The following is a 1,153,433-nucleotide window of genomic DNA, read 5'->3' on the forward strand; positions in this document are numbered from 1 at the left end:
TGTTGCTTAGTTCAACCAATTATCTCACATCAGAATTATTACAATAGTCTTCTTCTTGTTTTCCAGTTCACCAGGTTATTTATTTTACCCTGATCAAAATATTTGAGCTTATTCCACCACTGTCTTCAAGATAAATCTCCAACTCAGGCTGTTTTGAAGCTTTCAATAATCTAAGTCAACTCTACTGACTCGTTTTCCACTACTCCTTCATATTTACCTAACCAGTCATAAAGTCACTTATGACTAAATGGCTTTGCCAGGTTTTGCTAATTGTAATGGAGCAATAAGTGCTCAGATGCTATACAAACCTAGATCCTAATCCTAGCTCTATTAACCCAAGCAGCATTATTCATTTTTAAATTGGATACATTCTCCTATTACAGCATTGTTGTAATAGAGGAAACACACACAAAAAATATTCAACACAGTGTCTATCTTTTCCATCCTTCAAAAGCTTTTAAGATCCATTTAGTCAACAAAAATTTATGGAAAATAACTATGACAAGTATTGCATATAAACACTATAGAGACATAGTGAATGCGACGTAGCTGCTGCACTCACGGTTTTCAGAGGGTAGAACAGATGTTAAAAGTTATACAAATAATTCTGATTAGGATAAATGCTAAGAAGATTCCCCCTATTTTGGTTCACATCACTCCATATTCCAATTTACATCAGAACCTGAAGCTGAAAATACTCAATTCATTATAACTCCCTAACCACACACTGTTTTTCCATCACTAACACGTCTCCTGAGTATATGACATTTTTTAACCTCCTTTAGGAGTATCTCTTTGTAAACATGATAGTGCTTATACACAGTAGGCACTCATACTAGTTATCCTAAAGGCTTTTCTCCAAAATCCAATTATCATTATGCCTAACCTGGAGTTAAGGCCATATTCACTCTGTCCTTATTATCCTTCTAGTTACAAGACATGTATGAATATGCAAATTTTTCCCTAAAATAAGATTTCTATCCAGCAGCATCATTACAATTTGATTTTGTAAAACCTCAAAGGAGTAGTTCCCTAAGGAAGGCTGGCTGGCAGCCCAGGCAAGTCCCTGCAGGGTAGAATTTATCTTGGTGAATTCAACACTTAGAGGCTGGTCCTCTCAGCTTAAAAACTAGTGTTATTCACCCAGGGTAGATCAGTTTTATCACAAGTAGATTCACACTCTCCAAGTGTACAAAGCCTGATGTATTAAGAAAAATGCCAAGTTATTAGCTTACAGTGAGGAAAAAAAAACTGGCAAGGAAACCAGGTACTTAGGTTTTCCTATCAGCATGTTTTCTCTCTAGCCTCTTATTTAGGACATTAAATCGCAATCAGACAATGAGAAACATAACTATCAATGGAAAACTATTTAACAGAAAACAATGTAACTCATAATGGTAGTAAGTACACCCATTGCCGCATGGGAATACCCACTGACGTCTTGGTCAACGGGATGCACATATTATGTCAGTCCCCTATGGTTATATAACAAAGCTGAAAAATTCTTATTGCCTAGTGACATCGTAGCAGTCCTAACGCTGTAGCGCAATGCGTTCCTTAGTGCTTGTGGTGATGCTGCTGTACATCAACCTACCGCACTGCCAGTGTATGAAAGCATAGCACATACAATTATGTACAGTCCATGACACTTGATAATGATACTAAATGACTTTGTTACTGGTTTATGTATTTACTGTTTTACCGTTATTTTACATTGTACGTCTACTTTTTAAAACAGAAAAAAAGTTATCGCCAAAACCATGCATTTCTCAGAACATAACCCCTTCATTAGGGGCCCATGACTGCGCATGCTCCGGCTTTGCTTCTACTTTCCACTCAGGCATAGCGTGGAGGAAAAATAACCAGAAGGAACAAAGCTAGGGAGCTACTTACAAGACTTGGCCTTTAATAGAGAGTAGAATTTGGGGGAGACATTAAAAAGGACTTGTAGGCCGGGCACGGTGGCTCACACCTGTAATCCCAGCACTTTGGGAGGCCGAGGCGGGAGGATCGCTTGAGGCCGGGAGTTCGAGACCAGCCTGGGCAACATGGTGAAACCCCGTCTCTACTAAAAATACAAAAATTAGCCGGGCGTGGTGGAGGGCGCCTGTAATCCCAGCTACTTGTTTGGCTGAGACAGGAGAACCGCTTGAACCCGGGAGGCGGAGGGTGCAGTGAGCAGAGATCGCGCAACTGCACTGCACTCCAGCCTGGGCGAAAGACACTGTCTCCAAAGCAAAAAAAAAAGAAAAAAGAAAGACTCAAACGGAAAGACATACGAGGATTAGAAGATTTCCTATATAAAGATGTCCCCAAACTGATGTATTCTGAGAGGTGGCCAAGAGACAAGAGATGGAAGGAGACTCTGGGCCCAAAGGAACGAGCTAAGATGAAAGAAAATCTCTCACCTCACCTCAGCATCGCTCCCGCACCAACCTGAAAGCGCTGGTGAAGGAATATTCTCGGCTGACATTTCATTACAAAAACCCAGTCATCCAGAGCATGAGATCTCCCTTGGTGGATTAAAATTGATGAGGAAAGAAAAAAGCTGCTGCTTCTCCTCCCGGCCCCCAAAAGAAAGAGATCCCGTAAGCACCACTGACAAGAAAATAAAACTGTCCTCAGGGAACACGACAGGACCGCGCAGCTCACAAGTCCTGGCGGCCTCACCCGGACAAGAACCATCTTCCCGGTCTCCTCAAGCGAAAGAGGCTGCTCCCTCCCGCACCTTCAAGCACCTCCCGGCAGCCGGCCTCAAACCTCCGAGTTCGCGGTGGCGCATCCCGAGAGAGCGCTTTATGCCGAAGCCCTGTCTCTCAGTCCGCTTCCCACTTACAAGTTTTGCCTCTTGGGCCCCTTTCCTCCCTTGCTTTACCTCAGGAAAGAGAAAGACAGAAGCTAATCGAATGAAATTCCTCACCGAATTCACAGCGTCTTGAAGCTGCGTGAGCCGATCCGCCATGTTCCTCCCGCAGCAAACGGACGCCAAAACAGCTGCTTTTCCGCGACTGGGCAGCTCTGGCACGCGTCATGGCCAATCACAGGGCTGCGTCCTTGGAAGGGGTGGGGTCGGAGAGAACTCCCCGCCCCGTCAGGAGTGGGTGGTACTCCCGAGGCGGCCTTTCCAGAGCGGGCTACACCTGAGGACAGGCTGGATCTTTTGAGTAACTGGGGGAATGGTCTGGGTTCCAATCGCTTTGAAATACAGTCCAAGGGATGAAATACTCCCCTTGGGGTTGTTAGGTGTTAAAGGCTTCAGAGATTGTTGGATTCTGTGGGGATTTTCTTTTTTTTTTTTTTTTTAGTGGTTTCTCCTACCCTCTCGTGTTTATTTATTGACCAAATTGAAGAGTAGATATATTATTTATTTATTTATTTATTTATTTATTTATTTATTTATTTGAGACGGAGTCTCGCTCTGTCGCCCAGGCTGGAGAGCAGTGGCGCGATCTAGGTTCACTACCAGCTCCGCCTCCCGGGTTCACGCCATTCTCCTGCCTCAGCCTCCGGAGTAGCCGGGACTCCAGGCGCTCGCACCACGCCCGGCTTTTTTTTTTTTTTTTTTTTTTGTATTTTTAGTAGAGACGGGGTTTCACCACGTTAGCCAGGATGGTCTCCAACTCCTGACCTCTTGATCCGCCCGCCTCGGCCTCCCGAAGTGCTGGGATTACAGGCGTGAGCCACCGTGCTTGGCCAAGAAAAATTAGCTGCACAATTTAGATTTAGAGTTGGGACTTATTGAAAGTTTAAGTGTGAAGAGTGATAATCGAAACTTGGTATTTATGGAAATTTAGCTTGAGGATAGTCTGGTAAGAAATGAGTTTGGAATTGGCAAATAACAGGTTTGTAGACTTCAAACAAACTCTCATATCCTCTTTCTCAGGCTGATTATCCGTTATTACCTTCCTGTGGCTGCGGAGAAGGTGGAGGACACAGTCCCTGGGGAACTCAGCTTGTTGGATTTATCCCAACACTTGCTGGGAAGCACCACTTCTGCTTCACACCCATGCCCTACCCTCATCCCCAAACAGTCTACAGACTTACTGGAGCCTCATTAAGGACGTGGATGAGGCATGCTCCCCATAATGGGACTAATGAGAAATCACTCTATAATTTGTTTTCACTGTAACTTGGGGGGAATCTACAACCTTCTCCTCCCACCCTCACTTGAGAGTGTACCTTACTGAATGCCTGCCACATGCCAGGAAGTATATCCAGTGCTCAGTTTGCAAAGATGAGTAAGCCAAGGACTCACTAAGGAAGGTTTTGCAGTTGTCCAAGATTAAGATGAGCTGGGCCTAGAATAGGGTGTTGACCCTGATAAGTGAGGAAAGAAAGACTAAAATACATTTTTGAGAAAAAAAATTAATATGGATTGGTGACTAATTGGATATAGTTTAGTCCACTCCATAAGAATACTAAGTTCGCAGCCTGATTGAAGGGAACTTGGGCACTTGAAGTAGAGAAGCCACTTCAAGACAACTCATATTGTGACACAGTTTTTGTCCTGCCATTATCTTCCTAATAGGTCTTCCATGCCTCCACAGAGACCTCAGGTTGATGTCCAATTATCTCTGCCTGGTTTTCAAGATTTACTATAATCTGGCTCCAGCAAACAGACCCAGCCTCAACTCTTGATAATTTTCTGAGTGAAATAATCTATTTCAGCCAAGGCCCCTGACTCCTTTGTTTCCCTGGTTCTTCAGCCTCTTTCGGCCACGGATCTTTTTAAGAATCAGGTAAAAGCTGTGGACCCTTTCCCCAGACCAGACTCTCAACTTAGCCTACATTTGAAAAGGGGTTTATGAAGCTCTTGAAGCTGTAGACTTCAAGAATAACCCACCTGCCAAATATAGTCTGTGCATCTAGCTCAGGATTTCTCAATGGCCGCACTCTTGACTTTTCAGGCTAGATTATTCTTTGTTGTGGGATGCTGACCTGTGCATCGTAGGATGTTTAGAGCATCCCTGTCCTCTACCCCTGAGATGCCAGTAGCATCCCCCCATTCCATTTATGCCAACATAAAGTATCTCCAGATAGTCCCAACTGTTTCTGGGGGGCAAAATTGCCCCCAATTGAGAACCACTGGTCTAGCTCTTTCCTCATTCTTTACCTTTCCCAAAGCAATTTCTTTCCTGCTATTTAATCCTTACCCTACCTTTTTAAGTTTTACACTTCTCATATAAATTTTATGAATTGCTAGAGTCCATAGGGACCTCTCCTTTCTTCCTTTCATGATTTGGACACGTTCTCATTTGCTTTTTCATTTGCTTCTCTTGCATCGCCAACTGGATTATATGGTTTTAGGAGCAGGAAGCCAGTATTACAGATCTCATATTTTAAACACACAGTTTTGGTGAGTACTTTCTTTGAAACTTTATACTATTAAAAGTTTCAAAGATATAGAAAAGTAGAGAGTAGGCCGGGCGTGGTGGCTCACACTTGTAATCCCTGCACTTTGGGAGGCCGAGGCGGGTGGATCACGAGGTCAGGAGATCAAGACCACGGTGAAACCCCGTCTGTACTAAAAAATACAAAAAATTAGCCAGGCGTGGTGGCGGGCGCCTGTAGTCCCAGCTACTCGGAGAGGCTGAGTCAGGAGAATGGCATGAACCTGGGAGGCGGAGCTTGCAGTGAGCCGAGATCGCGCCACTGCACTCCAGCCTGGGCGACAGAGCGAGACTCTGTCTCAAAAAAAAAAAAAAAAAAAAGAAAAGTAGAGAGTATAGTGAACCCTTGCACACCCTTCACCAGCTTCAGCAGTGAGCCACTCAGTCTTGTAAATGCTTTGGTTTTTATGACTGTAGCAACTATTTTTTCAGAAAAACACCTTTAACAATTTTTAAATACCTTTATACTCACAGTTGCAATTTATTAAATATCTAAACTGTTCCTAGTGCTGGGATGAATAACTATAAATAAGCATTTTTCTATACCACACTCTTTGAAATTCCCTAAACATATTATGCTGTTTTACAAAAATGCACACCATATAAAAACACCTATAATTCTTTCTTCCTTGTATGAAATGTCCACACTTCCATCCACATCTCCACTTTGCTCCCTTGGTGATTGTCCACACAGTACTCAAACCTTATTTTATTATTTATTTATTTATTTGAGACAGAATCTCATTCTGTCACCCAGGCTGGAATGCAGTAGCGCGATCTCAGCTCACTGCAACCTCCGCCCCCAGGGTTCTAGTGATTCTCCTACCTCAGCCTCCAGAGTAGCTGGGGTTACAGGTGCCCGCCACCACACCTGGGTAAGTTTTTTGTATTTGTGTAGAGATGGGGTTTTGCTGTGTTGGCCAGGCTGGTCTCAAACTCCTGACCTCAGGTGATCCACCTGCCTTGGCCTCCCAAAGTACTAGGATTACAGGTGTCAGCCACTGTGCCTGGCCTATTATTTTTTTTTCTTACTTACCACTGTACTAGTGAAAAAAATCTTATTTTAAACATCTCTTTATAAAAGCCTTTCCTGAATTCTGAAAGTTAAATGCTCCCAATCTTTAACACAATTGTTCCTTACACTTCTGTTATTGCACTTAGCATACTGAGGTGTAATTATTTGTACATCACGCTAATTCACCCACCAGTCCATGGGCTACTTGCAGGCAGAAAACATATTCTGTTTCCATATTTCCAGTACCTAGCACCTAACATTTAGCCTGGCACATATTTATCAACCAAATGAATGAGTTTCCTAGCATAATAATTTCCATATAATAGCTACTAAACAAGCATTTATTGAATTTAACTTAATGAACAGTCAAAGAATGTAAATTACTACCCACAAAAGAGCATAAGAATTAAAAAATACAGGATGAAGGTGAGATTAGAGTGGGAAAGAATGAATGGGCAAATTTCACAAAGGTTCAATCCTGCCTTTTCCCTGGATCCCTGCTCCCAGCTCCATTTAAGGTATCTTAGGTTTTATTTATTTATTTATTTATTTATTTGAGATGGAGTCTCACTCTGTCACCCAGCCTGGAGTGCAGTGGCATGATCTCGGCTCACTGCAAGCTCTGCCTCCCGGGTTCACGCCATTCTCCTGCCTCAGCCTCCCAAGTAGCTGGGACTACAGGCGCCTGCCACCATGCCCGGCTAATTTTTTTTATTTTTTTTAGTAGACATGGAGTTTCACCGTGTTAGCCAGGATGGTCTCGATCTCCTGACCTCGTGATCCACCTGTCTCGGCCTCCCAAAGTGCTGGGATTACAGGCATGAGCCACCGCGCCCGGCCGGTATCTTAGGTTTTATTTAAAAAGCTAGGGTAAGTTTTTTCCCTTCCTCCTTCTCTCCCTCCTGCCCTTCCTTCCTTTTCTAAATTTTAACAGACTTTTGTTTTATTAGATACAGGGTCTTGCTCTGTCACCCAGGCTGGAGTACAGTAGCATAATCATGGCTCGCTGCAAACTCAAACTCCTAGGCTCGAACAATTCTCCACCCTCAGCCACCTGAGTATCTAGGACTACAGATGTGCCCCACCATGCCCAGCTAATTTTTTTTCCTGTTTTTTTGTTTTTTTGTTTTTTTGTAAGAATGGGGATCTCACTATGTTGCCCAGGCTGGTCTTGAACTCCTGGTCTCCAGAGATCCTCCTGCCTTGGCCTGCTAAAGTACTGGGATTACAGGTGTGAGCCACTGCGCCTGGCCTAAACAGACTTTAAGGCTCTAATTATGCATATCTTGGATTTGGGAATCTTTTCAGTTTCTGCATTTCCTTTCAATACATAGGAAAAATGAACTAATCTGCAAAGCTGCTAAGCTTGTTTGCTTCTCAGCTCTCCAGTGGAACTCTGACATGAGCATGGAACCCCAGCCAATCATCCTCCCAAGCTGTCACAATACTGTACTTAGAAGCCAAGGTAATGAGGCCCTGTTCTGATTGCTGACACATCTGTCATCAACTTTCATGCATGCACAGGCAACTGCAGGCCTGGGGAACTGCGATGCAAAGGTATGGAGGAGAGAGAACAGGCTCACTTCAGGAAATTGAAATTAATTCAATGTGGCCAGCATGTAGAGGTCTGATTTTAGTTGCAGCAAGAACCTAGGGAGGTGAGCAGGAGTTGCATCACAAAAAGCATTTATGTGTCATACTCGGGAAGATGGACTTATATCTTGAACGCTTTTACAAGAAAACCTTTAAAATTATATGTATCTTTTACAAAATCATAATTTCTTATTCAAAAATGGTACACTTCAATGTAGAACTTTTACACAGAAATGTGCAAAGAAAATCATTCTTAATTTAACCACCTAAAGATAACTATTTTAAACATTTTGGCATATATTTTTCAACCTTTTTTTCTATGCACATAACCAGGAATGCATACTACAAAGAAAACAAGGCAGGCACAGTGGTGTGAGCCTGTAGTCCCAGTTAGTCTGAAGGCTGAGGTGGCAGGATTGCTTGAGTCTGGTGACAGACCAGGAGCACCTCATCTTGGACAAACACCGCCACTTTAAGTTCCAGCTCCCTTTCTAGCCTCATGCATTTCAAGGAAACCACTTCTCTTCTAGCTATAAGCAGCCAGAAAGAGCAGACAGTAAAACACAGATAAGGCAGCGCAGGCACAAAGGGAGGTGAGGGGAAAGTCTCTTGGGTAACTGCCAAACTTCACCCTCATGCAATGGGCGCCAGTAAAACAGTGGGCCTTAATAAGCACACTCCTTTCCCTTCAGGTGCACTAAGATAGGTAAGCTAAAAGCAGACTCGGGTGTATGCCTGCAGCTGCAAAAAGATGTATGGGAACAGACACACAACTCTCCCTCCCAGATAAGCACAACAGACACAGAAGCAGTCCAAGCCTCTGATAAACTCTCCCACCCTAAATCCTTAAAAACTCTTATTAGTCCGTAAGAGAGTGTGCCTCTAATCTAACTGGCCAGAAGCCCCTTTCAGGTTTGTTTTCTCTAAAATAAACTTGTCCTTGACTTCTAAGCCACCTTTCCTGTTTCTTTCCTCTTTCTTTAATTCTTACATCTGGGAGTTTGAGGCCAGCCTGGGTAACATAGTGAGATCTTGTCTCTTAAAAAAAATTACGGGCCGGGTGTGGTGGCTCACGCCTGTAATCCCAGCACTTTGGGAGGCCGAGGTGGGCAGATCACAAGGTCAGGATTTCGAAACCAGTCCGGCCAACGTGGTGAAACCCCATCTCTACTAAAAAGAACAAAAATTAACCGGGCATGGTGGCATGTGCCTATAATCCCAGCTACTTGGGAGGTGGAGGCAGGAGAATTGCTTGAACCCGTGAGGCAGAGGTTGCAGTGAGCCAAGATTGCACCACTGCACTCTAGCCTGGGCGACAGAGCAAGACTCCATTTAAACAAACAAACAAACAAACAACAAAAGTGTATCCATTCCTCTGAGTCAATAAAAGATGTATGTTAAAAAAAAAAAACAAAAGCCATGTACTATACATACTTATTGCATCATAAGTTGCCTTTTCATAAAGACTTCAATCAGAATATAAATGAAGGACTGCACAGGATCGTATTATAAAGCTGTATCATAGGTTATTTAACTCCTAATCGTTGGGCATTTAGGTTGTTTTTGATGTTTTTGCTACTCTAAATAATACTCTATGAATAGTTTTGTACACTAATTTTTTTAAGAGATGGGGTCTCACTATGTTGTCCAGGCTGGAGGGCAGTGGCTATTCACAGGTGCAATCATACAGCACTGCCCCCTTGAACTCCTGGGCTCAAGTAATCCTCCTGCCTCGGCCTCCTGAGTATCTGGGACTATAGGTATATACCACTTCCCCCAGCTTATACTAATTTTTATATGTGTATGTAATTATGTACTTAAATCTGAAAGTGGATTATAGCAAATCTACAATAAGATTTTAAACATTTTTGATGCAGATTACTTTATTAAAGTGTATATTCCCAGTATCCCTACCTAAGAATGCCTCCTTAGCTCTTTTATCCACACTGGATGTTCTTATACTTTTAAAATATTTACATCTTAGTTTGTTAATTTGATTTTTTTGTTTGTTTACTAGTGAGGTTGAACTTTTTTCATGTATTTACTGATAATTTGTATTTCTTTTTTTGGGTGAAATTCCCCATTCATGTCCTTTGCTAATTTTTATTTTTTGGTCATTAACTTGCCTTTTCATATTGTTTGTGTGTTTACTTTAATAAAATTTAAATATTTATGTAAAAAGTATTTATGTAGCCAAGTCTACCAATCTTTTCCTTTATGGTTGTTTCCTTTGCTGTTTTGCTTCTTATAAAGCTCCTCCCATTTTGAGATCAATTTATTAAAAAAAAAAGAGAGCCCTCTTCTGCTAGCTCTTTTATGGTTTTATTACTTTGGGATTTGTTTTCACAATTAGTGTGAGATAGAGTTCTGATTCTCTCTGCCCATAGTGCAGCTAATCAGTAAGAACACAATTTATTGAATAATCCATCCACTGATTCAGATGCTACCCTTATCATAATTGTTCCTTTCATCTTCCTTGGATTTCATCTACTGAGGGTTATAGGAATAGGGGCATGTGGGAGAGTGAATAAGCACTACAGAAATAGTGCTACCAAAGGTGTGAAAATTTGGATCAGGCAGTGGGAGAGCAGAGAAGGAATTGTGCCTATGACAAAGATTATTTTGCTTGGCCAAACTTTAGTACGGCTTCTGAATCTTCTGCTAGATCCATCTGTGCACTTCTTCGTAAAAATCCAGTTTCAGCGAAGAACTCCCTTTCCTCCATATCTAATCAGTTTCCTCACCCTCCACCATCCCCCAGGTGATGTTCTGTCTTCAGGAGGAGTCCTGTTAGTTCAGTTTCACCAAATGCCCCTTACCTCTGATGTTTCCTGTTAGTAATTTTCCATCCACTGAACTGCATACTGCTGGTTGGCTATAAATTCCCTCTTGCCCATGCTGTATTCAGAGTCGAGCCCAGTCCCTCTTCCCCACTGCAAGACCCAGTTGCAGTGGCCCCTATGCCAATTGAGACGGTCCTCAATAGTCTTCATTCTGTGCTTTAACAAGTATCATTGAATAATTTTGTCTTTAACACTTCTTCACATTATGGTCACAGCTATATATTGTTAGCTTAGTAGTGGATTAACTGAACATGTAATTTCCAAGCTATAAATTGCTCATCAAAATATATAAGTGAAAAAAATTAAAACCAGGGAAGGAAAGTAAGACAATCCTCCCCAAATAATGTTAAGTCTATGTGTCTAATTCCACATCATCTGTCACATGGACTACTGTCCCTTAAACAGCACTCAGGTATGAGACTTGTGAGGAAGTTCAGACCAAGGCCGTGTCTTCGAGGATATTTCGCTTAGAGAAAACGAAACTATTTTTAAATGTAGTGCTTATGACTAGTGCGGTAACCACTGCACAAACAGCATTCTCCTGGCGTTTTTATACTAACATAAGCCTCAGCAGCGAAGACAATTGCTACCGGGAAAATAACCTTCAATTGTGTTTTTCGTAACCGATTCCTCTTTTTTGTTGTTGTAAAGGGCCGTTAAACACGGAAACAGGAGCCTGGCGACGTTATTCCGCAACAGAAAGTTATTTTGTACTTTCACAGTGGTTTGCCTACTTGGTGAGATAAAAGTGGGAAGACCCGGCCTCAAGCCAGGACTTCCTGGGGGCTCCCGGGAGCGCCGCGGGCTGCGTGTTCCCCGCGCGCCGGCAGGAGGCGCGCGCTGCCTGGAAACGCCCCAGCGGCGCCCGCGCCCAGAGACCCGCCGCGGTGACGCAGCGAGATCCCGGGAGGAGGCGCGGGAACGCGCGTTGGGGGTCAGGTGCCGGAAGAGGAAACCTCTCGCTGGGGCTAGGAGTTCGGCGGGGCGCGCGCGCCGGCGGTTGCGGAGCTGGCAGGTGCGAGGCGTCTGCACCTGGCGGGCGATGGCGCCCGATGGGGGCGCCCCGGGATAGCGTGGGCGAGGCTGCGGGGCCCCGGCGCGCACGCCCGCACCCCTCCCCAGCCCTGGCGTGGGCCCAGCCCGGCCCAGGAAGCAATGGGGTTCCTGCAGCTGCTGGTCGTAGCGGTGCTGGCATCCGAACACTGGGTGGCTGGTGCGGCCGAGGTCTTCGGGAACTCCAGCGAGGGTAAGGTCGGGGCGTCTGGCTTCTGCAACCCAAAGTTGCTTTTGCATTTCTTGCAAGGTCAGAATCCGCCCAGGGTCTGTCAGCCTAGCAGTGGAAACACTCATGGCTAAGGAGGCCTTACTATTAACCTCCTCATTTAGCGGAGGAAATGGGAAGAGATAAATAATTCTCTTTTTTTAACACAGTATTATCTCCCTTGGGGAGCAGCCATGTCTGTGGCTTTAATTTAACTTACTAAGGCGCCTCTTTGCTCTCCAGTGGACTCTCTGAGCTTCTGGACAGCAAGACCTGGGGTGGAACTAGCGGCTTAATGACTGATGGCTCTCAAGCTGCATGGAGTTTTTACACCCCCACATCTAGAGGCTTTTCAAATTGGTTATGTTCTACAGAGTTTGAGAGGAAAAATGAACCCAGAATGGGGCTTTATTTATTTATTTTTAAAGAGCCTTTACCATCTAATTTATTAATACCGTCTAGAGACGGGAAAACATTCCATACTCACGATGAGAAATAAAGGACTTTCTGAATTACAGATACATAGACATACAGATAGAGTGTGTATACCCTCAATTCTACAAGTTCAGCCACAAATGAAAAACACAGAAACACAAAAGCTTGCCAGTCCAGGTATCAGAGTTGTTCTCCTTACTTGGGGGCAAGAAATTTCTAATCGATTTGACCTTAAAAAAGACAAATGGACAAAAACTGTGTTCTCTGTTGTCTCATATCCAACGGGAAATAGATCTCTATGAGATATTAATTCGTTTACAGAGATCACAAAATTCCCAATCATTGCAGCTACCAACAGGAAATAACTTGTCATCCATAAATGAACTGTAAAAAATAACAATTTAATAGAGAGTAAAACTAAAATGAGAAAAACAAGAATCAACGAGGTTCTATTGCCACTTCAAATTCACCTGTGGGAGCCAAGAAGAAACATGCCCGGGCTTAGCTCCCTATGAGTACACCATTTTTGATGATTTCAGGTGACTTTTTTTTTTTTTTTTTTTTTTTGATGGAGTCTTGCTCTGTGGCCTAGGCTGGAGTGCAGTGGCATGATCTTGGCTGACTGCAACCTCCGCCTCCCGGGTTCAAGCGGTTCTCCTGCCTCAGCCTCCAGAGTAGCTGGGATTACAGGCGCCCGCCACCACACCCAGTTAGTTTTTCTATTTTTAGTACAGATGGGGGTTTCACCATGTTGTTCAGGCTGGTCTCGAACTCCTGACCTCGTGATCTGCCCGCCTTGGCCTCCCAGAGTGCTGGGATTACAGGCGTGAGCCACCGCACCCAGCCGATTTCAGGTAACTCTTGTTCATCTCAGTGAGAACTCAGAATGGGATGTTAGATTGTAGGTCTTGTGCTTGGTGAATGGGCTTAGGCAACAGCTCATGGTTTGTTAATATAAAATGTAAAAGGCACTAGTTGTGCCAGGCGGATCATCATGTGCTTTTCCATGAAATTAAACACATTCTGTTTTGTTTTGAGGTTAATAGACTAGTTGCAGTTCTGAAACATAATATTTTCTGAATAATGTGATTGCGTTCCTATGCACTTATCTTTGAAAAGCCCTTGTGCAAACTGAATTCTAGGATCTTTGTATAGGACTGAGGCCAAAGCTGAAAAGGGCAATTTTTGTTTTGCAGAAAAACCTTGCTTATAATAGGGCACTAACATTCACTGTGTATAGTGTGTGCCAGGTGCTTTCTATGTGCAGTGTTATTTAATCCCCACTACCCTGCAATGTAGTGATCTTCCTCCCTTGTCAGAGGAACAAATGAACAGCTGCTAGGGTTACAGATAGGACTTGAACCCCCAGGTAAGTCTCCCTGCAAATTTCATAGTCCTTCCACTTCAGTAAAGCTGTCTTCCAATAAGAATATCTTACATGGCATGGTGCTTTGTACTTAATCCTTCTTTGAACCCTCATTCTTCAAAATAGCCTTATGATGGAGGTAGAAGTGATGCTATCTCCATTTTAACAGGTGAAGAATTTGAGATATTAGAGTTTTTAGTTGATCAAGGCCAGCCCCTGAGTCAGGAGAGCAGGCATCCAGAACTTTTTCTTTCTAGTTGGTGTTAGTATTTAATACCTAGAAATTTTTATACAAAAGTTAAAAAATATAAATAAGTTGAGAAATTAATTTTTTCAGACACTTTTTTGCCTCTTTGTTATGATTATAGCACTGATATTCCTCAACGTTATTCTTTTTGCCTTGCATTGGTATTGTCATTCTGTGCAGAAGAGGGACAATGTGGGGACTTAACTACTGAGTGATAATAAAAGCTCATATTCTCCACATCTATCAGCTAAAAATCAGTATAGAAAGGTAGAAGGATGGGCCGGGCGCGGTGGCTCATGCCTGTAATCCCAGCACTTTGGGAGGCCGAGGCGGGTGGATCATGAGGTCAGGAGATCGAGACCACCCTGGCTAACACGGTGAAACCCCGTCTCTGCTAAAAATACAAAAAAATTAGCCGGGCGTGGTGGCGGGCACCTGTAGTCCCAGCTACTCGGGAGGCTGAGGCAGGAGAATGGCGTGAACCTGGGAGGCAGAGCTTGCAGTAAGCCGAGATCACGCCGCTGCACTACAGCCTGGGCGACAGAGCGAGACTCCGTCTCAAAAAAAAAAAAAAAAAAAAAGGTAGAAGGATGTAGTTCAGGATTTGCATAAACCTCCTAGGAAATGGCTGGATTGGTATTTGATGATGATGATTCTGCTAACCATACAAACTGAAGAAATTGAGCATCTGCTGTAATTTAGGAGGATTTACCCATCTTTGGCAGGATGAGCTAACTTGCATGACTTCTGTAGTGGACTGAATGCTAAATAAATCTCGGAACGTGGCAGATGGAGTTCCTAGAATGTCTGAGGAGTGCTTTCTGTGACCAGTAGGCACATGAGATGGATCATACTTTTGAGCAGTTATCCCTTCTCTTGGAGTCCCAGTTCACTGCTGCCTTTAACATCTTTCGTTTGTTTGGATTCATATCCAGTAACTCCCGTGGAATTTCATAGTAATTGGACTTGAGCACGGCATCATTTGGGCCTTTCAGTCTTCATGCTATTGATGGTGCTTTACCAAGGTAGCAGGCCATTTGTGGTTAGTTGCAAGTGCTGTCTTTCTCTAAAAAGTGTGTGAAGCTAATATGTTCATTTTTGTGTTTCCTTTCAACCTTTAGGGCTATTGAACATTTGTAAGAAGATAACAATGAGAAATTGGGAGGGATAGTTGACTGCTGACCAACTCAAGTAGCTGAACCATTTTTGTTTTTAATGTGATGAGAATTATAAAGACTAGGCTATGATAGATTTCTCTTAGAATTTGGTTGTTGTGTTGAAACTCAAACAGTAGAAGTAAATTTTAGTAAAATAGTTGGAAATTTTTATGATTGCCAGATTAGGATCTGATTCGGAAAGAAAAAGGAAAAGATTAGGATTGGGCAGCTCTTTTTAAAGTGGAATTATTGGAAAGAAAAAGTGATTCTGAGTAAGAATGGAAGATGGGCGTGAAAAATTGTTTCAAGTCCCTTCTATAGGTCAGATGGCAAAAAAAAAAAGCCATTTCTTTTTAGAGGAAAGCTAGTGTAAGTGCCCCAACTTGATGTTAGCCATTTGCTTTGTAATATCTTTTGATGTGCTGTCTTTTTTCCTCCTACTCTCCAAGTCATAAGATCTAATTATGCCTCATAAAATGCCTCTAATAAATCCTTTTCCATATGCCTTAGAGGTGAAGTTAAATTCCTGTTAGCTTCTTCAGGATATCTTATGTGTCTTCTTTTGCTAAATCTGTTTTTATGAGCAGAAATTAAATGAGTTTCTACCAGACTGAGCTGTTTAAGTTGTCTTGACCTTCAGTGTCTTTTGTTGTCACTCTGTGGAAGTCTCTTTCTCAACGTAATGCTTATGATGTGCCTGGAATTTCTGTGAATGCCCTGTACGTTAGTCCCTTTCTTCCCACTAATTTATTTGTAGGGCTGCTCTGAGTGCCTGATTCTCTCTCTCTCTTTCTTTTCTTTTCTTTTCTTTTCTTTTCTTTTCTTTTCTTTTCTTTTCTTTCAATAAGGAAATGAACCTGTGAAGCACAGGAAAGCTAATGGAAGTTAGTAAATGATACTTTATTGTGTAGCCTTGGGCGGTTTAAAAGTTGTTTCCCATTTGTTTGATACTTTCAGCAGCCAACTGATGGCAGCACAGTTACCTCAATTTTACTTTGAGGGAACTGAAGCCCAGAGGAAATACATTACTTGCCTGAGGTCACATAGTTCAGCCATCATTTAACAAACATTTACTTATGCCAGTTAGGTGACTATACTGTGTTAGACACTGGAACATCAAAAATGACAAAATCCTGCACAGCCAGGAATCAAACCACAACTAGTTTGGTTAAAGCAATCTTCTGAAAAAAATTGTACAATGGATGTCGGATTGCCAAGGTTACACTGCCAAAGTATTTTCACACAGATGTTAGGTTAAAGATAACTAAGACTGGGAAAAAAGTACATATTTATCCTTTGCTTGTTTATCAAACACTATGTTAGGAGTTCTCAAACCCGGCTAAACATTAGAATTACATGGAGAACTTTTTATAAAAGGTATATCGGTGAAGAGACAGCTAGAAATAGACATTTAAAAGAAAAAGCAGGGCCAGGTGCTGTGGTTCAGTGTGTAATCCCAGCACTTTGGAAGACTGAGTGGGGGAGGATCTGTTGGGGCCAAGAGCTTAAGACCAGTCTCATCAACATAGCAAGACCTCATCTCTACAAAACGTTAAGAAATAAAATTAAAGAAAAGAAAAAGTACATTTAAAATAGCCTCAAGAAACATTACGTATTCTGGGATGATTATCATGGGATATGTAAAGACCTCTACAGAGAAAATGACATAATACATCTCAACATTCTTTAGATAAATTGAGAGACTAAAGAAATAGAGGAATATTGCAAATTCATAGATTACAAAATTCTAACGATGGAGATATTTTTAAAGGTATCATTTCTCCCTAAATTAATGTATATATTCAGGGCCATCCCAATCAAAATCCCAGCAGGTTTTTTTTTTTTGTGGATATTGATAGGCTGATTTCTAAAACTTATATGGAAATGAAAAGGATCAGAAATAGTCAAGATAAATTTGAGGAGGAAGAACAAATTTGGAGCAGGAGTTAAGAGAGTTGTAATATTTGTGTTAGGATTGGTGTCTATAGCTAGACAAATAAGCCAGTAGAATACAATTGAGACTCCAGAAGCAAACATGTATGTTCACTTGACTTACGTGAAAGGTGGAACTGCAAAGCAGTAGGGTAGGGAGATGGTGGTATTTTTAAATTATTTTATTTGTATAAACTTAGGGAGCACAAGTGTAGTTATAGGATATATTATGTAGTGGTGAAGTCAGGGCTTTTAGTGTATCCATCACTGGAATTATGTACATTGTACTCATTAAGTAATTTCTCATCTTTGGCCCCCTCCCACCTTCCTCAGTCTTCAGTGTCTATCAGTCCACAGTGTGGGCCCATGTGTACACATTATACAGCTCCCATTTATAAGTGAGAGAACATGCGGTACCTACAGGGTGGTATTTTTAGTGAAGGTTGCTGTCAAGTAGATAAACATATGAAACAATGAACTGTGACCTCTATCTTACACCATGTATAAAAATCAACATCAGATTGATTTTTAGCTCTAAATGTGAAAGATAAATTTCTAGAAGTTAACATGGGAATGCATCTTCATCATCTTGGTATATGTTGACAAAAATTTCTTTAAAATGACACAAAAAGGACTAATCATAAAGGAAAAACCTGAGAAATTGGCTGCTAAAATGAAAACTGTTAATCTAAAGGTGACAGCGAAAAGACAAGCAACAAGAGTGGGAGAATATATTTGCAACATATCGGTCAGAATACTCATGTCTATGATGTATTAAAAACTCCTAAAATTGAAGAAGGACAGACAGTTCCATTTTTAATATGTGTAAAAGACTCGAACAGACTCTTTCACAAAGAGGATATCCAAATAGCCAATAAGCAAAGCAAAGGGTTCTTAACACCCATGAGTAATTAGGGAAGTGCAAATTAAAATCACAGTCAGATACCACTATATACCCAGCAGATAAATGAATAATACCAGGTGTTGGTGAGACTGTTGGGCAATTGGAACACTTTCCTACAGTAAGTTGATGGGGTATACATTGGCAAAACATTGTTGGAAGCCTGGCAGTATCTACTAAAGATGAGAATACCCTATTACCTGATAATTCTACTCATAGGTTCCACCCAACAGAAATGTGTATATGCATGTACCAAAAGACATGCACAGAAAATGTTTAGAGTTATTTATAACTCGAAACCAGAAATACAGATGTTTATTAACAGTAGAACAGATAAATACATTGTGGCATGTTATTTCATGAAGTATACAATAATGGTAATGAGTTATGGCTACTTATAGCAGCTGGAATGAATTGCACAAACATAGTGCTGATTTTAAAGAAGCCAAACACACAAAAATTGTGCTGTAAATTCTATTCAATTGAATTCCCCCAACTAAATTCCTAGTATTTGAACTTAGGACCCTATTTCCCTCTGGGGAGGAAAGAAGATGTGGTGATTGGGAGGGGCCACAGGGGGACCACTAAGATGCTAGAATGCTGTTTAGGTGCTGGTTAATTCATGGGTGTGTAAACTTTGTGTATTTCTCTGCATAGTATTTAATGAATATTTGTTTTTTAATTGATACCTAGGCCTTAGCCCCAGGGATTTTGATTTAACTCATCTGGAGAGGGTCCCAGGCAGCAGTGTTTTGTTTTTTTTTTTTTCAATCCCCTCCAGATGATTGTAATGTATAGCCAGGGTGTATAATCACTGTATTATAACTTCTTATGAAAAGGACACCTTATGGTCACTATAGAAAATTTAAAAAATAAATGTGTAATGAAAAGAAAAAAAATCACTTAAAATACACCCCCAGAGATACTTCCTCTTGATACCCCTACCTATTTTGTCAAGTGACCAAGTTTTAAATAACGTATACAATGTCCCTCCCTTTTATTATCTGGCTTCTGCCTGGTTCGCACTATAGGCATTTGAGGAAAGGAAGATGATGAGGCATCATTTTCCTGTAGCTTTTGGGAAATCCAGGAAGTAACAGATGAAAGTTATAATTATTCCTGAAATTCAGGTATATTTCTTGAAGAAGAATTCAGAAGCAAAGAGTGCAGATTAATTTTTGGTCCTAATCATTATGTATTCTCACATGGTCTGTTTGTTTTTATTTCTGGATATCTTAGACTAGAACAAGACTTTTTAGGTACAGTTTAACCATTTAAGATCAAAGGTCATCTGTTACACTGTCACAGCAAAAACTCTCTCAAATAGATTTTTTGTCTGACACATACACTTTCTGGAATAGTCTTCCACAAAATCAGAACTATTTTTATTTCTTATTAATTTATTATTCATGCTGTAATGGTAACAGCCTAGATGTTCATTAATAGGAGATTGGGTGAATAATTATGGTACATACCCAGAATGGAATACTCTGTAGCTTTTAAGATGGTAAAGCTAGAATTATCTGTGTTGCTATGGAAAGATATATAAGACCTGTTAAATAGGCAATATCAAACATATTTATATCTTTTTCCATCTATGTGGAAATATGCATGTTTATATCTGCCTAAGCCCTAAAAGATATAGCACAGCTGTTAGCAGTGATGATTTCTGTACAGTGTACTTGCTGGAAGAGTTGACTTTCTGTTTATTTTGCACCTTTTATAAGGATTATATATTTTCTAGAAAAATATTACCATTTTAAGGGAAAGCAAAACAGTGACAGAATGTTGAGAGAATGTCCCATTTTGTCCCTTTTTTTTTCTAGTGTGTGTTCCTATTTTATAAACATTTAAAATGTAGAGTTGGCGTGGCATGGTGGCTCATGCTTATAATCCCAGCACTTTGGGAGGCCCAGGCGGGCAGATCACAAAGTCAAGAGATTGAGACCAGCCTGGCCAACATGGTGAAACCCAATCTCTACTAAAAATACAAAAAATTAGCTGGGCATGGTGGTGCGCACCTGTAGTCCCAGCTACTTGTGAGGCTGAGGCAGGAGAATCGCTTGAACCTGGGAGGCAGAGGTTACAGTGAGCCGAGATCGTGCCACTGCACTCCAGCCTGGCAACAGAGTGAGACTCTGTCTCAAAAAAAAAAAAAAAGAAAAAGAAGGACATGTGTAAAAAGAAGAAAAATCAGCTAGGTGGGGTAGCGCATGCTTGTTATCCCAGTACTTTGGGAGGCTGAGACGGGCGGATTGCTTGAGGTCAGGAGTTCGAGACTAGCCTGGGCAACATAGTGAAACCCCGTCTCTACTAAAAATACAAAAATTAGCCAGGCGTGGTGGCACATGCCTGTAATCCCAGGTACTCAGGAGGCTGAGGCAGGAGAATTGCTTGAACCTGGGAGGTGGAGATTTCAGTGAGCTAAGATTGCGCCACTGCACTCCACCTAGGTGACAGAGTGAGACTCCATCTCAAAAAAAAATCAGTTAAAGTATACTCCCAGAGATACCTGCTTTTAATACCCCCCTACTTATTTCGTCAAGTCATCAATTGTTTAACAATGTATTTTAGTTTCCATGGTTCTGTGTTTCCGTACTGTCTTTCCAAAGTTTTGTTTCTTCAAGTATTTTTGAGTTGTGATTCATCCTCATCCTGGGTGATAGGTTAAGGGAAGGTTAAGAAAAGTTTACCGTGAAGGCTTCTCTAGTTGATGGCTTCAGTCTCTTCCAGGGCTTTTAAAGGTTCTGTATACTGTTTTGATGGAAGGCCCATGTCATGGGAGGTAGATGTAAGGATTATTAGAACATTTTCTAAAATATATCAAAGGGCAAATTTAAGTGATAATTACAGAAGTCTTGGATAACCTTTATGAATTTGTTTGTATCAGTTTTGATCATTGTGCCCAACAACTAGAGTGCCTAGTCCATAAGTACTCTATAAATATTTGCCAAATAGGGAAAATGAGAACAAAAAGGAAAAACTGAGGATGTAGACTAGAAAAGGCAGGATAGTAAGTGAGTTGAGTGCTGTGAACAGTGAAAGGATAGAAATCTGATTAATTTCTAGGAAACCAGACTGATACTGCCAAAATGGGTGGGAATTTTTAAGACTTGGAGGATGCATGATGGATGGGACCAAACTTGAAGGGCAATAATGAAACATTTTTAGTGTAATTTACTGAAATCCATGTAGTTTTATGTATAATTTGCTTTTCTAATAAAATAATCATGATGATGGGAAGGCCTGGAAAATATAAACATGTTTTTCTTGTTTCTCTTTAAAAAGAAAAAACATGTGCACACAAACTTTTTCCAGACTTCCCTACCCAGATTCTATTGGCCACTCCTTAATATTTTAACCTCTGTTCCAGCTGGAGTTTGGTCCATATAAAATGTAAAATGTCTTTCTGGTTCCATAAATAGGAAATATTCTGTCTTCATTTGTCATTGTTAAAACTATTAAAATTTTCTCTAGAGTTTTAGAAATGAAATTGTAACCTTTTATTCTACCTTTTTTTAAAAAAACCATTAAGTTATGAATGTAATATAGCATCACAGAGCTTAGGGAGAGTATATAGAGGTTAACATTATTCTAGTCTTAGCACTATTTGTGTCTTCTTTTTGTCTGTTCTTCCACAGGCTACTCATTCTTGATTTTTTTGGTTCTGTTTGGTTTTAAATCATCCAGTGGAGCTTTCGTATTAAAAAAAAAAAGTGTTGAAAATTGACCTTCTTGGGACATGGTATATAGGAAGGTGTTATTAAGTTATTTAGTATCTGAAATGTTTTACCACCCACTGACTCTTAATTTCCTTCTAAAATAAAACATAACAGTTCCACTATGGGACTCAGGTGAATTATAATCTTTTTTCATCAACTCCTTTTCATCTATATTTAATCTAAATTTTTTGTTTGTTTGTTTGTTTAGAATCGAATCCCCAAGACTGCTTATGTGAAACTTGGGATCTCTTCTGCTGTTCATGCAGACAGATACTGACTATAGGATGGGGGTGTAGGAATCCAGGACTACACAGGAGTAAAAGCAACCTAATTAAAGGATTATTTGAGAGTTAGATTGAAAAAAGACAGAGCTGGTGTGCAGCTGGCAGAAACACACCACATAGAAGTGGGGACAGAGTCAGTGAGACGCAGACCATGGAGGCAAGTAGACAGATGGGACAGACCTGGAGGAGGTGTTGAAAAACTGTTCTTGTTATAACCTATCTTTTTTTATGGACTCTGAGCTTGATCCTTTAGCAAACAAAAGCTCTCTTTTCCAGAATGCCTGTCGTTCACAATTGTATGTGCAGTGCCTGGTGTGGGGCGCTCAACGGACATTTTTGTCAGTATTGATTTCACCTTCCTTTGCAGTCTCCATTAGACAGATGAGGAAATTGAGGCTTAAGGGGATTTAAGGAACTTGCTTAAAATCACACAGCTGGTAAACACCGGTATTAAATTGCAGCCACCTGTGTCTCTTCAGGCTACGCTGACTTCAGAATTCACTAGACGGTTATGGTTCTTTAACACAAGCACATTCATGATTGTAAGTAGCGCCACAGGATTGTCATCTTTAAATTCAGGGACTCTGTTCTGAAGATCACTGTTATTGCTGCTACCAGAGGGGAAGTTTCTCTGGGCTCCAGGAGGCTGTCTTCAGCAGACCTTTTGAAATACCTCTTGCATTTTAGTTCTGAGCTCTGCCATTCACTGGCCGGATGACCCTGGATGGGCTGCGTCACTTTTTAAGCTACATTGTCTTTAGCAGTGAAATAGGAGCAATAACCATATTTACCTCAAAGAGTTTTTCTGAGGATTAAATTCCACACTCATTTATGAATATGATTTCTGCAAATTGATATGAAAGTACAAGTGTTGTAATGAAAAGTTTATCTCGTTGTAGGTCTTATTGAATTTTCTGTGGGGAAATTTAGATACTTCGAGCTCAATAGGCCCTTTCCAGAGGAAGCTATTTTGCATGATATTTCAAGCAATGTGACTTTTCTTATTTTCCAAATACACTCACAGTATCAGAATACAACTGTTTCCTTTTCTCCGGTAAGTGCAAAGAATTATTGTAGTAAAAATCATTTCTATATTTTGGGGTCTGGTATTTAGTATGAGCATTAGAATTTGATATCTCTATCTCTTTTATGTTTATGATCTTATGTCTTAAATTTTAAAAAATCAAGATAGGATGTTTTCAAGTCAGTGACTGAGAGTATCTCAGGCCTTTCTTGAGTGTGGCAGTCTCTGACCTAAGAAGGGGTAATGGAGAGCTGAGCTGGGGGGAAGGGCACCCTGTGACAAATGTCACCACTATGCAGGCAAGTTTTCTTCGTGAATTCCCACCTTTTCATTTTCTTACTTTAGTGGGGCCTTAATAATTTTTACCTGAGAATATATGTTTAATGAGTTTTCATTGTTGTTCAGCTATAGTATTGAACTTTACCAAGAACCCTATAATACCAACTTTATTCTTTGGACTCTGTCATGCAAACAACAAAAAAATTATAGTGCTCATTTCATCCAGCCCTGTGCTATGCCTCCAGCAGTATTAAGGACTCTATTATAGATGTCATCACCAAACCCCTTAACCTCAACCTCAGCCTTAGAAAGTTTTTAAAATTCTCTGGGTTAGCTTAAGCTATGAAGAGTCTGCCATTATGTAATCTTTTCCGATCTGTCTACATTTAGTCTCTGTGATGCCCTAGACCAATACATGCATTTTACCTGGTATGAAGTTATACTTCTTTTTATTTGTCCTAAGCCTATATTATAATATTCTGGAATTTGGTAAACAAATCTGTCTTAATCTAATTCATATGTAATTTTTTAACATTTTTATTTTTATTTTTTTAGAGATAGGATCTCACTCCATCACCCAGGCCGGAATGTGGTCATGTGATCATGGCTCAAATTCCTGGTCTTAAGTGATCCTGGAACTACAGACACATGTCACCACACTTGGCTAATTTTTAACTTTTTTTTTTTAATAGAGATGGGTTTTGCTATGTTGCCCAGGCTGGTCTTGAACTCCCAGCCTCAAGTGATCCTCCTGCCTGGGCATCCCAAAGTGCTGGGATTGCAGGCATGAGCCACTGTGCCCCAGCCCATATATAATATTAGAGGCATTGGTCACACTATCTTTCTTACTATTTTGTATATTTTTATTCCTGCCTTCTTCCCCCTGCCATAGAGGTTTGGAAATTGTGTGCATGTGGTTGTGCATGTGTGTGCGTGTGTGTTGTGGGGTGTGTGTGTTGGGGGGTAGTTAATGGACTAGAAATGGAAGAATTCAGCTTAGGAAAAAAGGAAAGGAATAAACAGTATTAATTACAAGAGATACCGATGTCACACATACGTCGAATTTGCCCAAGTTCTTTGCAGCTAAAGCAGAAGGTAAACATGTTAAATTTCGTAACTTCCTTAGAAAGGAAGGAGCGTGCGAGTTCCTCAGGGGAGGCCAAGTTGTTTATGGCACCGAATTCAAGAGACAGCTTCCTATTCAGACTCTTACATAGGAGACTTAGTAAAATGGCACATAGATGAGTTCTTTCTTCTTCTCTTTTTTAACTAGATCTTTTAAAACAATTTTTAATTGACAAACAGTATGATTTTCTTCCTAATGACATTACAGCAAGACAACATTTGAAGGAAAAGAGGAGGATGGGGGAAATAAGGATTTATATTTGTTGAACGCCTACTATGTCCTAGGCCAGTGGTTCTTAAGCTCCTGGAGCCATAGGACTGCTCAAGTCTATGGACTGAAATATAAATATAACATTTCATGGGGCCCTTCAGAAACTCAGACTCTCAGACCCCCAGTTAGGAACCCCTGTGTTTGGTTTCCATATGGTTAATTCTCATTAAAGCTCAACAAAGTAGTAGTGATGCCTATTTCTACAATCTGAGGAAGCAGAGCTTGGATAAAGAGATGCCAACATCACCAGTGATAAAACAGACCTGGATGGCAGCATCTTGGGCCTTGATTTCTATGCAGAAAGGGTCTTAGTTGTCCTTAATTATCATTTTATTTCTTGGACTGCCTTTAGTTCCCACTGTTATATTACTTAGAAGATGATGGCCAGAACTGCACATGGCTCAGGAAGTGAGTGGTCTGTGTAAAGAGAAGTGCTTCTGTTTCCTGTGCCCTTCCTAATAAAGTGTGGCACTTTTGGTTTTTTTGAGTCGTGACGGCAGTTGGTTCTTTGAAACTGTTGACTCGATCATTTATCAGTTAATGTTTGAGTCATTCTTTCTTATGCTTATCAAATTGAAACTGCTCTGCTACCTTTTCCTTCCCATTTCCTTGGCTTTGATAGAACCTCTTGAGTCTGTTACCTCTTAGCTTAGCATTTTATTATTCAAAAAGCTTTCCAAGCAGATGGGAGTGGGGGATGGTAGAGAGGAAGTGTGTGAGGAAGGATTAGGAAGGGGCACAAGGAAACTTGGGGTGATGCATACATTTGCTATTTTGATTGTGGTAATGGTTTCACAGGTGTCTGTATATCAACACTTAAAAGTATACTTTATGGGCCGGGCGCGGTGGCTCACACCTGTAATCCCAGCACTTTGGGAGGCCGATGCTGGCAGATCACGAGGTCAGGGGATCAAGACCATCCTGGCTAACACGGTGAAACCTCGTCTCTACTAAAAGTACAAAAAATTAGCCGGGCGTGGTGGCGGGCACCTGTAGTCCCAGCTACTTGGGAGGCTGAGGCAGGAGAATGGCATGAACCCAGGAGGCGGAGCTTGCTGTGAGCTGAGATTGCGCCACTGCAGTCCAGCCTGGGTGATGGAGCAAGACTCCATCTCAAAAAAAAAAAAAAAAAATTATACTTTATGTACAGTTTATAGTTTGTCAGTTATAATACAATTTAAAAGGTACTTCGAAAACTGAACTCCTTGGGGCCAGGTCTCATGTTTTTGTCCTAGTGGTCTTAGAAACTAAGACAAAACATTATTTGACATAATAAATCTTAATTCAAGTTAATTGAAACACTTGGGAATTTCAATGTGCATCTGCTGTTCCTGATCAAAGATTATTTTTACAGACAGAATGTTTGTGTCTTCACAAAATTCACAGGGAAGTGATTAGGTCATGGGCCCCCATTTAGAGCCCTCATGAATGGGATTAGTGGCCTTATAAAAGGGACACCAGATATGTTTCTTGCCCTTTCTCTGTCATGTGAGGATACAACAAGAAGTTGGGAGTCTTCAGCCTATAAGAGGGCTCTCATCAGAACCCGACTGTGTTGGCACCCCTATCTTGAACCACCAGACTCTAGAATTGTGAAAATAAATTTCTGTTGTTTATAACCACCTTACCTGTGGTGCTTTGTTATAGCAGCCTTAACTAAGACAATCGTATATTTTTCAAGAATGCTTTTTCCATGTATATGTGTGGGCATGTGAACATAGAGATGAAAAGAATTCTCTGGTTATTTAAGGAAGGTTTTTTTTTTCTATTTGTTTTGGGAAGATTTGGAATAGGACATGCGCACTGGATCAGCTCGGTAATTTATATGTTTTGCTCGACTTCCTATTCATGACAATGTTTCTTCTGGACTGCAGACTCTCCTTTCCAATGCCTCGGAAACAGGCACTGCCAGTGGACTGGTTTTCATCCTTAGACCGGAGCAGAGTACATGCACTTGGTACTTGGGGACTTCAGGCATACAGCCTGTCCAGAATATGGCTATCCTACTCTCCTACTCAGAAAGAGGTAACCCTTCTGTCTTCTCCTCCCTCTTACTCTTTGGAATATGGAACGTGTTCATGAAACTTTAAGGAAAATTATCCTATTAAGATTGTTTGTTGCAATTATAATTTATATAATCAGAATTTTTTTTTTTTTCGAGATAGAGTCTCACACTGTCACCCAGGCTGGAGTGTAGTGGCGCGATCTCGGCTCACTGCAACCTTCGCCTCCCGGGTTCAAGCAATTCTCCTGCCTCAGCCTCCTGAGTAGCTGGGATTACAGGCGCCCGCCACCATGCCCAGCTAATTTTTTGTATTTTTAGTAGAGATGGCGTTTCACCATGTTGGTCAGGTCTCGAACTCCTGACCTTGTGATTTGCCCGCCTCAGCCTCCCAAAGTGCTGGGATTGCAGGCATGAGCCACTGCGCCCGGCCTATAATCAGAAATATTTTATAGTAAGAGAATTAGCACGATGACTGAAAGCTCAGGTAGTGACTAGGAGAACATGTTTATTCATTCAAAAAACATTTAGGGAGCCCTTGGAGAAGCAGTAAGGGTTAAGGCAAGACATAGTCCTTAACAGTTTAGTTATTCTAAGCAGAAGCAGTAAGCTTGACATCATGAAGAAAAATGATTTGAAGAATGGCACGTTGTGAGTGTGGCTGCAGCTGGAGTGTGGAGGGCCTTGCATACAATTTGAGGTTTGTACTTTATTTCGAGGTAGGTTCTAAGGAGGCATAGAGTTTTTAAGCAGAGGAATGGTGTGGTCCATTTCATCTCTTAGAAAGCCAACTCTAGAAGCAGTGTGGGGATGGACTGGCGAGGGCACAGCAGAGTCAGGACTCAGCACAAAATGAGAAATGAGGATCTGAACAGAGGCCATGAGAGGCAGGATGGAGAAGAGGAGCAGGATTTGAGATATCCAGAAGGTGGAATTGATACAACACAATGAATGGTGGTTATGGATTATAAGAGGGAAGCATAGGTTTCCTATTTGGGCAGCAGGGAAATAGTGATACCAAATAGGTGTAGGAACAGGGTTATGGTGGTGCTGGATGTTTTGGGAGGTGGGACGTAGTAGATGATGACTTCAGTTTGGGACACAATCTGAGATGCTTGTAGGACATTTGGATGGAAATGCACAGTAGGTAATTTAAATAAGGGCCTGGAGCGGAGGAGTGAGATTAGATTCCCAACTAAATAGCTGTTAATAAAAGCTATGGCAGTGAGTGAGATTACCCAGGCATGTACTTGGATATTGAGGGCAAAAAATCATAGCAAATACTTTCACAGTGCCTCCTATGTGTCAGGCACTGTTTCTGGTGGATAATAACTGCTGAGGAATAAGCACAAGACTGGAGTAGTCAAGAAGGTAGGAAGAAAGCCTGGAGGTTCTACCTTTAAAAGAGAGCAGGCCGGGCACAGTGGCTCACACCTGTAATCCCAGCACTTTGGGAGGCTGAAGCGGGTTGCAAGTATAATTTATATAATCAGGAGTTTGAGACTAGCCTGGCCAACATGGCAAAACCCTATCTCTACTAAAACTACAAAAATTAGCCAGGTGTGGTGGCAGGTGCCTATAATCCCAGGTACTCAGGAGGCTGTGGCAGAAGAATTGCTTGAACTCAGCGGGTGGAGGTTGCAGTGAGCTGAAATTGCGCCACTTCACTCCAGCTTGGGTGACAGAGCGAGACTCCGTCTCAAAAAAAAAAAAAAGGAAGTGGTAAGTTATACTCTACAGAGAGGTCAAGAGAACTGACTGAAGGTGTCCATATGCTAGAGAAGTAGGAGTCCATGGTGGCCCTTTATGAGAGTCACTTTAGTGGCACAACAGGGATGGAGGAGTGAAGGTGAGGTGAATAAATTTAGACTACTCTTAAAGCTTGGGGGTAAAGGGAAGGAGACGGAGCACTAGTTAGGAAAGGAGGTAGAATCCAGAAGATTACTGGAGTAGAAGATAGGAAATGTTAGCTATAACAAAAGGCTCATTACCTGATAAGAAACCATAGACTTAATTAAGGCTCACATCAAGGACAGTGTACACAGAAAAATTATGAACAGTGGAGCTTCAGCTGTCACATCTACCATGTGTGATATGGTAGAGATCCATAAGTGCAGAAAAAGGAGAATATGAAAGAAGAGCATAGGATTTGGAGGAAGATTCCACCATGATATTGAAACATGTATACACACTGTGTATCTGCATTCCAAACCTGGCCAGAAGTAGTCAACCAATAGCCGATCTTTTTAACTCTAGAGGAGACGTTGGGAAACTACAGACCATGAACCAGATCCAGCTTGCTGCCTGTTTTTTGTACATAAAGTTTTACTGAAACACAGCTATGCCTCTTCCTGTACGTATTGCCTGTGGCTGCTTTATTGCCGCAAGGACTGGGGTGGGTAGTTACTGCAGAGACCATCAGACTGACAAAGCCTAAAATACTATCAGGCCTTTTACAGAAAATGTTTGCTCTGCCCTGCTCTAGGGCCCTGAACCTCAGTTAACTCTGCCTCTTTAACCTCAGTTCGTGAAATAGTGTAAGACTAGAAGCTCTACGTTTATATTTAACTTCTATTTGGGAAGTTCTTGTAAGAGTAGATAGAGTTCTGTTTTTCTGAATATGATTTCAATATGTAAGAATTGTTTGTTTAGTAACTTCCCTATTTCTTATCCAGATCCTATCCCTGGAGGCTGTAATTTGGAGTTTGATTTAGATATTGATCCTAACATTTACTTGGAGTATAATTTCTTTGAAACGACTATCAAGTTTGCCCCAGCAAACCTAGGCTATGCGAGGTATGTCTGTCTCCCATGTCTGAGAAATGCTTTTAGAATATACATGACAACAGTTGTGTAGATTTGATCAGCTCTCTCAACTCCCTAGTTCTCTGTAGTAAAACTGAGTTCTTTAATTTTTGGAGGGAATTGGTGTAATTTAAACTTCATTACTAATATTTGGGCTGTCATTTACAGTTAATATTTTCCCACTGCGTTATTGTGAACTCTTTTTATTTGAAGAGCCAGATGTGAGTCTACTATAAGCTTGAAAGTACATCCTGGTTCTTATAAAGCACTTTAAATATAGATAGCACTCAGTAGCCCTGAAACATCCTTTTATTTTTATAAAGATTCATTGTTTTAATTAAAGCTGTGCCTCAGTTTCTGCTTTAATAGTAATGATAGCTAACGTTTGAGAACACTCGAATGCTTCCTGTGCATTGTCCATGGTTGTTATGTTGTGGACATATATGTCATGAGTATTGTTATGTTCTTTGCCATTTAATCCTAATGATTTTATGAAGAAGGGCAATTGCTGTTATTTTACAGTAAAGTTCCCTAGGGGTTATGGAGGTTAAGTGACTTGCTAACAAATGACAAATCTGCTGTATTCTTTTTTTTTTTTTTTTTTTTTTTAATCAGAGATGAGGTCTTTCTATGTTGCCCTGGCTGGTCTTGAACTTCTTTTTTTTTTTTTTTTTTTGAGACGGAGTCTCGCTCTGTTGCCCAGGCTGGAGTGCAGTGGCGCAATCTTGGCTCACTGCAAGCTCCGCCTCCCGGGTTCACACCATTCTCCTGCCTCAGCCTCTCTGAGTAGCTGGGACTACAGGCGCCCGCCACCACGCCCGGCTAATTTTTTGTATTTTTAGTAGAGACGGGGTTTCACCGTGGTCTCGATCTCCTGACCTCGTGATCCGCCTGCCTCGGCCTCCCAAAGTGCTGGGATTACAAGCGTGAGCCACCGCGCCCGGCCGGTCTTGAACTTCTTAGCTCAAGCAATCCTCCTGCCTCAGCCTCCCAAAGTGCTGGGATTATAGGCTTAAGCCACTGCACCAGCTTTTTTTAAAAAAATTTTTTTGTCTCCCCAGAGCTGTAGTGTTACTCTAGGCCTGACTGATATCAGAATCCAGTTATGTAATCGCCCTTGCCTGTTGGTGTTTGTCCTAGTTTGTGGTGCTGTAACAAAGTAGCACAGACTGGGTGGCTTATAAACTTCTTTCTCACAGTTCTAGAGGGTAGAAGCCCACGATCAGGATGCCAGCACAGTCGAGCTCTGGTGAAGGTTCTCGTCCAGGTTACAGACTGCTGGGTTGTCATTGTGTCCACACATGACAGAAAGAAGGCTAGAGGGCTCTCTGGGATCTCCTTTATGAGGGCAGTAATTCTATTCATTAGGGCTTCACCTTCATGACCTGATTACCTCCCAAAGGTCCCACCTCCTAATATCATCACATTGGGAGTGAGGATCTCAGCATACTAATTTTGGGGAGACACAAACATTCAGTCCATAACAGTGCGTTACTTTTCTTCAGGATACCAATTGTTGCCACTGCAAAAGGTGAACTGTTAAATTGTAATTATTGTTGCAAGTGTTTGAAATTAGGGCTGTTGGTTCCTTTTTATAGATGGGACTTGCACCACAAGAGATTGATGTTTCATTTTGTTGGTTGACTTTAGAGGTGTAGATCCCCCACCATGTGACACTGGGACAGACCAGGACTCCAGGTGGAGGTTGCAGTATGATGTCTATCAGTATTTTCTGCCTGAGAATGACCTCACTGAGGAGATGTTGCTGAAGCATCTGCAGAGGATGGTCAGCGTGCCCCAGGTGAAGGCCAGTGCTCTCAAGGTAAATCTGAGTCCCATGATTTGTGTGGCTGGATTGTTACACCTTTGTCAGAGTTGAGAAGGGGAGAAGCTACCAGGATCTTATTTCTTTACTCTTTTCTCCTTTTTGGGGGACACTCACTTTTTTCTCTTTTATTTTGTTATCATCTTGGGAGTCTTTGCTGGTGATATCTCAGAATGATGTTGGCCTTTGAGGAGATGCATGTAAATTATGTTAAGTTTTAGTTGCAGCCACATCTGTGACTCGGTAATCTGAAATGTGAATGGAAGGAGGTAGTAATTTTCTGTGTACTCCCACGACTACTGGGTAAACATTTTTGGCAAGTATGAAGATTACATTGTTTTGAGAAAAAAAATAATGAGAAACTGCTTAAGGATATACACATTGGCATTCATATTTGAACCCAAACTCAAAGTCTAACTTGGAGCAAAATTCTTCTCTGAGCTTTTGAATCCATGTAAACCCTTGCTCCCCAGGAGTGGACTATGGACCAGTGGCATTGGCATCACTGGGGAATTTGTGAGAATTGTAATTCTTAAACTCCACCCTGGAACTACTGAATCAGAATTTGCATTTTATATCCCTCAGGTGATTCTGGCTGGGTACAGTGGCTCACGCCTGTAATCCCAGCACTTTGGGAGGCCGAGGTGGGTGGATAACCTGAGGTCGGGAGTTTGAGACCAGCCTGTCCAACATGGTGAAACCCTGTCTCTACTAAAAATACAAAAATTAGCCAGGCATGTTGGTAGATGCCTGTAATACCAGCTACTTGGGAGGCTGAGGCAGGAGAATCGTTTGAACCCAGGAGGTGGAGGTTGCAATGAGCCCAGATCGTGCCGTTGCACTCCAGCCCTCAGGTGATTTTTATGCATATTAAATTTTGAGACTCACTGCAATAGATCATTTTTGTGGAGGGCAGGATTTTATCTTTATGTCTTGAAAAGTACCTAACAGCAATATAATATATGAGGTCATCCTTCAGTCTAATGGTTGATGGGCTGAGTTTTTCTAGACAGCGTCATTGTGCTTATTCACAAAATAAGAAGCTCTGTTAGTAAAGTTAGTAAAGTTGCTCTATTAGATATGACATTTTAATACTATTATTATTTTAATGAAGAATATAAGAACTTGTATAATAGGCTTTTTGTAGGTTACTTTTTAACTTTTAGTTAAAAGAATATTTTGTGCCAGAATGTGGGGAAACCCTCAAAGACTAATGAGGGTATGTCAAAGAGATTCAGGAGCCTGTTTGAAGGGGCTTGCACTGCCAAATTTGGGGCAATTCAAGAATCAAGAAAAAGATTGTGGTTGTCAGCCTTGAATAAATACAAATGAAACCTTCCTCAGTTGCCACCATTGGAGGAAACTCTTACACCACATTACTCTAAAAATTGATAAAGAAATTTAGCTTGCCTTTTTAAAGGAGGAACTAATTCTTCCCCAGTTGGTGAGAGAAAGCTCTTTGCAGAAGAGTGCCAGCTAATATATGTAGAAGGAATAATAGAATTAGATGATCATCATTTTGTGACCCTCAATGAAATAATTCCAGCAAGGATCAGCCGGTGAAAGTTTTTTAGGGAACAGGATATTTCTAAGGTGTCTAAGTAACATCCTTAGATTAATTCTCATTGTAAAAGGAGAACCACTTTAACGTGGAGTGACCTTATAGTCTCCACCTATTCCAGGTGGGCTAAGCTAGTTTCACTGAAAATGGATCAGCCTGTATTATGTGCTCCTGTAATGCAGTCTGACATTATCACCATCACTGTGGTATATTCTAGCAAAAAATGTCTAACCTGAATTTAGTCCATTGGATTCCCTATTTACAGGAAATACGGAGGATAAAAGAATAAGTTAGACACAAAATTGTGGAATAACTTTGTGAGAATACTGACTTCATCTCTTCTACAGTCATTGGGTGGCTGGGAGAGAAAGGTGGGACAGACTGCTCTGGATTACTGAGATTGGCCGTAAACACCGTGCATGGAACTTGGTTTGATCTTGGGTAAGAAGGAGAAAAGCTAGAAAAGATGTTAGGAGCCAGGAACAGTGGCACACACCTGTAATCCCAGCACTTTGGGAGGAGGCCAAGGCGGGCAGATCACTTGAGCTCAGGAGTTTGAGACCAGCCTGGGCAACGTGGCAAAACCTCACAGCCACTAAAAAAACCAAAAAGTTCCAGGCGTGGTGGTGCGTGCCTGTAGTTCCAGATACTGAGGAGGCTGAGGTGGGAGGATCGCTTGAGCCTGGGAGAAGTTGCAGTGAGCTGAGATCATGCCACTGCACTGTAGCCTGGGTGACAGAGTGAGACCCTGTCTCAAAAAAAAAAAAAAAAAGACAGGGAAAATCTGGATCATGTATTAGCTAATAAGAAATTTTTCATTTTCGTAGGTGAGCTAAGATATTGTGGTTATATGGGAGAATATTCTTTTTTTTTTTTTTTTTTTTTTTTTTTGAGACGGAGTCTCGCTCTGTCCCCCAGGCTGGAGTGCAGTGGCGCGATCTCAGCTCACTGCAAGCTCCACCTCCCGGGTTCACGCCATTCTCCTGCCTCAGCCTCTCTGAGTAGCTGGGACTACAGGCGCCCGCCACCACGCCCGGCTAATTTTTTGTATTTTTAGTAGAGGCGGGGTTTCACCGTGGTCTTGATCTCCTGACCTCGTGATCCGCCCGCCTCGGCCTCCCAAAGTGCTGGGATTACGAGCGTGAGCCACCGCGCCCGGCCTAGGAGAATATTCTTATACAGATGGTCCCTGACTTATGATAGTTTGACTTATGATCTTTTGATTTTAGTTTTGATAATTTCCTGGGCTAGCAATATACAGTATGATACTCCTGCAACGCTGAGCAGTGGCAGTGAGCCATAGCTCCTGCTTAACCACACGGGTAATAGCTAACATTCTACAGTGTACTGTATTCAATAAATTACATGAGCAGTTAAGCACTTTATTATAAAATAACCTTTGTGGGCCGGGCATGGTGGCTCACGCCTGTAATCCCAGCACTTTGGGAGGCCAAGGTGGGAGGATCACGAGGTCAGGAGATCGAGCCCATCCTGGCTAACACGGTGAAACCCTGTCTCTACTAAAAATACAAAAAATTAGCTGGGCATAGTGGTGGTGGCGGGCGCCTGTAGTCCCAGCTACTCGGGAGGCTGAGGCAGGAGAATGGCGTGAACCCGGGAGGCGGAGCTTGCAGTGAGCCGAGATCGCGCCGCTGCACTCCAGCCTGGGCAACAGAGCGACATTCCGTCTCAATAATAATAATAATAATAATAATAATAATAATAATAATAAAATAGAATAGCATTTGTGTTAGATGATTTTGTTCAATTGAATCTAATGTAAGTGTTCTGAGCGCATTTAAGGTAGGCTAGGGTAAAGCCATAATGTTCGGTGGGTGAGGTACATTAAGTGCATTTTGACTTTACAATGGGTTTATCCTGATGTAACCCCCTTTTAAGTCTGTATTTAGACTTACATCCATACTGAGTAACTTGTTACTCAGAGTGTGGTAGGTGGTTGCATAGCATTGGCATCATCTGAGAGCTTTCTAGAAAAGCAGAATTGCTGGCACCACGCTGACGTAAGAATCAGATCTACCTTTTAACAAGACTGCCCCCTGCGATTCACAAGCACATTAAATTTGAGAAACACTGTGGTAGGACACGCACAGTAAAGTGTTTAGAAGTGAAATGTCATGATATCTGTAACTTACTTTCAGCAGGAAAAAAATAGAGATGGGGAGACAGTAGTGATAGAGAAGCAAATATGGTAAAATATTAACAATTGTTGATATTAGGCAGTATATAGTCTATTTATTGTGTTATTCAACTTTTCTGTCTGGTTTAAACTTTTCATGATAACTTGGGAGTAATATTAACAGTTTGTTGAACTTGACCAGACCTTTGCCCAGGAAGCAAGTCATTGAAGGCTAAGCAGTATTTTTAAACAATGGTAGTCTGATGTAGGAGGGCTCATAATAATTTACTCCTGAAACCCTAGTATTTATTTTTCTCAAACTAGTGGGAACATAGGTATTATGATTCTATAAAGCATTTGTTTCTTCTATTTTATGGTTTACAATGGAATTTCTGAAGTTAAGAACTACTACTACGTAGCAAAACCTTATGTAATATTTTCTTGTTTCAGAGACTGTTAGACAAAAATAAGTGAGTACTCTCTGTGAGATGTTAACAGACTGTCCACGTTAGCCTGTGGCTAACATCGAACGCATCCTCTGTGTTAGGCATTGGGCTGTATGTACACTGAGGAAAGAGCAGTACACAAGAGAAATACAGTTCCCATCCTTGTTATAGTCTAGCAGAGGAGAAAAAACTTTTCTCATTGTCCTAACTAGCATTTATACATTATTTATATCGCATTTTCCTTAAACTATTAAAAAAAACCTTTGGAAGGATTTTGTGTAAGAGCTTGTTTACATTAGCACATACAAACCATGTAAGATGGCGTTTTGACCATATTAAATGGGTTGGTGTATATTTTAAGCAAAAATTATAATTTATGAATATACCATTTAATATTACACGTAGGTGGGATTATCACAGAATAGCTTAAAAAAATCCCCTAAACACTAATCATGTGTTATTTTTGGCTTCAGGTGGTTACCCTAACAGCTAATGATAAGACAAGTGTTTCCTTCTCCTCCCTCCCGGGACAAGGTGTCATATACAATGTCATTGTTTGGGACCCGTTTCTAAATACATCTGCTGCCTATGTTCCTGCTCACACATATGCTTGCAGCTTTGAGGCAGGAGAGGGTAGTTGTGCTTCCCTAGGTGAGTATGTGGCTTTAAACTTTTACAAATTCTCCTTTGGCCTTGCAGATAATGCTTTTGTCTAGTTCTCATTCATTCAACACATACCTTTTGAGCCCCTACATTATTCCACTCTCTGTTGTAGGCACTAGGACATAGCAGTAAACAAAACAGCAAAAATCCTTGTTCTGGAGCTTATATTATAGTGAAGGAGATGAGACAGACAAGATACATTTATAAAATATGTAATACATGAGAAAATGGTGAGTACTAAGAAGATAAATGAAGTAGGAAAGGGAGATAACACATGCCAGTAAGAGGAAAATGTGAGATAGATAGCATGGCCAGGGCAGTCCTTGATGCACCACGCACATACCTGGGTGTGGCATGTACCAGGCAGAGGGAGCAGCCAGGATGAGGGCCTGCACCTGGGAGCCTGCCTGAGGGTGTGAAGAACTGCGGTGATGACAGGGGTTGCAGGAGCACGAGGAGGGCAAAGGGAGTAGAGGTGAGGTGAGAGGTGCGGGGGCAGGCAGCCTGTGTGTGGCCTTGTAGACCGTAGTATGGGATTTCGCTTCTATTCTGAATGAAAAGGAAAGGCATTGGAAGGTTTTGAGCAAATGGTGCCATGATCTAAGATATTTTAATGGGATCACTGGCTGCTTTTTGAGAAAAGACAGAGGCAGGAGCAGAAATGCAGATTGGTTAGGTGGCCACTGAAGTAATCCAGGGGAGAGATAACTAGGTTAGGTAGAGTGGGGGCAGTGAAGGTGTTGTGAGGGGTGTGTGTGTGTGTGTGTGTGTGTCTGTGTGTGTATTTAGCAGTTTATCTTGAAATGGTTTCTCAGAAAATATGCAAAAATAGTATAAAGAATTTCTGTATAATCTTCATCCAGATTCCTCAAAGCTTAATGTATTAGGCTGTTTGCTTTTCATTCTCTCTTCTCTCTTTCTTTCTATATACAATTGACCTTTGAACAGTGTAGGGGTTGGGGGGGTGGGGGCTGACTCCTGTGCAGTTGAAAATCTGTGTGTAACTCTTTTCTTTTTTTCTAAGACATAATTTCACTCCTGTTGCCCAATCTGGAGTGCAGTGGCATGATCTCGGCCCACTGCAACCTCTGCCTCCCAGGTTCAAGTGATTCTCCTGCCTCAGCCTCCTGAGTAGCTGGGATTAACAGGCACACACCACCATGCCTGGCTAATTTTTGTATTTTTAGTAGAGTCGGGGTTTTACCATGTTGGCCAGGCTGGTCTCAAACTCCTGGCCTCAAGTGATCCACCCGCCTTGGCCTCCCAAAGTGCTGGGATTACAGGCATAAGCCACCATACCCGGCCCGTGTATAACTTTGACTTCCCCAAAACTTAACTACTATTAGCCTAGTGTTGACCGGAGAAGCCTTACTGATAACATAAATACTTGATTAACACATATTTTATATGTTATATTTATCATAGACTATAGTCTTACAATAAAATAAGCTAGAGAAAAGTAAATGTTATTAAGGAAATCATAAGGAAGAGAAAGTATATTTACTATTCATTAAGTGAGAATGGATCATCATAAAGGCCTTCATCTTCATCGTCTTCACATTGAATAGGAAGAGGAGGAGGAAGAGGAGGGGTTGTTGTTGCTGTTTCAGGGGTGGCAGAGGTGGAAGGGGGGGTAGGGGAGGCAGGCACACTCAGTGTGACTTTTACTGAAAAAAAGTCTGTATGTAAGTGGACCCATGCAGTTCAAACCCGTGTTGTTCAGGGGCCGACTGTGTAGGTATAGATATGTACACACACACACACACACATACACACACACACAATTTTCTTCTCTGAACCATTTGAGAGTAAGTTGCAGACATAAAGACCTTTTTGCCATTAAATACTTCTGTATTTATTTCCTTACATAGCCATAGTAAAATTATCAAAATTACAAAGTTAACATTGATACAGTAGTTATTTAATTCACACATGTTAGCACATTTACTAGTTGTTCCAATAGTGTCCTTTATAAGTAAAAAAAAATTTTTTTGGCTGGGTGCAGTGGCTCACGCCTGTAATCCCAGCACATTGGGAGGTCAAGGTGGGCGGAATGCTTGAGCTCTGGAGTTCAAGACCAGCCTGGGCAACATGGCGAAACTGCGTCTCTACAAAAAATACAAAAATTAGCTGGGTGCAGTGGCACGTGCCTGTCGTTCCAGCTACTTGGGAGTCTAAGGTGGGAAGATCACCTGAGCCCAGGAAGGTCGAGGCTGCAGTGAGCCGTGATTGTGCTTCTGCACTCCAGCCTGGGCAACAGAGCGAGACCCTGTCTCCCCGTCAACAAATTTTTTTTCCCGTGTCCAGGGTTCAGTTTAGGATCCCACATTGCATTTAACCGACGTGTCTCTTTAGAGTTCTATAATCTGGAACAAGTTTTTTTTTTTTTGTTTAAATTTTAATCTTTTAAGACCTTGACCTTTTTGAGAAGTACAGAATATTTATTTTTTTTAGAATGTCTTCAATTTGGGTTAGTTTGATATTTCCTCATAATTAAATTTTGATTATGCTTTTTTGGCAGGAATACAAAGGAAGTGATGTGTCCTTCTCAGGAGACACTTGTCTCTTTATTTATTTGTCTCTTTACTGGTGGTGACACCCTTGATGACCTGGTTATTGGTGTCTTGCCAAGTTTCTCCACTGAAGTAACTGTTCCTTTTTTTAAGTGTCTTCAGGGGAGATACTTCGAGTTTCAGTAAATATCCCATTCTCAAACTCTCACTTGCTAGTTTTGGCATCCAGTGATCTTTGCCTGAAACATTTATTACTAGGTGGTTGCCAAATGGTATTTTTGTAATGTATCACTCCTTCTATGTTTATTTGTTGCCATTCTGCTCTAAGGAAGGGTTTTCCCTCCCCTCCCATTTATTTATCCATGTATTTATTTTAAACCCGGACCCGTAGATTCCTATTTTATTCTCTGGATGAAATCCTTTACTATCATTTATTTTCATGTTCAAATTGTTCCAGATTTGGCTCATGAGTGGCTGGATAGTTTGGAGTCCAGTGTACTGATGGATTGGATGAAGGGTTTGAGAGAAAGAGGTGTAAAGGACTTTGTAGTTTTTGGCCTGAGCAACTGGAGAGAGAGAGCGACCATTCTCTGAGGTGGGAAACACTGTTGGAGGAGGAAGTTAGGAGGATACATTAAGAGTTCAGTTTTGGACAAGTTCAGTTTGAGAACCCTACTGAGCATTTATGTGCAGATGTTTAACTGATGGTTGATTATATATATAAGCCTGGAATTCAGAGGAAACTCTTAGCTGGAGAGCATCTTGGAAGTCTTCAGACTGAATATATGGCATTTAAGGCCTCATGCTAAATGGTATTATCTATAAAGGGGTGGCAGAGGTGGAAGGGGAGGCGGGAGAGGCAGGCACACTCAGTGTGACTTAGAGAAAAGGGAGGGGTCTGAGGACTGAGCCCTGGGTGCTCCAATGTTTAGAGCTTAGGAAACTGAAGATCCTACCAATGGGCTAAGAAGCTGTAGCCAGACTGGTAAAAGGAAAGTGATGTTTGTTGAAGCCAAGGGGAGATAGTATTGCACAGAAGAGAGGGTGATCAACTTTGGCAGATGCTGCTGATAGGTTAGCTAAGAAAGAGACTGAAAATGACCCTTGGATTTAGCAACATGGAGGCCATTGGTACCGGTGAGAGCTGTTGCAGTGGAGAGATGGGGTAGGAGCCTGACTGGAGCATATTCAAGAACAAATAGGAGCTAGGAGCACAGAAATTGAAGAAAGTTCAAGTAGCTCTTTCAAGGAGCTTTGCTCTAAAGAAGAAAGTCTATTAGTTGTGTTCAAGCCAGAGATTATGGATCTCTCCCTCTGCTAGAGCCATATCCCACTGTTAAAGAAAAAAAAAATCAGTGACACTAGTTAAAGCACAGTGAGGAAGATTTTATTCAAGGTGGGGGTAGTATTACAATAGGCATAGGGACCACTGTGATGGAATTTTGCAGTGGAGAAGAGAGATTGGGCCCAACTCTTGAGTACAACATGGGCTAGTGGGAATTTGTAGCCAAGGAGCAGGGTGGGAGTCAGTGGATGGAAAATTTCTAAGAGGAAACATGAGGGGCAAAGGGGCATTCTGTCTGCACTGACCTAAGGGGATTCTTACTGAAGACAGACCAGGGTGGTCAGACATCACCTGGGGGATGGATGGTGGAGGGTGAAGAACCCGATTAGATATCGAGGGTGATTTGATATCAAGCATAGGGGATTCTTGCTAAGCTGACTTATCAGAGTTCTCGCTGAAGCTGGATTTTACAAGGATGTGCGCAGATGGGCCTAGGAAGGGGTTCAGGAGACTGACTGAAATTTGGCCAAGCAGGCCAGGCGCGGTGGCTCACGCCTGTAATCCCAGCACTTTGGGAAGCCGAGGCGGGCGGATCACGAGGTCAGGAGATCAAGACCATTCTGGCTAACATGGTGAAACCCTGTCTCTACTAAAAAAAAAAACAATGCAAAACATTAGCCGGGCATGGTGGCCAGCACCTGTAGTCCCAGCTACTAGGGAGGCTGAGGCAGGAGAATGGCGTGAACCTGGGAGGCGGAGCTGGCAGTGAGCCGAGATCACGCCACTGCACTCTAGCCTGGGCGGCAGAGCGAGACTCTGTCTCAAAAAAAAAAAGGAAATTTGGCCAAGCAAAGGCTCTTTGTCACCACTCAGTCTTCCACTCAAGACAGTCTTCCACTGAAGATCCTTGAGGGATACAGTGCAAGAGACCTAGGCAGATATAAGTTTGTGTGTATGTATGTGTATGTATATATATATATATATATATTTTTTTTTTGACAGTCTCACTCTTGTCACCCAGGCTGGAGTGCAGTGGCATGATCTCAGCTCACTGCAACCACTGCCTCCCAGGTTCAAGTAATTCTCGTGCCTCAGCCTCCAGAGTATCTGGGATTATAGGTGTGTACCACCATGCTCTGCTAATTTTTGTATTTTTAGTGGAGACCTGACCAACCATGTTGGCCAGCTTGGTCTTGAACTCCTGACCTCAGGTGATCTGCCCACCTCGGCCTCCCAAAGTCCTACAAGTGTACACCACCTCTCCTAATTTTTGTATTTTTAATTGAGACGGGGTTTCACCATGTTGGCCAGGCTGGTCTTGAACTCCTGGCCTTAAGTGATCCACCCGCCTCAGCCTCCCAAAGTGCTGGGATTACAGGCGTGAGTCACCGCACCTGGCCCTGTATTTTTAACCGATAGACTGAAGTATGTCTGGGTTCCTCCCTTTCTTTCCCTTGAGCCCTTCATACAAAAGCCCCTTCTAAATAGAAAGTCCCCCAGGCCTGTCTCTCTCTGTTAGGCTTAGGAGACAGAGACCTCTGAGCCAGTTGTTCTTCCCACCCAATGTTGAACCTTCCTAGTGATGTTAGTTCTTTTGTTACTCTGATTTTCAAGATTGATGAGTATTAGGGTGCTTTTCCTGACCTTGGAGTAGGGAGGCTATATCCATATTGCCTCCTAACTAAGACCTTGCCCTGTGGTTCATAATCCTTAGCAATACTGTCATAGTTAAAGACACTTTAACCTTTGACTTGCTCCTGTCTTAGTCTATTCACTCCTTTCGTTCCCCCAGAGTGAATGTCTGTTTTATGTCTTGTTTTATCGTAGATTCTGCTTTTGATGAAACCTTCCGTGCCCTCTCAGTTTACTTGTATAATTGTTTCTCTACCTCCTTCCTGGTATTGTGATAGGGATTTAGTTCCCCTCTAATGTTATGGAAAAGTATCTAACTGTGTCTTAGTTTTTATTGGGTTGGAAGACCTTGCTGTCTTGGTGATTATACTTGCTGAAAAGTTCCACGGGATTTTCGTTTGAGAAAATCATCCCAGCGAATTTAATGGTTTTGGTGTAAAAATTAAATTCTAGAACGATAGTCAACCACAGGTCTGAAATAAACACGATGTGGTGTTTTTATCTTTCGTTTAATCTTTCAGGTTTTTCTTTGTTTTTTGTTTTTGAGATGGAGTCTGGCTGCGACACCCAGGCTGGAGTGCAATGGCCTGATCTTGGCTCACTGCAACCTCTGCTTCCCAGGTTCAAGCAATTCTCCTGCCTCAGCCTCCGGAGTAGCTGGGACTACAGGCATGCGCCACCAGGCCTGGCTAATTTTTGTATTTTTAGTGGAGACGGGGGTCTCACCATGTTGGCCAGGCTGGTCTCAAACTCCTGACCTCAAGTGATCTGCCCACCTCGGCCTCCCAAAGTGCCGGGATTATAGGCGTGAGCCACTGCGCCCGGCCATCGTTTAATCTTTCTTATGGGCTCCTTATTCTCAGAAACGCTGATATTTAGGTATAATAATATCCCCTGTGAATTCTGCTCTTCTGTGTTTCTTATTTTACTGTATGTCTTCATGGTTTCTCCATTCTGAGCACTCTTAGGTATTTTATGTATTTTGATTTGTGGCAGCCTTGTTGTATTTTAGCATGAGATTGTATAGCTGTCTTGTTTTGGGTTTTAGTTCAGGGATTATTTTCTTGCATTTATCTCTGAGGAGTCATGATGGTGGGTGATGAATTTAGTGAGCATATTTTTCTCTTCAGTAAACTAAATGATACCATGCTTCATCATTGGTTGTAATGCAACATTTTTCTCCAAGGCAATATGTATAATTGATAAGACTGGTAGTAATTTGTGTATGTGTGACTTGTAAGTATAATACATGTTTTTAAATTGTGAGTTTTGGTTTAAATTTTTTATTGTGAAAACCTTCAGCGAGCCTCCATATACCAATTATCCAGCCTTAACAATTTTGACTTATGGCCATTATCTTGATTCAGCTGTGCTCTACCTGCTTCTCTGCCTCTCCACCTCATCACCCTCCTTTATCACTGGATTACTTTAAAGCAAATCCCTGGTCATTATGTTACTCACAAATATTTCAGTATGTATACCTTAAAGATAAGCACTTAAAAAATAGAACCACAGTGTCATTAACATAATTTTCATTTTAAAATATTGAAAATATTTCATTAATAGCATCAAATTAACAGCCAGAGTTTGCTTCTGGAGTCATCTCAATTGTTTTCCACAGTTTGTTTGAATCGGGTTTCAGATGAGATCTATACATAGTATTTAGTTGATGTGTCTTTTAAATCTCTTTTAACCTGTATTCTCCCTCCACCCACCCCCACAGCCTCCCCGCCACTCCCTGCCACCTTTTGTCCATGCAGTTTATTTGTTGAAGAAACAGGATTATTTGTTTTAGGAACACTCTCTCTCTGTTTCTCACCACTCTACCCAGGAATATGTCATAGGAAGTGTTCCGTACCTCTATCAGCAAGCATGTATTGTCTGGATTCTTTTTTTGTTATAGCAGCATTTGTTGATATTGATTGTCTACATAGGTTCATTCATTAGGGGTGGCAAAGGTATTTTAAAGATAAATTTGTAATATACATGTATGAGATAAACTATGTCAGTTCACTTAGCTTTTTTGATGAAGATTCGTTCTATAAATATTAATACAAAGTATCAAATTGGATGTATTGTCCACTAAATTTTCATTATTTTGTAGGAAGAGTGTCTTCCAAAGTGTTCTTCACTCTTTTTGCCCTGCTTGGTTTCTTCATTTGTTTCTTTGGACACAGATTCTGGAAAACAGGTATTATGTCCAACGTAGTTGCTATTTCCATTTTGTGGTCTTTTCTCTTTAATGTTGCTGGGGAATGACCTGTGAGGAGAGTAAGCGCTTACTTATCTCTACTATCTTCATAGATTTGTAGCTGGGGTCTTGTAGTCATGAGTCTGCTGAGTTGCACTGCATTTTGATTTTTTGCTATTCTCCCTACAGTGGAGTATAACCTTCTCTTATTAACAGGGGAATACAATTATGCAGTGAATTTTATCAGCTGCTAGATCTGTTAGTTGACTAAAGATAACCAAGATTAGATATTGGTTGTCAGGGCCGGGCTCAGTGGCTCATGCCTGTAATCCCAGCACTTTGGGAAGCTGAGGTGAGAGGACTGCGTGAGGCCAGGAGTTTGAGACCAGTCTAGGCAACATAGTGAGATCCCTTCTCTACCAAAAAATTAAAGACAAATTGGGGCTGTGTGTGGTGGCTCACACCTGTAATCCCAGCATTTTGGGAGGCTGAGGCAGGCAGATTGCTTGAGCTCAGGAGTTTGAGACCAACCTGGGTAACTTGATGAGACCCTGTCTTTCCAAAAAATACAAAAAATTAGCCAGGCTTGATGGTGTGTGCCTGTAGTCCCAGCTACATGGGGAGGCTGAGGTGGGAGGATTGCTTGAGCCTGGGAGGCGGAGGTTGCAGTGAGCCAAGATCGTGCCACTGCACTCCAGCCTGGATGACAGAGGGAGATCCTGTCTCCAAAAAAAAATAAAAAATAAAAAAAAAGAAGTTGGTTGTCTTTGTAAAAATACGTGTGGATTTTGGTGATGGCAATTGATGTGGTTTTGCATGAATCAGGCTATGGAGCTGCAGTGTACAGTGAGTTTGAAATGTCTGCTCAGACCTGAGAGATTCAGATGCCAAAGGGAATGCCAGCATCTCCATCAGTGAAACACACTGAAGAACTGGGGTATAAATCATGCTCACTGAATTGGTTTGAATTATTTGGGCTACCTTTTATATAAGTGATGTTTTCGATTACGAAAAAATCCTTATTTAATCAACAAAGTGTATAACTGAGCATCAAGGTAGCTCAAATCTAATCCTGATCTAATAAAGATCTTTAAACTTGTGTTAAATTGTTTGAAATAGCCACTCCTTTCGTGCTATTATGACACTTTTTTTATTAATTGGGAAGAGAGTATTGTGAAGAATATATAATATCTCAACATACAGAATGATTCTGTAACAAAGAACTTAGTTCTAAGCTGTGGTCTCAAAGTTATCACTAGCTTTTTTTTTTCTTTTTAAAGAGATGGAGTCTCACTGTGTCTCCCAGGCTGGAGTGCAGTGTAGTGGCTGTTCACAGGTACAGTTATAGTGCACTACAGCCTCACATTCCTAGCCTCAAGTGATCCTCCCACCTCAGCCTCCCAAGTCGCTGAGACTGCAGGCACAAGCCACCATGCCCCACTCTGGGTTTTTTTGGTATGTTGATATGTATCATTTTATATTTATTGAAATTGAGATATAGTACAAGTATTACCAAGAACAACTGTGAAGAATTTAAGAAAATAGGTAGAGCTATGGTCTCCATGATCAGGATTAGGCTTATTTGTGGGAACAAAGTTATCTGTATGCTTGCATTACCAGGTGCGTTCCATTAAAATGGATGAAGGTAATGATTGATCATTCTAAAAAGGATAGAATGAATTAAAAGAAGATATAAAAGTTATATTTTGCTTTGGAACTGTTTGGGTTTCTTTTGCCTTTTACGTTTTATTTCTGCTACAAAACTATTAAAATTTAGTGTGTAATTTCGTATCAGATACACGTGACAAAGTGCTATTCTTGTTTTAAGCAGAAAACTTAAATATATTAAAATGAGCTATGAAATGAACAAATAACAATTTAACAATGGAAACTGACCTATATACAAGAAAGTGTATCCTGTAATTAGTACTTTAATATCGTATCCATTTAATAATAATTACTCCCATGACTGCTGAATTTCTTCTGCCTTTTAGATGTTTTTTTTTTTTCCGCTGAATGCTGTAACGTGTAAATTCCAGGAGCTTAAGCATGTATTTGTAGATTAAATATTTAAATTGCACTGTAAAAAGGATGCCTAACCATAGCTTTTGTTGTTTTGCTTTTTTCCTTTCCTGGTGGTTTGCCACTTAGAATTATTCTTCATAGGCTTTATCATCATGGGATTCTTCTTTTATATATTGATTACAAGACTGACACCTATCAAGTATGATGGTAAGTGAAAATTATATAGTTTAACTGGGTATTCAAGAAGGCAGGTGCTGTGTTTTACTTCACCTTTCCTTCTACAGTTTGGCCTGTATTGTGTGTGACAGCCTATTACGTATGTAAAATAATAGTCCACCTAGGCTCTGAACACCTGTTCTGAACTACTCATTCAGACCTTCTGGGTTTTTAATCTGTATGGTGAATTCCTTGGTACTTAGGGAAAGGAGGGGCCATATTGATTATAGACCTGTGTTCTGGCTATGGGATATGTTGAAGATATAAGATGTACAACAAGCAAGATGTTGAGGTTTTCTTTACCTGAAAACAGACACCCCCCTTACCCCATTACGTTTAACAGAATGCTTGCCACCTTTTCCTTCTCAATCCCAATTTATTGACAAGCCAAGCCTGTCACTGGTCTTGGGAGGTTTAGCTCCCTAGCTAATTTCTTTGTCTCAGCCCAGACCCCTCCCTAGAGAGGGTTGCTCTATGCTGGCTTCATGGCACCACTGAAGAGCCCTCAGTGCCTGACCTACAGAAAGCTGAAGCTGGCGGTGGTAATGGTATTGTATGTCTAAGGCACGCGGTTGGAAGTACTGCCGGTTATCCAGCAGTTCATCCTCTCTGTTCGTACAGTGCATCTGATTCTGACAGCTGTCGCTGGAAGCATCGGTGGAATGTTCTTGGTAGCTGTGTGGTGGCGATTTGGAATCCTCTCGATCTGCATGCTCTGTGTTGGACTAGTGCTGGGGTTCCTCATCTCGTCAGTGACTTTCTTTACTCCACTGGGTAGGTGATATGTAACAGGTGTTTTGTGTGTTTGAGTCACTGTTTGAATACTGCCTAATTGGATTTGCATCCTGGAGTGGTGTTGCATGTCAGTGCTTCTCCTGTGGAGTTCTGGAAATCTGCATTGATGGTGTGACACTTTCAGATAGCACCAGTACCAGTAAAAGTCCCTCCTTCCTCAAAGGCACATTAGATGAAATACAGAATGTCTTTAGAGGTAGCTTTGTATCTATTTGTTGTGATAAGGGGTGTGTGTTTATTAGAACTAATGGAGATAAAGGGGCACTGCTCTGATGGCAGCTGAGTTGGGGAACCCGGTACTTTGTTTCTGGTCTTCTGTTGTACCCTCAACCTCCACTTCCACCTGCTGCCAAACCCCAGGTGTCCCTGAGGTACTTAATCACCCTGGGGCAGTAGCACAGGGATGGTTCTGGGGTTTTTTGGTGTTTTTTAAAAAGTAAATCAATTGCTATCAGTTTTTAAAACCTGGTTAACTTATAAGTTAACTTTCTTTGCCATTGTTTAATAACTTACATTTCCTGATTGTTGTCAAAAACAAACAAACAAAAACAGTGTCTGTACTCAAAAGTATTCTATTTGGCTGTTTCCTTTCTGTGACAATATTCTTAAAATACTAGAATAAAGTTGATGGGACTGTTAGATATAAAAACAGCCATTTCATGAGGCTGTCAACTCTATAGAGAATGCAGGATATAATAGGGTACAAGCCATGTGTCCCTCGTCTCTCTGAAGACTTTTTTTTTCTAAGACTACAGAGAATTGACAACCTGTGTTTACTATCTAAAGCCCTTTGTTCTGACTTGAGCAAACCTGGAGGCAAGCATATTCCTTCTGGCCCTGCTACAGGTAGCCTTTTATCTGGATAGTCTGATGAAAAGCAGTGTTGTGTAGGCTTGGCTAAATGACAGATTCACATGGGGATGTTTTCGAAAATACAGATTCAAGGCTCTACCCTAGATGTGCTAAATAAAATACTTCCTAATGGCTGAGCGTGGTGGCTCAAGCCTGTAATCCCAGCACTTTGAGAGACCAAGTGGGAGGATTGCTTGAGCTCGAGTTTGAGAGCAGCCTGGGCAACACAGTGATTCCTCATCTCTACTGGAAAAAAAAAAAATTAGCCAGGTGTCCTAGTGCATGCCTGTGATCTCAGCTACTCTGGGAGGCTGAGGCTAGAGGATTGCTTGAACCCGGGAGGTTGAGGCTACAGTGAGCTAGGATGGTGCCATTGCACTCCAGCCTGGGCGACTGAACCAGACCCTGTCTCAAAAACAAAAAGACCACAAAAACCAACTACTACTTAATGGGCTTCCCCCCTTTTGTTAATGCTTAGAGGATGGAGGGATGATAGGTTAGAATTTCTAGTAATTTAATGTACTTTTCATGAGTAGCATGAGCATGAATTATAAAGTCAGGAAAAAACCCTCTATGTGCATTCTGGCTCTGTCACTAGTTCCCTTTCCAGCTTATAACCTTGGACAGTGTATTGAAACTTTGTTCCATCATCTGTGAAACTATCTCATAGGATAGATGTGAAGAATGAGAAAACAGAAATAAAGAGGTCTCAATTTTCGTCTTTATAAAAGTAGTCTAGAGCAGTTGTCTCCAAACTTTTTGACATACTATTCCTATTGGTAAAAATAATTTTAGCATATACCCTTTATATATGTTTATTCATGAACTATCATAGCTCAAGGACAGAGTGATCAGCTCCTCAATGCTAGTGGGTGCAAACCCATATTTTTATTTTTTAGAGACAGGATCTCTTTCTGTCACCCATGCTGGACTGCAGTGACACTATCATAGCTCACTGCAACCTCAAACTCCAAGGCTCAAGCCATCCTCTTACATCAGCCTCCCAAGTAGCTGGGACTACAGGTGTGTGCTGCCATGCCTGCTAAGTTTTTATTTTTAGTAGAGACAGAGTCTCACGGTTGCCTAGGGTGGTCTTAAACTGGGCTCAGGCAGTCCTCCCACCTCGGCCTCCCAAAGTGTTGGGATTACAGGCTTGAGCCACTGCACCTGGCCTACATATATGTGTACACACACACACACACACAAACACACACACATGTATATATATATAATTTTTTTTTTTCCCCTGAGATGAAATCTCACTCTGTCTCCCAGGCTAGAGTGCAGTCATGCAGTCTTGGTTCACTGCCACCTCCACCTCCCGAGTTCAAGTGATTTTCCTGCCTCAGCCTCCTGAGTAGCTGGGATTACAGGCACACACTACCATGCCCAGCTACTTTTTATATTTTTAGTAGAGATGGGGTTTCTCCATATTGGCCAGGCTGGTCTCAAACTCCTGACCTCAAGTCATCTGCTCGCCTTGGCCTCCCAAAGTGTTGGGATTACAGGTGTGAGCCACCATGCTGGGCCAAGAGGCCTACCCATATTTTTAAGCATTAGCATTTAAAAAATATTTGGCTGACTGCTACAATCTGATTAGATTGCTAGTTTTCACCTTATGTGGGAAGCAATGAACTTATTCTCTGAAAGGGTCCGTTCTTCACATGCATGCATCGTAACTATTTTCAATACCTAGATTTCTTGAAAGCCTTTAAAAAAAAAGCCACATATGTATTTTGTGAAGGTTAATATAGTTAAACTAGAGAATCTAATCTGTAAGTTCACCTCAATGGCATGTTGCTGTTGTCTTCAGAGAATATGGAGTCTCAAGGTCCAATCCTGTAGCCTAGGGACTCCCACTCTTCCACTGTGACCTGGATATGTAGGTCTTGAGGTATGGGGCCATTTACAGATGGACTGACTGGTGGTGCTAGTGTCAGTATTAAACAGCAGTCAGGCTATTCTTGCTTTTTAAACTTAATTTATAAAGAGGAGTTCTCATATATTTGTTCTGGGGCAGCGTAAGTTGTGCAGCATTTTAGAGTCCAGCAGCAGGAGACAGGTTTGGGAAGAGCAGATGGTTGGTTGGTTCCTCTTTCCTGATACACGAGGAAATCACATGTCACAGTGTGCAGTGGCATGACAGGACATGCTTTGATGGTAAAAATCTGTTAAGTGGATTCACTGTTTACATTGGGTTCATGGCTTAACTCTGAATGCCTTTTACTTGTATTTTTTATTTTGCAGTATGAAATCATAAAGTCAGAAATGTAGAGCTAACGGGTGATTTAGAGCTTGGAGATATAATTCAATGTCATTTTGAGGGTTAGGAAACTGAGGCTTAAGTTCACAGAGCTAGTGAATGGAAGAGCTTGGACTATTCCAGTCTCTTCTGAATGACTTTGTTAATAAGTGCAGAGCGTTGACCTGCTTGATTCCCCCCACCCACCTTCTAGAACACATCCTTCAAAGAAGACTGTATTGACAGTTAAATGAAGAAAATTAGAATTCATTTCTAGTTAACAACATATTCCCTGGTTGTTACTTTAAGCCTTTGATGTATATCTGTGTTCAGATGTTCCAAGAAACTAAATCTAACTTGGTAAAGCTGTTGTTTACTCTTAGTTTCTTTTTGCTTTTTCAGGAAACCTAAAGATTTTTCATGATGATGGTGTATTCTGGGTCACTTTCTCTTGCATAGCTATCCTCATTCCAGTAGTGTTCATGGGCTGCCTAAGAATAGTAAGTGTTTCATCAAAAGTTAGATTTATTCATTATGTTATCCTGTGTGTTCAGCTGATCACTTATTTCATCATTTTGCATGTTTTATTCACTGGGGAGGGCTGTGTTATCTGTATCAGATGACTGATTCTAAACAGCCTTGTTACTATGAAAGCAAAGGAAGTTCTATTTATGATTACCACATGGTGTTTTGTTTTGTTTTGTTTTTTCATCAAATGGAGCATCACAGTCAATATGCTTTTAACAGTGGGAGCAGAGAAGGTAGTGCTTACTCTAGTACACCAACCTGATGGGGTCATTAGTTTCAGTTGGCTTCAGAAGAGTGATTCTTCCTCTAATTAGATTTTATTGTTGAAGTTCTTTCATAGGGAAGATATTTTCCATAGTATTTGGATAAGCTGAACTGTGTTTTAACAACTCATATGGATGTTGAAGGTTGTTTTCAGTTTATCTTTCCAGAGAACTTCTGTTCAGCTCTGAGTGGATCTGGTCCCTTTTCATGCCTGAGGGAGTAGATGTGATTGCCTGTGATTGAAGCCAATGGAGAGTTAGAAACTATTTTTGTTCTACCATGAATGATGCCTAAACTCTTCCACTCTTCCACAGCTGAACATACTGACCTGTGGAGTCATTGGCTCCTATTCGGTGGTTTTAGCCATTGACAGTTACTTGTCCACAAGCCTTTCCTACATCACTTTGAACGTACTCAAGAGAGCGCTCAACAAGGATTTCCACAGAGCTTTCACAAATGTGCCTTTTCAAACTAATGGTAAGACTCTTAAATCCAAAAACCAGTGTGACAGCACAGTAGGAGTCTTGACCCACCTATGCTAACCAGAGCACTTGGAAACCAAATTTAAAGAAAGTCAACTGGGACAAAAGGAGGGAACACAGCATACAATGCTGTGAGAACCCTCCGTTATGATAACTTAGGATCATGGGAGCAAAGCATTTAAAATTTTAAGATGAAGATAAAAATCTACTCAATGAATTTCTTTTTTTTTTTGAGACGGAGTCTCGCTCTGTCGCCCAGGCTGGAGTGCAGTGGCGCAATCTCGGCTCACTGCAAGCTCCGCCTCCCGGGTTCACGCCATTCTCCTGCCTCAGCCTCTCCGAGTAGCTGGGACTACAGGCGCCCGCCACCACGCCCGGCTAATTTTTTTGTATTTTTAGTAGAGACGGGGTTTCACCGTGGTCTCGATCTCCTGACCTCATGATCTGCCCGCCTTGGCCTCCCAAAGTGCTAGGATTACAAGCGTGAGCCACCGTGCCCGGCCATGAATTTCATTAAGAAATTTCCAAGATTATTTAGGTTTACCTGGTCATTCTCAGTGGGGAGAAAAATGCTGACAGTAAAGATGTTTGCCACTTATGGGTGGGGATGGAATGAGGGATGAGAATGACAACCTGATTTAATTTTAAGTTATTCCCTTGTTTCCCTCCTTTAATGAAGCATGCAGTTTGCTAGTTGAGTTTTTAATTAGTAAGCATATAGTTTCCCTCACTTGTAAGATTCTATCCATTACAGATTTTCTATAAATTTTTTGAAGAAAAAACTGACTACCACATGAATCGTTCAGATTGTAAGATATGTTGACTTCAGAAATGTTAAAATGTGGAGAGTGAAAAAGCATGTCCTAGAATTGAAGATATATTGCATTAAGCACAATTGTGATTGTGATTTTATTTTAGGGCAAATCTTTCCCTTTACTATCCAGAGCTTTCCCTTTGGGTAAGAGGTTGATGGTAGAGACCTTGAAATCCTTGAAAACCTTAAAACTCTTGCAAGTTTTAAGTACCAGACAGTGTTTTGCCAAGCCTTTTACTAGAAGCTGAGTACGATTGGTTGAATCTTTTCATGCGTTCCTATACCTACACTGTTGAGTGCAGTAGGGCCCCATATAGAGTGGAATGGGAAAGAAATGAGCGTGGTGGAATCTGATGTTCCATGACATACATATGTGAAGTATAACTAGATCACTGCCTTCCTCCCCAAACCCCCTCTGAAAAAACACACAAACAACTGTGGGTACTTGTTACATAATATTGGAAGGCCAAGGATCCAAACAACTGCTTTTTTTTACAACCTGTCTGGACTTTCAAATGCCTGTAATAGAAAATTCCTAGTTTCAAAAATAAGACTGTGGCTTCCCTACTGATTCCTTGGTTTGTAACTAAGGAACTACATATGTGTTTGGACTAACTCACCAGAAAGTCTGTAGAAAGGAAGATGCAGATTTAGTCCATGAAGGGTTGTATTATTATGTTAGATTTTAAAACACTAGAGTTCAAACTGTACTTTTTCTACTGTTTTTTAGACTTTATTATCCTGGCAGTATGGGGCATGCTGGCTGTAAGTGGAATTACATTACAGATTCGAAGAGAGAGAGGACGACCGTTCTTCCCTCCCCACCCATACAAGTTATGGAAGCAAGAGAGAGAGCGCCGAGTGACGAACATTCTGGACCCTAGCTACCACATTCCTCCATTGAGAGAGAGGCTCTATGGCCGATTAACCCAGATCAAAGGGCTCTTCCAGAAGGAACAGCCAGCTGGAGAGAGAACGCCTCTGCTTCTGTAGATGCCCAGGGGCTTGGTCAGTGTGCCTCAGCTTTGGAGTTCATGCCTGGAGTGGTTCAACAGTCTCTGGTGCAAGTCTAATAAGAGATCAGGCATATATATCTGTTCTTTGCATAATATTATGGTGCCCTTATTGATATATGGTAAGGGTATACTAGGGGATTAGGATGACTCTAAGAGAATGAGAAAGATGACCAAAAGGTTGGTGGTAGGGAGGCTTTTTCTTATTTCCAAATACTTGAGAAATTACCTTTGGTTTACAAATCTATGATCAACTTATTCCATTAAATAGATACATTAAAAAAATTAAAAACTGATTCTCCTGCAGAGCCCTGGTGTTTCTTTTTATAACCTCTTCAAACAAGTCTCTCACCTGAGTCTGTCTTAACTTTTGGAGGGAGTTTATTATTGAGTCTCTATTTGTGACAGTATTTGGAGATTTAGGGATTTGATACTTAGGCCTTTGAATTTTAGAATACAAAGAGAATCAGGCCAGGCATGGTGGCTCACACCTGTAATCCCAATACTGGGAAGCCAAGGTGGGAGTATCGCTTGAGCCCAGGAGTTTGAGACCAACATGGGCAACGTGACAAGACCCCATCTCTACAAAAAAATTAAAAAATTAGCCAGGCATGGTGGCACGTGCCTACTCCCAGCTCCCAAGGAGACTGAGATGGGAGGATCCCTGGAGCCCTGAAGATTGAGGCTACAGCAAGCCTTGATTGTGTCACTGCACTCCAGCTTGGGTGACAGAGACCCTGTCTCAAAAAGAGAAATAAAAAAAAAAAAGCATCTTATTTTCTTACTAAAAGCAGTCTGATTACTTATTTGCATGCCCTTCTTAGTATGATACATTATCCAAAAGCTACCCTTTTTGGTTTTTTTCAGTATTTTAAAAAATTTTTAAATTGTGATAAAATACACATGAAATTTACCTTCTTATTCAAGTGTACAATTCAGTAGGTTCCCTTTGTTTTTGCCTTTTATTGCTTAAAATGGTAATTGAAATAGCTAAATTATTATTTGAAAATAGGCCAATTTTTATAGATAATAGAATTTTATAAGGGTGATTTATTTATATTCCAAATAATGGCCCCCCTTTTTTTTCAAGGCCTTTTAAAATAGTGTCAAACAGGTGATCTTTAATTTAACTGCATTAGATGACATATGGATTATGTTTGCTTTTAGGAAATAACCCCCACCTTAATCTATATTGCCGACCAGGTGCGGTGGCTCACACCTGTAATCCTAGCATTTTGGGAGGTCGAGGCGGGTGGATCACCTGGGGTCAGGAGTTTGAGACCAGCCTGGCCAACATAGTGGTCTCCAGTATAGCAGAATATATACTACTACACCCCGTCTCTACTAAAAATACAAAAATTAGCCAGGTATTGTGGCAGGTGCCTGTAATCCCAGCTACTCGGGAGACTGAGGCAGGAGAATCGCTTGAACCCAGGAGGCAGAGGTTGCAGTGAGCCAAGATCACACCACTGCACTCCAGCCTGGGCAACAGAGCGAGACTCCGTCTCAAAAAAAAAAAAAAAGTCTATATTGCCGTTAGTAAGAAAATCTTAGAAAAATTTGTACTTCATAGTTCTTTCTGCTCAATTAGCTGTTAGCATTAGTGTAAAATATAGTTTTTAATAATTTCTTTTCTGTACAAAGCCTTCGTACAGAAAGGCTTCATCCTTAAAGTGATGAGGATGGAGTCAAAAAGGATTCAGGTGTTTAGAGGAGCTGCTTTTCATTAGGACCTTGGAGAGTCCCCTCAGTTTTGACATCCTTGTTTCACCATAAGAAAGCACCCGACACCCTGGGTTGCAATACTTAATACTCAGGGACTTTCCCCCCAGCTTTCAGAGCACTGAATTATTGTGAGCTGGTGACTCTGCAGGCCTGAGTGGTATTAGGGTTGTGGAATGTTGTTGCATACACATTTGTGAGTTAACCACTATTTAAGTGATGCTGCTTTTTAAAGTTTTTTCAAAGTACAACAGATTTTTGAAGTTTCAGGTAACTGGAAAAATCTTTAACTTTTGCTTTAAGTGTTTGGGGCAGGATAAAACAACATAGAAAATATAAAACAATTTTTGCTTTGAAAAATTCAGTGCAGGTGACCATTTACTGCTTATTCTGTAATCCTTACTGTCTATAATTAACTTCAGTAACACTGAAACTTGATGAAAAGTTTTAAAAAATTATTTACTGTAGGGACAAAGTTATATGGAATGTTTGTTATTTTCTATACCATCTGAATGCACTGCCAGTGAAGACTGTAAAGACAGAACACACTATTTTGAAGGGAGGATACTAATTGTTTAAAATTTTTCATCATTTGTGAATGATAAAAAGTTTGTATAGTTTTTATAATAAATCCCTATTTTGAAAAAAATGCTAAAAAGCCTCATTAAATATTTTTATAAAATTTTTCAGATTGTATTTGTACCATAGCAACAAGACATGAGGAGTTTCATAGCTATAAAAGTTATTTAACATGGGCAAACAATATAGTTCTTCATTTTTAAAAAATCACAAATAACAGGAAATGAAATCTGGGGCAATGTGTTAAAAGATTAATTTGGTGTTATTAGCACTACAGGTGTGTCAGACTAAAGAAAAGTAGTAGTTAACAGGAAACTCTGTTGAACTGTTCTTTAAAATGTTTTCAGAGGCCGGGTACGGTAGCTCATGCTTGTAATCCCAGCACTTTGGGAGGCCGCGGCGGGCGCATCACGAGGTCAGGAGATGGAGACCACGGTGAAACCCTGTCTCTACTAAAAATACAAAAAATTAGAATAAGGGTAAGCACTTTTCAAATTAATTGGAGACCATACCAATTTTAATCACTCATCTTTAATAATAAAATAGGTTCCTATGTAGTACATACCTCAAACATAAACTTAAGGTTTTTAACAACAACCAAAAAAAAAAAAAAAAAAGGATGGAAATGTGTCACTAAATAACAAAGTAAATGTCTTTAAACTTGAAGACCTTAAATTCATATCCAAGCAAAAAGACCAAGAATAAGTTAACCCAACTTGTTTACAAAAATAATTATTTATCAAGTAATCTTTTACAGTAGAGCTGCCTCAGTGAACTGCCTCAGACTTAATCTCAATGGTGTAGCTTGAAATAGATTTCCTTTCTTTAATAGCAGGGATAAAAAGTATCTGAATGAATGTGTCATTAAATTAAGGAATACTTTCCCAAAAACAATAAAAAGTTTAAAAATAAAAACTGTCATTTATTTATAAAATATCAAATAAGGCCTCTGACTGAAAAAAGAAAATCTATATAATGTTTGGGCCATTAGCCCTTTTCTATTCAATCAATCATTCTCATCCACCCCACTCACCCCAAACTTAAGATAAAAAAATTCTGAAGTGTAGTTTTGAATTTTACCAATATATGAAATTATACATAAAATTACCATATAAAGTAATATTTAACAAATTATATACTCAAAGTATAATTTTCCATTTGTCTTAATTTTAATATGTATTCAATATAAATGAGTACAATATATTTAATCATGTTTGACACTCTTATCCCTTTTTAATACAATCACCACAACATAAGAAAATTTAGGGTTCAACTGATGTTAAAGCACATTTCTGTATCTGGTGGCTTTAAAAAAATTTACATATTATATATTTGACATTTTAAAAGACAACAGAAACAAATCCACAGATTACTCCACCTCTACCCCTACTTTCAGCTGAAAGGTTTTAAGAAAGATCTTGCAGGTTATGAGGACCAGATGGAGCTTAAAAACAGATCCGGAATTTTTTTTTTGAAATTTTAATTTACTTTTTTTTTTTTTTGTATCTCAAGAATACTTAAAGGAAAAAAAAAGGGTTCTATGAGCCAGAGGAATTCCCAATTCACTTTGAAATTACCATACCTATCTTGCTATATCAAACATTCGGTTCTGTTAACTAAATGAACTACATAATATCCTTAAAAATCAGCCAGAGAAGAGAAAAACAAATCTCATCTTCATTATTGACTTTGAACCAAAACTGATTCTTTCAAAGGAGTAGTTTAACCTACTAAATATGTCTATTATAAGATCTTCTTTCTTAGAAAGTAGTATTCCTTCTTTTTCATTCCTGAAATGGTATTTCTTACACTTAAGTTATGGGCAATTGTTAGCTAAGTATCAGTTATGGTAAATTGCTAAAATTAAATTATCTGTTTAAGGTACATATAACACATTCCTATAGCCTTTAAAACTGTATTTTCTTTCACAAAAATTTAAATAAATGTGAAAGTAGGCAATCACTAGAAGTCTCATGGTACATAAACTTTGTATCAACTTTGATGCCAAATAAGGATGAAATTTAGCATACAAATCTTCCGTTCACAAAACAGTGGCAAAAATTTATATTTTTAAATTGGTATAATTTTATGAATTCTCAAACATTTATTGGGAATATTCAAGTTTACCTAATTAATCACCCAGAAAGCCAGCAGTACTGCCAAAAGCTCTTGGTATATTCAGTAGTCACTGTGAAAACCTTTCATTTCTTTACCATTTGGCAATGGCTCAGTTTCTATTTTCCAATTATGTTTTGGAATAAGGTCTATGACCATTAACTATGCATTTTTTGTTGCTATCTCATAGCCCGTGCACTGTACATATTTACAGAGAAAAAAAGGATTGAATTTTCTGTCCATTCATTCATTCACTTATTTGACCATTTGGAGCCATGTTAAGAAGCTCACAGACTCAGAAACTCTTCAGCTTTTCCTCAGACTCAAATCACTGTTGGTCACTAAAGCTGACAAAGAAGTACTTTCCGACGCATCATCTTTCCTTAGGTTCAAAAATGATTCTCGAGTTATTTGAAGGATCTCTCTCAAGCCTTTGTTTTCTTGCTAAAAGGCAAGCAAAAACAAAGATGCAGTCACTATCTACAAGGTAGCTACAACAGCACAAACATATGTTAGGAAAAACTAAACATATGAAGGTATAACAAATAAGCAAGTTCCGTAACTGGCATTAATCTACTCAATGATATATGCAGTTGGCAACTTGAATCTAAAGAACACTTATACAGCTAGGAATCGTGTTCAACATCTTCCACCACTGCAAAGCCTTCTTACTTAAGCAGCTGTAATTGTAAATAGAAGCTCAGAAATTGCCTTATTTTACAATCACATTAGAGATGAAGAAAATAACATCTAGATTTATTTTTATATAAACTCATAAAGCCAGTGAATAGGCTAGAATCTCTTAGTAATTTTTAGTATTTTTATTACTTTCCATGATAGCATGGAATGCAGGACAAGTTTAGCTCATTGGTATTTGAGAGCAGCAGGGTAGGGGTAGCTGATGATATTTTTCAACAAGGAAAGTAAGTGACCAAATCTGGCACTGGTAAATAACTTTGCTTTCTGGCCTGCTTTTGGTTAGTTACTGTAAAAAAATTTGTAGACATTTAACAATAACCTTTCACAATTTGTTCTCTATCGCTTTGTCTTCAGTGTCACTTTCTAAATTTTAGTAGTCTAAAGCAGGTTCCCCACCATGATTTCAAAATGAAGCTCTTAAAGCATAAAAGTCTATTGTACTGATTTCAGTTATTCAGAGACTGGTACTTTCACTGTCACAAAATAAAGGACAGATGAGACAAAGGTTTTTAGAATCCCCAGAAAAATAAGAGTGCCCCTAAATATTTGTGGATTAAAAAAAATTTCCCTGTATCACTATGATCTCTAATAAACAAAATTTTAAAAATTACTCAATTGAAGAAGTACATTCACTTCATAAGATAAGCAATATATGAAACATCAATTTTCTACATTACTGGTATAAGTTACTAATAATCCTAGATTCTTGCATCACCACATAAATGGTCTTGCATAATATGCTCACATAGATAGCATCCAGGAGAACATTACCAGTACTCAAGAAAAGTAAATATATATTTAAAAATGGGATATATTTTCTGGCATAAATCTTTGTATGGACAGTTTTCATCTACATTTGCAATGTAAAACTTACTTCAAGTTGAAATATTCGTTCTTGTTCCTTGCAACCCTGTTGCTCGTCAATTTCAATGGCTTTCCTCATTACTGCTGCCATTTCAGTTATCTGGTCAACATGTGCTTGCAGTTCCTGAAAAAGAGGGATGGGAGTTGGAAATCAGCAAAATACTTTTTTATTTTTGGATCCTCTCCTTTTTATAAAATCTGCAGTACCACTTAACATGAATATTCTTACATTGTCACTTAATATGAATAAAACAAATATTAACAATGAAGTTGGTTGACCACAGATGTGCTTTTGAAATCAGAATTGTTAGGACTAGAATTAAGAATAAGCAGCACAATATGACTAAACCTAGCAGCAAGAAAAATACTCATATTTTACATTCCTCTCACCACAATGATCAGCAACTTTTTCTTTTTGCACTTACATACACTATTGTTCAAAGTAACGGGAATGATAAAAATTGTCGACGCATTCAATCTCTTTTCCTCTCTGAAGTTTTCAATGATTTAGAAATCTTTTCTGTATTGCTCAGGCCTATAAAGTTATCTCGATCCAATCTGTAACCTTTTCTAGGTCATAATCCTCTTTAAGAACAGGAACTGCATCTTTACATCCACCTACTATTTAGTGTATGGTACATGATAAACACCGAATAAAATGAGCACAATTCTGCTTTTCAGTATTAAAATATTAGATGGCCTTCTTTGCTAACTGTTGAAAATATAGTATCAGTATAATACAGACATCCACATTTGTTAGGCGCAGCACGTAGCATAAATTCTTCCAATCTCATTTTCTTATTTTGCACACCTATGATGTGCCAGTACTATGCTAAACAACAGGAATACAAAGACTGTTAAGACATGTTGCCTGATCTGAGGAAGCTTACAGTCTAGTGAAAGAGACAGACAAAAAAAAGGTTTAAAATCAACAGAAACTTGAGAATCATCATTTTCTCAATGAACAGCTTCTAAAGACCATTATTCACAGCAGTTGAGAGATATTTTATCATATTAAGCCTAAGACTTAAATATAAAAGTAACTCCCCAAATAAACATTGTCTCTTCAGTAGTTGTATATACATATTTGTAAAAAGGATTTAACAGTACTCCAAGAAACCCACGGAACTAGTAAGCTGGAAGAAATGACAAAGTAGTATCTTTGGCAAACCACATTTAATAACCTCTTAACCAACAAAAATGTAGGTCCTTTTAATGGGGAAACCGATACACTGCTAGTATTCACCAAGAAGGTACTCTAAAAGGCTAATCTGTGCTGTCCAAAACAATGTTATTTAAACTTAATTAAAATCAATACATTTTTAAAAATTAACAATTCAGTCCCTCAAATGCATTAGTGACACACTGCAAGTGCTCAACAGCCACATGTGGCTACTGGCTTCCACACTGGACAGCACAGATAAAAAACATTCCAATCATTTCAGAAAGTTCTACTGGATAGTTTTGAATTAGATTATGGTAGGAAGAATGATATTAAGACAAATATCTGTCATATTCTGCAAGTTAACCATTAAAATTCCTCCCATTGTCAAGGAAGCATAATACGTAAAAGCAGGTAAGTACAGATCATTGCAGCAGCAAACTGAGTAAGGGTAATGAGTAAAACTTTGAATACCAACAGCATCCTCAATTTATGATTTGGTCAGTCCTATGGCACTGACCTAAGTTTAAAAACTACACAGAAAGCACGTATTTCTTTTTTTTGAGACAGAGTCTTGCTCTTGTTGGCCAGGCCGGAGTGCAATGGCACGACCTCGGCTCACTGCAACCTCCCACTCCCAGGTTCAAACAATTCTCTTGCTTCAGCCTCCAGAGCAACTGGGATTACAGGCACCCGGTATCACGCCTGGCTAACTTTTTGTATTTTTAGTAGAGATGGGGTTTCACCATGTTGGCCAGCCTGGTCTCCAATTCCTGATGTCAGGTGATCCACCCACCTCAGCCTCCCAATTACAGGCATCAGCCACCATGCCTGGCTGAAGCAAGTATTTCTTTGCCTTTAAAATAGAAGGAAAAAAACTACTGATTTTTTCAGTACCAAGTCTAACAAAGCTCATCATGAGAAAAAACCCAATACTTCAAATAGGACAGCACTTTTATAAAAGGCCAGGGTAATGGTTCACTTATTTAACTATAAAATCTTCAGAGAAGTATCACAGATTTTTTAACAAGCACAAGAGGCAAGATCTGTGCTTTCAAAACTGTCTGGAAGACAAGAAGTGTCACCAACATAACCCTTGAACTGTCTTAAAATGTCTTTCATTTCTAACTCCCTGTCTAGGTTTATTCCTCCTTTATTCAGTAAAGACCTGCCACAAGTGAGTTAAAAAAAAAGTTAAGACACAATGGAGAGAGCACTACTATACTTAATCCTAACATCTAAACAAAGGCATTTTAATTTCATTTGCAAAATCAAAGGACTACAAACTATCCACAATCTGAATTAAAACATTTAATACTTTGACCAAAATTTTTATGAAATCAGGTTAAAATTAATGCCAAGAAAATATCTTAGATGTCCAGAAAGGAAATGATTGTTTTACAGCAACAACTAACAAGAGCAAATAAATAAAGCATTGGACTGAATAACCTATAAAACCTGCAAATATCTAACAGGCTGTACGTGATATAATACACAGAAAATTAATGAGAAATTTAAAGTTTCTACACTGAAAAGCATGGCTATTAAAGACACAACATTCTTTTAATACATTTCATTTATTTGCTGATCTAATCTGGGAGGGAAATTCAATGTAAAAGAACTTTTAAAATGGACCCCCCTTCCATCCACACCCCAAAAGTTGACTGTTTATTTAGTGTACATTCTGATTGGCTTCCAAGTGCCTTCTCTCCAGTCCATGTTGAGGTGCTTCAAGGATGTGTCGAGATGCATCAAGGAAGAATCCTTCGGACTTGTTACGATGTACCATGTCAATCTGTAGTATAGAGTCATTATAATGTTAATACGGATATCATCCGTAATTTAAAAACTGAATGAGTGTTAGTTCATGCGTGTTAGCCAACTGTTTGAAATGTTTGCTTTTTTAAGATTTCCAAAAAGGCATCTGTTCAAAAATAACATGAAAATTAGTATTTGGGTAAAAATGAGCTCTCAAACTTTCTACTGATTTTTTAAGTATGTGCTCAAAAACTTCTAGGTAAGGGCAAAGTTCTGTATTATAACAGTCTCAAAAGGATCTCTTACTCCAATCCAAAATGCTGTTATGTGTAACTCTGTTTCTTAGCTCTAAATGTGTTGTAAAATTACTTTTGTGTTTAGGCATATCACAGCACTAATACCTAAACACACCCTAGAATACCATACTTTTTGTGCTTTTATTATACAAGTATCTCTGCCCACCCACTTCTGCTTGTTTACCTACCTGCCCATAATTAATTCAAGGCTGGACTGAGACAGACTTTCTTCCCTTCCTTGAGACCTTTCCAGATTTTCCTTATGACAGTTAATATTGCTCCCTCTAGCGTTCCAGTAACAATTCATCTCTCTACTTTGGGATTCATCACGCCCTACCTTATAGTAGATTGTTATGTTTGTGTCTGTATCTCCCACTATACTGCAAGCTTGTACATTCATCTTATTATTACCCATAACTAACCCAATGCCAGTATTAATGTTTGTTTAATTAAGTCGAAGTGTCTCCTTTTTGGGAAAAATCAAAATCACAAACATTAATATGTATTAGTGAGAATTAATAACAAATAACTGAATAGTCATTTTATGGGAGGCAAGGATCATCTGAACTTAGATGAAGAATCCAATCTACATAATAAAAAAGGATGGCTTACAGCTATCTTAGGAAATGTTTAACCTTACTAATTAATAAACCAGCTCTGGTGAATAGTAAAATCTAATATATTTTAGAAAACATTTGCTTCTCTCATAGTTGCTACCAGATGGGACCTGCAAGCTGTAGTTATCTTATTCTAAGCACTTTTTTTGTAATGGTATTCTTCCCTTTAGATCTTTAACATTTTATTTTTAGGTTATAAAACATACAAACCTTTTAGAAATTCTCAAGATTACATTTATCTCACAAATAATATTAAGTCAACTCCTCTTAGTGCCTTTAAAAAAGTCTTAGTTACTATAATTATTATACCTTTAAATTTAAATGATTTTAGAATGGTCTCATTAACAATAGTTACATTTTGTATTCAAAAGATCACCACTTAAACATCCATGGATTGCCATTTGATTAGGAGATGAATAGCATAATTAGAAAACATTAAACACAAATTTTTAATTTAATTTATTATTTTACTGGTTGACACAAGAGGTACCTATCATTAGGTTTTCTAATATACAAAGGCATATAAAGAGCTATTTGATAGGTATTTAATTCAAATAGAATTAATTACTAATAAGTTAAAAACACCTACAAGCACCAAAATGGAAGAAGTATTTTAAAGAATCTAAAATGTGTTTCAATAATAGAGAAATATAAAAATATGTCCCTTCCTATTTCTGTTGTAACAAATGGGGAAAAGAAGGCTCATAATCACTATTTCTTAAATAATATTGGTAATAATAATAGTCAGCTCACAATTATCTAATACAGATAACAGCCTAGTTTCCATAATCTAGTTTAATATTTTTATTTCATATCAGCAACTAAAACTCAGTTTAAAATAAATATAAGTGAGAAAGGATTATTCTACTTGTCTTCATAGCAGTTGCCATAAAATATGGGGACATACCAAAGGGAATAGACACAGGGATGACAAACGGATGAACAGCAGGTAAAACACTAATTTCTAACTACTCCAGCTTTGTTTCTAAAAAATGATGTCAATTGGTATATGATACTGGGGCAAGGGAGCAAAATTTTAATAAGTTGGTTCTCCTAAACCCCATGTTTTTTCCATTATAAACAAGATCATTTATAGTCTGGATGAATTAGCCTTATTCAGAAAATAGTCTTAAGAAAAACAAATCTACATTAAACTGCTTTCAGATTTTAAAAAAGGTTTTCATTATTTTTTGTTTTTGCAAGAGAAGTCAATACACAAATTTATTAGAAAAAATATTTCTTAAAAAAATTTGTTTTTTAAAGAGACAGGGTCTCACTCGGTTGTCTAGATGGGAGTGCAATGGCATGATCGTAGCTCACTGTAACCTCAAACTCCTGAGCTGAAGTGGTCTATCCACCTCAGCCTCCTGAGAAGCTAGGACTGCAGGCATGTGCTACCACACCCGGCTAATTTTTTTACTTTTTGAAGAGATGGAGTCATGCTATGTTGCCCAGGCTGGTCTTGAACTTCTGGCCTCAAGCGATCCTCCTGCCTTGGCCTCCCAAAGTGCTGGGATTATAGGCGTAAGCCACCATGCCCAGCCTTTTAAGAAATATTTCTTAAAAGCATATAGCCCTACAAAAATAATGTTGAATAGAACAGACTTACCTTTATATCCAAAATAAAATTTATTTTTCAACGTACAAATTAAAGTTTCTAAGAAACAGTGAGAGTTATAAATCAAACAGAAAATGATATATAACAAGAAATGGAAAAATAAGAAAAAGGAGAAAATGTCAACTAAAAAGATGAAACATTTAACATCATGTTAAAATGCCATTACTAGATCCCTGTGATTTTTTACAAAAAAAATCTGAATACAGGATAATCAATCGTCACTCTTTTCCATTTCAGGTCACATTTATAGAATGGATTACCTTGGAGTGCTGCTCTTTTAACTTCATTATTATACCCGGATCATCTTTTTTGCTAGCCATTAGCAATCTAAACATTTGTTCTCGATACTTGCTCATTATAAGTTCCAAGGCCGACTGATGTTCTTCCAGAGATGTACGCAATTCTATCAAGAATAATACTGTATTTTATTCCAACTTGAGTTAAAAGTACACAAAATATTCTCTTCCACTAAGCAACTTATGAACAGGACATTTTAAAAAGAAAACACAATGCATAAAAATCTAGCCATATAACAATAAGAGACACCAAATGAAGTCCCATATTAGTTTTTCGAATATTTTAAGCTCGTTTTTTGAGAATCATTGCAACAAAGATGTACTAAACAGCAATTAAATATCAGCCAAGGCTCTCTCTATATTAATACCAAAGGGCCACAGACCTCAAGAGTCTAGTAGAGAAAACAAGTATGTGGTAGGTGCAGAGTGGACTGTTAGTCAAATAGATTTAAGAGATGTCTGCAGGGAAGAAATTGGTGGAAGCTTTGTAGAAGTACGGTGTGAGTTCCCTCAGTTGAGAAGTGAAAGAATGGACCTTCTAAGCAGGGAGGGATGAAAACAGATGATGTGTTTAGGAAGTGATTTGTGTTGGCAAGAGCAAAGAGTTCACGGTGAAGAAAGCTGTGGGAAGAAGATAAAAAAGAAGGCTGGGAATTGATTTTTAGGGTTCCTGTAAAAGGTAATAAGTATATAATGAAAGTTCTTAGGCAAAAGAATTACATGATCAGACTGATTTTTGAAATATCAATCGGATGGTTATGTTGAAGACAGATTGGAAGGGGGAAGAGAGACTGGAATCAGGGAGATCAGTTTGGACATTTCAGGCAAGAGACTGAGCATCTAATCTGAGGGCCAATGCAGTGGGACTGCAGAGAATGAAGCTGGGTTATTTCATAGCTAACAACAGCAGTGCTAACTGGATATTGAGGGTGAGAATCTAAGAGGATGTCAAGCAGGCAGACGTTCATATGTGGGACAGGATAAAGAGCAATAAATATGATTTAGGAATATAGACTAGAAATGGGATTAATGTCAAAAAGTAATGTATCTTGCCTTTGTTTTCTTGTTGCAATTCTCTGATTTGTCTGTTTTCTTGCTGGATTCCCATAACTAACGTGGACCGTGGCCGATGTCTCGCAACTTCATTAAGTTCTTGAATTTCTTCCTGATACTAATGGGGAAAAAAACGTGGGATGAAAATATCTGCAAATATATATATCTGATACATAAATATGAATATATCTGAAATACACATATAAAAAATATCTGATAAGAGCTTAGTATCCAGAATATATAAAGAACTCTTACAACTCAACAATAAAATGAAAATAATCCCATTTCTAAAAGTGGCAAAGGATTTGAATAAACATTTATCTAAAGATATACAAATGGCCAATAAGCACATGAAAAGATGCTTAATTAACATAACTAGTCATTAGGAGAATGCAATTCAATATACCCCACGAGGATGATTACAATGAAAAAGACAGTAACAATTGTTGGAGAGGATGTGAAGAAACTGCAACCTTCCATACATTGTTGATGGAATGTAAAATGATGTAGCTCAGGAGTGTCCAATCTTTAGGCTTCCCTGGGCACATCAGAAGAATTGTCAGGCTGCACATAAAATACACTAACACTAATGATAGCTGATGAGCTTTTTTGTTTTTAAAAAAATCTCATAATGTTTTAAGAAAGTTTGTGAATTTGTGCTGGGCCGCATTCAAAACCATCCTGGGCCATATGCAGCCAGCAAGTTGGACAAGCTTGGCATAACTGCTTTGGGAAACAATGTGGCAGATCCTCAAAAAATTTTAACAGAGTTATTATATGACCCATCCATTCTACTTCTACATATATACTCAAGAAAACTGAAAACATATGTCCACACAGAAACTTGTACACAAATATTCATAGCAACATATATTCTTACCAGCCAAAAAAGTAAAATAATCCAAATGCCTATCAGCTGATGAATGGATAAACACAATGTGCTGTATCCTTACAATGCAATATTATTTGGCAATAAACAGGAATGAAGTACTGATACATGCTACAACATAGATGAACCTTAAAAACATTATGTTAAGAAGCCAATCACAAAAAGCCGCATATTTTGTCATTCCATTTATATGAAATGTCCAGAATAGGCAAATTCAAAGAGATAGAAATATTAATGGTTGCCAGAGACTGAGGAAAGGGGAAACTAGAGAGAGACCACTGATGGATGTAAGGTTTTGTGGTGATGAAAACGTTCTGGAATCAGATAGCAGTTATACTGCATAACCTGCAAATGTGTACTAAAAGCCAATGAACTGTACCCTTCAAAAAAGTAAATTTTATGGTACGTGAATATCTGAATAGAACATGTACAAAAGAAATGCAGAAAGACTTTCCATTAAGAAAATGAGAATCTTATTTTAAAATTGCACTCATTTATTTTCAAGGCATTCTCATGAGACACTTGGTAATATATTCATTATAACACTCCTGGTTCTAAACTTCAGATGTCAAACTCCTTTTTTAACGACTCAATACCAGATATATGTTCACTGAAGTGCCTGAGTCTAACTGGACAGTTGGTTAGGCATGCAGATATATCTGTTTAGGGCAACACAGTTGTAAAACCAAATAACTAAACTTGCTCCACTATTTCCAGTAGCTTTGTTAAAAATACTATCCCAGAATTGCTTCCTTTTACAAAATAGATGAGGAGAGTTGGCTGTGAATATACATTTTCCCCCTCTGATTTCCATCATAATGTCAGAGATTTTATAATTTTCTTAAATGACTTGAAAATTTTTATCAGAAGAAGGTTAAAATAGTGTGTAAACTCCGTGGCCCATGGGAATATTCTGTTATACAATAGTAAAAATAGCAAGAAGAAAGCCCTTATGTATTCTTTAATTGGTAGCATTGAATGAAAAATAAGGTAGCAAGTATGGGTACAATAACTGCACAGAGTGCAAATCACATATTACCTTGCATCATTTTCAATAGCTATTTTGTTGTTAAACAGCATCACCTAAGTACTTTTATAAAGAAAAATATGAACATTTCTACATTATACAAGACAGAACAAAATGTGTACCAACATTAGTAAAAGGTATTACCTGGTCTTTGTCAAATGTTTCTAGACCTAACAAATTCATTTATTTTCTAAACTCAAATGTGCAACCCTGTCAGCAAAATAAGTGATCAAATCTAGGGTTTAAAAATATATGTCTAGGTATGTCACCTGAACACGACAAAATTAAAGTAAACCTGAAACACACAAGTCAAACTACTTTAAAATTTTAAAGAATGTTGAAAAAAATTAGATACTAATTAGCCAGCAACACATAAATGTCAATGACTGCTTCTGATAAATGGAATGAACAAGAAAGAAAAATCAAACCTGTTTCATGGCTTCTACTCGCTTGTTGAGAGCTGTGGTTTGCTCAATCAGAGATTCTGCTGCATCGTCATGATCTCTTAATCTTTCAACAAGAGCTTTAGCGTCAGCAAGTGCCTTCTCAATTGTGCAACTCATTTCTAAAGATATATCTATAATTAAAATTAAAATCAAGACTCAAAGTCAACGTATCTCTTTATTTTAGTTTCATGGCAACACAGATATGCTTCTTAAGCCACATTTGTTACAGTATTGTTCACTGTCCAGGGAGGAAAAAACACCTAAGAACACTGTGGTTTTGCTTCTGGTAGGATACTACAAACTTGAAAGTAAATTTATACTATTACAAAAAAATTAGAACACAGTTAAAAGATTTGCAGACAGAACTAGAATGTATTTAAAACACTCAATTTACAATGGGGAAAAAAGTACATGTCCAATAAATATAATGTCATATAGAAATTTGCCCTTTATGAGGGCATTCCCTATCTTGTCACTTTTGAGGAAGATGATTTGGTTTACTGGTTAGTATTATTCTGGGGTCAATGACTGTCAGAAAACTTTGACTGTAAGAATGCTTCCTAACCTCTGCTTGGTCAGGGGACTTGAGACACTGTTCACAAACACTGCTGACCAGCCAAAGTGGCCTCAATATGTCATGCTACATCAAAGTCTCAACCTCCTCTTGGAAGAACTTCTGCTTCTTACATAAAGTTGCATTATGATTCTAACTCTTGCATCTTCCTTAAAGTGCAAAAAAAATTTTGACTTAGGACAAAACTGGTAATTACAGGAAACTTCTGATATGCTAGAATCAGTAAGTAATATGTTTAAGAGTAGCTGAAAGAAATATGAGACAAAACATGAAACAGGCAATTGTCAGCTTCTTCAACTGGTATGTAGAAACCTCAAACAAAATTTTAATAATTTTAAACAGTCTCTTTCCAAAACTTTAAGTTTCTCCTGAAACTTACCGTCCTTCGTCCTTGGAATCTTTTTTTTTTTTTTGAGAGAGAGTCTCGCTCTGTCACCCAGGTTGGAGTGCAGTGGTGTGGTCTCGGCTCACTGCAAGCTCCGCCTCCCAGGTTCACGCCATTTTCCTTCCCCAGCCTCCCAAGTAGCTGGGACTACAGGCACCCGCCACCATGCCCGGCTAATTTTTTTGTATTTTTAGTAGAGATGGGGTTTCACCGTGTTAGCCAGGATGATCTCGATCTCCTGACCTCGTGATCTGCCCGCCTTGGCCTCCCAAAGTGCTGGGATTACAGGTGTGAGCCACCGCAACAAGTAGCAAAGAGAAGATTTAAATAACTCAACAGTATAAAATATTTCATAAAACACATCAGGCAATTTCAGAAGACTTTCTCCTGTTATTTAAATCGCCAATTTAGAAAATGTCCAATATATGACCAGACATTTCCAGAGAGCCTTAAGAAGTAAACAAGCTGGAAATTAATATAACTTCTGGCTCTCTAGAGAAAACAACCACAAGATTTGTCTTGTAAGATTCAGGAGGTTTAGATAAGGATACTTGAAAATATGATAAGTAAAAGGGCCATTAAAGGAACCAATACTGTCTGATACTGGCTAATATGCAAAAGGACAACTACCCAAAATCTATCCAAAGAAGCTGTTCTGAGAGAGGCATTAGCACCCAACAATACCCTGTACTTCCTCTAAATTTCCAAAGGGAATTATCTAAAATTGTAGACAGACAACTTTCTTATTCGTTAAGAAAGTTAACATAAATGGGTTAAATGGACATCACTATAACTCCCATTAATCCCATTACTATAGAACATCGGATCCTTCTGAGTAAACTTTTAAAGCTGTCTGTAAAGCAAAATTAAAAAAAAAAAAAAAAAAGGACAGGCGCTGACTTGTACTAAGAAAAATGAAACAACCAAAAAAATTGGTTTTATAGTAAAAATAACAGTTTGTAACAGATGGTGAAAGTAATAAAAGACAAATTTGAAATTCTATAACAAACTGTAAAAGATTTGAGAGAAAATAAAGTTTATCTTGGTTTAATAGAACTCAAGTAATAGAACTCTCTAACAGTCCTAATCTGTAAATGATATTGCTGGGACTACTATAAGAAGAACTCTTCTTTATACACTAAAACATAACATCTACAAATGCAATAGATAGGATCTGTTTCCAAATAAAATGCAATAAGGTCCTATATATGATCAGATAGCTAAATAGCCCTCATTCTAGACAGTCTTCCTGCATAATCATAAATCTTTTTGAGTACAAAAAATAGTACCCTGTGTCCTGGGAGTATTAACAACAGGACATCAAAACCCCATGCCTATTATATTGTATACCTTGGGCTGGGCGCAGTGGCTCACACCTGTAATCCCAGCACTTTGGGAGGTCAAGGAGGGCAGATCACTTGAAGTCAGGAGTTCGAGACCAGCCTGCCCAACATGGTGAAACACCGTCTCTATTAAAAATACAAAAATTAGCTGGGCGTGGTGGCACACGCCTGTAATCCCAGCTACTCAGGAGGCTGAGGCAAGAGAATTGCTTGAACTTGGGAGGCAGAGGTTGTAATGAGCCAAAATTGCGCCAATGCACTACAGCCTGGGCAACAGAGACTCTGTCTCAATAACTAACTAACTAAATCAATACAAAAATTAGCCAGGCTTGGTGGGAGCAGGGGGGTGCCTGTAATCCCAGCTATTTGGGAGGCTGAGGCAGGAGAATCGCTTAAACCTGGTAGGCGGAGGTTGCAGTGAGCCATAGTACCACTGCACTCCAGCCTGGGCCTCAGAGTGAGGCTCCGTCTCAAAAAAAAAAAAAAAAAAAGAAAGAAATCGTATACCTTAATTCAGCAGCTAAGGTTTAGCTTCCCTGCCTCAGAGCAACTATAAACCTCAACTGAATTAATCAAAGCATCTTCAGAGGTTATTCTAGGTCTTTAAACCTCATGTTACCATGCATAGTAAATCCCTACTGCTAAAGGAAACCATCCAAAATTTCTATCCTTTGAGTAGTTATGAAATATTGCTACTCTCTCTTTTTCATATTACCATCTACTGGTTTAACAGTATTAATCCAGCAACCTTTACCTACTGCAAGGAAAATCTCATGATTGTGATTCCATAACTCAAGAATTATTCAAGTCCAAAGCAAAACTTTTGAATTTTCTAGTACCAAATCCTGACTTTACTGTTTGTTAATGGGTTTTATCTTAAAAACAAAAATCAGCAGTATCAGGCTTGATATGCATCAGGTACATCAGTCACTGTGATAAAATTCAATTTCTTACCAGAAGCCAGACTGATCAAATGACTTAACTGTGGTCCACTAAGATGGAGCAACTTACTGAAAGTAAATATATACAATAGGTGATACGCTTTTAGAATAACCCACTTCTCTGAAATGCTGCAAAGAAAAGAGGTTCCTCAGATATCCTTTAAAAAACAATGAATACATTAACTACTTGATGGCTTGATGGTAGCTGTCTAATATAACTGCTATCATAAAGGTAGAAACAATATTGTAGATACCACAGAAATACCTTAGTTCATTACTATAAGTGGGATGCTTTGACTAAATGTCCTTATGCAAAGGCCTCATATGAAACTGTAAAATAAACCCATCAAGAAGTTAAAAGACTCCATGACAAATACACAAAATTTGGCCTGTCAAATTTCAAAAGAACGATTATGACCATCAAATTGTAAGACCCATGAAGATAAAAACTGACACAATCAGAATGGCTACTTGATAGTACCACATAACACCTCAAACAGGGCCGGGCGCGGGGGCTCACTCCTGTAATCCCAGCACTTTGGGAGGCTGAGGCAGGTGGATCACCTGAGGTCAGGAGTTCGAGACCAGCCTGACCAATATGATGAAACCTCATCTCTACTAAAAATACAAAAATTAGCTGGGTGTGGTGGCACGCACCTGTAATCCCACCTACTCAGGAAGCTGAGACAGGAGAATCGCTTGAACCCGGGAGGCGGGGAGGTTGCAGTGAGCCGAGATCGTGTCATTGCACTCCAGCCTGGGCAACAAGAGCAAAACTCCGTCTCAAACAAAACAAAACCTCAAACAGATACTACTCCATGAAACATTTCATTTAGGTAGAAAAAAATGGCCACAATATTAAACACGGATGGGAAAACTTACCTTGGATAGCATGGGATACTGGTTAATTCATGCTTCATTTGTAAATAAATTAATCTGGAAAAACTGTAGGCCAGGTGTGGTGGTGCACGCCTGTAATCCCAGCACTTTGGGAGGCTGAGGTAAGGTAGATCACCTGAGGTCAGGAGTTCGCGACCAGCCTAACATGATGAAACCCCGTCTCTACTAAATACAAAAAAATTAGCAGGGCGTGGTGGTGCAAGCCTGTAATCCGAGCTACTTGGGAGGCCAAGACAGGAGAATCGCTTGTACCTGGGAGGTGGAGGTTGCAGTGAGCTGAGATCATGCCATTGCACTCCAGCCTGGGCAACAAAAGCGAAACTCTGTCTCAAAATAAAAAAAGAAGAACTGTAAGGGTGAATCAAGGACTAAAACCATTCCTAAACAACTTTCTGAACATCTCTAAGATGATTTTATGGAGTTGCCTCTATGGTTTAGAAATCTTTATTTTTTTTAAGTTTAGTTATTTTTAGAGATGAGGTCTTGCCATCACCCAAGCTGTAACTCCTGGACTCCAAAGACCCTCCACTTCAGTCTCCTGGGTAGCTGAGACTATAGGTGCATGCCACCATGCCGGGCAATATTCTTAAATATTCTAGTATGTTAATGTTACGAATACCTTAGAAGAGTCCCCTATTGAAAAGACACAATATTCACAACGACTAAAATGCTATAGTTTGTGTATTCTCCCAAGGGCATTCTAACTTGTCATCCAATAATATAAAAACATATTTAACTGCAATAGTTGAAACTTATACATTTCGATGATGTAACACTTTGCTTCTAAGAAACCTTGTCTTCATCATTCCCAGTCCTCAGGAAACCCCATGCAGGAGTTTCCAACAAGACCTAAGTCCAGACACATTGTAATCACATTTCCGAAAACTAAAGAGAAAGAAAAAATCTTGAAAGCAGCCAGAGAAAAATGACATATTACTCAGAACAATTTGAATGACTGTAGGCTTCCCATCAGAAATGAAGGCCAGTAAAAAGCAGAACAACACTTTCAAAATGTTGAAAGAATAGACCTATCAACCCAAAATTCTATATCAAGCAAAAATGTTTCATATATGAAGGTGAAATAAAAGTCATTCTCAGCTGAAGAGAAAGAACAACTTATTTCCAGTAGATTTATTATAAAGAATACTCTTCAGTTAGAATCAAAGTGTTATCAGAAGGAAACTTAGAACATCAGGAACAAAGGAAGACCAACAGAAATTGTAAATATCTGGGTAAATATTTTCCTCTTAGTTCTTTTAAATGTCTAATGTTTAAAAACAAGAATTATAATATTTATCTAATGAGATTTTTAATTTATGCAGGCAAATATATAACTACAAGAAAAAGAGAGGAGGCTAAAAAGGCCTATATAGTGATCAGATTTCTACATTTCACTTGAAGTTATAAAAATATCAATTTTAAATAGATTTAAAAATTTACATATATTGTAATTCCTAAGAAATCCCTAAAATAACTGTACAGAAATAATAGTCAAAACTACAATAGATTAATTGAAATGAATTAAAAAGTGTTCAATAACCCAAAAGACAGAGAAAAGGCAAAACAGAGGAATATCAAAGGAACAAAAAGAAAACAAATGATAAGATGGCAGAACTAAATCCAAACATGTTAATAATTTCACTAAATATAAATGTCCTTGACATTTATATTTAGATAAGATTAAGATAGATGATCAGAATTTTAAAAGAGGACCCAACTATGCATTGTTTATATAAAATTCACTTTAAATATGATATGGGTAGGTTAAAAGTAAAAGGACAGGCCGGGCATAGTGGCTCACGCCTGTAATCCCAGCACTTTGAGAGGCCGAAATCGGAGGATTGCTTGAGCCCAGGAATTCAAGACCAGCCTGAGCAACATGGCAAAACCCTGTCTCTACAAAAAATTTAAAAATTAGCTGGGTGTGGTGGCACACGCCTGTAGTCCCAGCTACTCGGAACGGTGAGGGTGCAGTCAACCCTGGCTGTGCCACCGCACTCCTGCCTGGGTGACAGAGTGTGACCCTGTCTCCAAAAAAAAAAGATGGAAAAGAGGATATACTATATACTATACAAATATTAGTCAAAAGAAAACCACAGGGCTAATAAGGACATGAAAACATGCTCAACATAACTAGCCATCACTGAAATGCAATTCAAAACCACAACGAGATATACCTACTAGGATGGCTATAATAGAAAAGATAGTAAGTGTTGGCTAGGATATAAAGAATGTGAAATGGTATAGCCACTCTGGAAAAGTCTGACAGTTCCTCAAAAGGTTAAACATGTAATCGAACAATTCCACTCCTAGGTACATACCAGGAAAATGAAAGTATGTCAATGCAAAAAATTGTGCATGAATGTTCACAGCAATGTTACTCAACTGATAAATGAATAAATATGATGTGTTCATACAGTGGAATATCTCGCAAAAAAAAAAAAAAGTAGGGGGGAATAATGTCCTGAAACAGGCTACAACATGGATGAAAACTGAAAAAATTATGCTCAGTGAAAGAAGTCAGTCACAAAGACAATGTATTACGCCATTTATATAGTGTCCAGAAGAGGCAAATCCACAGAGGCTGAAAGTAGATTAGTGGATGTCTAGGACTGAGGGATTAGGAAAAGGAAGGAGGAATGGGAAGTGACTGTTAATGAACATATGGTTTCTTTTTGCGGGGGGAAAAATTGTTCTAAAATCAATTTTGGTGATGGTTACACAACTCTGAATATACTGAAAACCCTAAAAGTGTACACTTTAAATAGGTGAATAGTATGGTATGTGAATTACATATCTCAATAAAGGTGTTATACTTAAGAAAAAAGCTAGAGTGGCTATATAATATCAGACAAGGCCAGGCGCAGTGGCCCACGCCCATATAATCCCAGCACTTTGGGAGGCCGAGGCTGGTGGATCATGAAGCCAGGGGTTCCAGAACAGCCTGGGAAAGATGGCAAAACCCCATCTCTACTAAAAATACAAAAAATTAACTGGGCGTGGTGGCACACACCTGCAGTCCCAGCTAGCTGGGAGGTGGAGGTAGGAGGATCACCTAAGCCCAGGAGGTTGAGGCTGCAGTGAACCACGATCCCGCCACTACACTCTAGCCTGGGCAACAAAGTGAGGCTTGCCTCAAAAAATAAATAAATACCAGACAAAGTAAACTTCAGAGAAAAGAAAATTACCGGCCAGGCGCGGTGGCTCACACCTGTAATCCCAGCACTTTGGGAGGCTGAGGCGGGTGGATCACCTGAGGTCAGGAGTTCGAGACCAGCCTCAACATGGGGAAACCCTGTCTCTACTAAAAATACAAAATTAGCCGGGCATAGTGGTGCATGCCTGTAATCTCAGCTACTCAGGAGGCTGAGGCAGAATTGCTTGAACCTGGGAGGCAGAGGTTGCGGTGAGCTGAGATCGAGCCATTGCACTCCAGCCTGGGCAACAAGAGCAAAACTCCGTCTCCAAAAAAAAAAAAAAAAAAAAAAGAAAAGAAAATTACCAGGGACGGAGGAACATTACATGATAAAATGCCCCAATTCACCAAGAAGACATATGCATCCTAAATGTATATACAACTATAATTAAAGAGCTTCAAAATACAAAAGCACTAACTCAAACAACTGAAGGGATATATAGGCATATCCACCCTTACTGCTGAAAAATTAAACATTCCTTTCTCAGTAACTGGCAGACCTTGTACACAAAAATCAGCAAGAATATAAACAAAATGAACAGCATCTACTAACTGGCTTGAATTGATATTTATGAAATGCTACAACCAACAACAGCAGAGTACACATTCTTTTTAAGTGCTCAAGACATTCATGAGGATAGATCACATCCTGGATCACAAAACATACCTTAACAAATTTAAAAGAACTGTAATCATACAAATTATGCTTTTTGTTTTTTGAGACGGAGTTTCACTCTTGTTGCCCAGGCTGGAGTGCAGTGGCACATTCTTGGCTCACTGCAACCTCTGCCTCCTGGGTTCAAGTGGTTCTCCTGCCTCAGCCTTCCGAGTAGCTGGGATTACAGGTTCATGCCACCACGTCCGGCTAATTTTTCTATTTTTAGTAGAGATGCGGTTTCACCACGTTGGCCAGGCTGGTTCCGAATGCCCGACCTCAGGTGATCTGCCCGCCTCAGCCTCCCAAAGTGCTGGGATTACAGGCGTGAGCCACCGCGCCCAGCCAGTACAAATTATGCTCTCTGATTATAATGAAATTAAACTAAGTAATTAAGAGATAACAAGAAAATCTCCAAACATCTGGAAGTTAAACAATGTACTTCTATATAATAAGTCAAAAAGGAAGTTTCTGGAAATTAGAAGATAATTTGATCTAAATAAACATGAAAATACAAAATATCAAAAATTTTAGCATGTATGTAAAACTCTACTTTGAAGCAAATTTATAGCATTAAATGTTTATATTAGAAAATTAGAAAGATCTCAAATAAATTATGTAAGCCTCAATCTTTAGGAAATTGGAGGAGAAGAGCAAAATAAACCTAAAGTAAATAGAAGGAAATAATAAAGAGTAGAAATCAATGAAATTGAAAACAAGAAAGCAACAGAGAAAACCCAATGAAATCAAAAGCCAGTTCTTTGAAAAAAATAAAAACTGAAAAACCTCCTGCAAAATTAACCAAGAAAAAAAGTCAGCAGACATAAATTACTCATGGAAAGAAGGGATATCAGGAAAGATGAGATATCACTACAGACCTCTAATTCATTAAAAGGATAAGTGAATACAATAATAAATTCCATACACATGAATTGGATAATTTAAATGAAATGGACTAATTCCTCAAAAAACACAAACTACATAAAGTCACACAAGATGAAAGAGACAACTATGAATAGTCCTATTATAACTATTTTAAGAAACTGAATTTGTAATTAGAAATCTTCTGCAAAAAATCTCCAGACCTGGATGGCTTCAGGGACAAATTCTATCATACATTTAAAGAAGAAATAACACCAATTATTATACAATCTCTTAAAAAAGAATAGAAGAAAAGGAAATACTTGTAATTCTAATCTCATAAAATGATGTCAGTATTACTGATACCAAAACCAAAGAGAATACAAGAAAACCACAGACTAATATCCTTCATTAACATAAATAAAAAATCCTTAAGGAAATATTAGTAACTCAAATTCAGCAACTCATAATGACAGGAATATACCCTGACCAATGGGAGTTTATCCCAGATTCAAGGCTGTCTCCAATGTAATCCACCGAAGAAGAAAATCACGCATACCAATTGGCATATTATTAAAAAATTCAGCATACTTTCATAATAAAAATTTTCTGCAAGCTAGGACTAGAAGAGAAGTTTTTTAAACTGAGAAAGGGCATTTTCAGAAAACTTACAGCAAACATCATACTTCATAATGAATGACTGACTGCTTTCCCAATAAAATCAGGAACAAGGGAAGGATGTCTGCAGTCACCAGTCCTGTTCAATACATTAGTGCAGTAAGGCTAGGAAGGGGGGAAAAAGCATACAGGTTGGAAAAGAAGAAATAAAATGGCCCCTTTTCACAGCCAACATTGTTGTCTATGTAGAAAACCCCAAAGAATCCAAAAAAGAACTCCTAAAACTACTACATGATTTTAGCCATGTCACAGGATACAAGCACAAGAATCAACTGTTTTTCTATATACTGGCAACAAACAAATAGAAACCAAAACTTTTTTTCTTTTTAAACACACACTTACAATAGCAAAACAAACAAACAAACAAAAAAAACCCTGAGATTCTTGGGCATAAATTAAAACATATGCGAAATTTGTTTGCTGATAACTACAAAATGCTAATGAAAGAAACTAAAGAGGATCCAAATGGAGAAACATACTGTGTTCATGGACTGGAAGACTCAACATAGTAGGGAAGTTTTCTTTTTCTTTTTTGAGACAGAGTCTTAGTCAGTCGCCCAGGCTGCTGGAGTGCAGTGGTGCAATCTCGGCTCACTGGAACCTCCGCCTCCCGGGTTCAAGCGATTCTCTTGCCTCAGCCTCCAGAGTAGCTGAGATTACAGGCATGCACCACCACGCCCAGCTAATTTTTGTATTTTTAGTAGAGACGGGGTTTCGTCACGTTGGCCAGGATGGACTCAAACTCCTGACCTCAAGTGATCCTCCTGCCTTGACTTCCCAAAGTGCTAGGATTACAGGCGTGAGCCACCGCGCCCAGCTGAAATGCCAAGTTTTCTGTAACTGTTGTACAAACAGTGCAATTTCCAATCAAAGTCCCAGCAAGATTTTTTAGAGAAATTGACAAGCTAATTCTAAAATTTCTATGGAAATGCAAAGAAACTAGATAACAACAAAACAACTATGAAAACAAAAAAAAGTTGAAGAAACTGCTTGTTTTCAGTTTTTTTCACACTACCAAAGTTTAAGACTTACTATAAAGCTACTTCAATCAAGGTGGCATAGAGCTGATAGAGACAGAAAAGGTTTAGAGACAGGGCCATACAAAAATGGCCAATGGATTTTTGAAAAAGGTGCAAAGGCAAGTCAAAGGAGAAAGGTTGGCTTTTTTCAACAAATGGTGTTGGAAGAACTGGACATCTATATGCCAAAAGTTTAATCCCAACATAATTCTTACACTTAATACAAAAATTAACTCAAAATGGACCATAAGTCTAAATGTAAAATTAAAAACAATAACACTTTCAGGAAAAAAATAAGAGAAAATCTTTGTGACCTGGGGTTAGGCAAAGGTTTTTGTAAACATGATACTAAAAGCATGATTCATAAAACAAAAATTTAATAAACTGGACCTCATCAAAATCACCAACTTTTGCTCTGGAAAGACACTGTTTAGAGAGCTTGAAAAGACAAGCTACAGGCTGGGAGAAAATATTTCAAATCACTTATCCAACAAAGGACTTCTATCTAGAATACATAAAAATCTCTCAAAACAATAAGAAAATAACCCAAATAAAAATGAATAAAAGACTTTACTAGTGAACCAAAAAGATATGGACAAATAAGAAACATGAAAAGATGTTCAACATCATTAGCCATTAGAGAAATGCAATTAGAACCATCATGAAACCTGTCCTCTTAAAATGACTATTTATCTATTGCTGCATCAATACCACATTGCCTCAAATGTAACAGCTGTAAAATAAACTCTCCCTATCTAATATGTATAAGTCACTGTTTTCTTCTTTAAAATTGCTTCACCTCTTTGCCTTCTCTCTAACCTAATTCTATCCAAATGGATCTCTAGAGTACCCTAGAGGAAAATCAAACTGTTATGTAATAATTTTAATTAATTCAAACTGTTGGTAGCTTTCTGAATCTGAGCAATAACTACCTTATACTGTCATTTGGGCAAGAGGACAAGTGCTATTCCCATTTTACCAATGAGAAAATAGACCCAGGAATTCCAAATCTAAAAAGCTGAGTGGCTCACGCCTGTAATCCCAGCACTTTGGGAGGCCAAGGTGGGTGGATCAATTGGTCAGGAGATCGAGACCAGCCTGACAAACGTGGTGAAACCCCGTCTGTACTAAAAATGCAAAAATTAGCCGGGTGTGGTGGCGCACGCCTGTAATCCCAGCTACTCCAGAGGCTGAGGCAGGAGAACTGCTTGAGCCTGGAAGGTGGAGGTTGCAGTGAACCGAGATTGCACCATTGCACTCTACCCTGGGCAACAGAGCAAGACTCCATCACAAACAAACAAACAAACAAAGCCGAATGACAGCACCACAAAGCAAAGAAAGAGCCAAACTAGTACCAAAAATAGAACTTCTGATCACCAGTCTAGTGTCCTATTCCTAAGCCACACTGGATTCCCAGGGTCCTGTTTGCTTTTTACCTATATAGAAATCATCTCAATCTCATTAGGTGGAAAAAAAAAAAAAGTAAATTATCTGACCCTACCCCACAAATGGAACATCCAAGATATTTTTTAAAATTTTCAAGCCAGCCATATAAAAGAAATGGGAATGTATATGAAGACAAATTTTAAAGAATAAAAAAATTTCAAATATTTTCCAGACATAACAGCCTACCAACCATTTTAATTAGGTGTCACAGTTAATTACAAGATCAATGAATGTTTACTTATTGGCTTTTTAAAATTGCAATTAACATCCACTTTATGAAAAACACTCTCTCCTCTCCAGATTGCATAATGAAATACTACTATCAAAATCAACTATATTTAAAACTTGTTAACTATAAAAACCTACCTATTGAGGGAAAGGAATTGTAAACAGCAGATAGCTCAAAGCATAATTTTTTTAGCATTTCAGAAACACAGCAACAACAGTTTCTAAGAATTTGCATGTTCATTTCCTGTACGTGAAACCACACAAAAGTTTAAAATATTTTATAATATACATTTACTTTATCACCTTTTTTGAAGACCATTGTGCTTCCCCTCTTTTTTGGCCAGGAAGTGGAGTGGGAGGAAGAAGACTGTTTTCCAAACTCTCTAACAAGTTTCAAATTTTAAAAAACAGACTTCAGTAAAAAAGGAATATTCTAAGCTTTTCGGCCTATTTTTATAGTGCCTATCTTAACTGGCCATAATACACTTACTTACGTTATTTTCTATAGGCAGGTCCAAATTACAGGTGAATGTTTTTTTTTTTTAGCAAGTTAAAAAAATTTTTTTTCTTTTCTGCATTAGTCACATTCTCGCCCACTTTACCACCCAAAGACTTCTGCAGTCAGACTCCTGGCAGAAGGCTTAGAACATTCTGCTGCTGATAAAAGAGAAACCACCACCCACCCAAGACAGCAATTGCCAGCTGTTTACTTTTCGATTTTGGTTAAGAAAAATTTAAGGAAATTCAAGTCAAATTTTTCAAGCCAACCTCAGAAAATAAATAGGAATATATATGAAATGTAAGAGAAATTAAAGACTAAAAAAAATTTCAAATATTTTCTAGGTAATTAATAAAAGCCTAGCAACCATTTTAATTAGGCATCACATTAATTGTAAGATCAATGAATGTTTACTGATTGGAAACTTCTGTTTCCCTTATCCACAAATCCACTACTCCTACCACTACATCTACACAGAAATATTGTGGCTACTGATACACCACAGATGTGTCTTTAAATGTCAACAATCTAGTTTAAATTTTTTCATGTTCGGGTATGTGTCTCTAATATTAATTAGTACATAATATGAACTGACCCATATGGAAATTAAAAAACCAAAAGGTATAGTTATGGTTTTCATATAAACTTATAATCTTAAGAATGCAAGAAAGAATGCATGTAAATTACATATAAAAATAAGCATTTATACAGGCACATCACTGTATCTGAAAGCAAAGAAAATTTTCACTGTCCTTGAAAATAGTGAAATGAATACATGTTTGGAACTGTATAAAGACACTTTCTGAAGAAAATTAATTTTTAAAGTTGGAAGAAAGATTTTGGAAGTAATGACACTAGAGGATTTTGTTTAAATTACACGTTCTCTTAGAATTGTGGCTGACTGTAAGTTTCACATCCATATGTTCAAAGAGTTGTGACAGTTCAAGAAGGAACTAACCTAATCTAAACGAGTTATTTCTAACCTACAGGCTAAGGAGTCAGTGGAAGAGTTGCCTGAATGCACATACTCCAAGCACTGTCTGTAGTCTAAAACATTTCTGCTCCATTTCTCAAACATAAACAGATACTATAAAAATAAAATACAAAATCATTTAAAAGCATAGTAGTTTTCTGTCATTATACATAATTTCAACCAACAATTACTAAAAGTACAATTGCATGTGTATTAGAAGTACAGGGTTTCTCATAATCAAAACAGGTCAGGGACCTTTAAGCTAATGTACAGAGTTCCTTCTGGCTCCAAAATTCTATTATTTTAAAGGATGAAGAACTCTTATGGTGAATTCTTTAGAACTATTCCATTTCAATAAATATACATATGTATATATAAATAATGCTTGCTATGTGCCAAGTACTGGACTTTTTCTCAGAGATGAGTAAGACATGATTCCAGACAGACCCAGGTTCAAATTGGCAGGAGAGACAGATACAGAAACAAATAATACAACCTAATAAATACTGCAGAAGAAAGGTTTCAAATGCGTTGGGAGCACAGCGGTATCAATGTCACCTGGGGGAGTGTGAGAAGACAATGATTTACGAATTGGGTTTTGACAGGTGGTAAAATAGAGGAACAGTAAACATCCTAGACATCCGCACGTACAAAAGTACAGAGCTGTCAAAGCGCATGGCATATTTGGGGAAACAGCCAGTATAGTCTGGTATGGTCGGATATTAAAGCAAGACTAAAAGGTAAAATGGATTGGGGCAGACTGTAAAAGATCCTGAATGATGATGTGCTTAACAATTAGGATTTGATGCTGTCAGCAATACGGTTACTAAAAAGTTTAAGGAAAGGACAGAGATAAATATGTATTTTAGAATGACTCTATGGAAGGATTATAGTAGGGAAACCAGTGGAGGGCGGGGGGCGGGGGGGCAACCGCACTAATTCTGGCGAAAAAAAAAATAATACAGTGCAGTGTAAGTGGAAATGAAGAACCAAGGATGAGTCCTGGTTTTCTAGTTCGGATAGCAGGACAGATACTGGAACCATTATCAGAGATGGGATAGAGAAGAAAGGCAGGAAGAGAACCAGAAAAGAATAATACCCCCTTGGAGAGCAGTTTCAAGAAACAAGTTATCTTCATTAAACGCTGCAAACAGGTGACTGACAAAGGGTCCCCCGTCCGGTGGTGAGCCCGCAGGTGGGTAAGGCAGGATGAAAGCAGATACGGAAGGTGTCTCCATAGGGTTAGAGCCAAAGCTTTTCATTGAACTTTCCGCACCGTATCTCCATTAAGAGAAGCTCGGAGCCGGTGGGGGGAGGCGGGAAGCAGGGAGCCCGGGGCGGGAAGACCCAGGGCCGGGCGCCGGTGGCTCAAGAGGCGCAAGGCACCGGCCCCGGGGAACGACAGCCCCGGCAAAGGACGCCTCCGACTCGCCCACCCCTGCTCCGGTCCCTGGATTTAGTCCACTTACTCTGCTCTTAGTCCCTCGCAGCCGTCAGCTGTGGCGATGCGGGCTCAAAGCCTCTACCAACCGGGACCTATGCACTCAAGGGAAAAGACTCCGCGTCCCTAATCCGCCTCCTCAGCAAGCCGACGCAGAATCGGACGGAGGCACCGGACGGGAGGCCGGGAAGCCAGTGGCGTTCAGCCCCATCACCGGCGGGGTAGACACCTCTGCCGACCGCCGCCGACCGCCTCCGACCGGCGCTCCCTGAGGACTCCAGCCTCGCGAGATTTCCTTCCTCGCGTTACGGTGGGCCAGAACCGATCACTCTCCGCTTTGCGCGAGAAGGCCGGGCGGGGCCCTTCTATGTCCCTCCCTATTCCTCTCCTCTCAGGCTTTCGCTGGGCCTCTCGTAAAGTCTCGCGAGTTTTTCCAGGGGAAGCCGGCCTGGGTGGAAAGACCGAGAAGGGGAGTCCGGGTGGGTGGGCCCTACGGTTAGGGGGCCGTGGTTGGTACTTCGCTGTTGGGGAGGCTTTCAGGTCGCCCAGATCCTCCTTCCCAATGGGTGACTGGGAAAATTAGCGGGTGGAAAATCTCGAGGGGCGGAGGGCCCCGCCCTCTTCCTGTTTGGCGACTGGGACGCCTGGCCCTCCGAGGGGGAAGGGAGGTTTGGCGGGGCTGTCGGAGAGCGCTCTGCGCACGCGCGAGCCCGAGTGTTTGAGTGTGCACGCGCACGCGCGCTCCTGCTCTTAGGAAGCCTGGGAAGGACCGGTGTGCTAGGAGATGATCGGGGAAAGCATAGTCCCCTGTCTGTGGCACCAGACACTCCCGACTGTGCGCTGACTCTCCCCACCCAGCCAGCAGCCTTTTCCAGAGAGGCTGTGGTCCATAGCCTCTTCGTTTTCACTGCAGGACCAGGCACGAAAGTAAGCGAACCTCGATACTGAGGTCTTCCCTATCCACTCACCTTGTATTTTCCACCCCCCACCCTCCAGCAAAGTGGGTCTAGAAGGTTTCTGAAAGAGAGTTTTGCATGAAGGGGAGATGCGTCTTGAAAGCAAGAGGTGAAAATATCTGGATCGTAAGAAATCAGTTCGTTTTGATTTAACACTTTGGCTTTGCTTGCCATGTGCTTTTAGAATGTGGATTGTCGATTCAGTATAAGATTTTGTTAGCGAAGCAGGGGAGTACCATATGCTCTGTTTTAATAAAAAGTTTTAAAAGTTTTAAATTTCCTTCTACACACCAGTGTGGTGGTAACAACTAAGTTTTTCTGCTCTACCTGGTATATTACTGTGATGTTTCAAAAGCTAAGGGGAGAGTGTGAAGTTGGGGTCCTTATCCTAAGGCGAAGACCTGATGTGCGGTTATCTTAGGAGATGTTTATCTTTGTTTTGGCCTTTTCTTTTGCTGTCACTTCTCTTTCCTGTTAATTCCGCACCCCTACCCGCCAGTCCCCCTTTTTCAGAAATCTTCAAACGTTTTTTCTTGGAGGGAATTGCAAAAATGCTGGCTTGGGGTTTATATGTGACTAATGTCAATTAGCAAGGATCATAAAGTTGTATTTCAAGAGTATTTGCCACTTATTATGTTTTGTATATGTAAGGGAATCAAATACAATTAAATGTCAAAATGTTTCCTTCTGACAATTTTAAGTTCATTTTAAAAGCAAAACCAAAAATGCATGCACTGGTATTTTTGTCTGTGCCTGGTAGAGTGACAGCCTAATATGGTGTATTGATACCGTTGCTTTCTGGTCACGACCTCATTAAACTGTCCTTTGTTGGACAGATTTCTTTGAACATATTATTCATGTTCCCTACCAAGTCTTCTTGAGGGAAAGACAATCTTCTTGAGAAAATTAGAAAAAATGTAAGATATTAAATGTTATGTATAAATATTTGGCTAATATGTTTTTTCCCTTACAGGTTAAAACAAAATGAAGATTTTTTCTGAATCTCATAAAACAGTGTTTGTTGTGGATCACTGCCCTTATATGGCAGAATCATGCAGGCAGCATGTCGAGTTTGATATGCTGGTGAAGAATAGAACCCAAGGAATCATTCCTTTGGCCCCCATATCTAAATCATTGTGGACTTGTTCAGTAGAATCTTCCATGGAATATTGTAGAATAATGTATGATATATTTCCTTTCAAAAAGCTGGTGAGTGTGAAGTACAAACAAAATCATGATTTTGGGGATGTACTTAACTGCATAAGTGAATTTTTTTATATGAATTTGCTATAGGTATGACTACGTGTTTATTACTTTAAAATGTATAACGCTGCCCTTTGGGATTAGTATATAATGGATATTTAATTGGGGCCAGTAATAATAACAGCTAACAATTATTGAGCACTTTACATGTGCCAGAGATATTTCAAAATGCTTCATATTTATTAATTTCCGTAATTCTCATAACAGTCATATTAGGTAGGAACTGTAGTTATTGAAGCAATATTCAAAGTGTGTAACAACCAGTATAGAACACAGACTGACCATTGAGAGCTGCTGTCAAACTGTGCTGGCATGTAGCAGCTGACTGTCAGTCTTGTTTGTTGCTTCCCTGTTGTAGATCCGGAAACTGAGGTAAAGAGAAGAAACTTGTCCTGAGTCACATAGTTACTTAGAGGCAGAGCCAGAATTTGAACCTAAGCTGGCTGGCTGCTTGCAATTTTAGCAAATATATACTAAACTGCTGTATTGTTTGGCCATATTAGAAAGAAATACTTTTAAGAATGCTGAGTGGATATGGTTTATCAGTAAGAAGAGAAATGGATGATTGACATAAATTACAGGTATTAAAGTTTAATCTTAGATTTCAGTATCTTAAATGTCTTGTTTTGGGAAAGTCATTTGGTTAGCCACAAGTGGAAGGCTTGCTTTCTGTCTTTCTTGAAGCAGCCTAGGCTGGGACCTAGCCAATTCTTAGACTGAGGAAGGTAGGGCAGTAGAGTAAAGGTGAACATAGTCTGATATTATACATTCACGTATATTCCAAATTAAAATATAAGCCCTTCTTAAAATTTGTGTGCATTCTATATATGATAAAAATATATAATGAGAGGGAATATAACTGATTTAGAGCACAGTTCAGACCTTGGCATGGTTAACTACTAGCCGTGTGACTTTGATCATATTTCTTAATCTCTCCAAGCCTCAGTTTCCTCCCGTGTAAGTATAACACTTACTTCCTTGATGTAAGCTTTAAAAGAGATAAATCTACGTAAAGTGGCTTATAAAATATATCCCTGTCAGATAAGCCTTGGAAGAGAAGACCAATTATCAAACTTCTTGGGGGAGGAAGAAAAACTGGTATTTCATCAATATATAGGGAAAAAGATCATAGATTAGATCACGTTGTCCAGAGTAAAGAAAGAAATCTAACCCTCTAGCCAAAAAGAAACATGGGTCAGAATCATCATTTGATAAGTTTTCCAAAATGTTCCTTGTCATTATCTTACCTGATAGCAGGTAATTTTAAATTTTCAAATTTGCATTTTACTTTAAAACTTAGTGTAAAAACCATATCCATTATTTTGGCTTTCAGTGCCCTATATGATCCAGCTCCTGCCTATTTCTCTGAGTTTGTCTCCTCTCCCACTGCCTGCTCTGACTTTCACCCTTTCCAGGGTATATGCTTAGATGCCTTTGCATTTGTTATTTGCTGTACCCAGATCGTCTATCCCTGACTTTACGGTGGCTGGTTTTGGATTGCCTTCAGTTGCCACTTCTATGGAGAGTCCTTCTGTAACCACCCAATCTAAAGTAGCTAATTAACTTATTTTTCATAGCGTTTATCACTCTCTGAAATTATCTTGTTCATTTATTTGTTAGTATTCTTCCCGCAGTGCCCTCTGTCCTAGTAGGCTCCCCTCCCCTGACTTTCCCCACTCTGTGAGTGACAGAACTTTTTTATTCATCACTCTGTTCCCATATACTCAGTGCCAGCAATAGCACCTGGCATGTACTACACATTCTGTAACTATAAAATGAAGAATGAATGAATCAGTGAAACAGTGTTAGAAATTGCATATTACTTGAAAATATGTTGGTGATTGAGTGAAATTAGAGTTGAATACTAATTGTTTCTTTGGAATCTATTAGGTGAATTTCATTGTGAGTGACTCTGGAGCACATGTTTTAAATTCTTGGACTCAAGAAGACCAAAATTTACAGGAGGTATGGTTAGATTTTGAGCTGTGGCCATTTGTAAATTATCTAAATGTAATACTTTAAAAAAAATTTTTTTTTAGGCCTGGCGCGGTGGCTCACGCCTGTAATCCCAGCACTTTGGGAGGCCGAGGCGGGCGGATCACAAGGTCAGGAGATCAAGACCATCCTGGCTAACACGGTGAGACCCCGTCTCTACTGAAAATACAAAAAATTAGCCGGGCGAGGTGGCGGGCGCCTGTAGTCCCAGCTACTGTGGAGGCTGAGGCAGGAGAATGGCGTGAACCCCAGGGGGTGGAGCCTGCAGTGAGCCGAGATAGCGCCACTGCACTCCAGCCTGTGCGACAGCAAGACTCCGTCTCAAAAAAAAAAAAAAATTACTAATTTTTTAAATCACTCTAGGATTTGCATATAGTGTTAAAATGCCAAGTCATATGAAAACAGCTATCTCCATTCTAGTCTTTTCCTACACCCAGCACCCCCAAGCAAACTTCCATTTTTTAGCGGTTGTCATATTTACTTCCAGATTTCTAAATAACATGTTTTTATTCCCGTTTATTGAGTTCTCTGTTTATTTATCTACTTATTTATTTATTTTGAGATGGAGTCTTGCTGTCACCCAGACTGGGGTGCATTGTGCCATCTCGGCTCACTGCAACCTCTCCCAGGTTCAATAGATTCTCCTGCCTAAGCCTCCCGAGTAGCTGAGACTACAGGTGTGTGCCACCATGCCTGGCTAATTTTTGTATTTTTTAGTAGAAATAGGGTTTAGCCATGTTGGCCAGGCTGATCTTGAACTCCTGACCTTCATGTGTGTAATGCCTGCCACCTTCCCTTGTGTTCTCAATATTAATATGTCAGAATTGTTGGTTATTTCAAAGTTTCATGTTGGCATTATAACATCTACATAAAGTATTATTCACTGTTAAGCCAAGTAATATATATGGTTGGTTCCTTATATAGCTTTTTGTTTATTCCTGGATTTATTATCTCCTTTTTCTCCCCTTCATGTGTTTTGTTTTCATAATATTCATTGCTGCTTTTCCTCATGCTTCTACAAAACTGCCCAATATTTTGATCATAAATGTATTAGATAATTCAGCAGTTTGATTTTGTCCCCTGAGGAACTTCTTGGAGCACAGTCTTCTGCTCCAGTTTGGACTGGCTGCTTTTTAGGCCCACTGCACTCCTATCATCCTTCTCTCCCTATTTTTCAGATCCCATTTTTTTTCCTCTCTTTTTCTTTGTGTAATCTTTTGTTTTGGTAGAACATAACCTCTGGGATGCCTGTAGTTTACCTTGCCCTTTGCTGATACTTTGGGTGTAGAAATTATGTATTGGAAATAACTTTTTCCTCAAAATTTTGAGGGCATTATATACTCCACAAAATTATATGTTTTATAGCCTCCAATGCTGAGAAGCCCAACACCATTTTTCTTCATAATTTTGCACTGAAAGCTGTTAGAATCTCAGTGGTGTGCCTTGGTGTTGATCTGTTCTCATCCATTGTGCTAGGCTTCATATTTTCCAGTACAGGGAAATTTCCCTGCATTGTTTCATTGATAATGTTCTTGTCTCTGTGTTCTGTGTCTTTCACGAATATCCATTCCTAGGATGTTAGACCTCCTGCATTAAATTCCTTACTGTTTTTCTCAATGATCCTCTCATTGTCAGTCATTCTGCTTTTTTGACTCTTTTAACCCTTCTATAGAACTCTTTATTTGATTGTACTTTTAATTTCCAAGAACTTTGACTTATACTCTAATTATGTCTGTTTTCGTTATATCCTTTTCTTGTTTTATGGGTGTAATTTTACCTGCAGGTATTAACATTAGTTTATTTGATGTTTTCTTTTGTGCCTTCTGTGTTCTTACAGTTCTTTTTTTATGTTAAGGCTTTTCTTAAATGGCTGCTGGTAGTTAGCTAGACAGTCTTATTTAAAAGCAAGGTACTAAATGGCAGATTAGAAAATCTACATGTTATGGAGTAGGTATTGCTGACTATACTTCATTGTAGTTTTAGCCGATTGTTTGCACTAGGGAACCTCCAAATATTGGAGTTGACAGATGGTTTCTCTGGGACTGTTCTTCTACTCTTTTATCTGTATGACAACTTGGTTGTCAGCTCTCTGGGAAACGGGAGAGGATAAGTTACACCATTTCCTCTGTAGCATTAGCCATATTTCAGATGCACAGTAAGCCTCACATAGATAGTGGCTACTGTATTGGACAGCACAGATAGAGAACATTTCCGTCATCACAGTAAGTTCTATTGCGCAGTAGCGATTTAGTATCTTACCTTTACTCTCTTAGGTGCTTTTTGTATCCGTGTTTGATACCTTTCAGTTTCAGTTCTTCCAAGGAATGTGATTCTGTATCTTGTGGGGTAGGGGAGACATAGTCACTTACACGGGTAGGGTGTAAGTAAGATCTGGGAGTCAAGTTGTTCCTTAAACTGACTTCAAGCTATTGACATTTTTAGTATCTTGCCTTACCCTGCTGTGTTTGGTAATTGGTGCCTCCAGTTCTTGAACTTCTCCTGGATTCTGCAGGGTATATTATTTTGCCTTTTACCTTCCACGGGCACTTAGATTTCTGCGTATTCAGTCCTATTAAGTTCATCACCACTCCTTCATCCATTTTTATATATTCTTGTTGATATCTATCTTGTTCGTTGTTGTCTCTTCCACTCACTTCACGCTTGTGGGTTTATGCTTTCTTTTTTGGTTTATGTGTTTTGTTTTGTTTTGTTTTGAGACTGAGTTTTGCTCTTGTTGCCCAGGCTGGAGTGCAGTGGCGTGATCTCGGCTCACTGCAACCTCCACCTCCCAGGTTCAAGCAATTCTCCTGCCTCAGCTTCCCAAGTAGCTGGAATTACAGGTGCCTGCCACTACGCCCGGCTAATTTTTGTATTTTTAGTACAGATGAGGTTTCACCATGTCGGCCAGGCTAGTCTTGAACTCCTGACCTCAGGTGATCCACCCGCCTCGGCCACCCAAAGTGCTGGGATTACAGGTGTGAGCCACCACGCACAGCCCTGGTTTATGTTTTTTAGTAAGTAAAATCTTTTACTTCGATTTTAGTGGAGGAAGCAGAAATCAACTCATGTTCAACCACTTAGGTTTATGTTTTAACATTATTTGTCTAAAGATACTGAGTTACTAGTAGCTTATGTTCTTTGCCATTATTTAGTTGGATAGAAGACTTCAGTCTACGAGGTCCTTCCCTGATGAATGTGAACAACATGAGAAACAAGGCTTTAGTGAAATAATTGAATATATTATTTGAATTATTTAATGCCAAAATTTTTTTTGTTAACGGTTGCTATGCAGTGGTAACAATCCCATCCAAGGTGTTTTTATTATTTTTTGTTTGTTTTTCTTTTTCTTTTATTTATTTATTTATTTATTTCGAGACGGAGTCTCACTCTGTTGCCCAGGCTGGAGTACAGTGGCACAATCTTGGCTCACTGCAACCTCCGCCTCCCGGGTTCAAGTGATTTTCCTGTCTCAGTCTCCCAAGTAGCTGGGACTACATGTGTGAGCCACCATGCCCAGCTAATTTTTTGTATTTTTCGTAGAGATGGGGTTTCACTGTGTTAGCCAGGATGGTCTTGATCTCCTAACCTCAAGTGATCTGCCTGCCTTGGCCTCCCAAAGGGCTGGGATTACAGGCATGAGCCACCATGCCTGGCTTCTTTGTCTTTTTTTAAAATTTTATTCTATTTTATTTTTCTCCGAGGTTAGTTTTAAATAGAACGCTTTTAAAGAAAATGTGTTTTATCATACTGTTGATCTTAAAATGTTTGTGATTAGTATTATAATATATATAAACAAAGCTAACCTTTCATTCTTTTGAGATAATTCACTCAGTAGGCTTTGATTGGCTTGGCTTTGCACTAATATCATTCCAGAATTTTCTTAATATACTATTACCTGAAAAAACAATTTTAAGAATTCCATACGTTTCCACTGTACTCTTTTTTAAATACTGTGAAAGAAGTGTTTACCTTTCTCAAGAGGTACTGTGAAAGAAGTGTGAAGGCTTTCTAGTAGTATATGAATAAAAATAAGTACAAATCTGTGTAGATTTGTACCTACTGACTGCACCTCTGCAGCAGTAAAAGTGTGCATTTGATGAGTAGGTATGCTAGTCTTAAAGGAATTATTACTACTTTTGCTTTCCCAAGGTGAAGGTACATGATATCCCATTCATTGCTTTTAAATTTTGAATGGAGGGGGAAACTCCAGTTGTGAAAGCAACTATATAGCAAATCACTGGTGTTCAAGAATATGTAAAAGAATGTACATTTTGTATAAATTATGTATAATCTTGTCTATATTTAATGTTTAGCTTTGGTTATCCATGTCACACCTTTTCCCTATGTTAAACCTTTATGTCTCTATATCTATCCTATGCCAGTACCAGACTATCTTGATTACCATTGTTTTGTAGTAAGTTTTAAAAATAGGAAGTGTGACTCTTCTTACCTTGTTCTTTTTGAAGATTGTTTTGGCCAGTCTGGGTCCCTTGCAATTCCATATGAATTTTAGAATCACCTTATCAATTACTACAAAGAAGTTGGGGATTATGTTGACACTGTAGGTCAGTTTGGATAATATGGCCATCTTAACAATATTAACTCTTCCAATCCGTGAGCATGGTATGTTTTTCATTTTTTAGATCTTTAATTTCTTTCAACAATGTTTTGTCGTTTTCAGAGTATAAGTTTTATAGTTCTTGTTAAATTTATTTCTAAGTATTTTATTTTTGATGCTGTTTTAAGTGGGATTTAAAAAAATTTAGTCTTCAGATTATTATAAGTATATAGAAATACAATTGATTTTTGTGTATTAATCTTGTATACTACAGGTTTGCTGAACTTGTATATTAGTTATAATAGATTTTTAGTGGATACCTTGGGATTTCATAAATTCAGGATCATGTCATCTGCAACATAGAAATAGTTTTACCTCTTTCTTTCCAATCTGGATTCTGTTCGTTCTCTCTCTCTCTCTTCCTTCCTTCCCGTTTTCCTTCTTTCTTCCTTTCTTTCTCTCTCCTTCCTTCCTTTCTTCCTTCTTTCCTTCCTTCCTTTCTGTCTTTCTGTCTTTCTTGTCTCTCTTCATCACCTAGGCCAGAGTTCAGTGGCTGAACTCCTGGGCTCAAGCGATCCTTCTGCCTCAGCCTTCTAAGTAGCTAGGACTGTGGGTGTACACCACCCCACCTAGCTGATTTTTTAGTTTTTTTTTTTTCTTTTTACAGAAACGGTGTTTTGCTTTGTTGCCCAGCCTAGTCTTGAACTCTTGGCCTCAAGCAATTGTCCTGCCTTGGCTTCCCAAAGTACTGGGATTACAGGCATGAGCCACTGGGCTTGGCATGGATTTCTTTTATTTCTTTTTCTTTCCTATTGCCTTGGCTAGAACTTCCAGTACAGTGTTGAATGGAAGTGATGAGAGTAAACATCTTTGTTACTGATGAGTAGGGAGAATTCATCCAATCTTTCACCATTAAGTATGATGTTATCAGTAGGTTTTTCATAGGTGTCCTTTATCTTGAGGAAGTTCCCTTCTGTTGCTAATTTTTTTAATTATGAAAAGGTTTTGGATCTTGTCAAGTGCTGTTTCTGTGTTTATTGAGATGATCGTGTGATTTTTATTTTATTGATATATGATGTATTGTAATAATTGGTATTTGCATATTAAATAAACTTTGCATTCCTAGAATAAGTCCCACTTGTTCATGGTGTATAATTCTTTGTGTGTTACTGGATTTGGTTTGCTACTATTTTTTTAAGAATGTTCATGTCCGTATATGTAAGATACATTGGTGTGTAGTTTTCTTTCTTGTGATATTTTTATCTGAATTGCACATACTTTTGTCAACATAATTGTTTTCCCTTTTACTTAGCTAATGGCAGCATTAGCTGCTGTTGGGCCTCCTAATCCTCGGGCAGATCCAGAGTGCTGCAGTATTCTGCATGGTCTTGTTGCAGCAGTGGAAACTCTCTGCAAAATTACCGAATACCAACACGAGGCTCGTACTCTACTCATGGAGAATGCAGAACGTGTTGGAAATAGAGGACGAATAATCTGTATTACTAATGCAAAAAGGTGAGGTGTTGATTATAGCAATTCTTTCACTGTGGGAATTTTAAAATCCTGTTGTAGTTTTTCAGAATACTAGAGACAGCATGTTTACATGTTTATGTTTAAGCATACTACAAGTGGCGTTTCTGATTTTTTTCTTTTCTTTTTTTTTTTGCCTTTTAATATTGAGGCTGTGTTCCATTCTAAAATAAAGACTTATCTCATTGAAAACTGTTTAGATTGCCATCATGTAGGTAAATTTAACATTTTTTCTCACTGGTTTTTCAGCTAGTTGTTTAGTGGTATGACTGAGGACACTAAAGATAGTCCTTAGTGAAGTAACTTTGAATGCCTATAGCACCATAATACAGCAGAAGCGTGTTCTGAACTTTTTCTCTTACTGTTTATTCCTTTAAATTTGCTGTATCTTTTTTATGCCATAGTGATAGTCATGTGCGAATGCTTGAAGACTGTGTCCAGGAAACGATTCATGAACATAACAAGCTTGCTGCAAATTCAGATCAGTGAGTATAATTCATAAATGAAGTAAATATGTTCACGTGGATAGATATATGTTATAATTATTTCCAATAACTTAAAAGTGACTGGTAGCGTTTCCCTGAATTCTCTACTGACTCAACAAATTAGTAAAAAATGTATGTTTGATCAGAAACATTTTTTTTCATTTTCCCTTTCACTTTAATTTACTTTTCTCCCACAAGAAAGGTGATCGAAAGGATAAAATAATATATAAATTTATAATGTGTATTTGTTTTGATGGTTCTTTCTCATAGTTGTGTTTCGAATTTGTAAAATGTGCTGGGTGTAGTGGCTTATGCCTGTTATCCCAGCACTTTGCAGGGCTGAAGTGGAGAGATAACCTGAGCTCAGGAGTTCAAGACAAGCCTGGGCAACATGGCAAAACCCCGTCTCTACAAAAAATATAAAAATTAGCCAGGCCTGGTGGCGTGTGCCTGTAGTCCCAGCTACTCAGGCAGCTGAGGCAGGAAAATTGCTTGAGCCTGGGAGGTGGAGGTTGCATTGAACCAAGATTGTGCCACTACACTCCAGCCTGGGCGACAGAGCAAGACCATGTCTCAAAAAAAATTTAATTTAATTTAATTTAAATTTAAATTTTTATAAAATTATTAAATATGCAAGTTGCTAGTGGTGTTATTCAGTATGTACCGCATCTAAACATAACAAGTAGTTGCATTGTGTGACTTTTTAAAAAAACTTTTTCAGTTTCTGAAAAGGAAAACAGTTTTTTTCCTCCATACTCACACTAGTACTTTTGATCAAATGTGTGGGTTTTTCTTCCGCGCCAATTCTCCAACTCTGTAGATACCAACTGTGTGTCCTGCAATTCAATTATGACAATCCTTGGAGTTAATACAGACCCCACAGATTAGTTATTGCAGACTCAGTTCCACAAGACTGTACCTCAGACACAAATCTCCACTAGTGGTTCCCCACACTTTCGTCTGACTTGGCTACAAATTAGGTGTTTCCACAACCCCCTCCTTATGTTCAATACTTTGTTCTGATGGGCTCATAGAACTCAGGGAAACACTTCAGTTTTCTGATTTATTGTAAAGGATACAGATGAATAGCCACATGAAGAGGGTGAGGTTGGAAGGATCCCAAGTGCGTCAGGTTCTGTCCCTGTGGAGTTGGGGTGTACCACCCTCCCAGCACATGGATGTGTTTACCAACCTAGAAGCTCTCTGAGCCCCATACTTTAGGGATTTTTATGGAGGCTTCATGTAGTGTGATTGATTATTAACTCAGTATCTAGCTTCTCTCCCCTCTCTGGAGGATAGCAGAGTGGGACTGAATGCTGCTGCGCTTCTGATCATGGCTTGTTCTTTCTGGTGACCAGACCCCGTTGCGGAGCTGTCCAGGATCCCACTAAAGTTGCTTCAGTAGAAGAAAAGATGCTCCTGTCACCCAGGAAATTCCAATGAACTTAAGAACTATGTGTCAAGAACTGGGGTCAGAAACCAAATATTAGAGCAAAAGATGCTCCTAGCACCCCTGTCATTTAGGAAGTTACAAGGATTTTAGGAGCTCTGTGCCAGGAAGCATGAGCAGAGACCAATATGTATATTTGTGATGGTGTCACGGCTAGTAAAGCCATGTTTGGAACTATTGCAATGTGGACTTTTTTAGAGTGATTATTAGTTTTCTTAGGTGTGGTCATAGTATTATTGTTATGAGTAGGATTGCTCTCACTAGGAGAAGCAGGCTGAAGTGTTTAGGACTGCACGTCAAGCCCTCTGCAACTTACTCTCAAATGGTTTAATTAAAAAGTGTACATCTACTTAGGTATAGTATATAGAGAAAGCAAATATAGCTAACAGTGACTAGGTAAAGGACATACGGTCGTTCATTGAATAGTACTTTTCTTTCAACTTTCCTGTGGGTCTGGAAATTTCAAAATTAAAAAGTTGGGGGAAATTTTTAGCATTACCAATCCTATAACTTGGAAATAACTAATTATAACTAACGGTTAGTATTGCCTGATTTTATCCTTAAGAAATATTAGTATAAGGGAAATTAATACACAATATATTCATTTTCGCTGTTGCAGTTATTGAAAATTATACTTAATTATAAGAGTTTTCTCTTTATCCTTCAGACACAGACAATTATTATTTTTTGCATTTAAATTAAATTTGTATACTCATTAAGTGTTCATACAGGTATAGCAATTACATGTACTGCCTTTCTAATATTTAGCTTTTGGGTTAACAGTAATATCTGATTGTAGCAATATGCTGTTTTAATATGTTAAGGTTTTAATAGTTTACCTGCTTGAATTCTTTGCATACTATGTATTATATTTTAAGTCAAAAATTTCTCTTTAAGTCTCATGCAGATTCAAAAATGTGAGTTGGTCTTGATCCATACCTACCCAGTTGGTGAAGACAGCCTTGTATCTGATCGTTCTAAAAAAGAGGTGAGTGTTGAAATAATGAAAGGAAAGGCCACTGTGGTTAATAATAATAAATACTGAGAAGGGTTATCATTAAAATGATCCATTGCCAATATTTTCTGCCAAGAAAATATTTTGAGTTTTCAAAGTAAACCTCTATGTCAAGACATCTAGATTGGTTCTTTATGGTATAATTGTGGATTTTAAAGTGTTTTCTATTCTGCCTGCCTCTTCATGTTTGTTTATTTTATCAAAATGTGTTACAAACCATACATAGTTTGTATTGTTCTTAAAATTTTATTTACTTTAGTGGTTATGTTCTGTAAAAATCTTTTTCCTTATTAGAAAAGCAATACACTCTTTAACAAAAAATATATTCCAATAAAAAATTAATTTTCCACATTCAGAGGGAAAAATCTTATTTTCCAACCTTGGTTTTACTTTTTAAATAAGTTTGAATAATTTTAAAGGAATAGATGATCCTGTTGATTGTTAAATGGATCCACATCATAATATTCTCTATCAGTAATTTATGTTTAGCAATATAGATATATGTCCCGGTTTTTCATTTTGCATTATTTAATATAAACATCGTGAGTATTACCTTAGTCCATGAATTTTTGTAGTTAAGTGGTATTTTTAGTCATTATTGCTATCATTGTGTTTTTAAGTGGTTTCCAGTGTAAGCCTCTTATTAACTTTTTTCTGCTTCTTTTGATAATGTGGCAATGTTAGTTTTATTTTATGATAATGAAAATTTATTTGTAATTAATATTATTGCCCTGGAATGAGTAAGATTTTGTGTTATCTTGTTGTACACTACTTCTAGCTGCCTTATTTATTGGTGACAGAATGAAATTTTTGTGGTGATTTCCACATTCTGTCTTTTACTTTTATCTGCAGGGTTTTGTCCTCTCAACAAAATAAATTATTTTTTCTGCAGTGTACTTCAAATCCATTTTGCATGTAGATAAAAAGACGTAAAAATTGTAAAGAAATATATTTAAATATTTCACTCTAAATTTCAGGAGGACAGGGATTATGTCTGTTCACTGCTGTGTTCTATATACTCACAGTTTCTGGTATCTAGCAAACTGATTAATACGTATGTGGTGAGTGAATGAATGCATGAAAATGTATTGCTAAAATAATTGTCATGGTTAATTTATGGATCCTTTTTTTCCAACTTCTAAAAAGTTAAAAATACTTAATTTTAATGGATTTATACTAAAATATTTAGCAGTAGGTTATAATGAATTAATATTTTGTGGATTATTTTTCTTGCATATTTTTCTGTAGTTGTCCCCAGTTTTAACCAGTGAAGTTCATAGTGTTCGTGCAGGACGGCATCTTGCTACCAAATTGAATATTTTAGTACAGCAACATTTTGACTTGGCTTCAACTACTATTACAAATATTCCAATGAAGGTAGGCAGTTCTTTCTCGTGCTATTTTGAAAGCGCTGCTTTGCTTTTTAAATATTTGAGGCCAGACGTGGTAGCTCATGCCTGTAATCCCAGCACTTTGGGAGGCTGAGATGGGAGGATCACTTGAGGCCAGGAGTTTGAGACCAGTCTGGTCAACATAGTACGATCCCATCTCAATATAAAATAAATAAATAAATAAATAATTGTTGGACATGTATTATTTATTTTAATTGAACCTTTACCTTTTCTCCCCATATCGTATTTTCTGTTTTGCTAGCCCACATTCAATGTCTTTGACCAGGTCAGTAAATACTGAAAAGCAACCAGAAAGGATCACAGAATAAAATGCTATATTTTTGTTTTCTAATAAGAACATATTATGTGAGCTCTCTTGAAACAAAAAATGCTCTCATTGTTTTCATCAAAATATAATTTCTATTTTAATTTATTATTCTGTGATTCTTTCCTGACAGCTGTGTTATTAGATTTTGCTTACTTTGTGTATTCTAGTGGATCTTTTATTCTCTATGTTTTTGTTGTTGCCCACCCGGTATAAAGGTGTTTATAGCTAATAGGTCTAACTAGGGGAAAATAGCTCACGGTTTTAAATTAGTTTATTACTCTCTAACTGAAAGACCATAGATGTGAGCCCTGTGATTTTACTGGTGGATTTTTTAAGGAATCTATTGCTACCTGTTCATTTTCATTATATTAACATTATCATTAAGTTGTTTTAGGGCTAGCACTAAGTTGTTTTAGCACTAGCAAGTTATATTAACATTATCATTAAGTTGTTTTAGTGCCTGGCCCATAGTAAGCTTCAAATGAGTTTTTACTGAGTGGAATGGAATTTAATTGTATTGATTATGTTTACAAATATAAAGTAGCCACTGTATGTCAAAATTCAAATTTTTCTTACATTCCAGTTTCTATTTTCTGCCACTATATTATGAACAATAAATTGCATGAGAAATATAATCTTTTCATTATTAATTTCTTAATGCCATTGGCCGGTTTTTCACTACAAATTTTAGGCTTACCCTGTAGAACCTTTTGGATGCAGAAGTAAATAACATAATAGGTACACTTCAATATTAATGTCATGTGTTATAAGAAAAATACTCTGATAGCTTGCCTGTTAATTTTGATCATATTTGTGTGCTACTGGTGTGACTCTTCAATCTTTGTGTTTTTTGGTAAATAGATAATGTTGAAATTCCTATTTCCTATTACTGAAAACAAGTTACTAAACTTGTTTATTAGTTTGTATTTTATATAATTGATATTTGCTAATTCACTGTAGGTATTTAAAGATGCTATTTCCTCTTTTTAACAATGATTTTGCTTTAAATTTATGTAAATTATTTCAATTACATTATATTTGTATATTAAAAATATTGGCAAGACTGCATTTGGAGTAAAAAAAATTCAAAATTTCTGAGTTAGTCATCTTTGTTAATTCTGACATAATGTAAAAAAATCATTAAATACTTTATTACCTGTATATTGCCAGTTGTTTTTTAATGGAGTTTATGTTACATGGAAAACTTGCATCTTTAAATAGATTATCCCATTATTTTAGCTAATTATTATTGAATGTATTTGACCTCATTTTAAACAAAAAGCAAAATGAAAATTAATAATTTTATTATTTTGAAAGCATAACCAAGTTTTTTTAAATGTTTGAAATTTTACTTCAAGGAAGAACAGCATGCTAACACATCTGCCAATTATGATGTGGAGCTACTTCATCACAAAGATGCACATGTAGATTTCCTGAAAAGTGGTAAGAGACATTTGACAGTATTATTATGTATGATCTAACATATGAAAGCATATTACAGTAGCCCCCACATCCTCAGGGAAGACATTCCAAGATCCCCAGTGGATGCCTGAAATCTCAGATGGTCTCGAACCCTATACTGTATATACTGTTTTCTCCTATACATACATACCTATGATAAAGTTCAATTTATAAATTAGGCAAAGCAGGAGATCAATAACAATAAAAATGAAATAGAACAATTATAACAATATATTATAATGAAAGTTATATGAATGTAGTCTCTTGGTCTCTCTCCCTCTTTCTCAAATTATCTTATTGTACTCTACTCATCCTTTTTGGGATGATGTGAGATGATAAAATACCTACATGATGAGATAAACTGAGATGAATGATACAGGTATTGTGACATAGCATTAGGCTACTGTGGACCTTGAACACAAGCACTATGATACCTCAACAGTGGATCTGATAACCAAGAAGGCTACTAATGGACTTGTAGTGTTTATAGCATATTATGCTGGACAAAGGAATGATTCACATCCCAGGCAGGACAGAGTGGTGTAGTGTGAGACTTCATCATGCCACTCAGAACAGCATGCAGTGTAAAACTTATGAATTGTTTATTTCTGGAATTTTGTATTTAATATTTTTGGGCTGCAGGCCGGGCGTGGTGGCTCACACCTGTAATCCTAGCACTTTGGGAGGCCAAGGTGGGCAGATCACTTGAGGTCAGGAGTTCGAGACAAGCTTGGCCAACATGGCAAAGGCCCATCTCTGCTAAAAATTTAAAAATTAGCTGGGTGTGGTGGCGCATACCTGTAGTCCCGGTTACTTGTGAGGCTCAAGCAGGAGAATCTCTTGAACCTGGGAGGCGGAGGTTGCAGTGAGCTGAGATCTTGCCACTGCACCCCAACCTGGGCAACAGAGTGAGACTCCATCTCAAAAAATACATATGTATCTTGGGGCTGCAGTTGACCGCAGGTACTGAAACCACGGAAAGCAACACAGCAAAGTCGGGGGACTACTATAACAGCTTTGAGAAGTTCTTCAGTACAAACCAGACTGACTAGTTCATCCCCGTGCCAACTTATCTGTCAGTATCACCTATTAATGGCCATGGAACTAGTGTTCTGTGGAATTTACTTCGGAAAAGACTGGGCTAATAGAACAAATACTGAGAAAGATAACCATGGCTTTCTCAAACTCATTACAGTTTCATTTGCAGCAAACAACCTTGAGGAAGGGAAAAGAATAGGAGCAAACTCGAAAGAGTGATAGACTTTCAACTTGGCCTAGAAATTAAATTTTGAAATTTAAATTAGTTTTTTTCCTCTAAAAATTATTTCGATCCATAGATCTCATCTCCCAAACTGATTTCTGCAGCTGTATTGGCTTGGTTTAGGGGAGGAGACTGGAGTTAGGAGATAAGTTTTAGCTAAAGCTTTGCCACCAACTGGCAAGTCCCATATGTTTCTAGATGTATGTTTGCATGCTTATGAATTAAAGATGCTGGATTAGATGAGCTGTAGTATTCCATTCAATTCTAAAATACAGTGAAAATTTTAAGACGTTGAAGGTCATTTTAAAAGCCTTTAAGCTTTGACATTTGGTTAAATTCTTTAGAATGTTTTCTAGTAAATTGATACTGCCAGAGAAACGGTTGACTTTGATTATGTTGTATGCATCTTCTGAAGCATAATCATGAGCCAATCGTGACATTCGTTACATGTCTGAGGAATCTTGGAATAAACCTAATGAGCTGCTAACATGAAGGAAACTATTATGATGCAGGGATATATAAACGTTTAACAAAGGAATATAGAGAACTTGTTTTTGAAAATATATTACATGGAAATTACTACGAACCTTTGATGTGATATCAATTTTTAAAATGTTATTTTAAAAGCTTAAAAAAATGGGCCAGGCGCAGTGGCTTACACCTGTAATCCCAGCACTTTGGGAGGCTAAGGCAGGTGGATCACGAGGTCATGAGATCATCCTGGCCAACATGGTGAAACCCTGTCTCTACTAGAAAATACAAAAAATTAGCCGGGCATGGTGGCATGCGCCTGTAGTCCCAGCTACTTGGGATGCTGAGGCAGGGGAATTGCTTGAACCCGGGAGGCAGAGGATGTAGTGAGCTGAGATCACGCCACTGCACTCCAGCCTGGCGACAGAGCAAGACTCTATCTCAAAAAAAAAAAAAAAAAAAACTGTCTCAAAAAAAAAAAATGTCAAAAATATCCTTTGTAACACAAAATAGTTCTTTATAATGGTTGTTGACTTGGCCTGTAGTTATATGCATTACATGTGGACACTATGTGTCAAAAGTTATTTTAATAATAGGAACAGAGTGCTGTAGGAGCATGGAGGAGGCTGCCTGTGGTTGTGCCAGTAAGAGTTAGGCAGGTTTTACTGAGGTGGTAACAATGTAGCTAGGTCTTGGTGAGTAGGCTTGTACTTTAGCCCAGATACCTTCCCTAAGTTCCAGATCTTTTTTTTTTTTTTTGAGACAGAGTCTCGCTCTGTCGCCCAGGCTGGAGTACAGTGGCGTGATCTTGGCTCACTGCAAGCTCTGCCTCCTGGGTTCACGCCATTTTCCTGCCTCAGCCTCCCGAGTAGTTGGGACTACAGGTGTCCACCACCATGCCTGGCTAATATTTTGTATTTTTAGTAGAGACGGGGTTTCACCGTGTTAGCCAGGATGGTCTTGATCTCCTGACCTCGTGATCCGCCTGCCTCAGCCTCCCAAAGTGCTGGGATTACAGGTGTGAGTCACCGCGTCTAGCCCCTAAATTCCAGATCTTTATATTCTACTTCCTAATTGTATCTCTTAGATGTCTCTCAGTCACCTACACCCAAAACAACTTAGGAGCTTTGCCACCTGAACTAGTCTGTTTCCTTTTTCGGTGAATGGCCCTGTTGTCTATTCATTTATGCAAGGCAGAAAACCTCAGAATCATTTTTGAGACACCTAGTCCATCATCACATTTTCTTGATTTCATCTACTAATTTTTCTCGCGTATATCAAAATCTCCAACTTAGCTACCAATAACATTTCCCTAATCCAGCCTTTTATTTTCTTACCTACCATCTCACAGTAGCCTCCTAAATGGCCTGTCCCTATCTACTCTTTACCCTCTAGCTACAGTAACTTTCAGAATGCTAATCTTGACCATGTTGTCATGACCTTAAACCCGCCCTGTGCCCGTGCTTTTCTGTTGCCCTTAGGAAACAACAGAGCTGTTTAAATGTCTTACAAGGCCCTTCATTGTCTGGCCCCTCCCCCTTTTTATTCTCATCTCAAAGCATACTAATCTCTGTTTCAGCCACACAGATCTAATATTTTTCATGTTTTCTCCTGCCACAGTATCTTGGTATCCACTGTTCTTTTGCCTGAATAGTCTTTCCTCTATTTCTTCTTTTTTTTTTTAAATTTGAGACAGAGTCTCACTTTGTGGCTCAGACTGGAGTACAGTAGTGTGATCGTAGCTCACTGCAGCATCGACCTCTTGGGCTACAAGCAGTCCTTCCATCTCAGCCTCCAGAGTAGCTGGGACTGCGGGTGCATACCACGAAGCCTGGCTAATTTTTGTATTTTTTCCATAGAGACGTGGTCTCACTATGTTGCCCAGGCTAGTTTCCTGACCCCCTAGCAATCCTCCCACTTAGGACTCACAAAGTACTGAGATTTTAGATGTGAGGCACTGCATCTGGTCCATTTCTTTAGTTAATTTCTACTCATACCCTTATAACTCAGACCAATCTTCACTTCTCAAGGAAACTTCTCCTGGTGTCTTGGAATAGAACAAATCTCCCTCTATAGGCACTCATAGCACTGTAGATTTTCCTTCAAAGCCTTGTCAGCTTTATGGTTGCACATTTGTTCGTTATTATTAGATTAATATCTCCTTACATATTTACTTTCCAGATCCCTTGGTTTGTGTTTCTTCTAACTATTAGAGTTCAGTATGGTTGTGCATTTTAGATTCCTTAAGCTTTTTCTGAGTACTTAACCGTGTAATTTTATCATTTAATAGTGTGGGCAGGGAAGAGCAGTTGTAGATGCTTGAAATTTTTTAAATTTTTGCTGTTGACTTTCAGTGCAATGACCTAAATGATTGCTTAATGATGAATGTGGAGGAAAATTACTATTTATTTTAATCATAGATAATATCTTTGGTATTTGTCCAGGGTACCTGATAAAAAGATATTGTCTCAGAGATATTTTCTCTTAGAGAGTTTAAACTCATTTGGAAATCTTGGTAAACAATTTGAAGTTTGTGATCTACTTGATAATGTTAGTGTTTCTCTGACATTTTTTTCATTGTTGTTTTTAAGTGAACTTTTAATTTTAGAGTAGTTTCAGATTTACAGAAAAATTGTGAAGACAGTACAGAGTTCCCGTTACTCCATACCCAGTTTGCTGTATTATTATTTTTTGCTTTTGTTATTATTATTATTATTTTATTTATTTATTTTTTTGATACAGTCTCACTCTGTTGCCCAGGCTGGAGTGCAGTGTCACGATCTCAGCTCACCGCAACCTCTGCCTCCCGGGTTCAAGCAATTCTTCTGCCTCAGCCTCCGGAATAGCTGGGATTACAGGCACCTGCCACTGCGCCTGGCACATTTTTGTAGTTTTAGTAGGGACGGGGTTTCACCATCTTGGTCAGGCTGGTCTTGAACTCCTGACCTCGTGATCCACCTGCCTCAGCCTCCCAAAGTGCCGGGATTACAGGTGTGAGCCACTGCGCCCGGCCACTTTTATTATTTTTTAAATTAAAACATAATCGTACATATTTATGGGATACAGTGTGATGTTTTGATACATGTATACAATGTGTAATGTCTCTGACATATTTTTAAAGGTGATTCGCACCTAGGTGGCGGCAGTCGAGAAGGCCCGTTTAAAGAAACGATAACATTAAAGTGGTGTACACCAAGGACAAATAACATTGGTAGGTATTTAAGAATAACTGAAAAAGACTAAATCAAAAGGTTCTTAAGGTATTATCTGGGGGTCAGTTTATTCTGTTTTACATTTTTGTTTTTCATTGTTTCAGGACTCAATGAACTCAGTGAACAAGTTTTTTTTTTTTCTTCTAATTGTGGGAATATTTCTTTATATTCTTTCAAATCAGTGTTTTCTTCTATTTCAGAATTACACTATTGTACTGGAGCTTATCGGATTTCACCTGTAGATGTAAATAGTAGACCTTCCTCCTGCCTTACTAATTTTCTTCTAAATGGTAACTTTAATTATTTAATGGTTTTGACTGAAATTATTTATATTATTTGAATTATTTATATTATTATTAAATTATTATTTGAGTGAAATTATTATTGAGAGTATGAACTCTGGACAGCTATTTTCATCACTGTAGCTTTGCCATTTATTTGCCAAAGCTGTTTTAAACTTATGGAATTTGAAATATCCTTTAACAGTTTTTACTAACATTTAAAAGATCACTTTAGGTTTGGCTTTCAGGCTATTACATCTAAGCAAGTTTTATTTAATAAAATTGTGAGTATTTTTATTTAAAAAATTTGACCTTCAGAATCTAAATTGATTTGTTTTAGAAGCTATAATTAGAAAATAGATTTAAAAAATAAAACAGAAGCTAGAATAATATAGACCATTTATCTTGGCCCATTGTATTTTAAATCAAAGCAAAGGTGGACTTACTTATATTTGAACATGATACCTTTATCATAAATAAATATTATGTTTTTAATATTATACCATATGATTCTTACCTATGACCTTATATCTGTGGTTTCATCGTGTGAAATTTTTTTACAAGTCTAAATTATTGGATTCCAAATTAAAAGCTTCTCTGGTAATTTTTATGATCATCTCAGGTTTTGGAACTAGTGATCTAAAGAGTCAGTCTGTCTTTATCATAAGGTTATGCCATTGTTAGTTAAGCATAATTTGATTATCAGACTAGGTGAAATTCAGATTAACATTTGGACATGTAGAATAGAAAGTAGTTATGATTACAGTGTGGATGAGGAACTGTTGTGTAAGTGAACTGAGACTGTGCCTTCTCCCCAAATGTTCTGTAGCATTAATAACCTGAGGATTATGGAGCAGTTGTCTCACTTTTCTTCTTGAGGTCCAGGAGAAAAATTCAATATGTACATGTAATTGAATGAACCATATAGCCAAATGTATTATGCCAGAGGCCACTATAGTTGTTGTGGAAAACTGTATAACTATGTAACTGGGAGTAACTGAGATAAAGTTAAGGCTAGAATTCAGATTTTTAGGCATGGAAGAGTAGATACACTAAATTAGCAATGCTGGTTAAAATACGGGGATCAATAAATAAAATGAAAAAATCTAGACGTAAATCTCAAGGAAATAAATGAGAGCCCATTTGAGTTTCATTATTGATAGTGTAATCTTGTTTTTGACAGGTCGTTCTGTTTTATTGGAACAGCCACGAAAATCAGGTTCTAAAGTCATTAGTCATATGCTTAGTAGCCATGGAGGAGAGATTTTTTTGCACGTCCTTAGCAGTTCTCGATCCATTCTAGAAGATCCACCTTCAATTAGTGAAGGATGTGGAGGAAGAGTTACAGACTACCGGATTACAGTAAGACTCTAATATCTATAAATTTTAAGTTTTCAATCTGTCATCATTCAGCAAGTAGTTATCGAGTGTCTTTAAATGCTAAGATCTGTGGAAAAAAAGAGATTGGAAGAAGTTGATTATTGTTTTAATTAGGTGAATTTCCTGCAATATTTGCTCAAAAATTCTGTTTATCATTGTTTAATCTTATTTTATATTCAGTATATACTGAGATGTATCTGAATTGCAATGACATGCTGGAATTGTAGGAAATAATAAGTTGATTTGAACTAATATTTTAGGTGAAACTTAATTTCTAGTAATTTAAATGGCAAACAGAAACCTGGAATATTTGGATTGCTGCTACTTTGAAATAACATAAACTTTTGTATTATTGGGAGGAACATAAAAGGAAATTTATGTCCATTTTTGGTAGAAATTCTGTTCTAATCTTGATTTTTCATTCTCCCTCCTCTCTTTCCTATTTGGTATTTCATAGCTATTTACTTCTTGAGGTGGTTGTAAAAACTAAGTGTGATTTATATATATGAATATGCTTTGTAAACCACAAAGTGTTATATACTGTAAGTAACTTTTTAATTAGGATTTTTTTAAAAAAACATAATATTTAAATGAGAAGCCAAATCAATATTTATTGTAGAAAATTTACAGAATATAGATATCTTTAAAAAACACCCACACCTGTAAATTACCTATAATTTCATCATTCACAGATAACTATTGTTTGTTTGTTTTGAGACAGTTTCATTCTTGTTACCCAGATTAGAGTGCAGTGGTGCAATCTTGGCTCACTGCAACCTCCGCCTCCTGGGTGCAAGCGATTCTCCTGCCTCAGCTTCCCGAGTAGCTAAGATTATAGGCGCCTGCCACCACACCTAGCTAATGTTTGTATTTCTAGTAAAGACGGGGTTTCACCGTGTTGGCCAGGCTGGTCTTGAACTCCTGACCTCAAGTGATCCACCTGTCTTGGCCTCCTAAAGTGTTGGGATTACAGGTGTGAGCCACCGTGCCCAACCTCAAGGTATTTTTTAAATAAGCAAAGGGGTCTTCTAATGTGATTGACTCTTTTATCTGTGTGTGATAGAAAAGTTAAATTACAGAAGGGAAAATAAAATGTTTCCTGGTTTTTACAAAAGGTAGGGAAAACATACCATGAATGCATTTATGTTTGAGGCTTTCTTCATTTTCATCGTATAAAGGCTGATAGGTTTCAAGTTCAGAAAGGATAAAAAAGTAGAAAGTAGTGGAGTTGAGGGATACTGTTAGAAAAAATGTTTTGTTGCACATCACAGGACAAGACATCAGGGAAACAGACTAGTACATGTAATCCATACTGAAACATTAGACATAGTTTCTAATTTTATCTTATTTGGTTATCATTAGGATTTTGGTGAATTTATGAGGGAAAACAGATTAACTCCTTTTCTAGACCCCAGATATAAAATCGATGGAAGTCTTGAGGTCCCTTTGGAACGAGCAAAAGATCAGTTAGAAAAACACACCCGTTACTGGCCTATGATCATTTCACAAACCACCATTTTTAACATGCAAGCGGTAAGTGTTAAGTAGCTTCAACTTTTCTTATAGATTATATATTCTTTGTAGAAATAAATTAGAAAATTTGTAATTTATACCATTTCTTAAGCAAAGAATGAAATATATGAGCTTGCTAAAGTTAAAGAATTAATAATTAAAAATTGAAGTGATAGTTATAGATTCCTTCACCATGATAATCTTTAAAATCCTTTCGAAAATCAAGTTCTGCTTAGATGTTTTGATATTTATTTTTCAAGACAGATTTTCTTTTTTCTTTAAAAAAATACCTAACAGGTAGTTCCATTAGCCAGTGTTATTGTGAAAGAATCTCTGACAGAAGAAGATGTGTTAAACTGTCAAAAAACAATATACAACTTAGTTGATATGGAAAGAAAAAATGATCCTCTACCTATTTCCACAGTTGGTACAAGAGGAAAGGGCCCTAAAAGGTAGATTTTTTTTCTTTCTTTCTTTATAGATCACATTTACTTGATACATATTGTTTCTCAAGATAACTTATTCCATGTGTAAATTCTATTTGAGGACATGTTTATATATATATTTGAGATGAAATAATACAAAGTCATAGAAATGGATACATTATAGCTTAGAATTTCACTATTAACTACCAAGTAAGAGGAAGTCCACATTTCATTATTTCTTTTTACTTTACCACTAGAAAGTGACACTTCAATATTATTTAAAGAGTATTTCCAAAATCTTTACTGCAGAGATGAACAATACCGTATCATGTGGAATGAATTAGAAACCCTCGTCAGAGCCCATATCAACAACTCAGAGAAACATCAAAGAGTCTTGGAATGTTTGATGGCATGCAGGAGCAAACCCCCAGAAGAGGAAGAACGAAAGAAACGAGGAAGAAAGAGGGAAGACAAAGAGGACAAGTCAGAGAAAGCAGTGAAAGATTATGAACAGGAAAAGTCTTGGCAAGACTCAGAGAGGTGACTTCTTGGCATTGATATAGCACCACGGTGCCTTTTGTTATATCACATTCTGCATAGAACACTTCCATACATTCAAACCTGATTTAATAGTAGTTCGTTTAATACATGTTTATTCATTTTCATTACTGTAATTTTATCATTCTTAAAATCTAGAGGATCTTTCTTGGGCACAAAAAAGTATGAACTTTTACTGTTGGGGCAAAGTTAGTGTTAGTTTTTCCTAATTAACTTCTGAAAATCATAATGCATGATGTTTGGTATCAGTACGTGCTTTATGTGTTGTGAACTTCACAGACATAATTTTATTCCTCTGTTCACTAAATATTTATTGAATGCTTATGATGTGCCAGGCATTTAGCACAAGATCCCTACCCTTGAAGAACATACAGTGTGATGGTAGAGACAGACAATTAAATTAGTGATTGCAGGCTGGGCGTGGTGGCGCACACCTGTAATCCCAACACTTTGGGAGGCCGAGGCGGGTGGATCACTTGAGGTCAGGAGTTTGAGACCAGCCTGGCCAACATGGCAAAATCCTGTCTCTACTTAAAAAAATACAAAAATTAGCTGGGCGTGGGGGTGCATGCCTGTAATCTCAGCTATTCAGGTGGCTGAGGCACAAGAATCGCTTGAACCTGGGAGGCAGAGGTTGCTGTGAGCCGTGATTGCTCCACTGCACTCCAGCCTGGGCAATAGAGTAAGACTCTTGTCTCAAAAAAAAAAAAAAAAAAGTGATTGCAGCAAAGTGTGGAAGGTGCTATTGTAAGAATAGGCATAGGATGGCCTTGGAAGCACAAAAGAAGAGCATACAGTCTATTCTGAAAATGTTCCTTAATAGTATACTCTTTTCCTTTAGTTTGTGATTTATATTATGATGTCAAAGTTAAATCTGAAAAAACATAAAAGTAATAAAGGCAGGCCGGGCGCAGTGGCTCACGCCTGTAATCCTAGCACTTTGGGAGGCCGAGGTGGGCGGATCACAAGGTTAGGAGATCGAGACCATCCTGGCTAACACGGTGAAACCCCACCTCTACTAAAAATACAAAAAATTAGCCAGGTGTGGTGGCGGGCGCCTGTAGTCCCAGCTACTCGGGAGGCTGAGGCAGGAGAATGGCGTGAACCTGGGAGGCAGAGCTCGCAGTGAGCCGAGATTGCGCCACTGCACTCCAGCCTGGGCGAAAGTGAGACTCCGTCTCAAAAAAAAAAACCAAAAAAAAAAAGTAATGAAGGCTTATAAATAGAAATAGCGTATCAGCTGGCTATATCCTCTATCCCCTTGCCAGAAATCAGACCAACACCAGGTAACTTTTTTTAAAATTAATTAATTTTTATTTATTTTTTTGAGACAGAGTCTTGCTCTATCACCCAGGCTGGAATGCAGTGGCATGATCTCGACTCACTGCAGCCTCTGCCTCCTGGGTTCAAGTGATTCTCATGCCTTAGCCTCTCAGGTAGCTGGGATTATAGGTGTGTGCCACCATGCCTAGCCAATTTTTTTGTATTTGTAGTAGAGATGGAGTTTCACCATCTTGCCCAGGCTGGTCTCGATCTCCTGACCTCAGGCAATCTGCCCACCTTGGTCTCTCAAAGTGCTTGAGATTACAGGCATGAGCCACTGCAACTGACCAAAAACACATCTTTTTATGATGGAAATTTTCAAACATATGTAGCAATAGAACAGATAGTTACTCATCATCTACCTTCAATGATCAGCAATTCATGGCAGATCTCATTACATATATATCTTCACTACCTTCACCACTACCCCCATAGGAATACTTTAAAGCTAATTCTGGAAATCCTATAATTTTATCCATTAATAATAGAATACGTTTATTCTCTTTGACTTTAGAAGCTCGTGTTTTCCTCAGGGCTACTGAGCTTCTGAAACAAAACTGGCTCACTGTGAGAGGGAAAAAGTACTATCATTCAGATCCCATTGAGCTTCAAGTACACTCTTGTATATTTTGCGAGTGTTTTTGTTCTCTGATGAAACTTTATAAAAGCTTAGAGTTAAGTTTCTGATTTGCAGAACATAAATACATCTGCACAATACATAGACTAGAGAATAAATAGGAATAAACTTATTAAACTTACATGTAATTTGAAATTCAGTATTATTTTGTTCATGTCTTTAAAAATCAAAATTGTGCAATTTCTTCTGAAGATCACGTCATTTCCTACCTTTTAAATTTTAATTTCTTAAGTATTATTCTTTTTTTATATTTTACAGCTAACTCCTGAATTATTGCATTATTATTATGAAGGAAAAGGGAAACTTGTATTTAATTCATTAATTTCTGTTACCTGGTTTTAGATTGAAGTTTTTGATTAGTCCCTAGTTTTATTTTATGAGATTAGCCAGCTTTTATAAAGGTTGATATGCAAAGTTAGTTTAATTATTAGACCATTTTTAGACTTCTAAAAATTTAAACTTTACATTTCATTATTTGTCCCTCTAAAAGATTAAAAGGAATCTTAGAGCGTGGAAAAGAAGAATTGGCTGAAGCTGAGATTATAAAAGATTCGCCTGATTCCCCAGAACCTCCAAACAAAAAACCCCTTGTTGAAATGGATGAAACTCCACAAGTGGAAAAATCAAAAGGTAAGGTACAGCTGTGGCAACTAGGTTTATAAAAAGTTTTCCAGGCCGGGTGCGGTGGCTCACTCCTGTAATCCCAGCATTTTGGGAGGCTGGGGCAGGCAGATCATCTGAGGTCAGGAGTTCTAGACCAGCCTGGCCAGCATGGTGAAACCCCACCTCTACTAAAAACACAAAAATTAGCCGGGCGTGGTGGCACACACCTGTAATCCCAGCTACTTGGGAGGCTGAGGCAGGAGAATCACTTGCACCTGGGAGGCGGAGGTTGCAGTGAGCCAAGGTTGCACCACTGCACTTCAGCCTGGGCGACAGAGCAAGACTCTGTCTCAGAAAAAAAAAAAAAAAATTCCCAATGAAGCTCTGTTTTGTACCGTGTTATTTAATATTGTTGTGTATGTGAGGAAGAGTTCTTAGGTATTCGTGGATGTCGTTTAGGAGATTCTCTGTTTACAGCTTGTATTAGGCCAGTCTCATGCTGCTAATAAAGACATACCTGATACTGGGTAATTTTTAAAGGAAAAAGGTTTAATTGACTCACAGTTCCAGCATGGCTGGGAGGCCTCAGGAAACTTACAGTCATGGCAGAAGGAGAAGCAAACACGTCCTTCTTCACATGGTGGCAGCAAGGAGAAGGGCAGAGCAAAGGGAGAGGAAGCCCCTTATAAAACCGTCAGATCTAGTGAGAACTCACTCACTATCATGAGAACAAGATGGAAATTTGGGTGGGGACACAGCCAAACCATATCACAGCCTTAGAGAATGTAGGCAGTAAATATATTTGTCAGTGTTAAAAACAAGTAGTGTCATACTTTCATTAATGAAGCCTTTGGAAAATAAGCATATAAAGTTTGTGTTTTAAGAAATTTTAAATATGTAAACTTGAATCTGTTTATGTTCCTGATACTATAGTAAGAGCTGGGATATTGAATACAAGCTCTTTGACCCTAAACTCTTACCAAACCTAGAAATAATGTAATATCACTCATTTATTGCTATATTAAAATGTGTTTGAGTTTCAGTGTAGTTATTATTATAAACAATATTTTCACTGTAAAGCCTCTTAATCTCTTATAGGCTAAAAAGTTTAGTTTCCTCTGGAAGGAATTCTAGGCATCAAGGATATGATTTGGGATTGGCAGCTCCTGAAATCATTCTAGGCCTTAGTTATCTTGAAGGCAAACTAGATTTAGTCTTTTTAGGATACATGTGTAATGGTATGCCATCATTAGACTACCTGATGTCCTGCCACTATGCCTCTCCTAAAGCAGTAGAACCAGCTTATGAATATTGGCAGCTCATCCTAGGGAGAAAGTAGGCTTGTTTGCTTTTTATATGCTTGTTATAGTATATATATATATATATATATATATATATATATATATATATAGTGACACATGTTATATTCTTCAGTTCACTAGTTTCTTTGAAGCCAGAGATCACCCTTGGGGTGATGTTATTATATTTGCCTTTCAGGCATTTGCTAGAGGGCCCAGAAAATAATAGGATTTAAATAGATGTTTTTTGGTAAATTATTTCTCATATGACAAAATATACCACTGTTCATTAGGATGAGAAATGTAGGTCTACTCTAAACAGTGTTTCAGCATTGCTTGGCAAATAGAACTCTAAGGAGTATTACTGAAGTGGAGATTGCAGTGAGCCAAGATGCCACTGCACTTCAGCCTGGGCGACAGAGTAAGACTCCGTCTCAAAAAAAAAAAAAGAGTATTATTTATACTGGCAAAAATTTCAAGCAACTAAAAGTCATATTAGTAAGACAATGACTGAATAACAGTGTGTCCATAGGGTGGTATGTATGTATGTATGTATGTATTTATTTATTTATTGAGACGGAGTCTGCTCTTGTTGCCGAGGGTGGAGTGCAATGGCACGATCTCAGCTCACTGCAGCCTCTGCCTCCTGGGCTCAAGTGATTCTCCTGTCTCAGCCTCCCGAGTAGCTGGGATTATAGGTGCCTGCCACCACACCCGGCTAATTTTTATATTTTTAGTGGAGACAGGGTTTCACCATGTTGGTCAGGTTGGTCTCAAACTCCTGACTTCAGGTGATTCGCCTGCCTCAGCCTCCCAAAGTGCTGGGATTACAGGCATGAGTCACTGCGCCCAGCCCCCACAGGGTGGTATTTATATAGCCCAAGAATAATTATTGAATGAATGTGTAAATGAGTAAGTTTTTTTAAAGCAGGTTACATAAACATATGTACTGTGATCTCAATTTTAAGTTTTCATGCACATATGTACTAGCTTGTCACTTAGATGAAATATCAGCTATCATTAAATTAAATGGATCCCTGATGCTTTTCACCCTAGAAATATTACATGGAATAGCTCATATGAGAAGCAACTTGATTGCACATTACTGCTTTCCTTGTAACTTTCTGTTTGAGGCTGATATTTGAAAAGTGTTTGTTTTTTCTTTCATTCTATTTTATGACCTAAATTGCATGTCTCTTCTGATCAGCAGCTGATCTGGGCTTTTTATTATACCTCAGTTTTATCTGCTTTGGAAAATGACTTCCCAGTCCTCCCCAAAGTGAATTTTGTGCCTGCTGTATACACTGTACTTAATGTTGGGCTATTCCAGATGTGCCATCTAGATTTGGCAAACGTCTATTCAGCTCTCTTTGTATGATGCAGTAACAAAAAAGAAAAAAAGATAACCATTTGTTGATATAGATTGGCACTGAAAAAAAGACTAAAATTTTTGGTTGTTAGAGCAGTGGCATTAGGATGATTTTATTTCCTCCTTTATGTGTTTTATTGTTTTCTAAATTTGTTCTCATGAACGTGTATTAGTTTTATAATAAGAAAAATAAGAATTTTTAAATATATATATGACAATATTAGCTCTTTTTGATGTACAGTTCTGTGAGTTTAGACAATGCATACCACCATCACAATCAGGGTACACAACAGTCTGTCACCCCAAAAGATTTCCTTGTATTGACCCTTTGTAGTCGTCCTTCACTCTCTTCCCCAATCCCTGGTAACTACTGATATGTTTTCTCTCCCTATAATTGTGTTCCCTATAATTTTTCAGAATGTCTTATAAATGAAAGAAAATGTCATGCCACCTTTTGAGATTGGCTTTTTTCACACAGTGTTATAATGACTAATTTTATAAGAAACTGCCAGCTTATTTTTCCAAAGTGGTGGCACCATTTTGCATTCCCACCACCAGTGTGTGAGAGTTCTGGGTGTTCTGCATCCTTGTCCACTTGCTGTTATCAGGGTTACTGTTTGTTTTGTTTTTGTTTTTCATCCTATAAGGTATGTAGTGGTATTTCATTGGTGTTTTAATTTACATTTCTCTCATCATTAATGATGGTAAAACTCTTTTCCTTTGCTTATTTGTTATCTGTTTGTCTTCTTGGGTGAAAGGTCCATTAAAATATTTTGTACATTTTAAAATTGGGTTGTTTGTTTTCTTATTAGTGGATTTTGAGAGTTCTTTATTTATCTGGATACAAGTGTTGGACAGGTGATTTGCAAGTGTTTTCACCCAGTCTGTGGCTTGTTCTTCTCTTAAACAATGACTTTTGCACAACAGAAGCTTTTTATTTTGATGAAGTCAAATATATCCACTTTTGCTTTTATGATTATGCTTTAGGTGTTACATGTTAGAAATCTAACCCAAGGTTGCAAAGGCTGATTTTCTTTTAGGAGTTCTGTAATTTTAGATTTACATTTAGGCCATGATCAATTTTTGAGTTATTTTCTATAAGGTACAAAGTATGGGTCAATATTAATCCTTTTGCATACAGTGTCCTAATGTTCCAGCAGCATTTATTGAAAAGACTATCCTTTCTTCATTGAAGTATTGTACATTTATCAGAAATTAGTTGACTATGTAGGTGGGAGTCTGCTTCTGGATTCTCTTTTATATTCTGTTGGTTTATGTGGCCATCCTTTCACCAATCCAGTACTGTCACAGTCACTTCAAATTAAGTCTTGTAGTGAGGAAGTAAGAATCTTCTTTTTTCTTCTTTTTCGAAATTGTTTTGGCTATTGTAATTCTTTTGCCTTATCATATTGTGCAGGAAAGTGTTAACATAGCAGGCCTGAGACTATTATAATTAGAAAAGCCTGCTTGCAGGTTTGGCTGTTGGCTGGCATCTGGGAACTTGGCTTTTGAGATGTTGCCTAGATAATGAACTGAACACCTGCTTCCCTTCTGAAAGTCTGGAACTTTGGTCATTGTGGTTAGACAGAGAATACCTACCTGATCAGCCCCCAGTAAAAACCCTGGACTCTACTCAAACAGGCTTTCCTGGCAGAAATATTGTGCACGTGTGACTGCATGTTTGCCTATGGAGGTAGTATGCACTCTGCATAAACCTCATTGGAGAGAGCGAGCATGGGAAGCCTGCAAATGGATTCTGCCAGTCTCCACCTCATGTGTTTCTTCTGCTTACCGATCTGGCTATGTCTCCTTACCGTATTGCTGTAATCATTCTTGTCCAGGAGTGTAACTTTACATTTAGTCATTTGAGTCCTTCCATCAATCACTGAACTAGTGGTTGCTCTTGGGGACCCTGAAACACATAAATTTTAGAGTAAGAGGAAAATGATTGCCTTAATTGTGTAAAATGAACTACAGAATTAACTGCCTTAATTGTGTAAAATGAACAACAGAATTAAAGTTTGTAAATTTGTAAATTTGGAAGTAATAAATTATTCTTTTTTTTTCTCTCCTTTTAAAATATAACACCAGGGCCAGTGTCCTTATTATCCTTGTGGAGTAATAGAATCAATACTGCCAATTCCAGAAAACATCAGGAATTTGCTGGACGTTTGAACTCTGTTAATAACAGAGCTGAACTATATCAACATCTTAAAGAGGAAAATGGGTTTGTGTTATTTATTGTCAAAATTGGTTTTGTCAATTGCCTGTATAGTACCTTAACAAACATTGCTTATTTGTAATAATCAGCAATTTTTTATTACTAATATTATGAACTAATACATGTTCCCCATAAGGAGAAAAAATTAACCTCTTTGATTCTTGCTTGTAAAAGGCTTAATTATATTGATTGTAACCCTGCAAGTATTTACTCAGAGCATTTCTTTTTAATGCTTAATAAACATTATAGAGGGAAAAATCATACCACTTAGGATATAATGCCAGTCTCTGTAAAATAACAGAGGAAAATGTTTTTGTATTAAGGAATACAATATTAAGAATATTGATTATAGTAAAATAAATCTCAGATCTGATTATTTTGATTTTTTTTAGAAGAAATCCTTTTAATTTGTTGGTGGAGATACATTTCTTTAGTGGAAAAGGAAATAAATTCTTGACTAAATCGCAGAGATTTTTTTCTTAGTTTTGCGTGGGAAGGGAGAGTGTGGTATAGTCAAACAAACAAACAAACAAGAAACAGTGGCCTTTGACATGTAACCTTGGGAAAGTCACTTAGTCTCTCAGGGCCTCAATTTTCACTGTAAAATGAAGAAGTTGGCCTAGCTAGAGGAACCCTAACATTAGTCCTTTCCTAAAATGCTGATGTTCTGTTCTGTGAATATATTATTTTAATTTTCATGTGAAAGGTAGGTAATTAAGGAAACAAAATGTTAATGAATATTTATTTTATCAACTCGTTTTTTTCTTCCTATTTCAGGATGGAGACAACAGAAAATGGAAAAGCCAGCCGGCAGTGAAGAGTGACTTGAAGAACTAAATTTAGTATATTGCAAAAATATTTTGTGCGGGATTCGATATAAGTACTTTTACAGCAAGATTGTATAGTTATGTTGCCTGGACTGGTTTTTACATTTTTAAAATAGTTCAGCTGTCGTTTTTGTACTAATTATAAAATTGGCACATAATTCAAAAATATACATTTCAGATGATTTGTCCTCCCAAATTATACAAGTTTATTTTATGATATAAAGTGTTCTCTCTGGAAATGTTTTTAAAAAAATTCTTCTCTTTGCGAAATAAAACTATTAAAATATTTGAAATGCAAAACATTGGAGAATTACTTTAGAAAATACTTTAGTCACTTAATGACTGAAAATAACCTATAGGAATTTTTAAGAATTTGATGAGAGTTTAAGATTTGCAATACTTAATATAAAATCTTGCCTATTAAGCTGCATCATATATTGTGCTTTTCTAAAAAAGAACATTGTTTTTATTTTAAGTTATTTTGCATATGGGTTCTTACCCATTTAAAAGTAGAGTTTTCAGGTAGGTTGTGTAATTTTATATTTACTAGTATTGGGTAGTTTTACTCTTTATATTTTTCTGCAAAATATTTTCCATCCATTTGCTTTTCTTATTGAAAGAGAAGCATAAAGGAAATTACTTCACAGATTTAGAAGACAGAAAAGTTACTAGGTTGATTTTATCTCTGGATAGAATCTTAGTCTCATTTCTCAGAAATGTCATGGCTACATGTTATATGTTTCTTGGGCCTTTTTCCTGTGCTGCTTCATCTAGAAGTTTATAATGTTACAAAAGGTAGGTTATTTCAATGTTAAATCCTAATTGTAAGTTTGCCATTTTTTTCGTTGAGTGTTTTTAGAGAAAGGAAGCTCTTTATACAGACTCAGTATTTTCTTTTTTTTTTTTTTTGAGACGGAGTCTCGCTCTGTCGCCCAGGCTGGAGTGCAGTGGCACGATCTTGGCTCACTGCAACCTCTGCCTCCCAGCCATTCTCCTGCCTCAGCCTCCCAAGTAGCTGGGACCACAGGCGCCCGTCACCGTGCCTGGCTAATTTTTTGTGTTTTTAGTAGAGATGGGGTTTCACCGTGTTAGCCAGGATAGTCTCGATCTCCTGACCTCATGATCTGCCTGCCTCGGCCTCCCAAAGTGCTGGGATTACAGGCGTGAGCCACTGCACCCGGCCCTCAGTATTTTCTATTGGAAAAAAAAAACAACTGGTCTTTACACGGGGGTTCAGCAGCCTTCCAGGTCAGCCTAGTGAAATTGACATTGCTGTCCTTTATCAACTCCTGTCTCATTCTCAGCCCTCTTCCCTAAGATAGAGCTATTTTTACTCCATTCCACTGTGTTTAGATATACATTGACACAAACCATACACAGGTGGGGCCAGGCCTAATTAGCATCTTAGACTTTCGGGGTTTAAGGAACCATAACCCAATAGCTAATTGATAGATCATATTTACTTTTGAGTGGGCTCTGACCTTTTATTTATTTATTTTTTAATTATACTTTAAGTTCTGGGATACACGTACAGAACGTGCAGGTTTGTTACATAGCTATACATGTGCCATGGTGGTTTGCTGCACCGATCAACTGGTCACCTACATTAGGTATTTCTCCTTATCTTATCACTCCCCTTGTCCGCCCCCCCCACGCCCCGACAGGCCCCAGTGTGTGATGTTGCCCTCCCTGTGCCCATATGTTCTCATTGTTCAACTCCTACTTATGAGTGAGAACATGCAGTATTTGATTTTCTGTTCCCGTGTTAGTTTACTGAGAATGATGGTTTCCAGCTTCATCCACGTCCCTGCAAAGGACATGAACTCATCCTTTTTTATGGCTGCATAGTATTCCATGGTGTATATGTGCCACATTTTCTTTATCCAGTCTAACATTGATGAGCATTTGGGTTGGTTCCAAGTCTTTGCTATTGTGAACAGTGCTGCAACGAATATATGTGTGCATATGTCTTTATAGTAGAATGATTTGTAATCCTTTGGGTATATACCCAGTAATGGGATGGCTGAGTCAAATGGTATTTCTGGTTCTAGATCCTTGAGGAATTGCCACACTGTCTTCCACAATGGTTGAACTAATTTACACTCCCACTAACAGTGTAAAAGTGTTCCTATTTCTTCACATCCTCTCCAGCATCTGTTGTTTCCTGACTTTTTAATGATCGCCATTCTAACTGGCGTGAAATGTGATCTCATTGTGGTTTTGATTTGCATTTCTCTAATGACCAGTGATGATGAGCTTTTTTTCATATGTTTGTTGGCCACATAAATGTCTTCTTTTGTGAAGTGTCTATTCATATTCTTCACCCACTTTTTGATGGGGTTGTTTTTTTCTTGTAAATTTGTTTTAAGTTCCTTGTAGATTCTGTATATTAGCCCTTTGTTCGATGGATAGATTGCAAAAACTTTCTCCCATTCTGTAGGTTGCCTGTTCACTCTGATGATAGTTTCTTTTGCTGTGCAGAAGCTCTTTAATTTAATTAGATCCCATTTGTCAATTTTGACGTTTGTTTCCATTGCTTTTGATGTTTTAGTCATGAAGTCTTTGCCCATGCCTATGTCCTGAATAGTATTGCCTTGGTTTTCCTCTTGGGTTTTTATGGTTTTAGTTCTTACATTTAAATCTTTAATCCATCTTGAGTTCATTTTTGTATAAGGTGTAAGGAAGGGGTCCAGTTTCAGTTTTCTGCATATGGCTTGCCAGTTTTCCCAACATCATTTATTAAATAGGGAATCCTTTCCTCATTGTTTGTTTGTGTCAAGTTTGTCAATGATCAGATGGTTGTAGATGTGTGGTGTTATTTTGGAGGCCTCTGTTCTGTTTCATTGGTCTATATATCTGTTTTGGTACCAGTACCATGCTGTTTTGGTTACTGTAGCCTTGTAATATAGTTTGAAGTCACGTAGCGTGATGCCTCCAGCTTTGTTCTTTTTACTTAGGATTGTCTTGGCTATACAGGCTCTTTGTTGGTTCCATATGAAATTTAAAGTAGTTTTTTTTCTAATTCTGTGAAGAAAATCAATGGTAGCTTGATGGGAATAGCATTGAATCTATAAATTACTTTGGGCAGTATGGCCATTTTCACGACATTGATTCTTCCTATCCATGAGCATGTAATGTTTTTCCAATTTATTTGTGTCCCCTCTTATTTCCTTGAGCAGTAGTTTGTAGTTCTTCTTGAAGAGGTCCTTCATGTCCCTTGTAAGTTGTATTCCTAGGTAATTTATTCTCTTTGTAGCAATTGTGAATGGGAGTTTGCTCATGATTTGGCTTTCTGTTTGTCTGTTATTGGTGTATAGGAATGTTTGTGATTTTCGCACATTTATTTTGTATCCTGAGAGTTTGCTGAAGATGCCTATCAGCTTAAGGAGTTTTTGGGCTGAGACGATGGGGTTTTTTAAATATACAATCATGTCATCTGCAAACAGAGATAATTTGACTTTCTCTCTTTCTATTTGAATATGCTTTATTTCTTTCTCTTGCCTGATAGCCCTGCCAGAACTTCTAATAAATACTTTGTTGAATAGCAGTGGTGAGAGAGGGCATCCTTGTCTTGTGCTGGATTTCAAAGGGAATGCTTCCAGCTTTTGCCCATTCAGTATGACATGGGCTGTGGGTTTTTCATAAATAGCTCTTATTACTTTGAGATAGGTTCCATCAATACCTACTTTATTGAGTGTTTTTAGCATGAAGGGGTGCTGAATTTTATCAAAGGCCTTCTCTGCATCTATTGAAATAATCATGTGGTTTTTGTCATTGGTTCTGTTTATGTGATGGATTACATTTATTGATATGCGTATGTTGAACCAGCCTTGCATCCCAGGGATGAAGCTGACTTTGATTATGGTGAATAAGCTTTTTAATGTGCTGCTGGATTTGGTTTGCCAGTGTTTTATTGAGGATTTTCACATGGATGCTCATCAGGGATATTGGCCTGAAATTTTCTTTTTTTGTTGTGTCTCTGCTATGATGCTGGCCTCATAAAATGACTTAGGGAGGAGTCCCTCTTTTTCTATTGTTTGGAATAGTTTCAGAAGGAATGGTACCAGCTCCTTTCTGTACCTCTGGTAGGATTCAGCTGTGAATCCATCTGGTCCTGTGCTTTTTTTGGTTGGTAGGCTATTCATTACCGCCTTAATTTCAGAACTTATTATTGGTCTATTCAGGGATTCAACTTCTTCCTGGTTTAGTCTTGGGAGGGTGTATGTGTCTAGGAATTTTTCCAGTTTTTCCAGATTTTCTAGTTTATTTGGATAGAGGTGTTTATAGTATTCTCTGATGGTAGTTTGTATTTGTGTAGGATCAGTGGTTCTTCTTTATCATTTTTTCTTGTGTCTATTGGATTCTTCTCTCCTTTCTTCTTTATTAGTCTGGCTAGCAGTCTATTTTGTTAATCTTTTCAAAAAACCATCTCCTGGATTCATTGATTTTTTTGAAGGGTTTTTTGTGTCTCTATCTCCTTCAGTTCTGCTCTGATCTTAGTTATTTCTTGTCTTCTGCTAGCTTTTGAATTTGTTTGCACTTGCTTCTGTAGTTCTTTTAATTGTGATATTAGGGTGTCAATTTTAGATCTTTCCCGCTTTCTCTTGTGGGCATTTAGTGCTTTAAATTTCCTTCCAAACACTGCTTTAGCTGTGTCCCAGAGATTCTGGTACATTGTGTCTTCGTTCTCATTGGTTTCAAAGAACTTATTTATTTCTGCCTTAATTTTGTTATGTACCCAGTAGTCATCTAGGAGCAAGTTGTTCAGTTTCCATGTAGCTGTGTGGTTTTGAGTGAGTTTCTTAATCCTGAGTTCTAATTTGCTTGCACTGTGGTCTGAGAGACTGTTTGTTATGATTTCCATTCTTTTGCATTTGCTGAGGAGTGTTTTACTTCCAATTATGTGGTCAATTTTAGAATAAGTGTGATGTCGTGCTGAGAATGATGTTGATTTGAGGTAGAGAGTCCTGTAGATGTCCATTAGGTCCACTTGGTCCAGAGCTGAGTTCAAGTCCTGAATATCCTTGTTAATTTTCTGTCTTGTTGATCTGTCTAATATTGACAGTGGGATGTTAAAGTCTCCGACTATTATTGTGTGGGAGTCTAAGTCTCTTTGTAGGCCTCTAAGAATTTGCTTTATAAATCTGAATGCTCCTGTATTAGGTGCGTATATATTTAGGATAGTTAGCTCTTGTTGCATCGATCCCTTTACCACCATTATGTAGTGCCCTTCTTTTTCTTTTTTGATCTTTGTTGGTTTGAAGTCTATTTTATCAGATACTAGGATTGCAACCCCTGCTCTTTTTTACTTTCCATTTGCTTGGTAAATCTTCCTCCATCCCTTTATTTTGAGCCTGTGTGTGTCTTTGCATGTGAGATGGGTCTCCTGAATACAGCACACTGATGGGTCCTGACTCTTTATCCAATTTGCCAGTCTGTGCCTTTTAATTGGGACAGTTAGCCCATTTATTTTTAAGGTTAATATAGTTACGTGTGAATTTGATCTTGTCATTATGATGCTAGCTGGTTATTTTGCCCATTAGTTGATGCAGTTTCTTCATAGTGTTGATGGTCTTTACAATTTGGTTTGTTTTTACAGTGGCTGGTAACGGTTGTTCCTTTCCATATTTAGTGCTTCCTTCAGGATCTCTTGTAAGGCAGGTGTGGTGGTGACAGAATCCCTCAGCTTTTGCTTGTCTGTAAAGGATTTTATTTCTCCCTCACTTATGAAACTTAGTTTGGCTGGATATGAAATTCTGGCTTGAAAATTCTTTTCTTTAAGAATGTTGAATATTGGCCCCCACTGTCTTCTGGCTTGTAGGGTTTCTGCAGAGAGATCAGCTGTCAGTCTGATGGGCTTCCCTTTAAGGGTAACCCAACCTTTCTCTCTGGCTGCCCTTAACATTTTTTCCTTCATTTCAACCTTGGTGAATCTGATGATTATGTGTCCTGTGGTTGCTCTTCTCAACGAGTATCTTTGTGGCGTTCTTTGTATTTCCTGAATTTGAATGTTGGCCTGTCTTGCTAGGTTGGGGAAGTTCTCCGGAGTAATATCCTGAAGTGTGTTTTCCAACTTGGTTCCATTCTCCCCATCACTTTCAGGTACACCAATCAAACATAGGTTTGGTCTTTTCACATGGTCTCATATTTCTTGGAGGCTTTGATTGTTCCTTTTCATTCTTTTTTCTCTAGTCTTGTCTTCACACTTTATTTCATTAAGTTGATCTTCAGTCTCTGATATCCTTTCTTCTGCTTGATCGTTTCGGCTATTGATACTCGTGTTTGCTTCATAAAGTTCTCTTGCTGTATTTTTCAGCACCATCAAGTCATTTATGTTCTTCTCTAAACTGGTTATTCTAGTTGGCAATTCCTCTAACCTTTCGTCAGGGTTCTTAGCTTTCTTGCATTGGGTTAGAAATGCTCCTTTAGCTTGGAGGAGTTTGTTATTACCCACCTTCTGAAGCCTACTTCTGTCAATTCGTCAAACTCATTCTCCATCCAGTTTTGTTCCCTTGCTGGCGAGGAGTTGTGCCTTTGGAGGAGAAGAGGCATCCTGGTTTTTGGAATTTTCATCCTTTTTGTGCTGGTTTTTCCTCATCTTCGTGGATTTATCTTGTGGTCTTTGCTGTTGGTGACCTTCAGATGGAATTTTGGTGTGGTCGTCCTTTTCGTTGATGTTGGTGCTATTGCTTTCTGTTTGTTAGTTTTCCTTCTAACAGTCAGGCCTCTCTGCTGCAGGCCTGCTGGAGTTTGCTGGGTTGTCCACCCCAGACCCTGTTTGCCTGGGTATCACCAGTTGAGGCTGCAGAACAGCAAAGATTGCTGCCTGCTCCTACCTCTAGAAGCTTCGTCCCAGAGGGCCACACGCCAGATGCCAGTTGCAGCTCTCCTATATGAGGTGTCTGTTGACCCCTGCTAGGAGATGTCTCCTGGTCAGGAGTCACGGTGGCCAGGGACCAACTTGAGGAGGCAGTCTGTCCCTTAGCAGAGCTCAAGCGCTGTGCTGGGAGATCTGCTGCTTCTTCAGAGCCAGCAAGCAGGAACGTTTAAGTCTGCTGAAGCTGTACCCACAGCTGCCCCTTCTCCCAGGTGCTCTGTCCCAGGGAGATGGGGGTTTCATCTATAAGCCCCTGACTGGGGCTGCTGCCTTTCTTTCAGAGATGTCCTGCCCAGAGAGGAGGAATCTAGAGAGGCAGTCTGGCTACGGTGGCTTTGCAGAGCTGCAGTGGACTCTGCCCAGTTCTAACTTCCAGGCAACTTTGTTTATACTGTGAGGGGAAAACCACCCAGTCAAGCCTCAGGAATGGCAGACGCCCTTCCCCCCACCTAGCTTGAGCATCCCAGGTCGACTTCAGACTGCTGTGTTGGCAGCGAGAATTTCAAGCCAGTGGATCTTAGCTTGCTGGGCTCCGTAGGGGTAGGATTTGCTGAGCTAAACCACTTGGCTCCCTGGCTTTAGCCCCTTTTCCAGGGAAGTGAATGGTTCTGTCTCACTGGCATTCCAGGCGCCACTGGGGTATGAAAATAACCTCTTGCAACTAACTCAATGTCTGCCCAAACGGCCGCCCAGTTTTGTGCTTAAAACCCAGGGCCCCGGTGGCGTAGGCGTCTGAGGGAATCTCCTTGTCTGTGGATTGCGAAGACCATGGGAAAAACATAGTATCTGGGCCAGATAGCGCCATCCCTCACGGCAGGGTCCCTCACAGCTTCCCTTGGCTAGGGGAGGGAGTGCCTCAACCCCTGGCACTTCCCAGGTGAGGCAGTGCCCCAACCTACTTCTGCCCGCCTTCCATGGGCTGCACCCACTGTCTAACCAGTCCCAGTTAGATGAACCAGGTACCACAGTTGGAAATGCAGAAATCACCCGCCTTCTGCGTTGGTCTCACTGGGAGCTGCAGACCGCAGCTGTTCCTATTCTGCCGTCCTGCTCTGACCTTTTATATCTTATTCTTATTATCCAGTTTTCATCTTTCATTTGGGGTCCCTGGTTTATTTCTTGATCCAGAGTTCTTTCCTTCACAACCCATCTTCAAAGACTGGGATCTTGTTTTACTCTGAGTTTATGTTCCTTCTTTTCCATGGTCTAAGGCCATGCTACTGGTTGATAGTCATATCTACTTTTCAGCCTTCATTTGTAGATACTATTTATGAACTCCTGTTACTTTGCTCTACCAACTGGGAGACAATTTCTATGGCTGGATTTTGAACTGTGCCAGTAGCTTTCTATATTACTCCATGTTGTTGATTGTTAGGCTGTCCAGCTAACAATTCTTTTTTTGTTTTTGAGATGGAGTCTTGTTTTGTCGCCCAGGCTGGAGTGCAGTGACGCAATCTCAGCTCACTACAAGCTCCACCTCCCAGGTTCACGCCATTCTCTTGCCTCAGCCTCCTGAGTAGCTGGGACTAGAGGTGCCCCCCACCATGCCTGGCTAATTTTTTGTATTTTTAGTAGAGACAGGGTTTCACTCTGTTAGCCAGGGTGGTCCTGATCTCCTGACCTCGTGATCCGCCTCGCCCTCCCAAAGTGCTGGGATTACAGGCATGAGCCACCACGTCTGGCCTCTCCAGCTAACAATTCTACAGGCGTAACTAGATGTTCTTTGGGCACCCACTTCACCCTCCAGAGATGGTTCATATTGAGGATTTAACTAATCAAGAGACGTGGACAAAATGTAAATTAAAAATATTTATCACTCATGGTTTTATTCCATTTTTTGCTGCTATAACAATATCACAGACTGGGTAAATTATAAAGGAAATAAATTTATTTAGCTCAAAGTTCTAGAGGCTGGGAAGTCCAATATCAAGGGGCCACTCCTGGTGAAGGCCCTTGTGCTGTGTCATAACATGGCAGATGGGTGGGTGAACATGAGAGACAGAGAGGAAATTGGGCCAAACTCCATTCTTATATCAGGAACCCACCCCTGCAACAATTAACCCAGTCCTGTGATAATGGCATTAATGTATCCGTGAATGGGAGCTCTTATAGACTAATCATCTCTTAAAGATCCCACCTCTTCATACTGTTTCAATGGCAATGAAGTTTCCACATGAGTTTTGATAAGAATATGGAAACCATAGCACTCATCTATACAGGAATCTTAAGTCCAGACTTAATGATTATGGGAATCAAAGTTACACTAACAGAGAATATATGTACCTTCAATTATGTTAAAACATTCTACTGACCAGAAGTTATTTTTATAATGTAAGGCAAAATTTTTACAGCACTCTTATTATCACATGGTATGTTTGACAAACGATTACACACAATCATAAATACAGTGAGATTGTACTCCAGAAAGTTCCAGTGTATTGGAATATTGTTCAAAGTCACCATATGGACATGTGCAGCCATCATACAACTTGCTTAGAATTATTAATACATACATTGACATTAATGCTTTGGGTAAGAATTAAGAATCAGCTTGAATAATACACAGCTTGGTTTTGGAGGACCATCAATTATTTGAATTCTTCAGTACTGGCATTCTTTTTTTTTTTTTTTTGAGACGTAGTCTCGCTCTTTCGTCCAGGCCGGACTGCAGTGACACTATTTCGGCTCACTGCAAGCTCCGCCTCCTGGGTTCACGCCATTCTCCTGCCTCAGCCTCCCGAGTAGCTAGGACTACAGGTGCCTGCCACCACGCCCAGCTAATTTTTTGTATTTTTAGTAGAGACAGGGTTTCACCATGTTAGCCAGGATGGTCTTGATCTGACCTCGTGATCCGCCCACCTCGGCCTCCCAAAGTGCTGGGATTACAGGCGTGAGCCACCGCGCCCAGCCTAGTACTGGCATTCTTTACAGTAAACTAAGGTGCTCTTAGAGCAAAAAAATTTATAATAGCTTAAGATTGTTTTATGAAGCAGTGAGTTATTTGCTTTGTTATTTCTGGCACATTTCAATTAAAATCATTAGTGTAATTTCACATATGTGGAGAACAAAAGCATCCAAATGGTAATTTTGTTACAGAGGTGCTGCTAAATGTGAGCAAATCTAAAAATTTCCATATCATAAAGATGGGAAGCATTAGACTTAATTTAGGAAATTCCAGGATCTGAATTTATTCTTAAGAAGTTTGATTTAATTGAGATCTCTATTTCAGTAATTAAAATGAACATCTTAGATTGAATCATGAAATTACCATTTTTATATGCAAAGTATATTGAATATGGGCAATTTGTTATGGTACAATATGTATGTTTGTCTTTATATCCTGTCTGAATATTCAATAGAAACTAAATTTAGCAGCTGGTGTATATTGAAACAAGTTCCCCCCAGAGAAAGGTACAAATTTAGTTTAGTGTTTAGTTAGAAATTTTCTTATTTGTAACATTTTAAATGAATTCCACAGCTGTTTTGAATCAGTTGAAAGTGAAAAGACCCAAAGGAGAAAAGGCGATATTAAGTGCCCCTATAATTTCTTAGTAAGAAATGGGGTAGTAAACAATAAACTCTTTAGATTCGAAGATTAAAAAGAAAATATTGTCTTATTTTAAAATAGATAATCACCCTAAGTTTATGTACTTACCAAGTTCAAGAACAGGCCTTGGGGATGAAGTTTAAAGGGACAGAAGAGAAAAAAGATCAAAGAGGTAGGCATAAAGTGCCACGGGAGCTGCAGAGATGTTCAGAAGCAGAATTAAAACAATGCATTTGGGTAATCAAGATGCTGGTAATGACTTCCAAAAAGCCATTTCCATGGAGTGGTGGGAATAGAAACAATCGCAGCAATTAAAATGTTACATGAATGAAGTTAAAAGTAGAGGATGGTGAATGTCTTCAGCTGTTTCAGAAATATGGTAACAAAAAATGCTCTTGCCTGTAGCTTGGTAGAAGAGAATTGAGAGAAGTTTTATTATTTTTTGGTAGTCTTTTTATATCATCCGGTGTGTGAATTTTTAGAACAGTGGCGTGAGCTTGTTTGTAAGTGAAAGGTAAAATACAACGAAGACGTAAAGATTCCGTAATTCTTTGCTCATACATAGTAGAACATCAACCTATTCGTGTATTTATTATTGTTTAAATTAATCATGCCTTTATGTGGAGGGTTGTAATGAGTGCCTTGAATTGGTGGTTTATAGCACTTCTCACATTTGGAGATGGGATTGTCAGTGGTGGAATTGCTGACCGTAATGGATGAATCATTACATGAATTGTTTATGGTAGTGGTGGCCTGGGTGACAAATTTATAATTGACTATCCAGGCTTTCAAGGGGAAATAACTGATATAATTGGCTATCTAGGCTTTCAAGGGGAAATAACTGATTAGAATTCACTGGGAGTATGTTAATACAATTAACACAGAGGACAAATTATCACTTATCTTTTGCCAATCTGATTGTTGATTTTACCTAATTTCCATATTGATTAGTCCTATTTCTTGAACAGTAGTTGATGCATTTAGATTTCTGATGACATTATTTTACTCTTCCTCTGACTAATGAGATCTATTTCATAATGAAATAGGGGTTGATATTTTGGAGGTAGGAAAAATATCTGCTCTTATTTCCATGCCGGGGATCACATTTTCTCTGTAAGCTTGATGTTGAGAAGACAGTGGTAACCCTCTCCATAACTGAGGGGAAGGTGGAACTTCACACTCCACGATGGGTGGCTTTCGGGGCCTTAGCACATCCATTTCTTGGTCAGTGTTACTTGTTAGTGTTCTTCCTTGAAACACCAGGGACTGAGGAACAAGAAAAGTCTGACAACTCTTACAGAAATGGTAAGCTACACTTGCTGCTGCTGCTACCACAACTAGTAGACACGTACTTGCCAGAAAGGCCAGAAGAACATTTCTAATCCAGGGACTATTTTCTGTGTTAGATGAGGTTAGAATGCTGTTTCCAATTAACCCATTGTCTAGCTCCCGAGTAAGGCACATTCCACTATATGTGATGTTCTCAACTGTGCCAATTTTGTATTCTGGCAGCATAGCATATACAAAGTTTGGATGGACATTTTCATCAGGCCTCCTTAGTTTAAACATTATTTCCTGGATTTCTTTGTTAGGACACCATTTCAGATAACTGCTGTTGACTAAACATAAGGCCCTATTATACCAGGATATAATAGTAGACCCTGGTCTCAGGGTAATTAATACAATCTGCTCAGGGTTATTAGAGTTTAGATAGTCAGTGAGTTTAGCAAAAAATAAACCAATCCTCTCTCTCCTTTTAATGAATGAGTAGAAACTGTTTTTTGTGTGCAGAGTGTAAGTGTGGCAGGGTGTACTTCTGGGTAGCTTCAGTTCAATGGTAAAAGGCATCTGAGCAACCAGACCCCCAGAATCAGTGGCACAGAGAATAAATTCCTGAGGGGAATATTGGAAATCCAGTTCTAGGGGATACCCATACAATATTTGATGAGTCACGTTAAATTGCAGCCAGCTTTCTGGGCCTGAAGGGTACTCATTTACTGATTTTATTTCAAGTGTCAAGTGAGTTGAGTTGCCATCTTCCTGGTCATAAAATGTGTCAGGAGGGATCGGGAAATGAAATCTGTGCCCAACAGTTGCTGTTATCAGTTGGATTGAATTAACAACTGTTGGAAATGTGTTGGATTGACCTAGAAGAAGCAAACAAGAAATCAATTTCAACAAATACTACTCTTTATGTAAATGCTTGATGTTAAGGCTGTCTTGATGGTTAACTTGTTTCCTCCCTTAGTTTTGCATAGGGAAGTAACACTTCTATTGATCTCTCTCTCTCTCTCTCTCTCTCTCTCTCTATATATATATATATATATATATACACACACACACACACACACAAATATATATATATATATATACAAATATATACACACACACAAAGATATTAGTATTACCAACTAATCAAATCTGGTTTAGAGGACTTCAGAAAAACAATATTTTGGCAAAGAGCCTAAATCCTTAAACTGATTTTTTTGTTTGTTGGTTAAAAGTTGAACAGGAAAAGTTTTTTTTTTTTTTTTAGACGGAGTCTCGCTCTGTTGCCCAGGCTGGAGTGCAGTGGCACGATCTCGGCTCACTGCAAGCTCTGCCTCCCGAGTTCACACCATTCTCCTGCCTCAGCCTCCTGTGTGGTTGAGACTACAGGTGCCCGCCACCACGCCCAGCTAATTTTTTTTTTTTGTATTTTTAGTAGAGACGGGGTTTCACCGTGTTAGCCAGGATGGCCTCGATCTCCTGACCTCGTGATCCTCCTGCCTCGGCCTCCCAAAGTGCTGGGATCACCGGCGTGAGCCACCGTGCCTGGCCTAGGAAAAGTTTTAAAGATCAGTACATGTAAGTTAGATAATGGTACATGTAAGTTACATAATGGAACAGAATCGTAGTAACAAACTAGTGCTCAAATTTCAATTAACATTTAAATCTCAAAGAAACTACAAAACATTTCAAGCTCTGCATAGATACATTTTGGTGTTTTCTGAGGAAGATGAGATAACTTATCACAAAAATGGGGCTATGGTGCAATATAACAAAGGCAGGTGGCTTTAGATATTGTGGGGAGCATTAAGTTGGAAAGAAGAGGAGTATCACGCTACTGAAAAAACTCAATGAATCAAGAAGATAGAGTAGTGTAATCACTTGATAAACAGAAAGCCTATTTGAAAGTGACATCTAAGTACTGTTGCATATTTAATGGGATTGATTAACAATGTAAGTCCTAACTATTAGGGAGATCTGTTTCCACTGAATTTCAAACAGCATCAAGTTCCATCAGCCTTACCATCCCATGATGATAGAATTGCTTACCTGGGTGTGACATGGTCTCAGGTTTCTGAGATTCAGAATGCAGAGCACATGTTGTCAGAATCTATGTTACTTGAAGCCGGTCATATTTAGTAACAGACAAACTGGTTGCACCTTGTCTAACTAATATTTCTGTAAACTTTGTAGTTACTCCAAAGGAACCTCTTTGTTGTTGTTGCTGTTTTGTTTTGTTTTTGTTTTTTGAGACAGGGTCTCACTCTGTCACCCAAGCTGGAGTGCAGTGGCACAATCATGGCTCACTGCAGCCTCAACCTCCCAGGCTCAAGTGATCCTCCCACCTCAGCCTCCTGAAAAGTTGGGACTACAGTCATGTGCCAGTACACCTGGCTATTTATTTTAATTTTTAAATTTTTGTTTGTTTGTTTTTGTAGACAGGCTCTCACTATATCATGAGATAAATAAACTAAATGAAAGAGGATGGTTTTAACTTTAGTTGTAGAGTTTGAATCTGTTAGCAAGCATTTTTCTAACTCTGGTGGTCTGTAAGACTGCAACAGGGCTGGGCACGGTGGCTCATGCTGTAATCCCAGCACTCTGGGAGGCTGAGGCAGATGGATCACCTGAGGTCAGGAGTTTGAGACCACCCTGGCCAACATGGTGAAACCCCATCTCTACTAATAATACAAAAAAAAATTAGCCAGGCGTGGTGGTGGATGCCTGTAATTCCAGCTACTCGGGAAGCTGAGGCAGGAGAATTGCTTGAACCCGGGAGGCAGAGGTTGCAGTGAGCCAAGATCACACCATTGCACTCCAGCCTGGGCATCAAGAGCAAAACTCCATCTCAAAAATAAAATAAAGACTGCAACAGATGAATGATTTAGGAATAATAATAACTGGACAGAGTAATGGCTTGAAGTTCCTTCCAGGTTTGTGAGTCTTTGATCAATCTATTGTAAACACAATACACATTAAATAATGTGTATAAGGTATTAGATGGGTACTGTATTTTGTTATTGACTTTTCTTTTTTTTTTTTTGAGCTGGAGTTTTGCACTTGTTGCCCAGGCTGTAGTGCAGTGGTGCAATCTTGGCTCACTGCAACCTCTGCCTCCAGGGTTCAGGCGATTCTCTTGCCTGATCCTCCGGAGTAGCTGGGGTTACAGGCACCTGCCACCACGCCCGGCTAATTTTTTGTACTTTTAGTAGAGACAGGGTTTCACCACGTTGGCCAGGCTGGTCTCGAACTCCTGACCTCAGGTGATCCTCCTGCCTCGGCCTCCCAGAGTGTTGGTATTACAGGTATGAAACACCACACCCGGCCTGTTGTTGACTTTTCTTACGTGATATATTCTTAAAGTTTTTTCTTCCTAAAAATAACTCTGTTCTTTGAAAAAGTCGGAAAATATAGACAAATGTGGAGAAGAAAATCAAGCACATGTAATTTCATCACACGGTTACCACTAAGTTACTCTGTTTTAATTATTTAATTGGTTGCTGCTTGTTAGTATAAAGATTCTCTAAAAAATATGGCAAAGAGAAAACTCAACGACTCCCACAATCTTACCTTGTACCTTGTTAAAGTCAGAAATAGTCCCGTATCTTGTTGTTAATACGTTTTTGGAGGTATGTGGGTAACTTATAACCATTTCAGTAGAATCCAGGTTAAGTACTGTATTGCCTGGCAAAATCTGGCTAGTTTTAGAGAATCCACTGAAAGCTAAATGTTCTGTGCCTGAGAACCAGTCACTAAGAATATGCATCATAGTTTTTGAGCCCATATTTTCAGGTAACTCAAATGCATTTGAAACTTTAGACACCTCAGAAAGGGACAGTTCAGATAAATCATGTAACTGAGTAAATGATGGGGTCTCCTTAGAATACGATTGAGTTTTCATAATCACATCACCATCACACAATGAGCCTTCATCTACGAGGTTGCTGGTGAAACAATCAGTTTTGATGGGCAAAAGAGTTGAGTCGGATGTACTATTCCATACAAATTTTGTATTTATGCTCATGCCAGGAGCTGAAATTATTTCTGTAGGAATGATGAATGAATGAATCTGTTGAGAAACTTCAAAAGTGTCAGATGTGTGATTATGCTCATGAAGGTGCTGTTGACTTAGCTGATTTGACAGGAGTACTTGACTGAACTCAAGGGGAAAATGGGAGGCTGCCAGTTTCTCCCTTACTGATGCTGTAGGTGTCAAGAGACTGTCAGGTGAATGTACAGATTTTTCCCGGTGGACTGGAACAGAGCCACTCCGTTTGCTGAGAACTGTTGTCACTGAAGACAGTACTTCTGAAGGCATGGCTATATCCTGCATTACTGAGGGCTTAAGAAAATGAGAGTACTTGGACAATGCAAGGAGAGCTTGTGAATACCGGGCTTGACTAATTGATTCTGAGACAACGTGGGGTAAAATAGTGTGCTTTTGTATTTCTGTCCCGTGGATTAGGGTGTGTCCTTTCAGTTCCCACTCTGGAGAGTCTAGTTTTTCTACTGACATTGACACTGTAGAAGTTCTACCCTGAAGGAAGTCAAAATCTGTGAATGCAGTAGCTGTTAGTACCATCGAAGGAATGACTTCAGGAAAAGCAGCTGAATATTCAAGGTTTGTAGTCAAGGACATTTTCTGTAGTGAATTCTGCGACATTGCTGTATGCTGTGGCCTTTTAGTCTTTGTGCACTTTTGGAATAAACTCCTTGCAGTATTTGGAATAAAGTCAGGATCAAGGATAGGAGTGATCCGTCTCAAGGCAGCACATAAGCTGGGAATTGGCGATGCCGCATCTTTGGGCATCCAGTGAGTCACTGAGGTGGGTAACAAAACAGAGAAAGGTTTGCTTAGCTTTGTAGTGAGTTCAGTTGGCCCCATTGTTGAAGTGGGGATTGTGCTTAACGGCCTGAATCTTCTTGTTTGAGATTTTTGAAGTAATCTCCAACCTTCAATTGTATATCCTAAAACTTGGGCAAGATACTTAGAGGAAGCTTGCTGTTGAAACACTTGCATTAGCTCTGGCAGTACTGTGGAAACCTTATATCCCATAGGCCAGTGAAATTGTACAAGGTCACCTTGTAAAGTGATGACATGCCTAGGATCTTCAGCCATCACTGGAAGATTCCACAGATGCTTGTTTATCTTGCTTCTGAATGGGCTCATCATCACTGAAGAAGGATCTAAGTGGAAATAGTCGGCCAGTGTGTATACCAAAAAGAGATGCTCTTGGACACTAAGAGCTTCAGCAGCTGCTTTAAGAGTAATTTCAGCTATAATGGCAGAAAATTCCCTTGAGCCTCCTTCGGCCCCAATGCTGAAGATTTAAAACAAAAACACAGCATGGATTACTGCTTGATTAGCAATCCCTTATTGTTATGTATTCCTTCAGAGTTTATATGATATTCTCACATACATCATCTCATTGCTACACCCAATAACTAGGAGGGAAGAGAGGGCAACTATTATTGTTCTTAGTTTATAGTTGAAGAAGCTAAGGTTCAAAGTAGCTAAGTACCCAAAGACATAGAGTAAGCACCTGATCTAAATCCAGGTATTCTAACTTCAGATGGGAAAGTAGGGGATTTCAGTGGAAAAGCTATGGGTTTTGGAGTTTGAAAGTTTAAACTCCAATTTGTCAGACTGGCCACATTATTTTGAGGTATTTAACTGATCTGAGTCTCGGTTTCTTCAAATAAAAAAGAGGAATAACACTTAACTTGCAGGGATGTTCTGAATCTTAATTGAGGTAAGACATTTGGCGAGTGAGCTGGCACGCTGATGGGCCTTTCACTACCCTGGGCCTTTACTGTTCCTTTCTTTCCCTTCTCTTCCCGGAACTCCCTCTGGCCTTCCCTATCCTTCCTTTCCTCATGTTCCTCCCTCTGTCCTTCCCTTCATTATTCCTTTTGTCCTTTCCTTCCCCATATCCCATATCCTTCCCTTCCTTTCAACTTTCTTTGTCTCTCCCTCTGCTTTGCTTGTTATATTTCCTTTTTTTTTTTTTTTTTTTTGGAGTCTCACTCTGTCTCCAGGCTGGAGTGCAGTAAGTGGCACGATCTTGGCTCACTGCAGTCTCCATCTCCTGGATTCAAGCAATTCTCCTGCCTCAGCCTCCAGAGTAGCTGGGACTACAAGCACGCACCACAACGCCTAGCTAATTTTTGTAATTTTAGTAGAGATGGGGTTTCACCATGTTGGTCAGGCTGGTCTTGAACTCCTGACCTCAGGTGATCCACCCGCCTTGGCCTCCCAAAGTGCTGGGATTAGAGGCGTGAGCCACCGCTTTGTTACATTTCTTTATCTCTCATCTTTTTTGCAGCTAGACCAACAGTGGGTCTCCTTTCAGATACAAGTACTGGTCAGTGGCCCCTGCAGTTACTGAATGTGGTCTTTTCAGTAACAGCCCATGGTGGGGCTGCAGTTCAGAGCTGGCGTTGGAAGCAGCGGCTCTAGAAGAGTGTGATTTGCTGAATGGAAACCAAAGTAGTAATTCTCACAGGCCCAGAAAGACTCTGAGGGTGGGACAGCCCAGTTGAAATGAGCAGGCATGCTAAAAAATAATTAAGTATATGATAATGTAAAAACAATTCCAGGTCTTTCAAGAAAAGGAAAATAGGGTTAAATGAATCGATTTTTAGGGGTGAAATGAATAGATTCTATACTTAATCCATTCTTTCAGGACTCCCATTTTGTTCTTCCATCTCCGACTTTCAAATATAGTAATTGTCATAGAGTCCACATGGTTTTCCAAGATCCAGGTTCTGCTCAACTCTCCAGCCTCATTTCCTGCCACTCCCCAGATCATACCATGTTCCAGCAATAGCAGATTTTATGTAGCTTCCCAAGCACACCATGCTATTTAATGTTTCTGTAACTATTGGAACAGGTTCTTGTTTGAACCTATAATGCATTTCCTCCTTTTCTGGCTAGCTAACTTTTTCAACTTTAGAAATCCATTATGGGCCGGGTGCGGTGGCTCACACCTGTAATCCCAACACTTTGGGAGGCCAAGGTTGGCGGGTCGCTTGGGGTCAGGAGTTCAATGCAAGCCTGACCAACATGGTGAAGCCCTTTCTCTACTAAAAATACAAACAAATTAGCCGGGCATGGTGCAGGCGCCTGTAATCCCAGCTACTTGGGAGGCTGAGGCAGGAGAATCACTTGAACCTGGGAGATGGAGGTAGCAGTGAGCTGAGATCACGCTGCTGCACTCCAGCCTGGGTGACAAAGCTAGGCTCCCTCTCAAAAAAAAAAAAGAAATCTATTATGGACATTACTTCATCCAGTTTTTGCCAACATCCTCCATCCAAATTAAAACAACTAAATTAGTTAAAGCTGCTAATTTAGTCTCTATATCTTATATATGGCTCTGTTATTGCAGTCATACTTTTAAATATTTTTTATATTTTGTAAAATTTTTATTTATAAGGTAAATTTATTTATTTATTTATTTTACATTTTGTTTATTTTTTTATTATTATACTTTAGGTTTTAGGGTACATGTGCACAATGTGCAGGTTGTATCCATGTGCCACGTTGGTTTGCTGCACCCATTAACTCGTCATTTTGCATTAGGTATATCTCCTAATGCTGTCCCTCCCCCCTCCCCCCAACCCACAACAGTCCCGAGTGTGATGTTCCCCTTCCTGTGTCCATGAGTTCTCATTGTTCAATTCCCACCTATGAGTGAGAACATGCAGTGTTTGGTTTTTTGTCCTTGCGATAGTTTACTGAGAATGATGTTTTCCAGTTTCATCCATGTCCCTACAAAGGACATGAACTCATCATTTTTTATGGCTACATAGTATTCCATGGTGTACATGTGCCACATTTTCTTAATCCAGTCTATCGTTGTTGGACATTTGGGTTGGTTCCAATTCTTTGCTATTGTGAATAGTGTCACAATAAACATACGTGTGCATGTGTCTTTATAGCAGCATGATTTATAGTCCTTTGGGTATATACCCAGTAATGGGATGGCTGGGTCAAATGGTATTTCTAGTTCTAGATCCCTGAGGAATCGCCACACTGACTTCCACAATGGTTGAACTAGTTTACAGTCCCACCAACAGTGTAAAAGTGTTCCTATTTCTCCACATCCTCTCCAGCACCTGTTGTTTCCTGACTTTTGAATGATGGCCATTCTAACTGGTGTGAGATGGTATCTCATTGTGGTTTTGATTTGCATTTCTCTGATGGCCAGTGATGATGAACATTTTTTCATGTGTTTTTTGGCTGCATAAATGTCTTCTTTTGAGAAGTGTCCGTTCATGTCCTTTGCCCACTTTTTGATGGGGTTGTTTGTTTTTTTCTTGTAAATTTGTTTGAGTTCATTGTAGATTCTGGATATTAGCTCTTTGTCAGATGAGTAGGTTGCAAAAATTTTCTCCCATTCTGTAGGTTGCCTGTTCACTCTGATGGTAGTTTCTTTTGCTGTGCAAAAGCTCTTTAGTTTAATTAGATTCCATTTGTCAATTTTGGCTTTTGTTGCCATTGCTTTTGGTGTTTTAGACATGAAGTCCTTGCCCATGCCTATGTCCTGAATGGTATTGCCTAGGCTTTCTTCTAGGGTTTTTATGGTTTTAGGTCTAACCTGTAAGTCTTTAATCCATCTTGAATTAATTTTTGTATAATGTGTAAGGAAGGTATCCAGTTTCAGCTTTGTGCATATGGCTAGCCAGTTTTCCCAGCACTATTTATTAAATAGGGAATCCTTTCCCCATTGCTTGTTTTTGTCAGGTTTGTCAAAGATCAGATAGTTGCAGATATGCAGCATTATTTCCGAGGGCTCTGTTCTGTTCCACTGATCTATGTCTCTGTTGTGGTACCAGTACCATGCTGTTTTGGTTACCGTAGCCTTTGTTATAGCACTACACACAGCTACCCTGGCACTTACCTATTTGGAGAAGGAACCAAGCTTCCCCTCACCTCATTCCCAGCCAGCACATGAAGGGTAAAAATGAAAGCTGTTTGTGTTTGCTGAAAACAGAGATTCCCAGATACTAGCACCATGATTTGGTAATTTCCTCCCTCATCTTCTAAGGGCAGTCCTTGCAAGGTCTTGGTGGGAGAATGATATTCCAGCCATCTTGGCAGTTCGACATCATGAACTAGTGTAACCTGTTCAGGTATACATGAAACATAAAGTCTGAACTTGCCTTTAGGAAGAGGTTTGAAACGTGCTTGCTCTGTCTCTGTGGCAGCGCATTAATACTAAGAGTTAGCCAGGGCATGGTGGCTCACGCCTGTAATCCCAGCAGTTTGGGAGGCTGAGATGGGCAGATCACAAGGTCAGGAGTTTGAGACCAGCCTGACCAACATGGTGAAACCCTGCCTCTACTAAAAATACAAAAATTAGCCAGGCGTGGTGGCACGCACCTGTAATCCCAGCTACTCAGGAGGTTGAGGCAGGAAAATTGCTTGAACCCGGGAGGCGGAGGTTGCAGGGAGCTGAGATCACGCCACTGCACTCCAGCCTGGGCGACAGAGCAAGACTCTGTCTCAAAACAAACAAACAAAAAACAACAACAACAAGAAAACAAAAACAAACAAAAAACCTAAGCGTTAAAGACCTCTGCTGAGGTATGAATGTCAAGTTTCCTCACAAACCCGTTTTTTTTGTTGTTGTTGTTTGTTTTTTAAATCCCTAGAAACAGACATCTTTTTTCGTCTCAGGTTTATAGAGTCCTTATAAAAAAATACAAACTTTTACTAGAAACCACAAAATAATCATTAGGCTCATTAAAATATTTGGCTAAGTATTTTTCTAAAATTTTTTTTTACCAAAACCTAACAACTATAACTGACGATTAAGGTCTGTGTCTTAAAAATGCTATATTCTATTAAAGTACTAAGTTGCTCTTCCCAAACTGGGTTCCCCATAATCAATTATTATTTATAAGCCTTTAAAAATACTTTTATTTTCTCAGTTAATGCTCTGAGACACCAACATAAAAATTATTATGGGAATAACTTGGAAAATTTGGGTTCTATTTATTTTAATATCTATAAGAACACGGTGCTGAACAGATAGGTTAGAGACACATCGATGCTTACCTGAAACTGACTTATTTTCCCATGGAATGCATAGGGAGATATTAGATAAGAGAATAATTTTCCTATAATAGCAACCGTGTCTGGCACACTGTGATGAACTTGGATCTCTTCACATGAATAGTGGGTAGTCACAGCTAGCATATTCACAAAGAAAGACATCAGCACCAGCACAAGATATGGTATTGCTGAAACTCTTCTGATCCATTTCAGGGGCAAATGGGTGCCAGCGATGTCTGCCCCAATGCTTTTCCTACCAGTATCCATTGCCTCAGTATAGTTAGCTCTGCCTGGGTAACTGGATATCACTTTACTGAACCTTACACTGCTTAAAAACAAAAGCAAAAAGATTTGAGCTCAATTAATTAGCACTTCTTGGGAGGAGGAAATAGATTTTATCTATCTTTGGAGCAATATTTAAAGTTTAGAATTCTTTTGTTTTCATATATCATTTGCATCAACTAATGGAGAGTCAAAATGAAAACCCCTACTACCTCCAAACATCACTGCTCTGTGGTGAGTATGAAACGAGTAAGAGAAACCATAGATGCATTTTGACCTGGGGTCTGCCTTGCACTGCTCCTGTATCCAGCTCTACTTGGAGCTTAATATCGACTCTTAAGAGGACAAATTAATTAATGTAATAGTACATTGAAAATATAAAACAAACAACAACAAACAAAAGCCTTTCTAAGCATTGGCCTTATTCCCATTTTCCCTCTGTGACCCTGTGATGGACATTAGAGGTTTCTGCCTTTCAGAAGCTTTTTTTTTTTTTTTTTTTGAGGTGGAGTCTCACTGTGTTGCCCAGGCTGGAGTGCAGTGGCATGATCTCGGCTCACTGCAACCACCGCCTCCCGGGTTCAAGCAATTCTCCTGTCTCAGCCTCCCGAGTAGCTGGGACTACAGGTGCACACCACCACGCCCAGCTAATTTTTGTATTTTTAGTAGAGATGGCGTTTCACCATATTGGTCAGGCTGGTCTTGAGCTCCTGACCTCAGGTGATCCACCTGCCTTGGCCTCCCAAAGTGCTGGGATTACAGGTGTGAGCCACTGCACCCAGCCTAGAACCTTTTCATCTATGTTCGCTTTTTAGTAGTAACAGCCTTCCTTTGGGAAAATTTCCCTCTCCTACCTCATGATGAGCTGATAGCTGCCAATCAGTCACCCATCTCTTTGGTCAAAGGAGTAAGCAAATGATTCAGGCCTGCTCAATCATAATACTCAACATCTCTTGCTAGGGGAAAAGACCCATTTGAGTAGGAGACCCGAGCTCAGCTCACCAGAGTCTGACTGTTTTCTGTGATTTTATGTGGAGACGCTGGGGCATAAAATCTCTCACTTTCTCTCTGGTTGTTCTGATGTTGCCATGTTAACCTACACCATCACTAGTACTATTACTACAATGATATGTAGTAATATCATTGTACTATCACTACTGTCAGTGCCTATCTCTACTTCCTCGTACCTGTCTCTATTTCCTCTGTCCACTCTATCCTAGCCCTCTCTCAGTCCACCAAGTCCAGTTTCGCTGGTTTCTGTTACTTGCTCTGAAAAAGCTCAGCGATACACAGGTACCCTTGAAAATGTCGAATAACCACTTGTTTCAATTGTCAATTTATTTCCTCTTATCTCCTGTATCCTCTATGTAACAATGGGCTAAAAAGCATTTGTCCCTCGTAGTGAGCACAATTTTCAGACTTGCCAGCAGAGGGCAATAAAGAGACACCGCGGGAGGAAAGAGGCGCTCTTGGTTTCAGCCCCCGTTGTGTGTGAACCGGTATATCCAGTGGCACTCCACTGCAGCCACTCTGCTCCCTTGGTGATTTGCATGCAGCCCAGCCCAGGCCTAGTGAACCACTTCATCATGACGCTCCTGACGAGGACACTGGCATGTTCCAGACCTCATGTTGGCAGTGGCACCCCAACTCTCTCTGTGCACCTGCCCACCGGCCTTGGCTCATCTGTGCCCTGGAGGGCTGTTTCCTGCTGCCTGGTGGCTGTGGACCAGCTCTGGCCCAGGCAGCCCAGCTGACTTGTCTGCATAAAGTGGGCTGCATCCATACTTTCTCTAATGAAGTTTAAACCTCACCCGTGTGGGTGGACTTACCTCCAGATTTTCCTTTCCTTGGGTACTCTCTCTTTTTTTTTTTTTTTTTTTTTTTTTGAGACGGAGTCTTGCTCTGTCGCCCAGGCTAGAGTGCAATGGCGCGATCTTGGCTCACTGCAAGCTCCCCCTCCCGGGTTCACGCCATTCTCCTGCCTCAGTCTCCCGAGTAGCTGGGACTACAGGCGCCCGCCACCACGCCTGGCTAATTTTTTGTATTTTTAGCAGACACGGGGTTTCACCATGTTAGCCAGGATAGTCCCGATCTCCTGACCTCGTGATCCGCCCGCCTCGGCCTCCCAAAGTGCTGGGATTACAGGTGTGAGCTACTGCGCCCGGCCTCCTTGGGTACTATCTATTACCCCTAAGACACGCTTTCCAGTTTCTTTTCTTTCTTTCTCTCTTTCTCTCTCTCTCTCTCTTTCTTTCCTTCCTTCCTTCCTTTCTTTCTTCCTTTTTCTTTCTTTCTTTCTTTCTTTCTTTCTTTCTTTCTTTCTTTCTCTTTCTTTCTCTCTCTTTCTCTCCTTTCTCTTTTTCTTTCTTTCTTTCTCTCTCTCTTTCTTTCTTTCTTCTCTTTCACTGGGTCTCACTCTGTCACCCACGTTTGAATGCAGGGACCGTGATCATGGCTCACTGGAGCCTCCACCTCCCAGGCCCAAGAGCCTCCTGAGTAGCTGGGACCACAGCCACCACACTTGGCTAATTTTTTAATTTTTGTAGAGACGGGGCCATGTGTGCCCACACTGGTCTCGAACTCCTGGGCTCAAGTGATTCTTCCACCTCAGCCTCCCAAAATGCTGGGATTATAGGTGTGAGCCACTATGCCTGGCCTCCAGTTCTCTTTCCATCTTTTTTAGTTACTCCCCTATCCTAGTTGAGCAATTTATATTCAACTTCTTCTGTTCAAGTTACTGAGTGGTTTCTGTCTCCTGATTGGACCCAGACAGATTGACCCTTATTCTTACCATTTCTTGACTCCTAGTTTCTGTGACCAGCTTGATTTTTATCTTACCTTTATATTATCATTATCATCATCATCATCATCATCATCTCTGAAGTCTGCAAAATGGGAGAAACAACGCCTGTCTTACCTAATGCTGCATATATGGGAGAGTTTGTAAATTATAGGGTGATATTTTGTTTGCTGTATATATTCCCAAACACCACTTCCTTATCTTTGCTGGATTTTCTTCCATCCCATCCTCTCTCTAAACATTCCCCGAGGTTGGTGCTTGGCTTTTGCCTTCTCTCTGTACCTTGGTTTTTCCAATTATTGCTTCATCCTAATCTCTTGCTTGAACTCTCCCCCTACTCCACCCCACCCCCCGTCTCTCCTACTGTCATCACTTATTCTCCATGGTCTTCATGCTGGAAGATAATGATCTACATTTTTAACTTTACGGTCAAACTTTATTCACTCAACACACATGAGGGCCTATCATGGGCAAGACACAGTTGTAGGTGCTGAGCACAAAGAATTGAACAAGACAGGCAAAGCCCCTGCTCTTACGGAGTTTACATTCCACAATGTAACCCTACTCTGATCTTCCAGACTTCTCTTTCAACATTAACTTGTGCTCCAGGGGAAAGTGAATGCCTCAATGTCATTTTTCTGCCTTTCTACCAATTATCCCACCTGCAATGACCTCCAGCCCCTCTGTCTACCCAAACCCTGTGCGTTTTCCAAGACCCAGTTTAAATCCATCCGTGGATCCTCAGTAGAAAACTCCAAAGCACTTCTTACAGCAGTGATTCACACCTATTTCCAGTAGCAACGTATCTGAGAGGTAACACATGCTCTCTTTTTTTTTATTTTATTTTTTTTGAGACGGAGTCTTGCTCTGTCACCCAGGCTGGAGTGCAGTGGCGCGATCTTGGCTCACTGCAAGCTCCACCTCCCAGTTCATGCCATTCTCCTGCCTCAGCCTCCTGAGTAGCTGGGACTATAGGTGCCCGCCACCAGGTCTGACTAATTTTTTTGTATTTTTAGCAGAGACGGGGTTTCACTGTGTTAGCCAGGATGGTCTCCATCTCCTGACCTCGTGATCCGCCTGCCTCGGCCTCCCAAAGTGCTGGGATTACAGGCGTGAGCCACCGCGCCCGGCCAACACATGCTCTTTTGTAACAGTGGCTCCATATGCATTGATTCTCAATGAGTAAGGGGAGATTTTTACCAGAATCTCAGCACTTAGGTGTGGAGACCATGTATAGTTTCAAAGAATCTCTCCAGTGATTCTGATATGTCTCCATAGAGGGTGTCCTTCCCTCTATGGAGTTCCTTCCTTCTTCTCCACACCCTGTTGAGAATCACTGGTATTGGTTATAGGTGTCAGAAATATGAGTCAATTGAACCATTCTTCCTGGTGGCAATTGCAGGAGAATTAACAGAAGTAACTACCCTTGCTTGCTTGCCTTTCAAGAGGGAAACTGTTTTAGTACATTGGGGCTGCTATAACAAATTACCGTAAACTAATTGCCTTATTAACAATAGAAGTTTTGTTTGTTTTGTTTTCTTTTGTTTTTTTGAAACAGGTTCTGACTCTGTTGCCCAGGCTGGAGTGCAGTGGCACGATCTCAGCTCAGTGCAACCTCCGCCCCTCCGTGTTCAAGCGGTTCTCCTGCCTCAGCCTCCTGAGTAGCTGGGATTACAGGTGCGTGCCACCACGCCCAGCGGAATTATTATATCTTTTATTCTTACACTGATGATGTAACCTTTTGGGACCCCAGTTTAGATCCTTCCCTTTTGTGGGGCCCTTAGGCTTTGTTTCCTGTCCCCTTGAAGGTCTTCAAGGTCACTCAGGAATGCTCAAGGGCAAAGCTTGCTTACCTCTTAAGGTGCCTGCCTTTGCTGGGTTTGGAGAGCTGAGTATTTCTTGCTTTCTGCTGTCTCAAGAGTTTAAAAAGATACTTTTATCCAACATTTTGTTTGTTTCTGCTGGGAAAGTCATTTAGGGCATCTAATCTGCATTACTACTGAAAATGGAAAAGTCTGGTAAAATTCCAATTTATTTTTATCAATAGGGTTTCTTTTTTGACACAAAGAACCCAGTGACTAGAAAGCCTCCAAATTTGGATTCAGTTTAGCAGAGAGAGCAAAGGAGAATCTATTACAAGGTAGAGGGACTGTAGTTCTAGCTATTTTCTTTAGGCCTTTGTGGCTGCCAGGGCACCGGACATTTGCTGGCTTTCAGAATTGACTATTCAAGATCTGTATCATTGACACTGAAATGTGAAATGTGAGTTTTGAAAGAGATTTGGATGAAATTCCCCCTAGTAACTTACTGTTTATAAACAAGTTATATGGAGGTAAGTGAGAGATCCACTCTGGGAGTGGTGAGTACTTGATACTAGATAGGATAATGTAAACTCCACTGATAGATGTAGCCAGGTGTGCTGTACTAACACCCAGAGAAAACAGTTCTCCTTGCCTTACCTTTTTTCTTTTCACTTGCTCAGTTGTCTCGAAGTCAAAACAGATACTGTTTTCTGAGAACGTTTCTGAAAAATAGTTTACTTTTTAAGTTCATGTGAGCAAACTACTCTCAATGCCAATAGCAAGATGATAAATGCTGTGTTCTTAGAAAAAGGCGAATGACTATCTTCCTCTTTCTTCCACTCTGGGGACAATGAAGCCTGCTGTAGTGAGAGTTCCTGGAGCAAACCAACAAAATGAGGCACACTCCATGCTCTACTTCTGCTGCCTGGAGCCCACATTGACCCAAGATTTCTTCCAGCTTAAAAATGCTATCATTTTAGGCCGGGCGCGGTGGCTCACGCTTGTAATCCCAGCACTTTGGGAGGCCGAGGTGGGAGGATCACGAGATCAGGAGATCGAGACCACGGTGAAACCCTGTCTCTACTAAAAAAAATACAAAAAATTAGCCGGGCGTGGTGGCGGGCGCCTGTAGTCCCAGCTACTCAGAGAGGCTGAGGCAGGAGAATGGCGTGAACCTGGGAGGCGGAGCTTGCAGTGAGCCGAGATTGCGCCACTGCACTCCAGCCTGGGCGACAGAAAAAAAAAAAATGCTATCATTTTAAAGAAAATGTGGCACATATACACCATGGAATACTATGCAGCCATAAAAAAGAATGAGTTCATGTCCTTTGCAGGGACATGGATGAAGCTGGAAATCATCATCCGCAGCAAACTAACACAGGAACAGAAAACCAAACACTGCATGTTCTCACTCATAAGTGGGAGTTGAACAATGAGAACACATGGACACAGGGAGGGGAACATCACACGCCGGGACCTGTCAGGGGATGTGGGGGGAAAGGGAGGGAGAGCATTAGGACAACTACCTAATGTATGTGGGGCTTAAAACCTGGATGGTGGGTTGATAGGTACAAAAAACCAACTGCCATGGCACATGTATACCTAGGTAACAAACCTGCATGTTCAGCACATGTATCCTAGAACTTAAAGTAAAAAAAAAAAAAAAAGAAAAAAAAGCTGTCATTTCTCTGATGTATTGCAGGCTAATAGAAACTTCCGTGATCGGTTGGAAAGCAGTTAGCTGAATGTGGCTTCTCAATATATGGTGAGCAGCTCATGGCCAGTGACAAGACCATCTGCTTCCCCTACAAGTCTTGTTCAAGTAAGCAATCCATGATACTGACCAAAAAGACACCGGTAAGCAGTTTAGAATGCCTGAGTAAAAGCTCCCACAAACGGCAGATTATTCAATAATTTTATAAACATTTCTTGGCCGGGTACGGTGGCTCATGCCTGTAATCCCAACACTTTGTGAGACTGAGAGGCGGGCGGATCACCTGAGGTCGGGAGCTTGAGACCAGCCTGAACAAGATGGAGAAACCCTGTCTCTACTAAAAATACAAAATTAGCCGGGTGTGGTGGTGCATGCTTGTAATCCCAGCTACTCAGGAGGCTGAGGCAGGAAAACCACTCCAATCCGGGAGGAAGATGTTGCAGTGAGCTGAGATCATGCCATTGCACTCCAGCCTGTGCCACAGAGCATGACTCCATCTCAAAACCAAACAAACAAACAAAAACATTTCTTGTGTGCCCACTATGGTCTGGTTTTATGGTGAGTGCTAGAGATAAAACAGTGGACGAGACCAATCCCCTCCCCACTTGCACAGCTCATAATCCTCTAGTGGAGGACCATAGACAAGAAAAGGGGCAATTCTGTTAGAGTTTGGCGAGTGCCAGGGTAGGGGTGGTAGACGCTGCTACCTAAACCATCTCTGTGTCTACTTTACTGAAAGGATTACTGGCTGCCCATCGAGGTTTTTAGTCGAAAGTATAATACACAACATAACAGCACATATAATATGGTATGCTGGAAATGAACTGCCACGCATAAAAGAGGAGATTTGGAGGATGGGGGAGGGTGGCAAGAAATGATGTTGGAAATATTATAATTATTTGACTTTTTTTTAACCTTTCAGAGGGTTTTCAAACACATATATATCAAGAGAAGTTATTTAATAAATGACACATTGGTACATTTTCCTGGCATTTAGAACATATAAAAAAGAGTAGGGAAAGGAAATAAAGAACATTTTTCATTTGGAACTAAGAAATCAAATTTTAGTATTTTTTCATGGCCACAGAAGTCTTATTTTTAAAATTAAAATCCTTATGTAAAGAATATTTGACGTCTTCATCATGAGCTCTGAGCGTATCCCTTTTCTAATGCAGCCACGTAAGCGAATCAGACAATAATGGACCAAAAAGTTCATCAACACACAGGCTTGTCAATGAACAGGAATGGCACGAGCACCAGAATATGTTGGTGTTTTCTCAGGAATAAGAGTCAAATAAAGCTTGACTCTCTCAGTGGCACAAGGCACCAGCGCCCTGGCCCACAGACACTTCATGGTTCGGTAGTTCCTGCTTGTTAGCACCTGTGCTTCTCTGTGCTTCTTTGCTTGAGCTCTGGGCACAAAAGTGGAGTTTGATAGTTAAGTATTTTAGCAACTGTCTCCATGGTGACTGGGCCAGGAAATGAGCTTTGACCTGACTCTATTGTATGTAGTGGGAGCCCGGCTCCAGGCCCTGAGCCTTCTTCTGCACCTTGCCTGGAGAAGCTGCAGCTGGCATCCTTCCCCTTGGGCCCTGGCCATCTGGCCCACTTGCCAGGGATTGTTTTCTCCACATCAGGAGATCTGGGCAACCACTCCCCTCTGAGAGGCAGCTGCGAGGGAGGGTGTGGGAGTGGAAAGCCTATTTTAAGTAGGGAATAATGGGAGACACAAGGCTTCCCAGGACAGCTTGGTGTGAAAAGAAAATTTTATTTCAGTTGTTTGATATCTTCAACAATATTCTTCTGCGCAATATGTCTTTGTCAGTACTAATTCTACCTGGAATGTTTATACTTATTCTCTCTTATTGAGAAAAACATCTTGATTCAGTTAAAAACATTCCATTATTTTAGAGGGCTAAGTTTTCAGTACTGGGCTCTTTGCCTCACATTGTCAGGTCACAAAGAGAAGTTGTCTTACTGAATGGGGCATAAAAGACTGTGTTTTGATGCGTTCCAGGAAAATGAAATGCCACCTCCTGGGACATAGTCTGTGGGTGGGATGCTGTGTGGGAACCCTGCGCGCCAGTGACCGTTAGTATTAGTGGGAGTGAGTTAGGCATCCGGAGGGAGGAGGGATAGAACAGAAAAGAAGGTTAACTTGCCCTACCTTATTCATTTTGCTTAGGGCATAATCAGCACCATAGCAGATTCATCCAGAGGTAATTTTCCTAATTACCAGAAGGGGGACCTGGCTGACTATAGTCAGGTGATTGCATTTTTTTTTTTTTTTGGAAACGGAGTCTGGCTCTGTCACTCAAGCCGGAATGCAGTGGTGCGATCTCGGCTCACTGCAACCTCCGCCTCCCGGGTTCAAGCTATTCTCCTGCCTCAGCCTAACGAGTAGCTGGGATTGCAGGCACCTGCCACTGTGCCTGATTAATTTTTGTGTTTTTAGTAGAGACAAGGTTTTACCATGTTGGCCAGGCTGATCTCAAACTCCTGACCTCAGGTGACCCGCCTGCCTCGGCCTCCTAAAGTGCTGGGATTACAGGCATGAGCCACCTCGCCTGGCCTGCATTCTGCGCTCTACATCTAGAGAATGAAAACCAACTAGTTTTCAAGATGAATTGGGGAAGCTCAGCTTTTCATATAGCTGTTAAATCAGATGCAACTTCATGCTTTATGTGGATCCTTATTGGCAGATTAAAAAGCTTGATTAGATTGAAGTGATGGTGGTTGTTTATTCCATGATGGGTTCCATTTTTGTTAAGTTTAAAAAAATAGTCACTCACGTTTCTGCACACCTGGAGTCACAGCTAATTGGGAGGCTGAGGCAGGAGGATCCCTTGAACCCGGAGTTTGAGACCAGCCTGGGCAACATAGTGAGACCTTGTTTCTAAGAAAGCAAACAAAATTATAAGAATTCAAGTTTCCTTTTTTTTTTTTTTTGTCTGGTTGGTTGTTTTCCAAGTTATCCTACTAGAGTATGTATGTATGTATGTATGTATGTATGTATTTATCTTGAGACAGAGTTTCACTCTGTCACCCAGGCTGGCATGATTCGGCTTACTGCAACTTCTGCCTCCTGGGGCTCAAGCAATTCTCCTGGTTCAGCCTCCTGAGTAGCTGGGATTACAGGGGCCTGCTAACCATGCCCGGCTAATTTTTGTTATTTTTAGTAGAAACGGGGTTTCGCCATGTTGGTCATCTGGTCCTGAACTCCTGACCTCAGGTGGTCTCTTTGCCTCAGCCTCCCAAAGTGCTGGAATAACAGGAGTGAGCCACACACCCGGCCCAATTGGAGTTTTTAAACCCACCGTCAGGCACATTTCATCCATTCCTATGAGATTCCAGCTAATTGTGGCTGGCACAGTAATCAGATCTGACCCTTTTATCTCATACACTACCTCCAAATCCTATTGGTTTAACTTTCAGGATATAGTATATTTTTATTCTAAGTACATCTCAGCATTACTATCTTAGTCCAAAGCACCATATCTGTTTCCTGGACCACTGCGAAGTCCTGTAATGGTTTCCTTTCTTCCCCTACCCTTCTCCCCTCAATGGTCTATTTTCAAAACATCAGCCAGAATGATATTTTAAAAACAGAAATCTGACCACAACATTCTCCTGCCCTGTAATGGACAGGTGAGGGATGCAGGCAGGTTGGGGGAAAAGACTCTTCCGTCAGTGTCTGGCCACATTTAGAAAATGCCTTATTAGGCCTCACCAAGCCCTCCAGGATTTGGCCTGGGCCTCTCTACCAGACTTCACCTCCCATCCCCTTTCCCTCCAGGCACACTGGGCTTCTTTATGTCTGTAACAGATGCTCTTACACTTGCAGTGCCCTCCGTCTGATGCATTACTTGCCCAGATTTTACATTTTGCTTCTTCACATCACTCAGGCCTGTGTTCTGACTTCCCCATTTAAAGCATCACCATCATCTCTCTTTATCCCTTGGTCTGTTTAATCCATTTGTAGATTATTATTGATGTAAGCAATTTTATCTTCTTTTTACTTCTTTCCTTATGTATCATTTTTCTCCCTTCCTAGGAAAAAAAAAACTCTGCCTTGCTATCTGTTAAAAACTCTGCCTTGCTAACTGGGACTCGGGGGGAAGTGGGGGTGATGGGGTAAGGGGTAAACAACTACACATAGGGTATGGTGTACACTGCTCGGGCAGTGGGTGCACCAAAGTCTCAGAAATTGCTACTAAATAACATCCATGTAACATAAAAACCACCTGTTTCTCACAAACTATTGAAATTTAAAAAAATATATAAAAAAAACCTCTTAATCCCCAGCATCTAAACAGTGCCTTACACAGAGCAGACACTGAATACAAATATAAAATAAAGGCATCTATCAGACTTACATCTGGCAGATACATCTCCTCATGGGTTCCTCCTAGCACCTCTCCAGCTCTTCCTTGCTTAATCCGAGAAAAGTTTCCATTTCTCCAGCTTGAACCATCTCATCACCCTAGTCCTTCACATATTTGCATCTTCTCCTCCTCTTTCCTTCTCTCCTAGGCATTAGTTTGCTAGGATTCCACTGATCGCAAACATCAGACATTGTATTAAGGACTTGACTTGCATTGTGCTGTGTGTTAGAAGCTGTTAAGAGCCCAGTTTTACAGATGAAGAAACAGCAGCTCAGAGAGGCTAACGAACTTGACCAGATTCACATGGCTCGGTGAGTGGCAGAGCCAGGTTCAGACCGGGTCTAATGCCAGAGCCCATGCTCTCAATCTTTTTGCTGTCAGGAAGGTGCTTTTGTAGAAAAGAAATCTTAAAATCATCACTGGTAAATATAATATTTACAGATGGAAACAAAACAAGGAAGAAGCCCAGGTTAAGTACATCAATTCAGTAAACACTTTTTCAATTCCTACCATGTGCCAGGTATAGTTTTAATATGTAAGACTGAGTAATATGATAATTTCAAAGTTAAGTTTATGTATGATTCTAAATCCTTTGTTGTCATTTCAACAGTATTCACAGCAACTACACCAAGAGTAGATTCCATCTCAAGAAACCACTTTCTTTGCTCAACCATAAGAAACAATTCCTCATCTGTTCAAGTTTTATCATGACATTGCAATAATTCAGTCACATCGTTAGGATCCATTTCCGATTTTAGCTCTTGCTGTTTCCACATCTATAATTACTTCCTCCACTGAAATCTTGAACCCCCCAAAGTCATCCATGAGGGTTGGAATCAGCCTCTTACAAACTCCTATTAATGTAGATATTTTGACTTCCTTCCATGAATTACAAATGTTCTTAGTGGCATCTGGACTGTGCTTGGTGGCTCACGCTTGTAATCCCAGCACTTTGGGAGGCTGAGGCAGGTGGATCACTTGAAGTAAGGAGTTCCAGACCAGCCTGGCTAACATGGTGAAACCCAGTCTCTGCTAAAAATACAAAAATTAGCTGGGTGTAGTGGTGCATGCCAGTAATCCTAGCTACTTGGGAGACTGAGGCAGGAGAATTGCTTGAACCTGGGAAGCAAAGGTCGCAGTGAGCTGAGATCATACTGCTGCACTCAGCCTGAGCAGCAGAGTGAGATTCTGTCTCAAAAAAAAAAAAAAAAAAAAAAAAAAAAAAAAAAAAAAAAAATGTTCTTAGTGGCATCTGGAATGGTGAATCCTTTCTAGAAGGATTTCAATTTACTTTGACCAGATCCATCAGAGAAATCACTATCTGTGGCAGCAATCGCTGTATAAAATGCATTTCTTAAATAACAAGACTTGAAATTCAAAATGGCTTCTTGATCCAAGGGCAGCAGATTGGATGTTGTGTCAGCCAGCAAGAAAATAACATTAATCTCCTTGTACACCTCCAACACAGTTCTTGGGTGACCAGGTGCATTGTCAATAAGCAGTAATATTTTGAGAGTAATCTTATTTTTTTCTGAGCAGTAGGTCTCAATAGTGGGCTTAAAATATTTCGTAAACCATGCTGCAGAAGATGTGCTGTTATCCAGGCTTTGTTGTTCCATTATTCAGAAATCACAGGCAGAATACATTTAGCATACTTCTTAAGGGCCCTGGCATGTTCAAAGTGGTAAATGAGCATTGGCTTCAATTTAAAGTCACTAGCTGCATTAGCGTCTAACAAGACAATCTGCCTGTCCTTTGAAGCTTTGAAGCTTTGAAGCCAGGCATTGACTTTTCCTCTCTAGCTGTGAAAGTCCTGGGATGGCATATTCTTCCAATAGAAGGCTGCTCAATCTACATTGAAAGTGTGTTATTTAGTGTAGCCATCTTCCAACAATGATCTTAATTAGATTTTTTTTTTTTTTTTTTGAGACAGAGTCTTGCTCTGTCGCCCAGGCTGGAGTGCAGTGGCACGATCTTGGCTCACTGCAACCTCTGCTAACCGAGTTCAAGCGATTCTCCTGTCTCAGCCTCCTGAATAGCTGGAATTACAGATGCCCGCCACCATGCCCAGCTAAGTTTTGTATTTTTAGTAGAGAAGGGGTTTTGCCATGTTGGCCAGGGTGGTCTGGAACTCCTGACCTCAGGTGATCTGCCTGCCTCGGCCTTCCAAAGTGCTAGGATTACAGGCGTGAGCCACTGCGTCTGGCTTAACTAGATCTTCTGGGTAACTTGCTACAGCCTCTCCATCAGCACTTGCGGCTTCAGCTTGCACTTTTATGTTATGGAGACAGCTTCTTACCATAAACCCCGTAAATCAACACCTGCCAGCTTCAGACTTTTCTTCTGCAGCTTCTTCACCTCTCTCAGCCTTTATAGAATTGAAAAGAGTTAAGACCTTCACCTGAATTAGGCTTTGGCTTAAGGAAATGTGTTGGTTGGTTTGATCTTCTATCCAGACCACTAAAACTTTCTTCATATCAGCAATGAGGTGGCTGTATTGCTTTCTTATCATCTGTGTGTTCACTGGAGTAGAACGTTTAATTTCCATCAAGAACTTATTCTTTGCATTCACACCTTGGCTAACTGTCTAGCACAAGAGGCCTGGGTTATTATTACTATTTTTTAATCTATCTTAGCTTTCCACATGCCTTCCTCACTAAGCTTAATCATTTTTAGCTTTCGATTTAAAGTGAGAGACTTGAGACTCTTCCTTTCCTTTGAACACTGATAGGCCATTGTAGGGTTATTAATTGGCCTAATTTCAATATTGCTATGCCTCAGGAAACAGGGAAGCTAGAGGAGAGGGAGAGAAATGAGAGAATGGCTGATCAATGGAGCAGTCAGAATACACACAACATTCACTGATTAAGCTCACCGTCGTATATGGGTCTCGTTCATGGCACCACAAAGCAATTCCAATAGTAACTGTCAAAGATCACTGATCACACATCACCACAACAGACACAATAATTTAAAAGTTTGGGCCAGTTCAGTGGCTCATGCCTGTCATCCCAGCACTCTGGGAGGCCAAGGGGAGAGGACTGCTTGAGCCCAGGAGGTCGAAACCAGACTGGGCTATGTAGTGAGACAGCTCTAAAAATATTTTTTTTAGTTTGAAATATTATGAGACTTCCTAAAATGTCAAACAGAGATAGAAAGTGAGCACATGCTGTCAGAAAAATGGTGCAGATAGATTTGCTTGATTGAGGTTGCCATAAACCTTCAATTTTTTTTTAAAAACACAGTATCTGTGAAGTATAATAAAGAGAGGTGACAATAGAACTAGGTACACCTGTACAACGTATTTGCTCTTGACTGCCTTAACCTAAGTTAGAAAATCATCTAACATGGCCAGTGCGGTGGCTCATGCCTGTAATCCCAGCACTTTGGGAGGCCGAGGCGGGCAGATCACCTGAGGTCAGGAGTTCAAGACCGGCCTGGCCAACAAGGCGAAACCCCATCTCTACTAAAAATACAAAACTAGCTGGGTGTGGTGGCAGGTACCTATAGTCCCAGCTACTTGGGAAGCTGAGGCACAAGAATTGCTTGAACCCAGGAGGCAGAGGTTGCAGTGAGCTGAGATTGCACCACTGCACTCCAGCCTGGGGGATGAAGAAAGACTCCACCTCCAAAAAAGAAAAAAAGAAAATCATCTAAGACTCTCCTTTCCCCAAGTCACACACCTCTATCTTTCCCTCCTTTGGGCCCAGGGATCACATTAGCTGTCTTTTATTCTTCCACCTGGGCCTATTTTCTCTTGGGCCTTCTGCTGAACTGAATTCAGCTCTTCAACCTCTCTTCACATCTCTTCATTCCCTTTTCAGACACCCCCCAAAAACTCTTGACTTTAGAAAAATATTTGTAGTCTTTAGGAACTATATTGAAGTGAACACACGAGGGTAAAAATGAAAAAATAAAACCAAACATCAGAAAGTTACTAAATTTAAGAAAAGAAGAATGAAAGCAGAAAAGTATGTATCTGCAGTTGCCAAATGGATGTGCAGTGAAATTTGTTTTGCTGGACAGTAGTAAGCAGGCAGGAAAGTGTTTTGTATTCAAAGCTTGGAAACTCTGGCTTAAACCAAGTTATGTCAGTTTATTTGTTGCAGACTTTCTTAGATCCTTTAACATGCCAAAATAATTTTGAGTTTGCATGAGGAATTTTGGGCCTTGGTGTTCCCAACTTCTCTGAACGTGTTATGGCATGGCGATAATATTTCTTGCTTTGGCCAACTGTAGATGGAGTGGAGCCTGGTCCATCCTATGTGCAATTGTCTTCCACTTATACTCACTTGTAGTATCGGAAATTCTTCTTCTAGGAATTGGCGCTATTCACTCTCGTCTCCCAATCCACTCCCCATTTCTGAGACTGGTTTCTCCTGCTTGAGTTCAGCCAGACTTCTCCTTGGTCCCTTTCTCCTTTTGCCTGACAGCATAAGTCAAAGAGGCGGAACAAGAGCTGTTGTTAGGCCGCTGAGTCTCTAATGGTTCAAGTGAGAAAATTTCCTCAAAGAAATTGGCTGTGTGGTCAATTTGTTTTTGTCTCTTCAGGTAGGGTCATCTCCAGGTCATTCCTGCACAGGTGATATATGGGGAACCGGAAACTATTAAGTAAGACTGAAGGAGCTGCTGTGGAGTGTGCTGCACAGATACACATACTATAGCTTGTGTTGGACAGGAGGACTCTTGCAAAGGATTCAACCGATAAATGACGCTCATCCAAAAAACTTCTGCTTCAAACTAAACAAATCCCAGGGTGAAAGTTTATGATCAGAGACTCCGAAGAGTATAAGCAGGGAAGTCCCATTAACACAACAGGAATAAGGTGCGGTCGTTTTCAATCAAAGATAAACTTGGGGTTCTACAAATAGGATGACCTCAGTGAATATGATGGCTTTAAAAGCAGGGGACAAGCCAAAAGGGACATTTTGTCCGTAATGAGTTTCTTTTTTCCTCTGGATTTCCATTTGTAAGCTTCACATACTGTTCCCTCCTTGGATTATTCTATCTGAAGTAGGACTATCTACTGCAGGTACCACTGTAGTGATATGAACACCAGGCCACATATGTAACTGTATAAGAAATCTATGTTTATTTTCCTATAATGCAATCTAATTTTTGTTTGAGCCTCCATCCCTTCAGTGTAGCAGAAATCCATCTCTGTCAATTTGGGGAGGTCCCCCACCCTTCTCAGGGTTGCACCTAACTTCTGGAGGATGTTCCCAGTGACAAAAAGTGGTACATGGGGGTCTAGGGTTTGAGTCTGGTCTCTGGTTATTCTCCGGTCTAGGGCATTCACTGTGACGGCCAACACTAGGGTCACAAAAAAATCCCCCACCACTCCAGCTCCCGTGGGGCCCACCCCTCCAATATTAATCTCTGGATGCACCTCAAAATTATTTCTCTTCCAAGATATTCTTGCTTTATCTCTTTGATCTGGGATCCACAGACCTGTCTGAAGCTTGAGTAATCCCCCTTTCTCATCTGACACTTGAATGGGTGAGGGAGGAAGGGAAGGGTCCTTCTCAGTGGTCACCTTCACATCCCTGTGCTCCTGACTTCTAACCCCTTCCTTCCCCCACAGCTGGGAAATCTCTGTGTAATCTTGCAAGAGATTTCTTCCTCTTGCTTAACAAATAGCCTTCTAAATCTTATGTATGCCTGTATCTTTCCCATTCCCCACGAGGACTTGAGTTTTGGAGACTCAAAAGTCAAAAGAAGCTCATTTTTTTCTCTACTTTCTGTTAACCTACCCTGCCTGGGGGTAGTGGAACTCAGAATAGTCTATCTGAGAGACTTGAAAGATGGTAAGAATGAGATCAGAGAAAATATTACAGGAAAACAGTGACTAATGCTTCAAAAGTATGTCCTACCTCATAATTATTGATTAATTCCCTAAGAGAAGTGGCTGGGATGGCATTTGGAACAAAGACAAAACCTTTTGATATGTGCTAAATGGCATATAGAAGCTGTAATATAACACATAAGAGATCTTAAGAAAAAATATTATTTGTAACAAATAGAAATTATTTAGGATATGTGCAGATTATATGGAGGTCCCTCTCTACTGTGACTTGGCTGTGGAACCTGAGGCTCATTGCTTCTCCTTCTAAGTACTGGCTTTCTCATTTGTTAAGTGGTGATAATAACCCTGACTTCACAAGATTTTCCTGATAATTAAATTCAATTAAATCATCAAGGAGATGCATGATAGCCATTTAGCAAATGCTTGTTTGTCCTTTTGCTCTTTCATCCATTCACATGTTTATCTTTTCTCATCAGATATGCACACCTTACTTCTCCATAGCAAGACCACAGCCACTGTTAATGAACCTTGTGTAATATGGTATAATAGGTGGTTGGGTGGTTGTGGCTCCATCCTACCCACTTACCTTATCTGTTACAAATGTACACCCTAAGTAAAATCCATAAAGGTAAGCCTTGGGTTCACTATTCCCATAGAGCTGATGAAACAAATGCTTATGATAAGACCTCCCCATGGCCCTTAGTGGTTCCTAATGAATGAGTTTTGAGCAGAAACATTATCTTTAATGACAGCCTTTAATCATGCACAGCACCTGCCTCCCCATCTCTCTAAGTGAACATTATCAGTGATATTTTCCAGGCTTCACATACATCATTGGAGGAGATAAAATCTTAGATCTAGAGTGGAATTCATAACTGCTATTTTTCTTTTTAAAATTGAGGTACAATTTTCACACAATAAAGTGCACAGGTCTTAATTGTTCAATTGAGTGAGTTTTGACAATTCCACACAGCCATGTAACTGCTATCCACAACAAAAATTCAACATTTTCATCACCCTAGACACTTCCTTATGCTCCTTTCCAGTCAACCGTCCCCCCAGCATGGCAGCATTTTTCAGTATGACAGCTCCCACATGTTCTTAGGGGTGCTTTCTATTGTATTTAACATTGAAACTCTCACAACTGCCTTCTGGTGGAAGTAGGCTAATAATGAGAGCCAACACTCGCTAACAAGAGATTTCATGCATCATCGCACTTAATATTCATAACTATCCTACGAAGTAGGAACTATTATTTCTTCATTTTACAGATAAGAAAACTGAAGCTTAATGAGATAAAGTTGCTCATGGGTCGACGAGCTCTTCAGTAGCAGAGCTGGGATTTGAACTCAGATTGGTCTGATTCCAGAGCTTGACTTTGAAACCACTACGCTACTGTGCTAAGGAGCAGAGGCACCCTAAGCTTTAGATAATGAGTGCAATTTTCCCAGGTCTGGGTTTTGTGAGAAAGGAAAAAAAAAATTATAAGTTGTTTTATATATATATATATATATATATATATATACTCACAGTATAATCCCATTTCATTTAATATACTTACGAGACTTGTTCCCCTTTCATTAAATTGTGCCAGCAAGATTTTTACTAGTTGACTGTTAAGAACTGGTAATAATAATAATGATCATAATAATGATGACTTTTATGAGAGCAACCATTTTTTAATACTTATTATGTGTCAGGTGCTGTGTGAAACACTGCACCTAAATTTCCTTATTTAGTTCTCATACTCACTATAATGGTAGGGTCTCCTACTAACATCTTTTATTTTTATTTATTTATTTTTTTTGAGACAGGGTCTTGCTCTGTCACCCAGGCTGGAGTGCAGTGGCACAATCATGGCTCACTGCAACTTTGACCTCCTGGGCTCAAGTGATTCTCCCACCTTAGCCTCCCGAGTAGCTGGAACCCACCATGCCCAGCTAATTTTTTAGTTTTGTAGAGATGGGGTCTCGCCATGTTGCCCAGGCTGATCTTGCACTCCGGGGCTCAAGCATTCCTCCCACCTCAGCCTCCCAAAGTGCTGGGATTACAGGTGTGAGTCACTGCGCCCAGCCCATTTTTACAGGCTAAAAATGTGAGGCTTAGAGAGTCTGAGTGACTTGCGAAAGCTGCACAGCTAGAAAGTAGTGGAGCCGATTTGGAATCTTGGCAGTCTACCCAGAGAGCCTTTACTTTCATCCACTACATCCTCTTGATCCTCTGCGTATGCCCTCGGTCCTGTTGATCAAGAATGGTCTTGGTTGCAGGCCAGGCGCGGTGGCTCACGCTTGTAATCCCAGCACTTTGGGAGGCCGAGGCGGGCGGATCACGAGGTCAGGAGATAGAGACCACGGTGAAACCCCGTCTCTACTAAAAAATACAAAAAATTAGCCGGGCGTAGTGGCGGGCGCCTGTAGTCCCAGCTACTCGGAGAGGCTGAGGCAGGAGAATGGCGTGAACCCGGGAGGCGGAGCTTGCAGTGAGCCGAGATTGTGCCACTGCACTCCAGCCTGGGCGACAGAGCGAGACTCCGTCTCAAAAAAAAAAAAAAAAAAAAAAAAAAAAAGAATGGTCTTTGTTCCTGCCTTAAACAGCTTTCATCAGAATTAAATGTGTGCGTGCGAATTCTGCCAGCTGGCTCTGTTTAAGGTAAGATCCTGTTAGTTCCAAACACTTAGGTCCACCTGGGCTTTAGGACGTGGGAAATAGCCAGGCTGGCCCTGGGCCAAGTTGTGAAGTAGAGGAAGTGTGTCTGGGACATTTTATCCTCCTCTGCACGCTGCCATACCCTCTAACGATCCTATCAACCAAAGACTGGTCACCTTTCAATTCCTGGAGCCCAGATCCTGCCAGAGGGACTGAATCCTTCAGCCGTGGACTTGTTGAGAGCCCTGCTTTTGCCCCTCCCTTGCCCCAGCCTGTGGTGGCTTTTCCCATTTATGTCGAAGCCAGTTTCACTCTAGCTTTCCTGTCCAAGCCTGTGCTGATACCCTTAGGGAGGGAGGCTGGTAGAGGCTCTCCGGACATCCCAGGCTCTCTAGAAATAGGGGCTTCATCTATTTTTGGCAATCTCAGAGGTGTGTCTTCCAGTACTGATAGGAAAGGCAGGCATGGCAACCTTACTGATAACAACAGCTCATCTGCAGATAGCATTGAATCTGTACGCTGTGCTGTTCTGAGTGCTTTATAACACGTATTAGTTTATTTAATCCTCACTACAGCTCCAGGCAGTGTGTTTGTCAAGGCCCCGGCAAGAGACAGGGGTCACACAGGTGGAATTCTGAATAGAATTTAAGGAAGGGACTATTTACAGATGAGTAGGTAGATTTAAGTGAATCCATGAGGGATGGGGAGGCATCCAGGAAACTAGCAGCAGTGGGCGGCTGTTCCCAGCCCTGGGCAGAAGGGGCAAGCCAAGGACCTCGTGTAACGGGAACCTGATGAGGAGCTGCTGTAGGAAGGGCAGCTCTGCGGAGCTGTCTGTGTCTAGAGGGCTGTGGCCAGAGCCCCAGTGCTGTGTGGGCAGGTGAGGAGTAAGGGAAACACTGACTGCTCTCTCTTTCCTGTTTCCTTCCCATTTCCCGTTGGCTGAAACAACCAAAAGCCTGAGGTCAAGGGGTCAGTCCAGGTGATACAAGCTTGATGTGTCAGTCCCCAGAGGGCTCAGTACAGGGCCTAAAGGCACACCGAGAATAATCAGCCCATGAAGGAACTGAGGCACAGAGAGGCTGAGCCATGGGCCCACATTCAAGGAGCTGGGAAATGGCAGAACCAGGGTCTGAACTGAGGCTGATAAATCTGCTCGTAACCATTCCACCACACTGGCTCTAGCATTTTCTTTCACACTTACATAATGTCTTACAGTTTTCAGAGAGATATTGGTGCCAAAAGACCTGAGAAAAGTACTTTGGAAGGTGCCCCAATCATATTATTGCCACAGTCTGTTCTGTCAGTCTTATGATCTCTATTTTAACATTAATGCTGGTCAGTTGTTTTGTTTAAACTCCAAAAAAGAGGGGACATAACATATTGGGGCACTCTACATAATCCCATCGAATTGATTCTAGTCTGACTCTAGGATCAGACTTTTGGTGTCACTATTAGATAGAACTACTGGGATGAATGTAGTCCAATCTACGTAAGTCGTTAAGTTTAAAATAATATCATAAGTCCCCCACCAACTGAGTGGAACTGTTTTGGCCAAGGGGACCCCAGAAAAACCTTAAAAACTGAGTTGCCGGCCGGGCGTGGTGGCTCAAGCCTGTAATCCCAGCACTTTGGGAGGCCGAGGCGGGTGGATCACGAGGTCAGGAGATCGAGACCATCCTGGCTAACACGGTGAAACCCCATCTCTACTAAAAATACAAAAAATTAGCTGGGCGTGTTGGCGGGCTCCTGAAGTCCCAGCTACTGGGGAGGCTGAGGCAGGAGAATGGCGTGAACCCAGGAGGCGGAGCTTGCAGTGAGCTGAGATAGCGCCACTGCACTCCAGCCTGGAGGACAGAGTGAGACTCCGTCTCAAAAAAAAAAAAAGAAAAACAAAAACAAAAAAAACTGAGTTGCCAGGCCAGGCTCAGTGGCTCACATCTGTAATCCCAGCACTTTAGGAGGCTGCGGCAGGCGAATTGCTTGAGCTCAGGAGTTCGAGACCAGCCTAGGCAACAAAGTGAGACCCCGTCTCTACAAAAAAATACAAAACTTAGCTGGGCGTGTTAGCACATGCCTATGGTCCTAGCTACTCCAGAGGCTGAGGTGGGAGGACAGCCTGAGCCTGGGAGGCAGAAGTTGCAGTGAGCTGAAATCATGCCACTGCACTCCACTGGGCAACAGAGCCAGACCCCGTCTCAACAAACCAACCAACCAACCAACCAAGTTGCCAGCCATGATGGGACAGGCGGTCAGACACGCCTTGTTATGTCCCCTCTTTTTTGGAGTTTAAACAAAACAACTGACCAGCATTAATGTTAAAATAGAGATCATAAGACTGACAGAACAGACTGTGGCAATAAGATATTAAATTATAAACAAGACCTTAGGCCATGCCAGGCAAAGGTGAAGTCATATACCACTACACTTAAAGAATAGACTGTGTTCTAACTGCCACAGAGCTTTTTTCTTTTTCTCTAGCCGCTATACAAGCACTAGTCTCCAGATAAGCATTATTAAAACAATCAGTAGCTCCATCAGACGCTGACTAACCCCCGGTCACTGTTCCACCAGCCATCACTGCAGCTCTGACTGGACAAGGATTGATTTCAGTCAGTGGTCTCCTGATAAGAAGACCACTGACCATGAACTTGGTCCTGGCTGGTTTACAGGGACTGTGCACTTGCATGCCTTCATGTCCTGAAGAAACATTTTGACATGTAGAGCCTGATTATAATACGTTTAAATGTTAAGTCTCCACCCTAAGTGAACACGAGTTGTACGTTATATGTGTGTTTGTCCAATAGGCATGCCTCGGGACCAACTTCATGAATATTCATAGCTCCTCGTGTGACCTGTTGAATATGTATGTTTAGTCAATGGTTCAGCATAAAGCTCCTACTCCAACCCCTCCTTCTTTGAAGCCCCTGTCTCTGGTCTTGGCCTGAGGCACGTTTCCCAGCCTGTGGGATGGCCAGCCACCTTGCAGGCTGTAATTCTTTCTTTTCTTTTTTTTTTTAATTATAAGTTCTGGGGTACATGTGTGTAACATGCAGGTTTGTTACATAGGTATACATGTGCGATGGTGGTTTGCTGCACCCATCAACCCGTCATCTACATTAGGTATTTCTCCTAATGCTATTCCTCCTCTAGTCCCCCACCTCCCGACAGGCCCCAGTGTGTGATGTTCCCCTCCCTGTGTCCATGTGTTGTCATTGTTCAGCTCCCACTTATGAGTGAGAATATACAGTGTTTGGTTTTCTGTTCTTCTGTTAGTTTGCTGAAAATGATGGTTTCCAGCTTCATCCATGTCCCTGCAAAGGACATGAACTCATCCTTTTTTATGGCTGCATAGTATTACATGGTGTATATGTGCCACATTTTCTTTATCCAGTCTATCATTGATGGGCATTTGGGTTGGTTCCAAGTCTTTGCTATTGTGAACAGTGCTGCAGTGAACATACGTGTGCATGTGTCTTTATAGTAGAATGGTTTGTAATCCTGTGGGTATATACCCAGTAATGGGATTGCTGAGTCAAATGGTATTCCTGGTTCTAGATCCTTGAGGAATCGCCAAGCTGTCTTCCACAAGTTGAACTAATTTACACTCCCACCAACAGTGTAAAAGCGTTCCTATTTCTCCACATCCTCTCCAGCATCTGTTGTTTCCTGACTTTTAATGATTGCCATTCTAACTGGCGTGAGATGGTATCTCATTGTGGTTTTGATTTGCATTTCTCTAATGACCAGTGATGATGAGCTTTTTTTCATATGTTTCTTGGCTGCATAAATAATCTTCTTTTGAAAAGTGTCTGTTCACATCCTTCACCCACTTTTTGATGGGGTTGTTTGTTTTTTTCTTGTAAATTTGTTTAAGTTCTTTGTAGATTCCGGATATTAGCAGGCTATAATTCTTTACAAGAAATAGTCTCCTTTCTAAATTTATAAATTACATGGTTTTTTTAAGTTAACAAAACACATGTGTGTCTTAAAATTGTTCCCACCGGTGACAGAGATCCTAGTGATAGAGAAAAAGGCGTTATTCATCTGTTTAAAAGGTCCCTGTAAATAGTAGGCCCTAAACAGAAATTACTCATGATAGACACCGGTGACATTGGTAGGCCTTGGCCAGTTCAGTCAGTTGATAACTAAGATGGTCAAGATGGTTACGAAACAGAAAGGTCACAAACTAGCAAGTGTCGGAAAACTGCTGGTGAGACGGGGAGAATAATTTTGTTTCAAGTTAAGAAAAACTGACACCTGTGGTTTCCATGTGAGAGGAGTCAGTACTCAGTTTGAGCAACTTCTGCAAAAAAAAAAAAAAAAAAAAAAAAGGTACCCTCCTGGGTTGAATCAAATTGAGGCAAGTCAACTGATAAAAAATACAAGCATTGTGTGGAAAGGAGATATTAAAAAACACTCTTTTGTGAAAAAGATACAAACTTCAATCAAGATAAAACCATTAGAATAAGCTCTTCTTATATTAAAGAAGTGAAGTCTTAAGATAGTCTTTTATGGTTTATTATTTTATTTCTAATTAAGGTTTATTCTAATAAAACTTTATTTCTAAATAAAATCTTAATTAGAAATTAATGCTCAGCAAGCTTACTAAAGTACACTTTTTTTCCTCCTTTTTGAGACAGGGTCTTGCTCAGTTTCCCGAGCTGGAGTGCAATGGTATGAACATAGCTCACTGCAGCCTCAGCCTCCCAGGCTCAAGCAATCCTCCCACTCCGGCCTCCTGAGTAGCTGGGACCATAGGTGTGTGCCACCTCACCTGGCTAATTAAATTTTTTTTTTTTTTTATATAGAGACAGGAGCCTCACTAAGTTGCCCAGGCTGGTTTCAAACTCCTGGGCTCAAGCAGTCCTACTACCTCAGCCTACCAAAGTGTTAGGATTACAGATATCAGCCACCACACCCAGCTAAAGTACACCTTTAATGTTAGGCAGACAACAGTTTCTACGAAGAAAAAGGGTGAGAGAGCTGCATGTGGTGGCTCATGCCTGTAATCCCAGCTATTGGGGAGGCTGAAGTGGGAGGGTTGCTGCAGTCCAGGAATTCGAGGTCGCAGTGAGCTATATAGTGCCACTGCACTCCAGCCTGGGCAGCGGAGTGAGATCTTGTCTTTAAAAAAATAAAAAGAAAAAGGGTGAAGTTGGGAAGGACAGTAGGATAGAGGAGATAGAAAAAAGATATTAAAAGTATGCATTGTCTCTACTCTCTTACCTTGGGAGGTAAGGGAAAAAAATATGTCTGTCGGGGTCTGACAATACATTATCACCATTTACATTTTAGTTGTCCCTTAGTTCTGGTGGAAAGGCAAAGTTATCCTTAATGGGGGGATTACTTCTAAATTGCAGGCTGTAATTTTACAACAGTTCTCCCCTGTAGACTCATGTGCCTGCCAGAAAAGTAGGGCTTCCATGAGGTATTCACCCAACTGCCCTTCTCTGGAATCTGGGGCCCACCTTTGGGAACTACAGGTCTGCTGGCATCAATTCATCCTCAACAGATAGCTACCCTCCCACCCCTGCAGCCCACACTCTTTCCTGTACTTTTCTTGATCTAATTGCCTGGACCCTCCCTGCCCTAGATAATTGGTGTCTCTCCTTTTTTTTTTTTTTTTTTTTTGAGACGGAGTCTCGCTCTGTCACCCAGGCTGGAGTGCAGTGGTGCCATCATGGCTCACTGCAAGCTCCGCCTCCTGGGTTCATGCCTCCCAAGTAGCTGGGACTACAGGCGCCCACCACCATGCCCAGCTAATTTTTTTTTTGTATTTTTTAGTAGAGACAGGGTTTCACCTTGTTAGCCAGGATGGTCTCGATCTCCTGACCTCATGATCCACCCGCCTCGGCCTCCCAAAGTGCTGGGATAACAGGCGTCAGCCACCGCGCCTGGCCAACTGGTGTCTCTTAAGAGACGGTAACACGATTGAGGATGAGTGTTTCCAAATGTAAGAAACACACCTAGGCAGATAATTTTAAAGTAAGGGAGGTTTAGATTAGATTTTAAAAAACAAGAATTTTTTTAAATTAATATTTGAATTTTTTGATTTAATATTAATTTCTCCTTCATCTCTGCAAATCATGAAATGCATGAAGGTAACTTCAACCAAGCCAGTGTGATGAGAAACTGACATCTTTACCAGAAAAGAAAATGTTGAAAGTAGTTTCAGGGCTGTCATATACTGAATCACATCTTTTTAATAAAAATATTGTAATTATATTGTGAGAGTCATTGTATTTTATCTCATTTCATAATCTTATTGCTCTTACTCTCCCTCTCATCTCCAAAATCTCTCAAAAAATAACAAGTACTTTTATTGAATCATTACTATATGCCAGAAGCAATGTAACTTCTTCACATGTATTGACTCATTAAATAATCATAAAAATCCTATGAGATAATAACCCTTTTCTTTCCAATTTATGGATGATAGAGGCTGGGTGTGGTGGCTCACACCTGTAATCCCAGCACTTTGGGAGTCCGAGGTGGGAGGATCACTTGAGCTCAGGAGTTCGAGACCAGCCTGGGCAAAATAGCGAGACCCTGTCTCTACAAAAAAAAAAGTTTTAAAAATTAGCCAGACGTGGTGGTGCACACCTATAGTCCCAGCTACCCAGGAGGCTGAGGTGGGAGGGTCATTTGAACCCAGGAGTTTGAGGCTGCAGTGAGCCGTGATTGCACTGCTGCACTCCAGCCTAGGTGACAGAGTAAGACTCTGTCAAAAAAAAAATATATATATATTTATATATGTGTGGTATAGTTATATATTATATATAAATATATATAGAGAGAGATGATGGAAATAAGGCTCAGAGAGGTTAACATTCCCAAGAATAGACAAACTAGTAAGAAGAGAACAGGGATTAGATCCCAGAGGGTTAGGCCGCTGGGCCCAAACACTCAACCACTGACTTCATCTGTCTCTGCAGATTTTTGATGAGTTACACTGCAGAAATGGTCAGCCTACTTCTCATCATTGTTCTGATTCATGCTGCTTATAAACATGGCTGGCGACCTAAGGCTTCATACACATGTCCTCTTCCCTCCTGCCCTGTGTCCTAATTTCCTGTCGTCTGTGTTCGTTATGTTCCCCTTGAGGTCCTCTCATCTGATGCCATAGTACTCTGAGCACTATGTCCAGGGAAGCTTGCTTCTCAGCTGGTTGGTGGATGCACTGCTGGTCATCCTCCCTGTCTAGATATCTGAACCTTTAGGAAATCTCATGTCAACCAGAGATAGAGGAAAATGGGAAGACTGGGTCTCCTGGATCTGATTATTCCCTGTAGATATTGGAAAAGGGACTAGCCTTCTAAGAAGAGCCACTTTGGATTTCTTATGAAGCTGTGGCCCTCAAAATTCTTGACCACCACTGTAAGAAATAGGTTTCTATTGCAACTTACAACACGTATATTTACATACAGAGAACTGAAAATAACATGTCATAAAACAACACTTACTTACTATGTAGAATGTGCTCTGAAAGTTTCTATTCTGTTCTATTGTTTCTTTAAAAAAAATACTGGTTGAAATCCAGTAAATTGACTTCACAATTCACTGATGGGTCATGATTGGCAGCTTAAAAACACCATCATAGGCCAGGTGCAGTGGTTCATGCCTGTAATCCCAGTACTTTGGGAGACCAAGGCAGGAGGATCACCTGAGGTCAGGAGTTCGAGACTAGCCTGGCCAAAATGGTGAAACCCCATCTCTACAAAAAATACAAAAATTAGCCAGGTGTGGTGGCACATGCCTGTAATCCCAGCTACTCGGGAGGCTGAGGCAGGAGAATCACTTGAACCTGAGTGGGGAAGGTTGCAGTGAGCCAAGACTGTGCCACTGCACTCTAGCCTGGGCAACAGAGCAAGACTCTGTCTGAAGCAAACAAACCAAAAAAAAAAAAAAAAAAACCCCAAAAACACCACCATAAATAATTATTTCTAACTCAACATATGATGGTTTTTCATGAATAATAGATTTAGCGCAAAATATGAATTCATTTATTACATTTGAAAAGCTGTTTCAAATGATTAGTGCTTTCCTCTGTTCCATGTACTTGCTAGAGATTAGCATGGCCATCGGGGGAGCAGCACGTGTGGGAAAGATGTTAATTAAGATCAGACATAAAGGCTGAGGTTGTGTTCTTATGTGAACATGTGATTATGGCCTTTACTTACACGTCAGCTAAGGTTACCCCTACAGTGCTACTATAATCCTTTAAAACATGAAGATTTGGTTCCTGACATCTTGGGGTCAATAGGAACAATTTGCATATGGTCTGGGTTTTGGAGAATTGGTGTTAATTGGGTTAGGTATTATAATAGTATTGTGGTTATGGATGATATTTAATGATGTCTGTAATTTAACTTAAAGATGAGGACAGGCAGGTAGAGAAGCCGCACAATAGCTCAGCAAGGGGTGGCTGCTGCAGATGCCGCCTCATCCCTCTCTTGCTTCACCAGTCCCCTCTTAACTAAAACTTCAGTTTCTGGGGATGGGTAAGACAGAGGAGGGGAGAAACTTCCACTGACTAACTGAGAGTTAGATGTCCAAAAAGCTGGTGTCACGGTTCTGGTTCCAGGATAGATGGAGTAAGCGCACTGCTCCCTGTCTCTCTCATGGTGTGCAGCTACAAAATCTGAAAAGAACACTGGAACTAGCTCTCTGAGGACTCTGAAAAGTAAATAGAATCAGGCAGGTTGGGAACAAAGACTAGAATTCAAAGTAACATGAGACTGGCAGTGAGTTTACTTTTTTTTTTTTTTTTTGAGACAGAGTCTCACTCTGTTGCCCAGGCTGGAGTGCAATGGCACCATCTCAGCTCATTGCAACCTCTGCCTCCCAGGTTCAAGTAATTCTCATGTCTCAGCCTCCCAAGCCGCTGAGATTACAGGTGTGCACCACCATGGCCAGCTAATTGTTGTTGTTGTTGTATTTTTAGTAGAGACAAGGTTTTGTCATGTTGGCCAGGCTGGTCTCGAATGCCCGGCCTCCAGTGATCCGCCCACCTCAGCCTCCCAAAGTGCTGGGATTACAGTCGTCAGCTACGGCACTTGGATGAGTTTACCTTTAAAAAAAAAAAAAAAAACTTTAATATTGCCCAGCCTAGATTCAAGGCTGCCTGCAATCTGGAATTGAACATCAGTGTGGACAGAGAGAGAGAGAGCTCCATGAGAAGCCTATAGTTCAAGCTTGATGAGCAGGAAACAGGTTAGACAAACGCACAATCTGCAAAAGAAAACATTTGTCAATTAGACTCCATTACACGTAAAACTTTTGCTCTGTAAAGACATTACTAAGAGAATGGAAAGACAAAGTTCAAACAGTGAAAAATTTTATAAATCACACATTCAACAAAGGCTTTATATTCAGAAAATTGTAAAAACAAATAACCCAATTAAAAAACGTGAGCAAGGCCGGGCGCAGTGGCTCACACCTGTAATCCCAGCACTTGGGGAGGCTGAGGCGGGCAGATCACTTGAGGTATGGAGTTCGAGACCAGCCTGGCCAACATGGCGAAACCCCGTCGCTACTAAAAATACAAAAATTAGCCAGTTGTGGTGGTATGCGCGTGTAATCCCAGCTATTTAAGAGGCTGAGGCAGGAGAATGGCTTGAACCCAGCACGCGGACTCTGCAGTGAGCCTAGATTGTGCCATTGCACTCCAGCCTGGGTGACGGAGAGAGACTCATAACAACAGCAACAACAACAAACCATGAGCAAAAGACTTGAACAGATCTACTTAAGAGGATATGCAGAAGACAAATAAGCACATGAAAAATGTCCATCTTTAGCCCTTAGGGAAATGCAAATTAGAACCACAATGAGGGGCCGGGCGCGGTGGCTCACGCTTGTAATCCCAGCACTTTGGGAGGCCGAGGCGGGCGGATCACGAGGTCGGGAGATCGAGACCACGGTGAAACCCCGTCTCTACTAAAAATACAAAAAATTAGCCGGGCGCGGTGGCGGGCGCCTGTAGTCCCAGCTACTCGGAGAGGCTGAGGCAGGAGAATGGCGTGAACCCGGGAGGCGGAGCTTGCAGTGAGCCGAGATTGTGCCACTGCACTCCAGCCTGGGCGACAGAGCGAGACTCCGTCTCAAAAAAAAAAAAAAAAAAAAAAAAAAAATGAACCACAATGAGGTATGACTATACACATATAACAATGGCTGAAATTAAAAAAAAGAATAGTAATAATACCAAGTGCTAGCAAAGATGTGGGGCAATTAAAACTCTCAAACATTGCTAGTGAGAATGTAACATAGTCTCCCCACTCTGGGTTTTCAGTTTCTTATAAAGTTAAACAGTTACCATATGACACGGAAACACTGCTAATGGGTATAGACCCTAGAAGAATACAACTATGTTCACATAAAAACTTAGACATGAATGTTTATATCTGTTCCATTTATAATTGCCCCAAACTGGAAACAGGCCAACTATCTTTCAGCAGGTGAATGGATAAACTGTGTGGCATTTGTATTTTGGAATACTAGTTCTGCGATACCTTGGAGAGATCTCAAAGGCATTACTCTGTGTAAAAGATGCCAGTCTTGGCTGGGCATAGTGGCTCACACCTGTAATCCCAGCACTTTGGGAGGCTGAGGCGGGCGGATCACCTGAGGTCAGGAGTTCAAGACCAGCCTGACCAACATGGTGAAACCTCATCTCTACAAAAATACAAAAATTAGCCAGGCATGACGGTGGGTGCCTGAAATCCCAGCTACTCGGTAGGCTGAGGCGGGAGAATCACTTGAACTCGGGAGGCAGAGGTTGTAGTGAGCCGAGATTGCGCCACTACACTACAGCCTGGATGACACAGCAAGACTCCATCTCAAAAAAAAAAAAAAAAAAAAAAGAAAGAAAAAAGAAAAAAAAAGATGCCAGTCTTAATAGGCTACATATTATATGATTGCATTTATAGCACATTCTCAAAAAGACAAACTTATAGTGACAGAGACCAATTCAGTGGTCTCCAGGAGTTACAGGTGCGAGGAGAATGTGATTACACAGGGATTCTGTGAGAAAATTTTTGGGGGGCAATGGAACTATTGTATCCTGATTGTGATGGTGGTTACATGAATCTATATGTGTATGAAAATTCATGGAACTGTATACCAAAAATATGAGTTTTACTGTATGTTGATTGGAAAATCAAAGTTTTAAGAGATGAGTCAAAATTGCTAAAATGTTAACAATTTTTAAATATAGAAAATGGGTAAAAGAATATTCATTGTACTCCTGCCTCTACTTTTCTGTATGTTTGAAATTTTTCAAAATGAAAAGTTAATTAAAAAAAGTTGAGTCAGAATAGTAGTTTACAGCACAGCATGACACATCAGACAGCTTCTGATTTTTTGTTATGTAGGTTTAAGTTCTGTCTCTGCACCTAACTAGTTATACTAGCAAGTTAGTAAACCATCTAAGGACTCAGTTTCTGAGTCTGTCAAATGGGGATAGCAATAGTATCTACCTCTTATGGCTTTTGTAAGGATTGAGTGACTAAATAGTTACTACATACATATAGTAGGTACTGATACATGTTATCTGTTATTGTTTTATTATCTTCAACTGCTGATATAAATTGGAGGTTTAAACACTAATTCTTTGACATTTAATAAAAGTCTGTCTCTGATTCTTATTCTAGAACGTAAGTCAAATATGACATAGAACATCACTGTTTTTCCACCATTATAGAAATTCTTTACTTGATTTCCTTCCAGTCTCAGGAAAAGGAAAAGTTGGTTAAGAAAGTACTTGGATACTATGTTGGGAATTGTTGTTTTCTAAGATCATTATTAGTATGCTAGTATTCTAGAAAATCTTCAAGAGAAGAGAAGGTAGATTAAAATTAGTTTTAATATAATTTTAATTAATTCATTAAGTAATTTTTGAGATGAAATCTTGCTCTGTCACCCAAGCTAGAATGCAGTGGCACAATCTTGGCTCCCTGCAACCTCTGCCTCCCAGGTTTAGGCAATCATCCAACCTCAGCCTCCTGAGTAACTGGGGCCACAGGCACTTGCCACCACACCTGGCTAATTTTTGCATTCTTTGTAGAGATGGGTTTTGCCGTGTAGCCCAGGCTGGTCTTGAACTCCTGGGCTCAAGTGATCCACCTGCCTCCACTATCCTAAATTCTGAGATTACAGGCATGAGCCACCATGCTCTGCCTTAACATAATTTTTAAAAAGGATAAACAATATACACATATTCTGATATCTCCTGAATATTATGCAACCATTCTGTTTTTGAAAAGAAAAACATTATTTATACTCGTCGAACTGAAGCCTATGAATCCATTATTGGTCCTGCACAAGTTTCTAGATCAGATTAGTAAAGTAATGGTTTACGAATGACTAGAAAAGAAAGCTGTGATTATCAGAAACCAGCACAGATTAACAAAGAACAAGTTCATTGTATTAACTTCATTTCCTTCTTTGACGGGGTTACTACCTGGAAAGTGTGGACTAGTTCAAGGCATTTTGTGAAAGTCTTATGATATTCTTTTGGATATAATTGAAAAATATAAGCTGGCGCGGTGGCTCACGCCTGTAATCCCAGCACTTTGGGGGGGCAAGGTGAGAGGATCACCTGAGGTCAGGAGTTCGAGACTAGCCTGGCCAACATGGTGAAACCTCATCTCTACTAAAAACACAAAAATTAGCCAGGCATGGTGGCATGTGCCTGTAGTCCCAGCTACCCAGGAGGCTGAGGTAGGAAAATCGCTTGAGCCTGGGAGGCAGAGGTTTCAGTGAGCCGAGACCACACCACTGCACTCCAGCCTGGGCAACAGAGCCAGACTCCGTCTCAAAAAAAAAAAAAAATTGCAAAATATAGACTAAATGAAATATAAGGTCATGAATAAATGATGGTTCCCCAAACTGAGAGGGAGATACATCTTTCTTGGTTTTTCCGTTTGTCCTCCCCTATTCAACAATTTGATGATTTAATTAATTACATAGGAAGACACGCTTATAAAAATATCAGAAGATTCCATGAAGACTAAAGGACTGTGCACAGTTGGATATCAGAAGCAGTTTTAAATTAATTCTTCATAACTGAAGGGTGAGATGAAGCAAGCAAAACAAAATTAATGGGAATAATCATTAAGATTTTGTTCTTATGTCCAGAAAATCAACTATATACATGTAATATGTAGTTTAACTACAATATATGTAAGTAAGACTTTGCAACTTTAGCTAAATGTGAGTGTATTAGCTTCTTATTTCTGCTGTAACAAATAACCACACCCTTAGTGGCTTAAAGGAACATAAATTTATTCTCTGACAGTCCTGGAGGTCAGAGGCTAAATGGGCCAGCAGGGCTTCGTTCCCTCTGGAGGCTCTGGGGAGAACTGGTTTCCTTGCCTTTTCGAAATTCTAGAGACTGCTCACATTCCTTGGCCCATGGTCCTGTATCACTTCAGTGACCACTTCGGTTGTCACATGTCCTTCTCTGACTCTGACCTTCTTGCCTCCTTCTTGTAAGAATCCTTGTGATTATACTGACCCACCTAGATAATCCAAGATAATTTCCCCTTCTCAAGATCCTTGATTTAACCACATCTGAGAGTTCTTTTTTTGCCATGTAAGTTAACATATTCACAGGCTCTAGGGATTAAGACGTGGACCTTAATAATGGCCCTTTGGGGGACCATTATTCAGCCTACTATAGTGACTCAATAGTGTGATATCATTGCCATGAAAGTTATGGAATCATTGAATGCATTATTTTCAGTGAAATATTATTTTGATAATATGTAATAAATAATATAGCAAACAGTAAATATATTTATATAACATATATTTAAATAAATATTTATATAAATATATTTATATAACATATATTTATTTAAATATATTTATATAACAATATTTTTATAACAAATAATATATATTATATATAATAAATATTACATATATAAATACAATATTCAAATTATATATATAAATATAATACTCAAATAAGAGATTATAGTTTCACTCTACCTTTCCTTATCGGAGAACACTGAGATAATTATCTTCAGCTCTGGGCACTACACTTTAAATTATAATCATACTGAGATACAATCAGAAATATTATAAAAGGACATAAGGTGAAAATAAAAGAAGTTGAGATGTGTACTGGAGAAAAAAGTTGGGAAGTGTGTGATAGCTACCTTCTTTCTTTGAAGGGTGAGCATATGGAATAAGCATTAGCATTGTTGTGACAAATTTTGATGGGGTAAATCCGGAATTGCTGGAAACAGCGGGTAGATGATTTCAGCGGAAAGGAAGAAAGAGCCGTCCAACCTGGAATGGGTTCCCTTGACAGCCATTGAGTTCTCTGTCACTGGAGACTCTGCACAGACTCTTTGTGATTTATTTTTAAAAAGTGAAAACACTTGGAGAGGACTGAGCCAGATCAATGTCAACATCCCTCCCACATGTCAGGTTTTGGGATTCGAATGACTAAATGTTCCTGCTTCAGGGAAGGCAAGAGAAACAGCCAGAGCAGCAGAGCCAGGCAGCAGATAAGGCCTTTGTAATGGGCTGAATGGGCTGTTTTGATGACTGATAGTTTTACGATGGAATAACTTCCTCTGTTTGTCCTATACTGAGTGTTTGTACCTTGAGTTTGCAGCAAACTCCTTGCCCTGTGAACATTTCCAGATGGATTTCAAAGAAAGGAAATGGTTTTGCTTAAGTGACAACCTAACAGAATTCAAGCTGATTAATTTTTTTTCCTTATTGTTTTTATCACAGGCAATAGGTAGCTATTTGTTTCAGGGCAATAAATCTAAAGTCTTATGATTTCAAGATAAAAGTTCACATTAATTTTATTTACACAGTCTGTGATTTCCCTCATGCCTAAACTTTATGTGAATTCTTTTATTTTGAATACAGAAATACGAACGTTATTACTCCAAAAACATCTTAACACCCTCTCATAGCAAGTGTTACTTTCCAAGGAAGCTGTCAATCTATTCACTATTTTACAAATAAGAATTTTCCTCTCACCCTTTTTGGTTATTTTGCACATTTCCCTCTCTCTCTTAACCCTACCACTTTCTCTTATTGTTCCCTTTGCTTTGTCCTAGTTCATTGAGAAAAAAAGGCATTAGACTGAGCGCTCACATATTTCCCACAGCAATCCTGCGAACATTCCCATTTCGGCACCTATCATCTTCCTGCTCCTTCTATTTCAATGAAAGAAGTGTCCCTCCTTCTTGAAGGGTCAGTCCCATCATTTGCTCTCTGGATCCTCTTCTGTTTCCAAGGACTTCACCAAAACTGTTCTTGGCAAGCTCATTAGTGACCTCCAAATTGCCTAATTCAAAGGACACTTTTCAGTTCTTATCCTAATTTATTGCTCAGTAGCATTTGATACAGTTTTATATTTTTAATCTCATCCTGTCTAGTGAGTTTCAGTTTTCTATATCTCAGTTAATTTACAAACATTACCAATTGGATGTGTCAAGCATCTGGAACTTCAGCCGTTCAAAACTGGACTTTTATCTTCCGACTCTTCCAAGAAGAGCCAAACCTATTTCCCTCCTGTTTTCCACACCTCATTTAGTAGTCCTGTCATTTTCCCCATTGTCCAGCCCATATGCTGGAAGCCATCTTTGATTCTTTCTCTTCCTTCCCACCTCCATCCAATCTATCATTAAATCTTTTGATTCCACCTAATTTTAAGCAAGTCAACTTCTTTATTCTTCTACCACCACCACGGGCATTCATACCAATATTATTTCTTCCCTAGACTACTACATTAGCCTTCTCACTTGTGCACCTACATTAATTCTTGTTCTTTTGGGGTCCCTTCTTCACATAGCAGACAAAGCAATCTTGTGTCATATGTTGCTGAGCAGTAGGCCTGCAAGGTGTCCATTAGACAAACAAGTACAGATGTCTAGGCAGTTGGATACAGACTTTGGGGTTCAAGCTGGAGTGGAAAATTTGCGAGTGAAAGTAGACTGAAAAGAGAAAGGTCCAATGTCTGAGCCCTGGGGCACACTATTGTTTAAATGTTGAAAATATAAAAAAAGAACTAGCAAAAGAGACTGAGAAGTGGTGCAGTACAAGGAAAACCAGGAAAGTGTGGTGTTCGCGGAAGCCAAGAAAATGTATCAAAGAGGAGGGAGCCATCAGCTGTACAAAATGCTGCCACTAGGTCAAGTAAGATGAAGACACATAAATAACTGATCATTCCTTTAGCATCATGAAAGTCACAGGTGACCTTGACAAGAGCAGCTTCAGTGGATTCATGAGGCAGAGCCACAGTGTTTAAAAGAAAATGGGAGAGGAAACACTAGAGACAGTAAATATACACAGTTCTTTGTGAGAGATTTTCTGTTAAGGGGATTAGCTGGGGTTGGGGTGAATTCATAACAGCAGGATGAGAGGCATAGAAAATGGCACAGATGCATTGGCAGGTGCTTGTGGAAATTCCATTTTGATTGCTTCTATTTTTTCCTTGAAACAGGAAGCAAGATTATCAGCAGGTTGAGAGTAAGGATTGGGGAGAAGGTGTCGGCATTTGAGGAGGGGAGGGAGAAGGTATGAAGTAGTCATCTAACAGAAAGAATGGATTAAGAGAATGTATTATGACTCCTTCACTCACTTGAGGTTCAGTAGTTATGAATTCAGAATGAGACTGGCCAGTGTGGTTTCACATTTTTCTCTAGTCATATGAGTCGGGGGTGCAGGAATATAGTAGCCTGAACATTGGATTTAACCAGGGTTGGAGTTTATCAGGTGAATAATACAAAGAAGGAAAGGACAAAGAGAGTTGAAGGCAGTGCATGGGAATGATTATAATGATTAACTGTAATCCAACTGTGTTGGAAGGGAAAATAGGGCATGTGAGAGGCTGGTTACCACATAATAGTGGTGGATCAATGGGATTATGGGGTTGAAGGCTGCTGGAGTTAGTATACCTTAGGGGGTGCAAGTAGAAAGATAGGATGTAGATGCTAGTAAGGGAGTAAGCTGCTTGAAAATGATATTGGGCCAGGTGTGATGGCTCATGCCTGTAATTCTGGCACTTTGGAAAGCTGAGGTGGGTGGATGGCTTGAACCTGGGAACTCGAGACCACCTGGGCAATACATGTACACCTCGTCTCTACAAAAAATTAGAAAAAAATTAGCCAGGCATGGTGGATTGCACCTGTCGTCCCAGCTACTTGGGAGTCTGAGGTGGGAGGATCACCTGAACTCAGAAAGAGGAGGCTGCAGTGAGCTGTGATAGTGCCACTGTACTCCAGCCTGGATGAATGAGCCCCTGTCTCACAAAAAGAAAGGAAGGAAGGAAGGGAGGGAGGGAGGGAAGGAAGGAAGGAAAAAGAAAAAAAGAAATGAAAGAAAGAAAGAAACAGAAAGAAAGAAAGAGAGAGAAAAAAAGAAGAGAGAGAGGGAGAAAGAGATATATATTATGGGTTGTAACTATTGGTAATGATGGATCAACTTCATGCTTATAGAGTGACAGGCTAAAGCAGAGAGGAGGAATTGGGATTAAGCGAAAGACCAGGATAGAAGATAGGTCATTTATATAGATATTGAAAGTATTATGAGTTGTGACCAGAAAAGTGTTGGCAAGAGTAACAGTTAACTAGGAGCTAAATCTGCAAGGAATTGAGGGTGATTCAGGGGTCGATAGGTAACTGTGGCAAGGATGAACAATGTATATTTATAGTCTGATGACATCAAATATTCAAACCTGGGAGCCACAGGACAGTAAAACTAAAAAAAAAAATGCTAGAATGTAATAGATCTCATAGAATAGCACAAAGTGCTCTCAGAATACTTGTTAAATGGTTTGTTAAAATATGGATTGCTGGGCCTCACCCCTCAGAGTTTCTGCTACAGTAGTTCTGGGATGGGTTCTGATAATTTGCATTTCTAACATATTCCCAGGTGACACTGTGATGATGGTCCAGGAACCACACTTTGAGAGCCTATGTGCTAGGAACATTCAGAAGGGGAAGGGGTTGCTTCTGGTTGGAGAGATCAAGGGAAGTTCCTGGAGAATATTTTTTATTTATATCTCTGCATGTGGTTAGAAACAGTGGCTTGACATAATCAAATACCACACATTGACTAATTAGAAGAAAAGTTGTACTTTTATGTTGGGTTACATATTTCCTGGCTCTGCAAGTCAGAAGCACAGAGGAAACGCAGTTCCTTCATCCGTCTAAAACCTCATTGTCTGCTGCTGATCTGATCAACGCACGGCTCCACCTGCTGGATGGCCAGGAAACGGCCACTTCAGTCACTTCTTTAAAATTTGATCCGGTGACAAAAAATGTAAACAATCTCTTGAGGTAAATGTCTACTCTCTTTCGAAGAAAATGTATGATCTTTCAGATTTCACCTGGTGGTATGTGATTTTGTGACCTTGTGGCTGTGGGGGGCTGGGGTTCCGAGGTCCACGCGATGTCCTCGTTCTGTGCTCAGGCCTCTCTGGGGCAACATCTCTTGTCAGGTTGCTGCCCGTTCTGTTGGCGCTCCTGGCTGAGGTCCACCAGAGGTTTAACTTATGCCTGGGTCACTTTCTCAGTTTGCTGGAGCCCAGTGGTTCTCCTTGACTGACTTGGCAGTACCTTGCTCATTGTGGTCCCTTCTGAGTTTCCGCCCTGTTCTCTATCTGGCCCCCGGCCCAGTGGATGATGGGATCATCTCACCCTTTGCCACAGAATTGGGAGGGATTTGCTGCAGTGGCCCTGCGGCAACCTCACTGGGTCTCGGTTCATGTACCTTCACATTCTCACTCTCCGGACCAGCACTTCGGCTCCTATGTGCACCATATAGAGTAGAGGTAAACTTGGGGACCTGGCTTTAACCTCCCTTTCTGTCCCATTACACTGAGTCACAGCTTTTTCTCTGACAGGTCACCCCACTTGTCCGCATTAGTGTGAGGAGTGCCCAAGAGGCAGCCTCCCCTCCAAACCCTACTGGAAGCCGGGCAAGACCCCTGCCCCCAGCGTGAGCCTCAGCTGAGATTTAAAGCCCCAGAGTGAGCAGATCAGAGCATCACACCTGGCCTCCTTGCTTCCTCTCTTGTCCTTTCTTTTACTCTATTTCATGCATTCTAAGACGCACTCTCCAACCCCCTCCATATTTTCACATCTTTGAAATGGGGTCTTGGAATTCCTGTCATGTCCTAGTTTAATTAGCAGAATGCTTTTCTTTCTTGGTGGTATGGTGGTGCACCTCGTAGTCAATGCTGTCTTAGACTCTATCAGATGCAGCATGTCTCCATTTCTCCTGTATCACATTTTCCTACCTTTCACTTTAGCCGCAGAGCTGAGTGCATTAATGGCACCAAAGGCACCTTCCCTACCCTGTAGCAGATGGTCTTTGTTAAGTGGGAGACAAAGAATTTAGTAAATTCTTTTGCCACCAGCCTGGATTTCTAGCTTATTGTCTTGATCAAGAAGCCCTCAAAAGTCCATTCTAGCCATAGTACAATAAGCCTGCAGGGCTTGATATCTGAGGTAGAAACCTGATTTAAGGGGTTGGGAGGTATAAAATGGCTCCATTTAATACTTGCAAAATGAATACGATACCTGTTACACATTTAAAAATCAGAGCAAAAAATACTTTCATAAAGGTATTTGCTGATAGTGATGGCAACAGTTTCAAATATGTGGTCATCTCAATAAATTTTAATTGCTAATAATAACTAAATTTCTAAAATTAATTGGAAAATATTAATATAGATTGAACTATCTTTAAATTCTTTATAATCGAAGTAAGCATTTGAAAAACAAAGCACATAAAATGTATTCATAATGGAAATATCTATTGCTTAGTGAGAAAAGCTGGTTTCCAAATGGAAACCAGCTTTTCTCACTAAGCAACAGATAGTATCTAGGATTGTCCCGGTTTTGTAAAAAAATATGTTATCTGTATAAATATACATAAATAACAAATGTTAAAAGGGGCCAGGTGCAGTGGCTCATGCCTGTAAGTCTAGCATTTTGAGAGACTGAGGCAGGTGGACCACTTGAGGTCAGGAGTTCAAGACCAGCCTGGCCAACATAGTGAAACCTCGTCTCTACTAAAAATACAAAAGTTAGCCAAGTGTGGTGGCACGCACCTGTTATCCCAGCTACTCAGGAGGCTGATGCAGGAAAATCACTTGAACCCAGGAGATGGAGGTTGCAGTGAGCCAAGATCACACCACTGCACTCCAGCCTGCACGACAGAGCGAGACTCTGTCTCAAATAATAATAATAATAATAATAATAATAATAAATGCTGAAAGAGTACACCATGATGATTAGAGCACTTATCTCTGGAAGGATAAATGGGAGTTTTTTCCCTCTAATTAATCTTCATTTTCTATTTTTCTACTAAAGCATGATTTATTTGTATATTATTTAAAAATTAGGCATAGTTACTACAATTAGGATTAACAATGAAAAGACAGATTTGAAAAAGAAAGTTATGATTTAATTTCTGATTTATGGATGAGTCACTCAATTTATTTGGTCCTTAGTTTTTTCATTTCCACATTGGGAAAAAGACGATATTCATCTAGGTGTGGAGATGTTACCAAGTCTGGGAGTGTCCTGTTTGCAAAATCAATAGGAAAATTGAGTTCAAACAAAACAACAAAATAGAAGGAAAAGCACCTACCTAAGCTTAAACTCAAGAAGTTGGCTATTTCATAGGGCATGAATCATCCAGAGAGCTGCTTCAGTTCTCCACCTTGTTTTGCATTGTTAGTAAACACCAACAGAAACATCCACAAAACTAAGTGTTTCCACTTACCTACAAAAGCTTAAGTAATTTAAAAATATTAACTGAAGGTTATCTATAGAAATAGTCACCTTATTGTTGCTATTTTAGGGACATTAAAGATAATTAATTTTGTTGATTCAGTCATTTCTCATACTAGGATTGAGTAATATAAAGTTCATGATCATTGATTCCTTTCACTTCTCTCAGGCACACTCTCTACTCCTATAATACATCTTGGAGTATACAGTATATTGAAAAACTGATGAATAAGGAATTTCCTGTTCATCTGGAATAGTGAAGTGTTATAGTGAGATAAAAGAATTTTCATTTTAAAGTTAATGGCGACATTATAGAATATCTTCCAGGAATATAGATTTGATCTTTACATAATTTGTTGCAAATTTATATGGTAATTTCCTCCATGTGGTCATCTCAATAAATTTTAATTGCTAATAATAACTAAATTTCTAAAATTAATTGGAAAATATTAATATAGATTGAACTATCTTTAAATTCTTTATAATTGAAGTAAGCATTTGAAAAACAAAGCACATAAAATGTATTCATAATGGAAATATCTATTTAACAATATAAACTTTGGCATTGTCCCACATAGAGAACAGTTACGTTTTCTGCTAATAAAGCCCAATTTGAGAAATTCCTCTGTTAACTTGGAATGAAGATAAAAAATCCAATGGCAGACAAGCTAAGTACACAGCTGGAAGCTCTTAGGGTGTTTTTCATTAAAAATTAGGAGATTGATAATAATTGAGAAAATACTATTTTTTTTTTTGCCCAGAAATGTCACCAAAGAAACAAATTCTAGTAATTATATACCTCAGTCTTGCTTGCATTTACTGTTATCCTTCTTATTTTCAGACCTATAATGACAGCATTTCCCCCTTTCTTTACTGTACCTATTTGAGTATAATTCAACTGAGTATGAAAGTAATTCTGAAAATTCTAAAAATTATTAAAATATGTGATAAGTGGCAAAGTTGTTCTAAGCAGTCCTTATTAGGTTAGGCTAAGATAATTTTGTTATTAGAATTTATATTTAATATTAATATTTACAGAAGTCTATGTCTTTATACATAGACCATGTTATTGAGAAGGGATTGTGGTACGGAGGCCTTTTTCCTTGCTGGGCTTCAATGAGTGCAGGTGAGTTGAACATTGCCAATGACCAATAGGTAGTTGATGATAAGTGATATATGCTGATTTGATAATTACTACAATTTTCTGCTTTGTTTTGGCTTTGCAAACATTTCTTTATTATCCACATTACTACATACTAACTTCAAAAAGGCATAAGACCAACTGTGTACCCTCAACGGCAATTTTTGCAAATATGACATGAACCCGAAATATACCGTATATTTGATTAAAATTAATATGCAAATTTTAAGTCCGTAAAACTTTTTAGAAATTCATAATTTTGCCTTCTTTAGAAGTCATAAAACAGATATGCAAGTGTCATTATACTTATATTAAAGATACACTTCTAAAATAATATTCAATTATAAGACATTCACACACACAAAGCAAACACTATGCATCTATTTCAATTTGGGATAAATAATGAAAACAGATAATAAAAAAACTGGCTTTTATAAGTAGAAAATACTGTTCACAGAAATGCTGAACCTTACTGCTTAGCTATTTTGTTGAGCTAATATATATATATATATTTTGGAGACAGGATCTTGCTCTGTCAGCACCCGGTCTGGAGTGCAGTGGTGCCTGGTCCCATCATAGCTCACTGCAGCCTCAAACACTTGGGCTAAAGCAATCCTTCTGCCCCTGCCCCCTGAGTAGCTGGCACTACAGGCACATGCCACCATGCCTGTCTAATTAAAAAATTTTTTTTGTAGAGACAGGGTCTTTCTGTGTTGCCCAAGCTGTTCATATATTTTGTGATTGAAAATATTTAACATTCTTCTATTGTAATACAAATAACTCACCTACCTTTTCTGTAATTAATAGTCTCTACAATTAGTAATTATCTTAAAATATTACATTTTGAGGGTTTTTTTTTTGGCATGTATGACTTGGAGGACATGTGTCATTATACTTATTGTTTATAAATGACCATGTATGGTTTGATTCTTTTTTTCCCCCTCAGAGTACTGGTTTTCTAAACTCTTATTTCCCCCACCCCACCACGTGCTTTTTAACAACATATATGACCATATCTCCCTGTTACTGGAATGTGGCAGCTCAAGAAATTCAGGGGCTTAATTTTTATTGTGAAGTTGAAGCACGGTCCAGTTTAATTTGGCTTAACATTTTGTTTAGAAAATAAAGAGGAAAATAACCATTTTAGTAGTGGAGATTTTGCCCACTTCTCACTAGGGTTAGCTCCTGGAAAGAACGTGAGAAGGGAGTTGTTCATTTGCTGTTTTGTCTCAGTAGGCACCATGCCTTTGGGAGTTTGAGTATCTGACGGTTCTTGATGAGATTCTAATGCTTAAAAGGTAATTTTTTTTCAGCCTGGGCAACATAATGAGACATCTCTACCAAATATATAAAAAAATAGCCAGGCATGGTGGTGCACACCTGTGGTCCCAGCTACTCGGGAGGCTGTGGTGGGAAGATCACTTGAGCCAGGGATGTTGAGGCTGCAGTGAGCCGTGATGGCACCACGGCATGCTAGCCTGTATGAAAAGTGAGACTCTCTCTCTCAAAAAAAAAAAAAGTTTTGTTCTTTAGTTAATTCAGTTTTTACTTTAATTCTGATTTTAGATGTCAATCTTCAAACAAGATGTAACTGGACTGTGTAATTCATAAAAAATTAATATTAATTTTTCCTTTTCCCCTTAGACCATTTTACGTGGCTTACAAAAATGGTCTGATGTTTTATAAGGGACAGTTAAGTCCAACTCCTTGCAGGAACTTGTATAACTACCACTTAACATAATGCTTGCCACGTAGTAGGTGCTCAATAAATATTTGCTGTATGAGTAAAATGACTGCCAGTATATCCCATTAACTTTCAATAAACAGTTACTATTTATTTGATTTATTTTTGAGACAGGGTTTTGCTGTATCCCTCAGGCTGGAGTGCAGTGGTGCGATCTCCTGAATAGCTGGGACTATAGGTGCACAACACCATGCCAAGCTAATTTCGTTTATTTTTTGTAAAGACAAGGTCTCACTATGTTGCTTGGGGCTATGAGGCTTGGGACTACAGATGTAAGCCACCACAGACCAGTTATATTTTAAAGCATTAAAATGTTCATATCTGCTTGCTTTATGAATAGAACATTGTCAGATGACAGCATAGTTTCGCCCCCCCCACAAATCCTGTACCTGATTGGCTACAAGTTGACCCAGTCATGGTGCACACCAGTTTAGAGAAAAATGAAAGCTGATATTTTTATTAGTGTAGGGGGAGAAACGGGTGAATATTAAGAAGTGGAGGCTGGACGTGGTGGCTTGCACCTATAGTACCAGCACTTTGGGAGGCTGAGGTGGGAGGATTGCTCAAGCCCAGGAGCTCGAGACCAGCCTGGGCAACATGGCAAGACCCTGTCTCTACAAAAAATAAAAAAGTCGGGTGTGGTGGTGTTATGCTTGTGTTCCTAGCTATTCAGGAAGCTGAGGTAGGAGAATTGCTTGAGCCCAGGAGGTTGAGACTGCAGTGAGTCTTTATCACACCAGCCTGGGCAACAGAGGGAGACCCTGTATCAAAAAAAAAAAAAAAAAAAAAAAAAGAGTGGAGTAAGGTGAAAGCATCTAATGCAACATTGACTTAGACAAAAGCTATATTATTAGGTTAGTGCAAAAGTTATTGCAGTTTTGCTATTAAAAGTAACTTTTGCACCAACCCAATAGAAACAACCATGATGGCTGGGAATAGTGGCGTGTACCTGTAGTCCCAGCTACTCAGGAGGCTGAGGCACAGGATCGCTTGAGCACAGGAATTCAAGGCTGCAGTGAACTGTGATTGGGCCACTGCATTCCAGCCTGGGCAACAGAGTGAGACCTTGTTTTTAAAAACAAAAAACAAACCAAAACTACGAATGGCGCCTGATGACTGATGCTGTTTGGATTGATGGGATGTGTCTTAGCAGGGTGAGAGTACAGAGAAAGAGATCTCTCTCCCAAAATACTCATCTTTGGTTGAAGAATAGGCTGACAAGAAGAAAATCTGTAAGGAAAAAAAAGTTAGATAAACATCAAGTTAGAAGAAAATACTAATGAGTAACAACCAGATGATAATTTTAAACTTTAAGAGTGAAAGTAAAGTTAACGTAGATTTTTTTTTTTTTTTTGAGATGGAGTCTCACTCTTTCGCCCAGGCCTGACTGCAGTGGCGCTATCTAGGCTCACTGCAAGCTCTGCCTCCCATGTTCACACCATTCTCCTGCCTCAGTCTCCCGAGTAGCTGGGACTGCAGGCGCCTACCACCGCACCTGGCTAATTTTTTTTTTTGTTTTTGTATTTTTAGTAGAGACAGTGTTTCACCATGTTAGCCAGGATGGTCTTGATCTCCTGACTTCATGATCCGCCCGCCTCAGCCTCCCAAAGTGCTGGGATTACAGGCGTGAGCCACCGCGCCTGGCCCAATGTAGATTTTTAATATAGTTGCTGAAAAACCAATATAATAGAACTTTATATGGATGTGTGTATGCCTGTGTGTTGGAGGAATGACATATATTAAGAATCCTTAGTATCAGAGACACAGGCAATTATGGAACGACGCTAGGAGAAAATATCCTGGACAACTAGGAATGGAGAAATTGTGGCCTGTGGGTAAAATAGCATGCTTTTCGGAAGCAAACAGACAGTTAATGCTGGCTTAATCTTCTGCTTAATCTACCTGCCTACCCTTTAGTTCCACACATTGCCATTTACACATTCTTTCAGAAATTCCACAATACAGATGCTTAAACAGTCTCAAGGAAGCGAGCACATATTCAAAACCTGGTGTCCTGTTATCTCAGTTTACATACAAATATGGGTAGGAAGTGACGTATGGAGCAGGTGTCTATCATTTCAGGGAAATGAAAGTCCGTGTGAAGCAGCTGTGATGGGTATATTCGTACTATTTGAAAAAAATTTCGAGTTTTCTCTAGTGTAAACTTATTTCAATGGAAAAATACTGGATTAGATTCACACCTGTCTTGGAACATTCTTCAGAGTAGATGGAAGCTGATTTGGAAGAGCTTGGGGAGCTAAGTTTAGGTCCATATATTTGACTATCTCTAAAAAGCTCCTATTGAGAAGAGTTTAGCATCTTACCTCTCTGTCAGTGTCTCTGTATCATTTATTGCAAGCTTTATTCAATGCAAAGCCTGCTCCAGTTTGATAAGCAGAGATTGTAATGGTGAGCGAGGCCAGATCTGTGCTTAGCCGGGAGCTCATAGCTACCGGACAAATGGTAACAAGTTTAGTTGCAACACTTTCCTGGAACCTGGTACTCAGAAATAAGCAGACACCAGACACTGATAAGGTTGTCATGGAGAACTACATTCCAATCTTCAGAAATCTATTTCTGCCAGGAAGGGTGGATTCAAATTCTACTGGCTTCTTGAATTTCCACATGTACTTTTTTTCCTCTGAGATATTCTGAAAGATGCCAGGAGATACTGGCCCAGGAAAAATGAATTACTAAAACGCCACGAAGCTGTATGTGCTGTCCTTATGATTTCACTACAAAGAACATGATAATCATTTTCTTAAAAATATGCACCAATAGGAAAAGATAGATTAAAACACCGAGAGGGAATTTCCCATCATGTCTTCTGCACAGCAGAAACTAATGATTCCATCTTTTACTGCTCTGCCCTCACTCTACTGTGCCATTATCAGATTTTGCTGGAAAAGATTCCTTATAATTTTGGGGGGAATTTTTTTTTCTTAAAAGCAAATGCCATTTATTGTGGAACAGTTTATATTTTTCTTTAAAAAATAGATCCTCTCTAAAACATTAGGAAAGGAGAAAAAATTACCACAGTTTTACTATAATAGTCTTTTTTGTTGATTATTGTTTTTTCCCTAGTGATTCTATCTTGCTTTTAAAGTCATCATATAGGCCGGGCATGATGGCTCACACCTTTAATCCCAGCACTTTGGGAGGCTGAGGTGGGTGGATCACCTGAGGTCAGAAGCTCGAGACCAGCCTGGCTAACATGGTGAAACCCTGTCTGTCTCTACTAAAAATACAAAAATTAGCTGGGTGTGGTGGTGGGTGCCTATAAACCCAGCTACCCAGGAGGCTGAGTATATGACATATATTAAGAATCCTTAGTATCAGAGACACAGGCAATTATGGAACAACTCTAGGAGAAAATATCCCGGACAACTGGGAATGGAGAAATTGTGGCCTCCAGGAGGCAGAGGTTGCAGTGAGTCAAGACCGCGCCACTGCACTCCAGCCGGGGCGACGAGCAAAACTTTGTTTCAAAAAAATAAATAAATAAATAAAAAATAAAAATAAAGTCATCTTATAAATCATTTTACATATTATTACATATTCTTAGTAAGAACTGCTTACTATACTCCCTGTCAGCTGCTACAGTGTAATCACTAATTTGCTGCTGTTCAATATTTATTTTCTTCTCCATGCTTCTTATTATTACTATTATAAACATAATTGTGAATAAAGCACTTTTCATACATAGGATTATTTCTTTAGGTTATATTCCGTATGTTCACATTGCCATTAAAATGGTTGTACAAAATATGAGATTGGCTGTTTGACTAACAGCATTGGTTACAATAATTAAAAACTTTTATTTTGCTAATCTAATGCATGAGAAATGATATCTCACTATTATATTCCTTTCATTTTTTGCCTATAACCAACCTTTTGCCTATAATATTTATTGCAAACTATTCCCACTTTGTTGTTTTACTTTCATTTGAGTTTTTTGTTACATTTTAAAAATAGAAGAAAAAATACAAATATAATTTACCATCTTTACCATTTTAAGTATGCAGTTCAGTGGTAGTAAATACATTTATATCACTTTTTGTTCCCTTCACTCACCCTTTCCCCTTCCCTTATTGGTGTTAGAATTTTTACATAAAAATTTAAGGTTGTAAGAATTAAACTTACTTGATAATTTGCTTTATGTTTTTATATTAATGCATATGTATTTCTAAGCGTAGGTATCCCCTGTTCTTAAGATGGTAAATATTCAATTCCCTTTATTTTGGTGAATTTTTAATTCAGGTGAATATACTAAGTCATTAAATATAAAATTAATTAATTTATTTTTGAGACAAGGTCTCACTGTGTCACCCAGGCTGGAGTGCAGTGGTACCATCATGTCTCACTGAAGCCTCAAACTCCTGAGCTAAAGAGATCTTCCTGTCTCAGCCTTTGAGTAACTGGGACTATGGGTATAAATTTTTAGATTTTTTAAATTAAATTTTTTTTTGAAAGATGGGGTCTGGCTATGTTGCCCAGACTGGTCTCAAACTCCTTACCTCAAGTGATCCTTCCACTTTGGCCTCCCAAAGTGCTGGGATTACAGGCGTGAGTCACTGCACCTGGCCCTGGATTTATTTTTAAGATACACAATAGCTTAAAACTGCTAAACTAGTATTCTCCATGTAAGTAAATAACATCATTTCTTGCATAATCTTATGCTTTCCCATTGACTTCTTATGCTTTCTTTTTTATATATTGAGTTCTTACAAATAATCCGGACTGTAGACTGTGGTACTGTGCCTATAGGTACAAAAAACAGGCACAAAACAGCTTCCTTCACGTCTAGGCATTCACTCTGAAACAAAAAGTACAACTGAGAGTTCTTGCCTTAAACAAACTGATGCTAATTAGTTGGGTAATCAGGATGTATACATCTGAAATAATGCACTAAAGTAGACCCACATTACTGCATTTCAAACTAGATTCATAAATGAGAGAAAACAAAGGTAAACTTGGGGGAACCACAGGGGTGAGAAAAAGGACTCCAGGAAGTTTTCCCTGGATTTATTCTCTCTCGTTTTGCCCAACCAAAGCATTATGTCTTCCCAAAAATCAGGAACCACAAGCATGACAGCATTCTCTGGTGTTAGATGGCAGTTTTCTCTGTGGGTTTTATCTGCTACCTTCTTTGAAGAGATAAAAAGCTGTCAGCCTGTGGAAGGCAGAGTTCTCACGTGACAATTGTGGGTGGTTTTATAGCACCAGGCTGGAAATTTAGCCATTTTGTTTCTTTTGTCTTAAAATTTGCTTTTCCCTGCTGTCTGAAATGTGTCTGTTAAAAAAATTGATTTCTTTCTCTTACACATATTTTTTAAAAATTCAAATTCCTTGAAAGAGAAAAATTTAATAATTATCAAGAATTTTGGCCTGGCTCAGTGTGGCTCATGCTTGTAATCCCAGCACTTTGGGAGGTAGAGGTGGGTAGATCACTTGAGGGCAGGAGTGCGAGACCAGCCTGACCAACATGCAAAACCCGGTCTCTACTAAAAATACAAAAAATAGCTGGGTATGGTGGTGGGGGCCTGTAATCCCAGCTATTCCGGAGGCTGAGGCAGGAGAATCACTTGAACCTGGGAGGTGGAGGTTGCAGTGAGCCGAGATGGCACCACTACCCTCCAGCCTGGGCGACAGAGCGAGACTCATCTTAAAACAAAAAACAAAAACAAAAAACAACAAAAAAAGAATTCACTACTGTTGATGGAAGGGATTGATCTGTAAATGACAGAGCTGGTGGCCCAGAGGCTCTGGAGACAGCTCTGGTGTGGGCTCAGTCACTGGCATGTCTTATTGCATAGACAGCAACACCTCTGATGCTTGGTTTTCTTATGACATTTCATACTGCTTTTCTCACAGATAATCATAATCACAATAATAGCTAATATTTATTGAAGTTGGGTGTGGTGGTTTATGCCTTGTAGTCCTAGCTCCTTGAGAGGCTGAAGCCAAAGGATTGCTTGACCCTGGAATTCTGGGATGCAGTGAGCTCTGATTGCACCACTGCACTTCAGCCTGGATGACAGAGTGAGATCCTCTCTCTAAAAAACAGCAAAACAAAACAAAAAACCACGAAAGTTTATTGAGCACTTTATGCCAGGCACCACATCAAGCCCCTTAAATGTAACTTTTAATTCAAACCTCACAAAGACCACATGAGATAGGTACCATTATTGTCCTCATTTTACAGATAAGTAAAACGAGGCCCCAGAGGTTATGTATTTGCATAAAGCCTGGTAGAGAGTAAATTGTGAATTAGTAACTCATCCCAGGTCTATGCAATACTTGTGTCCTTAACTATTGTGGCATACAGGTATGGGATTCATTTAAGTGCTTAATAAATGCCATCTGACATCTACATGGGAACATTAAATTGTATTTGGGGAAGAATCATTGCAAGTTGAAGTGGGCAGGATTTTAGATATTCATACTTTTTTTTTTTTTTTTTTTTTGAGACAGGGTCTCACTCTGCCATCCAGTCTGGGGCGCAGAAGCGTGATTTTGGCTCACTGCAGTCTCTGCTTCCCTGATTCACGCCATCCTCCCGCCTCAGCTTCCTGAGTAGCTGCCACTACTGGCGTGCACCACCATGCCTGGCTAATTTTTGTATTTTTGATGGAGACAGGGATTCGCCATGCTGCCCAGGTTGGTCTCCTGGGCTCAAGCAATCCGCCTACTTTGGCCTCCCAAAGAATTGGAATTACAGGTGTGAACCGCAGCGCCTGGCTCATTTTTTTTTTTCTTAAAACTCCTCATTCTTTTCTGTTATAGAGACTGGGCCATTTTCTCTTTTCTTCAATATTTTGATGATTCTCAGCTCTAATTGATCATGGTTCTTAGAACCAAATGGTATCAGTTGTATCAGTTCTTCGTAAAATACTTCTAATTACAACACCTCTCCTCTTTTTCATTTCCAAGCCCTTATAGAATTATGACATTAGGGTCAGATCAAGCCATAAGCGATTCAGCAGCAAGTAGTGTAAATACTTTTGAGAGCTGTGACCCTCAAATAGGTCAGAAGAATATTTTAATGGGATGTGAAGTTGGGAGTTTCAGTGGAGTCATCAAAATACCATCAGTAAGACCAAGATGCAAATTTAAAAGGAAATATTTGACCACAAGGGATACAAATGCTTAAAAATCTTTCTCCCAGACCAAGGATATAAAACAGTTGGGCTGTTGGAGATGTGAGTGTTTTGGAATGAGCTACTGCTCTGTTGCGTCCCACGCCATACATACCCAGTGCAGGAGAGAAGAACATGTGCATGCATGTGTGTTGTGTGTGTGTGTGTGTGTGTGTGTGTGTGTGTGTGTCAGTCATGGGGAGGGAAGTCTTTGACTCTTAGATCTAATCTAGTGAGAAGAACTTCAAAAGCACCACTTGGAAACCTTATATTTGTCTCCTGCAGGTAGGGAAACACAGTAGATTGATGTCAAACTCTGGCTTTGGAAACAGAGGTTAAGGGTCAAAGGATGTGTTAGACAATATTTTTGAGATGAATGTCAGACTTTTTGTTGCCTGGAGATTGGCCTGCATTTCCAGAGTTTTCCCAGGCTAAGATTGTTTCTTCTGAGCCACATCTTCAAAAGAGATCTGGTTTGGGATTATTCTTAAATTCCTGTCCACTAGACAACACTCTGAGAGTGATCAAAACTAACATCGTCAACGAAGAGTAGATATAGATATACATCGTGTGCCTAAGGTTAGGGTGCCCTGGGAAGAACACATAATCACTTTTGTAGTATTCTGGCTAGAAATGCTTAACCAAATCTAATTGTGAAATACAAGACAAATCCAATTATGGAACAGCCTATAAGTAAATGACTTGTATTCTTTTTTCTTGTTTTTTTTTTTTTTTTTTTTTTTTTTTGAGAAAGAGTCTTGCACTGTCATCCAGGCTGGAGTGCAGTGGCACAATCTCGGCTCACTGCAACCTCCACCTCCCAGGTTCAAGCAATTCTCCTGCCTCAGTCTCTTCAGTAGCTGGGACTACAGGTGCCCGCCACCACACCCAGTTAATTTTTGTATTTTTAGTAGAGACGGGGATTCACCATGTTGGCCAGGATGATCTCAAACTCCTGACCTCCAGTGATCTGCCTGCCTCGACTTCCCAAAGTGCTAGGATTACAGGTGTGAGCCACTGTGCCTGGCCAAATGGCTTGTATTCTTAAAAAATGTCAATGTCACTGAAGCCAAAGTATGGCTAAGGAATTGTTATAGATTAAAAGAGACAAAAAAGACATGAAAACTGAATGCTATATGTGATTCTAAATAGGATTCTGTCCTGAAAGAAAAAAACGATGTAAAAGACACTATTGGGACAGTGGTATATCAGAGTTAAATTTCCTGAACTCGATGGTTATTCTTTGGCTATATCTTTGTTCTTAGGTATACATGAAGTATTAAAAGGCAATAGGGCATGATGTATGCAACCTACACTCAAATGGTTCTGAAAATAAATTGCATGTGTATGTGTGTAAAGGCAGTGCTAAAACAAATGCGGCAAATTATAAAAATTACTGAATTTAGGTCACAGGTATTCTTATAACTTTTCTGTAAATTGGAGATTATTTCTGTAAGTTTGAGGTTATTTCAAAATAAAAATTAAAAACAAACCATTTTCTGAGCCACTAGCCAAGGTTTGTTTCAACCTCCTCTCCCCAACCCCTGCCCACATACAATCACGGTCTTCAGGAATATTAATAAGTCCCCGCTAAGACCAGCTAAATCAGAATCTCAGGAGCTAAGGCCCAAGGATTTGTGTTTTAACAAGTTCTCCAGATGGTTCTTATGTGTACTAAAGCTTGAGAAACACTGGTTTAGCCTAGTTAAGAACCATGCTTGGAGTTGGGGTTGGGGTTAACCCCATTGGGCTGTTACACTATGGGGGAAAGGCGGCTGGGTATAGGGGAAATGGCCACAGGATCTGCCTCACAGGAGTGTTAAGATGATAGCGGCTGAGATGGTTACATTCTCCCCTACCCTGCCCACCTTTTTCCTTTTAGCTTTGACCTAGAGGCCTTAAGGACACATTTTTAGTCCAACATTTCACAACAGGAGGTATACGTGACTAATGTATATTTATTAGAGAGCAAATTCACAAAACTCGCCACACTGAATACAAAGTGATTATGGTGAATTAGCAGAGTCGTTCATTTTTGGCCCAGTGAGGAGTAGTAGAGATTTTTCCTCAGGCATGGCGGGCTGCAGGTCCCGAGCCCTTCCCTGCAGGGAGGCAGCTGAGGCCCAGTGAGAATTCGAGCACAGTGCTGGTGGGCTGGCACTGCTGGGGGACCCGGTGCACCCTCCACAGCTGCTGACCCGGGTGCTAAGCCCCTCACTGCCAGGGGCCAGCACTGGCCGGTCGCTCTGGGTGCAGGGCCGCCCAGCCCACGCCCACCTGGAACTCGCTCTGGCCCGCAAGCGCCACACGCAGCCCCGGTTCCTGCCTGTGCCCCTCCCTCCACACCTCCCAGCAAGCAGAGGGAGCCGGCTCCGGCCTTGGCCAGCCCAGAGAGGGGCTCCCACAGTGCAGCAGCTGGCTGAAGGGCTCCTCAGGCGCAGCCAGCGTGGGCGCTGAGAGTGAGCTAGGGCTGCCAGCACACTGTCACCTCTCACCTACAAGAGCCTGGCCTTGGATGTTCTAATTGGAAGTGACTTGGTATGTCAGATTTGTTGATCTGTCTGAGTAAGGAAAAAGGAATTGGAGATTGATAGAAAGATTGATGGAATGAGGGGGATCAGTGGGGCAGTTTACATGCTCAGTCTTTGGTATGGTAAGGATGCCTGTACCCAGAACTACCTACATAAATTTTCATGGATCAGTGCAAAATAAAATTGTGGGGCCTCTTGTTAAAAAATAATCAAGAATTTCAGGATGGCACCAACAAAACACCAAACCAATCATTGGGCCCTGTGCTATTGCACAGGTTGCAACACCATGAAGCAGACCCTGCCTAAATCTCTTATGGTCAAAAGGAGGCCAGACTTGCTAGAACCCACCCAAGAGGTTGGTTGGCCTGTGGATAATAGTATCAGGGGTGGAGCTGAAGGGGTTGGGAAGAAGTCAGGCTGGGGCAAGCTCTCCCACTTTGAAGAACTGTGCACTGCGAGGTCTTTCAGAGCTTTTAAAATCTTCACCCACATGCCCAGCATAGAACTGCTATTTGACAACCACCTGACAAGAAGGCCTCTGCAACCAGTCAGAGTTTACTAGATGAGCAGTGGAGTCATGAGGACTGAAATCACAAACCCAGGTCAGAATGATACGTTTGCTCATTTCATCCTGATCCTGCATTCCCTTCCCAACACCCGAGAAGCTAAAATGTGAAGATGTATGGGAAGGAGTAAAAGAGCAGACCACATCCCTCCCTGATGCTGGCCTATTGATCTAAGGAAGTCTGGAATGTGTGTGTGTGTGTGTGGTGGTGTGTGTGTGTGTGTGTGTCTGTGTGTGTGTGTGTGCGTGTTTTGAGACAGAGTCTCGCTCTGTCACTCAGGCTGGAGTGCAGTGGCGTGATCTTGGCTCACTGCGACCTCCACCTTGTGGGTTAAAGCGATTCTTGTGCCTCAGCCTCCAGAGTAGCTGGGATTATAGGCATGCACCATCACGCCCTGCTAATTTTTGTATTTTTAGAAGAGATGGGGTTTCACCATGTTGGCTAGGCTGGTCTCGAACTCCCTACCTCAGGTGATCTGCCCGCCTTGGCCTCCCAAAGTGCTGGGATTACAGGCGTGAGCCACCGCACCCGGCCGTGTGTGTGTATTTTTAATAACTGAAAATGACAATGACTCTAAATCTAAGAGCTCTCCTTGAAAGATTATTAAAAGACAGAACACGTAGCTTTGATAGAACATTTCCCTTTGTTGAAAGGCAATGATTTAAACCCCATATTTTATTTGCACCTCATGAAGCAGACTGCTCAGTAAACCAGTTACTATTAAAAATTATATTTAGGCCAGGCGCAGTGGCTCACGTCTGTAATCCCAGCACTTTGGGAGGCTGAGGTGGGCAAATCACCTAAGGTCAGGAGTTCGAGACCAGCCTGGCCAACATGATGAAACCCTGTCTCTACTAAAAAAAACAAAAATTAGCCAGGCGTGGTGGCAGGCGCCTGTAATCCCAGCTACTCAGGAGGCTGAGGTAGGAGAATTGCTTGAACCCAGGAGGCGAAGGTTGCAGTGAGCCGAGATCGTGCCACTGCACTCCAGCCTCGGCAACAAAGAGCGAAACTCCATCTCAAAAAAAAGATTATATTTATTACAAGGCAGGGAGTAAGAAAAGAGATTCACAAAACACTCAGTTGACAGATAATAGATTGCAAACCCTTTCACTTCTAGTATTGATCTGAGGATATCCAAGTGAACACTGAATGTAAATTACCCTGAGAACATCTCCGCTATAAGAACTCGTTACTGAAACTTTATTTTTAGTATAGGCAATCCTTTGGGAGTAAACATTTCAAATATTACACTCTGCTGTACTTATTATCTCTCCCTATGGGTTTTTTAGGGAATGATAACTTGGGCTTTTGCTGAAGTGACTCATAGCCTCAGCACAGGAGACGTTTTGAATATCATTTGGTGGACTATTCTCATCATCCAAAGTAATAAAAATATTTAAGCATTCAAAAATTCTACATTATTTATTATTTCATTTATCTATCAAATATTTATTGAAGTCATAAATGGGTACTGCTAGTCCCCATGAGGGGTAAAACATGAATTAGACACTGTTCTCATTTTCAGGATGTTTCTAGTTTGGTAAAAGTCAAGATGTACAGATATAACAACAAGGCAAGGTGGAAAGTGTTGAGAGGTACCTTAAAAGGTACCTTAAAAGGACCAGGCAACTGAGTCCCTGACCTGGGCTCTGAGTTTTACAGGATCTTCTGGATTAAGGGGACACGCTCACCAGAAGCCTGAACTTCCTCCTCCTTCTAAACTGTGTCCTGAGTGTCCAGAATCTCATACATAAATTCATTTTCCCAAGTATAGAGACAGAAGCTGGAAATGTGGGCCAACTCTCTCTACACTACACCACCTTTTACAGTTTATTAGTTAATTAGCAACCTTTAATATTTAGACTATGTAATAAGGGCCTCTGATACTCTTGGCATGGAAACCCACGAATGTTAGGGGGCAAGTTGGCCTGGCTATGGGAATTCAGGAGGAGGTAGAACTTTGCCTTGGCAGTATATAGGAAGTTCCCCTGGGGAAGCAGAGCTTGGGCATGCAGAGGTGGGAGAAGGGAGAAGAGGAACTTCTAGCAGAGTGAACATCACACTCAAAGACATGGAGACTAAAAGTGCCAGGTTACATGTGGAAAGTCTGGCTTTCCTGGATACCAGGAATGGAAGGGCAGAAACTCAGGTTGTAAAAGGAGAAGGAGACCAGATCATGGATGGTGTGGAATACAGGACAGGGTGAGTGAGGGTTTGGCAAACTGTCTCATATTCTTAGTACAGGAGAGTCTATTTAGAGTGACTGACATTCACATCTAACACTCACATCAGCGGGTAGGCCTTACTGTAGACAATAAGCTGTCACTGGAGTTTTGAGCAGTTTTGATGAGATCAACTTTGTAAGTATAAAGCTCTGGCTTGCTATGGGATAGCAAGTGGGAGAGACTGGAAGGGTGGAAACAGGCAACTGTGTAGAAGAGAGCAATGATATAGGGGAAGGTGAAAAAGAGACATTTGAGATAATAGAAAGGAAGAACTAGGTAGAGAAAGAAATAAAAAGTGATCCCAAGACTTTGTATGAATCCCTTGGCCACCCCTTAGGTCACCTCTGTGTGGCCAGCTAACCATCTTTGCCATGACAACACGGAAGAGTGACCAGCTCCAGTCCCCAGACTATATTGGATACCTCTGTGGGTGTTGAGTGGTGGGTGGTGGGGACAGGGTGAAGAGGAAGGAAGACATTGGATTTGGGTACATGGTTTGAAGTTTGCACCTGTTCATTAGCATAAACAACCACTACTCATTTTGTATGTGTTGTCTGCAGATAGTTTGTGACTTGAAACAAAGATCATTCACGATTTTGATCAATAATTTGGGTACATGGTTTGAAGTTTGCACCTGTTCATTAGCATAAACAACCACTACTCATTTGGTTTTGTTTTTTGAGATGGAGTTTCACTCTTGTGGCCCAGGCTGGAATGCAATGGCGCAATCTCAGCTCACTGCAACTTCCACCTCCCAGAATCAAGTGATTCTCCTGCCTCAGCCTCCCAAGTAGCTGGGATTACAGGCACCCACCACTACGCCCAGCTAATGTTTTTGTATTTTTAGTAGAGATGGGGTTTCACCATGTTGGCCAGGCTGGTCTCAAACTCCTGACCTCAGGTGATCCCCCCACCTCCACTTCCCAAAGTGCTTGGATTACAGGCGTGAGCCACCGTGCCTGGCCAACCACTACTCATTTTGTATGTGTTGGCCACAGATAGTTTGTGACTTAAAACAAAGATCATTCATGATTTTGATCAATAATTGAGCATCCACTGGATGTATAGCACAGTAGTGCCGTGCAATATGGGGAACAATACAATGTAATGCACAGATCTCTTGGATAAAAGAAACTTCCATTTCCAGGGTCATTATGTTGTTCTGTCTCAAGCTTTTTAATAACTCCTATGCCCAATGTCTTGGTGGCCCCCAACAGTGATATAATGTGTGTAGACAGAGGAGGGCTGGATTATGTAACAGGCATTTCTAAGTTGTCAAGTAACTTTCTACAAAGGAGGACACATAAAAGGAGATCTGTCAGCTGCATGCTATTACAATGACTGGGTCCAGTTTATCTCAACACACACAGGCTTTGCACTGGTGTTTCCTGGATTCAGTGTCTATTCCCTTCTATCTAGCAGGCTTTTTAAATACAAACTTTTGTTTTTTTGAGATGGAGTCTCGCTCTGTCGCCCAGGTTGGAGTGCAGTGGCGCCATCTCTGCTCACTGCAACCTCTGCCTCCCAGCTTCAAGCAATTCTCCTGCCTCAGCCTCCGGAGTAGCTGGGATTATAGGCCTGTGCCACCACGTCCGGCTAATTTTTGTATTTTTAGTGGAGACGGGGTTTTGCCATGTTGGCCAAGCTGGTCTTGAACTCCTGACCCCAAGTGATCCTCCCGCCTCAGCCTCTCAAACTGCTGGGATTACAGGCGTGAGTCACCGTGCCTGGCCTTTTGAATTCTGGGCTAATTCTTTCATTTTCTATTATGTGATTATAAGTCTCAATCTAAACCATCTTTGAACTGTAAGACATGTAAGACATCTGACTGTAAGTTACATTTTGGTCTGTTGCACAATTTGACACAACATGCTTCTGCACACCCCGAGTTACTCTGCATTTCTACAAACTTTGCTCTGTGGGGATTACTTATGTAGCACTTTTAAATTAGGTGGCTGGTATCAAAACCGCCATACAGTTTGCCTCCACCGTGTCTTCTAGAAGGGAAGGGCAAAAGGCTTTTAAAATCATGTTCTAAGAAGAGGGCTACAGAAGCAACAGAGAAGGCGTGGAAAAGTGTCTAGCTGCGTTTTGCTTATAACGGCTGGAGCTTTAAGAGTCAGCAGCTTTAAACGTAAACAAGCCAGGGCTGTCTTGAGCCAGGACCTTGGGCTGATGGGGGTGGAAGGTTAACCTCGGCTTGGAGTTAAGGAAGCGCAGGAGGCGCGGCCTCGGGGGCTTAAAGCTCAGCTCCACTGAGCCCTCACCGCCGAAGGTTGGCTACAAAAACTGGCTTGGCCAAGTGACGTTTACCTCCTTGGAGGCTCGCGTCCACCTGGACATCAGCGGACGGGTCGAGTTTCATTAACGCCGCGTACTTGAGAAAAGAAGAGGAAAAAGACCACCCAAACTACATAACGAAATCGAGATCATCCTCCTTCCCTCACTCTCTTCCTTCCTCTCTTCTACTTTCTTTATCATGAGTTTATTTTTTATTTGTATTTTTTTCCTTTACTTCAACGCCTACCTCTTCCTTGGCCAGCAAATTACCCACCCCGCTCGGGCTCCACCTTTTCATCTCCAGCAGCTCGGGGGCTCTCTCCATTGTGCCCGGGTCCTACAGTGCGCTCGCCCGGCCGCCAACTCTCACCCTCCCTGCCCCCATCAAGCTTCTTCGCGTTCCCAGGCAACGCCCTAGGTCCGGCCTCTCCAGGGCGGCCGCACGCGCCCGCTCCCCCGCCGGGGTCCCCCCGCCGCCCCTCCAGCGCCGCCCCTCCAGCGCCGCCCAGCGTCGCGTCTCCTAGCGGGCCGGTGCGCCGGCAGCGGAGGCTTCCCGGGTGGCCCGGCCTCCTGAGGGTCGCCCCGCCCCGGCCCAGCTCCGCCCCCGGCCGCTGCTCCCTGATTGGCCGCCCCCCACCTCTCCAGGGCTCTTCTCCTCCCCCTCGCCCAATGGGCACCGGCACCTGGTCCAAAAATTCCCCCGAGGGGACCGTGGGGGCTCTGCCACTTCCAGCTCCCGCCGGGCGGCTGTGACGGCCGCGGCGGGTCGCAGAGCGGGGAGTGGACACGGAGTGGGGAGGGGAGAGGGAAGGAGGAGGAGGAGGAGCAAAGGTGTTGGAGAGAAAACTTCAGAAAGGAACAGGAAACCTGCCGGGGAGGCGGCGGCGGCTGCGGCTTCTCTGCGCGCCTGGGCTGCGCTCTTCGCGGGGTGTCCACAGCTGCGGCTTGGCCCCCGTCTGGCTTCCCCGGCGCGCACGCACGGCTGAGCTGCGACGCTCGGTGGCTCGGGCCGTGCCCTCCGCCGCGGCTCTTGGCCGCTGTAGTCCCGCGCTCCGATCCGCTCCTGCCGCGGCGGCTCCCTGGAGAGAGGGCGGCGAGGGCGCAGGGAAGAGGAGGGTCGTCCACTGTGGAACATGAAGCAGCATGACTGATAAAATGTCCAGCTTCCTCTACATAGGGGACATCGTGTCCCTGTACGCGGAGGGCTCGGTCAACGGCTTCATCAGCACCTTGGGGTAAGCGGGAGACGCGGGCTGGGCAGCGCTCGCGCTCCGGGTCCTGGGAACCCGTCCCTGTCCCTCCTCCTCCGCCGCCCGGTCCTCCCGCTGCCGCGCGCGGTGGCCCGGCCGGGCAGGGTCGGCGCCCGCGGACAGCGCCGTGTGCTCCGCTCTCTCGCTCGCCCGCTCGCAGGAAGCTGCCCTGAGAGGCAAGACTTTCTCAGCAACTTCGTAATCTCAAGCTCAGAGACACATCAGAAAGGAGGAAGTGATTCAGAAGCCCGGAGACGGGCCCGGCGAAGAGGTCTTCGCTGGCTTCTCCCTGGGTTGTTTTGATTAAAATGTGTGCTTGTTTTCCCTGGAAGGTAAAACAAAACACCCCCCTTTTCCACCGTTTCTCGCTACCGTTCTCAGCCCCTGGTCTCTCAGTGCCGGGTTTGAAAGAGCAGTCGATAAAAGTCCGTGGCCTTGGACATGAAACTCAAGCGATGTGGTGAGCCAAAGTGTGGCGTTGTCCTGCGGGAGGAGCTCACCGTCCCGTCTTCGCTGAAGCAGTTTCCTTTTGGCCTTGCCGAACGAGGACTCGGCCCACTGGCCTGGGCAGCCCTAGGGGCATCCGCAGCGCTGTGGCCCCTGGACGGCTCTGAGGGCTTCTTGGGTTCTAGAACTCAGACCTGCTATCTCCCCTTCCCAGGCCTTGGCCCACTGAAATGCTGAGCCTCTCTTGGAATTTAGCCAAGTGAAGAGTTCTTGAGATTCGAGTTGGATGGGGGAAAAATATATATACATATATATGTATATATGTTTATGAATGAGGCAAATACATATTAATATATTTATATATTTTATGTATTTTATATATATATATATAAACAGTGTGCTAAATGGTTAAATAAGACTTCCTTGTTTTCTCTGTTCTGATTGGGAATAGCAGTGTGCAGTTTAATTGCACGCTGCAGTATGTTTTGATGCACAGGAAATTTTTTGTTACCTTGCTGTTTCAGCACTTAGATCCCCCCGCCCTACATTTCAGGCTGTGGAACTGGTGTTTCCACTCCTACCTCTTTACTGTTTTCAGCTGTTAGGCTTTGGGGCAGATGGCTTAACCTGCAACGACCCGGGACAGTGACTTCCAGCTGTGTTATAACGGAGTGCTGCCCACTAACCACTGGGACGTGGAAGTCACCAGTACTTCCACAGTTCCTGTTACTTGTGCATTCCCCCAATGAGTGAAAGAAGGGAGGTAGATTTAATTCAATCCCTTTTCCATCAGTGTTACTTTCTTATGCAACTAAAGCGTGGAAGGAAAAACACGTAAGTGCCAAGCGCTTCTGCTGGGTTTGTGAATCATGAGCTACCACTGTTTTTGAGATCATTCATGATACAAGCTCAGTTTCTGGGCCCCCAGCGACATTTTGCAGGTGGACTCTGCTGCTCTTCACCCTCCGTAGACTCTCCAGGTGTGTGTGTGTGATGTAGTAGTTAAGCAGAGGGGGTTCCATGGACAGAATACTTGGGGTTTGAATTCTGGCGCTTCCACTTGTAAACCTTATGACCTTGGGAAAGTTACATAATCTCTCTGTGCCCCAGTCTCCTCAGTTCTACAAATGGGAATAAGCATGGTTTCTACCTCATAGGGTTGTAGTGAGGAAGAAGAGATTAATATATGTAAAGTGCATAGCACGGTACCTGGCACATTATAAGCACTGATGTGTTAGCTGTTGTAGTAATTATCATTGCCTTGGTGACTGTGAGCCATAGTTATATTTGTGGACAAAATAATAACAAGGATTAGGAATAGAGTATAAAACCTAGACAAAGAAAAGAACTTTTTTTTTAGTGTCTTATTCAGCAAAGGTAAGCTTTTGGATAACTTATAAAACAAATACCAGAAGGACTATATAGATGGCATATCAGGAAGCTACAAGTTTGAATTGTGCAGTCGACCCTGATCATTTTAGAGATCAGGAATTGAGGTTAAGAGAAATGAAGTGACTAACCCAAGAAACAGAGGGCATTAATGCCAAAAGCTGGAATTCTAACCCTGTCTCCAGATTTCCAGCCAAGAGTGCTTTTCTTTGGTTGTACACAATAATCTTTAAACCTTGAGAAAAATAAGCTAGAATAACCTTTAATGTGCAATATACATTTGTGTAAATATTTCTGATTTGTATTCAACTTTTTTGTTGGTGTTTTGAAGGTTGAGCTTCCTTAGTATGTATTTGTGCAATATATTATTTTTCTGTTAATGAACTGAGTCTTGTTGAAGTTAATATGACAAAGCCTTTGTGCTGCTAGATTCTAAGGTGAAGAAGGGTCTTTAGAAATGTTACCATCAGGCCGGGTGCGGTGGCTCATGCCTGTAATCCCAGCACTTTGGGAGGCCGAGGCGGGCAGATCACTTGAGGTCAGGAGTTTGAGACCAGCCTGGCCAATATGAGGAAACCCCATCTCTATTAAAAATACAAAAATTAGCCGGGCGTGGTGGCAGACGCCTGTAGTCCCAGCTACTCGGGAGGCTGAGGCAGGAGAATCACTTGAACCTGGGAGGTGGAGGTTGCAGTGAGCTGAGATTGTGCCACTGCACTCCAGCCTGGGGGACAGAGCGAGACTCTGCCTCAAAAAAACAAACAAAACAAAAAGAAATGCTGCTATTGGTGAAACTTGGTGCTTTGATTGGATATTCTTTTTCTGAGATAGACTGCCCAGAGTTTCAGATAACTTTGTAGTACTTTAGAAGTCAGAGGTTGGATATGACCATGCCTCCCTCCTGGTACTTGCTTCTGAACATCTTTTCAAAGGACAGTTGTAGTAAAAGTCATTGCTGATGTGCCCTGATGCAGTTTCCTGGCCTTCACTGGAATAGTGTCCAAAGGATACTCAAGGGAAGCATGACGAGCCTAGGACTTAAATGGGTCCTGGGTGGAATGAATCTCTTTATAGAATAATTAAGACAAACTGTAAAATTAAAAATGTCGTGATCCAGCCTGGGCAACATATGGAGACCCTGTCTGTACAAAAAATATAAACAATTAGCCAGGTGTGGTGGTGCATGCCTGTGGTCCCAGCTGGTCCCAGCTACTTGGGAGGCTGAGGTGAGATGATCACTTGAGCTTGGGAGGTCAAGGCTGCGGTGAGCAACAGTCACACCATTGCACTCCAGCCTGGGTGACAGAGAGAGCCCCTGTCTAAAAAAGAAAGGTGCTATGAAATCTCATTTGACAAATATGCATCAAATTTTTATGATGCATAAAAATATAGCACTTTTCTACTTTGAAAACAGGGCAGTGCAGAAAGTGTTAATTTTTTTATAATAAAAAATTGGGAATATCAAAAAATTAAACCTGAAATTATTATCTTATTAATGAACATTTCCAAATTCTGCTGTATGTGGGATATGCAAATAATGTTGCAAACACTTGAAAGTTACTTTCAGAAAGCATCTGGCACGTCATTGAAAAAGGCTCATTTAATTTCTAAAGAAACCATGCTGTTCATTTGCTATTCTTCTAAATATTAAATTTAAAATTCATATAAGATAGAAGAGGAAACTTAGGAAGAAAGAAGGGAATTTATTTTCCTGGCCATAAGTCTTCCATCTCAACAAAACTGTGTGGCTCTTGTGCCCAGGGATGTAGGTTTGCCCATGGCTCCTTGCGGTCCTCTACTCTGTACCTCCAGCCATCAGAGTGTGTATTTCTGTGGCAGTTGTTAGATAAGATGCTAAAACTGACTTTTGGCTTTGATAAGTAAACCAAGATACTTTATCCTGATTTAAACTGACATATTTTGCGTTCCTCTCATCGATTTTTATTAACATGTGGGTGCTTTTCAAAGTTGGGGATTCCATAAATAAAATAATTTCCTAAAATTCAGGGTGAAAAAGTTTCAGCTATTGAGAAATAATCCCATTTAATTTTATAATGGCTTAATTAAGGCCATGGAATATAACATCTGATGCTTTTATCCTGAGAAGTCAGACTGATTCGTGATTTTGTTCCCTCTCCTTTCTGTCTGTGACATTGCAGTTTTTTAATGGTCAGTCATGCTTGGTTTTAGTACTTTCTTAAGGGTGTGGAGTCACATCGGGCTCAGATTTTTAGGAGTTATAAAACTCATGGGAACATATGTCTGTGCCATGTGAAATCTTATCTAGGTACATGTAGGGGTAGCACTCCCTATTTTTTACCTCAGAGTATACAATTGGTAGATATTTTATTTTGCAAGTTGGTTTTAGGGCTATGAAACCAAAGCAGAGTGGTAGTTGTGATTTCTCATTGTCTTGTTGTGGGGTCATTATTTGTACACTTTCTGCTTCAAAGACAGAGTGCATCTCTCTAGTTGAATTTTCTTTCTCTTCTGTTAGTTGGAGGTCTGTTGTTCCAGGTCTGCTGCTAATTAGCCATGTGGCCTTGTTCCTGTCATTTATTCTTTTTTCACGTATGTCTTCCTGAAAACTAAGAAGGAGGGAAGATGCTGTTGCCCATCCCCCTGGGGGTATTATAAAAGCAAGTGATAGAGACAGAAAGAAAAGATTTCTTTTTTAGAAAATTGCTAGGAAAATCTACATTATGCTTATATTTTTGCATGTCAAATTGCACATTTTCTTCAAAGGCGTATGAATTGTTAAAGTGAATCAGATTGGAGACATTGACACTGTATATATTCAGCCAAAATTTATTCCACTGTCATATTAAAAACACAACGGGGGAGCTAAAAATTAGACTAAAAGTTTTTGATTTCCATTTTAGCTCTTCATCCATGCATGATGGCTAGTAGCATGATGTTTTTTCAAAGTCAGCTTAGCAAGGTGTTTAATGAGAACTGAGTTTACACAGTATTTCAAGATAATGAATAGACATTTATTTGCAAATAAATCTTGTTTGATTTTAATGTTTAGCATGTCAATAAGTTTTGGATGACATACATTGTTATTATGTAGTTGCTGGGAATTTTTGCCATAAGGTAATGAATTTTTCAGCTGGAAAAGTCATGGAGTTTCACTATATTTAAGTTTACCAGGCCCCTCTTGGAGGCCCCTCTGACTGGAGATGTGGGAGGATTTTGTTAGGCTTAGTGACCCAGCTTCTCAGGTTGATTTTATCAGTCTGTTTGTGCAAAATTTGAATGCCCTAGTTGCAAAGATTGGCATTTCTCCTTTTTTTCCCCATTATCCTTTACCTGTATTTACTAGATGTTTCTGAATCTTGAATTGTTGCAAGCCGAGTTACAGTTATTGTTCTTTTCTCTGTGTAAGTGCAAAGGGGCCTGCTTTGTATTTCCTAATTTAAATTTTCATCTAAAGAATCAATTTAAAAAATACTTGTATTGACGTATGGACAATTGCTTTAAATCCTATTGGACGAAGATGGTGAATGTATTTTAAATAAACTATTTTTATTTTCTACTGGCATGTCTTCAGGTTATAGTTTTTGTGTCTCTTTTAAAGGTGAAGGAGGGAGTCTTGGGATGTGCTGTCCACTTTCAAATGTAGTATTGATTGTCTCTTTCTCCTCCTTCCATTTTTTCTATACTAGGATTTGTCTTTCTTGTTGCTGCCACATCTGATGACAACAGATATTCACATTTCTGTGTACGTCAACTTGACCAATGGTCAGATACCACAGAGTAGGGACTGAGCATAGCAGAATTCTTGGGATAGTGGGATAGTAGAATCAGTGTAAGGTGCATCAGTCTTTCCTTGGCTGTTCTCGGCATGGTTGAGGGGTTAGTAAATGAAAAGTGTGTGTGTGTGTGTGTACGTTTGTATATGTATGTTTAAGTGATAGCTACCTTTGCCTTGAGGTTTCTTCTCAGGATCGCCTCAGAACCAACACCTAATACTTAAGGTCTCAGTAACTATCAGGTGACTACCCATGGATGTGCTGACTTCAAAGCATCATCAGCATCATCATCATAGTCTCTTAGTCAGAGTGACAGAGGATTGGAGCCCTTATTTTTACTTCCTGCTTGATGTTGGCCCATGCAATTAAGTTTTCCGTTCCTTTGTTTCCATGTTCAGGGATGGATGTCTGGTAGGGTGATGGGGAGGGGGTCACACAGTTTATAATTCTGACTTAATTCCTTAGATGAATGAGACTGTGTAACTGTTTACATTTTACTATTCCCAATTGTAGTCCCTCAAATTTCTCTTCCTGATCTATTTTCCTGCCAAACATTTTGATGTTTAAATAGTTGTAGATTTGATTTATTATCTTATTTAATTATGCTGTTCTTATTATAGTTTTAAAAATATTTTCCTCAATAGGACTTTTTTTTTTTTTTTGAGGCGTGACCACAGCTCACTGTAACCCTGAACTCCTGGGCTCAAGCGATCCCTCCACCTCAGCCTCCCAAAGTTCTAGGATTACAGGTGTGAGCCATGACACCCCGCCTCAATAGGACTTTTTGATCAGTAGGGAGTTGTACATGAAGTTGGAATGGTTATAGGTAACTTTTATTTTTGTATAAGATGTTTAGTATCTTCCAAACAGAACTCTTCCAAATGATGGCTGTTGTTTCCTGCCATAACCAGGCATATAAGCTTAGCTTTGTTTTGGCTAAGGCATGTGATAATGTGATAAATATACCTAAAAGTCCATTGGACATTTGCATGCGTGTTCACTGTGGAGGAAGAAGATGACAGAAGCTTGAATACTGAGTTGTTTTGGAAAGCGTAAGTGTTAGAAGTGTGATGTTGTGGAACTTGAAATTAAGTACAAAGAGAGTTTCTGAAGTGGTGAACATAAGGTATGTTTTAAGCTGAAAGGGTGACTATTTCTTAAACCTAAAAATCATTCTATAAATACCATTGCAGCTTTTCAGCCCCCTCTGGCAATGAGAGCTCAGTTAAGTAAACAACCACCCCTCCTAAGAGCCCTGATGGCTTGGCTTTGATAGAAGAGAATTCAGAGGCAACTGCTTTTGGCTTTATTCTAGGTGGAACAGAGCCATTTTCTTTTTGCACAGGTAGCGCTTTTCACAATGACACTTTTTTTTTTGTAACTGTTGTCATGCAGATAGTGTGTAGATAACTTAGAGAATATAGACAGAATACTATAGACTCAAACTTTAAAACTTAAATTCCAGACAGAGGGTCTTTATATATAAATATAAAAGAAGTTAACAGTGGACTTTTATGACTGATTTATGCTATAATAACAGTGAATTTTATGGTTTTTTAAATATCAGAACTTGGTAATAGATCACTGCGTTATAATCAGACGTGAAATTTTAATGATCATTCATTTGTTCATTCACTTATTTTTATTTTTTAATTTTCTTCAGAGACAGGGTCTTGTTCTATTGTCCAGGATGGAGTGCAGTGGCGTGATCTTGGCTCACGGCAACCTCTGCCTCCTGGGTTCAAGTGATTCCTGTGCCTCAGTTTTCAGAGTAGCTGGGACTGCAGATGTGCGCCACCACGTTCGGCTAATTTATTGTATTTTTAGTAGAGATAGGGTGTTGCCATGTTGGCCATGCTGGTCTCAAACTCCTAACCTCAGGTGATCTACCTGCCTTGGCTTCCCAAAGTGTTGGGATTACAGGCGTGAGCCACTGCGCCCAGCCCATTCACTTATTTAATGAATAAAACTGTGCCTTTTGAATGTATTGATGGCATTTTTTGGTGTCATGTTTCTACTCCCATGATGACTTAGATGGGAATGTTTAAAAATATATAGCTTTAGAAAACCACAATTTTAATAAAAAATATTCAAAACAATATATGTGGAAAATAGAACAGCATATCAGCAGTGGTTGACCCTTTGTGGTGAGTATGTAGATGATTTTAATTTCAATTTTTATTTCTTCTGTATTTCCCAGTTTTATCTATGGTTTTAAATTAAACATCTATTACTTTTATAGCCAGGAAAGTTAACTAAAATGGTTTTTAAGGACTCTTTAATTTCTTATTACTGTTAATCAACAATATTTACATTAAAAAGCATAAATAAATTATTTTCCTAGTTATGGTCAGTGGAGGAAAACCACAAACTGAGAAACTGTTATTACTGAAATAGACAGTCATATATTTACCATGAAGTTTTTTTTCCTGGTTATTATTGGTATTTTAAAGTGTATTGTGGAAAAGATGTTTGTCTAACCAGTAATGCTGAGCAATTAAGTTGGTTGATTTAACTCATGTAGTAAATGTATACAGATGATAACCAATTTACAATGGTTTGATGGTTTGATTTACAATTTTTCAACTTTATGATGGTGCAAAAGTAATACTCATTCAGTAGAAACCATATTACAGTACTCAGAGAACCATTCTGTTTTCAACTTTCAGTATAGTATTCAATAAATTACATGAGATAGTCAACACTTTTATTACAAAATAGGCTTTGTATTTGCCCAGTGTAGGCTAATGTAAGTGTTCTGAGAACACGTAAAGAAGGTTAGGCTAAGCTATGTTGTTTGGTAGGTTAGGTGTATTAAATGAATTTTTGACTAAGAATATTTTCAACTTACCATGGGTTTATTGGGATGTGACCCTATTGTAAGTTGAAGAGTATTGGTAGTCTTTATTTTAGAAGTCTATTGACACATGTTAAGAAGTATGCACTTTAGCATGGGTGACTTGTTCATTTTAGTAATCTTAGTACTCACTATGAAACTTTTATTGCTTGAGTCAACTTCTATAGTATTAGTTTTTGAGGAGATTTGTGTGTGTGTGTGTAATTGAAATTTAATCAACTGTTTTTATTGACTATCTTTGAAATAGATGGATTAGCTCTCTCAAAATTCAAATCAATAATGGGTTAACAGTAGCTATTATATAGTTTACACCAACCTATCCAAAGATTTCCAACCTTGAATTAAGAATAAGTTAAAATATCAGATTATGTAGACAAAACTTTAATCGTACAATTGAAAATGTGTCCATATTAAGACACATGTGACTATCCTGGAGATGTGGTTTATGCTGAAGCATGCTTCAGAATGACTTATTAATTCGTTCGGTAGATACTTCTTGAGCCCTTTCTATGTGCCGGGGAATGTGTGTAAAGAGATGCCAGATATTAAGCTGTTTTTAATTATTATCTCAATGGATTAATTAATTAATTTGTTATTTTAATTGTTATCTGAAAATCTTCCTTTGCGAATTTGTAGTATGGCTCTTGGCTAGGATCTGTGGGAGACATCAAGGCATTTGACATTTTTTTGCTCTCAGTGTTGCAAATGTTGCAAGGTCAGGAATAGATACTGTCTTCTTAATCCTGTATGCTCAGTACCTGACAAAATTGCTGGTATATAGTAGGTGTTTAATAAATATTTGTGCAATTATTGTAGTAATTATTTAGCAATGGAGATAACACTGGTATTGAGTAACTGCAATGTCAGGCAATTTTTTTTTTCCAAATGCCCAAAAGATGATTAAGACAGTACCACAGAAAGTCAGAAGAGTCAGATTCTTTCTCTCCTGATTGGGATGACCTGGCGGGAGCTTCAAGGAGGAGGTGGCATTTTCGCTGAACTTGGAAGGATCATTAGAATGGATATTTGTCTCAGATCTATGCCCATGGTTGTTTATGTATTCTTGGTACTTTTTTCTTTCATTTAAAAAAATTAGTAAAATTTTACTGTCCATTTTAATAGCTCCAAAAAACTAAAGCAAACAATTCAATATTGTTGAGATATGCAAAGACAGAAGAAATAATCTGAGAACCTATTTTATGCTTATTTTCCAAATGTGAGAGGTTTAAGCTTGGTTCAGATCCTCTGAGAATAAAACGGCATTGCATCCTTGTCACATAGGGTGAATTTACTGAGACCTGAGATAATGAGGCTAGGACTATAAAGCCCAGTCAGGAAGACACTTGGAAGTTGCTTGGGAGGAATTTATGCGACATACCCAGTGCCTTTGGCTATTATATTTTTACCTCCTTTCCCTGTATTTGTTTCCATCCCTAGTATTTCATAGTAGTTTTTCTTAATGAATCATGAACTTAATTAGAATTTTATAAATGCCTGGAAACATTGGCAATATGGACAACTTTTCATCGAATATTAAGAACTATTTTAATGAACTATTAAGAACTATTTTAATAGTTCTTAATATAGCACACACATACACGAGTCTCCCACTTGGTACAGAATACCCTTCTGGTATATATGGAGTCCATCATGCTCTCTTTTCCTTTTGGTGTTTTAACATGTTAAAAAAGCCATAGATAGATTCCCATGAATACAGGGAAGACTAAAGGAAGTGAACAAAGCATAATCTGAATTCTTAGAATTCAACTATGTGTTCATGAGGTTCTATCTATTACTGAGATGTTTGAGTCACTGTACAAATATCATAAAAATTTCTTTGTGCAGATTACAAAATGCTGGACTTTTATTATATATTGATTATCCCAGAGATTTCCTCGACAGAGTCCTAGAGAAAACTTAGATTTTTTAGTGAAGTAATTTCTAGTTCTCTAGCTCTCTGAGATTCTGTAATGACTAATTATGAAATAATCACTAAGGAAAAGAGGATTCTTCACATTATGTAGGGAACTTATATGGATCATCAGAACTAAAGATAAGAGCTCAAGTGACCAGATAAGCAAACAAAACCCAAAACAAAACTGGTTTAAAAGTTTTAATTTTCTAATGGGAAATCAAAGTGCATTATTTGTAAAAATTTCAGAGAATAGAATACTCACCAACTCAAGTTGCAGCTCACATTTAATTAAATTATTTGCAAACCTTGTAGTGAATTGCCCTGGAACTCTTGAAAACAATTTATAGGCATCCCTTGCTATCCTCATTCTTACTATTTGATTTCAAAAGCTGTAAAGATTTGGAAAGCAGGGGATACTTGGGTATCACTTTGCCCACATGGATGAAGTTTAAGATTTGAAAAACTATGTTAGAAGTAACGTTCTTTGTTGGTGAGGAACAGAAACCATCTCTGACTAGCTTACGGGAAGAAGGAAATTTACTGTGAGAATACTGGAGGAGCTCCAAGAAATAAAATGATGAGCTCAACAACTGAGCATCAGGAGAGGCAGGAACCTAGGGCTGCTTTGGGAATCTCAATAGCAGGTCCTACTCTCTGGGTCCCATCATTTACATGACTTGAATCAAGCAATTTCTGTATTCAGTGTCCCTCTTCTTAAACTTCAGATTATGAGGTGATAGAATTTGGCCCCCTTGGGTCAGGATTAATCATTTATATCCATGACGGCAAGTGGCAATGCCCAGATCTGGCTACCGGGGAAATCACTGTGAGCAGGGCTCCGATTTCTGCTTGCTGCTGGGGCAGTGTGGTATGGGGGAAAGAGAACAAAGGTGCTGGGTGTGAGCTGGATTTCACTGCTTAGTAGGCATCTTAATAGTCAGATTTTAGTGCCTTTTAAAGTAAATTGCGATAAAATATACATAAAATTTATCATTTTAACCGTTTAAAAAGATATAATTCAATGATATTAAAGACATTCACAATGTTGAGTAACCATCACTGCTCTGCATTTCCAGAACTTTGTTTTACTTTCCCAAACAGAAACTCTGTATCCTTTAGAAAATAAATTCCCATTTTCTCCTTCCCCCAGCCCCTGGTAACCTCTAGTCTACTTTCTGTCTCTTTGAATTTGCCTATTCTAGGTACCACGTATAAGTGAAAACATGCAATATTCGTCTGTCCTTTTGTGTGTATGGCTTGGTTTACTTAATGTTTTCAAGGTTCATCCATGTTGCAGCACATGTTAGTACTTCATTCCTGTTTATTGAGAATACTCTTCTGTTGTAGACATATGACCCATTGTGTTTATCCATTCATCAGTTGTTGGGCATTTGGATTGTTTCCACTTTTTGGCTATTATGAATAATGCAGCTGTGAATATTTATGTACAAGATTTTGTATAGATATATATTTTTGAAAATTCTTTAAGGTATATACTTAGCAATGAAATTTCTGGGTCATATGGTAATGCTATGTTTAACATTTTACCTTGGTCTTTCCTGTTTGCTTTACCCTGTGTTACCTTTCCTTCCTCCATATAATCTTATTACATACAATATAATTTATTATTTATTGTATCCATTGTGTATCATCTGTCTACCCTGATAGACTGTAAGTTCTTTGAAGGCAGGGATCTTTTTCTTTTGCCACTGAATATCTCAAGCACTTGGCGCCATAAATATTAATAAATATTTGTTGCATTACCATATACGTATTTTATTTTAAAATCTCTAAGTAGCTATTAACATCAGTTCCTCTCTGGAAAAAAGTCAATATAATTTCTCGTATTTCTTAAATACCTTGAGATCCATGGGCAATTCTTTTAAAATGGATGGGAGTTGTCACTGGGTTTATGGTGTCATTAAATCTTGCCATCATCAGTCTTTTAATAATCCCTTGTGTCATACCTCTCTACACACTCAGATCAATATGTGGTAAAGCTTACACTCTGGAAAAGTAATGTACATGGCCTTTTCTTTTTTTGAGACTGAGTCTCACTCTGCTGTAACCCAGGTTGGAGTGCAGTGGCACAATCTTGACTCACTACAACCTCTGCCTCCTGGGTTCAAGTGATTCTCCTGCCTCAGCCTCTGGAGTAGCTGCGACTACAGGCTCGTGCCACCATGCCCAGCTAATTTTTTTGGGTATTTTTAGTAGAGATGGGGTTTTGCCGTGTTGTCCAGGCGGGTCTCAAACTACTGGCCTCACGTGATCCACCTGCCTCGGCCTCCCAAAGTGCTGGGATTACAGGCATGAGCTACCACACCTGACCTACATGGCCTTTTTTTTTTTTAATGATTTGCATGCTATAGCCACATTAAAGAAAGGTTAATATTTCTGTAAATTCAGTTTTGTTTTTACATATTCAAAGAGTGAATTTGTAAGCATTTTGTGAAGCCATTTCTTAATTTAGATGGGCCTTTTCTCTTAGTGGATAGTACATTATACATCCAGGGAGACATTTTATACTTTAACTGCTATTGACAGAAAAGTTTATTTAAAAAGAATTTGCTGATAAAAATGCAGCAAGTAGTTGGGGAATTTATAGTACTTTAGAAAAATAGAATAGGGCATATGACACCTTGTAATTTTCTTTTTAAAATTCAAGAATAAGTGTTTGGAAAATGATAAGCATTTAAACACAGATTAAGGAGAACAAATGGGCAGAATTTTGTTCCTCGTTAATTTATATCGTATCTAGTGACTATGTCTGTTGTAATGAGCTTTGCCTTAAGCCAATTCCAAAAGATACAATATCCAGCCAATTTCTTCAAGAATTTGAAATTCTCCAGTGTTATTATTGACTCATGCTAGGAATCTTCATTGGTAGCAGTGTTACAGATAAGGACTTGTTCGAGAGTTATTTGCGTATAGGACAGAGAAATAAAGTGAGAAATATAGATATGTACAAATTACAAAATAACTTGAAAAATAAAACAACATATTTTGATTTCTTCTGGTTCTAACATCCTATAATGCTCTTTGCTAGATATTTAAAAATGTAATATCTTTAGAAAAGCAACTTTGAGGTGAAGATACCAAATATTATCAGAGTTTTGTTTCATTTCTATAATATCCAAACTAATCCAGTTTAAGTATATCATACCAATAAAGATAGTGACTTAAAACAAAATTCTATTACCCAAATCACCAAACACAGTTACATTAGGAATCCAAAGTAAGTTAATGATTTAAGGAACAGTTACTGTGTTTGGCTAAAGTGTTCAAGGTCATTGCTAATATCGGGGACATAACTACTTAAACATTTGCATTTCAGGTAGATCTTTGACTTCAACCATATTTTCAAAGACGATCATTTCAGTTCTGCTTCTTTACAGTAGTAGGGAAGGTAAAAAAAGGAATTTTGTTGTACTCAGAGTCCTATACTTGTGGCTAGGAATGATAAATATTAAGTGACCTTTTAAGTCAAATCAAGATTCACTGTCAGTGAAAATGTTATTAAAAACTTGACTACACTAATCCATGTGCAGGAATATTAATAAATGAGAAAAGGACTTTTATTTACCTTTCTTCCTTTATTTACCTGACAGGTCATGATTTAATAGCTGAGTTCCAATTTAAAACTCATGCGAAGAATAAGCCTCCTTTCCTGGTCAGTACAACGAAGTCATTGTTATCTGTTAGGGGAGAAACCAAATGGATCCTTTCAAAAAGTCTCAGTGGCTAAAGAATCTCTCAGAAGGTCTTTTAAAGTATTATCACATTGCAAATGTAAAAGCACTTTGTTAAGAATTGGAGAATCTGAATGAAGAACTGTTTGGGTAAGTTGTCACATAGGAGTTCTGAGAGGCAGTCATTTCTTTGGCAATGGATACCCATAAAGTGATACTATAAACATTTTCTAAAGATTAGATCAATATTTGTATTACACATTTTTTTCAAAATGGAAGTTATAATTAATCCAATAAATTCTAAACAATAACCACATTATTTAGTTTTAAACATATTTAATTTAACAAAATGCATGCTAATTTCAGTTTTTGTATCATAGACTGCTAGTGATTTCTCCAAATTCATTTTTCCCTTCTTCCATACTAATAGAAGTAATTGAATTTGTGGGTACCCAGAATAAAGACCACATTTTCTAGCCTCCTTTGTAGCCAGGTGTGGCCACAGGCTATACTTTGCAGTCAGGTCTTTTAAGGAAGGATTTACTGCCTCCCCCACTCTCCCTCTGCCCCTACCCCATTCAACTGTTTGAAATATGGACATGGGAAAATGGCACCTTGGACCATACAGATGAGGTCAATCACTAGGGATAATAGAGCATCAAGAAATGAACCAGTTCTCCAGATGTCCTCAAATGCTGGCTCTACTATATATGGTCTAAAAAGATGAAACTAGGTGGGTAGACAAGAGCCAGGTTATGTATTCTCTATTAGGTGATGGGAAGCTGTTGAAGGATTTTGAAGCAGGAAAATGAAATAATCAGACTTTGATCTAGAAAAATCAGTCAGTGGTAAAAAGGAGGAATAGAGAAAGGCTGAAAATGGCAGGCAGAGGAGGAATTGATACACAGCAGCCTGCACCAAACAGCTGTAGTGGGGCTGAAAAGCAGCTTGTCAGCAGAAGCACTGAAGGGACAGTGCTTGTTCAGTGTTTCACTTTAGGCCTAGAAAAGATGTATGAATTAAGATAGTCACCACTGCTATCGAGGCTTATTACTTTTGAAAACTGAGCATACAGATTTGAAGTTTCTCTTTTGTTTGCTCACATTTGAGTAACATGTCATTACACCCAGCATTACCGCGGGCTTTTCAGGTTTCTGAGATACAAATGTCATCTTGTGTCATTTCTCCTTCCTCTAGCTCTCTGCTTTGTGTGTACTGCCTTTTTTTTTTTTTTTGAAAGGGACTCTCGCTCTGTCGCCCAGGCTGGAGTGCAGTGGCATGATCTTGGCTCACTGCAACCTCCGCCTCCTGGGTTCAAGTGATTCTCCTGCCTCAGCCTCCCCAGTAGCTGGGACTACAGGCGCATGCCACCATGCCTGGCTCCTTTTTTTGTATTTTTTAGTAGAGATGGGGTTTCACCATGTTAGCCAGGATGGTCTTGATCTTCTGACCTCGTGATCTGCCCACCTCGGCCTCCCAAAGTGACCTTTTTTACCTTTATAGTTACACAGACATTCTGAGTTTCCTTTCGCCACCGAGCCTTTTTACGTGTTTTTCCCTCTGTCTGGTCAATTTCCCATCTTACCTGCACACCTCTCACCTGTTTATTATGTGGATTTCCAGCTCTCTGACTCATCTGTAGTGAACTGTTCCTGATCTCCCAGACTACGTGAGGCCCCTTTACTATATACTCAGATAATGCCATATTCTTTTCCTTCACAAAACTTATCACAATTATAGTTTGAATTTTGCTTCTATTTTTGTGAATATTGGATTATGTTTGTTTCACCCACTATACTTTAAACTCTGTAAGGGCTGTGACTATGTCTGGCTTTGCTAATAATCATGTCCTTAGGTCTTTCACGATATCTGTCACATAGTAGATACTCAAGAAGTATGTTGAGGGAATGAAAAACGCTTTAGCATATAGTTAACATGGGCTTTTGATTCCGACAAACCTGGTTTTATATGATGACCCCACTCTCTCATGGTGTGATCTTCAGAAGTTATTTAATACTGAACACCTCAGTTTCCTTGTCTGTAAAGCAGGATTATTGTCCAGTTTGTAGTATCACCATGACGTTAATGGCAACTAACATATGTAAAACACTTAGTGTGAGGCTCATAGCATCAGATATCTAAAGTATTAAATACATGGAAGCTATTATTATTTATATTATTAGTAGTATATCTGAAAAATCAGCATGAGTCTCTTTTTGGAAGCTTGGCTAAGTTAATATTACATTGATGTTAAAAAGTTCTGCTGTATTATCTTTATATCATTTTGCAGTACACCTGTCTTTTTTTTTTTTTTTTTTTTTTTGAGATGGAGTCTCGCTCTGTCACCCAGGCTGGAGTGCAGTGGCACGATCTCAGCTCACTGCAAGCTCCGCCTCCTGGGTTCACAGCATTCTCCTGCCTCAGCCTCCCAAGTAGCTGGGACTACAGGTGTGTGCCACCACGCCTGGCTAATTTTTTGTATTTTTAGTGGAGATGGGGTTTCACTGTGTTAGCCAGGATGGTCTCGATCTCCTGACCTCGTGATCCACCCGCCTCAGCCTCCCAAAGTGCTGGGATTACAGGCGTGAGCCACCGCGCTGGCCACAGTACACCTGTTTTTAAGCTGATATTTGTTTGATATTTGTTTAGTAGGCTGTTCAAAGGCATATTGCCTTATCTATTATTTATTTTGGTTTTGGTCTTTTTTTTTTCTCCCTTACTTTGATAATGCACGCTACTCAATTGCAGGTACTTATATTTATCTTTTGTTACTGGTTTGATGCATGCTATCCTTTTGATGTAATGCAAACACCTGAACTATATCAACATTAATAATAACCTTAGAATTGCTTAGCGTATATAGACAGTATCTTCCTTGACTAGAATTTTCAACTTTTTAAATGTTTTAAAACCAACATGTTATTTTAGTTGCTAATATTTCATCCCGATTAGAACATAGTAATAGAAAGAAACAATTTAGTTTTATTTTTTGAGATTAAAAAAAAGTGTTTTAGAATCATTAGAATAGCTTTTGCATGTTTTCATTGGAGAGCTGGTGCTACTATCCCTTCTTTGAGATTTCCTTTTTTTTTTGAGACTGAGTCTTACCGTGTCACCCAGGCTAGAGTGCAGTGGCACAATCTTGGCTTACTGAAACTACTGCCTCCCGGGTTCAAGTGATTCTCCTGCCTCAGCCTCCTGAGTAGCTGGGGACTAGAGGCGTGCACCCCCATGCCTGGCTAATTTTTCGTGGAGACGAGGTTTCACCACGTTGGCCAGGATGGTCTCAAACTCCTGACCTCAAGTGATTCACCCGTCTCGGCCTCTCAGAGTGCTGGGATTATAGGCATGAGCTACTGTGCTTAGAGTCCTGTTCTATTGGCTAAGAATTCTGATTAAACTTTTGTGACTGTTGGAGGAATTGGCAAAAACACTTATCTAGTTTGGATATTTAACCAATTTACAGATAAACAAATTTGTTTAGGAAAATCTTGTCAAATTTTAAATAGTAACTAATCAAATTATCATGCTTACTTCTCTTGTAAGTATTAATGATTTTTACACAAGTCATTGGGATTGAAAAGGTATAAAGAGTGTATTTTATTTCTGCTTCTTAGATTTACCTAATGAATAAAAATTATTCAGGCCCTAGCCTTCTTTTAGTTGTGCCATAAAAGGAGATTTTACTGTTTATTGGAAACTTAGTATATACATGTATACAAATTATTGAAAAACCTTTTAAAAAATTAAAGCATTAAAAGACACTTTGAAGACTAAACCACTTTATAAAGTCTTATTTGAAAATTTCTCTGTGAGAAAATATTTCTTTTTAGCTAACATAAATTCCTGATGGTGGAGTCTGAGCTAGTTTGCTATTTCTAGGGATTCTGGAGTACCTGGTGGTGGAGAAGAACTTGCAAAGTGCCACACTCCTGGATGTGACAAAGAACTGCTGTATCTATTTTGTAATTTTTAATTTATTTTTATTTTTAATTTCGAAATTCATTCCTTCAACAGAACTGGTGTATCTGAAGACACTAGTTTTATTTCTAAGTTTATTACACTTAGTTTTATTAGTTAGGGTGCTTTTTGGTTGCAAAAGTGAGAAAACCCAACCCAAGCAATTTTCACCCCAAAAGAGAACCTTGTGATTAAGGTAACTGAGAAATCTTGGCATAATCTCCTGGGTTCCTTCATTCTGCGGCGTCATCAGCATTAGTCCTGCCCTTGCGCGGGTCTTTTGTTTATGGCATGGCTGCTAGCCGCTCCAGCCTTACCTCTGTCCTCTTATACCAGAGCTGCAAAGAGTGCCTCATTCCCCTAAACTCCAGAAGAAAAACACTCTGGTTATTACTGTTGCAATGGCTGGCTCGATGATGGTCCAGCTGCTCTGATGGCAGAGGTGACGTCATCACGAGTGGGAGAAGAGCAGTTCGCCATTCTTCAGGTAGAGCTCTGTTGCCAGAAGAAGGACAGTGGATGATGGGTAAGCAGAGACAACACATGTACACTGTGGCCAAATAAAATCACCCCTTTACCTTCACGAAGCCACATTTCCTAAGTCCTTACAAGCAGGATATAAAAATTGGAAGCCTTTAATGATTTTGGTATTTATACTATTCTTATTTCCAGTTCATTGTTCTGGGGCTTTATTTTAGGACTCTTTCAGGTGGCGTACACTTCCTGATGGAAAGGAGAATTATCTGAGTCCTTTTGCATGCCACAAAGCCTCAATGCTCTGGTCTGGTCCAAACTTCACCTTGACATCAGCTAATGAAAAAAAGGATTCTAAGGAAATCAAGGATGGGGGTAATGGTGAGGGGTCAAAGAGGAAAGGCAGCAGTTTGGTGTGGCTGAATTATACCTCAGTAATGCTGCTACGAGATTTAAAAAGGGAGGGGAGCTTCTGAAACAAACTTCCCAAATAAGCACATTATTCCGAATCACAGAACTTTGATAAATGAATCTCATTCATGAAAGCATATGTTTATTAATATTTCTCACAGTAAATTTGTGAATATTCCCACTTTTAGCTTAGATGCAAGTAGCTTATCTTGTGTCTATGAATAATTGTGGCTCTTTATGTGTACACAACAAGCATGAATTAATACTTATTGTGATGGAGATGAACACAAAGCAAGGTGTTATATAAGCAGGGTTTACAATTTTCAAAATTTAAAATTTAAAAGTAAGGAATTGTTAATTTAGATCTCAGAAATTAGAAAATCTCACTGCTAAAATGCTTTTTATTAAAAATTCCCCAGTAAAACAAATATAATTTATTTCATGCTACAACTAAATATGAATTATAATTAATAATTAACATAATATTTGAAATGTGATCTTTATGTAACTTTTTTGAAAAGTCAAAGTAAACTTTTTGCATTCTTAAAAGTCTTCAACTCATTTTTGTTTCTTCTGTTTTAAGTATTTAAAACTCAGGTCCATGTTGTACTGTTGAAGACATTGGTTGGTTATGACATGACTATCTGGAAAATCAAATTTAATTTCAAAGTTAAAGTCAAATCATTGAATAAATAGATGTTTGATAGTGGCTTTTTAAAGGCAGTGTTGTTTGCAGAGAGAGCTGCTCAAGCCCTTGGGTCTGAATTCTGTTCTGTCCTGAAGAAACTCTGAGAAATTGAACACATCATTTAACGTCTGAATTAAATTCTTCATCTTTATATTGGGAGTACTGATAACACTTCTCTTGTGTTCCTCAGTGGTCCTTTGGAGTTAAGAAATGACATTATACCTGTTTGAGTATCTGGAAAGCTGTAAGCTGTAAGCTGTACTGGTACAGCTAGACATTTAAAAATTAGTATTAGGTTTTTTTTTTCTTTTTTTTTTTTTTTGAGACGGAGTCTCGCTTTGTCGCCCAGGCTGGAGTGCAGTGGTGCAGTCTCAGCTCACTGCAAGCTCTGCCTTCCGGGTTCACGCCATTCTCCTGCCTCAGCCTCCAGAGTAGCTGGGACTACAGGCGCCTGCCACCATGCCCGGCTAATTTGTTTGTATTTTTAGTAGAGATGAGGTTTCACTGTGTTAGCCAAGTTGGTCTCGATCTGTTGTCCTCGTGATCTGCCCGCCTCGGCCTCCCAAAGTGCTTGGGATTACAGGCGTGAGCCACCACATCCGGCCATATTAGGTTTTTTTTAAAATGATAAAATCATAAGGTTACCTAAACCTATTTATCAGCAGGAATTGAATCATATGACACATTTTAGTGCCAATGGATTATTTTTCTATATTTCTGTACTTTTTTTTTTTTTGAGATGGAGTCTTGCTCTGTTGCCCAGGCTGGAGTGCAGTGGAATGAGCTCGGCTCACTGCAACCTCCGCCTCCCGGGATGAAGTGATTCTCCTGCCTCAGCCACCCGAGTAGCAGGGACTACAGGTGTGTGCCACCATGCCCAGCTAATTTTTTGTATTTTTAGTAGAGACGGGGATTTGCCATGTTGGCCAGGCTGGTCTTGAACTCCTGGCCTCAAGTGATCTGCCCCTTGGCCTCCCAAAGTGCTGGGATTACAGGCGTGAGCCACCACGCCTGGCCCTAGATTTTTTTTTTTTTTTTTTTTGAGACGGAGTCTTGCTCTGTCGCCCAGGCTGGGGTGCAGTGGCGCAATATCAGCTCACTGCAAGCTCCGCCTCCGGGGTTCGCGCCATTCTCCTGCCTCAGCCTCCTGAGCAGCTGGGACTACAGGTGCCCGCCACCATGCCCGGCTAATTTTTTTTTTTTTTTTTTGAGACAGAGTCTTGCTGTCGCCCAGGCTGGAGTGCAGTGGCGCCATCTCGGCTCACTGCAGGCTCCGCCCCCTGGGTTCATGCCATTCTCCTGCCTCAGCCTCCTGAGTAGCTGGGGCTACAGGCGCCCACCAGGGTGGTCTCGATTTCCTGACCTCGTGATCCGCCTGTCTCGGCCTCCCAAAGTGCTGGGATTACAGGCATGAGCCACCGCGCCCGGCCAATTTTTTGTATTTTTTAGTAGAGATGGGGTTTCACCGTGTTAGCCAGGATGGTCTCGATCTCCTGACCTCGTGATCTGCCTGCCTCAGCCTCCCAAAATGCTGGGATTACAGGCGTGACCCACTGCGCCCGACCGCCCGGCCCTAGGTTTCTATACTTTGAAAAGCAGAACAACGTTTCTTCTTCAGCAGTGATGCAAATAGGAAGAAAATTAGTTTCATATCCGGGTATTTTCTTGATTCTGTTTTGTGTTTATTGATGAAGAAACATATTTGGAAAATAGAAATAATTTAAGTTCTATACAAAATTAAACATCTTGTTTTAGGCAGTCATTTTAAAACTACACTCCAAATATCTGACTATAATTCAGCAGGTCTGTCATGATATTTGGAGGGTCATTAGAGTATCCTTCTTTTTTTTTTTTTTAACTTAAAACACAAGACAGGAGATGAGACATGGATTTAAACTTCATTGTTTGTTTAAAAAAACCAGAACAGACCAAGTGTGGTGGCTCATGCCTGTAATCCCAGCATTTTGGGAGGCTGAGGCAGGAGGATTGCTTGCGCCCAGGAGTTTGAGACCAGCCTGGGAAGCATAGTGAGATCCTGTCTATAAAAATAAATAAATAAATGAAATCAAACAAAACATGAAACTGGTCTAGCTGTTTCTTCAAACTCCAGCAGCATTCAGGGAAGTTAAAGGGTGAAATACTAAACACAATTATGTGTCTAAGTCAAGATGTCCGTACATGAAACGAATGTAACATTAAGGGAGAGAAAATAAAACAGTTCCTATCACATCCTTTTTGTTCCTGTTTTTAAATCCCAAGTCCTTTAAAGAAAACTGCTGCTGCTTAGCAAGTCTTTAGGCAATGCTTGGAATGCTCATGCAGAGACTGGCCCAGCGACAGCCCTGGACTGCCAAGTTCTTGGAATCGAGACAGTCAGGGAAGAGGCTTTTGATTGGTGTGTGAAAGGAAGGGAAGCTGAATGTCCCAGCCGGGCTGTGCTGAGCAGAAGGGAAGTAGGAAAAAGGTTGGACACAGGGACAATAGTGAGTCCCCACTTTATGGCTTTTTTTTTTAACATTTCAAACATTGAATAAAGCAGGTAACTGATGAGATGTCATTTCACTGATTTAACACTGAAATATAGGACACTATGAAAAAAAAGCTATAAGATTTTGGGGCAACCATTCACTGTAGGAACTATCCACAAAATTACTTTATAAGAAAACTAAAAAAGGAATGGGGTAGTTCTACTGGCAATACTAAATCTCCTTCCAGAGTGAACCTTTCAGTCATGTGCCCATCACAGACCTTCTTCAGACTAGACAAAAGCAAGGGCAAAGTGAGATTGTGAAAGTTATTTTATTCTTTTACGATTTAGGATAAGTCTTACTTCCCCTGGCAGGAGATGCCATCATCTTGCGTGGATGTGGCCTTTCAGTGACAAAGCCCTTAGTGTACAATCCAGAAACAACACACAGTTGAAGAATTGTTTGTCTTCTAATGGATGTATTTGTCCATGTAATTTATAATTATGAATGGCATTATGACTTAATGTGCAAAGCTAAGAAAACTGAAAAAAGAAAAGCTGAAATCTGTATTGGAGTGTGGGAAAGAGGGAGTCTATTATTAAATATAAGCTTGTTATTTATAGCATGCCCAACAAGATAAGGTAACTATGGAGGTTTGTCTCTCTCATGATTAGGTTTGGTTGGAAATCATCAGATTGGCAAGGCCATCAAGCCATAAGAACAGCTGCTAAGCTACTCCCCCAACCCCTGCCAAGCCCCTGAAAACCAGTTGAAAATATTTTGGGTAAGTTTTACTCAAAATATCTTTAAAGCCTGACATTATAAAAGAGAGTGAGAAAGGCAGATATGGATAGAAGGTCATACCCACTTGGGGAGAATTGGTAAAATCTTAACAAAATGTCAAATGAGATTGCCTGTTCCTAGGGAGATATTTCATAGGGAAGAGTGAGGTAGTGGGTACCTGGAGAATATGAATCAGTGAATCATTTGGGCAGGTTAAAAAAATTCATTGTGTACATTTGATTACATAGCCTTCAGTTTCATTCCACAGAATAGCTGAAGGTTGAGAAATAAGTTGTTTTGCATTGAAAAGGAATCTACTTTTGGGAGTCTATAAGTAGGAACAGCCAGACTATAAGCCACTGAGTCACATTCTTAGGGGAAGTTTAGGGACAAAATAATTATAATGAAATTAGCTGCTATTTAGACATCTCTGGAAGGCATTTTTTGAAGAAGGAAAAGCAGCAGCCCTGGTTCCTGTTTTTCCTTTTAACCAGAGAGGAATCTGATCAGTATCAGTTTAGAAGAAAACTATTTTGCAGATGAGAGGAGATGCCTTTCCTTTTGGGTCCAGGAAGTGCAGGTATGAAACATATGCTTCAAAAGGAATCAGAAAGTAGAGACTGAGATGTTCACCACCCACTCAAATGAAGGGCAGAATACAAGTGGTTAAGACTCCAGTTGTTAGCTGTTAGTTTTGTTTTCATAGGAAAAACGATTATTAAAGGAGTTAACCTCATAGTGTATTGTAAAGGCGTATAGTATTTCTGTGAAATGCCTGTTGAATAGAGTGTGTTCTCTTTGAACACACCTCTGTGTTAGAGTTAAGAGATCAGAATTTCCATAATCATTTTGAGACATATCGATGCCAAGTTATGCTTATGCTCTAAGAGTTTTTCTTAATGTTTTCTGGGGTCATAGGTGCCTTTAAGAGTCTGAGAAAATTTTTTGTGCAGCTTTCCATTACTATGCCTAACCACAGATTTTACATATATTTGAGGGTCTTCAAGATTCCCTGAAGGCGACCCCTTGGACCCAAGCTTGGGAGTACTTGTGCTAACATGCAATAATGGCTCTAACATTAAAATTTAAGCTGTAGATTTGGTCTGTCATGTACACTCCTTTATCCCCAGTGCCTAGAACAGTGCCTGGTTCATAATCAACACTCAATAAATATTTGTTGAATGAATAAATCAATGACAAAATGAACATTTTATTTTTTAGTATGTGGCAAGTATGGATTTTTTTGGTTACTTATACTTTATCAGTTCTTTACTAGCTGTGTGACCTTCATGGCTACATTTATTTCCTTTCAGAACAGAAACCCAAATAAGCAAAATAGAAGCTGGATGGTTTGCACTGCTGGGAAGTTCAAGAGAGGGATCTGGCTTTAGGTACAACTGGAACCAAGGGCTCCATTGATGACACTAGGATTTTGCCTCTCTTTTTTGGCTTATCTCCTTCTTGTAGGCTTTGTTCTCTGGCAGATTTTTTCCCAGCCACGGTGGTGAAGAATGGTTTCTAGGCCTACACTTTTCCTCATGATGCTTGATCTTAGGAGGAATTAGAACCTGTGTGGCATATGTCCTTCTGTAAAAGCACTTTGGCTCTGCTTGGGTTAAGTACTTGTTCGTTTGGATCAAGAACTGTGTCTGGGGGTAATGGGAGAGAAAGAAGCCAGCTTAGGTCTCATACCTTTCCTTGGGTGGTGGAGGACTTCCGTTGGTTCTTCATGCCATGTTTAAGAGTTGTACTTGGGAAAGAGAAATCTCTAAAAGGAAAAGAAAAAGACTAAACTGTAACTGATATCCATGGCACCTTTCATGAATAGTTTAATTTGGGGTTGATATTATGGTCTTAAGATGTCAGCAGGTCCATTGAACGTCCCTTACCAAGCAACTGGTTTTCTGGATGGTATCACCAAAGGCACTTACATTCTGAAAGTAAAGACTATCTTTCTTGCAGAATTTTTAATAATTAGGAGAATAAATACCAACATTTGTACAGAAGAAAAAAAAAAACTAGGAGAGCATTATAGGAATCTCGTGAAACCTGTTGTAAATCACGGAGAGCTGCTGTCTTCAGACTACAGAGGCAGTGATTTGGATTCCCCACATGTGACATTGTGTTCCAGCTTTGACTTCTCACCTACCCTCTGGTGCCTGCAGCAGGACCTTGGCATGGACTGAACACATTGTGCCTGGCTGGGTTCATAGGTAGAATCAGTGCAGGTTGATTCTGGGTGGGGAAGGAAATACTTTGCAATGTATGAGTATTGTGGAAATCCTTTCCTATGTGTTTTATTACAGTGGAACATAGTATCAATGACTAAGATTTCAAATGACTACAATTTCAATTATTATTTTTTGACATATATTTCATTTAACATGGATTTTCGAATAATGAATATATATATATCTTCTTTTTTGTTTTTTTTGAGACAGAGTCTTGCTCTGTTACCCAGGCTGGAGTGCAGTGGTGCAATCTCCGCTCACTGCAACCTCCACCTCCCAGGTTCAGGTGATTCTCAGGCCTTAGCCTCCTGAGTAGCTGAGATTACAGGTGTGCACCACCATGCCTGGCTAATTTTTGTATTTTTAGTAGAGATGAGGTTTCACCGTGTTGGCCAGGCTGGTCTAATAGTGCATATATATATATATTTCTTAAAGAGAAGAGGGATATTTTCTTTGTATAATTTTTGTGAAAGTTTGAGAATAACACCCTTAGGGTGATTGAAATGCATTTAAATCTTTCACATGTATTTTGATAAATTAAGATGGTTGCAATGGGCTGGGCATGGTGGCTCATACCTGTAATCCCAGCACTTTGGGAGCCCGAGGCAAGAGGATTGCTTGAGCAAACGTGCTTGAGACCAGAGTGGGAAACGTGGTGAAACCCTGTCTCTACAAAAAGACAAAAATTACCCAGGCATGGTGGCAAGTGCCTGTAGTCCCAGCTACTACCATTCAGTAGTTCCAGATCCTTATCCTGAAATTCTTTTCATGTTTAGTAACGAAATGTGAACTTACCCAGAATATTCCCACACATTTATTCTTTTCTTTCCCCTTAAGACGTAGTGAAGGGATTCAACTAGAAGGTAATGTGGTACTTGACACACAGTGGGTGGTCAGTTATATTTGTTTAAAAAAGGATAAATGAATGTAAATTAATGTGTAACAAACAGTGTACTGTAAGAGTAGAGGGTAACCACAGTCTCTTGTTTTTTTTTCCAAGGCTTTTTCTATGTCTTATTTTTTCCTATTAAAAATCATGTTTGAATAACATTTTCCACCAAGCAGTTGAGTACATTCGTATTTACTGAACTCAGTAAGTGAATATTCAGTGTTTACTCCGTGCCAGGCAGGGTCTGGTTTTTGGACTCTGAAGTACTTAACTGCACTATATTTATGGTCATTACTGTATTGCCATATATAATTCCACTCCAGAATCAATATAACAGCTCTCAAAAAAGAGCAACTGTTTGTATCTCCTCTGAAATTTGCTGCTGTGCTCCCTAGTTGGGAGATTGATAGCTTTTGAGAAATATATTTATGGACCCTCACTTTTCTTACCTGGATTGCTGTGCTAGTTTCCAAGGTGGTCTTCCCACTTCTGTCTCTCTCTTCCCCACCAGTCTATCTATTCTCAACTCAGCAGCCAGAGGGATCTTTTTAGAAATAAACCAGGTCACGTTGACCTACCTGCGCTCCCAGTGCTCCTATCTCACTCAGAATGAAAACAGAGTGTTTCCTATGACTTGGGAGGCCCTGCAGGTCTGGCCTTCCATTCCTTGATGGTTCAGATGTCCTTGCCAATCACTTACCTCCTTCCTGGCTCCTGCCAGCCAGGAAGGCAGGATATTAGCTTCCTTGCAGGTCTTGGAACATGCTGAACACGGTCCCACTGTAGAGTCATTGCCCTGGCTATTCCCTCTGCCTGGAATGCAGTTCTCCTACATCATGTCTCTCTCACCTTCTTTAAGTCTTTTTACCCTGGTTTTTTTTTTTTTTTTTTTTTTTTTTTTTTTTTTGAGATGGAGTTTTGTTCTTGTTGCCCTGGCTGGAGTGCAATGGCATGGTCTCAGCTCACCGCAACTTCCACCTCCTGAGTTCAAGCGATTCTCTTGCCTCAGCCTCCTGAGTAGCTGGGATTACAGGCGCCTGCCACCATGCCCGGCTATTTTTTTTTTTTTTTTTTTGTATTTTTAGTAGAGACAGGTTTTCACCATGTTGGCCAGGCTGGTCTTGAACTCCTGACCTTGTGATACACCCGCCTTGGCCTTCCAAAGTCCTGAGATTACAGGTGTGAGCCACGGTGCCCGGCCAGTTTTACCGTGTTTTATGTTTCCTTTTTTCTAAAAGTGTTTATCCCTTAGCGTGCTATGTAATTTATGGACTTACTATGCTCATTGCTTGTGATTTGTCTCCTCCCCACTCCCTCCTGGAAGAGTCTTAGTTTTGTTTGCTCTTAGATCAATCCCTGGCACAAAGTAGCTGGTCAGTAAATATTTGTGGAATGAATACATTTCTTTGTGAAGATATTTAAATTCATTTTTTTCTGAAGTGACTATCTTACTGGTGAACTTCTTTCAACAATTAAGCAGTAATAAATAATGATGATGAAAATGGCGATAGCTAATCATTATTGAGTGGGTACTTGGTGTCAGGTGTTGAATAAATAACATTAATAATGATGATAAGGATGGCTAACCTTTATTGCATATAACTTTGTACTGAACATTTTGCTTTATTAAATCAGTTAATTTTAAAATAAACCCTATGAGGTTAGTACTATTATTATCTCAATTTTGTAGTTAGGCCAGAGAAACGACTTTCCCAACATCACAGATTTAGTATGGAACGGATACAATTGTGATATGAGACACTTAAATAGAAAAATATATTGTTAAATTTATAATTTCCCATTTTAGTCCTATTAGGTTAGAAACCAGTATGTCTCTTTAGGAATTTTTATTTTGTCTGAAGGATTAGGGATTAGAATTAGGGGTCTCTGGCCTGGTGTGTTGGTGGTTCATGCCTGCATTCCCAGCACTTTGGGAGGCTGAGGTGGGTGGATCTCTTGAGCCCAGGAGTTCAAGACCAGCCTAGGCAACATGGCAAAACCCCGTCTCTACTAAAAATACAAAAATTAGCCAGGTGTGGTGGTGCACGCCTGTAGTCTCAACTAATAGGGAGGCTGAAGTGGGATGATTACTTGAACAGGGAGGTCAAGGTTGTAGTGAGCCGAGCTTGCAGCACTGCACTCCAGCCTGGGTGACAGAGAGAGACCTGGTCTCAAAATAAATAAAAAATAAATAAAATAAAATAAATAAATTACGAGTCTGTTTTATTTAGAGATAAATTCATTATCTATTATTAATTATAAATTCTACTTTAAGAGTACTACTATTTCTGCCTCCAGGGGTTGGAAAAAATTTCCAGCCTATAAGTGAGGGAAATGATTTAATTTAATGCATAGAGATGTAGCTCTCTTTTCAGCCATCAGACTTTTCTGCTTGTTTTTATTTCCTTTTGATTTTACCCTTGGTTGGCACAGCTTTCAGAGGTCATGTGGGTCGCTTCATTATTTTCGGGTAAGGACCTACTCACTTCCTCCCAGAAAGAGAGGTCTCTGCACTTTAATTAAAATGCTCCAGAAGAAGGTGTATCTGTCATTCTAGCCACAATTAGTCCCTTGCAGTAACCTAAATAAATCTGAGAATATTTTCTTGGTGCACAGAAATATCTTAAAAGAGGGATTGTATGCCCATTGATTCCATCCATACCAATTAAAAGTGTGAATTTGGAATGACAACTGTATTTTTTTTCTAAAACCCATGTTTATTCACATTTAGCCAATGTTAAATGTTGGAAGCTCAGTCTGAAGGAGTTACCTGGGAATGGGAAGTTGTTTTGTTTTTTAGCTTTTCCCTTTTCTGGTAGTTCTCAGAAAGATTCTATTTACTAGTTGACTCAGAAACAACAATCATCTGCTTGTAACTTTCACAAGGTAACTTAAAATTATTTATTTTTTATTTATATATAAAAGTTGCACGTATTTTGGGAGTACGTGTGATATTTTGTTACCTGTATGTAACGTGTAATGATCAGATTTACACCCTCCAAGTTTCTGGTAGTATAATGAGTCTAGTTTCTCATGCTGTAATGATTGTGGGAATTGGTCTACAGTTGCCCGAGGTTTTTCTGGCCAGGGAAGTTCTCTTGCCAACTATTTCCTCCTAGGAATGCTTCTCTTTTATGTCTGATCAGTCAGGAAGTGGTAGTTGGTTCTCATGTTCATCTCTTTTTGAAGAAGGAGGCATAAAGGAACAGGGAAGAGGCAGGTCCTTAGGCTACAGAACGAATCACTGACTGCATTGTAGTGTGAAGATTTCAAAGGAAAAAAATGTTTTGGCTAACTGATGTTCTGTTCTGTCTAGGAGCTCTTACTAACTGGATTATTTTCGGAGGTCTCCTCTAGCCATCCACTTCTAGAATATGTAATTAAATGTTACTTTATGGTTTGCTGAGGGTATGAGCCAAGGACAAACAGCTATATCATTATTACATACTTGCTCCATCTTTCCTTCTTATAATCTTTCTTTCTGCTATATCATCACTTACCTCATTTTGTCTTCTGCAGTTTGTTTTCTTTACCTTTAAAATATCAATGGATTCATTTAACATTTTTTTTTTTTTTGCACTTACTGTATGCCAGTCACTGTGCTGGGTATTGAGGAGATAAAGATTAAAAATATACTGTACTGTCCCCAAGGAGCTCATTGTTTATTGGAGACATGTAGTTAGAGGTATCATACAATAAGATAACAGCTTGAAGTATAATACAATACAATAACAGCATGTCAAAAATGGTGGGATCATAGGAGACCCTAAGCTTCTGGAAGATGGGTGAGCGTGGGGGTTTTTAGTTAAACATAAGTTCAGTGTAAGCCAAGAAAATAATAGTTTTTTAAAAGCCAAACCTGTAAATTTAGGCTATATTTTAGAAATAGAATGGGTATATGAAAACCATATAATCTGAAAACAGTTGAGGAAACTGGTATGTTAATATTCCATATATGCTCAGAAAGAATATATTTTCTATTTTATGTGTGTCCATTAGATCAGGCTTGTTGATTATAGGCTTCAAAGCTTATATCCTTACAAATTTTGTCAGTTTGCCCTATCAGTAATTAAGAAGTGTGTTGAAATCTCCCACTGAGATAGTGTATTGTTAATTTCTCCCTGTAGTTTTGTAAATTATGTTTATTTTGAGGCTGTTACATATACATTTAGAACTTGTGTATCTTCTTAAAGCAGTGAAACACTTGTCATGATGTAATGGCTCTCTTTATTCTGAATAAAGCTTTTTCCTCTTTTTTTGATTTTTCTGATATGTATATATAGATATCTATATCTATCGGTATATCTATCTGTCTATCTATATCTATATATAGATATAGATATCTCCTCTGCAGTTTGTTGAGAAACATTCCTAGGAGGAAATAGTCAGATATGTATATTAATTTAAAGAGACAGAGTCGTACTATGTGGTCCAGGCTGATCTTGAACTCCTGAGCTCAAATGCTCCTCCTGCCTCGGCCTCCCAAAGTGCTGGATTACAGGCATGAGCCACCATGCCTGGCCTATTTGTCTGATATTATCACTGCTACTATACTTTTCTTTTTTAAAAATTATTATTATTTTTTTTTAGAGACAGGGTCTTGCTCTGTTGCCCAGGCTGGAGTGCAGTGACATGATCATAGCTGATTATAGCCTCCACTTCCCAGGCTCAACTGATCCTCTCTCCTCAGCCTTTGAGTAGCTGGGCCCACAGGTGCATGCAGTATGCCAGGCTAATTTTTAAATTTTTTGTAGAGATAGGGTCTTGCTATGTTGCCCAGGCTGATCTTGAACTCCTTGCCTCAAGTGATCCTCTCACCTCAACTTCCCAAAGCACTAGGCTTACAGGCATAAGCTACCACCCCTGGCCCATACCTTCCTTTGGCTAGTATTTTCCTGCTTTGTTTTGTTCTGTCCTTATATTCTAGGTATGACTCTTGTAAATAGCCTATGGCTGGATTTTTTCATCCAACTACAAAATCTAGCTTTTTTTTTTTTTTTAACATGAAGTATTTTTATTTTGTTAAATCCTTACAACAGTTTCATTTTGCAGATGAGAAAGCTGAGGCCCAGAGTTTAAACAATTTGTCCAAAGTTATACAGTGAGTAACTGGCAAAGAGCTGGGATCTGCAGTCTGACTTTTGGGACATGTACAGCCAGTACTAGAGTTTATTATCTCTATTGTCCAGAGGAAAAACTAGGGGTATCTTAAAATCTCTTGATGTCTCTAGTTAGTGCCTGATAACTGAGAGAGAGGTCAGGGCCTGAGAACCAATGATACAAAGACCCAGAGGGATCTATTTTAATTCTTCTTCATTTGAGTAGAGAGAAACAGGCATCCTCCAAAGCAAACCCAACCCTAGGGTGACATCAAGGAAGGCAGCAGTAGGTGATATGGTCAGCATCTTGGTTCCAGGCATAATGCCAATCATATCATATCTATCATCATCCTTATGGAGGAACCGAAGCCCAGAGAGGTGAAATGATGAGGGCAGTCCTGATGCAAATTTTCCTTCTGGCTCCTGTTGTTTCAAGGTATGCATCTCCCATGCTGAAGGTTAAATGGGGGGTCATTTGTCAACAAATTTTGGGGGTTGGTTCTCTCTGCCATGTTTCCAGCCAGTCCCAGGTTGGAATGTTCTGGGCATGAAATATCCGTTCAGTGGCCATCCCTGATGCATCGTCCACGTCCATGCCTTGGTCAGTGGCTACTTTGCCCAGCTGCATGGCAGTGGGGGCCGGGGGCAGGACCTCCTGGGCCAGTGCTTGTGCCCAGTGGTAGGCGACATCACCCTCCTCGTTTTAGGCCACAGCATGATTCACCAGCCCCAGTGCCCGCTCAGTCGTCGGCCTGTGAAGATGAGCTCCTCCACCAGGGCCACCCCCAGGCAGAGTGGCAGCCTGTGAGTGCCTCCTGTCCCTGGGAGGAGCCCTCGAGTGGTCTCTCAATCAGTCCCATGACTTTCGAGGAAGCTGCCACTTGGAGGTCGCAGGCCAGGGCAAGCTCCAGGCCTCCACCCAAGGTGAACCCATCTATAGCCACAATGGCTGTGGATGCTAACTATATATGCATGGTAACCTTCTCATCCAGCCCTTTATGTATCTTAACCTTCTTTCGTATCTTCTCTATCCTTGTTGTCCTGTGCTTCATTCCAAGAAATTATTAAAACCTTTCTTCTAAGATATTAATTAGCTGTGTCTGATTTACTGTCTTCACCTACTTATTCAATAATTATTTTTCATTCCTAGGAATTCTTTACTAAATCTATCTGGCCATATTTTTTAAAGTGATAGGGTCTTGCTATGTTGCCCAGGCTCAACTCAAACTCCTGGGCTCAAGCAATCCCCCTGCCTCAGCCTCCCAAGTAGCTGGGACTACAGGGGTGTACCACCATGCCAGGCTATCTGACAATTTTTGATGTGTTCTTCCTCCTTGCCCTTTTTATAAAATTTATCTTCCATTTCTTTCAACATTTCATAATAGTTATTTTATATTTTTTAGTTGATAATTACAATATTTGTTGTTGTTTTTGGTGACTCATGCATAGTAACTTGTTTCCTTATCTTATTAGTAATTTTTAAAATATTTGAGTTCATATTTCTTTGAATTTAATCTGTAGTATATCAAGTATAAAACTTTTTTTTTTTGGTCTTATTTTTTTGAATGGAAAATTTTTTCTTGATCACAACTGTAAATTCTGGACAAAATATAAAAAACAACTATGTGTAGGCCCTGGAGAGTGACCAAAAGCAGACAGAAACCTGGGGAGGGGGAGGTGTCTGTACCTGGAAGAAGAGAGTGAGACTAGGTGGGTTTCTGATTTGTATGGCCTTTTTTCCTGAGAGCACCTGCAAACTGGTGTCAACCAGGTGGTGAAAACTCAGATAGGAATGACAGTGTGGTGGTGGTAAAGATCTGGACCTGAACTTGTCTAGTGAGTCACTTTTACTAGCACCAATGATTTTCTGGCTCTTTGCAGGTGATTGAGAACTGGCAGTAGTTAAGGTCAGCTCAGCCACCACTAAATAATTGACCTCAACTGGTAGAGATGCCTGTTCATATTCTGAGAAAAGTACTTTGCAGATGCTTTGACTTTCATGAGAACTGTAATGGACAAGCTAGGACAAAATGCTTCACAAACTGACCTGCAATAACACTGGGTTGAAAGAGGTTGAGGAGGCAGAGTCAAGAGGATCAAGAAAAGGAAGTTATTTTAGATGGAGAAAGAGAAGCCCAGAAGAAGAAGTCACGATGATTTTTCTTTGGCTGGATTAGGACTATAAGCTTTCAAAATATACGGGCAAATCCTCTCTGAAATCATTGTCAGATAGATGTGTTTCTCTTTGAAAGACTATGCATAACTCTTTTAGTAGTTTTTCCCCCTAGTTTCACCAGTACTGATACTCTGAAGATAATCGCTTCACAAGATGATGGCTTCTTGCAGTGCTTTATAAAAAGATTAATATGTTAGAAACAGCATTCTCCTTGTAGTCATGTGATACCCATATTTTAAAAAGGTAGTTAATAGTTAAATCATTTGGTCAGGGTGATAGCATTCATCAAAAAATTTTAAATATATTCATCCCGTATTTTTAGTAGTACTTCAAAGTTTAGTGTTTATACTGTAATTTATGTGTGGGTATAGGTTAATTATGTCTTTCATGGAAAAATAAGTGGGAACATTTTGAATACCTAAGAGCAAGCACAATTCTAACTCTGAGTGAAACCAGTTTTAGAAATACTGGCAGCAACAAACCTATGCTTGATTGAAAACTTATATATGGAATTAAACATACTTTTAATATTTAAACCAAAATATGTGTTAGTCAAGAACATTATTGAAATTAGACATGTCTAAAAAGAGGAGATAATGCTAAATTTATTTGTTTAAATTTAAAAAACCAATAAAACCACACATTTCAAATGGCAAACAGGCGTGTACTTAACTCCTCTTGTCATCATAGACAGGCAAAATATGAGTGTAGCCGTGACTGAATGTGGCATGTTGCATCTGTTTTGCATTTATAAGTTAGAAAACATTTTGGCGGAAAGTTTTGCAATGAAATTACTTCCTTCTTTGAATGATTTGAATTATTTATGGCCTTGTACAGGAGTGTCCATAGGACCTGTCAGATATAAGTGGAAAACTGGACATTTGTAGAAACTTCTATTTCTGGTTAAGTTATTCTGGATTATGAGAAGAATTAATTACCATACAAACATGAATTAACATCCTTGGGATCGACTTCTTATTTGGGCAACTTGAGTGTTGGCTAAGTTAAAAAATGTACATATTACTAAATGGCAAGATATTACATTTTAAAAATAATGTGTTCTAAGACTACGGTGAGTGAATGGAACCAAACCACCTAGTACTGGTATTTAGCTTGTAATGATAAAATAATTTTAAGCTTCTGAAAAATAGATGCTAAACACTTAAACTTTCGAACTACAATGTATAAATTATGATACATGTCAGAGGGCGCTAGTGAAGGGTGATAAGCCAACTCTAGTCACAAAGCAGGAGCAGAGAAACAAGAAACCACAGAAATATGAGGAACGTGTGGGAACACAGCTGCCCCATTTAAAAAATGCGGCACAGTGAGGTTCAGTAACTAGCATAAACACAGCTGGTCAAGGATGAGAAGTCAGGTTTTTTTCTTCTCTTCTACTGCTGCTTCTAAATGCAGGTGAAGGAGGGAGTTGAATGACGTGCCAGGGTTGTGGGGGCCTGTGGTAGATTGGTGGGGTGGAGGGACAGTTTAGGTGAGAAGCCAGAAGATTGCAGCTGAGGGAGAAATTCATGTAGTCAAGCAGAGTGAAAATTCCAGCGTTGGGGGATCAAGTTATTCGTGATAAAGTTCTGAAAGTTCTTTTAAAGACAATTCTGCTGGGCGTAGCGGCTCACGCCTGTAATCCCAGCACTTTGGGAGGCTGAGGTGGGCGGATCACCAGAGGTCAGGAGTTCGAGACCAGCCTGACCAATGTGATGAAACCCCATCTCTACTAAAAATACAAAAATTAGCTGGATGTGGTGGCGTGTGCCTGTAATCCCAGCTACTCGGAGGCTGAGACAGGAGAGTCACGTGAATCTGGGAGGCAGAGGTTGCAGTGAGCTGAGATTGCACCATTGCACTCCAGCCTGGGCAACAAGAGCAAAACTCCATCTCAAAAAAAAAAAAAAAAAAAAAAGAAAAAAAAGACAATTCCATGATGCTTATGAACCTATCCACCATCTTAACCCCCTGTCTAGTAAAAGCTTTTAGTAATGTCAATTGTGGATGCCCCACCTTCTCTCTTTCCCCAAATTCATTTTATTTAAATGCATTTCAGAGCCATTTTGTTAGAAATGAACTATATCACTTAGTGGTAAATGAATCAGATATATGTTGTAAACAAACATCAGGAAAATAATATGCTGATTTTATAATATATTCCAGATGGAAATAGCATTTATGGCTTCATCAGAGAAAAGACACAACTAATATTTTATCAGTTATGTGGCATTTTCTTTGTAATTGTTGGAATAATGAGGGACTGGAGACAAAGGAATTATTTGCCTTCTTTTAGAAATCTATTTAAAAATCTGATAGCCACATATTTTATACATTAATTTTTTATACCCCATGTGTATTCCTAAAGTATATGCTGTTTAGTATAGCCTATATATGCATCTGTATAATGGAATTATATAACATTCATTATTTTTGGACTCGCTTTTTTTAAAGCTCAACTTTATGTTTTTGAGATTTTTAGTGTCGTTGCATGCAGTACAGTTTATTCATTTTTTTTTGGTAGTTTTCTGTTGTATGAAATTATTCATTTAGTTGTACCTTTTGATATTTTTTGAGACGGAGTCTCGTTCTGTCGCCCAGGCTGGAGGGCAGTGGCGCGATCTCAGCTCACTGCAACCTCCACCTCCCTGGTTCAAGCAATTTCCCTTCCTCAGCCTCCCGAGTAGCTGGGATTACAGGTGCGTGCCACCATGCCCAGCTAATTTTTTTTGTATTTTTAGTAGACACGGGGTTTCACCATGTTGGCCAGACTGGGCTCGAACTCCTGACCTCAGGCAATCCACCCACCTCAGCCTCCCAAAGTGCTGGGATTACAGGTGTGAGCTACCACGCCCGGCCTAGTCATAACTTCTTTATCCATGTTACTATTGATGAAAATTTTGGTTTCTTTCAGTTGTTGCTATTATAAACAGTTTTGCCACGAACACTCTTGTTCGTACGTGTCTTCAGATGCAAGTTTGTAAGATTTCTGTAGAGCATATATGTGTCTAGAAATAGAAATGGTGAATGGAAGGGCATGCCCGTGTTCAACTTTTAAATGTCACATTTTTTCCAAATTGCTTTTTCTCATTTCTACTCTCTAAAGCAGTGAATGAAAATTTGCATTCATTCAAAACCTTACAGACATTTCAATTTTTTTCTTACCTTACTTTTTACCAATTTGTTGGATATGTAGTAAGATTTCAATTTGACTTAAATTTTTTTTCTGATTACAAATGAAGTTGAACATTTTATTGGACTTCTAAAAGATATTAGTGTTTCCTCAGGCTTATTTGTGGGTTATTTTGCATTTTTCTGTTTGGTTGTCTTTTTCTTATTGATTCTTAGACATTCCTTATAAATTTCTGATACTAAGCCTTTGTGGCAAATATATTCTAGTTTGTAACTTGTGTGTTAAGGGATGCCGTTAGTATTTATGGTTTCTTTGTATGAACGAGAAAAAAGGCTTCTGTTGGCTGCACAGGCTGTTCTCTTGTGCAAACATACCATTACTTCTGGGCAGATGCAGCTTGTGCCACCGTATATGGCTTCAACAGTGGAACACAGATCACATTTCAGAACTGATTTTGTGTGCTGCCACCTTTTTTTTTTGGAAACAGAGTCTTGCTCTGTTGCCCAAGCTGGAGTGCAGTGGCGTGATGTGGGCTCACTGCAACCTCTGCCTCCTGGGTTTAAGCGATTCTCCTGCCTCAGTCTCCAGAGTAGCTGGGATTACAGGTGCGTGCCACCACGCCCTGCTAATTTTTGTATTTTTTTGTAGCGATAGGGTTTCGCCATATTGACCATGCTGGTCTTGAACTCTTGACCTCAGGTGATCTGCCCACCTCAGCCTCCTAAAGTGCTGGGATTACAGGCCTGAACCACCATGCCTGGATGCTACCACCCTTTTTATAATATGCTTGTACAAATGCACAAGCATAGCAATGGCCTTGTGACTCTTCTGTGTCTTTATATTGTCCTTGGGTGGATGGAAGTCTTACTTTTAATGTAGGCGAACTTACCGGTCTTTTACGTTTTGTCCTTTATATTGTCTATATTATCCTTAGGTGGATGGAAGTCTTACTTTTAATGTAGACAAACTTATCGGTCTTTTATGTTTTGTCCTTTTTGTTTAGTCTGGCTTAAAAAATTTTTTCTACTCTCCTATTCATAAATGTCATCATCCATGTATTCTACACGTTTTATAGTTTTACTTATCACATTTGAGGCTTTAATTCATGTGGTATTAACTTTTTATGTGAAGAAGGGATTATGTCATTTTTCCCCAAATAGACAACTGATTATCCTAACATCATTTAATAGTTCATCCTTTCCTTACCTTAATGTGTTTTGGTGTTGAGTTTCTAGATATAGCACAAATCAGGAAGGCGTTATGCAAATTAATGATGTTTATAAAATACTTCAGTATATAATTGTGCTTTCTAATTTTAGATACTATAAGAATGGAATTGTAGAATTATGAGATGCCAAAGCTGGAATGGACATCGATGAAAGTCAGTTAGCATTTCAGTAAAAAATATTGGAGCGTCTACTACATCTCCATTATTTTACCATGCATGTATACTTGGAAAGCAGAGTATGTGGATATATAAGAGAATACAAGTTCAGCCTGGTAGAACAGAAGGAGGGAGCCAAGTCTTTGGTCTTGTAGATCTGGGTCCAAATCTTGGCTTTGCTCTTGAGCTGTCATCTCCACCATATCATTTGATCTCTCTAACCTGCAAGAGAAAAATATTTTACAAAATTGTTTGGAAATTAGTAATTACATTTATAAACATATAGAGCAGTACTTGGCATGCAATCAGTGATTGATAGATTATAGTTGTTATTTGGTTGGGAAGATAAGACTAATGTGTATGTCATACTTATATCTTGTAAACTAGAAGATACTCTAAAATTGCTATGGGGATTCAGAGAAGAATATCTCATCATGGGGAATATAGCTTCAGTGAAGAAATGAAACTTGAAGGTGTGTTCAAAGGATGGATTTCAGTTAATTTCTATAGATTGAAGCCAGGTTGGATGGATGGATTTCATTTATATTTCTGGACACGGACAGCAGTAGAGTGTCTTAAACAACAAAAACCTAGAAAATAGATCAGAAAACGATGCATTTTCTCTTGACTGTTGGCATTTGTGAAAATAATTAATAGTATACTTTATTTTTGACAAAGCATCAGTGGACTTGAATTTAATGCATAAACATAACTTTTTCATGTAGATATTATACTTCTCACAGAATTTTTAAGACTCTTGTTATGTCCAGTTAAAATTCCATTCACATTTACAAAATTCATACTTATGTATAAAATCAAAGTAGCTATTAAATTTTCCTTATACTTTCGAAGATCTAATTGTTGAGTGATTTTTTTCTTGTAAGTAAAGTTGAACAAATAATTTACAGTTATGACCTTATGAAGAGAAGATAGGTAGGAAAAACAACAGGTTTTATGTTACATGAGTTTTAGTAAAAAATTGAGAATTTTAGGCTATTGCTGTAATTGTCTGTTTGGCTTACTCACTAGTTAGTTCTAAGAAAAATAAATGTAACCCATTAAGATGTGCACTGATGGACTGGATTGAAAGGTGCTACCTGAGATATTGTTTTTTAGAGCAGGCTTTCTTGGCCTTTTTCAGGATATGACATTTTTGATAATTTTCTGGGACATACCTACATAGGGAATATTTCCAAATCTCTCTTCTGTCTCCTATTAGTCAACTGTTTATTGCTTCTAGTTATTTTATTGTTTATGCTAACTACCAAAAATAGCATCACTGATTTTAAATGTCACTTTAATCATTCATCAATTAATTATTTAGCACCGTCTATATTTTAAGCATAATGCTTAAAGATGGCCCTATAATGGTGAGTAAGACAGAAATGGACTGACTCTCTTGGAGCTTATAATGATGTTGCATATATATATATATATATATATATATATATATGAAATTGTAAAATTATACTGGGCTGTGGTACAGTCTATTGGTATAGGATAGCCTAGAGTATTGTGGGAGTGCAGAGCAGATCCTCCTACTCAATTTAAAGAGGGTTAGAAAACTTTTTAAAACACACAGTCCTCATCTCCAGAAAGTTTTATTCTAATAGGTCTGGACAAAGGAAAGATTTTTGGGGGGGTTATCCTTATTATTTTTAACTCCCCAAATGATTCAGCCAAATTTAGGGAACACTGATCATGAGTGGTTAAAATGGGCAAAATCATGACGTGATCTAAATGAGTTAACTAGGGATGGAATAGATCAATGTTTTTCAGATGATTTTCTTCTTGTAGACCAAAGGTCAATCTTTATATTTATCCCTGTTTGGTTGTAAATTCTGGTCCTTAGGTTATAAAAGTTAACTGCCCTACTGGTGGGTGGGAGAACCTGGCTTATCAGTGGTACACATGAAAAGGACCTGGAATTATTGTTTACTATAAACCCCATGAAAGTCAGAGGGGAACCTTAACTGCCACAGGAGCTACTAAAATTGTAGGATGCATTTCTGTAAGTTTAGTATCAGAAAGAAGGAGGTAATAGTCCTCTGTACTCTGCCCTCGTTGAGGCGCATCTAGACTCATGTGGATAGTCTCAAGGATCACAGGTGAGGGGATGCCGGCACTTGGGGTATATGAAGGATGCTGAACTCCTGGTAAATATCCACATGGAGAAGCACTGGAGAGAAATCAGCTTGCTCATCTCAGAAAAAGAAAACTTAGTCTATCTAGTCCCAGAAGAAAGAACTGGGAACAAAGAGGGAGAGTTAATTGGGAAGCCAACATCATTTATTCACTGACTCATGTATTTATTTAACAAATATTTATTTAGTATCTATTGCACCTCATTCTAGTAGATGCCAAGGATATAATGGTAAACAAGATGGATTCAATCTCTGAGTTCATGGAGCTTAAAGTTTATTGGAAGGCTGAAGACAATTAGGCAAGTAGATAGAAGAAAATATAGTAAGTACTGGGAAAGATAAGGTACTGTTTCATCTCCATATAAAACATATTTCTAATATTAGGGCTGTCCGAATGATGGTAAATGGTAAATACATTGGCCTTGGAAGTATTCAAGAAGAGGCTGTTGGGGATATTGTAGAAGTTGTTCCAGGATTTTGGCATTAAAAGTCAAACAGGATTCCAATTACCATTAAAATCCTGTTTGACTTTTAATGCCAGTGATCATGTATGTCTTGTAACAGATTCAGACTCCTTGCTTCTTCTTGTCCTTTCCTTCCTTCCATTCTCTTCAAATTCAGTTCCAATTCTTTAAGTTTTCAGGATGAAATGACTGCCTTTGTGATTTTCACAGACGTTTTTGTGTAAGAAATGGGACAAATTTTTAGAACTGAAATCACTCTTAATTATTACGTTTTTATCTGGGCTATCAGATAATTGAGGATAGATATTAGTGTTCACATAAATACACTGTCATCTGATTTATAGCTTCAGTTCCCATTCCTCTTGATGGCTGGTCCACACAGGTGGGGACTCAGTGACATTCATAGAAGTCTGTATTTTTGTGGGAATACACAGGTACAAGGAATGAATAGAATGTCAGTGTCATTTGTAATTTTTACATTATGTAATTTTTATGTGCTCTAAATAAGACTATGATTTTTTGTTCATTGTATTCGAATTCTTAACATGTCTTAACCAATTAGAAAAGCTGACCTTTCCCTCACAGCACTTTTATTTACATCTTATGTTGTAATATTATCAGAACTATTAGAGCCTTTCAGATTCAATGTTACAGGCTGAAATTGGACATTGTGGAAGTTTGGGTTTGCTTTCTCTTGACCCAATGTGACTTCCTGTTTCTAATAAATCAGTTTTTAGAGACTCTTAAAAGGAATTTCTTGCATGCCTGGCAGCTCTTGTAAAACCACATTTTAGTAAACCAGTGTGAATGAAGGATATATTAAAAAAATCAAAGAACTGTATTTCTTGACCAAATCAGCATTTTGTTTTGTGGAAACTGGATTCCACAGAAAAATCTGTTGATTTAGGAAGTGTCTGCTTCCAGTAACTAGATAAACTGGGAAGCAAAAGTTTCATTTTGATTAAGTCAGTCATCCTAGTTCAACTCCTGTGCTGGAGTTGATGCATGCTAGTGAGTCTGGTTAATACTTCTTTTTTTTTTTTTTTTAAACCACAAGGTTGCAATTTGGGCATCTCCCTTTAAATGAATTCATATACATGTAATTAATTAACATGCATTCTCACAATATTCTGGAAAAAAACCTGGCTATCCCCACCACGTAACCAATGGAGAAATGAACGTTAGTGAGTCTGGTATTAAGAGATCTTTCTTTTCGAACAAGAGATTCATGTCTCCTGGCTCTCAGTTCAGAGATTCAGCTTCTCTGTCTTGAAATTGTCCTACAAATTGTCTTCTCATAGATATTTGAATAGAGATTAAACATGTTATTGCAGCTACAAAGGCAGTTTATTCATTTGACTTATATTTGTTGAGTACTTGTTGTGTGTCAGGCACTCTTCTAGAAGCAGAGAACATGTGAAGACGCAGGGTTCTTGATTTTATTTGTCCATTAAATGGAAACTGCCAGAAGTTGTAGTAGGTACTTTAAAAATACTAAGTCATTTAATCTTTCTAACAATACAGTGAGGTAGATATTTTTATCCTTACTGTTTGGGTATAAAGAAGGAGGCCTGAAGTCACCTAGCTAGTAAGTGGCCAAGCCAGAGATTGAATGCAGGCCAGGAAGGCATAACCACCTACTCTATGGGCACTCCAGAAGCCTGATCTCATAAGCTTACACATTCCCTGTAAAACATACATACATACAGGGGGAAAAAAAAAGAGGCAGGAAAATAAAAACTATGGGTAATCTGGCCGGGCGCGGTGGCTCACGCTTATAATCCCAGCACTTTGGGAGGCCGAGGCAGGTGGATCACGAGGTCAGGAGATGGAGACCACGGTGAAACCCCGTCTCTACTAAAAATACAAAAAATTAGCCGGGCGTGGTGGCGGGCGCCTGTAGTCCCAGCTACTCGGAGAGGCTGAGGCAGGAGAATGGCATGAACCCGGGAGGCAGAGCTTGCAGTGAGCCGAGATTGTGCCACTGCACTCCAGCCTGGGCGACAGAGCGAGACTCCGTCTCAAAAAAAAAAAAAAAAAAAAACTGTGGGTAATCTGACCACTCTTAATATTTTGCTGTGTTCCATTCCTTATATATGTATGTGTAGAAGTGTGTGTGTGTGTGTGTGCGCGTGTGTGTGTAAGCATATATGTATCTTATTGATTGGTTACCACTACATTCACAACATACTGTAAACATTTTGCAGGCCAGTGCATTTTGTTTAATGTAGTTTTAAACAGCTCTGCAGTGTTCCATGTCGTGAGTTATCTAACTAGTTTCCTACCTCTTAACAAATGTTTCCAATGTTTCAATTTCATAAACCAGGCTTTAATTAATATCTCTACAACCAAATCTTTTTACAGACCCATGATTGTTAAAAAGTTACTTAGTGAAGAAAGGTATTAAAACTTTTGGTAAATATTTATGCAATATCCATGTGCAGTTTATGGTTTATGAATATGACAAGGATGTTAACAATGTAAACATGCTTTTCCCTCTAGGTTAGTGGATGACAGATGTGTGGTGCACCCAGAGGCCGGGGACCTTGCCAACCCTCCCAAGAAGTTCAGAGGTAAGAAATACATGTTTTTTTTTTATTGTGTGAGCTAAGAGGAAGGATTGTTTTTGTGTCTTAAAGTAAGTAATGTTAAAACTTTATTCAATGTGAAACTTTCAGATATAAATATGTTCACTGAAAATTCTTTCAACAACTTTTCCATTGTTTTTCTTTTACATATTGAGGGATTTACAATGAAAGAATAGTTTTAATTTTTGTTTTGCCAGACAATGGTCTATCTGTTAAAAGGAAATCTTGGTAATTAAGTGTGAAAGGCTACTTGTCAAGCCAGTAAATGCAGCTGAACGGTATTTATTTGTATACTTCTCTGACAGTTATAAATGTTATAGTGTTGCATTGTTACCTTTTAAATTTATCTTTGTAAACTCTCCAGGCATGTGGCAATGATGTGTTAGCTTACTTTTTAAAATAGCAATTTGATGGTGTGTAATAACTGACAATTGTCTTAGAACTCCTAAGTATAATTTTAGAAATAGCTTGATAATTTCCTCAAATGAAAAACTGATCCTAGTAAGAGATTGATTATAACTCAACTCTTACAAAAGAAGGATTAATGGAATCTACAGAGAATCACAGAAAGCTAAAACTAGTCATTAAAAGCTTGCCCAAATCAATTTCATAATTGGTACATAATTATAATAATAAAAATAATTTTAAAATGGCATTTATTTTGAACAATGTATAACCATTCATTCTCATAATGGTGAAAAACGGCCTTAATAAAGGATTAAAAGCTGGAGAGAGATGGAGGGATTCTCAGAGCCACCAGCCCAAGTGAAGATTGCTGCTTACTGCATTGGAAAAGGGAGACAGTTAGCATTGGGTTAATGTTTACCATGTTTTACTCTCTGGGATAGGAATTTTATTTACAATATCTCTTAGGGGAATATTTTATTTGCTTCATTTTCTCTGGACTGAGATCCTTGCAGAGAAACTGACATGCACAAAAAATGTCCTTTGAGTTAAACTGGTCACTTTATAAGAGATCCAGATTTCTCCCCAAGTAGAGAAATTTGCGTAAGACAGAATGTGGAAGACAAACTACTCATTGGAAACACCTGCAAAATCACTCAGTAGGGATACTCTCCTAACCCCGGGCAAGTGAGGTCTTCTTGCAGTAAATAGTTTCCACTGACGATGGACTTAGAATGAAGCTACCTTGAGGGGACACGTAGGCTACTAGTATTCAGGAACAACCTGCCAGAGACAATGCAGGAAGTGTGTGTGAAATGACCCGAAAGATAAGAGGGTAGAGAAACGCTAATGGAAGGACAGATGGTGTGAATAAAGGTAGATTCCGAAAAGAATGAGCTACACATTGTGTAAAGATGAGGGGAGAATTAGGGCTCTGGAGGAGAGATCTGAGGAAACCACCCAGAATGTAGCACAGAGAGATACAAAGAAGAAGAATTTGGGTGAGTCATGAAAAGCTTGGAGGACAGGCTGAGAAGGTCCCGCAGTGTCTAACTGAATTCTAGAAGGAATGGCTAGGGAGACTGGGATAGAGGCCATATGTGGAGGAATGTGGGTGAGAACTTGCTAAACTGAGGAGAAACACTCTTCCCCAGGTGGAAGAGGCATACTGAGTTCAGAGTAGTGATGGTAAATACAACCACATCCACTGCTAGACACTCTTTGGTGAACTATAGGGTATTAAAGACAAAGAGAAAAATTCTAAAAGCAAACTGGGACAACAAGTCTGTATTTGTAGCAGGAAAAAGCATGAGGTTCAGGTTTTGACTGTACTGCTTGCTGCCTGTGTCATCTCAAGTAGGTCACCTACCTGCTTTGAGCCTCAGAGGACATCTGTCATTGGCTAATGGGAGTAGAAGTGGCTAATAAGAAGAACAATGACTACCACACAACGTTTTGTGAGCCCTGAAATATTTCCAGAGAATAAATGTAAAAGCATTTTAAGTCATTATACAAATGGGCCGGGCACGGTAGCTCACGCCTGTAATCCCAGCACTTTGGGAGGCCGAGGTGGGTGGATCACCTGAGGTCGGGAGTTCGAGACCAGTCTGACCAAGATGGAGAAATCCTGTCTCTACTAAAAATGCAAAATTAGCCGGGCACAGTGGCTCATGCCTGTAATCCCAGCTACTCAGGAGGCTGAGGCAGGAGAATCACTTGAACTCGGGAGGCAGAGGTTGCAGTGAGCTGAGATTGTGCCATTGCACTCCAGCCTGGGCAACAAAAGCGAAACTCCATCTCAAAAAAAAAAAAAAAAAGGATGGTTACCTTATGATAGGCATGATGCATTTCTGTTAAACATATTTGACTCCACCCTTACATTACTGCCTCTTCAAGAGCAGGATTTTATTTTCTTTTTGTATTTTCCAGGCACAGTGCTCTGCCCATAGTCTCATAGTCTATATCCCCCAAAATAGCCATTAGGTGCTTTTGGATGAGACACTCAAACTTTTTCTGGGATCATGTGACAAAACTTGGTTTCCAGGGGTGCCCACATTTCACAGGCATGAGCCTGGGCAGCCTTACTCTCTGTTGGTCAGGAAGAATTAATCTTTCAAAGATAAACATTTACGCTTCATGGGTGCCTTTCCTCTTTCCCTCTTTCGGTCCACAGTGAAGTAAATTGTTTTAAATTTGCAAAGATTATTTCAGAGTATCTAAGGGAACCTGGGGTAACAGCTCTGTACCCACTAGGTAATTATATGCTGATACTTGGTCTCATATTATTCACTAGGCACTGGTTCAGAGCATGAATCACTTTTTCAGACACTCCATCCTTCTAGTGAAAGGCTGGCTTTTCCTGTAATCCAGTCATTGAGGTCATTATCCTTGCTGGTTTACTCTCATTTTCTACCTCCAGTTTTAGATTAACTCATTTATCTTACTACAATCATCATTGGAAAAGGTGGGTTCTTTCCTATTGGGAACTCAGGGTTCTGTCTTATCTTAAAGCTCCAGCCTTTCTCCCATGATGCATCGTTTATGCAGCTGGAGTCCCAGAGAATTCCCTGAGCTGGGCTTGCCTCTGCCCTGGCCTTCTTAACAGCCAAGAGCAGACAGTGCCTGACCAAATGCCTCATCCTTTTGCATAGCTTGTCTTTACAGCTCTTGCCTTAGGCCATTCTCTGCATGAATATATTTCCCCCATTTTTTTTTGGCTTTAAAAGCCATTGCTGTTTCATAGATTTGCCTCCCAGAATCACCATCCCAGCATTTCCAGACTCCCCTGCCAAGTTTCCAGAGCACCCTCCCTTATTGTTACTTTTTAGATAAGGTGAAGAAACAATAGCATATCAACAGTTCAGCTGCACCTTAGTTCCTCTTGCCTCAGCCAGACAAATGATATTCTCAAATTAATTTTAAAAGATTTTTGTTTTTCATACTCATGCTATGATTTGTTCAAGTGAATCACAGCATTTTAGAGCGGGTAGGCAATTAAAAGTAAATCTAGTACAACTCCTCCAATGTTTTTGACTGTGGCAACGAAGTTCCACAGTGAAATGTTCTTTTGACTGTGTCGCATTACCTCACTTGTGAACAGAGGAAACTAAGTTTTACCAAATAAACAATTTCCAAAGAGTTATTTCAAACCTGGTGGACAGCCATTTTTCGATAGAAACCATACAATAGATTGATATTAACAGAAACATAGTAGCTTTTTCTTATGTGAGTAAAATTTCTTTAATGATCAAATATTCTCCATTTTTAAAAGAGAAACTGTTAACATTGGAATAAATGTAGCTGTACTGAAGAGTTGTGAAAACGTACATAGAATTCTCTTCCACTCTGTTTCCCCTGTTATTTGCATCTCACTGGGGACATTAGTCTAAACTAAGAATTTACCATTGTACATTACTACTGACTGCATTCCAGACTTCAGTCATATTTCACCAGCTTTTCCACTAAAGTCCTTTTCCTGTTCCTGAACCCGTCGATGATCCTGTGTTGCATTTAGTCGTTGTGTCTCCTTAGTTTGCTCTATTCTGTGACCCGGTCTTAGTTTTCCCTGGCTTTTCATGATCTTGATACTTTTAAAGAGTACTAGCTAGGTATTTTATAGAATGTGCCTTGTGTGTCTGTCTGATGCTTTTGTCATGGTTGGACTGGAGTTAAAATTTTGAGACTACCACAGAGGTTATGTGCTCTGTGGTAGTTGGTATTATATGAGGGCATGTAATACCAACAGAGTTCATCACGGGTCTTATTTTTTGATGTACAATTTAATCCTCTTCCCTTTAATAAGGGCAGTTATTTTAATTGATTTTATATTCTTTTGCTTTTTCCTGTTCCTTTCTACCCTTCTCCCCCTTCACTAGAAAACTCTTCTTAGTATTATTTTTCTAAAAGTCTGCGTATTGATATATGTGCCATTTCTATTAGGAGAAGTCAACTTAAATCAACTTAAAGAGAGGTTTATGTCCTTCTCTTACCATCAGGGTGATAAAACACGGAAGTAATGGAGAACCCATGGACCATTTCCTGGAGGATGGAGGGAAGAGAAGACAGCCCCTTCTCTTGGTCGATTAGGTATTTCCCAGTGTTGGGCCATTTGGTCTTGAAGGTTCCAGTTCTAAGATTCTCTGAACATTTGTCACTTGACTATTTCATAATGTACCACACCTACCATGGGGCCACTTCTGGCAAGCAACAATCAGTCGTTTTGAAGTAATGAGTCAGAATGCTTCAGGAATTGGAACTAATATAGAGAATTTCATTGCTGTGCAATGAACACTAAAGCAGGTAGTAAAAATTAGGGACTTGGGAGAAAATGGAGAAAATCTTTTCTTTAACTGAGTTCCTATTCTTCAAGTAATTCAGGGAAGGCCTTTTGAAAGCTGGGCCTAACCTTTTGCCTCTGATCATGGAGGTTACACACTCGTGTGTATAAACGAAAGTGTGTTCTTGCTAGGCAGTTGCTTTGACTTTTTATGGAGTCGAACATGTCAAGCTTGTCTAACAGTGATTCTGTGCTCTCAGCCCGTGATGAATACTTGCTCCACCCGCTTAACAATTGCTATATTGAATTTCTTCAGGTTTGGTGTTAGAATACTTTCAGTTGTTGTTGTCTTTGAAGACTGAAACTATTTCAGATTTGAAATCAACTAAGATTTATTGAACATGTAATACATGCTATACTGTACTTGAGGTTTCCTGTGCATTATTATTTAGTCATCGCATGAAGTAGAAATTATTGCTATCCTAATTTTGCAGTGGAGAAAGTAAGTATAAAGAAGTTACGCAACCATCTTAAAGTTGCTGAGCTCCTTAGTGTTAAGACTGGGACTTAAACCAAGTTCTATGACTCTAGAGCTGTTTGTTTTAACCACTGTGCCATAGTATCTATTGAATTAGTCCCACCTATAAATTTTACCTGTTAGTCCTATAAAGCCACATTGATTGAATCTAATCCTTTTTCTACACAATAGCCCTTTAAGTGTTTGTTTAGAATGACCATATTCCTGTGGATCTTTTCTTCTAGTCTTCCTTTTTTTTTTTTTTTAGTTCTTTTAACTGTTGCCAGGTACAAATTCTTTAGGGATTTTTCTGTCTTCATTATACGACTTTGTTTTATGGTTAGGCTCCTGTTTGTCAATTTAACTCTGAGCTGTGTAGAAAGAACTGAACATAGTGCATTTGAGTTTTGTCTAATGAGAACTCCTCTCATTTTTGGATGCCACACTTGCACCCTCTGTTAGCGTTCTCTAATAGGGACAGAAATAATGGGATATAGTTCTGTATAATAGGATAATAGGATATAAAGGAGAGTTTGTGTTATATACATGAGTTTATTAAGAACTAATAGGATCTCTCTCTCTCTCTCTCTCTCTCTCTCTATATATATATATATATATACACAGGGGAGTTTATTAAGTAGTATTAACTCACATGATCACAAGGTCCCACAATAGGCCATCTGAGTCCCAAAGCTGAAGAACTTTGAGGGCAGGAGCATCCAGCACAGAAGAAGGATGTAGGCCGGGAGGCTAAGCCAGTCCAGCCTTTTCACATTTCTCTGCTGCTTTATATTCTGGCTGTGCTGGCAGCTGATTAGATGGTGCCCACCCAGATTAAGGGTGGGTCAGCCTTTCCCAGCCCACTGACTCAGATGTTAATCTCCTTTGGCAACACCCTCATAGACACACCCAGGATCAATACTTTGCAATCAAGTTGATCACTTTAATCCAATCAAGTTGACACTCAGTATTAACCATCACAAGTCCACCCCTTGTCAACTTGAACCCATAAACATCTCCTGAGATCATACATAATCTTCAAATAAAGACAATAATAAGGTCATAATTATGCCTAACATGATACAGCTATCCTTTGTACAACCAGAAATGCACCAATCCCCAGCCCAAATACTATTACATAAAGTTAACAATACTTAAATGCTGATATGAGGTCAATAAATCTTATGTCACATAATAAAGGAAAACGAGAATAAAATGAAAATATTTTCTTAGTACAAGTTTATACATATATGTACATGCTAAAATATGTTTTTAGCAAATGAAGGAGGAAATAATCATGACAATTACAGTCCTCGTTTTTGCAATTGATTATGTGGTCGTAGCTGGTACTAATGACTACCTTCTTCTACTACCCATCTGTATTCCTTCTGCCTTCAGCAAACACCTCAGCATGTCGTGGTGTTTTCCCTGGTGGCGTGACCCAAACCTTCATTCCTGAAGGGTCTGGGCCATTTGTGGTCGTGCCGGGATTGCGCTGTTCTAGTTTCTCATTGACTTTAATCACAAGGCATGGTAATACTAAGAGATGCCCCAAGGATCTCCTGTATTTCATGCATACTCTTCCTTACTTCCATTGTGGAGTCGTAGACTGATTTCATCTTGACAGCCTGGGTCAGTCACCCCAGCCAACACTGTAACTCTCTTCTTAGCCTGTTGACTTAAAGGTAGGAGGAACCCAAAGTGTCCAGGTGGCAATCTTGACTTCCAGTTTAATGGAATTGTTGTGTCTCCTGGTGGCAGCATTCCTTCCTTTGGAACTAAGACCTCTAGGCCAGCAGAACATAATGTTTGAATGAACAGAAAGCAAAAATGTTGTTAGTGGATCACTAGGGATGATGGTGAGTGGTGCCACTTCCATTTCCACCCCTTGATTCCTGGACCCTTGAATCCTGGCTATGGGAGAAACAGTGCCATATATTGGATGCTGGTTCAGAACATACAAAGTTCTGGAGAACTTTGCCCCAACCCTGCAAAGTATTGTCATCTAGTTGGCATTGTAATTGTGACTTCAAAAGGCCATTCCACTGTTCTGTCAATCCAGCTGCTTCAGGATGATGGGGAACATGGTAAGACCAGTAAATTCCATGAGCATGAGCCCACTGCTGCACTTCTTTAGCTATAAAGTGAGTGCCTTGGTCAGTGGCAATGTTGTATGGAATACCATGATGGTAGATAAGGCCTTCCGTGAGTCCACAGATGGTAGTCTTGGCAGAAGCATTGCGTGCAGGATAGGCAAACCCATATCTGGAGTAAGTGTCTATTTCAGTGAGGACAAAAACCTCTGCCCTTTCTATGATGAAAGAGTTCCAGTATAATCAACCTGCCACCAGGGAGCTGGCTGATTACCCCAAGGAATGGTGCCATATCGAGGGCTCAGTGTTGGTCTCTGCTGCTGGCAAGTTGGGCACTCAGCAGTGGCTGTAGCCAGGTCAGCCTTGGTGAGTGGAAGTCCATATTGCTGAGCCCATGAGTAACCTCCATCCCTGCCACCACAGCCACTTTGTTCATGGGCCCATTGGCAATGACAGGGGTGGCTGGGGAAAGAGGCTGAGTGGTGTCCACAGAATGGGTCATCCTATCCACTTGATTATTAAAATCGTCCTCTGCTGAGGTCACCTGTTGGTGAGCACTCACATGGGATACAAACGTCTTCACAGTTTTTGACCACTCAGAGAGGTCCACCTACATACCTCTTCCCCAAATTTCTTTGTCACCAATTTTCCAATCATGCTTCTTCCAAGTCCCTGACCATCCAGGCAAACCATTGGCTACAGCCCATGAATCAGTATATAATCGCACATCTGGCCATTTCTCCTTCCATGCAAAGTGCACAACCAAGTGCGCTGATTGAAGTTCTGCCCACTGGGAAGATTTCCCTTCACTGCTCTCCTTCATGGTTGTCCTAGAAAGGGGCTGTGGTGCTGCAGCTGTCCACTTTTGGGTGATGCCTGCATATTGTGCAGAACCATCTGCAAACCAGGCCCTAGTCTTCTCTTCCTCTGTCAACTGATCATAGGGAACTCCTCATGAGGCCATCGGTGCAGGCTGGGAGAGAGAAGGCCTGGTGGCAGGAGTAGAGACTATGGACATTTCAGTCACTTTCTCATGTAACTGACTTGTGCCTTCAGAACCTGCTAGAGCCCAGTCACATTTATACCACTTCCGTTCAATGATTGAATGCTGCTATGCATGACCTACTTTATGGCTAGATGGGTCAGAAAGCACCCAGTTCATGATAGGGAGTTCAGGTCACATGGTGACTTGATGACCCATAGTTAAATGTTCAGTTTCCACCAAAGCCCAGTACCAGGCCAAGAGCTGTCTCTCCAAAGGAGAGTAGTTATCTGCAGAAGATGGCAGGGCCTTGCTCCAAAATCCTAGAGGCCTCCACCGTGATTCACCTATGGAGGCCTGCCAAAGGCTCCGAACAGCATCCCTATCTGTCACTGACACCCCAGGCACCATTGGATCTGTTGGGTCACATGGCCCAAGTGGCAGAGCAGCTTGCACAGCAGCCTGGACCTGTTGCAGAGCCTTCTCCTGTTCTGGACTCCCTCAAAACTGGCAGCCTTTCGGGTCACTCAATAAATGAGTCGGAGTAACACACCCAAATGACGAATGTGTTGCCTCCAAAATCCAAATAGGCCCACTAGATGTTGTGCCTCTTTCTGCGTTGTAGGAGGGGCCAAATGCAGCAATTTATCCTTCACCTTAGAAGGGGTATCTTGACTGGCCCCACATCACTGGACCCCTAGAAATTTTACTGAGGTAGAAGGTCCCTGAACTGTAGTTGGATGTATTTCTCATTCTCTGGCACGCAAATGTCTCACAAATAAGTCCAGCGTGTTTGCTACTTCTTGCTCACTGGATCCAGTCAACGTAATGTCATCAATGTAATAGACCAGTGTGATATCTTGTGGAAGCAAAAAGCAATCAGGGTCTCTCCGAATAAGATTATGGCACAAAGTGGAGAGTTGATATACCCCTGTGGTAGGACAGTGAAGGTATATTGCTGGCCTTGCCAGCCAAAGGCAAATTGCTTCTGGTGGGCCTTATGGACAGGAATGGAGAAAAAGGCATGTGCCAAGTCAATGGCTGCATACTAGGTACCAGGAGATGTGTTAATTTGCTCAAGAAGTGAAACCACATCTGGTACAGCAGCTGCAATTGGAGTCACAACTTCGTTAAGCTTACGATAATCCACTGTCATTCTCTAAGATCCATCTGTCTTCTGCACAGGCCAGATAGGGGAGTTGAATGGGGTTGTAATGTGAGTCATCACCCCTGTGTCTTTCAAGTCCTTGATGGTGGCACTAATCTCCGCAATCCCTCCAGGGGTGCAATATTGTTTTTGATTTACTATTTTTCTAGGTAGAAGTAGCTTCAATGGCTTCCATTTGGCCTTTCCCACCATAGTAGTCCTCACTCTACCAGTCAGGGAGCCAATGTGGAGGTTCTGCCAGCTGCTAAGTATGTCTATGGCAATTATGCATTCTGGCAGTGGGAAAATGACCATAGGATGACTCCTGGGACCCAATGGACCCACTGTAAGTTGAACCCGAGCTAAAACTCCACTAATTGCCTGACCTCCATAAGCCCTTACTTTGACTGGAGGACTACCTGACATTTTGGGTCTCCTGGAATCAATGTTAGCTCAGAGCCAGTGTCCAGCAGTCCCTAAAATGTCTGATCATTTCCCTTTCTCCAGTGCACAGTTAACCAGGTAAAAGGCCAAAGGTCTTCTTGGGGAAGGATGGGAGAAAAATTAACAGCATAAATTGTCAGTAGTGTAGTGGGGTCCTTCGTCAAGGGGACCTGGCCTCCCCTTCATTTAAGTGGTTCTAGGTCTGTAAACTGGCTCAAGTCTGAAAATGGATTGAAGGGCCATGATTCTCTGTTTTATAATTCAAATTAGTCTTTTGTCCATTTGACCTGGAAGTTTTCTGCTTCTATAAATTAAGTAGGAATGCATTTATCAATTTTACTTCTAGGAATACCGTGATTAATTAGCCAATGCCAGAGCTCTACATGAGTCAGACTATTCTGATTGCTGCTTTGCCTCTGCTTTCCATTATGGTAGTTATGCCCACCGTGCCTCTGACAGTTGAGTGCTACCACTTGGCCCCTGCCACCTTGGGATCCAATTATTCCCATTGTATTTAAATTTTGTAGTTGAGTGACTGTTGTTCCTACTATTAGATCTGACATACAGAGAAGAGCAATTACAGACCTCTTCAAAGATGCAGGTGCTGCCCTCACAAATCTGTTTTGCAAAGCATTGGTCAAGGGTATATATCTTCTGGACCCTCCCAGCTGGGATGAGTAAAGTGACTAATCCACTCTAGGATCCCAATCTCCCTAAGCCTTTGAATCCCTTCCTCCACATTAAACCAAGGGAGATCAGGCATTTCCAGCTTGCTCACAGTGGGCCATCTTTTAACTTATATTTCAGCTAACCAAGCAAATAAACTATTCGAACCTTTTTTTTAACTCTCTGAGCTGCAACATTAAATGCAGAGTCCCTATTTAGTGGGCCCAAATCAATAAATTCAGCCTGATCCAACTCTATGTTCCTTCCACCATTATTCCATGCCCTTAATACCTATTCCCATGTCTGTTCTCCAGATTTCTGCTAATATAAATTAGAAAACTCAAGCAATTCTTTTTGAGTGTAGTGCACCTCCTCATGGGTCACACTCTGTACCTCACCTCTGGGGCCTGCCAGGACTTTAGTCTAGTTATAGGTCTAGAAGCAAACAGGGGTGTTGAGAATGGCTCCTGAGGAGAATCAACATTATCTTGCCTGGCAGCTGCCTCAGGGGGGCCTTCCCTGTTGCTTCAGGCAGTGCAGGGTTTATCTACTCAGACAAAGGTGGAAAGGTTGATGGCAACATGAGTTGGGGAAGGGATATTGCCACTACTGGGGATGGGGAAGATGTTTCTTCTGGCAAAAATGGTTCATCACAGTTTACAAACTCAGTGTCCACAGCTTCATCAGGGTCCTCCCATACATCCCCATTCCTAGTTGTGGGGTCCCATTCTTTTCCAATCAGTGCCCTCACTTTAACAGTAGACACCTGGCAAGGCTGTGCATGCACTTTTTGTTGCAGGTCAGCCACTTGCATAAGAGCTTGTGTCTATTTTTCTACAATTTCAGCTCTTTCTCTACAGAATATAAGACTCTCACTCAGGACAATCTTAGCACATTTGAGGCTCAGTAGCTGCTTCTGAAGCCAGGAGTTGGAATCCCTGAGTTCCTCATTTTCTTTCATCACTTTGTCCAGTGAACTTAGGAGCAACCAACCAACTTCATTAGGTTCCTTGGTTCTCCACATATGATCAAAGGTATTATGTATAGAGTCACTAAATTCCTTGCCTCTCACGAGTGGTAAGTCAGGAGTGTCAAATGCATTTATTTTGCGTAACTCTTTAAACAGTTCATGCTAAGGACTATCAGTGTTCTCCATACTGTTAGAAGTAGAGTCCTTAGCATTTTTGGGTCTAATCATATTAAGCAGCCAGCTCCAGAAACCCCAAAACCAATGAAAGAACTCCATCCTTAATATTCTGTTCCTCTAGAACCACTGCTGGTACCAAAATCTGTATTAGTCAGGGTTCTTTAGAGAGACAGAACTAATAGGATATATATATATATATATATGTATATATATATATGTAAAGGGGAGTTTATTAAGTGGTATTGACTCACACCATCACAAGGTTCCACAATAGGCCATCAGCAAGCTGAGGAGCAAGGAAGCCAGTCCGAGTCTCAAAGCTGAAGAACTTAGAGTCCAATGTTCAATGGCAGGAAGCATCCAGCACAGGAGAAAGATGTAAGCTGGAAGGCTAATCCAGTCTAGCCTTTTCAAGTTTTTCTACCTACTTTATATTCTAGCCGCGCTGGCAGCTGAGTAGATGGTGCCTGCCCAGATTAAGGGTGGATCTGCTTTTCCCAGTCCACTGACTCAAATGTTAATCTCCTTTGGCAGCACCCTCACAGATACACCCAAGATCAATACTTCAATCCAATCAAGTTGACACTTAATATTAACCATCACACAGCCCAAGAATCTTGGGCCAGAGTCCCTGACTCTCCTCGTGCTTTTAGTCAATGGAAACTCTTGATGCTTTTTCATTTGCATCTCTGGATTCTGCTTCATTCCTCCTGTGCTGTGTAATTGCTTCTTTGGAATCAAGTGGAGAATCTGTTACTTTTTACCTTGTTGCATTGGCTCATTGTTCTAGGTTTGTTTTAGTCTAATAAACTTGTGTTTTCTTCTTCTTTTTTTTAATCTTAACTCTCATTCAAATTATTTATTCTAATTCCCAACCTCATGACATCTTGAAATTTGTAAAGTTAATAAAAGGTATATATTGTGATAATCTCATTTCATGTTATTCTGGTGTTATTGAATATATCTGAGGAGAAATAGATTAGGATAGTATAAGTTGGGGTACCTGTGGATCAGACCCTGGAAGACTTGGTAGAGATAATCTATTTGGGAGGTGATCCCAGGAAGCACAGATGAGGACTTGGGGGAAAATGGGGTGAAAGGAAGAAAAGGCAAGACAGTGTGCATTAGTGAAGCTCAATCCTGGTGGAAGCAACTGAAGCTCAGTCCTGCCGGGGCCTCTGGGAAACCATGCAGGACATGCCTTGGAGCCTCCTACCTGAGGGCAGGAAGGCTGGGGCCAACTTCCATCCACCAAGGGTTTTGGTTTGCACCAGAGGGTGTTGTCATTTCGTTCCACAATACACTTCTGCACTGTTCCTGCTGTTTCTCCATGTGGCAGGGAGAACTCTCATGCAGAGGAAAAGAAAGATCCCGGAAGTTGAGGTGGGAAGCTGTTCGCATGCTGGAAATTGTCTACTGCACTTGTTGGTGAACTTGGGCCTGAGGACACATGTTCACATTCTTGTGGATCGTCAGAATTTTATCTGTTTCTTTAATTGAAAGACCTGGGATTAGACTGTAAACTGTATGAGGGTCAGGACTGTGTTAGCCTTGTGCTCTGCTCAGTCACCAAGATCAATCACAGTGTTTAGCATATTGTTGGTGCTGACTTAATTTTTGTTAAATTAATGAATAAAGTTCTAGAAAATAATTAATTAATTAATTAATTTTTCTATAAAAACAAGGTTTCACTATGTTGACCAGGCTGGTTTTGAACTCCTGGCCTCAAATGATCCTCTCACCTCAGCCTTCCAAAGTGCTGGAATTAGAGGCATGAGCCACCACACCCAGGCTAAGAACTATAATTTTTAAAGGCAATATAGTTTCAGTTCTGTCTCCAGATGCTTTTCCAGTGTCTTACCACTACCCAGCGTGTAACATAGTTGTTTGATTAGTTGTTTTATGTTAAAGCAATGTGTAGACCTATTAGTTTGTTATAGTCTTAAATTCTACACCTTTAAATTTAAGTTCACAGGTGTCAGTATGGTTTCTAACAAATCTTTAGTTTAAATAACAGAGGACAAAAACTTCTCCATGTATTAAGTGAAGATGTTTTTAGTAGTTTGTAATTTGCTGCTACTCAAAGAAGTTCAGAAAATTGCAGTGGATTTCCAAGTCAGTAGTTACATGCTTTATACTAAAAAAAAAAAAAAAAATTCTCCAGTTGAATGTTGTTGCTATGTTTATCCTGTGTGTTTGTGGTGAGTCGTCCTGTTTATAACCCTTACTGCTAATGCCATGTTATTAAACTCTTAAGTGGCAGTGGAAATTGGATAATAAGTTTACTCTCCTCCATGAGGTTTCAGAGAAGGGCCAAAGGATGAAATGAGAATACATTGCTTTGCTTCTTTGCCTCTCCTGTCAAAGCTAGTCAGGATTGTAAAAGTGCTTATACTTTAAAATACTTTAGCCTCTGTATTGGGAAGAGGGAAGTTGCTGTGGTTCTGAGTGATAAAGTCGGACTGTTTTGGAAGTCTCATGAACCACTGTTTAAGGCAGCACTCACACAATTAATTGTGTCTCTGAGTTATGAACAGTGTGTGAATTTTGAGTGATTTGTGGCTTTAATTGTGAGATTCAATTCTCTCCCTTCAGAATAGGAACTGATGGGCAGAAAAGGAACAATCGTGGTGCATATGGTGTAGTGGGGTAAGAACAGCTCTCCAGCTCCCTCACTTACCCATCCTGTGTTGTGGGGTTAATTTTCATGAGCTGCAGGCTCATGTGTAAAAATCTTCCTTCTCATGATATATATGAAGTGAGTTGTGTGTCTAAATTCTTCGTGAGTGCTGAATAAATATATTTTTTTTCTGTGTTTTAACAGCCAAGACTATTTTACAAAGTCCTAAATATTAAAATTCTTGACTTTGAGTGCTTATAATGGCCTTTCTCCATGTTAGCCTACTTAGTCCTGAATAGCCTTGTTTTACAAATGTGGAAACCACACTTTAGAGAAGCAGCATGCTCAAGTCACATAGGTGGTAGGTGGGAAGGTAGGCTTGTTTTTCAACACTGTGAGATCTTGGGCAGCCATAAAAAAGAATGAGTTCATGTCCTTTGCAGGGACATGGATGAAGCTGGAAGCCATCATTCTAAGCAAACTAACACAGGAACAGAAAACCAAACACCGCATGTCCTCACTCATAAGTGGGAGTTGAACAATGAGAACACATGGACACAGGGAGGGGAAATCACATATCGGGGCCTCTCGGTGAGTGGAGGACAAGGGGAAGAAGACTATTAGGACAAATACCTAATGCATGCGGGGCTTAAAATGTAGATGACGGGTCAATAGGCGCAGCAAACCACCATGGCACATGTACACCTATGTAACAAACCTGCATGTTCTGCACATGTATCCCAGAACTTAAAAGTAGAAAAAAAAAGATATTGGATACATTTAGCAGATTTATCAAATATACACCATGTGCAATGCAGTGTATGAAGTAGTGGCTACAGTTCAGACCAGTCAGAAATGAATGCTGCTCTCAAGGAATTTATAATCTAATGAGGAAGATAAGATATATATATATATATATATATATATATGTATATATATATGTATATAATATAACACAAGGTAGAAAGTGATAAGGGCTAAATCAAAAATATGGTGACGTGTTGTGGGAGGATGAAGACTTTAATTTCCTGTTTCGAGTGATGAGGAAAGCTTCTTAATTAAGACGGCATTTGGCCTGAAAGATTTGTGCCTGTGGGGAAGGACATGTAGACTTGTCAGGCCCAATATGCACCTTTATAAGAAATTAGTTCCTAGGGTAATGTTTGGTGTGCCAAGTTCAGTCGCATTTCTTCTTTAAACAGTAATGGAATGTTTAGTATTCTTTCAAGTATAATACTGAGATGAAAGTGCCAAGCCTTTGCCCCAATCCGTTCGGTCTTCTGCAGGTGTTACACAGTAAATCAATGACAACTAAATGTGACAAGGGTACCACTGCTGTAAATAACTAATATTTATTTAGTTCTTAGTATATGTCAGGTAATGTTCCAACTGCTTTATATTCTATTAATGCATTTAATCTTTTACAGCAATATGAAGTATATATTATTATTAAATATTATTATCCCCATATATTAGATAAAGTGCTGTGACATAAATCCCCCCAAAGCCCAAAAAACAAACAAATAGGCCGGGCACGGTGGCTTATGCCTATAATCCCAGCACTTTGGGACGCCGAGATGGGCAGATCACAAGATCAGGAGATCAAGACCATCCTGGCTAACACAGTGAAACCCTGTCTCTACAAAAAATACAAAAAATTAGCCAGGCGTGGTGGTGGGCGCCTGTAGTCCCAGCTGCTCAGGAGGCTGAGGCAGGAGACTGGCGTGAACCCGGGAGGCAGAGTTTGCAGTGAGCCGAGATTGCGCCACTGCACTCCAGCCTGGGCGACAGAGGGAGACTCTGTCTAAAAAAAACAAAACAAAAACAATAACAACAACAACAAAAAACAAACAACCCACCATGACTTCTATATGTAGTAGAAATGTATTTCTCTTTCACCTAATAGTCCCTAGGTGAGTGGTCCAGGACCATCTTGACAACTCTGTCATTCTCAGCACGTGGCTTCCAAGGTGGTTCCTGTAGTCAGCATTTCCTGGTTGGTAGAAAGGGGGTAAAGGGAATACAAGGAAAGTAGATTCTTCCTTCAGGAGGGCTCCTGGAATTTTATAAATTACTCTCACTCATATCTCATAGTCATATAGCTTATTGAATCGAATGGTGGCCCTGCAAACTACATGTCCAAGTCTTTATGTATAATGTCTTTTTATATAATATCTGGGCACTATAAGTGTGACGTTATTAGGAAAAATGGTCTATGCAAATTAAATTAAGGATCTTGAGATGAGATCGCCTTGGATTACCCAGGTGGGTCCTAAATCTTATATATCCTTGTACAAGACATACGAATAGAAGGCACACACAGAAGACCACATAAAGACACAGTCAGAAAGTGGACTTTTGCTGCCATAAGCCAAGGAGGACTTTGAGCCACCAGAAGCTGGAAGAGGCAAAAGAAGATTTTCTCCTAGAGCTTTCAGAGGGAACATGGCTCTGCCCACACCTTGACTTTGGGCTTTTGGCCTCCAAAACTATGAGAGTGTAAATTGCTGTTGTTTTAAGCCACCACTTTTGTGGTGATTTGTTGTGGCAGTCACAGGAAACTAATAAACTTGACTCCATGTTGCTGCAAGGAGCCTGAGGAACACGGTGGTTAGTGGGCTGGCCATGTGCCAACCTAAAACTACCTAAAGGAAGAAAAGAATGGATATGGGATGGGGGAGGAGTAACATTCTCTATCATATCTCATTTTATAGATGAGGAAGTTGAGGCACAGAGAAGTTAAATGACTTGCTCCTCGTCATACATCTAGGAGGAAGCAAGCAAAGCTGTGATTGAAATCTAGACCCTTAACTACCAACTATACTGCCTTTAAACCCAAGAGACTGTAGAGGCACAGAGAAGAGAATTGTGATTGGCTTTGGAATGCAGAGGAAGAATGGCCAGTTGTTAACCAGGCAGAGAGGAGGGGATGATGGAGAAAGAGGCATTTCTGGCTGAGGCACAGAGGTATGAAATAGCATGACCAGTTTGTGGGGGTAGTTAGAAGCTCAGTTAACCCAGAAATACCCTCTTGACTTCACTGAAAAAAGAATAAGCCTCCCCAGTCTACAGTTCTGTGACTTTTTTTTTTACCTCTAAGGCTGCCTGTGTGGGAAGATGGAGAAAGACCTTATTTATTCGATCCTTTGCCTCTCTCAGCCCATGTAGGAAGGTCCTCGGTGAAGTCTTCAGATATTTATATGATACAGATCTACTTTTGGAGAAAAGGATGATCTTATAACAGTACAACAGAGTACATTTTAATTATTTTTATAGGATGTTGCTCTCCTAAATGATGTGGAGGTTATAGGGTTAGAGTATTTCTATCTATGCTATATTCATTATTAAGTTTGTATTCTTTAGGAAGTTATTTCCAATCATGCTACACCAATAGAATTTCCCCTGGAAAATGCATTGTTTTGATAATGTATTTCTAGGAACATGATGTGGTGAGAAACATGGACTGTTTGTGGAAATGAAACTTTGGCTCAGTCAAAATACTTTTCATGAATTAAATATAGCTGTTTTTAAGTAAACCACTCCCCCATCCGCTCTTCTCTTGTGTCATGTATTAGGCATATTAAGATACCAAATCGGTTCCCTTTTTACCTATTCTTTAGTATAAAGTGTCTCCACTGAGAAGGAGGGTATTATATACATATTTATTATTTTACGTGGAAATATGTGTGCATTAATATTGTGATTCTGTGGTTTATGGTAGGTGGGCCTTACTCGTTTTTCTCTCTTCTGTGTATTAAACAGATTAACAAAAGTTATATTTTGTTTATGGAAGTCTCTGTGTTGCTCCATAAGCTTAATAATCATTAACTTATTCAAGCTACCACCAAGAGTTTTAGATAAAAGATTGATTTGTACACTGTGTATTCAAGCCGAAGTCAACTGCCTTTCCTTCCCAGGTGTTGATTTAGTGAGTGAGCAGTTTGAAGATCTTCTCTGAACAGGTGCCCTTGTTTACAGTTTGTGGTTTTCAGGATAAATACAGCAATTTCAGAATAAAGCAAACGTTGCTGGTGGGTGGCAATGTTTGTTTTACAAATGCTTGGAAGTGGTTTAGAAATTGTCTTTTAAAGAATAAGGTGGATAATAACCCAATAGAGCAGCCCACATGAATAGAGATCCAGTCTCAGTTGGCAAGGCACCATTGACTCACCCTTGTTCTCCTGGAACCTTGCTTGCCCTTTAGCTGGAACCCCTGCAAAGAGAGACTTATGGCCTGAGAATGAAAGTGATGGCTCCCCAGGAGCCCACTGAGTCCTGGTGCTTCTGTAATGTTTTACCATATGGTTGAGATTGGTGTGTGTGTGTGTGTGTGTGTGTGTGTGTTCTACTGGATGACTTGGAGGTGGTCAAACTTACAGAGACTCTGAAGGGCCATGAAGAACTGGAGGATAACACGCTTATCTAGAGAGTGTCCTATCTTGGAAGTACCCTAAAAATGGTTTTTGCTAGCATTTTTGAAAGGGCAGAAGCTTCAGCTCTGTTTAGAAATAGGGCTGTGGACATTTGTCCTTCTGGTTCTATTTAGATAGGCTGCATGAAACACAAGTGCAGTTACAAATTGTTGTAGGAAGCCTCACAGTTATGCAACTTGAACTCTGATTATATCTGCGTAATTCAATACCCAGATGTGGGTCCTTAATAATTTTTAAGAGTATGAAGGGGTCCTGTGACCAAAAAGTTTGAGAAATGCTTGCTAGAGGAACAGTCAGGAAACAGGAGGTTTTTTTTTTTTTTTTTTTTAAATACTTTAAGTTCTGGGATACATGTGCATAATGTGCAGGTTTGTTACATGGGTATAGACGGGCCATGGTGGTTTGCTGCACACATCAACCTGTCATCTACATTAGGTATCCATAAGCTTAGTTCAGCTATAGGGAAAAAGCACATGTTAGAAACAGTAGATAGGCAAGGATTAGGTAAGAACCATGGTCAGGGAAAGTAATTAGAAATCAGGAAATCAGCGGATATACCAAGGAGGCAGCATGAAATAAGGGAGCAAGAGAAGGCCTATTTTCTGTGAGCTTTCTGAGGGCCCACATTGTATCCCTACCACTGAGCTTATAAAGCAGGATGTTTGTCAATGATTGAATTGATAAGAATAAATAATGTTGAATCAAACATATGTTGAGAAACATATGAGATGTTTATCGCAGGATTATTTATAATGGAAGAAACAAATATATAAAAAGAAGAAAAAGATTTAATACATCGTAATTGATTCTAGGAGGGAATTAATGTTTTCGGGTAATATTTAATGATACTACCAAATGTGAAATGGAAAAGAGACTTCATGTGAAACTGTGTATATAATACATGTGTGGTTATCTAAAATATATATGCATGTATAAGTGTACACTTTGGCAAATTTGTCTGTCTCTCTAAAGATACATAGCAACATGATAATCATGTTTAACTCTGGGAAATGAAAAGAGGTGTGATATTTTCTTTATAGCCTTTTGATTTTCCAAAATGTTTTCAATGGTGATACATCAATTTTACATTTAGAAAAAAGTCCAAGTTTTTCACACATACATACATACTTTTTCTAAGCCACTAGAGAAAGGTTCAAGTCAAGTTTCATACTGAAAGAGCTTCCCGCCCTAGACTCAGAACTTTATTTATTTGCCGCCTCTGTGAAACTGCTCTGAACCTCTGGAGGGAGCAGAGGCAGGTGAGAGTTCCAGGCAGAGGTGGGCATTGGCAGCCGGATATTGCCTACACTAGAGGAAAGGCACAAGTACAAGAAGTTGCTTTAATTTGAACTGTGATACTTGATGCTCCATGTGAAGAACTTTAACAAACTCCAGGCTCAGAAGGAGGCCGGCCTGCTGCAGGGCCATCAAGGAAAGCACAGGAAGGCTTGTAGCAGTGAGAACAACAAAGGAAAGAAGGAATGACTGGCAGACTGGCAGCCTTGTTTTCCCTTTGCCATTTGGAAGGAAAAAAACCTAGGCTTATTATAGGAGGAAAAAATAATAATTAAAAGTATGTATGATGTATTATATATATACGCACACATGCACATGCATATATACATAGTACTAGCTAATGTTTTCAGTGGTTTCCATTTTCTAGTGCTGTAGAACACAAATGGTCCTATATTTTCTCAATTTTACCTTTTTTTCTTCTCTCTTTAGAATATAGGAAATCTGTGACATTTAAAAGTGAAAGGACCCTACAAAAAATTAACTCAAAGTGGATCATAGACCTCAGTGTAAGAACTAAAACTATATGACAATTAGAAGCAAACACAGGAGTAAATCTGCATGACCTTGGGTTAGGCAGTGATTTCTTAGATACAACACCAAACCATAGGCGACAAAAGAAAAAATGGATAAACTGGACTTCATAAAAATTAAAAACTCTTGTGCTTCAAAGGACACCATCAAGAGAGTGAAAATGCAGTCCTAAGAAAGGGAGAAGATATTTCCAAATTATCTGGCAAGCGACTTGAATCTAGAATATATAAAGAACTCTTATAAATCAATAATAAAAAGACAAGAATAGATATTTCTCAAAAAAATACGTAAAAATGGTCAGTAAACACATGGAAAGATGTTATCATTAAACATCAGGAAAAAAGCAAATAAAAACCACAATGAGATATCACTTGAAATCTGGAATTATAGTTATCAAAAACCAGACAATAAAAAGTATTATCCAGGATGTGGAGATATTGAGACCCTCATAAACTGCTGATGGGAATGTAAAATGGTGTAGGACTTTGAAAAACAATCTGGAAGTTCCTCAGAAAGCTATAATACAATTACCATTTGGTCCAGCAATTTTACCCCCAGTTGAAAATGTATGTCCACACAAAAATTGGTACCCAAATGTTCATAGCAGCATTGTTCATAATAGCTTGAAGTGGAAACAACCCAAATGCTTAGCAGCTGGTGAATAGACAAACACAATGCGATATATCCCTACAGTGGAGCATTATTTAGCCATAAGATGTAATGAACTACTGATACATGCTACAACATAGATCAGCCTTGGAAATATTATGCTAAGTGAAATAATCCAGTTATAAAATGCTACATATTGCGTGATTCCATTTATATGGAATGTCAAGAACAGGCAAATCTGTAGAGACAGAAATTAGATTAATGATTGCCGAGGGCTGGTGGAAGAGGAGGTAAAGAGAGGCAGTAAGTACAAGATTTCCTTTTGAATTGATAAAAATGTTCTAAAATTAGTTGAGATGTTTGCACAACTCAACTGTGAATATAGTAAAAATCATTGAAATTACACACTTTAAAGAAGTGAGTTAATGGTATGTAACTTACATAGTAATAAAGCTGTTAAAAAACCAAAAGGTATGTAGCCAACATAGATAAAATGTTAAAACTCACAAATAATAAATTACAAGTTTAAACAACTGTTGTATGTCATTACATCCATCCAATCAGCAGAAATATGTAAAAATTACAATCTTTAAGAGAAGATAAGGGAAATAGGCACTGTCACATTGAAGGAAAAAGTATACATTGGTACACTTTCTAGAGAGCTGTCAGATGAACCAGACATGTTTTATAAGGCCTTGGCTCAGAAAGGAAAATATAAGCTAACCAGCAAGCAAAGAATTCTGATCTTAAACAATAAATAACAAAATTATATCTCCATTTACTCGTGAATACACACATTCAATGATACACTTTCTTGCTTGTAAAGTTTATAATTAACATAGGTTGTTGAGTCAACACGGGATGGGCAAAATTCAAGGCAAATAAAGGTATCATTAGTTGTTTTGATGCGTGTCCCATAGAAAATACGGGCTATTTTGTTGACTTTTCATACAAAATTCTGTGGGTATTGTTCAAGTTCTACTTATACAAAATGTGTTGTAGGTTATGCCACTTAGAGCTTCCTTGTTGTCTGACAACAGATTTAGATGGAAGGGCCTGATAATCTTATCAGTCAATGTCTTCATTCCAGTTGAGTTTTAGGGTGGCCCAAATGTGGGTAAAAAATTTGCAGGAATATTGTTGTTCATTAGCTGTGTTCCTTAGCTAAAGAAGAGAAAACAATAATAATATTTAATAATTTAGGAATGGTTAAGTAAAATATGCAATATAAGTGTCATTAAAAAGAAATGTGGGCTTTTCCAGTATACATTCTGAATATCTTTTTATTTGTTTATTTGTTTTATTGGTTTATTTGCCATCTATATAATTTCTCTGGTAAGGTGTCTGTTCAGGTCTTTTGTACAGTTTTTTGTTGTTTTTGTTTTGGGCTTTATTTAGAAATCCATATTAGTGATTCTGATAGTTGGGATATTAACCCAATTAATTCCTTTTCTTTGTGGTTTATTTATTTATTTATTATACTTTAAGTTCTGGGATACATGTGCAGAACATGCAGGTTTGTTACATAAGTATACATATTGCACAGTTTTTAATTAGGTTGTTTATTTTCTTATTGTTGAGTGTTAAAGTTTCTTTGTATATTTTGGATAATAATATACAAAGACATAGCCTTTATCAGATATGTCTTTTGCATATATTTTTTCCCAGTTGGTGCCTTATCTTTTCCTTCTCTTGACACTGTCTTTTGCAGAACAGAAGTTTTTAAATTTCATGAATTCCAGCTTATCATTTTATTCTTTCATGGGTTGTGCATTTGGTATTGTATCTAAAAAGTCATTGCCACACGTGAGGTCATCTAGATTTTTTTCCTATGTTATCTTCTAGGAGTTTTGTGGTTTTGGACTTCACATTTAGGTCTATGATCCATTTTTAGTTAATTTTTGTGAAGGGTGAAAAGCCTTTGTCTAGATTTAGTTTCTTGCATGTGGATGTCCAGTTGTTCTCACATAATTTGTTCAAAGACTACCTTTACTTAATTTTATTGCCTTTGTTCCTTAGTCAAAGATCTGTTGATATTTTTATGTAAGTCTATTTCTGGGCTATCTGTTCTGTTCGTTTGATCTGTTTGTTCTTTCACAAACATGACACTGTCTTGATTACTGTAGTTTTATAGCAGGTTTTGAAGTTAAGTAGACCTGTTCCTTTCATTTAAGAAAGGTTGAGGAGGAGGGTAGGGAAGATGGATACCAAATTCCCACCTTTTATGTAATAGAGGCTAGATGTAAAGATCTGGTTTTAGGCATTTTGGCCAAGTGGGTGTGCCAATTCTGAACCTGTAATTTTACCCAGTCTTAGCATTCAGGTAGTCATGTAAGTCCCTTCACTTCTTTAGGGCTGTGTAAGTAAAAGAATGAAGAAATGCCACAGTTTCACTCTTCAAATTCCCATTACCAGAAGGAAACAATGGAAGTGGGGAAGAAATTCCCCACTAATAGAACTTCTAAAAGAAATAAAAATTACACAAGTGCCTCTCAGCTAGCTTAAGAAAGAGCACTTGCAAGTAACTTAGAAGCCCCTGTCTCACCACAAAGATAACTACTATCCTGAGTTTTGTGTTAACCATCCCCTTTATTTTCTTTAGTTTTATCATTTACCACATGTGTATGTATCCCTAAATTAAATATAAATCTCATTGTTTTTTGGATTCATAAACTTCGATGGGAAAAAAGTCATACCTTTATTTTCACTAGCCTGTTTTCACAATTTTCATTATTTTCACTATTTCATTGCCTTTGATTACATTTATTTATTTTTTGAACTGGTACTTTTAATTTTTTCCTCCAGCTTTATTAAACTATAATTGGCAAAGAAAAAATGTATATATTTATGGTGTATAACATGAAGAGTTAATATATGTATATATTATGAATTGATTAAATGTATCATATATGCCCCAGAACATGCATCCATCACCACACAAACGTATTTATTGTGGTGAGAACATTTAAGATATACTCTCTTAGATATTTTAAAGTATAAAATACATTTCATTAATTATAGTCATAATGTACAATAGATCTCTAGAATTTATTCATCCTGTCTAACTGAAACTTTGTGCTCTGTAACCTAAAATGTCTTGTAGTTATAACAGTTTATTTTAAGCTGATAGCAATGTAACTTCAACTGCATACAAAAACTCTACACTAAACTAACTTCTCCTCCCAGGAGAAGTTAAAGTGTGGAGTTCTACATTGCTTCTAATTTTGTTGAACTTCTAATTTTGTATAATTGTTTTTATAATAATTTTATGATATTGATGTCACAATTTATATATATTTGTATATTGTATATCCATTAACAAGTTATTATAGCTACACTTATTTTTAATGCTTTTGTCTTTTAACTTTTATACTAGAATTAAAAGCGATTTATCCACCATCATTACAGTAGATGATTCTGAATTTGACTATAATCTTACCTTAAAAGTGAATTTTATACTTCTACATGTTTTCATGTTGTTAATTAGCGTCCTTTCACTTCAGCTTTAGGAAATGCCTTCAGCATTTTTTGTTAGGCAGGTCTCATGGTGATAAACTCCCCCAGCTTTTATTTTTCTGGGAAAGTCCTTATTGTTCCCTCATTTCTGAAGGAGAGTCTTGCTGAGTGTAATAGTCTTGGTTGGCAGTCCTTTCTTTCACCACTTTGAATATATCATCCCACTGTCTCCTGGCCTGCAAGGTTTCTGCTGAGAAATCTGCTGATAGTCTTATGTAAGTTTTCTTGTTTGTGATGAGTTGCTTCTCTGTTGCTGCGTTCAAAATTCACTTTGACTTTTGAGAATGATTTAATGTGTTTCAGTGAAGATCTCTTTATAGCTAATCTATTTAGTGTTATTTGGAATTCATGAATCTGGATGTTCATTTCCTGCCCAAATTAGGGAAGTATTCTGTTATTATTTCTTTAAATAACTGTTATGCCCCCTTTTCTTTCTCTATTCCTTCTGGGACCCCGTAATTCCTATATCAATTCTCTTGATGATATCCTATACTCATGTAGGCTTTTTTCAGTCTTTTTAAATTCTTTTTTTCTCATGTTTCTTTGACTGAGTAGTTTCAAATGACCTGCCTTTGAGCTCACCTTCTATAGTTTGATCAAATCTGCTGTTAAAGCCCTTTATGGAATTTTTCAGTTAAGACATTGTATTCTTTAGCTCCAGAATTTCTATTTAGTTCTTTTTATGGTTTCTTTGTTGAACTTCTAATTTTGTGTAGTTGTTTTCCTGATTTTTGTTTGGTTGTCAATCTGAGATCTCTTGTAGTTTACTGAACTTCTTTTTTAGAGACAGGATCTTGCTCTGTCGCGCAGGCTGAAGTGTATTGGCATGATCATAGTTCAGTATAGCCTTGAATCCCCAGACTAAAGTGATCCTCCTGCCTCAGTCTCCTGAGGCTGGAACTACAGGCATGTGCCACTTTGCCTGGCTAATTTTTAAAAAGTTTTTTGTAGAAATGTGTTCTCACTATGTTGCCCAGGCTGGTCTCAAACTTGTGGCCTCAAGTGATTCTCTCACCTCCACTTCCAAAGCATTGGGAATTACAGGCACAAGGCACCATGCCCAGCCTCACTGAACTTTTTAAAGATGATTATTTTGACCTCTTTATCAGAAAATGTATAGATCTCCATTTCTTTAGGGTTGGTCACTGTTGCTTTGTTTTGTTCCTTGTTGGTGGTTTTGTATTTCCCTGATTATTTGTGATTTTTGTGACCTTGTGTTGGTGTCTGCACATTTTGAGAATTAGGCATCTAGTCTAGTCTTAACTAACTTCAGCAAGGAAAGTCCTTCACCAATCAGCCTGTCCAGAGATTCTTGGTGGGCTGTCTGGTGGATTTCTCAGGCAGGATTGCTGATAGAGTCCTTGAGCAGGCTGGCCTAGTGCCTGGGTCAGTAGGTATATGAGTCTGGTGCTTGAATCTATGGGGTTGGGCCTGGAGCCTTGATCCACTGGGCTTGCTTGGCACTTAGGTCCATGGGGGTGGACTTGAAACCGGTAACCATGGAGCCTGGCCTGAAGCCTGGCTCTACAGAACTTGGCCAGGTGCTGGGGTGGGCCTTAAGCCTGAACCTGGGGGAGCCAGGTTAGAACCTGGTTCCACAGGGGTGTTCCTGAAGGTTGGATCTGTGGATGCCAGCCTGGTGTCTGGGACCATGGAGGCTAGCCTCATTGCCTTCAATTATGAATGTAGATAATAAATCATTGTTCTGCGAAAGGTTCCATGAGCTTTACCAGACTACCATGGCACATTCCTAATAGAGTATTTTCCCAGGAGTAGCTTTGCTGGATCATCTCGGAATGTTTTCTCACACTATTAATAGGAAACCATCATGCTCTCCATTCTAGTCTTTCTCGCCAGGATTCCTCATCTACCACAGAACACAGATAATAATGTGCATAACTGTTTTCTTAGTTCTCCAAAGGATGATATATAACCATCCTTTTCATTTTAGATGGGTAGGAGAGAAGTTCATTTGTTATAGACAAGGGATTTGTTAGGGCATTAGGGCTTACTTCTCTCCTGGAACCACACACAGTTTTGGCATTAAGTTCTTTGTTGGTGCTATGAAACTTCTCTTTCCTGCCTTGGGGTATAATAGAGTCAAACTGATTTGTACTTAGACTGTGGCACTGCCACTTACTGGGAGTGTGACTTTGAGTGGTTATTTAAACCTATGTCATTTTCAGTGTACACACTGTAAAATGATGATATAGACATCTTGGGGTTATTTAGAAATTAAATAAAATAATTTTTGTAAAGTAACTAGCACATTTGTTGGCACAAAATAGAATGGTACTCCCATTCTCTGTAAGAAATCAGAGATGTGTATGTTAATATATACAGTTGGCCCTTTGTATCCATAGGTTCTACATTTATGAATTCAGCCAACTGCAGATTGAAAATATTTGAAAAATATTCTGGCAAGTTCCAAAAAGCAAAACTTATAGAATTTGCTGCACCCTGAGTACTACATTGAATCTACATGAATAAAGTGACGGATAGGGAGTATTAGGTGTTATAAGTAATCTAGAGATGGTTTAAAGTGTACAGAAGAATGTGCATAGGCTATATGCAAATACTATAGCATTTTATATCAGGGACTTGAGCTTCTGTAGATTTTGGTATCTGCAGAGGGTCCTGGAATCCATTCCCCAGCAGATACCTAGGGATGACTAATTACATTTTCCGTCTCTTTCTTTCTTCCTTGAAATGCTGAGAGTTGTTTTTAATTTTATCTTTGTTACTCCAGTGAAATCATATTTGATTCTGGCTTCCATATTGCTATTAGTTTTTTTAGTTCAGACTTTGCTTGGGCTTAGCGGAAGAGTTGTCACTAATCACTAGAAGCTCTAGAAAAGATGATGTGGAGGTCATAAGGAGCCCTTCTTGTCGGGCTTGTCAAAAGCTGCTATTTCAGTGTCATTATTGCACCCTGCTTTAGTGCTTTAGTTGTGCTCTGCTACCTCTAATTGCTCTTTAGTCTTTGAAGTAATTCTTGTCACTTTGCCTTAGTAAGATTGTGTGTTCCAGCTCTTAGTATAAGTAACTCTGTATTTAATTTGGCTATATTTGCTTGGTATTTGCCAAATTAGTGCAATTTCCTTAGGTAAGATATAATTTACAACAGGATGACACCTCATAATTTAAATAGCAGCTGTTGAGGGGAGGCAAACAGTTACGAATTACTCTTTCTCTTCCTTTGAAAAAGAGCTGTGCTATGGTGCTGTGAGGCAATGAACAAAGTGTTTTAGGACATTCTTGGGCTTATGTTGTTTGATTTACGTGGACAAAGGAAAAAAAACCTACTCATTTGAATTTGCTTTGAAATGTTACATAATTTAGATTCTTGTAAGATAATTTTGAAAGAACAACTCTCTTGTTACTAAGAGAAAGAAATTCTTCCTGTTTGCTAGTTCATGTAATGGATAATGGCCCCATTCACCTACATCTGGGGAGGGGATGTTTCTTTTTTGAAAGGGTGAGAATTTATTTGCATGTATCATTCATTTATTTATGAAGTATTTACTGAACTTTTTTATGTGTTAGGTACTTTGATAGACACTGAAGATATAATTGTAGGCAGTATGGGTACTGTTTCTGCTTTCTTGGTGCAAATGGTCCATGATGTCCAGAAGATTTAAGTTTGGTCTCTTGATCTCCGTCATGGAAGAGACTGTATGCAGGAGGATGTGATCCATAGAGGATCAATAACCTGTTGTTTGAAAAACTGTAAGTTTTTTATATATTTCCATTTATATTTCCTTTGGCAATTAAGAACATTTGAAAGAAAGTGCTGGTGGATTTCATTTGAGCTAAGTAGAATGTAGGAAATTCTTCTGCCATCCATATACCTCGTTCTGTGTAGGCAGCCACAGACTAATGAGGGAAGAGTATGTAAGTTGCAGCAAGTAAAACAGCCTTACTGGAAATGGACACTTATTAAGACAATCTGGCTGCTGGGTCAGATGCCCTGTCCTACCTGGAGCTTCTCATTCCAGTGCCTAATCTGTGAAGACTTGAACATCCTGTGTTCTAATAAGAGGCCTTATATACTAGACATGCAACTTTTAACAGTAACATTATAAAGTTGGAATTTTGGGGGACCATTATGGCTAGAAAGACTGTGCAGTGGAGAAAGGCTAGCGTTAAGATGGGGAATCCTGTTTTCTTCCCATTAAGAGCTATTGATCCTGACAAAATTAATCAAGGGCCAATTGTAAGGCAAAAATATACAACAAATAAACTAAATGGGGAAATGAGTGAACATTAACACACATCTGTTATGTACTAGGTAGTATTTTGTTATTTCTAAATTTTCATATTCAACTAATCTTTTATAACTTAGAAAAGGAGACATCAATGTATATTAAATGAATACTTAAAATATGCTTTTATGTATACTATCTCTAAGGAAGTAAGAAGGTTAGAAATGGGGAGATGGAGAGTGAGAAAGGTGAGAGAAAAGGGGATGGGGATGACACTGACTCAGGTGAAATTAAGAGATAGAGACAGGAGAAGCTACATGGAGGGAAAAGGAAGCAGGTGGAGAGGTTCGCACCTTGATTAGTAATTTGGGCAGTTACTTCAGAATCAAATTTTAGTGACTACTACTATTCCTTAGAATTCAAATTAATGCTTAAGCAATTACTTTTTAATGCTCTAGAAATCATCAAACAGGGGAGTCACAGCAGCCCTCTCCACCCTTACTTTCCCATCTTCCATATCCCCAAGAGGATATTTTGCTAAGGACTCTGCCTAAAGCACTATCACAGTATGGGATATTTCCTGAAAGTCCAATAAAATTAAACAGGGATGGACTTGGATCAGATAGAGAAAGAATAACAGTTGAATTAAGTATTTTCATGTATTTGAAAAGTCATGCAAAGTGTGAAAACCAACCACAGTTGTCCCTTGAATTACAATGGGGACATGTCCTGATAAACCCATCACAAATCGAAAATATCGTAAATCAAGTTGTTACAGGAAAGGGGTCCCAATCCAGACCCCAAGAAAGGGTTCTTGGACTTCAAGCATGAAAGAATTCAGGGCGAGCCCACAGAGTAAAGTGAAAGCAAATTTATTAAGAAAGTAAAGGAATAAGACCGGGTGTGGTGGCTCACACCTGTAATCCCAGCACTTTGGGAGGCCAAGGAGGGCGGATCACCTGAGGTCGGGAGTTCGAGACCAGCCTGAGCAACATGGCAAAACCCTGTCTGTCCTAAAAATACAAAAATTAGCCAGGTGTGGTGGTGGGCACCTATAATCCCAGCTTCTCGGGAGGCTGAGGCAGGAGAATCACTTAAACCCAGGAGGCGGAGGTTGCAGTGAGCTGAGATTGCACCATTGCACTCTAGCCTAGGTGACAGAGTGAGACTCCATCTCAAAAAAAAAAGAAAGTAAAGGAATAAAAGAATGGCTACCCCATAGACAGAGCAGCCCTGTGGGCTGTTGCTTGCCCATTTTTATGGTTATTTCTTGATAATATGCTAAACAAGGGGTGGATTATTCATGCCTCCCCTTTTTAGACCATATAGGGTAATTCCTGACATTGCCATGGCATTTGTAAACTGTCATGGCACTGGTGGAAGTGTAGCAGTGAGGATGACCAGAGGTCACTCTTGTGGCTGTCTTGGTAAAGGTTTCTTTATTACAACTTGTTTTATCAGCAAGATCTTTATGACCTGTATCTTCTGCTGACCTCCTATCTCATCCTGTGACTTAGAATGCCTTAACCATCTGGGTATGCAGCCCAATAGGTCTCAGCCTCATTTAACCCAGATCCTATTCAAGATGGAGTTGCTCTGGTTTAAACACCTCTGACATTTCCTCCCTCCCTTTTATAAGAGAATCTTTAATCCTAAGGGTTGCAGAGGGATAAAGATCCATCTTCTGTAACTTCTTCAGGCTGAATAGGGGTGGTGGTATTTCTACCTATTAGCGTCTCTTGTGTTCAGGGTAGGGAGGAGCTCAGTCAGAAAGCATCAGTATGGCGAGGGCTATCCATGAGTCTTGAGTTCTGACAAGAGGCAATATCTGGAAGATTAATAAGTGTTCAGTTTAAGAAAACATTCAGAAAGCTTGTCCTGCGTTTCTACACAAAGACTAAAACAGCAATACATTACACAACAGTAAAGCAACATAAGTAAAAATATCTCAAGGAAACCAAGTAAGAAGGCTTTCCATGAACTGGGCAACTGTTGGAACCAAGCTGATATGGGTTTGCTAGCCAATTCTAATATATGCACAGAATTAGAATACTGATCCAGATTTTTACATTACCCATCTATTTCGGTTTTTTTTCTGAGCAGCAGTCAGAGATCACTGATTGTTTCACAGGAATAAGCAGCATTAGCCTAAGTTACAGAAACAAACTTAAAAACAACTGATGAGACTGGAATCTAATAACAAATGTACCATAGTTCTTGAAACATAATTTTTCTCTCTCCAGTTTCCCATTTTTACTAAAGACAAATCATGGTAAGACTGATTTGCTTTATTATACTTGGCCTGTTTATTTGTATAAGTGCAGCAAGAATAATTATTTTTCACATAAGCTCTTTCAAATTGGCTTTGATGGAACTCTGTTCCATAGAAGGAATCTTAGATAAGACTTTTTTAGAGCTGAGCCCTGCTGTGGGTTTGTACTCTCTAATACCTATGAGTTGGGTAAATTCCTTTCCTTTTGAGCTCCCAAGATAACTTGGGGTTCCTGGACTTGTTAGAAAGTGACATTCTTTACTTACCACAGGTCAGAAACTCTGTACAGGGACTGTTGTAGACAAGGTCTAAGGCCAGTTCCTCAAGCGGCTTTTATTGGCTTTACAAGTCAAGTTTGAGTCCTTAAAGGAAAGCACACCATTCCAGTCAAAGCCTTGGTAAAATAACCAGTTTCTTCAATTGTGTCTTAGTATTGCAAAAGAAAACAGATTCGTATTGCACTTATGCAAGTAACTATATTGCCATAAATTAAGAATACTTACAACTACTTTCCAAATTCTGGAGAAATCAGGTAGAGAGAAACAAATATGCTCCAAATTTTGTTCACAGGAGTTCAATTGTTACAAGCCTTAAATAGCTCAAAAGAAAAGTTTTCTTGACTCTGAAAAACAAAGGATCAGCAACAATTTAAGCAAAGTTAAAAAGATTACTTTAGACTTCCATTGGTTCAGTCAATTCAGTTAACTCCTGTTTTGCTTGATATTCATGAACATTTCAGCTCTCCATGAGTCCTGAAAGTTTTTCCCTTTTTTTCTGATGTCACAATCTCCAAAGTTATCAGAAACCTGCAATCAAGAACACCTGCTAGAATTTTACAGTTAATTATAAATCAACTTCTAAAGAGGACCAAAACAAGGTAACAATTGTTTGTGGATGACAAAATATCTTGGGACAACCACAGTCAAAAAACACGATTGATAAAGAAATTTAGTTAGCTTTGTGGCATACAATGATTTTATGTAACAATTATTAAAAGCATACACTAAGTCATATTAGAATTATAGGAGTTTCCCATAATTTTGGAACATATACCAAAAACACATTTATGCAAATACAGCCCAAAGGAAACCAAGCACCATTTTATATTTGACAATGCTTCTTGTAGGATTTTAATATCAAGTAAGCCAGATGTCACTGTTGCATTAGTGCACTACTGATGTTAAACCCAATTTTTAATGAAACCTTATAGACAAATGTATTGAATCTTAATCAGTTTGATCATAAGGTAAAATTTTAATAAACCTTTTATAACCCTTTACAATTTTTGTTAAAGAGCAGATCATAAGCAGGTTTTTGCTCTAAGAAAAACCTATTGTGCTTTTATTCCAATGTTTAATTTACAGAAAAACTGAATAATACCCCTTTAACTTCAGCCAATATGTTTACAAACAGAATTTGTTTTACAAGATTAATTTTTCACAAACTTTCCACAACTTGCTTAAAACTTCAGCTTTAACTATCTTACTTAAAACAATCATGTAGCTCTCTAAACTTAGGCAAAAAAAATCCACATTCCCATGGCTTCTTATAATCTTTTACCAAAAACACATTTCACTTTCTTTATACACCTCACATGTAAAACTGTTCCTTCAGTAGTCTCAATTACATGTAACAATGTTAACTCTTAGCAACTTTTACTTTTGATGAAAACCTTGGTAAGTTCGGGATTTTAATTACGTACCAGGCGTGGAGCCTAGGAAAGCAGACAGAAGTGCAGATAAGAGCTGACTTTTTCCAGCATAGCTAGGGGGTGTGGCTAACTCCACATGTCCCCAGCCGTATCTAGAATCTAATGCTCCAAAATCAATTGAACAGTTTTCAAAAGTCAAAGAAGCAGTTTATTACCCTAAAGCATTTAGCAAACTTAATATCTGACCAGCATAATTTAGACTAAATGTTTACATTTCTGAAGATATTTTATTTTACCAATAATCTTTTACAATTACCTTTATTTCCCAAAGATTACTTAAATCACGTGAACTAAATAAGACATTATACCTTTTACTTTTCTCACAAAATATTTGATTTAACCTTTTATTATTAAACTAATTAATCAAAGCTCTTTCATATATAAACATCACACACACAATACATATAAATACACAGACAGAAGAAGATAAAGGACTTATCCCCTAAGCTTGGAATCGAACCCTGAACCTAGGCTGCCATTGTGAAAAGAGAAAGCATGGCCACATGGTTACAAGGTCAAGCTCCCAAGGACATACAAGAAAAGAGGAAAACCTCATCCATTTTTTTCAGGGACCTGCAGCGAAATTTGTACCTGACCAATTTGCTGGGTCATCTTGAACAGCAGGCTTATAGCTGTCCAAAGCCTGTGTTTTATCCTAAGGTACCCCTCTTGATGACAGAACAATACAGAAAGACATACAAAGCACAACGGATTTGTTACAGCTTAAGACTAGCCTCACAAATCCTTTTTCCCATGAATCAAAACTTTACAGAAGATAAACAGTGATTTTTAGCATTCATTCAACCAGTTTGCACACAGAGAGCGAGAGAGAGGGAAGCATTCCCTGAAGCAGGGTGGGGAAGGCGGTCATTTAGAGAGGCCAGGGAAAGATCCACCCATTGCTGCGACACTGAAAAGTTCGGGTGGCCACTTGTCGGTAATGAAGGGATCTTTTCCAGCAGTCCCATCAGCTCTCAAGTTTCCCCTTTTGGGGCAAAAAAAGCTCCCTGTGTCCCACGATCCAGTACATGCCTAATTCTGTCACCCATAGTGGTCAGCAAAGAGTACAAGGCAGATCATTCCAAACAGAATAGCAGTTAACATCCCATAGTGTCAAATCTGTTCTTAGGCAAAAGGGACTTTACCAAGAGGGACTTTACTGAGAGAGGCCTTTAACCCCCTAAGTCTTAGAAGGGACTCTAACCCTCCTAAGTTAGGCCTTTAATCCAAGGTCAGTCAAGTGTCCTTGCCTTTTATTAAGTGGGGCCTCTAATCCACTCTGTCTTAGGAGAGACTCTAATTCCCCTAAGTTGGGCCTCTAACCCAATCCCATTCTTTACCCAGCTACCCCGCCACTTACCCAGAGTCATCGAATCAGTGTTGCAGTCTATTTCCTTTGGGTGGGGGCATCACCTCAGTATCATCCATTCTGTGGTTCATCAGAAAGATGTTACCGAACCCCACCACTTACCCAAAGTTAGCCTTTCGGTTGGGGGTTTCCACACTATAGTTGCTTCCATGGTCACCAGAAAGATGTTATAGGACACCACCACTTACCCAAAAGTTAGCCTTTGGTCAGGGGTTTCCTCACTCTAGTCCCTTGGTGGTCGCCAGAATGATATTACCGGAAAGGGGTCCTGATCCAGACCCCAAGAGAGGGTTCTTGGATCTTGTGCATGAAAGAATTCAGGGCGAGTCCATAGAGTAAAGTGAAAGCAAGTTTATTAAGAAAGTAAAGGAATAAAACAATGGCTACCCCATAGACAGAGCAGCCCCAAGGGCAGCTGCTTACCCTTTTTTATGGTTATTTCTTGATAGTATACTAAACAAGGAGTGGATTATTCATGCTTCCCCTTTTTAGACCATATAGGGCAATTCCTGACATTGCCATGGCATTTGTAAACTATCATGGCACTGGTGGAAGTATAGTAGTGAGGATGACCAGAGGTCGCTCTTGTGGCTATCTTGATTTTGGTGGGTTTCAGCCAGCTTCTTCACTGCAACTTGTTTTATCAGCAAGGTCTTTATGACCTGTATCTTCTGCTGATCTCCTATCTCATCCTATGACTTAGAATTCCTTAACCATCTGGGAATGCAGCCCAGTAGGTCTCATTTTACCCAGCTCCTATTCAAGATGGAGTTGCTCAGGTTTAAATGCCTCTGACAAAACCATTGTAAGTCAGGGAGTGTGTATAGTCGTTATCTGAACTGAGAATGCAGTAGGAGAAACAAACTCAAGTATTCTGAGGAACTTAGCATAGACAATAAGAACTTAATTACTAACAAAGAGGGCTGTTAAAATTAAGGTGGTTTTTAGATGTCTAATGTGAAAATTTAACAAATTTTTGGAAAAGGAGACTGTTTACCCATGAAAATTAATTGTTAATTTTGTATATGCATTGACCCACTCAAGACTATAGATATATCTCTATAATTCTGGGACTATGCATGTCGTAAAAATAATTTTATGTCTGGGTTTAAGATGATGTGGTTTTAGAGTGTTGGTTTTAGGGCCTGTAAAACTGTTTTTTTGTTTTTTTGGTTGTTTTTTAGATAGAGTCTCACTCTGTCGCCCAGGCTGGAGTGCAGTGGCACCATCTTGGCTCACTGCAACCTCTGCCTCCCAGGTTCAAGCGATTCTCCTGCCTCAGCCTTCCAAGTAGCTGGGACTACAGGCGCCCACCAGCACGCCTGGCTAATTTTTGTATTTTTAGTTGAGACGGGGTTTCACCATATTGCTAGTCTGGTCTCGAACTTCTGACCTTGTGATCCGCCCACCTCAGCCTCCCAAAGTGCTGGGATTACAGGCGTGAGCCACTGCACCTGGCCTGTAAAACTTTTTATATGAGATGATGTTTTTGATATTTCAAGCTCAGATGATTTAAGTTGATGGGAGTTCATTGTCAGAATATATAGAGTAATAAAAAGAACATGAATTGATCTTGTTCCCCCTTACCTGGGCCTCAAAGCTATAACACTGGTTCTAGTAGTTTGAGATTAGTCCTGTTTATGCCACAGTAACTGTAAAAGCAGTTCTGAACTCTAGGACAATGACCTTTCAACTTTTTTTTTTAACATTTATTTTAGGTTCGGGGGTACACGTGTAGGTTTGTTATATAGGTAAACTCCCTGTGACATGATCTTTCAACTTTTTGGATCGTATGTCCCATCAGAAAAAAAGTAAGCATAATCGATACACACTTATTTATAAGTTACATATATGTATTACTATGGTACTGAGTTGCCCACATTATTGAACATAAGCAGAAGAAAGTTTTAAAATAGGGGATAAATAAAAGTAAATCTGATTTCTGGAATTTTCCTCCACATCCTAGTAGATTGTTTGGGTACTCCCCTGAAATGTGCACACCCTTTTTGAACTCCCTGCCCTGCTCCTTTGCCAGCGTGGTGACTCAGCCGTTTTTGTCGCTTGGGCGCTGTTAGCTAGCTGCGTGGTCTTGAGCAGATATCTTTATTTAACTGATTTGTAAAATGACGGTACTTGTACGTATCTCATTGGATTGCTTTGGAGATTAAATGCCACCTGATCTCTAAAGTTTTTAGCACAGTGTATGAAACATTAGCTGTGTTTTCCCTTTGTTGAGTTTCTCTTTATTTTCCTCTATTTCACGACTTCTGTTCATTCATATACCTACTTCCTTTTCTTCTGCATCAGGACTTTGCTTAGAGCCTTCTGTCTGTGTGTTTCTTCTGGTTTCCTTTCTAAGTCTCATGTACAGAGAAGGGATCTGTTTGGGCTAATTGGTTATAGCCATATGACCCATTTTGCCTAGAGCAATCCTGGTTTCCACCTGTTGTCCCAGTACAACTATGGTGGCTCTTTTACCTTTTCACAGTGTCCTGAGTTGGAAATAAAGCACAGGATGAACTTCTTAATAAGTCACCATCAAGTATAGACGACCTGTTTGGGGGGCAGATGTCTTGTATGAAGGATGCCTCCTTATTATTGCACAGCTTAGAGATGGCTCTCTGGCTATCTTCAGATGATGTGTTAACCAGAAGAGGAGGGTCCCATCTATAAGGACATGATGGGGTGGCATGGTGAGTGTGACATGACCTCAGAGAGATGTCTGGTACAAGAGGTCACTATTAATCCACAGAACAATAGATGACTTTAGGAGAGGGCTGGACAGTTGGAGTCTATAACCATGGCGGCTGTCTACCCAGATTGCAAAAATGAAAATCTAGAATTTATTGGGTATTGAACTTGGAAATCCGAACCTGCAATCTGAGGCTCAGTATCATGGTGAATATTTTCTAAGTAGGGAAAATGTTCTTTCGATTTGGAATAAAATGTGCTACTCTTATGTAAGGTTACACTCACACTCATAGCAGGAGTTGGAAATAGGTCTTCGTGTTCTGCACCAGGTGCTCTAGAAAGAGCAGAATAGTTTCTTGTTCTCCTAATGTTTACTAAAAACTTGTTGCTACTTGTCTTGTGGGTTTTTCAATTCTGGCTTCATGTTTTAACCCTACTAGACACTCAGCAAATATGAATTAGCAATTGTGAAGTTTATTCTAACAGTGTCAGCAAAAAAAAAAAGAAAACAACAACAACAAAAAAAACCACACATAATTACTGAATAATGCACATTTTCTTCACTTTCAGGTAATTTCTATAACTGTGTTCTTGAGGCATAGTATTTAAAATTATTACTTTACTTAGGAAGTCATAGATAGGGGACGCATGCCACTATGAAGAAAATGGAATATTAAGGTGTTTTGATTTTTAATCCTATTTCATGACCTTTATTGGAAATGGTAACATAAGAAACAAATGGATAAGTTAACTTTTATATTTCCTGAGGTCTGTAGGCTTGGATTTTTAAAGCGAACATAATTCTGTGATCATCAACCTGAAATTTTACAACCCTGACACAATACTTGAAAACAATGTTATTTATTTCCTCTCTTAGAATCAGGAGCTGGTGGTGAATGTATTGGACCACATCAATATTTCGTTGTTTCTTCAGGAGAAAAAAATAGTGATTGAAACCTTATGATTACTAGAGTTAAAAAAATCAGTTATGACTTAAAAGATAGCTGCAGTTCAGACTTTTCCACTAATGCTTGACATTTTACATTATGGAATAAGCAGTAACTTTTCTTTCAGAAATGTATGAGTCATATGTACAAGTGGTTGTTGCTTTAGATCAGAGTTCATTTTTAATTACCTGACTTGGACATTTAAAAGTCAGTCCTAACTAATCATAATCATGAGTTCAATTTCTTCCTCTAGTTTCCATCTTGAACGTTCAAACTGCAGAGTAGAGATAATAACCCATAAATGATTAATAGGGAATCAAGCTAATACCTTTGAAGAAAGACTGCAGGTATTTGAGTATACCTGATATCACATAGTCAAATCTGAGTAATGAATCTCACTTCTTTTAGTCATTTAACACATACATAAAAGGTAGGATTTCCCCAGGTTTTGCCCATTTCCTTCACACTCTTTATACTTTCATTTTTAAATGTTATCTGTTTCTGTGGCTTAAATTACTAAAAACTTGTTGCTACTTGTCTTGTGGGTTTTTCAATTCTGGCTTCATGTTTTAACCCTACTAGACATCTTTGTACTGATGGACTGAAAAATTTACATTTTAAGTTCCTTCTGACTCTCCCAGTCTCTCTAGTGACTCATCACTCATGGGTTTCCTGAAGGAAATGGTATTTTAGAATCCCACCTACTGTTTCACAGTTTAAAAAATAACTTAAGCAAGTATCAAGGATAACCATCATAATTCTCACTAAGACTAAAATGCGTCTGTCTCACATGAAAAATGGGACACCCAGTGGATATGTTCTGCAGACAATTTAGAAGTCATTGTAGTGAAGCTCTTGTGAGAAGGTGGTTTAAAGATACATATCTGAAATTCAGATAGGAGCAATTGTCAAAACTATTAGGCTGGTGCAAACATAATTGTGGTTTTTACTATTACTTTTAACGGCAAAAATTGCAATTATATTTGCACCAACCTAATATTAGAAAGAATGATTTCTTTGTAATAGTATAGGATTGAGTGTAATAAAATTAATTAGGAAAGCCTTGGCCGGGTGCTGTGGCTCACACCTGTAACCTCAGCACTTTGGGAGGCTGAGGTGGGTGGATCATCTGAGGTCAGGAGTTCGAGACCAGCCTGGCCAACACGATGAAACCCCGTCTCTACTAAACATATAAAAGTTAGCCGAGCGTGGTGGCAGATTCCTGTAATCCCAGTTACTTGGGAGGCTGAGGCAGGAGAATCACTTGAACCCAGGAGGCAGAGGTGGCAGTGAGCCGAGATCATGCCATTGCACTCCAGCCTGGGTGACAGAGTAAGACTCCATCTCAAAAAAAAACAAAACAAACAAACAAAAAAACTCTTAGGAAAGCCTTCCTGGAAAAATTATTTCTTCAGGGTTTTGAAGTTAGAAGGGACTTGCATTGGTGGAAGTTGATAGACTGAATTATTCAGACACTGGAGTAGCACACAGAAGTCCCTTAGGAAGGAAGAACAAGCTATTGAGTTTGGGGCAGCGAATTTTGTCTAAAATAGAAATCTGTTGGAGAATAATGAAAAAAGGTTAATGAAATGATGACATGAGACTGGTGACATGGTGTAGGATGCTCAAGAAGAGATACGTTTGCATTTGATATGGAAGAATTCTTGAACAGGGAAATAAAGGCATTGTTGGAAGAACCTGAACCATTGGTCTCAAGATTGTATTGGAAGGGCAGAGTCAAGCAAGGACATATTCTCAGTTGTTCTGCTGAGAGGTGATGAGCCATGAGCTTCAGTGATGTTTAGGAAGTGGAGAAGTGTAGCAGTAAAAATAGAACAAGAGACATATAGGAAAGACCTTATGGATTGGATTAGATAAAGCCTTATAACATTTGCATGAGTAACATGAAGAGGCGTCGAAGATGTTGATAAACCTACATTAGGGTTGACCTATATGAAATTACGAGTATTTGACTTTTTAAACCTACAAAAGTGGTAGTTTTAAATGGTTCCTTGTAATAGACACCTGGCTTGGGTTGGAGATGACTACTCTTCAAAATGGATAATGGCATCAGTGAAGAACCAAGAATTGCAAAGATAGCAGTACTACCAGTTAAGTGAGGACAAAAGCCTTAAGTGATTACGGGCATTTTCAGAGCTCTTAGCTGGTAGCATAGTGAATTGCAGTATTGAGAACAAAGGGAAGGAAGGAAAGAAAGAAGGAGAAAGCAAGCAAGCAAATTTCATGAATACTTTTTCTTTGAAATTTTAAACATGTATGTTTTTATGTACAACAGAAAGTCTCAGATAAAACAATACAGGCTTTGACTAAGTGACATTTAACCAGTGTAGAGAAATTTTGGGAGATTGATTACTTCATCAGAAAGTTTGGCCTTGATCTGGTCAATTGCTCAATTTGGAGTTACTTGAATATTTAGCAAGAGAAAAAGTATTTTTGTGAATTTGAAAAGGAAGCATGTTTTTGATAACTTTTCTAGTCACTTTTAGGTACCCACTAAGAGGATCAGACCCGTTAGTTAAGAAACTAAACAAAATGACACTCCCTGACATGCTTACACACACACACACACACACACACACACACACACACACGCATGCACCCCTGATAAGAGAACACTTGTGCTCTTTGGAAAGAAAGGTAGGTACCTGCAACAACACGTTGTTTTAAGATACCCAATTTGGCTGCATTACCTTGAAAATTCTCTCCACTGCTTCATGCAGATCTGATTGGTGAGCATAAATTAGTCACAAATGGCGCATGTGTGCATCAGTAATAAAGAAGATAACAGCACTGCTACACTAAGTTTGTGATGCGCTCAACAAGCCAGGAGTGGTATGAATCTACGGATGAAATGTCCCACAGATTCCTTTGAGAAAGACATGAGTCATGACATCAGATCGCTAAGAGGCAGGACACACTCAGTTAGGACCAAGCTGCGGCTAAAGAAAGTTTACATGTTTTAGAGTGGCAAATTGTCAGGTTGTTTCTGCTCATTTTCTATTCAAACTCACGTCCAGGGCTTCCTGAGTACCACAGCAAACACTAGCTCTGTCTTTTCTAAGCTCAGCGAATGTGGGACATGGGGCAAAACAGAATGGGCTCATTCTCCAGGTTCCCTCCATTAGCATGCATATTTTATTAGGTCTTCAAAGAAGCAGCTCATGAAGAGGCATGCAGGAACATTTGTGTGTGTGTGTGTGTGTGTGTGTGTGTGTGTGTTGTAGGAATACACAGCTATTTGTGCTTACTTGGGATGAATGGGGTGATATGTTTCATATTTATCCTACTCTGTGCCCTCCAACCCCTATTCTTCTGGGTAATTTAGAAGAAATTTAATGTGTAGTCTTTGAATTTGAGGGATTCACAGTCTAGGTGGGGAGATAAGGATCTATACAAAAAATAATTAAAGAACAACAAGAACAGTTTATAATCATTGTTGGACAGTAAGTATTACAGGAGTCTGAGAAGTGGGTTTCTTGTGAGCTGATATAATCAGGGAAGACTTCTTGGAAAAATGAGGTTTCAGTTTTAAATCTTATTAAATTTCAATGAAATTGGCATTTATTGAATATCTATTATGCCAGTGTGCTCAATCATGGGACTAAAATTTGAGTTATGAGTAAGAAACCATTCTGGTGTAATCCTCTTTGTATTAGGTGGAGCCATGTAAATGCTTTTTGATAATTGTGTTCCACAAAAAACACATAACTACCTTTCTGTCTCTCTGAAACCAAGTATTTTCTAATTTTTGCTTGGTTAAATTGTGATTCCCCTATAGACTTATATGCCTTTGGTAAGTGAGGAATTTGTTAGGGAATTTCTTCTCCTTTCTTGAGGCTGTGATTCTGAGAAGGATTTCAAGCGTGCTTCTTCAAACAATGAAAGTCAGCTGTCTTGGTAGCAATTGTCCTCATAAGCAGATAGTTCAACTTTGCAGTTTGGGCTATAGAAAAATAATCCTGTAGTCGGATTGTTAGAATATTCAGAACTTATGCCTCAAATAAACTTTTATGTCTGTGGTGCAAAGGGTTGCTTTTGTCTTTTGCCTGGATTCAGTCCCACAGAGTGGGAACATCACCATGTGCAATCATTAGAAGTGCATTCGAAACTGAGCATCAGTTGAACCAGCTCATATTTAGTGAGGTCACATCTGCTGTATGTCTGTGTTTGTTCAAGGATAAAAGGAAAGAAGCACCAGGGCTTCTTTATGTTCTCATGTTTTCATCTAGCGGTCAAGGAGCACAGGAGGTCTGTTGTTCGTCATTCCTGGGTAACATCAAAGCCCGTTCTGGCAAAGCCGTTGCTAATCTGTGGGCAGGATGACCCTGAGAACACTTATAATGCTGCTACCTGGGAAATATTTCTCATTTTTGCAAAACATTTTATCTGAAAAAGGTTGCACCTACCATCGTTTGCCTAACTTTTAACAGAAAACTTCTGACAATCTGTACGTGCATAACAGTTTGCCTGCAAAATTGTTGTCCTCCATACTCACATTTTCCTTTTAAAATCTCATGGCAGCCTCTTTCTTTATAAGGCTATGTATTTGATGAGGCAAACAAGAAAAGAGAGTATATTTTCTTTTGCTTTATGGGTTTTTGTTGTTCTTTATAGGCAGATCATGAATAGAATGCAGTGAAATTACAGGCTGCTATGACTGTGTTCTCTACTTCCTGTTTGCAATCCAAAATAATCCACCTTTGTGATAAAAATTCAAATTGTACCAAAGGTTATGGGATTTCATTCCATATTCAGGAATTAATATAACTAATGTTTGTTTTTTTATTCATATATTCATGTCTGTGTTCATTGATTCAGGAAACATTCGTTGAGCACCTACTGAGTGCTAGGCATTTATCAGATGGTGACATGCTATGTAGAGAAATAAAGCAAGGTGACCACGAGTGCTAGCTTGGGAAGGGTTGCTGTGTTTGCAGTGCCGGGGCAGGCCTCAATGATACTTGAGCGGAGGCCTGAGTGGGGGCAGAGTTACCTGTGCAGAAATCTTGGGGAACAGACAGAGGTGGAGAGAGCATCCAGGGCAAAGTCCCTGAAGTGGAAGTGTCCTAGGTAAGTTCCAGTAATGGCAAGTAGGACAGTGTGGCTGGGGTGGAGCCAGTGAGTGGCCAGGTAGTGGTGGGGAGGTCAGGCTGGTCATTAGAAGTGGCAGAACCAGAGAGCAGCTCATATAGGGCCCTGTGGGCCACAGGGAGGCCTTTGGCTTTTGCTTTGAGTAAGGTGGAGGCATTGAAGGATTTTGAGCAGAGGCTGATGGGCCCTGACTTCTGTTTAACAGGCTTACAGTGCTTGCTGCATGAAGAATCCACAGTCGGGCATGGGCAGAAGCAGAGACTTGTTAGTAGGCTGTTGCTGCAGCCAGGAGAGAAATTATGGTGATTTAGATTAGGATGATGAGTTGATAAGAAATCAGTTGCTAGATCTATTTTAAAGGTAGATCTATTTTAAAGGTAGAGGTTTCATTGTTTTGGACATGAGGCTTTGTTTTGTTTTGTTTTGTTTTTTTGAGATGGAGTTTTGCTCTTGTTGCCCGGGCTGGAGTGCAATGGCACAATCTCGGCTCACCTCAACCTCCGCCTCCCGGGTTCAAGTGATTCTCCTGCCTCAGCCTCCCGAGTAGCTGGGACTACAGGCATGTGCCACCATGCCCAGCTAATTTTGTATTTTTAGTAGAGATGGGGTTTCTCCATGTTGGTCAGGCTAGTTTTGAACTCCTGACCTCAGGTGATCCCCCCGCCTCGGCCTCCCAAAGTGCTGGGATTACAGGCATGAGCCACTGCACCTGGCCTGGACATGAGGTTTTTAATGTAGGTAACTGGCAGGGTAAAATGGTTTCACTGAGCATATTATATGTTCTAAACGTGGTTCTAGGGATTTACATCTAATAATGCATTGATCCTCATCACAATGCTATGGAAAAAATATTTTTTTCTAAAATATCTGCTGAAATACTTAACTTACATTCAACAAAACACATAAATCTTAAGTGCAAGCTTAAATGTATTAAATGTAAGCTTGATAAATTTTTATATGTGTGTATGTATATATAAACATATATAAATAAATGTAAATATAAATATTTATGTAAACATCACCTAGATCATGATATAAAACATTTACAGCCCTGCAGAGGTTCCTCTGCCAAAGGTAACCACTGTTTTTACCCTCACACTATAGATTGTTTTTGTCTGTTTTCAAACTTCATATAAATGAAACCATACTATACCTATTATTTCTTTAATTGGTTTTTATTGACATAATTTATACATCATAAAATTCATCTTTTAAAGTGTACAATTCAGTAGTTTTTAGTGTATTCACAAGTTTGTGCAACCATTGTCACTTTCTATTCTAGAACTTTTTCATCACCCCCGAAAGATACAGCCATTAGCAGTCACTCTCAATTTCCCCCTCCTCCCAGCCCTGGCGAAGCTCCTTTCCATCTATATACATTTGCCTATTCTGAACATTTCATGTAAATGGAACCATACCTTATGTGGCCTTTTGTGACTGGCTTCTTTCATTTAGATAATGTTTTCAAAGTTTGTCCATGTTTTAGCGTGAATCAGTACATCATTCCTTTTTTTTTTTTTTCCCAAGACAGAGTCTTGCTCTGTCACCCAGGCTGGAGTGCAGTGGTGTGATCTCGGCTCACTGCAACCTCTGCTTCCAGGTTCAAGGGATTCTCCTGACTCAGCCTCCTGAGTAGCTGGGATTACAGGCACCCGCCACCACTCCCGGCTAATTTTTGTATTTTTAGTAAGACGGGGTTTCACCATGTTGGCCAGGCTGGTCTCAAACTCCTGACCTTAGGCGATCCACCCTCCTCAGCCTCCCAAAGTGCTGGGATTACAGGTATGAGCCACTGCACCTGGCCACATCATTCCTTTTTAAGGCTGGATAATATTCCAAGATGTGGATAGATCATATTTTGTTTGTCCGTCTGTCAGTTAATGGACATTTAGGTTTTTCTCTTTTTTGACTGTTATGAATAATGCTGCTCCTAACGTTAGGTTTTGTGTGGACGTGGACAGGTTTTCTGTCATAATCTCTTGTGGCTGTTTCTTTGTTCAACATGACATCTACATAATTCATTAATGTTATTGCATGTAGCAGTTCATTCTTTCTTGTTACTTTTTACAATTCCATTTTGTGACCATACCACTATTTATTTATCGCTTATCCAATCAATGAGCTGTGATGAATCCTGTGACATGCTGTGTGTGTCTTTCAGTGGGCAAAAGCACTCATTTCTCTTTGGTAAATACTTGGCCATGGAATCACTGGCTCATTCATCTTTTTCTTTATCTGTCCTCTCAGCATTCTGTCATACTTGTTCATGTTGGTGTGGGCACTCCCTTGCAGAGGAAATATGCTTCCTGTAGACCTGGTCCAGGAATCTCCCTTCCCTGCCTGGGCCCGCATTTAGGACTGACTTATCTTCTTTCTACTTCTCTAAAACATCTTTCAGGAACCCTCTCCTTCCTAATGTATTTCCTCTTCCATTGTTTAACAAAGCAGAGTTTAGCTCATGCCTGCTTGCAACTGACTGTGTTTGTATAGTTACTGGCTTGAGAGCCTAAGATGATTTATAATGGTATACTCCCTTTCAGGAGTGATTACTATGGGTTTCTAAGGGGCCTAGAGCCCTGTCAGAATCTCATAACGGCTATGTGTCCTCCCATAGAGAAATGGATCTGTGAATGCACACACACACACACACACACACACATGCACACACACACACACATGCAGGCTTTCTTACATGTTCAGGGGATTTGTCGACCTCCATGAATCCCATCCACTGTAGGCTCGTGGTTCCCACATTAAGAATCCTTTTCTGCCTTGTAATGCCTTGACTTTTTTTTTCAAATAAAACTTCCCCTGTGTCAGGTGACATGGGCACATGGAAGGACTATATTTCCAGAGATGTGTATAAAACATCTGTGTATAAAACATGTATAAAACTGGCTGAAACGGAGGTCCTGACTTGTACCCAGCTGGAAAAAGAGGTAAGAATTATCAGCACGTAGAAAACTAATTTTAATTGTTATGGAATCCTCATTCTTTTCAGTTCTGCTAGCAGTTGAGAACGTTTCTAATTATATCCTTTGCTACTCCTGTTAAACTTCTTAACTAGAGATTAAAATGAATGCACTGTCATTGAGCTGGGCCCTCCCAGGCCTAGAAGGCGCCACCTCCGCCGCAGGGACAGCTGGCATCAGTGTGGGATGTGCTCACCCCAAGCTCTCCCGCTCAATGGGAGCCTCCCCTCCTCAGCCTGAGTTTCCTGTCTCACATGTTTAATGGATGAATAATTGGGTGCCACTCAATTGCAGAGTTCCTTGGAACATTTAGTGTGGACTAAATAAAGTAGAAAATTAAATAGACCTTTTCTAAATGTTGATTTTTGAAATGATTTGATGACAGTGGTATCAGAAGTGGAATCATGATGGCCCATTCTCATTTTGTGGTCCATTTCTCCAAAGACAGAAAGAGAAACAGCAACATTAGAGTAAGCTTTTCTTATTTACATCTTTTGAAACTTTTATTTTATACTTTTCACTCTAAGAACAAATTTGGGCTTCATCCAGTAGGCAGTGCAGCATCATTACAAGGCTTTAACATGTAGTCCATAATAAATTAGATTTTTTTCCCTGGGAAAACAAAAAAGTTTTGTCTAGAAATTTATTGCTTTAAAATTTTTACAAAAGTAATAAAACATACAAAGTGAAAATCTTTTCTCCTCCTCCACAACATCCATTTCCATATCTCAGGGGTAACCACGGTAAATAGTTTATCTTCCTTGAGTTTTTATTGAAGTCTATAAAAGCATTGTGTAGATTTGTTGATTTTTATAACACTGGGATCACCTTATACGGTGGAGTGAAGCTTACTCTTTCTACTGTGTGACGTATTGCAGACATCCTTCAGTGTTTATGTTGATCTACCTTCCTCTTTTCTTGCTTTTGTAGCGTATTTCCCTTTATCTTCCAGTTTTTAGAATAATGAGTTGGTACTCTAACCTCCAAAGATGACTAATACGTGTTTTCAAAAATAATTATGAGCTCATGGATTTTAACATATTTGGTGTGTTTCAATCCAATGTGGCCATTCATCTCAATGCTCAGTAGTCTCAATTTTGTTCGTTGGGACCCTCAAGTATTTTTGGCATGACTCAATAGTCTCTTCCTCACGTTCAGATATGACAAGATATTCCAGGCTATTCTTTTCTCCAAATTGAAATTAAATTGTGGATTAAATCTTAATTTTATTGTGTGCTGTGTTGAGAAAAGTTTATCTCACTAGATTTAATTAGATGTACCTGCTGAACCCCTGGGTGTGCCTTATCAGTCAATCACCAAATGGTTTTGAGAGCTGCCATGTGCGGGAAGTCAAGCTAGATCCTGTGATTTAGCAAACAAGTCAACCCAGTGTTCCTCTTCCCACATACCAAGCGAACCAAACCACAACAACTATTAATAAAACAAATCCTTATTATGTCTTTAAAGTTTATCTTTTTTCTTAAAAATATTTATGAGAAACAATTGATCCATAGAAAAGTGAACAATTGAGGACTATATACAACTGTAGTAATTTTATTTTCAACTCGATTGAATAGTAACTTTTATACCATAAAATTTACTCCTTTTAAATATTCAGCTTAATGAGTTTTGTTAAATATATACAGTTGTGCAGCCAATACTTAAATCACTTCCATCATCTCGAAAAGTTCTTTTTTGTCCTTTTGCAGTCAATCCTTGCTTCCACCCCACTTCAAGGTAACCCTTGACCTTCTTTTGGATGCTATAGTTTTGCCTTTTCTAGAATTCATGTAAATGGCCTCATGTGGTGTGTAGTCTTTTGTGTCTGGCTTCTTTCACTTAGTAAGATGTGTTTGAGATTCATCCATGTTCAGGATCGGTACTGCATGTGTCAGTATTTGTTCTTTTGTTTTTGGTAGTAGTATTCTCTTGTATGGATATACCACTACATTTGGAGCTGGACATTTGGTTTGTTTTCCCCCATTTTTGGGAAACTGTGAATAATGTAGGTGGACATTTGCATACAATGCTTTGTGTGGGCATATGTTCTAAATCTCTTGGGTAGATACCTTGGAATGGGATTACTGGATCATATAATAAGTATCTTTTAACTTTTCAAGAAACTACCAAAATGTTCTCCAAAGTAGGGAACCATTTTGTGTTCATACCATCAATGTATGAGAATTCCAGTTGCTCCACATCCTCATAACACGTGACATTGTCATTCTTTTTAATTGTAGCCATTCTAGTGGCATCTGATTGTGGTCATAGTTTGCATTTCTCTAATGACCAGTGGTATTGAGTGTATTTTTATGTACTTGTTAGCCTTCCCTTTTTTGTAAAACATCTGTTTAAATCTTATTGGATTGTATGTCTTCTTTTATTGAGTTGTAAAAGCACTTTCTATATTCTGGATCCAAGTCCTGTGTTAGAAATGTGTGTGCTTTTGCAACTTACTTTTAGGTTGAGTTTTGATAAGAAAATGTTCAACTCATCTAAGTTTTTATTTGAAATAGAAAAGACCTAATTTTATCCAAAGGACACGATACATTTTTAAAGAATAATTTTATAATCATGTAAGGGAGAGAAAGAAAAGAAAAAGTTTGGAGAAGAGATAAAGGAAATATTGGAGAGAGAGTGAAATAAGAGAATGTAAAAGGAAGAAAATGATTAGGAAAAGAGAAGGAGATAAAACTACAAAGAGACCCAAGCTCATTCTTGTTGGTAAAAAGAAAAAACAAAAACAACCCCCTTCTCAAAAACCGACAAAAGGAGATGTAATGAGAGAGAGAAGCTAAAAAATAGAGGAGGAGAACAACAAACAAATTTACAGGTATGGTGAATAAAAGAATAGGTAGGAAAGGAGGAGACAAAAAAGTGCCAAGAGAAGAACACACCACCACCATTGCTTTCATTTCCCATGGCCTGTCGGCCATGTTGTCTCCTCTGTACCGTTATCTCATCTGTCGGTTCCCCACTTCTCACGTCCAGTCTGCTTTCTGGAAGTCCTACCTTTCCTCCCACATCCCAATTCTTTAATATTTTACTGTTCTAATTTCCAAACATACAAAATAGCTGGGTTATGTCCTTTCTATCTTTAGTGTATAAAAGAACAGACTCTGAAGTTAGTTGTCTGGGTTTGAATCCTACCTCTGTGACCCTGGGCAGAACCTAACCTTTAAAATTTCCAGTTTCATGATCTGCAACATGGGAACAATAGTAATACTGGTCTGAAAGTTTTCTACAGAGATTAAAGAATCTGTGTAAAGCTTTTATCATTGTGCTTGGCATAGAGTGCTCAGTCATTAAGTATTATAGTGCTATTCGTGTAGTGTGTGTGTGTGTGTGTGTGTGTTGTGGGGAAAGGGTGTTTCTTGGTTATTGTTCCGTCCACTTTGACTCTCTGTTAATCTTCTTTTAATCTGGGAGTATCTTACCAAACTAAAAACTTAAGTGACAAAATACCACAGCAAGCATCATGCTTCTGATACTGCAAAATATAAACACAACTGTATTTGTTCATGTGGAATGTAAAGTTGGAAGTAATAATAATACATATTTACATAGTGCTTTAGCTTTGAGCATTTTAATGTAGCACTGACAGATATTTAGTAGTAGAAGACTTATGGGGTCCGGGGGCTGAAATTTCCTGGTTTCTGTAATATCGAGATGCCAAACCAACCACAGTTTGATAAATACAGCTGAAGCAGGTGAGGTGTCTGAGCTTTTTATGTAAATGCAGAACATGAACTTCTTCCCTCTTTGCCATATATACCACAGTTCCCATTGAAAAATAGAAGGTAGGCCAGGCATGGTGGCTTACGCCTGTAATCCCAGCACTTTAGGAGGCCGAGGCGGGCAGATGACGAGGTCAGGAGTTTGAGACCAGCCTGTCCAACATGGTGAAACCTGTCTCTACTAAAAATACAAAAATTAGCTGGGCATGGTAGGGCGTGCCTGTAATCCCAGCTACTCAGGAGGCTGAGGCAGGAGAATCGCTTGAACCTGGAAGGTGGAGGTTGCAGTGAGCTGAGATAGCGCCGTCCTCCAGCCTGGGCGACAGAGCGAGGCTCTGTATAAAAAAAAAAAAAAAAAAAGAAAAGAAAAGGGAAAAAAAAAGAAAAATAGAAGGTAGTATTTGGGAAAGACCTCCCCAAGGCAAGATTCCTGCTGCACTGCATCTGCCTCTGCCTCAACATGATGAGTACAAGTTTACTTGCCTCTGAGTAATTTGTATTTTTTGGATTTTTTCCAATTGCTGGCAAGTTTCCCCTTGCATGGAACTGAAATTTTCTTTGATCCTGGATCAATATAGGGAAAAACTTTCCTCCCTCGTTTACATGTAGAAGCTTAGCTACACAAAGTGGGATTATGCCAACTCTTTGTTTTCTCTCTGTTAGGCAACATTTCCCAGTTTGAACTATCGTTGCTCAAATAACAAGACTTGTGTATTTTGCTTGCTTTCCCCCTTGCTGAACTTTGGATACTGGCTAATTTGTTAGGATGCTGCTTAAAATGTGGCACCTGTAGAACTGGACCCAATATGGATGTGTTCCTTCTTCCTCTGTTTGAGGAATCAGTCTAATATGAATCAGCCTAAAATGGTGGCATCAGCTTTTCTGCCGGTTCAGCACAGTATTCACTTATTTATATATGGAGTGATAATATACTTATCACCCAAACCAGGACATTCTTGAGAGTGAAAGGGGGACATGGCTAATAATTAAGCTCAGGCAACAGGCATAAACCAGAATTGTCCTGGGCACACAGGGCTATAGGGCGTTCTAATTATGTTAAGTTGAACTCAAGCCTAAGGTCTAGGCTATTTTCAATTTTTAAAATATTAATTGCTAATAGCCTTGGTGCTCCTCTCTATCATGTACCAAAGTAGCTGACTTTTTTCTGACCTTATATTTATGTTTGTATAAAGTTAATTGCATTGATGTTTGGATTTAAAAAAAAAATCTAGATTTTAATCTGCCTAATTAGCTACTCTTCACTCTGCATCATCTGCAAATTTGATCAACAACTTTCCTGTGTATTTTTCCCAGTCATTGGTAAGCTAAAAGGTGCCTTTCCCAGATGCTCAGTACCAATTACCTCACACTCATGGAGCTCTCAGGCAGCAGGAGTCAATTGAGAACCAAGATCTTAGGGTATTCCCTTCTCAGGTGTTTGTATTTTAATAGGAGACCTCCCCGTACCCCGCAAAAAAGATGGTAAAACCCTTCAGAGCAGAAAGAATAGATACCTAATGATTGTTTCTCAGGTAACTTGGCAGGAACTTTCTTTTGCAAACAGATTTTGAGCATCTTCCATATAGCAGCTAATAGGTGCTGAATATAGAGTTACATGTAAACATGTTATCTAATAGGAAGCACTATCTGATAGATGGGTGCTATAGTAAAGGTAGAGGCCAACCAGCGTGGGGCTAAAAAGAGGAAGACATTTTTACAAGGGCATCTTCCCATTCCATTGTAATTGTCTATATATAAATTTGACAGGGCAGTTAATTTAAAAATATAGTTTTTGTGTATTTCAGAAGTCATTCATAGAGCAAAGGAAAGTTTCCTGATCTCAGTTTCCTTTCCTCTTGACCACAGGATATGTTTGTATAAATTTGAAGTTCATTTAACCCTAACCTGTACACATGTGCAGACCTCTAGAAGTGTGGCTTTTGAATACTTTTAGTTGCAACTCTCAGTAAGAAATACATTATACGTTGTAATCCCACATGTGCGTATGTGTGTGTGCACATGCACAAACCCACACACGATCAGAAACAAAAGTTTCTTAAAAGAATACTTGCTACTTTGCAATGTCCTGTTCTTCCTTGCTCTTCTTCTCCCTTCCCCCTCTCCCTCTCCTCTCTTCTCCTTCCCTGTCCCCTTCCCTACCCTTCCCCTTCCCTTACTCTTTTCCTTCCCATTTTGTTTCCCTTGTCCTTCCTTTCCCTTTCCCTTTCCCTTTCCCTTTCCCTTTCTCCTCCTGTTCCATTCAATTCAATTTCATTCCATTCAGAAGGCTGGTCGAGACCAAATAATTTGATTTCAAGCCTGGCTAGGCCAGGCACAGTGGCTCATGTCTGTAATCCCAGCACTTTGGGAGGCCGAGGCAGGCAGATAACCTGAGGTCAGGAGTTTGAGACCAGCCTGGCTAACATGGTTATCCCATTTCTACTAAAAATACAAAAAATTAGCTGGGTGTGATGATGCATGCCTGTAATCCCAGCTTCTCGGGAGGCTGAGGCAGGAGAATTGTTTGAACCCAGGAGGCGGAGGTTGTGGTGAGCCGGGATTGTGCCATTGCACTCTGACTGACTTGGTCAACAAGAGCGAAACTCCATCTCAGAAAAAAAAAAAAAAAAAAAAAAAAAAGCCTGGCTTGCACAATTACACAATTGCAGTTTGTTAAACTTTGCTCTGGAGTTGTCCATTGACTCCTAAATTATCTGTAGGTGCTTTTTGGTAGTAATAATAATCAAAAGAAAGCTAGCTTATTGGAGCATAAATATGTAATAATAATGATGAATAAGACTCCATAATCTTTTTGTTATTATGAATAAATGTCTGCTCACAGAGGAACTAGCATACCAAACTGATTTTGTTTTAGGTCACCCATATGAGAACAGCAATTAATTCAGTACCAGGACAATGAACAGCAAGCAATTCTTTACTCTAAATATTGCTATTATATAACTGTGACTTGGCATAAAATACCCTGTGTTAGACTTTTTTTTTTTAATTTAGGACAGGAGTTGTTACAGTCATGCTCAAATTGGTTTAAAAAGGCAAGCTTACCACTATAAAGTTAATTTACCTGTATTAATAGTTTAACTGTTCACCTATTAGAAAATTATTGCTTTCTGAGTGGAGGGCTTGAAGCCATGCACTTCTCTGGCTTGCTACTGTGCTCTTCTGTCATATTCATAGTTACAGGTGTTCGGATTGTCTCTTTTAACACATTTTTGGGCCCTTGTAGGAGAATTTGAGCAAGGAATCTGGGAATTTGAAACCAGAGAATGTGGACTGTCACATTGTGTGTTTTAATTTCAGTGAATGTACCTCAATGTATTTGTTAAAGTTTTAATTTGATAAATATAGAGCATCTTCTATTAAATTATGAAGATGGGCTTTGGAGGCAGGCCATCTGGACTAAATTTAAAAACTAGTTTTGAAATTTTAGGTTAGAGCTCTAAAACATTCTGAGTTTCTCTTTCCTCATTTATAGAACTAATACTTCAAAGCATTTGTGAAAGAATTAAATGAGATAATGTATGTGACAAGACCTGATGTAAAAGGAGACGCTATGGAAGTACATACTCATATGTAAATAAACATAAAATATATTATGCATCTATACATATTACATATGTATGTATCTTATCTGCATGTGTGTGTATAGAAACATATATGTATGTAAAAATCACTTCCTTTTCTTTCAGATCTGACATTTATGTAGTGAAATTTAGAGGCTTGAATTTTGATTTCTGAATCAGTCAGCTTATTACATTATTTTGATTATCAGTGTTAACATGGCACATTGAGAATGGGAAAAATGATTGAAAAATTATACATTATGATTTTTCTGGTAGCAGATTTCACTTACGTCTAGTGTAGTGGCTTGCTTAATCAATGCTGAAATTCAAACCTTGACAAGAATATAAATTAGCATTAATGCATTTGAATTTGGATAAGAACCGAGGCATATGCATATTTCACTCTCTGGCCAGTGGTTTTCTTTTTTTTTTTTTTTTTTTTTTTTTTGAGATGGAGTCTTGCTCTGTCACCTAGGCTGGAGTGCGGTGGTGCGATCTTGGCTCACTGCAACCTCTGCCTCCTGGTTTCAAACGATTCTCCTGCCTCAGCCTCCTGAGTAGCTGGGATTACAGGCACACACCACTGCGCCTGGCTAATTTTTGTATTTTTAGTAGAGATGGGGTTTTGCCATGTTGGCCAGGCTGGTCTTGAACTCCTGACCCCAGCCTCCCAAAGTGCTGGGATTACAGGCATGAGCCACCATGCCTGGCCTGGCCAGTGGTTTTCTTACCATCTGTATTTGCTAAATACATTAATAGATGCTTTAACAATTCAGTCTTTAATTGACTAAAATCACATCTCTTATTGGAAAGAGACACTTAGTATTTGGTAATAAAAATGATAACTTTTTGAGGAGATCTTGCCATGATGATCAAATCAAATTTGGGGTAGAGAAGTCAGAAGGATGCTGTCTGAGGATATTTAGGGCTGTTAAGTAGAAGCCAGATTAGATTTATTCTAAATGGCCTTGAAGTACGCATAGAATTACGAACAGCATTTAAACAGACAGATTTTGCCTCAACGTGACAACCTGCTCCCAGTGGCATCTCTGCGTGGCTACAGTACACTACATTGGGTTCAGAGGATCTTGGTTCATAGCTCATCTCAATTCCTCATGAAGAAAAGTCTCAGTTTCCTTCTCTGTAACATGGAGAAAATAACCCTGGCTAACTCTTGAGGGTCTTGTGAAGATCCAGTGATCTTTATTATCAATGTGTAGTGCTGTTTATAGTTTACAAAAGCGCTCCATGGTAGTAAACTGTATTGAACAAACCAAGTGTGGCATTGGTGTCCCTACCACTAAGAGGTCAGGCAGTCACTTGTCAGGGCATTCAAGCATCCTATGTGTGGTTGAACTTCTTCATATTTATAATATTCTAATCTAGAAATACTATCCTGAAGGATCTAGGGAACTCACTTTTTGAGTTTTTGCTTCTTTGCTTCAAGGAAGGGAAAGATTGGATTTTATCTGAGGCTTCTTTGAGTGCTGACATTTTATCAGTCTACAAGCCTGTAATGGCAAAATGCCATTTCTCTTCCTCTTTCGTAGTATAATAATTGACTTTCAGCTAGAGGAAGTTACATTGCGATCTTCATGGTTGCTAACCCATGTGTTGTGATTAATTTTCATGTTTGCTAACACATGCAATACATTTCCCTGAGCCTTCATAGCATTCTAGAGGACACTTTCCCTCTTAGATCCTCTCTTTACAGTTGCCTTAGGCAAGGCAGGTGGGGGGATAGATGTTTGGTTTGAAATTTGTGTTCTTAAAACACATTCCTTTCGGCCGGGCGCGGTGGCTCACGCTTGTAATCCCAGCACTTTGGGAGGCCGAGGCGGGCGGATCATGAGGTCAGGAGATCGAGACCACGGTGAAACCCTGTCTCTACTAAAAATACAAAAAATTAGCTGGGTGTGGTGGCGGGCGCCTGTAGTCCCAGCTACTCGGAGAGGCTGAGGCAGGAGAATGGCATGAACCCGGGAGGCAGAGCTTGCAGTGAGCCGGGATTGCGCCACTGCACTCCAGCCTGGGCGACAGAGTGAGACTCCGTCTCAAAAAAACAAACAAAAAAAAACACATTCCTTTTTAAAACTTCTAAAAATAAAGAGTTTTATACAAACACTGTAATTCAGGATGCATTTCTTAGGGAAACTGAAAAACAAAAACAACCTAGAGTTGTATTTTCAGCTAATGAATGCATTCCTCTCCCTGCATCAACTCTGAATTCTATTATTTTTAATTTTTTAAAATTTGTATTTTGTAAGAGACAAGGTCTCGCTTTGTCCTCCAGGCTGGAGTGCAGTGGTGTGATCATAGTTCATTGCAGCCTTGAACTCCTAGGCTCAAGTGATCCTCTTGTCTCAGCCTCCCGAGTAGCTGGGACTACAGGCACGCACCATTGCCCCCAGCTGATTTAAAAAAAAATTTTTTTTCATAGAGACAGGGTCTCGATTTGTTGCCCAGGCTGGTCTTGAACTCTTGGCTTCAAGCAATCCCCCTGTATCAGCCTCCTGGAGTGCTGGGATTATAGGCATGAGCCACTGTGCCTGACCTGAATTCTAATTTCTAGTGGCTAATGGCCCCTTGTCTGCCTGCCCTTTACCCTAAGGAGAGTTTCTTTTTTAACCACTTTCCATTTTATCATTGGGAAGGTTCTAGCTTGCTCTTCTGTTTCAGAGACCATTGTCTTCATTGAACTCTGCTGGATCCACTTTATGTCATAAAGAGAGAAACAAAAGTCCCCCAGGCTTTCGCTCCCCACCTTTCTCCACGTGGGGAGAATAAAGCCCTTGGTAACCATGTTCCCTATGGTTATGAGGTGTTTTTTACAGGCTACCGTGAAAGAGCCATTTGTTGAATGCCTGCCTTGTGACAGGCACTTGCCTCATTTAAATCTTAATACATCTTTAGGAGGAAGGAGAAATGAAAAACCAAATTTTCTTTCCACCATTGCCAAAGGATACTGCTGGCCAAGACATGGCTTGAACTTTACATATGATAGCCCTGAATAGCGTCCTAAAGTCAGTTTCTGGGGTTCAGGAGTGGCCTCAGATACAAATATTGTAGAAAGTACCTCCATAGGTTCAAAGCAAAACATTTCTTTTTCTTTTTTTTTTTTTTTTTTTTTTGAGACAGAGTCTCGTTCTGTTGCCCAGGCTGGAGTGCAGTGGCGCAGTCTCGGCTCACTGCAAGCTCCGCCTCCCGGGTTCACGCCATTCTCCTGCCTCAGCCTCTCCGAGTAGCTGGGACTACAGGCGCCCACCACCACGCCCGGCTAATTTTTTTTGTATTTTTAGTAGAGACGGGGTTTCACCGTGGTCTCGATCTCCTGATCTCATGATCCGCCCGCCTCGGCCTCCCAAAGTGCTGGGATTACAAGCGTGAGCCACCGCGCCCGGCCAAAGCAAAACATTTCAAAACTATTTATACAGGTATTGTAAGTGGAGGTTTAGACTGATTTCCTGCCAGATTTCCATGGAATCCTGTGCGAAGGTTGGCTCTTTGACTTACAGTATTAACGTGCTATGGGTTACGTGCTCCATACCATTTGAATGGCTTTCGTATTTCTTCCCTCTGCTATTGTAAGTCAGCAGGCTAAAATGCCACCAATGCTATCAGTTTAAAATGAACACTTCTGAGTGGCTTAATTTCCTTCCATAACTGTTCAAAAAATAAATAAATAAAAGCTGTAATTCTAAGCCATTGTTCTTATAATATTGTCTGGCTGAACATATGTCTGGTTGGATTACTAACATTTCCTGAACTTGTGTAATTCTGCAAAATTGTTGGCCTCAGGTCTTAAGGTTAACCTTTTAAAGAAATTAAACAAAAATAACTTCCTCTTATTTGTGCTGTTGATGCTCGCTCTATGAGATAAACCTTTCCTTTTTTTATTCCTTGAGTCTTGAAATGCTGACGAGATTGTTGTTAGAATTAAAAAATGACACTAAGTCAATTTATCATTGAACTCCATAAAAGATTTTTCTTAACAGTATCACACCTCTACAGATCAAGGAACACTAGAGAGTTCAGAAGCAGGATGAGGAGGGCAGGTGAGACTGGGTTGCTCTGAAATAGCTGTAATCCTGCACACTGAGAAAAAGTAGGCTTGTTAAAGGCTCCACCCTTACTGATATTAGTGATGGCATCTGCATTTCTAAAAAGATATTACATGGTAATGAAGATTTAATCCTCTCCTTACTGTCATTTTGTTCCAAGGAATTTGAGAAGTGTATACAAAGACACACCATGGCATCTTAAACCAAAGGGGTGAACACCTTGTCATTAACTGGGCACTCTTGGTGTGTGTTCAGGTTTCATCTGAGAACTTTCCTTTTCTTTTTCTTTTCTTTTCTTTTTTTTTTTTTTTTTTTTTGGCTTATTTCACTTCCCCATTGCATGCCTAACTTCTCTCTCTCTCCCCTTTTAAAAAAACTTTTATTTTAACTTCAGGGTTACAAGTGCAGTTTTGTTCCATAGGTAAACTTGTGTCATGGGGGTTTGTTGTACAGATTATTTCATCACCCAAGTTTAAGCCTTGTACTCATTAGGTATTTTTCTCTCACTCCTGTCATCTTCCACCCTCCAAAAGGCTCCAGTGTGTGTTGTTCCCCTCTATGTGTCCATGTGTTCTCATCTTTTAGCTCCCACTTATAAGTGAGAACTAAATATAACTTATTTGATTTTCTGTTAATGCACTAGCTTGCTAGGGGTAATGGCCTCCAGCTCCATTCATGTCCTTGCAAAAGACATGATCTCATTCTTTTTTTATGGCTGCATAGTATTCCATGATGTATATATACCATGTTTTCTGTATCCAGTGTATGATTGATGGGCATTTAGGTTGATTGCATGTCTTTGCTATTGTGAATGGTGCTGCAGTGAATGTATGTGTGCATGTGTCTTCATAGCAGAATGATTTATATTCCTTTGGGCATATACCCAGTAATGAAATTGCTGGGTCCGATGGTACTTCTGTCTTTTGGCCTTTGAGAAATTGTCTTCCACAATGGCTGGACTATTTTACCCTCCCACCAACAGTGTAGAAGTGTTAATTTTTCTTCATAACCTCACTAGCATCTGTTATTTTTGACTCTTTAGTAGTAGCCATTCTGACTGATGTGAGATAGTATCTCCTTGTGGTTTTGATTTGCATTTCTCTAATGATCAGTGATGTTGAGCTTTTTTTCATATGATTGTTGGCCGCATGTATGTTTTCTTTTGAAAAGTGTCTGTTCATGTCTTTTGCCCACTTTTTAATGGGGTTGTTTCTTTTTTACTTGTAAATTTGTTTAAGTTCCAAAAGCAATTGCAACAAAAGCAAAAATTGACAACTGGGATCTAATTAAACTAAAGAGCTACTGCACAGCAAAAGAAGCCGTCAACAGAGTAAACAGACAACCTACAGAATGGGAGAAAATTTTTGCAAACTATGCATCCAACAAAGGTCTAATATCCAGCATCTATAAGGAACTTAAACTACTTTTCATTACTCTTTGCTGAGAGCTCTGTAAGGATTTAGTCATCTCTTCATCTTAGTGAGGCAATTGCTGAAAGAATGAAGCAATATCAATAATAATGCCTTACATTTATAATAGGACTTTAAAGTTCACAAAGAACTTTCACACAGATTTTCTTTTTGCTTATCTCAGCAACCCTGTGAATTAGGTGTGGCAGGTATTAGCACTTTTATGATGCAGTAAATTTAGAATCCGACAAAATGTGTGACCAGCCCAAGAACAGTAGATTTTTAAAAATGTGTTCTAAAGGAGGCAGAGAGAGAATTAAGCATGCACACACCCTACTGCCACCAATGAAAACTTTTTAACAGAAGTCTGTGTGTGCCCCACCTTCTCTCCTATTATCCAGAACAGTCCTGCAAGATTAGTTCCCATGCAGAAACAGATCAATTATTTACTGCAATATAAAATGAGATGTCCCCTGTGGGAGGCTGCTGAGAGGGACTGTAAAACTAAGGCCCTGGAATGGAAAGGGCTTTTGAAACCCAAGACTTCGTACTTCAGATAGAGTGGGTGGAAGCTTGTTCATTTGGCTATTTTCACTTACCCCTCCTTGACCTTTTCCCAGCCCCACATCTAGTCGATTATTAAGCCTCTGGTTCGGCTGCTTTATTTTACATCTACGGCTACCCAAAACTACCGTAGGGCCCCAGTTCCATCACTACTGTCTTTTCACAACAGCAGCAGGCTTTGGGGATGGCCTTCCCGCCCCTTGCTCATGCCATCTTTCACATGCTCTAAGAGCTTAAAAGTCTGTAAGAGTTCAGTGTTTTCCGTAGGATATAGTCCATCCTCCTTAGCCTAGAACATAACACTGTAGATCTTGACCTCAGCCTACCATTCCATTTTTATTTTGCTGCCTCAGTGGTGGTTTTCCTGAATGGTTAGGGGTCCCTTAGCATTCTTCTCTGCCTTCATACCAGCCACTGGCTCTGTTTGGAATGCCCCTCCCCTTAGCATGGGAGCCCTCTTGCCCCTGTGCTGAATGAGTATTGGTTCTTTAAAATTTGGCTGTGTTTTCTCCTTTCTTCTTCGTTGGGAAGTCTTTTCTGACCTCTGTTGCCTGTGAAGTTGGCCACGTGCATGTTTGTGTCTCATAGCATCTTCTCCAGCGCTCCCTTGTGAAGCTTCAAGTAGACCGTGAGCTTTCTGAGGACAGGGTCTGAGGCTTAACCCCTGTTCCTGCAGGGCATGACCCCCTGTAGGGGGATTACAGTAAACACAGTTTGGCTGAATGTTTGGCTTCACTTCACAGTGACCTCAGCCACCACTCAGGAGCATTTGGCCTGAACCAGTTTGCTGACTCCCCAAAGATATTGCTAATTAGGAGTGCTATTGAGGTGGTCTGGGATTTACAAAAATATTTTTTTCTGTTAAAGGATCATTTCCAATTGACCTTAATTAGCAATCTGTAATAATGAAGAGAAACACAATTTTTTCTCTTTCCATTTTATACATGAAGAAAGTCAGAAGCATAAACTCCAGATTATGGAGTTCAGTTCCCCTTGATCATGGATTTGTGCTTTTGCTGAGTGTAGAAAGTGTAGAGTTTTGCCACTTGCCTAATACAGGATAGTCAAAAGAGTCTGCTGTGTTAAATTGGGAGCACTCTTATGGAAATATTTGTAAACAACCTGTGGATTTGTGCTTCAAGAAATTTGTAAAATTCTCTTTGTAGTTGCTAAGATACAGGAAATAACTTTTAGGGCTTGTATGATACACTGCCAAGAAAAACATTTTCCAGGCTGTCCATCTTTGGTCACACACGTGCTGGGTGTTGATTCCTGTATCATACTGTAATTGTGGTGGCCTCTAAGCCTACTTTTAGCAGTTTGAAGGTATCTGTTTTCTACTACCTATGAGGTATTTACTTATCCATATCAGTACCCTTTAAACTAGAAATTAAGGTTAGTTTGCTATTACCTTGTCTGTATATGGGGGGTGGGGCAATCACATGGGGAATGTGTGTTTGTATAGAAAAAAATCATCATTGTCTTGTTTTTCCTACATTCCTTACAAATTTTACAGCCATATTTCTTGATCATTTATGCCATTAGAACCATGAAAAAGTGATATTTGAAAAGGTATCATCTTTTTAAATACAATTAATTTTAAGGAAAATAGTGGAACAAGCATATTATATAATGTAGTCAATAATGTGGCTAAAGTGGATATTTGAGTTGACTGAATTTTATTTTTGTGATAGTTATTTGTCAAATGAGAATGACTCTAAATATCAACACATCAGTCAAAATAAATTTGTTATGTTGAACTCACAGTTTTTTATGAGAAAAATGAAAATAAGCTTTGAATTTTCTGTATTACTACTCTTTTATGATAGAATACTGAGAATTAACCTTTATTCTAGATTGTAATCTATTCCACAAGCATACAAAATCATTACTATGTGGCGAAATTGTTGAGTTCTTCCATTCTCCTCTTTGAAAATAAAACGTATATTTTGCTTCTTGACTTAGAGATATCACAACTATAATATTCCTCTATGATTTTCTATCTTGATGTTTAGTAATAGAGTCAGGACTGTAATCTTGGTTTAGGTGTTTTGTTTTGCTTTGTGTTTCCATTATATCATATTGTCTTTCAGATTTTCACATCATATTCACCCAGGTATTTGGAAAGTTGGGGAGTGGATGACTCTAATGGTCAGCTGGGATCTACTTCCTGGATCACTTTGGCTGTCAAATATACACAGCACCAATACGTATTAATTGTGCAAAGTCAGATAAGGCAGTGAAAGTCACTAATATCATTCTATTTGATTTCTAAGACCAGGTGCCCCATTATAATTAATCCATGCCTTGTAATATCACAATTACATGGGTTTGATTTCTTTGTACACTGGCTATCGTAGTCTTTAAAAAACTTAAATTAATGAAGGAGGGGATATTTTAACTGAGTCTAGATAATTATTTGAAAAGGATGTTATAGAGTGAATGGAGAGTTGGCTGGAGGACGGACTATATGACTTTTAACTGTTCTGTATAATCAGGGATTCCAAGATTCGAAAACTGAGAGCCATAAGGGAAATCTAAGAAATGCTGGTAGCCTTAGTTACAGTGTTTTCGTTTGTTGGTTTGTCACAGACTGCCTTTTCAAGGTGTGCCCTATGAACAGATATTCTGCCCAGAAGCAATATTGGAAAGCAAAGCAAGCCAAACAAGGGAACCACACCGAGGCAGCCTTGCTGAAGAAACTACAGGTAAGGACCAGGATTCCAGTTGTCTGGCCTAGGCTAACCAAGTACAGCAATAACAAAAGATGTATTGAGAGCTTTCTAGCTTTGTCCTTTCACCCAATACACAGAGATTTAGAATACATATGGCAACACATTGAAAGTAGAAGGGCTTTTCAAGTAATAGGGTGTGACCATTTATTTCCTGGCATGTAGGTAGCACATTACTGCTGCTGTTTTTTAGGGTGTGCCAGACTAATTCAAAGCTTCCCATCAAAATGAAAACCAATTCAGAATCTCTGTAAGAATATTAAATCCAGTTATATTTTACTTGACATAATCCATGATATTTTTCCTGAAAGACTATGGAGAAAAATAATTGAAAGACCATTGTTTATGGTTTGTCTGAATGTAAATTCGATAGAACTTAATTTTGCCTCATTAAAATTCCTGGTACTTTCAGAATTAAGAACTGTAATTTTTGAGACTTTGGAAATTCTACCATTATCCTGGTTGGTTTTTCTAGCAATATACCTTCTTAAAGTAATTTTATAAGAACAAAGAGCCTAGTACTTTTCTGAAATGTCCAACATAAAAGTGGCCGAAGACATGTTGGAGGGCATTTCAGCATACACTGACAAATCATCACGCTATATTATAATCATTTATTTAATTACTGCTCCCTTTGGGGAGTCATCCACTCCCCAAGTTTCCAAATACCTGGGTGAATATGATGTGAAAATCTGAAAGACAATATGATATGATGGAAACATAAAGCAAAACAAAACACCTAAACCAAGATTACAGTCCTGACTCTACTACTAGCCTATTTTATTCCTGGCTATAGTCTTGTTCCTAAAAAAATATTTCTTTGTCAGTTATTACACTCTGTTTACTATATTTCCACACTGAATATTTGATAATCATCTTATAGCACGCTGCAGAACTGGAACAAAAACAAAATGAATCAGAGAATAAGAAACTGTTGGGAGAAATTGTGAAATACAGTAATGTTATACAAGTAAGTATTTTCTCTTAAATGAGGTGAGTATTTTATGTGGAGTTTGTCAATAAGTTGGCAGGAAAGCCAAACTGTTAAAATTTTGAGATACAGGAAGTTTGTTCTTTGATGGGAATTATTGATGTTGTGACATACTGTGATGTATTCAGTTGATATGTGCTGCACTATTCTGTATGTTTAAGAATAAATCTGATATTTACACATAAAGAAGTGATCTTATCTGGATGTATGCACAAGTTGTTACATCGAAAAGAAGAGGGTCAGGAAACAATTTCTAAAGGCCTGTTCTGAAATAGTCCTTTAGATTAATGGGACCATGTTTAACATACGGAGCTTAACTTTTCATTTTGTGAAGAGAGAAAAGTTTTCACTTTCAGTTGGAAGTCATCCTTGAATTGTTATTAGAAGGTCTTCTATTTCTATTAGTATGCACACTCTGTTTTATCCCAGCTGCATTCCTTTCCTGTGTTTCACTTAGATCTTTTTAGCTTCTTACTTGGTTATTTGTTAATATATGCCCCACCTTTTTCAAAAAAGAATGTAAGGCACTTTCCAAAATACGGAGCACATAGTGAGATAAAATAGAAATAAATAAAGCAATTGGCCACAGGGAAAATCATGGTTGGATGAATAAACTGAAATCAGGGGTAAGGCATGTTTATAAAAACCATGTTGTAAAGTCTGGTAAATTTTGACTTGAAGGCTTTTTCTTGCCCTCTTAGCCATAGGGAAGCATAGCCTGCTGCATCATTGGCTGGGAGATCCACAGCACAGAGCCAAATCAGAGGTCTAGAAGCACAACTGTTCCCAGGAATAGGACCAGGGAAGTGTTTCTCCTATGTGTGCTCATAAAGAGGACACTGTGTAATATAGTAAACAATAGCCTTGACAACTTCCTTACAGTAAATGCTACAATGAGGCATTTCATAGAGCTGTTTTTTAAAATAATATCCCTGATATTTTGTTATTGGCCAATGGCAAAATGCCAGAACACAGGGCAGTCAAAGCAGTGCACTGTTGGGATAAGATGAGAGAAGCTGGGTCGGCAGCTCCCTGAATGTATGACTTAATCGAATGATGGATAATGTGAAACCTGCAACCTGAGTGGGCTGGATGTCCCTGGGGCAATCCTTCATAAATAGAGTTTCTCTTAACCAAGTTTTGATTAAATGTCAGCAAGTGGAACTTACGTTCCTTGTCAAGTACCTGAAGTGCAGATGTTAGCTTGGTCAGTGAGGGGCTGAGCCATGTTCTTCAACATGGTAGATCCCAAAGGCCAGCCCATAAGTGTTTCCATTGCTTTGTGGTAACATAAGGACCCAAGAGTATGGTAATGAGCATTTAAAAATGCTGATTTTTTTTTTTCAATTGAAGAACTGTACTTTATTTTGAGATAATTTCTTTCTTATATTGTGAGTACTAAAATGACCATTGTTTTTTGAAATGATTGTAATAATAGATGGAAAGGTTATTTTGTTTTGGTTTTGCTACTCAGTAGAATCATGTTTTGGTAAGATTTTGTTCACAAAGTCCAAAAAAATCTGAGAAGTGATGCTTTTACACTCATCTGGGAGGGTGTAGGGTCAGCATCCCCTGGCAGAAGGTGTAGAAGGCTATTTAGGATGAGCAGCTGCCTCCTTACAGAGGAAGAATCAGGGCTGACTGTGGGCAGGGCTGGTTAATAATAGTAAGTGGGTTGGTGCATTATTTGAGTTTCTTGGCCTTTCTTTAGTATATTCTGTTTTTGTGGCTGTGCAGGCATTGAGAAAGGATGTGGTTTTCGGGAAACTCAAGGTCTCCTTTGGAAAACCTAGTTTTAGCCATTATTTATCAGTAGATGAAAATCATTCAGAGGGGTCCCCTGTTTTTTTTTTCTCCCTATTATGCCCACTTCATTATGAAGCAGAATTGGGGTAAAGGGGAGGAAGAACCCAAAGAAAGTCAAGTAGGAAAGATGGTGAGTGTGGAGGCTGAAAATACTCCTTTGTTTAATTTTCATCTCAAGCCATGTTAGATGAATATATGATATATGTATAAAACATATGAATGTAATTAACAGAGGAGGACAAAGAATAAAGGTGGTAATCTATGTCTTTTCCCTATAGCTACTGCATATAAAAAGCAACAAATATCTTACTGTCAACAAGAGATTACCTGCTTTACTGGAGAAGAATGCCATGCGTGTGTCCTTGGATGCTGCAGGAAATGAAGGGTCTTGGTTTTATATTCATCCTTTCTGGAAGCTGAGAAGCGAGGGTGACAATGTATGTAATATACATTTAAGAGGGAAATAGTGGGTTCATAAAGAAAATAATTCCTAATAAGTAAGATAATCCAGAAAGTACAAAAAAGAAAATATAGTTTTTACTCAATACCTGATTTTTATGTTAGTATCTACTAGGTTAAACATGTTTATTTATAGTACAAATTGTGCTCAGAAATCGTAAGACAAAGTTTAGATTAATTTAAAATCTTCCAGCCAGAATTTGTGTGAAAGAACTTAAGCAACCTTAATATTGGCTGAGACTTTTAAGAGAGAAGGAGAATTTACTTTTTTGCCTAATCAGGAGGGAGCTTGGTCATAAGGAAAAAGAGCTGTGTTTAGGAAATAGTGTGTGCCGTTTGAATTAATGGAGTGACACTGTGAATCATGACAGGATTCCATTTACTGGCTCTATGGCCAGCTGCTGACAGTCTATAAGTCTTAATAGAGATGGAGTAGAGGAGCTGAAGGTTGGCATCTGCTCGTTGATGACAACTGTGTTTACAATATGTTGTGGACTAGTTGGGGCACTGAGGCAGGAGAATCACTTGAGCCCACTGGTTCAAGATCAGCCTGGGCAACATAGCAAGACCTCGTTTCTAAAAAAAAATTTTTTTACATGTTGTGGAATATGTGTGTATTGCCTGTAAATTTTAGTAGTTGCTAAAATATTTTCTGCTACTTTATAAAATAGAGAATAAATTATGAGAAATAGTCAATAGGATCCAGAGTGTGATATTTTTGTGTATAATAAATAAGATACTGGGTGATAGTCCTTAGCACATGGACGATGCTCAGGAAATGCTGCTAGACACTGAGCGCTGAATAAGTTTCATAAATCCTGCAGATATTGCATCGGGGGATCAATAGTTAAGATTTAAAAAAATTAACGTGAATTCAGAGCAATATAAAAGTATAATTATTCTGATGGAGTTTTTTCAGTTGAAACTTTGATTACATTTTAAATGTGTTTTGGATATTTCTTGTCTTAGGAATGTCTTTATAGTGAATCTAATTTTTCCAGTGAATTTTGAAGTACAAATTCAATTCCACAGGATGCAAGCTTCTGGATTTAATTTGGTTAATAAATTATCTGGTGATATCTTCCTTTGGTAAGGTTTGGTAGAAGCATGGCATGCAGGAATGTGATGCACTTTAAGTCTTGTGTTGGTTGGATTTCTTAAAAAAATAAACCCTACTTTTTTTTCTTTTGACATCAGGTGATGTGTGCTGTGAGCATGATACACATTTTAGTTTCATTAAATCGTTCATTACAATCAACTCTCAATTGTTCAGGGACTGATTATGTGGTTTATGAACAACCTGTGCCTTTGAGGCCCTTTCTTGCAATGCTTGTTCCCATCCCCAGCCCTCCACTGAATAGTGTCCCTGTCTACAGGAGGTCCATGAAAATTAAATATGAAAACAGACAAAACCTGAGCTCAAGCTCGGAAGGAATGTGATGAAATAATTGAATGAATTGGGGTTTTTAAATTAGCTGTGGACTATATTAATTCATCCTATCTGCTTATTTATTCATTTTATCTATTCTTTTCCCTGCTGCTTTTACACAGTCAATAGAGAGTTGAATGTAATGAACTATTTCAGATAATTAGTTGTACTGGAAAACCAAAACGAAACAAAACTTACCACCCAAACACTTAATCTTGGTGAAAACGGGCAATGTAATTGTTAAGTGCAATACAGGAGTTCTCCTTATCTGGATGTGCTTCAGAAGGCATGGCTGAAACAACCTTCCGCACTGCTTTTTGCTGAAACAGCTCACTGTTTTTGTTTGCCACTGTGTAGCTTTTGTGTGTAATTAAGGTTGCTGAAAGCGTAAGCACACCCACAGCCCTATATTGGTCACATAAATAACTGTATTGTGATACTTGTTTTTTTCCCTAAAATAGGTAGCATATTTCTAAAATATAAACCGACTAAGTGGAAGGCAATTGGAAATACGGTCACTTCATAACCAGTGGTTCAACTACTACTGATTTTCTTTAAAAACACATTAAATTAAAAAAAGGAAATTGCAATGTTTAGAGGACTTTTAAAATGATATTTTAATATTTAACAATAGATGAGGTTTTAAGACGATATTTTAAGATGAGGTTTTAACATCCAACAAGGTGTTCTGTGACCCAAATGAAATGCAATAAATAGGCTGATGATAGTCTGGGAGAAAGGAAACCCTGTCTTCAAAAGGTAATAGTTCCTACTACTTAAGGGCAACTTTATGATACAGCTTATGGAATTGTGGGATGGATGGTTTTGGGGAAAAAATAGACTCATGGATCCCTCTACTTTCAGCTGTATACAAAGCCCTTGGTTGCAGTTGAACTGCAGTCACTAGGGACAGCTATGAGCAGAGAACATGAATATTTCATTTTTCTTTCTTTATTTTTTATTTTTATGTATCTTCCCATGGTTGAGTACTTAATTTTTCATTTTCAATTTCGATCTAAGAAAACTTGGGTTCTTTACTTTTATGGTAGATTTTAAAAGGGAATAAAGGTCAGATATTCTTTAAATGAAGAGAAAATTTTAACTCTTGAAAAAAGAAACTCTTCAAATAGTAAGTAGACTTCTCCATTTTAGAAAAAGTGTGTGCCTTGAATTTCTAGCTGCGGTGGAACTAGAACCCTGGCATTTAGTTTCCTATTGTGATGTTCTTTTCACCATACCAGGTGCCACTTCAAAAGAAGGGTAGCTACTAGTGATGTTATATCCCTCTTTATTTTCAGCAAAATCTCAGCTTGAATCTTACATGGCTCTTACATAGAATCAACAGAAGTGCTTTTGGAATTGCAATTTATAAAAAAGATGTTTGTGTACTAGAGTGAATGTGATGGCTGATCCTAGGATGTGGCAGAAAATGACGTCACCCTCAAGTTCTATATTAAATACATAGCTTCTCAGAAAGCACCTGACCCCATCTGTGAATCACGGCCTGAGCTTCGCTATTCTGAAAATATTACCATCCATATTTGCCAAGTTATCTAATTAGGTATGAATTCCGTGAGAATAGGGACTATTTCTTAGACCTTTTTGTTTTCTCCCTGGAACTTCTTAATATTCTTTTTATTTCACATAATTGGTATTTTATCCATTTTACTTGCAAGTTTTATTCAGCTTGGTTAGGCAAGGTAATCATTGTCAAGAATAAGAATGAGGACCTGAAAATTACTGAATTAATGTTAGCTTCTACTTATGAATACCATTTTTCATGAACCACTGGAAGCTGTTTCACAGATATCAAGGAACATTTTGGCTATATGATTGGTCTCTTAATATATACAATGTTAGGCCAGGCACAGTGGCTCACGCCTATGTAATCCTTTGGGAGGCTGAGGCAGGTGAATCACCTGAGGTCAGGAGTTCGAAACCAGCCTGACCAACGTAGTGAAACCCCTAAAAATCTACTAAAAATACAAAAATTAGCTGGGTGTGATGGTGCACACCTGTAATCCCAGCTACTCGGGAGGCTGAGGCAAGAGAATCGCTTGAACCTGGGAAGCAGAGGTTGCAGTGAGTTGAGATTGTGCCACTGTACTCCAGCCTGGATGACAGAGCGAGACCCCATCTCAAAAAACAGAAAAAACTATATATATATATATATATATATATATATATATATATATATATGTATACATATATATATATACATATATATATACACACACACATATATATACTATATATATACACACATTTGTATATATTATATATTTAAATATATATAATATTTAAAACCATATATATATACAGTTTTATGGGTGGTGTTTTGAAGTAAATATACGGATCAACCCAAAGCTTACAGATAACTATAGTAAAATAGCAAGACTTAGAGCAGCGAATGTAGGTGCAACCAAAAATATTCTTGAATTGGAAGGACATAGTTAAAATATGTCATTATATTAAGTAACTTATTGGCTAGGATTTATATGGCACAGATGAGAATCAAATAGTAAACGAAATCCAATGGTTCTTTAAGAGATTGGAAGTTGAGAACACATGGACACAGAGAGGGGAACAACACACGCCAGGGCCTGTCGGGGGTGGCGGGTGAGGGGAGGGAACTTAAAGGATGGGTCAATAGGTGCAGTAAGCCATCAGGGCACATGTATACCTATGTAACAAACCTGCACGTTCTGCACATGTATTCTGTTTGGTTTCTTGTTTTTGTTTTTGTTTTTGTTTTAGAAGAAATAAAGAAAAAATGTAATTGGAAGAAGAGATGCAGCACTGGCAAAATGTGGTATCAAGCCCCCAGTACTTTAGAGTATGGATGATGACTCAGGCCTCTACATGGCTCTGTGACTTGGAGCTGCCTTGGTGTCATGTGCAACAGCACGTGTTTTCCTAGGGAGAACGGGGATTGGGAATATGCTTACGTCATGTTGACTTTCATTTGTTTTTGCTCATAATTTAATTTTTAAAAGGGGTACCAATTCATGGTTCAAAGATAGAAAACAATGGAAAGATATATTGTGAAAAATCTCTCTTCTACTCTTTTTATTCCATCTGTCCAATTTCTACTCTTCTTCTTCCTCAGGTACGCACTGGAGAGATTTCTTTATGCAGATACTCCTGTTCCCTCCCTCACATTTGTACACAAATGATAGCATACTATATGCCTTGCTCTGCCTATTCATCTTTTCACTTCATACTGCTCCTTAATGATCTTTCCTTAACTTATATAGAGAGCTTCTATGATGAGTCTTTGTGAGTTACAGCATCTGACTTCTTATGGATGTGATGAGTGGAGACCAGTCCTGTAAACAGCAGGAGCTATTTCCACAAACCAAAGCACAACCTTTCTTTGTTTGGTTGGTGAGCTTGAGGCTTCTCTATTATATTTCAATTGCCAGATATAGTTTGTGACAACAGTACCATATGTGAGTGTGGACTCCTCTGTATCATCCATATGAGGATATCTGATATTGAAAATATGAAATTATGGTTTTTAAAGTTTGGGCTTAGATTAAGATACACTACATGGAGAAGTTCTGTTTATTCATATCGACTGAATCCTGATTTGTTTTATCATTTATCTACCAAACTAATTTATTCTAATATTTACTTGGTATAAAATATACAAAGGGAGGGTTTTGGTTTTCATTTTTGAGATAGTGATCAATTCTTTAAGTGAGATTTTATTTACTGTAATAATACGTCTTCTAAATAAATTCAGCACCATAAGTAACTTTAATAATGAAAATTAAACTGTTCATTGTTATCATGAAGAAAGGATAACTTTGATTCCCCACAATTTGAGTTACGAATAAAAATACTTAAAGATAAGGTGGATATTGCTACAATAGCATACATTAAAAAATCAATTAGAGTTGCTTCTTTAGAGCACTTTTCCCATAATCAATTTTAGTTTTTATTTAACAATGAACATCAGGTTTAAGGAGCAATATTAGTTTAATATATTTAAGATATGAGTGAATCAGATGCCCAAGGCTCAAACACAAAACATATTTCCACAAGGTCATACCTAATCCTGCATTTCCTGAATCGAGCTGACATTAGAATTTTTAATACACTTCTGAGACTATGGGAAGATCAAATTTACTCATCTCTTATTGCAAAGATAATACAAGTGTATAACATTTTCTGCTTGCTTTTGCAGTGGTTCTAATATTTGGATAGATTACTTTTTTTTGGTGGCAGATGCATTTACTCTTTCTGTTGTGCTTGTGGCATAAGACCTCCTGGGGAGGGATAATGGCCTATTTATTGACTTTAAGGAAGCCCTAACTGAAATGGGAGATTAATATGAAAAAGATCCACACTAGCTTTATGAATCCAGACTGATAGGCACTATGGGACATGGTTATATGATCATTTATTAGAAGATATTTTACCTCAAAGAGAAAAAGAATTGTATGAAAATTTGTGTGAAGTATAAAAACACCAGATGTCAGATCAATAATGCGGACTCCTGTGCAGTTATTTTTAGCTTCAAATATAGCACCAAAGATCCATGCAATGTCTCAGATGTGATTTATTTCTGCTTCCTAGATTGTTGTAGGAGATAAAGTTGTTTTGATGCCTGTGAATGCAGGGCAGCCACTACATGCCAGCAACATAGAGCTTCTTGATAACCCAGGGTGTAAAGAGGTAAGTTCAAGTGGAAAAGGAATGAATGTGTTGATTTTTCTCATGAGACAGAGGGAGAAAAAAGTAATATAGTTTCTTTCATTGTTTTCATGAGCATAATCCCAGTTATTCTAATTAATATCCCTAAGGTACATATAGCTGTGATTAGTTATTGCTATTTTTGGATGGTCTCTCAAAGATACTTGTGTTGAGCTATATACTTCATTATCCAAAATTGTCTTTAATTTCCTTTTACTAGTTGAACTAATAATTTCTGATAGAGAATGGAATCTGTAGTCTTAAAACTTTGAACATTTCTTCATTAATAGGTGAATGCTGTTAATTGCAATACCAGCTGGAAAATCACTTTATTCATGAAATATAGTTCCTATCGAGAGGATGTATTAAAAGGAGTAAGTATGTGCTACATAGGACATTTGCTGGGAGAAATGAAGGTAGTCTTACTGAAATTCTAGATGCAAAACCTATGTATTCACTGGTGTTCATAATTTAGAATGTGACTACACATGTTAATACTTACTCTAAGTGTTTTACTGAATTTCCCCCCCACATTTTTAAATGTTTAAATAAGCATTAAATAAACTTAAATAAGTATTAAAAGTCAAATAGCTAGCAGAGGGGCCCAGAGTATCAAAACCAGAAAGAGACACCTGCTTCTCACATCTGTTTGTTCAGATGTCTCTTGACCTTTTTTCTAGGGGGACGTTGTTAGATTGTTTCATGCGGAACAAGAGAAGTTTTTGACTTGTGATGAATATGAGAAAAAACAGCACATTTTCCTTCGTACGACCTTGCGCCAATCAGCTACTTCTGCTACTAGTTCTAAAGCACTCTGGGAAATAGAGGTATGTAAATGTTTTTTGGCACTTAATAAATATTTAGATCAAAAAGACAAGATCCACTGGGCTGGTTGTTTTATTTATAGGCATCATTTATGATAGAATCATAACATAGAATAACTTTTGTGAACCGACTTGTGCCTATTCATTGCTGTGACCAATTTGAAAGGAAACTGTTTCCTAAGCCTGTCTTCTCTGTGGTAGCTCTCATTTTCTCTCTCTCCTTCTTTGTCAAGCGCGCACACACACATACACACACACACACACACATTTAAAAAGGGTACATTACGATCTTACTTTTAACAAATCAGTTGTGAAATGTCAAGACTAGTTAGACTGAAGACCATGTGCCTCAAATGGCACTGGAGTCAAGATGGAGTAGAATGCCTCACTTTGAGGAAGGTTGAAGCCAGAACTACTCAGTCCCTGAGGAGAACAATGTTCATTTCTTCTGCAGATGCCATTTCTATTGAAATCAGGAGACCCATAGTTAAGAATTCATTCATCTTTTTAAAAGTATCACTTAAATGTGGAACATGGTAGAGTAATTAAGGAAATGTAATCTATGGATTTTTCCTTAAAGGATCTTTTTATATGTGGAGGAGATAAGATCTACAGAATTGCCTATGAACAAGAGATTTACTAAACATCTAAGCCACTAGCTGTGGTTCTCAACCATTTCAAATTCTTCACCTGCCCCCAATTTTAAAACATATGTTTAGTGACACCCCTTTAATATTCTAGAATGAAATTTATAGGTAATATTATTTATATACTAATAGGTAGAATTAGTATAATGCTCAAATTCTAACATAAAGAATAAATAAAAAGAAAATACTTTATAATAAAATAATATGTATTTCAACATGAGAATGACTATCTAAAAGATATAATATTTATGCCCTCTTGGATGGATATGTTTGGATTTGAGAGGAGTGGTTAAAGAAGAGGATCAGAAGACAGCCCATACCAGTACAGGAAAATGAAAAAGCAAAGGTAAATTTGGGCCCTTGAATGATAACGAGTGTTAGGAGACGTAATAATGGAGCAAACTGAAAAACAGAGAGATAACCATAATCAAAGTAGGGATAATACTTTAGGCAAATTACCGACGAGATGCAGAAAATGAGGAAGTAAGATGCCTCTGCAAATGAGCTGAGCCTTATTTATAAATATGACACTAAAAAAGAACTAAGTTTATGACATGGTTTAGAATGGAGATGAAATAGTACAAAAGAACTTATCTTCTATCTTGAAACTCCACAACATACTGAGGAATAATTTCAGTCGCTAGCATGCAGATGGACTTTGGAGACCATAACCATCAACAGGTGATGGAACTGAGAAGCTCTGGGGGAAACAGCTATGACTGAAGCTAATAACACACGAGGCTGCATGAAACCCCTCCCAGAAGTCTACCTCATTCATAAGAGTAAAACTGAAAAATAACAGGCAATCCTAAAATAAATACATAATTAAAGCATGCATTTTCACACCGTAAAGTTAATATTTTGCTTTTTAAAAATTAAAAAAATATAGAGGTAGCAATAAGATGAGATATTATTTCAAACTCTGTTAATGAAATACAGTGAGTTACCTGCATTTGATGTGTCTCTGCTTATTGAATATTGGTTCTGAGTCTGTTAAAAGGAGTTTTGAAAATTCTCTCATATTTTTGCTTTTAGTTTTATAGCTTTTGCTGTAACTACCACTGCAGTGAACCCTTTCCATCAAAATGCATAGTTGGAAATGCTGTGACACATTGAACAGAATAGAGAGCGAATAAATTGTTTAATAATTTTGAGATGTCTTTACTTCATTTAAACGTACCTCACTATAATGAATTTCATGTAACTTGATGTAAAATGCTTTTATCTGCTGATGTACCAAAGTATTGCCAGTTTATATTGGTGGTAGGCTTATTTCTGTTTGAGATTTGAAGGATGCAGGCTTCAGGACGTTTCTCTATTGTGTGCTGTCACAGTTGGGCTTTAGTGAGGAAGCCTGAGGACTGTGCTTACCCAGCATGGGCATCAGGTGTTTCAAGCAAGAGGGAAATTACGTTCAACATGATTGGAAGGGCTGGGGAGGAAACGTGGAGTGGCAGAAATGGGCTTATCTGAATGCAGATAAGCAATGCAATGACTGCTCCTCCTCTGAGCCTGCAGGCCTCTGCTCACATGCTGAGGGGTCCTCACCCACGCACCTTGTAGGAGCGGGCACTAGTCAGCTGCTCCCACTGTTACTGCAGCCCAAAGAGGAGTCTCTCTTCTACTGTCCTCTGCTTTTCATTCTAACGGGGATGTCCTGAGAGCCCTGCTGGGTGAGGCTTTCAGCCCCTGTGATGCAGGGGAGCACTTAGCAGGGTGGGGCTGGTCCTGAGGGCCACACACAGTGTTGATCACATTCTGGAATTCCCTGTAAATTGCAGCATAGATAATATCTTGGTCACTGCATATTAAATGCCAATAGCATCCCTCCAAAATCATTGTGATAAACAAAAACACCCTCCCTTCCAAATCTCTAGAATATCCCCGCTGGGGAGCTGTACTGCCTTTGCCAGAGCCACTGATGTATATAGGAGAGTAGTTCTTAGTCTGGGATCTTCAGATTATTTGTTAACCTTAGCAATTATATACAAACCACAAAATGTGTGTGTGTGTGTGTGTGTATGTATGTATTTGAGACAAACATTAGATTTTATCGGATTCTGGCAGATATCTCTGCCTCCCTTTAAAGGTTTAAGAGTTCAAACACTGACAAGATCACAGTGGCCAGTGTGATTAGCAAAGGATTTGTGGAAGAAACGTGATGTGAGAATTTGAAGGATAGGTGAGCTTTTGGCCACAGAGGGAGTGTTTTGTAAGACCTCCAGGACTTTGAAGTATTTTCATAATTATTATCTTATCTGAGTTATGAGAGTATGGGAAGACAGTTGCTGGAGTCTAGCAAAAGGCATCAGCAAGTGAAGTGTATTAACATACAGAATTCGCAGTTACAGCAGGAGCCAAAGGGTGGTCAGTACCAGCAAAAAGAACGTAATGTGCTGAGGGAGAGTCATGAAAGTTATCCTAGCACTCTGATATGCCTCATGATATTTCATCTTCACAACAATCCTGTGAATCAACCCATTTTGTACACGAAGAAATAAGGCTCAAAGATGTTAAATTCCTTTCTGTGGTCATACCCCAGTAACTGCTGGGCCTGAGACTCACATGCCTGAGTCTGAGTGTAAAACCCGAGCTTTCTGCTGCCCCATCCTGCCTGTCATAACCAGGTGTGTCAGAGCTTCTACTGCGTTCATTCCCAGTGAGCCTAGGGGCTCAGCATCTGGGCAAGGCCAATTCAAAGACAGGTATCAAAAGACATGCTGTCAATAAAAAGCATGCATGGAAAGGGCTAAGAATTAAGTAGTTTAGACCTTAGGCCTTGACCTTTGTGATTCTCTCTTCCAATCTGCGTGGCTGTCTTTCTCATACTCCAGGTTTCAGCTCACATGACATCACCAAATGGCCCATACTCATGATGGTCATATCTAAAGTTGCCTTCCCTAGTTACTCAATCATGGACTTCCCCTGTGTTGTTTCTGGCACTTGTCAAATCTTACTTATTTCTTTGTTCGCTGGCTCTCTCTTTTCCATTAGAATAGAAGCTCTAGCTTTATCCACTGCTGTGTTTCTCTTCTCTTGAAGGTACTTGGCACATAGTGGGCTCTTAATGCAATCTGCCAAGTAAATGTTTGAAAAACAAAGGGAAGAAAATCTCAGTATTTCCACTTTGGTCTTGGAAACGTGTCTTTCTGAGTAAAGCTGTGTTTGCAGATGTGAGGCACGAGTGTCATGCATGCACGAGTTAACAACTGTTATAACATGTCTCTTGCTCATTTATGGGGAATTTTGTTTTTCTGCCACATGATACTCCCATGGAAACATATATTAAGTTTGACAGATCAGCACTAACAGGAGGGCAGGCATGTAAACTGTTGGCATTTGCTTGCCAGGAACATAAATATTGTTTTGCCATTACTATCACTGCTCTCTTTGTAGGTGGTTCATCATGACCCATGCCGTGGGGGTGCAGGACAGTGGAACAGCTTGTTCAGATTTAAACATCTTGCAACTGGAAACTATTTAGCTGCAGAGGTAAGACTAATGGATAAAGTGGTATTAAGTTTCTGACTCTGAATCAGTGAAAGAGGCAATTGGGTTCTCCACAAGACATTGTATTTGTAGGAACAGTCATTATACAAATTTGATTGTTGCTTCTAGTGTTTTGGATTGGCATATAAATTATTTTTAAAATGTAAATGTTAGAGTATTACAAATTAAGACAACAACGATAATAACAACAAAAATTCTGCAGTTGGTTTACTGGAAGGCCAACTGGAATGGGGCATCTGATTTGCATATGTATGTGATGTGGCCTAAAATTTTCTATTTAGCTTCACCCTTTCGGAATGTCTGCATCATAGATATGATCAGTTCATTGCTCGTGTCATATAGCCTAGCTAGCTGTGGGTTCATCTGCAGTGGCCTCTTGCACTGTGGGTGGCTTTTATTGTTCAAATCATTGGGAAGGAAAATGTTTTCTTCTTAAAACTGTCAATAAAAATGGTAAAAACATACAAAAGCTTTTTCTTTATCCACTAAAAGTATGTTGACAGACAGATATGCAGGATAGGTAGAAATAACATCACGGAGGTTTTACAAATGTTTTAATTAAAGTTTGGTTATCTGATTTAAAAATAATTTTGAGGCCGGGCACGGTGGCTCACGCTTGTAATCCCAGCACTTTGGGAGGCTGAGGCGGGTGGATCACGAGGTCAGGAGATTGAGACCACGGTGAAACCCCATCTCTACTAAAAAAAAAAAATACAAAAAAATTAGCCGGGCGTGGTGGCGGGCGCCTGTAGTCCCAGCTACTCGGAGAGGCTGAGGCAGGAGAATGCCGTGAACCCCGGGGGGCGGAGCCTGCAGTGAGCTGAGATCGCGCCACTGCACTCCAGCCTGGGCGACAGAGACTCTGTCTCAAAAAAAAATAAATAAATAAAATAAAATAAAATAAAAATAATTTTGAAGCTAGTCTTTTCCAGATGTATGAAAATTTCCATTCATGGAACTGTGCTGGGCACTTAGAAAGCATTTGATGACTACTTTGTAAATGGATAGAGGATGGGAAGAAGGAGATTTCAGGATTTGTATGTGAGAGGCATTTGGAGACATATTGGGCAAATTAATCACACTACACTCCAATTTCTTCTTCTGGAAAATGGGGATAATCAAATATATTTCTAATTCTCTTAACTTATTAGAATTAAATGAGGCAAAGTGCTTGCAGAAGTTGTGGCTTATGGTAAGCACAGGGTAAGTGATGTTGGCATGACTAATTTTTGTTTTTGAGACAGAGTCTTGCCCTGTTGCCCAGGCTGGAGTGCTGCGATGCACTCAACCTGTGCCTCCCAGGTTCAAGCAATCCTCTTGCCTCAGCCTCCTGAGTAGCTGGGACTACAGGTTCACGCCACCATGCCTGGCTATGTTTTATATTTTTAGTAGAGAAGGGGTTTTGCCATGTTGGCCAGGCTGGTCTCAGACTCCTGGACTCAAGCGCCTGCCTCGGCCTCCCAAAGTCCTGGGATTATAGGCATGAACCACTGTGCCCAGCGTAATTTTATGTGATAAACAGGAATTATTTTTACTTTTTTAAGTATCTAACACATTATTTAGTGCTCAACTAGATGAAATACAGCTTTGCAATTTACAGTCTGTTTATAGCATAAATGTTTTAAAGTAACCCTTTTGAAAAACAACTCATTGAAGCAAGAATCATTAGTAAGGTAGAGAACCTTGTCTAAAATAAAAATTACAAAAGCCTAACTAGATATCCTATAAAAGATAAGAAATTAGGATTAAAAATCTCTGGGATCTTATGTTAGTGGCTCTTTTCCCCAATTCACTTTTCAAGCAAATCTACTGATGTGCTGTACAAAACTGACATGATGTACATGTATATTACTAATTTTCTTTGTTAATTTCTATAATTAAAATATGTATCATTTGATGCATTCAGATGATTAGATTTTTAAGAATTAAATTGTTCATTAACCTTAGCGAAGATCCAAGACTTCAATATATACACGAATTAATTAAAAATGGAGAAGTAGAAAGCAATTCATTCCTTGAAATGATTTGAAAGACTCTCTTTCATCCTGTCTCTAGAGAATGCAGCTTTAAATGCCAGGTGCCGTCTCATCCATTAAAGAATCTGGTGTATTTAGAGGACCTTTTCTTTGACCTTTAATACTTTAGATAACATCTTTTTTATGGTCTAGTAGGAGGGGGAAAATTAAGTATTAAGTACATATCTGAAAATTGAAAGCTAGGAATTTATTTTATGCTGATTTTAACTAGTATAACAGAATGGGTGCTCTGTGTAGTGTTCTAATATCAAAATAGCAATCATAGCCTCAAAATCCTGGCATCCATACATTGGTGTTTTGTATCTTCTATGTCAGTTGGGACAAAATCCTGGTGTGCTCATATTTCAGGATGCTTGTTCTTACTGGTGTGAAAGTGTCTAGAGGTGTGGCCAAATCACAATGATTTCTAGTCCAGGAACAGCTGGTAACTGACAGCAGTTGAGAAGCAATGATTACACTTTTATCATTTTGCTTTCTAAAAATGCCCAGGTCTTTATTTCTTTCTTAAACTTTTTAATTTTTATGGGTACATAGTATATGTATATACTTATGGAGCACATGTGATGTCTTGATACAGGCATACAATGTGTAATAATCACATAGGGTATTTGGGATATTGGTCACCTCAAGCATTTATCATTTCTTTGTATTAGGAACATTCCAATTCTACTCTTTTAGTTATTTTAAAATATACAATAAATTATTGTTAACTGTGTAGTTACCCTATTGGGCTATGAAATTCTAGGTCTTACTCCTTCTATCGAACTATATTTTTGTACCCATTAATCACCTCTACCTTTTCTCTCCCTCCCTGCCACCCTTCCTAGCCTCTGGTAACCATCCTTCTACTCCCTAGCTTCATAAGTTCAATTGTTTTAATTTTTAGCTCCCACATATGAGTGAGAACATGTGAAATTTGTCATTCTGCGCCTGGCTGATTTCACTTAACATAATGTCCTCCAGTTTTATCCATATTGTTGCAAATGACAGGATCTCATTCTTTTTTTATGGCTGAATAATATTCCACTGTGAACAGGTACTACATTTTCTTTATCCTTTCGTCTGTTGATGTATACTTAGGTTGATTCCAAATCTTGGCTATTGTGCATAGTGCTGTAATAAACATAGGAATGCAGGTACCTCTTCCATATACTGATTTCCTTCCTTTTGGGTGTATACCTAGCGGTAGGATTGCCAGATCATATGGTAGCTCTATTTTTAGTTTTTTGAGGAACCGCCATACTGTTCTCTATAGTGGCTGCACTAATTTACATTCCTACCAACTATGTGAGGGTTCCCCTTTCTCCACATCTTCATCAGCATTTGTTATTACCTTTCTTTTGGATAACAGTCATTTTAACTGGGGTGAGATGATATTTTGTTGTAGTTTTGGTTGGCGTTTCTCTGATGATTATGATGTTAAGCATTTTTTTATATATTTGTTTGCCATTTGCATGTCTTCTTTTGAGAAATTTCTATTCAGATCTTTTACTCATTTTTAAATCAGATTATTAGTTTTTTTTTTGTCTATTGTGTTGTTTTAGCTCCTTATATATTCTGGTTATTAATCTCTTGTAAAAAAATGCCCAGGTTGGCCAGGCGCGGTGGCTAACATCTGTATTCCCAGCACTTTAGGAGGCTGAGGTGGGTGGATCACCTGAGGTGAGGAGTTCAAGACTAGCCTGGCCAACATGGTGAAACCCTGTCTCTACAAAAATACAAAAATTAGCCAGGCATGATGGCGGGTGCCTGTAATCCCAGCTACTTGGGAGGCAGAGGTGGGAGAATTGCTTGAACCTGGGAGGTGGAGGTTGCAGTGAGCCAAGATTGTGCCATTGCACTTCAGCCTGGGTGAAAGAACAAGACTCTGTCTCAAAAAATAAAATAAAATAGCCCAGGTTTTTAATTTCAAAGCATTAGTCATGTCATTCAAGTAGGACGGGGGTTCTCTATCATTTGAGTGACAACCTCCTAGAATTATTTGTTTTATTACACTGTACCCTTATTCTTAAGTGATAAAGGCTCCATGGCACAGATTTATTTTACTTGTTCAGTTTTCTCTTTAATTACTAGATATTATTTTTAAAAAGACACATATTGGGATGTGGGGAATGCAAGAATTGGGAATGACTATTTTTAGAATTCATAAATTGCAAACATAGTCTTTAGGATTTCATGCAAGCTTCAATATATGTTTCTTCAGTGCCTGGTAAATGCACAGCATGGTAGACTGCTGCAGGTACGGCAAAGGAAGCTGAGGACTCAGTCTTTGCCTTCAAAGAATGGAGCTTCTAGTTTGGAAGACAACGCGGCACAGTCAGGGAGGGCTAATTATATGTGCAGGTAGAATTGGGTCATATTCCAATGAGAGAATCTGGAGTGAGGTTAGTTGAAGATTCTTGCTTGGGGCAAACTAGTTCTCAAAGAAAATAATAGACATGGACTGTTAGAGAAATAAAAGGGCAGTCCTGTGTAAGTCGCTAAGGAGGCGCATCAGAGATACGGAATGTCCAAATCATACATAGACAATATTAAAACTGAGGCCCAGCCCAAGGAAGGTGTTGTGAAAGGAATGACTGAGTGACAGGTCTCCTTGCTTTAAGATTTTGAATGAAGGGTTTGACTTTTATCTAGTTTGTAATAGGAATGAAGTTTGAGGAAGTTTATCTTGGTAGCTACCTCGAGGCTGGGACTGATCAGCTACTAGCAGGCCTTTGGTAGAGATCAGTGGTGTCATTAAAAAAATCCCAGTACAGTGTGATAAATTTATGATAGCAATATGAATAGTGGCGTGCTTATGAATAGTGGCCCACACTTTTCTCAGGGGGTCTCAGGGATGTGCAAGGAATGGTCAGGAGATCAGAGGCATTGCTGCTTGATGAATGAGTAAGGCACATGGGGAAAAGGGAGAAAGGGCGTTCAGACAGCGAGGGCAGCTTGTACACAAGAAAGGAGGTGTGTAGTGCCATACAAACGAGTTTCATATGTAGGACTTGTGAGTTTGGAAGTAATGCTAAAAGGTGAGAGGGAAGCGATGGGGCCAGAAGTGTAGTGCAGCTGATCAGTTCAGGCCATACGTATTAAGGAGAATGGGTTTAACTTTAAAGTACAGAGGCGTATAATAAATAAATTTGTGATTAAAGAAGACCACTCCAGAGTTGTACTGTCTAATATAGTAGTTTCTAGCCACATGTTGGCTATTAAATTAAAATTAATATTATCAAAATTAAATAAAATTTAAAAGTCAGTTTCTCATTCACAACAGCCACGTTTCAAGTTGCTCAACAGCTACGCCACATGAAATAATGCACATTTCCAAAGAGACAGTTGTAGTGGCCAGCACTGCTCTGGAGCCTTTGTGAAGTGAATAGAAGAAATTGAATCTAGAGGCAGTGAGGCCAGATAAGAGTCTGATCTGCTGCTTTCTACATTTTCTTTCTTTGCCATCTGGTGGAAGTTTTGCCTGTCTACAAACAAATAAGGTAGTCGTCTTTAAAAGGGCTATATTACAATCTTTAACAAAGAAAATTATTTTGCATTACTTGACCTATATTGCTTTGGAAAGGTCATCAACAGTTTTTGCTTTAGTAATTTTGAGGACCTGAACCAAGGGAGAGGCTTTGGTAATGGTGAGGAAGGGAAGGGTTGAAGGCATTCTTGGGAGGCAGAACTGATGCAGTGGTAAAGGATTCTGGCTTTGGAGAACTAGTGATGTCATTCACCAAATTAGGGAAAATGAGAAGAGGTGCCAAACTGATGAGGGAAATAATCCATTCAAATTCGATTATGCTTATAAAATGTCTGGGTGAAGTTGTCCACTAGGGAAGATTTCAAAACGTCTGGAAGTTTGGGGATTGACCAGTGTTAGATTCGGGTTTTCAGAGTGCAGGTAAGATCATTAGGGAGTAGAAAGAGAGTGGGAGGGTGTTTGAAGGTAGAATCATGAGGAAATTATCTCTGAAGGATGAGGGAGAGACTGGGAGCCTGAGAAGCCAGAAGCACCTGGAAAATCAAACGGGCTGAATTACAGATGCCAAGCGAGGGAGGAGAGAACTTCACAAAGGAGGGAGTGCTACTAAACAGGCCAGAAACAAATCTGTTTACATCAGCTGGCAAGAATGCAATCATTTAGCCGGGCGCGGTGGCTCACGCTTGTAATCCCAGCACTTTGGGAGGCCGAGGCGGGCGGATCACGAGGTCGGGAGATCGAGACCACGGTGAAACCCCGTCTCTACTAAAAATACAGAAAAATTAGCCGGGCGTGGTGGCGGGCGCCTGTAGTCCCAGCTACTCGGAGAGGCTGAGGCAGGAGAATGGCGTGAACCTGGGAGGCGGAGCTTGCAGTGAGCCGGGATTGCGCCACTGCACTCCAGCCTGGGCCACAGAGCGAGACTCCGTCTCAAAAAAAAAAAAAAAAAAAAAAAAAAAAGAATGCAATCATTTGTTACTTTATGGGGAACATTTTTTTTTTTTTTTTTTGAGACGGAGTCTCGCTCTGTCGCCCAGGCTGGAGTGCAGTGGCGCAATCTCGGCTCACTGCAAGCTCCGCCTCCCGGATTCCCGCCATTCTCCTGCCTCAGCCTCCTGAGTAGCTGGGACTACAGGCGCCCGCCACCACGCCCGGCTAATTTTTTGTATTTTTAGTAGAGACGGGGTTTCACCGTGGTCTCGATCTCCCAACCTCGTGATCCGCCCACCTCGGCCTCCCAAAGTGCTGGGATTACAAGTGTGAGCCACCAAGCCCGGCCTATGGGGAACATTTTTTAGTGGAAACCAGAAAACAGGAGTGGAGAAATGACCAGGAAGCCAGGAAGCAGAAGTGGGTGCAGACTGAGTTTTCATAGCACGGCTGTGAAAAGGGGAAGCAGAGTAGTAGGCCAGGGAAAATTAAGAGTCCTATTAGATGATTTTTATAAAACGTATTTTTAAAAATGAGATGGTTGAGGATGCTGCTGTTTTTGCATTAAAGGGAAGTACCTAGCAGTGCGGCTAGATATTGCAGAGTATTAACCTTTTTTCCCATGACCTTTCCAACTTTAACAGACATATTTATAATTTAAAATATTACTTTCATGTGCTGTAGGCATTCCTGGTAAATTGGATTATGTAATTCTTTAATTGCCTTTGAGTTTTTGGTGTTTATATTGGCCAGTGTGACAGAGCCTAGCATAGTGGGAAAAAAATCCCACGCATACTGTTTACAATCTGTCTGACTTTAAGCAAATATTTAACCCCTCTGGACCTGAGTTCCTTTGTGTGTAAAAAAGTTAATCGAACTATATTTTTGTACCCATTAATTTGTCATTCTGTGCCTGGCTTAAGTATTATACTGTATAAAAAGTATACTGTATAAAAAGTGAAGAATGTATATTATATAGTATTATTCTGGAATTAAAGAAGATAGGGGATGTACAGCACCTTGTACATGAGAGGTATACAATAAATATTAAGTCCGTTTGCTTTCTTGGAGAGGAAGCAGAGAGAAAATGCAGAGTAGTGTTTTATTATTATTATCATTATTAATAACTGGCATGTCTTAGATAAGTTAAGGAGGGTAAGTATATAGGGGCAAAGTTTAGTTATTTAATATGTTTATCTGGAAAAGATTACTACAATGCTTTGACATAGGAAACACTGCCTCATGGAGCCACTGAAAATCCTTCCAATAATATCTCATGATCTGTTGTATAGTTCCTATGTCGGGTATAACACACAGCCAGCCAGTCACTTCCATGATTTATAAATAGACATTTTGGGTGACATTACTCTTAATCAACTGGGCAAAGTATGCTAAATGCTTATCTAGGAGAACAGCTGAAAAGACTATCCATGACTTGGATTATTAGTATATTTTTTAACATATATTGCTTTTATTTCTCTAAGTTCTTTAGATAAATTTTTCTAAAGCAGAAATGAAGTTTCTTTTGAATAACTTGAAATAGTTTTTTTGTGGTCTATACATTTGAGTTTAACTCACGCTATTGTGTAACAACTTAAATTGTGGTCTTTTAAATAATATAGAGCAGTTAGAATTCATTGAGCATTTTAGAATTTTACAAGCCTTTGATTCTGGATAATGCCACAGTTATTCTCCGTAAACCTGTTGAGATATTTCAGAAATCCCCCACTTAGGGAGGAAATGTTTATAGCATTTCTTTGGGCTTATCACAGTTCACAGTTAGCTATGCATTTGTTTGTTACCTGTTGTGTGTATTGTGTGTATCTATTCAATGGCTATTTTGTTCCCTGCAATGAAAGGCCTGTATCTGTTTTGCTCATTGCTGGACACCTTGTGCCTAGAAGAGTGCCTGACACTTAATTTGCCTTCAGTAACTGTTGGATGATTGAATGAATGAATCACAGGGACTATGACTGTTGTTATAAATCCAATAGTTTTACTTTACAGAAAAATAAATCCAGGCTCACAGAGGTGATTTATTTTGTTAAAATCAAAAAAACGATATAATGAAAGTATTAGGAATGAATGCTCTCAACTGAGGGTAACGATGGCAATGTCTGGAGACATTTTTATTTTCACAGTTGGGGAATGGGAGCTGCTATTTGTTGTCACAGTTAGGGAATGGGATGTAGCTAAACATCCTACTATACACAGGACAGCCCCTCACAACAAAGAATTATCAGGTTCAAGATACCAGTAGTGCTAAGGGTTGAGAACCCTGATCTGTATTATACTGAAAGTATACATTTATTGAATGCCTACTAGGTAGAAGTACTACTTTGACATTGTGAAGAAAACAGAGATGATTAACACATGGTCCTTGTCCTCTAAGAGCTGGCAATTTAGATTAACTCAATCTCTGGGACATTGAGATCTCTTTTGCCATTGTTTCCACCATACATGCACATCTGAGATAAATGGTTGTATGTAATGTCTAATTGTTAACATCTGTAGGTGACCATGCTAAGTCTCACAGTAAGTTTAAAGAACTGCAACCTTAAATCTAAGCACAAATTAGATAAAAAGATCTAAAATTTACTTATAGATACAGTGCCCAAGTATGATACTCTATTTTAACCAGCACTTAACTGGATGGTTTAGTTATTCAGAAAAATGTAATAAGCCTAATTATTTATGTGGAAGTGAAGGGGGCACTATCCGAAGGAAATCAGACCATTTGATATGCTGGAAATTCCGTAGTTGAATTATATAGAGAAAACACGTATGTTGCAAGCTATTTAAGAATAGCATCTTTTTTTCTGGTGAATTGCAGAAAACACCTAGGAACTAGGATAATGATACAAGATTTAACATGGTTTAAGTTTTATTCTGCAAGATAGTAAAGCGAACCAAGGGTTAGAAATGGTCCTTTATTCAATGTAAAGTTACCCAACAGGATAGTTTAGGGATTTGGATTAATTTTAAAGAAATACTCAGTGCTAGACTGTAGTCCCAGCACTTTGGGAGGCCAAGGTGGGCAGATCACTTGAGGTCAGGAGTTCAAGACCAGCCTGGCCAATATGGTGAAATCCCCTTCTCTACTAAAAATACAAAAATTAACCAGGCATGGTGGCACATGCCTGTAGCCCCAGCTACTCAGGAGGCTGAGGCAGGAGAATCGCTTGAACCCAGGAGGTGGAGGTTGCAGTGAGCCGAGATCCCACCACTGCACTACAGCCTGGGTGACAGAGTGAGAGTCCATCTCAAAATAAAAGGAAAAAAAAAAAAAGAAAAAAAACACACCAACCCCCCCCCCCCCCCCCCCCCAAAAAAAAAACCAAAGCAAACCAAAAACCTCAGTGCTAGAAACCTATGGATAAAATGTGGAACAAAGTATCTAATTATGAACAAGATAAAGATTTTTGATCTTATGAAGTAATACAGAGCATATTATTAGACCCTTTCTCTTGCAATGTCGTTTCTGTTGGGCATATATGTAGTTAGGTGGCATGAGGGGAAGGTAAATATACACTGATATTTTTGACACAGCTGTCCACACACTCATCGACACTTTGTCGTAGATATTTTACTTGTATTATTATTGTAGTGGTTCAGGCAAGTTCACAACTATGTCTGTGGGGGAGAAAGTAATTTTACCATATTTTGCATAGGAAAATATGGGGACCTCAGTAAATGGTTCTTCAACAGTTGTGGGAAGAATTATATATCAACCTTCACAAGTTCTGATCTGATGCTTCCTACATTTTCTTTCTTTGGATATTACTAAAGCAAAAACTTTTGATGATCTTTCCAAAGCAATATAGATCAAGTACTGCATAATAATGTCATTTATTCAGGATTGGAATAAAAGCCCTTTTAAAGATCACTAGCTTATTTGTTTGTAGATAGGCAAAACTTCCACCAGATGGCAGTAAACACTTATTTCCTGACTATTCAATAGCCTGTGGATTTAATTAATTAGCTAGAAACTCAGTACTCAAGAAACTCTATAATAGCATAGGATTTTATGACTATTGGGGCTGTAGTTTTAAATGTCTCTATGTTTAGTTCTCTCTCAAATGTATCAGCCATAGTATGTGAAAAGGGCCTGGTTTGTATGCATGTGTATGTATACATAAATACAGTAGACGAACATACAGACCAGACTCTATACATACGAATAAAATGTTACATATCAAAATATAGAAATTGTACCTGACACACATATACACCCAGTAAAGGTTCTTTTCTTTTCTTTCTTTTTTTTTTTTTTTTTTTTTTGAGATGGAGGCTCACTCTGTCGCCCAGGCTGGAGTGCAGTGGCGCGATCTCTGCTCACTGCAAGCTCCGCCTCCTGGGTTCAGGCCATTCTCCTGGCTCAGCCTCCCAAGTAGCTGGGACTACAGGCGCCTGCAACCACGCCCGGCTAATTTTTTATATTTTTAGTAGAGACGGAGTTTCACCGTGTTAGCCAGGACGATCTCGATCTCCTGACTTTGTGATCTGCCCGCCTGGGCCTCCCAAAGTGCTGGGATTACAGGCGTGAGCCACCGCGCCTGGCCGGTTATTTTCTCTCCTTTCTTTTCTAGGCTTATCAATCAGAATAATAGATTTGTCCTGAAATGCCAGTCATTGGAAAGAGGAACATATAATTATTGAAAAATACACACATGATAAGTTTATGATTTCAGTGTTATATATAATAAAAATTGATCAAAACACATTTCACTGTAAAAAAAAAGTAAAGCTTCTCTTTTAAGAAAATAAATAGGTATTATGGACTTAAAAACTTCTGGTCTGCTTCTTGCTATTGTGTTAGATGGAAGGGTGCAGTTGTTTTTTAATTGACTGTGGTACAATCATGACTTTCACTGCCTAGGTATTTATGATGTTTCTCTCTCTCTATCATTTTGCACCACACCTGACTTCTTTATATTCCTCTTTGGCCATTTAATTGAAGATTGTCTTCAAAGATTAGTAATGGGTCTCTATATTCCCTCTCTGTCACTCACTGCCGTGGCTGCAGTGGACCCTTGCCTTTGATCTTGGATATGCCATTGCCATACAAAATCAATAAATTTATCTAAAATTTAATTGTTTCCTTGCAAAAGAGTGATTTTTCTTAGTTCATAGTTAAAGACGTGAGAGTCACGATAAACATTTTTCTCTCTCAGTTTACACATTCAGATTCTATTGTCTCTGCAAAATCTTTCGCATCCACTTTCTCCTTTTTATTCCAGCATTATTATCTTCATTTGGGTTCACTCACCTCTTCCTTGGACCACTGCCCTTAGTTACTTTCCCTTTTTCATCCTCTGTCCCCTTGCATCATCTGAATATGGATGCAAACTCTCTAGCCGGTCCTTTAAAGGCCTGGATGGTCTGGGCTGACCCTCCCTTCCCTGCTTGCATCACACCACTCTGCTTTATGGAGGCAGGAGGGAAGCAGCGTGCTACAGGAACTGAAAGATGTGGCTTTGGAGCCCTCAGACCTGTGCTTGCCCATGCTGCCACTCCCCAGTGGTGTGACTTTGCATAAAGCACTTCAGTTGATGTGCTCCAAGTGCCTCGTCTGTAAACTGTGTTAAGAATCTTGTCTTATAGTATAATTGTAAGGTTAAATGAATTAACCTTTAAAAGCATATAAAAAAGTATTTCCTAAGTGACACTGATGGGTCTTCTCCAAAGAAGTCTCATTTTTCTCATCTGTATGGCAGTGATCCCTCCAGCCTTGCTGCCTTCTTCACTCCCTGGTTCCTGCTCTGCCAGTTAAAATTCTACCCATCCTTCAAGGCTTATCTCAAATGCTACCTTCTCCATGAATAATTTGTGAATAAATTTGCCCACCACAGATCCCTCCTTCCTCTGACCTATATTATTTATAAATTATTCATTCCTGTCTTATGTCCCTTGTCACATTTTATTTTGTATTTCAGCTGTCTGTATTTATGTCTTATTTTCCCTCCTAGGTTGTAATGTCTTATGGTCAGGGACCATATTCTCTTTGTCTTTGCTAAAATACCATATGCTGCAATGCTTTGCCCACTATAGATGCTCTATTAATATTTATTGAATAAATGATTGAATGGCATATTAGCTCTCCAATGCCAGATTTATAATTTATTTTTTTAATATAAAGACTTTAAATCCTAAAAGACCTCCATATGACCATGTCTTTTTCCTCCTTCTTTAAAAGATAATTTTTTTCTATTCATTTTTAGTCTCTTACTTTAAGAATTACTGCTATTATCCTATTTAGAGATGAGAAACAGCAGTATAATTTAAAGCATATATTTATTTGGCCTTTTTTTATTTTTTTTTTTTCTGAGACGGAGTCTCGCTCTGTGGCCCAGGCTGGAGTGCAGTGGCGCAATCTCGGCTCACTGCAAGCTCCGCCTCCCGGGTTCAAGCAATTCTCCTGCCTCAACCTCTCTGAGTAGCTGGGACTACAGGTACCCGCCACCACGTCTGGCTAATTTTTTTGTATTTTTAGTAGAGACGGGGTTTCACCGTGGTCTCGATCTCCTGACCTCGTGATCCGCCCGCCTCGGCCTCCCAAAGTGCTGGGATTACAAGCGTGAGCCACTGCGCCCGGCCTTCATTATTGTTATCATTATACTTTATTGAGTTTACTGAGGTAATCTATGTTAATTATTTAAAAAATCATATTGCAGCCTGAGAGACACAGATGAGGCAAAATCTAACTGATTGGCACCATCTGTAGTTTTGCTGCCAAAGATTTGAATATGTAAAATTTATTGACATAGAGTCATGGTTTAGTGATAGTCTTTTTCTCATTTTGCAGATGAGGACACTGAATTCCATGGGCATTAGGCCACCTTTCCTAAAGACGCTGGTGTTTCCCTATAGAGTAGAGACGGGAATCTCCTTCCCCAGACAGCTAGTCAGGGACGGGTAATCCTAAGCGGGGGAAATAGGTAAAGACTGATTTTAGAAGGTAACATTGTCTTTGGGGTAGAATATATGATCTAAGTTTCAGAGGGCATAAATTATTTTATTTTGTGTTTGACTTAGGTACATTAATTCCTGTTTTTGTGCATGTTTTAGTGAGGAATATGTCATGGTTTCCAGCATTGAATTTAAAGTATCTGTAATAAACATTCTAATGTGTATTGAGTGAAAACTTGGGCCATAAGGTATATCCTTGGTCGAACATGTTGCATATCATTTGGATATAATTTAGCTAAAATTTTAGTATGGATTTTTTTTTAATTTAAAAGAAAAGTTGAAATTTTTCAAGTAGAAAATAAATTTTTTAAAAAGCTATGGTGAAACTTGACTAAAATAGATGAATAAATTTCTTCTGGACACCATGCTAGAATTTTCTTTACTAACAAGTGAAAATGTGTTTCTTTAATCAGAAGAAAGGAGGCCAGTTAACTCACTCTTTGCCCTCCACCTTTCACTCTTGCATTCTAAAAGCAGGATTAAATCCCGTTTTGGAACTAGTTCTGTTACTCATAATTCAAGGGAACTTAAGGAATCTGAGGGAAAGTCTGGGTCTCTGTAGACAAAGGCCAGCCTCAAGTCCCCTCAATGGCTGTCCCAGCATTAACAGGTGACCTGTATCTTCTTACCCTCCTTGTGTGTCAGTTCTGAAAACTGAAAGACTGCTGTCATGAAACTCTTGGGCTGGGTACCGCTTTCCATCCATACTCCCTTCCCTCACACTCCTACTCATTTTCTGATTTGTTTCACCATAGTGTAGTTTTGTTTGTTCGTTTATTTCATTTAAATGGAATCATGCAGTACGTTGTTTTTTGTGTGTGCCTTCATCCACTTAATGTTTTTGAGATTCATTCTTGGTTGTCGCTTGCATGAGAAGCTCATCATGTTCATTGCCGAGTACTACTCCATTGTTTGAATATACCACATTTAGTTTATCATTCTTCTCTTACATGACATGCTTTTAAAATCTTAGCCTAATTTCTGGCTCTGTTTTACATCCCTACCACTGTTTTCTCTGCCTTTTCCCCTTATCATCTTCAAATGAATGTGTCAATCTTTTGTGGTTGATTTCAATGGATAGAGTAACCTCTGCATACACAATTCTTTCTTCAGCTGAGGAAAATTTTATCTTCTATTATCTTTGATTATTGCTTGTGTTCCACTTATTCTCTCTTCCATTTGAGAGCTCTGGTCCATCATTAGTTGGTTGTCTCTTTTCTGGTTGTCTGTGACCATTTTCTTTTTCCTAATTATCATTTCTGGATACCTTCCTTCTGTATGGAGGGATAGCTGCTAAGCTGCTCATCCTCTGCATTGCTGATTTTCTGTAACTATGCTATTAGTGCTAGTGTGGACTTTAATTTTGTATTTATGTTTTCATGTATATTGAAATATGAAGAAATTCCATAACTTCTGTTATATTATTTATATTATTATTTTATTATTTATATATTATTATTATTATAATTATTTTGAGACAGAGTCTCACTTTGTCATCCAGGCTGGAGTGCAGTGGCGAAATCTCAGCCTCTGCCTCCTGGGTTCAAGCAATTCTCATGCCTCAGCCTCCCAAGTAGCTGGAATTACAAGTGCACACCACCATGCCCAGCTAATTTTTGTATTTTTAGTAGAGTTGGGGTTTTACCATGTTGGCCAGGATGATCTCGAACTCCTGATCTTAGGTAATCCACCCACCTTGGCCTCCCAAAGTGCTGGGATTAAAGGCATTAGCCACCACACCCGGCCACATATTGTTTCTATGCTATCATTTTAGCTCTTTATGTTATTTTGTTGCCTTTATGTAAAGGTCATGTTTACTTGTACTTTCCTGAGAATGCCGAACCATTTCCTGAAAATTCATTTTGCATCATATCATAGGAAATGTTGAGAAAGACTCTGAAGGAATCTCCCTTGTTCTAACTTAGTGTTGCATCAGTCCTACTTTGTTTTTTCCTTCCGTTCTTCTTTCCTTGTTATCCTCAGATGAGTGAGCTCTGCACAGAACCAGAGGGTAGAGTGGATTGTCCTTTTGTTCCATTTTTAAATTCTCTAGTATGAAAATTCAATCCTCTTTCTAAATGTTCAGCTGCAGGGCTGGCTAATGGGTGCATTTGCAGTGCAGTTCCCAGATTGAGCAGACATCGACTCTGTGGATTCTATGGACTCTACGCACCTGGGCTCAACGGCAGTTGCTTCTGTGTCCTACCCCTTTGCTATTTCTGCATCATCATGCAATGCCGTTCCAGCATACAGCATTCCTTTTCTCTGTTCACACCGTGCTTCTCAGAAAGGCCTTAGCCATCATCTTTTCCCTCCACTTTCTGCCCACTTGTTTTCTGAGCATCTCTTTGGTCATGTAAAGACAGAGACAGGTAGCAGACTAGGGAAGCAGTTTTCTGCGTAATTTCATGGCAGCTTGCCAGTGATAGAGAAACCCTTCTCTATAGGTTTTTGGTCGGTAAATTCTCTGGGTTTCTACGTCAGCGTTCAAACTGACTCAGTATCTTCTTATCTTTGTTTACGTGGCCACTAGCTTAAAGAGACGTTGAAGTTTGCCACATGGTAAAAATTGCGTCATTATCTGCCTGTCCCCAAGAACTATCTACTTTATAATTAGCATCAGTTCATTGAAGATTTGGAATTTAGGTTGTTTTTTCAGCCTTAGTTCTTAATGAGATTGGGAGTTCTTTTCCTTTCATTTTGGTTTGCTTTTGTTTTTTTCAGAACCCTCATTGGTATTTAGTGATAATTTGGAAGGGGCAATTCTCAGAGCTGCTAGATAAATGGTATTATGAGAAAGACTCCTAACCTTACATTTTAAATGATAACTTTACTGGGATTGTGCATTGTATACACCAGTTGATTCACATTAAAATGATTAAATTCAATCGGACAACTTGATGTTTCAAGAAACACACCTCATACATCTATTGCTTTATGAGTGATCAACTATTTCAGAAAAACTAAGAATCGCTTTGAGACTGTAAGGAGAAGTGGGAGTGAGGAGTCATGGATTTCCACCAGCCGGATGATGCAAGGGTTCGTACTCAGCACGTCCAGAACTCATCTTTGTCATCAGATTGGCCCCAAAATGCCACTATCCAAGCCCGAAGACATGTGTTTGTTGGTTTCAGTAGTCCTCATGGATTTGCTCACATATCTGATACGTAGCTCCTCTTTTGCTCGGTTTTGTTTCCTTTTCCTTGTGTACGTAACATGTAAAACATGATCTCAAATCATCAATGTCCCACTGTTTTTTTTTTTTTTTTAAATTTGTGTCTGAGTTATTGGTAAATGGCAGTTTTTGCGGAGGGTAAAATGGTGAGCTCTATTGAATATTTTTCCAGAGGAGGCGATATTGTCAATTCTTACTTCTTCAAAGATGTCAACAGTTCTGATATAAACCAAGGCAATGAACTTGGCATGTTAGCTTTTGTCTCCTGCAACTAGGGTTTGATGGTAGTATTTCAAATTGTCATATTTACTAATAGTTTCTTTCTTAGCATCTTTTTATATTAAACTTAGTTGAGGATAGAATAATTAATTGAATTGAAGATTAATGGTCTTGTTAATGTGCTTTTCATAGCAATGAAAAACTAAATTTTCCTTTGTTTTTCTAGCTTAATCCTGATTATCGAGATGCCCAAAATGAAGGAAAAAATGTGGTGAGTAGAACTGGCTTTTCTCCAACAAATCTCAAACATATTGTTATTATTTTATATAGACAGATTGGAATTTTAATAGCAAATTTGAAGACTAGGGGCTCAGAGAGATTTTCTGAGTAGAGCCTATGGATCACAGGTAAAAGATGATATGGCTTAGATTATGAGAAGATGTTCAATTGTGGGTGCCTGGGAAGATTTCTACAACTTGGAGGCCATTGTTGGTGGAGTGCTAAAGGCAGCTGGCATCTGAGAGATATGGTGGGTCTAGGTTTAGTTTCCAGAGATGCACAGAAATTAAGAAGGAGAGATGGAATTATGGTGTGATGTTAAAATAGGACAAGAGGACATTCCTTTCGGATTCAAAATAATTTGGGTTTTATTTTTGGAGAACTTGAAGCATCTAGCTGACCGATTTTTCTGATATTCAAACATGTCCTACTTGAAAAACATCTCAATCTTATTTTAACACCAGTTTTCATGACAATCTTTATTATTATTTACCCTGCTTTTTAAACCATCTGTAAAGAAGAAAGCTTCATGGTGACAACATGGCTTCTTTATTCGATCAAAAATTCAGAAATTCAGGACAATTTGATGTGATGCAGACAAAATCTCTAGATGATGGGCTAGATTTTAAAAAAGTTTTAAAAAGCAATTTAACTAGATATTTTGATGTAATCTAGATACAGTCTGTAATTCAATTTTCTTAGTTTAGCAATTCCTTTTGAAATTGGTAGGTATTATTACTGCATCATTCAAAATTCTACCCTTTGACAGAAAGAATTGGAATGTCTAGTTAAGATGGCCAGTATCTTTGCATTGGTACATAGCTTTAGGTTTTATGAGGATATTGACATGGGGGAGGTGAAACCAATCAGAATTTCTGTACCTCATTCAACCCTGTTTGATCCCCTTCTCTGTCTGACTGCCAGGCTTACCATAGAAATAAAGCTGTGAAGTATCAGGTAATTGGCCCAATGAAACCTTTAACATATCAAAATGTCTCTAAACATAGAGGTAGGTTTATTTGATCAATTGGATCTCCTATTTATAATTCAATTTTAGCGCACTGGGTAGGCTCTTCTCTTGTTGGTTTTCACATGGCTGCCCCAGGATTGTTGGATTCTTACTTTCGTATGATTTAGGAAAATGCTGTCAGTAACCAGGTTTAAAAAGCAAAGTGTGAATCATGGCTTCTTTGGTTCCTACGATAAGCTTGTCAATGGCCTTCACCCAAAGACCATCAGGAACACATGGGTAGTTGAACAAGTTGGGTTTATTACTTATGCAGCGAGAAAGGAACATGCCATGGGGAGCTGTGGGGCATCTCAGGGCATGTTAGAAAGAACTTACTAGAGGATTTGTGTTTGTGTAAGGTGATTTGGGGAGGATTTAAGGAAGTGAGGCTTTGCTGTGGATGTGAATGTTATCAGGAAGAGGAATTCTATAATCGGTATCTTAATAAATTTTATCTATAGGGAGGACAGCCTTCTAGGGAAGCAACAGTCACTCTTATTAGTTGGGGGAGAGGGATATTTAGTCATTTTTGTGGCTTGGACAATATTCATATTTTGTGTTTAGACATGATTAGGGAATGGTCTGGTTTTGTCTTGATCCATCACAGTCACAGAGTGGCCTTGTCTGAAGACATTCTGTGAAATTGTTTAACAGAGAACAGCATGGCCTTACTAAGAGGACCAGACCACCTATTGGATGTTAGAGGCTGCTGCTTTTCTCTTTCACAAGGTTTATTTTTGTAATATTCTGTGTGACTTCTTCAGCATCGCGTAGGGCCAAGAGAGTCTTGTTCTAGCACCACCATTAACTTGTGTGGCCTTGGACAAGTGAGATAGCTTCCTTGAGACTCAGTTTCCCCACCTGTGTAATGGGATGAAGATGTTCGTCTTATGTACTTCACCTGCATGCCATGAGGATAAAATAAGATCAGACAGATGGAAACTCTTTGAATTTGTAAGTTGTTTCTATTAAAAGAGCATCGTGTCAAAATTTCAAATTGTACAACTGAATTAAATCTCTGTGCGCATCTCCTTTCTACTACATAATATTTGGTGCTACAGCTGATGATTTTGGCCTGAGCAGAGTGGGAGAATACAGTCTTCCTCCCTATCCGGTGGTTTTGCCTCTGTGTATTCAAACATCCACAGATCAAAAACACCAAAATATAATAATTAAAAAACAATACAGTACAACAAGTATTTACCTGGCACTTACATTGTATTAGATATTATGACTAATCTACAGGTGATTTAAAGTATATAGGAGGATAGGTATAGGTTATATGCAAATACTATGCAATTTTATATAAGAAACTTGAGCAGATTTTTGTATTTGCAGGGGGTCCTGGAACCAATCCTCTGCAGATACTGAGGGTTGACTACATAGGGTATGGAGGTTCTATGGAACAGCACAAACTATATAAATGATCATATATCCATGGTGAAGTTCACTTTTTCTGTTAATCAAGTTTTAGTTATACTTGATAGTTTTTCTTCTTTTTATTCCAAAAAACAACTTCTTCATTGACCTCTAAAGGTGAGAAAGAGTGCTCTTCTGTTTAAGCCATTGTTACTGGCAGTACTTTAATTGCATTCAACACAGATGGGTCTGCTTTTGCTGTAGATGTTTGTGACTGAGTCTCATCTGTCATCTCAGGGAGACATCCAACTGGAGACAGTTGATTTAATTTTTTTTCCTCTCCAGAATACCTAGCTTGAGAGCAAAGAAAATTGAGAATGTGGAGCCATAAAGCTAACAATATGGCTTCCTATTTTATAGACCATTTGCCACAGAGCAATAATTATTTTTCTGTCTAAAGAAGAAAACAAAGGAGCTGTTAGAGTTTATCTCCAGCCTGTGAAATAAGCAGTTCCCAAAACAGAATACTGTTTCACCTCAGATCTGGGTTCCAGTAACACTGACTTTATTATGACCAGGCTAATTTTTTCTTTCCTCGTTTTCCTGGTGTTGTCTATGTAATGCCCAGTTAATTTTTTTTTTTTTGTAATTTAGAAACATTTATCAAAATGTTGCCTTCCGTATTTGAGGTTTCAAAGGTTCGTGCATGGTGCCGCTGAAATGAGGCGGTGTGTGTCAGAGCTCCCATTAAGGCACAAATTGCTGTATTTATTCCACAAAGGAGTCTATTATTTCCAATCTTACAAATGTACAGCATCCACAGGGACCCTGTAAACATTGGAACCGTGTCAAGCCCAGCTGGGAACCTGACAGTCATTAGTTTCTTCTCCTTGAAACGCTGCATCTTTTCAAATGGCTCTTTGAAGGGGAATTTTTTGGAATTAGCACTACCCATCTTAACATTACCATGTTTATGTGGAATGTGATCTGATTTTTCTTGGGAATGTCTGTTTTAGATATTGGGGTTTCTGGCCATATTGGGCAAGATAATTCTTTGTTGTGGTGGGATGGCTTTTGCCTGTAGGATGTTTAGCAGCATCCACAGCCTCTACTCACCAGGTGCCAATAGCAGGCCCCTGATTGTGGCAACTAAGTGTGCCCAGAAATTGCCAGATGCCCCCTGGGGGGCAAATATCATTCCCTGTTGAGAACCACCAGTCTATGTGCATTTATATACATCAACAGAAATGTTCCAGGAACCAGGGAACTTTGTGGAAATATAACTGAAAATCCTGTTCCATAGAATTTGGAGGGGGGGGGGAGTGTACCAGATTCTGACAGACCCTCAAATTTTCCTGAGTACCAGATTCTGACCCCCGAATTTCCTTGTTTTACTACATGTTCCTCAGTGACAAGGTGATAAGGAAAACACAGAAACAAAGGTTCTATCAGAAATGAATTGGAGAGTAGCAGTTTGTTAAGGAACCTCGACAAGAGAAGTATTTGCAGCTGTAAACGGCAGTGTTGTGTGCGGTTACATAAAGTCAGTAGTGAGCGCCCTGGAGGATGTGAACAAAAACACACGTGCCTGCACATCGTTATGCTGCTGTGGCCGCTCACAGGTCTGAACCAACTCTGCAAATGCAGACGTTTCTTACAGAATGTCTCTGGCTCCCAACAACAGAATTGCAACGTGATGTCTGTGCTAAAAATTCGATGACTCACAAATGAGTCAACGGAGAAGGTGTTCTAGGGGCTGACTGCTGTGCGGATGCCTGCAGGCCCCAGGACTGCACGCACGGGAAGCAAGGAGAGCCATTAGTTGAGTTGACTCAGCTGGCTTTTCCTAGGGGCATTTTCTGCATGTACAACCTGAGAGGCTATGTGGCTTTCTTTCTGAGTGAAAAATGCTCGTTTGATTAAGAGCTCAGTAGACCAGGTTAACATTCCAAGGCCCTGCGTTACCCTAAGTTGAGAGTGTTTTGGAGAGCTAGCTGAGGTTAAATTTAATACCTGTTTAAATTCTGTCGTACCTTAATATATTTTCATGATGCAAGAGAGAGGGCGTTGCGCTTCTGTAATTCTGTGTGGGGAACTAGTGTTTCTGTGTCTTTTTTCTTAAAAAAATCAATGTGAGTTTATAAACAAAAGCCACAAGGACACAATTTTAAACTGAATTGTCTTCATGTTATAAAGATATATTGACCTTTTTCTATATTGAGGCTTGAGTCATACATTAAAAATTGTATACTTATCACACATTATTCAGATGTCATTAGAGTCTGGCTTGAGGGGCACATTCCAAGGAGTGGGCTTGAAGTTTACTGTCAGACTGTCTACCAAGAGAGTTTATTAAGCAAATTAACACAGTACAAGAGAATGAAAGCAGAATGCTTAAGGCTACAGCACTGTTTTAAAAAACTTCTAAACATGTTTGAAGCTCTTATTCACACATAAACAATTGTTATATGCTATTTATAAATGGAGATTTTCTTTTCATTAAAGCTATTTTCCAAGAACCTAAGTGAACTATTTAAGGGTGGAATAGCGCATTCCACTTATCCTATGTAATTAAAATAAAACCACAGGTCTTAAGCAATATGAGTAATTCGTAGTGACTTCTTTTAATTAACCCTAACTGGTGAGTTTTTTCTGTGTTTGGAAGAGAGTCTAGTTGTTGTAGTGTGACAACGTCAAAATAGAGAGGTCCCTGATTACTCTTGTTGGGCCTTTACAGGGAGACATTACCAAGGAGACTAGAGTAGGAGGGCATTCTGTAGGAATCTGGGTCTGATCTTATGAGTCTAGAAAATTTATTTCATTAGCATTTTAAAAGACGAATAAATGCAGGAGGATTAACTCCTTCTAAATAAACTCACAAAAGACTGATGAATAAACCACAATGCCAACTTTCAGTTGCCAAATAGATCTAAATATTTGGGTCAGTTGGTGCATTTTCCTTGAAGGAGAATGTGTATCAAAGGCTAAATTAGAATATTGGGGTGCAGGAGACTCAGGAAATTAGATGACACATACTCCTTTAAAGGATATGCTATTTTTCCAAGAAGCAAGCCGTTTATTGCATCTACACTAGGCAATGGTGAGAGAAACTGATTCTCCATTTATTTGGGTTACATGCTGATCTTCTGTTAATAAGCCTTTATTCAAACATGGTTCAGTATGACTGATAACATTTTATCTTCTTTAGTTAATATTATGTTTTATTTGTGCCTTCCCAGTATTCCACTTAAGCCACTTGTGCCCAAATCCCATTGCCTATAATAGTCACAAAAATCCTTTAGGTTATTTGTATAACTGACTGATCTTGTTCATAACTTCTGTGTCCTTATATTCCAAGGCAGTCTTCTCTCACATGTATTTACAACACTCAGTGTGCTGTGGCTCTTTCTTTTGGCTACAGTGGGATTGCAAAATCCAGGAAAAAAAGCTCTTTTCCAATATTTCTTTGTGACTGTAATTCCCCTGGTCTATTTCTCCCCAAGTTTTCATTTACTGAGGATATCGTTAAAAACAAACATCCTTTGTTTTCTTTTAGAACTATCACTTCCTCTTCTAAACCTCCGCATTCCTTCCTTTTGTATGCCATGTTCTTCATAATCATTGTCCTCTTCAGTATCAGATGTCACTACAGTTCTTAACCCTGAGAAGGAATTCCTACTTGCACATGGTCTTCTACTGGGCCCTGTAAAAGAGGATTGCACAGACCTTGTTCAGGCCTTCTTGAATCAGCCGTTTGCAGTTGGACAGCAGTGTGGCTTTAGTGTCACCATCAGATTTCAGAGCCTTCAGGGAAAACTGCATCTTTGCCATCCATATCTTATTATAACACCTAGATTTTCATGTTGAGCTACATGATATAGATCAATGAACCAACACACTTTTGAGTTTGCCCTTCCCTCCATCCTTCCCTCCCTCCCTTCCTTCCTTCCCTTTCCTCCCCACCTGCCTCCCTCCCTCTTTTTTTCTTTTTTCTTTTCTCCTTTTTATCTTTTTTTAAAAATTTTATTATTATTATACTTTAGGTTTTAGGGTACGTGTGCACAATGTGCAGGTTTGTTACATATGTATCCATGTGCCATGTTGTTTTGCTGCACCCATTAACTCGTCATTTAGCATTAGGTATATCTCCTAATGCTGTCCCTCCCCCTCCACCCACCCCACAATAGTCCTCGGAGTGTGACGTTCCCCTTCCTGTGTCCATGTGTTCTCATTGTTCAATTCCCACCTATGAGTGAGAACATGCGGTGTTTGGTTTTTTGTCCTTGTGATAGTTTGCTGAGAATGATGGTTTCCAGCTTCATCTATGTCCCTACAAAGGACATGAACTCATCATTTTTTATGGCTGCATAGTATTCCATGGTGTATATGTGCCACATTTTCTTAATCCAGTCTATCATTGTTGGACATTTGGCTTGGTTCCAAGTCTTTGCTATTGTGAATAGTGCCGCAATAAACATACGTGTGCATCTGTCTTTATAGCAGCATGATTTATAGTCCTTTGGGTATATACCCAGTAATGGGATGGCTGGGTCGAATGGTATTTCTAGTTCTAGATCCCTGAGGAATCGCCACACTGACTTCCACAATGGTTGAACTAGTTTACAGTCCCACCAACAGTGTAAAAGTGTTCCTATTTCTCCACATCCTCACCAGCACCTGTTGTTTCCTGACTTTTGAATGATGGCCATTCTAACTGGTGTGAGATGGTATCTCACTGTGGTTTTGATGTGCATTTCTCTGATGGCCAGTGATGATTCATGTGTTTTTTGGCTGCATAAATGTCTTCTTTTGAGAAGTGTCTGTTCATGTCCTTTGCCCACTTTTTGATGGGATTGTTTTTTTCTTGTAAATTTGTTTGAGTTCATTGTAGATTCTGGATATTAGCCCTTTGTCAGATGAGTAGGTTGCAAAAATTTTCTCCCATTCCATAGATTGCCTGTTCACTCTGATGGTAGTTTCTTTTGCTGTGCAGAAGCTCTTTAGTTTAATTAGATCCCATTTGTCAATTTTGGCTTTTGTTGCCATTGCTTTTGGTGTTTTAGACATGAAGTCCTTGCCCATGCCTATGACCTGAATGGTATTGCCTAGATTTTCTTCTAGGATTTTTATGGTTTTAGGTCTAACATGTAAGTCTTTAATCCATTTTGAATTAATTTTTGTATAAGGTGTAAGGAAGGGATCCAGTTTCAGCTTTCTACATATGGCTAGCCAGTTTTCCCAACACCATTTATTAAATAGGGAGTCGTTTCCCCGTTTCTTGTTTTTGTCAGGTTTGTCAAAGATCAGATAGTTGTAGATATGCAGCATTATTTCTGAGGGTTTTGTTCTGTTCCATTGGTCTATATCTCTGTTTTGGTTCCAGTACCATGCTGTTTTGGTTACTGTAGCCTTATAGTATAGTTTGAAGTCAGGTAGCGTGATGCCTCCAGCGTTGTTCTTTTGGCTTAGGATTGACTTGGCAATGCAGGCTCTTTTTTGGTTCTATATGAACTTTAAAGTAGTATTTTCCAATTTTGTGAAGAAAGTCATTGGTAGCTTGATGGGGATGGCATTGAATCTATAAATTACCTTGGGCAGTATGGCCATTTTCACAATATTGATTCTTCCTACCTATGAGCATGGAATGTTCTTCCATTTGTTTGTACCCTCTTTTATTTCACTGAGCAGTGGTTTGTAGTTCTCCTTGAAGAGGTCCTTCACATCCCTTGTAAGTTGGATTCCTATGTATTTTATTCTCTTTTAGGCAATTGTGAATGGGAGTTCACTCATGATTTGGCTCTCTGTTTGTCTGTGATTGGTGTATAAGAATGCTTGTGATTTTTGCACATTGATTTTGTATTCTGAGACTTTGCTGAAGTTGCTAATCAGCTTAAGGAGATTTTGGGCTGAGACAATGGGGTTTTCTAGATATACAATCATGTCATCTGCAAACAGGGACAATTTGACTTCCTCTTTTCCTAATTGAATAGCCTTTATTTCCTTCTCCTGCCTGATTGCCCTGGCCAGAACTTCCAACACTATGTTGAATAGGAGTGGTGAGAGAGGGCATCCCTGTCTTGTGCCAGTTTTCAAAGGGAATGCTTCCAGTTTTTGTCCAGTCAGTATGATATTGGCTGTGGGTTTGTCATAGATAGCTCTTATTATTTTGAGATACGTCCCATCAATACCTAATTTATTGAGAGTTTTTAGCATGAAGCGTTGTTGAATTTTGTCAAAGGCCTTTTCTGCATCTATTGAGATAATCATGTGGTTTTTGTCTTTGGTTCTGTTTATATGATGGATTACGTTTATTGATTTTTGTATGTTGAACCAGCCTTGCATCCCAGGGATGAAGCCCACTTGATCATGGTGGATAAGCTTTTTGATGTGCTGCTGGATTCAGTTTGCCAGTATTTTATTGAGGATTTTTGCATCAATGTTCATCAAGGATATTGGTCTAAAATTTTTTTTGTTGTTGTGTCTCTGCCAGGCTTTGGTATCAGGATGATGCTGGCCTCATAAAATAAGTTAGGGAGGATTCCTTCTTTTTCTATTGAGTGGAATAGTTTCAGAAGGAATGGTGCTAGCTCTTCCTTGTACCTCTGGTAGAATTCGGCTGTGAATCCATCTGGTCCTGGACTTTTTTTGGTTGGTAAGCTATTGATTGTTGCCTCAATTTCAGAGCCTGTTATTGGTCTATTGAGAGATTCAACTTCTTCCTGGTTTAGTCTTGGGAGGGTGTGTGTGTTGAGGAATTTATCCATTTCTTCTAGATTTTCTAGTCTATTTGCGTAGAGGTGTTTATACTATTCTCTGACGGTAGTTTGTATTTCTGTGGGATCGGTGGTGATATCCCCTTTGTCAGTTTTTATTGCGTCTATTTGATTCTTCTCTGTTTTCTTCTTTGTTAGTCTTGCTAGTGTTCTATCAATTTTGTTGATCTTTTCAAAAAACCAGCTCCTGGATTCATTGATTTTTTGAAGGGTTTTTTGTGTCTCTATTTCCTTCAGTTCTGCTCTGATTTTAGTTACTTCTTGCCTTCTGCTAGCTTTTGAATGTGTTTGCTCTTGCTTCTGTAGTTCTTTTAATTGTGATGTTAGGGTGTCAATTTTAGATCTTTCCTGCTTTCTTTTGTGGGCATTTAGTGCTGTAAATTTCCCTCTACACACTGCTTTGAATGTGTCCCAGAGATTCTGGTATGTTGTGTCTTTATTCTCATTGGTTTCAAAGCACCTCTTTATTTCTGCCCTCATTTCATTATGTACCCAGTAGTCATTCAGGAGCAGGTTGTTCAGTTTCCATATAGTTGAGCAGTTTTGAGTGAGTTTCTTAATCCTGAGTTCTAGTTTGATTGCACTGTGGTTTGAGAGATAGTTTGTTGTAATTTCTGTTCTTTTACATTTGCTGAGGAGTGCTTTACTTCCAAACTATGTGGTCAGTTTTGGAATAGGTGTGTTGTGGTGCTGAAAAGAATGTATATTCTGTTGATTTGGGGTGGAGAGTTCTGTAGATGTCTGTTAGGTCCTCTTGGTGCAGAGCTGAGTTCAATTCCTGGGTATCCTTGTTAACTTTCTGTCTTGTTGATCTGTCTAATGTTGACAGTGGGGTGTTAAAGTCTCCCATTATTACTGTGTGGGAGTCTAAGTCTCTTCGTAGGTCTCTAAGGACATGCTTTATGAATCTGTGTGCTCTTGTATTGGGTGCATATATATTTAGGATAGTTAGCTCTTCTTGTTGAATTGATCCCTTTACCATTATGCAATGGCCTTGTCTCTTTTGATCTTTGTTGGTTTAAAGTCTGTTTTATCTGAGACTAGGATTGCAACCCCTGCCTTTTTTTGTTTTCCATTTGCTTGGTAGATCTTCCTGCATCTCTTTATTTTGAGCCTATGTGTGTCTCTGCACGTGAGACGGGTTTCCTGAATACAGCACACTGATGAGTCTTGACTCTTTATCCAATTTGCCAGTCTGTGTCTTTTAATTGGAGCACTTAGCCCATTTACATTTAAGGTTAATATTGTTATGTGTGAATTTGATCCTGTCATTATGATGTTAGCTGGTTATTTTGCTTGTTAGTTGATGCAGTGTCTTCCTAGCCTTGATGGTCTTTACAATTTGGCATGTTTTTGCAGTGGCTGGTACCAGTTGTTCCTTTCCATGTTTAGTGCTTCCTTCAGGAGCTCTTTTAGGGCAGGCTTGGTGGTGACAAAATCTCTCAGCATTTGCTTGTCTGTGAAGTATTTTATTTCTCCTTCACTTATGAAGCTTAGTTTGGTTGGGTATGAAATTCTGGTTGAAAATTCATTTCTTTAAGAATGTTGAATATTGGCCCCCACTCTCTTCTGGCTTGTAGAGTTTCTGCCGAGAGATCAGCTGTTAGTCTGATGGGCTTCCCTTTGTGGGTAACCCGACCTTTCTCTCTGGCTGCCTTTAACATTTTTTCCTTCATTTCAACTTTGGTGAATCTGACAATTATGTGTCTTGGAGTTGCTCTTCTCGAGGAGTATCTTTGTGGCGTTCCCTGTATTTCCTGAATTTGAATGTTGGCCTGCCTTGCTAGATTGGGGAAGTTCTTCTGGATAATATCCTGCAGAGTGTTTTCCAACTTGGTTCCATTCTCCCCGTCACTTTCAGGTACACCAATCAGACATAGATTTGGTCTTTTCACATAGTCGCATATTTCTTGGAGGCTTTGTTCATTTCTTTTTATTCTTTTTTCTCTAAACTTCTCTTCTCACTTCATTTCATTAATTTCATCTTCCATCGCTGATACCCTTTCTTCCAGTTGCTCTCGTAGGCTACTGAGGCTTGTGCATTTGTCATGTAGTTCTCGTGCCTTGGTTTTCAGCTGCATCAGGTCCTTTAAGGACTTCTCTGCATTGGTTATTCTAGTTAGCCATTTGTCTAATTTTTTTTCAAGGTTTTTAACTTCTTTACCATTGGTTTGAACTTCCTCCTTTAGCTCGGAGTAGTTTGATCTTTTGAAGCCTTTTTCTCTCAACTCGTCAAATTCATTCTCCGTCCAGCTTTGTTCCGTTGCTGGTGAGGAGCTGTGTTCCTCAGTTGGAAATGCAGAAATCACCTGTCTTCTGCATTGCTCACGCTGGGAGCTGTAGACTGGAGCTGTTCCTATTCGGCCATCTTGGCTCCACCCTGGAGTTCCTTTTTATCTTTTTGAGACAGAGTTTTGCTCTGTCACCCAGGCTGGAGTGCCGTGATGCAATCTTGGCTCACTGCGGCCTTGACCTCCCGGGCTCAGGTGATCCTCCCACTGCAGCCTCCTGAGTAGCTGAGACCATAGGTGTGTGCCATCATGGCTAACTAATTTTTGTATTTTTTGTAGAGATGGGGTTTTGCCATGTTGCCCAGGCTGGTCTTGAACTCCTGAGCTCAGGTAGATCCACCTGCCTGGGCCTCCCAAAGTGCTAGGATTATAGGCGTGAGTCACTGTGCCTGGCCTCTTGTTCATTTTAAAGCTGTATATAGTTAAGGTATATAACATGATGTTTTGATACACATATGTATAGTAAAATGTTACTCTAGTCAAGCAAATTAACATATCCATCATGTCACATAGTTACCTTTTATTTTTCTGATAAAAATACCTAAAATTGACTCTCTTAGGAAATTTCCAGTATAGAATACACGATGATTAACTATACTCCGCATGCTGTGCATTAGATCTCTAGCCTTATTCATCCTACAGATATGTGACTTTGTACACTGTGACCTCTATTTCTCCATTCCCCCTGCTCCTGATAATCATCATTCTATTCTCTTTATTTCTACGTAATGTGTTTTATTTTTTCTGTTTTGTTGTTGTTGTTTAGATTCCACATATAAGTGAGAGCATGTGCTTTTTTTCCTTTCTGCGTATGGCTCATTTTACTTAGCATAATGTTCTCTGGTTTCATCCATGTTGTCACAAATGGCAGGATCTCCTTTTACAAGGATGAATCATGTTTTGTATATAAATGTATATTATACATATCACAAATTTCTTTATTCATCTGTTAATGGATACTTAGGTTGTTTCCATGTCTTGGCTATTGTCAATAATGCTGCAATGAGTGTGAGAGTGCAATGTTTCTTTATGAGGTGGTATTTCATTTCCTTTGGGAATATGCCTAGAAGAGGTACTGCTAGGGCTTTTAGTAGTGCTATTTTTAATTTCTTTAGGAACTTCCATGTTGTTTTCCAGAATGGCTGTGCCAGTCTTTGGTCCCACCAACAATGCACAAGGGTTTCCTTTTCTTCACACCTTCCCCAACACTTGTTATCTCTTGTCTTTTCGAAAATAGCCATCTAACAGGTGTGAGGTGACATCTCATTGTGGTTTTGATTGCATTTCCTTGATGATTGGTGCTGTTGGGCACCTTTTCATATACCTGTTAGCTGTTTGCATGTCTCCTTTTGAGAAATGTCTATTCAGGTCCTTTGCCTATTTTTTAATTGAGTTATTTGTTTCTTGGCTGAGTTTTGTGAATTCCTTATATATTTTGTATATTAAACTTTTATCTGGCTTTTGCAAATGCATTTTTTTAACTCGTTGGCTGGCTTTTCATTTTTGTGATTGTTTCCTTTGCTGTGTAGAAGCATTTTTTTTTTTTTTTTTTTTTTTTTTTGAGATGGAGTCTCTCTCTGTTGCCCATGCTGGAGTGCAGTGGTGCGATCTTGGCTCACTGTAAGCTCCGCCTCCCGGGTTCACGCCATTCTCCTGCCTCAGCCTCCCAAGTAGCTGGGACTATAGGCGCCTGCCACCTCGCCTGACTAATTTTTTGTATTTTTAGTAGAGACAGGGTTTCACCGTGTTAGCTAGGATGGTCTCGATCTCCTGACCTTGTGATCCGCCCGCCTCGGCCTCCTAAAGTGCTGGGATTACAGGCGTGAGCCACTGCGCCCAGCCTGCTGTTTAGAAGCTTTTTAGTCTGATGTAGTCGCACTTCATTTATTTTTGCTTTTGTTGCCTGTGCTTTTGGTGAGATAGCCAAAAAATCCTTGTCAACATCAATATGAAGAAGCTTTGATTCTGTGTTTTCTTCTAGGAGTTTTTTGGTTTCAGATCTTATGTTCAGATCTTTTGAGTTGATTTTTGTGTATGGTGTATGATAAGGGTCCAGTTTCGTTTTTTTTGCATGTGGATGTCTCATTTTCCCAGCACAATTTATTGAAGACACTTTTCTTTCCCATTGTGTCTTCTTGATGGCCTTGTCAAAAATTAGTTGACTGTATATGCTTGGGTTTATTTTTGGGCTTTCTATTCTATTCCATTGGTCTGTGTATCTGTTTTTATGCCAATACATACTGTTTTGATTAATGTTGTTGTGTAATATAATTTGAAATCAGGAAGTATGATGCCTCCAACTTTGCTTTTCTTTTTCAAGATTGTTTTGACGACTCTGGGTCTTTGGTGGTTCCATACAAACTTTAGAGTTGTTACTTCTATTTCTAATCGAAAATGCCATTGGAATTTTGATAGGGATTGCACTGAATCTGGATATTGCTTTAGGTAGTATGGACATTTTAATAATATTAATTCTTTCAATCTATGAACATGAGATATCTTTCCATTGATTTGTATCTTCTTCAATTTCTTTCCTCTGTGTTTTATAGTTTTCAGAGTACAGATCTTTCACTTCTTTGGTTAAATTTACTCCTAAATATTTTATTCTCTTTGATGCTATTATAAATGGAATTGTTTTCTTGATACCTTTTCAGATAGATTCTTATTGGTGAAAAGAAACATGACTGATTTTTGTATGTGCATTTTGTATCCTGCAACTTTACTAAATTTATTGATTAGTTCCAATAGTTTTTAGTGGGGTCTTTAGGATTTCTACATGTAAGATCATGTCACTTGAAACAGGGATAATTTTACTCCTTCTTTCCAAATTTTTATTTCTTTTTCTTGTCTATGTGCTCTTGCTAATAATTCCAGTACTGTGTTAAATAGAAATGGTGAGAGTGGGCAGTCTTGTCTTGTACTTGGAAGAAAAGCATTCAGGTTTTCCCCATTGACTATGATATCAGCTATGGGCTTTTCATAAATGGCCTTTATCATGTTGAGGAAATTTCCTTCTACAACTATTTTGTTGAGAGTTTTTTTAATCATGAAAACATGTTGAACTTTGTCAAGTGCTTTCTCTGCATTGATTGAGATGATCATGTGGTTTTTATGTTTTATTCTGTTAATGTGGTATATCACATTGGTAGTTTTGCATATGTTTAAACCAACCTTGCATCCTAGGAATAAATCCCACTTAGTCATGGTGTATACACTTTTTGACCTGTTGTTGAATTTGGTTTGCTGGTATTTTGGTGAGAATTTTTGCATCTATATTAATCAGAGATATTGGCCTATAGATTTTTTCTTGTGGTGTCTTTGTTTGGCTTTGTTATTAGGGTAATGATGGCCTCATAAAATGAGTTTGGTAGTATCTTGTCTACTTCCATTTTTTTTTGGAAGAGTTTAAGAAGGGTTGGTGTTAGTTCTTTGAATGTTTGGTAGAATTCAGCTGTGAAGCCATCTGGTCCTGTGCTTTTCTTGGCATCTTGTTTTCTTTTTTTTTAAAAAAAAATAAACCCAGCAAGGCTGGGTGCGGTGGCTCACACCTGTAATCCCAGCACTTTGGGAGGTCGAGGTGGGTGGATCACGAGGTCAGGAGATTGAGACCATCTTGGCTAACATGGTGAAACCCCGTCTCTACTAAAAATACAAAAAATTAGCCAGGCGTGGTGGCGGGCACCTGTAGTCCCGGCTACTCGGGAGGCTGAGGCAGGAGAATGGCATGAACCTGGGAGGCGGAGCTTGCAGTGAGCCGAGATCACACCACTACACTCCAGCGTGGGCAACAGAGCGAGACTCCGTCTCAAAAAAAAAATAAAAATAAAAAAATAAAAAAATAAATAAAAAATAAACCCAGCAACAGGCAGTTGCAGAAGTAGAGCAAAAAAGGCAGACATGTAGAGTCCGTTATGTTTATCTTCTCCAGGTTGTTAGTTGATGGTTTTCTGAGAGCCTTATTGATTATCAAAGTCTCTCTGTAGCATAATAGTTAACGGGTTAGGACTGTGGAGTCAGCTAGAGCTGGATTTGCTATTCAGCTCCACCACATGAGAATTATGCAAACTTGGCCCCTAAAGCCTCAGTGTTCTCATCTAAAACATAGGTTAATAGTATTAACTCATAGCACTCACTCCTCAGTAAGCTACACATATTTTTAGACATCATTTTTTTCCCTGCCAATAAAAAGAATCTGCGGTAACACTGGACCACAGGCCATTTTTCTTGCACTCTCCTGTTTTTCTTCTAGTGTACCACACTCACTTCCCTTTTCTTCTTTTTCCCCTGTTCCTACCTTTCCATTCGAACTAGCCTGCTCTCCTTTTTTTTTTTTTTTAAGGCTCATGCTCACAACCGATTGTGGGAATCGCAATGCAGGATAAAACTGTAAAACTGCTGTCTAAAATTTTAGAGAGACTAATTAAAACCCAGGGAGTAAATTTCAATAGAATTTCACTTGAGTAGCTGCCAACTACCACTAGAGGTTAGCTGCTAACTACTACTAGAGATTATTTGGGAAGAGATTCCATGATCCTAAGCTGTTAAGGCCATTGTGCCAGCCATCTCTTGGAACTCATTTGTCTGGACAGGCTACTCTCATTATTGGGTTATTTAAAGACATTTAGACTTTCTTCTTGAGGGATGAGAGGGTGGTTTTCCCCCTCATATATTTTGTCTCCAATTCTTAGTCTTCCTCGTCCTTCATGCAAATCACCGTGAAAGTGGGTCCCAAGACCCAAGATAACTTTTTCAGAAGACTTGGGGGAGAGTCTTAGCCATGAGTTTTTATTTACTCTTAGAGGAGTGACTCGTACAGTATTGAAGGGCCTCATGCCTGGCCTCTGGCTTGGGTTGGCTTGGATTCAGGCCCTGGTCAGTTGAATTTGGGGCTGAGCATTCATTACCACCATCCACTGCTCCCCTCTTGTTCTCCATCCTTTCTCCCCACCTCCTCTCCTTCCTTCTTTCCCTCTTTTCCCTTCTCCTTCTTCTTCCTCTGCTTCTCCTTCTTCCTCCCCTTTCTTTTTCCCCTTCCCTCATCTTTCATCTTTTTTAGGTAACTGCACTCATCTCTTCGCTGAATGGAAATTATAATGCTTACCTTTCTCTCTCTTAAATTTTTTTGTTGTGGGATTAATGAGAACAACCAAAAGAATGGCTTTGGTATTGTGAGAAGCTTTGTATAAATTCAGAAATATCAGCCGGGTGCAGTGGCCCACGCCTATAATCCCAGCCTTTGGGAGGCCAAGCAGGGAGGATCGCTTGAGCTCAAGAGTTCGAGACCAGCCTCAGCAACATAGTGAGGTCCAGTCAGTACAACAATTATAAAAATTGTTGGTGTTGTGTGTGGTGGCACACATCTGTAGTCCCAGCTACCCAGGAGGCTGAGGTGGGAGGATCTCTTGAGCCCTGGAGAGCGAGACGATAGTGAGCCTTGATTGTGTCACTGCACTCCAGCCTGGGCAACAGAGTGAGACCTTGTCTTAAAAAAAAAATTCAGAAGTATTATTTGCTAACTGTTTCTGCATTTTCTTCCTTCCTACATGCCCATACTCCCTTATGATGTATAGTATGCTAAGTATGTCCTTTTCTAGTCAGTAAACAGAGTTTATATTTACAAATAAGAAACTACTGTTATGAGGGTCCCTCTTTGTGGAGAGTTTGCTGAATCCCTGCTTTCATTAACTCTGAATTTTGGTCTCTGTGGAAGACAGAGAAGTCAAAGATGACAGGAGCTACCTGGTGCTGCGAGGCTGTGAGGGCTTTAGCAGATAACAATCCTGCTCCTGTTTAGGAACCCTGGCAGTTCCCTCTCTCCATTCCCATTTCAATGGTGCCAGCAGTTTGTGCACCATTTACAGAAGAGGCCAGAAATGAAACTGCAAGGCTTTTTGATCCAAGTAAAATGATATTAGCAATCTCTGGGAGGGGGTAGGGACTCCAAGTGAATGTTCTGGTATGATCGGGGTAATATCTTGTCACAGCAGCCATTAAAGAAATGCTTGTCCATGGATATAGGCTGCTTGCATTTGCCTTTTGAGCATCCCTTCCTTCCCTCAGTTTCATTCACCATCCTGTGATAGTGCAGTGACAGTGTCTGTCTGTCTTTCTCTCTTCCACTCCAGTTTTCAAATTTCACCTTTTTTAATAAATATGTGTAAGTCACTATTTTTATCTATAAAAATAGTAGATAAAGATATGTGTAGTTAATAGATAAAATATGTGTAGTTAGTAGATAAAAATATATGTAAGTCACTATTTTTATCTACTAACTACCAGGCTTACATTGCATCCCGTTTTGGTTTCTCATGCAACCAGTTCTTCCATGGGGTACTGGGACTTGGGGAAGTTCAAGTAAAAACACATACTCATTAATCTCGTGTTGGTTTCTGCTTAAAATGATAGGGTGTGCTGGAAGCATTGACCAAGTTTCACATCATTATGAAGGCTTCTATGTGTGGAGAAGCCTTGTTTTATTTTATTTCTTATGCAATTATAGTATGTTCTTGAATCTAGGGGAGCAAGCAGGTGGTGAATGGGAATGTTGCTGTTGATTCTGCTCCTCTCCAAGTATTATTATGCCTGGGGAGTTAGGTATGAACTCCTGCACACTGCCATGCTTACTTTAACTTCAGAAATCTAGGTGATTCAACACACAGGCTCTTCTCTGTGTTTGTTTTAACTGTGGAACAGTCAAAATTACTACTTTGTAAATAGGTTTAAGAGAACGAGGGAAGGGTCCATAACTATTGGTACTGTTAGTGCCGTAATGATGTGGGCAGATCAAGCCACCCCACCCCAGGAGTGTGGGACTCATCACTGTTGATAGTAATTACCTCAACGGCTGTCGGGCTAGAGCTAGTGTTTCTGGATGATGTGAAATAGACACCCCTCCAATCCAAGGAATAAATAATATGCACATTTATACCTTATCATCTGATTAATTGGAGAGTTTAGCAAGAAATGTGATAAAAGTAAATAACCTTGTACTTCCTCAACAGAGAGATGGAGATCTTCCAACTTCAAAGAAAAAACGCCAGGCAGGAGAGAAGATCATGTATACTTTGGTTTCAGTCCCACATGGCAATGACATTGCATCCCTTTTTGAACTAGATGCCACAACTCTTCAGAGAGCTGACTGCCTAGTTCCAAGGTAAAAAAAAAATTATGGTTATAAGATGTTTCTTTGAATAATTATACCAGTAGGTGAGGAATGAAAATAATAATATTAATATATTTTTATGATATCAAGGGAGCAAACATAAATGAAGAAAAAATGTGTAAAACATTGTGCCTCTTCTGTGAGGAGGTTTACATAGTTTGTTTTATTCTTATAAATAATTAAAATGTGCAGGACCAAAGAAATTCTGAAAAATTTATAAGAATCATTTATTCTTATTACTTGTACAGCCTTTGGTTACTAAAATGAAAAATAATATAAAAGCATTTCTATTTATATATTTATCATTTATTTTTATTATGTCAGATTTCCCATTTCATTCATCCATTTGTTCATTTATGCAGTCATTCAGTCAACAAATATCTATTGAACATCCATTACATTCCAGGTATTGGGAAGACAACAGTGAACAAACTGGTTATATTCTCACATTCAAATGGGGGAGACAGGCAATAAACAAAACAATAGACATAAAATATTAATATAAGGTCAGGTAATAAAAGTGCTTTGAAGAAAAAATGGAGGGTATGGAGAGTTCTATTAGGTAGGAGTGTTCAACTGTGGCCTCTCTGAGTTAGTACGTTTGAATAACGATCTGAATGAATTAAAGAATCAAGTCCTCTCTTCCTGGGAGGAACATTTCAAGCAGCAGGAACACGAAATGAAAAATGTTGAAATTTACTGGGTGTTTTTAAGGACCAGTGAGAAGGCCAGAGTAATTAGACATACGTGAGTGAGGGGTTGTGGGACTGGAAATGAGATTGCCAGAACTTAAGTAAGACAGTATCTTACCTTCTTTTGCTTGAATTTGACCATTTTATTTTAATTTTCATTTATTTATCTTTTTCGAGACAGGATCTCACTCTGTTGTCCAGGGTGTAGTGCAGAGGCACAATCATGGCTCACTGCATCCTCTACCTGTGGTACTCAGGTGATTCTCCTACCTCAGTTTCCTGAGTAGCTGGGACTATAGGCATGCACCACCATGCTCTGCTAATTTTTGTATATTTTTGTAGAGATGATATTTTGCCATATTGCCCAGGCTGGTCTTGAGCTCCTGGGCTCGAGGGATCCACCCACCTCAGCTTCTCAAAATGCTGAGATTACAGGCATGAGCCACCATGCCCAGGCTGAATTTGACTAGTTTAGTTAAGCTTTTTAGTCTGCAACTGTCCATCTTTCAACCATAAGGCTATGATGCACTCTCTAGATGCATCGAGGAGTCTTACCCATATTATTAGGGTTAGTGGGATGGCTCTAAATTGGCCTCGATGGAGCAGTATTGTGCTTGGCCTTGGCAGATGGCAGTGGTGAAGCTGAAGGCACCTATGCAAAAAGGCAGACATTGTGTGGGTTTCCTCCAGGGAGGGTAAAAAGTTACTATAATAACACTATTGAGAAACATTGCTGGTAGAGCTTCCCAGGGTGTTTTATGGCTATTCTCATTCATGGAGAAATGTTGCTGAATTTCATACCTTATAAGAGTCCATCTCTCACTCTTTTTTGTCCCATCAATATAAGCCTATAAAGAGATCCCCTCGCGTTTTACCTGACCCAGGACTCTAGCTTTCTCCTCCCAGGACTGGGACCTTAATCAATCCTTACTATGACTTTACTTATTTTAGATTTAAGTTAGCAAAAAGGGAGTCCTTTTTGAACTCCAACCAAGAGAATTTGCTTAAGGAAATGATAAAATGGTCTTACTAGAAAGTGTATAGAACCATGATGAGGGCCACCAAGCCTCCCTTTATATGGAATCATTAATCTATTACTTTTCAGAACTGTGGAAGCCCTATTCAGTATAGTGCAGAATTTTGTATTAACATCGATTCATCTGTCATTAATTGTATTCAAGCCAACATTAATTAATGCTTAATAATAACTGCTATTATAATATAACTCTTGAGCACTTTTTATGTACTAAGTCCTATGTCAAGTTCTTAATAAATATTGTCTTATTGAATACTGGCAGTAACCCTTACAGATCAGGAACTAGAGACTGAGTTAGAACAGTGGTTCTCAAGTTGACTGTGAGTTAGAATCACCTGGGTAGTGTTGACACTTCACCATGCCCTGGCCACACTGAGACCAATGAAATCAGTCTCACAGGCGGGGTGCAGGCTTTACTCTTTTTAGAGCATTTGTTACCCAAGTGATTCCACTGTGGAGTCCAGTGTTTCTCAAACTTTAAGTCCAGTGCTGCTTAAACTTTATTCTGTGCTAAATCACTTCGGGACCTGATGACAACTGAGTACAAATTATATCTCCTGTGTAATTCAATGCAGAAGATGCCAAGTGATAAAACAGAGGCATTTCAGAATTTCTAGTTACTTGAACAAAGATTGGAGAACTGCTATTTTAGATATTTGAAGCTCAGTTTGTATTTTATCTACTTTTATAAAGGAGCGGAACCAGGTTGTTGAATGTATCTCTTTGCCTGAGGCCCTTGGCATTTTATTTGGTTTTCTTTTCTTGGCCCTAATGCTTTTTACCTTATGTTTTAAGATGTATTTATGCCTTATCTTTACACTGATCTGTAAGCAACTTGAAGGCAGAGTACTTACTGTGCTTTTCTTTTAGTAGACACTATACACATATTTGTTAAAGAAATAACAAAAGATTATAAAAGATTTACTAAAAATGGTAATACCTGAGTTGGATGAAGTTCTAGGTGTCCTTTCTTAGGCACTCTCTCACAGTTCATATCTGGTCAGTTTTTAAAATTCGTACATGGAATTAGCAAATACTGAACCATTGTTCCTAGGGGAAATACACAGTTAGGTTCCTGTGAGCTTCTGGTCACAACATTTTTGTTGACCAATACATAGCCTTGTTCTATGTGTGCTTCTGTTTAAATACACCTTATTTAATATACGCTGCTGATTCATTAACATTGAACTCGTGGTCAACAGCACTATAACTCATGCATGAATGAAGCTCATCTAGCCCAAGTATTTTCTTTGTAAGGCACATCACAGCCTTCTTGTGCTTTAGGAACACTAGATGGCACTTCTACACCTCACGTGGGGGCCATCTTATTGTGAAATGTGAAAAACATGGCACTAAAATAGACCACAAAAAGGACACTTGTTTATAGCATGAGAGCTGAGACAAGAAGGCAGAGCATCACCTTGTTCCACTTCAGCTTGGAAATGTGCCTACTGGGCCACTTAAATTTTTGCCACTCTGTGTATGTCCTGGAATGACCACAAAAGCTCCTTGAATATTGATTTGAGGGCTACAAATAAATTTTAGTGAGCAGAAGAATTCACAAGTACAGAAGCCACAAATAATGAGGATTGTACATTACTTTCACATGTGTATAATTAAACTACACTACTGTCTGCCAGCATTATTAGCTGAGTTGGTTATTTGATCAATGTTCTTAGTTTAGCATGCATCAGAACTGCCTGGAGGACCTATTAAACCACTCATTGTTGGGCCATACCCCCAAAGTTTCTGATTCAGTTTATGGGGATGAAGTTTCAGAATTCGTACTTCTAACAAGCTCCCAGGCAATGCTGATGCCACTGGTCTAGAGACCAGACTTTGAGAACTACTAGCCTAGGTAAAAATGCTGCATGCTTTGAAATAGTCTATAATTTAGAATCTCCCCTTAAAGCAGAGGGATCTCGAGTCAACTACTAGTTAATATATATTTATGTTCATATCATATGTGAAACTGTTAAAGATGTCAATATGTAAGTGTGCTAATTTTTTATAATTTGTTTTTTTACATTGTTTTGCTTTTAGGAACTCATATGTTCGGTTAAGGCATTTATGCACCAACACATGGGTAACCAGTACCAGTATCCCCATAGACACAGATGAAGAGAGGCCTGTTATGTTAAAGGTAAATGTCGCTGAAGATGGTTTAATTTTCAGCCAAATGCCATGAGAATAGGATTAGGATAGGAATGCTGCGTGACATCTTCCTTATACTCCATCTTCACCAATATTAGAGATCATTGCAATTAATTTCATCAAGCATGCATGTCTGCCAGTTGCTTAAGTAGCTGATCTAAATGGGTTGGAGGCAGCAAAGCTGTGATTCAGGAGGATGCTAGAGAGACACCAAAAAGAATGGTAGCAGCATATGCATGGAGGAGTAGAATCCGGGAGTGCCTTTTCTCTACTCTGTCGAAACTGAAGCAGAGGGCAAGTGTGAAAGGGAGAGGTTTCCAGTGGGGCTTTGGGAACAGGGCAGGAAGTGGGCACAGGAAATCTCTGTGTCCGTGCAGCCTTTCGTAGTGGATGATGAATGTGTGAGTTACTGTGTTCGGATGATCTATTCTTGTCTTATATTTCTTAAACAGTACTAGATGTGTTAGTCTTCAAAGAATATTGTATAGTTGTTTATAAAACTAATCTTAATGGAAAAACACATTTCAGATTGGAACCTGCCAAACCAAAGAAGATAAAGAAGCGTTCGCCATCGTGTCTGTTCCACTGTCTGAAGTTCGAGACTTAGACTTTGCCAATGATGCCAATAAAGTACTAGCAACCACAGTTAAAAAGCTAGAAAATGGCACAATAACTCAGAATGAAAGGAGGTAACTCTTTAAATGAGTCTTAAATAATCAAAAGTCAGTTGTCAGTTGTTATAGTAAGCCTGATGTGAATGAATGACTCTAAGGGAATATTCAGAACATTCTCGATAGCACACCTGCTTCTGAATGAGGTGGGAGCTTATTCCTCTTGATCATAGTGAGTGAATGAAATTTGTCAAATTTAAATCTGTTAGAATATTTACTTGTCCCATTTTAGCTTTATTGAGAATAGTTTTAAGTTGCTTTCTGGTCATTCTTTTTAAAATCCTTTGTGAGAGATTTGCAATACCTTTTGCTGCGCATGATTTGATATTTGGATTTAGAGTTCTAAAGGACCTAAAGGAAGGTTTGTGTTTCTCTGATCTTATTTATTCAAGATGCATTTCTCAGCTCTGGTACCACAAAACAAACAGATAAGTAAAACCGGAAAAAAAAATCTGCAGGGTGTAGTTCTCTGCCCTCATAGCTTGTTCAGAGAAACTGGAACGTTGATTCTTTAGCTCTGGTTTTGGAAATAAGTAAGAAAGAGAATGATATTGACAGCTAATGATTATTGCATGTCTGCTTTGTGTCAGTTACTAGGTTGGGCACTGTAAATATATTTTATCTAATCCTTCAAATAGCCTTGAAATAGGTATTCCCGTTTTACATAAAGGAAAACTGAGGAGGGTAAGCAAACAAGGTAAGGCTGCATAGTTAATACGGAGGGGGGATTCAATCATGTATGGTTTAAAGTCTGTATGCTTTGCAGTATGCCTAAGCCCAAGCATCCTCTGTATTTCCTCTCTTCATGATCTACTACATGCCTTTTAATTTAAACAAGAAAAAGCTATTTGCCAATTTCCCAGGCATTCAGACATTGGAGCTCTCATACACAGCTGGTGAGATGATAATTGATGTATGCACCTTGGAAAATAGTTTGGCAGTAACTAGCAAAATTAAAGAAGCAAACACCCCATGACTCACCAATTCCACTCCCAGGCTGAACATTCTTGAACATCTGTCCAAAAGACTCTCCTTCACATGTGTACCAGGACACATGTTCAAGAATGTTCAGCTTTGTTTGAAATAACCCCAAATGGAAAACCATCCAAATGTCCATCACCAGTTGAATAGAGGATGAAAATTGTGTTATTTTCATACAATGGAATACAGTTTTGCAATGAAAATAAATGAACTACGTCTATGTGCAATGGCGTGGCTAAATTTAACAAATCGATTGGGTGAAAACTAGACACAACATTCTCTGATAAATCAGATAACAAAATGTATTTGATTGATGGAATTTTGAAGTAAATGTGATTTTATCCATCAGTTTCTGAGTAGCAAAGAGCACCAAGTTTTAATTTAAATAGGGGATTTAACACTAGGGATCAGGGAGTTTAGTTATGAAGAGTTAAAAAATTTTAAAAAACAATGTAAGCTGTTGAAATGGCAAGTGAATTATTTTAATGATGTAATAAAATATTTTTAAATTTTGACAGTGATCATTTAATGAAAAAACTCACCAAAATGTCTCCATTTGAATTGTATTGATAATGTGGGACATATGTGTAATTCAATATATACATATACCCATATGTATATACAGAAAATTATTAATACTTTCCTACTGATATGAAATTTAAAACTGGAAATTTTGTGAGTGTTTTTCTTGCCCAGTAGAGCCTAATTGTTTCCTTTTTTTAGTGATTTAACAATCTCTCGAGGGCTGCACCGTTAAATTCCCAGACTGTCAATAGACATGTACAGTATATGGGATAAGGTGGACACAAGTGCACATATAAATAAAATCTTCTTAAGACTTTTAACTATTCATTTACAGTAGGAGAGTATGTAGAAATCACCATCCACAAGTCATAATTAGGTTGTGTGCCTACTGTAGTTTTTTCCATTTCTGTATTACATAAACTTTTGCATATTAAAATTTGATTTTTCCCAGAGACAAGTATTATATACTATATCTATATTTAAATCAAACTGTGGTAATATATTTCTCAGAAAATAATGTTGGGGACTGTAGCCTGAACATGTGGACTTGAAGCAACATGGAGGAGGAGGTTGATCCCGTTGTGTATAAGTTAATATGTGATAACTATTGAATCTTGTACAAAAACAAAAATGAAAAAAAAAAAGAAAAGCAAAAATACAGTTTTTATTTGAAATACAAAAAAAAAAGAAAACTAGACACAACAAAGACATTCACTGTAATACTATGTGTGACATTCAAAAACAAGCAAAAACAAACTCCATTTCTTTGGGGGCGTTTAAGCAATTAGAAGAACCATAAAGAAATGCAAGGAAGTCATTGTGACAAAAAACAGGATGGTGTTTCTTCTTAGAGGGGAGGGAGGAATTATGCTCCCTGAAGGTTTGAAAGGCTCCTGCAGGGTTCCGTTTCCTGCTCTTGGTGGTGACTTCATGGGATTCACTTTTCAGTAGTCCTTAGCTATATGTTTTAGAACATTTTAGATATACATCTTACAATACAAAAGAACAAAAAATCCAAGTTTGCTTCCCTCCATCCCTGTCAATTAGAAAAAAATCCTAAATATGCAAACAAATGGAATAGCTGTTTCTCAGCTTCCTCTCTATTCTTACCTCTATTTTTTTCCCTGGCAAACTTACATTTCAAAACAACTATTGTATATTCAGTCACACCTCCAACCCTGTTAGGGGAAATGAATAAAGGCCGGAAGCAGAAACAACTGGCCCACTTTTATGGGCTATAGACAATTAAATATCAGAGCTAAATTATGGCAGGAAATGGATTCTGATGTGCAGATAGGAATTTTTATTTGCCTGTTATTGATCTAACTTTTCCTTTTGTGAATGTATTTCTTTGTTTCTAACACTCTTACATATGCACAGCAATTTACTTGGCTTCACTTAAAAAGTCTCCCTTGCTAAGCATTAAGGTATTCCTTGAAGAAAAGGACAGATAAAAATTCAGATTATGGTCTCTCCACCATCGCTGACTGGAATCCTGTGCGAGTCACTCTTCCTCAGTCACAGCTGGAGATTATCTTAACCTCTCAAGATGATTCTAAGGAAGGTGGTGGACTAGGACTGACTAGAGAGCATGCATTTTTATTTCCTTTGCTTCTTTCCCTTCTGTTTTGGAGTGAAAAACATCGTATTAATAGCAAAGAGAAGGCTTTGCCTAAGAAATATGAAGGTACAATTATTGATCTTAACTTAGTAATTTCATTCAGAAAAGCCACCTCCCATCAAAATTCATTCAAAACTGCCTGTCAGTAAGGTAGAGCTTATTGGCAGAGTCGAATGCATTTTTATTATTTTCTCAGTTTTGGAATTGAATATAAAGTTATTTCTGAAAGTAACTGACAACTCTGACTTTTTTTCCCCCTATGGAAAATGAAGTGATCATTATCTGTCTCAAAAAGCCTGTGTTGCTTGAATTTTTTTTTTTTTCTCTCTCTCTCTCTGTCTTCCCTTTTTACTTATCCCAGGAATGAACATGAACCCTGGAAGTACAGCTCCTGTGTTATGCTTCAAGATCCTCAACCTTAGATATTTTTCAATGGAATTTTCTAATCTTATTCTACATAATTGCACCCACAAAATAGAGAGGACTGGGAACATGTTGTCAGGGATGGAGGAGGGAAGATGGAGGGGTGTCAACTGCCATCCAGAACTTGAGGAAGTGACACAGGCAGTCCTCGACCAGCATTTCTGCCCTATGTTTACCTCTGAGGGCACACAAAATACTGGGGTTTCTCTCAAGCAGTGAGAGTTCAGAGATGTGATTAATTCAGTATTATTGAACTCCTGGTACGTGCCAGGCACTTGGCCATGCTGCATGGGTATATGTAGTGCTAATGTGGTGGTGAAGGCCACAGACTATCCCATGTCTCTGTGAAACTTACCCTCTTGAGGGATGGTTCTCATTCCCTATGACAGGAGCTCAGGATCTAGAACAGGGGTCATCCACCATGTGATCACCAGATCAGATGTCGTTCTGATGTTGCTTATCTGAGCAACATCATTTTCTCTGAAATTTTATTTGCCAGGTATGACTATCCTGACACCAGCAATCTTTTGTTTAATATTTGCCTGATGTCTCTTTTTCCATATCTTTTTATTTCAGATTTCCTGGTCATTTTGTTTTAGTTGTGTCTCTTATGAGCAGCAAGCAGCAGGTCGATTGTAACAATCTAATCTGATAGTCTATTTTATTTTATTTTTTTTTTTGAGAGAGGGTCTTTCTCTGTTGCCCAGGCTGGAATGCAGTGGTACAATCATGGCTCACTGCAGCCTCGACCTCCTGGGCTCAGGTGATCCTCCCGCCTCAGACTCCTAAGTAGCTGGGAACACAGGCATGTGCCACTACACCCAGCTAATTTTTTGGATTTTTCTAGAGACAGGATTTCGCCATGTTGCCCAGGCTAATCTCAAACTCCTGAACTTAAGCAATCTACCTTTCTTGGCCTCCCAAAGTGCTGAGATTATAGGCATGAGCCACTGTGCCTGGCTGATAGTCTATTTTCATTTGCAAGTTTAATGACTTTGTATTTGACAAATTCATTTGAATGCATGTTTATTTTTGTTTTTCTTTCTTTAGTGTAGCTTGTTTTCATTTCCTTTTACTTCTTTCTTGCTTTCTGCTAGATTAACAAAGTTTATATTCCCCTCCCACCCAATTTACTGTTTTCTCTACTGATTTAGAAGCTTTAGGTCATATTTTCATTCATTAGCAATTACCCTTGAATTCTTATCATACATTTTGACTGTATATTCTTCTTGATAAACTTGAAGTTACTAAATTTTTTCTCCCTCCCATGAAAGAAAAGTGCCGCAGCATGCTTTGGTTTTGCCCTGACATTCTCCCTCCCATCTTTCTTGTAGTAGTTGTCTAGAACCATAGTTCTGTGTTTATTCTCTTCATCTGTAAAATTTTATTTTAATTGGATAAATACAAAAGTATAAATATCAATATAAATCATGATGCACCACCTTTTGTTTTTACTGATAAATTTTGTTCCTTTTTTTAAGACAATGAAACTTTTTTTTTACTTAAAACATTTATTTTATTTTTTTAATCTTATTTCAGTAGTTTTTGAGGAGAGAAATTTAGTTTCTAATTTTTTTTTAGTGATTAATTATATTTTTTAAACAATTTTACCTCTTCTTCTGCCCCTTTCTTTACGTCTTCCTCCTGCCTTTATTACTTGTATCACACTTATTCATTCTCTTTTCATCTTGCTGAAATATATTCTTTAGTCCATTCAGTGGAGAGGCCTATGGGTTATAATCTTTTTAGGTTTTACGTATATGAAAATATCTTTATTTTGCCTTTACTTTTTTTTTTTTTTTTAAGACAGAGTCTCACTCTGTCGCCCAGGCTGGAATGCAGTGGTGTGATCTTGGCTCAGTGCAACCTCCACCTCCCAGGCTCAAGCGATTCTTCTGCCTCAGCCTCCTGAGTAGCTGGGATTACAGGCACCTGCCACCACACCTGGCTAATTTTTGTATTTTTAGTAGATACAGGGTTTCACCATGTTAGCCAGGATGGTCTCGAACTCCTGACCTCAGGTAATCTGCCCGCCTTAGCCTCCCAAAGTGCTGGGATTACAGGTATGAGCCACCATGCCCAGCCAGAATTTACTCTCTTAACATATTTCTTTTTTATTTTTTTGAGATAGAGTCTTGCTCTGTCGCCCAGGCTAGAGTGCAGTGGCACAATCTTGGCTCACTGCAATCTCCGCCTCCTGGGTTCAAGCGATTCTCTTGCCTCAGCCTCCTGAGTAGCTGGGATTACAGGTGTGTGCCACCACACCTAGCTAATTTTTGTATTTTTGTTAGAGATGGGGTTTCACCAAGTTGGCCAGGCTGGTCTTGAACTCCTGACCTCAGGTGATCTGCCCGCCTCCGCCTCCCAAAGTGCTGGGATTACAGGCGTGAGCCACTGCGCTCTTGCCTTTACTCTTAAGTGATACTTTATAGAGATGGTAGATTGATAATTACTTTCTATCAGTATTTTAAAGCTATAATTATTTTCTAGCATCTCTTGTTGCTGTTAAGAAATCTGCTGTCAATAGACTTGTTATTCTTTATTGGTAATCTTTCTTGACTTGGTAATTTTATAGATTATCTTTCTTTGCTTTTGATGTCTTAAGTTTCACCATGATGTGTTTACAAAGGAGTTTTATTTTTGTTTTTTCTCATTTGACACTTAAGGTATACTTTTAATCTGAATACTTATTTCTTCAATTCTTGGAAAATTTCAGCCATTTTCCTGCAAATATTTCTTCTTTGTCTTTTTCCTCCTTTGTGTCTTTTGGAACTTTTATGAGATATATGTTGGATCCTCTTAATTCCTCTTCTTTCTCTCTTAACTTCCCTTTTATTATTTACCTTTTAATATTTCTCTGTGCTATTATCTGGATCAATTTTTGATACTGCCTTATAGATTAATAATATTTTTAGAATGTATATAGAATAATTTTCCTTCTTCAGTTAAATTTTTATTTAAATAATTATAATAATAATTATATTTTTTGAGACAGGATCTCGCCCTGTCACCCAAGCTGGAATGCAGTGGTGCAATCACACAGCTCACTGCAGCCTTGACCTCCCAGGTTTAAGCAATCCTCTTGCCTCAGCTGCCTGAGTAGCTGGGACCATAGGTGCATGCCACCTCACCAACTAATTTTTTAATTGTTTTGTGCAAACGGGTTTCACTATGTTGCCCTGGCTGATTTTGAACTCGGGCTCAAGCAATCCCCCTGCCTCAGCCTCCCAAAATGCTGGGATTACAGGCATGAGCCACTGTGCTCAGCCTATAATTTTTATCTCTCAGATTGTTTTTTTTTTGTATACCCACCTATTTTTCATTTATATTGGCCCTTTTAAAATACGTTGTCTTTTTAATATATTGCTTTCTTTATCTCTTTGAAGACTGAATACACACTCATTTAAAACTTATGTTGAAACCGTTTTGTTACTCGGATTTTGTTGGTGGTGGAGTAGCCTCCTGATACTGTATAGTGACTGTCTTCCTCAATGTCAGCTTTCCTTATGTGCTTTGGACTTTTACTATGCATGATTTTCTTAGGTGGGAGATTTTTGTTTTTCCTTTCTCTACATTCACTTGTCTTCTCTATCAGTTTTACGCTTGCTTCTACCCGGCTTCCCTCAACTAGGCCAGAGCTAGATCTGATATTGAGAGCTGAGAGTCCATGTTCTCTGGTAATTTGAGACTTTAATCATGGAGATTGCTGGTGGCTGGGTCCAGCCCTATCCATGTGCATCCATTGTTTCCTGCTACCACTGCACAGCCAAAGCCCAAATAAGGGCCACTGAACTTTAAGTTTTCTTTAAGAGGTTAGAGAAGCCATATGTTTGTCTCTGCTTCATATGTTTAGTTTATTTCCCTATCATGTGTTTTTGGTCCCTCTTACCTTGCAAGAGTTGAACATCATCCCTGTTCCTCACTGTGTTTTTCTTATTTTGTTCATTTTCCATAAAGCTTAAAAAGCAAATGCGTGAGTTAGTAGAAGCTAACCACTGCCCAGTATAGAATCAGAGTTTGATCTAAACTGAAAACAAACCAGGTTTTTGTTTTGCCACAAAGGGGATGCTTGAGGTGCAAGGTCAAAAAAAATGTTTCAGCAGTTTCAGAGGTCAATAGAGAAGGTTGCTCTTCCTGGCTTCCATGGCCTTGTCGTGAAGAGGTGGGCTTTACATGTAGGGTTGACGTATCGCGATTTGCAATCAAGACTGTTAATGTTCGTCGTCATCGTTCCATTAACCATCACCAATTTTCAGGGCATTTGAATGACTTTGAAACAGAGCGATCTGTAGTTGCTGACAAAATTTTACTTCCTTAGATATCTAAATATTTGATTATAGTTATTGAGACAGCAAGAGAAAAGGAATCTTAATAATTTAAAAAATAAAATACAAATATTTATGCTCAAACTGGACTTGCATTGGGCATATAGAAACTGAAGTTCAACTTTTTTTCGTTTTGCTGAAGTAACCTCAGCTCCAAATTTGTTTTGTTTTGTTTTAAGAGCAACAGAATGATTTGGAGGACATTAAATCACAATTTCAAAAGAAGTTCACACTACATTTTGATGCACGTGAAATGCGTTTTACGTTTCTGTGGCTGCCTTCAGAGATTAAACATAACTATGTCAGTGAATCCTATCAGTTAGACACAATTTTCTAAAAGAAACAGACTGGGTTAAAATTTAAAATAGGCATACCAAGAAAACATAGAATCCCAGGAATTTTGGAGTGGAGTTTATGATCCCTGGACGTATCCTGAAATTTCTCTGGGTGACTAAATTACGGATTCTAGGTGTGTCCACTTGGCTCCAGGAAGTGCATTCCCTTTCAAGACGTAAATCGGGAGATAGGATCAAGATGTTTTCTTACCAAAGGTATTGAAAGAGAAGAAAAGAGATGTTTTCCAACTGAATACATTCTGTACTTTCCTAGAATTGTTGAAGCTCTTAAAATGTAGTTTTCTTATGAATGTATTCATGATTAGCATCATTGTATTCACATGCTAATAACAGCGAATAAAGATACTAACACCATATGGATAAAGCTAATTTAACTATTTATTGGTCAGCTTTTGTTCTTATTCCAAAAAAATTCTGTGTTTATTGAATAATTAAGTTGTATACTTTACCATTAATACAATTTAAAGAATGCCTTGACCCTTCCAATACAGATTCCTCATCTGTTTAGCCATTTTTGCAATAGCTTGAACCCCTGCCCCCTCCCTCAATCGACTAACACAAATGGTAAACGACAAAGAGCAGGCAGAGGAAGGAGGAGGAAAAAAGTGAAGAGAGGAGGGGCTTTAAGACACTTCCTGTACTAAATGCCATTGAAGTTCAAGTAATAGTTGTAATAATAACCAAAATATAGATTTAAAAGTGAACATTGGTGTATGGTTTTAGAATTTCATGATTTTGATAGGTCATTTAATACTTCCAGTATTTTGAGTGTCAGATTGCTTACTCTGTCTCTATTCATAGGTCATTTAAGTTTTTCCTGTTCTGTACATTGGGTAAGTTGAAATGTGGTGAGGATTAGGAAATGTAGTTTGAGTTAACAGTAAAAAAAGAAAGAAAAAGGATTGGAATTTAGGAATTTAGTATAGCTATTTTCCCTTAAGCAGAAATATGCTACTTTGCTAGTCAGTTGTGGAAAGGCGTCTAGTGGTGTCACCCTATCAACTCGTGTGTAGTTGCTACTCACATGGCTTTATTTGATAATAGTCTGCAAACACTTGATGAGAACTAGAGGCGCAAGTAGAGGTCAGAGATGCTGGAGAAGGAATTTTCTTTGTAAAGGTTTAGGTAAACAGTAACTGCCTTAGAGATTATCTTTTGTCAATTAAATACTTTTTTTGTTATAAAATACCTTGTTTTCAAGTGTTTCAGTTCTTCTTCTTCTTCTTCTTCTTCTTCTTCTTATTATTATTATTATTATTATTATTTTTTTTTTTTGAGACGGAGTCTTGCTCTGTCACCCAGGCTGGAGTGCAGTGGCGCAGTCTCGGCTCACTGCAAGCTCCGCCTCCCGGGTTCACGCCATTCTCCTGCCTCAGCCTCTCCGAGTAGCTGGGACTACAGGCGTCTGCCACCACGCCCAGCTAATTTTTTGTATTTTTTTTAGTAGAGATGGGATTTCACCGTGGTCTCGATCTCCTGACCTCGTGATCTGCCCGCCTCGGCCTCCCAAACTGCTGGGATTACAAGCGTGAGGCACCGCGCCCGGCCTCTTGTTATTTAATAAAAAGAAATTTCTATGGATTTGAGTTCCACTCCTGAAGAAAAAGTAAAAAAAAAATGTATCTATCTGTCTGCCTGTCCGTCTGTCTATCTATATCATCTATCTATCTATCTATCTATCTATCTATCTATCTATCTATCTATCTCTACCTACCTACCTACTTATCATCTATCTATACGTTTTCCAAAATTAAGCACACTGTAAAGTAAAATTTCCTTTTCATTTTGTAATAGGTTTGTAACCAAATTATTGGAAGACCTCATCTTCTTTGTTGCTGATGTGCCTAATAATGGACAAGAAGTTCTGGATGTGGTTATCACTAAGCCAAACCGAGAGCGTCAAAAATTGATGAGGGAACAAAACATACTGGCACAGGTGAATTTTTTCATGTACTAAATTTGTATATTTTATTTTCTGAATTACAGTATCAAGAAAGTCTTTGTATTAGTTATCTATTACTATGAAGCAAATGATCTCAAAACTTAGTGGCTGAAAAGAAGATACTTCTTGTCTCACAGTTTCTGTGGAGTAGCGATCTAGGCGTGGCTTACATGGGCAGATCTCACTCAGGGTCTGTCACCAGGCTGCAGTCAAGGTGTTTGCTGGGGCTGCAGGCATCTCAAGGTTCAACTGAGAGAGGACTCGCCTTCCAGCCCTCTCACATAGGCATCTCTCAGGAGTGCCTCAAGACAAGGCAGCTTGCTTTCCTTAGAACTGAGGGATCCAAGAGAGAACTAGAGAGGATGCTTAGGTGGCAGCTTCCATCTTTGTATAACCTAATCTTAGAAGTAACATCAGTTCTACTGTGTTCTATTAGTTAGAAATGAGTTAATAAATCTAACCCGTAGTTAAGGAGAGAGGATTCTATGAGGCTGTGAATATCAGGAGGCAGGAATATCAGAGACCATTGTAGAGACAGCCTGGCATGGACCTCCAAAAATCCTGCATAGTCAGACTATCTCCAGAAAACATGTTGGAAAAATTCCTAGGTAGAATTTCCAGGTGAACTTGGAAAGTGCCCTCTCCATCTGCTTCCTACTTCTTTCCTTCTCTTCCCTAGGAAAGTAGGACAGTCTGTTCATCAGCTCACGAGTGCTCTGTACAATATTCTAGTTTTTTTCCCTGAAAGTACAGAACTGCTCCTGTATTACATCTTCTTGAAATTGTTCATAACATGTCGGTAAATTGATTCACTTCCTAATGATATGCACATACGGACATGCCTATGTTTATGTATTATTTTTATTCTATTAATTGCTATTTAAATTAATGAGTTTCTTCATTAATGAAGTATAGACTCAAGGAAGATACTTAAAACATAAAAGTGATGTTCTTGATGCACATATTCTTATTGATTTGGGAAAGGAAAATAGTAGACATGATGTTATTATATGTAGCTGATTGTCTGAAAATACAAAATCAGCTTTTTTTCTCAAATAAAATAAAGGTTGCAAATCTAATAGGACTTTTTTCTAGTAATTATTATATAAAAACATTTGATTTCAAAGACTTTTAGGACCTTGGATGATTTATTAATAATATTTTAACCAATATATGTCAAATATTTTATTTTTGTGTGATAAATATAAAATTAAAGGCTTAGTGAATACAAAATTATTAAAGAACGTTTAGTTCATATCATATTTCATGAATTCCAAAGAATAATTCCTTTCTATTTTGCTTTCATGTATTAATACTCATGCCCTTGACCATGCTCTTTCATAGACAATTTCCTCATTCTAGCAGCTCATCTCCAGGTGATCCCTCCTGCTGTCTTGCTGCCAAAAAGAGTTATATTCCTCAATGCTTTTTAAATGCTTCCTAACTGCTAACCTTCTTAGAAGAATCTGGCTTACTGGGTGCCACCAGCTGCCCATGTGGCTCCTAATTTGTCACATTTGAATGCTGATACGTTCATCGATTTGGCCACATCTTTGTGTACAAACAACAGTAAATGAACTATTTTATAAAGCAGTTTAGAAGCAATGTTTGGAAGTCATTTTCTGATGTCAGCTTTGATGAAAAGTAAATGTTTTCTTTATATTATTTTGATTTTGAAAGGTTATAGAAAATAATAGAAGAAACTATAAAGCCCCTAGAGGTCAAGCTACATTTTAGTTCATCTGAATCTGTTCATGTAACTTGGTGACATTGAACATCTTCGTATTTCTTATTTTGTAAAATATGATTTCTAAACAAAATTAAGCATTTTATTTAAAGAATGTTTTTGTCACTCAGTGTAGGGGACCCTTTTAGCAGTGCTTTTCTGATCCTTGATATGTTGGTCCTGTAACCTGTAAATCTTTTTGTTTTTCCCCTTTACACTAATAATACTCAAATTTATATGTGTTTTTTCAATCAATGTTCTTATTTGTTAAAAAAAAAAGGTTGCAAAACATTTTATTCATCAGAATAGGTGGCTGTTTTTCTTCCTGATAGGTATTTGGAATTCTTAAAGCACCCTTTAAAGAGAAAGCAGGAGAAGGCTCAATGCTGAGACTTGAAGATCTGGGGGATCAAAGATATGCACCCTACAAGTACATGCTGCGGCTGTGTTACCGCGTCCTGAGACACTCTCAGCAGGATTACCGGAAAAATCAGGTCAGAGAGTAGCCCCCATTTTAAACTGTTCCATATTTAAAGTATGGGCAAGGTTCTTTGGTTATAATTCTACAGCATAGAAAGTAGGAATGGGAAATTTCACTTTGAAATGAAATATTTTGTGTTGGGCAATACATAAAAATGATTTGTAAGTATTTTTGAGTTGTACTGAACATGGCTTTATTCTTCATATGAAATTAGAATCACTGGGGAAGGATGTCCTGAGTACTAATATGTGCCTGTTATTGGCTCCCGGTGGCCAGGACATCCTGGATCTATTATGTAAGGAGGAATGGAACATTTTTGGCTTGAGGAACATGTGAGGTACAGCATCACTGTGTATGGACCAAAGAGGTTATAGTTCAGTGGAGAAGATATGATGGGAGACAAAGAAAAGGCACAGAGAGAAAAGATAGAGTTACGAGAATTCACAAGAGGGAGGGCCCAGTGGTGGCTTTGGGAACCAAGGAAGGATACTTGGAGAAGGAAGCCTTTGGGTAGGATGAGAATCATTTTCATAAATTGTACAGGAAGAGGTATTTGTGAAGAGAGATCTATGAAGTGAGAATGACAGATGCTAGAAAGGGCATGTTTCCCCTAAGATATTTGCAACTGCTGAGGTCAGGGAACCCAGATGGATCTAGGGGTACAGCTAACAGTTGCCAGTTGCAAGTGAAATTTCTCTTAAGTCTCATTTTTATCTTAAAAATACAAGCCAGGTGGTGTGGCTCAAGCCTGTAATCCTAACACTTTAGGAAGTCAGGGTGGGGGGATTACTCGAGGCCAGGAGTTCTAGACCAGCTTAGGCAATATAGCGAGGCCCCCATCTCTACAAAAACAAAAAATATAGTGGTGTGTGCCTGTAGTTCCAGCTACTAAGGAAGCTAAGGCTGGAGGATCACTTCAGCCTAGGAGTTCGAGGCTATAGTGAGTTATGGTCACACTAGTACACTCCAGCCTGAGCAACAGAATGAGACCCTGCCTCATAAAAAACAAAACAACAAAAATCACAAGCTTAATATTTTGCAATGTGTTCAATAATGTAAATGTCGAACATAAAATTGTGTAAAATTAATTATTGTTTGATAAATTAGGGTTTCTCTTAATCCATTTGAGGGCAGAGTGCATCACTGTAAGTTTCATTGACGAGTTTGGTCCATGAAGAAGGATGGTGTGGGAGAGGGCTGGAAGGGCAGGGTGGGCTGGGCCACTAAGGCCCAGGATGTCAATCCTAGAAGGTAGAGGTTATTTGGGAAGAGTTAGTAGGATTTATTGTGTGCTTACTTTGTACCAGGCTCAGTTCTAAATACTTGTCATGAACTAATTCAGTTAACACTGAATTAAGATGAAGGACAGAGGCACAGAGAGGTTAAGTAATTTGTCCAAGGTGATAGTTTAAGAATGGAACCAGGATGCAAATCCAGGCTCTGAATCATCACACTATTGCGTCTTGGTAGTTTGAACATTTTGGGGGAAGAAAAAAAGATTTGCTTTAGGAAGGCTGTGTTAAAATGTTTTGGCTTCATAATTCTGTTTGAAGAGTAAGAAAGGTCTGAAAAGAGTATGTAAAAACATTAGCTAGAAGATAAATAATATGGCAAAGAATAGGAGTAAGAGTAAGGGGCGATATAAACAAATCCTTAAATATTGTCTAATATAATCCTAGTTATAAACACCCTTCTTGCTGATCCACATGCTGTCACTAGAATTATTTTTCCTGACTTCACTGGGTTCCTTTAAGATGACAAGATGAAGTAGATAGTGTTGTTCATAGTTTTTGGAAGAAGAATTAAGTACCAGAACATTAAATGGCCTCCTTCAGGCACTCAGAGGCAGTGTTAGGGGATGCTCCCAGTATCAGACCCTGAGTTCTTTGTGGAGGTCTGGAGTGGGGAAGGGAAATGAGGGGCTGCTCAATGTTTACTCCTTGCTCTCATTTTTCTTCTTGGATTTGGAGAAATACGCTTGCGAGACTGGTCACCGCTTCACCCATGCGAGCAGTGCTGTATTATAGAGATTGACATTAACAGAACAAAAACCTAACAGGTCTATAGAGGCTACCCGGGGCCCTCAGGCCCATCAGGACCCATGATGTGCACCCTCCTTGATGGCTGTCAGCCTTTGGAAGGGTGCTTGGGGCCCCTTCCCTTTTCTACAGCCCTATGCTTCGGGATGGCAGATCCCAGATCACTTTGGATTTGGTTATTCTGCTAGTCACTAGTAGGTTCCCTGGGCGACATGTCTTACCTGGTGTCAGTTCTGCCTCTCAAGGTCTGGCACACATGGTTCTTTCTCACACCCCTCTCAGTCTTGGCCAGGGATCAGTGTGCCACACACACACACACACACACACACGCGAGGCGCACCCCCCCACCCCGCCCCCCCACACCCCTACCTAGTCATATCACTCCTTTCAGGTACATGTTTATGCACTTTAGGGACCTGCTTTCTGGGTTTCTTTGGAGCGTAGAGTTAGAGCATAGATGGTAAAGGAATAAATAATCCCTAGCATTTGTCAAGGGTTATATTTTATTTTTCTTCCCTTTCTATTGTGTGTTCTAATTGAATCTCAGTGATAGCTGAGAAATGTTTTTCTCATTTCTATTGAGTTAAGAATGCTTGGTAGTAAGCATAAAGCAGCTTTCTGATGTTTTTAGAACATGATTTTAAAATGTTCTATATTATTATTATTATATAGTGTATATTATATAGTATTATGGCTATAATTACTTTGTTTTTCTTTATCTTCACCTATATGTTATAGTCCTAATAGGAAGTTCATTTGTGACTTAACACTAACCCATGTATTTAATATTGAAGATCTATTTATTACTATTTGTAAAATTTGATACGTCTAATTTCATTTAGTTGTTTATTAACATCTTTGGATGTTTGCCTTATACCAGAGTATGACTACAGTAGTCATGAAAGTGTGTAAATCAATATGTATCCTTAAAATGATATAGTAACAGAAGACATTTACTTTACTTAACTGGCTACCCAGTACACAAAGCCATCATTCTGAAAGGCCACAAAAATGCTGCTTAGCAGATAATTAGATTTGTGCAACCAATATCATTTTCAAGGAATAGGTACATTCCAGTAAATTTTCCTAAGGCAAAACTACTTTCTAATCAATAAATTCTCCCGTCAGAGAAACAGAGACACATTTCTAGGGAGAATCTCAAGGAATCAAAGTAAGAACCTTTCATGGTGGAAAGGGGAGAAGCTCACCAGTCCCATGGCAGTGTGAGATGTGCTGCTTGTAGATAGAACGTGGGAGATGAACAATAGTGGTTTGGGATATAGGAAAATTAGTGTGATAAATAAGAAGTAGATCAAACAATAACATGATTGAACCTCCCCAGTCACTTTTTCTTACTTTTAGAATAACCTCTTTGCCCTTTACCATGGCTCACAAGGATTATTTTGACCTACCTCTCAAACTTCAACTTTGCTTTCTGCCCGTTACCACTGCCTAGTTACAATGGCCACCTTCTGTTGATAGAACACAAGCTTGGTTCTACTACCACAGGGCCTTTGCACTAGCCACTCCCACGGCCTAGATGGCTTCCCTTTAGGTCTTCCAATGGCTGCCTCATTCTCTTCATTCCCATTGTAGCTCAAATGTCACTTCTTCAGCATAGGCCTTTAAGAAACATTTATTGGGCGAATGGATCTAATCAATAAAGTGATTAATCACATTGCCCTGTTTGGTAGCTTTTTAAAGATAAAAAGTATATGACATTTTACCATTATTTTAAAGAAAAGATCTTACAGATCATTCTAGCCTACTCACAAAAAAGGAATCAACCCAAGTCCATCTAGGATCTTCAAGTAACAACCCAGGTGTCATGTCTCATGAATGAAATGTCAGGCAATCATTTTCTTTTCTATAATTATGCCCAAATCATTGGCTATGACTTTAAGTAAGAGATAGAAGAAAAGTCTCTGTTAGACTGATGAAGTCCAAAGTTATTGTGTCATAAAAACTTATTTTAATTAGATTTATTTTTTCCACTTTGGAAATAGATATTTCCAAAATACCTATATTGATAATTATTTCTAGGTGTATAATTATTTAGTAGAAGTTCAATAATGTATATGCCAGTATGTTTTCATGTCTTTCCTCAAAAAGCTCTATTTATTGAAAAATTTACTTGCTTTTCTTTTGAGAAAATTTTTAGTGAACTTTCTGTTATGAATAAATTAATCAATGTTGTTGACCCTAATAGAACCTGTTATTTGTAAGCTGTTTGGCAGTGTATTCTGACAGCCTTTCTTCTTTGCAGGAATATATTGCTAAGAATTTCTGTGTCATGCAGTCCCAGATTGGCTATGATATTTTGGCAGAAGATACTATCACAGCTTTGTTGCACAACAACAGAAAACTACTAGAGAAACATATCACAGCAAAAGAAATAGAAACATTTGTCAGTTTACTCAGGAGAAATCGGGAGCCAAGGTTTGAAATGATTCATGCGGTATTCTTTTCTAGTGGAGATTGCGGCTTTATGTTTTATTTTTAGAACTTTTAAAAGTTAGAGTTCTTTCACATCACTAACTTTTATGGACGAACTGTGTTGGGCTTATTGCTATAATAATTGTATATAATAAAGAGTTATTACCTCATAAGAGATCGAAGCCCTTTATAGACATACTTAAGTGTGATTGATTTTCACGCTGAATCCTCATGATTTTATAGACTTTATGGTTTCTCAAAATACATTCATATACATTATCTTATCTAGATCCTTGCACACTTGTATGAGATTCACTGGTTGTATATTATTATCCCCATTTTAGAGATGAGAAAATAGAAGCCTAGTGAGTAACTTGCCCAAGCGCACCCTAATAGGAATAGAATACGAGGTAAATCAAGGGTTTCTGACTCCACATCAAGTTCTTTTTCTGTTGTACCATGCTGCCTTATCTTGAAGAAATGAGTGCAGACAAGTCAAGCCAATTGGCAACATTTCCTTAGCTAATTAGCACAGCAAATAAATGCTAGAAGGTAGAAATGGGCCTCTGACTTGACCAGGTCATAGTAATTTTCATTAGGTGTGTGCTCTGTTTCTATTTTATTCAGTATGGCATTAGCTTTGATCTGCCTTTGTTTTGATATTCAGCTCCGGGGAGACTCACTTTAGGGGAGATGAATGATTTTCTAAACATAAGTCACGGTGCTGTGGGAGGAATATCATAAAATAAATAGAAGCAAAAGCATCCTTTTTGAAACAAGACTTGTATTAAATAAAAAGAATTGTATGTTTAATTTGTTTCTAATGATGCAGTAGATAAACAACACATTAGACAAATGTGTGGAAATAATATTAAAACATATAATAAGTTTATTTTATTATATTCCAAATTATGTCTTTATTGTGATGCTTTTATAAAATGCTTTGTCTTCATATTCCATTTAATTTTTTTCTTTTGCCAGGTTTTTGGATTATTTGTCAGATCTGTGTGTGTCTAATACCACTGCTATCCCTGTAACTCAAGAACTCATCTGTAAATTTATGTTGAGTCCAGGCAATGCAGACATTCTCATTCAAACCAAGTAAGCCCAGATAATGGATGCATCATTTTCCTGTTGATTATTTGTAAGCATTGTAGTTCTTTGTCATATTTACAAGTGCATTTTTTAGTAGATTTTTGTATGTGCTATTTATTTGAAGGGTGGTCTCAATGCAAGCAGACAACCCCATGGAGAGCTCCATCCTTTCGGATGACATTGATGATGAAGAAGTTTGGCTCTATTGGATTGACAGCAACAAGGAACCTCATGGCAAAGCTATCAGGCACCTTGCTCAAGAGGCAAAAGAAGGCACCAAAGCTGACTTAGAAGTTCTTACCTATTACAGGTTAAGTATTGTAGGCAATCTTACAATAATTCTCAGTCTCACATATTAATTGAGAACTGGTTCTCTGTAGCCACTAGTTAGGTATCTATGAAGAGGCAATTTTAAAAGTAATGTCAGAACTAGGGTAGCTGAAATATTTAGTATTATTTAAAATATTCAAAATAAAAGTTAACATTTATGTTTTCCACATACACCACTTGTAATTTCCTGGTTTCTCACTAGCTTGGAATTATTGTGCAGCCAAAGGCTTTGTCCTCGTATTGAGTGGAGTGGAGGCAGATGGAGAGACATGTTAGGACCTAGGTGATGGAGTTGAGAGGGATATAGACATGGAGCTAAGGAAACTGATCTGGCTACCAGAGTAGCTCAGAGCAAGTAAGCCAGTAGTTTAGTATAGAGTGGATTATGAATATGCAGTGACCTAGGGCCTAAGAGAAACTGGTGCCTGTAGTTATGAAAGTTCAGCACTGGAATATGGCAGCGGAAGTACTGAAGGCAGTTCCTGGTGGTCAATACATTGGGAGCAAGAACCTAGCTGGCATCTTTGAGTTGCAGGGATAGAAACCCAAGGCAGAAGCCTTGGGGCCAAGTTGGGCCCAAATGGCAAGAATCAGACAAAGACAGACGACGCGTTGTGTTCCCTGGTTTCTACAGCTATAGCAACCAAATCAAGGGCTAATTCTTTATCTCAAAACTGGGCTGATAAGCCAAGTGCACTCATGCCATTTGGAGTGATCACTTTTGGTTTGGGAACTGAGTGGGGCAAAACCTGGAGTGTAGACACTAGAGCCGGAAGCTGAGTGAGGCTGGGGAAGGTGGAGAGAGATGGTTTCACGTGAGCTGTTACCCATAGCCTTCAGCCTGAGTGCAGTATTTGTAATCCTGGGAAACCCAGAATGGAGTGCCTAGTGACACTCTCCAGCAGACACATTTTGCTGAAGCAAGTAAGAGGTATTGTAACTGGAGGGACATAGAGACAGTTTCATATATGTCTTGTCATTTGATCTTAATGGTTAACATACTACAATCAAGAGTTTGACTCCAATATCATGAATGCTTGGAAATACAGGTGTCTTAAACATAGATACTGATTGGTACTATGATGTTTGAAGATTTCCTTGAGATAAAACAATAATGTAATATGTTTACCATTTTTAAGGTACCAGCTAAACCTCTTTGCAAGGATGTGCTTGGATCGCCAGTATCTGGCCATAAACCAGATTTCTACACAGCTGTCTGTAGACCTGATCCTGCGGTGTGTGTCGGATGAGAGCCTGCCGTTCGACCTCCGAGCGTCCTTCTGTCGCCTCATGCTCCACATGCACGTTGACCGGGATCCCCAGGAGTCCGTGGTGCCTGTTCGCTATGCCAGGCTCTGGACAGAAATCCCCACAAAGATCACAATTCATGAGTATGTTTGGAAAGAGGTCTTGAGGCTTTGGAATTCATCAGATGAACTCCACATCAAATGTCTACAGTTTTGAAATGAAACATGTGGAAAGGCATTTGTGTATCCTATCTTGGATTGTTAATCTTCTAAATGCAAATAAGATACTTGTTTTGAAGGGTGAAATGATAACTCTCAGTGGTAATAAAGGCACTTTATAGAAAACAATAAATAATATTGATGTAATGAGCAAGAATTTTAAGTACTTAATATTGTGGTAGACTGATATAACTGCTTTACACGTGCTAACTCATTTCACAACAGCCCCATTTTACAGATGAGGACCCAGCCCCTAGGAAGGCTAACTAATTTATCCAAGATTATGCACCCAGGAAACTACATGTGTTTTCCTATTTTTAAATGATTGCAATCAGTTTAACTTGCATTTTCTTCTTTCTCTATTTCCAGATATGATTCTATAACAGACTCTTCCAGAAATGATATGAAGAGGAAATTTGCCCTGACAATGGAATTTGTTGAAGAATATTTGAAAGAAGTTGTAAACCAGCCCTTTCCTTTTGGGGATAAAGAAAAAAATAAACTGACATTTGAGGTACTTTTTCCCTCTAATATTTAGGATGTTTTGGTAACTGGGTAGTTTAGTTCATGAAGGTATTATTTTCTCTGCCATTTTTTTTTTTTCTTTTTTTGAGACAGAGTCTCACTCGGTCGCCCAGGCTGGAGTGCAGTGGCGTGATCTCGGCTCACTGCAAGCTCCACCTCTTGGGTTCATGCCATTCTCCTGCCTCAGCCTCCCGAGTAGCTGGGACTACAGGCGCCCGCCACCACACCTGGCTAATTTTGTGTATTTTTAGTAGAGACAGGGTTTCACAGTGTTAGCTAGGATGGTCTCGATCTCCTGACCTCATGATCCACCTGCCTCGGCCTCCCAAAGTGCTGGGATTACAGGCGTGAGCCACCGTGCCCGGCCTTCTCTGCCATTTTTAAAAGATAGATTTGGTGCTTTGATGTCCAGTACAAAACATTTTATTTATAATTGTCTATTAATTACTATTTTCCTTGATTTTTTGTTTCATTTGTGTAAGATTTTTTGCATGTAATAAAGTCAGTTTTGCATATTTTGTAAAATGTTTGGATACTTTTTTATCTCTATGGAGATGTTTTTATTCTCATCGAACTGAATTGAAATACTTTCAGTTTGGGGATGTAGTGACAAAACTAGAGAAAGGATGCTGTTACTTGATAACTGGTGTATTAGCTACCTACTGGTGTATAACAAATTACTCCAAAACTTTGCAGCCTGAAGCAACAAACATTATCATGGCTTCTATGGGTCAGGAACCTGGGAATAGCTTAGCTGGGTGGTTCTGGTTCAGGGTCTGTGATGGAGTAGCCAGCAAGCTGTTGACTGGGATTGCAGCCATCTGGGGCTGGACAGTCTGTTTCTAAGGTCACTGGAGGGGTTGTTGGTGGCCACACCTCCTTGCTGGCTGTTGGCACCTCAGCTTCCTGCCATGTGGGCCTTTCTGTAGGCTGCCTGGGTGTCCTCATGACATGGTACCTGGCTTCCTCAGAGCAAGCCATCTGAGAGAGAGAGAGAGAGAGAGAGAGAGAGAGTACAAGATGGAAGTTGCAGTCTTCTGTAATCTAATCTTGGAAGTGACATGTCATCACTTCTGTTGGTTACTTGGACCAACTCTGATACAGTGTGGTAGGGGGAGACTGTGCACTGGGGGCCACATCTCACTTGGAATGTCCTGTGCAATCCACAAGACCACAAAGCAGCATAGGGAACATAGATTTCTGGGCAAATTTCTTGGATAACAGCCATTTATTAAAGTAATTAATTGATGCGACCATTTATTAAGTGGCGTCCTGCTGACTTAAATTACTTAATGTTTAATTAGGATGTAAATAATTCTAGTGTAAATTTTGTTAAGTACCTTAAAGCACTCTGAGTCTTGCTTGGATTTAGTTCTAGACTTGAATAAATCAAAGTTCAAGTGGTTGCTTTTGCAAGTATTTTAATTCCTAGGTGTTTAAGAATTAGGAAGTTTAGAAATTGCTGTGCTAATTTAGATAATAAAAAAGCCAATGTTTATTTCAGTACCCAATTTTTTTTCCACTCTTTCACCCTCCCCCTCCCCGCTTTTTTTTTTTATTAAGGTGGTCCACTTGGCTCGGAATCTTATATACTTTGGATTTTATAGTTTCAGTGAGTTATTAAGGCTAACAAGAACACTTCTGGCTATTTTAGACATTGTACAGGCCCCCATGTCATCATACTTTGAAAGATTAAGCAAATTTCAAGATGGAGGTAAGAATTTGGGGAAATGTGATAATATCATTGTTATTACTTGGAAGTAAGATAAAAAACAAAACTACAGAGAAGGGGTTGTTGCTATTGTGTACCTGCTAATATATGTGTGCATATGAACACAATTCCTATGACAGGGCTGAGTGATAATAAGGTGGATTTACAAACACGCATCTCTGTTTATGATGCGAAAGCTTTGAAAGATGAATTCATAAGGTCAGATTCCATCTTTAGCAACTAACAGTATAGCCAAGCCACTTGTGAAAATATTATGTGGTAAAAAATGAAAACATCCTGATATTTGTGGTCATCTGGTTCAAGCACTTCTCCTGCCTCAGCCTCTTTTATTTTTACAAATACAGATTAAATTATAAGGTGTCAAAGAGAGAATAGATTTGAAGGCTGTGCTCCACAGCAGAGCTTAGACAGAAGCAAGGAAGGCCAGGCACGGTAGCTCACGCCTGTAATCCCAGCACTTTGGGAGGCCAAGGTAGGCGGATCACGAGGTCAGGAGATCGAGACCATCCTGGCCAACATGGTGAAATCCCGTCTCTACTAAAAATGCAAAAATTAGCTGGGTGTGATGGCGTGTGCCTGTAATCCCAGCTACTCAGGAGGCTGAGGTAGGAGAATTGGTTGAACCAGGGAGTCGGACATTGCAGTGAGCTGACATCGTGCCACTGCACTCCAGCCTGATGACAGAGTGAGACTCCATCTCAAAAAAAAAAAAAAAAAGAAAAGAAAAAGAAAAAGAAAGATTCAAGGAAAGGGCTGGCAAGGTATCATGCCAGAGAAGGAGTGAATGCCACGCCAGTGTGGGAACCTGTGGAGTGAAGTGGATAAGAGAATGGGCTTTCAAGTTAGAGTGCCTGTATTCAAATCCTGCCTTGACCATTTATAAGGTACTTGTCTTCTCTATGATTTTTCTTTTCTCATCTGAGATATGAAGATGATCATAACAGTATCCTTCTCACAGTTTCCTTGCAAGAATTAAGGGAATGTATACAATATATTCAATGGACTTTCAACAGTGCCTGTCTCATAAGTCAATACAAAGTTTTTATGACAATTGTCTTGGGTTGGATACCCTAAAAACACCCTGATCTAGAGGCTTGTTTGCAGAAGGTATATCGAAGGGTGCACTTGGATATATACCTGTAAGGAAGTGAGGAAGGTAGGACTGGGCAGGCAGAGAAGCTCATTTGCAATGCAGTTATGACTGAGACCTCAGCTCATCCTGTACGGAGTTCTGGAGCTGGGATGCTCTTTGGAATTGTCATGAATTAAGGCAAAGGGGGCCACACTTTGTATCTATGTATCAGCCAGCTATTAGCTACTTGGCTTCATCCTGGAGGGGGCTGTGTAACATTGGGTAAGAGTCTGGCCTAGCAAGAGGTACAACTGTAAATAGTTAGCAACAAGGATGCCCAGCAGCTGGGGCAATAAGAGCCTCAGCCCTGAAAAGGGGACATGGGTGGAGCACAATAGTATCCACTACAACATCCACTACAGGATTAAAAGGGCAAAGCCAGAAACCTAATTTCAGACATAAAGAAGAAATACCTAGTTAAGAATTGTAAATGAGCAACTTACAGTAAGCTGAAGTAATTAATTGCTGCTGCCCAAATCTCAATTTCTTTTATAGCTTTCAAAAAACTGTACAAATCAATAAGAAGCCAATTGAACCACATAAATCCCTCACCTTCAGCATAACTAGAAGCGAGGGGACAGTGCAAATGCTAGTTACTGTAAGTAGAAAAATAAACATTCATTTTTAGTACAGCTGCCTGGTGAGCTCCCATTGCAAGCTTTGAGGATGGTGAGTGGTTTTTGGAGAAACTGGGGAAGAGAAAAGGGATCATGTGCAAAGGGAATGAAATGAAATTGTATGAAAATCACCCTCAGAAAGAGAAAGTCTATCTAGGTGTGAAAATATGGAAAAAGTATTCAGGTAGATAAGAGCACCAACTTAAAAGGAAGGGACTTGAAATAGCACAGGGAGCAGCTGTGGAAAAGCAGTGCTTCTAGGGATGAACAAGGTTGCAGGTAAGGGAAGGGCACCCCTTCGAGTCTTTTGGTGAAAGAAAAAGAGGCAAGATGGGGAGATCTAGAATACCACAAGACTAAAGAAACCTGAAACATGGATGGACATATCACTCCTCCACCGACCTCCACCAAAAGCCAAATTTTGAAGAAACTGCACTTCATGACTCTGACAGGAGGGGGCGCTCTTGAACCAGAGATCCTGTAAACTCGCTCATTGTAGATCCTGTCTGCTGAATGTGTGAATGTCATCAGTAACACTATGTGAAACCACTGTAAGACCAAAACAGAATGGAAAAATCTAAACACCTCAGTGGATGGAAATTCCTCTCTGAAGAGCAACTGTGAAGCAGAGGAATATTGCAACACGATACTCTAAATGGAATTAAGTAGCTTCAAGCACAGTGGACTATGGAAAACACTTTGATTCATAAATTCAAAAACTAAGATCAGAAATGGACCAAAACCCAAGAAGTAATGAAATGAAAATTGATTGAACTTAGGAAAGAAATAGAATAAAATGGTTGGCTTTATTTATTCATTTATTTTTTTACCAATACAGATTAAATTATAAGATGTCAAAGAGAGAATAGATTTGAAGGAAAATCAAATAGGTGACATTGAAGAAACGCAGGAGAACAATGAAGAGAATGATGATGATCCAAAGAAACAAGTGATGAGGGTGAGAGCAAAAGAGGCTGAAATGGAAGAAAGGCAAAGAAGAGCCACCATATGAATAATTGGAGTCCCTGAAGAAGAAAAACAAGAAAATGGAACAGAATGAGTATTTAAAATTGCAATCCAAGAGAACATTTTGGAAATAAAAGACAACCTGAATCTACATGGTGTAATTATCCAGAATGGTAATCTCTAAGGGCATAATAAAATGATTATATATAGTATACATTCAGAAAGAGAATAATAAGGGTTTGAGGGAGGAACCATGAAAGCAAATGGAGAAAAAAGGAAAGCGTATATGAATATTCTTTACTATTATTGCATCTTTAATGTAAATTGAAAATTTTATAAAAATAAATCTATGAACAACATATGAATGAGAAAAAGCAAAGACCAAGAACTATAGTTGTTAATCAAAGAGCAGGGACATACAGGGGTCTATATTAATTCTGCTGCCTGAATCTCACTAGTGAGACTCCTTTTACCACTCCCAGAGGGTACATAACACTTGAAATGTCCGTATTAAAGCTCCTTGTTATGCTTTTACAATCTTCAGTCTAAACTAAATTATTCTTAGAAAGCTAGAAGTTGATCCTGACTTTTGATCTCACTGCTTACAATCTGCCTTCAGTGTTTCACCATGAACAGTATCTTATTAAAGACTTACTTTGTTTTTTTTAGAGCAGTTTTAGGTTCACAGCAAAATTAAGAGGAAGATACAGAGATTTTTTATTTATCACCTGCCCCCCAACATGCATAGCCTCCCCATATCAACATCCTCCACTAGAAGTGTACATTTGTTACAACTGATGAACCAACATTGAGATCATTATTCCCAAAGTTAATCATTGACATTGGGGTTCACTCTTGGTGTTGCACATTCTGTGTATTTGGACAAATGTATAATGACACGTTATCTAACATTATAGTATCGTACAGCATCTTTTCACTAAAAATTCTCTGTGCTCTGCGTATTCAACCCTTCTCCCACCTCCTCACTACCCCCTGGCAACTGCTGATCTTTTCCTCTCTCCATAGTTTTGCCTAAGGAAAGTATTTTTTTCTTGGAAAAGTCGTTACCTGGTTTGCACTCTCCACCGTCTTGTTTATATCTGCCCTCAAAGACACATAAATTTAATTTTTATAATTCTTATATTTTTTAGTGAAGTCCACTGACTTCTAGATACCTTTATTATTCTTTCAGCAATCTGATAATAATTTATTAATTTATTTAACAAGAATGTATTGAAGAATTACTATATGCCAGACACAGTTCTAGTCACTGGTAATAAGTAATGAACAAGATAAACAAAGTTGTTAGCCACAGGGAAGACAATTAATAAATAAATGGGCAAAATTTCTCCTTTCTCCTATTGGGAGAAACAGCCAGATTATCTATCTGTCTGTTTATCTATCTATCTGTCTATCTGTCTGTCTATCTGTCTGTCTATCGATCTAATCTATCTATCCTGTAACATCTGATAATGCTGTGAAGAAAAATAAAGTAGGTCAATGATATGGAGACTGATGGAGTGAGGGAGGGTAGAATTTTGTTTTAAGTTTGGTGGGCAATCTCTGGAGAGATTTGAGAAGGGATTGATATAATCTGATCATGTTGGCTGCTGAATGGAGAATAGAGAATATCTGTGTGGGCAAAAATGTCGAAGGCTTAGAAACTCTTTCAGATTAAAGGAGATTAAAGACATGAAAACTAAATGCAATATGCAATTCAGTACTGGATCCTGGATTAGGAGAAATATTATCTATAGAAGATATTATTGGCACAAGTGATAAAATTTGAAAATGGATTGTAGAAATATGGATTGCAGGTTATATCTGAATATTGATTAGGTCAGTTGGATTTCTTGACTTTTGTAATTGCACTGTGCTTAGCTAAGCTAATATACTTGTTTTTAGCAAATACATGCTGAAGAACTGAAAGTTGAAAGGGCATGATGTCTGGAACTAACTTTCAAATAGAGCAGGAAAGATGTGTGTGTGTGTGTGTGTGTGTGTATGTGTGTGTGGGTGTGTGTGGAGACAGAGAGATGCAAATGTGGCAGCATTTGTGAATCTAATCAATCTGGGCAAAGTCTATGTGGGAGTTCTTTGTACTATTCTTGCAACTCTTCCTATAAATTTAAAAGTTTTTTAAAACAAAAAAAGTTAAGAACTTAAATAATTAATCTGGTAGGAAAAGGATTTATGTTATACAAGGTGACAATTCAAACTTCAAGAATGATCTTACAACTCTACTAGGAGATGTGTTATTAATATTATAAGCTGGGTTCTCTATTAGACTATAAATTCCTAACAAAAGTTCTGTTAGACTGTATAAATTCTTAACAGAAGAAGCAAGAAGAAACACTTTTCTGGAATCTCCAAATATGGAGATAGGATTGTCAAGCATGGGAAAAATTCCTGTGGTGCAGGGTGAGACAAAGGTCGATGCCAGAGAGGAAATCCCAGATTGTGGAAAGTACCTAGAGAAAAAAAAGAACTATTATTTTAAAGATCAACTGCTAGGAGTCATAGCAATGTTACCACATTACAATACTCTGTATCATCATCTTGGCTCTTTGCTATCTAAATGATTTGGATTATATTTTCTTCTTTTTTTTTCATATGGACTCCTCTCAGACTGTAAGTATTTTTCTCTTTTAATGAAACTTTATCTTCAATGGGAAGTCATTTGCAAAGTACAATTTTTTTTTTTAAAAAGAAAGTGGTTTTATAAACATTGTTGCTAGATAGACCGGTTCCTTTAAGTAAATGATACAGTTCTCTATGCTCATATCATGTCTGGAAAATTTTATGTACTAGAACTATATCTTTTTTATCCCTCTTACTTCCCAGTTACTAATTTTTCTCCAGCACAGTTGGGGTTGGACATGCAGAAAAATGTGTTTGGCAGGTCAGACGCAGGGGAGTGGAAGAGGAGGCATATCTAGAAGGAAAAGGCTTTACAGTTCCTGGAGTTCCATTTTGTGCCAGCCTCAGTGGCGCCAGGCTTAAATAGGATGTGCACGCACAACATTCATTTGTTTTTTCTGGGAAATCCTGTAGCTTTAGATGCCAGTGATGAGTGTTTGAGGTTGTAGAGATGGCTGGCTTGGAAAGTGGCAATTACGGAAGTTTTCTTCTTCTGCATCCTTGGTCACACAGCAGCCCACCTCAGTGTCACTGTAAGTTGTCCTCATCCTAGATCTGTTTGGGGGTCTGCGTCTAGCTTCCAGGCTGTGGCTGCTCCCTGTCACAATGGCTTATAGTTGGCACGCTCGGCAGAAATTGCTAGGCTCAGAAGCAGCTTTTCATCTTTGTACCCTAAAGGTGGTCCGTTCAGAAAATGATTGAGGCTTGCTCATACGGAGACACAGGGAGCTGGCACTGCTCCGGCCTTCACTGTAGTGAAATAGAAGATTCAGATCTTCAGAACTATCAATCCATTACCTTTCATTGGCTATACATTTACTTAAGAGATATTGTTTTCAAACAAATGTACTTGCTCCCAGGAGGCTGTGTCGTTGAGTCAATTTGCTTTGCCTAATACTTATGATTTGCTCTCAGTGATTTTAAATGCACAGGCACCATTCAGTGTAATTGATCTTTTGAGTAGAAAGATTATGGCAAGCCATGTTCTTCTTTGTCACTTACAGAAGGCAAAAGCAAATGCACATACAAGCTGATGAACTGGGTATTTTCCATATTCTTTGCAAACGGTTTACTTTTAGAAGTATACATCTTTTTTATGCTTGCCAAAGGATATACAATCCAAAGCTTTCTATTTCTACTAATAATTAAGAGCCCTTTTTTCTTTTACAACAGCATGGGCATATTTTGTTCTACTGGAGAGTCACTTAAATAGTTGAGGACAAATGTGAATCCCACTTACACATTGCCTGGGCCCCACAACTCACCAGGGCATCCTTTGAAATCCAGGTGGAGGCAGCAACTCGTCCTCACTCAGCTCCCCCACAGCTTTGCTGGACACAGTGCATGCTGTAATGGGGCCCACTGGAGCCATACCTGGGGCAGCCTAGGAGCTGGCAGTCATAAGGTATGGGGAAGTGAAGCTCATGATGTGAGGTGGCACCCCCTCCTTTGAAATCTTTTTGGCCCCTAGCTCCTTATATTCTGGGCCTGTGATGGGAGGGGCATCCCTGATAATCTCCTAAATCTGCTGGGGTCATTCTTCCATTGTTTTGGACAGTAGGTCCTGGCTTCTCTTTAGGTGGCTAATTCATCTCCTCATTGTCATGATAAATAGCATCTGGCTTCCCTTGAGATGCCTGATCCGTAGTAAACTCTTTATCGAATGGTCACTTGGCCACACTTCCAAACAGACTTTTTCATGTTTTTCAATATGGATAGGCTGAGGATTTTCCAAAAATTCAAGTTCCGTTTCCTTTTTAATTAGCAATTCCATCTTTAAGCCATTTGTCTTTTCTCATATTTTACTGTAAGCAGTCAAGAGGAACCAGACGTTCTGTCAACACTTTGTTTACGTATTTTTCACCCAAATATTCAATTTCATCTCTGGCAAGTTCTACCTTCCATAAATCTGTAGGGCATGAATACAATTCAGCCAAGTTTATTGCTACTTTATACAATGATGGCCTCTTCTGTAGTTTCCAGTAAGATGTTCCTCATTTCTATCTGAGACCTCCTCCGCATGACCTTTACCATCCGTATTTCTACCAATGTTCTGTTTGTGACCTTCTATGAAGTCTATAAGAATACTCTTAGAGAATTCAAAAAGTATTAGAGCTACATGCTTTCTCTGTAGCTCTCCTCTGAGACTTCACAGAATCATCCTTAAGGACCTGTTTATGGCAGTGTTGGCTTTTTCTAAGATGCACCTGAAAACTCTTCCAGCCTCTACCCACTACCCAGTTTCGAAGCACTTCTACATCTTAGATATTTGTTATAGCAGCATCCCACTTCTTGGTAAGACAATTTTCTGTCTTAGACTATTTGGACTGCTATAACAATAACAACAAAAATACCATAAACTAGGTAGCTTCAAAACAACAAACATTTATTTCTCATAGTTCTGGAGTCTGGGAAGTCCAAGATTATGGTGCCTGCAGATTTGGTGTCCAGTGGGGGTCTGCTTTTTGGATCACAGATGGCACCTTCTTACTGTGTCCTGACTTGGGGAAAGGGGCAAGGGGAATCTGTCTTGGGCACCTTTTGAAAGAGCCCTGGTCCCATTCATGAAGACTCCTCCTCCATGACCTAATCACCTCCCAAAGGTTCTACTTGGGAGAGAGTATCTCAATGCATGAATTTTGGGGGGACACAAACACAGGGGCTGGCAGTTGAGGGCTGTCTTCTGAGTAGCACTTTAGCAGCTTGGGGAGTAGTCCTTCACTTCTGAAAGGGAATCTGGGCAGGACCATCACAGCATCCACCACAATTGTCTTCCTAGAAAATGCCCTGATTGGAAACATTTTGGGTCAAGACTAAGATCTTGTCTTGGTCCATTTTGCGCAGCAGACCTTTTGTGGAATGCTGTTTTTCAGATGCTGAGGAACACTTCTGTGCCATCGTCATGTTCTGAGTCTGGTTCTCTTGTCAGCTTTGTGCTATGCTGGCTGCACGTCTAAGTCCTTTCTGGATTAATGAGTAACATCTTTTGCAGAATGCCTGAGACTGGGTAATGTATAAGGAACAGAAATTTATTGCTGACAGTTCTGGAGGCTGGGAAGCCAAGGGTTTCGAGGCCAGCATCTGGCAAAGATCTTCTTACTGTGTCGTCTCTTAGTGGGAGGGCAAAGAGAAAGCAAGAGTGTGAGAGAGCAAGATAGCGCTGAACTTATTCTTTCACAAAAAACCCACTCCTGGGATAATGCCATTAATCCATTCATAAGGGTGGTGCTCCCATGACCTAAATACCCTTTAAAGGTCCCACCTCCCAACTTCACAACATTGGGGATCCAGTTTCCAACACGTGAGCTTTGGGGGACACATTCAAGCCATAGCAGATGTCATAGGAAATAGAGATTATGGAGAAAAATAAAAATAAATTAAAACTTTTAAACATGTAACAAAATTCTAGACATGAAAACAATGGCTAGAAGCTTCCTATTTCCAGGTGCCCCAGAATCACTGGCATCAGAAACCTGCTCTAGGCAGCAAGCCTTTTGCAGGATGCTGTTCCTCAGGAGCTGGGAAAGATTTCTGTGCCATTCTGATGTCCTGAGGCTGGTTCTCTCACCAGCTTTGTGCTATGCTGGCTGTGCCTCTAAGTCCTTTCTGGCTTAATGTGTAATGTCTTTTACTTTTCTGTTTGTTTGTTTGTTTTTTTCCTTCTAAGCTTTTATAAGTTTTAGAAAAAGTATCTGTATGACTATTGGACTTTCTTTTTATTATCAATGGTGCCTAAAAGGACTCTCCTCATTCCACCTCCTAGCTTCTCTCTGTGTCAAGAGGGTGTCAAACACATGCTCTACACTAGATCATGTTCCTTTTAAAAATCAAATGCACATAGTAAAATAGGGGGAGAATAACTATGTAATGGATGCCAGGCTACACATCAGGCAAGGGATTACTATGTGAAGGTATCTATTATTTATGTAGAATACCTAGCACACCTCTAGGTCTTTTGCATATTTTTATTGTTAATCCTTATTACAGTCCAGCATGATGGATATTATGGTCCTGATTGTGTCCAGGAAATAAGCTTTTCGACAGCTTATATTCTTTGCCTAAGATCATACAGCTTGTATGTAGCTTGCTGGAAATTTTGAATTCAGGTTTCTTTTATTTTTCTTTTTCTCTCTTCTTTAAAAAAAAAACCCCTACAGCTTTACAGCTGATGTTCTTTCTATTATCATTTTATTGCTTTCTTTATACACAGATGACTTCCTCATGTGCAAAGACTCGTTTCTCCTTTTTCCAAGTTTCCCAAGAAAGTTCAGCACAACATAGCGAAAGAGTTTTGATTTGGCTGGAAGTTATTTTTTGGGTCATATTAAAGAGATTTTTTTTTTTTTTAAACAAAGAATCACTCCTTTGTGAATGGTTGTTTGGCTTGTCTCAGAAAAGTTTCAATTGCAAGTCTTAAAAGTTTTACCAGCTAAAGATCTCTTGAAGCTAGATATTCCTCTTCCTTTCCTGAAATAAATTTCTGATTGTTCTCTCTGACTCTGTGTTTTGGCTGTTTCTCCACATTCCAACGTAAGGATCTTTCTAAATCACATACTCTACTTCTTTATTTAGCTCTCATCATCTCCAGAGAATAATAACTCAGCTCTTTAAATTGGTGCCCAAGGGTCTTCATAATCTGAGTTAGACATCTCCAGCTCTGTCTCCTGCTGTTTCCCCAGTAATACTAAGCAACTGTATCTCCTTAGACACCTTTCTGTGAGCTACTCATATGAGTATCTCAGATATACTTTCATATCTCACTATCGTTAGGATGAATGTGTGTGACATGCCTTATAAAGCATTTATGCATTTGAAGCACAAAAATATTTAGAGACCCTAATATTTCAAATATATGCTTGTCTTTCTTTTCTTAATTTTGTGATTATTTTTCATAAGGTTGTCTTTTCCAATAGACTTATAGAAGACTCTATAACTCTTAGAGTTACTACATAGATTATTCAATAACAGAGATTCAGATTTATTGACTGAGAGTATCATACTGGGGTTATCAAAATAGATTCTACTTCTAGTTCTATGGGGGACTTGTACCATGTCTAATATATTACTATATACCTAATTGGTTTTCAAAAATATTTACTGAGTGAAATGAATTTAATATATGTAAATTATACAAATATATTTGAATCAAAACAATATTACTAGATTGTAACATTCTAAGTGTATGATTTTTTTTTTAATTAAAAATTTTTTAAGTTCTGGGATACATGTTTAGGACGTACCGGTTTGTTACATAGGTAAACACGTGCCATGGTGGTTTGCTGATTGTTTTTCTACTCACATTGCCTAAGTGAGTTAATAGGGCAGGATCAATCCCTAAGAATGACCTTACAAATAATGAGAATGACTGAAGAGGGTCATGTTGTTCTAAGCTCTCTACTACAGTTATTTTTCTGTAGTTATAAATATTGCTTGAGCCTCAGTATCTGATGTCTTCAAGTGTTAACACACTTTCATAGGCTCCCCAGTTCTCACAATCTCTGGTGACCTACAATAAGGCTTATTGTTAGAACCCAACACAAACTTATAGAATGCTGGCATAGACCCATTTGACCCAGCAATCCCATTACTGGGTATATACCCAAAGGATTATAAATCATGCTGCTTTAAAGACACATGCACACGTATGTTTACTGTGGACTATTCACGATAGCAAAGACTTGGAACCAACCCAAATGTCCAATGACGATAGACTGGATTAAGAAAATGTGGCACATATACACCATGGAATACTATGCAGCCATAAAAAATGATGAGTTCATGTCCTTTGTAGGGACATGGATGAAGCTGGAAACCATCATTATCAGCAAACTATCACAAGGACAGAAAACCAAACACCTCATGTTCTCACTCATAGGTGGGAATTGAACAATGAGAACACGTGGACACAGGAAGGGGAACATCACACGCTGGGGCCTGTTGTGGGGTGGGGGAGGGGGGAGGGACAGCATTAGGAGATACACCTAATGTTAAATGACGAGTTAATGGGTGCAGCACACCAACAGGGCACATGTATACATATATAACAAACCTGCACGTTGTGCACATGTACCCTAAAACTTAAAGTATAATTAAAAAAAAAAAGAATGCTGGCATAGAAAGGAACCATATCTATACAATATATGAGCTTCATATCTTCATGCAACACCCATTAAAAATGGTCACATAGGATCTCCTTGAACACCTGGAGTGACCAAGATTTTACTTCTGCAAAGGGTAGGCCTTTCTTATTTTTCATAGCTCTAATTATTAGGTCTTTTTTGTTTGGTTATCCTATATGTAGACTTCCCTCTCACTTCCAGCAAGCAGCCTTACCTCTGTTGCTTGTTGAACTGCACAGAAATCCAACATCCCTTCTACATGTCAGGTCTTTCTGTGCTTGAAAATGGCTAGCACATCACCTGCGTCCCCCCTCCTCTCTGTATAGTCCTATGCAATTCCTGTAGCAGTTCCTCTTATGACTCAATCTAATTTATCACCGATTTGACTGGCACAGAGGCAAAGCCGGCTACATTCGCCTCATTCTGAACCCTTTTATAATGTAGCCTAGGTGAAAATGAGTGTTTTGTTAACAATAACATAGTATTGATTCCTACTAAACTTGAACTCAACTAAAATTCTAATTTGTTTTCTTTTACATCACATTTTCCCACATCATGTACTTGAGTTGGTTTTATTTGGCCCTAAGCATATAGCACCTTTTATATTTTGAATTTACCGTGTTGGATTTAACCTGTTATTTTCTTCCTATTTATGTAGTTTTGCAATTTGGTAGAGTCATTCACTGTATTAGCCATCCTCCCTTGTTTCATGTTATCTTTGCATTTGAGAAACATGCTATCTCTGACTTCACCCAAGTCAATGACAAAAATACTGATCTAGTCAAGGCAAGAACAAAGCAGCAAAGAACTAAAGGCCCAAGCCGGGCGCGGTGGATCACGCCTGTAATCCCAGCACTTTGGGAGGCTGAGGCGGGCGGATCACGAGGTCAGGAGATTGAGACCATCCTGGCTAACACGGTGAAACCTCGTCTCTACTAAAAATACAAAAAATTAGCCGGGCGTGGTGGCGGGCACCTGTAGTCCCAGCTACTCGGGAGGCTGAGGCAGGAGAATGGTGTGAACCCGGGAGGTGGAGCTTGCAGTGAGCTGAGATGGTGCCACTGCACTCCAGCCTGGGCGACAGAGCGAGACTCCGTCTCAAAAAAAAAAAAAGAACTAAAGGCCCTTCTATGCTTTAACATTGATCAGTTACCCAGTATTCTTTGGCATAATCACTTAACCAAAATCATGCCTATGAAACTCTACATTAGCCAATACATGTGTCTGTGGTGTGAGAAATCAAGAGCGTCATTGCCTTTGATGATGGGGCTGGGGAGAAATTTGGGGGAAATTGACTGTGAAAGGGCACAAGAGAGCTTTCTAGGGTGATGGAAATTTTCAGTAACGGGTTTGCATGTGGTTCATATGGTATATGCCTTTATGAGAACTGCTCAAACCTTTCATTTATGATCTGTGCATTTCACTGTAAGTAAATTACATCTCACTTATGAAAACAGCATGTACATTAATTTATTACTTCCATTACCAACTATTAATCATTGAAGGTAAGTTTTGCAAATTGAAATCTTGAGGTTTGGAATATTGAAATGACTTTGTCAATATTTGACAGTGACGAAATCCAAAATAAGATGCAGAACACAGCCACTATTTTATATCAATTGCTTTTTCAGTTCATCCTTTGAATAACACTTCTATAGTGTGTGGGATGTAAAACAGTTTTCTTCTAAGTAGTCTACTTGATATTCAATAAAAGATGGCTAATAACATTACTACACTTTGGTTACATGCTTTTGGTTGGTTTTTGTTTTGTTCTATTTCTAAGCCCTTGTAAAGTTGGAATCTGTAAGCAGTCTATTAATACGCTGTATTCAGTGGTGTTTTATTTAGAATGAAGAAAATTAGGTATCATATTATCTGCTTCTTCCAGTAAGTATTCTTTATTAAACACTCTTCTGAAGGACATCTCCATTTAGAGTCAATATTGTGTTTCAATCATGCCGTATTATAAGGCATTATGAACTATAATTATATGATGAAACCACATATTCATTAGTAAGGTGGTGACCACTATAATGGAACATAATTAAATGGAGAAGAGTTGTTTTTCAGAGGTGTAGTGAAAGCAGGCAGATGTCCTCCACTTTTCATTTTTGAAATAATACCTTACAATTATATGGTACTTTTTATTGTTCATGGCTTTTTTTGCACATATTATATAATTTTATTCTTACAAGAAGGCCCAACCTATTTTATAGGATTAAGATTTTGAACATAGGATGATGACATGATTTGACAAATATCACACTTCTGTAATCTAAATCTTTCACTTCGTTCAAAACCTCGTTAAAAATTGTATATCCTTTGTGAAACTGTCCTTCACTGCCCTCACTCTAAGATAATTTCCCAGTTAAAAAAAATTCCTAAGCAGTTTTGTGTGCTGTCCGTGCTATACTATTACCATCATATCTGTCTTGTACTTGTTCTTAATTTTTTTATGGACACATTTTATGTTTTCCTGACCATATTGTAAATTCTTCTTCTTTTCTTATATCTTCCAACCTGAGATGTCCCTGGTATAGAGCCAGATGAACGTTAGGTACTTTATGAATACTTTCTGAACAAGGGCTGCCTCTAAAATTAAATTGTATAATATAAGCAAAATATCACTAGTAGTATGTAGCACATGATATGTAATAAAATCTGGTTGGGTAAGATCACTTGAGAATAATGTGAGCAAATTTATTATATGATTAATGGAAATTCTACATTTTCAGTACACAGTTTTAATTGGAATCTTTCTGTAATTGCATTAGGGCTTTCTGAATTCTAGCATAAAAATTTTGGAACTTTGTAAAGTCCGTTATTGAACCAACGTGGTGAGGGAAAAACATGATTCATGCTGAGATCAGTTGACCTGTACTTGAGACTCTGCCACTTCCTGGCTATGTAAACTGGAATTTGTCTCCCAACCCCCACCGTGCTGTGAGGATCCAATGAGGTGAAGGGTGTATGTGGCCTGTGGTCTAGCAAGGTACATGCAATATGATAAGCCCCTGATAAAGACAGGTTTCATTATTTTCCCTTATCTCATTGGTATCTATTTTATTAATTTTTTCCTTTTAATAAATTTTTAAGTAATATGAAATTATGTATGCTTTTAGAAAAAAGGGAGAATTATAAAGGAAAGTAAGCAAAAACTCAACTTGATGAAAGATGAAGTACCTTTAATGTAATGAGATCCAACTTTTTATATAAACCTTACTAAAATAAGTAATTCTCATTTTTAATAGTTCATTTTATTATCCAATCTTTGTTATTCATGCATTACTTTGACAAACACTTATTAAACGAGAGTTGGGCATCAGACACTATTCCAGATGTTAGAAAAAGGTAGACTCCCTGTCTTCATGGAACTCATGTTCTTTTATGTTGTTGGAGAGGGGGACTACAGTAAACACACAGACAAATACGTGATATGATGTGAGACAGCGTTAATGCCATGACCGAAATTTGAAGGGGATGCATGGATTGAGAGTGATGGAAGTTCTTCAGAGAGGGTGGCCAGAAGAGGTCTACCTATGGAGGTGACGTTGCACCACAGATCAGAAAGGAGTGAGAGAGCAAGTTGTGTGACCGTCTGGACACAAGAACGCAAGGCAGAGTTATAGCAAGTTCCCTGTAGGTTCGGCACATGGAATAAAAACCATGCATGTATGTACTGTGTAGAACTAGCTATCCAGCTTTCCAAAATACTGTGATCTTACTTGGAACTGGGAGTGCTGGTTAGATAAAATTGCTTTCTCCGGCTGTTTAATCTTGATCTTCCCCTTAACCCAGGTTGCTGCCGTATTACCTACTGGTCTGTGGTTACTAGCTTAATTAAGGCTTTGATCTTATGCTAATGTTTTTGTTTTCTTTGCATACAGAACAGTCCTTTTATAACCCAGACCCTCAGCCACTGGGAGGAAGCACTGCTCCAGGGAATGTTTGAAATAGAAAACTGCTCTAGTTCTAGAAAGTAAAGACATTTTCCAGCAAGGGCAGGTTTATAAGGAGCTGCTAAGCTGGGATGGGAAATAGGAAGACTTCCAGAATCATGTCTTTATGGTTGAACATCATTCGGTTTCAGATGAGTTATTATAACAGCAGATGCATTTATTCAAATCCAACTATTAAAAATATGTTTCAGGGAAAATAATAGTTTTTGGATTATCCATTTTTGGCCTCTATTATGATAAAACATTGAGCTGATTTTAGTAGTCATAGAACAATTAAATGGCTGTGAACAATTATTCACAAAACTCTTTGAATCAAATGTGTCTGTTACCTCTTATAAATTCTGAGAATGTTTCAAAAATGTCTGATATCTAAACAAGAAAATTCAAATTATCATTTTCTTATGTGTTCATAAGAGAAAAGCATTTCTAATAAAAAGAATAAATATAACTTTAAATAAAATAAATACCAACAGACTTAAGTAAATTTCAATCAATATTCTGTTAAATCTCTTACACCTGCTATAAATTCATGTAACTGCCAGTGGTTGTTGAACCCAATAGTGTGATCACCACAGTAAAATTATTTCTGAATAGGGCAAAATTAAATTATGGTCAGCACAGCTGTAGTGTTAGGTTGGTTAATTCCTTATTGCTTTTCACTTTTCTAAAATGGGCAGTAGAAACTTGGCTCACTGGAACAATCAAAGAACAAAGCAATGTATTCCCCAACCATTCTCAGTTACCACTCTCAGTATGCATTTGCTATGCCTATCTTTTAGATTTTTTACTTGAGGGAATTAAGGTTAGTAAAAATATCTATGTAATCATATAATGAAAGAACCTGAAAAGTTGGCCAGTCATTCTTTCTAAGCAGTCCCTTCCTTTTTTTTTTTTTTTTTTTTTTTTTGAGATGAAGTCTTGCTCTGTTGTCTGGGCTGGAGTGCGGTGGTGCAATCTCAACTCACTAGTACCTCTGCCTTCCAGCTTCAAGCAATACTCCTGCCTCAGCCTCCCGAGTAGCTGAAATTACCGGTGCCCACCACCACGCCCGGCTAATTTTTGTATTTTTAACAGAGACAGGGTTTCACCGTGTTGGTCAGGCTGGTCTCCATCTCCTGGCCTCAAGTGATCCACCCGCCTTGGCCTCCCAAAGTGCTGGGATTACAGGCATGAGCCACCAGGTCCGGCATTTCCTTCCTTCTTACTTTGTACTTAGCAAAGATGACTTCCATATTTTCAAATTATCTCAATACACTTTGTACACAAATGCCAATTCTGGCTGCTAGGTTTATATAAAAGACACAGAAAAGCTGAATTTGTAAGCATTAGGTTGTTCAGAGAATTTATATTATAGTAGGCTTTTTCACTGAAAACTTTCGTCAATATTAACTAATTATGGTTGAGAAGTAGTACAATTTCTTCTTTTGCAATGTTGAGGATTAATCACCTCTGATTTATCTCAACAGTTTAGAATTAGAAGTTTTTCTGTGGAGGAATGGATGTTAGAAGCTTTGCATGGCTGCGATTTATGTGGTGTCTGACTTCATGTTTTTCAAGCTTTAATAGTTCACAATTTTAGCACTTCTCATCACCACCAAGCAAATCCAGAAAATATAGCATTTTTAATCTGAGGCCTCTGAGCTGGCCATACATGGAAATGTCAAGTGAGGTTTGTGGCGACCACGTGCCACAGGCATCTGAGAATGTGGTATGACTGAGTGAACCCTCCCATTTCATTGATGACATGTGTTACAAATTACTATGGATCTGGCCGCTGGATTTTAATTCCTTGGTGACAGGATCTATATTTGGAGGAAAGAATTGTCTGGGCTAACTTTTTGTGTAGTAATCATTTGGATCAAATGATTATTTTCCATGCAAATCTAAATAAGATGCAGACACTGTGGGTGCCAAGGATTTGTGTGTGAATCAGGGGTAAGAATAACAAAGGAGCCTGTTCTGTATTAGTGGTGAGAAAGCATCTCTTGGAGGCAAACACGTATACATACTTGAATCAAGTCTCAGCTAAAGGTAGTGGTTGAACATCGATGGCTCAAAATCATTGCCAACAACCAGATGTGCCTCTCTGCAGTCCATGTAGCAAGCAGGGGGAGGGATGTTGAAATACTCAATTGCTATGATTGTTTGAGAACCACAGACAATGAAGCATTCTGCCTCAAGGCTATTCTGATAGAAAAGAGGGGCTGGCTCAAATCCTTTTGCTTCAGTTTTGTCCGAACTTGGAAATTACCCTTATATATACATTTTATCGTGTTTTTTGGCTTATGCAAGTAGCAGTGTAATAAAAGGTCTTAGACCTTCAAAATGAAAACTTCTGCCTGGACTATGCCACTTTAGGAAAAATTTAACCTCTTTGCATACTCTAAGATGTATTATTGAAGCACTACCCTCTTACACTTAAATTGATTCCATATATAGATAAGATAATGAATTTTCAAAGGCATTTTACCTTTTCGCAGTGTACAGATAATAGTCGTTACCAGTGGCTTAATGGTAATTGTGGTCTGGACCATTCAAATTCTTTTGTCATCTTTTACATATTTTCTTTTTATTTGTTTGCCTTTCGATCCTGTAGGTATTACCATGGTTTACATTCTTCTCTTAGAGCTGAGAGTTTTTTGGTTTTTTTTTTTAATAAAAATCTCATCCCATCTTATTTCCATTTCCCTTTCTCTTGGTTTACTGCCTGAGACACTGAGGGAAAGGAAAATTCTTAGCCAGATTCTTAGGCCTTTTTTTAAGGCAGAGCTCCATGAACACCCACGAAGCAAAGACCACTGTTCGGAAAGGAATGGAGACAGCCATTCTTTTGCATCCGTATTGCTTCTTGTGGGAACTTAGAAGTGAGAAGCAGCAGTCAGGCTGGAGAACATAAATTGTCATAGTGTCAAGGAGGATCCTTGGATACAGCTATTTGTGGTCAGTGTAAGGAACGTGTGCATGATACGAATGATGACATTTTATCAGCAAATAAATAAAGGAGAAGCCAAATTCAGGAAGAGATGGAAAGAGCATGATCCTGTATTGAAAATGATCATGTTTGTCACTAGCTTGTTTCCATAATCACCTCAAACATTATTGCTTTCTGTGGGTTTTGAGTAATGGTTTTCTATTCAAATTGGATGAAGGAATGGGAAGTGTATTGGCTAATGCGTATGTCTTCCCCAGATGAGACTGTTCTTTTCTTAAAATAAAGATAACAGTCCTCCTCACAAGCTCTTTTTATAAGTGTTATGAAAGGAAAGCTAAAAAATCCCTGGTTTGAGGATCAGATAATGATGCTAGAATTCAATATCTAAATGTTTTTAGGCAGTCTTTGTATCCCCACTTGCAACTCACTTTATCTTGGCGATTAGTAATCTTCTTTTGCATTATTGTAAAAGCAAGGGCCTATTGGTATGACAGTTAGTAGGACATACTGTGTTACAGAAGGACCTGATTTGGATGTTAGAGCAACCAGCTCACCTTTGGTACATGGTTTGAAAGCATTTTCTGAAAAAGGAAAATTTCCATTTTTAAAAGTTGTCATTTTGAAACATGTCTGCAATATCTTAATTTTATCTGTAAAGAAAGAGCCCAAACAATGCTGATGCTATTCTGTCTTATCCTGAATCCTTTTCCTGGCTGCTTTTCAGTGTGGTTGTGACCAACTGAGTTTTATAGTTACATGATCTCCAGGAGTTATGTGTGTTGACTTACGGCGTTTTCTCATGCCAGGAAACAATGTGATGAGAACCATTCATGGGGTGGGAGAGATGATGACCCAGATGGTACTCAGTAGAGGCTCCATCTTCCCCATGAGTGTGCCGGATGTGCCACCCAGCATCCACCCGAGCAAGCAAGGGAGCCCCACCGAGCATGAGGATGTGACTGTGATGGACACCAAGCTGAAGATCATTGAGATTTTGCAGGTGTGTTGCCTAACAGAAGCTAGGTGACAAAGATGTAATTTTGCTTATTGGTTTAACTTCTTACCTTTTTGTTCCAAATCACTGTGTAAATATTCTGAAGTGCTATCAATATAATTTTATTTTTTAAGTTAATGACAAACCTGGTAAAAAATATCACACAGACACTGACGTATGAATCACATTTGTCCATTCCCATTAAATATACTAATGATAATATCTAACAATTGTGGGGTGCTTTCAGGTTGATAAACTGCTTTCATGTGTATTAAAAAAAATAGTATTGACCCTGATTGAACTTTACCTTCATTTGAGAAAGATTTCAGAGCAAGCAAAGTTATTGATTAGTTTCCAGCTCTTTTCCTATTTTTAATTGAATTGAACATGTGATTCCATATATCTAGATTTATTGTTTTAGCAAGAAAGACAAATAAAATTTTATTTCTTATTAACAAAAATTATTAATCATTGGTTTTGGTATTTTATATGTGACAGTCTCTCTGTTTTTGTTTCTAAAGGACCAAGGAATAACTAGAAAAAATAACCTAGTCTAATGCCTAATTTTAAGAATTTAAAGGAGATAAATTATTATTTCATTCCCATTGGTTTAGTGAATAGACTTCCCATTACTATAGCTATGAATTCTTAGAAGTTTTTAAGTTTGAAAATAACTTTTATGATACCTTAATTATAGCATTTATTCCAGATTTGGAGAATGGAGTTTGAAGTTTTCAAGTACCTGTTAGGAATCTAGGTACAGTTTACTGTGTCTTTCATCATAATTTAATATAGACTGAGCTACCAGAAGTGGGTTAGTAGTCCTGGAAGGATCTGTACATTGTTCATTTAAAGTAATTAGATTTATAATCATAAAAGGTTTCACAGTTCCTCTAGGAATTCCAAAGGCTGAATCCCGAGAAATATTGGCAGGCCTCCCAATGCTGTGTTCATGACCCTGAAAAATCGTTTAAAGTTTTCCTGTTCTTAAACTGAGAAAGGTAGCGATCACCTGACCCATGGACCTACTGAGTGCCAGCTTACCATCACCCGACTCATGGGACAAACTCTAAAATATGTGACCTCATTTTAGCCCACATTTACAGAAAAAAAGCATTAGAAAAACAATCTCCAGCAGCTAAAAAAATGATAAGATGGAGCTTCTACGGCTCAGCAGTCTGGGGCTGATTCATTTCTGCAGTGTCTCCTTGAGCCGCTGTTCACTCTGATTTTCTTTTCTTTTCTTGAGACAAGAGTCTGGTTGTGTCTCCCAGGCTGGAGTGCAGTGGCGCAATCTCGGCTCACTGCAAGCTCCGCCTCCCGGGTTCACGCCATTCTCCTGCCTCAGCCTCCCCAGTAGCCGGGAACTACAGGCGCCCGCCACCACGCCCGGCTAATTTTTTTTTGTATTTTTTAGTAGAGACGGGGTTTCACCGTGTTAGCCAGGATGGTCTCGATCTCCTGACCTCGTGATCTACCCACCTCGACCTCCCAAAGTGCTGGGATTACAAGTGTGAGCCACCATGCCTGGCCTCACTCTGATTTTCTATCCCTGTGTCTGGGTTGGCTTCACTGTGCGTATGTGTCTGGGTACTGTTTCTGAATGTGTCTTTCTTGGAATGGCTCTTCAAGAATTTCTTTGTAACCCCACTCCTTGGTGCTTCAAGGACTTCAAGGTCCTGTGCCTTGTGCCAGCTCCTCTCTTCCCCCTGGGTCTTCTTTTTTTTTTCCCCGTCACTTTGTGTATCTCTCTCATTCTCTCTCTCTTCATTTCTCTCTCATTCTCTCTCTCTTCATTTCTCTCTCATTCTCTGTCTCTCTCTTCCTGGCCCTCTCTTAATTCTTTTTCTCTGCCTTTGTTTTTATCCTTCCCTTTCCTCCTTTCTTTCTACTTTCCACTTGTTTTTCCTGATTAGGCATATTAGAGAATGAAAGTTTTAATTTTGATTGTATTTATGGAATACAGTGCTGCATGTAAACATCATCAACTGAAAGTTAGTGTTTCATTTGTTTATGATTTATCCTTTACTTTTAAAAATAGGATTTTAAACGCCCTTCCATGTGAAGCATCTGCAGTCCAGCTCTGCCCCCTGCTTTCTGCTCCTGGCTACCAAATCCCATGCCCTTTCTCAGTCCTCTTTTCCCATGGGCTGTCTCCTGCTCTGCAAATCCCTTTGCTACCAAGAATCAGTTCAACCAATATGTGTTCCAGCCCTCAGCACACGTTCTTAAGAGTCTCTGGTGTTTGTTTTCCCCTCTAGACTGTAAGCTCTTCAAAGGCAGGATTGAGATCCTTGGCACCTTTTTATGCCCTTAGTGCCTTCCTCAATACCTTGTTTAACACATGTCTGGTGAATTAACCAGCTGAGGACAGCTGACATGGAGGATGTTTCCATAAAAAGCATAAAAGTCTAGCAAAGGCTGGGTGGGTGGGGGGAGGAGAGAGACAGAGAGAGAGAGAGAGAGAGAGACCGAGACAGACAGAGGATAGAGAAAGGGAGGGAGGGAGGAAAGGAGGGAGATTGATTCAGATTGTGACTGGGGAACCAGTGAAAGCTGCATTAAAAAAGAATTTAAACTGGACCTTGGAGGATTTTTTTTTTTTTTTTTTGAGACAGGGTCTTACCGTGTCACCCAGGCAGGAATGCAGTGGCACAGTCTTGGCTCACTGCAGCCTTGACCTCGTGGGTTCAAATGTTCTCCCACCTCAGAATCCATGGTAGCTGGGATTACAGGCACGCACCACCATGCCTGGCTAATTTGTTGTGTTTTTGTAGAGATGGGGCTTCGCCATGTTGCCCAGGCTGGTCTTGAACTCCTGGGGTCAAGCGATCCCTCTGTCTCAGCCTCCCAAAGTGCTGGGATTACAGCCATGAGCCACTGCCCCTGAGAGAGGATATCTTAAAATGTAATTATTATGAAGTGGAGGAGAATATTCAAAGTAAAGTGGACACTGTGAGCACCTGTGCGGAGGCAAGAGTGGAAGTGCCGGCACTCCAGTGCTGTTAGAATGGGAGAGAGGATGAAAGAAGGGGCGTAGGAGGAGGAAGGGATAGGACACAGGTGGTATAGATAGAGATAAAGTTAGATGATACCATGAAATGCCAATCTTCCTAAAACTTGGGTGACCACATTGTTTACTGTCCAAATACGACACTTTTGAGAATGTAGGGGCAGCATTAATAATTATGCTGAAACAAAAGGTTAAACAGGGCCTATCTCAGGCAGACAGGGACAGATGGTACCTATGTAAAAACCTCTCCTTTGATCTCCAGCACATCCCAGCTTTTTCTTCTTTGATTTCTGTTGTATTTAGACCACATGATTTAGCTCTCAATAGTTTCCTGATTACGCTAACAGTGCTGTATTTTTTTCCCGACTCGACTATTGGCTTTTTGAGGGCAGTAGGCTTCACGTGTTTGCATTCCCTGTGGCACCTAGCACAGTCTGGAGCCTTGCTAGGTACTTAGTTTCTGTCCATGCATCCATGAATGAGAACAATGACAGCAACCCAAACTCAAGGAAACACAAACACCAGTGAGGAAAATCCATGGTGTATAGACGCTGTTCCTTAAACTGTCCTTTTAGAACCTGGCTTTAGGACTGATCATGGTATAGTCACAGTCATACTATTGTGGCCGAATTATTGCCCTACTGTGTAAGAATGAGGGTCGCACCTCCAACAGTCTCCTCCCAGAGACAATGGCACTCTGCAAAATGTTCAGTAAAATGACGTCATCATTACCTCTTCATCCAGACTCCCACGATGCCTCTAGCTGGAATATTCGGAGAGCAATCATAGGGAGTCAAATGTTCTTTCCAAATATTGCTTTGGGATTTTACTGACATTAGCTAGTAGAAATGAATTCCCTTGCCTAGTCATTGCTGACAAACATGTGGCAACTGGTGTTAAAAGTTTCTAACTAGTTCCTTTGAAAGGTTGGTATGTCCGCTGTTACTGGTGTGTTGTGAATTGCATTTTTAAATACTATGCTAATGAAAGAAATTTATGTTGTTCTTAATGTTTATTATAGTTTATCCTGAGTGTCAGACTAGATTATAGGATCTCATATATGCTGTCAATATATAAGAAGGAGTTTGGAGAGGACAATGACAACGCAGAGACATCTGCCAATGGATCTCCAGACACTTTACTACCATCAGGTATCTTTGTGACAATATTTACTCTTTGTATTTTGTTTTTCTGAGAACTTGAAAGTACCTATCATATTTTGAAACATAATTGTATTTTTTGTGCTTTTATTTTTTATTTTTTTTTATTATACTTTAAGTTCTGGGGTACATGTGCAGAACGTGCAGGTTTGTTACATAGGTATCTATGTGCCATGGTGGTTTGCTGCACCCATCAAACCGTCATCTACATTTGGTATTTCTCCTAATGCTGTCACTCCCCTAGCCCCCCACCCACCGACAGGCCCTGGTGTGTGATGCTCCCCTCCCTGTGTCCATGTGTTCTTATTGTTCAACTCCCACTTATGAGTGAGAACATGCAGTGTTTGGTTTTCTGTTCCTGGGTTAGTTTGCTGAGAATGATGGTTTCCAGCTTCATCATATTTTTACGAGACAAAAATATAGATATAATCTCCACTAACGACATCAAAGAACTGAGACAGATTGTGAAATAACTCTCCTAGAATGGTGTGGAGGGTGTTTGCTGTCGTTTATTGCTAACCCCTATGAATGCCTTTTCCCTTGTAATCTTCAGGACTTGGACATACTGTATATTGTGCCATTTTACAGAGGAGAAAACCAAGGTCAGAAAGGTTAAGTTACTTGCCAAAGATCCTGAAAGTAGTGGCACAAGGATTCTCTCTGAGGTCTCTCCAGCTCCAGAGTCCAAATCTTTTCAGCATCATGATGTTTTGGTGAAAATCCAAGAGAAGTTTTTCTGCATGGATCAAAGAGCAGTGTGAAATGTAGTTATCAGAAGGATAGGTGTTTTGAAGAGAAGCCATTGCCCGATCCAAGAGTAAGGACATGGCATTCCCCAAAGACCTGAATGTGGTTGTTGGTCTCATTTTGTGTGTGTGGATTTTTTTTTTTAATTTACTTTGTATGGTTATAAACTGGAACTATATTTCAATTTTCATATTTAAAAAGTGTAAAAATGAAGCTAATTTATCTCTGAGCGTTGGAACATAACAAAAGAGCACAACTATGATTGTAAAAATTTTGTGACTATTGAAAGAACTTTAGAAAAACTAAGAAATATTAAATTACCATTTTTTTTTTGGACAGGTCAGGCCAAGTCATTATAGGCTGAAAAGTATGTCTTATTGAAGATTTAGCCTGCTAATGGAATTCTTTTCCTGAGAATAGGATTTGTACACAGATGTGAAACTTCCTTCTAACTGCCACCACTGTGACATTAGGAACTCTCCCCTCTTCTTCGTCCATCAATCAGTTAGGAATGATTCAGTGATTACAAGCATGTAGTTAAAATGGGTACTAGACCAACTGTCCTGCTGTCTGAATCATTAGTCCCGTCGAAAGGCAGCATGACTCTGCAGAAGGACTTGAGCTTGCCTAAGCAAGATTACTCTTCTGGCACGTTTGCAATGGTGTTGTTTTTCTGCTTCTCAGAAGTGTAGAACCCCAAAGGGCTATTTCCAGGAATGATATGGCAGAACCAGAAAGTCTTGCTGGCGGTTGCATTGACAGTAGCATAAAAATTATTGACTCCCAGAGGCCTGGCTTCTGGAAACATGAGCTTTAAGTGTCAGTAAAGTACCAGAGGGAAAGTCTAGGGGCACCCCAGAAAACCTTTTCTCTCTACCTGATCTCTTTCCTTTTTTTGTACCAGTAAGGGATACGTTTCTGGGGAGAATTATTTTTCCATTTTTATATCTTACTGTGTTTCTTTTTATGCTTTGGAGATGAGAGATAAGTGGTGTATTTATCATTTAAACATGTTACCTTGGCCAGGTATGGTGGCTCATGCCTGTAATCCCAACACTTTGGGAGGCCGAGGAGGGCAGATTGGTTGAACCCAGGAGTTTGAGACCAGACTGGGCAACATGGCGAAACCCCGTCTCTACAAAAAAATACAAAAAAATTAGCCAATAGTAGAGGCGCATGCCTTTGGTCCCAGCTACTCAGGAGGCTGAGGCAGGAGGATTGCTTGAGCCTGGAAGGTCGAGGCTGCAGTGAGTTGAAGTTGTGCCACTGCACCCCAGCCTGGGCAACAGAACGAGACCCTGTTTCAATAACAAACAAACACACAAAAAACCGCATGTTATCTTAGTAAAGTTGTCTTCAAAATGTTAGTGATGTGGGACAGTAAGGAATCATGATTGGTTCACATAGAAAAAAAAAAATGCCCTTTCCCACAAGCAAAAGGGATGGCATTTTAGTAATAGTCAGCTTAGGTAAAAAGACCATGGTGTTTGGAAATAATCATATAATAACAAGGCTCATTGTATGTATATTTTAATTCTTTAAAGAATTATCCTCCCATGTTATCACTCATTTAAATTATATGTAAGTATGTGCATACATATGTATATATGATCTATATATACACACACACTTCTCTAGATAAGAGGCACCTTTGTAACTGGTACTTTCTGATCTTTTAGACATATTTTTGATTACAGCAATACATTGGTTTAAAACAGTTTACATTAAAAAATTACGTTGATGTCTTAGTGGAACTCTATTGTGATTTTTTTCAAACTGTTAATTGACTTAAATTTTTTTAATTTTTCATTTTTGTGGGTACATAGTTGATGTATATATTTGTGGGGCATATGGAGTATTTTGATACAGGTATACAATGTGTTAATAATCATATCAGGATAAATGAGGTATCCATCACCTCAAGCATTTATCTTTTGTGTTACAAATAATCCAATTATAGTCTTTTAGTTATTAAAAAATGTACAACAAATTCTTATTGACTATAGTCACTCTGTATACTAGATCTTATTCATTCTGTTGTACTATATTTTTGTAACCATTAACCATCCCCACTCCGCCCACCCCACTACCTTTTCCAGCCTCTTGTAACTATTATTCTACTCTCTATCTCCATGAGTTCAATTGTTTTAATTTTTAGCTCCCACAAATGAGTAAGAACATGAGGAGTTTGTCTTTCTGTGCCTGGCTTAATTTCATTTAACATAATGACCTCCAGTTCCATCCATGTTGTTGCAGATGACAGGATCTCATTCTTTTTTTTAATGGCTGAATAGTACACCATTGTGTCTGTGTACCACACTTCTTTATCCATTTGTCTGTTGATAGACACTTAGGTTGATTCCAAATCTTAGCTATTGTAATTAGCGCTGCAGTAAACATGGGAAGGCAGATATCTCTTTGACATACAAATTTCCTTTCTTTTGTATATACACCCAGCAGCGGAATTACTGGATCATATGGTAGCTCAATTTTTAGTTTTTTTTTGAGAAACCTCCAAACCGTTCTCCATAACAGTTGTATTAACTTACATTCCCACCAACAGTGTACGAGGGTTCCCTTGTCTCCAAATTCTCACCAGCATTTGTCACTGCCTCTCTTTTGGGTAAAAGCCATTTTAACTGGGGTGAGATAGTATCTCATTGTAGTTTTGATTTGCATTTCTCTTGTGATCAATGATGCTGAGCACCTTTTCATAAACCTGTTTGCCATCTGTATGTTTTCTTTTGAGAAATGTCTATTCAGATCTTTTGCCCATTTTAAAATCAGATTATTAGTGTTAATTGACTTTTGGTAGAAAAAAGAAATTAAGACAAAAATATTTTCACATCAGTTGATATTAATATGACTATTATGGCTCCTAATTAAAATACGATAAAGAAGAGATTTTACCATTTATCTTTGCAGCTATTGTTCCTGATATAGATGAAATTGCAGCTCAGGCAGAAACTATGTTTGCGGGAAGGTATAGTAACATTTATGTATCTTTATCTTACTTGTGAATAAGATTTTACTTAGAATTCTATTGATACTTTGATATTGTTCACTCTGTATCTATTTATTTTCAGACCCTCTATTGTTGCTAACATAATTTCTGCCAGAAATGAAGCTGCTAATTTACTCTAGAGGAGAAAGCATAGCTTTTCTTTAGGTCAGGTAAAAAAAAGGACAAGAGAGATGAGATCAGTGTATTGAACTTTCCTCTGAATTCTTTGCTTTTCTTTCCTCAAATAATGACAGCCCAAGAATGCCCTTTAACTCCCCTGGTATAAATATCACTGAGTCTTGTAAAACATTGCTTCCCTGAATCTTAGATATTTGAGGCAAGAAAGTAACTTCTTTAATGTTATCATTAACTTTATATGTGAGAAATAAAGCTATTTTCTGCCAATTGGAAATACCCATGATTAAATAAAACAAGACACCTTTGACATGACTAGCCTCCTTTGCCATCAGGAATCCTGCATTCATTTATTGTTTTAATATTGTTTCTTTTTTCTTCAGAAATGAAGTTAATGGCGATCAAAAAGAAAAATTAAAATGTTTAAGCTACAAATTATTAAGCTTCTGGTGCTCATTTTTATTACAGACTTGACGTGACAACCTAAAAACAGTCTGTACAGTAGTCTTTCCTTATCTGCTAGGGATACATTCCAAGACCCCCAGTGGATGCCTGAAACCACAGCTAGTACCAAACCCTGTATACACTGTGTTTTTTCCTATATATACATGCGTATGATAAAATTTAATATATAAATTAGGCATACTAAGAGATTAACAACATAACTAGTAATAAAACAATTATAACAATATGCCAGCATCACCACTCTTGCACTTTGGGGCCATTTTTAAGTAAAATAAGGGTTACCTGAACAAGCACTGTGACCCTACAACAGTCACCTGATGACTGAGATGGCTGCTAAGCGACTAATGAGGGGGGAACACATACAGCGTGGAGATGCTGGCAAAGGGATGATTCATGTCCCAAACGGGACAGGCAGGATGGCACAAAATTTAGGACTCGTGAATTATTTATTTCTGAAGTTTTCCATTTCATATTTTAGGACCATGGTTGACCATGGGCAACTGAAACCACAGAAAGTATAACCACAGATAGAGTTGGGGAGGGTAGTGGGGACGACTACACTAAGCATCTTATTGCAGTTTTTGTTGTTGTCATTGGAAAGACGAACAAGAATTAAGAATTAGGGGCACCAAGAAAGGATTTCTATCCCTAGTGAACATTTAGTTTAGTTTTTATATTATAGTACCAGTTTTTGTTGTTGTATTTTCCTATTGAAGAATTTCATTATTCCCAAGGAGAATGAATCAGTATATGGTTTCACCTTGAAATAGACGGACCTTTTGTTCCAGTGGAACCTCACCCAGAGTCCTCGTACGCCACACCTGTGGCTGCTCTGGTGATGGTTCACGCACATGTGTGCTGGCCACCCCCACTCCTCCCCATCTGTCATGTAGGGGTCTGCAGGGCCCCAGGGGAAATCAGTCATTGGTGTACATCCAGCCTAGCACAGCTCCTCCCATAAATGCTTTTGGATTGACGCAGATGCCCATCTTTTATCTATGCCAAGGTGACCAACTCATCCCAGTTTGCCTCGGAACCCCTGAGTCTTGGATAAACCAGGATGTTTGATCACCCCTGCTTTCATGGACAGACACACGCTTTTCTTTATGATTGTTTCCTCATCAGTTACATGAGGAAAACAAAGAAAATGTTTTCCTGTTCACTTCCTAATTTGGAAAAACAAGTGATATACCTCTGAGAATAGGTATACAATTCTAATACTGAAGTGTAGATGTTATATAAATAGGAGTCACTTTAGAAATATTTTTGGTTTTATAGAAAGGAAAAAAACCCAGTTCAACTTGACGATGAAGGAGGCAGGACGTTTTTACGGGTCCTCATTCATCTGATCATGCACGACTACCCGCCTTTGCTGTCTGGAGCCCTGCAGCTGTTGTTTAAGCACTTCAGCCAGAGGGCGGAGGTTTTACAGGCATTTAAGCAGGTAAGATTGAAGAGCCCTCAATGCATCCACAGCAAAAGCTCTGAAAGCGTTAATAACATCCAACCTGACTTCATGGCTGCAGAGGTAATGACACTGTGTGGCTTTTCCTGGAGACACTTTCTATTTTTAAGCAGAGATAAGGCCTTGTCTATGCCAGGACGTGATCTATTTAGAAGGTATTCCCCACAAGTGATTTTTTAGTTAATGTCTTTAAAACAAATGAAAGGCACCAAGATTTAGGAAGGCACTGGGAGATAATAATATGTTAGGAATTTTGTTATCACTGCTATTATTTTATCCTTAAATTTTACTGATGAATTTGGGTAGGAGCACCAATAGCCCTGAAATAATTATTTTATGATTGAAAACTGCATACATCCAAAAAAAAGGAACTGTTATGGATCTAATCTTTTTATTTGTGGTCTTTGAATAAAACATCAATCTTAAGATTATTAATTAGTAATACATAAGTGCTTACATATATTTCACTATTTAACATAATAGGGTATTGATCATTTAGGCAGTTTTACAGGAATACGTTAAAAGAATATAAAATAAAAGGATAGTTATACATCAAATACATATATGTTTATGTCACATAATACATGTAAGTTATAAGAAAATAAAAACTTGTATGATGAGGTTTAGATTGTATCTATTGATATTTTCTCCCACTTGTTTTTGTTTCTGCCTCTTTTCAAACAGAGTCTCAGAAAAAGTAACTTCAGCAGTGAAATTAAAGTTAGGGTATCTTTTAATCTTAAATCACTTTGAAAAGTTTTGCTAGGGCTCACTTAAAAAAATTATAATATGTGAAAATACTGGTTAAGGGTTCACACTTACTTCTAGGTAGGTTTTCATGGTCTATATACATCTAAAATATTCATAAATATTCTAGAAATAGTGAACTTCAACTAAGAGACTGAAATTCTTCTGTTTTAGGTGCAATTACTGGTGTCTAATCAAGACGTAGATAACTACAAGCAAATCAAGGCAGATCTAGACCAGCTTCGACTGACAGTAGAAAAGTCTGAGCTATGGGTTGAGAAGAGCAGCAACTATGAGAATGGAGAAATAGGGGAAAGTCAAGTGAAAGGTGGTGAAGAGCCAATTGAGGTTCGTTTCAAGATCTATTTTGAAATACTCCAAATGATATCTTTTAAGTCAGATATGTAACCACATGCTCTACAATCAAAATTGTTCATAAAGAAAAATTCTGTTATGAGCAACAGAGCACAAAATTTTCAATTGCTAAGTTGTCAATTAACTCCGTAAACTGGGCCGGGTGCGGTGGCTCACGCTTGTAATCCCAGCACTTTGGGAGGCCGAGGCGGGCGGATCACGAGGTCAGGAGATCGAGACCATGGTGAAACCCCGTCTCTACTAAAAATACAAAAAATTAGCTGGGCGTGGTGGCGGGCGCCTGTAGTCCCAGCTACTCGGAGAGGCTGAGGCAGGAGAATGGCGTGAACCCGGGAGGCGGAGCTTGCAGTGAGCCAAGATTGCGCCACTGCACTCCAGCCTGGGCGACAGAGCGAGACTCCGTCTCAAAAAAAAAAAAAAAAAAAAAAAAAAAAACAAAAAAAAACTCCGTAAACTGTCACTTTGTTTAGCTCTTATCAATTTCTACCACTTCTCACCTCATCTATCTAGTGTTTCACTCTTTGTCATTTCCATGGTAAATTCTATAATTCAGCAATCAGGAAAATAGGAAGGAGTGGAAGGAGAAAAAAGGGGTGGACCCTAAACTGAGACTTGTAGGGAGAGGTGAATTTTTGTGGACCCTTTTGCTGTCGCCATTTTTTTGCCAAGCAGTAATTCATTCCTATCATTATGCATATCCTTATATAATATATAAAAATATCTAAATGGAAGACCAATATGCTTTATTGCCAGTATGAAAATACCAAAAATCTAAAGAGTGACTGTCATCTTCTGTTGTATTGGCTTTTTTACTGTGTTAATTAGTTGCTGTTTTCACATTTCACTAAGTACATATGACCACTTAAAAAATGTTAAATACTGCTTTAGTAGTCATGCTTAGATAAAGCACACTAGTACCAACATCATAATTGTTAATACAAAAAGTTTTGTAAATGCCTGTCTGGTGTTTTATATAGTTGTTTTTTAATCTGCAGGCATATAAACCATTTTGATGGGTTTACCCGCTTTAGCTTTTGTATTTGTCGGAGTACCCAAAATATTGTGAAGTGAAAAGTGAAAACAGAGCAAGAGATAATTAATCAAAATGCTTCTGAAATGCTCTGGAAGTTTGGGACAAAATACTGGAACGTGGGCTTCATTGCATACTTATGTCTACTAGGATTTCCTTTGCTGCCCTCGCAGCCACAAGTAGATGCCCTTTATTTCCCTTTTGGCTTTTAAGTTCCACATGAGTTTATCTCATTGGCAGAAGTTGAATTGAATTTAGAACTTCAGCTACAGGGGAGTTTGAGAAACCAGCTCTGTGATACAGAGGGACCCTGAGGGGTGGGAATGCTTGCTGAATGCCAGGTAATAATGTGCATCATAGAAAGGACAATGCGTAGGTTATTAGCATGGGTTTGGGATCAGACACCCCAGAATTTGCCACTTGGTGTATGCGTGACTTTGAGCAACTTATTTTCATTCTCTAAGTTTTATTTTTATTGACTATCAAATGGACATCATCATGGTAATTAGCTCCTGGAATTGCTGTAAAGATTAAATGAGGAAACCATAGGCACGTGGTAAGTGTGTCAGTTACTATGGCTTCAGTGGGAAAATATGAGCAACATGAAAATATATACAATAAAATGACATATTACTTACCAACAAGTCAAGAAGTAAGACTCCAGCTTTCATTCCTTGCCTCAGTGTTGTCATCATGGATCAGCTGGCTTAGTTTTGAAACCAGTCTTTCTCCTGACGGCATCATGGCAGTAGCATTCTAGAAACCACATCTGTGCACGACAACATCAAGAAAGAGTATCTGTTTCTGGGTCTCCTGTTTAGGGGCAAGGAAACCTTTCCTAGACAGCCCTCACCTTATTTCATGTCTCTTTGGCCAGAACAGGGCCAGATGTTAAAACTGTACACCAGTGGAGTACAGGATTAGTTTAGATTAAGTAAAAGATGTCGCTCAAGCTAGGATACACCACCCTGAATTACATGGGAGAATGATAGATGGCTGAACAAAATTGGATTCTTCTAGCAGGGAAGAATAAGAAAGAATGTTGGTTAGCAACCAACAGTGTTTTTCAACGTTATCTTTCAGTCAGCGTTTGTTGTAATTATTGTTTTTCTGTGTAACACACTGTGTTGTTTACTATGGTGGATATGGAATTATGAAATGTTAGAGTTACAAGATACTTGTAGGGATAATCACCTCCAGTTCCCTATGTGATATATGTGTTCTCTATCTCTAAATATCTCACCTGAGTGACATTATTTCTTTAAACAAAGCAAACTTCTGTAGCTGGAAATTCAGTACCACCTGAGGTAGCATATTCTGTTGATATTAAGGTACAGCTTAAGAAATAGAGTATTGCCAGTAAGAAGTTGATGTGCTCCCTCCCTATATAACAGAGGAAACCACTATCATTAATTTATTTTAACATTTTCCTTGCTTAGTAGTTTTACCATGTGTCTGTATTTCTAAAACATAAGAAATATATGAGGAATATTTATTTAGCCTATTTTGTGCATGGTTTTCATTGTTCATCCTTGCTGATGTATAACTGCAACTCATTCATTTTCTCTAATATATATTGTTACATTTATGCACATGTTTATCCAGTTAGCTGTGGATGGACATTTCGGCTCTTCCTGGTTTTGGTGTTTTAAAATAAAATTTGCTACTAAAAGCAGTGCTGCTGTGAAAGCTGTTGTATGTCACCTGGTGCACATGTTCGGGAGATTTTTCGGGATAGCTACATAGGAGTAACACATGCAGTATGTTCCCCTCTACCAGACAATGCCAGTTGTTTTCCCTCCACTAGTGTATGAGTGTTCTCCTAGCTCCCCATCCTTATGATGGGTGTTTTTCTCACTTTCCCACTTTTGATGATTGAGTACACTTGATATATTATCTCCGCTGTGATTTTCATTTTGCTGAATTAGTTATGAGGTTGAGTTTTTTTATGTTTATTTGCCATTTTACTTCCTCTTTTGGTTTAGATAAAGCTAAATTCTATACAGGCAAATAGTTAAGTCCTAGCAATTCATGTGTACTTACTAGTAAGGTTAAAAATATTTGTTCACTTCAGGTAATGCTGTAAGTTCAAACTTGAACATGATATTTTATTTCTTTTTTTCTTGCTTTGTTGTGTTCGTAGGATTTTCTAGTACAAGGTAAAATAGAAGTGGTAATGATGGGCATCACTGTCTTATTTCTGATTTTAAAGGGAATGGTTCTAATATTTCACTATTGAACATAATGTTTACTGTACATTCTTTTATAGATACCCTTTATGGAGGAGCACATTCTCTTCCTAGTTTACTTTTTAAAAACTACAAGTGGTTATTGACTTTAATTAAATGTAATTTACACATCTATTAAGATTATATTATTTTTTATGTAATCCGTTCACCTAAATCACATAAATCTTAAATAGAGCTTCTACCATAGTAACTTTGCATTCTAGATTTAAAATATCTTGGTGATTTCTTTTTACATTGCTAGATTCTGTTTGCTAACACTTTGTGTAGAATTTTACATCTCTGTTGCCAGTGAAATTAGCCTGTAATTTTGCCTGCCTGCCTGTCTGCCTGCCTGCCTGCCTTCCCTCCTTCCTTCCTTCCTTCCTTCCTTCCTTCCTTCCTTCCTTCCTTCCTTCCTTCCTTCCTCCTTCCTTCCCTCCTTCCCTCCCTCCCTCCTTCTCTCCTTCTTTCCCTCCTTCCCTCCCTCCCTTCCTCCTTCCCTCCTTCCTTCTCTCCTTCCTTCCCTCCTTCCCTCCCTCCCTCCTTCTCTCCTTCCTTCCCTCCCTCCCTCCTTTCCTCCTTCCTTCCCTCCTTTCTTCCTTCCCTCCCTCCTTTCTTTTCTTTTTTCTTTCCTTTTCTTTTTCTCTTTTCTTTTCTTTCTTTCTTTCACTGTTCCTATCAAGCAGTAGTATTGAGGCTACACTAGTCCCATAAAATGAGCTATAGAATATTCCTTTTTCTTTGTATAAAATTAGAAGGATCTGTTCATAAATGTTTGGTAAAACCTGTCTGCAAAACTGTCTGGACATGATATTTACATTGGGGGAAGATTTTGACTAGTGATTCAATTTTTTAATGGTTATAAATTCATTCAAATTTTCCATTTTGAGTTAATTTGTTGTGCATTTTTCTAGCCATATATTGAAATCTTCGAATTTATTGGCATAAATTTGTTCATATTCTTTTGCTATCTTTTAAATTTCTGCTGTATTCATAGCTTTGTATCCCTTTTTCATTCTTTATATGTTTTGCTATGGCTGTGTTCTTTTCTCTAGCTCTGTCCAGCTCAATCTTTCCAGAGTTTTATGTACAGTTTACCCTTGAACAGTGTTTGGGGAATGGTCAGGGGTGCTACCCTCCCTCACAGTTGAAAATTTGTTTATAACTTCTGACTCCCTCAAAACTTAAGTACTGATAGCCTACTGTTGACTGGAAGTGTTACTAATAACGCAGACAGTCAATTAACATATATTTTCTGTGTTGTGTGAATTACGTAGTGTATTTTTACAATAAAATAAGCTAGAGAAAAGAAAATGTTAAGAAAATCATAAGGAAGAGAAAGTATGTTTACTATCTATTAACTGGAAATGGATCATCATAAAGGTCTTCATCCTCATCACCTTCGTGTTGAGTAGATTCAGGAGGAGGAGGAAGAGGGAGGGTTGGTCTTGCTGTCTCAAGGGGGGCAGAGGTAAAAGAAAATCTGTGTATAAGTGGACCTGCACAGTTCAAATTCATGTCGTTCAAGGTCACCTGAATTTTACTCATCTCTTAAATATAGTCTGTTTTGGGGCTTGTTGAGATTCTGGATTTGTTTGCTATTTTATTATACTTATCCTACTATATTGTTTTATGTTGACAGACTTTTTGATTTAAAAAAAAATTGGTGGTATAATTTCCTTCAAAGGAGCTGCATTCCCTGAGTTTTGACAAATGATATTTTTATTATTTTTCAATATTAGATATTAAAAATTTTTCCATTGTGAGTTCTTTGTCTTAGAATTACTTGGAAGTGAGTTTTTAAATTTCCACATGCGGCCAGGCACGGTGGCTCACGCCTGTAATCGCAGCACTTTGGGAGGCTGAGGTGGGCAGATCACAAGGTCAGGAGATCGAGACCATCCTGGCTAACACGGTGAAACCCCGTCTCTACTAAAAATACAAAAAATTAGCCTGGCATGGTGGCGGGTGCCTGTAGTCCCAGCTACTCAGGAGGATGAGGCAGGAGAATGGCGTGAACCCGGGAGGCGGAGCTTGCAGTGAGCCGAGATTGCACCACTGCACTCCAGCCTGGGCGACAGAGCGAGACTCCATCTCAAAAAAAAAAAATAAATAAATAAATAAATAAATAGATAAATAAATTTCCACATGCATAGGCAAACTTTACCTTTTTTGTTAATTGAATTCTTAATTAGCTTATGACAAGATAATTTCGTTATTATGATATCATTTCTCCAAAATTCATTGAGGTTTGCTTTTTGACCTATTGTACATTCAGGTTTTGTAATTGTCCAATGTGGCTTGAGAAGAATGTGAATGGGTGTAGGATTCTTAATAGATGACTGGCAAATCAAGCTTATCAATTGTGTTTAAATAATATATTTAATAATATTTTTATTTTCTTGACATATCAATAAGTGAGAGAGATTTGTTGACATTTCCCACTACAATGGTAGTTTTATAATTTCCCCTTGCACTTCTATTAATTTTTACTCCATGTGTTTTGAGACTATGTCATTAGATGCCTGTAAATTTGAAATTATTATGTTTTTACTGCAGAACAAAAAAGTTTATTAACTGTGAATTATTTCCCCTCACTTCTGATTATTTTATCCCATGTCTTCTGGCTTCCATTGCTGCTGTTGAGAAGTTTGCTCTGTTAAATAGTGGTACTTTAACTTTGAAACTCCAATTAAGTTCGTGTTAAACTTTATTAGTGAATATATTACTATATAGTACATATCTGTTCATTTCTTTTTTGTATTTTCTCTACCTATGACTTTGTATGGCATATGGATAATTTTTTTAGACTCATCTGAGTCTCTCTTCAAGTCTGTCTTTGCAGTTTTCTCTACCAATTTACTTTTACACTTCAGCCACTATATTTTTTTCATACCTGAAATTTCATTTTTTCATACCTGAAATTTCATTTTTTTCAAACCTGAAATTTGAGTTTTTTCAAATATATTTGGTCATTTTTGATCATGCTTTGTTGTTTTCTAATTTTTGTGATTCCCTGTGGCTGTTTTATGGTCTGTATGTAGTAACTCGGAGATCCGATGTACTTGAGATTTTCTTGTTATTCTCACTCATGTTGTGTTTCATTATATTTTTGATCATCTTTGATTATGCGCTCATATCTTTTTTCAAATTGACTTCATTTTTAGAGCAGTTTTAGGTTTAGAGAAAAATTACACAGAAAGCACAGAGTTCCCATATAGTCCCTCTTCTCCTCTCTCTTTTTCTCTGATTGTTAACATCTAGAATAAGTGTGGTACATTCATTATAATTGATAAGCCAATATTGACACAGTATTTTTAAACTAAAATCCATAATTTATTAAGATTCATTCTTTGTGTTGTTTAGTTATGGGTTTTGACAAATGCATAATGTCATGTATCCACCATTGCAGTGTCAAACAGAATAGCTTCATTGCCGTAAAAATTCTCTGTGCTTAACCTATTTGTCTCTCCCTCTGAACCCCTGAGTCCCTGGCAACCACTGATTTTTTTTCTCTGTAGTTTTGCCTTTTCCAGAATTTCATATATTGGAATTATATAGTATGTAGCTTTTCCAGACTGGTTTCTTTTACTTAGCAGTATATGTTTAAGTTCTTCTATGTCCTTCTGCAGTTTAATGCCTCATTTTTTGTTATTGCTGAATAGTAGTCCCTTGTATTGTTTATCCATTCACCTATTGAAGGACATCTTGGTTGCTTCCAAATTTTGGCAATTATGAATAAAGCTGCTATAAACATTTGGGTGCGGGTTTTGAGCTCTTATCTTTTGACCTTAGTCCTGGGGTTGACACAGGGTATGTTTTCCTCCTTAGAGTATTTGTGATTGCCTTTGCCTGTTGGCAGGGGGCGCTGCTAGCCTGAGACCACATTACTCCCTTCCTATATACCTATTTTAAGGCAGGAGTTTTGGGTTTAGCTCCCCAAACTAGACACTTGCTCAGAGTTTCCTTAGTCTTTGGGTTGCAGATCTAGTATTGTCATTTGCCTTCAGGGAAACTTACCTTGTGCCCTTGTTACTTAGAGCTCTCTGATCAGGTTTCAGGTTACATTTTTCCCTTAGAAGATGGAGGGTGGGGTCTCTGGGAGTTGTCCTTTGTTTTCTATGGGCCCAGAAATGTACTTAAAATAGGTTTATATCTAAGATCTAGTTGTTTTGTATTAGGAGGGCTCTTCGCAGTTTTAAGTTGGTCATTCTTGCCAAAGTCTTTGGGATGTATTTACTTCAAGCGTTCAGTGATTTTTTATTGTCATGAACCCACATTCTTTGGAACTTTGTATGTGGAATTCCTCTGAGGTCTGTAGTTAAGGCCTTATTGAGATTTTATTTGCCTCTGTGAAGCACTTTGGGACACTACATTCTGTAACCATATTGAACATACCTTTTGGCTTGGGTCTTTTGGGACCCCTTTAGATTGGACATTCTGGTCCTCAGTCTTGAGTGAAAGTGAGCTTGTCTTTGTATATGGGAGCCTCAAGAGAATTTTTTCCCCTCTTTTGCTTTTGATGAGCGCCAAGGCCAAGATAGGAGCCCTTTTACTCTTCTGTGGGCCATGTCTTTCCCTGGTTTATCATTGTGGGTATCACCCTTAGGTATTCCTGACTCTATGCCAGGGTCTCTGATCAGACCTTCCATCTTGCATGGGATCTGGATTTTGTTTCCTTTTTGCCATGTGTGTGTGTGTGTCTGTGTATGATATAGCAAAACCCAGAATCCAGGTTATTAGGTATGGACTGATGCCCTCAGAGCCAACAATGAGTCTAGTGCTTGATTATTGCTCTGAAATTTTTATGTATTTTCAGGATTTCTGGCCTTGCTACTATAAAGAGATGTTTTAAATATTTTATCAATCACTTTTAGATGTTATACAGGAGGGATTTCTCTGCACTTTATCATTTTCTGTTTGATAATTCTTAACAAGAGACAACTCTTCTTTGTTTTGAGCCTGTGTATTTGTCTCAATAATATCTATTCAAACCTATGCTAGGTTTGGGGCAACGTGAATGGTCGCACTTAATGAACTGTCATGTTTCTCTAGAGTAAAATCTTTCTTTCAAATGCTGTGTAAAGTGTTTATTTCAGTCCCGTTGCTTTCATGCTAACTTGCCTTTGTGCACACTTGAATTTCTCCTTTCCGTTCTTAAAGTTTGATATCTGGACTCAAATCTCATATTCCACTTGCCCTCAATGAATGAACACACTTCATGAACACCCAAAAAACAGAGTGAAAAAGTAGTTGATTAAATACTGAACTATGTAGTACAGAAAAAGGAGAGGCCAGCGTGGGCCTGAGGACTGAAAGAAGGCCTCACTCCGGATTCTGTGCATAGGCCTATTCTGAAGGATTGGGAGGAGTTAGCTAATGTATTCAAGAATAATAAGAGAAATAAAGTTCAAGAATAAGCGATTTGTATTTGCAATGACTGGAAACTGGGAGCCTGTGAAGATTCTTGGGTAGGGAGGTGAGCCTACTATTTTGGAAAATTTAGTCTGACAGACTAAATGATTCAGAAGAACAAGAGGCTGGGTTGGGACACCCGTTAAGAGGCTCTTGCACGAATTCAGGTGTGAGCTTCTGAAAGCATGGACTAGTGAGGTAGCAGTAGAAATGTATGCAAATAGGTGGATTGGGAAGCTGGGAGAATGGTACCTATGTAATGGATTAATGTAAGGGGAACAAAAATGAGAAACTATGAAGTTACTAATTTATGTACAGCCAAATAATCTGAATTATGCAATAACCCAGCAGCCAAAGATAGTGGCAATGTATTGTAAACAGGATGAAATATATCACAGTATCAATGGAAACAGCCAGTAGCAGGCAGCACACACACTAGCAGGCCCATACAAACAATACTCCTTTGTTGTTTAGTAAATCTTACAAAGGCTGTAAACACAGCATCATCAGCATTGTTCTAAAACAGCTCATAATGGTCTAACTTTGTGCCTGCTTAGATATCAGAAGACCAGATAACTTTAATGTGATTCTTCATTTTGAGAATAAAAAATATCTCCAATAACATAAAAGTGTGAGGGGAAAAAAAGTTTTTTCCCTCAGTGGTAAATTTGGTATACTCTGTTGACAATAAATGTGAATTGATGGTCTGTCTACTAACACTAAAGAATCTCAGTTTATAATCCAAAATTATACCATTACCATGCTTGATCTCTTATAAATAAGGAGAAGGAGATGGATTTGGTTGTCTATTAAGCCTATTGCATCCCTAGAGCCTAGGAGCTTTATTATCTATTGTATATTATAGTGTTTCCTTTTATTAAACTTATCGTCTCTAGCATTAAAAGACTGTACCATCATTTCTGAAAGCTTAAAGGCTAAAATATAACAAGTTGACAATATCAGTAGCATTAGGAGCAATTACTAATTCATCACTTTCAAATATGCGTTGACTTCTAAATATAGGAAGGAAAGATTAACTCAGGAAACCGTATCCGAGTAGGTTAAGTCAGGATTACCCTTTACGTTCATCCACCGCTTTATTTAGGGTTGAGAAGCAGGTCACGTGGGCATTGCAGTGCTTCAAAGGAAAGTTCCTCATGTTGTTTATTTTGATTGTTAATTTTTCTTACAGTGATTTGGTTTCTCTATTTGTGTGTATACCTATATTTATCTCTATGTCTATCTACTCACCTATATATGGTTGCCAGCTTCTTTTTCTTTACTTTTTTTTTAGAGATGGGTCTCGCTCTGTCACCCAGCTGGAGTGCAGTGGCCCTTTTTAAAAATTTGACTTAGACTGTCACTGATGCAAATTCTCATGCTTAAACTATCAATCTGGTTTTTACTTCAAGGACTATATAGTTCATTTTCAGGTTATTTAATTGGTTCTTTTTCATATCCATCTATTCTAGATTCATATCTGCCTGTTTTTACTTCATAATTATTTTTGTTCTTTTAATGGATGTGTGATGTAAGGAACAGAATTAACTAAAAAATGTCCCTAGGGGCTCACTCTGGGTTGTCTGGACAACGAGGTGGCTGGGACTGTTTTTGCAGATGAGGAGTCCCTTTCTTCCAAGGGGCTGTGTACTGATTTTGGCTTCTCATAGGACCCGTGGCTTTTGCCCCTCAGCAGGAACAGTCCAATTTCTATGGGCCATGGGCTAGTGTTCAAAAGATTCCTGTAAACAACAGGCACTGCTTGGTGCTGGAACAGTTTGTGTGTCCCTTTATTGAGAAGGTTACACTCCAACTTGCCCCATAGGTAGTTACTGTGGTGTTGCGGGGAGTGGTTGCTTGGAAATCTAGACCCATACTATCCAGCAGGGCACCCAGCACTCCTGTGCAGGGAGGTGGGAGGAGGGGGAACCTGTGCCTTCTCTTCTCTTGCTGTTGCTTGGCTTGTAGCCTGTCCTTTCCCTGAAAAGGCTATCCTTCATTATCCATGCTGAGCGATGCTGTGACACCATCCTGAACACTATCGCATGGCACATGGCAACCACAGAGGTACCCACTGGGCATGAGGGATGCTATTCCTCACTATCTCTATGATTATTTTAAACATACCTACTTACAGAGCCTGTCAGAAAAGCTCTTGTTTAGGTTTCACTGGACATGATATAATATTATTATTGAGTTTTTTGGTTGACATTTTTAGTATTAATGTTCCTCATAGGAGTTTGAATTATAGTTTGCAGATTTATCTTAATTATTATTTATTAATTATATTACTTTATTAATTATGAAGTATTTCCTTCCTTCCCTCCCTTCCCTCTCTTTCCTTTTCTTCACTGATTTTTCTCTAGTTCTCCCTAGGCACACCTTCCCTATCTGATGGTTTTTCTATTACCTCCACATCTCATTACTTTTTGAAAGCAAAAACTGTATTCCATTCTTTGCCTGCCACTTCTGGTCTTTTTTCCTTTGATGAAGCAAGCAAAGTTGCAAATCCCTCTAGAAGGATATATATTAAGAAGGTTCTCCTTTTCCAAGTGTTGGTATGAGATTCTGTGCAGTGGGAAAATAGTTCTACATAAACTTGTTTCTTCAGCCAAACTTGTGAGTGATTAGCTGACTTTTGACAGAATCTGGTAGAATGTCTAACCCTGATGGCCTGGGACAGAAGCAGTCCATGTGTTCTAGACAGAATCTTGCAGCTTGACCTGATGAATCAGGGACACGGTGGTAATTTCATGAAGAGCTTTTATTCATTAGTTTTGGACAGTGCTTTTCTGAATTTTCCTTTTATAGAATCTGTTTTCTTGTCTCCAGTTTCTATTTTTGCCTCAGACCTCATTGTATATTTATTTGTTTATATCGTTATACATATTCCCATACTTATGTCTGAGCTAATTCCACTGAAGGTGATTGTGACAGATGAGTTTCAATTAATAAGCCCCTTCACATGACATACATGTGAAAAATAACTTTTGGTTTATAATAAAATGCTTGTTTTACACATTCGTATCCTATTTGGTTATAATATAAATTCTTAAATGTGACAATTATACTTCCAGAATGTGTTATTTGAATTACTTGGTTATTAGATCTTTTTTTATGAGAATTTTTTTCCCTTCTCATTTTCTAACCACATTTAAATTGATACTATTTTAGTATAAACTTAGTATTTCCCTTCATGCTATAAATAAGTCACTATCTTTTTTCTTTTGACTTTTCCATTTGTTCTTTTTTTTAGACAGGGTCTTGCTCTGTCATTCAGGCTGGAGTGCAGTGGTGCGATCACAGCTCACTGCAGCCTCGACTTCCTAGGCTCCAGCGATCCTCCCTTAGCTTCCCGAGTAGCTGGGACCATATGTGTGCATCACCACGCCTGGCTAATTTTTGTATTTTTTGTAGGGATGGGGTTTCACCATATGGCCCAGGCTGGTCTTGAACTCTTGAGCTCAAGCAACCCACCTGCTTTAGCCTCCCAAAGTGCTGGGATTACAGGTGTGAGCCCCTGCGCCTGTCCTCCACTTGTTCTTAATTCAATACAAGTTGTTAGTGAAGATTCTATGTTCCCATATGGTTTCTTTTTTTCAGCAAGTGGCTAACGAGGAAATAATAGTGACTGATTCATTCAAATCAGATAATACATTTGTTTTTAGATCAGGCAACATTTCTGTAATGATTTCTTGGGGGAACAATTGAGTGTAAAAGGCAGTGCTGATTCGTCCCTCTCACACATTTCATGCATACACCCTCCTTCTCACAACCACGTCCTGGGTGAGCTATAACCCTATTGTGACTAGGGAAGCTTCCTTCATACAATGTATCAGTATCAAAGTCAGTCTCTAAGGGTTCTATTATGTTGCTGTTTTCACTTCCTATATAGTGCTTTGTATGCCATTCTGCTGACCAAAAGGCTCCCCATGCTTTCTACATTTTATATAATACTGGTTGAGTTTTTAGCCATCCCTGGAGTTACATCAGAAAATTTCTGGGACATATTGCTGTATGATAATAGGTTCCTGATGTGTTTTTTTTTTTTTAAATTTAAAAGTAAACTTTAATGTCAAAACTGCAAACTTGGGGAGCGCAGAAAGATCACACAAGGCTGCCACTTCACACACTTGGAGGGTTGCACAGCGGCCGGGCAGAGGGGCCCCTCACTTCACAGACGGTGGGGCAGCCAGGCAGAGGCCCACCTCTCTTCCCAGTTGGGCGGCCAAGCAGAGGGACTCCTCACTTCATAGACTGTGGGGCGGCCAGGCAGAGGCGCTCCTCTCTTCCCAGCGAGTAGGGCGGCCAAGCAGAGGGGCTCCTCACGTCACAGACTGGGGGGCGGCCAGGCAGAGGCGCACCTCACTTCACAGACAGTGGGGCTGCCGGGCAGAGACGCTCCTCACTTCCCAGACGGTGGGGGGCCCAGGGAGAGGCGCTCCTCACTAGGTTCCTGATGTGTTCTTATGAAAGCAGTTAGTAGTTACATTAAACATTTCCAGTTTTTCCTAATACCTGTGTAAGCAAAGATGCTGCACCCAAGTGGCACGAACTTTTTTTGTTAACTTATTTATCAGAGATGCAGATTGTAAAGGAGATTTGGGTTGTGTACTAGAATATCAGGTTAAACATTATCAAATACTAACTAAAATGACATCAAATGAGTCAGGAAAATGCCATTATTTAATTTATTTAGTTTTTTGAGACAGAGTCTCTCTCTGTCGCCCAGGCTGGAGTCCAGTGGCACAATCTCGGCTCACTGCAGGCTCCGCCTCCCGGATTCCCGCCATTCTCCTGCCTCAGCCTCCCGAGTAGCTGGGACTGTAGGCGCCCGCCACCACGCCTGGCTAATTTTTTTGTATTTTTTAGTAGAGACGGGGTTTCACTGTGTTAGCCAGGATGGTCTCAATCTCCTGACCTCGTGATCCACCCGCCTCGGCCTCCCAAAGTGCTGGGATTACAGGCGTCAGTCACCGGGCCCGGCCGCCATTATTTTATTCATCTTGGGACGGAGCGAAAGGAAAAAAGGTTTGGGGTAAGGTTATGAATATGTAGGTATTCTCTAGAAGGGTAGAGCTTTGTCCCTGACTTGAGGAAACATCTGGAAGGAAGTTATCTGCAAGTAATGCTGGTCACAGCCTCTTCTGCCCATTGTGGATTTTGAATCAAGCCTTCAAGGAGCCTTAGGTGCTTCCCAGGGAAGCAGAAACCGACAACCATGATACCAAGATCGTCCAAAGTAGCTTTCCAGGCAAGGTCATAGAAGTTGATCTAGGGTGATATCTTCCTAAATGACTAGTACATGATGTTATCATTAGATGGGAGAGAGAAACACATACCTCCTTATCCCACAGAGGGTTATTCAGTTATCTGAAAGAGGCAATATTTATTCTGAACAGCTTCAACTACATTATAATCTATAATCTGATTGGCGAATCAAATATAGAAGACCGGTTATTAAATTTTTTTTTTTGCATGTTTTGAAGGGAGGTGAGGATAGAAGAAGGAACGCATTTGGTACCTGAAGTTGGGGGTGAGGGTAGCTGGTTTATGGTGTCACTGACTGGTTTAAAGAATGGTTACACCAGAGAAGACTACCAGTACAGATGGTGTGCAGAAGGCCTTGCAGTCTTGCTGACTTGGCAACTTTGCTGAGGATGGACCTCCTTAAACTTCAGTGGGATAGGGATAAATAGAAGGCATGCACCAAGCTATTTTAATCATGCAGCTGCAGATGTAGGCAGCTCTACATTGTAGGATTTGGAAAATTCTATTTTTAAAAGCATGATTGCCCTTGGTTAAATTAAGGAGCTGGATTCCCATTAATCAGTGCCAGTATTTATTTATTTATTGAGATGGGTCTCACTCTGTTGCCCAGGCTGGAGTGATTAGCACAATCATAGCTCACTACAGCCTCAAACTCTTGGCTCAAGTGATCCTCCTGCCTCAGCTTCCTGAGTAGCTAGGGCTATGGGTGAGCCCACCATGCCCAACTAATAATTTTTTTTTTTATTTTTTATAGAGACAGAGTCTTTCTATGTGGCCCAGGCTAACCTCAAACTCCTGGCCTCAAGCAGTCCTCCCACCTTGGCCTCCCAAAGTATAGGGGTTATAGGCATGAGTCATCATACCTAGCCAGTGCTAAAATTTAGTTTACCATATAGTTCATATAATATTACTTTCTTGTATCATTTTTGCTATTGATATAAAAGTTTCCTTGCCTGATGCAAAAAAAAAAAAAAAGGGAGAAACTATCTTTAGAACCAATATTCACTCTTTGTGTCTCTGCCTAGAACCCTGATGCCACCCAATTTCTAGACTATTCTTGGTCTCTTGTTTTTGAACCTACCGTTTTATGTTATGGTATATACTACGTAATTAAAAATATAGCTACCGCTAAAATCACTGAACTAAGCTGTTTCCCGTATTCTATTGGGGGAATAAATTTAGGTTCTCCAGACGATAGGAAGCAGTTACAATAAAATGCAAGGACGTTTGGAGCATCGTATTTATTTTTCATCACTATTGTCAAAAGGATCATTTGGAGATGTGCTACGAGCCCAATACTCTTCTAAGTGTCACACTTTTTTTTTTTTTCTAGGCCCATTCAGCTCTGGGATGCTGCATAAGTCATACTTCTACATTTTGCACTTTTCTAATATTTTGTCATTAAAATAAATTCAGGGTTTTGTAGATTAGGCAGTGATGTAGGGCTAAAGTTTATAGAATGTAAAGCATTGTATAAGACGTGAAGAATACAGCCAATTTCAGCTCTTTCAGAAGGAAAACTTTTGGAGCACCTTTATTTAGACCATTTTGGCATCAGAATTAGAAAACAAAACCTAATTGTAGTTATATAGTTTACATATTTCTTAAATTACCCTGATGACTGCTTTGGAATCATCCAGATGTTCCATGGGTTTTTGTTCAATTTAATTAAATTGAATTATTTTCTGAAATTAAAAGGGGTTGTTTGTTGAATTTTCCAATGTTGCTGCCTTTTGTTGACTGCTAGCAATTTTAAATTAAAATCATTATTTTTCATAATTCCCACACATACAGAGATTGGCATTGTCTATATCTTCACCTGGGCTGAACTAAAGAGCATAACTTTTTGTAATGTAGTACATTTTACCTAAGATTACTTTTCTTAAAACAAGACAGTTGCTTTTTCTTCAGATTATTGCTTGAAAAACGGGCTTAAGGATATCTACCAAAGCTTCACCTGCCTTTTTAACAGCTTTCTTTAAAGTTGACATATATCAAAAATATCTCTTTTCTAACTAAGGAGCTTTGTCAATCTTTAGAGCTGGTAACGTCTTAATCCTGGTTTGTGGTACAAGTGTGTGTGTTTGTGTGTATATGTTTTAGTATTTCTTCTCTTACAGAAAAACAAGAAATGGCCTTTTAAAAATCCAGCCTTCACCTTTGTGATCAGAAAAAGGAAATCTAATTATATTTCTAGCGTTTCCAGTTTCTACTTCTCATCAATTAATTATTTTTGCTATCAAATGGAAAATCTGTTTGTTTCATACTCTGACCTCTAGCCTCTTTCCATCTAAATAGTTTTCATTCATCTTAGCCACTGGGTTGTGTTTTCTCTTCTACATTGGCTTTACTTTTATATATAGTTTAACACTTTCTCATATACATATACATATATATATATATATAGAGAGAGAGAGAGACAGAGAGAGAGACAGAGAGAGAAACTGAGTCATGCTCTGTCGCCCAGGCTGCAGTGCAGTGGTGTGATCTCGGCTCACTGCCACCTCCGCCTCTCAGGTTCAAGCGATTCTCCTGCCTCAGCCTCCCGAGTAGCTGGGATTGCAGGCACCCACCACCACACCCAGCTAATTTTTGTATTTTTAGTAGAGATGGGCCAGACTGGCCAGACTGGTCTCGAACTCCTGACCTTGTGATCCACCCGCCTTGGCCTCCCAAAGTGCTGGGATTACAGGTGTGAGCCACTGTGCCCGGCCTCTCCTGTAATTTTTAAGATTCACTTCATGGTTAATGTCTTGCAGGTAATATCCTGCATTCTTTTCTCTCTTTTATTTACCTGAAGTGGTGGTTGGACTGCTTTCATTTCTGTCCAAATATTCATTATGATAGCTAGGTGATATAGCTCTGGAGTCTAACTTAGTAATGTTTTCAAGGCTTTCAGTGTTTGGATCTTTTACTTTTTGCATTTCCAATTCTAGTGAGTATGAGTGACAAGTGGTCAGCAAGGTAGAAGCTAAGAGATGAGAAAGAGTCATTAAAGGGTAGAAACTGCTGGTGTACAAGAAACAGGGATGAAGCAGGGAGAGGAGGAAGAGGAGATGGAATTTTTGAATTCATGCATCAAAAATTTTGTTCTCTGAGACAGTGGGGAAGATAGACAGGTTTGTGGGTATCACTGGAAATTTTTGGATGGAAAAGAGAAAGTGTCCATGTAGAGGCATTTCTGTCTACTCAGTAAAATGGGAGGAGGAGTTCACTTGTTAAAGTGAAGTTGAGACTGGGAGCCTCAGGACAATATTTGCCAGAAAAGAAGCAAAAGAAAAATATAAAGCTGAGTGGGGAGTGTGCTGGCTCAGTGTGGATTAAGTTGCTCTGCTGCTTGAAGCCTTTTTTCAGAATTGTTTGATTAGCAAGGAAAGTATTTTTTTTCTTCCTTGATGTTTATTAATTTTGTGATTTGTCCTGGAGCACAGTAGGAGAGACAACTTGGGACTAATAAATCATATCAATTGGCCTCATGTATCTTTGTAACTTTTTCCTGAGCTTAAACTAGGGTCCCCTTCAACTGCAAGCGCCTAACGCCATCATTATAGTCAGGAGTTTAGGGTGTTTTGGACCCACATTGAACCTGACATTCCTCCCAAATGCAATTTTGCATAGATTGTAAATGAAGGAGGCCATCAGCCCCACTCTGATTGCCCAGTCTTTGCAATGGACCCTGTCGGTTCTTGCTGTTTTCCATATAACTAGTGTGCTTTTCTTGCTGCAGTACCTTTGGCTAAGCTGACTTCTTCTTCACCTGGCAAAGCTTTTCCCTGCTCATTTAAACATCCTTTATGCCTAACTAGACAGTTTTCATCCTTCTAGACCTTGCCTTAAACTTGACCTCCTTCGTAAACTTGTCTAAAGCTGCAGCTGTTCTCTTTCTGTCTTTCTCTGAATAGTGAATTCTGCCCAGTTCAAATCTTTATTTATATATTTTTCCCTGTTTTCTTAGGTAGACTGTAATTTTCTTGTGAGAAGGACCATACCTGCTATGTATCTCTTTTAGATCCGTTCACCATAATCTAGTACCAGGTGTGCATGACATCTTCATAAATGTTTGGAATGGAATTGTTTGTCACTGGTGTTTGATTTTCATAAGGTGACACCAGTAGTTGATGTTTCAAATATGTCCACTCCCCATATTTGCGATGCTACAGAAAATAGTTATTATAATTAAGTATTTTTGGTGTTTCAGGTTTTCTTAATAAGCTTTATTAATTTGGTAATTTAAACATTTTATTTTAATTTGCTTTTTATTTTTCTCTCTTCATTTTCATGGTTCTGTATGTTGGCCCTGAGTTGTGACTCTTAAGGATGCCATGGTAACCTGTCAGAGAATTGTTGTGTTAAGTTGTTCTTTGCTCCCTTCTCTGAGATGTGCTCAGCTATGATGATCTGCTCCATCACTCTTTTTCTTGCAGTTCATGCCTAGTGATTAAATTATATCTTTTATGCCCTGTATTTTCACTATTTCTTCTCATATAGGCAATATAAAGCCACAACATGTCTGAGATATGTATGTCTCATATGGATATGCACTAATAATATGTATGAAAACTTTACAGTTTAGCTCATAATTACAGGTCATTCCAGTTAACTTGTCATTGGGTTCTCACTGGGTAGCGGTAATTTGCATGGCTCAGTCAAGCCAAGGAACTTTCTATGCAATAAAAAAGTACAAAAGAAACATAATTTGAATAATAGATTTATTACAAAATAGTTACAAAATATACTTATTATTTAATACAAAAGAAATAAGTTTACCACAAAGCTACAAATGGCATAAAAGTACATATTTGTGTTCCTTTTAGGAATCGAACATTTTAAGTCCAGTGCAGGATGGAACAAAGAAACCTCAGATTGACAGCAACAAGAGCAATAACTACCGGATTGTAAAGGAGGTCAGCAGATACAAAATATTCTTATATAGGTTTATATTTGCATGCCAAATAAGTTTTGCTCATATATTATACTTAATATTGTTATTTGTTATATTTGATACTTTCCTTCTTCTTTTTAAAGATTTTGATCAGGCTAAGTAAACTCTGTGTGCAGAATAAAAAGTGTCGGAATCAACATCAACGATTACTGAAAAATATGGGGGCACATTCGGTGGTGTTGGATCTTCTGCAGATACCCTACGAAAAGGTTAGTCCTGGTTATTTTTTGTTCTTTAGCTTTTTATTTTGATAAAATTTCAAATGTTTTGCAAAGTTCCAAGAAATTTTTTTTCTTAATTATTTTAGAATAAATCACCCACCAGGTGCCCCATCACCCCTGAGCCCTTTTGTGTATGTTTCCTACAAACAAGAGTACACTACCATGTCACCACACTAGCACCTTCCAAATCAGGAAAGAGCAAGGCACTTTACTGCCACCTAGTCCCTACACACTACTCAGATTTCTCCCATTGTCCCAGTTGTTTTCGGCTTGAAAAAAAGATCCCCTTCAGAATCATGCGCTGTTTGTTGCCATGTTTATTTAAATCTCTTCATGCAGGAACTCCCATGACGTTGACACTCTTGAAAATAGCCAGTTATTTTGAAGGATGTCCCTTAATGTGGATCATCTGATGTTTTCTCGTGATTAATACAGTTATGCATCTTTGGCAGGAATGTAACCGGAGTGACACTATGTTTGTCTCATTGCTTCCTATTTGTTGGTGCACGATTTTGATTTGTCCCATGACTGATGATGTTCACTTTGATCAATTGATTGAGGTTATGTCTGCCAGGCTTCTCTGATTTTCCCTTTGTAATTCCCTTGTAATTAATAAGTATTTTGTGGAGCAGTTCTGTGAAACTAAGTAAATATCCCATTCTTCATCAAACTTTCAACTTATTCATTTATCGTGTTTATTTTTATCAGTATGGGTTTGTATATGTTCATTTTATTCAATAGATTATAAAGTGTTCTATCATTATTTATTTTGATTTCCAGATTGTCTCAGATTTGACCAGTGGAGTTCCTTTGAGCTAGATTGTCTGTCTTCTAACATTCCCCCCAGCATTCTTTGATTACTTCCTTGCTTTCTGGCACAATAAAATGTTCCAGGCTCATCTTGTATTCTTCTTGCTTCAACTCTAGAATCAGCCATTTCTTCAAGAAGCCCCATTTCCATTTGGTGGGAAATGGTATTTAGGAGCAAAGTTCTGAGGACTGAGTGTGCTTATTGCTTTGGGGTGTTGCCCCCATAGGCCCTCTAAATAGGCAAGGCTAGGGAATATGCATATGTGTGGGTGCATGTAGAAATTTATTTAATATTAATATAAAATACCACTGAAAACATGAGTCCATCTGAATTCCTAACAATGCCCACATGACAAATGGTACAGTCAACTACATGGGGGAATTTTAGGTAGTTTCACTGATACTGTCACAAGACCACTTTTAAGATGACAAATTTGCTTCTCTGTGAATTTTGAGACTTAAGTTTCTTGTTAAGATTCTTATAACCAAATGATAGTAGTTTAGTATAGGACTTTGGAAAATGGCAATGAATAAGGATATTCATTATTAAGAGTGTTAAGAAAGAGGGAGACAAAAAGGAGGAGAAAATAGAAGAGAAAGCAAAGAGGAAAAGAAAAAAAAATAGATGGAAATAAGAGACAAGGTAAATAGCAAAAGGAAGGGACAGAGAGATTGGAGAGAGGAATAACTGAGATGAGTGAGTAATAAATATATATACAGAGAAGATTGACAGAATGGAGGAAGAGAGGAAGTTTGAATGGAGAGGAAATGGAGTGAGAGCAGAGCAGGAGAAAAGGGGATGGGAGCAGAAGAAATAATAGATGGGACAAGAGGAGAAGAAGAGAGGAGATGGAATAGACGTGGGAGAAAGAGTAGGAAGGAAGATATATGAGAAAGAGAGTGAAACAGAATAGGGAAAGAGAGACAAAGAAGAAGAGAAGCAGAATGATGGAGATATAGGCATACTGCAAAATGAGACATTTAAAGGAGGGGAAGAATTATGGGGACTGGAGGGAGGAGAAACAGAGAAAAGAGAGAGGAAAGGAGGACAGAGGAGGTGCGGGGATGAAGCAGAGGAGGAGAAGGTGGCTATGTACAGAGATGGGGAAATGTGGTGGACAATTGGAAAGATTGGGGAGAAAGAGAAGGGCTGTGAAACAAAGGGGACATTGGAAGAGTAGAGCAGTATAGAATCAGGAGGAATAACAGAGACGGTGAGAAGGATCTAGAAAACAGAGAAGGGGGCAGGAGGGGAAACTGGGAGAGGTGTGAAACATAAAGGACACAGAGAAAGGAGAACAAAGATGGGCAGAGAGAAAAATGGTATATGGGTGAAAGGACAGATTTTTGCATAACATTTGCAGTCTCCTATGTTCATTTCTATCATGTGCCATTCTTTAACTTACAGAATGATGAAAAGATGAATGAAGTAATGAATCTAGCCCATACATTTCTGCAGAATTTCTGTCGAGGAAATCCACAGAATCAAGTTCTTCTTCATAAACATCTGAATTTGTTTTTAACTCCAGGTGTAAGTATTTTAGTGGCTTCTAATATTTCTAGTAAAGTGTGCATCAAATTTGTCTTAGTAACATTCATGAAGATAATTTTGTTACACTTCATTGCTTCATTTTTTTTTCCTTGTGGAAATTCTCTCTCCAAAAGTGAATATCTTTTTTTTTTTCATTAAGGAAACTTTTAAAGAACTTGAAAAATTGCACAAGTTTTACATGCAAATGACAACATCTTTTGTATGTATGTAGTTAAATGTTGGGGAAAAGATATGGTAGAACAAAGAACTAACCCACAATACCATGAGTAAGGTAAATATGGAAGACTCAGAGGTGGAGTTTGCCCTTGTCTGTAAAATGTGTTTGAGCAGATTTTATGGAAGACCTAATTTTGAATTCATAATTAATCTCAAGAATACTGTTGCCAATATGTTGCACTTTATGATAATAAGCTCCTTTCTCCAACTAAATTCCTCTGTGAGCTCAGTTTTCTTTTAATGGTTAATGATCTCATTGCATTTTTTGAAAGACATGCACAGAAAATTCACTGTGGCTTCGTATAAAATATAAAACTGATCACAAGCAGGGCAATTAGTCTAAGTACCGTAGAATGGAAAATTGATCTTGTCAGAATTACAAGGGCATGTTCCTCTGTGTTTAGCTCCTTGAAGCAGAAACCATGCGGCACATCTTCATGAACAATTACCATCTGTGCAACGAAATTAGCGAGAGAGTTGTACAGCACTTTGTGCACTGCATTGAGACACATGGCCGCCACGTGGAGTACCTGAGGTTTTTGCAAACAATTGTAAAAGCAGATGGTAAATATGTGAAGAAATGCCAGGATATGGTAATGACAGAGGTATGTTCTCAATTTGCCTTTTATGAGTTTCACATAAACAGTATGTTCAAATATGTATTTTCTATTACAGTGAAAAAGCCCCCAGCAACATAGGTTTGGAAAATTATTTAATTTAATCATGACTACTCAAGTGCAAATATATTTTGCCTTAATCTAGTGAAGCAACATATCTTAAGTTGGTTTTATGATTTTTCTGAGTTTATTTTTATAATGAATTTGTGTATTTTAAATAATGGGTAAAATCCTATGAAATGTTATCGATTGTTTGGAATGAAAGTGACAAAATTTTATATTTTTAAGTTTCCAATGATATAAGAAAGACAGATTAAACTGTGCTTTTCCAGTGCCTTTATTGCTCTGTTTCTGAAATATAGAATGGGTATTCTCTGCTGCTATTTGCAGAAAGCTTTGAAGAGAATCAAACTAAGTAATACAAACTACCCAACAGTGATTTTTTTTACAACATGCGGAAACTTACTATTTAGAGTAAGTTATAAATTTCAGCAAATGAATAGATGAAGGTGCTTCATTTCTTTATTTGCCTTTTTCATGTTTATGTTTGACATTGAGTGATATTTATGTAATGAGTAAGTTACTAGGAAGCAAGTATGATACATTGGAGAAGTAGCAGCTTAAAAAGCCCGTTGATTAAATCACCGCTCTGTGACCAAATGGTTCTCTAGTGGCCCATATGGGTTAAGGGAGCTCCCACCCATGGCTACCAAACAGTTACATGGTAGATTTTTATTGGTTTCTGGGCATTTTCATTATGATATACCTTAAATTTGGGAATGGAGGAGATTTCCATAATGATTCAAGGAGTCCCTCCTGCCACTTAGAAATCTTAAATTTAGCTTAAAGCCTTGAATTTTTAAATGTAAATTATTGTTATTAAATATTTTAAGCAACATTTTAAGCTTGGAAAATGCACCTTTTTCTTATCTGCATTTGCCTTCACATTAGCCCTTCATTGTCTGGAAATGTGAGAACTAAAGGATTTTGTGTTATGATCAGCAAGGAAAGAATTAGAATGAGGAAGCAGCAACAGTGAAACCATCCCTATAATACTGTTGGGTGAAGTGTTTCTGTGCACAAAGAAGTATTTGTAATATTATGTTAATATATAATACATACTTTTGATACACATACATTCTCTTTCAACAACACTTTCAAAGTAAGCCAACTAATTGGCTTATAGATTTAAATATGTTGTCACTTTAAATATAATACATAGAGAAAAAAATTATATGTCCTTAGTTACCCACCAACGTATCTCACACTGGGGTTAGAAAATTGGTACTGATAATAGACAGTAAGATATTATGGAGCTTGAGCAACAAAACTGCCACCTGATGGAATTTGCTACTAAAATTACATAAACAAAATGTGAAGGAAAATTTATGTCCTAAAAGCCCCTACCTATTCATATCTTTGTTTCTCTCGGTTTTTTGGTCTTAGTTTTCTACTTATTTCTCTTATCTCTGCTTTTACCTTCATTCTCTACTGATGCCTTCTTATGACACACGGAATTTTGTAGACTTTTGTAGAGCTGTAAGTAGCTCGATGTACTTGCTTACTTATGTAGTCACTATGGCAATGGATGAGGATATTTTACTCTGCTTTAGTAAAATTATGAGATTTCTTGTACTTTGGCCATGGAGTCTCCCCAAAAAAAGTAGAGGAAAATAACTTTATTTTTTTACAGGTTTAATTTCAGTATGATGAACAATTTACTATCATCCCTGTTGTTTCATTCTTGCCCCATCTGCTGCTTCCACATCGCCCCCAACTGGTTTTGATAGCGTTCATAGCTGGTTCCTTGGCATGAGACCATAATCTTGTCACCACCCTCCCCAAGCATAGCTCTGCCTTTGCCATATTATATATAATGTTTTTACAAAGAGATACACGTGTTTCCAGATATATCAAGCCTTTGGAAATAACTGCAAGGATGAATGTTTGGACTGCTACATAGACTCTCTTATTATCATTTCAGTTGATAAATGGGGGTGAAGACGTGCTGATATTTTACAATGATAGAGCATCATTTCCAATCCTTCTCCATATGATGTGTTCAGAGAGAGACCGAGGGGATGAGAGTGGCCCCTTAGCCTACCACATCACCCTGGTGGAGTTGCTGGCAGCATGCACAGAGGGGAAAAATGTCTACACTGAAATCAAGTGTAATTCCCTTCTCCCGCTGGACGACATAGTGAGGGTGGTGACCCATGATGACTGCATCCCTGAGGTAAACCTGGCAAAAGCTTAGCAGCTCTAATAGAATCATTATTAATTTTTAAAGTTTATCTAGGTGCCAGAAGTCCCCCATACTAATATTTATGATGAGATCATATATTTAGTTAGGGAATTGTATTTAACTATACAATTTGGAAAATGTAAAAGAGCATCAAAGGTCTACTTTTTAATAAGAAGGTCTATAAGAAGTTCTGCAAGATGATAAACTTCTTCTTCTTTTTTTTTTTTTTTTTTGAGACAGTGTTTTGCTCTGTTGCCCAGGCTGGAGTGCGATGGCAAGATCTCGACTCACTGCAACCTCCACCTCTTGGGTTCAAGCGATTCTCCTGCCTCACCCTCCCAAGTGGCTGGAATTACAGGCATGTGCCACCATGCCCAGCTATTTTTGTATTTTTAGTAGAAATGGGGTTTCACCATGTTGGCCAGGCTGGTCTTGAACTCCTGACCTCAGGTGATTCACCTGCCTCGGCCTCCCAAAGTGTTGGATTTACAGGCGTGAGCCACCGCAGCCAGCCTGTGAGAAACTTTTAAGAACTATAGCCACTGCTAGTTTAGTGGAAGCTACTAGACAGCTCTCTTAAATTCTAAACATGGCCATATGATCAAACTGAAAGGTTTACTTGAACCTTTAGTAGGTACTTGAGCATAAAACAGGTGCTTCAAAAATGATTCATAACCACTGATTGGAGAGGCTAGGATAGTGCTGCAGGACCACATAAAAGACTCTGCAGGTTTACCTGGCTTTATGGAATAGATGCATTCTTGAAAATATGCATGCACAGTTTGCTTTATTCCCACATCATTTACCCTCTGTCCTAGTTTGGCTCTGATGATAGAAAAAGTCTCAGTAGCAGCTGGTTGCCTGCCAATAGGTTTCTATTAATGAGGCATCCAGGAATGTACATTGCAATAATATCTTTCTTTTCTACTGTTGGGAGGGGATTGGAGGGGAGGGAAGGAGTGGGGAAGAAGAAAGAAAGGGAAAGGGAGAGGAAGGAGAGGTTACTTTTGACTCCTTGTATCTCAAATACCGTAGGCTTGTTTTGCATAAAGTTATTTCTCACAGCAATGGTTGGGCCCAGGGGGATGGAGTGCTAGGCCCCATGTTTTCACCCCTAGGTCAGTGGACTCTTAGCAAAAGAAGAGAAATGGGAATACTTTCTGGATAGACAAAACTGTGCTATGATCTACCATAAAAACTAACAGATTTTATGTTAACCTTTCATAATTGATATTTGAAAGTCATCAATAAAGAAAACTAACTTTCTTTTGTATTTGAAACTTGCACAGGTTAAAATTGCTTATGTGAACTTTGTTAATCACTGTTATGTTGACACTGAAGTGGAAATGAAAGAAATCTATACAAGTAACCACATTTGGAAATTATTTGAGAACTTCTTGGTGGATATGGCAAGGGTAAGTTAGATTTTGACTACTGAAGGGTGTCAATAGATATTTCGACTAAATAGTATTAAGCATCTGGATGAAAACTTGCAGTTAAATTCACTACCTTTTGATTTGATGCATTCATTCATAAAGTTGTGAATAAATTTCGGAAGATTATGAATGAGATTTAATGAGTTAATAAATACACAAAATACTTAGTGCATTGTAGATAACAATAGGTATTCATTTTAACCTTTATGAGTGACTGTATTTGTCTGTTATTAAATGGAATCTTAGTGGCCTTCTTATATTGGTTAGGGAAGATATTTGGCAGAGGTCAATTTGCATTTAATCTCTTATTCTAAGTGCAATTACAAAGCACAGATCAAGAGACCTAAAGAGGTCTTGACTACTGATTTCAGGCAGATAGGTACTTGACCAGCCAACTGAGGACTTAGCCTTGCTCACTGTTGCCTACTCAAAATCTCCTTTGGAAGTGTACTCCAGTAATTTAATCATCTGGCATTTTCACTCATATCCACCAAATTATATTCTGCTCGTTATTGTTTGTTTTGTTGGGGGCTGTTGGGGAGGACGTGTGGAGCTGGTTGGCATTTTCTGGATACTGCCTGGCATATGTTTTTGCTCTGTTAATATTGAGTAAATGAATGAATGAAGAAATACAAGAAAGAAGGAATCTCTTTGATGGACAAAATTTTCTTTAGCACATCTTAGCCTTTTTGTTTTTTTTTGCATACTGAATTATCATAGCAGCCAGGGTCTAAAAAAATATCTAATTTTCTCTTTAAAGTTATGGGACTTGATGTTCAAATAAGGTTTCATTAAGAAGACGGTATTCCGATAACTCCTTAGACCTATTATGAATGATGGTGGCCGGACTCAGCCCCTTTGGCTTTCCAACATTCCTGAGTGCTGGTAGCTTTGTATAGGCCTTATATAGATGTATTTGGAGGAGAAAGATTAGTGAAGTCCATATTTTCATTATCTCAATTACAAGAGCAGATGCTGTTATCTGTTATCTCACTGCCTCTCTATACCTTTTTCTGAAAGGAGGGATGACAAGGTACATCCTTGTCATCCCTCCTTTCACTGCCTGTAGACTCAGACATGTGAGAGCACCCTTGGATAATACAATGAATCATGTGTTATTCCAGACCATGGATTCTTTTTATTTAGCCAGGGTTTCCAAGTGAAATGTGCTTAGTTTACCTTTGGTGTGGTATAGTGTGGTGAGTGAGGTAGTTCTTGTTTTACTTCATTTCCATACAGCTAAAAGCTACTTATTGCCTATCTCAGGTAAATATGCACCTGTAGAGAAATTGTCCTGTTTTATGCAGCATTTAACGTAGTACTCTTATGTGTCCCCATTGACCTTGTGAAAACCTTAATTCTGACCAGCTGTAGTATCTCCAGAGACCTTGAAGTAAGGAGTGACTTCCATGCCAATGACTAAGCTTTAAAACTGCACGTGCAGGAGGATATTAAAGAGATTATAGACTGGATTGCGGGGTTGCACAGTGCTACTGACCAAAGATAAGCTTGAAACAGATCAAGGTCACATTATAGGCAGCATGAGCTATAAAGCTGAAACGATTTTTATTTTTTCAGCCAAAGAAAGCCAATGATAACTTCCATTGATTATGCCACCTGGGAAATACTGTTTTCACTGATGTATGTGCCAGGCAAAGGTGTACAGATTTACATTCTTTTTTTGAAAAAAAAAACAAAAACACACATATAGCAACAATTTTAACTATTGCTTAATTGGATAATTAATGTTATTTATTATATTAAAGCTCTAGGGGAATTTCAATATCTTCTTGATCTATTTATTCTTTATGTCTAACCACAATAACTTAGCTAGACTCTAAAAGGGTTTTTAAAAATATTTTCCTCTTGTTTATATTTTAAAACAGTAGCTCTCTAATCCCTTCACCAGGGTTGACAGGAATCACCTTTCCTTTTTCAGGGAAGGAAATAGAAACCTGACTTTTTCATATCTGGGATTTCTGTCTCTCCCCATGAAGAAAGATCAGAGTCACCACAAACTTTCAAATTCAAGTTATAAAACTAAGTGTGGTTAAATGAGTAGAATGTGGCCTTCTAGGTAAATTTTCAGTTCAGTTGAGCAGTTTTTAAGCTTTAGTGAGCATCAGGCTTAGCTGGAGGGCTTGGTAAAATACAGATTGCTGGGCCTTGTCCCCAGAGTTTCTGATCTCCATACATGAGAGACTTCGCATTTTTAACAAATTCCTAGGTGATGCTGCAGATGCTGGTCCAGGGACCACATTTTGAGAATCACTGTAGTAGATAGAGCATAGTAGCTAAGAGTAGGGATTTCAAAAGATTTAGCCAGACCAGGGTTCAAGTCTAGACTGTGCCTTTCAGTAACTCAGTTTATCTTGGGCAAAGTTCTTAACCCCTCTGGGCCCTGAGTTTCCTGATTTGTAAAATGAATACAATAAATTCCCATTCCCCATAGGGTTAGTGAGAGAATCCAATGAAATAATGTGTATAAAATTCTTAGCACGTATTAGCATCAGTAAGAGAGTTGGTAACAACATTCATATCATTGTATCCAGAGGACCATTCAGCATAGGCAAACGCTAGAAATTATGTCCATAAAGCTGGACATCCACAACAGTAGTTGACATGAATAGCCACGTATGAGATAAACCAAATCCAGATGTTCCAACAAAGTTATGAAATCCTGGAAGAACTGATTTATATCCATGAGAAATGATGAAGGTAATCTGGAGGAAAGGAATTTGGTAAGTTGAACCTAAAGAATCATAGAATCTTAGGGTGGTAAGAGACTAGTAGTCAAATTTATATCCAGTTCATAGTCTTCAGCACTTACTCAAATACCTGATTAACAATGATCTTACTATTTTTTCTTTTTCTTTTTAATTTTTTGTGGATAAATAGTAGCTGTATATATTTATGAGGTACAGGAGATATTTTGATACAGCCATATAATGTGAAATGAACACATCAAGGTAAATGGGATATCCATCACCTGAAGCATTTATCCTTTCTTTCTGTTACAAACAATCCAATTATATTTCTTTAGTTATTTTAAAATGTACAAGAAATTATTGTTGACTGTAGTCACTCTGTTGTGCTATCAAATATTAGATTTTATTCATTGTTTTCAACTGTATATTTGTACCCGTTAACATCCCCACTTCCCCTCTGCCCCACTACCCTTCCTAGCCTCTAGTAACCATCCTTTTATTCTCTGTCTCCATGAATTTAGTTGTTGCAATTTTTTTGGTGCCCACAAATAAATAAGAACACGCAAAATTTGTCTTTGTGTGCCCGGCTTATTACTTAACATAATGACCTCCAGTTCCGTCTATGTTGTTGCAGATGACTGGATCTCATTCCTTTTTACTGGCTGAATAGTACTCTGTTGTGTATATGTACCACATTTTCTTTATCCATTCATCTGTTGATGAGCACTTAGGTTGCTTCCAAATTTTGGCTATTGTGAACTGTGCTGCAACAAACATGGGAGTGCAGATATCTCTTCAATGTACAATTTCCTTTCTTGTGGGAATATATCCAGAAGTGAGATTGTTGGATCATATGGTAGCTCTATTTTTAGTTGTTGCTTTTTTTTTTTTAAGATGGAGTCTGGGGCCGGGCATGGTGGCTCACGCTTGTAATCCCAGCACTTTGGGAGGCCGAGGCGGGCGGATCATGAGGTCAGGAGATCGAGACCACGGTGAAACCCTGTCTCTACTAAAAATACAAAAAATTAGCCAGGCGTGGTGGCGGGCGCCTGTAGTCCCAGCTACTCGAAGAGGCTGAGGCAGGAGAATGGCGTGAACCCGGGAGGCGGAACTTGCAGTGAGCCGAGATTGAGCCACTGCACTCCAGCCTGGGCGACAGAGCGAGACTCCATCTCAAGAAAAAAAAAAAAAAAAAGATGGAGTCTGGTTCTGTCACCCAAGCTGGAGTACAGTGGTGTGATCTCAGCTCACTGCAACCTCTGCCTCCGGGGTTCAACCATCTCCTGCCTCAGCGTCTCGAGTAGCTGGGACTACAGGCATGCACCACCATGCCTGGCTAATTTTCGTACTTTTTTTTTTAGTAGAGATGGGGTTTCACCATGTTGGCCAGGCTGGTCTTGAACTCCTGACCTCAAGTGATCCACCCATCTTGGCCTCCCAAAGTACTGGGATTACAGGCATGAGCCTCTGCGCCCGGCTATTTTTAGTTTTTTGAGGAACCTCCAAAATGTTCTCCCTAGTGATTGTACAAATTTACATTCCCACTAATGTGTACGAGGGTTTCCATTTCTCCACATGCTCTCCAGCATTTGTTATTGCCTGTCTTTTGGATAAAAGCCACTTTAACTGGGGTGAGATGATATCTCATTGTAGTTTCGATTTGCATTTCTCTTGTGATCAATGATGCTGAGCACCTTTTCATATGCCTGTTTGCCATTTGTATGTCTTCTTTTGAGAAATGTCTATTCAGATCTTTTGCCCATTTTTAAATCGGATTATTATATTTTTTCCTATAGAGTTGTTCGAGGTCCTTATAGATTCTAGTTATTAATCCCTTGTCAGATGGACAGTTTGCAAATATTTTCTCCCATTCTGTGGATTATCTCTTCACTTTGTTGATTGTTTCCTTTGCTGCACAAAAGGCTTTTTCTTTTTTTTTTTTTTTGAGATGCAGTCTCACTCTGTCACCCAGGCTGGAGTGCAGTGGTGCTATCTCAGGTCACTGCAACACCTGCCTCCTGGGTTCCAGTGATTCTCCTGCTTCAGCCTCCCGAGTAGCTGGGACTATAGGCACCCGCCACCACTCCCAGCTAATTTTTGTATTTTTAGTAGAGATGGAGTTTTACCATGTTGGCCAGGCTGGTCTTGAACTCCTGACCTCAAGTGATCTGCCCACCTAGGCCTCACAAAGTGCTGGGATTACAGGCATGAGCTACTGTGCCCGACCTGAAGCCTTTTAACTTAATGTCATTCCATTTGTCCGTTTTTGCTTTGGTTGCCTGTGCTTGTTGGGTGTTACTCTAGAAATTTTTGCCCAGACCAATGTCCTGGACAGTTTCCCTGATGTTTTCTTGTAGTAGTTTCAAGGTTTGAGATCTTAGATTTAAGTCTTTAATCCATTTTGATTTGATTTTTGTATATCATGAGAGATAGGGATATAGTTTCATTTCTTCTGCTTATGAATATTCAGTTTTCCTACCACTATTTATTGAAGAGACTGTCTTTTTCCCAGTGTATGTTTTTGGCACCTTTGTGGAAAATGAATTCATTGTAGGTATGTGGATTTGTTTCTGAGTCTTCTTTTCTGTTCCATTGGTCTATGTGTCTTTTTATGCCAGAACCTTGCTGTCAAATTTTTCCTTATTACGTTTTTTGCCTAGTTATTTTTTCTCCAGCAACACAAAATAATTCAGTTAAAGATGTGTTTACTATAAACACCTCCTCACTATTCTTGCTAGCGACCTATTTTGAAATGATAAAATTATATAACTTGAAGAAAATGAAGATCATCTTAGTTGGTCTCATAATTTTGCCTGTGGCTTCTGCAGAGAGAATTTTCTGGGTGACTCTCCTAGTTAGATGTAGAATGGGAGGGCTGCTGTAGCATCATTCAGTGCTTTTCCCCAACAGCTGGTCAGATATTTTACGATAGCCTTCATGTCTCCCATCATTTTCTCCATGTCTTTCAGTTATTCCTCTTCTGATATAGTTTCTGGGATTCTAGTTTCAACATACTTTTGAGATCCCTCTAGTTTCTGTTTTGTTGAAAGGTATGACATTCAGGATGGAACCCAGTACTTCAGGCAGCAGATGACCCAGCACAGTTTATTTTAGTGGACATTTGGAGAAATGTCTATGTGTGTGTATATATACATATATATACACATATATACATATATATACACATATATACACATATACACATATATACATATATACACATATATACACATATATACATATATATACATATATATACACATATATATACATATATATACATATACATATATATATATTTTTTGAAACAGAGTTTTGCTCTTTCACCCAGGCTGGAGTGCAGTGGGGCGATCTCAGCTCACTGAAACCTCTGTCTTCCAGTTTCAAGTGATTCTCCAGCCTCAGCCTCCCGAGTAGCTGGGATTATAGGCGCCTGCCACTAGGCCCGACTAATTTTTCTATTTTTAGTCGAGACAGGGTTTCACCATGTTGGCCACCCTGGTCTCGAACCCCTGACCTCGTGATCTGCCTGCCTCGGCCTCCCAAAGTGCTGGGATTCCAGGTGTGAGCCACTGTGCCTGATCTGACAACAATATTTTTTAAAATGCAAATGAAATTACTAATAGTAATGAAATTGTCGCTCATACCACCTTCCATCATTCTTCTCTTGTTTTTCTGGAGTCAGCACTACCAGGGTCTTTTTGTCTGTCCTTGAGTAAAGCTGTCTAAAGTCACCTTTTTTAGTATTTTTTCATTGTCCTATTGGCATTTCCTTGTCTCTTATCTTGTTAAGACCCATACAAGTAAATCTTTCCCAAAAGATTATTTTTAATAAACTGGTGCTAGATTGTTTCACATTCTTATTCCATTCTAATATCCTGACAGAGACAGTATCCATGTCCTGTAAGCACACCAGATCTAGGCAGGCAGCGATGCTATTAGACCCATGGAAAGTTGTTACACTGTCTTTCAAAGCATTTAATGACAGCCCACTTTGATCTATGTTCCAGTGCAGCTAAAACTGGTGTTTGTAGGGCAGAAAAGCTTTTATTTGGCTTTATAACCGATTGTTGTTGATAGTCAGGGGATTTGAGTCATTATTAGAAGGCACATAAAGAGGGTAGACTATCATCAATGTTAGCCTCAGACTATATTTTTTCTTTGAAGATGTTTCCAATTTTGCTATTAATGTCAGGATCCTATAAGGAACAACAGTACCTAAGTGATGTACTGGCAGAATGAAATTAGACCAAGAAATAATTTAGGAGGCTCACCTACCTCTCTGTCACGTCAGTATCCTATCAGTTACTGGTTAACAAGACAAACTTGTGTATTTCACTTTCAGGTAGACAACGTGAGCCATTTTTTTGATATAATTGGTTTTATTATTCTACAGCTTTGTTAACAACTCTTATATTGAGTCAAGTTTTTACTTAAAATGTTTGCTCCCTTAACTTACCAAATAAATATGTAAGAGGTTGGAGTAAAGATATAATTTATATGCACATGGAAACACACTTTTCTAGTTCTTTAATTTGGTGATGAAGTCAATTTAAAAAAATAATTTTCTTGAATTTCTTAAGTTGAATGAGCTATTAAAAAATCTCATTTGAAAGGGCTCATTTTATATGGTCTTTTAACTAACATTTCAGGGAAGTGAAGAAATATAAAGTATTCTATAACTTATACAAGGCTTATACAAGGCTTCTTCCCTTGGACCCCAGGATGTCAGTCTCACCCTATTTGCCACCCACCACACTGTCCACTCCTCAGTCTCTTGTCTGTTTTCTCTGCATCTTCCCAACTTCTAAATATTGGAGTGTGCGAGGCTCAGACTTTGGAATGGATCCCTTCTCTGTCTATAGTCACTGTTTGCTAATCTCATTTACTCTCATAACTTTCTATGCTTCTCCTGATGTCTGGTTTCACATATTCAGCTGTCTACATGACACCTCCACTTGGCTGTCTAACCTCAAACTCTTTATTCATTCCCATGTCTCACTCTAAAATAACCCCTTTTCAAGACTGTAGCATCTCTATAAATGGCAATTCTATTACTCACTCTAGGCATTCAGGCAAACCATTGTGGTGCCATCTGTAAATCTTATTTTCTTCTACCCAAAATCCAGTCCTTCCACAAATTCTGCAAGTTCTAACCATAAAATATTCCAAATTTGACTACTCCTGAACACTCCCATCACAACTACCCTACCCCAAGGTACCATTCTCTCTCATTTGGGTGATTTCAATAGCTTCATAACCTGTTTCCAAGCTTCTGCTCTTGTCCCTCTCTCCATCTGTTCTTTATCTAGCAGCCATCATGATTGAAGGAGGCGGAAGAGGAGGTGGAGGAGATGGAGGAGAAAGGGGTGAAGGGGAAAGAGAGGGAGAAGAAGAAGGAGAAGATGATCACCACTCCTCTGCTCAGATTCCTCCAGTGACTTCCTGTCTTGCTTAGAGTAAAACCCCTGTGTGACTTAGCCTCCACCCTATGACCACCCTTCTTCCCCTTGTCCTCTTATTCTCTCCCTAGCTAGCTCTCTGTTCCATCCTGTGGCCTCCTTGCTGCTCCTCAGGTATGCCAAATGCATTCCTATCTCAGCAACTGTACATTTTCCAGAGATGCTGGAATCCCCTGTATCTGCATAACTTCTTCCTTTTCTTTTAGGTTCTTCCTTCAAAGTCACTCCTTCAGAGAGGGCTTTGCCAACCACCCTATATAAAATAACAGCCTCTTTTCTTTATCCTTCTTACACTTGCTTCATTTTTCTCCATAGAATTTATTACCACCTGACATTTACATATATATATATATATATATATTTGTATTTGTTTCAGTAGGAACAAATGAAAGACAGGAGTTTTATCTGTGTTCACTGCTGCATACCTGATCTAGAACAATGTCTCACACATAATAGATACTCAGTAAATATTTGTGAAATAAATAAATCAATGTCATATGAAGCTAAAAATATTTAAAAAGTGGATTTGAAAACAAAGAAAATGTGGTCTGAGCATAGAATTAAGTAGGCAAATCAATGGAATGAAATGAATAGCCAGAATAGACTTTTGCATATATAATATATTAATATATAATAAATTGTCACCTGTTAAAAAGGATTGGGTATTTCCAGGGATTGGTGAACTTTTTCTGTAAACAGCAAAATAGTAAATATTTCAACTTTGTGGACTCCTATTGCCAGTATTATGACAATTACTATAGAGAAAGGTGTCCTAGGCAATACAAACATGAATGGATCTGGCTAGATTTGATGCATGTGCTGTACTTTGCCCACCCTTGGATTATTAGTAATAGAAACTCCATTAGAATAGTGGTTTTTATATATTTTGTTTACTGATGGATCTCAAGTATGTAGAATATTCTTGGCATGGAATGGACACTCAATAAAAATTGTTGATTTGAAGTAAAAATGACTGTTGATGACACTGGCTATTTAGGGTGAAATGAACTCACATAATAGCAATAATTGAAATGGATTTCATGGCTAAATAGAAAAAAACCTGAACCAGTAAAAATGGATGGAAATGTAGATAATATTTATCTGTCTTTAGATGAAAGCAATAGATGAAATTAGCTAAGGAAAATCATAGCCATTTCATTGTTTGAAAATTTAATACTTAAGTACCTAAAAACATCATAAATAAAAATGAAAAATATCCTCAAACTTGTAAACCCAGTGTTTTGGGAGGCCCAGTTCAGGGATTGCTTAAGGCCAGGAGCTCAAGACCCAGCCTGGGCAACATACAGGGAGCCTGTCTCTACAAAAAAATAAGCTAGGCATGGTGGTATACGCCTGTAGTCCCAGCTACTAGGGACGCTGAGGGAGGAGGATCCCCTGAACCCAGGAGTTTGAGGCTTTAGTGAGCCGAGATCATGCCCCTGCACTCCAGCCTGGGCAACAGAGCAAGACCCTGTCTCTGAAAATAAATGAATAAATAAAATAAAACACATCAAAATGTAAATAGCTATGATACAGTTTTAAAAAGGGTAATAACCATCACATGAAGAACTTATATATATTTATAAGAAAAACTCTTAACAATTTAATAAGAAAATGGGAAAAACCAAGCATTCATGATTTATAGAACAGGAAATACAAGTAGTTAATAAACCTCTGAAAAATGTTCAAATATTAATAATTTTTAAAATAACACAAAAAAGAAATAAGATCCAATTTTCAACCATCTAAGCTGCAAGCTTGGAAAGATAATATTAAATGTCGGTGATGGTTCAAGGTATGTATTTGCATATCCTGCTGATGAGAGTATAATTTCATGCAGTCTTTCTAGAAAGCATTTAGAAAAACCCTTTATACTTTTCTAATATGTCAAGTAATTTACCGTCCAAAAATCTGTCCTTGGGAAATAATTAGAAATTCTATAAAGGGTCGGGTGCAGTGGCTCAGACCTGTAATCCCAGTACTTTGGGAGTCTGAGGCAGCCAGATTGCTTGAGCCCAGGAGTTTGAGACCAGCCTGGGAAACATGGCGAAACCCCATCTCTACAAAAAAATACAAAAATTAGCCGGGTGTTGTGTCATGCACCTGTACTCCCTGCTACTTGGGAGGCTGCGGTAGGAGGATCCCTTAAACCTGGGAGGCAGAGGTTGCAATGAGCTGATTGCACCACTGCACTCCAACCTGGGTGACAGAGCGAGACTCCGTCCCAAAAAACAAAACAAAACAAAACAAAACAGAAACAAATGCTGTAAAGGATTTATGGTCAAAGAAGTTCAATGTGCTTTTATGATAATATGATAATATATAGTAGGAAATAGCTTAAATATTTAATATTTGAGAAATGGTTACATAAATTATGATATATCTATATGATGGATGTTAGAGTCACTGAGATTATTCTTTGAGAATTTTTAATAATATGAAATGCTTAAGCATGAAGTATAAAAGGGAAGATGTGAAACACATAATCTAGAATTGTTTCAGTTATGTAAAATATATATGGCAGAACAAAAAGATTAGAAGAAAAAATTCCAACATGTTAATCATAGTCTTATCTGAATTGTAGGATTATAGATAATTTTCATTTTTCCATTTTATATTTTCTGTATTTTTCAGAGTTCCTACAATTAATATGTATTGCTATTATGAAAATGTTTTCTGTTCAAAAAAAGAATTTAGAATTCTAAGAAAGCCAGTTGAGTGTATGAGCTGATGATTCACATAAAAAGGAGATACAGAAAGCAAATGCTTGGAAAAGTTTTGGTCTCACAAGTAACGGAATGCAAATAAAATAAATATGAGATATCACCTCAGATATTTAGAGTAACATTTTTACTGTTTATGTAAAATACTAAAGTGATCTTAGGATTTGTATTCTTTATGATCAAAAGTATGTGACTGGCTCTAGAGCTGCCCTGCCCTGTAGAGTAGCCGCTTGCCAACTGTGGCTATTTAAATGTAAATTTTAATTCAGACAAATTAAAAAAATGTAGAAATTCAGTTCTTCAGTTGCACTAGCCACATTTCAAATGTTCAGTATGCACCTGTGTCTAATGGCTACCATATTGGACATCACAGATATAGACGATTTCCATCATTATAGGAAGTTCTGTAGGACAGTGCTGATCAACATATGGTAACTTATTTACCATAGATGATCATCCTTGGAAGGGTAGCAGTCACTTTTAGAGCAGAAGAGAGGAAGGACATCATATATGCAAGGGGAGAAATTCAGACACAATTGTTTCTAGAAATTTCACTTAATATCTGTTTGTTCAACAAATAATTTTAGAATATCTGTTATGGGCTGAGGTGCTGCATGTCCAGTGGTGAGCAAGACAGACTTGTTCCTGGTGTCCAGGAACATATATCCTAATGGCAGAGACAACATTTTACTTGCTCTTCCCACAGAAATGTTGATGGCTGCTTCCAACTCCAGTTCTTTGTGAAATGTTGCCTCATACAGAGATACAGCCAAGCTGTTTAAATAAACAGGAATCCTTGACCATCCCCACCCAGCCTGCTGCATTCCCTGTACCACTTGCCCTGCTTTATTTTTCTCTAGTCTGTTATTTTCTTTATTTTTACCACTTAGCATGTTATATATTTATTAATTTGTCTGTTGTGTGTCTTTCTTGATTGGGAGAAAGGGTCTAATAGAGTAGGGATGTTGTTTTGTTTGGTTCATTGTTCTAACTTCTAGCCCAATATGTAGCTTCAATTTAATAATTTGTGTCCTTATGTGATAGGCCATTAAATCTGACAAATATATAGTAAAATTCATCTGGAAGTAGAAGAAGACACGTATTTCAAAAGATGGATTTTTTTTTTCTTGGAAAAGACAATGATGGTCGACTTGGTTGTTTCAAGTTGTGAAACATATTACAGATTGGGAATCATTTCATTCTGTGGAGTTAGGTTAAAATATTTTTAAAAAAATCCATGGAGTATATTAGAGATTTGGGGAGAGATTTAGGTACTCAGTAGTGACACACTGTAAGACAAACCTCAGGTAACCTAGGAATGAAGCAGGAATTAATATTTAATAAATGTTTTGAGGACAACTGAATATCCATATGGAGAAAAATTAATCAGAATTCATAAATTAGGTCACCTTCAGCAACAATTTGCAGATATTTTAAAGAGTTAAAAACTAGGGTAAAAATGTATAGACTATTCTTTTTAAGAGGAAGCTTTTTTCTTCTTTATATATAAATAGTAATGATCAAAATAAATAAGTGACTGAATGTTGAAAAGTAGTTTACACAATGAAATATAATGAAATATTCTAAATAGAATGCAAAAATACATATGAAATGACAATTGAAAAGAGCTCATAAAAATATGTTAAGACTCATACTAAATGTACAGTCATTAGGTTTTTGGAAAATGGTTTACAGGGCTTGAATTGTTTGTGTATGACAGAAGATAGAAATGAAATGATTCCATGAAAAATGGCCAACCTTGTTAACAGCGAGGGAAATGAAAAATAACTTTTAGGTATACTTAAATTGATAAAAACAATTATAATTTACTGGTATAGCAGTCAGTTCTAGTAGGAAACAAATGGCACAATTCAAGAAACGAGGGCAGATTGAAGAAGGGACAGGAGAGTGCTGAGGGATTTTACCACCTCTAGACCCTGAAGGCTCATGGAGCAGGCATTATTACTAGATCCTGGGGAAAGCTTGGAGACATGGAGGAAGGGCTTCAGTAGTAGCCGTAGCCAGAGAACACAGAAGCCCCTGCAAGGAAAAGGAGATGGGGATGGAGGCAGAGGTAGAGTAGGTGCCTGACTTCTTTCTCTTCCGCTCTGTAATCTCCTGCAAGAGCCTCGCATTAGCTGAGTACAACCAGAGCCCCGAAGCAAAAACTATTTGGTGGTAATAAGGGAACATCCTGTGTATCTGTGGATAGTTTGTTGATAGTATTGTAAATTTATTATTTTAGAGGATCAGCCCAGCAAGCAGTATAAAACTGTCTACATACCCTCATCTGGTGATTTCTCTTTTGGTGAAATATGCCAAAAAAATATGAAAGTAAAAACAGTAATTTTGCACAATTCTTTATAATAGCAAAAAAAAAATCACATCATAAAAGATGAGCAAGAAGGAAATAACCAAGAAGATAAGAAAATGATTTGTAATATTGGTAATGTGTACCTCAACTCATTCCAAAAATGGATTAAAGCATGATGGTGCATTAGAATGATGGAATAAATATAGCTTTTTAAAATAAGTGTTTAGATAACGGCAGTACATGAAAGTGTTTTATAGGAAAGAATGTTATGTGAATAATATGTGCAAATGGATTAAAACTTTTAAACTGTATGTATTGCACATAAAAAGATCATTTGATATGATGTAATTTTATTTGAGCCATGTCCAATCTATTGTAAAGAGAAAATAAATAAAAATAAAAGAAAAATAAAGAAATATTCATATGTATGAGGATCATTTTCCTGAAAAATTTTAAAAGATTTTAATAAGTGCCTCCTACATTTCTTGGCTGTCCATGATATTATAATGTAAGATGCAAGGTGAAATGTTATCATTCATAGGGGACAGGAAAAACATCTTGAAAAATTATTTGAATTTCTTGTTTAAATGAACTGAGGAATAGGTTCCACATAGCTTTGTAAAACACAGACTATTCATAACCCAGGATTTTGAAGAAAGTCTTGATCCAGAAATAGATTATTTTTATTAACCCACTGACTAAAAAGCAAATTTCTGGGTGTTTTTTTGGCAAGTGTCCAGTTGCAGAAAATGCAGTGTGGTATACTCTAATGACTCCAGAGAGCCCCACACAATTGCATGAAATGTCACTGAATGAGGGAGGTCATTTGTTTTGGTTGTGATGGAATTGGTCTGCTACCTCTTCAACTTTATTATATTTTTAACCTATGTATCAGAAAGGTTCACTGTAAAGCCAGTGTTAGGAAGATACTAAAAGAAGTAAATCCTAATTCTTATCCATCATAGGAAGATCAATTTTATATTAGATTTGGGACCATGTAAATTAAATTAAATTTTAATCCTAGGTTAGATGTTTCAGGAATATAGCCCAGCCTAAAGTTAACCTAAAACAAAATAAGAGTCCTTAATCCCCCTTTCATTTAAAAATTTACTAAATTATTCATTCATTCCACAAACGTTTGTTGAACATCTTGTGTATGCCAGGCACCATGTTATATGCTGGAACAATAACTAGAGGATTACATAATTTGACATAATTTATGTCCATTAATTGCACTGTGCCTGCAGTTATCCTATGAAATTAGATACACTAAAAATCTTTAAAAACAAAGTCAGGTAGGGGTCAATTAATAGATGAGGAAAAAGTGAACTGCTCAGATGGGAAGTGACTTAGATGCAAAACAAACCCTGTTCTCTTTCTCCCACCTCCATTTGGCAAATGCTGGCATTAGTACTCCCAGATCCCAAAACAAAAGCCCCAGGACACATGGTGGGAGAAGGAAAATTTTCTCTTTTATGAATTTGTGTGAAAGCTTTTAAAACACTATCAGATTAAGTGACATTGTCTTATTCTTTTGGTTAATGCCTTATTCAAAGTTTTTAAAAATTTCATAAAAATTTGGATGGTCTAAGAACATCTGGAACATCTGGCCACCATATTACCCACCACAATTTTGTGAAAATTTAAACTTTCTTTCTCTGCTGCAGTTTTTCAGTCTTTTCTAACATTCTCTGCCCACCACTCCCACTTCTTTTTCTTTTTATCTCTATGTTTTTCTGTCTTTTCACCAGCCAACTTTTTTTCATGTGTTTTTAATTAGGTATCTTAGCTTTTGCAGTTTGTTCATGCTGACATTGAAATTTACAGCGAAATGCAAAATGACCAATTACTGCCTCATTTCATCAGATGTAAAGATCAGAGCAGGAGCCAGGGATGCTCTTTTCTGGTCTTTCTCCAGCTTCAGCATTGTCTCATTGGCTGAGTCCACTTTGAGAAGAATGCACGCAAACCTATACTTCCATGTTTCTCAGATAATCCATGGATGAAAACATCAAAATTATTGGGAGGGGTTTGATTTATCTTCTCCTACCTTTCTGTTTTCCTCTCCAGATGCTTTCTGTGTTTGTGTCCTCCAATTTGAGTGAGGGTTAGGAGTGAAAATGTTTGGAGTTACTAACTACCATTAATCACCTTTCTTACACTTAGAATGACTGTTTTGTCTTTGGTCTCTGACGCTGAGTGGAAAAGTGTTCTCCAGCAAAGCCAAGCTTGGAGGCTGAGGGAGAGGTTAGTGTGCAAGAGAAGGGAGAAGCAAATTAAGCAGAAGAGGCTGGGGGTCTGTGAAAGAATTCTGGTTTCAAGGCTGAAATGACAGGCTAACTTGATGGAGAAGCTACTGAAGATTGATACAATTTTCATGATTTCAGGCTGAAATGCTTCTCTTCTCAGCAACTTTAAAAAGCAGAAGAAATGTTACTGACAACTATTTCAGGACAATTTTTAGGTGGTTCCAGCACTGAGTTGTGGTTTAAAAATGTGATAAAACATATTGAGTTGTTTTGTTTTCTCTCCAGGTTTGCAACACAACTACAGACAGGAAACATGCAGACATCTTTTTGGAAAAGTGTGTTACTGAGTCAATAATGAATATTGTGAGCGGCTTCTTTAATTCTCCCTTTTCAGACAATAGTACCAGCCTCCAGGTAAGTTAAACAATTGCAAGGCATTCTGTTGCAAAGAGTTTCTCTTATTTGAGTAGGAGAAATTTTTTCTGGTCAGGAAGTCATTTCCTACACTTCAGATGTTTATTCTTCTCTTATATTATTTACTATTATGCCTCTTTCTGAGTTTACCAAACTTTACTTTAAATAAAGAGACCTCAACTTTAAATTGAATTATTTTTCCTTTTTCTCTAAGCAGACTAAGAATTTCATGTCTGTATGTTGATTGCCAAGTGTTGAAATAACTGCACAATTAATTCTTTAAATGATAGACATTTTGCGCCTAAAGTTTTACTTTAGTAACTTATCCTAAAAGAATTAACAAAGGTTTATATACTAAAACTTTTAATTCAAGTATTTATAATACTAAAAATTTAATCAAACATCCTTAAAAGGAGGAAAAGCTAAATAAATTATGATATATCTGTAGGATGGTTTATTATATAGCAATTAAAAATCGTGTTTTAAAGGGAAAATTGATGACCAAGAAAATAAACATGAAGTAATATTAGGCCACTGAATTCCATTGTAGTATCATCCAAATTTGTTTGTGTAAAGAATATATAAACACACATACATCAAAAAACTCGGGGAGTAAATATCTTCAAATATTGATACTGTATCTCTATGTTCTAGGATTCTTGATGATTTTCATTTCTGTGGTCCACAAATATTCTACAGTGATTGTGTATAACTCTTCTAAAAATATCATTTCAATTATACTTTCTTTAGGGAAAAATTTTAAACTATTAGATAGAACCATAGGAAATTGTTTCTGTAGTTCAAAATGGTTGTCTCCTCTACTTGCCCATCATATGAAACCAAAACAAACCAACCAACCCAGAAACACCTGCTTATTTGCTCATGGGAATAAACCATGGATTGTAAAAGATATTCATGTCATTGGCTTCAGGAAATGGCATATTTTTCTGATTAAGAATATAATTAAAATGAAAATAATCAATTCCCTATAGTGTGTAGCATGTTGCCTCTCATGAAGAGAGTACCTAATAAATGTTTCATGAATGAGATATTTATTAACTAGCACTGAAACTTGAAAGATTATATTTTATTTTATTTTGGTGAACCTTTCTGAGAATGCATAGATGCTACATCAGGGCTATTAATGGTTTAGCATCTCTTTTTGCCTACCTTCTTTCTGGTTTTAGACACATCAGCCAGTTTTTATTCAGCTACTGCAATCTGCCTTCAGAATTTACAATTGCACCTGGCCAAACCCAGCGCAGAAAGCCTCGGTGGAATCTTGTATCAGAACTTTGGCTGAAGTGGGTAAGTCATGGTTTGAGTTTTACTTATTTTTACATTTCTTGAAGAAATTAGGTTTTTGGCTAATGGGCAACACAAGCAGCTTCCCAATTTACAACTTAAGAAAACTGGTATGTTTTCTGTTAAACTGAAGAGCAGCCATCAGCAAATGATTCTGAATGTTGCATACTTTTTGGGAGGAGGATATAATCATTATATTAAAAATCTTAAATTTAATATTATTGCATATGGAACTTTAATATGGCTCAGTCAGATTTTAGAGAATTTTAGTTAATTGTTACCTCAGATTTCATTATGGAATTGTCTTGTCTATTAAGTGGCCTTACTTGCTAATACCTTCATATGACATAGGACTTTTTGAGGGTCTTGTAGTTTTCCAATTTTGTTTGAAGTGCGTCAATATTTATTGAAGGCCTATTATATATACAAGGCTTCAGAAATTACAAATGAAATTGAAGGCAAGGGAATTACAGCTAAAGGAAGGTGAGTAGATTCTAGAAGAGTTTCTCATAGATTCTTCTTTTTGTATGGGGGTGGGGTGTCGAGAGAGAGAGAGAGACACAGAGAGAGAGAGAGAAAGTTAATAAGTTAATTAGGGCCATTCCCCCAATGGTGGAGGGGAGAGGAGAGAAGAAATGCACACTTGGCTGTACTGAACAAAAAAGGAAGAGCTTGATCATCCTCTCAACTAATGGTGGCTCTGCAGGCATTGGGAAAGGCAGTTTATAGAGTATTTCATTATCAGTCATCATCACTGTTAACATTTATTGGGTATTTACCATGTGCAATGCCAGCCATTTGCATGCATTATCTAATTTAATCCTTAGATAGGTTTTAAATTATTTACATTTGATAGTTAAGAAAACAGAGAGTTTTATAGGTTATGTAATTTGGCCAGGGTTATAGCATACCTCAACAAATATGTGAGAAATGAATAAATGACTTAACTAATTAATGACCATTTAAAATGTTTTTAGTCATTTCTCCCTGTTTGCAGTTTGACCTAGGTTATTTTATATTAACAAAATTTAGTGATGGCCCCAATTTTGATTTGAATACATTGAAAGGCAGTTATAACCCAAGAGGATCAATTGAAGATTAGTGGAACTAATAGACTAATAATACAGTTGACTTAAGTAATTAATTATAAATGAGTGTTATACTTAACAGACTTTCTGTATACCACAAAAGAGAATGTAATATGAAAAAGATGTCATTATTAGTAGCAACAAAAACATTAAACATCTAAGGGTAAACTTAATATGAGAGAATAAAATTTTATTATGTTGAAGAATATAAAAGATTTTAATAAATACAGAAACATAATTTCTATGATTGGAAAATTCAATTGATAAAGATGCCAGTTCTCCTCAAATAAACTAATAACTTTAATGTTTCCACACCTGGAACCATTCTTTGCACATACCCTCCTCACCTCAGTGCCCACATGAGCTGGGATCCCCCTTGGTGGGCCATACCCCACAAGGATGCTGTCCTTTTGCAGCTTGGCCTCTGCTACCCTCCTATGGAGGGGCATCGTCCTCATCTCTGGTCTTAGTCTGTTTTGTGCTTACTCTGTTTTGCACTGCTATAACAGATTACCTGAGACTGAGTAATTTATCAAGAATAGAGATTTATTTCTAACAGTTCTGGAAGCTGGGAAGTCCAGGATGGAGAGGCGTGCATCTGGTGAGGGCCTTCTTGCTGCATCACCCCATGGGGGAAGGCAGAAGGTGGAAGGCAGGAGAGGAAAAGAGAGAGAGAGAGAGAGTGAAAGGACGGGGGCTAAACTCATATTTTCGTTAGAGACCTACTCCCAGGATAATTAACCCACTCATAACAGCATCAATTCATTTATGAGGGCTCTGCCCTCTTAAAAGTCCCAACTCTCACCTCTGTTTTATTGAGGATTAAGTTTCTAACACATGAACTTCGAGGGACCCAGTAAAGCCATAGCACCTCCCTTGGGCTGGTGCTAGGTCAGGCTGCTGCTCTGCAGGGGATCCCCTTCACCTGGCTTGGCCTCTACCTCTCTATCCTGGGCCACTCCTTTGCATGGGTACACTCCTTGCCTGTAACCCCCAACCCAGGCTGCTCCTCACATGGACACCCTCCTCACTCCACTTGAGTGATGATTCTCTACAGGCAGTCCTCCTCCATAGACCTTCCACTCCCTTTTGGGTCCGCACATTCTGGAGTGCCATGGCTCCTTTGCACATCTTACCCAGCACGGACACTTACTGTGCTGCGCTCCTAAAGATTTTAGAACTGAATGGTGTGGGAGGAGAAGTGAAGAGGTACAGGAAGAGGAAGTGGTCACAATATGTATCGTATCAAGAATAAAGAAGGACACACAAAAATAAAGAAGGAGAAATAAAGAAAGAGAACCTAATTTTTATTTTAAAGGGGTGCACGGCAGAAAGTGTTCAGAGAGATAAATAAAATTTTAACATTGATTATCTCTGAGTGGTGGATGGATGATGTGTGGATCTGGTTTTCTTCTTCACACTTTTATGTAATTTCTGCTAATATATTACTTTCAAGTTACAATGAAACAGCAGTAAATATATTTTTATTTGGGCCAAATCAGTTAGGAAACACATTAACCAATAAAAGATAAAATCCAAAGGAAAAGCAAATAAATATGATGGTGTTAATTTTTACATGGGAATACATTGTCTTAGCTGCTAAGTATTTTTCTTATAGTATTTCACATATTAAGGCAGTCTCTTCTCTTTTTCCTTCTTTCTCTCTCCTCTCTCCTCTTGTTCCTCCTCCTCTACCCCTCAATATTTAGCAAACGCAAGGCGGGGAAATACCAGTTGGCCCTACACAGGGCATAGCGGGCATGTTGTTGATCACATGTATACATTGAGCGAGAAAGAACTTAGAGCCACAAGTGAAATTCCATGTTGTGACTGCTTTCTGAATTCTGACTTCAGTGATACCCATTGTATAATCCAATCAGTTCGTGCATAGAATTGCAGAGATTTGGGGGCTTAATATAGTTAGTGAAACTATATTAGTCTAAATACATCTTTTATTTCTAAGTAATAAGATTTCTTTTCCTACCATTTCCATACTGGCCAAAGCATTATAATTTAAGAGGAAATTTTAGTTCCTTTTTGTATGCTATAAAGACATGTGCGATAAGTCTAAAAATAATTATATTGAAGTGTATAATCAAGATAGGTGAAGAGTGAGGTTTCCATATCAATCTCAGTTTTCTCTTTGTGAGAAGGCATGCCTTCTTCATTTTCCTTGTTGGTCGTTTCCATCTGAACAGTTAAAGCTCTGGAAATTCTGTCCCCACTCTCCTTCTGCATTTGTTCCTCCCTTCCCCTTCCCCGCATCATGGCCTCATTAACCCTTCATTACTTTCTTCTTGGACCACTGCAGGAAATTAATGTTATCTCCTTCTGTCCTTCCTTATGTAGATAAGCCTGATACCAGAGTAATCTTTCTGAAGTGAAATTCTTTCTGTTGGTTTAAAAAATCAATACTACTTCCCCAACCTTCAGCCACATCCCTTTGCCTAACAGCCTAAGGCTAGATTCCTCACTGTTACATCTAGGATGCCCCCACATGGCTCACACTAGCTTTCTCCAGTTTCCACCATTGCCGTTCCTCAGCATCTTTCCCATTACTCAACTTTTTTTCTGCTCAAATTCCTCCATAGCCACCCTTGGCTCTTACATCCAAATCTGAACTTACCCCATTGGTCCACGTATGCCTTTCTTAGAGTCTATGATATGGTTTAGATGTTTGTCCCCTCCAAATCTCATGTGGAAATGGGATTCCGATGTTGGAGGTGGGGTCTGGTTGGAGGTGACTGGATCATGGGGACAGATCTGTCATGAATGGTTTAGCACCATCCCCTTGGTGATAAGTGATTTCTTACTTGCTGAGTTCCCGTGAGATCTGGTTGTTTAAAAGTTTGGGACTTCCCCCCACTCCTTGCTCCTGCCCTCGCCATGTGACCCCATCTGCTCTCCCTGTGCCTTCCACCAAGAGTGGAAGCTTCCTGAGGCCTCACCAGAAGCTGGACAGGTGCAAAGGCCATGCTTGTGTGGCCCGCAGAATGACAAGCCAGTTAAAACTCTTTTCTTTATCAGTTATCCAGCGCCAGGTATTTCTTTTTAGCAACACAAGAACAGCCTGATACAGTCTCATTTCATTCTAACTTACATGATCACAAGTACTATTCTTGTCTCTGATATTAGATTTTGATGGGCAACTATAAAGTAGCCGTCAAAAAGAAATTAATAGAAAGTTGTTACCTAGCGTGAAGGTGAAAAGCAGATTCTGCTTAATGATGATTAGACTGCATGCTTTTTGGTTGTTGTTGGACGCTGGTCATAGAAACAGAGAACCGAAGTGGAATACATTCAGAAGTGAACCCTCACAGTCGTCAAGGGATCTAAAATCACCTCACTTTAGTGATTGAAAACATTTGAAATATTTAGACAAAGAAAAGAAATCTGAGGAGGAACACAATAATTTTTAAACTTTTGAAGGTTAAAATGGGCTTTTTTTTTTTTTAACAGGTTCCCAAAGACAGAATTATAACTCATATATGGCAGCTGCAAGAGGCAGATTTCTGTGCTACTTGAAAAAGTAACTCTTTTGCAGTTAGTACTCTTTTAAAACCTTAGGGGTCACAATAGATTCTTCCCTTTTGTTTACTCTCATTAAACACAGCAGCAAATTCTGTCAGACCCATTTCCACAATCTTTCTTTTCCTTTCTCTTGTGTCGCCCTTTTCCAAATCCACCATCATCGGACATGGATGACAGAAGAGTGTCCTTACTAAATGTGCCACTGCAATCCATTGCCTGCACAGTTGTTAGAGGATCTTAACATGTAAACCAGAGCATGTCACTCACCCACTGACAACTCCCCATTGCACTTACAAAAGCCCTTCCTCATCTGAGCTGGTCTAGTCCCACCTTTTCCCATCACCCTCCATCTCCTCCAACTCTGCTCCATCCACACTGACCTTCTTTCCGAGTCTCATCTGCTTCAGGCATTTCCTCACCTGAGGACATTTGCATATGCCATTCCCTCTGTTTGGATCCCCTTCCTGGAGAATGTCACTTGCTGGTTTCCTCCTTCAGTCAGATCTCAGTTCAAAATATAAGGGCTCGGTGAAGTATTCCTGAACACCCCCTATGCAGTGTCTCAGCTTCTTCCTGCTCCTTATCATCTTAGACCATTTCATTTTCCTTTTAGCTCCTGTCAGTATTTGAAAGCAGCTTGTTTGTTTATTTATTGCTTCTTTGTTGTCTGCCTCACCCCTCTTTAGCATGTAAATGATAGAGGAACTTTCCTTTCTTCACCACTGGAGCCTGAAAATGTTTGTTCTTGACTAAGCAGATGAGTAAGTGTTTGTTGACTGACAATGATCCATAGGCTAGGAGTTTCACAGAGTGAAAGTTAGGCTTAGAAAGGTTAAGTAACTTGTCCAATTAATAAGTATTTGAGTTGGGTTTGAAATCCAAGTTTCAGCCGGGCACAATAGCTCATGCCTACAATCCCAGCACTTTAGGAGGCCAAAACCGAAATTTGCTGGGCTTGATGGTGCACACCTGTAGTCCTAGCTACTTAGGAGCTTAAGTGGGAGATCTTTTCTGCCCAGGAGTTTGCAGCTTCAGTGAGCTATGTTCACACCACTACACTCCAGCCTGGGTGACAGAGCCAGACCCTGTTTCTACAATTAAATAAATAAATAAATAAATGAAATCCAAGTTTCTTTGAGTATGAATTTTATGCTTTATCATGTTGCCCCGAAAGTCCTATCTTAGAAAGTCCTAATATATAAACTAGAACTATGGACAGCTTACTGGAGTCAAAAGACAAAATTACAACAAATTTAATTTAAAGATCTAATTGCTTTTTATTTGCCACTATTACCATGTCAACCCTGTTTCTACTACTCTCACCAATACTTTCAACATGAAACTAGAAATTTAGGTTAAGTCAGACCAAGAACCTTCAAAGCCCCAAGTAAGGAAACCATACTTAATTTCTGTTAGCCAAAAATAAGGACTGCAAGATCTTATCTTACATCAATTGAATGCAAATCAATCACTTTAATTGAGCTAACTCCTTCCTAGATTGGTGGGATCTAACCCCACGAAAATTTAGCCAACAGCTAAATACCCTAGTCAACTGGCTTCAGTCTACTTAACGATTCCATTCTAGAATCAAGCAGCACCTCAGTTGCTTTTTAGACAGAAAAGGGCTGAAGAAAGTAGAAACAAGGAACAAGAAGCAAATTGGCCTTTTCAAAGTTCCCTTCCTTAAAGGGTTAAAACATCATGCCAGACTAGGCACCTTTTGATTGAACGCCATGGATCTCCTGTTTTCTTCGATAACCGGCCCATTTCAGAGTTCTGTTTGATTATGTGGCACTTAGCATGAATGACTTCATTCTGGTCTGGTCTGCTGGGGCCTAGTGCAGGAGGCTAGATCAAAACAATGGCCTCCCATAAACTTTGTTGGGTGGGGATCTGTCTGACATTTTACAACTCAGGTGCAAAATTATTTTTGTGTTTCAGCAATTCTTTAAAAACACATAGAGGCACTAAAGTTTAGCAGAATTCAAATATGCAAGAATTTTTAATATTAAACAGAACAAGGGATATGCATATTTAAGATGCAACAAAGTCAAGAGAGTACTTTGTTTATAAGGCAGATTTTCAGTGCATTTCCAAGTTGGTAAACACATTGCTGTCAATGTAAAGATCAATTATAGTCATATTTATATAACATTTTATGATTTGTAAATTGCTCTCAAGTACAGTAGCTCAACTCATCTAGCATCAAAAATACTTCATTCTTTTTCTTCGTTGTACATGGAATACAAAAGGTAGTAAAAATCAGCAAAAGCACTCTCTAAGTCAGTGTTTGCCTTGCTGAGAGCAGCAAGCATTTACTGAGTGCTGGAAAATCTGGTGAAATCTATGATGTGGACATAATTCTTAGCTCTATTTTATAGATGGGGAAATGACGCTATCAGGGTTTGTCAGCTTTCTGAAGATCACACAGGTAGGCAGGGCCTGAGCCAGGATCTGAATCCCTTCTGCACTGAAGTGCTAGCAGGCATTAACCTCTCCTATCACAAATCTCTGCTCTGCTATCACAAATCAGTTTAAGCAGATGCGTTACCTGTTTTATACCATATGCATTATGGATCAAGATGGTAATTTAAGCTATACATGAAACAAATATATAGAGTTTTCAAATAAAGTAAAAAGAAGGTGAGGAACTAGTGAACTGAGTTATAAGGGTTTTGGGGAAGTCCTTTATAGAAAAAGAATACTTCCTATCATCTGTTGCTTTTCCTCCTTTCCTTTGATTGCTCCAGAAGTTTGCTGTAACTTTATCTATTGCCATTAATGTTTTGAGGCTATGATCCTTTGTGAGTTTACTATGTCATGTCAAATTTTTCTGATAAAACTTCAGAAGTTTTTAAAACTGAAGCCATGATCAATTGTGAATATACCATGTATATCATGTTAGATTTTTCTGATAAAATGTTTTAAACTTTTAAAGGCTAAAATGCTTTTGAATGTCTTTTTATATGTAGAAATTACTGATATTTACCTCCATTGCTACACTGTCTTCTAAGATGTAGGACTTGAAATTGATAAGAAGATACAAGCTTTTAAGTGATCATAAATGCAAATTCCCCAGTGAAGTCATTACAGGCAGGGGGCCTAACTGGAATGTAAGGTATAAACATCTTTATCATCCTCTGCCCTCAATGAGCTAAATTAAGGGTGATGGTGGGAGCAAGTAAGGATGGAGAGCTCTGCAGTAAATGTACACCATGGTGTTCACAGAGATTTGAGAAATGTTCAGGCCATTAAGGCTATGCGAATTTTTTTTAATGCACTTGGTCAATTGCTGTCCTCAGTTTATTCATTTATTTAAAGTAAAATAGCACATGGTAGAAGTATAGAACTTTGAGAAAAAGCATCCAAGAATTACTTCCATATTATTCCACTTAAAAAAGAATTTTGTTCCATGTGTTTCATAATCTTCAAATGATTTGGGGGAATTAATGCTGGGTACTTTGTTGGCAACATAATCTATTTTCCAAGTGGAAATTCCATAAAATATCTTTTACAAATGTTTTGAATAATAAACATCAATTTACAAGCCAGCTTGTCCCAAAAAATTGTACATGTAGAAAATATTAACTCTTTGAGAAAAGAAATTCAATCTCTATTAAATAGACATATCTATTTTAATCTATCTAAGGTGTTGTGGTTGATTTTAGAAGGAGCTTGACATCATATATCCCTGTGATCACAGTTTTTAAAAACTCCATTATTACTAAAAAAATTAAATCTGAGTAAGTTATAAAATAGGACAATATCATCCAATTTTTCACATATTTATTAACTCAACTGATTTATAATGATTCCTCATTATCTGAAATGCATTATCCTAATTTTGGGGGAAATGCAATATGTCAAACCATATTTTCTACCCTTGATTAATTTCCAGCATATTAGGGGTAGATATAACATGTTACAGAAATAACAAAGCAGAATAAAACTAAGTACCCTACCTGTTATAAAATTCTAAAGCCTGACCTTGTCTACAGCACAGTAGATACTCAATGTATATTTATCACATGAATAAAATAAATGAATATAAATAAATGAGTGAGTATCTCATTCTTCTCTTTGGCTGCATAACATCCCATTGCATGACTATTAAAATAGATTTAACATCACTATTGGATATTTATGTTGTTTTCAATCATTTTGCACATGTGAATAAGGTAAATACCTAGGAGTGGAATTTCTGGGTTATTTCACTTCTGACGGATGCTGCCCTCTGTAGAGATTGTTCAATTTACACTCCACCAGCAATGTAGGAGAACATCTTTCTTCTTCAGTGTGTTAGATTTTTGCCAACCTTGTACATAAAATTTTTTTTATAGTTTTAATGTGTGTTTCTCTTTTATGAGTGAGGAAAAAAACATTATATGATTGATATTTCCTTTTCTGTGAACTGTCACTTCTTGTGCTTTCCTTATTTCTCCTAATGGGTTTTTTTCTTAATAATTTGTATAACCATTATTAAGAAAATGATCTCTTTGCCTGTAAGTAACAATTTTTTTCTTTTTTTCTTTTCTTATTAATTTTTTTTTTTTCGAGACAGAGTCTTGCTCTGTCGCCCAGGGTGGAGTGCAGTGGCATGATCGTGGCTGGCTACAGCCCCGACCCCCCTGGGTTCAAGTGACCCTCCCATCTCAGTCTCCCGAGTAGCTGGGACTACAGGCACGTGCTGCCACACCCGGCTAATTTTTGTATTTTTCTGTATAAAGAGTTTTTGCCATGTTACCCAGGCTGGTCTCAAATTTCTGGGCTCAATCAATCCACCCGCCTTGACTTCCCTAATTGTTGGGATTGCAGGTGTGAACTACCGTGCCCGCCACATTTTTTTTCTTGCCATTTGTCATTTGAACTTTTATTTATTTTTTGGCATGCAATATTTTTAAATTTTCTTTTAGGCTTTTAAGGTTTTCTTTCATCTTCAGAATACCCCTTATCAGTCTAAGATGTTTTTTGAATTCTCATGGAGAATTTTCATGGTTTTGGTTTGTCTGTTTTGGGAGTTACTGTTTAAAATTGTGAGCTATCTGGGATACATTTAGTTGTAAGGTATAAGGTATGGAATCAACTTTATTTTTTCCAGATGACTAGTCAAGTGTGCCAATACTAGTTCTTCAATAACCCGTAAAAATTACATGCATTATTCAGTGTAATGATTAATTGAGGATTCACTCAGTATAATTTGAGTGCCAAACAGGAAAGATGCATTTAATATATTTAATGTTCTTCCTGTTTATGTATACTGGTGCTTCAGTACAGCTTTATTCTGGGTCCTTTGACATGATACAGGAAATGTGCCATTCTCTGCCCCTGCCATTCCACTTTCCTGTGCTCCACCTGGGCTGTACAGTAGAACTTGACAACCAACCAGGTTTTCTAATTAATGCTTACACTTTGTTGCCTATCCCCCCTACCTGTCAGTTTATCTAGCTAAGGATTTTTCTCCATGGCACCTATCACTGCATTGTATGTATTCTCAGAGATTTTGGTCTGGCAGATACCATCAGTAATTCCATCTAATTAAAATTTTTTTACATAATAAGCAATATTTAATAATAATAATTAGAAATAGATTTTGATTACATCTTAAAATCACTGCAAAGACTTGTCATATCTAGAGAACTTCCGAGATTTATAAGCCTAATTAGACAGTTGTTGCCTAAAAATAAAAAAAATTGTGAATAAAGATAGCCTATTTTAGAGAACTGTTATCTCTAGGCAGAGCTCTACAAAAGATAAATGCATTGATAACAACCCATCCTCTCTCTTATTAGTTTTTTAAGGGATCCATGTACTTACTTGCTGACAGTGTATCCTTAACAAGGTGTATCTCAATTGCATTCCAACTTAGAAGTGAACTAGGAGCAAGTATTTAAAAAAATATTTTAAACTTTAAAGTGACCCTTTGTATTAAAGTACATAGTTGGAGTTAATGCTATAGGCCAGAAGAATGGCTAACTGTAGTAAATGTATTAGCTCTTCCTTATTGAGAGACAGATGGGGCAGAGAATAACTGCTAATCCCAAGAATACATTCTAGTTCACATTTTGACATTTTATATATATATTTATATATATACCAGAATTTTTCTAGCTTAATAAAAGTAAGCTAATTTTGGATTGTGTTTTTGGTTGCATTTGAAAAATATTGTTCTATTTATTAATGTCCTTGTAAGTGAAATGATAAATTATTTTCATTTTTTAGACATAATTTTCTTTTTTGTTTTTTTTCTGCTTTAATTTTTAAGCAATGGACAGCTAAATTAGCATTGTTAATTTTGGTTTTGGATTAGTATTTATACTATTTGGATAGTGCAGCGAATTTATTTCCGACTATGTCTTTAGAAATATTTGTGTTTTTACAATTGTTTGAAAAAATTTTGTCTACAAAGCAGACTTATTTTGACTCAAAAAATCTTTTTCTCAATTGCATAGTTAATTTTCTATTATTGCCTAAAAATTGTCATTTAGCTCTGTTCAAAGTTTACCTACAGATGTGGAAAGTAGTAAATTTTACCTTGCTAATTTTCATTGTACAATTCATGTGAAGACAGGAGACTAGATAATATCAATCGAAGTGGGATGGTTTGAGGGAAACAAAAAACCTTTCAACAGAGTTCGGGATCGTGGAGTCTCCCCAGTCTGGTTTCTCCATGGTGCTAGCTATAGAAGAATGTGTTCCATCAGCAGCTTACCAGAGATTCTGGAGGTGGATGAGACTTCCCTGAAGTCACTAATAAAAAGGCTGCATTGTTAATAACAGAGGTGCTGCCATTGAACTAAATTTTCACTGGTGTCATTAGAAAAATATTCACTGAGCACTTCTTTGTGTAAGTCATATTCATAGCAACAACACTTATTTGATGGTCAATTTCACCTAATGTACCTGATTCCTAAAGCGTAGATAAATCCCAATCTCCTCCCCGATTTGTTTAAATGTCAGTGGAAACTTGTTTGTAACATGTTTTGAGAAACATTGAAGTTTATAATTTTTGTTATTTTCGTTGCTTAGAAAATCACATAGAAGCAATATTGTCTTCTGTTTGATTTTTGAATGTTTAGAGCAAACCCAGTTTATGTGTGAAGCAGCCAGAAAAGGATGAAAATCTTGCCAGGATTTGATCGTGGTACAGGATTAAGTATTTATAAAACTATGTGCTGTTTGGCAGAGTTGAGGCTGTCTGTCCTTCGGATGAGACAGAAGTGCAATTGCACTGCTGTGTGTGAAGGACATAAACAGAGATATTGCATGCTTTGGGAAAGGGAAGCATATCATGAACATTAGGAAAACATTTACTAAGGAAATTTAAGCAGTGGTGAAATTGATTGTTTAAGGTTGCCTTATAGCTGTTATTATTTCTATAAAACTTCAGCGTGAGTTTTTGTCTACATTGGTACATATTTTTGGTGTGGCTAGTGAAAATTATCTATTTTCTTTCTTCCTTTCTTTTTCCTTTCCTTTCCTTTTCCTCTCCTCTCCTCTTCTCCTTATCCTTCTCCTCTCCTCTTTCCTCTCCTCCTCCTCCTCTCCTCTCCTTCTCCTCCCCTCTTACCTCTCCTTCTCCTTCTCTTCTCTCCTCCTCTCCCTCTCCTCTCACCTCTCCTCTTTCCTCCTCCTTCTTCTCCTCTCCTCTCCTTCTCCTCCCCTCTTTCTTCTCCTTCTCCTCTCCTTCTCCTCTTACCTCTCCTTCTCCTTCTCTTTTCCTTTCCTTCTCCTCTCCCTCTCCTCTCACTCTTCCTTTCCCTCTCCGTCTCCTCTCCTCTCTTTCTCCTCTCCCTCTCATCTCCCTCTCCCTCTCCTCTCCCCTCTCCTCTTTCCTCTCCGTCTCCTTTCCTCATCTTCTCCTCTCCATCTCCTCTCCTTCTCCTTTCCTCTCCTCTTCTCCTTCTCTTCTCCTTTGCCTCTCCTTCTCCCCTCCCCTCCCCTCCCCTCCCCCCTGTCCTTCTCCCTTCCCCTCCCCTCCCCTCCCATCCCCTCCACTCCCCTCTCCTTCTCCTTCTCCCCTCCCCTCCCTCCCCTCCCCTCCTCTCTCCTCTCCTCTCCTCTATCCTCTCCTCCCCTCTCTTCTTTTCTTTCCTTTTTGGAGACAGGGTTTTGCTGTGTTGCCCAGGCTAAATGCAGTCGCTATTCGCATCACAGTGCACTACAACCTCAAACTCCTGGACTCAAGTGATCCACCTGACTCAGCCTCCTGAATAGCTGAGGCTACCACTGCATCCAGCAAATTGTCTATTTTCAAACAAGTTTTTGAGTATCTTTAAGCTTCAGAGAATTTTCACCAGCTGGTAATATTATCTACTGTTTGCTTTCCTTTCATTATATGAAGCAAGCCAGATTATCTATCTATCTATCTATCTATCTATCTATCTATCTATCCAATTTTTTTTATCCCTTCCTTCCTATTTTCATTCATTTAAAGTAAGCCTTCTGGGGACTATCATTATAACTTTAAATATGATCTTTATAGCTCTGCTATAACCATTTAGGACAAAAATGTAGCACTATGATATTAAAACTTTTCCAAGTAGAAGAGAATTTCCTAACCATGGAAATAGCTCATGGATCTTTTTTCATTTGCTTCTAACTTTATTTTCTTCTTCAGATTCATACTTAGTTGCCATTGTTTCTCATATCCATGTGGACATTTAAAAATTATTTGCTCTTTTTTTAGAGTAATTTTTTCATAGGGGGTTCATTGAAGAATTTCTGAGCCTTTACATATTTTGAAATGTTTTTGTTTGGGAATTACATTTGATTTTTAGTTTAGATGGACATAAAGTCCTTGTTTCACAATTTTTCATCTATAAAGGTATTCGATCTTTTAGCATTCAATGCTGATGATGAGAAGTCTGATGCTAGTCAGATTCTTTTTAGGAATCATCTTTTCTCTCTGGAAGTACTGGAGATTTTCTCCATACTATTGACATTTGTATAGTTTCTACTGCTGGCCATAAAGTAGCTTAAAACGACAGAAATTTTACTGTCTCATAATTAGGAGACTAGGAGTCTGGAATCAAGGGTTCATCAGCACCATGCTCTCTCTGAAGGCTCCAGAGAAGAATTCGTTCCATGCCTTTCTCTTAGCTTCTGGGGTTTGCCGACAATCTTTGGCATTCTTTGGCTTGCAGCTGCATAAATCCAGTCTCTGCCTCCATCTTCACATTGTGTGTGTCCCTCAGGTATTTCTCTGTGTCTCTCCTTCCCTTCTTATAAGGACACCGGTTGAATTGGATTGGGGCCCACCATGATTCAGTATGACCTCAACTTAAGTTGATTACATCTGCAAAGACCCTATTTCCAAATAAGGTCACATTCAGAGGGAGTGATGATTAGTACTTCAACATATACTTTTTGGGGATGCAGTTCAGCCCAAAACAGCATTCTAAAGTTCCACCAGAGTACGGCCAGTGTGCTTACTTAATCCTGTTTAACATATTGTGGACCTTTTCTATTTGGAGATGTACATGTGTCTTAAGCTCAAAGAAGTTGTCTTCTATTGTTTTCTTAATAATTTCTTCTCTCACATTGTATCTGCTGTTTCTTTCTGGAACTTATATTTGTTAGATATTTAAATTCCTGGGTTGACCCTCTTTATTTCAAAATCTCTGTTTTATTCTCCTTTTTGATCTTTTATGCTTAATTTTTAGAAGATTCCTTGACTTCCTTTCCAGATTACCAATTGTGTTTCTATCAATTATTTTTCAGCCAATTTTTGACTTGTTTATGTATGCAAGGACATTTTAATTTCTAAGATGTCATTCTTCTTTCTGATTTTCTAATTTTTTGGATGCAGTATATACTCAGATTCACTGAGGACAATAATTAGGATTATTTAAATATTTTTTGCTTTTCCTTGAGTCATCCCTGTTTTCACTAGGATTGGTTATTCTTAATGATATTGGTTTTCCTTGCGATCCTTGGTGGTGTGTTCGTAATTAGGAAAGTCCGTAATGACTGGCATAGGTTTCCACTGCAGTTTTAAAGGCCTGTTTCCTTCCTAGAATTCTTGTATAAATGACAGGGCTGACCTGGAATTCTGTATGAGAGGTCAAAGGCTGACCAAATGATACACAGGCTTTCCTTTTGGCTGTGTGTGTGTTTGTGTGCATTCATGCGTATGTACATGTGTGTGTATAGCAGAGGTCAGGCTGAGAACACCAGTAAGTGTTAAGTAAGGAGGGCTTTGCACAGGAGTTGGAGAATTTAATATATTTCCTCTCTCTGCTGGTGCTGCCTCTTCTCTCTCCCCACATTCTCTCTTTTTTTTTTTTTTAGATGAAGTCTAGCTCTGTCACCAGGCTGCAGTGCAGTGGTGTGCAACCTCTACCTACTGGTTTCAAGCGATTCTCCTGCCTCAGCTTCCCAAGTAGCTGGGATTACAGGCACGCACCACCACACCCAGCTAATTTTTGTATTTGTAGTAGAAATGGGGTTTCACCATGTTGGCCAGGGTGGTCTTGATCTCCTGACCTCGTGATCCGCCTGCCTCAGCCTCCCAAAGTGCTGGGATTATAGGCGTGAACCAACACGCCCGGCCCACGTTGTACCTCTTACTTGATGGTCTCTGGCATTACTTCAAGCTCCATTTTGCTTCTCTATCAAGTTCTAACACCTGCATTTGGCATTCTGTCCAGTTGGGTATTCTATTTTCTTGAGAGAACATTTCTTCATTTCTCTGACTTTGTCCTCCAGGTAAAAACTGCTTCTGCCAACTGCTATGTCTATGCTAATCAGAGGGAGGAGGGCCTTAGCTTCTCAGCTCTTCAGCTGTTATTCTTTTTTTTTTTTTAAATCCGTTGTCATTGATTTAATTTGGATAAAATATAGAAAAATATATCCTTTGTATCTTATCTTTGTCTTTTTTTTTGCTGTACAAGTTTTTCTTCATGTTTTGTGTTATTTCTTTTTTTTAATTATACTTTAAGTTCTAGGGTACATGTGCACAAAGTGCAGGTTTGTTACATATGTATCCATGTGCCATGTTGGTGTGCTGCACCCATTAACTCGTCATTTACATTAGGTATATCTCCTAATGCTATCCTTCCCCCCTTCCCCCACCCCTCAACAGGCCCTGGTGTGTGATGTTCCCCTTCCTGTGTCCAAGTGTTCTCATTGTTCAGCTGTTATTCTTTAATGAGTTGCCCCATATCCCTGCCACACTTTGTTTTGGTTGACTGCACACCTGGGAAGACCTTTTCTAGCTCTAATCTCTTGTGGGGCAGTTGCTTCTCTTTCTCGGATGGACTAATCCCATCTTCATTTTGCCTTGCAAAAATGCTTGAACATTACTGCTTTCCTTGTGACAAGCATTCTCAATTTTCAGTATTGTTGTGATGTAAACCTGTTAAAATATAAATTTCAGCAGATCTTGGAAAGAGAGCAGATCTTGGGAAGAGAGCAGATCTTGGGAAGAGTGCCCTCTTCCAATGCAGATTTTTTACACTCTTCAATTTTTTATTTCTATTCTCAGATGTTTCATCACATACAATTTTGTGTGCACACAAACACTACTTAAATTAATGAATGGAGTGGAAGAATTATATCATGTGTTTAATGTCTGCTTTCTTACTTATGTTGGCATCTGGGAAGGTACAAATATGCTGGTTGTTATACAGTGTTTTTCTGTATTGATGCTGTATAAAGTACATTTCAAGCATGAATCATTAAGAAATCAAATAAGTTCTTGAATGTTTCATGAACCCGCTTTACTAATTGGTCTTAAGAATTGAAATACATTCAGGTTAGAAGCTTTTACAGTTATATAAAACAAGTTAATGGCAGAGTTTAAAGATTTAATGTTTTTTCTTTTATGTTTATAAGATTGTATGGATAATGTATAAGAAACTTTAGTCAAATTAAGAGGGAAATATTTTAAATCTTTCTTTTTCAGCAAAAAATCGTGGAATTGCCATTCCAGTGGATTTGGACAGCCAAGTTAATACTCTTTTCATGAAGAGCCATTCAAATATGGTGCAGAGAGCAGCAATGGGTTGGAGACTATCAGCTCGCTCTGGGCCACGCTTTAAGGAAGCTCTTGGAGGGCCTGCTTGGGATTACAGAAATATTATTGAAAAGTTACAGGTACATGAGAGCGTGAAATAGCATTAATATTTTCTAAATTATGTTTTTTAAAAATATGTAGTCACATAAATAAAATATGGTTAAAAATATCAAGTTCTATTTGGGGACCAGGCCTTGCTTTACAACTCTCTACTACCACTGCTCTTTTTAAACATATAGCTTCCATATGTTGTGAGTTATTTTTTAATGAGTGTATATTAATAACTGTGTTTTGATAGTATAGTAGTGAATAGTGGGTCTTAATATCAAAATAATGATCATAATACCAATGATAACACTGGTAAATCAACTAAATATTCATAATCTTGCTTCAACTTATGTTTCAGTATTCCCTTCTAATCCTTTGGTCAGAATGATGCAAGCACCTTGCTCCCAAATTGCTTGTATAGTATCTCACTCTTGATTTTGGCCTGGAAATTGTATTGGTTTGCCAGGGCTGCTGTTGCAGAATGTCACAGACTTGGTGGCTTAAACAACAGAAATTTATTTTCTCATAGTTTTGGAGGCTAGAAGTCCAAGATCAAGGTATCAGCAGGTATGCTTTCTCCTGAGGCTTCTCTCCTGGGCTTGCACATGGCAGACTTCCTGCTGTGTCCTCATAGGCTCTTTCCTCTGTGTTTGCACATGTCTATGTCCTAATCCCTTCTTCTGATAAGGATAATAGTTATGTTGGATTAGGGTCCGCTCATATGAACTCATTTTATCTTAATTATACTTTTGAAAGCCCTAGCTCTAAATACAGTCACATTCTGAGGTACTGTGAGTTAGGCCTTCAACATATGAAATTTGGGGGACTTATGGTTCAGCTCATAACAGACATCTTCCCATTCACCATTCACATAATTAGTAGAATATTGCATGGAGTTGAATTGGGATGTAGTTTGAAGAAGTTTTTTTTCTACAAAATGGCCAAGACATTAACTGAAATAAATATTATGAGAGGTCACATGTAGATGAGTGTTATAAGGGATTAGAAGGACAAGTTAGATTCAGAGAGTATGAGAAACCTAAATGGTGTGAGACATTAAAAATTTGGGGGAAAATGCCATTATAAGTGGTTCTTGATTTGTAGGACAGGGTTATCTAAAAGAGACTAGAGGAAGAGGGACTAGTGAGAAGTTACTTAAGGTCTAAGCCAGGTGGTGATATGGATGAAATGAAGAAATAGGTGTTGCAGATAATAATGAAGGCAGGGTCAGCAGACCTGGAGGCTCTTAGATGGAAGTAGAGACGGGGCATGAGAGGAGTTTAAGAGGCCCTGATGATTACAGACTAGGTAGTATTATTAAGACTGTTTATTGTAAGAGCAGAGGAGAGGAGAATGCAATAGGAGGGCAATGGAAAATGCAGTGAACTAGGGTAGCAGGCTACTGAGAATATTGGAAGTTAAGTCTATATTTGAAGATAATAGTTGGAGCAAGGATAGTAGTTGGTATTGCTAAAAGAGAAATACAGTGATAGGAAAAAAAAAAAAAAAGAACACCCTATGAGAGGCTAAGAGTAGCAGAATGGCCACATAAAGAGTGAAAGAAAAAAAAGCGGGTCAGAAAGGAGGAGGGTCAGGAGAGCAAAGGGAGTGGAACATTTTAGAGGAGAGGTATATAGTAGTGTCAACCAGCACAGAGAGGGTGTGCCTTAAACTTCTTTTAGTAAACTTCTTTTAATCGATTGATATCCATTAAGTAAGTATTTATTTAGTGAAAATTCTATACTAGCCACTGTGTGAAGTGCTAAAGAGAGAGCCATGGGGTCATGCTCTTCTGGGACATGCATTCTAACTCATTAAATAAATGATAAATTGTTGGATAATTAAAACTGCAATGAATAAAATACAGCAGAGTAACAGAATGGTGGAGAATTACTGGGAGAGTGACCCTGTAATTGTGAAGTTCCTCTCTGCCAGAGTAACAGTTGTGTTGAGATCTGAATAATGAAGATGAATAATCTATTCCAAGATTTAGGTTCAGATAGTTTTATGGGAAGGAAATAGGAAATGCAAAGGTGCTTAGGCAGGAGTGAGGTTGATGGGTTTGAAGATCCAGGAGAAGCCCACTGGAGCAGGAGTTTAGTGAGTAAAGGAAGAAAATATTATGAGATAAGGGGCCAAATCATGTAGAGACTTATATGGTGCTATGGCTGTGCCCTGAGTGTTTGTGTCCTCCCCCACCCCAAATTCATATGCTGAAATTCTAAACCCCAAGGTGATAGTATTAGGAGGTGATGTCTTCTGGGAGTTGAGATTAGAGTCCCTATAAATAGGCCCATGCAAGCTCATTCAGCCCTTCCACCATGTGAGGACACAGCAAGAGAGGCACCCCCTATGAACCAGGAAGTGCATCCTCACCAGACAACAAATCTGCTGGTGCCTGATCTTGGACTTCCCATCCTCCAGAACTATGAGAAATAATTTCTGTTGTTTATAAGCTACTCAGTTTATGGTATTTTGTTATAGCAGCCTGAACAGATTAAGGCACATATTAAGGCATTTTAATTGTATTCTATGTGTGATGACAAGTCATTGAAGATTTTCAGCAGAGGAGAGGCTGACCTGGTTTACTTTTTAAAAGATCACTGTGAATTCTGAGTGTATTATAAGATCCAGACATGGAAGCAGTGAATCTAGTTAGGTAGCATTAATTCAGGCAAAAGGTGATGGTAGCTTGGCTTAAGGAGGTAACAATAGTAATGCAGAAAAGTATATTAATTTTGTATGTATTTAGTTGTAGAACTAATAGAACTTGGTGGATGAATCGATGTGTTGTAGGATAATGGAAAGAAGAATCAAGGATGACTGTGGTTTTGATATGATATGATTGTGTTATTTACTAAGATAGGAAGTAATGGGAGAGAAGGAAGTTGGGGCTGAGTTGAGATTAGTTCTATTTGGGGAATTTTAAAGTTGAGATGCCTATTTAGATACCTAAGTGAGTGTGTCAACTAGGCTGTTGGATAAATGAGTCTGAAGTGGTTAAGAAAGATGTCCATGCTAGAAATATAAATGTGGGAGTTCCAACATGTAGATGATATTAAAACCATAGAATTGGATGAGATTTCTCAGAAGAAAGTGTAGATATCAGAGAGAAAAGGAGCAGGAGCTATCAAGAGTTGATGAAGAAATAGTAAGGACATAGGTGGAAAATAAAGTGTGGTGTCATAGACGTCAAGAGCAGAAAGTGTTTCAAAGAGCAGAAACCAGTGTGTAAAATGCTTAGGAGTGAGTAAGATGAAGACAGGCAGGTAAACCACTGAGTTTGGGTGATGATCACAGCTAACTGGTGCTCAATAATAAAGATTACTAGCATTTATATGGAGTAAGTGGCCAGTATGTGTTAGAGGATGCACTTACCTTTAATCCTTGCAGCAAACTCACGTGATTGTTAGTATCATTATCCTAAGCTTTCAAGTGGGGGAAACAATGACTCAGGGAGGTTGCATAGTTGCCTCATGACCAAAATAAGAGTTAAAGACAAAATTCACATCATAGCAGCCTGAGTGCTATTTGTTTAGTAGATGAAACAAAGAAGAGGTAATCTAAACAACAGGGACATTTATTTAAATATTGTCATATTTGATAAACATGCTCTCCCCACTTTTATATAATATCTAGTTTTCCTTTTTATGCTATTTCCCGTTAGTCTCTTTTAATTGTTTTTGGACATTTCTCAGAAAGCTTATTTAGAGTGGTTGAAGTAGAAATGATCATTTTTGCAAGAAGAGAAAGAGTTAAAACATGAATTAACATAATTCATAAGAAATCAGGAGGGTGACATCCCCATCTGTGCTTCTGTAGCTAAGAGTGACAATAAGCAATTGGCAGTGTTCTGCTTAATAAAAATATGCCATAGCTATGGGTGAATAAATTGTTCCTTTATGTAAGAAGTTAGTTTTTTTTTCTTCTAACGTAGTTTAAAAATAAAATGGGGATGCTTTAACCATTAAAGAATGTTTAGGAAATTATGATTACCTGCAGTTCATTTTAGAAACATATCAGTTAAGATGCTTTCAGCTTTAATTAACAACATTCAACTAAATGTGACTTAAATAATAAAGACCATATCATTTCACATAGCAAGAAACCTGGAGCTGTGGCTCTCCTTGAGTTTGCTAATTGTAGGCCTGGGCCCCTAAAACCAAAGGTCTGTAGGCATTCAGCTTAATGCTGGTCTCCCAGGGTCACACGAGGGCTATCTCAGATTTTGGATTCACACCCTCAAGCTGTCTTGAGAGCAGTAGGTGGTTTTGCAAAAACCTCCCCACACACCACACGTACCCTGCTCTCTCAGCTGACTTCACCTGATGTCTCATTGACTGGGACTGTGACACATAATCATACTTAGACAGATTGCTAGAGGCGGAAATGGGATAACCATGCCTGGCTTAGAGTAATCAACCTTGACCCTAAGCTGAAGGGGCTCATCCCCTGAGAATGTTGTTGCCTGACTCAGAAATGACATTGAGATTCTGTTAGCAAGGAAGAGGGTAAAGAAAGGCTGTTGGGTAGGTGACCAATAGGGTCTCTCAAAAAATGTAATTTGAAATTCTGTTGAATGTCATTGAACCCATTATAGTACTAATATTGCTTCAAATAATATTTCAGTGACTTTCCCCATTGGATGAAATGATTCATTCTGAATGACCAATGACAGATGGGAATTTTTTTTTTTTTTTTCAATTTGAGACAGGGTTTCGCTCTGTCACTCAGGCTGGAGTTCAATGGCGCTATCTTGCGTCATTGCAAACCTCTGCCTCCCAGGCTCAGATGATTCTCCCACCTCAGGCTCCTGAGTAGCTGGGACCACAGGTGCCTGCCACCATGCCTGGCTGATTTTTGTATTTTTAGTAGAGACAGGGTTTCACCATGTTGACCAGGCTGGTCCTCAAATCCTGGCCCCATGCAATCCACCTGCCTTGGCCTCCCAAAGTGCTGGGATTACATGCGTGAGGCACCGCACCTGGCTGGAAATCTTTTTTTTTTTTTAGTTGTTCCCTGGGTATGCCTCTAATTTATTGCAATGTAATGAGTACCTGTCATGTGTCCATTATAATCCTAGGCACTGCAGGGCACATACAGTGGCTTAACTGACTTTTCCTCTTACAGGTCTGTATCCTTAGAAATCTTATAGCTACCTGTCCCCCCTTATCTTGTAAATGAAAACACACACACACACACACACACACACAAATAGAGACCCAGGCAGTATTCATATATAAAACCAGACTGTAATTATGGCACAGACATTTGGTGCTATGGAAATAGAGGGGGCATCTATAAAATTCCCATTAGTATTCTTAGGCTTGTCTTATCTTCGAAAGATCAAATCTGACTTACGTCTTCATGTGGGTTCTCTTGTGTTTCATTCCCTAGGATGTCGTGGCCTCCTTGGAGCACCAGTTCAGCCCAATGATGCAGGCTGAATTCTCGGTGTTGGTTGATGTATTGTACAGTCCAGAACTGCTGTTCCCTGAGGGAAGCGATGCAAGAATAAGATGTGGCGCTTTCATGTCGAAGTAAGTGGATCCAATCTGAGGTTCTGCTAGTGTCGTCAAACTGAGATGGCCTCTAACATTTCCACTTTATACTTCACTGATATAAAATGACAGTCCGCAAAGTATGTGAAAGGTCTAAAATCCATGTTAAAATATACTGCCAGAATAATTAAATTGAGTCATTTGAAATTTTATTTTGGTGAAGGTCAAGTTATCATATTTTACTAAATTGACTGAAAATAAAGTGTGTCATTATGGGGCACAAAGTATCATGCAAAATAATATTTTGGTCCTAATTCCTTTCCATAATGATATGGTGTGACCTTTCAAAAAATTCTTGTTTAAAGTCACTTATTTTCATTAACATAGGGAGAAAGGAAAAAGAGCTAGCTTTTATTGAGGTCTTACTATTGTCATATGTCTTTAACTATTATTTTATCTAATCTGCATAAACACCCAGAGACTGGGAGGTCAGCCTGATTCAGAGAGGAGATTGCTGAGGACCAGGTGTGCTTCAGGTGCAGGGTTAGTAAGACTCAGACCCAGCACGTGGCCCTGCTGCCTGGATGATCCTCATCTGCAGCTCTTTTGTTTACTGATGTTTCTCAGCATTTGTGATATTGCAGATCTATTATAGCTGATATGTTTACCCTAGAGTATCTTCATCTTAATGGTAAGTGAAAAATTCTCAAGGGAGATGTGCAAGGATAAGCAGTTGTGAGAAAAAGCATAACTAGTTCCAGAAAGAAGAGACTTGTCTTTATGTGGAGGGCACGTTATTGAGGGGGATCCGCAGTTCGTCACATGTAGACCCTAGATGGCCAGTCAGAAAGAGGGTGCTTGGTCTTTCTGGGAAGAGTATCTGGATGAAGAGTCAGTGAGATGAACTTGCCAAGTCCCTTGACCATGACCCATCCCAGCTAATTCCTTTGTGGTAGAGGGTATTGCCGAAAGAGATCTGGAAACTTCTTCTATCAACTGTGATGTATCGAGGCAGAGATTGAAGGACTAGGGCACAGAAGAAGTGTGTTCCTTTCTTTCACCATTTAAGCTGGGACCTTGGGAGTGAAAACAAGGTATGGGATGAGAAAAACTGACTACAGGGATCATGTTGAGGAATAGGTGGGGTTTTTATACTCTGGCCAGAATCAGATATTTTTGGCTTTAGACTCATTGTGTCTTAGGGAGATTGGGAAGAATGTATTTGTCCGGACACCTGCCAGTCTTGTGAGTAAGGATTTTAAAGTGAAGAGGCCCTGAGTGTGCAACTGATGACTGCTGAGAACATTAGAAAGAAAATTTTAAGTGGAGATATTGCCTGGTAATTCACTATAAAAATAGGGTGTTGAGCACAGTTCACTATTCAGATGATGGGTATGTTGAAAGCCCAGACTTCACCACTACACATACATGCATGTGAGAACTCTGCACCTGTACCCATTACAGATCTAAGCATAAGAACTAAATGAAAAAAAAAGCAAAGATAATAGGATCTTTGATAAATACCCTTCACCTCCTATAAATACATGTCAGTGTATGGAATATGGGTTAAAAGTTAGGCGATAAACCTGTTAAGTTCAGTAAATTAACATAATACAATAGCTATATCCCCGAGATATGACAGCCTGGAACAGGGGTTGGCAAGCTCTGGCCCTCAGGCTAAATTGGTCCTGCTACTCATTTCTGTAAATAAAGTTTTACTGAAATATAGTGGTGCTCATTCATTTCTGGATTGTCTGTGGCTGCTTTCATGCCACTGTGGCAGAATCAGCTAGTTGCCACAGAGACTGTGTACCCCACAAAGCCTAAAATATTTACTGTCTGATCCTTTAGAGAAAAGGTTTCCTGACTCCTTGTCGAGAACTAGGGTGCCAATATGGTAGCTAGTAGCCACACATGGTTATTTAAATTATAGTTTAAATGAATTAAAATGAAATAAAAATCCACTTCCTCAGTCATATTTGCAACATTTCAAGTGCTCAGTAGCCACATGTGGCTAATGGCTACCAAATTTGGCAGCACAAATATGGAACATGTGTATTATTGCAGAGAGTTCTGTTAGACAGCACTGGTCTAGAACTTGGAGATATTGGTCTATGAGAAAGTGATAATGAAGTAACTCATGATATCAAGTAAATATTGAGCTGTGCTACAGATGGAGACAAGCTTGCGGCACCATTAGGTAACCTGAAAGGAGAGAAGCAGAAGTGATATGATAATAGGAATACATTGCAGATCCTACACCCACATGAAGGAAAATGATGTGTTTACATGAGTGGTTCTAGAAGGGATTTTTGAGCTATTGCAATTGTTTTACAGCCAGAGCCTCAGGATTGTCTGTTTTCTGCCTTACTGCTCACCCTACCACTTCCCCAACTCTGTGAAGAACTAACGGTTTCCTTTGTAAGAATATCTTACAAAATTAAAATCCAACTTTATGAATAGCTTTGCCAGGGGTCTTTTTTTTGAGACGGAGTCTCGCTCTGTCACCCAGGCTGGAGTGCAGTGGCGCAATCTCGGCTCACTGCAAGCTGCCTCCCGGGTTCATGCCATTATCCTGCCTCAGCCTCCCGAGTAGCTGAGACTACAGGCGCCCGCCATCACGCCCAGCTAATTTTTTGTGTTTTTTTAGAGACAGGGTTTCACCGTGTTAGCCAGGATGGTCTCGATCTCCTGACCTCATGATCCGCCCACGTCGGCCTCCCAAAGTGCTGGGATTACAGGCGTGAGCTACCATGCCCGGCTGCCAGGGGTCTTGCATTGCTGTGCATGCCGTCCTGGTAAAGCTTAGCTGGAGAGTATAAACTTAGGGCCAAGCCTTAAGTAGGGCTTCCTACTTTCTCAAATGAATCTAATTCTTGGAATCTGTTGACTCACATGAGTCTGCAGGAGAATATGAGGATAGACCCCAGGACAGGGGTCTACTTAACACATAGAGTGAAAGAGAAGAGAATAGGCCAGTGATACTGTTAACCTTTAAGGCGTCTGATTAGAGTTCATTCAAATCAACACCTACTCCTCTCTTGTGAAGGAGAATCTCAGTGTTTTTCAAACCGTGGGGTGTGATCCATTTATAGATTTTTAAACTGACTTAGGTAGATGCAACCCTAATTTAAAAAATGAATTAGAGAAGATACAAATTATCAGAGTGCATCTCATAGTGAGGGTGACATTTGTGTGAGTTTATACACACACTCCCACACAGGCACTTCTTTACCGGGTTGTTTTGTGAAATATATTTCTTACTTTGATCATAGAAAAAATATTTGAAAGTCACCGACCTAACTCAACCAAACATTATGTGGCCTATGAATACCTTTTATAAATCTGTAACAAGTGGTCATTCAACCTTATGGTTGATATTTTCCGTACGGTTAATGAATTAAATCCTTTAAGGAAGAGTTAAAGAAAATGGAAATACTTAGCCTGAGAGAGCAAAAAACAAAATCAAAAGAAATTTATCATGTCCACCAAAACTATTTTCACATATTTAAAGACTATTATGTGAATGTATATACCTACTATGTATCCACAAACATTAAACATTAAAAAAAAACTATTGTGTGAAAGAAATAATCAAATAATAGAAGTTTTAGAAAGGCAGGCTTCACTTTCCTTGCCAGGAGAACTTTTGAAATTCTTCTGCCTGCTAGGCCTGACTGCATGGATATAACACGTTTTCTAGACTCAACATGTCTAAAAGGACATCAGTGTTACTTTCATTGTGTGTTTGCTACTTCTTCACCATGGAACAGTGTCATTTTAAACTGTCACTATTGAGCTGGGTGTGGTGGCTCACACTTCTAATCCCAGCACTTTGGGAGACTGAAGCAGGGGGATCCCTTGAGTTTGAAACCAGCCTGGACCACAAAGTGAGACCCTATCTCTGCAAAAAGTAAAAAAAATTAGCCAGGCATGATGGCGTATACCTGTGGTCCCAGCTACTCAGGAGGCCGAGGTGGGAGGATAGCTTGAGCCCAGGTGGTCTAGGCTGCAATGAGCTGTGATCACATCACTGCACTCCAGCCTGGGTGACAGAGACCCTGTCTTATTAAATAAATTTGAAAAATTTAAAAAAACTGATCACCATCTACACATTAGCCTAGCCTATACATTTCAGGGGTCTCTGATCTGCCCTGCTTCCTCTTCCACTTCCTACATGTCCTCATTTACAAGTCTCTGCTGTGGGTCTTCTCTGTTGCTTCCTACATCCTCACCCAACCTCTGCCACTGCTCTCTCGCCTTGCTGTGTCTCCTCTGCTTCATCTTTCCCGCTGCCATAATTGGTCTCTTTCTCTTGGGAAGAGGCATTCAGGTCCTTTAGAACAGTGGTTCCCTATTTTCTCTAGAAAACATTCCAGACTCTTGAGGTTAATATCCAGTCCCTTCTTTCCAAACCACATCTCTTACACTTTCCTCTTCCAGGTCTTTAAGTGTCAGCAGGCAATTGGCATGCTTCTCATTTCCTGGACATGCCGGCCAGGTTTCTGCCTCTGTCCTGTGTTCATACCATTCCCTTTGCAGGGATGTCTTCTCTCCCGAGCCTTCCTTGCCAGGTGAAATCTTCATTAGTTGTGTGCTATCTCTTCACTGAAACCTTCTCTGATCAGCCCTAGGTAATTCCCCCCAGCAGAATGAAGTGGTTTCATGTCTGGTTCACAGCATTTGCCAATGCCTTTGTTGTGGCACTTGCTCATTCAGGGGGCCGTGTGCAGCCTAGCATGTGTGGGGACTCTGCATAAGACCCCTGAGACTCAGGAGATCAATGACCTGAGTCCTGTCACCACAGAGTCGTTCTTAAGAATTTTGGCTCTGAGGTCAGATGGACCTGAATGCATTTGCAGGTCTCACCACTTAACAATTTAGGTAACCAGAGGCCAGTTGCTATATCTCCCTGGGCCTCTGTTCAGTCATGAGCAAAATTAGTCTGAACCCGTCTCATAGGCTTCGTGTGAGGATAAATTGGGAGAGTCCCTGGGAAGCCCTTACACTTGACCCTGACACCTGATAAGCACTTGGTAGCCATTAACCAGTGAAAGTTCACTTTTTACCCAGGGTTATATCCCATGGTACTCATGTTATGTCACTGAAATTGGATCATTTGAGGAAGACATCTTACAGGGTCATTTTGAGGATCAGCTTTTTAACAACATGAGCTATATATGTAGCTATATAAGCTAAACTCTGATAATGAACATTTTATTTGATTTTAAGTTCTTGGGGATGGTGATCCTGAAACTCTTCTCCTAACAGAGCACCAGTGCACAGTGTACCACTTGATGAAAATTGATTGGAGTTTTTGCTCAAATTATACCCAAACTAGTAAATGGTTAGACTGTCTTGATGTCACTTTTGTTTTGTTTTTTGCTCTTAATACAAAAACTGCTTGTTCCTACCAAACCCCGGCAGTGAAAAATATATTATTATGAACAGAAACTGGAAAGCAGCCTGTTATATTAAGGTTGCAGAGTTGTATACAGCCACTGCTACTGTATGCTTAATGTAATACAGTATATAAAAATAATATAGTGTAACATAATAAAATGTAATATAATATAAATATTTATATTTCTCTAATAAATTTATTTTAGTTCATATATTGGGGTGAGAATATTAGTATTTCATTGTTTCTCAGAGTATTGTATCCCACTAAAAGAATGTCACCTGAGTAAGTTTGAGAAGCCCTGAGATATTTTGTTGTAAAACAAAAATAATGTGTTGTAATACAAAATTTATAAGCTGAAGTGTAATCTTCAAACTTTTGAAAACATGTACCTTGTTTACTTCCTATTCTCAAATAATTGTGTGATTTTTTTCCCCCATGGCCTTTGATGTTTGTATATAGCTTGAAGAGAAATCACTGTCTTTCTAAGGGTTTCATGTTTTGCTTTAAGGTTGATTAATCATACAAAGAAACTAATGGAGAAAGAAGAAAAACTGTGCATTAAAATTCTTCAGACATTACGAGAAATGTTAGAGAAGAAAGACAGCTTTGTGGAAGAGGTATTTTTTTAAAAAACTTTATTATTTAAAAATAAAGTAGGATTTCCACAATACTGTAACCTATGAATTACAATAGGCTATTACGTGATTACTTGCATTATATCTTAATGGTGCATGTGCTTAGATGAATTACATAATTTGAGTTTTTATGATATTCATCTCTCATGCCTTGTTTTAAATTGGGAAATAACTAAAATTAGAGTGGCCTAGATATTTGTTTTATTATATTCTTATATTATATTCTTGGATCTGTGTTTTTTCCTCTTATGGCTTTAGTGGACCAAATGACCTTTTTAAACAATGAGTAACTGAGATGCATTATTTAGATTTTGTGTAAAGTTCTGCCACATATCGAGAATGTCTATGCATTTTGGCATATGTTGATTTTTTTATTATAAATGTATGTGTTATTTTTTATAATATGCTGGCAAGTATTATAAAATAATACTATTTTAGTAAGTGGAATAGTCAGGTTCTATTCTTAACTATATTAACTTGAGATTCACAAATGATTTTCAGGGAAATATCAACCTATAGATAATAATTGTCAGTCTGTTATTAAAAATGACAGCTCAGGTGCTCATTAAAAGATAGCTAGCAGCATGTTTGATACCCAAGGTGATACACTTAAATATAAAATATAAATCTAGAGAATTTTTTTTAGCTAGCTGTCTGTACTTTTATGTTAGATATTAAACAAAATTTGTACCATGTTCCTCAATAACTTTTTGGTCTGTTTTGGTAAATATTAATCATCTGATATTTTAAAACTGGAAGGATTTTATTTATTACTTTATGTATATGCTAAATTCCAGAAAGACTGTAGTGGTTGGGTTTTTAAAAATGCATTCCCATCTTAGAAAAAAATGCAATGGAAACTTAGATATTAATAGAAAGAGCATTGCTTCAAAATATTCCACGTGAATCAATGTTTGTTTCAGTAATCAAAATGCCTTCTACTTTGCATTAGTTCTCTGCATCACTTAAATTATATTTGGAAAACAAATGATCAAAATAAAGGTGGTCAGTGCAATTTTAGCAAATGTTTCTCTAAGATAGGACTCAAAAACATGCTTTTATATTTAAAAAATGATAAAGAGAATTCCTTGGGACTTATTGTTGTCTTTCTCTTAAAATATTGCTGTAGATTGTGTGATATTGACTGAGGTACCAGATTCTGAAGTAGAAAAATGAGGTCAATATACTTTTCTGGCAGAGGATGAGGTTCACAATAAAAGTGACTTGTACTTAACAGGAGGTACATGGCAAGTCTTCCATTTTCATGTAACAGATTTTTATTGAATTACTCCAAAGGAAAATCGGAAAGAAATCAGGTTAAATTTTTACTTTGGCTAGTCAAGAGTATTTTTGTGTGTCTCCCAAACCACTCTAAAATAAATCACTTGTTTTCTCCTTTCCATTCCCACTACTATCACTAGTTCAGGCTTTTATTATCTCCCATCGAGAAAATTCCAGGAGTGCAGTTTCCTGAGACAGAACTGCTCCCTTGGGCAGAGGCAGGGCTGCTGTTTTCCTAACTCCAAGGGTCCCCATTTATGCAAGATGTGATGTAAAGTACACCCCCAACACACAGCCCTCACGGAAGAGTTGAGATGGGAAAGGCTAATTGCAAGTTCTTCATTCAGTCACCCAACACACAAGTTATGAGCAAACTATTAAATGGTGATTATTGTGCCTGAGAACTGGGGATACAGAGATGAATGACACAGCTTGCCAAGGGCCATGAATGGGTACATGTGATGTGATTTGACTGAGGTTACACAGCAAGAGCTAGAACCAAAGTTTAAATTGGAACTCCTTCCTCTCTGTTTAATCTTCTTACTCCTTTGATCATAGCCAACTTTTACAAATTTTTTGCATTGCTATTAAGAAAGGTTAGTATACTTTGTCTAGCAGGTTTATGGCTCCAAATTTTAACACATAGGCAGACAGAATATAAGACAGAATAACATCCAAAATAGGTAAAGATTCAGATAAACTTCTCAGAAAATAGTAAAGATGGGGGAAATGAAGTCATTTAACTAAGAAAGAAAAACCTAATTTCATTTTTTTATGGCTGAATAAAATTCCATTGCACATATATCCATCACATTTTCTTTACCCATTCATCTGTTGAGGGACATGTGGGTTGATTCCATGTCTTTGCTGTGGTGAATAATGTTGCAGTAAACATGTGAGTGCAGGTATCCCTTTGATATGTTGATTTCTTTTCCTTGGATAAATACTCAGTAGTGGGATTGCTGAATCCAATGGTAATTCTGTTTTTCATTTTTTGAGAAATCTCTGTACTGTTTTTCATAGTGGCTCTACTAGTTTACATTCCCACCAGCAAGGTTTGAGTTTCCTTTTCTCCGCATCCTCACCAATGTCTGTTTTTTTTTTGGCTTTTTAATAATAGCCATTCTGGCTGGGGAAAGATAATATCCTGTTGTCATTTTGAGTTGCATTTCTCTGATGATTAGTCATGTTGAGGAGTTTTTCATATGCTTGTTGGCCATTTCTCCGTCTTCCTTTGAGAAATATCTAGTCATGTCTTTTGCCCACTTTCTAATGAGGTTATTTGCTTTTGTCCTGTTGAGTTGTTTGAGTTTCTTATATATTTTGGTTACTAGTCTCCTGTCAGATAAATAATTTGCAAATATTTTCTCCCATTCAACAGGTTGTCTCTTCACTCTGTTGAGTGTTTCCTCTGTGGTGCAGAAGCTTTTTAGTTTAAGATAGTCCCATTTGTCTACTTTTGTTTCTGTTGCCTGTGCTTTTCAGATCTTAGTCATAAATTCTTTGCCTAGACCAATGTCCAGGAGAGTTTTCCCTAGGTTTTCTTCCAGTATTTTTATCGTTTCAAGTTTTATATTTAAGTCTTTAATCCATTTTGAGTTGATTTTTGTATATGGTGAGAGATAGGGATCCAGTTGCTTCTGCATGTGACTGTCCAATTTTCCCAGTGTCATTTATTGGAGAGAGTGTTCTTTCCCCAGTGTAAGTTCTTATCTGCTTTGTTGAAGATCAGTTGGCTGTAAATATATGGCTTTGTTCCTGGATTCTTCATTCTGTTCCATTGGTCTGTGTGTCTATTTTTATACCAATACTGTGCTGCTTTGGTTAGTATAGTGTAGCCCTGCAATATATTATAAGTTAGATAATATGATGCCTCCAGCTTTGTTCTTTTTGCTCAGGATTGCTTTGGCTATTCTAACTCTTTTTTGGTTCCATATGAATTTTAGGATTCTTCCAAAAGAATATGATATCACGTCATTTGCAGCAACGTGGATGCTGCATGGAACTGAAGGTCATTATCTTAAGTGAAATAAGCCAGGTACAAAAAGACAAATACTGCATGTTCTCACTTATATGTGGGAGCTAATACATTTGATCATATGAAGGTAAGAGAGTGGAAAGATAGATAACAGAGACTGGGAAGGGTGGGAGTGTGAGAATGAAGGGAACTGGCTTAAAGGGTACAAACATACTGTATGACAGAAGGAATAAATTCAGTGTTCGATAGCAGAGTAGGGTGACTATACTTAACAAAATATATTGTACTTGAGTGATGGACACATCACATACACTGACTTGATCACTACACATTTATATACATGTAACAAAATGTCTCATTTCCTATAAACTTATAAAAACAAAAAAGAAGGGAAAAACCTAATAAAAAGCATACATATCTTATTTCTTAATTATCTTGTTTCTTAATTTTCACATTTACTAAGGACAGAATAAAAAATTATAGCTAAAGCAATTCTAGTTCTTAGACAACTTTTTAATTTTAAGTGTTTTGAAATGAGAAGTATTTCTATCAGTGGAAGCAGAAGACATCTCATCCCCTTCTCAGGAAATCTTAAAGAAAAGCATATTGGATCTAGAAGGATTCAAACAACCAGTTTGGGAATGAGTCGGGACTCCATGAACTCTATATTTTTCCATTGGTCCTCCTGAAACAGCTGGTGCTCAGTGATCCATGCTAGTGGAGGGGAGCTAAATGGCTCACCCATCTGGGTGAAATGGCATTGGATAACAGATTCAAAAAGTAGCCAAAGACACTATTGTACAACTAATGGTGGGCTCTAATAACAAACCCTAGTTATCAGTAGTGGGATAAGGGGGTGGCTTTGTTTCCATAATTGTATTTTTTCCTATTGACCGAAAACTTTGTGGTGTGTAAAACCACACAAATTTATTATCTTACAGTTTTGAAAGTCAAAAGCTTAAAATCGAGGTGTGAGCAGTAGTGTGTTTCTTCTGGAGACTCTAGGGGAGAGTTCATTTCCTTGCCTTTTCTGGATTCTGGAGGCCACCTGCATTCCTTGGCTCGTGGCCCCATCCCCTATCTTTAAAGCCAGTAGTGTAGTACCTTTCAATCTCCACTCCCTATTCCCCCCACTTCCCACAATTGTCACATCTCCTCCTACTCTGATGCTCCTGCCTCCTTCCTATAAGAACACCTGTGATTACATTGGAACCACCTGGATAATCTGGTATAATTTTCCCATCTCAAGAGCCTTAACTCAAATCACACCTGCCAAATCCCTTTTGGCATGTGAGGTAACATGTTTACAGGTTCTGGTGACTAGGAAAGGGATCATGAGGCCATGTGCATCTTTGGGGAGGGCCATTATTCTGCCTATCACAATGACTCTTTTATTGACAGTGAGAAATAACATCTAGAATGTAGATGTAGTATTTACTTGTGGCTGATTAATATTACTATGTAGGGCAATTTAAATGCAAGTGAATAGAACAAAAATGCTTGGACTCTATAGCACTTTGCTGTTTTCAAAATATTTTAGAATATTTTGCTACCTTTCAACAATTCTAACGTGTACACAGAACAGGCAGTGTTACCTCCACATTGCAAATGTGAAAAGAGAGACTCAGAAAAGTGAATTGCATTAAGTCACATAGGTTACCTAATACCTGTCCTGTAATGCCTAACCAGCTGGATTTCGACTGTGTATTGAAGCATTCCCAAGAGATTTATCAGAATTAAATCAAAACAGAAAACTCAAACCAGGGTTTTTCACACGAGCTATTCTAATATTACATTTGAGACTCCACTTATTTGAATTTAAAATGTCAACTTAAAAGAAAATTACTATTTTTATTTCCTTGGTTCCTGACACCAGAAGTGGTGTGTGTGTGTGTCTATGTGTGAAACTGGTAAAAATTTAAAAATAGGGCAATGAAGCATAGATTTGCTTCATGGTTGAACCAAAGTCCTTTAAATCAATTCCCGACCCTGGGATTCTAAATTTCCTGAGTTTGTTAGCCTTCTCTGTATGACGTATTAAGGAATTACATTAAGGATATTTAATGTAACTAAATGCAACTAGATTTTACCTACTGGTCAATTATTTATTAAAAGCTTATAATTTAGAATACCCTTGAGTACAATTTCTAAATTCATTATACTTAGGGATATTCTTCCTTGACCCATGTTTTTTAGTTTGTGCCTAAGACACTGAGAAATAAGATGTGGGTGGGCAACATCTTAAAGATTCTTGAAAGAATAAAATAAAGGAAAATTTAATTTTCTGTGATGTGTGCCTATATATGAAATCATCTAGGGATCATATAGTTAGTTAAGCTATAGTATTTATTTTTAATGGAAGGATAAAATGTGAAAATTTTTTATAGAAAGTCTTTAAGGAGAAAATTACCTGAATTTTAGAAAAATTCCCCCTTAAAATGCTGTTTAGGTGACTGTGATAGAAAAGCAAGAGTTTACAAAGGATATAACTAGCAACCCTAACAAGTCTGAGAGCTTAGTATTCCTTTGGGGTTGGCATATTTAGAAGGCTTTTTAAAGGTAACAACAGCAGGCATATTTATTTGTACTTTAAAAAATATGTATGTTGGAATATTGGGGGAGGGAAAGAGAAGAGAAGGAATGCTTCAAAATGGCTGGAGGGCAGCGTGATTTCTCTTTTTCTTTGAGACACAGTCTTGCTCTGTCACCCAGGCTGGAGTGTAGTGATGCTATCTTGGCTCACTGCGATCTCCACCTCCTGGGTTCCAGTGATTCTCCTGGATTCAGCCTCCCGAGTAGCTGGGATTACAGGCGCCTGCCACCTAGCTAATTTTTGTATTTTTGGTAGAAACAGGGTTTCACCATCTTGGTCAGGCTGGTCTTGAACTCCTGACCTCAAGCAATCCACCTGCTTCAGCCTCCCAAAGTGCTGTGAGCTACCGTGCCCAGCCTGAGGGCAATGTGATTTCCAAAATTCTCTATCCTTAAAGCCATTTTGTTCTACTCTTATTTCCATGACACTCTCTCTCGCTCTCCCTCTCTCTCCTCTCTCTCTTCCCCTCTCTCTGTCACACACACACATAAACACACACAATATCTGATAGTATGTGTGTGCTGTTGAAGAGAGTAGCTTTATTACAGTACTGTGCCTTCGTTCTGTGTATTTAAAGATAATTTAGAGGTCCAAATCTGTGTAGTGGTAAGTTGGTAATGGAGACAGAAAGAGCTTACGTGGAATTGATAAAGGTGGGCTGATGAAGTTGGAGCAGGAAATAAGGACTGCACTCAGAGGAATGGTTTGGTTTGGTTTTAAGGATTTTGGGGGTCAATTTCCCGCATCTTGTACTCTTTAGCATACATTTTCATTAAGATTTATAGAGCATTACAAATTATTTCTCTCATAGAAAGGGAAAAACATATATAAATCATGAAAGTAGAGATGTCTGTCAACTCCAATCCTAAGTATATAAAATTCATAGCTTCTGTACTTTAGAATTGGAGAAGAGAATGAGCACTGAAAATATTCATGGATCGCCTGTGGAATTGGTAATTTACAGTTACTCTCTTTACATTCCAGTCAAAGAAGTTGACCTATTTAGAATGAGAGTCACAATTTCCCCGTGACTGTATTCCTATCTATTAATGTTACACTGACATACGTATAATGTATAGGGCAACAAAGATGTTTTTATAGTAAAGTTCAATATTCTTAAAATGATCAGATTTAAAATACCATCTATTGTTGGAATATAGTTGCAAAGATATTGAGAGCTGCCTCTGCAATAGCTATTAAGCAATGGTTTTCAGGATTAATAGCTCGCATTTATTAAGAGCTTACTGTATGACATTGTTATTATCAGACACTGTTCCTAATCATTGATATATGTTACCTTGTTTATTCTTCAACCCTGTGTCATAGTTTTATTATCTCCGTTTTACTGGTTAGGAAACTGAGGTATAGAAAGTTTAAGGTCACACATCTTAGGAGAAGGAGACCTGGGATTCCACCCTAAACAGTTGGGCTTCTGAGCTCACACACTTAATTGGCATGTTAGATCCAAACAGGTTATAGGACTTATAATCACAACTCATTTATTTTCTCAGTTACAAAACTAAATAACATGAAAAGTTCTTCAATTTTATTCTTGATAAAATTTGCCTAAGTGTATACTGGAAAGCATAATCCGTTTATTCAGTGAGCTGCCCAGGAAAGGCTTGACACCCACCTTGTGATCATGGTCTGAGTTGTTATTAACTAGAATATTAGTTATAAAAGTTCTAAACAATATTTTGTAAGATGACTACTTGAGATAGCCCCTTGTTGAAGTGTGGCATTCAACAAATGGCATAGCATCTAATTGAGAGCTGTGATCTTTACAAATGCCCAGGTGGGGTAGGTGATATTTAGACATTGAACAGTGATAGCAGACAATGGATTCTTGATTTGAAAGTTGATATCTGGAGTGATATGGAATAAAGATCTTTAACAAATGATGCCAGAATTATTTTTAAGATTTCCTCTTTTTTTTAACTCTAAAATATACTGGCTCCTGAGTTAACAAGAAATTTATTCTTATCCTCAGGAGGAAAAAATATTGTAACTAATCTTTTATTTCTAATTTTGAGAAGTCGCAAAAAGAATGTCATAATTATACCAAGCAACTTAACTCCTACATGGAATATGCATGTGTCAGTCCCAGCAATAATTGCATTGTTGCCAATTTGTAAATTGTATCAAGCTCCTCTTATTGTAACAATCTGTACAGAATCATTCACCTCTATGCATATACTCATTTCAGTTTCTAGCAGGCAAATAAATGAATTTAAATAGAAATGCTACATAGACTGCATTGTAGCTTAAAAATTGGATAATAACTGTTTTGCTGAGAGAAGTACATTTTTGTTTTAGTATCAGCTGTATTTTATAGTATTTCTTGTTAAATACATTTTAGAGGTGAGTACATTTGTAATATAAGTGCTCTAATGTTGTTTTAAATCAAATATTGGTGATGCTGCAACTGTGTACCATCTTAGTCATTCCCAGGTATATTGTGGTTGTGTGCACCTGCATGTGTTATTTTATTTTTTTTGAGGTGGAGTTTCACTCTTGTCACCCAGGCTGGAGTGCAATGGCACGATCTCAGCTCACTGCAACCTCCGCCTCCCGGGTTCAAGTGATTCTCCTGTCTCAGCCTCCTGAGTAGCTGGGATTACAGGTGCCTGCCACCATGTCCAGCTAATTTCTTTTTTTATTTTAAGTAGAGACGGGGTTTCACCATGTTGACCAGGCTAGTCTCGAACTCCTGACCTAAGGTGATCCACCAGCCTCGGCCTCCCAAAGTGCTGGGATTATAGGTTTGAGCCACCACGCCCAGCCGTGTTATGTTTTAACACATGTGCTATGTCACTAAATGGTTGGAAATATGAAAATGAGTTGATGTGTTCTTATAATAAGAAATCTGCTTTAGTATATATTATTAGCATGCTCTTCCACTTTGGAATTTTTATTTTATATTTTCACTTAGGCAAAAATACTTTCAACCATTAAAGTGGGTATAAAAGCAACAGTTGCTTTTAGAAATTTACTCTTTTCAGTTGCTGGGCTGGTTTGGTCACTTGTTAGACTATAAAAGTGATAAATTTACTGGATGAATTATAGTCATTTTAACCTCATTATTACAAAAAAATTACAAAGTTCTTAACTGTGCCTCACATTTACTTTACTCTTTCAAAATCTCACATAATAGCACTCATTGCTTCAAGGGTTTTTGAGATATGCTACCACTCTTTAGAGATCTATGGCTAAAAAGTCATATTGAAAATATTGCTTGTACTCAGAAGGTAACCACCATTCATTGCCTCCAGTAAATATAGGACATTTGGTAGCTAATGATGGTAGGTGAAAAATGGCATTGTGATTAAAAAACAAACCTGGATAACATTTTTAAAAAAAGAAGAGAATAAGGAACTAAAAGGAGAATCACTAAAATCAATGTATTATTAAGTTATCATGTTCATCATTTCCACCTAAATCTAACCTAAAACCTTTTCCATGAAGTATTTCCCATTTAGTTTAATTCCATATCATTCTAATTTGTAATCATTTCAGCACTTATAAAATTATATTTATCTTATTAGTGTAGACCTTTTCATATCATGCCTTATGAAGGTTTTCTTTGGTGTATGTACTGCCATTTTAAATAAGTTAGAAACTCCTTGGGGATAGGTCTGATGCATAACGTAGGGTGAAGGAATGCCTAAAAGGTGTTTCAGTGCTGAGATTCTAGGAGGGTAGAGTACTGGATTTCTCTCCAGTTCCAGCCCACCCTCCACAAAATGCTATGCTATTTGAAGGCAGAGACTGTTGATCTTATTCACTGAAGTATTTCTGTATCTAGAATTGTGCCCTGCACTTAGTTGCTGCTCAATAAATGTTTGCAGACGGACAGACTGACATATAGTAGATGTAAATGTTACCAGCTCTCTGCCATGCAGCACATTGACCTTCCCTAGTCCTATCCAAGAAGTAGATTCTAGACATATCATGTCCTGTTATACTTTGCATATCTCTGTTACCCAGGTAACAGCAGGTTTCTCTGTATTTGACATACCTGCAAACTTGGGTGGGCAGCAGAGAACCACAGCATAGAGGGCTGAGGAAGAAGGCATCTCGCAGAAAGCACTGGGACCAGTGGACTCCTGTTGTCTTTTGCTCACTGTGTGGCTTAGAAAGCAAAAGGGGATCCCAGACACTGTGCACAGTAATGGTGTGAGCTCAGCCAAGGGGGACTGGAGCAGATGATGACCAAATCTGAAGGCCAGCCACTGGGGAGGGGGTTCCAGCCATGGGGCTTCTGTCCCAGGAAGGGCGCTCGTGCCTGGACCCAGTAGGAACAAGCAAGAGACCCAGGCTACAAAAAGAAACCATGTAGGTTTTCAAAAAGAAAAACCATGTAGGCTTTGAACCAGGAAAAACAACAACAACAACAAAAAATAAACAAAAAAAAACCTTACTATAAAACCAGGAGAACATGGCAGCATTCGGGACTCATGGAGAGAGGCCAAGGTCCAGTCACCTGAACTGGTACACTGAGTTAGATTAACGAGAGCAACTAGCTGCAGAGTCCAAGAACTGTTGATCTCAAGCAGCATTAGGCTCTCCTGCCACAGGATGAAATTGGTGTTCTGAACTGTTGAATGGTGTTATGGTTGAGAGGAGAAGGAATACAAAGGCTGTGGAGAAGACTGGGCCTGGTGCATTTCACCTTTTCTATCAAATACAGTAATTTCGGGATACTGTTTGAACAGGTCCTCACAGAGAAGATTTGCAACCTGGTACATGAGGCACCAAAACCACACTATTATTGTTGTTATTATTTAACTGCTGTTGACTATGCATATCTAGAGAAGCTGTTTGCAAGGTAACAATGTGTCTGTGTCTGCTTGGATCTTCATACTAACTCTCTGAGGAAAGAAAGTATTTTAATCTCCATTTTATAGATAAAAAGAAAGGCACAGTAGGTAAAATGACCTGGTAAGAATCACAGGCTGGCCGGGCGCAGTGGCTCACACCTGTAATCCTAGCACTTTGGGAGGTGGAGGCAGGCGGATCACGAGGTCAGGAGTTCGAGACCAGCCTGGCCAGCACGGTGAAACCCCGTCTCTACTAAACATACAAAAATTAGCCTGGCATGGTTGTGTGCACCTGTAGTCCCAGCTACTCTGGAGGATGAGGCAGAAGAATTGCTTGTGCCCAGAAGGTGGAGGTTGCAATGAGCTGAGATCATGCCACTGCACTCCAGCATGGGTGACAGAGAGAGATTCTGTCTCAAAAAAAAAAAAAAAAAAGAAGAAAAAATCATACGCTTTGTAAATGGCAGAGCGGGAATATGAATCAAGGTTTTCTGATTCTGCTTTCTTTGATGCTTCTCCACATAGTAGGGAATTAAATAATGCTGGTGAAAGTAAATGATAATTTGAATTTGATTTCAGTTTTTCAAGCCACTTCTTTCAGACTTATTTATTTTGCTAGTTCTAGCAACCTGAAGGTTAAGCAAATCTTTTTTTTTTTAAAAAAGGTGTGTTTGTGGGGGATATATTATTATCTAACTTTCAGGTACATGCCCCAAATAATAGTAACAGCTTAAACTTTTATGGGGTTTACTCTGTTGTTAGTTTGTTTAACAGTCATAACACATTGAAGACCTGTAGCACAGAAAGGTTAAGAAACTTGCCCAAGATCACACAGCAAAAGATGACATAACCAGGAGGAAAATCCAGCCAGTCTGGCCCTAGAGCCATGTTTCCAATCACTACATGATACTGTCTCTCATTCTATGATGATATCAATTTGCAAAGCTGTAGGAATTTCACACATGGCTGCCAGAGGAAATTATTTTCTTATGTAAAATAACAGAAGCCAACTTAAGATATTTTTTATGTATAATGATTTTGAGTATCTACCATTTACTGATTTCTTCAGAGTAGGCCTGGTTCCTGCATATTCCATCTGGTGCTTGAACATCTTAAACATTTTTGGATAAATTTTAGTTGCTTAAAACAAAACAACACAGAACATTATGAATATTTGCAGATTGCTTGGTGAAGTTGTTAGGTCTGTCTTATCTCAGTTATCGCTGGCTTTTGGCTGGGTTTTTAATTAAAACTCAATATAGACTGTATTACTTATACAATCATGGAATACAGAAAACAAATGTGATATGTAAATGAGCACAGCATGGCAGCTTGATAAAATGAGTCTGTGGCACAAAATAATTTAAATGAGGACACATGGACAATTAAAATCTAATCAAATGCTTATAATTAATATCACATAGCTGGAATGACGTTGAACATACTGACTCAGAGACATGTACTTATATAATTCCATCCCAGGTATTGAGTTGATTTTGTTTTCTCTGACAATGCCAGAGTACAGTAATCAGGGAAACCTTCACCAGAAGGTAAGTGATAACCGGGCAATAATCTCATACTTGGGTGCACCTTTGAGAATGCTTCGTTAGGCTTCTTGCCATCTACCACCCTGGCGTATGCAGCCATTTATTCATTCAACAAATAGACCGCAGCATATGTACAACTGGCAAAGGGTCCCCCATCCTCTTGGCTGAGTCAGGCAAGACCTCTGGCTACCAGGCCCACTGCCCACTCTCTTGAAAGAAACTGTTGGTATCAACTCCACCATGCTTGGATCAGTTAATGCACGAAATGTACAGACCAAATCCTTCCTATCACTCCCATGACATCGAACATCTCCTTGCCATTTCTCAACACTTCGTCTCCTGCTCCGGAACTACCACTCAGCAAGCTCTTCTCTATCCTTGTCCTCTTCTCTAAGCGGTCCCTCCAGCTTCTTGCTTTATTTGAAGACTCCCTGTCCCACAAGGTCAGCCCACTTTCTGAGCAGCTGTGTCAAGTGCTGTCTCTTTTCTCCTTCATCCTCCAGGGGAAGAAGCTTTTTGTCCCTGTGGTTTCCCATTGTTATTTCAAGACAGATTCCTCTGCCTTCTTTTAAAATTCTTAGCTCCTTTGAAGTTAAGACCCTCCAGCTATATCACCACCACATCAGCCCACATCCCAGTCAATTGCTCTCATCCATCTAAGACTTTGGAACCTTGATCTTGGCCCTCAGCACTGCCACCACCGGGGTGACTCCAGTCGATCTGGGCTGTGTAGCCAACACCGGCCTGGTGGATCCTGCCAAGCGTTGGCAAGTGGCAGTGTGGCTGACACTGGTCTGGTGGATCCAGCCAACACTGCCCTGGTGTACCTGCACAGACCATTTCTCCTCCAGAGTCCACCACCCAGTTCTTGCTGCTACTCCACGATTGCTAATTCAGGCAGTAATTGCTGCTACTCCACGATTGCCAATTCAGGCATCCTAGTGCTCTGACATTTACTCCCTTCCATTCAGTTTCCTTGTTCACTTACATCCATTTCAACTGTCCTTCAACCTGATGAAAACCACTGACTCCTCCAATTTTCCGGTTCTTCAGCTTGTCCCCTTTCTCTACTTATTCACCTCAGATTTCATAGTCACAATTTCTACTGTTGAGCAGCTGTTTAAGACAGGGGACTAACAAACTGTCCTAATAAAACAGCATAGAAGAGGGAAGAGGCTGTTCCTCCTGAGAAAATTGCAGTATTGTGGCCAACAGATGGGAGCAGGGATGGCAGGCAGGCCAGAACAACCAGTGACCACCCTGAGTTCTTCAGCAAAATCTCGACAGATTGAGTTATTTGGATTATTTAAGTTATTTGACTGCTTTTCTTTTAATATTCCACCTAAATGTATATGCCACCTCTTTCCAAATGAAGCCAGAAATCTTGGCTCAAAGTTCTTGTACAAAAAAAGCTTCTACTTTGCTATATACACAGGCACTCTGTGTTCTCCAAAATTCAAATGACTGAGGATATTCTTTCTTAAGGCTGAGAAAACATATGGACGAAAGTATGCTGCTTCTCATCGTCTGTAGCCTCTTGACAAGACATCTGCTGCAACAGTTTTTGTTCTTCGATCATGGACGGTTGTTTGCCAATTGTTTTCATAAATATTAATCTTTGAAATCTTGACTGACATACAAGTTGTTCTTTTTGGATTCCTTTCTTCTTTTCTTATTTATGTGCACCATCTTTAAATGATTGTGCCACAGTACAACAGAAAAAGATTTTCTTATGAAAAATTCTTATTTTAAAAGTGGAAGCCATATAATGTCTAATTTGAAAGCTTGTGATTTTTTTTCTTTACATTTGAAATCTCCTTTTTCTTTTGCTTAACTAAATTTATTCCATTGGAATAATTCTTTTACTTCGGGTCTTTGAAATACCCGAGGAAGACATCTAAGCTCAACTTCCCCAAGTACTTGACTGATTTAGTCCCAAGGTAGATAACTGTTTCTTCTTTCTGTGAAGCTATAAACTTTAGAACCGAATAATTATTTTGAATTGGACAGTGATAGCCAAGGTGTTCTCCAGTGATATTTGATGCATCTTAATTTCTAATCATACTTTTTCATGGGAAGATAATTGAAAAATCTGTAATGGAACATAACAACACTGTCTACCAATAGGTGTTATTTAATGACATTGATAAAGTTTTATTGGTCTTCTGTGATCTCTACCATACTCTAAGTAGAACATATGAAGCATTTTAAATGCCATATATAGCTTTTTTGGAATCATTTTTATTATGTATAGTAGTTCCTGATTTATTTTAGTGTTACCTCTAGGGATAAGTAATTCAGCATATTTTAAATTGTTCCAGTTATTGCTCAATTAGTAGAACAACTTTTATGGACACAATTGTACATATTTGTGGAGTACTGTGTGATATTTTTATACATGTTTACGTTACATAAAAATCAAATTAAGGTGTTCAGCATATCCATCACCTCATACACATATCATTTATTTATGGTGAGAACTTAAAAAATCCTGTCTTGTAGTTATTTTGAAATATACAGTAGAGTTAACCACAGTCACCTTGCTGTGCAGTAGAACACCAGAACTTATTTCTCTTAATAAAACAATTTTTAACCTTAAGAATGAAAAATGCTTCACACAGATATTGATCCTAACCCTGTTAGCAAAGAATCCTCAGTTCATGTGAAGCTAATGATGCAAAATACAGCAAGTGACTAATTTTGAAAGACTACTTGATTACAGTGCCATAGTGTCTTTTCTTTCTTAGTAAACCACCTGTTCAGCATCTAAACTAGGGACAATTCCTTAAGTGTTCAACATTTAAACTGAAATGTTCGATATTCCTTAAATCTAGCTGTTCAACATCTTTTTAAAAAAATTGCATCATAAAATCTTCAGAGGGAAGCTCCATTCTCTGGTTTTCATAAAGCTTTGGGTTTTCTTTTGCTTTTTCTTTTTTTTTTTTGAAGTGAGAATACTCTGTTGTTAGAGAGTTAATAACTAACTCATTGATAAGTGATGAAATTTCTATTTCTTCAGTTTTATCTAGATCATGTGAAATTTATATTTAGGATAGAAGAGATTTCTTTACATCTTTTGCTCTCTTCAAGGGCCATATCAGGGATTAGGAATTTATCTTAGTTGAGATCAAACCATTTCCTCTGAGATCTATTGGCAAGTGTCATCTCTCTTCCACATCTGCCATTTTCTGAAAGCAAAATGAAATTCACATGTTTGCATACCATTTTGCTGATTCTTGCCAGGAATACTTCTTGGAAAAAGCATGCTGAATATTTCTGCAGTGCCCCAATTTTAGGGAGAAAAGGGAATATTACAAAAATTGGGAACTATCCCATGACAGAGCCAGGAGCTGAGGAGCAGATGAAGGACCTGCTTCTGGAAGGCCACTGACGTGATGGCTGGTGTCTCCATGGGGTTAGGAGAATGGACATGTCAAGCAGTGGCCCTCTGGATCAGGGATTAGATGCCAGGGAGAGAATTACTTGGAGAAAAGGCTGGGCTGACTTGTATGGTTCTAGTCAGGTAACTGACACCTAGGGGGAATCTGCCATGTATTGTATCATCTTCTGTGGGAAGACACAGAGGAAGGAAATGATGCCACCTGTGTTAGTTTGTAGGGCTGCCATCACAAAGTCCCACAGATCGAGTGGCTTAAACAACAGAAATTTGTTTTCTTATAGCTCTGGAGGCTGAAAGTCAGAGATTCAGGGGTCAACAGGTGGTTTCCTTCCAAGGGCCAGGAGGGAAGGATCTGTCCCAGGTATTTCTCCTTGGCTTGTAGATGGCCACCCTCTCCTTGTGTCATCATATTATTTTCCTTCTGTATGTGTGTCTGTGTCCAAATTTCCTCTTCTTATAGGGGCACTAGTAATATTGAATTAGGGCCCACCCTAAGACCTCATTTTAGTGTAATTACCTCTTCAAAGATCTTATTTCTGAATACGGTTATATTCTAAGGTGCTGCGGGTTAAGGCATAATTCGGCCCATAACATATCTAAGTCTTTAATCTTTTCATAGATGAGATGTGCAAAGGTTTTCTGTGTATGCTTCTCTTGTGCGCATTTTGTTGACGGCAGCCAAAATGCACCGAGCAGCTTGCGGACATCTACAAACAGATTTAGGAAGTGATTTCTAAACATTATTGTTTAAGTCGGTTTAAACCCACGGAAGAAACAGAAAAGAGGTTTTTCTCTCGTTTCCTATGTTAAGGTTGAAAAAAACCAGTTGATTGGAATAAAAACTCAAGTGACAATGACAACCAAATACATAGGTTTTTTAGCAGAAAGTCAAAACATCATATAGACTGGTTCCAAGATAAGTGGGAAAATTTGAAAATTTGATAGCACTGTGTTTGTGGCAGTTTTTAGCTTTGGGCTGACTCAAATATAGAGTCCAGTTTCTTACCAAGCACTTTTCGACTGTGTTTCAGCATGATCATGAAGAATGCACATTTTAGATAGGATCTTTGGGGTTTTCTATTTGCTACAAATTAAATTAAAGAATTATTCTGGGCCGGGCACGGTGGCTCATGCCTGCAATCCCAGCTCTTTGGGATGCCGAGGTGGGCGGATCACCTGAGATCAGGAGTTCGAGACCAGCCTGGTGAACATGGCGAGACCCTGTCCCTACTAAAAATACAAAAATTAGCTGGGCGTGGTGGTGTGTGCCTGTAATCCTAGCTACTCGGGAGGCTGAGATAGAGAATCACTTGAACCCAGGAGGTGGAGGTTGCAGTGAGCCAAGGTCGCGCCACTGTACTCCAGCCTGGGCACCATCAAAAACTCTGTCTCAAAAAAAAAAAAAAAAAAAAAAAGAATTATTTTGGAATATCATTTTATCAATTCATCATTACAGTCCATTGTGTGCAAAATACACGCTTAAAATCTTTCACTGGGGGCTGGACACGGTGGTTCATGCCTGTAATCCCAACACTTTACAAAAAGTTACTTTAAAAAAATTAGCTGGACATAGTGGCACACACCTGTATCCCCAGCTACTTAGCAGGCTGAGGTGGGAGGATTGCTTGAGCCTGGGAGGTTGAGGATGCAATGAGCCATGATTGTGCCATTGCACTCCAGCGTGTGCAACAAAGTGAGACCCTGTCTCAAAAAAAGAAAAAATATTTCATTGAAAAATGTCCCTTTTCTGGAGGGGGGTTTTATACTGTTTACAAGTTTGTGTAAACCACACATACACAATTTTGCTATTTGTTTTGGCAAGTGGCCAGTTTTTAAAATGTTGGTGATTGCTTTTAATATCTACCTAAAGATAGAGTGAATTTTACAGAACATAACACAAACAAGAGCACTGCTTTTAGCCCATGATATAGCCAAGCCTCAGTGACTTATTCCTTGCACCTGTATGTGGGAGATAACAATGAAATAATAAAGTCTCATTATTTTAAGAAAGAAAATGACTCATGTCATAGTATTACTTATGTAAATATCCTTTTACAAATATCGTATAATTTTAAGATTTGTTTTTAAATCTTATATTTATAAAATACTTTTCTGATATTTTAAGACAGCATTACCATATTTTCTTGTGTGTAAAGTTTTCCTGCTTCTAGTATATTTTAACCAGTTCTCTTATGCCAATGAAAGGAGAATATGCAATTTCAGAAAAATAAACTTCAAGATAGACTCACAGTAATTCCTTCTGTCCTCAAGCAAGTATCTATTCCATATTTAAATCAAGATGATTGATCATTTTTTGTTTTGGTGTTGGTATAATCTTTCCTATGAGGTTCTAAGTGGTGGGGTACTTCACTGACTGTACAGGAAAAGAGAATTTTCTTGAATCATTCAGATATACACTTGTGTGTGTGTGTGTGTATGTGTGTGTGTAAATACAGTAAACATGAAGCTTAGAACATGGTAGAAAATCAAAGGTGTATGTGAGAAAATATCACCTGTTAAAAATCTGAGATACATTATTCTGGAAGTGAAGAGGCAATCTAATCTGCACAAGAATAACAATTGTCAGAGCATTGCTTTAGATGGGTCACAAAGCTAAGACGAATGAAAAAATCAAGGAGCATTTTAAAAAGACACTAGTTATACTTGTCTGCTGCGAATTTCTCTACAGTTTGTTCCTGCTCCAGTTTATTACACATGACCAGTGTATGTGATAAATGAATGGTTAAAAATGAGTTATAGGCTTTAATGTGAAAATCTTTTGTCTGATTTTACTGTTCACTGCTGTTACCCTCAGTACATTTATTGAAATATCTTACACGCTTTAATGCTGTAGTGTGTTATGCATGTTTGTACTTCTCACTGCCTCCGATATTTCAGTGGGCAGAATACGATGAGGTGCATTAGGAAAGCCCAATGAATATTTATGGTAATCCAAGGGAACCAGACGCAGAAATGGACTTGCTTGGTTCCCAGACCTCTATCTTTTATCTTATTCTTAAGGGTATTTAAGATAAAAACAATTTACTGTAATTGATTTATTTTACCAAATCTACTTAGCATTCAGTGGCTATATCCAAATCTAAAAATATTGATAGTTCAGCACTAAAAGTGGGTTTAAATTTAATCATAGAAGAGTTTAACTCTGAAAAGATTTATGATTTATTTTGGGCTTTTATCTATCATCAACTCTTCTTTGCTGAATGTAATTTTTATGACTTCATATTTATAAATTAGACCGTTGCATTAAGACAACTCAAAATGAGAAAAGAAAATAGTTCTGGAAAGAATTATTTCTTTTTTTTTCTGAATTTATTGGTACAATCCTATGTAGATATACTACAGTGTTTGAGAAAGCTACGTAAACATGGCCTTTCTACCCACAACCACATCCATAGTATTTAAGAACCCAGTAGGGGAGAATTGAAGGCTGAGGCTGACTTCAGAGAATCCTACACTAGGCAGAGTTCCTGGAATCGAAAGTCCAAAGCAGGATACTTTATGTATAGAAATATTAGCTTTCTTGATTCTAGTAGTTCACAGCCCCAACTGGGGAGCCAGAGAACAATGGTCTTCCTACATTTACTTCTGACCATCAAGAAAGTAAAGATCTCCAGGATTCATGGGGAAAATGATCCTCAGTGAACAGTATCATCAGAAGATGATGACTGTTGGCAACACAAACAATGAATTTTCCAAAATGTAGACACAGACACAAGAGAATAGTCCAAATAATTTCAAGTTTTCTGTGGCTTCTGGGCCTGAATACTTGTTTGAGATGTTAGCTGGTTCTCTGACCCCATACGAATGAGAAAGTATCATGTGTAGTTTCTTGACTATATACAATGATTAAAAATGAACTTGGTCAATCTGACTCTGTACACAGACCAAATATGGCATTTAAGGTAACCTCAGACAGTGTTGAGTGTGCTGGTCTGGGACACTGGGGCCCTTGATACATCACTTATTGGCTGTGGGATCCTAGGACCCTTGGATCTAACCTGCATCGTCTGTTAAATTAAGTTAAAATCCCAATTGAGCCAGGTGAGCTTTTGAGGTCTGTATCCTGATTCTCTGATCGCCTTCTGTCTTATGGATTTAGATTCTTAATGGGACTACAAAGCATATAAATTCCTTTTCAGAAATATTGGAGGTAGACTTAAACTGCAAAAATAAAAATTTGATTAAATGCCTACCACATGCCAGGAGCTGAACCAGTTACTGAAGATACAGTTGTGAAAGAAAAGAAAACAGAATGAAATGGAAAGGTCCATTCTTATATTGGAGCTTACATTCTGGAGGGGGAGCAGATGATATGTAAATAGATAAACAAATACACGTCAGGAAGGGGTAAATGCTGTGATGAAAAATGGACTAGCCATCATGTATTGAATCTTTATAGGTACCAGGAATCATTTTAAGGATGTTAGAGGTGCTTTATATGGAGATTTAATCCTCACATTTCAATGTCCATTTTACAGATGGAAAAACTGAAGTTTAGAGAGGTTTGGTTATTTTACTTGTTCCAGGTTCCACAGACAGAACCAGCCCATGACCCAGCTGGCGTCAGAACCCAGGCAGCGTGATTATAGGATCTTTAATAGGAAATTATTCTGCTACCTGTCTCAGGATAAAAGGAGAGCAAGAACAGTGAAGAGAAATGGGGTTCGTGTTTTCTATTGAGTGTTAAGAGAATGCCTCTTTGACAGGGTCCTGTGTGGCCATGCAGCCATCCTGGGCAGAGGAAACAGCACACACCCAAAGATCTGCATTAGCAGCTGGATTCCTGGTTTGAGAACCAGCAAGGAAGCCAGCGTGGCTAGAAAGGGCTCAGTGACAGGTAGCACTAGGCCATGAGATGAGAGCAGTGGGAGAAGGGGCTGGATCATGTAGGCCCTTTGTAGGAGATGGTAAGGACTTTGGTGTTGTCTCAGAGTTTCTCAGCATTAGACATAAAGTCATTGGAAGGTTTGAGTATAGGAGTAAGTGAAATCTGATCTATGATTGACAAAGACTACTGTGTTAGCTTAAGTGTAGAGAGTACACTTAAGAGGGCAAGAGTGAAAGCAGAGATAATTTTAAAGAAGTGATTGCAGTTATCTAGGTGAGACATGATGGAGGCTTAGACTAGGGTGACAGTGGAGGCAAGAAGTTGTAGGATTCTGGATGTGGAGTGAAGTTTGAGTGGACAGCTTTTGAATGTGAGGCTGAATGTGAGATAAAAGACAAGGAGGAGTACAAAATGTCTCTAAGGATTGCAGCATGAGTAACTGGAAGAATGGAAGTGCCATTTGTTGTAAAGTGGAAGATGAAAGGAGGAACCTCACCCACCCTGTGCCTCCAGTGCACAGCACAGCACAGCAAATGGGTTCAGTACAGAACTGAACTAGTTAGGCATGGAATTACTCCTATTCCTGCCAGGTCTCCTGAAACAAATACCAAAATCCATGACAGTGAAGTTTAGTGGAGAAACCTTGACCCCTTTTGCATGATATTCTGAGCATCTTGAAGACAGCAATATCAAAAGGGAAAATGCAGTTTTAATTTGGAGGGAGATGGAATCTCATTTACGATAAACCTGGACATAAAGATGTAATCAACATTTCATTCTTGTACAATGTAAAGACTTATTTTGAGCACGTTTTCAGTGACCTGTGAAGAAATGGTATTTCAGTACAACTTCTTCCTTCAGGTTTTCATACAGATGGGCATTGTTATAAGTGGCTAAGAAAGATATGGAAGAGGACATGATAGGATAAAAACTATTTTTCTGGGATAGATGCAGTGTTCCTCGAACATACAAGTGCATTGAATCTTATATTTACTTTTGTAGCTCTAAACAAAAATCCAACATCCTTTGTGGTTCTATTTCGAACAGTTTGTTAGTGTTAGGGTTTGCAGAGGCCCCGAAGTAACATCCCTCTCTCAGGAATTGGAACCATTGAAAGTCATAGGAATCTTTCAGGTTGAGATCAGAATGTCAGGTTCATAACTGGAATATGCAACTGGAAAACATGGCTTGAGATCTGTGGGTGTGTTTGCTAATATTTCCCCCCAACCTAATGGCAACCCCAGACTCTCCAAAGGGGCAAGCCACTTAGAATATGGAAGAGAGCAGTCCAGAAGTCACCTGTTCTTGGGGTCAGGCAGAGCTTGGGGAGGACTTTGCTAAGCATCTTTTATTCCTTCTTTCCAAACCACCAGTCACATAAGGCACTTCCCTTTTTCAAAGGAGGCATGAGTGAGTGGGCAGAGAGAAGCCAAAGGTATCACTAGCGGAAGTTCCTCCACCCGGGGCACATGAGGTAAGGAGAAGGGCACTTCCCTATTGACCTTTCTCCATTGGGAGTTTTATCTCATTACGTAGTAAATTGTCATTACCTTTATCCTTGTCAGGTTCATGTTTCTGTGGGAGATATTGTAGGACTCCTTGCTTTATAGTATAGGAGGAGTATGTCTCAACTTGTTTTCCCACAGAAACATATCTGATGAATAACAAACCATCAGTATTGGTATCTCATTAGCTGCTACCACTAAACTATGCATTACTCCCAGTTTCACGGGTGCCAAATCCATTCTTTTCTCTGTGAGACTGAGAACTATTAATGTAGATACATTTCAGTCAAGACTAAGGAATATTTCTATAAAATGAATATTTGGAATTGATTATCTCAGTAAGTCTACCAGTATACATGAGCTGAAAGGGATTCCCCAAAATGCCAAATATTCAGCTATACCAGAACTATACTGATTGGTGGTGTAATGTTTGTAGAATTTTCAGAATTTGATGATACTTTTAGGCATTCTATCATCATCAACAACAGCAAACATTTCTCAAAGGCCTTCTTCCTACAAAGTGCAATGCCAAGTCTGAGGACACACCAAGAAGTATCAGTTGTCTGGACGCAAAAAGTTTGTACTCCAGTATAGAATGTGTGCCACATGAGTACATGTGAAAAGTGAATAATATAAATGTACTCTATACTACCTGCTAAGTGGATTACATCAACATTACAGGCAGAATGTTAAGCCATGCACCAAAGACACTTTTGACAGTTTCGGGATGACTGTAAGTCATTTCCTAGGAATTGTTCATAAAGCTTAAACACTAGAAATGAGTGTTAACTTTGCAGGAATAGATGATTAGGGGCTATTTGGTACTAGGATATTTCATAAAGAAGGTAGAAATTGAGCCAGGCTTCAAATATCCCAGGACTGAGTGTTTGGTTCCCTTGTCCACTCCATCTGCATTCCTCTTATTAATAAATAATATCACCATCCACCAAGCTGCTCACCAAAATTTTAGGTGTCATTCTTGATTTCTCCTTATCTCTTGCCCCTTATGGCAAATGCATCAGCTAGTCTTGTTGATTTTACCTATAAGTGTTTCTTGAATACACCCAGCTGCCTGTCTGCCCTGCCACCCCCTTGTCTAAACCCATTATCCTGGTCCAAGGAAACGTCATCTCCTGCCTGGACTACCACATGACCTCCTAACTCTTCTCCCTGCTTTCAGTATTTGTAACCTCCAATCCTTTTTTTTTTTCATAGAGTAACAGTTGTAAATGATAAATCAGATAATGTCATTCTCTTTTTAAAAACCCTTTGATGTTTTTCCGTTGCTCTTTAAAAGAAAATGTACATTTCTTACCAAAATTAGTAGGACCCTATACAACACAGCTTGGGCCATCTTTTCAACCTCTTTCCCTTATTTTATTATAGTGTAGCCACAGTGGTGTCCTTTCTGTTCCTCAAACAGAATCACTTCTTTCTGTTTAGAGGTTTTGCATTTGCTATTCCTTCTGCCTGGAATACCATTCCCTTGGCTATTCGTGTGCCTGACTCCTTTTATATTTTTCAGGTCTCAGTCCTAATGTCACATTCTCAGCTCAAATGCCTTTCTTGACAACCCATCTAAAATAACTTCCCAAGTTCTTCTCTATTACAACACTTATTCATTTTTTTCATAGCAAATTTCAGAAAATGTACATTTTTTCTTATTTCTGTGAGTCTATTATTACTCTAGCTGCAGTGTATATCACAATAAACACAATGAATAAATAATGTTTATTCCCAATAAACACATGAATAAATAGTGCAGCTGATACAAGCAGAGGAGAAAGAAAGGGGACCTTCTCGTCTGGGTAAGAGTGCGAGCAAAGAGCTGGAGGCAGAGTGTGCATAGTATTGTAGGGAGAAACACCTGAGTGCTGCTCAAAGGACTGGAGGAGCCTAGCAGGAATGCTGGCAGTGGTGACTTGGATTGGAGGTTGGGGCCTAGGGTTGAATTATAGTGGCTGAAAATGAGACAGTCTAATGGGTAGATACAAATTGTGTTCAAAGAAGGAAACAGGAGAAGTATCATATTAAGCAGTAGGTCTGATAGGGTGAGCCCAAGGTTGTAGAGAGAAGAGATTAAATACCAAACAACATCAGGAAGGAACAGGGCATAGTAGGGAGAACAAGGGTAAGTGAAAAATATTTTGTTCAGGATGTGGTTTGTGAACAAATCATCTAGAAAACTGTTCTTATTGAGAGCAATCCTATTTATATGGTGTAAAGTTTTGTTTCAGTAGTACTGATATATGAATTTGGAGAGTAAAAACAAACATATAGAGAGGGTCTTAAAGTCAAAACTGTATGGATGGAATTCACCTTACAGTCAGTCAACTTGAAGTTACTGAGGAAATATTTTTGATCAAGGAGTGACTTTATAAGATTAATCCTGCTGTGATGTTATTGGTTACAAATGCTGTAGGTAGAGATGCCAGAAGGAAAGGATTGTAGCTGTCCAGGTGCGAGCTTTTGAAATGTGTTTCTAAGTCTGTTTACTTAACAAGGATATACTTTATATGTCTGTCATAAATACCATACTAAAAAGTATTCAAAGGAAGTTATTATAGAATGAAAGACATGAAGACCTGAACTTTGGGAAGCTTTAGCAACAGAAAGTTTGGCAGGGATATTAGAGTAGCTGTACTTTGCCATCCCCTGCCTTCCATGCCCACACTCTCTTCATGGTAGTGATATCGATATTTTGTAGTAAAATCTTTGGAAATTTCTTTATCCTGCCTCTTCCCTGAGATGGTGAATGGACGGCCTGTAGAGCTGGGCTGCAATATCACAACTCATCACTAGGTGTCACCCTCTCACCAATGACTTATTCCACTCAGCGTTTGTCAGGTTTAGTTTTAAATTATAGAAATGTTTTATTTTTATTCCATCTATATTTTGAGTTCTCACTCCATAATTATAAATAATTTTTTGAGTCACATGAAATCAAAGCAAACATTTTCTAAATCTAGTTACAGTAACAGTCACTTTTTAGAAGTCTCTTTTAGTGATATTTTTATACAATTGATAACCTGCTTAATTTTAACTACTGTAGTATTACACTATTTTGATAATATTTTAATAGTTGGTGGAGATATAAACAAGTCATGGAATCAGAAAATATCTGGTTTGTGTACTTTGTTTTCAGCTCTTGTATAGATTAAACCGATCTCTTTTTTATTTTTTTGAAAAAATCTGCAGGCATTGCCATGTACCTGAGTTCAAGATCTTGTACATAGACCTGTTTTTTAAAAATTTAAAAACAAAATATGGGTAGGAATTTGTTTAGCATGTGTTGTATTTCATTATCAATTTTAGAAATATTTTTACATTTGGGCAAAACATTAGCAGTATAATAATAATAAGCCAAGGGTAAATATTTATATACAAATATAATGGTTCAATATTTATTTATAAATCCAATGACATTACTTAAAAACCAGATGTACGTAATATTTCATAGTTGTGCGTAGTTTTTGATTAATCTCTGCAAATAAAATGATGAGTATATGAGGTTTAGAATGTATAGTACCCCCTGTGGCTCTTTTTCAGGAATATCTAGCTCATATTTGTCAGTTGGTTACACTCTACGTAGTATCTGAAATATATTATTCCCACACCTTCCCAATTTGAAAACTCCTTTGAAATGGCAGAGATACTATTAGATAGCCTTATTCATTTGAAAAATGGAGTATTTGAAATTTGCTTTCTCTGTTGCTTGCTTAGAAGCATCTGTGTTACATATGCCTTCTATCCCGTTATAATCTTGTGTGCTGTGTGACTGGTTTTAATGAACTGTTTCTACCAGTAGGGAAATGGTCCCTGTTTTATTTGCTGCTATGAAAGTCCCAAAACATGTGACAGTACATGTGAACACTCCGTGCAGATTAAAGCTGCGGGGCATGATTGGAGGAGACACAGACTGCCAAGCCACTGAGGCAGCTCTGCCAACAACAGCATGTGATTATGTAACGCCTGCAGTGTCTGGCACTGTGCTCCACTGGAGACACGTCACGTGTTGTGCAATGCTCTTGGCCCTGAAATTCAATTAGATTGCTTTGAGCGATCCGTGAGTCTGCATGAGATAAGCTTTTACTGCTCTACACTAGAAAGCAAATGGGTTGATTAGCTGCACATAAATTGATAAATTGCCATTGTAATTCCAGCAAGGATATTTGCATTATGTATACATCATCATGCCCCTGAAGAGCTGAGTTTAAGCATTATATAACCTGGATAAATAATGTGGGGGTGGGGGAGTACTAACCTTCACAAGTAGAGAAAAATGTTTTCTTACAGACAGTTAGCAGTAGGCTTTTTTTTAAAAATAGATTTTGCCATTGTTTTTGAGAATCTGCTTAAAAGGCTGCCAGTATTTTATTTTTCAATGTAATTATCTATGAGTGAGAATAAAGAAATTGATACACTGATAATTTGGTTGGGGGAAGGACGATTAGCGAGAAAAAGTGTTAAATTGTGAGTTCAATTAAATTAAAACTAAGTTGTGAGCTCAAATGGCCTTTTAATATTGAGCAAATTAATTTTTTGTGAGATTATAGCTGATCAATTTAAGGAACTGTCAGAAATTAACCCTATATTTGGTTGAGGTGTCTAGATATCTTTTTACAAAAAGAGATGTGGGATAAAAGAAGGAAGGTAATAGAAGTTGAGAAATTGGGGCTTGGGAAAGAAGTTGAGGATTATTATCATACTAGAGGCTTACGAGCCTCTGGGAAACAACCAAAATCAATGATGTGAGCTTGGCTATCCCAGCTCCCTCTACTTCTATTTTGCTCCAAATAGGATTTATGTTTTTAACCAAAAGCCCCTGTGAGACGATGCTCGTTAGAATTGTTCAGACGCTGAGCTGAAACCCAAGGCATTGAAATGTTATGCAGAATGCTTCCATTTTGTTATATCAACAGGGATTAGGTGCACAGTTCTTTTGTGATTTTAGGTAAAACAGTCTTGAACTGTAGCAAAACCGGTGTTGTTGTGGGTTTTTTTTTTTCCCCTGTGGAAGCATGGCTTTTTTTCTTCTATTCTTTGAAAATCTTCTCAAGAATTTGCTCAAGGTAAATTCTTATATCCTGATTTTGATGTGAGTAGATTATTTTCTAATATGTACTAAAACCCAGAATTTAACAACTTTTCAGTTTAATAGATTATCTAAATGACGTGTGAGATTTGACTTGCACATGTACTTTCCCATTCATTCAATTTCTATAACTATCTGCAGTAGGTATTATTCCATTTAACCAAAGAGAAAATGGATGCATCAAGAAGCAAATGAACTGCTTGGGGTCGCACTGCTCAGAGGTGACTGGATAGGGGTTCCAAAGCAGATCTTAGATGTTTTCTTCCACTGTAATAATGGTCCCCAAATACTGACCCACAAACTGGGCCAAGTTGGACCATATTTCAAGGAAATCCTGATTTATTAAGTCTAAAGCGTAAGCCTGAGAATATATAGTTTTAAAATAACTTCCCAGGTGATTGTGATTTAAGATCAGGATTGGTGGCTACTTCATGTCTAATAGTCTAAGCTACAGAGATAGCATTAGAACATCTCTATGCTGTACTTCTGATGTGTGTGTGTGTGTAAACACGATGAACACTATATAATATCTAAAAAATCTTCAGGTAATTAAATTAAATCAGCATTATACAGGCTGGTTAACTGAAGTTTCAAGTATTTATACTATATAGTGTTCATCCTGTTTATTCAAATCAAATTGTAAAAACATAGTTTATTCTTTTTGGTTCTTAGTAAAACTTTAATAGAAAATATATCTTGCTAGAATAGACATAAAATATTCTGTGTCTGACACTGTAGTATTTTATAGTAGTCAGAAGAATATAGTGGGAAATGTAATTCAGTAAATGACATCTGCTATAAAAAGGCTAGCCTCCAGGTCTTAAATTGATGCTAGCTGGAGAAACTTTGTTAATGAGTGAATTCAGAGTTGGTTTAATGAGTTAGTGATGGAGGGATAGCTCATTATCATCAGGGAATGTAACTCGCTGCTGCATCTTTGCAAAATAATAAAAAGGGACTAGCTAATCCCTTACCCTGACATAATTGAGTCTGGCTTTGTTGTTGTCGTTTCCTTTCCTATCTGCATCTTTAAAAGATGAGATATGACCCATTACTGTTGGGGATGGGACTCCCTGAGCATCTCTCCTTTCTTCATTCCTCCCTCCCACTCTTTTTATGAAGATCGTCTTGTTTTGTACCACAAATATTTGTTTTAAAGGAAAGTGTTTGAAAAGGCCAAATTAAGTCTGTGAACCTACATGCTTCATGACCAAAGCATCCTGGCTGAAGCTTTGGAAAGACTCCAGAGGGGCCCCTGACTGCATATAATGAATCTGAAAAATGTTGACAGTTAATAACAGGGTACATGCAACTTTGCAGAACATGTATTTTCTAGAAACGCATTCTTAATGGTTCAGCTGTCATAGTGCATTATCAAGTATATGAGTGACAGCTATTAAGGTATTTTTATCTTAAATTTTAGTATTCATATTGCATAATTAATAGAAATTATTTTTCATGCACTGCACTTACAAAAATAAATAATAATAAAGTATCATGGTTTTCTGAACTTCAGTTAAGAGTGTGTGAACTTTTCTTTGCAAATGAACTAAATATTAATGTCAGTTTTGTGTAACTATTGAAAATGCACCACCTCCCAAAAAATATCTTCAGATAATAATATAAATCAGCATTATACAGGTTGGTCAACTGGAGTTTCTATTTGAGTATTTATACCATAGAAAGGAACCTACTTAGGGGGCAAAATCTGAGTCTTTAATGTACTTTCTTTCACAATGGCTCATATTGCTACTTCAGTGTGATGTTTGGTTCAGGAAATAATTTATCCAGATGCTCTAAAAAGGAACATGTTATATTCCTTACATAAACTAATTCTACTTGATTCCTGACTTGTTCTGCTATAATTTTTCAAAGTTATATCAGCCTATAGAAGATCCATACCCCATAAATATCTGATCAGTCAAATTCATATATAGATATAGTATGTGCTTAAAAAATAAAGAGAAAGATTTGCTTGGTTGGTCTATCAATCAGGTTTGAATCCGGAGACAAAAATCCCTAAATTATTTTAACAAAAAATTTAATATGAAGAATTGATAGCTAGGAATGAAGAAATGAAAGACGAAAAGAAAATACTAAAGTGTCACAAAGATAGCCATTTCATGAAGCAGATCTCACCCCTACATCAGGAGCAAAGAGAAGTAACTTAAAACTTAGATGAGAGGTCCCATGTGGCTGGAACTCAGACCTCGGGACCACTGGCAAAGGCCGGGAGTCGCTATTTCTGAGGGAAAGGCATATTGGAAAAACTACAGACTGGGTTAGTTGTGGCTTTGAGCAGGAACCACCCTTGCCAGAATAAAGTGTGTTTGGAATGACACTCACAAGAACAGGAAGCAAAAACAGGAAGTCAACAGAAAGCCCATAGGAAGCAGAGAAGAGGAACAAGTCTCTTCTTCCTTCCTGGAGTCTCTTCTTCCTCCCAGGTTGCATGCAATCTCCCTCTCATACTTCCTGCTGGCAAAGCCTATCCTAGATGTAGCCAGCAAAGCAGAAATGTGATCCATAAAATTTCAGCCCCAAATCACAAGGGGGAGTTTGGAGCTGAGAGGCAACAGCTCAATAACTGGTATGTTTCTCTGAGAACCTTAAGAAAACTATCTCAATTAAAAGTTATTTTACATTTAATTTTTGAATAGGTAATATACTGCATAGTACCAAAATGTAACAAGAATAGTTTCTTTCCCACCTTCATGGCCCTTGTACCGTGTTCCCATCCTCCCACCTACCTCCCAGCCAGATAATCACTATTATTGGTTTCTTATGTGTGTTTTCAGAGTTTCTTTATGTATATACAAGCAAACACAGTATGTATGTTTGTTTCTGTCATATCACTTATCATACCACTATTTCACACCTTGCTCTTTTTACTTAATATATCTCGTTGATTTTGCCATATAAGTTCATGGAGAACCTCTTTATGTTTTAAACCTCATTACCTTAATAAATTCTCTTACTGTTTTCAGTAGTTTTTCATTTTATTGTCTTTGGTGTTCACAGGACAAAATGACATCATCCGTAAATATTGATGGTTTCTAAATATTTTGTCTCTACATCATTTATCTCTGCTAATTGTTTTGGCTTGTACATCCAGCACATGTTAAATATTAATGGTAATGAACATCTTTGTCTCTATCTGGCCTTATTGAGAATGCCTTTAATATTTCCCATTAAGCATGATGCTGGCGTTTGGGACAAGATAAATATATTTTATTTTGTTAAAGAAGCATCTATTTATTATACTTATTTTTAAAATCAGAAATGAAATTAAATTTTGTCAAATGGTTCTTCAGCATCTATAAAGCATAATCATAGGACTTTTGTCGTTTTATATAAGTACTGTATTTCTATAGTTTTGTTAAGCAATTTCCTAATATTTCTAATATTGAGCCATCTTTGCATTCCTGGAACAAATTCCACTGGGTCATGGAATTCACCAACACACACACACACCCACACACGTGTGTGTTTGTACACAATGATATTTATAAAAATATTGTAGGTTTTTTTAATTGTTGATTACTATTTGTTAGTTTTTTATTTATTTCATAGGAAGAATTTGGAAGTGTTTCTTATTTTCTTCTGCTCTGAAACAGTTAAAAAGTGCTGGATTGATCTTCTCTTTGGGAGAAGTTCCCTTTGAAACTATCTGGGCTTGGTGCTTTTTGACCTGTTTGCTCTTTGACAATTTCCTTTATTTATTATGTGAAAATGGTCCCTTTAGATTTTCTGTCTCATTTGGTTCAATTTTGATAAATTTTATTTTTCTAGACATTTATTCATTTTATGCAGTCTTTCAAAAAAGTTTACGTGTAGTTGAAAAATCTTGTTGATCGTAGAAAATCTTATGATCATTTAATTTTTTTCTGTTTCTTTAGTTATTTCCTTCTTGCAATGTTTTACTTAGTATTTCAGGCTTTTCTTCTTTCTTTACTAGGGTTTCCACTGGTTAATTTTCTTAGAAAGCAAGTTTTTTAAAAATTGTTAAATTTTAAAAATTTAAAAATCAGTGCTGTTTATATTTCTTTTCAACCTCATTACACCATGCTTCTATATTTAATAAGTTGGTTTAAAATTTTGCTATTTTTTATTTTTGGGTATGACATTTATTTTTATTTCTATGGATGTTTTGAGGATACGGATTTTTCTCTTAGCACAACTTTATTTTTTATTTGTATTTATTCCCACCCCCCCTCCTGGACAACATTTATTTTAGGTTCAGGGGTACATGTGTTTGTTGTATAGGTAAATTGCATGTCACAGGGGTTTGATGTATAGATTATTTTGTCACCCTGGTAATAAGCATAGTTCCTGATAGCTAGTTTTTAGGTCGTCACCCTTCTTCCACCCTCCACCCTCAAGTAGGACCTGGTGTCTGTTATTCCCTTCTTTGTGTTCATGTGTACTCAATGTTTAGCTTCTCCTTATAAGTGAGAACATGGGGTATTTGGTTTTCTGTTCCTGTGTTAGTTCGCTTAGGATAATGGCCTCCAGCTCCATCCGTGTTGCTGCAAAGGACATGATCTCATTCTTTCTTAGGACTGTGTAGTATTTCCATGGTACATGTGTGCCACATTTTCTTTATCCATTCCACTTGTGATGGGTTTAAGTTGATTCCATGTCTGTGCAATTGTGAATGATGTTGTGATGAACATTGTGTATATGTGACTTTATATTAAAATAATTTATATTCCTTTGGGCATATACCCAGTAATGGGATTGCTGGGTCAAATGGTAGTTCTGTTTTAAGTTCTCTGAGAAATCTCCAAACTGCTTTCCACAGTGGCTGAACTAGTTTACATTATCCCCAGCAGTGTGTAAGTGTTCTCTTTTCTCTGCAACTTCTTCATCATCTGTTAGTTTTTGTTTTGTTTGATACAGAGTCTCACTCTGTTGCCCAGGCTGGAGTGCAGTGGTGCGACCTCAGCTCACAGAAATCTCTGCCTCCTGGGTTCAAGTGATTCTCCTGCCTCAACCTCCCGGGTAGCTGGGATTACAGGCATGCACCACCATGTCTGGCTAATTTTTGTAATTTTAGTAGAGATGTGGTTTCGCCATGTTGGCCAGGCTGGTCTCGAACTCCTGACCTCAGGTGATCCACCTTCCTTGGCCTCCCAAAGTGCTAGGATTACAGGCATGAGCCATCACGCCTGGTCAGCATCTGTTAGTTTTTTACTTTTTAATAATAGCCTTTCTGACTGGTGTAATTGTTATCTCATTGTGGTTTTGATTTACATTTCTCTAGTGATTAGTAACATTGAGCATTTTTTCATATGCTTGTTGGCCACATGTATGTGTTCTTTTGAGAAGTGTCTGTTCATGTCCTTTGCCCATTTTTTAATGGGGTTGTTTGCTTTTTGCTTGTTAATTTTGTTTAAAATCCTTATAGATTCTGGATATTAGACTTTCATTGGATGCAGAGTTTGCAAATATTTTCTCCCATTCTGTAGGTTGTCTGTTAAGTCAATTGATAGTTTCTTTTGGCTGTTAGCACTACTTTAGTTGCATCCCATAGCATCTCCCTATATATAGTATTTTAATTATTGTTGTTTTTCAGAAATTGTCTTTAGAATTTCTCTCTTCTAAAAGTTGTTTAAGGAGAGTTTATTTTCTATATGCAGGGGATCTTTTGAAGTTTAAAAAACTAGTTCCTAGTTTTCTTACTTTTCATCAATGTTATACTCTTCAAATATTCTTACATTTAAGATAATTCTATTACATTATATATTTTAAAACTATTTGTTAACTTCCATTTCTTTTGTTTCCTTCTTCAGATCTCCAATTATGTATATGCTGAGTCTTCCATTCACTGTCTTTTTTTCTTTTACGTTCTCTTTTAACTTTTGAAGAGATTTTTGAAATACCCATTTTATTTTTTTCTCATATCTATCCTCTCCATCCCTTTGTTTGCTGTAGTGTCGAGTTTATTTGTGTCCCTTCCAATTATTTATTCATTTCCAAAGAAATACTTTTTAAATGTTCATCTCCTATTTTTTCCACAATTTCTTCCTGAATTTCTTATCTTTTTGCTATGCAGCATTCCTTTGTAGAGGTGATTTCATCATCATGTTAAAAAGTGCATGTAAAAAATTTTTTATAATGATTTTAATTTGTTTGTATAATCCATGAGTGCTATTTATTGATAAGCTTTGCTCTTGCATCTCTCACCTTTCCCTTCTCCTTTATATTCCTTATATATATATTCTTTCAGTTGATACAACCAGTAATTTATGGGAAGTCTTTGAAGACCCCAAAGCCCTTTTCTTTTCTGCTATCACAAAGCTGGAGCACCTCCTAAAAATATGGCCACTCTGATGGTATCTTTCATAACAGTAGTTCCTCAGCTTAGCTTTCCTTTCCTTTCCTTTCCTTTCCTTTCCTTTCCTTTCCTTTCCTTTCCTTTCCTTTCCTTTCCTTTCCTTTCCTTTCCTTTCCTTCCTGTCCTAGCCTTCCCTCCCCACCTCTCCTCCCCTCTCCTCTCCCCTTCTCTTTTCTTCTTTTCTTTTCTTTTTTCTTTTGAGACAGGGACTCACTCTGTCACCCAGGCTAGAGTTCAGTGGTGCAATCACGGCTCACTGCAACCTCTGCCTTCAGGGCTCAAGCAGTCCTCCTGCCTCAGCCTCCTAAGTAGCTGGGATTACATGCTCATCACACCACACCACCACACCCAGCTTTTTTCTTTTTTTTTGTAGAGATGGGATTTTTCCATGTTGCTCAGGCTGGTCTTGAACCTCTGGGCTGAAGCAGTCTGCCTGCCTCAGCCTCCCAAAGTGCTGGGATTACAGGCATGAGCCACCATACCCGGGCCCTCTGCATTTCTGACATTGCCTTTTCTCCCCCTAATTCTGACTTCTGTGGATACAAATATGAACGGCGGCTTTGGTGTTTCTTGGTGGGCTCCTTCACTTCAGGAGATAGATTTTTGCCTTAACTTCTTGGGGCTGTGGCTGGGCCATGTGGCCACTCTCAGTGCTTCTCTGTACTTTCTCCTGCTTGGCTTCTGCCTGATGGCTGCTGATATGGACAGCTTTTATATGTCTTCTGTAGTTTGTGGATTGTATCTGTCTCTTTCTTTTGCTGAAAATGGAGTTTTCAGGCTTTTATTTTCTTCTTCTTTTTGTTGATTTCCACAGAAGCATAATGATACTCAATTCATTAGCCGTGCACATGCTGGAAGTCAGTGTGGGCCTTAAGGAATAGCAGTTTAATATCAGGGCTTTGATAGTTTACACAGGCAATACAATAATTACAGCAGGTGCTGTTCAAATATGGAAGTAAAATAATGTTCACACTTGCCCCAGAAAATCACTGCAGAAAATGAGAGACATGCTGCTTTTCTCTTTCTTGCCTTTCATTTATTTTAAAGAAAAGTTTTAGTATTAGAATTTGGTGCTAATATTTGAGCATTCCAAGAAAATTACTTTCTTTGATAAATGATGCAAAGCTCCTATTTTCTCCCTATATCTTTTAACTTATAGATTCTTTTTTCTTGTTATTTTGCTGATACTGGAGTAAATTGGTTCAATCTGAGTAAGATCTTGTGGACCCTGTTTTTCACCATTCTGTTGGTATTTTGCTACTGAGATAGAAGTTACTCTGTATATTTGTTAAACTACCTAGAATTTAGGAGGATAGTTTTCCATCATCTTACTTTTAACTGATGAGAAAATACATAGATACTATTCTGATTGAAGGCTGATTTCTTGGTCTTTTGTTATAGTTCCAGACAGTAGAAATAATTATGTTTTGCCTGGATAATTAGTCATAGCTACAAGTTTTAATTGATAAATTAAAATAAGAACTATTTTATAGTCAGCTGTTCATTAAATCTTATCTATTTTTTATTATTGTGCGTAACCAAATTGAAAATGGTGTGAATTTAGATTACAGGTGAAGCTTTATGCTTAATTTTCCTTTTAACATACTGTTCTTGGCAACAGGCAGAAAATAAATGCAATGAAGTCAGTGTTCCAGTAGTGAAACTGTACAAACAGTAGCAAGTTACTGAAGCTGACAGTTTTCAAATGATAGTAGCGGGTTATGTAAGTCACCCAAGATGGCTCAATGTACTATTATTTCCAGACAGAGTTGGAAATAGCACGTGCCAAGGCAACAGGCAGTCAGACAAAAACATAACAATTTACTTTCCAATAATTATCATCACTTCTTGCCAGGCTGGAACTCAATTGATCTGATACAGCAGAATATCTTTTTGTGTGGATTTCTTTCAAGCCTAGAAACATCATGACTGCAGTAAATACTCCTGTAAATCATTTTCGGGACTTCATTAAAGGAAACAGCAATACTGTAATCACTTTGTTTTTTGCGTATCAAACATAAATTGATACAAATCCCAGCCAGTACTATCCTTCAATTCATTTACCCTTTCTTCTTTTCCCTCCCTTTTTCTAAACTCTTTCTCTTTTTTAAAAAAAATTGCAGTTAGTTGGAAGCTTTTAACAAAAGAGCTGATTACATTAAGGAATTTAGCTCACTCTTCTTCCATAGCTGATAAAATATTAAAAAATAAGACCAAAATTATGCATTCTATGGTTTATAAGTATCACATTGTTCTTAAGATACAGATTTAATTGACAGATTTCTAAGGAGGCTTATTAATCCTTCAGCCATCATTGTGAAAGGGAAATATTTTCAGAAGTTCAAACATGGGACAAATGGAAATGGAAAAATGACAAGTTTGGTGGAAACACAACAAATGGATGTTAGAGATCATTTTGAAATAGTTGATGACATACATGTGGCCTGAAGTCAGTTGATTTTCCTATTTTCCTCCTGGGTAGCTTTTATGTATGAGACTTTTGTTCAGGGACTACCACGGGGGGGGAAAAGTAGGGTTGTGTGTGTGTGTGTGTGTGTGTGTGTGTGTGTGTGATAATTGTAATAAAGGAAATTTGGAGACAATGGAAAAATTGGATAGAAGACATAAGGCAAAGGTGCTGGAAACAGGGAGTGCTGAGACAAGAGGAACCTGGAAAACTTGGGTGTAGATGAAATTATATTCCCAGATGACTTTTCATGGCAGCTTCGTGGCTGGCTTATGCTCAAAGTCAGGGTTTCTGCAGAGAGAGAGAGAGAGGTCTGAACAAAGTATCTGAGGAAGAGTCACAGCTGGAGCTGCCCAGGACAGGAGGTAATTGCCCATTCAGAGTGACCCAAACTGGCCTATATTATTTAAGGTAAAACTAGCTAATGAATCTTTGACACTGGATCTTTAGAAAACTTTTTACATTTTCCAGAATAAAAATAATATTAATATTCTTTTCTCACTGGGTTAAAATGTTAGTATCATGGCAAAAGCATAATGAATCTTAATTCGAATTTAAGCAAGGGCTTTTAAAATGCAGGATGGAAATGGCTTTCATAAATCTGTGAAATCCCCTGGGCATACAGGCAGCCATTCTGTGTTTCACAATGATAACTGCAGAGTGTCTTATAGTAAAGTATCTGCTCATATGCTTTAGAGTTAAAAATTGTTTCCCGGCTGGGCGTGGTGGCTCACGCCAGTAATCCCAGCACTTTGGGAGGCTGAGGCGGGTGGATCATGAGGTCAGGAGTTCAAGATCAGCCTGGCCAAGATGGTGAAACCCTGTCTCTACTAAAAATTCAGAATGTTAGCTGGGCACCTATAATCCCAGCTACTCGGGAGGCTGAGGCAGAGAATTTCTTGAACCCAGGAGGCGGAGGTTTCAGTGAGCCGACATCACGCCACTGCACTCTAACCTGGGTGACGGAGCAAAACTCTGTCTCAAAAAAAAAAAAAAAAATTGTTTCCCTTCCCTGTCCATTGAGAGGTGTGAACCCAAAAGTATCTGAGACAGGTCTCAGTCAATGTAAAAAGTTTATTTTGCCAAGGTTAAGGATGCACCCATGACACAGCCTCAGGAGATCCTGACGACATGTCCCCAAGGTGGTCAGGGCACAGCTTACTCTGATACATTTTTGGGGGACATAAGACATCACTCAACATGTGTAAGATATACTTTGGCTAGGTCCAGAAAGGTAAGACAATTCAAAGCAGGGGCTTCCAGGTTATAGGTAGATAAGAGACAAAAGGTTGCATTCTTTTGAGTCTTTGATCAGCCTTTCACTCGATACACAATTTACATGTGGGGGGATTGGTAGAGAAATAGTCACTTATGCCTTAATCTGGCCCAGTGAATCTGCATTTTTACATAAGCAATAGGGCAGAGGAAGCAATCAGATATGCATTTATCTCAGGTGAACAGAGAGATGACTTTGAGTTCTGCCCTTTGTCCCGCACCTGTGAAGATAAGCTATCAATTTACATTGCCAGAGTGAAATTCAACAGACATGTTTTAGGGTAAAGATCTGGAGGCCCACAAGGAATTTTCTTGTGGGCAAATTGTGAGGGAGATATGCAGCTTTTTTTTTTTAATCTTTGTAGCTATCTTATTTAGGAATAAAATGGGAGGCAGGTTTGCCTGACACAGTTCCCAGCTTGATTTTCCCGTTGGCTTAGTCATTTTGGGGTCCTGGGATTTATTTTCCTTTCACAGAGGTAAAGCAAGAGCAAAAGATGTTTTTGACTGAGGGTGGAAATGAGATGAAGAGTAGATGAGGCAGAGAGGTACTGGGAGGTTGTTTAGGATGACAGATGTTGCAGAGAAGGAGATTTTAGTGTCAGGAATAGTAAGACGGTGTGGAAAGGAGTTGAGGAGGACAGAACTAAAGAAACTGATGGGGCCTGAGGGTGAAATGGCGGACAGAGATGGCTTAGACTTCAAGACTTGATTTGTAGCTATGTCTACCAGCCTCCAGCTGTCTATGCGTTGGCCTCATGCATGTCCCAAACGTGGTCCCACACATGTTTACACATTGGTCCCACATATGCTAAGAGTAATTACTTTCTATTCATCAGAGGTCAAAATAGAATAAAGAATGTTTATGTCATAGTATGACTTTTTAGGTGATTTTGAAAAGCGAGAATATGAATTCTATGAAAAAAATCTATTAGGAAATTATGGAAATGACAGAATGCAGAGGTATTTGGAAATAGAAAAAAAATGGGTGAGACAGTAAATACTTACAAAAAAAGTTATTGAAAGTCTGCTCAGCCCTGGAAAGGCATTGATGAGCAATCACTCTACCTTCTTGGCGTTTAGTGAGAAAATCATACCAACCAAATAGTTGGACAGGGATTAATTAATTTCTGTTTTAAATTTACTCTGAAGGAGAAGTCCAGAGTGCTGTATGAGTGTGCAACCAGAGGGCACAAACCGGGCTAGGGGAGGGGTGTCAGAAACAGCTTCTCCAAGACAGTGACATTAAACAGACCAGAAGAGCAAGGAGGATTTGGTGGAAAAGGCCTTGGGAGCAGCGGAATGCAGACAGGTGTGAAGGATGCTCCTGTTCCACTCACTGGGTGATACTTGTGGAGCACTCATTTACTTTTAAACAATTAGACACCCAGAAGAAGCAAGAAGGATTGCAGGGAAACGATTGGTTACGGCTCAGGAAAAAAGAGACTGAGAAAACAGAATTTGGGGAAGTCAAGATGATAGTGAATTTGAAATAGGGGAGAAGAGTTGATAATAGCGTAGAAAATGTTATTAGAGCAGAGATATACTTAATATATTTCTTGGTACAGTTATTTTTGTGATCTTTTACTATCAACTTCTGCCCCCAACACGTCTAGTGAACATGTTATAGTTTTTCAAAAAGCTGTCTTTATTTTGCTTTAAATTAAAACAAATGCACACTCCGGAAAAATATTTCAGAAGAGCAAATAATGCAGTTGACTCTTGCTGCTAAGCTAGGTGTTAGTTTGCTATGAGCACCAAATGAGATGACGTTTGTGAAACTGTCCTGATACATAATCAAATATTAGTTTAATTCAAATCAAATTTACTGATTCATTTGTCTCCATTATTAAAACAATTTGTGTTCTTCACCTTACTCCTGCGGGTCCTCCTGTGATGACTAGATTAAGTGGTCCAAAGAAAATGACTGCATTTCTGTGCATGCTGATTGTCTTTGGCGTTCTGCGACCTGACTGCTTAACAGTGGAAGTGATTTGGGGACATGGAAAAAGCTGACATTGTGATCTTCTCACTCCTCCTTCTCTAGCCTGCTAAAGCTGTAAATAAACAGGTGTGTGGTCAGGTCTTGTCAACAAAGTCTGTGGGGAGCATCTTCTTTTCTTATGGAAGCTACATGTCTTCTTCTCATCCTTTATTATGTTTCATTCTGAAATGGTTGGCAAATACCACTATGGCTTTTCTGTCACATCTGGAAGATGTGTAGTCTTATTTTATGAGAAGGAGCAAAAGGATGGTGGGTGGAGTAGCCTGGTTGTAATTATAGTGTACGTTTATTTGGAAAGACTAGCATATTAGTATGCAGTGGCTAGATTAATTAAACTCAGCTGGCATAATTCAATATGGTTAGTTCCTGTAAAAGCAAACTGTCTTTAAACTCTTGAGGTTTGCTGTAAAGCTTATGATGAGAGCAACATTTTGAATATCTCTTCCTCCCATATGAATTACAAAGGAACTTAAAAGCTGTCCTTTTAAAAATTTGTTTCCCTTCTCTCCCCACCCCTACCCCCCACCCCCCCCCACACAAAACCCTTACCTACTTGTTAACAAAATAAATTCTGGGATCTTTTTTTAGGAAGATGAGGGCTTTTTTAACTAACATATTTTGTGAACCATAATTTCCATGAAGTTGTTTATAATTTTGAGTTTCTACACATCAAGTAGTGTGAGGTATCCATGGAAACTGTGTAACTTATATTCAGTGCACTGGACCGCCTTGCCACACAGGTCAAGACTCAAGCAGTTCCAGATACTAGCTTGATTTATTGTGCCCTAAACATTAGACAGTTTTAAAAAGAAATTGGCTCCTAATTGACACATACAATTTCATGTTTAATTAGCAATTTGAGCCTGTCTACATTTTACTAACAGATGTAACATTCAAAACATGTGCCATTATAATATATCTGTTGCACAGATGCACTCAAATGCAGAACTTTGTGGCAAATAGCAGCTCAGCTGCTTAGCAAAAATTTGGACAGAACTGCCATTATTTTCCTTAAGAGATGTACTTTAATATTATTTAAGGAGTGATTTTCCTTAACCAATCTAATGGATTTATTTTATATTTTGGTAACAGCTTTATTGAGATATTCACATACTATGAAGTTCACCCTACCAAAGTGTACAATTTAGTGTTTTTTGGTTTCTTTACAGATATACAACCAATACTGCTGTTTAATTTTAGAACATCTTCATCACCCCTAAAAGAAACCCCATGCCTCTTAGCAGTCACTCTCCATTCTTCCCAGCCCCAGCCCTTGGCTATCTATTTTCTGTCTAATCTATTTTCTGTCTCTTTTTGTCTCTATGAATTTGCCTCTTCTGGACATTTCGTATAAATGGAATCATACAATATGTAGTCTTTTGTGACTGCCTCTTTTCACTTGGCATAATGTTTTCAAGGCTCATACATGTTCTAGCAGGTGTCAGCACTTCAGTCCCATTTTATCGCCAAATAATGGGCATATACTATTATGGGCATATACTACATGGTGTTTATCCAGTCATCATTTGGTGGACATTTGGGTTGTCTCTACTATCATGCCACAATGAACATTCTATACAAGTTTTTGTGTGGACCTCTGTTTTAATTTCTCTAGGGTAAATACTTAGGAGTGGAATTGCCGGAACGTATGGTAACTCTACGTTTAATTTTTTGGAACTGCCAAAGTGGCTGCACCATTTTCTATTCCCATTAGCAGTGTATGAGGGTCCCAATTTCTCCACATCCTCACCAACATGTGTTATTGTTCAGATCACAATGTCAGCTTTTTCCATGTCCCCAGATCACTTATTTTAGCCATTCTAGTGGGTGTGAGATGGTATCAAGGGGCAACTTTTTTTAAAAGGAGAGAAATTTAATATTGTCCATGGTTCATAAATTAGTTCAATGTGTGTTTCTTACTTATTTGCTTTTCCATTACTCTTGATTTGTAAGATAAATATACCTCTCATCTCTATCAATATTGTCACTTTCCTTACTACTTTTAATTAGGGACCTATGATACCAAAATTTATGGTAGTGAATTGGGCTACATATAGAAAATGTATCATGAAAAAGGGAAAACACTGAAATAACTGTTTGATTGAAAAGGTTAAATCTCTAAATTTCTGTATGTTTTCATCTTGCTTTACTTTAACTAGAAAACAGGTATAATAGTGATGCCACATACTGTGAAGCAATGAGTATTTGATACAATACCAGATTAAAAGGTGTACTTATCTTTTCATTCAATATAGTTCATCAATCATAAATAAGGCATACCATAATTTTATGTATCCCTAAAAAGAAATAAATGCTGCTAATTAAACTAAAGCACACCATGGATTTTAAAGTGACCTGTAATTTAGAAATGTTAAAACATGCGGGAAAGAATTGGGTGTGTTAGAATCAATGAAATAAAGCAGAAAAGAGATGTGTTTGCTCAGTTTTTTTTGAAGGCAACCCAGTCATTTATGCTTGCCAGCACCCAGGGGAGATAGCAAGAATCTTCATACTTCAAAGACCTAATTCATTTTACAAATATGCATCAATATCCATGAGTACAAAAATAGATATATGTATATATTACACACATACACAGTGACACACACACACACACACACACACACACACAGAGAGAGAGAAAGAGAGAGAGAGAGAGAAAAGAGTAGAGAAATATTCATTGACTCATTCTTCCCCACCTTAGGAGTATTAGATCAGCATCAGCAACCTGTAGTTCACTGAAATGATTCTTGCTCTCTTTAATTCACTAATTCAGAAAATCCGGTTTACCTCAAATCAAGTTTATTAAAGACTTTAAGCTTTCTTTTCAGCCTGAGAGTGTTTCATCTTGTTTTTTCCAGAAGCTAATTTCAATAGGTGAATCACAAACCTGTGAAAATCCACATTTATAATTCAGAGGCTAGCACCACAGTACTACCAAGCGGCTATGCTTCCTTACCAGCAAATGCGCTTTGCATGTTATTAAAAATAAACGTTTACTTTCTTAGTGCCCCGGATTATAGTTACAGTTCTAAATGCATTAAAGTAGTGAAATATCTATCATGGTGTATGCCACAGGGAATCAAACTGATTTCCAAAATAGCATTCATAAGACCATAATAAGTCTAATAAAGCCTTTCTTAAAAAGACCCTTTCTAAGGTAAGCATTTGGCACTTGGCCCCTTTAATTAGCTCAGGCATCTCTAGGTTTGTTTGAACTGAGACCTCATTTTCTTTTAGCAATAATTGTGTTAGTGCTTTGAAATGTTGATGAAAATTTAAAAGATTTCTATTTTTAGTTAGTTCTAAATCATTGTCTCATAGTTTTCTCTCTGCAAAATTCTTTGAAAATTATGGTTTACATGTAGAACACAATTAGGAGCTCATGGGAGCAGATAATTGCTCATATTAAAGTAGGCCAAATATGTGGCCTCCTGGACAAATAGATGCAAGAAATGATTCAGATCAGATTTATATAATTTTTAATGTAGCAATAAACACTAAAGAAATTAAATGATTTATTTCATGAGGAAAAATGTGGTAAAAGAATTATCTTTATCTTCTATTATAAATTATGGCACATTCGAACATATTTTAAAAGAGAATAGTGAATTTATATCTCTTCAAATTGACATATTCACATAATATTAGGAATTATGTTGCTGAGTCAGATCCTTGCATGACGTGCAGCCTTAAGGTGGTTTCTTTGTTTTTTAGTAAAATACAAAAATCCTATTGCAGTAGACGTGTTGTAGCAGTGGGATAACCTGGACTGGACTTTTGGGATATTAGTGTGTTCTCTTGCATTAGGCTATATTTGTGATCATTAATTAGTATTTTACCTTCCAATCTTTCAGGCTAAATATTGAAATTGTCTGTCTTTTAAGTGTTCTAACATTTTGCTTGCTGGATTTCAACACAGTTTCCTTCTTTCAGCCGACCGTAGGTAATGAGTTTTATGTGCTAATTTTTTTTTTTTTTGAGACAGGATTCCCACTCCCAGGCTGAACAGGGTCTCCCAGGCTGGAGTGCAGTGTGCAATCATGGTTCACTGCAGCCTTGATTTCCCAGGCTCAAGCGATCCTCCCACCTCAGCCTCCTAGTAGTTGGGACCACAGGCGTATGTCACCACACCCAGATTATTTTCCTGTTTTTATTAAAGATGAAGTCTTGCTAAGTTTCCCAGGCCAGTCGCAAACTCTTGAGCCCAAGTGATCCTCCTGCCTGGGCCTCCTGAGTAACTGGGACCATAGGTGTATGTTATCACACCAGGCTAATTTTTTTTTTAATTTTGTAGAGAAGAGGTCTCCTTATATTGCCTAGGCTGGTCTTGAACTCCTGGGCTCAAGAAATCCTTCTGCCTTGGCCTCCTAAAGTGCTGGGATTACAGGCATGAGCCAGTAATACAATTTAATATTTGCATATTAAGTAGTTTTAGTACAAGACTGGGCACTTTGTATTTTTAGTACTATGCTAAATATTTAAATATTTTTAGTACAAGGCTGGGTGCCTTGTAGTTTTAGTATTAATACAAGGCACCCAGCCTTTTACTAAAAGTATGTAATATGCAAGTAACATTGAATAAATCTCAAATGTTTTCCAAAGTTATCAGACATGATATACAACAAATATCAGCCATCCTTGAATAGGATGGCACTCAGCATCAAATTTTGTTGATAAATTGAGTGATCTCTCATTCAAAATCATTGATTCATACATTCAGTCAAAAATATTTATTGAGTACTTAATTTGCTAGCTTTGGGGCTAGGTGTTGGAATCAATGGTCAGCCAAAAAGGAAAAAAGAAAGGTATAGTTCCTGTCCTCATGGTACTTATAATCTAATAGAGGGTGATAGAAATCATTGGAAGATTGGTATAAATAAATATACAGCTAAAGTACATGGTGATGTACATGCTATTATAAGAGGACTTAATGAGAATTGACTTGGTGAGGTTAGAGAGGATGACTCTGAGGAAGATACGGTTGAGCTGAGATCTAAAGGTTAAGTAGGAATTAAGTAAAGCTAGGAGGACTCGGGGTCGGGGGACAGAAAGCATGGCTGCTGAAAGAGAACATCATCTGCTAATGTCTTGAAGCAGAAGGGAGCATGATAAGACACTAAGAAGCTATGTGGCAGAAGGAAGATGTGGATTGTTCAGAGGACAATGAGACAGTGGCTCAAATCTGTAGGTGTTGCGTTGTGTATCATTGCCTAAAGTAATGCTATGGATTTTAGCCAGGATTCAAAGAGAGCTGGAAAGCAACAGAGCATCCTATGTAGGAAGCTGTCATCATGATGTCTAATAGTTCTTCAGCATTTTCTTTTACTATAATATTGGATTTTTATGAAGAAATATATACAACATAAATTTTAATTATAAAGCATTAAATATAATAAAGACTCATGACCTCAGCCAACTGAAGAATGAGAACATTACCTGTAACTTGTGTCTACGTATGTGTTCTGGCCTCCCCTTCCAGAGGTAGCTCACATTTTGAATACCATACTGCATATCTTCTAGGACTTCCCTTTTTTTCCCTGTCATCATTCTATTTCTAACATTCTTCAAAGTAGTTGTGTGTTATGGTGAGGCGCTGTTTAATCCATGTTTACTACTCTATAATATTCCAGTTTGGGAATATTCCATAATTTATTTGTCCATTTTCCTGTCACTTGTTATTTGGGTTGATTCCAGGTGATGTTTTGCTTGTTGCTTGTTTTGCTATTGCTCTCATGTAGATATAAATGTCTAGGATGGGATACTATTTGTTTCCTTGAGCACGTTTCCCCTGGGAGTGAAACTGGTGGCTGAGAGCATACATTGATGTGATTTCCAAAGTAGTTGTACCAATTTGCATCCCACCTTCTCTTGATCCATGTCCTCTTCAACACTTGATTTTGTAAGACTTCTTAATTTTTGTCAATTTATTGGGTATAAAATGGTGTCTCCACCATTTTATTAGCATTTCTTTGATTACCAATGAAGGTGAGCATTTTTTTTCATGTTTATTGGCCGTATGTGTTTCTTATATGAAATGCCAGTTCAGTTCTTCTGTCAGCTTTTCTACAAGATTCTTAATGATTTATAAACACTCTTTGTATATTCATGTATTCTGAATACCAGTCATCTGTTGTTTTGCAAGCCTCCGAATGTTAAGTGAACACTGACTTAGAGGGGCACCCTGTGGATATGGAGAGACATATGGACATGTGTTAGGAAGCAGTCTTTCCGCTAATGAATAATTGTTGCTGATAATAACTTTATAAATATACTTAATACATTTCTTGTGTTAAAACTAAATAGGAGGGAAAATAGCTCTTTTCTCACAGAAGATGGAATATTGGTTTTCCTTTTAACACTGCTTCAAGGAAAGTCTGTCTAAATTATCTTCGGAAGAATTCTGCTTTGTATATGTAATAGGGGTGATTGAAACCTATCCACAAGTAAGTGTTATTTTTAAGAAATTGTAGCATACTGATCAAATTGGCTTCAAAGTAGTCTTTCACAAAGTGAATGCTGTTTTTCATTTGCCTTCTCTTGAAAAATTATAGAAGGTTAGAGCTGGATATTGATGTCAGCTGTGAAAACCATGGCTGTCTTGTGGCACTGGGCATTATAATGTCCTCTTTATGTCATCAATTGTGCAAGTCTTCCCCAGATTGAAACTTATTAATGCTTTCCTTTAAACATAAAATAAAATATTACGGTAGCTGTTTATTTAGTACTTGTTATGGGCTAAGAACATAAAGCTTCTCCTATTTAATTTCCTAATCCTTAAATAGCCTTGCAGTTAAATATTATTATCCACAGATGGGGAAACTGAGCCTTGGGGGAGTTAATTAAAATTCTTTAGATCACAAAGCCAATAATTGGAAGAACCCAGACTCAAACCAATCACATTACTCTCTGAGACATCATTTCCACTAAGGTCCACTAATGTGCATTATCATTGCCAATGCAGGGAGCATTCATAAACTGAACTTCTTATGTATTAGAGTGTGTGTAGATATTATCTCATTTAATTCTCAAGGCTTCCCTTTGAAGTTGTGCCATGTACAACGCCTCTATTCCATGATTCCATAGACTGTCCTATCTGAGGAACTTCTAAATGTAATAAATGTATTCTGAATTTATTAAAATTTAGCTTCATACATATTTTGTCAAATATTGCATTGATTGGTAAGTAATACCAGTGCTAGTTTTCTTCCTCTCTTTTAAGAATAATTTATTTCTAGTATTTTCGGGAAAAATAATGAGGTCTTTGTCTCCCACTTACTCCGTGTGTGTGTGTGTGTGTGTGTGTGTGTTTATGTGTATGCTGGTGGGGGGCGGTGGGTCTTCCATCCCTTTGTTTCCTTGCCAGCTCTTCGGAGCCATGCACTCGTCTCACTGCCCTGTGAACCAGCCACACACTCTTGTTCGTGGATCGGGAGGTCACAGTTTGAAGATCAAGGACTACACTGCTGTTGAGAATGCAAGAAACTCCATAGAAACAGGAAGGCCAATATAGAGCAGGATAGTGCTGGTGATACGTCCCTGTATGTATTGTTCCTCATCTCCTGTGACACCACCTTCCAAAGTTGTGCCTATCTTCACTAAATGATTGTGGAAATATAACAGACATCACGGAATCTGGGGATAGAACTTTAAAACAGCAAACTAGTTACAACTTTCCCCATTGTACAGGAGGAAGACCTTTCTCCCACTGAAGTTCGTATTGCTATTCAGATCAGTGTCAGTCTTCTCATTTATTTAAATCTCCTTCCATCTCCTGCCCTTTGCTCTTGTGCTCTCTGGGATGCACTGTAAGCTGAGTCCATTACTGAGTTACATACTTTGCCATACCCCCCACTCAGCAACATAGTCTTTGCAGAAGCTTTGAAATTACCTCTTGAAGTTCCATTTTCCCCAGTCTTCGGCGAGCATGCACACGCCTGCACTGGCAGCACTGATTTCATTCTTTTCAGTAACAAATAGTACTCTAGTAGGTTTTCATACTGTGTACCAGGGGACTATGGGCTTCACTTTAATGATTGTGTGCCACTGTCTTTGAGTGTGATTTTTCGAGGCACTGATTTATGTTATGTGAATACAGTCATTTTCCTTCAGTAAGGAGATGGTATCTAAAGCTTGTCTGCTCATTTCTTGCTTACTTACCCTCCTTTCAGCTTAAAGTCAGAAGACTGCTTATTCCGAAAACTAAACAATTACAAGCAGTAAAATCCATTCTTAAGTCCTATTGGTGAGGGATTGCGTAAGTTCTCAAACTCTGAATTTCAGCAGACCCTGTATTTAAAATGGTTGAGGTAGAAGGGTCTATTGGGTTTCATGTTAGTTAGTATGCTTCCTGGAATTCAAATACTGGGAGGTTTTAATTAATGCCCCAAAGAAAACAAATACAGTTTTCTTTATTCCTTGCTATCTATGGAGTATAGAATCATCTCCTAACAAAACCTTCTCAGCAACCCTGTTTGTCTTGAGGCTAGGATATTTGATAAACTCAGAGTGGTTATTGAAGTCACTCTTTCATTCAGCAGCAGCATCAAATATTTAAACCTCATCATTTACCTTTTAAACATTTAAGTTTCACCAATGGAATCAAATGGTCTGGTGAGGATTATTTATATTGGAAAACAGTGCCATATGTTTCAACTCTACATATCTGAAAATTCTTTCAGCATATGCTGCAGAATTACTTTTTGCATCCACTTTTCTACTTCCTGACACATGGTAGAAATGTAATAAATGTCTTTACAATCAATAAAAACAGGGAAAGAAGAAATTTGGAAGTAGGTTGCCATTATGGTGAATGAATATTTGGATCTAACATTATCCACAGTCTTGTTTTTTCATAAGGCTCTTTACTAGAATCATTGAGACATTATATATTTTTCAAGATTGTAATGAGTATGCCATTGTGTTGATGAGAAGAGCGTCTTCTGAGTGCACACAACTAGTCCTGTTGAAATTTGTGTTTCCTATCTTAAGAAAGCTAGGCAAAGGTAACAGGGAGAGAAATTGACATACAACTTCTTGGACAGAGAGACTAAGACGTTCAAATGATTAGACAGCTAGATTATAGGAGATTGACCATATTCTCCCAAAGGAGTTATCTGAAAATGTAGTTGATTATAATGATGGACAGAATATCACTCCACAAAGATACAGCTGTTACAATAATGTACTGAAATGAGAAATGTACCTTTTTACCCCTGGCAATTCAAATGAGGAAAAATACCTAATCAGGTATATTGTTACTAAGCCAAAAGGTTACGGAAACGCTAATTATGCTAATACCAAGTTTAATGTTAAAATGGGACTATGGGGAGACTAACAGGTACCTATCATCACCTTCTTGTAGATCTTGTCTCAGCTGATTAGTAGCTAATCATGAATCTTTGAGGGTAAGTCTTAAATTGGGCATCCTTAGTTTGCAGTTTTTATTACCTTTTGAATTTCTAGTTGAGGGCTTAGTTTTCTAGGATGCTGGTTGTCATTTTTTTCATGATATCTTGATTATATTTTACATAATGGAAAAATATTATTTTAGTAAATTATTTTTCTAAGGGGGTGGGAATGAATTTGGGTACCTGAACCTCAAATATCACACATCCTTGAATTCTTCATTCCTAAGGCGATTAACTCTCCATTAAGGCAAACAGAGCTGTGATTTCTCAAAAATGAAACAAAATTTTAGTTCTTTCTAGGATGCATAAATTTCGTTATCCCTTCTATCCATGAAAGGCAACGATTTCTGAACTTTTTAATTTTTGATGCATTGTATTTGGTGTAATAGGGAGTGGGCGGGAAAAACCTAATCCTCCCAGATATTCACAAACCGTCAGCGAGACTTCTCTGGCCACAAAAGATGTCTTTTTTATGGAGATATTTTGTTGTAATTTCAGAAGGTGGTTGTCAGTTTTCTTGGCTACATTACATTTAGCACGTCTGGGTTGTCTTCACATGAAGGCATTGGCTAAAAGTAGTGTCTTGTGGCCTGGAATTGACTCTGACATTGAAAAGGCTCTAAAGGACATTCCTTGCTTGTCCTCACTCAGCTAAGAGACCTTCCATGGGAGGTGCATCAGGAATGCATTTTGGATTTGAAGAACCAGCACAGTCTCAACTGTGGTGAAATTGTTTTCATAATGGCCTAATGTGCTTTTAGTTCTTCCCTCATTTCTGCCATGGCAATTACAGCTCTGAGACAATTATTTGCAACCCTGGCACCAGAATTTCTGACAATGGTCCTACAGTTACTTTTGAATTAAAGTAATTTGGGGAAGTGACTCCCGTTTAAGCTACCACCACTGCACAGATAGTGCAAATTATCAAGAATGCCCCAAAGCAATTTGGGACACAGTACATGTCTCTCACTGCTTAAGAGAGAACTGGATAGTTGACAAGAGAAGTCAGTTTCTGCAGAACTTGTGATGTAGCAATATCTGAATTTTTTTATTCTTAAATGAAGATTACTAAGACATAACAGAATCTTGTTCTGTTTATACCTATTCATTAATCATTTTTAGCACCAGAGTTTGTCTTAGCACAAAACTATGAAGTTTGAACCAAGATAGAATTTGTTCCAACCTTAGTTGAAGTTGTAAGGGTACATTTTATATAGTGAAGTATATTCATGCTTTAGGGTGACTTTGCCATGTTGGCTAATAAGTATATAGTTCTAAGGACTGATTAATAGTTAAAAAGCTAGGATTTAGGGGCAGTTTGTCATTTATTATTTTTCACATTTTCTTAATATACTGGAAATTTATTTCACTTTTGTGGGAAGGTTTGGTATAACATAAGAAAGTGTCTGCAAAAGCACTTTGCAAGTTGTAGACTGTTCCCATGATCCGGATAATATTAATGCTAGCAGGGATAACATCAACATTGCACAACTTTTATAGCATTTACTATGTGTTTGGAACTGTTCCAAGTACTTTCAGTAAATTTTAACTATTTAATTATCACAGAAATCCTCTGAGAGTAGATATTAACAATTTCATTTGACAATTGAGGGACTGAGGCCCAGAGTGATGAAGTAACTTGTTTAAGATCCCCAGTTAGTATATGGCATAGAGGGGATTTAAACCCAGGCAGAGTGGCTTCAGAGTTGAGAACAGAAAAATAGGAAGCCCCTGCCTTTTCTATGGCAGTCTGAATATTACATGGTGAGGAAACAGGTGCTTCTAACGGGGCTATAATTGAATAAGAAGAGTGTTGCTCATTTGATTTTGATGTCTATGAATCTGATAGGCACTGTGATTTTATTTCATCTGCCGAAGAGAATTTAAAAATAATCACAAATATGATGCTTATTTTGATTTGGCGTGACATAATTCTACTCTTTGGTTGGTTTTCAATAGTTTTATTATTCTAGCAGTATAAAGGGCATTTTTAAAAGTAAATGATAAAAAAGGTTTCTATTTCATCTTTAAAAAAACTTATTTGTTTATCTCTTGGTTGGGTTCTTGCAGCAGTGTGATAAAAAGGTGTGATTAAAAGACTCTTCCAGGGCCAGGTGCAGTGGTTCACATCTGTAATCCCAGAACTTTGGGAAGCCAAGATGAGAGGGTTGCTTGAGGCCAGGGGTATGAGGTTGCAATGAGCTATGATTGTGCCACTGTACTCCAGCCTGGGCAGCACAACAAGACCCTATCTTGGAATAATAATAGAAATAATAATACATAAAAGATTCTTGCAGAGACTAAAAGGGAGCTAGTTCTCAAGGGTTCAGTCCTCTTCACAAAAGGTTCCCTTTCAGACAGTGATGCTGACTTGTGCAATTTCAAGAAAAAGTCCTGGATTTTCACAGTCAGCTTTAGTTATTACAGGTGGGCCAACTGTCTCCTACAGGGTTAGAGTGAGTGGTCTGTAGAGGCGAGATCCATGAACAGTACAACAAACTGAGCTACTCTTTAAAAAAATTAGTGCTTCAGTTAATATGACCTCAAATTTTTCTCCCCAACTTATAACTTCAACCCTGTAGTTTATGGGTCTAAAAGATTTTTTATAGCATCTCCTTCTACCATAAGGAGAGTCACAATAATTACCCAAAGGCGTTGCCTCCAAAGAAAAGCTTTATTTTGTTTTTCCTTTCCTTTTGGAAGAAATATTCTTTGGCCAGGTGAATTTAATTCAACTCAAAGGACTTCCTCTTAAAAAAAGAAACAGTAAGGACTATTTTCATGTCTTATGTTTCTTCTAGGTGGTGTACTTAAGTTTTATCAGGGATAGTAGATAGTAGAGTTGTATTCATTGGTAGAATAAGCTATATAATAGAATAAGCTATTATACTTCACTGTTTCTTTTGAGACTAGTCACCACCTTTACCTACACCCCATTATGAAGAGGTCTTAAAGAAAGAAAACATGAAATAGGAAGCAATAATAAATGTCTGTGTTCTAAGAAATTAAGTACCAATAAATAAAAGTTGTTAAAAGGATAAGCAAACTCCAGACACTCTGGGTGTCTATTAGAATTCTTGGCACTGACCGGGCACGGTGGCTCATGCCTATAATCCCAGCACTTTGAGAGGCTAAGGAGGGCAGATTGCCTGAGGTCAGGAGTTCAAAACCAGTCTGGCCAACATGGCGAAACCCAGTCTCTACTAAAAATACAAAAAAAAAAAAAAATTAGCCAGCCGTGGTGGTGTGTGCCTGTAATCCCAGCTACTCAAGAGGCTGAGGCAGGGGAATTGCTTGAACCAGGGAGGTGGAGGTTGCAGTGAGCTGAGATTGTACCACTGCACTCCAGCCTGGGCAACAGAGTGATACTCCGCCTCCAAAAAAAAAAATCCTTGGCACTATGACATTTAGGACATGTTAGCTGAGCATTAACTGTGCACAAGACAGGTCTGTCTGATGATCACATAAGTTAGTAGACAGGGTATGCCATGTAGAGCCTCCTCAGAGTCAACAGCTCCTCTTATGCTTCCAGAAGACTTGGTAGATGTTTCTATTATTGCATTCATCTTATTGTAAACTCTTTGAGGGGAGGGTTATGTCTTATTGACTTAAAATCGTGCCTAAAACAATTGGCACCTAATGAATATTTGTAGAATGAAGAGGGAAGATAGGACCAGTTCATAAGTAAGATGGAGGAAGATCATTTCAGGCAATGAATATAATAGGAGTAAAGGAAAGACCTAGAAGGCTTTGTGGGCACGGTGGCTCACGCCTGTAATCCCAGCACTTTGGGAAGCTGAGGCAGGCGGATCACGAGGTTAGGAGATCGAGACCATCCTGGCTAACATGGTAAAACCCCGTCTCTACTAAAAATACAAAAAAATTAGCCGGCCGTGGTGGTGGTTGCCTGTTGTCCCAGCTACTCCGGAGGCTGAGGCAGGAGAATGGCATGAACCCGGGAGGCGGAGCTTACAGTGAGCCGAGATCGTGCCACTGCACTCCAGCCTGGGCAACAGAGCGAGACTCTGTCTCAAGAAAAAAAAAAAAAAGAGAAATGATCACATGGTTCAATTTGGTTAAAATATAATGTAGGAAGACTCTAACGGAAGCTACAGCTGAAAAGGTAGAATGGGCAGGATTTCATGTCATTTGACATTTCAAATCATTATGAAGTTGGAGTGGTGGGGGTAGTAGGTGATCCCTTAAATTTGGAGCTTAAATGACGAGAATGGGTGTGATCTTTTTTTTTTTTTTTTGAGACGGAGTCTTGCTGTGTCGCCCAGGCTGGAGTGCTGTGGCACGATGTTGGCTTGCTGCAAGCTCCACCTCCCAGGTTCACACCATTCTCCTGCCTCAGCCTCCCGAGTAGCTGGGACTACAGGCGCCTGCCACCACACCTGGCTAATTTTTTGTATTTTTAGTAGAGACGGGCTTTCACCGTGTTAGCCAGGACGGTCTCTATCTCCTGACCTTGTCATCCACCCACCTCGGCCTCCCAAAGTGCTGGGATTATGAGATGGGTGTGATCTTCTTAAAAGAAATTAAAATTAAGGGGAAAACATTTGAAAGAGAAGGAATATTCTGTTCTGAAAAATTGAGTTTGAGATGTCAGTGGAACCTCCAGACACAGGTAAGGAAATCTAAGGGGAAACAGAATGAGAAGCTTAGGAAAGCAAGGTCCAGGTTGGAGGAAACACATTTGGCAGGCAGACCAGCAGAAGTGATTGTGCAACTAAGGAGAAGTTGAAATTGCCAACCAGGAGAGGAGCACAACAAAAGAACTGAGGATAATGCCTAAAGAACTTGAGAAAGAATAGCCAAAATATGAGAAAGTGAACGAGCAATGAAAGCTACATGTCACAGCACGAAGGTTGGGTGCAGCGTGACCTGAAGAAATGGCTGGATTTTGTAGCCAAGAGTTGAGTCAGGTGTTGCTCAATCACCTGTTAACTGCATGATCTGCAGCCAATTACTTAAGCTCTTGGGCCACAGTTTCCTTACCTGCAAGGTGGTAATAACACCTCTGTAGTCGTGTTAATTTAAATAATTTAAACAAGTATTCCTTAAATAATGCTTTTAAATCGCTCTCTTTATTAAAATAATAACCAATACAAGAGAAGATTTGTAGTTATCTGTGTTTCTTATGTACATGCAAGCAATTATATTACAAAATGTATTATTTTAAAAATGTCCTGTAATCAGTACAAAATTGAAGACTTAGGAAGTTTTGGATTGTGTAATTTGTAAAGGAATACACTGTCTTTTGCCCACAGTCTTCTGAATAAAGCATTTTGGACTTTAAATATAATTCAGTCTGTTTTATCAAGGTTAATTTTTTGAGTACCTGCTCTGTTTCCAACTCTTTTCTGGCAATTTTGACTAAATTCCTCTACCTAAGCCCTTTGCTTTCCAATTCTTAGGGTGTTTATTATTCTGAGTCTTCTTTAGGCGACTGATACTCCCCAACTCTGGGAACTTCAGCTTTTGAAGCAATCTTAAATTTATAGCATTTGTGATTTTTCTAGTACATTCTATTGAACACACTATTTTTTATTTTTGACAGAATAAAATTATTTTTAAAACTCTTTATTGAGTTATGATTAATTGACATACAAAAAGCTGTACGTATTTAATGTCTTCAACTTGATGAGTTTGGAGATAAGTATACACTGTGAAACCACCACCACAATATCTGCCATAAACCTGTTCATTACCTCCAAAAAGCTTCTCCCACCCACTTTATTTATTATGAGAAGCAAAATTATTATTTTATTGGGATGCCTTTGTAAATTTTTGCCTCAGAAAATATTATCTGATGTAAAGTTAATTTTTCCATGCCTCAACATCATTCACAAAATGCATTTAAAGCATTTAACATACTGACATTTTTCACTTTTATTAGAAAAGGAAACAGTAACTCTTTGTTATCCTTCTTATTAGGGTAACACATTAAGAAAGATACTTCTGAATCGATACTTTAAAGGTGATTATAGTATTGGTGTGAATGGACACCTATCAGGAGCCTACTCCAAAACTGCACAGGTGGGAGGTAAGTCCTGTCATTTGCTTTCTCATTTTAGGATTCTCATGATACTTCTTCATGTCAGTGTTACTCTAGTATTTTACTGAAACGGCAGAGATATGAAAGGGTCATTTGAAAATCACTATTAAAAACTTTCATACAATTTGGGGTTCATAAAACAACAGATTTGAACATCAGAATTGATTTAGCTTTTTGACTTTGGAAAAATAGTTAAACTAGGTTATAATCTCTTAATATTTAAATTAAGGACAAAATAAAGCTAGTTTTCTTTTTCTATTTTTAAGAAAAACATTTAATCACGTGTCAAACATCTAATAAAGAGTTCTATTTTTACAAACCTTGATATTTTTAAACTCAAGCTTTTTTTTTTTTTTTTTTTTTTTTTCCCTGAGACAGAGTCTCGCTGTGTCACCCAGGCCAGAGTGCAGTGGCTCAATCTTGGCTCACTGCAACCTCTGCCTCCCAGGTTCAAACAATTCTCCTGCCTCAGCCTCCCAAGTAGCTGTGATTACAGTCATGTGCCACCACGCTCAGCTAATTTTTGTATTTTTAGTAGAATTGGGGTTTCACTCTGTCGGCCAGGCTGGTCTTGGACTCCTGACCTCAAGCCTTAGCTTCCCAAAGTTCTGGGATTACAGGCGTGAGCCACCATGCCCAGCCCCAAGCTTCTATTATATTTAACTTTGTAGGGAAAAATCTCAATGATTACTATTTTTATTAAAATAATAAAATTTAAGAATTTGAAAACCTTACATGCTAATAATGTCTACAATTAAGGTTTGTTTATTTATTTTTCCTAATCACAGGAAGCTTTTCTGGACAAGATTCAGATAAGATGGGGATATCAATGTCAGATATTCAGTGTCTGCTGGATAAAGAAGGTGCATCAGAACTTGTCATCGATGTTATAGTGAACACCAAAAATGACAGAATTTTTTCAGAAGGCATTTTCCTCGGCATTGCGTTGCTTGAAGGAGGAAATACACAAACACAGGTACTTGTTCATCAATCATGGGGATTACATTTATTATTGGTATTTCTTGTTTACTTGTCACAGAAACCAAGGAAAAGTAATGTTTCTTTTAGCTCTTATTACTATCTAAAAAAAAATCCATGTATCACACTTTTCTTAAATTTATTTGTTTGCTGTAGAAACTACAGAGCTTCACGATTTATTCAGTCAAGCAGAACATTCCTCTGAAACTTCCTTCTGACATTATTCCAGGAATTCCACAACAGTGAGCAGTGCTCACCTGCACACAGGAGATTAGTCCACTATTTCCAGAAGGCCCATGTTTTGAAACTTCTGCCAAGTGGCCCGTAGGCTTGACTACATCCAAAGGCAAAACATGCTGCATGAGCCCGAGAGCTGGGGAGTGTTCCCAGATGGCAGACATTGTCCTCCAGTCTTTTTTTTTCTTTTAATATTATGGTTAAATAATAATAATTGTACATATTTATAGGGTACAGTCTGATATTTTGATACATGTATACTATATGTAATGATCAAATCAAGGTAATTAGCACATCCTTCACCTCAAATGTTTATCATTTCTTTGTGTTGGGAACACTCAAAATTTACTTTTCTAGCTATTTGAAAATATACAATAAATTGTTAATTATGGCCACCCTGCTGAGGATTAGAACACAGGAATTTATTCCTCCTATCTAGCTGTCTGTTTTGCTGCTTGGTAGCCTGCTCTTTCTAGGTTTGCCTTGGTCAGTAAAGAAAACTATCTACTTACAACTAAGTATATAATTAGAAATTCCAAAAGCCATTTTCTCGACTCATGGCCAGCAGAAGCCATGTCTAATTTGAAACTGGGATATTGTGCTTCATTTAACCACCAAATACATTGAACAATAGGAACAGTACCATCTAACACATCCAATCACAGTGGCTTTAGGAGTAAAGGCCTCACGAGCAGCAAGTGGCGTGGTGACAAAAACAACGCTAAATCAATAGTACTTAGTTGAGAAAAGAAAGTGTTTAAAATTCTCATGATGCTGTAGCTGCAGCATAGATTTCCTCTGAGGGAATTTGAGGAAGGAGGTGATGGAGGAAGTTGAGTGAGTTTTTTTGGAAATTATCTTATCTGAACCAGGTGTTCATTTGGGACTTTTTAAAAATTTAATTTTATTTTTAATTGACACATAATCATTGTGTATATTTATGGGGTACAATCTGATGCTTTGATATATATATATATCGTGCAATGATCAAATAAGGATAATTAGCATATCCATCACCTCAAATATTTATCATTTACTTGTAGTGAGAGCATTTAAAATTCTTTCAGCTATTTGGAAATATATAGCAAATTATTGTTATTAAGTGTCATTGTCTTGCTTTGCAGTAGAACACCAAAACTTACTCTTCCTGTTTAACTGAAACTGGACTCTTTGACCAATGTTCCACTGTCTACTTCTCTGACTTCAACATTTTTAGATTCCACTATTTCACTTATCAATGGATGAATGATTTTTAAAAATGTGGTATATAAACATGACAGATACTATTCAGACTTAAACCAGGAAGTTCTGTCAATTGGGACTTTCTAGAGAAAGTGTCCAGTCAACCACATAACATTAAATAGAGGCTTGTTCAGTGGATAGAAGTGAAGGATTTTTTTTTTTTTTGGTAGGGGACATCTCTAGAAGATATCCTTAGGATTACAGTCTTCTCTAGATTTCTGTTTCTAGGCCACTAAGGGTCACCAGATGGGATCATCCTTCATCCTTCACATTATTTATGCTTACTTATATCCTCATATTGCTGGGGAATAAGCCAGCTCCCATTGGAAACTGCACCTTCTACTTATAAATTCCTGGCAAGTTGTTCCCCTAGATCTCTTAACAACCGAAATATTTTTCAGTCCTTCTTTATGTGATTTTCTGTGGCATTTGCCACTAGTGACTTTTTCTTTCTTCTTGAAACCTTTTCTGCCTGGGTCTTGGGACACCACCCTCTGCAGCTCGTCTTCTACCTCCTACCATTTCTTCTTAGCCTTCTGCAAAGGTTTTTCTTCCTCTGCTTAACTCTTGAATCCTGACATCTCCCAAGTTTCTTTGGACTGTCTTCTCACTCTGTTTGTTTCCCAGCCTGAGTTCATTCATTTCCACACCTTTAAGTTTACTGTGTTTGGGTGCTTCTGAACTTACTGGTGTTCTAGACTCTGTATCCAGCTGTCTTCCGGAATATTTAGTGGGAGGTGCACAAATGCTTTAAACATGTCTCACGTGGAATCTGCTGTTGCTCTACATACACCCACTGCTCCTTTTGCCATTTCCTCTCTCAGTGACTGGCACTCCATCTACCCAGCTGTCTGACCAGAAAATGACAGTTAGCCTTGACCTTAACTTGTCCACCCTTACTTACTCTCTTCCTGAACATCTCACTGATGACCAACTTCTGTGATTCTGCCTCCTTAATATCCCTCATATCCATACTTTGTTATTTTCAATCCCTGCTTTTCCAGCTCTCACTACAGATCCTCCTTATCTTTTCCTGGACAGTGACAAGCAGTCTTCTAAGAGGTGTCCTGGCTTTCCAGTTTTGCCCTTCTCCAAATCATTCTCCATGTTGCCTTCAAAGATGCCTTTCCAAAAACATGCTATTCTTTTGCTTAAAATCTGTCACCTGCCCTGTAAAGACAAACTCCCTGCTGAGTCCATAAGATCCTTCATGATCTCTTCAAATTTTCCAACTTTCCCTTGTTCTTCCACCCTCTTGCCTCCTCTCCTCCATCCTTCCTCTTATGCATCAGCTACACTTAGCTCTTTGTCATTCCTCAAATGCATTGTGTTATTTCTCATGCTGCTTTCTCCTCTTTGAGGATTCAACTCAATGCATTTCTCCTAGAAGCCTTTTCAGGCTCCATATCTCACTGGGTAGAATTGATTACTGCTTACTATGTGCCCCGTTATAACCTGTGGGGCAGATTATAATGACATTTCTGCCACTTTTTTTTGTTTATTTGTTTTTGAGACGGAGTTTCACTCTTGTTGCCCAGGCTGGAGTGCAATGGCGCGATCTCGGCTCACTTCAACTTCTGCCTCCCAGGTTCAAGCAATTCTCCTGCCTCAGCCTCCTGAGTAGCTGGGATTACAGGAACCCACCACCACACCTGGCTAATTTTTTGTATTTTTAGTAGAGATGCGGTTTTATCCTGTTGGCCAGGCTGGTCTCCAACTCCTGACCTCAGGTGATCCACCTGCCTTGGCCTCCCAAAGTGCAGGGATTACAGGCATGAGCCACCGGGCCCGGCCATTTCTGCCGCTTTATTGTGCCTCTTCATGTGTGTATCAGGCTCCGTCTAGTAAATTATAAGTCCTTAAAGGTTGAAACTACATTTTTTTCATCTTGGTACCCCTTGTGTCTGGACCAATCTTGGGGTTCAATCAGTGTGCAGGAGTGAATGGATCTGTGAATGAATGATCCTAATCAAATTCTTTCTTCACAAAGTCTTTCCTAGCTGTCTGGGACATTTGGTGGCCATTCCCTTATCTCAGCTCCCATGCACTTGTTTCTTTAATACCTACTTGGCATTTTGCATGTGCTACTTTGTTTGGTTGTAATTTGTATTACACCCTGCCTCTCCAATTGAATTTCAACTTCTTCAGTATAGGGGATCATATTCTATTCTTTATGTCTACAGTGCTTTATAGCCATTCAACAAATATTTGTTGATGAAATAGCATTAAATTACTTTTGTATATGAAAACCTTCTTTTAAGATGGATTATGACAATAGGGACCAGCCTTCCTCTACTTGGATGTCTTACATTGTATAACCCAGATGGCAACTATGTTTTCCTGGCTCTAAGCGGTCTAGTTGAGATTAGCTCAAATCTTATTCCTTGCCCTACAGCAGTCTAAAGCGCACTCCTCCCCAGGACACTTGCCAGTTCCATGGGTGTTTTGCATTCTCACTGTCTCCTTAGCCAAAAAAGTCTTGCTTTCTCAGCACATAAATTCTTAACACCCCTGCTTCTGTCATACTGAGAATTGCAGCCCTTTCCTTAATTTCTTCCTTTCTAACTACATTAAGTCAATGTATGTATGTTCTATACTTTATTAAAGATCAACTGAAGGAGAAGATACAGGAGGTACTTATATTACAATTTCAAATGGAACCTAATTATAGCAATAAGAAAAATTATACCTACTAAATACGAGGCACTGTTCTTTGTGATTTGTCTGTATTAACTTGGCTAATGTTCAAACAACCTGTGAGGTAACTGGTATGTTATCCTATCTTACTGAAGAAGAAACTGAGATAGACCCAAGCTTACATCGCTAGTTTGAGGTAGAGCCAGGTTTCAAACCGATGCAGTCTGGCTCCAGATTCTGTGCTCTTAGATGCAATAAGCATCTCTTTTCTAGAGATAACCATCTCCATCCTCACCCCTAGGATATTTCACTTGAGGATTCTCCCTGCATCATGCTCTTGTCTTTCTCCATTGTCACTTCCCTTCCCTTCTCTGCCTCTTCCAGTATCCTGTCACACATATCTGTTTATCCATCCCCCTTAGCTCCAAAACACTTGGAGTTTCTTTCCCCTTACACTCTGTGCAGCTAATGGAGGTAGTTTCCTAAGCAAAAATCGTGTCTTTAGTGAGAGGAATCCTTACGCTACTTGTTGAGATTATATAAATATATATGAAACCTACTTTTCCTTTTTAAAATCATGTTGTTCAGCATTGTAGATACCTGGTTCTTAAAAGGTGTTATCTATGTAAATAATCTAGCGTTTTGGTCATAAGAGGTTGTTTTATACATTTAGTGATTTAGAGTCAGAAAATCTAGATTTAAATCCTAGCTCTACCCCTTACTAGTTATATAATATTGGGCAAGTCACTCATCTTTACCAAACCTCATTTTATGAATCTATAAAATGGAACTAAGAGCACTTTATTCACCACACTATTGAATTGAAAGTATCTATGAAGTAATATATATGGAAGAACTACATAAATTATGAAACTTTGTTTTAATAGAGCCACGAAGTTCTCATAACTCCTCATTAATATACTGGAAACTCCTTCCACCTTCTAACCCCATTATATTGAAAAGATTCGGGCTTTATCATCTGCTTAATTCATGGGATTGTAGAGGTCTGTGGATGCTGCATTTGTTGTTTGAATTAACGAAACCAGCTTGACTGTTTTGCTGTGGTTGCTATGGTTACCGTGACTTTTTGGCCTTCTTTCTTGAGGGTTACTCGCCCTCTGTGTAGGAGCTTACCCTTGTACGTGTGCAGCTGACATCTAAGGCTTCATAACACACTGTGTATATACATTGCCCATAGAGAAAATTGCAGGGTAGGCAACCATTTCAAGACCTGATGTCATTAGAGTCTCAGTTACGGATCCCAAGACCTGTGGGTCATGTTTCCAGGAATTCCTAAAGGAAAGCATATCCTGGAGGCAAACTCCCCCAAACTGGCTGTTTAAATGTTCTTATATTGGAGTAGGGCCAGTTCTGCTTGATCTGGAAATTATTTTTTCTTATGTTTTCTTCATACTATCTCTCCTCAAGCTTATGTAACTCTTTTATTCACTACAGTTAGGGAGTTATTATCTTTATTACTTTACAAATTATATTTATCTTGTTTGTCTTGTGGCTATCTCATAATCTTGGTAGTAATAAGTTATAATTCCCCCAACCACTTCAAATTCTATCTTCTCTGGAATGTGTTATCTTTCCTACCTCCTACTGCTTCTCCTGGACACTTCCATAAGGCATTGAGCAGACAAGAATTAGGGTAAATCTTCCCAAGGTTGAATACTTCCACATCTTACAAAGATATATTTTATCATACTTTTGTTTCTGAACCATTTCTACATCATTATTGACTATATTTATTTTATGGTGGATTTGTCTGAGACCCCATGCAAAGCAATGTAGCTAATGGGGAACCAAAAGAAGTTGGTACCTGTTTATTAGTGAGATCCCATGAGTGAGGCTACCATGGTAACACTTTCCAAATTAAATGTGCTGTAATTTAATTTAGATAAAGAGAAAAATAGTCCTTTGTAACTTTCCATAAACTCATGTTTATACAGGATGATCTTTGGATTGATGGCTACTTTCCACTTTAGATTACAAACTCATGAGAGCAAGGATTGTAGTTGATTTCCATTTTTGTTCTATCCCTATTAACAGAGGGCTTGACACATAGTAGGCACTCAGTATACACATGTTGAATCAATGCATAACTTTATAATAATATAAAAATCAAAGAATTCTTTCCTCACAACTTCTTACAATGTCCCTGTAAGTTTTTAAAAATATATAACCAGTAAGGATAAATTAAACAGCATCTGAAAATACGTTGGAGTTTAGTGGAAGACGCTAAGTAAATACCAGCTATTATTAGTACACATTAAATAGTACAAGAAACTGGCAAAGGCTGTCAATTTATGAAATAATAATGGGTGGTGCATTAAGTGTGTGCTTTTACCTATAATGCTTATGTTTATTTCAAGCATAAAAACACTGTTTGTCTCTCCTTGGGTATTGATGTCTTAAAATATGTTTTCTTGCAGTATTCTTTCTACCAGCAGTTGCATGAACAAAAAAAGTCAGAAAAATTCTTTAAAGTTCTCTATGATCGAATGAAGGCTGCTCAGAAAGAAATAAGATCAACAGTGACAGTTAATACCATAGATTTAGGTAGCAAAAAAAGGGACGATGACAATGAATTGATGACATCTGGTCCACGAATGAGAGGTAAAGAAGTATTTGAGTATTTGGGAGAACAGAGTGAGAGAAAAGAGGGGAATAGCGTTTAAATCTCATTAACATTTTTCATCTCTCTTCTCTTGGTTTAATTATCCCCACTGTGGCTCTGATCATCCATAAAGAATTTTGGTCATGGGTTGACCCTAAAACGGCTCTGCAGGACTAAACTTAAATGAGACATAATCAGTGCAAAGCAACTAACGACATGAAAAATGTTTGATTTCATTGTGGCATGCATGGTAAAGAATAACTGCCCCAAATCTTGTAAGTGACCATGAAAATAAAACTTTAAAAACAGAAATTACCACACCAAACTCCAATGAAGGATTCTTGGTATTCAGAATGACAAAATCATCCATGTATTAAATACAAATCATAAAGACATTAACGTTTTGAAGTTTGTCACATTTTCTTACCTTCTTGAATATGAAACTCATATATACATGAGTATATATATATATACATATATACTGATATATATGTATATATATATATGTCAGAAAGACATGAGTCCTTTTAAAATTTGCCAAGCATTGAGATTTTTTTATGACCCACTGCAGATTTAACTTTTAAGTGCTATTTCAAATCCTTTTTGGAAATTGTTGCACCTTTTTTCAGATTATTTTTAATTCAATTGTTAGAGAATTTGAGTACCTGGTTGTTTTTTTTTTTTAATTAGCAAAAGCAAATTGGTTCAGAAATATAAAAGTACTGCTTTGTTTTCAGTAAGAGATTCAACACTACATTTAAAAGAGGGAATGAAAGGGCAATTAACAGAAGCTTCTTCAGCAACATCCAAAGCATATTGTGTATACAGAAGAGAAATGGATCCAGAAATAGACATTATGTGCACAGGACCAGAAGCGGGAAACACTGAGGAAAAATCTGCAGAGGAAGTAACAATGAGTCCTGCAATTGCCATCATGCAGCCAATACTGAGATTTCTTCAGTTACTGTGTGAGAATCACAACCGGGAATTGCAGGTATTTGTTCTGTTTTGTGTGAAAGGTGAGAATACAACCTATGTTTATAAGTAATTAAATTCAAATAAAACCAACAAGTAGTTTTGGAGAGAGTTTTGGAAAGATCATCAATAAAAGCAATAGTGCTCTTCTGAAATGGGAAGAAACTTTGGTATCAGTGAAGAAAGGAAGAAGAAAATCCTTTTATGCAAGAAAAAAAAATCAGGCTCATACAGTGTCATCCTCCTCAATATTTTTAGCCTCAAATATTTTTAGCCTCAGTGGGCATCCTGTCTTCCTAGTATTCTCCGGTAAGGTTATATTGTTGAGAGAGATCATATTTGTCTCATCTATATCTTTCATGGTTTTATAGTCTTAAGGGGCTTTCATTATTTTCAAGCCAATTCATATTTCTTGAGTGAGAGTACTGAGTATATTTGTATGTCTTCATTTGAAACAGAATTAACATAGAAGAGGATGTTTTTAACCAGAGTGAAGGTGGATACATTCAAAAATGAATGTAGTCAGTGTCATATCTTCTTTCCTGCATTTTCCTTTGTTAGATAAATGAACTTAGGAGTGTCTATGAATTTTGAATTTTGGCCTCTTTTTTGCATTGTTTGTACACAGGCAGGCCAAGACCAGAAACATTGCTTCCAGAGGGACAATACTGGATCAGTGCCCATGGGCATATCCTAACCCATTTCGTCTGTCAGTGTAGGAAACAGATGTATAGGGTATATAACACATTAGATAGTATCTGATTGAACAGTTTACTGATAGGAGTGTGAGATCAGTATAGAAAATACTACTTTTAGAATTGTCTTAAGAAGAATAAATGGTAGATATAAATTCAAATAAACATATTAAATAATAAATTAATAGAAATAAATACTAAATTAAAATATAAAACAAGTTTCCTTCCCTGCTTACCCTTTTACTAAGTTTACTTCCCAGAGAAAACCACTGTTAACAGGTGATTAATCTAGAGAACTTCACTGAATATTGTCAGGGCCCAGGTTTTTTCTTCTAGAAATTTTTATGCATGCATAAGCATATTGAACTGTGCAGGTAAACATTTTTTTAAAATCATATTCTATGGTATTCTGGCCGGGCACAGTGGCTCACGCCTGTAATCCCAGCACTTCGGGAGGCCGAGATGGGCAGATCACAAGGTCAGGAGATTGAGACCATCCTGGCTAACACGGTGAAACCCCATCTCTACTAAAAAAAATACAAAAAATTAGCTGGGTGTGGTGGCTGGCACCTGTAGTACCAGCTACTCGGGAGGCTGAGGCAGGAGAATGGCGTGAACCCAGGAGGTGGAGCTTGCAGTGAGCGGAGATCGTGCCACTGCACTCCAGCCTGGGCAACAGAGTAAGACTCCGTCTCAAGAAAAAAAAAATCATATTTTATTGTATTCTTCAACTTACATTTTTCATTTAGTAGTATCGGTTATTAGTCAATTACTTATTGCCAGGTTATGTTTATTGGTACATGTTGAAGTACCTAATTTTTATAGTTTTACAGTATTCTAATGTTTGGATGTACTATTATTCATTAAGCCAGTCACATTACCATAGGTATGATATGGTTTCTGGTGTTCGTATAACAAGCAGCATGCAGGGAACCTGTTGGTGTACTTATGTACATATATCTAGAAAAACTTTTTAGAAGTGGAGCTGTATGTTAACTTAAGATTTTGATAGATACTTCCAGTTGCCCTTCATAATGGTTATATCATTTATAATCAATGAACAATGAAGTTGCACTGTTCATATGAGATTATTTATAATTGCAAATTTGCTTCTCTCCCTAATGAACTTCTTTCTACCTAGTTTTTTTTCTCTTTTTCCCACTTCCCATTACTCTTGCCCTCTCTATGTAGTTTGATGATAATGACACTGAGAAATGTTTATTATGAACTATCTTGACATATATATATATATGTATATATATATATGTGTGTGTGTGTATATATATATATATATATATATATATATGCTTGGGGAAAAACCTAAGGGCCTTTCTCCCTCCTTAAATGGCGGACAGTTTTAATAAATGCAAATACTTTTCTTATAAAGAAAAGTTAGAAAAGCACACATATGGAGAGAACAGCAAACAATCAGCACAGTGAATTTTTGTAACCCTTCAGTTTTATTTTCTTTTGCCTTCAGAACTTCTTGAGGAATCAAAACAACAAAACAAATTACAACCTTGTCTGTGAGACCCTTCAGTTTCTGGACTGCATTTGTGGTAGTACAACCGGTGGCCTGGGCCTGCTGGGTCTCTACATCAATGAGAAGAACGTAGCGCTGGTCAACCAGACCCTGGAGAGCTTGACTGAGTATTGTCAGGGCCCCTGCCATGAGAATCAGGTAACCAGAAGTATTCATGACTAATTAGTAAAGGGATTAAGTTGGGGAAGGAGCCAATCTTTGTGTGCACTTGAAAGATCTTTCTTCTTGTTTTGCCATACATTTTTACTTTCCTAATAAAACATACAAAGACTGAATTATAGACAAGGAAATACTATGTTGTATTTGTATATAATTTCATTGTAAAAACAATTCCCATGAAAATGTTCAAGATAAAAATCGACTTACTGAAAAAAGTGAAATATGTGTCATGACCACCACCCAGTTTCCATCTTTAGTGAACTTTTCCAGGATTTGTGGAATAAACTTTCTTTGGCTCCTTTGGCACCCCTGCAAGGAGTAGTATATGTTATTTCTTTTATGTGCACAATAAACTTGTGAATAGGTATCATTATTCCTATTTTGCTGATGAATAGGTTCTAACTCAAAGATTAAGTGACCTTCCAGAGTTTCAGAGTGACAGAATCAATAAGTTGTAGAGCCATTCTTACAACTAAGGACTTTTGATTGTGAGTCTAAATCGAGTGCTCTTTCGACTATATTACATTTTGGAGGGCACAGTTTCAAGTCTCTTTTCCAGAATGTTTGTCTCTGATTTTGTTTTCTTGGATATCAAGGATATATTGTGGGAGTAGAAGGCAGGACACTTGGGTCAATCAAGGTAAGGGATGCCACCTGAAAGTTTGCCAGTTGACCGTTGCACCTCCTCTCAGGCATCATGGAGCTACCATCGTAAGCATGGATCAGTCCAGAAGACAGAGTTTTCAAGTCATAAACATTTCTGGATATAAATATTAAAGAAGTCATTGAGAGGAAACATCAACGATTGACATAGAAAAATGTGAAAAAGAAATTTGCTTTTTTAAACATTGCAATTTACATGAGATATGCACACATACACATGGTGTCTATGCACGCACACATATATTTATGAATCTATACACACACGTGTACATGCATAGGTGTATACAATAAAAACAGGACAATTTTGGCATAAACAATTTGTTACGGAGGTATTTTCCCTTTCTGTACTGTGCATATGAAATACCAAAAGAGTTTGTGGATTTTTCTCTGCATTTTTCTGGGTTATATTTCAGCTCCCAGAGCAATGATACAAGAAAACCTAAATGTTGATTTAAAGTTAAGGAAAAACATACAAATCCAGAGATTTGGTTTTGTTGTTGATAAAAACTTGTACATCTATAATAGAAAATAATTATACCATTTGTCTCTTCTGCTGTTTCTGGGAAAGCTTGTAAGAATGTTCCCCAGTTTTGGTCTCATAAGAGAATGGAATTGAGCTTTGAAAGTAATTTACTAAAACCAAAAAGTTCTAAAAGTAAAAGCTAATTTTCAAATAACATGAACCCCACATATAATTCCCCATTGCTCTGAAAATGTGTGGGAGGAAAGATTGCTGGCAAATTCTGGAGATGATCTGCAAAAAGATTCTCTTTAAGTTTGGCAAATATTTTAATGAGCAGAAGAACCTCAGGAAAGGTAGGAGATGGGTAGAAAACACCTTTCCTCTGTGTCAGAGGAATAAAAACTCCATTGTATGAAGGGAGAAATAAGGCCCATGCTGCAAAAGCAGTCATTTTGAAGTTGTCTTGATTTCGGTCTTTCTCATTTAACTCACCAGGATTTCAGTTTTTCATACCTCTTGACAAGGTGCTACATTGTTAACACATAGTCCTACAAATCTGGCTCACAGGTTCCTGATTTAAGACCTGTAAAATTAAATTCAGAACCCCAGCACAGTCAATCTTAACTTTCAAAATGTGGATATTTATCTCACAGGATGTTTCATAAATTTTCCCCAATCCATATTCCCTCATGTAAGTTTAAGAAATCCGATGAATTTTTCCTTCAGCCATCATTATTGGCAGCATGCCCCAAACATCAGGAGAGTCTCATATTACTTGTCTTCACTTCCACCTGGCATGGACAGCAGCATCTCTTGTCATCAATTTAGCATTATGTAGCAACTAAATTAAAATGCTTCATTGGTACCATAAAATTTGCCTACAAATCTCAGGTATGAGGGACGCACGTTTTTCATAAATGGGAAAATTCTTTTATTGAGGATAAGTCAGATCTTAAAATTCTGACCTTAAAGATCTCCTCTGTTGATTGGTATATTAAAGTTTATTGAATGAAAGGATATTTAACTTAACCAGTAGTCTCTGAAATTCTATAAACACAGTTCATTTTAAAAGATATGTGCTTCATGCAGTGTCTCTCTGTGTTCTGCATACAGAGCCATTTGATCAATACTAATCAATTAATTGCCAGACCCTATACAAAAGAATAAGTCAAATTGTCAAAGGTAAATCTTACCTATTTTTTAAAGGTCAAAAATTAAGGTGATTATGTTGTTTTACATCCTGTTAGTTCTAGTGCTATTCTCTTGTGAATAAAATGATATTTTACAAATATTTTGTTTTCTAGACCTGTATCGCTACACATGAGTCTAATGGGATTGATATCATCATTGCTTTGATTCTGAATGACATAAACCCTCTTGGTAAATACCGAATGGACCTGGTGCTCCAGCTAAAGGTAGAGAAAATCCACTTTTCAGCTTTTCAGGCCAGAAAAGCTACAGTCCCTATAGTACGGTCTTCAAGCAGCTCTTGTCAAAAGCATATTATCATGTTTTCAACTAGTCAGTTGACAGAAAGGGATAGTGAAAGTACAATGCTTACTAAACTCTGGATGCAATGTGAAGTTAGCTTTAAGGTAATATTCCATGGCAAGGTCCTTTCCTGGAAGTTTTCCAAGCAGCCACTGCGTTTCATGACTTCCCTTTTGTTTTTATTTTTTTTTTATTTTATTATTTTTTTTTTACTTTACTTTTTGAGATGACGTCTAGCTCTGCCGCCCAAGCTGGAGTGCAGTGGCGCAATCTCGGCTAACTGCAACCTCCTCCTCCCAGGTTCAAGCGATTCTCCTGCCTCTGCCTCCTGAATAGCTGGGATTACAGGCACCCGCCATCACACCTGGCTAATTTTTGTATTTTTAGTAGAGACGGGGTTTCATGGTGTTGGCCAGGCTTGTCTGGAACTCCTGACCTCATGATCTGCCCACCTCGGCCTCCCAAAGTGCTGGGATTACAAGCATGAGCCATCGCACCCGGCCTTGTTTTTATTTTATATTTTTCATTATAGGGAGAAGCAAAAGGTGCTGATGTATTTTTAAAACACATTGACTACAGAATTCCACCCAGAAAGTCACAAGGAATTAGGCAAAGTCAAAGGAGTGCTGCATTTTAGTTTTATGGTTCTCTTCTTTCTAAAAGTTGTTCTCTTTTACCTTAAAATTTAATTTTTCCCCAAAATACTTTCAGTGATATCCACACTCTCTTTAAGAGATTAATTTAAGCCTTGTACACAGCTCCCAGCAGTTTCATTTATAAGAGCTCAGCAGCACAAATTAATATACACAATAAATTATATAAAGCCCAAATACTAAGACATGATATTCAATTGAGATGAGCTAGTGAAGACCACATTATTGTGTTTAGGGTTAAACAGGAAAAAATAATCCTTGCTTAAATTACAATTTCTCTGTGAAGCCCTGTCTATCCAAGACTATAAAGAATGTATAATTAAATTTAACTTTGTATGGGTAAATTTATAGCCAAGAAGAATAGGAATGATATTTTTCTAATCCTGTTTCTAAATTTAGGTTTAGGTAGTACAATGGAAAGTACATATGTTTACGTGAAGATTGTGCTAAAGGCTCTTAGTAAGCATATGCTTCTTTATCTTTATTTTATTTTTTTGAGTCAGGGTCTCACTATGTTGCCTAGGCTGATATTGAACTCCTGGGCCCATGTGATCCTCCAGCATCCACCTCCTGATAAGCTGGTATTACAGGTGCATGCCACCACACCCAGCTTAAATGCTTCTTTAATAGAAGAGATTAGTTTGTATTTTTTCATGTTTTCAGTTGTAATGTGTATAAGCTTCTGCTCTATTCATAGATTAGAAAAGGTGATTCTTACATAGATGTACTTGTGCCCTTTGATCCATTACCATCATGCTTCAGTTAATGAAACCAGCCTAGGCCTGTAAGATAGTCAGCTTAAATTCAAGTTATTAGAAAAATTTTTGTTGTTTTATCTTAAATTCATATTTAACCATAATTCATTAAGAAACAACATAGAGAGGTCTTGATCTTTGGCTTTTAAAATCCTTCATTAGTCTAAAGACTATACCTTTACATTTCATTTGTAATTAATTAAACTTAATGGGCAGAAATACTGAATGACTCATCCATTTAAAATAAAGTATAAGCATATAGATTATTTACAAATCAAAGCCTATGTAAAAAAAATTAAGTGAGAGGGCATCACTTAACAGCACAAAGATATTATCAACTATTCAAATGAAAATGCTTTTTAAAAAAATATTATTTAAATTTTTATTGATTTTAGTATGTACAATTGCTTCCTTTTAAAAATATGACAGTTGGATAAGTCAAAATACCAAATATAGATTTGGCTTGAAATATTTAAAGTATAGTTTTTTTTTTTCTTAGTGAATGAGGTGTGTGCACTTTTCTAAACAATCTTTGAAGGTTTTTCCATGTTGGCCAATATAAGAACAATGTTTGTAAGACAGAATAATATATATTAGCAAATTTAAGGGACTTCTATGCATAGGGTACTTTAAATAATAAATTGTCTTTAACATTAAAAAGATACCATATTAAAAATTATTAAGGTTTTATTTTATGTCATTCATTCCTGAATTTAATTGCGTTATCATCCCTAATTTTAAGTATACTTAGCTTTATATACTCATTTATTATGAGATTCTATTACTTTTTCATATTTGTTGTCCTTTACTTTTTATTTTCATTTGCAAAACTGAGCTGTAAATATGAATGCTTCATTTATAAATAGGTAAAGATTTCTGTTTTGTTTTGTTTTTTTTTTTAAAAGAATCTGGCTCCTTTAAGAAGAAACTCCTGCACTAACACTGATACTTCATTTGATTTTGTGGTATATATAGACTCTTATACTATCAATTCAATTCATATTTAATTAGGCCGTTTATAAGGTTTCTATTCTTCTGACATAATATAGAAAAGAAGATTGGCTAGAAAAAATACCATATTGCCAATAGCATTCTGAAATTGGATGTATTTTTAAGCTATCATGTATTGGGCCTGCTGAGGGTAGGTTCATTAGATAGCACTGTCAGTGTTGCCAAGGTTTTAGCTTTGAATTCCATGGAGATCTATTCAGATTACTCCTAGGATTTAAGCTCTCCACTAATCCTAGAACCTTACTCTTTTAGGTATGTTATTTATGTGGGATACTAGATTGTCGAAGTGGATTTTAGGATTGGTTCAAGTCTGCAAAAAAATGAAAATGGAGCAGAAAAAGATAATATTCCCTTTCCCCCAAAATACTGAAGTCTTTTCATAATGAGTCAGTGACATTAGTGTGAATCATTATCTTCATCATCGTCACTATTATTGGTCACTTAAGATGATCTTTAGGCTGTACTTCTGGGGGGAAAATAGTTGGATAGAATTTGATGTTAAAACTGCCCAGGAGGGGCTGGGCGCGGTAGCTCACGCCTGTAATCCCAGCACTTTGGGAGGCCAAGGCGGGGTGAATCACGAGGTCAGGAGATTGAGACCATCCTGGGTAACACGGTGAAACCCCGTCTCTACTAAAAATACAAAAAATTAGCCAGGCGCGGTGGTGGGCGCCTGTAGTCCCAGCTACTCGGGAGGCTGAGGCAGGAGAATCGCATGAACCCAGGAGGTGGAGCTTGCAGTGAGCCGAGATCGTGCCACTGCACTCTGGCCTGGGAGAAAGAGCAAGACTCTGTCTCAAAAAAAAAAAAAAAAAAAAAAAAAAAAACTACCCAGGAGAATTAATTTGCACAACCTTAAGAAAATTTGCATGGTCATTATTTATTTAGACCAAACACAATTCAGTTTAATTTTCATTCTATGATATGTTAACTTTGAGATACTTAGAAGCATCTTAAAGCCATGTTAACTCCAATTCGTTTGTACTTCTATCAAAGATTGTGTGTGGAGGTTAAGATTTTTATCTAAACGAATATTACGAGCACACTGTAGAAATAAATCCTGGATATTTAATTTCGTATTGCAATTTGCCAAAATTCTATGCCAGCACTGTTAAAAACACAGTATGAAGTAACATCTTTCAAAATGTTTAGGATATTGTGCTTTCTTGGCTAAGATTTTCTGTAACTCTGAGTATCTATTTTGGATTATAAATTGTATCAGAAATATTTTTGATATCTGTATGTAGAAATGGTTGAGATAATATATTTATAAAACAAATTAGAACACTTCAAAGACAACATAAGCTATTTTCATTCTCTGTTAAGCAAAAATAGAAGATATTCTTTCACAACCCAAAGGTAAACAAGTTGCATATCGCCTGCCATATAGTGAGACTAGGAAGCCATTATCAATAAGTTTATATTATATTTCTAACACATGGAATTTGTAATTTTATAGATTAATTCTAATTGTTGCTTAAATTTATTTTAGATTTCGATTTGCTAATATATATTAATATTTCATTTTAACAATTGTGCTAAATTCTTTAAATTGTATACCATTTCTGTAAAATATGTTACTGATACCTGTTCACCTTTTTTTTTTATTTAAACGTCATTATGAAATGCCTTTTTAGGAAACAGTGAGGGAAAATATGATTATATTTTAGTGCGGTATATAGTAAGTCACTTTTGCATTTGAAGTACCTTTTCACCAATATTTAAAATATCTCTTGTAACATAGCTCTCATGATTCATTAGTTATATTTTGTGTTGACAGTGAAGTAAGATGTTCTATTTTAGAATGTTAACAAGACAAGTGAAATTAGCAGTTTTAAATTCCGTTTGATTAAAAAAGAGGTCCTAGTAATCTCAATTAAAACAAATGCAGAGAAATCGTTAATCCATGAAATAGACTTTGCATGTGCATTAACTCAATCTGTGTCTCTAGAACAACGCATCTAAACTTTTGCTGGCCATTATGGAAAGCAGACATGACAGCGAGAATGCAGAAAGAATTCTTTTTAACATGAGACCCAGAGAACTGGTAAGAAAACTTTTAAAAGCTTGGTCAATATTGGGTAGCCTAAAAGGAAAAAATTTAGAGAATGCATGTCAGAAAAAAAAGTTGATTGATTTTCATTGCTTTGCCAAGACAAATGGAACATCATGACCTACCATTACCAATACCACAGAAGGCCCTGTGGTGGCAAAGGCCTGTGTGATTTGGGCCTTATGACTTCAGTAGTTTTATCCACTCTAAGCACTTTTCTTAGCTAACTTATCATACTATACTAAACTATATGCAAATGTGTATTGCCAGAAAAAAGTTGGCTTTAGTTTAATGGTGTATTGGAGCATATGAGGAAGGGATGTAAAAAAAATGTTTATACTCTTCAAAAATTTTATTTATACTTCTTTCTGAAAAATAAAAATAAAATTAATATTTTTTGTAGTTGTTCTTCTCAGTGATATGTTGTACAATGCTTGGCCTCAGGGAAACTGTGCAGACTCTAGTAGAGATTCCACAGAGATCATTAATGTGTCTTCCTATTGTAGAAGTTATCTTTTCTTTCTCACTCGTGGCATGCACATTATGAAATAATGCAGGTGTATTTTAAAAGCATTGGGTTCCAAAAGCATTGAGAATGTACTCACATAATATAGCTCAGTGCTCTGATGATTAAGCCCCACTCACATCAGGGCCATTGTTGGTGCTGTGGGCAACTCCTACGAAAGTCTGGCACAACAATCTTTTACTCTCACTTTATTAGTAAAGAATGGAGTCAAGGAGGGCAGACAAAAAGAGAGATAAGGTGAAGTTTGATTTAATATATATTTAATGAGAGCCTAACGTCTATCTGCAAGCAGTGAGTTACCAGGACCAACACATTTCCTATCCTATGGTTAAATGTGGTGATGAATCATATATTTATTCAACAATGGCACTGTGCAATAGCCCTTTGAAAATACTAGTTCCTCCGTGGACAACACCTTTATTCTGTCATCCCCTTCCTCCTTGTGGCCCACCCTCCACGTCTTGCTTGAGTATATGCCCCTGCTCTGCGCTTCCTCAGAAACATACATAGCCCTGGGTTAGGACCGATGGCACTGCACTGTGTTTTCCTCCTTGCTTGCTGACTCTCCCACTGGACAGTAAGTTCCTTGAGGGTACTGTCTCCCATCCACTGTTGGGGTCCTCAGTTCCCAGGGCAATTTCTAGCACCATGTCTGCCTGTTACTTAGTGGGCACTTAGTAAATAATGGATGTTTATTGGGGTTCTCGATTCTCCTAATTCATGGGAACTTTGGCACTATCAATATTCAAATATCAAACAAAAATTTCCAAGGAAAAGGGGAATATTGTAGGAAGATACTTCTGTGTTCATTGAAATAAAGATGGTTTCCAAGGCCATTTTCATTTAGAGTCCTTTTATACTTTTGAGGCTTATGAAGCTGCCCAATTTTTAGTTAAATCTCATAAAAATATAAAGCAGATATTGTTTCTGGCGTTTCAATCTTCTTCTTTTTTTTTTTTTCTGTTTTGATAGGTGGATGTGATGAAGAATGCCTACAACCAAGGATTGGAATGTGACCATGGGGATGATGAGGGTGGAGATGATGGTGTTTCTCCAAAAGATGTTGGACACAATATCTACATTCTGGCCCATCAGGTGTCACATTTTATATCTTTACATTATTTTGCTCATCCTATCAGTCATGTTTTGTATCTGTGGCTTGTCATATTTTCAAGTTCTGGTCCCTTCATTTATTCAGCATTTACCGTCCTAGGTTTGGGCTAAAGAGAGGAACAGCCTCCCAGAATGCCTGACTATGTACCCCAAGGTATGCTAAGGGACAGTCTTCAAGAAAACAGTGCTTGGTACCCAAAACTACTGGGCCAGAAGGGATGAGACATTCCCATGTCAGCCTGAGCCATGGATAAACCATGGCAAAAAATGAGGGTGCTGAAGGAGAGGGGAAGAGTGGCTACTGGGGAGACAGAGTGTGAAGTGAGGGGGTGCATTCAGTCCTAATCAGGACAAATTTGGCAGGTAGTTTCTGGCCTCCTTGAATTGTAGGTTGACATGCTTTCTGTAGAAGCCATAGACTGGCAGCCTCTGATTGGAAGAGTGAGGCTGAACTTTAAATTCTTTTGAAGGAACTCTTTCCATTTTATAATTTAAACAGGTGCCTGATCAGCACTATTCATAAATTTAATACCATTAACATGAAGATCAACTTTAAATTGGCATCTTTGAATGCAAATTTGTTTAGAAGTTAAACATTTTAAATGTGCATTTGCCAATTTGATTTTGTCTATGATAGCTCCTTTGTTTTTACAAAATGAAGTTCAAACTTTAGAGACTTGCTCTATCTTTCTTTCTCATCATTTTCTCCCATTGGCAATCATTCCCTTCTGTTTCCCTGTGCGTTTGATCAGTTGATTGAATAAACATTGATAGATATAAAGTCAGATTCTCAGAAGATTTATTTTTAAGGTTGCTCTTTAGACATTTCTTATGCCCTTTTCTACCCTTTGTGTAACTGTCTAATATATGTGAACATGACTATAATTTTTACAAAACCTTCCAGGAAGGAGTCAGATTCTAAAAGATACTAACAAAAGATACCACTATTGTTTTATAATATATCTGGCTCATTGAAAAGATTTTAAGGTCTCTCATAGTGTATCAAAATGCCTACGTAGAACAGAAAGAGGTAAGGGCAGATGAGTTATAGCTACACAGATGAGCATTTTAGCTGCTGAGCAACTGAAAGCCAGGATGACGGACAAGTTGAAGGAAGCAGAAAGTGGAGATTTAGGATGTGGAAAAGGTGTCATTTTAGAGAGAAAGAGAAGTCATGTGACACAAAGTGAGTCAAGCTAGCAAAGGAATGGCTAGAGATTGAATGTGAGTAGTAAAGAAAAAATCCCAGGCTGAGAATTAAAATCATATTGGCTACTAGAATGAACACAGAAACATGCTGACCCATATGTGTAGAGGGTCAAGGAGTTACTTTAGAGTCTGTAGCACTGTGGAGGGAAGAAGGCAAGGAAGACGAGCAAGGTCAAAAAGGCAAGGTCAAAATGAGCAGTAATAAGTTTCAGAAGAAGAAAGTAGGGAAATAGAGCCACCTCTGTTTTCTTGACTGCAAGATAGTCTTGCTTTGTGTGGGGGAGGTTGTCTTCTTGCATGAGTGAGCAGCTGCATGAGTAAGGCCTGACTGTATAGCTGTTGAGTGGGGAATGAACAACCAGACGAGCTAAGCTTGCCCTGGAGCCAGCAGAGTGACAGATGGGCCAGCAGACAGTAAATGAACCACCTCACATCCATTAAGAAATGTAATAAAGCAATCTCAGATGACCAGTGTCTTAGGGGTAACAGTGAAAATGTCAAGGTAAAGAAAAGACTTATGTTAGGTAACTTCAGTTTGAAGCAGACTAAGTATAAGAGTAGAGGATACAGGCCAAGTGCAATGGCTCACGCCTGTAATCCCAACACTTTGGGAGGCTGAGATGGGTGGATCACTTGAAGGAGTTCAAGACCAGCCTGGCTAACATGGCGAAACCTCATCTCTACTAAAAGTACAAAAATTAGTTGCGTGTGGTGGCGCATGACTGTAATCCAAGCTACTTAGGAGGCTGAGGCATGACAATCACTTGAACCTGGAAGGTGGAGGTTGCAGTGAGCCGAGATCACTCCACTACACTCCATCCTGGGCAATAGAGCGAGACTCAGTCTCAAAACAAACTAACAAAAAACAAAAAAACCAGAGTACAGAATACAAATTTTTAAAAAGACGATGATACATGTTGAGAAGAATGGACAAAGAGGGTAAAGAATGCAAGCAGTGCTCAGAGATGGAAAGATGATAGAAAACATAAAGCAACCTATATATGAAATAAATTCAAAATGAAGATGGCATAAAGGCCAATTATTTTAATGAATTTGAGTTTATTACAGTGCTTGAAGAGGAGAATAGACATATGCAAAGATGATGGTGTAATTGCCCAAAAAGTGGAAATTTAGAAGTAGTAAAAAAAAGTTACAAGGGGTTAAAACAACTTGTTGAAAGAGAAGTCAATGATATCAATGATGTGAAAATGATTGGAGTGGATATATCGAAATTTTTCTTTTTAAAACTTCCCAGAAGCAAAATGTTGGAAAAGCAATGATTTGTAGAGCAACGGAAGTCCAATATAGAAGTACAGAAACAAAGGCAGCCTCAAGAAAAGAGAGAACAAACATCAAAACCAAAGAGAGTAAAGAGAAAAGGAGATTCTGAATTGCTGAATACTTTAAGCCTCATGATTACACTGTAAGAGATTAAATATTAAATAAGAGTCCGCATGAGTCCCTCTTAGAACCCAAAGAGGGCATAGGTATGGAAGAAAAGTAGGCCAGTTGTATGTAACTGACAGTGTAGAGTTAAGCAATTGTCCACTTATTCTATTATAGTGACAGAAGGAGTCATTTCCTTGCCACCATATAAATGTATTCTTTATGGGGTAACCCTATCACCAATTTTTCATGAAAAATTATGAGCTTTCACTCACAGGAGAGAGACCATTGTGCTCTGCTGATCTTTCTGCAGGTGACTCCTTGGCTTTCTCTAGGCTAGGATGTCATATTTGGTTTCTTAGGAGGCCAATCCCTAAGATTGTTGCCAAGTTCCTCGTGAATCTATTGTCCTCCACAAACTCACAAGGAGTGGTTGGTTGTAAGCACTGCTTCAGAAGTGGCCATGTAGCTGTGCTGTAGGAATTCGGTAGAGTCCGGTTTCCACTGTTTTCATTGTGGATATGCAGTCACTGGGCTCCCGCAGGCAAATGACTGTGCAAATTGGTTTCTGGCTTTGTACAGTTTAGTAATTCCAAAACCAAGATGCAACTTCCTCTTTGTTTTACTATAATCATCTTTTGTGCAGACAGTTTATTCTGGTGCTCTCAGACTTTCAATTTTTGTTGTTGTTCTTTTCATGGTAGTAAGGTAGTTCTGCTTTTTCTACCATGACATCCCTTTTGGCCTTTCCTGTGGTTGGTGTTACAAGAAACAAATAATGCTTCTTGTAAGTGTCTTGTCTGATCTACATAAAACTATAAGTACCTCAGAAAGGGAATTTCTTAACTTCTAATACTATAGTGCTGTGCAGAGAATTTCCTTAAAATCCAACTATGTGCACTTTTTGACTTTCTATCTTCTGCATGTTTTCCTTATGCCTCTCTGCCCCATCTCTCTGCTTTGCTCTTGGTCTTTTATATTTTCTTGCTTTCTGTAGAGACAGTCACTATACACAGTCCAGAGCACTGTTCAGTACTTTGTGTATGTCCGATATATATTAAACCATATTGTTTCATTCTCTCCTGAAGCAATTTCTGTTCTTCTGTCTGAAACCCTGCATTTAATGCCTACTTGAAGTAAGAAGCATATGGAGAAATGTTATATGCTTTTCAGGTTGGGGAGAAGTATTAGATAGCAAGCTGTAGGAAGCAAAAATAACTCCTGGATCATAAGGCAAGAGAGAATGGGTCACTCTGATTGGTTATATTTAATTCTTTTCAAAATGCAGGCTTGAAAATTTTTCATGAGCATTTCCCATATCACTAAATGGTCTTTGAAAACATAATTTTAATGTCTACATAATTGCTCTTCATTTGAATGTACCGTGATTCATGTAATCACTCCTTATTGTTAGACATTTAGGTTTCTAATGTATTTGATATTATAAATTATGCTATGATTAACATCCTCATACATTAATCTTTGTCTGCCACACTGATTATTTCTCTAGGATAAATTCCAAGAAGTTTAATTACTGTCACAGGGTAGTAACTATTTTATGGTTCCTGATGCATATTGTAAAATTGTTTTCCACAGTTTATGATGGTACTTGTCTTACTGAATCCTAAAATTATTACCATTTAAAAAAATATTGGCCAAACTGATAGTATTTGGAACAACAATGTTTGCTGAATGAATTAACATATGATAAATGAAAGGAGAATCACATTTTGATTCATATCTTTTGGATTACTGGTAAAATGGGCTATCTTTTAATATGTTCTTTGGTCATTTGTATTTCTTCTGTGAATTTCTTGAAAGTGTATTTATCTCTTATTTTATGAGGTTCATTTTAATGAAGTTTAATTAGGGATAATAACTCTTTGTCAGTCATATTAGTTATATTTACTTCTTACTGATTTACTGGCTTTTATGTTTTCATAATAATTTTCTTTCAGCACCTCAAGATCATTTGAACACTCACCTAGATTTTCTTCTGGTGTATAATGAATTCAATTTTTGTATTTAATTATATAATCTTTCCATGTCATAATGCAAAAATAATAATAAGAAAAGTTCTGATGCTTTATCTATATGTCATCTATAAAGACATATTCCAAAATTTAGTGTAACAGCAATCCATGAGGGCAGGATTTGCAGGAATTATAGGAGGGTGCTGTAGAGCATAGGTCACAGAGAAAGCTTTAGTAGAAGAGATTAGGCCCAAAATCTAGCCACCTTCAAGGCCAGACAGGGTATGTGAATGTGTGATCTAGGGGCTGGTGAGGTTGGAACAGTCTGACGTTCCTCTTCCAAAGCAGGGAGCCATTACTCACTTCCACTGACTTGCTAGTTGGGCTTGCAGGCCTTGGATTTCCACTTCTTCCAATATTTCAAAAGAAGCCTATATTTTGAAATTTTGTAAAAATGTGGAATCTCCTAACTTTTAAAAGTTGGCAGATCATTCAAGATTTTTACAAACACTGAGCAGGCCAAAGAAAACTCAGCAGCAAGCTGAATGCAGCCCTTGATCCATCAGTTTACCACTGTGGAGTAAAAAATTTACATTTCTCGTTCGTTCTTTCATTGAGTTTCATAGATGCATTGAGTGCTTACTAGATGCCAAGCGCTGTGCCAGATACTAGGAATGCAGTGGTAAAGAAGATCCACAACAGATCAGCTCTCAGAGAATTTGCATTCTGGCTGGGAGCAATGAAGAGTAGACAATGAACCAGAAAGATACCAGATGGTGATATAAGCTACACAGTGAATAAGAATAGATCGTGGTGAAAGACAGTTACTAGAGGCTATTAGAGATTGGTTGATCTGGAGGGTTTTCTGAGGAGCAATTTAAACTAGATCTAAGTCAAAAATCAAAAGCCAGCAGGATACCATGGGGGTGGGGGGTTTGCAGGGGAACATCCCAGTGGCCTGAAAGTGGCAATGAGCTTGACATATTTAAAGGAACAAAAGAAGGCCTGGGTAACTTGACCCTTCCCCCAGCCAGCTATTATGTTTTAATATACATAATATATACCCAGCAAGTATATATTATATACTTGAATATTATACTAATCACCTACAGTTCACCTCAGACTTACTTATTATAAGGTAGTCTCTCAACAACATTCATCGAACACCTCTTATGTCAGGCATTGTGCTAGTTTCTAAGATGGAAAAATGACTAAAAATGTAATCAAGAAGCTCACAATGAAGTGTATATAAAAGGAAGAGCGAGAGAGATAAATCATTATAATTGAATGTGTTTGTCTTAACATGGAAGTTATGTAAAAGACCTACTTCCCCTAGGAGTCAAGAGAGCTTCCTGGAAGAGGTGACATTTGAACTAAATCTTGAAAGAGAGGGATGGAGGAAGACAGTCCAGGCAGGCAGAACAACTTCTGCAAAGAGCCAAAAATATTTTAGGGAGAGGAGCCAAAAATATTTTAGGGAGAGAAACTTCTTTTGGTCATATTGGTAGGGATCTTGTGTGGTATCTACATATGTTTTTATATGAAATAAACTACAATAATTTGAATTGTGTAAACATCTTTGATAACTGTAGTGACTCTGTAGGCACTTAACAAATGTTGCACAAATGAGTGAATAATTGAGGGATAAATGAATGAGTGACTAGGACACGATATATTCTAAAGCTTTGATAATTTATAGTTTAAGTATTATAACTTAAAAAACTGAATAAAGATATTTTTCTGTTACTATCATTACCATGATAAAAGTTAATGATAATTTCTGCCACTGGAGCATACATTTCTTGTGTACAGATGCAATTATCTTTTTTCTTTCTGCTTCCATGTTAAGTTCAGTGCCTAGAATATAGCAGGCACTCTAGAAGAGTTTGAAGGAATAAATTCTGGCAAAAATGCATGCATGCTGATAATATTTCTAGGTAATACATCCACTATGTAAGATCAATAGACTCCTACAACGCTTATAATAGCATTCTGGCAGTCCATAATCTTATTCAAATACTCTTAACTTTCTTTTTAATTTTATACATTACTCTTTGCCAATATTGTTAGTAAACTCTGCATCAACAGGCCCTATAATATCTTCTTTCTTGCTAGGTACTTTTCTTATTTTTGTTCATGATACCATCTCTCTCTTTTACTAATAGAATATCTCCTTCTATTGTTACAATTCATCTTAGTGTTACCTTCATACCCTTAAGATCCAAACTGAGACCTACCTAACCCACTGCCTAGATAAAATACAGCCAGCAACTATCTATTCTTTGTTTTGAATTCTTACATTTGTTATGTCCACCTAGAACCACATACTTACTTTTACACTAGGTTGTACTATATATCATCCTGGAATTGTTCTTTGTTTTGTGTATATTGGACCTGGCTACTAAATTAGTAGTGGATCCACAAAATCTGGGCACCCAGGAGGCCTTATTTTTACAAAAGTAACTTTCCACAAAGAAAAAGTATAATGGGAAAAGATGCCTAGGTATTACAGAATAGATTTAAATCCTCTAATAGGCACTTACGTGTCTTTCAGTGAGCAACTAAGAATCTTTGGGTTATGGCCATTTAAATGACCTCTCAAATTGATGGTTAATGGGTACAATAAAAAATGCAGCCTAGGAAATGGATTGAAATGGGACTCACTAATTATTAGTTTGATATAAAGATCATGAAGTGGAAGCAATTATTTGTTTGCTTAACATTCCATGTTTGTTAGATATATATTTATTTCTGAGTGACATAATTATTAGAGCATCAGTCTGTATTCTAGCAATGTAAAATGCCATTGCTGTGTCTTCAACTCCTCCTGCCTACTTTGACTATCCATTGAATTCAAAGTCTAATAGGAGAGCTGGAGATATCAGGCAAGGCTTTTATGATTAGTTTTTCCAGGAAAAGGAAAATGCATAGCACTCCCTAGTATATTTCAGACCCTTGAATTTTTAGCTTATCCCTAATCAAAGTCAATAACTCTTTTTTAACTTTCAGGAGAGAGAGAGAGAGAGAGAGAGAGAGAGAGAGAGAGAGAATGGTAAGAATGGCCATGGCATTTTAAGGACAGGGATTCTTTATGTCATGCTAAAGAAATTTTCTGGATTTCCTGATAGTCTTCATTAATCCACTTTTTTCTTTAAAAATTCTGTTTCTAATAACTAACTACAGTTGCTTGAGCTATATTCATTTTAAGGGATATGCATGTAAATTACTCCAAATAGCCAAAGTTTAATTTATACTGAAACCATATGAAATGTATCTATCACTCAGACTACTTACAATGTTTTCCTTAGAGATTTATGCTCTTCACCTCTTTGCAGCTTCTATTTTCTTATGCTAATGTGTAGTAATCAGCATTGCTTCATTTACGTTATTTGTAGATGCAGAAGGATGGTTTGTAATTGGATACATAACTTCCATCTCTAATATCTTTGAAGGGTTTTAAGTAACTTACAATTACTTCATCTTTATTATTGCTTGTAGTGCAGAACGTAGAAAACACAGCTGGGTTTTTCAACTCACAGAGGCACTTGTAGCTCAGTAATATGTTGGCTAGAATGTTGTACCAAGAATATTATGCAAACAGCTTAGCTATTATTCCGCCCCTGCACCCCGTGTTTTCTCTGTGAGCTATTTACATCGCTTAACTTCTCTGGCTTCAGCCTTCTCATCTATAAAAATATGATGGCTGTCAGTGAGCTGCATTTGCAAAGTAAACTTTCAGAGACTTATGAGCTCCAGAAAGTAGTTGGACTGTGATGGCTCTTTTACTGGATTCAATTATGTTTTAAATAATGTAACAATAACTAATCAGCTACTAGATACTTATGTATTTATTTATATATCATCATTATAAACAGAATTTGAGGTTGAATGAGAAATGCATGTGTATAATTAGCTTGTTAGAATACAAGATCAAAAGCCATGAGAAGGAAAGGGGATCTAAGTATACCAGAGGTCTTGGCTAACATTCTTACAGTTTATCAGTGGTAGCTCTGAGCTTCTTGGTAACCAAGAGTATAATTGATACCTACAGTATTCATTAATGACCAACTTTTTACTGGCATTTAATTCAGAAAGGAGTTTATGCAAGGATATAGTACAACACAGTAGACAGAACCATTCTGCAGAACACACCAGATGAAATAATGCACATAGCTGTTTTTTGGTCCTCAGGGACAATGATCAATACTTCTGATTCATTAGCAAGAGTGAATGTAATTAATCTTGAAGTGTGCTTAATCCAACAGCCATTATGAAAATAGATATTATATTCACTTTATAGACAGACTTTGATAATGTAGGACCTTTCTAATATGTGAACTTAGTTGAAAAAAAACTTTTGTAAACATGAAGAGATCCTCATATTAAATCACAGAAAATAGGCTTATCCTACTTGCCCAGGTATGTGAAAAGCCTGCTGCTCTCAGTGCTGGGGATAAAGTAGTGAGCAGATACACCGAAATCCCTTTCCTATGTGAGCTTACATGCTAGCAGGGATGTCTCCCACCTTGAGACCACATGATTCCTTCTGGGGCATGTGCTTTATAGATGCAGTTGTGGGGTGGGTAGGGAATGCACGGGATACGGAAAGGAGGCATCATCTCTGCCCCCATGGAGTATACCTTTATTACAGGAGGGAGACACGAAAACAACCACATTGCATCAAGTCCTAGGAAAAATGTGTATCTGAGGTGCTCTGGGATCTTAGGTTAGGAGTGTGCTTAGGAAAGTGAGTGTGGCAGAGCAAGAGAGAGAGAGAGAGAGCGCCAGAGGGAGCAAGAGGAACAGAGAGATACCGCTTTCCCTCTGTTCTCCCTCATTTGATCATTTGCTCAGCATTCGTGCATGCAAATCTGCTTCTTTAAAAAAACCTCTAGCCCACTGGCTCATAACTTGCTGTCTTTTATAGCAAAAGTGCTCAAAAGATTGTATATAATTGCTATCTCCAATTCCTCTCTTTCTATTCTCTCTCTAACCCATTTCTGCCAGGCTTTCATTTTCACCGTGCCACCTAAACCACTCTTGGTGAGGCCACCAGTCACTGCCTCTTTGACCAATCTAAAGGTTGCCCCCATTCCTCATCTTTTGTCCTGTCACTAACATTTGACACAATTGGCCACTCTCCTTTCCGTGAAATATTTCTTCACTTAGTTTTTGCCCAGCACAATCTCCTGATTTTTCCCTCTGCTTCACTGGCTCCTATTTCTTTCTCTGGCTTCTGTTAGAGGTGTTCTAGTCAGATCCATTCCATGGATCTCTGGTCTTCTTAATCGATGCTCACTCCCTGAATGTCACTTAGTCACATGACTTTAAACACCAGCTGTACCATGATAAATTCCAAATGCACATCTTCAGCGTGGGCCTGTCTTCTGAACACCAGACTGGTTCCTCCAACTGCTTGCTCAGGATCTGCATTTGAATGTCTTTTTAGGCATCTCACACTTAACATTATCCGTAATAGAACTCTTGGTCCTCCCACCATGTGTACAACTCAGATACCCCAGACACTCAGACTCCATAGCCTCAGCTGCTTAGCATTCCTATAGCCCAAGCCTGGGTGGATGTCCCTCCTGCGTGTGCCCATGGCACACCATGCCTGCTGTGATCATAGAACATATATCACCAAATTCACACGGCCTATTGACTTGTCTCCTCCACCAGACTCCAAACTTCATAAAGACAGGAGTTAGGTTTTACTCATGAATGTCACCCAGTGCATAGTACTGTCTTTGATATAATAAATACTTTTGATTCATTGAGTGAGAGAGCAAGTAAATGAGTGACTGTGATAGTCAACAAGTACTGTAGGTCAGGGGTCCCCAACCTCTGGACTCTAGATAGGTACCAGTCTGTGGCCTGTTAGGAACGGGGCCACACAGCAGGAGGTGAGTGGCAGGCAAGCAAGCATGACCACCTGAGCTCTGCCTCCTGTTAGATCAGTGGCGCTATTAGATTCTCATAAGAGTGTGAACCTTGTTGTGAACTGTATTTGTGAGGGATCTAGGTTACGTCCTCCTTATGAGAATCTAATGCATGATGATCTGTTACTGTCTCCTGTTCACCCCCAGTTGGGACCGTCTAGTTGCAGGAAAACAAGCTCAGGGCTCCCACTGATTCTATATTATGGTGAGTATGTAATAATAGTAGAAATAATGTGCGCAATAAATATAATGTGCTTGAAACATCCCAAAACCATTCCCCCCCATGCCCCAGTCCATGGAAAAATTGCTTTCCACAAAACTGATCCCTGGTGCCAAAAAGGTTGGGGACTGCTGCTACAGATGGCTAGAAAGGAAATAGGTGAAATAGGTTAATATTGGCTGGAGTTATTGTATAAGGCTTTGTGGTGGGGCTTGCATTTTAGATGAATCTTATGGATTGATAAGATTTAGATAAACTGAGAAAAGCATTTTCATCATAGGGAAAATACGCACAGAGATGGGAGCAATACTTAGCATGCTGTGCGTGTGTGAGAGCAGCTTCTCTGGGACCTTACATCAAGAAGAGAGAAAGCCCTGTGTTGCAACTGTGGGAGGTAGCTAGGCAGGGACACATCCTATTGAATTCTGAAGGACTTTAAGTACCAAAGACTAATTACATAGAAATATTTATTAAAATGTGATATAGTATACATTTCTGCTAAACTGTTCCTTAGAGTACTTAATTTGTTTTGTTTTGTTTGTTTGTTTGTTTGTTTTTTGAGTTGGAGTTTCGCCCTTGTTGCCCAGGCTGGAGTGCAATGGTGCGATCTCAGCTCACTACAACCTCTGCCTCCCTGGTTCAAGCGATTCTCCTGCGTCAGCCTCCCGAGTAGCTGGGATTACAGGTGCATGCCACCACGACTGGCTAATTTTGTGTTTTTAGTAGAGACAGGGTTTCTCCATGTTTGTCAGGCTGGTCTCAAACCCCTGACCTCAGATAATCCGACTGCCTCAGCCTCCCAAAGTGCTGGGATTACAGGTGTGAGCCACCAAGCCCGTCCAGAGTACTCAGTTCTTACTTCTGTTGCCATAAAATGAATGAGACTTTAATGATTCTGTAAAATGCTGAACAGAATAATGCAGAGACAAATAGCACAAAAGTCTGCTTTAGAAAATATCCACCAACTCCAAAGCAATGTTATAAGTCTTAAAATGATTATTTAATTATTGTACTTTTATTCATTTATGACCTGACATTATTATGCAAGTATTTACAGATAAATCAATTATAAATGAACCCATGAAAAAATGTAATTAGTAAACACAAGCCAATATAAAAATACTTAGGTCAGAGCACTAAGTAATATTCTGTATATATGGGTGTATGTGTGTACTTGCATGTATCTGCATATAATATTTATTGATTAACTTATTTTTCCTGCTCAGACATAAATGAAGAAAGCTTAACTATAGCTCAGGCACCGTGGCTTACACCTGTAATCCCAGAACTTTGAGAGGCTGAGGCAGGTAGATCATTTGAGGTCAGGAGTTTGAGACCAGCCTGGCCAACATGGTGAGACCCCATCTCTACTAAATATACAAAAATTAGCCAGGCACAGTGGCAGGCACCTGTAATCCCAGCTACTCAGGAGGCTAAGGCAGGAGAATTGCTTGAACCTGGGAGGCGGAGGTTGCCATGAGCTGGGATGGTGCCATTGCACTCCATCCTGGGCGACAGAGAAGACTCTCTCTCAAAAAAATAAGAAAGCTTAACTACATAGCTGACATTTTATCCTGAAGGCACGCTGAGGAAGTATGAGCTAGGACAGAATGTCAGGACAGAGATAGCCAACTAATTCTCATTTAGTCAATAGATCCAGTACTATAATATCAAAGTGACATATGAAAATAGTTTTTCCCGCCAGGCACGGTGGCTCACGCCTATAATCCCAGCACTTTGGGAGGCTGAGGCGGGCAGATCACTTGAGGTCAGGAGTTCCAGACCAGCCTGGCCAACATGATGAAACAATGTCTCTACTATTTTTACCAGTGGCAAAAACTGCAATCACTTTTGCACCAACCTAATACAAATACAAAAATTAGTTTGGTGTGGTGGCACTTGCCTGTAGTCCCAGCTACCCAGGAAGCTGAGGCACAGGAATCACTTGAACCTGAGAGGCGGAGGTTGCAGTGAGCCGAGATCACACCACTGCACCCCAGTCTGGGCATCAGAGGAAGACTTTGTCTCAAAAAAAAAAACAAACAACAACAACAAAAAAGTTTTCCTTGTGTAGTAGCCCATGGAATCATGTAGGTATGTGAGTCTTACTATCATGTGATGAGATTGCTCAGCTTTTCTGTTTTATGGCTGTTGGTGCATTTTGAGTTTCAGAATTACTTACAGAGGCACAGCAAAGTGGCAGTCCATTGTGACAAACTAATGCTGAAAGACAAAATTGTTGAGCTAAAAACAAAAAAAGTCAGGCTTCAGAAAGGGAAATAGTTACCCCTAGCCAGACCAAAAAAATAAGTCCCCTTCTATGTCACAACCAAGTGATTATTTGAAATTATACGGTAGGGGAAAATTCTGAAAAGTCCCTTGTCAGGATTTATATTATTGACTAAATGTGATCAATTTTAGAGATATGAATTTAGCTGGTCTCAGAAAACTTCTAGAAATGTATCTCTATACACATACTTGTAACTTTACACGTGTGTGTGTGTGTGTATATATATATATATATACACACACTTTTCTTTTTCTTGCTAGCTGTATGAGACCTGAAAATGATTTGCAGGTTTCTGTTACTATACCAGAGATTTGCAAAGTCCTACATAGTAAATATTTTAGGCTTTTCAGGTTATACTGTCTCTGTTGCAAATACTCAACTCTGCCATTCTAGAGCAAAAACAGCCATAGACAATACGTAAACAAATAAGCCTGGCTGTGTTCAAATAAATCTTTATTTTAAAAAACAGGTGGCACACTGAATTTGACCTAGGAGCTGTATGTAGTTGGCCAAACCCTTCTGTAGATTATTTTTATAATCCTCACAGTTGAGAAGTTGCCTGTGTCCCATATCTGAAATATCCTTGTGAGAACTGAGTTATTTATTTTTAAATTTTTTCATGCTTATATTTATAGTGTTTAATTCACTTTGTATGTGAGTGTAACTAACACACACATACACACATACCCATAGACAGAGTGACATACATGTAGAGGTTCTGACTGCATAAAAAAGAACACTCCAGAGGTTCTTTCTCCGATTGCTGTGGTTCTGTGATTTAAGCATTCTATGGACAGTGGAAGCCTGCTCATAAATGAGAATTGACTAACCAATTGACAGAGCAGGAATATGTTCATTCAGTAGATTCACAATAGGAATGAATCAAGTATGAACCAGGTGTCTGAATGAATCAAGTAGAATAGAGGCAGAAGCAGGGAAAATGAAGGCAGAAGTCATTGAAATGAGGCAGATCTAGGCATCCAGGTCAGAGGGCAAACTAAAGAACCCTAGCTGGGGGCAAAGGTAGTCTTCTGCTTCTATCTTATATACAACTTGGGAAACACTGTGTATTAGAGTTGAGCTCTAAAGCAGTGGTTCTCAAGTTGTAGTGCATCAAATTCCGGGACCCCGACCCCAGAGACTCTGATTGAGAAGATCTGGAGTAGGGCCTGCAATTGCTTTTTACCATATATCCTGGATATTTTTATTCAAGTTGCCTGCAGACCACAGTTTCAAAAAAAGCTGCTCCAGACTTTTCACCTTCTCAGCTTCCTTCCCTATTTGTCTGATAGCCTGATCATCTGATCCAGAGACAGCCTCTTCTCATTTCCTTCCCTTCCTTCTCTTTTTGTGCTTTCCACCTTCCTGGTACCAACCTAAGCTGATGTTACTAATTTTGTTGCTGTTAACTCCCCTTCTCAGAAATTAAAGACATTAACCTCTGCCACTTACACACATGAAAATATATGTTGAAAAATAGCTTGCACCAAAACAAACAAATAAAAACCACAACACTCTCCTCCATGGGCGTGCACTTCTTGTCCCCATAAGGCCATGGGAGAATCTGGAGTCTCTTACTGCTTTATATGCAAAGTCCCTAATGACCAAACAATAAGAAATGGCCAGAATAGCTAGGGTGCCATAAGAGAGAGGACACAGGATGGAGGCAGGGTCGGATCAGGACATGCAGATCTTGCTAAGGGTTTTGGCCTGTATCCCAGGAGCAGGGAGAATCCATCACCACTGCCCTTTCCTAAGTCCAAGAACCACTTCATCTGTAGCTGATAGAATGTCTGGGAATGCCTTAAGGTGAGAGAAAATGAAGTGAGTCTTGAGTGATTCTAGGTATAGAGTTGGCTGGTGGGCAGATGATGGTGCATTTCAAAAGACTGGAGATAGAGGAGGCTCGTGGTGAAATGGAAAGAGGAGCAGCTTAGTTCTAGACTTTTGGCAGTTAAGGAATTGATGGGACACTGGGTTGGAGGTGTACAACAGGCAGTTGATACTGTGTCCTTGATTCTCAGAAAAGAGAGCTAGGCTTGGAGCATAGATGTACGGAGACATTGGTATATAGAGGCTGTTTGAAATTGCAGATGTAGTTGAGATTTCCTGGGAAAATCAATTGGAATGAGAGGAGTAAAAGATCAAGAGTTGAATCCTGAGAAATGGCAAACTTTAACAGAAAGAAGGAGGAATTGAAACCCACAGAAAATTGAGGGAATGTGATATAAAAGCAAGGGAGAAGAGAGATTCACAAAAGAGGGTGGGGCCAAAGGCCCTCAAGAACTCAATAAACGAGGTGCAGCTGTAAACCAGACCCATGGCTTTGGCCCCCAGCAGGTCACCGGCAGCCTTCCAAGAACAATCTACTGATGGAGGCGAAGTAAGAGACACAGACTGGACTGCAGTGAACAGAGAACGCTGTGGGATTTACTACCTGCAAGGCAGACACACGCCAGAATGCACAGTAGAGTCAGAATAGCAATGACTCAAAGCAGCTCAGCCAGAGTGTCATCTTCAGATCCCTATCTTAAGCAGAATAAGGGCAAAATATCAGTTCTAAAACCTGGAGAAGAGGGGAGAATGAGAGAAACACTGGTGGCATTACAGCACAGATTGTCTTGCTGTCACTGAGCAAGTGTGTTGTTCCCTAAATATACTGCAATTGCTCTTCAGCAGAAGTGTGTGTACATTTAAAATGTCCATCCTCCTAGATTTCCTGAGGCTCCTCATATTTGTGTGTTTCCCCTTAGCACAGCAGCATTGCCTAAAAGCAGTACCAGGAAAGGACTGATAGGAAATATTCACAGGGTCCAGTTTGCAAAAGCAGCTCTTTATCTACCAGACTAGGAATTTAGCTTGTGTTGTGCCCACTCTGTGCGGTGCTTTGTAGTTCTCACTGGGGAAGGCCCGCTGTGGGATCACGGCAACTGTGCTAATTAAATGTCAGTGGGGTTGGGAGCTGTGGCGAGGCCTTCACGCTCAGCTCACCAAGACCCAAGCAAGAAGGAGAGGCACATCAGCCTTCCTGAAGCTCATTAGGTAGGAAGTACTCGGATTCAGACAGCTTCAGTGTTCAGATCCTAAATGGATGCTGCAAGAGGGCTCACAAATGAGCTCCAAAAGGAATAAACAAACTCATGTCTTTGTAGTTTTAACAGAAAACAATTTTTATTTGGGCAAGTTTTCCTTGAAAATGTTCCCCTCCATCACCCCTCATTTTATTAACTGTATCATTGATTCTAGAAGTGTCTCATATTTATCTTGTTTTTATCGTTGATGACACCCTCATGTTTAACATTGACACAAAGTAAGGGAGAACAAAGTAATAAACACACATATCAAGAAAATATCAATGCTTTGAGTGCAGGTGGTGACAGGCAGCCAGGCCCTTTCTGGCTTCCCTTGGAGGGCCCTGGCATTTTCCTTTCTTGATTGTTCCGATCTGAGTGTGCTGTGTTGCAGGGAAACTGAGTCTTGATGTCGTCATCTGCCTCTCCTTAAAATAACTCAGAGCCCCTTTTCTCCATGAGTGGCACAGTTCTCTAAGCGGCTACCAACTAGAAGCGGCATTCACCTGGGCCCCCGTACCACCCTCACCCGAACAGCCTGGCAGAACTGCTCACTCCTCTCCACTCGTACTGCCAGTTTCTTCCTGCTGCCATCTTCATTTTGTGCCTGGACAACTGCAGTAGCCTCCTGTCTCCATCTCCGGTTAAGTCCCTTTTCAATCCACTGTCCACAGGGAAGCTAAAATGATTAATTACACTAAAAGGTCAGCTGATCCTGTCTGTCTCCTCACCAAACATTTCCATAGCTTCTGATAAAACAGAGTATGTACGTGCTCACCAACATGCTCAGGCGACCCTCAGTGAGCATGCTCCTGGTTACTCTTTTTTGTTTCTGTTCTTTTAGTTCATATTTATCGAGCACAATACATACTTACTTTGTATCAGGTGCTGTGTCTCATCTAAATATCACAGTAACTCTCTGAGGTAAATATTCATAAAGTACCCTTAGGAACCTCACTTGCAGAAGAAGAAAGTGAAGCTTAGAGAAGCTAAGTGATTTGCCTGTGGCTGTTCAGTTAACAAGGAGGATACAATGCAGTTGAACCCAGGTCTGTCCAGAGCCCGTGATGCTAACCACTGTACAATCCCACCCTCTAGCCATGTCTGCGACTGCCCCTCTTCATTGCACCATATGTTACAGAATCTGCCCACATCCTTCACTATCACCTAGTCCAAACCAGCCCCATCTTTCACCTGGATTATTTGCAGTAGGCTTCTGACTCTTCCTGCTTCTGTTCATCCGTGGGTTCTGTAGAGTCTTCTCTAACACAGTAGCAACAGTGAACCCTTAAAAATGTAACACAGATTATGTCACTTCTCTGCTCAACACCTTCTAATACTTCCAGTTTCACAGCAAAAGTCAATTCTTGTGTTGGCTTCACAAGTCTCCCAATATGACCTGGCCCTCTTCCCCATCTCCCCTCTCTCTAGTCACTTTCCTCTTTACTTATTCTGCTCAAGCCACACTGGTGTCCTGGCTGTGCCTTGGAGTCAAGAACCTACTTTGTGTCTATAAGTTTCTGTTTCATAATCCTGCTTTGTATCTAAAAGTTTCTGTTAAAATGGTCTGTAACCATTTGATTTAAAATGGCAACCTCCATCCCCCAGTGCTCATTACTTCTGTCCTCTGCTTTATTTTCTCCTTAGCACTTGCACATTTTGATAGATGATATATTTGTTTATGTCTCCTCCACCAACAGAAAGTCAGCTCTAGGAGGGCAGGAGCTTTGGTCTGTTTTGTTCACTATTATAACCCCAAAGCCTAGAGCATTATTTGGTATACGTCAGAGGTTCATTAACAATTATAGAATTGTTAATAGAGGCTGGCCACAGTGGCTCACAGCTGTAATCCCAGCACTTTGGGAGGCCGAGGCAGGCAGATCATGAGGTCAGGAGTTCGAGACCAGCCTGACCAACAAGGTGAAACCCCATCTCTACTAAAAAATACAAAAATTAGCCGGGCATGGTGGCACGTGCCTGTAATCCCAGCTACTCGAGAGGCTGAGGCAGGAGAATTGCTTGAACCCGGGAGGTGGAGGTTGCAGTGAGCGGAGATCATGCCATTGCACTCCAGCCTGGGTGACAGAGTGAGACTCTTGTCTTAAAAAAAAAAAAAAAAAAGAATTGTTACTAGAAAGGGGTCCTGATCCAGACCCCATTAGAGGGTCCTTGGACCTCATGCAAGAAAGAATTTGGGGCAAGTCCATAGAGTAAAGTGGAAGCAAGTTTATTAAGAAAGTAATGGAATAAAGAATGGCTTCTCCATAAACAGAGCAGCACCGAGGGCAGCTGGTTGGCTGTTTTTATGGTTATTTCTTGATTATATGCTAAACAAGGGGTGGATTATTCATGATTTTTCTAGGAAAGGGCTGGGCAATTCCTGGAAGTGAAGGTTCCTCCCCTTTTTAGACCACAGAAGATAAGTTCTGACATTGCCCTGGCATGTGTAAACTGTCATGGCACTGGTAGGAGTGTCTTTAAGCATGCTAATGCAATATAATTAGTGCACAATGAGCAGTAAAAACAACCAGAGGTCACTTTCATTGCCATCTTGGTTTTGGTGGGTTTTGGCCAGCTTCTTTACTGCAACCTGTTTTATCAGCAAGGTCTTTGTGACCTGTACCTTGTGCCAACCTCCTATCTCATCCTGTGACTAAGAATGCCTAACCTCCTGGGAATGTAGCCCAGTAGATCTCAGTCTTATTTTATCCAGCCCCTATTTAAGATGGAGTTACTGTGGTTCAAATGCCTCTGAGAGAATGAACATACAAGGCATATATTAGTTATTGTATTTAGCTCATGATGGCTTAGGTCATAGGAGAATTCTGTTTTAGTATTGAATGAGAGAAGTGGGTCTTTGTGTTATGTTAATATTGCATATAGAGTACTTCATGTATCTGAAACTATTCATAACGTTGTTTTACTTATAGATAGTTCATGACCTCATTATATAATCCCCAAGACACTTACATTGCAGGCAGTAGCTTTGTTCATATACCTATATGTTTCTGTTCAATACCTTGATCTTTAAATGGCTTCTTTACCACTAGGTTATATATTTCTTAAGAAAGGACAATAAGTTTTTCTAAATGAGTTTTTCTTTAAATTTTTTCTTTCTTCCCTTCCTCTCCTTACTTTTCATGTCCTCTCTTTGTCTTCTCATTTGCAACCTGGGTCATTTAACTTCTGAATGACTAGATAACATTTAAAAGGGTGTTAGATGTCACAGAATGAACAAGTAACAAAATATATCTGCTCAAAACTCTTTGTCTCTTTTCAGTTTAATTCAACTGATCTGAATCCCTACTTAGAGTTGAAATTCACCTTGCCACCTCATTTCCTCCTTTATTAGGTTTGCCTTTGAAACGCAGTTCATTTGAGCAGTAATTCTCTCACTTTTAAGAACCACTCTATCTCACAAAAGCTGACCTTTTTTTTTTTTTTTTTTTTTTTTTTTTTTTTTTTTTTTTTAGCAGCTGTTGATTAGACAGTTAAACAGAGAGACAGCAATGGCATATTTCTCAGTCTGATGTAACTCAGAAATAGAAAGCTGAAGAAACCTGAAGTTGAAATGCTTTCAAGCAATTGAGCTTAAAGTTCCTGAAAATTATCTCGTAGTGCTTCTTCTCAACTCCCCACATTCCACCCCCGATTTTACATCTGGCTAATTTGCGCACTTCAGATTGGATTCCTGAGCACACACTGGCAGTGTGAGAACTGTTGCGGAACTCATCATTATAATTTCAAGCCTCTAATTAACCCACTTTAAAGTGGCTTTGTCAAGACTATGAGCAACAGAAAAGCAATTGACTCATTCTTGGAATAGGTATATCATAGAGAAAAGTAGAATAGTAAGATTGTGCTCTTCACTAAGCCTCATTGGTTCGGGAACTTAAGGAGCATTAGGAGCACAGATCCTGCAGTAATTCTCTTTGGTATATTATTGAAGGTGTTGTTATTTCACAGTTAGGTAAATTAGACATAAAAAGGTCAAACGACTTGAACGTGCTACCATAAAAGGTCAGTGATAAAGCCAGAAGTCATTTCTCAGTGCTGATCATAAGCCACCGCCACCCCCCACAGCAATTACTTTGAGAACAGGAGCTACGTTTTCCCAGTCAACCACAGGTACTATTTTAACATGGTCCGACATCTCAAAAAGATGACTTTCTTCACCTTTTGATGTTTGCCTTAAAAAAAAAAATCACCAGAAACGGTGAAAGAATCAGAATGCTTTTAAAAGATAAGTGTTGCTATCATTCCCATTTTTCTTATTGTTGTATATAAATGATTAGGAATTAAAACATTTCTGGCCGGGCACGGTGGCTTATGCCTGTAATCCCAGCATTTTGGGAGGCTGAGGCGGGCAGATGACAAGGTCAAGAGATCTCGAGACCATCCTGGCCAACGTGGTGAAACCCCATCTCTACTAAAAATACAAAAAATTAGGCACGCTCATGGTGGTGTGTGCCTGTAGTCCCAGCTACTCAGGAGGCTGAGGCAGGAGACTCGCTTTAACCCAGGAGGCAGAGGTTGCTGTGAGCTGAGATTGTGCCACTGCACTCCAGCTTGGTGACAGAGCAAGACTCTGTCTCAAAAAAACAAACAAACAAAAAACACCACATTTCTCATATTTACATATAATATTGTAATTCATCATTTTCTAAAAACTCAAGTTATTTCAGAAAATTAAACACATATGCCATTAAAATTGAACTAATAAATAAGCAAAAAATACTGTATGCCATCCATCCATCCATCCATCCATTCACCCATCCATCTATCCATCCAAAAAATATTTATTAAGCAACTCTTCTGTGCCAGACACTGTTCTAGATGATGAATACAACAGTAAACAAAACAGAATCCCTGTCCTTCTGGAAACTACATTCTAGGTGGAGGACGTACTAAAATCAAATGAAGAATATTTCATACCCACGTATTATCTGAATTATCATGGAGAAAGATTCTTCTGTTCTGCTAGTGTTTCCCAAACCACACTTGAAATATGTGGCAGGGGACATGGATGGGAAATATCCAGCAAATTCATTTCTGGATGCTGGAAGAAGCAACTCAAGTAATATTACCTGGTCATCTGTGGATCTGAGGAAAACATATTATTTCTTGTGTGGGAATAGTGAGACCCAGAAATTTCAAAGACTTGCCTTTAGTTACATCAAAAAGAAATAAGGTCAAAGAGATGTCTCTTTTCCATCAGTTCTACGTAACGAAAGCAAAAACTCCTAGTGTACATCATTTCAGGGTTTCCCAGAAATTAGTTTCTATGTTTTTCTTATTAATGTCTATCTGTGTTTTAGATAACCCCACTTCACATGTAGAATTAGTTTCTTTTCTTGCTTCCTCACCCTGAAATGTTTTAACTCTTTTGACTAGGACACTACAATAATGATTACTTTAGAATATTTTTGGTGAAATACTGATTTCAGATAAGATGATCTATGTACATAGTATTTAATTTCATTTCATTTTAGTCACTCAGAAAGTATATTCTTACATGGATATCAAAACCAATTAAGAATTATACCTCATTAAATTTCACATGAAAAATACAAAATAGCAAGCATTTTCCATTAAAGTGATGAATTCTTTATAAAATCTTAAATAAGTAGCTTCTGAAGTATTGAAGTAGAAGTAGGAGAAGGCATAACCTGTTTTAGTTGAAAATGGAGCTAAAGAATAAATTCGCCTTAAATAACTGTAGGGAAAAAGCTTGTTTTAGAAGATAATTTTTTAATCTCTTTTCATGAAAATAAACATACAAATTAATTCATAAACTAATATATTTGTTATATATTACATATAATTATACAAACCTCTTTGGATTAAAGTAGTTTTTACTCTTTTAGTACATGTCTTAGTCCATTTTCTGTTGCTATAGGAGAGTACCCAAGACTGGGTAATTAATAAAGACAAGAGATTTATCTAGTGGCTGGAAAGTCCAAGATCAGGCATCTGCATTTGGTTGCCTTCTGGTGAGGGCCTTGTGCTGCATCATCACATGGTGGAGAAAGGAAAAGGAAGCAGGCGTGTGCTACCATGGCAAAGCCCGAAGCAGTCTTCCTGCATAACAACCTGCTCTCAAGATAGCGAATCCAGTTCCTTAAGAGCGAGAATGCACTCACTTCCTCTGAAAATTAACCCAGTCGCCTCAGGAGCAGCATTGATCCCTTTTAATGACCTAATCACTTCCCAAAGGCCCTACCTCCCAACAGCACCACACTGGGGACAAAATTTCCAACACTTGCACTCTGGGTGACACACTCCATGCAAAGCAGTATGGAAATTCATGAGCCCAGAAATTAGAAGCTATGAGTGACAAATAACCAATTGTTTAAAATTAAGTGGAACATATTTTATATTTCTGATCCTAATCTCAATTTTTTTGAAAATGTGTTCAGTAAATGTACTGTTATTAAGAGTATCTACATGTTAACATTTCTCTTGTATGCTTTTAAAGGAAAAAAAACTTCTTTAAAAACACTTGATTCTTTTATGTTTAATTTTGGTTTAAAAAAAAACTGGTGGATTTTCAGTCAAGAATCCAAATTGCTTATGGTGATAACATCTACTATCTATTATAACAGTGGTTTACAAATGTTAGCAGGATTGAAATCACTTGGAGGGCTTGTTAAAACAGATGGTGGGGGGCAGGGGGAGAGGGGTGTACTCCTTCATCATTTCTGATTTGGAAGGCTTGAGGTGGGGCCAGAGAACTTGCATTTCTAATATGCTTCCAGGTGATGCTGTATAGCTGTCCCAGAAACCCCATTTTGAGAAGCATTCTATCAGAATGAGTGTTAGCAGTCTGTAGGAAAGTTAGCTTCATCAATCGTCACAACACTTTGCAATGCTTGATGGTAAAATCATAGTACAAAGATAGCATACTTACTAAAAACTGCCCTAAATCATTTTAAAGTGCATTTTTTGTGGGCCGTTTTCTTCCTTTTTTTCTCTCCTGCTTTGCCCTGCTTCAAGGGTTGAGCTGTCATGAATCATTTATTTATTATAATCAGTAAGGTCTTTTATCAATTTTACTATAGTTTAAGACAGACCCTAATGAGTAGGAGTCTAGGTCATTTGAAATTAGGAGATGTTTGTTTCATTTTTTAATTCTGGCAAATTTCTTGTTATTTTGTACCTATGTTTGTCTTAGTTTGGCTACCATTATAAAGGAAATAATAAACTGATCTCTAAGAACCATAGTGGATTTTTAAAAAGATAATAGATAAATATAACTTACAATATTTTTAAAACTCCTTGGGTGAAGGTTGTATAGATGATGGTGGCATTCTAGGGTCGCTCCTTTGGTACTGCTGGGGAGGGAAGGGATCAATTCCTTACTTTCCTACAGTGTGGTGTGTGTGTGTGTGTGTGTGTGTGTGTGTGTGTGTGTGTGTGTGTGTGTGATGAGACAAAGCTGTCTTGAGATCTCATGATTTCCCTTAGGTCTGTGATCCTTTGGTCTGGTTGTCCATGAATCCTCCAGAGCTGTCTTGCAAGGTACTCAAGAGTTTGTGTTGTCTCTTCCCCAGGTTTGTCTGTATTCTTTGGAATGATCACCCCTGTTCTCCTTTCTGTCCACTGCCACATTTTCCTCCTGGCTGTGCTTTCCTTAAGGCTTTCTCTTTAGATTCTCAAAAACCTGTTTTGAAAGTTCAGAAACATCAACATTGCTTCTTTCTTTTTCCATTCCAGTTATATACCAAAATCTGCTCAAGACAATATGGACAACTCTGTTTGACTAGGGAACAAGGGTGTCTGGGAAAGAAAGAAGGACAAGAATTAACTTTCCAAGAAAGACAGATTTGTTAGCTTTTCTAACATCCATTCCACTGTACTATTTGGTGGGGTATAAGGGCTTTCATCTGCTTCCCATCGCCCATCTCATACTCTTTCCCATTTTCCCTCCTGACTTTCCCCTCCCCCTCCACTCTAAGGTTCTCAACCCCTCTGGAAACTACTATCTCCTCTTTGAGAAAACAGTGCGTACAGCCCTTCACATGTCTTCTGGATTGTTTAGCTTCAGACTTATGCTGGATATTCCTGGTGGTTTCTGCCTGCCTCAGTTCTGCTGACTAAAGTGGGGAAAATGTGCTCCTCCTTACTAGGAATTCCTGAAGCTGATCTTCTTCTAAAGTGGTCTAAGTACCAAATATTCACCTGCCGTAGTGAGTATTTTCTGGCTGAGACCACACAGTTGAGTCTCATGTGGGAAAGCCTTTTCTTCTTTCTCACAGGACTCTGACCCTACTAACAGAGTAGTAATTCTGGCATCAGTATTCGGGAAGACCAGTTATTTCTTCTTTGGTCTGTGTTCTTTGTGAAGGACCTCACAGTACTGCAAGGAACCCTGGACAGATGGCACCATGCCCAAATGGATCCTGTCTTATCCCTAAATTCCTTTTTTAAGAGAAAGGAAGAAACAGATGAATAGAATCTCAGTTTATCTTGCCACAGTCAAGAGAAAAGTTCATTGGTGGGTTTGTATTAACTTCCTAGGGCTGCCATAACAAATATCCACAACTTGGAAGTTCACAATGACAGACATTTCTTGTCTCATGGTTCCGGAAGCTGAAAGTCCTAAGCCAAGGTGTTAGCAGGGCCATGCTCTCTCTGAAGGCCCTCGAGGAGGATCCTTCCTTGCCTCTTTTCAGTGTCTGGTGTTTGTCAGCAGTTCTTGGCATATGTTGGCTTATATCACCCAGTCCTCCTGTATCATTACATGGCATTCTCCTTGTGTGTCTGATTGTGCCCATATTTCCCTGTTCTTGTAAGGACTCTAGTCATAGGATTAAGGCCCACCCTAATCCAGTGTGACCTCATTTAACTTCATCACATCTGCAAATTCCTGTTTCTGAATAAGATCACATTCATAGGTACCAGGAGATAAGATTTGAACATGTATATCTTTTTGGCTTGATTTGGACACAATTCAACCCACCACAGTATTCTGTATTTGAACTCCTCACACTGGCATTTAGTGTGGCTCCCAGTTCCCTTCCAGCCCTCTTCTCATTATGCATCCTCCATGGCTTGGCTCATGGGATCCCTGTCTCTATGCAGAATCACTTCCTCGTGCCATCCTTTCTTCCTCCTTTCTACCTGGACATTGCATCCATTCTTTAAAACCTTTATCAGATGCACTTCTTACATGGTTCCTTTCCTAGTGCCACCAAATCTAATGTGATTCCTAATTCTGCCCTCATTTTTTCCTTGTATTAATTACATGTCTATCATTGTTTTAATTCCTCCAACTAGAAAGTAGGTTGCCTGAAAGAAGAAAATAAGTCTTGCTCATCTCTATCATCCCACAGTAGCTAAAACCGTGCTTTGCTCTTTACAGGGTCACAGAATTAGAGAAAAAAACAGATGTTTTGAAAATAGGAGGCTTCCATATTTTGCACATTAGAATAGGTAAAACCTTAGTTTTTGCCCCCTTCTGCTGATTTCTCTCTGCTTCAAATAGGAGTAGTGTTTGGCATGAAGGCATTGTATTGTAATACAGTTGCCTGAATATACAAGGCAGTTATTCTGACTTCAGGCTCCAGCTCACTTTGTGATCTTGGGAAAGCCAATTGCTATGTCACAGTTTTACCAACTAATAAAATTGGAACTCACATTAAAAAAATACAGATGAAAAGTACTAGGGAATAATTATTATTGAATGTCATTGAAGTATAGTTCCTTGATTTTTTTTTCTCCATCCTTAATTGGACCCAAACTGAAATGAACATTAAAATCCTAGTGATAAGAAGATACATGTGAAATGGATAATAAAGGATGCCACTAAAAATGAAAAGCCCAACTCTGTCATCTTTATTCTCTAATCCTGGATTCAAAAAATACACGGTGCTGCTCAAAGACCCTGCTGCAGGTTATATATGTTTATGTATAAGGTTTGCAGTTATGTGTCTGTCTATATTTTATGAATATATACATATACATGTTTTTATTCTGATTTAGTGATGCATCTATTTAAATTACAAGCGTGTCATGATTGATAATAATATGCATGATTTTCCTTTTGTCTTCAACATATAATGAAAGAATCTCTTGGTAGTCTTTCCTGTGGGGAATGTCTTTATTCTTTCTTATGGCTGACTATCCACCAATGCTTTGGATCCCCTCCTCACTAATCCGTATGCATGCCCTATATCTACCCATGTATTCATTGCATTGTTATAAAACTTTAATATTATGATATGTAAGAAATTATCTCAGGCCTAGTTTTTCTATTTGTAATAATAACCTAATCATTGTTCCTTGTTGCTAAAATTCTTTTGAAACTGCATACTAACTGGGTAGGCATCATTTGTGCACCATATATAAAACAATTGCTACTATTTTGGCTCATAAAGATTGTTGTGGAATACAAGTATTTCTAAGACCCAGAGATTTCTCCCCAATGGCATTTCCCCCTTTTAACATTCAATGCAGTTGCCCAAATTCAGACTCTCATTATCCTTAATATTGATTGTTTGTTGGTTTTCTGGAACATGCTTGTATAGTGACATGAGCTAATTTCAAGTCCTGTTGGGAGCATCTTTGTCAATAGTAAAGATGGATATCGTAAGATGGCTATCCTTGAATATCTTCATTAGCAGTTTTTCAGTTTTTAATTAGGATCTAAATTAGATTTCTTATTGTTACAACTCTCCACAGATGTACCATACTTGTGCAGAAACTTACCAGGTATTTTTACCTTTGGTTTCCAAAGCACATAATAGTAAATGGTGTGATTGCTGCTTTGGATGCTGGGTTTAAAAAAAAAAAGTCATATAAAAGGGTATGTGGCATATAAAACTGTGGAGTAGACAAATGTGGCTAAAGAGTCCATCACTAAGACAACCGAATGTCTTTGGTTGGCAGTACATTCATTCTATAGAATATTTTAAATTAGATTGCATTTATAGGGGACTAAATCCTTTAAAAACTATTGAGCATATGTTAATTGGTCTCTAAGACATTGTATTGTGCTTTTAGTAAACTGTTAATTTGGACCAGGAAAGCCCTGTATTGTTATCAGTCATTTTTATGCATTTCACAATCATCGAGATATTCCTTAATTCTTTTGCATTTTGTCTATATAATAGGAATGCTATCCTTGCTTTATCATATAGGGTTCCATTCAATGTTGATTGGGTACCCAATAAAAGTGGAACTCACATTAAAAAAACACAGATGAAAAGTACTAAGAAATAATTATTATTGAATGTCATGAAAGTGTAGTTTCTTGATTTTTTTTTACTTTGTCCTTACTTGGACCCAAACTGAAATGAACATTAAAATCTCAGTGGTAAGAAGATAAATGTGAAATGGATAATAAATAATGCCACTAAAAATGGTTATTTCCTTCCTCCAAATAGCTTGCAATCTATCAGAATACATACGAGTACATAAATAACTATCAAACAAGGAAAAACATTAAAATATTTTCTTTCTACAAATACTGGAATTTGTACTATCATCTGATTTCTAATCAGATTTATTTGCCCTTCTTCTTTACAGAGGATGATACAGAGAGATAATTCATTGAGGCTTAAAAGTTGTTGTCCACTTAAACACATAAATATGTTATTAACCAGCCCATTTCTTCATTGATTTCAACAAATATTTATTGAGTCTATTTTATGTATCAAGTTCTGTTTTTGGCACTGAGAACAAAGAGATGAGTAAGACCAGGCTCTTTATTTGAGGATGTCACAGACCACTGGAGAGAAATAATAGTTACTCAGATACAATATGAGAAATTTCATAATAGAGATATGCGCAGGGCACTATCAGAACACAGAACAGGGAGGAGCAAATAAGCCTCATTAGTCAAGACCCTCTATTACAAAGAATATGAAAGATTTCCAGGTGGAAAAAAACAGTGAAGTTATCTCTGTTTTGTTTGTATTGTTCTTTTTCAATTATATATTTCAGATTTTCAAAGATGTGTATAGATGGCTTATCTAATCATGAATGAAAATATTGTTCTAATACTTTGAACATGTGAATGGAGGCCTAGGTGGGGTTTTTTTTTTTTGAGTCCCTTTTAGAATGCCTCTTCTCTGCAATAAAACTAGACAAATGCAGAATCATGTCATTAAGTCAATGGGAGGGAGAAAGGCCCACAAATGTTTCTGTTAAGCTAACTGAAAATCATTTGTATAGGTTTGTTCACTATTAATTATGTCACATTAAATAACATTATTGGTTTCTTAAAATAACTGTAGCAATGTTTGACCCTATAAAATGATCATAAAGAAGTAAAAGCTTTTTAATAAATAAACTTAGGAGAAATTATTCAAATTACTATCTCACCTTGGGAGACTATCAGTTATGTAAGATTTAAACAGTTCCAGTATTTAAGTATCTCTTTTTTGTGTGTTGTTGACCTTACCCAACAAAACTACAGATCTCATTATTTACAACTCTCTTTCTACTCCATGCCTGTACCCAGACAGCTGAATATTGCTGGAGAAAAACACACAAATATGGTTCCTGGCCTCCCTTTGACCATAACATAAGGGAGACCCTTAAGGCTTCCTGGCAGTACTACTATATTTCTCAAGTCCATGTACTTTCCCTAGCTATTTTATAGCTGCTTTTCATCAGTTATCCAACACCTCCTCTCTCGTCCTCATTATCAGCTTCCTACTTCACTGAGAAAAAAAGTAACCAGAAAAGAACTTCTCAGTGTTCCCATCATCACAACCACCCAACCTCCTGAATCTGTGCCCATATTCCCTGCTGTCTCTAAGGGTGAATTTATTCCTGTCTAAGGCAAACCCCTCTACAAATGTTCTAGATCATTCCACTCTCACCTCGTCAAGATGTTGCTCTAGTGAATAGTCCCTTTCACAACCAAACAAACACGATGTTCTGTTTTCCGTATTTTAAAAATCCACCTTTATCCCTGCCCTTTTGTCTAGCTGCCATCCTATTTCTTGGCTCTCCCTTATACCTGCAGTCCTCAAGAGTTGCCTCTACTCACAGTCCTTGTTTATACTTCCTCGCCTGCCATTCTTTTTTAAACTCACTGCAATTAAGCTTTGGTATCCACCACTTCCTGAAACGGCTTTTGTGAAGCTTTTCAGTAATTTCTGAGTTGCTAAACCAAATGACATTTCCCTGTCCTCATTTGATTGGACTTACCTGCCACATTTGACGCAGATAATCACTCCCTCCTTCTTGAAATTATTTCTTCACTTGGCTGCAAGACACCTGGCTGCTTGGGGTTTTGTTCCTACCTTGCTTAAACAACTTTCTCTTTTCTCTTCCTAACCTATATTGGATAGGTTAATTTGCTGATGTCTTTTCTCTTCCTAACCTATATTGGAGTTCCATGGAGCTCTTTTCTCTGTTTAGGCTCACTTTTAGGTGATCTCACTAAGGCTCATGATTTTAAATATCAGCCATATACTGACGACCCCTCCATGCACAGCTCCAGCGCTGACCTCTGCCCAGAATTCGTGACAAACAAATCCAACAGCCCCGCTCCTCGTCTAAAGCTTCACATGTCCAAAACCAAAGTCCTGATTTTATCCTGCTAAATGTACTCCTACATTTTTTCTTAGTAAATGACATTTCTAAACTATTAGTTGCTCAGGTCAATAACTTTGGAATCATCCTTAATTCTCTTTGTTTCATGCCCCAGATCCAATCAGCAAACAAATCATGCCAGTTCTGCCTTCAAGAACTGGCCACTTCTTAAAACATGCTAAGGTACCTAAATGATTAAAATCATTTTATGCTTTCAAACTCATTGAGATTTTTAGAAACCCCTATAAGTCACAACAAGTTTCATGACTGTGGTTTGTAATAAAAATGTGTATAATTCAAATTTAGTTAAAAAATGTAAATAGAAAATAGGAAATGGTTTTCTTGAGTGATTGATTAATGACCCAGAAAACCAATTCTGAAATAAGTTTTCAAAATGATTTGCTCTAGAGCAACATCAATGTAATGAGTATTTAACTTACGAAATTATCACTTATAAGGATAATGTTCATTTGGTTTTCTAGGTTCTGAATTATTATTTACAATTCATCTCCATGATTATAATCACAATTGGTATTAAGATCTCATGAATAATAGGAAAACTTATTGCTTTATAATGTTGATAAAATACCGGCTCTGCCATTTTCTAGCTATGTTATCACAAACAAGTTCCTTACACTCTCTGTGCTTCAGTTTCCTCAACTGTCAATGGCAATAATAAGAGTGCCTACCACTGGATTTCTTAGTACGTTCAAGTAAGATCATGTACTTGAAGTGCTTAGAATTAGTGCCTGGCATAGAGTTGGAGGCAGGCACTGTGCTGGGAGTGAAAGAGTTCTGTGGTAGAGTCTCTGTTAGTAGAAGCCCTCAGGGAATTTAAGCATTAATAGGATACTTGATAAGTGAAAGACATTGCAAGGTTTCAGGAATTGCTTGAGACAACCATAAAAGAGACATCTGAAGGCAACATGTATTACTAACCTACAAAGTGAGAGAACTAGCCAACACATGCTGTAGACATTCAAATGAGAGAGAAAGATCACTTCCACCACAAGCAGTTTAAAATAATTTATGGTGAAATTTTTGCTTTTTTAAATGCCCGATTTCAATGACAATAAAATCAAGATCTATACCCAGAAAGCACTAATTTTGGCTTACAAACATGCAGCAACATAGGACTTTATACCAACTACTAATGTAGAGCTTAGATTACATGCTATAAGAGAAACTCTTCTGAAATACAGATACCTATTTATGTGTGTATAGGAAAAACACACATTTATATTGTTCCCACTACTCACTGATTTATTGCACTGTTGATCACTTTGTTTTTATGTGCATGTAGTTTAAATTTACTACAGACAGTGTCAATTATGTATCACTGGGAACATTTCTTCTTCCTGGTACAATCATATGTTTATTGAAGACATAAATTTAATCAACAAATATTAATGGCTGATCATTGTGATTTCATTATCTCTGCCTTTCAAATACAGACATGCTTTCCTGAAGTGTAACTAATTGTCCTTAACCCTAGGACTGTGAAGCTATGTGTACAAGTAGACAAAGTTATTGCAAAGTTCGACCCTAGGAAAGGGGAAAAAAAAGACCTAAAACCTTTATTTTTTCCCTACTCTAGTTGGCCCGCCACAATAAACTATTGCAGCAGATGCTCAAACCAGGATCGGATCCAGATGAAGGAGATGAAGCTTTAAAGTATTATGCCAACCACACTGCACAGATTGAGGTAACCATCTATTATTTATTGAAAGGGACCAACTGTGAAAAGTTATGCTTACTTTCTATTTTAGACCATTTTCATATTTTTTTCTAGAGCAATGATGCATAATTGAGTGGTTTAAACTGAAAAATGTATAGTAAAAGGATGAGTGAGGAGTGATTTATAGGAAACTGAGGTGTACATCTTTCAAAGTTGTCTTTTTTTACTAAAACTATATGTAAAATTTCTTTTGTAATTAATAGATGTTTTTTAACTGTAGAAGCAGTCAGTCATTGCAGAGCAATAGCGTTTGAGAGATGGGATTATTATAATAGAAGCCATCATTTAGGAAAAGGTTTCTTTTTTAAAATTGTGGAAGGCTTATTAAAATAGAGATCTCCAACAATTCACAAGTGGAGTAAACATGAAAGAAACTAATACAGTTTTCATATTGATAGCATAGCCTTGGAAAGGTTTAACAGTTTCCATTTTCAGTATGCAGCAATTGACCTCCCCCCACCCTCATAAATGAGACATTATTTAATGGTTGGTGGCAGTTCAGGAGGTGTGAGTCAAAATGGACTTATCATTATGTGTTCTGAGACCCATCTGGCTGTCATTTACTAGCTATGGTATCATTTTGACACTGGCTGGCAGAGCTAATCAGGCAGAAGTGAGCAGAGTAGTTGACGCTTGTCACTCCTATAATTTACATTTATACATTCATTCATTTTGGCAGATATTTTTTACTTTTCAGCAGAGTGCATGATGGGCATCACTGTATTCACTCTCAAGATATATAACCCCTACACTGTATTGTTTACCATTGTCAAACCTTTGTGTCACAGAAGTGGATACCTTGCTCACATTTGTAAACATTAATAGTACCACAGCTTTGGTGTTGGACTTGACTTAGTGGAACCCATGAGCTGGACTAGCAGCAAAAACATTTCCATACAAATAGAAATAGGTCATCAAACCGTGAAGGTCTTGAGGAAGATCCCAGAAGTCAAAGTACAAAGCTAGGAGATCAGAAGAGACCAGGGAATAGCAAATAGAGTGAGCAGGCCATGGGAGAAGTTTGGTTAATGCCTGTGAGATATGGGAGCTGTTGTTTGATGTTGTTTTATTGATTCCAGCAGTGAGGAGAGATTTAGCTATAAATAACACACATTCAGTAAATGTTTACTGAGCACTTACTCTCCACCAATTCACACATATAGAAGATAATGCTGTGTTATAAGTATATAAACAAGGGGCCAAGGAAATGTAGAGAAAATAATAATTAGTGGTGCCTGAGCAATTTCAGGATAGATTTCACTGAGAAGGTTGCCTTTAATAATGTGTTAAAGATTGAGTACGAGTTTCTCCTTCAGGATGGGGATTTCAGAAAGAAGAAAGTAAGTGAAGGGAAGGTATTAAAAAACATGGGAAGGAGATGACTGTTTTCAAAAGATCAATCTGGTTGCTGTCTGGAGACAGGACTGGAAAAGACAGTGGGATAGAAAACACACATAGATCAGATAGGAAGATATTATAATGGCAAAAGTGAGAGATGATGATATCGAAGATGGCTGGACTGGATAATACATAGATACATAGATGCAGATACATACATACATATACACCTCTATATAGTTATATATATATTATAAATACACACATATACATATACATACTGACAGGGCTTGAAGTTGAAGTTGAATTGCATGTGTTAGGAAAATGGTGTGGAAAAGGAAGTCCTCTGGGCTACTGGTTTGAATAAATGAACAGAAGTTGGTGCCATGTATGAGAATGCTAGGAGAGAGTGAAGTTTGGCAGCTAAAAGGTAGAAGAAGATTATTTGTTCGTTATTGGATAGATTGAATTCGAGGTGACTTTGAGTCATCCATGGAGTTGGATATACAAGTCCAGGTTTCAAAGGAGTGGTCCGGGCTGATGAACTCATTAATCAGTTCTCATGTTCATCCGAAGCCAGCTCACATGAGCTACTCAGAGAGTCCTCCCTCCCTTCTCCAGGCATTCATTAATTTCATCTTACTGTGTATGCTTCCACAGCAGTTTGGTTATTCTGTTAGTTTAATATTTATCACATTGGAATATTGTTAGCTTCATATATGTCACTTTTCCTTTACTTGAGGCAGGGACTGGTCTTGGTCATCTTTGTATTTCCAAAACTGAACCCTGTGCCTTGAACATAACCACAACAATTCATGTTATTGAGAATAATAGTTTATCTGCAAGTTATAGACTTAAAGACCCTGGGAAATAGGAAGAGCCTTGTGTCTAATCACCCATCTAAGAAGGAATTGCCCTGTAATGATCTGCTTCTGCTTTAAATTCTTCCTGCGATAGAGTTCTCACTACATTGGGAAGAAACTGATCCGATTTTGAATGACTAATAATTAGAAACTTTTTTAAAAATAAAGAGTTAACATTAGCCCATTTTAATGTTTACATTCAGAACATTTTTTCCCCCTCAACATGATAGCTTGACTCTAACATCTGAAGAGCCATCATGATTACTAAACTACAAGCTCTTCCCTATTGGGGTTCATGTTGTTTTTTTCTCCAACATGCCTTACCTAAAGACTGAATAAGCATTTGTTGAATAAATGTATCGAAAAATTATCCATCTCTGGCTTTTTGCAGTTAACACGCCTCCATTTCCTTCAGTAATCCCTCCAGTTTGCCCATGCTGTTTGTAAAATGTGACAATCATAATCAAACATAACATTTCATAAAAGGACTGAAGAGCTTGGCTTATAATAATCTAGACATGATTTCTTTGATGCACCCTGAGATTTTTTAAAAATATTTGACACTATTGAATCAAGTAAACCTTTTTTCCCTATATGGTTGCCTGTCATACCAAATATGTCCAGTTATTTTGTACAATTGATTTTTGTAGCCTATATGCAGGAATTTTTATTTACCCTACTAAATTTCATGTAGTTTGCTTTATGACAGTATTCTAGTATGTAATTGAATATATCACATATCATGTAGGATACCTTCAGTTACAAGTGTAATAGAATACCACAGTGACAACTGTTTAAACAGTAGAATTTCATCTTATGGGAAGTCTGGAGTACCAGTAGTTCTATAATTGATTGAGTGACTCAGTGATATCTTAAAATATGCAGACTCTTCACATCTTTATACTAGGTTCCTTATCATGCTGACACTATCTCACCTTATGGTTGCAAAATGGCTGCTAGCATTCCAAGCATCATGCCCTTAGACCCTTTTGTTCTAAGCAAGAAGAAAGAGGGTACAGGCAAACCAAAACGACAACAACAATAAAAAACTTTTGTTTTTGTGTATTTGGTTTTTGTTGTTGTTGTTTTGTGTGTCTCTTATGGCTGTCTGCCTTTACCAAGAAGCAAAATCTCTCCCGGAAGCCCTTTCAGGAGATTTCTCTTTATGCCTCACTTTCCAGAGGTACAGCCCATGACCACCACCACACCAGTCAGTGGCCAAGGGAAGCAGAATTACTCTTTTGGGTTAAGCCAATCCTTTTTCATTCCTGAGAACTGGGCACTGTACATAAATATGAACCTTGAAATTTAAGCTATGTAAACCTTTGTTACGTAGTAAAGCTGTATGAAAATATTCAGACTTTTTTTAGTCTAAAGTTAAACAGTCACAAATAACAAATGAGGGAGGCTAAAAATGATGAGTATTTAAATATGGGTATATGTTTACATGGATGTTGTACCTACAAAAATATGTTTTGCCATGAGTAAGAGAACATTTTAATGATATAAAGCACTTTTCTCTGTAGAGTTCAGACACATAATGCTGAATATGTCATTTGTTACCCAACAGCCCCTTTTAGGATGAAGAGGCTAAGAACAAGATACAAATAGCATAAGCGCTGTATTTAAGGCTACCCAGCCAATCACTTTCTAATTAAGACTGTCTTAGTTTTAGGATGTACTTCACAAAAATAAAAATAAAAATGGGTGGCAGAAGTGTAATGCTAACCTAGAAAGAATAAAAGGTTTTAGTTTTTGTTATTTTAAGCAAAGTATAGTGCTTATGATTAGTCAATTAATTTCTCTTTTTTAAAGAGAAAAATGCAAAGTAGTATAGTAAAAAGGGTTCTTTCAGATACTTCAAGTTGGCACATTTTTTTCACAACTGAATTCATAAAACATTATCAGTAAACTCATGTTAAAAACCAAAGGAAGTCTAAGGCTGAGGTGTCCAAAAAGCTAAAAACAATGCAAATTAATGTTTTCAGATTGTCCGGCATGATAGGACCATGGAACAAATAGTTTTTCCCGTCCCCAATATATGTGAATACCTCACTCGGGAATCCAAGTGCCGTGTGTTCAATACAACTGAAAGGGATGAACAAGGAAGTAAAGTGAATGACTTTTTCCAGCAAACAGAAGATCTCTACAATGAAATGAAGTGGCAGAAGAAAATTAGGAGTAAGTACAGTAAACTGAAATGGTTAGTTTTGTGCATAGTGGTAGATAATTTGGTACTTTGAGACACATGATGCAGCTCATTTAAATTGTTTTTTAATTTCTTGCCACTCTGATATTTCTGAAATCACTTGCAGTCTTAAGAGTGTCCGCTTAGTCTACCACTGGAGCCAAGACACATGCAGCTTAAGGAAAACAGAAAGCCCTAACTAATTACATCAACTCTTCATGATGATCCTATTTTTTAATAAATGTTATGAAATGCAGGGTTGCAGCTGTATGTTTCAAATGTTGAACATACGCAGGTTTGAAGTCCGTGAATGGGCCCTGACTGGCCTATCAGTGAATAGGATTGAGAGACATCACTCAGCTCCTGTGCACTCTTCCTCTATTGTCCTGTGATTGAGGGGATTGTTTCATGTTTTGCTGAGAGTAATTCTTTCTTTGAACATATCTTTACCTCCCCAAATCAATAAGTTATACATGTCATAACACTTGTATTTAAATAGAACAATGTTATAATATTCCAGTTAAAAATCGGCTTAGTACAGTTCCCATGACTTATCTCTTAGGTCCCAAGTCTATTAGGAAACACTGACTTTTAAAATTCAAAATTTTAGAATTTTTAAATAAACTTTAGTTTATTTTCCAAAATAAGGGATCTCATGAGTTTTTCACAAAAGTCAATGGGGGAAACTCTTGAGTAGGTCTTTTTCAGTCCCTTGGAGTTTTCTAGACAAACAGGATATGTTCTCAATACTTCTATTCAACAGTATTTCATTATGGTAGTTTTCAGGAACTTTAGTGGGTATGATTTATGAATTCGAGTGGTGCTTGAGAAATATCATCTTTAGATATAGGGGTGTGGTATGCATTTTCAAGCTTTTAAAACAGAATGCTTTTTAAAAAATCAAAATTATTCCTCCTTAGCATTTTACCATGTAGAGCCTTATGGAATTCAGTGAAAATTTTGGGTGTCTAAAATACATATGAAGACACAATTTTATTTGGAGCATTTAAAAAACATATTTTCTAGCCAGGTGTGGTGGCTCATGCCTGTAATCCCAGCACTTTAGGAGGCCAAGGCAGACAGATCATGAGGTCAGGAGATCGAGACCATCCTGGCTAACACGGTGAAACCCTGTCTCTACTAAAAATACAAAAAATTAGCCGGGCGTGATGGCACGTGCCTGTAGTCCCAGCTACTCGGGAGGCTGAGGCAGGAGAATCACTTGAACCCAGGAGGCGGAAGTTGCAGTGAGCCGAGATTGCATCACTGCACTCCAGCCTAGGCAACAGAGCGAGACTCCGTCTCAATAAAACAAACAAACAAACAAAAAACAAAACAAAACAAAACAAAATGAAAAAAACACATATATTTTCTCCTTGACAATAAATTGGATACTGAACTAGTGCTTTGGGGAGGTCTGTGCTTTAAAAAAAAAAAAAAGTATTTTGTCATTTACCAAAAATTAAATCTTAAAATAATTTTCAATGTACATTTTACTTTAAAATTTGGAAGCAGCTTATTATGAGGCTATAGGCAGAATCTAATTCATTTGGTGGATTCAATAGTGAGGATTTGTTATTACAAATGCATGCATCAACATCTTCTAATTTTGTCTTAATAGTCTACCTTTAAAAATGAGGACTCCTAATTCAGGAATGATGGAGATGCAGGTGTTTATAGTTTATGATACATTAGTCAATTGAATGGCATAGCTAATTATAACATATTTTGGCATTGGAATGTTCCCTTCCAAGAGAAGGAAAACAAGATGTACTAAAGAGAAGTACAGTTTGTAAGTAGGCAATAGGCACTAGGTTGAAATTCACAGGATATATCTACAAAGTTTATCATTTCCATTTCAAAATCGATGCACCTTTCCCCCTTGATTAACTTCAATTTTTTAATCCTGGTGTTAAGTTTTTAAAAGTTAGAGAATAGGCAAGACCTATAGGAGCCATGTGAGTGCCCAGGGCAGGCTAGTAGATTTGGCTGTCATTCAAACTTACATGCATTACAAATCTGTTCAGTTATTTAACAGAGGTGGAAAGAACTGATTTTTGGTTAATGTAAACTGTATTCGATTGATGCATTTACTAATTCATTTCTGATGACAGACACAGAGTCCTTTGTTGAATATATTCAGCAAAGCCTGTTCCACTTACTAGCAGTTTTTATTGTAGTGCTCATTTTCTTCTGCTGTTCCAAATCCAACAAGTTCTTGGAAGATTTAAGGTTTAAAATGTAGATAATATTATAAATCACTAGTTCTCCATCAGGAGTACTATGTCACGTGATTAGGTTTCATAGTTTCAGGTAACTGTGACTGTGTCATAGGAATTTTCATTAGAAATATATCTGTGCTATGGGTTTGGAGTTTTTTTATTTGACTTTAAGGCATGGGAGTGGGACCAATTTTCAATATTACCAAATTATACAATGAAGTATATAATTTCATTAAAAGAGACCCCAGGCAACTGCTAAACTGCTCTGCGGATAGATTACAGAGAATTATTACAGAATCACCTTTTCTGATCACCTTTAGCAACTGCAAAATTCCTCACCCTTCTACAGTAGTTTAGGCCTAAACTGGCTGAAGGATGAAAGAAGGAATCAAGTTTCACTCCTTTATGGTTCTGATTGTTTTTAATAAACTTACTCAAGTCAAATATTTATTTAAATAGGTTTTTATAATAGTTTACAAAAATGATGCATTTAGTAAAATATTGTTTTGGTAAGCTTCATGTGTTGAAACCAAAATGTATTTTCCCGTTCTGTTCCTTTACACTTCTCGCTTTCTAGATAACCCTGCACTGTTCTGGTTCTCGAGGCACATCTCCCTCTGGGGGAGCATTTCCTTCAACCTGGCTGTGTTCATCAATTTAGCCGTTGCTCTCTTCTACCCATTTGGGGATGATGGAGATGAAGGCAAGTGCTCGTTTTTCCTTAAAATATAAATATTTTAAAGTTCCCACTTAACTATTTAAAGCTTCAAAATAAGAATAATTTCATTCCTGTTAAATGGAATTTTCTATACTTGTTGGAAGTAGAGTATGATAGTAAATAGAACAGGCAGAAAAGTGTGGTCAATAGAACTGTTATTTTTTAAAAAGCTCATATACACAATTGTTATTAGAGCTATATTATATCTTGGCAAATAAAGCAAAGAAAAGATTTGTCATTTCTACCTAATTATTATGACCCCAAACATTTTTATACTGTATCATCTCAATTATGCAAATGACAGTTCTGTGCCCAAGTATTAATTGTTGTTACCTAAATACTGGCATTTCTATTTTACTCTCTTTGTTTTCTGTCTTATCTAAGGTTTCTATAGTGAGCATACATGTAATCTAGAAATTTTTAATTCTATACTAAAGTCAGGGATTCTTAAGATAATTAAATGTTTATTATCTGAGGTTTCAAAAGTGAACAGCATAAGACAATATAATAATAGGAAATAAAGGATACTGAATATAAAACTATTATTAAACTAATAATACAAAAGCAAAAATGAGAAATTATACCACTTTAGGTGGAAATGAGAAATACAGGAGAAATATAGTGAATTGTGAGATTTTTGGGAAGTAAGTTTTGTATAAGTTTGGTGGAGAGCATGGAAAGTATGTTACAGGCTTGGGCTACAATCTGGTAAATAACTTTGGAATGGGTGTGGAAAGAATGGCTTGGAAGAAAAGATGGAGAAATCAGCTAATAATAACCATGCAGTGCTTTTGCATATCATCATTTCATGGGATTACTGTGAGAATTTAATGAGATGCTATAGGTGAAACATTTAGAATAGTACCTGATAAACCTTCAGTAAAGTTCAGTGGTGGTGGTTGCTGTTTAAAAGGTACATATTTGTACTACATAAGGAAGCCTAGTGGAAAGAGAGTATAAGAGCAACAGGTATTTCAGCCTATTTCAGATGAACTGGGGGTGGGCAGGAAAGGAAATGGGAGTCCAAGAGTCATTTGCTATTTTACAGGTTCATTACAGGTAACATAGATATCAAAGTTCTAAACTTTAGCTGTAATCTGAGTAGTCATGAATAACCACTGTTTTTGGAAGGCATACCCATAATAAAAGAAGAATATTAAGCAATGGAGTGGATGTATGAGTTAAATAGCAGTGAAAATGTAGCAAATATTTGGCCATCCGTTATAGAGCAACTGCAAATACACCAGGAAGTAAAAACGGCTTTCTCTTCATTGTGTTTAGTCTCCTTTGGTGATAAACTCTTAGCATAGAGGAATATAACTCTTAGGAGGAAAGAAGTCCAGCATGAATGATAAATCAATATCATCTGCACACAGAATGCTGAGAAGATTATCGAGTCCCGGTTAGTAGAAGCGTAAAGTCTTAGAAATGGAAGCAATTCTGGAAATCATCTAATATCAAGCACTCATTTGACAGATGAACAGATGGAAGCCCAGAAAGCCTAAAAAATGGCAGATCTTAGAGTAGAAGGCTAACCCTTTTGTGTCCAATCTAGGACCTTTCTCCGTGGACTGGAAGCATGTCAATAACAAGAAGCATGTCCCTTCTTCATACAAGACCTAATTTCCCTTGAGTTCCATTCCATGATATCCCTTTCTTGACCACCAGAGCCAATGTATGTAGGCTCTGCTGCCACCTATTGTACATGAAATAAAATAGTGATGAGAAATGCCACCCCTCTGGGCAGTTGCTCTTTACTCATTCAGGAGAAGCAGAATACATGGTATTTGTAAGACTTGCCTGGCCAATAATAGTTATAATAGTAATACTGGTAATAATAACAGCAGCGGATGTTGTTCACCACTTAGATTGGGTCAGGCAAAATGCTAAGCACTTCACATACACTTCACTTAATCTTCCTGACAAATCTGTATTCTTATGGAGGAAGAATATCCTTATGGATAAAGAATATTCTTGTGGATGAAGAAACTGATGCTGAAGATTTGCCTTGTAATTAGAGTCCAAGAATATGTATTTTTTAATAAGCTCACCAGGTATTGGTGGTGCAACTGGTCATTGAAAAAGGACTTGAAATAACAGATTTTCAAAGCCATTCTTTACCCATTAATGGTGGGAAGGGAGGAGAATTTTCTCTCCTTAATCCTTTATATATGTATCCATTTTCTATAATAAACATGATATTATTTTAATAAAACAAATGTTTTTTAATTTACCCTATATATTTTTAAATCTTAGAAAGTATGAAGTTTATCTTTTGTAAAAGAAAATTCAGAAAGCAAAATTGCAAACTTCAATCCAGTTCATATAATGGAGCTCTGCTATCTACCTCGTGCAGACTCTATAGTTTCCTGTACAGAACATGCTGCTTCTTACTTCCCTGTTTCTCTCCATCCCTCTGCCTCCCAAGTAGCTTCATGAGATCTTTCTGTTTCCTCTACCTCAGTCCAGCTAAATAGATATCCACTCAGAATTCCCTGGGTGGTCTTTACTATTGTGCCTTATTCATTTCTTGGTCCCTTAACTGGACTGTGAACTCTTTGAGGACAAGGACTAGTTTACTAATCTTTGTACTTCTTAAAATACAAAGATTGTAAAATCTTTATATTTAACAGTGCCTGGCACATAGCAGCACTCCATCAACAGTTAAGTTGAAGGAATTGAAATCACCACGAAGAATTCATTTTCTTTAACACAAAGCGCTTGACGGAAAAAAAGAATTACACTACAAATTTTAATATAATTTTAAAAATTCACATGCTATCTTGGTATAAGACATTCCCATGGCATCAATTTTCTCCTAGTTATGGGAGGTATAAGTTTGTTAGTCCCAGAAATAGGACTAGCAAACACAAGGCTGGAAGACATGGTGCGCTATCATCAGGTGCAGATGCAGACTTGACTTCTGGAAAAGGACTGGATAGCAGTTAACAGTAGTAACCAAGGTAGAGGCTCAGCTTAGGATATCTAAGTGGGTGGGGTGCTTAGAGGGAAGGGAAGGCATGAGCTGCCATTTTGGCAATATCAAACCCCAAGGTTATGTCTGGGTCATCTGGTTATAGTTCTAGATGAGTTATTTAATTATAGCTCCGTGAATAAGGTTAGCATTTTGGTCAGGATTAACTTAGTCTTAATCTGTTGCACACTGCATAGCTAGGAATGCTGAGGAAACAGAGCTAAGACTGTTACACATACTTGGCCATCAGAATTGTCTGGAGAAGGAAAGCTCTGTGTTGGTGATGAAGGTTCTCTGGTGCTGGATTTGGTCAAACAGGCTGAACAACTGTATGCCAGGGCCACTGTGAAGTGATTTAGTGATGGGTGAGATTAAAGATGGAAGAAAATTCCTTCAAGAAGTGCTTAAAAATGATGGAGATGTGTCAGAGAACCCAGGATCCAACTTGAAAGGTCTCCAAGTGGCCAAATATGAGAAAATTTAGAGAAAAAGGTTATTGACAGTGACACATTATCTCCCATAGAATAAAATAAGAATCCAGGAGTTCATATTGATAGTGGGAAGATAAAGCTCTTTTTTAATCATTGTATTCCAATTAATAAATATAGACAGAATGATGGAAATAGAATGTCACCATTTGGCAAACATCACAGTAGTAAAAATTATCCATGGATGCTAAAATTAATGGGTGACTGTATGATGAAAAGTATATAACCTATCTATAATGTACAAGTCTCTCCCTACAGTATACTTAATTATGAAAGGAAAAATAATAACTTTAAAGTGGGGGAAATCACTTTAGCTAAGCGATCAACATTAATGGCACCAGTAATGAGACCCAGCAACATCACATGCCTCCTTATACAGTCACCAACAAGAATGTAACATCATTTTCCAAAAATGAATTAACTGAGAAAATTTCAGACAAACCCCAGTTGAGGGGTATGCTACAACATAATTGGCCAGTACTCTTCAAGGTGTGAAGCTTATGAAAGACAAAGAAAGATTGAAGAACTATCCAAATTAAAAGATACTGAAGAGACATGACAACTGAATCCCATGTATGACCCTGGTTCAGAAGAAGGACATAAATTGGGAAATTGACTAACTTTGACTAGATAGATGATAAAAGTGGTCTATCAATGTCAATTTCCTGATATTGATCATTGTCATGTGGTTATATGAGGTGTTGACATTTGGGGAATCTAGGTAAAGGATAAAGTTAAAAAGAAAAAAATATAATAAATGTAAGGATTCTGTCCAACCCTGAAGTTCCTTGACTCGGTATAGAAGTTGATTATGAAATCACCTGATAAGTCTTGGACCACAAAAAGAGCTCTGGTTAAAATATGCCACCCTTCCAACCCCAGATCCTAATACATGCTGGTACCAATGTGGTGGTGAGAACAGAGGGACTGGCAGAGGGAATGAGCTGTGTACGCTTCCTCCAAGTATATTTCCCAGTCTGAACACCTGAATTACTGGGAGTTTCTTGTGCCCAAATGTTTGGTTCACACTTGGGTTACGATATTAACTGAGAGAGTAGTTTCCCTCTTCAACCAGGTCGTGGGGTACAATAACTAAAGGGAGACATTTAAGGGAGAGAGAATTCTCAGAGGACCAGCCTGTTGGGCACTCTTTACCCTCTACTGCAGATAGAGAATCTCCTTTAATTGCCAGGCTTTGAAGAGTTTGGCTTCAATTTGTTCAGGAGTACAAGGCTTATTTTTTATGGCTAAAGGTTTTGGGTTGGGTTTCTTTGTTTGGCTGATTGGTTTTTGTGGCTCTTTGTTTGTTTAACATATGCTTCTCTAAAAAAGAAACATGCCAATGTTGAGGAATGAGGCTACGCTGGTTGTGGCTGAAGCAGCAGCTGCTGATGCCGGGAATCTCCTGGAAGTCCACTCAGAAGCTGACAGCTGCCATGCCAGATATCCCTACCCTGGATTTCATTTGGCAAAGGCAAACTAGTTAGTGGAGAATATTGATGCCATGGGAATGTCTTATACCAAGATAGCATGTGATTTTTTAAAATTTTATTAAAATTTGTAGTGTAATTCTTTTTTTCTGTCAAGTGCTTTGTGTTAGAGAAAATGAGTTCTTCGTGGTGATTTCAATTCCTTCAACTTAACTGTTGATGGAGCGCCGCTATGTGCCAGGCACTGTTAAATACAAAGATTTTACAATTTTTGTATTTTAAGAAATACAAAGATTAGTAAACTTGTCCTTGTCCTCAAAGAGTTCACAGTCCAGTTAAGGGACCAAGAAATGAATAAGGCACAATAGTAAAGACCACCCAGGGATTTCTGAGTAGATGTCTACTTTAGCTGGACTGAGGCAGAGGAAACAGAAAGATCTCATGAGGCCACTTAGGAGGCAGAGGGATGGAGAGAAACAGGGAAGTAAGATGCAGCATGTTCTGTACAGGAAACTATAGAGTCTGCACGAGGTAGATAGCAGAGCTCCATTATGTGAACTGGATTGAAGTTTGCAATTTTGCTTTCTGAATTTTCTTTCACAAAAGATAAACTTCATATTTTCTAAGATTTAAAAATGTATAGGGTAAACTATAAAACTTTTTGTATTATTAAAATAATATCATGCTTATTATAGAAAATGGATACATACATAGAGTATTAAGGAGAGAAAATTCTCCTCCCTTCCCACCATTAATGGGTAAAGAATGGCTTTGAAAACCTGTACTGTCGGCTGGGCAAGGTGGCTCATGCCTGTAATCCCAGCACTTTGGGAGGCCAAGGCAGACGGATCACACGAGGTCAGGAGTTCGAGACCAGCCTGGCCAACAGGGTGAAACCCCAACTCTACTGAAAATACAAAATTTAGCCAGACGTGGTGGCAGGCTCCTGTATTCACAGCTACTCGGGAGGCTGAGGCAGGAGAATCACTTGAACCTGGGAGGCAGAGGTTGCAGTGAGCCGAGATCACGCCACTGTACTCCAGCCTGGGCGACAGAGCAAGACTCAAAGAAAATCTGTACTGTCTTCTCTAGAGTTTGTCAGAGAGACTTCAGTTCTTTTTTAGCATTGAATCTTCAGATAGAAACCAATATGGTCATTCTTAGAGAAGATAATTATAAACATCATTGTCAATAGCTATTTTAAATAACTTTTGAGTTTATTCCACAAATATATATTCAGTATGAACCTATGTGCAGGCTACTATACTAGACACTCTGAGTTCTTTTCACAAAGGGATCAAACACCCAATTTTAAGTGCATGACTATAATTTCTGTTTGATCAAGGGGATATCTCAGCAAACCAGATATTGTCTTGGAAAGAATAGTGAAGAGGTGGATAGTTTATCAAAAATTCATGACAATGCACAATGTGACTATCTATGCCAAATTATTCTAGAATAAGAGTGTCACCAAGACATTCTTTATGAATTATGCTGAAAAGTCAAATAACTGGCTGACAGCTGTAAAAGTGCCTTGAAGATATTGTCAGTTTTAGTGAACTTAAAAGCTAAGCTGTATGACTTGGGGAGTTGATAACTGGAGACTTAGTTATTTATTCAAAACAAACTCACAGAATATATTTTTGTTTATTTACTCAATCAACAAATTTTTATTTGTTGTTGTGTAACAGGCATGGCAATAGGCCTAGAGATGGCCCTCATCCTTTTAGGTATTACATTCTGATGGAGTCTCAAGTCCCAGTAAGCAAGAGAGAAAATTGAAGGCATTATTTACTCTATGGCTCTTTGAGATCTGTGAGATCAAGGCTGTTGGTGGTCAGCCTGTCTTTTGGTAGATGTAGAGTGCTTACAAACCAACATCATCATAAACACGAGTAGGGTACCTGTATGTTAGCATTGCCAGAGGACAGGAATTGAAGGTAACTTTCAGAGCAGTTTACCCTTTTTCTTTCCCCATCTCCAAATTAATCTTATCAGATTATAAATTTGGTGAGGGAGAATATCACATCTCTCTTCCCAAGCTCCTTTCATCATTGTTTGCTTTCAGAGACAGCATGATAAGAACAAACCTTGCAAAAGTAAACATGTTTAAATGAATGCTGTTCATTATCTGATTTTTTCTTTGTCTTTTAACAGCTGACAGGATCTTCCTGCCTATTTCTGAGATGTTAGCACACACTATGAACTAAGAGTTTATACAGAATTCATTAAAGGAGTCAGATAATCCCAGGGTTTTGATGACAGTACAAAAGCTATGCATACCAAGCCCTTGAGGTGTTTTGCATGCGGTAGCAAATTTTATAAATAAAGATAAGAGATGTGGCCAAAAGAATAAGACTGTTATTGATTATTTACCAGTGGAAAATCTCCATTTTGTTGTTTCCTTTCTATGTCAGCCTATAGACACTCATTTGAGGCCCCAGAGCTGATCCAATCAGCCCAAGAATGTTGCCTCTTAATTTACTTCTGCAAATGCAGCACCACGTGACCTTCAGGGAAGGATTCCTTGAATGCACATGTCAATGCAAATGTCAATGAATTGTACTACTTATTAAAGAAAAAATATTTTTGAACCTCTCTTTTGGGGAGTTCCTAAGAAATCTTATGTGTAACGGACTTCATTTTTCAAGACATTTGGAATGTGAATTTTCTGATGAGTAAATAGCTAAAAATTTTATTTAGCAGTTGAGTTGGCCTTCAAATGCGCACACTCATGCATATACTCATACCCATATCTATGCATGTGTATTTAGCAGTTAAAGTGTGCGTCTATTTTATAAAGGTTATTCTACTAGATTCTTCAGAGGAATCTAGAATATGGAAACCTGATACTAATAGGGCAAGACAAGGTATGAATTCAATTTTTTAATGATTTAGCTATATATCTAATGGTCCTTAATCATAAATTTTGGATTAAGGTTCCCGAGAGAGATGTCTATCAAAAGTATTTAGCAAATCATCCTCATATGAAAGATGAACAACTGTCAGACTTAATAAAAGGAACATTAACTAGTGAGTATTTAAGTAGCTTGAAATGAAAAAATGCTCATCATCACTGGCCATCAGAGAAATGCAAATCAAAACCACAATGAGATACCATCTCACACCAGTTAGAATGGCCATCATTCAAAAGTCAGGAAACAACAGGTGCTGGAGAGGATGTGGAGAAATAGGAACACTTTTACACTGTTGGTGGGACTGTAAACTAGTTCAACCATTGTGGAAGTCAGTGTGGTGATTCCTTAGGGATCTAGAACTAGAAATACCATTTGACCCAGCCATCTCATTACTGGGTATATACCCAAAGGACTATAAATCATGCTGCTATAAAGACACATGCACACGTATGTTTATTGCGGCACTATTCACAATAGCAAAGACTTGGAACCAACCCAAATGTCCAACAATGATAAACTAGATTAAGAAAATGTGGCACATATACACCATGGAATACTATGCAGCCATAAAAAATGATGAGTTCATGTCCTTTGTAGGGACATGGATGAAACTGGAAATCATCATTCTCAGTAAACTATTGCAAGGACAAAAAACCAAACACCGCATGTTCTCACTCATAGGTGGGAATTGAACAATGAGAACTGATGGACACAGGAAGGGGAACATCACACTCCGGGGCCTGTTGTGGGGTGGGGGGAGGGGGGAGGGACAGCATTAGGAGATATACCTAATGCTAAATGACGAGTTAATGGGTGCAGCAAACCAACACGGCACATGGATACATATGTAACAAACCTGCACATTGTGCACATGTACCCTAAAACCTAAAGTATAATAATAAAATAAAAAAAAGAAGTTAAAAGAAAAAAAATAAAAAAAATTAAAAAAAGAAAGTAATCACAAATTTTCTGGAAATGTAATAATGAGTAATGCGTTCAAAGACATTTCCTTGAAATATAAAGAATGTAGATGGGGTCATTTTGAAATTTAGTGGATTATGGCTTTGACTTAATGATAGCATATAAAGTAGAGCAGCAAATATTTTAGCACTTTTTAGTTTTATTCTTAGTAACAATAAATTTCTTCCACATTTTACAGGTACACTTTCTCCATTGTTCTCGGTTCTTCTTTGGATAGCAGTTGCAATCTGCACATCTATGCTGTTTTTCTTCTCCAAGCCTGCGGGTATTCGGCCGTTTCTTGTATCAATAATGCTCAGATCAATATATACAATAGGTCTTGGGCCTACATTAATACTTCTTGGTGCAGCTAATGTAAGTACTTTACTTAGCTTTGTACTGTTACAGAATTAGTTTTAAAATGTATGAAATATAAAAATATAACTATATGCTTTTAATTCATGTATTCATGGTGAATTCTAATTTATTATAAATCTAAATTAACCAGAGCATAATTTGTACATTTTTTATTTAATTTTGAGTGAAAGAAAAAATGATAGGTAAAAGATTGCTGTATTTAAGAAAGTAACATTTGGGGAATGACCCAGTTCTGCCATCAATTTAATCCAATCCAATTTTAATGCATTCTGCATCCTATACCCACAGCTGTTGACAAAAATGACTGAGCCATTGTTAATATTCCAAAGTGACATCGTAAATCATCCAAAAAAGATTAAATTATGTTCAATAGAATTTTGAAAGTGAGCACCTTTCATCAAATGACCTAAGAAAAAGGATTTCTATGTGAGAAAATATTAAATTGGGTTCTTTTTATGTGAACAAATTTTATAAACTGATGAAAGTCATAGACAGGATTTTTTGACTGAATTTTGAAATATTAGAATAAGGAAGCACAGAGTAGTAGTATTTCAAATAGCAAGTGATACATTTATAGAAATAATTTTACCCGAGAAATACAATTTTAAAGGGACTCGCCAGCATTATGCATGGCACAGCCATACAAGGATATTAAAAGGTAAAACCATCAGGCTGATGAAATAACAAATGGCCAGATAAGAAAATAAGTATTGCTAATCTATGTGTTGAATACCTAGGCACTTTTGATCTTTTCCTGGGTTTCTAACATAATGTCCTACATTCTCTTACCTGTAATTAGGACTAATCTCCCCTATTACATTTTACTATGCTTAAGGATTGATCATTCAGTATCAAGAACATTATAGGTACTCAGTAAATATTTCCTAAATAAATAAATGAGTGAATGAATGAGTGAATGATTATCTTTGTATTCTTATACATTTACAGCAGCTTGCACATAAAATATATAGCAAATATATATTTAGTAATAAATATTTAATATTTAGCAAATATTTAGCAAATATTTATTAAATAAATAAAATGTATTTATTTTATTTATTAAATAAATAAAATGTATTTATTTTATTTATTAAATAAATAAAATGTATTTATTTTATTTATTAAATAAATAAAATGTATTTATTTTATTTATTTATTAAAATGAGTTAATAAAATAGTCAACCAAACCTTCAAGAATTATAAAGCTGAGCTAATATGGCCAATTCTATGTTTCTGTGTTTCTGACCTCTATTTTATTACAATTCTTCAAAAATTACACATGAGGTATTTGACAGCTCCCAATTAGCTAGAACATTCAGGCAACCAAATTACCAATTATCCTCAATCATTGTCAATAAAGGGAAGTGTACTATACCTACAAAGAAGTCTATCAGTAAAGAATTTTGTAAAGTACCAAATATATTATTCTGTAAGTTTCTTGAGGGCAGAAGTTGTCACGTTTATAAATTTAGCCCTGCCTGCCTCACTCCTTCCCAGCTCCATGTTTCTCTACTTTAACAGCTGGCATTGAAACATTCAGAAAATGTTTACCTGAACTGAATGTGTACTTTCAATGCCTTGGAAATAAGCTAATTTTACAGTATTACCAACCAAGCAGATTAGAGAATCTTCATGAATTTGTCTAAATTTTTCTGAGCCTATGTGTTTGACTTTTTTTCTTTAAAAACATACATTGCATATTGAACTATATTATTTGAAGAAGCAAATAATATTTATAAACTGGTAACTGGCCCTCAAGAAGACATGAATCCAGGTGAAAAACAATCCAAGTCTGACAAAGTGAAATAATAGCTAGAGTTGGGCCAAAAATAATAATCATTTACTGGGCCTCTTATATAATAGACACTAAAAATACCAAGACGATAAAGGAAATGGTTCTTGCCATGCAGAAGCTGATGTGTCATACTCGCCGATTTGCATTTCCTTTGTTTTTGGACCAAGAATATATAAAGAGATAAGGAATAACATTCTAATGTCTATTGGGGGAAACCAAAGACATTTGGAGTATTTTTTCCCCTCATGGGAGAGGATAAAAAGATAGCTTTTGCCTGGTTTGGTGAAAATAATTCCACTAAAGCAAATGACTCTTCATAGCAGAGGCAAGTTTTATATTTCACTTTCTATATGAGAAAGGATATACATGTAGATATGCAACGTCTCTCCTTTGTTAACTGTAGAAATCTGTGGGGACTGTAATGGCCTTCCCAGCATAAAACATCTGTTTGCACAGTCAAATGATACATTATGGTCTACCAGCTCAGAGCGGTTTTTTTTTTTCTTTTTTTTCTTTTTTAGATGGAGTCTTGCTCTGTCACCCAGGCTGGAGTGCAGTGGCGTGATCTTGGCTCACTGCAACCTCCACCTCCCAGGTTCAAGCGATTTTCCTGCCTCAGCCTCCTGAGTAGCTGGGATTATGGGCGCGTGCCACTACGCCCAGCAAATTTTTTGTATTTTCAGTGGAGATGAGGTTTCACCATGTTAGCCAGGATGGTCTCGATCTCCTGACCTCATGATCCACCTGCCTTGGCCTCCCAAAGTGCTGGGATTACATGCGTGAGCCACCGCGCCTGGCCGCTCAGAGCATTTTGACCAAAAAAAATCAACTTTAATTTGGGACAAACACATTCAGTGGAATAATTGTCATTTTGATATTGTAGATATTGACAAAAAATTTTATCTATAATTTTAATATTATGTGGATTAATAAAAATGTTTTAGTTTGGGTGCTATGGCTCATGCCTGCAATCCCAGTACTTTGGGAGGCTGAGACAGGAGGATTGCTTGAGGACAGGAGTTCGAGATCAGTCTGGTCAACATAGTGAGACCTCATCTCTACAAAAAATAAAAAAATAAAAATATTTTAGCGATATCATCTACCTTCATTTTTAACATAACAAGTTCACTGCTGGGTGCAGAGACTGATGCCTGTAATCCCAGCACTTTGAGAGGCTGAGGTGGGCAGATCACGCGATATCAGGAGTTTGTGACCAGCCTGGTCAACATGGTGAAACCCTGTCTCTACTAAAAATATAAAAATTAGTATGGCATGGTGGTGCACACCTGTAGTCCCAGCTACTCGAGAGGCTGAGGCCAGAGAATCGCTTGAACCCAGGAGGTAGAGGTTGCACTGAGCCGACATCAGGCCACTGCACTACCGCCTGGGTGACAAAATGGGATTCTGTTTCAAAAACAAAACAAAACAAAAATTAGCTGGTCATGGTGGCTCGTGCCTGTAATCCCAGCTACTCAGGAGGCTGAGGCAGGAGAATCGCTTGAACCCCGGAGGTGGAGGTTGCAGTGAGCCGAGATCATGCCACTGCACTCCAGCCTGTGCGACAGAGTGAGACTCTGTCTCAAAAAAGAAAAAAAAACGAAAACAAAAACCAAAAAACAAGTTCACTACAAAGCTGTCTATGGTTTATCATTACCCAGGAGGTAGGAAATAAATACATGAAAACATCAATTAGTCATATTTTGTACCTTAAGTTTTAGTACATTTATTAACTTAATTTACACTTAAAAGTTTGCATTGTGTAAGAGGTGAAACTGTAAGTGCTAAAACTATAGGTATCAGAAATAAGAAAAACAAAAGAAGACATCTACCTGACAATTTTGCCTTAATAACCATCAGAGTTCTAGACTTTAGGCAAATCAACAAGACTGTGAATTTCATTCTTCTCATCAGTGAAGGGAAGATACTAAAGCCTGGTCTATCTTCACTGGGATAGTTGAAAAGATTTAGAAAAGATTAATAATGGTGATAATGATAGAATAGTAACAATGGCAGCTCTTTACCAACTATCCGTAATAATATATGAAGCACCCTTTAATTGTAGAACATTCTTTTCATGATTGTAAAAATATTTGTATTTTAGTTCTCAGGGAGTTGTTTCTGGACTCTGTCTTTCACAATGTTACGCCAATGCAGAAAGTCTTATTTTTGGAAAAGGAATCAAGTGGGAGGAGAAGCCTCAACCTGTGTTATAACCACTCAGTACTGGTTTCTGTTTACTATGGTGCTTCTTTTTTATTGTCTTTATTCATTTCTAAAACTAGGAGTTGGTCTAGATTTCAACTAGTTTGCCTTGTCACAGAAGTGATCGCAATATTTGAGATATTTCAAAAAATTCAAGTGTTCTTTTCTCAGTTATAAAGCACATCTTATAACCCAGTCTAGTTTTCTTCCATCTGCAATGCACTGTTAGTTTGCATTGGTAATGGAAATTAATATATTATTCTGACAAGTATAAGCACATATTTTATAAATTTGGGGTCACTTAATATTCTTTCATATCGTTAAAATTATTTGTAAACCTCATTTTAATAACTATATTTTTCCAGTCATATGGGTGTTATATAATCTGTTTAACCACTCCATTAACTTTTATTGTTCAGATTTTTAAATAAATAACAATGTAAAATATCACAAAAGATCTTTTAATATCTTTTAAACTTCTTATCTACAATGATTTTTCCTTTCTAATAGTATCTGGAAATGTGTAATTCATTTAATAACTGGGTCTCACCATTTGCAGAGAGAAGGAGCAAATGGAGTTTAGCAGATAGCTAGTCTACTAACAATGAGCCACTGTGTTCAAATTTAATAGGGTAATGTCCCTAGTTACTTACTTGTAGATAGCTTTCTGGGAGGTCTCATGTTACTGCTAATTCGTAAGGTTGAGTTCCACCATATGTTCATTTAACATACACAAATTCAGTGATATATTCGGAGTAAACAACTTTCATTTTCTCTCTCTCTCTCTCTCTCTCTCTCTCTCTCCACACACACAGACATATCCTTTTTCATATAATACAGTCACTGAATGCTCCTAACTACTTCTAGTTGCAGAAACAGAAAACTGCTCCAATGCTGGGGTTAAAGTAGGATGAGCTGAATTTAGTAAGATATGCTACCATTTACATGACCTGTGCTTACTGTTCTGTTTTGTCAGCAATTTAGGAGATTTCCAGGGTGATTTTGACTGCATGCAAATTTTGCCTTACACATTGATCTTAGAACCTTGTCCTGCCGTAGATGTAATGCCCCTGAAATGGAGATTTTTGAATCAAACCATCTCATTTTTAGTAAGAAGTTTAACTTACATGGTTGATGAAAATATGGTAATGGAGTTGAAAATCACAAATTCAATTTTACTGTTCAATAAATAAGTAGACAGTCTTTTTTTTCTTTATACAATTTATTCCTGTAAAATAGGTCATGTTTTCCCATAGGAACAATGTAAGATGGGGATAGAATTCTTGATCAGGGACAGAGTACCAAATAAGACCAAATGAATAATGTAAAGACAAAGATAAAGCAGCTATAAATATCTGTGATCAAATAAAATAATAACATTTAAAGGTATCACACAGAATTCTACAGCTATGAGGGAGCTTAAGGATTGTTCACTTCTAGGCATTTCACTTTAGATATGAGAAAACTAAGTCCTATAGACACCAGGAGGATTTACCAAAGCAAGAAATTAGTGGCAGAGCCAAGATTGGAACCAGATGACCCGCCTTCTAATTCAGTGTCTTTCTACTACACTGTACTGTTAAAAGTCCTGCAAAGACATATCAATAACTAGAAAGTATATATGAAAACACTACTTTCTTGAATAACTTAACTAATAAATTATCTAATTAAATAATTAGTTAAATTATTCAATAAAGTAGTATTTTATTATTATTCAATAATAATAGTTATATTATTGGTTAAATAATTAAGTAGTATTTTCATATATACTTTATAGTTTAACTAATTAGTTAAATTATTTACTAGTCATTTACTAAATTATTAACTAATTAAATTAAATTAATTAAGTATATTAATTAATAATTTAGTAAATAATTAGTAAGTAATTTAGTTATTTAGTAAATAGTAATATTTCATAAATAATTAGCAAATAGATAATTTAATTAAATAAATTTAAGTAAATGTAATGAACTTTAGTATACATTAATTAACAAACAAACATTAATTTTGCTTTTTTTTTTAGAAGACCTATTGGTAAATCACTTGGATGGTGTATTATCATTTTTTAAAGACTGTCCCAAAGCTTGCATTGATGCTGTTTCAATTCCATCCCTTTCCCCACTGTCACACAATTCACCTCATCCCCAACAAAAACTGTATCAGGGATGGCTTTGAATAATAGACAGAGTAAGAAAAAAAATATATATAGGACAGTTATGGTCCTTGAAATTGAAATTTGTGTGTTGGCTTGAGGAACCTCTTAGCACCAGCTCAGAAGAGCCTTGTGACCATCTTGCCCAATTTCCTGGGCACACCATCCACTTTTCGTCACCTACATGGACCCTTGCTATAATGGCATTGACAAATGAAGGACTGGTTAGACGATGTTAACTTTTTCATGACATGAAAAGGGAGACTGTTTTAGCAACTTGCTCATTCTTGGCATAAATATTCCAAGCTTTCATGGAAAATGCTATATGAAAACAATTTGTAAGTTTCATGAAGAAAGGAGAATTCACAGCTCAACTTCTTTCCCACCCAAATCATTTATTCTTGCACATATTTCCCCTTCATATGAACACTTTAAAACAAAAGGACACCAAGTTCCCTGTTTTTTATCTCAACAGAAATAGGTAGACGCTGCTGTCGGTTATCAACTCCACTCCACGTCAAGACTTAGGAAAGAGAATCTATTCATCAAGCTCTAGATCAAGGTTCAAAAATAAAACAAAAACCAAAACCTGAAAACAAATAAGGCAAATCTTTATTTTTCGGGTGAAAATGGCGGAGTCTCTTTTAGGAAGAAATGTGGCCTTGTTTTTGCATTATTTGAGAAATCAAATGTATTTTTCTTTTTGAGAATTTAAATTCAGTGTATTTTTTTTCCTCAGTATATGGAGCTTATAAATGGTTTTTCTGCATAATTTTTATGATTTCATTTAGAGAATTAGAAATCATATAAACAGTGTCTTAAACATATCATTCGTTTTTCTGAAAACTCACAACTCCAATTATTAATTTTATTTGTATACAACTTATTTCTATTTCATATTGATGAACTCTGGTGGATGAATCAAAGTAAATAGTACAAATTTAAATAATGGCATTCAAAACAATTTAAATAATTAACTACTGAATATGGCTTCTTCTGGACACTCTCTTTTTCACCATTTTCAGGGGTGTTTATTGTTAAATACATCATATAGATTAGTATTTTTATATATTTCCTGGGTTTTTAAATAATAACTTCTTATAATATTAAACCTGCTCTTGGGCAGAAAATATAAATACATTCATTATGCTACAGTTATACTGAATAATAGCATAAAATATTGATGATGAAACACTAAACAGTGAAATAAGATATGAATGAAATGATAACATTGATTATTGAGAGGATACTTAATCAGCAGGGGAGAAATTTAGGAAAGGTTTGGACTTTTTAGTTGCTATGTTGTTAATTTGGTTGGCTCTTCAAAACATGTAATAGTAACCCATTTCTCACTTCATCTGTATTGATTTGAACTTCAGAAATTGAGAGGAAAAGGTTTTCCAATCCCTTGAATTTTGCATCTACTTCAAAGTGTTATGGTCCTTCTTATGTTATTTAAAAATCATTTGATAATTTGTTAATATATATTGAACAAATCGACAATGTTGCAAAGAGCAACCTGTTTTTCCAAAGTTAAGATTGGACATTTAAGGACAAATACGGTTCCAGTAGATAACCTAAAGAACTCGGAACAATTAGGAAGAGCAAACTGTAAACGCTTGAAATCTGTAATTCTTTCCTTGATGACTAAGACGCAAAATTGGCTCTTTGGTTTATAACTACTGCAGTGATTCTAGAACTAAATAGATGGTGCTAAGTTTATAAATCAGTGCACACACATCGTTGTTATTGCCAAAGGATCTCAGTATAAATTTCTACATTCCAAAATTATGCCACTAAAGGCAATATAAAATGTGGTTTGAATATAAATACTGTACATAGTCAGAAGCATAATAAACACTCCAAAATGTTTACTGAATTATTATCACACATAGGGCTTAGAAAAAATATATATACATTATATTTATTTTAACTCAGGTATATAAGTATATTTATATTTTCCATGTATATAAAGTAAATTAAATGCACAAATAATTTTAATCACTTACTTGTTTAAAATAGTACTCAGTAGACAAAGTTCATGATAAAAACACGAAATCAAGAACAGATCTCTGGATATTTCCTGAAAAGATATTTTTCTGTTATATTTACAGCATAATAAAAACATTTTACATATTTACTATAAAAAATATAATAAAAGTAATATTTTTAGGAGTCATTGTATTAAGGACTTCATATGTATTATATCATTTAATCCTCTGAGGGGTTCTATGAGGTGGAATTTCTTTTATTCCAGTTTTTCAGAATAAACCATCAAAGCCTTCAGCTGCATGAACTAGGTCACACAACAGTAATGGAAGAGCCAAGATTTAAATCCAGAACTGTCTTGATTGCATAGTCTCTTACCATTCTCTCTCTTCCTGGAACTGCAAAGGATGCAAGTTTTGCATGTATTATGTTTACATGTCAATTTGTAAGCAATGCTGAAGACCTACAAAATGAGAAATTATGAAAAAAGTCATGGACTTTATGAATAATAGTTTTCATCCATGTCAAAAAGTCATAGATTTTAATGAATAATAGTTTCATCCATGTCAAAAAGTCATGTACTTTATGAATAATAGTTTTCATCCATGTGAGTTTCAGGATAAATAAGACAGTAATCTCTAATCCTTTCCTCCCTTTAGCTTTGTAATAAAATTGTTTTTCTGGTGAGTTTTGTTGGAAATCGTGGCACGTTCACCCGTGGGTACCGAGCAGTCATCCTGGATATGGCCTTTCTCTATCACGTGGCGTATGTCCTGGTTTGCATGCTGGGCCTTTTTGTTCATGAATTCTTCTATAGCTTCCTGGTGAGTACATCTCTATGTGGACAATCACTGCTGAAAAAGTACACAATGCTGCTGCTTCTTATGCCTCTTCCTTTGATTATATTTTTTAAGCAAAGCCTGACATTTAGGACAAATTATGTTATTTTTAGAATTTCCTAGGAAAAGCGTGAATTATTATCATTTGTAGTCTTTCTTCTTTGGGAAACCACACAGGTGGTGGAGTTCTTTATTTCCTCTCTGAGAAGCAACGAGTCACCCCACCTCTTGACCCAGGCTTCACATGACAAGGGCTGCTTTTGCTTTCAGCCAACTAATATTTCCCTTTACATTTAAAGATTCTCTACAGTGTGGGAGACAAAATAGGGGTATATTTTCTTAGATACTGAAATCACTGTATTTTATTTATAATATCAAAAATTATGTGTACTTTTAGAATAGCATATAAGTAAAATGAGGGGGATTAAAAAAACCATCATAGCAAAGAGACAGTTGTTTTAAGAACAGTCTTATAGTTTTTGGTTTAATATGTCATTGCTGTTAAACTTATCTACATATATTTAACTCATTAAGTGGCTCTTTCAGATTTTTTTCTAAAGGTTGCTTTTTAAAAAAATTCTGATTTACCTGCCTACATATGTACTGGTTTATAGCCATAAACCAGGAGAGGAGCCAATACAAATATGTGATAATGTTTTGAAACTTAAAAAGCACTACCAGGTTACCATCATGATGCCATAGGAACAGTTTATTTATCTTTCCAGTTCGTAGTTGGCATGCAGTGGAGAGCATTGTCCAATAAGATGATCCCTGAAAACAAGTTAAACATCTAAAAACATTTTGTTGAGGAATTTGCCTGAGTCATGAGGGACAAATCCAGCACCTCCTGCCTCCCTATTATCTAGCACACCCATTTGAGAAGACTGAAATGAGGCCAATTTTCCATATACCCTCAAACATTTGAAAGAGCCACAGTAAAGAGTAGATTTGTCTATTATATTTTCATATAAACTTATAGGCAGTTAAGTTAGATTATTCAGCAACAGATATTTTTTTCTGTTCTAACAATCTAAATGAATTCTTTTTGCCCTGATTCACCGGAAAAAGTTCATTTTTTAACCTGTCTGTGATATATAAAGTCCTATTATACCCAGCACTTTTACCTGACTGACATGTAATATTCTATAATTTTTAAACCACTTTACTGAAGTATGACTGACATACAGAAAACTATACCCATTTAATGTATGCAATTTGAAGAGTTTATAATACTTTTGTGCTCAACTTTCTTGTTTATAAAATGGATAGGAATATCAAGATCCATTAAACAGATAATGTGTTAGTCCGTTCTCACACTGCTATGAAGATACTACCTGAGACTGAGTAATTTATAAACAAAAGAGGTTTAATTGATTCACAGTTCCACATGGCTGGGGAGGCCTAAGGAAACTTACAATCATGGTGGAAGGTGAAGGGGAAGCAAGGCATATCTTACATGGTGGCAGAAGAGAGAGAGGAGAGCGCAGGGGAAACTGCCACTTTTAAAACCATCAGATCTCCAGAGAACTCCCTCACCATCTCAAGAACAGCATGAGGGAAACCACCCCCATGATCCAATCACCTCCCACCGGGTCCTTCTCCTGACACATGGCAATTACAATTTGAGATGAAATTTGGGTGGAGACACAGAGCCAAACCATATCAGATAATATGGAAAACATGTGAAATGATGTACACGTTTATGTTTTTATTAACCCCATTTTCTAATTGTATTTTCCTCTGGTCTTTTATCTTTCAAATCTTACAATATTGATGCTAGTTTGTTTTTATTGGGTTGGTTCTGAAAAGGATATAGTCCATTTTGATGTTTAGAGGACTAGAAGAAAATTGTAATATACGTAATACCAAAAATCGTATGTAAGCATATTTTTAAAAGATTTTTTATATTTGAAAAAAATTTGAATATGAATTCCTTGTTGTACCCACAATTGTCAGTCCTTTATCCAGAATAATAAAAACCACACTCTAGATTTTGTTTTCAGAAATAAATGGAAAGAACAATCAGCCTGCCCAATGTCAACAGCTTTTGTAAGATTCTGATTCCATGGGCCTAGAACGGAACCCAGGCATATGCATTTTTAGCAAGCATCCCAGGAGCTCCTGAAAGCTATAAACTTTCTCTAGAGCTGACCTACAGCACATTGCCAGATTTTTTTTTCTTTAAACCTCTGCCGAGTTAACTTAAAGAAAAATCTCGACTATGTCAACTTACTGCTTAAATAAATTTAATAAGCCACAGTGTCAACAATTTGGAAGTTGAATGTACATTAGTTAATTTGTCTGTACTGAAGAATATTGACTTTATTTCTAAAGCTGGCTGCTCCTTCCAGGAGGTAAATGGATAGCAAAATAAACTTTTAAAAAATTTAACCATCATAAAATAGCAGTTTCCATAGGTGAGCAAACAAGTTAATATCTAGACAGCAATTATTTGCAAGACTACAATTAAATTGGACAGTAACTGTATAACCCTCAGTACTCAGAAAAAAAAATAGACAAGGTCCTGAAGGGGTGTATGACACATAATTGATCATCTCAGCCAGTTCAGAAACTCTAATTACTGTCCACAGATAGAAGACAAACCCCAATTATTCCAATTTTAAAAATACTATTCATTTCCAAACAGATATTTATACCTTTCTAAAAGTGAACGTGATTTTATTGCATTTAACCAGATTTTAATAATAAAACATGTGCTTTCTAATGTATAATTTCAATTTTATAATGTAGCAATAAATAAAATTGTCCTTAGTGTCTGCCACAGATTGCAAACACATAGCTTGACTAGTGCATAGATTTTCTACTACTGAAGACAAAATAGGTAGTAACCTATTAGAGAAAATCAGTTAGCAAAATTACATATTATATTTTTGTTTATACTTCCATTTCCAAAAGTATATACTAAAGTAATAGGTTTTTTCCTCATTATACCTTGTTACTAAGGAAGGATGTTTGCATTTCCCAGATATTTTTAAATTTCATACTTTCCCCACTGCATCAGACTCATGAAACTATTCTTACAATTTCACCTCTAATCCCTTGATTAAGTAATGAGGACCTAATTCAGCATTCTCACTTAAGCCATTTTACATATTCCAGAAGTAACTGCAGAATATCAGTAAGACCAAAAATAAAGAATAAGTGAATAAGTAGCTAAGCTGGTAAAGTACAATATAACTTGTCTGAATTCAAATTTAAAACTAAGCTATTTCTGTAATGTTTTAGTAAATTGATATTATGTTATGAAACCAACAGATGCACATTGTATGTTGTGCTCGATGTATCTTTATAGAAAAACAGTTTATTAATATATTCCAGCTGGAGAAGAAATAAATACTTTGGTTCATTTTAAGGTGGTTTAGGTTATTTCTTTGTATATAAACTAGAATGGCTTGCATTTGTATTTGTAATTATATTTTTGTTTGTTCATCTCTTCCTCCAATGCCTTCTTTTCTTATTAGTGTTTTCTTTATCTTTGTAGCTTTTTGATTTGGTGTACAGAGAAGAGACTTTGCTGAATGTCATAAAAAGTGTCACACGAAATGGCCGCTCTATTATTCTAACTGCAGTCCTGGCTCTCATCCTCGTCTACCTGTTTTCCATTATTGGGTTCCTTTTTTTGAAGGATGACTTCACTATGGAAGTTGATAGGCTGAAAAACCGAACTCCTGTTACAGGTATTGCTATTACCACTGAATGAGGTTTCTCTGATGGCAGATATGACTTGTGTGTAGCTTGTTAACAGGATTACAGATAAACACGAATGGAGGAAATGTTCTCTTTTATTCCTTTGAGAATATGTTTTGTTTACTACTAAGAGTCAGGAATGTGAAGTACTCTTAGGCTGCATATTAGCTGTCAATGTGTATAGGGAAATACTTACATGAGAAACATCATCCCAGCTCACTTGGTAAGAAAGTTTCAATAAAGCTGACTATATTCCAAAAGATAGTCAACAACTTCAGTGCAGGATAATAACTTTAAAAATCTTTTCCTCCTCTTTTTCCCTGTCTCCCCAAAAATAACAGCTAGCATCATTCACAATCATTATTCCATACATGTTTGATCATAGTATATCATATTATACTTAAATAACTGAAAATGATAAATGCTTTGATTTGAAACCACCAGATCATAAGAAATTTGCTCAACATATTGAGCAAAAGAAGGAAGACATGCTCAAAATATTGGGATTAATGGACCAAATCTATCGTGTGTGACTTTCAGAATTTCTATACTCTATTTTTGTCGTGACTGGTTAGGCACCATCCATTTATAATGAGTGTGATTCCTGTGGTGTAAGGCTTTATTCTCTCTGTGTTATTTTGATTTTTTTATTTATTAAGCTTTCTAAAGTGTTTTTCCCCCTTTCCTACCTTGTGTTGTTTTGGTTAAGCTTCTGAAGCTTATTATTCTTTTTCCTCCTCCCCTGCTTTGCTGGGTAGAAATCATAGTTCTGTACTTTGCTAATGGTTTCTCTGGGTGATTCTGCTGACTATGGGTTGCAGAGAATGGAAAGCAAAATATGACACTCTTTCTCCTCAAACCATTAAATATAAAACTAGGATTTAATTAGTGATGCCTTGCAAATGATATTCTGTCTTGCCTTTAACAAACATTTCTTAATTATTAAATTGATGATATATGGTAGTACTTAGATTATGGCATTTAACTCTATTAGTAAGTCTCAGTCATCAAAGCACAGAATGGAAACATCATATATGTGGACTGGAAGTTATTAAACTTGAGACTGTCCTGAATTTTATACCTAGGTATTAGTCTTTATTCACAGGAACATAAAGTATTTTCTGTTACTGTCTTTCTTGTTCTTTTTCCTTAAATGTTACTTTTCCCAGAGTTTTACAGGTATAAATATAGGGACTTGTATTTGTGTGTGTGTGTGTGTGTGTGTATATATATATATATATATATATATATATATATATATATACTATCTGCTTCCCAAAACCTCCACATTAATAACTTACTAGATTGGAGGCATGATGACATTGAGTAACTCAGTACAGATTGAGTCTAAAGCTGAATCATAATTTATGAATTCAAAATGTATGCAGTAGTTATTGTCTTATGAATCAAGTGGTAAATATTTTGTGCTATTTAAAAAGTAACTTGGTTATCATTGTGTTATGAATATAAATATTCTCTTTGGAAAAATGCCTTTTTTCTTTTTTTGTTTTTTACAAAATGGGCAACAGTAGACCAGAAGTTTCAAGCTCTTTACTAAAAATATTGATACACATTCATATAGAATGCTGTTAAATAAAGCTTTTATAAATACTATGAAAACCCAGCATATGGGAACAGTTAACAAAGTTAAACCCTTGATTATTCATAGATTAAGAGTGTTTGTTTCATAGACTGAGATTATACATGACATGATGCCCTAGGAAAAACACCCTTGTTTTCATAATATTTCAGATCTCATTTCTAATGCCATATGTTGTCTCTATTGATACATAGTGCTAAGTTTATTCTTTGATGTATTGGACACTATTTACTTGCAAAGTTGACTACATATATTGAGTGACATTATTGATGGCATCTCTGGGTAGCCAGTGAAATTTGGAGTGCAGAGAAATATGCAACTCTTTAGCGAATGAGAAGAAAAGATCAGAAAACCAGTTGGTGGGAGCAACCAGGGGAGGTTGAGAGTTCTAAAGCTGAATGGTAAAGCCATCACAGGGCCCTGTGAGAGTAGAGGATGAGTAATTGGCAAATGCCGTTGGAAACGCAGATCCTGCCTGTAGGACCAGAGGAATCTGGCTTGATAGATGAAGTAGCCGCCACTTGAGCAATGTTCAGGAAATTAGTGTCTTAGAAAAGTCTGTGAACTTAGAGAGAAGGATCTGTTGAGAAGTGGAGGTGACAGTTTCTCTGACCCACACCTGTCCCTCTTCCCCATTTTCAGGGCCATCCTCCTGTTTCTCACCTTCATTTCCACTCACCCAGAATTCTGCTGGAGCCGCCTATGTGGCTTTCCCACCTACAGCCTCTCTTCTGCCTGCCCAAATTACTCATTCCAACCATAGCTCTCACTGTCTCTCATTGGTTCACAGCCTTCGGATCTGCACTGCATGTGGGGTTCTTGGTTTAAAGTAGTGGCTGGTAGCTCTGGTCACTCTGGCTGGTCCATGCCTTCATTGACCTCTGCGCCTTTTGTCAGACAGATTGCACCTAGAATCACCCCCCTTTGCTCCCTGCCTTACCTTGATGAATCTAAGTCCTATGACTCCTTCAGATGGACCCTTTTCCAAAAAGCTTTCTGGGTTTTTTTTCCCCCTCCTAGAATTCACTTCTTCCTCCTCTAATGTATTACATTTAAAAAAATCTGTACTTCACTGTATCCAGTCAATTATAATTGTGTCTATATCTCTCCATGTCCTCTAGTTGACTGTTGTTCTCCCAGGCCTTAGCTCTGGGCCTGTGGAGCCTAGCGGGATGCTTCAGTAAGTATTAAATAAGGGAGTGGCCACAGGGCACACTCTTCTCCTCTCACTTTCTGACCCCCCACACCCACCCACCCTCAACTCAGGGTTAATGGGGATGTGCCCACCCTCAGGGGATGGAGGTAAATCTGTGGACCCTTTCTGGGGAGAACACTAACTCTCTCAGCTCCAGTGTTCGTGTGGCTGGCAACCCCAGCCTCACTCTGCCTCCTCCTCCTCATGTTTCCTCCAAACTCCAGCTTTCCTTTGCCATTTCTACCCCATCTCAGCTGATTAGTCAGAGTCAGGGGTAATCGTGGTGTGGCATTGCTGGGAAATTCACTTCAATACTGCTATGGCCTTTGTAGCTACAACTGGACCCACCCTTGTCTCTCCATCATGAAGACTTCCCTTGATGGCTCTATGTGAAACATAGGTTTGAGAGGAACCTCTTTACTTCATATTTGTTACTAACAAAAACAACATTTAAAAAAATGAAACATTGTTTCATACAAATAGGAGGGTGACTACTTTCTATTCTATTCTGGGTCAGGGAAATATGTGGTGAGCCAGGAAGCAGATGGATTCCTGGGGACTATGGAAGAATAGAAGATCCTGAACACAGATCTGGCAAAAGATTCTTGCTCCTCAAGGCATATGATGCCCTTAGTTCTCTAGAGCCTGTATCTGACCATTAGAACCACTACCAGCAGCAGTCCCTGCCTCAGCTGTAGGGACCAGTGGTTTAGGGCTCAGAGACTGCCAACTGCATAGAGGGGAATACGTTCCTGGTATCCCAAGTCAGAACCCTGAATGAGTTTGCCCATAGAAACAGTATTACACATGGTTTTAAAGGTCTACAGTATTGATGCTTTATCTCAACCACTTAAAAAAGTTATAAAAGGATTTTAGTGGGTTGGCCTATGAAGCTATTCTCCATTTATAAAATTACTTCAATAGGCAAAACGGTGTTCAGAATTCCATACTAACTTCCTAGGACTTTAGGAACACAGCTAAGGTGGAGTATGAATGCCTTTAATTTACATATCTTTAGAACTGTAGGTTCAGTTTTCATCATGTGCATATGGACTCTGTATTATATACTACTTTGTATTTTCTTAGGCAGTCATCAAGTGCCTGCTATGACTTTTACTACCATGATGGAAGCATGTGCCAAGGAGAACTGTTCACCCACAATTCCAGCTTCAAATACAGGTTTGTAGAAAGGACTCTGGGTCAGTATGAACTTCATGTCTCTGAAGTTTTATTTGGTAAATATTATTACCTCTTAGGGAGTTGCTCTACAAATTTCATGATGGATTTATATAGAAGAATAGAGAGTAAAAGAACAAAGATGATTTGAACTGGAGAAAAGATTCCCACATTGGTCATTTTGTACCCCTCTCCTGTTCCTTATATTGTTTTATTCAGGAGGATTTAGCACATTTACCCTGTGGTATGTGCTGCTGAAGATTCTATTACCATATTGCAAACTACACTAAGTGAGTCCCTTTTAGCTGTGTAGCCTTTAACACAGGATCGGGAAGAGCATGGGCTTATAACTCAAAAGACTCGGTAATAATCCTGGACTTGACGCTCTCTAGCTCTATGTCTTGGACGAGTTATGAAAATTTCCTGGACTTTGTTCAGATGACTTCCCTGCCTATCTGTCTCTCTTTAGAGAGAGAATGAGAATGAAACTCCCTGCCTCCACAGGATCAAATGGAACCATACATATAAAAATAATTTTTTAAACTCTGAATTGGTCTCATAGGATGTGGCAGGCTGGAAACTATGGCATGTGTCATGTATAATAAACTGTAGAAGAAATTAGTGACCTGTTTCCTGAAGCAGCAAAGATTTAGGGAGTGTATGTCTTCAAATATCTTAAGGGTTGTCATATACAAACAGGAGCAGATTTAGTAGGAGTTGATGTGTTGTATCTACAGAGGGCAAAGTTAGACTTAGGACAGATAAGGGAAGAAAGAGTTGAGCGTAATGTAAGTGTGGAGTTCCCTAGATTCCATCTGGGACCACACTGTCTGGTCGTAATGATAGTGCTTTCTTTCCTAAACGGCCTTTTCCTTGAGATGTTGGACTATTGCTTGAGCAGTAATGAATAGACCCTTCTACTGACTAAATATTTTATGCTTCTTGACCTAAAGAGAGAATTAAGCACATGAATACGTTCCATCCAGTGTCCCAGCAGCCATAGGCACTGTGGACAGCTGTCACCAGCACTTCTCTCCCCTGCCGCCTGCTCTCCCAGTCAAGGCTAACAATAAGAACCAGCTCATTCTTGACTCGTATAGCATTATTGTGCTCTGCAGTTTCTAAAATCCTGTTATTTGCATCCTCCAATCTAAACACCTCCAATTTCTTCAGCCTTCCTCACATACTGTAACAGTGACTACTGCCATTATACTCCAGGGCAAGCAGTTGAAAGGTGCTGTCTTATTCTGGATACTGGAGTTTAGAACCACATCACACTCTTGACCCATATTTGGCTGACTCTTGGCTAAAATGCCATTCTTCACTGGTTCAGCTGTCATGTCATAAACAGCCACCCTGTTCTCATATAATTAGGAGTTTGGGATTTCAAATAGAAGCCCATGCCTTTTTTTTCTATATATTTCTGCCAGCCCATAATCCCAGGTTGTCGCAATTTCACCAGTGAATAGATAGGTCTTTGCCCAGATGATCTCTCGGTTTCAGGTCCCTTCCAGTTCTAATGTGCCATGAGCCTCATGGTGTCTGTATGGATCCTGATTCTGTCAAGCAATATATTTATTCTCCTTCATGTCCTCAAGTTTGATACACGCTTGAACAGAGGATGGCAAACTATGTCCCATGGGAAAATATGACTTGCTCTAGTTTTATACAGCCCTTGAGCTAAGAATGATTGTAATTTTTTTTTTCAAGGAAAACATGTGATGGAAACTGTATATAAGCCTAAGATAGTTGCCATCTGGCTACAGAAATTTTTTTTTTTTTTGCCAACCTCTGTTCTAGAAGATTTCCATTGAAGGTGCCAGAAATGCATAAGACAGCAATGCAGTGCTAAGCAGTAGAACATGCTCTCACATAGACACGGTTGCATTTTGTGCAATTCTTCAGTTGCATAGAAATTTCTCTTAAAGAAACTGTTAATATCATTCAGCCCATGTTCCTCTATCTTTTTTCAAAGGATATCATGAGACTGTTTATCAAAGACTTTTTGCCAAAGCCCAGATACGTGATGTCTGCTACATTTCTAATTTGAGGTTAGTCTGAACGTGTACTGAATGCACTGATAGTGTGGGTTAGTCCTAACTCACACTGTCTCTTTAGTGATCCACTTCAGTATCTTGTCTTGGTGTCAAGCAGCATTTTTCAGCAGCTTGCAGAGTCTGTCACAGTCTCAAATTCGGGTCTACAGGTGTCCCTCATTTTCCATCATTATCCATGACTTTTTAAAAAATCACTTTTTAAAAAGAGAGATTTTGAAAACTTGGACATAGTTGAAATAGCCTGGTAAAATTAAATGACTCTTGGGATCTCTTTGGCCACCTCAAAGTTCAGATTATTGTCATCAGTATTTATTTCTCTTTTAATTCAACATTTTCCCCCTTAACAGAGTATGAAAAATAATATGTTAAAAAGTTTATTATTAACACAAATATTTTATCTTAACAACATGGTTCCAAGTATCAGTGGCCCTATGCTTGCATTGGTCTTCTATCTCTGCATATTTCTTTAATATTGTTTCCTTTATTTTAAAGCAAATATACTTTAACTGTGGTTTGATTTCAAGACAAAATATTGCTTTGCTAGTGAACCAGCAACAAAGCTAGTACTTGTTGTTCCAGAGTGTACAAAGAGGGCTGACTCAGTGGGCCCAGAAGAGGATCTGAGTCTCACCCACAGCGTGGTAGCCAGGGCTCCCAAGGCACAGAGAGAGAGAACTGCCAGGGCCACTCTCCTAGAATGAGGTCTTCCAGGTCATTCATAGTGTGAGACTCTCCCAGGATGGTTGGCTGCCCAGCTCTGTGTAATCCTGTAAATGTTAGGCTTTATACAACTCCCCAGGCATGATTGTTGATGCTCAACCAAATGGTCTATTGTAATTATTTCATGCGTTATTACTATTGTGACATTTTGATCTTAAAATTTAAAAAGTAAATATTTTTAGAAAACGGGAGAGTAGTTAAGTCTATTCAGTACAAACCTTGATGATGAGGATGATAATATAATAAAAGCCTTGTCTATTCATTCCCTCATTCATTTTTTCACATAGTTATATTTGTTGAGCCCCTACTCTTGACCAATCACCATGCTAGCTGTTGAGGACACAGTGTTGAATAAACAAACATGATTCTGGACTTTATAGAACTTATAGTAAGGGAAACATAAAAAGTTATAAGATAAGGTGAGTATTACTAACAGTGCTATGACTGATCATCACAATAGAGATTGGCTGTTGGGAGATTAGACAGAGAGACCTTTCTAAGAGGAATTACTGAAGTTGAGACTTGGAGGATGAGAAGGAGCTAGTCAGGCCAAGAGGAGGGAGAAGTGTGTTCCGGGCACATGGAACATCTGAGAGTGAATGCCCTGAGACATGTTCAAGGACCTGGAGAAAGCCTACTCATTTCGGGTACTGTGCTGAGCACATTGTGTGCATTATGTCACTTCATTATCACAACAACCGTGTGAGATAGATAGATACTACTAGTTATCCTTACATTTTTGGTAAGGACCCTAAGGAAAGAGGCATTAAATAGGTTGCCAAGATCACAGCTAGTCAGTCAATGTATATCAACATAGATTTCAAAGCCTATATTCCAATCTTCTGTCTTATTGCCTCCTAATTAAAGGATCACTATAAATTATTGCTTCCCTAACCAAAATTTGAGATTATTTCATTTCACTGAGTATGTTTGGATAGATTTTCTTTAAGCCTTTCTTTATACCTACTAAAGACAATTTCTTGAATATAAATATTCTCTATTATGTATTTATGAACTGGAGTTGATTTTGTCCCCACCCCTACCCCAACCCCCCAGGGACATCTGACAATGTCTAGAGACATGTCTGGTTGTCATAACTGGGATGGGGTGCTACTGGCATCTAGTGGGTAGAGGACAGGGATGCTAGTAAGCATCCCACATTGCACAGGACAGTCCACAACAAAGAATCATCTAGCCCAAAATATTAATAATGTTAAGCTTGATAAACTGTTCTGTTTGGATGTTATTCATGACTCTGAATACAAGCTCTTATAAAAGGCTTCCCAGGAAAACCTCTATAACCTGCACTTCACCTAATATATTACACAAAGAACATCATTTCTCCTTCCTATGAACAAATGGTGACTTCTTCCTCCCAGGCACATTGGGGGAAAGTCTCCATCTTTTAGGCTGCAGCAGAGCTAGGAGTTGGGGGAAGAGGTGGAGATGATTTTGTAAGGATAGCTGCCAGAGTAGGGAGGAAAGCGAGGATTCCATCTGGAGAGTGGAGGAGTTTCATCTCTGGAGGTGTGTCACAGATACTGCTGGAAGCCAGAGATGGTGGCAATAGCTTTTCACAATTAGGGAGTATTCCTACATCAGTAATAAAAATACAGGAATGCCTGTATTAATCTACTCTTTCTTCCATACACTTTTTGTATTTGACATTGTAAGTGATAAAATTTATCTGTTTGAAAATGTTATGGATTTGATCTGCTAGCCTTTGCCACTTTTAAATTTTGACTGCATGTAGTTAACTGCAAAAGTAGAGTGAAAGCTAGAACCTGGGGTTTGTTGTGCAGCATGTGTCACTTAAATTAAAAAATAACTTCTATGTCTAAGACCAGGATTAAATTTTAACTTGCAAACCCTAGTGTGCATCCGTGACAGCCTTAGTTTGTTACCCTGTGGACAGCAGGTCCACATTACAAAAGGTGCAGACATACACAGCAGCTTAATAACAAGCCTCACGGTGACTAGGAGGCAGAGTGGCCAGCTCCCTCAGAGGGCTCCTGTGGATGCAGGGAAGGTCATTGTCCCAGCGCCAGAAAATTCACACAGTAACTGGCAACCAACTGTGTTTAAAAAAAAACAAAAAAAACAAAAAAAAACTTCATATTTCATTTGCTGCAGACCTCCCTGGTTCCTGAACAAAAATATTCACCTTAAAAAAAGCAAGGCCTTTTTGCAACAATTTACAAAATACAGTTACAATCATTTTATAAGTAAAAATCATTCGAATGTACAGAAAAAAGGACAGAGTTCACAGACACTTAACATTTATGAATAATTCAAATTTAATATGTTTGGATATTTTACTTTAATAGAAAAGATTGATGAATACCAGAAGCCAGTCAGCCTTAATGCATTCTACATGTTGACTTCCCACTGGGTCCCCAGTGTTTTAAATTTTTTTTCTCGTTAAAATTTTTATTTCTTATTATTTATTTATTTTTCCAGCAGTACTGACATTTTGGATCTAGTTGAAATTTTTAAAATCAGCATTTCCACCAATGAATTGATTACAATTAAAGCTTAAGACTAACAGGCAAGAGGTTTTTTTTTTTAATTTCTTCCCTTCTTTCTTTTTTTTTGAGATGGAGTCTCGCTCTGTCATCCAGGCTGGAGTGCAATGGCACGATCTCAGCTCATTGCAATCTCCACTTCCCGGGTTCAAGTGATTCTCTTGCCTTAGCCTCCTGAGTAGCTGGGATTACAGGCATGCACCACCACACCTGGCTAATTTTTGTATTTTTAGTAGAGAAGGTGTTTCACCATGTTGGCCAGGCTGGTTTTGAACTCCTGACCTCAGGTGTTCCACCCACAAGAGGTGTTCATTTGCACTCATACTTTCAAACGTGTGTCAGTGACAATCCCTTGTCACTGAGAAACCATAACAAACACTGAATAATTTAATTATTAAAGCAGAAATATGGCATTATTAAATACCGTTATTCAAGCATGGCCAATATTTTTTTTAAAATTTATAGATTAACACTTCAGATTAGAGGGAACTATTTCAGAGCCACTAAAATATGTTTGTATTCCTTCCCTCATATAAAACATTTTATTTGCATTATAAATTAAGAAAAAAATACTGTATTTTACTAGTCAACTGAAAATGAGGATTATTTAACCTCATAGAATTCAAGATTAGGATTTGTTTATTGTTTTAAAACCAAAACTTTTCATGAGATTTAACCACCATCTCTCAGTAATGATAATTATGATAGCTAGAATGTATTGGGTCCTAACTATACGCCAAGCACTGTTCTAAGTTCTTCATAGGTATATATTTAGTTCTTTTAAATGTCTCCACATTAAAAGTCTATTTTCACTAATTCTTTCCTTTTGTTTATAAGCAACATGTTCTCTCCCTCCTCGTCCTTCTTCTTCTTCTTTCTTCTTCTTCTTCTTTTTTTTTTTTTTTTTGAGACACAGTTTTGCTCTTGTTGCCCAGGCCAGAGTGCAATGGCATGATCTCGGCTCACTGCAACCTCCGCCTCCCAGGTTCAAGTGATTCTCCTGCCTCAGCCTCCTGAGTAGCTGGGATTACAGGCTTGCGCCACCATGCTCAGCTAATTTTTGTATTTTTAGTAGAGACAGTGTTTCACCATGTTGGCCAGGCTGATCTTGAACTCCTGACCTCAGGTAGTCTGCCTGCCTCAGCCTCCCAAAGTGCTGGGATTACAGGCATAAGCCACTGCACCTGGCCCTCTCCCTTCTTTTATAACTATCCCTGTGTTTGTCATTACTTCCTGGCCACCATCAACTGGACCATTGTTCTTACACCTGAAATCTTTTCCTTGTCATCATCTGTTCTCTCTTTGTCTTTCTACACACATCTTAGGTCCTAATTCAACCTTCCTCTGGGTTTTCTTATTCCCTGAAACTCATATGCTGCTAGTCTCCTTCCTTCAGTACCAAATTTCCCTATAAAACAATTGACCAACCCTCTCTCCTTTAATTTCTGCACTGCTTTTTCTCTACTCTTTGCCTTCTTCCTACTGTTTCCTGATGACCCTATTGTTTAATCCAGTGACCAATTTTTTGCTTCTCATTGCCTTTGACTATTCTGCAATTTTGACATCTTTAAAATTATTGTCTTCCTTAATTTGGATCACAGTATCCTCTGAACTTTCTTGTCCTCTCTGACTTTTAAAAATGTTTTATTGTCTTCTCATTCTATAAACATACAAATCATCTGAGATGCTTTCCTTGCCTTCATCAAAACACCCTACATCCAGTTCTTCCTTCTAAATGGTCTATTTCTATGGTCTAATGGGATGATCCTTTTCCTAAGTCACCCATGGCTGGGAGGCCTCAGAGTTGTATTTAATGCTGCCTTCCGCCTTCTGCCTACAGTTCTGTCAGCTTCCTGTCATTCATCCTTTGCCTCTTCTCTCCCATTACCCTGGTTGAGGCTCATAGAACATCATGTCTGAATTATTGCAACTGCCTCCTAAGTGGTCTTTCCACCTCCAGTCATTCTTTCCTCTTCAATTCATCCAGTATATCACCACTAGACTATCTGTCAGAAATCACTGCCTTGCATATTTCCTCCCCTACCCCAATTCAGGCTTTCCATGATGCTCCATTACCCGCCCAATAAAATCCAAACTCCCTACAGCTTCACAGAGAGCTCCCAGTTTATCGCTCCAGCTTCGTCTTCCACTCCTCTCACCTGCATTTACTGGTTTATTTGCTGTTCATCATACAAGCATACATTTTTCTACCTCTGGGGCTTTCTGTCCCTGGCACGTGAGATGCCTTTCTACTCAAGTCTTAGTACATTGATGAGTCAAGGCAAACTCGATTCTACTACTTAATATAGAGTCTACATTAATTAGAGGGATGCCCCTCTAATTATCTGTGTACAGTTTCTCTCCCTATTTCTATCTCTTTGCATCACTGCTACTTCTGCATTTTTGTTTGTTTGCTTGTTTTTTTTAGAGACAGAGTCTCTCTGTCACCCAAGCTGGAGTGCAGTGGTGTGATTATCGCTCACGGCAGTCTCCAACTTTTGGGCTCACGTGACGCTCCCCCTTCAACCTCCTGAGTAACGGGGCCTACACACATGTACCACCATGCTTGGCTTCCACTTCTGTGTTTTTTACCACATGCTAATTTTCTTGTACATGTTTTATCTTGTACTATTTCGCCAACTGGCCGGACAGCCAACTTACCCTGTTGAAAGTCTTCCAGTGCCTCCCCCTAATTTCAAGATTAAATTTAAATTCTTCAGCTTGATATGTGAGTCTCCTCATGACCTGGTACCCTCTTGCGTTTCTTCTCTCACCTCCCACACCCTTCTGCATTTACCAAAGGCCCAATCATTCCCATCTTCCTGAGTTTCCCAAAACACCCCGCATGCTTTTGTGCCTGTTTGCCTTTGCTCATCCTGTGGTATCTGCTTGGAATGTCTTCCCTCATTGATTTTACTGGCCAATCATGACCCTCTTTCAAAATCCAACTCAGGTGATACCCCCTTCAGGATACTGAAGCCCCCATCTGTGAGATGTGCATCTGTTTTGCCTCCGCAGCATCCTGTGATACTGCACTGCCCTTGTTCAGCTGCTGACCCACCTTTCCTAGGGACCATAAATTTTCTACAGATGGGACACTTCCATCCTTCTCCCATATATTCCTAGCACCTCATCCAGCGGCTGTTGGAGTAGTGAAAGGAGGCAGGTGTGGCATGGGCAAGGCCAGCTGATTACACAGGTAACCACAAGGTGGCATTTGCTAGATGAATTTACCATGACTCAGAGCCTGACTTTCAGGCTGGATGCCTGGGAACTTGGCTTACCATATTGAGAGTGGCTGTATCTCACGAAGGTAGTACCTTATTAACCGAGGGTATAGAGGCTTCTCTATAAAATCAGCATGCCTCTGTACTGATTATCTTGAGCAGGATGATTGCTGGCATTGACCTGACTAGGGTGTTCTCCTCCCATTTACACGCCACACAGAAAACCAATTCATTATAGATTTTTCAGCCAATTCATTTTATTTCACAATGGCTAATCACATGAATTGTGTGTGGATTTTACTGAGCTCACCTCTTAGAGAACAAAGAATCTTATTTCCAAATTCTTGGAGAGGGGTAGAAGCCCTCTCCTGTAGCGTTGATGTGCTGATTAATCTGGCATTTACTAAGCCTTTAGCAAACACCTGTTGTGACATGACCAGGTAGTTCCTGAATGAATAAATGAAGGCAGATCATGACACTAGATAGACGGTAGTGATGGAAAGTCCAGTTGTGGCAAAGTAGCACGTAGACATGCTCCACATGACCTGATTATTGGAAAATGATTTTTCCCCTTAAAAGCTCCTTTTGCTCTCTTACACATTTCTGACTCTTTTTCCTGATATTCTTCTCAGCCATCATGTTGGCATCTACTGCCGTGTATGGGGGGACCTCACTAGCACATTCCAGACTGAGCTTCCCCCACCCTTGGTCTGGCTTCCTTGTCTGCACTGCTGCTCTGATTGCTCTCACCACAGACCCTACCTCTTCCCCATTTCTCCTTCCTCCAAAGGAGTTCTAGTTCTACTTTTTAAATCAGAATGTGCCTTGGACTCAGCGCCAAGGTAAGTGACCAAGCACAGATTCTGCCGATGTCTCTGATGCTGCATTTTGCACTCGCACCTTCATCTCTGACTTCAGCCCTCCTCTCAAGGTGTATCCCAGCATGTTTTAAAAGGAAACAGCTCCAAAGAAAGTAAAAATATCAGGATCCCTTATCCATAGGATGTTAAAATAAAGTCGGCTCAGAAAAGGAAAATTAGCCTTTTCTCTTAACAAAGTATCAAAGGCACTGTAGGCATGAAGCACGTAGATAAAGTTGGACTGAATTGTTCTTGTTGTTTTTATACTCATGCCTTGACGTGCACATTGTGGCTGCATAATCCCAAAATTTATCACCCCTGTGGTTCTTTAACCTTGTAGTGAGAAAAATACATTTCTGGTCATTTGCCAGTGTTAGGAATTTCTGATTCTAATATCCAACTTAGTATTAATTTTTCACTACTTTAAATGGCTAAGAAATTATGTTTCAAGTTGGATCCCAATACCTTTAAACAAAATAAGAATAGGAATTTTTCTGTCACATTATGTCTTTTTCTCTTTCCTTCTTTATCCCTAAATAGAATTTTTCACATAAATACATTGTGTTTCTTATCAAGAGCTCCAGGTTGGTCCTCAAGAAAGCTTAGACACTTAACCGCAATAATGAAATAATATCTGCCCCAATTTTTAAGCAACTATTGTGTGTATGCCAATCTCTGTGCAAAGTGTAATACTTTACATACCCTAAATGTTTTTTTTTTTTTTTTAAAGACAGAGTCTTGCTCTGTTACCCAGGCTGGAATGCAGTGGTGTGATCTTGGCTCACTGCAACCTCTACCTCCAGAGTTCAAGTGATTCTCCTGCCTCAGCTTCCCTAGTAGCTAGGATTACAGGCACACACCACCATGCCCGGCTAATTTTTGTATTTTTAGTAGAGATGGGGTTTCTCCATGTTGGCCAGGCTGGTCTCGAACTCCTGACCTCAAGTGATCCACCCGCCTCGGCTTCCCAAAGTGCTGGGATTACAGGCATGAGGCACCGCCCCAGGACCCCTAAATGTAATTCTTAAACAACACTCTGAAGAGTATAACCCCCAAATGGCCCTCCCCATTTTACAGATGAGGATCCTAAGGTTCAGGACCTTGCCCGAGTCCCAGTGTGGGAACAGAGCAGAATTGGAAGCCAGGCAAGCTTCCTTGTTCTCGCTCTTTCCCCTGTAGTCCTTTTGCCTCTTGGGTAACATGGCTGTGTTTCCAGGTTTTGCCACAATCTCTTCCTACCATAACAAGCACAACGAATGTGAGCCTTATGTTTTGTGCTTTCCGTCCTGTTATTTTGTACCTATAGAAGAAACAAAATATTTGAGGACATTATATATATGGCTTCATCATTATGTGTCAGTCATGTGCTGCCACATATGGAACAGATGCTGTGTGACTTCCAAAAGTTGTGTCAGGGCACAATTAGAAATAGCCCTTTGGAAGGAGGTAATAGTGTATTTTTTTAAATGTAAGTTTGCTACACTGTTTTTGATATTATATTCTTATACATTTGTATGTATATTTTATTTTATGTATATTTAGGTATATTTATTTATTGTATGTATATTTACATATGTGTATATATAAATTTACATACTTATTTTATGTGTATGTATGTAACTTATTTATTGTATGTATATTCCATTTTATGTGTATTTTATTTTATATATTTTTACATAATTTTATATCATATATTTGTATGTGTTTTTATAGCTGATGAAGAGTATGAAGATGGAATTGAAAGGACCTGTGACACTCTCCTTATGTGCATTGTCACCGTGCTGAACCAGGGCCTCAGGAATGGTGGTGGCGTGGGGGATGTGCTAAGAAGGCCATCGAAAGATGTAAGCCAGAGTAAAAGTATTTTTTCAAGAAGCACATCTTTTTTTTAAACCTTTCTTCACAGCATTTATAATTTGGTTTTGGTTTTCAGGATAATATACTGTACCATTTGCTTTAAAAGTATAACCATGGCTGTTAAAGCCAATTAATTGTTTGCTAGGATTACGTAGAAACAGCTAATGTACTACAACTCTTTGTGTGTTCGTAGAGTGGTGAAATGTTTCCAAGTTAATCTGTGTATTGTATTACAGCAATGAAATCATGACTGCGAACTTTATATAGGAGTTGATTGTTACACAAATAACATAAACGAGGTTGCCTCTTGCCTATCAGGTTTCTTGAGCATGAAGATTTACTCTTTGCTTCTGCACAGGAATAGCCTCCATCATTTATCTCTGATAAATATAACGTTTGAGCAAATTCTAACAGGATTTTATATCTTGAAATGGCAAAGTGGAAACACTTCTCACTAGCTGCAAAATGTCGAGTGCCAGGCCGGGAGCTTAAAGAATCTTCGCTCTGCTCCGGCCAGTGGTATCATATTGTCAAATCATCTAACCTCTTAACCTCAGGTTCCTCTTCTGTTAAAAAACTGGATTGCCTGGTCTCTAATTTGCATTTTAACACTGTTCATCAGGTAGAAATAAGAAGGAGCTGTATATACTTGACCCTGGATGGCCAAGAATAAAGCCTACTCCAGAAATTGACAAGTCGTTAGGCCCTCCTTAGCTCCCTAATCACTGACTTTTGGAATTGACATTTAACTACCTTTTCTGTAATGTCTGGGATAGGAGACCACTGTGCCAAAATGCATTTAGCAGAATGGCATAATAAAGCCCTTTCTAAAGAAAGTGAAGTTCCACCATTGTGGGAAAGACATGTGTCAGTCCTAGAGAAATGTAAGTGGTTCTGGAAATAGGCTAGGAAGTTTTTCTTACAACACTTAAAGTAAAGATGGGAAGTGAGCCTTATTTTTCCAACTTGGGATACTATTTATATTCATTTCACAAACATTTATTGAATATACTCTCTATGCTAGACAGTGTGCTCAATCACTATGCCTAGTGTATATATATACACACACATACACACATTTTTTTAAAATTTTTATTTCAGGAGCCCTTGTTTGCTGCCCGAGTGGTTTATGACCTTCTTTTTTATTTCATTGTTATCATTATTGTTCTGAACTTGATTTTTGGTGTTATCATCGATACTTTTGCTGATCTCAGAAGCGAAAAACAGAAAAAGGAAGAAATTCTAAAGACAACTTGTTTCATCTGTGGTAAGTGTTCTGCAGATGCTAAAATAATAGATGAATAAACTGCAGGAAAGGGGCTAGAGGGATTTTTATTTTTCATGCTTTTGGAAAAATTATTTCAAAATGAAGGTTGGATAAAATTCAGATTATGTAACTGAGCATTAGAGTGGAATTCTCTGCTTCTATAAATGGAGAGAGGAATTATACCCCAAAGCTATCCTGTCATTATTTCTGTGATTTACATGATTCTCTGACTATAGAAATGTGATGCAAAATGCCAAAAGGTTTCTGGCAAACAGGTTTTTAATCACAGTAACATATTTATTACGCAACAGAATCACATTTAATTTTGTTAGAATATGAATCCAAATATGATTTTCCAGCAGCTTGAACTTCTACTCACTGACATCACTGTGTTTTGGATTCTGAACTGAGCCTTCTCTCTGTTTGTTTGTTTGTTTGTTTGTTTGTTTGTTTGTTATTTTGAGATGGAGTCTCGCTCTGTCACCCAGGCTGGAGTGCAGTGGCACGATCTCAGCTCACTGCAACCTCTGCCTCCTGGGTTCAAGTGATTCTCCTGCCTCAGCCTCCCAAGTAGCTGGGACTGCAGGCGCGTACCACCATGCCCGGCTAATTTTTGTATTTTCAGTAGAGCCGGGGTTTTGCCATGTTGGCCAGGCTGGTCTCGAACTTCTGACCTCAGGTGATCCACCCACCACGGCCTCCCAAAGTGCTGGGATTGCAGATGTAAGCCACTGCACCCAGCCCTTCTCTCAGTTTTTAATTTCTCTCTCTCTCTGTCTCTCTTACACACACACACACACACACACACACACATACACACACACACCACTCCCCTCCCCTTCTCCCATCATCATCTCTCCTAGTGCACACAGCCTTCTCCTTCCTTCTCGTTGCCCTCATCATCCCCCTCAGCTCTGCCCTCTTCTCTGTACCCATCACCTCTTTCTGGCTTCAGTTGTCTTTGTAGCTGGTCTCTTGGCACCCTAGAATCTATCCTCCTCTTTGGGTGATCACCCACTCTAGGTTTCATTCACCCTCCTTGTTTCCACATTAGGCTGAAAAAAATCTTTTGGTGATAGTCACAAAACAAGCCTAAGGGTTCACTACAACGTTACTGTATGTAACAAATTGGGTCCTCAATACATTTCATTCTCTCCTTGCTTCAACTTTTGTTGAGTGTTTCATTCACTTCAATGGCTCTCCAAACCTTTTCTACCTTCCTCCAACAGTTGTAGGTGTACCAGGTAATAATGTGTAATAATATGCTATATTCAGTGGAAACAAATAGAAAGTAGTCATTCCTTGTTTTAGGGTGTTCACGATCTATTTTGGGATACAAACACAATAAATAGCCTTGCTATCTCATGCATTGAAGGAAATGGTAGAGAAGTTTACAGGAAGCTGCCGGTACCCAGAGGAGGGATACCTCTCCAGCATGGGGTAGGGAGTGAGAAAGAAGAGTCAGGAAAGCCTTTAGAAGAGATAGTGACTGAGCTGGTGGTAAAAGACAAAAGGGAGAGGTTGTCAGATCAAAGTGAGTACAAGCAGAAAGGCCAGGATAAGCAAAGTCATGGAGGTGGAAGAACAGTACAAGGGTCTTCACTTACTCTAAAGTAGCTCAGTGTTGCTGATGTAAAGTTCAGAGCAGGGCATGCTAAGAAATGAGGTTGGCCAGACCACGCATGGCTTTTTATATTAGGCAGTTTGGACTTTATCATCCGGACTTACAGGGGAAGATGAACCATTAAAGAATTTTAAGTAGAACACTGCAGGGTCTATTTTTTTGCTTTAGAGCACTGTGGCATCTTTGGGAGGTCATTCATCAGGAAACAGTACCAGAAGCAGAGTCATCAGGTAGGAGGTCATTACCACAGTCCAAGTGAAAGGTAATGAAAGCAGGCGAGTTAGTGGTGGCAGTATTAAGGATAGAAGGCAGAGTCAAGAAATATTTAGGAGATCAAATCTTTAAATCTTGATGCTTAGAAAAGGATATGAAAAATAGCTTGGATGCCCAAGTGGGTGGAAATACTAACAAGTGATTTAGCTTGAGAATAGATGAAAAAAACAATTTAGGTAGGAATATGCCGAGTTTAACTTTGAGAATCCTGAAATTGAGATGTGTACTGACCCATCCCAGCGGGATACAGCACAGGTCAATTCATGAGTCTGAGCCTCAGAGATTGAGTCTTCACTGGAGAGTGTAACTGGGGAATCCTCAGCCTATATGTGATAGTGAAATCTGGAGTGTGGAGGAGGGTGTCCAAGTGAGAAGAGATGCAGAGAGACTACAAGTGGAAAGCCCTAGCTTTGAAGACTTAGGAGAGAAAGAGGAGCACACACCAACAACTCAGAGTACCAAGTCAGAATGGTGTGAGGAGAACCAGGAAGGAGTGGCCTGTGGAAGAGAGTGGAGAAAACAGCTTTGGAAAGAAATGAATTCGTTATCAACTCTGTCCAAGCAGAGAAGGCCAGTAACATGACCTGAAAAAGCCTTCTGATTTCTCATTTAGGAGGCTTTGGTGAATTTAGGTAGAGTGGATTGTGCAGTGCTGAGTAGAGATTTGCTAGAAGGAAACTGAGAGAGATCCGAGAGTCTTCTGTTTAATGTCTCAATTAGATGGGGATAGCAAAATTGAGATGTAATCAAGGAAGATGTCGTACAATTTGGGGGTTTGGGGAAGAGGCTGAGAGGACACTCCTTCAACCTTGGAAGATAAATATACCTCTTCCTACCTTTATAGAAAAATAACCCACACCCTGTATTTTTTTTTCTATTTTTCTCTTCTTTATGTGACAGCTATCACCACCTCCATTTCTTCACAATAGATGTATGTGTGTCTCCTTTCTTCTCTTCTCAGCAGATCCTTGAGCCTTTCCAAGGATGATCCTCTCTTCCCTTAGGTCACCTCACCTGGAGCTCTGTCCCCTTTCAGCCTCATCATAAAATTGTTTTAAATGATTATTTATTGAATACTTACTACATGTCTGGCCTTTTACTTAGGTATTTCTTTTCATTTTATTCTTAAAAAATGAATACTAGGTATGATGTATATTACCACTCCTTTACAAACATGGGAAGAGAGACTTGGCTCCCATCAATATCCAGTTAGTAAGCAGAAGAGCCAAGATTTGAACAGAGGACTACCTAACTCAAAAGTCCACTCAGCTATCCTGTTCTAAAACGACAAAGTGACAGGTTCTCATTCAAGCATAACCAAGCCTGAGGACAGATCTTGGTGGAAGGGTATAGCGTTATGGGGCCAAGCTGTTGTTTAGAAGGGTGAGTCCCATGCAGGAGAATGACGCTGCCCTCAGAAACCTCTCTGTGTATCTCATGGTCTTTCTTTTGCACTGCTTCTTCCTCTATGCCCTTTTCTTCATGGTCATAATCATCATCATGTTGGTACACTACCTCTGAAAGAGATGCTCTTTGGAAGAATGGACCAGAGACTTGAAGCCTCATTTTAAGACATGTTGTCCCCTATATTTTAACCAAAAACACGAACAGCAACATAAGCCCATTGCTTACCCATGATTCCTGCTCCTCTAAGCTTTCCCTTCATGGTCAGAATTCTCTTTGGCTTTTCACAGTTATTAAAAAGCCAGTCACCTATAAGTTCCTTTAAACATCACAATAACTGTCATCAACAAATAGAAGTGTTCTTGAATCTCAGTGTTAACTTCCTGCTGACCTTTTCTTCTCCCTCTTGTTGGTCACAGGGTCCTATTCCTTCTCCCAAAACCCCTTAATAGGAGGTTTTGATTTTGCCCTTGACTCCTTGTCTCCTCTCTGTCCTCCTCTTTGACATCACTTTTATGCAGATTATTGCCAAGTATGCATGCTCAGCTCCAACCTTTCCCCAGGCTTTCCCCTCTGTTTTCAGTCACTCACTGGACAGTTAGACAGGCATGTCTTCCTGGCAGCCAAACCGGCCATGTCTGAAGCCAGTCCATCATCCCTTTCCGTCTCCCTCCTCTAGGCTAGCTCTTTATCCTGACATCCATATAGCTATCAATAATATCCCACAGTGCCTTCAGTTATCTGAGGGAACCGCACCATCATGCTTAGCATCTCCTTTTTTCTCTTCCAGGTGCCCTAGCTACCATGCGCTAATGAATCCACCTTCACAATCTCACCCACATCCTTCCACACATTCCCACAGCCATATCTTAGTTTTTCAGGTTAACCCTGGCTCACAACCCCAAATGGCCTGCTTGGTGTTGCCAGACTAATTTTTCCACTTTGAATTAATCATTTCCTTACTCAAAAAGCCATCAATAACACTGCACAGTCTATAACTCTGTAACTGGAATTTTCCTGGCATCTAAGCTACCCCACAGTCTGGACCCTTCTTTTTTGCCTACCTTCTCCCCTATTGTTCTCCCATTTATAGCTCAAGTTCCAGGGCAACTACATTACTTACCTTTAACTTCCCAGACTCTCCATGTATTCTTAGTTGTGGGAGAAAAATTCATTTGGAATGCCCCAATTCCTATGCCGTTGAACTCCTGCCCTCTCTCTGAGGCCCAGCTTTAATGCCATTGTTCTAGAAGTCTTCTCCGATCTCACACATCTGCCCCTAAATTCCTCACATCACACTTAGCTATATGGCAGTGTACATATTTCTGTTGTCTCATCACCTCTGCTGGATGCCATGCATTCTCATATCAAAGAAAATTCATGAACTTTATAGTCAAGTAGTCATAGGTCTACACTGGTTCTGCATCCTAGCTATGTGATCTTGGCCAAGTTTCTAATCATCCTGAGCTGTTGTTCCCTCACCTGGAAAATGAGGAATATAATGCCACGGTTTGGTGTTGTGATGAGTATAAATGAGATCATGTATATCAAAATCTCTAGCACGAGGCTTAACTGAGGGTCCGCCCTCAACACATGTTAATTTTTCTTCTTTAAGAGAACCAGATCCATATCTTATCCATTTTTTTTTGCTTTCATAATGTGCATTGGTAAACATCCATAAATATTTGCTTAATGAATGACTATCCAGTAAGTCAGCAGCCTCAGGCTGATATTGTCTCTATACTTGTCTGGCTTATAATCTACAAAAGGAAGATAAAATACTGAGATCATATATACTGCAGACAACAGGTGTGCTGATTCCAGGTTGCTCCAGATTTTGTTATATGCAGGGTATTGTTTCTGTGGAGTGCTGTCCACAGGAATATAGGGTGACATCGCAGGACGCACAAAGAGATATAAGATCAATATTGTCTGTTTTCTAGAAGCTTCACGTTTATTCAGAAATCTGAGGGAACACTTAGGTAATTTAACCGAAGTGTCAATTTAAACAGTATTTTTATATTAGAACAAATAGAATATCGTAAAATAGAGCAAATTCAGCGTCAATATTTAAAATAAAATAAAAACTTTTTTAAAAAATGGATAATTGGCTTCAGGTACTTTTTGCTGCTACTTTCTGTAACCTCAGTAACAGGAAGGTATACATTTTCTGCTCTCTTCCCTTAAAGGACCTTGAGCAGAAACACATAAGAAGCATTATGATAATGTATATCTAGATATACATTCATCCCCAGAAGCTCCAACCACACAAATGATATAATTCATCTTATATATGTTAGGAGAACTTAGTTACAAGAATGATTTAAATTGTTGGGATATATAGGAGTTGTGCTAGTAGGCTATAAAATAGTGACTGGTTTAGAAATGGTTCCTGGTAAAGTTGGATGTGAAGTTGTGATCCAAAGAAGGACATAGTACCAAATAACAAAGGAGAGAATCTCCACAGTAGGAGAGAACTGGCTCCAGGTATGTGCCAGGGGACACCCAGAGTAGGACAAGAGGATGTAGATTCTGTGACAGGCAGTGGACCAGTTGGAACTTTCCCAGCCTTGAAGACAATGTCCAGATGTTTGAAAGTGAAACATGACTCAGAAAACAATAGCTGGTGATCCAGAAGGTGGCCCTGGGAGGGTGGGGATTAGCAGATGATGGAGCTGAGCAGGGAGCAGAGACACAGATTAGCTCTTGCGTCCATATTAATTATGAACATTGAGTTACTAGAGGCCGAAGATCCAGTAAGAAAGAGATGTTGAAAGACCAGGTGTGACAAAACAACAGAATGGAGAAAGGATTTGATGGTAGGTCAGAATTCCTGTTCTAAGGATAGGGTATCTTGCTGTGGGGATATTATCATAAACTCAGTCATTCAAGTATCATAAACTCAAGTCATTCAAGTCAGAAAATTCAGAGTCATTATTGATTTCTCCTTCTTCCTATATCTATACCTCTAATTGGACATCAAGCCCTTTCAAGTTTTCATTCCAAAATGCCTCTTTAGTCTCTCTTATTCATTTATTTAATTATTCTATCAAATTTAGTTGCATGCCTACTGTTCTCCAGACACTGCCAGGTGCTGGTAATGCAAAAATGAGTCAGACAGCAAAATGTTAGAGGCTAAGATGGAAACAGGCACATTTTCATAGTGAAATGTTGTGGGCCCAGAAGATCAAACAGCTGGTTGTGTTTGCGGGAGTCGGTGATGGAAGCGGGGAAGCTGAGTCTTGAAGAAGGAATACTTGGAAGGAAGAAAAGAGAGTAGATGAAGATGTCTTGGTGTATTTGGTGAATGATGAGAAAGTCAGCATGACTACAAGAACTATGCTGAGTGGAATGTCAGTGCATGAGTCTAAGAATGACTTCAAGTTCCCTGGTGAACAAGGACTTCATTAACAGAGACGAAGAAGAGGGCTCAAGAAACAAATTTTTGACGAGTTAAGTTTGACATCCCCACAGGCTATCCAGGTGGATATATCCAGCAGGCAGCTGGAAAAAGGAATGGAAATTGAGAAGAAAGGTCAGTACTGGGGATAAAGATTGAGAAAACATTAGCAAGATGATGGTAAAACCGTGAGAATGGATGATGAAGCTTAGAGAGCAAGAACTTATGAAGATGAAAGACAACCAGTTTCCCTCTTTTATATTTCCCTCTCCACTGCCCTGGTGCCTGGGTCTTGCATCCTCAGTCTCTTATCCCAATCTTCCCTTGAATCCTGCCGCAGGAACGACTTGAAGTATAGCTCTAAATACACTAGGTTCTACTCAGAAGTTTTCAGAATAGGCCGGGCATGGTGGCTCATGCCTGTAATCTCAGCAACTTTGGGAGGCCGAGGCGAGCATATAACCTGAAGTCAGGAGTTTAAGACCAGCCTGGCCAACATGGTGAAACCCCATCTCTACTAAAAATACAAAAATTAATTAGGCGTGGTGGCGCATTCCTGTAGCCCCCGCTACTCGGGAGGCTGAGGCAGGAGAATCGCTTAAACCTGGAAGGCAGAGGTTGCAGTGAGCTGAGATCGCACCACTGCACTCCAGCCTGAGTGACAGAGCAAGACCGCCAAAAAAAAAGAAGAAGAAGAGGAAGAGGAAGAGGAAGAGGAAGAAGAAGAAGAAAAGAAGAAGAAGAAGAAGAGGAAGAGGAAGAGGAAGAGGAAGAAGAAGAAGAAGAAGAAGAAGAAGAAGAAGAAGAAGAAGAAGAAGAAGAAGAAGAAGAAGCTTTCAGAATAAAATACGGATGCCTTAGCTTTGAGTTTAAAGTTTGCCATTGTTTCTGCCAGATGTACCATTTCGTCTGCATCTCCAAATGTTCCCTTTCTGCCACACCAGAGTAATTGACATTCCCCACACAGGTCATGTACTTTCTTTTTTTTTTTTTTTTTTTTTTTTTGAGACGGAGTCTCGCTCTGTCGCCCAGGCTGGAGTGCAGTGGCGCAATCTCGGCTCACTGCAAGCTCCGCCTCCCGGGTTCACGCCATTCTCCTGCCTCAGCCTCTCCGAGTAGCTGGGACTACAGGCGCCCGCCACCACGCCCAGCTAATTTTTTTTGTATTTTTAGTAGAGACGGGGTTTCACTGTGGTCTCGATCTCCTGACCTCATGATTCGCCCGCCTCGGCCTCCCAAAGTGCTGGGATTACAAGCGTGAGCCACCGCGCCCGGCCCATGTACTTTCATCTCTGGCTTTTCCATGCCATTTCTCCTGCCCAGATGGCAAAAGAACATGGGCTTTAGAGTCAGAAATATTTTTATTTAAATACTATTTGACTCTTCTGCTAAATAGGGATATTAACTTGAGCAGTTTATTGAATCATTCTGAATCTATTTCCTCACATGCTAAAAGGTCAGATTGGATTATTGTAATGATAATAGCATATTTGGACATCTTTATAGTTGTCAGCATCAATAGATGCTCAATAAAAATTAAGTACCTTTTATTACCATTCACCTCTTCTCCACTTACCATAATCATGTATTGAGGCTGGATTTTTCAAGTTTTACACCTCTTGGAAACCTTTTAAAATTACCCTCATCAGAATTCATTTTGCCCTTCTTTATGCTCCCTTGGCAGTTTATACCTCTTCAGAATATAACACAATGTGCCTGTTTCCTCTACCGTATTACAGATTGATAGTAAGAACCTAATTTTTATAACCCCATTACCTTGCAACTGGTAGATGTTTGAATTGAATTCTGGGAAAATCTGCTTTAACATTTTCTCTCTTTTGTTTGTTTTGTTTAGTTTGTTTTTCTCTCTTTTGTTTTTTAGTGTTTTGTTGTTGTTAATAGCTCTATTGAGATATAATTCACACATCATATAATTCACCCATTTAATATGTACAGTTCAGTGGTTTCTAGTATATTCAGAGTTGTGCATCCATCACCATAATTGATTTTAGAACATTTTCATTGTCCCAGAAAGAAACTCCATACCCTTTAGCCATCATCCGATCCCTAACCTTCCATCTCCGCCTCAGCTCTACTTTTTGCCTCTGTGGATTTGCCTATATTGGACATTTTATATAAATGGGATAATAATATGTGGGCTTTTGCAACTAGCTTCTTTCACTTAGTAGGATGTTTTAAAGGTTCATGTTATAGCAGGTTTCGGTACTTCGTTCCTTTTTATTATAAAAAATTATCCTGTCATATGGATATACCATATTTTATCCTTTCATCAATTAATTGACATTGGGGTTGTTTACACTTTTAGCTATTATGAATAATGCTGCTATGAACATTCATGTACAAGTTTTTATGTGAACATACATTTTCAATTCTCTTGAATATATACCCAGGAGTGGATTATGCTTAGTTATATGGTAACTCTCTGTTTAACCATTTGAGGAATTGCCAAACTGTTTTCCAAAGTAGCTGCTGCACTATTTTACATTTCTGTTAGCAGTGTATGAGGATTCTAATTTCTCCACATCTTCACCAATACTTATTATTATCTGGTTTTGGTTATAGCCATTCTAGTGGAACAATATTTTAGTAGTGAAATATTTATTCAATCAATCAGTATTTAATTGAGTGCCAACTATGTGCCAAACATCATTCTGAGCTATTGGGACCATTGGTGAAGAAAAGAAACAAATATATCTGCCCAGGTGGCTCTTATACTCTAGTGGGAGGACAAACACAATACATAATAAACATAATACATTTTTATCCAAGTTGCTGGATGAAATAACATTTCTTTCTCCTTTGCTGATTATCAGACAGGCTTTTTCTTACACAATCATTTTACTGCTTTATCTTAGAGATATAATCTAATTTAATTTAATAGCTTTGATATGGCTATATTCAGTCTATAAGGAAGTGGTAAGCACTATAAGAAAAAGAGAGGAAAAGGGAAAATGTGATCAAGAAGGTCAGCAGAAGGGTTGTATTTTTAAACAGGGTGATCAGGTTAAACCACGTTGAGATGGTGAGATTTCAGCAAAAACTTGAAGGTGAATGAGTTACTTAAAGAGATGTCAGTGAGAAGAGTTTTGTAACCAGAGGAAACAACCATTCCAAAGTTCCTAAAGTCCAAAGGCCCTGTGTTCCAAAAAAAAAAAAAAGCAAAGAGGCCAGTGTGGTTGCATGGGAGGTAGCAAGGGAGAGAATAATAAGAGGTAAGGTTAGTGTGGCTGTGAGGCCAAGTCACATAGGATTTAGCAAATACATATTGCGTGGGACTCATACTAAAGAATTATTTATTGTTTATCTGAAATTCAAACATAACTGACCATGCTGTAGCTTATCTAGCAACTCTACTTGTAGGTCCGTGTAAGGACTTTGACCTTTATTTTGAGGAGGTTCGGAGCCATTGTTGGGTTTACAACAGAAGAGAGACACCATTTCTCTTAGGTTTTTAAAGGATCGCTCTGGCTGCTGTGTTGAGAATGGGCTGTGGAGAGTAAAGATGGAAACAAGGAGGCCTGGGAGTCTATTGCAGTAATCCACATGAGGGATGACAATGGCCCAGACCAGAGTGTAGCAGCAGAGCGGGTGAGAAGTGGTCAGATTCTGGATATATTTTGAAGGTAGAGCCAAAAGCATTTCAACGAGGATTGGATGTGGTGTGTGAGAGGCAGAGAGGATTCAAGAATGACGTCTAGGCTTTTGGCTTGACCAACTAGAACAGAGCTGCCATCGAATAAAAGGGGAGGACTGTGGGTGAAGCAGGTTTAGGGAAGAGAATTGTAGTTTATTTGGGCATGCTGAGCTGATGATAGGTCAAATAAGATGAGGCCTAGCCATCAGCCAGCAGAATTTTATGGTATTTTCCATACAAATATCGAATAATGTAAGTAAAAAGTCACCCCTTCATTGGGGACAGATTTTTTACTTATTGTGCTTTATATCTTATTATTTAAAAAGGGTCTTTAGGCTGGGCAACATTGTGAAGCCCCATCTCTACAAAAAGATACAAAAATTAGCCGGGCATGGTGGTGCATGCCTGTAGTCCCTGGTACTTAGGAGGCTGAGGCGGGAGGATCAATTGGACCTGGGAGGTTGAGGCTGCAGTGAGCCACTGCACTCCAGCCTGGGAAACAGAGTGGGACTCTGACTCAAAAAAATAAATAAATAAAAATGTCTTCTACATCCCTGAGTGAACTTACAAAAAATGCTTAGAGAAAGAATAGCCAGGGTTGGATTTTAGTTTCCTGGTTTCTTCTTCAATATCTGAGCTGTAAAAACCTAACTGAATCCCAACATCCCACTTCACTTGGCACTCGAATTCATGTTTCCATAGATGTTTTTCTTCATCTCTACTCATTTCTTTTCATCTATTCTCTAACTTTGAGAGAAAAGAATTTTATTATCTAGATGCTTTCTTTACTGTACTTCCAAAGGCTTGAAAATGTGCCCTGGAAATGGAACAGATCACCCCCTGCCCAAAATGCCTGGAACATGGTACCCTAGAGGGCTGGCGTAGTGTGAGCCCTTGCTGTCCTCTACGTGTGGACGGCCATCTCCTTTGTGTTCCTTTCACTGATTCCAAGTGGTTTTGAACAGATGACTCTCTCAATTCTTTCCCTCTTTTAATCCAAGTTTCTGGGTAAAATGACATGTTTTTTTTTTTTCCCTGTCCTGATTAGCAAGCATACCTTTTCTTGCATGAGCATTTTTACCTCTTTTTCTCAGACTTGTGGTACAGTTTAATTTGAAAATTTTAATATGGCTATATTTAAAATTATCTGCAACTTTTTCATCTATTATAGGACTGTGCATTTCCAAGGATCCATGGGGAAAAATAAATGTTAGTTGGGAAAAAATCTATAAACGATGGCCTCTTTTCTGGAGGTCTTGTGTACTGTGTTGTTTTTAATCATAACATTTTAAATTGGCACACTCTTACGAAAGCATTTTTTTCACAATAATTATTATGTTTTGTTTTTATGCTAAGAAGCAAGTACTGATTAAATGACGAATTACATATATTGTGTTGCCTGTGTTTTGCAGGGCTTGAGAGAGACAAGTTTGATAATAAAACGGTTTCATTTGAGGAGCACATTAAGTCGGAACACAATATGTGGCATTATTTGTACTTCATAGTCCTGGTGAAAGTTAAAGATCCAACAGAATACACTGGACCTGAAAGTTACGTGGCTCAAATGATTGTGGTGAGTGACCAGAAGATTTTAATTTGTGACTGTATTGCATCTTGTAGGCTTTCATCCTCTCTACCCTACCATCCTCCCAAAATGTAAAGGTGGTAGCAATCATTTTTTGTTAACATTTAAATAGGCCTGTCAATCACTGAAAAGAACATCTACACTGACTAAGTCATTGGTTCCCAGTAGACTCCTTGGTTATACAAACCAAATTTGAGCCTCCAGTGCACAGATGATATTTCCTGGATTCTCTGTGCAATGACTAGCACCATCTCAATGTTGTTCATCACCTTCTAACATCATACCTTTTATCATTGCTGATGTCCCACTTCCTGAAATCTGGAACTTTCCCGTTGTTAAATATGAACAGAAGATTCATACCTTAAGGAATCCCTTGAATTTCAAAAATCAAGAGTTTAAGAAATTGAATTGTGTTTGGGGATAGTATGATGTTCAGTCCTAATGGGAGAGCACTGATCTTTCCATCAACACATACTTCGGATTGATTTACCGGTGTTGCTGATGAATTTGCACTGATCCTGCCACATCCGGTTGCTTATAACTCCTCAGTAAGTTCAGGACAGAGGGTGTGGTTGTCCATGATTTGAAGTTTCTTCTATCTCATAGAAAATTAAAACAAATTGGCCTGAAAGGGAAATTAAAGTTACAACTTCGGTGTATACAGATACACATTTAGTGAGTATCGTTGCATCTGATATAAATTTTTGCATTCTTATAATTAAATGTAGCTATAGATTGGATATTTTTCTGCCCCCCAAATCTAACAAAATTGTGTTCACCATTTGAGAAAGAGGTCTTAGTTGACTCATGATCCTCCTTGCTACTTGGTCCTAAGGAAGACACTTAATAAGCACCAATGTTTGCACCAATGCTGAAGTGTCAGCAAACTTATCATCTACTTAGGAAGAGACTGTACTTAGGGAGCAATCAAAGAACATTTTTGGAGGATAACATATTAATAATTATAGTTCATATAGTCATAGTTTGCCTTACCTGCCAATATTTATGTGTCACAAGAGAGCTACATGTAAATTGGATTTTTATATTTCAGCATTTTCATGCTTTGTTATTAATGACTTGTATTCTACTCTAAGTTGTTTTCTCTGCATTCTTCATTTGACAATGGACAGAACCTAACATTGTTTGTCTTCTCCACTTTTGCCTTTCTGCCTCCTCCTCCTTTTAAATCAGAGGAAAAAGGTAATCATTTTAAGGATATATATTCATGGTCATCATTTATACTTTCTTGATCTCATTTGTGAAAAACATTTTGTTTCTGCTTGCTGAGAGTAAAAACATGTAAAACATTATATTTAAAATAGGACCTCACATCGCTGTCTTTTATCAAAGTTTTGAGTAAGTTTCATCAATATACATTTATTAGACTCCTGTTACATGCCTTGGATGAATAGATGTTTGGGTATACTATACACTAAAGAGTATGATATATTTCCCCTCTGCCAAGGAACGTAGAGCTTAGTAAGAGGAAGGGGGGAATAACAAACCCAAAGTAGAATATGCCAGGTTCTGCAAGAGAAGTCCAAATGAAAACCTGTGAAGGCTTCAAGATGGAGAGTGGCATCCAATGAGAGCAGGTGAAAGGAATTGATGGAGGGTGGGGTGGCAATATGCCCGAGAGAGGAGGATTTCTGTAGATGGGGAGTGTCTGTCTATAAGAGAGAGTAGCCTGAATAAAAGCATAAACATGAGACACTTGGACACTCAGGGGATCATGAGTTGCCCAGTTTCACTGGCACATGGTCCACTTATAGGGAAACTCTGAGAGATCTGACAGGAAATGTAGATTGGAACTTTGAATAAAAAAGGTAGGCATTTGGATGTTATTTCATCAACAAAGGGAAACCTCTAAAGATTATAACTAAGGGAATAATGTGACCTAGGCAAAAAGGCAGGCAGCAGTGTGCAGACTCGTTTGGAGGCGAGAAAGAGGAAGTTAAAGATGGAATTTGGCAGCAGATGAGATTAGGAGTGAGGATATATGAGGGGCAGGGGAAGTCGAAGAGAGCAAGATGAGCCTGAGATGCCAGCCAGTGTGTGCCTGGTCATTGGGAGAAAGGCGGTGGGTCATTTCAGAAGGTATCTTTGTTAGGGAGAGAAGCTGGTCAGAGAAGAATTCTTGTTGATTTTGAGGTGAGACTGGAGGCCAGGAGTCATGGGTAGGAGGAGCAGTGTTGGGACAACAGCTTGAGCCTTGGAGCCAGGAGTATCAAACCATTGCTCTGTCACTTATCTGCTGGGTGGTCTTGGATTTCATGGATGAGTCTTGAAACCTGCCTGAGCCTCTGCCTCCTCATCTAAATGGAGTAACTGCTGCATTGCCCACAGGAGGGTTGTGCACTCAGTGAGATGATGTGTAGAAAGTGCCTCATAGAGTGCAGAGACTCTCTCTGTACATGACAGTTCTCACTGTGACAGTTCACATAGAATGATCGTGGAAGCCGTCAGATTAGAGAATGGTGGGGAAAAGGAAAGAGTGTAAAGACAGAAGAGAAAACTTGAGACAGAACCCAGGGGATCCCCCATTCAGGAAAAAGAAGAAAGACAGGTAAAGAAGCAAGAAAGGAGACAATAAAGAAGGCATAAGGAGAGCCAGGAACAGGAGTATATCCAAAGCCAAGAGTTAAGGATTTCAGTGTCAGAGTCCAACAGCATCAATTGCTGCAAAGAGGCCAGAAAGAAGAAACAGGTCAAAGCCTTTGGATTTTATGACCCAGAAATCACCAGGTTACTTTTTTACCTTAAGAGAAGACTGCTGTGAAAATGTTGACCCATCTCTGGCCTTAACATTAAAAGCAGCATTATACCAGGCACTTGTACTTGAATTTTTAAGTATCCAAGTACTTATCCATGTTTCTGCCCAGCCTCTTCTGTCAGAGCTTTCTCCAGACCCATGACAAGAGGGATAAGAGCTCACAAGCTTATTCCAACATGAAATGTTTCATTTTCATCCAAGCAGTGCACATCCAAGAGAACAAGCTCCATTCCTGAATTTTAATGGCCAGGAGAAGGAAGAATGATATTAACCTAGGTCTGATGGAAATGAAAAGTTGTTTGTATGGAAGGTTACTTATGGAAATAGCCTTTTTGGAAAACATCTAAAAATCTGTAGCTGAAAAACCCATTTCAGAAAATCTGTTACTCCAATCTCTGTGGAGATGATGGCTTTCTGACTATCCTCCTAGAGAGAGAGAAGATTTTGTAGCATGTGGAAAGTGGAAGCACATCTACAGTTCAGTTCAAAGACTGTTCTTTCTCTTTTCTTTCTCTACTCCTGAGGTAGCTACTCTTCAAACTTTGGTAGGAAACCTTCCAGACATTTTCTGCCACTCTTATTTTTGTTCTTTAAAAATAGGTTCACTTAACAAGTTGATTTAGGTACTTATCAATAGGGCTTTGGAAGAAGTTTCAAATTCTTTATAATTGATGTTGCTTTTACTTTCATGGATTTATGCAAAGGAAAATGTGAAAAGTCCTTCCTCATATTAGTTCACAAAACAATTCATCTGAATCCTGCTACACTGTTTATGTAAATCTGATTTGTACCTTGGGACCCTTAGAAAATGCCTCCTACCTTTCGGAGAAATGGGAAAAACAAGAATAGAGGCCGGGTGTGGTGGCTCACGCCTGTAATCCCAGCACTTTGGGAGACTGAGGTGGGTGGATCACGAGATCAGGAGATCAAGACCATCCTGGCTAATGCGGTGAAACCCCATCTCTACTAAAAATACCAAAAAAAAAGAAAAAAAAAATTAGCCAGGCGTGGTGGCAGGCACATGTAGTCCCAGCTACTTGGGAGGCTGAGGCAGGAGAATGGTGTGAACCCGGGAGGTGGAGCTTGTAGTGAGCTGAGATCATGCCACTGCATTCCAGCCTGGGTGACAGAGCGAGACTCCATCTCAAAAAAACAAACAAACAAAAAAACATAGAATAAGTTCTGGGAGTGTTCCTCCCTCTGTATATTTTTTCACCTCCAATGCTTCAACTTTGTTACCATGTCAGTAAGGAATATTTATACTAATATCCATTAAAGCACTGTGTTAGTCTGTTTTGCATTGCTGTAAAGGAATACCTAAGGCTGGGCAATTTACAAAGAAAAGAGGTTTATTTGTCTCACAGTTCTGCAGCCTGTACAAACATGGAACTGGCATCTGCTCAGCTTCTGGTGAGGCCTCAGGAAGCTTTCACTCATGGCAGAAGGTGAAGTGGGAGTAGGTGTGTCACATGCAAGTGAGAGAACGAGAGAGGGGAGGGAAGTCTTTAACAACTAAGTCTAGAGTGAACTAGTAGAGTGAGAAATCACTCATTACTGTAGGGAGGGTACCAAACCATTCATAAAAGATCTGCCCCAATGACCCAAAAGCCTCCCACTAAGCCCCACCTCCAACACCAGGGATCAAATTTCAACACGAGGTTTGGAGGAGACAAACCATATCCAAGCTGTAGCACCTCAGTTTCTTCATTTGTAAAATTCAGATAATAGAGAATATTATATGGATTGATGACATTTTAATATGAAATTTGGAGGGGACAGATATCCATACTATATCAAACATACATTGCAAATAAAGTAATACATTGCTTCTAAGGGTTAGAATCACAGGAAACACATTTGTGTCTTTGTATCCATCCAGTAATAGGATCAAGGGTCTGAAATATTAATCAAAACTTAAAACTTTCTTACCTCTGCCTTCAAATTCTTTTTTTTTGTATGTGTGTGACAAATTATTGCTCTTCTGCTCAGGCTGGAGTGCAGTGGCACAATCTTGGCTCACTGCAACCTCTGCCTCCCAGGTTCAAGAGATCCTCCTGCCTTAGCCTCCCAAGTAACTGGGACTACAGTCTTGCATCACCACACCTTGCTAATTTTTGTATTTTTAGTGGAGACGGGATTTCACCACATTGGCCAGACTGATCTCAAACTCCCGACCTCAAGTGATCCACCTGCTTCGACCTCCCAAAGTGCTGGGATTACAGGCGTGAGCCACAGCACCCAGCCTTGCCTTCAGATTCTAAACCAAGCTATTTAAAATAGCCACTGTTTGATTATTTTAATTAACATGGAGCATCTTCTGGGATATTGCTCAGGGAAATGTGAGTAGATCAAGGTATTTTGGGAATGTATTTTCTTGTCAAGTAAACCCTCATGTTTGATAAAATAAATGATATTTTGAGCTAGTGTTTACTGGGAACAGAAAGTAAGAAGGGAAAAGGAGGAACCATACAGGAAAGTAAAAATAATAAAAGAAAATTTAGAAAACTAGAGGAAAAGGTATGAAAGGATAAATCCTCCATCCCGTACTGATAATGGCCTTTGAGCATCACTAAGCCCCTTTGCTTCTCCCATTAAGCAAAGGATGATGACTGAGGAGGAACGAACAAAAACAGACATCATTAGAAAAAATACCCAAAACTTTTAGATGTTTCTCTAACATTTTGGGGTCATTTTGAGATTACCAGTGTTCATTTGCTGAGGTATATTAAGGGATATTTACTATTTAATTTGAAAAATAGCAGGATCCAAACCAGAGGTCTGTATAAGAGCAGGTGCCATGCGTGTCTGGAGAGCTGCCGCCTCCACAAGTATTCTGACGGCACTGGGCTGCTGGTGAGACCTGGCTGGCCACCCTCCCCGTGTCATGGCCATGGGTTTTTGGGAACCATTTCCTCCTTTTACTGCATCACAGTTGCAAACTCTTCTATTTATTTTTCTCTTGATTAACAACTGCACCCTGACATTGCAGCAGTGTTGATGAAGACAATTTAACTGATATTTTTGTTAACATAATAACTGTCTGTCGTAACCAAAATATAAGTTTCTTGAAAGCCATAATCAGGTGTAGAGAAAATCTTTGTTATGCACAATACCAGGGCAGGTAATATCTGTAATATGTATTAGCAGCAATTCACTAAACATTGAATGTCTCTGTATGCTAGCACCTGTGCTAAAGATTTGCTGTATAGAGATAAATAGGAAATTGCCTCTTCTCCCACGAAACTCGAAACATTGATTGAATGAATAAATAAAATAATAGGTGAATTAATAAATGAATGGTTTCTTTTTAGCCCTCTGGGAGTTGGACATAATTTACAGAAAGATATACCAAGATAGATGTGAGACATTGCAACACAAATTTCTCATTAGTCAAATGCTATCTGTCCCTTCTTTTGAAAACTGAAGGATAAAGATACAGCAGGAAGGGTTATGTCTCTTGACCCAAATCGGAGTGCTGATTTGCAAGATGAGGTTGTAGGCACTTTAATCCATCTGTGGCCTCTCTCATCGTGTCTCTCCAGCCCAGCCTCTCCCTCCCACAGGAGTAGCCTTCCCCTGCTCTACTACAGAGGGGTGGGGATGCACACTGGTGGGGTTTTCGGCATAACTCACCCTTAAGAATGAATTCTTCCTTGCCATGATCTGTTAAGACCTTAAAAAGAAAGGTCATTCTTTTAATGAGATAGGAAATAAATCTACCCATCTAGTCACCCAGTACTTGAGCCACATAAGGAGGGGAAAGAACTAGCAATTTCCCAAATGTTGTTTTCTGAATCTGGAAATCAAAATCAGTCTTGTTTAGTTAAAACATATTTTTGAGCAGTAACTGTTGGAAGGGAGATGTTTGGGCTCATGAAAGCCATCGAGTCTTCTAAGATTTATATGCACCCCTCCTGCTTTAGCACCACTGGCCAACTTAATTTCTGCATTATTGTTATGCATCATAATTATGAAATTATATGTTCTGTTCTATTACTTCTAATTTACACTAATTTTGTAATTGGATCTCATTAAGCCAATTATGTAACTGCTTAATTTTTAACTAAACACTATTTTAAAGACTTCAGAACTAATTTTACATGTTTACATTTCAAGGAAAGCCAAGGGGGTCTTTGCAGCTGAGAATGCACAATTAAAAAGTAAATTTGAACATTCAAGGAGATACCACCCTCACTTCCCAGATTTTAAGTCCAGACATGTGTCTGTAATTTAAGAGGGATCTTTTAAAATGCCCCTCTCTGGGTTTTTATTGTCACTGTGGGATCTGTCCCCTATGTTATTCTTATTTTCTTTTTAGTATTCATGTGTAAGATCCATGAATTACCTCATTTTTGCACAGATGTTAACATCTTTCTATTCCTCTTATTAGTTTGTGAAACAGAGACAGAAGTAGTAGGTACTTAGCAGTGTGGCTGAATGCTGTCTTCTTCATCTTAAGGATTCTGGTCCAGTGCTTAGGTTGTTAGACTTTGGTGCTGGAAGTGAGGATAAAAGGATTTGGACCAACTAGTGTTTAAACGATTTTCATGGGTGGAATTGCCATGGAGAATAAGAACGAGGGAAGGCAGGTAAGACACTGAACCTGAGATGTTCTAGGTTACTTCCTGAATTGATCAGAAACTGTAGATCTGCTAGTGTTCGGGTGATTGGCCACAGAGTTACAGAACACAAGTGGCTTTTGTTAGCTTTTCTAATCAGTGTTTAAGGAGAAGTTCCATGCAAAGGAATAAACCTGAGCATATGAATCTGAAGTTTGATTTCTTAGGATTTCCTTTACAAGATTAGTGACTTGACTTGTCTCCTCTGTACTTCAATGAACCCATTGATAAAATATGTATAATGGGCCAGTTAGAACTCACAATAGAAGCCAACTGAAGTGAGCTAGGACTCTGGAGGCCTCTGGCTATACCAGGCATTAACCCTTCAGTTGTTGGATCGTGCAGAGGAGGCGTGGTAGGGATCCCAGGGGCAGACTAGGGCAGAAAAATCTGCAGGGGTATAGGGGGAGGGAGTATATGGAGGGCTTATGAGAGGGGCTTACTTGACAATCAGGAGATATTGCAGTACAGCCATATCTTTGCATACCAGCTAAATATTGGTACTGGGTATAACTGTACTTTTTTTGCAGAGTTGCTATGAGGATTCAATAAAATCATGCCACTAACAACATTACAACTAATATAACTGACATGGATAAGTATTGACTATGGATAATAGCCACTAATCATGCCACTAACAACACTACTGCTAATATAATTGACATGAGTGTTGACTACTTATCCAGCTGACAGATAATTGCCTGTGCTATGCTAAGTGCTTTACATGCATGATCTCCTTTAAAGCCTTGTGACAACTCTAGGAGGCAGATCCTATTGTTCTCATTATCCCCATTGTACGCATGAGGAAACTGAGGCTCCGAGAGGATTGGTAGCTTGCCCAGAGTGGCACAGCTTGCACAAAGGGATGCCATGCCCATAATGTGCCAGGTGCATGCAAGTGGTCAATAAATGTCTATTAGTATTCAATCCCATACAATGTGTAAAGCTAGAAGTTGTGATTCCTTTGGGAACAAGCAAGGCGAGCTGTACCCAACCCTCTCAGCAGCCCACATGGCACTTTACAGAAGGACTATAAAAATTCAGTCCACAGGGCAGGGAGTAGACCTGGCTAGGAGACAGGAAGTCAGATGACAATCCTACAATGGCAGGAAGGCCTGAGAGGAATTCAAATAGGAAAAAAAAAAAAGAACTCGTTCAGAGCTGGTTGGCAACTGCATACTTCCTACAAAGATTAGAAGTATTACAATTACAATTATTACAATTGCAGGCGAGAAAGAAAAAGAGGCTGCAGGATGTTTCAATTTAATTTGACGAATATTTACTGAGGAGAACTATGCATGAGGCACTGATAAGAATAAGAATAAAATACCACTGCCCTCCCAGGACCACACTATAACTAGAAGGACAGCTTTATTCACCAGAAATGATTGTGCAAATCAGAATGAACTCTGGTACAGACATTCAGCAGCCAGAGAAACCTTAAGTCAAATCACACCACTGCACCCCTGCTTAAAACCTGCCCATGGCACTTAGATTGAAATCCAGAATCCTTCACAGACTGCTTATGTAGTCTGGCCCCATTCTATATTACCAGTCTCATCCCACGTCCCTTAGCCAACAACAGTCCAGCCACATTGGCCCTTCTTTTTTCAAAAATGCCATGCTTTTCCCTGGTGGGAGCCTTGGCCCACATGTGCCTTCTGCTTGCGGTCATGGTCCTCTGGCTCTTTGCATGTCTGTGCCTTGCCTGACATCCCCATTCCCGTTAGTTCCTAGCCCACCACCCTTTATTTCCTTTAGCATTTATATTGATCTAACCTTAAATTGTTTTTATATTTATTGGAGTGTTTATTCTTCATCATTACCATATACACCCCATTAAGGCATTTGCACTTCTGTTTTGTTCTCTTCTGTATTCCCAGCACCCAAATTAATGCCCAGTAGTAGGCACTCAGCATAAATTCGTTGAACAAAATAAATAAGATATAGAGCCAGTGGAGCACAGAGGACAGGTTCTTTCTGGCCGAAGGCACTAAGGACAGTTTCACCGAGAAGATTTTGAGGAGAGTTGAGCTAAAAATGAGGAGGCTTTTGATAGAAGGATGGAGGGGAATATGTTCCAGGCAAAGTGTGTATCTTAAAAGAAAAGTGTGAGAACAAGAAAGGAAACGATCACACTTGTAATCCCAGCACTTTGGGAGGCCGAGGCGGGCGGATCACGAGGTCAGGAGATCGAGACCACGGTGAAACCCCGTCTCTACTAAAAATACAAAAAATTAGCCGGGTGTGGTGGCAGGTGCCTATAGTCCCAGCTACTCGGAGAGGCTGAGGCAGGAGAATGGCATGAACCTGGGAGGTGGAGCTTGCAGCAGTGAGCCGAGATTGCGCCACTGCACTCCAGCCTGGGCGACAGAGCGAGACTCCGTCTCAAAAAAAAAAAAAAAAAAAAAAAAAGAAAGGAAACGAATTAAGTATATGATATGTGTTAGCAGCTTTGCATGTTATCTTATTTATACCCATTTTATGTGAATTGAGGCTCAGAAAAATGTTAGTCATCCCAGGTGCTCTGTAAATAAGTACTTGAACCAGGATGCAAATCCAGATTTTCCTGGGACCAATGTCTGTGATTTTACCTTTAGCTATGCCTTCTTCTAGTGAATAATCAGGTAAAATTTGACAAAGGCTAAATATATGTAAATCAAGTATTGGAGAACAGGTAGGGAAAACCTCAAAACCAAAAGCCAAAAGACATCCTTTAGAAGGAAGAAAGCTGTTTCTGTTTCTCCAATATTTTTAGGAGTTAGAATTTTTAATCTCTAAGCTGCATTCGTGGAGGTGTGATCTAAAATGCCTTGAAAACGCAGGACAATGAATCTTTTTTTATTTTTTAAAGATGTGTTTATTCAACAAATGCAGACTGAGTGTTATTGTGTTCGAGGTGCTAGGCTTGGTTTAGAGATGCAGAGTTGAGGCAGATTCTCTAACTTCCCTTGGGAAGCTTTGGTAAAATAAAGGAAATAGATAAAGGAGTGATGATAACACACAGCAGCAGTGGAGTCTCCCAGAGCTTAGGGCCTGGGGAGGGAGGCTTCATGGAGGTCATGCCTGGATGCTTGAGGCTGATCAGGTAAATGAAGATGGAACACGTAGAGGGAGCAGATAGGTATGTCTGGAAAGACAGTGAGGACATTTGGGAGGGCAGGAGGCTAAAGTAGTAACCAGGAGCCAGATTGCAAAGGGCCTTGTGTGCTTAGAAATTTTTACTTTATCCTGGGCTGGGCATGGTGGCTCATGCCTGTAATCCCAGCACTTTGGGAGGCCGGGACAGGTGGATCACCTGAGGTCAGGAGTTGGAGACCAACCTGATCACAATGGTGAAACCCTGTCTCTATTAAAAATACAAAAATTAGCCGGGCATGGTGGCATACTCCTGTAGTCCCAGCTACTAAGGAGGCTGAGGCAGGAGAATCGCCTGAGACCAGGAGGTGGAGGTTGCAGTGAGCCAGTGGCCTGGGTGACCAAGTGAGACTTAGTCAAAAAAAAAAAAAAAAAAAAAAAAAAAAGAAAGAAAGAAAAGAAAGAAAGAGAGAGAAAGAAAGAAAGAAAGAAAAAAAGGAAGGAAGGTAGGAATGAAGGAAGGAAGAAAGGAAGGAAGGAAGGAAGGAGTGAAGGAAGGAAGGAAGGAAGGAAGGAAGGAAGGAAGGATTTACTTTATCCTGAAAGTTAAGGGAAGCCCTGCAGAGATATTAAACCAGAGACAGGAGCAGATTTACATTTTAGAAGGCATGTTCTATAGCAGTATAAGAAATGGATTCAAGGGGGCCATCCTGGAAGAAAAAAAATAAAACAGGTAGAAAGATTTTATTACCCAGCAATAATAATGAGATCTGGTACTAAGGAAATGCCACTGGAAATTGAAAAGAAATGATGGCTATGAAAAAATTAAGGTAGAAGTTTTAATGAAGGCAAGGGGAAGGCTGTTTCGATCCCTGGCCTGAGAGAGTCAGGGGAGGGAGGGTCGAGCATTGGGGAGAGGGAAAGGGTTCCACAGGAGTAAGTTGAGGAGATGTGATCATCTCAGTTTGGCTTATAGTGCCTAAGTGCATATGTGGACTTGGACATTTTCAAAGCATTTTCATTTTCGAGATATTTGAGATGATGCCTCTACAATGGTAAGTTAGAAATTAAGAATTCTAATAAGAAACTGAGTATGTGGGTCTGTAATTCAGATGAGAAATCTAAAATGGACAATCTACTAAAAAAAGGTTAACTACCACAAGGATAAGATTTTAGTGTCTTTTTCGAGGCAGGGTCTCGCCCTGTTGCTCAGGCATGACCCTGGCTCACTGCAGGCTCGGCCTCCCAAGGCTCAGGTGATCCTCCTGCCTCAGTGCCCCCAGGTAGCTAGGACTACAGGCACACGCCACCATGCCTGGCTAATTTTTCTATTTTTAGTTAAGGCGGGGTTTTGCCATGTTGCCCAGGCTGGTCTCGAGCTCCTGAGCTCAAGTGATCTGCCCACCTTGGCCTCCCAAAGTGCTGCCAGATTTTATTTTATGCACTAGGGCATCCCAGGAGAATAGAAAAGTGCCTAGTATATATTAGATACTCAATAAAGATTTCCTAACACAAAGATTTGTAAGTTGCTGGAGTATACTTGATAGCTGAAATCACGGATTTGGATAAGGCTATGCAAAGGAAACTAAATAGACTGAGAAATTCAGAAAAAGCATGCCTTCAGACCTGGAATAGCACAGATCTATCCCTGTTAGTTAATAATAATGATGATAATAATGTCAAAAGTCTACTACTCAGGTTTTACTCATCAAAAAGTAGAACCAGGAGAAAAACAATTTTCATAGTGGGGCTCTGAAAGAGGATGTAAACTTTTCATTGGCCAGTGAACCTAGAGGTGGTGTGGTCAGTTTGTGGATATTGTGTGATCTGACACTGATTACATTTGAGTATGAAATTATGCTGCAAACCCAAATGTTCAGAGCAAAGTGACTTGGACATGTTCAGTATATAGAAGCTTTTTTGAAATGGTAACCCATCCTAAGTCATTTATTTTAGACCTATGAAGGGATGTTCACTTCTCTGATTCTCATAACCTTAATAAAAAGATTTCCTCCTGCTGTGCCGAAGAAAATTCTTGTTTCCCAGTTCTAGTCATTACGGTAAGATCTTGTTCAATTCTCAGTTGGCTTTCTGGAATAATAATGTCCACATTGTTAGGACTGATACATTTTACTTAGAAACTCTGGCTTTCTTCCAGGGAGTAACAGATGCCATCAAAATCTAAGTTGTGGGAATAAGAACTATATACTGTAAAGCCACATGAATTCTGTCTAATGGTTTTTAATAGGCTAGCGTAGCCCATGCCATATTGTAAGTAATTAGTTAAGATGGCAATTAAGCTGAAATACTACTCTTCTTTTAGATAAGGTTATCAGGCAACCGCATGTCCATAGGATTTGGGACTAATTTTATCTAAGGGAATTTCTGAAAAATAATTGCTGAATTTTACAAAAGTGATTCAGCACTTGGATTTCAGAGATTAGTCATTTAATATCAGGTTAGTGGAGTCTGCTACTTTGATGGGATTTAGAGATCAAGATGTTTTGGAAATAATAGCATCTGAGGTAAGTTACCGCAGCTCTCTGAGTCTGTTTCCTCCTCTGTAAGTGGGGATAATACTCCCCTTTACTAGGATTCCTGTGTGGATTAAACACAATCACATCTCTCCTAGCACCTAAGATGGTGTCTGGCTCACAGTTACTGTTCAACAAATGTTTGATCTCCCACGTCTACTTAAAATATTTGGCTAAATAAATAATATGGCTAACTTTAAATACTATTTTGTGGATTCAAAACATTCTTAAACCATTCAATGTTCAAACTCTTCGCTGATTCTACATAGTGTTTCTTTTATAGGTTAGGCAAAGGTCAACTTCCATTTGTTCAATGCATACATAGCACCTGTAATGTCCTAGACACGGCACCCACACCTGGAAAGGGACACAGAGGAGATAAAGACAGCTATGGCCTGTTGCACAGTTACCTGTTTAGAGCTGAAGGCAGATCCTAGACAAGTCACCACAGGTTTTACATAGCTAAATAGTGAGTATTACCATCAGGCGAAGGTCAGGCAGAGGAGCTTCCTATATTGTTGTCTGACACAAACCCGTTTGGCATTTGTTCCTTTGTCTAACCAAAAGTTGGGAGCTTCCATAAATATTTGCATTGCTGGAACCATTTAATCATTTGAGTTTACAAGTGATTTTAGGACAGATCTTACCACAAAGAGGTGTGGTATGACACCATCTGGAGTGCCCCAGAGAGGACATGGAGACAGACATACTGTGAACGGGAGTGGTAGGAGCTAATTCTGAGTCAGAACCCAAATTACGTAAGAAGAAATGTCATCTAGTTTACTTCTATCCTTACCCTGGGAGGCTAGGGGCAAGCTCTGCCTGCTTGTAGGTTATATGATGAAAGCAACAAAGGATGTTTAGTTCATTTTCCAAAGAACACATTTTAGGCTCCTTCAAGTGAAGAACTTGAGGCATTTTTCACACATGTAATCAGCTTTTTCATTTTTTCCAACATTTGAAAAAGGTCCAGTATAAAGCACATATTTTTTGCTTTAGAAGTAATATTCTGGTCTGTGTCCATATGCACCCAATCTCCTCTGAGCTCAGAAGCTAAGCAGAGTTGGGCCTGGTTAGTACTTGGAGAAATAATATTCCGGCCCTCCAAGTTTCCTTCTGAATTGGTGTTCTACTGTGATTGTTAACTCTTAAGAAAGATTTCAAGTGTTTTTGCCGTTGTGTGAGGTTATTGATAAGCATTCCAAATACAAATGACATAAAAAGCATCAGTTCACCAGAACCTGAAATTCAAAAATGGCCAAATTCAGAGGTGGTTTATTTGCAAAGGTACCTGTAACTTTTCAAAGAGGTAATTACTCAGGGATTTCTTTTGACTCTCTTGGCAACAGGTTGTGATATAAAGGCCCTGGGTCCCGGATGCACTAGGTAGGCCTATGACTTTGAGAAGAGACTTGATTGCCATAGATGTGGATTCTTCATTCATAATGAGAATCCAAGTGACTTCCATTATCTCTTCTGTCCTGGTTCTAAAATTCTGATAACTCTAAAATATTTAAAATATTTCTTTACATGAAGTTGTGGGTATATTAATGTTTATTTTATCTTACAAACCAGAAGCAACTGGGACAGGAGTTTTAGAATGGTCCAGATTTGACTGTTTCCATTGTATTCCTTGGGGGAGATCATATGTGGATCAGCTTTCCCTGGCTGTTGTCTGGCTGTTAAGTCCTGATGTTATGCAGTCCACATGATTACACCCTTGTGCTGCAGCCTTTTCAGTAGGACAGCACTGATTATGGACAGACAATGAATTTTCTTCGAAGACACGGAGCCAGACCCTCTGAGAGAAAATTAAATGGTGATTCTGGCTGGGGTCGGGAGGCAGTGGGAGGGGCGAGGAATTTCCACTGTCTCAGGCTACACCTATACTGAAGGGCCTGTGAGAATTTCTGTTTCCCAAGCTTAGGACCCAATACCATTTGGAAGCACTAAAGCCAGTTTGAAAATGCCGTTTTAGAAGACAAAGACATACTGCCAACAGATATATAATAAGATAACCCATTTTATTGGGGTGATAAAAGTTATTCTTACTTGAGAGTATCACAGTTGCCTCACTTTATTTTCTGAGGTATAACTCACTTGCGTCCAAGAATAAGAATGAAATAAGAGTCTGGATTGTAGAAAGAGCGTTAGTGGAAGCGGTGCTGTGTGCGTTAGACACAGTGCGGTGTGGTGGTTTAGACAGACTCAGGGACTTTGGAAGCCTTGGGCAGGCATTTAACCTCCCTATGCCTCAGTTTCTTCATCTGTAAAATGCATAAACGTCCCTACCTTTAGGGTTTCCTAAGGATTAAACAATTTAATGTTTTTGCATTATCTAACAGACAGTGCATTTTAAATTAAACTGTAAAATATGTATGAGTGTTAGAATAGCATTTCAGGGCTCAAGAAATTATTATTTATTCAACAACTTTTGCTTAGTGCCTACCCTGATCTAGGGCAATGGATAAGATCCTGCAGGAGAGCACAAATAAAGGATGAATAAATTCCCTGCTTCAGGAATCTTGGGCCTAATGAGAAATAATAATATATGGTCATAAAGATGAGTTAATAACAGGCAGCAATATTTGATGAGCTAAGATGAGGAGCTGTCCTCTAGCATGGGAAGAGGACCTTGTGTGTAAAGGAAATAGGTAGATCTGAGTAATTGAAGCTCAGAGAGTAGGTGGACCCACCTGGATTAGGTTGGAGCTAAAGGGTAACAGGAATTAATTCTCAGGGTAAGAAGTTCCTGTTTGATCCTTCAAACACAGGAGAGGCATTGACAACTTTTAGGTAGAGGAATTATGTGATTTTTTAAAAAATTCTGATTTTAAGGAAGTATCAAAGAGTCTATAGCAGGATTTCATGAAGGGGCAAAAGTCTGGCGAAGGAAAATCAGTGACCATCACACTGATGGAAAATGTGATAGAAGGAACTGGAAATAGGAAGGGATGGGTGTGGTGGAAAGAAGATTTGACCAAGAGTGACAGTCCATAAATCAAGAGGGCTCGGTTCCCGCACACCCAACCCTGTACCTGCCTCTCTCACTAGGCTCAGCCTTCCTGGTCTTCTTTATGAGGCTTTCAATTCTGCCAACCTTGGCTCCTGCTGTTCCCTTCACCTGGAATGCTTATCTTCAGAAATTAAAATCTTCCTTTTGTGGCCAATCCACCTAAAGACCTCAGGCCCTCTATAAGAGCACTTTGTCATATTCTATCCAAAGCGTTTACCACTATCTCAAATTACTTGCCTGTGGAGTTGTTACCTGTTTTTCAGTGTCTTTGTTTCCTTGTGAACTGGACTCTTGATGTCTTGGTAACTGTTTCCCCAGTACCTAGAACTATTTCTGAAACCAAAAGGGTCTTAATAAATATTTATTGAGTAAATGAATGAAATAATTGATCTCTAAGGTCCTTTCTAGCACCAGTTTTCTGACTTCCTGATTTTAGGTGAAAGAGAACTTAAGAAAACTGTTTGCTGACAGCGTATTTAGGAGAAAGGGAAAAAGAAGACTAAGGTTTTGAGTTTGGGTGACTTGAAGAATACTTTTAATGACTGAAACATCAGTTTTTATCCTCTCTCCTCAAACATTCAGGGACACTGATTTTGGTTGCCAGCTCGTTCCATGTATGGTGTCAATGGGCCATCCAGAGGGCAATGATATCCTGGTCCCTGGAGACAACAAAACTGGGATGTTTCAGGAGAGAAAACAGAATGAAATTGAAGATGGGAGTTTTGGAAATCATACATAAGACTTGTGTTTGGCCGGGCGCAGTGGCTCATGCCTGTAATCCCAGCACTTTGGGAGGCTGAGGCAGGTGGATCACGAGGTCAGGAGTTCGAGACCAGCTTGGCCAACATGGTGAAACCCTGTCTCTACTAAAAACACAAAAAGTAGCCGGTGGTGGTGGCAGGCGCCTGTAATCCCAGCTACTAGGGAGGCTGTGGCAGGAGAATCACTTGAACCCGGGAGGCAGAGGTTGCAGTGAGCCGAGATCATGCCACTGCACTTCAGCCTGGGCAACAGAGCAAGACTCCATCAAAACAAACAAACAAACACAAACAACAACAACAACAACAACAAAATAAATTCATGTTTGCCAACTAGTAGTAACAGAGACTGATTTATTTGAAACTGTTAGTGGAGCTAGTTATATTTTAGTGAAAATTCCACATGGGGGAAAATAACCCAAAAGAAAATGGTAAGAGATTTTAGCAGGTAAGTCCATTTTATCATGTAATATTTACATGGATTTGCTCATTGTTTAGGAGAGAGTGGCAGTGGAACTAAAACACTCCCTTCCCATTAGGACCTGGCTGTGGATAAAAATTTCTCCCCAGGTCCATTCCATCTTATGAAGTGACAATGACCTGCAATGCTATCCTGACACCAACTGGTAACAGACTGCAGTATAATTCCCAGGCTAACCATCCAGAGTCAGCACAGACCACACAAGTTCCAGGGCATAGTCCTCAAAAAGATGCCCTTACTTCATACGCCAACTGCTTTTTGGGTGACCCCAGGCCACTCATACTTTGGACCAAATAGGTACAAATTCAGGGGTTACCATCATCCCTTCAGTTTGATAATTCACTAGAATGACTCAGAATTCACAGGAGCACAGTACTTGCCATTGCAGTTTTATTATAAAGGACACAGATCAGCAACAGCCAAATGAAGAGACACATGGGGCAAGATCTGAGTGGGTTTTGAACGCAGGGCTTCTGTGCCCTGTCTCTGTGGAATCTGGGTACATCACCCTTCTGGCACAGTGATGTGTTTACCAACCGGGAAGCTCCACTGATCTTCGATGTCCAAAGTTTTCATAGGGGTTTCATTATGTAGGCGTGATTGACCTAATCATCTGCCATATAATTGAGCTCAGTCTCAGCCCCCTTGTCCTTTCCAGAGTCGGGCTGACTCAAAGCTCTCTAATCATGCAGTTGGTCTTTCTGGTGACCAGCCTCCCTCCTGCTGAATCATCCCATCTCTTAGCCTAAACTCAGACGTGATCCAAGGGGCTCATGAATAACACAGAAACTTCTGTCACTTGGGAAACTCCAGGGGTTTTAGAATCTCCCTCCCAAGAATCAGGGACAAAACTAGTATAATTCTTTATTATCCACCAGGCATACTGCATTTTTCTGCACATTCATTTGTTGCTTTTTGATTTAAGCACTTAATTGGAAAGAAATTTTAAATCTTAACTGAAAGTTAGCCCTTCTCATTCCTCTATCCCTCTTATACACGATGTACATTCATTCCATCAAAATATCTCTTCCACATTATTTAATAAAACTGATATTAATCCACTACTTCCTAAAACTTCCATCATTCTAATTCAGTTAGCCTTCAACTGTCACCTAGACCATTACAGGTGCCACTAAACTGGTCTTTTTTCTTCCATACTTGCCCCTCTACTGACTATGCCTCAAAGAAAAAAGTGAAAAAAATGTAAAACGTAAATCAGAATATGTCACCCACCCCCTGCTCCAAACCTTCCACTGGCTTTCTATTCTACATAGACTAAACCCGAACCTTCTTGTCCAGTCCTACAAGCTCTGGCACCTGCTGTGCTCTGCCCTTTCCTCCCATTCATAGGCTCCAGCTACATGGGCTTTGCTGTTTCCATAATATGCCAAGCTTGTTTCTACCTGAGGGCCTTTGCAAATGTTCTTCTTTCAGCCTGCAGCACTCTACTTGTTCCTTTACATCCTGCACATCTCTGCTTAAATGTCATCAACTCAGAGAGGCTTTCTCTGGTCACCTTTTCTAAAGAGGTCCCTTCTCCCCACTATGTCATTCTTTATCCTCTTACCCTGATTTTTCATTTCCCCGAAACAGTTATCATAATCTGACATGTTGCATATTTGTTTTTTATTGCATGTCTCCCTCATTTGAATGTAATCTGCATTAGGGCAACAACTTTGTTTTGTTCATTGTTGCATTATCAGGACTTAGAGCAGTGGCTGGCACATAGTGGGTGCTTAGTAAATATTTGCTGAATGAATAAATGACTGAATAAACAAATGAATGAACAAGAAATAAGTAACGATATATCTTTAGTGACTTAGCCTAGGTTCTTAATAATGCAGGTGATAGCTAGAGTAAAAATGTATGGCGGCTGAAAGCACAGGTATTAGATTGTCTCAGTTCACATGCCAGCTTGGCTATTTCCTAGCTATGTGACCTTGGGGAATTTGCTTAACCTCTCTGAGCCTTATTTTGTCTTTAAAAAAAGAAAATGTAGTAATATTATCTACCTTTACATTTAAAACTGTGTTCAAAGACCTTTTATAAAAAGGAATATACTCTCTCCCAATACCTATAATTCTTCAATCTACACACATTCAATGGAACCTCTGATTAAAGGATCCAACAGATCTAAGATAGACCTTTTAGATATACAAGACTAGATTAGAAACTAAGAAATATAAAAGAGTTTGGCCAAGTTACTGCTTCTTGCTTCCTTTTGTGAAAAACAAGGATGTTGAATTAAATCTATCCAAAGACTCTTTGAGTGCTGATATTTTGTGGTGTTGTAATTAAAACCACAAGTCTGGACAAACTTGGAAGCCAGAGAATGATAGGGAAATCATACACCAAGGTCGAAGAAAAGCAGTGGGCTCTCTTCCTTATTATAAGGGTCTGCTCATTTAAATAGTCCCCAAAGAGTCCTGCAATGTCAAATAAACTACTTTGCAGAGCATAATCAGAAGAGCGTGGTTCAGTTGGCTATGATAAGGTTGCCAGCTCTGGTCTGCAGGGGAAAATCACAAAGAAAATGTAGTCAAGGCTCGAGTTGGATTTAGTCAACAACCCGTGTCAGCCATCTCTTTCTCTGATGAAGTACTATCTAAGAAGGACTAGAAATTTGTCGATATCATTAATGAAATATAGTGCACTGTGTAAGAAGAACTAGAAACAAACAGTGGTAGAAACATGGGCTAACACACATGAATACAATTTCTCTATCTGGCAACCCATGCAAATTATTTGATCTTTTCAAATCATAATAACACAGAAAGTCTTCCCAGAAGAAATAATTTGTTCCTACTGCTCATTCTTATTTGTTCCAAGTTTGTGTATTAGTTTGGCTCTATTGCCAGGTTACTTCTCTTCATATAACTTCATTGTTCATTTACTTTCCCTATCTGCATTAAAGGTTTTTGTCAGATTTTATATTTGATTGCAAACCTGCTTTGTGAAATCTTATCCTTTACTATCTTCATCTTGCATCTCTGGTTTTTTTTCTCAGTAGTTTGGTGGATGTGAAAATGATAGAAGCTAAGATTATATCATCTTTAATAAAGAAAAAAATATAGGGTGTGTGGAATGCAGGTGAGCCATGGAGAAAGAAATCAATCAGGTTGGCAAATTGCATCAATGGGACAAGGTGCAAAATGCTTGTTTCATGCAGTATTTATTGAACAAGTTTGTTGACATATAGTTAAAATGTATATGGAAAAGTAAGGAGCCATTTTGTTCAATTTAAATGACATTGATATATTTTTTTACATCATAAAGTCTTTCAATATTTCCAACAACAATCTTTGGCACAGTACTTTATACAATTTTCTCAAAGCCCCTTCAGAGATAAAAGTATATATTTAAGGTTATAAATTGGGTATATCCAATCTACATATAATGGAAGCCACTACAGTCACTCTGTAGAATTCAATAGATCAAGAATTATATTCAGGTAGTATATAGATCAAGTATTATTCTTGAGAATTTGGGAGAAGTTGAGGTTCTGAATAATCCTCAAAGCCGTCAGTTAACTGTCATTGTTTTTAATCGCTCCCAGTTCTAATGACATCTGGATGATTTTTTGTAGGACCAGGTAATCAACTCATGCTCTCTTCTCTTCACTGTGGAAAGGAAGTCTTAACGTTGTTTTTAGAGGACCAGAAAAATGTATTCTTCCAAAATTAGCAGAAAGGGAAAAATGACTTTTCTTTTCTTACGGTTTTGGAACTACCAAATAGGCATCCTTTCGAGAAGTGACTGCTCTACAGGTTGCTTTTATTGCTGTTTCTCAAAAGGGAACATTTGCTTAAAGTACACCCTCCCAGATCAAGGGGGTCCTTCCCTCCTGTGGCAGAGGTAAATAGGGGCTTACAACCGGAAGAGGAGTATTCTCTTTAAAACTTGCATTCTCTTTAGTCTTCCCATCCTAAAAGAAATCATAAAACAACAGTGGTGAAGAACTTGGTAGATTGTATTTGAGTTATTTCAACAAAAAGAAAATGTATTTTATTTTGAAGATAGAGAAGAAATAGGACCACAGTTGGGTGATTCTTGGTAAAGACATCCCTGAAAAATATAAATACAATCTGAAGCTACTTTCTGGAAAACAGATAACTATACACATCAAAATATCAAACTAAAATTAGCAGAAAGAATTGTTGGCAAAGGTTTTGTAAAAGAACAGTTGCACAGGGCATGAAATTGTAGTGAAAGTTCACATAGCCTTTCATTACTTATTTGTCATTTAGTTGGATTTTCTTATTTGTCCCCCCGTTGCTATAATTAGCCATTAAGCTAGCAGAAACAACATTTTCCACATCACATGGGCAATGTCTTTAAAGTTTGCAAAGAGAACAAGGAAAGCAGGCTACACTGTTTCATGAAAAGACCAACCGATGTAGGAAAATAAGAATATTTGTTGTATAATCACTGAAAACCTGTCAGCAAGCAGAAGATGTTTAACTGGTAATTACTTTAAAATAGATTTCTCTTCTGGTGCCTTTTTAAATATATTCTACGTGTTATTTTTATTTTCTAGTTTAAAATAATAGTTTTCATGGTAAATTTGACAATGTGCAAGAATAATACTGTAATAAATAAATAATATTCAAAAAGAAATGGTTTCTAAGCAGGCAGCAACTGTGGGATCAGTGTTTGTGTAAGACTTTTCCTTTGCACGCTCATTGGCTTTTGTGTTTGAACACTTTGGCTGCCCTCTTCATTGGCATTGTCTTAGTCATATAGAATTGTTTTAAACAAGCATTCTATTTAAACTCCTTAAATGATAGATTTACCTTTTAATTAAGACATTATTCCTTTAACTAGTATGAAATATTATCCACAGTTTATTTTCCAAAGAAAACACCTTCTCTTTCCTACTTCCTAACTTCTAGAATAAATGCACAGATGAGCAAATTTATTTCAGGATTTAAAATGGTAAATTACTTATATAATGGTAAATAAGCATGAACAATTTAACATTTCCAGGGTGTCATGTGTACTTAATGAAAATTCTGATCTATTACTTCTGAACTCCTGTGTCATGAGTCTGGGGATACAGTATGCCAAGGAGAAAAAAATACAGTTTCAGGAAAAAAAAAAAGATTCATGTAATTAAAGTTGCAGGAGCCATTTCTTGAATCCTGGAATGTTTGGGAAATATACAATGCCCTACTCTTACATTAAAAATATTGTTAGGTACCCAGGTTTCAGGAAGCACTAAGCTTCAAATTACATTTTCATTCTTTGTAGTGACACTGTTCATTTTCCTTTCCTCAGGTCCTCTGTGTTCAGGCATGAAAACTGTCTGACTTGCCTAGAATTTCCAGTTTAACCTTGCTAGCAAACCCTAAAATAAAACTATGACTCCCTTCTGTGTTCCACCTGGGCCAGTGTGATACCAATGAGTCTTGCTTTGCAATTCATGTTCATTATCATTATTCCCTGATTATACCAGATAACTGTAGTCAGAATACTGCTGGGCTTAAAATAGAACGCAGTGGTATTGGATCACCACATGGGGAGGCCAACCTGAAGATCACCAGATGGTCTCTCAGGACAGTGCTCCAGACAGTCTCTTAGGGGACAAAGGTCCAGGCCCAGTGCTAACCTTTACAGACTCGTCCTAGATGTCATCAGGGTACACAGAACAAATTGGGGATAGGAACACACTAACCGGAGTCAAAAGACAGAAATGTGGATAAATCAGAATACCTATGCATTGATTTAACAAGATAAATTGATTTTCAAGCAGGACAGACACACATGATGGCCGGTCAGTGTATTTTTCCCTGAGACATCAGATTATAATGAGAAGGTTGGTTGCTGAATGAGCAGAGGCTGGGAGCAAAGGGAGTTAGTTGGTTGCATGATTTGAATGTTTAGTTGACCAGACTGAGATAAACAGATGTAACGTCATCGCTGCATCCAGCAGTGAGACTAGAGTTTAGACAAGGGCTCGCTTGAATCCTGCATGTGAGTCCTGGCTTTCCCACTTACCAGCTCTGTGAACTTGGGAAACACTGACTAGTATCTACTTTAGGGTTATTATGAATGTTCATTCATTTATTCTATGTATAAAGCACTTATTATGTACCAGGAATTATTTTAGGCCCATATCCCAGAATGGCAGTGAACAAAACAGATAAAAATCCCTACCTTCATGATGTTTACATTCTAACACACAAGCCATCAATACGATTGATAAATAATATAGTCTGCCTGATGGTGATGGGTGCTACAGAGAAAAATAAAGCAGAGGAGGGAAAATCCCCAGGACAGGTGGATACACTGTTAAATAAAGTAAAATCGTAAATGTAAAGATGACGGTATCTGACCCACCATTTTTTTTGTTCTAATGTGTTGTTATTATTACAACTTTCATTTTATCTTCTATGAGGAACAGGCAGAGCCTAGCCAAATATCCACAGGAGAGTGCCAGACACATAAGCTAGTTCGGCCTCATTCCACCCCATTTGTTCCAAGCTCAGTGCAGTCTTCCTAATTGCCAGTGTTGCCTTTAGATTTGTAAATTCCATTGCTTAATTAACAGTTGGGTCTTTCTTTGTTTTAGAAGACATTTTATACATAAAGGTGTCATTATACACTTTTCATTTCCTTTATCATGAGTCAAGATTTTAGGTCTAACTTCAAGCATTTTAGAGGTATCTCCATACTTGGTGCAATTTGTAGGACTTTTTTTTTTTTAAGTTCTGGGATACATGTGCTGAATGTGCATGTTTGTTACATAGGTACATATGTGCCATGGTGGTTTGCTGCACCTATCAACCCGTCATCTAGGTTTTAAGCCCCACCTTTTCTAAGATTGGATCACGAAAATGGTATCAGTGCATTGTGATCTGGAGAGAAAGTCTTAGAGCCTGGAAATAAAAAATCTGTATTCTAGTTTTGCTTTCTCATTATCTAGATCAGCAGTTCCCAACCTTTTTGGCACCAGTGACCAGTTTCATGGAAGACAATTTTTCCAGGCACTGGGGTCGGGGGTGAGGGGGTGGAGGTGGGAATGGGTTGGGGATGATTCAAGTGCATTACATTTATTGTGCACACTTTATTTGTTATTACATTGTAGCATATAATGAAATAATTATACAACTCACTGTAATGTACAATCAGTGGGAGCCATGAGCTTATTTTCCTGCAACTAGACAGTCCTATCTGGGGGTGATGGGAGACAGTGACAGATCAGCAGGCATTAGATTCTTGAAAGGAGCATGTAACCTAGATCCCTCAAATGCACAGTTCACAATAGGAGGTTCACACTTCTATGAGAATCTAATACCACCGTTGCTGTGACAGGAGTTGGAGCTCAGGCGGTAATGCAAGCGATGGGGAGTGGCTGTAAATACAGATGAAGCTTCACTCACTCACCCACCACTCACTTCCTGCTATGCAGCCCAGTTCCTAACAGGCCACGGACTGGTACTGGTCCATGGCCCAGGATTTGGGGACCCTGATCTACATGACTCGTGATGCTGCCATAACTGTGTAGCTTAGTTTTCCTTCCTGTCTTGGGGAGCGTTGGGGCTGCCTTTCATAGGGTTCATGAGAGAATAAAATAAGACTTGCCCAAGATCACCCATCAGTAGGTTCCCCATCTTTTATACCCCAGTTATGCGTTCTTTCAGCTACACTAGGATGAGGTGATGAGGGAGTGTGAAGGTGCTAGGATAGGAGAGAAAATACTTGTGAATAGTTTGGGTAACTCCATAGTGGTTGGGCTCTAATGTTATTATTGCAACAGACCAAGAATGTTAGATTTGATAGGTTAGAAAATGGTGGTGTTTGAGCAGAAGAGCAGTTTATGAGGATGATGTTAAAGGAGTCCCAGCAGTACTGTATTAGAGAAAAGGGATCTGATTTGAGAGTCATAAGAAAAATATGATTGTAAGTAATCAGTGACTAACTGAAAGTAGCAGTGAGGAAGAGATAGACAGGAAAAGTCTATCCGTATTCTTGCATGTATGCATCTACCTCCACATATTTGAGCACTTGCTGGGCTTGTGGGCTAGGCACTAAGAGAAAAATCTGAGTGGCCCTCAGATGCATGTGACCCAGGGAATGGTGGAAAGATGTTTTCTAAAATGTTCTGTTGGTGCTTAGGTCTCAGAAGGCCTATGGAAGTTTTAATTTTGGTATGAAACATCCTTGCAAGTTCTGGGTTTGACCTTAAGCTCAGGCTGGAAATAAATTGCTAGTGCCCAGCTCTGAGGAAGTGCAGGTTGAACTAGGGCAGGTGACACACTGCCTTGTGGAATGTCAATCTGCAAGTGATTCCATCCTGCTTAACGGAGCTTTAGCACTTTGACCCCAGCTTGAAGCCTGGGAATACAGCACCCTCCAGTCCCTGAACCACAAGCCACTTGCAAGCTGGGCATATCAGGAAATTACTTTGATCCAGTCATCATAAGTGTATTTATTGCAATGGGATTCTACACAATAAGGTGGTGTTATTGTGAATTAGAGAATAACAGAAGACTTACGTATTCAAAGTGAGAGTTGGTGGGTAGAAAATTTACACCATACATTGCATCAGCTACTATCATTCTACAAAATTTGACTATGCAATAAAATGATAGTCAGTATAAATAAGATTTTTCTAAATTGCTGCCTAAACTGATAGTGCACATGGAAATAATTTCAACCTCACATTATACATTAGGCATGTTATTGAAATGTTGCTTATAAATGTATTTTGTGTTGAAAGTTAAATCATGTTTTCAATGTATCTTTGGAAAATTGTTAGTTAAAGAAATCTGGTGATTATTCCTTTAGGAAAGAATCCCTTGGAAATTAATAGTAGATAATCTGTTTTTGATGGATTTTGTAAACTTCATTTTTATATATCATTTTACCCTAAAGCCACCTGTATCTTAGGTTAAAATAATTAGGTTACCTTTATTCTTGAAGTAGTTGGTAATTATGCACAGTCTAAACCAATACAAGCTGGACTGTATAATTGTATTGCCAAATCTTCCCCCATTTTTTAGCAAATTAAAAAAGAATTATGATGCAATGGGGTGGGGTAGGGGGTGAACAAAGATTACTCTGAGCAACAGGAATGAGAGGATATTGTGAGAAATCTTTATGATATATAAACCATGACCAGGGATTAAATCATAGCTAGACCACTTAAATAATGCTGTGTAGATCTTGCTATGATTTCAATAGATAACATAATTCAAAACCCAACTTCTAGCGCAATTAAATATGAAGCTATTGGTAACATTTTTTTTTTTTTAGACAGAGTTTTGCTCTTATTGCCCAGGCTGAAGTGCAATGGTGCCATCTCGGCTCACTGCAACCTCCACCTCCTGGGTTCAAGTGATTCTCCTGCCTCAGCCTCCCGAGTAGCTGGGATTACAGGCGCTCACTACCATGCCCAGCTAATTTTTTGTATTTTTAGTAGAGATGGGGTTTCACTATGTTGGCCAGGCTGGTCTCAAACTCCTCACCTCAGGTGATACACTGCCCTTGGCGTCCCAAAGTTCTGGGATTACAGGAGCGAGCCATGGCGTCTGGCTGCTAACATTGTTTTAAGTTCTCAATAAGTACCCCAATTGCAAAAAAAAAAAAAATTAGTAAACTTAGAGGTGATGATTACAATGTATTTTTAAAATACTTACAATGATCATGCAAAGATGTCATCAAACTACATTAACATCTTAGTAGTAGAAGGGAAAAAATAAATTTTTTGGTGAAATTTATAGGAAGTAACAGAACATCTATTGAAGAGCTAGGGATAAATTTGAGTTCAACAAGACCTTGGAAATCTTGGCTACTAACGTTGGCAAGACCATCCATTTTCCATTTCTGGTGATAAATTTTAAATCCAAATAAATTCTGTTTGTTAGGGCACTAAAAAGCCTTGTCAGCTCTGAAGTTAAGTAGGCATGTATTCACTGGCAGCATGTGGAAGCCACAAACTGGGCCAAGCTGTAGACACCTCCTGTAATCTAATTTTCAAGCACAAAATATGGCAAAGCCAAAAACGGCTCTTAGGGCAAGGCTTCCTGGGCTCAATTCATGACCATGGGCTTTGGGACCAGGGGAAGCTAAAGATCATCATCACTTCTGCAAAATAGCGGACCTCGAAGATGGGAAACAACAAGGCCAGAATAGGAGCGAGAAGAGATGAACTTCCCTCTCGAAGTGGTTCTCTGAGCCCTCCGGTAAGAGAAATAATGAAGGAGGAAGCGAGAGAGGATTCGTTGTGTGTTTAGTAAAACAAGGAAGGGCTACAGATACGCTGGAACAAAGCCTCAGCTTTCTTTCCAAGTAGCAGTCCAGATAGACAAATGGGTCAGCTCTGACTGTGTAGGCACCACCCCTTAGGAAGCCTGACCACAGACTGCCCTTGCAAAGAAACGGAGACAAAAATAGAGTCCTTCCATCCTGCAGTGGCCTCCTTCTCTTTGTGTGTCAGTGATTTTCAATCAGTAGATTGCGAAAGCCATGGCAACTTGAGGAATTTACATTTTAAATTTTAAAAAGTGGGCACGTAGAGGCGAAAGTGGTATTTGGGATACGGAACAGATGAATGGGTTCCTCGTTCCCACAAGGTTACCAAGCAGTAGGGTGGGGTAGAGTGGATGGAAACCCCCGAATTGCAATTGACATGGGAAGGTTTGAAAACTCACATCCGGGTGACACCATGTGCTTGTCCCTGAAAATGTGTTAACTCCGGGGATGTCATCATCCCATGAGGCCAATCACAGATCATTCCTCCCACTCTTCCTTTTGCTTTGCCCCAAACCATATGTTCCCTCATGACACACCTACGCTTCCCCACCCTGACCCCCTGCCATCGCCTCCCACCAGAAGCATGTTCTAAATATTAGCTTTTTTTCCCCACAAGAGAAAAGCGTTGCACTAGTTTCTCTACATCATTTTATGAAACCCTTACAGAAATCCTAAAAGGTAGGCATTCTTATCCCTATTTTCAGAAGAAGAAACTTTAATACTAATCTGATCACATGCATAATGAGAGGTGAGGCTGGGATTCAGACTGAGATTGCCCTGCCTCCAAAACCCCTGACTTTCAAATCATAGCTTGCTTTCTTGGTTCCCTGTATATCTGAGCATCCTCTCATTTGGACGATATACCAAGACTGGTTTCATCCTAGTTAGCATTAATATGGTGCACAGACCTTTCCAGCATGGGACAGGTCACTTTACCTTGTACCTGAAAATTTCTCACCTCCAGACCTTGGAAAAAATGAAGTAGCAGTGGCGGGGCACTTTCTTCCATTTTGACCTCTGTATGTCTTCACTTATTCGGCTAACATTTAGTGAAAACCTACTATGCGCCTGACACTGTTCTAGGCTCTAGAAACAAGGGAAGTAAAGCCCTGCCCTCCTAGAACTTGCATTCTATTATTGGAGACAAATGATTCTATGATGTAGGCAATGTCAGCTAATGATGGAAAGCAAAGTAAGTTGAAGGAGCAGAGAGGGATGAAGGTGTGCTGGGTAGGGTTGTCAATGGCAGCCTCACTGAGGAGGAATATTGGAGCAGAGCCCTCTATGGAGTAAGTGAGCGAACCATGGAGAGGTCTAGGAATCAGCAGGAGCCAACCCCTGGTGGGAACAGATTGGACATGGCAGAAAGCCAGCAGGACAGCTCATGTGGCCAGAGTTAGGGAGGGTGGCAGGTGGTGGCCACAGATGGGGGAGGGGAGGAGGACAGAGACTGGGCTAGGAAAGGAGTTAAGAATTTATGCCAGGAAAATATTAAATTATTAAAATATTAAAAACATATCAGTGCCTTTTTTTTATTCTGAGATGTGCCCAACGTCATCAATTATTTGTAATACACAGAATTCACTCCTGACAAGGAAATGGGTAGAACATATGAGAATAAATAGTTTAATCCACAAAACACAGCTGGGATGATGGATTTCAAATTGTTGCCAACTCTTCAGGCAGAATGGGTAAGAAATAAAGAGAGAATGTATGTAAGATCACAGTCCAACAGCACACGCTTTTCGTGCTCAAGGCTCAAGGGAAAACAAGAACGACTTTATTCTTTATCCATAGACCCCAGATAAATCTTTTCTGCCTTGCATGATCATATCCTAAATATGTATATAGCTGCAGGTTTCTGGGTGTATACTAGCTTCTGTAGTTCTCTTTGTAATAGTTCAACCAAATGTCCACTATTTATAGGTCTCCGAGCAGCAACAGTCAGCAAATGTAAACCCAGCAACCTGAGCTAGCCGCCCTGCAGCTTCCTCACCTTTGCCACCAAGATCACCCTTCCCCTCTGGCCATGGGCAGCAGCTGATGGCCACATGGGCCACAACCAGAGGTGGTGTGTAGGGTGGGTGCCTGGTCCGACACCAGCTATTCAGTTTCAACCCCAACTGGGTGCACTGCAACTCAAATTTGGCACTGCCCATTCAGGGTTAGTGCAGACCTCACAAGTTAGAAAGCATGATCTCCAACAGTACTGCACTATGTCTGATGCCAGCCACACTTTAGGAGTGCCCAGGCTACAGCATTTATGACAGGCTGGATATAAATTTTGGGGTTCCCACAACCCTCTTTGGTCAATAATTTGCTATAACAGCACACAGAAGTCAGAAAAACACTAATGAGGACAGTTTTATTATTATATAAAGCATACAAATCAAGAGAATCTGCCAAATGAAGTGACACAAGGGGTGAGGTCTGAGAGGGAACATGGAGTTTCTATGGCCTCTCCACATGGCGCCAGGGCAGATCACCCTCCCTACACGTTAGTGTGTCCACCAACGAAATTCAACCAAGCCGCAGTGTCCAGAGGTTTTTTTAGGGCTTCATTACATAGGCCTGATTGATTGAATCATTGGCCATGTGAATGAACTCAATCTCCAGCATCCCTCCTTCCCTTTCCAGAGGTTGGGCTGACTTGAAATCCCAACCCTGCAATCATGTGTGCTTGGTCTCTCAGGTAACCAACCCCCTCACCCCATGCCATAACCTCCCAACACTATGTAGGGGCCCACCAAGAGTCACCTCATCAGCATAAACCCAGGTGTGCTCTGGCAGCTCACGAATAACAAAGACACTCTGTCACTCGGGAAATACCAAGTGGTATGATTGGCCAATCATAAAACATTATGTTATTTCATCAGACTGGCTTCATCATGTATTAGAAACAAGTTTTACATGTAGGAATTGCTTCAATATCTATTTCAGTATTTTAAAGTCTTTTTCTATCAGATCGATATCCCATAAAAACAAATAATCAGTGAAATGTTTCAAAAATAGAAAAAATGCATAAAATGGGCTGGGCACAGTAGCTCACACCTGTAATCCTAGCACTTTGGGAAGCCAAAGCAAGAGGATCACTTGAGGCCAGGAGTTGGAGACCAGCCTGGGCAACGTAGCAAGACCCCACCCTACAATCAGTTAATGAGAAAAATGTATAAAATGCATATAACCTAAATAGCCTCCGTTTAAAACATGGGGAATTTATTCATGAAATTGCACAAAAACTAGAAATGCAGCACCTACTGCATGATCGACAGTTGTTTCCACACTCCATTTGTGTAAAACTGATCTATGGCTCATGGCTGTAATTCCTGTTCACCAACACCTTGTGCCTTTTGTGTCTATGCATCTTATAATTATGATCAGACAGAGCCATTATTTGAAAAGAGCCAGCATCCTCTGGAATTAGAGCATACTATATTCTTTCGGTCTCACTTGTCTCCTGGGAATTCCCTGGCTGGGCTTCATCATTTTAAGTTTCTTATGCTCACCCTACTTGGCATTACTTCATTTCTTCTCACCATGTAACATCTGCTTGGCAGAGTAGGTGAAGACCTACGGCTGCCAGGTAAAGGTGGAGGTGGAGGTGAAGGTGTGTGCAGGACCACGTGGTCTGGGACCCATCTAGCCAGCTGTCAATTCATTGGTGATGACAGTGAAATGCCTTTCCAGCTGTGCACCACCCTGTGCTGGGTCCAGTTCCCAGAGTCAGCAAGACAGTTGTCACTGCTATATTCTGCGAAGCTATAATCTAACTTAGAGTTGAATGCCATTTTGACATCACACCCTGTTTGCCCTACCTCCTAGAATAACATATTGATCTGTACTCAATTCAGATTTTTAAATTCACCATCCCTCATGTCACATGATGCCCTGTTTGAAAAATCTCGTGAAGAATGTTTAGGTCTCTGATGCTAATGAGAAAGTTTGGTCTGAGTGCAAGGTCTCTTTAGTGCAACCTGGCACATCACCTTCATCCAACTTTGAATCTTTTGTTAGGCCTCTGTGTTGTGCTGACCCCCAAAAGCCATTCAAGATCTTTAACCTGAGTGTGCCCCAGCCTGTTGGCAGTGGATTTTTGGAAAGCTCAGAGACCAGTAGAGAGACCAAGGATGAAAGACTGAGGGGAAAAAATAGGGATTTTCTAGAAAAAGGTATTTGGAATCAAAGAGGAATTTCAAGGGAGTATTAGCATCTGTCTATTTTATAAGACTTAAAGGAGAGAATGGGTAATAATGAAACGGGAGTGGCCAGTATGGACCACTCTCACAAAAGAAATATGTTAAAACCCATTGTTATAGGCATTTTTTGAGTGACCAGAATGCTATGACTTCCCAGTAGATAATACCTCAAAGTCAGGCTCTCACAATTTTACACATGTAAATGGGACTTTCTAATCTAGAGAAGCTGCCCAAATACTGTCACAGAATTATTTCATTCTCTTACTTAGTTGGTCCAGATCCCATAAATGATAGTCTAGGTTTTAATGGAACCCAGAGGAACCATAGTTTTGACTGGAGCAGTCTTTCACCTAATGTCCTTGTCTCTACATAATTATTAGTAGCACTCCTTTTATGCTCCACTGTGTACCTATTTAGCCAATAAATTGTATGATTACCAAATCAACATGTACAATAAGTATGGTTAAGAATTTTTTGTATAGTTCATCCAATGAGTAGTGATGTTAGGAAATCATTGGTTAGACCTTAAGTTATCTACAGTGGTCATTCTCAAACTTTAGCATGCATCACAACCACCTGGAGGTCTCATTAAAACACCAATTACTGGGCCTTCAACCCCAGAGTTTCTGATTCTGTAGATCTGGAGTAAGGCCTAAGAATTTGTATTCCTAACCATTTCCCAGGTGACCTAGGGAAGACAGACTTTGAGAACCACCACCTTGCTAGGTGCAGTGGCTCACACCTGTAATCCCAGCACTTTGGGAGGCCAAAGCAGGCAGATCATCTGAGGTCAGGAGTTCGAGACCAATATGGAGAAACCCTGTCTCTACTAAAAATACAAAAATTAGCTGGGCGTGTTGGGTGGCGTGTGCCTGTCATCCCAGCTACTTGGGAGGCTGAGGCAGGAGAATCACTTGAACCCGGGAGGCAGAGGTTGCAGTGAGCCGAGACCCCACCATTGCACTCCAGCCTGGGCAACAAGAGCAAAACTCCATCTCAGAAACAAACAAAAAAGAGAACCACCAACTGTCTTCCTCTTGCTGGGTAGAATTTTGAAGACAATGGAAAAGACTTAAAGAGAGACTTCACAGTTTAAAGAACAACTAAATAAAATGGCAGTGTCAGGGACTAGTGAAAGAACATTACCTGGTGAGCTGGCCGGCTACAAACACAGTACAATCAGATGACAGCAGGTAATGCTCTGTGACAACGACCACGTGGTGGACCCTTCCTTGAGCTACTCTGTAATTTTAAGATTTCATCATCACTTGTTAAATATTTTTTTTTTCAAAAGGAGAAGTAGACTTTTAGCAGATTTACCCATTTATTTGTGTGAGACAAACCTAAAAATATACTATCAAAAAGTAACAGATTCATTTACCAAAACAGATTTTACTATTTATTTTTATTTATTTATTTTTTTTTTGAGAGGGAGTCTGGCTCTGTTGCTCAGGCTGGAGTGCAGTGGTGCAATCTCGGCTCACTGCAACCTCCACCTCCCGGGTTCAAGAGATTCTCTTGCCTCAGTCTCCTGAGTAGCTGGGATTACAGACACATGCCACCATGCCTGGCTAATTTTTGTATTTTTAGTAGAAACGGGGTTTCACCATGTTGGCCAGGCTGGTCTTGAACTCCTGACCTCAGGTGATTCACCCACCTCGGCCTCCCAAAGTGCTAGGATTACATGCGTGAGCCACTGCACCTGGCCCAAAACAGTTTTTAATTCTATTTTTGCATTTTTGTTGTTGCATTTGGTTATGGTGCTAAACAATTTCTGGGGATGGTTTTTCTTTAGGTTCTCAGGTATAGTATTTTCTGTATAGTCATTGTATATAGAGGTGTGTGTGTGTGTATAGTTTTCCTTGAGTTCTGCATATGAATACTTACTCCCAATTCTCCCTCTAATAAGTCATCTACAGTGAAAATAAATATAATGATCATATTTGAGGAATTTCAGTGACATCCTGTCAAAGTATTAGGCAAGACTGACAGAAAAGCTATTTTGATTTACATTTTAGGAAGAAATTTATTGAGTTGTGGATTAACTGAAACAATTATGGAGCCAAATTATTATTGTTTATGACTAAAGCACAAAATGGTTGTATTATTTGAACCTCAGCATAACTGGAAAATCCCAAATCCTGTCTTCAGGTTGCTCTTAAAAGATGAGCAGAGGAGAGATACCCAGACCGTCATGGAAAATTTGGGCAGACCCCTCTGTAAGAGTCTACCTAAAAAACTCAGATCTACTCTTTCTGTAGGCCACCTTGAGTCTGGTGCCATCACTGGCTATTCAGCATTTTCTGAGTAGTATTTGAAAGATAAACAGCCTTTTTGTTTTGTTTTGTTGTTGTCTTTTTTGGATTTTAAAGAGCAAGATGATCTTGATGTAACAGGCTTTTCATTATCATGATTGAGGACTTTGATCACCAAAATACACTTGTAAATACAAAATAACTAAAAGACTCAGAAAGACAATGACTGAACCATGAGCCCAGTAAACTAAAAATTCCAGTGGTAACATGTCAAAGGTAAAGAGGCTTTTAAGGTCAGGAGTGTCCTTGTTGTGTTAGGAGACCTTCATTGTCCTGGTTCTGCTATGATCTTCTGATGTGTAACTTTGGGTCAGCCATTTAATTTAACCTATCCTTTATGGTCTCCTCCATCTCCAGTAGTAAGGGACATAGTTTAGTGGTGTGCTAGTTGGTGTTTAACAACCAATTTGAGTAGTGTCCAGTAAGCCTCGATTATAGCATCTGCCTATGTCCATGGTGTAAATACTCCCACCAGGGTTGATTTCAAGCTGTCAACACAGTGTCACTGGATGCAGAGGTGGAAAGAGATGTGCACCATTGGTCCTCACAAATGGTGCAACCCAGTTCTCTTCTCTGAGAGAACAGCTGTGGGATTTTGGCCAATAATCCACTTTAGGGGCTGAATTATCCAGTCTGTCTGTTCACATTAATCATGCTAACCAACTATTTTGAGCTCTGTGAATGCGTTCTTATCCTCCAGGGGAAAACTGTTGTCTGTCAAGTGTGCATTTTCAAGCACTCAGTTTTTGACTTCAAAGCCCCCTTGGCAGACATTACTATGGTAGCACTTCCCTGTGTCCCACTCTGGCCACCCCTTCTGAAGCCACCATCAGTGCCCACATGGACTCCTGCAGTGGTTCTATATTGCAAACAACAGCAACTGACTCTGGTTATCTTAGAGAGAGAAGAAATTTGTGGAAAGGATTACAACATTCAGAAGAAAGCAGAAACCAGACTCAGTATGAGCAGATTCCAAGAGAAAATCCAAGAGCTGGCCAGAGGTCCCACCTGGGGACAGCCTGGTTAGAGGAAGAGTGCCGTTGCTGAGTGCTGGAAGCTGGCTCCAGCACAGAGGGCATCACCATGGCCAGAAGCCACCTCTCCAACCACCGTGAATGGAAAGAATTCTGTACTATTTTGCTTCTTGGCATCCCTTGTTCCATATGAAAATCTCAGGCAAGAGCATCTGATGGGCCACCCTTTGGTCACATGACTGAGCTCTAGCCGCCACAGGGAGGGCAGACATACTATCAGCCTTTTCAGCTTCTGTCGCAGAAGACTGGACCCAGCCTTCCATCAGGACCCCACAGTAATGATTTCCTCAGATACAGGAAGGAGCTTCAGATTCTGGGCAGCCACACATCGGATGAATGCCCCCTTGAGTATTCAATACCCTATTGCAAATGTTTTCCCCTAATCTCACCATGAAGAAATCTCTAGTTTTTTTCTATCTCAGCGAGATTTGCAAATGTTTCTACTTCAGATATTTACAGAAGAAAATAAACATTTATGTTCTTTTCAAAGGAGGACAGGAGATGATAACTTAGATCAAAATATGAAAATTAGTAAATAATAAGATTAAGAAAGGCTTAAAGTCCCAAGGAGATTCAGTGAAATTCAGAATTGACAGGAAAAGAAAAACACAAGCAGGAAGGGACATGACTGGCCCTGAGGAAGTTCATTGGTAGGACCTTGGGTTGCTGGTGTCCCCAACAGTCTCTTCCTTTTTTGAGACAGGGTCTCACCCTGTCACCCAGGCTGGAGTATAGTGGCACAATCACAGCTCAGAGCAGCATTGACCTCCCAGAGCTCAAGCAGTCCTCCTCCTACCTCAGTCTCCTGAGTAGCTGGGACTACATGTGTGTGCCGCCACTCCCAGCTAATTTGTCTCTTCTGATGCCAAAGCTTTACCTAATTATTTTTCCTTTATGGGCAGAATGTTTCCCGCTTGACACTTCTGTAGGAAAAACAGCAATAGGGACCCGGGAGAATGCTGGGCAGGCCCCTTGCTCAGACCAGCTTCCCCATCATTGCATCATCAAATGCATCTCCAGATTCCCAGAGACCTTTGACAGATTGGGCCTCAGTCCCTGAGTCTGATGCCACTACAGCATCTAGGAATCAGCTGGCCGATGGCTCAAAGCAACTCTGGGAGCTGGACTCCACCTCCCCTCTCTGAGTGTTTCTCACCCTCATGTTGGCTCAACATTGGGACCAGTGCCTGTCCCCAGAGCCTCCCAGCAAATCACTCATCAGAGGTGCCACTCATCCTAGAGTCCTGCTTCTCCATGTTCCCGGTTACTGCCCTATCAATGCTGCTAAAGTTATTGATAAGAGGACTGTAGCTTGCCAGCCGTCTAAGCTGCCATTGGATCTGAGCCTTCTTAGATCTCCTCAGGCCTGGGCCACTCCCTCTTCTCTCTGTGGCTCTATCCCTCGGTGCCCTGTTGGCTGGGAATGGGCAGGACCCCACCATGAGCAGATGTAGCTGATGCATTCTGTAGACAGCTAAGGCTTATGGTTGGCTGGATTGAGGATGAGAAGTCTGGGACTAAAAGAGAAGATACAAGTAATTGCACTTCTTTGTGCAGCCTCTGCCTTCCTGCTCATGGGGGTCAGAAAGTTTCTAAGAGGGAGAGTTGGGAAGGAGGAAGGAGGAGGAATGGGCCAGAGAAGTAAGGTGGGTTCTCTGGGGCTGTGGTCTCTATTCATAGTCCAGGCTGTTGTCTGGGGGGTGAGACCCACCACTTGCCACCACTGGAACAAAGCTAAGCTCAAGGGTCCTCATCACACTTGGTATCCACACCTGCTTTCCCAAGTCACTGCCCAGAGCCCTGCTTTCAGACTTGGTGCTATTTCAGGCTACCTGGGAGAGGTAGGTCTTGAAGATCACAGTTCTCTCAATGCCCCCAAACAATTAAGAGCCACCATCTGGCATGCAGCCCACCCCAGAGGATGATTTGCAGGTGAGGGCTAGTACATACAGTGCCTCCCGCCCCCAGGATGCCCACTGCAGAAGTTTTTACTGCCATCTGTCTTTACCCAGAGCAACTCCCCCACTGGTCTGGAAACAATCTAAGGATGGAAATTCTGACCCATGAGTCTTTGAAACTCCAGAGCCCAGTGTTCTTCCTGACACCTCATAGCATTTTTTGAAATGTTGGTTGAACTGTTTTGATCCTTTTTCTGGCAGAGGGGGTCCTCACTTACCTGCTTCCCTCTGCCTCCCTAAAGTCAGGAAGCCAGTAGGGATAGGGGCCTTCAGGCTCACACCTACAGAAGCTTAGAGCCCGCAGGACCATCCGTAACATGGTAGTGGACAGTCCTGTCCTCCTGCAAGCCCTGTGCTGGGCATGGGTCACACCCCCTCCAACCATGGCTGTGCTGCCTATAAAGCCAGGGGTTATAGAATCAGCCCATCTCTCAGTACCTTCCAGCTATAGCTTTTTTATTGTATACCTGGGCCCTGCTGAGATTAGGAGTCCCGTGAAGTCATTTTCATCCCAGAACTCTCCTCCTTCATGGGCACTTTCATGGAGACTCTTTTTCCCTCTGCCATTGGGAGCAATGACTAGATTAAATAGGCTTGTCCCTGGAAGGCTCCTAGGCCAGGAGCCCCTTCCCGCCAGCAGACTGAAAGTGGTGCCATGAAAAAGGGGCCAGGCAGGAACACGGCAGTGACACCAGCCTTTGCTGGGTGCCATGCATGTCTCTAAGGCGTGGGCTTCAGCCACTCTGCATATGGCCTCAGCTAACCAGGGGTGCTTTCTGTTTGTCATATTGCTTTATAATTTTGTAAAAATTCACAAATTTATAATATGTGAGTATATAATATAAATCTGATATTTGAGCATTCAGATTTGAGCAATATTTCAAGGTATGATGATAATACTCTGAAGGGATTTGTTGCTTTACAAAATCTTTCAATCCTGTTGTGCTTTGTGTAACTAACACATTTCAAATTTCTCAATCCACACAAATTTGATACTCTACCACATTTACAGGAAACTAACACTTCACAAGGAAGATCCAGGGAGATCCAGACAGAATAGACAGGGAGACACAGAAAGAAGGATCTGGTTAATACAAGCTTGAAAATGAATCTTCAAGTCCTGTCACATGTTTTTCTAATGGAGCAAAATTCACTCTTACTCTTCTTCCCTAACACTAACCCTCTTTTTAGAATGAGTTGTCAAGGTTTTCATTTATTTGTCAGTCCAAGAATAGTTTTTGTTGTTGTTGTTGTTGTTTTAGAGACAGGGTCTCTGTGTGTTGCCCAGACTGGAGTGCAGTGGCATGATCATAGCTCACTACAGTCTCTACCTTCTAGGCTCGAACGATCCTTCCACCTCAGCCTCCCAAGTAGCTTGGACTATAGGTGTGTGCCACCACACACAGTTAATTTTTTAATTTTTAGTAGAGATGAGGTCTTGCTCTGTTGACCAAGATGGACTATAGGTGTACACCACCACGCCCACTTAATTTTTAAATTTTTAGTAGCGATGAGGTCTTGCTATGTTGATCAAGATGGACTATAGGTGTGCACCACCACACCCAGTTAATTTTTTAATTTTTAGTAGAGATGAGGTCTTGCTATGTTGACCAAGATGGTCTCAAACTCCCGGGCTCAAGCAGTCCTCCCACCTTGGCTCCCAAAGTTCTGGGATTATAGGCATGCACCATCACACCTAGGCTTAGTGTTTTAATTTCAAAGAACACGGCTGTATCCTCTCTCTGTCACCTGCAGTCCCTGACACTTGTCAAACAAGACTATGTTTTCTAGCCCATTCTTCCTCCTTCATGAATCCAAGTCCTGCATTTGAGCCTCTGTGAGAACCAGCTGTTTTGTTGCCCACCTTGAGAAGTAGTTGTTGTACATAGGTGGGTGTTCACTAGGAACTGGATGAGGAATCCCAATGCCAATGTCATGGGTATCTCCTAATTTTTTGAGATAATGCCTAATCTGCCCTCAAGGCCACCATGTTGGTGTAAAGGTGAGAAGCTCATCATGCCCTTACATCATGCCCTGAGCAGAGGTGCTGGGGTACATGAGACACACCCCCATAACCCCGCCCCATAACCAAATGATTAATTCTTGTTCCAGATTATTTTCTAAGTCTAAAGTTCTAGGAAAGAAGAAATGCTGTCTTTCCCTGAGGGATCTTCCAGTAAGTAGGCAGTAGCAGCATGACTTGTGTGGCTTTTGAGAGCCATTTCTGCTGATGTCTTCAGACAAAAAGTGCAAAGAGAGGAATGCAATAGGTCATGCTGAGGCTTTGGGGGAAATGCTTAATGCTCCTCAGCCTAGAAGGCTTTGTGAATGAATTTTAGAATGGAAAATGCAGTATAAACATAAAGCTCAGGAAAGGATGGTAACCAAGAAAAACCTTAGGAAATGGTCTTGTGATAGCACATTCTAAGCGTAGCCATCAAGTCTGTGTGCAGAGGTGAAGGTACATATTAAATGGTTTACTGATACTCCATTACAATACATAGTACATTTCATGGGTTGTTCTTTATTAGCAGTATTTCAGAGCATTCTACAAAATAACAGTGAATGTCAACTGTTGCTGCATTTCTATCAGTACCTGCATGTGCATCCATGATACCATGCCTAGAGGGTTTGTATTTCTGATTTTTAATAAATCAATCTTTAGCATACCCCAGAAGAAGAAATCAAGGGGGCCCAAGGTATAGTAGCTTCTGTTTGGAGATTCACTATAGTCTTTGTTTTCCTGAGCAAGTTCAGAAGCTAAGCATAGATATCTCCATTAGACATGCAGAGTAGTCTGGTGCAGTGAGAGAATACAAGCTTTTCAATCAAACAGGGTGGAGGCCAAAGCCTGGTTTAACCACCAACACCACCTATATGACCTTGGGCAAGTAACTAATCCTCTTGCCTCAGTATTGTCTTCTGCAAAATGGGATGGAAATAGTCCCTACCTTACGGAATTGTGGGTATTGGTCATAGCATGATTAAAAAGTGCCTGACATTTGGTAGGCAGCCCACAAGTAGGATACATTACTATGATGTAGAACCACAATTCTTGCTTTCTATAGCTTACCCACAGTCAACTTTTAATATGTACCTAATAGAGCTAAGAAGACCAAGACAATTTCTCCAATGTTCGGCTAACATAAGCCAATCACATTATTTCTTAATCTCATTCTGATATGGAGAGAAATTATTACATTCTTTATATTTTCTTGAGCCAGTGGACAATTAGGTAAGAATAGGGATAGATTATATAAGAGCTATTCCACTGTGTAATATGGAAGAACTTGCCCAGAAGTGGAAGTCAGGTGCAGGGACATTTGCTGCTATTGTGCCTTGAGACCTCAAGGAAACCTAAACTTTCTAGGTTTCATGCTGGGCATTTGCAGTATACTGGATGTGGGCTGTGTGGTTTTCAGGCTGCTTCTAGCCGAAATGCCCTGTTTCTGTTTGCTCACTTGGTGAGCTCAATCTTCTCTCAACAATTTGGTTTTTAAAGCTGTCTTTACATCATAGCTCACAGAATGACGAGCTGGAAGAGACACAGACACCACCTAGGGTGACATTCTGATTTTACAGATAAGGAAACTGGGACTCAGAGAATAAGGCTTTCTTCCTCCTTATATCTTATAGCTAGTTTTTTGCTAAGCTAAAACCAGAACCGGGGTGTCCTGACTCATAGATTGGTACTCTTTCCATTATATCCCCATTGTCCTTTTCCCACAGATCAGATATCACATTTAAGAACCAAATATGAAAACATAGCACAGCTGATTTTTTTTTTAAGACAGAGTCTTTACTCTTACAGCCAAGGCTTCAGTGCTGTGTTATGATCTCAGCTCACTGCAACCTCTACCTCCTGGGTTCAAGCGATTCCCCTGCCTCAGCCTCTCGAGTAGCTGGGATTACAGGTGCCTGCTACCACACCTGGCTAATTTTTGTAATTTTAGGAGAGACAGGGTTTCACCATGATGGCCAGGCTGGTCTAGAACTCCTGACCTCAACTGATCTGCCCACCTCGGCCTCCCGAAGTGCTGGGATTATAGGCATGAGACACTGTGCCTGGCCCAGCCCAGCTGACTTTTGACACTTGCAACCTAATCATTTTCTTGAATGATTACAAGGTTTCTACACTTCTATCTAATGGTCTTTTAATCACCCAGAGAAATAGATAACTATTAGAATTTAGGGATAAAAGGGTATGGTTGACATGGTGTGTGAGCCCTAAAGGGACTTCTCAGGGACATGACAGTTCATCTTTGAGTTTTGCATTTTAGAATCTTTGAGAAGCTCTGAATTTCCACTCACCCACTTACTAGGACCGTACATTATATCCTCAGAATCTAACAGTTAATCCACATGTTCCCTGACTATACTACCCTGTGGTCAAATATGTTTATTCCTGGTGAAATAAGATTATTTCATTTTGACCAAAGTCATCATGGGAATCTAATAATCACATGCATGATCACAAGATGTACATAGCATGCATGAGTAAACCAAGAAATAACAAACCAAATCAAACGGCTGTGTTAGATGGCATACATATTACAAGTTGACATGGAGAGGAAGTGGTGTCCTGTTAACTAGTATCTTCTCTGTGTGTCTGTCCTGTTGTTCTGGCTTAGGTTAAAGTCTGGGGTTTACCTTCCTCTTCCCCTGCTCAGATTGAGCCTTCTGTGGAAGCCATTAGAGCAGAGAGAGAAACTTCTGACTGTTTAATTGGCAGCTACTTTCAATGGAAAAGCAAATTCACCATGTAAGAATGCTGCTGTATTGGAGTTAATTTTCGTGAAAAGAATGTACAGTAATCCCCCTTCTCCATGGCTTTGTTTTCTGTGCTTTCAGTTATCCACAGTCAACTACAGTCCAAAAATGGTAAGATATTTTGAGAGAGAGAAACAGAAACCACTTTTATTACAGTATATTGTTTTAATTGTACTATTTTATTATTATTGTTAATCTCTTACTGTGCCTAATTTATAAATTATCCTTCATCATAGATATGTATATATAGGAAAAAATGTAGTATATCTAGGGTTCAGTACTCTCCACAGTTTCAGACATCCACTAGGGGTTTTAAAATGTGTCCACTTCAAATAAGGGGGACTACTGTACTTTCTGCAGTAATTTTGAAGAAAAATCAGTTGTGGAACTGATTTTTAAAAGACTGCTTTCTTCAGAAAAGAGAACAGAAAGCAATCAATTTAAGTTGTTTTTCTTTTTTGTCCATTGTAGTGAGAAATGTAAAGCATTCAACTCAGGTCTCTTAAAAATTAAGAAAAGGAACCATAAAATGTTGTTCAATATTAAAATAATTTTTAGTTGTACATTATATATTTGTCTCAGATTAAGACCAGCAGATACACAATGGAAGGGAGGAGTGGAACAAGAAGCAGAAAGGTAGGAGAGAAAAGGCTGAGAAGCAAACAAACCAAAACACAGACAGATACAAGGAGTGAAAGAAAGATTAGAAAAACCAGAAGAGGGTTGGAAGACAGAATAATATTTAGGAACGAAGAGAAAGGATGACAGGACTGTGTAGCTTTTGCACTTAAGTACAGCTTCTCATTACTTTTGTCATCCTTTGTTTGAAGTCTTACTCTCCACCTATGAACTGTATGTTCCATAAGCACGAGAATTGTGCTGGATTTTGCTTACTATTGTTTCCCCAGTGCCTAACAGAGACATAGTAAACACACGCAAGGATTATTCAGTGAATGGATGAACAAAGAAACAAATGAAAAAAGAGAGTGTAGGGAAAGGGAGTTCTGTGGCTCAAATGGCACCAGCTATGGTCCACTGAGAGCTGCCATTGTTTCCTCAAAAGCAAGAGGCCATGGACTTGGCTGATCCTGGCCCCTGAGATGCTTGGAATAGTGTTTCTTTGAAGGCAACTTTACAAACGCTCACACGTTATCTGTGAGAGTTGCAGTCTACTGTTAGAACAAGGTTTTGCATCTGTTTCTTTTGGAAACTTTTTGAAGGTTGATGTTTTCACCATCCCTCACATTCCTGGTACCTTCTTACCCCAAGCCCAGTCTGTGATGCTCCCAAATCCCCCTGCCCCAGCAGCCCCTCTGGAATCCGTGTCCTGTTATGTATTGAAAAAATCTCTCCCAGAACGCTGCTTTCTTGGCTCTCCCAAGAGGAGTCCTGTTTTAGTCCATTTTGTGTTGCTATAACAGAATACGTGAGACTGGGTGGTTTATAATGAACAGAAATTTATTGGCTCACAGTTCTGGAGGCTGAGAAGTCTGTTTTCAAGGTGCCCATGTCTGGTGAGGGCCTTCTTGCTGCATCATCACAGGATAGAAAGTGAGAGGGTGAGAGAGAGCAAGAGAGGACCAAACTTGCCCTTTTGTTACAGCACCAATCCCCAGCCCCATGAGGTGGAAGCTTCGTGGTCTAATCACTTCTTAAAAGTCCCACATCTTAATACTGTTACAACGCCAATTAAATTTAAAAATTAAATTGAATTTTGGAGGGGACAAGCATTCAAACCATGGTGAGCCCCTTCTCCTTTAGCCCCTTGGTGGCAGCTGCCTATTTTCCCAACCTGTCTGTATTAAGAGCCCTAGAAAAGGGTCAGCACTCGGGGCTCCTCATTACCAAGAAATCAACACACCTCAAACCTCCCATAAAAATGCACTTTTCTAATCCTTCCCATCCTATCCTTTAATACCTCCTGGTCACTGTTGTTCATTCATACAGATTTTGGCCCTTGGCCACCCACAGCCTCCTCATCTACCCCAACTACTGACCTGCAGGATGACTTCAGGAGTTTTGCGCACAATTCATCTAAAAGATCAGCCTCTGCAAATTCTGTGATTTTTTTTAAAATGATGGTAAAATATATATAACACAAAATTTACCATTTTACCATTAAAGTATACAGTTTTGTGGCATGAAGCACATTCACATTGTTCTGCAACCATCACTAATCTATCTCCAGAAATTTCTTATCTTCTCCAGCTAATAGTCTGTATCCATTAAACACTAACTTCCCAAGTTCAGTGATATTTACTTTTACCAGACTTAAGGCACTCTCACCCCAAAATTTTCATTTCCTGAAGTTGTTCTACCTTCAGAATTTTAAATTTTATTATTCTACTTTCTGTCCACAATCTCCTGTCTTGCCAACAGACCTTGATGCAGACAGATCTGAGTTCGGATCCCAGCTAATCCAGTTACTAACTTCATATTCTTAATCTATTTTGTGTTGCTATGAAGGAATACCTGGGACTGGGTAATTTATAAAGAAAAGAAAGTTGCTTTTTTTCCTTCCTTCCTTCCTTCCTTCCTTCCTTCCTTCCTTCCTTCCTTCCTTCCTTCTTTCTTTCTCTCTCTCTCTCTCTTTCTCTCTTTCTCTCTTTCTCTCTTTCTCTCTTTCTCTCTTTCTTTCTTTTCTTTCTTTCTTTCTTTTCTTTCTTTTCTTTCTTCCCTCCCTCTGTGGCCCGGACTGCAATCTACTCGGCTCGCTGCTGCCCGCGCCGCGGACTGCCTGGGACTGCCAGCGCGCGCCACCGCTGCCTGCTTTTTCTCCTTTGGCTGCAGGCGCGCGTTCGCCATGTTGGCCACGCTGGTCGCCAGCTCCTGATGCCGAGTGCTCTGCCCGCCTCAGCCTCCCGAGGTACTGGGACTGCAGATGGAGTCTCGCTCACCCGGTGCTCGGTGTTGCCCGGGCTGGAGTGCGGTGGCGTGGTGTGGGCTCGCGGCAGCCTCCGCCTCCCAGCCGCCCGCCTTGGCCTACCAGGGTGCTGGGATTGCAGCCCCTGCCTGGCCGCCGCCCCGTCTGGGAGGTGGGGAGCGTCTCTGCCCGGCCGCCCCTCTGCCCGGCCTCCCCATCTGGGAAGTGAGGAGCGCCTCTGCCCGGCCACCCATCGTCTGGGAGGTGAGGAGCGCCTCTGCCCGGCCACCCATCGTCTGGGAAGTGAGGAGCGCTTCTGCCCGGCCACCCATCGTCTGGGAAGTGAGGAGCGCCTATGCCTGGCCGCCCCGTCTGGGAAGAAGTGAGGAGCGCCTCTGCCCGGCCGCCCCGTCTGGGAAGTGAGGAGCGCGTCTGCCCGGCCGCCCCGTCCGGGAAGAGGTGAGGAGCACCTCTGCCCGGCCGCCCCGTCTGGGAAGAGGTGAGGGGCGCCTCTGCCCGGCCGCCCCGTCTGGGAAGAGGTGAGGGGCGCCTCTGCCCGGCCACCCATCGTCTGGGAAGTGAGGAGCGCCTCTGCCCGGCCGCCCCGCCTGGGAAGTGAGGAGCGCCTCTGCCCGGCCACCCATCGTCTGGGAAGTGAGGAGCGCCTCTGCCCCGCCGCCCCGTCTGGGAAGAAGTGAGGAGCGCCTCTGCCCGGCCGCCCCATCTGGGAAGTGAGGAGCGCCTCTGCCCGGGCGCCCCGTCCGGGAAGAAGTGAGGAGCGCCTCTGCCCGGCCGCCCCGTCTGGGAAGAGGTGAGGGGCGCCTCTGCCTGGCCGCCCCGCCTGGGAAGTGAGGAGCGCCTCTGCCCGGCCACCCATCGTCTGGGAAGTGAGGAGCGCCTCTGCCCGGCCACCCCGTCTGGGAAGTGAGGAGCGCCTCTGCCCGGCAGCCCCGTCTGGGAAGTGAGGAGCGCCTCTGCCCGGCCGCCCCGTCTGGGAAGTGAGGAGCGCCTCTGCCCGGCCACCCACCATCTGGGAAGTGAGGAGCGTCTCTGCCTGGCCGCCCCGTCTGGGAAGTGAGGAGCGCCTCTGCCCGGCCGCCCCGTGTCTGGGAAGAAGTGAGGAGCGCCTCTGCCCGGCCGCTCCGTCTGGGAGGTCTACCAGGGAGGCCAGAAGCAATGTGGGGGCTGGACGTGGTGGCTCACGCCTGTGGTCCTGGCACTCTGGGGGGCGAGGCGGGTTGATCACTTCGGGCTAGGAGTTCGAGACCAGTCTGGCCAACTTGGCAAAACATGAAAAATACAACAGACAAACCAACCAACCAACTCAGTGACAACAAAACAGGTCTACCCCGGAGTCATACTCTAATTTTTTCTATTTTCCTCCCTTTCTGATCCTTTATCCCACTTTCTTTTTCTTCCTCTTCCTTCTCCCTCTTCTTTGTCAAATAGAGGATTGAGTTATTATCACTGATCCATATAAAGTCCCTCTCTCATTTATTTTAACTCCCACCCCCCATTTCTATTCCCCGACTTCCCATGTGTAACCTTCCTAATATGTTTGATACGCATCTTTTTGTTTGTATGTATTTTTAGAAAATGTTTATTGTTTTTGTGTGCAAAAAAAATTAAAAAAAAAAATTGAACAGAAAAAAAAAAAAAGAAAAGAAAGTTATTTAGGTCATGGTTCTGAAGGCTACACAAGAAGCATGGCACCAGCATCTGCTTGGTTTCTGGTGAGGGCTTTTGTGCTGCATCAAAACATGTCAGAGAAGGGCCAAAGGGGAAGTGGGCATGTGCAAAAAGACACCAAACCAAGCATCCTGGCTTATAACATCGCACTCTCATGGGAACTAATCCATTCCCCAGAGAACCCATCCAGGCTCCTAAGAGTGAGAACTCACTGGATGCAGTGGCTCACGCCTGTAATCCCAGAACTTTGGGAAGCCGAGGCAGGCGGATCACTTGAGGTCGGGAGTTCAAGACTAGCCTGACCAACATGAAGAAACCCCATCTCTACTACAAATACAAAATTAGCTGGGCGTGGTGGCACACGCCTGTAGTCCCAGCTACTTGGGAGGCTGAGGCAGGAGAATCGCTTGAACCTGGGAGGTGGAGGTTGTGGTGAGCTGAGATCGTGCCATTGCACTCCAGCCTGGACAACAAGAGTGAAACTCAGTCTTAAAAACAAACAAACAAAAAAACAAAAGAGTGATAGCTCACCTACTACTGTGAGAATGGCACCAAGCCAATTCCTGAGGGATCTGCCCCTGCCCCCGTGACCCAAACACCTCCCATTCAGTCCACTTCCAACACTGGGGATCAAATTTCAACAGGAGGTTTGGAGAACACAGACAAACCATATCTAAACCATGGCATCTCACTTTCTTCATTTGTAAAATTCAGATAATAGATAATATAAATACTGGATAGATAACAGAACCTAAGTTCACAGAATTTTTGAAAGGAATAAGTGCTTAAAGAGCATTTAGCACAGGTCTGTTCTCCTCCGTCCTTCCTACCAGTTCACACATTAACATGCATCACATCAACCACTCTACTGATATTCCCAGCTCCCTTAAACCTTGATCTTTCTGATGCTCATCCCAGAGAGACACAGCATGCTGTGTCAGTCCAGCTTTCTGCCTCATCTGCACATCCACCTGGGCTGTGTGTGAGCAGCTGGCCCAGCCACACTACCGTGCAAGCATTTCATGGGCCCCTATTGGGTTTCCTTTGCTCTTCCCCCACATGCCTATTTCAGGTCTTTCCCTTTTGCTCCATCTCCCTACCCAGCCACTGTCTTCTCTGTTTCTGTAAACCAGAGTCCTTAACACTTTAATGATATTAGAACCACACACATTCCCTGAGGTCCTGATTTGGTAAGAGGTGGTGGGGTGGGAATCTGCAGTTTTAACAAGCAACTAGGGGATTTTGATACACACAGTGTGCAGCCCACTCTTTGTGGAGGGCTGTCCTGAGCCATAAGCTCCTTGAGAGCAGACACACAGTCTTATCTGACTTTCACCCCTAAATACCTAACAATAGATGCTGAAGGACTGGTTGAGTGAATGAATCTGTCACTCTGCACTTCAGAATAAGTTACTGTTCGCCTTTGAAATGCTAATTAGCTACAGCTGTTTAAATGCAGTTTAAAACTCTTCAGTGTGTTTTATCTTTAGTTCTTTATCGGCCCTTTTCACTGCCATTGGGGGTAGGGAACTATAAAGAACTTGTTACTCTCTGACTAGCAACAACAACAAAAAGCCAACCCAAGGGCCAGGTAAGATTGAGCCTGCAGTCTAGAGATACACGAATTGGGCCTTGCCACTGTCACTTAGGGAAGAACACTCCAGTGACTCTCATTCTAGGGATCCCACAGGCAGAGGTTGTTGTAGCCATTTCAGTGGACTTTTCTGGAATGGAAAGAGTTTCAAGCATGATGCTCACTGCTAGGGATGTTGGGAGAAGGTGATTTAGAGAAATAGGTGGGTAGATAGAGACCAAGACTGGCACACCCTATCAATGCTGCAGAGGCTTCAAATCCCAGCTTTGCCATTTACTAGCTTGTGACAAGAGTAATGAAACTTAGAGCCTCTTGTTTCCTTATCTGTAAAATGGGGACCGCATGATTTACCTTGCAGAGCTTTGGGGAGGATGGAAAAATGTCATATAAGTAATGCATAGTGATTCTATGATGTTAGACAATCGAGCAGAGTCTTGAGGAAAGCATCTGTCAGTCTCTACCACGATTGGAGGGAAAACACACACACACACACAACACCTACACCCAGGCTGCCTACAAAAACAGAAGTGGAACCAGCTATTGCCCTATGGGGAAGTCTAACTCTCACCCATTGCAATAAAATCTTTCCAAAGGGAGCAGACAGAGTAACCTCGGGCCATGCCCTCCCACTTCCCTCTTCCTCAAGTGGAGCTCCGAGGGAGGCAGAGCTGGTGGGGAGCCTTTATAGAGGAAGTGGGAGGTAAAGTAGTGTGGGTGGCTGAGGCTGAAACATTTCTTTTACCACCTTCCTATACCGTCCCCCCACTTCTCTTCTGTGCCAGGGGGAAAGAGAAACAGTGCATGCCTATGCTTTACCCACACACACTTGGATCTGCTTCCCCAGCCTCCAGACCCCACCTCATCATTCATCATCATTCACTGAATGCCTGCAGCCTTCACGGTGCTTTCTAAATGCCTCAGCCAGAACCTCCCTGGGAGGCTGTATAAAGTTTGCTTCAATATTTGGGGTCTTCCCCCAGCCCATGAAGACCAGTGTCTAAGCCCTACTTCAGCCCCTCCCTATGCCTGGTTTTCTCTCTCCAATTTGAGTGCTAAGAGACTTTGGTTTAAATGTTAATAATAATAAACAGCTATAGACATTCTCCCCTTCCATACTTATTCCCTTGTTCCCACACATTTATTTGCTTTCAGGAGAAGAATTTGGATTGGTTTCCTCGTATGCGAGCCATGTCCCTCGTTAGCAATGAAGGCGACAGTGAGCAAAATGAAATTCGGAACCTTCAGGAGAAGTTGGAATCGACCATGAGTCTGGTCAAACAGCTCTCCGGTCAGCTGGCGGAGCTCAAGGAACAGGTGGGTGCATTCAGGGAGACGGTGCTGGGTGGGATAAAGTCATTCACCACCTCTGGTGAGGGGAGACAGAGGGTCCAGGGAGCCAGGTCATTATCCTCAGAGAATTGCAAACTCCGAGAAAGAAACCTCACGTTGTACTGTAGAACCACATCCCAGCAAACGGGGACTTCTACTTATCCCATCTCCCTGAGCCTCATGCAACACTTCTCCTTCTATGGAGGGAGGGGGAGGAGAAAATGCCAAAATACAACCACCTCTTTCCATTTAAAAAAAAAAATCATTTTCTGGCATGATAGTAATTACCTCATGAGAAAGGCAAATCCTCGTTAGTATCTGCCATTTTAATGCTATAATCAACCCCTTTATCGTATAAAATTGTTAGTAAAAATATCAACAGTAACCATGGTAGCTATTAAAATGACTGTGGTGATGGTGACAGCTATGTGACAGGCAAGATCTGTTTTCTAAAATGGCTCCTGCTTCCTAACCACAGAGAGGGGTTTGCTCTTTTTCTCTGTTTATGGAAATTCACTTCTAAAAAATCCCTTTTTGGATAAATATATTCTATATGATGCCGGACAGTAGGTAGGTGGGGAATATTAACTCAAAACGGTTGTGGCCCACCAGCACTGGGTAAGAGTGAGAAAATCCGCTGAACACACACTCTCTCTTTTCCCCCAGATGACAGAACAAAGGAAGAATAAGCAGAGACTGGGCTTCCTCGGATCAAACACACCCCATGTGAATCATCACATGCCACCACACTGATACCATGGGGGGAAGCCGTGACTAGCCTTTCATCAGTGTCCTGCCTGATCACTGAATAAAGAACTGAGATGGAGGGGAGTGAACAGTGCCTATTGTTGAAAAGTCAAAAACAACCAAGTGCCAAGATGTTGAGTGGGTTAGCTCTGAGAACAATTTATAACTGTGTTTTCATGGTTGCGAAGACCTAACCTCAAATGCATCTGCTAGAAAGCGTATATCACACATTCGCAATGCATCAGGAAGAAAAGGCTTGCCCAAAAGGCTGGAGAGGGCAGGGAGCGGCAGGGTGGAAGGAGACACGGGGCAGCGAGAACTATCTTCTGCTAAATCGATAGGAGTCAGTTTTGTCTTAAATGCTGACTACAGCCACTGACATGGTTGGCTGGAATTTCTTTCTTTTAATTGTGGCATAGAGGTTCGTGATACAAGAAGTCATACTTTGGTGGCTAAGTTTTACTAAGGAAAATAACTGAAAAGATTAAAAGTGAGAGTTGAAAAGAGAAATGATAATGCTTCCAAACTGTGGCTGTCACAGGGCAATTTCTTTATTTATAACATGAAGCACAATGGATTTACAGCTCTAGGAACTTAGTACTTTGCAGCTTTTGCCTCTCACGCTGACAACATAACAGAATGTGATTGCCTTCTCTGGGATTCAGACAGGCTCTGTCAATGTGGAGCACAAAAGGAGATTTTCATATAACTTGTTAAAAACATGTTCTAAGTCATGTATAGGCTAAGATTTTAAAAAGATCTGGGGGAATAAAAAGCCAACAGTAAGCCCCAGGAAAGGGTTTTTTGAGACCATACGTATGCTATTAAAATATATTGAGATTAATACATGAAAATGCTTAAAGGTGATAGGAATTATTGAGAAACTTATGATGGTGGCATTGCCTTTTATAAACATGGAGTGAAAGCTATTTGACTCATGTTTGCTGTGCTTAAAGAACTGCTTCAGGACCTAAACGTTTTTATTTATGCTGTTCCTGCAGTTAGGAAAAAAAAATCCAAGAAATGTATTGAATACTCAAGAAAATGCCACATTTCAATTACATATTTAAAACTGTGTCTGTAAGGGCTTTTCAAAATGTAGAAAGACAAAAATCTCTTATTCAAATTGTTTTTATGTTAAATCATGCACTCGGAATTTGTCGAGGGAGAGAATAACCTGGCGTGTTCGGGTTATTCTTAGAGGCTACACATTTGGAACAGCAGCAAAATATGGATAATGGAAGTGTTAGGAAGAAACTGATGCGACAGGGAGTGAAGACACTTGATACCAGACTCAGGGAGATGCTCTGCAAGTTGACCCGGCCTCTCCCCCACAGGAACAAAATACTGCCTCCAGAGCCTCTAAATTCTCAGTTATCAACACCAAGGTTTAAGGTCCAGATAGGGTTTGCTATGACAATTTTTAAAGCTTTTGGATTGTTCTAACACAGCTTAAGCTATTGGTTCCTAAAAATCTCAAATCAAGATCTATGTAAAATATAAAGGAAGCCTGAACCAAGCCTTCCACACACTGTTCAAATGTAGACTTGGAACAAAGCTGTTGGGACCCAGAGCAATGAATTTTTGAACTGAAGCTACTGGTACTCCCCAGCACCACCTCATACTGAGGATTCCTCACTCTGACATGACAGTATTTTTTCTGACAAGGAGCTGAAAGACCCTGACATTCATGATCCAAAGATATAAGAAATTTTGATATGTCTGCATGCAGCACAGAACTTTGAACCTAGCAGGCAGTCAATAAATACATGAGAAATCCAGCTGTCATTCAGTTACTCTTAATTCTTTATAAAACTTTAAATGATAACACATATTTGTTTGTTTAAAATGGCTTTCCCTAACTCAAAGTAGACTAAAGCAGCCATCTTTAAAATCCAGGATCATCAATGCTATTAACAGTATCAGGTAAAAAGTACACTTTAAAATATTTTAATCAGGCAGTTTTATGGACAGAGAATAGAAGAGAAAGGTGGTAAATATTGAACATGTTCCAGTATAGGAACCTATCTCTATTTTAGTACAAAATAAAATATATTTCTGACATCTGAACTAGAGGTCAAGAGAATAAATTCATCTGTACACATCTGAGCAACCTGTCTTTCAGATGATAAAGTATCTAGCCTTTTCTGACACCGTAATAGTTCATTTTGTAGGGAATAAGCCATTAGGTGTATATAATTGCTTTCTAGAAATGACCTAATGTCCCCAACCACAGTGTAGTGGCAGATCACTGTTTCACAGCATATTTTCTCCTAAGGAAAGTATTCAAAAGAGACTGCAACTAACAAGACTCTTATTTCATCAAAATTTAAATATTTCTGAGTTGTATTTTTAATGCCTCTTTCTTTTCTGGCTAAATGCTTAGAAATTATAAAGCAAAAAAAAAAAAAGACAACAACAACAAAAAATCGAAGCAAACAAAAAAGGCACTTTTCAGAACATCAAATTCCTAATGGAGAAGAGGAGAAGATAATGGGGAAATTTGACATTTGATATAAATTTATATTTGTTATGTGTATGTTTGTTAATGCAACTGGAATATTTGACCTAGGTATCAGTTAACATGCTTGTATTTATATAGTGACATCAAAATAAATGCAATCATCTTGAACTTTGATGTTAAGGGAGATTTTGAAAAAATATTTAGTTGTTTAAAATCCATATTGGTTCAAAAGTATCAGTTTCTGCTGAATAATATTTTTAATTTCAAAAGGGTTTTGTTCCCTGTGTGCCCCATTCTGAGGCTCAAGAGCTTAATGCAAGTATGTTTTCTGAGTTCAAATAACACTTTTAGATGAGAAAATGCTTGTATCATAGAGGGCTATAATATAAATAAATAAACTATATGTATGCAAAATTTATCATATTTTCTACCCCTTAAAAAGTTAAATTAGAAATGAGCTTATTTTCTTGCACACAATATTTTTCTGTTGGTAAAGAGGACACAATTTCTAGTAGATTGTTAATAACATCAGGAAGATATTTCATTCGTCAGAACTAATTGTGTGCTTATTCCCATATTCTCAGCTCTTAACTCCCTGTTTTGGCTGCTCTCTTTATTTTACAATTGTTTTATTGCAAACAGCAAGGCAGTATGGCCCACACTCAGCCACCAGCCCCCAGCCCCCAGGACTGAGAATGAGTGGTGAGGCTGGGGAGTTGGTGAGAGAAGGTGGAGATAGGGATTTCTGCTTCCCAGTACTCTATCATTAGAGAAAAGGAGGGGTAAATATTAGCTAATAAGAAGAAAAATGCTTATTCTTCAGGGACCCAATAGATTGGACATAAGCAAGTAAGTACTGCACAGGCATCATGATGTAATAGTTGATGGACCCCAGAGATACCCCTCACCCATGCAGAGAACAAAGCTGTGTGGAAGAGCAACTACCATAAGATGGTGTGTTCCCTCCAGTGGCTGTTAAAGCCATCCTGAATAACAAATCAGTTATTCCTACCTACAGACCCATTCCAATATGCTGTGATACACGACATGGTGCACCGCAGAGGAGACAGACATCTTCAGCACAAACACAGGTGCCTGCAGGAGCTTGGCAAGTCACTAAATTGCATGAAATTGTGAGGTGCACACCAAATGCAGGGATGGGGGAGGCCGTGGGAAGCTCTGTATTCTCAAAATTTGACAGCTAATTCCGGTTTTTAGAAAATGCCTGAGGCCAGCAGAGGCCCTCTAGTCACTCACTGCTGCTGTTTCTGATATAATTATTGAGAAAGCTATCTCATTTAATAGACGAAAACATGCACTATCAAAACCAGATAGCCTAACGTGCATGTGAAAATCGAGAAATCTGAAACCAAATCCAGGTACCCTTCTCTGAACTGGAGTGTTTCCACAGACTTGAATAATTTATGAAATTATCACGCCAGTACTTCTCATATCACCAAGAAGACTTTCTCTCCTGCAGTAGAGGATTACTATATTTGCCTTAAAAACACGATTCCAATATATGTCAAGGGCAGATAATTTATAAGTGAATGTTAATAAAATTGGATGTGTATAACTTTTTTGTTTGCAATACTTTAAAGTGCTTTATTTGTTTCTTGCCATGTTTCTAAGTAATATCTGCATTGGTATGAAAAGGCATTATGATTGCTATTTTACATAGCAAGACATGAGGTATAAAAAATTTGGTGATTTGAACCACACCGATGAGCTAATCCAGATGGACTAGTGTGCCTAAGGCTTATTGGGATTTGGCCAATTCCCCAATGTACCAACGCGTACTGGTGCATCACATGGTGTCTGATGCCCTGCTTGAGCTCAGTGGGCACAGACCATTGGGTGGCTTAGGATTTCCTGATTCTTAACACGCACAGCTTTAAATGATAGTTCCCCTCAGAAAAGAACTGAGTGTGCAAGAGCTGAAGTCAACATGGGTGGCACGAATCACATGCAATCTAAAAATAGAATTCTTTGCTCATATGGGTATTTTCCAGTGTGCCACAGTTCCTTGAAGTAGTGTGGAAACATTTGTTTGTTTTGTTTGTAATCAGAGGAAAGGTTGGGGGAGGGCAATTGGACAGGGAGTTCCTCTTCCGGTGAGAGTAATTGGCACAAAGAGCGGGCAGTAGTGTGCATGTGGGGGCAGTGTGGTGGAAGTCCACAAGTCACCCTTCCTTTGCCTGGTCAACTGGGGTGCTTTGAGGAAGTCCTAGGAAGGCCTAATGTTCAGAGAACAACTCCAGGCCAGAATGTGTGTACTTCAGCCTCACCTATGTTCCTCACCCGCATCAGAGGTGCTGGTACCTCATACAGAGCCACATGGCAAACAAGAACAGTTACAAAATGTGATGCTGGGAGAAAATGTATAGAAACAGAGATAAGTTGTTAAACTCAGTTTGACTCTGTTTCACAGAAAATGATGGCTTTTACTGCTTCAGTGTGGATTTCCCCTCAGATTAGCCTGTTCCCCTTTAACTCTGGTCCTTGGGGCAAGATCAGCTCCAGGTAGAGTGGCCCTACTCACAGCTGTGGAAATGTGGCCACAGGCATGGATTTCCTCTACGATCCCCACCCCAGCACATCCTTGCAAAGCTCCCCTCCCCTTAGGTCTACTTGCATAGGACAGAGCTGCTTTGAAGGCTGCTGCCTGCTCTAATGACTCTGCTTTCTGGTTTTTTTGGTAATAATTATCTTCACTTTAGACAATTATATCCTCCTTTCTCTATACCATAACTCACTCCCTCTTCTCCTTCAATGTGGGTCAGGTGTATCTTTGTGATCTTGGACTTCTAAGCAGTAAATTCGAATAAAAAGTCTGTAACCACAATACCTTAAAATTAGGCCCTGCAAACTATCTGATCTTTGACAAACCTGACAAAAACAAGAAATGGGGAAAGGATTCCCTATTTAACAAATGGTGCTGGGAAAACTGGCTAGCCGTATGCAGGAAGCCGAAACTGGATCCTTTCCTTACACCTTATACAAAAATTAATTCAAGATGGATTAAAGACTTAAATGTTAGACCTAAAACCATAAAAACCCTGGAAGAAAACCTAGGCAATACCATTCAGGACATAGGCATGGGCAAGGACTTCGTGTCTAAAACACCAAAAGCAATGGCAACAAAAGCCAAAATTGACAAATGGGATCTAATTCAACTAAAGAGCTTCTGCACAGCAAAAGAAACCACCATCAGAGTGAACAGGCAACCTACAGAATGGGAGAAAATGTTTGCAATCTACTCATCTGACAAAGGGCTAATATCCAGAATCTACAATGAACTCAAACAAATTTACAAGAAAAAAACGACCCCATCAAAAAGTGGGCAAAGGATGTGAACAGACACTTCTCAAAAGAAGATATGTATGCAGCCAACAGACACATGAAAAAATGCTCTTCATCACTGGCCATCAGAGAAATGCAAATCAAAACCACAGTGAGATATAATCTCACACCAGTTAGAATGGCCATCATTAAAAAGTCAGGAAACAACAGGTGCTGGAGAGGATGTGGAGAAATAGGAACACTTTTACACTGTTGGTGGGACTGTAAGCTAGTTCAACCACTGTGGAAGACAGTGTGGCAATTCCTCAGGGATCTAGAACTAGAAATACCATTTGACCCAGCCATCCCATTACTGAGTATATACCCAAAGGAATATAAATCATGCTGCTATAAAGACACATGCACATGTATGTTTATTGCGGCACTACTCACAATAGCAAAGACTTGGAACCAACCCAAATGTCCAACAATGACAGACTGGATTAAGAAAATGTGGCACATATATACCATGGAATACTATGCTACCATAAAAAATGATGAGTTCATGTCCTTTGTAGGGACATGGATGAAACTGGAAACCATCATTCTCAGTAATCTATCGCAAGGACAAAAAAACCAAACACTGCATGTTCTCACTCATAGGCGGGAATTGAACAATGAGAAAACTTGGACACAGGAAGGGGAACATCACACACTGGGGCCTGTTGTGGGGTGGGGTGGGGGGGATAGCATTAGGAGATATACCTAATGTAAATGACGACTTAATGGGTGCAGCACACCAACATGGCACATGTATACATGTGTAACAAACCTGCACGTTCTGCATATGTACCCTAGAACTTAAAGTATAATAAAAATATATATATAAAAAATTAGGCCCTGTGGTATTAAAAATATGAATGTACAACTATCAATTAGGGTTTATCAGGGAAACAAAATCAATACGGGTGTCATGGGCTGAAAATTTTATTTTAGGCATTAGATACCATGCAGTTATGGTAAAGAACTCTCTGGAAGGCTAACGCTTCTGTGTCTGGTGGTAGGCCTGAAGTCACTGTGAGTCAGTGGGGCTGGCAGTCAGGAAGGAAAGCTGGGTATGAAGCGGGAGAAGCGAAGACAAGCTGGACTCATGAAGACAAACCAAAATTTGCATCTAGCTCTCACCACCTCCAAACTCCATAGTATGGGTGACCTAAAAACAAAGCTGGCACCCTTCCTCATGGAATTGCATGTGCATCTGACCCAGGACTTAGACGAGCTGAAGGAAGAGATCTCATGGGAGCTGGAGAACTGTGGGCTAGCTACTGCTCACCCAACAGAGTGAGCCAGGAGATGAGGCTGGGAGCTGCAGAGGCACCTGTTGCCTGCTCCTTCTGAGCTTAGTGACTGTGTATCACTTCCACTTTCCAAATCTCATGAAAATATCTCCTGTGGTCATATCTAATGTGTAACTCTATGAGTAAGGAATTCTAGGAAATTCTGTAGTTCCAGGTTAGCTAGTCATAGTTCAGAACCTCTCCACTGAAGTAGACCTCAGTAGTAATACCCCTTTGCCTAGTTTATGCACAGAAGTCACGCTTCTCAGCACCCATTGCAACTGAGTGGCAACACATGGCTACTTCTCATCAGTGGATTGTGAGGCCAGCTGACAATCTGAGGCTTCAAAAGCCCTTATAAAGCCTTCAGTTCTTTTCCTGCCGCGTCAATCATGGAGGCCAAGATAGAACCACCGTAAATCCCTGAGATTTAAATCTCTGAATCTTTGAAGGGAACTACCCTGGAGAACCTTGAGACCCACAGCAGAATTGGTGAGAAACAAACTTTTATGTGTTAGGCCATTAAAATTTAAGGATTTTTATTTCTTTTTGGTTGTTAAATAAATGTATGTGATAACTTGTTACTGCAACATAACCCAGCCCACCAGACTAACACAGACATATGTATTAGGCGTCAGGATGTTACTGGTGGAAGAGATTTGAGTTACCCCGAGTTACCGGTAGCGAATCTGTACAGATCTGTAGCAACCTCAACTCTTGCCTTCTTGGAAGAAATAATTCAACTGAGGGGCATAAAGCATAAAAAGAGACTGAGGCAAGTTTCAGAGCAGGAGTGAAAAGCTTTAGAACAGTAAGGAAAGGAAGGAAAGGAAAGAAGGAAAGTATAACTTGAAGAGGGCCAAGTGAATGACTTGAGAAACTTAGTGCGTAGCTTGACCTCTTGACTCGGGCCTACTTCCATGATTTGCCTTACTTCCCCCCACTCCTGAGATCTTACTGGGAAGCTGCTGATCAGTTTCAGGTGTTTTCTGCCTATTGGGAAACTACTGTTCTCTGGCGCCAGCTGTGACCAATTACTACTTTAGCGAAACAGTTAACAAATGCCATCACCTGATGGTCGCCCAATGCTCTTGGTGTATGTGTCAGGCTGGGGGTCCTCTCCTGCCCTGCTCATACATGACTAGCTACCTACTGTAATGAGAAAATTGACTCAAATACCTAACTTCTGGGATTTATCCAAGAAAAATATAAACTAAGGAAAAGATCTATACAGTTGCACCTTGGTATTTGTGGAGTATTGGTTCCAGGACTCCCCCCACCCACAGATATTGATATTGAATTCCACAGATTTTCAAGTCCCTGATATAAAATGACATAGTATTTTTATATAACCAACAAACCTCCTTCTGTGTACTTTAAATCATCTCTAAGTTACTTATAACACCTAGTACAATGTAAATGCTATATAAGTTGCTGTTACGCTGTATTGTTTAGGAGTTAATGACAAGAAAAAAATGTCTGTACATGTTCAGTACAGATGTAAACATTCATTTCTTTTCCCAAATATCTTTTATCTGCAGTTGATTGAATCCACAGATGCAGGACCTACAGATACAGAGGGCCAGCTGTGTATACAAAATACTCATCATATTATTATTTATAATTTAAAAATTGAACACAGTCCAAATGTCCAGCAACTTGGGTGTATTTAAAATTTATAATTGAGATATAGGTTGGAATGTTATGAAACCTATGAGAAGCATATGCATTGAGGCAATACTGGAAAATAGGCAGAATAAATGTTTTAAATGGCTACAAAATTGTATATACACTATTATCTTCACGATATAAAAAAGCCAACTTCTCCAAAAAACTTGAACAGAATATAGTACAATGATATTCACTGTAAAATAGCTATAGGATGTACATTATTTTCCTTTTTCTTTACTTTCTAAACTTATCATTTTAAAAGTTGCTTTTATAGTTTAATAATATTTTTAAAAAGAAATGAAGATCCTAATGACCAAAATCCAGCAAGTATTTCCTAAGAACAAGTTCTTCCAAACTCATTTACATTTTCGTAGGATCACTAGAATTGTAGATTAAGTGAATACCATAGCCACAGTTTAAATTGATTTCAACAAGACATTTAAGAAAAGTTTCCATGATGTTCCTGTTGACAAGATAGAGAAATTTGTCCTGGATGAGAATGGAGCTTACCAATTTGCATGCAAGTGAACAATTTCACTTAATATGAGACTAGAGTAAAATATCCTTGGCTTGCTGTTAGATCTCTGTCCTTAGCTTTTCCCGACCAACATTTATTTAAATGTCTGGAAGAAAGAAATAACAAAATTATAAAATGTGGAAATGACATAAAGTTGGAAAGTAGATTTAACATGATTGATGACAGAGTAACAATAATATCAGAAAACTGGAACAATGAACAAAGCTGTTCTGAAGAACTTTAACTGAAAAATGCAAAGTTTAGCTCCAAAATGCTCAGTTTCATAAATATAGAACAGATAGCCATTCATGTGAAAAACAAACAAATATTGAGATTTTTGAATAGCCTCTACCTCCATGCCTATATATTTATTTGTCTCAACAAATCTTTATTTAGTACTTGTTATATTTAAGGAATTTTTCAGTGGTCCAGGCAAGATAGGGTAATGGTTTTATCTTAAGGAGTCAGCTCTAGGGACAGAAAAAGGAGTTGGTTACAAAAAGTATTCAAAATGATGAGCTTATCCTTGGATATGTGAGTTTTAGTTATTTTAGAGACATCCAGGAAAAAATATTTGTTTGACTGTTGGATATACAGGTCTAGACTCTGAAAAAAAGTTAGGGCTAGAAATAAAAGATGACAGAGTAATCAGGACATACATGGTAATGAGATCAAAGGAACGAATGAATGCTGAGAGAGTAGATATTAAGAAGTTTGAGGACACAGCCCCAAAGAAAATCTAGCAAAAAATAATAAAATAAGAAAGAAAAACCAGTGAGCTCTTCCAAACTCTCTATTCACAAGCATAGAGAAACCAGAAAGGAAAACATACCTCATAGTACAACATAAAAACAAAATATCTTAATCATTCATTGACTGAATAACATAATGCCATTACTGAAGCTAAGAAAAGTCTGTTAAGGAACTTTTCTAACTGTGTCTTGTACAAAACACTAGACATTCCATTCTGAGAATTAGTTCATGGATAGCTGAAAAAGAAACTAGGAGAAAACTTTGACTAATTCCCACAGTTTGTCACTAATTTCAGAACATGGGCCACACTCATCTGGATAGGTGGCCATCCCATTTATTTATTTATTTATTTATTTATTTATTTTTAATTTTTATTTTTTTGAGATAGCATCTTGCTATGTCACCCAGGCTGTAGTGCAGTGGCAGGATCTTGGCTCACTGCGGCCACCGCCTCCTAGGCTCAAACAGTTCTCCCGCCTCAGCCTCCTGAGTAGCTGGGATTACAGATGTGTGCCACCATGCCTGGCTAATTTTTGTATTTTTAGTAGAGATGGGATTCACCATGTTAGCCAGGCTGGTCTCAAACTCCTGACCTCGTGATCCACCCCCCTTGGCCTCCCAAAGTGCTGAGATTACAGGTGTGAGCCACCACCTCCCGGCCAGCCATCCCTTTTAACGCGAGAACTATTTCTGAGTTCTTCAGTTCCAGTGTCAACTTCCCCTTTCTCTCTTGCATTTCCATCAGATCTTCTCATTCCACTTCTAAAGATAAACTTCCTGTACATGACACTACAGGAAGTAGAACAGGCTAGGAGAGAAGCTAGGTGCATCTTGGCATATTTAATCAATGAAGGAAAGTGTTAGGAGACTGGGTAAGAAGATTTCTGGGACTAGTACTTGCTGCGGCACTGTGGGTCTGTGTATATCTATTAATGGAAAATAATGCACTGCCTCTGACTCTAAGAGAAGCTAGAATCAGTGTGGGAGGATGCACTTTGGCTCTCTAACGATTGCTTATTTGGCACTGCAATTTGGGCTGCCAGCCATGCATATCAACCTGCCTCAAGCAAGAAGAGCAAAGAGGAAGTGAGGAAAATGTTCTCCTAAAAGGAACTCTGCATTCTTCTTCCTTCAGCATTGCTGATTGAGAGCACCTGGAAAGGTGGTGCAGAATTGCTTCAGTGTAGCAGGAGATGCCCTAGAGAAGCCAGCCTTACCAAACTTTCAAGTCAGCCTTCACACAGTAGGGATGCCACTGAATATAGAACTAAAGGAAGTGGTGGCAGAAGAGCTTATCTGCATTTCAATTTTTTAATAACCCTCTAAATTTGATTACAGGAAAAACTATAAATAGTATGATAGAAGATTTTAAGTGAGAAGCACATTACTATCAGTTCAAACTCACCTGTAACAGGCTCTAATGTTCTGGCTTCAAGATACACAGCAGGTGGCAATTTGCCTGTGCTACTCAACGATTTCAACATAGTTCTACTGCTTCGATACATACATTGTAGCATGTCCATTTCTTGGCTTAAAATAATGCAGCAGGACTGTGTGTAGGCATGCACACAGATAAACGCAAGTAATAAATGCACTATATTACAAAGTATTGAGACTGATTTTGTTTGCACCCTTCACAATATCATTATTCTTTAACCCCCTGGGCTGGCTCAGTGAATGAACTATGAAGGCAGCCAACACACACAGCGTGATGGTCAATTCTGGGAGGGCCATGCCCCTCCCTGCTTGGCCAGACTCCACTGTCTCCTACCTGATTTGAACTGTCCATTATTCATTAGTCACTTTTTAAAATTCAATATAATTGTGGAAGAATTGGGTATAAAGTGGGTAAATGGCTTTAGAAGACACTCTATTGAAAGAGCACTGTTGGGAGAAGAATGATGACTGTGATAGTCTGTCACTTTTCCATTAGATCATATTGGCTAATAGTCGATGATGTACCCCTAAATGAGGTAATTTGTTGAGTGCCAACTCTGTGCCTATGTGTTCTAGGGGAGAGTGGCAGGCAGGGAGTGAATCAAAATAAAAAGATATGGCATGTCTTAAAATGACTTAACAGCTACTGAGAAGCACAGGTGCACAGACAATTTTGAAGCCAGGTGGCAGGTGAGATAAGAGAGGTAGACTGTGGGACCCAGAGGAAGGAGCTTGGAGGAGAGGAGAGAGAGGCTCACAGATGGAGAATTCACGTTCTTGTAAAACTAGTAACAGCTAACATTCCCTGTATGCGTCCTCAGGGTCAGGTCCTCTTCTAAGTTTGAACTCGTTTAATGCTGCATACAACTCCATGAAATAAGTATATAATTATCTCTAGTTTAAAGATGAGGAAACTGAGGCATGGGGTGGTTGAGCAATTTGCCAAAAGTTTCACAACAGGTAAGTGGGGATGAGAATAGAGGCAGTCTTATTCCAGAATCCATCCTTTTAGCCTACATTCTGTGCCCTAAAGACAAATAGACATGCGGGATGAATAAGGTTCAAGGAGGAATGGGACTGTAGCTATTATGACTGCATGTTCTTGGCCCTCCACACCAAATTCATATGCTGAAATCCTAACTTGCAGTATGATGGTATTAGGAGAAGGGTCCTTTGAGGAGTAATTAGGTAGAGGCCTCATGTGTCGAATGAGTGCCTTTACCAGAGGAACCCACAGAGCTCTCTCTCTTTCCATCCTATGACGATACAGTGAGAAGTCATCAGTCTGCAACCCAGAAGAGGACCTTCACCAGGAACCGTATCAGCTGACACCGTGATCTTGGACTTCTCAGCCTCCAGAACTGTGAGATATAAATTTCTGTTGTTTAAGCCATCCAGTATACGGTATTCTGTTATGGCAACCCAAACCACTAAGACCACCGCAGTGCTGTTTAATATTTAAAGTAAGGTAAAAGCAGGAGGGAAGCTAGGCAGCTCTTGGAACAAGAACATGCAGGATAAACACCTGAAAGAAGGGAAGTAATGAAGCCAAGCTCTGCCTCTTCCTACCTTTATTAACAAACATCCATCAGGCCCAGGACCATCCCAGGCACTGAGCGAGGCACTGGGGATACAAAGATAAAAAAAACAAGCAATTGTTTTGGGGGAGCTCACATTTCAAGGATGTGACAAGCCAAAAATAGATTTTAATACAATGTAGTAAATCTATTGGCAGGGTATAGAAGGTGCTGTGGGTGCTCAAAAGAAGAAGTTGCTATGTCCAAAGTGTTGAGAGAGATTGTGAAGAATTGAATGGGAATTTAGAAGTGGCCAAGGAAAGGGCTCAGGGAGAGGGACACTGAAGTCGCAGGAAGCATGAAAGCAAACTGAGAGGAGAGAAAGAAACAGGCTTCATGGAACAGCCAGTCAAAAGGGCCTTTGTGTCATGGAGAGGTAGCTGTGAAATTGTTCTAGATTATGATCCCAAGGAATAATGGGGGAAGCCCCAAAGCTTTTATACAGGAAGCAGAACACAATCATATTTAGTTTTAGGGATATGACTGGAGGAAGAAGGAAGGAAGGATGGTGTGTTAGGGTTCCCTAGAGGGACAGAACAAATAGGATATATATATATATATATTCATTAGTGTATATATATATTCATTAGCATATATATACATCTTAGTATATATGTATATATGTGTACATATATGTATATATGTGTACGTATATATGTATATATGTGTACGTATATATGTATATATATGTATGTATATATGTATATAAAGGGGAGTTTATTAAGTATTAAATCACATGATCACAAGGTCTCACAATAGGCCGTCTGCAAGCTGAGAAGCAAGGAAAGCCAGTTGAAGTCCCCAAACTGAAGAACTTGGAGTCCAATGTTCGAGGGCAGGAGGGATACAGCATGAGAGAAAGATGTAGGCCAATCCAGCCTTTTCACATTTTTCTGTCTGCTTTATAATCTAGCTGGGCTGGCAGCTGATTAGATTGTACCCACCCAGATTAAGGGTGGGTCTGCCTTTCCCAGCCCACTGACTCAAATGTTAGTCTCCTTTGGCAACACCCTCAGACACACCCAAGATCAATACTTTGCATCTTTCAATCCAGTCAATTTGATGCTCAGTATTAACCATCACACATGGGTTAGAGAGGAAGAAGCCATTGACAAGAAGCTCAGCTCGATTGAAGGTTGTTGCAAAGACCCACCCAAGAGAACAGAAGGCCTGTCCCAGAGCAGTGGTTGTCTGATGAATAAACGAGAACAGACCCAAGAGACATGAATGAGGTAGAGGTCCAGGATTTTAGATCAATAATAAGTCAGGAAGGGAGAGTTTTTCAGGATTAGCTGAAAGTTCTAATTTGGGAAACAGAGTAAATGTCATTAGCAGGGAGAGAAAATTCTGAAGAGTGGTTGTGTTAGTGACCTGTTGAGCTTGAGGAATCTACAAGGCATCCAGATGAATATTATAGTACACTCTCTAATTGCTGTGGCAAAATAATGTCATCATTTTGATTTCCTAACACCTTATTTGGAATGCCAGACAGCTTCACTGAAAACAATACGACAGATAGTAGATATTAGATAATTGAATCAGTTCCTTGGATATTCTAGATAGAGAAGCAATGATCACAAAGTACTTTGAGTTCAGTTAAGAAGAACCAAGGTTTGTGTTGAGTTTTATAGTGCTTTGACATACGTTGTTTCTTTTAATCCTTCCAGCAGTCCTAAAGGCAGGCAATATTTAATCTTTCCATTTTTATAGATGAGGAATCTGAGTCCAAATCAGTTGTCTTAGTTACCACATAATGAGTAGCAGGGCTCCAGCATGACCACCTCCTTCCTGCTTTGCCTCTAGAGAGAGATCATCCTCATGAGACTGCAAACCCACTGAGGGCAGGAGGGTGATCTTGTGACCCTGACACCAGGCACAATGCCTAGTGTTTGGTAGCATGGAATCATCTGATTGTGGAATGAATGAATTGATGCCACACATCTAACATTCTAGAATTATTTACCTTATCAAATAGCATGACTACATCCTGAGTAAATATTTCCGTGGAAATGAAAAATTAAGAACACTAGCCAGGCAGGTTCTACTTGATGTGAAATAGCGGGGAGAGTGAGTAGATTCTATTGGTAAAAATGACAAATATGGAGAATTAACATTTTAAAAATGAATATATAAAAAGAGATATTTCTATGTAATATAATTAATTTCCCAAACTACCGGCAGGAAGACCCTTTCCTGAATCCCACCTGAACAAGTGTTTTTGTTGCTTGCTTTCCAAGGGTGTGTCTACACATCGACTCTCATCACCTTCTCTGTCTGCCTCTCTCTATTTTATTGCGTGACATTTTCATTGAGCTATTGAAATTGGATGTGTCAGACACATTAAAAGCAATGGCAGCTGTGGCAAGTTAGTTGATATATTTTAAAATAAACCAAGAGGGCCATGCAGATGTCAGGGGAATAAATTGCTCTGTTTAGCAACAAGTGATTTATTTAACCACTGTAGACAGGGTCCAAGGGAATGCCAAGTTGCACACATTTTGGTTGGGAAAAGCTGAGCTATTTTCTCAGAAATCTCTCCTGTGGGATCAAAATAAGAGTGGGAGAAGCTTATGAGAAGATTAATTAAATTCTTGATTTGGGAATGACCCTGAAGAATGAGTTTTATTTCCCAGGTGCTTCAAAATTGACCTCTTAGTGTTTCTGCAGGTGAGACACATTCTGGAAGCATCAGGTATTGGCAATAACCCTGACTTCATGGGTGTCACTCAAACTGCAGCAACAGCATTTCTCTTTAGCTTGCCTTTGAGGGCAAAGTGTGATGTTTCCAAGAGTGTGATAAAAAAAAAAAAGGCCAGAGGCTGGGATTTCACTCTTTCTTCCTCTCGCCATTCAACCTTGGCTAGTGACTGCTAGATACAAAGTAATCAATAAATGTGAATTGATTGGAATCTAAAGTTGCAGACGTGTGGGACAGCAGTGAAAGCACAGGCTCTGGAAACAGAAGGTCCAGATTTGCATCCTGGTTCTGTCGCTTAATCACCATGTGCCCATGAGCCAGTTTCTGACCTTTCTTTGCTTCGTTGTTCTCATCCATAGATGAAGATAGGAACACTACTTACCACATACAATGGATGTGAAGTTAAGTAAGTTACTGCAATCACAGAAGGGGTACCACCTGCAATGATGACTTCACCTATCCACATCATCAGTTCTCCTGTCTATTGGTTCATTCCCCCTAGCATACATATGTTGTACTCACTCCCTTTAGAAAGAATCTGCGATCCTACATCCTCCTTCAGTTGTGACCTTATTCTCTTTCTCTCATTTTCGTCAAAACTCCTAGAAAATAGAGAGTAGAAGGATGGTTACCAGAGGCTGGGAAGGGTAGTTGGGGATTGGGGGAAGGTGGGGATAGTTAATAGATACGAAAAAAAACAGAAAAAAAATGAATAAGACCTGCTGTTTGATAGCACAATAGGGTGACTATAGTCAATGGTAACTTAATTATATATTTAAAAATAACATAGAGAATGTAATCGGATTGTTTGTAACTTAAAGGATAAATGCTTGAGGAGATGGACACCTCATTCTTCATGATGTGCTTATTTCACATTGCATGTCTGTATCAAAACATCTCATGTACCCCATAAATATATACACCTACTATGTACCTACACAAATTTTTAACTAAATTAAAAATTAAAAATACACGAATAAATTACTCTTATTTTTTTTTTTTGAGACACAGTCTGGCTCTGTCGCCCAGGCTGGAGTGTAGTGGCATGATCTTGGCTCTCTGCAACCTCCACTTCCCAGGTTCAAGCGATTCTCCGTCTCAGCCTTCTGAGTTGCTGGAATTATAGGCACCCACCACCACACCCAGCTAATTTTTGTATTATTAGTACAGATGGGGTTTCACCATGTTGGCCAGGCTGCTCTCGAACTCCTGACCTCATGTGATCCCCCACCTCAACCTCCCAAAGTGCTGGGGTTGCAGTCATAAGCCACTGCACCTGGCCCGATAAATTGCATTTTTGAAACAATAAAAGAAACTCCTGGAAAGAATTACGCATTTGCTCTTTGATCCACTCAGACTTGTACCTCCAGTGTTCAAATGAAACTGTTCATCCAAATCACCTGTGCCCTTCATCGTGCCTAATCTAAAGGTTCATTCTTACGTCTCATGAGACTCGACTTTTCAGCAGCATTGACCCATTCCTGACTCCCTTCATCATTCTTAAAACACGACTCTTTCCTTTCCTGGTTTTTTTTCTTACTCTACTATTTGCTCTTTCTCAGCATCCTTTGCAGGCACCTTCTTACTGTAGTGCCCCTGGATCCAGTCTCTGGAACTCTCCTATTATTTTTCTACACTCCTAAGATGGTTTCATCCAGTTTCATGCAGGATATAGAGATTTAGATACATTGCAATAACTCCCAGATCTGTGCCTCTACCTCCAACTTTCTTCTCATTTATCATATCTCCACTTACATGAATAATAGGCCTCTCAACTTTCAGATAGTTCAGTCCTCATTATTCATAAATTCCATATTTGCAAATTTTCTTATTCACTGAACTCTTATTTGTGACCCCAAGATCAGTACTCATGGCACTTTCATAATCATTGCAGTCACATGCAGGCCTATAAAAATTTTGAGTCACCCGACATGTACATTCCAGCTGGGATGAGACAAGACATTCTACCTTCTTGTTTCAACTCTCATGATGTAAATAAGCATCCTTTTCATGATCTATTTAATGCCACTTTTTTACACTTTTGTGCTTTTTGTTAGTGACCTTGCTCTTTAAAATGGCACCCAAGTCTTCCTTTGAAATTGCTCCACTTCCTACACCTTCATTATTTCAAGCCTGGTCCCAACCATGATTGCCTTAATTATGGCAATTGCGTCCTAGTTGGTTACCCTCCTCTCATCTGTGACCATGCCCGCTCCCAGCATACATAAGGCAGATCGTGTCCCTCCTCTGCTGAGAACCCTTCAAAGACGAGAGTCTTATCTGAAGCCACAGTGTCATCTTTGCTGATTCTCTAATATATCATGACATGCTCTCACCTCAAGGCCTTGCATTTGCTCTTTGCTCTATTTCACTTTTTCTTTTTATTTTTCTCTTTTTTTTCGAGACAGTCTCGCTCTGTTTTGCAGGCTGGAGTGCAGTGGCATGATCTCGGCTCACTGCAACCTCCGCCTCCCAGGTTCCAGCGATTCTCCTGCCTCAGCTTCCCGAGTAGCTGGGATTACAGGCGCATGCCACTACACCCAGCTGGTTTTTGTATTTTTAGTAGAAACAGGCTTTCTCCATGTTGGCCAGGCTGATCTCCAACTCCTGACTTCAGGTGATCCGCCTGCTTTGGCCTCCCAAAATGCTGGGATTACAGGTGTGAGCCATCACACCCAGCCTTCTTTTCTCTATTTCAAACATTTGTCCTGCAAGGATGCAAGTGGCTCACTTCCTCCCTGCCTTTTTGTCTCTGCTCAAACATCAGTTTATCAGAAAAAACTCCCCTAGTTACTCTATATAGAATTGCACTTCCTTTATTCTCTATCCTCTTACTCAGCCTTACTTTTCTTCATATCAATTATCATCCAGTATATTAAAACTCTGCTTATTGTTTACTCTCAAAAGAATGTAAACTTTTTGAGGGCAAAGACTTGATCTATTTTGTTCACTGCTGTTTTCCCAGTGCCTGAAACATTACCAGACACAAAGTAGGTGCTTAATAAAATTTATTCTGATGAGGATTCATACTTTGGTTTCTTCTGTGTGAAATGGAGATAATATGACTCTCTTTCACACTGGGACTTATCTGTTACAGTGTTAGATTGTACTTCAGACTGCCTGCCAGTCCCTTGGGCCATCTTCAATAAGTCAGCTCAGGGAAGGCTGGTGTCCACTATTGACCTTAGCAAGCCAATGACAGCCTACACCTGAAGCAGAGATCAGGAATGTTGAGATTATCTACTGCCTCTTGGCTTTGGTAAGAGGAATCAAAAATGGCTATGTTGTTTTAGAAAATATCACCTTGAAAGCTCCATGATGAGGTACCAATTTGCTCTGATTATCTCATAAAGCACCATTTTCCTTCCCCATATATTATGGAGCAGATGGCTCTCTTCTCAAAGGAAGCTGTGCCATTTTAAAACTTTTTTTCCCATACAGGATGAGCCACTGGCTGAAATGGTGAGATCACCATCCATCCAGCCATGCTATTGTAACCCGGGACACTCAAGTAGGATTGAGGCCTGGAAAGTTAACTACATGATTCCCAGGTGTTAGGGCTCCTTACCAAGAATGCTTGCTTAACTTTGAAAGGAAGGTTTCCCTGGGAACATACATCCTGGTGAACAGGATCAGGCGTTGCTTAATAGATATTATGTAGATACAGAGTAAATGTCGGGCTTACATAGGGGAGTTGGCTGCTGAGGCAAATTTGTTCTTCAGTCTTGGCCAGCAACCCAGAATTTTAGGGAAGAGTCAAGGCTGGAAGCCACGTGCATTGACGATCTAGGAAACCACCCACAGAGTCATCCTTCTTCCAGACTCAGCCTCCTCAGACAAAAAATCCCACTCTGTTCCCAGGCCGGAGAGCCTCCCGGGCTGGAATTGCTCAAGCCTCAGCTCACAGCTCACAGAGTCACTGTATTCATTTGCTCCACAGGTAGGCGTGTAGTTTGGCCCCGTATGCAACAGACAGGCCAACTTAACAGAAACTCGGGGAATTTCAAAATTGATTTTTATGGCAAAAAGAACACATAACCATTGTGATAGAAAACATTGGAACATACAGGCAAGCACCATAAATTTTAAAAAGAGCTCATAATCCCCAAACGCAGAGATTAAACATCATTAATAATTTCTTGTCTCACCTTCCAGGCTTTTGTCTATCCACCTGGGAGTACATATAGTGTAAAACAAATTGGATTATTCTAACAATGTTGTTTTATGGTCCTTCTCTATATACTATCCTATGGTGGACATTTTCCCAGGTCATTGATTATTCTGTTCTAGTGATTTTTTAATGGCCATACAACATTCCAACATAAAAACGTACCATAGTTTGTTGAACAATGCTTTATAGTTGAACATTTAGATAATTTTCAGTTTTTCGTTACTAAAGATAACACTATGATGAGCATGATTGAACATACATATTTGTATACGCCTCTGATTCCTGTCTAAGAATACATTCATTCAAATGAAATCATGCAACCAAAACATATGAGTATTTTCAAGGTTTAAAAAAGGTTTTACTTACTTATACTCCTACACTTGCAGCATGAAACAGGCCCTTTCCCAAAGGAGGCTTTTAGGTAAGGCTGCTTTGGTGGCCCAAACTAGGGTCCCCCTGCCTCTGATGGAGCTAAACTGTGCCGCCAGAAGCTGCCCCAGGGCAGCTGTGTGCAGAAGGCTGTTTTTGCCCCTTGGGGCCTTCCGGCTGCATTTTCTCATCTCTACAGCCGGGCCAGCTGAAGCATGTGGAGGTCAAGTGATGTGTGTGGGGTCATGCAGCCAGCGGTGACTCAGCCAAACCCACTCCAGCTCCTGAACCTTGCTCAGATCACAAGGCTGAGAGCACTCGCTTTCCCTGTGGCCCACAATTTCCAAATAATTAAAAGAGGCTCCTTGCGCTTGAGTTTGTAGATATTAAGTTTTTGGAATGAGTGGTTCAGCCCCATGACCTTGTTAATTGGTGACACTAAATGCTGTATAATCCTGCCTTCCTTTTTCTTTCTGGAAACAATCAGAATAATTTGTTGAGCTTCCCTGCACTGTATAATTTGCAATGAAGCTTTGTGATGAGTCTATTCAGGTGCCCATCTGAGACTCAGATTCAAAGACATAACTGCTGAGCTGAATCAAAACAACAATTCTGGTACATCTGATTCATTATGACTCATGCATCAAACTCAAGCTGCCTATTAAGGTACTAGAACACTCTCACCAACATAAGAAAACCCCTGATGACAAAGACTGGCCAACTCTTGGGGATTATTGTCTCCTTCATCCATAATTCAGTAAGCCAAATTAAATTCAGGTGACCAATAGTCAAGTCAACCTAACAAGACTGTCTCTACTCAGGTGGCTGGGCCAGCATGGGGGATGACTGCAGCTATTCCACAGGGAGTCTTTGCTTCCAGTGGTTTACTATCCCTGTATTACTCTCTGGAATGGGGCCTGTGAGCTCAAGGTCCTCTGTGGACATCATACTTTGTTCTGATTCTTAGCCATACACAATGGGAGTTGAATCCCAGATGCCCTCTTATGGCCCAGCACCATTTGCACAGGGTTAAGAGAAAATGGAAGAGCATCAACCCATCTCCTCAGCTGGGAAATGACTCCTGACTCTTTCCCCAGGAGAGTATATCGGTTACATCCTCCTTTGGGCATTCACAGATGAGTCTAATATGTAAAAATTAAACAAAGTAAACAGCCTGAAGAGACACCTACTTGTAGTATAGCTGCTGTATTATTTATCTGCATATATAAATGCACAGGCACATAACCTAGCTGATTCCAAACTGCGTAGGTGAGCGTTTGCAGAACTGGGGGCTAGGAACCAATTTGGAAAACACTGCAGGATATCATACCAGAGAACTTCCCCAATCTAGCAAGGCAGGCCAACATTCAAATTCAGGAAATACAGAGAATGCCACAAAGATACTCCTCGAGAAGAGCAACTCCAAAACACATAATTGTCAGACTCACCAAAGTTGAAAAGAAGGAAAAAATGTTAAGGGCAGCCAGAGAGAAAGGTCCGGTTACCCACAAAGGGAAGCCCATCAGACTAACAGCTGATCTCTCAGCAGAAACTCTACAAGCCAGAAGAGAGTGGGGGCCAGTATTCAACATTCTGAAATAAAAGAATTTTTTTTTTTTATTTAGGTTTTAGGGTACATGTGCACAATGTGCAGGTTTGTTACATATGTATCCATGTGCCATGTTGATTTCCTGCATCCATTAACTCGTCATTTAGCATTAGGTATATCTCTTAATGCTGTCCCTCCCCCCTCCCCCACCCCACAACAGTCCCCGGAGTGTGATATTCCCCTTCCTGTGTCCATGAGTTCTCATTGTTCAATTCCCACCTATGAGTGAGAACATGCGGTGTTTGGTTTTTTGTCCTTGCAATAGTTTACTGAGAATGATGTTTTCCAGTTTCATCCATGTCCCTTCAAAGGACACGAACTCATCATTTTTTATGGCTGCATAGTATTCCATGGTGTATATGTGCCACATTTTCTTAATCCAGTCTATCGTTGTTGGACATTTGGGTTGGTTCCAACTCTTTGCTATTGTGAATAGTGCCGCAATAAACATACGTGTGCATGTGTCTTTATAGCAGCATGATTTATAATCCTTTGGGTATATACCCAGTAATGGATGGCTGGGTCAAATGGTATTTCTAGTTCTAGATCCCTGAGGAATCGCCACACTGACTTCCACAATGGTTGAACTAGTTTACAGTCCCACCAACAGTGTAAAAGTGTTCCTATTTCTCCACATCCTCTCCAGCACCTGTTGTTTCCTGCTTTTTTAATGATGGCCATTCTAACTGGTGTGAGATGGTATCTCACTGTGGTTTTGATTTGCATTTCTCTGATGGCCAGTGATGATGAGCATTTCTTCATGTGTTTTTTGGCTGCATAAATGTCTTCTTTTGAGAAGTGTCTGTTCATGTCCTTTGCCCACTTTTTGATGGGGTTGTTTGTTTTTTTCTTGTAAATTTGTTTGAGTTCATTGTAGATTCTGGATATTAGCCCTTTGTCAGACGAGTAGGTTGCAAAAATTTTCTCCCATTCTGTAGGTTGCCTGTTCACTCTGATGGTAGTTTCTTTTGCTGTGCAGAAGCTCTTTAGTTTAATGAGATCCCATTTGTCAATTTTGGCTTTTGTTGCCATTGCTTTTGGTGTTTTAGACATGAAGTCCTTGCCCACACCTATGTCCTGAATGGTATTGCCTAGGTTTTCTTGTAGGATTTTAATGGTTTTAGGTCTAACATTTAAGTCTTAATCCATCTTGAATTAATTTTTGTATAAGGTGTAAGGAAGGGATCCAGTTGCAGCTTTCTACATATGGCTAGCCAGTTTTCCCAGCACCATTTATTAAATAGGGAATCCTTTCCCCATTTCTTGTTTTTGTCAGGTTTGTCAAAGATCAGATAGTTGTAGATATGCGGCATGATTTCTGAGGGCTCTGTTCTGTTCCATTGATCTATGTCTCTGTTGTGGTACCAGTACCATGCTGTTTTGGTTACTGTAGCCTTGCAGTATAGTTTGAAGTCAGGTAGCGTGATGCCTCCAGCTTTGTTCTTTTGGCTTAGGATTGACTTGGCGATGTGGGCTCTTTTTTGGTTCCATATGAATTTTAAAGTAGTTTTTTCCAATTCTGTGAAGAAAGTCATTGGTAGCTTGATGGGGATGGCATTGAATCTATAAATTACCTTGGGCAGTATGGCCATTTTCACGATATTGATTCTTCCAACCCATGAGCATGGAATGTTCTTCCATTTGTTTGTATCCTCTTTTATTTCATTGAGCAGTGGTTTGTAGTTCTCCTTGAAGAGGTCCTTCACATCCCTTGTAAGTTGGATTCCTAGGTATTTTATTCTCTTTTAGGCAATTGTGAATGGGAGTTCACTCATGATTTGGCTGTTTGTCTGTGATTGGTGTACAAGAATGCTTGTGATTTTTGTACATCGATTTTGTATCCTGAGACTTTGCTGAAGTTGCTTATCAGCTTAAGGAGATTTTGGGCTGAGACAATGGGGTTTTCTAGATATACAATCATGTCATCTGCAAACAGGGACAGTTTGACTTCCTCTTTTCCTAATTGAATAGCCTTTATTTCCTTCTCCTGCCTGATTGCTCTGGCCAGAACTTCCAGCACTATGTTGAATAGGAGTGGTGAGAGAGGGCATCCCTGTCTTGTGTCAGTTTTCAGAGGGAATGCTTCCAGTTTTTGCCCATTCAGTATGATATTGGCTGTGGGTTTGTCGTAGATAGCTCTTATTATTTTCAGATATGTCCCATCAATACCTAATTTATTGTTTTTAGCATGAAGGGTTGTTGAATTTTGTTCAAAGGCCTTTTCTGCATCTATTGAGATAATCATGTGGTTTTTGTCTTTGGTTCTGTTTATATGCTGGATTACATTTATTGATTTGCGTATGTTGAACCAGCCTTGCATCCCAGGGATGAAGCCCACTTGATTATGGTGGATAAGCTTTTTGATGTGCTGCTGGATTCGGTTTGCGAGTATTTTATTGAGGATTTTTGCATCAATGTTCATCAAGGACATTGGTCTGAAATTCTCTTTTTTGGTTATGTCTCTGCCAGGCTTTGGTATCAGGACGATGCTGGCTTCATAAAATGTGTTAGGGAGGATTCCCTCTTTTTCTATTGATTGGAATAGTTTCAGAAGGAATGGTAGCAGTTCCTCCTTGTACCTCTGGTAGAATTCAGCTGTGAATCCATCAGGTCCTGGACTCTTTTTGGTTAGTAAGCTATTGATTATTGCCACAATTTCAGAACCTGTTATTGGTCTATTCAGAGATTCAACTTCTTCCTGATTTAGTCTTGGGAGGGTGTATTTGTCAAGGAATTTATCCGTTTCTTCTAGATTTTCTAGTTTATTTGCATAGAGGTGTTTGTAGTATTCTCTGATGGTAGATTGTATTTCTGTGGGATCGGTGGTGATATCCCCTTCATCATTTTTTATTGCATCTATTTGATTCTTCTCTTTTTTCTTCTTTATTAGTCTTGCTAGTGGTCTATCAATTTTGTTGATCTTTTCAAAAAACCAGCTCCTGGATTCATTAATTTTTTGAAGGGTTTCTTGTGTCTCTATTTCCTTCAGTTCTGCTCTGATTTTAGTTATTTCTAGCCTTCTGCTAGCTTTTGAATGTGTTTCCTCTTGCTTTTCTAGTTCTTTTAATTGTGTTGTTAGGGTGTCAATTTTGGATCTTTCCTGCTTTCTCTTGTGGGCATTTAGTGCTATAAATTTCCCTCTACACACTGCTTTGAACGTGTCCCAGAGATTCTGGTATGTTGTGTCTTTGTTCTTGTTGGTTTCAAAGAACATCTTTATTTCTGCCTTCATTTCATTATGTACCCAATAGTCATTCAGGAGCAGGTTGTTCCGTTTCCATATAGTTGAGTGGTTTTGAGTGAGTTTCTTAATCCTGAGTTCTAGTTTGATTGCACTGTGGTCTGAGAGACAGTTTGTTATAATTTCTGTTCTTTTACATTTGCTGAGGAGAGCTTTACTTCCAACTATGTGGTCAATTTTGGAATAGGTGTGGTGTGGTGCTGAAAAAAATGTATATTCTGTTGATTTGGGGTGGAGAGTTCTGTAGATGTCTATTGGGTCCACTTTGTGTAGAGCTGAGTTCAATTTCTGGATATCCTTGTGAGCTTTCTGTCTCGTTGATCTGTCTAATGTTGACAGTGGGGTGTTAAAATCTCCCATTATTATTGTGTGGGAGTTTAAGTCCCTTTGTAGGTCACTCAGGACTTGCTTTATGAATCTGGGTGCTCCTGTGTTGGGTGCATATATATTTAGGATAGTTAGCTCTTCTTGTTGAATTGATCCCTTTACCATTATGTAATGGCCTTCTTTGTCTCTTTTGATCTTTGTTGGTTTAAAGTCTATTTTATCAGAGACTAGGATTGCAACCCCTGCCTTTTTTTGTTTTCCATTTGCTTGATAGATCTTCCTCCATCCCTTTATTTTGAGTCTATGTGTGTCTCTGCATGTGAGATGGGTTTCCTGAATACAGCACCCTGATGGGTCCTGACTCCTTATCCAGTTTGCCAGTCAGTGTCTTTTAATTGGAGCATTTAGTCCATTTACATTTAACGTTAATATTGTTATGTGTGAATCTGATCCTGTCATTATGATGTTAGTTGGTTATTTTGCTCGTTAGTTGCTGCAGCTTCTTCCTAGCCTCGATGGTCTTTACAATTTGGCGTGTTTTTGCAGTGGCTGGTACCGGTTGTTCCTTTCCATGTTTAGTGCTTCCTTCAGGAGCTCTTTTAGGGCAGGCCTGGTGGTGACAAAATCACTCAGCATTTGCTTGTCTGTAAAGGATTTTATTTCTCCTTCACTTATGAAGCTTAGTTTGGCTGGATATGAAATTCTGGGTTGAAAATTCTTTTCTTTAAGAATGTTGAATATCGGCCCCCACTCTCTTCTGGCTTGTAGAGTTTCTGCCGAGAGATCAGCTGTTATTCTGATGGGCTTCCCTTTGTGGGTAACCCGACCTTTCTCTCTGGCTGCCCTTAACATTTTTTCCTTCATTTCAACTTTGGTGAATCTGACAATTAAGTGTCTTGGAGTTGCTCTTCTCGAGGAGTATCTTTGTGGCATTCTCTGTATTTCCTGAATCTGAATGTTGGCCTGCCTTGCTAGATTGGGGAAGTTCTCCTGGATAATATCTTGCAGAGTGTTTTCCAACTTGGTTCCATTCTCCCCGTCATTTTCAGGTACACCAATCAGACGTAGGTTTGGTCTTTTCACATAGTCCCAAATTTCTTGGAGGCTTTGTTCATTTCTTTTTATTCTTTTTTCTCTAAACTTCCCTTCTCTCTTCATTTCATTCATTTCATCTTCCATCACTGATACCCTTTCTTCCCGTTGATCGCATCTGCTACTGAGGCTTCTGCAATCTTCGGTAGTTCTCGAAACTTGGCTTTCAGCTCCATCAGCTCCTTTAAGCCCTTCTCTCCATTGGTTATTCTAGTTATCCATTCTTCTAATTTTTTTCAAAGTTTTTAACTTCTTTGCTATTGTTTTGAATTTCCTCCCATAGCTCAGAGTAGTTTGATCCTCTGAAGCCTTCTTCTCTCAACTCGTCAAAGTCATCCTCCATCCAGCTTTGTTCCGTTGCTGGTGAGGAACTGCGTTCCTTTGGAGGAGGAGAGGTGCTTTGCTTTTTAGAGTTTCCAGTTTTTCTGCTGTGTTTTTTCCCCATCTTTGTGGTTTTATCTACTTTTGGTCTTTGATGATGGTGATATACAGATGGGTTTTTGGTGTGGATGTCCTTTCTGTTTGTTAGTTTTCCTTCTACCAGACAGGCCCCTCAGCTGCAGGTCTGTTGGAGTTTACTAGAGGTCCACTCCAGACCCTGTTTGGCTGGGTGTCAGCAGCGGTGGCTGCAGAACAGCGGATTTTTGTGAGACCACAAATTCACTGTCTGATAGTTCCTCTGGAAGTTTTGTCTCAGAGGAGTACCCAGCCAAATGAGGTGTCAGTCTGTCCCTACTGGGGGGTGCCTCCCAGTTAGGCTGCTCAGGGGTGAGGGACCCACTTTAGGAGGCAGTCTGACCGTTCTCAGATCTCCAGCTGCGTGCTGGGAGAACCACTACTCTCTTCAAAGCTGTCAGTCAGACAGGGACATTTAAGTCTGTGGAGGTTCCTGCTGAGTTTTTGTTTGTCTGTGCCCTGCCCCCAGAGGTGGAGCCTACAGAGGCAGGCAGGCCTCCTTGAGCTGTGGTGGGCTCCACCCAGTTCGAGCTTCCTGGCTGCTTTGTTTACCTAAGCAAGCCTGGGCAATGGTGGGCGCCCCTCCCCCAGCCTCGCTGCCGCCTTGCAGCTTGATGTCAGACCGCTGTGCTAGCAATCAGCGAGACTCAGTGGGCATAGGACCCTCAGAGCCAGGTGCGGGACACAATCTCCTAGTGTGCCGTTTTCCAGACCCGTCGGAAAAGTGCAGTATTAGGGTGGGACTGACTCGATATTCCAGGTGCCGTCTGTTACCCCTTTCTTTGACTAGGAAAGGGAACTCCCTGACCCCTTGCGCTTCCTGAGTGAGGCAATGCCTCACCCTGCTTCGGCTCACGCACAGTGCGCTTCACCAACTGTCCTGCACCCACTGTTTGGCACTCCCTAGTGAGATGAAACCAGTACCTCAAGCAGAAATGCAGAAATCACTCGTCTTCTGTGTCGCTCAGGCTGGGAGCTGGAGACCGGAGCTGTTCCTATTCGGCCATCTTGGCTCCCACCCATATAAAAGAATTTTCAACCCAGAATTTCATATCCAGCCAAACTAAGCTTCATAAGTGAAGGAGAAATAAAATACTTTACAGACATTTAAGCAAATGCTGAGAGACTTTGTCACCACCAGGCCTGCCCTAAAAGAGCTCCTGAAGGAAGCACTAAACATGGAAAGGAACAACCGGTACCAGCCACTGCAAAAACATGCCGAATTGTAAAGACCATCAAGGCTAGGAAGAAACTGCATCAACTAACGAGCAAAATAACCAGCTAATATCATAATGACAGGATCAAATTCACACATAACAATACTAACCTTAAATGTAAATGGGCTAAATGCTCCAATTAAAAGGCACAGACTGGCAAATTGGATAAAGAGTCAAGACCCATCAGTGTGCTGTATTCAGGAAACCCATCTCACATGCAGAGACACACATAGGCTTAAAATAAAAGGATGGAGGAAGATCTACCAAGCAAATGGAAAAAAAAAAAAGGCAGGGATTGCAACCCTAGTCTCTGATAAAACAGACGTTAAACCAACAATGATCAAAAGAGACAAAGAAGACCATTACATAATGGTAAAGGGATCAATTCAACAAGAAGAACTAACTATCCTAAATATATATGCACCCAATACAGGAGCATCCAGATTCATAAAGCAGGTCCTTAGAGACCTACAAAGAGACTTAGACTCCCATACAGTAATGATGGGAGACTTTAACACCCCACTGTCAACATTAGACAGATCAACGAGACAGAAAGTTCACAAGGATATCCAGGAATTGAACTCAGCTCTGCACCAAGCAGACCTAATAGACATCTACAGAACTCTCCACCCCAAATCAACAGAGTATACATTCTTTTCAGCACCACACCACACCTATTCCAAAATTGACCACATAGTTGGAAGTAAAGCTCTCCTCAGCAAATGTGAAAGAACAGAAATTATAACAAACTGTCTCTCAGACCACAGTGCAATCAAACTAGAACTCAGGATTAAGAAACTCACTCAAAACCGCTCAACTACATGGAAACTGAACAACCTGCTCCTGAGTAACTACTGGGTACATAACGAAATGAAGGCAGAAATAAAGATGTTCTTTGAAACCAACAAGAACAAAGGCACAACATACCAGAATCTCTGGGACACATTCAAAGCAGTGTGTAGAGTGAAATTTATAGCACTAAATGCCCACAAGAGAAAGCAGGAAAGATCCAAAATTGACACCCTAACATCACGATTAAAAGAACTAGAGAAGCAAGAGCAAACACATTCAAAAGCTAGCAGAAGGCAAGAAATAACTAAGATCAGAGCAGAACTGAAGGAGACAGAGACACAAAAAAGCCCTTCAAAAAAATCAATGAATCCAGGAGCTGGTTTTTTGAAAAGATCAACAAAATTGATAGACCACTAGCAAGACTAATAAGGAAGAAAAAAGAGAAGAATCAAATAGACGCAATAAAAATGACGAAGGGGATATCACCACCGATCCCACAGAAATACAAACTACCATCAGAGAATACTATAAACACCTCTATGCAAATAAACTAGAAAATCTAGAAGAAATGGATAAATTCCACGACACATACACCCTCCCAAGACTAAACCAGGAAGAAGTTGAATCTCTGAATAGACCAGTAACAGGCTCTGACATTGAGGCAATAATTAATAGCTTACCAACCAAAAAAAGTCCAGGACCAGATGGAATCACAGCTGAATTCTACCAGAGGTACAAGGAGGAGCTGATACCACAATTTCTGAAACTATTCCAATCAATAGAAAAAGGGAATCCTCCCTAACTCATTTTATGAGGCCAGCATCATCCTGATACCAAAGCCTGGCAGAGACACAACAAAAAACGAATTTTAGACCAATATCCTTGATGAACAGTGATGCAAAAATCCTCAATAAAATACTGGCAAACTGAATCCAGCAACATGTCAAAAAGGTTATCCACCATGATCAAGTGGGCTTCATCCCTGGGACACAAGGCTGGTTCAACATACAAAAATCAACATATTGATTTTCAAGGCTAAACCAGAAAATCAATATGTTGATTTTTGTATGTTGAACCAGCTTTGTGTCCCAGGGATGACACAACGTAATCCAGCATATAAACAGAACCAAAGACAAAAACCACATGATTATCTCAATAGATGCAGAAAAGGCCTTTGACAAAATTCAACAACCCTTCATGCTAAAAACTCTCAATAAATTAGGTACTGTTGGGACATATCTGAAAATAATAAGAGCTATCTATGACAAACCCACAGCCAATATCATATTGAATGGGCAAAAACTGGAAGCATTTCCTCTGAAAACTGACACAAGACAGGGATGCCCTCTCTCACCACTCCTGTTCAACATAGTGTTGGAAGTTCTGGCCAGGGCAATCAGGCAGGAGAAGGAAATAAAGAGCATTCAATTAGGAAAAGAGGAAGTCAAATTGTCCCTGTTTGCAGATGACATGATTGTATATCTAGAAAACCCCATTGTCTCAGCCCAAAATCTCCTTAAGCTGATAAGCAACTTCAGCAAAGTCTCAGGATACAAAATCAATGTGCAAAAATCACAAGCATTCTTATACACCAATAACAGACAAACAGACAGCCAAATCATGAGTGAACTCCCATTCACAATTGCCTAAAAGAGAATAAAATACCTAGGAATCCAACTTACAAGGGATGTGAAGGACCTCTTCAAAGAGAACTACAAACCACTGCTCAATGAAATAAAAGAGGATACAAACAAATGGAAGAACATTCCATGCTCATGGGTAGAAAGAGTCAATATCGTGAAAATGGACATACTGCCCCAGGTAATTTATAGATTCAATGCCATCCCCATCAAGCTACCAATGACTTTCTTCACAAAATTGGAAAAAACTACTTTAAAGTTCATATGGAACCAAAAAAGAGCCCGCATCGCCAAGTCAATCCTAAGCCAAAAGAACAAAGCTGGAGGCATCACGCTACCTGACTTCAAACTATACTACAAGGCTACAGTAACCAAAACAGCATGGTACTGGTACCACAACAGAGACATAGATCAATGGAACAGAACAGAGCCCTCAGAAGTAATGCCGCGTATCTACAACTATCTGATCTTTGACAAATCTGACAAAAACAAGAAATGGGGAAAGGATTCCCTATTTAATAAATGGTGCTGGGAAAACTGGCTAGCCATATGTAGAAAGCTGAAACTGGATCCCTTCCTTACACCTTATACAAAAATTAATTCAAGATGGATTAAGACTTAAATGTTAGACCTAAAACCATTAAAATCCTACAAGAAAACCTAGGCAATACCATTCAGGACATAGGCATGGGGAAGGACTTCATGTCTAAAACACCAAAAGCAATGGCAACAAAAGCCAAAATTGACACATGGGATCTAATTAAACTAAAGAGCTTCTGCACAGCAAAAGAAACTACCATCAGAGTGAACAGGCAACCTACAGAATGGGAGAAAATTTTTGCAACCTACTCATCTGACAAAGGGCTAATATCCAGAATCTACAATGAACTCAAACAAATTTACAAGAAAAAAACAAACAACCCCATCAAAAAGTGGGCAAAGGACATGAACAGACACTTCTCAAAAGAAGACATTTATGCAGCCAAAAAACACATGAAGAAATGCTCATCATCACTGGCCATCAGAGAAATGCAAATCAAAACCACAGCGAGATACCATCTCACACCAGTTAGAATGGCCATCATTAAAAAGTCAGGAAACAACAGGTGCTGGAGAGGATGTGGAGAAATAGGAACACTTTTACACTGTTGGTGGGACTGTAAACTAGTTCAACCATTGTGGAAGTCAGTGTGGCGATTCCTCAGGGATCTAGAACTAGAAATACCATATGACCTAGCCATCCCATTACTGGGTATATACCCAAAGGAATATAAATCATGCTGCTATAAAGACACTTGCACACGTGTGTTTATTGTGGCACTATTCACAATAGCAAAGAGTTGGAACCAACCCAAATGTCCAACAACGATAGACTGGATTAAGAAAATGTGGCACATATACACCATGGAATACTATGCAGCCATAAAAAATGATGAGTTCGTGTCCTTTGTAGGGACATGGATGAAACTGGAAAACATCATTCTCAGTAAACTATTGCAAGGACAAAAAGCCAAACACCGCATGTTCTCACTCATAGGTGGGAATTGAACAATGAGAACTCATGGACACAGGAAAGGGAATATCACACTCTGGGGACTGTTGTGGGGTGGGTGGAGGGGGGAGGGACAGCATTAGGAGATATACCTAATGCTAAATGACGAGTTAATGGGTGCAGCAAAACAACATGGCACATGGATACATATGTAACAAACCTGCACATTGTGCACATGTACCCTAAAACCTAAAGTATAACAATAAAAATATATATATATATAAAAAGAAAAAAAAAGAAAATGTTACATATATACACCATGGAATACTATGCAGCCATAAAAAAGCATAACATGTCTTTTGCAGGGGCATGGATGAAGCTGGAAACCATCATTCTCAGCAAACTAACACAGGAACAGAAAACCAAACACTGCATGTTCTCACTCCTAAGTGGGAGTTGAACAATGAGAACACATGGACACAGGGAGGGCAACATCACACACCAGGGCTTATCGGGGGTTGGGGGGCAAAGGAAGGGATAGCAATAGGAGAAATACCTAATGCATGTAGGGCTTAAAACCTAGATGATGGGTTGATGGGTGCAGCAAACCACCATGGCACATGTATACCTATGTAACAAACCAGCAGGATCTGCACATGTATCTGAAAACTTAAAGTATAATAATCAAAAAATAGCAGTGAGAAACATCCTTGAACATAATTCTTAAGTTAATCTCTAAATTCATATGCATATGTCAACACGTTTAACATTGTGTCTATCCATATAAAAATCAAATTTATTGAATTGTGTTATATACAATAGTATTCACATATGTAAGTATACAATTTGATGACTTTTTTATTATCTTAACCTTTATTATCATTCATGCTGATAAAATCATCCTAAAACGTGTAGACTGACAGAGCCCATGTTACGTTTTTATGATAATTATTCCAAATACCAACTTCATAATGAAGTAATGTAATTGATTAATTAATTAAATCAGTACCAAAAGCATCCCAAATATTTTTTGAGGGAATAAAAAGACTACATTCTTTACAGTGAAAATGATTTATTATAGTTAAGAGTACCAGAGAAGGAGTGGCAAGCGAAATGGGGCAGTGAAGGAAACCAACAAATTGTGAATTATTGTGATTATCCCTAGGGGAAAAAGGCTTAATCCCATTTCAGAACACTGGGAGACAGTGTAGACCATACTACAGAATTACCTCAGCTGACTGACAGATGAGGAAGCTGGGGTACTTATTTACCTACTGCCTTTTTATCATTGGTGTTGTTTTCATTTTTTTTTATTGTAATGAGAACACTTGGCATGAAATCTGCCCTCTTAATAGACTTTTAAATGTAAAATACTGTAATGCTATCTATAGATACAAAGTTGTGTATCCTGTATAATTGAAATATTGTGGCCAGGTGCAGTGGCTCACTCCTGTAATCCCAGCACTTTGGGAGGCCGAGGCGGGAGGATCATTTGAGATCTGGAGCTTGAGACCAGTCTAACCAACACGGTGAAACCCCATCTCTACTAAAAATACAAAAAATATTAGCTGGGTGTAGTGGTACACACCTGTAGTCCCAGCTACTCCGGAGTCTAAGGCAGGAGAATCACTTGAACCCAGAAGGTGGAGGTTGCAGTGAGCTAAGATCATGCCACTGGACTCCAGTCTGGGTGACAGAGTGAGACTCCATCTCAAAAAAAATAAAAATAAAAATGAAAATATTTTGCCTATTGATTAGCAGCTTTCCATTTTCCCCATCCCCCCGCCCCTGACAATAACTATTCACCCTCTGTTTCTGTGAATTTGCCTATTTTAGATACTTCATATAAGTGGAATTATGCAGTATTTGTCCTTTTGTGACTGGCTCATTTCACTTAATATAATGTTCTCAACGTTTATACATGTTGTTCCATGTTGCAGGCTTTCCTTCTTTTGTATGACCAAATAGTATTCTATTACCTGTCTGTATTATTAAAAATCCATTCATCTGTCAGTGAAAACTTAGTTTTTATTTCCACAGCTTGGCAATTATAAATAGTGCTACAATGAATGTGGGAATGGTAATATCTCTTTGACATCCTCATTTCAGTTCTTTTGGACAAATACCTAGAAGTGGGTTTGCTGAATCCTATGATAGTTCTATTTTTAACATTTTGAAAAATCTCTATACTCTTTGTCATAGTGGCAGCATCATTTTACATTCCCCTCCAACACCGTATAAGGATTCAAATTTCTTTACATTTTATCAATATGTGTTGTCTTTGTGTGTGTGTGTGTGTATGTGTGTGTATTTTTATAATAGCCATCCTAACAAGTGTGAGGTGATATCTCATGGTGGTTTATATTTGCATTTCCCTGATGACTAGTGACACTGGGCATCTTTTCATAAACCTGTTGGCCATTTGTATGTCCACTTTGGAAAAATGTGTAGTCAAGTCTTTAGCCCAATTATTTAAGCAGGTTATTAGTTTTTTTACTATTGAGTTACAGGAGTTTCTTATATATAAGTCTTCTTACATATTTTGGAAATTAACCCTTTATCGGAAATATGGTTTGCAAATATTTCCCCATTTTATAGGTTATCTTTTCACTCTGTTGATTGTTTCTTTGCTGGTAGAAGCTTTTTAGTTTGAGGCAGTCCCACTTGTCTATTTTGCTTTGTTACCTGTGCTTTTTTTGGTGTCATATCCACAAAATCGTTGTCAAGGCCAAAGTCGTGAAGATTTCTCCCTAAGTTTTCTTTTAGGAGTTCTATAGTTCCAGGTCTTACCTTTAAGGCTTTAATCCATTTTGAGTTGATTTTTGTGTATGGTATAAAATAAAGGTCCAATTTTATTATTTTGCATGTGGATATCCAGTTTTCTCAACATCATTTGTTGAAGAGACTATCCTTTCCCCATTGTGTATTGTTGACATCATTGTTAAAGATCAGTTGACCATATATGTGTGGGTTTACTTCTGGGTAACTGGCTATATGTCTGCCTTTATCCCACTACCATACTGTTTTGATTGCTATAACTTTGTGTTATATTTTGAAATCAGAAACCGTGATGCCTCCACCTTTCTTAGTTTTCAAGATTGCATTGACCATTCAGGTTCTTTTGTGGCTCCATATGAATTGTGGAATTGGGTATTTTTTTCTATTTCTATAAAAAATGCCATTGGGATTTTGATGGGAATTGCATTGATCTATAGATCGTTTGGGGGCATTTTAACAATATTAAGTCTTCAAATCCGTGAATGTAGGATGTCTTTCCATTTGTTTGGTCTTCTTTAATTTCTTTTATCAATGTTTTGTAGTTTTCAGGATATACTTTCCTAGTTAATTTCATTCCTAAAAATCTTTTTTTATGTTATTGTAAATGGGATTGCTTTCTAATTTCTCAGACAGTTCATTATTAGTGTATAGAAATGTAATTGATTTTTGTATGTTAATTTTGTATTTTACAACTTAATTTATTAGTTGTAACAGTTTTTTAGTGGAGTCTTTGGGCTTTTCTACATAAAATCATGTCATCTGCAAATAGGGACAATTTTACCTATTCCTTTCTAATTTGGTTACCTTTTATTTCTTTTTCTTGCCTGGTTGCTCTGGCTAGGACTTCTAGTACTCTGCTGATCTTAGTGGAAAAGCTTTCAGTTTTCACCATTGAGTATGATGTTAGCTATGAACTTTCTGTATGTAACATTTATTATGTTGAGGTACTTTCTTCCTATTCCTAGTTTTTTGAGAGTTTTTATCATGAAAATGTGTTGAATTTTATCAAATTCTTCTGCATCTATCGAGATAGTCATTTGATTTTATCCTTTATTGTTAATGTGAGGTATTACATTAATTAATTTTCATATATTTAACCATCCTTGCATCCCAGGGATAAATCCCACTTGGACATGGTGTGTGATACTTTAAATATGCTATTGAATTGGTTTGCTGGCATTTTGTTGAAGATTTTTGTATGTATGTTCATCAGGACTATTAGCGTATAGTTTTCTTATAGTGTCTTTGTTTAGCTTTGGTATCAAGGTTTTGCTGGCTTCATAAAAATGAGTTTGGAAGTGTTCCTTCCTTTTCAATTTATGAAAAGAGTTTGAGAAGGATTGGCATTAATTCTTCTTTAAATGTTTGATAGAATTCACCAGTGAAGCCATCTGGACCTGGAATTTTCTTTGTTGGGAGGTTTTTGATTACTGACTGCTATGGCTTGAGTGTGTACCCCAAAGTTCATGTGTTAGAAACTTAATCCCCAATGCGACAATGTTGAGAGGTGGGGCCTTTAAGGGGTGATTAGGTCATGAAGGCTCTGCCTTCATGAATGGGATAAAGGCATTAGCTTTATCACAGGAATGGGTTATTTATCATAGAAGTTGGTTCCTGATAAAGGGATGAGTTTGGCTTCTTTCCATTTACTTTCGCCCTCTTACCCTTCTGCCTTCCACCATGGGATAATGCAGCACTAAGGCCCTCCAAGATGCCAACAGCATGCTCTTGGACTTCCAAGCCTCCAGAATTGTGAGCCAAATAAATTTCTTTTCTTTATAAATTACCCAGTTTCAGGTATTCTGTTTTAGCAACACAAAATGGACTAGGATGCTGATTCAATCTCCTTATTAGTTATAGGTCTGTTCAGACTTTATACTTCTTTGTGATGCACTTTTGGTAGGTTATGTGTCTAGGAATTTATCCATTTCTTCAAGATTATCCAGTTTGTTGGCATTCATAATAGTCTTTTATGATCCTTTTTATTCCTGTGGCATCAGTTGTAATGTTTCCTCTTTTATTTCTGATTTTATTCGAATTCTGTCTCTTTTTTCTTAGTTTAGCTGAAGGTTTGTTGACTTAACAAAATCCAACTCTTGGTTATAATTATTTTTCTGTTGCTTTTCTATTATATATTTCATTAATTGCTGCTCTAATATTTATTATTTATTCCTTCTGTTAACTTTGGACTTTGTTCTTCTTCTAGTTTGTTGAGGTGTAAAGTTAGAGATATTTTTTCTTTTTTTATGTAAGTATTTATTAGAAACGCTTTTGCTGCATCTCATTTGTTTGACATATTGTGTTTTTGGTTTGTTTGTCTCAAGATGTTTTCTAATTTTCCTTTTGATTTCTTCTTTGACCCATTAGTTGCTCAAAAGCTGTTGTATTGTAGTCTTATAAGTTAAGAAATTTTGACAGACACACACACACACACACATACATACATACACACATATATATATATACATACACACATATAACAAACTTCCCATTTAAGATGTAGACTATTTTCATCCCTTCAGAAAATTATTTTGTGTCCCTTTATGATCTCCTGTCCCCTCTTCACAGCTCTCAGGCAACACTGATCTGATTTCAGCCAATCACTGATCTGATTTCTATAATCATAGATTAGTTCTGCCAGTTCTATAAATTCTTAGAAATGCAATCATACGTATATAATCTCTTAGATATGGACTATTTTGCTTAGAATAATGTATTTGATATTTATCCCTATTGTTCTATGTATCAGTAGTTTGTTTCTTTCTATTGCTAAGAATTTCATTATATGGAAATACCTCAATGTATTTGTTTATTTATTTGTAGGTGGTGATTTGTGTTGTTTTCCAAGCTTTTTACAAAGTTGCTATATTTGTCTATAAGTTATTTATTTATTTTTACATGCACTTTTTGTCTTGTGAGTAGATATCTAGGAGCAGAATTGCTGAGTGGTTTGGAAAGTTTATATTTAACATTTAGAAATCTGCCAAACTGTTTTCCAAAGTTGCTGTACTGTTTTGCAAGAGTGCCAGTTGTTCCAAATTCTCACCAACAGTTGGAATTTTCAGTCCTTTTACTTTTAGCAATTATAATGGGTATATGATATTTTGTGGTATTTATTTTCATTTCTCTGATGATTAATGATGTTGAAGTTCTTTTCATGTGATTATTGGCCATTAAGCTCCTCTTTTGTGAGCTCTTTGTTCACATTTTGCCTGTTTTTGTTTTATCTTCTTACTGCTGAGTTGTAAGAGCTTTTAATATACTCTGGTTACAAGTTCTTTTCCAGATACGTGCATTGAAAATATTTTCTCCTGTTTGTGGCTTGTGTTTTATTTTCTTTTTTGAAGAACAGGTTTTAATTTTACAAAAAGTCCAATTTATAATTTTTTATAGCTTATAAAGTTAATATTTGTGTAAATCATGAAGTATAGATATCCATTTGTTTTTAAGACTCTAAATAGCTTAGTATTTATAATTGGTCATAGTTCAGATAATAACGAGCACAGGACAAAAGCCAACAAATGTGTATTTCAAAAGCTTGATTACAAAACAATATATCTTAAACCAAGAGCTTTGAGGTTTAGTAAACGGGTCACAGGTACAAAGTAATCATTTTCTAAAGCAGAAGATGGCACGATATATCCATGTGTCGTATCCACGTTGTTTCACATTTAAAGCCTTGAGAAGGAGTCTTCTAGATGATTTGCTTAGCATTTGTTTTTCCACCTGTTGACTCCTTCCCAGGAAGAGATTTGAAACCCATGCTGCTCTAGTAATCTGCTTGTATGTGACTAAGGCTGTAGGATAGCAAAGTAACTACAGGTTAACAAAAGTGATTTTGTTGATATTTATTTGAAAATGCAGATGAGTGGCAGTTTTGAAAATAATGTAGAAACATGCAGAAAAGTGACCTTCTAACCCTTTTATGTTGGACAGAAGCATGGTGCTCCTCTACACCTTGCTAATGTATAGGCAGATTAGGGACAGACAGCATAAGAGATTTCATAAACTCAGCTGGTCATGAACATCATCAGTCTGTGCCCTGGGTGTTAGAGGACCTATGTTTGAATTCAGCTCACTTTGACTTTCAGTGAATAAATTACCTTTTCTGAGTATCTGTGTTTTACTTTGTAAAGTAGGGATGCTACCTTTGATGTTTGTTGTAATCACTAAATAATATAACACATGAGGAAACATCCAATACATGGCCTTGTCTGCACAGGGTAAATACTCGATAGATGTTTGTTGAACCTGAATAAGTTGGATATTCAAGGTTGTTATTTAAACCAGAATATTCTATTAAAGCTACCACAGGCTGTTAGCACCTTATCTCAGGGTAGCCTTTCAGACTTCTCTGTTACCTGGCCAGGATCCTCTGGGAATGTACTACCAGATAGTCACTTTTAAGCAGGAAAAAAAAAAAAAAGCCCTATCAAAAAATGAAGAAGAAAATATCAAAGACATAAGGTATTTCCCAAAGTGGTTTTCATCTGGTGGTGGGGTTTCACCTCTGGAGTAGGTTTCACACTTGGGCAGGCAGAGTAGATTATATTGGCTGGGTGACCTTGGAGAGAGAGAAAAAAAAGCCATAAGGGAAACATTAATGAGAAAGAAGCAGAATGCAAGGTCAGAAAGTCAATGCTTTTTTATTTCACATTTAGCCCTTATCTTAGATCATTAATGTTTCAACAGATTTTTCCACGTCACAGCAGGAAGACCTAGCATTCTGCTGGATACTATAGACAATTCAGAAACCAGTGTCTATTCTCTGCAAAGAGTAAGCCAGACAGATATAAAATGGTGATTCAGGACCAAAATGATTGACAGACCATGAGCATTTTAGAGTTCAAAAGGAAGCGATATGGAGAATGGGGCTGCCCATGAAGGGCTTCAAAACAAGGGTTAGAAATATGATAGACATGCTCTCAGGGATGGTGAAGGGGAAGGATTAAACCTGGAAGGACACAAAGGAAACAAGGTTTCCCTGGGTCTTTAGGCCTTCATAAGTTTCCGTTCTAGTGTTACTCTACTGCAGTTACCCTTCTTGCTCTAATAAGTTGCTTTCTCCAAAAGGAAATGGGTAAACTTGACATTCAACATTATGCTCCACTCTGATATCTCCAGCTATCATGTGGGTTCTTAAACTTAAAAAAGAAAGTGCCATATTATTTTTCAAGTTCTCCTTTCCCCTACAGCCCGGGCATGAGTAACTGGGTGTGTGGAGCTGGAGGTAAGATTGAAGGGGTGAATAGGCATGACATGATTTCAGCAACAAAGACATGGCTTCACTGAAAATTGTGTCTCTCCCGCGACACTGACCCTGTGCTTTCGATAAAGTTTATGGGTTTGTCTTCCAAAACTGATCATTTACCAGAGCCTCTCTCATCTCCAAATCCATAAACACATTGAAACTTTAAGATTGGACTCTGCTTAGACTAATAACCTAGACCTCCTAACCCACAGGACTGTCTAATAAGTAGCACATCAGCTTCTTCAATACCTACCTAGTGGGATCAAAGTAGAGGTTGTAGTGAAGCCATTGTGGGAACATAGTAGGGCTGGGGAATAAAAACACAGGCTTGTATCATGTAAAATAACTAAGCCCAAAGAAGGAATGGAGGAAACAAGAGTGTGAACATGAAGGAAGGTTCACTAAAGATACAGACAAAAAGAGCATTTTTAAGACAAGAGAACGAAATCTTATTGTTGGCAATACGCGTTCCTCATAGACAGGCTCTTTCAACTTGCCCACTTTACGGTGGCATTTGGTTGACTAGCCCCTCGTCTATGCAATACTTTCTTGTTGCTGTTATAAATCACTACTCTGGGTGTATTATCTTTTGTTAGTTTCCATCCCCATTGTAGAACCTGAGGGGACAGATAGAGAATAGCAGCATGGGTAATGGTGTAGAGTTGAGATTAACCGTGGCTTTGGTTGAGAGATCAGGTTTATCACTGTGGAAGACTCATGGGGAGAAACAATGGAAGATTCATTCATTAAGCTGATACTTGCAAAACCCTCACTCTGTGGTAATAATACATGGAAAGACAGATAATAGAGAGAAAAAAGACTGAAGACACTGAAAAGTCAAAAAGAAGATAGAAGTGAATACATTTCCCTCTGGATCTAGGTAGTAAAGATGAACGTATACATGTTAAGGAGGCCAGGTGCGGTGGCTCATGCCTGTAATCCCAGCACTTTGGGAGGCCGAGGTGGGTGGATCACGAGGTCAGGAGATCAAGACCATCCTGGCTAACAAGGTGAAACCCCATCTCTACTAAAAAATACAAAAAATTAGCCAGGCATGGTGGCGGACGCCTGTAGTCCCAGCTACTCGGGAGGCTGAGGCAGGAGAATGGCATGAACCCGGGAGATGGAGCTTGCAGTGAGCCGAGATTACACCACTGCACTCCAATCTGGGTGAGAGAGCGAGATTCCGTTTCAAAAAAAAAAAAAAATGTATACATGTTAAGGAATAAGTGATCTCAGGCAAACACTGGAGAGTCATTCATGAAAACTTGTACTGAGAATTCACTACCTGTCAAGCAGCTTTCTATGAGCTACAGAGGGGCTGTGCGATGACGGAGAGGGGAGTGGGAGACAACAAGGAGTAAAATATAAATCCGACAGTCAAAGGGTTTAAAGCCTATGGGAGAATCAGATAAATAAATAAGAAAAGTATAATGTTCCAAATGCCATAGTAAAAATATAAATCCACCCAGAATTCCCCTTCCCATTTCCCCCCAGTCAGGGTCCTGATGTTGGCATGAGACCTGCTTTGGCTGAAAGTTTAACCACCTTTGAAGTTCAGTCCTCAGATTATCAGGCTGGGCTCTTTCTCTTCTTGCAGCTTCAGGAGATGAGGACTTCTGCATGAAAACAACAAAACCATTGGCTTTTCCACTTGGCATTCAATTATCTGTTACTCAGATATTTGTTGTGCTTCTGCAGGGCATCAATGGCCTCAGCAATCAGTATTGAGGAATATCATTATCCTTTTAGCTATAATTTCCTTTGTATGCCTCAGAAACCTGATACATCATACCCTCTAGAGCATTCTTTTCTATCAGTACACCTTCCCAGTTCACCACCAGCAAAAGTTTAACCATCAGATCAACACACCGGGCCAGGGGCTATCTGTGATCCACCTTCCACCAGCAATGGTATCCAGTACCCTCACTGCCAGCTGGAAATGAAACTCTAACTTACTGTGTATTTCCTAGGACTACTCTTAGATTGGGTTCTCTAGAAGGAGACACTAAGACACGTTTTGGGGTCAAGCCACATATTATGGATAAACACCCATAAAGGAAGAACAAAGAAGCAGGATTAAACAGAGAAAGTTGAAGATGACAGGGAGCTCAAGAGCTGAGATTCCAAGTCAGTAATCCTGCAGTGGCTGAAACAACCAGGCCTTTAGACCCACTTTTCTCTGGCATGGATGTGGACCACTCCTGCAAGGATGCAAGACAAGGCAACTGAGGCAGACCCTGAAGAAGATGACAGCTGGACAATATCAGCTGATCACACTGTCCACAATTGGGTGGCAGGTCATTCCTTGAAGGGGGATCTGGACAATGTACCATAGGCCTGAGCTAAGACAGAATGCAGTCAGGGGATGATAATTGATAGACAGACAGATTGACAAATGGATATAGAGATGTGTGTATGCATATATACACACACATATGTATACATGCAGACCAGAGAGAAGAGGAAGGAGGAGGGGCAGAAGGAGAAAAAGAAATTATGGAATAACATTAATATTACTTATAAGTCTAGAAGATTAATTTGCAAAGATCAAGGATTATGTGGCTGAATATTTGAAGAAAACAAAGTATTTGGACATACTGGCCAGGAGAAATGTTTTAAGCCTTCTGACAGAATTTTAAAATCTCCCTAATTTTGCAGATCAGTTGGACTTTATAGTGTAAATTTACAGAAGACCAGTCCCATAAGATTTTGGTCTTTATCTCACAGCCTCATATTGTCAAAGGCAGGTCCAGAGAACATAGTGGGTGCAGACCACGGTTTGGGGGTGGCATGATGGATGTGGCTAAGTGCCAAGTGGATAAAGGTGCCTAGGATGATGGGGACATTGTTGTAATTGCTGACCACAGACTTTAAGCTGAATGGGGCACTTAGTGGAGTCAGAAGGGCTCCTATGTCCCGGTGTGACAGAAAGAAATGATAAGTGATTTAATATAGCAGAAGGGTAGAAGAGGATTTTTAGTTCTTATGAGTGAGTGGAAAAGAGAACAGATGGGGAGGTTTCAAGAGAAAGATGAAAGGACCAATTTGAGATCTTGATTGGGACATGTCCCATGAAAAGACCAGGATAAAGCTATGCAGGTGGAAATTTGCTATAGACTCGAGACGAAGGCTGCTAAAATTATATAAGGCAAGAGAATGTGAAGAATGTCATCATCATTGTCATCACGATGCTTTTAGTAAAGCCTGGAATAATCAGATTTGAATTTCAGGTTCTGCACAGAGCAAGGTAGTAGATGCTATATCTGGCCACTAGGAATTTACAATCTGTCCCCTCTGGGAGGAGATGAAAACCAGTCTCCCCATTCCTGGAAAAAAGACCTCACTTGTTTTTTGCAAACTGAGAGGAACCAGGAAAACATTTTTGTAACACGTATTAGCCTAAAATGCTAAAATATGTTGAAACCTACTTTGGCGGACTGAGGGAGAGAACACATTTTTAAAAACAGACATCGGATGGCTTCTTCCTCTTTCACTTTCTGCCACAGTGTCTGCTAGGCAAGGAAAATGACTCATTAATAAATTTAGCCCCAGAGGCCTGACTCATTCAGAAACCTCTTAACAACCACCTCACCCAATCTTACTCTACTTCAGCTAATGATATTCTCCAGCTTAGGCTGTCACAATTATGCCTTACACATGGGTAATGGGTTTTATAGCTTGTACTAGAAGTACGCTAATAGTATGAATTCACATTTTAGTGATGTTAAAGCTGAATGAAATGAATCACCTTAGGCTAAACATTGAAGAGAGGATTAGATCGTACTTCTTATCCCCAAAATAGCAAGTGTCCACAGCAAAGCACTTAGCTCTAGAGCAGACACTCCAGTTGATAGGTTAAGGTCTGAACCCAGTGACCTCACAGAAATAACTACTACCAAATTTGAAGAAGTGGTAGCAGCTCTTTTAATGAGCAATTGAAGGGTAGAAACCATTTCTTATGAAATTTTGTATTTTCTATACCTAGCACAGAACTTGGTAATAGATATTCAAAGCAGATATTTGTTAAATGATTGAATAAATGAAGGATCTTAAATATCAATTTTTTTATGATCACTGTCATCCCAGAGAGGAAATAAGAAAAGGCACACTTTCTAGCTAAGGCAAACTGTGCAGTTCTCAGCAGTGAAGTGTCCTCAGATCTAAGTATCAAGGATAAAGAAATCTATTGCATTGCAGCTCTTCAGTATCCTTGATCTTATTCTTTTGATTAGTGTTGATGCTAATATCCATGTACTTTCTGGAGCAAAGGTAGGGGAGGAGCTCAACATGATTTCAAAGAGACCTCCAGCTTCCTGGCTTGGGCTCCCCAAAGCTTCAACTTTTTATATTTATCATCTAAATCTCAGAAGTTTCTATTGCATCCTCTGTGGTGTTAGTCAAGCTAGAGAATCATTGTGTATCATTGAGAAGTCAAATCCAACCAATTCATATTTACTGGCACATCTATAAGAAAGTAATTGAAGAGTTACAAGGTATAGGCTTTGCCTGAGGTGTTTTAATCTACCTGGGAGGAAGAGATATGAAAAATATGAAAAGATGACAATGAAAGCTGTTAATAGCAATTCAAGATAATAAATACTTGTCACAGGGCAACATATGACATTCACCTCCCCTTTTCTTGATTCTTACCAGACCCCAACTGTATTAAAGTATCCAATCCTCCTAGGTGATGTGGGGGAGGTTCAGGTGTAGGTCCTAATTAGTATAAGACTTAGCATGTTCATTCTGATTGAGCCAACATTGGTGACATGCCCACTGCTGGACCAGTAATGGTTGCAATGCTACTGCCAGCAATGGGCATGCGACCGATGTTGGCTCAATCAGACTGAAAGGATAGGCCAAGTCACTGCCTGGGGAGAGAGTTCCTGCTCTCTGCCACTAGGTGTAAACAAAGAAGTATGTCGCCCTAGCTGCTTTTGACAGCCATCTTATGCCCATGAAGAAAGCAGACATAGGATGGCAGCGTGGAGAAAACATGGATCTCCAACAACTCTTTTAAGTTCCCAAATCAACTTCGGAGCATGTCCTAACTCAGAGCTCTTGCTGTGTGAGATAATAAATTTCCTTTCTTGCTTAAGGTGGTTTGGTGGGGGATTTGTTTCCAGTAGGATCTCGAGGAGACAATGACCAATTGCCAAATGCGTGGGCAGATAATAATTACTGTGAGAGTCCAGAATGAGAAGAGTTCACATCAGGCTAGAGTGGTCAGGACAGCATTCAGAGAAACAGACGCGTTAAGAATGAATAGGGTTTGTACAGAGGAAGCGGCAGGAGAAAAGCATTCCAGTCAAAAATCAGAAGATGGAGGGAGTTTTAGGAGCGGAAAAGGAGTAGGGAGTGCAGAGCTGGGAAGGCAATGTCAGAGAAGACCTTGAACTCTTACCACGTGAAAGTACCTGGAGCCTTTCTATTTAGGCAGGAAGGCTTTAGGGGATCATATTTTAACATGAGGTTTGAGGGGACAAACACCCAAGCTTCAGCAATGGCTATACCCTATGGTTAGCACTGAGGTTGTTTTAAGGGAAGTCAAATAAGAGGTTGATATATATGCTATACAAAGAGCTGTTTGAAGTTGACAAGAAAAATGCAAACAATCCAGTAGAAAAATGGAGTAAATGGTTAACCATCATGAAAAGGTGCTTGAATTCTGTAAAATTATGGAGCTGCAAATTAAAGAATCAGTGAGGCCGGGCATGGTGGCTCACGCCTGTAATCCCAGCACTTTGGGAGGGTGAGGAGGGCAGATCACAAGCTCGAGAGATCAAGACCATCCTGGCCAACATGGTGAAACCCCGTCTCTACTAAAAATACAAAAATTAGCTGAGCGTGGTGATGCACGCCTGTAGTCCTAGCTACTCAGGAGGCTGAGGCAAGAGAATTGTTGGAACCCGGGAGGCAAAGGTTGCAGTGAGCCGAGATCGTGGTAGTGTACTCCACCTTGGCAACAGAGCAAGACTCCATCTCAAAAAAAAAAAAAAAAAATTAGTGAAATATCAACTTCTGTGGCAAAAGTTTAAACAAACTCTACTACCTAGTATTGGTGAGCTTGTAGGGAAAACTGTACTTTTATATATTACTGGAGAAAATATGAAGACTTACTTGCAGCCTTATTTAGTGGAGGCAAAATGACAACGTCTCTTAAAATTAAAAATACATATAGCCTTCACCCCAACCATCCACCTCGGTTTTAATGTTATAGAAATCAGACAGCAATACAAAAAGACATAAGTACACAGATATATGTTGCAATGCTGCCTGTATGGGGGGAAGAAATGGGGAAAAAAGAGAAAACTCTTCAAAAGGAGAGAGACTGAATAAATTACAGAATGTTATACGCCATCACAGTCATTTGGTGCTGTTGTCAGTTGACATGGAAAGATTTACATGGGGAATAATGATGGCTTAGATTTGTCTAGTGCTTACTGGGTGATAGGTGTGATTTCAAGTTCTTTACATATATAGGCATACCTCATCTTATTGCACACCACTTTACTGTGCTTCACAAATACTACATTTTCCCAAGTGGAAGATGTGTGGCAGCCCTGCATGGAACAAGTCTATCAGCACCATTTTTCCAGCCACATGCTCACTTCCTGTCTCTGTGTCATATTTTGATAATTCTCATAATATTTCAAACTTTTCATTATTATTATATCTGTTATGGTGATCTGTGATCTATGATTTTTTTTAAACAAATTTACTATTGCAATTGTTTTGGGGCACCACAAACTGGACCCATTTAAGACAGCAAACTTAATAAATGTTGTGCGTGTTCTGCCTACTCCACCAACCGGCTGTTCTCACATTTCTCTACCTCTCCCTGTATTCCCTGAGACACAAAAATATTGAAATTAGGTCAGTTAATGACCCTGCAATGGCCTCTAGCTGTGAAAGTGAAAGGAAGAGTCACACATCTCTTACTTTAAATCAAAACCAGAAACGACAAAACTTGGTTGAGGAAGGCATGTCAAAAATCAAGACGGGTCAGAAGCTAGGCTTCTTATATCAAATATTTAGCCAATATGTGAATGCAGAAGAAAGGTTCTTGAAGGAAATTAAAAGTGCTACTCCAGCGAACACACAAATTATGATAAATTGAAACAGCCCTATTGCTGATATGGAGAATATTGGAGTGGTCTGGAGAGAAGATCAAAGCAGCCACAATGTTCCTTTAAGCCAAAGCCTAATCCAGAGCAAGGCCCTAACTCACTTCAATTCTATGAAGGCTGAGAAGAATGAGGAAGCTACAGAAGAAAACGTTGAATTTTGCAGAGGTTTGCTCATGAGGTTTAAGGAAAGAAGCCCTCTCCATAAACTCACAGAGCCCACAGTTGCAGGGGCAGGAAGCAGAGGTCTCCCAAGTGGGTCACTGGGAGTGATGGGAAGCAAGGCCATTCTTACAGCCACACTGTTTCCCAGATCCATTTATTCTACCTACTGGGGCCACAGCACAATACAATGGTCATTGATTTATGGCTGCTATTCTTACCAAGGATTCTCCAAGACGATTAATCCCGAATGCCCTAAGGCATCCATTCTACACAACAGATTAACTTTCTGCCTAAGAGTCTAGTAGTATTAGCTGTGGACTATCCTTGGAAGAAATAGGAGAATGGAGAAAACAGTTACGCAAATCATTTTCGGTATGCCTTAAATCTCTCATGGAATTCTGATTTAAAAAGATAGAAGTTGTATCCCATATCCTACAAGACAGCATCTCATCTATACAAGGTAGTATATCCAAGCAGGTACTATGCTTCTGAAAGACCATTTCACCATTCTACCTGGCTAGTAACTAACTTCTTGATGATGCATTATGTGATAAGGCCAGGAGATTTTATGATCGTATGTTCACTGTCACATCTTCTTTGCTGTAAAACAGTGGTTCTCTAGCATTGGTGTAAGAAGGACTGAGTGGGGATAGGGGGCATGGTTAATGGGTACAGAAAAATATATACGGTTAAAAAGAATGAATAAGACCTAGTATTTGATAACACAGCAGGGTGACTATAATCAATAATTATTTAATTGTACATTTTAAAATAACTTAAAGAGTACAAATGGATTGCTTATAACACAAAGGATAAATGCTTGAGAGAATGGATACCCCATTTTCCATGATGTGATTATTGCTTATTGTATGCCTATATCAAAGTATCTCAGGTACCCCATCAATATATATACCTACTATGTACCCACCATTTTTTTTTTAAATATCACCTGATGGGCTTGTTAAAACACAGATTTCTGGGCCCTGCCTCAGAGTCTCATTCAGTAAGTCTGGGGTGGGACCCAAGAACTTGCATTTCTAAAAAGTTCCCAAGTGATGCTGATGCCACTGGTCCAGAGACCACACTTTGAGAACCACTGCTTGGTTTCCTTTGTCCAATGCATTATTACACAAGATGCTAAGTCAATGCATCAGACACTCTTTAAGCCTTTGGATACTACTGCAGGCTATAACCCTGCAGGCAGGAAAGACAAACCCACACCCAGAATATATGCCACTATTCCTTCCAAGTGGAGGGGGTCCAATGTAATCAACTTACCATCAAGTGATTGGTTGAACTCCTGGAAGGACTAGGTCATATCAGGGGCCTGGCGATGGCAGACTGACAATTGTCAGTGGGAGTATCTAGATCAGCTTTGGTGGGTGGGAGCCCATGCTGTTGAACCCATGAGTAGCTTCCAATCATGCTACTACAGTACTTCATTCACACACCCATTGTGCCAGCACTCTCACCAATGAGAGAGGCTTGCTGGTGTCAACTGGCTAAGTCGTTCTGTCTGCTTGATATTTTAGTGCTTTGTTTGTGGTTAATGCTCTCTGGTAGGTAGATAGTATGGATACAATGATTTTCGCATTGTGTGCATTCCAATAAGACCATTCACATGCCTCTTTCTCAGATTTCATTGTCCAATCTTTCAATCTTTCTCTTTCCAGACCCTTGACCAACCAGCTGAACCGTTTACTACTGCCTATGAACCCACCTGTATTCTTACTGCAGGCCACTTCCTTTTCCACATGAAGTAGCTGGCCAGGTATACCACCTGAGGCTCCGCCTATTGGGAAGATTTCTATTTACTGCTGTCTTTCAGGGTGTTCTCTGAGTAAGGTAGCATCCACTTTTGGCTCGCACCCACAAGCTCAGCCTTTTTTTTTTTTTTTCCTCCATCGCTTGGTTATAAGGGACTCTCAGGCAGCCACAGGTGTGAGCTGAGAGAAGATGTGGCCAGACAGTGGGGGGTGACATGAGAGTCCAAGTCACCTGCTTGTGTGGCTTCCTTGTTCCTTCTGGCCTTGCTTGTGACCTATCCTGGATGTGCTATTTCCATCTTACAATGGACTGTGGCTGATCCACCTGACTTTATGACTTGGTGAGGCTGCTAGGAACCAGAACATGGGCAATTCTGACCACGTGTTCACTTGCTGTACCATTGTCAGGGATTTCATCTCTACCATGGGCGAGTAGCATTCAAGTTGTTATCTTCTGAAAGGTGTATGATTCTCTGCTGTACATGGTAGGCCTCAATCTAAAACCCTTGGAGTCTATATTGTGATTCTCCTACTAGTCTTGACTTAAACACCACATGACAGCTTTTCTTACCATGGATGTCTCTAATATTATATAGTCTGCTGGGTCATATTGTCCAAAAAGCAGGGTGGCCTGGACCACAGTCTGGACCTGCTACAGAGCTCTTACTTGCTCTGGGCCTGTCTCAGAGCTGGAAGCCTATGTCACCCATTAAATTAGTTGTATTAGCATTCTCCCATCCTCACAATGCCTAGTTAATCCTTTCTCCAGTGCATGGCTACCAGAGTAAGTGATGGTAGGACCCTTTGGGGAAGGACTGAATGACTCATTACCAACTGTTTGCTGTGGTGTTGCAGTGTCCTGTCTCCCAGGAAAGCATCTCCTTCTTATAATGGGATCTGTGTCTGAAAACTAGTTCAGACCAGAAACTGAATCATGAACTTACCTTCTTTGTTCCCTTCAGTCTTTACTTCCAATCTTTCAGCAAGTCTGTTGGCTTCACCTCCAAGGTGTTCATTTAGCCTTTCTTTCTTTCTTTCTTTTTTTTTTTTTAGATAGAGTTTTGCTCTTGTTGTCCAGGCTGGAGTGCAGTGGCGCGATCTCGGCTCACTGCAACCTCCGCTTTCTGGTTTCAAGCAATTCTCCTGCCTCAGCTTCCCAAGTAGCTGGGATTACAGGCGCTCACCACCACACCCAGATAATTTTTGTATTTTTAGTAGAGACGGGGTTTCACCATGTTGGTCAGGCTGGTCTCGAACTCCTTACCTTATGATCCACCTGCCTTGGCCTCCCTAAGTGCTGGGATTACAAGCGTGAGCCACCGTGCCTGGCCCATTTAGCCTTTCTATTCTAGGTGCTTAGGATTATAGAAGTAAAGAAAAAAAAACCCAGACTCCATGTTGCATATATTTTAGTGAGTTATGCAGACCACAGATATGAATAGGTAAACATATAACATAATATCAGATGACAAGCACCATGAAGGAGAATAAGTTGGGATAAGAGGCTAGAGCATGACTGGGGGCAGGGAGTGGCAGTGGAGTGGAGTGGGGTGTGCTTTTGTTGATAGGGTGGCCAGGACAGGTCTCTTTGAAAAGGTGACATTTAGGTAGAGACATACCTCAGGTGGAGAACTAAGGCATGTGAGTGAATGGAGGAAGTGTCTTCCAAACTCTGCCTAGTTATCTCCAGCTACATTCCTGCCATCCTAGCTCCTGGTGCCACTGTCAGCAACCTCCTAACTAGCGCTCCTGTTTTGATCTTCCCATTTGCACAATCCATTCAACATGCAGCAAATGATCTTTCCAAAGCATAAGTTTAATTCAAGCCACTCATCTGCTGAAAACCTTCCAATGCCTTCCTATTGCACTTAGAAAGAAATCCAAACTCTCACCGTTACTTTCAAGTTTCCACATCATCTGGCCCTGTCTACCTTTCTAACCTTATTACTTCCCACCTCTCTCTCACTGACCACCCTCCCGTCACTCTGGCTTACTTCCTATTTGAAACAGTGGAGGTAGGGTTCTCCCTCAGTGCCATCATGTGTGGCTCCCTCTGCTTGGATTATTTCCGCCCCCCGCCCCCCAACCCCTGATCCCTTAACACTGTGGATTCATCTTACAATTCAGAACTCACCTCCTATGTCACCTTCTCAGAGGTGCCTGCCCTGAAAACCTCCCCATCTAAGATTGACTGCATTCGCCTCCACTGTCAGTCCACCTTATAACTTTTTTTCAGAGCACATATCACTACATGAAATGTTATGTATTTAATTGCTATTCTGTTTCTATTTTGTCTCTCCCTCTCCCATTTCTCAGTGAGCTCCATCACTGAAAGGCTCTTGCCTCTCTCAATCAGTGCTCTATCCTCTGCACCCCAATAAAATAGTCACTCAATTTATATTTGTAGAATAAAGAAATGAGTCAATAAGAAACCCCTTCACCTGATGCTTGAGCCTCTCTCCACTAAAATTTTATTGCTACGTGTGAAATTAAACCCAATAATGTGTTTATGGCCCAGTCCTGAGCCTTTTAAGAAGCCACGCTCCACTCACCACCTCCCACTCTCACACATTAGCCAGTTCTCAATAACTCCTGGCAACCTGGAGAAGATCTCAGCTTCCTTCTTGAATGTGATCAATGCAAACCACTCTGGGACCAATTTCATAACCTGTTCCTGCCTCTTAGCCTCCTGGCCTCCTGTTTTATTCCTCCATGTAGGGCATGCACTTGCTTTGAAGTTTCCTCAGGCATCAGTAACAGAGGACCAGATGCCTGCATCATCATCCCATCACCGCCTATGAATTTTCCATACAATGTGCACTGATACTGAAGACTGTTTCCCACTTTCACTTGTGACTTTTCCACTCGATTTCTTCTTTCCATGTTTTTATCTGCCATGCTCTATGGCAACCATGTTCCCAGATTTATCTGACTGTTTTCCTCCGTGCAACACACTATGTTGAGTTAAAAGTCTGAAGTCTAGCCTCTCCCCAGACACATTCTTTCTGTGCATGCAAAATGTAAACCACCCATGGCCAAGAACCTAGTATTCCAGGATTTTAAGCCAATGGGCCCCAAATCCAAATCCAGTTTGTCAACACCACCTGGGCAGGCAGTCATCGATCTCCCAGCTCTTTCCCTTTCATCTCAAATCCAGATTCTCAGTAGTATTAAGTGATAGAAAACAGCACCTGTGCCCCAAGTCATTTGGTGTTTTTATTCAAGAGTTAATGTTCTCCGAAGATGCTTTCCTGAGGGCCTCTAATTGTCTGTTTTCAGACCCAAATACTGCTTCTGTTTTCCCTCTGCAACAATCAGGTTTCCTGCGGACAGGTGGGGGTTTTGAAGGTCTCTTTACAATCAATTCTGATATCAGCCAATAATCTCTTTGTTCTCATATTTCCATATACCTAGAGCTCTTTCTATTAGATGTATTGAAACTATTCGTGCCTTAAAAATATAGTTCCATATGGAGATGAAATCCCAGAGTCAAGAGATCTGTGTGTCCCACATGAAGAAGAATGGGTAGCTGAAAACAAAAAGGAGATAGTAGAGGAAAAATGGACTCAGTTCCTGGCAAGAATTATGATGCCCACGGATACATGAGAACTTCTAAAACCTGCCAATGGAAAAGGAGTTGATGAGGTCACCTTATGTTGTAATTTTTTGCCTCTCATCATGGGCCATAAACTTCATAGAATAATCAGAATTTTTGCTGGAGTACCTTCCACATTTAAGTTATAGATCCAATATTAAACAACAATAACTACTGGAAAATGAGAACATAAAGCTCTTTTCCAAATGGATTGCCCAGTTTATTTATGTAATTATGAATGTAGCTAATGCTTCAAGTTGCAAAGCTGGAGCATGAAGTGGTCGAAGAAACAAGTAGTTCAAAACAGCCACCACCAAGAGAACAGAATCCAGCAGGGCAACCCAGAATCCCCATGGTTTAGAATGAAACCTAGGTTCCAACATCAGCTCTCTCAGATATGCGCTCTATAACCTTTAATCTCTCTGGATGTTACTATAATCCTATGTAAAAATGGTAGTGAAGATTCCTTTCCAGGTTATTCTAAGGATGTAATGACATAATACACAGGACAGCACCAGCATGGTGCTTGGCACCTGAGTACTCAAGAAGTGTGAGTTTACTCTTCTTTTTACTAGGTGGCCATCCCAAACTCTGAGATTTTAGACCCCATAAAAACATTTGACACTCCTTGCTGTGTCCCTTTAAAAAGTAAGAGGAAATAGCTTTGTTCAACCTTCTTAAAAGGCCATTGGCCAGAACAACATCCTTCCATACCTACTTAATAATGGTTAGAAAGGAAAACCTCAAGCTTTGCTACAAAAGGGATGTTTGATATTGGAATGCAGGGAGTGTCATGGTATCCATGTTTCGGCCCAATGGGAATTTCAACTTAGACTTCAAACCAGAGAAATCTTAATTCTATCAAAAAGTGTATACGTGGAAGAGGAACAATAGAAGTTGGTAAGTCAAAACTCAATGAGAACAGAATAATTGGTGCACTGAGGAAGAGCATCTGATTTATTTGTTCAGTGATGAAGACCCGGACTTCTGTGTCTTTAATTTGCTGTGGACAATTTTGTTGTCTAAATTAATGTAGAGCAAGATTTTAAAACTATGGTTCTCATTTCAAATTATGACCTCAGTCATTCCCAACAAAACATTTAATTGTCTTTGTGAAGTTAAAGAAATCTCCAAGTTAAGCAAAACCTCAGGAAGAGCAAAACCCTGGCCACTGCCAGTGTGCCCTAACTCTCCTCTTCCTGTTTCTGTGGCAAACTCACCCCACCGTGCTCATTCCCACTGACATGAGATGTGCTGTCAGATTTGCAGTTAAGATTTTGGGGCCCAGAACAAGTAAAGGCAGGTGAGAACTCTGGTGACAGGGCTCCATTTGTCTAGGGGTACTGCGTGCTGTGTTGGCAGAGCTCCCTTCACAAGGAGGAGGAGGAACACGTTCTCTTAGATAATGCCAATGGATATTGACCACTGATTGGCCCCAACTAGCCTCTCTGTTTCTGCTCTCTGCTCTTTGTATATCCCTAGCTTTGTTCCTGCTTTTCTGAATACCAAGCCTGCTTCCATGTAGCACACAGCTCTGCTTCCTCCCTGGTACCCAGTTAGATTCAGGCCTCACTTCAGATCCTCACCGCTATTGTTCACTGAACACAGGTCTCTAGGTCTTGCCTAGCAACCAGCTGTTTTTTGTTACTCCTCCTGGGCAGAGCCTGCGTGGCCTTAGCAGGCAGCCATTCTCAGTTGTCTTCACCTGGTCTGGTTAACCTAGGTCTGGCAAGCTGCCCGTGGGGTCCAGCCTGGCCTGCCCTGGCCTTGTCTGGCCTTGGCACTGGGTGTTGGGGGTGTCCCAGAGCTTTCCTCAAGGGACAGCCTGTACCTGAGTTGGCCCAAGCCGAAAAGGAGGCCTCCTCTTCCTTTTCTGGATTTGTGGTTCGCTAGTTATTCCCCAACCCTACCACAGTTGCCTTGGCAGCAACACACCCTGGGGCCTGCTGGGAAAATTCCACACTCTGATTTGGCACCTGTTCCTGGTAGCAGACCGGCCTGAGCTGCTGGGGAAGAACACAGGCATGATGAGTTAGATATTGAACTGATCGGGGCAGCAGGGGAGTTCCTTTCCATGAGAGTGGCCTGCAAAGCAGAATTAAGGAAATGGCTTCTTTTCTTTCCTCTGTTAGCAATAAATCTCTGTGCCCCAGGATGGCCTCAGCTTGGCAGGTTGATACTCAGATGATTGCTGATGGCCTACGTGCCAACCACAAGGCAAGCTTGAGCACTGCCAACTCAGCCTCCACAGAGAATCCCTTCTCTGGGGATGAGAGGTGCCGTTCCAAACCTCAGCGAGCTGGAATGTGTCCACTCCTACCCCTTGCATGTCGCTACAGTGCACAGTGGTCAGCTGAATCAGGAGGGCAGGCGAGCAGCCTGTCTGTACGGGAAATGTTAGGCCATGCTCTGAAACCTGAGACATAAAGAGAAATTTGGCCATGGAGGAGCTGTGGTTCCAAAACTGATAAAAATGTTCCAAAATCTTGCTCTGTCATATGCTTGATTGCACCAATCCTCAGAATGGCAAATGAGCTTCCATCTTAATTATAGCTTGGGAAGGACGTGTAGACAGCTCTTTGACTTCTGTTTCCTTCTGTCCATTCCAAATGGCTGCTTCCAAAAGGGGGAAAAAGAAGAAGAAAAGAAGAGACATAAATAACACTCCATGGACTGTCTCATTTGCCCTGGAAACTCTCCTAAAAGGTTAATGTCGCTCCTCATGCTTCTGGACATGTGCGGGTAGCATGCTGGGGCCTGGGAAGTCTCTCCAGACTCCTGCTGCTATAATGCCCGACCAGGCAGAGAGGGATGGGTACCAGGCGGCACAGAAACAAGTTTTGGTAAACCATTGTTGCCATCAGGGTTATGTGTGTAACAAGAAATCTCATGAGGAGAGAAATCTCAGTTTCCTTCCCTGAGAAAAGAAAGGAGCAAGAAAGGGAAGGGAAGAGTGGTTATAATGCCTTCAGGGTGCCCAGAAAAAAGAGAAGCCCTTGGACAATGAGGAGATCAAATCTCCATCTGCCTCAGATGATGCTGGGAACATCCGGAGCCCCGAGGAAAGGGGCCCTTCACTTCCTGCTTGGAACATGATAGATTTCCAGTGCCAAGTGTCCTGACCAAGGTATTTTGTGGCAAAGATAAAAGAGAGGAGGAAATGGGTCAAAAACCCCAGTGTAGACTGTCTTTGGGGAAAGAGCCAAAGAGCCAAGTTATTCTATCTTCATGTAGTCTGAATCCTTAAACTACAAAGCAGGGAGCCCCAGCCTCACTCAACTGAATAGGCCATAAGGTGCCAGAAGATGTGGCCAGAATGTAGCTCTGCTGTAAGGGAGAAACTTCCCAGGGTCCTGCTGGAAGGTGTGGGACTCCTTCTGGTGAAGAGAAGGTATCCATGGGGAAGGTATAGAAGTCACCCAAAAGAGGCAGAGATGCAGGATGCCTGTGAAAGTGAGGCAGGAATTCAGCTAGTACAAGCTGAAGACAAATAGGGCTATAAACAACGGCTGCCCTAAGTAGGCTACTGGAGAAATGGACCAAAGGCCACAAAGGGCAAAACAAAATGCAGTGAGTTTGGCCACTGGATTCCCTGCGCCATGAGAATAGCCCTTTTCTCCTGCCGCCTCCCAGCCTCATGTGATTCTCATGTGCTGAGCGGAGGCTGGCGGAGGGCTTTGAAATCAGCTCCCACTGTTGCTGGAGGTGGGCCGTGTGCCCGGATGCCCTATGAATCACCTGCAGCAGGAGGAGCTCGTCACTCTCCCATCTGCCATCCCTGCTCTCAGCATCCAAATCGAGTTGGCAGCAGGAAATGGGCCCAGGGACCTCAGCCTTCTCCCTCTTTCCTGCCCCACTTACTGGGAAGGGAGTCAGCCTTGAGTCATTAACCTTGAGGCTCCCTGGCTGTCCAGGGTGGGCCTGTTGTAGCTGTGGGGGCCCAACCCCCAGCCTGCTAGAGACCCCCGTATTGGTCAGCTTGGGCTGCCATATAAAATACTGCAGATGGAGTGGCTCAAATAACAGAAATGTATTTCCTCACTGTTCTGGAGGCTGGAAGTCCAAGATCAAGTGCCAACAGGCTTGGTTTCTAGTGAGACCCCTCTTCCTGGCTTGCAGACAACTCGTCTTCTGGCTGTGTCCTCACATAATTTTTCCTCTGTGCGAAGTACCCCTGGTACCTCTCTTCTTATAAGGCCACCCATCATATTGGATGAGGGATCCATCCTTATGACCTCATTTAACCTTAATTACCTCTTAAAGTTCCTGTCTCCAAATACAGTCACATTTGGAGTTAGGGCTTCAACATATGAATTTGGGGAGGAGGACAAAATTTGCTCCCTTATGGTGCCCCAGCAAGTGTAATTGCTTATGAGGGGTGCTGGAATGGATTCCTTGGAATCAGGAAGCAAACAGTTCGTCTGGAGACTTCAGAACTAGCACCTCAGCCCTGTCAGCACATAAGGCATCCAGTGTGCCTCATCTGCTCTTGTGATCTGGCTGGGGATGGTGCACCGGCATGGCCATCTGAAAGAGCCTTTATTGTTGGCTTGCTTATTTTTCTACTTGGTGGTGGCGGGGGAGAGGGTTAGAGGCAAATTCCTGTTGTGCTTCTGCTTCTACTAATATTCTTCAACCACACACATTTATTTAGGAAATCACATAATCTTAAAGATGCTAGGGACCTCGATGGGTCTTCTGGCGTGGTCGCTTGCTTCTGGGTAGCTCTGTGCCATGAAATCATTCAAGGCAGAAGAAGAATGATCCTAGCTGCAAAGATCCATTTTCCTCCCACCTCCAGCATCTGCCAGATGCTCTGAAAATTTCACAGATGAAAGAAATCGCTCCATTAACAATGATAAGTACTCAAACTAAACAAAATTTATAGAGCAGGCTAGGATTGATTTCTTTAAAAAAAAGTATTGATTGCTTAGTATATATCAGTCACCAGTGAAACTGAGGGTTGGAGGGATTTATTAACTCCCCATAGACGTAGCTAATACATAGGAGGATCAGGGTTAGGACACACATCTTCTCCACTCCCACTTCAGTACCCTTACTATAATGCCATAAGGAAGGGAAGGAAACAGGAAATCTAATTTAAACAATAAAAACTTTAATTATGGAATTTCTTTTAAACAGTACATTTTCAAGAAAATGTATTTGTGACTCAGCAAAAATATCTTTGCTGTCAAAATTCAAGAGGGACCCAAATCCTATATAATCAGGTGATTCTAAGATTTATGAGGAGCCAGGCTTGGTTGCTCATACCTGTAATCCCAGCTACTTGGGAGGCTGAGGTAGGAGGATTGCTTGAGCCCTGGAGTTCAAGACAAGCTTGGACAAGATAGTGAGACCCCATCTCTTTAGAAAAAGAAAAAGAAACCATTACTTATGAAAGCAAGGTTTTCACTAGCAAGGTAAGCATGGCCCTGGTAATTTGATTTCTGACACCACGCTTAGCAAAACCCTTCCTTTCGGCCGCCCCCATCTTAATGAGTACAAAGTCAAATAAGTGAGGCCCCAAGCAAGGAGCAGGCTTAGAGAATGAGGGCCATGACCCTCCTAAGGTGAGGCAGGCTCACCATATGGCCATTTGGTCCACTCACAAACTTTCTTTAAAAGCCGGAGAGCACTTAAAACTTCTCCTGTTGCTACTTCTGTCAGATGAGATCAAATTGGTCCTTCTCAGCACACCTGCTCCCTCAAGGATAGCAAATTGGGGAAGATGTGTTAGGGCTCTCCAGGGGGACAAAACCAATAGGATATATATATATACACACACATATATATATGTGTGTGTGTGTGTGTGTGTGTGCGCGCTCGCGCGCATGTGAGTTTACTGTGTGTGTGTATATATATGAGTTTACTATATATAGATGAGTTTGCTCTTTCTCTCTATATATGAGTTTACTATATATATATGAGTTTACTAGAGAGAATTGGCTCACGTGATTACAAGATGACATCTCACTATAGGCTGTCTACAAGCTAGGGAAAGAGAGAAGTCAGTAGTGGCTTAGTCCAAGTCCAAAAGCATTAAAACCAGGGAAGGCAACAGTGCAGCCTTCAGTCTGTGGCCGAAGGCACAGGAGTCCCTGCGAAGCTGCTGGGGCAAGTTCCAGAATCCAAAGGCAGAGGAACCTGGAGTCTGATGTTCAAGGGCAGGAGGGGAGGAAGCAAGCATCTGGCATGGGAAGAAAAAGAGAGTCAGAAGAGTGAGCAAGCAAACTTTTGCCTGCTTCTGCCTGCTTTGTTCTAGCCGCATTGCCACCCACATTGAGGGTGGGTCTTCCTCTTCCAGTCCACCGACTCAAATGTCAGTCTTCCCTGGCAGCATCCCCACAGACACACCCAGAAACAATACTTTACCAGTCATCTAGGCATCCTTCAATTCGATCAAGCTGACACTTAACCATCACAGAAGATATGCTGGGAGTCTCCCATCCCTCACCAATGCAGTCATAGCTAACCGGGCATGTGCGGCCTCTTTCCCACTGACCTTTGATGTGATTCAGAATCCCTCTCAACATAGCACTCAAGAGGGAGTTGACATGTGAACCGACACCCAGTTGCCAGCTCGGTTTTTTTTTTTTTTCACCTTCTGCTTTCGATTCAGAAGAGTGCTGGAAGCTTTCACCCTTCTCTTCAGTTTGCTCTTTATTTACATTCAACTACGGCAGGGTCACAAATTAACTTCAGGCCATGAAGATGTCTAGATAAAGTGCTTTTGTATTGCTCCATAACTGCTCTCTGTTGCCCTTACTGGACAGTGGGGAGGGGACAAGGAAGGGTTGTGTGCTTTAGATCAGCACTGCTCAAACCTGAATGTGCCTGTGAACCCCCTAGGGGCCTGGTCGATATGCAGATTCCGATTCCTTAGGTCTGGAGTCTCAGGTCTGGGACCTCAGAGTCTGTTTCTAATGAGCTTCCACCTGAAGCTGTTGGTTTGGGGCTCATACTTTGAGTAGTAAGGCTTTTAGACACTGCAAGAAGCCTAGTCTGGTATCATAATTTAAATAGTCTCCTTATGAAACTCTTTAGTCTCTCTTACATACAATACTTAGTTGTTCGGAGTTCTGTTCCCTCCCCTTGCTCCACTCAGCGATGGTGTCTGGGTATATGAGGAAGGAGTGTGTCTTCAGTACCTCCGTGGCAGAATGGGGAGCGGGTATCCATGAGTCTACATGGAGTCTGCAGGGTCAGCCTGTGGCAGGTCTGGGCTGCTTCATGGTCTGGTGACCACTAAGTTACCACCAGGCTCCTCTCTGGGCCTGTGTCCAGACTAGGAAGTTAATCTGAAAGAGTGATCTTGTGAAGATACTAATAAATGACATTGACTTCTCGTGTCAACACAGAGAATCTATGAGCATCCAGAGAATTCTAAGCACAATGGCAGCCTGGTGTTTGGGGACAGGGGATTTCCAGTGACTCTCACATCACATGTAGCTGCATATTCCATCCAGGGGTAAGGTTGAGCTAAGATGCTTGGCATCTCCAGACCTCAGTTTCTTTTTCTGTAAGTCATATCTCATGGTAGTACTTTTAACTGTCCTCCTTTAGCTGCAGAGAAGTACGGTGAATCTACTTTTGGTTTCACCTCAATCCAAATGCAACCTGAACCCTCCTGCAGTAAAAGAGGATGGATGGAAGTTAATATCAAGTATGCCTAAGGATCCTGAATCCCAAATCATAAGAATTCCAGAGCTAGGGGAAAACTTAACAATAGATGACTTTTTACTAACTATGATTTAGCCCCCCCCATTCATCCATCTACCTGGCCACCAACGTTTGTTAAGCATTTAAATGGATCACAGAGCAATGCACTAGGCAATAGTCAGTCATTTGAGATAAATGAACTTATAAAGTTCAAGGCCACAGTTGAAAGCACAAATTTCCTGTTGCCTTAATTTTCAACAGGAATGGAGCATAATTTCATTGCTGTGTAAAACTTGCTTCATGGGAGTCTTGACGTGAGTCCTGTTGAAAGCCCCTTTAAGGAACACTGTCAAGAATCCCTGACATTTTCTCTGGATAATGCAAACCAGAGGCTTTTAGAATGCTCCACAGATTGTCGCCAGAACTCCCATTTACTTGCAAATCCACTTGACTACCAAAAGTGAAATGAGGAGAGCAGCCATTCTTATAAATAGAAAGAGGTCATTATTGCACTGATGGAAACAAGTGGCCCAGACCCTTCCACCAAACTAATGCATTCTCCCAGCCCCTTTTCAGTTTGTTTCACATTTTGGAAAGAAGGAGCAGACAGATTGGGTGACTTGCCCAAGGCCACAAAATGTGCCACAACCAAGGTTTGGAATGAGACATGTCGTTCCTGGCTTGTAGTAACTTTCCCTCACAGTCCTACCTCTCTTTGGCTACAGGGATACCGGGGCTGCCATGAAGACAAAAAGGAACAAATTAGAAAGTGTCATGCAACTGTATTATTTTTATAGCCCTATTGTATGTGACATCTGCCTGTTGTGAATTTGCTCTGTAGATGAAGAAAGCTAAGGGTTTCATCATTTGGACAGTAAATAAGTTCTGGTCACCAGTCCTGGAATTTATGGGAGGGCCGCCAGTCCTTGAGACTTTGAAAAGGGAATGCTGATGGGCTTCGCCTCCAGCCCTGCCTCAGCTTGAGCCAACCATGTCAAAGGCAAGCAACTTAGCCGTGTACTATAGAGCAGGAAATCAACTCAAGGTCAGCAGTCCCAAGAGTGGAGATGTGAACAATGCGCTGGGAATGCTCAAATGTATCTCAGCCTCAGTACCCTAACCATCCCAAAATACTGACCAACTTCACGAAATGAATATGAATTGTCTTACCTAGCACTCTTGTAATTCACTAAGATGGGAAGGCAGCCCTGAGCCTCAAATTCCTTAACCAACTCTTGCTAACTCCCAACCTTTGGGGTCACAGGGCACTGGATGGATCCTGTGCTTCAGCTGGTCAGTACCTGGCTGGATCCAAGCCTTGAACGAACAGACCAACAGAAGCTATGCTTCTCTACACTTCCCCGCACACCACTCATATCTGGAATTCCCATCTTGACTACAGCCTGGGGGGTGGCCTCTCCCCAGCACCTATGAAAACCACTCCTGATGTTCGGACACACATCAGATGCCCATTGGATCCCGTTCTCAGACCTTCTGCTAACCTGGCTGAGGTAGCCTCTGCAACTGGGGTTGTTTTCCTTTCACCTAAGTCTGTATCTTAGATTTTTTCTTCTTCCCACCAGTATAAGTTTTGGCAAGTGCGGCAAGGGAGCCAACTCCCATTATGACATACATGGTCAGGGTGGAGTTAGGTGCAGGACCATGTATTAGGAACTGTAAAAGTAGTAAAGGATTTTTTTTTTTTTTTGGTATAAATGCATGGGTTACAAGTGTAATTTTGTTACATGAATATATTGAGTAATGGGAAAGTCAGGGCTTTTAGTATGTCGATCACCTGAATAACATACATTGTATCCATTAAGGAATATCTCATCATTCACCTCCCTCCCTTATCCTTCCAAGTCTCCAGTGTCTATCCTTCAACACTCTACATCCGTGTGTACACATTATTTAGCTCCCACTCATAAATAAGAACGTGTAGTATTTGTCACCGTGTTTCTGAGCTGTTTCACTTAAAATAATGACCTCCAGTTCCATCCATGTTTTTGCAAAAGACATGATTTTATTCTTTTTATGGTTTAATAGTATTCCATTGTGTATATATGCCACATTTTCTTTATCTGGTCATCCATTGATGGACATCTAGGTTGATTTCATGACTTTGCTATTGAGAATGGTGCTGTGATAAACACACGAGTGCAGTCATCTTTCTGGTATAATCATTTCTTTTTCAAGACAAGAAGCAGATACCCAGTAGTGGGATTTCTGGATCAAATGGTAGTTCTATGCTTAGTTCTTTGGGTAATCTGTAGCAGTAGTCCAGGGATTGGCAGGGCGAGTTACACACACTCCTTTCCTAGGGCCTGTACCTCAGCTTCCTGGAGAAATGGCCTTGATTACTCTGATAACTACAACCAGTGCAGTACCTCCCTTAGATCTGGCAGCCAGGGCCCTGCTGCGTGTCTCATGCTTTAGAGGTTTCTGCCCTGACCTGGCCTGCTCTGATCCTAGCGAGATGAGCGAGGAGCCCACAGGTCTGAGGGGCATGCTTGCCCAGTCTACACACTGTCTCTTCCAGACCACTCTTTGGAGTCCTGGGGCCCTGTAATTTCCATCCAAAAAGCTCAAGGCCAAATTCTAGGACTTGCCTGATGCCTTTTCCCATGTTCGTCCTGAGTAATAGCCAATGGGTGCTTTGTGAGAGGCAGGTGGTAGGGGTTGGGGGCTGTGTCCCAGTGGGTTGAGGTGTCCAACATCTGTGCATGAGGCCCCCATGATGTGGGTTACAGCCTCTGTGTGTACTCCTGCCCAGATGCCCATGCAGGCCACAGGGTGAGAAACCCCACATACTCTTTTCTGGAATGCTTTTCTCTTCCCATCAGCTAGGTCAGCTCATCAATTCTCATGGTTTCAAATACCAGCTTCATACTTATTGGAACCCTTCCTTTACTCCCCGATATCAAACCCATCAGCAAATTCTCCTGGTTCAAGCTCCAATGTCTTTTCTCTCCCTCTCTGCTGCTATCCCTTTGGCTCAAACCACCATTGTCTCTTGCCTGGACAACTGAGATAACCTATTCAATGGTTGCTCCACTTCCACTATTGGCCTCCTACAATCCATCCTCCTCATAGTGGCAAAAGTGCTTTTCTGTTCATGTGAGCTGGATCAAGCCCTTCCCCTGCATGAAAGGGAGAAATGACTTCTCACAGCCTTGTAAGCATGGCCCTTGCCTGCCTCCCCCTCCTCCTCTCATGCACTCTTCCTTCTTCTGCATACCTCTTCAGGCCGGCCCTTCAGTTCCTGCAGCACAGAAGCCTTTCCACACCTTGCACAGTCACCAGCATCTCGCGTGGGTTCTTTGCCGAAACACTGACTTCAAGAGCCTTCCCTGACCCATCTAGCTAAAGATCACTCATTCCCTGCATTCATTCTCCTTCTCAGCCCCTTGTGTGTTCCCGGCATAGCACTTCATGTAGTTGAAATTGTTTTGTTTTTTGTTTTTTTTGAGACAGAACCTCACTCTGTCACCCAGGCTAGAGTGCAGTGGCATGACCATGGCTTTAAATTCTTGGCTTCAAGTAATCCTCCCACCTCAGCCTTCTGAATAGCTGGGACCACAGGTGCATGGCAACATGCCCAGCTAATTTTTCATTTTTTGTAGAGACAAATTTCCACTCTGTTGCCCAGGCTGGTCTCAAACTTGTGAGCTCAAGTGATCCTCTCACTTCAGCCTCTCAAAATGCTGGGATTACAGGCATGAGCCATTGTGCCCAGCCAAAATTAGTATTTCAAATCATATGTGTTTTAAATTGTCTATGCTACTAGGATATAAGCTCTTTAAAGGCAAGGGCTCTGACTGTCTTGTTCACAGTTCTCTCCCCTGTGCCCAAAGCAGTGCAAGGCATGTAGCTGGCAATGGATAAACATTTGTTATGTGTACAGTGAATACTGTAGGGGTAGGATTGTTGGGTGTGGCAGACAGATAAGTGAGAATGCCATCTTCTATGTCCCTCGGGGACCCAGGCCCACCATTTTTCCACACGCCAGAGTCAACCACTGATGTTTCAATTTCCCTTTTCTCCTGATCACTCATGTTGGTTTCTAGATCCTCTGAATGTGCCCTCAGAGGGTCCTTGCTAATCTGTGTCTAAAGAAAGAATATAAGACCCTGGCTAAAGCTTAAGCTAAGAAATTCCACTAGGCCTTAGCTATTGAAGGAAACAGATTCCCACCCAAGAGTGACAGGTTACAGCTCTGCTCACAGGGACAGACCCGTCCTCAGAGAGCCCCGTGGGGTTGCTGAGGCACAAAATTTACAGAAAGCCTTTCTGTTTGGGGTGGTGGGTTTTCTCTGCTTTGTTTTCTTGTGTGCTCAGTGGCTTGTTCCTAACTTGCGGCCAATCACCACACTGCCAGATGGTGCAAAAGATTTACCGGAATTTCATTTTCAAATAAACCACAAGCTTGGATGAGCTAATGTTGTTCCACATAAAAAAGCCACAAAACTGGACAAATTAACGCTGTTTCAAGAAAGGAAACTTGTCCCGGCCATCAGGTCTGCCCTCTCAGGGGGCACCAATAGCTGCACCAAGACACTGGGGACGCCCCTGCCTCCTTTACCGCTGACTCCACAAAATAACTTAGGGGGAGTTTTATTTTCCTGTGGAACCGAATCATTTCTGTCAAGTTCATCTCAGTTACACCAAGAGTCTGAGGATGGCAATGCCTCTTCTGGCCTGTCAGCAATGGCTGCAGCTCTCCCAGCACTGCCTGTGAGCACTCCTGGGACAGGGCCACTAGCCCAGCAGGTCAGCTTGGGCTGCTTAGCAGGGACATTTAGCATGATTTATAAACCACAATGGCATGGGAGGGAGTGGCTTCCGGAAAGGCCCCACCGTCAGCAGCAGTGGCCATAAAGCCTAATGGAAAAAGCTTCCATGACTGGGATCCTGGGTTCTCACCCCTGCTGTACCACTTAGTGGCAGAACCATGAACAGATTGAAAGACTCTAAAGAACGTGATTTTCTCATTCTCAGGATGGAAACAGGCTGGGTGCGGTGGCTCACACCTGTAATCTCAGCGCTTTGGGAGGCCGATGCAGGAGGATAACTTAAGGCCAGGAGTTTGAGACAAGCCTGGGCAACATAGCGAGAACCCCCCACTGCCCTTCTCAACAACAAAAGAGAGCCAGATGTGGTGGCACATGCCTATTGTCCTAGCTCAGAGAATGAGGCAGGTGGATTGCTTGAGCCAAGGAGTTCAAGGCTACAGTGGGCTATGATCATGCCAGTGCACTCCAGCCTGGGTGACAGAATGAGACCCTGTCTCTAAATAGATCAATAAATACATAAAAATAAAAAAGATACAGATAATAATATTAAGCCAACAATTGTAAGGATAAAACTGAGTTAATATGTAAAGTCCTTTATTGCTGTGTTCAACACACAAGAAGTGCTCCTCCCTACATGCGGACACTACATGAGATGATGATGATGATGATGATGACGACAATGTCAGCCATGTGGCTGCCCCTCATCTTACAGCACTTATCTTGTCCATCTGGTGCTAAAGAGCCAGTCTCAGAGGAGGTACGTCATCTGCTTCCTATGGTCAGCTGAACTGAACAAAATGCCACGAAGTGATTCAAGCCAGGAAGTCAATCAATATAACTCAAGCTGAAAGAGCCCTTCTTTAAAGAATCTAGGCCGGGCACAGTGGCTCACGCTTGTAATCCCAGCACTTTGGGTGGCCGAGGCGGGCGGATCACGAGGTCAGGAGATCGAGACCACGGTGAAACCCCGTCTCTACTAAAAAATACAAAAAATTAGCCGGGCGTGGTGGCGGGCGCCTGTAGTCCCAGCTACTCGGAGAGGCTGAGGCAGGAGAATGGCGTGAACCCGGGAGGCGGAGCTTGCAGTGAGCCGAGACTGCGCCACTGCACTCCAGCCTGGGCGACAAAGCGAGACTCTGTCTCAAAAAAAAAAAAAAAAAAGAATCTAAAGAATTGCCTCATCTTTCCTCCTTCCTTTTCTCAACCAAACAACAAAACGTTTTGCCTTAAGAATTAGATGCCTTAAGGATTTTGTTTTAAATTAGAATTTTATGAATGTCCTTCCTCTCTGAAATTTTATATTATAAATATATGTAGAAATACTGTAAAGGGACGTCTGTGATCTGGGTGTTGGGATTTCATCTTGCTACATGGGATAATGAAATATGGAAGTTATTTGAGCAGAGATTCAGGTCTATTGAGAATTATAACCAAAATAACTACCGCTTATTGAGCACTTTCTAAGCTAAACGACTTTATATACTTTATTTTATTGAATCCTTACTATGAATTTTTATTTTCTCCATTTTGCAAATGAAAATTCTAAAGAAAAATTTTACTAGTTGTAAAACGGCCATATCTGCTTGACCATAAGACCTGTTTATGCTATTCTGTTTCACTAACAAATTTTTAGATAGAAGTCACTAGAGAAGAACATTAGGCTAACCTTAAAAGATAATGATGGAGAAAAAGAAAAACATTCAAAATGCTTTACAAGTTTTACTTTAGTCTTCACAACCACCCTATGAGGTAGCAGCTTTCGTTGCCTTCATTTTACGGATGAGGGAACCAAGCAGAGAAATCAGTTGTGTGCCAGACTCACATAGCTGGTGGCCCGTAGCAGAGCTGGGATTCAAACCCAGGCAGTTTGACCTTGAGCTTTGTGTTATGCTGTCATAGGCAAGGGTCAGCCTCCTGAAGCCTTGCACAGGGAAGGAAATGTTCCCTTCCTTGTGCATTAGGCAAGCTGCCCTGAACTTCTTGCAGCACCCACTATAGCATAACCCACCAACTCCATAGGAAACCTCGCTTATGCACCCAGATCTGGTCTGTGATTTGCTACAGAAAGACAAGAAATGGCCTGTGGCTTCTTGCTGGGCATGTTGAAAAGCATGGTGGGGTGGGAGTGCAAGCCATGATTAGTTGTTTGCTGATGTGGAAAGCCTATAAAGTTTGAACTACATTTCTCAGAAACATGAAGAGGGACAAATAATTTCTGGTCCATTAAGCCTTTTCTTACAGGGCTTCATATTGTTTTCTCAGGGGTTTTGTTTGTTTGTTTGACCTCAGAATGTGAGCAATAATGTGTCTTTTTTTCCCTTTCTGGCTAAAACCAAACCTTTTGACTTCTCAGTTGATATAAATGTGCCCTTTCTCCTGCCCCTCAGACTTGTTTCATTTCTTTTTTTTTTTTTTTTTTTAAGACGGAGTCTCACCCTGTCACCCAGGCTGGAGTGCAATGGCACAATCTTGGCTCATGCAATCTCTGCCTCCTGGGTTCAAGCAATTCTCCTGCCTCAGCCTACGGAGTAGCTGGGATTATAGGCGCTCGCCACCACACCCAGCTAATTTTTTTGTATCTTTGGTAGAGATGGTGTTTCACCATGTTGGCCAGTCTGGTCTCAAACTCCTAACCTCGTGATCCGCCCGCCTCAGCCTCCCAAAATGCTGGGATTACAGCAGGGCCACCGCGTATGGCTGACTTGTTTCATTTCTTAGAGCTAAAATGAGGTTCGGAGAAAGCTCTGTTCATTTTGAAGCCTCAGTCTTCACCCCAACACTCCTGGATCCTGGCTGGACCCTGGAAGGGAGCTGTGATTACCCGAGATAGGAAAACCCCGGCAGCTCAGCTACAGGCCTAAATAAACAGTGAATCTTCTTGCAAGCAGCCTATCTGGGCTTCAAATGCCCCCAGAGTCTCCTTCAGCTTGGTGCGTGGGCTCTGTGGGGCCTGCATTTCAGAGCCTCCTGTGGTGCTTCCCCTTCCAGGGCAGGCCCCACTGGGCACTGACTCAGGGCTTATCATTCTTTACTAGAAGTTCCGGATGAAGCAACGCAGGGGAGAGAGTCACTGTTTCTGCTCCCTAACTCTGACCATGACTCATGATTCAGCAAACACCAAACGGTTCCACATCCTCCTCCTGAGAAGGAGGCGCAGAGCCCATTACATAAGCAGCAGTGTACAGCTGCTCTTGGGTAATTGAAAGTGAAGCCCTCGACTGGAGGCCCTGCTGGGATGGCATGACTCTCTCCTCACCCCTTGATACCAATCTTTATGAGCAGAGAAACCCTCTCCAGGAGAGGGCCCCCAAAGCCAGGGGGTTTGTTTTTTGCACAGTAGGCCTGATGTTTGGAATAGCTTGTATTTTCTGCCTTGTTAAAACCTGGCCCTTCCGTAGTGTCTGTGATCTTATCTCTTGATGAGCCAGAGCTGAGCTGCGGGAGGCAGAATCTGCCCAGCGTGCTGAGCAGAGGAGAAAATGTGGCCTGGGGTTTCTGTGCCCAGGGACCCACCCAAGAAGGACCACCCAGGAACGATCATCTTAGGGAGAGGATTCACAAGAGCTGCTTTTGTTTAATAAGCTCATCACTGTGATCATAGAAAATAGAGTTGAACTGCAAAGCCCAGAGTAAAGGGGACGGTTGCTGATCTGGTTCAGGGATAGGAAAAGTAACTTTAAATTGATCCAAAAAAAAAAAAAAAAAAACAAACAGAGGGGTTAAAAGAGATCATCTCTGGGCTCAGTAATCCTGTCTTCTCTCCCAGCCTGCACTACCAGGCAATTACTTTAGAGGAGTGGTGGGAAGCCAAACCAATTCTGAACATCCTTATCTGGAACCTGTTTCATGCAGAGAAGGCCTGCTTGTAAATACAACAGGAAGTACAAGCTGATGAGGAGAAGGCTATCTTTTTGAATGCTGCCCCTAGGGGACTGGGAGGTCTGCTAGCCCTGGCTCCTCGGGCAAGACCACAACCCTCTAAACTGGGCCTGACTCTCTGCTTTGGCTGAGCTGGCAACGGCCAGCAAGGGAGGAGTCGCGGGTGAGGGAGCACATTGGCCTCCACCTTGGCAATGCTGCTGTCCCCAAGGGAAATGTTCCAGGAAATGTCCTCAGCACCACAGAGAACTGAGATCCTGGAGAAAACTGGCCTAAGGAGCTCAGAAAGGCCAGTAAAACTAGGGCATTTGGGTAAGAAGAGGAGATGGAATGGCATTATTGGATGACTTAAATGTGGTGTGTCGCTATGGTTCCCAGCCTTCCTGAAAGTCACAGACGTGGTGTATGGGCTGAATTGTGTCTTCCCAAAACTCACATGTTGAGTACAGTACTACAAAATGTATTTGAAGACATTTGAGTTACAGCACTACACATTTGAGTTACAGTACTACAAAATGTATTTGAAGATGGAGCCTTTGAAGAGGTAATTGAGTTAAAATGAGGTCGTAAGGTGGTCCCTAATCCAAGGTGATTGGTGTCCTTATAAAGAGAGAGGATACCACAGAAGGAAGACCCTGCGAAGATAAAGGGAAGAAACAACCATCTGCAAGCCGAGGAGGGAGGCTTCAAAAGAAACCAGCTCTGCCAGCACCTTGATCTTGGACTTCTAACATCTAGAACCATGAGAAAATAAATTTCTGTTGTTTAAGCCACCCAGTCTATAGTATTAATACTTTGTTACGGCAGTCCAAGCTGAGTAACGTACAAGGTGACCCTACAATTCCCTAGATTTGGAGTGCTTGGCTTTTGTTTGTAGCTCAAAGCCTGTCTCTCTTACAGGTGGCTCTCAGAAGACAAGTGAGGGGACACGCAGAAAGGGAGATCCTTCTTCCCCCACTGCAATGCCTGAGCATGGACGGAGATGGGAGGGCTGGGATCCTCAGTTCTGTGAGAAAAATACAAAGGACCATAAGCCCTGGTGAGAAGGGAGAGTCTCCCTGAGGCACTAGTAAGGAAGGGACCTGGACCTGGACCTCCCACCCCAGGACATTTTAACCAGCCCTGCGTCAACAGAGCATGCGCAACCCAGAGGACATTTCCTTTGAGCCCCACTTTAGTCTCATTTACCTGGAGCCTGGCTGGGCTCCATCAGCCCCCGGCACTCTGGGGGGCGAGGCGGGTTGATCACTTCGGGCTGGGGGTTTGAGACCAGTCTGGCCGACTTGGCGAAGCATGAAAAATACAACGGACAAACCAACCAACCAACTCAGTGACAACAAAACAGGTCTACCCTGGAGTCATACTCTAATTTTTTCTATTTTCCTCCCTTTCTGATCCTTTATCCCACTTTCTTTTTCTTCCTCTTCCTTCTCCCTCTTCTTTGTCAAGTAGAGGATTGAGTTGTTGTCACTGATCCATGTAAGGTCCCTCTCTCGTTTATTTTGACTCCCACCCCCCATTTCTGTTCCCCGACTTCCCATGTGTAACCTTCCTAGTATGTTTGATGCGCATCTTTTTATTTGTGAGTATTTTTGGAGAATGTTTATTGTTTTTGTGTGCAAAAAAAATTAAAAAAAAAAAAAAAAAAAAGAAACTGCCAAAGGAGCAGTTTATCCATATGCCTGCAGGATATTAAGGGAAATGAATACTGTGTTCTGGCTGAGAGGGCCTCAGTGGACACTTCCAAAAGGAACCCTGATTCACAGTATTTGATACTTTGGTAGAGCTTGGTTTTGTGTTCTGTCTTCTGAGAGGCAGGTACTGGACACCAGAAGCAGCAGGATAACAGCGTTGAAGGAATCCTGACTGCCACCCCCTGACCACCACCACCAGAGAATTTGCTCCAGCTTTTCTCTCTTCTGACTTTCCAGAAATCTGGCATTTTAACTGGCTATTTTGTGTTGGCCTCCTTTCTTCCTTTCTCAAAAGTATGTTTTAATTAAATGTTCTTTGGTTCCTGGCTAAGCTAACCCCAAAGGTTGGTGTCCCTGGTGTGGGCTGGAGAGGTTGAGTTCACACTGCCTTTCAAAGCAGTGCCAGTCCCTTCTGCCCTCTGCGAAGCCCACGTGAAGGGAAGACAATGGGTTACTGTGGGCCACAGAGCCATGTCCCCTCACACTGCTCTCCCCTCAGGGCTGCCAGGTGTAGGTGGGGCCTGAGACAAGCTTCTCGCCTCATCATTCCTTTCGAGACAACACTTAAAACAGAGAGGCCTTCAGAAGGAAACAGCACAACCAGCGTCTCAGCACGTGCGGCAATTCAGAGAGGAAGTACGTTCTAGAACAAAAATTAAACCCTAAACCTATAGGTACCAGCTCCATCCTGCCATAAATGCCTCATACACTTGGAACTTCCAACACAGCCCCAAGAATGCTGCTCGCTCCCACGCGCTGACGGCAGGCCTGGCCCTCCGCCAGGGAGTTCACTTGCAAAGCTGGAAACTCCCTAACTTAAAACAATGTCTGGGTGTTTTCTGCTTCATAGGGACTCAGAAGGAAGGTAAAAAGCTCAGTAAATTTGTTGTTTGGCGTCTCCCTCTGAGTACTGTGTGTTTCATCTGCCTTCACTATCTCACAATTATTATCAACTTGCTGGCTATAAAAGGCAGGGGCTACAAACACAGTGAGCCAAATGCAGTGCTTGCTTCCTATCTGTGGTCCATTGCATAGCAGTGTGCTTGGGTGCTGCGTAAGACAATTCTCCCCTCCAAAAAATAGGACATGGTCCACTGCAGGAGTTCATAATCTAGGAGTCCAGAGAGTCCAGGCTCATCATCCCTTCAGGTATGCGTTGCTAAAACCCATTTTCTTCTTATTTCTTCGTCTTTTTCCTCTTCTTTCCCCATCTCTCTGCTTCCCCTTCATTCCCTCCTTGCCGTCTTCCTCCTCCTGGTCCTCCTCTACTGAGCTAGAGGTAAGAGCACACAGCTCATCTTTCACTGCTGTCGGGGTCAAGAGTAAAGAGGAGTGACTTGCAGTTGTCTTTGAAGTAATCTTCCCTTCCCAACCCTACTTATCTTAGCTGAAGTTGGGTTTTAGAAGAAGAGGGTGATCAAGAAGTTAAAAGAAATAAATGCAGGAACACCACATCAAAAAGTATTTGCTAGCACTGAAGAATATGGGTGAAGACAAAAATAGTGAGTCATGGAATTCCAGAGCTGAAGACGACTTTGGGTGCTGTGAACTTATCTCCTCACTTTACAGATAAGAAAAGTGAGACCCAGGAAGTCTAGTGACTTACGTAAGGAGAGAGAGTAATTGTCAAAGGCTCTAGACTCAGCCCTTCTTATTTCTAAGTTGGTGCTTCTAAGTCAATGCGTTAGATAACAAAAGTCTGTCATTAGGAAGATCATCCATGGGCCTAATCCTACCCCACCTTCACCTTTGTCTGCAAGTTCTTTCCTCTTATCCCATTATATTAAAGGAAACTCCCCAAGGATGTTAATGTAAGCTGCTGTCAATTACGTCTCCATGTAAACGAATCATGTGGGGCTGGTGGAAAGGAGAGAGGACTTAGTTAGGAGTCCTGACCTGTCTCCAATGATCCAGATAGCCTTGAAAAAAGGTATTTAGCAAAACAATAGAAACCACTGCTGTTCAATACAATTATAATTTAGAAATCCATGAATGTACGCCACTGTGTAATTTTGAGTTTTCTTATAGTCATATTTTAAAAAGTAAAACAAAACAAATGGGATTACTTTTAATAATTTTTTTTTCTTTTTTTCTTTTTTTCTTTTTTTATTATACTTTAGGTTTTAGGGTACATGTGCACAATGTGCAGGTTTGTTACATATGTATCCATGTGCCACGTTGATTTCCTGCACCCATTAACTCGTCATTTAGCATTAGGTATATCTCCTAATGCTGTCCCTCCCCCCTCCCCCAACCCCACAACAGTCCCCGGAGTGTGATGTTCCCCTTCCTGTGTCCATGAGTTCTCATTGTTCAATTCCCACCTATGAGTGAGAACATGCGGTGTTTGGTTTTTTGTCCTTGCGATAGTTTACTGAGAATGATGTTTTCCAGTTTCATCCATGTCCCTACAAAGGACATGAACTCATCCTTTTTTATGGCTGCATAGTATTCCATGGTGTATATGTGCCACATTTTCTTAATCCAGTCTATCGTTGTTGGACATTTGGGTTGGTTCCAACTCTTTGCTATTGTGAATAGTGCCGCAATAAACATACATGTGCATGTGTCTTTATAGCAGCATGATTTATAGTCCTTTGGGTATATACCCAGTAATGGGATGGCTGGGTCCTGATCTATCCAAACTATTATTATTTCAGCATGCCCTCAATAAAAAATGTATTAATGAGATTTTTTACATTCTTTTTTTTTGGTACCAAGTCTTTGAAATCCTGCATGTGTTTTACAACCGCAGCACACCCCGGTTCAGACTAGCCATTCAAATGCTCAGTGGCCACCTGGCACTAGTAGCTTCTACATTAGACAGGAAAGACCTAGAGTTGCTTTCTCATCTATAAAAATGAAAAAAATGACACTATCAGGGGTTTTCTAACTGTCTCTGCTTAGAGTCCTAAGAATTCTATAGAGGTACTTCAATGAGTGTGAGTGTGTGTGTGTGTGTGTGTGTGTGTGTGTAGTGAATTTTGGTGTGGCAGAGATAGCCAGCTTTGGTTCATCTACTACCACTTCATGCCAAATACTTCCAGAACTAACTGTTTTTATATATCCGGCTTCGGCCTGAGAGTTTGTTGGAAGATGAGGTTCCATGGCTAAATAAAGAAACTCAAAACCCTTGCACAGCATAACCTGCGACCTGCACTGATGGTCCCAGATTCTGGAGGGCCTGCAAGAGGAATCAACAGTCACTTGCCAGGGAAGAAAAGGGCCAGGTGACAAGCACGGGATCAGCCTGACACTCCAGCTGGCTGTAAAGGACATATGGCCTCATGGCTGTGGCCTATAAACTACACATACTGACTCCCTCCCGCCTGGTCAGGTTCATGGATAACAGTTTGAGTTATCGGCCCGGGCTTTGCCCAGTGGGCCTATCCTGGGGCCCTATCCAGGACAGAGTGTCTAGTATCTGGGCTGATTGAAACACAAAGGTCACAGAAGCCCAGGCTTTCTGCATAACACAGAGCCTTGGCTCTCTTGTTCCCGGAACATCCCAGCTTGAGGACTCTGCCTACGGGCAGAGTCCTATATGTGGCCCCAAGAGTTTTTCCTGCTATCCTCGTTTTAAACAGTGACATATAAGCAAGAGCACAACAGCTGCAAGATTCAAACAGCTGTATCAGCAAAGGATGCAGTTGTTGGAGGGTATCATTAAAGCCAGCTTCAAGTGCAGCCGCCAGCACACCCACTCACTTCCCAGGGCCAAGCCATGTGAGATGGACCTTGTGGCTGCAGTCCTTTGAAACCCAACTGCTGAGGACAGGCACACATTTTTTTTATTATTATCCTTTCATTTAATGAGTTATATACAGCTTTACTGAGTTCAGTTAGACACATGGTCCCCACCCTTCTGGAAATTTTACAATATTATGGTAAAACAAAGATGTCCTCCTCATCTACTGGCTAAGGATTCCCAGAGTCTTAGGCCAGCTAGAGATGAGCAAAATATACAGCAGTCCCTGACATGTTTATATTACCAAGGAGATAATTAAAAACAGAGCCTGTACATTCCCCACTTTCCAACTCTTCTTTTATTTCCGTGTTTTAGTGGTATGTGGGTCTTTGGGTTGTGTATTGTAATATTATGATGTAATAGGAAATATATATTTTGATCTTCATATCTGGTTTCTGGCCAGGAATCTTGATAAGAGCAATAAAGATCTTTTGTTATTCATAACAAGCTCCTTTCAAACACACCTGAGTTTAATAATGAGATGACTTTTGGAAAGCCCCGAAGGATGGGAGGCTGGTTGCCAGGGAAACCAACCCTGTGATTAGAGGATTGCAACTTTCAGCCCCACCCCTCAACTTCTGGGGAGGGAAAAGGGGTGGGAGATTGAGTTAATTATGAATGATCAACGATTTAATCAATCATGCTTATGTAATGAGGCCTCCAGAAAAACTCAAAGGGTTGGGGTTCACAGAGCTTCCTGGTTGCTGAACACTTGGAGGTGCTGGGAGGGCTGTCCACCCAGAGAGGGCATGTAGCTCCATGCCACATCCCCCATACCTTGCTCTATGTATCTGGCTGTTCAGCTATATCCTTTAATATAGCCTTTGTAATCAACCGGTAATCTAGGAAGTAAACTGTTTTCTTGGGTCTGTGAGCAGCTCTAGCAAATTATTGAACCCAAGAGGAGGATCATGAGAACTTCTGATTTGTAGCCAAGCGGGACAGATGTTGTGGGTAACATGGGGACCTACTGCTTATGATTGGCATCTGAAGTGGGGGGCAGTCTGGTGGGACTGAACCCTTAACCTGTGGTGTCTGTGCTAACTTGGATTGGTATCAGGATTGTATTGAACTATAGGACACCCAGTTGGTATCTGCAGAGAATTAGAGAATTGCTTGGTGTGGGGAAAAAAGCTCATACATTTTAATGGTCAGAAATGAAGTACTGAGTGTTTTGAGTGACAGTATAGTGAAAAACTATATATATATGTATATATATACGTATATATGTATATATACGTATATAAATATATACGTATATATATGTATATATACGTATATATATTTATATATAAATATATATTATATAAGTATATATAATATATATAGTTACAATATATATTATAATATATATTATATTATATATATTATAATATATTTTATATATATATGTAATGCATGTGTGTGTGTGTATAAAGCTGGATTTCCCAATACCAGTTTAAGCAGAAATCTTCAGAGGGAGCTCTAGATGCTTCTCCAGGTATAAGGGAAGATAACACCTAAGTGTCTAGCAACATACAATTCATAATGATAGCCCTTTCAATATGCCAGACACAGGCCTGCACACTTACTATGACATGTTGTTTCATTGAATTTCATAACAACCTTCATCAGGAGCCTGTGATTTAGAGAAGAGGAAAGTGTCTCAGTGAGATTAGGACATTTTCCCAGTATCACAAAGTTAGAATGCAAGAAAACTTGGATTCTAAAGCAAGCTTCAGCGATATGCCAGAGCCCATGTGCCTTATGTCAAGCATTTTTTTACTATCCTAGAGGTAAGAGAACACACTTTTTAAAAAAGAAAATTCTGGGCCAGGTGCGGTGGCTCATGCCTGTAATCCCAGCACTTTGGGAAGCCAAGGCGGGTGGATCACTTTGAGGTCAGGAGTTCGAGACCAGCCTGGTCAACATGGTGAAACCCTGTCTCTACTGAAAATACAAAAATTAGCCAGGCATGGTGGCAGACACCTGTAATCCCAGCTACTCGGGAGGCTGAGGCAGGAGAATTGCTTGAATCCAGGAGGTGGAGGGTGCAGTGAGCCGAAACAGTGCCACTGCACTCCAGCCTGGGAGATAGAGCAAGACTCTGTCTCAATAAATAAATAAATAAATAAATTTAATTTAATTTAAAAAAGAAAATTCTGTAGAAATTCTTTGGCCCTAATACTAGAAGACAGGACAAGTTAGTATGTTCCTGCTCAGTATTTGTTAATTTGGGATGGGGTATTAATTCAGTGATGCTTAGGTTTGACAGACACAGAGAAAATCTCCATAATTGTAGAGTAACTATTGGTCTGAAACAATGCCTCTCCTTCAGTAGGAGACCCCTTTCCTCCTTTGTAAGAATAGATGTCTCTCCTACCACCACTTACCTGATGCTCACCAAAGGCCCGGTCTTACGTCTTATTTCTACAGGAAAAAATTGGGACAAATGGCTTGATAAATTATTTTTCTGATATGTGGATTTCACTATATGAAATCTTGCAAATCTTTTCAAATGAATTACATTCAGTTTTACATTTAATAAATTACTTTCCTTGAAACAGATAAGAGAAGGTGAAACTGAGATTTCCCAAGAACAATCAAGTAAAAGTATCAGGACCTGAGGGATCTGACTCACACTGCCTCACAGCTCAGACATCCTCTGACAGAAATGTGTTAATCAAAAAACCCAGCTGAAAAACACCTGGGTTCCCAAATATTTGCATTCTAATAGGGGCTCCTTGAAAACTAAACTTTTCCAGACCCAGGTACTGAGACTGGAAGGATGGAGTAACCTGTGGTTGGGCAAATGCTTTGGCTGACAGTTGTCATTTTCCTGGATATTCATTTCACACCTCTCTTCTCAAAATTCCAATGCTTCCTCTGATCTTCACTCTCAACTTATGACCTTTTTTCTAGTCCACTGAAAGACAGAAACAATCTGGAGGGAGTCCCAGTGTCAGCCACATCTCCCTCCATAGCAGCATCTGTCTCCATACATTCTGCTTTCTCTCCATGAACTGAGGATGACTTGTCTCTGCTTCTATCCAAGTCTAAGCCCTCTACTTGATCATCCTCTCTCAGTTGCTCATTCACATCCTTTAATTTTCTCTCTCCTGTATCAATATTTTTTTTCCTTTTCTACTGGACCATTTCCACCAGCATACAAATGTGCCATTTCACTCATCCTTAAAACAAAATCAAAAAAGAACAACCCTCCTGTTCCTATATTATTCTCTGGCTGCTGCCATATTTCTCTACTTCTTTTTATAGAAAATGCCTCAAAAGAGTTATCTTCACTCACCATCTTCTATTCTCCTCCTCCTGTTTCTTGAAGTAACTGATATATGAATTCCCAATTCTTTCTTATGTGACCAATTATGGCATTTAACACAGTTGCCCACTTCCTCCTCCTTCAAACAGTTTCTTTACTTGGCTTTCAGGATGTCAAGCTCTTTGGCCATTTCTCTGTCTTTTCTGATAGTTTGTCTGCATATTTAAATATTGCATGGCCTCAAGCTTGGTCATTGGTCCTCTCCTCTTCTGTAGCTGTTCTCCCTTAGAGATCTCATCAGTTTCATCTTCAAATACCATCTTTACATAGATGACCACTGAATGTATGTCTCTAGCCAAGACCACTCTCTTTAACTCCAGACTTCTTTAACCAACTGCTCACTTGACATCTCCATGAAGTAGTTTCAGCCATCTCAACACTAACATCAGCCTTAACATATCATCTTGAACCTCTTCTTTATACTGTCTTCTCTAAGTAAATGACAACTCCATCCTTCTAGCTTCTCAGAGTCGAAACCTTAAAGGCAGGAAAATGAGGATAAAGAAATAGTATCTATTGCATAGTGCTATTGCAAAGATTGAGTCAATATTTGTCAAGAACTTGGAACAGTGCCTGGCATATAATTAGTATTAGATAAACTTTTGTTAAATGACTAAAGTAAGTACTCATTTTTGACCCTTCTCTTTCTCTCTCACACCCTATATCTAATCATCAGCTACTCTTGTTGGCTCTTCCTTAAAAACATACACAAAACATGATCACTTCTCACTGCTAACACCCTGATCTAAGCCACAACCACCTCTTACCTGGATTACTGCAATAGCATCTTAACTGGTCTCCCCACTTCTACCTCTACCCTACTATAGCCAACCTCAACACAGTAGCTAGAGTAATCCCTTTATTTAAAAAGTCAGATTATGTCACTTCTTTGCTCATAGTCATTCAATAGCTCCTACTTCACTCAGTTTAAAATCCAAAGGCCTTAAAATGCCCTGCAAGGCCCTTCATGCTCTACAAGCCACATCACCTCTGCTTCTTTGTACTTATCTCTACCATGTACCCCTTATATTCTGTGCTACAGCTACATGCTTTTCCCCTTTTCTTGCTTGAATATGCCGAGAATCCTCCTGCCTACAATCCTTTGTATTTCCTGTTCTCTCTGCCTAGGTTGCTTTTTTCCAAGTTAGCTGCACAGTTCCCTCCCTTATTTCCTTCAGACACATTCAAATGTCATCTTGTTAGGAAGGCCTTGGCTGGCCACTCCTATCCAATTGTAACTGCCACTTCCACATTCCCACATTCTCCTATTCTCTTTTCAAGGCTTTGCAAAACTCTCACAGCTTAAATATTAGTGTCTTTTTCTTATTGTTTGTTTCTCTCCCAATACAATGTATGCCCCATGAGGGCAGAGAGTTTGTTTTGTACAGTGCTGTGTCTCCAATACCCAGATCAGCACTTGGGACAGAGCAGACACTGAATAAATATTTGTTGAAGAATTAATACATGAAGCCCCATTGTCTGTGTACCTACCCACTTGCTCCCTCATAAGGTTGGCTTTTGTGTGCACACAGCCCAAGGAACACACATTTCAGAAAGATTCTGAGCCATGAGATACTTCCTACTCAATTTTTGCCGAGAAAGAGGGAGAGAGAAAAAAGATTTGTCCTATGAGTGTGAGTTAAAGTTGTCTAATTGTATCTGGTAAAGACTGTTGCCAGTTTTTGACTTACCCATCTGACATTGTTCACATCTTGTGTCTCCCTCTCTTAAACTACCCTGAAGTCATTCTGGACAGCAACCAGGCTACACAGGCCAAAAGCACCATGTAGTGGCTGAAGGGTACAGTGTATGCAAAGGCACAGAGATGAGAAAGCAGGTACAAAAAGCTGCTTTTAGGAAAAAAAAGAGTAGTTAAAAGATAATTAGTATGGCAAGGACATGTAGCTAGTTGAATGTCATAGTCCATGGAACATGATTAATTTTTTAAAGCTCAGTTGAGTAATTGACTAAAAAATGATTGAACAATCCTAATGAGCTGTGCTCCAAAGAGAACATAATAAAGATCTACCTCTTGCTCATAACAGCTTCTACTGATAAGAATGAGGAACTTTAGCCATTTTTTATTTTTTGAATAGCTATACAGATGTGTAATTTACATATAATAAAATGTACCCATTGTAAATCTAAACTTAAATTATTGTAGTAAATTTAGAGAATTGTAAAAAAGCCACCAAATCCACAAGTTGAAGAAGTTCCCTTCTACTCTTTTGTTTTTTCATTTTTATTTTAAGTTCTAGGGCACACGTGCAGGATGTGCAGGTTTGTTACTTAGCTAAACATGTGCCATGGTGATTTGCTGCACCTATCAACCCATCACCTAGGTATTAAGCCCAGCATGCATTAGCTATTTATCCTGATGCTCTCCTTCCCTGCAACCCACCCACCAACAGGACCCAGTGTGTGTTGTTCCCCTTCCCATGTGTTCTCATTGTTCAGCTCCCACTTATAAGTGAGAACATAGGGTGTCTTGTTTTCCGTTCCTGCGTTAGTTTGCTAAGGACAATCGTTTCCAGCTCCATCCATGTCCCTGCAAAGGACATGATCTCATTCCTTTTTATGGCTGCATAGTATGCCATGGTGTATATGTACCACATTTTCTTTATCCAGTCTATCATTGATGGGCATTTGGTTGATTCCATGTCTTTGCTATTGTGAATAGTGCTGCAATGAACATATGTGCACATATATCTTTGTAATAGAATGATTTATATTCCTTTGGGTATATCCCCAGTAAAGGGATTGCTGGGTCAAATGGTATTTCTGGTTTTAGATCCTTGAGGAATCACCATGCCATCTTCCACAATGGCTGAACTAATTTACATTCCCACAAACAGTGTAAAAGCATTCCTATTTCTCTGCAACCTTGCCAGCATCTGTTGTTTCTTGACTTTTTAATAATCACCATTCTGACTGGTGTGAGATGGTAACTCGTTGGTTTTGATTTGCAATGGAATGATCAGTGATGTTGAGCTTTTTTCATATGTTTGTTGGCTGCATGTCTTCTTTTGAGAAGTGCCTGTTCATGTCTTTTGCCCACTTTTTAATGGGGTTGTTTTGTTTTTCATGGAGTTGTTTTTTTTTTCTCGTTTATTCTTAATTTGTTGAGAGTTTTTAATCATAAATGGATATTAGATTTTGTCAAATGCTTTTTCTGTATCTATTGAGATGGGCATTGTGGTATTTGTCCTTCCTGTGTTAGGTTGATTTTCAGATTAGAAAGCAACTTTGCATTCCTGGGATAAACCTTTGATAACTCTGGGCTACTTTGTCTTGGTGTATAATTCATTTTATATGTTGCTGGATTTAATTTCATAATATTGTGGTAGTAATTATTATGTCTGTGTTCATGAAGGCTATTTGTCTATAGTTTCCTTTTCTTGTGAGGTCTTTGTTTGGCTTTGGTACTGGGGAAATACTGGTCTCATAGAATGAATTGGGAAGTGTTCCCTCCTTTACTTCCTGAACAAATTTGTTAAGGACTGATAATACGTCTTTAAATATTAGATAGAATTCACCAGTAAAGCTATCTGGGTCTGGGTTTGTCTTTGTGGGAAGATTTTTAATAACTAATTTACTTTATTTATTTATTATATGCCTACTCAAATTTTCTATTTCTTCCTGGGTCAAATGTGTTAATTGTGACTTTTTGGAAATGTGTTCTTTTCATATAAGTTTCCTAAGTTATTGGAATAAAGTTATTAATAATATCCCTTACAATCCTTTTAGTTTTTTATTTTGGTAATTTGTATCTTTTTAAATTTTTTTATTTATTCTAAAAAAAAGGGATACATGTGCAGAATGTGCAGGTTTGTTACATAGGTATACGTGTGCCTTGGTGGTTTGCTGCGCCTATTGACCCATCCTCTAAGTTCCTTCCCCTCACACCTTACCCCCCACTCCCCAATAGGCCCTGGTGTGTGCTGTTCCCCTCTCTGTGCCATGTGTTCTCAGTGTTCAACTCCCACTTATGAGTGAGAGCATGCAGTGTTTGGTTTTCTGTTCCTGTGTTAGTTTGCTAAGGATGATGGCTTCCAGCTTCATCCATGTCCCTGCAAAGGACACGATCTCATTCCTTTTTATGGCTGCATAGTATGCCATGGTATATCTGTACCATATTTTCTTTATCCAGTCTATCATTGATGGGCATTTGGGTTGGCTCCATGTCTTTGCTGTTGTAAATAGTGCTGCAATAAACATATGTGTGCATGTGTCTTTATAGTAGAATGATTTATATTCCTTTGGTTATATCCCCAGTAATGGGATTGCTGGGTCAAATGGTATTTCTGGTTTTAGATCCTTAAGGAATCCCCATACTGTCTTCCACAATGATTGAACTAATTTACATTCCCACCAACAGTGTAAAAGCGTTCCTATTTCTCCACAGCCTCACCAGCATCTATTATTTCCTGACGTTTTAATAATCATCATTCTGACTCGTGTGATTTGGTATCTCATTGTGGTTTTGATTTACATTTCTGTGATGATCCGTGATGTTGAGCTTTTTTTCATGTTTATTAGCTGCATAAATATCTTCTTTTAAGAAGTGTCTGTTCGCATCTTTTGCCTGCTTTTTGATGGGGTTGTCTTTTTCCTGTAAATATATTTAAGTTCCTTGTAAATTCTGGATATTAGACCCTTCTCAGATGGGTAGATTGCCAAAATTTTCTCCCATTCTGTAGGTTGCCTGTTCACTCTAATGATAGTTTCTTTTGCTGTGCAGAAGCTTTTTAGTTTAATTAGATCCAATTTGTCAACTTTGGCTTTTGTTGCAATTGCTCTTCACATTTTTCTCATGAAGTCTTTGCCTATAGCTGTGTCCTGAATGGTATTGCCTAGGTTTTCTTCTAGGGTTTTTATGGTTTTGGGTTTTACATAAAACTCTTTAATCCATCTTGAGTTACTGTATAGGGTGTAAGGAAGGGGTCCAGTTTCTATTTGCTGCATATAGCTAGCCAGTTTTCCCAGCACCATTTACTGAATAGGAGATCCTTTCCCCATTGCTTGTTTTTGTCAGGTTTGTCGAAGATTAGGTGGTTGTAGATGCGTGCTGTTTTTTCTGAGGTGTCTGTTCTACTCCATTGGTCTATGTGTCTGTTTTGGTACCAGTATCATGCTGTTTTGGTTACTGTCATCTTGTAGTATAGTTTGAAGTCAGGTAGCATGATGCCTCCAGCTTTGTTCTTTTTGCTTAGAATTGTCTTGGCTATACAGGGTCTTCTTTGATTCCGTATGAAATTTAAAGTAGTTTTTTCTAATTCTGTGAAGAATGTCAATGGTAGTTTGATGGGTATAGCATTGAATCTATAAATTACTTTGGGCAGTATGGCAATTTTCATAATTTTGATTTTTCCTATCCATGAGGATAGAATGTTTTTCCATTTGTTGGTGTCTTCTCTTATTTCCTTGAGCAGTAGTTTGTAGTTCTCCTTGAAGAGGTCCTTCACATCCCTTGTTAGGTGTATTCCTAGGTATTTTATTCTCTTTGTAGTGATTGTGAATGGGAGTTCATTCATGATTTGGCTCTGTGCTTCTCTGTTGTTGGTGTATAGGAATGCTTGTGATTTTTGCACATTGATTTTGTATCCTGAGACTTTGCTAAAGTTGCTTATCAGCTTAAGGAGTTTTTGGGCCAAGACAATGGGGTTTTCTAGATATAGGATCATGTTGTCTGCAAACAGACAGTTTTACTTCCTCTATTCCTATTTGAATATGCTTTATTTCCTTCTCTTGCCTGATTACCCTGGCCAGAACTTCCAATACTATGATGTTGAATAGGAGTGGTGAGAGAGGGCATCCTTGTCTTGTACCAGTTTTCAAAGGGAATGCCCCCAGCTTTTGCCCACTCAATATGATATTGGCTGTGGGTTTGTCATCAATAGCTCTTATTATTTTGAGATATGTTCCATCAATACCTAGTTTACTGAGAGTTTTTAACAGGAAGGGATGCTGAAGTTTATCAAAGGCCTTTTCTGCATCTTTTGAGATAATCATGTGGTTTTTGTCATTGGTTCCATTTATGTGATGGATTACTTTTATTGATGTGCCTATGTTGAACCAGCCTTGAATCCCAGGGATGAAGCCGACTTGATCATGGTGGATAAGCTTTTTGATGTGCTGCTGGATTCAGTTTGCCAGTATTTTATTGAGGATTTTTGCATCAATGTTCATCAGGGATATTGCCCTGAAGTTTTCTTTTTTTGTTGTGTCTCTTCCCAATTTTGGTATCAGGATGATGCTGTCTTCATAAAATGAGTTAGGGAAAAGCCCCTCCTTTTCAATGGTTTGGAATAGTTTCAGAAGGAATGGTACCAGCTCCTCTTTGTATTTCTGGTAGAATTCAGCAGTGAATCCATCTGGTCCTGGGCTTTCTTGGTTGGTAGGCTATTAATTACTGCCTCAATTTCAGAGATTGTTATTATTCTATTCAGGGATTCAGCTACTTCCTGGTTTAGTCTTGGTAGGGTGTATGTGTCCAGGAGTTTATCCATTTCTTCTAGATTTTCTAGTTTATTTACATAGAGGTGTTTATAGTATTCTCTGATGGTAGTTTGTATTTCTGTGGGGTCAGTGTGATATCCCCTTTATCATTTTTTTATTGTTTCTGTTTGATTCTTCTCCTTCTTCCTCTTTATTAGTCTAGCTAATGGTCTATCTATTTTGTTAATTAAAAAAAAAAAAAACCCAGCCAGGTGCAGTGGTCAAGCCTGTAATCCCAGCACTTTGGGAGGCTAAGGCGGGCAGATCACAAGATCAGGAGATTGAGACCATCCTGACTAACACAGTGAAACCCCGTCTCTACTAAAAATACAAAATAGTATCTGGGTGCAGTGGCATGCACCTGTAGTCCCAGCTACTCGGGAGGCTGAGGCAGGAGAGTCACTTGAACCCGGGAGGCGAGGTTGCAGTAAGCCAAGATCATGCCACTACACTCCAGCCTGGGTGACAGAATGAGACTCTGTCTCAAACAAACAAACAAACAAACAATCCAGCTCCTGGATTCATTGATTTTTTGGAGGATTTTTTGTGTTTCTATCTCCTTCAGTTATTCTCTGATCTTAGTTTATTTATTCTCTTCTGCTAGCTTTTGGATTCATTTGTTCTTGCCTTTCTAGGTCTTTTAATAGCGATGTTAGGGTGTCAGTTTGAGATCTTTCTAGCTTTCTGATGTGGGCATTTAGTGCTATAAATTTCCCTCTTAATACTGCTTTAGCTGTGTCCCAGAGATTCTGGTACTTGTCTCTTTGTCTTCATTGGTTTCAAAGAACTTCTTGATTTCTGCCTTAATTTCATTATTTACCCAGGAGTCATTCAGGAGCAGGTTGCTCAATTTCCATGAAATTGTGTGGTTTTGAATGAGTTTCTTAATCCTGAATTCTAATTTGATTGCACTGTGGTCTGACAGATTGATTGTTATTATTTCAATTCTTTTGCATTTGCTGAGGAGTGTTTTACCTCCAATTATGTGGTCTATTTTAGAGTAAGTGTCATGTGGCACTGAGAAGAATGTATATTCTGTTGATTTGGGGTAGAGAGTTCTGTAGACATCTAGTAGGTCCATGTGATCCAGAGCAGAGTTCAAGTCCTGAATATCCTTGTTAATTTCCTGTCTCATTGATCTAATACTGACAGTGGGGTGTTAAAAGTCTCCCACTATTATTTTGTGGGAGTCTGTCTCTTTGTTGGTCTCTAAGAACCTGTTTTATGAATCTGGGTGCTCCTGTATTGGGTGCATGTATATTCAGAATAGTTAGCTCTTTTTGTTGCATTGATCCCTTTACCATTATGTAATGCCCTACTTCGTCTTTTTTGATCTTTGTTGGTCTAAAGTCTGTTTTGTCAGAGACTAGGATTGCAACCCCTGCTTTTTTTTTTGCTTTCCATTTGCTTGTTAAATTTTCCTCTCTCCCTTTATTTTGAGCCTGTGTGAGTCTTTGCATGTAAGATGGGTCTCCTGAATACAGCACACTGATGGGTCTTGACTCTTTAATCCAATTTGCCAGTCTGTGTCTTTAATTTGGGCATTTAGCCCATTTACATTTAAGGTTAGTATTGTTATATGTGAATTTGATCCTGTCATCGTGATGTTGTTTGGTTATTTTGCACACTAGTTGATGCAGCTTCTTCATAGTGTCATTGGTCTTTATATTTTGTGTTTTTGCAGTGGCTAGTACCAGTTTTTCCTTTCCATATTTAGTGCTTCTTTCAGGAGCTCTTGCAAGGCAGGCCTGGTGGTAACAAAATCCTCAGCATTTGCTTGTCTGGAAAGGATTTTATTTCTCCTTCGCTTATGAAGCTTAGTTTGGCTGGATATGAAATTCTGGGTTGTAAATTCTTTTCTTTAAGAATGTTGAATATTGACCCCCCAATCTCTTATGGCTTGTAGGGTTCCTGCTGAGAGGTCCGCTGTTAGTCTGTTGGGCTTCCCTTTGTAGGTGGCCTGGCCTTTCTCTCTGGCTGCCGTTAGTTTTTCCTTCATTTTGACCTTGGAGAATCTGATGATTATGTGTCTTGTGGAGTATCTCAATGGTGTTCTCTGTATTTCCTGAATTTGCATTTTGGCCTGTCTTGCTAGGTTGGGGAAGTTCTCCATGGTAATATCCTGAAGTGTGTTTTCCAGCTTGTTTCCATTCCTCCCATCTTTTTCTGGTACTCCAATCAATCGTAGGTTCGGTTTTTTTATAAAGTCCCATATTTCTTGGAGGCTTTCTCCATTCCTTTTAATTCTTTTTTCTCTATTCTTGTCTGCATGTCTTATTTCAGTAAGGTTGTCTTCAAACTCTGATATTCTTTCTTCCACTTAGTGGATTCAGCTGTTGATACTTGTGTATGTTTCATGAAGTTCTCATGCTGTGTTTTTCAGCTCCATCGGATCATTTATGTTTCTCTCTAAACTGGTTATTCTTGTTAGCAATTCCTCTAAACTTTTATCAGGGTTCTTACCTTCTTTGTATTGGGTTAGAACGTGCTCCTTTAGCTCATCATAGTTTTTTATTACTCATCTTCTGAGGCCCACATCTGTCAGTTCGTCCATCTGATCCTCCGTCCAGTTCTGCACCCTTGATGGAGAGACACTGCAATCATTTGGAGGAGAAGAGGCACTCTGGCCTTTTGGGTTTTCAGCATTTTTATGTTGATTCTTTCTCATCTTTGTGAGTTTGTCTAGTTTCAGTCTTTGAGGCTGCTGACACTTGGATGGGATTTTTGTGGGGGCCTTTTTGTTGTTGTTGTTGTTGCTGCTGTTGTTGTCACTTTCTGCTCGTTTTTTTTTCTTTCAATAGTCAGGTCCATCTTCTGTAGGGCTGCTGCGTTTACTGGGGGTTCACTTCGGGCCTTATTCATCTGATTCCCTCCCATGCCTGGAGATGTTACTCAAGGAGGCTGGAGAGCAGCAAAGGTGGGTGCCTTCTCCTTCTTCTGGGACTTCTGACCTTGAGGGACCCCAATCTGATGCCAGTAGGATCACTCCTGTATAGGGTGTCTGAAAACCCCTGTTGGAGGGTCTCACCCAGTTGGGTGGCATGGGGACCAGGACCCATTTAACAAAGCTCTTCGTCCCTTGGTGGAGAGGGTGTGTTTTGCTCGGGGAGAGCCCACTCATTTGGGCTGCCCGGATTCCTCAGAACTACCAGGAGGAGAGGCTAAGTCAGCTGGTCCACAGAGACTTTGGCCACCCCTTTCCAGTTCCAACTCACAGACCTTGGCTGAATGACAGATGAACAGAGCACTCAGACATAGATATCCAGTGAAAGAGTGGGCTAGAGGACCTGGCCACCCACAGACACTGATGAGGGTGCTGTAAAGAGTCAGCAGCCACATCTCAACCAGCTGGCGCTGTGGGCATTTATTCAGTATATATTTAATGACAAAGGCCTTGAGTCAGCACACTTGTGGGCAATTCACATGGTCACCCCTGCCCCCAGAGAGTAGTCAGTTCTGAGGCCTGAGGCCTAAGTAAACTAACTTATCTAGATCAATTCCCTTACATTTCCTCGTTATCTACTCTGAGATAATTCAGCTGCCTTCAGCCAAACCCTCTTCTGAAGCTTTTGCAAAACCTTCCAGCCTTCCAAGAAGTTTTGTATCTTTCTACAATTTTCCCACCACCCTGACCAATCTCCTACAACCCCTCCCACTAGGGACTCAGGCCTAGGGAGATCCGAATTCTGTCCCTGAGCCTCTGGCTAGAGTTATTGGAGATCTTGCAGGGAAGCCCCACCCACTGAGGAAGGATGGGTCAAGGTTAGACCTGAAGAGGCACTCTGGCCACAGACTGCCGCAGTCCATGTGTTGGAATGTGGGGACAAGTCCTGGGACCAAGCCATCCAGCCTCCCTGGCTCCAGCCAGGGAAAAGCACAGCCTGGAGCTATAGAAATGGGTGCTGCCCTTCCCCTGCCCAGGGAGCTTAGCATGTTAGGCAGTTCCCAGTCCCAGTGCTGGTTGCTGCCCCTCCCCCAAGCTCAAAGGGCTTAGACAGCAGGCAGCCCCATCTGGTGATGGTCACCCCTTCCCCTGGGAATTTGGTAGGCTTAAGCAGATTCCAGCTGAGAAGCTGTAACAATCTGTGCATTCCAGGGTTGGGACACTAGGCCCTGGTGGTGTGGGTTTGCAAGTGGGATCTTCCAATCTGCAGGTTGTACAGCTCCATGGAAAAGGCAGTTTCCCCAGCTGGGTAGTGAGCTCACTTGCCACCTCCCTTGACTGCTGGTGGGGGTTCCTCTTCCCCATGTGGGTCTCAAGTGGCACCACACTGCTCCTCCTTCTCTCCATGGGTCATGCCAGCCTTGTAGTCAACTTTGATGAGAGAACCTGGATACCTTGGTTGCTGGTGAAGGATTCACACACCTATCATGTTTTTTTTTTTTTTGATGGGAAACTCCAAACGGCGCTATTTCTAGTCAGCCATCTTGGCCTCACCCTTTAATTTGTGTCTTCTCTCTTTTTTTCTTGGTCAGTCTAGCTGATAGTTTGTCAGTTTTCTTGATTACTAAAAGAAAACACAATTGCCTTTCTTTTTTTAGTTTCTTTAAGTGAAAACTTAGGTTACTGATTTGCAGCTTTCTTCTTTCTTGATATAGGCGTTTAAAACTATAAATTTGCCTCTAAGCACTGCTTTAATTTTGGCATATTTCGGCTAAAATATTTTCTGATTTTCATTGTGATTTCTTCTTTGAACCATGAGTTATTTAGAAGCATGTTATGAATTTTTGAATATTTAGGAATTTCTCAGATTTCTTTTTATTGTTGATTTCTAATTTTGTTGTGATTGGAGAGCATACTTTGTGTAATCTTAATTCTTTTAAATTTATTGAGACTTGTTTTAGGGCCAAGCATATGGCCTATTATGGTCTAACCATGTGTGCTTGAAAAGAATGTGTATTCTGCAGTTGTTGGATAGAATGTTTCTATATGCCACTTGGGTTGAGTTGGTTGACAGTATAAGGTTTTCTATATTTCTGATAATTTTTTGTTTAACATTTCTATTAATTATTGAGAATGGTATTGAAATCTCCAACTATAATTGTTGAGTTTTCTAATTCTATTTTAATTCTATGAGATTTTTTTCATGCATGTTGGGGCTCTATTGTTAGGTGCATTTACATTTATAATTATTATATTTTTGATGTAGTGATGTGGAGGTCTCACCAATTACCATTTTTAAGATTGTATTGTCTCAACTTCCTATTCATTATCTCAATTTCCTCATAAGTTAAATAGGGTTAATGATATTGGTGGGATTCAGGACACATGACCCCAAAATATGACTGTACCCCCCAAAATATGCCTATTTGGAAAATCAATTATTTTGAGCTGGTTATTTAGAGAAACTAAAGACACAGGAGTAGTCTCTTTCTTTGAGATCTACTCTAGAGATTTATTTACTAATTTATCTGGATTTCTCCAATGTATATATGAGATATACATGTTACTAAACTTCTGTTTGTTTTTGTCTTGTTAATCTGTATCTTTTGTTATGGAGAGCTCCACTTAAGAATTATTAAGGGTAGAGAGAAACCTATTTTTTTCTCCTTTATCATATCCACCATATTAGATGGTTGTTAACAAAGAAGTAAAATGGAAAAAAGCCTTAGCACATTGCTGAGCATGTAGCAGCTACTAAATAAATGTTAAGCCCCTTTCCATTTCCCTCTTTCTTCATTCCATGGGATGTGAGCACAAAGTTGGCTTTGAAAACCGTTCTAAAAAGAACAATTTCTAATCGTACTTTTGCTTCCAGTAAATATTGTTATGCTCCATAAGAAAATGGCATAAAAGGGAATCAGGCAAGCTGGAAACAGAGCATGGCTTTATTTTTCATCACTATAAGCTGCTGAAGAGCACACAGTGTATCATTTTATTAGTTTCTGTACAGTTTTTGCACACTATGTCCCTCAATAAATATGAAATCAATACACCAAACTTTCTTAGGCAACTCATAAGTTATCTATGGCTTATCTTTAGGTAATAAAACTAAAAACATAGCATGGAAGTATTTACCATATAAGTTTAAGAAAATTAGAATTAAATAACAGTTACTCTTAAGGTATAAGGAAGTATTTCTGATGGGGAAGAAGTAAAGGGTTGGGAGGTGGTGAGGAATGATAGCAATGGATTTTTTAAGCCTGTTTATTTGTCATCTGTGTGTTCCTTTTACTATTATTGGTTAAACAGAATGTTTGCATTTTGTATGCTTTTTCTTTTGTGTTCTATATTCCAGTTAAAAATAAATAATTCTTATTGAATGGGTTAAGTAAATGCTGAAAGGGTGATTAGCTTCAGTCACTGACTAATAATGATTATAGCTCCCATTTAGTAAGCATTTACTATGTACCAGGTACCATGCACAGGGCTTACACTCACTGTCTCATTTAAGTTGCCATCTTCAGAATTATCAGCCATTGTGCTGTTATCATTCTAAAGATGACACTGAGGCTCTGAAAAGTTCATTATTTGCCTAAGATCTCTGGTGAGGAAATGATGAGGTAGGGTTAGAACTCAGGAGTGTTTGACCTCAAAGCTGGTCCTCTTCCTCATGGGACTATCCCAATCCATGATTATCATACTGACAGAAGTTTCCAGGAAAATGTACTTTATACCACTATCCTTTTTTTTTTTCTGATCACTAGAAAAAAAGTGTTCAAGTATTTACCAGACAATCTCAGGTTGGCTGCCATTTCACAGCTTAGAGAACTAGTCCAGATTGGAGCTGATGGATATTTCCGGAGAGAGAGGAGATTCTTGGAATTTTTTGAATTCTTAAAAGACTGGATGATTTTTAAGCATTATAAAATAATTTTTTGTTAGGAAGAGAAAATTTTAAATCTGTACACAAAAGTTATTGTTCTATCTGAAATAAGCTAAAATATGGCTAATTTTTGAGAACTGATGAAGTATAAGAAAAAAATAGTATCCATTTTACCTTGATTCTGGGAACATTTTCTTTCAAACAGCTCAGAAGTCATAACAATGGATCTGCAGATAAAGATACTGAATATGGGCACACCATTTGGCACTGCTATAAAAAAATTTACTTAGTCTCATTTAAGTAAATGCAATTTATTACTTTTTAAGTTTTAGAATAAACTAATAGTCCAATCATGAAAAGCATAAACATAATCTTATATTATTAATATTATGGGCTAGTCACTCTTCTAACCACTTTACATACATGGACTCATTTGTTTCTCACAACGACACTATGAAGTAGGACCTATTTTTCTTCATCTATAAAATACAGATGAACATACTGAGCTACAGATAGAGTATCTTGCTTGTCCAAATTTAATCAGCTAAAGTGAGTAGAACCATGTTCAAACAAAGCCAGTCTGCTACAGACCCTTCTCATAACCATGGCACTATCATATCTTAGAACAGAATGTAAATTTTTTTTTTTTTGAGACGGAGTCTTGCTATGTCACCCAGGCTGGAGTGCAGTGGTATGATCTCTGCTCACTGCAACCTACACCTCCCAGGTTCAAGAGATTCTCCTGCCTCAGCCTCCCTAGTAGCTGGGATTACAGTTGCCCACCACCACACCCTGCTAATTTTTTTGTATTTTTAGTAGACACAGGGCTTCACCATGTTGGCTAGGCTGGTTTTGAACTCCTGACCTTAAGTGATCCGCCTGCCTTGGCCTCCCAAAGTGCTGGGGTTATAGGCATGAGACACCGCACCCGGCTAATGTAAATATTATTATCCTTGAAAATATAAAAATAAATGTGTAGTGGATAGAAACTAGGATTCAGGAAACAGAGAAGTGATATTAAGGGAACAGTAAGAGTCAAGATATCTTCATCCTGTTTGGCTAGTATTTTAGCTTTCTCTTGCTACATAACAAATTACCACAAACTTAGCAGCCTAAAACAACACTCATTATCTCCTAGTTTTCGAAGGTCAGACGTCTTGGCATGAACCAGCTGGGTTTTCTGCTCAGTGTCTTGTCAAGCTGCAATCAAGGAGTCAGCCAGGGCTGCACTCTAATCGTAGGTGGGGGCCCTCCTCCCAGCGCACTGGTTGTGGTAGATTTTCAGCTCCTTGTTGTTGTAAGATTGGTGTTCCTCATGGAATATTCCAGAGGCAGTTCATGACATGGCTGTTTGCTTTCTTCCAGGCCAGCTGGAGAGCATCTCTGTTGCTTCACTTTCCTTTAAATGACTCACCTGATTAGGTCAGGCCCACCCAGGACACCTCCTGTTGATTAACTCAAACTTAATTAGTAACGGGCCCTGCCCACGCTTAAAAGAAAAGGATTACACAAGGTATGCACACCAAGGGATAGAACCTTGGGGGGTCATCTTAGAATTCTGCCTACTACAGTTAGGAATCAGGAAAATGGATGGCATCCAAAGTTAACAGACAAGAAATAGATATTTAACAATATTCTTTTTTTTTTTTTTTTTTTTTGAGACAGAGTATCACTCTGTCGCCAGGCTGGAGTGCAGTGGTGTGATCTTGGCTCACTGCAACCTCCACCTCCTGAGTTCAAGCAATTCTCCTGCCTCAGCCTCCCGAGTAGCTAGGACTACAGGCGTGCACCACCATGCCCAGCTAATTTTTGTATTTTTAGTAGAGATGGGGTTTCACCATATTGGCCAGGATGGTCTCAATCTCCTGACCTCAAGTGATCTGCCCGCCTCGGCCTCCCAAAGTGCTGGGATTACAGGCATGAGCCACCGCACCCAGCCTATATTTCTAAAATAAAGATTAATTGAATAAAGATTAATACCATAAAAACACCTACTTGTAAGAATGACAAAAAAAGAAGAAAGTATGTAATACTAGTAAGTGTTAGGAGGAAGGAGGGAAGGAATTCAGGGGTTGAATGCGAGCCAGATTAGTAGTTCTCAGCCTTGATTTCACAGCAGAATCATCTGAATATCTTGAAAAATGACTAATAACTTAGAAGCCGCCCAAGACAAAATAAGTCAGAATTTAGAGGGGTGGGGACAAGTTATAGATATGTTTTAAAAGCTCTTCAGGTGATTTTAATCTGCATCCAGGTAGAAAACCTCAGAGCTGAGTCTTCATCTTTCTTAATAGAGAGGTCGTTGGAATTCCCCCCAGCCTAAAGTTGATAATAGAGATATAATAATGTTATTTGGAATTGTGAAAATAACCATCAGAAGCACTGCCTCCAATGAAGAGTGGGGCTGGGAAGTTTGGGAGTTTAGAATTAGCCAATTAGTGCTCAGTCCAAATCTGCCTGCACTATTTTTTTTTAATCATCTGCATGTATTGTGTTGGCTTGTTTAAAAAATGTTTCAGGTGGGTGCAGTGGCTCTTGCCTATAATTCTAGTACTTTGGGAGGCTGAGGTGGCCAGATTGCTTGACTTCATGAGTTCAAGACCAGCTTGGGCAACATGGCAAGACATCGTCTCTACAAAAAAATACAGAAGTTAGCCTGGCATCGTGACACGCACCCGTAGTCCCAGCTACTCGAGAGGCTGAGGTGGGAAGACAGCTTGAGCCAAGGAGGTTGAGGCTGCAGTGAGCCATGGTTGCACCACTGCACTACAGCCTGGCAACAGAGCGAGACACTGTCTCAAAAAAAAAAAAAAAAAAAGGAAAAAAAAAAAAGGTTTCAGAGCTTGTAGTCCCTTCAACAAGTGAAGAGTCAACGCTTCCTATATGATTAGTACTAAAACCTTACCAGCCAATATGACCTAGCTATTTATGTGCTTTTCTTTAAAAACATGTGCCCTAAACCTAATGAAACAAGTACTGGGGTTTGTTCCTTTGGTGTAGAAATGCACATAATTTTAATGCTATCTCATTTTTTAAAAATTCTGCCCCCTCGCCACTCTTTTCACTTCCTGTGTCAGTAAGCATTAATTCAGAATAGCTTTTGTATGCATTTCCTATGGCTGCTGTCACAAATAACCACAAACTGGATGTCCAAAAACAACAGAGATTATCTGTAGTAGTTTGATAGTCCACAAATCTGAAATTCGTTTCACCACCCTGAAAACCAGATGTGAGTTGACAGGGCTGCAGATCTTCCAAAGCCTCTAGGGGTAAATCCACTCCTTGCCCCTTCCAGCTCCTGGTGGCTGCCAGCATTCCTTGGTTGGTGGCCACATCACACCAATCTGTGGTCAGATTGCCTTCTCCTCTTCTACATCAAACTCCCTCTGTGTCTCTCTTATGAGGATACATGTGATTGCACTTAGAGCCCTCCTGGATAGTCCAGGATAACCTCCCCACCTTCACTTAATCATGTCTGCAAAGTCTCTTTTTTCCATATAAGGTAACATTTACAGCATAAGGTAACATTACAGGTGCCCCTAACCCCCAGACCACAAACCAGTACAGGTCCTAGTCCTGTTAGGAACCAGGCCACACAGAAGGAGGTGAGCGGCAGGCAAGCGAGCAAAGCTTCGTCTGTATTTACAGTTACTACCCACTGCTCACATTACTGCCTGAGCTCTGCCTCATGTCAGATGAGTGGCACCATTAGATTCTCATAGAAGCGCGAACCTTATGGTGAACTGTGCATGTGAGGGATCTAGGTTGCATGCTCCTTATGAGAATCTAATGCCTGATGATCTGTCACTCTCTCCCATCACCCCCAAGGTGGGACCATCTAGTTGCAGGAAAACAAGCTCAGTGCTCTCACTGATTCTACATTATGCTGAGTGGCATAATTATTTCATTATCTATTACAGTGTAATAACAATGGAAATAAAGTGCCCAATAAATATAGTATGTTAGAATCATCCCCAAACCATGACCCTTCTACCCCTTCGGTGGAAAAACTGTCTTCCACAAAACTGATCCCTGGTGCCAAAAAGGTTGGGGCCCACTGATTTACAGGATCCTAAGGATTGGAACATGGATATTGTTGTAGGACTTCAGTCTACCATTATTTTTTACATTTTTAATCATTGAGCTAGCTTCCAATGTCTGTTCAGATGAAGGAAATATATCTGAGGTGAAAATGAAATTTTAAAATCTAATTTATTTGGAGCTCTGGAAACACTGTGAAAGGAAAATACATGATAATGGGAAGTGTCCATATTTTTCAGAGTTAAGTATTTTATTTGTCTTGTTTATGTAGATTCTCCTATTTTATGTAGATTCTCCCTATTTTATTTACTATTTGACTTCTGTTTTTTACTCTTAAAATATTTTGTTTCATTATATCTTTCTTTTAAGTTGGTAAAGAGCAAATAAGATGAACTGAATATACCTACAAGTAATTCATGTTTTCATATATTCTTTGCTAGTAACTACTCTGTTCAAGACCATCAGAATTTTCTTCAACATTAACTTTGGTTTTTTAAAAAAGATATTTGTTTGCCTTCTGTACATATTTGCTTTCAACAACAAGAAGCTCTGTGGCTGTTTACTTGTAGTCTCAGAGAATACCAGGTTTTTAAAACTCCATCCTTTCAGAAGAATAGTATTATGTAATTTTAGCCATATTGGATATACTCAGAGTTTGTAATAAAAATAATCCTCCCTTTTCTCTCAGATTTGTCTGTCTCTCTCTTTTAAAGTTCTTGAAAGGAAATAAAGACGGGAGGAAGGAAGGGAGGGAGGGTGGGATGGAGGAAGGAAGGAAGGAAGGAAGGAAGGAAGGAAGGAAGGAAGGAAATCAGTCAGTCAATATAAAAGAAGTATTTGAAGGAATTTCATAGGTCAACACCCCAAAACGTTTACTTGCTCCAAGAACTTTGATTGACTGGGTCTTCCAGGGTGGTGCAATGTCTTTGGACAAAGAGAGACCATTGTGGTTAAGCACGAGGGTAAAACTGAAAGTTCTCGTCTGGGTCTCAGAGGGAGGCTTGGTGCTCTGAGCAAATATGGATAAACCATGCCACTTGTAAATTACTGGTTTTTGGTTCCTTAAACCAAGTTATGCCTTCTCTTAATGGATATGTAAGTCCAAGGGGCTTAGTGAAAAAGCCATCCAGCTTTTTCTTCCCTATTGTGACCCTGTTCTGGTCACGAAGAAATGTCTTAAAGGTTGGCTTACAAAAGTCAATGTCCAGCATGACTTCTGTGTGAATGGTGCTGTTCCATTTCAGGTATTAATTTTATAAAAGGGTTTCCGAGAAATACTTGACTTATTTTCTAATCTAGCCCTTCGTTTTATACTTCTGAGAAATTGTTCATCTTTCTAAATATCCAATTTGTAGTAACAGTCAATTATAAAAACATAAGATATTTTGACAACTCAAACTGGGTCTCTGCCCACTCATATATCTTCCCTGTGTGTATGTGTGGGTTTACATGTGTGTGTCACATGTGTGAGCGGGAAACACAGTTGATAAACTTCATGTCACTCCACTGCTTGCAAACACTCCAATGGCTCCCAACCCTTACAGTGGCTTGTAAGCCCCTCTGCAATCTGACAGCAACTGACCACTTCATTCCTGTGCGGTAGTAGCCTGCCCCGCAGACACTCTGATCAAGGGACCCATGTCTTCTTTCTGTTGCTCTGATTGCCCAGCCTCATTCCTGGGCTTGGCATTTGCCGTTCCTTCTACCTATAATGCTTTTTCCCCATATTGTTAGCTGGCTATCATTTATTATTCAGGTTAAGGATCAAATGGCATGTCCTTTCCTCACCATCCTTCCCAATATTGCCCTACCTCTCTTTTCTCTCTTCTGTAAGAGCACCCTCTTCGTAGCACTTGCCCACTATCTAAAATGTTCTATTTATTTATCTTTTCATTGTCTGTCTCTCCTTCTTGGATGTAGTGAGCTTGTCTGTTTTATTGGTCCTATATATCCAGCTCCTAGAACAATGATTAGCACAAAATAGGTATATTAAAGCTTTTACATTTCCTTTCCCTCTTGCCCTCATTTCTTATCCTGTGACCATGAGGAGAAGCTGAGATGACTCAAAGATCTATAGATCCAGCAATAATAAAATATACCTCATGGCAGCAGATCAAGGAAGGGCTCAGAGTGCTAGGATCTTGACAAAGCCTTGGGGGTTGGTGACGCTAACACCTCCTCCTCTACCCACCACGTTCCCACTCAACCACTCCAACCTCAGCTGCCAAGCAACATCTTGGTCACCTCTTCCCTCAATTCCACTTGGACTGTGGAGCACATCAATAATTTAATGATCCAGGAGGTACTGGGCATTTCTAACAGAGGCCCTTCAGGCACAGGTGATTAAGGAAGCTGGAGAGAGGGTGCACATTCCTCCAGCTTTGGTACACAAGCCCTGCCCTCGCTCACACCCTGGGCTGATGTGGTGAGTCACTCCAGGTAAGGGGTAACACAGGGCCAGAGGCGACAGCAGTGAGGCCTGTGTTTTTCTTGCTTCAGAGGAGGAGAGTTGAAATGGAAACTCCTAGCCACACAGAACTGGGAGGCAGGGAGCAGTGAAAGTGGTGGTCCGGTCTCTGCACAGGCAGAATTACTTTCATTATTGCTCAATTTGAATTAGGTTAAAAGCAGATAGATTATTTCTTAAGTCTCTTTTCTCCTTTCAGTAGATATCCTAAAGTCTAGAAATTGATATAATTTAAAGGTAATGAAAAGAAAGTTCAGCAGCTGCATCGTGTTTCATGCTGTCCTTTCCTTCTCCTGGGGTGGGGCCTCTCCCCCTGCCTCCAGTCTTCTGTTGTGTTGCCAAGGGCACTGCTCAGAGTGAAGGAGATGGTTCTGAGGCCATGGCAGGCTTCCCCGAGCTCACTTCACATTAGCCACTTACCAAGATAAGCTGGAGCCGGGTCCTTTTTTCAGGTTGAGCAGGTGAAGAATGTTTCTAACTGTTCCAGCGGCATGACTGATGATGGTGCTTATTTCTGTTGTACCTACGGACTCCCACGTCCAATGTGTGTTAGCTTTAAGTTGCATATGTGGTCACTTTCTCAAATGCTGTGGGGAGGGCTAAGACCTGATTGTTTTGGAAGGAGTTTACACAATTAACCAGGTTCTCCATTCATTATGGGTGTTGTGTGTTTGCACTGGTGGTTGGAGGAAAGACAAAGAAAAAAAATCAGAAACATGGGAAGGTTTTCCTGCTGCATGATTTCATTAGCAGGATCAGGGACTCCCAGATCACGGTTTTTCTTTCCAGCATAAAATGGCCTTCAGAATGTTTTGGTATCAAGCCAATTAATTGCCATTGGAAATTGTCTTTAGATTCCCTCTCTACTTTCCACTTCTTCCTTGTGTGCTAGTAATTATGTGCTATCTCCTGAGAGTTCCACTGCAAACTCACTGAAGACAAAAGCACTGACACGGAACTGGAAGGACTGAGGATCCGATGGAAAAGAGAAAGTCCCATTACTTGCCCACTATCCTTTTTCATGCATCATAGTGGGGCTGGCTCTGAAATCCTGGGGCTTTTTAGAAGTCCCAGCATGTATCTCCCCTGGAGGACCAGCCCATCTTTGAGAAGGGCATCACCAATGGCACAAGAAGAAAGCTGAGCAGAAATATCGAATGCTTATTGGCAATAGGGGCATTAGCAACAGAGTCTAAAACCCAATTCCACTGCTGAAGACTTGGTGGCAGGAGTGCCACTTCCTGTTGTAGATCTGATGCCACAATGAGAAAGCACAGTGCATACTGGGCTAGTTTCAGAGAGGACACATTGTATTAGCCAGAAACTAGACTTTAATGTAAAAGTCTGAAGCCTATCAGGGATTTCTCTAAGAAAGCCCACTCTGGAAACTGCTCCCTATCTCAGTGTTAACTGCAAGCATGCAGGCCTTCATGGTTACAGCTGGGTTTAGGTACAGGAAAAAGGATTCCTCGTGCTCTCATCAAGTTGTAACTCTAGTGTTCCTGCACACCTAGTCAAGTATAATACAATAATTCCCCTCCTTTCCCATCTCTAGCCCATATTTTCAGATTCAAAGATGAGCTGGGAAACAGGGTTGATAACAGTTAATGATAATGACAAGCACAGACTGCGCCCTTAGAATGTTCCAGGCACTCTTCCCAGCGCATTACAGAAACAAACCCATGTATGCCTCACAATGACTCTAAGAGATGAGTGCTCTTATTACCCCCGTTTTATGGATGAGGGAACGAACTTGGGTATAGAGTAGTTGAGGAATTTGTCTATGTATATATATAGCTAGTAAATGGTAGCAAAACCTAGGCTTGGACACGAGGCAATATGACTGGTCTCAAGTCTGTTTTTAACCACTGAACCACACTGTGGCAGGCGGGCAGCTTCTTCGGGGATTGCAGTCACCAGTGTTATATAATCAACACCAAGGGCTCATTCTTAAGGAAAGAGGCTGTTCGGTCTGCCCCTTACTGTTTTCTAGTCACATTTAGAGCTACCCTTCTTCAAATAGGTCTTGGGTCCCCCAGATCACCTTTTCCCTTTCTTCACTCTAGGAGAATATGAGTAACTTTCATTTAATTTACTTTCTTTTATTCTAAAAAATATATATAGAAGAAAAATCCTGGGTATATTAGCAAAATAAATGTCAACATTTTGCCCTGTCCCAGAAAAAAAGAAAAAATAATGAGTTCTTGCCTAATATCCTTGAGAATACTGGGCAGGGGTTTCAAACCTGTTGAAATTAGGGTTTATACATTTGCAGATCCCAATCAAATAGGAAAAAAAAGATAAATCATAAGACAAAGAGTAAAGGGGGGAAAAGGAGGGGGAGAAAAACATATGCCAGTTTTAAGCCAAGAGTTTATGTTAATAAGAAAAAGATTTGAGGTGAGTGAGCCTAAACGAGTCATCTAACCTCATCTGGCCTCAGTTTGCTTTTCTGTAAAATACACAAGCTGGACTGGAAGGAATCCTTCCAGCTCTAACACAGTGATTTTAAGATAAGAAGTAACTGCAAAGGTGATCGAGTTGGGAGTAAACTAAAAGAGGTTGTAATAATATTTCCTTTCCCCTTTTCATACTTTTCCTTATTACAGGAAAACAAGTATAATAGATAACTTTTGACTACAAGTGACAAGACCTAAAATTAAGAGCAGAAGATTTTAATATATTATAATAAATAGATAAGGTTTGACTCTAAGTAACAAGACCTAAACTAAACAGCAGAAGATTTCTCACCTTTGCTTATGTCAAGGGCCATGACTGCACTGGGCAACAATGCCCAGAGGTAGAATGTGGACGAGGGTATAATCTGGGGGTGGAAGAAGAGAATTATCCCTTAAAAGCACACTAAAATCCAGTAATTTCATAAAAACCCCACCTGAAGCCTAATTCCTCTTACAAAAGAGTCCATGAAGCTTCAGTAAATCCTAGGTTTGCCAGAACACAGCGTGAAAACCTTCGTGCCTATCTTTAAGTACCTCACATGTTCATTCACTCTGACCTTCAACTCTTTCTCATCCAGAAATTCTTTTGTGTTATACGAGGAATGAATGCAAAGCTCTGTGGGCAGCTATCCAAGGGTTTCCATGCTGACGTCTCCTTGGTCCCTCACCCTGGTTTTATTTCTTCTTCCTCTGCATGAAAGAAAAGCAGAGAAAGAGTGAACTTGGAGTAGGAGGGGAGGTGGCTTGGGGTCGAGCGTCGTGTTGGCTATGCCCCTCTTTTGACCTCATAGATCCACTACTTTTGGAGTAATGACTGTGGCTTGGAGTGTTTGTTCATGGTCTGATCAGATCCTGTGACATTTCTCCCAAAGGCAGGAAGTCATCTCTCCCCCAGGAAGATTGTTTGGTCCTGTCTATATTTCATATCTACTTTTAATTCACCAGGAGGCTGCAAATCTAAATCTCCTCTATCTTAGCTCTTAAGGGTACCCAAGATGTCAATTTATAGAACTCTACCTTTAGGTTTGAACAGAGTAGCCTTGCATTTTAAGCCCACTTCTGACACCACCCCACGGAGCCTGGGGCAGGCAATGTGGCCTGGTAAGAACAGCTTTGGAAAAGGCCTCTGAAGGTGTTGTTTCTTGGATTCCAGGGCTGACCTTGACTGTCTGGACATGAATCTATAAAATTTGAGGAAACCAGTTTGCTCGGCACCTTCTTACTGTCACACAAAAGTCCCTACCAGAGTTTTGCCAAAGTCCAGCTCTTATATGGAACCTGAGTTACTACTGGTGCTGGGCAGGGCTCAGGGACAGAGCTTAATGGAGGGGCAGGAAGAAAATAACTTGGCCAGCTGCACTGAAGAAAGTAGTCATATATATCTGTGCAAACACTTAATTCATAAAACCTACCAGAGTCTCAAAAACAAAGATGGTGGGATTTTCCTTTCCAAAGTACACTGCTCATTACCCTAAACTTTTTTTACTTTTTTATTCCCTGAAAGGTTGTATAAGGTATTTCTTATAATCTGAAGTCACCTGCAGTTATGGAAGTAGGGGAGTGGCCAATGGGATGGCTCTAGGCTCTGAAAGTCTTATTCTGTCCCTGGCATCATTCTCCCAGGTCGGTGAGCCTCAGGATTCCTAGATGCCAGGATTTGGAAGCCTGACCCAGTTTGCCCATGGAATAGAGATTATGGCTTGGGAACAAACACAAGAAAATCTTCTCTGTTGCACTTTCTAATTTTTGCAGAGGGCAGAGGGATTGTTGTTTTGTACTTAGGCTCCAGCGGATACAAACTATTGTCTTATGTTTCTGCAAAGTGTTTTGCTACAGGAATTTTAGGTGCTACTGTTATTTTCCTGATTTCCTGATGTTCCTGTGAATTTCTATTTGTTGACAGTTTCTCACCATCACCATCATCATCACCACCATCATCAAACACTTGCATAGCATTGTTCTATATCTATTATATAAAATAATTATCATTCATTCTTCACAAGCTCCTGTTTATTATCCTTCAGATGAGGAAACTGAGGCAAGGAGGCACAAACAGATTAGGTGGCCGAGGCCACCTTGTTCGAGGCCACACTGGAATTCAAACCCAGGCAAACTTGTTCCAGAACTATTCTCTTAATGACCATAATATGTGGCCTCTCCGATACATATAAATACTAATTCAAGGGCTCTTTAAAATATTATTCTGTGGGATTTCCCAAGTCTAGTTAAAGACCATGGTTTGCGTGTTATTTTTATGTACTTAAACTATGTAGACTATTCTTAAGGAGTTTTTTGCTTCAAGTTTTATTGTTATTGTGATCTTGAAGTGATAATGTATTGATATTTCAGTTCTACTCCTTGCTTCAGTCCTTTGACTTCCCATTTTTGATCTTGTCTCTAAAATTTCCTAAACTAGAAGTATTTTTAGAGCCAGAAGAGGCCAGGGGACAAATAAGAAGGGAAAATGACTCTATTAGAAGTCTCCATTGGCTTGGTAAATTCCCATAATTTCCAGTTGGAAAATTTTTTTCCTTATAATTTTTGGGTAGCATTTGAATGAAGACACTCTAGAAAGAGAGTTTTATACTATTTTATTAATAATCTTCAGAGAAGATTTACTTAATATACTGCAGAAATAGGGCTATACAAAGATCCCTTGGTAATTTCTTCCATTTCTTACAGATTCATAGTTAGGAATTTCATCCTAATATCTATTCTAAATTCTTCCTAGTCAGTTAGTGTTGAGAAAGAAAATGGATTTGTAATAACACTTCCATGAGCATTTTGAGCACTGCCTTTGAGTTCTTGTCCTTGCAGTATAGGTAGCCCCACCCATTTTGGATGCAGATTGTATTCACATAAAACGGAAGCAATTTCATTTTCTTATCTGAGGTGGACTTGAACTTCACCTTGTCTCCTGGGGATAATAAAAGGAATTGGTTTTTTTTTTCACATTAAAGTTGGTGGGGTTTTCAAATTATGTGTTCTAAAATTTCGCCCCATAAAGTAGGCAAGTAGCTCCTTCAAGAAGCTTGGGCCCAAAGACTGAAGAGGTGTGTTCAATGATCCTTGGGGAAATCTCTCTTTTAAAGCCAGAATGAGAAACCCTTTCTACTCTCAGCGTTTTGAAATGTGAAGCTGAGGATGATGAGACCTGAGCCACATGTATACACAAAACTGAGTGTAGCACAGTTTCTGGAACTCTCAGTTTTGCAACTGCTGTCCAAAGATCCACGCAGTGAACCTGGTGGACTGGCGCCTGATGTGGAAGATTTAAGGGAGGTGGGAGGGACAGCCACAGCACGGGTAGGTAGCCTCTCACCTCTCCTCTGCATGCTGCCCAGGGATGCTCCACAAGGCAGTTGGAGATGGCTGCACCTCACCAAGTTCAGGAGTCCCTTCTTTTTTTATTTTATTTATTTTTTTATTTTTTGAGATGGAGTCTCGCTCTGTCGCCCAGGCTGGATGGAGTGCAGTGGCGCGATCTTGGCTCACTGCAAGCTCCGCCTCCCGGGTTCACGCCATTCTCCTGCCTCAGCCTCTCCGAGTAGCTGGGACTACAGGCGCCTGCCACCACGCCCGGCTAATTTTTTGTATTTTTAGTAGAGACGGGGTTTCACCGTGGTCTCGATCTCCTGACCTCGTGATCCACCCGCCTCGGCCTCCCAAAGTGCTGGGATTACAAGCGTGAGCCACCGCGCCCGGCCAGGAGTCCCTTCTGAAAGCTTGTCGAGGACTCACTTGTCACTGAGCAGGGAAAGAAATGTGCCTCCACCTGAAACGAGTCACATAGCTGGTCCCAGATGAGAAAGTGTCTGCTGCAGAAAGAAAGAAGCAAAGGACTTGCAGGATCCTTGAAAGACCATGAGGTCCACGGGGAGGAGAGAGCAGGCTGGAGCAGGCTGTCCCCTCTCTTTCTCCTGCTCCTCTCCCCAGGGCTGCACTGGCAGCAGAACCAGATGGAAATGTCACCTAATGCAGAGTGTTTTCTTCCTCCTGGTCTACACCCCTGCCTTAAACAGTGAGCGCTCCTTGGCAACATCACGCAGAGGTTCTTTTCATTTTTAATTAAATCCTAAGAGATATATTTTTTTTCCTAAAGGTGCCAGCTTAAAATAATTACTAGAATTCCCAACAGGGCTAATCAGAGACTTATAGAAAATAAAAATGAAGGAGAACGCCCTACCCAATGGGTTTCTGTCATTTTGCTCAGAAGGCTCTTGCAGTCCAGGGCAGCGATCACAGTTCTTGGCATTAGGGGCTATTAATAGGAGCCTTGAAATAAATCCCTGTCCAGTGAGATAAGGAAAACTTATTTCACTGCCTGAGCATCTCTCCTCTGATGACCAGACACCTTCCATTTTCATCAGCTGTTTATCAAAATCAGATTAGTAAAAGAATAATCAGATCAGAATTGTTTATGCCTGTCTCAATCTTGAATTACAAATGACTTTCATGTGCTGCTTGGGCAAAGTACCATGACCTATAGATGAACTAGCCTTTGTATTTCCTGCACCTTGTACCGAACTTATAATTTCCCAAAGACCACAAGTCATTAAGTCTCATTGTTGATTATTGATCTAAGTAAGATAGGTGAGGCTAGCTCCATGGGGGCTGTGGATATGTGGGCGATAGATTCTCTTTGTGATAAGTCATAAGTCACTAATGGGTTATTTTGAGCTCTCCCAAGTGGAAGACAATGGAGCCTTTAGTAGGTTGTGGAGTTACGTAAGACATCGCTTTCCAAACAAAGAGGAGGCAGGACACCCAGCCAAAGGGTTGAGCACAGGAGGCTGTGTGGTCTGGTGGTTCCAGGGAGAGACGTGGGGCCAGGGCTTCCTGGGTTCAGCTACCAGCCGAGACTCTGAGTCAGGGGGGGAGCAGAGCCAAGTCTCTTGGCTTGAGGCAGATAGACTGTAAAACCAGGAGAGAGAAAACCGCAGGTCTGTGCTCAAGGACTCTAGGGGAAAAACACATTCTGGAAATTTAAAAAAAAAAAAAAAAAGAGAGCGAGAGAGAGATCACCCTGTTAAGTTACAATTTGGGACTTTTTCAACAAGAAATGAGCATCTTTCCTGCTGATTGGCTGACATGTCCTCCTCTGGGCAGCACTGTGAAGCCCAGCCAGTGTCTGAGGGTGTTCTGTGTGGAATGAATAGAGAAGCTCAGGGGTCTGAGCAAAGCCAGTCAACCTTGGTGAGTTGTCACAAGGAATGCTTAGGGAGCCAGGCCCTGGGAGCAAAGAGGTTCTGCATGAATTCTTCCCTTTCACTCATCCTGTCTTCCACAATAAAATGTCCTCTGAAATCATGGGAGGAAAAATCCCTTCCTGCTGGCTTCTTCTGGATACCTCCCTTCCACCAGTCTGAGCACAGAGTTGTTCAGATGTAACCAGCAACCTGTTTAGCCACAGATCCACACAGGTTTCCAAGCCACAGCCAGGGCTGGGGCTGATGGTCCATGTTCTCCAAGTCCCACGGGCCCTGAAAGTCTGATAATTCTGGTCAGACAGAGTGGGTGGCCACCTACATGGTGAGTTTGAAGGCTGACTGGGTGGGTCTCCACTCCTTGGCAGGGTGCCGCATCTCTGGATCTGAAAGTTTTTCTGATTGTTAGAAATAGCCTGTTAAAATGAAAACCATATTTATGAAGAAATCTGTATTCGGCATGAGCGCTTGAGTCAATAATATCTTAATAGAGTCCCATAGAAATGGGACAGGAAATGAAGGAGGGGCAGATTTTGCTGTGGAATAAGGTTGGGGGAGGAAGTTTCTTATCTGGAAGAGCAGAGGGAGCCCAGGACGGGACAGAGAGATGAATCAGGTGGAGGGAGCATTTCTAATAGTTTCTCCCGGAGTGTCTGGAACAATGTTAAAATCTAGTGGTGGGTGGGTGTGAGTTGTACCAGGAGCAATGCTTTTACTCTAATTCAAGCCAGGCCAAATGGAATCCAGGTTTTCACTTGTGGGCACCTTGTCCAGCCACCAAGTACACTCATGATGTCGCTCCTCCCTGCATTTGCCAGAGTGCACACTCTCTGCCATTGGTTAAATAGCCATGCTCTGTGTCCCAAGTCCTAAGCTTCCCCATATTAAAATGAAGCAGCGATCTCTCCTTTTGCAATTTTATGACCATCCTTTTGTCACTTTCTTGCAATCTAGGGAAAAATTAATAAAAAATTAAGTCTACTCTTGCGAGCAAAGGTATCTGAGGAAGGAACGTTATCTATTTTGTAAGAATACTTGAGTGAAAGAATGAAAACTAATCCACTGAGGTTAGTGACAGCTTTAATCACATAATTTTCAGACTCTGCTTCCTCTGCTTATGATAATTCACTATGGCTGGCGCACCACTTTCAGGCCCTCCCTGGGTAACCAGTGCTCTAACAAACACATGTCTAGGAAAACGTAGAGAGACCACTTGGGGGTAGATTTCACAAGATTATTCTCATCTTCTCTGGTCACAGTGCCACTGTCCTCTGTGGTCCTTGAGAGTCCTCCTCCTGCTCTCTACAATCACACCTGGCCAAGCAAAGACAACACAGTGAGAATTTCTGGGGGGAAATGTCTGGGTAGGAAATCAAACAGAGTAAACAAAAACAAGGCACCCTGCCTAGAGAGAGGTGCTGTCCAAAGTCTCCAGGTTTGGGGTCTCTAAAGCGCCCACTGACCTCTCCTTGTTCAGTTGCCTCGCTGGGTATCGTCTAAGTCTCTTCCACAATTCCTGGCAGCACCAGGTGGGTCTCAGTCCCATTCTGGGCCCTGCCTTCCTCTCCAGCAGGCTTTCCTGTGGGAGAGGAAGGACCAGCCCTTGTCCCACAAAAGTGACTCCAGGCTTCCTCATCCCTCAGTCAGAGAGTCTTGTTAAACAGAAGACTTCATGTCTCAGATAAAATCTGTGTTTTAGTATTACTGTTGTAGTATGTTTTAATATTATGTTATAGTATGTTCACGTAGACATGAATGTATCTCCCCCATCCCTTTGATTAAAGGACCTGTCTAATGACAGCCTCAAACAACAACAAAATAAGTTCCTCTAAGTACCCATGCTTTGGAAGGGATCAATAAACATATATAAATAAATGTTTGCTGGAAATAATGAGTTGTTGTCTCTGAGCTGGCATCCCTATATATTAGTTTTATTATCACTTACAATCTAAATTTTAAAATATATAATATCTAATATTAGTCTTATACTTTACAAAGTTTAACTTATAAAATATATAAGTGTGCTAATGAAAAATAACATATTATGACCTATTAAGATAGATAGGCTCTATCAAGGGAAAAAGTCAATTAATGGCTGTTTAATTTCAGTAACTAAATCTGCCACAAATTTGAAGGTTCATGTAAATGTTTTCATATCCAGTTTGCAGAATGAAGCTCCTTTTGGTATTTTCTGATTGTGCTCAAAAGTAAACCTTGTATGATTCTTAAATGAGAATCAGTGACCCGCAGGGTCAAGCATACCAAAGGTGCTTGATGGTTGCTTTTAAAACAAATGAGGAATTGTACATTATAACCTAATGTATGGCGGACTGATAATGTACAAACGATTGGTTTCTAAAAGTTGGGGGAAAATATGCTTCTATTACATTAAGTTAGAAGTTATATGAAACACGGGAGAAATATCTCCAGTTCTACTTCTTCCTGGGAGAATAATTGAGAGAAGACAGTCACATTCAAGACACATCCAAATATGTAAAACAACAAAGGGATCCAACCAATACATAATTTTGTGTGCTATATGTCTATCTACAGAAGTCGGTGCTTATTTTAAAAGCAGGATTTCTGTTTGAGGCCCATTTCATGTTTCTGGTTTACAAAAAGGAAGTCACGGACAGCAAAGCAGCGCTCCTTTTCTACTTTGATATGCGGACAGGAGCCCGCAGCAATGAGGAGACGAGTCCCAGGCTATGTGGAACTGGGCTAAGGTAGGAAGAAACCAAATGTGTATTAAGTACCATCTGGAAGCCAGTCGCTTTGCTAAGTGCTGTTTCATTGAACCTTCCCCATGTTGCTGTGAGGTAGTTATATTTTTCTCCACTTTACACATGAGGAAACTACAGATGGAATGCTTTGCCCAAAGTCACACAGCAGTAAGTGGCAGCCAGAGTTGCAACGCGAGGCCCTACCACCTTAACACGAATGATAGAAAGTCCAGATCATTGAGAAGTGTCTGTTCATATCCTTCATCCACTTTTTGATGGGGATGTTTGTTTTTTTCTTGTAAATTTGTTTAAGTTCCTTGTAGATTCTGGATATTAGCCCTTTGTCAGATGGATAGATTGCAAAAATTTTCTCCCATTCTGTAGGTTGCCTGTTCACTCTAAAATAATAGTTTCTTTTGCTGTGCAGATGCTTTTTAGTTTAATTAGATCCCATTTGTCAATTTATACAGCCAAAAAAACATATGAAAAAAGCTCATCATGCAAATCAAAACAACAGTGAGATACCGTCTCACACCTGTTAGAATGGTGATCATTAAAAAGTCAGGAAACAACAGATGCTGGAGAGGATGTGGAGAAATAGGAATGCTTTTACACTGTTGGTGGGAGTGTAAATTAGTTCAACCATTGTGGAAGGCAGTGTGTCAATACCCCAAGGATCTAAAACCAGAAATATCATTTCACCCAGCAATTCCATTACTGGGTATATACCCAAAGAGTTATAAATCATTCTACTATAAAGACACATGCACACGTATGTTTATTGCAGCACTACTCACAATAGCAAAGACTCGGAACCAACCCAAATGCCCATCAATGATAGACTGGATAAAGCAAATGTGGCACATAGACACCATGGAATACTATGCAGCCATTAAAAAGGATGAGTTCATGTCCTTTGCAGGGACATGGATGAAACTGGAAACCATCATTCTCAGCAAACTAACCCAGGAACAGAAAACCAATCACTGCATGTTCTCACTCATAAGTGGGAGCTGAACAGTGAGAACACATGGACACAGAGAGGGGAACATCACACACTGGGGCCTGTTGGGGAGTGGGGGACTAGGGGAGGGATAGCATTAAGAGAAACACTTAATGTAGATGACGGGCTGATGGGTGCAGCAAACCACCATGGCACGTGTACACCTATGTAACAAACCTGAACATTCTGCACATGTATCCCAAAACTTAAAGTATAATAAAAAAAGAAAGGAAAGAAAGAAAGAGAAAAAGAAAATAAAGTTTGGATCAGAGAGTGCGTTCTGGGCTAGTGTGTCCTGGGCTTTACTAAGAACATAAAAAGAACCACTGTATTTTACAGTATAATCAACTGTTTAAATTGCCTCAGAGTTGGTAAGAGGGAGTCCTTGGGTTCTGATCTGAAATGGAAAAGGCTGTTTTTCTTTATAATAGAGAATATGACTTGTGCATCCCATTCTTCAGGACAAACTTTGGTTGCTATTGGTAGATATAAATTAAGAATCAGCATTCCAGGTACGTTTTACAAGACTTTTTCCAGCCAGACTCTCTTTGCCTTGGGAGCAATTACAACCTTGACTTCTATGATGGATACAAAGTAGCAAAACAGAGACAGTCACTGGAACAAAGGAGTCACAGTGAATATTGGTTTTTGTCTTTCCAAAAACAGATTTTTGAAATAAACACTAACTTGAGAGATTTTATGTGTACCAGTTCATTTGTAACATAAGTTACTTTAAAGCACATCCAAACAGTGTTTTCAGAGATTATGAAAATTTTATTGATAAAGAAAATCTGCATTACGCATATCCCCTTTAAAAACAACCACCTCAAACATGTAGAAATGCTTTATTTTGTATTTACTATTTGATCAATGCCAGAAAAATGAAACCACAACACCAAAGTACAGACCAGTATTTTTGAAGGGGATAATAATCGTTTGAGATAATAAACTACTAGAAAATCAGAAGAAATGATTCAAGGTATTCATTTCAAAGGCTAAACCACTAATTCTTTATCCAAACGAATATTTCCACTGTGAGTCAATACATTTGCCATCAGTTCTTTCTAATGCTATCCTGAATACACAATATACACCTAAAAACATGATAGAGTGCTCTGAGAATAGCAAGAACTGATAGCCAACATGATTAACAGAAATTTATGGCTATGTAGCAACGGTTCAGAGACAATCTCTGGAAAATATGAAGGTACTCTTCATGATAGGAAAGGATTGGTTTTGCAGGGCAGCTTTTAAGTTCATTTCTGATTATCTTTAAATAACCACTCTACCCTTGTCCCTTGATCTCACCCTTTGCTAAAATTTTATAAACATATTCCAGACATACTGCATGCAAAAAGGGAAGTACAAGAATATTAAGATTCTCATGCCCTGGACACGAATAGAAAACATGTATATAATGTGTTCTCACGGTCAGAACAACCCATAGAAGTGTAAAGCTGGAAACCTCTCAGTAGAGAGATATACACTTTTAATCCAAAGAAAAAAAACAGTGAGGCCTGTTACTTGACTACAGTTTCCAGGGCTCTGGTGTAGCTATATTTTAGGCATAGCTCCAAGGAGCAGCCTACACAAATTTGGATGGAGCGAGGGAGGCACAGATGGTGGTCACGTGAAGGCACAGACCGATCGAGTGGGCTCGGCTACAAAGTCTGTACATTTAGGCTGCTGTATTCCTCCTATTTCAAGTACTGCCAAGTCCCGGCTCTTCCCCGTCTTTCCAAAGTCTTGATTCATTTAATTCTCCTGAAGGAGGTGGAAGAGGAGGAGGGCTGCGCAAATCTTACTCTTTCATGGTTTAGAGGAGACAGTCACCATCTTGGCGCCTTGTCAGATTTTAAATGTAACATTTTGCTAAGTGTAAAGCTGTGTATCTGTTCCTTTTCTGTTGCCATTATTGTAACTTCAATATTTGCAAAACACAACATCAAAATACTTCAAATCCAGCCCAAAGCGGTTATTCATGCAACACAATTCTTACACTTATCGATATACAGCGAGCTCATAGCAAAGGAACCTTTTCTTTCTTTCTTTTCTGTTTAGTTCTTTCTATTCGCTTATGATTTTTTTTCTTTGGGGACTTAATGATTTAATCATACAATAGTAATATCCCCATTTTATGTAGGTATAGTATATATGAATATATATATATATCTCCTGACGGTTATACTATTATAAAGGTTATTACAATGTCAGCTCTTACAAGTTGCATTATTTAGAAAAAGGAAGCACAGAAGCTAAAATGATTCTACCATTTGAAATACCCTGTGAATTACTGACAAACATAGAGCACCTTAAGGATATACAGAGTCTTAATTTTTAAATATAAAAACTTGTAGTGTTCACTATAAAATGTTGTTAAAGAAATTCGGGATGTGCTTTCAGTGGTGCCTAGTTCACGGTTACTAGCATTAAAGTGCTGCCTTCTTACTCTTTAAAGGATGGACTACAACATTCCAGATTCTCAGTTATTTTCTTCTTTGTGTAGGAAACTCGATCAAAAATCAAAATGGATTGAGTTACTGGCTTTTTTTTTTTTTTTTTTTAACAGGGCACGAGGTATTTTATAGGTCCTCATCATTCTGCTTGGTATTCTGTTGGTGTAACTTTTGTGTGTGATCAATTCTGCTCCAGAGACTTATCCTCTAAGCTCTCCGATGTTTTTGGCTGGAGCTAATGTGTAGGAAGGCCATTTTGAAAGCAAATCAAAACATTAAAAGGTTTAACATCTGTTAATCGGGTGTTTTATCTAGAGGACATAAAAGATATTTACAATCCTCTAGCTTACCGACTTAACGCTTTCCTTTACACTGGATATTTATATTGTGTAGAAATTGAAACCATTATCACAATCAATGGAATTATTCCACTTTCTTCTAAGACAAGCAAGAAAATGTTTTCCTTTTAGGTTAGAATTTCATGATTAGTAAAGTGTATCAATAGGCAATGCGGAGAGGTGAATTGAACTCAATTATTATCTTAATTTCTGCTTTCAACAAAGCATACTATACAGAAAGTTGTTGATACCATTTATGTTTCATGAATTTCCATTTTTAGCTCCTTCCTTAAAATATGGATACAGTTCAGAATTTAATAATAACAGTAATCAGAGAGAGAAGTCTCCCCACTTTGGGGCATTTGTGCTTTAAATCACAGTCACTTAAAAACAAAACAACTAAAACTACCCTCCAAGTCAAGGCCATATTGCACAAATAAGAACTTCGAAACATTATTTTGATTTCCTAGGTTGACTAAGTATACGAATTAATAATAGGATTATGTATCAAATAGTTTCATGAATGGAACACAACAGCATTATCCAATCTACCTCAAACATAGATTGGTTGCCAAGAGAGATACTTTTCAACATATCACAAATGTGCTATTTGTATAAACACTTCCTATTACAAATGCTCTTGTTTTTGTTTAAATGAGTGTTTTTAACCTGAGCTATTAATAAATTTTTTTTTCCTTGTGGTGCTTGGCTTTCAGAAGAAAGAATCTTCAGGCCTCTGCTCTTGTGAGAGTAATTTCTCTTAACACCGACAGTGCAGCGTAAGTACAGCCAGAGCTCATTAAATAGACTTCTGAGCATAATTATAATTAACAATTAGCTAGAAATTAGTTTTAATGATTTGTTTTAGATGATAGAATAGAAGCATAATGTAATTATTTTTAAACCTTCTACATCATTAAGAATACAACTACCACCACCTTTCAATTATTGAGAGGCAATCATCTAAAGCATTTAGCAAGTGATCCACTTACAGAGCCAAGCTAAGGGAGCTGAAGAGAAGAGGCCGCCGCCCCAACCCAGGTGTTTATAATTATCTAGGCTTTTGCAAAGCCTATTCTGTTTCTACTCTGCTCTTTAAGCTATTTCATGCCTTGAAGACGTCTCTACCAGGGAAAATAAAGAGATTCAGCTCTTCCCCCACCTCCTGCCTATCTCCAAGACAGAGTGGGGCTGATGACTGGAGATGGGAAGGACTAGAGGAAGATGCCACAAAATTTAGCAACTGGGCCTGAAATTCACCATTCACACCATCAAACTGGACTAACAGGAAAGAAGATTATATAAGTAATGGATAAAATGAGTAACAGGAATTAACTCCAGACTGTAAAGATAGATCTATGCCATTCTTTCCTTGTTCGGTGTTCTGTTAACTTTTAATATCCCAAAATCAATTTGGATCTTGCTTTCTCTGCAAGAATGTTAAAAAATACAATAGAAACCTGAAGAAATGCTCTTTTGTTTCATAAAAATATAAAAATATTCAATTAGAAGAGTGACTTTTATTGTCAATTTTTTTCCTTTCTTTGTTTAAAATTTTTTTGTTGTTGTTTAACCTCAGCTACTCCATGTGCGTTCTCTCGCAACTTTGAGCAAGAATGTTAGATCTTTTGCTGGGGGCCTTCGGAAGCCGTGAGGGAGCATATCCTGACACCCACATAGAAGACCTGGTACCTATGTTTCCACATCACAAAGCAGGCCAACAAGCACACAAGGCCGCAGACCAAATTAAGAATCATCTGGATGAGTAAGAACAGTTTGAAAGTGCCAGTGACGCTGGTACAGTCCGTCACATCCCGGTAAACAAAGGTCCTGCTGAGCGGCTCCAAGGAGGGCAGTTTGCACTGGCAAGAGTCGAGTGTGGTCTCACAGGTAAACTGTGTGAGCTGCGAATAGTGGTGGGCAGCAAAGGCCACGGCCAGCACACAGACCGTCAGGCCCAGGGCACTCAGCAGAAAGTATAACAGCTGCAAGAAAGCAGAAGAAAACCTTTCTGGTTACAAAGAACATTGGGTGATGATTTGCAAAGCTAATTCATCAAAACTGTTCTTTTTCTTCTCTCCCAGAAATTTTTGATGGAAAGGCTGTCTCTTCTTAGAAACACAACACCCAAGACATGGAAATAGCTCCATGTTTGTTTATTAGTGGGTAGTTCTTAAACCCTGATCACATTTTCACTTGCCATCCAGATGTTGGGCCCTTTTCAAGAGTTGTGACAACCGTATTAGCTGGACTGTGGAATGTTTTTGTCTAGATATTGCCAGCAGTTTAGATGAATCCCAAACAAGCTAGCCATCCCTGGATGACATGTTGTGCTTATTTTGAACTCAAGAACTTCTGATATTAAGACTGAAACAGGACTAGGAAGTAAAGAACAGGTTTCTGTAATGCAAACACTGTGTGGGCCAAAATTAGCAATGACGGGTCAACTAATAGCATAGGTTAATTTTTTAAAAGACTATGTTCAATGTAGTGATTACCAAACTGTATCCATAAACATGAGAATCCCCAGTAAGAGGTTGCTGGGAGAAAATAAATTATGGCTCCAGAAGTCAAGTGACTCAATGTCAGCTTCATCGCCTGTGAAACTTACCCCAAGCCCAACAAAGAGCATGAAAAAACTCTAAATGGTTCCTCAGTCACCAAGGTTTTGAACACTGTTGGCCTCCAGGTTAGCTTTGGGATTGAAAAAGTCTGGTTAAAGTTCTCGCTCTGCTGCTAAAGGGCGTGGGAACTCTGAACAATTTAGGGATTTAGCTTATACCTAAAATATTCTGAGCAAAAGTTGTGGGTGTTCACTGACATGGCCACAGTAAAATCTATGGAACAAGAAATGTTTTTGTGATTGAACTCACCTACTAGAAAACTTAATCTTAATGGTCCACCTGCTGAGACTCTAGGTAAGGCTCAGAGTCCCCAGCTTTTGAAACTAGTATACATAGTTCTTAGTGCAAGAATTATTTTTATTTTATTTTTATTATACTTTAGGTTTTAGGGTACATGTGCACAATGTGCAGGTTTGTTACATATGTATCCATGTGCCATGTTGGTTTGCTGCACCCATTAACTCGTCATTTAGCATTAGGTGTATCTCCTAATGCTGTCCCTCCCCCCTCCCCCCACCCCACAACAGTCCTCAGAGTGTGATGTTCCCCTTCCTGTGTCCATGAGTTCTCATTGTTCAATTCCCACCTATGAGTGAGACATGCGGTGTTTGGTTTTTTGTCCTTGTGATAGTTTACTGAGAATGATGGTTTCCAGCTTCATCCATGTCCCTACAAAGGACATGAACTCATCATTTTTTATGGCTGCATAGTATTCCATGGTGTATATGTGCCACATTTTCTTAATCCAGTCTATCGTTGTTGGACATTTGGGTTGGTTCCAACTCTTTGCTATTGTGAATAGTGCTGCAATAAACATACGTGTGCATGTGTCTTTATAGCAGCATGATTTATATTCCTTTGGGTATATACCCAGTAATGGGATGGCTGGGTCAAATGGTATTTCTAGTTCTAGATCCCTGAGGAATCGCCACACTGACTTCCACAATGGTTGAACTAGTTTACAGTCCCACCAACAGTGTAAAAGTGTTCCTATTTCTCCACATCCTCTCCAGCACCTGTTGTTTCCTGATTTTTTAATGATGGCCATTCTAACTGGTGTGAGATGGTATCTCACTGTGGTTTTGATTTGCATTTCTCTGATGGCCAGTGATGATGAGCATTTCTTCATGTGTTTTTTGGCTGCATAAATGTCTTCTTTTGAGAAGTGTCTGTTCATGTCCTCTGCCCACTTTTTGATGGGGTTGTTTTTTTCTTGTAAATTTGTTTGAGTTCATTGTAGATTCTGGATATTAGCCCTTTGTCAGATGAGTAAGTTGCAAAAATTTTCTCCCATTCTGTAAGTTGCCTGTTCACTCTGATGGTAGTTTCTTTTGCTGTGCAGAAGCTCTTTAGTTTAATGAGATCCCATTTGTCAATTTTGGCTTTTGCTGCCATTGCTTTTGATGTTTTAGACATGAAGTCCTTGCCCATGCCTATGTCCTGAATGGTATTGCCTAGGTTTTCTTCTAGGGTTTGAATGGTTTTAGGTCTAAAATTTAAGTCTTTAATCCATCTTGAATTAATTTTTGTATAAGGTGTAAGGAAGGGATCCAGTTTCAGCTTTGTACATATGGCTAGCCAGTTTCCCCAGCACCATTTATTAAATAGGGAATCCTTTCCCCATTTCTTGTTTTTGTCAGGTTTGTCAAAGATCAGATAGTTGTAGATATGCGGCATGATTTCTGAGGGCTCTGTTCTGTTCCATTGATCTATGTCTCTGTTGTGGTACCAGTACCATGCTGTTTTGGTTACTGTAGCCTTGTAGTATAGTTTGAAGTCAGGTAGCGTGATGCCTCCAGCTTTGTTCTTTTGGCTTAGGATAGTGCAAGAATTATATTACCACAGTCAAAAGTTGCTCTCTACAGAGAACAATTCTGGTGAATGGACACTTCACAAAGTAATATTAGTTCCAGTCATTTCCAGGTTCAGATGAAAGTAGCTCTGAAAAGATAATGCCCTGCCCCCACCTTCCCTTATATATAATTCAAAATTAAAACATATATGTGACACTATAAAATATGTGTACAAAAGTCCTCCAAATGAGTGTGTTCCACACAGTGATGATTTCAAGTGTTTTCAAGTCTTAAATTTGGAATGCTGTATTTACATTTTTACTTTTTCTCTTTCTTGAGTGGTATGTGTGCATGTATGTGTGGGTGTGGGTGTACATACTGGTTGCTGGTGACCTAAACTTATGTCTGGTTTGCCTGTAAGGGAATCCATCAGGGATTACATACAGCTTGACTGTATATCTAAGGTCACTGGAAGAGAGTAGAATTAGTTAAAGCCATTTTTTTTCTTAATACATCTTAATTAGTATCATGGATTCTTTAGATCTTTTCATCAAAGAGATCTTAAACACACATTATTTTTCCTCTTCAAATCATTTAAAGGATTGTCAGATGTAACCTAAATATCTTCATCTGTGAAACAGTTTATAGAAATATCTTATATCTCAGGGACATAACAATAATTATACTCAATATTAGTGTTCCTTGGAGGAAGGGAACCAGATATATACAAAGTGGTACCGTCATAAAACTTTTTTTAAGAGATGGAGTCTTGCTATGTTGCCCAGGCTGGTCTCAAACTCCAAGCCTCAAGTGATCCTCCCACCTCAGCCTCCCAAAGTATTGAGATTAGAGCCGTGAACCAGTTTGTCTGGCCCTCGATATTTTCAGTGACTGCATTTTATGCAAAAATTGGGGTTTTTAGTCTAAAAATATGGATTTATTTTGTAGAACCAATGGGGCAGAATATTTGAACAATTCTCAGTTCTGAAATATTCAGGCTTGATTACTGACTTCAAACTCTTGGTGCCAAAAGCCAAATTAAACTGTCTTGACCATGTTCTGTGTGTGTGTACCCATTGTAGCTGTGTTCCCAGTACAGCCATCAGAGAACTGGAAACAGTTTGCTCTGGGAACGATGGTATATCTATGACTTTAACCAGGGAAGGCCCAGGTTAGTGATCATTTCCCACCTGGTAGTCATCTGCTTAGTAGAATGGCCCCAAATGGAGTTTTCTCTACCTGTTTTATCACCAACAATGGATGGAAGTTGGGGGCGGGAGTCTTGTGATAACCTTCCTACCTCTAACATACATACATCCTTAAATAGCAATTTCTTGGTTTTTTTTTATTTTTGAGACAGAGTGCAGTGGCTTGATCTCAGCTTGCTGCAACTTCTGCCTCCTGGGTTCAAGCGATTCTCATGCCTCAGCCTCCTAAGTAACTGGGACTACAGGTGTGTGCCACCACACCCAGCTAATTTTTGTATTTTTTTGGTAGAGACAGGGTTTCACCATTTTGCCCAGGCTGGTCTTGAACTCCTGATCTCAAGTGATCCTCCTGACTCAGCCTCCCAAAGTGCTGAGATTACAGGCATGAGCCACCACACCCAGCTCCTTAGATAGCAATTTTCTGTAACATTTGTTGGGGCAATATCTTGAAGCAATGTCAATAATCCCTCATTCTCAATCTGCAAATAATTCAAATAGTTGAAAAAGATTTTACACATTCATGATAGTCACAAAAATCCATTTGCTGAAAATGGGAATTTTGTCTATTTTTAAAAGATGACTTTTTGGCTCAGAGATTAAAAGATGTGCCCAAGACCATTTAACAAGTGTGCAGCAGTACTGGCTGATGATTAACAGCATGAACTAGGGAGGCAGGTTCTCCCCTCACTAGCCATGGTCCTTGGGCAAATTCATCAGTCCCTGTGCACCTGGACTTCTTCATCTGTAAACTTGGCATGATGATCATAATAGCATCTACTTCACAGGATAATTACAAGGATCAAAACAGTTGATGTCTGTAAAGAGCTTAGAACAGCGTCTGGTATACAGGAGCACTATTTAAGTATTTGTGAAATAATAAGCAAATTAGTAGGGATGGAAAGAGCTGCCAGTTCTCAGGACTGAGGATATTAATTCGACTGCTTTTGTCTTATTTTGTCATGTGGGAGTAAGAATGCATTCTTGGCTTGTAGGAAGGATGTAAACATTTACACAAACACAGTGGTTGCTCAATTTTAATTAAACCATTTATGCTAGAACCCAAGGAGAACATAAAGAAAAACCATGCCCCTTAGCTTCTCTGAGTATGAATAAATTTACATCGTGCATATCTATCTCACACATTAATGACTCGGCTTCTCCCACTCGGGAAAGCATCAGGCCAAGTAAACTAGAGGAAGCCACGGAATCAAGTTTCTTATCCATTTTAAGACATAAATATATACTCGATCCCCCCTAAAGCCTGCGGGCTGCATCTGCAGCGCTGTGGCATTTTTCCTTCATGGCTTTTAACTCATCTGACAGCAACAAGCTTGTGGGTTAGAATCTGTAATTTAAAATCAAGTGGCTTGTTTTACCTACATGGCACGAATAAACTATAAGGAAGAGTGTTTACGATGACCTTGAGAATCAGAGCAAATATATCTTGATAAAAGCCCGGCGCGCGAGGCATCTGTCTTGGGGGTGTCAGCCTATCAGCCCCGCGCTGCGCTGCGCAGCGGGCGGAGGCGCGGTGGCCCCGGGCGCTTATGTAACAGCAGCGCCCGGGCGCGTCTCCGCTCGCTCGCTGCCTTTAATTGGTACCCGGCCTGCAGCTTTCACGTTCGGTGACCTCGCGAGGAGGGTGTTTCTGCTCCAATTTAATTACCTTCCCCGGTGGCCTGAACGGGAAGGGCCCCTCTGCAGCGCGCTGCTCGGGAGGAGGCTGCCGCAGCAGCCCAGGGGCCTCCTGGATGTGGGCAGGAGGGAACGTGCCCCGGAATGTTTCCGCAGGCACATGCCCCCGACACGTTTCCGAACCTCCAGGGGAGCCCTGAGAAAGTCAGGCCACTAGGAAAGGCAGGAAGGGCGACCTGCAGCCGATGCCCAGCCAAGCCCAGAGGCAGAGAGGCAAAGCCCAGGGAGGAAAAAGGAACGCGCTGGTGGCATCGAGGGCCTGCGAACGGACCCCACCCCCAATCCCCGAACCCCCAGAGGGCCGTCGCAGCTTGAGAAAAAAAAAAAAAAAAAAAAAAAAAAAAAAAAAAAAAAAAAAAAAAAAAACCCGTGGCTATTGTCTCTAAGAGAAAGGGAGGGTGCGTGTGTGTGCACACGTGCAGACTACAGTGAGACTGTCATCATGGCCCGTTTGCTTGTCCTGGCTATCTGGGCATTCAACAGGAGGAAATAAATCCTCTAACAAAGCTTAGGGTCAAGGTCCAGAGATGGGGGCACCAAAATGCGGCTATGCTGATGAGAAAGGCCCTATGAAGATGCATGTTATGCCTCCGCCCCCTCAGTAGTGAGAGAAGCATAAGGGAAGTCAGCTGTCCCCTGTTGTGTCATTGGAAAACCTGGAGATGGGCTGAAGCTCACTTTCAACCTGAAGATAATGTAGCATGCAACCTTAGAGAGCTAGCAGCAAGCATCAAGAAAGGTCACGTTCAGGAGAAGAGAAAAGTGCCTCAGTATTTGCCAATACCTGTCACGGGTGGAAAAAAGAGGTAGCTAATGAGATCTTCCTAGTGGGGAGTCTTCAACCTGGCTGACATTGGCAGTGACTTTTTTTTTCTATTTTTTTTTCTCTTACTCCGTATTTTAACTAAGGTGCAGATGTTGAGATGGCATTGGGGCCTCTCTTAAAGCTGATGCTTTTGCCTCTGCTGTTTTCTGGGATCATCTGGGGGGAAAATGAGGGTATTTCACATGAACTAATGAAAACCTAGTTTGGGGTGTTCTTCAGCTACTGGATGAAGTTCTTGTAATTTAAAAGGCCATTTCTTACTAAGCTTTCTGGCTTCTTTTTTTTTAATCACCAAGCCTTGCTGTTTAGTCAGACCTCTACAAAAAAATAGTAAACATAGACTGACGTCTACTCTATCTGGCCTTCTTTCAAGGAAAGTCCTCAGACAGAAAAGTATAATTTCCAAATGAAGGCATATCCACCAAAATTCTAACTTCATCATTTAAAAAAGTAGTATCTATTAATTTTTTACTTAGAAAAGTTATAACTATTGGAGAACATTTCAAAATTACAGAAAAACTGCAAAATGCAAATAAAATCCCACCACTCATAGATAATTGTATTTTCTATGCTCATTAAGAGCTTTTATTTTTTCTGTAGGATGAATATTATACATTTTGTGTAACCAGCTTTTTAAAATTAGTTATTATAATGTAAACTTTTGTTTTCTATTAATTACTTTTTATAGCATGATTTTAAAAGATATCATCCCATTGCTTTTCTATGTCACCAGCTTCAATTATACTGGAATCTTGCAACACACCTTATTTTTTCTCACCTTAGTAACTTTCAAATAATGTCATTCACTTACTTTTATGTCTGACGTTTTCTAGTTGTAGTGAACAAAAAAAAATCCAGTTTTTATATGTTTTCTTGTAGAAGAAAAAACAATGTTAGTGGACCAAATTTAAAAATATCTATATTTAAGAAAGCTTTGTATTCTTTGCTACAGTAGTTGAGAGAAAATGAAGGAATTTGCTTTCTACTAGCTCTGATTGCTAAGTTCTATATGTCTATGTCCTCGTACTCTGAAAGGGAGTGTCTTTGCTTCCCTTTGGAGTAGATTCTGTTGTGCAGTGAAAATGCTGTGTACTTGAACTGGCTCCAGCCAAATGCACTGTCCCTAACAGAAAAAAGATACACACAAATGAAAGACACACACGCTTGCCAAACCACGCATATCCCATCGCCCGTCCCCCACTTTGCCCTGAGAGTCTTGGCACAGAGCATTTGGATGCACCCAATGTACTTTTTCTGTCTCACTGATCCCACCTACAAGAGGAAATACACTTAGACGGCTTCATTATTAAAATATCCCAAATAACCCCCGAGATATGGAAGTGGGCACTGAAAGAGATACCTTTTTTCTGGCCAAGTGTTTTGTTGAGCTGATGAATTTTCAATATTCCTTTTAAGGGCACTGAAGGACAGACTTCATATCCTCCAGGCCAACCCAGTTCATGGAAATTAAGACTTAAAAAAAAAAAAAATCAGCATTACCTTTGAGGTCTGGATCAATGCCCTCTTAAAACATTTTTTGGCCTGCCTAAAAATGCAATTTCTAGACTAATCAGATATGCAACCCCTTAAGAAGGCACTCCTTTATTTTGTACTTGGGTTTCTTTCTATGTGATGATAAAAGAGAAAGAACAATCACAACTTACTTTCATAGAAAATTGAATACATGTCCGTTCGTCAACCTGATATGAGACACACAGCATAAACAAGCCAAGATAGGCCACTAAGCAGACCTGCAAGGGAGAACACAGAAGAAGGGATGTTATCAGGGTACGCTGTGCATTCAAATGACATCAGTCTCAGTGTCTTCCTCCAGTCACATCCATGTTATAAAGCTGTCCGTTTCATTTACTTATCTTTATGTACTGTGTTTTTCTTTCAACTGGTGGAAAACCACTTTAAAATTAGTAAAAATCAACTGATTTCCACTTAGCCAGCATTTACTAAGTTCTTTTGATATGCCAGGTGCTATACAAGATCCTTCAGAGTATATGACGATGAATAAAGTTTACTCAGTGTTCATCAGTTTACAAACCGGTGAAAGCCAAAATAAATGCACACCATATTCTAAGGCAGGACATGTTATTTAACATTACATGTTAAATATTATTTAAAGAAGTACAAAAAGAGGAAGAAATTATATTGAGTTGGGCGATATAAAAGGCTTCCATTACAACATGGATTTGAAATGGTCCTTGAAAGAAATGAAACATGATTACTAACATTAGCTGAATATTTACTACATGCTGGGGCTCTTCTAAGGGCTTTATATTGTATTCCTCCTATAATTGCTTTATATTGTATTTCCATCCTATAATTGCTACAAAATCCTATAAGGTAGGTGATATTATGATCCTCATATTGTAAGCAAGAAAGAAAAGGCACAAAGCCTTTTCTTTGGAACCAATACTCAAATCAGGTAGCTTGGGATAAAGCAGCACCATAAGCAATAGCACAGAGAAAGGGCTGCACAAAGAATGTGTTGAAAGAACAGCAAATGCACACCCATAGTCTAAAATAACGACATATAGGCTGGGTGCGGTGCCTCATGCCTGTCATCCCAACACTTTGGGAGGCCGAGGCGGGTGGATCGCCTGAGGTCAGGAGTTTGAGACCAGCCTGGCCAACATGGTGAAACCCCATCTTTACTGAAAATACAAAAATTAGCCAGGCATGGTGGTGCACACCTGTAATCCCAGGTACTTGGGAGGCTGAGGCAGGAGAATCGCTTGAATCTGGGAGGCGGAGGTTGCAGTGAGCTGAGATTGTGCCATTGCACTCCAGTCTGGGCAACAAGAGCGAAACTGCATCTCAAAAAAACAAAAAACATATAGAGCAGAAAGGGTAGGATGAAAATCTGGGGATACTGGATGGATTTAGTAAGTAGCGGCTCTACCTTGAAAATTTCTGAGCAGGGAATGACATGATTTGAGAGACACATTTCAAGAAAATTAGCAGTGATGTTGAGTGGGTCGGCAGTCAGAACATCAGGGTATTATTTTGCTAATCGGAGCAAGATCAATTTATCAGGTGAACCAGAGCTCAGAGAGTAGCATGCAAATTCAGAGAAAGAGATGGGGAGGACAGGCATAGTAAAAGCTGAATCTATACATCTTGGCTGTTGCATAACTGATGGGAGGACCTGGAGAGGGAGAAACCGGAAGTGACCTCCAAGCTTTGGTGCATCAGTGACAAAAAGATGGTGGACGTGCCTGCTGAAAGAAGGCTGGCCAGAGAAACAGCAGCTTTGAGGGAAAACATACTGAATCTGTTATTTAAACCGCATTTTCTTTTTCATGAACTAGACTTTTTAGAACTAGGATTTAGAGTTTCTAATCAAAGTATATCTATTCACATTCAATTTTGGAAAGCTTAAAACATTGATAAAGTTCCACACTTTCAAAATAGAAAATATAAGCAACAGAACTGCATTTCCTGATAAGCACAATTATCCTAGAGATAGAAGTTGAAAGAGTGGCTGAGAGTCACCTAGCAAGTCACTAAACAACTGGTTTGCACATACTCATAGTTCCTACCCCAGGGCCAGCTTCAAACCATAGGCGGTCCCTGTTAGGGTGGAGAAACTGTTTGCAAAGCCAACATGGCATTTTCAGGTAAAACTTCTATCCTCTTCTCCCTTCGGTTACACAATCAATAAGCTGCCTATGCCCTCATCCATTGCCAAGTTGTAGGTTGTTCAGATTTCTACTGGACCATGAAGTCAAAAGCCAAGCCTTCTCTTACTATAGACTGTTTCCAGGGTTTTCCATCATTGAATGGAAATGGCTGCCTGGTTTAATAGCAGGATAGAATATTTGCAGTGGAGAGACACAGCATTAAAACATGTGAGCATGGCATGGACTGGAGAGATCTGGAGAGAAAAGAAAACAGATAGGACCCAGGGAGGCAGCTTTTCAGCAGAAGACTGGCACATACAAAAGTAAAGATACTGAAGTTATTCATGTAGCCCCTAATGTGGCATTTTCAAGTCAGGATGAAGCTTTTTTGTAAAATTCATTTGTAAAAAATACTAAATTGAAAGATAAGTTTGATAAGAACTGTAGGGGTTTACTATTTATTCTCCCATTAAGAATTTACAAAACTTGAAACAATCAAAGGAAGACCTACTTTTTGTTTATTGGTGACACACCAGATTGAGGTTTGTAATCCTGCTTGTATCCCTAGGCACACGCCTGTGAGTTTCTGTCTGTAGGTGCACAGGGTCAGGCTCTCACACATAACTGCCTTCTTTGCTAGAGACTACCAGCTGAAGTTGGCAATTGCCAAGACTTTCCTCTTTGTCTCCATAAGAGACACATTCCAGTAATAAGGCCTAACTAGCACCTTAAAAATCTGATTCAGTGTGTCTACTTGAACAAAATTTCTGATTTCAGCAGTAGCTACTTCTTTGTAGCCTTCATTTACCCTGGCTTCCAGAAAGAAGTTGCATAGGAACACATGACCTCACTCTAGAGCATTCGACTTAGTCAATTCACAGAATTTTATGGAGGACATACAATAAGCAAGCCCTGTGTTATTGTACGATCCTGGGAAACGAGAGATGGCAAAACAGGCCCTTACACCAAGGACTATCCAGCATCTAAGGATCTCCCAGTCCAGTGGGAAAAGAGAGGATAATCAGTTGGAATATTGTAAAAGTACTAGGACTACATCTGCTATAGGAACACCCAGAAGGAATAACTACCCTGATAGAAACTTCCTGGAGAAAGATGAGTTTTGAGGATATGCAGAAAGTGGCTAAAAGGAGAGTGTGAGGAAAGGTATTCTGTGCAGAGAGAGTAATAGTACGTGCAAAGGCATGAAGAAAGGCAGAGTAAACATTTGAGGATTCCTCTAGGTCCAGTGCAGAGAAAAAAAATAAAAGGCAAAAGATGTGTTTGCAACAATGGGCAGGAAGTAGATCACAAAGAACTTTGATTTCAACTAGGACATTTTCAGCAGCAGAAGGGCATGGCTGACTTTGCCTTTTAGAATGGTCCTTCTGGCTATGAAGAATGGATTGGATGGGGGCAATTCTTGGGAAGAGAAGACCACCTAGAGGACATTCATCACCTGAGAAATGATGAGTGTCTGAGCTCAGGTAGAGGTAGGGATAGGGAGTGGGTGTGTTTGAGTGACAGTAAAAAAACTGAATCCATAGGCTTTAAAGACTGATTAAGGTAAAGATGTAAGAGCTGAGGAGAGGGAGAGGTCAGGAAGGTGCTGCCAGGTGGGTGGTGTGGACATTTAATGAGATAAGATAGAAAAGGAGGGGCAGAATGGGAGTGGGGAATGATGATCCCACGTGGACACAAAGCACAACCATATGAGCTTAGAGCTCAGGAACGAGGCCTGGGTTGGAGACAAGGATTTGTTAGTCATCACCGTATGTGAAGCAATTGACACCATAGGAAACAGTGGCCCATCCAGAGAGAGTCTGAAAACAGAAAAGGGCCCAGTTATGTTAGTTAGTGACCCAGTTATGAAGAATCTTTGAATTTTTTGAGCTGAAAGCATCTCGGGTATATTTCTTATAATTATATTTCTATGTCATGTCATATCTAAAAATCATGAAATCGATTATCCTTTTAGATTTGTCCTTTTAGATTTTTGAAAGCTTCAATTTAGGTTCTTGTACAGGGTATTTGCTATAAAGCTTAAATGTATTCAACATATTTTAATTTCTTGGCCTTCTGATAGGGCTTGATATGTTCTAAGGTGAGAGGGGACTTTCATTTTTTTTTTTTTTTTTTGCCTACAGCTTTGCATGTTGTAACAAGACTTCTTTATCAAAGAGTTTATTGACGTTCAGTGTAAGCATGTTTTAGAAGGGTAGGCTTTACTGATACTGAAAACTGAAGGTTTTCTGGCCATGGAGAGAAAACCAGATTTCTCCTGCTAGACTAAGGGTTTTGTTTCCTGAGCTGGCAGGACGTGGACGTGCCAGGAAGACACAGCATTCTGGCTTCCCAGCAAGGAAGCGGGAGCTCATGTTAATGGGCAGTGAGACCTGTCAGGCCTATCTGGAACGACATTCCTAGAGTCCAGGCCAGAGCTCCCATTAGATATGGTGAGGTGAAGCCCATGGCACAGGAAAAAGGCAGTTATGTAAGGTTTTCAAGAAGGCACTTGTTGGACCAGACACCCCGATGGTGGTGTCACAGAGTACAAAGCCAAATGGCACATGCATGGCACTGGGAAGGCTAGTGCTGAGAGGCAACAGGGCAACTAGCATTTAAGAGCTTGTTAAGATTTAGTCAATGTGAGTGTAAATAATTAAGTTGGTAAGAAAAGCTTAAAGTGATTTTTAATGGAAAAAAGAAAGACAGTAATCATCACTTTAGCTTATTTTTGGATGTGTGTTTCTACAGTTGGTTTTAGCGTGAAGAGAAAACTGAAGTCCTAAATTCCACATTCTGCCTGAAGATATTTATTTGTCCATGCAGAGTGAAGTCTGCATTCTCTCTTGTGAGCTAGAAAGTTAGACAGGGTTGAAATGGTCTCTGAATGTTAAATCCATTTTTGTGGATGTGTGAGTCCTGAGTCTTGTCACACATTGTCTTTGTCTTCATTATTTGGCCTATTATACCTGCAGTGGTGTCTTTTGAGGGTTTGTATTATGAATAAAAGGTAGATACTGGACCAGTGTCTCGGAGATTTACCGGCTTATTCTTTTTTTTTCCTTTTGATCTTGTCATAGCTGGAAGGTATCATCCTAAAACATTTTGTGAGAATGAGAATTATTGGTATTTACTCTCTCCATGTCATATGTATTTATATTCTGGTCTTGTGACATTCACACAACCTCCAATTTATTTGTTTTCTTCTTTTTGTTGTCAACAGAGCTGCTTGACAGGGTTGTCTGGGGAATACAACCTTCCCCTGTCAAATGCCTTTCAATGTTTTCCTTCTCCTTCCTTACCCCCATTTCATCGTGTACCTGCAATAGGACTCTATTTCTGTAAGTTAATCAACTTTCACCTTTGTATTTAAAGTGCTTTAATCCAATCAATATAGTAACAAGACAAACTCTCTTCTCATGTTTACAAAATCAATTGATCAACAAGCGAAGTAGCAGAACTGTAAATGTTTCTCCAGATATTTCTTAAGAGAATTTCTATGGATTGTCATCTATTTAATATACATTAAGGTAAAGTATTAGAAATGATTTTCAACAAATGATAAATATATTACAGTCTGTTAATTGAGGATAGTCTTAGGAGGATTGTTAACACATAATAGACCAGAAAATTAAATGACATGCAACAGAACATTTCACATGGATCTATTAAAGGCTGCTTATCCAATCAAGATTTCAGAAAGACTGGAGAGAATATTTTAGCATGACTTAAACATTTTTACTGGATTCTCATTGCCACTGCCTTACGGTAAGACAAAGCCTAAGAGTGGTTCAGAATCACTTGAAAAGGTGGGTAAATATTGGTCTCATCCTCAGAATTTTTGATCCAGTAGGTCTGGGGTGAGGACTGAGAATTCGCATTTCTAACAAATTCCAAGGAAATGCTAATGCTGCCGGTGCTGGGACAACCCTTTTGAGAACCACTAGGCTAAGCTATAAGCCCAGTGTTCTAAATGCTGATGTCTGGTGTGGGGTTTATCGAAATGGTTAGGAGTCCAGAGTGACACACTGACTAGCAGAATTTCCTATAGAGAGTCATTTATTATAAACAGTAATATACTACTAATAATAGTATACCATTTATGAGTATTTACAGAGTGTTAAGCCCAGTGCTGAACACTTGACATGCATTCTTGCATTTAATCATCTCAAGAATGCATTTTTCAAGAGAGAGAAAACTGATGTTTTAGAAATGTAAAAGGCTAGATATACATTCATTGCCCCTGAATTGTTTGTATTACTATTATGTTATAAAGGTGTTGGCTCCATTTGTTTCCCCATAAAGAAATTTAGTCTCTGCTATCATAGGAGTCCTTCAAACTGGGGGAGAAATCCCCATGTCTTTATTGCTATTTAAATATGACCTCATTGCAGAGCCTGTTTCCTCAATGTATCTGACTGGTGGTCTGAGGAACATCTCTAAATCATTGAGTGTGATGTGGCATTCTGCTGTTGTTAAAGGGCATCAGCCACTCCAACCCAAAGCAAAACAATCACCTCTAAAATTGCACCACCTCTCCAGTGGTGTGATGGTAAATGTCTAGCAACCAGTTAGAGAAGGGCTATTTGTAGCATTTGCTAATTTCCATGGTGTGACTACTTCTACCATGGCTGATTTCAAGATAGCCAACACGAAGTCACCGAGCAAAGTTGCGAAGAGATGCATGCAATCAGCTGTCACAAGTCCATCAGAAATGCTCCAGCATGCTCCTGCACCTCCACCCCATTTCTGCCTTTTCTGGGTCCCTGTTTTGACAGAAGTATCTGATTAACAAGTGAGATTGGTTTGTATCTAAGTTTGGCACATTACTCATTACTAATTGCTTGGAATCCCTACAATCAGCCTACAGAATCTGTATAAAGATACAGAGGAGAGTGCCAAGAAGAAATCATAGTACTTATATCCTGATTTGTGGGAATAGAGGAAGAATGGTTACAGCATAATCTTTGAGATCTTGCTATCAATGGCCACCCTAATCTAGGTATCACTCTCCAACAGAATTTAGCTCAACCTTTACTGTGGTAGGGACTAGGAGTATAAAGAAGAAGATATGGTCTTTGCCCTTTAGAAAATCACAGTTTAATCCCCAGAGGAACTGAGGCACAGGAAAATGTATTGCCATGGGTAATGTCATTTGACCAGTCCATGCCTGATGTGAATATGAGCAGCTGACAGCAGCTTATACAACCCCCACCTTGCTGATCACTTATCAAAATCCCTCATCCATTTTATAATGTAAGAAGCGTTGAATCAGCTTCCCCCAATGTGTTATTTTTTTAAAGGCAAAATTGTTGGTGTTAATCACATAGGGCTTAAATATGGTAGAATTATGAATGATATCCCCTTCCTACATTTGTTATTATTAATTCTTTTTCATTATATTTTTAGGTAAAAGCAAGATAAAGGAACACAAAATGTACTCTAAGCGAGAAAGGTGAAAATGGCGCAAAGCATGAAACATCAAGTAACAGTTCATTCAATAAATGATAACTGCTTATTTGGTTCTGTAAAATCAAGTATAGAACTATAAACATAATTAAGGAGACAGGGTTACATAGTGGTAAGAACATGGGCATTAAAGTTTGCATCTTGACTCAATTACTTTGCTAGCTAAGTGATCTTGGACAAAGCTGTTTATTTTTAGCCTCAGTTTCCCTATCTATAAAATGGAGACAATAGTGTCATGGTCACACAGCAAATATACTGTATATCACAGAATCGATGGCTGTGCTGTCAGAGTGCAGAGCCTGGCTCTTAGCCACTGCATGGTACAGCCACCTGCCTGAAGGAATCCTGACAGCACCATAAGCAAGAACTGCAGAGATCTGAAGAACATTCTACCATCTGCTCCTCTCCTGAATTGCTGAAGCACCAGTCCTAAGGCAGTGTGAAAAAGAAAGTCTTTAAGGTCCAAATGACCATGCAGGCTGGGAGACCATGACTTGGTCATTGAGACTCAGTCTTATCACATACAAGATGGAGAAAATGATAGTTAATAATTGGCTTTTAAATATCATAAATAACATGCCTGGAATTGTAGTAGGTGTTTTTCCCCATCTCACAAGAACTCAAACTGTGCTCAAATTCAAGCTGAAAATGAATAACAGATGTAAATATAAGCACTCAGTCACATCTTAGAAATCATCTCATTCTGCTCATTTAACAAATATTCATTGTGTAATATTAACTTGAGGATCTCATATGGCCAGAAAAATAGTTTTAATCGAACAGCATTTTTTTTCAGAAATTAAATGATTGTCATTGTAAAACCACAGTAGTGTAATCAGAGAAACATGTAGCTGGGCATGGGACATAGTTCCTAAGATTGGCATTTCCTGGGTAGTAGATTATACATAGGTTTGTAGCAGAAATAAAAAGAGGCAGGAAAAGAAGTTTTATAACTCTTAGGTATTTGCAAACTATGTCAACATAGTAAATATAAGCACTCAGTCACATCTTAGAAATCATCTCATTCTGCTCATTTAACAAATATTCATTGTGTAACTACCATGCGCCAGGTACTCTTTGAGGCTTGGAGATACCACAGTGAAAAGAAGAGAGAAAAACCCCTGCCTTGATGGGGCTAAAGTGGAGAGGCAGACTATAAACAAATAAATAAGTAGCTAGATAACCTGTCAGCTGTTGAGAAGAGCTATGGAGAATGTAGCAATTATCATCGTAGCTTCTTTTCCCAACAAACATGACATACAGTGATTAGTAAAATACAAATAAGAAGTCCTTAAAGTGATATGTTCTCCCTTAAAAAATGAATTGGTAATGCCCAGCAACCCTTTAAAAAAAAGTTATTTCAACAACATGCATCCACTATAAGTATCTAAGAATTCACAGGTTTCATAGACAACATATGAATGCCCCCGAGAAAGGACAACGAAAGGGAACTGTGAAGTATTACAGCAAAATGGGCTACATACCTAAAGACAGAGAACAAGGTGGTGCATGCATGTTAGCTCTGGGTCTAGTGAAATGGTTCAAAACCCACCTCCACCACTTTCTAGCTCACTGATGAAGTTAGCCCTTGGAGACTCGGTTTCATCATCTCCAGGATGATATTTTGCTTTCATAGCAAGGACCCCTTTTCAAAAATCTTTCCAACAATGTTGACATAGTTTGCAAATACCTAAGAGTTATAAAACTTCTTTTCCTGCCTCTTTTTATTTCTGCTACAAACCTATATATAATCTACTACCCAGGAAATGCCAATCTTAGGAACTATGTCCCATGCCCAGCTACATGTTTCTCTGATTACACTACTGTGGTTTTACAATGACAATCATTTAATTTCTGAAAAAAAATGCTGTTCGATTAAAACTATTTTTCTGGCCATATGAGATCCTCAAGTTAATATTACTTTTTTAAAAAACACAATTGTTTCAGCCAAACTTAGTACGCAGATATTCATGGCGAATTCCAGAAGTAACGGGGCGCAAATATAAAGCGAAGAGTTTACGGCAGAACTGACCACCAAGAGGAGGGGAGCATTGTAACAATCTGTTTCTAAACACTAACATTAGTGGACCAGCATTAAAACTCAGAGCACTAATTATAACCTTGGAAAAAATGTTTTTTCTTCGTTTTATCTAACCAAGCTCAAAATAGAAGCTTCTTTTTCACTGTGAACAAAACCGTAGCTAGCAACAACTTTTTATGTCTAGGAAGCTTTGCGAATGACTACTTTATTTGACCTATGATATATCTGGAAGGTTTTCAATGCCTTTTCATTTGTCTTAGGTATCGCCAACCCCAGAGCTTCACTGATTTTACTTTTTTTTTTTTCATTAGACTAAAAGTTGCCGATGAAAAGCTCTAGTGTAGAAATCCTATTTGTGGAAGAACTAAGTACTGCCTGCCCACGAGGGGTTTGGGTTTCAACACAGAGCCTCATCTGGTCATTTCCACATCTTTCCAGGGAGTTGGGGGAAACAATTTGTAATACTGACTTTGCAAAGATGACATACGAGATTATTTTTGAAAGAAGATGATAGAAATCCAGGTCAAAATTTCTCAGTGAAAAGTCAATTCTAGACAAGAAGTTCTATCACAGAAAAGTATTTCCTTTCAGGATCTAAAGAGAAAAGGCACTTGCTCAATCACACCTAAGTTTAGCTCATGTTTAACACCCACCCCTTTATTATTTATTTTAACTGTCATTCTACCTGAGGAGTTGATATCTGACAGGTCTACATCTGAATTATTGTAAATGTATGTATTTTCATATGAGTATGCAAAGACATTCAAAGTAAACAAAAATAAATGCTAATTAATTAAATTACAATGCAAAAGCAGGGCTTCCTCACCTACAACTTTGTTAAATTTAGATCTCTTTGGAAAACACATTGTACAAACAAAATATCTAAGAATTTATGGGCAATTTTCTTAAGAAAGTTTTGCTCATGCAGTTGCCAGAAATGAGAGTGGATTCACTGGTATGTTGTGATAAAAGTTCTGACTGGTTGGTAAAGAAGTATGGAATACTTACCTGCCAAGCCGAAGTGCTTTGTATGGCTAGATACATGCTTTCTAATTCAAAGTGGTAGGTTTTGTCATTGTTTGAAACTACTTGACAACTAGAATTTTATATAATTTTTCTCACCAAAGTTACATTGTAATTTGCATTGCTGTGTAGTTTAGCCAGATCTGTTGTCCAAGCACAGAAAGAGTGGGAAGAAAAATGTGCTTGTTAAGTGACTGCCCTGTTTCTCAGCACACACTGTGCTTTGCAGATGTTCACTCGTATCTCCTGTTGCTTTATAGGATATTAGAAAACCACCCAATGGAACTGATAAAAATGAGTTGGAACTTGTGACCAGCAGCTGGATGAGAGGAGTGTGAATCCCCCAAATCTTATGGATATAGTGTGCTTTCTTTGATGTTCCTGCCAAAGTGAGGCTGGAAAGCTAGGAAGATCTGTAAGACATGTGCCAGCACAAAGTGACTACAATTCAAAAGTTCCAAAAACCTTGCTTGAAACAATTGCAAATAGCTCATCATTTTAAACCCCTGAACCCAAGGCTGAGTGTTTCATCAATTTACAGAAAACCAAGAAGAGAAATCTGACAACTATCCCAGTGTATGACTTACCATGGAGATCTTCAAGTAGAATCACTTTGGTTTGGGTCTCATTTTCACATTATAACACAAATTTGTGTACGTGGGTTAAGATTCATATTTGATAGGAACTGCTGGGAATTCTTGCAGTTATATCCTCAAAAGACAAAATAAGCACAACCAACAGAATTGTGAAGCAATAAAGTTGGTTATGGATGAAAACTGGGCTGAACAGTCATAGGACACGAATTGTGCCTTTGACCTAAAATGTGCTTTTCTTTCCTTATCTATCCAGTGTAATGGTACTACTCTTTCAACCATCTTGAATTCACTCACATTTATTCGTCAAGTCCTGCTCAGCTATTCCCACTACCCACAAAGTGTATCTTTTTTGTATTACTTACTTTTTATACATTAGCTCATTTTCCCCCAAACAATGCAATAAAGTAAAAAATATTACTCTATTTTATAGAAACTTGCAGCCCAGAGAGGATAAGAAACTTGCAAGTTGATCCAATATAAATTTCTAAAAAGCATCAAAAGGTTTCATTTCTGCATAATATTAAGGACTAAATTATAGGAAAACTGTCTCCCTATAAAACACTGTAAAATGCTGGGTAAAACGTAGCATCCCTTATAAGATGAGAAAACAATTAGCCCACTAGCAGTGGAAGTCATCAAGAAAATTGTTCGTCTCAACAGATGCAGGGGGGCAGTTTGAGGTTTTTCTACTACTTTCCTAGCCCTGGAACCTATTAAGATGAGAAAGTAACATGAAAGTGATCCTGAAAAAATAAACCAAAACCTGGCTATTTCAACAAATAAATTGTAAGGGGGAGAGAGACAGAAACAGAGAGAGAGACACACAGAGAGAGAGAAAGAATAGAAAGGAGAGACGAAGGGTAAATTTTTGAGTAAAGGAAATGTTAGAAATATACGGATCAACTGCAGTGTATAGATCTTATTGTGATCCTGATTTTGACAAACCTAGGAGGAACTATTAATGAGCTAATCATGGATATTTGAACAGTGGTTTGATTCTATTAAGAAATTAACTTGTTAGGTGCATTATTAGTATATCGATTATTTTTTAGTCTTCATCTTTTGACTTACATAGCAAAATATTTATAAAGAAAATGATAAAAAGTCTGGGATTTAGTGCAAAATAATCCACTGTGTAGTGTGTGTAGTGTGTGGGTGTGGAGGAAATATAGGAGCATACAAATAAGACAAGATTGAGCATGAGTTGATAGTTATCAAGGCTCGGTGATGAGAATATAGAGGTTCATTATACAATTGTATCTACTGTTATGTGCGCTTGAAATTTTTCATAATAAGTAAGTTAAAGTGTTTCTAGGCCTGTAACATCACTGGGACATATGGCAAGACAAACCCATCTGGAAGGGTTGTACTCTCAAATAGGCTATACCAAGTTATCACACATAAAGCCTCTTGGAAGATGAACCCACAAACCAAAATTAGCAAACACTTGAAGAATTAATTATTAGTGAAGGCTAGCTCTTACATGCATGTACACACACACACACACACACACACGATCTAAGAATCAGAGCTATAAGAATTCCAAATAATGGAAGTAATGAGCACAGCCTATAAAAAGTACATTCAAAACAAAGACATGAAGGAAGGAACTGAAAACATAAAGAACAGAACAGTTTTTAAAGCACCAGGGATATATGAAAATAACATCAGTAACAACATCAGTGAGTTCTAGAAATGAAAAATTAAAATTGCTGGCAGTAAAAACTCAATGGACAGGTAAAAGGCAGATTAAATCTAAATGAAGAAGGGAAAAGTGAACCAGAAGATCTGAGAAAATAACCCAAGATACAGCACAGAGAGATAAAGAGAGATGAAACATACTAGACAGGATAAGAACTATGGAGGGAGAATAACAAGATTCTAAATATACATCTGACAGCAATTCCAGGCAAAGGGATTAAAGACAAGGGAGAAAAACAATATCAAGGAAAAAAAGGCTCAAATTTTTTCAGAATTCACGAAAAACCCAAAAATCTTAGATTCAGGAAACATAGCCAGTCCCTAGTGGGATTAACAAAAGCAGAATCCACTTTTAGACATATCGTAGCAAACTGTAGAACACCAAAGACAAAGAGAAAATCTGTAAAGCAACCAGAAGGGGCATGTTTCCTCTAAAGGGACAACAATTAGACTTTTGGCAGATGTCTTAGCAGCAATAACTGAAGTCCAGTGATAATAGGATAATATTTTCAAAAAAACTAAGAGAAAATAGCTGTCAACTTAGGACCAGAGGAATGTTTTATCATCATTAACTTGTATGTAGCTATTAAGTGTACTAAAAATATTAAATGAAAATGGGCAGAACTATAAGGAGAAATAAACAAAACCACATAATTTTAGGACATTTAACTCACGTCTCTCAGTAACCTTTAGATTAAGCAGAAAAACCCAGTAATGATGTAGAGGCTGAAGAAACATGACTAATTAATAATTTTAAAATTGAGTATAGAACCCTAATCACCAAAATGAGAGAACCCACATTTTTCCCACGCATTCATGAACTGTTTATAAAGATTGGTCACAAAATAAGTAATCAAATATCACATAATTGATATGAAAAACACATGAACTGAGCACAAAGCAATTAAAGCGAACTCAGTAATCAAAAGACCAGATAAAAGACATTAGAGAAGACTCAAATAAATGGTGAGATCATCTTTGGTCATGTATAGAAAGTACAAATCCCAGGAAATTACCAAAAGTATTTTTCTTGGAACTTGAAAAGCCTATTCCAAAGTGTATATGCAAGAGAAAATGGCTAAGATTCACCAAGAAAATTTTGAAGAAGAATAAAATGAAGGAGGGTGGGTTGGGGGTGGGCTGTGTATCCTATCATCTTTATAACAAGATGCATTATAGCATTATTTTAATATAGACAACGGTATTGGCGTAGTGATAGCCAAATAAAACAATAGAACTAAGGAAAATCACAAAGCAAATCTAATATGGAAACTTGACAGATGATAAGTGGATGTAACAGATCACTGTGAAAAGGACCGATTACTTATTAAATGGTGCTAAAACAAGTATCAATCCACGTGAGAAAAAAATACATAGACCCTTCACATCATTGCAAAAAGAAACCACTTATAATAAAGACATGAATACCCAAAAGCAAACCTTTAACATTTTTAGAAAATGGTATAGAAAAATATTTTTATGGCCTTGGAGTAGGGAAAAATTTCTTTAAACTATATCAAATCCATACAAAAAGAACTGATAAATACAAATATATGAAGATTAAATCTTTTTTCATAACAAAAATACCATAAATAAAAGACATGATACCAACCAGAAAAAGATATTTGTAGTACCTAAAACCACAAAGATTAAGTAACAAAAGTAACAAATCCTATAAATAAATAAGAAATGAACAACCCATAGAAAATATTTTTTGAATAAATGATTGATAGAAAACAAAATAAAATGGCCAATCAACACAAAATATGTTCAACTCCAGTAGCAACCCCAAAATGCAAATTAACACAAGATACCATTGCACACAAGATAGGCAAAGAACTCTGATTTACCATTGGTGGAGGTGAGGTGTAAGTTAGTCCAATTTGGATTTGTGGTAGTGACTTGGCAATATCTAGTAATTTGACGATGCCTATATCTTATGACCCGACAATTTGACTTCTAGGAATATGCCCTAACAAGACTTTGTGTGCACAGGGAGTCATAGACAAGAATATCCACTGTAACATTGTAAATGCAAAATAAAAAATCATTTTTGAAAACAAATTTTCTTCAACAGGAGAATGAATGAATTAACTGTTATAGATCCCCACCACCACCACCACATTTTTTTTGAGACAGGGTCTTGCTCTGTTGCCCAGGCTGAAGTGCGGTGGTGTGATCATGGCTCACCACTGTCTCAACCTCCCAGGTTCAAATGATCCTCCCACTTCAGCCTCCTGAGTAGCTGGAAAAACAGGCACATGCCACCACACCCAGCTAATTTCTCTACAAAAAGTATTTGTTGTAGAGACAGGGTTTTGCCATGTTGCCCAGGCTTGAACTCCTAGGCTCAAGCAATCCTCCTGCCTTGGCCTCCCAAAGTGCTGGGATTACAGGTGTGAGCCACTGTACCTGGCCATTGTTGTACATTTCTAACAGTGAAATTCAGTATAGCAAACATGAATGAATAGTATCTGTGTACTATTATAAATAAATCTCAAAAACGATATTGAGCAGAAATGATATGATACCATCTGTATAAAAATTAAAATATGACATGTTGGTTATGGATATATACATATTTTCAAATATGAAAACAGGCTTATGCATAAAAAATACCAAATTCAGGATAGTACATATCTCTGGGGAAGATGGGAGGGGTAGGGGAATTTGACTAAGAAAGGAAACATGGGAGACTTCAATGTATTCTTTCTTAAAAAATAATAAAAAAGCAATTATTACAAAATACTAAAATTTAGCAAAGCTAGGAATGGATAAGTGGGCATTTTATTATTTTCTATGTTATTATGCAATTGAAATGTTTATAATCTTAAAAATCATAGAATTGCACAGAATTACTGACATTTGTTCAAATTCACACAGAAATGAAAACTTAAAAATCATTACCGAATATTTTTTGGAAAATGATTCTACATTAGTAGAGCCAGAATTCTACCCTTACTCCAAAGCTGGAGCCATTCCTCAAATTTCAGACCCCCTCTCCTTTCTTTTTCTGATCTTACCCTGAGGGTTCATCATGTTCTTCTCTGTGCTAGCACGGTACATTGTTTAAGGCACCACCTTGGCATTTTGTTTTTAAAACTAAATTGCAGTTAGTTGTACCTGTGTTTCCTCACCCAGAGACTAAGCTCCTGGGGGCACCATATGAAAATACAGAGGGAGAGTGGCTAGGGTGTGAGACGGTTCTGTTTCACCAGTAAGCACCCTTTTATAGGCTTCTACTCCTGACTAACTCTTGTGATGACTTACCAGAAACTAATCACCAAGTTCTAGAAATACTTATTCTTGCAAAATAATCAATTTCCAAAGAATGTAAGAGAATCAAAGATTGTGTTCCAGCCTTTCTCATGAATCAACAGGAGGGGCAGAATTGTTACAAACAGTATTTGTGGGAAGAAATAAACAACCTATAGTTTATTTGTTTCACTTGGGGATTTTTCAAGCCCTCAGAAGAGGGAAAGGAATCTTGCTGATGTGGATTGAGCCCACTCCAGTGGTATAGTCATGGGCTGGATTTCATTACTTAGCCATAATTAAGTCAGTTCTCAAATTAGGTTCCATTCTAGAAATGACTGCAGAGATAATTCTACATCAAACTCCTGGGTTCATATATGTTGAATAGTACAATAAATATAAACATATTAAATAGCACAGTGCATAGAAATTATACAGTAAATCAGTATAAATTGAATTATGTAACATTGGAATGGGAGTGTAAATGAGAGAACCATCTTGTTCAACCCTTAAAAATATTATCAAGTGGCTTTTCTAATTGAGAGTACTTTATGAAAAACAGTATAAGGGAACATAAAGTAATATATATTCTAATATTACTTCTCCTTTGAAAGTGTTTTGTCCTTTTCAACACGAGGAGGTCAGTGTCCCCAAGCAGCCTGCAGCCTCTCCTACGTTTCCCCCTCGCCTCCCATGGCAACACGGGTTAGCCAGACACTGAGCTTTTTGTGATGTGTGTGTGAGGACAGAGAGAAGGGGAGCAAAGCTTCAGGGAGGTCTTGAGGTGGAAAAATTTGTGACGCACACGATTTGGTGACTGAAGAAGAATTCTTTCTTGAGGGTTCTATAACACAATAGTTACGGTCACCCTATGTGCATTGAAAAATTCCTAGTTGGTCTCGAGCCCTTAATGCACACCAAAGCCCTTTAAGAGGCTTCTCAAATTACTTGTTCATGGAAAGATTATGAGACGAAACCAACCTGTGTGGGTTTGGTCCTTCTGTTTCAGAACCTGACTAGCAAAGAGCCTGGGAGAAGTACATAAACTTACTGAACGTGTAACTCATAAACTAAAAGATTCAAATTCTGTACACAGAATTCCGTATGCAGTCATGAAGAAATCCCTTCTGATTTATGATTTGCCTTAGGGAGTCCGAGTTTGCCCTCTTCACTGCCTTGGGTGCCCCACTGTCTTCCTGAGGTAGGCGCAGTCCTCCTGTAAGTTTCTGCCTGAGAGAAGAGCACCTCCACCCTCCAACAGAATTGATGAGGACTGAAATGCTGTTGCCCTTGTCTTAGATAATGCCCCTCCTTCATAGCTTTCCTGGCATAGCTAAATGTGAGATGGGGCTAAGCCTGTGAGATCAGGCTAATGGCCTGATATGCATGCCACACCTGATACTTTAGAAGGAAGCCAGCCAAGGAAGTGTTTTTTTTTCCCCCACCTAGTAATAAAGCTAAAATTCTCTCCCTCGTCAAAGTCTAGTTAACACATTAGCACCCCCCTCCCACTTTTCTGGTCTCCTGTCATTATCTTCCATACAAGAGAGGGCTTGATAATAACATATCTTAAAGGGGTTTTTAATTGCTCCTTACAATGAATGCTGAATCTAACGCTTTAAAAACAACTGAGTGGAATGCCACTTAAAAGCGCATCCTCCAGGTTTCTCACCACCTTTCTCAGTACCGTGGCACTCCCAGCCAGGGCAGAGTTGCTCATTTCTGCAAAGATTAGAAGCAGGTCCAACAGGACTTCTTCAGCAGAATCTGAGAATGCTCATTTGTGAACAAAGTGTCTGCTTTCTAACGTCCCGTCACTTACTGGACTTTTGCCAGCCCCGGGAAACACCGTACTGAAACACTCACATTTATGAAATTCACAATTAGGAAGGGACTGTGGCTCTAGCAACATTAGGTCAGAGAGCATCGACTTTACATATGCTCAAAACTCAAACTGGAGAGCTTACAGTATCCCATCATGGCCATGCCTTTTCGTTTTGGAACTGAGATTGGACCAATTGTTATGAAATGCTGCATGTTTTAGTCTTCCCTGGTCTTTCCCTCTTGGGTGGCTTGGGTTTGTGCAATACAGTACTTAGTGAAGGAAAAGCAGAGCCCAGCTCAGGACTTCTTAAGTGAGTGAACAGAATCCAATGAGAAGCCCTTAAATGTGTGTCAAAGTGAAGATCTACCAAAGAGTGAAGGCACCTACTAAAGGCTATTACCTCATAAGGCTCAAAGGGCGGGTGGGGGGTGCCCACAGTATGCTATCACTACCCCCACAGGACAGCAGGCTTGGTCAATGGCTGAACATATAAGCATTCCCCAACAGTACCACTCAGCCAGCCACCTTTGCACCAGAAGCCAAAGTATCCTTGAGCTACATCTTGACATCAGGGTACTCCCTGGAGCATAAAGAAATGCAGGAATTTACAGCATGGAGGTTCCTAAGCCTTAAAGAGTTAATGCAGCAAAGGAAATGCCTAAGTTAACCTTAGAATTGTATTCACTAGCTAGATTTACTTGATTTTATTTTTACAGAAATTTGACAAAAGAAGCAACTGTAAATGCAATGAAAACAACTTCCTCCATATGTCTCACTACTGGCATGAGCACGGAGCCACGCCACCCCATCATACCTCCGTGTGTCAGATTACTGGCTCAGAATACCCATCGGAAACACTCAGACCTCTAGCTGTTCCAAGAAAGCCATAGGGCTTTCAATAATAAGCTGTGAAATGAGCTTAAGAATCACTGAGGTTGTTGTGCAAATGTATAACCCTCACTGGAAGTGCTATGGACTGAATTGTGTCCCCCTAAGTCATATGTTGAAGCTCTAACCTCAAAAGTAACTATATTTGGAGATAGGGCTTTTAGGAGGTAATTAAGGTTAAATAAGATCTTAAGCATGGGGTCCTAATCCAACAGGATTGGAGGATTCATGAGAAGAGGAAGAGAAAGAGATCTCTTCTTCTCTTCACATGCAGGAACTGAGAAAAGACCATGTGAGCACACAGCAAAAAGGCAGCTGCCTGCAAGCCAAGAAGAGAACCCTCCCCAGCCCCTGACCATGCTGACACCCTGATCTTGGAATTCCAGTCTCCAGAACTGTGAGAAAATGAATGTTTGCTGTTTAAGCCACCCAGTCTACAGTATTTTGTTATAGCAGCCTGAGCCGACTAAGACAGAAAGAAAAATGTATTTTAGTTAATGCCATATGTGTAGGTGTACACATATGAATTTTAAAATTAACCAGGGTGATGGAGTGAGCTGCTTCACTCAGGCATCTGACAGTTACTCTTGCCAAGTTTTATCTCAATACACAGAGATCTGAGACTGCATCCAAAGCATCTGAAAGAGGGTGTGCCTATGGAATAGGTTTTTATATAGCTTATGCTGTAAAGCCTGTTCCCAGCATCTATTTTTTTAAAAGAAGTTCACTGTAAGCTTATGAACTCATCATGATAAACCTAGACTTGAACATTTACAGTAAATAATAACTGGAAGTTAAACTATGACATCATGAGGTCCCATCCAGCTCTGGATTTTGATGGACATTTTTTGACCAGTACTTTCTTAGTTTGCCAGGATGGAAGACCTAAAAAAGAACGGCATTTTGCAGTGAATTATACCTAATTAAAGTTTAATGACTAGATTACATTCTTGTCTGATATGGTTTGGTTCTGTGTCCCCACCCAAATCTCTCTCGAATTGTAATCCCCATGTGTTGAGGGGGAAACCTGGTGGAAGGTGGTTTGATCATGGGGGTGGTTCCCCCTATGCTCTTCTCGTGATAGTGAGTTCTCATGAGATCTGATGGCTTATAAGTGGCAGTTTCCCCAGTGCTCTCTCTCCTGCAGCCCTGTAAGACATGATTTGCTTCTCCTTTGCCTTCTGCCATGATTGTAAGTTTCCTGAGGCCTCCTCAGCCATGTGGAATGGTGAGTCAATTAAACCTCCTTTCTTTATAAATTAGTCTCACATAGTATCTTTATAGCAGTGTGAGAACAGACTAATACACTCTCCTACAGTAACATAGAAACATATATGCTGAACTCTTCAACATAACCTTATGTGTTTCCTTTTAATGTTATCATTAACCCTTCGGGGCACAATACAACCAAGTGGATCCAGTGAAAGACGATCCTTAATAGAAATGTCTCAGATACAGCTAAACCAAGAGCAAGTCTAGGAAACATCCATTTTCTCAGACCACACTGAAAGAGGGCATCATATTGGCGATCTATCTATTCACCTGTTAGACCAAACATTAGAGAAACCTATGCCATTGCTTTCTTCATAAAAGGTAAGAGTGGTAATATCAACATCTAGCATTCAGCCACATCAATCCTAATATGTCCTATTCTAGTTAGGAGAGTGCAAAATAAGTCAAATGACCTTCCTGAGTCCTGCCATTTTATAACATGAAATAAAAAATCTAAGTAATGTTAAGTTAATATGTTCTGAATTCTTCTAGAATCCAGAAGCCAAAATGGAGTAATAACACATTCCTATTACCTCATAGTTGTCTTAAATGTCATAAATAAATTTGTCTGTGTTTGAATATACAACTACAGTCAGCCCTCTGTATCAGTGGGTTCCATATCCATGAATTTAATCAACCACAGATCAAAAACATTTGGATAAAAAAAGGATGGTTGCATCTGTACTGAATATGTACAGACTTTTTCATGTCAATATTCCCTAAATAATATAGTGTGTCAACTGTTTACATCGTATTATATTGTATTAGGTATTATAAGTAATCTAGAAATGATTTAAAGCATATGTAGGATGTGCATAAATTGTATGCGAATACTACACCATTTTACAGCAGGGACTTGAGTATCTGTGAATTTTGGTATCAGGAGTCCCAGAACCAATCCCCTGCAGATACTAAGGGATGACTGTATATAGCTTAAAAATGGACATATGCATGTTCAAACAGAAGCTCTGATAATGGCAAGTATGGAATAGATTTCAGTTCAACATTTATTAACTATCCATTATGTGTCAGGGTATATATAGTGGCCCTAAGAATATTACTTAAAGTAAGAGAATAAATTATTTTATTTTTCATTTGATTATCCCAAAATTCTATGTACCAGTATTTCTATCAAAAAATTAAATCCAAAATGATGACTGACATCTCAAAAGCTTCCAGAGACTAACTTTCTGAGTTGAATATATCCACAATACAGGATTAAAAAAATATCAGAACCTGCCCCTTCTCCTCATTTTTTTTTTTTTTTTTTTTTTTTTTTTTTGAGACGGAGTCTCGCTCTGACGCCCAGGCTGGAGTGCAGTGGCGCAATCTCGGCTCACTGCAAGCTCTGCCTCCCGGGTTCACGCCATTCTCCTGCCTCAGCCTCTCCGTGTAGCTGGGACTACAGGCGCCCGCCACTACGCCCGGCTAATTTCTCCTTATTTTTTTTTTTAAAAATAAGATTTAGGGACAATTTCCTCATTATATAAGCACTCTCTTGGCCTTTGCACATCAGGCTTAGTAGAAGGCTGTAAGTAGAGGTGAAAACACATTTCTCCTGCTGATTCTGAACATCTAATGATGTTGTTCAATCTTAACCTATTTTATTCTTTATTCTATTCCTGAAATTATTTCAGGAAACATTTCACCAAATTCTTTTTGTTTTTTTTTTCTGTTACAGGGTCTCACTCTGTTGCCCAGACTGGAGTGCAGTGGTGCAATCTCAGCTCACTGCAACCTCTGCCTCGCAGGCTGAAGTGATCCTCCCACCTCAGCCTCCCGAGTAGCTGAGACTACAGGTGGGTGCCACCACACCCAGCTAAATTTTTGTATTTTTGGCAGGGATGGGATTTTGCCATTTTGCCTAGGCTAGTCTCAAAATCCTGAGCTCATGCAATCTGCCTGCCTTGGCCTCCCAAAGTGCCAGGAGCCAGGATTACAGGTGTAAGACACTGTGCCCGGCCTCACCAAATTCTTGAATATTCCATTTTATTTCCAAATATATATATATATATATATATATATATATAAACTTCTTTTGCCAAAATAATTCAATTGCATTCCATTTTTATACTTACTATGAGAACTTCCTATGCCTACACAATAATTTTCCTGTCATTATCGTTCTATGTATTCAATGGAGATTGAGTTGGGTCATGTAATTATCTCTCCTCAGTTCCCAACAATCCTGTGGCAGTTGCCATAATAAAAATTATTTCCCAGGGATACCAGGGATGCGACATTATGTTTTGGAAGCATATTAAAGTCCCAATATGAAGAATAATGTGTTACTGTGCAGTGTACTCCTAAAAATATAATTCCAGATTAAAATTTTCAAATGTCAATACACCTCTATAGAAAGTTAACACCACATTTAGCTTCTGGACTTGAGGGTTTATCCCATACCCTAATGCCAAACCTTCCACTCTTCCAGTTACTTTTCATAACCATGATCAAACCATTTAGCTAAATTATTATCTTACTTTCCCTGCTTATAAATTCTGGATAACAACTATATTTGTTCCTTATTTGCTATATGTCGTATGTCTGCTTGTGAACTTCATGGTATATGCTGCTTTAAAATAAATAAATAAACAAACCACCCAATTTTCCCTTCCATTAAGGCAAGACTTAAAATCGGTTTTTAAAACCTGAATAAACCTGCAACTTGAATTTCTTAGGATAAGTTAACATATGAAAACTGTTACTGAAATTTTTGACAGGACTTTTAATCATTACAGATTCATGTGATGAGTTTTACGAACGACATTAAATAAAGGAAATATTCTTCCCTTTCTTTTAAGCCCTTGCCTTAAACTTTCCAATGTGATTAATGCAGTATTTATCTCAGGGTTTTTACTCCACTGAGTGGGGTATGAGAGCAATGGAGGGAGAGTGGGGGAAGCTAAAAAGCACAATAAGGCAAAGAAATTCTCACTTTCCATGGGAATATTCCCTACAAGGGCCAAGAGAATATCAAATACTAAACATATTCACTGGGGATGAGAAGCAAGAGTTTGCACTTAAATTGACTTCAGAGTAGAGATGCCAAAGCAAATAAATCACTGCAAGTGGAATACTTTGAAAGGTAAATGGATCTTAAAAATATTTGTGTACGTTAAATTTTCTAATCGGAAGTATTCATTACTGTCAGATATAATAAGGGCATGTGTCCATCAGGATCTGGAGATCTCCTCCAGGTAGTTGATTCATTATTTTTAGGCCAATGCGTAGCACAGCAGACACCCTCCACAGATGTTACTGAATGAAGAAGGGAAAACCAAAGGTTAAGCATGCAATGCTTTACCTAAACTAAAACTATTCATTTGAGTGAGAAGTAAAATCCCCAAAGTCCTTAGATTACTTCAATCCTTACATATTTTTCATCAATAAGAATTCCAGAAAAATGAACAAACTTGAATTCCCATCTGACTTAGCTACTGAAGCCATTAACAGAATAAAATGCAGAACAAACTTCTCTGTCCTAGGATCCCCTGTACCCAGCCAAGTGCATCCTCAAAAGTTGCTATTTCACTTTGTTTTGTCATTGCAGTATGACTTACAACCCTCAAACCATCTATAAAGAAGTATAACACACGAACAGCAGTTTTACAGGTCACATAGTCTCCATAGCGACTCCATTCTGGGTTTTTTTCCCCCCTTACAGGAATCTTTTGTAATCGAAGTAAAAAGACTTCAATCATCCTTTGATTGGGGATTGGAGTCACATTTATGGATAGATAAGAAATGACCTATTTGTTTTCCTAAAATTCCACTGGACATAAATTTCTGATCATAGATCACCAAGGGCCTCTTTAGTCTGTAACCACACCTTGAATATTCATCAAGTCACCCAGGCATTGGTCAAAGAGAAGTCACATAAGTGGATTTACCCATATATCCAGGTTCTGTTAAGGAAATGGCAATCCCCAAATTCCAAGTTAATGGGATAGTGGCCCCTGTAAAATGAAGTGATGAACACATAAGAGGCAACCAGAATAAAGGGAAACAGAAGAATGAAGCATGGAAAGTTGTAGACGGCGTGGGTGCCTCACTCAGCTTGGCTTCAGCCTACATCCTGGAGCCAGTGTGACTCAGCCTCAGCCCCAGGGATGGGCCTGGATGGCTTTGGTTTGGTGGGGCTCCTGAACAGGGAAAACTGATATAACCCGGCATTATATACCAGCCCTGAATCACTGCATATCCCAAAGGAAAAATGACCTTGGGGAGGCCACTCTCCTCCAAGTTCATTTTTATAAACCTCCAGAAAGATTCAGAAAGCACTGGACCAATCAAATACCACTGTGATTGCTACATAGTAACTTGGCTGAGAACAGAGAAAGGTGAGACGGCCAAACTGATATTTTCTTCAAGGTTCAAACTAGTCTTGGAAATGTAGCGAGTCAAAAATGATAGTTTTGCAAGTCTAGAGATGAAATAAAGCCACCTTTCCTCTGAAGAGTGACACTACCGGTGACTGCTTCCCAAGCAGCTAATAAGTAAAGCTAACTCATTGAATCATGCCATTTGTTGGCACTATTTTAAGTGCTTTACATGTATTAATTTATTTCATCCTCAGGGCAACCCGAAAAGATAGGAATTATTATCATTCTGATTTTGTTAGTAAAGAAATGGAAACCTAGGGAAGTTAAGTAACTTGTCCAAAGTTATTCGGAATACAAGTTAGCACACAAGTTATTTGGCACACAAGTTAGGTGTGGCGGCACACGCCTGTAATTCCAGCTACTTAGGAGGCTGAGGCAGGAGAATCTCTTGAACCTGGGAGGGGGAGGTTGCAGTGAGCCAAAATCGTGCCACTGCACTCCAGCCTGGGTGACAGAGCAAGTCTCTGTCTCCAAACCCTCCCCCGCCAAAACCCAAAGTTATTCGGCACACAGTGGCTGAGCTGGTGTTCAACACCAGGTATGGTGTGTACACACCTGCACTTTGCCATCTGCCTCGCTGCCTTTTCCCTTCCCTGAAAGCTTGGAAGAGTGCCCTGTGACCAACCACAGACAGAGTGGTGAGGACAAGCAGAGCGTGGTGTGTGTGTGACACAGTGACATATTGCCCAAATTCCGGCCCTGCTAGGATGAGAGTTGTTCCTGGCCTGGCTCCTCAGAGACCCTCCTCGCCAGTCTCAGGACATCTCTACTAGCTGCTGTCCTCTACACAGATTCTCAGTTGAAAGAAAATCTAAGATGACAGATTTCATTAGGGCTATGTACTGAGAGCAAACTTCAAATGAATCCTAGATGATAAAAAAGAAAACCAGAAAGAGCAGAGACCTGGCTGTATATAATGCCCTTTGTGCAACACCCAGGGAGCTTCCAGGGCAATTAGGAACAACATCTCCCCCGGGGGGTTTAGTTCATAAAATTTCTGGGTTGCACGGTTTGTATGTTCATGCCTTAAACCTTAAAATAAGTTTTTTCTCCATCTAATTTGCCTCTTTGGTGCTGAGCTTTTTGAAGCTGCAATAAAGGAAGGATGGAGAACACATTGGCAAATGATATTCAAAAACATTGAATGAAAGAGCTTCATTCTTTGTTTGTTTTAATTCTCCTGGCATTAAAGGACAGACATTTTTCCCCCGGGTATGTGGATAGTCATTGAGGTGCCTGAAATACCCAGTATATCTTACTGAAAAGCTATTTTTAAAATCACTTGATTTAGAAAACTCCAATAATGATAATTTCATGGGAATTCTTAGTACAAAAATTAAAGTTTTAAATTACTATGCAAAAATGTGTGTATTCAAATAATCTTAATTAGGAAATACCTCCATCGATGCATATATATCAGGTCTCTCTAATGTCTGTCCCTGATACAAAATTATTTTGAGGGATGTTTTGTGAGTTACAGTTCCTGTGATCAGTAGTAGAAGTAAGGATGCAATATGAGATGAGGAGTCAAAAATGTCATTTCTAGTTTCTCCTGATTCGGCCACATTCAATCTCTGGGCTTGAGAATGTCATCTAACTTCTCTTAGCCTATTTCTTCACATCCAAAAGGAATAACAGTTCCCACTTCAAAGTGTTGTTCCGTGGGTCAAATGAAATAATGCATGTGAAAGAGTTTAATAAGCTACAAGACACTGTAATATAACATAATATTAAAGTTACAAACCAAATGTGGTGGCAGCGTGGTTCAATGAGGAAAATGCAGATATAGTCTAGCATAAAAAGGAATCAGCATGGCTGAATGCTTTACCCACTCATGACCCTGGGTGAGTCTGGCCTGGGTTCCCTCATTTGAGAAATGAGAATGATTAAAACGATCCCATCGGGATGATGTGGGGATTAGAAATAATACATGTCAGACCTCTAGCAGGGCGGGCACACAGTAGGTATTCAGTTATTGGCACCCGTTTTACATTAAAGAATTCATTTAATCAAGCCAAGTATGCTACACGTTTCAACACTCACAACAGCTGAGTACTGCTCTACTTAGAACAGTACATCCATCGGTGGAGTCCCAAATATACTTCTGCCATGGCCAGCGCCCTGGGTTTATCCCACTTTAGACTCCAGTGGATTAAGGCTGTGCTTGCTGTATTCGCATTTCCTGCCTTAGCCCATCATTTCATGAAACTTACTAACGGAGCCTCAGTTTAAAACATAAAATGAATGCTACTCAATGTGGCAACTCCAAGTACAGGCTTTCTCCTCTCCTGCTTTTACCAGATGAACTTAATTCACTTTTTGCCACTTGTTTAAGGACAGGGGTGGGTGGGATCTGGGTAATAGGATAAGGAAAAAGCCCGAATGAATCCGCTGTTGTTATTGAGGCTGTTCAGTCGACCAAAACAAGCAGCTTTTGAAATGAACTCCCCAGCTCCAGAGCGTCAGAGTCAGGCCTCGTGGAGGCGCTGGGACCGGCGAGCAGGAGAGGGACAGGAGCCCTACCGCGTCCAGCCCTGCCCCGCCCGGGAAAACCCAGTGCCCCACGCATCAGTCACCAAGCAGAGCGCGAGTTAGAGGAGTGAACCCGGGGAAGGGCACATGCAGCTGGGTTAGTCTCAACTCGACCATGCGACTTCGCAGTCCTGTTTGGCAAACGCGCTTAGGCAAAACAGACTCGATGCTTACAATGATCCCAGCCCAAAATGGAGTGTCCCTGACTAGCAGGGAGGAGCTGATGCTCGCCATGAGGAAGCCCACCACGGTCACGGCGATGCCCAGGGCCAGCTGCAGCAGGGCGAGCAGCAGCGGGAACCGGCAGCCGCAGCAGGTCCGGGGCTCCTCCTCCCCGCACTCCTTGGGGGCCCCCGTGCCCTTCTTCGGCTCCATGTCGTCGGGCCCAGCGGCGTCCGCAGCTGGCGGGCCCCCCTGTCTCTGCTGGCCGCGGGGCTGCTTGTTCTTGCCCATGGCGCTGCGAGGCTGGGTGGGTTGGTGGGTGCGTGTGCGGCGCCCTGGGCCCTGGAGCGCGGCGCGCGGCTGGCTCGGCCTGCCCTGGTATTCGAATTATGGAGGCTGAACAAATATGGAAAACATTTGGAGCCGACTCACCGAGCCTCCAAAGGCCACAGGGAGCCCGCAGCAGAGGGGGATTCGAGGGGGGTCGCCAACTGCCAACGCGCCGGGACGCAGCGCCTGCCGGGCTCCGGGCAGGGTTTGCAGGTCGCCCGCGGGAACCGGCGCGGGTCCCTTGGCCGCCTGAGCCTGTGCACTTTAGACAGGCTGCGAGTGCGCGCGTGTGCGAGTGCGGGGCGTCTGTTTTCCTCACTCAAAACTCCAGGATTGTTTTGGTTTTGCTTTAAGGTGATGAATGTTGAAATCGTTTGAGCTTAATTAATACACAGTTTAATCCAAAATAGGCATTGCTGGGCTCTAAGCTGCGAAGTCATTTCCAGAAGTTAAGTCGTTGTTAGTTTCCTACAGAGGCACGACTCTTTTCTTCCTACTTTCTGTAATCCAGCTGACAAATGAATAAAGGCATTTTTTCGCATTTAGGTGTTTTTGAATCTTTCTAAAGATATCTTTCTAAAGATATTGGACTAATTGTGAACTCTCTTTCACATATATTATTAGTTATTATTATTATTTTCCAAACAGGGGCTCACTGTGTTGCCCAGGCTGGAGTGCAGTGTCACCATCCTAGCTCACTGCAGCCTCAGACTCCTGGACTCAATAGCTTCTCTCTCCTCAGTCTCCAAGTGGCTGGGACTACAGGCAATCACCACCACACCTGGCTAATTTTTTTTATTTTTTTCATAGAGTTGGGATCTCATTATGTTGTCCAAACTGGTCTTGAACTCCTGGCTTCAAGGGATCCTGCTGCTTCAGCTTCCCAAAGTGCTGGGATTACAGGCGTGAGCCACCATGCACCCGGCCTCTCACGTGTATTTGTTTTTAAAAGCTCTGTTGGCCGAGCGTGGTGGCTCACGCCTGTAATCCCAGCACTTTGGGAGGCCAACGTGGGCAGATCACAAGGTCAGGAGTTCAAGACCAGCCTGGCCAACATGGTGAAACCCTGTCTCCACTAAAAATACAAAAATTAGTCAGGCGTGGTGGCACACACCTGTAGTCTCAGCTACTCAGGAGGCTGAGGCAGGAGAATCGCTTGAACCTGGGAGGCAGAGGTTGTAGTGAGCCACGATCATGGCACTGCAGTCCAGCCTGGGCAACAGAGCAAGACTCCTAGTTAGTCTTCACTCATCTCCACGACAGTGCTTAGGGGGATTGGATTGTCCATCTTAGAGATAGACACTTCTACTCAGTCAATATTTAAGAGTTATTTTTCAAGCACCTACAATGTGCTAGGATATAAAGATGTTCAAATAGACTTGGTCCTGGCCCAGAGTCACAGCAGAAATCAATAAAACTGATTATTCTTATTCCTGCATACCTCTACTCAGTAGCACTTAGAGCAAATTTCAGCAAAACCACTAAAAAATGATCCCATCACTTTGGGGGTATTTATATCTCCTTTGGTATGGTCATTGTAACACTCAGAAAGCTATATTCAAAAATAAGTGACGTTGCCAAGATGTTAGTATAAAGGCTACTCCTAGCTTGTTTGCTATCAGCAAATTTAAAGAAAGTCCAACTCCCTACTGTTTGCTTTAGAATTAGAAACTAATCATCATCAGCTCTTTTTGTAAACTGTCAAGTCCCCACAAAAGTAACTTTGAAGACAAAAAGTATGTACTTCACCCTTACCCATGAACTTCGGTGTTCTCCTTATGCCTTCCTTCTGGACCAGTGAGAAAAATAATGGTTCATGGAACAAATACATTTGCTTAGAAAACAGAGTCTAAACCACACATCCCAGTTCCATGCAGAGGCAGTGGAAATAGCACTTACTCTTACCAGAAAAACAAGGTGGCTGAGGCAAGGTTATGGTCAGCTTTGGGGCCATCACACCACAAGGGGTTTCTATTGTGAACAGACAAATAAAAACTGGCGTTATACCAGGATACCCACCTGACTTGGGCCTGACTGAGAAAAACCCAAATGACAAAACAAGAAAATGCCTGGTTTTCCTATGTAAATATGGTAAATATTTACAGAAAGTCAATTGACTACCTGGAATCAAGTATGTATTGTTATTAACAATATAGCTACCTATTACTGAGTATTCTGTAACAAACACATGACAGGTGCTTTACATATTTTACTGTCACCCCTTATAACCACCTTATAATTATAGTTTCCACTTTTAAGGATGAAAAAATTTGAGTATGAGAATTATTAAATAATTGGATTAAAGTCACTAGCCTACTTATGAATGGGGGTAAGTGGAACCAGATGTGAACTCCAAAGCCAGTGGTCTAGAGGATTAATTGTTTTATTAATTACTTCCTGTATGTATATTGCCTATAGGCAAACAAGTGGCTAGACTGTTTAAATTGTGATTTTAAACAATTTAATTATCATGGGTAGCATAGTATTTATAATAGAGTTAATTACAAACTTAGATCTAAAGACGAGTACTTTACAAAAATATCTTGATTCATCACCATAATATATATTTAACGGTCAATGGAGACCATTATTCCTATTAGTACTAGTTTATAACTAGATACAAGTTCTATTTGCTGACCATATGGCCAAACTGTCATGTAATTAGAAGTGAAACATTTTTAGCCTTTTCCTCAAAACGTTAAATTATATGTAAGTTTAAATAGCCAAACAAGATAATAGGATATTGCTATACATTCGTCTTCTGAGTTTCAGACTAGTGGCTTACTGTTGTAAAACAGTTGTACATATATTATTTTTTAAAAAGCTTACTTTTAATTGCCTCACTGAGGCATGTTACAAATAAAAGCAATGTAAATGAATAACATCCCAGATGCATTGAAATTCTTCTAGTCTGATTACAACTGCAGACTACAATTTTCAGCCTTTGGCGGTCTAGGGAAACTCACGCCTGCTCAGTTTCCCAACAGCATGGTTGAGTCTGTGTTTGAGGAGGCCTGGTCTTTGGTAATACCATGAGATGATAGTGACGAGGATGTCATTTTCACTTAATTGGTATTTGAAAGTAGAAACAAAGAAAAGTTACGGTCAAATAGTGATAGGGAGTAATCAAGGCTAAAATAGATCAGACTGTTATTAAGAATACAACAAAGAAAACTCTTCCTTTTACATGTCCTTTCCGCTGAGAAAAAATCATCACGTCTAGCTCATCACAGAGTTTAACAGAAATGAACTGGGATTTTCAGTATTCGTAAATTATGATGTCACTATTTTATAGGTTAAGCAATAACCTCTTCAGATATTTATATTACCGGGAAAAAAGGCACAGTAGAAACAAAGTGTTTTCGGATACTCTTGGCTGCTTCCATAATTCAAAACTGACAAAGATTGTAAATTAGAAACTGCAGGAGAGTAGTTAATATATAGTTTAGATTATTTTGATCCTCTTGGGGGGGAAAACAAAATCAAGCCAGTATCTCTATCTTTGCAGTCTATCTCAAACTTAACATTATTTTGAAGTATTTATGCATCAGAAGTTCAGAACGGGGAAGATGATAACTCTTTAAAACTAGTGTGATTAACAAAATGTCCTTAGGAAACCCAACTAGAAATAATCTTTAAACCAACATATTCTCAAACACATGATCTTACATTCCTCAAGAACAAAAAAGCATTTCAGAAAAAAATTATTACATTTCCAAGGTCTATATCAAGTCTTTTTCATATGTAACTAAATATATCTAAAATGTTCAATTAGATTCGATTTAAAGAAGTATCAAATACTCTGCAGAAAACAATTGGGAATTCATTTGTGATATGCAGGACTGCTGCCCCCATATGCCTTGCTGGCCTCCATACCTAAAATGACTCTAGGGATATTGCTGACCTGTGTGTGTGTATTTGTGTGTGAGTGTGTGTGTAGAACAAATTAAAGCAACTCCTATTTTTTTATTTTCTTTATTTCAATGTCATTAATTCTAAATGTGTCTTTGGGCTCATTTTTTTTTTCAGCAGAATTGGCCCATTTATAATTTTTGCTTGCAAGTTTGTACTTTCAAGTTAAATATCATATGGACAATGCAATTTTTATGGTCAACAAAGGGCTTATGACTTTCTCATTCTCTCTCTTTCTTCCCTGGAGATGGGGTCTATGTTGCACAGGCTGGACTCAAACCTGTGCTCAAACAATCCTCCCAGATCAGCTTCCTGAGCAGCTAGGACTATAGGCACATGCCACCATACCTGGCTTAACTTTTTCATTCTCTGGAGGGCTAGAGAAATGATAAATCTCAATCATTTAATCATGCATTTCACCTATTTTTAAGGTGCTTTTTATAATACAAAATTTGTCTACATGTAATTTTGATTTTTCCACTGCATATGATACTGTAGAAATAACTAAATTTATTTTAATTGAGAAATACAGGAGAAGAATGGATAAACAAATTGTGGCATATCCATACAGTGGAATACCACTTGCTAATAAGAAAAGGGGTAAACTATTGATGCAGGCGATGACTTGGATAAATCTCATTAACAGTGTGCTGAGTCAAAGAAACCAGACACAAAATAATACATACTGCATAATTCCATTTATATAAAAATTTTAGAAGGCAAAATGAATCTATGGTAATTTAAAAAGTGATTGTGGCATTGGGATGAGAGAATTGTCTCGAAAGCAGTAAGAGGTGACTTTCTGGGTGATGGAAGTAAGTCTCCTATATCTTAGGTGGTGATCATATGGGTGTTAGTTGTCAAAAGTCATTGAACAACACTTAGGATCTGTGCATGTTATTGTATACAACGACATCTCAATTTTTAAAAGTGTAATAAAAAGAGAAATACAGGGAGTCACTGGATGTCCCTCAGTAATTAATAATAGAACAAGTAGGAGGCTTTTTATAAATTTATCTCACCAAACTCTCCTAATGCCTCTACTGCCATTCTAGATCCTCTGTTTCAATTATCTATTGCTACAATAACAAATCACCCCAACATTCAGTGATTTGAAACAGTAATTATTATTTCATGGTTTCTGTGGGTCAAATATTCAAACAGCACACAGCAGGGATGGTTTGTTTCTTCCTGTTATCTCTCGACTCTCAGCTGAAAGACTTCAAGACTGGAGGCCTGGGATCAGGAGGGTCCAGTCTTAGCTGAAGCAGGAGGATCTGCTTCCCAGGCAGCTAATGCGTCTTGTAAGCGCGTTGTTTCCTTTCCAGATGGCCCATCCAGAGGGCTGCTTGAGTATCCTCACAACATGGTGGCTGGCTTTAGAATAACTGACTCCGAGACTGAGAAAGCAAGGCAAATGCAATTCTTTGCATGTACAGCCCCAGAAGTCACTTAGCAACACTTGAGTTACTCAGCTCTTTAAAATCAAGTCACAAAGTCCAGCCCACATGCAAGGGGAGAATAAGATCCATCTATTGAAAAGAAGACTACCAAAAAATCAAAGGGTATTAAAGGTGTATTTTTAAATCATCATATCCTCCTTCTCAAGTTTCTTCATGGATTGTTCTGCCTTTGCTGATCTCCTAAACGCTGGTAAACCCCATGATTCCTTTCTTCAGCCTCTTTCTTCTTATACTACATGTTCCATGGCTTCACTGAAGACTCCCAAATCTATCTATCTTAGGAGGCCAGACTTCTCTTCTTAGCTCTAGGTCTGCAAATGCAAATACCTATCCACATCTCTATATAAAAGTTCCAAAAGTGCCTCAAATTCACTCTGTCCTTGAACTCCACAGAGAAATCACACGAAGTAAATATAAGGTATCCACGGACTTTAATGACAAGGTGGTCACTGGTTACCTTTTCCAGAACAATCTGGCAGTTCCAAGATTTTGATGAGTTTAAGAATGAACAGGAGGTGAATAAGGAGGAGAATACATGTAAAGGAATCTATCGAGACACTTAGCTGTGAAGGGAAGGAAAGAGAAAAAGCTGCAGCTAAAGGGGCAACATAAAGTCAAAGAATGGTTTGCCTTTTTTTTTAATTTAATGGAAGACACTTGAGTATGCTTGTGTGCTGAGGTAGAAAGTGATAGGGATGCCTGAGGGAGGGGACATTTGATCACATAAGTTCCCTGAGATGAGAAAGTCTTAGAGGAAAGTCCTTCATAGGCTGAGGTGGGAGGAAAGAACGTAAGACTATCTAGAATGCAGTTGAGTTCGCAGGGTGGGAGAAAGACAGCTGAGAGTTCCTAGATATGTACGTATGAATGTAGGATCAGTATTTTTCTTCTCAATAATGCACTTTTGGGATATAGAGACATTCTACTTCCATATCCTATACCACAGCATATTTTACTGCTATATCTTGAAAGCACAGGTGAGTTTTAATAAAACATTTTCTGAACAATTCCTTTAAAATAGGCAAAAACATATTTTCTGTAATTACAATGACAACTTATTTACAGAAAGGTTTATGTATCTTTATAGGCTATGAAGTACTCTTACATATTATCTCTTTAAATATGACCAAAACCATGTGAAGTTGGAATATCTTCAGAGTGGCTAAGTAACCATTTCAGGTTACATTTAAAAAAAAAAACAAAAAAAACCTAGATCTTCTTTCTCTAAAGTCAGTGCGCTTTCCACTTACTTTTTATCTTAGCTGAATGACTTAGATTGTTTATTGTACAAAAAAATTGCATAAGTACATTGCACGTATAGGCAATCAGACAGGTTAAGAGAATACAGTGCTGTGTGGACAGACATCCCCGCCACATACCAGGTTAGTGAGAACAAAGGCTGTCTAGAGTCCTGACCATAAGTCCCATGAGTGCAGAAACAATGCTTCCTTAATCACCATTGGTCCTACAGTGCCTAGCATAGTGCAAAGGTTGTAATATGGCTTTAATAAATATTTATAAATCCTAAATCGTCATGGTGTGATCTGGATTCAGATATTTCTGATACAAACAACATTTCTTTAAAATCCTTGAACTGCATATTTTGTCCATTTTTATTTTGTTTGGAGAGTTGTCTTTAGGAATAACTCAACCAGGACACAGGGATGAATTATAATTAGGTTTTCTAAGTAATAACATTAAACACCCTGTGTCATACATAAACTATAAGATTTTCATTTTGACCAGTAATCCTCTTCTTTAGTTAGAATAGCTGAGTCATTGTCTGACTAAGCCAGATTGACATCTTTGATCATTTGTATAATATGCATGTTTCCATGGACTTACCTCCCTGTATTTGGTTCCATATCTAGTCATCACCACCTTTAAAGACATCTTTGGCCCTATGACAAAGCCTTGTGGGTCGTGTTCTTTTTCCCCTATACTTCTATGAATTCTTTCATTTTTATGTGGTTATGAGTACAGATGCTGAGCCCAGATGGCCTGAGTCCCAGTCTCAGCTCTAATTCTTACCAGCTGTGTGATTGTGGACACGTTCCTTAACCTCTCTAAGCCTCGGCTTCCTCTCTGCAAAATGTGAATATTACAAGTACCTACCTCAGAAGGTTGCTATGAACTATAAGTACAATAGTTGATGCAAGCATGGAGAACATTTCCTGGTGTGGGTAAATAATCAGTCATTGTTAGCCAGTATCCTAGCCCTGCCCTCTTTTCCTATTCCGTTTTCCCTTCCTATGCATTATCTTTCTGTGCAATTTCTCTTCGGCAATCTTGTCCTCATTCTTACTCTTCTTATACCCTCCACAAAAACTATCATCCTCCCTGTTCTTCTCTTACACTCACTGCCTGGTATCACTGAAGTTTCAACTGCTGAATTAGTGCTTTGCTTCACAATATCATTTTATTTTTCCCTACCACCACTCTCTGCACTCACACCTAACTCTGTAATTGAGACTTTTCCAGAATGACCCCTAGAGGAACATAGTGCAGTGCTCTTTCTTCTATAAGTGCATCATTTTAGCCCATTCTCCTCCTTCTACTTCTGACCCCACCTGCTGGTGCAGAGAAGTGACTATACTCAGATGCTATGTTGCCCACCCCAGCCAATCATAAAAAGCCTGCCGTTTTATTTCTGATCTTTTTCCGTGCACCTCGTGACGGTTACTTCACAATAAGTAGGAAATTCACACTGGATTTCCCCAACTGATTTCAAATTATCTCATAGAAGTTACTGAATTGCTGGTGTATCAAAAACAATGTTTCAGTAATCTAACATTAAGCTACATTTAGTCAGATCTTGGCAAGAAAATGTTCACATTTCCCTAATGTTTTCCTCCCTAAAATCTCACACATGGTGTATTGGACATCATTTTAGGGGCCTAAAAATCTCTCTTTATATCGTGGAAAGATCCCTCACCCTCACCAACATGGTCTGTGGGACTGCTGCCCACTTCATGACCATAACAGCAGGCCCTGGGGCCTGGCCTGGCCAAGCTTGGCATCTCTGCCATGGGGTTAAGGGTTGGGCACAGGGAGGACTAAGCCAGAGCAGGATGAATCAGAACCCTTCCACTAGGCATGAGACAAGGATTCTGGGGTGAAGGGTGCAGGCCTTTCTTCCTTTTGGAAGGGGAACTACCAGTGGTGGGCTTCCTTTCCCACTACTTGAAGATAGTCTTTCTAGGACAGAAGAGAATAAGGCCAATGTACAAAGAGAAACAGAGGCTAAAAGAACCAAAAAGATGGAGTGGGGAAGGGGGAAGAAAGAGAGAGAGAGGCTTGATGACACTATTTGAGCCTCAGAAAACAATTACAGCTGAAGCAAGCTCATCCCGAACATCCCAATGCAGGAGACTGTCTTGTTTATCACCGCATCACCATAGCTGACACACACTTAGAGGCTCAATCCATACTTGATGAATGGTTAATACATAACCAAGCCAGTAAATATTCCTTTTCTTTAAGTGAGTTATTTCTATCTCTTCAAAGTGAAGGTTCCCCGACTTAGGCAGTAACCCAGGTGAATCTCACTCAGCACAGCCTATGGGCATCCTCATCTCTACAATAACAGACCTGCAGAAGCAAAAGAAAGTGTGTTGAAATGACAAGTGAGCAGTGAGTTCATTTCCAAAAGGACAAGAAAACTGAATAACAGAATGTTTTTGTCAACTTGTGTGGGAAGACATGAAGCCATTCTAGGGCAGGAGAGATATTTTATATGGTGTCTATTTATAATGCTTTTGCAATTTGGCATATGAGGAAATGCCAGGTGCCTTTTAATAATCGGTACCACTTTTAGCTGAGGTGTATTTGTATCAGTTAAGTGTCATGCTCAACTATTTAATTATACCTGGAACTTTTGTTGCTCCTTTATTAACCTAAATCATAAAATTAAGTGGTATGTTAATAGATACTTATATGCACCAGTTTTTAGCCAGAGATGCAGGTCAGAAGCACCTGTAAAGCACTTAAAATGGTTGTTGTTTTTTTTTTTCTTTTGACATTCCTGATGCAGTTATGTTTGGGGTATACCCTCGTGATTAAGTCCTCTAAAAACCTGCCAGGACACATCCCAAGCTAAGCTCAACACTTGCCGTCCCTTAAGGCAAAAGGAAGCTTTCATTTTCTAAAGACTAACTTTTGCCTTTTCATTTTATTTCTTCTCAGTAGTAGACTGCTTACAAAGCATTCTTTCTTTAGTTCATTCAAGAAACATTTATGGAGTGCCTGATATTGCCAAGCAACCTGGGAGGCACTGGTGATAAAAAGGCAGGTTCCTGCCCTCAAGGAGCTCACATTCAACTGAAGGGAGACAGACACATAATCAGGGAAGTGTCATAAAGCATGACACATGCTGGGACAGAATTGTGTGTAAGGCACAGACAGGCACACAGGGCAAAGTCGCTCTACTACAGCATGTCAATCTCAGGCACAGTCTGTGTTGGGAAATGTGCAGGGAACTAATCACTCACAGACTTGGCAGAGCAGGTGGTCACTCATGGCTTGTGGTTGTTTATCTCTGAGGTAACTCTGGTATGTGTCAGGGTGGGCCTGCTGGTTCGGTCAGGTCATTATCTCAGACTGACCTCAACTTTTCACCCAGCCTACAGCCCCTTCCCTATTCCTAGTCCTTGGAAACAATGCTTCCTAGTGTCACTTCTTTTCTCCCCTGCCCAGGGGAGTAAAGGTATAATCAGACCAGTACAAGGTGCTGTGTGAGTCAGGGAAGAGCTGACCGACTAAATACCCAGCCCTTTTGTTGGCCCCTGAGAAGACAGCAGACCTCAATACTAAAGAAGCAAAGTCTGGCCAGAGTTTAGGAATCCCATGACTGTCAATCATTTGCAATCTTCCTCAACAACTATTTTTTACTTAACATGTTTTTTTGTCCATAAGCAAGTTGCTCCTCACGGGCAGGAGCCTGCCTTTCATCACCAGTGCCTACCAGGTTGCTTGGCAATATTAGGCACTCAGTAAATGTTTCTTGAATGAACTAAAGAAAGAATGCTGTACAGGCAGCCCATACTGAGATATTGACTATATCATGTAAATTTTGGAAAGGAGTATTTTTTTCAATATCATGGATTATTTTCAGTTCAAGCACTGGCGTAAGTTCTGTTTCTAAAACCTAAGCAATCCATATTATAAATCAAAATAATCTCAGTGTACATTCTGTTTAGAGACAGCGGGGGAAGTATCATAAGAGAAGAAAAGGAAGGATATGTGAAATGTTTATTGAAGCAAGCTGCTGGAGATTTCTAGCACCTAGAAAAAAACTCACTGAGATGTAAAAATGGTTGCTCATGGGACGTGAATATTTTCCTTTTCTCCCTATTTTTGTTGTCTTCTGATGAGCACATTACATTATGATGTAAAAAAAAAAAACCCTTAGTTTCAAAACTAAGTTTTTACTCCCTTCCTGTCTATGAGAGAAATTTTTTTTCACTTTATTTACCATTTTCTGTAATAGTCTTTCCTCTGTGGATGCTCATCTAGAACAGAAATTAATTATGCCACTAAGTGGTCTATATATTGACCACAGAGACCACTAAAGTTCTTTGGACAGATTTCCGATATATGTTAACTTTCAAAGTGTCAGCTGATTTTCACTTTCCTCCAACACCCAAAAAGAGAGTTCACAGTCCAGGTCAGATGTATGTAAATAAAAAGTTTACTCTGCCTAAGGGTCTATCCCAAGCCCACTTTCTCTGTGAAGATTTTCCTAACTATCGAGGCCACTGAACTGTGTCTTCCTTCAACTTCTATAAAGTGGCATGTGTCACATCAGTTACTATTTATACAGTTTTGGATTCTGTAATTGTTTTATATGATAGTTTTCATTCATGCATAAGGCATTATGGTTACTGCATGCTAGGAACTGTGTTAGCACTAAGGAAAATGAGTAGGAGGGATTGCAGAAAACAGACACTTAAAATATGTTGTTGTAAATAACTTCAATGTATAAATATACACAGTGCTTTGCAAATCCCAAAAAGGAATTCCTTACTGTTTGCCCATTCAGATTGTCATCTGCAGGCTTTAGAGTAGGAATGTTCCATTTTCCACCCCACACCTTGACTGCCACCCCTCACAAGTGACTGTGGGCTTATTGGATTCCAGCACACCCTCTAGCTCATTGGTTGGAAGCTGGGTGAGCTTGCTTGCTCCTTTTCTCCTCAGGTGTCCACGCAGACCCAGAGGCAGCTGGCTGAGTCAGGGGCTGCTCCCTTAGAAGACTTATGGCTCTCTGGTTCTCTTATTCACTGACAATTTCCCTTTTTTCCGGTTTCTTCCTTTCACGTTGCCATCGAAAGTGCAGTACAATTTGGGGTGATGACCAGGAACTGTGAAGAGGCTCACTATGAGTGTCTAGCCCAGGCTTTGTGATCCAGTTCAGAATCACCCTCCGACTGGCAGTGATGTCCGGCTACAAAGCCCAGCCAGCAACTTGCAGCATTCCCTGTTTATATCCTCAGAGATTCATGAGGAGGGGTGGCTGTGGCTTGCAGAAGATCTCAGTATTCTGAATGCCCCTTTCATAATACTATCAACATCTTCCCTAATTTCTAAAATTGGTCATTTTGGCTAGAGATTGAATTCTAATTTTCTTTCATAGTCAGTCACCCAAACAACAAACACAGAATTAATTACATAATAAATGCTCAATTAAGGAGATGTTACAACTCAGTAGACGGAGAAATTCTCTCTGGATCAGATTTCCAGATATTCATTGAATTTAGCTTTGATAAGATGTGCTACAATAAAATTTTTTAAAGGAAACTTTGGGACCGGGCGCAGTGGCTCACGCCAGTAACCCTAACACTTTGAGAGGCTAAGGAGGGCCAATTGTTTGAACCTAGGAGTTCGAGACCAGCCTGGGAAAAATAGCGAAACCCCATTTCTACAAGAAAGTTTTACGAGAAAAGGTAGGTATAATATACTAATATAAAGGTAGAAATTTGTAAAACTACAAGGGGTTATCATAAATGCAGTTCTTATTCTGAATTGTGTGTCCAAATCACCCATGTTTCTCTTTTTAAATGCCTATGACTTAGACCTTCCTCAGGAAATTATAATTCAGGAAGAGGGTTGGCATACAGCACCTGTATGTACTTTTTAAAGTATGTACTTTTAGGCTGGGCACGGTGGCTCATGCCTGTAATCCAAGCACTTTGGGAGGCTGAGGCAGGTGGATCACTTGAGGTCAAGAGTTCGAGACCAGCCTGGCCAACAGGGTAAAATTCTGTCTCTACTTAAAAAAATACAAAAATTAGCCGGCCATGGTGTCGTGTGCCTGTAATCCCAGCTACTCAGGAGGCTGAGGCTGGAGAATCACTTGAACCCAGGAGGCGGAGGTGGTAGTGAGCACAGATTGCACCACTTCACTTCAGCCTGGGTGACAGAGAGACTCCATCACAAAAAAAAAAAAAAAAAAGTATGCACTTTTAAAAGACTCCACATATTTAAAACCCTCTACATATTTTTCAGTACTGTTCAAAGATGCCATAGATTATTTTGCTGCATGACTAGGATTGCAAGCCACTGGAGGGGAGGGAAGGAAAAGAAAGGGAAGGGAGGGGAAGGGGAAGGGGAAGGGAGAAAGGGATCCAGATACCAAACTAATGCACCTGAAATGAGCCTGGTCCTTCACCTTTGTCATTAAAAAAGTTGAATTTTTACTTACTAAAACTATAGTTGCTCAAAACATTTTCTTTGGAAAATTTCATCAATGATGATTTAAAAGCCATCCAAAATAATATCATTCTTACTACTTAATGCTCGTGTAAACTTAGTCTGTTATTTTTATTTTTAAAAAAGATTAATCACCAACCTAGGACAGAAATTTAGAGTCAGAGGTAATCACTCCATCCCTCATCTTCTGTTTTCCATTCCCCATAGTGAAGGCTCAGTTCACCTCTGTGGAATGACTGAGTGACTGACTGAATGAGTGACTAACTATTCCAGTGAGGCTCACATCAGCTGTTTCACTAACCCATGGTCTTACTACGAGTAGATGACAGTGCTGGACTCAAATCCAGGAGAGCCCACTCCCAGTACTAAACTCTTCTGATCCTGACACGTGATTTACTCACCTCTAAACAACTGTCAATTATTCCAAAGCCTAAAGCCATCCTTCAAGAATACTATTGGCTCCCATATAGACGATTCAAAATAATGTGTCACACAGAGTTTAAAAGCAATGCTAAAAAAAATAACTAACAAAAATACATGGAGAAATAGCAAGACTGCATGAGCGGAAGGTCTTCCAAAGCAACTATCAATACTTTGAAAAGGACAACATTTATTTCTACATATACGTTTCCATTTCTTAAAAGGCAATCTTTGACCTTCTGTTTTTAAGTTGCACAGTGCTATCCTCCACTCACAGGTGTTCTAATGACAGGCATCAATGTGCCGCGTTTAGTTTACTGGTTTCTGTCAGGTGATTTATCTCACTAGACAAGCTCAGCTAGGATTATTCTACAAAGCCAAAAAAAGAAAAGAAAGAAAAAGAAAAAAGTGCCTAAACTTTGATTCATAATTGGTGTCTGTTTTCACAGTCATGTGTTTTTAGATAACATTGCCTACAGAACTGCCTTTTGTAGACTGATCTATAGCACCAAGAGAAATTGTGGGTTTAGAATGAGTTCCTACCACGCTCCCCCTTTTTAAGCCACCACTGAGAAAACAACTATAATATTACATGTTCTTAAAAATAAGACAGTGGAAAACAGCTACCATTGTTGACCAATCTCCCTTCAACCATCAGAAAGTTAACTGATTTTGTTCCTAAATAATAATTTTGTTTTACAGTAGTATTTTTGTTGTTCAAGGAGAAGAAAATGCAGAATTCTGATAAAGAGAGAAGTGGATCAAATGACAGTTTTTCCAACTATACTGAATAACTTTATTCAGAACAGCTTCTTTGAACAAAAAAAAATGAGTAGTAAACTTTAAAGGTAAGGAAAAAGATTTCCAGAGAGATTGCAGTTTATCTACTGATACGACCTCAGTGAGAAAGAAAGTAGATCTCCTTATATACACAGCACAAAAGTAAAACTTGTTTGAGATTCCATGCAGTCTAAGGGCATCATTCTACTTTCTTTCCAGCCTGCTTCTTGTCCTCTAACACTGTGTTCCCTGGAGCACAACTGAACTGGGGAGAACTGGAGTGGCCAGCCCAGTGAATCTCCTGGACAGACTGGCAGACAGTAGGAATTGTTGCCTGCTTGGAAATTTTTTATTCTTCCTTTCCAGAGCTATCACCTCTCTGAATACCCCTCCACTTTTTTGCTCTCCTCCATATGCTCTATTTATGTAAATAACATTTGATAGATGCTTTAGCTTGGAGCTTCAACATTCTTGAGTCCCTAGCTACGCAGAAGATGCTGTGATTCTACAGAAGATGAAAAGGCAAATATCTGATTTCTTGCTCATTCCTCTCAAAAGATCTCAAGTACTGTTCAAGTTTTTGTGTATCTTAAACTTCAGCATATATCTCTTGACTAAAAAACTGCTTAGTTACTTAACAGTGAACTTTAAAGCTAAATTTTAAGATTAGGGAAAAATATGCTATGTGCTCAGAAAGCACAGGGGACAGTTAAGGGGGAGAAATCGAGTTTATTAAATGCCGTGGTTGGTTTATATTTTGTGACATGAGATTGTGTATGTAATTTTGCATGATGGTGGGGCTTTTTGGAGTGGTGTGGGAGGTGAAGGGCAAGTCCCTTCCCTTGTCACCTCAGACTACGTTCTGCAAGCACCTAATGTCTCAAGGTGTCAGGACACTCTGTTCATCGTGACAAGAAAAAAAATCTCACTGCTGCTATGAGTACGATCGTGTGAATGAATATTCAGCACCTCCAGCTCAGATTTGCGGTTAATGATCTAGATCTTGAATTTGCAAGGTCCAATTGTGCAGCCTCCTTCTTTCATGCTGCCTTTCTCCTTAGCAGTTTCATTATTCGTTCACACCTCCAGGAGAAGTAGAGACGGAAGATGAAACATAAATTCATCAACTTTTTTCAATTCCATCCTTAGTCCTGCTGGTTCTCTGGTTCCGAGATGGGTTGTGGAAGAGCAAGAAGTGCTTGGAGGAACAGTCCTCTGCAGTGCCATGAGCAAACGACACAGAGCACATTCTCAAGCCAGGGCAAACCGTATTCTGTTCACACAAAAAGACAGCAGGCTAAGCAAATATTTCACTATGGCACTGCAAAAAAACAAGAAAAAAAAAAAAAAAAAAAATATCCTAACTAAACAAAAAGCCAATCATTTGAGCGTTTCAATTACCAAGTGATGTGCATCATCAGAGATACTGCAACACCGTATGTGTATGTGTGAGGGTTGTAGAGAAACTACTCAGTTGTGTCTGTTGCCTCTTCAAGAGGTAGCCTGAAACTAAGAGAAACATGAAATTGTGTTTGTTTCATTTTAATTACTTTCAGGAAGTCCACTGGCATCATTCTGTAGGGCCTCTTAGGAGGCACTTGGAACTAATGCAGGACAGTAAAATCGAGATTTCTGAGGCTGTATGGGGTACAGATGTGAAAAACCGAAAACACATCCATGCAGAGCTTTGGTTTCCTGGTGGTGGTTTAAGGAATACAAGTCCCCTAAGCAAAATTGTGAAGTTAAAGAAGTTGCTCTTGATACAGACCCACCTTGCTCTTGAATTCTCCTCTGCCCTGATGGTACCGTGGCCCCTACTCCCCCTTCAGAGTGCCTGGCTTCTGTCCCCAGCAAAACAGGAGACGGCAAATCCATCAGTTTGAGTGAGATCCAGTCATCCAGTCTGCAGGTGACAAGCTCAGTCTCATTGCTCAAAGTATAAAAGCACCAGCCTCTCGGCTTGGCCCTGCTGGCCCCTCCACCCTCACCTTCTCCTGTCAAGCCACACTAGGATCCTTTCATTCCTCAAGCACTGCTCTCCTTCTTGCTGTCAGGCCTTTGAACACACAGTTCTTTGTGCCTGAGATGCTCTTCTCCCCTCTTCCCCTCCCAGTGTTCTTCCACACAGCCTTTGTAGTTTCCTCCAGGAAGCCTACCTTGATTGACTCACAGCCTAGGTCAGCTCTGCTCCTCCAGCCCTTTCCCAGGGCTTCAACTTTGCTTCTCCTTTGCAAGTCTTCTTGTCATTGTCCATCCTTCATGGGATATTATGTTCCCTCCTACACTGTAAGCTGTGGGGCTCTGAGCTCTGTTTATTGCTGTACCCCCAGCACAGACTGGCCCATGGTGAATGCCAAATGACTACTCTATAAGTGAATGATTTAATGAATTAATCTAGTCTAGATATCTACAGTAACATCGTATCTCAAGAGAATATAATATCTTTAAACTCCTCAGGAAGCTTTCAGGTTTTTATCCTAGACCAGCTGCTCTTGCTGGGGGAACAGACCGGGGCCAGAGTTGCTGAAGACCCATTTAGAAGATGCTGTGACCACAAGGGCATATCCAAGCTTCTTGTGTCTGTGCTGCTGAGGCACGTGTCTGCACCTGAGCCAGACCCACTTTGTTCCTTTTTGCTCTCCTATGTCCCTAACCCCTCCCATATCTCTGCCCCCCAAATTTCAACTGATGAATTCTGAATTCATTCTTACTGTGTTCATATATTTGCTTTTGTTCCCCACCCCTCTCTACTTTAGCTGAATTTCATCCTCTATCCAGGCAGATATTATACAACCAGTCATCTACAGCCCTTCTTAATTTACCTTATTCTGTGCTTCAGATTTCCATCCCTATAATGATCTAGCACTTATATATTTATTTTACTAAGCATGAAGGGCTTACACACACACACACACACACACACACACACATTTAGTCCTTATAATAACACTATGAGATGGGTAGTATTATAATCTCCATTCAACAGATGAGGAAACCAAAGCACGCAGAGAAGTTAAGTAACTTACCCAAGGTTACCTGATGAAGCCAAGTCTGAACAACATGGTCTGGCTTCAGAGTCTATGCTTTTCAATGCTACACTCTGTTGCTTCTCAGTTATTAGGGATGTGAATCATGGTTGCCCTAGTCACATTGCTTTCTTGAAGAATTCTCACTCTAGTGCCTACTAAGTGAGCATCAAAACACATGACCTTGTATTTTGTGGCCTCAAGTAATTGGGTAACTGGTGAATACCTAACCCAGGTGACCTGACCCATAGGCCAGTCAGTGAGCTTAGACTTGGGGGCCTTACTCAAATGACAATTTGGACCATTCATATAGAATATATGGAATTGGAAATGAACAACTAGGGCTGTCGTTGGTGGACGTTAGAGATGAGCAGTCATGCTACACGTGAGATACAGAACTGGAGGGTGCCATGCAGGGTCCTGTGCACAATGAGTGTGTAAAGAGCCGGCTGGCACAGAAGAGCAGAGCACCTCATCAGATGCAGATGTCAGACAGATCATATGACACTTAGGATCTCCAGACTAGCTCCAGCTGCTGATTTTTCTAGTTCCCAGTTTCTAGGATTTCTGTTCCTTGCATTCAAAGGATTCATGAGTAGAACCTATTGCCTCAAGACTTCTGGTCCTCAAAGGCTTCCACGGCCCTTCACAGTAAGTACAAGAGGAGGCAAAAACAAGGAGCTCCTTGATGGGAGGGGAAGCTACAGGTGGGGCAGAATGGGTCTGAGTCATGTGTGATGCCTGGGGAACTTCCGCCACTTTCACAGTTCCTCTCCCAGAATGACCCTGACTTACTGAACACTGGGCAGCGTGACTGTTCAAGGTTACACCTCTATGCACTGGGGATGCAGACAAAGGTGTCTAGGGGTCCAAGATTTATCTGAGTGTCTAGAGCCATGTAGCAACCAGCCCCATGTCCCAGGGTTTCATGAGCCTAGGCTGGAATAACACAACACTTAAAAGTGAAATTCTAGTATTCAGTAATCCTCAGAGATTCACTGAGACAGGTGGGAATAATAATATAATAGTAGCCTTAAAATAGTGTTTTATGTCTCACAAATCCCTTTTAATTAAATCATCTCATTGGATCCTCACCACAACCCTATACCCATTCGATCATTCAGGTTTGCTCATTTTGTATTCTGAACTTTTTTTCTTTCTATCTCCCTCTCTTCTCGTGTTGTTATTACCTTAAGAATAAAGTCCAACAAGGAAAACCCTGCAAAGTCCCACTAAAAAATTTGGACTTTATTCTTAAGGTAATAAAAAGCTATGGCAAATATTTGAGCAGGAAAGTAATGTGTTTGGATTTATATTTTGAAAATATCACTTGGCAACAGTGTGAATAATGGACTGATGGAGGAAGAGAACGGAGGCAGGTACATCAAGAGGCAGGTGGCACGATGGTGGCTTGAAAGGGGGGTAGAGTTGGGAATGAGAGAAGAAAGAAAACTGTGCCCAAGTATCTATTTGACTTCAGCAACTGGGGGAGACGATGTTTCCGTGTTAGAGGACAAAGTCGCTACTTCCAAAGAATATCTAAAACATGCAAATCTCAACTATTTTTGGAAGAGTATTTTTAATTGGTACAAACACTTGAGAAGAGCAGAAATAAGGGAGAAGATTTTTGATAAAGAAGTTAGTGAGTAGAGCTGTGCAGTGACACTCAGCCTCCCACTGACTGCAGAAAAGGCATAAGCAAGTCTAGGGTGCTTGCTGGCTTTAACACACAGTGTTTGAACATCTTTATTTAGAGTTTGTCTTAATTCCAGAAGTAAATTTAGCAGAATTTTGATACCACTTTAAGGATTTAGAGGGCCTTGTAAAAGGTGTAGGGCCATCTCTCATAGTCTCCCCTTTCATTACTACTGAATGTGACTCACATAATCAAATATTCTATGGCAATCTAATGATTGTGAGTCTTCTATCTATAAAAGGTTGAAATATAGAGAGGCTGAATAAATTATTTCATTAGAATAATTCAGGCTAAAATATCTACATGAAGAGAGACAGACAGAAACCAAGAGAGCTAAAAGAAATACTACATTTGAAATATTTTTTGCAATTTAAGAAACTCAGAATAGGCCAGGCACTGCGGCTCACGCCTGTAATCCCAGCACTTTAGGAGGCCAAGGTGGGCAGATCGCTCGAGGTCAGGGGTTCGAGACCAGCCTGGTCAACGTGGCAAAACCCTGTCTCTGCTAAAATTACAAAAATTAGCCAGGCGTGGTGGTATATGTCTGTAATATTGGCTACATGGGAGGCTGAGGCAGGAGAATCACTTGCACCTTGGAGGCAGAGGTTGCAGTGAGCCGAGATCATGCTACTGCACTCCAGCCTGGGTGACAGAGCAAAACTCTGCCTCAAAAAAAAAAACAAAAAACTTCAAAATAAATTTTTTATACTCAGAATTGAATTTGCTTTTTAAGCCCATTAAAATTACAGTTTTTGTAATTTTTTTATTCTTAACAAGTAAGCTCTGTGAATTTCATAGAATTGTATTTCCCATTATAGATTCATATCTCACAGTTGAAGTGAACTGCTTTTTTCAAATGTTGGTTTATTGAGCTAAAATTTTGGCATCACCTCAGCTTTTCTGTATAGCTCTCTAAAACAAACAGATTCCTGAATATGCTAATTACAAATATGACTATTATCATTGTTTAAAACATAAAAATTCTCATAAAAATCACAAAAAAATAAAATTAGCTACATGGCAAGAGAATGAAATGGTGAGCTATAGACTGGGAGAAAACATTTACAAATCACATATTGATAAAGAACTTGTGTCCAGAATATATAAAGAACTCTCCAACTCAGTAATCAGAACACAAATAATCCAATAAAAAATGGAAAAGATTTGGACAGACACTTCACAAGAGAAGATACATGGCAAATAAACACCTGAGAAAATGTTCAGTATCATTGGTCATTAGGAAAATGCAAATTAAATCACAATAAGGTGTCACTTCATAGGTATGAGAATAGCTAAAATTGAAGACTGGGCATTTCAAGTGTTGATGAGGATGTAGAGAAACTGCAGTTGTCACACGCTGCTGATAGGCATACAAAATGCTACACCCACTTTGGAAAAGAGTTTGGTAATTTCTTAAAAAGTTAAAGACATCTATCATATGACCTCGCCCAGGATAAGTAAAAGCCTGCACCCACAAATGAAGATTTGTAGGCAAATGTTCATAGCAACTTTATTTGTAATATCCCTAACATGGAAACAAACCCATGGCTGGATTGCAAAATAATCATTCTGAGGGAAAGAAGCCAGACCAAAAAAAAAAAAAAAAATACATCTAGTGATTCCATTTGTATAAAATCCTAGAAAATGTGAACTAATCTATAGAGGCTGAAAGTAGACCAATGGTTTCTAGAAATGGTAGGGGGAGGCTGGGCACAGTGGTTCATGCCTGTAATCCCAGCAGTTTGGGAGGTCGAAGCGGGTGGATCACCTGAGGTCAGGAGTTCGAGACCAGCCTGGCCAACACGGTGAAACCCCGTCTCTACTAAAAATACAAAAATGAGCTGGGTGTGGTGGCATGCACCTGTAGTCCTAGCTATTTGGGAGGGTGAGGCAGGAGAATCAGTTGAACCTGGGAGGCAGAGGTTGCAGTGAGCTGGGATTTTGCCACTGCACTCCAGCATGGGCAATAGAGTGAGATTCTGTCAAAGAAAGGAAGGAAGGAAGGAAGGAAGGAAGGAAGGAAGGAAGGAAGGAAGGAAGGAAGGGTGGGTAGCGGGATGGGGAAGGAGGTAGGGATTACTAAGGGACACAAGAAAATTTTAGAAGGTGATGGGAAAACTTACCAAACTGTACACTTTAAATATGTGCAGTGTATTACATGACAATCATACCTCAATAAAGCTGTTAATGAGAAAAATAGGTGGAAGTGGTCAGTATTTGCAGTTTAAGTGGAGCTTGAAGCATGACCAATATTTAACCAAGATAGTCTTTGGAGATCAGGGGTGTATAAGATAGTGATGATGCCTTGAAAGTGTGAGTTTGACCTTCAAATAGTGCCTAACATTTCTCACGGCTACCGCAAAGAAGTTTCCTGATTTATTTTTCACATTTACTGGGTTTAAGCAGGGTGTATTTATCTTCTTGGTGACTGATGAAACCCTGGCCATTTCCTCCCTGGGATGCTTTTAGCCAGGCAAGCTTGCCTTCCATGTCACGGGATGGTTCACTTAAAAAATTTATAAACTCAATATAGAAATCTCATGTATCACATATTTCTTTGAGTTTTAGAGATGGCTGCAAATGAATTTTTCCTTGTCTAATAGTCTAATAGTATTGTTTAAATAAATCTTCACTGCTTCATTCATCCTTGAAGACACTATTTAAGTTTAATCATCCACATAAGCCACAGTCGATGTAATAAACAAAAAGAAATAAGAAAAATGGTAAGGGCAATATATTTTAATGCATAGGGATTTAGTTTCCAAACTCCTTGAAATATAAAATCTGAAGATACAATGGCTTGTCAATCAATGATTAAAATAGCTTTCTAAGAGAAATACCACAGGCTTCTTATAAAAGATAATGATTGAACATATGTATTTGCCTACCTTCCTTCGTAAGACCCTATAGAAATGGTCATAAAGTAGTAAAACAGGAAGGGGAAAAAAGAAGAAACCTATAAGAGTAAGGAGAAAGCAAAGAAGATATCAGCATATGAAAGAGATCAGCAAATATCTGGACACTGGAAAAAGAAAAAGAGTGTGTTAGCAGAAGAGGCCTTGGATATCCCCAAAAAGAAAGGCTCCAGAGTAGGGGTGCGCCAGAGTTCCCAGGAGAGGCTGAATCTGTAGTTACAGAGGGCAAAGTTCAAAGGTGGACCTGAAACCTGGGGACTTCATTAAAGATCTATTTAGAGAACAGTTGCACCCACCACCACTACTTCCACTCTTACATTCAGAACAACACCCTTACAGGCCACCCTGACATTTGTCCCCACGCTCTTTTCTAAAGAAAGGAAACACACGGACACTCCTAGAATGGCAGTTCACACCCTAGAGTAAAGTTTTCCAGTTCTGGAAGTGGGAAATCACCCAGAAGCCCATCAGCCATTATATCCTGTCCCTGTGTCTAAGTACAAATAGGCAGTGAAGGATCACGAAATGTATAAATCAAATCAACAGCACAAAACAGAAGGATCAAAACGAACAGCCCTCAAAGGGAATGGGGAGAATTCAGCAAACAGAAGAGAGCTAGTTAAAAAATTTTCTTTACTATCCTCGGGGCTGTTGATGAAGATATCGTATCTATAAAATAAAAATTGGGAGCTAATCAACATAGGAGATTGGAACAATAGATAGATGATTCATGGGGAAAGATAGACAGACAGGGAGAAAGAGAGAGAGATCTGTAAAGAAAGTGGATTCTAATCGCGCCACTGCATTCCAGCCTGGAGACAGAGCAAGACTCCGTTTCAAAATAAATAAATAAATAAATAAAAGAGAGAGAAAGTGGATTCCATGTAACAGAATGATTAAAAACAAGCGTTTTTGAGGATATTCTGAAAACACATTTGTATTTTACGCTGGAAACCCTCTCCAAGTGGCACAAAGATTAATCTTGGCATAGAGCCAATAGAGAAGAACATGCAGGCCACATTATTTATAATGTCACAGCAATGCAAATGCCATTTATCGAAAATTACTTTATTTCTATTAAAAATCATAGATTAGCATCTAATAAGAGATAATATAATACAAATGAGTTATATCCTCATCTTTCGCATCAGGGACTTGTTAGACACAGTCTAAAAATGCTCATCAAGAAATAGAGAAATGAGCCTATTATGCAGAGTTGTGATGGTAACTACCTAAGGAACTGAAAACAGCAGTGGGCAAGGGTGGATATTTACCTCCAGGGAGCGGGAGTGATGGGGTAAAGGCTAGGAGACTTTTCCACAAAAAGTCCTTCTGGAATATTCAACATTTTTACCATGTGCTTGAATTATTTTCATACACATTTAAAAAATTCTAAGGTGAATGTAGTATACTTTACGCTGAATAAGCGGAATCTATTACCCATCAAATATTATGTCCATTCGAGAGGCTGAGGCAGGAGGATTGTTTGAAGCCAGGAGTTCAATACCAGCCTGAGCAACAACAGTGAGATCCCCATCTCAAAAAACAGTAATAAAGTAGTTTTTTCCAATTCTGTGAAGAAAGTCATTGGTAGCTTGATGGGGATGGCATTGAATCTATAAATTACCTTGGGCAGTATGGCCATTTTCACGATATTGATTCTTCCTACCCATGAGCATGGAATCTTCTTCCATTTGTTTGTATCCTCTTTTATTTCATTGAGCAGTGGTTTGTAGTTCTCCTTGAAGAGGTCCTTTACATCCCTTGTAAGTTGGATTCCTAGGTATTTTATTCTCTTTGAAGCAATTGTGAATGGGAGTTCACTCATGATTTGGCTCTCTGTTTGTCTGTTATTGGTGTACAAGAATGCTTGTGATTTTTGTACATTGATTTTGTATCCTGAGACTTTGCTGAAGTTGCTAATCAGCTTAAGGAGATTTTGGGCTGAGGCAATGGGGTTTTCTAGATATACAATCATGTCATCTGCAAACAGGGACAATTTGACTTCCTCTTTTCCTAATTGAATACCCTTTATTTCCTTCTCCTGCCTGATTGCTCTGGCCAGAACTTCTAGCACTATGTTGAATAGGAGCGGTGAGAGAGGGCATCCCTGTCTTGTGCCAGTTTTCAGAGGGAATGCTTCCAGTTTTTGCCCATTCAGTATGATATTGGCTGTGGGTTTGTCGTAGATAGCTCTTATTATTTTGAGATACGTCCCATCAATACCTAATTTATTGAGAGTTTTTAGCATGAAGGGTTGTTGAATTTTGTCGAAGGCCTTTTCTGCATCTATTGAGATAATCATGTGGTTTTTGTCTTTGGTTCTGTTTATATGCTGGATTACATTTATTGATTTGCGTATGTTGAACCAGCCTTGCATCCCAGGGATGAAGCCCACTTGATCATGGTGGATAAGCTTTTTGATGTGCTGCTGGATTCGGTTTGCCAGTATTTTATTGAGGATTTTTGCATCAATGTTTAAAGTTCATATGGAACCAAAAAAGAGCCCTCATCGCCAAGTCAATCCTAAGCCAAAAGAACAAAGCTGGAGGCATCACCCTACCTGACTTCAAACTATACTACAAGGCTACAGTAACCAAAACAGCATGGTACTGGTACCACAACAGAGACATAGATCAATGGAACAGAACAGAGCCCTCAGAAATGATGCCGCATATCTACAACTATCTGATCTTTGACAAACGTGTCAAAAACAAGAAATGGGGAAAGGATTCCCTATTTAATAAATGGTGCTGGGAAAACTGGCTAGCCATAGGTAGAAAGCTGAAACTGGATCCCTTCCTTACACCTTATACAAAAATTAATTCAAGATGGATTAAAGACTTAAATGTTAGACCTAAAACCATTAAAATCCTACAAGAAAACCTAGGCAATACCATTCAGGACATAGGCATGGACAAGGACTTCATGTCTAAAACACCAAAAGCAATGGCAACAAAAGCCAAAATTGACAAATGGGATCTCATTAAACTAAAGAGCTTCTGCACAGCAAAAGAAACTACCACCAGAGTGAACAGGCAACCTACAGAATGGGAGAAAATTTTTGCAACCTACTCATCTGACAAAGGGCTAATATCCAGAATCTACAATGAACTCAAACATATTTACAAGAAAAAAACAAACAACCCCATCAAAAAGTGGGCAAAGCACATGAACAGACACTTCTCAAAAGAAGACATTTATGCAGCCAAAAAACACATGAAAAAATGCTCATCATCACTGGCCATCAGAGAAATGCAAATCAAAACCACAGTGAGATACCATCTCACACCAGTTAGAATGGCCATCATTAAAAAAGCAGGAAACAACAGGTGCTGGAGAGGATGTGGAGAAATAGGAACACTTTTACACTGTTGGTGGGACTGTAAACTAGTTCAACCATTGTGGAAGTCAGTGTGGCGATTCCTCAGGGATCTAGAACTAGAAATACCATTTGACCCAGCCATCCCATTACTGGGTATATACCCAAAGGACTATAAATCATGCTGCTATAAAGACACATGCACACGTATGTTTATTGCGGCACTATTCACAATAGCAAAGAGTTGGAACCAACCCAAATGTCCAACAACGATAGACTGGATTAAGAAAATGTGGCACATATACACCATGGAATACTATGCAGCCATATAAAAGGATGAGTTCATATCCTTTGTAGGGACATGGACGAAACTGGAAAACATCATTCTCAGTAAACTATCGCAAGGACAAAAAAACCAAACACCACATGTTCTCACTCATAGGTGGGAATTGAACAATGAGAACTCATGGACACAGGAAGGGGAACATCACACTCCGGGGACTGTTGTGGAGTTGGGGGAGGGGGGAGGGACAGCATTAGGAGATGTACCTAATGCTGAATGACGAGTTAATGGGTGCAGGAAATCAACGTGGCACATGGATACATATGTAACAAACCTGCACATTGTGCACATGTACCCTAAAACCTAAAGTATAATAAAAAAAAAAAAGAAAAAAAAAGTAATAAAAATAAAATGAAATTATAAGAGACTCTCATGAACGGGGTGACTTTGCACACATTATTGCATATGGTCTACACCTAGGAGGCAGGTAGGTGCTACTATCCTCTCACTGCTACCAGTGAGAAAATTAAGGTTGGCGTGTTTAGATGGCTTCCCCTACATCACAGAGGCGACAAGTGGTAGAGGTGAAGCCTTGGCTGGAGTCTTCTGATGCCAATTCCAGGATTCCTTCCTCTATTCCAGCAGTCCCAAAAAGTTAGGTTTTAGGAACTCTTTATGCTTTTAAGAATTACTAAGGAGCTCAAAGATATTTTGTTTATGTGAATTATATCTATTGATACTTATTGTATTAAAAATTAAAACTGAGATCTTTTAAAATATTTATTAATTCATTTAAAAACAAAATTATAAACCCACATAAATACCTTGATGAAAAATATAGTTCTTTGACAAAAAAAATAGTGAAAACAGGGGCATTATTTTAAATATTTGTAAATCTCTAGATTCATTAGAAGATAGCTAGATTCTCATAAACCCCTTCAGTATTCATTGTGTTTAGTAGAAGATATCAAGCAATCTCTGGAAAAATTCCACTGTACACATTAAAAAGCGCAAACAATTTTTACTATTATTAAGAATACAGTTTTGCCTTTGTAAACCCCCTAGAAGGGTCTCAGGGACCTCCAGGGGTCACCAAACCGTTGTTTGAGAATGGCTGTTTAATAGGACAGCTGCCTGATAAAGTTTGAAGTAACTAGAAATTAATAAACCAAAACTATTAGGAAAATGTCAGCAGTGTTATGGCTATCACAATGGCAAATTCAAAAATGTATACACACACACATTTATTTATATACATACTCATTTATTGAGTAACCCACCTCTGCTCCTGATTTGACCTTACTTTCTAGGCCTAAACTCAGGCTAAAAGTGACCTCTGTATTCTAGAGGACATGAAGGAGAGCCCACATCATCATCCCGAAATAGCAGAGGAAGGCAAAGAACCATGTTAGAGGGAAGGGTTTGAATCTCATCACTATCACTTACTAACTATATGATTTTTGACCAATTTACTTAATCTCTCTAAGTCTCAGTTTTCTCATTCGTAAAATGAGGATAAAAACAATCCCTATTTGTAGAGTTACTATGATGGTGAAATGTGATAATTTATATAAAGTAATTATAATTACATACAATGTTTGACAAATGATGAGCACTTACATTTATTATTACTTGTATTATTGAATGGGCAAAGCTGTTCCTCTCAATCTCCCCCATTCAACTGCTAAGCAGGGTTATAGATGGGGAGAGAAATACCTAACTGGGAAGAATAACTTGCTCAGTAAGTATTTATTCAATGAATTCCAAAACACAAAATATCAGATCCTGAATTAAAGCAAATTTCCTCTAGCTTACTTAGAATTAGCAAATCACAGACCACAGGGAAAAATTAGAGTAATGACAATAGATGATTAAAGAACAAGAGGTGAAGCATATAATTCAAGGATGTTTGTATAGATTTTCTTTATAATGCTTTGTTACTTGAAAGGATTTCAATAGTGGCAATCAATCCAATTGTTTGGATCTCAGAAAATAAATGAAGACTCTTAAAATAGCACTATATTATGAAGTCTGCTTTAATATCATTGGAGGAAGATGGTCCATTAAGGGCTTAGGACAGTTCTTACTTAGAGCCATGGGAATTAATGCCATAGATCTGAAGACAAGTTTCTTAGTTCCGCTTTATTCTAGATCTAGAGTTACACTGAGAAACAGAATAATTTATTGTAGTCAATCCTCATTTAATTCCTAATTTTAACTTTGTATAGTACCAAGAGTATTCATTTACATTGTGTACAAAGAAATGCAGCTTTTTAATTTCAGTATAGCTTTTCAGATTTCCTCATGAGTCCCTGCATTGTTGAGAATTGGGGGAGTGCAGGGAGGCCAGTGGGTTATATTTTGTTTAATCTACAGAGGTTAGTCCTGTCCAATCCTTTGTACTGTCTCTTCAGATGATTTTTGCTTGAATCCTTGGTGCTCAGAAGTCACCTCTCTACAAGTTCTCTCTACACCTCTGGAACCCCTCAATAGGGAATTTGTGTCTTTAAGGTCAAATCGGTGGTAGGAGGAACAAGTTGCTCAAAGGCTAGAGCGTTTTCTAGGGTCCACAGCCTGCTCTGTAACCCTCAGAAAAGGAAGGCATGAGTCCAATGTCCTTCTGCTTCCACATAACTACCTAAATATTTCTAAAACCTTACTTGCTGAATTTTCAAACTTACATAGGAAAGAGGGGTGAGAACTTTGATATTTGACCTCCTCAAACTCCTTGTCTTCCTTTCCTTGGATCAGAAGGGCCAGGCTTAGACTTCCTCCTTCCTCTATGTCATATCCTCTTCTCTCCTTCATTAGCCACCCCCATAGCCTGGCTGTCCTAAAAGGAAGAGCTATCCTCTCTGCACTAAGGAAAAAAAAAAAATATATATATATATATATATATATACACACACACACACACATATATATACACATATACATATATATATATATACGTACATATATATATATATATATATATATATATATATATGATTTGAATCCTCCTAGCTTAGTCTTGGTAGCTAATGGTAAAGAGATTTAGAAAACTCTTTCTCAGCAAAATCTGGCTTACATGACTGTTGTCTGTTTGAAAATCCTATTTTGATATCAGAGGCTAAATACTAAGCCTCCTATCCCTTTGTATTCCTTCTATAATGTTCCTAAATCTTCTCAAGGCAAATGAGTGCTTCTGGAAAAATAAAGAAAATATAACAGAGACAATCTCATTAGGATATTTCAAAAATATCCCCCATTATGAGTGGCTGTCATTACTCCAAATTCAGGCAATTTGTATGGACAACACTAATTTGCATATTAACTGAGAGCCTTCCAACTGCTTTTGAAAGAGTGAAGCAAAGACAGAACAAAAAAAAGTTAGTAGAAAGCAGAATCAATTCTTTGGGAGTTTCAAAACTAAAGAAATAAAGAAATACTCACTGAATACAGGAATGCTTTTCAAGCACTCCCCCAGAATTCCAGTCAGCTAGCTAGATACTTGATGTTGGATGACCATCATTACCTTAAGTTTTTTTTTCAAAATGAGGCCCATAATCTTTCTTTAAAAAAATAAAAAAAATCACTAGCATTATTTCTTTACCTTGTAATCTTGTTAATAGTACCACATTTCTCCCAGCATAACAATCATCTTCAACTCAATTTCATTCAAAGCACATTGGCTACAAACATGGTAGGTACCACATTAACCATTGTGGCATGTCAAGGGCACAGACTTTGCCCCCAGGGAATGTCTAATAATGCCCTCCATCTAACCAATCACTAAGTCATATGGATTTTTCCTTTGAAATGTGTCTCGTGTTTTCCTCTTGGCCCTCTTTTCTGCTGTCACCATCTCATATCTGAATCACAACCGTGGTGACATTATGGCCATCCCCTCCACGAAACCTTCCTGCTGCCCAGAATGCAACAATGTCTTCCATTATTTTTTGACTCCACTATTGTTGGTGCTCAATAAGTACTTATTAGATTTAATCAAGTTCTTCAATCCCCACGGTTGTCTCTGAACAGCCTAACTGTATCCAGAAGTGAGAGGATGTCTGTAAAGTCAATGCAACTTTATTCGTACGGAGCAACAGTTGATGCTTGCATGCTTGCCCCGTCCCCCATCCCCAACCGGGGGTCATCCCTGCCTCGCAACCTCCGAACACTGGGCGGGGTGGATTGCCCATTGGATCATTTTGGCATTTTTAAAACTTCTTTTTCTCATCTTTCCTTGGATGCCCTATGTGCATAACAATTTCTTAGTGCCCTTCCCTTTAGTGTCTGTGCCAATCACATATGTAATCTTACAAATATGTTGCCCTTGTTATTCCTTTTTTTTGTTTTGTTTTGTTTTGTTTTTGAGACAGGGTCTCACTCTGTTGTCCAGGCTGGGGTGCAGTGGTGCAATCATGGCTCACTGCAGACTCAACCTCCCTGGCTCAAGTGATCCTCCCACCTCAGCCTCTCGAGTAGGTGGGACTGCAAGCTTGTGCTATCACATCCTGCTAATTTTGTATTTTCTGTAGAGATGGGGTTTCACCACATTGCCCAGGCTGGTCTCAAACTACTAGACTCAAGCTGTCCTCCCACCTCAGCCTCCCAAAATGCTGGGATTACGGTTGTGAGCCACCATGCCCAGCTGCCCTTGTTATTAATCTCATCCTTCTATGTCTTAAAATATTCAAAAGCAAGGTAAGTGAGTGGCAAATAAAAGTGGTACTTTTATTTTAAAGACTGCAATGTAATGTAACAGATGGCATTTTTCTGACTGGGGAGGAACAGGGTGTTCAGTTTCTAGGCTCTAGAACCAATTCTACTTCAGAAAAACTCCCACTTCAACCTTGCTCAGGTGTGAGTTACTAAGTCACATGAAGGACATGGAATACCATTTAAATCTCTTCAGAGAGAGAGAGAGTTGCAGCCTACTCAGATGGTAAACTGATGGTAAATAAGCTTGTTTATATTTATTAAATGGAGGGAAAGTTTTTCACGCCTGCTGTCTCCCTGAGTTGGTGGGGGAAGAAAGCAGGAGAGATTGTAAAGGGAAGCCTGCTCTTCCCTTTCATAAAGATAAATGTTGTAAAGGAGGAGACAGAAATTGCTAGAGCAGAACAAGCTGCTATCCTCAGTGTCAGGGACCCTCTGCAAACCCCAGCAGACAGTTTCAGTCTTATAGAGAGCTGCTTATTGTCCTTTTATACACTCTGCTGCTTTTTCCAATCTTTGTCCATAAGGTTTTTAATATGTAGGTAGCATAAACATCATAGAGGGAAAAAAATAAAATTCAGATAAAAAACAACAAAATATATGACTTTTAAGCAATCACTATAAACACTTTCTAGGTTTTTTTAAAAAAATCTCACGTATGTGGTGTATGCCTCAATAATATTCTAGTTCTCAATAAATGTTTGTTGGATAACTGAATTAATTGACTAATTAAAGGCTATCATCGTACAGTTACACAGGTTGGTACTCTGATTTATTTTTCCACTTTAATTAACATACCTATTTTATTTTTCAATATTGGTAGATAGTTATTGCCCTCAGTTTTATTGGTTTTGAAAAGCTCCATTAAGTGGATATTCCAAAATTGATTCAATAAGATCTATATACTTGGAAAATCTTTAATGTTTTTCTAATTCTTCCATAATAGATAACACTACATTGACACTCTTTCTCCATATTGCTTATTCCACAGTTCATGAGCCACTTCCTTTGGATAGATTCTCAAGATCAAGATCAGAGATCAGCAAAGTTTTCCTATAAAGGGGCAGAGAGTAAATACTTTTGGCTTTGCAGGCTATATGGTCTCTGTCTCAGTTACTCAGCTCTACTGATGGATTATGAAAGCAGCCACAAACAGTATATAAATGAACAGGCATGTCTATGTTCAAATAAAACTTGGTATATGTGCAATGAAATTTGAATTTGTTTAGTTTCCAATGTGTCATGAAATGTAATTCGTTTTCATTTTATTTCAACCATTTAAAAAAGGAAAAACCACTCTTAGAGATGTAAAAATAGGCAACAGGGCAGACGCCTGCAGTTTGCTGACCCCTACTCTGGGTCAAAGGTCATGAGCAGTCTATGGCTCTCAATGTACAATGTACAATCAGCCAGCTTTTTAGCTGGTAATTTTGACGGTTCCTTTCAACCACATCTCTTGGTTGCTACATTTCCGAGTTCAGGCATTTATATAGTGTTTTGATTACTAGACCACATATTAAGGGACTATGCAAAAGAACTACCCTTGCTGTTACCTTTGGCCAGTAACCATATTCTTTTATTATTATTATTATACTTTAAGTTCTGAGATACATGTGCAGAACGTGCAGGTTTGTTACATAGGCATACACGTGCCACGGTGGTTTGCTACACTCATCAACCGTCATCTACATTAGGTATTTCTCCTAATGCTCTCCCTCCCCTAGCCCCCCAACCCCTGACAGGCCCCAGTGTGTGATGTTCCCCTCCCTGTGTCCATATGTTCTCATTGTTCAACTCCCACTTAGGAGTGAGAACATGCGGTGTTTGCAGTAACCATATTCTTAAAATCAATTTAGAGTGACAGGGCTGTACAAGAGGTGATCTGGTACAACCCTCTGTCGTGGCCATCTGAAGCAAGAGCCTAGTTAAAAGCTGTTAAGAAGGGGCTCTCCAGAATTTCTTCATCTAACCTTAGTCTATCCCAGTCAAACACATTTCATTCTAATTCTTCATTTGAGCCTGAGAACAACTGGCCAGCTGCCACCTTCAAACACAAAGACGATTATTAAGTTAATCCCTCTGCATTTGTTTCTCTATCCTAGGTTGATAATGATGAACAAAAATTACTTCCTTTTGTGGACTGTAAAACTAAAGTATAAAAGTGCCTTATCTCTGATTGGATGGTGACTAGAGAAAAGGAAAACTAACTCAAAATTTCATGTTCCCTCCCCCTAGCGCTACCCGTCACAATCATAAATTAATATTTGTTAAGCATCTATTGGTTGCATGCCACTGTGTGAGGCACAATAGCAATCAGTCCCACTCATTACTCAACATTTTTCATATTTTTTCAATGTATTAAATTGTATCCTGGATGATGAAATTGCTCCAGGCCATAAGTGCAAAATCGAAAATATTCAATTAGGACACACAGAACAAAGCAGCAGCAGTTAAAACACGGTGCATAAAAATATCAGCTTCCCACCTACCAATCTTAAAATCTGGAAGGCTTAGATTTTACCAGAAGTTCTGATGGCCAGAGGACTTGAACCGGGAAGGACAGTGAACTCCTTATAAAGAGGAAAATACTTTCCCCAGTTCTGTATAGATCGAATTTGAGACCCGAGCCTTGCAGGTGGCTCATATCATCTGCCAGAGTTTTTCTAAATTATTTCTTAATTTTAAGGTATGAAAAAGGTATACTTCCTGTGCTTATTCCATCTAGAAGTTCAGAAATTTTCAATTAAAAATACTAGTTCAAAAATTCTTTTTTATATCCCACCCCCTATGCTCTAAGCATTCTTTAAATGAGATGTTTGTATAAACCAAACAATATACTATATACAAAGAAAATAGTCATTTCTCTTTATGGGACTGTCCTACAAGTTAAGGCCAATGTTATTCATGGCTGAGAGTCATTAATGGGTAGAGCAGAAATCAGTCTGAAGAGGAGGATTGAGAGGAGGTTTACTTGTCATTATCTTTATAGACATGGGTTCAGTAAATGTGTGACTGGTTCTAATCACATGAGGCTGTTAATACTGCAGAGAAAAGAGGTAAATTCAAAATAGCTTTGACAAGGTTTTTTAACGGTTTTACAAAAACAGGGTAAAATTTAATAGCTACAAATATAAAATGGTATAACTAGAAGGAAAAGAAAAGTCAACCAAGAATACAAATGCAATATAGAAAAGGGCTGGCTTATATTTGACAATGAAGTAAATAAATCAATAATAAGAGTGTCACTGGAATATAAGCCAATATGAATTTAGGATATTTTGTTGTCTGTCATCACGTCATAGGTTTATTTGTTTAGAGAGTCTGGCTCTGTCGCCTAGGCTGGAATACAGTGACGTGATCATAGCTCACTGCAGCCTAGAACACATGGCCTCAAGCAATCCTTTCACCTCGCCTTCCAAAGTGCTGGGATTATGTCATAGGTTTAGATGTATGAAAGTCATTCTGTGTTAGACCCAAACAGCATGGTGCTGAAACAGACTAAGAATCACCTGGTGAGATTCGTTAAAACAAAGACTCTAGCACCCAACACTGTAAATATGACATAATAAGTTCTTGGGAAGGATCCTGAGAATCCATTTTAAACAAGCTTGCACCATGATTCATATGCAGGTTGGTCTCTGAAACATGCTTTGAGAAACACTGCTCTCAAGAATGATCAATTCTTTTTAGTCACTCTGTCTGAAGTTCAGGTGATTATCAGTGGTATGTGATGCTGCTATGACTTTCAGTTGAGTGATCTGCTTACAGGGCTTTGCACAGACCTGAGATTTAAGATTAACTACATTAATGTGCAGGCCATCTACATCTGAGTTTTATTTCTTTATTAAGATAAACACTCAAATGATATATACTATGATGGAACATTCCTCTGTCCTCTAAGCTTCTTGAGAGCAGGGACTGCTTTTGTTCACCTTGGTGGCCTTAGTGTTTAGCACAGAGGAGTTCACTAATAATTTAAATTTGTTGAATACTAGACATAATGTTATTGATTTTTAATCCAAATTATATAAGAGATAACATGTCAGTATTTAAAGAATTATAAACCCATGGTTTGAATGTCTTTATCTCCTCCAAAATTCATGTTGAAACTTAATTTCCTCTAAAATTCAGGTGTTGCCAATGTGATAGTATTAAGAGGTGGGGCCTTTAAGAGGTGAATAAGCCATGACAGCTGCTCCCTCTTAATGAGATTAATGCCCTTTTAAAGGAAGCTTCAGGATGCATTCAGGTATCTAACTATCTTACTCTTTCTGTTCTCACTTGCCCTTTTGCATTCTACCACGTGACGACACAGCAAGAAGGCCCTCAGAAGATGCTGGCACCTTGATCTTGGACTTCCCAGCCTCCAGAACTGTGAGAAATAAATTTCTATTCTTTATAAATTACCCAATCTTAGGTATCCTGTTAGAGCAGCACAAACAGACTAAAATAAATGGAAAATGTTTACTCACTTATTCTTGTGCTAGACAGTCACCCAGTTTTACCTGTTCTGGTTCTGAGGCTTCAGAGACATTTCAGATTACCTTAACAATTGATTACTACTTATTATAGAGAAGGTATTAATTGCCTTCTTAAGACAAACATTGTGTCTTGCTTCCCACAGCACATTTAACTTGTAGTCCATTCAGGTCTAAACCTTCCCTCTTTCAAGAAAGGACTGCTTTCAGTTCTTCACGTTGTGAGCTGTGGCCATATTTGCATGCAAAGTTCTGAGGTCTCAAACCCCGTGCTTTCTTGTTTTCTTCATTAGCAGACACACACACACACACACACAGACACACACACACACACACACACACACACACACATCTTGAAGCATACTGTGTTTGAATCTGCCTAATCCTCTTCTAACTTCTCGTCAGGTCTAGTTAAACATCCTTCTACCAATTCATCAACGTAATTTGGGTATTACTCTATATTTATATAATTTTTCAGGCAACATAATAACTTATCTTCCCAAGCTTTCAGATTGTTTTGAAGTTGTATATTAATGGGATTTCTCCTTCTGTCATGAAAATTTTACTCCTCTAACCAAAGAAAACTCTTTAAACCAAGTTATATTATGGTTTCCTTATAAAGGCAATCCTTGCTCACCACTTTACATTTGAGCTTAGTAAATTGTTTCATTCACTAAATTGTTGTAGTACACATTTGCATGCCATGTTTTGAAGTTTACTCACTAAAGTTATAGGTTTCAAAATAAAAAGTATGTCCCTGGTGAAAGTTAATGATATTGGAGCGGTTTCATTGATAGACCAAAATGCTGAAGGTTAGCTTTACTTTCCTCAGCTCCATGAAGGGCTTCTGGGAAAGAGATCTCTAGTAACCAGTTATCCATGTCTAGACAGAATAAATAAGGGCTTAAGTTAAAGCAGGAGAGCCACAAATTTATCAGCAGAAGGAGCTCATGTTATTAACAGTCTACTGAGGATAAGAATAGCAAATGTGTCAGAAAGTTTGGACCTTCATTGACCTAAAAGAAAGATTGGCTCAGGGGCTGTCTTGAAGCCCTGTTGAGCTGGATGAATTATAAAAAGAAAAATGTTTAACTGCACAGGTGAATCTGGTAATAATTTTTCTCAAGTTAAAACAAAAAAGGAGTTTTGATATTATTTGCATATAAAATGATCAAATTCGATAGCAACAAGTACCCAAAGAATAAATGAGGAGTTGACCAAATGGACTGGCCAGTGATATGTTTCACAGATGAATGATAAAGGTTTGGATGACAAAATATGCACCAAAAACATTCATTTATTCACTTCTTCATTCAATAATATGGACTAGGTACCTCTTAAGTGCCAGATGCTATTCTAGACCACTGGTCCCCAACCCCCGGGCCATGGACTGGTTCCCATCCACAGCCAGTTAGGAACTGGGCTGCACAGCACGGGGTGAGCGGCTGGTGAGTGAGCATTACCGCCTGAGCTCCCACTTCTGTCAAATCGGTGGTGGCATTAGATTCTCATAGGACCATGAACCCTATTGTGAACTGCGCATGCGAGGAATCCAGGTTGTGCTCTTTATGAAAATCTAACTAATACCTCATGATGTGAGTTGGAACAGTTTCATCCCAAAACCATCCCCCACACCATGTCTGTGGAAAAATTGTCTTCCATGAAACTGGTCCCTGGTGCCAAAAAGATTGGGGAACCACTGTTCTAGGCACTTGAGCAAAAGAGAGACCCCGACCTTGTGTAGTTTACATTTAATTTGGGGATGCTAACAATAAATAATAAATGTAATAAATAAGTAAATCATAAAGTATGTTAAGAAATGATAAGCGATGAGGAAGAAGGAAAAAAGTAGAGCCAATTAAGGGGGATCAGGAGTACGGTGGTGGACGCTAAATTGCAGAATTCGATGGGGCAGGGCAGGCAAAGAGTTGAGCAAAGACTTGAAGAGATGGAGTGAACCCAGAGGATGCCATTGGGAAGACTGCTCCAGGCAGACAGCTAAAGCCAAGACCCTCAGGCATAGGTACCTGGTGGGTTCAAGAAACAGCAAGCAGGCCACATGGGTGGAATGGAGTGAGGGTAAAGAAACAGGGGAGGAGATTGTAGGTAATTTTCCTGTCAGTAAAATGGAAGCCATGCAAGGTTTTAAGCAGAGGGAAGACAGGCAGGACATGACTTTGATTTTTTTTTTTTTTTTTTTTGAGACAGAGTCTTGCTCTGTCACCCAGGCTAGAGTGTAGTGGCACAGTCTCAGCTCACTGCAACCTCTGCCTCCTGGGTTCAAACGATTCTCCTGCCTAGGCCTCCTGGGTAGTTGAGACTACAGATGCCTGCCAACCATGCCCAGCTAATTTTTGTATTTTTAGTAGAGACAGGGTTTCACCATGCTGGCCAGGCTGGTCTCGAACTCCTGACCCTCAAGTGATCTGCCCCCCTTGGCCTCCCAAAGTGCTGGGATTACAGGTGTGAGTCACCACGCCCCGGTCAACTTTGATTTTTTTAAATGCTCACTCACACTGCTGTGTTAGGAATAGGCTGAAGAGGGAAAGAGGGCTTCATGAGGCTCTTAGGATAAGATGAGAGAAAATAGCGGTTCTGACATGGGTGGTAGCAGTCAAGATAGTAGATAAGGGAGACTAGGGTGATAGCAGGTTATGAGTAAGGAAGAAAAATGGTTCAAGAACTACCACAGACAAATTGTATCCTACAAAGGAAAAATTCACACACTCCTTGTATGTTGATATTGTTTATATTGAATATTGCTGCTTGCATAATTTTTCAAAGTGACTGACAGCATTTGATGTAAAGATAAGTTTGCCCTGGCTGTTATTGTAAAATAGCAGAGTGATTTCTCTTGAAACCTAACACACTGATGTTATTTGTATGTTCAGATTGCAGTGATTACTTAGACCTGCAAAAAAACATAAATCGACTTTAAAAATAAATTGGAAGCTCATTTAAGAGCAAAAGGCCATTTGGAGGGCAGGGGTAAATGAGGAATATAAAATAAGTGTTCATTTGTACACAAGGGCATTTTCCTATTTTCTTTATCTTGATCAAATATTAAATATCATAGACAGAGACACCCTATGCTATTGGATTGTCTCTTTGAAAACAGAGTTCTACCTATCCCTTGTAGCCTGGACCAAACAGTGCAGTGCCTGCTCCAACCAGGACAGATCTGGTTCCAGCTTCTCACCCCTTCTCCACTCCCCAGACATTTGTGCTGAAATTTCCCAGTCTTGCCCTCAGTGGCTGATAGTGCTTCAAGGAACAGGTTCACCCAGACCTGCAGAATCACCTACAAATGCTCATCAAGAGGCAGATGTCACAGCCAATCCCCTTCATGGTCCAGACTCTGTTACAGAGAGGATCCCTTCTCTAACAAGGGATCCTGATCAAGGGCCATACATTCATTTACCCATTCAATGAATGGCTACTGTCTCCCAGGCACTGGGCTTGGTACTCAGGATGCCACTCAGGGAGCATTTGCTGCTGCTGGAATGCTAGAGGTGGGCTTTTTGTTTTTTTTCTTTTTCATTCAGCCAACATCTGCCTCTTTGTAGGTTCTGCTTCCATTTGGGATTCTGTCCTCTGGAGAGGAATATTAAAAAATCATATCTATTCCTGCATTCACACATCAGCCCTTCTGCCTTTGTAAACATAACCATTCTCATGAATGGGTGCAGATCGAATTCTACTTCTTAAAACATGAGCCACCCTGAAACAGCTTCTGCCATCATCCAGAAAGACAGAATCACTGATGGCTCAGTGGGGCATCCCCCTTGCACTGTTCTACCTGCCCCACCTGTGGGATCTTCACCTGAGTGCACAAAACCCATCTTTCCAGACCTCCGGGACACTATGGGCTCTCCTGATGTTCTTCTGGTGGCCAATCTTTAGTCTGGTCATGCTGCCTAGGCATCTTCCCTGCCTGCTCCAGTTTACTCATTTTTCCCACAATTGTTTCTAGGGTATTAAGCAAACTCCTGCCTGCATGACTAAATTAATTCACTGGGCAGAGAGTTTGCCTTGCGGCCCCTCTGTGGCCTTAGATGACCCCTTCTTCTGCCCAGGGCATGTCCCAGCAGGGTCACACCTCTCAGCTCTTCACCCTCTGTCAATCTGTCACAACCCATGGCTGGTTCTGCAGTTCAGGCAGCTCCACCTCCCCTCACCATCCAGCCTGGCCAGGGCTGAGTGGAGCCAGGCTCCAGCCATGGGCAGAGATCCCTTTCCTGACCCCAGAGCTGGTCACATGGCTGCTGTGCCCATGAGGAGTCTTAATGAAAAGCAACAGGGCAAAGGAGAGCATGGCCTAACCTAGCTCCTGACCAGCTGTCTCTGCTGCTGTCAGTCACATGGGAAGGTATCCTGACCCCAGATCTCCTCCTCTGTGCCTCTGAGCTTGACCACACAATGGGCTCTACTGGCAAGAGCAGGTAGCCAACGTTCTGCCCATGGTATGAGGCCAATCTTGTACTAGCATTCAGCTGAGACTCACAACACCTTGCTTTAAAGGAACCACTGTGTGCAGCTGGCAAGCCAGAGAGTCTCAGACACAAAGCTAAAAGGGGTTCCAGGGGTCTACTGCAGGAGCAGCCCTGCCCTGAGGCATCTCAGCTGTGTGTGTGCAGCAACCCTCTACCCAGCCTTCCTCAGCCAGTACTCATCTGCCTCTTCTGGTTATCAAAAGAATTGCTGCAGACTGTTCAGAGTCGACCAGCAAAATCAGAAGGACTTCCTGCAGATCCTGTAATGCAGGTGGTAGGAGTTCCCGTCACTCAGAGCCTGAGGTGCCATGACCAAGCAGTCAAGCCTTCTCAGTTCCTACCAGGTTGTTGTCTGGGGAGAGGGATATGGCTAGGAAGGTTGAGTCTGTTTATAGAACTTGGGCAGGCTAGGCCCCTACGCTGACATATTATGGGGAGGAAATGCCCATAGTGGGAAGTAAGGATTCACCAATTCAAATGAATCAGAAAGAAAGGAAAAGGAAAGAAGGGAGGAGGAAAGGAAGACAGAGAAAGAAAAGAAAGGAAGGAAGGATGGGAGGGAGGAAAAGGAAGAAAGAAGGAAGGAAAAAGGAAAAAGAGAAAGAAAGAAAAATATATAATGAAGTGGGAAAGAGCTGAACAATGCATAGGAGTTAGCATTTAACATCATCACATCAAGCTACATGAATAAATATCCTACTTGTATCTTTTGAAATAATTAAAATCAACATATTTTCTGCCTCCTAAAACAAAATCTATTCGCCATTTGTAGTTGCCTTGGATTTGGTAATTTAAGGAAAAAAAAGGCAAAAGTAATTGCTTATTTATGATGACTTTACCACAGGTCAGAAGGCAGATAATGAGATTTCTGGGGTTTTCCTTACAAAAATACTTTGAATCCTAAATAAAATGTTAAAAGGAGAAATGAGCACATTGCCCATCTGGAACCAAGAAATAGCTGATTTCTTCATAAAGAGGCCATATAATGGTCAAGATATTGATTTTTGTCCCATAGTTTAGGGTTGCCATAGTATCACTGAGTCACTTAAATCAAAAACTGGGAAATATTAATTTTGTCAGAGCAGAATGAAGCAGGGGTATAGAATATAGCCATGAAGTGTCTAGACACAATTAACAGGGACTTCAAAGTCACCTTGACCATTATTCCTAGTGTTTTCAGCCTAGCACAATAGTCTGGGTATGTGTGAGCACTCTCCCAGATTTTTTTTTTTAAAGAAGCAAAATTTAGTCATCTGAACAGCCTGAGAGTGTCAGTGTGGCATTGATAATTGTGAGTACAGTATATCCAATGTGAATTTTTGTGGGCCTGAGGATGAGTTGATCCAATTTAAATGGACCAAAGTTAATTCACTCCAATTTACTCAGGAATGCTTACGTGTAAAACCAAGACTCCAGGGTCCAAGAGTGAGAATGTATTTCCCAGTAGTCAGTTTACTTTATTAATGGTATAGAATTAGCCATCAAAGAACTGCCTTCCACATGATCATTGTATCCTAGACAGTTGCAAACAAAAGAACTTGCAATAAAATCTGCAATAACTTAGTGAAGTCAGCAGCCACTTTTGTTAATTATTAGCCAATACAAACTTAAGGTGCTATGAATCTGCACCTGGAAAACCCTACCACAAACAAAACAGCACTAACAAGACCGAGCTGAATGCCATTCATTTGGAGAGCAGAGTTGTTTTTGCTAAGCATGAAAAAGCGCCTGAAAAGAGCTACCTGTATAGAACAAAGTAAAGATCCCTGCTCTAAACCTTTCCCCCCAATATATGATACCTCAAATTTACCATTAGAAATATATTTGTTTAAATGAAAATGGTACAGTGTTCAGCACACTAGATTTAGAGTCAGACTCCTGGATTCTAAAACTCAGGCACCACAGGCAAGTCCTCAAACGCTATGGGCCAGTTTCCTCATATGCAAAATGTGATACACAAACCTGTGCTATAAGCCTCACAGGGTTGTTTTTCACGTCCAGCTATGTCTTGCTGTGTCCTCTACAGCAACCGTACTTCCTGCCAGCCACCTTTACAGAGTGTGTCTTCCTGAGCTGCTCTCTGTATTTGTCCCTTCTAAAAATCATTTTCTATGAAACTTCCGTCGCAGTCAGCAATGTGTCAATTGTCTGGAATCTTTCTTGTCATTGTCAGGGGTTTCTCCACATCACATGTTTCACTGTCAGTGAACATTCCAGGCGATGACCACTGGAAGAATCCACGGGCCTTTCTGAGCTACTCGGTTGCTTTGTTTGTTACTCAGCCTTGATGAGGGACCTCTTCAGCCAAAGGAAAAACAGGTGGTGTGAGGCTAATTATCACTCTGTGGTCCTCCCTTTCTCATTTCCCTTTTTCATCTTTCTAGTCATGCTTTATTTGCATCTTTACCCCACCATTCGAGGTAGATGCCATCTCTGCTCCCTCACACCCAGGCTTAGCACTTCCTTTCCCAAGTTCGAATGAAAATACTGTGGGCTTTCTAATGCTGCAGACAGCGGTTCTAATCCTGGCTCTGGTATTTGTGAGCTATGTGATTAACGGTGACTTCTCTGAACTTGCATCTCCTCATCTGTGTAAACGGAAGTCATGTCTACTTCACGGAGTTCTGGTGTGAACTAAAGGAGATTATATTTGTGCATCTTAATCACATAAGGTGGCCAACAAATATTAATTTTCTTACTCCTTTAGATATGCTTTCTTCCTTTTGTTCTTTGCCATGTCTTACTTTCATTCTAAGATTCTTTACCATCAAAGTTATTTGAACTTTTCTTTCTCAATCCCCTCCCGATCTTCTTCATCATCTTTTCTCAGCCCTTTGAGCAAGCACTTCAGATGAATGGTTACACACAGGAGCTTTGGTCTGAGAGAGGTGAGGTTCAGAACTCAGATCCTCTACCTGCCAGCTCTATCACAAGGAAACTTCTGATTTGCCCTGTTCACTGGGGCTAACAACAGGGCTCACCGCACAGGTTGCTGTGGTAACAATGCAACGGTACCTGGGAAAAGCTCAGCAAAGTGGGCTTCGTGTGCAATAAGTGGCCATTAATGTTAGCTCTATTTTTTGTCCCCCTGATTCATTATTAAATCTTGCTCTTTCCTTCACATTTATCATGAATGATTTGCCTTCATGTTCTTCTAACTTCAAATTTCCTCTTTCAGATTAACTCTTCCTCTTTCTGCCAAATTACTCTCTCGCCTACACACATATTAACAAAACCATCCAGTGGTCATCAGTCTATTACCGAGGTGCCTAAAGACTCTTTTTTAAATGTTAATATACGTATTCCTTTTGAGGCTTTCAGGTTGTGTGCCATTGCCATTTAAGGGTAAAGTGAGGGTCACTTTTATGTTGTTGAAGGTTTGATGATCTTTCGCTCTTTTCCTCTGTCCACAACACCATCCCCTTCCATTTTCAGATACGTGCTCCCATCTTTGTCATCTGCGGCCCTCCTTTCTGTGTTGGTAATTGTTTCTTCTTTAATTTTCACCCTCTCATCTTCTAATTCACCTTTCCCTGATCAGTCTGGACAAGTAACTTTAACTTGTGATTCACTATTATTTGATTTACCCAATTTAAGAAGAAAGAGGTGTTACCCAATGGCCTTGCTGTATACCATGAATACACTAGTTATAACTTTAAAAGCAGCCAACTGACAAGTTCTTCTCATTTGATAGTCATAGAATATGGTTTTGCTTTTTTTCCCCTAAAAAGTCGATATTCAGTAAAGAATAGATGTCCTCTAGTAGTCTGACAGAGATCTAGATATCACTCCTAATACAGTTTCCCATTATAAACATTAATCTATCCTGAGCTCCACAGATTGTTTTCTCTGTCATTATACTGTCCTGCCCAGCTTCCTCACCATACACTACCATCACTATCCCTCAAACCCTGGGCCCAAACCCCACTACTTTCTCATATAATTCTGGTCCAGGATCTGATGTGGCACCATGTTACTGGGCCCAATTCTACTCTGCCCTAGACCTCTCTGCCCCTTAATCTGCATTCTGATCATACACAAACAGAAAACATGCCACAAGATTCGTATTAACAATAATCGAATGTACAGTGGATACTGGGTTCTCAGCTGAAATGTTTACCTACTGTATCTCAGTTAATCTTTATAGGTACCATTTTATTCCCATTTTATAAATTAGAAAGGTTAAGTAACTTCCCCAAGGTCACTTTAGTCATTCCCTAAGTCATTTAACTAGTGCCAGAATCTGAAGCCACATTTGTCTGATTCCAAAGCCTGCCTCCTTTCTGCTTAGTGCCCCTTAAGAGGAATTGGTGAAGGAGGCAGGGAGGATCCCCCTGAAACTCTACAGAGTTTCACCAAGGCCCTGCTGCTAAGATTTCAGGTGTCATACTCTAATGCAATGCCGATCTGAACACGGAAATCTATCTTGCATCTATAGGTTATTGCTCAGTGCAAGGCTCTGCGCTAAGGTACTCAGTGTGCAATGGTGAATAACACACACGGTCTGTCCTCAAAAAGCTCACTGTGGAGTAAAGCAGCTTGGTATTCCAGATCAACCAAGGGTGAGTTACAGAAAATCTTCATGAACCCTGTCATCTTTTGACATATCAGGGACCTAAATGAAAAGTGAAAAATATAGAAATGGGCCTTTTCATAGTGCCTTTTTGAGTAACTGCTTGGGTTCAAGAGAAGTCAGTCCAAGATAAGGTTTTTGCCATAGGTTTTTTTGCACATATCTGCTCTAAATGTAACCACTACAAAAGCAAAGGATGGGAGTCTTTCTGAGGCTACTCCAGGTTTTTCCACAAGGGGTACTCCATGACTGAGTTCTTTCACCGAGCAGAACAAATGTTCAGAGGCACTGGACTTCCTTGCCCTTGGCTGCTTCAGGAATCATAGCTCATAGTTCTTCTGCTTCTGGGCTCATCCATCGGGAGGGACCATAAGCTACTAGTTCTCACAACTTAGACTTTACTATGAGAGCTAAGCATAGCCACAATATTCCTGATGATCGGGACCAGTGGGATATCAGCTACTCAGCCCTCAAGAAGGACCAGAACCCAGAATTCGTGGAAGACCTTGCAGACATGCAACGGGAGTCCAGAAGCTCCACCACTTACAAAAACGGTTGTGCCCTTCCAACCATGCTGACTGCAAGCCTCTGTAATCACATTTTCTAAAAATAAACCAAGGCTCAGAATGGTGTCACAGCCAGTTCTTCTGTTTATTCATTTATGCGCACATTCATTCAAAAAATATTTAAGTACTTAGTGTGTGGCAGGCACTATTCTAGGTGATGGAACACAGCAGGGCATGAGTCATTCAAGGTCACTGCTCTCATGGAGCTCAAATTCCAGTAGAGAAGAAAGGAAATAAGAAAACAAATAGATAAAATACTCTTAGACAGTGATAGGTACTTTGAATACTCCAACAATAAAGAAGATTATAATAATACTTCAATAAAAATGATGATGATAATATTAGCAGCTAAACTTACATAGTGCTTAATAAGATCCACGCAGGGTTCAAAGTGCTTTACATATATTAACTTGTTTGATCCTCACAACCCTATGAGGAATGTGTACTAAAGTTACTTCCATTTAACAAATGAGAAAACTGAGGTTTAGAGGCTAAGTAATTTGCCTGAGTTCCTGAGAACAAGGGAATATGATGGAGAGTGGTGGTATGGGCAATGGGGCTTACTTGAGATAAAACAGGACAGACTTCTTTTAGGAGATGATACTTCAGCTAGAACCTGAACAACAAGAAGGAGCCAGCCTTGGAATGCTGTGGGGGAAGAGCACTCCTGGCAGAGGAAACAAGTGCTACGGCCCAGAGGCAGCTACACAACAGGTATGTTTTAGGAGAAGAAAGACGGCCAGCATGGCTGGAATGAAGTGCTGAGTCAGACAACGGCAAGATGAAGTTGGAAGGGAGGCTGCAACCAGATAAGATAGGCCCTTATTGGGCATGGTAAGAGCTTAAGTTTTCTTCTAGGAACAACAGGAAGACGTTGAAGGGTTTAAGATGGGAAGTGATATGGTACATACATTTTAAAAATATGACTGGCTCCTGTGTGGAGAGTGGACTATGAGACACAGATAAGGAATGAACCAGGGAGAACAGCTAGAGGCTATTGCAGGGATACAGGTGAGGGGTGAGGCTGATGAGAACTATTGTTGCAGTAGGGAAGTGGTCAAGATACGTTTTGGAGGTAGAGCCTGCATGATTGGCTGTTGGATTAAAATAGAGTGATAAGGGAAAGAGAGATGGCATTTATGATTACTATGGTTTTGCCCTGACATAGTGACTTCTGAGAGCAGATTATTAAATTTTCAGGAATTTTGCAAGCCAGTTGCTAAACATAGCCATTATTAAAAACTAAATGTTATAAATTTACAATTAAATAAATTATATTAGGCAAAAGTAACTCATGCCTAAAACTTATCACTTCCTAATTGTTTTACTTATACTACATTTTTATTGTTATCTGTGATCGTGAGGTTATTGATGAATACATATCTGTTTGGTGGAAATATTACATAATGGTAAGCTGGTGCGTGTCTTTACTGCAAGCAGTGACCTCACATCGGGAGTATTTACACCATGGAAATGAGCAAATGTGACAGATCAGGGCTTCTTCACTTATTGTTTTGTTGATTGCCTAGAATAAAGAAAATGATGAGGGAAATGTCGATAATGCAGATTAGACTTAAAAGTGTATTGTGTTTGTAGTCACTGAATTATGAATAGCACAAAATATTGAGAAATTCTTCTTTCAGGATTTAAAAGTATTATCTGGTATGACACCTCTTTCCCCTCCTTCTCTCTTTCAATCTAGGGACTAAGCATTATCCAAAAGCAATGGTTAAATTACCGCATTGGATGAGAAAAATTCTAGTTGCTTTGTTTTGTTTTTGTTTTCTACCACGCAGGGGCATATGAGGAAGATTAGACCAGGTATGGACAAAATTTTAAGATATATTTATTTTCTCCACATGTGGCATAGCGTGTTAGTAAATTCTGCAGCCCTGTTACAGAAAATTTGTATTAGATCCCCCTGGACCACGGGGAACCTTTAAGTATGCTGAGGGTCAGGTCTTGTCATGCATAGGTAAATTAGATCCTCTGCATGAGCTAAACTGCAAGCTCCATGGGGGCAGGGAGCTTTGTCTGTTTGTTCACTGATTTACTCCCAAGAACTCTGAATAGTGCCTGACACGCACTAGGTATTTAGTGTTGAACGAATAAATGATTTGTTTTTCATTGCAATAGCAAAAAATATATGTGAAAGGGTGCCTCAGAAAAGCTTAGGACCCAACTGAGGATTTTAAGGGGGCAGTTGTGCTGGATAACAGCAAGAGAAAAATAACACAATGTATGTGATTTTTTTTTTTATGGTTGAGAAGAGATCTAAATAGGGAAATAATGCCAGTTCTAATCTAAATATTTTGGAATGAACTGTAACTTGCTTCAGTTTCTCTCTAGCCTCTCCAAAAGGATTTAGCAATGTTTGGTGGTTTTGCCTGGGTATTTTAACAAAAGCTGATCTCATGCTGGCATTATAGCACAATTGTTTTTTTTCCAAGAAAACCTGTTCAAAAGACTAACAGGGCACTCAAGAGTTCTCTGAGAGAAGGAACAGTCATAGAAACATTAAAATATAGACTTGCCCCTTTTTTTTCCTAAGTTCCACCTGAAAAAACCCACCAAAATGTGCCATTCCAGTGTCTGAAAAGCAATGCGGAAGAATTTCTGTATCTCAAAAAATTCTGGAAATGATTGTTACAGCAAGTCATTTCTCAACCACGGCTCACACTGGCCGATGAATAGCATTCTTGAGTTCTCCAGTGAGCAGAGCCAAACAAGTGACTTCAGACTTCAACATCCCAGGAGTGATTTTGGCCTGGCTCTGACTTTCCCAGAGGCAAAATTATCCTCCTGCAGAATACATCACAAATCCCAGTGAGGACTGTCCTTTTCCAGGTCTTGAGAGGGCTAAAAAAATCAAAAGTTTTATGCCTCCTTCCAAAATCCACCAGCACTCACAGCATTTGGCTTTTTGCTGGTTTATGACAAAATATTCGGAACTGTGGGGTCTCAAGGGTTTCCCTTAAAATATTTTTTAGCAAGCAAATACATTATAATGATGCAGATGACTCCCCAAATTAAAAATGTACAAGGATTTGCATAAAAATTTTAAAATGCTTTTCATTTGGCTTCCATTTTAAAAGCACACTTGTAAACGAGCTCTTTTTGAAGGATATATAAATTGTATGTACGGGACAAAGAAAGAATGTAGTCATTCCAGGGAAAATAAAATCATTAGCTTAAATGAAAAAATAATTAAACCAGTTTATAGCATCGGTTTGTGAAACTCTAACTGGGTAAGAGACTGAAATGTGAGGATGCCATATTTGGGAGGGCATCGCATACACATTAGCAAAATCTTTTGCTGAACTTTGTTCTCAGTGTCAAAATACCCAGCTGTGTGATGGTGCTACCAGGTTTTGTGGGAAGCCTGCTGTGTGAGACCTGGGAGGCAAAATAAAGCATCCCTGAGCTGCCCCAGAGTCAAACCCATTTCTGCCTTCTCCAAAGTGCTTCCCTTCTTGTGGCTAATGTCAGCTTGGCCTTGAGCCCTTCCTGACACAATCAAGAAGAAGCTATAAACCATGGGTGCCCTAGGTTAGGATGGTGTTCAGTCAGCCAGAAACATCTTCAAGTTTGAGACAGTACCCCATATAGCATAGTTATGTGCCCATGTTTCTTCCTACCTTTCAGAAGATGTGAGGAAGTATTGACCTTGAGAGTATATGTGTACATGTACAAAAGGATTTAAATTCTAGAACCTCTCCTTAAAAATTTCAGGTGCATCATGGTTCAATTAAAGGTTCTAAAAAATTAAAATTAAAAAAAAATTTCAGGTGCAGTACGTGTGGATGTGTGTATGCAAATGTGTGCTAATCTACATATGTTAACTGTATAATAAAAGGTGTAGTAATTGAGTAATGGGTTTTCCCACTATTTGGCTAACAAAAATTACAGCACATGTTCCATGCAGACTATTTCCAAGGTATTATTATTATTTTCATTGCTGTTGTGGATAACAGGCAACAGGTACTAAGTACAAATTATGCACCAGACACATACATTTATTGTCTTGTTCAACTCTCACAAGAAATCTATAAGCTGGATATGATTATTGGTAAGAGAAAGATGGGTAGAATGAAGCTGAGAAAGGTGAAGTCACTTGCCACAGGGCAGCACTAGGGAAAGGGGAGGCTGGGCTTCAAGTCTGGTGTTTGGCTGCTCTAAAGCTGACTTTTTGCCCCCAAATAAAGTGAGCTAAATATGGAAATCATTAGGGACAGAATTTGACCTTTCTTTGATAATTTTAAAAATAATTCTTTCTCTCACAGTGCCCCTAAATCACCATTATGGTAGATGTATACAAATACAAGGAATTAAGCGTTTCTAATCCCAAGAGTTATAGACAGGCAGACTTTTATTGAATGTTTACAAACGCAGCAACACAAGCAAAAAGCCATAGTGATGTTGAGTTGGAATATAGAAACTTCATCAAATCTATTGCATCAGGTAAAGGGAGTAAGCTCTGTATTCACCAATTTATAGTAAGTGCTTCTCCACATAAGATAAATGTTCCAGAAGAAAAATCTACCATTACTTTAAAATCCAAGATGGCTTGAAGTTTTTCAAGTTGAAAACCTTAAACAGGAATAATGTGTGATGGAGAACAAAGAGAATTTCTGATTTTAAAAAATCCAGGCATTAGTGTGTGTGTTGGGGGGAGGTTGGGGGAGGCACTTAGCACGTCTGAGACTGTGATAATACAGATGAGATCAGCAATTGCACTAGATTAGCCAGTCAGGATGGGTCAGATGTAGCATTTTGTCCACTGTAATTCTTGTAACATCTTCATTTATTTTCAAGACATTTCTGAATGGAAATGTCACATAGAAGCACAACTGAAAGAATTTCACCATAAAGCAAGCTTTTTAAAAAACAAAAATGCACCACGTTACAGTCTTTAGAGTTTATGTTTTCACCTGATATAGACATAGCTTTAGAAAACCATGCCTGAAACAAGATGAAACTGGGTTAAAATATTATAGAATGCAAGATGCCAAAATCGTAAAACGTTAAGTAGAGGAATTATGGCCTGCTCCAATCCTTGAATTTTTCACTTACATCCACTCTGTAAAGCAACACATCGTGTTGGCCCATTCTTTATCATCACACAAGGCTGCCTTGTTCATCTTTATCTCAAAAAGTCAGTTCTAAAGCATTCAACAGGATTATTCACTGTCTAGATTTTATTCAAATCAATTTAAGATCTCCTCCCCATCGGTGCCCAGAACTAAAATACAAAATGCAGCATCTTCATTTCCTTCAGAGTAACATAACTCCAGGCCAATCACCCAATTCAGATCTGGGGAAAAAGCTAGTCACCCCAAAATAGCCTCCATGTAAGGCTGCACACAGCCATGGAGATGGCCTGGCACTCAGCTGGCAGGAGGATGGGAAGACAGCAGGGCCTGTGCAGACAGGTCCTCAATACGAGCCCCATGTTAATTCATGGGTTGCTAGCCACAGATGAGTTATTTGAGTCCCTCCCTTGACAGAAATTTATAAAACAGAATTCCAGACTATAGAATAAGCTTACCAATTGTCTTAAAAATCCCCGGCCATGTCTATTTTATAAAATTAAGCATTAAATTCATTAAATAAATATTAAGATATATTCTAGAATTCCAAAAAGTTGTCTTAACTACAATATTTCTAACAAGAAGATTCTATTAGTGCAAACGCAGAGGTACAAACATGCAGCTGCCCCCTCCCACATACATTTTGAGAGCCTTGCTGTTGCCCCCAAACTACACCAACCTAACCACATGCCCACAGGCCCTGTGGCTCTGCACACATTCAGTTGACGATAGACAGGGTCTGATCATTGAAAAGCAAGCACTTGCTCCCTTAAAAGTCTTCTATTACCAGGCTTGCAGAGGAAGAGTGGGGAGAAAAAAGTTCTGCATCTTTCATAGTTGTTTCTGCTCACACAGAAATTTCTGGTGTTGCATTAAGTAGTAATCAAAAAATACCTCCATGCCTTTTTTCATGTGTAAATATTATTGCTGGGCTGGGCGTGGTGGCTCACGCTGGTAATCTCAGCACTTTGCGAGGCCAAGACGGGTGGAACACCTGAGGTCAGGAGTTCAAGACCAACCTGGCCAACATGGTAAAACCCCATCTCCACAAAAATACAAAAATTAGCTGGGGCATGATGGCAGGTGCCTGTAATCCCAGCTACTCAGGAGGCTGAGGCAGGGGAATCACTTGAACCGGGAGGCGGAGTTTGCAGTGAGCCAAGATCATGCCATTGTACTACAGCCTAGGCTACAGAGCAAGACTCAGTCTCAAAAAAAAAAAAAAAAAAAAATTATCGTTTTATTTTCTCAGATCCTAGCTTCATTGCATATTGCTTTATTATATATGTTACAAGATGTCTTGGCTGAGCTAAAGCTCAGATATGGATATTTCCAGAAAGTGGAATTAAGCAAGACTCTTACTTCCACCCATCCACTTGTATTTATCAATTTGCTTATATTTTGAAGAGCATCCTTGGAAAAACAGTCAAACCCTACCAACCTGAAATCTTTGTTCAGGTACCCGAATCCTTGCTATCAGTCATTTTAAAACCTGTGGGATAAACTTGCACTGCACATTGAAGCTTTATTCTTATATACTATTTAGCCTTGTATGTTTGTAAGTAAAAGTATATAATTTAAATACTGCTTTTTTGGTTGAATCAATCAAATCTTAAAGTTTAAAGCTTATTGACCTTATTGTCAGGAAATAATGAATTCCTTTTTTTTTTTTTTTTTAAGACAGCCTTGCTCTGTTGCCCAGGCCGGAGTGCAGTGGCCAATCTTGGCTAACTGCAACCTCCTCTTCCCTGGTTCAAGCGATTCTCTTGCTTCAGCCTCCTGAGTAGCTGGAATTACAGGCCTATGCCACCACACCTGGCTAATTTTTGTATTCTTAGTAGAGACTGGATTTTGCCACGTTGGCCAGGCTGGTCTTGAACTCCTGGCCTCAAGTGATCCGCCTGTCTTCGCCTGAAGGCCAAGGTTTGAAGGATCACTCAAACACTGAACTGTTGAGTCCCAGTTGTGGTGTGGAGAAGGTATTGTTCCTACTAATGCTAAAGTTTAGGTGAATCTGTATTTTGAGGAATTAGATGACTAAATCAACTGATAGGAAAGAATCACTTCTGGGTGGTACAATTTAACAGCACAAATGTCCCTTACCGTTCTTACATGGAAATGGGCACAACAGGAGTCAGAACGAGGGTGAGACTGAGGGTGCTCCAAGAAATCACCTTAAGAACGTGGGTATCTAGTGTAACCATCCATCTGCACATAACTTGGAAAGTGATGATAAATCTATCCCATCTCAGGCCATCCGCCTCGGCAGGTTGCACACTCTGGAGGAGACTTGATAGGTCTGACTTGGAGAAGGTAAACCACCACCACCTGCCCCACTTTACTATGTAGGGGGAAAGGCACCACCCTTCTCTTCACTTGTCTCTTGTGGGTGGCAATTGTTTCTCTGGATTTACGGTACAGCACCGCTGTCATCATTTAGCCACCATCAGGAAAGGCTGACTTCCAGCTCCATGGACAGCAAAAGGTCAATGTCAGCTAATGTGAGAGGGTAATGGTCGACACAGGAACAGGAACAGGGTTTCAGCCTCCAAGTGGCCAATGGGTGAACATGTGTACATGGATCCACAAAGTCCTGACCCAGCCAGCCGTAGCACCAAAGCAGTGAACTGTACCATGAGTTCACAGGGCACAAGGAGTCTTGTTATGCCTTCTCCATCCTAGCTCCTAAGAGAAGCATTACTCAAAGGGGCACGAGGGCGGAATACCAGTTCTGTCTACATGGAATTGTACTCATCTCCACCAGTACCCAAGCTGAGGCCATGGTGGTGGTGCCATTCCTGCCTAAGAGGAATTGCATGCACATGTCCAAGACTGCAGGAGTCACAGTCGAGAGTGAAAACCAAGACTGAGCCTTGGATCCTTGGAGGCACCTTAAGGATGCCCAGAAGTATTAGTGACAGAGGCTCTGTATGAGACAGAATGTCCTGCCATCTCCTAACAGGTTACCAATGCTAATGTCCCGGGCGTAGTGGACACCACTGTGTTGTCTGCCCTGTACTTTTCCCCAACTCCATTGACACATATTTCACTTCACCCCCAACCATAAGGGTGGGCGCATTCCTGACACTGGATGAATCAGAGCCCCTCACCAGCCCTCCCAGGACACAGTGATTGATCACGTGCCCCAACAGGAGCTGCGCAGAGTTGTTTCCCAGCCTTTCTTGAACCGAAGGTGGAAGGATCAACCCTTCTCTCTGGTTACAAAGTGGTGAAGATGGGCCTTAAAGCTGCAGCCCCCCATCCCCGACCTCAGTTAAGTCTTGAGGAAGAAACTGGCTTGAGAAAATAAAGCTCGTTTGCAGAGGGAACCTGACATGAGAGCTGGAGAGAAAGACAGCTAATGATGTTCACATCTGCAGGTCCAGTCACCTTGCCTCCCTCAGCTGGTTACATAGACCAAAAATCTCTCACTGCTTCAGCTAATGTGAATTTGGTTTTTGCCACTTGCGGTGGGGTGAAGTCATAATACAACAATGCTATCTGGCCAGTGAAGTCTGAGTTATTTCAGTTACACAAAGGTAGATGTGATAAGAGTTTGACTCAAAAATAAACAGAGTTCATACTGCATTGGCGGAGGAGAGTGACCAACTCATAACTTTTAATATGAATTTAGACTACGAATAATATAATCAGAGACCCTAGAAACAGAAAGATTTAGTAGATGATCCATTCTACCTGTCAGATAATATAAAATCATACTACAAAACCATCTATTCTTTCAACAAATATTTACCGAGCTCAGTATCTGTCTTGAAGAATCAGAAGTAAACAAAAATGGCAAAGTTCCTACTATCTTGGAGCTCACATTCGCTTTATATTGCAATAATTGCCATAAGTTGTATCCTATTCATTGCCTGCTCCTGTTCTGTGTTTGATACAGAAAAATGGAAAAACTGAGCCCTGTTCTTGAGAGGCTCACAGTCCAAGAGAGACGCAGAATGTATATGTTACATGCTACAATGTTACCATGCCAGGGGGAATGAAAACCATGCCTTACCTTGTTGATAAACAGGAAAGAATAGGAGGGATGGATATTACTAGGGCTACAGTAACATAAGACATCTTAAAACTCTCCTAGTTTAGGCACCAAACTCTCTTCTGGGTCTTTTACTCCATTCAATTAACTTGTTCCTGCCTTACAGCCTTGTGGCCAGCATTTGATTTTTATGCTATGGTAAACCATGGCAAAGTTCTGCATTCTAAATCACTTGCGGAAAGAATTGATCTTACTCTAGTATTTGTTTAAATCAGCAAGTCTTTGTTTTAAGGCGGCAGTCCTCAACCTTTTTGGCACCAGAGACCAGTTTCATGGAAGACAATTTTTCCATAGACTGGGGTGGTGGCGATGGTTTCAGGATGATTCAAGTGCATTACATTTATTGTGTACTTCATTTCTATTATTATTACATTGTAATATAGAATGAAATAATTATACAACTCACCATAATGTAGAATCAGTGGGAGACCTGAGTTTGTTTTCCTGCAACTGGATGGTCCCATGTGGGGGTGATGGGAGACAGTGATGGATCATCAGGCATTAGATTCTCATAAGAAGCACACAACCTACATCCCTCGCATGCGCAGTTCACAATAGGGTTTTGCACTCCCCTGAGAATCTGACAGGAGATGGAGCTCAGGCGGCAATGCAAGCAATGGGGAGCAGCTGTAAATACAGATGAAGCTTCACTTGCATGTCCACTGCCCACCTCCTGCTGTGGAGGTTAGGGACCCCTGTTTTAAGGTACATCACAAAAATGTAACTATTTGTTTCACATGCCAATATGTCAAGTATTTCTTTCTAACTGTTCAAAATGCCTACCTGATTACCGGCAATTAAATTAGCAAAGTCATTTTACGGGCCCCTGAAGTACCCATTCTGCATCCTACCTGCCTCAGCTCAGGATTTCCCTAATGTCACCTAAGAGGCCCTAGAGAGGCACTTAGAACACCAGCTCTGCAGGCTGTCTAGGTTTAAATCTTAGCTCTTTACTGACTGTGTCATCTTGGGCAAGTTACTTAGCCTTTCTGAGATTCCTATCTTCCATCTGTGAAATAAGAATAATGATGCCCAGCCATAGGTTGCTGTGAATATTAAATGAAATCATGTGTATAAAGCATTCAACAGAACACCTGGAACATAATAAGCATGCAATTAATATTTCTCTATTATGATTACACAAGAGCTCATGATGATCAAGTATATTACGATAATACACTACCATCATCTTAAAGAAATATTTTGCTTAGCTGTTTGGTACCACTTTATACTTAATCAAATGACTACTGTTTCTTTAAAATATGAATAAAGGCTACTTTCCAAAGTATCTGCTATAGTCAGCGGCCATATTAATTTGTCATAAATGTAATCTGTGTATGATATCCTACTGAGAACTACAAAGAATTATAAGTGAGTCATAGTCCTTGCTTTCAAGAAGTTTACTATCTAGGAGTAGAATAATTAGACCAGCGTAAAACACAGGTATATACAATGTGACAATCATCATAATACAGGTATAGTAAAGTGAAAAGCAACTGAATCCATTTGAGAGGACCTGGAAGAGGTGACATTGGAAATCTCACTAAATTGCATGTACAGATGAAGGAGCCAGGCATTTCTGTAGATGACAGCACATTCTTTATTCTTTCCTTCTTCTCTGACTATTCCTTCTTGGTCTCACTCTTAGACACACATCTTTCATCCAATGTGTAAAAGTCAGTTTTCCCCAGGATTCCATCCTCAACCCACTTCTCTTCTAATCTCCATGTCCTAAAATAGCTCAACCACTCATATCACATATTCCATTCATTCCAGATATAAATCTCTATCCCTGATCTTTCCCAAGATTCAGACTTAAATCCAGCTTCCTCTGAGAGGCCTCTTCCACCCATGGCATGTCACAAACTTGTCACAGTGAAATCTGTCTCATATCCTCCTCCCATATTCCTTATTATTATTGGAGGTACTACTCTCTGTCCAGTCACCCAAAGCAAACCCTGAGTGTCAACTCCTAATACTGTTTCTCCCTCACTCACACAATAAATTGGTCACCAATCCCATGGAACCCACTTCTAAAATACTTCCCCAGATCTCCCTATCATTCTCCATTTTCACTGTTACTGTCCTACAACCTTTCATCTTGAAAATGGCCATATCATCCCAACTGGTTTCCCATCTCCAGCATTACTCCCCTTCAATATACTATCAATAGTGTCATCAGAATACATTTTCTACAATGCAAAACTGGCACTGCTTAAAACCCTTTCATGCCACCTAGACAAATCAAACATTTCTTGGTAGGTCACACAAAGTCCCAGTGATAAGACACCTTCCTAACTTTCATTCTAGGCTCCAGCATAACCAAATCACGTGCAGTTGATTTAATACCTGTGTATTCTCTTTCACAACCTCCAACATCCTCTGCCTGAAAATCCACCTGCTCCTTTTCACCAGGCTTTTGCTTTCCTACTTTCTCTTCAAGGCTGTGCCCAGTAGTCATTCCTCTGGAGAGCCTGCCAAGGTGCTTTTCCTATGGGTGCCTGTGACTCCCCAAATGAGTCCCTTTTATAGGCTTCATTATACTGTTCTGTAATCATTGCTTTACTCATCTTCTCTCCCATAGACTGTGCATATCCTGAGCAAGACATCCTGTTTTCATTCATTTTTTAAAAAAACATATGTTCACTGAGTGTTTGCTGGATGAAAATGATACACTAGGTCCCTGACTTCCTGAAGTTCATATGTTAATGATATGTGTCTGGTAAGAGGGTATAAAGACAAAAACAAATTATTAAGACAATTTCATATTCTCACAAAAGCTATTCGGAAAATAAAGCACAGAGTAAAAAGTGACTAGGTGGTGGTGGTGCCTTTTTGAGGAGATTCTGGTAATCCAAATGATGAGCAACCAGCTTTGTAAGGATCTAGAGGAGAAAGTTGTAGGGTCTTGCAGCCTACTGTATTAGTTTTCTGTGGCTATGCTAACAAATTACAACAAATTTACCAGCTTAAACAACACAAATTTATTATCTGAGAGTTCTTTGAGATAGAAGTCTTTCATGGGTCTCATTGGGCTAAACTCAAGATGTTCGCAAGGCAGCACTCCTTTTTGGAGGCTCTGGGGAAGAATCCATTTCCTTACGTTTTCCAGTTTCTGGAGGCACCCACAGTCCTTGGGTTTTGCCTCCCTTCCTCCACCCTCAAACACAGCAGTGCTGCACCTACCTGGCTGTTCCATTGTTACCTCTGTCTCTAATTCTCTTCTGCCTCCTGCTCCCACTTATAAACATCCTTTTGACTACATTGTTCCCACCTGGATAATCCTGGATAATCTCTGCTTTCCAAGATCCTTAATATAGTCACATTTACAAAGTTCCCTGTGCCATGTAAGGTAATATATTCACAGTTTCCAGGGATTAGGATATGGACATTTATGGAGGCCCATTATTCTGCCTACTATAGATTGGACTTTGATCTAACTGAAATACGTTAACTAGTGGAGAGATTTTAAGCAAAAACTGACATGAGCTGCTTTATATTTTAAGAGTTCCTTCTTCATACTGTGTGAAAGATCTGTGTGATGAAAAAGGGAAGGCAGGAGGACCAAATATGAATGTATTCATTCGTTCTCACATTGCTATAAAGAACTACCTGAGACTGGGTTATTTATAAAGAAAAGGGGTTTAATTGGTTCACTATTCTGCAGGCAGTACAAGCAGCATGGCTGGGGAGGCCTCAGGAAATTTACAATCATGACAGAAGGTGAAGAGGAAGAAGTCATGTCCTACACGGCCGTAGCAGGAGGAAGAGAGTGAAGGAGAAGGCGCTACACAATTTTAAACAACCAGATCTCATGAGAACTCACTCAATATCATGAGAACAGCAGGGGGAAAATCAACCCTCATGATCCAGTCACTTCCCCCGCGGCCCCTTTTCCAATACTGGGGATTACAACTCGACATGAGATTTGGGCGGGGACACAAATCCAAACCAGGTCGAGTCTCTCAATAGTCTCAATGAGAGACAGTGGCTTTGACTAGGGTGACAGCACTGAAGATGGTGAGAACTGGCCAGATTTGAGAAGTATTTTGGAACAGAATAAACAGAACTTGCTGACAGGTTCAATGTAGAAAATTAATAAAAGAAGAGGACAAAGGATGACCCCTAAAATCAGAGCTCAATTAACTGGTACATGGTAGTGTCATTGACTGAGAATGATGAAGACTGGAGGAAGACTACATGGATTTGGAGCAAAACATGGACATTACGATGTACCAGGCTGGAATGGTCATGATTTCATATAGTTATTTCATAAAAACAACTATATTTCATGAAATAACTACATGAAATCCAAAAGGAGTTATCAGGTAGGAAGTTGAATTTATGAGACTGGAGCTTGCAGTAGAAAAGCAGAGATGGAAACATAAATTTGGGATTATCAGCATAAAGATGATATTGAAGCCATCAGCATGGATGAGATCATTCAGTGAGGAAAAGGAGATAAGAGAGGAGGGCAAGAGCATATCCAGGAAAACTCAAATCTTGACAGGCCTTATTCATTTTTATAGCCCTAGCACCTAGTGCTGGCAAAGAGTGTCTGCTTCATAAATTGCTGATAAACACAGGACCCACATTCTGGGACTCCACACTATGACGAATTAAGTTATAAAAATTTACCACTAAATAAATTATAGTAAAAACAAAGGTAATAAATAATCAAAGCCCATCAGTTCCTAGTTATTTTACATTTTACTATTATTTTACTGTTTACCACATTTTACTATTATCTTACTATTTACCACATTTTACTACTTGCTCTTGAGATTAGTTATTACATCTATTGTACGTTCCTAACTCCACTGTCAGTGATGTCACATTAGTAGTGGTGGGAGTATTTACACCATGGAAATTGGCAAGTGCTATAAATTTATTATTTTGCCAATTGTTGGACTGAAAAAAGAGATAGAGAAAATGTTAATCAGGCAGATTCCATTTAAAAGCATCACATTTATAGTTATCACATTGTGAATAGCACACAAAAATGGGGAAATATTTTTCCAGTATGTGAAAATTATTACCTGATTTAGTGAAAACATTGCTCATATCGATGATGAATAAATGAGGTTCTAACAAATGTCTTCACTGTATGGCTTTCACCTTAATCGTTAACATAAAGGAAAATTTCAGTCAACATTAATGTCAGAATTACACTTGGGAATTAATTGCACTCATAGGTTGGCAAGAGATAAAAGAATTTAGCAAAAATCAATAAAAGCATTCAGTGAAAATCAGTGGGCTATACGGGATTCACAGGAGTAAGATATATTTTATTCTTACATGTAAGTGTGTGTTTTGCTACACATCATTTATAACATAGTATATAATAAACCATACACACACATGCACACAGGCACACACCTACATTTTTCATAACCAGTTAAACATTTACCAGCACACTACTGCTTACATGTATACCTAACTAATCCCTATATGGTATCATATGCAGAACTGAAATTATTATATTACTATTTATTTATGGGAAGTAACTAAAATATTCATAGCAAATTCATGATCACTGTTTAAAAATATTGATAAGTTATGTCATTTGAGTTCCAGTAAAATTAAAATGGACTACAGTTTATCTTTATTGGCCTGAATTTATGCTCAATTATTGATTTTTTTTTCTTCCTACACAGATTCCGAGCACCATAGGCACCTTAAAAAAAGAACAGGTTAAAAAAATGTCTTGGCTTTTTTAAAATAATTATTTATGGGTTGATCAGTATGTGGGCCTGATAAAAGCATCTAGACTTTCCTTGTGCAATGTGATAGTCACTAACACGTGGCTATTTCAAGTTAAATTTAAATTAACTAAAATTAAATAAAATTTAAAATTCAGTACCTTAGTTAAACTAAGCAATTTTAACTGCTCAGTACCCACATGTGGCTAGCACTACCACATTGGACAGGCGGATTATAGAATATTTCTATCACTGCAAAAAGTTCTGTTGGATAGCCCCTATCTAGAAAATGCCTTGCACACAGAAGATACTCTACTATTGTTAACTCAGTGATCAAATTTTACCCTATTTTGGAAAGGTGAAAAGTTTAACAAAATCAAAAATTTGTTTTTCAGGAGAAAATAAACCACCAAAATGATTGCGTATTTGGATATCTTTAGATACAGTTGGCCCTCTGTATCCACAGTTTCTACATCCACAGATTCAACCAATCGTGGATCAAAAATATTTGAAACAAAATAAATAACAATACAAATTTAAAAATTCAGTGTTTACATAGTGTTTATGTCATATTAGGTATTATAAGTAATCTAGAGATGATTTCAAATACACGGGAGGATGTGCATAGGTTATAAGCAAATTCTATGCCTTATTTACATGGGACTTGAACATCCACAGATTTTAGTATCATGGGGTTGGGGGAGGTCCTGGAACCAATCCCCTGTGGATACTGAGGGACAACTGTTAATATTCAATGTAGTAGGCCGGGCACAGTGACTTGTGCCTATAATCCCAGCACTTTGGGAGGCTGAGGTGGGTAGATCACTTGAGGACAGGAGTTCAAGAGCAGCCTGGCCAACAGGGTGAAACCCGTCTCTACTAAAATACAAAAAAATTAGCTGGGCGTGGTGGTGGGGCCCCTGTAATCCCAGCTACTTGGGAGGCTGAGGCAGGAGAATCGCTTGAAAATAGGAGGTGGGAGTTGCAATGAGCCAAGATTGCACCACTGTACTCCAGCCTGGGCAACAGAGCAAGACTCCATCTCAAAAAAAAATAATAATAAATAAATAAATATATATATATATACACACACACACATATATATGTATATGTGTATATATATATTCAAGGTAGTGACATATTTATTGGACATCTTCCATGTGTCAGAAATACTAGTCACCTCACAACAGGCATATAAGATCCTCATTCTATAAGTGCGGACACTGAAGTTTAGGGAAGTTCCAAACTTTGCCTCTCCCAACTAGGCAAACAGGTATTCGTAAAGCTTAACCTTATGCTCACAGTTTCAGACCCCAAAGCCATGCTCTTTCTGGCATAATGAAGCCTCGCTTCTCTAAACAAAAATCATGGAGGTAAATAGAAATGCTGAATTTTTGTCTGGGTTTTTGGGAGGCCATTGTGCACAGAGGCAGTCAAAATTATGGTCAGTGACTCTGCAGCCACAGTGTTTTCTTCAAATCCTGGCTCTGCCATTTACTATTTGTGTGACATGGACAAATTATTTAACCTGTGCCGCAGTTTTTTCCTTTTCGGAATGGCATTATCACACTATCTATATCAAAGCGTTGTTGAGCAATTAAATGAGTTAAGACTTGCAAAACACTAAAAGAGAGCATGGCACAGAGTAACTGCCATTAAAGTCTTGCTATTATTAGTAGAACGGCTGAAATAAAGAAGAAATAAGTCAAGATACCTCCCATGGCCAGCTAACATAGTTTGAAACTTAATTCACCCATGTCATTCATTTAAGACCTGAACAAGGCTTTAACTTATGACAAAGCATGGACTAACAGGATTTCCCCCCATTTGTGCACAAATGTGGAACTATGTGACCTCTCAGAGGAGCTGTCTAAATAGCATGATTTAAAAGGATAAGGTTGTGACCAGTACTGCCTATTTCCAAGTAGCACACGAAGTACCATGGACTCTTAACTATATCTCATTAATGGAAAATCACGTTGACAGGTCTGGCCTTCTGTTTTGTTGTTATTCACCCATTACTAGAGGAAAGGGTAATGGAAAGCAATAGGTTTACCTCTTGAACTTAAAATGTTACTCAATTCATCAATTATTTTCATACACCCATATTTTCTATGACATTCATAATTTTAACCAAGCAGCTCAAATGGGAAAAATAATAGCTACCATTTATTGCTCACCTACTAGGATGGGGGTGTTCTCTGCGCATTGTCACGGACACGCAATAAACAGTCAGAGGGAGGTACTGCTATTTCTCTGTAGTTACATTTGAGATAACCAACTCATTCATAATTTGTCCAAGGTCACACAGCTACTCAGGGGAAAACAGCATTTAAACTCAGGTCCTCTTGATCTTAAAGCCTAAGTCCATATCAACTCTGCCACCATACGCAGCAACATGAAACACACTCATCCCTTGGTATCTGCAGGGTATTGGTTCCAGGACCTCCAGTGGATACCCAAATCCTTGGGTGCTCAAGTCCCCTCATATAAAATGGCATAGTCTTTTATATATAGCCTACACACATCATCCCATACACTTTAAAGCATCTCTAGATTACTTATAACACCTAATACAATGTAAGTACTATATAAATAAACTGTATTGTTTAGAGAATAATGACAAGGGAAAAATGTCTCTACATGTTCAGTACAGACAGAATTTATTTTCAAATATTTATATTCCAAGGTTGGTTGAATCCATGGATGGGAGCCCACAGATACGGAGGGTGGACTGTAATATGAAACAAGGACAGAAATATGCAATATGTCTATTTCATCACCTTTGGTATGTCTGAAGCAGAATTTCTAAAACAGAATAAAAAGGCTAGGTTCCGGAAAAATCAGTAGTGCCATTATCCAATAACAAAATTGACTCAGAGTTCTATCTCAGCTGGATCACCACTGGCAATACAGGAATGTTGAGCAGGTGTGAACTCAGACCCAGGCCTGCTGATGGCTTGTGGTCACCGGGGCTATGTTTGGCAAATGATGTTTGATTTTGCAATAAGCCCTTGACAGAAAAATCAAAACTTCATTTTTGAATACATAATTAGAGAAATAAGAGCTATGTGTTTTTGCAAGGACGAGTGCCAGAAGGAAATGCAAAGTTGGCTTGAGGGTGAGGGTTGATGTGTTTCTGACCCTATTTCCAGCCTATCAAGGGCATGACTGACTGACCACCTCCAGGAGAATTCCTCCACATTCGTAGCGCATCCTCCAGACCTGGTTCCTGCCTCCCGCATCTTGCCCCAGCTCTCTTTTGTCTGTACTGACCCCTTGCTCCTTGCCTCCTCTGTGCCTACCAGCTTGGCATTCTGATGGACTGGCTTCACTGGCTCTCAATCCTCCCACTTTGTTCCGGAGTCTGAGGCTTGACTCCTACATCCTGGCACAGTGCTTGTTTCTTTCTGCACTCCTGGTAACCAAGCTCTTTGGCTCTGCCCCAGGACCCCCTCCTGTGATCCACTCAGCCCAGCAAACCTGTAAACACAGCTTGCCAGGCCAAACTCTGTGCCCCCTCCCCACTTCTGGCTTCTGAGAGCCATGCCCTGGATGTTACCTCACCAACCCACGGTCTCTGGAGCACCTGTGGAATTCGACTGGACTGGCTCCAGCTTTTACACTCTCTCTGATTTGCTAATGCACACTGTGAAAGGAAGGAAAAGTTCTGCAAGTGAGAAACTCAACTTACCAAGGCTGCTAGGGAGCAGAGCTTACTGCCTTCTGGGCACCGAGCACATCAATCCTCGTACAATGACAAACAGCAATTCCACAGCCACAGGCCCTACCCCCTAACAGAACTTCCCACTACTTCACTAAAGACCCTGCCAGACTACTGGGTTTCCTGCAGTATCAGGAGCATTTTATGATCCTTCATGGTACCTACTTTCTAATCTCCATGTGCCTGGTAAAACCAAGAAGTAAATATGCAGTACTCTAAGTATAGTGAGGGTGTCCCTGCCCGTAAAAGCCACACCAATATAGGAAAGTCCTAGTGGGGGATGGGAGGGTGGGAACCAACATTATATTCCCCACCCTCAACAGGTACGAGGACACTTCAAATGTTATGTGGCTTGGTTATGACTTGTCATTCAAGTGTTTTCCTGGAACAAAGCCAACTTCGGTGTATAGATGATTTGGTGGAGCACATTTAGGAATCATTCAGAAAAGAGTTGTGTGTCTGTTCTGTGCTCAACACTGTCCTAGACATTGGGGATACAGCAGTAAACAATTCGGGTGTCTTCTTCATGGAGCTTACAAACTAGTGGGGAAGACAGACGCTGAAAAGTCGTATGAGTCTTTCAGGCAGCAGAAGTTATGAAAGACAGGCACAAAGGGAGCTGATAGAAGGAGACAAATCTGGTCTAGGAACTCAGAGAAGGCTTCTTGGAGACAGTGATGTTTCAGATGACACCTGAAGGTTGAGTAGGAGGAAGAGAAGGGAAAGACACTGGGGAAGTGGGAACAAAACATTCTAATCAATCAAAACAGTATGAGTGAAGGACCTGAGACAGCAAGAGCAGGGTACCTTAAAAAATATTTTTTGAAAGAAAGCTGGTATGCTGGATTCTAGAAAGGGGGGCAGAGAAATGCACGATGAGACTGAGATGTAGGCAAGAACTAAATCATATTCAGGCCACTGAAGAGTTTCAAGTTTGATTTTAACTTAATGGAAATAGGAAGCTATTAAAGGGTTTTGATCAAGAGAATGACACGAACAGAAAAATTGCTCTGGCTATAACTTAGTGATTGAATTCAGTGTAGCGGAGGGGAATAGAAGGCATACACAGTGGATACAGGTGTGAGATATCTGATGCCAACTCAGCACCAGCTCCACTGCCTTCTCCACTCTGTCCTCATTGCATAATAGAAACTTGGAACCACATTTTTCCAGAATCCTTTCCCCACCTCTTTCTAACTTAGATTCTGCCTTTGAGAGGCCCTTGTGCAAGATGTGGAAAGTGGCAGAGACACACCGTATTTCTCCCCTGGCAGCTGTGTGCAGATGTGAGGTTTACAGTAGCTTCTGGGCAAGCTCCTGCAAGTCAGCCTCTTCCACATGGCAGGCAGCTGAGCTCAATGGGATTCAGGTTTCCCTGAACCAATTGATAGTCAAGATTTCCTGGAAGTCAATAACAGTTTTTCCCAAAACTGATAATCCCAGCCTTTCCAAAGTTTATGATTATGCCTTTAATCTCTGTCAAATTCCTCCTATTTGAAATACCTAGGGTGGCTTTTATCTTCCTTACTAGACTCCAACTGTTAAAAGCAGGGAAGAAGCTCTTGCAACATTTGGGGTGAGAGATTATGGGGGCCTGGTCTGGAGTGTGGGCAGTTAGGATGAAAGGGGGATGGATTTATAGATATTTAAGAGGTGGAAGTCTCAGATATTGTTATTAATTGGGTGGGGGGAGTGAGGGAGATGAAGGGGTTAAGAATGATTACCGCATTCTTCGTTTAAAGGTCAGGCAGTCTTGCTAAATTTGCCATCCAGTCCCTGCACCTGAAAGTGATGTAGAGATTAAGCTGACCAAATTCGCCAGCCCTGTCAGGTTCCTTTCCAGGTTGAACTGCTGAGGTCAAAGAACTGAGGGAGTCAAGTATATGATGATGAGGAAGTTGTCCTTTGCAGGATGTGAAAATCTGTGTGTTGGAGGTTATGGGTCATTGTAATGAGTTATCTTCTTGTATGAAACCATTCCAGCCTTTTCTGGAACAAAGGAAATTAGCTCAGTCTAACCCTGTCCAAATCTCCCCCTAAAAGAAACCTGCTAGGGCAATGACCAAGCAACTGGGGTCAGGTTGAGGGCTGAGGGGCTGGGGATGAGAAGGAGCTTCCTAACAGACACTACAGAAGATGTGGAACACCAAGGAGTAGACCAAGTTACAATCCAGAGCAAAGTTAGCTTCAAACGCCAAAGAGAGAAAGTTTAAACACTAAGCCATGAGAAGATCATACTTGTCAAGGGAGGTGGCAGAATCCCAGGGGAGGGTGGAAAGCAGAACAGGAGCCATACAGTGAAATTGTATATGCTTGGAGGGGGTGGGTGTTGAACAGGCATCCCCACCATCAGGGAGCTAGGGCAAATTGGGGAGGTAGATATAATGAAGGTCTAGATGGCTCAGGAAAGCAAGCAATAAAGCATTTTCTTTGCTAGTGGTTTTTACAGGACAAACCTTACCCACAGACCAAGGCCACTGACTACATTTTCTGGAACGATTTCTAAAGTGCAATACTAGAGAAGTAGAGCTGTTTAAGTGTATCTCAAATGTACCAAAAAGGAGGCTTTTTTGGAACACAAAATGGCTTTAGGATAATTATTCCACTTTCTTAGCGATCTTTTCTCTTAAGAGAAATTTAATCCATTAAATTGTAAACTTATTGAAGACAACGTTCACTATTGAATCCCTAAAACCCATCACCGTGTACAGCTCATATAAACACAGTAAATACTCATTCAGTGGATGAGGATTGGATAGGAGATCCCAAGATGCTAGACACAGGGCAGCTTTATTCAGTGAGCTAAGCACACCCTTAACCTTGTGTCTGTCTGTAGGGCAATACATGCGGAATTCCCATTCAAACATCAGAAATTCCAAGTCAACTAGAATGGGGTTAAGAATGTCCCCTCCTACCATCTTTCTCATCTCTCAACAACTCCTCTAAACACCAACCCTCTGGCAGGGGCTCCCATGACCTGAAGCAGAGCTTCACCAAGGGAGGTGAAATGCTTGGATAGGAGATCCTTTCAGGGGCTGAGGGGAGAAGGTAACTAACTGTTAAAACTCAAGACTCTTGCCAGTGACAACACCCCGGAGCACCCTATTGCCTGGCTTTGCCATTACTACATGACAACAGACAAGTTACCTAAGGTCTCTGAGCCTGAGTTTGTTCATCTGTAAGGTAGAGTTGATGGTGCCTAGTTCTAAGAATTGAGAGCACTGGACATTGTTTATAAGACACTTGCCTTAATACCTGTCCATAGTAAAATGCTCCAAAGATAGATTCTCTTCCAGCATTCACCTCCCAATCCCAGCCTTAGAAATTAGTCCCTCTTCTCCCATTGCACTGCACTCACTTACCTCCTCTTTCCTCCCTCATTTATTCCGGAACCCAACTGGATAGCATAGCCCTCCCACAATCTTCTGACCCTAAAGCAATTGTATGCTACATAAATGTGGCTAGAAGTGAATGAAGTGCAAAATCCTAGCTGCATTCAAGGAACTATCAGAGAGTGCCTTTCTCCTGGAAGTTGCTCTCTTCAAGCCAACTGCCAGAGGCAGAAGGCACAGCTGCAGGGACAGGACAACCAGAGGACAGGTCTGCTACGTAAAAAGACAGACAATCATTTCCAAGAAAACATGTAGCTGAAATTTGCATTCTACAGGAAGAAGAGCAAACTTATTAAATTTCCTCCCTAAGCAGATTTCTACAATTACTAGAACTTAAAAATACAGACGTTAAGGACCATGTGCTTAAGGAGTTGGTTAAGTTTTTGCAATTGCAGACAGGAAGATTGACATTTTTCTGAAATTGGAATTAAATACCCTAATGCAATAAAATGATGCTGCCAACCCATATGGCATAACAGAGGGGAACAGACTCACTGATGAAAAAAGAAGAGGACATGGACAAACCATTTCCTTTTAGTCATATCATTGCAGAGATGGCTAGTGCCAACCCAGTATCTAGTCTCCACTTCCCCTTTACTAAAAGAACCCCTATATTGCTGTGGAGCCTCAGCTTTGAAAACTACATTTGTAACCTCTTGTAATGGGATTGGACAATGAGATGGGTGGAGCTTGCAAAAAAAAAAAAAAAAAGCTCCTTAAAGGGATCTTGCTCAGTTGGCAGGCACCCTTTCATCCTTCCCTGCAGGAGTTTCTGCAGCCATCTTCTGACCGTGGGGTGATCTTGCAGATAGATGCTGGTGGAGAGTGAAAAAGCAGAAGTCTGGGACACTGATGGCACTTTTACCACTTCACATTACCCCTGGACTGCTTACCTTCAGACTTCTTTTATGTGACCAAAAAAGAACTTCCTAATTTAAGTTGCTGTTATTTTGGCTGAAATGCAGATTTTAACTAATATACACAGGCTAGATTTCAGTCAGTTTCCTTACTAATGGTGATTATAAGTTAATGCCAGAACCGTAGTACTTTTTAGGTAATTGTTATATATGATTTATCGCTTTAGCTATTAAATAAAAAGTTTTATACCAATAGTTTTGATTGTAAGTCCGGATTTAACCCTCCTTCACTAGTTTTCTGTTGTTGTTTTTTTAAAGTAGGAGTACCTTTCAAGTCAGAAGTAGTATCTGTTACTGACAGCTCTCTGAGCCAGGAGGACAGCATCTGACAATTGATGTAAGGACCGTATGAAGCCCATAGTGGGTGGGTGAGAGAAGTGGACATTTAGTGCATCTTATTTATATTTGAATGTGCTTCACATTGCATAAACATGTTTTTCTTGGAGGATTTTTCCAAGAATTTTCATCAGCAGTAACAAAGGAAACACAGACATTAAAAGGCCCCTCTTCCTGCAGACTTCCACCATCCAACTAGCCCAGGAGAATCCAGAGAAATGGTCGAGAACACTTTGTGAAAGTCCTTAATGGGGTTGTCATCTTCTCCTCATGCTACTTTTCCAGTCTCATTATGGATCCACCTCAATCAGTATGAGAAGCACATGGGCACCATGAGGGACCAGGCAGATACTTAGGGGCAGAAGGACCAGGGAATCCTCCTGTTGTGGTCTTTGGGCTTGGCTCTCTCTAGTTGTCTTTTGTATGTTAAGAACTCCAGGAATGTTGAGCACGTGTGAAATTCAGAACAGCCTGCAGGAATGGTTTTGATCGTCACATAAATATGAAAATACAAATGATTTCAGCAGAAATAAAATTTATTTGTAATACTCAATATTATCTGCTCCTTGAAGCTATGCAAAGACTAATAAGTGCATAAACTTGAGCAGTGTTACATAAATATAAAATATGATTCATAGGTATGTGTATGCCCACAGACACATTGATAGCCTACAGAAAGACTTAAGTTCCTTTACAAATTAAAAGGGGACACATGTGCTGTTTCTGCTCATTTGCTGAGTATGCAACTGGAAAACCCAATCTTCTATTCTGGCATTTAAAATCTGGTACTTTCAGCAAATAACATCATCAATATTTTGAAGTCATACTGGCTTCTGGTGAGTAGCAGTGGAATTGCCATCCCTCCTTAAATCCTTCTCTGAGGCACCCTTCTTTCCATGGTGTGCCTGACAACATTAACTCTTCTCCCTTGAGAGCAGGTGTGCATGCCAAGAGCCTAAATTCCTAGGGAAGCTTTTGTAAGTCCAGATCCCACCCTGCTATCCCTTCCAGGCCTTGATTTTAGCATCAACCCAAAACTTTTTTAGATTTTTGTGGACGCTGCTTAACTTTGATGTAGAATGTAGATTCTTGTCCGCTGTCTAAAACAGAGGTGATCAAGAATGGCTTCTGCCCTTCAGATGGGCCATTTTCACAGTATCACAGGCAGGAGACTCTATGCCCCTAAGCAGATCTTGGGGCCATCAGAGATGTACAGTTAGTTTGGATCACACCTGGGTTCCTAAAACACCCTGGAGTTAATTCTCCAGAAGGGCAATAGGGCTTGCAGAACCCTAAAGAGGCAGAAAACCTCTATTCCCCATGGAAACTTTAATCCTTTCAGGCAAGTTCTGTTTCTGTTGGAAATCCAAGACTTTGCAAACAGGATAAGGCCTTCTAAAGTCACAGGGTGAATATAATGAGTGCAGGACTTAGGATACTTAGGCAGGGGGGAGAATTGGCCTAAGTATTTCCTTTCATTAGTGTCTCTATAGGTAATGATTTCCTTACTTAACCAAAGAAAAGCAATGGAAGCAGCTACCCCTCACCTATTAAAAGGAGAAAGATGGATATCTTTAATTGAAAGCAAAGCATCACAAAATTCTTTAATTATAAGCTCAAAGGGGCTTTGAGCTCATCTTGCATCTTCTTGGCTTTCAGCAGGATAGCATTAAGCTTTCCTAAAAAGATAAGACTCAACCTATTTTAAAACATACCCAAAGACGGCATTCCAGTTTCTGTTCCTTTGTTAGGGTACTTTTTTTCCCTTTCTAACCTCACCACAGGTGAACTTTTCCTATTACTAACCTGAAGTCTTCACATTAGAGCTCGGCTCAGTTTGCTCAGCAGAGCTGGTGAACAGCTGGTCACCATCAGCCTTTTCTAAACTGTACTTCCATCTGTCCATCTGTACAAAATTATAACAATTAATTAGGATATTTGGATTTAAATCAATAAATTTGAAGCTAGATGCCAACTGAATGACTCACTGACATGGCAAAAGACTGCCTCTCTTCTTTTGGCCATAGCTTTTCTTATCTCTGTCATCAGCTCCAACGCTAACATCTCTCCCTTTTCCATCTCTCTTGCAAAACTCCCCACACAAGTTCATTCACACACACACACACGCACACACAAACATGCACACTTATACTGGTAAATTGAAAAACATCCCTGAAGCAGCTAGTTAACACTTACACCTTACCACTCACTATTCACATTGAAGGGTAAGAGTTCAGGGTCCAGACTCTGGAAACCACTGTCTGGGCTTAAATCCTGGCTCTGGGACCTTGGAAACGTTTTGTAATCTCACTTTGTAAGCATTTTCTCATCTGCAGAATGAAAACAATAATAGTATCTACCTTAGAGGGTTGTGGAAATGATTAATGACTTAATACATAAAAAGCTCTCTGAATGCAGTCTGGTACTCTAATCCTAAAGGCTATATAGTTGTTAGCTATTGCTACACCCTTCTTGTGCAAAGGGATACTCAGAGGCATCAAACTATGCCCAATATTCCAGAAGCCAAGAGTTTGAGAAAGAACAGGAGTGAGATTCAAGTTTAAGGGAAGTGGGTAAGCAAGAAGAGTCGCCAGGGTCAAAGATCCAAGAAAAAAAGGGCAAAAAGCAAACAGGAGATTGACAGAACTACAGAGAAAGGGCAAACGCTGGCATTTAACAGGGAAAAGGTAGAGAACATAAGGGAAAGGAAGACAAAGAAGAAATGAAAAAGGGAAACATGAGTTAAAAGGTGAGTATGTAAAGGAAAGACAGAAAAGAAGAGGAAAAGGGGACCAAGAACAACAAAGGAGATAAAAATTGGGAAAAGACCCATTTGCAGTTTGAGTAGGTATCACGGGAAAAGGGTATGGACGTGGGGAAGCTTGGGGCAGAAAGGATGGGGGAGAGAGGAGCCTCAAAGAGATAACAGAGAAAAGCTTCATTTGTCATTTGCAGCTTTTTGTCCCTTTAAATTATGGGGTGTTGCAAGCTTACTTAACCCACCCTTGAGCCTCAAGGCTCCTGATCATGTTCCTCCTATTCCAACTTGCATTTAATCTCTGCCCCAGACTTAGCTTCTAAGGTTTGCCCTGGTCAGATGTCTGCCTTGTGTTTTTAGCCCGACGAGGCCAAAATGCAGTGATCTTGTCTTTATTTCATTTTCCCTAACCAGTCATTCTTTTCAAGTGAAATTTAGCTCTGGAGCAAATATTTACATCCCTTTTCTACTCCAAACATTCAGAAATCTAGAAGGGGACCTGGTGTTTTAATTTTTAAATTATTCACCTAACGGCATTCCCATTTTTAGTCAATTAAAAAGAGGTAAAAGTGATACAGTACTGCAGGAATAGATCGCTTTTAGGGCTCCAACATGCCCTCCCCACTGAAGGGTCTTAATTACCTAACCTTTTGGAAATAGCAGAGAGGTCGGACCGAGGTTTAAAATAAAGTCAGCATTTTAAAAATACTTTTTAAATTAAGAACCATCATGATTAAATTGCCTGTTTGGTGCCAAATACGTTCCCCTATTTGAGGAAGTCGAGAGACCTTAAAAGGCCCTCTAAACAGATGAACTGAACGGACCGCGAGCGTCTCCTCACGCCGGGGTGATCCTGGGCCGCCGCCGCCGCCCGAGTCACGAAGCCAGACGCAGTGCGCGTCTCCGCCCAGGACTCCGGAGACTGCAGCAGAGCTAGCGGCCGCCGCGGCCCGGGCTGCTCCTGGAGTCGGGGAAGAGACGCGACTCCCGCAGACACGTGACCTCCTCCCAGCCGCCGCTTCCCGCGACCCAGATCCGTCCCCGGAACCCGTGCCCGGCGGGGCGGGCCGGGGGACACGTAGCGGGCGCCCCAGTCCCTGCTGCGCCCTGGTGCGTGTACCTTCGGCGTTCTTCTCCCCTCGGTTCACTTATCACTGGCAATAATCAACGTTTTGGAGATCACCCCCGGGAGAATGTAAATATCCCTCTCTGTGCAGGAAAAACCTTGTTTTTTTTCTCTATGCCTTTATGTATATCTAGAGAAATATATATATAGCCTCCATCCCACCCCTGGGAGTCCCTCGGGACATGCTTTCCCCTGGGCTCGCAGGGCGGCGTGGGCAGTGCGCATCCCCGGGCACCTCCCGGTAACTCTCACTAGCAGTGAGTCATCCTCCCGGGGTGGCTCTGGGGAAAGGTAACCCGGCTCTTGCTGGCCTGTGCTTCACGGCGCCGAGCGCCGCGGCTGCAGGGCGAGCGCGCGCGCGCACGGGTTCCCCGAGCAGTGATGTGGCAGCAGCGGCAGGTCGGATCACGTTGCTGGCCCTGTGCTGGTACCCGTTTGAGACAGGATTAAGGAGGGAGGCTTTGGAGGTGCCAGCGGTAGTAAACGTGGGCTCTGCACACTCCGGGCGTCTCTTATCGCGGGGGGGGGGGGGGCGGGGGGATGGGGAAAGCACGTAGCGTCACCGGAGGCTCGGAACGCGGCAGAGTTGAGCGGGCGGGTGATAAATGCTGCATAGCTCTTCTGTGGTAGCCCCTCTCGTGCCACCCCCTTCTCCCTTCCCAGCCCCCACTCAACCCCGGCTCGCTCCCCGCCGCGTTCCTCCAGGAGCACACGCGGCCCCAAACGTCGTCATCTGCTGCTGTGATTAGTGGCACCGCAATTCCGGCTGCTGCGGGGAAGTTTAGTTGGCCCAGGGACGCCGTGTCACCGAAAGACACTTGGATTGCGACATTCGGACCCAGTGACTACGTTTTCATGTATCTTAAATCCTTCAAGGAGCGGATTGCAAGTTGCTTCTTCTCGAGGCAACCTCTCCACCCAGCGCCAAGGAGTCCCTCCAGGCCACTGATCAGTGAGCAAACAAGTCTCCAAAATTTCCTTTGGGACTCAAGTTTACCCACCGCGAATTCTCTTTTCCCTTCCTTTCTATGGTTCAAACCAACAGCACAATCGGTGGAAAAGCAAAAAGTCACGTTCACATTCCTGCACCGTAATAACGGACGAACCCAGGGAGTCGCATTTTCGAGCCAAGGAAGCTCAGGCTGCCCCGCAGCCCTGCACCCCCACTCCCCCCTCCTCCTGCCGACTGCATAGCCTTTGGGAAGATGAATAGCTTGGCCGAAGTTGTTTTTCCTTTCCGGTGGCCCTGATCAGGTGTCCCCGCCCCCTCCTGCCGTTCGCCTTCTCTCGCCGCCTTCTCTCGACGCCCCCTCCCGGCCCGGCGCCTCCTCCCCCGCCCCCCTCTGGGCTGGACCGCGGATGGTACGTTCCGCACGTGAGCTGGGTGCTGGTCTGGCCGGCGACGCGCGTGCCCTGTGGCCAAACACTGCCTGGAGTGAGAGCAAACTACCAGCGCAGTGGGGCCGGCGCAAGTGTGCGTGTGTGTGCGCGAACGCGGTGGAGGGGGGAACCAACTGCTTCACACTTTCAACACTGCACTGAAGAGGGAGAGCGAGAGAGACTGGAGACGCACAGATCCCCCCAAGGTCTCCCAAGCCTACCGTCCCACAGATTATTGTACAGAGCCCCAAAAATCGAAACAGAGGAAACGAAAAGCAGTTGAACATGGACGAAGGAATTCCTCATTTGCAAGACAGACAGTTACTGGAACATAGAGATTTTATAGGGTAAGGTGCACGCACCCTTGCGAATATCTGTCTAGGCTTTGGTTTGATTTTTTTCTTCTCCAGAAAGTGATATGGAGCTGGCGAGGGCAGAGCCCCTCCCCGAATGGGTGCCTGATGCTGATTTCTGTTTTGCAGACTGGACTATTCCTCTTTGTATATGTGTAAACCCAAAAGGAGCATGAAACGAGACGACACCAAGGTAAGTGTAAGTTCCCGATATTCCTCATAACCTGCATGGGTAGTTAATTAGGGCCATTGATTTCACAGTGAAGCTCTGCCCGCAAATATATTCCAGCCCCTGAGCTTCCCCAACTGTGAATTTTAAGTGACTTGCTGGGTACTCTCAGGGGGATATTAAACATCATACCTGAATTTAAATTGCATTGCAGAACAGTCCAGAGGAAAGAGGTTTCTTGGGTGTAGTTTATCACATAGTATGTTTTATAGTGGGGGGGAAGGGGGGCAGACGAGGGTAATATCCAATAAGTGAATGTTTTGCTTACTGTTTTCTCTTTTCCATGACTCTCATATATTAAGGATACCTACAAATTACCGCACAGATTAATAGAAAAGAAAAGAAGAGACCGAATTAATGAATGCATTGCTCAGCTGAAAGATTTACTGCCTGAACATCTGAAATTGACAGTAAGATGCACATTTTCATTCTTTGCTGCTGTCCAAGGGCGTGTTAATAGTCTGGTGCGACTCCCAGAAAATATAAGAATAAATGTAAATATAAGTTCCTGACTTAAAACTTGTGCTATACCGTACAGAGTTTCCCGCAAACTCGGAGTAGGTGCTCCCAGCTGAAGGCAAGAAATCATTTATAACCTGTCTTGTGGAAAGCTCAAGAAGTATAAGAACAGTACTTCTTTCAAAGTGTTTGCTTAAATTGCTGTGCTGAATGGACAGCCAATTAAGCCAAATGTGTGTTTTTAAGTAACCAAGTGCCCCTTTCTTTTTTGCACCACTGCAGACTCTGGGGCATCTGGAGAAAGCTGTAGTCTTGGAATTAACTTTGAAACACTTAAAAGCTTTAACCGCCTTAACCGAGCAACAGCATCAGAAGATAATTGCTTTACAGAATGGTAAGTCAGTTCAGCGAGGCCAGCCTACCCTGATGAAGCGGGGCAGCCCACAGGGGAGCAGTGTCAGGACTCCTTCACCCGCACCCCATCTCTTTCCGTGGGCTCATGGGTTCTCTCTCATTTGTTAAATTGCTTATACTTTCCCTTCATTGGAACGAGCCTATTTCCCGAAGCATCCTAGAGGCTTTCAGCAGAACTCGGAGGAATCAGGTTTTAAAGTGGTGGTTGCACCCGCTCCACTTTGGTTTTCTGCTGGGAGGAGAGCGCCCTCTCCCCGCTCCGCACCTCCGCCACCCCCCCGCCCCCACCACCCTTCTCTCAGCAACCGGTGGATTATATCACTTGAATACTGGGGAAAAACCGAGATCACTTTAGTCAATGCAGGGCCCACGTGATAAGCAGATGTTTTAACGTGGGTATGTTTCTTCTTGCCTCCACTCCTCCGTCCCCCACCCCCATCCCTTCCTCATCCTAGGGGAGCGATCTCTGAAATCGCCCATTCAGTCCGACTTGGATGCGTTCCACTCGGGATTTCAAACATGCGCCAAAGAAGTCTTGCAATACCTCTCCCGGTTTGAGAGCTGGACACCCAGGGAGCCGCGGTGTGTCCAGCTGATCAACCACTTGCACGCCGTGGCCACCCAGTTCTTGCCCACCCCGCAGCTGTTGACTCAACAGGTCCCTCTGAGCAAAGGCACCGGCGCTCCCTCGGCCGCCGGGTCCGCGGCCGCCCCCTGCCTGGAGCGCGCGGGGCAGAAGCTGGAGCCCCTCGCCTACTGCGTGCCGGTCATCCAGCGGACTCAGCCCAGCGCCGAGCTCGCCGCCGAGAACGACACGGACACCGACAGCGGCTACGGCGGCGAAGCCGAGGCCCGGCCGGACCGCGAGAAAGGCAAAGGCGCGGGGGCGAGCCGCGTCACCATCAAGCAGGAGCCTCCCGGGGAGGACTCGCCGGCGCCCAAGAGGATGAAGCTGGATTCCCGCGGCGGCGGCCCGGGAGGCGGCGCGGCGGCGGCGGCAGCCGCGCTCCTGGGGCCCGACCCTGCCGCCGCGGCCGCGCTGCTGAGACCCGACGCCGCCCTGCTCAGCTCGCTGGTGGCGTTCGGCGGAGGCGGGGGCGCGCCCTTCCCGCAGCCCGCGGCCGCCGCGGCCCCCTTCTGCCTGCCCTTCTGCTTCCTCTCGCCTTCTGCAGCTGCCGCCTACGTGCAGCCCTTCCTGGACAAGAGCGGCCTGGAGAAGTATCTGTACCCGGCGGCGGCCGCCGCCCCGTTCCCGCTGCTATACCCCGGCATCCCCGCCCCGGCGGCAGCCGCGGCCGCAGCCGCCGCTGCTGCCGCCGCCGCCGCAGCGTTCCCCTGCCTGTCCTCGGTGTTGTCGCCCCCTCCCGAGAAGGCGGGCGCCGCCGCCGCGACCCTCCTGCCGCACGAGGTCGCCCCCCTTGGGGCGCCGCACCCCCAGCACCCGCACGGCCGCACCCACCTGCCCTTCGCCGGCCCCCGCGAGCCGGGGAACCCGGAGAGCTCTGCTCAGGAAGATCCCTCGCAGCCGGGAAAGGAAGCTCCCTGAATCCTTGCGTCCCGAAGGACGGAGGTTCAAGCAGAGTGAGGAGTTAAAACACCCTTAACGTCTTTAAGGGAGGAAGTGTAATAGATGCACGACAGGCATAAACACGAACAACAAAACAGGTGTTCTGCGTACATTTGGAGTTCCTGTTTTGCTCATCCCTCACCACCCCACCCTCCACACACTAACATCCCTTTCTTCCCCCACCAGCTGTAAAAGATCTTCTGCGAAAGACATTGGCTGTTTTTTTTTTAATCCCCCAAATAAGTTTTGCCCCGTTTTAGGCCATGTTCCATTATCTCTTAAAATTGGAACCTAATTCGAGAGGAAGTAAGAAGGGTCTGTTCTGTGGCTGAGCTAGGTGAACCCCGGGATAGGGGAAAGATGTTAACACCTTTGACGTCTTTGGAGTTGACATGGAACAGCAGGTAGTTGTTATGTAGAGCTAGTTCTCAAAGCTGCCCTGCCTGTTTTAGGAGGCTTTCCACAAACAGATTGAGGATCTTTTAGAATTGAATTTACTCTTCAGTATGTTCTAATGTTCAGCTTTCTAAAAGGCATATATTTTTCAAAGAAGTGAGGATGCAGTTGCTGACGTTGCAACCTATTCTGAAGTGGTTTAAATGGTATCTCTTAGTAATTTGCACTTGTTAAAGAAACACGGAGCTGGGCCATCGTCAGCACTAAGTCAGGGAAGGAGATGGATGAGAAGGCCAGAATCATTCCTAGTACATTTGCTAACACTTTATTGAGAAATTGACCACGAATTAATGGACTCATCTTAATTTCTTCTTAGTCCATATATAGATAGCTATCTATACAGATTTCTGTTTATCCATAGATAGGTATCTATACATACACATCTCAAGTGCATCTATTCCCACTCTCATTAATCCATCATGTTCCTAAATTTTTGTAATCTTACTGTAAAAAAGTGCACTGAACTTCAAAACAAAACAAAAAACAACAACAAAAAAAACAAGTCCAAACTGATATATCCTATAGTCTGTTAAAATTCCAAAGTGAACGAAAGCATTTAACTGGTCAGTTTTGATAGGAAATGCTGTAAAGATATAGAATGAAGTCTTGCGAGGCCTTCCTATCTCCAAGTCTATGTATTTTCTGGAGACCAAACCAGATACCAGATAATCACAAAGAAAGCTTTTTTAATAAGGCTTAAACCAAGACCTTGTCTAGATATTTTTAGTTTGTTGCCAAGGTAGCACTGTGAGAAATCTCACTTGGATGTTATGTAAGGGGTGAGACACAACAGTCTGACTATGAGTGAGGAAAATATCTGGGTCTTTTCGTCAGTTTGGTGCATTTGCTGCTGCTGTTGCTACTGTTTGCCTCAAACGCTGTGTTTAAACAACGTTAAACTCTTAGCCTACAAGGTGGCCCTTATGTACATAGTTGTTAATACATCCAATTAATGATGTCTGACATGCTATTTTTGTAGGGAGAAAATATGTGCTAATGATATTTTGAGTTAAAATATCTTTTGGGGAGGATTTGCTGAAAAGTTGCACTTTTGTTACAATGCTTTGCTTGGTACAAGCTTATGCTGTCTTAAATTATTTTAAAAAAATAAATACTGTCTGCAAGAAACCAGCTGGTTTAGAAAAGTTTAGTATGTGAAGATAAACTAGAAATTATCTTTATATTCTAGTATTTTCAGCACTCCATAAATTCTATTACCTAAATATTGCCACACTATTTTGTGATTTAAAAATTCTTACTAAGGAATAAAAACTTTAATATACGATATGATATTGTCTAATAATTAAAAAAGACATCATGGATGTTCAATTAGTTTTAAGATATCTATGACTATAGGGATACAAATCACTAAAGTTCTCAGATTTACAGCTTTTTTTGTCATTGGCTTGATGTCACACATTTCCAATCTCTTGCAAGCCTCCAGGCTCTGGCTGTGTCTACCTGCTCGTTCCCAATGTATCTTAATGAAAAGTGCAAAAGAAAAACCTACCAATTAACTTGTGTGGTTTGTTTATGTTAGACCCAATTTTCTATTGTTTTAATGATTGACAAGTTTTTCACTTTTCGTCTGTGACATCACATAGCCCCTCTAGTATGGTCAGGTGTTCCTCTTTCACTGGGTCTTGTATAAATAGATGATCACAAAGGGGTGCTTAATATGAGAGTGTTTTGGCTTCTTAATTTTTATAAAATAATTCTGTCATGGGACTTTATCATGGAATTCCAGGATCAGAAATAATTTCTAGACTTTTCTCAAATTTCCATTCAAATCTGTGATATGATACAAACTGAGTGAAGGATTGTCAGCTTTTCGTTTCAGGAACGTTCTTCACAAACCCCTTGATTTTTGAAAAATGTTTAAATGAGAGTCAGATTGTATAAGATGTAGAAAAAGTGCTCCCTCTGCTGACTTCATGGCAACTGAACTGCAAGTCATAACAGTGTGATGCCAGAAGGAGCCACAGCTCATCCAGTCGCCTGCATTTCGTGATAGGAAAAAAAGAAAGGAAGCCCAGAGATATTAAGTATCTTCCCAAGGTCACAGAGCTACCTAGAGTCAGCACTAGGACTAGTGGCCGGCTCTATTATATCCTTCAGTCACTCAACTACTTCCCATTGCAGTATCTTGGACCAAGTAAGCTGAACTTGATTGAGCAGCCTCCATGGAGCTTCGTTAACAAACCATAGAACAAAGGAAATTGAAATTAACACTAGAAAACTATGTAGGATTTTTGAGCATTGTTAATTTATTGAACTTTAGAAAAATTATCTGAATCAGAATGGGAAAAACAGCATTTCAAATATTTTGAGCTATATTTTGATGCCACTACTGTAGTAATATTAGTTTCATAACCAAAAAGGATTAAAAGTGAATCAGGATAATACAATGTTTTAGCATGTGTATAATTTTGGTATAATGAGATTAAAAAAACCTTCAGAGTTGGGCCAGATTTTATAAGTCCAAGTGCCCATATGGTAACATGATAAAGTTAGAACACAAATCAAAAATAATATTGTCTATATTGTATCTGAAAATCTGAAAAAAATGTTATTTTAGTCATTGATTTATTTTAATGAATTAAAAGGCTGAAGTCATAATTCACTAAAGAGGCTTCTATACTTGTAGTGGTGAAATTTCAGCTAAAATGATTTTCCAACTTGAGGCAAATATGAATCGAGTCAATGTTTTCATGAGTATAGTATTATACTCATAAAAATTTAATTTTACATACATATATTTCACATAATCTTTAAAAAGATTAATTTTATATACACATATTTCTTAGCAAACTTTATATTGAATTGAAAAAAAATGGCCCTTCCCTCCCCTCCAAAGAGCTAACCTTAAGCACGTTTTCAAGGCACTAGAAACAACACTTTAATATCTATGTAAAATTTGGAGTTTTAGTTCCTATCATTGTGAAACTATTTTTCATTTAGTTCCCTGTTTCTGGCCATCCAGGCCATGACTTTGGTTATTGCCCATCGCCCGAGATTTGTTGAAAAGTTATGTAAAAGGAGGCTCAGCCTACTCCTTTCTATGTCACAGGTCAATTCTTAACCTTTCCATGGAAAGTGATTGCCAGTGGAGCCTCTGGAGAGACATGGCTGGGCAAACACACGAAGGACTTTTACATTAAGCTAGAAATGAACAGAGCTCTCATGAATGACTTAAGACCATTATATTGCCAAAAGCTGGCTGTACTGTTGTGATCATGGTATTTTACTTCAGGTAGCAACCTGATATTTTTCATTAAACAAAAATTCTTAACCTATTGGACCCTCAGCTCAATATATTTAGACCCACCCATTGTTCTCACTGTTATTTTAAACAAGTTCAAGATGGATTTACAGTGCATGCTAAAGTCCCATGGAAGTTCCAGTTTTTCATAGAATTTAAGTAAGGGATTGACGTGGGAAATTATCACATATTTTGTGTGATTAAGATGGGATTTATACTAGAAAACATGCGCAGCATGCACTTTAAAAATATGCTATTCTAGGAGTTGTACGTTTGTCTTAAAATTGGGTTTCTTATGCTCGTTCAGAGATTCCATATTGAAAACTCCAAACAAATATAAAACCACCTTTTAAAAGTTGATATTTTAAAATTCTAAATTCAGTGATGCCTAGTTTGTCTGACACGAGGGACAAACAGTCAGTGGTTTAGAAAACCAAAACTTCTGTGTTCAAATGCCAATGCTGTTTTTCATTTTTGAATTTTATTTTAGTGGAAAGCATACTAAAATGTATTACACGTGTCCTCTAAAATGTCTTAACCTGGACATACTTAACCTTTCTCAATAATTCAGGGTCATCCTTGTAAACATCATTTTTGCACTATGCATGACATCTGGGAGTAATTGCACCTGCACCAAATTCTTTTTGAGTTCTACCTGCTTTTTATAGGGTTTTTCAGTCTCTTTACGCACAGCTAGCCTGTCAGCTGTCACTTCTTGAAGCCTCAGCGTGCTTCCTCCATCTCTTATCTAATTTGCTACCTCTGACTTACTGTGGGCTGGGAAACCATTTAAACACTACCACACCCATTTGAAATGTGCTAAAATTAGAGTAAATAGGCTCTGACAGAGGACCTGAGGGGTTGTTCTACAAGTAAGTTGTGTGAATTTGTAGAATCTGTGACCTTTCTTCCCAAAGCTTTTTTATTTCCTTTAACTTCCAGATCCTCAGCGATGCTTCTTATCAGATTACTTATGCAAATGCCTTCAAATACGTTATTTATTTTGCCATCATTTTATTACATAAAAATAAAAGCAACTTGCTAATGGTTTTAGCGCACAACTAACCACAAAATAAACAAATTTGCATGTCAGGAATAAGTTACTTGATTGGATGAACACCTCTCTCCAATTGCTAAGAATAGGGGACGGAGTGCCACTAGTGAAATTGATTCAGCATTTTGATTTAAGGATGACTCTGGCTCCTGCTTCTAGTATGTAACCTTCTCTGCCTCTGGGTATTGGACTTCCTGGGCGGCCGGCAGAATGCAAAAGTATTCTGGGGAACTGGCAGGATGGGTGTGTAGGTCCAGATGCTGCCTCTGAATTTAGACACACCCATGGTGAGAGGTTTCAGGCTCCTCATTGATTACAGCATATTCCTTTTCTTCTTGAGTTTATGGATTCAATAAGTGGTGTGGGGATTCAGATATTTGTTTAGCTCGCTGTATGTGAGGTGCCATGGTAAGTGCTAGAGAATCAAAGATTAACCTCTGAGGATCTCAGAGTCTAGTGTGGGTGATACACCTATACTAAAATTACATTGCAACACAGTAAGTGTTATCCAGGGATGGATACACTGCTGTGGTGGGGGTGGGAGCTACTAATTGCATCTAAGTGAGGCCTAGGTGAGAAGTAGCTGAGTTTTACAGAAGGAACAGCAGCACAATAAGGGCATGAGGCCATCTCCAAAGAGAAGGCTCTGGCCGACCCTGCTCCCGTGCTAAGCTGTGCTACAATTTACTTATGTTTTTATAGTAAAATTCTCTTTATTTAGAGATGACATTATCAGGTACATAAATCATAGGGAATCAATCTACCAAAAAAAGAATCCTACTAGAACAAATACACAAATGTAGAAAAGTTGCAGAAGAAAACATCAATAAACAAATATACATTGTATTTTTATATACTAGCAATGAACAACTGGAAATTAAACTTTAAAAAGTGCCATTTACAATAAGCTGCAGTACAGTTTAATTGGCTATATTTGACTTGAGGTCTGAGCAAGGATTTCCTAACTTGCCAGTCTCTTTAGAACGTGACTGCTATGCTGGCTCTCACCAAAATCACCTCCTGAGGATTTGAACCATAGGCTGGGACTAGGAAGTCATGATATTTCCTGCTGCAAAGTGAGATATGATAGTATTCAGAGCATGATCATATCTCGTGGTAGGGGAAAAAAAGCAGTACCTCATGTGCAGCTCTGCGTCTCACCTCCTCCATCTATCTGTTTTACAAAAGAAACTAATGGTGACTTCTTTTCCCTTCGAGTAAGGGAGTGAGAGCAGCTCTAGAGGGAAACATGGCATCCTAAGGCCTGATTTTCAAAACCTTTGGGAGGAAGCTGAGGCAAAGAACTAGTCCAAGGTCATAGAGCTCAGTAACAGAACCAGGATTTTTGGTTCTGAGTCTAGTGCTCTTTATACTTTTATACCATAGTTTTAGTAATGGGGAGGGACAGGCTAAGGTTTTCTCATGGAATGAGTTGAGCTAGCCCATGTGCGATCCTCATAGGCAGAGTATACTTGCTGGTGGAGAAGGAAAGATTATCACCATAATGATCTTGCTAAATTATGGCATAGAGCATGCAATAATTTTGAGAGAGATGAAATTCTAGGGAAATACTTTTCAAAGTCTCCTACAAATAACCATACTATTCTATCATCCACTCACTTTGGAGACATCCAGAAATGTGCCTTTCCTAGTTTGGAAGTCTCCACATTATCTGGTGGGCTTTCTGCCCCTCTATACCTGTGTGGTCCCGGTTGTGCCCTAGAAGTTCTCTATAACAGAAGGGATCTAGGACCAAAATAACCTATGAAGCTGGTCAGAGAGAACCTCTAGAATCCAGCAGGCTGGAGAGAGGGCCATGTGCTACAGTTTTTATATAGAGTATTTTTAGGGCACGGTGAACTTTAGCTAAGGTTTCAATTTTGGAGCCTTTTCCATATGGGTGTGCACACAGAATATTATGTGCTGCACAACAGAGATACCGAGTATCTGCCAGATAGTTTAATACATGTTGCTTCCATATGCGGCCTTGCGGCTTCCTCACTGTGATTCGAAAATTAGCTGTAACAGGGGGACTTCAGTCTGGACCCAACTCCTGGCGACCTGTAACTCAGAGCAACCAGAAAAACCCCTATAACATAGCATTATAAAGACACAGGATTCTAAGACACCTTAAGCAAGACTTAGTTTTCAAATACATATTATCTTGAACAAGGCTTATCTATCTGCATAGCCATATCGTGGTTGTGTAAACCGCGTATGACCAGAGAGGCACCTGACTGCAGGCACCCCCGAAGGCCTCTGCAGACCCAAGTGGGTGCGATAATGGATCGATTTCTGAACTGTGCCTGTTAAGATCCTCATTTTAAAACTAGTAAACCAACCCTTGCTCCTTGAATCACCGTTTGAGCGCTGCATGGGGGGTTGGAGGGAAAGGAGGGGGGAATAATGTCATCAGCCTTGAGCTCTTCAAGGGGCTGTAGGATTGGAGAGAGAGGAGAAGCATTCTTACGTTGCCTAGCGATAAAGCTGCAGATGATATCATTCTCCCCAAGGCCGGCCTCCCCGCCTGGTTTTCCTTCCTCCCTTCCATGCTCCAGTCTCCCACGCCTGGGTTCAAAGTACAGCCGCGCGGGGTTAGGGAACCGGGGCCGGACGCGGCGCTGTCACGTGTGCCCGCACATGTCTGGGCGCACGCTGAGCAGCACGTGAGAGGGGGCCGGGAGGGGCGGGGCCTGCTCGCCATCCTACGCGCGTGCGCGCTGCCCCTCCGCGTCCGGGGTTCTCCAGACGCTGGCCCCGGGGCGCTGGCGGGCGGCGGGGTGGGGGACCGCGGGGACCGCGGGGGCCGAGGGCGGAGCCGGGGCGACCGGGCCCGGGCGCGCTCTCCCGACAGCTGCACCACACCCTTCCCGGCTGCGTCTCCGCGGGCCAGCCCTGGGTAGTCATCCCTCCCGAATTAAAGCTGGCTCTGACTCGGGACTCCTCAAACCATTCTGACACAGCAGTTTCCGAGCGGCCCTCCTGGGCGCGGGTTACGCGAAGGTCGACACCCGCCTCAGAAGGGCCTTGGGGCGGGAACTCCGGTCTAGGGCGGGCCGCGGCCGGGCGGGACCCCAGCAGGTCCAGGCCCTGGGCCAGGACTTGCGGGGAAAACCCCGGGCGGTGGGTGGGGGTGGGGAGAAAGTGCTAGAGCAGAGTTCTGGGCAAACGAGGTGTCGCAGTACCGGCTGTCGGAGGCATTACATCTTTTCACCGGGCTCACATGGAGTTTTGCAAATTGATTTCCCACTAATTAAGCACTAGGCGATTTGTTTAATAGTGATGAAATACACTGGGACTTTCCGTTCAAGGTGTAAAGTAAGAGAAGTGATTTTATGGCACTAACGGATTTTGCATGGTGCAGTAAAATGAAGGAAACTAATGTAGCCAGGGGCCGGGGGATGGAATTTTTTTTTTAAGTTGCCATCTAGTTATTTACAAACCCCTTTTGGGCAAATTGATCATCTAACACTTTCACTCTTGGAAGTGAGCACGTTGATTTTGTAACACTTTCTGAAACATGCCTGTTTATAAACAGCCTAAAATGAACAATTAGTTTGGAGCAATTTGGAGTTCATAGTGTCTTTTCGATATATACCCAAGGGTGTTGCAAAAGTGGGGAAGTACCACTACCCTCTGCAAATATGGCTTTGGTCATGTGATGGAAAAAGATCTCAGACGTTGCCAGAAATAGCTGGACAGGTCAGGTGCCAGTATTTGCTAAGACATTACAGAATGGTTGTAATCTCTCCAGTCTAAATGGCACAGTGAGTGCCACCCTGGAGACAGGCTGCTGGAAGCTAACAGACATTAACAAAGCACAAGGCATCCTTTGTTGTTTGTCTGTTAATGATATGTGTGCATAATGTCCTATAGGTTGAGTTTCAATTGCACTTCCTCGCCCCGGCCCCCCACCACCTTAGACTGTTTGCACGAGACAGTTTAGTCATTAATATTCTGAAAGGCTGAAAAAGCAAAGATAAACTTCAAACATTCACTCAAATATATATTGAGCTTCTACTATGTGCCAGGCGTTGGAGATACAGCAGCGATCATACAGGCAAGTTCATCAGTCCTCACGATGTTTAGGACTCCTAGCAAAGTCTCAAAGCTGCCCAGGCATTTGCCAACACAATGATTATTTACGACATTTAGTCATCCTCTCCCTCAGTACGAAATTTTTTCGGTTGGCCCTTAGGAAGAATGTTAGGTGAAAGGGCTGGATCTCTAATCCTGTCAATTCCTACTCACTGTCTCGTCTTTCTTCTCTCCTTTCCTCACTCCTTTCATACTAGCCTCCCTGCTGGTCTTCCAGCAGGACAGGCTTGATTCTTTACCAGAATATTTGCATTTTTTCCTTCTTCTGCCTGCAAGACCGGGTCCCCAGATAATCTGGAAAGCCAATTCCATCACCTTCTGTCTCCCAGCTTTTGTAAGTCTCTTTTCAAATACCGTTCTTTAGAAACGCCTTCCCCGAGCAGCCCATAGGCAATGTATAAAATGCTTCCTCCCCACCAACATCATTCTTTATTTTTACTGTTTTGTTTTTCTTCATAGCAGGTATCACCTCTGTCATTACAACGATGTACTATGTGTGTATACACACTCATAATCTGTTTATTGCTTGTCTACCTCACTAGGATAAGCAGGGACTTAGTTTGGTTCGTTGCTTCGTGCAGTGCAAGAATGGTGTCTGGCAATAAATAAGTAAATAAATATGGCCTTTTGTAAATAAGTATGTATGACTCTCAATAAATATCTTCTGGATGAATGAACATTTCTAGCAACTAGTTCAGTTTGATCGCCTCCAAAGAAAACAGCGCACAGTTTCTCAAAGCATCACATTGCGTTTTAGGAATCCGTGTCCTCCACGCTTACTGAACACCTGCTATGTCCCAGGCACTGTGTGATCCAAAGAATAAACTACATACAGAGGTCAGCAAGTGGTAAGGAGGCAAAGGCAGTGAACATCTTACACCTGCAAATGGGAAAAGATTCAGCCTGATTTGGAAGCTTATTGGAAACAGTGATGAAGCATTAATGGAGTTCCCTTAGCAATAGAGTTAATTCAATTTCACCTTAGTCCAAATGATTGCAAGTTACCACGTCTAAAAAATTGCTCATCTAGTGAAGTTCCTTCTGTAAAATTGAAAATTAAAGGAGATTTTGATCATTTGATCCCTTTAGTCAGCAAGAATAGCTGTAATAGCCCTGTAGAGGAAGAAGCGAGTTTCAAAACTTGCAAGGTAGGTTGTATCTCACCTCTTAGATGGCCCCAACCCCTGTGTGGAAACAGACCCTCAGAATGTGACCCATGATGCAACGTACAACACATGTGACTAAGGCTTGACAGTCTCAGCTGCTTCAGCTCTAGGCTGGCTCTACCAGGTCATCTTTGTCTCTTAATGAGCTTCTTCAACGCAAGGCTCAGTATTTATTTGTGTAATCTCAGCACCTAGCATAATGCCTGGCACACAGTAAGTACTCAATAAATGACTATTGAAATCCAAACCCGCCTTTCCATTGCCACAGTGACTATTCAAACCCTTACCAACTCTCACCTGGACTGTTGCAAGAGCCTAGTTAACGGCCTTTGTCCAATCTCCCTTTCCCCAAGCATTGACCACAGATCCAGCACAATTAACTTTCTTTCTTTCTTTCTTTTTTTCCTAAGACGGAGTCTTGCTCAGTCCCACAAAGCTGGAGTGCAGTGGCACGATCTTGGCTCACTACAACCTCCACCTCCCAGGTTCAAGGGTTCAAGCAATTCTCCTGCCTCAGCCTCCTGAGTAGCTGGGATTACAGGCACCGCCACCATGCCCAGCTAATTTTTGTATTTTTAGTAGAGACGGGGTTTCACCATGTTGGCCAGACTGGTCTCGAACTGCTGACCTCATGGTCCGCTCGCCTTGGCCTCCGAAAGTGCTGGGATTACAGATGTGAGCCACCGCGCCCAGCCAATTAATTTTTTTTTTTTTTTTTTTTTTTTTTTTTATGAGACGGAGTCTCACTCTGTCACCCAGGCTGGAGTGCAGTGGCGCGATCTCGGCTCACTGCAAGCTCCGCCTCCCGGGTTCACGCCATTCTCCTGCCTCAGCCTCGCCGAGTAGCTGGGACTACAGGCGTCCGCCACCACGCCCGGCTAATTTTTTGTATTTTTTTTTAGTAGAGACGGGGTTTCACCGTGGCCTCGATCTCCTGACCTCGTGATCCGCCCACCTCGGCCTCCCAAAGTGCTGGGATTACAAGCGTGAGCCACCGTGCCCGGCCCCAGCCAATTAACTTTCTAAACACAGAAAGTATACTACAGCGTAGTATACTTCAAACAGTCATGAAGAATGTGCGAAGGCTTAAATCTTCCCTTCTGGTTTCACTCTCTTCCATTTCCTTCCTTGTCCTGTTTCCCCGACCGAAAGATGAGCATCTAATGGCCTAGTTGCACGGAACTACTGCAAGTTCCCTGAATATGCTTTGCACTCTCAAATGTTTGTCTTTAGGTAGATTAACTTACATTTGGATACCTCCTACTCATCCTTCAAAACTCAGCTCAAATTGCACCTCCTCTGTGAAAACTTCCATAACTATTTTAGTCAAAACTTAACCTCACCCACTTCTTTACTCTTAGCCCTTTCTTTAAATCTCCATTTTGATGTTTAACATCTTATTCCACAAACATGCATGTACAAGAAGTGATGGATATTCTTATTTTCTCTCATTAAGTCTGACTTCATGCCACTTCCCCAAGGGCTGTTGGAAAATGATCTCAGTCATTGTGGACTCTCCTGCCCCCCTCCCCTCCCCAAACTCTCTTTAGGATTTTCACAAGGACTCGGGATTTCAGGAACCAGGGAAAGGACCCCTTCTTTCTCAGACTGCCCTAGATAATTGTCAGTGTCAGAGCCTGCTGTTTGGTATCCTTGCCTTCTCTGCCACTTTTTAGGTAGGAGTCTTTGCTGATGCTGGGAGCCCTAGGCCTTAGGAGCATCGTGTCCCTGTTCCCCTCCTGGGCTTTGCCACGCCCAAGGAGCTGCACACCTGTGCCCCACTGCTTATTGCTTCTGCCTCCACTCCTTCCCCCTAATTTCCAGCTTTATTTAGAGGAAATTTTATTTTATTTAAAAAGGGCTGCAGAGACCAGGCAGCTAACCTGAATGAATAGTATTGGCAGAGAAAATGGTAGGGACCAGAGTGAACTGGAGGTTGCGCCTCCTTTAAAAGGGACAGACATTACTCAGCTCCGAGCAATTGCAGCCTGGTGAAAATGTAGGCCCAGTGTTGCGAGATCATCCAATTTTTCCAGGAAAAGCTGAAATCTAGATTTTATGTGAAATCTACTTTCAAAATGTTGGCAATTATTTTTGAAAACTTCAAAACACTATTCATTACAAATGAAATCTATCTGTAAAAGTATTATTCAATCTGGAGAAGCCTGCTTTGAGAGCTTTGCTATAAAAAGGAAAAAAAGAAAGGGCCTGGCAGGAGGTTTTCTTCAAAACTCCCCTGATGTAACTAGCCCCAGAGCCATTCTGGAAAATGGTTGAGGGGGAAATGCAAGGAGAACAGACAGAGAGCAACGTCTCAATAAATCATCCTGTCACATTGAGACTCTTCTCATTGTATTGTAACTAATTGTGTATGTCTCCAGCACCTGGACGTCCTAACAGTCCTGTCACGCAGATTGGCACCACCTCCAGCCTTTGCTTGGCCTGCACTGCTGTCTGACTGTTTACTTGTTCTTAGCTCCTTCTCGAATTTCCTTATGACCCTCCCAGACCTCTGTCTCCCACTTACCCCAAGACCTCGGCTTATTTCCAGACTCCTCTCTCTCAGGAAAACCCCTATTTCACCAAGAAAATTCTGCCAATGGTCATTCTCTCCCCAACTTTCAGCCCTCCCTACTTTCTTCCTCCCGTGTCCTCACTTTCCTTCCAGCTGCGGAGGAAACGTGACCCTCCTCCTGCTCAAAGCCAAGGCTTCCATTTGTGCCATTGGTGATGCATTGAAACTACCTGTTAAAACTTCCCTATCCGCCGCATGTAACAAGTCTGGACCTCTGTTAAGAGAGATCTGTTGTTCATTCATCATTGGATTCCTGGAGTCCAGTACACTGCCTGGGACGGGGAAGAGGGTCAATAAACACTTATTGAATAAATACCCTTTTAAAAACTCTGGAGGCTGGGCCAGTCCTTAAAGTTTCTAGAGACACGAGACAACTGTTGAAACCTGAGTTTTCATAGGTTATTGATCTCGAGAGGGTAGTTTCCCTGACTCTGTGCGTGGGCTAAATTTGGAGGAGATAATCCAGGAGGGAATGTAGCTGGCAGGCCAGGGAGTTTCTCCTGGGTCAGGTTGGTGCCATCCAGCTGTGAGTTTGCTGTATGAAACCTCCTATCTGTCTTCTCTGGTTACTGCTAGTGAGGCTGGCATTCTGGTACTTGCTGAGGGGAGCAAAGGGGAGCCTCCATGACTAAGGTGTCACATTGCTCTCTGTCCTCTTGGGTTTTTACCCCACGAAGACACCACTACTCCATTAAAAGATTGTTTTGGGGAAAAGACAGATAAACACCAACCCTTCTTACTCCTTGTATGTTTTCTCTTCTTTTTTCTTCTAACTTAAACTTTTTAATGTTTGATGGTATCTTAACATCCATATAAATCATCTGATTATTTTTGTCTTTAATCCTACTCTCATGCAGGATTAAAGTATCTCATGTCCTATTTTAAATCTTACCTTATTACCCTGTTGGCTTTCAACCTTTACTTACTTAGAATATCTGCTTTAAATTATTTCATAACTGACCTCATTTTTAACTTTGACCTTGGTTATTTTAACCTTCTAATTTTCTTTTTAAATTTACCTCCTTGCTCCAACCTTTATTCCATTTATCTTATAGCTCACCTTATACTTCTGTTTTATTAGGGCTTTTAAAAATAATTTTCTTGTTTTAAAATGTGGCTTGTTATTCGTTTAAAATTTTTTATTCTTATTTCTTAATTTACAGCTTTTACTTGGTTTAAAGTATTCTAGCATCATTTAGCATCACATTGTAATCTTTTATTTTTTCTTCCTTTCTTTTTTGGCACCATAACTTTTTTTAACCCTTTTCTCTTACTTACAAGTCTGTCATTCAACCTAGCTCAAATAATGACTTGTAAGAAGCCCACTGAATACAGAAATCTTCTTCGCCCTTGCCCTTCTTTCTGCCAGTCACCACTATAACTACATTTTTTTTGCATTAATGTTGCTTTTTGCCGCAGCATTCTATGCAGTCTTTATTTTTACATTGTCTGGTTTAAAATCATAGTCTTTAATTTTTTTGGCTGCAAAGAACAAACCCATTTGTTTGTATCAAATGCATAAATAAGGAAACCAGAATCTCAGTCACTAGGTAGGCCAGGCATCCTGTCAATCCTATGAAAAGTCCTCAGGAAGAGCTGAAAGTCTTGTGGAGTTAGGCCTCACAGGCACAAGAACAAAAAAGCGTTCAGAGGCAAATGCGATATCAATGTGGGAATCTTTATGTTATGCCTTAACACATGTAACCTAACTATATCTGAATTTCAAAGATAAGAAGAAAATCATATTAACATCCAAGAAAAAGAAGCAAGCCACTCAAGAGGGAAACAATGGCCATGTCCAGGTAGCCCCAGATTCCTCCAAAGCAATTCTCATTACAGGAGACAGAGGAGCAGGATTTATACCATTGCTACTCAAAAGTGTGGTCCATGAACCAGCAGCATTGGCATCACCTGTGAGCTTATTAGAAATGCAGAATCTCAGTTGCCATTCCAGATCTACTGAATCAGAATCTGCATTTTGACCAGATGCAAAGATGATTTCAATGGACCAAAGCACATTAAAATTTGAAAGGCACCAGCCTATATAGTTGTGAGAGAAAGAAAAAAGTGATGCAATTTTTTAAAAAATCCAAAGAGTTCCTTTAGTATAAAGGCAACAAACTAACATTCTCAAATCAACCCTGTGTTTTTGAACTTCACTTGCAACTTTCTTTGGTTTTTCTTTGCCCCACTATGAGAGCCTGTTTGTGTAATTTATTTGAGATTGGAGATATTCATTTGCATATTAGACTCACTGGAGGAATTTTTTTTTTAAATACTGTTGCATGGATCTCACCCTCAGAGAACCTGACTGAATTGGTCTGGGATGATGCCCAAAAGTCAGTAGTTTTTCAAAAGTTTTCAAGTTCATTACAATATGTGGCCAAGGTGATAATCATGGAACCAAGGGAAACCAAATCCATGAACCTTTCTTGAAAAAATTACTGAAAGATGGACACCAGACAATAAAGAAAGGAATCAAAATACAGTACTCAGAAAGGAAGGAGCTGTGGTAAGTGGTAATAAGTGAGTCAATTTAAAAAAAAACTACAACTAAATAACTGGGAATTTTTGTTAAAGAATATCATAACTGGGGCTTTAGATGGCAAATATGCTGTTCTCTACCCCCTACATTTCTATTTATGTTTGGTGCACTCTCTTACTAAATCTGTTATTTTCTGAGTTTTACGTCATCGGTTCTCTGGGTTTCAAACCAATGATTCTTGGGCCACATCCCTCATTTTACGCACCTTATCACTGGCAGGTTTCCCTCGGCTAGGAAACTGGACAGTGGAAATGGTGACTTTGCCTGTCTGCTCCCAAACTGGGCTTCTGAAAGGGAGCCAGAAATATGGGCTGTGGGAAGGCTAGGGAAAGCCTAGTGCTATTATATTGGAAGTAGAGATATTAGTATGAACTCATAATTTTATTTCTGTAACCTGCAGAGCTCCCATCTCCTTGGGACCTTGCCTTGCAGATTCTGGCACTTCAGCTGCCCCAACCTCTGATCTCTTCCTCCTGAGTTCAGAGGGACTGCTGTGCTCTGCTTGGATTCTGGATCACTACTCTGCAGTCAGGAAAATTTCCCCAGGCAGGGAGCCAGGCTCATCATGAGGTTCACCTCTTAGGTTTCCCTGCCTTCAGGGATTGATTGCAGTCTTGCATTGCCTACTCTGCCTCGTGTTGCTTGTTCTCCAATGTCTGAAAACACTTGCCTTTGATATTTCATCCAGTTTTACAGTTAAGGCAAGAGGACTAGTCAGAGACAAAAGTGGAAGTGCTGGTCTCTATATTGGATAATAGCATTATATTAATATTAAATTTCCTGAAATTGGTCATTGTACTATGAAGATGAAAGAATTGTTTGTTCTTAGGGTATACATGGTGAAGTATGTGGGAGAAAATGTTATGATATCTTCAACTTACTCTCAAATGATTGAGTCCAAATAGTCATATGAATAGCAATAATATGTATATTTGTAGAGGGAGCAGGAGAGATCTTCATAAACCACATATGGAAAATGTTATCAGTGGTGACTCTAGATGAAGTGTATATGGGAATTCATTGTAGGATTTTTGTAACTTTTCTGTAAGTTAAAAAAATTTTTTTGAAATAAGGAATAAATAAAGCATCCCCTTCAGTGTGGACTGTACTTAATGATTCATTTCTAAAGATTAGAGTAGGGAAAAAAATAGTAACTTTACGGTGGAGAAAATTGACAGACACCACCTTAACCAAGTGATATTAACCAAATGATCATGGTTAATATCACTAGTGGTAAGTCAGGTGGATATTATGTACCCATTTATATTAAGTGATGCAAGGGCATGTCACCTCTATGATTTTCTCACTCACAATTTATGACCCAAATTGGCCAGGTGCTGTGGCTCACGCCTGTAATCCCAGCACTTTGGGAGGCCAAGGCAGGCATATCACTTGAGGTCAGGAGTTCGAGACCAGCCTGGCCAACATGGTGAAACCCCATCTTTACTAAAAATACAAGAATTAGCTGGGCGTGATGGTGAGTGCCAGTAATCCCAGCTACTCAGGAGGCCGAGGCAGGAGAATCACTTGAACCTGGGAGGCAGAGGTTGCAGTGAGCCGAGATCGTGCCATTGCACTCCAGCCTGGGTGACAGAATGAGACCCTGTCTCAAAAAATAAAAAAATTTGTAGCCCAAATTAAAAACTGAATGTCCTTAATATACCTTTCCTTAGATACCCTTTCAAACTGGGTACATATTAGCCATTTCATTTTCTTTCTACCTACATAAGACACATCCATCTCTAGAGAAATGAGGATATGCATTTATAAATTCAATTTTAGAGTCCAGAGAAATTTATGACATTTTTATAATACAGTGATTTTTTAAATGTGTAGTCCCATTTTAATACAAATGTCAGTGTTACTAAATAAATGCCATTCATAACATTTAAAGAAGGAAGAAGGATTCTACATATCTGGCTTTGAAGGTGGAGGCAGGGGGCCAGCACTAAGGAATGCAGGAAGTCTCTAGAAGCCAGGAGCGGCCTTCAGCTGACAGACAGCAAGGAAACAGGGACCTCCGTCCTACAATGGAGCCTCCCCTAAAGCCCTTAGAAGGGAACACAGACTGTCCCCTTTGATTTTAGCATCATCTTGATTTTAGTTTGATGTGATCCACTCTGATTCTCTGACCTACAGAATTATAAGAAAATGAATCTGTATTGTCTTACGCCACATGAAGTGTATATGGGAATTCACCCTGTATATACTCAGCCAGTAAGTTGTGATTGTTATGGCTGCAATAAAAAATGAATACACTAGGCCTCATTGAGATAGTAGGAAAGTCTTGAAGGAGGTGAGAAAGGGGGACAGGAGGAAATCAGGGGGAAGAGCCTGCCAGGCACAGAGAACAGCAAGTGCAAAGGCCCTTGCTAGGAGCATGCACGGCACATCCAAGGAACAGTCAGGAGGCCAGTGTGCCTATGATAGAGTGAGCAAGGAATAGATTTTAGGAGAAGACATCAAAACAGGAGGATTTGCCTTCTCTGTTGTGAAATCAGACTGATTGCACTTCCTACCCAAGCTGAGAGGAGGAGAACCACCTTGCCCTTTATCTGATTGAGAAATTAGGTGCTCAGCCCTAAATCCTCTCCCCCACTGCTCAACTCCGTTCACTCGAATGGTAGTTTTGAAGCATCCTCATTTGTTTGGCTACTTTACCAATAAGGCCCACTCTTACATAGTTGGCCCTACCAGCCATCTCCAAATCACCCATTTCCAGGACATGGTTATCAGACCTGATGAGGTGGCTTGCTGTGGCTCTGCCCACTTTGAAGGTTAGCATGGCCATACTCCTTTATAAACAGTAATCTTTCTTATACCTGCCTTTCGGAGATTAGGATTCCTTTCCTGAAAGTTGGTTAAAACAAGAGCCTTGATGTGCTGGTTTTTCTCATAGGATTTAGCATCAGCCTGCAAAACATATGGAATTTTCAATATTCAACTCTTCACATTGTGGTTTTAGGAATTTTATCTTTCTGGCTTTGGAGAATATATATTTTGGCAGATGTAAAGGTGATTGGCTGTCTCTACATCTGTCAAGCTGCAAAGCACTGTTACCAAGCATCAGAGGCCATATTTCAGGGAATATTTTCCTTCTATTTTAACTGAGTCTGTGATAAACTGGATGTGATTTGTCTTAATATTGACAGTTTTTGCCCAAAGCACATGTGATTGGTTTGGGTTGAATGACCCCCACCCTTTCTCTAATGATGGGAGAATATGTGCTCTCCAGCTTGTACAGAGAACAAAGTAATTGAACCAGAATAGGATGAAAAGAATGTCTCCTTATTTCTATTTTTGTATTCTCCTGAAAGTCCCCAAGTTGAATACTTCTGATTTATTTACATTTATTGTTCCTGTTCTTGAAATTGAGGTAGGGTGGGTATTGGGTCCTGGCTAATTATTAATTTGAGTGCCTCCAGTACCTACCGCCATGTCTAGCATCCAGTAAATATTTTAAAAATTAATTCACTCAACCATCCCCTCATAAAATGAACAGACTTTCTACATTTTTTGTGTCTCTAATATTGGAAATTGGTAACATTTGGTGGCATTGACCATTTATTATGTACCCGATAAAAGCATTCCATTATCCTTTAATTCATTGGTTGAAAATAGTTTGGAGGAAGTGTTAGCTCATGAGAATAATATACTCTGAATTTATTAAACATTTACAGTAAATTAACAGAGAAACTTAAACAAAATTTAAAAGTGAGCCCAAAGGGATGAATTGATGAAACATTTTATCATGTTTTATAACTGAAAATACAGTCTCCTAGATAGATACATTCCGTACCCAGTGGGTGAGGAGATGTGGTAAAATGGGTGTGAAGTAACTGATCTCAGTAACACTCCTCTTTCTTTAGTAACTGAGGCCTCCGTGTGACTGCAGACATCAACCGAGTGCTCATAGCTTCCTTGTGATGCCTGGCCAGTGTTATGATACTAGGCAACCCCGTGTCTCAGGACCAACAGCACGATAAACTTTGGCAGAGATCTACACGGGTTATTTCCTTTCTTACACTGCACAATTTCCTAGATATTCAGCTACCCTCTCATCATCAGACCTGCTGAAATCCATAATAAGCAACAGCCTATTAGATAAAAATAGTGGAATAAATCTGCAAATAACATTTTCTCCAAAATACAGAGATGTCTGTCCTCCGGGAATATTTTATTCGGCTTGGGCGGCTATAGCCAAATACCATAAACTGGATGGCTTAAGCAACGAATACTTATTTTTCACAGTTCCAGAGGTTGGAAGTCCAAAATGAGAGTGTCAGCTGGCTTGGGTTCTTCGTGAAGGCCCTCTTCCAGTTGCAGACAGCTGACTTCTCATTGTATTGTCTTATGGCAGAAAGAGGGTTCACTAGCTCTCTGGGGCTTCTTATCAGAGCATGAATCCCATTCATGAGGGCTCTACCCTTATGACCTTATTAGCTCCCAAAGGACCCACATCCAAATACCATCACATTGGGGATTCGATTTCAATATATGAATTTGGGGTTAGGGGGCACAAACATTCAGTCTATAACATAAAGGATGGAAGATTCTCATCCTATGATCTCCTTTTTGGACCAGTAGTATTTGCTTATTAAACCTGGATGGATTTCCAAGTGCAGCTAAGTACACTTGACATGTTAATTTAAGGATATTGCTTAAATCCAGTTGTGCTATCTCCAATATTCATCTTCAACAGAGAAGACATATCTAGATTATACAAATCCTGCATGTCATCTAGAGAAAGCTAATGTATCCAGAATGTATAAATTGCAAGTTATCATCAGATAACTTTGTCTGGGCAGACAAAGCAAAGGCAAAAATAAGCTAAGGTCCTGAACACAGAACTCTGCTCTCTTAAGCTTTGTGCTCAGGATAACTCACCCCATTCTGCTTGAGTGTTCCTCTTGTAAATTCTGCTTAGATTCAAAAGACCAGGGGTTCAAATCCTGGCTCTACCACCTAATTGCATAAACATGGGAAAACCGCTTATACATCTTTTTGTCTGTTTCCTTATCTATAGAATGCGGATGGTGATAAGATAAGGTCCACCTTACAGTGTCCTGGGGTTCTGAGCTTGATGATGTTAAAGTCCTAAACAAACATTAGTTGTAATGGGTTCCTAGAGGGCAATCTCATCGACAGCATGAAATCAGAAATGAGACAGCTTGGCTCATGAGTCTCACTCATCAGCTTTGTGACATTAAGCAACTTACTTCTCAAAATTTATGTTTCCTCATCTGTAAAGAGGATGATTTTAATGAGAGTAGCATCTGTGTAGGACAGTTACAAGCATTAAATGACATAATCTAAGACCTCCTGCATGTCTTTTTGGGGGAGTTCAGTGGTCATGCAATACACTGTGGAGAGACTAGAAGGAAGGCAGACAGGTGTAGTTTCCATTTGGCATCATGGGTCAGCATGCCCCAGTGGCATCAGGGTTCTTTCTTTGGCACAGAGCTGCATTCCCATGCTATGCTAGTACCCTCTGCAAAACACAGTGGACCTGATCTTCCTGCACTTTCCAGATAATGTGACCAACCTTTAGCCACCACTTGCTCACTTACCCAATAGGTTGTAAAACCAGTTTTTTTGGCATCTTGCCCCATCATCAGTGCTCACCTGCATATTTTTTTCTGGGTTAGAGGATCATGAGTTCTTGGGTTCGCTGTGGTCAGAGTCAATAGCTGTCTATCAGGAAGTTGCTTTATTAATGAGATAATTCAGAATTTCTCCCGGAACTTCAATCTGTTGCTGGGTAACAATCTGTACCTAAAATCTACACAGATCTTCAATTATCGCTTAGTTAGGAACATGCTAGGATTGCCCAGCTGTCAAACACTCTTCATTACACTAGGACTGGTTGGTGTCTCATGCATCTGGAGCACAAAAACACTGAGCAGAGCATACGACTGTCTGGTCATCAAGCCCGCCGTTCCGACATTAGGCAATTGTTCCCATGAACAGTTTTCACGCTTCTGATATGGAAAAGAGATATGATCATGGCTATTATTTGCTTTGTGTTTCTAATATGCTGAGCAGTGTTTTAAGCATATAACAACTGCTAGTTCATTTAATGTATGAGGTAAATATTATCATGTAAAGAAACCCATGTGCTCAGAGGTTAAGCAACATGCTCCTAGTCATACAGCCACCCTTCACTAGGCTATTTTGCCTTCTGTTATTGCAAAAGCTGGGGACAGGGGAAATAACATTAATTTGTTTCTCATAATGGCAGAAGACTATTTCTTTCTGTTCCTAAATTCACTATGAAGAATTTCATTGCAAACAGTTATGCAAAAGACCTTTTACAACTACGCTAATTTAACAGTGATATAATCTTGATTCTAAAAAATATATATTTGGGTCAGAAAGAGTCTCACCATTTCATTTATTGTATTTCCTCCAATATGAAAATTGTTTTGTAAAGTCTTAGCATTTTTTCCCTTTCATATCTCCTCTGATTTGGCTTTTGGGATCTGATTGGCTTTTGGGACCAATATGAGTGACAAATTAGATGCTTCCAAAATATCTAGTTGAACATTTCACTCAGTCGTTTTGTTGCCTAATGTAATATCCATTTGTTCCCCCAGAGAGATTTTCTTCAGTGTAGCAATGATTTTGGTGCCTTTTAGACACCATCCATTTAATAGCAAAATGCCTTACACCTTGCAGGTACATAGTAATACTTAACAAATGAAATAACAAATGAGTTAATATGAACTTTTGACAATCCTATATTTATATCCATATCACACAGGAATGCTACGCTTATAACTATCTTTTAAAGAAAATGATTAATCAGAATAAAATTTACTTCATGGGCCTAGCTACTAATAATTTCTTAACACTGACCATTTCCTTCTTTTAAGTGGTAGGATCGATAGGAAAGAGGGAGGAATAGTGAGGAATTCACAAATGAAAGAGAGACCCTTAGAATCTTGGTTCTCAAGCTTATGAGACCTAAAGGTCCCCTTTTATAACAAATATTTCCTTACACTCCTTTACTAGCTTAAAATGAAATTTATAGAAAATATAGTCTATAATGCACATTAATTTAAAAAACATATAACTATTATATATCAATAACAATATTATTAAAATAACATAATGCCTTAGCTTTGACATAAAGGAGAAATAAAAGGAATTATATATAATTATATATAATAATATATAAATATATATATTTAAGTATGGAAAGGCACAGATGGTAGCTATGCTACAAAATGTAATGAAGTAGTCAGGTGCTTATACTGATAATATATTGATGTCAATATATTATCTTCAAGTTGACTCTTCTTTTCATTTTTGATATTTTGAATAAAGAATAAAAAGTATATTTAAATGTATACTTAGAACGACCTTGAATCAAGAGCTACAAACACAGATTGTTACCAATTTCTTCTATTGGTGACTCAGTTCCAGAAGTTAAGGTGCTCCTGTGAAATGAACTTCAAAGATGGTTAACAACCCTGGGTAAAGTTCTGAATTAAATAAAGCATAATCTCCCCTCAACTCTACTGGTAGTTGTATTCTTAGAACACTCAATTTTATTAAAATGATGCTAGGGCTGTGAATGGTGGCCTGCATCTGTAATTCCAGCACTTTGGGAGGCTGAGGTGGGAGATTGCTTAAGCCCAGGAGATCAAGGCTGCAGTGAACCATGATCATGCCACTGCACTCCAGCCTGGGCATGAGATCTTGTCTCTAAAAACAAAAAGAGGGAAAAAAAAAACCATGCTAAAAACAATTTATGCTTCTATGTAAAACAGGGCGTGTTAAACATTGTGAGAGATAGGACAATAATTTTTCATTGTCAAGGGTTGACCTATGCCTTGTAATATGTTTAACATCCCTGGCTCTCTCCAGTGTATTTTTAAAAATTAACATCATTTTAATTGACAAATGATAATTTTATACATTTATGGGGTACAATGTGATGTTTTGATGTAGGTATACAATGTGGAATGATTAAACCAGGCTAATTAACATATCAATTACCTCACTTACCATTTTTTGTTGGGAGATATTCTAAATGTATTCTTAGCTATTTTGAAATATACATTATTATTAACTATATCACCCTGATATGCAATAGATCTCCAAAGATTATTACTTCTGTCTAACTGAAACTTTGTGCCCTTTGACCAACATCTCCCCATACCCTCCCACTCCTTCTCCCTTAGCCTTTGGTAGCCCCCGCTTTACTTGTATGAGTTCGACTTTTTTAGATTCTACATGTCAGTGAGATCATGTGGTATTTGCCTTTCTGTGCCTGGCTTATCTCAGTATAATATCCTCCATGTTCATTCATGTCATCACAAATGGCAGAATTTCTTTCTTTTTTAAGGCGGAATAGTATTTCCCTGTGTCTATGTACCAAGTTTCTTTATCCGCTCATCTGTTGATAAACGCTTAGGTTGCTTCCATATTTTGGCACTCACATTCTTGTGAATAATGCTACAGTGAACATGGGAATGCAGATATCTCTTTTGCATGTTGATTTCAACACCTTTGAATACATACCCAGAGGTGGGATTGCTTGATCATATGGTAGTTCCATTTTTAGTTTTATGAGGACCCCCAGACCATTTTCCATAATGGCTGTACTAATTTACATTCTCACTAACAGTGTAAAGGGTTCCCTTTTCTCCACATCCTTGCTAACGTGTGTTATCTTTTGTGTGTGATGTAGTATCTCATTGTGGCTTTAATTTGCATTTTCCTAATGATTAGTGCTGTTGAGCATTTTTTTCATGAACTTATTGGCCATTTTTATGTCATCTTTTGAGAAATTTCTGTTCAGGTTCTTGGCCCATTGGTAAACTTCTTTGTTTTCTTGCTATTGTTTTTCCACCATCTTAAAAGGAAGTAGTTCCTCTAATCACTGAGACCACCAAAAACACCCCTGCAAAATTTCAAATGCTCTCTAGTAGATGGAACTGTCTCAATTGAGAACCACCACCCTGAAGGTTTATAGTAAGCTGGGATAAAAGGAACTTCTTTATGAAATATTGCCAGAGAATTTGGAATTCACAACAGTGGTTTCTTAGCATGTTATTTAATGGGACTTTCAGTCTACCTTTTCATTAAATTTGTATTTGGAAAATTGGGTTGGAACAAATGAATGCTATATTGCAAGCTATATTTGAGCCACCTCAGTTGTAGGACAATGGTATTCTTATTTTAGCACAAACTGAATAACTCTCCACATCTTTGCAAATATACCCATCTTCACACATTCTTTTTTTTTTTTTTTTTTTTAATAAAGTCTGGACTTCTGGATTCTTGTTCATAGTTGGGACACCCTGATTCTTTAATAATTCAAGCCAAGCTGAGTGAGTATGGATTTGAAAAGACCGAGTAATCCCTTGACCAGCAGTTTCCCTCTAAAATCTGTACTCTTCATGAATTACAAAATTAACACTTGGTATCACTCGATACCTTAGTGTTCCCAGTGGAATGAGTTGTTCCTTTTGATCAAATCCATAGTAGATAAAAATTACCAATTACTACTAGACTGTACAGAGAAACTAAGTTTAAAAAGATCTTTCAGACCATGTTACTTTGTCACTTCAGAAATGAGCCATGGAGTGTGAGCAGATAAAATATGTTCATTGCTATTTCTTTATTGGCAAAGAAACTTCTTAAATCTTCGGAGCAAGCGGCCCATTCTCTTTCAGAAACATTGCAGCAAAGCAAATTAATAAAAGATAAAAAGAAAACTTCTTAGGTAATTTACATTAATTTTCCTTCATTTTCTCAGGATCGCTTCAAGTAAGGATTCACCTAAGGCGCAGCTTTGGAGCTCTGGAAGGTGGACGGACGGTAGCTGCTGCCCCCTAGTGTAAGACGCGTTGTTACTGCAGACATTGGATTCTTGAAATAACCAGGGACTCTCCCTACCCCCAGGGCCAAGTGAATGGGAAGTAAATTAATGTGCTTTGTTTAAATGATAGAGGTAATTGAGAAAGTTGTAGTATATTATTCTTTCAGAATGAATAGTTAGAACACTTTTTGCTGACTCCCTGCAGAAATAGTCGTTTAATGTTTTTCTTTCATTGCTTCAAGTTTAATTTTCTCATCATTTTCCGGTTTTCTCACCTACAGGCTGGCTACAAAATTTGCAGGACCCAGCACTAAATGAAAAATGTGATGCCCTTTGTTCAACAAACAGGAAAAAATGCCACTAAAGGTACTAAAATACCTTTTCCTTTTTTCCATAGCCTCTCTCCTGACTAGTTATGGGGTTTTAAAATTTGCTATTTAATGCCATTCTAAAGAAAAAATGCAGCCGGACGTGGTGGCTCACGCCTGTAATCCCAGCACTTTGGGAGGCCGAGGCGGGTGGATCACGAGGTCAGGAGATCGAGACCATCCTAGTTAACACGGTGAAACCCCGTCTCTACTAAAAATACAAAAAAAAAAAAAAATTAGCCGGGCGTGGTGGCGGGCGCCTGTAGTCCCAGCTACTCCGAAGGCTGAGGCAGGAGAATGGCGTGAACCCGGGAGGCGGAGCTTGCACTGAGCCGAGATAGCGCCACTGCACTCCAGTCTGGGCGAAAGAGCGAGACTCCGTCTCAAAAAAAGAAAAAGAAAAAATGGAAATTTTAATGATTAGCATAAATTTTACCATTTATCTTTATGATGTGTGAAGCCTGTAAGCACAAATATAAGAGCAAATGTAACTTTCATTACGTACAAATATACCTTGTGCTTTGGTATTAGCAAAATTACACAATTTGAATTTAGTAACTCACACATGCATGTATATTTGATTCTTACCAAAATAGTGAAAATGCTGGACAAAACTACTTTGTTTTTATGTCACTTCTTCATTCGTGCGTATTCAACCAACATTGTCTACCTTTGGTGTGAAGGACTGAAATGTAAAGGGACTCTGGGTTGCCCTATCTTTTGCTTTCCTTCCATGTCAAAATTTTCAGCCCAAGTGCTGGCTGAGGAAGAAAGGATGTGATATAATTTCTGAGAACACCATTATTTTTATCTGTGTTAGAAGCAAGTTGTGGTTTAAAAGGAAACAGCGGCCTCTCAGTGTTCTGTCTTGCTCAGCTATAGATATAACAGGCCTCCTTTATGAACTGTGAGTCTCGCTGAACTCCCTTCACTGTGGGCCCCCTGGAATTCTGTGCTCTGGGACACTATGAATTCTGTATGCAGGTGAGGAGGGAAAGCATGGCAGGTAGGCATGTTGCATGCATCTCTTCTGCTCACACATGCTCCATTGTCCTATCAGGATTCACTTACAAAACACAAGTTCAAAAATAAAATTGTTAAGCATTTCATGATGCTGAGAGCAGAGCAGTGAACTAAGCACAGGGCCTTTCTGAGTTCTAGGCCCCGTACAACCACACAGGTTACGTACCCATGAAGTTGGCCCTAAACTTGAATCAGTTTCACAAAAGCACAGCCAAAATTAGTTTTTGCTTGTTTGGGCTTCCATTAATTCCCAGTAGGAATGTATAATTCAGGCTCTTTGGAAGAATGTGGAGGAACTGTTAGTGAACAGCCACTGGTCAGCAGTTATTCTCAGGCAGGAACAGCTGAAATGGGATTCTGTTGCTAGAAGCATGTGCTTGTTTCCTGGCCTCATAGCACCTTGACTTGCACACTCTTTTGAGTTTAGAGCCATCATTTTGAGGTGGGGATAAAGATTATTAATGTGGTTATTATGAGATGTTTTCTATATCTAATGAGATATGTTTTAAAACACTAGAATACTGAAGGATATTTGCTATAAAGAAACCTGCGTAAATATGTGACTTCTGAAGCAAAATCAAGTTCACATTTAAAACTCAGTAGTACTTAAGCGTAGACAAGTACTAGGATTTCTTCAGTTCAGCTTTTCAAAAAGTGTGACTGTGCTTGCTAGGAGGAGTCATTTTAAATTGAAAATTTATAATTTATGAAAGATTCGGTAAAAATGCACTTGTTCTATGAGTACCAGCCTTGGGGAATGTGCTGAGTGAACATGGGAAGAGGAAGTACAAAGGTAGAAGGGAAAGTTCCTGCTTTCCAGGACCCACCTGGTTTGGAAGATCAGGACAGTATCTCTGAAATAATAATAATAATAATAATAATAATAATAATAATAATACAATAGAAAATCCAATTTAAATTTTTTACCAGGCTGATAGTAAATTTCATTTTACTCCATTTAGACAACAATCTTTTAAACACATATCTCAGCTCCCTCCCTGTGCCTTCTCAAATGGTATCCTGAACTTCGTCTGGTCTTTGCTTGATGACTGATTGACATTAGCCTATTAGAATTTTTAAATGATTTCTTTTCTCCTCCCCTCTTTGTCCTCCTTCTCTGTGGTTAATTTTATGTGCCAGTTTGACTGGATTATGGGTACCCAAATATAGGCTACATGTGATTTCTGGGAATGTCTGTAGGGTGTGTCTAGGTGAGGTTAGCATTTGGATGGGCTGAGTAGAGTAGTTTGTCCTCCCTCTGTGGGCAGGCATTATCCAATCTGTTGAGGGCCTGAATAGAACAAAAAGACAGAGAAAGGGAGAATTCGTGCTATCTGCTTGACCGCTTAAGCTGAAACATTGGTTTTCTCCTGTCTTCAAACTGGGACTTAAACCAACAGTACTTCTGATTCTCAGACCTCCAGAGGTACATTGGACTATACGCTGCCGGCTTTTCTGGATCTCCACCTTGCAGACAGCAGATTGTGGGGTGGTCTCAGCAATTCCTTGTAATAGGTCACTTTCTGGAGATACAGATACAAATATTTATCTCTATCTATCTATCATCTATCTATCCATCCATCCTATTGGTTCTGTTTCTCTGGAGAACCCTTACTAATAAATCTTCCGATAAATTTTCTCTTTCTGGTTCTCTTCCCTGAGTGTAGAGTTGTCAGCTGTTCCTTCTCTGAATGATCAGTCTATCTGTTTCTACCAGATCTCTCTTCTTCATTTCTTCATTTGCTGCCTCAGACCTGCTAATGAAATCTGCAAATGAAATATGCATCTTTGTGGTTATCATTTCTGGAGCTCTTTATTCCTTTGTGTAGATACATATTTCTAAGTGATACCATTTTCTTCCTGCCTGAAGAAATTTCTTTAACATTTCTTATAGTTCAGGTCTCTGGTGAATTCATTCAACTTTATTTCACCATGGTTTTTGAAAGATAATGATTCACAGTCAGATGTGAGATTCATTTTTGAATGCACGTGCCCATTTTAATGAAGTGAGTTTTCATTCCACTGATGTTGTGGCCTCAAACAGTTAGTAGTCAGTCTCCCACTATGGATCTAAAACAGACATGGCTGGGCCATGTAAATACATTTTCCTTTGATGGAAGCTTCAGTAGATTTTGCTTCATTCCTACTGGTCCTTATAAAGAAATAAAATTCTACCTCTTAACAACTATTAAAAGCACTATGTAATTGGACTATAATTCCAAACCACAGATGTGTAAGAGTTAGAAAGCATCCTGGAATTGTGTGCCCCAATCCCTGCCCACATCTGCACATGCCACTTACATGAAGCTGAAACAATCACGTTAAGAATTAAGTTCATTTGCCACACGTACGTAACAGAAGCCACATTTTACGTACAAAGGTCATGTTCTTTGCCTTAGGTTATTTGTTCATATCAGTGAATGTAGATTCAGTGTTTTGGGATAGAGAAGGAATAAAAAGGAGGGAGCTGCTCATTAACTTATTTTTTCATTTTTACTTATTTACTTATTTATTTACTTATTTATTTTTTGAGACAGGGTCTCGCTCTTGTCACCCAGGCTGGAGTGCAGTGGTGCAATCTCTGCTCACTGCAACCTCTGCCTTCCAGGTTCCAGCAATTCTCCTGCCTCACCCTCCCAAGTAGCTGAGATTACAGATGCACGCCACCACACCAGGCTAATCTTTTGTATTTTAGTACAGACGATATTTCACCATGTTGCCCAGGCTGGTCTAGAACTCCTGCGCTCAGGCAATCCATCTGCCTCGGCCTCCCAAGGTGCTGGGATTACAGGTGTGAGCCACTGTACCCGGCTGCACGTTAACTTCTACAGGAACATGTCCCCTCAGCCTTAGCTGACAAGGTCAAGGGTTTGTCTGTCTTTGTATTCATAGCAACTAGCAGAATTTCCAACACATAGTAAGTACTCAATAAATGTTTTCATTGTTAGACGATGAATATCATTAACTATTATCCCTGTTAAGAGACTAATGCTGAATTTGAAAAAAAAAAAATCTACAGAGTGAAAACACTATTTATATAAGTTATAAATAATTTGGGAAGGGGACAGTGAAAAAACTCCTTTTTTTGAAATTAAAAAATAGGACCATAATAACTTTGTCATTGTCTTTCATGAACGATCTCTATGTAAAAGCACTGATCTCTGTGTAGGAGAATGAAGCAAATACAACAGAGCCATCCATGTGGCCATCAAAAACCACAAAAGACATGGTAGGAAACAACACTAATGTGTAAGACTTCTTAAAAAAAAAAAAAAAAAAAGCAGTGTATCTTCTGGGCCTGTTTCAGAAAAAAAGAAAAAGAAAATAAACATTTTTAAAAAAAGCAGTAAATACTAACTGGGAGGGGTGACCTAGGAGTAAGCATGAAGTGATACTATTCAGAACTGGAAGAAATTTTAGGTATCATCATGGCCAGCCTCTTTATTTTACAGATCATGCTAATTTTCTGCTACTTACTGTGTGGCCTTGAAAAATCATCTCATGAGCAGGCTAGCTGAAAACAGACAGCTGGGGGGAAAATAAACCAGGTTGTAGGCCTAATTTTCTGCTGCAGTAAATAGCTACAGTAAGTAGCAGAAAATTGGACCTACAGTCTGGTTTATTTTCCCCACAGCTCTTTCTATGCTTTCATCTAGCCTGCTCCAAATGTTTGCTTTTCAATATGGGGGATCAAATAAAAATACAGACTTGGGATGAAGATCTAGAACAAAAGAAAAACAAGAAGGTAACTAATTATATACACCAATAATTTTTCTTAAAGTAAATTAAAATCAGAATATTAATATTCCTATCAGAACTTCCCCCCCAAATTTGACAGTCTCCCAAGCACCAGAGTTTCTTAGTAGAGATAGACTTTTTTTAGTGATAGTTAGTGGCATGAAAACAAATCCTAAACTTTAAACAGATGGGAATTTTGGGGCTAATGACAGGTAATATTAACAGTGTCACAAGATCAGGTTCTGATTTCGTAAAGATTGAAAGAGCGTAACTTCAGGGAGCTCTCAATACAGCAGAGCCAAATCGGAGTCCTCCTGCAGAGGGCATAGGATGACCAGGCCGTGAGGAGAGCCCACATGGCGGTGCAGTGTGTAATCCTGGGAGAGACCATCTTTAATCCTGCTCTGTTAGAAAACTGGAGAATGCTATGGCAGTTTGAGCAGAAGGAAAGATTTTCTCCACACAGGCAAACTTTCCAGCTCTTTCTACGGTCTCTGCACTGCAAGCTGGTTTAGAGAATGTTAAGCTTTTTCTAAATAAATGGTAAATGGAGGTTGAGGAAAGGCTATTGGGAATGCATTTTCTCTGAGTTATGATGAACAGAACAAATCAGGAAAAGAATCATTACGAAGTACTTTGAGCCACTCAATCTTTGAGAATTTGCTTTGATGACATTGTAAGGTGACGAAAGGCAGCTAAGCTAATTTTTGTTTGGACAAAAAAATGTGTTTATTCTGTTTATCTTAAATGAGAGATATTATGCTTTATGGACTTTTGAAAAAAAATTAAATAAGAAGGAGCTGTGGCCATGGAAGAGAGAGGGAGGTAAGCAGATGCAGCAGATAGAGTGTGCATGTTGAGGAATGTAGCTCCAGGCAAGAGAGAGGAAATGGAGGCAAAGGACTCCCGGGCTTTGGAAATGGACCTGCAGCTTCACATAGGCAGATCAAAGGCTGGCCACAGGTTACATAGCCCAAGTATCTGGGACAGAGATGGAATTGCTGCCTTAGGAATGAGAGGTGATTCTGAATTGAGTCCACTGGAGAAATACACATACCATATATCTCCAGCGTGAGTGTTCATGCGCTGGAATCCACGGTATGCATGAAGGTAGATAACAGGTGAGAAGTCATAGTTCTGAATGCTACAGTACCTCATTCTCCACATGGGGAAAAGGCCACGGAGCCGTATGTTAAGACCTTCTGCAAATAGGCAGTCTTCTTCCAAGTAGGTCCGAGTGCATACTCATGAACCGTATACTAAGCCCTGGCGAACAAACAGAGGAAGGACATGTTAGAAGGGACCAGGTCACATCAATGTGTCCTTGTCTCTATTCCTGCTTCTCCCTCTCAGCCTCGCCTAGCACCAGTGCTATTGCCAGGAGACCGAAGTCTAGGAGACAGAAGAGGAGGCCACCAGGAATGGAGAATAGATAGGCTGCGGAGCCAGTGAGAACAGATTCGTGTTTCTGTTGTCACTTGTGAGTAATTTGACTTAGGCAAAGAGTTTTTGTCTTCTTATATGCAAGATGGGACTCATACATTCACCTTTTCATTGAATTCAAATTTGCTGAAGGCATATTATATGCCAGGGCCTGTAATAGGTTCTAGGAATTGAGCGGTGAACAAAACAAACATGGTCCCTGCCCTTGTGCTGCTTACAGATAGGTATCAAATAACCAGAAAAATCACTGTATAATTACATAACTGTGTGACAGAAAGCAAAGAATGCTATTAGCATTTAATAGGTAAACCTAATCTGGTGGGAAGGGAAGGGAGGTTGTTAGGTAAGACTTTTTTTTTTTTTTTTTTTTTTTTTTTTTAAGATGGAGTCTTGCTCTGTCGCCAGGCTGGAGTGCAGTGGCGCAATCTCAGCTCACTGCAACCTCCATCTCCCGGGTTCAAGTGATTCTCCTGCCTCAGCCTCTTGAGTAGCTGGGACTACAGGTGCCCGCCACCACACCTGGCTAATTTTTGTATTTTTAGTAGAGATAGGGTTTTACCATGTTGGCCAGGATGATCTCGATTGCTTGACCTCGTGATCCACCTGCCTCGGCCTCCCAAAGTGCTGGGATTACAGGTGTGAGCCACCGTATCCAGCCCAGGTAAGACTTTTTAGCTAAAACCAGTAGGGGCAGGCTGAGGATTGGAGACACAGAGGCCTCTCCATGCAGGATCAGTCCTTAAAAGCAACAGGCAGCCTGATGAGCAAGAGCACCCTGCCACCATGAGAGAGGCCTGTGGGAAGGAGGCCAGTCCAGCCACACAGTGGGGATACTGGATCCCCACACTAGGCAGCTGTGTTCGGAGTTATTGACCTTCTTCCATCTGTTACCTCTTCATTGTTCTCTGTTTCCCTGGCTGCCCATACTGTGGACAATGCTTAGTGAAAAACTTTGAAGAGATTGAATTGACTGACAAGTTTAAGTTGCAGCCATGTTTGTGATTTCTGTTCTTCATCTGCGTGATTTTCAAACCTTTCTGTGTTCATTGTCCTTAATACATATCAGAGAATTGTGGAGCGCTAGCGCTGGAAAAGACAGAAATGAGCTCACCTTAGCTCTTTATTTTACAAAAGTGGGAACTAAGGCCCAGAGAGACTCAACGCTTTGCCCAGTGTTTGATGGCTATTATGGAATAAAGATGATTTGGAACTGCTGGGCCTCCAGACTCCTTTCTACTTTCTAATTTACTATTTGCTTTCTCTTAAAGTGCCTGATAGAGTCAGGAAATGGGGAGTTTAAACAAACGTGAAGTCAACCTATTGGAAACTACTTCCTATACAAATCTATCAGAAATGAAGCAACTCTGGCAATAGAGGGTATGCCAGAAGCTAAATGAAACAGGCATATATCTCTCCACAGCACTCAAAGTTAAATATTATAAATATTATATTTATTTTTTTCTTAATTAAATACAATATCAGTTAATTTTTGGCACTTTCCCTATTCTTCTTATGTCCTTATCTTTGGATGGCATAAGAACCCCTGAGCTAATATAATTCAGGGAAAAAGGCAAGGGGTCTGGTTCTCAGCCCCTGTTGAGGGAGAAGCATTCAAAGGTAGCTGACTAAGCCAGCAGCTCTGCTCCCCTTGCTTCACACACAAACGAATGCACATACACATGCATGCATACACACACATACTCCAGGCAAGCTCAGCATGGGAAACTCCCCCAGGCTGCCATGATGCTTCAGAAGCACTGTGCAAACAGCTTTGCAACCCTCATCCACTTTCAGTCTTGAGCAATACTGTCTCCAGGTGGTGTCTTACTTCCCTATTCAACCTCACTCCTCAGGTCCAATGCAGCTTATTCAGTTCATTGTGTTGGCTTATTATCTTTAAAACATAAGCATTGTCTGCAGGGCATTCTACTCCTATCTCAAAATTATCTTCACTTACTCAAAACCACCCGCATACAAAAAGCAATTTAGTACCCTAAGAGGTAAGAAGAGCCCAGATACTTGACTCCCTAATAATCTTCTTTCCTTTCTGGGCATGGGGGCTGGAGAGCAAAGAAAGGTAATGTTGATAGTCTCTAGAAAATCTAGAGTTGCCAAAACAAAAGAAACTAAAAACTAAAAAAGACATTGGTTAAATTTGTCCTCATATGATCCTGTTACTGAAGTACAATTCAGTTTAGACAAATGTCCCATCCACCTGTTGTTAGATAGTGACTGCTATGGTCTGAATGTCTGTGTCACCCAAAATTCATCTGTTGAAATCCTAGCCCCGTAGGTGATGGTGTTAAGAGGGGAGGTCTTTTGGGAGGTGGTTATGTCATGGGGGGTGGCCCAAGGGAGCTTGTTTGCCCCTTTCATCATGTGAGGCCACAGCAAGAAGGTGATGTCTAAGATGAATGGGCCATCACCAGACACCAAATCTGCTGGCACCTTGATCTTGAATTTCCCAGCCTCCAGAACTGCGAGAAATAAATTTCAGTTGTTTATAAGCCACTCGATTAATGGCATTTTTGTTATAGCAGTCCAAACAGATGAAGACACTAACTCTTCTCCCTGTGCTTTTAGCTTCTAATTCCTCCTGGTCTCCTTCTCTGGCCTCTTCTGCCTGTGGATGTCATAATTGTAGATGTCCCATCTACATAATTGTAGATGCTCCTGTCCTTGGCCCTCTTCTTGGATGACACCAGCACTTCTGCAACTTGAATGTGCATGTAAGTAACATGGAATCTCACTAAAATATATATTCTAGCTCAGTAAGTGGGGCCTGAGGCTCTACATTTCCAACCAACCCCCAGGCGACACCAAGGCTGCTGGTCCTATGACCATCCTGGGTAATAAATACTTAGATTTCTCTCTGAGAAAGTTTACCTCGTTTTCATTTTTAAATATATTCGTATGTATTTGGGGACTGGGCGCGGTGGCTTGCACCTGTAATCCCAGCACTTTTGGAGGCCGAGGCAGGCGGATCACGAGGTCACGAGATCGAGACCAGCCTGACCAACATGGTGAAACCCCATCTCTACTAAAAATACAAAAATTAGCTGGGTGTGGTGGCACACACCTGTAATCCCAGCTACTCAGGAGGCTGAGGCAGGAGAATTGCTTGAACTCGGGAAGCAGAGGTTGCAGTGAGCTGAGACTGCGCCACCACACTCCAGCCTGGTGACAGAGCGAGACTCCATCTCAAAAAAAATAAAAATAAAAAAATACAAGATTAGCTGGGCGTGGTGGCTTATACCTGTAATCCTAGCTGCTCGGGAGGCTGATGCAGGAGAATTGCTTGAACCTGGGAGGCGGAGGTTGCAGTGAGCTGAGATCATGCCAATGCACTCCATCCTGGGCAACAAGAGTGAAATTCTGTCTCAAAATAAATCAATCAATAAAATTTTAAAAATAAAGAATATATATATATATATTTGTATGCATTTGGGATGGTGTTGGTGGGGTGGTGGGAGTTCTCCTACATCTTCAACTATTGTCTCCGTGCAGATAATTTCTATATGTCCGTCTTCAGCTTTGCTTCTTTGTCAAACTTCAGACATGCAAATTCAAACCCTTTCCGGAGATCTCAATGCAGATCCTACCAGCATCTCAACAGGACAAGTGTAAAACTTTACTCATCTTGTAAATATCTTCTTTCCTAGTAGATCCCATGTCCACTAAAGATATCACGAAGTGGTAGAATTTCAGAGTTGATGAGGGCAGAGGAAGTCTTCTTCCATTTACAGTTGATGAAGACAGAGGGCTTCTTCCATTTACAGATAAGCAAGCAGAAAATGAGAGCAGTTACATGGCCTTTCCCAAATTACACTATGAGTAGATGGCAGAGCTAGAATCAGAACTAGGCTATGCCAGATATTTCCCCACTAGAGCAGATTGAATCTTCCCGATTACCTTTCTACATATGGCTAGCCAGTTTTCCCAGCATCAGGTAGTATCTTTATAACAGTGTGAAAATGGACTAATGCAGAGAATTGGTACTTGGAGTGGGACACTGCTATAAAGATAACCTGAAAATGTGGAAGCAACTTTGGAGCTGGGTAATGAGCAGAACAGTTTGGAGGGCTCAGAAGACAGGAAGATGTGGGAGACTTTGGAACTTCCTAGAGACTTTTTGAACGGTTTTGACCAAAATGCTGCTAGGGATATGGACAATGAAATCTAGGCTGAGGTGGTCTCAGATGGAGATGAGGAACTTATTGGAAACTGGAGTAAATGTCACATATGCTATGCTTTAGCAAAGAGACTGGTGGCATTTTGCCCCTGCCCTAGAGATCTGCAGAACTTTGAACTTAAAAAAACATAATTTAGGATATCTGCTTAGAAGAAATTTCTAAGAGGTAACCTGGCTTTTCCTATGCATTCACAAAGAGATGGTTTCAAATTGGAACTTATTTTTAAAAGGGAAGCAGAGCATAAAGGAAAATTTGTAGCATGACCATGTGGTAGAAAAGAAAAACCAATTTTCTGGGAGGAATTTAAGCTGCAGAAATTTGCATAAGTAACAAGAAGCCAAATGTTAATAGCCAAGAGAATGGGGAAAATGTCTCCAGGCCATGTCAGAGATCTTCATGGCAGCCCCTCCCATCACAGGCCTGGAGGCCTAGGAGGGAAAAATAGTTTTGTGGGCCAGGCCCAGGACCTGGCTACTCTGTGCAGCCCCAGGGCTTGGTGCCTTGCATCGCAGCCACTGCAGCTCCAGCCATGGCTAAAAGGGGCCAAGGTAAAGCTCAGGCTGTAGCTTCAAAGGGTGTAAGCCCCAAGCCTTGGTGGCTTCCATGTGGTGTTGGGCCTGTGGGTGCACAGAAGACAAGGATTGAGCTTTGGGAGCCTCTGCCTAGATTTCAGAGGATGTATGAAAAGGCCTGGATGTCCAAGCAGAAGTCTGTTGCAGGAGCAGAGCCCTCATGGAGAACCTCTTCTAGGCAATGCAGCGGGGAAATGTGTGGTTGGGGCTCTCTCAGAGTCCCCACTGGGGCACTGCCTAGTGGAGCTGTGAGAAAAGGGCCACTGTCCTCCAGCCCCCAGGATGGTAGATACACCAACAGCTTGCACTGTGTGCTTAGAAAAGTTGCAGGCACTCAACACCAAAACATGAAAGTAGCTGTGAAGGCTGTACCCTGCAGAACCATGGGGGTGGAGCTCCCCAAGGCCTTGGGAGATTACTCCTTGCATCAGCATGCCCTGGAAGTAAGACATGGAGTCAAAGAAGATTATTTTGGAGCTTTAAGATTTAATGAGTGCCCTGCTGGGTTTTGGACTTGCATGGGGCCTCTGGCCCCTTTGCTTTAGCCAATTTCTCCCATTTGGGATAGGAACATTTACCCAATGCCTGTACCCCCACTGTATCTTGGAAGTATCAAACTTGTTTTTCATGTTACAGGCTCATAGGCAGAAGGGACTTGCCTTGTCTCAGATGAGACTTTAGACTTGGACTTTTGAGTTAATGTTGGAATGAGTTAAGACTTTGGGGACTGTTGGGGAGGCATGATTGGTTTTGAAATGTGAAAAAGACATGAGATTTGGGAGGGGCCAAGGGTGGAATAATATGGTTTGGCTCTGTGTCCCCACCCAAATCTCATCTCAAGTTGTAATCCCCATGGATCAAGGGAGGCACTGGTGGGAGGTGGTTGGATCATGGGGTCAGTTTCCCCATGATGTTCTTGTGATAGTGAAGGAGTTGTTATGAGATCTGATGACTTAGAAGTGGCACTTCTCCCTTTGCTCTCTGTCTCTCCTGCCTCCTTGTGAAGAAAGTGCCTACTTCCCCTATGCCTTTTGCCATGATGTTAGTTTTCTCAGGCCCCACCAGCCATGTGGAACTGTGTCAATTAAACCTCTTTTGTTTATAAATTACTCAGTCTCAGACAGTATCTTTATAGCAGTGTGAAAGCAGACTAATACATGTCTCAAAAGCAAAATAAATCCTTTTTTCTTATTGAACATCACCAGATTCTCCAATTTGACTCTCAAGTAAACCACTCGAATTGCTATATTGCTACTGCTATATGACCTTATGTCTCTTGCCAGGACCTCTGACACCAAATAAATGTAGAAGATTTGGAGAAAACATAGTGGATAAACTCTTTACAGGGTCCTCTCTAACCAAATACTCCTAGAGGGTTTGTTTCTGCCATGTGGTAAATGGAGCTTCCAATAGAAGTCCGGGCAAGTTCTTGGAAACCTGTTTAATGGGAACCAATTTGTTCTTATTTAACCATCATAATACACCATAAGTGACTTGTCTTGATAATTTCTTCTTTTTCTAAAAAAGAAGTGTATATATTTAAGGTGTGAAACATGTTTCGATATACATAGCACAAGTATTACTTATAGGTAAGCAAATTAACATATATATCACCTTCCAGAGTTACCTTTGTGTGTGTGTGTGTGTGTGTGGTAAGATCAACTAAAATCTACCCCCTTAGCAAATTTTCAATGTGTAATACAATATTATTAACTACAGTCCTCCTGCAGTGCATTATATCTCTAGACTTACTCATCCTACATAACTGCAAGTTCGTACCCTTTGCCCTACGGCTCCCTATCCTCCCGCCCCTTCAGCCCTGGTAACCACTGTTCTACTCTCTGTTCCTATGTATTTGACTTAAAAATTCCACATATAAGTGAGACCATGCAGTATTTTTTTTCTGGGTCTGGCTTATTTCACTTAGCATAATATTCTCCAGGGTTATCCATGTTGTCACAAATGGCAGTATCTCCTTTTTTAAGGCTGAATAATGTGTATATATGTGTATGTGTGTGTGTGTGTGTGTGTATATGTATTATATATATACATATACAATTTCTTTATTCATCCATCCATTAATGGTCACTGAGGTTGAATCTTGGCTATTGTGAATAATTCTTAAATGAACATGGAGTGCAGATACCTCTACAAGATGTTGATTCCATTTCCTTTGGGTATCTATTCAGCACAGGGACTGCTGGGTTGTATGATAGTTTTAATGTTTTGAGAAACCTCTACACTGTTTTCCACAATAGCTGTACTGATTTACATTCCCACCAACAGTATACAAAGGTTCCCTTTTCTCCAGACCCTTGCCAACACTTGCTATCTCTTATCTTTTTGACAATAGCAGGTGTAACCTAACAGGTGTGAGGTGGTATCTCATTGTGGCTTTGATTTGCATTTCCCTGCTGATCAGTGATGTTGAGTGCTTTTTCATATACCTGTTGGCTGTTTTTATGTCTTCTTTGGAAAAATATCTATTTTTTTTTTTGAGATGGAGTCTCACTCTGTTACCCAGGCTGGAGTGCAGTAATGTGATCTCGGCTCACTGCAACCTCCGCCTCCTGGGTTCAAGCAATCCTTCTGCCTCAGCCTCCCGAGTAGCTGGGATTACAGGTGCGTGCCACCACACCCGGCTAATGTTTTGTATTTTTAGTAGAGATGGGTGTTAGCCCATCATGGTGTTAGCCAGGATGGTCTCAATTTCCTGACCTTGTGATTCTCCCGCCTCGGCCTTCCAAAGTGCTGGGATTACAGGCGTGAGCCACCGAGCCCAGTCCCTTTGACCATTTTTAATTGGATTATTTGTTTTCTGTTAAGTTCTGTGAGTTCCTTATACAGTATGGATATTAAACCCTTACCAGATAACGGTTTGCAAATATTTTCTCCGAATCTACAGTCCACCTTTTCATTTTGGTGATCGTTTCCTTTGTTGTGCAGTAACTTTTGGGTTTGATGTAGTCCCACTTGTTCATTTTTGCTTTTCTTGCCTGAGCTTTTGGTGTGATATCTAATCTTTACACTCCTGCTTATCAGAAAGAATGATGATCCCTAGATAAAACAGAGGAAACATACAACAACAAAAAAGAGTTAAGGTTGGTGAATTTGTTTTTGTACATATAATCATGATCTCAATTACTAGCTTTAGTTTGGGTCTTTGTCTTTTTGGTTAGAGCCTTTTTTTTTTTTGAGAACCTTCTAGAAATATTCATTTAAGTTTATAAGAGTACTTGACAATGGATTATTTTTGTTTAATGTCCTGAATTTTAAAAATACATTTCTCTAGGTTATAAAGCTGTATTACATTTGGAGGAGGATATGTAGCAAAAGAAGGCACCATCAGATCCAATGGTTATTCCTTACTACTATTTTGGGAAATAGACTAAACCAAGTTTGTGTCTATTCATAGAAGGACATCTTACCTATGAATTTAATTTTAATTTGGGAAGAATTAAGGGTAATTCAATTCAGATTTTAAACATGTGTTTATATTTAAAATATCTTCTTCCTGCATTATATTAGATCTGAGAATGATCAAGTGAGTACTTGGAAGGGGTTACTGGCTCGCAGCCAGGAAAAGGCCTATATATTCCAAATCTGTTGCTTAGAAACAGAAAGCTGGACTCCAGAGGCCTCCCAGGCTTCTCAGACCTCTCTCACTGAAGCCTGATGTGGGTTATGTGGCCCAGATTACTCCTTTTCATTTCTGCACGGCCTGCCCACACTTCCTTCACCTTTACTCCAAGGCCATCTTTTTTTTTTTTTTTTTTTTTTTTTGAGACGGAGTCTCGCTCTTTCTCCCAGGCTGGAGTGCAGTGGCGCGATTTCGGCTCACTGCAAGCTCCGCCTCCCGGGTTCACGCCATTCTCCTGCCTCAGCCTCCCGAGTAGCTGGGACTACCGGCGCCTGCCACCACGCCTGGCTAATTTTTTGTATTTTTAGTAGAGACGGGGTTTCACCGTGTTAGCCAGGATGGTCTAGATCTCCTGACCTCGTGATCCGCCCGTCTCGGCCTCCCAAAGTGCTGGGATTACAGGCGTGAGCCACAGCGCCCGGCAAGGCCATCTTTTAAGAGAGGACTTCTCAAGCTACTGTATAAAATCACAAGCACTTCCTGTCCCTCTTTGCTGCTTTTATTTTTCTCCTTAATTCTTATCATAATTGAAGATACTAATTTTTTGCTTCTTTGTTCAACATCTGTCTTCCTCTTTAGGATATGAACTCCACGTGGGCAGGGATTTGGTTTTTGTGGTTCACTGCTGTATCTCCAGTGTCTACTACACAGCAGGCATTCAATAAATATGACTCAGTGAAAACCTGTTTATTCTTCAAAGGTCTAATTCACCTCCTCATCAGTCTTCCTGGATTTACCCAGTTATCACCTGCTTATGCTTCTGTAGAACTCTGCTCTCAACAAAATTAACCACGATTTCAACCTGACATTAAAGCCCACATCTTCCCTCTTTATTATTTCAGAGGTTTTAGAGATAAGTATTTTAACAAAGTGTGATCCTGCATATGCACTCTGAAACTCAATTACATACATACAAGTTATGTAAGATTTCCCAGCAGAAAATGTGAAAAACTGGATTTTAATGAACTGTCAGTTCAATGATTCACTAAGATGAAGTTTCAAAAAAACCAGCCAACCAAACCAGTTTAGCTTTAGCCTGACTCCTAACAATGAGCCAGGTTCCTAATTTAAAGAGAGTTTTCAAACTATACTACAAGTCTACAGTAACCAAAACAGCATGGTACTGGTATCAAAACAGAGATATAGACCAATGGAATGGAACAGAGGCCTCAGAAATAACACCAATCTACAACCATCTGATCTTTAACAAACCTGACAAAAACAAGAAATGGGGAAAGGATTCCCTATTTAATAAATGGTGCTGGGAAAACTGGCTAACAATATGTAGAAAGCTGAAACTGGATCCCTTCCTTACACCTTATACAAAAATTAATTCAAGATGGATTAAAGACTTAAGCGTTAGACCTAAAACCATAAAAACCCTAGAAGAAAACCTAGGCAATACCATTCAGGACATAGGCATGGGCAAGGACTTCATGACTAAAATACCAAAAGCAATGGCAACAAAAGCCAAAATTGACAAATGGGATCTAATTAAACTAAAGAGCTTCTGCACAGTGAAAGAAACTACCATCAGAGTGAACAAGCCACTGACAGAATGGGAGAAAATTTTTGCAATCTACCCATCTGACAAAGGGCTAATATCCAGAATCTACAAAGAACTTAAACAAATTTACAAGAGAAAAGCAACCCCATCAAAAAGTGGGTGAAGGATATGAACAGACACTTCTCAAAAGAAGACATTTATGCAGCCAACAGACACATGAAAAAATGTTCATCATCACTGGTCAGCAGAGAAATGCAAATCAAAACCACAATGAGATACCATCTCACACCAGTTAGAATGGCCATCATTAAAAAGTCAGGAAACAACAGGTGCTGGAGAGGATGTGGAGAAATAGGAACACTTTTACACTGTTGGTGGGACTGTAAACTAGTTCAACCATTGTGGAAGACAGTGTGGCGATTCCTTAAGGATCTAGAACTAGAAATACCATTTGACCCAGCCATACCATTACTGGGTATATACCCAAAGGATTATAAATCATGCTACTATAAAGACACATGCACATGTATGTTTATCGCGGCACTATTCACAATAGCAAAGACTTGAAACCAACCCAAATGCCCATCAATGATAGACTGATTAAGAAAATGTGGCACGTATATACCATGGAATACTATGCAGTCATAAAAAATGATGAGTTCATGTCCTTTGCAGGGACATGGATGAAGCTGGAAACCATCATTGTAAGCAAACTATCAAAAGGACAGAAAACCAAACACCACATGTTCTCACTCATAGGTGGGAATTGAACAATGACAACAGTTGGACACAGGGTGGGGAACATCACACATGGGGGCCTGTCATAGGGTGGGGGGCTGGGGGAGGGATAGCATTAGGAGAAATACCCAATGTAAATGATGAGTTGATGGGTGCAACACACCAACATGGCACATGTATACCTATGTAACAAATCTGCACGTTGTGCACATGTACCCTAGAACTTAAATTAAAAAAAAAAAGAAAGAAAAAAAGAGTTTTGTGATCAGTCCTGGCTGCCACATTCAAGATTGGTGTAGAGCGTGTTCAGGAGAGAGGAGACTGAAGACTGCACTATTTGCAAGAATAGGGAATATGTAGCCTGGGAAAGAGAAGACTAGGGGACATCATAGATGCCCCTAAATACCTGAAGTGCTGTCCTATTGATGGGAAATTGTTTCTTCTATGTGGCCTTAAAGAAAGTTGAAATTACAAGGAAAACTACTTTGGCTCAATGAAAAGGAGACCTTTTTAGCTTGTCGAGGTGGGCTGGGATGGTGTGGCCCTCGAAGGGTTCAGATGTAGGCTGGCATCGGTGGGGTGATGTAGGAGCAGTTTGTGGCTGTGCCCAAAGACTGTCACAGTGGCTTGTCTGGCGAGCCCCTCCCTTGGCTGAGTGAGCTGTTCCTGGTGTACATGCCGCACTCCTCCCTGTCTCCCCAGCCTCCCTTTGTGTGGTGACTGTTGCTGATTGTTTCTTGTTTAAAGTGCCTATGATTTGCTTTATGCCTAAAAATATTTTGTTACTAAGTATTCCAATTTGTTTATTTGATCTTCACACTTCCAGCATTGCAGGAGACTTGTAAATATTGACTTTGCATATACGGAATTTGTATTGTCCACCTTCTTCACTTCTTTCATTCTGGACCATGTCAGACCCTCTATTACCTTGGACACAAACACATGGCAGATAAAAGACAGTGGTGGATATAGAACATACAGTCAAGTATAATGCTGGGAAAACAGGATTCCAACATACTGGATGATGAGACTTGTGGATGGCTAAATTTGGTGCAGAGAAGAGCACTTCTTCCAAATCCATGTCATTCTTACAGGGAACACTGCAAAAACACTCTACAAAAAGGAAGCCCATTTGAAGGCCCACCTCTTGAATATATATTCTATTCTCCATGTTTTTTTTTTTTTTTTTTTCTTGAGACAGAGTCTTGCTCTGTCGCCCAGGCTGGAGTGCAGTGGCGCGACCTCAGCTCACTGCAAGCTCCGCCTCCCGGGTTCACGCCATTCTCCTGCCTCAGCCTCCCGAGTAGCTGGGACTACAGGCGCCTGCCACCACGCCCGGCTAATTTTTTGTATTTTTAGTAGAGATGGGGTTTCACCGTGTTAGCCAGGATGGTCTTGATCTCCTGACCTCGTGATCCACCCGTCTCGGCCTCCCAAAGTGCTGGGATTACAGGCGTGAGCCACCGCGCCCGGCCCTCCATGTTTTTATTCTTTTTCCTTGCTCCTGTGCCAACCTCTTGCCCACCAGCACGAAGAACAGATTATCTGTGTCTACTCACCGAGGGACCCACAGCTAACATTTCTACCACCCTTTAAGGCTGTGGATAAGTGGTAAACACCTGGAATATCTTTGATTCTTATTGTCTACTTAGAATATCTATACCCTGTTTGGTTCATTTCCTGGCTCAAAGAAGGTGCTCAATAAAAATTTCTTACATGCACAAACTGCTTTCTTAGTTCGAGTTACCATCACCTCTGGCCTGGACTCCTACAGGCCTCTTAAGTAGTCTTTCTGGCCTCCAGTCTTGACCCTTCTTTAGTTAGTTCTTCACATATCCAGTCAGAATTATCTTCCTAACATGCTAATCATTTAATTTCCCGCTTAAAATTCACCTGTGGCTGTCAGGATAAAGTCCAAACTCCTTACCATGGCAACCAAGGCCCCTCATGATCAGATACCTACCTACCATCTCTCTTGGGCCTCCCGGGCTCTTCACTGTCTGGCTACTGCTCCACTAGACAGCCCTTCTGGTTTATATCACCTTCCAGGATCTTCCAGCACACTGGGTTGGGGTAAGCATCTCCTAATGTGTCTCCATGACACCCTATCCTTGCCCCTATAGTGGTTCTTAACATTAAGACTATAAACCGGCTGGGCTCAGTGGCTCACCCCTGTAATCCCAGCATTTTCGGAGGACGAGGCGGGTGGAACACGAGGTCAGGAGTTCAAGACCAGCCTGGTCAACATGGTGAAAGCCGGTCTCTACTAAAAAAAAAAAAAAAAAAATTAGCTGGGCGTGGTGGCGGACGCCTATAATCCCAGCTACTCAGGAGGCTGAGGCAGGAGAATTGCTTGAACCCAGGACGGGGAGGTTGCAGTGAGCTGAGATCGGGCCATTGCACTCCAGCCTGGGCGACAATGGGAGACTCCATCTGAAAAAAAAAAAAAAAAAAAAAAGTATAAACCTCCTTAAGGTAGAGAACAAATATATGCATCTCAGTCCAGTGTCCAGACAAAAACAGGCTCACTAAATGTCTGTAGAAAGTATAAACGCACCCAGTATATTTATGCCCATTTTAAAGGACTCCACTGGTCTTTCCTAATAGACACACCCCACATATGTGGAGTGGGTGGTGGGTGAAGAGTTAACAGTAGTTACTGTTTCCTGCTCTGCCGTTAACAAAACATGATTTTAGAGGACAGAGTTGATAATTAAAATTTTAAAAGTCCCCCAAACTAGGACTTATTGGTATTTTGAATGACTTTAAGTTTCTCATTTCATCTTTGCTTTTATAACATACTATTATTCTCATATATAGAGAGAGAGACTTTTTTTTAGAGACTCTCTCTCTCTCTCTCTCTCTCTCTCTATATATATATATAGATGGGAAATTGTTTCTTCTATGTGGCCTTAAAGAAAGTTGAAATTACAAGGAAATTTACTTTGGCTCAATAAATACTACTTTGGCTAAAAATAAATAAATAAATATATATATATACATATATATATATACACATACATATATATATACATATATATATACATACATATATATACATATATATATATATATATATATATATATATATATATATTTTTTTTTTTTTACAGTCTCGCTCTTGTTGCCCAGGCTGGAATGCAGTGGCACGATCTCGGCTCACTCCAACCTCCGCCTCCCGGGTTCAAGTGGTGCTCCTGCCTCAGCCTCCTGAGTAGCTGGGAATACAGGCGCCCACCACCACGCCCAGCTATTTTTTTTTACTTTTCGTAGAGATGGGTTTCTCCACGATGGCCAGGCTGGTCTCGAACTCCTGACCTAAAGTCATCTGCCTGCCTTGGCCTCCCAAAGTGCGGGGATTATAGGCATGAGCCACCGTGCCTGGCCCCCATGTATAATTTCTAAGTAAAGGTTTAACTTCTTATAAAAATATACCTATAAAAATGACAATTTATATACTTCCACATTAAAAAGTGGTTAAAATGCAGAAACTGGGCACCGTAAACCTCATGCATCTCTACCATGGAATACAGAAAAGTGCCTTGAGGTCTGAAACATCTAAGTTCAAATGCTGCATCAGTTCCTTAGGGGTTGTGTCACTTGGGAGCAGTTCCTTGGATGGCTGTGAATGTTAAAAGTGTGATCAGTACCCCATATTGTACTTGGCACATAGTAGGGACTGAAATGTTAGTTCTCTTCCTCTCACTTATGGTTTTAGGGAAATCTGGGAATACAGAGATTCATTAAGGTATCATTTCTTCTTTCACTTTTGAAATAAAAGGCATATCAGCGTCTTAATTCAGTTTTACTTTGATGAAGCCATCTTTTGAACAATAGATGATTCTTTAAGTGTATATGAAAAATGTAATTATGTGTAGTGATATGTACCCCTATTCTCTTTGGTATCTTTTAAAGGAAGTAAAATTGTATTTAAAAATATAAAGGACATAAGAAACAAACTGACAACTGTAATGCCCCAATGAATCCTGAAAATTTATTATTTGGGAGAATATCCAATATTGATTCTTTGTTTTACAGCTCATAATGATCAGAAAATATACATTTAAAAGAAAGTCAAAGAAAAGAATAATTACATATAATACATATTACAGATTTATTTGTACATAAGCAAAGCAGTACTAAAAGCATATTTATGTGCTCACAATTAGTGAACATGGCAATTTTCTGTTTAAAGCTGCAGCAACTCAAATCCTCCTAGGGTCAATAAAGAAAAACATATTGAGAAATACATTTAGGGCTATCACCATGTCTGGCTGTAAATCTATTTTTTAATCTTTCCCCTCCCCCCATATATATGTATATACTTTATTGCCTTTATATTTCTGCTGGTTTAATATAATTAGTATACTAAATAGTTTTCTGCATTTATTTGGTTTCTAAAAATATATAAAATGCATTGAAAAGAGCTCCTGCAGCTTTCAGGCAGTCACTGTCCTGGCATCGAAAGCTTATTCTGGAGATGTAAAGCAGCAATACCGAATAAATAGTGATTGTTTTGTCTTTTTGATACAGCTGATGGCCTTCACCCCAAACTTAAAAATACTGTAGCAAATACTATAAACATGCAACTTAAAAAAATGAACATAATACAAAAGTAGTAATTATGAGCTAATTTTAATACAATATAAACCAATAAAGACAACTTTAGGTAGAAGAGGGATGTGAACACAGCATGGTTATATAAATTAAGGCCCAATTTATCAAAGGCAATGCACAATGGGAACTGTCCATCTGTCCACGCACTTTGCATGCCTGAAATCAAAAGTTTTTGTCTTTTCTGTGTTATTTCCTCAATCCATTACAGTTCTCTCTTGGAAGATGTTCACAGAAATAGCTTCAAATGAACAGTTTGTTTCTAAAGACCATTTTGCTCTTATTCACAGAGAAAATTATCCTTTAATGCAGATGTAAATTACATTTATGCTGTGGAAGCAAGTGCTTACATGTTCTTGTTAGATACTGCTATACTTCACATTTCACACCATAAATTCTATTTTTTTTTTTACTGTATTTATATAGTTTTTACTCTATCAGTCTTGCTGTAGCTCTTGTTTATGACTAATTTGAACCATAGGATTGATGATTACTGCATTGATGACTGGGAGAATTAAATAGGTAACTCTTATTAATACCAACTGAAGTCTCATATTATACAAAAGGCCCTGTGCATCAAGACAGAAAACAAAATGTTATCAAACCAAAATATCTCAGAAGGACAACAAAGGGACTATGCACACTATGTCCACAGACAACACTATGGGCCATTCTCTGAGGATGACAGACCCTCAAAAGGTCAAATATACCAATGCTATTCCAAATTATTTCTTGGTAAGATAAAAAGATCTTTAAGTGTATTTAATACTTGTAGAAAATCACAATAAAACAAGTTGCAGTATGATTTTTTTAAAAAAACATAACATTGTAATCTATTTTAGTATTTAGAACCTGAATATTCCCCCAGATGAAAATTTTATATTTGGTATTTTTGTATACCATTGCCCACTACCCCTCCAAAATGTATCCAAGATGTGGCACTTATCTAACTCATTTGTATTTGCAATAGATAAAAATGATCACAAATATACTAAAGTATCTTCAGATGTTCCTATGAAAACGAGTTTTTTTCCCTCTGAGTCTTAGAAAATATTCCTTAGATATGTGCTTCCAGAAGTAATATAACTAATTAAAAAGTACAGCTTCTCAATGTATTCATCATATTCACATTTCTATACTTTCCTCACCTAGGAAATTTTTTAAAATCTGTAATTAGGTCTACGAAGATTATTTGGCAGCTTGGAAATTCTGATGAAGTTGTCAGAGAGGTTAACTGTGATACTCCACTGGGAACCCAAGACTACTACAAGTTGCCAGGATGCTGCTTGTCCTTCCTTAAAGTTATTAGTTTAATTCTGATAACAATTTATAGTAAGTTGGATATTGACAGTATTTTTCACAGTATTATGCCAAGGCATCTCTGAAACTCTTAATTGCAAAGTTTAATACTGCCTCCAGTTTAACATTTTGACTTAAATAAAATGTGATCAATTTATAAAATGTTTTTCTTTGTGAATAAGATCTTGATTTCTCTGAACAACAACAAAATGACTTTATACAGAATGACTTATTTAAAAATAAGGCATATATTGGGCATATGTAAATCATTACTGTCACAAAAGCTATAAATTATTTTTTAATCATCCTAATTTTAAATATAGGTAGACAGAAAATAACTATTATAAATTGTGAGCAAATATGTACAGGTTGTGTTTATTTAGGTAAGAATCATTTACTTCAGTTATTTGCAAAGTAACATAATGGCAAGATCAATTTGATAACTCCAAGAACCCAAAGAAAATCGTATCTTCAGTTGAGGTCCGCCACTTAGCTGCACTAGAAAAGGCAACTCTGCATTATTACTTTCAGTTCTCTAGAAGCTTCTATACAGTCTCATAGCCATTCTTAAAATTTTTCATAGGAAACCTAAGTAGAGCAGCATTGTCAGCATTCACTAAACCAAAGTCAGTCAAACGTGTTAAAACATCCAAAGTTGCCTTCATGCATAAGACATAGCTCTATTGTTACCATGGCATTACTATATTAATCCACGTTCATTTTGTTGCATGTAAATAATACAGAGGATGTAATTTCTTCAGAATTAAAACTACTTTAAATTTCAGATTAAAGTCTTAATTATATTGTACCAAGTCTAACCGGAAGGAATGTAAAAATGGCTAACTGGTGTCTGACTGAATCTGTCTAAATATTACTTGTAAATCTTAAGTCACTACTCATCAAAAAGGTGTTGACTCATATTTGGTTTTATAAATAAAATAACATATGTACAAATGGAGATTAATGACTTGTAAAAGTCAAGCCTAAAAATAAAAACATATGCTGAATTTGACTTTATATCCTTGCTAAAAAGTACCTAGGTTTAATCTCCTTTCCATCTAAGTGACTGGAAGAAACACAATGGTCCATAATACACAGAGCAAATGATGTGCAAGCAAACCTTACCCACGGCGTGCGCCAACACATCACACATACGAAGCGGGTTATTTTAAAATACATCGCTTAAAGCGATGTTCCTGAAGTAGACCAACCCAGCTTTCAGATATCTATAACTTACATGTTAGATTAATTCTGAAGATCCGTAAGTGTAAATGATAAGACAGGGCAGAAACAAAACACATAATGTATCAGGAAACCCCATGCCTGTTTGGATACATACTTAACAATTACGTTTTTGTTCAACAGTGTCTGAAACACTGCAAATGTTTTATACATACAATTTAGCTATGAAAAATATCTGTTATGCTCTGTGGCCACACATATATTTGGAAATATTGTAAAGGAAAGACTAAATTCCAGATTTAAAAAACCCTGAATTATTTCACCTAATTAAGCAATGGCTAGGACAGTTTCACAGAACAAATGCAAGTGGCTTCCTCTGGAGTTAGTTTCGATGGTGGAGCACCCTAGGACACTTGTGTAGTGTAAATCAGCAATGCATGGATGGAGTCTGGCAACACGCACACAGTCATAATCACCCAATATGTAAGATAAGTCAGTCACAGGATAAGCCAATAAAAATATTAAAACATCAACATTCACACATTAATTGATTACATGAAATAAATTAAACTAAGCCAGTCACAAATTTCTCTTCACTCTTACTTAAGTCATGGTTTATTTATGTATACACACTATATAATACTTTCCTAAAGCTCTCAAAATGCTACAAATAAAAATGAAGGCTTTGCATTATAGCTGCTGGACAAAAATATCAACACTGTTGATGTGTGAAAACAGTTTCTTTGTTCTTTAGCATCAGTGCACAGGGTATGGCTGCAAGTGGTATGCAACTTAGGAGAGAAAAACACAGCGGCTTGTGGAATAGATCCTCTGTTCATCATTGGCACAAATCAAAAAGGAAGTTTACTGTCCTTGGTACCTCTGTTGGGGCTCCTCCCTAACGACAGATAATGTCATACATATATACCTTCAGGATTAAAACCAGATGAGATAGGATTCTGCAGAATGCGGAGATTACTGGGGAGCTGCCGAGATGAACCAGGTCGCTTCAGGGACCCAGACTGGAATGGTGCCTCTAAACAGGAAACAAAGAGAGCCACCTGATGAGCTCATCAACTTGGAGTATTTAGCAATCCAAAAAATTAGACTGCTTCCTGCCCCGAAAGGGAAAACTGCATAGAGCAATAATTGCAATCCCCTGTGTGCCCTGGGCTGGGGGAGAAGGCTAAAACCTTCTCAGGTCTCTTTGATAAACTAGTTTTTGTTGATTTGAACAGTGAATGATCTTTACAAAACGTGAATATTCTGCTTCTGTTTTTGGTTGTTCACACCATATGCGTACACAGATTTGGAATTGTCTTTTAAATATCAGCACAAATTAATAATAACTTTTAGAAGAAAAAGAAGGAAAAAAAGGGGCATAAGGAACAGAGAAGCCAAAATTTAAGTTAACAGACTATAACTCATATATACTTCAGAAAAAAATTTTAATAAAGAAGCAGTTTAAAATTAATGATATGACATTTGGTGATTACATGCTCACCTAAGTAAATAAATAACCTAAATGTTACTGGTTTTCCTCTAGAAATGGGAAATATTTTAAAAAAAAGAATTTTTAAGTGTCCCACTTAAAAATTAGCTATGAATGTTAGGGTAATATTTTAACTGAATACAAGTAATTCATTCAAAGTTAAGCAGATGGTCGGGCATGCTTGTTCATGCCTGTCATCCCAGCACTTTGGGAAGCTGAGGCAGGCAGATTGCTTGAGCTCAGGAGTTTGAGACCAGTCTGGGCAACATGATGAAACCTCATCTCTACAAAAAGTACAAAAAAGGACAATCAGCTGGGTATGGTGGCATGCACCTGCAGCCCCAGCTACAGGAGGCTGAGGTAGGAGGGTCACCTGAGCCCAGGAGGTCGAGGCTGCAGTAAGCTGTGGTAACACCCCTGGCATTCCAGCCTGGGCGACACAGTGAGACACTATCTCAAAAAACAAAAACAAAAAAAGTTAAGCAGTGAGAATAAAGGGAAAATAAACCATATTTATCAACATCTTACCCCTTTCAATGTCTGCATGTGAGGCCTCTATTTCAATGGGCTCCGCTGGCAAAACGGTAACTTTTGTCCCCGTCTGCTGGATAAACTGCTGGAGATTGACCTGCCGCAACTCCTTAGTCAACTGCTCCAGTTCCTGTTCTTTGTCCTAGATGGAAATTATTATTTTTTTAAATTTGAGGATTCACTACTGGACAGTGCAAGACATCTTTGTGATGATCCATCTGCTACAGGGGTTAAATGTGGGATATCTACTTTCATAAAAGCACATTTAACAAATCTGGTTTATATTGATACAATGGGCTAAGGAGGTCACTTTCACTCTGTGGTGTAGGCCAAGAAATAAGCCAACGGAAAACAATAGTTTCATTAGTCTGTCCTCTTAAATGTGATGCTTTCCTCTGGAAAACCATTACGCACCCTTCTGAAATAAATATATGTCTATAAACTTTCATTAAAAAACAAAAACAAAAATGGGTTTCTCAGCCTGTAAACTCATTGGTGGAAAATAAAAAGAAAAAAACCCCACAGGTTTTTACCCATCTCTGTGTTACAGCAATCTTGCTAAGCTGGTCACAGATTTACATATTAACCACTTCATATTAACTTATAACTACAAAGTTAATTGTAATTTGTTCCATGGATTTAGAGTTCCTGTTTTTTGTAAGCTGTTTCAATTTTCATGGGATATATTATTGAGATTTATCTTACAGCATGAGGAAAGCAAGATTCCCACAAGATTCTCACTATGGAATTCTTAAATCCTTGACAAAGATCTGAGAACTAGAGTCCTACAGAAGGAGAGCAAGTTTGGACAGCTGGAAAGCTGTAAAAGCAAGGAGGGGCATCCTATTATTTAAACAGTTTTTCATTTCTTTCTTTCCTCTACTGTGTATAAGAAAAAGTACCCCAGCTCTACCCAGGCTGGGTGGGTCTCAAGGATTTGGTAGCGGTTGGGAAGAGATTAGAAGTGAATGATTGTTTTCTCCACTTATTTGAGTGTAGGGGGTACTTGGGGATAGATCAATGTTTGATTATCAGACACTTTTCAGTGGGTAGAGGGATTTACTAGTAACGACTGTGATAAGTTAGCGTTTTCTGTAAGTGACATCAAAAGCAACACAACTTCCACTTGTGCCTTTTTTTAATGTCAAAATGAATCCCAATAGTAAAATACTGACAAATTAGAGGCTGACAAGCTTCTACTGCATGAGAAATTCTTGATTTTCAAAATTTGGGTGGTAGTTTTATCTCTTACTACAGATAATGATGGAGAAAGGAGATCACATCAGTTCTTCCTAAAACCTCAGCTTTCTCTGATTGTGGAACTAACTGTTGATGTTCTAAAGCGGCTTTTCTCAAACCTCACTGTACACAGGTACTACTTGGGCATCCTGTTTCAATGTAGATTCTGAATTTCTTACAAGTAGTACCCTGGAGCTGCCTGGCACGGACTACACTTTGAATAGTAAGCTCTAAACCAGCACAGTCCAACAAAGCCTCCTTCAATGGTGGAAATGTTCTGTGTCTGCATGGCCTGTACAGCAGCTACTGGGCACTTGAAATGTGACCATGTGTGACTAAAAACAGAATTTTAAAGTATTTAATATTTAACTGCCTTATTATTTAATCTTAATTTAAATTTAAATAGCCATATTGTAATCAGTTGTGTCTCTTTCTCATCTCATCTGATAGAGACTGTTTGATACATCTTTGCATCTTCCGCAACATAATCACAAGGTCTTTTCGAGAATGGGTATCCAACAAATGTAAGTTGAGTGATTAGGTGATGATTGGCCAGGCGCGGTGGCTCACGCTTGTAATCCCAGCACTTTGGGAGGCCGAGGCGGGTGGATCACGAGGTCAGGAGATTGAGACCACGGTGAAACCCCGTCTCTACTAAAAATACAAAAAATTAGCCGGGCGTGGTGGCGGCCGCCTGTAGTCCCAGCTACTCGGAGAGGCTGAGGCAGGAGAATGGCATGAACCCGGGAGGCGGAGCTTGCAGTGAGCCGAGATTGCACCACTGCACTCCAGCCTGGGCGACAGAGCGAGACTCCGTCTCAAAAAAAAAAAAAAAAAAAAAAAAGTTGAGTGATTAGGGTTTAAGTGGCAAAATAGAAATCTTCTTGTACGTGAACTAGAAAGGGGGAAAATCAGACAGAAATCTTTGTGCCTCTCTCAGGAAAGCAAAGGAGGGTACTGTGGAGAGGGGAGAAGGGACGCGGGCTGTTTATGTGTCAGGAAAGAAGCTGGGATTGGCTGGCAACAATGGAGAAGTGACAGATAAGCAGTCAGCTAGCCACAACAATCCCTGGCCAACCAATCCATGGACAGCTCTTTCAGCTCTGGTTTCCCTATCTCTGAAAGAAGAAGGTGAGATTCACTATCTCATCATTAGTGTCCATTCCATCCCATTATCTAATGCTACAACTGCCACAGTAAGACAAGGCTCTTCCACGGAGAAGGATCCGCACGGCTACTGCTCCCGTCTAAGCTGTCGTAAGTCACAAGAATTTGACAACTTTTAAACAAGGCTGGGTTTCTAATTCTTTGAATATAAGGAAAAACTGGCAATGATGAAAAGGAGATTCCAAGAAGATATTATTTTAAATGGGCCAAACACTCTATTTATCAAAGTGTCCTTACCTGTAAGCGTTTGGTGGCTTGTCCAAGAGATCTTTCCACAGCTTTAATGCCATTTTCCAACCTCAGACTCTGCTGGCCTTGAATGTCAATTTCCCCTTTGACCTTACCGATCTTTCCTTTAACCTCTTCCTCGTTGACCTGTGCTTCTTGAACTTCCCGTTGCAATTTTTCTGCTTCAAGACCACTTTCCATAGTCCGGATCTGTGCCAAATAGTCCTTTAATTTGTTTTCACATTCTGTTATTTTCTGTCTTATTTCTTGAAGTTGATCCTTCAGCTGTTTTTCATTTTCCTGTTCAATCTGTAATTCATTTTCCCAGAATTCTTCCTCCTCAATTTCTACATCGTTTCTTTTGATCTTTTGCTCTAGACGGACAATTTCCTCTTCAAGGTTGGAATTATACTTTTGCTCCCAAAATCTTATTTCTATTTCATTAGATTCCAGCTGTTTCTCAATGGATTGAAGCTTCTCTGTCTGCAGACGGATCAGCTTCTTCAACTCATCTGCTGTTGTTTTGCAGTTATTCAGCACCTTTTGCTTAAACTCAGTTTCTTTACCTTTTCCAAAAATGTCCATTAATCCTTTGGCACCTCCTGTAAATGTCAGTGATTTCCTTTTCGGTTCCCTCCTTTTGATTGATTTGTCAATCTGAGGCCTCAGTTTAGCTAAGGGGGGCAGACTCTGCCTGTATAAAGTTCTTTCAGGAATTCGAGCCACACTGTCTGAAGTGGGTCGCTCACTGAGAGACGGCCCGGTTCGTCGTAGAATGAGCTGCACGTCACTAGCATACTGCCCCCATTTGTTTAAGGATATGATAGGATTTTCATGAGGTGCTAAGTGTCTCTCAGTATCTCTCCATTTCTCTATAAGGGTGTACCTGCCAGTTCGACCTATGTAAAAAAGGTAAGAATAAGTTGTCAAAGTGGGATATGTAATAGTTAAAAAATGGAGTAAGAATGCCATTTGATGATTGTGTATTTTTGATTAGCATCAGAGGGTGAAGTCTAGTTATCTAGACTTGGGTCTAGTCCAGGTTACCTTTAAAACCTTTACTTGAAGATACCAAACCCCTCACGACATGTAACAACATAAAATCAGAAAATGTGTATTGCACATACTCTTTAGGCTTGCTTAGAAATTCAACTTTATACTTTAAACCTGGGTGAGACTCTTACACTCTTGCCAAATACCTGACTGCCTAGAACTTCTCATATGGGGCAAGACTGAACGCAGTTTATTTTCTAGCTGAAACAAAGGACAACAGAATCGCCATGTGAAGCATGAGGGGCTGGTCCAGGAACTAGGTGGAACTTCAAAACTCAAATACATTTCCACTGTGCAAATCCCTTAGCTTTTTTCTACATCAGAACGTGGGAGGGCTGGAGGCCCCACTTCTCCTCCTGAGAGGAGACATGGGGACCAGTGGAGAACCTGTGACTCAGTCACAGGAGGTGCCCAGCTCTCCTCTTCATCTCCACCTGAGTGCTCCACCAACCCATCGGTCACATAGCTGGCATCTTCCTGGACACTGATGGCAAACAAAAAATCAGATCAATGAAAAAAACTCTTCAAAACAAATTCATATAAAAAGAAGGGCCTGAAGAGAAGACTTGTTCAGTTTTGGTAATATGATAGTATCAAAGATTCTTCTTCTAAAAAAAAAAAAAAACTCAAAGCAAAATATTATTAAAAACAAACCAGCGGGCTGGATGCAGTGGCTCATGCCTGTAATCCCAGCATTTTGGGAGGGAAAGGTGGGCAGATTTCTTGAGCCCACGAGTTCGAGACCAGACTGGGCAACATGGTGAAACCCTGCCTTTACAAATAAAATATGAAAAAGTTAGCTGGGCATGGTGCTGTGCACCTGTAGTCCTAGCTACTTGAGAGGCTGAAATGGAAGAATCGCCTGATCCTGGGAGGTCAGGGCTACAGTGAGCTGTATTGTGTCACTGCACTCCAGCCTGGGCGACAGTAAGACTCTGTCTCAAAAACAAAACAAAACAAAACAAACACCAGAATACAATCACATATATGTTGAAAAATATACTGAATCTAATAATTATGAAAGATAAAGTTTCAGAAGAATATGAATGTAATGCCATAAGCTTGAACATGCCTCTTAAATATTTTCATTCAAGATGAGTGGGTCAGATAATTTAAATTTTGTGAAAAGTGTACATAAATAATTACAAAGAAAAAAAACCAATGCTGCCATCCAGCAATTATACTTGTATAAACAGCTATTGATTTACCTTCCTGGCTTTCTTTTTTAAATTTCATGAGCTTCTGAGCCAATAGTAATATTTTTGCAATTACTGTGTCAATAAATGGAAATCTAGATGTGTAAATATCAACACCCATGTATGCAATTCATAAGTAGCACATTAAAAAATGATTTTGCTATAAGCAAATAGGTGTGTTCTCCTTTAGGGAAACCTGAATTTGGGGTACAGCTGGAAGTTGGGGTTTTGGAGGCAAATAATCCTATGTTAGTTACTTACTAGATAAGCTGCACAACTTCCCTTCTAAAATGCTTTGCAGATTCTGAGGGTTAGCACCTACCACACTGCCTGGCCCACAGCAGGCATTCAACACGTGGTAGCTAGTAAGACATTTTTCCTATAACAAAAGGGCTGACCACAGAATTCCTTTAAACAGTGATGTATCATCACAATAATCTTTTATTTGTTTATTTATTTTTTCCCCTCCCTTGCCCAACAGACTTTTAAAAAGCAACTTCCAACTATGTAAACTAGACAGAGTAGATGGGACAAGGGTTCTGGAGTAGAAAGGTTTGGGTTCAAACGTGGCTCTGCCTCCTACTGTGCTTACATGATGTGACAATCAAATTTCCTTTAGCCTCAGTCTCCTCATCTGTGGGATAAGAGTAGTATTTCCTTATCTGACAAGGTGGTTCTGAGACTCAAGTGAGAATGTAAAATATAAAAATGTTTGTGAAATTGAAAAGTGCTAGATAATATTAGTTACATTGATCAAAATGCCCAGGCTAATAAGGAGGATGAAAAAGAAAACCTTAGCACAATAGATTCGCTTCTTGAAATAAAAAATGTTTCCAGTGATTTTCAGGTTAAAAATTACTCTAATTGCTCCCAAAGAAAAACCACATGACACATCTGCAATGTTAAAACTGTCCCATGTGTACAAACTGCTTCAAAGGTCATAGCACTACGCCTATCAACGGCTTTTAGGAATCTTACTCTTCTCTGAACCTCTGTGTCCTCCTTCGGTAACAGGAGGGGTTAGATAAATCGGTAGAGTTCTTTCCAATTCTACCAGCCCAATGAAGTATCTTTAAAAGGAAAACCGAATCATCACATTATATGAACTAAACAAAAAATTTTAAAGACCCTAATTTATTCATAATTAAAAATAAAACTAATTTTCCAGTGCTTACTGGTACTGCTACCCTCTGAGAATGTCTTGATAGGTTATTTAGAATTGCTTTTACTGCCAGTATTTGCTTTTGTTAAATAATGCACATTGGGTACTACTGGGCCAAAAAATTCCATCCAGCAATATAAAAAAGCTTTTTTTAAAAAAGGCAAATGAATTAATAGATTTGATTTTATTATATAAATTGGGTTTTAAATATTTTATATAGGAATTAAATTCCATAATCACTGTTTTTAATATCTATAACTTGGCAGTGTTCTACAGATTATATTTCCTTCATTTACACAGATTCTGATTCCTCCTGCAAAACTCCTTTTAGTGTATTTGACCACATAGATACATTTAGTCATACATTGTGTGCTATTTTGATGTAATCTTAAAATGAATAAAAAGGAATATCTGTCTGTCTATCTATCTATGGCATTTGTAGTTTAAGCTGTTTTTGCACCGTAGGACTGTGTGACACTATCAAATAATTTTGATCCAATTTAGTGGGGTAAAAAATATTAATTATACTTTTAAATATTGAAGCAACTGAGACTAATCCTAAGAATCATTAAATTTATATACTGAAGAAACTTACATACAGATTTTAATGCATTAATGAAATCTTATTGAATGACTGATTGACAAATTAAAAGAAAATAGGATAACAGCTTACTTTTACTTAAGAAAGCAGAATACACAACTATGAAGTAACATAACATTTTTGAAAATACACACCAAAACTCAAACAAGGGTCACTCAGAAATTTATGCCCTGAATTCAACCATTTTTTAATACTCCAACAATTTTTATAATTTTAGGAAATTTCTCCTTAGAGGCATAAATCAAAATCATGATTTAAAAGTTACATCTTGCTATTTAGTTAACATATGTATATTGAACACCACATTATTTGTCAGAAACAGTGCCAGGCTCTAGAGAAATAGATTCTACTAAAGATCTTCATCACCAACCCTCTGGAGTTTTCATTTTAATTGACATTTGATGTTTTCTTCAGTATAAAATCTTCCACACCCCAAAGATGAATATTGGACATTACTCAAAAGAACATGACAAAGAAATGGCACTAATCTCTTCTGAATGTAATGCTAGCATATCTTCAGGTTTCTGGACATATGAGAAACAATGTCAGTAACACCTGACTTATTCTTTATCTGTGGAGGGTAAGCTATCCAATAGCACTGAATTTTTCTGATAGTAGATACTTTGCTTCTTGAGCTATAAACATTTTAATGAAAATTTTGTAAAATATATTACACAGTCCAGGACTCACGCAAACTCTAGTGAACACAACTAGCTTTTCCCATAATGACTTAGAATTCTTACAGTGAGCGTTGATCTCTGTAACAGAACTAACACTTCATTATCTTATAGCCTGTAAAATGCTTTTGATGCTTTTATATATATCATCTTAGTTCTGTGAGTTAAGCCGTAGAAGATATTATGATCCTCATCTTATCAGTGAAGAAATAAAAGCTTAAAGAATTTTAAGTAATTTTCTGATGACCTTTAATTATTTTTTACTATAATATTTAAGTTCTGAGTGAAACTACTAAAATAACTCTTACCCCATAGTATTTCTTAGAATGACAGTGATACAATAAAAAATTATCTCTGAATATACCTGTCAGCCAGTTGTGCATTCAAACCATAGTTACATCATCCACAGTATATCCTCCCAGTGTATATCATGTAATCACAGAATTACTGTCTACTTAGAATTATATGATAAGCTCACTACTACTAAACATAATAAAAACAGTGGCCAGGCGCGGTGGCTCACGCCTGTAATCCCAGCACTTTGGGAGGCCGAGGCGGGCAGATCACAAGGTCAGGAGATTGAGACCACGATGAAACCCCGTCTCTACTAAAAATACCAAAAATTAGCTGGGCGTGGTGGCGGGCGCCTGTAGTCCCAGCTACTCGGGAGGCTGAGGCAGGAGAATGGCGTGAACCTGGGAGGCGGAGCTTGCAGTGAGCAGAGATCATGCCACTGCACTACAGCCTGGGTGACAGAGCGAGACTCTGTCTCAAAAAAACAGTTACAGGGTAAGTGTGATTTACTGGGCATTGTGCTGGTTACGTTAAAAAAAATATAAACCAAAATAAGTAGAAAACACTACAAACCAGAAGATTTTGGGAGCTGTTCGTTAACACAGCATAATCTAACTCATCTTGACTGATGCATGCTATGAATTAACATGTATTAACATTCATTAAAATAATATTCTACAGATGTGGCAAATACAGAAGCTAATTAAAATAAAAAATTAGACTATTGTTATACATATTAAAATTGTAAATGAGTATGTGGAAAATTAATTCACAATACAATAAATGAAAAATGAGACAATGAGACTCAAAACTACAAAAAGCATATGAAGAGTATAATTTTTTAAAAGCTCATCTATGAGTACACAAAAAACATTGTTTATTGCTAGGAAGTAGAATCATGAGTGATTCTCTTACCTTCTTTGTGTTTTCTAAATTTCAAGATAATCTACAATAAATAATATTACTTTATAAATGTAGAAAAGTAATTTTTAAATTTCTAAAATTGATATTTTACATGTGAAACTAAGAGTTAAATATGACAATATAAAATACATATTCCTTTCCTTATCTTCTCAATGACACCAAGTATCAAAGTACTGTGGATCAGAAATCCTTTCCCTCAATCTCCTTGATTTCTTTCTCTTCCTTCTTTCCTCTCTCATCTTTTGTTAGCTGGACTTTTATTTCTGTGTTAAGCTCTAAGCTGCCTGGGGGCAGAAATACATCCTTGTCATATTTTTGGTTTGAGATAAAAGCAAATGCATTTTCTCCATTATAACTTGAGATAGATGATCTGTCAAAGGCTTTCTGTTTCACTTAGATTTGAGAAGCAGTTTAGACTCTGAAAAAAATGCATTTCTGAGATATTTTACAGGGGAAACAAAGTAGAACGTTTAAATTGGGAATGTTTCAGAAAGCTCAGGGTATACAGTGACAAACTCTGAGTGCACTCTTGCAGGACAGTTGAACCACTTCATGCCAAGAAGAGGTTTCAACTAAGGTTTCACTTTTAGTTATTCTGTCATCATTTGAGCATGTGCCCTACATCCATCACCTAAATCTGATCTGTCAAGATTGTCGGATTAGTGTAGAAAAGATTTCTTCCTATAGTATTAGATAGAATCAACATCTTTCATCAAACTATGTTGTTTTTAGCTCTTTGCTAATTCAATTTGATTGATTAGTAGCATGAAGAGAACCTTAGCTGTCATATATATATTTGCAGGTTGACAACTTGTGTGCATATTTTCATAGTAAGTCATTTTGATAGTTTCTATGGTTTCCTAAAAATAATTTTAACTATCCAGAAAAAAACCTGTAACTCCTAATCAAGAATACACTGTGTGTGTGTGTGCACGTGTGTGTGTGTAGTGCCCCCGTGAGGCAAAGACGTGCACTTAAACCTAAGAAACCAGTCTACAAATTGCTTCACTATACATTCTTGACAGCCACCAGTGGTTCTGTCCATCAGTCCATGCTCTACAAATAATATAGCTAGCCACTTACTGTGTTAGGCATTGGAAATTCTGGGGTTGCTTTTCAGAGCAGCAATTTTCTCTAATTAATAAACCCCCACCACAGAAACCAGGATCCACAGCTCTCGGCTACTTGCCAGTGGAGTCATCTCCAGATGAATTCTGAGTTCAATGAAGTATTTACGATACAGAAAGAGTTGTTTGGCCAAGTTTGGAGGAATATCACAAAACATTTGTATTCAAGTTGCCATCTTTTCAAAACAGCTCTTGGATTGAGTTATTGAGAAAGTAAAAATGGGAGGGTAGATTTAGTTAAAATGTCTTTTTGGCTTCTTCACAAATAAGTATACTCTGTAGTCCAAGTGGGCAAGCACACACATGGTACCTCCGGGCATTTTCCCCCTTGAAATTCTGTGCAAAAAGTATGATTATGCAAACAACCCCATCAAAAAGTGGGTGAAGGATATGAACAGACACTTCTCAAAAGAAGACATTTATGCAGCCAACAGACACATGAAAAAATGCTCACCATCACTGTCCATCAGAGAAATGCAAGTCAAAACCACAATAAGATACCATCTCACACCAGTTAGAAGGGTGATCATTAAGAAGTCAGGAAACAACAGATGCTGGAGAGGATGTGGAGAAATAGGAACACTTTTACACTGTTGGTGGGACTGTAAACTAGTTCAACCATTGTGGAAGTCAGTGTGGCGATTCCTCAAGGATCTAGAACTAGAAATACCATTTGACCCAGCCATCCCATTACTGGGTATATACCCAAAGGATTATAAATCACGCTGCTATAAAGACACATGCACACGTATGTTTACTGCAGCACTATTCACAATAGCAAAGACTTGAAACCAACCCAAAGGTCCATCAATGATAGACTGGATTAAGAAAATGTGGCACATATACACCATGGAATACTATGCAGCCATAAAAAATGATGAGTTCATGTCCTTTGTAGGGACATGGATGAAGCTGGAAACCATCATTCTGAGCAAACTATTGCAAGGACAGAAAACCAAACACCACATGTTCTCACTCATAGGTGGGAACTGAACAATGAGAACACTTGGACACAGGGTGAAGAACACCACACACTGGGACTGCTGTGGGGTGGGGGGATGGGGTAGGGATAGCATTAGGAGAAATACCCAATGTAAATGTCTTAATGGGTGCAGCACACCAACATGGCACATATATACATATGTAACAAACTTGCATGTTGTGCACATGTACCCTAGAATTTAAAGTATAATTTAAAAAAAAGGAACTACATACACACACACACACACACACACACACACACACACACACACACACACATCTGTGATTATGGACAGATGCAGCTTATAGCACTACTCAACTACTTTCACTTTTGTAAAAACTACCTTTTTTTTTTTCTTTTTTAGCACTGTCCATGGTTTAATTCCCAAATATAACAAGGAAAGCCAGGTTTGACAATTAATAAACGTAGTCTTCACTAAGAAAAAAAAAGCTGTATATTTTAATTCACATAGATTAAGTGAAGCTCTTAATGGTGACAATTAATAAGCTCATAGAAAGAATATGAAAAAATTAAATGCCTTAATTTTCTCCTCTTTAATAATTAAACTTAAGTCTACATATATATATGATTCCCAAATGCAAAAAGAGTTTCACTGGATGTGAAAGCCCAGAATTTTCAGCATTGCTGCAATATATTCTTGTGCAATAGTGTTTAAGGAAAAATCAAAAGATGTCAGTATTAGACGAAAGTCTCTGTCTTGTATAGGGCACTGTAAACCTCCAACAGTGCATCTGCCACATCACAGGTGGCACAATCATCTCTACCAAATGCTAAAGTGCCTTGGCAACAGTATGACTCATTTCAATGCTGAGCTAATTGACATGCTTCCAATATAAACTGGCAAGACATAAAATCAACTTTTGAGAAGGAGCTCAAAGACAAAGAGGCCCTGAGCACTTCGCATGGTGCTGGCCACACAGCTTCCTCTTAATACATGTTTGTTAAATGAAAGATTTAAGATGCAAATATAAACCTGGACCCATATTGCTGGTTTTACTTTATGCCCTCATCATTTAAGGCAACTAGACATACATAAACTATGATGAAGATAAGCTTAAAATAAATAAGAAGAAAGGGTAAAACATGGTGGGAGAATAACATGAAGCCAAGAGCTGTGCTTCATTTTCATTGTCTAATAAGATTTTATTTTATTTCATTTTATTTATTGAGACCGAGTTTCGCCCTGTCACCCAAGCTGTAGTGCAGTGGCATGATCTTGGCTCACTGCAACCTCTGTCTCCTGGGTTCAAGCCATTCTCCTTCCTCAGCCTCCATAGTAGCTGGGATTACAGGTGCGCACCACCACGCCCGGCTAATTTTTGTAGTTTTATTAAAGACGGGTTTGACCATGTTTGCCAGGCTGGTCTTGAACTCCTGACCTCAAGTGATCTGCCCGCCTCAGCCTCCCAAAGTGCTGGGATTACAGGCGTGAGCCACCGCGCCCGGCCAATCATAAGATTTTAAAAGTATACATTATCTTTCCAGTGAAGAGCGATGTTATTTCATTTGTTGTATTTTCTAAAAGTATGGAGAAATAAACAATAGGTGGGATTTTTCCTAATGAGGGATTCTGGGAACTAAGAATCTAAATTCTTAATCTGGGTCTAAATTTTGGCTCAAGGAAACATCTTTAGTTTCAGAAGTCACTGTTTAGGCTGAACAACAGGAGAGGAGAAGGCAGTATAGATGCTAACTCAGGGTTAGTAAAATCTAGGGGTGTCAGAGAACAAGCATCATCACAGATTTACCTAAACACAGGCAAACTGTAATAAGTACAAGAGTGCCTGTGAGACTTATTATGGAACCAAATGAACAAAATCCCCTAGAAATCTATATTTAAAACAAACACATACAACGAAAGGAAGCACAATGTACTTTTCTCAGATACCCACAGAGTTCACTTACCTATTGCTTGAGCTAAGGCTATGACAACCTCCTGGCAAGTTGTGACTTCAGTGACTCCACAAACAATCCTCTGAACTCCATCCACCCATACTTTAAGTTCCATGGTGCACCGGCCAGTCACTCAAGTTCCCTGAGAGTGGTCATCAGGATGTTAGGTCATGTCTCTAGCTGCAGGAACACGGAGTGGAGAAGGCTGAGTCTGTGTAGTCAGCTAAAAACGGGCAAAAAATCACTTGTAATAAAATGAATCAGCATTTCTTCTAGTAAGTATGTACGTATTACACAAAACAAATTTTAACATATCATAATCTTACTGAAGTACACAGGCATATTTTACAGAAATGAATTAAGCAACACAAATGCAACTACAGTCACCTATCATGACACTGTTTCGTGTTACAACTATTTTTATCATAATTTTAATCATGAACTCATGCTCCATTAAGTTAAAAATTCCTATTTAGTTGCTAAGCCCTATTCAATATATGCGCTGTTTTTCTGTCCTGTTTTTTTCTTTTTGGATTATTTCATTAGGATAATTTCTGAGGCAAAAATAAAGAAAGTTTGTCATTTTAGGAATTATCAAGAAAACTGAACTGCTTTGCAGTGCTTTGCCAATACTGAGTATTAACAAATTTAAGAACAGTTGTCAAAGTATTTTACTCAGTTCACATTCCTGATTTAAAACAAACAAACAAAAACTGCTACCTGACTGCCTTCCTAATTTTTTTCCCTTATTATTTCATTCTCTCTTCTCATGTATGATGTCTTGACAACTGTTTTAAATGTGTCCCTTGCCTCCCTCTCCCCACAGGACAAAGGGTATCTTCCCGCTGAAATGCCAATACCAGGCACAGCATGAGGACAGGTGGGTAAAAAAATCTTAGCTGAAGGAAACGAATTCCTTTGGCGACCAACAGTTTCCTTATGTATGAACTGTTTATCTTTTTCTCATTTAACTGGGTTTGATAGTTTTCTTAAATTACAAGAGTTATTCAAAAAATATAAACATTAACCCTTTGTTCTACTTGCTGTGTTTACCCGGTGTTTGACTTTGTATTTGGCTGCAGAAATTTTTACTTTATCATATAGTCAAACCAAATATTCTTTATCTCCTGTATTGGTAAGAATGTTACTAGCCTGCTAAAAATGATCACAATTCTTTTTCCTGTGGGTTTAAAAAAATCTCAACTCTTCCTATGTAAGTTCTCTAATCAATCTATGATTTTTTGTTTGTCCATTGTTTTGTGGTCTTCCCACGTCTTTGTTGTTTTTACAAAAGAATGTTAAAATTCATGAGATGTAATAAACATTGATTTAATTAAGAGAACATTTGGATTTGTTTATAGGTTTACAGTGGCACTGGTATTTCAGAATTAATGGCTTATTTAAAAGCTTATTTTAAAAACACTAAAAATTTTTCTTGTAAAACAGTAGTTACTATAAACAGTGGCTTTGTCCCTTGCACATTCTTTTAAAAGACCTAAGACAGTTCTAGGCCATCTGGTCACCTGGATAGATGAGTCAGAACACATGCAAGGGGAAGGAGAATAAACCTAATTATTTTCTCCAGAGAAGGTACACAAATCCTTTTTGTCATCCTAAAAATAAGAAAGGCCTGGCTGAACATTAATCTCCTAGCACATTGTTTTAGCTCTCTGCATATGACACAGCATAGGTTTCATTACCTCCTGTATGAAGAAAGAAGGGGCCACCTTGGCAATGACAAGCTGATTCCGTAACTGTGCTCCTCAGTTATGAGGGCCTGTGAGATTTAAAGTTCCTGGGGATAAAAGGCTTCCAAAGTTAAAGAAATGTAAGAAAGCCAGTAAATAAAGTTAAACAAGTTCCTTTACAGCTAGACTTCTCTGAGACTTTAATAGGCTGGTGTGCACTCTAAATTTCAAAGGAGAGTTTTATATGCTGCCCAATCTAGAGAACACTTAAGAAAACAGAAAAGTTCTGACTTGTTTCCTCTTCTGCGTGGCACTCTATTTACTAAAAATAGAATATATTTTATCCTTTCGTGGGATAAAATTAAGGTATCAAAAATGGCCAAGGATTAATATATTGCTTTATTAAATTTTTGTAAAACCTGGATTAAAGTCTATTTAAAGTGCCTTCTTAGTCATTAAAATATCTTAAACTTGAGAAATCAAGCAAGAAAGGGTACAGATCTCATTAAAGCCCCCCTGCCACCAAGAAACCCATCATTTCAAATGATCCTATGGGACTTTTTTTTTTTCAATTGTGGAAGAAAACATAAGATCTATCCGTTTAACACATTTTTAAGTACATGATACAGTATTATTAACTACAGGCATCATGTTGGACAGCAGATCTCTAGAACTTACTCATAATTGTGTAACTGAAACTTTATACCCCTTCTACAAGCAACTGCCCATTTCGCCCTGTCTGCAGCCCCCAACAACTTCCATTCTATTCTGTTTCTATAAATCTGATGTTAGGTATCTCACAGAAGTTTTATATTCCTTTTTAGACTTTAGCATACTGCCACATATTTTCCTATCTGAATTATCATTGTTTCACTTTGAACTTTTAATCATATATTGAATCATTAATTCGACATAGTATTGGAAATTCAGGCCAGGGCAATCAGGAAAGAGAAAGAAATAAAGTGTAGTCAAATGGGAAGAGAGGAAGTCAAATTGTCTTTCTTTGCAGATGACATGATCCAGTATCTGGAAAACCCCATCGTCTCAGCCCAAAATACTCCCTTCTAGGAGCTGTAACCCTGATCTTTCCTTTATAACAACTCCAACAGTTCTCTGTCCAGCCCCAGAACCAGACTAGAGAGGAAAATGGAAATCCTACACTGTAGGTGTGTGTGGTGGATCGGTCATCATTCAGACTAAAGACCTAGGAAGCAAAAGGACACTCCAATTGGAATTTGGAATATATTTTTCCACGGAAACAGTGATGCAGATAGAAGGCTCTACTGCAAAGGTTTTAATATAGTTCAGTTATTGTTTTCATTATGAGGTTTCTAGATGCAAGTCACTATTATTTTAATAATTTTTACAATGAAGCACTAGGCTTATTCACTAACATGCTACCAGGGAACAAGTATTCTTTAGCTAAGAACCATTTGTTGTCGTAATATCCTCCTGGAGTTGAGCATTTGCATTTGTGGAAACGTATTACCACAAGATCAATGCTTTCTTAAAGGAATTACAGCCAATCTTCATTATTTGCAGATTCCATATTTGTGAAACCTACCTAGTTGCTAAAAACTTGTTTGTAATCCCCAAAATCACTATTTGTGGTGCTTTCAGGGTTATTTGTGGCTATCACAGGGTGTGAAAGTTTTGTGCTGCCTGACACACATGCTCCCAGCTGAGACTGAACAAGGTGACACTGCCTTTGTGTTTCAGCTCTCGTACTGTCAATGTGTCCTTTCTCAGTCTACTTGGTGCCCTGTTTTTTATGAGTTTTGTTGGTGGGATTTCACCATTTAAAATGGCCCCCAAGCATAGTGCTGAAGTGGTGTCCAGGGTTTCTGAGGCAAGAAGGCTGTGAGGTGACTCATGGGGAAAAAATATGTATTACGTAAATTTTGTTTAGGCACGAGTTATAGTGCTGTTGGGTGTGGGTTCAACATTAATGAATCAATAAGCACTCATTTGAGTTTCTTATTCAAAGCCAATCTCCAGATAGTTCATTGACAATTATATTTTCTCAACCATATGCAATGTTAAAGCTCTGTCTGTGACTTTGAAATAGAGACTTCTCTCATGCCCAGAGGTTTTAATCAACAGTGCATAAAACAGTATTGGAAATCTTTTGGGAGTACAATATTTTGTAGAATAACTAAAGAATAGCACTTATTTCTGAATTAACGATTTGGGTAAATTTTGGTCTGCCAATATTTATATTTATTGCATATTAAATATAAATGTTTATATTTAATGTTTATTAAATAAGTTATCTTTAAACAGAAAAAAACACATAAAGCAAGGTTATGTATTGATGGGCTACCAAAAATGTTGTGACCAGAAACTCCCCGAAAACTAACAGGAATATTCATTATTAAATTGAATAAGCTCATGCTCTTTCTTCTACTATTCATTACCCTCAGGTGCCAGCATTCACACATGCCCAGTGGTTTAACACTCTCAAATACTACACACTTACGTATTCGGCAATTGTGGAAATAAATGGCACAAGTACTTATTATATGCTAGGCACCATGCACCATGTTTCATTTATTCCTTACAAGATAATTCATCAAGTTAGATATGATTAGTCTCGTTTCAATATGAGAAAAGTGAGTCTCAGAGAGCTTAAATAACTTTTTCCAGTGTCAAAAAATCTAGTAATTTGGGACACATATTTGAAATTGGCTGAATACAGAAACTAAAGAATAAATAAGGCTAGGATTCCCAAAAGGATTCACTGTACCCAATAAATGTTTTTTTAAAATGTCCTAAACCACCCTAAGAAATCTTATCTTTAATCACCTGGAAACTGGTTTTTGTCAATAAACAACGATCAGATAATATATACAAACTTGCCATTTCAAAAGAAAGAAAAGAGGTGCTAAATCATGCTAGGAAACTGCAAAGAATTAATTAATTCAAAGAATCTATGAAAAACACATGCCAGCAAAATGAGCATCTGATGCTCAGGTTCCTTTTTCAGCATCAATGAATTATTCCTTCAGTTTTGGAAAATCACATCCAGCTTTATTTCTACAGAATCCTAAATAAAATATGTCTGAACACACACATTAATTTTAACTCCTGTCTTAAATACAAAGCAAAATTTCTTGGAGATTTTCTGCATTTTCTTTAAACTCACACTATTAAAATATACTTTCTGGAATAAGCCATTTTGTTTGAGGCAATGTTGATTAGTGGAAACAAGATGCACCAAGGTTCAAATCCCGAGTCTACTACTTCTTGTGTGATTTGAGTCAAGACGCATATTTTTCCAAGCGGCATTTGTAAGAAATGGAATGAAACAATGTCTTTTCAAATTGTACCTTATCTAGTACAGGGCTCGGCACACAGTTTGAATTCAAGAGTTAGGTCTGTGTACGGAAGTGAAAGTTCTAACTTAAAAAGTATAAACTTCTTTTTTATGGAAGGACAAATCAACAGCAATGCAAATTTTCAGACACATTTATACTAATAAGAGCATCTGAAAATAAAGACATTTTAGGTTATTAATCCACATACCTAGAGCAGCAGCACATTGAAAAATTTTAAGTAGATATTAGAAATGGTAATTCATATTTTAAAATTTCAGTCACATCTAGTATAAAACATGCTATGAATCAAGTTAAAGTTATTGGTATGAGAATACTGATCCTTCTATTAAGAATTACGTCTTTGGCTGGGCGTGGTGGCTCATGCCTGTAATCCCAGCACTTTGGGAGGCTGAGGCGGGCGGGATCACGAGGTCTGGAGATCGAGACCATCCTGACTAACATGCGAAACCCCGTCTCTACTAAAAATACAAAAAATTAGCCGGGCGTGGTGGCACGCACCTGTAGTCCCAGCTACTTGGGAGGCTGAGGCCAGGAGAATGGTGTGAACCCAGGAGGTGGAGCTTGCAGTGAGCAGAGATCACGCTACTGCACTCCAGCCTGGGCGACAGAGAAAGATTCCGTCTCAAAAATAAAAATAAAAATAAAAAAAATAAAAGAATCCCGTCTTTTCCTGAGGATAAACTTTTCAAATGAATATAACTAGTAACTTTAGCTTTTCATTTAGCATCAAATTTATACTGAGTCCTACAAGGGCACTCAGTTGAGTTTCTTATTAAAAGCCCATCTCCAGATAGCTTATTGACAATTATATTTTTTCAACCATATACAATGTTAAAGCTCTATGACTTTGAAGTAGAGACTTCTCTCATATCCAGCAGGGTTAATCAACAGTGCATAAAACAGCATTGGAAATCTTTTGGGAGTACAATATTCTGCAGAATAACTAAAGGATGGTACTTATTTCTATTTTTTTTCCTTTTTTTTCTTATATTATACTTTAGGTTTTAGGGTACATGTGCACAATGTGCAGGTTTGTTACATATGTATCCATGTGCCATGTTGGTTTGCTGCACCCATTAACTCGTCATTTAGCATTAGGTATATCTCCTGATACTGTCCCTCCCTCCTCCCCCCACCCCACAACAGTCCCCGGAGTGTGATGTTCCCCTTCCTGTGTCCATGAGTTCTCATTGTTCAATTCCCACCTATGAGTGAGAACATGCGGTGTTTGGTTTTTTGTCCTTGCCATAGTTTACTGAGAATGATGTTTTCCAGTTTCATCTATGTCCCTACAAAGGACATAAACTCATCATTTTTTATGGCTGCATAGTATTCTACGGTGTATATGTGCCACATTTTCTTAATCCAGTCTATCGTTGTTGGACATTTGGGTTGGTTCCAACTCTTTGCTATTGTGAATAGTGCTGCAATAAACATGTGTGCATGTGTCTTTATAGCAGCATGATTTATAGTCCTTTGGGTATATATCCAGTAATGGGATGGCTGGGTCAAATGGTATTTCTAGTTCTAGATCCATGAGGAATCGCCACACTGACTTCCACAATGGTTGAACTAGTTTACAGTCCCACCAACAGTGTAAAAGTGTTCCTATTTCTCCACATCCTCTCCAGCACCTGTTGTTTTCTGACTTTTTAATGATGGCCATTCTAACTGGTGTGAGATGGTATCTCACTGTGGTTTTGATTTGCATTTCTCTGATGGCCAGTGATGATGAGCATTTTTTCATGTGTTTTTTGACTGCATAAATGTCTTCTTTTGAAAAGTGTCTGTTCATGTCCTTCGCCCACTTTTTGATGGGGTTGTTTTTTCTTGTAAATTTGTTTGAGTTCATTGTAGATTCTGGATATTAGCCCTTTGTCAGATGAGTAGGTTGCAAAAATGTTCTCCCATTCTGTAGGTTGCCTGTTCACTCTGATGGTAGTTTCTTTTGCTGTGCAGAAGCTCTTTAGTTTAATGAGATCCCATTTGTCAATTTTGGCTTTTGTTGCCATTGCTTTTGGTGTTTTAGACATGAAGTCCTTGCCGACGCCTATGTCCTGAATGGTATTGCCTAGGTTTTCTTGTAGGATTTTAATGGTTTTGGTCTAACATTTAAGTCTTTAATCCATCGTGATGCTCACGGGTTGGAAGAATCAGTATCGTGAAAATGGCCATACTGCCCAAGGTAATTTATAGATTCAATGCCATCCCCATCAAGCTACCAATGACTTTCTTCACAGAATTGGAAAATCTACTTTAAAGTTCATATGGAACCAAAAAAGAGCCCACATCGCCAAGTCAATCCTAAGCCAAAAGAACAAAGCTGGAGGCATCATGCTACCTGACTTCGAACTATACTACAAGGCTACAGTAACCAAAACAGCATGGTACTGGTACCACAACAGAGACATAGATCAATGGAACAGAACAGAGCCCTCAGAAATAATGCCGCATATCTACAACTATCTGATCTTTGACAAACCTGACAAAAACAAGAAATGGGGAAAGGATTCCCTATTTAATAAATGGTGCTGGGAAAACTGGCTAGCCATATGTAGAAAGCTGAAACTGGATGGCACTTATTTCTAAATTAACAATTTGGGTTAATTTTTGCTGGTTAATTAAAGTTCACAGTGGAAATGTAAGATTTTTATGTAGTAATTTTAATTCAAGGAAAAGCAAAATCTTTATGTAAAATTACCTGTTTTAGAAAACTAAGAGATATGTTTTCAATAATCAAAGGCTCTTCTCAAAAATTAGCCCAGCTTCAGAATAATTCCTCTTACTAATCTAATTTACTAACCAATACCACTAAAAAGTCACTTCTTCCCATTCCTTCCAAGTTATGTTTTGTAAAATCATTCTAATACCCCATGGAAACACAAGAACATGCTTATTAGACAGAATTCTTCTGTGACGTCTATCTGACAGAAGTGCACTTACAAGGTAAGTATTTAGCTTGAGATTTTAAGCCCAGAACATCATATCTTAAAAAAGGTGAAGGAGGGCTGGGCGCAGTGGTTCATGCCTGTAATCCCAGCCCTTTGGGAGGCCAAGGTAGGCGGATCACCTGAGGTCAGGAGTTCGAGACCAGCCTGGCCAATATGGTGAAACCCCATCTCTACTAAAAATACAAAAAAAATTAGCCGGGTATGGTGGTGGGCACCTGTAATCCCAGCTACTAGGGAGGCTGAGGCAGGAGAATCGCTTGAACATGACAGGTGGAGGTTATGGTGAGCCAAGAATGCACCACTGTACTCCAGCCTGGGCGACAAGAGTGAAACTCCATCTGAAAAAAAAAAAAACAAAACAAACAAAAAACAAAACAAAAACAAAAACAAAAAGGCGAGAGAGGAAGAAGGCACAAAGAGGCCAGAGAGCCATGAGTGGCATAAAAAAATAGCCACTTGGGAGGTATGAAAAATGAAAATAGTGCAAAGGAATGGAGGGCAACACACAGAAATGTACAATTCAGTCTTGCTCAGGGCTTCCAGTGGCCCTGTAGCCCTCATTACAAGCCAATTCCTGATGGGCCCAATCTCTCCAGTACTAGTAGCCCTGAGTCAACTCTAACTGGAATGCCACCATTCCACACAAATGCTATTATTCTCAGCATATGCATCTTTCTTCTCTTTTTCTTTCCCTCTCCTCTCTACCACTCCAGCCTTGCTATATTCTTCTTCCCAAGTCATAAGCCTACCAACAACACTCAAAAATACATTTGGTTCTACCTGGTGAAGGCTCTAAAGAAGCTGTCAGCTTCTCATACCTAGAGATGTCAGGGATGGGTGGATGATGGTACTTTCTCCAGGCATGTAAAAGGTTATTAATTTCAGAGTTCACGGAAACCAAATGGATCAGCACAGTGCACAGTGAGTGCTTTTAATTTTATGCTGCCTCAGCATCCATTTTTAAATATAAGTCAACCCGGCTCAACTGCCCTTGACATAGTTTCAGTACTACGGCCTACCCAAATGGTTCCAGCCAGTGGCCAGGAATAAAAACTTGGAAGTATCTCTCCTGCCTCATGGACTGGGCTTCCCGCTTTCCAGCCGCTTCCTTTAAATGGACCCTTATGGCATCTGCCTGTGACTCACATTTCATTACCCAAAATAGAATGCTACTTGCCAGCTCCCTTTCTCTCTACCTGCTTGTGACCTGACCTACCTACATGTGGCCTCCAGGCGTGCTCTGTACCCCCCAGGGTCTATAAGTACCACAAACTCTTAAACTTTCACAGTGTGGCTGTCTTTGAAGCCATGCCTATAATCTGACCCCTGATGGCAGGGCAGCCCTGAAGGGACCCAGGCAGGTGGATCTCCTGCTGGTGCTCTTTTGTCCAGGCCTCTCTGCTGCTAGAGACAGTAGTTACCAGCTAAGTCGACACAGTTTCATTCAAAGCATTAATATGTCTCGCCTTTCATAGCTGGCAGCCCACTGGCCATCAACTAGTACAGTCATTTCACTGAACATAGAAGGCTGAGGCCTGGCTAGGTTATACACAGGATCAAGGTCCCATGCACAGGTGACAGCACAGCCAGTCTTTGCACAAAACTACTTTATTCAGAAAACTGAAATTAAATGATTAAGTTTTACATATATTTAAATAAAGTGCCCAGTACAGAAGATGTTGAGGGAGTTGCCCCTCTCAAGAATTCTAGTTAAAAGAGATCATAAAATGAGTTATTATTGATATAAGAACATTAGCAAGAAAAAACTATGTGTGGTCTGTTCTTGCTAATTTTCTTAAATGTTTATGGAAGGTGGAACAATATGGGACCTTACAATTTGACTTTCCTGGCACAAAATCTCATAAATAAGAAATACAAAAATAATATACTATTGGGCTCCATTTCTTGCTGCGGTATTATAAAAAGGAACATAAAAAGCCATCTGTCTTGCAATTACACTTTCTGTTAGGATCCCAGACTACTTTGCAACCCTCCAGAGATGATCTGAGGCATGTGCGTAGTGCCAAGTTCTATGATGGTTTAACTTCTGTTAAAGCTCTCAGAACTGGGATTAGAGACCACACTCTCAAAGCCTTCATGTGAAAATCCCTGAACTCTGCCATCAATTAAATTATGCTTTCTACTACATGTGCTATTTCATGGCTTTCTTTCACAAATCATGAGAAAACTGGCAGTAAGTATAATACACTCCTATGGAAAAACAAAATTAGTGAAAACTTGGTGATATTTTAAGGTAGATTTAAGTATAACTATATCTGTGATATTTCTCCTTAAGTAGGTACACATTGGTACCTTTATTGAAAATCAACTAGCCAAATGGTAACACCTTGCTTTTACTGACTCTAGCAACAAGAATTCTTACTATGTGAAAGATGCAATGTTGACTGTTTTATATAAATACTATTTTTTTTTTTAAGAGATGGGGTCTCCTTATTTTGCCCAGCTGGTCTTGAACTTCTGGTGTCAAGTGATTCTCCTACCTCAATCTCCCAAAGTGCTGGGATTATGGCCCTGAGCCACCATGCCCAGCCACTCTTTTATTTAATCCTTTAAAAAAATTTTTTTTAATCTTTTTGGCTGTCACCAAGGCAGAACAGATATTTAATCCTTTTAATACTCATCTGTTGCTCTATGTGACATGAATTATTAAACAAAAGAAGAAATGCAGGCATAGAGAATCAGTAACTTACTCAGGGTTACCCACCCAGTAAGTGGCAGGTGCAAATCTAACACTCGGAACCACTACACAGTTACTTCTATTCATGAAATAAAGTTATTAGCAAAGTTTGCAAGGACATTTGTAATCACTAATTCTGGCTTAGGAGACAAAGTAATCAAGTAAATGTGACCATGGGAGTTATAATTTCCAACACTACTAAACCAAATGATATAAATTTAGTCAGTTATTGCCACAGAAATAAGGAGAAGAAAGAGCTGGTGTTCAATAACCAAATCAGACTTAGGAATACACGACCCCTGAGGTTCCTGGTGAAAACTGCTCCTTCCAGTCTCTCTCATCTCAGTAAAGCAGGAATAGAGCTCTGGTCTGAATCAAGATGTTATCTGATCGCCCAAATCTATGTCCTTTCCATTAAAATCTGTCTGCCAAAAATAGAATCACTTTTCTTCTGCACACCTGAATAGGTATGGGCCACCTGATTAGGGACTTTTTGTCTATGTAAGAGACGGCAAATTAAGTTCATTACCTTCCAGTCACCATTCAGGTATAATGAATCTAATTCCTGAATTTAATATTTAAAAATCAAACTACCTGAATTATTTACATATTTAACATTTAACATTTTGCAATGAAATCCACCATTCTACTTAATAGGGGATAAAAAGATATTTATTTTTTATCCATGAAACCAAGATGACTATGGACTTCTCATTTATGGTACTGTAAATACTGAGCCCATAAATCCTGACAAACAAGAACATTTCTATAGTTACAATAAAGTAAATGCGAACACTTTTCAACAAAACATTGTCCATTGTTAGGACTACAGTGGTGGCTTCAAAGAGCCACATATCAAAGCATATTCCTTTGCAGGTATACATTTTTAAAGCTAAGCTGGTATGGAAATACTTCAAAGACAAAATAAAATAATTCTGTGAGGAAACGGTAAAAAAAGCAAATATGTAAGATTAAGCAAAATTTGAGCTCCTGACTCATGAGTCAGAGTGGCTGCTAGACTATAAAACTTCTATTGGACTTCAATGTTAAAATTTAATGAGCACAGTAGGCAAAGCAGAAAACTTCAATGTTTCTTAAAATTTCTTTACTACACTTTTTCAGTTGATAAAATACTAAATGCTTTAAGGATATGGAAGCCAAAAATAATATTTGTTAAAACCAACCACGCATGATCCCTATGAGTCTTTGTTAAATCAAGGCTATTTCAGTTCATAGAGAACAAAAAAAGTGTCCATTCAAACAATTTGAAAAGGCAGTTAGTTTTTCCTTAATCTCTAAGGGTTAAGAATAATTTCAGTTGTTCTATTTGTTTTCTGAAGAAAATCTAAGCCAATTAAATAATTAAGTCCCTAGATGAAATGCAAAAATAGGTACATCCTTTGATGATATTTCAAAAAAACAGGTATCTTTCAGCGAAATTTGAAGAGAGGCTCATTATTCAGTGTAATAAAACAAACAATGCTTTTGTTCCAAACAGCTATACTTTATTCTTCATACTCTCTATAGTTGCCATTCTCTTTGAAGAGATACTGTGTGCTGCTCTGCAATTAATTGGGAAAGTTTTGGGCTTTAAATAATCTAGGAGGTGCTGTACTGTTTAATGAGGGTTTCATACTGCTGGAGAAGATAGATACTAAGTTTAAGATGTGCATTGTGAAATTCCAGGGCAAAATACCTGATATTTATTGTAAATATCAGTGATACTGATTAAAGTGGTACTCTATTTTACAGTATTCTACATGTAGAATTGAGCTTAGGCCTGGTCTCTGTCCTTTATTGAAAGTACATCACCAGGTGTAGATGAATGTGACATAGTCATCAGCAGTCAGAATGAAGGAGCTATGCAACCTAACCTACAGCACATGAATAAAATAAATAGCTCAACTGTAGGGTACAGCTACTAAATCAATTAACTGTATAAAATTCTAACATACTTTCCAAAATAAACTTCATGCTTAAGGAGGGAAAAACCCTAGTTTTTGCTATGCTTACATAAATGTATTTGCATTTCATTAATATATCTGACTTCCACTATGTGTTTATATTTAAGTCCTACAATTTCACAGTAAAAACCAAAACTCAAGCACTGCCACAAGCAGTCATCCTGGCAGAGATTGCTTGCGGAATCTCTGCCAGGAAACTCATGGAATGAAATGGGTTAAGCAAACTGGCAAAAATCACTCCAGCAGTCACAAAAATCTCCAGCCTGCCTCAGTGAGTTGCAAAGTGGGAGGAAGTAGCAGCAAGGCAATAGTGACTATTTAGATAGAAGAGGGCTGGGAATAGTATTGGGACAGTGTTCATGCCTAGCAGTTGAGATAACCAGGTTTTTAAAGAAACATTTTAATTACAGTATAACATACAGAAAAATTCAGAAATCCTAAGTTATGAATTTTCACAAAGTGAACACACTCGTCTAATCACCTCGAAGATCAAGAAAAGCCCCTCTCCTAGTCCCAACACCCTTCCTCAAAGGCAACTATTTTTATGATCTTTATCATCACAGACTAGTTTTGCCTGTTTTTGGACTCTATAAACGGACTGCATCATATGTAATGTTGCCTGGTTTCTTTGGCGTTACATTATGTTTGCTGAGTTTCATCTGCGTTGCTGTGCATAGCAATCGTCCATTCTTTCTCTCTGCAGTAGAGATTTCCATTGAATAAACAAACCACAATTTATTCATCTATTCTACTGCTGATAGGCAATTGGGTTTCCAGTTTTTTGGCTGTTACAAATAACGCTGCTTTGAGCACTTGTACTTAGGAACAAAACTGCTGCATTCTGCAATTGCCTGCTAACTGATCTCCCTGCCTTCCCATCCTGTCTCCCTCCTTGCACATCCACTTTGCAGATTACTGCTAGAGGTAAATGTTTGTCAAATAAAATTGGATTCCATTCTCCTGGTCAGAATCCTCCAATGGCTCTCCACTGCCTTCAGGATAAAATCCAAACTCTGCACAGGTTACTGATGTGCTACCCCTTAATCATCTTGCAACTCTCCCCGTTCCCCTCTACCCTTATGCTAAGACATTTCTGTTCTTTCAATTTATCACTCTCCCAAGCATCTCTGAGCTGCATATGCTGCTCTCCTTCCTTGGTAAATGCTTTGCATTCTTCTCTGCTAATTCTTGTACATCTTTCAACAGGCAGCTTTCCCCCGTTTTTTGGTATGGAGGTGGCCACTCTCCCTGTGCTTTCAAAGCATTAGGTGGTTTTGTTTCATATCAAAGTGGTTATCTGGCTACTCCTCTGAGTGTCCTATTACCTCTGGAACCCCTCAGCATAGTGGCTGGCACAGAATGGGTGAACCATGTGTGTTTGTCGAATAATATAGGCACTAATTGTACAGGACGGAAACAAACAGAGTCTATGCTTAACTAGGGGGGTAATGGGCACAATATTAATGAGAAAATGTCAGTGTGATTCCAGAGGCAATAAAATTGGCATTCGAGTATTTTAAGCAGTACTGCAGAAAAGCCCTGCAGTATTGATTTAAACTCCTGAAATAAATCTTTCCACTAATTGATTCTACTGTGAATATTATATCACACTGTAAAACCCTTACATATATCCCAAAGCACTATCTCAAGAAAAAATGCTATTGTTCTAACCTACAATTTGTGGTTTAATAAAACGATTAATTGAAATAATTTATAAATATTTAAAAAACGCTCAGGGACAGGAAATGCTCAAGTAAATCATAAAAGAGGCAGAAAATTACAAAGAAAATATCTAATGTAGCTTAGAAATGAAAAAAAAATCAGTACAGTATAAAATTATCCTGACACATTTCTTAATACCTTATCACTCAAGCAAAGCCTTTTACTCCCTAAAAACAAGTTAATCAAAATAGACTGAATCTCATCAGGAAAGAAGACATGCTCCACCCTACAAACTCAGAAGGTTTTAATAAAAAGAATGTAAGGAATCTAATGAAATCGAAACGAAGGAATTGATAAAGTAAACAATGCAGACTTTTCAAGCCATTTTCAGATTCTGGTTTATAAATTATCCATCTGAATAACTTGTCTTAGATTATGGAAAGCAAAACAAAACAAAACAAAACAACCCAGACCCATAGATAGGCCTGGATAGGCTGTGATTAACATTATCTCCCACTCCTAGGCTTGGGAATATACAGAGTGAACACAACACAGTAGGTGCTCTTTTTCTAACCCTTCCTTCAAATGTGTTGTTTTCTCAGTTGACAAATTCTTAAATTGCCATGCTCTCCCCTTTAACTGGGGAAATAATAAACCAACCTTTCTGATTTATAACTATATTTCAGAAAAGAATTATATTAAACAAATATATACCTCGTTTCATTTTTAAATTCAGATTGAAAATTCCAAAACATTTACAATCACCAGCAATTCATCCTCTCAGTATGATTCTGCCATAAATAAAACAGTTGTTAGGTTTGGGGTATTTTGAATTTGTAAGGACAATACATATTTCTGTAGAGCTATCCAGCAAAATTTGAAATTTGCATCGAGAACTAAGACAGGTACAATATATCAAATTATCAGAGATGTGACACAAAGCTATAAAACTCATTTAAGTATACTTTATACTTTAAATAGCATCTCCTTAGCATTATTATACAAATTCGTGTTATATTGTCCTATGTTTCCATTTTAAGACTGATCTAGGCTTGGAATTTAGTATTTTACTATGTGTGTGTATATATATATATTTATGTGTGTAGATATATGTGTATGTGTGTGTATATATTTATGTATGTAGATATATATGGGTGTGTACACACACCCCCCACTCTGCTTCTTTAGCTATCACTTTAGCTAGAAATCAGAGTTTTCCCCACTTCTTTACAATTCCTAGTCTTGTGAACATAGTACATACTCATTAAATTAACTGTATTATCCAGCTGATAAACTGTTCAAGTTATACAATCACCCAGTGTCAAAGCCCAGGAGATTCATGCATTTCTGATTACATAAAATTCTACAAATTCGAAATAATATTAATCCAACTGAGCTCCTGAAGAAGCAAAATAGTATAGACCTCTAAGAAAGAATGAAAAACTCTAAAAGCTGTATATATTAAAACATAAGAAATCCTCAAAAACTCAGCTTGTGTTTCAACATGATAGATAACATATTCAGCAGAAAGGACAGATTAAATAAACTATTAAGAATACTATGTATACTGGCCAGGCACAGTGGCTCACGCCTGTAATCCCAGCACTTTGGGAGGCCAAGGCAGGAGGATCATGAGGTCAGGGGATCGAGATCATCCTGGCTAACATGGTGAAACCCCATCTCTACTAAAAATACAAAAAAAAAAAAAAAAAATTAGCCAGGCGCGGTGGTGGGCACCTGTAGTCCCAGCTACTCGGGAGGCTGAGGCAGGAGAATGGCGTGAACCCAGGAGGCGGCGCTTGCAGTGAGCCGAGACCACGCTACTGCTCTCCAGCCTGGGCGACAGAGCAAGACTCCGTCTCAAAAAAAAAAAAAAAAAAAGAATACTATGTATAATTGTTCGTATAAGAATACTAATAAAAAATAAGAATAAACTATGCAAAAATCATGGTCTAACAAACTGAACTCAAATATTCATGTTAGTCCTATATGAATATATTCAATGCCCAGAAAACAGGAAAAAGCCACAGTTCAAGAAAGGGTCAGCAGTTACCTTGCTATTAAAATGGGAAGCAAGGATTCAAGGACTAAGTAAGTTACTACTGAGGAGGCCAGGTAAGGTGGGGTGTTAGGAAAGATGTCAGCAGTGTGGCATGGGACAGACGTTTTCAGAGTCAAGAGGTATCTATCTATAACTATTCAACTGAAGCACTACTAGGAGCTGCAGGTTCTACTGACCTGGTTCTCAAACTTAGTGGCACAAGCCCATCAGAAAAAACATTTCCTACCCTTTCCTGCCTCTTCCAAACTTTAGACCAAAATACTTTTCCTCCTCCGGGTAAGATGCCACTTCACCACTCCCCTCGGCCACTATTACCCCCAATAACCTTCACTGCATGTCCTACCTTACTGATATTAGCCCACTTTGGAAGTCTTTCCACTGCTCAAAATTTACGTACTGGTGGCAGAATGATAAGGGAATGAAGTTGGGAAATTTTCCGGTTCCAATCCAAGGAGCCAATTATTTGCGTTTAGCTATCAAACCAAAAATCGTATGTTACGGAGATAAGCAATTTCCTAATTTCTTTTTTAAAAGTCAGTAATACTAATATATTTAAAGTTGTGATTCAACCATTAAGGCAAAAAAAGATTATTAAAAAATAAAACAAAAGAGCCACAGTTTAAGTGAATCTTAATGCTCAAATAAATGGTGCTGAGAGATTAATCACAGTCAAGAAAATGAAGTCATAATTTAATTTTAAATACATGATGTGATTCATAAGCTCTATGTTAATTACAGTATTACCAGGGTCAGACATTCAGTAACATACATGATTATGTAGAAAAGACACAAATGACAAACATTATTTCTCTGTCTACAGTTATTTATTCATTAAATCCAGGCAAATCAATTAATTTCTTTACATTAAGCCATTAGCTATACCTTTTATTTAAACAGATCCACTCAAGAAGTAAATAACAAGTAAAAGCAAAAGTTTTCGCCTCAACTCCTAGGTCACAGGGTGATTCTTTCAAAAGAAACATGGCAAAAACATTGAATGAAAATTCATATTATTAGAAAAATCAATGGAAGACGACATGGGAATCACCAACTACCGGTACTGTTAATGTACCACGAAGTTTATGCAATAGGCAATAGGTTAATTACAACTCTGAGATAACACCTTCAGAGTTTTGTCCTCTGAAAAATTCAAATAGTGTTGATAAGTCTTAGATAATTTATAAAGTTAGGCAAGGCATTTAACACTATCATTTTGTAACACCGACCCCCCCCCAAACAGCAAACAGCTGAGATTAACTGATCTACTCAAGAGTTAAGCTACAAGAACTGAATAAAGAACTCAAGTCTCAAGCCCTCCATCCTCTAACACCCAGCCTCAATAGGAGTCTACCACTGAATCAGAACTCTGCCCACCTGGACCCGCTATTATCCCCCCCGCAGTCTCACAAGGGAACTATGAGCAGCAGACAAACAGAGAGATCATGTTCCACCTGCCTAAGAAAAAAACGGAATGAAGACTGTCCTATCTACTTAGCAAAAGCTAATTCTTCTGGCAATGCTGTGAAAGTTACCTTAAGAATTCACCTATGCTAAATGACGAGTTAATGGGTGCAGCACACCAACGTGGCACATGGATACATATGTAACAAACCTGCACATTGTGCACATGTACCCTAAAACCTAAAGTATAATAGTAAAAAGATAAAAAAAAAAAAAAAGAATTCACCTTCTGAACCTGACCTGAGCAGTATGCCAAATTCCATAGGAGTAGGATCCCCAATGAAACTCACTGCCGCGGACCATTCCTTTCCCAATCACAAGGAACATCCATGATGTCCCTTAAAGTTCTGTGATTCTAATGCTTCACACTGTGAAACAATTAAAATAGCTTTTTTAAAAAAGAATTCAAAAGCAAACTTTGAAAATATAAACATTTTCTAGAAAAATAAGGGAAAAAGTCCTACACTTACGTAGAAAGAATAATATCTGTGAATGTACCACAAAGCTCTAAGTAGAAAAGACTGACACAGACCTGAATGATAGGAAGGATTTGTCCTTGAAAACAAAGGAGTAATTTATCAGGGCAATAAAATTCATTGTGAGGACACTAAAGTCAAATTAAATAAAACCAACAAAAACAACGTCCTAGTTTTGTGCACTGGGAGCTAAGGCTTCACTGAGCACTAATTATATCTATTGGAAACCAAGCAAATTAAATATGTTCCCTTTTAAACGTGTGTGTGTGTGTGTGTATGTTTTAACAAGAACATTTTAAAAAACAAAGCGTTTATTTTCCCAAATTAATCTTGGGAATTAAAGAGTAGGTTATACAAGATTTTTGGAGTTTTTCAAATGTGCCCTGGGTAACAGTGATGAATATGTATGCTGAAGATACATTTAAAAGCCAAATATCTAGTTTTGTAGTTTTGGCCTTTCCAGTATGCCTCAGAAGCTGAGGTTCTAAACACAAAGTGTAAAAACACACAAGTACATTTGCAGGATTTACGGTGCTCATAAATGAAAATGCAAAATATTTTTAAGCAAACAGTCAAAACTACAGTTTTTAGCTTATTTTTGTGGTCTTCATTGTATTTCATCCAGTCAGTTCTATTTCCAAAGGGACTGAGGTTCTCTGAGACCTTGATCATGAAACAAAGCTTCACTCTAAGAATAAAAGCACAAAACAGTAGGGAAGACCCTATTCTGAGAGCAAACTATTTTATCACAGTGCCATTAGTTCATCCAAGGCATATACATCAGGTGCAACCTGTGTGTTGACTCCAGAAGTTAACAGTCCTAACTCGATATGACTGTGATGTGGGTGTGTACAGGGTAGAAAGACAACACACCGAAGAGGAGGGGATGCCGTGCAAATACACACAGCACAGGCACTCAGCCCAGTCCCAGAACTGAGCTGGCCTTGGTTAATACATACCTGCTTTTCTCCCTCTCTCCACTCAGGCTAGCTGGCTAGGGCACAATTTTCCTTTAGTCTCTGACTGAGAAAACAAGCTTGCTGTAGTGACCCTTTAGGGGAAGCTCTTGGTTTCAGGACACAGCCACTCCTCTGAAGCTTCCCCCTGCATCTCATACAAGTATCTCTTTAGCACCCACCTCCTAACAAAAGCTAGAGCGGCCGATGTCATGAAGGCACCAGCCACATAAAGGCTATCCATGCAATGAAATATATTTGCTTGTGAAAATAACTACCTAAATTCACTGTGCTAAGCTTGTTGTTTCTATGCCAATCTGATTGCTAGTTATAAACATCTAATAATAAAAACAAAAATATTATTAACTAAACACAATTTGGTAATAAAATGTTTAAAAACGGAATGAAGATTTTGGTAAAAGTATAATAAAATGGGATCTTGGTAGTAAAATAATTATAAACTCTACCCCCTTTCTAAATATGCCCTAAAAAGTATACAAAATACAAAAACTATATGAACCACCTTGTATGAAAATTTAAACTTATTTGTATAGCATTTACTTTTTAAAGAGTGTACCAAAGGGAGTGAGGGTGGTGTCTGGCAGTGGCAAAGATCCACAGAGGTGACAAAAGAGCATCTTATCACTGATATTGCTTAAAATATCTGGACCATGGTGATAAGGAAGGTCAGCCTTCAGGACTCTTAATTTTATTGTTTTCAAATTCTGTACAGACACTGTTTCCCACCTTGCCTCTTCCTACTGCCCTGCCCTGGGTACAGCACTGTCAAGCAATTATCCGAATTTAATCTTTACAGCTTTTATAGTCCCTGGGTAGACTTTTTCACACAATAAAAGAAGTGGATTTCAAACAAATTATTAGGCAACCAAGCAATACTGTTAATAGTAAAATTAGATAAACTCTGAGATATAAAAGGAAAACACCAACTTCCTATCACTTAGATACTACTTTATCATAGGGTAATAGACATACAGTTTTTTTTTAATTTTTTTGGATGGAGTCTTGCTGTTGCCCAGGCTGGAGTGCAGTGGTGTTATCTCGGCTCACTTCAACCTCTGCCTCCTGAGTTCAAGTGATTCTCCTGCCTCAGCCTCCATTGTAGCTGGGATTACAGGCATGTGCCACCAAGCCTGGCTAATTTTTAATTTTTTTTAGTAGAGACAGGGTTTCACCATGTTGGCCAGGCTAGTCTTGAACTCCTGACCTCAGGTGATCCACCTGCCTTAGCCTCCCAAAGTGCTGGGATTATAGGAGTGAGCCACTGCGCTCGACCAGACATACACTTTTTAAAAAATTTAAGTTACCAGTCTTCTGGGCTATATTAAATATTAAATATCAGTCTCAAAGTCATCTTGGCTCTTTTAAAATAAAAATTGTGACACCTTACATTAAAATTTAAAAAATGAAACTGTTCCAAATGGCCCATATATAAAAATAACTTTCTAAAAAATATTGAAATAAGTATCAAAATTTTAAGAATAGCTTAAATTTTTGTTAAATGCTTTTCTATTTATTCCTCAGTAACAATTTTTCAGTTCAAGAAACAGAAGCCTTCTCTTTTTCTTGAAGGGACGGATGAAACAAAACAAAATAAAACAAAACAAAACAGAAACAGAAGCCATTGGTTTCCCCCGACGTGCCCTCCAATTATAAAGATATGATTCACAAAAAATATTCAGAGCGTCTCTGCCATTGCTGATCTTATCCTGAAGTTAGCGAGGAACATGGATTTAAGCAAGAGAGGCACAGATGTATATTAATATTAAAGAGATGAATGAGTGATCACTGGGAGTAAACTAGGCTGTTCTTGGATGGATTGGGGCTGAAGAAAAAAGCTAAAATGAAGAAGCTGTCATGGTATTTGCCCTTTAGACTGAGTTTGGGCCCTTGTGCTCAGAGGAGTGAAATCATGGATGGCTTGCTATATATATATAGCAATATATATAATATATAATTATATAATTATAATATCAATATTATATAATATATATTATATATATTTATATTATATTTATATTTATATTTATATATATTATATATATAATTATATATATTTTATATAATATATTATATTATATAATATATAATATTATATATTATATATTATATATTGTAATTATATATTATATAATTATATTATATATTATTATATATTATAATTATATATAATTATACATTATATAATTATAATATATAATGTATAATTATGTGTAATATATTATTATAATATATAATATATAATAATATACAATTATATATAAAATATAACAAAAGTTATATATTATAATTATACAATTATATATAATTATAATTATACATTATATATTATAATTATATATTATATAATTATATTATATATTATAATTATAATTATACATTATACATTATATATTATAATTATAATATATAATGTATAATTATGTATAATATATTATTATAATATATAATATATAATAATGTATAATTATAATATATAATGTATAATTATATATAATTATATATAATTATATAATTATATAACTTTTGTTATATTTTATATAATACATTTTTTTTTTTTTTTTTTGATACGGAGTCTCGCTCTGTCACCCAGGCTGGAGTGCAGTGGCGCAATCTCCGCTCACTGCAAGCTCCGACTCCCGGGTTCACACCACTCTCCTGCCTCAGCCTCTCCGAGTAGCTGGGACTACAGGCGCCCGCCACCACGCCTGGCTAATTTTTTAATATTTTTTAGTAGAGACGGGGTTGCACCGTGGTCTCGATCTCCTGACCTTGTGATCCGCCTGCCTCGGCCTCCCAAAGTACTGGGATTACAAGCGTGAGCCACCGCGCCCGGCCTTATAATACATAATTATATGAAATTATATTATATAATATATAATTATATGAAATAATTATATATTATATATAATTTCATATATTGTATAGTGATATATATTATATCATATATATCAGATATATAGTGATAGATGTATTATATGCTACTTGGGATAGAAATGGAAGAACTTCACACAGTTAACATTTCTTTAAAAAAAAGTGTTTACTGTACGAGAAAAAATTTTAAGCCCAGAAAACACTGAAAAGGTGAAATTATATAATTATATAAAGTTATATATATAATTACGTATACAATATATAATTATATATATAATTATGTATACAATATATAATTATATATATAATTATGTATACAATATATAATTATATATATAATTATGTATACTATATATATATAATTATGTATACAATATATAATTATATATAATTATGTAACAATATATAATTATATATAATATATAATATAAAATATATACACTATATATAATTTTTATATATAATTTCATATAATTATATAATAATATAATTTCATCTTTTCAGTATTTTCTGGGCTTAAAATTTTTTCTCTTACAATAAACACTTTCATTTTGTTTAAAGAAATATTAACTGTATGGAGAAGTTCTTCTGTTTCTAGCCCAAGTAGCATTCTTCTCAGCCAACTTTGAAGACAGGGACTAGCTATCACTAAACCCTACAACTTATCATACAAGAGTAAAACTGGTTGGAAAGCCATTTCCACAGAGTAGGGGTCAGTGCCTTAGTACAGCTTAGAAGAGAAGTTCATTAACTAACCTTACCTCTAGGGATTAATAATTTTTACCAGTAGTATTGGACAACTGGAAAAACATCTATTAAAGTTTACAGGGTAACACCAGAGTAATCATCATAAATACCAAATATAGGGTAGTTCATAGTGACTAATGCACACAGAAATTAAAAACCAAATGCTGGCCGGGCGCGGTGGCTCATGCTTGTAATCCCAGCACTTTGGGAGGCCGAGGCGGGTGGATCACGAGGTCAGGAGATCGAGACCAGGTGAAACCCCGTCTCTACTAAAAATACAAAAAATTAGCCGGGCGTGGTGGCGGGCGCCTGTAGTCCCAGCTACTCGGAGAGGCTGAGGCAGGAGAATGGTGTGAACCCGGGAGGCGGAGCTTGCAGTGAGCCGAGATTGCGCCACTGCACTCCAGCCTGGGCAACAGAGCGAGACTCTGTCTCAAAAAACAAAACAAAACAAAAAAAAAAAACAAAAAAAAACAAATGCTATGACAAATAGAAAGTACCTAGAAAGGTAAAAGCAGTCTACAACAAACCAATTAGAATGCATCTAGACTTGTGAATCTGCTGTATGGTGTTTTTTAGATTTTTTTTTTTAAATGTAGCTTAAATATCATGAATTTTAATAGGCACATTACATGGAAAAGATGTAATAAATAATTTTGCTGTGTTTGGATCTTATCCCACCCTTGTTTGATTTCCCCTCATCCATTTTAGCTAGGATGTAAAAAGTAGGATGTTCCTTAATTTCGAAATATGGGAAATAAATGCTGGAGGAAAAGGAATAGGAGTTACTTAGCCTGTCAGAAAGAATAATGATTTCCCCCCCCCCCTAAGATTATTTGCTTAGTCATTCCCACTGAAAAGAACGAGTTTAATTTTGGAAGTGGTAGGAATCATAGAAATCCTAGATCAAGCTTGTCCAACCCGTGGCCTGTGGGCTGCATGTGGCCCAGATGTCTTTAAATGCGGCCCAACACAAATGCATAATCTTTCTGAAAACATTAGGAGATTTTTTTTTTCTTTACTTCATCTGCTATTGTTAGTGTATTTTATGTGTGGCCCAAGTCAATTCTTCTTCTTCCAATGTGGCCCAGGGAAGCCAAAAGATTGAACACCTCTGTCCCAGACAGACCATAGGGCTATTTTGTCCTGCCCCTGTGGACTTAGGGACATTTTACTCTTACTCCTTCACCCCCAAATCCCAGCTAATGCTGTGATTATCTTAGTTGATCAGTGTGCCACGTGCCTACCATTTGCCCACCTCACTCCAGCCCATTCTTCAACTACTCGCCACCTTTGTGAGGAAGCCACATGTCCCTGCCCTGCTGTGTGTATTGCTTCCTCTGCTCGGAACACCTTTCTCCCCACTCCACCACCATCTCCCTGCTAGCTTGCTGGGGTCTGGTCAACGTGATGGTGGTGGGGAGAAGGCACCAGCAGATCCAAGTGCTTCCTCTTTGCTAGGTACATACAACGACTCAAAATAATCCACCGAGGTCATGTTATTATTCTCATTCCCATTTTACAAATGAGGCCCTGGAGGCTCAGAAAGGTGAACCAGCTGGAGACAATACAGCTGGTACAAGATGGGAGCTGAGATCTGAATGGAGGCTGATTTGAGAGTCCTGGCAATCAACCTTTACCTGGAAGGTGGCAAACTTGACAGGGACAAGGCAGATTTGTATATTAAATGCAAAGAAATAGTTTTCACCGCCACAAAGAAATATGCCATTAAAAAATTTCAATACTTGACTCTACGTTTCTTTCTTTCTATGAAGATGGATACTATTCATGTTCATCTTATGCTTCTATCATTAAAAAAAAGAAACCCAACAGTGTTTGCAGAACTTATTTCCTTTTTCCCTCCAAAGTAACAATCTGGATAATCATATTAATATCATTTTTTCTAGCAAAACCACTTATATTCTAGAAAATGTTAATGTGCTTTTAGCATGAAAGAATGAAAATAATACCTAAGCTTTAACACAAATATAGTGGAAAAACATAAAAAGATGTGGAAGATTTCACTATTCTTGTCAGTTTATATTGTGAAAACAAAAATATTCTATAAAACAGTTTGTGGGTTTTCTGTTATGATCTGAAAGATCACAATTTTTACTTAGTGCTTCAATAGGTACATGAGAAAATACCAAATTCTTTCGCTCAAAGGAGCTCCAGCATACCTTGCAATGGCCTGAAAGCTGAGCCTCAGTTTTGGTAAGAATGTGGTCTCCCACTGATCAACTTGATCCCCTTTGGTCTCATTACAGAATATTTATGGTTAAGCTGAACCATTTAGCAACATTTAAACCATCCTTACTATTTACCTCAGGGGAAAAGTCACATTTCAAGGATAGCTGAAGTATCTAATATATTTAGTTGCTACTCTAAAGAAGACAGGCCTGCTTGAACACAAGATCACAGCATACATTGCGCTCTGCAGGACCTCTGTGGGTAGGAAGCTCTTTCTTTTAACTGATTATGTAATATTTTAGCTTTGGTAGTAAAAGATTCCAGATGTTTTCTCTAACAGCTTTGTAGACACATGGGGATTGATGTTAGGCACATAATCACTGGTTTTTGGAGCAGGGCCAATTGTGTACATATGCTGTTTAATTATGTCGACACTCCAGGCATTTCAAACATCAACAGAATTTCTTGGCTCATATTCCCATTACGATTCCTGCTTTAAATGATTATAGAGGGGTATGGAAACTGGGCATTACACATGCTAATGAAATCTACCTAGCTCTTTTCACTTTTAATAGATTTGGAGGTTTCATGGATTAAAACTCTCTTAGGCTATAAATAGCAGGTAAATATAATATAAAAACTGCCAGGAAACATTTCCCTCAGAATTTTTTGCTGCATGCTAATGTAGCAATTTCAAAAAAAAATTTTTGTCATTGTTCTCCTTCCTAAAAATTCACACGTCACAAGGGAACCTCTGACTCAGCCATGAAACAGTCCCAAGAGTCCTAGAACTTGACTTTGGGATATACTTCTCCATACAAACAGTGCTAGAAGTTTGTTTTGTATCAACATTCCAAAGTTCCTTACCTAGATGATTTGGAACAACCTGCTATGAGTATGAAAAACATACACAGAATTTTAATGTATATTAATGACTCAAATTTCTCCCACTTCCTTTCGGGGAAAATGAAGCAATAACATACACAATATTCCCATAAACTTTCTAAAAGACATTTCAAAGTTTTATATGTGAAAATGCAAAATGAGCAGCTCATCACAAGAAAGGATAAACTGGGCTAACTGCTACAAACTAAAGGACCTTTTCAAAAAAGCAAGCTCAATGGAAAAATCCCTGATTGGTAAATTTTCCAGATACAAAATTTCCAAGCATCTCAGGACCACAGTTCTCCTAAGTCACTACTTCTGGCATATGGGAAGTTTCCTTCATGTACTGTAGGCTGCTGACGTCATGCACATAAATGTAAACTAAATACATACATCAAAAGATAGATTTCATCAAAGTAACTGGCATGATGATGAGAAACAGGATATTTTGGTAAATTTATTTGAAACATATTTATAAGCAAAACATATAGGTCAGATTAAGCCATTGAAGCATCTCCTCAGATTTTTTAGATTACTCTGAATAAGAAATATTTTCAAAAATGATGGAAATATCTGTAGTTTTACATGTGTGGCTCCTACTGAAATCTCTGTTAACTCTCTTTTTCTAAAGTTCTCCCATTCCCTCTCTGATCCCGCAGACCCTACCTAACAAGTGCCTTTAGAAGCAGGCAAGCATTTTCTAATCCTTTACTTTAAAGTCTCTCAGACCACCAACTACTTACCATTCTTACTGCCAACAGCAATAGTTCCAAACCTTTATCATCTCAGGTCCTCATAATTTTATAGTTGCTTATACCTCTCTGTGACCCACCTGGCACACTGCTACCAAATCTGACCCTGCCCTCAGTTGGGCTCAAATCCTGTTAGTAACTCTACTGGGCCTGTGGCAGAAGCTTAACAAAGGGCTGCTGATCGAGTTCAAGAACTCTACACTGACGTCACGCCACCATGATGAGGATGGATGGGTCTCACGTGTAACGATGAGCCAAAATATACTTTGAGAATCCAGGTTAAGTGGCAGTGTTTAGAAACAAAATACTCAAACAATCTAGTATCTTGGAAGGTTGGAATTTTAAAGGTTTGACAATTGGCAAAATCAAAGTAATCCAGAAATCTAACCCAATGTACTGGCAGAGTATCATAAACCCTCATAATACCTCAAAAAAAATGGGGCGGGGGAGTCCACAAGTTAATTTGGCACCAAGTTACTCATTGTAAAATAAACCTTATTTGATTGTTGTCTCAGGCATTACATAACTGTAAAGAGTCTTCATTTATACTGAAAGCTGCAGCAGTAAAGCTGGTCAGAAATCACACATATTTAAGAGGAAATATCGTTATTTCCTACTGCTTCAACTCACTGTTCCTGACCATCTTGAAGGGGTCTGCAAGTTATGGCCCGCTACCTGGTTTGTAAATAAAGTTGAATGGAAAACAGTGAGGTTCATTCATTTACATACTGTCTATGGCTGCTCATGTGCTACACTGAAGTTGAGTAGTAACAACAGAGACCATATTGCCTACAAAGCCTAAAATATTTATTTACCTAGCCCCAAAACCAGGCACTTGTCTGGTACAGTATGGGTGAGGAAATACTTTTTGAGTCCTAACTTTGTTCTAGAAGTTAATCTGGGCTGCTTATCTACTAAAATCTAAGTTTAGAAAAAAAAAAAGATAACTTCGGGGATGTCTATTTGGTTTGAAAAGAAAGAAGTTAAATATTATTCACTTGACTGACATGTATTTGTGTGTGCGAATTTCTGTTGCACTGCAACATCTCAGCATTTTTACTATGGCATTAGTAACAGCACTGCAGAGCATCACAGGCTATAAAAACACTTCCATGTGTGATAGACAAAAACTCAATACTGGAATAAAAGGAATAGAATCCATCTTATCTGGACAAGTGGTTTTAAAAAGTCATCCTACAGAGCCCTGCAGAACTTTCATTGAAAACAAGCACAATTACATGGAATGAATTCATTTCTGCTTCTTATAGCCCCTCTACCTGGGCTTATAAACCATGAGAAAGAATGAAGATTTACACTGTCATAGAAAATACTTAAAAACCAAGGCTTTTGAATAAAATGGGTTTTTATTTTCTCCTGAATAAAACATTATTTGGATCATGGGGGGGAAAAACCTACTAAGAATTATTTTATCACTAAGTATAGTTAATACAAGTCACTATAATGTTTATCAATTATATATTAGAAAACAAATGAACTGACATCAACTTTGAGACAATTTAGACATATGGTATCATAATCAAAATCCCAAGAGAAAGATACTTTATCTTTTTTGCCGCATTTTATTGCAAAATTTATTTTTACAAAAAATAAATTAGTTGCCCTAAACTCTTTTTAAATAAAGTGATGCACAAATAAGCAAACCAGCAAAGACTGAAATAAAAACAAAACTATTTGGCGGTCATTTACTGGCAGACTAAACAAGTTAAGAATAAATATCTCTGAGGAGGCAAGCCAATTAAATGTTGGTTAGATGGCTGATTCAAAGATAAATAGTAGTCAGGAGTATAACTCGGATGTCATAGTTTGAGATTGATTTTTTTTTCTTTAACCAGTGGGTAAAACTGTTTTTCTATTATAATAAGAATTTAAACCAACAGAGAAGTTTTAAGTTTTAATAACAAAAGAGTGCCAAGGAAATGGTCTTGTTCCTCAGAACAAAAAATAATCTGTTAAGGAAATATTTTGGATCTTAAATTAAGGCCAATCTGTGAGTACAGAGCACAGCTGATGATTAACAGAAGATGCAGCATTTAAACATGGTGGCAGAAGACACTGATTTACTTCTAATGAATACATGGTACATGATAAAAAGTGACAAAACATAAACATATGAACATAATGTAAACAACGGTAAAAAGAAACCTTTTTGTTTCTTGAAATTGGGGCTTATGGTTTTAGCCACCAGAGGTCACCCTTCCCTAGAGAGATTAAAAAGCAGGGCTTCTGAAGCACTGTCACTTACTGTGTATTTGTTAAAGGAATACAATAAAAAATAACATGGGTTGGCAATGTTCTTCTTTCCCCAGCTAAAACATATTTGAGGCTGGACCTGCCCCACACCTCTCTCTAATGCAGACATGCTGGTAATGGAGAAGAGGAGAGCTGCAAACAGCCTGAGAGGCTAAAGTGATCTACATGATAGACATGAGACAAATCACTGAGGGGCGGGGGACAGGATGCAGTTCCCTGGGAGAAGAGAGACTTGTGGAATAGCACCATGCTAATGAGGGATAATGGAGAGAGCTGGAAGAGGTTTCCAGAATTCTTACTGTTACTATAAATACAACCATTCCTGGACATTCTTCAGCTAACGCTGCAGTAAAATTTTATACAGCTTTTTTCAATTAGTTTTGCATGTCAAACATAAGGATTGTGTACCAAATTTGGCTTTTTTAAAAAAAGCAAATTAGCCAGGGTTCGTCCAAAATTCAACATATACTTTTACAATAGAATTGGAGAGAAAGAGATCTTTAATCTATCCTAGTGCCTTGTACAAAATATACTCAGCAAACACTCTTCCTCATTCATCCCTTCTTACATATAATAAAGAGACCTTTAATTCATCATAGCGCCTTATACAAAATATACCCAGTACACTCTTCCTCATTCACCCCTCCTTACATATAATACAAGAAGGAGCTGACAACCAAAAGTTTCAACCTCTTTTGTTTCAATTCTGTTAGTTAAGAGGGCCCAATTCTATTTATTGTCACTTACTGTAGCTGCAAGAAGTAAAATTCAAAGGTTAGAGTGGTTTTTAATAATTTCATGTACGTGGCCAAGGAACATATAGACATTTATGATTACCAAGAAATTACAACCTTCCAAAGCACAGTATTTATTCCATGTAGCACCAAAGGAAATCCCAAAGAAAAGGTACTTAGCAGCCTAGCAGAAGTCCTTAGCAATTTCTTTGTGAAATACTTGGTTAGAATTCATTGTTTCACATCCCAACATACTGGCAAATAAGGTTATCACACATCATTATATCTTTTGATACCTAACAACTTTTCTCCCTAACTACACAGGAAAAGTATGCTCGTTAAAAAATATTCAGAAAATGAAAAAGGCTCTTAGAAAATAAAATCACCTATACTCCCAAAGAGTACAGGGAAAGAAAATGAAGTTCTGAGAGAAACATTTTTAAAATACACAAATTAAATTTATACAGTCTCAAATTCTTTTAATTATAATTCATCTACATTATTCCCAAATCAACTATAATCTGTCCCCTGCTTTACCAATGACATAGTTCCAACAGGTTCACCAAGACCCCGATGCTGTGTGCACTTTCTTCATACTGTTTCCTATTTCCTTGCACCATCTTTGATGTCCCCAGAGCATCTGCACAGCTGACGTTCCTCATAGCCACTCCTCTGTCCTGACTTCTACATCCCGTCTTCCAGGGCTTCTCCCACCCATCTGGTCATTCTCCTCTGTCATCTTCTGGGCTGTTCTTTTTCAGGCTAATATTACTGAATTTCTGGCTCAGTCCTCTATGCTTCTTATTCTATCCCCTCTCTCCCTAGGTGACCAAAGTCACCCTCACGGCATCAACTACTGAAACTACATGTTGATGTGCCTAACACATAATAGGTGCTTAATAAATGTTTAATCTTATCAATGGCTTAATGATTAATAACTTTCCAATCTAATCTCCAGGAAATTCTCAGCTCCAAGGCCACAACCACATAGCAGAAGTCTCTTAGCACAGTTGAGACTGGTAACTGGCTGGTTAATCATAAAAGCAGGTTAAAGCAGTGAATCATGAAAACATGAAAGCATTTTGTACATTTAACTTTAACCAGATAAATACCCATTCATCTGCCAATATTTTTATAGTCAAGGCACTTTTTTTTTTTTTTTTTTTTTTTTTTTTATTTTTTTTATATGTCAATGTGGTTTGTTACATATTTCCATGTTTGATTTCTGCCCATTAATCGTCATTTAGCATTAGTGTATCCTAATGCTTCTCCTCCTCCCCCCCACAGTCCCGGAGTGTATTTCCCTTCTTGTCCATAGTTCTCATTGTTCAATTCCCTATGAGTGAGAACATGCGGTGTTTGGTTTTTTTTCCTTGTGATAGTTTACTGAGAATGATGTTTTCCAGTTTCATCCATGTCCCTACAAAGGACACGAACTCATCATTTTTTATGGCTGCATAGTATTCCATGGTGTATATGTGCCACATTTTCTTAATCCAGTCTATCGTTGTTGGACATTTGGGTTGGTTCCAACTCTTTGCTATTGTGAATAGTGCCGCAATAAACATACGTGTGCATGTGTCTTTATAGCAGCATGATTTATAGTCCTTTGGGTATATACCCAGTAATGGGATGGCTGGGTCAAATGGTATTTCTAGTTCGAGATCCCTGAGGAATCGCCACACTGACTTCCACAATGGTTGAACTAGTTTACAGTCCCACCAACAGTGTAAAAGTGTTCCTATTTCTCCACATCCTCTCCAGCACCTGTTGTTTCCTGACTTTTTAATCATGGCCGTTCTAACTGGTGTGAGATGGTATCTCACTGTGGTTTTGATTTGCATTTCTCTGATAGCCAGTGATGATGAGCATTTCTTCATGTGTTTTTTGGCTGCATAAATGTCTTCTTTTGAGAAGTGTCTGTTCATGTCCTCTGCCCACTTTTTGATGGGGTTGTTTGTTTTTTTCTTGTAAATTTGTTTGAGTTCATTATAGATTCTGGATATTAGCCCTTTGTCAGATGAGTAGGTTGCAAAAATTTTCTCCCATTCTGTAGGTTGCCTGTTCATTCTGATGATAGTTTCTTTTGCTGTGCAGAAGCTCTTTAGTTTAATGAGATCCCATTTGTCGATTTTGGCTTTTGTTGCCATTGCTTTTGGTGTTTTAGACATGAAGTCCTTGCCCACGCCTATGTCCTGAATGGTATTGCCTAGGTTTTCTTGTAGGATTTTAATGGTTTTAGGTCTAACATATAAGTCTTTAATCCATCTTGAATTAATTTTTGTATAAGGTGTAAGGAAGGGATCCAGTTGCAGCTTTCTACATATGGCTAGCCAGTTTTCCCAGCACCATTTATTAATAGGATCCTTTCCCATTTCTTTTTTTGTCTTTGTCAAGATCAGTAGTTGTGCTTGCATATTTTGATTTTCTGTTCATTTTATGTCTCTGTTTTACAGTCAACTCTTAAGTGAGGGCCTGCTGACCCTTCAGTGTCTTTCTTGCCTAAATCATACCCATGGTGAATTACCGGTGCTATCCAGCTTCTGTTTGTTTGTTTAAACAACAGCTTTACTGAGATATCATTAACATGCCATACAATTCACTTATTTAAGGCATACAGCTTGATAGTTTTAAATATATTCACAAAATTATGGAACGATCACCAGTCACTTTTGGGACATTCTCATTACCCAAAAAATAACCCACATACCTATCAGCATTCACTGCCCATTTCCCATCAAATCCCCGGCCACAGGCAATCATTTACTTCCTTTCGGTCTCTATGGATTCGCCTACTCTGGATATTTCATATAAATAAAATCATACATGTGGTCAAGAATCATCCATACTGTAGTAAATACCTGTATTTCATATTTTATTGCCAAATAACATTTCATTATATTGTTACATCACATCTATTAATTCAGATCATTTGGGTTGTTTCTATTTTTGGCTATTATGAATAATGCTGCTATGAACATTCATGTACAACTTTTTGCATGGACATATATTTTAACTTCACTTGGGTATGTAATTAGGAGCAGAATTGCTGGGTCGTATGATAACTCTATGTGTAACATTTTCAAGAACTGCCGGACTGTTTTTCAAGGTAGCTGCAATATTTTACATTCCCACCAACAGTGTATGAGAGTTCCTATTCTTCACAATCTCACTCACACTCCTTATTAGCTGCCTTTTAAAATTAATATTATGCCTATAATCCCAGCACTTTGGGGGCCGAGGCGGGTGTATCACTTGAGGTCAAGAGTTCAAGACCAGCCTGGGCAACATGGTGAAACTCCGTCCCACCTAAAAATATAAAAATTAGCCGGACACGGTGGTGTGCACCTGTAATCCCAGCTACTTGGGAGGCTGAGGCAGGAAAGCCACTTGAACCCGGGAGGTGGAGGTTGCAGTGAGCTGAGATCACGCCACTGCACTCCAGCCTGAGCAACAAAGCAAGACTCCATCTCAAAAAATAAAAAATTAACTAATATTACAGCCAACTTAGTATGAAATATCTTATTTTCATTTTGATTTGCATTTCTCTGAAGGCTAATAATGTCAAACATCTTTTCATTTGCTGATTGGCCATTTGTATATAGATATTTGTCTACTGAGATACTTTGTCTATTTTCTAATGGGGCTATTTGTCTTTTTTACAATGAAGTTCTTATATACTCTAAAAACAAGCTCCTTATCAAATTATTTGCAAATATTTTGCCATTAAAGTTGTCTTTTCACTTTTGATGGTGTCATGTGAACACAAATGTTTAATTTTGATGATGTCCTGTTTAGCTATCTTTTCTTTTGTTGCTTGCACATTTGATGTCATTTCTAAGCAACTACTATTTAATTCAGGATCAAGAGGATTTATGCCTAAGTTTACGTCTAAGAGTTTTATGGTTTTTCTTCTTACATTTAAGTCTTTGATCTACTTAATTTTTATATACATGTATATAGGGGGCTAACTTCACTCTTTTGCACTTGGATATCCAAGAGATCCATGAACATGAGATGTCTTTTATTTTGGTCTTTAATTTCTTTCAACAATGTATTATAGTTTTCAGTGTATAACTTTTGCAATTTTTTGTGAAATTTATTCCTAAGCATTTTATTCTTTTTGATATTATAAATAGAAATATTTTCTGAATTTCATTTTTCAACTGTTTACTGATAGTATATAGAAATGCAATTAAATTTTGAATACTGATCTTGTATCCAGCAATCTTGTTGAATAGTTCTAATAGGTTTTTAATGAATTCCTTAAGATTTTTTCATATGCAAGGTAGTATTCTCTGCAAACAGTTCTACTTTTTCCTTTCCAATCTGAATGCTTTTTTTTTTGAGACGGAGTCTCACTCTGTCGCCCAGGGTGAGAGTGCAGTGGTGCGATCTCGGCTCATTGCAAGCTGCATCTCCGCGGTTCACGCCATTCTCCTGCCTCAGCCTCCCGTCCCAAGTAGCTGGGACTACAGGCGCTCGCCACCACGCCTGGCTAATTTTTTGTAGTTTTAGTAGAGACGGGGTTTCACTGTGTTAGCCAGGATGGTCTCGATCTCCTGACCTTGTGACCCGCCCGCCTCGGCCTCCCAAAGTGCTGGGATTACAGGTGTGAGTCACCACGCCTGGCCCTGAATGCCTCTTATCTCATGTTCTTGCCTAAGTGTCTTGCCTAAAACCTCCAGCACAATGTTGAATAGAAATGGCAAGGGTGGAAATCCTTCTTTCTGATCTTAAGGAGAAAGCATTCAGTCTTTTGGCTGCATGTGTGTGTGTGTGTGTTTACATGCCATTCATCAGGCTGACAAAGTTCCCTTCTATTCCTAGTTTGTTGAGTGTTTTTATCATAAAGAGGTGTTGAATTTTGTCAAATGCTTTTTTTATTGAAATAATCATGTAGTTTTTGTTCTTTATTCTATTGATGCAGTGTATTAAATTGACTTTTTTTTTTTTGAGACGGAGTCTTGCTCTGTTGCCCAGGCTTTGGGGTGCAGTGGCACGATCTCGGCTCACTGCAAGCTCCGCCTCCTGGGTTCATGCCATTCTCCAGCCTCAGCCTCTCAAGTAGCTGGGGCTACAGGCGCCTGCCACCACGCCCGGCTAATTTTTTGTATTTTTTAGTAGAGACAAGGTTTCACCATGTTAGCCAGGATGCTCTTGATCTCCCGAACTAGTGATCCACCTGCCTCGGCCTCCCAAAGTGCTGGGATTATGGGCGTGAGCCACATCGCCCGGCCTAAATTGACCTTTTGTATGTTTAACCAACCCTTGCATTCCTAGGAAAAATCCCACTTGGTTACAGTGTACAGTCATTTTTATACACTGCTAAATTTAGTTTGCAAGTGTTTTTTGAGAATTTTTGCATCTGTATTTATTAAAAAATTGCTGTGTAGTTTTCTTGTAAAGTTTTGTCTGGTCTTGGTATCAGGGTAATTCTGGCCTCATAGAATGAGCTGAGACATGTTCTATCCTGCTTTTGGAAGAGTTCATGAAGAATTGGTATTAACTCTTGCTAAAATGTTTGGCAGAATTTACCAGTGAAGCCATTTGGACAGAAACTTTTCTTTGTGAGGAGATCTTTATTTCAATGAGATACAGAAATGTTACTCCAGGCTGGGCGTGGTGGCTCATGCCTGTAATCCTAGCATTTGGGGAGGCTGGGGTGGGAAGTGCTTGAGGCCAGGAGTTCAAGACCAACCTGGGCAACAGAGCAAGACCTCATCTCAATTCAAAATTTAAAAAAAGAAAATAATGAATTGTTATTCCAGTACAAGTATTTCCTCTTCCCAGTTTTTGTGTTTTTATTGTGATACATACTATGTAAGACAATACCTATGTACCTTACAAACCCCAAAATAAACCATTACACTTATTACTTTGTAGAATTGACTATTAAATAAATGAGCTGAGGTAAGTAAGAATGGCAAGCATATAGACAGAATTTGCTATGTTAATCTTATTTACCATTCCTTGTTCTCTTCATTTCTTCCTGTGGATTTATCATGTGGTATAATTTCCTTATTCCAATACATCTTTGCATCACCTATCATCTCCTTTGTGTTGGTGTTATGAAATATATTACATTTCCATCTTTTGAAAACTCAATCAAATCTATACTTTTTTTAATAATTTCTTTTAAAATCAGTTACTAGAATAAAAAAAGAACAAACATGCATCTATACGATCTTTTGTAATTAACTAATTACTTTTCCTGTTTTTTTTTTTTTTAAATGTGGATTCAAATTACTGTCTGGAGTTACTTGTTTTTCCCAAAGAACTTCCTTTAGTATTTCTTGTTAAGATGGATCTGTTAACAACAAATTCTCTCAAGTTTAGTTGATCTGGAAATGTGTTCATTTTGCATAAAATTCTTAGTTAAAAATTCTTTTTTAGCTTTTTGAAAGTCATCCCACTCACTGACTTCTGATTTTCATTGTTTCTGATGAGAAGTCAGCTATTAATCTTAATGTTTCCTTTTAAGCAATAACACTTTTCTATTGCTGCTTTTTAAGATTTTCTCTTTATCTTTCAGCATTTTTACTATGACGTGTCTCTTTGTGTTTATCTTACTTGGAAATTGTTGAGCTTTTTGAGTATATAATGTTTTCTATCAAAACTCAGAAGTTTTCAGCTACTTCTTTTAATTTTTTTATTCCTTTTTCTTCCCTCTCTCCTTCTAGTACTCCCATTACATAGGTCAGTGCCCTTAATGATGTCCATATTTTTCTCTGAGGCTGTGTTCATTTTTCTTCATTCCTTTTTCTATTTTTTGAATTGCATAATCTCTACCTATCTTCAGGCTCATTAGTTATTTCTTCTGCCAGTTGAAATCTACTGGCCAGTCACGGTGGCTCACACCTGTAATCCCAGCATTTTGGGAGGCTGAGGTGGGTGATCACCTGAGGTCGGGAGTTTGAGACCAGCCTGACCAACATGGAGAAACCCCGTCTCTACTAAAAATTCAAAATTACAAGCATGTGAAGGCACATGCCTGTAATCCCAGCTACTCGGGAGGCTGAGGCAGGAGAACTGCTTGAACCTGGGGGGCGGAGGTTGCGGTGAGCCGAGATTGCGCCATTGCACTCCAGCCTGGGCAACAAGAGCATAAAACTCTAGTCTCAAAAAAAAAAAAAAAAAAAGAAAGGAAGGAAGAAATCAACTGTGGAGCCCCTTTAGTAAATTTTTTTTAGTTATTATACTTTGTACTCTAGAATTTCAATTTGCTCCTTTTTTATAATTTTTTTTATAATTTCTATCTCTTTACCAATATTCTCAATTTGATGAGGCAGTGTATCATATCTTCCTTTACTTCTACAAGCACGATTTCCTCTGACCTTTTAAGTTTTTTCTGTTAAATTTCACATCTGGGTTCTTTCATAATTTGTTATTGTTTTTCTTGTGTATGGGGCACACTTTCCTGTTTCTTTGCATGTGTCAGAGTTTTGCTCAAACCTGGACATTTTAGGTAATGTATTTAATCAACTGAATTTACTGAGACCTCTCCTCCCTCTCTGGGCTTGTCTTTGTTGCTTTATTTGTTGAGTAACTTGACTATTTTGGGAAGTTCATTTCTCCTGCAGCGTGAAGCCTTTCGTGCTACTCCTCAGAGGGTCAGCATTGGGCATGCACACAGTTACCAGGAATGACAGTGTTATGTTAGCAGGACGCTGTCTCTTTCCCTTCTCTCTTTTGCCTCATCTGGTATCCCGCTCAGCTTTGTAGCTCAACTAATTCCCAGCTGATTGCTCTATTGTCTTCAACAATGTTCTAGGGTATAAATTGCTTCATAGTCTCATCCAAATAAATTGGGGGGTGGGGTTCTTTGGCCAGTCTTTGAGGTTTGATCTGACCCCTCAAGCGGGAGCGCTCTTCTTAGCTCCTTCTCTGATTCTCTTTTGTGAACTAGTTGGCCTATGTTTAGCCTACTGCTCTTAAAAGAAGCTAGCAGTGGGCTCTTCTTTGCTTACCACCAAAGCCTCTCTTCTTTCTGAAAGCATCCTTAGGCTTGAAGTTCCCCACACTGTGCTTCAAATAAAATCAATTCCTTTGGGGAGGGTTTTTGGAGTTCTCTGTTCTTACAGACTGCTTCTCTCGGTGGGCAAAATCTCTCAGCCACTGCTCTGGGGGCTGGGTAGGGGGAGCAGTCTTTGGTATTGCCTTTCTCAGTGCTGAACTTCTCTCCCTTACAAGCAAGGTAATGGCAGCTTGAGAAGCTGCACAGACCTGCACCTTACAAGCAAGGTGGGGTGAGGGCAATTAGAGCCTCAGTATTCTAGGCTTGCCACACCTGGGGTGGAAACTCTGCTCTATGCGTAGGGGCTGCGTGGAGGAAGAGAACCTCTGACCACATTGGCACACTCACCAGGAGTTTAGCTTCTGTAACTTAAAGCTGGAGGGGATGATAAATGTTAGCAGTTTGCTCTCCCAGTGAAATATGGTATCCCCTCATTGGGATCTGTAGAGCCCTTAAGACCTAATCCCCTCATAAAGGTCTCACCTCTTAATACTGTTGCAATGGCAACTAAATTTCAATGTGAGTTTTGCAGGGGACAAACATTCAAACCATAGCAGAGTGGGTCATAGCTCGAGTGCAGGACTTGCTGTTCTGACCAAGTTTAAGATTTTCTTAAACATACATTTCTTCATTTGTTGAGTGTCTGTAGGACAATTTCCAGTAATTTTATTTTATTTTTTGAAAATAGTTTTTACCAATTATGTTTGTTTTGCTGTGGAGCAGGTCTGTGCAACTTCTCAAGCTGCCATTTTCAAAGGGGAGCTCCAGTTTCTATATTTTAAGTATAGAAAGAAGGAAAAGCTTTTCGAAATAATTGGAGTAAAGAATTCTCCTAGATTTTTACATTTTATTCCAATAGTTATGATAAACAAAAAACAAATACTGCAACTTTATAAAGTGCTAGGCATTGCCCTGAGTGCTTAGAAAATTTTAATATATTTAGTCCTTTGTAAGATACACATGCTGTTTTACTTTCCTCATCTTATAGATGAGAACATAGGCCCCAAAAGCTTCAGAAATTTTCTCAGGTCACACAGCTAAGTGGAAAAGCAAGGTTTAAACAAAGGAAAACTTCACAGACTGTATTTTTTTATTTCACTTTTATCCCTAGAAATGGATACTTAAAATTTGGTTCATAATGTAAGTAAATTTTTAAGTCTGCTTTTACTTAGTATTAAATGGTAGTCTTTTTTTTACCTTAAATATTGTTTAAATATAATTTCCAATGGCTGCATAATTTTGTTCCATATTGCCAATTTACTTTTCACTTTCACAGCAGATAGCTCAGCTCATGTCTCATTACCTCCTCACCCGCACTGAAAACAATATTCTTTTAAAAAAAGTTTCAATCTCTTGGTAAAGTGTTTTCTCTTATGGTTGGTTTATTTTATATTTACATTCTATTTTTACATTTGTTTCAGTACAAAGTGCAGTAGTTTCCTGGAGATGCAGTAGCAAATTACCACAAACTGGGGGAGCATAAAAACAACAAAAATGTTCCTCTCATAGTTCTGGGGGTCAGAAGCTCGAAATCACTTTCACTGGGCTGAAATCAAAGTGCCAGCTGGGCCAGGGTACCTCCAATGGTTCCAGGAGAGAAACCTTTCCTTGTTTTTCAAGCTTTTGGTGGCTTCAGGTGTTCCCTGGCTTGTGACCATGTCACTCTAAACTATGCCTCCACAGTCCAACTGCCTCATCACCTTCTGTCCCTCTACCACTCTCCTGTAAGGACCCACCAAGATAATTCAGGGTAAGTCCCTCTTCTCCAGATTTTTATCTGATTTATTTTGCCATATACAGTAATATTCTCTATTTTACCATATAAGGTGACAAGAATATACTTGAGATATACACCAAATGTGATCCTTAGCACATTCATTTTCTTCCTGTTACATCCTAGACAAATGCCATAAAGCTGCAAATTTTAAGCTGTAGCTCTGAGGCACCTCGGAGACACATAGTTTAAAAATCATTATCAACCAATCAATATCCAGAAAAATTAATTCCCCCTTAAAAGAGAATTATCTAAGTCACAGTTTAAAATATAGCATTAAAATCTATGTTTTTGCCTAATCCAAACATTCCTTTAAAGGAAAAATAACTCCTACTGGGGCTACAATATGACCTAACAAAAAATAGTAATAATTTTTTAAGATAACATGGTACACTTCTGCAAAGTGATAAATCTTCTACAACCAGGAATCCTTTTAAATTTCAAGATTTCTTTCAAGTTAATTTAGTTATACACACAGACACACACACACACACACACACACAGTGTGTATGCCCAAACTTCCACACAAGCCTGTGCCTGAAGAACACTTATGTTATTTAGTCTGTTCTGGGAGCCATAAGAAATTTTAGATTTTGTTGCACTGAAGTTATTTTAACGGCTGTAATGTAATGAGACTACATTTTTATTTAATATATAATTTCACACGTGCAGATGGGTGCTGTACCTACTAAGGCAGGCAATTTGGGAAATATATACTTATTTATTTTTTGCTCCTTCTCAAAATATATTTGAACTCCTCTTTTAGAAATTGCTTCTATATTATTTTTATAGTCATATGGTCTTAAAAACAGCATTCCTAAACTCACTCATGAGCAAAACTTACCTCATGCGACATGTTTTTGCTATTACTAAGATTATTTTGAAAGAATATAGCACAATAGAGTATACTCTGTACTGCTCATACTGGAGACACTCTCCAAGGGACAGTTATGGTCACTCCATAATAACCTGAGCCAACTAACTCCTCAGTCACCTTTGTGCAATCCATCCCCATGCCACCTATGACCCAAAAGACCTCCCCTAAATGCCTGTTTGATTAAAAGACCATCACACCACTTCACCACTATGGCTGAACCAAGCCAGGTGGAAGTCAATAATCTCACTTAGCCATGATGCATGGGAGGACCAGATTTACCAGAATTTAGTCCAGCTCTTGAGAAAAGCTTACTGGGCAAGTTTGGATGCATCAACTCAAGCCACTCATGAAGTAGTTATTCTAAATAACTTATCTGATTGCCAAGAGGCCAACATCAGACATTGGGTCTGCGGCCGTATCAAATCTGCCAATGTACTTCCTCATTGTAATGACTTCTCTGGTGGGCAGGTAATTATCCCTGGTTTGACCCAGTATTCATCCTCTTTCCTCTGAGAGTGGCATGGGGTACAACAAGAACAACACAGGGTCACCTACACCCCCTTTCTGCTGGTTCTCGCAACTATGTAATTGCTGGACAGTGATTCCAAGTTGTAAGTGTTGTTTCCTTACAACTTTATCATCCTCTAAGAAATTAAAATCACATTCCATGGTTACTAATGCTGGGATCCACATTTGGTTTTATAAAAATTCCTATTTTTAGTTTAGTTTTTTTAGTACATGAATTTTATTTGTCAATAAAAAATGTTAAAGTGACATGTTAGAAAATTTCAGTCTAGTTATATAAGGTAAAGAATTTTTAAATTTAAAAAATTGATTTATTAAAAAAAGGTTCTAGGGCTATTTCAAAAATAGCTTAAGAATAAAATCTTCATAGGCAGCTCCAAATTTGCTAAATTTGCTACACAAATTTAAATGACTTGCATAGCATTTAAATTTATATTCTAATGGATATAGCTAAGAAACATGATTAAATGAAGCAATCCTTTAAGAAAGTAAATAAAAACTGGTGTTTATAGTGACACAGAAATTCTCAAAGATTCATCTCAAGAATACAAATATCCTTCAGTGAAAAATATTAATAAATGTTAACAGAAGTTAATAAATCAGTATGTCTAACAATCCATATAACTCTTACAGACATTTCAGTAGAAATGAAATCACGCGATCTCACAAACTGTCATAGCCAATGGGAAAGGGAAAAGGTTTTTCACCATGAAAGATTTTTCGGGTTGTGTGGGCTATTAATGATTGCCTCTGCTCCAACTTCAACCTTTTTGCTTGTTTTATCAAAACGGATCTGGACCCTTAAAATACTTTTTCCTAGATAGTCGCTCCATGTGAAGTTTTGCCAAGAGAGGGCACCAGTGAGACACAGGAAAGGGCAAGAGGAGCGGCTTTTGCTTTCTGGGGTCCTCCTGTGGCATGGGGGCTTCCCCAGTGTGCAGGTCCTGCAGCAAACGCAGTTTATCCTGTGACCAGCTCCTACAGCGTACAAGAGCCAGCAGCAACCAGCAGGTTCCCTCAACACTCACCTTGGGTGCGTTTTTGGTAGAGTGCCCCTGGCAAGACACCTCCCTAGTAAGGTGGATTGCTGGTAAATTCCATCAACAAGGTGACTTCTCTGCTTTCCAGTGAGCCTGAGCCAGGCCCTCTCCAACATGATATGGATCTCAGTCCCAGGGGGCCTCTTCTTTGGGCATTCTATCTCAGCCTTAGTAGTAGTAGCTCTTAAGTTCGTATTATATAATATTACATCTGCTAGTCTTATATTCTTTAGAGTCTCTTCACCTCTTACTTATCAATCTCTAACTTCCAATCCCTGGTTATATTTATAGTCTTTTATATTAAACTTTCCCTATTCAAATTATCATGCAGTTTCTCTCTCCTGATTGGACAAAGATTGATATCCAATTCCAGCAAATGAATGTGCAACAGAAAGCACTATTTTCTAATTCTTCTTTGTGTAACTTAGGATAAATATTCCTACTTATAATTAACAATATTGATATAAAGACAAAAGCAACCAAAAAATATTTTTAAAAAATATTTCATTTACTTATGGCTAAATAGCTTTTTATTCCCATATGAAAACTCAAAGAAAACCAAGTAAGAATGTTTCCTCATTTAATATTATTCACACATGGGAAAAAAAAATTCCAGTGGAAAGTATTAAAAACATGAAGCAAATAAATTTGTGGAAAAAAATACTTGTCTAGTTTGTACACAGCAGATAAATGAAAGAATTAGGTCAATTTTACAAACCACTAGAAATGAAAAGAAAAAGATCGCAACTAACGAATGAGCTTCAGATGATATTTTCATTATCCTGTTTTGTTAATGTGAGTAGAAAATCACGTAAATAAACATCTATACAACAGGACAGATGAAAATCAAGTAACATTAGGCAAGAAAAAGAAGAAGAAGAAAATATCTTCACACCTTATGAAATGGACTGACATGGATAACTGAGAACAAACTATAATTTTATAAGCAACTTAAACTCTGAAGGAAGTCTGTTGATTTTTAGAAATTTTAAATTTTATACTTAGAATTACCTAAAAACAGTTTGCCCACTCAATATAAAATCTGCGATTTATAAAGCTCTTTTGCACAGATTCTTACATGTAGATAACAATATCAACAAAAAAGATCACTCCCCTTCCTGTATCCCAGATTCCAAATTGTTAACTTCCAGAACAGACAGCAAAAATGTGCATATTAAGGTAACATGGCAAGAAAAAATCTGGACATGAGGGCTACAGTTAAAGATTATTGGGAAGATCTTAAAATCTCAGGCCAAAGGAGAAGCTAATTCTTTATTTAAAGGACCACTATAACCAAAGCAAAGACAGCAAAGCAAAAGCACTGGTTATTAGACTTTAAAACCAGGGAGATTCATTTTATATAATCCAGAAGCAAAACAAAAGCCAACCAAACAAACAAATAAATAAAAAAAAAAACCCAAAACAGCCCTTAATAACCTCCAGATTTTTAAAAGTTTAAAACAAAAATGAATGAATTTCCCATGCATTTCAATGGAAAATCAGCTCTTCCTGACTCTAGTTAAACAAACTCTTTATAGTTGAAGGTTCTGAGTCTCCAATTTTAGAGATTATGACTGCTTGACAGGCAAAATACAGGTTAAAAATAAAGATAATTAGTGATTTGGTAACAAATTATAAACTCCAACTGGCCACAAGCACTTGAAAGTAACCATTAGTCAGAGTTAGTGGGGTCTGTGATCATGTGATCACAGTTATAGAGAAGTGCCGCCTTCTGTTCTTAAAGTATGCACAGCTTTATTCTTATCAATAAAGAAAAAAGAGAAATTATATCACTGAACAGGCAAAGCAAACCTGAAAAAAAAACATTGCTAATGAGTTATTTTCTTTAATTTCATTTATTTTTCCAAAGCACATCCAAATCAGCATTTCTTACAACACAATAATAGGTCCGCTAACTTTAGGTATTCTGCTTTCTTATTCTAACAACATCACTACAAAAATAAGTAGGTATAATTTCTGTTTCTTTGCAAACTGAGATAAGTAACTTCAAGTATAATCTTACTCAACTTTAAAGACATACACAAAATATAAACAGTTTTCCACGGCCTCATACATTAATTTGGATTCAATTTCACCTCAATCTCTTTGCTTGTCAGGTAGCCTGTCAACGGAAAAATATTTTGACATAAACTATTTTCTATTTCCCAGCTCTGTGTCTCAGATTTCAGAGGAGAAAACTGAAGAGAACATTTTCTAGAAACGTAAACGCTAAGCAGCAGGCAGGAACGATAATTGATTACTGTCAGTTTTTTGTGGTCTTTGGCTCAAACATTCCAACCCTGATCTCCATGACAAAGTGCTCCTCAATAATCTTGCAGTAGGTGCAGCATCTTTTATCAAGGGATCAGTAGAGAGCCTAAAATACCTTTTGACCATATATGGATTTTTTTTTGAGACGGGATCTCATTCTGTCACCCAGGCTGGAGTGTGATGGCACGATCTCAGCTCACTGAAGCCTCGACTTCCCAGGCTTATGATCCTCCCACCTCTGCCTCCCAAGTAGCTGGGACTACAGGCGCACACCATGATGCCTGGCTAATTTCTATTTTTTTTGTAGAGACGGGGTCTCACTATGTTGCCCAGGCTGGTCTCAAACTCCTGGGCTCAAGCAATCCTCCCACCTTGGCCTCCCAAAGTGCTGGGATTACAGGCGTGAGTCACCATGCCCAGCCTGTATAGAATATTTTTTTTTTAATGCTGTTTTCCACTGAAGTATAGTAAGGTCTCAAAGGAAAAAGGACCAAATAAACAAAAGCTATAATCCTAATCTTAAGTTTTTATTTCCACAATTACAGCCATATCACAGTTTTAAATTCAATTCTCAAAGGATTAGCATTTTTGTTCTATGATTACAATTTAATGAAAACTTCACAGTTTCTGCTAATTATATAAAAAGATCTAATTTCATCATGGCAAACTATGAGTATTGTCAAAATTTCTTATTTCAAATATCTATTTGAAAAATAATTTTCAAATAAATACATACTATGAATCAGTAATCAACCTGAAAATAAGTTTGACATGGAGACTTTTACATGCTATTAAAAATGAAAATGACCTGTATTAAGTGCAACTGTCCAAACCAATCAAGACATACAGAAAAATGCTGTGTGTCTGTTCTTCCTGTAAAACACAGCAATAATTTATCTTATTTATTATTTCCCAAAACATACTGGGAGAAAGTTAACACAGACACATTTAGAGCCAAGGATAGCACATATGTTTTATCTTGCCTACTAAGCTTGAGTGTCTGACTGTAGATGCCAAGAATGTGATGCTTAAAAGGATGATCAGGCTCAGCATGAACACATACCATGATCAACTAATTATGTCTGCCATGGGCATAGGAAACACATACATATGTTTTCATTGCTAGTATGAACGTTATTAGTTAAAACACATTTGCTGAAGTTTGCCGCTGTAGCGAGTGAGCAGCCACTTGGCAAGTCACTGGGCACATGGCACCAGCTGGCTGTGCCTATACCTGCTGTGCAGAGGCACTGGCAGCTCAGGCAGGGCACAAGAACACAACTTCACAAAGCAACAAAGGTCCACACTCTCATATTCCTCAAACCAATACCACAGGTCTGAGTTTTGTCCACAAAATATAAAAATGTGCCATTTACTCAGATGGGGTTTAGAAAAATAATGGTTACAAAATAGAACTATTTAATTTTTCCCAGGACCACTCACCTACCTACCAAGTATGGGATAAAAACTGGTAATTACACTACTAATAATTTCAGAGTCTTAATTTAGGCCTATTCAACACTAGCCACATTAAAGGAAAAAGGATTTTTTTTTTTATCAACATGAAACTTAATGACAAAGTATACATATATTAGAAAAACATCTTTAAAAATTTAAAGCTAGTTAGAAAATGCTTATGATATATAACCAGTTTGAATAAACAATATAGGTAAAAGTAAACTTGGTCCTTTTACTATTAAAAAAAATGAAGTTTTCAACAGCAAACAAGTTGTACGATATTATTGGAATTATAACTCCATGATTATGATTTCTAATGAAGAGGCCTGGCTACTACTCCAGGTGTTATTACTATGATTTTACCGGGCCTGAGTGAATTTGATGGAAAATAGTAAAACTAGAAGGACACAGGATTTAAAGAATCAGCGGACTTGAGTTCACAGCACCATATAATCCTGAACTCCCTTAAGCTCATGGAGGCTCATTTCTTCATCTATAAGAATATCTCTGTTGGTTTGCTGTAAGCAATTAAAACACACTCACTACTTAAAAGTGTCTTATGAATTTTAAAGTACTGTCCCACCAGGTGGCTATCACTAGAGAAGCTACATTTTCTTATGGTTTTACTGGATTACTAGACTTGAATTACTAGAAATGAGAAAGAGCTGGCAGGGCAGTCTTGCAGACACACCATACAGCGAGAATACAGGCCTTTTTATTGTTATTAGACAGGACTGCCAATAACAAAAGGATCCTGTGGAAAACATGCAGCTGATTACATGAAAACCTGGTCAGTTTTTAATTCTGGGAGATATACTCTCCTTTATTTTGATTCTATAAATTTGAATGTAGGAACAGAGCAAGAAGACAGAACAAACTGGCACAGCTCTTAAAACTCACGTGAGGCCAGGTGCAATGGCTCATGCCTATAGTCCCAGCATTTTGGGAGGACGAGGCAGAAGGATTGCTTCAGCCCAGCAGTTCGAGACCAGCCTGGGCAACAAAGTGAGACTCCGTCTTCACAAAACAATTTAAAAATTACCTGGGCATGGTGGCCTGTGGTCCCAACTACATGGGAGGCTGAGACAGGAGGACTGATGGAGCCCAGGAGTTCGAGGCTCCAGTGAGCTATGTTCACACCACTGCACTCCAGCCTGGGCAACAGAGTTGAGACCCTATCTCAAAAAAAGAAAGAGAAGAGAAGAGAAGAAGAGGAGAGGAGAGGAGAGGAGAGGAGAGGAGAGGAGAGCAGAGGAGAGGAGAAGAGAAAAAGGCCTCACATGGAAGGAACATCATGCCCAGAAAAAATAAATCTGGATACTAATCATAGGCCCACATATTTTAAAAATTCAACTCACATAATTAGCAATGATATAAATAATATACGGATATAGTTATGTTTCGGTGTCACGAGTGATATACTCGTATGAGACTGGATGACGAGATGATGTCTATTCCTCCTTTTTCAGAAACACAGGAAGTTGTTTATAGCCACTGAAAAAAGGCTAAATAATGACAGTTCACACAACCAACACTCAAATATTCATTGCCAGTTACACTGCTATTTGAGGAAAAAGAGATTTGGTTTTCTCACTTTTTAAATATTAAATGCCTGAGAGCTTTTGTTATATCTGTTAAATTCTTACTGTATGCCAGAAGATGTTCTAAGTGCTTTGAATGTGTCAATTTACTTAAGTCTCATAATAATCTTGTAAGATAGGTATTATTATTGTTTCTGCTTTTCAGAAGAGGAACTCAGCACAGAGCAGTTACAAAACTTGCCCAAGGTCACACACTTCATTGGAAAAGCCAAGACTTCAATTCCGGCATTCTGGAACCAGAACTTTAACTAATATACTCTACTGCCTAATAAGATAAAGAAAAACAATACACATTGTACCTAATTGTTTCAAAAAACATTTACTACATGCCTACTATATGCCATGGATATGTTATTATATGTCATACATACATCACAGATACGATATGCATAAAATAACAAAGCTTTAAAGACACTAGATTTAAACTGAAGTTCATGAGTCACTGTCTTAGTCCGTTGGGGCTGATACAATAAAATACCATAAACTGGGTGGCTTATAAACAACACAAGTTTTCTTCTCACCGTTCTGGAAGCTGGAAAGTCCAAGGTCAAGTCACCGTCAGACTCGGCGTCGGGTGAGGGCCTGCTTTCTGGTTCGCTGATGGTGATGGTACCTTCTAGCTGTGTCCTCCCATGGTGGAGGGGGCAAGACAGCTCTCCAGGGCCTTTTATGAAGGCACTAATCCCATTTATGATGGCCCTACTTTCATGACTCCCCATGACCTAATCACCTCCCAAAGGTCACAACTCCTAACACCATCACATTGGTGATTAGGTTTCAACATATGAATTCGGGGGGAATGGGGGAGATACACAAACATTCAAACCACAGCATTCAATTAATTAATTATGTCAAGTTATCATAGTTACGTGGCTCAGGTGTTTTTGGGACTGGAGGCAGGGAGGAAGCAAGGCTTAGAAGAGTCATCTACCACTCTCAAAAATAATACTGCTCATCAGGAAGAGGAAAGTTCTTCTGGGAAGCATCTGGCTAATCTTTTTGGAAAGGTTCTGAGGAAATTCTTAGAGGACTGATTATGCAATCCTGGCTATAGTCAGTACCTACTATTTTCAATGGGGATTTCTTTCCATGGACACATGACTGACTCAGTTCTTAGGCATAACTGGGGCTAACACAAACCAAAATAGCAGCAGGCCTCATCCCAAAGAAACTGCAATATAAACTTATGCCTTAAGAATTATTTTCCAGATGCTGTAGATGTTCCTGTAAGGGTTCCTGTGGTTTCTAACGTACAAAGATGGACAATTCCTCAGATGGCCTCAGGAGACTGCTCTTAGATCTGCACTGGGCAGAACTCTGGGATTAATTAACAAGGTGAGTGATATCTATCACTTTTGGATTCCAAGGAAGGAAAGACAAAATGGTATGAGGGCCCTTACAACACTTAAAAACGACAAGGGTACTTAGGTGGAGAGGAGCTGTTTTTTTTTTTTTTTTTTTTCTAGTCTTTGTGACCAGGATTGACCCTCTTTTATCTTCTTTCTATCCCCCAGTTCCCCCTTGCCTGCATCTTAGGTATACAGAATCTCTCACGTTGTCCCTCGGTTGTGCAAAGGCCCAGAATCAATCATTCCCCGCCCTCTCCTATCACCAACAATAGAACTGTTCAGCCCAGAAGCATTCCTTTCCCTCCTCACCACATCCTCCTCCTATTCCTTAAAGTGGCTGAAGTCAACTAAATATAAAGGGGGAAAGGAAATATCAGATTAAACTAAAGCACATTCAATTAATCTCCAGTTGGTAATATGAGAAGAGATAATTAAGGAAAGAGCTTTCCTACTGTTTCCCTTAAACCACAGTGCCCTCCCCAAGGCCGGGGTAATCAGGAGGGGCAGGTTAGGCAGCTGGGGCACAAATGCATGGGAGTTCCATTCTCATGTGCTGGCGCTGGGCCTCATGACCCTGGGCAATGCCTCCTTCTACTTCGTGCCCTCCTGCATGACTCACTTGCTTTATTCTACAGGCTCTGTGCCATCTTGGTAAAGACAGTCCCCCAGGGGACAAGAAGGAAAAGCTTCAGCTGCTCTCAGGTCATTGCGTATGGAGAAAAAGCCATTGGTTCTACCTTCCCTTTTAATTTCTAATTTCTAATTTAATTTCTGACTTAAAACTCAAACCCTTTGCTGGTGCCTGACCAACTCTCCTAAATGAAAGAGGAACAAATGTTGGAGAGTAAGGAAGCCTTCTGGTCCCAAGGCCTCAGAATGGATTAGGCGTTGGTTAGCCATTCCTGGGCCACGGCACGCGGGGGGCCTGGAGACCAGCACTACTGCAGGGGCAGGACCCTGTGGGCATCAGGATGCCACCCCTCACCCTCAGTCCAGGACCACCACTCTCTCCATCAGTTTTTCTTTTCAATCAAAGAATAAATAGCTATTTTACCCATCTTAAACGCAACAGCCTTCTTCTGATCCCTCTCCTCCCACTGATTACTTTCCTTTTGCAGCAAAACTCCTTTCAAGAATTGTCTACACTTGCTTTCATTTTCTCATCTTCTATTCTCTATCAAGCTCATTCCTGCCATGCTTTTGCCCCTACTATCTAACCAAACTACTCTTATCGAGGTCACCAATCACCTTCACCTTGCTAAATATAAGGGTCAGTTTGTCACTCCTTCCTCCTGATCTACTTTCTTCACTCTCTTCCAGGACACAGCACTTTCTTGGTTTTCCTCCTGCTTCACTGGGGTTCCTTCTCAGTCTGCTCTGCTCTAGGAATTTTTAATATTTGAGTATCCCAGGTCTCAATCATTTGTCCTCTCCTCTTCTCTATTTCTATCCACTCCCTTGGGGATCTCATCCAGTCTCATGACTTGGAAATACCAACGTGGGTCATTTGGAAGTTGTTACGTGGAACAGTCCTGTGCACTACAGGATGCCCAGCATCTCCACCACCACCCATCCACTAAATGCCAGTAACAGCCTTCCCATCATTGCGACAACCAAAAATTCCCTCACCAATTTCCCAAACACCCCTGATGGCAGAATCACTCCTGCTTAGAAACACTACTTAGAAATAAGGTCTGTGCTCCTGTAGGTATAGCTTTATTCTATAGTTTGATCAGTAGAAGTGTTAACAACATATTGAAAAGCACAAAATTCCATCTTGAGTGTGGAATTAAAATTTATTCAAGAACATCCTCATATATCCATTGGTTCTCAGCCCAGATAGTCCCTTATCCTAACACGTCGGTGAGCTTGGATTTCTTGTGAGAAAAGGATGGTGTTATGATAGCTGGCAGCTAAGCATCATATAACTTGAAACTTGGGAATGCTGCTATAGAAATCCGTTTTGTGGTAGGAAAAAAGACGGGGAACTACCAGTGTGCAAGAAAAAACACTGGACTGATTTGGAAGTCAAAAGATCTGGGTTGTAATTCAGGCTCTGTGAATATACAGATATATCTGCTCATTTGGCAGAGCTTTATCTACTGGCTATGCACCAGGACCACCAACATGAATAAAAGAGTGACTTGACCTAGAAGGGAAGGCTAGAGGGAGCATATCAGTCTCTAACTGTGTCTTGATTTCGTTAACCTCAAATCTGAATTTCCAAAGTACCTTCCAAGTAAAAAAGAAAATTAAGATTCTATGCAGATGCTTGCAATATGCCTAAACAGAAGTAGACACTATGGTACTATAGAGCTGAGGTCAAGCCACCCACATGACATTATTTTATGTTCAAATGAGAACACAAATATTACTATAAGAAATTACTATGTTATTAATGTAAAAATCACTATATTTCTACTTCTTAACATAAGATTTAGAGTATACACTCAAATGATCCTTGGAGCAAAATGGAATACAAATGACAGTTATCAGCCTGTGTTTCTGAAAGCATTATTTGTTGTACCAAAAATATTGTGATCTTTAATCACTGTATCCCTTACATAATTCCCACTCCAGTAAGGCAAATTTGCAAAGAATTTACACAGTAAAATTGTCTAGTAGCTACAGCAGCTCACAGGAGAACATGCTAAAGGGGATGGAACAACATTACATTAACTAGCTGGAAACAGTATAGCTTCTAATATTATCTATATCTAACATTTAAGCGAGAATTTTTTTTTTTTTTTGAAATGCCGTCTCGCTGTGTCGCCCAGGCTGGAGTCCAGTGGCTTTCTCGGCTCACTGCAAGCTCCGCCTCCCGGGTTCACATCATTCTCTTGCCTCAGCCTCCAGAGTAGCTGGGACTATAGACACCCACCACCACGCCTGACTAATTTTTTGTATTTTTAGTAGAGACGGGGTTTCACCATGTTAGCCAGGATGGTCTCGATCTCCTGACCTTGTGATCTGCCTGCCTCAGCCTCCCAAAGTGCTGGGATTACAGGCGTGAGCCACCGCACCCGATGTGAGAACATTTTAAAGTAATATCCTTTTGAAGAATGAGGATGTATTAAACATTTAATGTCTTGAGATGATTAAGAAATGATCAGGAACAAAAAATGTAATTTTTCTACTTACACAGATGTGAGGTTTAGGTTATTCCAAATTGTTAATACTTCTGCTATCCTCCAACTAGAACTTTATGCACTTACATAAATAATTTTGATCCTTTCAATTACCATATGGCCCAATGCCACTAAAAGGCTGTTTCTATTAAACTGGAGTAAGAATGCTGCTTTTAAGTCAGCCATCCCCTGCCCACACTCAGCTGTACTTGCTTTTCCCCAAAAACACTACGCCCCTGTTCCTTTCTAGGCTTTGCAGAGGCTACTTCCCGTGAGAGTAGGCCTCTCTGAAGACCCACTCACCTTTACACACTCAGCTACCTGACATCAAACAAGAAGCCCTCCTTCACCTCTGCACAGTTGAAGGAGCTCCTTCTGTGCTCCCAGGCACCTTCTTCATTCTGCTCTTGTAGTATATACAACATGACTATTACCACTGACTACCTACCTGTCCTTCCAGTAGACGCTGTAAGCCTCAAGTCTAGGTAATGCCAGGTCTGAGAGACAGATTTGCTAGTGAGGAGAACAACTATGAAAGACAATGGTGAAAAGTCTTTGTTCCTTTTACAAAAGATCCAAACTTTGATCCCCAGTGTGGCAGTGGGGAGGTGGGGCCTAGTGGGAGGTGTCAGGGTCATGGGGGCTGATTCTTCATAAATAGATTAATGCCCTCCCCTGATGGTGAGTGAGTTCTCACTATGAGCTCTGCCAGAGCTGGTTGCTGAAAAGAGCCTGGCACCTCCTCCCTCTGGCCAACCCCTCACTTGCCACCCCCAAAGCACTTCCTCTCTCCCCATGTGATCTCTGCACATGCTGGCTCCCCTTCACTTTCCACCATGAGTGGAAGCAGCCGGAGGCCCTCACTAGATGCCCAATCTTGAACTTTTTGAGACATCAGAATTGTAAGCCAAATAAACCTTTTTTCTTTACAAATTACCTAGTCTCAGGTATTCCTCTATAGCAACCCAAAATGAACTAAGTATTGTTAAACTCGATTTGAATGAGTAAGAACTAAAGCTAAGAAAGATGAATGTGACCTTGTTTTGTCCCATGTTCCACTATTCCAACACTGTCCCACTCAATGGACAAGGGCCCTTGTTCTCTGAGCACGCACCATGAGTCAGAAGCAAGGCGTATATCTAGAGTGACTATGGGTCCTGGTTTACCTGGAACGGCAATGGTTTAAACTGTTATTCTGGTGTAATTATCAATAGTGCCCTAGTTCCCTCTCCAAAGTGTCTGGTTTAAACACCTACCCCTAAGTATAAAAGACTGAAAGTCCACTTATATAAACATACATGTAGTCCATGTCTAGAGCGAGACAGGCATTTGGGAAAAATAGTACTATTTTAATAAAAAGGATGACAGTTATCATTCACTGAATTGCTTACATGCTAAGTCCTTTACATACATAATTTAGTCTTCAAACATCCACTAAAGCAGATATCATCATATCCAATATTCAAGTAAGGAGACTGGAGGTTTTAGAGACCTAAAAGAGATTTTAGAGAAACCAAGTACTCAAAGGCATACAATTAATTAACATGAGAAGTTGACTTGCACCCAGATTAATCACTCTAGATGATATACGGCAATTTCTGAAACTACAGAACACAGACACAGTTCCTTGGGACATCCTGAAGGGAAGGGAAAAAGAAAAGGATGAGAGATAAGGATGAAGCCAGGGACCAGGAAGAAATCAAGGCTGCCCTTCCTACAATATGAGTATCTTTTTTCTAACTCCTGGGTCTTTGGTAGGTCTACTAAGCAGTGTGTGTGTGTGTGTGTGTGTGTGTGTGTGTGTCTGTGCACATATGCACCCATATTTGTCTTTTAATAGAAACCAATGGAAGAGAAAGGTTTAATGTTTAAAGCTTTAAAGGGCAAAACCGAAGACTACACATTGAAGTAGATGACAAAGACAGATGAAAAGCCATTCAACTGATACAGAACTCTGGACTTAGGAAGATCACAGGGAAACTGTCACAAGTATTGAAATTGGAGGTTCAAGACAAGTTTTTCTAAAATTTCTAAGGAGCAAGTATAGCCCAGCTGAAATCTGGGAGAAAGTAAAAGAAAGTAGAGGAGAGAAAGACAGGGCATTAGCTGATATAATATGGTATTATGTGGCAATAAAAGCTGTATTTTTCCCATCTGATATGAACCTTAACATGGTAAGACTATATGTTCCTCAAAGGCAGAAACAATGGATTTCATCCTATTCTAATATTATAACTTTCACAAAGCTCACTTTAGACAAAAGAAATAGCCTTTGCAAAAGTATCTTAGTAGAGCTTAAAAAAAACAACAACAAAAAAAGATTCTATATTCTAACCTTGTCTTATTTTTACATTTTCTCTACTGCATTCAGGTTAATATAGCCACAGTCTCAATATTCAGGTATTAAAACCAGGTCATAGAGAATGACTTGATTAAGATGACAGTTACCAGTGCAATGAGGAGTAGAATCAGTCGCAGTCTCACACCTATCAGGTAATTACATACTGACCCCATTTTTACAAACTCAGCAAAATGAAAGAATGCAAACCAATAATAAATGGTCACCAAACTCTCACCAATTCAACCTGCAAACTATTATCATATCTGCCTTTAAGATTAATCTGGCAATTAAACAAATCAATCTGTAAAACAAAACAAAACAAAAACCTAGTGTAAAACACACACACACACACACACACCCCCATCCATAAAAATTTAAAAAGACATAAATACACGTTATACATACACATTTCTTTTTCTGCAGAGAAACCCAAAAAACTGCTAATAATGATTACCTTTGGATAGAGGAAAAACAATAAGAATGAAATCTTATTTTTCATTTCATAACTTCCATTTTTCTTTTAAACTTTTTGTAAAGACAGGGTCTCCCTTTGTTGCCCAGACTGGCCTCAAACCCATGGCCTCAGGTGATCCTTCTGCTTTGGCCTCCCAAAGTGCTGGGATTATAAGCATGAACCACCTCATTTTATACCTTTCACTTATTGTATTACTTTTTTTCAATGAACAATTTAAATATACAATAGCTAATACTTTGATTTTGCTAAAAACCTATTTTCCGGAATTTCAGAAAAGTAGAAGGTACCAGACATGTTATGTCAGAAGAGCTCCTCTTCCTGTTCCTCCTCTTCCTCAGCCTCCTCAACATGAAGACCTTTCTGATGATCCACTTCCACTTACTGTATAGTAAATATATTTTCTCTTCCTTATGATTTTCTTAATAACACTGTCTTTTCTCTAACTTACTTTATTGTACAAATACACTATATAATACATATAACATACAAAATATGTGTTAATTGACTGTGTATGTTATTGGTAAGCCTTCTGGTCAACAATAGGCTATTAGTAAAGTTCTGGGGTAGTCAAGAGTTATATGCAGAGTTCTGACTCCACAAGAGGTTGGCACTCCCTAACCTCCATGTTGTGTGCAAGGTCAACTGTAGACTAAGACAGGAACACACTGCTCTTTCTCATTCCCAAAGATGCTGAGCCCCACACCTCCAGGAAGCATGATACTGACAATGTAGGCATAAATCTCAGTCAAATCATTCATTAATAACAGCTCAGGAGTTCAGTATATTCATCTCTGCCTAGAGACTGTGATATGCCCCTTGTTATTCAATTCTGTGTATAGTCCAGTCTCAAGAAGTTTTGTTTTTTATGTTTGAGACAGGGTCTCAGTCTGTCACCCAGTCTTGAGTGCAGTGGCGCAATCACAACTCACTGCAGCCTTAACCTCCCAGGCTCAAACAATCCTTTCACCTCAGCCTCCCTGGTAGCTGGGACTACAGGCATATGTCACAACACCTGTCTAATTTTTGTATTTTTTGTAGAGATAGGGTTTCACCATGTTGCCCAGTCTGGTCTCAAACTCCTGGGTTCAAATGATCCTCCCACCTCAGCCTTCTAAAGTGCTACGATTACATGCATGAGCCACCACACCTGGCCCCTTGATACATTTATCCTCATGGAAAATGTATTTTTTACTATAAATATATATGTATTTTAAAAGGCATATAATGAAATCATAGACATCAGGTCAACCTTAGATTTTTTTAAAAATATAATCTATATATAAAATTTCTGATTATTAATATAGTACATACTTGCTTTACATAATCTGTGTTTTAAATGAACACAGTAATTATTTTCCTATAGTTCTACCACTTGGAGAAAAATCATCATTAACACTTTAGTATGTTTCCTCCTAGGTTTTTATTCCCCCTATATAGTTATTTTTTTAAAGGTTATAATCTATTATGTCCTGATATTGTAACTTTTCAGGTTATCATTTTTTCATTTCATTAAAGAGTTAAAAAAATCTATAGATAAGCAGATAAACTCTTTTATTGGCTGCATAATAGTCTGCCTTCTAGTTGCACTGTATGAGCATTCTTATCTTACTTCTCCCACTGCCAGAATTGGGAATTACAGGGACAAAGGTCTGCAATATTCCTGATGAACACAGATGCAAAAATCCTCAACAAAACACGAGCCCACTGAACTCAACAGCACATCAAAAAGATAATCCCTTATGATCAAATGGGTTTTATATCAGGCATGCAAGGATGGTTCAATATATGCAAATCAATAAACGTGATACATCACCTAAACAAACTCAAGGATAAAAACCATATGATCATCTCAATAGACACAGAAACAGCATTAGATAAAATTCAACAACCTTTCATGATAAAAACACTCAACAAACTAGGCACAGAAGGAACATACCACACATGAGGAAAAGACACCCTCTTCAATATATGGTGCTGGGAAATTAAATAGCTGAATGTAGATGAATGAAACTGGATCCCTGTCACCATATATAAAAATCAACTCTAGATGAATGAGTTACATTTATGTATAGGTTATTTATATGTGTGTCATGTATATGTTTTTGAATCTTCAATAATACAATGTGCTAAAATAATAAACATCATGTACTATAAGCCCACAGCTAATATCATACTAAATGAGGAAAACTGAAAGCATTTCCTCCAAAAACTGGAACAAGACAAGGATGCCTACTTTCACCACTCCTATTCAACATAGCACTGGAGGTCCTAGCCAAAGAAATAAGGCAAGAGAAAGAAATAAAAGACATTCAAGAGATCAAGCATGATCTCTGCTCACTGCAACCTCTGCCTCCCGGGTTCAAGTGATTCTCCTGCCTCAGTCTCCTGAGTAGCTGAAATTACGGGTGTGCGCCACCACGCTTGGCTAATTTTTTTCTATTTTTAGTAGGACGGGGTTTCACCATGTTGGTCAGGCTGGTCTCAAACTCCTGACCTCGTGATCTGCCCGCCTTGGCCTCCCAAAGTGCTGGGATTACAGGTGTAAGCCACTGTGCCTGGCCAATAATTTTTTATATAATATGGGTATTAACTCTATTTGTTTTTGAGATGGAGTTTTGCTCTTTCACCCAGGCTGGAGTGCAGTGATGCAATCTTGGCTCACTGCACCCTCCACCCTCTGGGTTCAAGCGATTCTCCTGCCTCAGCCTCTTGATTAGCTGGGATTATAGGCACCTGCCACCAAGCCTGGCTAATTTTTGTATTTTTAGTAGAGACAGGGTTTTGCCATATTGGCCAGGCTGGTCTCAAACTGCTAACCTCAGGTGATCCACCTGCCTTGGCCTCCCAAAGTGCTGGGATTACAGACATGAGCCACTGTGCCCGACCAACTCTATTTGTTATATATTGTAATTATATACTATGCCATACAGTCATGTGCTGCATAACAATGCTTTTGTCAACGATGGACCACATATAGCCCCATTAGATTACACTGGATCTGAAGAAATTCCTATTGGCCTAGTGACGGCATAGCCATCATAGCATTGTAGCACAATACATTCACTACTCAAGTGTCTGTGCTGATGCTGGTGTAAGCAAACTCATTGCACTGCCAGTCTTAGAAACAGCACTTACGATTATGTACAATGCATAATATTTGAAAATGATAATGACTATGTTACCAGTTTGTGTATTTACTATACTCTTAATCCATACTTTAGAGGGTATTCCTACTTTTTTTTTTTTTAAGTTAACTGTAAAACAGCCTCAGGCAGGTCCTTCAGGAGGTATTCCAGTAGAAGGCACTGTTATCATAGGAGATGACAGCTCTATGTATGTTATAGACCCTGAAGACCTTCTAGTACGACAAGATGTGGAGGTGAAAAGTGATACTGGTAATCTTGACCCTGTGTAGGCCTAGGCTAAAATGTGAGTTTATGTCTTAGCTTTTAACAAAAAAGTTCGAAAATAAATAATTTGAAAAATAGAAAAAAGCTTACAGAATAGGAATATAAATAAAACATATTTGCACAGCTGTACAATGTATTTGTATTTTAAGCTAAGTGTTATCACAAAAGAATCAAAAAGTTAAAATTTAAAAGTTCATAAAGTAAAAAAGTTATATAGTAAGCTAAGGTTAATTTCATATTGAAGAATAAAAATTGTTAATAATTAAAGCACAGTGGATAAAAATTTTTAATTTTTAAAACTTAAAAATAGGCCTGTAATCCCACCTATTTCAGAGGCTGAGGTGGTTGGATTGCTTGAGCCCAGGAGTTCAACTCCAGCCTGGGCAACATAGTGAGACCTTGTTTCTACAAAAAAAAAAAAAAAAAAAAAAAAATTAAAAATTAGCTGGGTATGATGGAATGCACTTTAAAAAAATTAAAAATTAGCTGGGTGTGGTGAAATGCACTTGCAGTCCCAGCTACTCAATAGGCTGAAGCTGGAGGATCACTTGAGCCCAGGAGGTCAAGGCTTCAGTGAGCTGTGACAATGCCACTGCACTCCAGCCTGGGTGACAGAGACCCTAGTCTCAAAAAAAAGGAAATTTTAAAATAAATGTGCAGCTTAAGCACACAGTGTTTACAAAGTTTACAGAAGAGTGCAATAATGTCCTAGGCCCTTACATTCACTAAACACTCACTGCCTCACTCACAGCAACTTCCAGACCTGCAAGCTCCATTCTAGGCAATACCCCATACAGGTGTACCACTTTAAAATCTTTATTATACAGTATTTCAATACCATACCTTTTCTATGTTTAGATACACAAATATCTACCACTGTATTACAATTGCCTAGAGTATTCAGTACAGTCACATGCTATAAAGGTTTGTGGCCTAGGAGCCATGGGCTATCATATGGCCTGGGTGTGTACGAGGCTATACCATCTAGGTTTGTAGAAGTACACTCTATAATGTTCACAACCCAACAACAATCAGCTAGACACATTTCTCAATGTGTATTCCTGTTAAGTGACAGATGACTGTATATTACCAATGTAATTATATATTAATAATGTAATGACATATTATAGAAAGAAAAAAATTTGAATACATGACTTGAATATTTTCCCCAGGTAACTGCCTTTTTGTGACATGATATAAGCAAAATTAAATTATTTTAATTTTTAATATCATTACACATAGGAATTGCTCTGTTTTAACATTTGCTTCTATGTTTTAGTACCTTCTTTCTCCCAAGCCCAAGATAGCTATTCATATACACTCTTTTCTAGCATATGTATTACTACATTTTTACATTCATTATTTGCAGTGGCACTTTTATCAATACAACATTCTTCTGAGCTTTCCATTCTGCTCCAAATATTTGTCTATTTTATCAACATCATACAATTTTCAAATTAATATCTAGCATTACAACTTTCCCTTCATTATTCTTCTTTACCGTATAAACATTTCTTGGCTCTTATTTATTCTATAAAAATGTAAAATAATTCAGAATCACTGATCTTTGAGGAATTCCTGAGATTTTGCTTGGAGTTATATTCAACTTACAAATCAATATAAAATATTAAAACTAACTAAAGAATTGTCTTCCTATCCAGAAACATGAGTCTCCTCATCATCTTCAGAGCAAAGTTTACTGGTTTCCTTTCTACAGGCCAATTGCATTTCTTACCGAGTTTAATCCCTGGCATATTTTTTGTTGCTACTATGAATGGGCTTTTTTCCTCGTATTTTTAAACTGGTTATTATTATCATACACAAAAGATCATGATATTTACATGATTTATAGTGGAACCCTACTAAACTCCATTTTAGTTGATTGCCTTGGGAACTTTTTATTATCTGCAAATAATTTTTAGTCTCCTTTTCAACAGTACTCTCTGTCACCCAGGGTGGAGTGCAGTGGTGTAATCCTCCCACCTCAGCCTCCAGAGTAGCTGCAACTACAGGATGCAATACTGTGCCCAGCTGATTTTTAAAAATTTTTTTGTAGAGACAGGGTCTTGAACTCCTGAACTCAAGTGATCCTCCTGCCTCAGCCTCCCAAAATGCTGGGATTACAGGTGTGAGCCACCATGCCTGGCCCATCAGTGCTATTTTAGACACTACTGATAACACCAAGTATGTTACAAATTCTAATACAATTTTAGGTCAAATTCACCGTTTTAGTATTTTGGCTGAGCTTGATCTCAATGTTGTTTACAAAATTATAGATATTTCCCATAAAATATTAACAGTAAATATCTCTAAACATTGAGAGGAGTGATGTTATTTTCCTTCACATTTTCCCGGTAAACAGATTTCTGATTTTGTTTTTTTATTAATTACACTAGCCATGAACGCTCCCTATTTATTTTCCAAGTTTCCTTTAATGAATGGACACACATACATGCCTAAACATACTCACTCTTATCACCTTATTTCTCCTAGTGTTCATTGTTTGAGAATTTTTAACTTCAAATAATCTTAGCTAGCATTCAATATCTTCCAGAAGGCAAGAGAGAATCAAATCTTAAGAAACGCTTTCTTGCCAGGCGCAGTGGCTCACGCCTGTAATCCCAGCACTTTGAGAGGCTGAGGCAGGCAGATCACGAGGTCAAGAGATCAAGACCATCCTGGCCAACATGGTGTAACCCCGTCTCTAATAAAAATACAAAATTAGCCAGGAGTGGTGGTGCATGCCTGTAATCCCAGCTACTCCAGAGGCTGAGGCAGGAAAATCGCTTGAACCCAGGAGGTGGAGGTTGCAGTGAGCCGAGATCACGCCATTGCGCTCAAGCCTGGGCAACAAGAGTGAAACTCCATCTCAAAAAAAAGAAAAAAAAAAAAAAGCTTTATCTTCAGAAACAATATTCTACAGTCCTTTGTGAAAGATATCTAAAAATGATGTCCTGATACAAATTTCTTAAAGTAAGCTGACTCCACTAATAAAAATGATGCCTCATCCTTTTTACTAAAATACATTTGTACCCAATTAAGACTGCAGTACAAAATGCCATCAAATAAAAATATTAGCAAACTGATAATAGGGAAGTCATAACATTCTCGAGTCAGAGCTTCATGAAAACCAAATTCCAATATTCTTAATATTAGACTTCCATGTTAACCAATGGATATGGCAATTTCTTCAATCAGTATCAAATCCTGTTTCTTTCATATTTCATTAAGTAATCATCACACCAAACCTGTCTCAAAATCTGAAATAACTAGTTTGCGATACATTATCAGAAAATGTCAATCTCAAATATAAACAGCTGAACTTTTTTCATTTTTATTCTACTAGGGAAGTTTCAAAGCACTGAAACATGCAAATTGTTACTCATCTTCTAAAAACAGAAATAAAATAATTAGGTCACAATGGATGGCTCCTTTCTTGGCCAAAAAAAGGATGATGAATGCAATTGGAATGTTTATTGTCACTGAAATTCTTCAGGCCTGGATTCCAAGTATGCGTCTTGATGCAGGTTACTATGACAACTTAAATTACAGAAAATGTCACCCCCCTCCTACCAAGTAGTTTTCTCTGCAAGATCATTTCAAGCCTTCTAAAACTTGCATGCACAAATTATCTTTAACAATAAACACCTCGTTACAAGTTTTATTCAAAAATGCCCCATCTAAACCTGTAAAAACAGGTATAAGCATATAAAAATAATTCCATTAAATCTACATGGGGTAGAAAAACCTGAAAACACATACATTCACACACACACACATACACACACCCTTTAAAATATAAAATATTGAGAGTATTTTTAAACTACTTTCCATTACCAGAGGCATAGTACATTACTGCCATACGTTTCATTCCAGTAACTATGGAAAATTACTTGGAAGGCAGTTTTGAACTATTACAGAACTAAGTCCTGTTTATCATTATTTTCCTTTCACTAACGCATTTTATGGGAAGGTACTAGAAAGGGGGAATGAGGGAAGATTACAGTCCTATCTAGAACAGAAAGAGAAGCAAATAAATAATCTGTAAAATTTATTGTTTTACCCAGTCTGTCTTTTTACACAAAATATGAAAGAAACTTTAAAGTTTCTTTTCACACAGCCTAACAAAGGTATCTCGTGATAAACTGTAAATTATTCTCTAATATCACATACTCTAAAAGAAAAATGGCCAAGAGAAACTGCATCATTATGGGGAAAAAAAATGTGATTTCGTAGAAAGATATTCTGATTGCAAGAAATTAAAATTTTTAAGTAGCTCCATGAAAAAAAATTAAGATAGTTTTACAGTGTAGCAATACTGAGACTTCAAAGCTGGTTTTGCTGACCATCAAAGTTAACATGACTAGAACTGGATGTTTCATTCAGAAAGGTTTAGGGAAGTCCCTCTCCTGTAAACTGGGTTCAGTAGCCAACAGAGGCAAACAGGTTTTCTAAGTTTCAGGTACAGATATACCTCAATGCTAGGTAGACCCTTCATTTATTTAAAACCTTTTAAAATAACACTTCATTCAAAAAAGGGAAACAAAGCAGTAAGCTAACGGAGTCTCTCTGTACTGTAAGTCAAGGATCAAAATTAAAGGCTGCTGACCTAGAGAATATTGAATGTTTGAGAAGAAACCGCAAAAAATGAAAACTCTTCACCAGCAAACTCCAAGCAACTCATACAATCCCCACCTGTATTAGTGGATAACTACTAGTGATTCAGAGAAACAAAACAACTAAAATGTTCAAACCCAAATACACAAAATCCCCAAACATTAAGCCTCAACCACAGTTCCTCTTGGCATAACTTACACATAGATCCTCCTTGATAAAAAATAATTAATGTATAAAAGAAAGCTTTATAGCACAGCTTCATCAGTAATGGTAGCCAAAACTAAAATTTAAGTGACAATCAGAGAGAACTCAATTGTACTACATAGTATTTTCTTATGCTTTTCCTTTTTAGGCCACATTACAAATGGCAAGGCCTTAAAAATAGGGTCTGAATAGGCCTTTTTGACTCTCATGCGGATATAACAAAATTGTCTTATTAGAATCAGGCTAGCCAGGCGCGGTGGCTCATACTTGTAATCCCAGCACTTTGGGAGGCCGAGGCGGGCGGATCACGAGGTCAGGAGATCGAGACCACGGAGAAACCCCGTCTCTACTAAAAAATACAAAAAATTAGCTGGGCGTGGTGGCGGGCGCCTGTGGTCCCAGCTACTCGGAGAGGCAGAGGCAGGAGAATGGCCTGAACCCAGGAGGCGGAGCTTGCAGTGAGCTGAGATTGTGCCACTGCACTCCAGCCTGGGCAACAGAGCAAGACTCTGTCTCAAAAAAAAAAAAAAAAAAAAAAAAAAAAAGAATCAGGCTATCTTTTGACTCTCAACATTTGCAGCCTTCCAGTCATGGTTTTTGCTAATGCTGTAAGCAACATACCAGGGTCTACAAAAAGGCAACGAAACTGGTGAGGATGTGGATTTGTGGTTTTAGGAGTCCAGTCTCTCCATATAATCTAGCAATTATTAGAGGGCTGTGAAGTTAAAGTTTTTTATTTCAGGGGGAAATCAGTTTATGTGAGACCTTCAAGATCCAGCATCTAGTTAAAAATGCACACACATAACTTTTGCAAATGAGAGATTAAGGAATTTATGAGACAGCACGCTGGCTGTTGCCCTTACAGAGTTTATTCACCTGTAAAGTGTGAACAATTTATTCATAAGTGATTTACCTACTACAAACAAGGTCAAATTATTTTCCCTCCTGGGACCAATAAGTCATTTAAATGCTCAAGAGACAAGAGATGACATACAGCAAGCATACTGAGATGTAATTTGGTTGAATATCCTCACCTAGGGAGATTTTTATGCCTCCCTTGACTTAATGAAGCCAATAACAGACATTACTTAAAAAATGGAAACACAAGCTAAAGGATTTTCCAAACTTACCAAGACTATTATAGAGAAAAGTCTGAAAAACTAGTTAGCCATCAAGATTTTCTAGTCTTTCATTATTAGAAATACTTCTCTGCTTTAAAAGATGTTGCCAATTTATAGCATTAGTAGAATAGTGCTCAGAAAGCCCAAGAGTGGTGACACACAGCTTTGAAATATTTTGCCTCAGACTCCAAATTTGAAACCTAAGGCATATTTTATGATGCTTTTAGTGTCGACCCAAATTTGGACCTAGGAATTATACTGCAGTGGCAACAGATACTATCACCAACTATACTTAGTCCTTCTCTAAATAAATGTCTTACAAATGATGATTCTTAAGAGTTTACAAATGAACATGATCTATAAAAGTCTCCCAAAACTTTGAAAGGTTTTTTTAAAAGTCATTGAAAGTGCTAGTCTTCTAGGATATAATACATGTAAGGAGTACACCTTAGCACCACTCACCTTAGCAGGCAGGAGTCTCCGAGCCAGTGAGAACGAGGTAGTCTTGAGGAAGGACAGCACCACACAGGTATTCTAGGAGGATCTACACAGGCACCTGCAAAGGTATATAGGGTTCTTACAGTCCTGGCTAATTTTTGTCTTAAAAATACTAAATCATTCTATTTTAACATACAATCACCAAAGAGCAAAATACAAGTGTACGGCTTCAAATAATTTTCCCAAGAATTTTCCTCCCCTGTCCCCAGTCTTCCCCCTTAACCATTTGAATTGCAGTCCTTGTGGGGTGGGTTTGTTTGGTTTGGTTTCAATTAGCATTTTTGTGCTTTTGAAAAAGGAACTGCAGTTGTTTCTATAAAAGGTCATTTGATGGGCCTATGGAGTTCTAGGAGAGATTTTGTGTCTTCTTTTTTACTGACCCCAGCTCCCTGTGACACCACGCTAATTTCTTGAAAGCAGTTTTACATTTGGAAAATTGCTTAAAGCCAGGGCTAAAACTGAAGTTGAAGGAGACCTCTCAGGTCTTCAGTCCTAAAAAATAAAAACAAAAATACACGGCACTTTCCCTTGGTAAGTACAAATTCCTACTACTGACTAACCTAAGAAAGAGGGTAACTTGGCACCATTTCTTTTGACCATTTTATTGCCTAATGCTGTGAGAATGTGAAACTTTGCCACAACATTAGCTATAAAGAAAGCCCAAGGAAGAAATCTTGGCCACAAGATGGGAATTGACGCAATTCATATGTCTGCCACATTCAGACTATGCCCTTCACAGATGTTTCTGCATTTATTTATAGAAAGATTTACTTTAGCAACAAGACCAGCTTCCATCAACCATTTTTTTTTAAATCTATCCAGACATCAAACTACTTTTTTATGAATAGAAAATACCGCCACCAAATGTTAAAATCCTTAAATTTCTTAGTCATGAAATAATATGAAATATCAAATTAGAGCATAAGAAGAAAGAACTGGCAGACCCCAAATCTGATGCAAATGTAAGAAAATAAACACATTTCAAACACCACTGAGGAAGGGGAAAGTTAGTTCAAAGTTTCCCCTTTCATAGCTGGGCTCTTGCTGCACAGCTGCTATAGCCCTGAATGAAGACTTTGTCTCCAAAGCTGGTTACTACACTCACACTTCATATAACTTAACAGTTGTTATAAAAATGCCAATGGCTTCCTGATTATTTTTTACATAGTGTTACAGTTGTAACAAAAAGGTGCACTAGTGCCCACTTCCAAATCTTAAAAAGAAAGTAGCAGTCACATTAATTTTTTTCTAATAAAAATACATACGTTTAAGCTAACTGGATACACAGAATTTCTACTGCATCTTCTTATACCAGATGTTGGGTTAGAGTCTTCTGGCTTCAAATAGACCTACCTACCTCCTAAAGATAAAAGAAATACACACATCTGAGGGTGACAGGACTTGGCAAAAGAGCCTGTCTGTGGAGGGTGCCATCCAAAAAGCAATGAAGGGTCAACCCTGCTGGGAAAGACGACTGGGTAGCAAATTCAAAACCAAGTGAGAAGAGGCTAAATAGACTAACAACTACCCTCATTCCCATCCTTGGGCCTGGGAGCTGTCTGAAGTCTAGGCTGGTTTCCAAAAGTATTCTTATTTACCTAAATCAAAATCTCTTCCTAACCAACTTTTCTTCAGTAAAGCCTCATCTCTCTTTTTAGTTGTGCTTTCAAGAAAAACTTTTAAGAGTGGGAAGTGGATAGCTGAGAATGAGTTTCTAAAACTGACATAATTATTATCTTCTTTGTCCATAAAATAAGGTTGTCACTAGAGCCAGAGATTTAAAGGCCAAAAAGATTATGGTGCTTATTCTCCCATATGTAATTCAAACTGACACTAACATACATGCAAAGATTAAAATCTCTCCTTCTTAGACTTTTATAATTGCAAAATTCACTATGAGATGAGATGAGCGATGCAGGGAGCAGGGACAGTTCTGTGGGTACCCTGGGAATGTAATGTGCTCAGGATGTCTCTGGGAAATGCCAAGCTTGACAAAAGTCAGGGCTTGGGCTCTTGTGAACCCGCCCCCCCTCCCCAGCTCCCCATCGATTCCTACAACCTCCTAACTACTCAATCCATTGTTCATTCTTCACCAGGTCACTTTACAAAAACTAACAAACCAAAAGATCCAATCCTATCATCCTACTGCTTTTGAAAGTCTCCACAAAAAAAGTTCAACCTTCTTTTGTCAAAAGTAACTGCAGTGACAAAATGTTCCTAACCACAAATACAAACATGTGCTCTGGCAGGTGTGGGAGTACCTAGGAAGGCAATGAGAAACAAGAGGCTTAAGTGAAGATGGTCTCAGGAAACTGCATGCACTGCATTTTTTCCACGAGCTCCTTCGCATCCCTTCCTGCGGCTGTCCAGGCCCACCTCCAGTACCTCCCCTGAAGCCACCACGTGGTATGCATGGCCTCATCCCACTTCAGTTTCCCTGCCTCTCCTTCAAGTTGGCATCACAGGTGCAGGCCTTACCAAATTTTTGTGCTGGCCAAACTCCAACTCACTCTCCAAGATTCCACTCAAATATGATCTCATCACTCCCTGGAAACTCCCCTTATCAAAACTAGTCACTCCAGGTATTCTCAAGTGGCTGACACTTAGTACTCACTGGTACTGTTCGTCGAATCCTCACAACAACCCTGTGAGGCAGGTAATCTGTAATAAGGGAATAATTAGAAAAGAATCGAAAGGTTAAATAACTGGCCCAGGGTCATACAGCTAAACAGGAGAGGCAAGAACTGAACTCAAGCAAATTGACTTCAGAGCCCATGATCTTCAACAACTGTTTGAAATGTTTGCCTCTTCCTGAGGGCAGAGACACTTTGCACTGACACCTGCATTCACAATCCCTAGCACATAAGTGGTGCTCGATAAATGTCTGCTGAAGGCTTGATGAATTCAGAAGGTTTTACAGAATGGCAGCAGATTGTACAGTGGTTCTGAGCTTATTCTCAGTGAAAGTCCTGCTTACCTAAATGATTCCTTTTACCTAGATATAATACTCCTATTATTACCACATGTCTGAAAAACAGGTATCTATTATACAAGTATTTGAAATGACCATAAATCAATGAACACCAACATGTAATTGTGGGGAAAAGGAGAAGATAAAAATCGGGGAAGCCCCACCAATAATATTATTTTTGGTAAAACTTAAGGTGATTCAAACATTAATTGGACACTTATAAAAATGTGCTAAAGATTAAGCATTCTTTTATTTTGGTAGCTAGCCTCCACAATGGCCCCCAGAGGTTTTCAGACCCTTGTGTATTCTTCTCCTACAATGAACAGAGGTAACCTGTACAGCCAATAGGATATTGTGGAATGATGTCATAAAGACATGGTAGCTTCCATCTTGCTCTCTTTGATCACTTGTCCTGATATAAGACAGACATTCAAGCAGCCCTATGGAGAGGTTCACATGGTGAGGAGCTGAGGCCTCCTGCCAACAACCAAAGCAAATTTGCCAGGCATGTGAGTGAACCACCTTGGAAGTGGATTTTCCAGCCCCAATCAAACCTTCAGGTAGACTACGTACAAAATGGACTGACACCTTAGTTGCAACCTTATTAAAGATCCAGAATCAAAACCATTCACCCAAGCCATTCCTGGATCCCTGATCCAAAGAAACTAGGTGAGAGTTTTAAAAAAGAAAATAAAAAGTTAGGTCTCTAGGCATGGGGCAACTTGTTATGCAGTAATAAGTAATTTATTTAAATTAAATAGTTTATAGCCATGCAAATAGAAGTTACTGATGTTAACACAATATCAGGTTATTGCAATTCCTAAACACTGAACACAAGCAAAATAGAATGCTCAAGAATAACTTAAGAGCAAAATAAATTCCAGTTTCCAAGAGGCTCTGCCTTTTTTTTTTAAACAACAGAAGAATGCAAACCCTTCAGTTTCTTGTGTATGTCTTTTAATGACAGCTGATTAATTGTTGGGTGTGCTCCCTTCCTCCAAACTAGGCCCACCAGGAGAGACAATCAATAGACAATACTGACATTTCTATTACTGTAAAAATGAGAAGAGTTTATTGCTCTGGTTATTTACGTATTATAGATCAGATAAAAAGTCTAAAAGTTTTGGAGGAAACCAGCTGCTCTCTACTCTGTGACTCCAAGATCCCCAAAATGTTTTTCTGTGTGTGTGTGTGTGTGTGTGTGTGTGTGTATTTTTTTAAGCACATTTCTTTTTATTGAAAAGAGAAAACCCATTTGAAATTCTAAATATTCAACTACAAATAATAGCACATTTTCATAACTGATATCCCTGTGTATCCACAAAATAAACTGTAAATATTACAGAATTCTAAACTACTCCTAAATTTTTGTTGTCTAATAAAAGAGTGGGAACATTCAAGGTGGTTTTTTCACCTTGTCATCAAAATACAAAGACATACATCTCCAAATATAATTCAGTTTTGCTAAAAGCAATACACAATGTTAGTAAGGAAGGTATCTTAGGTTTTACATAGTCCATACGAAATGTTAATAAGATGAGCACAGAAACAATAAGGTAGATATTCTGTGGAAATAAATCCATTATGATGCTATTAAGCTGTATTAGTCTGCAAAGCAGACAGCAATGCTAATACCAAAATTAATTATTTACATAATAAACCTTTACTAAGCTCTTATCATATTTAAAATACCACAGGGATTACAAAGATGAAGATATGGGTTTCATTCCACTAACTACAATATTTGTGAAATGTAACTAATGCCTAGTAACAATAGTATCAAATAAATGTTTGCAAACACAAAAGGGACTTGGAAAAAAACTAGCAGCAGAGTTCATACAAGAGAAATCACTAATGGCTGGTGGATATCCAAGAAGCCTTCACGAAATAAGCCCCTTATGCTTATATATGGCTGTAATTTTTTTTACTTTTTTCACATTAATATATCAATATTCCCATTATACAGGTTATATAAAGTTGAGGTTAAGATCAGGTGACTTGATCAGGATGCAGTTCCTGGCTTTAAAAAGTAATAATAGGCACTCAACAAAAAAGTCCCAGGCACCACTCTGCCCAGTTCAGACACTGTTCACAACCTTGTGAAGGTCAATCCTACAGTCTCCATTTTGCCCATGAAGAAGCTAAGATTTCAGATTTAGTACCTTCCCGGGTTCAGATGGCTAGTAAACGGTGGAGCCCTGATTTGAACTCAGATGTACTTGATTTTAAAACTTCTGCCAGACTCCCATATTGGGTAAGTTCACCTATCCCATGCTGCTCTTAGCAAATGTTTGTACTCTCTACCGTACTTCCTCCCACCCCCATGCCCCACCCCACCCTTGACCTAATAAACTGATCCATAAACCATAAGGAATTGAAATGCATCCTTGTTAGTCTTATGATTTGTTATTAAATGTTATGAAAGAAATCAGAAGAGTGGCAGAGGAGAAGGGATAAGACAAGAAAGAGATATGATCAACTGTTTTTTAAATAGCTAAGTAATCATTTTGGTTTAAACCAGTTTAGAAAACGAATTTCATCAACTTTAGTAGACAAGCTTTAAGATGACTATTTGAATAAAGTCTTCTTCTCCTGGATAACACTTCAGTATCTCACACAACAGAGGGCTTTTTTTCAGAAAACCAACTTTGGAGTTTTGATTAGTATTCAAGTTAGGTGTCTTCTATTATTCCAATTTGAATCAGAAAGAAAGAGAGGGGTGGGGGGGGGAAGTAAGAAAGCTACTGTTAAATGCCTATAGATTATAAGACAAATATAAACCACATTAGTAGTAGAAAGTGTGTTTTACTATAGAACACACATCAGAAAATATGAAATCAGGACACATTAAAGGTTTACATCAAGGAAGACCCGAGAAAAGAACAGTATGGCTGTGGGTGGGCCTTAGTTTTAAGAGAAAACATTCTGACAGGCAGAAATGTTGGGAGGGAAAGAAACCTGAAGAACAGACAAGTAGAATCATTCTGCAAAGGAGACACTGTAAATTGGTCTTTACTACCGCTTGGTAAGTACAAGGCTCTGTTGGAGGCACAGTGAGTTTGCAGAATTCCGGCAAGATAGGCATACCCCTCAGAGATGCTTTCTAAAATCAAGAAAAATTTAAAAAAGCTAACTAGTTTTTAAATTGAGTGAAGAAAATTACAAAGGTAATTAAACAGATGTTGTGAACCACCCTCCAGGAGATAGTTTCCCTAAACATACTACAGGAATTCTTGGGAGGTTTCCATACTGTTTTGTGTTACTTGTTTTAGACCCATTTTCCTACTGTACCATGGAATCCCATCCTATTTCTTCTTTATGGTCCCACTACCTAGCACAGGATCTGGCAAACTCAATAAATGAGGACCAGAGGAGGGCCAGCAGGGGTTCCTGATAAAGCAGGAATTTCACATACTATTTCCTGGACTGGCCGTGCAGGTGGCTGATACAAATCTCTCTTCTTCTCCCCTACAAGAAATGATTGGTTTGTCATGGGGGAGAGGGCTATTTTCTAAATGAAAGAAAAAAAATTTTATTAAAACAAATTGTGACTTTAAGTTCTATTTTTGTACTAACAGAAACGAATCCCAAATAATGATTGCAGTCACCATTCCCCAATCACCCTGGAAATTTTTCTAAATACTACAGATTGCTCTAGTTAACCCCATCTTAGCTCATCGGATTTCATTATCCAGCTTATTGTGTGAATTAACCATCTGTTCAATAGTACTGCTACCAGACAACAAGAAAAGTTCCAAGATTGCTTTTAAAGACCTGACAGTTTTGAGTTGAAGGCTGTCTGCATGGATGTTTTATACTTTTTTCCATTTTGTTCCCTTTATGGTCTCAAAAAAAACTTATTTTAAAAAGAGCCTACTAAAAAAAGTAAGCTCAAATGCTAGGGAGAAATTCATTTTTAAAAAAATAACATTAATTTTGACCAGGCACAGTGGCTCACGCCTGTAATCCCAGCACTTTGGGAGGCTGAGGCAGGTGGATCACGAGGTCAGGAGTTTGAGACCAGCCTGGCCAGCATGGTGAAACCTTGTCTGTACTAAAAATACAAAAAAAAATTAGCCAGGCATGGTGCCGCGTACCTGTAGTCCCAGCTACTCAGGAGGCTGAGGCAGGAGAATCACTTGAACCCGGGAGGCGGAGGTTGCAGTAAGCCGAGATCACGCCACTGCACTCCAGCCTAGGCGACAGAGTGAGATTCCGTCTCAAAAAAAAAAATAAATAAATAATAAAAAATAGAAATTAATTTCAAGCAACAATGACCTTCATTCTCTTTTTAATACAAGAGCTGGTAGAAATTTTTAGCATATATTTTAAAAGGCAAAAAATATAGAAAGTGAATAATATTCTACTGTTGGATAGAAAATGAATACAATGTGTTGGCATGTTCAAGTATGTTTTAAACAACTATTTAATTTCCTAAATTGAGCTGTTGCATAATATATGTTAATTCTGAATATTGTCCTTATTTCAGTTCAAAGAAAAGCATAAACAATAAAGCCACTTCAAGTTGAAGAAAAATTATCTTTAGGTTTAAACACCACTTAAACCGGGCACTTGTACAGATTATACTTTACCTGTTTCTGAAACCTTATCATTTCCTGCCTTAGTATGGAATTACAGCATCCCAGTTTTTGGCTCAATTTTGGTATATACTCTCCTCTTGATGAAAGCATATATTGGCTGTAATGCTGTGTTAATAACGTTCAATTTGGCTCCAGGCTAGTCAAAAGAAAGCTAAGAGGCATGACTGCATAGCTCACAAGATGTACTGTGGATTTTGGTCAGTTCACATCATGAACACTCACTGCCTAGCAACGGCTCCAAAAGTCAAGAGTTTGATCCTGGGCCAGGCGCGGTGGCTCATGCCTGTAATCCCAGCACTTTGGGAGGCCAAGGCAGGTGGATCACCTGAGGTTGGGCGTTCAAGACCAGCCTGACCAACATGGAGAAACCCCGTCTCTACTAAAAATACAAAATTAGCTGGGCATGGTGGCACATGCCTATAATCCCAGCTATCGGGAGGCTGAGGCAGGAGAATCGCTTGAACCCGGGAGGCGAGGTTGCGGTGAGCTGAGATTGCACCATTGCACTCCAGCCTGGGCGATGAGCGAAACCCTGTCGCAAAAAAAAAAAAAAAAAAAAAAAAAAAAGGTAGTTCAATCCTGCCCCAAGTTACAAAAAAAATGGTAGTAATCATAAGTGACAGTGTGTACGAATCCGTAAGAGGGGAGAAGTGGATAAAGAAATTAAAGCAAAGAGAAGAAGCAGCAAAAGAAGAGAGGCAGCGGTAAGTAACCAGGAGCCTTGTCAGGGTTATGAGAAGCCAATGGCCACTGGAAAGAATAGGTGAGACTACAAGAAACACATGGAAGGAGTCAATGAATGTCTAGTCCCTACACAATTTAGAGGGAAACTGGGTTAAGAGGAGCAGCTGAAAGAGGTGCTCTATGAAGAAGTAAGCTGCTCTTGGGGGGCTTGAAAGCTGGCAGCAGCCTGCACATCATAGGCCCCAAAATGGCACAGAGAACCTACAAGTCCTGATAGTCCAGTGGACCAAGATATGTAAGGTCATCCACCTTATATGAAATTAAGGCTTCAAAGAGAAAACTGCCCTTCTCCTCCGTACATTCTAGAGGTAACACAGATAACATCAACATTCTAATCTTAGCTCTGCTGTCAATGTGAACTTGGGACAGTCATAACCTCCCTGAGCTTCAGTTTCCTCATCTGCAGAGCAAGTTCTTGGGAATAAGTATACCTGGTGTGTCTTTTAAAAACTGTCCATTGGCAGGTTTCTATAGCCCTGTGAAGTGCAGGATCCTGGAGGAAGAAGATCTAATGAATGTAAATCAAGGCCATGCCTATCCTCTGGGTACATCTGAACCCAACTTGGGATGCTGGGAAACTCGACTGTATGCAAAAATCTCACCCCTTTAAGACTGACAGACTCTGCTACAGGGTCACAGAGAACAAGAGAATCACTTGCTACAAGCCAGCATAGAAAAAAACTTCACCAAACACTTCACTTTTATAGCCCTATGTGCCAAGCCACTGCTCAAAGTACTTTATGTATGTTAATTCATTTAATTATCTTAACAATCTCATGAAATAGGGGTTTTCCTTATTTTCTGATGATACGAGAGGCACAGGTAGTTAAAGAACATATGTCCCAGGTGCCCCTGCTAGTAAATGACAGTCCGCATACGAATCCAGCCCTGTCTGCTGCAATCTGTGCTCCTAACCACACCACACACTGCCTTTAGCCAAGACTCCATAGCCCTAGCACTGCACTGCTGAAAGCTTTCTCTCCTGCCCTTTTTCTCTGCCCCAAATATTAATTTTGGCGACCCCTCCCTAAATTCCACATCTGTAAGATGGGGATAAGACCACTTCCTTCCCTATGAAGTGGAATATTTTTATGAGAAAACACCTAACGACACTTGGCACATTGCAGATCCTCGATAATTGCTGATTTACTCATTTACCTCAAGTAATTATTATCCAGACAAATGCTGCCATCTGCCTACCCCTCCTTGTTTACATAGAGCTAAGGCCCTGGCCAGACAAACTGGATCCCTGCACTGCCATAGACAGAAAACCATAGGATTGAGTCTCCGAAAGGCACCAAACTACATTATCCTCATGTATGTCCCTTTGGTGGATACTACCTGAATCTAGTGATGCCTTCAGGAGCTGTGAACAGCAGAGGGTTTGTCTGATCCCAGCAATGAAAGATCCTTTGTTTGAGCTATAATTTGGGTATAATACAGTAACATGCCATAGGGTCTACAGTTACAGCATTAGATGCCTCCCTCCCACACACACACACAAAATCTTTAGCAAACCATCACATTACAGAACATTTGTGGAACTTCTTGGAACTCATTTCTGATTGGTGCAGCAAAAAGTGCAATACCCTGGGAGTTAACAAGGTTTGCATTAAGCACTAGCAGGCCAATCCAAGGAAGTCAAAACCACCAATAGTGAGAATGCGTGTGAATCTGCATCTGAAAAATGAAAGGCTCAAGACCAGGGTGGTGGTTTATATCATCACCCTGGATGCTTTCCTCCGGACACATTCCAGTTTGTTAATGTCCATAAAATTTGGCACCCAAAGTTAAAAACAACTTTCCAAAAATGGTCTGATCGGCATAAATGATTTATTGCCTGTGTTAATCCGCCTTGACTTTTTAAAATTAATTTTAGTAAATGTTGAACAGGCAAAAGAGTACTCATAAAATGAGTAAGGTATAAAGAATTACAAGGAAACATTCATGCACCCACAATTTTTTTCTTTTTTCGAGATGGAGTCTCGCTCTGTCGCCCAGGCTGGAGTGCAGTGGCGCAATCTCGGCTCACTGCAAGCTCTGCCTCCCGGGTTCACACCATTCTCCTGCCTCAGCCTCTCCGAGTAGCTGGGACTACAGGCACCTGCCACCACGCCCGGCTAATTTTTTTGTATTTTTAGTAGAGATGGGGTTTCACCGTGGTCTCGATCTCCTGACCTCGTGATCCACCCGCCTCGGCCACCCAAAGTGCTGGGATTACAAGCGTGAGCCACCGCGCCCGGCGCACCCACAATTTTAAGAAGAAAAAGCTACCTCTGAAGCTCCTTTTGTGACCCTTCTTAATCCACCCTCTTGTCCTCCACTAAAAGGTAACAACAATTCTCCTTAATTTTGTGTGTACCCTTGCCTTTTAAGAAATAGTTTAGGCCGGGTGCAGTGGCTCACGCCTGTAATCCCAACACTTTGGGAGGACAAGGTGGGCAGATCACGAGGTCAAGAGATCGAGACCATCCTGGCCAACATGGTGAAACCCTGTCTCTACTAAAAATACAAAAATTAGCTGGGCATGGTGGCATGTGCCTGTAGTACCAGTTACTCAGGAGGCTGAGGTCAGAGAATCGCTTGAACCCGGGACGAAGTGGTTGCAGTGAGCCGAGATCGTGCCACTGCACTACAGCCTGGGTGACAGAGCAGAACTCTGTCTCACACCTGTAATCCCACCACTTCGGAAGGCTGAAGCAGGAGGATGGCTTGAGCCCAGGGGTTTGAGATCAGTCTGGACAACATAACAAGACCCCATCTCTACAAAAGAACTTAAAAAAAAAAAAAAAAAAGCTAGGTGTAGCGGTGCACACCTGTAGTCCCAGCTACTGAGGAGGCTGAGGCAGGAGGATTGCTCGAGTCCAAGAATTAGAGGGTGCAGTGAGCTATAATCATGCGACTGCACTCCCGTCTTGGTGACAGGGACAGACCCTATCTCCAGAAATAAATAAATACATGCTTGTATCCTTAAACAATATACTACTTTTGTCCAAATTTCTGAAGTTCATATGAATGGAATCATACTACATAAAATCTTTTAGAACTTGTTTTTCTGTTGTTGATGCATGAACTGGTAGTTCATTCATTTTCAAAGGTGTAGAAAGGGCTGTCAACAGGCTGGCACACATGGGTATGGGCTGAGGCTCCCTGCTTCTGGGCAGCAGCCACACTGACTGCATGGTGTCTACACTGTGCTGGTTGTTCATTATTTTTAGTATCACCCCTGTCCAACGGTAATCCACTGTACAGATAAAAAATGCCTTATGCGTTCTACAATCCATGTTTTTTCTCCAGTTTTTTTGTTTTTTACTTTCTTTGGTGCCACACAAAGTGCTCTGAACAATGCTGGACATGTGCTGGGTTGTAGGGTATACACATTTTCAATTTTATTAAAATCAGTTTTCTTCGAAACTATGGTCATAACTCATCGTAGTTTATAAAATTTCCTGGGTTGGTCCCAACATTTTTAATGAAAATGAATAAATGAGAAAAGCAAAATAGTAGAGAACATTACCTTTAGTAGAGAACTGGTAAGATCAGTTTCTAGATACTTTGGCTTAAATCATACACATGTATCATATGCATACACATGTGCCAGTAAGTGAATTTCTTTCCGTGGGTCACAGTCAAAAAGCTCAGAACTGTCTTCCAGTTGCTTAATTCTTGCTCTGGCTATGTCTAATTTGCCATTAAACCTATTTGCTGATTTTTAAATTCCAATTATATGTTGATTTCTCAAAGAACTATTTAGTTTTTTTCAGATTTTTTTTGTCATTTTTATATTCACTTGCAATTTACTCACATTTTTAATCTTTCCATTTCTTTAAAAGTTATTTTACATTCTTTCTGACAACTATAATATCTGACATTATTACACACCTAATTTTGTCATCTACTATTTTGGCTGGTTCTACTGATGATGCCTTGTTTACTTTGTTTTGTGATTCTTGACTGTCATTAAAATTTCTTAAAACTTTTTGAACTCTTCCAGGCTTGCCCTGAAGAAAGATTCCTCCAAAAAGGACCTGCACTAGCTTCTGCCTTGTGCTACTATAGTGGAACCACTCTACAACTATATATTTGCCTCTTCTTTGGACCACCTATAGGTCTACATTAGAACTGAAAACCTCCATAAATGCTGATTATTATTGGTTATAAAATATTAGGCAGTTTTTCTGAGATTTTCTGCGGACTGGGAGGTGGTCAAGGGAAAAGTTATATTTCTAGTTCTACAATACACTATGAAAGTAGTCTTTAGGGGTCCCAGCTCTATGTGGAGACATTGTCTACTAAACTTTTTTCCCCAAAGTAGGCTCTGGGCTTTGTCTCTTATCTCCAGCGCAACAAGGGACCAAGAAAACACAAGCTCAACTGGACTCAGCAAGTGCTGTCTAACCAGGTGTTCCCCTTAGCGCTCTGATTTCTTGCTTTCACTTTCAGGCCAATGTTTGGTCTTTTATTTTCATGTTTTCTTGCCATTTAGAGATACATCTTACATTATTTATCCAGCATTTTTATTTGTATTCATTTTTACTAGAGGAGTAATTCAGAGTATCTAGTCTCACATGCCATCACAAACCAAAGTACACTGACATTCTAAACAGCCATTATACTGAGCTTGTGTTCAGCTAAAACCATTAAGTCTTTTTCATATGAACTACGTTGTTTCCTTATTCCTGCACTTGCATAACTACCATTTGTAATCTAAATGCAGAAATTCACATTCTGAACTATTCAACTTAGTCTATATTTCAGTCATTGTTTTAAGCTATTAAAGAATTCTCAATCTCTCATTTAAAAATATTATTTACAACTTCAAATTTTTCATTCACAAACTTGATTAACATGCCTTCTATATTTTATTGTAAGTTGAAAAAGATGTGGAACACTGTATCATTCAGCATATAAATCACTTTAAGTTTCTAAAAAAAAAAAAATGGATCCACCTGCAAAGTAGTACCCAGTAACTTCAATTTCATACCCCAAAAATATTTGTCTGAAAACGTGCTTTTTAAAAATTCATGTTATATTATCTTTACTTCAGTATCATTTAAGGATGATTATTAAGAAACATATCCTTGAAATAGGGGTTGCTATGCCTCCCTCACACACCACAAATCAAATTTGATATAGACCTAAGAGTAGGTCAAAGTTAACAAGGAGGGTGGCTTTGAACACTGTAATACAGAAATAATCAATTATGCTTTCAATGGTGCTGACAAGTTAAAGCCCTGACAGCAACAGTAAAGATCGTTCAGGGAAGGCTGAGAGTCATTCTAAGGTTTAGCCTTTGCTTCAGTGATTAATTTTACAAGAAACAGCAAGGTCATTCAGCATACCTGCCTCATTCCACCTCTATGAGAAAGGGACCAGCAACTAAAAGTCACATTAACATTATGTAGGGTGACCATACAATTTATCAGTGCATGGTAAATGCATCTGACAGCAATAACTTCAGCATACCCTGAGAATAACCCTGTATGGCAGAAGCACCTGAATATTCCAAGTTAGGGAATCCTGGAGTTGCCAACCAGGAGATTCGTTCTTTGTCTATGAGGAACATCAGAACCCCCAACCGCACAGCCTCTGAGGTCTGGTGGAATGCAGGCCACACAGAGGATCATGGCCCTTAGTTTTGGGTTGAGGGAAGGTTACCATATGGAGACTGTTGAGCAGGGGGACACTAAGTGAAAATGCTATATAAACTGCATGCTTTTGGGGCTGGTTCTCCTGCCCAGCCCACTGCCACTAGACTCTCTTCCCTGGATGTAGGTCCCCAATAAAACCCCACGTCATCTCGTTTCCTGGCTCTGGGTCCCTTCTTTGGCCTCGGGAACCTGGTACCATCCATGGTGGAGTCAAAGGGGTTCAATACAACAATTGTCCAGGATGAAAGGTCCTGTTTTTATGCCAGAACAACAGGAGTGAGCCAGGACCAATCCAGCAAACCAGGACGCATCCCACCCTGATCATACACTTCCCTCTTTTAATAAAGCAACTGCCTCAGTATCTCCTTATACTGCCCATAAAAAGTACCCACCCATTGCCTATTTTCTACTGGACAACATCCATAGTTTTAGGATAATATGCTAATAATGCCCCTCAATCCCCCAAAATATGTTTAATATACTGTTAAAGGAGACAGGACGATGTACTTTTTCTTAAGAGGAAAGTGTTTAAGAAACTTATCTAAAACAATTCACTGAATTGAAATATCTCATTCCATGAATTTTTTTTAGAGTGATTCTTAAATTATTCTTGCAATGAGACTCTCTCAACAGCCTTTCTGATATCCACGTCCCTTCTGTGGCTTCACCTGCTCATAGCTGGCTGAAATCCCTTCTCATAAGACTCAGAACTTAGTACTACCCCCACCCCACTCCCACCAGCTAACAGGAAGATACTGATACAACTGTAAATCACAAATCCAGCTTCCGTTAAGTGTTTTGTTTGGCCAATATAGTGTTTTGATGCTTTTAAAGAATGGAAATCATCCCCAAAAATCTCAATCCCCTAAAAAAATCAAACTCTGTTTGGAAGACGCAGTCTCTGGAAGTCCAGTGTTTGGTGAAGGCACAGAAATGACTATGGAGGAAGGGTCTTTTCTACCCCATGCAGAAAACATAGCAGTTACTGCATTTACTCTTCAATCTCTTTTTAAAATTAAAGATAATGATCACTTTGTTGTATATATGGCATTTATCTTAGAATAGATTACAGAAAGTCATATTACCCAACTCTAAAGCAAATATACAATCAAATTATGAGTATTACAGTATAATGGCCCACCTAGCCAAACAACAACAACAGAAAGTTCTCGTTTGTGGGTTAAGCATCCTGTTAAGATAAACCCACTGGAGACTTTTAAAGACAAGGTATATTTGCTTAAATTGGTTTTTAACCATGGAGGTCGGTACTCAGAAAGCCTGATGAAAGCAGAAGGAAGTAGCCCTTAAGGATAGGAGCTAGCTTCTCATGCCGAAATTTTCATAACTACCACTCTGAATTTTGTCACCGTGAACCTCTATTTAAGGGTCACCTTTTCTGAGAAACCTTTCCTGATGCCTCCCTTCCTCTTCCAACAGTAAAAGCTGGCAGCTGCCTTCCCTACCTGCTACATCCTTCTCCCGCTCCAGCAACTGAAACACTCCCTGTGCTGCTGATCCAGCTCCCCTACTGCACTAGTAAAAATTGCTCAAGGGTATTGCCTCTGTTTCCCCATCACTTACACAGTGCCAACAGGAACATGGTACTCAACCTCTCTCCTCAAGAGTGAAACATCAGCATGGAATGGTAGTTAAAACCAATAGTGGTGGAGCTGCCCTTGGCCGCGAATCCTAGCTCTGGCCCACTTGTTACAAACTATGTGAGTTTGGGCAAATTATTCTGTCTCAGTTTCTGCAGAAGTAAAATGGGGAATAAAAAAGCACAGACTTTCACGGGGTTATTGTGAGATTTAAATGAGTTGATACATGTGAAGTGCCTGGGACCTAGCACATCACACTCAAATATAGATTATAAATTATCTTTTTTTTTTTTTTACGTCTCCAATTCTTCACAATCCTCAACTCAGTCCTAACCTCACTGTTCTTCAGAAAATCCTCAATGATTTCCTCGTTGCCAAAAGTCAAGCCCTTATCTACATGATTTCCATCTCAGCTTTGATACTGCTGGCCAACTCTGTTCTTGAGGCTCTTTTCCCCTTTGTTTCTAGGGAGGGCACCGATCTCATTTTCTCTCTCTCGGCTTCTCTTCTTGCCTGGGGCCAGCTGCTAGAGCTCCCTGCCGCTTGATTGTCTCTTTATACTGCCTGGTACAGGACAAGCTTATCTACTAGTTGGTCTTCAACTACTAATGTGTCCAGTCTGTCTTAGGACTGATCATGTAGAATAAGTGATTGGAAGAATGATTGGGCTATACGGCTATTTCCAGCCCAAGCTTCTTTTTGAGCTTCTAATCTTTATTTCTTACTGCCTTCTAGGTAATATCCATCTAGAAATGAACATACTACCCTATCTTTTTCTACTCCATCAAATGTGCTACACTTAACTGGCATGAGGTACTGTGACTTCTTCCTCTCTCCAGGTCTGGTATCCTATTAGCTATTAAATCCTACCTATTCTAACATCCAATAGTGGGCAAGAAACATCCTCTCTTCCCTATTACCATAATGAAATCCTTTCATTAAGGTTTTCATGCTCTCATTTTTATTACTGTGCTACCTTCTGGTCTCTCAGCTTCCAGTGCTGCTGGAGAGACAGGGAAATAGGCACGTCATAAATAATGCCACCAGAATGACCAGCCTATAATGATCTGATCCCATCATGCCCCTGGTTAAAAAAAAAAAAAAATTAACCTACATGTACACATTTGAATACAATCTATTTACTAGCATATATTTAATGAGTGCCTCCCATGCTGAATAAAGCCCTGAGTCCCAAAGAGTTCTAATAAGAAACTGCTCCTGGCTGGGCGTGGTGGCTCACGCTTGTAATCCAGCACTTTGGGAGGCTGAGGCAGGCGGATCACGAGGTCAGGAGATCGAGACCACAGTGAAACCCCATCTCTACTAAAAATAGAAAAAATTAACCGGGCATGGTGGCGGGCGCCTGTAATCCCAGCTACTCGGAGAGGGTGAGGCAGGAGAATGGCGTGAACCCGGGAGGCGGAGCTTGCAGTGAGCTGAGATTGCGCCACTGCACAGCCTGGGTGACAGAGCGAGACTCCGTCTCAAAAAAAAAAAAAAAAAAAAAAAAAAACTGCTCCTGCCTCTAAGGACCTAGTTTGGCAAAAATTATTTTGTTGCTTATAAGGTGCACAAGCACATGCTTCTGTCTAAAATCTAAAACACTCTGGACTGGAAATGAGATAAGCAATACTTATTAACATATTTATATGTAGTACATATATAATTAACACAATATCAAGAATTAATAAAGATAGGAATGAGGGAATGTGGAGGTTTGTGACTGCCACTGCAGGTGCTCTTCTTAGACACAGCTGGCCAGTCTCACTTCCAGAATATATAAGGGTGTTATATTTAGGCCCAGTCCTAGTCATTTGGGCGCTTAAAAATAACTTGATTTGACCTGAATTAAACAGTGTTCCAGATCGGCTTTCTGCATCAGAATCATAGAAGCTTCTACATACTCAGAATGTACTGTATGGTTTTTTAAAAAATTGTGTTAGAAGAGTTCATCTTTGTTTCCACGACAGGCCTGAACCCACTGTCATTAATAAAACGCCATCAAAGTGCATTTGCTCAGCACAGATAAGCAAGCGGGTAGAAGGGCCAGGCCAAGGAGTGACCCTCTCAGCAATAGGCAGCCACTGAGCATTTGAACAGAGGAGTGTCACAAGCCCTATGCCCCATTTTACCACTAACTATGATTTTCCACTTCTACTCTTCAGTGACTGCTCTTTTGAAAGATGGTACAATGACCTCCCAAGTGTCTCTCAGTGTCAATACCACCTGTCACTAGGAATTCCACAGACTGTTTGGTGTCAGTGGTCCTTAATGATAAAAACTAGTATCTTTGCCCTTACTGTAGCTGCCTCACACCCGTGTTGTTCTCAATGGTAATTTTTAAAAGGCCAACTTGGTAACTGTTGGCAAAATCAAAGTATACTTGTAAAGCAAGATTTTTTTTTTTGCCTTACAAATATTTTAACTTGTATACTAAAGTTGGCAAATCATATTGCCAACTAAATTCACTAAATTAGTTACACTTAACTCTGTTAGCTTGCTGAATATCTGAAAAATGGAAAACAATTTTCCTGTTAAATACATGAGGTCAAGAACAAGAACTGCAATGATGGCTGGGTTATTTCCAGAAAAAAAAATCAAAATAATCATATAAATGAAAGAGACTTTTAGTAGGAAGTTGGGTTGTTCCTTAAATAGAAGAAAAATGAGTAAGATGGTTACAGGCAAACTACCATATAAGCCAGTTAGTTTCTCTCTGTGTAATGGTCACGGTTATAGCCCATAATCTCAGCCATTTCAAAATACTTAAGTCACAGCCCAACAAGGATGAATCCATGCAAACTTCTCAGTGATGCCATAATGACGTGGCTGGCGTGCATTCACTGGTAATAAGTCAGAATCAGTCAGGTGGAAGGCTGTGGTGTAATGACTTAATGGAAGGAAGCCTGAAACAAACAGGGTCATAATGACAATGTTGCTAATCTCATCTGCAGCTATTTGCTTAGGCTTTCTGAGCTTAATTTTCCTACCTATAAATTGCCAGAACTGATTATTTCCAATGACTGTTAATAATCAAATTAGATAATGGACACGAAAGTGGCTGAAAGACTAAATCGTGCTCTGTAAAAATCTAAGGTGAGGAGAACCAACAATGAGGGGATAAACTGTGGGCCAGGGAAACATCTTAAAATTATAGGCTAAATTCACAACTTTCGTGCATCCCAGGCATGCGGTGTTAGGCTTGGGGAGCAACACACCGGGCTTGTTCTTAACGCAGCAGGGGGAAGAGAGGCTGGAGAAAGTCACATCACCGGGCAGAGGGTTGTGACTGCAAGTTGTCCAGGTTCTTGGTATTTTGAAAAAAGAACTGGACAAAACGCCCAGCAAAGCAAAGAAAGAATAAACACAAAAGAACGAATGCACGGATTTACTGAAAACGAAAAGTACACTCCACAGTGTGGGGGCGGACCCAAGCAGCGGCTCAATGGCCCAGATACAGAATCTTCTTGGGTCCAAATACCCACTAGAAGTTTCCCATTGGCCACTTCAGGCTCACCTCATGTAACGGAAGTGGTAGCCCACAATCAGTCTGATTGGTTGCAGAAAGCAGCCAACCAGAGGCTGAAGTGAAGTTACAAATGTCACACGCAAAAGAAAAAGCAACCAATCAGAGGCTAGGGTAAAGTTACAAAGTTATACTTCTGTGCAAACCAAGACTCCGCTGCTGTGGACAGCAACCACTCTGAGGCTGGAATGAAGTTACAAAGTTGCAAATGAAGACTCCACCTGCACTCAATATGATTTGTTGCAGACAGCCAATTTCCCATCCTCCAGACAGAAAAGGTCAAAGGGTGTAGCCTCTGGTACTCTTGTTACTTAAGCGGAGGGTTACAGTTTTCCTTTCAATTTAGTTCTAGGAAGTCGTTGTGATGAGTTGTCCTTTCAATTTAGTCCTAGGAAGTCGGTGTGATGGGTTTTCCTTTCAATTTAGTTCTAGGAAGTTGGCATGAAACAGCCTTAGGTTCCCTGCCTCCAGACCCTATTCTCCTGCCTCACTGTCAGCCTGGGTGAGGGGAGGAGACCAGGAGGCCTGTTCATAAAAGCCTACTGGCTTGGAATAAGGTCCAAAATTTCTCGGTGCAGCATGTAAGACCCTCTACACCTGGTCCCAGCCACATTATGGGCCCCATTTCTGTCTAGTCTCATCCCATGCTGAGTGAGTCTAGACACTGTGCTGCCTCCCAAAGGTACTCTGCACATCCATGCTCCAGGGTCAGCCACAATTTTCTGGCTGTGGTGGCCTCTCCCTAGGGCACCCCATCACCTCTCATCCACCTTTGTGCCACTGTCCCCAGGTATTATTTCTTCTGGTCCTTTGGTCCTTGATCCGTGTGTACTACCTTCTAAATAACTTTCTCTGCTTCTCCTTCCTCTTTCCTTTGCATTTATCTCTGTTTCTAAAATACAGTCTTCTTAAAGTTCAACTTATGCTTTGCTAGACTGCAAGCTTTTTAAAAGGCAGAAGCCATTTCTTTGTAACACCAACCACTACAAGTATTGTTCCTTTGACTTAATTCACATAAATGTTTGTAGAGTGAATATAAACACGGCAATCTCAATACACTACACTGGAAGACACTGAGCAGTATGCTGAACCCAGGTTATTCTAAAGCAATCCCAACATTCTCTAATCTAAAATCTGAATATGTCAAAATCTTAATTCAGGACAAAGACTGGAAAAGCTGCTTCTCATAACCAAGCTTGCTACCAACTGAAAGCTAAACAAACTCTAGTACAGCATGAACATCCTTTACCCTGGTGGGGTGGGTAATTATTCGTAACCACAGCTCCAGCCACTCCCCCAGCCCACTGTGCACATCTAACTTTAATGATATTGAGACTATTTGTTCTCCGGCAGACCACATTCTCCCTTATATCCTGTGCCTTTGGACCTGTTGTCCTGTTTGTATGGAGTGTCCTCCCAGAAAAATGCCTTTCATCCTCAAGTCTTAGCTCAAACTGAATTTTCCTCTTTAACATTCCCTGATTTCCTCAGGTGGACTTAGGAAGATCCTTCCAGAAGCACTCACTCCCAACCCCACCCTGGGAACCCACATCTCTATTTTATCCATTATCACACTTCACAAATTATTTGTTGAAAGACCTTTCTTTAAACAAAGTGTCTCAAAGATAAGATTGGTTCTTATTGTTTTTGTGTAGCCAGCTTGCAAACACTCCACAGATACTGAATGAATGAATCAGTGATGAACAAAGGCACCACCCAATCTACTGACATCAATTATCTACCAATAGCTACCCTACCCATGCTGCATTCAGGGTTGAGTGCTCACTGGTCAATATGTCTGGGAGAGGCAGACAAACTCAGAGTGCAGCCCCAACAGTTTTCACCTACCTGAGCAATATTCCCATAAAAACAATATTACCATCAATGTATAAGTTTGCAAGCTGGTACATCAAGCCCTGTTCAATTTGAAAAATCTAAAATAGTTAAAGCTGTATTGAGGAAAATTAACATTTCTACTTATTCAGATTCTACATTAGGAAATGCTGGGATTGCTTTAGAACTAACTTGGGCTTAGAGTATTGCTCTGTGTCTGCCAGTATAGTGCTATGGCTAAAAAAAAAAAAAAAAAAGTCATTTAGTAAAAGTCCCTGTCTGTTTTGTAGACTCTCATGGACTAAACAAAAAACCTAGCCATCCCTTGTAGGATACATACCTTTGGAAAAACACGTTCCAATTCACTGTGGACTTCTACATTGCTCACATTTAAAATCAGAGGTTTCCTTTAAACAGAATCTCCATTCTCTTTGCAGATTAGCTGTGGCACTTCTCTCGTGTTGGCTGGGCTTTCCACCTCCCTCCCTCTTCTTTCTTTCACCTCCTCCACTTGTATGATCAGGAAAAATCAGTTTAATATTAGCCAAAATAAAACAATAATAAATAAATCTTCTAGGGGAAAAAATTACATTCCATTTACATTGCTCCAACCTCAGTGGGGGCCTCAACACTGCTGAGCCCTGCTCCTTTCTCCCTGGACCACCGAGCTCACTGAGACCTTAGCCACCACTTGCTCCAAACTTCTCTGTTTTGCTCAAACTGCAACCTCAAAGCCATCTGTTTTCACTTCCTAATAACACCCTTCTCTCATCCCTCACTTCATAGAGAAATTTACGGCAGCCGGACACGGGTTGTCTTACTCCATTTGGGCTGCTCTAACAAAATACTATAAACTGGGTAGCTTACCAATAACAGAAACTTGTATTTCTCACAGTTCTGGAGACTGGAAAGTCCATGATTATGGCACCAGTGGATCAGGTGTCTGGCGAGGGCCCACTTTTTGGTTCATGGATGGCACCTTCTCGCTGTGTCCTCACATGGTAGAAGGGAACAGATAGTTCTCTTTTATAAGGGCACTAATCCCATTCATGAAAGCTCCACCTCCACGAGCTAATCACCTTCCAAAGGCCCCACCTCCAAATGCCATCACCTTGGAGGCTAGGATGTCAACATATGGACTTGAGGGAGACACAAACATTCAGACCATAGCAGGCTCCCTCTCTAATTTTTAAATGAAGGACCTCACTGTCTGGCAGTCTGTCTCACAAACTCAGTATCTCAAGTTAAGCCTCATGGTCAGTTTATAAGGAAGATACCATCACATCCAGCTGACGGATGGATGATGAGCAAACTGAGGATCAAAGGGATTAAATGATGTGTCCATGGTCCCATGACTATTAAGTGACAAATGGAACCTGGTTATCCTAACCCTCAGTTCACACTGCATGCACCACATCTGTTTCAGTACAGTGCCAATTTATCTTCTCAATTCCCCTTCATATGTCCCACAGTCTAGCCAAACTGGCCAAATGAACCTACCCAAGCATTTTAACAAATAAACTAGCCTTTGCTTCTAAAAAAAAATTTTTTTTAAAAAGCGATCTTTTTATGATTACAGAATATTTGCTTATTCTGGGGAGACTGAGGAGGGAGGATCACTTGAACCCAGGAGTTCAGGCATGCAGTGAGCTATGATCTTGCCAATGCACTCCAGCCTGGGCAACAGAGTGAGACCCTGTCTCAAAAAAAAAGAAGTCATCCATAAAAAACAAAAAGAATGAACAAGCTACGGTTATATGCAATATGAATAAATCACACAGCCTTGGGTGCCAGAAACCAAGACACCAAAGAGTACATGCTGTATGATTTCATTTATACAAGGAAAAAAAAGACAGTCAAAACTACGAGATGCCATTAGAAGTGTGGAACACAGGGCCTATGGAGATGCTGATAATGCTGTATTCTCGATCTGTGCACTTGATGCATGGATTTGTTCAGTGTATGAAAATTCAATAAACTGCATATGCATGTGCACATACATGTACACACAGACATAACATACTTGAAGTCAAAAAATAATGTTAATATTTTGGTATGTCTTCATTCTGGTGTTTTTTCCTTTTGGTATTACTGTTTTAAAAAAATACAAAAATTCTTATCACCTTGTGTGTATAATTTTGTATTGTCATTTTAACCTTATAAAAAAGCAAAGCATTTACCCAAAGTACTGTAAATTATTCATAAATACTTTTAATGGCTGTATAACAGTCCATCTGGAGCCTGTACTATAATTTACTTAACCAGTTCCCTGATATCAACCATTAGATGTTTCTAATGTTTATTATTATAAATACTGCTGGAGTAAATGCCCTTACTCTTAGTTTTTTAGCCACTCTCTCATCTTACTCACCTTTATATATTTATAATATTATATATTATAGTTTATATAATATTTATGTGCTTACTGTATCCTCAATGGTTGATAATAGACTTCCCCAAATCAAAGACCACTTCATTCTTGCTCATAACCTTATGTCACTCTTCTGAATATGGTCAGTACTTACTATTTGTTGAAGTGTTTTCAGAAGCCAAGTAAAACTTCCACTCCTATTAATCTAGATTTCAGTGTCACCTAAGTCATCCATGTAATATGAATGATTAAGTCAGTTATACTTTTTTTTTTTTTTTTGAGACGGAGTCTCACTCTGTCACCCAGGCTGGAGTGTGGTGGCGCGATCTCGGCTCACTGCAAGCTCCGCCTCCCGGGTTCACGCCATTCTCCTGCCTCAGCCTCTCGAGTAGCTGGGACTACAGGCGCCCGCCACCACGCCCGGCTAATTTTTTGTATTTTTAGTAGAGACGGGGTTTCACCATGGTCTCGATCTCCTGACCTCGTGATCCACCCGCCTCGGCCTCCCAAAGTGCTGGGATTACAAGCGTGAGCCACCGCGCCCGGCCAAGTCAGTTATACTTCAAATTATTCGTTTGGTCCTCACACTTAGTGTCTACCGGCAGTTTGGCATGGTCCTGCTTTAGGGTATAAATTCACTCAAGGACTAGCTGTGCTGGGCCCAAGGATCCAGTGGGAATCAGTAAGAGTCAGACAAGCGCCTGCTATTGAAGAGCTTACAGTCAGTGGATAACTAAATACGGATCCTGCTTTCCAGGAGACCCAAAGTCTAGCAGAGAAAGCAATACTAAACCAATCTGGACTTCTCACTCTCGTGATTGAAATCACAAGTGCTCACATGGCAACAAATACCAATTCCAGAGCCAAACTCTGAAAACTTCTCCTGGGTGGTTATCTTCATGTTTGTTAGTCTGTGGATGAATGTGTCTGCTGTATCTACAATACATTTTGAAGTGTTTTACAACATTACTAATGCCATTGCATCTGCCAATGCAAAAGCACGGTACATTTTTTAAGTGCTAATAAAAAGAGACACACACAATAACAGAAACAAAAAGAAGGCTCATTGGAAACAGTTGAGAGTCGTGAAAAAATATTTTTCTTCTTTTTTTTCTTTTTTTTCATATGAAATGAAAACTAGGAAGACTCCTGGAGGGCAAAGGATGAAGTACAAGCATTAATGACCGACCAGAACACAGAAGAGAGATCATCAGAAGTTTTTCCATTCTCAATGTGCAACAGGATGATCAGTGCCGAAGGTGGGAACTTGGCCCAATGTTAGTTCAGGAGGCCAAAAAATTGTTCCACAACAGAAAGGCTGCGCATAACCAAGGCTCCTTACAATTCAAGAGGTAAGGAGTGAACTTGGAGATCAAGGGCTACTGAGGGGCTCCCCAGAGCCCCACAAAAAATCATTAAGAAGCCATGTGCTTCCAGAGATTTTTAATGCAGACAAAGCTGCTCCATTTTAGGAAAAGATATCCCTAGAGCATCCAGTAGCAAGGACATAATCAGTTATAATGCTTCAAAGAACCAACTTGCATTCCTTGAACTGCATCGAGGACTACAAGCTTAAAGACCTCTTAGTCACTTGAAACTCGTGAAGAAACGAGCTTAAGAAGAGCCTCTCAGAAGCTTAGTTGTTTGAAGTACAGGGCTTCTAAAATTACAGCAAAGGAATAAGAACTGTGTATGCATATGATATAGAAGGAAGACACGATCACCTCCTAAGGGAGTGAGATCCTCCTTCAGGAGAAAGGGACAGCCAGGATGGTTTTAGTGCTGTCAAGTGTTCTGGCAGGCAAAAAAGAGGATGAACCATTTCTTCATGTCATCAAATAGCATGTTCAGATGTTTCAGCATCAATGCATGGGAAGTCTTATTAATGTAGTCCTGTTGGCAGCTGGTGCCCAGTGCCTGAGAACAGTCAAGGGATGGGAGGGCAGACAAGCAGTAAGGCAGGACAGCCATCTGACCAGCCCAGAGTATGAGACCAGAGCCAGATGTCCGAGGTCCTGTGTATCGTAACAGAGTCTGAACTCAATCCTGTGGGCACTGAGGATTGGGCTTTTAGCACATCAGTGACACAGTGAGATTTCTGTGTCCAAGAGCTCATCCCGCAACATGGAGGATGGGTTTCAGGTGGGGAGACCAGTTAAGAGGAAACAATCTAAATGAGAGATGATAAATTAGGGTAGTGAATGATGGAAGAGGGAGAAAATTTCCTCAGCTGTCCAGGAGGTAAAATCAGAACTAGATGAATTACTCAAGGCGAGATGGCACAGGAAAGACAATATTAAGAGTGAGATGGATGATAGTCCCACAAATCCCAGCAGGAAATCAAGGAGGAAGTTAGGTGACACACTGATCCCGAGAAACTGACACATAGTTCAGTGGGCAGGGGCCCAGAAATCAGGGCACAGAGCATTGCAGGAGCACAGATCCGGACATTCAGCACCACAAAGGTTGCAGTAAAAACAATGAAGGTGGGTGACGGGTGAGATCACTCATAACAGAAATTCTTACATTCTTAGGATGTGAACTCCTTTCAGAACTTGATGAAAAATTCTGCAACCTCTCACCAAAAAAAAAAAAAAAGTGGGGTGGTACAGGAAGAAAGAGAGTTTAAAAGCACATGAACATTTTGAGAAAAAATATCAGGGAGCTCGTGGGCTTCCCTGCTGCCCACACAGGGACTATAGGTTAAGAAATCTTGAGGAGGCAGGTGAGCGAGCAGAGACAGGAGGTGAGTGGGGGTCAGCGGAAATAAAGGTCTAAAGCAGCATTTCTCATCCAGGATGCCACTGGCACACTGCGAGGAACATGTCTTCACCAGATAGGATGCTAAGTACCCCTGGCCCAGCCCCTGGCCACTAAATACCAGAAATACCCATCTCTCCAGTCTGCAACAACCAAAACATTCACCCACATATTCCAGAATGGCACCACTCCACTGGAGAAGCCCTGTTCAAGAGGGAGCGGACAAGGCAGCAAAGAAAACTTGGAAAGTTCCAGGATGGAAAGAAAAGCAGATCCAATCCTCCAGCCACCCCTCCAAAATATATCCAGGATGTGACTCTTCTCACTTCCCCACCTCTACCATCAGCACCTCATCTAAGCCATTCCTTGCATGGATTGTTGCAATTATCTCCTAACTGGTCTTTCTACTTCTAGCCTTACTTCCCCTTGGCAAACATTTTCCATATAACAGCAGAGTGAGCCTTTTCAATTTTACTAATTCTATTTAACAAACACTTTTATAATACTATCTGCCATGCTCTGTTCTTCACAAATACTAACTCATCTTATCCTTACGACACTATGAGACGGGTATCATTACTATCTCCATTTTACCAATAAGGCACAGAGAAGTTATGGAACTAATCCATGGTCCTACAGCCAATACGTAGACGGTTGGGTTTTTACCGCAGTAGCAAGCTCTGGAGTCTGTGCTCCTGCCTGCTGCCCAGGCTGCAGTCCAGTTTATTCATTCCTCTATTCAAGACTCTCAACTGTATTCTCACTCAGTCAAAACCAAGATCCTTGTCACAGCCAATTAGGCCTGAGGTATACGGACCCCCACTACCTCCTCCGCCTCATCTCCCGCCCTTTGCTCCCTCCAGCCTCACCCGCCTGGCGGCTGGGATGTGGGCACACATGTGAGCACCGGCTCCAGGGCCTCTGCACTGTGCCCTCTATCTGGAGTGTTCTTCCTGCAGGCAGCCAGAGAGCTGGCTCCTTCATTTCATTAAGGTCTCTACTCAAATGTGCTTACATTAGCAAGGGCTTCCTATCCATCCAATATCAAATAACACCTCTACTCCCACCCCTAGCATTTTCAATCTCCCCACCTTATTTTTTTCTCTAAAGCATTTATCATCATATAAATAAGGTGAAAATATCTGTTCATTTATTATCTCTCTCCCCCTAGTACAGCGTGCTCTCCATGCAAACAGGAGCTTTGTGTGTTTTACTCTCTTGCTATAACCTCATTCATGGAGAGGCGTGCAGTTCAGCTTTGAATGAACAACTACAAGGATGAACAAAGAGGCTGGGTGCGGTGGCTCATGCTTGTAATCCCAGCACTTTGGGAGGCTGAGGCGGACAGATTACCTGAGGTCAGGAGTTTGAGACCACCCTGGCCAACATGGTAAAACCCCCATCTCTACTAAAAATACAAAAATTAGCCAGGTGTGGTGGCACACGCCTGTAATCCCAGCTACTTGGGAGGCTGAGGAAGGAGAACTGGTTGAGCCTGGGAGGCGGAGGCTGCAGTGAGCCGAGGTCGTGCCACTGCACTCCAGCCTGGGCGACAGAGCAAGACTCTGTCTCAAAAAAATAAATAAATAAATACATACATACATACATACATACATACAGAACAAAGAAAGAGTGATGCCAAGGAAGCAACATTTCAAGATGGAGGGAGGCAGCCCAACAGTGTAAACATGCTGCAAACAACTTCAGTTATATTAGGGCTGAAAAGTTTCCACTGGCTTAGGCAATTAAGATATGGATGCCTGTGGCATGAAATGTTTCTAAGAAATGGTACCTGGCTGGGGAGTGAGTTGGCAGGTGAAGTAGTAGAAGCAATAAGCACAGACAACCCCTGTAAGAAGCTGGCTGAGAAAGGAGACAGCTAGAAGCAGCACCAGGGTCAATGGACTTGACATATTGTTTCCAGGCCCAGGGCAAGAAGTCAAGGAAAGGCGAGACTGAATTCAGGAGAGAGGATGGATTACTGATAGAGAAGGGCCCTGAAGACAGCGGGCTCCAGGCTGTGCATGGTGAGGAGCTCTTCTCCCATCCTTGCATGACTTGAGCAGACGGGGTTGTCTCTAACTCCAGTTCTCTTCAGGGCTACTTGCCTGGATAGACTGCAGAGGGGTCAGTGCCTGTCGTCCCCAGAGAGCAGAGGCCTGTCCTGCCTCCCAGTTCAAACAAAATGATTATTCAGAGCTCATGGAGTTGGGTAAGGGGAAGGCACTAACTCTCCACTGAGGTACTTCATATCCATTTGTTTCTGTATGTGGACATACATAAACATCTCCTTTATTTCAAAACGACCCAGAGTGAAGAATCAGTGGCCCCATTTAGATATTAGAAACTTGAGGCTCGGTGAGGCTCACAACCTCTTCAAGGCTACACCTGTGTAGCCAGGCTTTAACTTAAGTGGGCACTCTTTCCAGTCATGCCGTTACTCAGTAGAATACAATAGGGGAAGAAACACATAATCAAGACCAGAAAAATTAACATTAAGTGAATGATCTAGGTTGGGAGGTTTTCCAAGAAAGAAAAGTAATATAATTACCATAGGAAACATTTAAAAAAAAGTGTATTTGAGATTAGTTAAAAGGGATAAGGTATGTATGCACCCTCATCACCAGACTTTATTATTATAACAGAGAGCAAGTAACAAAAAGAGAAAGAAAAAGAGGGAGAAGGAATGTCTGGGTAGGAAAGCCTTCCACAAAGGCTATTGTAAGGAAACTAGAAATGTGATTAAACGTGACAAAAACACATTATCAAGTACTGGCTTGGAGATAGCTGCTTTTCATTTAGTTGGTTATCCAGCTGTGATACAGTATCAATACTGTGTGACACCATGTGTATATCAACTGATACAATAAAAAAGGATGCAACAGACAACTGATTTTTGACAAGGGTGCAAAGGCAATTCAGTGGAGAAAGAACAGTCATTTCAACAGTGTTGGAACAACTGAATTTCCATATGCAGAAAATTAACTTCCATCCATAACTCACACCATATAAGAAACACAAAATGCATCACAGGTCTAAATCTAAAACATAAAACTTCTAGAAGAAAACATAGGAGAAAATCTTCATGACCTTAGGCTAGGCAAAGATTTCTTAAATACCACACCAAAAGCCCAATCTATAAAAAACAAATTTATAAGTTGAAAGTCATCAAAATTAAAACCTTCTGCTTTTCAAAAGTCACTGCTAAGAAAATAAAACGATGAGACATAAACTGGGAGAAATTCTTTGCAAAGCATATATTTGATGAAACACTTGTATTCAAAATGTATAAGAATTCTCAAAATTTAGCAAGAAGAAAACAACCCAATAAAAACACCAGCAAAAGACTAGGACACTTCACCAAAGAAGATACAAAGATAACACAAAAAACACATAAAAGGATACTTTACATCACTAGTTGTTAGGGAAATGCAAATTAAAACCACAATGATGGCTGGACACATGGCTCATGCCTGTGATCTCAACACCAGGAGGCCAAGGTGGGAGGACTGCTTGAGGCCAGGAGTTCAAGACCAGCCTGGGCAACATAGCAAGACCTCTTCTCTACAAAATAAAATATTTTAAAAAACAGCCAGGTATGGTGGCACATGCCTGTGGTCCTAGCTACTTGGGAGCTATGACTGTACTACTGTACTCCAGCCTCGGCAACAGAGCAAGACCCTGTCTTTAAAATTAAAAAAAAATAATAAAAATTTTAAAAACTCACAATAAAATACCACAAATGTCTAAAAAAGACCAACTATGCCAAGTGTTGACAAGGATGCAAAGGAAACAGCATGTTTACTTGCTGGTGGTAAGAATGTAAAATGGTACAATCACTTGGGAAAACAGTTTGGCAGTTTCTTAAAAAGCTAAGCATACACCTACCACAAGATCCAGCCATTCCACTCATGGGTACTTACCCAAGATAAATGAAAGTATATGTCTATAAAATACTTGTATGCAAGTATTCATAACAGCTTTATTTGTAATAGCCAAAAATTAGCAACAATTCTAATGTTCATCAATAGGTAGATAAATGAGCTGCTGTGTACTCACACAATGAAATACTATTCAGCAATGAAGAGGAATAAACTACTACTACATACATCAACATGAATGAATCTCCAAATAATTATTGAGTTTAAGAAGCCTCAACAACAACAAAAAAAGTACATTACTGCATAATTCCATTAATCTAAAATTCCAGAAAATTTGAACTACTCTATAGTGACAGAAAGCAGACCAGTAGTTTAGAGGAAAGGGGAGAATGGAAGGAAGATAAATTACAAAGGAGAATGAGAAAATTTGGGGCGGGCGTGGTGGCTCTCACCTGTAATCCCAGTACTTTGGGAGGCTAAGATGGGTGGATCATTTGAGGTCAAGAGGTAAGCCTGGCCAACATGGCAAAACCCAGTCTCTACTAAAAATACAAAACTTAGCCAGCCATGGTGGCACAAGCCTGTAGTCCCAGCTACTCGGGAAGCTGAGGCAGAATTGACTGAACCTAGGAGGCAGTGGTTGAGTGAGCCAAGATCATGCCACCATACTCCAGCCTGGGCAACAGAGCAAGACCCTGTCTCAAAAAAAAAAAAGAAAGAGAAAAAAGAAATTTGGGAGAGTGATGTGGGAATGATTTCACGTGTATACATAGATCAAATCTTGTAAAACTGTACAGTTAGGTATGTGCAGTTTATTGTGTGTCAATGATATCTCAATAAAGCTGTTTAAGGCTGGGCACGGTGGCTCACGCCTGTAATCCCAGCACTTTGGGAGGCCGAGGCAGGTGGATCACAAGGCCAGGAAATCAATACCATCCTGGCTAACACGGTGAAACCCTGTCTCTACTAAAAATGTAAAAAATTAGCCAGGCGTGGTGGTGGGCACCTGTAGTCCCAGCTACTCAGGATGCTGAAGCAGGAGAATGGCATGAACCTGGGAGGCAGAGCTTGCAGTGAACCGAGATCACGCCACTGCACTCCAGCCTGGGCGACAGAGCGAGACTCCGTCTCAAAAAATAAAAATAAAAATAAATAAATAAATAAATAAAGCTGTTTAAAAGAAGAAATATAAGAGAAGGAAGTCATTATACACTAAAAAAGAAAAAAATACAGCACAAATAAACTACTATATGAAATTCTGACATTAAATGTATTAGAACTTCCTGTAGAAATGAACAAATTTTACCTTTAACATTACAAAACATCCCTATTTCTCACTGGTATTTCTACATCAATTATAAATCCATTCAAATATTTTAAGCAAAAATAAGGGTAAAACCTTACTTTCTGCCCAATATCTATCCATTAAAGAGAACCCCAATTTCTTTTAAACATATATACTTGTATCTGGAAGAATAATTTAGTCTTAAGCGATTTTCTAATAGTAAAATTACTATAAGGATAAACATGATTTAGCACTCATGAGCCAATGGTAGCTAACAACAGTGACAAAATATAACAACAGTGACAAAATATATTACCTCCATAAAACCTGGTGGCAAACTATCACAGCTCTCCTCTTGTTATAACCTGCATTTATATCTGATTTCTTTTTAAAACAAAGAGTAAAACATACGCTAATGAGTAAGAAAATATTTTTCTGCATATATAAAATTTGTACAGCCCTACAGTTCATTGCAGTATTTTGTGATATATCTGAATGTGATTAAAAAAAAAAAAAAAAACACTTGCTAAGAATAGCCTTCTAAATCCTATAGCAAGTATGTGAAATAAATGGGTAATAAATATTATTGGTGTTAAAAAGCTCCAGGCAACTTGTTCAAGGTCACCCAAGTAACCAGTGGACATATATACATGGTGGAAAAAAATAACAAGCGTTTCCAACCGTAACTTTCCTCTCCTCCACAGTGGCAGCTACTCGTGATGCGAATGTCCTGCGGGCACAGAGGCCCTGCACAAGGCTAATCACCTGGTGTGCCCCTCTCAGGGCTTGCTCTCAACATTTTCAAATCAGGTCTAAATAAGCACCAGGGTAAGGGTCTGGCTTGCAGGGGCATCTCTCTCTTCTCATACCTTCCTGACTAGAAAATCAGGGGTGGGGAAATGTAGGAACAAAAGGAACAATTTTCTTTTGTGAAGCAAATACATGGCAAGAAAGCCTAAGCTTCACTTTTCCAATTCTGACCAGATAAACTACTCACTCCTCCTCTACGAGAGCACCCAACAGGGGCTCAAAAATGCTGCTTTCATCCTCCTTGCTCTCCCAACCCAAGAGCACCCAGGCTAGGGAAACCTCAGGGTCCAGACCACTCAAAGGATCACAGTTTGGGAACCCCCGAGGTGGACTGCAGAGGAGTATGTTCTGAAGGACTTGAATCAGCTCCGAAGTGCCCCTATACACTCAGTGATCTATAAGATACAAAACTAGAAAGGACTAGAACTACACTCTAAGGGTGCGAGGAAATAATTTTTAAGGAACACTAAAGTCCTAAAAAACAAGTCAAGAGAAAAATGCAGAATTATGTAAGAAGTAGAGATTACAAACATCAATAACAGACATAAGTACTTCAGAGTTAGAGGACATCAAGCTAGTATTTCGTAAAGAGCAACCACATGACAAAAATACTCAAAGCTGTAAGCCTTCCTTGGCCTTGGAAGGTCATGAGACTTTTTTTTTTTTGGCTAAAACAAGGAATGCTTTAGTGAGAGAGAAGAAAAGAACTTCCAGACTTCTAGGTGGCTCCCACATTTAAAAAAAAAACTCCTCCTCTCTCTTAAGCGTATGGTCCAGTGATGTCTAGTTACCATGCAAGTCACATCAACAGCTGGACAGCACTGAGCATCCTTAGAACTCTAAGTCTTGTTTTTCTACTAAAGTTTTCCCAACCTTCCTTTGATGTCTGGCACCACCAGCCGACAGCAGCTGACTAACGTGTTATCATGTGACACTGTGTAAAATAGTAAGGCACAGTAAGATTTTTTTCCTTTCAGTAAGCTTGTGCTGATAAAAAAAAAAAAAAAGGATAATTATTTTAATGACGTATTTAGAAAAAGGATTATGTACAACAGAAAGTCACAAGGGTAACACTAATTAAAAGTTGTCTCAATTTATTACTACGACTCTTTCACAGAGCCGAGCCTACATGCATTTTTACCTGATATTCACAAAGGCCGTTTCATATTACACATATAACCAGCAAAGAAGGACTACAGAAAAGTGTGAGTCTGGCTTTTCTATCATGAAAAGCAAATTTAACAGTGATAAAGAAGGCAATCAAGTTACAACTACAGAAGCCAGGCATGGTGGCACACACCTGTAGTCCAGCTACTCAGGAGGCTGAGGCAGGAGGATCACTTGAGGCCAGGAGTTTAAGACCAACTGGGCAACATAGTAAGACTCCATTTCAAAAGAAAGATAAAGATACAAACTGATATTACAGTCTTACTCATCATATCAACATATTCATTGAGCACCTACTACATATACTGGGCACTGGTGAATAAACCAGGTATTATTAACTTCATATTAACCTCAAGGGCAAGAAAAGGACCCTAAGTGATTAAATAATATATAAATTGTGGTAAATATTCAGAAGGAAAAGTGATTATGCTATGAGGGAGAAAATAAAGGACCTCTAATTTGCATGATGATAAGGGTGGCGTTGTCAGAGAAGACCTTTATGAGAAAGGATATTTGAGCTAGCACCCAAGGATGAGAAGTTACTCAAGGAGATGATCCTAAAATAGGGAGACCAACAGCATGAGCCACAGCCCTGAGGCTAGTCTGCTGGAGAACTGGCCAAGATGACAGCAAGAGATGCAAGTGGAGGTAGGGACCTGATAAAATCATGCAGGGCCCTGAAGTAATGTCAAGGATTTGGTATCTTATCCCAAAAATAAATAAATGTGTTTCCTGAGAGCCTTGACAACTTTAAGACAGCAAATACTTTTTTTTTTTCTTTTTCAGACTGCTGGTAGTAAAACAGACTGGAAGCGGTACAGAGTATATGCAAGAGGCACTGCACCAAGGAAAGATAATACAGTACAGTGGCTTGCATTAGGATGGTGGAATAGTGGGGACTGAACATCAGACCAGTTTGAAAGAGATTTTGCAATAAAAATGGACAGCAGGACTTTATGATGGACTGGCTTGCTAGGGCTGATAGCTGAAAAGAGAGAGTGGAGTGAGCTACTCCTTGGATGGATGAGATGAAAACTGGAGGGGGAACAGTTTGAAAGTTTGAGTGACCAAGAGCTCAATTCTGAAGGAGTTAGAGATGTTGCCATTTATTGGCTGAAATGTGCCAGGCACATCTAATATATATTAGATGTTCTACTCACCATAGCATCCCTTTTAGTAGTAGTATCCCCATTTTCCAGAAATCCAACTGTAGATCACAGAGGCTTAAGTGGCATGGCCGAGCTCACTCACCTCGGGAGTGACAAAGTCACACGTGCATCCCAAGTCTGGCTGGCAGTGGGGTAAACATTCTTTCCACTATACAGAATACTTGGAAACTCTCTCTACACTTTGAATTTTTAAGTCTATTTAGGGTTGGAGCAAGTTAGCATCAAAGAAGAGTAAATAAATGTTATATTATTTTTTAATCCAAATCTTTAATTTATGATGCATGTTTTTCTATCCAACTCCCATTCCCACTCCACTTTTACCTGCAAAGAGTTTTGTAATATTTTGAACACTAGCAAGATATCTAAGATCTTAATGTTTTATAATAAAGGAGCAAAGCCATTATGCCAGGAATTAACCATAAGAAAAAGGCAACAATATCCCACGGCAAACAATATTTTTACTTCCAAGTCATTATATACATCAATATAAAACAGATCAATTAATGAGTCAGAAACCCTGAAGAACTAATCATTTCTCAAAACACAAGGCAGTCAGGTCAAAAACTGACATAAGTTACCATGTATAGAAGCCTACAAGAGCCAAACACTGAAGATTCAGGTTAAAAGGTTGCAACCTTAAAAAAATAAATAAAAGGCAAAACAAATTATACAACCATGTCGAATTTTAAATCTGTAATTACCAAATATCTGAACCAAATGCCAAATTCAGGAAACATGCATCCTTTAAACAACTTAAACACTCTCTGTTCTTTGTAACTGTTTTTTCCTGAAGCACACTGACACTTCTGCAAAGTGAAGTGCCTTTCCTGCCTGCACAGCCCCATGATTTGCTCCCTCTCAGGGCCCTCTAATGCACCCCTAAGCTACTAAAGCCCAGGTTTGATCAATAAACCTAGAACGAACTCAATGCATTACTGCCAATTGTGTCCATCACAGAAAGTACCACCTGGAGACTCTTGAGAAAAAAATGAGGAAGGGGGAGATTTTTGAAAGGTTTTATCATCTGTATTACAGATGATATTTTGTTGTATTTGATCCTTGAATAGAATAATCATCAAACATATGTTCAGTCTTCTTCAAGTGGGGGATGGTCATGTGTAATTTTTTGGTTTGGGGAGAGTGCCTCATGGAGATAAATAAAATTAAAAGTGCCATTAGTACGCCCGCTAAAAGATAAAACTCACACAAACCACTTCCCCAAATGATAGTGCTGTCTCCTGCGTCCTGATTTTTGCGTCCACTCTGCACCTCCCCCTGCAGAAAGCTGGCTGGCATTCACTACTGCCTCACTCAGGCAAAGGACAGGATGAAGAAAACCCATTAAGAAAGCTTCTCATTTTCTGTTCCTTCATAACATGATGACAACTCCTGGCAACTCCAAGATGAAGGGCAAAAAAGAAAATAAAAACTACCTGGGGCCCTCTACCAGAATGAGTAGTTAATCTAATGGAGAGAAAAGCAGAGATTTATACATATTTAAAAATGCTTCCTGGGGACAAAGCAGATCTAATGAATTGCTGAGCCACAATCTACTGGAAAATCCATAAATGTTCGTCCCTGCTGTCACAGGGCTAGAGGAATTTTTTTTTTTAATGCAATGCTTTAATGCTAACCTGACAGGGCTAACCTGACAGGTTTAAGGTCAGCTATGAAACGTGATTTGCATTCATTTCGCTTCTAAATCCCTAAAGATCAGGAACAATATTGACCCGCAATTATATATCCTACGTTGCACTGTTCAAGATGCCATTTGATGCTGGGAAAGTAGTGGTTTAGCAACACCAGGCGGCTCTATGATGCTAAAATAACAACGCAACACTGGATCCCGAACCCAAGTACTCATCTTTTAAAACCCAGTGCCGCACCAGGACCCACATTCAAAGCTCGCGTCCCTTCAAGTTGAATCTTCCGGCTTCGTGCGATTTACCTTCTCAAACTTTCTAGTTTGCAAGTCAGAATTACTTTGAACGGGACTCCCCTCTTCTGGACTCCCCTCCCCAAAGGGACTGGCGGCAAAGGAGAATAGAACGCAGATGGTTAATAGTTCAAATGAAATTTAAAAACCTATAATCCAATTTTTTTTAGAGGACAAAAGCGTTCACCAAACCGCCATCCGACAAGCAAGCATCCGATTTCCATCCGGAGGAAAAAATATTTTAAAAACCAGACATAAAATTCCCTTTTCAAGAAAAGTGGCCTCTAAACTCCCTTACCAAGGACACTGGGAGGAAGCAGAAAAGCAAAGACCAAGCTCGTACTTTTCAGTCCGCGGCTTGTGTGCGGCGAGGAGAGGCGCCAAAGGGTGACACACCAGGAAAGGTGAACGCAGAGGGAGCGGGAGCCCGCGGCTGGGCAGGGTCGGGGCGGAACGGACGAGGTACCCAAGGTGCGGAGAGAGGGGCAACCGGACGGAGGGCAGCTCCGAGGCTGCAGGCGAGTCGGGCGGGGTCCCCGGCGCAGCCCGGATCGCCGCCGCCAAGTAAAGTTAATACTTACTCAGTTTCGCAACTGCGCCGCCCCCGCAGGCCGCCCGGAGGGGCCGGCCGGGGCGCTGGGGACGCGGCGGCACCCGGAGCTCCGCGGCCGCCCCAGCGCCAGTCCCCGCGCCGCGCGCCTCGCACCGGCTGGAGGCCCCGGCCCCCCAGCGCTCCCTCTCCGCGCACCTCCCGGCCCGCGCTAGGTAAGTGTAGACGCCACTGGCTGGGGTGCCGCGGTGCGCGAGCGCTCGGCCAGCGGCAGAGACGCCGCGGGAGCCGCCCCCAGCGCCAACGCCGCCGCGGGCGGGAAGGGCGAGGCTCGGCGAGGCTGGGCGAGAGGCTGGGCGAGGAGCTGGGCGGCAGACGCTGAGCGGGGCGCGGCGCGGGGCGCCGGACGAGCGCAGGCGTAGGAGTCGGTGGCCCGCTCGCTCCAGCGGCCGGTGCCTCTGGGCTAGGGGCCGGGCTGGGGGCCGGGCCGGGCCGGGCGGCCGGGCGGCTCCGCCCCTTCGCCGGGCCTCGGCTGAGCGCGCGAGAGGAGCGGCGCGGGGGCGCCCCCCTCGGCCGGGCGCTCGGGTTTCAGCCGCCGCTCCCCCGCGCCCCGCCCGCGCCTGGCCCGCTCGCCGGCGCCGGGAGAGACCTCGTAACGGAACTGGGACGCCAGCGCTGCATTGTGGGAGCTTTTAAAGCGGCGGGGAGCGCGGCGCGACCCTCGGGCCCACCGGGCCACGCTCGCCCGGCCCGCGACGCACCCCCGCCGTCGCCTGGCCCGCGATGCACCGAGGCCTGAGGACCCGAAAGCCGGGCGCGGGGAGAAGACCGGTGGCTCGTGACGCTCCCACGGGCAAAATCTTCCATCGCCCGGGGCTGAGACTTGTCAAACTGCCCTCTACGGTCACCCGGAAAGTAGGAGGCTTTTTCTGCAGAGGGAAAAAAAATCAGAAAGAGCCCTTCCATCCCCCCTCCAAGGACTGGGTTTGAATTGCTTTTCATCTGCAGTGGCTGTGATTCAGCGTCCCTCTTAGCAGCAGGCAATGACAGAGGCAGGAGAGGCAAAAAAAAATTAAAAAAAAAAAAAAAATAAAAAAAAAAAGAAAGAAAGAGAGAGAGAGAGAAAGAAAAGAAAGAAAGAAAGAACACAGCAAATGAATCAAACGGACGTGAGTAACAAAAGTTTAGAAAGAGCTGGGCTCGGATTCAGAAAAAACGCCTCATGCCCCCGCCCCGCTGCACTCCCAACCCCTTTAAAAATAGCAGATAATCAAGAAAGGAAACGGGTGCTTTCATATGGAAATACAGATGTGTATGTTGTTTTCAGTATTCTATTTTTTGTGTGTGGCATGCAATTACTCAAGGCGCTGGGCAAAATTCAGCCTTTGGATTTTGTGGTCACACATACCCCAACTCCGCAACAGCTAATAATTTGCAGGGCGATGGGGTGCGGATAGTGGATGAGATACAAGAAAGCATTCCAATTAAAATGCCCCACACCCTCCCGGCCTTTTAATTTTCCAGACACTTGCTTTTTTCTTTTTTTAAACATCATCAAAACAAGAATATTAAACTTGAAGCAGAATTTGTTACAGCGTATCTGACTCGGGACCTGATTTAAGGTTTGGGGTTTTTTGGCCCTTTGTTTCTTCCTCTTTGTTTTTTGACCTTTAGTTACTCCACACCTCATTAGTTCCTTGACCTGCAGGTGGACTGAGAAGAGAGCCATGGTAAGACTTAAATTTGTCAAATCAACATTTGGAGAGGAGAAAGTTCGCTGTGATTCAAATGCAAAACCAAAGGGAATATGATTTGAAAGTCAACCTGTAGGGCATGGATCCTCCCTTAACCCTACTAGACTCTTTTCAAAGGAGTTGCCTAGCTTTAAGGTGAATGTTTCCTAACCTCTCATTCCCTTCTCAGCCTTTCACTCCACTGAACAACGTCAGCCATTGCTTAATTGCCAAATCTAATGGAAAAATTTAATTCCCATTTTGTGCCTTTTGTGGCATTTGCCAATGTTGACCTCTCCTTCTTAGAACTTTCTGCCTTTCGGCCGGGCACAGTGGCTCACGCCTGTAATCCCAGCACTTTGGGAGGCCAAGGCTGGCAGATTGCCTGACGTTGGGAGTTCGAGACCAGCCTGACCAACATGGAGAAACCCCGTCTGTACTAAAAATACAAAATTAGCCGAGCATGGTGGCACATTCCTGTAATCCCAGCAACCTGGGAGGCTGAGGCAGGAGAATCCCTTGAACCTGGGAGGCGGAGGTTGCAGTGAGCCGAGATCACGCCATTGCACCCCAGCCTGGGCAACAAGAGTGAAACTCCATCTCAAAAAAAAAAAAAACTTTCCTCCTTTCTTTGACTGTAGTAGTGATCCCTCTTTTGTGTACTTCTTGAAGCAGGGGTTAGTTATAGCAGGCAAGAGTGTGGTTATCGTTGGACCAGGATTCAGGATCTGAAGATCGCTGAATCTTAAGAGTCGCTGACTCTTAATCCAGTTTGTGTTGATCACCAGGAGGATCTGGACTTCAGTGTTATCACATCTAGAGGTGAGCAAGTTGACTGACTCCTGATAACTAACTCTTATATGATGAGCTTTTAAATCAGGGCAGAACTTCCTGATTGGATAACAATACCTACTATTTAGGAAAAACCCTTCCTAAAAATCCAGGTATCCTCACCTCCAGTCTTACCACTGATGGCTGCCAAAGTCAGTGAATTTGCCTCCATTCAGTGCTGGATAAGCGCAGAAAAATCTCTACCCTACCTAGCCCATTTGGTTAATGCATTCTTCAGAGTGTAGTACAATTTGTTTTAAGCTTTTTTTTTTTTTTTTTTTTTTAGCTATAATCACATCCCTGTTAAGCCTTCCTGAGATCACACCAAATGTCTTTGATGGGAATTGTAAACAACCCTTACTTCTATTTTCTAATGATATTCCAGGAAAGGAGCCTAACTAGAGTCAGTGAGTATTCATGCACTTCAAACCCTGTGACATAGTAAGATTTGATTTTTAAGAAAACAACTTGAGAGGATGGATTCAGAAAAGAGGCAAATCCAAAGGGAGAGTCTAAACTGGAAAGCAGTGGGAATGAACAGGAGGAGGCCATATCAAGAGATGAAGTGATCATCTTATAGACATGGAGGTCAGAAATCTAAAATCAAAGTGTGGGCTGTGTTCCTTCTGGAGGATCAAGGGGAGAATCCATTTCCTTGCCCTTTTCAGCCTCTAGATGTTACCTGCATTCCTTGGCTTGTAGTCTGATTCTCTATGTTCAAGGCCAGCTGCATAGCATCTTCCCCCCTTTCTTTGTAACTTCTGCTTCATGGTGATGGGGACATCTCTCTCTCTCTGATCTGTAGGAATTGATTTAGATGCTTTTCTAGCCATGTGTATTATGAACTAGGTGCAGTTGAATTACTTATGGGAGGAAATGACAGGTGACCTCATTACTTGTCAAATCATCGTTAGATAACTGACTTGACTGTTAAGATTGCTGAAGCAGTGATTTATTACCTCAGCTAAATCTGTATCAATCTGGTGACCCATGTAACTGAAACCAAGATGTTAACACTGTGAGAAAACCTAGCTTATGTTTGCAGCTCCTGAGGATAAATCCCTCTATCTTGAAATACCTGGAAACCCCTTTTTATTGTCCAGTGGAGTCATATTGCCAAGTTTGAGAAATGTGTCTAGACCAGCATTTCCCAAACAGCCCACCAGAGAACAACAGTCTGTAAGATGGTGATATCATTTGGATGTTTTTCCCCTCCAAATTTCATGTTGAAATGTGACCGCCATGTTGGAGTTGGACCTAGTGGAAGGTATTTGGATGATGGGGGCAGATCTCTGATGTGTGGCTATGTACCCTCCCTGCAGTAATGAGTTCATGAAAGATCTGGATGTTTAAAAGAGTCTGTGATCTTCCTCCTCTCTCTCTTGCTCCTGTTCTTGCCAAGTGATATGCCAACTCCACCTTTCCCTTCCACCATGTTTGGAAGCTCCCTGAGGCCTCACCAGGAGCAGATGCTCGTCCCATGCTTCCTGTAAGCCTGCAGAACTGTGAGCCGTAATAAACTGTGAATTATAAATTGCCTTTATAGCAATGCAAATGGACCAGTACAGACGGGATGCTGGGAAGACAGTTGTTCCACCTTCAGTAAAGTCCATGGAACACAGTTGTGACTATATTCTAGGCCAGCCAAGATGCTTGTACTCAGAAAGGAGTGGTCTCAGGACCATAGGAAAGTGAAAAAATAAAAATAAGAAAATAAAGAAGGAGTTGTCAATGAATCAGAATTCATCAAGGTCAAAGTCTTAGGAAATTCCTTCATGAGGAAGTCTAGGGGGTCTATGGAAATGAAAATTTTTAAACAAATAGGTATGTGGTGCTGGCAGGAATAAATTATGGACTTATGAATATAACATAAGATTCTTTATTACCTGGTCTCACCCATCTTTCCACCTCTGTCTGCCTTCTTCCCTGACTGTGTGTATCACCCATAATAAACTACTTACAGCTTCCTAGTGTTAAATTTACCCTAAAGCTGCCTCCTTCAATATTTTAAGTTCAACCTAAAGGTTCTCCTTACATAGTGAACTATAACCTAATGATTAAACAGATTGTAACCTACTCTTGTACCAGTCACCAAGTTTCAGCCAGTCAGAGGTGGCCAACTGTTCAAACCATGCTCAAATAAGGGAAATGTCATGGTGTAACCAATCCAGCTGTTTCTGTACCTTCTATTTTCTTAGGTCACTTTCCTTTTTCTGTGCATAAATTCTCTCCAACCACTCAGCAGCACTGGAGTCACTCCAAAGCTATCCTGGTTCAGGGGTCTGTCTGATTCACAAGTCATTCTTTGTTCAATTGAGCTCTGCTAAATTTAATTTGTCTAAAGTTTTTCTTTTAACAGATGGTGTCAGAAATGGACCCCAAAGTAGAGCTCCCAGTGACCCCCCAGGAGCACTGAGTGACCACAAGAGGTGCCTGCTGGGCCCGTCCTCTCGCAGTGTCCACTGCTCTCTTGCAGCAACTGGAGATTGTGGCTACATTGTCTCTCAGATTCTGAATCTCCATACATTGCCGTTTTCAGCTGTTCAAGCTTGCTTGAGCAAATTTTTGATCTTAGCTGAGTTTGAAAGTCGATAGACATTGGACTGGGTCCAGGATTTGATTGGATCTGATAATTAAGTGGCTTGGATCCAGTTAGATGCCTCGGGTATCTGACTGGGTCAGATAGAAACCGCCAGTAAATATTTTAATAAAAGCCATACTGCAGGGGTATGAACTCTGGCTGTAAGAAACTCACAAGGAATTTTATGTTCTATACCCTTTGTTTCTTTTTCTTGTGTGCTTCGGTGGGGAAAAATCATTAGTCAAGTTAATCAAGGGGATCTGAGAGCCAAATACAAGATTCAACGTAAAAATGGAATCCTTGGGCTGGGCGTGGTGGCTCAGGCCTGTAATCCCAGGACTTTGGGAGGCTGAGGCAGGCGGATCACCTGACCTCAGGAGTTCGAGACCAGTCTGGCCAACATGGTGAAACCCTGTCTCTACTAAAAATACAAAAATTAGCCAGGCCTGGTGGTGGGCACCTGTAATCCCAGCTACTTTGGAGGCTGAGGCAGGATAATCACTTGAACCCAGGAGGCAGAGGTTGCAGTGATCTGAGATTGCGCCACTGCACTCCAGCCTGGGCGAAAGAGCGAGACTCCGTCTCATAAATAAATACATAAATAAATAAAGGAATCCTTAATTTCTGAGGAACTGAGTGCTCTACCTTCTGGCTATACCTACCTATAACTGTGTGAGGTATAGGCCCTGGAAGCAGCAAACACTTAGAGAAATGGTGAAATCTTACTAAAGGTAATCTAAAGTTATGATGGAACATCCCAAATGAACAACACTGCACTTTAGGAAGTACATACAAAAATGAAGTCTCCCAATTTAGTATTATCCAGGGATGGCTGTTGAAGTTCAGAAGCTTCTAAAAAGATTCCAATATTTTTACAGATTCTTTTAAAAGATTCTTTGTAAAAGGCAAATAAGCTTAAGTGACTAATCAGAAAAATTAAGTCTTCTAACCTTTTGTCATTGTTACTGTCTTGCCCTGAAAGGGAAAAGAAAGCTGGATAAAGTATTTATAGAAGATAGAGGACCTGTGGTGGCTCATGTCTGTAATCCAAGGTGGAAGGATCGCTTGAGGCCAGAAGTTCAAGACCAGTCCAAGCAACATAGCAAGGCCCCATCTCTACAAAAAATGAAAATAAAATTAGCTGAGCATGATGGCTCATGCCTGTAGTTCTAGCTTCTAGAGAGGCTGAAGCAGGAGGATTGCTTGAGTCTAGGAGTTCAAGATTACAATGAACTATGGTCACACCACTGCACTCCAGCCTGGGTGATAGAGTGAGACTGTCTCAATAAAAAGATAAAAAGGTAAGCCCTTAGGTAAAGTAGGTTTGTTTCTTTGTTAGAGCTATCCATGCTGAGTCCAGGCAAAGAAAATGCTTTCTTTGGCCTGGCGCGGTGGTTCATGCCTGTAATCCCAACACTTTTGGAGGCTGGGGCAGGCAGATCACAAGGTCAGGAGTTCGATACGAGCCTGACCAACATGGTGAAACCCCGTCTCTACTAAAAATACAAAAATTAGCCAAGTGTGGTGGTGCACACCTGTAATCCCAGCTATTCAGGAGGCTGAGGCAAGAGAATCACTTGAACCCAGGAGGCAGAGGTTGCAGTGAGCCGAGATTGCACCACTGCACTCCCACTCTGGCCTGGACAATAGAGCAAGACTCCATCTCAAAAAAAAAAAAAAAAGAAAAGAAAAAAGAAAAATCCTTTCTTTGCACAGTTCAGTAATGAGCTCTGCCCCGAACTCAGTAATTTTAGCAAAGAAACAGTAGCTAACTTAAAAAGACCGCCTATTGAACTAAGTTGGTCTCTAAAATATACCTTTCTGGCATTTAGCTGGCTACTTTGAAACCCTTTTGTAAATGAAATTTACATCTATAAAGGAAATCATCTGTAAGGGCATCTACACTGAGAAGAGGGAGGACTGGGTCACTAGAAACTCTTACCACTGATTTAACATAAAACCATTGTTTAAGGTGCTTTTCCTTGCCATCTTGTCTAAACTGGGCCTTTACCGACACTTTTCTTCCTTGGTTTAGGGAACCAATGGTACAGTATTTAGGCCCGAAGTCTCAGCTCTGTGCTTTTGAGATATGAATTTTTCACCGTGTTCCACATAAGAGCATCCCTTTAGAAGTACAAATTTAGGATTGCCTAACAATTGCTTAGGGCAATGAATTAGGTAGTTGGAATATTGATAGTCTAAATGGGGAAAAGAGACTATTTGAAAGCCAGCAAATGGGAATTGTTTATGAAAGTTATAAGATCTGCTTCTGTCTTTATGTCTGTATGTCTGTATGTTATATGTATGTGATAATATTTGGTAACTAAAGATAGCATTTAATGGTTAGCAAAATATAATAGGATTGAAACCACCTTTGCAAAATTATGACAGTAAGAAAAATCTGACATAGTTGACTCCATCTTGCTTCTGACTCCTAAACTGCCCTTAGTCATTTCATAGGCCTTGCTAACTTTCTGAGGAATTTAGTTTATACTTCAACTTGAAACCAAGGATAATAGTCCCTCCCTACAACTAATCCCCTCCTTGCTCAGGGACCAAAAACCATCTTTGTAAGACTAAGGAAAGGCCACAGGAATAGGATTATGGGAGGGCCTGAACTCTGCTAACATGTAGGCATAGTTTCTGTAATCCCATACTGCTCAGGGGTCTTGTGTCCAGAGGTCGTAAGATCTGTGGCTTCCCTGATTACTCCTATAGATAACATTCTATTGTAGAAACTAAGATGGTTTTTTTGAGATGTTTTACAGACTGACCCCACCCAGATCCATAACTCATGACTCACCTGGTCCTATGGCCCCACCCAGAAGTATTATAGACTCAGGGGATGAGGACTGTTTTCCAAACCCCTATGATTTCATCTCCAACCAATGCAGTTCTCCTGTATGGGCTGACCTCACGTCAGTTAAACTTTTTCTCTACTACAATGCCACGGTTTCAATGAATTGAGTTTGGGCAGCGGGCAGAAAGAACCCATCAGGCAGTTACAGAAATAGCTTCAGAATTGTCAGTTAAATATAATTCAGGCATTTTTGCTTTAGTCTACTGGTCAGACAGGTCTATGCTGTCTCTGATAGATGTTTTAAGGTCACAAAACTGCTGATTCTGCTTTTTTTTTTTTTAAGAGACAAAGATTTCCTGTGTCACCCAGGCTGAAGTGCGGTAGTGTGATCACATCTTACTGCAATCTTGAGCCCCATGGGCTCAAGCAACCCTCCCACCTCAGTTTCCCATGTAGCTGGAACCACAGGCATGTGCCACCACACTCAGCTCTCTCTCTGTCCCTCTCTCTGTCTCTCTCTCTCTCTATATATATATATAGATATATATATATATATATTTTTTTTTTTTTTATGAGACGGAGTCTCACTCTGTCGCCCAGGCTGGAGTGCGCAATCTCGGCTCACTGCAAGCTCCGCCTCCCGGGTTCACGCCATTCTCCTGCCTCAGCCTCTCCGAGTAGCTGGGACTACAGGCGCCCGCCACCACGCCCGGCTAATTTTTTTTTTTTTTTGTATTTTTAGTAGAGACGGGGTTTCACCGTGGTCTCGATCTCCTGACCTCGTGATCCGCCCGCCTCGGCCTCCCAAAGTGCTGGGATTACAAGCGTGAGCCACCGCACCCGGCCTATATATATATATATTATATATATATATATATTTTTTTTTTTTTTTTTTGTAAAGACAGGGTCTCACTATGTTGCCCAGGCTGGTCTTGAGCTTGTAACCTCGAGATCTTCAGAGTGCTGGGATTACAGGCATGAGCCACCATTCCTAGCCTTGATTCTGTAATATTTTTAACATTTATTTGATTTGCTCCCCCAAGCCTTGCACACATTTTACTGTGAGCTTGTCTTTGTTTTTTGTGTGTTTTGTTTTGTTTTGTTTTTGAAACAGAGTCTCACTCTCATTGCCCAGGCTTGAGTGCAGTGGAGCAATCTTAGCTCACTGTAACCTCCGCCTCCTGGGTTCAAGCAATTCTCCTGCCTCAGCCTCCTAAGCAGCTGGGATTACAAGCACGTGCCACCACGCCCGGCTACTTTTTGTACTTTTAGTAGAGATGGGGTTTTGCCATGTTGGCCAGGCTGGTCTCAAACTCCTGACCTCAGGTGATCCGCCCACTTTGGCCAGTGCTGAGATTACAGGCATGAGCCACCATGCCCAGCCTGTGAGCTTGTCTTTGGTTTTGAGCTTCTGGAATCTGGACAGGTGGCCATGGTGAGGCTTAGAGTCATGTCCTCACTGCCTAGACCAGTAACTTCAAAGCAGAGTCACGCCCAAGAGTCACCCCTTCTTGGCCATCCTGGGAGTGATCAGATCCTCCAGGCATCCTCTTTAAAACTCTGTACTCTGTCCTGAGTTGTATACCTAGAGCGTAATTTCAGGACTCAGAATGGCCCAGCCCTCTTAGCTGTCCTAGGTACCATGTGAGTACTCAGAACCCAGGACTGCTAGGGAAGACATTAGGGAATATACCTGTGTTAGTTTCCAAATTATTTTAAGTAATTTAAAATCTTAAAATTATGTTATATTACAATAAGTAATAGATGATTATGAGATAACTGAGTGATTTCTAAATAAGTTAAAAATCTGAAAGATTATTAAACATAAGTTTAACTTTATAGATGTTGGCATTTTTGTATGGCATAGAAAAGCTAGTTATATTCAGATTTGTTAATAAACAAAAAATTGGGGAAACATATTTCTAAAAATTTATGAAATTATTTTCATCTATAAATACAGGCCAGGTATGGTGGCTCACGCCTGTAATCCCAGGATTTTGGGAAGCCAAGGCAGGTGAATTGCTTGAGCCCAGGATTTCAAGACCAGCTTGGGCAACATGGTAAAATCCTATCTCTACAAAACATACAGAAAATTAGCTGGGAGTGGTGCACATGCCTGTCCCAGCTACTCAGGAGGCTGAGGTTGGGGGATTGCTGGAGCCCAGGAGGTCAAGGCTGCAGTGAGCTGTGACTGCGCCACTGCATTCTAGTCCAGGCAACAGAATGAGACCCTGTCTCAAAAAACAAACCCAAAAACCTTAGGTGAAACAGTTCAAAATTTCTTACTTCCTAAGTTTTCACAAGAAATTAGGGTTAACAATTCTGCATATGGAGTTTATAAAGAAAAGCAAGATACATTTTTGGTAAGGAAAGTGGTAAAGACATAAAAAGGTGTGTGGCCAGGCTGCGGTGGTTCACGCTTGTAATCCCAGCACTTTGGGAGGCTGAGGCAGGTGAATCACTTGAAGTAAGGAGTTCAAGACAAGCCTGGCCAACGTGGTGAAACCCCATCTCTACTAAAAATACAAAAATTAACCGGGTGTGGTGGCGCAGGTCAGTAATCCCAGCTACTCAGGAAACTGAGGCAGAAGAATCTCTCGAACCTGGGAGGCAGAGGTTGCAGTGAGCCGAGATCGCGCTACTGCACTCCAGCCTGGGGAACAGAGCGAGATTCCGTCTCAAAAAAAAAGTGTGTTGAAAAAACTTTATGAAGTTACTTAAAGGTTGTTTCAAATGAAAGGAATAAAAAAGGCATAGATAAAACTAAATATAGACAGTTGGGAAAATAGAAGAAAAAATTTTGTCAGATTATAAAAGGTTTATGGAAATCTTGTGTGGTCAAAAGCTGACTGAGAGTAAATGGATTTGTTTATAATGTTTTATTAAAATTGACTGTAGTGTTTGTAATACGTTAATACAAAAGTAAAACTGCTTTTCTTTTGCATAAGATTTTCATGTAGAATTAATAAGAGTTAGTAAAAGATTTTTGTTCACCTTTTACATAAACTGTAAAAAGAGAGAGAGAGAGAAGAGAGGAGAGACCAATTCTGTCAAAATTCTGCCTCTTGCTGTCTTTAGTGGGTCTTTTGGTTATTTAAATTGAGTCTCCTCTCTATCAAAGGATAAAGGTTTTTGCTTTTTAAAACCTTTTAATTATCACTTTGGCTAAATGAATGACTATTATTTTAAAGTGACCTCTGTTCCTATTTTCGTTAAGTGTTTTAAACCTTTGATGTATTTGACAGGCTTTTCAAAATTAAATTTCAAGTTCAAAATTAAGTCTTTTTGACCTCAAACCAACTTTGGGGTGTTACAAAGGGCCCTTGCAGCATCCAAAAGAGAGATAATAAACAAGATTATTTGATATATTAAATTATATGGGAAACATTGTCAAATAAGAAATGATGTTTAACTTTCTTCGAGTTATATTTTTATGGATATGTTATTTTGTATTCCAAAGTTGTATGAGATTCCTAAAAATCTGGTATGTCTTGCTGTATGTTAGTCATAATTACAATTATGTTAAATTATTATAGGCTGGCCAGAGGCGGTGGCTCATGCCTGTAAACCCAACACTTTGGGAGGGAAAGGCAGGAGGATTGCTTAAGCCCAGGAATTTGAGATCAGCCTGGACAACATGGTGAGACCCCCATCTCTACAAAAATTTTTTTTAAAAGTTACCCAGGCATGGTGTTGCACATCTGTGTTCCCAGCTACTGGGGAGGCTGAGACAAGAGGATCACTTGAGTCCAGGAAGTTGAGAGGTTAAGGCTGCAGTGAGCTGTGATTGTGCCACTGCACTTTAGCCTGGACAACAGAGGGAGACCCTGTCAAAAAAAAAAAAAACAACAACAACAAAACCAACAATAAAAAAGCAAAACATCATAGGCCACAGAAATAAACAAACTTTCTTGTCAATTATGTCTTTAACCATGACCATTTTGAGTCATTTCCACAGTGAATTGTCTAATTTTTTTTTTTTTTTTTTTTTTTTTTTTGACGAGTCTGCTCTGTCCCACTGGAGTGCATGCACAATCTCGCTCACTGCCCCCCCCCACGCCATTCCCTCCCCTCCGAGCTCACCCCCCCCCCCCCCAATTTTTTTTTTTATAGACGTTTCACTTGTCTCATCTCCTGACCTCGATCCACCCCTCGCTCCAAGTGCTGGGATTACAAGCGTGAGCCACCGCGCCCGGCGAATTGTCTAATTTTGATGCATTTCTATAAACTCTTTATAAGCAAGTAAAATCCTAGAGAATTGTGCCTTCAAGGAGATTCATGGAAGGGATGGAAAGAACTCTTGAGTACATGTTTCTGATAGCTTTAGGATCATATCATTTGGACTGGGTAAGAATTCCCAGAACTCATGAAGAGACTATTTATAAAACTATTAATCCAAGCAGGAAAAGAATTAATTGAATACCAAGGAAATACTCTGCCAGAGATTTTCATGCTAAATCAGACAGCACCGAACTCATTAAGATGTGTAGTTTGAATGAACTCCATGATCCTAGTCAAATTTCCTGTGATGACCCATTTAATAAACAGTGCTATGCACCTGAATTGGAGAAACAATTGATACTTAAATCCAATGTTAATCATAGATTCATGGAAAGCCTAAATGGCTGCTTGGGTCTTCCTGAGCCCTTAAAGCTTCCATTATTAAAGGCTCTGTGCTTTATAAGTTATCACTGAAGAGAGAAAATGATCCAAATTTAAAATATACATATCGGTGTGGTGAATGTTCTAAATTGCGAAAATGGTTTATGACCAACATTTGGTTTGTCATGCTCACAATCCTGGAAATACATTCAAAACTTCAGGTACATTTCTGCTACCTGATGGGCTATTTGAATATATAGAGAGGGATTTCATTCAATTGCCATTTTCATTGCATGTTTTTTGGTTGTGTGGAAGCTTTCCTATGCAAGGAGGCTGATGCTGTTACTACAGTAGCTAAAAGGTTAGTAGAAAATGTGTTTTCCCCCTTGGGGCATTCCTGGAGAAATCTCTAGCAATAACGGTACTTGTTTGACTGGACAAGTTGTAGAACAGTTTAATAAGGTTTTTTTTAGGTATCATAGCATTAGGTAAAGCTAACTGAATTGACTGGATTGTCATAGTCAAACATATTGCAGATCCGCTTCCAACAGAAGACAATGAAATAGTCACTGGAAAGCCTGTGCTCCTAATTTTAGAACCTCATGTATCTTCTGCTCCTAAACTCTGATATGACTAAATGCTGTGAGGCCTCAGTGCATTATGTTAATATGTATTTTCACCAGGTCAAGGAAGCTTTTCCTGATCCACTAACTAAGGACAATCAAACCCTTCATGATCTAGAATCTGGAGACTGTGTCTTCTGGGAATAGTATCAGAGAAAGACTGCCCTTACTGCCCACATGTAGCAAAACTTTGAGACTTTGAATTATGGGTCCATAATCTCACAACTCAGAGGGGCACCTCTAGACTCTTGGAACTGTATACCTATTGGAGACTTTAAGGTAAAGCTGACCAGAGACGTTTTTCTCCAGAAGCAGACAGCACCATAGTCATGGACAGCTTTCCCAAGATCACAGATCAAGACTTCTCTGCTGTCATGAGACTCATACCTCTTAATTTTTTCTTGCTTATGCTTCTGTGAACAATAGAATTGGAAAAGGGGTGGTCCCGCGTGCACCCATAGGGTATACTTTTATTTGTGGAGGATTTTGCTGCCAACCTTATACATGGGCAAACTTATGCCTTCATGGATGGAAGATAAAGGGCTAATATGGGTTAGAAATTTTAATGGTACTTTCGTTTCTTCATAATCATTCAGAAACAGAACACTGGTCCACTCTTGTTAACCTACATCATAGGTTGAAGAGAACATTGCCATGAGGCCTTCATCCTTTCAGATGGGCATCATTTGTTGGGTCTTTTTCCATGATATGAAGAAAATGAAGCAATGATTAGAAATTGGTCCCTTGGCCGGGCACAGTGGCTCACACCTGTAATCCCATCACTTTGGCAGGCCGAGGTGGGTGGATCACCTGAGGTCAGGAGTTTGAGACCAGCCTGACCAATGCGGTGAAACCCCATCTCTACTAAAAATACAAACATTAGCTGGGTGTGGTGGTGCACACCTGTAATCCCAGCTACTCGGGAGGCTGAGACAGGAGAATTGCTTGAACCTGGGAGGCAGAGGTTGCAGTGAGCCGAGATCACCCCCCTGCATTCCAGGTTGGGCAACAGAGCAAGACTCTGTCTCAAAGAAAAAAAAAAAAAGAAAGAAAGAAATGGATCCCTCATAATAGGCTCTATAGCAGATTCTACTGCAAAGGCTATGGTTGCACAACAGACTTCTTTGAATTTGCTTGCTAAACTTGTACTGGTTAATAGAATTGCCTCCAAAAGTGCTGGGATTACAGGTGTGAGCCACTGTGCCCAGCCTCTCCTGTTTAATTGTATTCATTCTAATGTTTACTTACTTCTTTAATTTGTAAAATGGGGTCACTTAGAGTTTTTTAGCCTATCTTACCATTTAGCCACTATTACTGATAATTTGGATGGAAAAGAAAAATAAATTATATCACCTCTCCTCTTCAGTGTATATATGTGTTAACTTAGTAAATATAGTATTCTTTCTCGTTCCTAATGAAAATTTTGTTTACATACTGAAACACTGCAAACTTCTATAAATATTGTGATTTATTTGACCAATACAAAGGATCTTTTTAGAAACAGCAAACAGTTCTCAGATTATAGGAATTACTCATTTAATGATCGTTTCTTCTTAAAAAAAAAAAAAAAAAAAAAAAAAGATGTTTAGTTACCGAATTGTAAACAACCCCTTAAAAGACACTCAGATAATCTCATGGGTCAGGAAGATGAGGATCAGTATATTTGATTAATAAAATTTAGCATAGAAAGCATAAACCATGAATGGAAAATATAACAGATTGTACCAAAGAGAATACATTGAAATACATTAAGAAATCGGATTTAAACTATGATTGGATCCTTCTTTAGGTGGAAGTTATTTGAGAGCATAATTCCATGAAAATTAAAAAGTCATGATTCTTTCATTGTAGTCTAGAAAAATGGATTTAGTCAGCTGAGATTAAGTATGGGGGACTCTACAGGAACTTATACTAGGATAAGAGTATTGGAGGAAAAACAGTGGATGAGGTACCGGATGTTGTGGCATTCCATCTTTGTAAATACATGCAATAAAATCTGGTCTATCTAGCTTTCTTTCAACCTAAATGCCACTCACCGATCTCACTACATTTCTGCAGTACTGTAATTGAGGTTTAAAATGATGACCCTGACATGACTTGTGAATCATAGCAGGAGATTAAATTATGTTCTGCTTTTTCCTTCGTGTATTTAATTATATTTATATTAGTTGCAAACTGGAAATCTAATCTATTTTAAAACCCTGCTAGATTAACCAGAGCCTCTTTCTCAGGGACCCAACCATCCTTAATAGCAGAGTTTATAGTTCATGGTGGGAAAAAAAAACACCCAAGAACTGATTTTAAAATGTGACATTTGTACTTTCATAGCAAGAATAATTATTACAGGATAATTTGGAATCATCCAGCCACATTTTAAATAACTATAACAAATGTGTTAATAATAAATGCTATATAGCTACTTCTTTTTAATAAGTATACTTCATATTCTGTAGTGAGAAAAAATTTACCTTTGAATAAATAAATCTTCATCTTGGATTTGATAGAATGTGGTTAGTGTCAACAAGAGAACAGATATTGGGCATATTTTCAGTTGAGTTGGTTTGTATGTAAAAGTTTGGTTTGAGGGTCCCATCAAGCTGCTTCTCATCTCACCTTTGATTTACCCGGAGATGTATCTGGTGACTGTGGTGACAAAAAAGGTCTTCTAATAAATGTGAATAAGCATGTGTTGTAGGTCAGATTCCCTGTAAGAGGAGCCTGAGACAGAGATTCTTGTGCAAATGTCTTACTGAGAATGGTCTCTCAGGAGAGGGGAATGTGGGAGGTAGCATGGAGCAAGAGGATAAAGCTAAAAAAAAAAAGGCGTGGCCCCAGCTGGAGACTGGCTTTGGTCTGATCCTGTGGGGAACCTGCTATAGTTTGAATGTCTGTCCTCCCAAACCTCAAGTTGAAATTTGATCACCAGTGTTGGAAGTAAGGCCTAATGGGCAGTATTTGGGTCATGGGATAGATCTCTCATGAACAGATGAATGCCCTCCCTGGATAGTGGGAAGGAGTGAGTTCTTCCTCTGTTAGTACCTGAGAGAGCTGATTGTTAAAAAGAGCCTGATGCTCTCCACCCCTTTACCGCCTCCCCACTGCTGGCTTCCTCTCTCACATGTGATCTCTGTACACATGGGCTCCTCTTCACCTTTGGCCATGAGCAGAAGCAGCCTGAGGTCCTAACCAGCAGCAAATGCTGGTGCCATTGCTTCTTGTACAGTTTGCAGAACCATGAGCCAAATAAACCTCTTTGTAAATTATCCAGCCTCGGGCATTCCTTTATAGCAACACAGAACATTCTTTATAAATTCTTTATAAATTACCCATTCTTTATAAATTACTCAGCTTCGAGCATTCCTTTATAGCAACACAAAACAGACTAAGAACCCTAGAGCAAGAGTGGCACCATAGAGTTGGTCCCCTTGAGGCAAGGAGCCTGGCCTTTTGTACCCCCATTGTCAGTCACTCACTGGCAGTGGGTCAGTGATAACCCCCAGGGAAGGAACTTCTGTTCCCTGAAGGGCAAGGGTAACCTGCCAAGAGCAACTAATCCCACAGCTAGGGATGTGCACCACCCCAAGAAGGGGATCTGGGCAGGGCATCACTTATTCACTACACATGGGAACACTCTCATATATAGGTTAACAGCTGCAGACAAACCCCTAATAATCGTATAACAAGCAAAGCATACTATGGAAAGTACTGCAGCAGCCAGACAACATCCATGACCTTGTTTGTAAAGGAATATGTATTCAAAGAATAACTAGAAAAAAAAAAAAAAGAAAAAAAAGAACAACTACAGATGCAAGGAACACATCTCCTAACTAGGCTTAGGAACCCTGTCTCCCCTCACCCACCCTTTGTGCCACGGAGTGGCAGCTGGTGGTGGCTTCTGGGACTGAGACAAGGTGCCCAATAGGGGAAGAACTGAGGATGTTAGGAAAATTTAGGATAGGTCTAGACAGTCTGGGATGGGACAAGAGGAGCCTTGGGTTAAGGCTTATGTCTGAGGCCTACTTGCCTATCTCCTTCTTTCTTGCCTCCCACTAGCCCTAGAAATATGCTTGCCTGCTTATCTTTCCTCTGCCAATACCTTTTGCTGCCCACTAGGACTGCTATCTTCCCCAGCTTCCTCTGCAGTCACCTCTGTCTCTCTTCAGACGGTTTTTCCACCACCCTTCATATAACAACATTCAACTTCAATTTCCCTGACATTTTCTAGTAGTTTGACAGTTAAATAACATAGGGAGGGGGAACAGAGTAGACATCCTTCCCATGCTATTCCCCTTCTTAAATGAATTTTAAAAATTTATTTTATTTTTAAATTTTTATTTCTTTTGAGACTGAGTTATGAGACTGGCTAATTTTTGTATTTTTGGTAAAGAAGGGGTTTTGCCATGTTGCTCAGGCTGGTCTTGAATTCCTGGCATCAAGCAATCCACTTGCCTCAGCCTCCCAAAGTGCTGGGATTACAGGCATGAGCTATCACTCCTGGCCCTCCTTCCTAAATTTAGCTTGATGAGCTATACCCAGCAAGGATACTTCGGATGGTTTTTTTTGGGAAAAACGAAGACCATGTACTTGATTGATCTGAATTTCACAGGAGTGCCTAGAGGTTGTCCTGGGAGGTGCTGGGTGAAGGCTTCGGGTGCAGAGAGGGAGTGGAGGAGGTGGACAGGAAGCTCCAGAGGTGGGACAGGAGCTTGGTATACCTACAACAACCTCAGTACCCATTTCTCTTCCCTCCCCAGGCCCTTCACCAGCCCCAGACCTTCTGCTGAAGACACCATTTCAGACATTGACAACAGAACGGGTGGGTGTGGGGCAAGAGTGGCAAGATATCGGCTACTGTGGGCTCTGAAGGAACAGAGGAAAATCATATTTTTTTCTTTCTTTTTTTTTTTTTTTTTTTTTTTGCTCTGGGAAAGGAAAAGAAATTCCCTTTACTCCAAAGCTGGGGTAGAATTAAATGACTCCGAGAACTACTGATATAGAAATGAGAAATGCTACCACTTTGGCTGGAATCAGAGCATCTGATACTGTAATCGGCTAAGCAAGGGACCTGGGGTGGCCCCCAGCAGCACAGTCTGCATGGGCACCATGTGGCATGGTGGAAGGCAGGGGGTGAGCTAGTTAAGACATTGACGGTGTCATCATCTCACCCCTACCACCTTCCAAGAGAAACTTTTCCCTTCCTGTTTCAGTCTCTGTGGAGAGCCCAGCCTTCCTGACCTGTATGGGAAGTGAGACAACCGATTTATAAAAAGAACTCTTAAGACCCTTTTCTGGAGAGATTGGAAAGATACCAAGACAGATCTTAGTTCAAACCCTGGCTCTGCTTCTTTCTACCCAAGTGATCATGAGCATGTTGTTTAAGTTCTCTGGTCTTAATTTTCTGCCCCCCTTTTTTTTCACTGATAAAGAAAAGAGGTTTAACTGGCTTATCACAGTTCTGCAGTCTATACAGGAAATGTGGCGCCAGCATCTGCTTAGCATCTCCTGAGAGGCTCAGGAAGCTTCCAGTTCTGGTGGAAGGAAAGGGGAGCCAGCCGTCACATGGTAGAAGTGTAAGAAAGAGAGGGAGAGGGGGCCAGGCGCAGTGGCTCATGCCTGTAATCCCAGCACTTTGGGAGGCCTAGGTGGGCGAATCATGGGGACAGGAGATCGAGACCATCCTGGCTAACACGGTGAAACCCTGTGTCTACTAAAAATACAAAAAATTAGCTGGGCGTGGTGGTGGGCACCTGTAGTCCCATCTACATGGGAGGTGGAGGCAGGAGAATGGCTTGAACCCGGGAGGCGGAGGTTGCGGTGAGCCGAGATCACGCCACTGCACTCCAGCCTGGGCGACAGAGCGAGACTCCGTCTCAAAAAAAAAAAAAAAAAAAAAAAAGGGAGAGGGAGCAGGAGAGAGGAGGACTAGAGAAAGACAAGGAGAGAAGGAGAGAGAATGGCCTTCACTTTCTTATCTGCAAAAATAGAAGGGGGCAGCAGGAAGGGGAAGATGATATTAGTGGCACACACAGAGTTATTGTGAGGATCAATTAGAATATGTGTAAAGTACAGTGCCGGGTGTATAAGTATTGTTATAAAATCATCATCTTAATAATTGTTATTATCTGTGGGCTCTTTGGTAAACATATACTTTCATCAAAGCAAATAGTTTTCTGTTTTAGTATATTCTGTGCCAGGCACTGTTCTAAGTGCTCACATATTAACTTTTTTAATCCTCATAATAACTCTTATAAATTAGGTACTATTATTATATCTATGTTGTAGATTCAGAAGCTAAAGCACAGAGAGATTGAGTTATTTGCCCACAATTTCATCCTTAGATAGTGGCAGGGCTAAGATTCAAGCCCAGGAAGTCTGGCTTCAAAGTCTGCATCTGCCATTGCAATAGATAGTTAAAGAGTGTGGCAAGAATCAAAGATAACTGATAGAACTGGCACCAGCTCAAGGTGAAAAGATCAGAGTGGAATTGCAAATTGAGAGTCTGGATTAGGCAGGTTCCTTTCGCCTGGTGCCCAGAGTGTGCTGAGGGTGAGGAGTGAGTGAGGATTGGGTGGGTCCCGCAACATCAAAGCCTCACCATGGACTGTTCACTTCGAAAAGTTAAGTTAATCTACTTTATTTTAGAGTGACTGGTGAGTTTCTGAGTCTCTTTCCAAGCAAATTGGGAAAATAACCCATGGATGACTATGACTAAGATAACTATGTGCATTTTACTCTTTTCTTTCTTTTACCAGGTAAGAGGCCACCCTAGAAAACAATCCCGTGAGTGATATTTCATGAATTATCTTCGTGAACCGGAGCAAGTCGCTTTGCCTTCCTGAACCTTCTCTGAGATGGAAGGATGATCTGAAAATATGGCTCCCGGGTAAACCTCAGCCCTGACTGGCAGATCTGGCTGGCTAATGGGACCCCCCTTTTCCTCTCCATGGCTCCTGTGCCTTGCCCTCAAGACTGTGTGTGTATTCCAAGAGGACCACATTCCCAGGTGGGGGTGTATTGTTCTTATAATGAAGGCTTACAGAATTTCCTCGAATGTTGCATCTAGTTTTAGCGTTCTGAATCTGTGAATCACAAATTAGAATTGGTGCCTTTGGAAGACGAGATGGGACACGAAACCTGCTCCAGCTTCTGATAATGCCCTAAACAGCAGCTCAAAATACAGCTAAAAGAACCCAGAAAACAAAATAGGTAAGTCTTGAAGAGAGATCAACATTAGGAATGTAATATTCACTGAATATAATTCTGTGGTCTGTTTTATACTTTATTCTATGCATTCACTCCTAGTATTTATGTATCAATTTCTGAACATTGGTTTCCAAAAAAGTCATTATCCAGTGAACTCTATTAGTCACTAAAGCTTTATAACAAATAAATTAACAAAACGTTGATACCCTAAGAAAAAATAGCCTCTTGTCACTTGTTGCCCCTTGGCTCTCAAAACTGGAAAGTCCACATACTTATAGTGGTTATAATAGTTTATCAAACTGAAAAAAAAGCCTGAACAACAATCCAGTGATTCCAGACACAAGTGGATAATCTATTCAGCCCCATGTAGTTTCAGAGACTAAATGAAGAAAAGGAAATTTTTTTCTTCTCCTCAGGGCAGAGATGTTTTTCAGTTCTTCTTTTTTTTTTTTTTTTTTTTTTTAATCTTAGCACTTGATATTCCCTTGGGAAGTGTTGGTTACAACAAAACACTATTTATTAGAATCCAAGTATCTGAAATTAATCAAAGATAGATTAGCATGCCGGTCTCCCCTTTCCTCTTTTGTAATAAAAGAGCAATAGTCATTTTACTATTGCTAAATGTCATTTACATTTAGTCATTTACTAAAAATTAGTAAAAAATTTCTTAATATAAGCATAAAGTTACAAAGGCGAAGAGAAGATGTACTGGAAGGTAAATAGGCGTGGCAGAGGTTTGAAAGGCTGTTAGGCACTGGATTATAATCCTTCTAGGGTATGGACAACATCTGGGTGTTATTTTCTCTTTCATAGCCAGTTCAGTACTCACTGTGCATGAGAGGTGCTTGCGTGAGTCTTTGTTAGATAAATGAAAAGCAAATTAATCCACTTTTCAGAGCTCTCTTCAGAGACCTGAGCCTGAACAAGACAAGTCTCTAAAAGACAGAATATTTGGGAATGAAAAATAGGACATTAGAAGATGCTGTTTGTTACTTTTTAAATCCCCTTTTCATCCTGGCTACGCTAACTCTACCCTCAAGGGCAGGAGAACAGGGGACCAGAGATGGCTCCAGGCAAGTTGTGAGTTGTGTGGCATCAGCATCTGTCTATAGTGGTGATGCTGATGCTGACATATGGCGGTTTATTTAATCTATTTGAGCCCCAATATCTGCATGTGTAAAAGGGAATGATGATAATGAGTATTTTCCAAAAAATACGGTTGAAGGATTAACTGTATTTGAGATAGAGTAGGCCTCAGTTCATGTCAGCTATTAGCCTTAGTCTATCTACAGGAACCAGAAGTTTCAGGTTGGGAGAAGCCTGGCCTTTTAGTGAGATGCTTTCTTGTGGTGGGACAAGGAGTTGGTGTGAGACCAGAAACTCAGCCTCTCAGGAGCAGAAAAAGAGGAGACTCGATGTTCTGCTGGTGATTCTGAGATGAGTGTTAACATCAGATGTGGCTGTTAGTCCCCAGATGGACAAATATAAATGTTTCCTTCATGCACTTATTTGTTTTTGTTTTTGGTTTTGGTTCCTTCTGCTGATAAATATTCTTACTCAGAGGTTATTACTGCAAATAATAATAAAAAATACTGGTAAACCAGGCCTCTGATGTGTTATTGTTAAAAAAAATCAATGTTTTATTCACAGTCTGAGTACAGACTTGGCTTTATTGTTCTGAAAGAATTCTGCGGGGCTGAGCAAAAGATTAATGTTCAAAGGATTTATTAGTGTTGACTGTGAGTGTCTGTGTTTGTCTGTAAATTTGGCTTGGTAGTCAGAATGTATGGGAAAACCTTCTAAGAGTCATATGGCAGCTTTTCAAAAACTCTGCAGAGCTGGGTACACAATTTCCCTGGACTCACTCCCATCTAAGCAGCCTCTAGCAGAGGGACCACAGCAGCTGTAAGATACCTGTTCAGGACAGATTTGCATAGGCCTGAAGCAGGATACTGCATCCCAAGCAACCACAGACTGCCAAGAAAGTTCCCTGTCATGGCACAACTTAAGCTGAAAAATTAGCATCACAGCCTGTTGAGCTGGAAGGGGTCCTAGAGCTGCTATCATCCAATCATCCAATCCCTTCATTTTCTAGCTGAGGAATCAAATCTACACATCTCTAGTGACCTGCCCAAGATAATGCAGCTAATTAGATAATTCATCAGAGTGAAGATTTGAGACAGAATACAGAAATTTTTTTTTAAAGCCTTCTGTACTGACATTTGTTTCCATTAAACTTGATACCACTTCTATCCTTTGTTTGTCAACTTTCATCGCTGAGAAATAATTAATGTTGCAATAAGCTGGAATCAAAGAAATTGGTGAGAGAAATTGTGCTGACATGTTTGGGGTTGTCTTTGTATTCTCTGAAACCACAGAAAACATTTGATTAAATAGTTTGCAGCCAATGTGACACTTTATGTTTATTTTCAAAGGGGACTGTCATTTTCAGAAGTTAAAGAAATCTTTGTTTCGTGTTTGGGCTTTACAGTCTGGGCTCTTGATACTCATGGTGATGGGTTATTGTTGCTTGTGCCACCGTTAAACCAAGTACTGCTTTGAAAACAATTCAAGGCCATTTTAGAGGAACCCAAATGTCAGGTCTGTCTGATTATAGTACATGCAGTTGTCAAGCTAGAAAAACCAGCATCCGTTGGTGAGCTTTGCTGTCCATGAGCTGTGAGCAGTCAGCCAGGTTCCTAGGGAACAGCTCCCCACTGTATTTAAGACACAGGGCTCATTCCCAGATCGAGCTGCTCCAAATTGCCATTTTACTCAAGATCAAGCATATCAGAAGTCATGTTGTAAGTAGTAGGGGAACTATTAAATTGAGCTGAAATAGAACAGCTAGAAAGAAGAAAATAAATGTGTACTTAAAAGATGCAAGGAGGCTGGGCCTATTCACCAGGGTCCTCCTGTGCAGAGGTAGTAGATTTTTGTTTGCCCTGGACTAGTTTAAGAATCCTCTGCCATGAAGATTCTTTTTTTTTTTTTTTTTTTTTTTTTTTTTGTGACGGAGTCTCGCTCTTTCACCCAGGCTGGAGTGCAGTGGCGCGATCTCGGCTCACTGCAGGCTCCGCCCCCTGGGGTTCGCGCCATTCTCCTGCCTCAGCCTCCGGCGTAGCTGGGACTACAGGCGCCCGCCACCTCGCCCGGCTAATTTTTTGTATTTTTAGTAGAGACAGGGTTTCACCGTGTTAGCCAGGATGGTCTCGATCTCCTGACCTCGTGATCCGCCTGCCTCGGCCTCCCAAAGTGCTGGGATTACAGGCGTGAGCCACCGCGCCCGGCGCCATGAAGATTCTTTTAGTTTGCATTTTAAGATGCTATCCTTGTCATAATTTTAAACCATGAACTAAAGAAAAATGAAATAGAGGTCAGCCTCTCCCTGAATTCCTCTCAGCGCGTGAACGTTCTTTCTCTACACATGGTCACTTGCACACTGCCTCCCCAGCCCGAGACCCGCACTGCAGGCACTAATTGAATTCCTGATGGTTGGGCCAGGGAAAACTCAGTTCCGAATTGCTCTCCTCCTTTCCCCTAAGAGATCACGCATGTGTCAGTCTTTGTCCCTTGCCCTAACCCTCAACCTTGTCCTTCCTCTGCCATCGCTTTCTTTACATGCATATGTAGACATAGAGACTTGTACTTGGAAGCCTTTTCCTCCTTTCTGCTGCCTCCCAGCTCTTTCCTGTTTCCTTATAGAATCCTCTCCTACTACACTTCCATTCATTATTTTCTCCCTCCCATTTTGTTCCCCAGATCTACCTATAACACAAAGCTGATAAGCATATGAATTTTGCTTGTGATAAACCTTGAAGGAAGAAATAGCAAAATCATGCATTTTGGTGTGTGTTCAAATAAAGAACCACTGCTACAATGCTTTTGAGAACGTACTTTATGTTGAAGCCCTCATTTCCTACTCCCTGTTCCCCACCATACACTTCTCTAGTTGCACTTAATTTCCTTATTAAAAATGTACTGGCCGGGCACAGTGGCTCATGCGTGTAATCCCAGCACTTTGGGAGGCCGAGGTGGGCAGATCACGAGGTCAAGAGATTGAGACCATCCTGGCCAACGTGGTGAAACCCCGTCTCTACTAAAAATACAAAAATTAGCTGGGCGTAGTGGCGCACACCTGTAGTCCCAGCTGCTTGGGAGGCTGAGGCAGGAGAATCGCTTGAACCTAGAAGGCAGAGGTTGCAGTGAGCTGAGATCACACCACTGCACTCCAGCCTGGTGACAGAGCAAGACTCTGTCTCAAAAAAAAAAAAAAAAAAAAAAAAATGTGTTTTATGGCCAGGCATGGTGGCTCACACCTGTAATCCCAGCACTTTGGGAGGCCTAGGCAGGAGGATTGCTTGAGCCTATCTCTACCAAAAATTAAAAAATACAAACAAAACAAAACAAAACCAGCTGGGCGTGGTGGTGCATACCTGTAGTTCCAGCTACTGGGGAGGCTGAGGTGGGAGAATTGCTTGAGCCTGGGAGATCGAGGCTGCAGTGAGCTATGATTGTGCGATGCACTCCAGCCTGAACAATAAAATGAGACCCTGTCACACACACACACACAAAAAGTACTTTAAAATTTTTTCTAGTTAACAGTTTTTCCATTTTGAGTGCTATAGTACAGTATTGTCTTCCACTACTTTTCATTGCTGATGTGACACATAAAATAAATAAGTCCTTTTGAAATAATTTTGGAACCTGGCCATTTTTAGAACATTGTTTCAAAGAGAAAATGAATTTCCAGCTTTTAGAACATGATTTATTTTAAGTTGGCTATTTCCTCTGTGTGTTTGGTAACAAAAATATGTTTGATGTGGTGACATAAAATCAGAGAGGCCTGCCTTGGTTTTTACCTTGTTAAATATGTTCATAATAGAAAAAAATTAACCTTTTATTTCTTATATTTAATTGTGTTTGTAAAGCATTCTTAGAGACTATATTAGTCTGTTCTCATTGCTATAAAGACAAACCTGAGACTGGGTAATTTCTGGAGAAAAGAGGCTTAATCGACTCACAGTTCCACAGGCTGTACAGAAGGCATGGCTGGGGAGGCCTCGGGAAACTTACAATCATGGCAGAAGGCAAAAGGGAAGCAGACGCAATCTTCACATGGTGGAGCAGGAGAGAGAGAGCAAAGAGGGAAGTGCTACACACTTTTCAACCATCAGATCCCATGAGAACTCACTCACTATCATGAAAACAGCAAGGGGGAAATCCACCCCCAGGATCCAGTCACCTCCCACCAGGTCCCTCCCCCAACATTGGGAATTACAATTCAATATGAGATTTGGGTGGAGACACAGATCCAAACCATATCAGAGACCTTGCAATGCATATTGCTAATTATTTATAATTTTTCATAATCAAAGAGTATATGGAGACTGCAGCTTTCCACTATGTTTGTTCTTCCCCTCTTCCTGGGCATATGGAGAGACTCTATTTTCCAGTCTCCCTTGTAGTGAGGTGTAGCCATGTGACTGGACATTTGCCAATGGAATATGAGTGTGGGAGACTCGAGCAACTTCTGCCTCATCTGCATGAGAGGAAACCTCTGGCCAGGGACTCCTCTTTACCCCATTCAGCCAGCTGGAATGCCCACGGCCAGAGCACCCTGGAAGCTGACTGTTGGTGGCAGAGCCTCTGCCAGCCTGGTCTCCAGTGACTGATGGGCGCAGAGCTGCCCACCACGCTGAGACACTTACCTGGGTTGTTAACTGGGACACCAATAAACTTGGCTGCTCTTTGAGCCACTGAATTTTGGGGGTTCTCTTTCATACAGCAGCTTAGCTTACTCTATAATACTATGACAAAAGAGAGTTTACAAGTTGTCCTGTTGGAAACGATTTTACCCCAATATACTGAAAAATCAAAATATATAAGCAAAAAGTAATTTTCTTCAGAAAATAAAGCTCTAGACATTTGTAACTATTTTACTTTGGTTTTGATGATGAATTTCTCTAAACATTAAGAAATTTATAAGGCTAATTTAATCTTCCATTCAAACATAAAAATTTACCAAAACCAGACATATTTCCCAAAGAGCTGTTATTTGAAAGGGGCAATTTGTTCTGGCCTTCGTTATGTCTATTAAAGGAAAATGGGTAACAGAATACCCACCTCAGAAGCACATTTCTTGGATCTAGTATCCTGTGATAATCCCATTTTAATTAGGACCAAATTCTGTTGTGGTGAACTGCCCTCTCAAGAAACAAAACCCTTCACGGGTCACTTGGTAATAAAATAACGAAGCATAAAGCAAGGTTAACATCATTAAAATTTTTAAAAAGAAGTGTAAATTGGAATAAGGGTAAAGTCATATCCGCTCATGATTTGTTTCTTATTTCCACAATTTCCACCACAACTGGTGTCATACTTCTTGCAAACTGCTGAATATTTTTGTTTGTACATTTGTTGGTTTGCTTTGTTTTTCCTCACAAAGCAAAATATCATCTAAAGTTTAAGTTTTTTTGTAAAGTTATTTAATCAAAATATGTATTATCAAAATAATATAAAGTATGAAAGTTAAAATATACAGTGCCAAATTGGCCCATGGCTAAAGAACAAACATGTAGGCTCTGAATGAAGTCAAGATAAATTCATTTCTCACAGTCCTAAAATTTAAGAGGTAGGGAAAGGGGTTACAGAAGAATCCATAGCCTTGATCACCTCATAAAAACTAAGTGAATATTATGATATTCTTCATGGAACTCAGAATTCTGAATGAGTTCTGAGAAAATACATTTAAAAGGATAAGATGGGCTACAGGAAAATAATTCATTCTTGTTTAACATATTTGGAACTCACAGCAAACTCATTGTACCTTTTTATTTTTTAATGTAATAATGGACTTTAACTCTCTCTTCCCGTACTAGAATGTTATGGTAATTGTCAAGTAGATCTTCATTACTCATATGAAGCTTTCTACTGTAGTCTTAAACTGACACCTGTGAGACTTTGTGTCTCAGTAAACATTGGATCCCCTCTTCTGCCCACTCCTGGCTGCCCAACTAAGCTAAACAGGAGCACCATAACCAGGCAACAGAATGACAAGAGAGCACATGGGTAGCAGGTGGGGTGCAAGATGATATGGAATGTAGATCTGAAAAGAATCTTGATGAGTTTTCTAACCATTTTCTCTCTTTTTGTGTTGAAATATATAAGCAACACATTATAGGCAATTGACTGCTGTGTGGCAGTCCATCTAGAGTCTTGTGCTGAAAAGTCCAGAAAATTGAGTTATAATGCTGGCTTCAGTATGACTTAACTCCTTGACAAATCCCAGGCTGAATCTCAACGTCCTTATGTGAAAATGGGAATGCTGTATTCATACTTGTTTTCCCCAAGTCCACTTTAGACAAATCTGTACCTGTAGGTAATAACACAAAACACAACTCTGTTTTAAAATAAAAAGAGGCTGCGTGTGATGGCTCATGCCTGTAATTCCAGCACTTTGGGAAGCCAAGGTGGGAAGATTGCTTGAAGCTAGGAGTTCAAAACCAGCCTGGACGACATAGTGAGAACCTGCCTCTAAATAACTAGATAGATAGATAGATAGATAGATAGATAGATAGATAGATAGATAGATAATAGATTAGATAGATAGATAGATAGATAGATAGATAGTCCTAAAGAGAAAGCAAAATCCCAGCAGGGAGGGAGGAGTAAATGGCTGAAGAGCATGAGTGCTGTGGGAATCTATAGAACAGGGGTCTGCAAACCACCTGAGGGCCAAATCCAGCCTGCCATATGTTTGCAAGAGCTAAGAATGATTTTTACATTTGTAAAGATTTTTTTTAATTCAGATATGACTATTTTGTGGTATATGAAAATTATATGAAATTCAAATACCAGGCTGGGCACAGTGGCTCATGCCTATAATCCCAGCACTTTGGGAGGCTGAGACAGGTGGATCACTGGAGCCCAGGAGTTTGATACCAGCCTGGGCAACATAGCTAGACCCCGTCTCAATAAAAAAATAAAAATAAAAAAAATTCAAATGTCAGTGTCATGACAGAGACCATAGGGCCTTCACAGCCTAAAAGAGTTACTAACTGTTCTGCGTAGATAAATGTTGCCAGTCTTTTCTCTAGAATATTCAAGGTGGAAATGTCCAACTGGCAGTTAGAATTTAGATTTTGGAATTATTCACAAAAGCAATAGTTTAAAATGTGGGAGTCGACGAAGTCAAGGAAGAAATTAGAGAACAGAGGTCTGGAGAAAGTACCTGGTGGGAGATGTGTTCTGAGAAGATGGGAGAGGAGAGAATAGAGAAGGCACAGGAAGAGCATGATAGGCTCCCAAAAGCCAAACCAGGGGTGAGTTCCAGATGAGCTGATACATAAAAGCAGACATCTCAGAGAGATCAGGTACACTGAATTCTTTTTTAGTTCATTGGATTTGGCGGTGGTTAGAGGTCATTGGTTGCCTCTGAGAACATTTCCATTTCTGTGAAACGGTGCATTAGCCAGTTTTCAAGAGGTTCAGGAGTGAATAGGTTCACCCTGGAAAGGAAACTAGGAAGATAATAATCTGAAGGGATTACAAAACCAAGGGAAATTGACTTTTGTTTGCTTACTTGTTTGTGCCTTTCATAAGAGAGTACTGAGAGTGTTTATTGGCCTAGTAAAAGCATTCAAGAGATGGAGATGACAAGAGGAGACAGAGCAGGGTAAAGGTGAGGGAAAGAAATGGAGAAAAGGTTGATGAGATGACCAAGTTGCAAGCAATACCACTCCCTCTGAAGCGAAATGAAGGAAAATGGTGAACATATAAAGAAAACTTGAGAGTGAATGTGGGAAAGGTGTAATGGCAGCAAGTGGCAAGGTTGCCTGCATAGAATAAGAGAGCCGGGAGTATGATGAGGCGTGCCATCCTGCAGGAAGCTGCAGAGGGCCCACTGGAGAGTATGAAGACTGATGAGGAGAAGCATTTGAAATACGTTCGTTACTTTCCCTGAAATCTGTATGCTTAAGTGTGGAGATGGAAAAGAAAGTTGAGATGATCAGGGCTGTAATTAATGTGGAAGCATCAAGAAAAGTTAAACGTTGAAATGAGGGTTCAAGAAGACAGTGTTGAAATAACTTGTCCTGTCAGGTGCAGTGGCTCATGCCAGTAACTCTAGCACTTTGGAAGGCCGAGGTGGGCAGATTACTTAGGGCCAGGAGTTCGAGACCAGGCTGGAAAATATGACAAAAATCTCCCTTTACAAAAAAAAAAAAATACAAAAATTATCTGGGCATGGTGGTGCACAGCTGTAATTTCAGCTACTTGGGAGACTGAGGCATGAGAATCACTTGAACCTGGGAGATGGAGGTTGCAGGGTGCTGATAGCATACCACTGCATTCTAATCCAGCCTGGGTGACAGAGAGAGACCCTGTCTCAGAAAAAAAAAAAAAAAAGGAAAGAAATCACTTGACCTGGAGTCCAGACTCCTTGGTGAAGCAAGGGAAACTGAAAGAATGTGATTAGCTAGGATTAGAAAAAAAAAAAAAATGAAGAGCCAGGCATGGTGGTGTGCACCTGCAGTCCTAGAGACCCAGGACATGGGAGAATTGCTTGAGCCCAGGAGTTTGAGGCTGCTGTGAGCTATAATTGTGCCACCATATTCCAGTCCATGAGGCCAAAGTGCCACTTCTTTAAGGTGAAGGGATGTACAAAAGATAGAGATTAATGAAGATAAAATCAGAAAGGATCATCATCACGACCACCGAATTTAAAATCTTAAGAGTGTTGATCATAAGGTATGAGGCTGGCCATTCTGGTGGGTTCTGTGGCTCTCAGAATTAATCGGAAGATGCCACTCTGGGAATGTCTGCTTGACCCTGGGAGGCTATTGATCCTCAGGAAGCTTCCAGGGATCCTCCCAAGGTCCTGCAGGTGGAAGACAAATAGAGAACAGACAGGCGATGTCTGCTGTTGTCCATGGCAATAAATCACAAAGGAAAGCCTTTGCCAGGAATCTTAAATTGAACCTAAGGGGTTTAGTTGAAACTGAGTAGTCCTTTGGAATGGAGCTGAACAATGACTCAACTCATTGACTTTGGCTTACTGGGTCCCCTTTCCCTCCCTCCCAGGGAAACTGAGATTGAATGAATAATAGCTGTGAAATACTCCCTTGAGAACAAGACTCCTACACACTAATAAAAACTAAATGCTTTCATTACAATTTAAGTGAATGACTTGCTACCCTTAAAAAATGCCTCATAGTAAATGGCATAAGAATGACACTTCCCCAAAATGTTACACATTAATATTAATTTATAGCAGAATCATGAATGTCTACACATTTTATTGATTGAAAATTAATTTGTGTAAACATTTGGGGAATGTTGGGAGGGAAGTCAATAAATACATGAAATATTCAATTATTTGAAGTACCTAGGTATAAGCAAACATTTACTACAGTATCATGGAAGAGTACATTCAGCACATTGAATAACTACTGGTATTTTAGAGTCATTTGAAATGAAAAACATCTTTGTTCTCTCAGATCCCATTTCACCTCTTGTTTTCCTTCCCCTTGCCCCAATCCTTCCAATCCCTACTGTCTTTAAATATTTATTTCAGAGATAAGGCAAAGACAGGAAGGAAAAAATTCACTTATTCCAGAAAGCAGCTAATTTCCTGGTCTTCATGACATAAGCATACTAGCTCTCCCACAGTGAAACAAATTGGATGACAATTTTAGGATAATTGAATTGCTTGATGCTTTTCAAGTTGTTAGGGAATCAGTGCTGTGAAAACCAATTTTTTTCAGTGCTACCTATACTGTCCTGTGATAGGAGATTTTCTATTTACCCATTCAAAACAAAACACAGAGCAAAGATTTATAGATTTGTGAGTGATTTGTGTTATACAATGGCAGTGAAAATGAACACCTGGTAAACTAAATTAAAACAAACTAAGTTGTCCGAATTTTCAATTAATCAGATATCATAATTAGGAAGTGACAAAAATCTGTACAAAAGAGATGTGTAGATCCTAATTTAAAATGATTTCAGGGCCAAATAGCAAACTGTTTTGTTTTTTTTGTTTGTTTGTTTTATGAGACAGGGTCTTGCTCTGTTACCCAGGCTGCAGTGCAATGGCATGATCATGGCTTACTGCAGGCCCAACCTCCTGGACTCAAGCAATCCTCCCATCTCAGTCTCCCAAGCAGCTGAGACTACAGGCAGGTACCACCATGCCTGGGTTTTTTTTTATTTTTTTGGTATAGACAGTCTCACCCCTATATTGCCCAGGCTCGTCTCAAACTCTTGGGCTCAAGTGACTCACTTGCCTTTGCCTCCCAAAGTGTTAGAATTACAGATGTGAGGCCAGACATGGTGGTTCACACCTGTAATTCCAGCATTTTGGGAGGTGGAGGAGGGTGGATCACTTGAGGTCAGGTGTTCGAGACCAGCCTGGCCAACATGTCAAAACCTCATCTCTACTAAAAATACAAAAATTAGCCGGGTGTGGTGGCAGATGCCTGTACTACTCGGGAGGCTACTTGGGAGGCTGAGGCAGGAGAATCGCTTGAACCCTGGAGGCCAAGTTTGCAGTGAGCCAAGATCATGAGATTGCACTCTCTCCTGAGTGACAGAACAAGACTCCGTCTCAAAAAACAAACTAAAGGATTACAGATGTGAGCCCAGCCAGCAGCCAGTTTTGGACGGAGATGGGGTTTTGAGTTATGAAACAATTGATAATGTTACCAAACAAAATGATTAGTAATCATAGAAGAGACTAAGTCATGAAAAGAAAATTTAAGGGGCAGAGACAAGCCATGAATCTGAACAGAAATGGAATGATTTAGGTCTCTGGCTCTCACACTTGAACATGCATCAGAATCACCTGGAGGGCTTTTTAAACCACAAATTGCTGGTTCCACTCCCAAAGTTTCTGATGCAGTAGATCTGGGGTGGGGCCTGAGAATTTCCATTTCTTTTTGTTTGTTTGTGTTAATATGAGATGGGGTCTCACTATGTTATGCAGCCTGATCTCAAACTCCTGAGCTCAAGTGATCCTCTCACCTCGGCCTCCCAAAGTGCTGAGATTCCAGGAATGAGTTACCATGCCTGGCCAAGAATTTCCATTTCTAAGTTCTCAGAAAATGCTAATGCTGCTGGCTATGGGACCACACTTTTAAGAACCATTAACTTAGGGCAATATCTAGAGACAGAAACATTTAATAAGAAAATGTTGAAGACAGTGAGGAGAGATAGAAGAAAACTTATTGGAGGGAACTAAAGGGAAGAAGAAACTAGGATAATGGAGTGATCACTAAATTAAAATAATAGAAAGAAAAGGTGAATTTTAATTGAATGCCAAGCCTTGTGCTGACACTTTATATATTCCCAACCTTGTCAGGTTGATAAAATAATGATGACCTCCAGAAGAGGAACCAGAAGATGCACAAAAACTTGACAAATATGAGTAGAAATGGTGGCTACTGTAAAATAACTTTCCAAGGCCAACACGGTTAAAAAGGGGTCTTGAGTTCTAAACCACTTAAGAGAAAGACAAGGAACAGGACAGATGGAGATCAAAACGCCATACAGTACTTACTGCTGATTAAGGCTGGGAGGGATAATAAGGCTTACGATTGCAACAACTGTGAGCTTCCTAATTCTGTATCTCAGAAATAGTCAGACTTATCCATCAATCCCAGCCAGATAACATATGCTTCCTCCTGTGGGGGCCTCCCTTTTAAAACTTTGAGTGTGGAAGAGAAGATATGAACTTCTGCTTTTTTTTCTTTTTCTTTTTCTTTTTTTTTTGTGACAGACTCTCACTCTGTTTCCCAGGCTGGAATGCTGTGGCACAATTTCAGCTCACTGCAACCTCCACCTCCCAGGTTCAAGTGATTCTCCTGCCTCAGCCTCCTGAGTAGCTGGAACGACAGGCACGTGCCACCATGCAAATTTTTATGTTTTTAATAGAGACGGAGTTTTGCCGTGTTGGCCAGGCTGGTCTCGAACTCCTGACCTCAGCTGATTTGCCCACCTCGGCCTCCCAAAGTCCTGGGATTACAGGTGTTAGCCACTGCGCTTGGCTGAAGCTTTATTGTGGCCATTCCTCAAGCAAGGAGAGTATGGCAAGGGCTGGGCTCTGCAAGCCCTACTGACTCTTCTCAAATGTACCAACCAAATAACCGGCTCTTCATTTCCTGAGGCAGAGTGGTAAGGGAGTGAAGAAGCCAGGAGTGTTACACTAAGTGAAGTCTCCAGATAACAAAGAAACATCAGGAGCTGGGAATAAAAACCTTACGGGTGGGAGAATCTAAGTGAAAAGCAGGCTGCTTCACTCTAAAGCCTCCTTTCTTTCAATGATTCTGTTGCTCTAGAAGGAAAACACACCTGAGATTGAGGAGTGGGGAATGGCATTTATTGTATTATTTTATTTTATTGTTTTATTTATTTTTGAGACGGAGTCTTACTCTGTTCCCCAGGCTAGAGTGTAGTGGTGTGATCTCAGCTCACTGCAACCTCTACCTCCTGGGTTCAAGTGATTCTCCTGCCTCAGCCTCCAAAGTAGCTGGGATTACAGGCGCCCACCACCACACCCAGGTAATTTTTTTGTATTTTTAGTAGAGATGGGATTTCACCATGTCGGCCAGGCTGGTCTGGAACTCCTGACTTCAAGTAATCTGCCCGCCTCGGTCTCTCAAATTCCTGAGATTACAGGCATGAGCCACTGTGCCTGGCCTATTTTATGTTTTATTTTTAAAATTTCTTCTTTCCTTCCTTCCTTCCTTCCTTCCTTCCTTCCTTCCTTCCTTCCTTCCTTCCTTCCTTCCTTCCTTCCTTTTTCTGAGACAGAGTCTCACTCTGTTACCTAGGCTGTAGTGCACTGGCACGATCTTGGCTCATTGCAGCCTTGACCTCCGAGGCTCAAGCGAGCCTCCTACTTCAGCCTTCCAAAATGTTGAGATTACAGGTGTGAACCACTGTGCCCAGCTGGGAACAGTATTTTGAAAAGTGAGAATTCTTTACCAGGAAGATGCCGATGAAAGAACCACATACTGTTTCAGTAGCATGGTAACTTGACTAGCTGGTACTCAACAAGTGTTCATTGCTAGCAAGACTGAACATTGGAAATGGGCCTGGCTGGTGGCTGGGTCGATGTCCCAAGTAGAGGCTGAATGGTCTACATTTTATATATGGCTTCTCAGTATGCTTCCTCTTTTTTTTTTTTTTTTGAGACAGAGTCTTGCTCTGTCACCCAGGCTGGAGTGCAGTGGTGCGATCTGGGCTCACTGCAACTTCCACCTCCTGGGTTCAAGCGATTCCCCTGCCTCGGCTTCCCAAGTAGCTGGGATTACAGGCACGCCCCACCATGCCCGGCTAATTTTCGTATTTTTAGTAGAGACAGGGTTTCACCATGTTGGCCAGGCTGATCTCAAACTCCTGACCTCAGGTGATCCACCAGCCTCGGCCTCGTAAAGTTTTGGGATTACAGGCATGAGTCACCGTGCCTGGCCTATGCTTCCTCTTTAACTGTGAATATTTTGTAGCCAGAGGGCATAATGACTAGTTTTCATTTTCAATATACTGATGTCTGTTAGTTTATTCCTTAGGAACATGGCTCAAATTGGCATTTGGACACATCCGTGAAAGGAAAAAGGAAATGGTAGAGCAGAACCCTTCTGTTTAAACAGGATGTGTAGTCAGGCTAATATTTCCCCTGGTCCAGCCTGCTGTCCAGCCGTGAGTCCCAACGCATCCCATCATCAAAGGTTTGTGCTCCTGGCCCCATAGAAGTTGAGAGCCTCTGCAGTCTCCTGCAGGCCTGCCGTGACAGTGCTGGATTGTGCTCCAGGACTTCCACTTACAATGGCATGCAGAGCAGGCTTACCTCATGGCGAGATCTCGGCAGTTGATTTTTCAATCTACTAAGGCTCAATAGAACACCTCCTTGGCACAGTGAAAATTCCTTAAATTGGACTTTGTTAAAATGTCCCCGGAGGCACATTTTAAAGTTGATATTTTAATTACATACCATTAACTACTGCTGCTTCTTGAGTGCTTTATATTTAGTTCTAAAGATTTTATCCCAACAGATGAAGTTTTACATTTATAGTGGGCTTTGGTTGCTGTTATTATAGTCTAAGGAAAAATGTTTGAATTCTGATAGTCTTTGCCAAGAACACAGAAGATGAACCGGAAGATGCCCAGGAGCTCAGTGAATAAGAGCGGATGAAGATGGGTACAGGAGAAAGAGCAAGAAAATGGTTGAATTGACTGAAGCACCAGAAGTCCTAGAACCTTCACACTTCTAAAAACAAAGGTTACTCAAAGAGGCCATCATGGTAGCTCACGCCTGCAATCCCAACACTTTGGGAGGCTTTGACAGAAGGATTGCTTGAGTCCAGAAGTTTGACACCAGCCTGGGCCAGAGTGAGACCTCATATCTACAAAAAAAAAATTAGCTGGGCGTGATGGTGCATGCCTTTAGTCCTAGCTACTTAGGAGGCTGAGTTGGAAGGATTGCTTGGTTCCAGGAAGTCAAGGCTGCAGTGAGCTGAGATCATGCCACTGCACTCCAGCCTGGGTAACAGAGCAAGGCCCTGTCTCAAACAAACAAACAAACAAACAAAACCTCGAAAAGTTCTAGTTTTATTTAGCAAGCCAGAAAGTTATCTTACAGTTGAGATGATCAGAAAATTTGGACTTCAACTCAAACCTGAACCTGAACCCAAAGCTGTCGTTTGGTCAAAACTTTTAGATAAAAAGAGAAGAGAAACTATTTTAATACCTCCTCTTGAAGTTGTAAAGACATGAAATTCTTAGGCCAGGTGCGGTGGCTCATGCCTGTAATCCCAGCATTTTGGGAGGCCGAGGTGGGTGGATCACTTGAGGTCAGGAGTTCAAGACCAGCCTGGCCAACATGGTGAAACCCCGTCTCTACTAAAAATACAAAAAATTAGCCAGGTGTTGTGGTAAGCACCTGTAATTCTAGTTACTGGGAGACTGAGGCAGGAGAATGTTTGAACCCAGGAGGCAGAGGTTGCAGTGAGCTGAGATCGCGCCACTGCATTCCAGCCTGGGTGACAGTGAGGCTCTGTCTCAAATAAATAAATAAATAAATAAATAAATAAATAATTGACACTTGGAAACATTCAGAAATGTATGTTACCATAAATGTGTCTTCTTGATGTTTTCTAGGTATTAGTGGAATGCCTTCAAAATTTCCTTCTCTTAAATATTCACTACATTTATTGTTCAGTCTAGTTTATAAATTCTCATTTAAGAATATAGGAAGAAAGTGAAGAGATCAAGCTTCTAGTCTATATTCTGCCATAAACCAGGGGTATGATCTTGAGCAAGTTAAGTTTTAAAATACCTGTTGTATAGCATTCAGAGATTTATTATAAAGGTAAAATGAGATAATGTACATAAAGCACTGAACAAAAATGTAAAGTGTTACCTGACTTTTAAGATGATTCATCATCATTTAAATGAATTAATAACATAAACTGATGATGTTTAGCTTAGTAAAATAAGGCAGAAGTGGAATCAAAGGTGTCATCTGATATTTGAAGGTTTGTTCAATTGATCTGCAGGACAGACTTTAAAAGCTGGTGGAAACTACAGTCCAGTAGTTTTCAGCATAACAAAAAAATCTGTTTTCAATAGTGGAACACATGGCCTTGTGACAGAGTGATCCTACTGTCTGTCATGGTATACAAACCAAGTTCCTACACTAATTGTCAGAAATGCCTTTTTTGATATTGACTGCAATCATTTAGTCATTTATTACTGGACCAGGGGATCTCTAACATCTTTTCCAACTTTCAGAGTCTTTATCTCTAAGTTTATCCAACAAATCAATCAATGAATTTCATGGCAATTGATTCTATTGACTGATATGATATAATCAAGTGAAAACATATATTCACTTAGGTATACCTTGGAAAGCATAATGTGTTTTCCACAGTCGAATTCCTGGAACACAGGACGGCTAGATGGTTAATGAACATTCCATAAACCCCAGACTTACCTTCATGGAGCTGTACATTAATATCATGTGCTTGGCCTTAGGCAATCATATTGACATTAGCAATAAAAATCCACTTAAGGATAATATATACTATGTTACATTATATAGTATTCTTTTCTCTACATGAGAAGTATCTTTTCAAATTTAAAATCAAGGAAAGCCCTTCCTTTTCTGAAGAATTATAATATTTTCTGTTTCTTTTCTCTTCTTCTTCTTCTTTTTTTTGAGATGAAGTTTTGCTCTTGTCATCCAGGCTGGAGTGCAATGGCCCGATCTCAGCTCACTTCAACCTTTTCCTCCTGGGTTAAGCAATCCTCCTGCCTCAGCCTCCTGAGTAGCTGGGATTACAGGCCCATGCCACCACACCCAGCTAATTTTTGTATTTTTAGAAGAAACGGGGTTTCACGATGTTGGCCAGTCTGGCCTCGAACTCCTGACTTCAGGTGATTCGTCCGCCTCGGCCTCCCAAAGTGCTAGGATTACAGGTGTAAGCCATTGCACTCGACAACTAGAATATTTTATTTCTTTTCTTTTTTGAGATGGAGTCTCACTCTGTCACCCAGGCTGGAGTGCAACCTCCACCTCCCAGGTTCAAATGATTCCCCTGCCTCAGTCTCCTGAGTAGCTGGGATTACAGGTGCCCACCATCACGCCCAGCTAATTTTTGTATTTTTAGTAGAGATGGGATTTCACCATGTTAGCCAGGCTTGTCTCAAACTCCTGACCTCAAGTTATCCGCCCGCCTCGGCCTCCCAAAGTGCTGGGATTATAGGCGTGAGCCACTGCGCCTGGCCAACTACAGTATTTTCTTATTCCAATAATAAATCTTTTTTTTTTTTTTTTAGATAATCTGGCTCTGTTGCCCAGGTTGTAGTGCAATGGCATGATCTCTGCTCACTGTAACTTCTGCCTTCCCGGCTGAAGCTATTCTTCTGCCTCAGTCTCCCGAGTAGATGGGATTACAGTGCCCGCCACTGCACCTGGTTAATTTTTGTATTCTTAATAGAGATGGGGTTTCACCATGTTGGCCAGGCTTGTCTCAAACTCCTGACCTCAGGTGATCCTCCCATCTCGTCATCCTAAAGTGCTGGGGATTACAGGCATGAGCTGCCGGGCCTGGCCAGCTTTCAATTCTATGACATTCTTTTGCTTTTACAGAAAACTCTGGAAAGCAGGCATCTTCCTCTTCACATACGTTTCTGCCATGGACCTAACATGGAAGGTTTTTATATTCCATTTTGAATAATCTATATTCCCTCTGTCATAAGCTAAATCTTTTGAAAAGAGATTATCTTATAAACACATCTATAAATAATAAATAAATTCACTAATAAACTAATAAATAAATTCCCTGATCCTCTTCTTTTTAATTAAAGAGCTTCTGGGATATGACAGAAATGTAAAGTTTTGGGCTAAATATCATGTAATTGCTGACAACTTGTTACTTGATTTAAATTGTTCTGCCTCAAAATGTGTACACAGGTAATGGCACTATTGTTTTTTAATGTAGAAATTTTTAGCTGGGCAATAAACTCAGCTTTTCTGCCATTTGAGTCTTTTTAAGAATAGAATATCTAATTTATAGGTAATTTCCCATTTTTGCCCTGTCCCCATGAAATTTTTTTAACCTTTATGATGTATTAACATTAGAGATTTTTTTAATTACATGAAGTATTTTAAGAAGTGTCAGTGCAGGGTTTACAACATATTTTTCTGACACTACTTAAAACTATGGTGTTTTAAAGTATAACAAGTATAACTGAAAAATAACAGTGTATTTTCCTAGTGTTTCTTCTTCTTGCCTGTTTCCTGATCAGATTTGCTAATTGGTTTTGCAAATAATATTTTTAATTGCACCCACAGCTGCCAACTTCCTAGGAGTATCAAGGCTTTCTGCCTCCTATGTGTTATAAAGATTTTCTAAAAAGAATTCAGATAACTCTAATGGTGATTCATGAGCCAAACTTAGGTTAGGTTAATATTCTTGCACAGACTGGGGGAAAAGGGAGACTTTGAATCCTCTTAGTGATATTTAAAAACACAAAGGCAGTAAGATTACATAATTAGTTCTGAGTTTATTTTGATAATTTTTCTACCTGTAAACTTTAAAAACTATACTTCTAAAGACATTTTCTCTTTGTAATTAATATTTGGGGAGATACTTTGAGGCTAGATAATCTTGTTTCTCATCAAACTTTTCCTCACTAGTTTTCATAATCACTGATGATTTTCTACCTCCGTAATTATTTTCTATATTTATTAGTTGGCATTCTACTTCAGGGAAGCACTTATCCTTTTCATCTATTTATTTATTTATATGACTATTGACTCATGGATTCTTATTTTATTCAGTGCAATAAGTTATAATCCATTACTATCATCATTTATTTTGATGCTCAACTTACCCTAGATTTGGCCAGTGGGAGCCTGTTAAATATGGTTCTTTTGTGTCATTTTGACATATGCCGTCATGTTTTTTGGTCAATTCTTTACTTTCTTGGGGAAAGAGGAAGCTCCAGGCTCATCCTATCCTTTCCCTGGCCCAGTCCTGAAATCAGCCATCTCCCCCAGTGACTGTATTTCCATTTAATGGAGAATGGTGCCAAGATCTGCATGCTCAGTGTGCTCATTGCTACTGGTATGTCATCATGTCCAGGCCCTTACAGGGAAAAATATAGAAAGAAGTCTGGTTTACATATTGGAATACGATATCTTCAATTCCAGACCAACACCGCAAGCTACATTACAGTCTGGCACTGTCCAGTGGACACAAATATGAACTACATATGTAATTATAAGCTTTCCAGTTGCCATGTTTAAAAAAAGAAAGAGGTGAAATCCTTTTAAAGAATATATTTAACCCAATGTATCCAATTTTATCATTTTGACATATAATCAATATGAAAAAGTTAACAGAATATTTAATACTTTTTGTACTAAGCCTTCCTAATCCAATGTGTATTTGACACTTAAAAGCATATCTTCAGGCCAGGCACAGTGGCTCATGCCTATAATCCCAGCACTTTGGGAGGCCAAGGCAGGTGGGTCACTTGAGGCCAGGAGTTTGAGACCAGGCTGGCCAACATAGTGAGACCCCATCTCTAGTGAAAATACAAAAGTTAGTTGGGCATGGTGGCATACATCTGTAATCCCAGCTACTTGGGAGGCTGAAGCATGAAAATCGCTTGAACCCAGGAGGTGGAGGTTGCAGTGAGCTGAGATTGCTCCACTGTACTCCAGCCTGGGCGACAGAGCAACACTCTGTCTAAACAAACAAACAAAAAAGCATAGCATATCTGCAATTTGGTTTAGCCACATTTCGAGTGTTCAACAGCCACATGTGGCCAAGGGCTACCATATTGAACAGCACAGTTCTGTCTTTTTCCTTCTCATATTTGTTACTCTATTCTCCAACAGGAAGAAATCTGGATTACAGGAATACATAGGAGATAGCTTCATAAATGGCTAACTTATGGCTCTGAAAGACAGCAAACTTACAAAAGTTTAATGCTTCAATGTTTTTAGATGAAAAACATACAGTGAAAGCCACAAATCTGGAGCATACATCTCAATGCATTTTAACCAATGCATACACCTGCGTAACCCACATCTCTATCATTTTCATCAAAAAATTATTGTTTTCATCACAGAAATTTCTCCTGTGCTCCTTCCTAGTGAGTTCCCTGCCTAAATCAGAGGCAGTGATTTATCTGACCTTTTTCATCATGGAGTAGATTTTCCTCTTCTAGAATTATACATTTTCATAAATGTGATCACAGTATTCTTTTTGGGTGTAAATCTGGCTTTTTTCTCTCAGTATAATGTCTTGAAATTCATCCATATTGTTACATGTATTAAAGTTTGTTCCTTTATATCACTAAAGAGTATTACATTGTATAAATATACACAATTTGTTTATGCATTTTCCTGTTAATAGACATTTAAGTTGTTTTCATTTTGGGCTACTATGAATAAAGTGGCTAAGAACATCTTTGTTGTGGACTTCGTGTGGACATGTTTTCATTGGTCTTGGGTAAATATCTAGGAGTGAAATTACTAGGTTGCAGGGTAGATGTAAGGATTTTCTTGTATGTTGGTTATATGTTATTAACTATTTTATGCTGAAACCAACAATAATACTTTTATCTACAGTTTGACTTTAAAAGCTAATTAATGGCATTTACATTATTATGACGATTGTTTGAGCTGCGTCAAGTAGCACGCTAGGATAACATTTTCTTCTTTCATTTTACCCTTTCAATCGTTTTACCCTTTTCTCCCCTCTCTGCCCTCCTTCCTCCTTAAATTGGCTGTCTCCTACTCACTCTTCAGGCCTCACCTAAGACTTGCTTCCTCCAAGAAACCCACCCTGACCCTCTCAATCTGGGCCATGTGGCCCTCTCATTCATTTCCTTCTTTTGTGATCTGTGTCACCCAGCACTGTGAACATTGGTGTGCACATCTGTCTTCTCCTTCCCATTGAGAGCACCTTGAGAACCAAAGTTGCTTTTTGTTTTTATTTGCATACCCGTTGCTTAAACATGTGTTTTGTTTGTCTGTTTGTTGTTTTTTTTTGTTTTTGAGATGGAGTTTCGCTCTTGTTGCCCAGGCTGTAGTGCAATGGCATAATCTCAGCCCCCCGCAACACCTGCCTTCCAGATTCAAGCGATTCTCTTGCCTCAGCCTCCCAAATAGCTGGGATTACAGGCATGCACCACCACGCCCAGCTAATTTTGTATTTTTAGTAGAGATGGGTTTTCTCCATGTTGGTCAGGCTGGTCTCAAACTCCCAACCTCAGGTGATTCGCCTGCCTTGGCCTCCCAAAGTGTTGGGATTACAGGCGTGAGCCACCACGCCCAGCATGCCTAAGCATGTTTGACGCAGTAGGCCGTTGGCATATACTCGTCAAATATTCACATGAAAAGTGAAGTAACACTCAAGGGCCATAATAAGTTAAAGCTAGAACAATAATTTGAATGAAGTTTTGTTTTTAAATTCGCTGTTTGCCTATTTTGTTGTAAGCTTTTTGCTTAAGCTGAAATAAAAGTCAAAGAGATTTTTCACATTTGGTTTGGATGAAGGGAGAAATTAGTAAATCCCTAGACAAACAGTTGGGGCCAGTGGTGGTGTCTTTGGAGTCATTGGATCCCTGTGCAGGTGGACAGTAGAACCCGTGGGTCTCTCTTGAGAACCTCAGGAGATCCCACAGAGCCAGGGGCAGGTAAACCTTGCGAGCAGGACCCATGGGCATGGGGATTGCTGGGGACATTGGGCCCCTCCTGGGGCTGCAACACCATCATCAGTCCCAGCAACAGATATCGTACAGTCTACATTTTAGGTCATTTGGCCAGATCTTTTAGTATCCATGGTGGTGGGTCGACCTATTTCCACGCCTGGCTTATACTTAAGAAGAAACAGCTGGCCAGCCATGGTGGTGTACTCCTGTAATCCCAGAACTTTGGGAGGCCAAGGTGGGAGGATTGCTTGAGCCTAGGCACTCTAGACTAGCTGGGGCAACATAGTGAGACTTCATCACTACAAAAATAAAAATAAAAATTAGCCAGGCATTGTGGTGTACTCCTGTGGTCCCAGCTACTTAGGAGGCTGAGGTGGGAAGATTGCCTGAGCCTGAGAAACCAAGGCTGCAGTGAACTGTGATTGCACCACACTCCAGCCGGGGCAACAGAGCAAGACCTTCTCTCAAAAAAAAAAAAGAAAAAAGAAAAGAAAAAAAGAACTGCAAGATGTACAATAATATTTATAGACATACATATGTGGACTATAATATTATTGTCAGTCAACTGTTAAACAAAGCAAACTTTATTGTTGTTTTTCTTTCTCAGCCATTGTTCCAAGTGATATTTCAGGCATCATTTAAAAATCTGGGACACTATAGTGATCAATATTCTCCAGTTCCTGTTAAGAATGAAATGGAATTGTAGCCCTTAGGTTGCAGAATGGGCCAACAAAACAACAAAAAAGCTGAAATGCTAAGCATGACATCAAAGCTCCTGATCAATTCACACTCTCATCATGCCATACCTCTAACTTTCATCTTGCATAGCTTAGACGGCAGGAGGCTTGACTAAGGCACGTTAGTGACAACATCACTAAAAAATAAACTCACCATTCCTGGGATTAACCCAGGATGTATTTCTTTTTCCTCAGAGCAGCAGCAACACACAGACTGTGGACAGATGGCTAGCAATGCAAACTTTTTATTTTATTTTTTTCATTTGATCTTTCTGCCATGTTGACGAAAAAACATCACAAGTTTTGATTATAGGACTGGATTTTATCCTTCGTAAGAGTTAAAATCTCAACCTCTGGCCTTATGCTTGTTTTCTTTTTCTCCTCTGCTTCTGCTTTTTTCTTTCTAGTTCAGCCAAGTTTCCTAAGTCATGTTGATCATAAAATGGAGTCTGATTTTATTTCAAGAATAAATTTTATGATTATGAAACATTTTAAATAAAATGTCCAGAAATTTTTAACAAAATATAATCAATATTCTCTCAGTTAGTGAGGCCAGATAGCTTCATAGCATTAATCCAAAAAAGGAAATTATATGTTTAAATTATTTTTAAAAATTATTTTTAATCTCCTATGAGGACAAATAATTTAAAACGGTAATAAAATTGATTAGTCACCTTCTACAGCATTACAAGTTAATTTACTGATTTTAAAAATCTATTCCTGACCAGCTAGGGCAATGTGACAAAACCCTGTCTCTACTAAAAACACAAAATTAGGCCGGGTATGGTGGCTCACGCCTGTAATCCCAGCACTTTGGGAGGCTGAGGCGGGTGGATCACTTGAGGTCAGGAGTTTGAGACCAGCCTGGCCAACACGGTGAAACCCCATCTCTACTAAAAATACAAAAATTAGCCGGGCATGGTGGCAGGCACCTACAGTCCCAGCTACTCGGGGGGCTGAGGCAGGAGAATCACTTAAACCCCCAGGAGGCGGAGGTCGCAGTGAGCCAAGATTGTGCCACTGTACTCTAGCCTGGGCAGCAGAGCAAGACTCCATCTCAAAAACAACAACATCAACCAAAACCCCACAAAAGTTAGCCAGATATGGTGGCACATGCATGTAGTCCCAACTTCTCAAGAGGCTGAGGTGGGAGGCTTGCTTGAACCTGGGAGGCAGAGGTTGCAGTGAGTCAAGATGGTGCCACTGCACTCCAGCCTGGGCAACAGAGGGAGACCCTGCCTCAAAAAAAAAAAAAAAGTATTACCACAAAAGTATTGACAGGAATACCCAGCATCTTTGTACTATCAGATTTTGCAGAGATGAACTGTGCCAGTTTAAACCTTGTGAATACAGTTAATGCTATATTTATATTAGTAAATGCACAGTATTTACAGAGTAAATATTAATTTTACAAATGAATGAGGATCCTGTGCTTTCTGAACTAGAGAGAGACAAAGTTCAGCTCAGAAGTTGCCCTCTTCATTTGTACATATAGATAGAACTCTGATTTATTAGTCAGGTCTGGTGTAGTTTCCCTTTCATCAGGCCCTTTGGGAAGAGAAATTATGACCCAGTGATAAAGTCGGAAACACAGACAGGGCTGATGTAGTGTAGGCCCCAGCTTAGCCTGTAATCAGAGTTTTAAGTACCTGTTTAAATCTATCCCTTGATTATTAGTGATTTGCTCCAGATGCCTTCAAGAGGATATATTTTATAGGACATGGCTTTCCTGAAGACCAAACATGACTTCCCTCAAATTATGAGAAGTGTTTGTTAGTTGGTTTGTGTGTGCATCATTATATGATTTGTTTGTCTAAAGAGTATATATAGATATGAGATCCTATGTGCTTAAGCTGTTTTATACTTGTTGAATATATTTAAAAATACCATCATGTGATATTTTTGTTTACAGACAGGGTCTCACTCTGGTTGCCCAGGTCAGAGTGCAGTGGCACAATCTTGGCTCACTGCAGTGTAGACCTCCCGAGCTCAGGTGATCCTACCACCTCAGCCTCCCGAGCAGCTTGGAATACAGGCACGACCACTATGCCCGGCTAATTTTCTTCTTTTTTTTTTTTTTTTGTATTTTTAGTAGAGACGGGGTTTTGCCATGTTGTTCAGGCTGGTCTTGAACTCCTGGACTCAAGGAATCTGCCCGCTTTGGCCTCCCAAAGTGCTGGGATTAAAGGCATGAGCCACTGCACTCAGCTTTATGTGCTCTTTATTTTAGATTAATTTTCTAAATTTTCCAATATATTCTCTTTTAATAAAAAGTAAATTTAGATTTTAATTAAAATATCATTTTATCTATTTCAGTATACATCTCTAAAAAATAAGGACTCTATAAAACCCATTTTCTTATAATGTTCATACCTAAGATGTTAATAACATGAATTTAAGTTTTGAAAAGTTGAGAAATAAATTAGGTTGTATTGATTGTAATTGTAAATAATAAATTGATTTTATCTGGATGCTATGGTCTTGCCAATGACAGGTATGATTGCAATCACTGATGAAGAATGGGGATTACTGAACTTAATATTCCCTGTCATAACTCTGGTATCAAATAGAGAATCCAAGTCACATAAATCACTTGATCCAGGCCAGGCACTGTGGCTCACGCCTATAATCTCAGCACTTTGGGAGGCTAAGGTGGGTGGATCACATGATGTCAGGAGTTCAAGACCAGCCTGGCCAACATGGTGAAACCCCGTCTTTACTAAAAATACAAAAATTAGCCCGGCGTGGTGGCACATGCCTGTAATCCCAGCTACTCGGGAGGCTGAGGCAGGAGAATCACTTGAACCTGGAGGCGGATGTTGCAGTGATTGTGCCATGGCACTCCAGCACTCCAGCCTGGGTGACAGAGCAAGACTTCGTCTCAAAAGGAAAAAAAAAAAGAAATCACTTGATCCCTACACTGAGAAGCTAATGGAAAAAGTTGAAAGATAATTTTGAAAGATGTGTTGGATTATGTTAAAGAGCATCTTATTAACAACTGAAAGTCCTTTACATTGGGATCCTACCAACCCTGTTAATTGTTGAGTTTAACTAAAATATCTTCAGTTTCCTGTTCCTCAGTTACAGAGCATTTCTGGAGAAATTCACAGTACTGTGTGCATTACTTAATTTATTTATCTAATCTCTGCCAAACAATGCAATTTGAGAGTCTTTTAATTTATCTGTATTTGATTTTCTATCAAATTTACCATAGTTTTTGTATCAGATAGAGTAGAAGATAGAGAGTGAGCACTTGCAGATGAGTCCTATGAGGACTGCCAGAGTGCAAGAAGATGGGGAATGAAGCTGGAGGGCACATTCCAGGGATCAAATACTAATAAGGACCCATCATTTCAGCTAGAGAGCAATATCAAAGACACAACTTCAAACTCAGTACCAGGTGAAGAATTAAGTAAATCAATAACAAAATTATCTGGAAAATCCTCAGATATTCAGAAATAAAACAACACATTCTAAATAATCTATGGGTCAAAGAAAAAATCACAATAAAAATTAGAAAATATTTTGAACTAACTATACAACAGGGCTACAGCAACCAAAACAGCATGGTACTGGTACAAAAACAGACACATAGACCAATGGAACAGAATAGAGAGCCCCAAAATAAGGTCACACCCCTACAACCATCTGAACTTTGACAAAGCTGACAAAAACAAGCAATGAGGAAAGGACTCCCTATTCAATAAGTGGTGCTGGGATAACTGGCTAGCCACATGCAGGCGATTGAAACTGGACCCCTTCTTTACACCATGTACAAAAATCAACTCAAGATGAATTAAAGACTTAAATGTAAAACCCCAAACTACAAAAACCCTGGGAGACAACTTAGGCAATACCATTCTGGACACAGGAACTGGCACAGATTTATAATGAAGACACCAAAAGCATCTACAACAAAAACACAAATTGACAAATAGGATGTAGTTAAACAAAAAAGCTGCATAGCAAAAGAACTATCAGAGTAAACAGACAACATACAGAATGGGAGAAAATTTTTGCAAATTCTACATCTGACAAAGGTCTAATATCCAGCATCTATAAGGAACTTAAACAAATTTATAAGAAAAGGCTGGGTGCAGTGGCTCACTCCTATAATCCTAGCACTTCGGGAGGCCAAGGTGGGTAGATTGCCTGAATTCAGGAGTTTGGGACCAGCCTGGGCACCACGGTGAAACCTCATCTCTCCTAAGATAGAAAAAATTAGCTGAGCACGGTGGTGTGCACCTGTAGTCCCAGCTACTCAGGAGCTGAGGCAGGAGAATCACTTGAATCTGGGAGGTGGAGGTTGCAGTGAGCCGAGATCGTGCCACTGCACTCCAGCCTGGGCAACAGAGCAAGACTCTGTCTCTAAACAAACAAACAAAAATTTACAAGAAAAAAACAAACAAATCTATTAAGAAGTGGGCAAAGGACATGAACAGACACTTTTCAAAATAAGACATACATGCAGCCAGCAAGCATATGAAACAAAGCTCAATATCACTGATCATTAGAGAAATGCAAATCAAAACCATACAAGATACCATCTCATACTAGTCAAAATGGCTATTATTAAAAAGTCAAAAAATAACAGATGGGGTTGGTGAGGTTATGGAGAAGAGGAAACACTTACACATCATTGGTGGGAGAGTAAATTAGTTCAACCATTGTGGAAGGCAGTGTGGTGATTCCTCAAAGAGCTAAAAACTGAACTACCATTCTACCCAGCAATCCCATTACTGGATATATGCCCAGAGGAATATAAGGCTTATTGTCATAAAGATATACGTGTGTGCATATTCATTGTAGCACTATTCACAATAGCAAAGACATAGAATCAACCTAAATGCCCATCAATGGAAGGCTAGGTAAAGAAAATGTGGTACATATATACCATGGAATACTCTGCAACCATAAAGAAAAAAAAAAAGAGATCATATCCTTTGCAGGAACACGGATGGAGCTAAAGGCCATTATCCATAGCAAACTAATGCAGGAACAAAAAGCCAAATACTGCATGTTTTCATTTATAACTGGGAGCTAAATGATGAGAACACATGGACCCAAAGAGGGGAACAATAGACACTGGGGGCTAACAGAGGGTGAAGGATGGGAGGAGGGTGAAAAGCAGAAAAAATAACTATTGGGTACTAGGCTTAGTACCTGGGTGACAAAATAATCTTCACATCAAACCCCTGTGACATGAGTTTACCTATATAAGAAACTTGCATATGTACTCTTCAACCTAAAATAAAAGTTAAAAAAAGAAAATATTTTAACTGAATAAAAATGAACATATAATGTATAAAAGTGTGTGGAATGAAGCCAATGCAGTGAGAAATTTATAACACTAAAGGCCTACACTAGAAAATAAATATCTCAAATCAACTATTTTTAAAAACTGGAAAAAAAGGACAAATTTAATGGAAAATAAGCAGTAGGAAGGAAATAATGAAGATAAGAGCAAAAATCAATAAAGAGTCAATGGAAGAACAATGGAGAAAATCAACGAAACTAAAAACTTGTTCTTCAAAAAGATCAATAAAATTGACAAAACTTTAGCCAAGTGAGACCCTGTCTCAAAAAAAGAAAAAATAAAACTTTAGCCAGACCACACAGGAAAAAAAAAAGAAGATAGAAAATACTCATGACCAATATTATAAAGGAAAAAGGGAACCTCACTACAGATGCAACAAATTAAATTATGTTACTTAGGCATTCAATGAATCTATTCTTAATCTTGGTTTTCATCAGCATCAACATTTAAAGGATAATAAAGGTATATTATGAACAACTTATATGAAGCTAACAGATTTCTAAAGACATGCAAATTACTAAATTTCACTCAAGAAGAATAGAGTACATGAATTGCCCTATACCTATCTAAGTAATTAAATTTGTATTCATCTAACTGAGTCTACCTTAGACTTGTCTGATTCCAAAGCCACTACAATGAGGAGGTCATGACTGTCCACCAAAACTCTCTTACTACCCTGCCTATGCCCCTTAAAATGTCTTCCTAAGCTCATCCTTCCAGTTATCTATTCCTCTTGACAGAATAGGATGAATTATAGGAAATTTCATAAAGAAAATTTGACCTGGATACTACAGGGTAAGGATGAGTGTACCATGGAGGAAAGGGAAGGAAAGGTTTTCTAGTCACAGTCCTGTGCCACAGCATCCTGGACAGATTTCCAAAATGGCTTCCATTCATTGGCAAGGTTACAGAGAAGACAATGGAAACTACAGCCTACAGTGTTTCATTTCTATACCTGGAAAGCTGATGGAAACCAAGATTAAGTAGGGACTTACTGGACCAAGTAACATAATTCATTGAGGGAAAGATTTCTTTCCTCTAATAGACAATAAGCATTTGGTCAGGGTAAACTCTTTAAGAAAGATTTTTTTTAAAGTTACCAGTATCAGAGGATTAGAGAGCAAGTACTACCATGGATAAAAGACTAGGTTGGGCAGGGCGTGGCAGCTCATGCCTCCCAGCACTGTGGGAGGCTGAGGTGGGCAGATCACCTGAGGTCAGGAGTTCAACACCATGCTGCCCAACATGGTGAAAAGCCATTTCTACTAAAAATACAAAAACTAGCCAGGCGTGGTGGAACATGCCTGTAATCCCAGCTACTCAGGAGGCTGAGGCAGGAGAATTGCTTGAACCCGGGAGGCAGAGGTTTCAGTGAGCTGAGATTGTGCCACTGCACTCCAGCCCAAACGATAGAGTGAGACTCCATCTCGAAAAAAAAAAAAGAAAAAAAAAAGAAAGACTAGCTTGGAGTTCTAAACAAAAGAAAAATAAGTATTTTCTAAATAATATGGAAGTGCCAATAATGGGATTACCTGGGATGAGTATTAGAATTGGGTCTACTTAAAGTCTTTATAAATGAGTGAAAACCTCAGATTCACAAATGATGTGATTTTTTTTCAGGTGAAAAGACAACAGTTGCAAAGGGAAAATCTGAGGCAGAGTCTCAGAGACTGGATTAGAGGACAGGAAAGTGGCTGATGGACGTCTTTTGACAAACATTGATTATCATGCATTTAGGTAAAAATAATTCAAGCGACATCTATAAAATAATGAATTCAACATTCAGTCACACTTCTGGAAAGGAATCTAGGAGTTATTTTAGAGTATTCCTATGTTTTTAAAAGGAAAATGAACCGAATAAGAAAGGAGAAAAAAAGGAGAAAAAGACTATTGTGTGTGTGTGTGTGTCTACAAAAAATGTTAATGTCCTTAGAAATGTTCCTCAACTTCCAACCAATGTCAGCAGCCATCATAGGCTGCCTAGGAAGCCATAGTATTACATTTTACTCACAATTCCATTAAATTACAGAAGTAAGAAGCTATTTTAAGAAACCCAGCAAAGAGTATCTTTGAGTAGATGGCAATGATGAGGCACAGGTTGTAATTTGTAATTACATCTGTGAGTATGGTCACATATTTACTTCTTCTTGATTTCAGTCAGCATGAAGTAATTATGTGTTCCAGATTGGAGGGCATTCAAAGTTCTGTTTAAAAACTTCATGCAGATTTCCCACTTGGCTTGAAGCAAAATCTGCTCCTAATGTTACGGATCCCTCCGGCAGGCCATAAATGCACACCCTAGAGATCAGAAAAGCTAGTAAGTAGAACAATTTAAGAATCGCTTCTCACAAATCAAAATGGAGCAAATGTGAGATCCACATAGCAGTACCCAAATATACACTTCCCCAAATCATAGAACACATTTAAGCTCTGAACATACCCTATTAACAAAGTCAGGTTTGATCCTCCCTATGGGTCCTTGAATGCAAAGCTTAAAAAATGACAATGGCTTTAGAGGGTGGATATGATAACCATAGGCTTTTCTTTGGTATATGCCTCGTATACCTTGACAGACGTTTAGGAATGCATAACAATCCTTTCTAGATGGAGCTCTTTTTTTCAGCTGCCTGTGCATTTATGAGGTTGTGAGAAGCCATGATTGAAGACTGCTGTCATGGCTGCCTCTTCAGAGAGGTCCACACTTAGGTCAAACACTAAAAATAATAAATGTCCGTGAGATACAGCGTGGGGCACAAGGAGGTTGAATTGTGAAAGCAACTACAGCTGATAAATTCTGTTTTCCTACTCAGAATTCTACGGGGATCACTATTCAGTTGCCCTACCCCTTACTCCACATTCCTTCACCTTCATGCACTGAAGAAGAGGTCTGTGGGCCTCTTGGTTCAGGAAAGATCTTGAGGAAAGAGTCTGAGTGCTTTCTCACAGGAAACAAAAATTGAATTTATTAAGTATAAGAGCACAAAAGTTCCATAGGGACACACTAAATGCTTTCCAGCCTAATGACTTAAATTAGGTAGTCTCTGAGGAATCTCAGACTTGGTTCTTCACACACAGCCATAAAAAAACCTTTGAGGCTGAGTGCAGTGGTTCATGCCTATAACCCCAGCACACTGGGAGGCTGAGGCAAGAGGATTGCTTGAGTCCAGGTGTTTGAGAGCATCCTGGGCAACATAGGGAGACCTTGTCTCTACAAAACATTAAAATATTAGCCAAGTGTGGTAGCATGTGCCTGTGGTCCCAGCTACTACGTGCATGCAGGAGGATCACTTGAGCCCAGGAGGTTGAGGCCGCAATGAGCCATAATTGCACTCCAGCCTGAGTGACAGAGAGAGAGAGAGACCCTCTCTTAAAAAAAAAAAAAAAGGAAAAAAAAAACAGGCCTGGCAAGGTGGCTCACGCCTGTAATCCCAGCACTTTGGGAGGCTGAGGTGGGTGGATCACAAGGTCAGGAGATCGAGACCATCCTGGCTAACACAGTGAAACCCCATCTCTACTAAAAATACAAAAAAATTAGCCGGGTGTCGTGGCGGGCACCTGTAGTTCCAGCTACTCAGGAGGTGAGGCAGGAGAATGGCATGAACCTGGGAGGCAGAGCTTGCAGTAAGCCGAGATCGCACCACTGCACTCCAGCCTAGGTGACAGAGCGAGACTCCGTCTCAAAATAAATATATATATACTTTTTTTGACACTGAGTGAGTGACCTTGTTCTGGGCAGAGAGATAACCTATCCATGTGAAGTAAGTGGTTCACATTTAGGACTTCACTCCTTACCTGCCTTGCCTACCTAACCACTGGGATGAGAGCTCAGCAGGGAGCATCATGCTGGTTACTGTTGGGGATAAGCATCTTTGAATAGGAAAAATGTACCCAGAGCTTGGAGTGAGAACTGCGTGTTATTTCCTGGCCCAAGGTGTGTGACCTGGAGCAGTGCTCTTAGCCAATCTATGTCTCTTCATTTGGAAATAGTAGTAGTAATAACAAAAACAAGCCTACTTATCTGGTGGTTTTCTATCATAAGGACAAAAACGGTTGTGTTTGAAAATATTTTGTAATCTGTAAAGCACCCTACTAATGTTCATTATTGTTATTGTTCCTTGTATTGGATAACAATGCTCATGCCATTGTTATTCCCCAAGCTAGTTTTTCAACTGTCCTACGGAGGGATTCTGAATTGTCCGAAGTGGACAATGACTGGCGTTTATCCCCACTCTGCTTTCTATGTACATGTAGTCCAGAAATACACAATGCAAAACCCTTGGTTGGTGTTTCAAGACCTAGAGCTGGGTTCCTCTTTTGCATCTTGCAGACCAATGTAAGCTCAGATTCCCCTTGGACTCACCATAGTCCTACTTTAAATTGCACCGGTTAAGATATATACAAGCAATTAGGTACTTGAGTATTTATTTGTCTGGTTTCTGCTTGATCTTTAGAACTTCACAAAACATTACAAATTTTTATATGACTTTGGGCAAGTCACTTAATCTTTTCAAGTTTTGGTTTCTTCATTTATAAAGTGAGGGAGGTTAAACTACATGCCTCCTAGGGTGTTTTCCAACTTTAAATTTTTATGATGTTACTGTAGTGTCTCCCTAGATGGTTAAAAAAATCACCAATTAGGGATGCTATGTGTAAAGGGCTACAATATTTTTTAAGTGGGTGAACATTTCTTGGAAATTATTAGCTCATGCTCATCCACCTACTTGTTGACTTCAGGGTGCTTTAAGCAAATTTGATATTTTAAAAAAAGATTAGGCTGGGCGTGGTGGCTCACGCCTGTAATCCCAACACTTTGGGAGGCCGAGGTGGGTAGATCACTTGAGGTCGGGAGTTCGAGACCAGCCTGGCCAACATGGTGAAACCTTGTCTCTACTAAAAATACAAAAATTAGCTGGGTTTGGTGGCAGTCGCCTGTAATCCCAGCTACTTGGGAGCCTGGGGCAGGAGAATTGCCTGAACCCAGGAGGCAGAGGTTGCAGTGAGCTGAGATCGTGCCACTGCACTCCAGCCTGGGTGACACAGTGAGACTCTGTCTCAAAAAAATAAATAAATAAATAAAAATAAAAATAAAAAGAGATTAAATTTTAACACCGGGCAGACATTATCATCTTTGTTCCAATCCTTTCATAAGTATAACATGCCAGAGTTACTACTCTGTAAATCAAAAAGGTTATTAACCCTGTCAATTCCAGGTACCAAATAAGCAGACTAATCTTTTGTCTCTGTAGTACAGCTTTAGGCAATGGCCAGAGTTGTTCAGGCAAAGGCCAAGGTCCTGTCTTCTAAGGTGTTCCTTTATTTTCTAGAGAGAAGCCTTCTCAGTGTGAAAGATCAGAGCCAGAGGGGAGAATGCAGATCCCTGGATAGTCCGATAGAGCGGTGCTCTTCCTTTCCAGCTACTTTGTCCAGGGTCATTACAATCTCTGCTTCTCTATGATATCCTTGCATAAATACAAATGTAGATAGACAGCTTGACACATACACATACTCCACATACACGCGTACATTTATATACATAGATGTGTATAAATGTATGAATGTTTATCTAATTATTAACTAATATTATCTTTACCCTCAAGGAATTTACTATCTTGAACAATTGGGATTAAAATGTACAACTAATTTAAGTGCTCTAAGAACCTGGGTATTTCCAAATAACAGATACGTAGATGGATTATCCATATGTTTCATGATAGCTATCATTACTGACTGTATACCATGCACCAAAACCAAACTCAACGCTTTACACATATTGACTCAGTTAATCCTCCCAATAAACTTATGAGGTAGGTCCTATTATTACGCTCAGTTTATAGAGGAGGACACCAAACCACACAGTGATTAAGGGATTTGCTCAAGATCATGTAACCGGCAAGTGTCAGAGTTAGGTTTCACACAGGCAGCCAGCTCCAGAGCCCAGTGACTTAACCCATCCACTGGGCTACCTCTGTGCAGGTTTCCCAGCACACCTGTCCCCTCCAGGTCTTCCTGAGCAGCTCAGCACATGAAGAGTGGACTGTCGTGAGCTTCACCAGCACCTACAAGACTCTGCTTATTACTGTCTAAGGCCACTGTTGTAGGCTGTTTCCTTGACATAGGCTCTGAGATGGAGATTTGCATACAGGAGATTCATCAGGGAGAACTCCCAAGAACATCTATTAAGGAGTGGAGGAATCAGGAAGGGCAGCATCCATTCAGAGGAGAGGCCTGAACCATGATGCTGTTGCAATGGAGCACTTAGCAGACCCCTTGGAGAGCTCTAGATCTGGAATGGCCCATCCTGAATTGAGGCAAGGGTGCAGGGTGTTTGTACGCTCATCTCTAGGAGTCACTGGATGCTGGCTGCCCTAGGAGAGCAAGGCAGCTGCCTTTGACTGAGAGCAATTTCTGAGGAAGGAGTTAGTGGTGAGTCATCAGGAGGCAACTCTTCCAGCAGCGAAGGGAATAAGAACTTCAGCCCTAGCCTGGGCAACATAGCAAGGCCCCCATCTCTACAAAAAGAAAAATAAAAAAATTAGCCAGGCATTATGGTGTGTGCCTGTGGTCCCAGCTACTCAGGAGGCTGAGGTGAGAGGATCCCTTGAGCCCGGGAGTTCGAGGCTGCAGTGATCTATGATTGCACCACTGTACTCCAGCCTGGGTGACAGAGTGAGATTCTGTCTATAAATAAGTAAAATTAAAAAAGAACCCTAGCCATAAAGAGGGCATCTGGGCAGTGTACCATATATCTACTGTATACCCGCAAAGTCAGGGTGAAATGAGAGGCATGGAAGAGAGGTTTTTTTTTTTTTTTTTTTTTTTTGAGACAGAGTCTCGCTGTCGCCCAGGCTGGAGTGCAGTGGCACGATCTCGGCTCACTGCAGGCTCCGTCCCCCGGGGTTCATGCCATTCTCCTGCCTCAGCCTCCCGAGTAGCTGGGACTACAGGCGCCCGCCACCACGCCCAGCTATTTTTTTGTATTTTTAGTAGAGACGGGGTTTCACAGTGTTAGCCAGGATGGTCTCGATCTCCTGACCTCGTGATCTGCCCACCTCGGTCTCCCAAAGTGCTGGGATTACAGGCATGAGCCACCGCGCCCGGCCGGAAGAGAGTATTTTAAGAAAGGAGTCCTCACTTTTTTTCTCTGCAATATTTCTCCGTCTTAGAAGGAATGGAAGGAACCGCTCACCTGTTGCCTCCCCTTCCACATCCCACTTCTTTTCATTCCACGGCTGGATTATCAAGGCTCTTGCAAAAATTTACACGGGTAGCTCAGCTGGGTGGATTCAGATTGGTCAGTCCCTCAGTGAGGGTATGACTGATGAGCAATTGCTCTCTCTCTCTCCCTCTCTCAAAGAACATTTTTTTTTGTTGCTCACTTTCTCAGATATTAATATGTCCCTTGGAATGGAAGCTGACTCTTGATACAAAAGCCATAGCTCAGAGAAGCTCTATATTATACCTGAAATGGTGAAATGAGAAAGCAATAAAAACATGTTTCTATAGGCCTCCTCTTACTCAACAGCATAGATTTATTGCCTCATTCTCTCTGTCTGCCTGTCTCTCCCTCTTCCTCTCTCTCCTCCACCCCCTTGCCATGTTTGCATCTGTGTGTGTTTTGGGAGAAACATGAAGATGTGTTATATTTATAGCAACACTGATCATGTATTAAAGTCTCCTACACACCAGACACTTTATGGATATTATTGCTAAACATCCCGATACCCTGCATAGTAGGTATTATTCACCCTGTTTTATAGGTGAGGAAATTGTTGTTCAAAGAGTTTCAGTGAATTGCTCATGACCCACAGCCAATAAATGATAGAACAAGAACATTTAAGCACTCTTTCCACATCCCAAATCCATATAGACTTTGTGAAAATATTTAAAAAGGGGTTTGAAGCTCCTTGAGTTTCATTTGGGGAGTTTTGGGGCAGATGTTAGCCCTGAAAGTCAGGAAAACGAGTTTACGTGTGGGTAAATAGGACTTTCCTCTGCCCTGCTTGCATTCTCCTGCAGTCCACCTTGTGTATCCTGTGTGGGATGGCAGGCACTCATTGTTTACACACCCACAGTAACACACACAGTCTTTAACGAGAAAACTTTAATAACTGGTTTTTGCCTTGCTAGGAACAGCCTCTAATCTTCCTGGTAGAAAGTGGTAAATTTTCCTCTCACAGCTGGTCTGGGCTTCAATCAAAATACAATAGTTAACTTTTCATCTGTTTGAAGATCTGGAGTAAGAACATGCGATGTACAATTGCGTAACGTCATGGTCCAAACTGAAATACATCTGCCTTTAAATGTTCTTTATAGGATTTTTCCACCACACCTAAAGTGAAAGCTGGTAAACTTAAAGCTGATAATCCAAAGATTTAAGACACTTTCACACTGTTATTTTAATGGGGCCTTCTAAAGGGAATGCCATTACCTAAAGGATTGGTCCTCATGGTGAAAAGGTTTAGAGAAGGACCCTAATCTTTGCCACCAGCTCCTAGGTTGGGAGCAAAAACAAAGCAGGGGCAAGGGCAATAAGTCCTTATATTGGAGCAAGAATGGATAAAAACGTGTACTCTCTTCCTGGGCGCGGTGGCTCATGCCTGTAATCCCAGCACTCTGGGAGGCCGAGGCAGGTGGATCATGAGGTCAGGAGATCGAGACCAACCTGGCTAACATGGTGAAACCCCGTCTCTACTAAAAATACAAAAAAATTAGCCAGGGGTGGTGGCGGGCACCTGTAGTCCCAGCTACTAGGGAGGCTGAGGCAGGAGAATCACTTGAACCTGGGAAGCGGAGCTTGCAGTGAGCCGAGATCGCACCACTGCACTCCAGCCTGGGTGACAGAGCAAAACTCCATCTCAAAAAAAAAAAAAAAAAGAAAAAGAAAAGAAAAGACTCGTGGAGAGAGGAACTGAGTTATGGGAAAAGACTGAAGAAGGGCCAGTTAACTGAAGGCTGAGAAATATTAAGATCTGAATTGCAGAGAAAAGGGAGAAATAGAAATGTTTTTACTGTAGTCAGGTTTTTTGTTTGTTTGTTTGTTTGTTTGTTTTCTTACATCAGTGGTACACAGATGGTTAAATATTGTCCCTGAGTAACTTAAATGACTAAACAGCCAGTGTAGCTTTCTGAACGGTGACCACAGGAAGATTTGGTTATGACGTTGGTAAAATATTACAAGAAAACTTTTAGTGACAACGTAACACATTCATGGATGTAGCACAACAGGACAAAAACACAGTAAGACACACTTACTGAGCAAAGGAACCCACAGGCACTTCCCACCGTATCAAGAGGAACCCAAAAAAGTACACATCACACACAGCAGTCTCATTCAGCATAAGAGCCATAGGCATTGGCAGACAACTTGGGATATGAAGACAAAGGGCTGTGAAACATTTATCTCGCAAAAAGTTGTTACCCTGGTAACATTCTTATGAAGAAAGATTGATGTTGTATAATAAAACTCCAGGGTCACTGACTGTTGTACAGAGTTCAGCTGACAGTCTCCAAGCATGCTATAAACACGTGGTGTTTTTTGTTTTGTTTTGTTTTTTTGCTTTTGTTTTTTGTTTTTGAGATGGAGTCTCTCTCTGTCACCCAGGTTGGAGGGCAGTGGCACAATCTTGACTCACTGCAACTTCCACCTGCAAGGTTCAAGCAATTCTCCTGTCTCGGCCTCCTGAGTAGCTGGGACTACAGGCGTACCCCAGCACACCTGGGTAGTTTTTGTATTTTTAGTAGAGATAAGGTTTCACCACATTGGCCAGTCTGGTCTCGAACTCTGACCTCAAGTGATCCACCCGCTTTGGCCTCCCAAAATGCTGGGATTACAGGCATGAGCCACTGCACCCTGCCTAATATGTAGTGGTTTTGAAAGGGAGAACTTCCAGAACAAAGAGGCTGACTGTCTTACTTGAGGACACACAACAGAATTAGTCCAGCCAGGCTGCAGTCCTTAGTATCTCCTAAATGTAAGGTTTATTTTATTTATTTATTTTTAAGAGATAGGGTCTCTTATACCCAAAGAAACTGCAGGTAAAAAGACCAAAAAAAAAAAAAAAAAGAGAGAGAGAGAGAGGGAGAGAGAGAAAGACAGGTAGTGACACTAGTAGCTGGGACTATAGGTGTGTGCCACCATACCTTGAAAAAAATTTTAAATTTTTTTGTAGAGATGGGGTCTCACTATGTTGCCCAGGCAGGTCTTGATCTCCTGTCCTCAAGTGATCTGCCTGCCTTGGCCTCCCAAAGTGCAGGGATTAGAGGCATGGGCCACTGCATCTGGCAAGCTTTTTATTTTTCTTTCTGGTTCATTGTGCATGATTTTCCTCTGAGCATGAGAAGAAATGGTTTAACTCTTCCCCTCATTCTTCTCCTTCCTTTGAGGTTCAACTCAATTGTCACCTTCTTTCTCAATCACTACATCCCACCTCCCACCTTTGTCATCTTTGATAGCCCATAGTGCTTATTGCCTATACGTTTTAGTAAATGAAAAAAATCATTGATTACCATGAACTTCATTATGATCTTTAAAAAGCATACCTTTTCTTAAACCAGGTGTGGTAGCTTATGCCTGTAATCCCAGCAGTTTGGGAAGCTGAGGCAGGTGGATCACTTGAGGCCAGGAGTTCAAGACCAGCCTGGCCAACATGGGAAAACCGTATCTCTACTGAAAATACAAAAATTAGCTAGGCATGGTGGCGGGTGCCTGTAATCCCAGTTACTCAGGAGGCTGAGGCAAGAGAGTCGCTTGAACCTGTGAGGCGGAGGTTGTAGTGGGCCGAGATTGAGCCACCGCACTCCAGCCTGGGCAACAGAGTGAGACTTTGTCTCAAAAAACAAACAACGACAACAACAAAAAAACATTTTCTTAATAGAAGAAATGAGGATTTATTTGTACTCTAAAACAGTTATACTTTTTTTGTTTTTACCCAAACTGTAACATAATGCCAAACTCATGACAAGAGTCAGCAAATACTTGGTAGTGAATGAGTGAACTAAGTTGTGTGACTATTAGGAATCACCAAATTATTAGTAAAAATTACCTGATAAGAATGACTTTAAAAACATAGAGGTTATTTTATTTCACATTAAAAAAATAGTCTGAAAGCAGGAAGCCGGGGACTATGTAGTAACTATGCAACATCATCCATGTCCCCAGGCTGCATCTAGGTTTCTGCTCCACTATTCTCAGCACGCAGGGACCTACTTAAGGTTTCCTTTTGGTTTTAAAATTGCTGCTGAAGCTCCAGCCATTATACCTCAGCTAAAGACGTGAAGGGGGAAGAAAGGGTAAAGGGCAAGAAGAGCACAGATGAGTCAGCTCCCTTTAAAGAGCTTTCTGGAAAAGCTACCCATTTGACCACTGCATACTTCTCATTGGTCACCTTTTTTGTAGGGAGTCTGATCAATGTAATCTTTAGAGAGCATATTGTCAAGCTAAAGAAAATTGGATTTGATTAGTGTGGAAGAAGAAAGAAGAATATAGGATGGGATTGCCACTCTCTGCCACAAGTAGTAGTTAATGTTGCCTTCTAATGGGGTTCTCTTGCTATACACACAAGATTAGATATTCTCCCAATATAATGCTTCCAAATCAATGATTTGGAATTGAGACAAGGAAATATGAAAAAGGGTTATATCAGTCATCCTAGATCGGATTGATGAGTCAAGGATCTGGAGATGTCCAGGTAGGAGAAATCAGGTACTCTAGGACTAAGTGATACTGTGAGCTGGAGTCACAGTCTTCTGGAGACGAAGCAACTACAGCTGTTGATGTTATTAGAAGACAAGTATTGTGGTAGAGGCATGAAACAATGAAAGAAACTGGCAGCTATGACCTGAAGATGAAATATGGGATTTAAAATTCCAGAGGCTTAGCTGTTCCAGAGAGTGGCAAGGTTTAGGGCGCTTGAAGTTCAGCACAGCTGAAGGTCATTAGACTGGAAAGATGTATAAGCTTCCACAGCACAGAATTATATCTTGAATGTACTTTACATATTTCCTAGCAGTGCCAAGCACAGATGGATTTTTTTGTTGTTGTTGTACAAACAGTATAACTACATTTTGGAAAATAAAGAGGGAGAATTACTCACATTCTCACCACCTACACAACTCATGTTCTCAATTGGTTGTGTTGCCTTCCATATGATGTACATAGCTGTAAACACAGTTTATATGTGATTATCCTTTCAATTTAACATTATAAGTATTTTTTCAAAAGCATTCACCCATACCTTTTATGATTAATTGATGGGCCTTTAAGTGTTTCAAATAACATTTTTGAAATTCTCTAGATCAAAGATCAAGGTCATGTTTTTATCAACTCTTATTAATACAGTGCTCACTATCAAAAACAGGGGTTCAAGATTCCTAAGTGTGCCAGGTACGGTGGCTCACGCCTGTAATCCCAGAACTTTGGGAGGTTGAAGCAGGTGGATCACTTGAGGTCAGGAGTTCGAAACCAGCCTGGTCAACATGGCAAACCCTGTCTCTACTAATAATACAAAAATTAGCCAGGCGTGGTGGTGCACACCTGTAATCCCAGCTATTCAGGAGGCTGAGGCAGGAGAATTGCATGAACAGAAGGCAGAGTTTGCAGTGAGCCGAGATGGTGCCACTGTACTCCATCCTGGGTGACAGAGTGAATGAGACTGTGTCTTATAAAAAAAAAAAAAGAAAAAAGAAAAAGAAACAAAAGAAAAAGAAGAAAAAGATTCCTAAGTGAGTGTTTTGATTTTTGCAAATTTTGTTGCATCTTTAATTCTAATTTGAACAATGAGAATTTTTCTTTGTATGTTTTTGAATTCATTCTTGCTAGAGAAGACTGCAGAGGTTTAGCAATAGGATAAAATGAATGATTGTTCCACTAAATCAGCCAGTCTTTTAGCAAACTTAAATCTTTCCAACCCAGAAAAAGACAAGAGATGTTCTTTGACCCCAGCTAGAGAAATGAGAACTGAACGAAATTTTAAAACTGTACTATCTTGTGGCTGGGGGTAAGGATATATAGAGTATCCTCTTAGCACTCCTCTAAGGGGAAGCCCCTGGTCTTGGGAGTTGAGGGAGAGGAAGAAAGATCCAGTGTCATCTTTGCACTTACCAGCTACGGACTTTGATTTGTACTCCAAACAACTTTATAATATTCCTAACTTCAAAGGATAGAGGAATGTGGTTAGTAAAAAAGATAAGAGCAACATATGCAACATCGAGATAAAAGAAGTCAGAAGACCATGCGTCTCTAACAGTGAGACAAAAATGAGTGATGTCCCTATTTATTCCTGATAATTTGGTTGAAGTTTCACAGTGTTCTTCTTTAGTTTCACAAAAATGAGGATCGTCATCTGTAATCTATAGTATTCCAAAATTTTTATTTAAAATACTTACCAAGAGGGCTGGATGCAGTGGCTCACACCTGTAATCCCACCACTTTGGGAGGCCCAGGTGTGTGGATCACTTGAGGTCAGGAGATCGAGACCAGCCTGGCTAAAATGGCAAGACTCTGTCTCTACTAAAAATACAAAAGTTAGCTGGATGTGGTGGTGGGTACCTGTAATTCCAGTTACCTGGAAGGCTAAGGCAGGAAAATCACTTGAACCTGGAGGCAGAGGTTGCAGTAAGCTGAGATCAGGCCACTGCACTCCAACCTGGGTGATGGAGTGAGACTCTGTCTCAAAAACAAACAAAAAGAAAAGAAAACAAAACAAAACAAAAAACCCCACTTATCCAGAACCCAACAATTAATCTATATTATTGTAATTATCTATGGGTTCTTCCTGACCACTACACAGACAAAATCAATCCATTGAAATCAAGGCATTGCAGTAGAGAGAGTTTAATTGAAATGAGGCCATCCCATACAGGAAAACTGGAGTTACCACACAATTCAGTCTCCCTGAAGGCTCAGAAGTTAGGGGTGTTTATGGGCAATTTTGTGAGCAGAGGGCTAGGGAATGGGTCCTACTGATTGGTAGGGGCTGATATCACAGGGGTGTGGAAAAATGGTCCTCATGCACTGAGTCTGCCTCTGGATGGGGCCACAGGATCGATTAAGTCATGAGTCAAAAGTCTGGGTGAAGGCAGTCTGAAAAACGTCTTGTGAAAAACCAATCTTAGGTTCTACATTAGTGATGTTATTTATAGGAGCAATTGGGGAAGTCACAAATCTTGTGACCTCTGGCAAGAGGACTCCTGAGCAGTAAGGGATTATACAAACTACACCTACATTTTAGCAAAGTTCAAGCCCCTTGGATAATTTTAACCTTGTGGCCTTCCATTAGTTTTACAAAAATGGTTTAGTTTTGGGAAGGGCTATCATAACCCTTGGTTTAAGGTTAAACTATAAAATAAATTCCTCCTAAAGTTAGCTTGGACCACACCCAGGAATGACCAAGAACAGTGTGAAGGTCAGAAGCAAGATGGAGTCCACTATGTCAGGTTTCTTTTACTGTATAATTTTCCAAAGGAAGTTTCATTATAACATGGAAAATGCTTACATTATAATGTTAATTTAAAATAAAATAATATGCCGGGTATGGTGGCTCACGCCTGTAATTCCAGCACTTTGGGAGGCTGAGGTGGGTGGATCACCTGAGGTTGGGAGTTCGAGACCAGCCTGACCAACATGGAGAAACCTATCTCTACTAAAAATACAAAATTAGCCGGGCATGGTGGCACATGCCTGTAATCCCAGCTATTCGGGAGGCTGAGATAGGAGAATTGCTTGAACCTGGGAGGTGGAGGTTGCGGTGAGCCGAGATCCTGCCATTGCACTCCAGCCTGGGCAACAAGAGTGAGACTCTGTCCCAAAAAAATAAAATAAAATGAAAGAATAGATGATCATATATAAGTTATGGATGCAGCTATATGCATCATGTGGAAGGAGAGCATGAGTTGTGTAGGTGGTGGGAATGTGAATAATTCTCCCCCTCTATTTTCCAAAATATAGTCATATTGTTTGTACGACAAAAAGGAAATCCATCTGTGCTTGGCACTGCTAGGAAATATGTAATGCACATTCAAGATATGATTCTGTGCTATGGGAGCTTACAGAGCTTTCCTACTCTAATGGCCTTCAGCTCTGCTACACTTAGAAAGCCAGGCCCTAAAACTTGTCACTCTCTGGAACAGCTAAGCCTCTGGAATCTTAAATTCCAGATTTCCTCCTCTGACCACACCTGCCTATCTTTCCAGTTCTGTCATGCCTTTACCACAATACTTGCTTTTGAACACCATCAAGAGCTCCAGCTCCTTCACTTATCCCTAGAACGCCTGGTTTCTTCAGCATCCTTCCTTACACAATCTAAATTCAACTGCTATCTCACTAGCACCCTCAAATGTCTTGACACTGCTTTCTCCTGACTTACATGTACAGAAAACTCCCTACCATGGTTCAATTCATGCATCCTTATGGGTCACCTAAATTGCTATATAAACTCATACAAATCTATGGATAGACTCTCTACAAAATTATAAGCTTTCCATTGCAGGCCAGACTCAGCACCACTCAATAATCTTCCTACTCTTCCCTAGCTATCTCTCCCCGTCATTTCCCACATTGGCTGGTCGACACACTTTCTACTTCTGTACCCCTTAAACATGTATTCTCCAGGGTTCTGTTGTCAGTCACTTCTCTCTCTGTTCATTCTACTTTAACTACTATCAGTTGAGTATCTACCTCCAAATCCCACCCAGCCCCTGGCCCCACCCATGCATACTGCACTGGCTGCTAGGATATTTTTATTCTGGGATATCACACAGGTATCTCAGGACTAAACTCATTATATTTTAACCCAAAGACTTTCTTGTTATAGGTCCTACATTTCAATTCTAACAGCAACTATCCAGCCACCAATTCAGAAATCTGGATGATAATTTTACTGCTCTTCTCATTCAGCTCCTCTCACTCATCAGTATAACCATATTCTGTTAATTAGTTTAATTTTCTTTAAAATCTGTATCTCTTTTTCATGCCCATCTTTGCTGCTTTGGTCATTTCCATCATAAATGACCCGCTACAGTGGCAGGTCATTCTTGACCATAACTGGTCTTCTTGACTCTTGAGTTGCTTCCTCCAAACCATACTCTTTTCTCCTACCAGCTTATAAAACACAATTGTTCATATTGCTTGACCTGCTTAAAGCTCTTCAGTAAGCTCCCTCATCACTCAGCAGAAACACTTCAAATTCCCTAATGTGGCAAACAAAGCCCAATGCGATTTGGACTCAATCTTACCTGTCTCGTGTCATCTCTCGTCTCCACCAGTTTCTTGCACTCAGCCATACTGAACATTCATTTCAACAAATGTGCCCATCTTTCACACACTGTCATGCTGTTCCACAGCTGTTTCATTTTCTGCCGCAATCTGTTGATTTGCTAATTCACCAACTTCCCTGACCTCTAAGCAGAGTCAGGGACTTGCTCTTTCCTCCTCCCATGCTTCTTTAATCACACTGCTATTACTGCTCTCCTCATTATCTTTTACTGTGACTATTTGTGTTTTCGTCTCCTGCACTAGATTGTCAGTTCCTTGAAGGCAGAAACCATATCTCAGTCATTTTTGTGTCCCTAGTTTCTGACTACATTAATCGTCTGGAAAACATTTTTTTTTTTTAAAGAAGAGCAGCATACCTCTGACACTGGGTCCCCATTTTGCACTTGTTTCCCTTCGATCTTTTTTTATTTTTTATTTTTTTTTGAGGCAGGGTTTCACTCCCATCGACTAGGCTAGAGTGCAATGGCATGATCTTGGCTCACTGCAACCACCGCCTCCTGGGCTCAAGCTATTCTCTTGCCTCAGTTTCCTGGGTAGCTGGGACCACAGGCGCATGCCACCATGCCCTGCTAATTTTTGTATTTTTTTGTAGAGACTGAGTTTCGCCATGTTGCCCAGGTTAGCTCTGAACTCCTGAGCTCAAGTGATCCACCGGCCTTGGCCTCCCAAAGTGCTGAGATTACAACTGTGAGCCACTGGGCCTGGCCTCTTCAATCTTCTTGAACAAATTCTCAACACCACATGGCTCCACTCCTTTACTTCCCACTCACCTTTCCAATTCATGGTAATTAGATTCCCATGCTATCCACTTCCAAGAGGTGGCTCTGGGAAAACTAAGCAGTGACTGACCTATTGCCAAACTCAACAAACACTTTCCAGCACTGGGCTCCTCTGATTTGTCTTATGCCTTTGACACTGGAGACTACTCTCTTCCTTCTAAAGCTCTCTCTATGACACTGCACACTCATCCAGCATCTCTAACTGTTGTCTACCTTTGTAAACTCCTCTTCCCTGTTGGGCTGCCCTAAGGTTTAGTCCTCAGTTCACTGCTCTTGCTTTCTATACTCAATGTAGAATGCAGCCATTTATCACAATGTCACAGTGTGATTTATCCCAGTGGTTTTAATTACCACTTACATTTTTGTAAGTCTCCACGCTTACCTCTCATCTGAACTTCAGAGTTGAATATCCAGTTGTCCAGGGGACATATATCTATTTGTATGTTCCATAGTTTCCTGAAACACAAGTGCAAACTGATGTAATCATCTGCCCTTTGGCCTTTCCTCACCACAGTCTGACTCCATTCCCCCCCACTGTAACCTCCTTCTTTTTTCTTTTTATTTATTTATTTATTTATTTAGAGACGGGGTCTTGCCATGTTGCCCAGGCTGGTCTTAAACTCCTAGACTCAAACAATCCATCCGCCTTGGCCTCCCAAAGTGCTAGGATTACAGGCTTGAGCCATGGCACCTGGCCACCTTCTGAATTTCTTATGTAAACCCTGTATTAGGCCATTCTTGCATTCCTATAAAGCTATCATAATAAGCAGATTTTATCATTCTTTGGCCCTCTCAAAAGTCAACAAACAAAATGTCTTGAGCATCCCCCAAAAAAACTGTTGTCATGACCATTGCTCTTGACCAGTCCACTTTTGCTTTGACTGGACAACTTCCAACTCTTGGTAGCCATTGCTTTGATTGTGTTTTATCTTCAGGATTGCACTGGTAAACCATGTTTCATCCCGTTCCAATTCTTTAAAGAAGTGCTTCAGGATCTTGATCCTATGTGTTTAAAATTTCCATTGAAAGCTCAGCTATTGTCTGCAGCTGATCTGGGCACAACAGTTTTTGCACTCATCAAGTGGAAAGTTTGCTGAATCTTGATTTTTCAGTCAGAATTATGTAAGCTGAACTGATCAAGATGTCTATGGCGTTGGCTATTGTTTCTGCTCTAATTGTCAGTTGTCTTCATCTTCAACGTTGTCTTATCTCTTAAAATGAATATTGGGTCAGGTGTGGTGGCTTACACCTGTAATCCCAGCAGTTTAGAAGACTGAGGCCAGAGGATTGCTCGAGCCTAGGAATTCGAGACCAGCCTGAACAGCATGGCAAAACCTTCTCTCTAAAAAGAAATATAAAAACTTGCTGGGTGTGGTGACATGCACCTGCAGTCCCAGCTACTCAGGGGACTGAGGTGGGAGGATTGCTTGAGCCCAGGAGTTCGAGGCTGCAGTGAGCCCTAATTGTACCACTCTACCCTAGCCTGGGTGAGAGAGCAAGACTCTGTCTCAAAACAAAAACAAAAAAGGGGTTATCTATTTGAAAACTGCTTATTTTTGGGGGGCATTCTTCCCATATTTTTGTAAAGCATGAATAATTTCACCATTCTTCTACCCAAGCTTCACTGTAAATTTGATGTTTGTTCTTGCTTCAATTTTAGTAGAATTCATGCTGCTCCGATAGGAGCTCTTTTCAAACTGACATCTTATCTTTCTTATTGCCTCAAACTAGATCCTGTTTAGACATGTTATAACAAGTTAGTGGAAGTTTACTTTGTTTCAAAAAATTTATAAAATCCATGCATAGTTTCTTCATAATACACATATTCCAGGAACTTTTTGAAGACCCCTTATATGTCCCATCACTTGTATCCTACTGGGAAATGCAAATATGGATAGTGAAAGAAGTTCTCAAGGTTCCTGCCTATGGTACACTCTTAGGGAAATTGGTAAACCATGTATTGTGATTCCCTAGCAGGCAGTGATTAAGTACTGGGCTGCATTTATGTTAATTGAATAAGGGCAGTAATACTAGGAAAAATATACTACTTGTCCATATTACATTGAGATTTCACTTTAAAATGATTTGTTCTAGTTCCTTGCTCATGGTTGGCCTATGGGGGAAAAAATAAAGAAAATGATCTGTTCTAGAGAAAATCCCACTAAATTACTAAAATAAAGAGATTTAAGCTATTAAACTTGCCACAAGGGCATAGCTAATCATAAATTAATTCTTAGCATGGTTGGCCAGGACAGTTGTTTTTTTTTTTTAATTATAGGATATATCATAGTTTCTGTTTATAATGTACAAAGGAAACAGATATATTTAAAAGTAATTCAGGCTGGGCACAGTGTTTCAGGCCTGTAATCCCAGCACTTTGGAAGGCCAAGGTGGGAGGGTCCATAAGCCCAAGGAGTTGGAGACCAGCCTGGGGAACATGACGAAACCTCATCTCTACGAAAATTACAAAAAAATTAGCTGGGCATGGTGGCACACACCTGCAGTCTCAGCTACTCTGGAGCCTGAGGTGGGAGAATCATTTGAGCCTGGGAAGTTAAGACTGAAGTGAGCGGTGATTATGTCACTGCACTCCAGCCTGGGTGATGTTACAGATAAAGTTTCGGTGCCTCAAAAGAAATAGCACTCA

At 39.4% G+C, this 1,153,433-nt stretch overlaps 8 protein-coding genes and 1 long non-coding RNA gene across 21 annotated transcripts in view; 4 read left to right on the forward strand and 5 right to left on the reverse strand.

Moving 5' to 3' along the window:
• MED21 (mediator complex subunit 21) overlaps positions 1-3,014 on the reverse strand; it is an 8,125-nt gene extending 5,111 nt beyond the window's left edge. The window contains exon 1 of one of the 2 annotated variants that reach the window (XM_012502406.2): positions 2,921-3,004. In XM_012502406.2, the coding sequence (XP_012357860.1) occupies positions 2,921-2,962 (42 nt within the window). In that variant the 5' untranslated portion in view covers positions 2,963-3,004. Of the gene's footprint in view, positions 1-2,920 lie in introns of both variants that reach the window. The other variant, XM_003265630.4, reaches the window with a different exon arrangement.
• An 8,660-nt stretch (positions 3,015-11,674) lies between these two features.
• Positions 11,675-64,862, forward strand: TM7SF3 (transmembrane 7 superfamily member 3). Of its 3 annotated transcripts, XM_030804342.1 has the most exons (13): positions 11,675-12,087; positions 23,046-23,200; positions 26,720-26,870; positions 29,523-29,643; positions 31,303-31,474; positions 36,095-36,272; positions 43,819-43,905; positions 46,057-46,137; positions 46,768-46,920; positions 50,438-50,535; positions 51,142-51,304; positions 52,854-53,131; positions 64,804-64,862. In XM_030804342.1, the coding sequence occupies exons 1-12, from the start codon at positions 11,997-11,999 to the stop codon at positions 53,114-53,116; spliced, it is 1,713 nt and encodes a 570-aa protein (XP_030660202.1). In that variant the 5' UTR covers positions 11,675-11,996; the 3' UTR covers positions 53,117-53,131; positions 64,804-64,862. The 3 variants fall into 3 exon arrangements, with proteins under 3 accessions (XP_030660202.1, XP_003265677.2, XP_030660203.1); XM_003265629.4 differs by lacking the exon at positions 64,804-64,862 and having other exon boundaries at positions 52,854-55,507; XM_030804343.1 differs by lacking the exons at positions 46,768-46,920; positions 64,804-64,862 and having other exon boundaries at positions 52,854-55,507.
• On the reverse strand, positions 55,949-83,791 carry FGFR1OP2 (FGFR1 oncogene partner 2). Of its 2 annotated transcripts, XM_003265627.2 has the most exons (7): positions 83,445-83,791; positions 68,260-68,408; positions 65,916-66,033; positions 64,827-64,969; positions 61,959-62,072; positions 59,126-59,239; positions 55,949-57,996 (listed from the first exon to the last, which is right to left on the reverse strand). In XM_003265627.2, the coding sequence occupies exons 2-7, from the start codon at positions 68,392-68,394 to the stop codon at positions 57,859-57,861; spliced, it is 762 nt and encodes a 253-aa protein (XP_003265675.1). In that variant the 5' UTR covers positions 68,395-68,408; positions 83,445-83,791; the 3' UTR covers positions 55,949-57,858. The 2 variants fall into 2 exon arrangements, with proteins under 2 accessions (XP_003265675.1, XP_003265676.1); XM_003265628.2 differs by lacking the exon at positions 61,959-62,072.
• Positions 83,792-83,884: 93 nt separating this feature from the next.
• INTS13 (integrator complex subunit 13) lies at positions 83,885-117,526 on the forward strand. Of its 2 annotated transcripts, none has more exons than XM_030804344.1 (17): positions 83,885-84,343; positions 85,346-85,581; positions 87,526-87,600; positions 93,501-93,703; positions 94,123-94,203; positions 96,551-96,641; positions 97,917-98,045; positions 99,746-99,830; positions 104,702-104,791; positions 104,975-105,082; positions 106,257-106,435; positions 107,816-107,986; positions 108,263-108,417; positions 108,700-108,930; positions 111,399-111,538; positions 116,270-116,405; positions 117,177-117,526. In XM_030804344.1, exons 2-17 carry the CDS (start codon positions 85,357-85,359, stop codon positions 117,214-117,216), a joined length of 2,139 nt encoding a protein of 712 aa, XP_030660204.1. In that variant the 5' UTR covers positions 83,885-84,343; positions 85,346-85,356; the 3' UTR covers positions 117,217-117,526. The 2 variants fall into 2 exon arrangements, with proteins under 2 accessions (XP_030660204.1, XP_003265674.1); XM_003265626.4 differs by having other exon boundaries at positions 84,131-84,343; positions 104,993-105,082.
• An 80,017-nt stretch (positions 117,527-197,543) lies between these two features.
• Positions 197,544-698,959, forward strand: ITPR2 (inositol 1,4,5-trisphosphate receptor type 2). Of its 4 annotated transcripts, XM_030804417.1 has the most exons (58): positions 197,668-198,052; positions 240,929-240,999; positions 302,920-303,035; positions 303,943-304,029; positions 306,135-306,293; positions 312,329-312,427; positions 312,736-312,819; positions 313,126-313,272; positions 317,313-317,408; positions 334,451-334,495; positions 352,937-353,088; positions 356,869-356,968; positions 357,508-357,668; positions 367,676-367,817; positions 369,882-370,043; positions 374,336-374,508; positions 375,487-375,606; positions 375,725-375,910; positions 377,070-377,321; positions 377,766-377,910; positions 379,485-379,635; positions 398,825-399,018; positions 403,047-403,176; positions 406,858-406,915; positions 408,815-408,980; positions 409,923-410,096; positions 428,882-428,971; positions 429,093-429,218; positions 431,449-431,571; positions 432,213-432,413; positions 434,410-434,661; positions 435,960-436,085; positions 451,848-451,976; positions 453,164-453,284; positions 469,806-469,996; positions 475,362-475,504; positions 481,378-481,486; positions 536,010-536,118; positions 536,919-537,106; positions 543,663-543,846; positions 544,585-544,841; positions 546,998-547,198; positions 549,650-549,760; positions 554,207-554,302; positions 555,807-555,929; positions 587,181-587,288; positions 591,511-591,703; positions 594,510-594,635; positions 603,620-603,795; positions 612,596-612,760; positions 616,278-616,473; positions 620,365-620,457; positions 631,557-631,687; positions 632,802-632,967; positions 644,736-644,896; positions 646,100-646,108; positions 693,996-694,157; positions 694,839-698,959. In XM_030804417.1, the coding sequence occupies exons 1-58, from the start codon at positions 197,961-197,963 to the stop codon at positions 694,923-694,925; spliced, it is 8,115 nt and encodes a 2,704-aa protein (XP_030660277.1). In that variant the 5' UTR covers positions 197,668-197,960; the 3' UTR covers positions 694,926-698,959. The 4 variants fall into 4 exon arrangements, with proteins under 4 accessions (XP_003265673.2, XP_030660277.1, XP_030660279.1 ...); XM_003265625.4 differs by lacking the exon at positions 646,100-646,108 and having other exon boundaries at positions 197,544-198,052; positions 694,839-697,801; XM_030804419.1 differs by lacking the exons at positions 197,668-198,052; positions 240,929-240,999; positions 302,920-303,035; positions 303,943-304,029; positions 306,135-306,293 and adding an exon at positions 307,356-307,404.
• A 105,794-nt stretch (positions 698,960-804,753) lies between these two features.
• SSPN (sarcospan) lies at positions 804,754-844,354 on the reverse strand. 2 transcript variants are annotated; one of them, XM_003265620.2, is made up of 3 exons: positions 844,160-844,354; positions 816,605-816,691; positions 804,754-808,779 (listed from the first exon to the last, which is right to left on the reverse strand). In XM_003265620.2, the coding sequence occupies exons 2-3, from the start codon at positions 816,659-816,661 to the stop codon at positions 808,414-808,416; spliced, it is 423 nt and encodes a 140-aa protein (XP_003265668.1). In that variant the 5' UTR covers positions 816,662-816,691; positions 844,160-844,354; the 3' UTR covers positions 804,754-808,413. The 2 variants fall into 2 exon arrangements, with proteins under 2 accessions (XP_003265668.1, XP_003265667.1); XM_003265619.2 differs by having other exon boundaries at positions 843,740-844,298.
• Positions 844,355-858,328: 13,974 nt separating this feature from the next.
• On the reverse strand, positions 858,329-907,008 carry LOC115832876. Its single transcript, XR_004028253.1, has 2 exons — positions 906,942-907,008; positions 858,329-859,615 (listed from the first exon to the last, which is right to left on the reverse strand). It is a non-coding gene; the product is annotated as an uncharacterized LOC115832876 (long non-coding RNA).
• A 9,062-nt stretch (positions 907,009-916,070) lies between these two features.
• BHLHE41 (basic helix-loop-helix family member e41) lies at positions 916,071-919,983 on the forward strand. Its single transcript, XM_030804438.1, has 5 exons — positions 916,071-917,227; positions 917,363-917,426; positions 917,765-917,872; positions 918,204-918,315; positions 918,791-919,983. Exons 1-5 carry the CDS (start codon positions 917,166-917,168, stop codon positions 919,879-919,881), a joined length of 1,437 nt encoding a protein of 478 aa, XP_030660298.1. The 5' UTR covers positions 916,071-917,165; the 3' UTR covers positions 919,882-919,983.
• A 38,442-nt stretch (positions 919,984-958,425) lies between these two features.
• On the reverse strand, positions 958,426-1,085,542 carry RASSF8 (Ras association domain family member 8). Of its 4 annotated transcripts, none has more exons than XM_012502319.2 (6): positions 1,085,112-1,085,542; positions 1,048,192-1,048,285; positions 983,807-984,017; positions 973,874-974,763; positions 971,228-971,372; positions 958,426-959,284 (listed from the first exon to the last, which is right to left on the reverse strand). In XM_012502319.2, the coding sequence occupies exons 3-6, from the start codon at positions 983,907-983,909 to the stop codon at positions 959,244-959,246; spliced, it is 1,179 nt and encodes a 392-aa protein (XP_012357773.2). In that variant the 5' UTR covers positions 983,910-984,017; positions 1,048,192-1,048,285; positions 1,085,112-1,085,542; the 3' UTR covers positions 958,426-959,243. The 4 variants fall into 4 exon arrangements, with proteins under 4 accessions (XP_012357773.2, XP_030660428.1, XP_030660427.1 ...); XM_030804568.1 differs by lacking the exon at positions 958,426-959,284 and adding an exon at positions 966,085-970,243 and having other exon boundaries at positions 983,807-983,974; XM_030804567.1 differs by lacking the exon at positions 958,426-959,284 and adding an exon at positions 966,085-970,243.
• Between the last annotated feature and the right edge of the window lie 67,891 nt (positions 1,085,543-1,153,433).

The sequence above is a fragment of the Nomascus leucogenys genome, chromosome 23 (assembly GCF_006542625.1).
Source record: "Nomascus leucogenys isolate Asia chromosome 23, Asia_NLE_v1, whole genome shotgun sequence".
NCBI classification, from domain to species: Eukaryota; Metazoa; Chordata; class Mammalia; order Primates; family Hylobatidae; genus Nomascus; species Nomascus leucogenys.

Coding starts and splice junctions, on each gene's coding strand:
- TM7SF3 (XM_030804342.1), top strand. CDS start 11,997: ATGGGGTTCCTGCAGCTGCTGGTCGTAGCGGTGCTGGCATCCGAACAC. Junction 31,475..36,094: donor TGAAGGCCAGTGCTCTCAAG/GTAAATCTGAGT, acceptor TTTTGGCTTCAG/GTGGTTACCCTAACAGCTAA. Junction 51,305..52,853: donor TGTGCCTTTTCAAACTAATG/GTAAGACTCTTA, acceptor ACTGTTTTTTAG/ACTTTATTATCCTGGCAGTA.
- FGFR1OP2 (XM_003265627.2), bottom strand. CDS start 68,394: ATGAGTTGCACAATTGAGAAGGCACTTGCTGACGCTAAAGCTCTTGTT. Junction 64,970..65,915: donor ATTGCAACAAGAAAACAAAG/GCAAGATACATT, acceptor TATTCTTGATAG/AATTGCGTACATCTCTGGAA. Junction 57,997..59,125: donor AACGAATATTTCAACTTGAA/GTAAGTTTTACA, acceptor CTTGCCTTTTAG/CAAGAAAACAAAGGCTTGAG.
- INTS13 (XM_030804344.1), top strand. CDS start 85,357: ATGAAGATTTTTTCTGAATCTCATAAAACAGTGTTTGTTGTGGATCAC. Junction 106,436..107,815: donor TTACAGACTACCGGATTACA/GTAAGACTCTAA, acceptor GGTTATCATTAG/GATTTTGGTGAATTTATGAG. Junction 108,931..111,398: donor TCTTGGCAAGACTCAGAGAG/GTGACTTCTTGG, acceptor TCCCTCTAAAAG/ATTAAAAGGAATCTTAGAGC.
- ITPR2 (XM_030804417.1), top strand. CDS start 197,961: ATGACTGATAAAATGTCCAGCTTCCTCTACATAGGGGACATCGTGTCC. Junction 537,107..543,662: donor GAGGAAATACACAAACACAG/GTACTTGTTCAT, acceptor GTTTTCTTGCAG/TATTCTTTCTACCAGCAGTT. Junction 631,688..632,801: donor TAAGAAGGCCATCGAAAGAT/GTAAGCCAGAGT, acceptor TTTTTATTTCAG/GAGCCCTTGTTTGCTGCCCG.
- SSPN (XM_003265619.2), bottom strand. CDS start 844,018: ATGGGCAAGAACAAGCAGCCCCGCGGCCAGCAGAGACAGGGGGGCCCG. Junction 816,692..843,739: donor CATTTTGGGCTGGGATCATT/GTAAGCATCGAG, acceptor TCTCCCTTGCAG/GTCTGCTTAGTGGCCTATCT. Junction 808,780..816,604: donor GTATTCAATTTTCTATGAAA/GTAAGTTGTGAT, acceptor GCTTTCTTGCAG/CTGTTATACTTTCTGCTGAG.
- BHLHE41 (XM_030804438.1), top strand. CDS start 917,166: ATGGACGAAGGAATTCCTCATTTGCAAGACAGACAGTTACTGGAACAT. Junction 917,228..917,362: donor GAACATAGAGATTTTATAGG/GTAAGGTGCACG, acceptor TCTGTTTTGCAG/ACTGGACTATTCCTCTTTGT. Junction 918,316..918,790: donor GATAATTGCTTTACAGAATG/GTAAGTCAGTTC, acceptor TCCTCATCCTAG/GGGAGCGATCTCTGAAATCG.
- RASSF8 (XM_030804568.1), bottom strand. CDS start 983,909: ATGGAACTTAAAGTATGGGTGGATGGAGTTCAGAGGATTGTTTGTGGA. Junction 974,764..983,806: donor AGCCTTAGCTCAAGCAATAG/GTAAGTGAACTC, acceptor TTTTTTACATAG/GTCGAACTGGCAGGTACACC. Junction 971,373..973,873: donor AAGCCACCAAACGCTTACAG/GTAAGGACACTT, acceptor ATTTCCATCTAG/GACAAAGAACAGGAACTGGA.